The sequence below is a fragment of the Onthophagus taurus genome, chromosome 7, assembly GCF_036711975.1.
Source record: "Onthophagus taurus isolate NC chromosome 7, IU_Otau_3.0, whole genome shotgun sequence".
Taxonomy (NCBI): Eukaryota; Metazoa; Arthropoda; class Insecta; order Coleoptera; family Scarabaeidae; genus Onthophagus; species Onthophagus taurus.
In genome coordinates, this window is record NC_091972.1 from 31357368 (window position 1) to 32499935 (window position 1142568).

At 33.9% G+C, this 1142568-nt stretch overlaps 46 protein-coding genes, 13 long non-coding RNA genes and 1 pseudogene across 86 annotated transcripts; 34 read left to right on the forward strand and 26 right to left on the reverse strand.

Moving 5' to 3' along the window:
• The first annotated feature begins 2626 nt into the window (after positions 1-2626).
• LOC139430475 (uncharacterized) lies at positions 2627-3757 on the forward strand. Its single transcript, XM_071197530.1, has one exon. The coding sequence runs from the start codon at positions 2627-2629 to the stop codon at positions 3755-3757; it is 1131 nt and encodes a 376-aa protein (XP_071053631.1).
• A 458-nt stretch (positions 3758-4215) lies between these two features.
• LOC139430476 (uncharacterized) lies at positions 4216-7940 on the forward strand. The gene is made up of 3 exons (XM_071197531.1): positions 4216-5327; positions 5396-7392; positions 7435-7940. Exons 1-3 carry the CDS (start codon positions 4216-4218, stop codon positions 7938-7940), a joined length of 3615 nt encoding a protein of 1204 aa, XP_071053632.1.
• A 1536-nt stretch (positions 7941-9476) lies between these two features.
• Positions 9477-14347, forward strand: LOC111416231 (acaloleptin A-like). Its single transcript, XM_071197532.1, has 4 exons — positions 9477-9577; positions 9651-10024; positions 10574-10610; positions 13839-14347. Exons 2-4 carry the CDS (start codon positions 9651-9653, stop codon positions 14208-14210), a joined length of 783 nt encoding a protein of 260 aa, XP_071053633.1. The 5' UTR covers positions 9477-9577; the 3' UTR covers positions 14211-14347.
• A 4160-nt stretch (positions 14348-18507) lies between these two features.
• LOC111416230 (rhinocerosin-like) lies at positions 18508-19207 on the reverse strand. The gene is made up of 2 exons (XM_023048197.2): positions 19196-19207; positions 18508-18849 (listed from the first exon to the last, which is right to left on the reverse strand). Exons 1-2 carry the CDS (start codon positions 19205-19207, stop codon positions 18508-18510), a joined length of 354 nt encoding a protein of 117 aa, XP_022903965.2.
• A 1426-nt stretch (positions 19208-20633) lies between these two features.
• On the reverse strand, positions 20634-33381 carry LOC111416225 (uncharacterized). Its single transcript, XM_023048193.2, has 13 exons — positions 33005-33381; positions 32744-32947; positions 32526-32688; positions 27070-27352; positions 26259-27015; positions 26003-26203; positions 22335-22552; positions 22074-22282; positions 21804-22025; positions 21491-21748; positions 21231-21433; positions 20862-21180; positions 20634-20813 (listed from the first exon to the last, which is right to left on the reverse strand). Exons 1-13 carry the CDS (start codon positions 33295-33297, stop codon positions 20655-20657), a joined length of 3489 nt encoding a protein of 1162 aa, XP_022903961.2. The 5' UTR covers positions 33298-33381; the 3' UTR covers positions 20634-20654.
• A 353-nt stretch (positions 33382-33734) lies between these two features.
• Positions 33735-54984, forward strand: LOC111416232 (spindle E). The gene is made up of 14 exons (XM_023048199.2): positions 33735-34100; positions 34157-34723; positions 35238-35399; positions 35455-35639; positions 35697-35863; positions 40756-40922; positions 40982-41152; positions 41206-41709; positions 41798-42024; positions 42079-42234; positions 42308-42455; positions 53112-54355; positions 54412-54633; positions 54684-54984. Exons 1-14 carry the CDS (start codon positions 33903-33905, stop codon positions 54805-54807), a joined length of 4242 nt encoding a protein of 1413 aa, XP_022903967.1. The 5' UTR covers positions 33735-33902; the 3' UTR covers positions 54808-54984.
• Positions 54985-55892: 908 nt separating this feature from the next.
• Positions 55893-57480, forward strand: LOC139430887 (uncharacterized). 2 transcript variants are annotated; one of them, XR_011641252.1, is made up of 6 exons: positions 55893-56227; positions 56278-56421; positions 56551-56647; positions 56702-56940; positions 56992-57185; positions 57263-57480. It is a non-coding gene; the product is annotated as an uncharacterized lncRNA (long non-coding RNA). The 2 variants fall into 2 exon arrangements; XR_011641251.1 differs by having other exon boundaries at positions 56992-57480.
• Positions 57481-61751: 4271 nt separating this feature from the next.
• Positions 61752-63562, forward strand: LOC111416228 (uncharacterized). The gene is made up of 2 exons (XM_023048196.2): positions 61752-62385; positions 62444-63562. The coding sequence occupies exons 1-2, from the start codon at positions 62214-62216 to the stop codon at positions 63067-63069; spliced, it is 798 nt and encodes a 265-aa protein (XP_022903964.2). The 5' UTR covers positions 61752-62213; the 3' UTR covers positions 63070-63562.
• A 19369-nt stretch (positions 63563-82931) lies between these two features.
• Positions 82932-83627, reverse strand: LOC111416227 (uncharacterized). The gene is made up of 2 exons (XR_011640940.1): positions 83501-83627; positions 82932-83413 (listed from the first exon to the last, which is right to left on the reverse strand). It is a non-coding gene; the product is annotated as an uncharacterized lncRNA (long non-coding RNA).
• Positions 83628-97482: 13855 nt separating this feature from the next.
• Positions 97483-110071, reverse strand: LOC111416784 (ribitol 5-phosphate transferase FKRP). Its single transcript, XM_071197587.1, has 2 exons — positions 109303-110071; positions 97483-98635 (listed from the first exon to the last, which is right to left on the reverse strand). The coding sequence occupies exons 1-2, from the start codon at positions 110011-110013 to the stop codon at positions 97859-97861; spliced, it is 1488 nt and encodes a 495-aa protein (XP_071053688.1). The 5' UTR covers positions 110014-110071; the 3' UTR covers positions 97483-97858.
• On the reverse strand, positions 104550-106700 carry LOC139430509 (uncharacterized). The gene is made up of 2 exons (XR_011640929.1): positions 105345-106700; positions 104550-104742 (listed from the first exon to the last, which is right to left on the reverse strand). It is a non-coding gene; the product is annotated as an uncharacterized lncRNA (long non-coding RNA).
• Positions 110072-110371: 300 nt separating the features above from the next.
• Positions 110372-111902, reverse strand: LOC111416782 (Peroxisomal Membrane Protein 34). Of its 3 annotated transcripts, none has more exons than XM_023048884.2 (6): positions 111746-111902; positions 111583-111619; positions 111471-111531; positions 111345-111414; positions 111096-111291; positions 110372-111031 (listed from the first exon to the last, which is right to left on the reverse strand). In XM_023048884.2, exons 1-6 carry the CDS (start codon positions 111754-111756, stop codon positions 110567-110569), a joined length of 840 nt encoding a protein of 279 aa, XP_022904652.2. In that variant the 5' UTR covers positions 111757-111902; the 3' UTR covers positions 110372-110566. The 3 variants fall into 3 exon arrangements, with proteins under 3 accessions (XP_022904652.2, XP_071053741.1, XP_022904651.2); XM_071197640.1 differs by having other exon boundaries at positions 111742-111795; XM_023048883.2 differs by lacking the exon at positions 111746-111902 and having other exon boundaries at positions 111583-111716.
• Positions 111903-127551: 15649 nt separating this feature from the next.
• LOC111416762 (BOS complex subunit NCLN) lies at positions 127552-137726 on the reverse strand. Its single transcript, XM_023048854.2, has 7 exons — positions 137460-137726; positions 137171-137358; positions 136788-137114; positions 136523-136732; positions 128112-128516; positions 127837-128057; positions 127552-127773 (listed from the first exon to the last, which is right to left on the reverse strand). The coding sequence occupies exons 1-7, from the start codon at positions 137623-137625 to the stop codon at positions 127632-127634; spliced, it is 1659 nt and encodes a 552-aa protein (XP_022904622.1). The 5' UTR covers positions 137626-137726; the 3' UTR covers positions 127552-127631.
• Positions 137727-141432: 3706 nt separating this feature from the next.
• On the reverse strand, positions 141433-158961 carry LOC111416759 (uncharacterized). Its single transcript, XM_023048853.2, has 2 exons — positions 157929-158961; positions 141433-142463 (listed from the first exon to the last, which is right to left on the reverse strand). The coding sequence occupies exons 1-2, from the start codon at positions 158137-158139 to the stop codon at positions 141523-141525; spliced, it is 1152 nt and encodes a 383-aa protein (XP_022904621.2). The 5' UTR covers positions 158140-158961; the 3' UTR covers positions 141433-141522.
• Positions 158962-165107: 6146 nt separating this feature from the next.
• Positions 165108-174959, reverse strand: LOC111416747 (integrator complex subunit 14). The gene is made up of 5 exons (XM_023048841.2): positions 174721-174959; positions 166519-166689; positions 166297-166468; positions 166051-166244; positions 165108-165990 (listed from the first exon to the last, which is right to left on the reverse strand). Exons 1-5 carry the CDS (start codon positions 174877-174879, stop codon positions 165199-165201), a joined length of 1488 nt encoding a protein of 495 aa, XP_022904609.2. The 5' UTR covers positions 174880-174959; the 3' UTR covers positions 165108-165198.
• LOC139430803 (dnaJ homolog subfamily C member 2 pseudogene) lies at positions 170283-172183 on the reverse strand (annotated as a pseudogene).
• Positions 172542-174711, reverse strand: LOC111416746 (dnaJ homolog subfamily C member 2). Its single transcript, XM_071198114.1, has one exon. It carries the CDS (start codon positions 174475-174477, stop codon positions 172633-172635), a length of 1845 nt encoding a protein of 614 aa, XP_071054215.1. The 5' UTR covers positions 174478-174711; the 3' UTR covers positions 172542-172632.
• A 12504-nt stretch (positions 174960-187463) lies between the features above and the next one.
• LOC111416763 (semaphorin 1a) lies at positions 187464-699273 on the reverse strand. Of its 3 annotated transcripts, none has more exons than XM_023048857.2 (11): positions 699022-699273; positions 609159-609660; positions 344853-344952; positions 251414-251522; positions 230556-230751; positions 222314-222418; positions 222155-222243; positions 213417-213558; positions 207157-207505; positions 206077-207100; positions 187464-189039 (listed from the first exon to the last, which is right to left on the reverse strand). In XM_023048857.2, exons 2-11 carry the CDS (start codon positions 609262-609264, stop codon positions 189037-189039), a joined length of 2223 nt encoding a protein of 740 aa, XP_022904625.1. In that variant the 5' UTR covers positions 609265-609660; positions 699022-699273; the 3' UTR covers positions 187464-189036. The 3 variants fall into 3 exon arrangements, with proteins under 3 accessions (XP_022904625.1, XP_022904624.1, XP_022904623.1); XM_023048856.2 differs by having other exon boundaries at positions 187464-195934; XM_023048855.2 differs by having other exon boundaries at positions 187464-195948.
• On the forward strand, positions 280490-282632 carry LOC111416764 (regulator of chromosome condensation-like). The gene is made up of 8 exons (XM_023048859.2): positions 280490-280578; positions 280646-280735; positions 280796-280995; positions 281055-281234; positions 281290-281521; positions 281598-281747; positions 281809-282075; positions 282129-282632. The coding sequence occupies exons 2-8, from the start codon at positions 280654-280656 to the stop codon at positions 282314-282316; spliced, it is 1299 nt and encodes a 432-aa protein (XP_022904627.2). The 5' UTR covers positions 280490-280578; positions 280646-280653; the 3' UTR covers positions 282317-282632.
• On the forward strand, positions 300420-302543 carry LOC139430624 (uncharacterized). The gene is made up of 2 exons (XR_011641017.1): positions 300420-301744; positions 302351-302543. It is a non-coding gene; the product is annotated as an uncharacterized lncRNA (long non-coding RNA).
• On the forward strand, positions 625151-625695 carry LOC139430727 (uncharacterized). Its single transcript, XR_011641112.1, has 2 exons — positions 625151-625493; positions 625551-625695. It is a non-coding gene; the product is annotated as an uncharacterized lncRNA (long non-coding RNA).
• Positions 699274-699606: 333 nt separating the features above from the next.
• LOC111416745 (Isoleucyl-tRNA synthetase) lies at positions 699607-715232 on the forward strand. Its single transcript, XM_023048839.2, has 4 exons — positions 699607-699900; positions 699948-700255; positions 700313-701058; positions 712709-715232. The coding sequence occupies exons 1-4, from the start codon at positions 699758-699760 to the stop codon at positions 715133-715135; spliced, it is 3624 nt and encodes a 1207-aa protein (XP_022904607.2). The 5' UTR covers positions 699607-699757; the 3' UTR covers positions 715136-715232.
• A 6759-nt stretch (positions 715233-721991) lies between these two features.
• LOC111416760 (cytochrome c oxidase subunit 6C-1-like) lies at positions 721992-722558 on the forward strand. The gene is made up of 3 exons (XM_071198218.1): positions 721992-722084; positions 722189-722355; positions 722413-722558. The coding sequence occupies exons 2-3, from the start codon at positions 722189-722191 to the stop codon at positions 722486-722488; spliced, it is 243 nt and encodes an 80-aa protein (XP_071054319.1). The 5' UTR covers positions 721992-722084; the 3' UTR covers positions 722489-722558.
• A 417-nt stretch (positions 722559-722975) lies between these two features.
• On the forward strand, positions 722976-749837 carry LOC111416741 (Nuclear receptor coactivator 6). 2 transcript variants are annotated; one of them, XM_023048835.2, is made up of 5 exons: positions 722976-723081; positions 723495-723561; positions 744644-744989; positions 745054-748287; positions 749505-749837. In XM_023048835.2, exons 2-5 carry the CDS (start codon positions 723559-723561, stop codon positions 749543-749545), a joined length of 3624 nt encoding a protein of 1207 aa, XP_022904603.2. In that variant the 5' UTR covers positions 722976-723081; positions 723495-723558; the 3' UTR covers positions 749546-749837. The 2 variants fall into 2 exon arrangements, with proteins under 2 accessions (XP_022904603.2, XP_071054318.1); XM_071198217.1 differs by lacking the exons at positions 722976-723081; positions 723495-723561 and adding an exon at positions 723650-723728.
• Positions 749838-751477: 1640 nt separating this feature from the next.
• On the forward strand, positions 751478-752434 carry LOC139430658 (uncharacterized). Its single transcript, XR_011641048.1, has 3 exons — positions 751478-751566; positions 751630-751939; positions 752060-752434. It is a non-coding gene; the product is annotated as an uncharacterized lncRNA (long non-coding RNA).
• Positions 752435-757934: 5500 nt separating this feature from the next.
• Positions 757935-768848, forward strand: LOC111416772 (glutathione synthetase-like). 3 transcript variants are annotated; one of them, XM_023048866.2, is made up of 9 exons: positions 757935-758070; positions 758217-758601; positions 758804-758908; positions 766977-767107; positions 767486-767528; positions 767642-767880; positions 767928-768239; positions 768302-768529; positions 768586-768848. In XM_023048866.2, the coding sequence occupies exons 2-9, from the start codon at positions 758236-758238 to the stop codon at positions 768710-768712; spliced, it is 1551 nt and encodes a 516-aa protein (XP_022904634.1). In that variant the 5' UTR covers positions 757935-758070; positions 758217-758235; the 3' UTR covers positions 768713-768848. The 3 variants fall into 3 exon arrangements, with proteins under 3 accessions (XP_022904634.1, XP_022904635.1, XP_022904636.1); XM_023048867.2 differs by lacking the exon at positions 766977-767107 and having other exon boundaries at positions 758804-758973; XM_023048868.2 differs by lacking the exon at positions 758804-758908 and having other exon boundaries at positions 757936-758070.
• Positions 768849-771085: 2237 nt separating this feature from the next.
• Positions 771086-779939, reverse strand: LOC111416758 (uncharacterized). The gene is made up of 2 exons (XM_023048852.2): positions 778069-779939; positions 771086-771967 (listed from the first exon to the last, which is right to left on the reverse strand). Exons 1-2 carry the CDS (start codon positions 779630-779632, stop codon positions 771756-771758), a joined length of 1776 nt encoding a protein of 591 aa, XP_022904620.2. The 5' UTR covers positions 779633-779939; the 3' UTR covers positions 771086-771755.
• Positions 779940-784174: 4235 nt separating this feature from the next.
• On the forward strand, positions 784175-786217 carry LOC111416749 (RNA 3'-terminal phosphate cyclase). Its single transcript, XM_071197706.1, has 6 exons — positions 784175-784331; positions 784741-784842; positions 784928-785045; positions 785097-785667; positions 785725-785983; positions 786042-786217. The coding sequence occupies exons 2-6, from the start codon at positions 784798-784800 to the stop codon at positions 786123-786125; spliced, it is 1077 nt and encodes a 358-aa protein (XP_071053807.1). The 5' UTR covers positions 784175-784331; positions 784741-784797; the 3' UTR covers positions 786126-786217.
• Positions 786218-790257: 4040 nt separating this feature from the next.
• LOC111416783 (testis-specific serine/threonine-protein kinase 3-like) lies at positions 790258-791795 on the reverse strand. Of its 5 annotated transcripts, none has more exons than XM_023048886.2 (5): positions 791566-791794; positions 791316-791485; positions 790838-791261; positions 790606-790782; positions 790258-790532 (listed from the first exon to the last, which is right to left on the reverse strand). In XM_023048886.2, exons 1-5 carry the CDS (start codon positions 791713-791715, stop codon positions 790329-790331), a joined length of 1125 nt encoding a protein of 374 aa, XP_022904654.1. In that variant the 5' UTR covers positions 791716-791794; the 3' UTR covers positions 790258-790328. The 5 variants fall into 5 exon arrangements, with proteins under 5 accessions (XP_022904654.1, XP_022904653.1, XP_022904655.1 ...); XM_023048885.2 differs by having other exon boundaries at positions 791316-791512; XM_023048887.2 differs by having other exon boundaries at positions 790305-790543; positions 791316-791512; positions 791566-791795.
• A 5113-nt stretch (positions 791796-796908) lies between these two features.
• Positions 796909-798574, reverse strand: LOC111416789 (uncharacterized). Of its 2 annotated transcripts, none has more exons than XR_002706598.2 (3): positions 797712-798574; positions 797244-797645; positions 796909-797115 (listed from the first exon to the last, which is right to left on the reverse strand). It is a non-coding gene; the product is annotated as an uncharacterized lncRNA (long non-coding RNA). The 2 variants fall into 2 exon arrangements; XR_002706599.2 differs by having other exon boundaries at positions 797508-797645; positions 797712-797914.
• Positions 798575-802419: 3845 nt separating this feature from the next.
• LOC139430737 (uncharacterized) lies at positions 802420-803024 on the reverse strand. Its single transcript, XR_011641118.1, has 3 exons — positions 802904-803024; positions 802703-802831; positions 802420-802482 (listed from the first exon to the last, which is right to left on the reverse strand). It is a non-coding gene; the product is annotated as an uncharacterized lncRNA (long non-coding RNA).
• A 5966-nt stretch (positions 803025-808990) lies between these two features.
• Positions 808991-809856, reverse strand: LOC111416742 (uncharacterized). The gene is made up of 3 exons (XR_002706595.2): positions 809728-809856; positions 809539-809664; positions 808991-809149 (listed from the first exon to the last, which is right to left on the reverse strand). It is a non-coding gene; the product is annotated as an uncharacterized lncRNA (long non-coding RNA).
• Positions 809857-838205: 28349 nt separating this feature from the next.
• Positions 838206-839057, reverse strand: LOC111416773 (uncharacterized). The gene is made up of 3 exons (XM_023048870.2): positions 838727-839057; positions 838524-838655; positions 838206-838375 (listed from the first exon to the last, which is right to left on the reverse strand). The coding sequence occupies exons 1-3, from the start codon at positions 838932-838934 to the stop codon at positions 838359-838361; spliced, it is 357 nt and encodes a 118-aa protein (XP_022904638.2). The 5' UTR covers positions 838935-839057; the 3' UTR covers positions 838206-838358.
• A 261-nt stretch (positions 839058-839318) lies between these two features.
• LOC139430664 (uncharacterized) lies at positions 839319-839868 on the reverse strand. Its single transcript, XR_011641052.1, has 3 exons — positions 839797-839868; positions 839486-839740; positions 839319-839406 (listed from the first exon to the last, which is right to left on the reverse strand). It is a non-coding gene; the product is annotated as an uncharacterized lncRNA (long non-coding RNA).
• A 1320-nt stretch (positions 839869-841188) lies between these two features.
• LOC139430824 (uncharacterized) lies at positions 841189-841594 on the reverse strand. Its single transcript, XR_011641196.1, has 2 exons — positions 841341-841594; positions 841189-841263 (listed from the first exon to the last, which is right to left on the reverse strand). It is a non-coding gene; the product is annotated as an uncharacterized lncRNA (long non-coding RNA).
• Positions 841595-847524: 5930 nt separating this feature from the next.
• Positions 847525-854952, forward strand: LOC111416744 (RAS oncogene family member Rab2). The gene is made up of 4 exons (XM_023048838.2): positions 847525-847695; positions 847900-848215; positions 848269-848449; positions 854373-854952. The coding sequence occupies exons 1-4, from the start codon at positions 847650-847652 to the stop codon at positions 854469-854471; spliced, it is 642 nt and encodes a 213-aa protein (XP_022904606.1). The 5' UTR covers positions 847525-847649; the 3' UTR covers positions 854472-854952.
• A 182-nt stretch (positions 854953-855134) lies between these two features.
• LOC111416743 (RNA polymerase II subunit A C-terminal domain phosphatase Fcp1) lies at positions 855135-867796 on the forward strand. The gene is made up of 5 exons (XM_023048837.2): positions 855135-855493; positions 855695-855848; positions 855912-856282; positions 862531-864116; positions 867263-867796. Exons 1-5 carry the CDS (start codon positions 855276-855278, stop codon positions 867502-867504), a joined length of 2571 nt encoding a protein of 856 aa, XP_022904605.2. The 5' UTR covers positions 855135-855275; the 3' UTR covers positions 867505-867796.
• A 3733-nt stretch (positions 867797-871529) lies between these two features.
• On the forward strand, positions 871530-873862 carry LOC111416769 (XPG-like endonuclease). Its single transcript, XM_023048863.2, has 3 exons — positions 871530-871867; positions 871934-872222; positions 872277-873862. The coding sequence occupies exons 1-3, from the start codon at positions 871710-871712 to the stop codon at positions 873777-873779; spliced, it is 1950 nt and encodes a 649-aa protein (XP_022904631.2). The 5' UTR covers positions 871530-871709; the 3' UTR covers positions 873780-873862.
• Positions 873863-873893: 31 nt separating this feature from the next.
• On the forward strand, positions 873894-874572 carry LOC111416770 (mitochondrial ribosomal protein S17). The gene is made up of 2 exons (XM_023048865.2): positions 873894-874084; positions 874135-874572. Exons 1-2 carry the CDS (start codon positions 873965-873967, stop codon positions 874492-874494), a joined length of 480 nt encoding a protein of 159 aa, XP_022904633.2. The 5' UTR covers positions 873894-873964; the 3' UTR covers positions 874495-874572.
• Positions 874573-890243: 15671 nt separating this feature from the next.
• Positions 890244-899698, forward strand: LOC111416779 (Rabenosyn-5). Its single transcript, XM_023048879.2, has 4 exons — positions 890244-890606; positions 890669-891070; positions 891132-891355; positions 899003-899698. The coding sequence occupies exons 1-4, from the start codon at positions 890462-890464 to the stop codon at positions 899519-899521; spliced, it is 1290 nt and encodes a 429-aa protein (XP_022904647.2). The 5' UTR covers positions 890244-890461; the 3' UTR covers positions 899522-899698.
• Positions 899699-905990: 6292 nt separating this feature from the next.
• Positions 905991-915521, forward strand: LOC111416765 (exocyst 84). The gene is made up of 2 exons (XM_023048860.2): positions 905991-908127; positions 915182-915521. Exons 1-2 carry the CDS (start codon positions 906226-906228, stop codon positions 915377-915379), a joined length of 2100 nt encoding a protein of 699 aa, XP_022904628.1. The 5' UTR covers positions 905991-906225; the 3' UTR covers positions 915380-915521.
• On the forward strand, positions 908134-913153 carry LOC111416766 (uncharacterized). The gene is made up of 2 exons (XR_002706597.2): positions 908134-912645; positions 912695-913153. It is a non-coding gene; the product is annotated as an uncharacterized lncRNA (long non-coding RNA).
• On the reverse strand, positions 915447-916996 carry LOC111416751 (splicing factor YJU2). The gene is made up of 4 exons (XM_023048844.2): positions 916721-916996; positions 916447-916659; positions 916038-916393; positions 915447-915985 (listed from the first exon to the last, which is right to left on the reverse strand). The coding sequence occupies exons 1-4, from the start codon at positions 916742-916744 to the stop codon at positions 915553-915555; spliced, it is 1026 nt and encodes a 341-aa protein (XP_022904612.1). The 5' UTR covers positions 916745-916996; the 3' UTR covers positions 915447-915552.
• A 3962-nt stretch (positions 916997-920958) lies between these two features.
• Positions 920959-921684, forward strand: LOC111416785 (mitochondrial coenzyme A diphosphatase NUDT8-like). Its single transcript, XM_023048890.2, has one exon. It carries the CDS (start codon positions 920959-920961, stop codon positions 921682-921684), a length of 726 nt encoding a protein of 241 aa, XP_022904658.1.
• A 121-nt stretch (positions 921685-921805) lies between these two features.
• Positions 921806-936486, reverse strand: LOC111416775 (CWF19-like protein 1). Its single transcript, XM_071197958.1, has 6 exons — positions 936247-936486; positions 935825-935985; positions 929830-930140; positions 929247-929772; positions 928953-929191; positions 921806-922179 (listed from the first exon to the last, which is right to left on the reverse strand). Exons 1-6 carry the CDS (start codon positions 936264-936266, stop codon positions 921871-921873), a joined length of 1566 nt encoding a protein of 521 aa, XP_071054059.1. The 5' UTR covers positions 936267-936486; the 3' UTR covers positions 921806-921870.
• On the forward strand, positions 936091-1005909 carry LOC111416776 (Farnesyl pyrophosphate synthase). 6 transcript variants are annotated; one of them, XM_071197962.1, is made up of 5 exons: positions 936091-936232; positions 951613-951740; positions 985620-985929; positions 992788-993231; positions 993294-993955. In XM_071197962.1, the coding sequence occupies exons 2-5, from the start codon at positions 951613-951615 to the stop codon at positions 993627-993629; spliced, it is 1218 nt and encodes a 405-aa protein (XP_071054063.1). In that variant the 5' UTR covers positions 936091-936232; the 3' UTR covers positions 993630-993955. The 6 variants fall into 6 exon arrangements, with proteins under 6 accessions (XP_071054063.1, XP_022904645.1, XP_071054061.1 ...); XM_071197960.1 differs by lacking the exon at positions 936091-936232 and adding an exon at positions 951480-951518; XM_023048877.2 differs by lacking the exons at positions 992788-993231; positions 993294-993955 and adding an exon at positions 1004949-1005909.
• Positions 936672-953116, reverse strand: LOC111416774 (no mechanoreceptor potential A). 3 transcript variants are annotated; one of them, XM_023048873.2, is made up of 9 exons: positions 953020-953116; positions 950089-950222; positions 949130-950038; positions 945186-945485; positions 944119-945049; positions 943560-944012; positions 943324-943493; positions 938086-938404; positions 936672-938021 (listed from the first exon to the last, which is right to left on the reverse strand). In XM_023048873.2, exons 2-9 carry the CDS (start codon positions 950162-950164, stop codon positions 936935-936937), a joined length of 4245 nt encoding a protein of 1414 aa, XP_022904641.2. In that variant the 5' UTR covers positions 950165-950222; positions 953020-953116; the 3' UTR covers positions 936672-936934. The 3 variants fall into 3 exon arrangements, with proteins under 3 accessions (XP_022904641.2, XP_022904639.2, XP_022904640.2); XM_023048871.2 differs by having other exon boundaries at positions 944119-945058; XM_023048872.2 differs by lacking the exon at positions 953020-953116 and adding an exon at positions 950329-950604 and having other exon boundaries at positions 944119-945058.
• On the reverse strand, positions 990977-992468 carry LOC111416777 (arrestin 2). Its single transcript, XM_023048878.2, has one exon. The coding sequence runs from the start codon at positions 992396-992398 to the stop codon at positions 991199-991201; it is 1200 nt and encodes a 399-aa protein (XP_022904646.2). The 5' UTR covers positions 992399-992468; the 3' UTR covers positions 990977-991198.
• A 206-nt stretch (positions 1005910-1006115) lies between the features above and the next one.
• On the forward strand, positions 1006116-1006715 carry LOC111416740 (uncharacterized). Its single transcript, XR_002706594.2, has 2 exons — positions 1006116-1006328; positions 1006396-1006715. It is a non-coding gene; the product is annotated as an uncharacterized lncRNA (long non-coding RNA).
• A 3332-nt stretch (positions 1006716-1010047) lies between these two features.
• On the reverse strand, positions 1010048-1011294 carry LOC111416756 (uncharacterized). The gene is made up of 2 exons (XM_071198010.1): positions 1010900-1011294; positions 1010048-1010830 (listed from the first exon to the last, which is right to left on the reverse strand). Exons 1-2 carry the CDS (start codon positions 1011245-1011247, stop codon positions 1010081-1010083), a joined length of 1098 nt encoding a protein of 365 aa, XP_071054111.1. The 5' UTR covers positions 1011248-1011294; the 3' UTR covers positions 1010048-1010080.
• Positions 1011295-1019504: 8210 nt separating this feature from the next.
• On the forward strand, positions 1019505-1020899 carry LOC111416755 (farnesyl pyrophosphate synthase-like). The gene is made up of 3 exons (XM_071197917.1): positions 1019505-1019616; positions 1019679-1019972; positions 1020029-1020899. The coding sequence occupies exons 2-3, from the start codon at positions 1019733-1019735 to the stop codon at positions 1020803-1020805; spliced, it is 1017 nt and encodes a 338-aa protein (XP_071054018.1). The 5' UTR covers positions 1019505-1019616; positions 1019679-1019732; the 3' UTR covers positions 1020806-1020899.
• A 5204-nt stretch (positions 1020900-1026103) lies between these two features.
• LOC111416768 (farnesyl pyrophosphate synthase-like) lies at positions 1026104-1028791 on the forward strand. 2 transcript variants are annotated; one of them, XM_023048862.2, is made up of 6 exons: positions 1026104-1026140; positions 1026203-1026380; positions 1026440-1027180; positions 1027248-1027485; positions 1027548-1027839; positions 1027896-1028791. In XM_023048862.2, exons 4-6 carry the CDS (start codon positions 1027382-1027384, stop codon positions 1028670-1028672), a joined length of 1173 nt encoding a protein of 390 aa, XP_022904630.2. In that variant the 5' UTR covers positions 1026104-1026140; positions 1026203-1026380; positions 1026440-1027180; positions 1027248-1027381; the 3' UTR covers positions 1028673-1028791. The 2 variants fall into 2 exon arrangements, with proteins under 2 accessions (XP_022904630.2, XP_071054248.1); XM_071198147.1 differs by lacking the exons at positions 1026104-1026140; positions 1026203-1026380; positions 1026440-1027180 and having other exon boundaries at positions 1027427-1027489.
• A 76-nt stretch (positions 1028792-1028867) lies between these two features.
• LOC139430819 (uncharacterized) lies at positions 1028868-1036156 on the forward strand. Its single transcript, XM_071198146.1, has 2 exons — positions 1028868-1034245; positions 1034322-1036156. Exons 1-2 carry the CDS (start codon positions 1033081-1033083, stop codon positions 1034408-1034410), a joined length of 1254 nt encoding a protein of 417 aa, XP_071054247.1. The 5' UTR covers positions 1028868-1033080; the 3' UTR covers positions 1034411-1036156.
• On the forward strand, positions 1035941-1039343 carry LOC111416791 (farnesyl pyrophosphate synthase-like). The gene is made up of 3 exons (XM_071198148.1): positions 1035941-1036551; positions 1036608-1037051; positions 1037107-1039343. Exons 1-3 carry the CDS (start codon positions 1036309-1036311, stop codon positions 1037437-1037439), a joined length of 1020 nt encoding a protein of 339 aa, XP_071054249.1. The 5' UTR covers positions 1035941-1036308; the 3' UTR covers positions 1037440-1039343.
• Positions 1039344-1043460: 4117 nt separating this feature from the next.
• LOC111416754 (chondroitin proteoglycan 2-like) lies at positions 1043461-1052226 on the forward strand. Its single transcript, XM_023048848.2, has 3 exons — positions 1043461-1044018; positions 1044077-1045213; positions 1051622-1052226. The coding sequence occupies exons 1-3, from the start codon at positions 1044015-1044017 to the stop codon at positions 1052134-1052136; spliced, it is 1656 nt and encodes a 551-aa protein (XP_022904616.2). The 5' UTR covers positions 1043461-1044014; the 3' UTR covers positions 1052137-1052226.
• Positions 1052227-1073109: 20883 nt separating this feature from the next.
• LOC111416788 (uncharacterized transmembrane protein DDB_G0289901-like) lies at positions 1073110-1077221 on the forward strand. Its single transcript, XM_071198144.1, has 2 exons — positions 1073110-1073252; positions 1073312-1077221. The coding sequence occupies exons 1-2, from the start codon at positions 1073195-1073197 to the stop codon at positions 1077136-1077138; spliced, it is 3885 nt and encodes a 1294-aa protein (XP_071054245.1). The 5' UTR covers positions 1073110-1073194; the 3' UTR covers positions 1077139-1077221.
• A 177-nt stretch (positions 1077222-1077398) lies between these two features.
• LOC111416753 (uncharacterized PE-PGRS family protein PE_PGRS54-like) lies at positions 1077399-1089185 on the forward strand. Its single transcript, XM_071197533.1, has 5 exons — positions 1077399-1077510; positions 1077604-1080487; positions 1085976-1085987; positions 1086062-1086144; positions 1086241-1089185. Exons 1-5 carry the CDS (start codon positions 1077459-1077461, stop codon positions 1088988-1088990), a joined length of 5781 nt encoding a protein of 1926 aa, XP_071053634.1. The 5' UTR covers positions 1077399-1077458; the 3' UTR covers positions 1088991-1089185.
• A 2712-nt stretch (positions 1089186-1091897) lies between these two features.
• On the forward strand, positions 1091898-1093346 carry LOC111419883 (chondroitin proteoglycan-2-like). Its single transcript, XM_023052769.2, has 4 exons — positions 1091898-1091934; positions 1091989-1092042; positions 1092106-1092702; positions 1092771-1093346. Exons 1-4 carry the CDS (start codon positions 1091928-1091930, stop codon positions 1093331-1093333), a joined length of 1221 nt encoding a protein of 406 aa, XP_022908537.2. The 5' UTR covers positions 1091898-1091927; the 3' UTR covers positions 1093334-1093346.
• A 4616-nt stretch (positions 1093347-1097962) lies between these two features.
• Positions 1097963-1099049, forward strand: LOC111416781 (chymotrypsin-2-like). The gene is made up of 3 exons (XM_023048881.2): positions 1097963-1098165; positions 1098226-1098803; positions 1098865-1099049. The coding sequence occupies exons 1-3, from the start codon at positions 1098117-1098119 to the stop codon at positions 1099009-1099011; spliced, it is 774 nt and encodes a 257-aa protein (XP_022904649.2). The 5' UTR covers positions 1097963-1098116; the 3' UTR covers positions 1099012-1099049.
• Positions 1099050-1103320: 4271 nt separating this feature from the next.
• On the reverse strand, positions 1103321-1133224 carry LOC111419884 (F-box/LRR-repeat protein 20). Of its 7 annotated transcripts, XR_011640886.1 has the most exons (9): positions 1133047-1133224; positions 1132051-1132234; positions 1119604-1120263; positions 1119358-1119549; positions 1119203-1119304; positions 1118927-1119139; positions 1117577-1118468; positions 1117469-1117512; positions 1111188-1117404 (listed from the first exon to the last, which is right to left on the reverse strand). XR_011640886.1 is itself a non-coding variant. In XM_023052770.2 (7 exons), the coding sequence occupies exons 2-7, from the start codon at positions 1132084-1132086 to the stop codon at positions 1105341-1105343; spliced, it is 1311 nt and encodes a 436-aa protein (XP_022908538.1). In that variant the 5' UTR covers positions 1132087-1132234; positions 1133047-1133221; the 3' UTR covers positions 1103321-1105340. The 7 variants fall into 7 exon arrangements, 3 of the variants coding, with proteins under 3 accessions (XP_022908538.1, XP_071053442.1, XP_071053444.1); XR_011640885.1 differs by having other exon boundaries at positions 1111188-1117512; XR_011640884.1 differs by having other exon boundaries at positions 1117469-1118468.
• Between the last annotated feature and the right edge of the window lie 9344 nt (positions 1133225-1142568).

A 1142568-nucleotide genomic window follows, 5' to 3' on the forward strand; every position in this document is an offset into this window, starting at 1 on the left:
ATTGATAAGTTATTATTAATAACTGTTTTGAGATGAGATTTATAATGTAGATATTCTCTCATATAACTACTCTCATTTTTTTACAGGTCGAATAACGCGTACTGGTGGAGGTGGAGGTGTTGGTATTTATGTTAGGGATGAATACGATGTTGAGGTAGTGATGGATGAGGTTCTTTCCTTTATTGAACAGTTGTGGATACGGATTCGATGCAAGGATATTGTGATAACAGTAGGGGTGATATACTGACCTGATACTGGTATGCCTAGCTTTTTGGATACCCTTGATGCGACTCTCTCTTCGTTTGTTCCTGTAACAGAACTTGATCTGTTTGGGTGATTTTAATATTGATATTTTGGATCTCTTAGGACCATACATATAGGACATACAGGTAGTTTCAGGAAAATGGGTATTCTAAATACAAGTCAGCGTTCTATTCCTGAAGGTCTTGTTGATGTCGATGCTTTGAATGATTTCTTTTTGTCCTCTCAGAATAACTCGCAGAGTGATATTGAATTAATCACTTTCTTTTCGTCAAATGTGATCCCTACGGTTACTAAAAAGCTGGAATTATCTTTAGCCTCAGAGCAGGAGGTTATGGATATGCTGCTTTCAATTAAAAGTAATGCGATCGGTTTCGATGGTGTCAGTGCAAGAATGCTAGTACTGTGTTGTCTAGTTATCTTGCCTCATATATGTCACATCATCAACTATTGTCTTGAGTTCTCTGTTTTTCCTGACTGCTGAAGGTTGCTTTGGTTGCACCGATACCGAAGACTACTAATCCTTCCAATTATAATGATTTAAGACCGATCTGTATATTATCTGCAATATCTAATATATTAGAACGGATTGTCGCTTGTCGACTAAGAGAACATTTGGAAACCTTTTCCATATTACCTGATACCCAGTCTGGTTTTAGAGCGGGTTACAGTTGCGCTACTCGGTTACTCTTGGAAGTTATTGATACTATTACAGAGGAAGGGTTATTGGCGGAGCCACGGTTCTTGTTCTGCTTGACTTTTCCAAGGCATTCGATACAGTCCATCATAAAACGCTTTAGGCAATTCTTTGGCACGCCGGTCTATCGCGCAATGCCTGTGCTTTTTTGAACATTACTTAATGAATCGTAGACAGAGAGTTTCTTTTGATGGTGACTGGTCCGATGAGGCTGTTGTGTTATTTGGCGTTCTTCAGGGATCTGTCTTAGGTCCAATTCTCTACTTAATTTATACTAGTAATCTTTTTGGTGTGTTGCATCACTGCGATATGCATATGTACGCTAATGATACTCAGCTTCATTTTTCCTTTGATCATACTCAAGTGCATACTGCTCAGAATTATATTAATTGTGATTTAGACAAACTGATTCATCGTGCTTCCAAACTGTGCCTAAATATTAATCCGAATAAGTCATCCGTTATGATTTTTAGGAATCAGAGTGCTGTTGCCCGTGTTCGAGAGTCCCTTGACATCAGACAAAGACATTTGGCGTTACCATCGATTCATCACTTAGATTTCGTGCACATGTATCTAATTTACTTAGGCGAGCTTAAGCTGCGCTACGACTACTATACGGTAATCGCAACTTGTTGAATCAACGTTTAAGAATTCAACTTTGTGATTCAATTATATTGTCTTTATTCAACTACTGCGACGTAATTTATGATTCGTGTCTTGATTTGGCCACTACCCTTCGAATTCAGCGTCTGCAAAACGCTTATTTGAGATTTATATATGGAATAAGAAGAAGAGACAGGATTTCACATACGCATCTTTGGGCTCATGTCATAACGTAGAAAATTACATTCTGCTTGCTTTTTTATTAATTTAGATTAATTTTATCTGGAACCCCTCCTTATTTGACTGCTAAAATTCGTTACCGTTGTAATATGCATAACATTAATGTTAGACATCGTTTTAGGCTTTCCATTCCCAGATACCGTACGCAACTATTTAAAGGTTCGTTTTCTTGTTATTTGTAGTGCTTATAACAGCATCCCATTGAACATTTTGCTGCAAAGTGAGCATGGCTTTAAGACGGCTTTTAATGCCTTTTCATTTTCCTTTATTCTTTATAGTTTAATCTTGTTATTTACCTCTTTGGAATTAAATATTGTTTGGTATTGTTTGAATTCTTATAATTTTTATTACTTAGTTTTAGTTTTCAATTCGAATTTTCCTTTTCGTTCATAATTTCGTTCTATTGTATGTTGTCTTTGTATTCATGTTACGCGTGCGTCTTGTCAAAAACCTGTATATTTGTAAAAATACCTGTATCGTGTCAGTCAGTCGATTAAAAAGTCTTGAAAAGAGCATGAATTTCGTCGTTTTATTGAACACATCAAGTTATAAGTTCTGTGGAGTTTTGAGCTTGAAAAAAAAAGAGGATATTTTCGTTTAATTCGATAAGTATAAAACTTTCAATTTTTGAAGTATTCTAAACATTTGGTCCTTCTAGCCGGATTCTCGAATAAACGCGAAAATAAATTCGTGGAGGTGCGTGCAATTGTACCGGTTCAGTTTCAATAACAATTTCGATTTATTTTAAGAAAAATTTTTTCGGTGCGCAATTTCTTATTCTTTTTCGTTTTTTTTTTTCTTTTTTTTAACAAGACTTTACTTAAAATGGCTGAAACCCAATCAAAAACTGAATTGAATGCGCTTTTCGAGCAACAAAATGACTTTTACGGCTCTATTTCTCGCGTCGTGGAAAATACAAAAAAAATGGGTAAAAATAATTGGACATTAAATAATCTTCAAAGTCGTCTCGATCGACTGGAAGCAACTTGGAATGAATTTTTTAATCTTCATAAACGGTTAATTCAATATAAAGTCGAATATGCTGATACCGTGTATTTTTCGGACGATTTATTTTCGGCTTGTGAAGAGACATATATTGAATCTAGAGCATTTCTTCTTGATTCTATTCGGCCGTTTAAGGGATCTTCTTCAGCGGGATCGGTTCGCAGTGTTAGGTCCGTGCAATCAGCTGCACCACCAATCGTCGATCCCTCAATACAACAACCGGTTCCACTGATTGCTACGGCGACACCGTCGTTTTCGTGTTCAAGACAATTACCACAAATAAAATTGCCTACTTTCGACGGTAACTACAATAACTGGCCCCAATTTTATGACTTATTTTCCTCAATGATTTATTCAAACGCTGGAATTTCTAATGTTGAAAAATTTCATTATTTGAAAATGAGCCTTGTTAACGAACCATCACAATTATTAAAAAATTTGTTGGTAACTAATGACAACTTTCAACGTGCGTGGACATTGCTGATCGAACGATACGAAAATCGTCGAGTTATGGTGGATGCGCAATTGACCTTACTGTTGCCAGCACGTTCGATTAAATCTGAATCAGCTTCCGAATTGAGGAGACTTCTCGGAGAAGTTAAAGAGGCTTTAGGAGCATTAGAATCTTTGGGATGTCCTATAAAATCTTGGGATAATATTTTAGTATATTTGCTTGTACGTAAACTTGACACAGAGACGGCCAAGGATTGGGAAAATCCTTCAACCTTCGACGAATTGGAGGAATTTCTCGTTCACCGCATCTACACTCTTGAAGCTATTGAAAAGTTACCTGGAAATGGTAAAAAATTTTCCCAAACATTCCCTAAAAGTGTTAATTTCAAAGTACACAATGCTTCGGCTACCGGTTCGGGCTGTTCGCTATGCGGTGCTTCTCATTACATTTCGGCTTGTCATATATTATACAACAAGACGATCGAAAATACTCGATAATACGAGACGTATTGCCTGAAACACCACGAGACCGAAGGTCGAGTGGTGTTTTTTAAGGCAATACGTCGAGATTCGTGTATTTTCGATTGTCGTGTTGTATATGGCTAGACTATTTCATGAATAAAAAATTTACATATTTTTAGAATTTTAATATTTTTTTAATAAATTACATTGATTGTTATGGAAACATGCATGGATGTCTCGAAATTAATTAAATGTCAAACAAGCGATAATACAAAGGTTCGTATTACAGCGATAATACAAAGGTTCGTATTATCGTTCTCCATGGTTACGGCCAAATAACCGCTGAAATACTCGCAATTGACGGAAAACCGCGAATTCTTATTGGCTGTTAACGATATGAATGAAATAGTCATGATTATCTCTCGCGGAAACCAACACAACGACTTGACTTCGTAACTTCTAAAGGACTTTGCTTTAATTGTCTTGGACCACACATGTTCAAAAAATGTCGCGTTTCAAAACGATGTCGTTTCTGCAATAAACCTCATCATTCAACTCTTCATGAAGCTCCCCCAGAGACACGTATGCTTCATTCTAAAGATGCTGCGTCAAAATCAAATGTACCAACAAGTCAACCGTCAAGTCATTTCGTTCACTCTCATCATCATCACATTCCAGTGCTTCTCGCAACAGCATTGGTTAGAATCGTATCACCCCGTGGTGATTCGATTATCGTTCGTGCGTTGATCGATCAAGGTTCGGAGGTGTCTTTTATTGGTGAAACTCTAGTGCAACGGCTTCACCTGCAACGGCGTTCCGCGAGTATTCCGATCACCGGGATTGGATCAAAACGTACGTGCGTTTCTAATGGCGTCGTTTCGATGCAACTATTTTCGCGTCTAAATCCATTTATCTCTTTTGAAGAAGAAACATTAATTATACCGAAATTAACGTCTTATGTGCCTCAAAAGTGCACCGATCGGTTGCCGTCCGAGCTAAGCGACCTTCCCTTAGCTGACCCAGAATTTACTTCGGATAGAAAAATTGACTTGATACTCGGAGTGCGTTTTTATTCCAAAATAATACAAAGTGGAGTTAGAAAGAGTACCGATGGTCTTTTGATTGCTCAACAAACAGCTCTGGGCTGGGTACTTTCCGGCGCGTTGTCTAATCAACCTTCTTCTCATGTCGGTGCATACGGTTATCAGTGTTCTATCGATCTTGAGTTCCTTGATATCATGCAACGCTTTTGGAAACAGGAGGATGACACTCTTAATGTTTCGCGTCTTTCATCGGACGAACGCGAATGCGAAGAACATTTTAATCGAACTCATCAACGGGATTCTGACGGTCGATTTGTGGTTCGGTTGCCATTTCGAGAGTCACCAAATAAACTCGGAAACTCCTATTCGGTCGCTGTTGGATCTTTTCAAAGATTAGAATTAAGATTCGCGAGAAACGAACAGCTTCGTATAGAGTATGGCAATTTTATGCGTGAATATCTTTCACTGGGACACATGCGTCAAGTTCCAGTAACTTTAAGCTCTCCAAATTATTATTTGCCTCATAATGGAGTTGTTCGTGAGACAAGCTCCACTACGCGATTGCGGGTGGTTTTTAACGGGTCGCAGCTAACTTCGACGGGAGTCTCGCTTAATGACTGTCTTTATACAGGACCGAAACTACAAAGCGAATTGATAGATGTTTTGACGCGATGGAGACGACACCGAGTGGTTTTGCCTGCGATCTCGAAAAGATGTACCGGCAGATTAAAGTTCATAATGACGATTTACCATTTCAACGCATTGTTTGGCGTGAAGACGCTACTGAAGATCTTCAAAGCTTTGAACTTACCACCGTTTCATACGGGCTTTCTTGCGCGCCTTACTTAGCGATTCGTTGCATTCGTCAAATCGCGGACGAACATTCTTCTAGTCAACCTCTCGGCACAACGGTACTTTTGCGGGATACTTATGTTGACGATATCCTCTCTGGGGCAAATGACATTGATGACGTACAGGAAGTCATATTTCAACTAAATCAAGTATTGAAAGCGGGCGGTTTTAAAGCGCGTAAGTGGACTTCGAATCATTCCGAATCATTAACGAATCTATCTCCTGAACTGATCGCGAAGAGTAACACTCTAGATATTGATAACGATCACTCTCCCTGCGCTCTCGGGCTTCTTTGGGACAACGTCGACGATCAATTTTTGTTTCGTTTGAACGATTTTCGAGAATTTTCGGGTCAGGTTACAAAACGTTCCGTTCTTTCGTTTATTGCCCGACTATTTGATCCTCTAGGCTGGCTATCTCCGCTGATAGTTACAGCAAAAATCTTCATGCAGGATCTATGGATCCGAAAGCTTGATTGGGACGAGTCGTTACCAAATGACTTAGCTCTAAAATGGATTTCTTTTCTAAACGATATTCGCACTATTCCTGCAATTCGAGTACCACGGTGGCTTGGAATAGAACAAAACGTTACGTCCATTGAACTACACGGTTTCGCGGATGCTTCTAATGCTGCTTTTGGGGCGGTCGTTTACCTTCGTGCGTTTGGGGATTCGGATGTTCGAGTTTCGATTATCTCTTCTAAAACGAAAGTGGCACCGTTGAAAACCGTTACCATACCGCGGCTCGAATTGTGCGCGGCTGTGCTTCTTGTGCGGTTGGTGAGACGCGTGATCCGTGCTTTAGACTTACAAAGTGTCCCCGTTCATCTTTGGAGTGACTCCACAGTAGCACTTTCATGGATATGTAGTCATCCCGGCAGGTGGAAGGACTTCGTCCGCAACAGAATAATCGACCTGCCTCAAGCTAAATGGTCTTACGTTCCAAGTCAGGACAACCCTGCCGATCTTGCATCACGAGGAGTCCCCATTCGTCAACTCCAAGGCGAAACACTATGGTGGACAGGGCCTTCTTGGCTGTCTCTACCTTCATCATATTGGCCTTGCATTCGACCAACAATATCATCGGAGGCAGATCGCGAGCGACGACGTTCCATTCCAGTGACTCATACAGCATCTCCTGAGCACGGCTGGAACTTAAAGAATAAATATTCAACGTTGAATAAACTTCTTCGCATCACCGCCTGGTGTTTCAAATATTTTAAAAAATCTAAGTCTTGTTCTGTTGTAGGCATTCTTACTCCCGATGAAATTAACCATGCAATGATGTTTTGGGTCCATGAATGCCAGCAGCTTTATTTTCCTAATGAAATTCGAACTCTTCAGGACGGACAAACAATTCAGAGATCCAGTCCGTTGTACAAGCTTACTCCGTTTCTGGACGGTGAGGGATTCTTGCGGGTTACGGGCCGTCTTCGGTTTGCGTCACTGGACTGGGACGAGAAGCATCCCCTCATTTTGCCCAAGGAATCTAGGATAACTAGCTTGGTAATCGATAGTCATCGTAGAGGGACATTACATGGAGGTACGCAGCTGACTCTGTCTTCATTGAGACGTCGTTTCTGGATAGTCGGTGGCCGTGTTCCTGTTCGATCTTTCATTCAGCGCTGTATAATATGTGCCAGACATAGAGTAGAAGCGAGTCAACAACTTATGGGACAACTGCCTCCTTCAAGAGTCACGCCATCTAGACCGTTCACACATACCGGAGTTGACTACGCAGGGCCATTTCAGCTTCGAACATTTCGGGGTCGGAATGGTAAGATATATCAAGGATATCTGATACTTTTTGTATGTTTAGCAACATCAGCTATTCATCTCGAAATTTCAACGGACTATACAACTTCGGGATTCTTGGCGGCATACAAGCGTTTTTCTGGGCGTCGTGGTCTTTGTAGATGCCTATACAGCGATTGCGGTACCAATCTCATTGGCGCAGACCGAGAGCTGCGATCATTGTTTTCTGCCGCTTCCAAGGAGTGGAGACACATAGCCGGTGTTCTGGGTGATGACGGTACTCAGTGGCGATTCAATCCTCCTGCTGCCCCGCACTTTGGGGGAAAGTGGGAGGCTGGCGTTCGTTCTGTCAAGACGCATCTAAAGAAAATTGTTGGTTCGACGCTGCTCACCTACGAAGAGTTTTCTACCGTCCTCATACAGATCGAGGCAGTTCTGAACTCGAGACCTCTTTGCTCACTATCCGAAGATCCCAACAACTATGAAGCTTTGACTCCTGCTCATTTTCTGGTTGGATCAGCGCTAAATGTTGTTCCAGAGCCATCTCTAGCAGACGAAAATATGTCTTGACTTTCACGTTGGCAACTTCTTCGAAGAATGGTAGAAGATTTCTGGAAGCATTGGCAGAAATTCTATTTGCAGTCTCTTCAAAATTCAACAAAATGGTATGAACAACGAAATATTCCTTCGATTGGTAGCTTGGTGCTTGTCAAAGATGAAAGACTCCCCCCTGCAAAATGGATGATGGCGCGAGTTCAACAGTTGCATTCCGGTAGTGATGGCAATATTCGTGTGGCTACTATAAAAACAGGAACTACCACGCTTACTCGCCCTCTAGTAAAATTGTGTTTGCTTCCTTGTTAATTGTATTAATACGTTATTTTTATGTTAATTCTTTTCTATTTCAATCAGTTTAATTTCATTTTGTTTTTCTTTAGTTGAATTTATATGTTACTGTATTCAACACATTCATATAATTTGTAATTGTAATTCAAGTTTTCTATTTGCAAAATTCACTTATTCTTTTGATTTATTTGTTTCGATCGTTCCGCCTAAAATATTCAATGTTCTGTTGTTCATTATTCAAATTTCTTATTGCCAAAGTGTTTGGCAAGGCGGGCTGTTTGAATTCTTATAATTTTTATTACTTAGTTTTAGTTTTCAATTCGAATTTTCCTTTTCGTTCATAATTTCGTTCTATTGTATGTTGTCTTTGTATTCATGTTACGCGTGCGTCTTGTCAAAAACCTGTATATTTGTAAAAATACCTGTATCGTGTCAGTCAGTCGATTAAAAAGTCTTGAAAAGAGCGTGAATTTCGTCGTTTTATTGAACACATCAAGTTATAAGTTCTGTGGAGTTTTGAGCTTGAAAAAAAAGAGAAAAACGAGGATATTTTCGTTTAATTCGATAAGTATAAAACTTTCAATTTTTGAAGTATTCTAAACAGGTATATATTTTTTTTTTGCTTTGTTTGGATATAAAAATGATTTATAGATTTTGCGACTTTAATATGATTTAATTTTATTAAGTTTTATGTTTGGTATTTACGATGAATACATTCTTATATGTATATTCATTGTCATTAATTTTTGTTATTGTTATTTGTTTTTCTTTTTTTTGATTGTTCGAGGGGTTGATGAAAAACAATACGCCTGTTTGCAGGTACATTGACTCAACCCCTTTTGATGACCTCTATGTGTACTGTGTTTCATTTCATATATATGTATTTCATACTGTATTTCATCAATAAATATTCTTATTATTATTATTCAATTTGATCTATAAATAAGGTTTCAATGTTATATTCGAAAGGTCAAAGAATTATAATTATTATTTTAAGATAACAACGACCGTGAAAACATGAATGACTCTTATGTTTCTTTTTTTTTGATGTGGAAAGAAAGATTGCTTAAACGGAATTCCCCTTACAACAGTTGAAGGAGGAATGTACTTATCAGAAGATAAGTTTGTATGGGTCTGTAGGAGTCCCGATCGTAGATTAATACCCAAAATAAACACGGCGAAATATCAGGACGTAGTGATTCCCCTTTATCTCATATACAACAGATTATGCGCTAGTTTGGAGTATATAAAGCAACTCATTTCTTGTTACAAATCATAAAATCAAATCTCTTTACTCAACAGCTCCATAGAGTTGGTTTCTACGCAGTCAACGTATTCAACAAGAAATAACCTCATAAACAGTAAGTTTGTCTCTCACCTGAATAATACGTCAAATTTCCACTTATTTTTTCGCTTAACTTTTTTTTATTGCAGATGATGATCAAATCCTTCGCTTTATTCGCCTTAGTGGCTATTTCCGCAGCTTTCATTGTTCCTGAGGATCAATACCAGGAGTATATGATTGTAGGACACTACGAACCCGATGAACATGAACTTGTGGATCTCGATCAATATGTCAGACACAGAAGATCTTTTGCTCCAGGCGGTACACAAATCGGCGGCAGCACAGAAAGTCCGTATCCATGGAGTGTAGGAGGTAAAGTTGATAGAGTTGGACAAGATACCGTTGCCAAGATTAATGCTGGTCACAAAACTGATCAAACTCAAATTACTGGAACTTGGAATAAAGTTGTTAGGGGACCACACAAGTCTAAACCCAACTGGAGTGTTGGTGCTCATCACAGATGGTAAAACGTAGCTAATGTAGCTAACGAATTAGTAAAATGTTCATAATTGATTTAATTATTTAATTAAAAAAATAAATAATATAATATTCTATAAATTTGTATTTTTACCTGTTGTGTTAATATAACCGGACTGAAATATAACATCGTATTAGTTTCTGATCGTATGTAAAACAATTATTAACGATGTGTTGAACTCTTAAATTTAAATTTTACTTGAAATGAAACATCATAAGTGAGTTACAACTTCCAAACCACTTGAAATTAATATTTGAACATTTATTCCTTTCGATTTAAAGTGCTAATTCATACAAAAGAAAATAAATTTATTATATTAAGTGAGTATTTTATAAGGATGTGAATATCTCGAATTGGAGTGTTAAGTGTGTTAAATTGGATTTCGCCTAATATTAAAACAAATACCTTTCATTAATTTTTTTCATTTCATTCTAAAATTTATTCAAAAACCATATGTTAGTAATATACCATATGATGTGGGAGTCATAGTAAAGCAAATTCACAGCAAAAAAATTGCGTATTATTATTATTTAGGACATTTAGGAAAAATGAAATGACAGTTAAATTTATGGTACCGTGTACCGAGACTACCACCCTTACTAGGAGCCGCTCGTTTATTGCCGCTTGAGTAAAAGACCAACCGATCAGCTCAGTGGTGTGTATGATTTGTTCTCTTAACCTGGTGCATCGACTTTTATATCGATGACCTGGTGAGGCTTAAGATTAAAAGATGCGTTTGCCGTTTTTACGTAGACGAAATTTTTACCTAATTTGTAGAAAAGCACACCTGATCGGAGAACATTTCAAAGACTCGTGGATGGTCTTAGGAAAATAAAAGAGTGTTTCAAAAAGTGTTGACCTCTATTCATAGATATCCCCATATCATATCGAACTAAACCAAGAGTTACACGATGGTGACTTCTTCCATCGAGAAAATTTCTGGACTTTAGAACAAATGAATATAGGTTAATGAAAACTTCTTTGCGTTGGATTTCTTCGTGTGGGGCACGGCGAAAGAAATTGTTTATCAAACAGTACCAACAAACCGAGAAGATACGCAGCAACGTATCATTGCCGCTTTTGAAGAAATTAATCGATAGCACTTAGGAGATAATGTCCAAAGTTCATTTAGACACCGGTTAGAAATGTATATTAATGAAGAAGGACATCATTTCGAACATGTTATTTCAAATAAAAGAACTTTTTGTCATTAATATTGTTAATCAAAAATAAAACGCTTTGAAATGTTGTACTTCTTAATTAGATGGATACATTTCTTTACTCTACCGGTTTTGGTCCTGGTTAGACCATCTTCAGGAAACTTTCGAATTACGTCAAGATGTTTTTATTTTTAGGAATATACACTATTATTCATATGAAATTTCTATTCTTTAACAATTCGTTTTACTTTCCAGTTGTTTATTTTATTGGAAACTATGAAATATTTCGTATATAGTTAAGAACTCGTTCTATTATGTTATTTGGCTCGATTACATTTATGCTTACATAAATATATACTATATACGAAATATTTCATTCTCAATCAAGATGAGGAAAACAAATTCTATTTCAAGTAACCATCTTTAAGAAGTTTTCTCAGTGACTATTCTTTCAATGCTAGGATATAAACTGTGAAAAGATTTCTTTCCAGGTTGTATCGACTTTATTTAATGAGACATAATCAGCACTTTTAATATTCCTTCTATAATGTATTTTAGATAAGCCCTAAGATAATCCTACAATTCTATAGTGTTGGCAACAATATGATGGAAAACGCAAGCTTCGTGTCCATATAACTTTAACAGATCGTCAACTACATAAATTTGATCAGTATTTGAAAGGAATCGCGTGTCTGAGCCCACAATTCCGCTATGTTAGAAAACTTAATGTCATAACATTCCAACCACTTCTCGACATCAACATTGCCTGAATTTTAAGTTGGAGATTCAATGTTTCGAGCGATATGAATGTAACCTTTAATTATCTTATGGTGATCAATCTATACGTCCTTACAACCAGCTTGCAATATAGAGAAACGCTATACTCCTTGCTTTGTTTTTTCTTGTATTTGCTTCTACATTATTTTCATTAAGCCATCAACGAACCTAACCATTTTGGTATATCCATGTTTCATCCAGAAACACGAACAAACAGTCCATATATAAATTCAAACATTGTAGATATGTTTTAATAAATTTGATCTTTAATGATACCTGACTATTGTCAGATGGTATCTCTTGTAATTCTGTTGTTAGGAAAAACATAATAATTATATGATGATTATAAAATTTAAATACATGAAGATTCCTCTTGATTTTTTATTTATTCTGAGGAATCTTCATGTATTTAAATTTTATAATCATCAAAGAATATAAATCCTTTTTAATCATATAACTAATTCTAATTACATAATAATTATAGTTATTAATGCCACATGTTATTCCAGCTGTTATTCCGCATTTTGCGTCCTCCGTTAATCAATCTGTTAACTTTTTGACTACTGCTATGGAGTCTTCAAAGATAAAACTTGTATCTATATCACCTATGGCTTCCTCAAATGCTTCATCCCGAAGAGGATCTATTGAGAGTAAATTTTTGCACATGGGGTTAAATGACACGATGGGACTGACTTCTTTCATAATGTTTTGTTTATCGTTAAAGCGTATTCTAACCAGTTTTAATGACTATCAGGAGAATCCCCATATTGTACGTCGGTAGAACTTACAATAATTTTGGCAAAAACACATTTTTGAATCATATTCCTAATAAATATATATGGATCAATCGCGTGGTCGTTCAAACCTTCCAACCAAACTCCAATAAATTTCCAGTTGTCTCAATACAGCAGAAAATGTATATTTCACTGTGACAAACCTGCAAAACATTATGAACATTTAAAATCGGCCGCATATCTAGACGCACTATTAGTTATAGTTGCAATTTTAAATGCAAACGCAATCACACCGATCGCATGCATTACCATCGTCCGATTTAAATTCAATAATTCCATTTTCATTATCATTTAATAAACGTCGTCGTCGTCTACTTAATGAACGTAACAATATTTAGTGTTTAATATAACTAATTAAGTTAAATAGTATTATGTTAATATGTAAGTAAATAACAGTAATGTGATTCTAATCTTTACTGGTATCTTTACATAGGTACTTAATTGATATAATGTTTCATTTATAAACAGTGTTGCAAGTTAATCAGTAAAAATATAATAAAAATAAGACTATTAATCAAACAATGATTTATTTATTTACTATTATGCTTATGTTATAAATATCTAGTTTGTCTCTGAATAAAATTAGGCTATATCCCAAAGGTCAAAGAATTATAATTATTTTAAGATAACAGCCGTGATAGCCTTAAAGTTTACAATTAGTTTATCTATTTGGTTGATGACGTAAGTTAGATTGCTTAAACGGAATTCCCGTTACAATAATTAAAAGGGGCAATGTACTAATCAGAAGATTAGTTTGTATGGGTTTGTAGAATTCCCGATCGTAGATTAATCTCCAAAATAAACACGTCGAAATTACGGGACGTAGTGATTCCCCCTTATGTAATATACAACAGATTATGCGCTACTTTAGAGTATATAAACTAACTCATTTATTTGTTACAAATCATAAAATCAATTCTCTTGACTCAGCATCTCGATAGAGTTAGTTTCTACACAGTTAACGTGTGCCACGACATATAAACCTAATAAACAGTAAGTGCTTCTCTCACCGCAATAATACGTCAAGTTTTTACCTTCTTTGAGTTTAACGCTTTTTTTTTGTTACAGATGATGATTAAATGCATTGTTTTATTCGCCTTAGTGGCTATTTCCACAGCTTTCATTATTCCTGAGGATCAATACCAGGAGTATATTATTGTGGGACACTATGAACCCCATGAACTTGTGGATCTTGATCAACAAGCCAGACACAGAAGATCTTTTGCTCCAGGTGGTACACAAATCGGCGGTAGCACAGAAAGTCCGTATCCCTGGAGTGTAGGGGGTAACGTTGATAGAGTTGGACAAGATACCGTTGCCAAGATTAATGCTGGTCACAAAACCGATCAAACTCAAATTACTGGAACTTGGAGTAAAGTTGTTAGGGGCCCACACAAGTCTAAACCCAACTGGAGTATTGGTGCTCAGCACAGGTGGTAAAGCATATCTACATTTCGAAGATAAATGTCTTGATATTTATTATTTAAGAACTAATACACATTATTATATTTATCAATTATTTAAGACCCTAATTAATAAAATGTTCATAGTCGAAAAAATAAATAATTTCAAACTACTATTTTAGTAACTATTTCAATGTGAAAACTCTCTCCCATCATACTATCACCGTCTGCGTTAAAACTATAATTTTTGTTCAGTACGAATCGGCGAATACTTTGAATTTGTTATGTCTTGTATACATAACAGTCCAAGTCAAAATCATTATTTAGTGTTGTTGTTTAATGACGATAATTAAAAATTCCGTACTTAGATTGAAGAATTTCGATTTTCATCAATTGTCTCTAGTGTTGATCCCTTAAAATAATTTCGTATATCAATTCATCAATAACATTAATACACCTCAACTATAATAATATAAAGCACATTTTCTGATATTTGAAGAGATCTGAGAGACACATTTTAAACAAAACATTCAGATAAAATTTTAAGTTTGAGAATTTTCGTAAAGTAATTAACTAGGTAACATATTATTTTTTATCTCCGGCTGTTTTAAGACAACCATTAGAGATGAAGTAGTCTAATATTTCAATTGACAACAAATAAAGAACCCAAAAACATCAGTGAATCTTCCGATCAATTACGTTCCAAATAAACAAAATCCTATTACGGAGTTCATGAACTACATAATCGACGTCATTTTCTGATATCCGAATTTCCTTCAAGAATTGTAAGACAGTTTTTGGACGAAAATATTGAAAATCGTCTTGATTTATGCTTAGCGAATAGTCCGAAATCTACAATTTTTTATTAATTTCATAGATGCTATTTTTACAAAATTCTTCAAAACATATATGCACGATCATAATCATTATTTCAAACTATTTTTCAGAACGTTTCTCATACTCGTCAGTGATGAAACTAAAATACTTTATATTATATCTTGTATGGGTAGGAATAGAAAAAGAAAAAAATAGTATTATCACTCTCCGACTTCATTTTCAAAAATATAGGTAAAATAGCAAAACACCACTTTTTCGTAACGACATAATAGTTTAGGTGTCGAATATATCGCAAATATGATCAACATTTATTCTACATCTGTCTACCAAATGTGGCCCTATACCTGAACACATATCAAACCTTTAAATACTTGCTCTTTAAATATAGGTAAAAGAATAATCTATTATGTAAACCTTTAAAATCATGAAAAACCTTCGTTCATATCGGTCATATGACCAACGCGAGCATGTTGGCAACAAACGATTCTTTGGACCCAATTTTTCACTATTTTTTCACACCTATCGGACCCTGAAAATGACTTTGTATTAAAATTATACTTTACTCTAGCTTAGGGAACATAATAGGAAATTAAAAATAGAACACCAGTAGATTTAATGAATTTTATTTTTGAAAAAATGTGGCTTGTTACATTATTATATTAAAAAAGTTGAAATCCTGTGATTTGTAGAACGTAATATTATAATAACAATCTTTTACAGTATTTTCGAAAAACTTGTATTATAAACAAAAAAATGTATTAACAAAAAATCATTTTACAACTTCCACGTCTTCGATTTCCTCGTTAGTTGCTCTCAGGCAGAGGAAAAATTTATGGTCTACTAGAGGTATGTATCGCAATAGACTTTACATTATTAAAGTTTTTTTTGAAAATTTACTGGCCTCCCTCTCTTTTTAATGATAACTTCATCATAACCTTTAAGCCACTTATAAGAAAATAAAAAAGGACCCAACCGAGAACATAGTAAGGAAAATGAAAGAACTGGTAAAATCCACAGAAATCCCAGCAGATCCACAGAAAAGCTTATTCGTACAGGCTCCAGTACCACCAAGGATGTATGGATTACCCAAAATCTATAAACCAGACGTCCCACTACGCCCTATTGTCAGTGCCATAAATTCTCCTACCTACCAGCTAGCAAAACACCTTTCCAAAATTCTGTCTCCTTTTACAGGTAAAACAGAATCATAAGTCAGAGACTCCACACATTTTGTAGAATCAATTAGGAATATGAAGCTAGATCCTCAGGATAAGTTTCGACGTGGAATCTCTATTCACCAGAGTACCAGTCAAAGATGCCGGGTGTCCTTGGAAACCGAAGCTATGGCTCCCTTACACTTCGATCGACGAAAAGAGCAACTCCAGGAATTTCTAGACCACCTCAATTCACAGCACCCCATGTTAAAATTTACCATGGAAACAGAAACTGCAAAACAGTTGCCATTCCTGGATGTGTTAGTCACTACGAAGACAGATGGGGGCATGGAACTGGGAGTATATCGAAAGAAGACGCATACGAATAGGTACCTGCAGGCTTCATTCCACCACCACCCACAATAGAAGAGGTCCGTGATTCAAGCCTTATTCCAGCGAACAGAGAGGATATGCGATAAAGAGAACCTAAGAAAAGAAGAAAGATTCCTAGAAGATGTGCTGTAGAAGAACGGCTATACGATGAGAGATATTCGACGAGCCACCAAACCACGCAAACAGAAGAAACAGCAGCCGGTTTTATCTGCCTTCCTTATGTTTCAGGTGTGACGGAGCGAATTGCGAGGCCCGAAAGTTTCTAGGTCTAGTATTAGTTCTAGTTTTAGTTTAACTTCATCATAAGTTTCATTAAATGAGTATTTTATAAAGAATGATTTTGGAGCATCTACTTTAAAATGAAAAGAATAGACTCCAGAAAAGTCTAAATTTACACCATAGTCAGTGCGTGCATTTTTTGATACATATGTTAGATAACAAAGGTTCTAGATTCAAACCGGTTTGTTGCATAATTGTAACCACAAATGGATGTTTTTTATTACGTTCTTCTATAACTTTGTACCACGATGTCATATCACAGTTTAAATAGGTTGTCTCAAAATTGTCAATCCTACTGTAATGACTTTTTGTTTTTCGTGTTCACTCAACTGATTCGGTCGATTACTGTGCTTCTCTCTCTTGTCTTTACCTGCAGCTGGAGCTCCCTGATTTTTTTGCTGGCGAGTCTATTGATCCTGCCGTGAGAGGATTGAAAACTATGAACACTCATAAATTCGATTTTGCAAAGCCTTATGTGTTTCCCGCCAACAGTCACGAAATATTTAGCGATAAAGTGTCTGCTAGATTCTTGGTTAGTTTCTTTTTATGATAGGAACGTTTCTTAGGTGATAACTGAATACATCCACAGAGGTAACTGTTCTACAAGTCATAGGATCCTAGATCCCAGAATTCCTTCAACATTTTTTCATGACATCCTTGTAGGAAAGTCCTACATTTCTTTTTGCATGTACAAGGCAATCCCAATTCACGAGCTTTTATACACTTATTGGTCGATTCACTTGTATACTCTTATCTAAAATTACGCCTACTTTTTCTTTTCGTTCTCGTTTACATGTCCGTGTTTCTGTGCCTCCATTTAGATTTTGAAGCTGGTACGGGTGAAACTTCGCGGCTTCTGCGCACGTTGCCTGGATTGTTATTTCCTTCCAATAAACATATAGTAGATTCGTCCTGAAAATGTAATGCAATAACGTGAAAAACCTCTTGAACAGGTTAAAAAAATGCTAAAACATGACATGCCACAAAAAAATATTAAAAAAACACTTACCTATATATATGCTGAATCTGCATCGAGATCAGATGGTTCGTAGTCTTTATCTACTACACTATCATATTCTTCACTAATAGCATCGTTAATTTCACTGTCTTTGTCACCGACTTTGTCACCTGTTGCAAGCGCGCCGTCCATTTTGTTGGCTTGTCAAGTTGTAATCTGCAGAGTTTAACGCTGCAGTGTTAACGTAAGAACGAGATTTTAGGATAAGTGGAGTCGTCTGTACGATTAACTTTGTACAAATTTTTATGCGGTTGCCATACTATTGCATAATGAGAAAATAGCAAAATCTAATTTTTGCAGAAGGTGCAGTTTGTCACGTTCTAGCAATAAGCCCTTCAACTATTTGAACAGTTATTTATTTAATAGCTGTGTGGCATGTGGCACCATCCTATTGAAACTGTATATCACTGATGTCATAAGCAAATTAAGTGCAAATCACTGCAGTTGATTTCATAAGATATTACGTGTTCGGCAATGCAAACACAATTGTAAAACATTAATTTTTGGGTAACCAGGTAGGGAATTAGGTTTAACAGTTTGTTTATATTATTTCAGAATGTTTTTTCTTTATTTAATGTAACGATGATACAATTAAGTCCAAAATTTCTTGCAAACGAAATATCTGATAATTATCTCAGAAAATTTAAAATCTTCTACCATCTGTGTTGCACCTCAATGCTCCAATTGGGTTTAGCCCTATTAGGACCTCTAATAACTTTATTCCATGATCCGGTAATTTGAGTTTGATCGGTTCTGTGACCAGCATTAATTTTGGCAATGGTATCTTGCCCAACTTTATCAACATTACCACGTACACTCCACGGATAAGGATTTTCCGTGGTTTCGCCAATTTGAATACCACCTGGAGCAAACGATCTTCTGTGTCTGACGCGTTGATCAACACCTACAAGTTTATATTCTTCGGGTTCATGTTGCCCTACAACCAAATACTGTTGATATTGATCTTCAGGAATAACGAAAGCAGCAATAAATAACTTTAATTTTAACAGAATTATTTAACAGAAAGAGGTAGTTACTGTTAATAAAATTTATCTATGGAAATGTGATTGAAAATTGTGAGTTTATGATTCGTAACAATAAACGAGTTGAGTTTATATACTCCCAACTAGCCAACTTTGTTCCTTTTTTGGGAATTCATCGCGATGTGGGGTCCCACAGACCCGCACAATCTAATCTGCCGATTTCTTCTGGTGGTTGTAAGGGAATTCCATTTACACAATTTCTCTTTTAATCCCAAAAAATAACAAGAAACTATATAAATTAGATAATAATGTATTAATAAACCGATATTGATATTGTCAATAAACTCATTATAAATACGAAGACGACCATTGTTATTTTAAAATAATAATTATAATTGTTTAACCTTTCAGATATAATGTTGTGAGCTTGTTCAGTAACAAATTTAAAACTCTATTGTTTCTCACTTGGACACTTAATTTGTTTAAAAGCTATTATTATTATTGACGGGGACTGAAAGAGAAGAACAATGCGAGAATGAGATGGTGGTGAAATCAAAGCATAGAATAGAAAGTAAGTAAAATGAAACAAGCTTATCTGAAGTGGATAAACACCAAAGAGAGAGAAACGAAGCAAGGAGACTGGTGATACAACAGAGACATTGACATGTATATAGGAGGTAGAAGATGTACGAAAGCTTAAAAAATTATAGAAGAGATAAGATCTAAGAAAAAACTAATCTCCAACTTATTTCAGCAGACAAATGGGAACAATATTACAGAAAGCTACATACCGAATATCGACTCGCATACACGAATGAAAGCGACAACTAATAAATATAGAAAGAAATTAATAAAGAGATTAAAAAACAGGAAGATAAGTGGACCTGAAAACATTAAAGGTGAATTAGTAAAGCAGGCAATAAATAAAGTAATTACTATGATATGCCAGCTCTTCCTGAGATGCAAAAATGGAAAACCGATCCAAGAAGAGTGGAAAATATAGTTCATATCAATCCATGGATCTCAGAAATGCGAGAATTATCTGATAGAACGAGCATATGAGGAACAATATAGAGCATAGAGAACATATTTGGTTTTATACAGATTATCGCAAAAGGATCGCCATCAATAGAGAAACACATTTACTCTTTATAGACCTCCAGTACGCATATGATAACATTCCCATATCTAAACTATGGAAGGTTCTGGAATAAACACAAATTTATCACACTTTGATAAAAGCTCCCTGAGAACTCTATAGAGACTGCAAAACTCAAGGCTAACACTAGGAAATAGAAGATCTCCAGAATTCTTGGTGTCGAAAGTGATCACACAGGGATGTTGTGTCTCACCCACCCTGTTCAAAATACACACAGAACACGTATTAAACAACTGGAAGAAGAAGTGTAGTATTCACTGTCGAACTTGCAGATTACCAGGTTATCATTGCCCAAGACAAAGATGTTATTGAATACATGACATCAATGAATGTAACAAAAATCCGATATACATTACGCGCGCACTGTAGGAGAAACAATTATAGAAAACATCACGAAAAAGAGCTGATATGGTACGACCATGTACTTACAACGAATGGCAGACAGAAAACTTCCAAAGATGGTGTTAAAATGAGTGTTCAACGAACGAAGGAAGAGAAGACCTAGGAAGACGTATGGAGAAAGAATAATGAAGACCATGAGTGAGAAAACCTCAGAGATACAGATGGTCTAGGTCAATTATCATATTTTTGATGAACCACACAATAAATTTTTATGAATAAATAATTTGAACAGCAATTTATACCAATGTAATTTTATTTATTCTTTTAAACATCTACATCCAATATATTTAAACCATTTTAACGTGCTTTTAAATTCAGGTTCATGTCTCAATGCAATTAAAGATTGATAAAAACCTTTTCGATATAAAAACGGGGTTGTTTCATAATTAACCATATAATACAGCCATTCTAGAACCTAAAATTTAAATTTAATTATAAAAAAAGAAATGAATAAGAATTTTACCTGAGTAATATATTTATTCCATTTTTCCTCCTTTAAAATTACAACAAAGCTTTGTGGGAGTAATTTAATTATAGTTTCCATGTAACTGTTGTTACTGTAATTTTTAAAGTTTTCCAAAAAAATATTTTGATGCGATATAGAAACTAATGTTACAATTAAAACATCACACATAAATGAAATACGTTTTGAAAAGTGATTTGAATCAATCAATTCCAGTTGGGTTTGACCTAATAGTTCTAAAAACCAAGTCGGAAGGGTGTAGTGATCTTTTAAAATGTGTGTTATCTTAGAAATGTTATCTAAGAAATACTCTAAATCGCTAAAATTGGGAGGTATTAAATATGAGTAATAAAATTGTTTTATTCTTACATTTGTTCATCTCCTAATGCATTTATTATTTCGTTATAATAAACCATTGGGCTTTCATTAGATTTCTTGATTAAAGTTTCACAAATATTTAAAGATCTTTTTAAATTTTTTGATGAAAAATCCGCCCATAATTTTGGAGATATAAATGATTTTATTGTTGAGTAAGGAAAAAATGGAAAACATTGAGTTAATTTTTCGAATTCCTTGAGAACAAAAAAAAAACAATAAATTTAAACAAAAATTAAGGTTATTAAACTTACTTTCGATTCAAAATCAATTTCTTCTGATTTACTAATAATAATTTTTATAATTACACTTTTATTTACATCTTGAAAATCATCTTTGTCCATTAATTCAATTATTTTATTGATTATAAACTCAAAAAAATCCCCTTTATCCTTTTCAAAAACACTTAACCCATAATTTAGACTGCTTTCAAAGAATGGTTTTATTATAACAGGTTGAATGCTGTTACAAAAATGTTTAACATTGATTAAAATCGCTCGTAAATCTTCTTCCTATATAATTAAAATGATAAAACAAAATTGATAAGAATAAAAATAAATAATTTACTTTCGGATTTTGGGTGATTGCAACGATGAGATTTTCTAAAAATCTTCGAGCTGTCCCTGATAAAATAACTTGATGGGCCGCTATATTTATGCAAAATCTTCTAAAATTAACGTCATGGACAAATTCTTGTAAAAAACACCAATCTAAAGGAGGTAAAGGTTTCGGATATTCTTGGCTGAGTATTTTAAAACAAGCTAATTCCATTTTTGTTCTAGATGTTAACTAAAAATGGAATTAAAATTAAAATAAAAAAAATTATAAAATAATTACGTTTCGTTTAATATGAGCCATTAATCCACGTAAAATACTCTTCGCTGGTAAATATTCGTAATTATTCGGTTCAGCTTTAGACTCTAAAATGTAATAGATTCCTCTACCATATTCTAGTATTTCCCTTTTAAGGCAATTAGTAAGAAATGTTATAGTTGCTTCTATATCAATGTAACTGTGGTCGTTTAAAATACTCAGAAACCAATAATCTGTAACATTTTTTTATTACAAGGAGGTTATTTGTTTCTAATTTAGTATTACCTTCATTTATAAGTTTACCCTGATAGATTTCTAAAAATTGTTGACTAACAATTTCAAACTGAAAAGTTGCTAAAGCTCCGTAAGCTGCTTCAACGACTTTAACGTCCGTTTGATTTAAAACGTAATCCCATAATTTATTAATTACATCACAAATTATTTTGTCGAATTTTTTTGATTCAATGTAAAGATTTTCTATTTCAGATAATAATTTACAAAAGCTGGAAGTTAATAAAAAAGAATTATACAGAGTGTCCCGCAACGATTGTACAATACTGCATCAGCGTATTCTCTGATCGAAAACAGACAAGAAAAGTCTAATAAACATAGGTCCGAAAATGGACCAATTTCGAGATATTCAAAGTTTTAGTTTCATAACCATTCGTTTAGTTTTGTTAAATTCTCTCTGGCCATTCCTAAGACCGCTTCTTCACTTTTTTAAGATACAACAGAAGTTGAATCATCCGCAAATAATACCAGTAAACTATCAAGTACATCAGGCAAATCATTAATGTACAGAAGAAACAAGAAAGGTTCCAAGACTGACCCCTGAGGTACTCCCTGAAATACTTCTTTCCACTCAGACCTAACTTCTCCTCCCGAATCGCTGTATGACATAACACACTGGCTTCTGCCGTGTAAATAGGATTTTAACCAATCAAGGACAACGCCGCGGAAACCCATTTTTTCCATTTTATTCAGAAGGATTTCATGATTCACACAGTCGAATGCTTTTGTTAGGTCCATAAAAATACAACCAGTGATATCATTTTCATTGATAGCTGATGTAATTTTATCAAGTATCTGAACAATTGCACGTGACGTTGATCGTCCTTTTATATCAACCCATTTTGGGTATCAGTTAGTACTTTGTTTTTAATTACAAAATCCATTATTCTTCTCAATGCAATTTTTTCAAATATTTTTGCAACATTTGATATCAACGTAATAGGACGATAGTTTGAAAAAACCGATCGATCTCCTTTCTTATACAATGGTTTAATTACTGTTTTTTTAAGGCTTGCTGGAAAAACGCCCATAGAAAAGGACAAATTGATAACATTACTCAATGGTTCAGAGAGAGCATCAGAAGCGAACTTCAATAAGGCCACCCGAATCTCATCAAAGCCTACCGCTTTTGTATCATTTAAAGATTGTATTGTTTTTTGAACTTCTATTGCATCACTTAAATAAAATGCGAAAGTTTTAGATATTTGTAAGTTTCTTATTCTTAAGGGAACCGTATTAGAAATTTGTACACTATTTATAAAATATGTATTAGCAGCATTAAGTATATCTATATCATTTTCATACACTGGTCGAAATACGTTTAGATCAAAATAATTATTTGATTTTTTGTATCCCCTGAGTGCATTAATGGTTGTCCACGTAGCTTTAGCTTTATTTGACGCATTTTCAATATAGTTAGTATACGAAGCCTTTTTTGATCTTTCAATTTCTGTCTTTAGGTACTGACAGAAATTTTTATATGCTTCAGGAGTAACAGCCCCATTTAACACTCCTTCATATAACTGCCTTTTAATCGCTGTTTTATTTTTGATTTCTTCTGTTAACCATGTTTTCACTTGTTATTATTAAAACAGATTTCAGCATTTTGCATGTCTTTTGTAAATGACCAATTTGTGGCATTCATATCATGATGTATGTGCGTTAATATGTCTCGATTTAAAAAACGTTTCTTTATTTTTGTTTTAATTTTTTCAATCCCACTATTGATTAAAAAGGATATCTCTTGCGCGAAATGATCTGATAGTGCAGATACTAAAGTTTTACTCTCATATGATTCTAAGTTTGTAAAGATATTGTCAATTATCATATAGATATTATTATTAATAAGATTAATTTAACAAAACAAGTAACAAAGATTGTCGAAGAAAATCGTTCAACCAGCATAAAAACAACGAATATTTAACAAATTGGAAAAGATTCATGTCATAATAAATGTTCAATATGCGCACCATTTACTTCTAAACACAAACGGATACGTTTTCTAAATGAACTTCTAATGCGTTCAAAGATACCAGGAATTTGTTTTACTGTGTCAAATGCGTTACTAATTTTATTCTTCAAATCCTGCACATTTTGAACGTCTTCAGAATAAACAATTTGTTTTAAATGTCCCCAAAACCAAAAATCTAACGGATTTAAATCTGGTGAACGAGGTGGCCACGGGACAGGACCTCCTCGGCCAATCCACTTATTGCCAAATCTGTTATTTAAGTATGCTCGAGTACTAAGTAGTAATAACTGATCACCTATAACTCCAGCCCATACATTAACACTGAATCGCCACTGATGATGAGTTTCTAGTATTGCATGGGGATTTTCATCGCTCCAAACGTGCGCATTATGTATATTAAAAATTCCACTTTGAGTAAATGTTGCTTCATCCGTAAATACAATGTTTATGGGAAAGTCGACGTTTACTACCTCTTCCTGTATGGCCCACCTACAAAAAATCTCTTTTTTTTCGCCATCATTTTCTGTTAGAGCTTGAACGGTGTTGTAATGATAAAGATAAAGCAACTGCTCCCTTAAAATGCGGTGAACGGTTGTTTTGTTAATGTTTTCTTGTGCAGAAATTCTTCTAATGCTGGTTGAGGCATTTTCATCGACTCTTCTCAAAACTGCTTCTTCTAATTCCACCGGCCTTGTGTAATGTCTCTCCGTGGAATGGCTGTGGGTTACGCTTCCCGTTTCTTTTAATCTAAGAAATAGTCCTAAAGGTGTGACTATTAGGCAATCGTCTGTTCGGGAACCTTTGCGCGTAATAACGAGCTGCTAACGACGCATTTCCATCAGCTAGTCCGTAACAATACACCATATCCGCTATCTCTTCCTTGGAGTAATTAATAGGAGCCATACTTAATAGTTTTATTAAATTAAATAGTAAAATAATAATTTCGTGAAGTATTATTTTTTTTTTTTTTGATTAGACAACTTATCGTAATCATAGTAACAACATAGTCCGTAACAATACACCATATCCGCTATCTCTTCCTTGGAGTAATTAATAGGAGCCATACTTAATAGTTTTATTAAATTAAATAGTAAAATAATAATTTCGTGAAGTATTATTTTTTTTTTTTTTGATTAGACAACTTATCGTAATCATAGTAACGACTTAATTATTATAAAAACAAATTTAAATTCATGATGTTAACAATATCAACTTATGAAACTAAATCTTTGAATATCTCGAAAATGGTCCATTTTCGGACCTAATAAAAAAGCCTAATAAACATTATTAGGCTTTTTTTTGTTTATTTTTGATCATAGAATACGCTGATGCAGTTTTGTACAATCGTTGCGGGACACCTGTATATCTTGTTAATATTTTTTGATAACGTATCTTAATGTATTAAAAACAATTTATTAGATTTGATTAAAATGTATTTATATTAAAGACCGCCGCATATTGGTCGATTGATTTACAACTTGAGTTTCTAATCAGGTAAAACTGCAACTCAAATCAGCTGTATATATCTTTAAGATAACTGTTCAGGTGGTTCTCCAGCTTTGATGAAGTGTATAAAAAATAAATAAGCATACACGACCAAACGTGTGTGAACTGATTCCACAATGAGTGAAGTATAAAAACATGCCAAGAGTTATCTCGTTCAATACTAACATAAAAAAAAATTATTTACCTTACAATCACATTGCTACGGGTTTCTAAACGAAAACTAGGTTCCAAAGTATTCCAAGCGGTTGTAATATCAATAATTCCTTTTGTACATAGATGACCTAAACCCTCCAATACAAAAGAAGTCGCAATACCATCATCATTTTTACAAGAATTTAAAATTTTTGATATATAAACAGCCAATTCTGATCCATACAATTCAGCCCTATAAATAAAACATGTTAAATCCTAATTTATCTAGTTATTTGGACTAATAATACTTTAATGTACATAACTCCCTGATAACATGGCCTTTAGTAATTGAAAAATTTCGTTGATCCAATTTATTTTCATCAACCAACATTGATTGTACCAAAAAATAACATTTTAATTCGTTTTTCCATAACTCAAAAAATAATGATAAAACGAACGTTTTCATTTTAGGTGAAGTATTTGATAATGTTTTTAACGTAGCTATTATAACATGAACATTTTCACGAAATTTTCCTAATTGAACCATTGATTTTAAAACGTACAAATGGGTATTAGTATTCTTTGTATTAGCCAATTTATATAATAAAAATGTTAACATATTATTCGATGTGTTTGTATGATTGAAAACGTCTTTTAAAAGTAATGATAACGATTTTCTTGTGATTTCATCGTTATGAATTTTTGTTTCATCAAGAAAAATTGCTTTTATAAAAATTGAGGAGTGCTTTAAAAGAAAGGGAGAAAAATCATTTGATATTTCTAAGAATTTAAGAGTATTTCTAGGGTTTTTGAGATATTTAAAAATATGAAATATTAAATGTAAGTGTTGATTTGTGTTTAAAAATGTGTTTAAATAGGGATTTTGATCTACATTTGAATCGGAATCAATTGCTTCATTAACGTTTTTGAGTTTGTTAAATAATAAATTTAATAACATCTGAGAATTATGTAAAATGTCTGATGAATATAGCAACCAATTCAATAAAGATGCTTTTAAAATATTGATTGTCAAATTGTTTAAGTGATCAGGTAGAATTTTATGACCTAAGACAAAACTTAATTAAAAAAATCTGAAAAATTATAATAATAATAAATTACATAATTTTAGAAGATCTTTTAAATAAAAATGTTGAATCACTTCAATACATTTAGCTAAAAACACCAAAATTAATTCTAAATCTTTGTGATTTTTCAAATCAAATCGATTTAAAGCGAATATAATGTCACAAGGATCCGATTTCGTTGTACAAACTTCCAATAACAAAGACAACAGCCAAAATAAAATAAAATCATTAAATTCTTCATTATTTTTAATCCAATTTGACTCGTAAAGTGTTATTAAAACATTGCTTGAGTATATTTGGTTTTCAATTGATGAAATCTGAAAAATTCATTAATTTAATTCATCTATAATAATAATTCTTTATTGATGATATGTCAGCCGAAGCTATTTCACAAGTCATACATCGGCAGAAAATACAGAATATAAATGTACATTACTTAGACAAACACAATAGTTTCTTGAACGAACAGTGAATAAATATAAATTGGTTCACTGGTTAGAAATTTATCCACACTGTAAAAGGCCTTATCAAGTAAATACCTTTTTAATACTACTTTAAATTTTAGTGCTTCTAAATTTCTCACTCGTTCTGGTAAAGCGTTATATAATTTTAAACCGTAAAAATTTGCGCCATATCTAACCCTTGTCGTTCGAGTAAAATCTGAAACAAGGTCACCTTTATTCCGAGTATTATAAGAATGATAATCCCGATTTTTGCTATAACCATTTAAGTTATTCTTTATAAATAGTAAACAACTGAAAATGTACGCACAAGGAAAAGTCAGAATTCCAAATTCAATAAACTTTGCCCTGCAACACTCCGCGAAACCCATGCCTGCCACAACTCTCACACCTCTTCGCTGAGTACGGAAGACAAGCGAAGCGTGAGCAGAACACAAAATGGCAGCAAGTGCCATCTTCGGCGATACCACTCTCACTAAGCTATGAATCAAATAAATACTGGTATTTAACCTTTTAATGAAATGAACAACATGCTCCTCTCATGTAAGTTTGGTATCAAGGTGAATTCCGAGATATTTAACTGAGCTATTGTCATTTAAAGTTTGCGGCCTCAATGAGAAAATTAGGGACTGTGTTTTGTATTCATTCAAACTAAGACGGTTCTCAGAAAACCAGTTAAAAATATTTTTTTGGGATTCATCAACTAGATGCTCCGGAGAGCCAAGTGTTTCCACTTTGTTCTCCACTTCTGTTTTCTCTTTAGGTATGTTTATTGCCAAATCGGCATTAAAACTAAAACTTAATACAACTAAAGCAAAACTTAAACAAAAATCATAATTCGTTTCTGCTAGATGCACTATTTACTCCAATTAATTCTCTAAATATGCAGACTAATTTTGCTGCTTTATCATTTCCTAATCTATTTCTTAAGGTGGATTGTATTAAGCCATAGTATGAAAAAAGACGCTCACTATTGGCATAGGATGCTACCGCAGTATGTAGCTGTTGAATTAATTTGAATGTAATAGGATCCAAAGAGCTAATACATTTCCACCAGGCTAACGGTTTGACATTATCTATTAATTGTTTTGAAAACATGTACATCTATTTATGATAGTCGGTAACACTTCTGGATAATGCATCTCCACATACTCCATTGCACTATCTAATTATCCCTGATTGAGATTTGCTTCTCTACAACGACGATCTAGTATATTGGCTAAATAATGAACGGGAGTTAACGCCATTTCTAAACGGTCTTGACCTTTCTGTACATCCATTTCGTTAAATTTACCATTAATAAGTTCGTCTTAATGATTTTAATAATTTTACCCAAATTTCAGTATGTTCACTTATAATACATGAACTACTGTGTCAATTTTTTAAGATAATCTTGAACGGTTATCTTTAAATCTGAACCATTTACAAGTTTGATAATATCTTTGTCAATTGCTACTCTGTTTGCCGAACAAATGCTGTATAAAATCGGCCAGTTTTTTAAATAATTTTCCAAGCAGCCCGCCAAAGTATCCCAACGAATATCTTGCGGTAGAATTAAAGAAGATCTAACGGCTTTTTTATATTTGGCGTTTGCGAAATGAAAGTTTCGAAAATATTTGCATACTGTTTTTATGTTACTCTTAACTTCTGGAATTATTAAATTTCCTTGTAAGTCACAGGCTAACAAATTAAATATATGGGTAGAGCAGCCATAAGTTATCATATCTTTTTGGTCTAGTTCCTTAACCATATCATTTCTCATTTTCACCACGTTTGCAGCGTTCTCTGTAACTACACTAACAACGTTGCAGTTATACGCATCCTAACATTTTTTCATAACTTCAGCAAATATTCTGCAGTATGACTGTGTCTATAGAACATATTAAGTGAATTCGTTCATATTCAACGTCTATCACACACACTGCTATAATTGGCTCGTTATGCACATTGATCCAACGGTCCAGTGCTAAACAAATGTTCTTGTTAATCAAATTTTCTTTCACTTTTGCCTGGATGGTACTATAAACGTCATCCATTAATTGGTTAGAGTCATTTGGCGGTGTATAATCGGATCGTAGCATACATCTTAAATTTTGAATTCCTGATGTTCTACTGCTCGAAATGAAGTATTTGTGGCGTAACTTGGCTATTTGAATATCAATTTGAGAAACAATAGTGGTAGATGGGGCTCTATTTACATCTTCTTCCGATTCATCATTGAATCTGGATGTTTCTTCTACATTACACAATCTTTCCGTTTCCACCGAAACACATTTGTGTACATGTTGTTTTAAACATGATACTAGTCCCACCATACTTAATTTACATTTATTACATTTAGCTCTAGTATAAATCGTAAGTACAATAGTAAAAGTAGTAAAAAAAAAACTTGTTTTTGCAACCCTGGCAATATGTGTGGCACACATGTGTGTGGCATGTACCAATTACAATCACGATTTGTCTCAAGTAGTAAAAAAATTTTTACGATACTGTAACAACTTTTTTAAATTGATAATTAAAAAATTACATCAATTATTTTTTGTGTAAAAATAATATTTAATTTAAATTAAATATTTACTATTAAATACATTTATAACGGTAACTAATAAATATTGTAAAAAATACATTAGTTTTTTATTGTGTAATAGTTATTTCTATTACAAGTCGGCTAGAAACATAATTACAGTACGAGTGTGGAGAATTGCACGACGAGGTCGTAGACCGAGTCGTGTAATCACACGAGTAAAAAAAAAATTAGTAAAAGTCTTCAAATTTCAAAGATACAGGCCATCAAAGTTAGGAAATTTTAACACATTTTTCCAAATATCTTAAACGCTATTTACAGTAAAGCGCTGAAATTTGGTACAGTATAAATCAATGTCATGTAAAATCGTTAGGCAATTTATGAGTTGGATCGGTCCGCGGGAACAATGCTATACCGGCTGTTCCTAAAGTTTGTTTGCTCAGAACTTATTTATTCTATCATATCATAACCCTATATTTATTTTTGCAGTTTCTAATAGTAAATTTAGTTTAGAAACTTTTATTACTCTTAGATAACATTGATAAAAATCCACCGTTTTCGTGTTAAATGCAAAAATGTTGGGTTCCGATTTCTATAATAGCACTAAAAAAAAAGAAATCTAAGTTTTTGAACATTTTCTTTAGTATTTTTTATTACTTGTCTTGTTATTTTATGTACTTTTTTTATTATTCCTGTTAGTGTTGTCGTTTTTTTTGTTTATTTTTTGTTGATTTTTAATTTATTGGTTTTGGATTCTTTTATTAAACCAACTAAAACAAATTAAAAATGTGATTTAGCTAAATCTACACTTGGACATGTTACATACATAATAGTAATGACAGCTCAGTTCGATTTTCATTTGTCATTGCCAATTCAGATTATTTATTTATTTTTTTTTTTTTAGTGTTATTGAATTCGGAGCCTAACATTTTTGTATTTAATACGAAAACCTTGGATTTTATCAATATTCTCTAAGAGTGATTAAAGTTTCTAAACTAAATTTACTATTAGAAACTGTAAAAATAAATGTAGGGTTATGATAGAATAAAAAAGTTCTGAGCAAACAAACATTAGGAACAGCCTGTATAGCATTGTTCCCGCGTACTGATCCAACTCAAAAATTGCCTAATGATTTTACGTGATATTAGTTTAGACTGTACCAAATTTCAACGCTTTGCCATAAATAGTGTTTAAGATATTTAGAAAAAGTGTTAAAATTTCCTAACTTTGATGGCCTGTATCTTTGCAATTTCAGGACTTTTACTAATTTTTTTTACATGAATCGTCATCATTTTCACTCTAGTGAACTCTTCTGTGGTTACATTTATTCCCCGAGTCATTGAAACACTCTGTATAATGTTGCGGCCCCGCGTAACTTAAAAACCTTTGGTATGTGGCCCTAAGGAAAAAAAGGTTGAGTATGGCTGGTCTAAGTAATAAAATTTTTTTACTCTATGATTTGTTTGCTAAGGTAACTTGATCCGATTAAGGTATACGAATTTTTAACATTTCCTCCTATAATTCGAGATTGGATGGAGATATCAAGATGCCGTTTTCGCTAATAGTTAGCAAATTTTATGCTGACGAAGGATCTGTCAAGTAAATAGTACCGTTCCATTTCACATTTTTTTAATTCACAAATATAACCAATCGCTGCAGATAATGCACTCTCTAGCTTATTTGTTTTAAACCAAACGGTCTTACTAAAAATATCTTTTAAAAGTACATAAAATGCTCTTTCAAACATGACCAAAAATATTCAAATCGCTTGCAAGGTCCAGAAGATATTAAAATGTAAATATTTACATATTTGAAAACGCATTGGCATCCCCCTACTTTGTTACAACAGCTATGAGAAATGTCGCAAAGCAAAAACGATGGGGTATTATCCAAGCTATCAAATGGTGTTGTTAAAGTTATAGCTCATCACCTCAACTTTCCAAGATAGCGGGAATTTTATATTTGTTTATGGCAGTAGCGCCCTCTAACGGTCGAATTACGAATTTCGAAATAATTTCCAGATATTTCTCTTGCCCATTTTAGTGATCAAGATTTTTCCCCAAACTTCTAGGCCTTTTATCATTATCGGAGGTGGATACATAGTAAAAAAAAATGTTTTAAATAAATAATGTTATAAATAAAATACCGCGACCTGGAATTTCCATTTTGGATCTTATGGAATATTACTTGAACGATGTGTAACTGAAAGTATCTGTATTTTAATGGCGGTTAAGTAATAAAAAAGTGTAAATACTTTGGAAATTTACCCCATCTGTGTCAAAAAACATTTTCTTAATTAGGTACATAAACTTAAGGGAATATAATAAACAGTAATAGGTCCAAATGAGTTAAACCTTATCCTTTTTTATCTAATTAGTCATGTAGGTCACTTTGACAATAAAAAAACTGTACTTCTTTAATTTTAAATATACATGTAAAATATGTAAAGGTACAATTATACCTTCGCCGCCTTTAAATTATTAAAAAAGTTAACTAAATAATTACCTGTAACCATACAATTATATCTTGTATAACCAAAATATTAAATTCATCTTCCATCAAAAATTTTAGAAAATTCATTCGACATAATTCTGTTGTATTTGTGTGTGGATCACATAAAACATATAAATAAACTGGTCTAAATAATTCGTTTAAGCTACTTTTATATCTAAAAAGTAATTTTAAATATTTTTAATCATGTTATAATTATTATTTTTACAAACCTTTCATTTTCAACATCATTAACTTTTTTAATACAACTCAAAACAACGTTCCAAACACTTCCATTATGAACTAAAATGGAAATAATGGGGTGTTGAGGTATCGCTAAATTAAATGGACATTTATAATATCCATTATCTTGCAATTTCTTTTCCATATCCATTATTAATAAATCAAAAAGTACTACTAATAACCCTTTATGGTTCCTAAAAAATACAAAATTACATGTATTAATTAATAAATGTGGTGATTAAAACATTTACTGTGCGAAAGGTATCATCGCAGTTACTTCAGACATCATCTTTGAAACTTCTATTAAATTCCATTTCACCAGTTGAATTACTCCATCTGCCGCCCCACAACTTATCGACGAATCTCCACTTAAACATTTATTTTTTAAATACTTAAATTCAGCAAATTCTACACAATTTTGATTCGAGTTTATATTTTTTTCGTTTAGCTTCGTTTTAATTAAAACTGTTATATCAGAAATGGTTTTAGCTGTTAAAACGGGATTATTTTTGGATAATTTATAATCGTATTCTTCGTATTCCATAGTTTTTAATTTGTCTTCATTAAAAGAAATTCATACGATAAATTTATTTAACTTTTTGAGGTTATGTCAGGTTATGTTGTAATGTTTATTTGAATGAAGTATAGCGCCATCTATCGTTGAAAAAACAAATAAGAATCAATCTTATTAATTTAAATGTTCTTTTATTTCATTTTTAATTTAATTAATATTTAAACTATCTCGATTGCATTCTTTGAAATAGATCACATTTTTTAATTGTTATTTCTTAATTTTTTAATAAATTCGTTGCAAAAAAATGTAGTGTCATCTATTGTTATAAAAAGGAAACACTATTAATTAATTATATTATGAATTTATAATTAATTAACTAAATTTAAATTAATTTAATACAATAACATCTTAAATTAAAAAAAAATTATATACATAACTATTATAGTGTTACGCATGCGTATTAGTGATACCGTCACTTTTCAGTATCAACCATAACCTGCTTATTTAGCAACAAATTTATTACTTCGGTATAAATGCTTTACGAATGTCCTTATTCTTGCTTAAATTTAATGATAATAGTAAATTATCATTATTGAGAAAGAATCAATATCGTTAACACGTATCAAATTGCCGAAATGGATTTGCTAAGAAACTTGTTAGATTCAAAACCTATTGTTGTTCCTATGGGTGTTGTTAATGGTCGGATACAACATTCCATCACTAATGACGATCAATCAAGTGAAGAAGAGCAGCAAGAAGATGAACAAGCTTATATTGAAGAGTACAAAAAACAGGAAGAAGCTTTATACGCTGCGAATCATTTAAATTATGGGGTTATACAAAAATGTTTTTTTTTAGGTAGATGTTTAATCTTTTCTTTATTTTTTAGGGTCTTTCTGATATTGATGATGAACCAGCTGGAGCTTCAGTTAACCAAACTAAATCAGATTTAGTTCATGAAATATTCCAAAAATACCCTTTCATTCCCAAAAATGATTCTTCTCTTCCCATTTCACATTACAAATCCGAGATTATTGATTATTTGAATAACAATGAAATCTTGATTATTCACGGCCCCACAGGTTGTGGGAAAACAACCCAAGTCCCACAATATATTTTAGATCATTGTCAAAGAAAAAATGAGTATTGTAACATTGTGGTAACTCAACCTCGCCGTATAGCAGCAATTAGTGTAGCTAGAAGGGTTTGTGATGAACGTGGTTGGCCACTAGGTGCAATTTGCGGGTACCAAGTTGGTTTGGAAAAACAGCGTGGTGCTGACACAATTCTTTCTTACGTTACAACAGGCGTTTTATTACAAGCTTTAGTTAAAGCAAAAAATCTTCATAACTACACACATATAATAATAGATGAGGTCCATGAAAGAAGTCAAGAAATGGATTTCTTGTTATTACTGATTAGAAAGTATCTTTACACAAATTCATTTAAAGTAAAGGTGAGAAAAACATTAACTTATGTAATAAAATAAATCTTAATGTAACAAAAACATAAAATATGATGTAGGTAAAAGTAAAAACTTTTTGAGAAATACTAAAATGTTTAATTCAATTCAAGCAGACATGTTTCGAAACTAATGGTTCATCTTCAATACTTAGAATACTATACAATATAATGGAAAAATATTTTGTTAGTAGGTGGGGTTTAGGAATGGATCTAAATTTCTTTCAACTTAATTTACAAACAAAAAATTAATTTAACAAAATCAAAAAATTTCAATAATATAGTTAAAATCTTGGAAGATAACATATTGGATATACATATTTCTTGGAAGGTAACATATCCAATATGTTACCTTCCAAGATTTTAACTATATTATTGAAATAAAAATAAAATTGAATAAAAAAAAACATTTTAGTATTTCTCAAAAAGTTTTTACTTTTACCATCATATTTTATTATATTAGAGAAATATGGAGAATTTCATCCCATTTATAACAAAAACATTTTAAGGTGATTTTAATGTCAGCTACTTTCGATACAATAAAATTTCGAGATTATTTTAAACACACTGTTGGAGGTGAAACCACGCAATATCCGATGTTACACATAACGGAAAAAAGTAAATACGACACCCAAATTTATTATGTCGACCAATTTGAGTTACTACATCAGGTTCGAATTAATATTGTTTTGTTATTTTTTATCTAAGTTTTGAAAAATTGATTAGGTGCCATCAATGAATATTGATGATCCAAAGATTCATCCAAATTTATATCAAATGTTAGTTCCTTTAATTCGAATTTTTGATAAATTGGATAGAGATGGTAATATTGGAAGCGTTTTGGTGTTTTTACCAGGAATATTAGAAATTGAGACGGCTTATTCACATTTAACTGATCCTAAATTACAAGTGTAAGTATTAAATTTAATTTGATGTTATGATAATTTGTTTGATTTTATCTTTTTAAGTCATACAATGGCATCAGAAACTCAATGGTATATTTTACCCTTACATTCTTCAATTACAAATGAGGAACAAAGAAAAGTTTTTATTCCAGCTAACCCAGGTTATAGAAAAATTATATTATCTACTAATATTGCTGAAAGTTCTATAACTGTTCCTGATGTAGCTTATGGTAAAAATAATAGCACTGATGTGAAATTGGTCATAGATTGTATCCATATTATTTAAGGTAATCACAAAGAATATTATTTGTGTCTAAACAAAGAAAATGTTTGGTGTAATGCATCCTATTTGAAATTGCATGTTGGTTTTTGCAACAAGCAGTTGTTTTGCAGTTCTTTAATATATTGTTAAATTTGTATAATGCCACTGTTTTAAAAAAACAGTCATAAAAGTTAAAAGGCAATGATAGTAAATACAATGAATTAATTAGTTTCTATATTCACCTTCTTTTAGGTGAATTTGGGTGTCAATTTAAATTTAAAATATTAAATTATAGTAATATTAGACCCATACAGGAGAATAAGACCAAGAATCTTTGAATTAGAAATGAGAGTCAAAACAGATTAGAAGTTATTCATTTCAACAAAGATTGAAAACTAATTAGACTTACTAGTTACATGGGATTGCCATGTCTTAACAACAGACAGTGTGTACATACGTCCAAATGAAGCTATTTAGTCCATACATTTCTTTAGATATAATAAATAAATCCTTCATTGCCTAATTAATTCATACAAAAAATATACTGCTTATCACATTCTATACATCTAATAAGTACAATAATACAATTTAGTACAAGTAGCTTGCAATCGATGTTATGTGTTGTAGGTTATTAATGTTAGTACAACCGCCACAGTGTTAGGATGTTATGAATATCTGGCTAAAAATCTAATTACAACTAAATGAAGTTGAAAATGTTTAATACTATTATAATATCTCCTTAATGGTTAGCTAGGATTTATTTCAGCTATACACACTGCTTCAAACAAAATTTAGGATTTTGAAATGAATATTTGAAAATAAAAGCGAAACAAAGGTTTTGTTGTGGGTTGGGTTGGATGTTTAAGCTAATGTAACTCCGAAAACATGGTACATTTATTTCATGTACCCTAACAATAAGTAATATATACTTATATACTATAATATATACAGGGTGTCTCACGTAACTTTTTCGTTAAAACTTTTTAAGGTTCCACTATTCATAGAGGTTTGAAATTCTGGTAGCATAGGTTGTTCATTCGGAACTTTCGATCTAAAACCTTTTTAAGATGGCTGCCACTTCCGGAAGTAGACCATAGCTTCGGTATTTTCAATAGAATGCTACAGTTTTTATTACACTTTTTAATTGTAAATTAAAAAACAATTTAAGACAATTAACCTATATTGTCTCTATTATTGTGTATTCTTGACATTTTTCTGAAAAAGTTCTCTCTATACCTTCTAAGGTCTTTATTCCGAGTTTCTTGCGCATCTTCTGAAAGCAGGCCAATCTGGATACTTAATGATTTTATTATTAAGTGGCCATGCACAAGAATTTTATGCACTGCCACAGACATATAATACCAATTGATTGTATAATGGAATTGTGTTTGTAAAATTTTAAATACAGCAGTGTTCATTTCTTGATAATAATTTTTGTGAAATAGGCATCTGGTTTGGCATTTTTATCTGAATCGTGACTCTTTTTTAAAGACGCACGGTTAAGCCCGAAAGCTTCTAGTTCTAGATATAATAATAGAGTTAGTACTAATATTAATTCATAAAAAATAATTATTCTGTAAAATAGGTAAACGATTGATAGTTTCAAAACTAACTTTCAGTATTCACTGTCGAATATCCGTAGACACCATGCTGTATATTAGCCATTTTATTGAAAATGCGCAAATATGCGCAATTTATTTTTTTTTGAACGGAAAATATAGGCTTGAAACTACATAAAAACAAATTTCAACCTGAGATCTTGTGGGACTTTTTTTATAGCTTAAATGAAAGTTTAACATTGCAAATTTTAATTTTTAAACAGATTTTGTTTATGAACAGTGTTGAGAAAAAGATAAATAAATCCAGCATTCAAGAAGCTATTACAGTGTTACATAAACAACACATACAGTATAATATTATAGTGAAATTTCATAAGGGTACAACTTTTAATATGTTTACAATCGTTTCTCAATATTAATCAAATGTTTTTGGAAATTGATATGCAAAATAAGTGTTAGGTTTATATGTCATTTTTGTCCAGAGTTGAAGTTAATAAAAAGTGGTTATTGCGAAGTAGCGAGTGTTACGATATATCTTAACCATCCCCATTTGCCAAAATATTAAAAAAGAAAATTAGTAAAATCATGTTATGGCCGGTAATTTCAAACTTGCTAACACTGTGAGCCGGTACGGTATTTGTTGAGCCAAATTTCTCAGAAAACCACTACGTCAAATTCTGGGAATCTAACATTCGGTATCCCAAAAGTCATTAGCGGCGGCATAGCAAGTGGGTTTTTATACTTGCAAAAAGCGTTTGTTTATCGTGAATTGCAATCGATTTACGTAACGTAAGTTGTTTTATGCATTTTCAGTGTAATTTCTTATGAAAAATCAATGGAAGTGAAAAATAAAAGACAGAAACTTAATCTCAGTCGGTATTATATTTAAGGTCTATCATTATTTTAAGACAATTTTTCCAAATGAAAATAAAACAGAGTTAAAAAACCGTGTTTTAAGTGCTACAGGAGCATCTCTGGCAACTATACTCAGCGGCATAAAAAATACATTACCTAAAATGATGACCAGTTTCAAAGTGCAATAACTTTGGAACGTATTGTCCGATTTGAATAAGGTTTTATTTATTTGAAAAGTCTACCCTTTGCCAATATTTCTGTAGGTGCCTTCCCCATTTTGGCACTCTCCAATTTCAGCAATGGCGAATAACGCTAATGCGTGTTTTCTTCCTACATTTTGAAGCTTGCTGTGGGGTGCACCGACAAAAGATATTAATTTTAATCATAAGGAACTTGTAGTCTTGTTTGTTCTTCTGTTTTTTGTTCAAGTTTCTATTGTTGTTAACACCAAAGTTAAAAGCTCTAAAGGATAAAGCAGCTTCTTCGACAACGCCATAAAAAATTAAAGCAAGTCATAGATTTACACACAGGTTGCGATTTACAAGCTTCAAACAATGGTGATGATAATATAACATTCAGTTCTCCTAAAAAACGTAAGAGAATGTGCACGAAAACCAACATACTAGAATGGGAACAAATGGATATTGGAAACATGATTTATAATTTCCATAAAACCGAAGGACGTCGCGTTACTCTTACACAATTACAACAAAAATCAAGTGTGGAATATGACTTTCCGAGAAAACGTACCTACCTCAATGCAGAAAATTATCAAAAACCTTGGATTTAAATGGAGGAAAACTAAGAACAATCGGCGGTTGCTGATAGAGAAGAATGATATTCGTGCTTTAAAGTTTAATTATTTGGATAAAATTATATATTATGGGAGCCAAGGTAGACCTATTGTCTTTTCAGATGAAACTTACATTCACGCAGTTTACTAGTCCCAATAGTTGGACAGACTATACCACTAATGTTTTACTATCACCCATATCGGCAATCGATTAGTTATTGTTCACGCTAGTGGTGAAACGGGTTTCATACCTAACTGTCTCTTGATTTTTAAATCTGGAGTAAACCAAAGGTGGAGACTACCATAGCAGTTGAACTCGCAAAATTATGAGACGTGGCTTACAGAGAAGCTAATTCCAAATCTTATATCATAATGTACAAGTACATAAAGCACCTACTTGCAATTCAAAAAAAGACCACCCCGATTTAAATCCGATTGAAATGATATGGGCTCAAGTTAAAAACAAAGTAGCGAAGAGAAATGTATTATTTAAATTAAACGTTTTAAAAACTCTGACCGAAGAAGAATTTTCGTTGGTTACTATTGAAGACTGGTTGAAGTGTTGTCAAAATGTTGTTAAACTTGAAAATAATTATTTAAAAAACGAGGTTCGAATTGACGAGGCAACAGAAAGATTAATTATTACAGCTTCTGATAGTGAAACTTGCAGTGAGGACGTTTTTTAAAATTTATCAGATTAGGAGCTGTGGGTCGGCTAATTCAATAAAATTTTCTTTGTTTGTTTTCAAAAAAATTTACGTTATATTTTTTATAACTTCATTTTTCACAACAAAAGCTTGCTGGAAATCCGTTAATTAGTTTCGAAGATGTTCACCAAAAGTGCAAAAAAGCCGTGAATAACCGTTGCTTTCAGAGAATAGAATGTTATTGATTTTTTCCTTTCTGGGAATTTTGGCTCGACAAATATCGTACCGACACTAAGTCTTGTAGCGTAAATGCGTTCTTTGCCATTTCCTATGGTCAGGTGTCTGAAGGTGTCAAATTTGGTGACAGTACTGGCCAAGACAAAGGTTTTCTAATTGAACATATACCAAATGTTTCTCCCAGCAATATTGAAACATTAAGGAGAGAGATACATTTAGGCGCGCGAAAATAAGTGTTTTCAAGATTTTTTTTCTTATTTTGTTTATTCATTACTCATGCTTTGTATGTTGTGATTTCTAACTTTTGATGAAACGACCTCAATAACGAGTAGAAGGTATGAAATTCACTTAGACTACATACGGTTTTGTTCCTTGCGCGCTTGGTCTAAGTTCTTGATCGGCTATGATTACAAGCGATGTAATGATTGTGTACCACAACAAATTGTAACTGATGCGAAACACTATTGGCTTTATCTCAAACGTAGACAAGACAACAACGGTAATTTTGAACAAGTTTGAAGCATCGAATAATGATGATATCTATTCATTGTTTACCAATTACTGGAACGTTGTTTAGTTCCAATAAGCAAGCAGTCTATTTGGGTGCATAGAAGCGGCCCATTATTACCCCTATTTAAAATCAGACGCCCGCAATTTAGTTGCCAAGTTATATCTTATGGATACAAATTGTGGCTAAATTCACACCAATATAGTAATGATAAATTATAATAAAAGCAATTTATTATCTTTTTGTAATTTTTAAATTTAGTGATTGATTTTTGTTTAACTAAAACAATGGTGGTTAATCCGATTACAAAATATGAAAGTTTACAATTGCAATGGGCTTCTCATATAAATTGCACTCAAAGAACAGGAAGAGTTGGACGTGTAAATGATGGTAGAGTTTATAGATTCGTTTCTAGAAACTTTTATGACGTAAGAACTTCATTTAATACGAATTTTACGAATTTCAAAATAATTTTTTTTTCTTTTAGACTTATTTATCAAAAGAAATAATACCAGAAATGCTTCGAGCACCACTCGATAGAATTGTTTTAAGTTCAAAACTTCTCGAATTAAATGATCCACCAAAAGCTATTTTAGCTTTGGCAATCGATCCACCGAATTTATCAAATATCCAAACGACAATTTGGTATCTAAAAGAAGTAATACTTAAATAATCAAATCTTTCTTAAGTTAAATTAAAATTATTTTCAAGGTTGGCGCTTTAGCTTTAACATGCAGGGGCGTTTCAACAAATTGCGACGGAGATTTAACATATTTAGGAAACGTTATGGCCAATTTACCTTTATGCGTCAATTTATCAAAATTAATTTTTTTGGGACACATGTTTTCTTGTTTAACAGATTGTATTGTAATGGCTGCCGGTTGTTCATTATCAAACATATTTTCAACGCCGTTCCATGAAAAATTATCAGCGTATCAAAATATTTTACAATGGGCCGATGGATCCAGTAGCGATTTAATCGCTTATTTAAATTTATACAAAGTATGGGATATGAAAAGAAAAAGTAATGCATTTAATCATGCCAATAGCGAAAAATCTTGGGCGAAATCGAATTATATAAATTTAAGATCATTAAGGGAATGGTCTATTTTAGTGGATGAAATCACAAAACGTTGTGCACAAATGGGTATTATGGAACCGATAGGTGAAAGAACAAATGTTATAAGTAGTAGAGAAAATGCTTTGTTTTTAAAGGTTAGCTTATAATTGCAGAATAAGATTAAATATTTTATTTAATTTAAGAAATAAAATAATTTTTCATGCTTGTTTTTTATTTTTTAAGGTATGTATGGCGGGTGCTTTTTATCCAAATTATTTCAAGAAGCCTGCACTGAATGGAAACGAACGTGAAACTCAGGCAGTTCGTTTACTTGGTGGTAAAGATCCATTTAAAACAGTATATTTTACTAATATGGATAAAACTCAACCAGGACCGTTGTACGCAAGGCGTATCAAAGAGCTTTTTAAATTTTGTAAAGGAACGACCGACGTTTCTTTCGATCAGAGCTAGTAATTTAAAATTATTCTTTGCAAAAATTGTTGTTATACTCATTATATTTTTAGTCGCGTTTATGTACAATTTAATTTACCTACAACGAATGAAATGGATTATGGAGGTAAAGATCCTATCGCTTCAATGCCAGGCAAAATTTGCAAGGAGGTTTATTGTGCTGTTAAAAGGCGACAGTTAAGAATGAGCAATGAAATTAGATGTTTGCCGTAAGTTAATTAATTAAGAAAAATAATTTGGGTGAAAATGAGAAATTAAGTTATTTCTGTTTTTTTTTTGTAGTGCTGTTGAGTCTTGGAAACGTGCTAAAGAATTGGGGATTACTGAATCTTCTGGGATATGCTCTTTAGTTAAGAAGGCTTCTACTGGTGAAACGATATCTGTTTTACCATCTTTAGGGATACAGTACATTAAAATTACTATTACTATGGTGAGTAATTTATGATTTTTGTTATTGTTGAGAAATGATATGAAACAGGTAAACTTTTATCACATATTTTCTTACAATTTAATTTTGCAATACATTTATCTCTATTTTGAGTTAAGTTTTAGAATATTTTAGAATATTTAAATATAGTGCTGTGCGAAATAATAGGTACGACGTGAAAATAGTCTTTAAATGTACGAAGGGTTTCACGTCCGGTTTTAATTGAACTAAAACTAATACTAGCACTATCACTACTGGACATAGAACTAGGGTCCGACCAAAACCGATGTTTACTACCGAAATTCGGCTTTTGTCTTAATTACAACCGAAACCATATGAGAAACATTTTTAGAGGTAAATAAATGACAAAATCCAACGATTTTAATAATACTGTATTCATTACAAAGTAAATGACTAATCTTAATGGTTATAATTAAATAGAGGTATATTATAATTTCAAAATAAAAGTTTTTCAATATTTTCCCCTAATAAATTATTGCGGCGATTAGCAAATACTAATTAGCAGCACCAAAGAGTGAAGGGTATGGGCTTGAATTCCATAACTATTGGAAAATACTATCATTTCTTTGCAAGCGTCGGTGTCGTTTATTTATATAACATTTAAGAATTTGATCTAACAGTGATTCTTCGTTATTAGATTGTTCGGGGGAATTATCCAAATCGTGAAAATCCCATAATCCTCTTTTCTCTAGTCAGGGGAACCTTGAGGTGATGAGCTATTTACAGTATTTTTTCTATTTTGGTCTCCATTTAATAAATTTGTTATTTCCTTTGTAGTGTATCTGTTACTGGCAATCTGTATAATCCGGTATTCTATACATTACCTAGGCATTTTATAGAATACCTAAAACGTTTAGGTAATGTATGAAATATTATTAATTTTATACTTGGCCTAGGTATTCTATAAAATACCGAATGCGAAGCAGGCAATGTGTGTAAAAGGCGAAAGCAGGGAAGGGGGAGACATGTGGCCATGTAGTAAACAAACGCGCAGCGACTTGTTTTTGCTTGCATAACCCCGGGATTATTGGTTATTGAAGCATTATGATTTTATAACTGCTGGTCAAAAACATAGGTTAATATTTCCTGTGAATACCCCAAATAACAATATTATATATTACGTTGCTGATAGTGAATTATTCCAAGTACTTCACGAGGCACATCAAAGTATCGGCCATGGCGGTCGAGGCCGTATGCTGAACGAGCTTTCTACACGATATAAGAATATAACTCGCCACGATGTTGAACTATATCTGCAACTTTGCGAACCGTGCCAGCAAAAACAAAAAGGAATAAAAAAAGGGATTGTCGTCAATCCCGTACTTTCATCTGAATTTAATTCTCGACGTCAAGTAGATTTGATTGACTATCAATCTCATCCAGATCGAGAATATAAATTTGTAATGGTCTATCAGGATCATCTCACGAAGTTTGTAATATTAAGAGCACTAAAAACTAAACGCGCAGAGGAAGTAGCTTACAATTTACTGGATATTTTTACATTGATTGGCGCACCAGCGATCCTACAATCAGACAATGGTAGAGAATTCTCAAACTCAAATTGTAAGCAGTCTTAAAACGTACTGGCCAAGTTTAAAAATTGTACATGGTAAGCCTAGACATTCCCAACGTCAGGGGAGTGTCGAACGAGCAAACCAGGACATCGAAAATATACTAACAACTTGGATGCAAGATAGTGACAGTAATCGTTGGAGTGATGGTCTTCGCTTTGTACAACTCATGAAGAATAAAACATTCCATTCAGGCATCAAAAGAACACCGTACGAAGCTCTTTTTGGATCTAAAGTAAAAGTTGGTATATCTTTACCTCTCGATGATACTCACAACCTGGAGAGTGAAGAGGATCTAGAAAATGTGATTAAGTCATCACCAAGTATTCTGATTCTTTCAGAATCTTTAATAGTAGATCGAGCTCGGACACAAAATCAACCTCTAGAGGCTTAACATCAACAAAGCCCCGTCATAGAAAGTTCTGAGATCCGTAATGAAGTTTCGAATGCTTAAAGTGCGTTTGATGAACATAACGATGAACACATGACTATCCAAAGTGCCGAGACTCTTGATGAACCTGTGAATGTTGAAAGTCTTCCTTCTGAGGTACATGGACAACCCTTAGATGTTCTGAATTTTGTATCAGAACGTGAGCAATCATTGGATTTCCTACTCTTGTGCTGTGTTGGTACTGAGGCGACAACGGGTGCTCATTCGTGTAGAACATGCAATAGACCCATTCATGCTATTTGTGCTGCTCCGGAGAAAGATATGGCAGAAGGCTATGGTTCTAAAGTTGTTTGCCCATTATGCTTAAAAAACGCTTTAGCTGTACAGAACCGCATCAGTTCTAAAGATAATTTAACAGAGCAAACTCAGAAAATGCTTCACACTTTTGGAAAAAAATTTCCCCCTGTGCCATTGGGTACCACTGTAAGAATCCCTGTTTCGGAAGTCGACAGAGGTCGTGGTGATGCTCGCAATATAATAATAATAATAATAATAATGTCTTTATTCGTACCAACATCAAATTAACAAATTAAATATTCTATACAAAACAAAAAAAAATGAAATAAAATAAAATACTAAATTCACTAGTAAATTATAATAGTACGAAATGGCGAAGTTCAGTGCCGAGACACTGCTCAACTTAACCTTAAATTCCATTATAATAATATTCAAAAAATTCCAAAACGTTCAGCAACAAGCGAATAAACTAGATATATAAAGAAAATAATTAAAGAAATACCTCTGCCAGTACAGACAGAAACGGGAAAAAAAATGTAAAAAAAAAAGAAAACTAATACTTAATAAATGCCACCTTCGCCTTACATTTAAATAGATAGGATTGCCGTCTGTTGATCAAGTAAGCAACCAAACACTCGCTTTTTAAATGAGGAGACGCTTGCAAGCAGTTTCGTTTCAGTGGGTAAATCATTGTACGTCTTTACAATCTGATAACTGAAGCTCCGTTTAAATAACTCCGTATTGTGGTTAGGAGGTGACAGAGCCCCCCTGAATCTCAAATTCAAGTTATGAATGTCAGTGCGATATTGAATTTTTTGGCATAAATATTGAGGCTTTTCTCTCTGAATTATGTTGTAATAAAACACACAACAATGCAGCTGCCTCCTACGGACCATATTAAGCCATTTTACCTCTGTCAACTTATATGAAATTCTGTCATACTTCCTAATCCCGAAAATAAATCGCAGACAGGCGTTCTGAACCCTCTGTATGCGCTGCTCATCGACCCTAAGTAAAGACGGCCCATACACCACATCTCCAAAATTAAATTTTGATAAAATCAGCGCATTACAAAGTAGAGTCTTAGTGTTGATAGTGAGAAGATGGCGAGAGGGGTACAGAGCTTTTAGTTTACCAAACGCACCCTGAAGCATACTTGACACGTGACTCCGGAATCTCAAATCCGAATCCATCACCAACCCTAAATTACGTGCTTCAGATACAATGGGGAGCGTTGATCCGTTGACCGTTACCCTGACATCTCCACCATAACGCAAAATATCCATTTTTCGGCCAAATATCATAACTTTTGATTTATTCGGATTGATTACTAAACTGTGATGGTTGGCGGCAGACACCAGATCCGACAATTCTATATTCAATAAATTCAGATAATGTTGTTGTTCTTGAGGTTTATATGATATATACACCTGAGTATCGTCTGCGTAAAAATGAACTTTGCAGTACTTAAAAATATTACTTAAAGGTGCTGTGTAAATTGAGAACAGGGTTGGGGAGAGCACAGAACCCTGCGCCACACCCGACCCAAGAAGGCGTACATTAGATTGATGGTTAGACAGCTGCACGTATTGTTGACGACCACTTAAGAAATTCTCAAAGAATGCAACTGCTGAATCTTCCAGCCCATAGTGCTTTAAAATAGTTAGTAAGAGGTTGTGATTTACTGTATCAAATGCCTTCGTGTAATCCAATAGAACAAGTACAGTCATGTACCCTCTATCTGTTGCACCCATTATGTCATCGATTACACACGTTAAAGCAGTCGTACAACTGTGACCATGTCTAAATCCAGACTGAACCGAAGGAAGGATGTTATTAATTTCCAGGTGATGCTGCAGTTGACCATTAATAATTTTTTCCATGATTTTTGACATTGCCGTTAGTATACTTATTGGACGAAGGTCAGAAACGAGGATCGGATTAGCAACTTTTGGAATCGGGCGCACGACTGCTACTTTCCACAAAGAAGGAAATACACTATTTTGAATACAAAAATTAACAAGATGTGTGACATACGGCAGTAGAAATGGCATACAGTATTCTAATGTTTTAACCGATACTCCATCGGTACCAATTGCATTAGATTTAATTGATTTCAAAATCTTCAGAACATCGCTTTCAGATACTGTAGAAAATCTGAGAGGGATTACAACACGTTCATTTAAGTTGGAATACATATTATTATCAACGGTGCTATTAGTGCTGGGAAGCGAATCAATAAAGAAATCGTTAATAATAGAAGCATCTTGAAAGTGGTTAGGAAGCGATCTATGTTTGGACTTAATTAATTTCGTGGATTTCAAAGTATGCCAGGTCTTAGGACCGTTACCCAAATCCAAAAAATTTTGTAAATATTTTTGTTTACAATTGCGATGCATATTTGTAACCAAGTTACGCGCCGTTTTATATAGCTGCCAATGCGCGGGGTCTCGTGAGCGCTTAAAAGATTGAAGCAGTTTATCTCGATTTTGCATTGCTGCTCTTAGTTCAGCAGATATCCAGGGGGCCCCTGGCTTAGTAATTCGAGCTTTCTTTAGCGGCGCGTGCAGATCCAATAGCACTAGTATATTTTCAGTTAGAAATCTAACTTTTTCATCTATAGTCTGTATCTCGTATAGAATTCGCCAGGGCAATGATTGTAAGTGCTCATAAAACATTAACTCGCTAAAACCAACGTAGTTCCGATATGTCTTGAAAAGGGGTACAACCCTCTCCTGTGGTGTATGTAGCTCAACAAAGACCAGAGAATGATCCGACAGATCATTATCCAACACCCCACTATCAGACACTAATTCATCGTTAGAGAACAGAATAACATCAAGCAAAGTGGCAGTTTTCGGGGTGACTCGTGTTGGCTCTTTAATTAGCCGCTGCAGTCCAAACACCTCCAGAGTATTAATCAATTCAGAAACAGCTGCCGTGTCAGATTTGAGCATATCTATGTTAAAGTCCCCAACGCATAAGACATCGTCAGTCAATAAAGTAACTTGTGCCAATACTTCTTCAAAGGAAGCTATAAAGTCTCCAGCAGCTATGTTCGGGGGCTTATAAATAACACCACACGATAACGATAATTTCTTCAGGGAAACTTTTATCCATAATTGTTCCAAGGCACCCTCCACATCCATAACCCTACAAACCACGTTAGACCGTACATACCAGCAAACGCCTCCACCACGTCCATGTCTATCATGTCGATATAGGTTATAACCTTCTATTGCAAGATCATAATCCGGAACACTCGGATCCAACCAAGTTTCCGTAATAGCAAACATATCAAAGTTGTGCTCAATAAGTAGCAAGCTTACTTGATCAATTTTAGGCTGCAGTGAGCGAACGTTAAGGTGAGCTATTTTAAAATTATTCGTAATGTTCATTATACAGAGGTAGGTAAATTAACAAAAACAAAAAGAAAACACAGTAATAACTATAATAAACAAATAGTAGCAATGAAATAGTATGCGAAGCAAACTAAAAAAAAAAAAAAAGAAAACGCAAGATTTGGGCGGCCAACACCCGCTCCGCATCAAATTACAGAAAAAAAAAATAAACAGAGAAATACAGAGAAAAGCCAATTAGCTGCTAATTCAATTGGTAAATTAAAATTATATAGCAGTAAAAAAAAAAAAAAAAATATATAAATAAGTCTATAGATATACTATCCTGACATCTTGTTCAGTTCAGACCATGATGTAATTTTTGTTTTAGTACCGTTCACCACAACGTGAATCACACCGTCCAATGTCCACACCGATTTGTGATCAAATTTCTTTATAGCCTCACGGTACAGATCGTAACGCAACTTAGTTAGGTCCTCAACTATTGTAATTTTTGAACCCTTAAGTTTTCTCTTATTCCGCATTACAAGCTTTCGATCTCTATAACTAACAAATCTAACTATTAAGCTCTGCACGCCGTTATTCGGTCTTCCAATTGGGTGACAACGATCTATCGCATCCTCTCGCATCTTAATGTCCAGCTTTTCACGAAATAAATCCAAGACGCGCTCTTCGACTCGTTCCGGATCGCATTTCTTAAGCCCGATGATACGCACGCTCGTACGCCGCGAATACTGCTCCAGCGCATCGCACTTGTCCGACAATTTGCGGTTCTTCTCTTCGAGGTCGCTTACTCTCTCTTCCAAGGACTGGATTTTTTCCTCAAAAACGCGGTCCACCTCCTTCGCAATGGTTTCTCGCAAAACTTTGATAAATTCGTTGTCTTTTACTATGTCAATGATACAGGATTTCACTAACTCACGGCGCTCAGCAGCAAGACGCGTTTTCTCCGTCATTTTAACAAAGATTTAATAAAATTCGCTGATAGACAACTAAATATATAATCGAAAATACGGAGCAGGGTGTACGCGTGCTTATTCGCTGAACATCTGTTATCAACTCGCATATACTAGCTATATACTAGCTGTAGCCTTACAAAAAACGGATGACGAAGTTTATAAAATAGGAACAAAGCAGGGTGTTGTAAAGAAAAGGTATTCAAGATAGCAGTTTACAGTTTGTCGTCAAGAACTACTTAAAAAAAAAGATGTCCCTAATTAAGAAATGACGGTCCGTACAGTTGCGAATCTGCAATCTACGGGGACAGATCAGGGATTTATTAAATGTAGTTGCAAAAAACACTGTGATACTAAAAAGTGTTCATGTCTTAAAAGTAAGATTTTATGCACTCCAAAGTGTCATAATAGTTCCGCGTGTAAGAATAAATAAATATATTTTTTTACTTACTCAGTTCTACGTTTTGTTTTTACACAATTATTTTGTTTCCTAAGTTTTTAATACTTATTACTTATAAGCAAATAACATTATGTTAGTGATCCCAGAAAAATTTTAAGTTTAATGTCATTTAATTGTGATTTTACTATAGTTACAGAAAGGTACTAGGTGCCTTCTTTGTACAATAACTTATAGATTATAAAAAAGTTTATTATGTGTAAAAATGGATAAATACAGACCAAAATCTATTTATTTTACACATTGCCAGTCGACCAACAGGTACTCTATGTAATCCCTAGGAATTGTATACATTACCTAGGTAAAGTATCTAATGGACAATAATCTTCATAATATTTCATACATTGCCTAGACACCCCAGGTATTTTATAGATTACTTAGGCATTGTATAGAATACCTGAATTATACAGATTGACGGTAACATATCTATTTCATTGGGAGTAAGATATTTTATTTTAAATCAGGGATTGAGCAAAATTTATGTAATAAGTGTAGGATGGCCTTTTACATATGCAAATCGTTTGTTTAAAAACAATGCAATTGCTTCGTCATGTTTTTCACCTCTGCGTAATCATAATAACAAAATCGGGATAATACGCATACTGATTTTGTTATTTGTCAAAAAACAACTCTAATGTCGCTTCATAAAACAACTTTAAAACGTTCGTAATATTTTTTATAAGATCCCAATCACTAGGTGATAAAGTTTATACCAATCGTTGCACCATTTGATACATACTTTGCCACCGTACTTCTATGTCCCGTAGTAAAGAGTGAGTGGGAAGTCTGTATTGATTTTCACAGTCAAATTTGTGGCCGCTTGCTTACTCCTTCGAAAGTGAAGAACTATTTTTCTGCACTTTTTTATCTATTTTTTTATCTATTTAGTGTTTTTGTCGATTATTCTTTTTTACATCGCCCTAGAGGTGCTTAATTGGATTTAAATCCGAGAATTAACATTTTTTTCATAAAACAAGGCCGTAGCTGCCTTGACATATGCTTGGGGTCGTTTCTTGCTGAAACCTCCACCGCAGCGACATATTATATTCAACCTAGGGTAACATGGTGTTTTTCAATACGTTCGTGTATCATCTTAGCTTTAAAAACAAGATTTAAAAACATTCCTAAACAATAATATTTCCTCCACCATGTTTAATTGTTTTCCTGGTATATCTAGAATTGAATTTTTTGTCTGGCAGACGCCTTACGAACCCATTTACCCACATTACATGTTTCACCATTTTTCGACGGTTCTGCTCCATGTTTGCGTGCAAATTGTAGTTGTTGACTTCTAGCAGGTAAATTTGTTTCTTAAAGACGTTTTTTAATCGTCGACGTATCAATGTTGAATTTCAATGCATAGTTGTATGTTGTATCGGCTTCAGTATTTTCTTTTTCCATATATCCTACGTTTCAGTATATTCATGTTTCTGCCGCATATGTTAAAACTGATTTTATTAGTACTTTGTGAGTCCCATCTCTTTCGTACCTTCTTCCATATTTCTGAACACTTCAATCATTTCCTCCCTCGTACGAATCATAATCAGTATATGCAACTGTATAATATGCGATTTGGTTAGTATACTTAGTCCTTTGTCAAAATCACCAATCGTCGAGTGCAGTGCCAAGTTGAATTTTAGTACCGTTGAACAATTTGGAATTATCATGATATATCATTACCTTTGCTGCCAGTACTGGTGAGTTGCACCTAACGGATATTCCCATCAGTTGCAGCTCTCCTTCAAGTTTCTTCCTGTTTGTGCTGTCCTAAAAACCTTCTTAAAATCAATGAATAGGCAGTGTACGTTTATGCTATGCTCAAATCGGTTCTCTAAGGTCTGCCTAACTAGGAAAATTTGGTCTATTGTAGTCCTATTGTCTCTGAAGCCACACTAGTATTCTCTCTGTATTGTCTCCGCGTTCTCCTACATTGAGGAGGGTTATGCCTCTGTAATAATCATATACATATTTGTCTTCTTTCTTATGTAGTAGTACGATTATTCCCATCTACCATTTCTCGGGAATCCTTTCTTCCCCTCAGCAGGTTGTTATTAGTTCATGGAGTCTTCTTTCTGTTACATTTCCACCAATTTTTAGCAGCTCAGCAGTAATGTGATCTTCTCCTGGGGCCTTGTTGTTTTCATCTTTGCTATGGCTTGCTCAACTTCTTCCACCACTGCGTCTTCTATCGTACTCACTCTTTTTACATTTGCTCCCTCTCTTGCTCCTTATTCGGCACGATAAGTAATTCATTAAAATGTTACTTCCATCTCTCCATTGTCTCTTCTCTTTCAGTTAGTACTCCTCCTTCTTTGCTTCTACACACGCTGCTTTTGGGTTGATTTTCATGGTTTTAATTGTCCTGTAGGAGTCCGCCACTTTCCTCTATATATTCTCCACTTTTCTTCTAATATACTCCCTTTTCTTAGATTTGCATATTCTTGTTGCCTTTCCATGACTGAACATTACAGAGAATATTTTCAAGACGGCATTGTGATTCTTCGATTCTTCTGCACAATTTTCGAAGTCGTGGCGGTCAAACAACGAGTTGTTGATAGCTGATGGTGTTGATCTTGACGTTCCGGGCAATGAAAACCAACGAAGTTTTCCCGATGGCGCAGATGCCGACCCAAGCCATCACAGAAGCAAGGAAATGGCTGTGACCGTTAACTTTTGCAGTATCGGCCATCTGCTGACTCTTCTTGAGTAGTTGACGTTATTTCTGATGGTTGCGGGGCAGCTCGATCGTAAAAATCTTCTCATCAGTGAAGAAAATTTTTGATAAATGCACCATTGATCAAGTGAATCATTCGGCGAGAATTTTCCAATCTTTTCATCTTCATTGTATCGTTAAGGAAGTAGAGATGACCGATCTTGTAACTTCAAAACTTTAATTTTCTTCTGACTACCGATAGTGACACCAAACACCATTGCCATTTTCCTGATCGAACGCTTCGGGTTGTGTTGAACCCGACAACAAATCTTCTGCACAATTTTCGAAGTCGTAGCGATGCTTGGGTGACGTCTCCGAGGACGGTCCGTAGTTCCTCTAGTTTCTAATGTCTAAAAAAGGTATGGGAAACTTTTTGAACACCTATAGGTGGTTCAGCAATAATGCTCTGATAGCAAAGATTTTGCCCGATAATTTGATGTTATTTAACATTTACTAAACTAACATCTCACATTTTAAGAATACATAATTTATATTATAATTTTGAAATATTAATCATTTGTTCATTTATGTTTGTATTTATGAATTATGTTTTGTAAATATATAATTCTACGAAATACAGGATGTTTCACTTAAAACTTCCAGGCCAAGTATCTCTGGAATGCGTTGAGAAATTGTAGTTTTGTATTTGTTATTGCTAAAGTTCGTAAATTACTTCACTTGTTAAGTCTTGTTATTTTTCATTGTACAATAGAAACTTTCCTAATCAACATTGATTTGTAAAACTTGATAGTTTCAGCAACTTCTCTTCTTCGTAATTATAACAACAACTCCTTATAAAGCTAAGATATCTCAACCCATTCCAGATATACTTGACCTGAGAGTTTTAAGTGAAACACCTTGTATATATTAATTTTTTTTTCTTCTTCAAATTAGTTTATTGATGCCGGTCATTTTTGGGCTCACAACGTTGACAATCAAACCGCTGCTGAATTACAAAATATTCACAAGTTATTAAATGAAATGGAATTGGAACCGATTACAAATAAATCCCAATTAAATACCACAGATCTTTTTGCTTGTCAATATGACGACGAATGTTTTTATCGTTGTCGAATAACTTCTAATACTTATTACTTAAACGATTCGAATAATAACATCCAAGTTCTATTCGTCGATTACGGCGATATACGTTTAGTTAATTGGAATAAATTACGTTTTCTGCCTTTTGATGCAAAAACACAACCTCCTCAAGCGATGGAATGTATTTTAGCAGGAATCCAGCCATCGATTATTCTGAGTCCACGCGCTGTTTGGTCGACTCGTGCGAATCAAGCTTCTGAAAGATTTTTAAAAGATGTTGAGGTTTATGCAAAGGTTTATTCGGTTGTTAGCGGTATTGTTCACTTGGAGTTGTACAGAAATTTACCGAATGAAGACAACATTGGAAGTTCATTTAACGATTGGTTAATTCGCAATCATTACGCTATGAAGGCTGAAGAAAGTTATTTATCGAAAGAAAATCATGCGAAACGCGAGTTAATGCAAAAAGAAGATAATTGCTATCATTTTGAGGAGCCGATTTACGAAGAAGCTCAAGTTATAGATGTTGAACCACCACCATTGGCTAATTGTACAAGACATTTTCAATTAAGAGGTCCATTTAGTCCTTTAGAATATACAATCTATCCGATGTGTCGAGATAGTAGAGAAAACATAACAATTGAAGGTTCCTCTGTAAATTCTGTAATGTTAGATACAGATCCCCAAGATGTTCACGATAGATTAATCGTTTCTGTTGCTGTTGGTGAAAATACTACATCGACAAATTTAAGTTTACGTCACACCACGATTATGCCAAACATTTTGGGATTTCCTATGTTAATGGCTGTTTTATTCTGCCCAAAAATGGAACCAAAACCATGCAATGATGGTACGCAATTTGGCGCTGTTTTGTGTGGTTTAGGAGCTAACAAGTTGAGTGGTAAAGCCTTATTTCCCGAACACGACATAGAGGTTATTTTAGACGCAGAATTATCTCAAGATTTATTAACTGAGATCAACGAAATGAGATATTGGATGAATATGGCTGTTAAAACTATTGAATCGATTGGTAAAAAAATGCCACCATCTGTTGATATTATTCTTTGCCAACGTAATTTAAAATCTAAATTAGAAAAGTAATTAGTTATTTATTTATTTTAATTGTTTAATTTAATAAATTTTATTTTTAAAGTATTTTGAAACATCCGAAAGAAGCAATTGTTCAAAAACCGATAACTCATTCAAAAGAGTGGGGTAAATTCTCGTATACAGGTGAAATTTTAGAGGTTAGCGCTAAAAATTTGCTTCATAATGATATCTGGCCAATGCACTGGACGATGGAGCTCAAAGATATGGATAAAAAGAATGTGGAAGTTTCGCAAAATATTGAAGATCTTAAAAGTTTTGCTAAAGGGTAACTATACAAATTTTAACTTAATAAAAAAAAAAATAATGTTATTTTAGATATATCACCCCAAAAGAAATCGAATGTCAAGCTTGTGGTGTTATTATGTATAGTAGTCCGGAAGTTGGAATGCATCTCATTTCCGAATCTCACGGAAAAATTATTAAACGATTAGGTTTATAAAATCATTGACGATTCAAAAAATTTTATTTTTATTATTTAGTTTTTTAATTAAGTTTTGTTTTTAATGTAATGAATGTTACTTTAACTCTCTTTTTTAATACCATAAACGTTCTTTGTTTCTTTACATAAAATATTTTTTTGTACTTTTAAATAAAAATAAAGCGTTAGTAATATAAATTTGTCTTTTTGACTTTTCCTAAAATCCCCATCATTTAAATAAATGAAGATATCTAATATAAAATCTATTATTTTATTAAGTAATAATTTTTTGGTATTTACCAAAAAAACTTAAATACTAATCAAACAATAATTGATGAAGCACTTGAAGATATCGTATCAGAATTGAAAGATGTTACAAAACGATTGGGAAAATAATTGAAAACAATGTGTAGGTTTTGGGAAAAATAAACGTTATGACTATGAATTTTTATGATATTAATAAAAAGATTATGGTTTTGGAATATTATTGGAATATATTTGGAATAGTACTTTAGAATTGGATTATTCATCAAATTATTAGTGAGAATATGCAAAATTGAACCATTAAAATATTGTAATATTAAAATACCATTGAAATAAACCATTATGAATTAAAATCAATTTTAAAGACTTTTGTACTTTGTTCTGATCATGGAACAGTTTAAAATTATAATTTCGATTATTCTTCAATATATTTATTAAAATTTGTTTATCAGAAAATTTAATTCCAAAATACATGAAATATACATAAATTAGCACAACACAACCATTTTACTATCGAAATACATCCGCAGATCTTATAACCATATTTATTTATTTCACTATTTGGGATACATACAGATAATCCCCACAACAGTATCCTCTAAAATATAAAAACATAATTAAAAAAAATAAATAAAAAAGAACTCAATTACAATTTAAGCAACTAAAAGATAACAGGAATGATATTTAAAATAAATTACAAAATAAAAAGTATTATTGACACACGTTCAATTTACAAATAGCATTCCGAAAACTACTAAAAGATAAAACAAAAATGTCCACATCAGGACAATAACGATTATACGTATTCCTAATACGAAGTAACGGCGAATTAAAGTACGCATTAGTGCTAGAAGTGGACAATCTAAATAAACACTGATCTCGAGTAAAATAGCTGGGCACAGCGAATGAAACATGATTCATAAGTTCGGGCCAGTTCGGGCGAGTCAAGCAAACCATTGATCAATTTATACAAGAACCAACCGTTCGCAAACCAAAGACGGTGCATCTCTGCTCATAGGAACAGTAAGTTAAATTTGTGAGCCAAATATCGAGCAAATCTTTTCTGCAATCCCTCAAGGCGGTCAATATACACAGCATATACAGGATTCCAGACAACCGATGCATAATTTAGAACACTATTTACATAGGCCATGTATAAGGACCTTATACATTGTAGGTTAGTAAAATGTCTGGAGATTCTAATGGTGTAACCTAAAATCCTATTAGCCTTAGAGAATAATTCTTCCGAATGATTCGTGAAAAGCAATTTAGAATCGAAAACGATACCCAGATCCTTTACACTAGAAGTAATTCTCAAGTACTCCGATCCAAGTCTGTAATCTGCCTACGGTGTATCTTTTTCTGCTGAAGGTAATATGTATGCATTTGTCATAATTTAGATAAAAAAAATTGTTTGTGCAGTAATTTTACGAACGATTAAGATCATCTTGAAGTTTTACACAAACAGAAGTTGATTGAACTTTAGTAACTATTTTGCAGTCATCAGCGTAAAGCAAAAATTCACTGTGATGAAAACATTCGTAAATATCGTTAATGTAGGCTAGGAATAAAACTGGACCCAAGTGACTTCCTTGAGGTACACGAGAAGTAACTAAGGCGAAGTTAGAAGTATAATTATTTATTTTTACAGCTTGACATCTATCGAAAATATAAGAAGCCAACCACGATAGCAGCCAATTTGACAAATTAAACCCTTCTAATTTAGATAGGAGTGTTGCATGATTCAATTTGTCAAACGCTTTACAGAAATCCGTATAAATGGAATCTGTCTGACAGTTTTCGTTCATACATGATTGAATGAAGTTGATGTAAGACACCAGATTAGTATCAACCGAACGGCCACGGAGAAAGGTTGCTGAATCAGAGAAGGTTGTATCGCACGGTATAAATTATCATATATAATTTTTTCGAATACTTTAGATATTATCGATAAAATAGAAATAGGGCGATAGTTCGAAACGATATTTCTATTCTTCTATTCAGAGGGGAAAATTCATTGTGAGAGAGAACGGTAGAAAATAATGAAAAGTGGTTTAGCAAGCTCTGACGCACATGTTTTAATGAAAATACCCGGTAATCCATCGGAACCCGGTCCCAAGTTGCTATCAACGGAAGTAAGACCATCCAAAACATCATCAACTGAGAACCAGTGGCAAAAGTTATTTAATATACTTTGACGTGCTTGTTGCAGATTTTTACTATCAATAAAAACCGAACTAAAATATTTAGAGAATAACTCCACAATCTGGTGACCCTCAGTTGCGGACTCACCATTATATACCATACAAGCCAGTACACCGCCACTGCCACGTTTTCTATTAGCTGCATATGACCAAAGATGAGCCGGATGATTAATTAAGTCAGATTGTACATTAGTTAAATAGATAGACATAGAAATCAAAAATTACCATTATTAATTAGATTTTATAAATAGAAAGATTAGTTACATTTACAACATACTAATAAAGATTAAATATTTTATTGAATTATAACCGTCTTTTAGCACCAATATGGCACTGAAACTGATCATTAACAGGACGTACCATCAATTTTTATAATTCTTATGATAATTTACAATCACAAAGACTTGTCCATTGACTGATCATCAAGAAGCAGTATGAAAAATATTTTTTAAGGGATGAGGACATTAGGACTCAAACAGAAATCAGGAGAGAGAGCTAGAGTGAATGAGGAGAAGTTGGATTGTGTGACAGGGGATATGGGAGAAGGCAAAGTATCGGGATGTGATCAAGGAGTGGTTAATTCAGAGGTGTTTTTCCGTAGGTGTGAAAAATTGTATGAGACCGATGTGATGCCTCGCATCGACTGTGCGCAAGGTGTTGAATAGGGTGCTTGCGTTTAGGGTAATGAGTTTTGTGGAGAGAATGGGTGTGCTTGATGATAAACAATATAAGTTCAGAAAAGGAAGAGACACGATCCAGGCTCTGGATGGGTTAGTGCAGGGTATGTTGAGGTGTAAAGAGAATAAATGGCATGGAGTTAGTATGAATCACAAAACAAAAATCAAAATACGAGGGGCGGCACACGTTCTACAGGTCATCAAAGTTATTATTCAAAAATTCCGCCACGCTATAGAAGGCTTTCTCTGACAAATAATTCCTAATTTTGCGTTTAAACAGATTTGTTTCTAACACAACGACACGATCTGGCAAGACATTATAAAATTTTATGTCCAGGTAATTAACGCCGTCCCTCGTCCTCGCCGTTCGAAAATACTTTAAAGCTAATTTTGGACCCGCCCTTGTACTATAGTTATGGCCAGAACTAACCGTTTTATATTGGGTGATGCTATTTTTAATGTAGAGATGGCAGTGGAAGAAGTAAAGGCATGGAATTGTTAACAGTCCAAATTTAATAAATTTAGTGCTACAGCAATCCTAGAATCTCAAGTTTGCCATCACTCTGACGCATCTTCTCTGGGCTCCAAAAACTCGATCAGTATGGGCAGAATGACCCCAAGCTAATAAGGTGTAGGTGGCATGACTAAAGAAATATCTATAAATGTGAAACATGTGATTCCCATGTAAGGCCCGAGTCAAGGTAGATTCCCAGATATTCAACAGGTGTCGTGCAAGTATCTAGACGTCTAAGGGAAAAATTTAAGGTTTGCGTTTTGGCTTCGTTCATGCGGAGTCCTTTTTTTTAAACCAGTTCGTGATGATCGCGCGTGAATCCATCATACGATGATGCAATGTAACGACATCATTCGCGCAAGCCGTGGCTACTGTATCATCAGTCATCAGCAAAGAGAATTATACTTGAATACCTCGGAATGATTTTGGGCAGGTCATTGACGAAAATTAAAATTAGAAGTAGACCCAGCACTGAGGAGACATATTGAAGTCTATCAGTCAAGTACGACTCTATAAGCTTGACACTATCCGCCTTTATATTAAATGTGCTTAGTTTGTTAATAAGTAAATCATGAGACACGCAGTCAAACGCCTTCGTTAGATCGTAAAATGCTGCTTGTAAATAATTATTGGCTTCAAAACAATCTTAAGTAATCGTTGTTGATTTTTTTCCTTTTGAAGCCAAATTGCCCCGAATTTAAAATTCTGAAGCAACTGCTTATTTTGCAGCATTTCAAAGATTTTTCCAAAAATAGGCAAAATAGATATTGGCCTCTAGTTAAAAGGTTCATTTTGTGGGCCTTTTTGTGTATAGGGACAACTTTAGCTATTTTCAGACAGTCGGGGAATAAGGACGCAGATATGCATTCATTAATTAGTTTACACAAGGGATAAATGATTATATTTAAAATTGTTTTAATTAATCCCTGCACAAAGACTTCTTCAATTTGGAAACCACTTCGTGTAATTCATTAAAAGTTATTGGGTTAAACCCAAAGCTCTCGACATTAGAAGCATCATAGTTACTATTACTAACAGGTGAATTTGGATGAAGATTAGAGGAATTCAGCGATGATATTTTCAGCCACATCGGCAAAATATGTGTTCAATTCTGTGGCAGTCAACATGTTGATGGAGCGGTCATAAATTAAAGGATTGTTGCCTTGAATAATTTCTCACGTTGTTTGTTGCTAGAGTTTTTTATGTGGTTAGCATTTGCGTCTTTCTTCGCTTTAATGATTAGGTTGCGATAGAATCGTCTAAACTATCTTATTTGCACTGTGGATATCAAATCCGGATGCTGTCTATTTATGTCAACCAGCAGAACATCCCTGGCTAGCTTAACATTATTAGTGAAGCAAGAAACTTTTTTCTCATTGCCCACCTTGCAATTGAGAACTCTGATTTTTTCTTTAAAGCAAAAGTGGAGGGCAGAAACAATGTGATTTATAAATAAGGAAAATTTTTCGTTTGCATTGAAATGAGTGTCATCAATAAAGCCAAAGTCAACCAGGTCAAAAGTGTTATAGAGTTGTATAAGAAACTCGGGTTCTACAACGTGGGGTCACGTCCGATAAATTACATTGAAAAGAGACTGAAACCGTAAATAGGTTACTATTCATGTTAGTAAATACATTATCCAAACAAGAACCCTCACGTGTGCACTGATCAACACAACTGCTCAACCTATAAGATTCGTAGAGGCCGCACAATAAGTGTGCCTCCTTACTATCACGCTCGAAACGAACATTAAAATTACCAGTAATTATAACAAATTTGCTGTAGCTTAGATTAGACAGTACATCATTCATTCTGTTTAAAAATATTTGAAAATTACCAAGGGGTGAACGATATACTGTTAGAAATTGTACCGTTTGGTAGTTAATTTCCACTATTTCAAAATCAACCTCACTCAAAAGATCAACTATATCAAACGGTAAGTTTTGTTAAGGTTGGGAGGTATATGGATGAACAGAACGATCTGGTACAGGCAGATGCCAATAATCAGATCGTTTTGGTTTCGGATGTGTCAGTTAAGAAGATCGAGCGAAGGTGGGAGTCGTGCGAGGAGTTTGCTGAAGGTTAGGTACTTCGGGGTAACATATATGAGGGGTAAGGTTGCAAGTATGCTGGGAAGGCTTGCGATAGTTGCGGAAAAGGAGTGGGGTGTGAGGAGAGCGTTAGTAGAAAGAGTAATCGAGGAACCGGGGCGAGTTTCAGTTTGAATTCAACGGACGCGATGCAAATTGTGTCGGAGATTCTGCCTGGATTCGTCTTGGCGAAATATGCCCAAAGAAGGTGGTCGAAGCATGAATGTGGTGAATGAGAAAGGAAATGTATGGAATATAGTAACGAGTGAAATTCTAGGGAGCGTAGGATTTGAGAATGGATAAGAGAAAAAGTGTGGAGGTGAATGAGGTTGTGACAATATTTGAGAGTACAAAGAAAATGAACAGAATAGTGGAATAAGGGTGGAAAGGCAAGGGAAGTAAGGATGAGAAGTGTGAATAAGTTCGTCAGCTCAGTTGTAGTGGAAGATGTTAAGGAGGTTTGGAAGAAGAGATGGATGTAGTCGGTTAAGTAGGGAGGTGTATAGATTTATTAACACGTTAAGGACGACAGCTCTTATGGCTTGAACTTCATTCGAGGCACTGGTGCCTCGCATCGTACTTAACGTGTTAAGGAAGGCTGAATGGGTGAAGACACCATTTAATGCTTATCTTAGGAGGTTTGAACTGGTACAAATAAAAAAGTACGAGTTGTTTGAATATTTTGCCTGTGATTATATCATCTCTAGGAACGTTTTTAGGATTCAAGTTGGTGTGAATTTCCCTTACCAGTTCATGTGGCGTAATAAAGTGCTCTCGTCGTTTAATTTTAATAACTATTTGGCTACCAGAAAAAAAGGTAAAAGATGAGATAAGAAACCCTTCTAAATTCCACCAGACTTCATACTGAGTATGTACACTTCCGAGCGTTGTAAGGATAACATATTAAGAGAAAAGAAAACCAGTCTACATTATTAGGATGAGTTGATAGTCAACTCTATGGATTTATTAATTAGTTTCCATCCACCAAAACAAATTTAATATAGATTGAAAAATGAAAGTTTAGACATAATTTCTTAATTTCCATAAACATAGTTGTTTTTACTATTAAAACCCATTTGATTATTGTAGATTAAAAGTACGAAATTAAAAAAAAATCGTATCTCAACAACGAACTAGGAAATCATCATGAAATAAAAAGCAATTTCAAGTAAGTCACTTCTTCAAATCTACAAATTTCAGATTTATGATTTTTTGAACGCAACCTTGCATAATCTTAAACATAAATGATAGGGCAATTAATCTTTACGTATCTCAAAAACTAAATGAGATCTCGTTATGAAATGAAAAGCAATTTGAAGCAATGTTAATGGAGATTTAATCACACAAATAATTTCTTATTTTCAATAATCATCGTTATTATGATTGTTTAAATCCAACTCTGCATGTTTGATTGTTATAAATATAAAGTATAAAGTTAGAAAAATCGTATCTCAAGAACGAATTGATATATCATCATGAAATGAAGGACATTTTAAAGCAACTTTATTTAAGATTCAACATTTTGAACATCATTTCTTCAAACCTTTAAATATCAGATTTATGAATTTTTAAATCCAACTCTGCAGGTTACTCTATAATACGTTCAGAGACACGATTATCTGAACACACGCCACATTAACTTGAATGAAACGGCGCACAAAATGAATTATTAACGTAGATGATTTCATCATCATCGTTTAAGTTTACAAACAAAGCCCCGATCTTAATCATCATTTTATTATTAATTACAATAAGTTTACTAAGCCTTTATCTTATCTTATTTTTATCTGAAAAATACTTAAACATTAACACGTTAGATTCTCATGAATTAACCTGTTTTTGTAAGCTGAGTAAGTATTAAACTAAAATATTAATTGTAAGACCAACATTTTTTATTTAATTTTTTAGTGCGTAAAGAAATAAATATGTCTTTAAATGAAAATCTTGATTCTGAATCGAAAGTAATTAACAACGAAGTTGAAAAACGACAAACGAAATGGTTTTATGATGGTGACGATGTTACTGATGGTAAAATCAAAGAAAGTCGTGTAAAATCTTCTTCATTTCGTCATATGACACATATAAGTTGGAAAGATGATGGAAGTTTAGAAATTAGCACAAACGATCGAGAAATGGCCGAAGTCTTTCGAAAAATTGGCGACAATTTATGTTTGCAAGGAGACAGAGACGTAAAAGAAGTTATCTTTGATTATGTAGTGAATTCGATGCGTTCTGAAGAAGTTGATGAAAATAATTTAGAAATTGATATAGAAAAAGATCATGAATTATGTAACAAAATTGTAGGAGATAATACGAAAGATGAGGGCGTTTATGAAAATAGTATTGGAAATGAAATGTTCGATGAGAATGAATTGGAAAGAGTTAAAATTGGAAATATTGGAAAACCGTATAATTTTCAACATGTTACACATTGTAGTTTTGATAGAAATAGTGGTTTTAACGTTGTTACGAACGACAGGAAGTTATCTTGGTTTTATAATAGGAAAGAGAAGAAGAAAGAAAGTAAAAAGTGAAGTATTAAGAAGATTAAAGATTTATTTTTGATATTTTATATTGGGATTATTAAGAACTTCTTGGAATTTCATAGAATTTTTTATCGAACTTTAAGGAATTTGGTTATCACTATTTCCTTCAAGCTTATAGTTTAATTTTTCTGTAATATAATACCACAAATTAATCAAAAAGTCAATTTGATTAAAAATTGGGTATTGAAATTTGTGTAAACTAATTTTTTAATATTAATGGACTAGTTTTAAAATATATCTGGTAAAACAATCAATAAATAAATAATGATAATAAATAAGATAAAATGCAAAGTATTTCGAGTGACTCCTCTCAATTCCTGAAAATTCAAATTTAAATATTTTATATGATTCATAATTAATATTTTTGTAAACTGTTTGTGAAAGCAGGATTTCCTGTATAAGATTTGTCTTTCTTTTTGGAGTACCTGCTTTTCAGTGAATTATATGTAACAAAAATTCGAATAAAAGCGTTGTATTAATCTTTAAGCGTTTAATTTCATTCTTTTAATTATAATTGTACAACAGCCATTCTGGGGGGTAGAAAAATTCCAAGTCAGGGTGAAAGTATAGTAAAACCTCCAAAGAGTTTGGCGTTCTCAGCCCAACCTTTTTTTATGACCTTTTATATTTTTTCCTTATCTTGATGTTTGTTTGTTTAGTTTTTCAGTTATAACTCCAGAACCATTGATGATTTCTCATTTCATTCTTCAGCAAAATTGTAGCTAAGGATTAAATAAATAATTTTTATTAATATATCCATGTACAAAATTAAGTTGGACTAATTTGATCGAATGAAATCTTCAAAAAATTGTCAACTTATTTAAAAAAAAACAAATCCTCTTTGAAATATAAACTCGTCTTTGTTCGAGTTCTACGAATTGTAACTATAAAAAAAGTATTGATTTTATGGAAATTATTAACAAAAATTAAGGAAAAACAAAGTTTAAAAAGAAGAAAGTTGCTGGCCCTACTGCACCTTCTGAAAATTCTTCGTTGCCAATTGACTGCTGAAGTGGTCCAGATGATAATGTAAATAATGAATTTTCAAGGACATGTGGACGCCAATTTTCGAGAACGATATTAAAATCCTTGCGACTGAATCATCGTAGTTGCTAGAACGATGCTCCATCAATTTTCCTACATCCGAGCAATTTGCAGAAGTTTTTTCATCAATCACAACGAATAAACTTTGGAGTGTTGCCTGACGACTTCGATAAGCTGTGTATCTTTTGTACCGGGTGCCAAAAGATTGTTTAATTTCAAAAACGAGCCAGCTATTCTGATTTAAGCTGTGTCAGTTCCAACTTGGCAACAATTGAATCAAGCTGATTTTGATTTATTATAATGAGCTGATTGGATACAGATGGTTCGGGATTATATGGAGGATCATCACTTGAATTATATGTTGGTATAAAAATCTTAGCCAGCATAGAAGTTAGAACATCTGAGCTGCAACATTTTAGCATAGGAATATAGCCCTAATGAGGTCTTTGGCCACTTGCAACACCAATGTAATTATACGATTTTCTTACCGTTTTTCTCAATGCGGCTCCTTTATTCATACATGCGTAGCAATTCAATGGATTGTGACCGTCGCCAGGATTAGTCCAAATCATTGGGAACCCGAATAGCATAGATTCACGTCTTCTATTTTTCCATTACACGATTGTAACGCACTATAACATTTTGGTTGAAGTACATCTCATATATTTGAACAAAATCTGCATTGAATATTCCTTTTTTTTCATGTTTTGGTACATATTTACCACAGCAATATATCATATTTTTCTGAATGATGGAATGTCAATGTGGTGTTCAATATATACTTTCTTCTCCTATGATTGAAAACAAATCGTAAGAAGTAAATAGAAGGTTTGTGTTAGTCATGGGATTATTAGGAGTTGCCAGAGAGGGCTTAAATTTATTCTGTGGTCTCATGGATTTATCGCAAGGGTTTAGTTCGACATTATACTGCATTATACTGCTTTAGAAAATATATGCATAGGATCCAAAATATTGAAAACGGCAATTCAACATAGGTCACGTTGAAAAGCGCATGGGCGCACGACTGAGAAACGTGAAAAAACATAAAAAACTTGGTGGAAAGAATAAGTTGACAAATAGATTTACTATGGGTTAGCTATAAGGAGACATCCAAATTCTATTGAAGCTATATATAATGCTGTATAGGTAAGCTACTACCATAATTTATCTTCAAACGTCAAACTTCATACGTACTGCCCAGTCGGACCAGAGAGTTGGTGTAAATGGCGTAAAGTCGGTTCCAAGAGAAAACTGGATGAATTCGACCACGATCCGACACTTTATCCAGATGTTGCAACCACTATAAAGCCAATATATGAAGACTTGTCATCAAAAGAATTGTTAGAAAGCAGTTTGGGTGGTGAAACTCAAAATAATAATGAAAGCTTCAATTTTACTGTTTAGCCCTCAAACATCTACATTGTGGCTTAATAACAGTTGAAATATCCGTTTATATAGCAGCCAGCATTTTTATTGAAGGATGTTTTGCTATTTTAAAAGTTACGAGAACAATCGGAATTGAAATTGGTGAGCAGACTAAAATTTATACCAACTCTCGGGATGAAAAACGTTTGGAGCAATCGGCTCGGCGCAGCCTTCAAGCGACAAAAGAACCTCGTACCCAACAAAGAATGAATTTGCAATTGCTTTTTATATCATGGCAATGTCTCATTTAGTTTTTGAGATACCATTTTTTTAATATCTACCAAGCTGGGGTTAAAAAATGATAACAACGATGTTTCATAAAATTTTTTTTAAAGTCCGAGGCAGATCGTCTAAACTCTAACCTCTTGGCGTGATAACGGCGGTCGGAGAATAAAGGGTTTTGCCAGTGAGCAAGGTGAGAGAGACAATGCTACGAATCTTATGCGCTAGAAGAAGAGGGAAGAAAAAACGTCATCTGGAGTCGGGGGTGGGGAATTTTAAACTTTTACATTAATTGTTGCAAAAATTAAACAATTTTCGAACGTGAAAACGTTACTAATCCGTCTAATTTAATTTAGATTATCGATTTTTTGAAAGACGGTCTTTCTAATCGAGTGACCTTAACGGCAGTATTGTCACTACCCAAGAATGCGATGTTACTGGCAACCAAAATTGAGCGTACCTATAATTTCAAGCTCTATGACACTAAACCGTTATTTTAAATTACGAAACCATTGTCATTTTGTGAATGTCCAAGAAAAACCGGATAACAATGACAGATTATGGAAGATACGGCCATTATACCAGGCAATTAGAAATAGATGCCTTTCCCTACCATTAAAAACCGATCTTTGTATCGATGAATAAATGATTCCCTTCAAAGGGAGCTTTGTGTGGACAAAGTGGAGTATTCTTTGATTTTATAATTTACCAAGGTTCAACGATAGAATTAATTCCTGAGCATACAGAAATTTTTGGTATATCTGGTGCGATATTGGCAAAACGTATTAGGGAAGTCAATATTCGTTTATATTAATTTCAGAAACAACCGTTTTCATTCGATAAGAGTATGAAAAGCAGGGGGCGTGGCTCTTTTGAAGAAATCCCTAGAAAACATGGCATAATGATAACAAGGTATCGTATTAGACTTCGTATTATAGAGGTGTAGGAACCAGATTCATGGAAGTGATGGGATAAATCAGATAAAGAATATAAAGAAGTTGGGATGGTGCATGGGAGGTGTAGATAAATTAGATTTTCTGATCATACTGTATCACACATTTATAAGATCACGAAAATGGACCATGCGTATGCTCACCCATGCCATTGATATTGCCTGTACAAATGCTTGGCTGGAATGCAAAAAGCAAGCCAATGGTTTAGGTCTGCCAACAAACGATGTTCTGGGTCTTCTTGGTTTTAGAGCGTATGTTGCAGAAGGTCTTATAAAAGCCAATAAATTGCGGACGAAGAGAAAGGGACGTCCATCTTCTGCTGCATTCTCAATCTCAGGAGATCGTGCTACACCAAGTCCGTCAATTTCAAGACGATATGCCGAAGTACGACTAATTTTAGAAGTTCGTTTTGACCAACTTGGACATTTTCCAAATGTTGTCCAAAAGAAATTTGCATCTAAATGCAAAAAAAAATCCATGGTGTAAGGGGTAAATCAGAGTGGTGTGTATCAAGTGTAATGTACACTTGTGTTTACATATAGTATGTATGGTCTAGAAGGCCTAGGGGCCCTAGTAAGTACATCCTCCTAAGAGGTCTAAGATGATACGAGCGTATCTAGATTTTGGCTGATCCCGCTTCCTGACCGACCCCCCGACCTCACCGGGCGTGCAGTGCATAGGCCCAGTGCGGGTTCGCCCCTGTCAGGTGCCGCTCAACGATGCCACTCACTCGCTGACCCCCGTGAACCCAGGTGGAGAGCAAACCTGCTGCTCATCAACACTTGGTACGGTACGCTCCCACGAGGTGTAGCTTCAAGAGCGCTAACGCGCTTTCAGCCAAGTGTTCAAACCCCTTACACACATGGGTGATTACGACAACCAGAGATGAACGACTGGTTGCCGGGACCGACGGCTTAACGTCCCCTCCGAAGGACGGGTGGTGGGCGGCTTGGTGATAATATTTAAACCGGGGCTCGAACCCGGAACGTCTGCGTGTCAACTCAAGAGTTTAACCGCTGAGCCATCGCCCACCTGATTGTGTTTACATAAAGAAACAAACTTTAAAAAGTTACCATCAAAAATAAAATAAATTTATTTTAATAATTTAAGTGTTTATTTCAAGTTATTACTTAAAAAAATTTATGTAATGAACTTATTTACCTAATATACTGCTCAGTCATTCTCTATTCAATTGTACCTTACTCATACACCTCTCAGTCACAATGTATTCAAATGAACACATGCTACAACTCAAAAACACCATATTTAAAAAAAAATGTAAATACTACCAAAAATATGTAAAAAAAATCACGCTGCTATAGTGCCAAAAATGAGGCACTTCGGTTACTTCAAGGATACATCACTGTCCACTCCACAAAAAGAATCAATTATACTACTAAAAATGATTGAAAAGACCAAAAAATCATAGCTACCACCGCCAATAATAGTGGACAAAATAACCAAATTTCCTGAACTACACAAACTAGCTGAAAGAAATACTAATAAATTTAAAATAAAGGTACTAAGTGATACCACAGTAAAAAATTAACGTAGAAAACGACAAAGATTTTAGGGAAATTACCAGAAATTTAAGCGACAATAACTACTTGTGGAACACATAATATGAAAACAAGCAAAACCGGCCAATCAGAATTATGGTCAAAAACCTTCATCATACTACCAGCAAGCAAGCCATCATGAAGAACCTCACATACAAAGGCTACAACATATAGGATGTGATTCCCAAATTTAAGTATAAAACTAAACAACCACTGAACATGTTTATGTTAGTATTCAGCAATGAAGAAAATATCAGCAAAATACACGAAATTACTGATATACTTAATTTTAAGGTGGTAACAGCACCACTGAAAAGGACAAAATTGGTACTACAATGTAGAAAATGTCAATTATATGGACATAAGCTACTGTAGTAGAGAACCTAGATGCGTTAACGCAAAACCAAAATGCGTATATTGTGGAGGAGAATATCCGCCAAACTACAGAGGATGCATCCTTACAAAAGAGATACCAAAATTAAAGAATAATAATCAAAATATAACTAATACCAATATGAATCCACCAAAACAACTACAAAGGGAACAGAGAAGAACGGATGAAAAATTAATTTAATCAGAAATACGAAAAAGGACCTATAAGCAGGCACTAACTGGAATAAGTAAAGAAGAACAAAAAGACAATCAAAACGGTACAAATATAGAACAAACTCAACACCACATACTGGAAAAAATAACCAAGCTGGATGAAAGAATAACTAGAATAAAAGATAGCGCCAGGGGAGCTATATCAAAAAGCTTTCCAATGGCGGTAAATAGAGTAAGAATCCTAGAATAGAATGAAAACGGGCTATTGCCCGTTTTATTGTCTTAAAATAAAATCATATATTTTAAAATTTAGTTTCAGTTATCATCAATACTTCTCTTCTGGAAATCAGTAGAAACATCCTCGGTGGTTCAATGAAACAGTCTCCACTTTGATACAGCGTTCTTAGGTCCCAACGCTAAACGTAATGGAAATTATTTTCATTTTTAATTTTATTGAAAATAATATTATCAGCAAACTAATTAGAGACTAAGTAATCACATTTTAGTTTACACTGCACAAACATTGAAATTAAAAGATAACCTCTGCTAATTTAACAGCGCAGCGTTAATCCATTGATTTCTTTTTAACGATTATTTGTGTTTATAATTTCATAATCTAATTAGAAACTAAAAAAAGTAAATCAATTGCAAGGAAGAAATTTTAATCAAAATTGTCTTCAAGCACTTTTTTTTAATTTGAATTAATGTTCCTGAATAATCACTTTCAGAGGTTAATTTTGTTAAAATGTCTTGTAAAGAACCTAAAATATTCAAACCATTTAGTAATTTAAGTACGAAGGCTTTCACGGCCGTATTAAAGGTCTGCACAGCTACACCCTTTGAAGATATCAACATTTTGATAGTGCCATCATTTTGTACAATTTATGTGCTAATTTTGTACGACATTAAAAGTTTTTGGTACTAATCATTTAGTGTTTTTTTAAAACATTTTTTAGTAATTATTTTTTAACAAGACTTTAATCAAAGCTGTGTTTTAATGAGCGGAATAAATTTTGTGCAATTTCACCTTCTAGATAATAGCTAATCAATAAAGGCTAAAGTAAAAAATACGTAACGATTTTATTATACATCTTTTTATGAATAACTCTAAAACGATGCGTCTAATCAAATAGAGAAAATAATTTTAAAATGAAATGGACTTTTAGAATCAGTAAAGGAAATAACCTTTGTGAACATTAAATATAGCATTGATCTCGTGGTTACACATTTTCAAAAGTAATCTTAAACGATTTCTCATGATAACTTTTGTTGGCCAAATTTTATCTTTCTAACACAAACAAAATCGAAAATGTTTAAAAATTTCTTTACTTTGAAGGCCCATATCTTAGCTATTTATGGGTTTAGACCAAAAATTTTTACACAAATCGTCATCATTTTGACTCTAGTATTTGTGATTAAAATTATGCCACAACTTACAGAAACAGCCTGTATATGTATATTTGTGGAACACCCTAATGGAACCTCCTATATATTTTTACATATTTGGATTTGTTTATTTTCAAGGTTTATGAATAACTTTCCTTTTTGCAATTTGGTGCGGCCGTTCTCGAGTTATTCGATTTTTTTTAAACACATCTGCTCTAGCAGACATTTGTTCAAAACATCAGAAACACTCTATGTTTGGGATATTAATTTAGGATTCAGAACATGCTTAAGCAACATGATGGAGTGTGTTTTGGTGCCAAGAACGGCTGTCTAGATCGTTTGGTCACTTTACTATGGCACGTTAACTTTTCGAAATTTGGACTTAACACTTTTTATTAACGTTTTTTTTTTTTGGCAATACAGCAAAATGTGCGGAACAATAAATTTAGATTTAAGAAAATATTGCGGAACTATATGCAATTTTACTTGCAGCATTTTTGCCGCATTTTGCACAAGCAAAATTTTTTTCCTCCCAAATTTTAATACAAATTGTTCCTAAAAATTTTATATTATCGGTGTTAATAGCTAAACTTTGTATTGGAATGTTTTGTGACCAATTGCAGCCCATACGATATCGCTTTTCCATGAGAAACTGATTTCTCTTAAATAAAAGTGGTACAAGTCAACCCACTGAAAATTCACATTTTAAAATAGTTTCCCCTACCACTCTTTGATTTTTTACCGGGATAAAGTCTTTCAACATTTTGTCCTTATAGAGTATGTGTTGGACACAATACCTTAAATATGCGGATATAAATACTTTCATACATAAATTTAAATAAAATACATAAATTTAATAACTATTAAGCTTTAATACATAAATAACTATTTAGTATAGATTGCAGAAAAATTATGTTATTACTACGGTAGTTGAATTGAGTGTACTCATACTAGCCATGTTAGCTCAAGTCACTGAGTTAGTATAGAGACTCTATAGGCTTGTCCCAATATGCGAAAAAAATTCTTCCAGGAACCGAACTACTATTATATTCTATTCTAAAATCGTTTTTGAACGGGGTTCTGGCTTGTTGGGACAAACATTAATTCAAATTTTAAAAAAATGTTTCAAGACAATTTTCAAACATTTTTGATTAAAATTTCTTCTTAGAAATTTATTTACTTTTTTATTTATTTAGTTAGTTCATTTATTTAGTTTCTAATTAGATAATGAAATTATAAACACAAATAATCGTTAAAAAGAAATTAATAGATTAATGCTGCGTTGTTAGCTATTAGCAGAGGTTATCTTTTGACTTCAATGTTGTGCAATGTAAACTAAAATGTTTAGTAATCACATTTCAGACATTTCCGACTATTTCATTCATAACATTAACAGCCAATAAGAATTCGCGGTTTTATGTCAACTAAGAACAATAATACGAACCTTTGTATCATCGCTTGTTTGTCATTGAATTAATTTCAAGACATCCATGAATGTTTTCATAACAATCAATGTAATTTATTAATAAATAAAATAACTAAAAAATATTAAAATTCTAAAAATATGTATATTTTTATTCATGAAATAGTGTAGCCTTAAAAAACACCACGAGACCGAAACCTATATGCGAAGTTAGCCCCAATTTTTCTAGCCCCCAATTAGATAGGATTTTACATGTATAGTATTTTGATTATAACAAGAGAACCAGTCAACCAATTTCGATAAACAATGTCTCATTCGAAAGCTCAATCCTTCGCCAATACGAAAGTGGAAATGCCCAATTCGAAATCTCTTTCGAATTCCGCTAAAACGCCCAAATAATGCGAAGGTACACGAAAATAACAGAAAAATGACCTTTTTTAAGTGGTGATATCTCGTAAACGATGTACCCGATGATCAAGATGTATACGTCATTCGATTCGTCATAGTTTCTTCTATAGAAATCATAAAATGCCCGATTTCAATTTTGTACAGCCCTCGGAATGACACCGTGTTCGGCTTGTTGTTTATGCACGCCCGAAAGTCTAGCAGCCAATATAAAAAAAAAAATTTAAACTAAATCGACTATAATTAGAGAACGGTTACACGGATTTTAATGTTTTATATCTCAATCGATAGCTTTCGCCTGGCTGAATGCGGTTGTCGAATGCCCGATTCGAAGTATTTAAGGATTTTGATTAAAACACAAAAAACGAATTAATCAAACACATCAATTATCTCCTTAACTAATTGACCAATTTTAATCGTCAACATCTCGATCGAAAGTATGATCTACAATGAATGCGAAGGTGGAAATGCCCGATCTCTAAATTTGCTAATTAAGTACGACTCCGGTGACTTTGGAAGTCTACTCCCCACTTACATAAAAAATAATTTTTTGTAAACGGATTACTACTAGAGAACAAATTAATGTGAAAATGTTTGAAATATTCTACTAATCACAATAAAGTATGTAAACAAACGAACAAAGTAATAGACTGATTTAAAATGTATTTGTACTAAAACAGAAAATCTTTTTTTTCATTTTTAGTTTTAGTATTTCTACCTTTAGTATAACTTATTGTTGTTCTTAGCAGTTTTCTACTCTTTTCAAATTTTATATTTTTAGCTGTATATGGTTTCACACAAAAACCGCCCCAACCCATAACTCTGTTGTTTATATTGAAATATAAATAAAGTTTTCAGGGGCAAGGTGCTAATTTACAATTCTTTCAATTTTTAAAATTCTTCCATTATATCCATTTGTTAACTTTTTCTTCAAGTTGTATAATATATTTTTCTCTTCATTACAAAAGTTAAAATGTTTTCCGAATATTCTGTAAAGAATAAAAGCATAAGTGACAATAAAAATAAAAAAAATTTTGATTAATGTGGTAGACAAAATTAGTCCACTCACTGACAATGAGTCGTTTAAACAATCGTACCCATTTAATCAGCAAATTTTGAGATCGGGCATTTACATCATTGCATTCACCGTGAATCATACTTTCGATCGAGATGATGACTAAAATTGGTCGATTAATAAAGGAGATAATTTACTTATTTGATTAATTAATTTTTTGTGTTTTATTCAAAATCCTTAAATATTTCGAATCGGGCATTTCGACATAATTATTCACCAAGACGCATGCTTTCATTTGAGATACAAAACATTAAAATTGGTCAAACCGCACTTTAGTTATAGCGAATTTAATCAAATTAATTTTTTCTTATTGGGGCTAGACTTCCAGTTGGTAGATACGTGGAGTCATTGAAATAACCGTACGTAGGTAATTAGTAAATTTTGAGATCGGACATTTCCGCCTTCGCATTCATTGTGGATCATACTTTCGATCAAGACGTTGATGACTAAAATTGATCAATTAATTAAGGAGATAATTGATGTGTTTGATTAATTCGTTTTAATCAAAATTCTTAAATATTTCGAATCGGGCATTTTGACATAAGCATTCAGCCAGACGCAAGCTTTCATTTGAGATGTAAAACATTAAAATCCGTCAAACCGTTGTTTAGTTATAGCGAATGTAATCAAAATTATTTTTTTCTTATTGGGGGCTAGACTTCTAGTCGTCAGATTCGCGGGGTCATTTTAACATCCGTACGCAGGTAATTAGTAAATTTTGAAATTGGGCATTTCCACCTTCGCATTCATTGTAGATCATACTTTCGATCGAAATGTTGATGATTAAAATTGGTCAATTAGTTAAGGAGATAATTGATGTGTTTGATTAATTCGTTTTTTGTGTTTTAATCAAAATCCTTAAACATTTCGAATCGGGCATTTCGACAACTGCATTCAGCCAGGCAAAAGCTATCGATTGAGATATAAAACATTAAAATCAATCAAACCGTTCTCTAATTATAGTCGATTTAGTTTAAATTAATTTTTCTATATTGGGGGCTAGACTTTTAGGCGTTCATACGTGCATAAACAACGAGCCGAATACGGTGTCATTCCGAGGGCTGTATAAGGTTAACGGGAAAGAATTGAAATCGGGCATTTTATGATTTCGATAGAAGAAACTATGACGAATCGAATGACGTATAGATCTTGATCATCGGGTACATCGTTTAGTAGAGTTACAAAGCCATTTCCAATAATGTTAAAAAACTAGTTTCGTAAGACACGCTTGAAATGCACGAGTTCAAGTTTAAAAGCAAGTGGCGAAGTTAATGAATGAGTGCTTTAAGTCTTATGAAACATGTTTTTTATGCTATTTTTTGTAATTCGCGTTTTTATCCTTTTTTTTTACAAAAATAAAATAAAATTTGACAACGTAGGGAAATAGGTATGCAGCAGTAATACCGTAACACTTGAAAATAGAAATTTGAATTGATAATTAAAAATTGTCAAAACACAAAATGTATTCACCTGAAAAAAATGTTTAATGTACACCTCCCGAAATAAGAGAAATTGCTCAGAGATCTATTAAAACACTATTTCTAGAGAAGTCCCACGAAAGGTACGAACAACAGTACTCTAAATTTAAGGCGTGGTTCAAATTGTCACATTAACAACTAGTAAAATTAATGACCTGATGTCACCAACTTGAACTGGTTCCATAAAATTTTACTAAAATCTTATTACAGCATCGGATGCTGTAAGGAGTCTCATTACAGCACTCGTTTAAGTGCTGTAATAGCTTTCATTACCGTCGCGAATTACAAAAACAATTTTTCAGCTTAAATCCATCATTAAGAAAAACTTAAAGTTCCTATCAAAGTTTAAACAATCGGTTTGGTATTTTCCCTGGAGGTAGCCAACGAACATCCAATATAGTATGAAAAAGAAGTTTACACATTTTGCGAAATATGTGCAATCAAACAATGACCTTTAATGCATTGAACTAAAATTAGAACTAACTCTAGAAGCTTTCGGGTTTTGCTGTGCGTTTAAGAAAAGTTTTAACGATGCGGATGCCATGTTGCAATCTTCTTCAGAAACTGGTTCGAACCAGTTTCTGAATCACACCGATTAAAATTTCTGCCTAGAAATTGATTTACTTTTTCTTAGTTTTTATTTACATTATAAAATCATAAACACAAATAATCTTTAGACCAAAAATTAATAGATTAACAGAGGTTATCTTATGACTTTATTCTATGTGCAGTATAAAAGGAAATATTCTTACTATTTGTCCGCATATTCTATTTAGTTTCCCGATATTAACTCAATAACATTAAAAATAAAATAATAATGGGATTAAAATTATTATTAATACTTTCCATTATGTTTACCGTTGGGATCTCAGACGAGATGTATCATGCTTGTGGAGCAGATTTGACTGAGCTAATGTGGAAAATATGTAAGGACTTTAATCCTCATACCCCGAATAGAAATATTAGAAGTATTGATGATAACAGTAAGTACAATATTATTTTGAGAATATTAACCTACTAGGTCTGACAATGTGTACCATTTCTATTTTAGGATACATAGAAAATATGGAAGAGGTATATCCCTTCGAAAATAATATTATGAGTGACCATTCAGGAAATAAATATAATTCTATGATTCATTACCGTCAACGAAGAGCTGCCGGTATTGTTGACGAATGTTGTGCGAATTATTGCACCAGAGACCAAATTGAGCAGTATTGCAAAACCCCGAACTAATGTAATAATTTCCAAAAGATAACAAAAAAATAGATTTGTATTGACATGTTATTAGGAGCTTAACTTCAACATTTTTTTTTACATTGATTAATAAAAGTGAAGAGCAAATTACATAGCGAATATAATACCAACCTATTTATTACTGTCTCCGTTTCTACTTGAGAAATATATTCCTGTATATAACTCAAAAACCCGATATCTGAGTACACCACTGGATTAAACATCTTTGAAATGGGTATTTACCCAAATTCATCAAAAATAGTGGTATACAAATACGAGAAAAATTAATAATAAGTGTTTTTATCAATTAGCAATTAGAATTGAAATAAAAAGAGATAAAAACGTCTTCTTATTCTCATGTTGTTACGAACAAAAACAGTTGTTAAGCTATTGTTTGCAATTTTATACGTTATATGCCGTGGATTACTAAATCTGACGAAGTAAATTAATAAAAAGCAATTTATTTTTAATTTAGCTGCAATTATTAATATTTTTGTAGAAATTTGGTATATACCCATTTTAATGGGCGCTTAATTCAGTGGTAAACCTGGTTTCCTAAATTTTTTTGCCCTTGGTTTTTGTAATAAAAATGTGACACTTTGTCCTAAAATAGTGTTTTTTTTTTGCTCTACCATTCAAAAAAATGGTCAAAATCGGACAATAAAATAATCTCGGAAAGTTAAATGATGAGTTACAATTTTGACAACATCATTTGATTGCTTGGATAATACCGCATCGATTTTTGCTCTGCGATATTTCTCATATCAGTCATAATGAGGTTGGGGAGACCAGTGCTTTTTCAAATATTTACATTTTAATATCTACTGGACCACTCAACCGTTTTGAATATTTTTGGTCTCCTTTGAAACAGGATTTTATGTTCTTTCAAAAATAATTTTTAGTAATACCGTTTGGTTCAAAACGATTAAACTAGAGTGTGTTATCTGCAGCTATTACATATTTTTGTGATTGTTGAAAAAATTAGATACAGCGGTAGTACTATTTACTCAGCAGACCCTTAGATCCGCAGAAGATTTGCTAAATATTAGTGAAAACTGCATCTCGATATATCCATCCGTTCTCGAATTATAGAAAAAAATATTAAAAACTGCTGAATTGCTAGCCATAGTTTTTGCATGTGTTCGTTTTAACCAATTTTTTTCTAGGTAATTACACCACAATTATTAAAACCGCCATCGACCATTAATTACGATTTTTCAAAAACCACTGCTAAGTGTACCAAAAAGATTACAGAAAATGTTAATGACATTACAAAAATATAACATAAATTTGGAATTTGCATCCGGTGGAGAAAACGTGGTTGCGGACGCGCAATCAAGAGCGCCTATAAACTCTAACTTGGAATTAAATGAAATAACTTCATCTACAGTATACCAAACGTCAGAAATTTTGCAAATATTTGGAATCAGTGAATATTTCAAGTCAGGTAAACGTGTCTAAAGAGAGAATGGAGGACATAAAGAAAGAAACAAAACGGGACTATTGTTTACAGGCTATAAAAAATTATATATCCTGATACGATTCATCAACTACCAGATGAAGTGAAACCTTACCACCCTTACAAGTGCGAATTAACAAATCAGAACGGAATCATTTATAGGAATGACCGAATAGTGATACTATTTACGTTACGGAAGAAAATGTTACAAAAACGTCACAGCTAAAAGGAACATCTTTTGGCCAGGAATGACCTACGACATTAAAAATAAAATTAAAGAATGCACAACCTGCATTAATGTGTTTGCACAACCCACGCAACCTCATGTTATCCCTGAATTCCCATTTCAGTACGTTTCGATGGACATTTTAACAACAGAGTATAAAAAAGAAAAATTTTCTTGTAACTGTTGACCACTATTCAGACTATTTCTAACTTAATATTTTGAAGGACTTATCGTTTAGTAAGCAAAATTTGCGTTGAGACATTCAAGCAAAATTTTAGTAGACTCGGAATTCCTTAAAGAATTTGTACGGATAATAGCACTAATTTTGCCAGTGCAGATTTTCAACAATTTATTAAATAATGAGATATATGTCATGTAACTTCATCGCCACACTATCCACAATTCAACGGTAAGGCAGAGTTAGCTGTTAAAATCGCTATAAAGTTGATAAAGAAGACTGAAAACAATAAAGAAGATTATTCTTATATATTAGTTCAACCATTTGCGAAATAGTAAAAAATGTACATAAAAAGATAGAAACAAATAGACAAAAATCGAAACAATATTATGATATGAACAGTAAACACTTGCCGTAACTGGAGATAGGTCAGCCAGTAGCTGCTCAATTACATCCTGAAAAATCTAAACTATGGACATTAGGAAAGAGAAAGGACCACATCGAAACTTGGCCTCACTTCCAACTTGTTTCTGAAGAATATTGCAACATGGCATCTGAAGCGGCAAACATTTTTTCAAAAGACGAAGCGGTTAACCCGAATGTTTCGATATACATGCGAAAACTGAATGCTGTGAGAGAAAATAAATCACGTACTGTAGATAAATACTAGTGTTTAATAACTCAAAATCAAAATACACCACTTTGCTAAAAGCACATCGCCTGTCCCTCATCGCTAATCTATCATTGCTTGTACTTTCGCTCCATTCTCACATTGCCCTTGGATTTTGAGTAGTATTAATTAACAAAGGCTTGAGTCGGTGATCACCTGCTGCATTAGCCCCGAGAAGACGAGTATTCGGCCTTTCTTTGCCTTAAAGCCGGGTGCATGTTTTTCTTGTTGTAAAATGTAAGCTCTCTTTGATAGTCTTGTCCAGTAGAGACCAGTTTCGTCTACGTTGAAAACTTGTTTAGTAAAATACCTGCCTTGTGTAATAATGTTCTTGAGAACATTTTTAAAATCTTCGGGCGCTACTGCATCTCCACTGGACGCTTCTCCCTTCAATGCTACATTGTACAGTTTAGCTCTTGATTTAAATTTTTGAAACCAACCTCGACTTGCGTGAAAAGTTTCATCTTTATGAACATGTTCGGGTTTTGACTTGAATTCTTCAAATATGGATACAGCTTTTTCTTGTATGTTGGTCCTACTTAGTGGTACTTTACGTTGATTTTGTTCCTCTATCCACGTAAAGAGGAGAGATTCCATTAAGATGATTAAAGAACTTTTGCCTTTTACAATTTGTTGTGCCATAAATGAGTTTGGAATTACATATGGATCTAATGGTAGTGACGGGTATATTAAGAATTCTTGCAATATCTACGGCTTTTTCCCCGGCATCAAACTGACGTAATATTTCTAATTTTTTACCTAGAGATATTGTACTCTTAGTTTTCTTTACGATTTTTCCACTCATTTTGATCTATAAATAAGAAATACGTACACGGGAAACATAATCTTTTTGAACGCAAGATTAGATAATTGTTCAATGTAATTCTGACTTCAATAATATATTAACTTACCTCAATGTGTCTTGGCAATTTGACAGTTTCTGTCCAGTCCTATAGATGTCAATTTCAGTCCTATTTATGACGCAACGCAAATCGAAACAACTCAAATTGAGTCGGCGCAAATCGAGACCCTAGTATATCCTGAAATCTATAGGCATTAAAGTATTCCTAGGTTTTTCTGTCATACCAACTCTCTCAATGTCATAGTTCTTGACAGTTACCAGTTATCTTGTAATTGAATTCCTATGAGTAACAAAATCACCACAGTTGTACTGTTTTGAAGACTTTCTTTTTTTTATTTATTTTTTTATTTTTTCTTTTACAAGTACAAGTACATGTACAAGAAGGGAGCAAAACGGGACATACCCAAAAAATGTTGCTCCACAAAATTAAATACATTAAACAGCAATCAATGTCGAGATATATTTACATATATATAAAGACAGTAAAATAAAACTAAACTAAACATTGAACAATAATAATAAAAAAGAAAAAAACAAAATGAATTCAGAAACTAAAAGTAAATTAGAATAAGCATCATAATTTATCAAATTAATTATCAATTAATCATCAAATTGTTAGACGTCACAATAACGTTACGGGCCAGAGATCTATACCTTAGTCTACTGTACCCGAATAAATCTATGCCGAGGCGGTCCACCATTCTCTCCATTCTAATAATTGGAGAGTTTCTGTATGCGACCGTGCGCGGCGTAGGAGCATAAAAAAGAAAATCATACCGCAGCTGGCGAGGAGGGACATGAAGGTCGACACGTGACAATAGATAAGGAGAATCGCAGAGACCATTTAACAACTTATATAGAAACAGGGCGTCGGTAAGCAATCTTCGCTGACGGAGGGTAAGCAAGCCACACAGTCTACACGCGGAATTGTAATCAGCGTAAATCTGAGAGGATTTATATAGGAGAAATTTCAAAAATTTCTTCTGAATTTTCTCTAGTTTCTCAATATATGAAGAGTATATGGGATTCCAAATACTGCTGCCAAAGTTCAGCAAGCTATTAATAAAAGCATTGTAAATGTTAATGATCGCAAGAGGATCCGTAAAATCGACACAACATCGCATTACAAATCCTAGCATTCTGTACGCTCTATTCACCACTCCGTCAATATGCAAATTAAAAGTCAACTTCTGATCAAGTGTAATACCAAGGTCCCGAACGGACGAGGATCGATGTAGGCCATCATTACCAAACAAATAGTTATGTATAATGTAATTCTGTTTCTTTGTAAAAGTTATTATTGCGCATTTAGAGACGTTAAGTGTAAGGTAATTATCAAAGCAATACCTGTACAAACCATCCAGGTCGCTCTGCAGTTTGGCACAGTCGTTTAGACAACTTATAGACATGAATATTTTAAGATCATCGGCGTACATGAGACAGCGACAATGGGAAAAGGAGGCAAAAATATCATTAATATAAATAAGGAACAAAAGAGGACCAAGGTGACTGCCCTGAGGTACACCAGATGTAATTGAAAATGACCGTGAAAAGAACCTGCCAATCCGAACAACGAAAGTGCGTCCCGAGCCATAGCAAGCAAACCAATCTAAGAGAGAGCCCGCAACGCCAATACGCATTAATTTGTCACGTAACAAATTATGATCAACCCTGTCGAATGCCTTGCTAAAATCCGTATATATTGCATCCACCTGAACATTATTATCCATGGAAGACAAAAGGAGATCCGTATACTCAATCATGTTCGTTTCCACAGACCGACCCTGAAAGAAGCCATGTTGGTTTACATGAAGAATATTTTTTAACTGAAAAAACACTCTAGAGTATATTAGCTTTTCGAATATCTTACCAAACAACGGCAAGATGGAAATTGGGCGGTAATTAGCGGCCAAACTATGATCACCAGATTTGTGAACTGGAACAACGTTGGCGCGCTTCCATGCCATGGGAAACACTCCAGCCTTTATGGTCATGTTAAAAATTATTTGAAGAGGTATGGAAAGAGCAGCAGCACAATTTATAATAAGAACTGATCAGAACCAGGACCCTTGTTGGGCGACACTTGACTAAGTGCAAGTTCAACATCAGCGCTACTAAAAGTTCCGACGACAACAGTGCCAGCTGCAGAGCCAATCACCTCATCTGAGACACGGATATAGGCTGTGGGTTGAGTAAAAACAATTTTTATTGAATTGTCCCCTATTTTTGTTTTGGGTTTTCAAGTTGAAGATTTGTTGTTTCTTTTTGAGCAAGTTGTTTCAAGTTGTTTCCATAGACCAATTTGTCGTTGTTTCCGAACCTGTTAAATTTTTATTTTAATTGCTTTTTCAACCCAACTAATTGATCCAAATAGTTCTCAGGCTATTGCCGTAGTCGCCTCTTCGTAAATTCTATCTTCCGCACCATCCTTTCATAATCTTGCTTATTAACGGGTGTGTTTTCAGCGTCTTCTTCGACATCTTCCATTGGGTCTCCTAATCTTTCATCTTTAATATCTGCTTTCTTTACGCTTTCCATAGATTTTTTATTTTAACTCCGGATGAATTACAATTACTGGGGCTTTCCTCAATACTCAATACTCAAGATTGCAATATTGTTTTGTGGGGAATCTCTGATGCAGATTATTGCGTCCTTCATGATATAGATTCACGGATGTTGGTTGTCAAGGTAAAATAAAAAGGTCAGATGGAGAAACATTAAAGCAAACTATGTTTGGCAGAATCTGCGAAACAATTAACTTATTTTACTCTCTGAAGAATCTATGAATGTTCCATATATGGTTGGTAATGATTACGTTTGGTTTTCATAAAATGCTTTTATTGTAATATCCGCCGTTTTTAGAGTTCTGTGAAAGCCAATATATTTGGTACCAGAAAAAGTTACAAAATTAGTTTTAGCTTGTATTTGTTTTCACAATTTTTTGAGGAAAAGTAGAAGTTCGAGCAACATTTATATGTATATTTATAGCAACATATTATATATATTTTTTTTACTAATTATTTGTAGGGTTGACCAGGATAAGTACGAATCTCGTGTTTGCATTCCATTGTAGTTTGTAAATTAAATAGATACTTAATCCAATAATGTATTTGATAGACAATAAGATTATATCTAAGTAATGTATGAATGAAATAATATACTTGTGGGTATACTTTGTCTAAGGTTATATTTCGTATTTAAGAAAAAATGAACCATTTTTCATATATAGTTTCTCTTAGCCTTATCCATCATTGCTACAATATGTTCTTCAGCTTTCTTCTTCGACGGAGGAATTCAAATTAAGGTTTCCTCAATGTTGTCGTCGTGGTTATGATATGTTATAAGTAGGGTTGGTCACAGACTACTAGTAATGGTTCTTTCTAAACTTAAATAAGGTATATTTTAGTTTGTGTTGAAAAAAATGCGTAAAGGTTTGTTCCTGTTGAGAAGCAGCCACATTTATATTGGGCTATATGTCGCTTTTTGCACAAGACTTTGATCTAGATCACACAAATCGTAAATTAGTTAAATTCAGCTCCTCTTTAGAAAAATTTTATGTCATTTAATTAAATTATTTTTATTTTCATTTTATTAACAAGCACATTATCGATCGAGGACTTTCTTCAGGTTCAGCATAAGTTCCACACCTTTGCGTTCCCCAACATAAATCAGTTCTACAAGGTAGGGAATTAAATTTTAGTGATTCATTTCAGCCTCTTTTTATTGAATATAATGGTAATACAATAATATTTAAGTTATCTTGAACAATAAATAACATGATTTTTAACTACAAAAAGTTGATACCTTCTACCATCTGCGTTGAACCCCAATACTCCAGTTAGGTTTAGACCTATTGGGTCCTCTAATAACTTTACTCCAAGCTCCAGTTATTTTAGTTTGATCAGTTTTGTGACCAGCGTTGATACTGGCAACAGTATCCTTTCCAACTCTATCAACGCCACCTCCTACACTCCACGGATACGGACTTTCTGTACTTCCCCCGATTTGCGTACCACCTGGAGCAAAAGATCTTTTGTTTCTAACGTGGTGATCAACATTTACAAGTTCATATTGTTCAGGTACGTATTGTTCTACAACCAGGTATTGTTGATATTGATCTTCAGGAATAACAAAAGCAGCAGAAAAAGCCACCAACGCAAATAAACCTATGTATTTGATCATCATCTGTAATAAAAAAGAAAACAATATCTTTAATCGTCAAGTTCCATTATAACTTATTATTGATATCAATCTGGTGAGAAAGGCACTTACTGTGTAAAAGATGTATCGGGCGACTGTATAAAAACAATTATGTAGATCTGTTAACTGAAGAAATTTGACTTTGTTTCCTAACTTGAAGTGAGTTGAGTTTATATACTCTAACGCACAATGTATTGCATATTTGATAAAGGGGAATTACTGTGTCCCGCTCTTTCGCCTTGCTTTTTTTAGGGATTAATGAAGTGGAAACCCGGAGACCCATACAATCTTATCGTCTAATTAGTACATTGTGGGCTTTTACAAAGATAATTCTATTTATATCCGTTACTACAAATCGTATTAAAGTTAGAGGAGTTTATTTAACCTTTGCAAGGGGAATTCCATTTCAGCATAATTTCTTTTAATATCAAAAATACTACAAGAAGTTATCTCAACTCATTCAACTATTAATAAACATTAAACGATAAAAACTTATTTAAACTTATCATAAATACGGAGGTTTTTACGCGGTTGTTATTTAAAAATAATAATTGTAATTGTTTGACCTTCCGTATACAATGTTGTGCGACCTTAAATACATAAAGTCTAATTGTAACAGATTTGTCAAGAAAACTGTCAATTTAATTTGTATACAGTAACAAAGTAAGCGAAACGCCATTTTCAATCGAGAGAATATTAATTAAAATAGTTTTTTAATTTCAAAATATTTAGGCATAAAATTGTTTTGCATATTAGTCTTATGCAAATCAGTTGTGATTTAATATAAAATGTCAAAAATATTGGAATAAAAGGTTTGAGTCAAAACGCCCATATTTGTATGATCTCATCTATTCCTCCGCAGAGTAGCGTTTCTGTAATATTAGCAAAAATTAGACTTACAACTGAGTAAGGTACCATAATCTGCTGAATACAGATTGCTGACACCTTGCTAGGTGACTGAAATCTTAATATTGTAAACTCATTGAAATTGAAATTACGATAACTTTTATACATATGGGAACGCAAACGGTTCTATTCAATAGCTCTATAGTTATGTGGGACAAGAAAGGCAAAATAAAAAAAGCAGAAATCAAGTATCCAGCAGTCAATCAGCAGCTAGCATTTGGCAGAGAAGTATCTTTAAATCCTCAAATCAAAGGTTAAACAAACAATCCAGTGTTCAAAAAGAATAACGTCGGTAAACATATAAGTTTAAAGCTACCGAAAAAGAGGCTGCAAAAGCAGTGCAATCGAGCATATAATAAAACCTCCCTCTTCGGATAAGCAGTATGCCCTGTTGCTAAAAGTAAGTTAAAAGAAGAAAGTTAATGTAGAAAGCCATATGAAATAGAGGTAAATCCAAGCGAACAATGTTTTTATGATCTGAAACACGATGATGCAGTAATATTTCAAACCATGTGTCACGTGTATTCCTTGCATCCGTTAAAAAATTGCACCAGGGGCAAGGCATTATCAACTTTAAAAAAAGAGCACCCGTAAATTTTCAACAAACATTCCGCTATCTACTGCAGGACCTGATGAAAACATCCATCAAATGATTGCTATACAAACAACGAGAATTATTATTACGGGTATTCGTTTTATTAGACTCTCTTGTCATTGTCACTACAACTCCTCATAGCCATATTTATGGGCTGCTGGACAACAAATGCAGACAACAATGTCATGAGCAGGCAGATGTTCTTAGCCACCTCATTGTGCAGTTGTATCCTTACGGGCCACGCCTGAGGCGATAAGGACTCCTTTTTTTGGCAGACATTGCTCGGGACGATTTGGTTGGATGTTTTGGGATAGTAAATTCCCGCGTGTAGCTGTATGCCACAACGGTAGTCCCGTTCGGTCTTAGTGGAATCTAATGGAGCCTGTAACAGTTTTTTGTATCGTCAACAGTGTATTTAAGACGCAAGCAACAAGGTAGATCTTTTGGATAGCAGTATTAGTGGCGAGCATTGCCTTATCGACTTCATCGTGGTACGACAAATCTTCCATTCTTCCCTAAAAATATTCTTTCTTCGATATTTAGGCATAATTGTAGAGAAAGCAGACGCTTTTCTCTACATCTTTGCTACTATTTAGTTATTTGGAAGGTTGTCGCTTCATCTTTTCATAGTTCTTTATCCTTATGGTGGTTTATTCCTAGTTATTCTGACAATTTGTTCCTCTGTTATGTAATCGATGTATTCATTTCATTTTTCTTAATTCCCACTCATTGATGTTATCTATTCTGTATCAAAAATGTTAATAATTAGATATTGCAATTAAGGTATCCCCATCACAGATCGACTGCTTAATGTGGTTAGAGATGATATTTTGTTGTGAACCTAGCGGAGCCCATTCTAAGCATACAAACACTGCATAAAACTTACAAATATAATTACATGGCTTTGCCGCTTACACGGAAGATGAGCTTACTTCCCGTGATAATTTTACCTTAGAGGGACATGGTAGTAGCGTTGATGATCATCCGGCGACGTCTAAGCAATCAGTGATTATCGACGAAAGCTGTCACAATGATTTTAATGTTGTTAGTTATTATACCTCAGTTTAGTCTGGCATATACGCTGCCAAGGAGAGTTTAACGATGTTAAATAACAATGGGCTCTAAGCAGTTCAATAAACCTAGTCAGGTAAACTGGTTCGTACCAAATGGGTACGTTGTTGTGAATAGGGTTCTTGTTGTCACAAAGCTGGTAATGCGCGTTCAGCAAATGATCCTCTTATTGTGTAGGATATCACTCCAGTCTATAGACACTCTATACCCCACTCTACAGACTCTTTGTATGAAGCTCCATCTATATCTCCAAAACCTGTAATCATGTAACATTCGAGATATTGTTTCCTCCCTGTTAATCATGTTCAATTAAATTTTGCTCTTCATAGTGCTGATTGGCCATCTGTTAGATTTTATCAGTGTTAATAAACCTCAAACGTTACAACTCCTTTTTGGAAACTATTTATTGCACATTTTACCGCTTTATGCTTATAAATAAATGGTAGTTATAAGTGAACTATAAAATTCACATACAGCCATACCTTTTGACCTACGTAAATAATGTTGTAAGCAATGTTCAGTCAGACTCAAGAAAGATGATACGCATAGAAACGTTTTTTTGTAAATTGCTATTGTGAATTGCTGTACTAATGTACTTGAAATTGTTGATTGTTATTTTGCTAGTGTCTACAGTAACGATGACTTAGCGTTCATTGAACAAAGCTTGATTACATTGAATATGTAACTAGAAAGCAATATCATGGTTGGTACAGATCTATGATTTTAATTTAATAACGATATACTTTATTATTTTCCATTTGTAATTTACCTTTTTCCATTAATGATATATCATAATGTGATCAAGTTGAACATTCTAGATTTTTTAAATAAAAGTTGTAAATAAATTTCATACAAGGGTTTGTTTTTATTGAATGTTATGGCGATACAATTAAATTAACAATTTTTGATAAATAAATAAGGTGATATTTAACTATAAAATGTTGATATTTTCTACCATCTACGTTGAACTCCAATACTCCAATTGGGTTTAGCCCTATTTGGTCCTCTAATAACTTTACTCCACGATCCAGTTATTTGAGTTTGATCAGTTTTGTGACCAGCATTAATACTGGCAACAGTATCCTTTCCAACTCTATCAACGTTACCTCCTACACTCCACGGATAAGGACTTTTAGTGCTGACGCCTATTTGTGCACCACCTGGCGCAAAAGATCTTTTATTTCTAGCGTGGTGATCAACATTTATCAGTTGATATTCTTCCGGTTCGTAATGTCCTACAAGGAAGTATTGTTGATATTGATCTTCAGGAACAACGAAAGCAGCGGAAACAGCCACCATGGCAAGCAAAGCAATGAACTTGATCATTATCTGTTATAAAAAAGTAATATTTTTAATCATACAAATTATAACTTATTAACAAAAAAATGTATGGAAAATTGCTGTATTAATTTGATGAAAAATACACTTACTGTTTATAAGATTTATGTGCGGATTAACTGTGTTGAAACCAATTGTGCAGACGAGATATTTGATTTTATGGTTCGTAACGAGAGCCGCACCGAATATACAGTACTAGCGTAAAGTAACCCCCCCCCTGTTTAACTTCTGAACAGATTGAGATATCAATATGAACAAAAAAACGTCAGTTTCTATATTTTATCAGCACAAATATTTTCTTATGAAAAATTTTGGTATTACTTTTAGTTTTTCCGGAAAATGGAACAGCTTTGTTTTTTTAAATGGAACACCCAGTATATTATGGTATCTTTCGAAAGAATAAAACAATACGAATTCAACGATACCTCACAATCAAATATCGGTTTATTAGTTTTTCGCATAAAAATTAAACAAAATGCGGAATTTCGCCGGAAAAACCAACGTATCTTCGTTGACTACCTGTCGAGATACAATGGGCCAGATAAATGGTGGACGGTCAGTTAAAGGTCGGTCTACGCTCGGGTTAAGCAGGGTTAAATCAGCAATTCTTTTAGAATGTTTTTATGAAACAATCAATACAAGAAAAGGATAAAAAGAAAGTTCTTTTTAAAACATCTAAGAAAAAATTGTCATAACAACAATTTTAAAGTTTGTAGGTACTTTGAAATTTTGTATTTAAGGCAACATGCAAATATTTTCCTTCATTTCTATCTTTGAATTCTACCCGACCAAGTATAACCAAAGAGAGGCGAGATCAAAATGGCTAGAAGGAGTTTAGAGCACAATATCGAAGCAATTTTAATATTCGCTCGTGCTGACAGAGCGACGAGAGAATCTACATGAAACAGAGCGACAATTTAAGGAACGATTTCCTGAACATCCAATTAGTCGAAAATATTTAAGAGAACTTGCGAATAAGTTTTTGGAAACTGGAAGCGTCGAAGACCGCAAAGAACTGGTCGTCAGATATTAACAGAAGTATTTAATGCGCCCATGATGTCGTCTGCTGCTATCGCATCAACGTGTGATGTGTTAAATATTTCCACGTCGTTGTTGGACGACGTGGAAATACTTAAAGAAGAATAAATATCATCCATTTTAAATAAAAATGCTTCATGAATTAACAGAAGATGACCCTGATATAGAAGAACAGAATTTTGTGAGCTAATGACAAATATGGTTGAACGAAATCGATTATACTTGAAACATATTTGTTTCAGTGATGAATGTACTTTCTTTTTGGGAGGAAAATTGCATCGGCGTGATGTTAATCCACATGAATATCGTGAAGTTATCACTCAATTTCATTATAAAGTAAATGTTTTTTTTTTCAAGACTTTTGCAAATTGTACAACAGAATCCTGACGATTTTGAAATGGAACTATAGTGTTTCATCAAGACGGAGCACCTCCACATTATGCGCCAATGGTACGAAATTATCTTGATAAAAATTTTAATGGACAGCAAGATCACCAGATCTGACACCTTTAGATTTCTTTTTATGGGGTTATTTAAAATCCAAGGTATATGAAATTCCGTTGGGTAGTATTGAGGATTTAAAACAAAAAATTATTGACGTCTGCCAAAATATTGATCATCACATGTTACGCCGTGTGAGAGAGGAAACACTACAAAGATGGTACCACTGCCTAGAAGTTCAAGGTAATCATATCGAACAATTTACTTAATAGTTGATTCTTAATAAATAAAAAATTCTTTTATTATTCAATAACAACACTAAGCAAATTTTTCAACCGTTACCTATACTAGCAAAATCTTTAATAAGAAAATTTAATTTCTTATATTGACTTTTTTTCTTTATAAATATTTTTTGATAAAATATGATTAATTCATAAATTTAATATACTTCCACCCAACTTTTATTTCATTTCTAAAAAAAATAAGTAATTGAACTTGCAATTTTAAATCCGTCTTAGCTTGAGCGTATACCGACCGTTAACCTACCGTCCACCATTTACCTGGCCGATTGCATTTCGACAGGTAGTCGACGAAGATACGTTGGTTTTTCCGGCAAAATTCCGCATTTTGTTTAATTTTTATGCGAAAAACTAATAAACCGATATTTGATTGTGAGATACCGTTGGATTCGTATTGTTTTCATCTTTCGGAAGATACCATAATATACTGGGTGTTCCATTTAAAAAAACAAAGTTAATCTATTTGCCGGAAAAACTAAAAGTGATGGCAAAATTCTCCATAAGAAAATATTTGTGCTGATAAAATATAGAAACTGACGTTTTTTTGTTCATATTGATATCTCAATTTGTTCGGAAGTTAAACAGGGGGGGGGTTACTTTACGCTAGCACTGTATACACACCGAACTTGCGCATAAACTGTTGCATATTGGATTAAGGGGAATCACTACATCCCACTGTTTAATTGTCGTTTATTTTTTGGAGATTCATTTACGTGGTGGAGTCCCAGAGACCCGTATAATCTAATCTACTGATTAGTACATTATTGTCCTTTTGATTCTTACAATAGGAATTTTATTTAAGCCATTTTTTTGTTGACAAAGAAACAGCAAAAAATAATCTATAAATGTATTAATTGCAAGTACTAAGATGGTGATGACAATTGTTATCTTTAAATCATTTTTAATGTGTTAACATTATGTCAATTGTAGAAACAATATTTATTATGTTAACGTGTATTTCGAAGAAAAATATTTGTGTAATACATTCTAGCAATTTTTAAAGATAAATACATAGTTATATAAAGTTAAAATAATATATGCAGTACCTACCTAACTTAAAAGAAGTTGATGTTTGATCAACCCAACCCAACCTTCTTATAGAATGGACATTTGCAGAGAGTTTTGCACCAAGCTAGATTATCCTTGTAGACTTGTCACAGTCTTTGTGGACAAAATTGGGCCCCGGTCGTTGTCAACGTCCGGATAAAAACATTATGATCGCTAACGAAGAATCGCTGGAGAGTTGAATTTGATTTACAAGCAGTATAGACGTCAGTTAAGTCCATTTAAACGAAAATTGTTTAAACATCATTGAGATGGGACGCAAAAAATGCTCTTCGGAAGGAGAAAGACGCCTAATATGGAAGATGTTAGAAAAATAGAAAAATATAACTAATTTATCGGGCAAATTAGTTATATTGGGAGTTCGCCGAAAAAAGTTCGAAATGCGCTCAAACATTATCGAAATAATAAAAATTTTTCAAATCAAAAACGATCAAGACGCAGAAAAACCTCAAAACCAGAAAATTTTCTAATTGTCTAACAGGCGCCCAAAGATCTTTTTGCTACTTCTTTACAGATAAGAGCCACAATGCAGCAGGAATATGGTGTCAACATTGCAAGTAGGACTGTCAAATAACTTCTGGAAACCAATCTCCAGGGATGCCAAAGTTTAAAAAACCGACGGTTTCGCTTGGAAACCATAAAAAGCACTTGGAATTCGTAAAAAGCCATATTCAATCTCTTCCCTCTTTCTGAAATTGCGTAATTTGGAGCGACGAATCTAAATTCAATCTATGCGGAACATGTTATATGCGATGTGCTGCAAATAAAGAGTTAGATCCAAAGTACTTCGTCGGCGGAAGTGTAATGGTATGGGGTTGTTTTAGCGAGCGTGGTGTTGAACCTATTGTTCAAATAATAGGAAAGCTAAATGCCATAGCATACCAAAATTGTTGTTGAACCACCACCCATTATCCCATATTTGAAAAATTTGCCGTTGTCAGTTTATTCGAAAATGGTTTTCGCAAAACAATGCCCTGCCAAAGGTCTGAAATAATGATTTCAGAATCAAGCAATACCACTGCCGGTTTGGCCTGTACAGAGCCCAGGTTTAATCCAAATGAGAACTTATGGACAGTTATTCAAAGAAGAGTTATGATGACGCTAAAACCAAAGACGCTACAAGAATTATGGGACGTTATCGAGCAAGAATATCAGAAAATGGTAAAAAGTAATGAGTGTTCAACTTACACTCTATGTATATTCTGAATATTTTCAAGCTTATTAAGTGATGTTTAAGTTTTATTTACAATGAAAACATTTCTGTAAAAAAAATCGTGTATTTCTGTTTTTCTTTTCGTTAGTTTACGTCTCACTACAAAATATGTTTAATAATAATAATTAATAAATAAATACTTTTAAGTTCCTTATAGAAAACTTTCATTCTGCGTCGATTTTATGCGCCTTTAACTAGATTCAGTACGGTGTGCTAATTAGCGTGCCACCCCTGTATGTTTGAGTAGTTCTATACATGAGGATGCACGTGAATCTTCAGTAAAGATCTGCATTGTGTTTAAAATTGCAATAATCGGTTGGTAGTCCATCTTTTACACTACCAGTTTTCTACCTTATGGATAGTAGAAAGATTTGGGTATGTATCATAGAACAAGTTAGCCACTTTACTATAAAATCTTCAGATTTCTTCAAAACATGTAAATCTACCGGCAGTTTTAGTAATAATTGTATTAATCTCAAAATAACTTCATATTTAGTTTGTACTGAGAATATTATTTATTTAAGACGGAATGGAATTCCCCTTGTAAGAATCAAAAGGACAATAAACATTAGATTAGATTGTGCGAGTCTCTGGGACTCCACAACGGAGATAAATCTCCGAAAAAGAAACAACGATTAAGCAGTAGGACGTAGTAATTCCCCGTTATCCAATATGCAACACTTTATGCGCTGGTCCGGTGCGTATATATTCGGCGCACTTCTCGTTTCAAATCATAAAGTTAAATCTCTCGTTTGCACAGCTCGGCAATTTGATTTCAACGCATTCAATCGGAACAAAAATCTCTTAAACAGTAAGTATCTTACTCTTGATAATAAGTTATAATGAAAGTGGACGATTAAATATATTCTTTTCGTTTTATTACAGATGATGATCAAGTGCATTGCTTTGTTCGCCTTGGTAGCATTTTCCGCTGCTTTTGTGATTCCTGAAGATCAATATCAACAATACTTCCTTGTAGGACATTACGAACCGGAAGAATATGAACTGATAGATGTTGATCACCATGCTAGAAATAAAAGATCTTTTGCGCCAGGTGGTACACAAATAGGCGGCAGCACTGAAAGTCCTTATCCGTGGAGTGTCGGAGGTAGCGTTGATAAAGTTGGACAGAATACTGTTACCAGTATTAATGCTGGTCACAAAACTGATCAAACTCATGTAACTGGATCATGGAGTAAAGTTGTTAGAGGACCAAATAGGGCTAAGCCCAACTGGAGTATTGGGGTTCAACATAGATGGTAGAAAATATTAACATTTCATAATTAAATATCACTTTATTTATTTTTCAATAAATTGTAAATTTAATTGTATCACCATAACATTCAATAAAAACATGCTGGATTGATTTAGATTTAATTAAATTCTAAAATTTAATACCCTCAGAATTGTACAAGATTTGGGATACTAAATTCCAGGCGGTCGAAGTGTTACCAGTTTTACAGTCACTTAGAATTTTTTAGTACAATACTCTGCATATTATTTAATCATTGGAATATATATCAGTGAGAATATACAGATTGTTGTGCGGCCTTCATAAAAAGTTAACTAATAGATTTAAAAATTAATAAAGAACAATATGGTTGAAAGTTTCAATGAATACTGATTATATCAAATATTTCAAATGTTAGAGCACCTTGTCTGTAACATCCTTATAGGTTTGAAAAAATTAAGTAAATAAAAATTAACACATTTTATTAGAAGTCCATTGTGATGGACAGAAAAAATAGTACAAACATTCTTTTTCTGCTATTGCAATTTAACTACATATATTCACGTAAATATAGTGTCATCTGGTGTCATCGTGAATTACGGCAGATGCTAATTCTAGACAAGGCCACCGACAGTGTTATTACCGTACTACTGCAAGGTTAGCAAAAATGTTGAATAAAATACATGATATAATATTTGATGAGTATGTAGCTGTTCTAGATTCTTTAAAGGAAGAATATATTGAAAGATTTTCAGACTTTGACGAACACATTTCCATGAAACTAGTATTTGAACCACCTTTAGTGGATATATCCGAGGTTCCTGAGGAACAACAAATGGAGATATTTAAGTTAGGGCAAGATAGTATCCTCAAATCCCTTTTTGACACTAAAAGGGATCCCATAGAAATCTGGTAAAATGTTGTTGAATATCCATGCCTACGAGCATGCAAGTGGTTTATACTATCCTGCTTTGGAAGTACTTATTGCTGCGATGAAGGATCTTTCGTAAAAAATGCGTCCTGATTTCTGAGCTAAAGTAGTAATGATTTTGCCAAAATCAGTGAAAATGAAAAGGTACAATTGAACCACTAAGTCGGTCTGCTCAAACCGATGAAACTCTGGTGTAGTTGCTAAGCCCGTCAATATGTGAAAAATACATTTACATTAGTTAACAATTAATTTCGGCACGTTTTACTCATATTCTCTGTACACAAAAGGAAATTTCAATCTATACTAAACATCGACAAGTAACTGCTTCAAATTGTTTCACAAAAAGACGTTATTATTCTTACTTCTTTATTAACATTAATAATTACAGGAATACAAAAAGAAAAATACAAACGTAGTAATATACAAAAAATAATAGGTAGTAATGATAACAATTGTAAGATATATGAATATATCAAAATGGAAAAATAATATTGTACATATTATGAATGGCAATCAAGGCGAAAAGGTATTTTAGCGATTAATAATTATGAAGTGATCTATGATTTTATTGTTAATGAATGACCAGGTATCGGTAAAAATGTCGCATTCTGCGGAAATCTGGTTATAATAACTACATATCAACGACACTGGGGAGCGTTGAGACAACACTGTTCTGTTGAAGTTGCAATAGAAAACACGCGTCGATTTAACATTAAGTCTTGGTACGTTAAAATTGATCATGTATAAAATCTGTGAACAGTCAATCAAACCGTGCGATTGTTATTCTACGTATTGACAGTGACACTACATCAAATCGGTTCAGTAATATACTGTAATCAATACCTCTAGGGGGATATATTTGGTCAATTCGGTAAGACAAAAACTTTAAGAATAATCTTACAATGTGCTCTAATAAATTAACATGTACAGCATAAAAAGGTTGCCAAATCAAAGATGCGTATTCAAGGCGTCAACGAATCAGAGCATTAAAAATAGTAAGAAGGCTAACGGTTGAAAATTCTTTACAATTGCGATATATAAAACCATAAGTTCGATAACATTTCGCGCACAGATTATTGCATGGTCTATGAATGTTAGTTTTGAATCAAAAGTTACCCCCAAGTCTGTAATATTATTAGTGCACCGCAAGACTTCATTACCAATGCAGTACTCTGTGTGCATCAGCGAACTTCTGGTATAGAAAACAACGCGTACTTCGACACATTTAGAGACAATCGGTTATTCGCGCATCACTCGATAACACTATCCAAACCACTCTGGAGAACAACACTATCCGCTGAAGAGCGAACTGAGGTAAAAATTTTTAGGTCATCAGCAAAAAGTAGTTTACCGCAATCAATGGAGTCCGTGATGTCATTGATGAAGATGAGAAATAGAAGTGGATCCAGGTTTGAACCTTGAGGCACTCCCGATGTTGGCCGAATAGGATACGAACTGTAGTTGAAGTATCTGACGCACTATATCTCAAAGGTAAGACTCCATAAGGGAGATCAAAAGTTTCCTAAATCCAACGGAACTCAACTTGCGCAACAACGCATATAGACCCAACTGATCAAAGGTCTTCTGAAAATCTAGGTAAACAACATCTACTTGGCCTCTATCATCTAACACATCGGACACAAATTGTGTAAAACAAACTAGGTTTGATACAGTTGATCAATTCTTTACAAAATCATGCTGGAAAGGTGTTAATATGTGCGTAGATATATTTGTATAAAATTGACTCAAATACCTTGGAGAAGCCACACAGTAACGAAATAGGTCGATAGTTCTCAATATTGCTAAAGTCGCCCTTCTTGTGGATTGGACAAATAAAAGCTTTCTTCCACTGTGTAGGCATTTCGCACTTTTTGAGAATTAAGTTGAAAAGATACAGTAGGGGAGTATCAAAAATAGTGGCGCAATCTCTTAGCAAGAAGCTGGAAATACCATCAACACCCGCGGAAAGTTTATTTTTGGCATATCGCAACGCCGAATTTATATCCTCGAGAAGGAAACCACTGATTTGAAGGGTTTAGTCCAATGTTAACCCAGAACCGGACAAATTGTGAGGATCCGAATCAATGTAGACCTCACCAAAATATTCAGCGAACCCGTCAACAATCGAGGAACTCGTAGTTATTCATTTTGCCTGTAGTTCATAATACCAGGTATCCGAGAAGAGCCCTTTCTGGATTGTACATAGCCCCAAAAGCCCCTCGGGTCACTACAAATTGCATTCTCAGTATCAGTTATATATTGTTTGTAAGCAGCGTTTATCATAGTCTTGGTGAGCATTCGTTGATGCTTGAATAATTCCAAATAATAAGCGGTTCGATGCTTTTTATATTTATTATGTATGCTTCCTTTAACCAGAAGAGCCTCTCTAATGTCTTTTGTGAACCAGAGCGGGTATTTCTTTTTTCCAAGCTGCAAAAATCCAAATTTTGGCACAGCGATATCACATGCTTTATAAATGAGCTCGTAAAATGTTGCGCAAACAACCTCCGTTTCATTATAAATTATTGACCAATCTGTAGAGCTTAACAAATTGTAGAGCAACGGAATATTCGCTCGTAAAGTTATAAGTAGGCACACTAGATGTAGCTTGGAATTCAGGCGAAGTAGATTCTAAACAAGAAAATATCATTTGAAGTGCGGGATGTTGGCGATTTTCGACCACAATAGGGTCTAAATCTTCGGAGACCACACAAGGGAAGTTACAAAATACCAGGTTCAACAAGCGGCTATTGGTGTTAAGGACATTGTTTGCCTGAGTGAAGTTGTTAAATGATTCATAGTTTAAGAGAGCTGTACCAAGGAACATTAAAGTCACCCAAAACCATAATAGGGTCATTGGCAAGATAGTTCAATGTTTGGAGCCGCTCTAAAAATGTCTCAAAGACTTCAACAGAAGTGGATGAAGGTATATAAGCAACGAAGACAAAACACCAACGGCCATTCAGCCAAAAATCTTTACACCAACAACATCTATTGAAGCTCGCGAAACACCTAATAAATCCAAACGTCGATCACAACGATATTCTTCAGAAGATGTTATTGTATTATTCCTTTTGAAGCATTTTCTTACCGCCAAGGAACCATAACTACGAAGTATTCAACAAAGTTCTGTCTAATTATAAATCTTTTATTTCAGCTGAATTCTCTCTCTGTACTTTGTTTCATCAGAGCAATGTTACAATGTATCGAACATGTTGAACTCATCATAGGAATTTAATTCTGAACTCAATTCTAATAATATACCAGAAGAAATTCGCCATCTTTTCATAGCTAAAGTTGCTACTATCAACTTTACTAAATAGACTGCTCCTAGATTTGATATTATTTTTAGCCGGGCTGAGGGGAGCGGTGCCTCTCGTCACCGTGACCTACAAGATCTATTGTAACTTAAACCCTCCAACAGTTTAGGACAAATGTAGGTCCTTGATGAACCTTAATATTGCTAGAAGGTCTTGTTCCTTTATGTCGATAGATGTCAGGTGTACTTTACCGAAAATTTTATGTCTTAGACGGCCTCTGTTGACGCATTCACACAATATATGTTCAGCAATCTCTAACTCGTCGTTACCAAGTCGACAAGTTTGATCCACAGCGTGTCCAAGGAAGAGGTAGTATTTTAGGGGCGCATGGTCGGTAAGGAAGCCTGACAGCGACCTTAGATCACCTTTGCTGCGGAATAAAACCTCTTTAGTTTTGTGCAGAGTCATCAGTGCAGTCACACGTGTAGCTCTGAATTGCCTTTAGGGCGGCCCGACTCTGCTATTCCGGATCCAACTATTATTGCCTTTATATTATAGATACAAGATGTTTATGATGTCTTCATTTTATTAAAACAGCACAACATACAACGTTTTTCGCGATGAAAAATATCAGTAAACATTACTCTAAAATAAAAATAGAATTCATCATCTGCATAATAATTTTTATTTACAACAATATTAAGTGTACAAGAGAGTACTCTACAACTCAAATATTTTTTGTATATTTTCTTTTCATAATCTAATAACATTTAATAAAGACATATAGATAATAACGTCTATAGTTTTCTTCTCTCTAATAACAAGCGTATTTTTTTAAAAACCTACAATAAAAATGGTTCTCTTCAAATGAGCAAGTAAATAATACTGATCAAATCACAATATATTTGAACGTTTTGGCACAAAAAATGTAACTTATATTATTCATTTTTTATCACAGGAAATAACACATGTTAAGATCGTTATTTTCGAAAGATCGATCTAAAAATCTAAGAGCAAACTATTCTTTATGTAATTTTTTCTTTTACGGAAAATGCATAACATTTAAATCAGGATATTGGGCATTTTCAATTGACCCTCTACCAAACTTTAACTCTAAAAAATCTCTTATATTATTAGGACTCGGTACGTTTCGGCCACAAAAACTAATACTCGACATGGGATGCAAAAAATGATCGGGAAATTCCATTCGTTTACGATTCAAGTTCCAACCGTCTAAAGACATTGTTCCATTTTTAGCATAAAACGGAAATATGTTCACAAAAATTCGATTCTTTTTACTATAATGAACGCGAAAGTAGTTCCCCTCCCCAGCTTTTTCCCAATAAAACCCTTTCAAATCAACCACAGGTTTAAATTTCGCTCTTTCCAACCAAACACATCTAGATAGATCATCCCTATTGACCCCTACATCAACGTCGTAATCCCATGGAAGAATATCACCATGTTTCATAGCCCCCAATAAACTACCACCTTCCAACCAATATCTTATACCACAATCTTCAAGATTCTTAAAAACATGTAAAGCGGTTTTACGTAAATTTGACATACAACATGGAGGAGTTAATTTTTTTTCAATTAAATATGATGGTAATGAAGAAACAACTGGAGGAAAGCAACGGGATGTATTTTTAGTACACCCATACCATTGTTCTGTTTCGTCTTCTTTAACTAATTTTATTTTAAAGGAACGATATAAATTTTTTAATGCTTCTTCTTCAAGTCTTCTCATCCATTGAACATGACGATTCTCTAATGGAGGTTTACCATCTTGAAAAATGACACCTTGTAAAATTTTAACCTATAAAATATTAGATCTTAATGCAAGATTTTTTATATTAGACGAACCGGAAAGTAATGTTTTTCTGCGCATGTCAATATTCGATTGCCATCTATCCGATCATTGTATACCACAAAGTCATGTTAGGCTAGGTACTAGGTATTTTCAGTCAGCCGATAATTTAGTCGATGGACATAAATATACTAAGCTTATGGCTAGGCACACCCATTCGATTTTCAGTCGGCCGATAGATTAGTTTATGGACAGAAATATATTAAGACTAAAAATCGACTGTGTGTGCCTAGCCTAAATATAAAAGTTGAGTTGATATGCAGTTATGTTGTATATGCACCTACACTATAACTGCAGATTTACTGAGTCGGTTTTAAATTGATAATGCATTGCGATTTCAAACCAATCCGACTAAGTTGTTTCGTTGACGAACAATCGACTGTGTAGCCTTAGACATCTTAGGCCCTTCGCACACCAACGCTACACAACTACAACAATACTGTAATAAAATGGCTCTAATACTGTGCAAGGCCTTCAATCAAGTGATGACAATATTATTGCAGCTTATAACTACTATAGAAAAAAGACAGCGTCCAAGCCTTTTCTGCACCCTTTCGAAAATAAATTAAAACATTGTAATTATATAAGCAGGGATATTTATCGATGTGGTCGGCAACCGGTCGCTTGGAGATTCAATATGCTGAGTCATTCATAGGTTAAGTAGCGTTGGTGTGCGAGGGGCCTTAAGACACAAAATAATCAAAAAGGACACTGATGGAAACGACCCATTGATGTAGGAGGTACTGTATTTTTTGACCTCGATTTAAATCCCGCCATCTTGAAAAGCAGACCCAAAGGCACAGAATAACCAGAAAGATCACTAGGAGTATGTTATTGGTGGTTAAACCACATAAACCACTCGTCTGATTTACAGTGGTTTAACCACCAATAACAGCAAGCTAGTCGAAGTCATTAACGTATAAGAATTTATAACATAAACCGATAATTATTAATAATTCACAAGTATCTTTGGTAAATGTAAGCAAAAGAAGATAGAAAAATAACATCCACATTCGCTACATATTTTCTGTAACGTGGATGGCACACATGGCAATAATTCGATCTAATCTAGGCCCTTGTAGTTCAGTGCACTCTCGAAATTTAATTCTCTGTTTTACTTTAGAGTGTAATAAGTAACTTAGAGGAAATCAAGGAACGATTTAATGAACAGATTATTTACAAGAGAAGAATATTATTTCTTTTTATTAAAAGTTAAAAAAAAATAAGGAAGAGTTTTGGTAAATCCCTTGAAGAATATCAGCGGTTAACGAGATATGACATCTTAAAAATTAGAACTGAAGAAATATATATATTACACATTTTTGGAAGAAAATTTTACGAAATCCATATTGGAATTGGCTATGGAGGACGAAATAGAATGATTAAAGAAGTTAAATCAAAATAGAAGAACAGATTACAGTAGAAATTGTTATGATATATTTAAATCTTTGTGAACCCTGTCAAAAAAAGTTGTTAATTGATATGCAGTCACAAGCAGACGACGACTATAAGGTTATAATGGTTTATCAAGCCCATCTGACGAAGTTTATTCAACTCAGAGCTGTTAAAACAAAACAAGCCGAAGAAGTTGCTTATCATCTTCTGAACATATTTACAATTTTCTCAGCTCCTTGCATTTTACAACGCGACAATGGCAAGGAATTTGCAAATAAAGTTATTGAAGAAATGTGTAAAATGTGGGGTGAACTCAAACTCGTTCATGGCAAATCGATACTTAGCCAAATACAAGGTTCGGTTGAGGAAGCCAACCAGGACATAGAAAATATGTTGTCTACTTGGCTTGAAACTAATAATACCATAAAATGGTCTAAAGAAATGAAATGTATCCAATTTATGAAAAAACGGGTTCATCTTTTAGAAGCAAAGTTTGCTTGAAAACACATTTGTCAACAAACACTATTTTCGATATCGTTATAGTGGAAGAACTTGAAGAGGTGTCAAAAGAGCACTGTAATACAGATATTGTACTTGAAAGAATAACTCCAAACGTAGACAAAGACAATGAAGCAGAGAATGAAGGCAATGTGGAAATAGAAATACACAACCCTACTGAAAATGTGCAATTAACAACTGTTGGAACTTCGGCTACAAATTCGCCGGAAATCTGCAAAGTACGCACTAGAAAAGCAAGCTAGCAAAATATTATACTTTTCAAAAGTAAACTATCCAGTAGCTACTGTAGAAGAAAACGTACTTATAAGAATTCCAGATGTAAGAGGTAAAGCAGACAGCCGCAATGTTATAACAGTTATGTCTACTCAAAATGAAAAACTTACTACAATTACTAGTTCTAGTGATAATGTTAGTTCTAGTTTTAGTAGTTATTTGGCGCTAGGTTGTAGTATACTTTTATTGAACTAATACTAGACCTAGACCTAAAAACATTCTGGTTTAACCGTTTTGAGAGGCGCACCGCTAAACTCGAAACTTTCTAGTTCTAGGTAAAGGGTTAGTTCTTATTCAGCATCAGGTTGTTGTAGACATACGGGTTTAGTCTAGTTTTAGTTTTATTCCAATAAAAATACACAATAACATGCTGCTGAATAACAACTAAAACTAGAATTAATATTATCACAGGAACTAACACCAGACCTAGAAATAGAAAGTTTCAGGTTTAGCCATGCTGTGCATCTCCCACGACAACTAAACCCAAATGATTCGAGTTCTAAATCTAGTTTTCGTTGTAATGATAGTGTTCTCTCATTGTGCGTCTCTCAAGACGGCTAAACTCCGCTTCTACTTCTACAGTGAGTACGATATTTATTGAGCCAAAATTCCCAAAAAAGGAAATAATCAATAACGTTCTATTCTCTGAAAGCACCAGTTATTCACGGCTTCTACGTTATTTCTCGAATATTTTTTGCACTTTTGGTGAATATCTCAGAAACTAATTAACGGATTTGCAGCAAGCTTTTGTTGTGAAAAATTAAGTTATAAAAAATATAAATTCAATTTTTTTGAAAAAATAAACCAGGTAATAAAAAACGGAACAAACAAAGAAACTTTTATTGGATTAATCGAGCCACAGCTGCTAATTTGATAAATTTTAAAAGTCGTCCTCACTAGATATTTCACTATCAGAAATTGCAACAATTAAGCTTTCTGTTGCCTCATCAATTCGAACCTCGTTTTTTAAATAATTATTTTCAACTTTAACAACATTTTGACAACACTTCAACAGTTTGTAACAGTAACCGACGAAAATTTTTCTTCTGTCACAGTTTTCACAACGATTAATTTAAATAATACATTTCTCTTCGCTACTTTGTTTTTAACTTGAGTCCATATCATTTCAATCCGATTTAAATCGGGGTGGTAGGATGGGAGCCTTAAATCCACATGTCCGTTTTCTTCTAGCAGACGATCGAATTTGTAAACAATGTGTTGTTTTTTATGATATTTAATAATATCATACAGCTATGGCTTACGCAAATTCGGCGAAAAAGGTATAGTTTTACTTAGCAACCAGTCCATCATATCTGCTTTTTTTGATTTGCAAGTAGGCGCTTTATATAGTACTTGTACATTATGATATAAGATTTAGAATTAGCTTCTCTGTAAGCCACTTCTCATAATTTTGCGAGTTCATGTCGCTATGGTAGTCTCCACCTTTGGTTTACTCCAGATTTAAAAATCAAGAGACATTTAGGTATGAAACCCGTTTCACTACCAGCGTGAACAATAACTAATCGATTGCCGATATAGGTGATAGTAAACCATTAGTGGTATTGTCTGTCCAACTATTCGGACTAGTATGACCTGCGTGAATGTAAGTTTCATCTAAACAGATGATAGGTCTACCTTGGCTCTAATTTTATCCAAATAATTCAACCTTAAAGCGCGAATAGCAACCGCCGATTGTCCTTAGTTTTCCTCCACTTAAATCCAAGGTTTTTAATAATTGTCAGCAGGGAGGTATGTTTTCCCGAAAAGTTATACTCCGTATTTAATTTTTAAAAATCATGAAATTATAAATCCTATTTCTAATATCCATTTGTTGCCATTCCGATATGTTGGTTTTCGTGCACGTTCTCTTACGTTTTTTAGAAGAACTGAATGTTATATTATCATCACCATTGTTTGAAGCTTGTAAATCGCAACCTTCATGTAAGATTCTCTTTATAGTTGTCAGAAACACTCCTGTAGCACTCCTGACACTTGATGGTAACATTATACAATTCTTTCAAACAGTTAAAAACTTGGGGGTGATGATGGATTCTGCATTGTCCTGGCAGTCCCAGATTCAGTCTGCCTGCAGGAAGGTTTATTTCTGTTTCTACTCCCTAAGCAAACTTGGTTGTTTCCGTCCCCCTATTGTTCGTCGCAACCTCTATTACTCTTTAATTCTCCCTCATTTGGACTAAGCCGATGCCGTGCACCCAGACCTCTTGATTAGTCTCCGTAACAAATTAGAGAGATTACAAAATAATTATCTGCGCTTTATTTTCGACCTGAGAAAGTATGACCATGTTACACCATATCGTAATCACTCGAGATGCTCACCGTTGAGAACTACCTTATACAAGATACTTTCCTCTCAATCTCCAATTTACCTGTTCACTGCATTTCAGTTCCTGGCATCTCGGGTTCTTCCTAGTAGAGCACAGTCTGATGTCTCACTCATGTTTCCCGTTCATTGTACTAAAATATATCAGAGATCATTCACTGTACAAGCTCTGTGGAATAATTTACCCACAGAGTTGCGTAATGCTCGTAGCTTTTCCGTATTCAAGGTTTCGCTAAGAAATTAGCTGTTTTCATTTTTGATGTCATCTGCTTCTTCTTATTTGCTCTTTTGCAATCACCTTTCGCTTGATCTGATTTTCTTTCTTTCTTGTTCTCTCCTATTCTTTTTCTGTTATTTAACATGTAGACTTAGGGCCGGTTCTTCAGTTGCTAGATAAACTCCAGTTAAGTAAATCTCGGTATAACTTGAAAAGTCAACTCTCGTCAGTTTAAAGATCGATATATCGAGAACCGTCCTATGAAAAAAATTGCGGTTAGCTTTGTTGTATTCACTGAACATTTCTACGTAACATATGTGAATTTGCAAATCTTCGACTCCGCGATTTTCCTAAAATCACGAGTTAAGAGGCTACTTTACCATACAGCTCAGCAAATTACAAAAAACATACATTATTTATGAAAATATTTGGATGAAATTTTGTACATAGCTTCTTCTAACAATTCTACATAACGCATGGTGAAAATTTTTAAAGTTTTCCAAAAAAAGGGGTTTTTTTCCTCAATATTATAGAATTTGGTCGTTCTTTTTTAGCTTGCATGATAGTATACTTGAAAATAGTAACATTTTTCAAATAAATTTTTTCAAAATTTTTAGTTATAAAGGAATAGTTTGTAATTTGCTAAAATTGCAATAAGGTAGCGTAAAAATGAATATTTTCCGTCAAGATTCCCACGAAGTATTACCACCGCGTTAGTCCCGCCTCCTGCCGACTGAGCGGCGCTGACATCGACTCTCTTCATCGAAGCTCCTTGTTTTATCTATTACTTTTTAATGTGGTAGAGAAAATAATCATTTCCAAAAGTACGTTTTGAACTTTATTTTCCGTGATTTTCTACTAATAATTGTGTAATTTAACAAAATTTTTGAATTTATAGTCAATAGTTGTTATTTTATTGTGTACTATAGTGTTAGTTTAATTTAGTTTGTGTAAAGTTTTTATAAACAATGGGTAAGTATGTTCATCTAAAAAACTACCCCTTAGCATTTGAAGATGTTCTCGAAAAAGGAGTAATAGACGGTAATAATTTACGATATAAATTTTTATAAAATCTAAAATTTCATATTTTATAGTCCGAGATTTAATTGAAAAATGTATTCATTCCGAAAGGTAAGTTAAATTTTATTAATTTTATTGTATAAACTGTGGCACACATAAAAAGGACTTATTTAAAAAGAATAAACCATCACAGTAAAAATTAAAACGATACATTATTTGAAGCGATACCATAAGATAAATAATACAAATGATGCAGAACCAAATACTGATGGTGGAGAATAATCCATTCAACTGCAACAAAACTCACATTAAATTTATTAATGAGTCAAAAGAAGGGCTTAGCAGCTCATTTCTTTTATGTTTTATGTGCGGGATAAAAAAGAAGCTTTACACTGAAGAAAGCAAAGAGTCTATTGAGATAAACTCTGCTGTTGTTTCTGTTATCTGTCGGTACCGGATATACACAGGCTGAAGAATTATTGTTATGTGTGGATATACCATTTATGTTAACAAAACCATTCCAAAAATATCGAGAAACCGTAAGTGACATGGCATAGCAGTCTATGAAGAACGCAGGTAAAGAAGAATTAATTTAGTTACAGCTTCAGAAGAAGTAAATAAAAACTGAATAAAGACTGTAAACGCTAAACGCTCGAACGTCAATTACGATGCATCATCCGGAGTGGTACTGCTATAAAATAATTGTATACATAAAAAAAAATACTCGTGTATACGGGGTAATTCAGGTAGGTAGCGAAAGCCGATCAGGGTAATGATAGCAATTCGGTTATAATTTATGAGTGACATTTCACACGAAGAATATAAAAGAAAGAAGAATTTATTAGAAACTTGCAAGATGGATGCATTAACAGAAATAAAATACAAATTCTTACCAGAAGCTAAAGTACCAATCAGATATGGATCCAAGAAAGGTATCTGTGCCTAACTGCATCGAGATTTGGTGATGTATGTAGGATGAGAAATGACACGTCTTGCTTAAATAAAGTTAAATCAATCTTGTACTCGAAATTTGCTAGAAATAATAGCACTAACATGGCTAAGACTATGAATGGCTTGCATTAAAAAAATTTGAAAGTAAATATAACTTGCCAGCAAACTTTTGAGCTCTATTCATCCGTAGGATGTACGGATTCTTAGTTGCAAGTCCAAATGAAACAATAAAAAACGAAAATGCCATCGTCGAGGTGAAGTGTCCAGCGAATTTCAAGAGCTTACATCTATTCAACGATGGCAAATTAAAATTTCCTAAAGATTTTTCTAGTCAGGGCTGTTTTATTTATTACACTATTAGCCATATTTTGTATACTTGAATCATTATTTAATATTATTATTAATTAGGTATTACATATTATTTCATTTACTTATACAAGGTGATACAGACCATGCAGTCCATTTTTTTAAACAGAAATATTAAAAAAGTTCGAATGAAAAGTAATAATATTCATAAAGGAACCACATTTATTCAGCTATTTTTTCTTTAATTTTTGTAACTACCTGTGTTTTCAAATAAAATTACTTACACGGTTACTCTGAGACACCTGTATATCAAACGAACGCATAATAATACAACAAAGATATAATTTATAAATGTTGTACCGAACTTTTCACATTCCCTGTATTGCAAATATATCTATTTTAATATAAAATGGAGTTATAAATGTTATTTTCGTTTCAAAATGATATAAATGTTTTATGCCTCGCAAAATTATTTATTGCATTTGAAATTGATTTTTGCCTTACATTCAATTGAATTATAAACCCATAATCTTAGATGTTCTCAACTTCTTTCTCTAATTTCTCTATTAAAAAATTAATATTCTATTCATATCGAAAAAAAGCATTAAAAAACTGATATTTGCGTAATGTAAATTGTTGTGAACCAAAATACTTAAAAAAACAAACGTAGTAAAAAGGTGGGCTACGACTACGATTATTAATAAAAAATCAAAATAATAACTAAAATAATAAATAAATTGGAAAGTCAATAAAAAGATTGATTGTAATTCATAATTAAGAAAAATTGTTAATAAACAATAATATTTAGAAGAAGTCGTTTAATTTCTTCATTAACAACATCGACGAGAAAAAGAATCGTAATAAAATAAACACGATGTTTTTTTATCTATAAAGGGTCGGGCCTAGTAGAAAATAAACTCCGCCTCGTTGCTTCCGAACGTCCGTCGTCTGCGCCCCTCAGAAACTGACCGACCTGGTAAAGTGGGCTCTTAAATGAAAAAAGTAGCCTATTTTTGACGGTGCCGGCAACTTTGTCCACTTTGCGATTTTTTTTCTCAAAAACTATCCGACTCAAATTTGAACAGGTGATACCCTGATGTGTTCTTAATGATGTGCATATTTAATTTTTTCGATATTCCATATAGTTTCGCGGAAAATCGCGGTTTAGTAAGATTCGGTATAGTCGAACACGGCTGGTTGGATTTTAACGCGGTTTTAACCAAAATATGGCAAATAATTCTGTTTGTCGAATCCTGTTATTGGGTTTTCAAAGTTTTGTCTCCATAATTTTTTTAAAACAATTTACCCGTGCTATAAATTAAAAAGAAACAGAAATAAGTCATGCGGGGGGAGAGGGGTTCCGTTCAGTTAGAAAAAGTGGTGCTGGTTGTGTTCCAGACTGGCTTCGACGTGGCGTACTGAAGTCTGAAGGGATTCTGGTAGTTCCGTCTCAGAATGTAACAGACTCTCAAAGACGCATTCCGCGCCCTGGAATATTTTTCGTATAATTATTTTGTATCTGTTTGTAATATTTATTTATTTCATTTTACCTTCGCGCGAATTTTTTTCAATATCTTACAATATATTACACGGTATATGCGTGAAAGGTAAAGGTAAAATGAAATAAACAAATACTACAGAAAAATACAAAATAATTATACATATATAATATATAATTATTCTATGACGCGTCTTGAGCGTCTATTACGTTCTGATGCAAGGTCTACCGGAATCCCTCCAGACTAGACTTCAGTACGCCACGTCGAAGCCAGTCTGGAATACACACCAGCATAATCTTTTCCAACTGAACGGAACCCCTCTCTCCCCGCATGGCTTATTTCTGTTTCTTTTTAATTTATAGCTCGCGTATAGTGTTCTAAAAAAATTAATGAGACAAAACTTTGAAAACCCCATAACAGGATTCGACAAACACAATTTTTACATGTTGGTTAAAACCGCGTTAAAATCCAACCAGCCGTTTTCGACTATACTCCAATTTACTAAACCGCGATTTTCCGCGAAACTATATGGAATATCGAAAAAATTAAATATGCACATCATTAAGAACACATCAGGGTACCATCTGTTCAAATTTGAATTATTTTCGTCGGATAGTTTTTGAGAAAAAAAATCGCAAAGTGGACAAAGTTGCCGGCACCGTCAAAAATAGGCTACTTTTTTCATTTAACTCGCGATTTTAGGAAAACCACGGAGTCGAAAATTTTCAATATGCTACGTAGAAATGTTCAGTGAATACAACAAAGCTAACCGCAATTTTTTTCATCGGACGGTTCTCGATATATCGATCTTTAATCTGACGAGAATTGACTTTTCAAGTTATACCGAGATTTATTTAACTGGAGTTTATCTAGCGACTGAAGAACCGGCCCTTAGTTTCTTTTTCTTTTCTCATAGTTGCCATATCAATTATTTATCTTAATTTGATACATACATTGGGTCTTTTTGAAAACATCGCCTCTTGTGTTAACTTGACCTTTTGTCAACCTTATGTTAATTTTACAGAATAAAGTATATTTCTCTGTTATTATTTTAATTCTGGCTGGCAAAAAACTTATTATTATTAGCACTTACAACACGGTTTTATTTTCATTTGGAAAAATTGTCTTAAAATAATGATACACCTTAAATATAACACCCTTCATCTGAGAATTAACTTCCTATCTTTTATTTCTCACTTCCATTGATTTCTTTTCATAAGAACTTACACTGCAAATGGATAAAAGAACTTATGTTACGTAAATCGATTGCAATTCACGATAAACAAACGCCCATTGCAAGTATGAGCAAGTAAAAACACACTTGTTATGCCGCCGCCAATGACTTTCGGGGTATCGGATCTTATAGATTCCAAGAATCTGACGTAGTGGTTTTCTGAGTAATTTGGTTCAACAAATATCGTACCGGCTCGGCTGTAGGTCTAGTGTTAGTTCTGGTGATAGTATTAGTATTAATTCTGCCAGGTTGTATATTTTTATTCAACTAAAACTAGATCGATTTCGTTACTCGAACTTGTTTATGAAGAAGGTTGCAACAAGGCAACCGTGAAGTTTTTCAAAAAACGCATGGCTTAACTCGAAAGTTTCTAGTTCTATGTTTACTGTTGGTTCTAGCAAATGATCTGGCAATGTCATTCGCCTCGCTTCTCTCTGGATAGGCCATAACGTGTTAAAAACTGCCCTATTGATATACAGGGAATGTTTGTAAACAATTTCAGCGTTTTGATTTACTTCTGTTTATAATATTTTTAATTAAAAATGGATTAGAAAGGGTTTGGGCTAAAACTAATTGATAAATATATTTACTGAACATAAAGTTAACATAAACATGCCAGTTTATAAACATTGGATGATCAAGGATGGAGGGGATCAGGGATTACTGTATATGTCTGAGACAAACAAATGTTTATAAAAGCAAGTGGCTGTGCTAGATTGGTGGTTCTAGCTTTAAAACAACATTACTTTCCGGTTACCATAATCTATCTAATTCAAACTAAACGCCATCAAAAAATTTAAAAGAAATCATCAAAAAATAAACCAGTACATTAAATATTAAATTATTCATGCAAAAACTTACACTATAATTTAAATATGATGTTTGTAGATATAAAGATAATGGAAATGGTGCCAAAAGAGCATTTGGCAATTCATTTAAAATTCCACTATTCAAAATAGTGGCATGTTTCCCAGAAACCAGCCCACATTGATACCCTTTGATCATATCAAGTCGAACCATCCACAATTTAGTTTCATGACTAACATTAAAACATTTTAAATCGGTGTAAGTAACAGGAATAGCCAAAATGGCATTGGGCTTATTAGTTTCATGTAAAATGTATTCTAAAATATCCCTATGAGGTAATCGAGTGGAATCAGGTAAAAATAAAACATACTTTGTATCAATCTCAAAAATGGGATACTTATCTTTATATGAAACGCTTAACGACGGTTTTAAACTCAATATTTTAATGTTAGTCATGTTTATGTTATCGTCAATCTCCAAAGGTGGGTACGGTGCCTCATCTGAGATAACGTAGACTTTAACGTTGGGGTAGATTTTCGTAAAAGAGTAAATAGTCGGGATAACATCGTTTCTATCCAGTTGAAAATCTCTTATTATTATTGTTACGAGATCACCCAAGTCTTGCACGTTCGACTTTGAGGTTATGTGAGAATTTTCTTTATCGGGAGTAGAAAATATGATAAAATTTGCGAACAGACGCCAGGTTGAATAAAGTAAAACTATGTTTACTAAAACCACTAGAAATCCAAAAGGTTTTATACGCATACTCGTTCTTTTTGGGGCTTTAGTTAAGTTTGATCACTCATTTTAACTGTCAACTTGACGTTTTAAAATAACTATGGATGATTAAAATGAAGTTAGCCACAAAATTAATTAAAGTTTGGTTTGATTAATATAAAAATATAATTTAAAGTATCTTCATAAAATTGTTTTTAATTGTATTTTAAGGTATATTAATTTAGCGTTAATTGATTTTAATTTAATGTTCTAAAATAAATCGGATTTAACGTGAAGTTAGTTACATAAAAATGGAAATAGAAAATTATAAAAAAAAAACTTTGTTACTTTAAAAATATATTATTAAGACTTAAATTAGTAATTAATTATGAAATAAAAAGGCAAATAAGAGTATTAAAATTTATTTAAAACACATCACACAATCCACATTCACAAAAGAATATCCAGGGGTGGTCACAAAAGATTGATTATAATCTTTGGTTTATTTCCAAACATGTATAACAGAATATTATACATGTTTATACATTATACATAAGCGTATTTAGATTAATAAATAATAAAATAAATACACATGGTTGAACTAAGCAAGTTTCTTTCTATGGTTTCTTAAAAATATAATAAACACAAACCGTACAATCTTTTCGTACATAACAAACATAAGAGCTGCAGTTAGAACAGTTTGATAGAGTTTGGCTTCGAGTCCACTAAACAAAGCAGCTGGCCCCTTTTTCTTGAGCAAAGCGTACAATAATACTAAAGTGTTGATCTTATTTTTTCCATGACGTTGTCTTGCTTGAGCCAATTGAATAGGGTAAGTCAAGACTGTAGCCACAGCTTTAGCAGCAGCACCCATTAAAAAGAAAGCGAGGGTTGATTTCGCTGGAATGTTACGTTTTAACGCTTCATAAACGGTGAATTGAATAGCTGGATTTGAGACTAGAACTAAAGAGGATCCTACTCCAGACCATAATGCTGATAATCCTTCTGTATTCATTATATGAACCATGCCATCTAATAAACCGGTAAAGAATTTTTGCTTTTCAACCTAAAAAATTATAAATTAGAGATAGAGTGAGGTTAGGTTTTTTTAAAATTTTTTTTTTAAGTACTTTTAGACGACTATTTACTACCCATAATGGGCAAGTAACTAAAACGTTGATTATTCCAGCTATTATCCCAAGTTTTAAGTCTCCAAAAGTGGAACTTTTTTGTAGAGCTTTAAGGCCATGGAATGAATAGAAATAAACGAAATTTGAGGCACCTAAACTCACTAAAACTGGAGCTAATCCTCGATAAAGGGCTTCACTATTAACAAAAAAATGTTTTATTATAAATAAGTGGTGAAGCAAAAAACTTACATTCCTTCTGTTTTGAGAATTTGTGTTAAAATTTCAAAAGTACTCAGATTTTTATTGTTGTTATCTTCAACTAAAAGTAATTAATGGATTATTTTAAGTAAAAACCTCAGGAATAATAGAGCTCACCTTGTAATCGAAATCTAATTGTGTCCAATGGGTAGAAAACAGACATTGAAAAAATGCTACCCTAAATATACAAAGATAATTAATATTATCTACATTAAATTGAAATACTTACGGTAGCACCGGCAATAGCATGAACCAACGTTTCATAGCTAAAAAGAATATTTCTTGGCATAATATATTTTTATAAATACAAATTAGAAACAATTAAAATTTGCGATGCGAATCGTTCGACGATCGCTCAAAAACTAAAGTCATCGTTTAATAAACTTACGTACTTTGAGTGCATGGTTATTATATCATCTTTTATAGATAAATTTGATTGAAGCAAAGGTTATATACGGCCGGTTATTTTATTAAGAATTTTTTTATTGGAATGAGAACGTCGTAGGCATCACGCGACGCCGGGCGACGACGTCGGATCGATCAGCCGACGGACCGGAGACGGAAGTCTAACTAAAGTTAAAACCAAAAAGTTACTGTTTCCGTATTTAATTCTGTTAACGTAAAAAGTTAATTGAAATTCCCAATAATAACGGTTTATACAACAGTTTTTAAGAAGTACATTTCACAAAAACTGTAAAAAAGGAAAATGGAATTTTTGTTTTTTTTATAATAGAACTGATAAGAAGTAATGGGTTGTTACTGATTAAAATGTATTGTATTTTAATGAGGATTTGTAATTTGAAAATGTATCTTGTTATAATTTAAAATTTAAATGAAACGTAATAAGGTTAGATTTAAATTTGACTATTTAACAATATAAAATGTTTGTAAAATCGAGTGCGAGAAGTTACCCCCCAAGATTGTTCTAGAGTTGTTCAACATTGTTCAAAAGCGGCAAATAAAAAAAATAAAAACTCGGCAAAAAACGTTATTTATTAAAACCATTATTGGAAAAATCAGATTTTCTTTGTTGTTCTAGTTGTTTTTCTAGAAAATCAAAATTTTGGGATACAGCATTGCAAAGTTATAACTGAAAATAGGTTTGGCTGGTAAAATGTCTAGTTGATTGCTGTGACCATAGTTTTTCTATTTTCAATTCCATATAATAATAATAATAATTAATTTATTGACCTGATAACAAAAACCTGATACAAAAATATAATAACATTAATAACATATCAAAATAAAAATACTATTAATTAAATCAAGTCAACTCGGACGATTGTCAGAGGAGGTTTAGATAAACAATTCTGATTTTCACAATCGTCCGAAAATACTATAAATAAGAAGAAAACAGATAAATCGAGAAAACACGCAAAAACACAAAAGAACAAAAACAAAATTGTTTTTTCAACATTTTTTCAACATCAAAAAACAAATTGTAATTTAAATGCTTTTTTGAAGGCAAGCACTGATTGTTTAGAGCGCAAAGCTTCCGGCAAATAATTCCAAAAATCGGCAATTGTGTAAGAAAAAGACCTTTTAAACAGTTGGGTGCTATGAGGCAGGATAGACAAGCAGTTCTTTCTGCGGATGTTTATAGAGGGTGTTTTTTTAAGCCAGATAGAACTTACGAAAGGGTTAACTGTCAAACGAACTGTGATACTGCGCTCATTTTTTGATATTTATGATCAGTATACTCTGGCAAATCATCATGAACAGATTGACGCTTGAACAACGCTACCATATTATCCAGATTTACTTTGAAAATCCGTCATCAATTTGCATAACTTATAGACGACTTCGTGATTTGTATGGCGCACATAATCGTCCATCTGAGCAAGCCACCCGTCGAACTGTGGAGAGATTTCATACTACATAGTCTCTAAATGATGCAATAAAATCACCACGTCGAAGAAATGTGCGTGCTGAAGAGAATATCAGCGCTGTAAACGAAGATTCAAATTTATAGATTCGTTGTCGGTCGCAGGAATTAGGGCTTTCTCCGTCTACTACGTGGAAAATTTTGCCCAAAGATCTTGGCCTACACCCGTTTAAATTCCAGCTGGTGCAGGAATTAAAACTACGAGACCATCATATGCGTCGTTCTTTCGCCGATTGGACTCTAGAGCAGTTGGAAACTGATCCGATGTTTTTGATTGACATTTTTGCCTTAACGGGCCGCATATGGAGTGAAACCAATCCACAACAGACCCTACAGACTCCATTACATCCAGAAAAATACACCGTTTGGTGTGGTTTGCACGCTGGTGGCATCATTGGACCTTATTTCTTCAAAAATAAAGTCGGAGCTCGCGTTACCGTCAATGGAGATCGTTACCTCACCATGATCAATGATTTATTGTTTGAAAATATGGATGATATTGATCCGGGCGAGATGTGGTTTCAACAGGACGGCGCTACGTGCCATACAGCGACCGCAATCATCGACTTATTCAAATCAAAATTTGGCGATAAGTTGATTTCGAGAAATGAACATGCCAATTGGCCTCCAAGGTGGTGCGATTTGACACCTCTCGATTATTTCCTTGGTTTATGCTGATAAACCAGCAACAATAGACACCTTGGAAACCAACATTGTTCATGTTATTCGTGACATACGGCCAGCAATGCTCGAAAAAGTGGCCCAAAATTGGACTTCCAGAATGCGCTTCGTCAAGAACAGCCGCGGAGCCCATATGCCCAAAATCATTTTTAAATGTTAAACGCTATAGATTGATCTTTCGATCACAAAAATTTTTTTGTTTAAAATTTAATTTTTTGTGTTACTTTTTTCAATTTAAAGTTCTATCGGCCTTAAAAAAACACCCGTTATTATGAACGTCCGTTCTAAATCTGATTTTATTGTGCAGGTAAGCCGGAGTTTTGAACATAATAATTTTGAAAAATAATACTCCCTCATGAAAAATTCTCTTTGCTTTCATACTCAGCCACCGTATCTCGGGCAAAAGATTGTAAAAGATTCTTTGATTTCGACGTATACCAAATATCAAACGGAGATACGCCCCCTGGACTCGTTGGACTCGTGCCGCAGCATCTGCATGCAGATGAGGTCCATAAACAGCGTTGCAGTGATTAAACCGAGAAAGTATCAACGTACCAGTGAGCAAGGCTCTACTTTGCGTGCTTAAAATGTGACGGTTGGCGTATAAAAACTTTAGCGTGGCATACGAACATCTAATTAAGTGATTGATATGTGTATTAAAACGCATATCCGAATCCAGCCATACTCCCAAGAGTTTCACAGTATCAACTACGCACAATTCATCGCCGCCCACACGAATGCTCAATGATGCTCTGGCAGGACCAAGGTCTTTACTTCTACCGAATATAATAGCTGATGATTTCGGAAAAGCTGAAACGGAAAGCTTAAATATAGTTGTGTATCATCCGCATAAGGTTGTAATTTACAGTAACGGACGTATAACGAGAAGGCACTAGTATAGTATAGGATAAATAAGCAACATTTGATGACTGATAGTGTCAAATGCCTTAGAATAGTCAAGCGTCACCAGGGCCGCATCAAGGCCAGAATCAGAGGAGCGCACAATGTCATCTGTAAGGTTTAAAAGAGAAGTAGCGCACGAAAAACCCGGACGAAAACCCGATTGGGAATCAGGCAGAAGATTATATTGAGTTAGGTGTGTTTGCAGCTGACGATCCACAATTTTTTCAACAACCTTGGAAAGGCCGAATAGAAGACAAATGAGCCTTAAATCGCTATAATCGGAAGGATTTGGTTTTTTGGGTATTGCAACAGCAATAGACTGTTTCCAGATGGTAGGGTATACATTTTCTGTTAAACAAAAATTTACGATATGTAAAATGTATCCAGATATAAAAGGAAAACACATCTTAACAAATTTTAGTGCTATGCCTAATCCATACCTAATTAACCTTCTTAATTAACCAGAAAAACCTTTTTTCCCTAGTTTAAACGTAAAACACATCTAGAACAATTTGAATCAGCAAAGTTTGAGTGATTTTAAATTGTTCTATGTATTTTAATTCTTAATATGTAATTTAAAACTACTGACGCACGAATTACTGACTGAAACTTCCTAAAACTTTAATTTTCAAAGAGTAAAGTGTCCTTTATAGAGTTGTTCTAGTGAAAATAATAGCTGTTCCAGATTGCTTTAGGTTTAATAAGTATATATTTGTAACATGGAATTGAAAATAGAAAAACTATGGTCACAGCAATCAACTACACATTTTGGCAGCCAAACCTATTTTTAGTTATAATTTTGTAATGCTGTATCCTATAATTTTGGTTTTCTAGAACAATATTAGAACAACTAGAACAACCCAGAACAACAAAGAAAATCAGATTTTTTCAAAAATGGGTTGCTAGTCAAAAAATCCCTTTTTTCGGTTTTTCTCGCCAAGTTTTTATTTTTTCTATTTACCGCTTTGGAACAATGTAGAACCGTTCTAGAACAACAATGAAAAATTTAAAAACCAAAAATGGGGGGCTGACTTCCCGCACTTTGTAAAATCATAAAATTTGAAGTGCTCTTTCAATCATCTAAAGTGCTTACCTAAATATTGAATTGCATAATAATAAAACCCTTCCAGCTAAACGCTTATGCCTTTATGAGCCTGGTTGAAACCCTTTTTCACGACCTTTTTGTTGAGCCACCTTATGTGTTTGCGAGAATTGAGGAGGAAGACGCGATGAAAATACAAAAAACTTTGAAAATGATAAAGATAAAGTAGCCGAAAATCTTGCTATTGAAGAGAGCAAAAGAAGATCTAACAAGATTAACAGGACATCATTTTATTGGAAAAAAAACAAAAAATGGTCCACGTCGAAATGTAAGAACGTGCGCAAGAACACAATAAGATATTTGGACGACCACCTAATAATAATCACCATTAAGACTTGCATGAATAAATATGTTCAAAAACAATAAGACAACTAAAAAATGTAAACAACGAGAAGAACAAAAAGATTATGAGTATGGGAACATGGAACGTACAAGGGATGAGAACAAAAACAAAAAAAATCGTTGACGCAAGATGACGAAAGAATGTTCAGATAGTCGTGTTAACAGAAACAAAAAGGTATAGGTGTGGAACATCTAGAAGAATGTTCCGAATCAGAATGAATTGAAAGTCTTAGGGGATTTAAATGCATGAAGGGGAAGAAGAACAAATAGCGAAATTGTAGGCAGATTTGGAGAACAGACAACGAATAAACTTAGAATCCAAAATGGTTTCTTTAAACATAGGGAAATATATAAATACACATGGCATCAAGAAACAAGACAACTCAAATCGATTATAGACTACAGTGTCACGAAACTAAATTCTAACTTAAAAATCCAAGATACAAGAGTTTGCAGAAGCCTAGAATGCGTATCTAAACACTAAATTAACAATAACCCGCAAGCTATACAACGCAATATAACACAGATAGCTTATTACACGACAGCATAAAGTACCTATACCATTAGTCAAAAAAATCAAAAAATACAAAGGGGACAAACGCAATGCAAACATACTTAGTGCTTCTTGACGCAACACGAGAAGCAGCTAAGGGAGCCTTAGGTGAATAACAAAGAATGGAACGAAGACCTGCAAAAACAAAAAACATACCAGAAATTGCTGAATCAGGTTACACCAGGGAACAAAGTTGATCATAGAAGGGAACAGTCAAAATATAAAAAACTGATAGACTAATTTAGCCGATACATGGGACGCATACTTAGGAAGATCACGCTTGTAGCCTAATACGACCCTTAAAAAATGATAACAATGAAAAATTAAACGTACCACTCATACCTGCATCAGTTTGGAAAGAACATTATGGAAGCAAATTGATAGAGCAAAGATTTCAGTACATAACACAAACCCCAGAAACACATAGAGTAGATGGTCCTGAGGTAGAAATAAAAGCAGATCAAGTAAAAAAGCACTGAAGGCAATGAAAAACAACAAAGCAAGCGGTCCAGAGGGAATTCAAATTCAACTAATAAAAAGGCGCCGGACTCATTGCTAGAAATATTGGCAGATATCTTGAAGACTTTGCGCATGGCGAAAAAATCCAGAGGCTTGGAAGAAAGAGTGGATAACACCAACCCATAAAAACAACGAAAAGGAGATAGAAAGAACTGTAATAACCACCGATGTCTAATAGTTACAAATTCCTTAAGCAGACAATACGGTCGAATAGTAACAAATTTGATACAAGAAGAATGGGTACCATGTGAAATGGAAAAACAAGCAGGATTCTAAGCGGGTAGAACGTGCATGGATAATATATTTAGTCTAATGAATTCAATAGACGAGAGTGCCACGTTTTTTGTAAGGAAGGATTACTTAGCTCCAAAATCATATTCAACATATTATCATAAGCTGAATAGTAAATTAACTGAATGTGCATTAGTAGTATAGGTACCAGATACTCTGCGTTAATCAGCATTCAGCATGTGAATATATTTCTGGTAAGTAAACACAAATTAAAAATCTTTCGTCAAGGAAGACCCTCTAATATTGTGTTTTATGTAGGTTATTGTCGCATTTCATGTCAGTAGCAATATAAATAAGCACAAATGCTTCATGCGTTGGAATACTGATAATCCCCATGAACTAAGAGAGCATATTTGATCCTCTCCGAAAGTAAACATATGCTGTGGCATTTTTAAGTTTGGAGTACTTACTCCATATTCTTTTAATGATTAGTATACAACGGAAAATTCTTACCTAAATAAACTACAAAATTTTATTATAGACAATCTTCCACTTCTAAATAACTATTAAACTAACTAATAACTATTTGTGGCTTCTTGTTTTCATCTTCAGAAATTTTACCTATGTTGTACATCGTTGTCAAGGCTTGTAAAAAAATTATCAGTTGTCTCATATCTCCCTGTAGCATGCTATATCCACACTCCCTGATCCTTCTAACCCTGTTATCATATCTAAGACAACACGCTGTCCCGGTTGCATTCACGATGGTTTATTAGTTTTTCGATGTATATTTAGCAATTATGAGCATATGAGTTATATTGTCACAGTTTGCCCAAATCTTTATCAAATACTTTCCTGGTTTAGATGGAATATACTGTTTGAAGGGGTACCTTACACGGATTGTGAACAACGTTAGTCGATAAGTATATTTTCATTAAGTATGCATCTTGTAGAGTGGATAGCCATAAGTTAAAGAAAGCTCTAATCAGTGATAATTTGTTTAAATCTTGAAAATGATGAAAACGTAAAGATTAGGAAATGAATCTGATTTTAGCCATAGACTCCTTGAAGATAGAGCGTCTATCTTCTACATTTCCATAAGGCACTATTCTTCATACTAACTTCTGCGTTAGTGCACTGAACGACGTTACCACCGTAGTAAAATATCATCTGTACCTTTATCAGTTAGCTGAACCGATCTTCGTTCGGCCAAAATTTACATTGAATTAGGTAAAGTACCGAGTAGATGGCAAAATAGAAAGGTTTCGAATTTCCAGAAACACTACAAATTCCCACCACAAAGTAAACAAAAAGTTAAATTCGAGTATATTTCTATTCTATATTTTTGTACAGGATGACATGGCACTTATTTCTGTAATCTTACTGCTTATAACAACAGTTTCAAGATTAGTTTTATGCGAACAATCTCTTGAAACGGCACGGCATAACTTAACACGTGCGGCGATACTGGCAATAATCACTCATTGAATTTGGAAATAGGTTTATCAATAAGTTTCACAATTTCACGAATTAAAGTCACATCAATTTAAAATAATGTACAAAATGTTGCAATCCCGCTTCAAAATCGTTCAAATATAGTGCAGCAGAAATCGATTAATGAACAAGTTTTTGACCTACCTTAATAACTGGGAATGTTATGAAACTTATACATCTAACTATCTCAAAGACAATTTCTGTTGATATTTTGCTCTGATAATATCTGGAATATCGCGAAATTTCATTTAATACGTATATTTAATATTTAGAGTCCAAAAATTTTTATCTACATTATTTTTATATTATTTTATCTACTTAAATAATTTGTATTATTGGAAATTTAATACATTTAGTTTATTGTTAAATCTTTTCCTTTTAATTTTGGACTACATTAAAATATTTTCGTAACTTTTAAACCACTTATATATACACAAAAAATAGATAAAGACCAAATAATCGTACGACAAATGTTTAAGATAAAATTATTATTAAAGTGTTCGTCCTTGACTTTTCAAATTTGTAACCAAACTATAAACGAGTAATTTAATTCTGCTTGTTGTGTATACTATATAAAAATTTAACGTCAAGGTTATTGAATTAATTGATGTTGAAAATTTATTGTCATCCTACTAAGAATATTATTTCGTCATACAATTTTTAAAAAACATTTAGTAACAGTATTTATAAAAAAATGTTAACACGATTTAAGGAAGTACGTAAATAAGTTGTTTCGTTCTTTTAATGATTTGATCTCATATCAATATCATCGTTGTTTTTAATCTGTTTCATGACAAAGCAGAAAAGAGAAATGTATATTTAGATTTCAGAGTATAGTTACTAAATTTCGTTTAATGTTTGATATTTCTACAAAACATAATTATCTAGATTTATAAAATAATCTTTTGGAAAAATTAGCTTCGAGTAATTTAATATATTAAAATTTATAATATATTAATATTTAAATTCAACTTCATCTTCTACGGAATATCAGTTACGTAAAGTGTATACAATTGAATCAAAGAAGTTTTAGTCCATTGAAGAGATTGAGAAACTGGTAGGTCTACGATTGAGAGGAATGTGCATGCTAAGTGTCCATCGAGAGAAAGTGTAAATTGGAAGCAAATTCCAATAGATTTAAGATTTCATAACGCTTTTAGGAAACCTTTTGTGATTAGTAATCATTATTAGCTGATTGTTAATTGAAACAATCGTAATGTAACGGAACATGGAACATGACATATACGGAGCACAAAAGACGGTATGGGGAATGATAAGAAGATGGAAATTTGCAGTAATAGACTACACATAAACACAATAAGTCGATGAGTCCTTCTGGAAAACTTACTTCGAGCAATAGTACGCGGACGTCTCCGAAAAGAAGGACAAGGAAGAGAATGAGAAAGAAGATGAAAGTACCGAAGAAATCCCAAAGATACCAGAAATGACGGTGAAATACGCAAGAAAGATTAAAAATACCTGGGCTAAATAACATACCAAATAAGCTTTTGAAATATGGAGGACAACAATTAATGGCAGAACTTACAAAGCTCTTCAATGCAATAGTATTAACCAAAGAAGTCCATAATAAAAGAAAAAAGAGCATAATCATTCCCATATTCTCTGTTACGCTCAACCATGAAACTTTTCACAAAGATTATAGCAGCAATAATGCGCCAGTATGTAAACATATCGAAGGAACAACAAGGATTTAGGAAAAATAGACCAACCGTGGATGCCATCTTCATAATTAGGCAAGCAGTAGAGAAGGGTATAGAATATGGAAACATTTATATTTATTTATTTATTTATGTACATAGGACACAGCACAGGACGAACCTAATAAAAGCTGAAAAGAATAAGAACAAAACAAAATAATAAAGACACAAAATAACATCAGTAGTGAAAAGTAGTAAAAAAATAAAATAAAATAAGATAAGTAAAATAACCGATCAAAAATTCTGATTGAAATTAAGGAAACATTCTATAAACAAGTAAAAAATAACAACAATAAGGAATTGCTGATTGTAATGTTAACAATGATACGGCTTGCTCCCAACAGCAGTTAAGGTCGATTTTTTAAACGAGCTAATGTTGATAAGAATTAGTAAGTGTTGTAGGAGTGAAAAAGAGAAAATCATATCTCAACATTCTGGGCGGAACATGCAAATTCACTAGAGACGTAAGCGAAGTCGAATTATACATATTATGTGTTAATTTATAGAATAGCAATACGAATACATCACTAGCAAAACGTCGCTGAGTCAGTCGCAGAAACCGAAAAGATTGGCACGCCGAGTCGTAGTCAACATAGGTGATATGAGACTTCCGACATAAAAATCGAAGGAATCTCTTTTGGACTAGTTCTAATCTTACACACGTACATGTCATATTTAGGATTCCAGACGACGAACAATAATTTAAAACGCTGAATACATACGCAAAGTAGAGAGTTTTTATGGAACTGATATCAGTGAAATCAGTCGCTGATCTCATGAGAAATCCAAGCATGCGAGAAGCCTTGTTGACCACCGAGTCGACGTGCTCATTAAATAAAAGTTTACTATCAAAGGTCACCCCCAAATCTTTTATAGACGTGACTCTCTGCAACAATTCCCCACCAATAAAGTAATCAAAACGTATGGGATTAGCTTTCTTTGTAAATGTGATGGTAACACATTTACTAAAATTTAGGCTAATAAAATTTATCAGACAATATTGAGCAAGGCCGAGGAGATCGCGCTGAAGAGCAAAACAATCCTTAGGGCCAGATACACGGCAGAAAATTTTTAAATTGTCTGCATACATTAAACAGTTTGAACGTTTAAAACAATGAAAAATATCATTAATGTAAATATGGAAGAGCAAGGGGCCAAGGATGCTTCCCTGAGGGCCACCTGCGAGGAGAAACCTCTAATCCTGACACACTGCGTTCTATCAACCACATAGGAAGCGAGCCACTGTTGTATGTTTGCTGGGCAAACCAACTTGCTCTATTTTATTTAATAATAACAGATGATCAACCTTATCAAATGCTTTGATAAAATCAGTGTATACGGAGTCAACTTGGTAGTTATCGTTAAAAGAATGCAAAATATAATTAGTGTATTCAAGAAGATTAGTCTCTACTGAGCGACCAGCAAAAAAACCATGCTGTCGTTGGTCTAAAACATTCTTAACAGTGTAAAAAATTGGTTTATAAATTAAGCTTAGGCAGTAGAGAAATGAGCCTGTAATTTTTGACGGAACTTCTACTGCCAGATTTGAATATAGGCACAACTGTGTCACGCTTCCATATTTGCGGAAAGACGCATTCTCTTAAAGATCTATTGTACAAAATTGTTAAAGGCTCACTAAGAGATTCACAGCAGTTTTTAATGAGAACAGGAGGTACACTGTCGCCGCCGGGCCCTCCAGTAGAGTTAACCGCTCCCAGAGCTCTCAAGACCTCAGCCTGCTCAAACTGTAGGGACTGGTCGCAAAAGCGCGAATTTACAAGGAGAAAACCATTGTTGCCACACGTAATCCGCGATGAGCGAAATACCGAACCGAAATAATTGGAGAACAGATCGCAGATGTGCGATCTTTTATATGTTTCTTAAACCTCACCAAAGCGTTTGACAGGATAAGATTAAACAACGTATTTGATAACCGAAAAAAGGAAATATGTGCCGCAAACCATAATGGATATCATAAAACAACAAAGCCACAATACTAATTGTATAACCACTCACATACTAGTTGATCAAAGACTGACAGAGGAAATACAAACGCCAACTGGAATCCGACAAGGAGATTCTGTAAGCCCGTAATTATTCAATTTGATAATGGAAGAGATAATAAACCATATCAGAGACATAGAAGGGGTTACTCATTCACAACGAGCAAAATCAAAATTGTCTGCTTTGCGGATGGTGCCGTTATCGTAGCAGCGAAGACGATTATTATTATTATGCATTATTATTATTATTTACAACAGCTCCTACACACATCCAATGTAAAAGCTACAGCCTTCAACCTGCAAGTATCCACTACAAAAACCAAAAGCCTCGTTGTATCTAAAGAGCCAGTCAGATGCAAACTTGATCTAGAAAACAAAGTAATAGAGCAAGTTATGTCAATCACCTCATATCAAAATACAATACAGAAAGCAAACAAAACCAGCCGAATATCTGGGGCAATTAGGTTCGTAATCTGGAACTACACCTATATGAATAAAATGGCAAAAGTAAGAATATACAAAATCTGATAGACACCCATACAACAAAACGAATACTAGCATTACAACTAACAATAACTGCAAACTGGAAACTTTCGGGTTAAGCCGAGTGTTTTGGAAAAAATTTTTGACGTTTCGGATGTTATGTTGCAACCTTCTTCAGAAACAATTGTATATGTCAACGTAAGCGGTAATGAAACTCATGAAGCCATTATTTAATAAAAGTAGTATATAACAATTTAACGTCAAAGTTATTGAATTAATTGATATTGAAAATTTATTGTCATCCTACTAAAAATATTATTTCGTCACACAAATTTTAAAAAACATTTAGTAACAGTATTTATAAAAAAAAGGAAATACGAAAAAATTAAAATGCTTTAAGGAAGTACGTAAATAAGTTGTTTCGTTCTTTTAATGATTTAATCTCATATCAATATCATCGTTGTTTTTAATTTGTGTCATGACAAAGCAGAAAAGAGAAAAGTATTTTTAGATTTCAGAGTATAGTTACTAATTTTCGTTTAATGTTTGATATTTCTACAAAACTTAATTATCTAGATTTATAAAATAATCATCAATTCTTAATGTTCTTTTTTTGTCAATGGAGTAACCTTTGACAATTTTTATTCTTCAATTGATAACAACAGATCTTCTTATCTTACACTCAACAAATACGTATTGAATAATTAAATTGAATACAAGAGGGAATCCCAAAAATCGTATGGTTCCAATGCAGGTAAAATGGGAGGTAAAACTAAAGAAAGTAATGGTTTTGAGATGAAAAGGTTAACAGGACTGATCTTTCTATTTACCATACAGGGTACCAATTCTGTAGAAACTACAAAGAGGTATACCACAATAAAGTAACCCAAAGTTGCGATGAATTATAATTTTACAATGGGAGATGTTTAGTTTTATTTCTAATTTAGAGTTTCTAAATCTCATGAAAAGGTGGATGTGCAATTAAGAGCCTAAACCAATTATGATTAACCGAACGTCATTTTTTGAAACCAATTTTATTTATTTATAAATTATTAACCTATAATAATCTGTATTACTCTAAAATCATGGACTTGCATATTTTATTCCAAATAGACACACTATTTTTGTTCACTTTGCGGTTTAAATAATTCACATTTGCTCTAGTTAACACCGCGTTAGTCTGTATGTCTGTCCAGGCTATTCGGAGCATTCTTCTATGCAACTATATCTCGATTGCTTCCAGGCGATTGATCGATGATTTAGAGTCCATATCTTAGTTCCATTTAACAACACCGACCAGACGTAACCTTTGATCATTCTTTGACGCAATTTTAGGTTTAAGTTGCCGTTACAAAAGAATGATTTCATTCTCAGAAAAGTTGTGCGAGCTGTGTCAATTCTGCACCGTACATATTATTGCAAAAAGTGAAAAGAATACCAATGGAATGCTCTGATATCAAAGATAGTGAATTCTGTGAGTGTATTAGAAGTGAACCAGGGGTAAAAGAAATTGTACTTTATAGTGATAATAGCAATAGTGGCAAAAAAAATGAGTCCTCCGAAAGTGAGCTAGAAAACATTTTGAATGTACGCAATATAAGACGTGATCGGGTGCTTTCAAGTTCTTAAAGTGATAATGTAATGTTGCTACCTATCATATCCTCCATTAAATCAGAAGGCTCTCAAGTTTTGGATAAAAATGTGCCCATACAGGAGCAAAATTGAAATCAGTCCTTGGAATATTTTACATCCGGGGAGCATGTGACGCGAAAAATTTGAAACTTTTATATTTGTGGAATACAAAATGGAGACCAAGCTTCTTTTCCAGCACAATGAGTCAAAATAAGTTTGAAGAAATATTGAAATTTATTCGATTTGACATAAAAGATGATAGAAATCAACGTGTGAAAATGACAAATTTGCAATAAGTTTATTGAAAATATAAACCTGGTGCAAACATTACAATTAATGTGCAACTTTTTCCAATTAATGCCAGATGCGGGTTTACACAATATTTGCCTAATAAACCTGACAAATTCGGCATTAAATTTTGACTGTCTTCTGATGTTCAAACAACGTATGTTGTAAATGGATTTCCTTATTTTGGAAAGAATGAAACGCCAGCAGCATCGTAATATCTGGGTCAATTTGTGGTACTTAAACTTATTGAGGAGTATACTATGTAAGGAACGACCATAATGTTATGACGACTTTTCGAAAAAACACTTTTTTGAAAAACACCCTGTATCTCTGAAACCGTAAGAGATATCAATATGCGGTTTTCGCCATTAAGTTTCTTATAAAAATCGAGACTTAGGCAGTGATATCATTTTTCCTCTATCTCTTATAGAAAGAGGAATTTCTCTTTAAATGTGTCCAATTTGGCCCACCCTGTACATATTCTTTTATTTTTATTGAATTACACTCTATTAGCTTTATAACCTTGTAAAAGAAAAACTTTGAGGACAGGAGAATTTCCAAAAATGGAAACTGCATTCATGATATGTATTTAAAAAGAGATCTCGTCATTGGACTAATTCATGTGACTATTATGTGAACATTATGGAAAAGATGAGTTTTGTGTTAGTAGAGGCTGAATGGCAAAATTTAGAAACAGATAATTCCCCAGAAATTTGATGATTACTGATGAAAAGCTGTCTAACAAGCAATTTCCAAGCAATTACACCGTTTTAAAAAAGTTGGCTCAACACATTAGAAAGGAAAACTAAAGCCCTAATCAAATATACAATACAGACGAGTCTGCTTTATTTCATAAAATCCTTCCAGATAAAACTTTGGTGGGATCTAACGAAAAAATAGTACCAGGGCATAAAACAATTGATCAGAATGCAATCTGCTTAACAATTACAAAACGCCTTAAAAGATAAATTTGTACCATGCCGCATGTCTACCTTCTTCATGTAAAAAATGACATCTTCGTTAATTAAGAAATGTTGGAAAAACTTAAACGGACAGCAAAGAAGAATGGGAAACCGAAGATTTGATGATTGGCCATAGTAAAACAAAACATAATTGCTGCATAATTAAAGTCAACAGCCAAAAACGAAACAAACACAAATTACATATTTTCTGTAAAATGAATATTCATTACTTTGTTTTCTTACTATAAAACAAAAATTTTTAAAATAACATAATTTATACTTTATTTTTTTAATATTTCCGTCAATTTTAATGCATTTTCTTTTATTTCCTGAAATAACAAGAATTCCAGTAATCCGAATTGCCCTTCTTCTAATTTATTCGGATTATTGAGTCATTACTGTACGTATATTTTTAAAACTAGTCATTTTGACGGGTTTTGGTAGAGATAGCTACAACGTCTCAACTGTTGATAGTTCTAGTGTTAATTACTGTGATTTCTTTTAATTGTTTATTTGATAGGTACTTCGAATGTTATTATTAATTCAACAAAAAAAGATTCATTTTTACCATTTAAAATCGCATTAAGTATTATTTAACAATACCAGACTTACCCTTTCACATAATATTTTTTATGTAAATACACTTTTATGACGTATTATAAGAAAAACCGATTATGCACACCGCAAAAATTGTGTAAAATTGCACAAAAAACAATTAATAATGTTTTTGTTCTTATTTTAAAAATAAATTCTATTTTTTAGTACCTACTTACTTTGAATAAAATGTAAAAATAAAAATAATCCATATTCCAAATAAAATTTTCCTAAACTGGATCACATTTCCAAGGTGTGTCTTTTTCCTTCCCATTACCCTTTTTTTCTTTCGCACTTTCCTTTTTCTTAATTTCGACATTAAATAATTAAAAACAAATATATACACAAATCATCACCGCATTTCTTTTAAACCTGTGTAAACTACAAATGAAAGTATATTTCACTTCACTTTGTGAAAAAGAAATTAACTAAAAAATGTTAAATTATCAGTAACAAACCGCTTATCTCAAAACCAGTCCAACTACAATGAAAGTAAGCCTAGAATTTTTATTAAAAAAAAACGTTTACTATAAGGATAATTTCGCAGGGAAATAAAAAATTTCTCATTGATTAATTATGTTTGTGTTGAAACATCATACAATAAATAAATTCTCGTAATTAAGATCATATAAAAACGATTACATTTACTGGTCAACAATATATTTATTTTCTTACAAGACAAAATAAAATAATAATAAAAAAACAATCATAATTACGTCTTTGTAACGGATTAATAATAATTAATTAGATGACGATTATGGAATTAATTTTGATCGCGCATCTTATTTGACGCAGTAATTAAATGAATTTTATGTATGAATGTGAACACAAGGATTTTTAAAACCACCTTAAATTCTATTATTTATTTATATCTTATTTTTTTAATTATTAATTTATCTTCTTCCTTCCTTTGGTCAAATTGCATACAGCTGAGTAAACTGATGGGAACTTTTGTATAAAGGCGTATACACCTAAGAGGTACAAAACTATCACACATGTTAATACTAAATCAAATACAGCTGGTTTTACACTACAAACAAATAGAAAGTGTTAATAATTAATTAGAAATTGTGCGAGAGTAGTATTAATTTACCTGTAAACATTCATAACACTTTTGGTAACATCATAAAACATAAAATCGGGGTCTCTTTTATCGGGTGTGGCGTAACTAATTCTTACATCTCGCAGGTACTTTGAAAATGTATCTTTTAAGAAATTTACTACTGCATTGTCTTTTTGGCACAAAATTTGGGCTGCTCTTGGTTGAGTACTTAAGTAATCCATCCAAGCATCTATTGAAGACATTTCAACTTTCTAGAAATTTCAAGCGTCAAACCAATCTAAACAGTTTTCTAAATATGTTCTTACCAAAGATTTTCCAAAAACTTCCCCTAAAGAAACATTATAAATCTGACTAGCTAAAGCTTCAGCAACTATTTCCGTATTTCTTTTCAAACGATCCAAATCGGTATTTTGTTTAGTATCAAGAATTGTTCCTCTTAAAGGATCCTTATGGCTTTTCAATGACGACAAAGTAAACGCTGGTAATCGTCTTATACTAAACCGCTCGTGCTCCCAAGCCAGCAAATCTTCGGCCAAATTAATTTTTTTATGCACCCCTTCCGTTGTTATTTTCGGGTAACGTTCAGAAACTGATTTCATGTTTTTGTAAAATATGGCTGCTGGCGCTCCTTCTTTTGGCGGTTTCGAAACGTGCATGTACAGAGAATCGCCCGCCGCTAATGTGTCTAAACACATCACATAAGCCGCTTCCTGAATAAATTTATAAGCAATAAAAAATTGGAGATAATGTAAATATATAAACGTTTTACGTTAATGCTTTTCGATTTGTTTGTTTTAAAAATAGTTGGTTAAAATTAATAAGATTTATGTAAGTTATTTACACGCATTTGATTTTGTAATTTATTTTAATAAATAAATCTCACAATTTCAAGACCGTTTCATTACTATTTTAAATCGATAAATTATAAATATCCTTTATAAATATCAATATAAATACTTATAACATTTTAGATAAGAACAATAGACGTGGGAGAAAAGTTCTCCGTAAGTTCCCATAGATATTAAGATAGGTCAAAAATAGTTCTAGGTTTATTAGATTTAAAAATTTCACTCATTTATAAATCGTGGTAACTGGTACGAAGAGCAGATCCACTGATGTAAGTACTATATGGTGTTAGAATGATTATAATGGTAGTGAAGAAGATTGAGAGGAGGACCAAGAGTGTGGATAGTGAGATAACTTGCGACTGCGTTAATTAAAAAGGAATATAATGGGGAATACTGAAAGTAGAAACAATCAGAGGAAAGCGACAAGATTAGCAGGGCGTTATAGAGTGGGAAGAGTGCCATAACTAACGTTGAAGGGAAGTATGGCAGACCACTTGCATACTCAAATGGGGAAGGTAGAGCTAGCGGATGAGGAGAGATAAGTGGGAAGAGGTAAAGGTAATGCAGGAAGATGAGAACGAGTTGAGTTCAGTAAGATTCATGTGATACGATTACAGTGTAGGACAGTATAGAGTTAAGAGAACAGCAGGGTTTAAATAACTAGAAACAGAGAGTTGCACAGAGATCTAAATGGAGAGGAGAAAATGTATAGGAGAGTGGCTGATTTGAGAAGGACCGTAGCAAACAATGGAAGGGAAGAACAAAAAAAGAGATGGAAAGTGGAAACAGAAAGGAAGTGGAAAATAATACATTGGTGGCGAGGGAAGGGGTGGTAGTTAATGAAAAGCAGGAATGGTAAAAGAGAACTGAGAAGAGACGCTGTATGGATGGAATAGGTCAGTGGCTATGTTACTGGTCCCACCCACGCCCAGGTAAAGGAGGAAAGTTCACTTATCAAGTTGAATACTTGACAAGTGACTGTCCTCGGATACAGGACAGTCTTACGTTAGCACACGGCTAGAAAAAGAAAAAAGTGATACTGGAAGAAGAACTTGCTCCGACTTTGATCATGGAATGTTAAATCATAGAATAAGAAGACCAAAACATTATTATGAAAATGAATAGGAATCGAATATAGGTATTGAGCGGAAAACTGAAAAATGCTTAAACGACGTGAACAGGTTGCAGTAAGATTAGAAGCATCCAATGAACATCCATTTCATTTTATTAGTGTATTATTTTATCACCAGTGTATACGCACTGGTCAGCAAACCAAAGAAAGAAAAAAGAATTTTTACAACCAGCTTCAGGATCTCCAAACAACACCAACTCGTGCTGATGGGAGATTTTCAACGTCAGGATCGGAAATGATGTCATCGACAGAATAAACATCGATACAACAAAGAAGTCGTTAACCAAAGCGGAGAGCTGCTGCTAAATGTATGCGTCTTTTAAAATCTATAAATAAATACCTAATTTTCCAACAAGAGTCAACACAAATCCACCTTCTCAAATAGCAGCGGCAAAGCAACCACTATTGACTACCTAATAACAAACGAACATATTCCCCATCGCGAATAGTCGATGTCAAAGTGTTGTCATCAATACACTTAGGAAATTATACTAGAGAAATTGCGAAATGAAACCATACTAGACCCACAGTATAACAATGTACATTAAAATGACATAACGCTTGAGAAAGTGAAGACAAACATAGCTAAATTAAAAAACAGAATGGCCCCAGACCTAGACGAAGTGACAAACGAACTTAAGTACAGAGAGGAACATTACCCATTCCTCTATACTGGCCAATTACCCAAAGAACGAAATACCAGGATGACCATATCACTTTTCAATAAACGATTATAACTAGCGATCTGTACTAATAATTCAAATATCAGAAAAACAATAGGGTTTCAGAAACAACAGATCCACTGAAAATCCAGACATTACTGTTTTTCCATCACAGAAGCACTCGACTACGTGAAATTAAAAGATGTGATTAAAACTCTAAAACAAAAATCAATCGATCCCAACATAATAAGTATAATAACAAAAACAACAGACATGTATAGAAGTGACAAACACCTATAGTATAGAAGTAACAACTATACCAAGATCAAATTGAATGGTGAACTAACGAAAGAAATCCAGATTGCATTGGATGTTCTTTAATGAAATAGCCTAAGCCTTGCTTATTTAATTTCATTATGGGCAAAATTATTGAAAATGTTAAAGAAATAATAGGAAGATATACATTAGGAGTTGAGAAGATAAAGATGCTACGCAGATGACGCAGTACTTATCGTCGGCAGTGAAGATAATCTGCAACGCTTGTTTCACAAATTATACCAGACGGCCAACCACTATAACATGGAATTATCAATACTACATTACATTACACTAAATAGACTACATATCGGGTAGGCGGACCAATCAACCTTGCACCGCGACCCTAAGGATCTATTGTACCCCGATAGATATCGTTATCAAATTTCACCGTGAAGTCAAATGCTTTTAACGAACATTAATACCTTACTCGGTGAAAGGTCATTCAGATCCTTTGAGGAGATAAACTGCGACCCAAAAATCGAGAATCTGGCACGGTTAACAGCAGGGCACTGGCATAAAACATGCTCATCCGTCTCTGCTTCCTCCGCACATAGTCGGCATTCAACATCGTCGGCTAAACCCAACAAGTTTAGGTGTGCTTTTAATCGGCAATGCCCAGTAAAGACACCCATTAGAACTTTTATGCTGCTATGAGCAAATCCTAAAAAGTTCCTGGGTTTGACAGTGGCGATGTTAATTAATTAATACCTTAGCATGTCTCATTCCAGGAGAACTTGTCCACAGTAGGCGAACTCTTTCTTCAGCCCACAATCCAATCCTATATTTGGCCTATATTAACTACTGGTTCCGGTCCCACAAACGCTTTAGCGCTGCCCTCTCGTGCTAGCTCATCTGCCGCTTCATTGCCAGCAACCCCAGAGTGACCCGGGACCCAGATCATAGAATATATATCAATACTAAAAACAACATCAATGTTATTTAACTATCTCGGGCAATAGAAATATCATAAACGAAGTATGATACAATCAAATAAAGCAGCAAGGTCAGCTTACGGGATGTAAGTAATATGGAAAAACAAGCCATAACCATTAGAAGTAAAATACATATTTATAAAACAATAGTACAAAGCAAAGAGCAGACATTTTGAGAATGGCTGAGATGAGAACGTTAAGGTCGATAAGCGTGACCTCCACACTTCACGACAGAAAGTGTGGAAATACGGCTGACAAGTGAGATATAAGATTGGATGTGCGAGAACTGATTAGCAAAAATCGCCAAAATAGTAGTAGGGAAGCCGCATAATATATGACCACTGGGAAGACCTCCCAAAAGGCTGACTCATGGACATCGATATCGCAAGAATGGAACGAACAGAACTAGGACAGGGAAAATGCCTGTTAAGACAAAAAAGAGAAGAAGGAAAATTAAAGTCACTATAAATATAAGAAACTAACTAATTTTAAGAGTTTGAAGCAAATTTTTGGAATATTGTAATACTTGAAGGAGCGAAAGGTTATAAGGTACATATAGGAGAAAAATATTTATCCAATTTATATTGTATCGATAAATCATTCGTTTTTTTATAATTTAATGTATTGTTGATTTCCGATATTTTCATATATTATATTAGAGTTATACCGTTGAACTCAAGTTAGTAATAAATATTAGCAAAATAATTTGCTCAGTTGCCATTTTAGCTAGTAAATGTCCTATGGCCGATCTAGACTTGAATTAATTGTCGTTGTAAGTCTACTGTACTTAGATACTTTTCAGCGTTCTGTCGACCCAGCCAACCTCAGATTAAACTCAACCTAAATGTCTTCTAGTGTACAATAGATCACGAACTCATCGAATTAATGCAGAAATTTTGCATGCTAGAAGAAACAAGACAAACCTTCTTAAGATTATCTTCGAACAATTATTTAAAAACAGGTCTTAAATTCTACAATAAACCTGTCGATGCTATTTTAATGTAGAAGTGGCAGATTGAAATCATTTATCACCAGATCCGCGTTTTCATGATGATTGGCCATTACAATGGATTGTCTTGGAAATCGGTCAGAATACAGCAACTGTGTGCACTATAAGATATTATTTCTAGTGCAAATAACATTGAAGTTCAAGAAATGATCTTTCAGTTACATCGCATTATTACAGCGGACGATCTCACGACTGTCCTGAATAAAAATTTAGTACACTACAAAGCTTTTGTTGGATTCAGAAACGCTTTGTGTTTATGATGAAAACTTTCTTTTTATGACGATTTTCTATACTGTTGAGAAAGTAAATATATCTGTGTTTAAGGCAGTTATAAGTATAAGTGTAAGGTTTTGAACATATTTCATTGGTTGATCAAGTAACAGCAAAAATCTTCATGCAAACGCATTCAGTATATGTTGGATTTCGACTAGGCACTGGTTTATCTCTGAAAAGAAATCTTTCCAAAACCCAGCCAACTTTTTTCTACATCGTCAAAGTTAAAGTATTATTACTTGATTAAACTTTTACATAATGACGTGGTTTAAATTTTTTATATCAGCTCAATCGGACTGTAATTTTCTGGAGGCGAGGTTGTAATAACTTCATTACAAAAACCAATTCAAATCAGCGCTGATTTCGCTATCAAGATCGCTTTGTCCGTTATCTCCTTTAATTAATGGTCAAGATTATCTCTGCGTCTTCGTTTTTCCAAGTTGGATTGGGACGAAAGGCATCATACTTTCAAAAGAATTATTCATCACTTGATGATAAATATCATCAAGCTACCTTACGTGGATGAATTTAATTAACTCTTAGTCTTCTATTTGATGTCATTTCCGGATCATCGACGGTTAAACCATTAACTTCCAAATAGTTTAACCGCCGATTATTCGACTTCTGGATTTCTAGCAGCAAGTGGAATGTTCGAGCAGAAGAGAAATAAGCATAAGAAGTTTTTACAACGATTGCGGTACAACCTTTGTATAAAACATTGGAGTTGACAAAGTGCTGCGTTCTACAGGGTGTTTCATTTAAAATGACATATGCTTATATCTCGAAAACCAAAACTCGAATCGAAAAAGTTTCAAGTAAATTTTTTTTCGTGAAAAGGGGGGCACAGGGTACACATGAGCAGATTTTTTTTTCGGGTTGCCTAAAGGCCCTTCTGACGTCATTTTTTCAAATCGCACATATACTTTTTTCTTTAAACTTCTTGAACAACTTGACAAACTAAGTATTTTTTGCTTAAAAATTTTTTTTCTTAAATTCTGCGTTATGAAGATATCTACAAAAAGAAAAATAAAACAACATTTCTCAAAATGTAATTAAAAAAATTTAATTAATAAAAAAGCGATTTAATTAATTGTAAAATAGCACTAAAATTCTTCTTCATTTTTGAAATCACCTTAGAACATTGATTAAAATTTATAAAGTTACCTTTATACATCGATTAAATGCTTAAAATGATGACCATTCACTTCTAAACATTTCTGAATTCTCATTGAAAACGTTCTCTGCACATTGCCAAGCATTTCTTCAGTTATTGATTCGCAAGCTGTTCTGATACGGTTTTTCATATCGTTTGGTGTTGTTGGAACCTGATTGTAAACTTTCTCTTTGAGGTAACCCCAAAGAAAGAAATCGGGAGAAGTTAAGTCGGGTGATCTAGCTGGCCAATTCACCGCTCCATTACGTCCTATCCATTTTTCAGGAAACATTTCGTCGAAAACTTCTCTTGTGGCTAGAGCATAATTAGATGGACATCCATCATGCTGATACCATAGCGCAAGTCTTCGCTCCTGAGTAAGGTCTTCTAACAAAACCGGTAAATCGTTCAACAAAAAATTCCGATACTTTCTGCCATTCAAATTGCCATCAATAAAAAAAGGTCCAATTATTTTATTGCCAACAATGCCGCACCAGACCAAGGTTTTTGATGATCAACTTGTCTTAGCCAACGAGGATTTTCATGTGACCAGTAGTGCATGTTATGACGATTTATTTGGCCGTGATTGGCGAAAGAGGATTCGTCGAAAAATAGTACATTGAAGAAAAAATTTTCTTTAATCTTAATTTTTCCATAGCCCAAGTACAAAATTGAACACGATTTTCAAAATCATCGCCATGTAATTGTTGGTGTAGAGAGACATGATACGGATGAAACTTATTAAGTTTCAAAATCCGATGTACACTCCTTAACGAAATGCCTGAATCTTTTGACAATTGACGGCAACTTACATGAGGATTAGCTGCTAAAACAACTATTTGATTTTGTTCATTCGTAACCGATCATGCACGTGTTCGTTTTTTTCCTTCACGTTACCACATTCCAGAAATTTTGTAACTATTCGATATAAAGTTTTAGGACAACATAAATGCGATGGGCCTCAGCGAAATTTTCACGACTTTCACCGTAAGCTAACACCATCTGAATTTTCTGTGGAGTAGAGAAGTGCTCCATTTTTGCTTTGATGACAATGATTTTTTCGCTTGAAATTATTATCCTACGTGCAAGTTAGCGCACATCCAAACAAGGTTTAGAACAGTATTTATTCGATTTATAAACATTAAAAGAAAAAAATTTTAATCAATTTTCTAAGACGATTTCAAAAGTTAAGAAGAATTTTAACATTATTTTACGATTAATTAAATCGTTTTTTTTTATTAATTAATTTTTTTAATTACATTTTGAAACATGTTATTTTATTTTTGTTTTTGTTGATATCTTCACAACGGAGAGTTTATGAAAAAAATTTTTTAAGCAAAAAGTAATCAGTTTGTCAAGTTGTTTAAGACTTTGAAAGGTATATCTGCCATTTGAAAAAATAAAAATGACGTCAGAAGGATCTTTAGGCAACCCTGAAAAGAATTCTGTTCATGTGTACAATGTGTCCCCCTTCTCACCAAAAAATTTTTACTTGAAACTTTTTTCGATTCGAGTTTTTGTTTTTGAGATATAAGCATATGTCATTTTAAATGAAACACCCGGTATATTTTCTGCAGCTCAAAATAATAGACAGAAATAGTACACAAATTAAGCGACGTTTTCACTTCCAACATTTTTATACATATAAAGTGGTCAATATCATACTTATTCAAATTGAGGTTGTGTTGAACGCATGTAGGGGTGTTACCCCTCAAGAATAACATTAAAATTTACCAAAAACTTCGACCAAAGTTATTTAACAATTAAAATTTCACTTAAAGAAATTTTTAAATTTTTACTAGTTGAATAATAAATGTTTCTAGCTTTAATTATTTCATGGTATTTCATCAATATCTGAAATATTTGAGTAGGTATCATAATTAGTTTGACATATTTAATTAAACATAAAATAAACAATTCAATAAGCGTAAAGTATGAATTTAGAAATAACTTTCTTTCTACAAGCAATTCAGTCTGGTTGAGGAGATCTGAGAACGAACTTTGGAGCTAAAAAATTTTGGAAAATATCCCAAATTTATTGAAAAAGTTATGAATTTATGATAAAAATTTTTCATTGTTAAATGGTTATTAATTTTTAACAATTTCTAAAATTCTTGTCGTTAAAATACCTATTTTTTTTCAAATCCCCTGTAATTTTACACATTATTGACCATTCTGTATACTGCTTTAATATTGACAATTAAATAACCAAATGAATACTAATTTAAAAATATATCTCTAGTGGCTGTTATTTATTTGATTTAAAAATAGTTGCGTAAGTTTTATGGGATTTATCTAAGCAATTTACACATAATAATTTATCAGTTTAAGTAAATATTACTAACCGTAAAAGATTAAGGATTATATATTGTACCCTATTAATACTTACTTGAATAATTGTACCATCTAAACTATCTAGTTGATCTTCCAACCATTTTTTACTCCCTTGGTAATTTAATTTACCACCTCCAGTTAATAAAAATACAATATTGTACTTCCCTCTTGTTCTTGGATCTGAATACAAAGTGGAAAATAATCGTACAAGTTCTAATAACATTGAAACACCAGATGCATTTGAATCAGCACCAAAAGATAACTCCTAAATAAATAAAAATAAATTTCTTTATAATCTAAAATTAAATCAAAAAGATTACCGGGGCTACTCCAAAACTATCATAATGAGCAACAACAGCTATTGTTGGTGTTTTTCCATCATTACTCTGTCCAACTAAAAAACCTTGAATTGTAGCAATTTTTATGTCAGTTTTTTGATTTGGTGATTTTGGATTTATGATGACTTGATAACCATTAGCAGAAATTGATGTTACCATTGATTCAAAAGCTGACTTAGTTTTATCATCAGTAGCCAAACTCTGAGAGATTTCTTCCACTATTAATGATAAATCTGGTGTTGCAGTTGAAAAATAAACTGGTATTGAAATCTCTTGAGCTAACATTGCATCTTCTAATATCAAAAGATGCTATAACATTTTAATCAACACATTAGGTGATGCACAAATGATTTTTCTAAGCTTACTTCTTTTTCTTCTGGTGTTAACAACAATAAATTATTAGGAATAACAACCAATAAAGCCCCAGCTTTTGTTCGAATATGCCTAAAGTGATCCACAGTTAAATCTTGTAATTTTACAACCACACAATGCCTTGAAGTGGTCCATCCAGTTAAAGATCGTGCTTCTAAACTTACAGCAGCACTTCGGCAACCTAAAACCAACAAGATTTCATTACTAACCTATTTTTAAAAAGCCAAAAAATCACCTTAACTTATTTAAACCAATATTTAATTAAATATTCTTAATACTCACCATGTGATACTCCGTGCAGGTCAAAATGTTGCATTCTATAAACGGGAAATTCATGGGAAGCTATTACCGGGCTTGCTGGGGCCACTAAAATGAAAATCGGTAGGAATACTAAGACGTAATAGGGTAAGTACCCTTTAAAAATTTCTTCCGCCTCCTCCAACCACATTTTAATTCAATTTCGAATGAATTTTCACCGTGAAAAACGTTTGTTAACTTCGTTTTTGACGTATCACCTAATTATGAGCGGCCGCATGGATTTTCGTGAATAGGCAACCTATTATTCAAAATTGTAGCTTGGGTTGTCTATCTTAAATCTTCGTTAATTTTAATATGTAGGTTTGATTAAAAAAGTATTTATTTTAAAAGTATGGAATAAAGTACACGGGATAGTTCCAATCTTTCACAAATGTTTCGCATTTTAAATTCATATGACACATAATCAATACTAAACATTTTCAATCAATATCGATTTTAGCAAATGATCGATTTCCTCTTGAAGTATTATGTCCCAAGTAATCTGTTATTCGTTCTGTACAATTTGCAATGTCTGCAGAATTTGCACCAAGTTCCTCAGACTCTTCTCCATAATGTCTTAAACCTGCTCATTAGTCAAATCACGGTAAGATATTAACGTCTCCTCTGCAAATCAATTCATAGAACGTCTTGCAACATAGAGACGAACGTTATTTGTGGGGAGACTGGGTCTTTCAACTGATGAACAAATAGAAGAAAACGGGGTTCTACCTGCAAACTTTACGCTGCAACATTTCTGACATCTTCGTCTGAACTTTATATTGCCATCATCTTTTCCAATCAGAATCGCGATTCATCACCTTAAACTTTGATGTCAGTGTTGAACGGAAAACCATCGACAGAACAAATTTTAGCATATGCTTGATTTTCTCTTGAAGTGTTATGTCCCAAGCAATCTGATATTCATTCTGCACAACTTGCAATACATGCGGAATTTACACCAAATTTCTTAGACTCTTCCCCATAATGTCTTAAACTTGCTCATTATCCGAATGATCGGGGGATCCGTGTGATCACGGTAAGAGATTGACGTCTCCTCTGCAAATCAATTCATAAAACGTCTTGCAATATTATAGGGACGAACATTATTTGTGGGGAAACTGGGTCTTTCAGCTGATGCATAAATAGAAGATTATGGTGTTCTACCTCCAAACTTTACGCTGCGACATTTCTCACATCTTCGTCTGAACTTCATATTGCCATCATCTTCCCCAATCAGAATCGAGATTCATCACCTTAAATTTTGATGTCAGTGTTGAACGGGAAACCATCTACAAAACAAATTTTAGCATATGCTCGATTTCCTCTTGAAGTATTATGTCCCAAGCAATCTGTTATTCATTCTGCACAACTTGCAATGTATGCGGAATTTACACCAAGTTTCTCAGACTCTTCCCCATAGTGTCTTAATCTTGCTCATTAGCCGAATAATCAGGGGATCGGTGTGATCAAGATAAGAGTTTAACGTATCTTCATCAAATCAGACCATAGAACGACTTGCAATATAGAGACGAACGTTATTTGTGGGGAAACTGAGTCTTCCAACTGATCAATAAATAGAAGAACATGGTGTTCTACCTCCAAGCTTTACGCTGCGACAGTTCTCACAACTTCGTCTGAACTTCCTATTGCCATCATCTTCCCTAATCATAATCAAGATTCATCACTTTAAACGTTGATGTCAGTGTTGAATGGAAAACCATCTACAAAACAAATTTTAGCATATGCTCGATTTCCTCTTGAAGTATTATATCCCAAGCAATCTGCTATTCATTCTGCACAACTTGCAATATATGCGGAATTTACACTAAGTTTCTCAGACTCTTCCTCATAATGTCTTAAACTTGCTCATTATCCGAATGATAGGGGGATTGGTGTGATCACGATAAGAGATTAACGTCTCCTCTGCAAATTAATTCATAGAACGTCTTGCAATATAGGGACGAACGTTATTTGTGGGGAAACTGGGTCTTTCAACTGATGAATAAATAGAAAAATATGGTGTTCTACCTCCAACCTTTACGCTGCGATATTTCTCACATCTTCGTCTAAACTTCATATTGTCATCATCTTCCCCAATCAGAATCGAGATTCATCACGTTAAACTTTGATGTCAGTATTGAACGCAAGACCATCACAAAACCGATTTTATGGTCGATTATCATATTGGATAGTATTTGCCTTACAATACCTTACCTCGGTTCTAGTCGAGATGAGAAAAGTATCAATCGATCTGGACATTGCAAGAATTTCCAGAAGAGAAAAACTCTCGGCTCGGTAAGATTTCTTCGAAGAAGAAGGAGGAATACTCTATGAACCAGGCATAGCAAAATAACAGTAAAGCCGGCTCTACACAATGCTATGAACGCTCGCTCCAACTTTAGACCGAACGTTTGAGACAAATTAAGTCCGACAATTGGTGTGACAAATGTTGTAAACAGTTTGGTACAAACTTTGCTCCAGTTTTAACAATTTTGATTTTTCCTTAATTGTAGCTTTTCGGACGACAAAAAAATGTAATTAAATTTTTAAAGAGCTCCCAACGAAAGCAATAGTAAGTTTTAGACTTATCTTATTATCGCTACATTTAGATTAATATATGTTCCTATGATGTGGTAAATGGCGGAAGTAACAATGATTCCAAAGCCACCTGAGGAAGTGTCGTCGTACAGGCCGATTTCCTTGTTGCCCGTAATTTCAAAATTATTTGATAAGCTATTTCTTAAAAGATTAAAACCGATAATAGAAGAAAAGAACCTAATCCCTTCGCACCCGTTCAGGTTCAGAGAAAGCCACTCTACAATAGATTAGATAAACAGATTACAAATATTATTGAAAAGTCTTTAGAGGGAAAGGAAGTTTGCTCTGCAATATTCCTAGATGTGGCCCAAGCTTTTGATAAAGTCTGACACAAAGGCTTACTTCATAAATTGAATAAAATCTTGCCACAACAACACTCTCAATTGATAAAATCATATCTTAAGCCGGCTCTACACGATGCTATAGGATAATATTTTGAAATAAAGCAGGAGGCCTATTCTAGCTTAAGAAAGATCCAGACTGGAGTGCCACAAGATAGTGTGGTCGGCCAAGTACTCTACTTGTTATAAACTAGTAGTATTCCTGATCTTGAACAGAACACCATTGCAACGTTTGCAGATTACACAGCTATCATGGCAATAGGAAAAAATCATGAAAAGGCTGCTGACACGTTAAAATTATGTTAGTGTTAAAATTCTCACATTTGTAAAAGTTTCTTTCCGAACGAGAACATGGTGCAAAATGGAATTTAAATATCAAGTGATTGCAATTTTAAAACTTTTTTCATATTTATAAAATAATGAACTTAATTGTAGTTCAGACTGTAGTTCTAAATCTAAGATTTAATAATCTATTCGATTGTGTTGTTACAAATAAGAAAAAGCTTGTAACGATGTTCTTTGATTACTTTCTAAAAACAACTTGTAAGGAGTTAAAATAATATAAAAATTCTTAAAAAAGTTCTTGTGACAAATTAAAAGTTAATTATTGTTGATCAGTGTAATAGGTCTATGCATGTACTAACGAGCGTTAAGGTCATCAGATTGTATTTAACCTGCACATCTCTCAAGATCACGGTGAGACCTTTCATTTCGGACGTTTCGGAAGCTTTTGTAGATTAGGCAATTATTTTTTTAGTTAAATTTCCTGAAACATCGATAAATCTTCACTTACAATTAGTCATAGACATAATTTGATGGTGTAAATGAGTCGTAAATAGCTATGAAACTCGGTGTAATTGAGTTTATTTCTGTAGGAGCAACGACTTACAGATTACTCTATGCAATTTAAACAGCTTTTTATCTTGATAAAAGCATTGAAGGCTAATTGTGTGCACTTCAACCCGTACAAGCAAAGTACTGTAAAGAGTGATGGGTGTATTAACCTTTAAAAATAGTAATTTAATTTGCTAATAAAACTTTATTATACATTTTATAAAGCTTATAAAAAATCTTTGGTACATCAAAAGTCTTAAATACAATACTTTTAACTACGTTTGTTCTTCTTTTTTAAAACATACGAAAATCCTTCTTTGAAAAAATTTACTTAAAGTAGGTAAAAACACCATACAAACTAATGTTCTTAAAGGTACAGAACTATAATGAAGCATCGCTAAAAGTATAGCTTCGTATTCGCTGATATAAAAGTTATGTAAAGGGGGAATTTTAAAAGATTCGACGTCATTAATTGTTTTATTTTTAGCTAAAGTATGCATAACGTACGGTACATTTCTTGGTAAAAAAGTTAAGAAACACGTCAACGTTAACATAATACACAAAATAATTAATCGTTGCGTTGACAAAACATTCTTAGCGTTACTTAAAGAACTAGCGGTTTTACTTTTGTATAATTTAAAAATTAACAACAAAAACGACAAAGTTAATAATCCCAAAGGTATAATGACTTTAAAACTTAATAAAAGATGTTGTAAAAGATCACCGTATTGAGTATTAATAACCGTACAAAGAGTAACATTAAAACCATCTAATTTAACTTTTAAAGTCGTCGCTAATGTATATTGAGGTACGCTCAAAGATAAGCAAACAGACCAAATTAACAAACACGGGAATATAATCGAAACGTCGGTTTTCTTTCTTCGGTAATCAATCGTCAAGTTCCTGCTTGTTGTTGGAGTCTCGTTCTTTTTTACTAAACATTCATTCGAGTCATCTCCATTACAAGATGTCAAAGGATTTTTTCCTTGGGAGGCTTCGTGAAAATGAAGATTCCAAATTGAGATCACGTGGAAGTTTAAACAGATTATTAAGTAGATAGAGAGGGAATTTATTAAGATTTCTCCTCCGAGGAAAGGTGGACAAAAATTTGAAGGGAATATCCAGGTTTCTGAATGGAGTAGGAGAATTTCTGGAACGAGAAGAATTATGGTTAAAATATCGACGAAAAGAAGTTGGATAATGATTAGGATTATACCTGAAAAAAAAAAAAATAATAGAAAATTATTAGAAATTTAATTTATTAAAGTAATTATGGTTTATTAATTTTTTGTTTTTTAGTCAAAATATTTTAATTTAATTACTGAAAATTCATAGCGATATGATAATTTTTTCACTTAGTTAATAAGATTAAACTCATTACATTAAATATTACATCTTGCTAACATTAATTTTAAGAATTTAGTTCTAGATACATGAGTCGATTGTCAGATTGAGTTAGAAGATGTGATTAACTAAAAGAGGTGGTTATTCACAAAGCCCTTTATATCTGCTTCGCTCGATGTCGGTGTCGATATTTCGACACCAACATTAGACAAGAGACAACTTAAACCTATTCCTGTTTAACCTGATAATGGACTAAATTATAAATTGTATCTAAACATAGAGCGATAAATGCATTTCAGCAAATTTGGACATACCGAAAAATGTTTGCGCGAAAGTACTACTTTGGACATACCTAGGTACTGTTTTAGTTGAATTTGGGCTATATAATGAGTAAGGACAAAGAACAAAGGTTGAATACAACTATGTGATGATCGAAAATAAAGAATGGATCTAGAATGGGAAGATTAAGATTTTCGAAAATCAGAAGAGAAAAAACAACTAGAAGTAACCAACACACCGAAAGCAAAACAATTACCGACGACTCTGACAATGAGATAGGTCTACGAACAAGAACAAACAAGATATGGGAAGAAAGGGAAGAATGGAAGCTGGGCATAAAAAAGTTGAACTGATAAAGGAGTTTCCACAGAAAAAATTGGATATATTGGTAATAACAGAGACAATAAGGAAAGAGAAAGGGAATACAGAAGTAACTGGAGGACATATTATGATAAATTGTAGGGTGGACGAAAACGAAAAGGCAGTAGAGATCGATTGTCTGAAGGAATTCACACTACGACTATAAAAAATATAGAAGGAAAAGCTCGGACTATGGTGGTAGTATACGCGCCAAATAGAGATAACAGAAAAAAGTGAAGGATAGACTTTAGGATTAACTTAACTTATTAAAAGACCAAAATTTATGTATTTAACTGTATACTTTGGAATTAAACGTCATCAAAGATAATGACAAAACATGATATAATGAACATCATCATATCCTGAAGTTTTCTGCTTGATTTGCAGGAATGTATAACTTATTGAAAACTTTTGAAGTCATAGGTTATCATTTCAAAGTCTGTAAAGTGCCTTTTCTTGGTCGAGAGCCTTTTCTAGGTAATTATAACTAATCTACTAAATCATAATTTGCAATGTGGGATTTTTTTTAGTTTTATGCTCTCTAATGGAATTTGTGCGTAGTCTGTTTGGCGCCGATGGTCTCTAGATAATCTTAGAAAAACGATTAAGACCCTAGATAGAGTACAGACTTGAAGCAGAGAAAACAACAGGCAGAAATAAGGATATATAGCTAATCTTCCTGGATCTAACAGCACCTTTCGAGCAGATGACAACATATATGGAATGTTGCAACAAGAACAGCTAAACTGAATCGAAAGTCATCGGATGACTTAAGATTGGAAAAGGCAATTACAGTCTAGGTCCACTACCGTTCATAAGCCACATGGATACAATAACAAAACAAGTCAAATAAAACCGAAGAGTTTAAGAGAATATAACACAAAGTAAATATCACAAAAAAACTTTCAAATATGGAAAACCTTACATTAAAGAAGAAAAAATACGTGGAGAAAATGTAGTACGGTGATAGTATCTCCCAATTAGAGTCGAAAAATACTGGAATCTGCAAATAGTGGTCCAACCATCTTCAAAGCTGCGCTAATATTACATCATAAAGCCTCGTTATTATTAAAGGCGAAAACGGGGTTGTGAAGCTCAGCAAGGAATAATTTTCATTGGCGAGGTCCAGTTAATGCAATTAAGATCAGATTTTAAATAATAGAGGACGTAATGTTAAGCATAGTCAGGATGGTTAATCTTCCAAGCTTATCAAACATCGAAATCTATATTGTTGTATTTTAATGCATCAAAATCGCCATTTAATATCGTTATTGGTGACTCCGAATGGCTGAAAAAGGAATGTAGAAAAAAAATCTGCTTCCTCTTTAATAGTATAAAGTTCCGTGTGAAAAGATTAAGGGATAAATGATGATATGGTGATTATAGGAGGAAAAGTGAGTTGTAAACGTAGAATGATAAATAGAAACTGAGCATCGTGAATTTTAAGTTCAAAGTTAGCGAACTCAGTGCTTTCAGCAGCACTGTTTTTTAGTAATAAAATATAGCTCGAATGTCAGAGTAACCCGTCGAGTGCCACGTCAAGTACTGCACTACGGATGTGCCACCTGATGGACGTAACTTAATAACCTCAAAAGAGCTAATCAAATCGTTAAGGACCATTAAATACGCTAGACTCTAAACAGCTGGAAAGGAACAGTAATCGACATGCCCTTACTCGCGTGTAAGTCGCACTACATATCAATTGAATACGTCTTTTTATAAAGAAAAAACTTAACCCAGCAAGCTTAACCACTTTACATACAAATAAAACGGAACTAGATGTTTTGGCTTAACTAAACAATGAAACTTAACTAAACTGATATAGAAGCTGAGATAGAATACATTCAAGAGTTCTAGAGGACATTTAAAATTGTATTGAATTTTGAATTTTTTATATAATTTAATTAGGTTGATACATAATGCTAGTGAAGAACAAGTAAATAACATTTACAATTAATAATTTAATAGTTGTGTAAAGATTGAAATATTTTGAAACATTTTCAATATGTAAAGGAACTAGACATTTTTATGTTGTCAAGTTGTTTTTACTTTTTATATTATTTTTTTCTGTTTATGTTGAGGAACAATGTGCCTAATAGTTGACCTGTAGTCAAGCTAGGCATTCGTTTTAAACATGCCAGAAAACTGGGAAGACACAAATTGCACACCATATCTTCTACAATATTCAAACAAAAATTTACAATCGATGGTAAATTTTGTTGAATTCGGCTTAGAATATAAGAAGATATAAATAAGCATTACAGATAGCTATGTAATTCATATAAAAGAACATTTTACAAAAAATTGGTCTTGCCTTTCAACATCTACGGTTGTACTCTGCTACTTTGTTGGGTTTTAAAACACTTTTTTGCTCACTTCGTATCAATCACTGTTGTGGTTGAATGTTTACTACTCATTGTGTATCCATCTTTTTTAACGCAGCAATATAGGTCTATTTTAGATTTTTACCTAACACGTTATAATGACAACAAAAGATACGTCAAGGCACTACTATTTGTTTCTGGAAACTACTCTTTGCTTATTTTCATGTTGTATACCATGTTCATTTGTCTTTCTGACTAGCATTTCAAAAAAGTCGTCAAATAAAATTTGTTTGAAAACATACTACGCACACTAGAACTTGAACCATCACTTGAATAATGAATGGTATGAACACTTTGATGACGGTGTCAATATTATTATTGTTACTAGAATAGTTTATGGTAATGGTAAGTCATTGTCACGTTCATATAATACTACCAAGTTATACCGGATACAGGTTTTTTTTTAATCTTTACTAAACTTAAATATTGTCTAGTGTGACATTACCCGTGAGAAATCCTTGCTAGCAACTACTTGAATACCACTATCCATGTAATTTTGATATGTCGACGCTTTCTTGTTATTGGAAGTGTTGAAAAAGTTGGGCATAAACTACCGAACTATACGAACAAACGAGAATCAATTAGCGAAAGGGAAGCAACTATACAATCTAATTACATACTGCACGGCGATCGCTGAAAACAGCTTTTGGCGAATCAGACTAGACAACTCGTTATTGTATAGCCTGATAGGCTGTCCTAACGAGCTTCCGGTAGAGCTGTTTTCTTCGATTTGATATGAGTAGAATATCAAATCGGTTAACTAACTAAAAGTTCTTGAACAGTCCCGGGTTGTCATCATGTTAATATATTGCTAATCGGCTTCAGCAATAACAGCTCAGTCTTCTTTATTGATTGGTAACTGAGTATTTCGTATAGTTACAGGTCTCATTAAGAGAGACTTATCTTGTAGTGTCAAACATCTTTATACTATGAAGCATGTTGATTTCGCAGACGGCAAAACACATCTTATGTGGTTGTCTATCTTAGACTACAGATGGCATCCGAGACACATCTGTGAAAGATATTCTAATCTTTACAAAATCTCTGTACGTGATGATGGAAAATGCAGTAGTGTTTGGTAATGTATACACTTTTAAATCCTACAGACATACTTATGTAACCGTGATAACCCTCACTAAAACTTCTTTTATATCATGGTCATTGCCAAAAATACTTTTCACAGGGAGAACAACTTTGTAACAATTTTGTACTAAATATTATTCTTACTATTTATGCATTTTTTCAAATTTACAACCCTGTTTCTAAGTGATTTCAAACTTCTATTCGAAATTATATTTGCATATGTCATACTGTAAGCAAATCTATTGAAAGCGTACTCAGCTTTCAATAGTATTATTTCACATGAAAGATATTATAAATTCTGACATTAAATTAAAACTATTTTAGAAATCATAATTTTTTTATTTTAATTCAAATACGAGATCAAATTATAACAACAAAATTATTAGAAAACTGTAAATAAATAACTCTCGATTTCTTTATTATCCTCCTGTTGCTACTGGTTTTGTTAGAAGTTCTATGTTTACCAATTGATGTGGTTCGGGATTCTGCAAACAATGCAATCGAATGACCTCTTGTACTCTTGAAAGTCCACGCGAAATCCTCTTGCAAGTCTTGTCAGTTAGATCGAAAAATCTTGCAAATTTGTTGTTACCTAGTCGTTTCCGCGTTTCATGCATGCCATTCAAAAACTTTTTCTGTGCCTCTTCATAAGATGTCATCACATTTAACAAAAGAGTTAAATCAGCCATTTCAGTGTTGTTCATTTCACAATTAAAAATATTTTGATTGTCAAACAAGCGTTACCATAGATGATTAAAAAAATATATTAAATTAAGTAGAGTTGATTTTTATATTTTTTTGAATTCATAGGTAAACAGATTAAGAAATAGTATTTATGTCTTTTAGCTTCAAAATAACGATAATTTTGCCAATATTCATAACGTTTTATTATTGACGTTTTATGATGATATTTTTAAATCGACTAGAGTTGATCTTTAAAATTCTCCGAATATAAATGAGATTTTCATAATTCAATTTCACCATGATAAAATAGATAATTTCTTTGTATGTCCTTAAAATACAAAACGAATATTCAAAAAAAAATTGAGGTTATTTTCTTGTTTTCAATTCTAAGAAGAAAAAGGTAAGTTTAACAACCTTAGTGTTGGTCACTACCAATAATTTACCTCACTCGAAGTAGATATTATCAAGCTGGTCTTCACGCATACACTTTACATCCTACCGTTATAGTCTCAAGTGAAAAATATAGGAGGAAGAAATATTACGATTCCATAGTAGTTATTCTTATACCAAGGTCGCGAAAATGTACCGTTGACGATGAAGATTGTCACCGAGGTCGTTTATGTACGAGACTCTTCAATCGAAACCGTTACCGATAAATTACAACTGAGTTAAACGCAACTTATTTCCGACAACCGGTTCTGAAATTGGTTGAATAAGGAATTGCTTCATATTTTAGATTTTTTTTCTGACAGCATTACAATTTTCTCTGTATCGCATGTATGAAGTATATAAAGTGTAAGTACATATTTATATAAGTGTAATAAACTGTTAACTAATAGTGGCGAAAAATTTTTGTACAAGTGGCACTTTTTTCAAGAAATTGTGGGCCTCTTAGATCTCACCTTTGTGCTTTCATATATTTGAAATATAAAAGGATCTTTTAGCTATATAAAGAATGCGGCTATATTTCTGACGAAAATACTATATATTAGTGTAAAATACTTTACGGTTAAGTACACTGTGTTAATTAATTATCGTACCCGACATCATCATTACAAGTATGCAACCAATATCACAGTATTGGTATTGCAATACGAAAATCGCGTATTGTACGATTTATACTGTGATATTGGTTGCATACTTGTAATGATGCCGTCGGGTACGTTAATTAATTAACACACTGTATGTTCTGTTGACACATTTATTAAATCTTAGATTAGCACGCCTTAAATATTTTTTTATGAAATGTAATGCATGTAGATAACTTGCATTGAACCATTTTGCACATAGTTACAGCCTTATCATCTTCTTATTGACACGAACTTTCATTTGAGGGAATCTTCTTCTTAAATCAACGCTTTCCTCTATTTCGGAAGAACTGTAGTCAGCATCATTTAGAAGCAACTCTTTTTCAATATATCTTTTAGACTCCGACTGAATTATTGTGAAAAGTGCCTTTCTCTCTCTTTGATATTATATCTTGATAAATATCAGGATAAATAATAACATAATAATAATACCATGATATTGACCTAGGCTGCATAACGCAAAATATATTAGTAGCAAGTACCTATTTTAGTTAGCGCTGTAATAATAGCTAGGGCAAATAATTTTTGCAAATGGCATAAAATATCATTGTTTTTTTGACATTTATATTGTAGACAGAGATAGAATCAGTTAAAGACAAGCAATGAAGTGATACACACCTGAAGAACACGGTATTATTCTTATTGTTTATTTCCGGTCTGTTGTTTTAATGAAATATAAATTACATCGTCGTTTTCCACAGCGTCCTGCACCATGTGTACGAACAATTAAAGATTTGGCTGAGCATCTCAAACTGGATCCACTAGAAATGTCACTAAATGTGTCCGTTCATTAAGCCAAGGACATCCGAGAGAGTCTACGAACATCGATGAGACAACGATGCACATAATTTGCCATCATCAGAGATTCGTTGCTTCGAATTTTGGGAACACCTGAAGATGTTTCTGTACAAAGTCCAAACCGTTGCCAGTTCCTGTTTGCTTGTCGCCACGTGGGATTAATTTACTTCCATGCTCTGTTAAACCCCATGAAAAGAAAGCGATGATCATAAAAAAAATCAATAACTGAGAAAGTCATAATGAGCAACGAAACTCATTTCCACTAAGTGTTCTAAATAAACAAAATTTGCATTTCTGGCATATAGAGAAGCCACGTGAAATATGTAAAGAGCCATTGTAGCCCGTGAAAGTGACCGTTTAGTACATTATTTGTAACTGGTGAGCATTGTTAGTGCCAACAGGACGAAGCAACGGCTCACACAGCTCAACAATTATAGAGATTTTGATATATTAATTTCCAGATGGTGTAATCACAAGTTTTGGCGAATTGAACTGGCTGCTTCATAAAAAAAAAACAATACTTTGTGGCCTATATGTCACCCAATTTATCCTACCAATTAATGTGTCTATAATTTTCCTTATCTTATGAGTTGGAATTACATTTAGTAATGAAAAATTTCTGTCTGTGAAATTCTATACCTCAATTTTTATTTTTTTTTATTTTTCCTTATTAACCCTTTCTGAACTTATTCCATGTACCGCCCATCTCTTGTTAATAAATTGATGAGTTGATGCTCAGTATGGTTGTTTATACATACTTTTCTTTCTTCTCAAATTCCTTGACTCACCTCAATTTGTGCTATTGAAGTATTGGTTTCTCATCTTTTCCTCGTCATCTTCTCGGTCTGTATGATTTTTCCGATATTTTTTTACTTACATATGGGTTTACAAAGTAGTCACATTATGCGAAAGTCATAGCACTTATCATCACATAAACAATTTTTTATGACAAATTATTTAGGTTAACCGTTTTCAAATTAGACAGTGGGAGGTAACTTATGACGCGTACTGTATGTTAATCTATGGTTAAATCTATCACTGATTATCTTGATCATGTATTACTCAATTGTAATTCGATTTTGTTTAATACAGCTACACGGTTTAGAATTATTGCATCAACTCAATAATTTCGAATTTGTAAAATACTATGTCTGTGTTTTTGTTATAGCAATTAGCTAGCATGGTATTAGAAATTATAAAGATCAAAAGAAACCTCTTTAGTATCAATAATGATGTATAAATAATAAATTCATTTTTAATGTCAAATAAATATTTAATAATTTATAAAAATATATCAATTTATTTATGAAATAACTTATTGTCTTCGAATAATTACATCTTAATCTCAAACATTCTGATTAATTCTATGTTTCATGGATCTCAGCTATTATGATGGTCACATATATGACAAAATCGGGAAATCAATTCAGAAATTCGAAACAATCATGAGAAGATGAAAAAGTTGTATGTTTTTTTTTGGTTAGAAGAATCACCTTCGGTAGCTCTTCGATAGACTAGATTCCTTTAACATGCACCATCAAAATACATTTTTGGCATCAGCACAATGGTATTGTTAGGTCACACTATTTCTTCCGAACGCTCTTGGCCTTCCTAAACCAAAATAAAACCTATCTCAGACTTCCTTCGACCTCAATCGTTAAAACAATTACATAGTTTTATAGAGAGGATTAACTTTTATCATAGATTCGTATCATATTTTCACACTTTCAAACAAACTTTACAAATTCAACTAAAACTAATTGATACGAATTGATAATTGAACAATTGACCAAAACAAATATTCTATGGTCAAAGTCTAAAGCAAAAACTGATTTAACTCAATTTCTTTTTCTTGCTCTTCTATCTAAGTTAGAACTTCTGTACGAGACTTCATCTCATATTTGTATAATTTTAATGCCAGAAAATGATTTAAGATTTAATCATTTTTTCGTAAATTTCATCTCTTCATACTTAAAAACAGTCCTTTACAACATATTACACGTCACGAAGAAGATTTAAACAAATTCGGTCAAATTTACGTTTTAAATGTAATTCTACACATCATCAATGTCCTGTTTTGAAATTATTGCTCATGATTAGTTCTTAATTTTACTGTTTATGCGGATAACTTGAAACAACCAGGTCTTCTGCAGTTCTCGAAATCACTTCCAGCATAGGAAACAGAGGAAAGTTTATTTAGTAGCTTTACTTAAATTCGACCATCTGGCATTCAGGCCATCTGTATCCTGATCAGTCCCTTAACTGGTTTGGATAAACAGCTGTCGCCTCTTAAATGATTTAGTAATGAGAAATATTTTATGTCCCCAAAATAATGGGCATTATATTCGGTTGATCCGTGATATATATCATTTTGCCTAATATATGTTCATAGTTACAATAAACTTATCATTTAAAGCACTGTTTCCCAAAGTGTGGCACGCGTACCTCCAACAGCCTGATGAAATAAGCACTTTTGTTATACTTTTACTTTTCCATTACAAACATTGAAAAATAATAAAAGTTCGTTACTTGTTAGTTGTTTCGCCAGTATCATATCATGAGAACTCAAATTGCTCGATTCATCTCCTATTCTGATTCTCAACAAGCAAACATTGAAACTGAGTTGCTTAATTCATGTTTGTTCGTTAGTGTTCAAGTCAAGATAGAATAGAAACAAGGTCTATATAAGAAACAGTATAATAAACGCAAAAGCAGTGGCGTCTTTAGGCACGGGTTCTACGGGTTCGAGCCCGGGGTCTCCAATCCGTTAGCATACAACGAAATGAAACTAGATGTGATATTAAAATACATTAGTTTCATTAAAATTAAAACTCAAGACTGTTTAGTAGTGATACTGAAACTGCATTATCGCTAAATCAAATGTCACTCAAACAAAAAATGGATACTCAGAAATCGGAAATAATATCAAGTGATCAGTTTTTACCGAAGAACTTCGATCGTTTTGTGTTCGAAAAGGTCCACAATTTTCCAGAACAGACAGTGATTTTTCTAAATCTACTACACTGAGGGAAATTATTCTTGACTCCCAAGAAAAATTGATTCTTGAATGTATTTCTTAGAAACAAGTATAAGCTATTCTTAAAACAAAAATATTTTTTTGTTTTAAGAATAGAAATATTATCGAATGAAGTATGTCATATTCTTAGCATCGAAGAATATCAATTTTTTGTATCAAAAAATCCATTCTTGCGTCAATAATTTATAATACTCAAATGAAGAATTATACAAGATTGTTGTTACATGAATAAGTTTTTCTAAAAAGAAAGATACATTATTCTTGACTTAAGAAATCTATTCTCTATACGAAAATGGGGTTGTTGACGTAACACTAAGATACTCTTTTTCAAGATTATTGATTTACTTTTACTAAGAATTCGTTTTCTTGAGAATCAAGAATATTTGTATACTTGCTTTGAGAATATGTGGTTTTTCTTCACTCAACAAAATGATCTTCTTGTGGATATACAGGTGTCTCAGCGAGACCGGTCATTAGACGTTTCTGGGGTTCTGGGGAAAATAAAAATTTGAGAATTCAGACTTAAGTATTATCAATTACGATCTCTTCGTCTAAAATATTTTCAGATTTCTTGCACTTCCGGTTATACCGGAAGTCGCCACCAACTTTATTTTTTTAAATGGAACACCTGTATATTTTTACATATTTGGATTTGTCTATTTTCAAGGTTTATAAATAACTTTACTTTTTGCAATTTGATTCGGCCGTTCTCGAGTTATTCGAATATTTCTAGAAAAATCTGCTCCAGCAGACATTTCTTCAAAAAATCAGAGAACACTCGATTTTTGGGATATCAATTTAGGATTGAGAACATGCTTAAACAACATGATGGAGTATGTTTTGGTGCTCAGAACTGCTGTCTAGAACGTTTGGTCACTTTACTATGGCACGTTAACTTTTCAAAATTTGGAAGTACCATAACTTCATTTTTTTAAATGGCACCAAAATATGGGGGGTATATTTTATTTCTTAGTCGTCTTCGGTGTCTCATTCTACATCTTTTATATCCGATATGTCCCATACCTAATATTAATAGTTTGGGAGATAATTAGGGTTTTTTGAAAAATGCACACATATTACATGGATATTTAGCCTAGTGTGCCATGAAAAACAAGCCTTCTCAATGAGTTCTTGTTAAAGACTCACTTGTTTACGTCACTTGATGCATGTGAACTAATAATTATCTGTTATGTCCCTTAATATTAGTACTGAAACGAGTTAAAATCGATAACAATTACGAAAGTAATAGCGCAACAAAGTTCGTAGTATGATTCCCAGATTTTCTTTGGCAGCTCGAATTGAGGTGTTGGGACTGGGCTCGAAATAAGCCAAGGTATTCACCTCTTCCGTTGCATTATGTACTACATTTTTTGGTCAGTTTAACACGTGATTAATTCGTCCAAAATGCAAAAAATTTGCTTCTATTCTTTTAAATTTACCTTTTGTCATCGGAGATAAATGTGAATAATTTTCATTAAACATTCTGCAAGTTCTACTAAGAACTTTGTCGCACTTTTCGTGCACAAAAAATAAATTATGGATTTCTTCATTTGTATAAACATTATTTACGTTATTAATATCCATTTTAACTGGTTTTAGACTCACAAGCATCAAACAACGTAACTCAAACTTTGACGTTTATCAATAAGTCATTAAACATTTGTTTTCCATGGCACACTAGGTTAATATCGATATGATATGTGAGCATTTTTCAAAAAACCCTAATTATTTCTCAAACTATTAATGTTAGGCATAGGACATATGGAATATAAAAGATGTAAAATGAGACGCCGAAGACGACTAAGTAATAAAATATGGGGGGTGCCATTTAAAAAAATGAAGTTATGGTGCTTCCAAATTTCGAAAAGTTAACGTGTCATAGTAAAGTGACCAAACGATCTAGACAGCCGTTCTCGGCACCAAAACATACTCCATCATGTTGTTTAAGCATGTTCTGAATCCTAAATTTATATCTCAAAAATTGAGTGTTCTATGATTTTTTTAACAAATGTCCGCTGGAGCAGATTTTTCTAGAAAAAATCGAATAACTCGAGAACGGCCGAATCAAATTGCAAAAAGTAAAGTTATTTATAAACCTTCAAAACAGACAAATCCAAATTTGTAAAAATATACAGGGTGTTCCATTTAAAAAAATAAAGTAGGTGGCGACTTCCGGTATAACCGGAAGTGCTAGAAATCTGAAAATTTTAGATGAAGAGAACGTAATTGATAATACTTATGTCTGCATTCTCAAATTTTTTGTTTGGCCAGAACCCCAGAAACGTCTAATGACCGGTCTCGCTGAGACACCCTGTATAAGAATATGATAAGCTTGAACCAAGAGTAATAATCTTCGTTCAAGAATATATTTCTCTCTGTGTAGGCAATATAAAGATTCAAATGGAAAAATTAGGAGAAGGAGTTCATCGCAGTCTGTTTTTATACGTTCTTTGCAGAATAGCGAAACATTAAACAGAACGTGGTTAATATATTCTCAAAAAAATCGTTGTACTGTTTCGTCTGTCCTCTCTTTTTTCTTATGCTATACTTACAAAATTTAGTATATCCGAAGGACACACTGATTGGAAGCACATTCAAGAAAATATTTCCGCTCACGAAAATAGTTCAGATCACAAAAAATGTGCAATAACTTATACTCTAAGAACAGGAATGTTGATACTATTGACACAGTTCTACTTTCACAACACAACACTGAAGTACAGTACTGGAAGGAAGTACTAAAAAGGATTATGGCTATGATAAAGTTTTCAGCTTCCCATGGATTTGTATTTCGCTGCGAAAATCAATGAATACGGTCTAGTTTCAACTTTTTTTCAAAAAAGAAGTCCGCGAGAAACGCAAGCAGTTTTGGATTCATACCTTGATAGAGAATTAAACAAAAAAGACATAGTAAGTACAAATTTAATAAACAAGTTTATACCAAAAATTAAAATAATATAGAGAATATATATTTAATCTTTGTTTGTGATACCATAACAGATCATTAAAGAAAACATACTTTATTATTTTTTATTTACTTATATTTTTTATATTAAGGTAACATTTTTTTGTAGGACAAACTTCATCGTTCTCTTGCCAAGGCCATATATGTGACTGGTTCTCCCTTGTCAATGGTCGTATACCCTTTGTGGAAAGAATTTTTTAAACAACTGCGACCCATCTTTCCATTACCAAACAGAAAGCAAATTTTAACTACTTTTCTGGACAGAAAATACAACGATATGAAGAAGCAGATTAGCGTGCAGTTGGAAGAACCTCATAATTTGCATTTACAGTGTGATGGCTGGAGCAATATGCGCAATGAAGGTGTTATCAATTTCAAAACCGTTATTACAAAACCTGAGCCGTTCTTTGTCGAATTTTTGCTAACCAAAGCAAATAGACATACTTCGCAATAGTCTAGAGACGAAATAGAGAAAATATTAGAAAAATATGGACCAGTCCACATTTTTTTTGTAGTGATTAGTGATAACGCGGCCAATATGACAAAGGCGTTTAGGCTACTTTAAGAAATATATTCTCACTTGGTACCTTTAGGTTGTTTGGCACACATACTGTATCTTTTATGCAATGATGTTTTAAGTTCTCCCTCAATCAAACAATGTATTATCCAAATAACCGATGTTATAAAAGGAGTGAAAATCTTTTCATCAAGTTTTCTCTGCTTTACTATCCGAAATAAATAGCAGCAAGAATTGCAACATAAGCCTTAAATTACCTTGCAAGACTCGTTGGGATAGTTATTTATTCAGCATTGAAAGTCGCCTCGCAAACAAAGTTGGTTTACAGACATTAACTGTATATGAAAAAGCTATCACTCTAACTAAGAAAATAAAATCTCTTGTTGTACGACGATCGTTTTGGCCGCAAATCATAATCTTACGTGACATTTTGAATCTAATGAAGTGACATTTTGAAGTTCTTGGGAGAAATTAGCCTTTAATTAATAAGGTTGATAATGCTCGTAAAGAAATTAAGTCTGATGTCATCAATAAACTTACTGATTTTTTGAGTGATGATGAAGAACTTGATTAAAAATATTATATAATATATAAAGACCTATACACTTGGCTGCTACAATGTTAGATGCAACCTCCAAAGGGTGCAATCTCTGTCACGAAGAGGAAATTGCCGCTATTAAATTTATAAATACTGTAGCCAAGCAAATTAAACTAAACGTTACGGCTGATTTGGTAAAGTATAAGTCTAATGAAGGTTTGTGGAGTAGAGCTTTTGTATGGGAAAATACAAGCCTGGCATCGATGAGCCAATTGTCGTGGTGGAAAGGACTCTGCAGCAGTACTACATTAAGCAAAATTGCTATTCGTATTTTGTTAGCACCAGTCACATCAGCAGCAACTGAAAGATCATTCAGCTGGATACACAGTAAAAGATGCAATCGTCTTGAATGAGCAAGACACATATTGTGTACAATTGGAAATTAAACAACAATATATCAAGTAAAAATGGCAAAGAATCTGATGCAAACACAGAAAATGATAACGTGGAAAAAAGAAAACTTTTGGAAATTTGTGACTGATTCAGAATCTCATTCTGAAGCAGAATCAGAAGATCTGTAGATTTTAAAATAGCTTTTTGTGAATATTAAAATAAAGATCAATACTTCAATAAAGTTATTATCTTTGTTGTTATCTTTACTTACTTAAGCAACAGAAACTCGAAATTAAAAAAGAACTGCGCAAAAGAATTTCCACCTTTAATGCTGTACAGAAATGTTGCAATATAATCACGTTTAAAAGAATATAATTGATAAACATCGATTGCCAAGGTCATTTAATTTGGAGAAGTATCGATTTGAAATGCAAAGGTGCAATAAGTTCGGCTTAATGATTGAACAACAAACGTCTTGTGAAGTTGAAGAAACGTTTTACCAGAAAAACGATTCCAATAAGGTTCACCTTTTCGTTAATGATTAGATCGTCCAACTTAAACCATCAAATTACACTTTTAGTCTAGATTTATTGTCAGTGTTGTAATCTTAACAACAATTACTGAATGGATTAACAGATTCAAGGATTATTTAAATCTGTCAGTGAAGGTGCGAAGAGTGAAATTGTTATCAATTTTGATTAATATAACTAAGTGCAAAGTTTTCTATAAAAAATACTTTCTGTGCTGTTCCGATATCATTCCTCGTAACATGGAGAATATTTTTCTTTTAAGATCATGTATGATCTTTAAACCATGTACATCTATTCTTTGTGCTTAGCCCCTCGATTGTCTCTAATACATTAAATCGACAAATTAAAAGTTATTTTTTCTAAAAGATATAAACTATTGCAGATAAATTTTAATAATGTTTTAATATAACATCACGTACAACATAAGATTTCATGAAGGATGAAAAAAAATCATTAACAATTTTTTTAAATCTCTTCTCTGAGTAAACTCACGAAGATTAAAAACATCAATTTTCATATAATATATGAATTATTTTAAATCATCAAGTTAATTTCATTTCGTTAATTTTTTTTAAATTCCTCTAACATTCAAAAACTAATGTAAATTGAGTAATCTAAAAGTCGAGATAAAAATTTTATGACTACTATAACATCGATAAAAAAAAGTATTAAAATAATTACCTCTTTTTTTAGACCTCAATAATCCAAAGATCAAACATAAATCCAAAAGTCCCCCAAACGCAACGAATCCAAAATAAAAAAATATAACCCAAATGGGTAATTTTTCTTCAAAAACCGTATTATTTCCATCTTCAGATCCGTTAACAGTTAAAATCGGATTAAAATCGACTGCGGTGCCGTTTTGAACGGTATCGTTAAAGGCGTCTTCCATCGCGCCGTACAATAAACCTTTTAAAACTGTTGTCACATTGCAATCAAAATCGATTAACTTTAGAAACAAGCCGAGTTGTTCGGTTGTCCGAAGAGACGACGACGAACGTTCAACTCTTCAGTACGCGTTGAGCATACTAAAAGAGAATCGGAGGAAGGATTCTCGTCGTTGTCGTCGTCGGTGGCGACGTCGATGTTTGATAAGAGCAAAAGGACGGCTCGTATAGCTCAGTGTAGCGCGACCTTTGTTATTCTTAGCTACTGGTTCGGATACATTTTTTTTCTTCATCGCCGCCTGACGAGAGAGCATAAACAAAGGGAAATGAGAGAGAGTGCATACGATATGGATGATGGTAAATTGAAGGCCTTCAAGTAGCCAGATGTAGTATACGTATTTGGAACACTTGTTTCGACTTTTGTGGTGACTTTTTTATTCGTTTCTTTGTACCAGTTCTTTGTACGCAATATGGTGGTTTCGAAATTTTAAATATGCGTGTGCAGACGTCAGTTTCAGTTAAATAAAGAAGTTACTTTGTGTAATTAGATATAACAAAAAATAAATATTAAAAATTTAAACGAATTCCAATTCAGCGAAAGAATTTGAGTCTGAATGAAATATTTCTACAATAAATAGCAGTAAAGACAAGGAGTGTTATTTTTAAGTAGGTCTTATTTTAAATCAGTCTGCGAACCAAAAGGCATTTAAAAAATCCTTTAGATTATTTTTTCCGTTCGTCAACATTTCTTGTCGTTCTTTCTTTTTGTGCTGTTGGGAAAAGTAAATGCAGTGTGTCGTTTATTTAAATAGTGCAGTCGTCTTTTCCAGAAATAAGTTAGGTTTTAAATAGACGAACTTAATGTTGGCTACGTGTTCACTAAGGGGTTAATTAAAGACACAGATTATTTCAATCTTAAAAATGTAGCTTTTCCATAAAAAAGAATTTTCTCAAATTACTTTGACGTTATGATAAGTTTTTAGAGTAACATAGAAAAATAATTCTCAGCATGAATTGTTTAATGAATAAAACAATGCGTTTATGAAACAATCTGGTGATAAGAAATCAGAAAGTTTTTTCTCATAATACAAAAAAGAATTGAATAAAGTTAAAAGAAGCGATAAATAATGCGATTAAACTAATTAGTGCGATAAAAATGGCACTAAATAATATTGACAAATTTTTAATCGAATTTAACTACACGAATTAAATATACAGGTGTTTACGGTCTTGTGATTTTATTTTCAAGAGGTGCTTAAACATCCTAAAAGAAGGTTATTAACGTAAAAATGTTTTAACAAAGGTTGCATAATAAGAGAAATATTACTGTTAAAAGTTTTTTGATTTAATTAATTAATTTGATTCAATAAATATAAAACAATTGCTATCCAGTGCCCATTGCTTAACTAACGAAAGCAAAAACATCTTTTCTGATTGGAGTGAAGTTAGCGAGGACTTTTCAGCGATGGATTTGTCAATTTCACCACGGTCGCAAATCCGTCGCTAAGATTGAAACGCACAGTGAAACGGATTGAACATAGAAAATATGATCATGTTGTGTTAAATGTTACGAAGGTCACTACCTGCTGTTTATCCCAGAATTCCAGAATAAATTTTGAAACTGCTAATAAAATAAGGTAAAAACGTTTCGGCTTTAAAAAGAAATAAAACCATACAGCTTCGACATCCCTAAGTTGATCTTTGTTAAAATTAGAGTGCTTACATGAAGGGGTGTCAACCCCTAATAAAAATAAGTGGAATTCGCTATGTTAGGTAAAAAAAAATCCACCCTTTAGCCGTGAGTTGCTAAGTTGAAATTTGATGTGGATATAGCTTCGACATCCCTAAGTTGATTTTCGTTAAAATCAGAGTGCTACACATAATATTAGTAAATATCAAATTGTAACATTGACAACTAGAAAAATTAAAGACCCAATGTCACCAACTTGAACTGGTTCCATAAAATGTTACTAAAATCTCATTACAGCATCGGATGCTGTAAGGAGTCTCATTACAGCACCCGTTTGAGTACTGTTAGAGCTTTCATTACCGTCGCGAATTACAAAATAGTATATTAAAAAACAAGTTTCGTAAGACACGCTTGAAATGTACGAATTCAAGTTGAAAAACGAGTGGCGAAGCCACGAGTTTTTTAATGAATGAGTGCTTTAAGTCTTATGAAACGTGTTTTTTATGCTATTTTTTGTAATTTGCTCGTTTTTATCCCTTTTTTTTCTCAAAAATAAAATAAATTTTGATAATGTAGGGAAATAGGTATGTAGCAGTTGGTAACAACGTAACACTTGAAAATAGAAATTTGAATGACAAATAGAAACTGTCAAAACATAAAACGTATTCACCTGATAAAAATGTTTCATGTATACCTCCCAAAATAAGAGAAATTGCTCAATGTTCAATGTCCTCATCATTGTGGACCTTGTATTCGATGCTAAGAAAGTGTTTAAACATAAATAGACAAAAATTGTCACATTGACAACTAGAAAAATTAATGACCCAATGTCACCAACTTGAACTGGTTCCATAAAATGTTACTAAAATCTCATTACAGCATCGGATGCTGTAAGGAGTCTCATTACAGCACCCGTTTGAGTACTGTTAGAGCTTTCATTACCGTCGCGAATTACAAAAACAATTTTACAATATTCTGTGGACATGAACGAATATTGTTTTTTTTGTGGGTAAAACAACGAATACAATAGCTCCATCTATTATAGTTGTAATAGAATGTATCACATCAAATGTGCCTACTGCGTCGAAGATTTTTACAAAAGCGACCAAACTTGTTATCTTTGTCTAAAATTTATCAACAAACAAAATTTCTGCATAATCTACCAACTTTTAGGTAAAGGTATAATTTCTTAGTCTTTATTTTTTTTTACCTTTCATATTTCAGTCATAACAACACTAAACTACGAACTGACTTTTTTAATTTATTTTCATATTTGTTTCTTTGTATTATATTAAGTTTTTGACTGTTATCATAGAAACTATTATTATTATTATTACTTTCATTTACAAAAAATTTCATTAATGTGTTTTATATATTATATTTTTTTTCCATATAACATAATGCGAATGTCAACTATTTTTATTAGGGGTTGATGCCCCTTCATGTGTAGTACTCTAATTTTAACGAAAATCAATTTAGGGATGTCGAATTTTTATCCACACCAAATATCGACTCAGCAACTCACGGCTAAGGGGAGGATTTTATTTTTTTTTTCACCTAACATAGCGAATTTCACTTATTTTTAGTAGGGGTTGGCACCCCTTCATATGTGGCACTCTAATTTTAACGAAAATCCACTTAGGGATGTCGAATATTTATCCACACCAAATTTCAACTCAGCAACTCACGGCTAAGGGGTGGATTTTGTTTTTTTTTCCACCTAACATAGCGAAGTTTACCTATTTTTATTAGGGGTTGACACCCCTTCATGTGTAGCACTCTAATTTTAACGAAAATCAACTTAGGGATGTCGAATTTTTATCCACACCAAATTTCAACTCAGCAACTCACGCCTAAGGGGGGGATTTTATTTTCTTTTTCACCTAACATAGCGAATTTCACTTATTTTTATTAGGGGCTGATACCCCTTTATGTGTAGCACTCTAATTTTAACGAAAATCAATTTAGGGATGTCGAAGCTATATCCACACCAAATTTCAACTCAGCAACTCACGGCTAAGGGGAGGGTTTTATTTTTTTTTTCACCTAACATAGCGAATTTCACTTATTTTTATTAGGGGTTGACACCCCTTCACATGTAGCAATCTAATTTTAACGAAAATCCACTTAGGGATGTCGAATTTTTATCCACACCAAATTTCAACATAGCAACTCATGGCTAAGGGGTGGATTTTGTTTTTTTTTTCACCTAACACACAGTGTTAGGAAGTTACGAATATGTGGCCAAAAATATAATTACAACTAAATGAAGTTGAAAATGTTTACTACCTTTATAATATCTCCTTAATGGTTAGCTAGGATTTATTTAATCTATATACAGTGCTTAAAACAAAATTTAGGATGTTGAAACGAATATTTGAAAATAAAAGCGAAACAAAGGTTTTGCTGTGGTTTGGGTTGGATCTTTAAGCTAATATAATTCCGAAAACATGGTACTTTTATTTCCTGTACCCTAACAATAAGTATATATGCTTATATATATATAATATATATACACTGTGTACATAAAGTATGGAATCAATTCGATAAAAATTCGGGGGATATTCTTCCAGAAAAAAGGCTTGGACATCTATGTTATATTTTTTAACGCGCATTTTTCCAGATAAAATTGAAATGTAGAGGTGTCCCAAAATTGAGATACCATGCCTAAGTTGACATTTTAAAATAGGAACCCACATTTTTTTTGTTGCATTTATGGATTATACGTAAATTTTGAGTGTTTTTCATGTAGCTGTCTTCGAAACAGTAGCAGTTAAAAAAATACTCTTACTATTTTATTTGCAATAATAGAGTAAACTACGCTATTCTTTGTTTCTGTGTTAATTTGTGACAAATGTTTAATAATGTAGTGATAACCATAAATTATGTTTTAACCCATAAGCAAATTTAGTGTTTTAACATACTGTTTTAACATTTCTTGTATACCAATATTTATTTTTCTTGTAGAAAAATAAATAGAAGAGATTCTAGAACACAGTGAAGAGGAAGAAAACTAAATATTATTTTTCTTCTTCTTCACTGTGTTCTACAATTTCAATATTAGTTGTAATTGACGATAAAAAATCATTTCTTTCTTCATCATTTTCAAAGCAGAGAAGGCTTATAAGTTCTTGAGGAAAATCTGCATTATTTCTTGATTTTTTGCTATGAAATGATGTTATAATTGGGTCTGTTGATATTAAAAGCCTGTTTAAAATGTCTCTATTATTATGTATTCTGGAAATTTTTCTTGAAAAGTTCTCTCTATACCTTCTAAGGTCTTTATTCCTAGTTTCTTGCGCTTCTTCTGAAAGCAGGCCAATCGGGATACTTAATGATTCTATTATTAACTGGCCATGTACAAGAATTTTATGCACTGCCACAAGCATATAATACCAATTATATAATTGATTATATAATGTAAGTGTGTTGTTTGTAAAATTTTTAAATTTTTTTCATTTAAAAAGTCACTTGGTTTATTTTATTTTAACACTAATTGGCGTTAAAAAGTTCTTATAAAAAATCAAAGTGTTTGTGAATTTCATCCCTTTAGAGGCCGCTAGGTAAGCTTTAGGTATGCTTGAAAATAAGGTGTTAACCAGTAGTAAATACATACAAAATTTCAAATTCTTCGGTTTAATGATAGCCGAAATACAAAATAAAACGTAAATTTTTGGCGCAACTTTAATCGCTCATAGCTCGAAAACAAAACAGTTGCGACCTTATGTTTGTATAAAAAACTTGTGTTATTTTGGCAAGTACTACATCTTAGTAAAGTTTTCCGATTAAAAACTGAACCACCCTGATTTTGAAGTATTATTGTTAACAATAATCAAGAAATGAACTTAAGTTTATTTCTTGATAATAATTTTTGTGAAATAATCATCTGGTTTTGCGTTTTAACGCGTCATTGATTTTCTTTTTTATTACTGTGTGTTGGATAGGTATTTTTTAACTCAAAAAATACTTCGGACTTATTTGGGAAGAAGGTTACAACAACATGATATCCGAATCGTGACTCTTTTTTAAAAACGCACGGTTAAGCCCGAAAGCTTCTAGTTATACATTTAGTACTAATATTGATTCATAAAAATAGTTATTCTGAAAAATTGTAAGCGATTAATAGTTTCTAAACTAACTTTCAGTATTCACTGTCGAATATCCGTAGACACCACCCTGTATATTAGCCATTTTATTGAAAATGCGCAAGTATGCGCAATTTATTTTTTTGGGAACGAAACGTATAGGCTTGAAACTACATAAAAAAACAAATTTCAACCTGGGATCTTGTGGGACTTTTTTTATAGCTCAAATCAAAATTTAACATTGCAAACAAAATTTGTTTATGAACAGTGTTGAGAAAAAGATAAATAAATCCTGTATTCAAGAAGCTATTACAGTGTTACATAAACAACACATACAGTATAAAATTATAGTGAAATTTCATAAGGGTACAACTTTTAATATGTTTACAATCGTTTCTCAAAATTAATCAAATGTTTTTGGAAATTGATATGCAAAATAAGTGTTAACTTTACATGTCATTTTTATCCAGCGTTGAAGTTAATAAAAAGTGGTTATTGCAGAGTAGCGAGTATTATGATATAACCTAACGATCCCCATAAAAACCTTTTAAGATGTAAAGAAAGTTTTAGTAGAAGGGTTAATAAATGTATTGAAGTGAGTGGGGAAATATTTGAACATTTATTATAAATTTTATACTTGTTGTTGATTAATAGTATAGTTTAATCATTTTTTTATAAATAAACAATATTTAAAACTATTTGATTAAAAAAATTATTTAGATTTTGTCGTGACCTGCATACGACCTTGAAAAAAGCTCAAGGTCAAAAAATGTTATCGTCATATGGTTTCCCCCTTCGCACATAACAACTTTCATTTAGTTCATTTTTATGTCATTTTTATTTCGAGATAATCGCTTGTGTCACGTTAAATGAACCATTCTGTATTCATCTACCTTCACTATGAGAAGGGGCAGTCCTTACTACGTACGGAGTATTAAAATTAAAAAGTTTTAGATCAAATTATATCTGCAATCAAAGAAACATAAATGAATTATTAACACAAAAATGTTTTTAAAGGAAAAATTGGTTCGACAATTTATAAGCCGGTAAAGTCGCTTTAACTCAACAGTGCGTTGCAATTTCAAACAACTATCGTGCGCGTTAAAATATAACTTAACTCGTGTTTATTTAAGGTTTATAACTTATTTAAACGACAAATTTAAGTAACTGACTTGGGTTAAAAAACAGAATATACAAATTAGTAGTAAAGAAGATATTTTTATTTCCTTATAATTAATATTATAATTAACAAATTAAATACAAAATATCTTATAAATTCGGAAAATAACTTACGAAGCATTATAATTAGTAGGTAAAGGACAAATAACATGCTTAATATCCCTAGTTTGTGTCTTTCTCAACGCGTCCGCAGCATGAGTCAATTGCAAGGCACAATCAGGATGTGCAGATCCAGGAAGTTGCGTACATTCCTGTTCAAAGATACTAGCCAACCCAGTTAACAACTCAATAAACCCCAATTGAATAGCGGCTTTTCTTAATCTATTCAATTCCTTATAAAATTGTTGTGTTTTCTCAGGTAATTTCCTCGCATGTCGTAAAATTTTTTGTATATCACTTTGTAATCCAGCCTGTCGTATCCAAACGACGCTATTCTGCGAGTAACTCCTTTTCTCAGTTGGTCGCACAGGAAAAGCTGTTACATTATCACTATTCATATTGTCGGCGCAATGTAACATGTTGAGATCGCCCAACCATGGAACGGAATCCGAACCTGGCATTAAAATTGTTAGCATTAAGTTGGATTTTTTCTTTGAATCTGCCCATGAGTAGATAAATCCAAACCAATTTTCTCCTATTGTAACCAAAGCGGCCATATTTTCAACTTTAAGAGCACCGTGGAGTAAGACACAAAAGGATGGGACTTTGCCTTCATCTGATTCATCTTCGGTTAAATCTATTTCTGGTTTTAAAGGTGCGTTATCTTTACTTGCTGGTAATATTAAATGTCTACTAATAGCCATTGGTGAACCTACGTCTGCAATGCTTATAAAACCGCATACTTCTACTGTTTGTGAAAGATTATATGTTTGGTAATCGAAATCAGTTATTTTTGTGTATGGCTAAAATTGAAAATTAAACGTTTATATTTATAAGATTTAAAAACAGAAAGAAAATATTACCACTGGTGCTGGTGATAAAATAACTTTAGATTCTAAATGTCCGCATTTTAAAGTACCTTTAAATGATGTATAACTTTCCTCTGCTAATTTTTGAAACATATTGCAAACTGTAACTTCGGTTAAATTCGTATCCGGGGTACAAATAGAACCATCATAACCACACATATCAATAAGTTCTTGATACATTGGTTTTGCTAGAAATTAATTAAATCTATTTTATTAAAACTAAATCTTTTTTATTTTTACCTTTTAATAGACTAGCATCATTCGGAGCAGCTATACAAACAATATGTAATTTTGCTGGAAATGAAAATGGTAAAGGAAATTGATTGTTAACGGTTCGTTGGTTTATTGTCGATAATGATTCTTTTAAAGAACCTGGACCTAATCCGGTATTTCCATCTGTAATTAGAATTACCTAAAAAAATTTTTTTTAGAATGATAATTTTAATTTCGCATATTAATTACATGGCAAGCTGTATTGTTTCCCCATTCTGTAAGAACTAATTGATTCACACCATGAAAAGCCGTTTCAATACAAGTTTTATCCAAGTCTACTAAATTTAGGAGAGAAGATTTTACTAAGCTATAATCACGTGTAAAAGCACATTGTTCTTCAAAGTATGATGAGAACGTCATCTGAAATAATATTATTTTATTTACACTTAAAATAAAAATTAGATCCAGTTATCAACAAAACATAAAAAGAATTTACAACATAAAATCAAAATTTATCAGTATAATCCGGTCAGTGTTTTTAAAGTATTTATCGTGACAATAAAAAATCGCCAAGAATTTAAATGAAATATGCTAATTAAGAACATCCTCTTTTATAATTCAAGGTTTCAGCCTTAACCTTGCTGTAGAAATTAAAAGTTGCATTGCATATTGACGAAAATCATGATTTTTATCAAAAATAAATAAAACCAGTTTCCTTATATACTAATAATAAAAGAGATTTAGCATTCCTTCTATAATATGCATATTTTCTATGCTTGTCATCAATAGCTATGATGCGGCGCAGACGAAAAACAAGATTCTACAAAATTCACTGATGTGTCGACACATTGTTTTCGATTTTTACACAGTCCGGAATACGAATAGGGATGTGAATATCAATTTGTTCGCCGAAAAGTAGAAAATACCCAACTGCGATTGAATAAAGCGGCATATTTTGTTGTATTTATTGTTTTCTTCGTTTATTGGTGTAGCGTTACCGTCACAGAACCCACTTGATTTTAAATTGAAATATTTGTCAAATCATTATACCATGGCGTGTCATGAAAATTTATTATTGTTTACATTTAGAATAAAACTTCAGTTCATTTTCATCATTTCATAACGAAACACGCATTTTTATTTTTTGTCCTTAAAGGAGGTTATACTGGTGAATATTGTTTAAATTACAACCAGTAAACCTCAGTTGGGTTTACAGGTTAGAATAAAATACTACTACTATTTTTGTATGATTTGTTGTACCCCTGAGGAGTTATAGCCCTTCAAAGTTTGGTCTTAAATTTTTAAAACATTGAATATCTTCGTAATACATTAAGCTAGAAAAACCAAATTTGGTATACGTTATGAGTGTATCGAAAGTGTTAATTGGTATCAAGTTAAGACCAAGTAAGGCATGTATGTATGTATGTATGTAGAGGGGTGCGTAATTTTTACGCGCACTTAGGCCCCAGTGGGCCCCTTGTGCATACTCCCTTGGAGGCTCGAGATGGTAGAGAAGATCTCGTTAGATGATGTAAGGCATCAAGTAAGGCATTTCAAAGGGTTGATTAAGAGTGATGGTCCCCTAAATTTGGACAGATATTTTTAACCTTTTGATGGATTTAATACATTATTACCTCAATTCATGTGGAATTTAATTCTAAAACTTTTTTTATTCTTATTATTTTTTAAAAAACATTGTCGTTTTCATAAAAAACTCAAATATATTTAATACAAATATATTTTGTATTATTTTGTTTGTTTAGTTAACGGGGTAATGGGGGTTCCGTCCAATCAGAACAGATGATGTGTCCTAGACAGTACGTCGCGCCTTTATCTTACCTACATAAAGAAATAAGGCGCGACGTCCTGTCTGGGACGCACCATCTGTTCCGATTGGACGGAACCCCCGTTACAACGCATAGCTTATTTCTGTTTCTCTTTAATTTGTAATTCCATTAAATCGCCCTTAAAAAATTAGGGAGCTCTAATTTTGAAAAACTGATAACGGGATCCGATAACCGGCATTATTTGATATAATTTGGTCAAATCCGCAAAGAAATCCACCCAGCCGTTTTCTACATAACGGCGTCTTACTAAACCACGATTTTCCGCGAAACTGTATGGAATATCGAAAAAATAAAATATGCCACTCATTAAGAACACATCAGACATTTTGAACAGGTGGTAGTTCAAAATTCAATTTTTTTTCGTACGATAGTTATCGAGAAAAAAATCGCAAAGTTGACAATGTTGCCGGTACCGTAAAAAATCGGGTACTTTTTTCATTTAACTCGCGATAAAAAGAAAACCGTGGATCCGAAAATTTTCAAATCAACATATATTACGTAGAAATGTTCAGTGATTAGAACAAACTTTGTCGCATCTCTAAAATGAGAGGCCTTGACTTTTTGCACGGATAGTAGTAAAAGTTTACATTTCGTATTTTTTATACAGGTGTCCCAATTTGTCCGCATAGGCTATCTTCGAAACTAAAAGAGATAGAAAGAAAGTAGCTTACATGTCATCATCTCGTTTTTCGAGAAAATACTAATGCCGAAAACTCCGAACAGCTATCGTCTTTTGTTTTCGCCCTATCGGCAAAAACTGAAAAATTTGCGTGCTTTTAAATACATACATTAGTTTTAGATAGAACAAAATGAATTTTTGTTAATTATTCAATAACTATAAGAAATATACCCCACAAACTATATATATTTGTTATCAGAACAAAATAACAAATTATTTTAGATCATAGTCAACTATGGTTTCCATTTAAAAAAATAAAGTTACGTTTAAAATCTCGAAAATAAAAGATAGGAAGAAAATTCTACCTATGGCACTGAATTCTTCGTAAAAAGTTGCCCATATAATGTTTTATTTATAATACTCCATCTTTGAGATATAAAAAATAATAAGAGTAAGAAAAGTTTTAGAATTAAATTCCACATGAAATGAAGTAGTAATGTATTAAATCCGCCAAAAGGTTAAAGAAATCTGTCAAAATTTAGTGTACCATCACCCTTAATCAACCCTTTGAAATACCACAATTGAGTTCAATTTGTTACCAATTAATACCCTTGGTACACTCCTAATGTATACCAAGTTTGGTGTTACGAAGATATTGAACTTTTTAAAAATTTAAGAGCCAACTTTGAAGGCCTCAGGTGTACAACTTAGTATAGAGGTAAGTTACGTTAAATCATTTTAATTTATGGGCCTCTACATGTCCCTGCTCTGTGTCGGTTCTTATGTGAATCACCCTGTATATTATTCTTACGAAATAATTCTTAATTCCGTTTAGTCTAATTTTTAGATTATTAATGAAATATATATTTAAACATATTCATTTTCAATTTACGGTTTGAATAAGCATAACCATAACCTCACTACAAAAATAAAACGTTTCATAGTCAAGGTCAATTTGCGTTGATTACTTTTTTCATAACTTTAGTTACAGCAGGGTTAACTTACCAAAATCAACATAAACTTATAAACTAAAATAAATCTCTGATGTTTACTTTACATTGGTAATCTTTATTTTCATTTTTTAATACATCTTCCTCAGTTATTACATGGGCAGCACAGAATAACGTATGGATTACGTAATATTCGCAAAGATTTTCTTAAAATTAAACTAAGATTAGAACTAAAACTAGAACTAACACTAGAAACTTTCGGGTTTTGCCGTGCGTCTTTTAAGAAGTGGTTCGAAGTGGTTCACTTCGAACCAGTTTCTGAAGAAGGTTGCAACATGGCATCCGAAACGTCAAACCTTTTATTAAAAGACGCACGGCAAAACCCGAAAGTTTCTAGTGTTAGTTCTAGTTTTAGTTCTAATCTTAGTTTAATTCACACCGGCCGTGAAAGCCTTCGTACTTATATTTTCTTAAAACTTGTACATTCTTATATTACAAAATAAAAAGAATGAAAAGAAAAGAAGAAAAAAATGAAATTCGCCACGAATTAATTTACAATAATTAATAATAGTAAGTAATAAAAAATTTGATAAGAGAGTGAAGAATAAATATCTCGTAAATTAAACTTAATAAATTGGTTTTACAGTTTCAACAATTTGATAAGGACTAAAAATAGCATGCGTTATTTGGTCGCCCCGCCGGCCGTTTGGGCAGCTTTTTTCGCCTTGATGATCTCGACAAGTTCCTTGTATCTTTTCATACAGTCTTTTTTGGTATGTCCAGGTACGCAATCGGCTATTTTATCCCAACGTTCTTGCGTGCTCGCCGGATAAGTTTTTAACGCTTGTTCAAGTAATTGTTGTTCCTGAGTTGTCCAAGGTTTATCAACTTGTTTTAGTTCCCCATTAATCATTCCGCCGTTTACCGCAATTTTCTCATCATCAATTTTTTTTGATTCATCAGCGGTTACAACCACATTTCGTTTTTCTTTTTTCAAATTATCAAACGCTTGTTTATTCGCGGCTTCTTTTAAGTTATTTTTTGAGAAATCCGTACTTTGTAAATCTTTCGCTTTTGCCAATACCATTTTTGAATTAAATTTTCTTGTGTTTTTGGTAAAAGTACCGTGTTGGTTTAAAAAGTTAGCTACAACGTCCCAACGTTGATTAGTTCCCGCGGGAAATAAATTGACGGCTTTTATTAAAAGTTGTAAGTTATCGTTTGTCCATTCTGGATTTGCAATGTTGGTGTTTTGAAGTTGTTCCGTTACTTTTTGCGTGTATGTTTCTAAAACGGATTTTTTCTCTTCTTCGATGCGCGCTTGGGATTCGCTCATTGCTTTTGCGAAGGCTTGCTTTCCGTTGTTTTTTAAATTTTTGTTTAATTCGGCTAATTCAAGGGCGGAGAAGACTTCGCAAATTTGATCAACAGCCATCATATGGTTAATACGTTCTGATTCTTTTTCTGAGAAATAATTGCTACTTTTACAAGTATCCCTAAATATTTTTCTCTCTTTTTTCTTCAGCTTTCTTTTGAGCTTCACGTTCCAGCCTTTTGGCTTCAATTTTAGCTTTTTCTTCAGCTTCAGCTTTTTCTTTTGCTAATTTAGCTTCACGCAATAACTTTTCCTCCTCCTCTTTCTTTTGTTGAGCAGCAGTCTGGCGTGCTTTTTTAGCAGCTAACTTTTTATCTTTATCCTCTTGTTTAAACTTTGCTATTCTTGGATCAGCATTATAAGCTAAATCAACTAAAGATCTTATCCGCGCCATTTCTTCCTTCTTTTTTCTTAAGCGTTCTGCTTTATTTATTTTATCTACATATTTCCTCTCTTCTCTATCTTGACATTTATCTTTATCCTCTTTATCTTCGTAAGAATATTCTCTCCAGGATTTAAAGTCATACCAAAATGAATAAAAATACTCTACTTTTTCCCGTGGCGAATCTAAATCTCCCAATTTAGGAACATGTTTCTTTTCGCACCATCGCGAATTTATATCAAAAGAAAACAATAAAGCAATTTCATAAACCGCTTTTTTGCTCATCAGTTTTGATAGTGTGGGTCAGCTATATAAAAGGGTGGTCGTTCGCTCAAATTGTATAAGTCTCTGTCTATGTACGAATCTAAAGCTGGGGTGTAAAAATGCTTTTCCTTGTCATATAAGTTTATAACATAATTACTTTGAAAGAGTAACCTATTCTCAAACGTACAATCAAATTAACGCTAGTTTTATGGCTGCTCACTCATATAGAGCACAACCTCTTTTCATTATTTGTGGGAACTGCTTAATAGATAATTTTGCGAAAAAAATTCAACGTCAAAGATGTTATATATAAATGTTGAATGTTAGCTAATGTGTTAAAATCGCATCATTTTATATACATTATTCTTACGAAATAATTCTTAATTCCGTTTAGTCTAATTTTTGGATAATTAAAAAAAATATATATTTAAACATATTCATTTCCAATTTACTGTTTGAATAAGCATAACCATAACCCCACTCCAAAAATAAAACGTTTCATGGTCAAGGTCAATTTGCGTTGATTACTTTCATAACTTTAGTTACAGCAGGGTTAACTTACCAAAATCAACATAAACTTATAAACTAAAATAAAGCTCTGATGTTTACTTTACATTGGTAATCTTTATTTTCATTTTTTAATACATCTTCCTCAGTTATTACATGGGCAGCACAGAATAACGTATGGATTACGTAATATTCGCAAAGATTTTCTTAAAACTTGTACATTCTTATATTACAAAATAAAAAGAATGAAAAGAAAAGAAGAAAAAAATGAAATTCGCCACGAATTAATTTACAATAATTAATAATAGTAAGTAATAAAAAATTTTATAAGAGAATGAAGAATAAATATCTCGTAAATTAAACTTAATAAACTGGTTTTACAGTTTCAACAATTTGATAAGGACTAAAAATAGCATGCGTTATTTGGTCGCCCCGCCGGCCGTTTGGGCAGCTTTTTTCGCCTTGATGATCTCAACAAGTTCCTTGTATCTTTTCATACAGTCTTTTTTGGTACGTCCAGGTACGCAATCGGCTATTTTATCCCAACGTTCTTGCGTGCTCGCGGGATAAGTTTTTAACGCTTGTTCAAGTAATTGTTGTTCCTGAGTTGTCCAAGGTTTATCAACTTGTTTTAGTTCCCCATTAGTCATTCCGCCGTTTATCGCAATTTTCTCATCATCAATTTTTTTTGATTCATCAGCTGTTACAACCACATTTCGTTTTTCCTTCTTCAAATTATCAAACGCTTGTTTATTCGCGGCTTCTTTTAAGTTATTTTTTGAGAAATCCGTACTTTGTAAATCTTTTGCTTTTGCCAATACCATTTTTGAATTAAATTTTCTTGTGTTTTCGGTAAAAGTACCGTGTTGGTTTAAAAAGTTAGCTACAACGTCCCAACGTTGATTAGTTCCCGCGGGAAATAAATTGACGGCTTTTATTAAAAGTTGTAAGTTATCGTTTGTCCATTCTGGATTTGCAATGTTGGTGTTTTGAAGTTGTTCCGTTACTTTTTGCGTGTATGTTTCTAAAACGGATTTTTTCTCTTCTTCGATGCGCGCTTGAGATTCACTCATTGCTTTTGCGAAGGCTTGTTTTCCGTTGTTTTTTAAATTTTTGTTTAATTCGGCTAATTCAAGGGCGGAGAAGACTTCGCAAATTTGATCAACAGCCATCATATTGTTAATACGTTCCGATTCTTTTTCTGAGAAATAATTGCTACTTTTACAAGTATCCCTAAATATTTTTCTCTCTTTTTTCAAAGCTTTCTTTTGAGCTTCACGTTCCAGCCTTTTGGCTTCAATTTTAGCTTTTTCTTCAGCTTCAGCTTTTTCTTTTGCTAATTTAGCTTCACGCAATAACTTTTCCTCCTCCTCTTTCTTTTGTTGAGCAGCAGTCTGGCGTGCTTTTTTAGCAGCTAACTTTTTATCTTTATCCTCTTGTTTAAACTTTGCTATTCTTGGATCAGCATTATAAGCTAAATCAACTAAAGATCTTATCCGCGCCATTTCTTCCTTCTTTTTTCTTAAGCGTTCTGCTTTATTTATTTTATCTACATATCTCCTTTCTTCCCTATCTTGACATTTATCTTTATCCTCTTCATCTTCGTAAGAATATTCTCTCCAGGATTTAAAGTCATACCAAAATGAATAAAAATACTCCACTTTTTCTCGTGGCGAATCTAAATCTCCCAATTTAGGAACATGTTTTTTTTCGCACCATCGCGAATTTAGATCAAAATAAAACGATAACGTTTTGAAGAAATCTTGTTTAATATCACTTTGTAAAGGTAAAGAATCGTCAAATTCGGGATCGACAGAATCATAAGATCGCCTCTTAATAGAATTACCCAAAGTTTCATAAGCCATTGTAATACAAGTAAAATAATCATCATCCGTCCTAATCTCTTCACCTTGAGCTTTTCTTTTATCCGGATGATGCTTTAAAACCATTTTTCTATAAGCAGTTTTAATGATCTCATCACTAGCTTTAATACGAGCATTTTCTAAACCCAAAACTTTATAATGATCTTGTTTCTTCCATTCTTTAGGATCCAAACTTCTGAGGTATTTAACGTCGACTTCTTCGATTTCAACTTCTTCCTCTTTTTGTTCTTCTTCTGGCGGAGGTGTTGAGGGAATTTCTAATTTTTTAACGGCGTGAGGAAGATATTCCAACGTGGGATCTCCGTTTTCGTTTCGCTTGAAGACGAAACGATACCGCAACGCGACTGTAGTACATTTTTCCGTTAACCTAACCTCACACATCTTTTACTACATAACACGAATGATCCCGTTGTAAAAATAAATCGTTTGAACACACTTTCACTGAATGTTTACGGAAATTGCGGTTGGGAAATAATGTTTTAATCTCTTTAAATGGTTTTTACATTACCCATGTGCTGCCGAAAGAAACGTCAGAAATTCTTCGAAAGCAACGTAACACGATAAAAATTCCCTAAATATCCCCAAACTTTAAATGGGGTTCAAACGAAAATCGCCTTTACTTACCAGAGATATAAATTCTAATTTCGCATGAATGCTTAAAGTGTCTAGGAACGTCTTGATACCTGCAACTGCGAGTTGTTTTCGTGTTGTTTCTGCATTTTCCGGAAGTTGCACCGGTCTGGACATGGATAATGAAGAATCTAGTAATAATACGGTGGGCATTTTTCCTGAATTTTGAATAAAATAACTTTTAAATTTGTCAAATTTGATTACTTAACCTCACACTTTATCGTTTACTTTTTTTGTTTGGTTTTTTCATTGATGCCAACATAATTTATTTTTATGTAACTCTTAAGTAAAATTATACGAACAAGTTAACTAAGAAATCAATAAAACATTTAAAGTAATTGAAATCTTGTTTCAATTACACTCACATAGGTCTTAAAAACTCTCCTTTATTTTTTATATTTAATAATTTTTAAATACTGCAATTTATTGCGCTTAGGCAACCAATTACGCGGAAGCGTAATGCACGTTGTATCGAATATACAGTGCTTCCCAAAAGTAACGGACAAAATTCCTTAAAACAATTAAAAACAGCTTATGGAAAAATCTCCCTTTTTTATTATTTTTTATTTATTTTTTCCTGAATTGAGTACAGGGTGGTTCAAATTCGATGTCCGAATAGGCTAACTCGGAAACTATAAGAGTTAGACAAAAAGTAGCTTACATGTCATGATCTCGTTTTTCGAGAAACTGCTAATGCCGAAAACCTCATAGCGCTATCGTCTTTTGTTTTTCCCCTAGAGGCCAAAATTGGAAATATCGTAAAACCAGCAAGTGCAATTATCTTCGTTATTATTATAGGTGGAGTATTATAACTAAGACATTATATGGACACTTTTTTATAGAGAATTGGATGACGTAGTCAAAAAAATTTTTTCGGTTTTAGATTTTGAGATATTATCACAATTTTCGTTTTTTTAAATGGAAACAACCACTGATTATTCGCTTATTAAATTCGTTATTTTTTTCTGATTACAAAAATATAGGGTTCGACAGGTCTATTTCTTATTGTTTTAGAATAAAGCCAAAAATAAACATTTTTTATAAAATTTCCATCTAGTATCATCGGCGAAATTAAATTTACAGTTTCCTGTAAATTACGGGGCGGTAGGTAAAATCTAAAAAGTTAACAATTAAATAAGAAGATAACTTCTGGTATTTAAAAACAAATAATTATGTTTATTACACCAACTGTTAATACGGAAATATTTAATGACTTGCATTGCTTCACACTATTTTATTAGCAACTTGATAAATTATTAAGTGGCTGATTTTAGAAATTGTAGGTTTACTACATACCTACATTTCTTAATACTTTATGAATAACTTTTAAAAATTTTCACATCTATAAGATTGACATTATTTAATATATTATTTGTTTTTGTTAGATCAAATAGTATTTATAAATATTTTATTAACGCAAAAAAATAGTAATTTAACAACAAATACTAATAATTTTATTTTCCAAACATTATTAAAACAATGCTACAAAAAATGCTCAAATTGACCTCCTCTTTTTTCGATGCAAATTTCACAACGCTTTCTAACACTGTTTATTGCGTTAAATATACTTATATTTGGAATAGAATTGAGACAATGCTCAAAATGTATCTTTAATTCTCTTATATTTCCATTATCCATTAAATATAACTGGTTTTTGATGTAGCCCCAGAGAAAAAAATCCAGTGGCGTCAAATCCGGTGATCTTGGTGGCCACCGATGGTTTCCGCTGGAACCAATCCAGTTGTCTTCAAAATTAATATTTAAAAAATCAGTTATACGCCTAGCAGTATGCGCAGGAGCGCCATCATGTTGAAAATATAGTTTTTCCGCATCACGTAAAGGTAAACCATCAACATATCTTTCAATGTGGTTTGTTAATATGTTTAAATACCGTTCCGCATTTAAATTTTCTTGGTATATTTGATATGCCAAAACTTCATTATTTAGCAATGCTACCCATACGTTAAAACCAAAGCGACCTTGAGTACGCCTTTCAATGGTATTTTGGGGATTAACGTTCGACCATATATGTTGGTTATTTCTGTTAAATATCCCCGCACTGCTAATGTGTGCTTCATCGGTCCAGATAATTGCTCTACTGAAAACTGGGTTTTCATTAACCTGATCTACGTACCAACGGCAAAATTCAAGCCTTCTTTGGGTATCACCATCTCGTAAATGATGCATGATTCGAGGAACGTATGGCTTATACTTGTGTTTATGTAAAACACGAAGACAGCGATTTCTGGAAATACCAAGATCATTCTCCATTTCGCGGCTTGATATCGACGAATTTGCTGTAACTGCCGCTAAAACATTTATTTCTTCGTCTTCATTTTCTTTATAATACGATTTTGGTCTAGGCTTTTTAAAAGAACCGAATGTTTTTAAATTTTTTGGCATTTAAGCATTTGGCTGCCTTCTTTCCGGGTATCTATTAAAATACAACTCTGCAGCCAATTCACTACTTTTATTTTGTAATAGGTATGTAACATTCTAACATGTCAAACTTTTCAAAGTTTTCGTAATTCATCTTTAAAACAGGATTTTTAAAGTGACACTTTTTGAATACAAACAAATGTTGCTATGTTTATTTGAATTCAATAGAAAAATATATGAGCGCCATCTATCAATAATTTATTAAGTCATTTAATAATAATATTAAATATTAATAAAAAATGTGAAATAATGCAATCTATTCCAACTTTTGTGTAAAACATATATAAATTAAATAGTTCAACAAATTTATTTGTTTCAAACATCAGAAATTTGTTTTTTTAATTTTTAGTTATAGTACCATAATTTACAGGAAACTGTAAATTTAATTTCGTCGATGACACTAGATGGAAATTTAAAAAAAAAGTTTATTTTTGGCTTTATTCTAAAACAATAAGAAATAGACCTGTCGAACCCTATATTTTTGTAATAAGAAAAAAATAACGAATTTAATAAGCGAATAATCAGTGGTTGTTTCCATTTAAAAAAACGAAAATTGTGATGATATCTCAAAATCTAAAACCGAAAAAATTTTTTTGACTACGTCATCCAATTCTCTGTAAAAAAGTGTCCATATAATGTCTTAGTTATAATACTCCACCTATAATAATAACGAAGATAATTGCACTTGCTGGTTTTACGATATTTCCAATTTTGGCCTCTAGCGGAAAAACAAAAGACGATAGCGCTATGAGGTTTTCGGCATTAGCAGTTTCTCGAAAAACGAGATCATGACATGTAAGCTACTTTTTTTCTAACTCTTATAGTTTCCGAGTTAGCCTATTCGGACATCGAATTTGAACCACCCTGTACAGTCGAAACTAATATTAGTTACATTAAAAAAATTACCTTAAAGTTTCATAATTTTCCATTCAATTGATTATTGATAGTATCGAATTATTTTATAAACAATATTTGTTGAAAATTTCATTACAAGCAACTTTTATTAATAACATTTTTTTAAATAATTAATTAATTAATTTCCCTGTGAACAGTACGATACGATGATTGCGCGGAAAATCGGGAATTTCAGAGCAAATTATTGATTTTATCGAAAAATGTTTCGTACAATATTTGTTTAAAATTCAATTTGCAATTGATTAACTTAATACAAGTTTTTAATGTTTCCACTAGGTGGCTTTGTATACTAGTATAAATGTCAATATTTTTGGAATTATTTTTATAATATTTATCGTATTAAATTATTTTATAAACAATATTTGTTTAGCCTATTCTATTAAAATTGTTGAAATTGTTGAAATTGCTACAAATATTGGTGCATGTGTTATATTGGTTCAATTATGGAGTGAGAAGTATATAGCAAATATTGATAGGCAAAATCTGTGGGTACAGGCGAAATGAGCTTGCTGAACACGCTACGATAAAAGTATAGTATCATATAGATAAGTAGGTATCAAAAGAAGGCAGAATCAGGTTACAATATAGCCCAGGTTATTGTAGAAACGATGAAGTTTGCTAAAATATACAGTTATTTCAGTGTATTCACAATAATCCGCACAATAATCTAGTACTTATTGAGTTGTTTTATCGATATTGACAAGTTGATTTTCTTGGAAATCATTATAGAATATGTAGGAAACTTGGCTAATCATCCAAGAACTTTCTAAAAATACCTAAATATCTGAAAAATCCTTGAATACAAATGATAATCTTTACAAATTTCTAGAAAATTCCGGAATTTTTTGATTTTTTTTTTAGAATTTTCTAGGTGATATTTTAGAAATCGTTATAAAAGCTATGGATATAATCCGAAAAAACTACTAAATTTCTATATTTTTAGAAATCTTTGGAAAATAAGTTAGAAAATCCCTTGATAGTCTTAGAAATTGTTTTAAGTTTTTAAATAGTTTTTGATTACTAGAAATATTTCACACATAGTTGAAAATTCGAGAAATCTCTGAATATCCACTATAATCTGGATATCTAGTGTACAGGGTGGGCCAAACTGGGCACTTTTGAAGGGAAACTCCTATTTCTATAAGAGATACAGCAAAAATGATATCAGTGTCTGCGGCTTGATTTTTATAAGAAACTTAATGGCGAAAACCGCATATCGATATCTCTTACGGTTTCAGAGATACAGATTGTTTTTCAAAACAGTATATTTTCGAAAAGTCGTCCTAACGTTTTTCTTATTGATAAATCTTCTTTTCCTGGAACATTCTATATATTTTTGCTAATTCAACGATGGCATACAATTTCCTTTCCAAATATATAGCACACTTGATATTTCGTTCAAATCTTCTTTGAAATATACAACTTTAAAACTTATATATGCAGATTTTGAAAAAGTAGGCTTTGGAAATAAAAGAAAAACGAGATTATATTTATAAGTAGTATCAAGATAGTTGGTTACAATGAATTAAAACATAAACTCATAAACAAAAAGCAGGTTAAATTAATAAAACTTATCTTATTATAAAATAAGAATAAATACAGGGTGTCACACAAAAAACGCCCCAACCTGTAACTCTGTTATTTACATTCCGATTTTCATGACCCAGGTTTCAAATGAAATGGTTTTATAAATACTATGATTCATGCTACAGATAAATTTTTTCCAATGCCATCTTCAATTTCAACCGATTACTAACTTTTATTTTTCAAATTGCTGCATATATTTAATTTTTATTTGCTGAGCAGTTTGATGTCCTGCACTACTATGTAAACATGTGATGCGCACCATTATTATTATTATTATTATTATTGCTGCCGGGCTGAGGAGGGCGGCCCCTCTCGTTACCGCGACCTATAAGATCTATTGTAACTTTAGCCCTCCAAAGGTTTAGGGCAAATGTAGGTCCTTAATGAACCTTAGTATTGTCCTAAGGTCTTGAACCTTTATGTCGGTAGGTAACAGGGGAGTTTTACCGAAGACGTTGTGCCTTAGACGTCCTCTGGCGACGCAATTGCACAGTATATGTTCAGCAGTTTCTGACTCGTCGTTGCATAGTCGACAAGTTTGATCCTCAGCTTGTCCAATGTGGAAGAGGTGGTATTTTAGGGGCACATGGCCGGTTAGGTAGCCTGAGAGCGTTCTTAGATCCCCTTTGCTGAGGCATAAAACCTCTTTGGTTTTGTTTTGCGACGGAGTTATCATACTCTTCGCTTGTCTGTGACCTGGAAGTTCTTTCCAGCGTAAGGCTATCTTTGAAGCCTCCCAGTTGTTGATTATTTGTTTTAGGTGGCTTTTTTGTAGTCCACATCCAGGTTGGGGTCCAATGAAGGGCGTGTTTGCTGTCTCTTTGGCCAGCTTGTCGGCCTTCTCATTGCCCTCAATGTTGCTGTGACCTGGAACCCACCATAGGGTAACATCATTGCCCCTAGCGAGTTCTCTCAGGTTGTTGGTGCACTCTCTGATCAGTGCGGAGCCACACGTGTAGGCTTGAATTGCCTTTAAGGCGGCCCGACTGTCTGTGAAAATGTTTATGGATGCACCTTTTTGTCCCTTCTGTAGGTTCAAAGCGGTGCAGAAGTTTATAGCAAGAACTTCTGCTTGGAAAATTGTTAAGTCCGAGCTGAGGGGCAATTTGATGTGGCTATTTGGTCCACTGATGCCCATGCCTACTCCAGATCTTACTGTCTTTGAAGCATCGATGCGCACCATTACAATCAGCATCGACATGTGCATGGAAAGTTGAAAATTTCTTAGACCAATGTCTACAGGGATTCAGCTTTTTCTTTTGCTAATTTAGCTTCACGCAATAACTTTTCCTCCTCCTCTTTCTTTTGTTGAGCAGCAGTCTGGTGTGCTTTTTTAGCAGCTAACTTTTTATCTTTATCCTCTTGTTTAAACTTTGCTATTCTTGGATCAGCATTATAAGCTAAATCAACTAAAGATCTTATCCGCGCCATTTCTTCCTTCTTTTTTATTAAGCGTTCTGCTTTATTTATTTTATCTACATATCTCCTTTCTTCCCTATCTTGACATTTATCTTTATCAAATGAAATGGTTTTATAAATACTATGATTCATGCTACAGATAAATTTTTTCCAATGCCATCTTCAATTTCAACCGATTACTAACTTTTATTTTTCAAATTGCTGCATATATTTAATTTTTATTTGCTGAGCAGTTTGATGTCCTGCACTACTATGTAAACATGTGATGCGCACCATTACAATCAGCATCGACATGTGCATAGAAAGTTGAAAATTTCTTAGACTAATGTCTACAGGGATTCACTGATTGATGAACCAGACATTGTGCGCATCGAATTGGAAATCACTGACCGGTAACGGACTGAACTGGGTATGTGCGAGTTCTGCAGTCGTGGATGCGGATGGACGACACTAAAAATTAATTTTACCTAAATTAATATTTCCCTACACGGGGTGAGTGAATCCGGGTGAGTTTTCCAGATTTGTGCAAACCACGCATATTGGAAAAATTTAGCAAGCAAAAGGCTATGTTTTATAAAGGCAGCGTTCGGAAGGCATGATTGATAATCATTTGGAAATGTATCAAAACTCAAGAAAGTTAAGGAAATCCTTAGGGATGCTAGAGTAATCATTTGAAATTCCAGATTTACTAGCATTGGTTTGATCATGTAATCTCCTGAAGCATTTGAACACAATAACAGGGTTACTCGATCTATTGAAACTTTGAAACCTGGAGCTCGTTTCTCTTCCTTTGATATTATCGTTCTACTTCGTGAACGCTTCCAGAAAAGGCTCATCTCGTCCGAAAAACTTGTTGTGGCAGATATCCACCTTCTTCGATTATATTGTTAGATTCCATCTATCTTGCTGCAGCTTCATAGTCCGCTGAAGCAGACTCTCGTGATATTTTGATATTATGTAAATACCTCGTTCTAAATCTGTCATACCATCCTTAACTTGTTTTAAATTTACAATCTGTTCCTCCATAAACTTCTCAAAAGCAATTGTACAATTTTCTTGCTTTTGCCATTACAATGCTTGTGTTCACTGAGCTGTGCTTTTAGTTTTGGTCTTCTATCTAAATTACGAGCGCTTTTTCTGTTTCTCCAGATTTAGGTATTCTTAAGAAGAACAATAGATATATCGCTACTATTATAATATTGCAAACTGAACACATATTACTAGATGCACTTGTCCTACACATTAACATGTGATACGCACCATAACAATCAGCATCGACATGTGCATAGAAAGTAGAAAATTTTCTAGACCCGTGTCTACGGGGATTCACCGATTGATGCGCATCGGACTAAATAAATAAATAAAACGAAGTACATTTCTTTTTTTTCAGAAACATTGTTTTTTTTTAAGCGGGTATCCCATCTTTGTGTTTTTCGTTTAATGTGTATTTTAGATTGTTTATGTAACTTTAAACCTCTTTTTCTGAAAACCACATTTTTCTAATCTATGTGCATGGTGAATATTTTTTAATTTTTAGTTTGTATCATCCTACTCCAAGAATGTACAGGGTGGGCAAAGTTGGGTGTTATTATAGGCTATTTCAGAAACTATAAGAGATACGAAAAAATAGGTGCCATGTCCCGGTCTCTTTTTTCGAGATTAATCCAATGCCGCAAACACTAAACCTCTATCTTCTTTTGTTTTTAAGTTATAGCCAAAAAAAATTTTCGTGATTTCAAAAAATATTCATATCTCCTTTATTTTTCCAATTAGAGAAATGAGGTTGATACGTTCTTAAGACACTTTTTTAAGTAGTGTTTTTAGTAGTAAAGGTAGTGTTTTTAAGTAGTTTCATACTGCCGTTGAAAAATTTTAAACATTATTGATGATTTTTGAGATACAACACAAAGTTGTATTTTTTTAAATACAAACTATACTTGATTATGATGTTACTGAAAAGAGCATACTTTTAGCTTTCCAATGATGTATCGCATGTATGGTGTATTTGCAGAAAATAAGCGTTAATTTTCAATTTCAAAATAGTAAGCGCCATGGTTCAAAATTTTGATTATAGTAGGCGGGTCCGAACAATAAATACTACGTAGTGGCTATAATATATGAGTGGTCAGAAGTAAAGTGAACCAAGTCCACTTAAGTTCGTTTCGAGAAAACGGACCGTTTGATTTCGATCCATTTACTAATTTTTTGTAATAGGCAACGAAATTTTTAAAGTTGATATTTTTTATAAATAAGTATCTACACTATTGTTACTTAGGTGTTATTTAAAAGAAACTTCATTATTTTAGCTATACAACCGGTTAAAAGAAAGAAATGTGGACTTTGTTTACTTTTACTCTGATTTTTTTTTACCGCAATTCGATCAAGTCCAACTATTAATACGGTGTGAAAAAGTAATAACAATTTCTTTTATAGAAACATTTTTCTTAAGGAAAATGTAAGAAAAGTAGTACAGTTTATAAGAGTTAACCTCACAAGAGAAATTAAAATACTAGAAAAAACAACAATTTTATTCATAACGTATGTGCTCCTCTGGAATTTCACTCGATCCTAGTATTCGTTTGAACAGGTAATGACTTATAAAAGTTGTGGTAGATTGGAGGTATGAAAGGAAGTAATGAAATCATATCTTTTTTCTTAATATCAGTTATACGGCGCCTAGCGTTGTAGAGCGGTTTTTGATCTATTGATGCCAACGAAGAAAGATTTCTACCATTTTTGTTGTTTCTTTTTATGTTAATTTCTTTGAATGGAAGTAAGTTATCAGCTGTGTCCTTATAAAATATTGAAAATGGGTGTCCTCTTTTGAACTGAAGTCTGAAGATTTACAGGTTCTTTGTTGGTATTTATTTTTCTATTAGTAATGTGCTCTAATAAATCTTTGGTTGATAAAAAATCATTGAATTTAAGCTCAGTGACCTTATTTGGCGTTTTCTTTCTTGAGCTTTTAATTATTTTAATCCAGTCATCTGGGCCATAAAGCATTCATAAAGCGTCATTTGGCAGATAGGAATGCCCAGATATCATGAATATCACATTAATTGTCTTGGCTGCAGTAGACGCTTCATTGCACAGCTTCAGTAATTGCACTGATAAATTAATATTTCGATTTTGCCCTCCGCAAGTGTCGCAGTATAAAGTTATTTCAGTACAATTTTTAGCGTTATTTTTTAAATGCTTGTAAAGCACTGTAGATATTTCTTGCGAACCCCTGCCTCCCTCTGTTTCATTCCATACAAACATTTCAGGTGGTCCGGAATTAATTGGATGAACACCGCAATTATACATGTACAAATTTCGTTTATAATAAGCGACGGACGTGGTTAGTTTTGGAAATGCTAGAGCCTTCTGCAAGTCAAATGTACAAGCATAATAATTTTCTGAAACTTGTGAAGCCTCATTCTTCAACTCATTTCTAATTTTTTCTGCTTGAGACAAATGCATTTTTCTTTCAGTCTCTATTTTTGTTATAATAGATAGATCCTTTTCTGAAGCCAAAGCAATATTCCATTGGTCACATTTCTTGCATGTGTCTTTGTAGGGTATTTTAAAATGCAAATTATACTTTGTAATGAAAACATTATAGTAATATTTTTCCTTACATGGAATTTTTCCTTCTAATTGACATTTTCTTTATTGACAATTCGGAATTTAAATATTTCCTATTAGGATTGTGATGACGTGTGTAGTGGCTGGTAAATGTAGGGAATGACTCAATATGTGATCGGATTTCAGTTTGATCAATTTTGTTACTTGACGGATGCCTCCCACGTGAATCCAATACAGCATGTACCTCATGTTTTGTTAAGCACCTGTACACCCTACCCCAACTGAGGTTTATGGTATTCAAAAAATATTTCTTACAAACTAAAGTGCTTTTATCTTTTAGATCGAGATAATATTCAAAAGTACGTGACTGAAAGCCTCTACTTCCATCCCAAATACGAGATCTTTGTGGTACTATGATCTTTATAGCGCCTCGTAGAAATGTATTTTGCTTTGAATAATCTTTAAGCTTCCAAAATGAAGTGAAAAACATTTCGCGCTGCTCTTCTGTCACTTTATCTTTACATTTCGCTGGACACTTGCAATCATAATTCTGTTTAAATTGTTTTGCCGGTATGGATTTACCTTTACGCGTAGTGTAGGCTTGACCACTATTTCTGAGTAACTTATTAACATTTTATTTCCAAGAATCTTCATCTCTTTCTCGCTTACGACCTATTTGCTTATATCTTTTCTTTCTACTGGTACTAGTGCAAGTAGAAGGTACATCATCAACAGCACTATTACATTCTTCTATATCTAACTGACGAAATAACAGTTGATACTGTTTCTTTATTATTATTACAAAAATCTAAAATAGTATCTATAGTAGTTTTATTATGTTGGAAACGTGTGTATTACACAGTAAAATTTCGTTATAACGCTCCCGTTCATAAGTTTTCACGGTTTTAAACGCTCTTATTCTGTGATCCCGGACCTAAATGATGATTTTCCACACAAAACTAACTCGTTATAACTCATAACGCTCCGAATTCCCGGTTATAATGCTTCGATGGAGATAATTGGAGATATTTGTTACCGTCTCTTTTTGAAAATAAACATATCTGTTGTGGTTTTCGGATTTTACAAAAGTAAACTTTTTGTTTAAACGGATAGAAATTTAAAAGTAAGTTTTAGCATCTTTATGATTTCTCAGTTATAGCGTTTTCCCGGTTATGGCGCTCTTTTTCTTATGTCCTTAGAAGAGTGTTATAACGAATTTTTACTGTTTATGTACATACCATGGTCAGAAAGACTTAAGTCTTCGAATTCTTTATTAGAACTTGTGTTCAAATTCATCACTAAATTAACCACACAAGAAATTCACATGAAGATTGCAATGACAGATTATAAAAAGAGCTGTCAGCGACAGTTGAGAGTTCTGACTTAGCCCACTTTATCACAGAATCTTAAGCTACTTAGACTTGGTTCATTTTTTCAATGAAAAATGGTGCAAATCATTCAGTATTAAAGTGAACTAGCGTACATTATTGGTAACCTGATGAACTAAGTATTGAATAAGTCAGCACATAAAATTATAACTATTCAAACGGACCTAAGTATGCTCTTAACTAAATTTTAGAAAAAAATAGACTTGGTTCACTTTCCTTCTGACCCACTCATATGGTTTTGCACGAATGACAGAATAAAGTTGGTTTTGTACCAACGAATAAAAACTTTGAATAGTTAATTTAAATTTCTCAGCATCTTTTCCCTGACTTTGTTCACCAATAAAAAATGGTTAGCAAGTAAAGTTAGTTTATTAAAAATACAAGAAATATATTAAGTAATGAATAATTAAATATGGACAACTTCAGGAACTGAAAAAGCACAAACTGTCATCTTCTTCTACTAAACTTACTGGTTGTAAGATTAGAACAGTTCGGAATCAATGAATGAAATCTTCGGTAGTATTTTCCCAGTTTTCCCCAAACATAAGATTTAGAAGTTTTTGATATCAGCAATCTTTTTTTTTTGAAATTGGGTGAGATAGAGGAACATTAGGGATCATAAACTTTAAGCGGACTTTCCATTAAAACACCGTTTGAATGGGGATATGAAGACTTATGTATCATCTTCAAAGCGGACTCCAATATATTCTATATTTAATTTTATCGTTTTATTTAAAGATAATGCGGAACTTCTTAAACGGGAGACTTGTTTCGTAAAATTCATGAATGAAATGACAAGTAAACTCACGTTGCTATAGTAACTAAGTAAGTAGCATTTAGCGTTTTCCTCGCCTACTATAATTAAAAATTTTTATTTTAATCTTTAATATTTTCAAATTGAAGAATAACGCTTATTTTCTGCAGATACATCATGCGTGCGATACATCATTGGAAAGCTAAAAATATGCTCTTTTCAATAACATCATAATCAACTATAGTTTGTATTTAAAAAAATACAACTTTATGTTATATCTCAAAAATTATCAGCTATGTTTCACTCAAAAAAGTGCCTGTAGAATGTATTAACCACATTTCTCTAATTTGAAAAATAAACGAAATATGAGCATTTTTTGAAATCGCTAAAATTTGACTTTTCGGCTATAACTTAAAAACAAAAGAAGATAGAGATTTGTTCTTTGCGGAATTGGATTAGTCTCGAAAAAAGAGACCGGGACATGGCACCTACTTTTTTCGTATCTTTTATAGTTTCTGAGATAGCCTATAATAGTAGAGTTTTGTTTAAAAAGTCGTAACAATAACTCGTCATTAAATGGCTTTAAAATATTGGTAATGTCATCAAATATCTCTATGAATAGAAGAAGGTTTAAAATATCTTAGGTATATTATAAAATAATAATAATGTTTGATATAATCCTTTTATTTATTTCTATTCAAAGAATACATTGTGTCGTCTAAATTCAATATCATTAAATGGATATAATACACTTTGCCCAGAATAATTTATAAATGTTAAATATTGTTTGTAATATACAAAAGTGTCGTTTACAAATGGCATAGAAAAGAAAGCGGCCTTAAAGGTATGTAGTATACTTCCCAGAAGTAAATAAATAATTTAAGTTAATCATCTAAAAGTTTACAAATTACGCTGTTATTACAAAAATCAATTAAAAATACAAAGTTATACAAGACAGTTAACCGTCATTTTCTGGACAAACTGCATAATTTTAACGGTATTAAATATAATACATCTGCAAAAGGCTTACTTATCATTAATACAACTGACAATCGCAGCTTTTTTAAGTCTATGTTTAGTTTCTTTAGAATTACAAATCTTCCTTACGATAACTTCTAAAAGTATTGACAAATATATTTATAATTCTTTTTTTTTTCTTTATTCAGACAAACGATTTCTTATTTTTCACTTTTTTACGATACAATAATAAACTTTTTTTATTAAAATGCATTTATGGAATGTTAAAAACCATTTGTCGCGATCGTGTTTTATTTTTTATTTAAAATTTCGAACGAACAATCGGAGTTACGACGTTATATGCACAAAAGGCGTTTTTAGGCGAACATCCAGTTCGGTGAAAAACCGGAATCAAATGTTTTCTTTTATTAAAATGTATTTTATAAATTGTGTATGTTATGTCTCGTGTCGGTACATTTTTTATTTAAATTTTTGCAAATGTCTCTTAAACTTACTTAAAAACTAATAACTATTTCATTTTTTTTTATTAATCTATTCGGTATATAATTATGGTTTCTTTTAAAAAATTGGCAGCAGCCTTACGATATAAATTAAAAACAAAATCCTCGCGTGACTTCACCTTAAACATGTTCAGTCTATCGCGGGGCACCGTCGCATAGGAAGAAGCTTTTATTACTGTTTCATTATAAATCTACTAAATATGACCTTTTAAATATAATCTCTCGTATCATTAGTATTTTTTGGTTTTGTATAAAATTATTATATATATACTTTTCGAGTAAAATACAGCGGATCTATTCGTTCCATTAAAAAGAGATCTATTTAAATTAAAAAATTATTATAAAAAGAAATGAATTATCCGACGAACTACTGGGAACTAAAAACTAATACGTGTGCCAAATATATACGAATTTAAATATTATCATATAACTTGACTAGGTATTATTAAAATTATATCTACAACTTTTTACATGTAGTTTGTCATCATAAATATATTTATGTATATTTTATATGATCTACGTACACAATAGTTTATTGGAATAGTTAAAAGTGTTAATGGGAGGGGAAGTTTAAATTTAAAAGGAAAAGGAAACTTAAAAATAATGTACATTATATAGAGTGGCTTCTTAAAAATTGAAGAATTTGAAGATATCATAACATGTTTATTTTTTATTACTTTTATTTTATTATTAATGGGTTAGGTTGTAGATGATTTGAAGATTTATTTTTCTGCGTATGATTTTAGGCATTCAATTCTTCATTTTACTGAAATATCAAACAAAAAACATTTTAATTCAATCAAATTTTGCTTATTAAGTTTAGATAAGTTTATTGGGTTGGGTTTGAGATAAATTTATATCATTTATTAGGGTTGGAAAAAATTTTGGGCAAAATTTTCTTAACTCCTTTCTTGATGTCCTGATTCTTGATATAAATTATGAAATTTTAAAACTATATTAGGGGTCTCATTCGATTCGTACAAGCATCTAGCAGCTACTATTTAAATGTTTAACATTTATAACTATCTTTCAGCTGATACCAATATCTTTGTATACTGTTGTGTACTGTTGGTGTGGGACTTTTGGCGTATACATGGGAGTTTTGAAGGGGATAGTTTATCTTGTTATCTTACTTCGATCTAAAAGTTTCAGCAAAAATATAAAAAATGTCATGTTTCAGCAAGGATTGAATTTTTAATGTCGGTTGATTATGGTGAATATCTTCTATATATCTCTCTTTAGGTAGAAGAAACTAATGGCAAGTCTCCTCATTTAAGTGCCATTTCTAGTTCTTCAAGATTTAAAATCCCAAAAATGTCTGCATAACATGTTAAGTAAATAATCGAGCTATATAATATCAAATAGTTACAGGTCACTACTTCAAACAATTCTTATTTTGATGTTAATTCAAAAATGTTTATGTAAAATAAAAATTTGCTTAAAACTTTTTGAAGCAATGTTCTGCCAATGTTTGCAAAAATGGAAAATTTAATGTCAAGTCATCTCCAGTTTTCTGTCTTCTTAATTTGGCGAACTGCAGATAAAATTATCAAGGTTGGCAGTTCTTTGAAAGATATAAGAAGTCTTCATTTTCGTAAGTACTTACAAAAAACACATCATGTGTCCACTATATTATTCGCCTAACATTCATCTAACCCCATTTCTATTTTCATTAGGAGTTGTCATATAACTTAAGATTAGATCAACATTTGCTGAGTCATCCCTTAATATCGAAGGTAAAAATTGCACTCGTTGAATCTGGGCAACATCCAAAGCACAATGCATAACTAAAGTATACCGCCACAAATCAACATGTACAACACAAGATTGCTAGAAAGAGGGACTTTTAATAGTTGATTAGAAATATTTATGTTAGAATTGTTGGAATATAGTTAAGTATAAATTGTTGAGTATAGTTGTTGGAGAAGTTCACCAACATGTTTTTTAATCCTCAGATTAGCGTCCAAATAAATATAAAAATTAGTAGATATCAATAATATTAATAGATAGCTTAACTTATGAGTTGACTTAAACGAGGTTATTCATAGAAAACTTAGAAGCAGTAATTGATGACTAATAAAAGAAGTAATATTTCAAGATTGAGATTTAATTTCTATGTGGGTACAACTTAATGATGTAGATTAGGTGTAATATGGAGGTCTCCCATATCTCAGATATAATAAGGTCTTAATGCCATAAAGTATCCTACAATATAATAGACTGTGGTCGACTAAGGCAGATAATTTATCAAAATTTACCGCTATATATGTCAAACCAGTCAACTAAGATAATGATATTGTGGAATTTTTAATAAGTGACGAAAACCATAAAAGAAGACCTTGTTCGGAATGATGTCCAACCAGAACCAAGAACTTCCATGTGCAATTAAGTTTGCGTTGATCAACTGTCAGAAGAATTTTAGTCTTAGTCTTGCATATTATGTATTCATAAAAATTTATAGTTTATTCCCATTACTGCCAATGAAATATCAGTTAAAGACACATGAGAGGTTTTATGTTCATAGTTATTACATTATAGTAATGGCAAATAGTCACAGAAAACTTTATTTTATTGGCGTGTATATCAAGATAATCGGATGATGCGCAAGCGAGCTATTAAGGTATCTTTACAAATTTTATATATTTGGTGGAAAAATCTAAAATGGTAATCTTTGTATCAAACAGCAATGAAAAACTTTGCATGAAAGCTGCAAAGTCGAAAAGTTTACATATGTGAAATCTAAAAATATCTAATAATAATTACAATGGCCTTAACATATATTTTGATTTCTTCTATACACCAGAATACCAATAGTAATTATAATAGTGGCAAAGAAGAAATTGTAATGTATTAGACGTGAATAGTACAGATGAAGAATGCTATGTAGATTTAGATTTAGATTTTGATGGCCAATGTAATGTTTTTAAAAAGTCCATATGGCTCATCTGTTAATTCATATATTGCGTTCCAAGCGTTCAAAGACAATTCAAAAATGAATCTTTTGAACTTTGGTAATAAATTGAGAGTGCAGTTAATAACTGCTGAAATCGTTATAAAGCGAACACTTTAACTAGAAGACCCACTTTCTGATACAGAAGATAATAAGCAAAACTGTTTGCATCACACAAATAAAATACAAAAACTGTTGAAGTTGAATTAAAGTAATGATAGCTATTGTTTAAATTATCAGAAATGTTAATATGTAACTTCTAAATAATCTTTTATAGAGAATTGTAACATTTATTGCGGATAATCTGTGTTAATTTTCATGTGGTTTCAGATCTGTTGAGATTTTGATGAAGAGTCATGGTTAAATTTCCTAGAGATAACTGCTTAAAGAACAACCAATTTTATGTTTACGACGATTCTTACGTCTGATTTGAATTAGCCATATTAAAAAGTGAACAAAGAGCATAGAATAGAAAACATATCTAATATGCTCAAGAATTCTATTGAAATTTTATTATCATCAAAGAAAATTTTGCGAAATTTGTGAATCATATTGATGATTTGGGTACACTACTAATATTACCGATTTGATACCCTCTGCAACTGCTTATTTATAAAGGCTAGGATCCGTAAATCCTAATGAAATTCTTAAGATAACCAGCTAAAATTAAACGATTAGAAATGTTTGAAAATTTAAATCCAACCTCATATTGTTTGAATAAAGACTTTAGTCAAATTCATACATTAGACTAAATAAAAGATTTAATCCACTTTTAATCCGCATCCAAGTATTGTATCTAATAGCAACTGTGAAAACTTTGATACACAAAAATTATTAATTAATGGCATTAGTGGCATTTCAAAATTTGGATGTGTCTCAATCATAAAACTTTTTAAGTAAATGGAACAATTTTGTCTAAATCTCAAGAACGTTAAGAAAATTTGAACCTGCATTAAACTTGCTTCTTTGAAAATTTTTGATTATAACAGTTAGGATGAAATAATTGAAGAAACAAGATATGCTACGCAGACGATGCGTCTTAATCTTTAAAGACGAAGTAAAGATAATTGTTTAAATTCGAGAAAATGGCCGAGAAGTATAATATGAAAATCTCAGTGTAGATAACGCAGTTCCTAACAATAGTCAAAGAACCAAGGAAGTGAAAACTGGCGGTTGCAATCGTAATATAGATCAGGACAATAGGGACCTGAAAAAAGATGGTGAGGATCTATAAGATGTTTGTAAACCGGTTATGACATCCGTCATTGAAACAAGGGCGGATAACACCATAATCAAAAGGCTTCTTCGAACCATAAAGATGAAAATCGCTTGAGCAACTATGGCTATTCTTTGCTGGACTGTATAAGAAGCTGTGGGGTGCAGAGAGGAAATCACATGGGATTAGAGCTGGAGTTCAACGACCCAGTCGAGACAGTCAACTGCTGAAAAAAGATATGGCCGGGCTGTATTACAAAAGAAGAAACAAGAAGAAGCACACATTGCCCATTTTTGTACACTCAAGGTTCAATTATTTCAATGGGGCGATTACATTATTTTAAATTGTGGTCATTTTTTCACTTTATTTGCCAATAAATAGTTGTTCGCCATATTACTTTTTTCTTTTTATTTTGATTCGTGAGACTTAAATTTTTTACGTTAAGATTCTCCAATAGTAAGAGATGAAACTATTAATAATAAGATGTATTTATATGAATGTATGGTTCATATCAGAATCTAGGTCTTCATTAATGCTCGTAATGTTACCTTTCAAATCTTCAATTCATAGTACCTTTAAAAAATAGCAGCATCTTGAAGTATAATTTACATTCCTTTCCATATCTGTCTTTTAAATCCATTTATTTTAAGTTTTTCAACCAAAATTAATGCACAATACCATGATAGGAATTTTAGTGTATGGTATATATTAATTGATTTGGGATCATTTTCAAAAAGTTTACTTTAAGTTGAAAATGAAGAAATGGTCTGCAAGACGCTGACCAACATCGCGAATCATTTTTGGACAAAATGGAAGATTCCTAACCTCTCTGCTGGTATTGATGTACCGAAAATTCAAGCTATTAATTGTGGGATAATCTATTGTAGGTGTCAATTATAGATTTATCGTTGTGGACTTGGGAATATTCAGCAAAGAAAGTGCTGGTGACATATTTTCTAGAATCAATGTGAGAATAGAAAAGGCAGAGAAAATTTCAATTCAGTTTTACCAAAAACTATTATAATTGTGGGTATTTTATCGTACAAATAACGTTTGTTATAAAAATTAATTCAAGTAATTCTTAACTGATCTTCTTCATGGTTAACTTAGCATTCAGTAAGTTTTGTTTTCACGTATTATTGTACATGACTATTGCAATTTTAATCATGGTTAAAATAAGTATTAATTACAGAGATATCAATAAATTTGTCTAGTTATAAAACCCATTTCTAATTGATTCATGCCATATCATACTCGTTTAAATCTTCAAATTTGAAATTAAAAACTAATAAATAAAATAAAAAGTCGTAAACCAAGTTATGACTCTTTTTCCTTCACTATTTTTAGAACCACTCTATAATTAATGATTAAACAAAAAAAAATCTTAAATGTACTATATTTATTTTGGTTGGTTTTATTTTGCGATTTTCGTGATTTTTTCTATTTACACTCGAATGAGATCAACGAAAATCACAATTCTCTTTGGAATAACCAAATTATCATTATCATTAAAAACTATAATTATTACTTAAAACACTTAAAAGATAAATTATAAAAGTAAAAAAAGAGAGCATTCAAAAATCTTAGATAATAATAATAATAATAAAAAATAATTAATTAATTAAAAAAAAAATTAAATTTAAGGAGATGCGCAAGAAACGTCATTTGAAAAAGTGTGGAAAAATCTTATACGTTACAATTTATAATTACTATATCAAAAATTGTCGCGTCCACGGAATAAGAAATTTAAGTCAAAAATTAATTGACGGAATTTGATGAAGCAACAAATTTATTTTCTTTTTTTTCATTTTATCGTCCATTTTTAACCAGAAGTTTTGTACTGTTTCCAAAAACTTACTCAGCACTGAATTTTCATAGTCGTTTTCTTTTTTATTGTTTTCTTTTTTTATTTTCAGTTTATAAAATCCTTTTTAGTTCGCTTTTTTCTTTGTTTTTGGACATTTAAATATTGAATCAGTCTTATATACATTTCTATAACACGGTTCATTCATCATCATAACTTTTTTTTTCATTAATTTAGTTAAAAGCCTAAACATTCAGATTATTAGAAAAGTGTGTGTGTGTGTGTTGTGTTTGTGTGTACAAAATCGAATTTCGTGTCATCATCATTATCATTACAATTTAATTAAACGTCGTCGTCGTAGCGGTATCTTGATACATGTGCACTTAACTTTTAAGACATTTTGAATTTTATTTTATTGCGTTCTTTTTTGATATTTATATATAGATCGTTTTGTTTGCGGGGAGCGAACGAACACGAGGAGGAAAAAGGGCATGTATCAAAATACACCTAGCTTTGGTAATTTTTTTTAGTAGTTTTTCTTCTCAATAAAATATGGAGATATATCATCGATAACAAAGACTCAGTGGAACAATATATCATAACGTTATGGCTAAAGGATATCATATATTTCTAATCACAATGTTTTGCTAACTCATAACAATCTATCGATTTTATTTCTTGATTTTTTTTTTCATTTTTTAATTCTTGTTTACACGGACTTCCTTATCTAACACACCCATAAGAAGCACTTATTATTTGAAATACTTAAAAAATCCTATTTTTAATATGTATATATTTATAATTATGTATATATTTATATTTTTGTTTTATAAAGATATTTTTTTAAAGGAAATTTCTTTTGTGATTAATTATTTTTTCCATTTCAACGATATAACAGATTATTGAATGATATTTACATTTTAGATTAATTATTTTTTTGTTGTATTTTTTCTGGGATAGTTAATTTAACACAAAGTAATTGAAATTTAAAATAAGTTTATTGAAATAGACTAGAAACATCTATTATACAGTTGAATGATACCTATTGGAAATCACAAAATTTAATTTACCCATAAAAAAGTAATCTTTATTTTATTAACGAAGTAACCATCGTTACTTTTTTGGAGTTATTTATAATTTATGTATCCATTTTTTTCCATTCAAGTATGTATTGTATCTAAAAATTCGCCCTACCACTTCTACATTAGCGCACCCTACACTTCTTTTGTTACTCTCCCTATATTTATCTCAAAAGTGATCATCATCAATCCATCAATCAAATTTAAATCATTTCTTAACGCTTCAGTTACAATTGAAAGTCCGTTTTTAAAAGGTAAAACACGTTTTCGTAAATACTCGCATTATTTTTAATAAAGGTAACATCCAAAAATAATAGTTGTGTGGCGGGTGACACTCATCGCAAATAGATGACGAAGACGTCCTGTTGGTTCCGTCGTCCGAACTATGCGCGATAGATGTAAGAGGCGGTTCGTGGCGGTGTGGGCGACGGCGACGAGGAGGGCGGCGATGGCGAGCTCGAGGAACCGCTGCTGGTGGGTAGAGCACTGTGCCCGGACCGCGGGGGTCGCGGCCTGCCGAGGCTGCGGGCGCCGACGACGCCACCCTCCTCACTGTTTTCTCAGAGGTACACCTTCTTCACGCTGCGGGTAGTCGCAAACCCATCTCCTCGCCTGTAATTATCACCCTGAAAATTACGTATCGTGCAGAAAACTTACATTAATTTCTACGACTTTTATTACAAGCAAGCATCTACTACAATTTTTGAGTATTGCTACGTCTAACACTTATTTTAAGCACCAAAAACATTCTGCAATCAAAAAATAATAAAATAATAATGAATGCAAAATAAGCTTGGAGATTGAATAAGTTGTAAAATTACTACAAAAGATAGAAGAAAATAAAAGATAAGTGATAGTGTTTACTGATCCATGGTTTCAGTTTTTTGACCAGAAGTCGCATAACTGCACAATTGAGTAAATATTTTCGAATCCCACATTTTAGTAGCAGACGAAGTATTCTGGTAGTAAAAAAATTCAGGATTCTTATGCTGATAGATAATATTATTATGATTTTATATCATCTGCGGTATTTGTTGTAAAATATTATGAACTTTCTTAACACTGAAACTATACTACTTTTTCTTGAATCCATTACAACCTTACCTTCATAATCACCTTAAATCTAACAACATTTATTTGCTACGTAGAAAGCAAAGAAAATTGTTCAAAACGTCAAAATGTACGAAAAATTGATAAAGGATAGCACCATGTGCGAAAATGGTTCAAAATGAATCCAAATACTTCATCAACGATAACTTAGCTGCAATCGATTCATCAAATTTAAAGGCGAACACAATTAAGATCAATATGTCTAGAAACGACTATGTGCAAGCTGATAGAAGTACCAATAAGAGATAAATTTATAAGGGAGATAGATAACAGACATGCTTAACCAAGCATAGCATAGTTTCAGAAAAAGGTGAATGTATCGTAGAAGAAATAAAAAAACTTGAAAAAAACTGAAAAAATTAAACTTTCGAAAGATAAATAAGAGCCCCAAATGATCGAGTTTTTGAAATAACCAATAGTGTGCCTCAGAGACACATACTGGGATTTATGCTGTGAATGGAATTTAGTATAAGCATGGTAGCCTATGTTGATGATTTTGCATTGATCATAAAGAGTAAAAACATAATATTGTGACAACTAGTGACAATTCAATCGACAACTACCTTTCTTTAATTATAATTCTAGTTTATCACTATCTATTCATAAATGTATGTTTTTCTTTTGTAAAGGTTTTCTGACGATTTTTACTGATAACGGGCAGGGCCCGAAACCTGGTATAGAAAAATAAATTAAACATATACATCATCTCAGTATAATTTTATTCAAAATCTACTGAATAATAATAGAGGTCGAAATGCAGAAAACTGAACTGGCAATGCTTTCAGGTAGGACATAGCTTCCAATGGTGACTGTCAAGATAGATGAACAGGGCATAGAACGTTCACCTATGTTGAAATGTATAGGGTGGTCCATTTAACGTGAGACAAGCGATTATCTCGAAAACGGTTCATTTTGCATAAAAATTTTAATCAATTTCAAAAACATTTTCCTACCCGCTTCGATACATTGTCTTTAGTTCTTAATTCTTAGAATACTATTTAAGAATGCTCAACGAAAAAAAATCCAGAAGAGGTACATCGGGTAACCTGGCTCGTCGGAAATACCTTTGGAAAGAGGTCTAAAAGGTCTCAGTTTGATAATAGGGTAACGCATAAAACACAAGAGTATGTGGAACTGCTTATGTCGGCATTTTCAAAACATCGGTTTCAGAGACTTAATTGGTTGAATTATTTTAAAATATAACAGGTAAAACTGAATTTGCATAAAAACTGCTTGGCAACTAATTCTGAATTCATTCCATCGTTTTACATTAAGGCAAAGTGTTTAAACTAAGTCGTTAAATCATGGATACTCTAAGTGTGGCAGAAAAAGTCGAAATGATTTTTATTTATAGAGCTTTGTATCGAGAACGTTTTCCTGGTCGAAATACGCCTTCGAGAAGTACCTTTTACAGAGTTGTGAATGATTTCACTAACACTGGAAATGTGGAACCAAGAAAAAGAATTCGGCGAGCAACAGTAACAACGGAAGAAAAGGAAATTGCGGTATTAGCTAGCGTTGAGGTAAATTCTCAAGTTAGCACTCGACGACTTGCAATTGACGCCGGAATATCGAAGACCAGTATTTTAAGAATATTAAAGCGCAACAAGTATCACCCATACCACATTGCATTGCATCTACAGGTTTATGGAGGGGATTTTGAAAATCGATTAATATTTTGTCAATGGGCACAAGAACGAATGCGGTTGGACGTCAATTTCTTTGGTAACGTGCTATTCTCGGATGAATCTACTTTTACAAACAAAGGACAAGTCAATAGACATAACATGCACTATTGAAGCGTTGAAAATCCGAGATGGTTGCGTGAAGTAGAACATCAACGACCTTGGTCGGTTAATGTTTGGTGTGGCATAATTGGTGATAAATTGATCGGTCCATACTTTATTGACGGTATGCTGAATGGGGAGAAGTACCGAAATTTTTTAGATGACGTCTTACCAACGTTACTTGTAGATTTGAGCAGGGAAGAAAGACAAAATATGTGGGTGCATAATGAAGGGTATCCAGCACATATTTCACATATTGCACGTGAAGCTTTAGATCGGAATTATGCTAGACGATGGATTGGAAGGGGAGGTCCAATTTCCTGGCTTGCCAGATCACCTGATTTAACATCTCTTGATTTTTTTAGTGGGGCGTCCTTAAGGATAATGTTTATCGCGAAGCACCGACTACGCCAGAAAACATGAAAGAGCGGGTAAGAAATGCATGCAGAAATAGTAGCCAAGAAAACCTTTTAAGATGTAAAGAAAGTTTTAGTAGAAGGGTTAATAAATGTATTGAAGTGGGTGGGGAAATATTTGAACATTTATTATAAATTTTATACTTGTTGATTAATATGTAGTATAGTTTAATCATTTTTTTATAAATAAACAATATTTAAAACTATTTGAATAAAAGAATTATTTAGATTTTGTCTACAAAAGATGTTTCGTACTGGCAACAACGTACACGGTAATTTTTTTTTAAATTATTTTACTTTTATCCATATAGATAAAAGATAGATTCAGATTTTGCAATCAAAAACATAAGGTGCCATTTAAAAAATTGGTCGTGATCTTCATATGACCTTGAAAATAAGGTCAAGGTCAAAAATGTTATCGTTATATGGTTTCCCCCTTATATTGGACCTAATATAGAAGGTCCAATAAAACCTTCTAGCAACAGCTGACATCTACGGCATTAAAACAAATTAAGCGCTGTATTATGAAACTGGCCAGAGAAATGACATCGGCAAATTACACGGTGGCAGCGACGAGGTTTAAATAATATACTTGTCATTGATACATATACTTGCTAATGAAAGTTAAGTTATCCCTGAATGTGGCGCAAATGGTGCAAGTATGAAGGAACCTAATATGTGAGTGATAAGCAAGATGGAGCAGTGTTGTTGAATAGCAATTGGACTTGTTTGAGGACATGATATGAAAAACCAAAGGCAAGATTATAGCGGCAGCTGATTCCAACGCAAAGGCGACCGAATGGAGCCCAAACAGGACGTACTCAAGATGATCAGAAATACATAATCCATAACGGCCTCAAACATAACGATCACCGTTAAAGATACAAATCACAAAAATCATAAACTATTGAAGCGTCATCTTTTCCCTTACATATATTATTAATCTTGTGTAAAGTTTCGTTTTTGTAACCCTTCATTTGACAATGATCTGATTTTTTGTCAGAAGATCATGTAATGTAACATAATATATGTTAGTTCATTTTTGTGTTAACAATTTGTCAATATATTGTTTAAACAATATATTGTTGCTTACATAGAGTATTACCCCTATCTGAGAATACTCCTATGTTTCTCTATGTTACTTTTATGTAAGAGTAAAGTTTTTATATTTTCCAGACATTTTCAAATGATGAGCGTCAAGTATAACATTTAAATATGTCTTGGTAGGATTATTTATATATTTTGATATTATAATGAAACTGCAACATTTTTCTTTAAAGTGGTGTATGAAGCATGTTGGGTAAGATCATGAAAATATTCATATGTAGTATGACGAGTAGTCAATGATAGATTGTGAAGGTAATACTGGCAGGTCTGGCAGCTCTTTATAAAATAAAGAGAAGATAATTTGTTGGATATTTTCTCTGGTTAAATCACTTTCTTAATTGATACATACTCAATCGCGTTCATGTCCCCGAACTGTTACCCCTGCATATTTAATCATGTTCTGGGATAGTGATGTGTTCTCTCAAAATCCTATCCTGAACACAATTCTCTAACATGTTTGTCAATGGCAAGCAATTTAAATGTCAATTGTTACTGTAACAGAACATTTGAAGCAATTATTCAAAACTTTGTCGCTTGGGACTCAACTTCAAACTCGAACAGGAAACCTCAAATTCCCTAATATAGTTAAGTAGTCTCATGTCAACACTGTGAATATTTAGTAAGAATAATTAAAATTTATCTTTCAGTAACAAATATTTGATATAACTTAGAAAGTTACTGGAGAAAAGATGAAAAAATTAAAATTAATTTGGGTGAGGTTGGTAGTGCATAGATACGACGTGGCAACAATTATATAAATAAAAGTAAAATTTGGGTGACATATAAATCTATATAAGAATTAGGAGGATCACATAGGAAGGTTTTGTATCTTATTATTCTGAACAACTTAAAACCTTTATCGTTCCATATTTAGTTTCTTAATAAAAAATGGAGACAGGAGCGAGATTAGTTACACAAATAAGAAATACACGAGTTGATGTAGCCTATCGACACAAGCCGGACCTGCACTAAGTATCAGATAGAAGTAAAAACTCCACAAACATCAAACAAGAACAATTCGGAAGTAAGGTGAAATCTGAAAAAACTAACATTAGATTTGTAACGCCGAATTAAATAAGAAGCATTGTAAAGTTGCATTTACAAAGAGAGTAGAGACCAAAAGTTAGCCCAGATAATGTTTAGAATGATTTATGAATTACTTCCTACGGTAAGTGGACAGATCAGAAATGATAAGTAAACCAAGAAGTCCGAAGAACTATTAGGAATTTGCAAACAAAGAAGAAATATTGGTGATATTAACAAACGATATCATATCAATTCACACCAGTCGGGTCAAATATCAGGATTTAAATGTTTCAGAAAGATTATAATAGATTAAGGTAACAGCTCACAAAATAGAGTTGTCGTGCTTCGAGGAAATCGCATAAACATATTATCACCAACGAGAATCTAAAGGATATGCACAGTATTCATTTGGATAAACGTTAAAAAATGACGTCATATTTTAAAAGAACAATAGTAGTACGGAAAGTTACGCCTAATTTTGGGCATATATTGCGAGGTGTCATTTTATAGGTCAAGTTAGTTCTACAACTAAATGTAATGTTTCACCGATTCTAAGTAAAAGCCTGAGGCGTTGAGTTTCAATCATCCTGGACATATCGAGAAATTTAATGAAATTCCACTACGAAGTTTCGAGTTGAACTTCATTAGAAGTCCTGTTTCTGTGACACTTTTCAAATTAGGATTAAGAGTTATTCAAATTTCTACCATGATGGATTAAAATCATTTATATAATATTTGTTATATTTAATGTTTGAATAAGAGAAATATATGAATGTTACTCAAATTATTTATTCTTGTCTTATTCTAATAAATATTTGATTTAATTTTCATTAAATTGGGTATATCAAGTCGTAGCTAAAAACTTGAAATAACTAGCTAAAGTGAAGGCAAAAACAAATGATGAAAAGAAATAAACGTACAGCTTGACTATAACTTTTAAAGTTACTTTAGTAAAGGTCATGTTAGCCGGTTGTTTAGGAATTCTACTTTAACACTGGTCGAAAAAATTTTAGTTTATTGACTATATATTTTCATCTAGTTATTGATAGCAAACATTATTGCAGAACTCCGTCTGCAGCACCGGAGGGTGGATTGAGTAAGTAGCTTGATGATGCTGTTGCTGGTCCAAAGCCCGGATAAAAGAGAAGTGTCTGTCAGGGATGTTAGTAATCTACCCATACATTGCTTACAAAACTAATGTAATGCCTCGAAATAGGACTGATAATATGGTGACGATACCGGCAGGAGAATTAAACATGGGATAAGAAATATAGAATATAAGAACATTAAATGGTAGAGATCAGGAAATCAAAAAAGAGCTGCAGGATAAAAATATAGAAATATGTGCATTGCAGGAAACGATGCTAAAAGTCAAATGTGGGATGGCGATTAGCTTTTGATATACAGTGGAGTAGAAAGGAATATTACAGCAAAAGAGGGCGTGAGACTAATGTTTCATGGAAGAGCAACTCAAAATATCCAGGGTATATCCAATTGTAAATAAATACGATCTAGAAAATTGCAAACCGGAGGACGTCAGAATAAAATTATGCGAAAAACTACAGGAAATAGTTGATACAGTACCAGGAGACGAAGTGGTTATTACATTTGGCAATTTTAATGCACAAGTAGGGAAAATGGTAATACCTGGAATAAAGCAGAGATTTAACAAACATGTAGCGAACGAGAATAGCGAATCTTTAGTAAATTTCTGCTCACAAAACAAATATTGGATAAATAACACTTTCTTTAAACATAGAGATGAGCACAAATATTAGATTTCAAACTACACGTTCAATTATAGATTACCTCTTGACGAATAGAGATTCACAAATACTAGATATAAGACTTGTCTTGGGGAAAACCAAATAACAACACTATAATGTATGCTATACAGCGTGTCCCGTATCTTCCGCATCAGAGCATTATACGGTTGTAGGATACATTATTCTGAAGCGATCTTTCTAATAAAATTTTTTCGAAATGTTTATAATAACCGCACGGGAACTGTTTAAAGGAACTGTTTTTCGTCCAATCAGCAGATCGCAAATCAGACTCAGGTAATCGGTGCCACCCTCGGCCGGTCCGCTGCGCCGATGATAACTCGTTTCCCACGTGTACTCACCAATAAATTCGTCATGGAAAGAGAAATAAACTTTTTCGATTAATCAAAGTTGTCCGTTATTGGTCGTCGTTAAACAGTTCCCGTGCGGTTATTATAAACATTTCGAAAAAATTTTATTAGAAAGATCGCTTCAGAATAATGTATTCTACAACCGTATAATGCTCTGATGCGGAAGATACGGGACACGCTGTATAATGTATAGAATAGAATAAATGCAAGATGAATGGATAAGGAATTTTTACCAGACAAGAGTGGAGTATAAAATAAACAAAAATTCTGTGGTAGGAAAGGACGACATAGAAAGTAATTGGAGAAAGGCCAAGAACAATATCATAGAGGTAGCAGAGAAAGCAATTGGGGAGTACATAATACAGTCCCTAATCTCAACTCTTGGAAGAACGTTAAATAAGCAGATGGAAGCTGCTTTATACCCTTAGTATCTTCAAGCATGGTATAAGAAGATTTAGAGAGAAGGTATTCAACAAAAGCTTTCCTTTTTCAAAATATATAACAATAAGAAATTTGAAGCAAGTTTAAAAAATTTAAGGTAAAAATTGAACTGACAACCCTAACGTGAAGAAAACCCCGATTAAATCTCCAATACTAATAAAAGAGGATTGTTCCGTTTCTAGAGAAGAGCAAGAAGCACAAGGCAGAAAAGAATCCAAAATTAGAGTTAAACGCATTTAAAAATGTTTATATTCCACTCCTATACAAAAATTAAAACAAAGCATTAACAACCAAAATAAGTATTCGTAGAATGATCTCACAATGATTTTGCCTCTCTAGTACGACGTTTTTTGAAAAACAAGAATCTTCGCCGAAAACGCTTCTTATTTTAGATAACGCGCTTGAGCCAAATGACAATTTGGCTCACAATTTGGCGGATGAAATCTCGGATCGACCACAACAATACATACTTCTCCATCCGTGAAGCACTACGCACCAAATGACAATTTAGCTTCAAGAAACGGGAAACGCTTTTTTTTCTTAAGGGGTTATTTCGGTCTAGAATCTCGATTTTTTAGATATCTTCATTAGTTTTTTATGCAAAACTGTTTAAGGTTATTTATACCAGAGTATGTCCATATTAGTACTAATTATGTACATATTAGTGCACGTATTGACCACCTATATGAAGTGTTTTTAATTCTTTATGTTTCAAAATACATCTTTTACAACACATCATTTTTCACGGTAACCATGATTACGGCCGTTCTGCTCATCCAAAATTTATAATCTAATGACAATGACTAATGACCTTCTTAAAATATACACTTCTAGCTATCGTGTGAAGTAGAATAAACAAAAAATCGCCAAAAGAAACAAAATATCGCCAATTTGAAGATTACATTGCGATTATTTAACTGTTTGTCACATATTAATGGGCTCTAGAATTAATAAAAATGAATATTTTAAGTTGATTCTAATTCAGACGAAAACTATGTATGCGATTTATGTGTGTTTGGCCATGTTTGAACACAATTAAGTCAGTAAATTTTGAAGAATTGTGGTTACCAATTACCAAAATGTTGTTTCGAGAGAACACGATTGAAGTTTTTATAACTTTATGATGTAGAAACTTTGAAATACGCGTATTGACAGTTAATTTGCTGTAACCGTGTAAACTATGGAAGGACCATAGAGGGGTCCTTCTTAGAAGTCATACATATCATGCAAGTTGGCCTTTTCGTGTCTGTGATGCGGAATTTGTGTTTCTTGCGAAAACCTGTAGGTACCTTTTCTAATATCTGTAAATTCACTGGTGGGGTTGATGACGAAAACTGTTAAAGATTATTTTTCCGGATAGTTTTGATATTGTGTCTTCTGATTTATGGAACTTTCATGATAGTACTCTGCCCAAATTCCTTTATTCATATCTTCAGCAGATATCGAATTTCTTCGGATAGCTATGCCATAAATAATAAGCCATAATTGCACACAGTTGCTATGGATCAGAATGTGATCTGAATGATAAACACCTATTACAAAAAGTCCTGGTAAATACAGTTTTGGAAAAAAGATCATATCACTAAACCGTTGAAAGACGAGATTTACCGTGACTGAGGTGTGCAACAATATACCTATGTCAGATCCACAATTAAGAAGCCCAGTTCTTAATTGCGAGGCTAAAATGTTACAATATCGATAAGTAACCTTTACAGGGCACGATATTGAAGAGTGTTTTGAGCATGAACAGAGCAGCGAATCAATCATGACTGAGGATCTTAACGATGGTAATGCAGACATTACCAAGACAATTGATCGCAATATCCAATGGCTCAAACACAATAAACAATCTGCAAATATTCTACTGATACTGACAAAATCAAGAGAAAATCTATTTATCAAAACCTATTATTAAAAAAAGGCCAAAAATTGATAAATTCCTTGTAATAACAAATATGTAAATAATATTATGATTTTTTATCTTGTTTATGTTCTCTTTTATGGTGAACCTTTTTTTCATAATATCCAGTAATTCGGCACCTAATCCGTCAGTGCGAAAAATTTTATGGCCCTGGATTAGCGAGCTTGTACTGTATATCCTAAAATAAAGTTGAAAGGTTCTAGTAGTTTATGACCAGTCTTCTAAATATTTAGAAAAATATGGAAAACTAATTGAAAGAATAAAATTGTTAAGGTAAATTAGGAAAAGTAATTTTCCTTAGTGATCACCCATAAATATGAGTATATAAATAATTGCGTCACCATTTCACACAATATACTAAAGCCCTTTGCTAAAGGTACGGTCTGCCTTACGCGATTATACGATGCGTTTAAACGCTGCGACAAAACGCCCTAGATTAGTCTGCATCTATTTTATGCGATTAATCGCGACGATCAGACGCGTCGTTTAATCGCGCAAGACAGACCGTACCTTAAATGTTCTCTAAAAAGACCATGCATTATCTTGAGATATTGCAAAACTTCCTCACCACCTTTACAATAATATTATTTTATTGCGTTCTACACGTTGCTCAATTATTACTTTAATCCCGATGTATTACAAAATACTTTCATAAAATTCAAACTGGTGTAATTAAACAAATTTTATTACAACTCTATGTTGTATTAAAATTTGTTTAGCGTACATATATTAAAATTAAGCTTACGTTTTTAAACACCGAATACTCTGCATTTGAATTAAAAATGAAGTTATATAAAATAAAATATAATTACCTGATGAGATCTTAGCGTTCCAAAATTATCTCTTCCCCGATAATTATCTCTTCCATTATATCCACCGTCTGTTTGAAATTGGAACAAAGTCTCGGCATTGTTCTGATGCGGCAGTTTCCTTAAAGTATTCTTTGGCGAGTGCAATTTCGGCGGAGGCTGCGGTACCAAGACTGGTTCGGCATAAGTGACCTCTTCCTGCGGAAGCAGTTTTGGTTCCGCCTGAATCCTGTTCATGTTCTGCCTTTGCTCGAAGTACTCGTATTCAGTGTCGGGGTATGGTAAATTATCGTCTTCGTCTTTATGACATTTTCGTCCGCAGAGATACCCGGCTATAAAACCCACTACTAAAGCGGTTACAGAACCTGCCACTACAGCCATTACTAAAGTTTCAACTGAATATTGTGGTGGTAATCCATCTGCGGCAGAAACTGATGGGCCGCTATGATCATATTTCGGTTCTTGGACGATATTAATAACTTGACCGTCTTCCTTCGGTTGATGACCTTCTTCGTTAAATTTCGGTTGGGGGAGGGTAAAACCTCCAACTGGACTTGGATCTTTAATTTTTGGAGGTGGACATGCGGCGTGTTGACCTAATGGTACACTTTGATAGAAATAAGTTTCTTCTCCCCATCGACCGTTTCCTTGTGATCGACATTTTCCTTGAAGTTTATCCCAGGCACAATAGGGATCTTGAAGAGCTACGCATTCACTACAACTTGATATTTTGATGCTATCACAACGGTGTAGTCTTAAAGATTGGACCTCTCCATCTGATACAACAATTAATCGTCCTTCTTGTTTACTATTTTTCACTACTTTTATGCTACGAACAGCGACGTGACCTGGGAAGACTTGGATTTCTTCAACGACTACGGGACGAACTCCATGTCTTGTATCTGCCGATAAACCATTTACCGCTTTAATCACTTTTCCGTTATCAGTTCCAATAAAAAGAACGTCATAAGTTTTTCCGCCAGGAACTTTAACTTGGGGATCTACAGCAATTTGTGTGAACCTATAACTGTTAAAAATTAAATGATTAAGGTATAGTTTTATTGAAATGATAAAGAAACTTACTGAAAACTGGTCCTTATGACGATAGGTTGGCCGAAAAAATTTGGGACGCTCTCATCCATGAGTGAATGAGTTTTGATGAAGTTTAGAGTGAGATCAGGTAACGTTCTGCTGTCGTTATGACATTGTCCCGGCCTTGGATCCGGAACTTTTGAACTGTGTACTGGAAGCCAGTTCGAATTAATCGCTGCCTGCTCTTTGAAGTTCCCCTCAAAGGTATCCGCGATATTCTGCAGGGAAAAAGCGCACACTGCGCTTCCAGATATGCTATTAGGCGGTGTTGTAAACGTTCCATATACTAGCTGTGCTTTTACATCGCCATATGTACCGTCAATCAACTCAGTTGTCGATTCTGAAAAAAGTAATTTGTTGATTAAAAAACCTAATATATATAATCTAATTTTTTAAAATTGAAGGTTAAATTATAACCAGCGTCTTTAGCAATTTCTCTAGAGATTATTCAGAGGTAATTTGTATAAAGGGGTTGAGTGAAGAATGACGTCTTGGGCGGATAACTAAACGACAACGAATTCATTTTATTAAATTCCCCAGGTTTTGCATGGCACCGGCGAGGACCTGTCGGCCGATCCGACATCCGGTGACAAACGACGAACGCTTCCGGGGGTGGCGACAGTCGCAATCGAGCAAATTCGAGGAGGATCCGCGCCGCCGGACCATTTATCTCCGGACGTAGTGACGTCGTAATAAGCGCGAATGGGATTCAATTCTTGCGCGTCCTTTTCGGGTCTCGCCGACAACGAAAGAAATTATTAAAAATGGCATCCTTTTGTGTCTCTTCGCACAAAGGGAGCGATGTCCCGAACAGATGTTCAAAAGACCAAAGGGACAAAGCGCGCTCACCGATTTGAATGTTTTCGTAGTGCGAGAGATGATATTGACAATAAAGGGATGATAATAAGGTACGTTTGATAAAAATATTTTTTGTGGAATGAAAGAATTAGCTTGAATAAAATTGATGTTAAATAGATTTCGGAAGCTTTTATAATAACATTTTTTGTGAAAGAAGAATAGCTAAAAACATGAATAATTTTTATTAATACTGTAAAACCTCGACATAACAGATTAATACGGGGTAGGGAGTGTCTGCAAAAAGTCTGTTAAATATATTAAAAATTTTTAATTTGCACTTTAATCTGTTTGAATGAATAATTTTAATACACACAAATTCGAACACTTCATTAATATTTCTAGTTCTTGGTCTAGTGTTAATTTTACTGAATAACAACTAAAACTAGTACTAACCGATCTGTGGAAGAAGCTCCCTACTCTTTACGCGGAGCCGTCGACCTTCCACAAAACTGAGTATTAAAACGGCAACTACAATTTTTACAGGTAATTAAACTAAATGAGTAAGATGTCGGACATGGAAAAAGTAATGAATATGTTTACGATGATAAAAGAGCAACCGAACGACATAAGAGCAGATCTAGCAGAATCATGTAACATCAACAAAAAATTAGAAGATGTTGCCGTTGAACAAGAAGCAAAAATAGAACGGCTGGAAGCGGAAGTAAAGCGTAAAAATGTAATTGGGATGCAAGTTCGAATCCTTCGAAAAAGCGGTTTTGCTCATGTTACGCGAGATTGGAGTGGAGGATATCACAACCGACCATTTAGATAGTCAGAAAGAATGAAAAAATTTATTTTAAGTAACGCCAAAAAATTAAAGGGTAAAGATATTTGGATCAAGACTACTACCAAAAAGTACAAAAGCAAGGGCGCGAGTTGATACTAAAACTAAAAGAATTGCGTGCAGAATAGCACAAGGCTGTCTTAAGAAATAATAGACTGATTGTTGATGATAAGATATATGAAGGAAATACTACAAACCCAGCGCCAGAGAGCACTCAAAACAAAAGAACTATTTCGCAAAGATCGCCATCTGATGAATTAGAGAAGAACATTTGGAAAGCAGCAAAAAACTCCAAAAAGTAGATACGGATAAAAAAATATGACGAAATAGGCGCTAATGTTGGATATGAGGATGGCAAGATATACAAGAAAATCAAAAAGGAAAACACAATAAAAATGGCGACATGGAACGTAAGAGGCATACATAGTAAATAGAAAGAGTTATTAGAAGAAATCAGACACGCGGAAATCGGTATTGTAGCATTAACTGAAACCAAAAAGAAAGGTAAAGGCCAACTAACACTAGATGATAATTTGCTGATATACAGTGGAGTGGAGGAAAACTATAGAGCGCGTGCAGGAGTCGGGTGATGGAAAAATATTTAAAAACTGTAAAAAGCTGGGAAGCAATAAATGAGAGGCTTTTGAAAGTAGAATTGGAGCTAACAGAAATTGATAAAATCCTGCAGGTAGCTCATGACTCAGTTATTTGTATACCTACATGTCTCAAAACCGTATACCTTTTTGTGTATAATAAGTTATAAGATATATCGAAGACATGTTCTAACAGTTCATTGAGAAACGTCGAAGGATAAACATAGTCATTGTTTTCATCTAGGTAAACAGGTTACATATAAAGATAAATTTTTAATAACTTTCTCAAAATAACATGACCTAAATAAATAAATAAATAAATAAATTTTTAATAATTTCGTCAAAATAACACGACCTTCTCAAGTTTATTGACCTCCTCCTCTCCTCATCGAATCTCCTCCGACCCCTAAAAGAATCGCCGATTCAAGAACCTCCTCTCCTCATCGAACCTCCTCTGATCCCCAAAAAAATTGCCGATTCAAGAACCTCCTCCTAGAACGCAGGTTCGAGGAGGAGGTTCTAGAATCGGCGAATCTATACTACTCTTTTGTAATAGTCTGTTATGGCCCAGATGAGAACGAAAAAGTAGGCGTAAAACGCAAATTTTGGGAGGAACTGCAGGCGTTGGTGGAAAATACTGAAGGAAGATTATTACTGACTGGGGAGACGTAATAGGCCCACATGGTGAGAATAAGCTTAACAATAACGGTAAACGACAGCTAGAATTCTACTTAGACAATCAGCTAGTTATAACAAACACATTCTTCGAACACAAAACTATACATAAGATAACTAGACAATGCAAAACAAGAAATGAATCTTCCATCATAGATTCTGTCGTGGTGCAGAAAACATACAAAAACAGTATTTTAAATACAACAGTAAAACGTGGTTATGAGTTGAATACCGATCATTACCTACTAGAGACTGAATTAAAAATTGCAACCAAAGATGTTAATGTAGTAATAGACAAAGAAAAACCACCTATATATAAAATAAAGCTCCATAAGCTCAGAGAAGAAGGTGTGAAGTTAACATATTCTAACATGGTCGAAGCAGAATTAAACGACTCCTATCACCTTGCCTTTGTAAATATCGATAGAATGTGGCTGGCTACATTTAAAAACTGTTTTGATAGAGGCAGCAAAAAGTAGTTGTGGGGTAACTACAGAGAGACACTTTCTAAAAGAAACCCACTGGTGGAACACCGAAGTTAAATTAGAAATATCTAAGAAGAAAAAGCTGTGGAAAATATATATTAGAACCTCAACAACAAGTAATCTCAATAATTAACAACAATGCAAACAAGCCAAGTCAACAGTGCTGCAAGCAAAGAGAGACGGCCGAAAAACGCTGGAGAAAAACCAAAAAGAAAATCAAAAACTATTTTCTAAAGCAATAAAAGAAATAAAAAACAAAAACAACAAGGAACACTGCTTTATTAACAATAAAAATGGTAGACTATTAACAGATGCTAATGATATTCTAGCAAGGTGGAAGGAATACTACGAGGATCTGCTACAAGCTAAAACTGATTTAAGAAATGAAGACAGAAGCTACAACGTAGAAATGACACCGAGAACTGAGAATCAAATAACAATGCAAGAGTTGGAAAAGGTGATACAAAAAATTAAATTGAGAAAGTCAAAATTTATGAAAAAATACTGGAGGCTAGACTAAGATCCGAAATTGAACACAAACTGCAGAGCGAGTAAAGCGGATTTAAACCTGGACACAGTACGCAAGATCACCTCTTCACTCTGCATCAAATAATTGAAAAAGGGCTATGTAAAAACAAAGTAATATACCTTGCGTTTATTGACACCGAGAAGGCTTTCAGAGAAGCATGAGCTGGTGAGAAGTATAACAAGGATATATATAACAAGGAACCAGAGAACCATATTCCGACAATTTTGTACGAACAAACGCATAGAAAAGTACTGTTAATGCGGCTACGTTGTTAAATTTTTTACATTTTCTGATGATAAAATTCAATGCACCACAGGCTGACTTTACTATAGCGTTAACATGGTCTTTGAATTGCAAGTAGTCATCGAATAAGACACCCAGATCTCGAATAGCGCGTTCTCTGCGTATTGCTTCAACTCCCATACAATAATTAAACGTTATTGGGTTATTAGTTATTACACCTTGTGTAAGATACGACAAAGCATTTTGCTATATTAAGATCAATTCTATTCTGTACAGACCAGGAACTGATAACGTTCAGATTGCGCTGTAAGATAACACAGTCTTCAAGGGATGTTACACGAGCGAATATGTTTAAGTCATCAGCATAAGCAAGCACATTACAATCAAGTCGTCGTAATAGATCATTCAGATAAACATTGAAAAAAGGGGACCCAAGTTGGAACCCTGTGGAACACCAGAGCCAGCAGTGAATGTATCACATTTAACCCTTTCGTTACGAAGAGCGTACGCATACGTTTTTGTATATGTGGGCTTGCTAAATGATCTTGAAAATACTCCGCCACGAAAGGGTTAAAACCGTTGTAGCTCACGTAACAAAGTCTATTGGAGAGGTAAGATGAAATTAAATCCACGAAATCATTGGTAAATCCAAGACTTCAGAGTTTAAAAAGAAGTATAGAACTTGTTACCGTTTATCCATGTGCTTGCTGATGAACTGCGTTACCTCTGCTTAATTAGTCATAGTTGAACGACCAGTCATAAAGCCGTGCTGATGATCAGATATATCTGGGCGAACACAGTAGCTCATTCTGGAGTATAGCAACATCTCGAAGACCTTTCAGCAATTGTTCAAAATGCTAATAGGTCGGTAATTTTCAATAAATCTGTCTCTCTTTTTAAAAACCGACATTATCCGAACTTTTTTCCATACTGCAGGAAAAGTTTTAGTTTTTAAGCATGAATTAAATATAAAGGTTAAAGGTCTGCTGAGGAAGGTGCACAATCTTTAATAATAAAACTTGGGAGAGCGTCGTCGCTAGCAGTAAAGTCATTCTTTAATCGTTTCATACAGATTTCTACCTCCGCGACAGAAAATGGAGTAATACAGTTATTGATAGTTAGCCTGCACTATTCTCAGGGGATCAGAGATCTCATAGCCAGCAAAGGTCAAATCGCCCTGGAATATGCGAATTACCATCTTTCTGATTCACATAACGCCAGGAATTTTTGGGGTCGGTGGATAGACCGTATAGACAACTCGAGACTTAAAAATATTTTGTCCGTTATATCAGAAGTGCGTTTTAACGAAGTCCGTTATATTGAGGTTTTACTATATTAAAAAAATCTGTTTTTAACAAAGTAAATTTGGAGTCGGTGGCAACCAAAGACTTTTACAACGTACTAAAATCTCGAAAACTAAGTACAGTAAGTCGTTTCAGTTTTAGTATGCGCTGATATGAAGTGCCCATAAAGCAGTCTTCCCCTAATAACCATAAACCCGCGTCGCCGTCGCTCAGCTCTCGTCAGTCCGTTCGAAAGTCGCAAGAACAACCTTCAGGAGCCCCGCCAGCTATATCTGGATATTAAGATCGCCGGAACGTTGTTATACACTTCTCCAACCCTCGGAAAACCGGGGCAGCTTCGAAGCCGATAGAGCTATCTTCTCTGGGTCTCTTAAAATTCCCGATGCGAAACCCGATAGATGGTTCGCGCTATCTCGACGCGATCTTCGGCGCCTAACCGAGTTACCGGCTATCTTACGCTCACCCCCATAACTTAATTACAACTAACAGTCCGCAGACTTCCTTAAAACTCGCGGGCGTGATTCTATTCCGAAGTGTATTAGTTCGTCGGATGCGATAAGAAAATTTCCTTCTTCTTTCATCTCTGACGATGCTATCCAGCGATATCGGGTTAATCCCGGAATCCTTTCAACGGAAAGTTAAAAGTTTTTGTTTTAGAAATAACTTGTCGTGTTTTTCAAACAAACCCCAAAGCAATTTTATTTTTTCATTTACTTTTGATCTATATTACATTGTTTTTATGAAACTTAAAAATCTAATTAGCACAAAATAAATACTTACGTATTTCATTAAAGTAGAAGGGAAAGTCTCCTGAGACGGAACAATTTAGTCTGGATTTTAGGAAAGACGTCCATCGGTTTCTAAACCTGTGCGGTCCTCCGCGATCGTTTTTGCACACCCTGGCAACCCTCGAGTAGACGGTCTAGAAAAAGAAATTAGAGTTAATGAAGATAACGGTTGGTTAAAGTAAGAAGGGAGGGTTGTTAATTATAGTGACTAAATTGATTTCCGTTAAATTGTAAAAGGTTTCTGAACGTGAGGGTGCGATAATAATTTTAGGGTGGAAGCTTTGATAAAAAAACGAAGGCTAGTCTAATTGACAATGGCACAATTGGGCGTTAACACTGTTGGTACTAACGAATGCGAGGATATCAGATTACCCTCGCGTTTTATACAACAGTTCGTTATCTTTCTATCGGATAATACGTCATTCGGTTAACTGGAAATTAACATGTCTATGTCTATCTTTATACATTTCAATTTTAGTGTTGCAACTACTATTTCAGTAAATATTTCATTAAATATGATTCGAAATGTCATACATTAGAGGGGTTGCAAATCTCAATGTAATTTATATTACTATTTCAGTGCATATTACTGTTTTTGATATGTTAGCTTTCAAAGAATTTTTTGTCCAAACAAACGTTTGAAATATACTGAAACATCGTACTCATCTTCAAATAAATGAAAGGTACTATAGTACACGTTTCCATGTATTAATAGTGACTGCAAAGTAAAAGCTCAAAGAGTTGAAAATGCTTATTTACCCACAGCATCAAAAAGATTTTGATTGATATAGCTATATGCTATACCTGACGACTTCTCGCATGATTTTTAATTGATTAGTGTTATTTACATGACGAAATAATTTCTTGTTATTTCTAATCTGGAATTTTACAAACAACCTTTATTAATCAGGAGATTTTAGTAAAATTAGATCGATTTTAAATGATTTAACAGCATTTCCCTTACAAGGAATCCACCAACATGAAGTTAATTTCTTTATGATCTAATTTTGAAACTGTTTAGTAAACGAGGTATAATTACTAGAAAGTTTTCAAAGATGCCTTGGGGCTTACACCACAACCAAAAGAAGCGATGAAATTAAGAAATCAATTTAGGTTTGATTATCCTAAAAAATTTTAATTTTATAATTTAAATAAAGTAATCGTTTAAAAAAATGTGTTTCGATGAAATTGTTAGACGAGCTGCTTGTAACGGAATATCGAGTGTGATAAGTAAGTTAGGGATAAGTTTAATGGAGAATTTAACAGTGGATGAAACAGTTCTAGTTAGATTTACATAACGTATACGATGGTGTACTACTGCATTCAAGTTTATTAAATTATTGTCATGAAAAATGTATGTTCCCTTCTTGTTAGACTCTAGTTGCATTAATAATCGCAGACCTATTACGACTTTATCATTTATTTACGTATTACAAGCATTTGACACGGTGAATCACTTACTTGTGGATGTCATACTGAATTATATATGTTTGTCTTTGTGTGCAATTTAATTAATGTTTAACTATGTAATCGTCTGCAGAAGGTTAAATTAAATACTATCTTCTGCATTGTTCAATAATTGTTAGCGAAGCACAATATTTAAAAATTTGTTTACTTAATGCACATTATAACATTTTTATGCATCGATTTTTTCTGTGAAATTCGCTTTTCATTTTTAATATTTTACTTGATAATAAACTTCATAGTGGACTGAGTATGCGCTTCCAAGAACAATAAAAAAAATTTCAGCGTAATCCAACGTACCAATGCGGTTGCTAGCCTAAGTGCGTTGTTATATGAATCCTTTAACAACCGTTAGCAGATTCCAGAGGTTGAAAATAAATCCTCAACTCTTATTAGTTATTCCTCTAATACAGGGTTAGGCAGGGAGATATGGATGGTTTAAACGTGGCGCCACGCAAGGTGTGGAGAACCTTGGTGGATAAAGAGTTTGTTGTATTTAGTTATTAGTAAGAATGGAGACGTGGTCGAGTATCAACCTCAATACTGTATGGTTTCAACAAGATGGGGCGACATGCCATACATCGAGAGCAGCTATGGACTTTTTAAGGCAGGCTCATTTCATTGTGTGGAGATGTGAAGTGGCCTCGTCGATCACCGGACCTGTCACCTTGTGACTTTTTTTTATGGGGCTACCTCAAAGCACGAGTATACATAAACAAAGCACGTACACTTCAAGCCCTAAGTGAAACAATAACACAAGAAATTCTTTAATTTTTGTAATGGCAACATTCAAGTTACACATTGAAGAAATAAAATTTGAGTTTCGTTGTAACTGTTATTTCAAATCATCCATATCTCCCTGCCCAACCCTGTATATGGTAATTGGAGGCAGAAGAAAGGGCATACGATTGGAGGATACCTTAGGGTGGTTATAAACAAAGATGGAGAAGACATTAAAGATGTAATGAGGAATGTTGGCAGAGGAAAAAAAGCAACAAAGACAATGCATTCGATTCTGTGGAATAACAACCTAATGATACAAACAAAGAAAAATATTTTTAGGGCCATTAGAGAACCATTAATACGACGTATGGGTCAGAAGTGTGGATGAGTGGCAAAGACACAACTCGAAAATTGCTACGAGTTGAAAATGAGGAAATAAGAAGAAGAACAAACTGTAGCTCTTCTCCTTGACAGTTCTATTTACGTTAGTCATTATATCCTTGTTGGCAGGTGCGAGATGATCTTTAATGAAATATAGAATCCCAATCGAACCTAGCGAACCAAACCACAAAATAGCTTTGCAGCAACAAAAAGTGTACCTGTATTAACTAGGATTTCATTCTATGGTTTGCCCTACAACTCTAGGTTATTCCTACGGGAGTATTGTTGCAATTATCCAACCTGATGATTATGTAGTATGATCAACAATTTCGCCGTACATCAAGCACATAGATTTCATATCGATTCGCAACTCTGACTATGTTAAAAATAGATTCAAGAATAACTGCAGCAACACTAGGATTAGTGTTGTAATGGAGTAACTAATGAAGTAATATCCAAAAAGAAAATCCAAAACGAGATTTATTGAACGTTGGTTGAATATACATATAATATTGTAATGTGTAATGATCAATGTAATGTTACAGAATCTCGAAAATCTTAAAATGATTAAATAGCAAGAATACAAGAAAACATAAATGAAATAAGCAATGGTGTAAATCTTTCCATTTGTTGGATTAAAATATACATATTTTATACAAAGTTGAGGAGGGAAGGTATTGTGCGTGGGATCGACGTTGTTCCGTTTACGGTGGTCCCAAGAGCATCGTATTCTCACCTAACTAATCTGTGTGAGCCATCGGGAGACACCTTACCGTGTAAATTTTTAATCCCCACGGACGTGGCTGGCATAAAATTTTATTTGCAAGCTTCTGTGCGATTGTTTATATTCGGCACTCGTAAAATTTTAAGGAATCTTAGACTAATTTTGAAAAAAAGCTTATAAAAAAAGGCACTAAAGTGACACACTTCCAAATTGTAGACAATAAGATAAAAATTGAGTTGTGACATGCTAGAAATACCCATAATTGAAGTTGTCGCTTTGTCTTTAACTTAATTTAACATTAACACTTGAAAAAACTTGTATCACGTTATCTGTATTTAAGATAATTCGGATTATTTTGATGAAAAATACTATATTACTTTAATCAAAATTCAAGAAACACTTGGACAACTCATGAACTTGATGCTATTTTGTCCTTGTTTAGTGGACACCCAAAACTGAGTTAACATTAAAAAATTGTCTACTATAAAACATGTAACGTAATAGAGATTTCAGGTGTAGCAATTGTAACAGTTATGACAACATCTTTATACGATATTAACAAAGTAATACTTTTGTTAAAAAACATCAATATGAATTATTTTGTGACATTGCGAATTAGTACAATTTTTTAAAAACGGGGAATGGTCGTTTTGATGAATATAAAGGATTCAAAGATGGGTAATAATACTGTGTTTTTGAAAAGTTTCTTTTATATGTGTGCATTGTCTACGCTTGGCTATTGTACAGAATAGGTTCTGATATTCTAAAAAACTACACGCAAAAATTGCTGGATGGGAATTGCGGCAGGTTTGGATAATTACGACAAAGAAACGAGGAACGAATTGTAGTTCGAGAACAAACGAGAAAGACCAAATTTCACAATCAGGGAACAAAAAAAACTGTGACACATGTAAAGATAATATTTTATATATTTCTTATATTCTTAGGATTTTATTGCATTGTATAACGTTGTAAGTATACTGATAAAAAATTCGAGATGTTTTTCTTGAAATTTTTGGTGAGTAGGAAATCGCTAAATAAACACCGAGTAGCAACGAGTAGTAAGAACATCCTGGTATACACAGGTGATTAAAGAACTGACAAAGGAGAAAAGGAACGCGTATCTGAAGTATAGAAGTTCAAAGACGCAGGAAGAAAGGGAAAGATATGCAAGCGTTCGGTAAGAAAGTGAATGCTAAAAATTAAAAAAAATCAGAAAAGACTCTGGAAAACGAAGAAGTTTAGAAGATGATTTAAAATTATAATTGCCTAGCGTACGTGTGTTTCGTCAACCTAACAAAAGGTTTTGATAGAATCAGATTAAAGGATGTACTTCACATACAAAAGTTCGGAAAACTACCTTATAATAAAATGCGGTTAGTTGTGGAGATAAACAGAGACAAGAAAACAAATTAAAGTACGCAACGATGTCACTGAGGAAATCCCGGTTTCTCAAGGAATCAGATTGGGTGATTCACTGAGCTCATTCCTCTGATTGTAGAAAAGATAATAGAAGAAGTCAAACCTCTGACTATGGCGATACTTAACTCCAGGTTCATTGTGTAAATTAATAGTTAAGAAATGAATAAATCCAATATTTTGTTCCACAATGATATTTATTTTATTTCAATCTGTACAACACGTGTTTCGCTTATCTTATATAAGCGTCATCAGGTACAACTAAGGTAATTAAATTAGGTGTTAAAATTATAGTCATAAGTTTAAAAATTTAATAATTACCGTCAGTTACGTCAGACTTGCAATGTATTAAGAGAAATAAACATGATGAAGGCGTCGAGAGACTTGAATTACAGTTCAAAGAAGAACAAATTGAAAAACTAAAAAACACTTTAAAAAATATTCAAATTTAAACCAATAAAAGTAAATTATTTGCAAGAAACAGGGTGCTGTATAAAATTAATTAATATAATAAAAGGTTAAAAATACCTTAACATATGAAAGCCGTGTGCACGCTATCGTGTTTCGAAACGGTCGGATGTTAACGTGAGGGCGAAAAATAAAATTGAACAGAGAGAGGTGACAAAACCTGCAAGGAGCGGAAAATTTGACTCAAAATATATTTATTAAAGGAATACGGAAAATAATCTATTTTGGAAAAAATCTGTATAAAGGTTAATTAAGAGGTCTGGATTAGATTTGTTGTGTGATCTAATAAAATATTCCTCGTACAGGTCCATCTTTTTGGATTTCTTTATGTCTTTTAGGAGGGAAATATTAGAAAGATTAGATTTTTGTCCCATTGCAGTTAAATGTTTGAAAAAGGCAGAATTATTTTTTGAAATGTGTTCTTTATACCTAGTTTTTATGTTACGCCCCGTTTGACCAATGTAATAACAATCGCAATCTTCGCAATTAAGCTTATAAATGCCACTTTTATGGTTTTGATCGAATTTATGTTTATTGTTGACAAATAATTGACCCAATTTACTGACGTCTAGTACAAAGCGGAATACGATAAGATAAATATAATCTGCTATGCAGACGATGTACTACTTATTGCAGAGAACGAAGGTTATCTCCAAAGGTTCCTCCATAAATTTTGCGAAACATTAAGAAAACACACTATGACGATTACCACAGAAAAACCCAAAACATTAGTGACGTTCAGGGAGTCTCGAAGATGCAAAGTGGAGCTGGATAACAAATAATCATAGAATACGTTGTTTAAGTGTTAACCTACAACAATCTGGGAGTCGAAATTTCAAGTAATCGCAACCTATGCAAGGAGGCGCAAAATCATTAAAGAAAGCATGGTGGCACAGGAAAGCATTTTGGAGAAACAAATACATTTAGTGAGTAAAATCAACAAGGCGATAGTTCGGTCTGTGCTAACCTACAGAACAAAGAACCAGAGCAGAAACACAGAGAACAAAGCACAAACTAAGAATGATTTAACTTCATTTCTACCGTTCCTCCTAATCGATAGGTCGATCCTATTGGATATTCTCTACAAGACCGACAAACAAATAAGGCAATAAGACAGAGAGATGGGGGCATACAGATATTGGCAGGTGGGCCATGGAAATGGAGTCAAATAAACAGTGTAATAATTTGCCTCATAAACCCTTTAAAATGCTTTTAAACCAGAAATAATATCCTAATCATAAAACTAAGATAACTGTTGGAGTATTAATTGAAAGTGTAACATCTCGATTTGGAGTCTCTAATATACATTCAATGGTTTAAGATAATTCTCCATTACGCAGTGTACCAAAAAGAATATGATGGATACGTAAAAATGAGTTATGAGTGCTTTCTTATACGTTTAGCAAATAGAGTGGCAGTAGATTAGCAACTTGAGATGTTGCGTGTTTTTGTGATAATGGATGATCTTGTTTATACAATTTAAAATATGGCAAATGTTAATTTATAATACACCATAACTAGGTATCATTCAAGGACTGCTTAAGAATAAAGTCCAGTAAATTGGCTAAGATGTGAAAATATTTATTGTGATCGCAAACAAGCTGCTTCGATGTATCCTAATTTTTCAAAACAAAACTGACATTATAAATATATTTGTTAATTTGTTTCTTGTTTTCCGATTTTTGCAATGTAAAATGAAAAGAAAGATTTTAAATAAATCGAGAGCAAATCTTACAAAATCATTGACAGTTTCATGAATTGTGAGCATAAATCTATTCAAAATCAACCTTATATCTAGGGCAACTGTAGACCAGTGTAACTGATAACTCCTGAAAATAGTCCAAAATACAGTATTACGTGTGCTTCTTACACCTCTTGATATGAATAAAATGAATTCCCCAGTTGATTAATCGTCTTACAAGAAACTGTGCAAAGGCTTCTTTGCTTGTTGATTTGAATCCGGCATTTCTTGTGTTGCACTCAACTACAATTACAAATGACTCCTATTTGTTTAGAATATGATATACAGTGCTTCCCAAAAGTAATGGATAAATTCGTTAAAACAATTAAAAACGGTTTGTAGAAAAATCGCTGAGAGGGCTCTCAGGATTTAAATTTTTTGCAATTTTTTGGCATAAATTTTAAATTTTTTCCGCCATTTTTAAACTAGTTATGACATCATCGCTATTTTATTCAAATAGCAATCCTCCATTTTTATTACGGAATATGAAAGCGGATATTTTTCAGAATTTGGTAGAGTCAAAATTAATATTAGTTACATAAGAGAATTTTCGAGAAAAATTGCCTTAAAGTTTCATGATTTTCCATTCATTTGAAGTAGAGTAAATAGCAGTACCAAAGCGTAACCATGGCAACCAGTTGTTTTAGATATTTTGTCCACGACTACCTAATAATATATACCTTATGAATGAGTTTTCTAAAACAAAATGGTAGTCATTTTTCACGGAGTGAATAATAGCGGTGAGTAATAATCATTATCCACGGGTAGCCATCTTAATCAGACTAATAATAATTATTTGAAACGTTAAAAGTTCAAAAAACGTCAATTTAATTCAATTTTTTAGGAGTTTCTAAATGTTTGACATTAAAAAACCTAAACAAATTCCTTTTTTCGTATGATTTAAGCATAAATTAATTAATTTTCGTAAAGAAAACGACGTTTTATAAAACTGACATTTAATTTTGACAAATTGTTGTGAAGTTGGTTACAGTTAGTAACATTGAAGTTGGGTCACATTGACGTTTAACCTTTCGTTAATTCAAAAATTTATTTAAAAAATTAATTTATGGAATCAATTTCAATAGTCATGGACAAAGTATAGTATTCTACTCGCATATAATGAGCTATTATTCACTCAGGTTAATTATGCCACTCGTAACGCTCTAAACTTAACGTTCGTGAATAATAGCCCTCATTATATGCTCATATAATAACATACTATTATTAAGACAATGATTGATTTTTGATATCTGAAACAGTTGTTTGCCATGGTTACGCATAGCTACTGCTATTTTTCAATCTCAAATGAATGGAAAATCATGTAACTTTAAGATAACTTTTCTCGAAAATTTTCTTATGTAATCAATGTTAATATTGACTGTACTAGATTCAAAACAAAGTCCTCTTTCATATTCCGTAATAGAAATGGGCCATTGCTATTTGAAAAAAATATCGATGTCGTCATGACTCGTTTAAAAATGGCGGCAAAAATGTTAAATGTATACCAAACAATTGCAAATAATTTAAATCTTTGGACCCTAAACTAAACTGTTCTTAATTGTTTTAACGAATTTATCCATTACTTTTGGGAAACTCTGTATACAGGTGTAATATATACAATGCTCTTGGGAAAATGTTTAGTTTTTTTATGAATAACTTGATAAATTATCAAAGGATAATCATCATCGTATCTTTAAAACCACTGAATTAAATGATTAGAGACAAGGTATTAATTTTGATATACCTTGTATACTAATTTATTAACCTGGCTTGAAGATTTATACATCATAATTAAGATTATTCATCTTACCTTTCCACAATTGATATACTCGACGGCGGTTTCTCTGAAGAAAAAGTAAACGAAATCTCCTTGTGCCATAGAACTGACAAAATCCGGGGCTGAAACAATAATAATAAGACTCGTTTTCTCATCTTTTCTCGTCGAAAGAACAAGAAGGCGATTACTCACCGTTCAGGCTCATGGAATCGTATTGTTCTGTTTGGAGCGCCTCCCTGTAGATAATGGGGTCCATCCCGCTAAAATCGGCCACGGTTCCCGAGTACAGGTCCCCATCTGAAACAATAACGCCTTATTCTATCGAGTTCGATTCTATACGTAGCGTGTTGGAAATGTGGTGGTGGAATCGAAAGATCGAAAGCCACGACGGACAATGAGGAGTAGGAATAGAGAGGAATAATCGATCGGAAACTGATTGGGAATTGTCTTTTGGTCCCCAGATATTGCCATTGAATCCTTTTGTATTTGAGAAAAAGTGGTAATTGGTCGTTGTCTCTTTGAATCCTCCCGACATTCGGTTAATCTAGAAGATCCCTATCTGATGTCTATTTCGTTATTCTATTAAAGTATTTTTTTATATGATAAGAGAAAAGAAATAAATAAGGATCAGAAAATAAAAATTTCTGTACTTTCTAAAACACTTCGTATCGACACGACAACGATATTTTCTATTTATCTCAAAGGGAAACTAACTTCTGGCGACGCTTAGGTGAAAATTTCGCGCTCATAAAAATAAATGAGCTCGCGGCAGTTTCCGGAATGAAACCGTATCTCCTTCTTCCCGGAGGTCGTTTGCAGTTCGGTCGCGACGGACGACTTTATGTTTCTTTGTATCAGCAAATTGGGTAACATTTTTACGATCCAACTTTAACAAGCGCACTTTGTTTTCTCCTCTCCGGTCCCCGCTAGCGTGCTTCTGATATATTTCAAAGGGCGCTGGACTATCAAGGACAAAGGGAAGAAGAAAAGAAAATCCAACTGAAACGCAAAAAGTAGAATACTACGTCAAAAAACATGATACCGTCCGTCGTCGAAGTAAATCGTATATAAACACATAAGTTCGCCCATTGCAACGTAATAAATATTTCATGAAAAGAGGTCGTCGGCATTGTGGCTGCAACGAAATGAAAGAATATACGGACGGCGTCGTGGATTTTGATGGAAAATTGGAAAAGCGTGGTCTGAAAATGGAAAAATAGGGGTTTGGCAAAATAAGGGATTACTTATTTTATGACTGGAATTTGTGTACGGAAAATATTCATACAAAAAAATCTTGTAAAATAACAAATTTATTTTGTCCCGACGAAACGAATAGATTTATTTTTAGTATTTGTAAAAAAAATACCAACAATCTACTCACTAAAAATGAATTTTTTGCGCAAAACTTCTTTAATTTGCGTTTGAATTGTTGATGAACAAACAACATGAAATAATGAAAAGCAATTTTCACGATGGCTAAAATTAGAAGCTCAACTCCGCACACGACATAACAATTAAGGTGACAGATGGAGTACTTTCATAAATAATCCGGTCCCATCCCAACAATCAGCAGAATGACGACGTCCACAGGATTGACCCTTTAATACATCAACCGTAACGAGAGAGAGTTCTATCTGTGTGAAAGTCATTTTGCTTTGGCGACGCAACGATGACAGCGCCGTGTAATAAATATTGATGCAAAAGTTACTAATGGGATGATAAATTTTAAACAACGAAGCGGTAGGTCCACGAATTATCCGAGACGGTGGCGCTAATTGTCGCTTCTGAGGATCTCTGTTTTCCCGGCCGACAACGTCATCTGCAAAGTTTCGTTGGCGCGAAAAGAGAATAGGAAGGAGAACGCGCGTCGCGACTTTATTAAAGTTAATTGGAAAAGTTTGGCATCCATAATTCCAATGATTAATAATGAGGTCTGGACGGTTCAGATTTTCCGGCTTGCCGTTAATGGTAATTAAAGGATAAATAGATGGATGTGGAATGTTATTCTCGGTAATAATAATTGAAGTGACATAGAAAACTTTTATCACTTTTTGTGACTTTATTTATGCCAATTAATTCGTAATTTAAAATGTAACTCCAACGAGGCGTTCTCCGTTGAGATAAACATGGATTTTAGTTACTTCAAAGGCTTTTAGTTTTCGTAACGAGATTCTATAATGAGGTGTTTAGCGTACGAAGTTTCTCCTTTGAATTACAACTTTGTTCTACCAAAAACGCTATGTAAAATCATTATAAACTAAATTTAGGTACAAAATATAGTGTATCCAATCAAATAAAATCACTAGAGTTTAGGAGAGTTTGAACCAATTCTTTAACGATTTTTTCTTACATCATTATGTAGAATTTGAAAAGTATCATTATGGAGAAGATATATTATAAAAAAAGGAAATAAAAGAAATATTATTTACGATTGTTGACGAAGGTAATGGTATTTTTCTGGCATTAAACTACGATAACATCTTCATTAGCTAAATCAGATAGATTTGGACGTCCCACTGTATATATTCTTTTCACTTTTTCTGACATGATTTTTCTATCGTGGAAAAGGCATCATTGCCATACAGAAAATATGAGAAAATAATAGAAACCTGATTTCATCAGCTGAGCAATTAAGCGAACATTTTATTACACGGTCGAAATTTCAATACCATATGCCACTTTGCTTCTTTTCATCATGTTGATCGATTAAGAGTTTACTCCAACAATTCCGAGCGCATAAATAAAGAAGTAAGAAGTTTAGATAAGCATCAGGGGACGAACAGAATGAACTTGGTTTTAGCCTGGATAGTCTTTAGAAATATATGCATTTCAATCATTGAGCCAAAATTAATAATAGACACTCAATGAGATATTCATAATATTTTTGATGACTTGGTTGATTCTTTCATTTACATGCAGTTGTAAATTATTTACGTTGAAGCAATGATGAATTCACTAAAGAGCTACAAATATACAAACGATTAACATATTCGTCCAATTGTAAATTTTCACCACTATGAAACACAAAAGCGAAAATTTTTAAAATCACAAAATTGACGGTATTGGTTATCATTGATTATATCTCCAAAGTTAAAACACTTGTAAGAGAAATGATAGCCGTAAATATGGTTCGTAACAAATCAACAAGATATAATTCAGAACCAGTTCTAACATATATAGCTATGACCATCATGTGCAGAAGAAGCAAAGGTTGCCAAAATCATTTATCACCAATCAAAAATAACCAATTATTTTCTGTATAATAATGAATTATAAAACGATCATCTATAGGTATTAGGTTAAACATAGCTGTCCTCATTATGCAAGTATAAAGTGATCACTAAAATCACATGATTTTAACGCAAAATTCTAAGGACCATAAAATAGTTCATAATATGTTGAAAAAAAATAACTTATAATAAGCTCAAAGCCACCTCATAGCATTATCCAGATAGACATGAGAATTCTATTCAAACTTAACTTTGCCTATAACTTAAATACGTACATAATGTACAAAATCTTAAATTAGTAGATTTTTGTTATCATCATTATCTATTAGTTTTATTCTTTACTTTTATATGATATTTTGATCATAGGATCAAAAATAGAGGTACTTCAGTAACTACATCACTTTCATCAGTTTGAGGAGACTGAATTGGGTGTCCAACTGTATGTTTTATATTGGCTGAATTTAGCAACTTTCAACATAGTTTTATCATACATTCACGGCGCTGCAGTTATGACATATCGAGAATGCCATAAATTAAACTTCTCCTTGCCATAACGAATAATTTATAATTGACGAATTCTTTATTATTTTTGGAGTGGTTTACATACGTTGAATCTAAGCCTACACAAGTTTAACAAGTCAAAACTTCAATTCCACTATTCTTTAGAACATCCACGTGCCATTTTGTAAATAATTTCATCGAGCTTTTAGATAAACCATTAGAATCTAAAATTATCTGTAATAGTCGAATCACAACGTTCTGAAAATTTTTAAATCATGTATAAAACTCATAAAAAAATTCAAATAAATCAAATCACACGATCTAATCATACCCCATTTATATGGCTTTGCTGGCACATACTGACGTAATTGAGATTTCATTTGGTACGAAATAAAGTCCTGCATTTAATCGATTAACATGCATATTAATGGATTATAGCATGAATTATTTTAGGATTGTATTCATTTCTATCACTCAATGTAAAATATTTTCGAATCTCGTAACAATTAAAAAACTATTAATATAATCGTTCAATCATTATTTGTTGTTTTACCTAAAACATTCAAACTTTAAAAGTTACCTTCTACTTTTTATTTCAGTTTATTGTAAAAAATGTTTTCGTTGATCCTTGTAGGTGTGTCTCGCCCTCGTTTAAATCGTTCATTTTAAGGAATGAAATGGCATTCAAAACTAATTTTTATTTTCTACAATCCTAATTTTTCCTCAGAACGTTGACGATATCAACCTTTTCGAAGCTGTTGGTATTTTTGTTTAGTAGAATTTTTTTTGTTTATTTATTTACAATTTATGGGTACAGAGACAGGACAAACCCAAAAGATCTGTAGCACGAAAAAATTTACAATAAAAAGAAAACGTGTAACAAATCAACAATTACCTTAATTTAGAGCAATTAAAAATCAAATTAAACTTAAACTAAAAACAGCGGAATTCAAATATCATTATTTGAATGTATGATATAAATAATACAATAAATCAAAAAAGTAAAATAAACAATGCCAAATAATAATAATAACGGCAAAATTAAACACTATAAAAAGACCGAATGAATGAAAATCCTGAACTACCAAAACGTAGGAGGCAATTCGCTGACACCAATAAAAATAAGCGCCTAAGTGTAAAAAATGAGTGCTGAAACAAATCGATTTCAAGTTTGTCAGTCTGGCGTGCCATTGGCAACATAGGAGAGTTCCGAATAGCATTGGTGCGCGGAATAAACGTACATAACAAAAAATTAATGCGAAGTAGAGGGGGAGGTACATGAATATTAACCGAATTCAAAACAACTGTGGAATCACACATATTGTGTAAAACCTTGTAGAAGAATAATACGTCGTTACACAGACGACGCTGTCGAAGAGGTATTAACCGAAAAGATCGGCAAGACGAATGATCATTAATATGAAGTAAGGAAGATTTAAAGCTTAGATATTTAAAAAATTTAGAATGAATTTTTCTATTCGGTCAATATAAATAAGGTATTGGGGATTCCAAACTACAGTGCAAAAATTAAAAATACTGTAAACATATGCGAAATATAAATTTTTAATCGCGTCAACGCTTACAAAGGAAGAGGTGGATCTCATAATGAAATCGAGGGTACGCCAAGCCTTATTAACAATAGTGTCAATGTGCTGTGCGTAGAGAAGCTTGGAATTGAGAGTCACTCCAAGGTCTCTAATAAAGGAAACGCGTGTTAAGTTTTCGCCAGCGATACTGTAATCGTAATGAACAGTATTCTTCCGTCTCGAAAAAGAAATAACATTACATTTAGACAGATTTAGAGTTAAGTGGTTTTTAGTGCCAGTCAGAAATCCTGAGGTCAGTCTGCAGCTTAGAGCAGTCCATCATCGGAGAGGAGATACGCAGAAAAGCTTGAGATCATCTGCGTACATTAGACATTCACAATACTTCACAACCTTGAATATATCGTTAACATAGAGATTAAATAGCAAGGGTCCGAGGTAGCTACCCTGATGGACGCCCGAGGGAACTGAAACAAGCTCAGAGTAATATCCGTTAACAGACATAATCTCGCAAATATGAATCTAACCAGCGGAACAACCCACCATGAACATCGTAACCATGAAGTTTTGATAAAAGAAGACTGTGATAAACGGTGTAAACAGAATCAACTTGACAATATTGATCAAATGATGTTAAAATATAATTTGTGTATTCAAGCAGGTTGCTCCCCACTGACCGATTCTCAAATAAACCTTGTTGTCTGGAATCGATTTTGGATTTAAGGCTAAAGAAAAGTCTGGTATAAACCAGTTTCTTTAAAACTTTACCAAACACAGACAATATAGATATTGGGCGATAATTAGATATAAGATTATGACTACCGAATTTGAAAATGGGCAAAATATAGGCACGTTTCCAAAAGGCAGGAAATGTACCTTCCTTTAGAGATTTGTTAAATAAGATCGAAAGTGCTACAGAAAGAGATTCAAAACATGATTTTATTAGGATAGGAGGAATACCATCAGTGCCTGGACCCTTATTTATGTTTAAAGCAATAAGTGCTTCCTCAACCTCAAACCGCTCAAAGCGCATCAGACCCAAACATGTAGTATCATTAAGGTCATTAAGGTCACCGTTAGCAGAATTAAGTTTTAAAAGAATTCATGTAGTAGTTGTCAAGGTCTCCTGTAAAGTTATTACTCAAACTTTAAGTAGTTGAATTCTAATTCTGTTCTGCAATACGACATATTCCAGTAGCACATGTTGCGGAGTGCCAATCTGTTCAAATTCGTTCTTGTCAAAATGTGAAGGTACGTTGTCATATCCAATCGTTACATCGGACATTGGATAAAAGGAAGTACTTCTTTCCCTATTCCATATATATATTTAATTCTCTCTATCTCGAAGTCTTTCGGTTAGGTTCCCATTTTTACTTTTGTTACCTTATCATCAACATCTCCTTTGAACCAGTATGTTGCCCCTTTTTTAGTATTTCTAAGATGCATCAAGATAATTGTTGTCATGATTTGTAAAGATTTTTCATCTGATACAATTTGCATCGTGATCAGTGGGATTTTGTGAAGTTTTTGTGCAATTTTTGTCGATCTCAATTAATATGGGCGGTTGTGGCCGACATGCATATGTTTGCTATATTATTCAAGAAGTTGAAACTTTTTTCTAGACATCTGTTAGCATATGAAGACATCTGTTAATCTCATAATGATATTCTGACTTTTTCCTTTATCGGTTCAAATGATATGAAGCGGATTTATAGAATTTTTTATTTTCCTCAATTACAACTTGTTGCTGTATATGGAAGAAAAGTGAGACAAAAAATGGTACAGGCCGATCAAATTTGACTCAAAATGATTATAACAATGATATCGTCGATTTAAAACACAACTAAAAGAATTTTATATTTCTTGTGATGAGATGATTTTTCCGTGTAGAAACTGAAATGTATCTACAAGCGTTCAAGTTCTTTTCAGCTTATTACATAAATTACAAAATACTTTAAAAGCTTTTTTCCTCAATATATCGTTAAAAATGTTAAACGTAAATTTTGCTACTTCGATCTATTTATGTTTTGTCGCAAGTAAAATGACAGGGTCTTGTCCTTTAAACTTTAACGTCAAATTGTACAAGTAAACCGCAAACGTAGACCGCAGTATTCCCGGAAAGCTTTGTGTAGCAAACGCGAAGTTTCCCAGAAACCAATTTATTCCGGTTCTCCGCAAAGCTTCCTGAAGTTGTGCCTTACATAAGTGACTTTTTTATCTTTTTAAAAAGAAATCGTTATCATAACAACATCGACACGCGCTTTCGTTATTAAAATTTCTCAGAATCTACAGCATCGTCACGAAACTGCAACGGATCGCTGGAGAATGTAATTTCGAGTTGCAATTTGTCGTCGATTGTGAGACTCCCAACATCCGGACACCCGTAGTGGAACAGTTGGGAAACTGGATTAAAACCTGTAGCTTCCTTCGAGGGTAAGGCGACGTGACGGTCTGAATATGACCTACGTTATTGATTAATTTCTACGGGATTCATCACTTAAGGGTCGGAGGAATGCGTTGCGATTGCGGCGTGCAAATTGAGAGATATGCCTTCGGTAGATTGCCTCGAGAGAGAGACGGTTTTAATTAGTACGATTCAGAGTTCGGCAACTCGGATTTTCAAAGGAACGAAAAGCGGAATTTCATTTGGGCTTTTGTGGATTTTCCGTGTGGTGTACGAGAAAATTTATGAGATTATTAAAGGGAGTTCTTTTCTAACATTTTTTTTTCGGTGACTATTTAATTGAAATCTCGGGTTAATCGTTTTCAGACAAATGTTTCATTACATCCCTTATATTATAGGAATTGGATTTTTTTTGATAAAACCTTTATAAATGAACTTGTCAAACTTGTTAAAGAAGAATTCAATGGATTAAGCCGTAGGGTAAAAAAAACTCCGTAAAAACTGTGGGGTGGCAATAAAATGAAGCGGACTTAAATTGCCGTCGATTAGTTCTAAATTAATAGGTTTTAATTACCGCCGGCAGTTATTGATGTCCCGGCGTAATTAAATGAAATGTTAAGCCCTTTACGACGCGGCTCGACGGTAACGGGCAGGGATTAATTGGCCCCCGACCAAAAATTTAATAACGCCCCTAAATTCGTCTAAAATCGCGTCAATGCGGACGACGTTTGCTACGCAATTTCATCTCAACTTACCGACGTAAATAGCGGTTGAATTGTGGTGAGGGTCGTAAGGGCAGAGAGCTTGTCCTTGTTTTTCCTTTTCCATCGAATAATTTCCATCTAATACGTTGTACTCTCTACATACTGGTTTAAAGGAATTTGTTCCACAAACCAATAAACGACCTTGTGAAGTTTTTGCCATTATTCGTACGTAATTTTGACAGTTTTCCTGAAACAAAAAATAAATAAGATTAGTAATTAAAAAAAACTGAAACGAGATAGTGAAAATTTTATAAAATCATGTACAACTTATTATTCAGAATGGCAAAACGATTTATGATTAGAAGTATTCCGAAAAAACAATTAGAAGAACTTGATAACATTTAATTTTAATTAGCTGGTGATTTTATGATGCTATTCTCTCTTGTCTTCAGAGAAATTCCATAATTGTTCAATACTTCACAGCATAGTTCTGGTTTAGCAATAATTTCCTTCTTTTTGATAATCGCCTCCCTTCTTCTAAAGTCGCGATGAGGGGAAAGAAACGAATGACTAATATTGAAAAGTAAAATTATGTATTTGATGTGGCATAAGATAAAACCCATCGCACTTATAATGGTCAACAGATGAGAAGAAAGAAAGGTTCTGATGCCCGAATAGATTCATTCAAATATTTTAACACATTCCTAGTTTTAGGTTGCTTTCAAATATCCAATACACACTGTGTACAATCACTGGGAGTAGAAAATTACTTGATTTAAAATTCTAAAGAATCATAACATATTTTGGCTTTAACGTGATTTTGAGTTTCTTATTCGGTTCTGGTAGTTTATTGTAATATGGAATATAAATAAATATACCACGACAGTAGCTATCTTGTGTTTCATAATTTCCTTGCTTTCCATAATTTGATAATATGAATATACTCAACAGGTATGACAAATTTGACAAATCTGATTGTGATCACAATCAGTGATGGGCGCTGGGTAAATACCCGACGAGTAGATATTTCTAAACTGGGTATTTACCCCGGCCCAAACAGTGCGTATAAAAGTGATACCAGTGAAAATATATCAGATTCCAAAAAAAATGAAGAGGAAGATGATGATGATGCTCATTCTTCATTCGACATAATTCGCCCAGTTCCACTTAAGCTTTGCTACAATGTTGACCACATCATTTACGCCAGTTCTTCTTCATAGGTCTTCATTTCGTATGTAGTCCCTCAGAGTTACACCCAGGATCGACCTCTCCATCTATCTTTGCGTTACTTGGACCCTCCTAGCAGTGGCTACCGTTAATGTTAATGTTTTGGAGTAGTATGTCATAACCGGAAACACCTTTTCTCTTGAAGCTGTCTCTAAGTTTAACGTACCAATATGCCCGTACGAGTGTGATTCTCTTTAGTTCGGTTGTTTGATTATCTCTCTATACAAGAACCTCATAGCCATGATATACATAGCTGTCAACCCTCTCAATCTCATTATCCCTAATGTTGATGTTAGAGCTGGGAACAAGATTTGTCATAAATTTTGATTTCTCCTCGTTGATATTTAGCCCGACTCCTGCACACACCTCCTTTAAGTCGTTCAGCATTTGCCATCAATGTTTATTTGGCAATAATTGATTCAATGTTCATCGTGGGTTGTAAGTGACAAATAAAGACTCCTTGGGAACGATAAAAAAAAATATTTTTTATTACAAGATCAGTGCAACATATTTCGAGATTCAAATCTCTTCATCAGGCACGACGTCAATTCTTTACGGAGCATAAAATTGACCATCTGACAAACAAAGAAAAATTAAAGTTTTATTCTTAGGAGTCCATCTGCGACGTGAAGAAACTTGAGGTGGACTATTTATGCCTTTTTGGGTCCAATACAGTTGTTTAAATGCACTCTCCAGAGCAGTGATGAACAATTTGGGTTTAACAGTGTATGGCCTTGTTTTATTCACAATCAGTACATTACTACTTCTACTCTCTTCAATACTTTCATGCAATTTTACCGTCATTGTAGCATTCTTGTAGATGTTATAAATAAGTTTGGTATATCGATAATCGACTCTGCATTCTTGAAGTGCTTGCAAAACTGCCATCAACTCAATTTAAAGTAAATCTTATAAATACCTCTAAATACCCATCTTTGGTACATACCCCGGGGTATATATCCAGGAAATTTACTCTTGAAAATAAATACTCTGCTATTTAACAACATTCACTATGTTAATCCATTTCAAAAATGAACACTATTGTCTTACATCCCCAAACGGCACAAGGAGCGTGATCTCCTCACATCTCCTTAACCTCTTCATCGCAGACATCCCAACAATTAGATCAAGGTAGCTACACATACAGACGACACCGCCATATACGCATTTTTTGTAATTGTTACATAAAATCATCCAAATGGAAAACATCCAGAATATGAACCGGAAAATTAAAAAACTTGAAAGGAGCGTCAAAAATGCTTTCTTAAAAATGCCAGATACTTAAATGTTTAACACACTTAACATTATGGGCTGGAATTCAAATGGATTGCTTAAGCATCAAGAAGAGTTTCCAGCTATCCTCGATATAAATAAGATAGATGTGTGCCTGATATCGGAAATTCATTTTATCAGTATTGCCAGAATCAAAAATAATAGTATAACTGTAGTCAGTCTATATAGTCCTTTCTCCAAAACATAATATCAATTGGGTGCTATTGTAATCACCACGAAAGGTAGAGTATTGCTAAAGGCTGACTGATAAGATCTTAGATAAATCCCTGATAAAAAGCTGATTAAGGAACCTTCAAAATAACGTTAGAAGAAAGAATTGCAAAAGATATTCACCTAAAAAACTACCCTAAAAAAATTCTACAACTGATATCAGAAAAAAAGAAGGACAAGGAAGAAATGGCGGTAGTTCAGAACTCCACAAGACAAAACAAAAGTGAACAATCTTAAAACTCAACTGAGAACTGAAATTAAAAAATTATACCATCAGTGAAGTCCTCCTACATAGATTTACGGTATTGAATATTCATTGTGGAGATTGAGCAAAAATGTAAAAACGTGACCTATAATGCAAACACCTTCGAAAAGAAATGAAGACGGTAGCTGGGCCAGAAATAATGAACAAAAGAAGGTTTGCTCTGCGATATTTCTGAATGTGGCACAAGCCTTCGAGAAAGTATGGCATGAGGGATGAACCTCATGACATCTCCACAACCAATATTTTTTATGCAAAATAATGTGTTTCGGCTCATGATGATATCTCGAACAGTTTTCAACTTAGACAGGGGGAAGGTTTCTTATGACGCGTACTGTATACCGTCAAGAGGTTCAAGATTATTTTTGGATACAACAGTTTCGACATTTTTGATGACCCCAAAAATAATCCAAAGGATTGAGATCGGGGGATCTTAGTGTCAAACCATCTGTTAGGAAATAATAATAATGGCATTATTGAATTAAATAAACTTAATTACAATGTGTAAATAAAATATGTCAGGCGAGGTCCAGATAGCATATCAAAAAATGTGCCTCTGCTCATACCGAACCCACTAATGAAAATTTTGACATGAAAAAAAACTATTGATCTCTTATTAGCAAGTTAAGAAGGGTAGACTTAAAGGCTCTGAGAGATAACCTTTTTAGGTCATCAGGCAAATCGTTGTAAAGTACATAAATCTGGGACGTGAATGCTCTTCTAAATAGTGACAACTTATACTTAGGAGGAGAAATTCTACCCCTGGACCTCGTATTCCGATTGTGTTAGCAATTTACGTCTATTGAACATATTTAACCAACCAATGTCACGAAGTTTATATACGAAATACGAGCATACTTTCTCAAATACAGTACACAAACCTCAAACAAGCATTCTGCACTTTTTGAATGCGTAGAGTCAACAAACTATCAATTGAGGCATGGTGAAACTACTTCATCGATATATTGCCTAACCCGAACTGCACGATGTGGTGGTGCACCATCTTGTATGAGCCAATAATTTTCGTCATGTAATATCGAGTCTTTACCACTGGGAAATGAATTTCCTAAATTTGGGAATAGACGTTATTGTAAGAAATCGGGGACTGTTCAAAGTCTCTTCAAAAAAGTAAGGCCCAATGATTTGATTGTTGATAATCCTGTGGATTATATACAAAAATAATCTTGAATCGCTTAACGACTTAATAAAGAACCATTATTTATTGTTAGGGTCCAGCAAGCATTTATCAATCGTTTGGGATACTGCTAGACACAAGAAGGGTTTCAGTTTCAGCGTTTAATTCATTAGATAATTATTGTTCCTACACACTACAATGTTAAGATAAAACCATGTTATCTTTTACCTGAAATAACATAGTAACAGTATTTTTTTAACAGCCATTTTTTCGCAGACAACTGAATAGGGTGTATAGGGTGTGCTACATAAAAAATACTCAGAATTTTATGTAGAATTCAGAAATGCAACAAAAAATGGGGCTTCCTATTTAAAAATGCCAAGTTAGGGATCGTATCTCAATTTTGGGACATCATTTCAATTTTATCTCAAACAATGCGTGTTAAAAAACAACATAGATGTTCAAACATTTTTTCTGAAACAATATCTCCCGAATTTTTATTGAATTTATGCCTTACTTTATGTACACAGTGTATAATGAACTTAGTTATACAGGGTGTTTCACGTAACTGGTTCGTTAGAACTTTTTTAGGTTCTACTATTTGCAGAGTTTTGAAATTTTGGTGGTAGGGGTTAATCGTCCGAAACCTTCGATCTATTTATATTAGATACTTTCAAGATGGCCGCCACTTTCGGTCTACCGGAAGTAAATCCACCTTCGTTATTTTAAATGTTATGCAAATTTCACCATGCACTGTAAAACTCCATTTTCAGCTAACGTTCATTCAGAATTTTAAAAAGATACAACAAGAATATCAAGAATTGCTTTATTGGATTAATAAAACGTTTAATAAAACAAGATAATATTCATTGTGTAGAATTTATTGCATATTATTTCAAATTTCTATATGTAACAAGATAACCAAATAAAATAATTGAAGATTTAAAGTTTATCTGTAATTAAAATATCAGCGATTTTAAGGAGAATGGAGCTCTGAAAAGCATTAGTAAGAGGAGCAACGATGATGTTGGATATTTTTGAAGCCTCCGGATGTCGTTGCAAAAGAATCCGGATATAGTGCAGGCGCCGCGCTTAGTCCATGCATCAAAAATGCATGAAAGGGGCGAATAAATAAATAAGAGGGAATTGCTGAAACGGAGCTGAAAGCTCGTAGATCTACAACGTCGGGGCGGTGCCGGCAGCGGTGCATTATCGTATCTACGGTTGTTTAAGAGGAAGTTTTATCTAAGGTTATTTTCGTCCGGAAACTAAAGGAATAGTGTATACTCAATTTGAAATTCTAGTTCGTACATATTCGAATACACAATTTACTTGATGTGTTTCGTGTTTTTAGATTGGAAATATTTTTGTGGTAAAATTTATACGTAGTTTTTCTTAACTTACAAAGTACTAACTGGAAAATAAGTTTTTAGTGGAGAAAAGTGAACAAACACTAAATGTAATAATAAACTCTCCACGATCTCGTCGTCGTAATCAAGGTTATACCAAAATTACATTTCCCATATTATCATTAGGGTACCGACAGAAGTAATGAACGCGATTGACGACAAAAGAGGACTCGGAGCGCGTCCATGTCCACCGCTCAGATTAGAAACAAGTAAAACATGACGGCGGCGAGACCCCATACTTCGTTAGACATGCACGGTTCGGAGTCCTGTCAGGGCCGGAAATCCGCCCGTTCCAGTTGGAAACTCTACGTTTTCCAGCTGTTGGACTCAATCAGGAAGGCATTAGCCCGCGGACAATTACGCGTTTGTATTTATTATTCATCTGACGAGGGCCAGACGTTTCTGTTCTGAATGAAACCCAGAACGCTGCCTCCTCATCAACTTGTCTTTCAGTTTCCTCATCTCATCGGTACGAAGACGTCTTCGAAGCCTCGAGGTATTGCTTTGAAGAAGAACCATACAACCGAGGTTTCTGATAACGGAACGGGGGATGTGGGGTTGCTTTCAGCCGAGAGGGAGGCGGGAACCGAACGACGTGACCCCGTTTCGTATCGCGCTCACGTCACGGTCGGGGGCACTCAATTCTTTTCCGGTGCCTTCTTTCCTACGGGAGAAAAAGGGCCAAGAGATAAGGCCCGTCCTCGCGCTAATTGCTTTTTGGTCCCGTAGGAGATAAATAATCAGGTCCGTGTAGCCATTAGTGCGATTCTCTATAAATTAGCGGCAATATCGATCGACAGAACACCATCTCCACGATGTAGGTTTATTACCGCCAGGGCTTCCCGGCTGCGCCGATTGAAACATCGAGGTCGAGCCCCTGACGGAAGGGTACTCTACTATTTGGCCTATTTTAAGCTGGATTACTCCGTGCAACTTGTCTACAAATACGCGTCCCGCATGAAAATAATAAGAAGATTTGGCGCAAGGTCTTTAAGGTCTTTAGTTTGTTTTACCGAAGTACTTCTCCATACAACTTTTAGACTTTACTCAGATTTTCGTGCCAAAACGCTAATTCTGATAAGTATCTGTGTATTCAAAAGTTCTTCTTCTACTCTTAAATTAATTAATCCTTTATTATTATGTATTCAATAATGTTTCTTTCTCTATTTTATTATGTATCTTCTGTTTGTTTTATTAACATTATTAGATATGTTGAAGTGATTTTTGCAAATAATAGACGTTGAAACTATTGCTGCCTTCAAGTAACTTAAACTCTTAAATACTGCCAATTCTCGCCAATTTAAGCTAATATATAAAGCTACATCTATTACAAAACTTTTTATCTAAAAATTGTGTTTCTGTACCAAATGTTTCATTTAACACATGAAAAATTCACGCTGAATGATACACATTGCACAGGAGACGGTGGAATGATAAACTGAACGAAAACTACTATAAACTGTATTTCTAAGCTCTGTAAGAAAAATTACTTCTTTTCGAAGTCACTTCAACAAATTATTGTTTCCGGATACTTACTAAAAACGGTAGAAACATTATTTTGTGGTGAGCCAACCTAACAACATGCTTACAGTTGTTACTTCTCGGTTCTATCAGTGAGTTGCAATGGAAGAGATTTTGGCTAGACAAACAGCATCTTAAAACAAAGCTAACCTCAGAGCTAGTAATGTCACTCTATCTGGGGCAAACACCAGAGAATGAAAGTAAAGTGGCCTTGTAAAATCCTTGGAAGACAGTTCTATAAAATAACTCAGTGCGTCCATCTTTAAGGCTAGTGATTATGATGACGATCTAACAATCATGCAATCTTAGAATCTAGCAATCATCATGATAGCTTTCAAGAAACGTTCAAAAGCCAAGCAGTTCTTTTAATAACCTAAAAATGAAATTTGCTGAAATTTATGTATTATATAGCAAATTTATATTTGCTATTATAATTTTGATTAATGTTGCTATCAATTTCCAAAGCAACTTCCATTGGCTAAACCAGCCTCATAGTTATTTCTGACTTATAAACAGGTGTTATATCCACTCTAGACTGCATATTGTTCTCAGCTGAAATACATTAGCTAGATATTGAGCAAATAATTCAGCTTTTCACCATTTAAACTAATTAGGTTTTCTAGCCATACTCTGAACTTGCCCCAATTAGGATATTTGTTAGTAAAATTTTAGAGACCAAGTCAAAACTTTAGTGGCTTGATGAAGTGTGACGCAAATAATGTTTTAAGTGTCACAATGACACCTTGATCCATTGATTGGATAAATAACGTCGTATTTGGCGGAGGGAAACTTAATTATGCATTTTCGTTGAAGTTACAATGACTAGTTGAATGAGTTTAAGATCAATAAAATCTTAAAACATAACTCTTTTTCGCTACAATAACGTTTCGTTTCAGGGATAGTAGGTGATCTTTTGCTACATTTTTAAGAACTTTCAGATTTTCAGCACTGTTTCAGCAAAGATATTTCAATCTAAGTAATAAATTTTGTATTAAGTCATTCCATCGATATTGCACCTCTACATAAACACAACAATACCATGATTTTGGTTTGAGAATCCTAGCTAATGATGGGTTAACTTTGTTGAATGGATTTATAAGATATTACATATTAGATATTTGTTAGAAGAGGAATCCTATTAAAAAAATAAGAAATATAAAACTTTCATCCCTTTGAGATGTATCTAATGGGGTAATATCAACGACATCTTCTGCAAATTATAACTTCTTGTTATAGTAGATAACGTCATTATATCCAAGAAGGAAGAATTTTTACTGTTTCATCCATTATTAAAATCCAATAATCCTTATTATTAAATTACATCTATTATCATTAACATAACTCTTTGGTAGGCAATAGGAAAACGTTTTTCCAAGTCCAAGCACAACTGAAAGATACAACTGTAGATGTTGTTGATGACATAGATGATTAACATCAAGATGATACAAATACTTCCACCACCGTCAATTGTGAAATGTATAGAAATTATCGCTTCAAAGGACTAATAACCATCACATAGCAATACAAGAGCTATTTCAAAGCAAAGAAATGGCAATTAATCTTAGAATAATGTCATGGAATGATAATGGACTTTTTCAACATTAATAAGACCTGCAAGCAGTTCTAAACATTGATAAGATTGACGTCTGCTTTATGTCAGAAATATCAGAATCTCAATTTACTACTTTACCAATCATATATAAAATTTTAAGGCTATAACGTATATCCTACCATCCATTCTGATAACGCTGCCAAAGGATGATAATATCAAAGAATATTATGGAGCATATAATGCTGTCATCATTAAAGAAAATGTCTTACATCATCAAGAACCAGAACATAAGACTGAAAATGTAGATGTAAAACAATCAATAATACTATAGTTTTATACTCAACCACAGCAAAATATCAGGGTATAATGCTCGATGCAAAGCTCCGCTGGAAAATATACGTTAAATAGAAAAGAATTGAAGCATGTTGAAACATATATTGGCTGATAGTTTATATAAGCAGATAATAAAACCCGAATGGACATCTAGTTATAAGGCTGCACTAGAAAAGGAAACATAGCTATAATTCGAAGATTTCAGAATAAAGAGATAAATGCTAGAAAGATCGTAGTACATTAAGACATACCAAACTATCAGGAAATTTACCAAGTCATGAGGAAACGTTGCATTATCATGTTAACATAGTGAACATCCAGCTGCATGAAACCATTTCAGTTAGTGTACTTAAAAAGCAAAGCTTGTGTGTGTAACAAAGCAAAGCTTTTGAGTGTACGTAATAAGGGTAGTGTACTTCAAAGGACAAAACCTAAGAAAAGCTAATGGATATACCTTTGTTGTTATCACCGTTATTAAATTAAGTTAGATTTAACCTGTTCATTGGGGACTGTAATACGCATCATTAAAAACCTCTGAATATAAGGTAAATTATCAATCTGGCTGAATGGAACGTTAAGTTCAGAGAAAAGCTCTAACAGATAGTCGAACATGATATAACTTTAACAGTAGGTATGTTTACATTCAAATAAGGGGAACTAAAACTACAAACGTTTTTATGCAAATACATTGTCAAAGTTTTAATTAATTAAATGTAAAAGTTTATTTAATTAGGAATAGTTTGATTACTTTTCCAAGCTTTTCTACGATAACGTTTCTACGTTTTTTTTTGCTTTTATACTATCTTTTGTGTTGATATTCAACCGTCAAATTTCGCTTTATACTTATCACATTTTAACACAACATTAAAAATAGTAAAGAAACTACGAAAATAAAAGTTCCAAAGAATTATAAAACTCTGACTTGCATATTAACATTATTATTCATTAAAATTTTACATAGCCAGCCACGTTTCAGTTGGTAGATTATCAGAGGGGTGCTAGAAAAGGTAGCGCAGTAGCACTCGCATAAAAGCCGAGCTAATTAACTTAAATGGAATACACTCCGACGTCGTCGTCGGGGACATCGTGACGCAAACGAAACTTTTATGAAAAATTCACGTCCGCGGATTATTAAAACGGGACGAAGTCACCACGTTTAATAAATCAGTCCGAAGGCACGCGTTTAAATAAATAAGAGTAAGTCTCCTAGTTTAATTGACTCGGAATTCGGTAAAGCGAAGTTTTGAGCTTTAAGTTTACCACCGACCTACCCGCCTTTTGACCCCGTAGCGGACGACACAATAATTAATAACTGCAGGGGTTCATGAAAAGCAGCGAGCGAAATTTACTTCTGACGACTTCTGATAAGTTTTTCGTGCCGTTTTCCAGAAGTTAAAGTGTAAAGGTAAAACTCAGTTCTAATCTTATTAAACTTGTTTTGCCTGAAATTGATTCTAAATTTAGTTACCCATTAGAATATTCTACAATTCAATTACATTAGTTTAAAAATTTTGTGCTTCAAACTTAGGGAAACGCTTTTTATTACGTAAAGTAAAACTTTTTTGATCACCATCTGGTGCTGCTGATCATTTAGGGCCTTCATTACCCACCCTTCTTCGTCTTTAAAGTAAAAGGTTTTATATCCCATAAACCTCTTGATGGAAAATAGTAGCGTAATATCGCGAAACGTCGTCGTAGCTCCTACGTATTTTTTTGGCTTCTCTCGAAAAGGCAACTTAAGAGCCTATCAAAGGAAATTACGCCCCACCGTTGCCGCCACCGCCTTCCCCTAGTAATTTGATTGCAGGTTTACTTAAGCATATAAAAAGACATAAACAGTAATAAGACGACGAGGAGGACGACGATGCTTGGAGTTGGCTTTGTCTTCGGCAGGGAATCGCTAAGTGTCCAATTAGCTCGCAAGTCCCGCGATGATCTTGGATCCACTTTGAACCGTTACGTTTGAGTACCGTTTTGCCGAGTTCTCTTGGAATTCACCCGAGAATAGAGATAGAGAGTATCACATGAGGGTGGTTGGCGTAGAGAAAGCGTGATTTTGGGGATTGTGTTATGATTGCCTGTTAGTATAAGGTCGAGTAGGTGTTAGTAACGACACCAATAACGATAGGTGTCGCCGTATTATGGTATCCGACTACAGATCACGATTGAAAAGAGAGTTGACGACTTCTTTTCAATTCCAAAGATGTGTTTTTCGAGTTTCCAACCGCGATGAGTATCAGAGCTTCTGCAGTCGTTTATTTCTTCGTGAAGAGACGAGGAAGTAGAAGGGTCGGGAGCTTTGATAAAATCCATAAAACGAGGACGGAACCGGCGGCGATGTCGGGGCGGTGCAGAGGCTACATATCATGGACCTTTTATCGATCTTGCGTTCCACTTTGTAGCACTTAGAGTCGCCCGTATATTTTCCATGCAAAAAAAACCGTAACGCGTCTCTGAAATATGGTATAATCGATAGCTGCAAAAAGCGCCGCGAAATACGATCGTTTGTTATGAGAAATCGAAAGATCCAGACAGGGAAAGTTTACGAAAAACCAGAAATGCGATACTTGTATTTATAGAAAGCGATCTTTTTTAGACCTCCCAACGTAGAAGGAATGTACGTACATCCCAGAACGTGGTTGTTATGGTTGCATCCTCAGACATTGTGGCGGCAATTTCGCTTGAATTCACGTTGTTATTGTAGCTACGTCGCGGTTCGAAGGGCGTCGGTATTGTGTCCGAACTGTGCAATCACAACATTAATTTCCGACTTGTCTGCAGTTTCTTCTGCCCGGGAAAGCGTTGCGACGCTCGTTGAAAGGTAATTGTACGTTGTCATGATTGCTGACGGTCGCAGCGAAGATAAATAGCCACGGGCGTAATTAAATTGCTCTGGTTTCGGGGCGGTGTTTTGTCCTACAGGCAGGGAACTTGTTGTTTACGTACGACACCGAAAAAGACCCTTTGAATGATCATACAATAGGAAACGGACTCGGGAAATACAAATAAACAAAATCGGTAAATAGACTGTTAACACACATACCCATTATTTTTTTTTATTTAGTCTGAAATAAATAGATCAGTAAAAAAGGTTTGAACTAAAATGAAATGATAAAGCAACAGATAATTACTAGTAATAGACTGTTTTTAAATGTCCTTTTTTAATCATTTTTTCCAAATAGACATCGTAAAAGGGTTATTGTTAATATCAAAACCAAACGAAAATAAGTAATTAAGAACTCATTTAATCTTATGTAATTATTATACTTTTATAGACCACGAGATATGTATATGTCACAGGTAAAGCGTGCATTTCAGTTAATATACACATTAGTTAATGCATACATTAACGTAACGTTTTAGTGAAAGTATTTATCAATCATACAGTGTATACATTTATTAATGAATGTGTACATAACCTAGGCAGTGTATGCATTTGCTAACAGATGTTAGTGAAAGTTATAACAAAGAAAATTTACGGTATAATTTTTTTAATAGAAGGGATTGCATGTGATGCAAGTAGTAAATAAGTATAGTAGTAATCATTTTTTGGGTTGGGTTGGGTTTCGTTATCTAATATACTAGTAACCGTACTGGGCGTCATTAGTAATTGTAACAAGTAAATGCGACTATTCGGGGTGTACGGTCCAGGTTTTAATTAAAGAAACAACTTTTTTAAAAAGCTTATATTTCGGTTATTTATTGTAACCTTCCTCAGAGCATTTTTTATTGCTACAAGAGATTAACAAAGTTACAGTTATAAATTGTAAATTTGATAAACACTTACTTGTTTTTTGAAACTAACAATTGTAGAACAACCGAAAAACATCATCATAATTAACGGATCATAAAGGATCAAGCGAACTATTAACAGAACTGGATGAAACAACGTGCGTACAAGATGTCTGACAGGTAAAACATCTTTTATATAAAAATAACAAGTGCGACCAAAATTTTTGGCGATCAGGAAGGTAATGCGCAAGCGTCAAAACTTTTGCGGTGAAGCCGCCTAAATTTAAAATTGAAAATATAACATTATCAAAAAATTATAAAATTGAATCAATCAATAAAAAAATTAAGACAAGGACAGACTGACAAACAGTTTAAAATCCTAAATCAGTGGTTAAAACATAAGTGGTCGGGTGACAATAGGATTAAATTTAATTTATTTTTTCTTTTTTACGAACCTTGTCGTTAGCGAACAATAGAGCGTATATATTACTAAGGTTCTGAGTATCAGTTTTAAAGTTAATAGAATCCTCCGTGTAATTAATATGTACTATTTCTAAAAAGAGTCTATTGAAATAGTTAGGTTCAGTATCAAGTATTTTAACATTATCAAAATCAAACCGGTGACCCGTGTCTGTAGCATGTTGGGATAAAGCACAAGTAGACTTTCTAAGATTGCAATCACTTTTATGTTTGGAGAGACCCTACGTTTTAGCCACTGATCCGTTTGACCAACATATTTGCCATTACATGCACCACAAAGAATGCAGTAAATAACACCAGATTTTAATTGGTGTTCTGTCTTGTCCTTAACATTCGTGAAAAACCTTTGTAACTTGTTATCGTATCAGTCAACAATCTGCATATCATCCAGGGAATTTAGTACCCGTTTTATTTTTTCACTTAAATTAGTGACAAAGGTACATGTGCAAATACATGGCGGACTAACTACAATATTAGTAATACTTTTGATTTTGTTAATGACTTTAAAGGTTACAAACTTCCACAGGATCACATTTTCATTTCACTTGATGTCGTGAGCCTTTTTACGGTTATTCCGTTGGATTTGGTCAATAAGATTATCGTGGATAAATGGGAGTTGATTGCGCAACATTGCAGTTGGAATGAGAACATTTTTTTGTCGGGTTTGAAGTTGATTTTTGATACCTCCATTTTCACCTATAATAACATAGTATACCACCAGGTTGAAGGTACCCCGATGGGCTCAAAAATTTCTCCGGTCTTAGCCTTACTTGTTATGGATTTTGTAATTGATGAAGTTTTAAAATTAAACAACACAAACTTTAGAATTGATTTCATTAAGAAATATGTTGACGACTTAATTTTGGGTGTACACAGGGATGATATTGACATAGTTTTAGAATCATTTAACAACTTTCATCCGAGCATTCAATTTACCATAGAGGTTGAGAAAGATAATAGTATTCCTTTTCTTGATACGAGATTAATACGTAATGAAGATAATGTCATTCTATTCAATTGGTATGTCAAACCAACTTATTCGGGAAGGTATTTGCATTTTCAGTCAGATCATAATTTTGGACATAAGGTTTCAACTGTTTTGGCGATGAAGCACAGAGTGACACAGATTTGTGATCCTATATTCCTTAAAGATAATCTAACTTTTTTGAGAGACACTTTTATTAACAATGGTTATCCGTCCAATCTGCTTAACAAACTTCTGTTTTCATCTAATATACATAATCAACTTAACAACAGCAGGATGAATGAACAAAACACCATAGTTAAATATAAAAAAGTTCACTAATTTAAGTGAAAAAATAAAACGGGTACTAAATTCCCTGGATGATATGCAGATTGTTGACTGATACGATAACAAGTTACAAAGGTTTTTCACGAATGTTAAGGACAAGACAGAACACCAATTAAAATCTGGTGTTATTTACTGCATTCCTTGTGGTGCATGTAATGGCAAATATGTTGGTCAAACGGATCAGTGGCTGAAACGTAGGGTCTCCAAACATAAAAGTGATTGCAATCTTAGAAAGTCTACTTGTGCTTTATCACAACATGCTACAGATACGGGTCACCGGTTTGATTTTGATAATGTTAAAATACTTGATACTGAACCTAACTATTTCAATAGACTCTTTTTAGAAATGGTACATATTAATTACACGGAGGATTCTATTAACTTTAAAACTGATACTCAGAACCTTAGTAATATATACGCTCTATTGTTCGCTAACGACAAGGTTCGTAAAAAAGAAAAAATAAATTAAATTTAATCCTATTGTCACCCGACCACTTATGTTTTAACCACTGATTTAGGATTTTAAACTGTTTGTCAGTCTGTCCTTGTCTTAATTTTTTAAATTTTTTATTGATTGATTCAATTTTATAATTTTTTGATAATGTTATATTCTCAATTTTAAATTTAGGCGGCTTCACCGCAAAAGTTTTGACGCTTGCGCATTACCTTCCTGATCGCCAAAAATTTTGGTTGGTATCAATCATATATATACTATCTCCTATATCGCTGACTCCCTATCTAAGCAATGAGTGGCGAGCGTTTCCATCAAAAGCAGACGGAATGATATATGTTTTGTCTTTGTCGTGCCCCCATGTCGCGAAGGTGCTTGCGCGAATCGTAAATTTTAAAGAGTTTGAAGTGCTTCGCGCGTATTTTATGCAGCTTTGAAATGCAATTATTGTAGATAATTGACTTTAATTATAAATTATCATAGATGCATCAAATAAATTAGAATATATGTACTTTTGTGTGAAATTGACGAAATATTCACGAAATATTGCTTTAAATATCAACTTTATGTAGGTTGTTCATTAAACATTATATTCTTTAAAATTAAATTAATACATATATACATATGTAGTAATTATTAAAAATGTGTACCAAAATATAGTTATTAATTTTTAACATAATTTGTGAGTTCACGCTCTTTAATGAAGTTGTTACATTAATTAAAGATATAAAATATGTACTTAGGGTACTTACTATTTAATGTACATAATATTCTATCATAAAATTTTCATCATATCGATGTAATTATTAATTAAATTTTTAAGAAAAATGTTTCAAGAAAAGGAGGGCTTTGAATTCTTTTTTATTACACTGAGATCGTTCCTTCTACCTACTCAACCAATTTTTAGGCTCCAAAAATATCTTTTAACAAATTTTCTTCACTTTCTTAACAAATAATAATTACATTTTAAATTGCTTAGTCCTAAAATATGTTAATAATTATGTTATTATACACATGAAACCTATAATATACATAACTAAATATTTAGATTTTAGGTTATGTTTATGTCAAACATTTATTTGGTGATTTATAAACATCAAGGTCATCAGCTGCTATTAATTTTTAATTCACCGTCCAATAAGATAAAAGCGTACTCACCACGTGTTCACGCATGTCTCTTGAGTAGACGGGGGCACGACAGAGACAGATATATATATATCTGCACTCTAGAGTTTACACTCTTTTGCTGCCTTAGTCAGCGATATAGGAGATAGTATATATATGGTATCAATACTTACAAGAGTTTTTTCTTCAAATCTAAAACGCACTTGTTATTTTTATATAAAAGAGGTTTTACCTGTCAGACATCTTGTACGCACGTTGTTTCATCCAGTTGTGTTAATAGTTCGCTTGATCCTTTATGATCCGTTAATTATGATGATGTTTTTCGGTTGTTCTACAATTGTTAGTTTCAAAAAACAAGTAAGTGTTTATCAAATTTACAATTTATAACTCTAACTTTGTTAATCTCTTGTAGCAATAAAAAATGCCCTGAGGAAGGTTACAATAAATAACCGAAATATAAGCTTTTTAAAAAAGTTGTTTCTTTAATTAAAACCTGGACCGTACACCCCGAATAGTCGCATTTACTTGTTGCTCACTTGTATCGGTCGTAGATACTTCTTTTCTGCATTAGTAATTGTATACATCAACTAGTAAAAGTTTACATTTCGTATTTTATATACACATTAACTAGATAAATTAGTTAATGTATGCATTGACTAGACAATGTGTACATTTACGGAATGAATGCTTTAACTGTAACATATAGATTCATCAGTTCATCGATGCAGTATTTAGCCATTCATACAAGAATAAACCGTAGATTTAAATCTCATCTGATCGGATCACTTTATTTCGCTCTAAACCTGGGGTAGTAAAGCTATACACTAACCGGACAGCCTTGATAACTTATGACGGGTTTATACAGAATTTAGCTTTAAATTTAAAGAGTTAGATTTAAGGATTTTATTTAGCTTTAAGAAAAAAATTGTATAAACCCGGCTTTAGTTTGTAGGTGCTTTCAACATATTGGCATTCGATATGTTGTAGGAGTGAACTGAGTTGATCAGATCCATTCATCGCTGGCTTTGTCTCTCATAATTAGGTAATTATATATGAAGATGAAGTAGTGGATTTCTGCAACATTGTAAAAATATGAGCACAAAAAACGCGGTTTAAGGTTCTGTTTCAAAAGTAAATGTTATCAACCCTATCGTTTCTGGCAAAGTAAACTATGCCTCCTCAATGGACAATATTGTAGTGGAATACTTTTATCGGGAAGATGTAGGATCCATGGTATTGCGAATTAGTTGTCAGGTTATGGACTGTTCAGTAAATTGTAATGAGAATTCTTTCTCAGAATTTCCGGAGGCAATTTTTGGCAGCTGCGAAGAGTTTGCATAAGAACAATAACGCTATATATCCAATTATAAAATACCTTACACTATACAATGTGTTATAGGCTACAAATACATATGGTTATGGGATTATCCACGTTTGTCGCCAAGACAAGTCATGAAAACAAACCATTTATTACCAAAATTTTCACATAAACGGAATCTAGCTATATAATTTTCTGAAGAATCATTAACACATTATCTACCTTATTCAAATTAACTTAAACAACTTCGTCTTTAATGATGAAATCCTATGCATTTTCCCCCATGAAAGATGTTCTAGTGGTTTTGAGAAATCCGGTGTACTTATTGCTACTTTTGCGATGACCAACCCCAAAATATTGAAATTATCTTGGCTCATGTGTGTGGCATGATTCCGGTTAGAGACTTTGATGTTCGAGCGAAGAAAATAATGTATTATAATATGTCCTTCAATTTCTATAAGCGTTCTAGAGGGAGAATGATGAGTTTAGTAAAGAGGAAAATGCATAAAGCAGTTCACTAAAGAGTACAATACCAAATTGCAAGAGAAATATGGACAAAATGCATAGATTATAGCATTATGGAAATTATGCCAACACACTACTTGTGTTGTAATGCAAGAAATGTTTTAATAAATTACAAAAGTTAAAGAACATATAGTATATAATATGAAATGCAATAGTATTAGAAAAATTAAAAATTAATATGCAATTTATACTTTGTAAATAGAAACAAATGCAAAATACAAAGTTTGTAGAAAAGCATCGGGATATAAACAACTTACAGAACCAGAACAACGTTAACAGTGATTATAGTAATATGGAACCATGCCAGAAAGACAGAAAGAAGTAAGGAAGTTTTCAACGCATTATGAAATTCAAAGTGAATATTGAACGAAATAATAAGTTTTGGAAAAACTAAGAATATGTAATGAAATTTGAAAGAAATTAAAAAATTCTGAAGACAGAATATTTATTGGGATAGCATGCTACAAATCGTATAGAAAATATGGTAAGTAGTTACAAAGAGAGAAAAATGCAGTTTGCGCACATATTTGAAAATAAACAAGGAAACATTGGATGTTAATATCATAGTTTAGATACAAAGAAGAGAACATGTTCTAGAAAAAAGAAGAACAAGGTATAATGTATAGTCCACTAAAAAATAACAAGATGCAGAATGTGGAGTCTGTAGAAGAGTAACAAGGGAGGTATGTAGAGTCTGTCGAGAAAATGCATAATATAAAGTCTGATAAAGAGAAGTCAATTTAGAACAGAACTATGGTAGACCTGAGATAACAAAAAATGCACAATACAGTACAGCATGGCTACCCCATAGAAGCTCGATGGCGTGCTTTTAAAGATACGATGTATGTACATTTATTTTTAGATAGATAGATTTCTCTATTGTGTTGCCATCGGCAATGTGTACAAATCATCGAAATTGTTTATCAGATATTCATCAATGTTATAGAAACTTTTAAGTCCAAGGTAGAGCCTTATTTTAGTTTTAAACTACTTAGCATCAAGGGCCCGGACACGGTCGGGCAGCACATTGAACAGCTGTTGACGTAATAGTAGTAATCATCAGATTTGGTGGAATTCCCCGTAGAGCAAACATCAATGACTCAATCTTAGACGCGTTCCCCGCCAGATTATTAGATTCAAAGCAAAATAGGAGGTTCCGGTTACAGCTAGACACAATTTCACAGACCAAGTATAGATCCTTGTGGGATTCCGTAATTTAACTATAATTTTATCAGAAGTCTGGTTGTTGAAAGAAACATACTGAGTACACTTCGAAAGGAAAGACTTAAGTAGTAAAATGTTCACTAAAATTGTGAGCTTTTAATTTTAGCAACGCAGTCGGAAGCCTTGGTCAAATAAAAAAGAGTTTTCTAAGTTAGCAGATGTGTATTCATAAACATTTAGTTGTGCAAAGGTAATACACTAGTAACTAACCATAAAAGTAACATGTATGAATTTTGCATGAAACGGAGAGAAATTAATACATTGCCTGTTATATAATATATCCGATTTGTTTTTTTACCAACTTTTTTAATATAGCATGTGTATATGAAAATTCGTGTTTTTTTGGTGACACTAATTTCGAATTCTATTAAAATTTAAAGTTAAAAAAACCAAATGAAAACGGCAAAAATCCTTTTTTTTTGTGAATATGTAAACGGCATGCGGCAGCTAAACCAATATATATTGATTCTAGTTGAAAAAGTTAAAAAGTATTCGACAATATTCACGGAGTAAAGAATAATAAAAACTTTTTGTTCTTAGAGTTTCAATTTTTACAAAATTTTATCTAGAATATAGATAAATTCACTTTTATTATTATAAACACTTTAATTTTTTCTTTTGCTATTTAGTTTCAAATAAAAAGAATGGTAAATAAAGTTTAAACACTTTCCGGTATTTTTTAGTGCAACTAAAATTCTTGAAGAAGTCGTCGGGATTCTTCGAGATTCTGCAGTTGCAGACTCGGCATAGTTAAAATTCATGAATTCTCAACGAAATCCAGGACGTTTCTCGTTGGAGCAAAACTTCCTTCCGGTTTAATTATCCTGGAGCTTATAATTTCGGCCGCACCTATCCAAATAATTTCCATATGTCCTCGTAGATATGCAAAACCGAGCGCGTTGGCCGAAGTCGTCGTCGTTGCGGCCAAATAACCAACCATTAATTAACATCACCAGACAATTACTGCACCACTTGTTCGTCGATCGTTGGTGGTTGCTGAGCGAGCGTCTGCCCCCGGAATAATGAAAATCCTTTTAATTTTGTGTCAGCGCAGCTTTGGTCCATAGATAATCTTCAATTCTCGCGCGACGGATTAAGAACGGAGTAATTTTCCTGGTCTTGATGTAACGAGTGCGGCTCCAGAGTTTTTGCGCTAATTAGTAATCATTAAGGCGCCGCTCTCGTTACCGTCTTTTGGATTTACTTCGCGAAGCCGCCCCCGCTAACTTATCGCCAAACTTTGCGTGGTCATTACTTTGCTCAACGCGATTATTATACGGTGTTTTATGCGGAGGGTTCTCAGATTTATTTTATTACTTACCTCAGGTGCCGTTTCCTCCCTTTACCAAAACGGTATATTTACTTTTAGGACTCATCCCCAACCCAACTTTTGTGGGGTAGAATTATTAAGGTTTGACAAGGGTCGATTAAGCTCTACTTAAAATACTACTACGCTTCATGAATGTATAAAATGTTACGTAGCCCTCTTTCAATTTCTTATTGAAGTTAACAAGAAGAGTTTATAGAAAAAGAAAGAAAATTTTTCATTTTGAAAGTCTTAGAATTTCGAATAAGAAGAGGATGTTCCGTCCGGAATTCTTCGTAATTGAACTTCTATGTTTCAAATACAACAGCCGCGCGGCATCTATGACCCAGCGAGGTTTTACAGAAACGAGGCACATTTTACGACGCGAACTTTATAGAAAGCGTCTACGAAGTTTGTTTACGTTTGTCGGTAAAATATTACTGCCGCGCTTTGTCCTCGTAAAGTTTCTGAAATGTATTTCAAGAAAAGCTCACCTCGTCCTTCCCCTTCATTACGCACATCTTGATGTCTTGATCGTTTGAGTACCATTGCAGTCTTTGCTGTTCAGCCAAATCGGTTAAGCTTAAATTATACACCAGGTTTCTGTAAGAAAAAAATAACAAGATTAAAGATGTTTCCGGTCAAAGTGTTCGGATATAGAGGTGGTGGAAGGTGATGGCTATAATAAAAGTAAAATCCCCTTAGATAATGGGTTTATCTGAACGTTATAGGTTAATAAAATACATTGCAGGGTAATGTAGCTGTGCTGTTATAATAAATCTAGCAAATTTCCTTGTTTATACGAGCGTTTATCCTGATATGGTTGTTCTAACGGTATCTTCGCATCTCAATCTCATAGTTTATAGGCGAATAAAGATGGTTTATTTCCTGCTAGATATATTTATAACCAAAGTTTTCATAAAATCGTGCACAATGTTGTAAAGCAATAAATCAAGTTTTAAATAAAATTTTCTTTTTACTGATGGTTTATTTACGTTCAAGAAAAATAATTAAAAAAAACACTTCCCGTTCGTGATACCGTTCGAGTACTAAAGACTAACGACCGATAAGTGCATAATCGCGAGATGGCATCTCGTGGCAAAAAGTAGGCATTAACGGTGGCTTTCGTCGCGACGACGACGTCGACATTGGCGTCGCAACGCTCCGGCAGCCGAATATGGATGAGCTTCTTAGCTGACGTCGACGACTGGATTTACAGTTTTTGCGTGCATTGCTGCAGTTTAAACTCGGATCTGCCGAGAAGATCGTTTTTCATAGCATCGCTCCCGAGGGCATAACTCTTCCTATCCCGGCAGAGCATTAATCTAAAGTCGCTCTCCGCGGCGCAGAAAAAAATACCGGGTAATTTAGGGGGAATGTGGCGCACCAACCGAACAAAGGAATAGTGTATGATATGCATCTACGGTGTAAATTTATGTGGACGGTAAATTATTATATATAAAAAATCGCGGGCGGTCGTATGTTAGTAGCGAAAAGGGAAAACAAAGGGGGTTGTTTTACTACTATTACGAAATGTGAGTGTATGTTGAGTATTACGCTGCAGATATCAGTATATCAGCATGTGGTCTTTTAACACAAATAACCATAAAAAAGTGTAGTCATTATAAAAATCTAAAAAAATTGTAAAAACAAGTCCATAAATTTGTTATAATTTAACTAACATTTGTAAAAAAACTTTCGAATTTAAAGAATGTAATGGAAAAAATGGAGGAAAAGAATGTTTTCAAAAATAGATTTGACTAGGATTCTTTGCTAAAAGCAAATCAAAATGATCTTTGCAAATCACGCTAGAATTATTCACATAAGACATTTTTTTTTCAATTAAGGGTAGGAAATAGAATTCTTTACATTCCCAGGCCATGTCTCAAAAAAGCTAAATTCGAAAAAGGAAAAGATCTTTAATACCAGCAGTGAAGAAAGACGCTAGTTACGATTTGGCAACACAATCGAAAAGAATGAAAAAATTAAAGCGTTCTAACACAACAATAATTAAAATCATGCTGTGCAAACATAAAACAAAGCGACAGCCTTAACCCCTTGTTGATTAATCTACTCATGGATAGAATAATACGAGTGGACAAAATATCAAAATTGTGTACTACGCATATGATGTCATTCTACTGAGGATGGCCTGCAATGGTTAAGATAGACATTTACCATTGCAGCTGAAGCAAGCAAGATCAAGACCATGACGATAGCAAGTGAACTATTATTAGTCGCTGGTCAATAGTCGCTGGTGTGCTAAGTCACACAATCTGAAGAAACAACTCTAATAAAATCAAGAATAGAATAAGGTAAAGACCTCTCATGACATGTGGGGGAAACAAGTACCGATATTCGAGATGAGTGTGGTACCATGAATGTAGTGCGAACGAGAAGAAGAGGGTGGAACGAGTTATAGAAAGTCGATCCGTTTGCCTGAATTTATACATAAAGTAGTTAAATGTATACATTTTCTTTAATTTGTATTTTTTTTTATTATGGCAATAAATTTATTATTATTATTATTAAAGTCACTGTGAAGGCTGCCACCAGGACGCCTTAAGTGGTAGCGAGTGTTGGACTTCCGCATCTTAAGATGCAACGAAGAATGAATAACACTTGCCTAAGGTTTCGTCAAGAAAAAGTGTGAAAGTGACTAAACGTAACTATATTTGGTTATTATTGGTTTATTATAAAGAGCAACTATAACAAATAAGTTTACAATATGTAACTACTGGCGAAGAAGATTTAAAGTTCATTAATGTTTTGATAGATTTTGATGAAATGAGGTTTTCTTTTGATTAATACAAAACATAATTCTCCTAAAACTTCGAAACTACGTTATCAAAACATCTATTCATTAAAAGAGTTATCCATGTTGCAAGGTTAATAATCTAATAAAAACCATGTAAAAACTTCTAACTTGCATTTATTTATATAAAGTCGTACTAGTTTCGGGTTACCCCATCATCAGCGACAAAGTCAATGAAGCTATAATAGGTGTAGACTGGAAATCAGAGACTCAGTCTCGCCTCATCTCATCCCACCAACGCATCCTCTTAAAGTTTTTCTAATTTTTAACATTCCACACTTTTTAACGTCGCCATTCCTTTTTCATCTTTTATCTTCATTTTGTTTATCCATCAGATAGCAAAATGCTTTATTCTTATCTGATTTCCAGTCTACACCTATTATAGCTTCATTGACTTTGTCGCTGATGATGGGGTAACCCGAAACTAGTACGACTTTATATAAATAAATGCAAGTTAGAAGTTTTTACATGGTTTTTATTTATTCATTAGTTTGAAATTAATCCATTACTTTCTTAATTTCAATAAACTGCGTTGGCCTTACCAATTAAAAATGTTCTAGTATCGCTGTGATAATGAGAACGTTTAAAGTCGATTTCCAAAATCAATGGGTACGTTCAGCAGATGTCAACAGTTAAATTACATCAGTCAGCTAGATGTATGAGCTTTAATACAGCGGAACGAAATCGGCTGAACAAGCAATTGAGAATTAGCGGTTCTGCATAACCTAAAACTATGGCCAACAATAATATTTTTGAAAATTTTGTGTTATTACAAGAGATAGTGGATGATGCGTTTCTGCATTAACAATATTTATTTTTATACAGTTTTGTCACTTTTCAAAATTAAAGGGGAGAAACAAAAAATGTTAATCCCAACCTAGAATTTCACAACCGCTGACAAACTAAGCGCAGATTACTTGTGCTGAGATGGATATGAGGTTAAATTATTTTCTTTGTACTTTATCGATGTTATTTATTTTTCTACATGTTTCGAGGAATACTCGAACGCTTACTTAGCGTATCGTTCAGCCGCGACTGCTACTCTATGTGCCAGAAAAATCTGACTTATCATTGTAAAAATTGAAACGTCAAGAATATAGATACAGTGATTAACTGTATAGCTTTCTTTTGGTTCGGCAGATTTGTAGTTCCGAACCGTCCTGCGCATGCGTGTTAAAAAAGTGTTTTAAGTCTGTGTTTTAAGTCTGTGTTTTATGATGTTTTAGTTGTGGTAACGACGCTAAACCGTATGCAAATAGAAATGACTTGTGATATTCAAAATAATTCTTTTTATCATCAAAACAAAGGCATTTTTTATATTGCAAAGGTAAGTAGGTATCTATCTCATTCCTGATACATATATTTTTAACTTCTTCTTCTGACGAAGGAATGATTCCAGTAATTTTATCTGAAATTTTACAGCCTCATCCAATAAACGAAAATTATATTGTGGACATTGTTCCTCAATATACAGTCATACGATGTTTGGAGCATATTAGAATTTCAAAAGATTTGAGTACAAAATTATTAACAGATTTTGAAAACAGCGATTATTATTCATAATCTAATACTGGTATAGATACAGATATATTTGATAGAATACCAGCGGAAAAGTGCATTGCAATATTTTGCTGGTACGCTGGTCATGAAGTTGCTATCACCACGTTACACTATTTAATCGAAAAAGTTGTCTATTTTCTTACCAACAAGTCACCAACATCATATTAAAATTGATAGACAGACTGAAGATTCAGATTCCTATTCAAATAGAAAAAAGTTAATATATAAAGTTAATTTCTTGTAGTATAAGATATATTTGTTAGTTGTTAAAGAGTGTGTTTCTAGGCACAAGAACTTACTAAAAGAATTGTTGATGTTCTTATTGGTTATCCAGGATCAGTGCATGACACCAGAGTTTTCGATCATAACCATTATTCATTTATTCCAAGTTTGTTATTAGCACTGAGCAACATTTTTGTATTTATGGCTACTTTACGTACGTTAAAAAGAATGTCGGTAATGTTTATTTTATTAATTCAGAATTTAATGTTAATACGTTACACCCTTACCTTTATCACTTTCGCAACTTATGTTAAATGAGTTATAAATTAATGTTCAAAAATAAAAAGAATTAAACAAACTAAAAATAGCGATATTTAGATTACTACGTCAAATAATGTTGTGTTTCGTTGGCTTTTAGGTTACGAAATGTGTTGCTTTTTTGGTTAGTTCGATATCTGTTCACAACAGTTCACAGCTTTCGGTTTCAATTGTACGATTAGAACTGTTCGGAACTTATTCTGCACAACAAGTTCAAAAACATAGCCGTTGTTTTCAACATTCAACCTACGGATGTTGGTTTTTACGTCTGCTTAAATGCTACCTTAAGGAGATCGATTCTTGCCGACTCGAAGAAAATCCTCGCTTATCAGCTTTTGCGTTTACTGAAATGATTGATAAATTTGAAACTTCAATAAAAACGATTTCGTTTTGTGTAATTGGTATTGTTCCTCTAGATCCTGAAAGAGTTTTCAGAAAAATTCAGAATGAAGGCATTTTAATAAATATAGAAGAAATATATAAAGGTTCACTTCAGAACCAACTACAAAAACTACAAGTGGAAGTCAGAAAGAACGTTGCAGCAAATAACAATGTAGATTCTAGTAATTGTAAATGAGGCAATGGCAAATGCGAAAACCATGCTTCATTACAAAATTTTTCTCTTTCTCGCAACCAACTTATTCCAGCTCCTTCTCGGTCTTCCTCTACTCCCTCGTGTTTCTGTTTAGTATGCCAAACTTTACGTTTTTACCTACCCATATGAAAACAGCACTGGCACTTCATTTAACTTTTATCTGATCTCACCGTTCTTTATTTTATCAATTTTGCTTACTCGCCTGAAGTAGTTAGTCTCTATAGCTTAAATCTTATTTTACCCAACATTGGTTAATGGCCAAGACACACATCCCAAAATCAATACAGGTCAAAATATCATTTTGAAAACTTCCAGTTTTGTTTCGTTAAATACCTTCCTGTTGATAAAGTGCTTCTAAATTTATACCGCGTGAAGTTTCTTCCGTTGTTTTCCAGTCTTGTTTCTAAGTATTTAAAATGATGTACTTGCTTTGTGTTACGTGACTGAAGTAAGAAGTGCTAACTCAAATGACATACATATTTGTTATCAATGGAATATCAATAGGAAATATTTGTTTTTGGTTGAATTGAACATTTGAAACAGCTTACTTGAATTTCTTTGTTTTTGCATTTGTTTACAAATAACATAAATATTATAAATAGGTAGTTTAGTGATTCTTTGCTTTTGTATCTCGTATAATGACCCAATATTTGAATGGTTATAAATGTAATAGTGTAAATAAAGAAAGTATGACGTCAACCGGTAGCACTGCTCCGCCTGAATTTACCTCTGCAGAAGAAGAGAATCTTATCCAATTATCTTGTGATAACAGTTTAATGGTAAAATTTGACGATGTAGAATTAACAGAATTTTGGATTTCAATAAGAGATGAATACCCCATTCTAAGTAATAAGGCTCAGCAGATTTTAATTCCATTTTCGACACCTTATTTGTGCAAAGCTAGGTTTTCGGCGGTTGCTGTATAAAGGGAGCAAATATCGACATATTGCATGTGCATATTTAACATATTTATTTTAATAGTAGTATTCCATATTCAATTTCTTATCCATCCTAATATCGTAATGACATTTGTGTGAGATTCAACGAAACCGTCGAATACTTTGATAAATCAACACATATCCGGGTTATATTATTTACGCTTAGAAGATCCCGGTTTCGTCTCGACACATAATACCTCCCATATATACCCCCTTCTGTATATTCGCACACAGTAATTCGCTTATCTCCCTCGGAGCAGAAGCACGCAATCCCCGACCTCTGCGCGCATCCCGCAAAACGCCAAATCCACTCCGGACGCCGCAGCCGCCGACTAATTTAAATTCGCCGCGACAAAAGGACAAACGAATTTTCTCTGCTAGTGTGAGTGGGTACACACTCGCATGCGATGACGACGAGGATTTTGGAGAGGTTTATACGAAAACGCACCCCGTTTTCGAGTAATCCTTTGTCGGCAGTAAATAAAGTCCTGAAAATGACTGCGGACAAGATTATTTTAAATAGGGAGTTTAATGAAATATTTAACATTTCTGAAGTAAGGATTACACTCTCTGCGATAGATGTTATAGAACGTAATACTGTTAGTCCCTGAAGATTGGTAAATCTCGGCCAATAATTCTCGATCTTATTGAAATTGATGCGGTATAGATATCTCCACGGAACGGTCGCTGGACGATCGGCCATTCCAGTCCGCTACATCCAGTAATCAACATAAACATGTCAATCGAATGCACTCCGACAAATTGTATTGTCCCTGCAATACGTGCCGCATACGAGTTCGCGCCACGATAGCACATGCGCCTCACGTACGGCTCGTGACAATTTGCCCTTTTTCACCAACAGCCCTACCCTCTCTGGAACGACCAGCGATCCCCTACAATACTAATCACTTACGAACGTTCATGCATGAAAGCAAACGAGGTACCTCGATGGACGAGTGTTGCTTACTTATTACGGTAAATATAGCAGCTTCACAACTACTAGCCTATGAGGCAAAAAAACGAAAAAGAGGGGTTTACTAGTTTAGTGAGTGTCCTTTGACACTTTTGCCATTTTTGTTTCTTTAGCTTAGAAAATTTCCTCTTCAAATATTTCATAAAGCATTTTTATAAAATACATTTCCTTGTACTTGTTTATCTCGTTACCATGCATGCACATTTTGCATGTTTCGTTGTTGTGACATGTTTCATAACTCGATACCAATAGCATATTATGGAATTCATCTTTATTTAATAGGAATGTTTTTTAAAGTTATATTTTTCTATTCATCTCATCAATCACACTAAAAATTTAAAAACCTATCTGAATCCGGGTATAATAAACTTTTCCGCAGTGTTCTAATAAGATAAGTAATGATTCTATCTTGTGTTCATGTTCAAGCGATAAGCATAAATTTCTCGTTGCTCGAGAATAATTCTGCAAAATATTCATGTTCGAAAGTTTTGAATACTTTAGCTTTGTAGAAGCAATTATTATTACTCACATTTACTACCACACTGTTTGTTTTACCCTCCCCGTTTCTTTATACTTTACAAGTTTGTTTGTTTGTTTATTCCGTTTGGATCCAGTTGACCTAAAACTAAAATATCAAAAATATAACTTCTTCTGCAGGCATCTAGTGACCACTTGAGTATGATTGCGGAAATTAAATTAAAAAATTAGTCAAAAGATCTACCACAACACTTAATATAGTTCATACTTAATATACCTCAGGTCGCAGGCACCACAATACGATAACTAATTTTAGGTTGATATAATGTTAATCAGAGCCTCTACCACAAGCAACCTCGCCTTGACTACTCAAAATGTCATAACTTCACCTGATAATATAATGGAATATGATGACCAGTTGATATAATATTAATCACTGAGCATTGGTTACAAGCAACCTCACCATATACAAGGTGCTAATGAAAATGATAACTAGCAAAATAACAGACAAAATTGAAATAAGTGAAGAACAGCAATGGTTTTGTAAAAGTCGGCCAACCCTAGATGCCATATACATACTATGACAATTAATTGATAAGTCGATAAAGTACAACAAACCGTTGCTTAGAAGATCTTGAAAAGACATTTTACTGGATGAGACTTTCTGGTGTATTCACAATTCTACAAGAAGATGACTTAGACCTAATTATACACTATCTACCAATAAGTGTTTGAATACCCGTACAAATCTAGCCAACCGATAGACCACACACACCAGGAGGTTCAACAGTCGCCTGAGAGTGTTTCGATGAGTACTATCCGTGTCACATCAGCTTGGTATTAATGCCACTCTAAGCGAGCCACATCGACTGTGGACTGTAGATCAGTGGAAACGGGTTCTCTTCACCCTATACCGTTTGTATAATAGAATCTTGCCCGAATGCATTGTGCCGACAGTATATATCTGTGAAGGTAGGATTATGGTCTGAGGGTGTTTCTCCTAGTTTAGATTAGGACCCTTGATCCCAATTCATAGCCAGCTCAACGCCGATGCCTAACGAACAGTTTTAGATAACAATGTAGTTCCTACGTTGTGGAAATTTTACGGAGTGGATCCACGTTACTTTCAAAACGACAGCACTTGCTGTCATATTATCACATATCTATCTATCAACTGTCACATCGATTGATAGGGTGGCAATGGGGTTACCGAAAAGGACTAGCCTAGCCTACGCAAAGCCCGGACCTGAATCCCATCGAGAACCTCTAGAACAAATAGAACTTATGTATCTTCTCCAAGCAGAGGGAAAGAAAATAGCAGTATATGTGGAGGTATTAAAGTTATAGAAGAACTGAACAAAAACAACACAACACGAGTTAAAACAAATAACAACTCACACGACAACTACCTGTACTGATAGAAATTCGGCAGGGAGACATACTCAATCCACTTCTCTTCAATATTGTAATAGAAAAAATCATATGCAATGTTAAAGAGTTGGAACGAGGTTACAGAATGAGCGATGAAGAAATAAACATACTGTGTTACACTGACGATACCATACTAATAGCAAACAATAAGAACAATCTACAACGATGACTATATAAATTTTAAACTTTAAATTTTAAAGTCTGAAAAATTGAATGTGTTAACATCAGTAAGCAAAACAGAACTAATGGTAATCCCATTAGAGGTAAGTTCAATCACACAAAATGTAAATCAAGAAGAATCAAGAAAATAAAGTTTGAATCTACAAGCCGATTGATAGATCTAACATCTAACATAGCCGAAACTCGGGCAGAGACTTCTAAAAAAATTTACGATTAGAATTAAATTAATGCTCATATGACCAGATTAGGAGTGCTGTAACATGAGAAGAACAGATATACAAGATATTATTAGATTCACAAGATCAAGGCAAAGATGCTGGTGAGACCATGTCGGCAGAATGGAGGATGAGCAGAGTGGGCAACGGACGAGACTTGCTGAACATCCACATCTCAAGATCTTAATAATTTATAAATCGAAACACGTTTTTTTTTATTTCCTGGAAATTCATATTTAGCTGACATGTTTGTTTTTGCTTGCCCGCTTTTCATATACTTTCTACAAGATCTTCCAGAACTTTTCTCGCATTCATATGGACTTCTAAAAAAAATCATCAGGTGGTAATTTATTTTTTGGAGTTTTTGATTTGTTCTAAACTATGAAATAACGGTATCAGAAAACATTAGTAATATATAGACCAGACCTAATTATATCTTTTTGTCACGGAAGATTTTCCTGTAAAATACGAAATATAGTCCTTGTTGCGCCAAGAAGAAAGAAAATCAACAAGTTAAAGGACATGTATAATTGCAGCTGAACCATGCAATAATACCCATACCTCGTGGATGCTAGGAGATATACAACACTAATTATATAACTGAAGTATAATAATATGCTATGAAATCTTTGCATTAAATTTAGCTTCAGATCAGTCATTTCAGATAACAGGTACCTTTAGCTTGAACAACATAATCAACTTTTATGCTATATCTTGCGACAAGCGTGTTTGGAGAATCTCTTCTTTGCGTTAATTAAAACTTTTCGTTAAATTTTTTTATTGTTAGAGCAATATTTATGCGATACCAATAACACTCCAAGAATTTGGTCCATGCATGAAGTGGCGATAAATCATATTTGCCGATTTCAGTTTTACTTAAATAACATACTTGAGAAGAAGTTTGCGTGAGTGCATTTATAATCATCTCGTCTATTATAGTTATAATTAACGTACAGTTTATTTCTAGTACTCATTACCCGAGAAAAGCTTTAAATCATTTTAAATTTTTTACTTCTTCTATTCGTCTTACTTCAATTCTTATGTTTTCGCTGGTCGAAAGTAAAAATTAAATGGGTATGCAAAGAAGAGTAGATGATGTACACGGATTTTGCCACAAAGCTAATTGTTGCGTTTTTTCTTCAAATAATGCTGTAACTCAAAGCGGAATAGAGAGCATGTCTAGATCTACCCCATTTACAAATATACGCCAATCTTAATATTTTTGTGACTATAATGACTATCATTTTCTTTAGGTTAAATAAGAAGGGTAAATATCTGCGCCAACTTTGTTAGATAAAAATCGATAAGTTTGAGCTCCGTCATCGGCATATGATTTATTATTTTTGCATTCAATCATAACAATCATATTCAATTTTACCTTTAGATATAAACAAAGTTTATGGTTTCCTGTCTTTTCGATTATCAAAAGAAAAATTGATATCGTTTCTCTTTTCTTTTTTATATTTAAGTATTCTCGATTAAAGTTTTGAAATCTTTTCGAGAAATCAATGTCTCGAGAGCTTTCAGTAATCCAATCAAGCATTCGAGAAGTTTCCATTACGCTCGAGTTTCGTATATACGTTGACATCGCGACAGAGCAACATTAGACGTCGACAACGAACTAAAAGAGGCTCAATTTTTCAGTCGTTTCGAAGAACCGGGAGAAAGGAAAAGGAGATTCGTTCGGTCCGTTGGCGATTCTATTTAACGGTCTAATTGGCAATAAGTCTGCGGATAGAGGACAACAATCGTTGAAAAATGCCTCCTCCCCCTGTCCTCCAAAACCGGGAGCCAGACTCGTCTGGTGCAATAACGCCAACAATTGCCGCGGATAGATAGATAGATATCGCAATCTCGACGCTACACGGTCCCGGCCTTTCGCTCAATAGTAGAGTTTTCAATAATTCAGAAGGCTTATCTGCGGCTGTTCCCATTGCGATGTCGCTTGAATCCGAACAATACTGTTTGTTATGTCTCGAATTGATCGTATTGCGACCTAGACAATTATGTCGTTATGAGTGGGATGTCGATAAGCTATACAGATTCAAAGGATTATACCTTTATTTATTGTGGACGTAACAAAAGAGTTGTAATTTATAAAGTGATAAAAATAATAAATATCGATCAAAGAGTTTGAATCGGCCCTTCATCAAATAGTATATTGGCAGTCGCATACAGAAGCACCACTCGTATTTTCCCGTCTATATTGAGCCATTCATAACCCTGACAAGCGGCGCTCGACGTTAAAATACAGCGTAGAGTACGCGCTTAATCAATCCGTCACTTTTTGCGTTTAAGATTTTTCGAAAAAGCTTCGAACTCTCGCTGAATCGGTTTTCGCTTGCCACGACCACAATTAATAATCCTATTTGGGAGGTTGCGGTATAAAAAGCAACGACGCGCATCTGGGCGTCGGTTTCAACGTTCGAACCAACCGTTCGTCCCGAAATTGAAGTTTTTAATCCGACCCGAACAATGAATTCGTAACGAAATGCAATCCATCGACCGGAAATTGCAATCTGCCCCGGGCATTATCCTTCCGACCTTCATAACAACCCCCGACCGATTGAAAGCCACCATTGAGAGCAGGTTCTTAGGGTTCAAAGTTCCAAAAATTACGTCCATCCTTTCAATGGCATTTGGTAAGGACGAAAGATTGAGTAAGAAAAGTAAGAAATCGGAAGGGGAAGTAGTGGCAATTGGCCGCGACTGTCGACCTCTGACGGCCGTCGTTGTCTTCGAGTGCCCTTCGAGAGCCGCATGCACTTACTGAACAGGTCGAGGAACGAAACAGGAAAACCCGGGGGGCTATACGAAGTCTAGTCACGCTTTGATTGTAGCTTTCTAAATCTTAACAAACTGTGTATTCTTGCTGAAGGCTGTATTTTGTCGGAATTTTTCCACAGTAAAGCCATCGCAAATGGGTTAAATGCCGTGATTTATCGTATAAGGAAAAAGGGAAAACCCTAAATTTCGTATGACGTGCTCATCGTTTCCTAGAAAATAGTTTCAACTACTCCCTTAAAAGGAATTTGGAAGGTAATAAACTAGATTGCAAATAACGTAGAGATAGTAACGTTGAAAATTTACGACTATGATTTAGAGTTCCCGTCTCCAGATTAAAAGCGGACGCTGCGCTATCGGTTCAATGTGTTCCCGTTACCGTCTGCAAGAAGGCCTTAATTTCATTAAGCCATAAGGGAAATTGCCTGATAAACCGGCAAGAAAATTTCACAAACCATTACGAGCCGCCTCAGCTTATCCCGGCAACGGATATTGCGCCAGAGGAACGCCCAAAGAAGACGGGACGGCGATATCGGCAGACTCCGAATAAAAATGCGCCAAGTTTTCCGTTCAGTCAGCTATATTCAAATCGCGCATTGAAATTGAAATCTGGCGACTGCAAACGGGGGCGTCGGCGTCGCGACGACCGGACATTTCTCTAGCTTCAAAATCTCGGCCGGGAGAGATATACCGAATTTTTATAACTCGGAATATATCCGGGAGTATATGATCTAGCAAAAGTTTCCAGACGGTCGATGAGATTCGCAAAATTACGAGACACACAAGGAACAATGAAGCGATATCAAACTTTTTAGCTTCCTTTATATAAGTCATTCTGATTTTATTCAGTTGTGATAATCCTTATTCTATCTATTCATAGTTTTTATCTTGTGCAATCATGAAGAGATGGAAAAATTAAAAGTAGGTACACTCATTGCCATAAAAAACATATCACCCAACATGATGATCAATTTCAAACTGCAATAACTTTTGAATGTATTGCTCGATTTGAATAAGGTTTCCTTTATTTGATAGGTCTACCCTTTGCCAATATTTCTGAACAGTTTGAAGCTAAACATAAGGAGCTTGTAGTCTCGTTTGTTCTGATCACATCTGTATTTTGTTCAAGTTTCTATTGTTGTTAACACAAAAGTTACAAGCTCTAAAAGATAACGCAGCTTGTCTTCCTAGCATATCCCACATGTATTCTATAGGGTTTAAATCAGAGCTACGTGCAGCCCATTCCATTCTGTTGATATCCAAATCATCCAGGTATTGGGATACTATGTGGGCTGTATGCGAGCGTGCATGAATAAGAAGTTGTCACCAATAAATGGGCCGAAGAGAACTACGTGTTCAGCCAAAATTTCTTCAATATACCGAGCCGCGTTTAGATTGCCGTTGATAAAGCAAAGCTCTGTGCTTCGAAGCATGTTCGTCTCCAAACCATTACAGATCCTTCCTAGTATTACACTCTTTCAGAGGAGTTGCACTGAGCATAACGCTCTCCTGCTCTTCTCCAAACTCTCTCTCTCGACATCTGGAGGGTACAAGTCGAACCTCGACTCGTCTGAGAACAGTACGTTTCGGTACTCTGCATTGGTCCACTGAACATGGTCTTATGTAAATTGTAATCGGGCACCACGATGTTCTCGAAGCAACTGCGGTACAATTGCTGGTCTCTGTGATCTCAACCTCGTTTCTTCATATCTCCAACTTACTGTGCGTTCACTCACGTTCACCCGACGCTCTTGCTCCAGACGATTTCTTATCTCAACTGCTGTGGTATGTCGATTTCATTACAATATATCAATCATCACGGGGTTGTGTGGGGCTTCTTCTTGCTGACCCAGGTCGGCTGTTGCAGATGCCAGTCTGCCGAAATCTTTGATTAGCGTGACAAACCACACTCTGTATCGTGCTAAGAACACGAGCCGCATAACGAGTGCTGCGTCCATCTTCCACCAAAGCCATTGCTGGAGCAACTTATGCAAGACTTAAAGGCATTTGTTTTTGTCTAGCAACAGTCAACGACATTAAACGTAACTGAAATTTTTTCGTCAATTTCCATGACTTGCTTTAATTTTTGATGGTGCTGCTGAAGAAGCTGCGTTATTCTTTAGAGCTTGTAACTTTTATGTTGGGGTCATTCGACTCTTATCACTTTATTATTTAAAACTCAAAGGAAGTGCCTGCGAGTAATGAGTGGCATTGGGTACAGACAATGCTGCAGAAATGAGTTTCTGAATTTCAAAATATTGACATTTCCTTGTCTTTATATTTTGACATGTTTGATGTATGTCAAAAATAATGTTAATAATTACAAAACTAATGGCAACTACCATGTTTATAACACTCGCAGAGCGAATCAATTGATGATTGATTATACTAGGACTGAGAGGGTGAGAATCAACTATTACGGCATACATTTTTATAATTTATTACCCGATCACGTCAAAAGCTAGCGTGTAAACACATTCAAAACGAAGATTAAAAATTATTTATTAAACTATAGTTATTTATATTACAAGTGGGCTAGAAACATAATTACTGTACGAGTGTGGAGAATTGCACGACGAGGTTGTAGACCGAGTCGTGTAATCACACGAGTACTGTATACCACGAGTGATATACAACATTTTATCTACGACTGCTAAAAATTACTTCAAAATCAATTTCTTTAAAAAGGTCTATTTTGACATTTATAAAAATATTTTGAAATGATTGTTGACAATTTTGAATTAATGTCAGTTTTAATAACATGTTTACTCATCTGGAATTAGTGTTTCGATGTGTAAAAACATAACAATTAATGTTTATAATAAATAGTATTGTTTCTCTTTAAATAGGTAGCACTTTTGCTTTTGTATGGTTGCTCGTTTCAATAAATTAAATCTGTTCTAATTGGGCTAAAAATGCGTTACATAATGAAACCAGTGCGGTAATGAACTTCATTACATAACTCAAATCACCTCAAATGAGTGTGGTAATGATGACTTATCCAAGCAGTCGTACATAAAATATTTTGTCCACGACTACCTTATAATATATACTTTATGAATGAGTTTTCGAAAACAAAATGGTAGTCATTTTTCACGGAGTGAATAATAGCGGTGAATAATAATCATTATCCACGGGTAGCCATCTTGACCAGACTAATAATAATTTTTTCGAAAACTGCTATTAAAAGTTGACTTTTGCGTAGTACTTAGCGACAGTCAAAACGATAGTTTTTTGTCAACAGGACGTAAAAGACTTTTACGTCCAGCTACGACAATCAAAGAATTTGATACTATTCATTGTTAATTTATTGTTATGAACAAATTATAAACACAAAATAATCAACATTTAATTGTTTTATCATTCCATTTCACGTTTAAATGCAAATTTATAATAGTACATTTGTTCAATATGTGAGGTTAAATCGATGTGACGTTAAGTTTTTGACATAACATTAAATGAATTCTATGTGTCATTATACAGAATTTGGGCTTTTTATTAATTTATAACTTTAGAATACGCAGTTTTCGAAAAAATGTTGTTTGATACACGTCAGCGAAATTCTATTGCATTCTCGAACGATTTTTTTTGCTCGCTAAAGCTCGCAAAAAAAACTTTCGTTCTCGAATGCAAAAGTGTCACTTTGCTATCTTGTATCAAAAATAACTAATTTGAAACGTTGAAAGTTCAAAAAACGTCAATTTAATTCAATTTTTTAGGAGTTTCTAAATGTTTGACATTAAAAAAACCTAAACAAATTCCTTTTTTCGTATGATTTAAGCATAAATTAATTAATTTTCCTAAAGAAAACGACGTTTTATAAAACTGACATTTAATTTTGACAAATTGTTGTGAAGTTGGTTACAGTTAGTAACACCTTTATTCAAAAATTTATGGAATCAATTTCAATAGTCGTGGACAAAGTATAGTATTCTACTCGCATATAATGAGCTATTATTCACTCAGGTTAATTATGCCACTCGCTATAGCTAATAGCTATAGCCATAGCTATAGCCATAGCTATAGCCATAGCTATAGCTAATAGCCCTCATTATATGCTCATATAATAATATACTATTATCACATAGATGAGTACATGAATAATGATTTTGGGGATCTTGTATAATTTTGTTGCTTTTGTCAGCCATTGCCTGTACCCCTCAGGTCTCTATATGTATATTGATGTTGTGTTTTTACTTTTCTTTTCGCGTTTTAGTGGTCTCGTGTTATGTGAGTCTGTATATTATATCTATATAAGTACTTTATTTATGACTAGTAATATGTATTAGTATATAGCAGTTTGTATTTTGTACTACTGACTTGTGATAATGCATAATAGCATATTTTCATTAATAAAGATTATTATTATCATTATTAAACGTAATTGAAATGTTTTCGTCAATTTCCATAGCTTGCTTTAATTTTTGATGGCGTTGCCGAAGAAGCTGCGTGATCCTTTAGAGCTTGTAACTGTGGTGTTAACAACAATAGAAACTTGAACAAAATACAGATGTGATCAGAACAGATGAGACTACAAGATCCTCATGTTTAAAATTAATTTCTTTTGTCGGTGCACCCCATAGCGAGCTTCAAAGTGTAGGAGGAAAACACGCATTAGTGTTATTCACCATTGCTGAAATTGAATTGAGAGCCAAAATGGGTAAGGCACCTACAGAAATATTGGCAAAAAGACGACCTTTCAAATAAAAAAAACCTTATTCAAATCGCGCAATTTAATGCGTCGTGATACGGAAAGATAAAATATTGTTATAACTTTAAATTCAAAAAAATTAAAATCAGATTGAGTTTAATTTTATCCATTGTCATTATTAATAATTGATGACTCTTAGTAAAATTGTAGCGTGTAAAAAACGGGGGTGGCGATGGATTAAAACTCGGCTTTTAATCACGCGCTTCAACATCAACGAGGAAACGGGGAAAATCGAAAAAAAGGAAAAGCACCAATTATCTGTATAGGGGGTTAGATCGTTAATGGCTGGCGAGGCGCTGGCAAAAACCCACGGACCTAATGGCACGGTAAATCACTCCACCGCCGGCTTTTAACAATGCGAAAATCTCCAATCCGCCCCGCAAGTCAACCGTCCACGCCAGAAAGGATAATTATCGCCTATCCGAAGAAGCGGAGTCACAATAAGAGCGTCCTTTCGTGCGTTTCGCCCCCTTTAGGCGAGAGATTTCGAAGATGAAAAGAAAAAAAACTGAACATATCAACTTGTCCCCTTTTTACGCTTCATCTTGACTTGATCATCACTTCTAATGATGTAATCAAGAGATTCGTCCTTAAGACTATCTCCGATGGTCGAAGATGACTAAGGGTGGGCGTGACGACAACTTTGGTACTCGCGCTAATGTGACATTCCTTACGGGGCAGAATTTTTGAAGAGTACTTATACCAGTCCTGCTGGAATAATGACCACGTGGTTCTTTGGCTTTTTGCGGTTCTTTAGGGAGGTCGCCTTCTTTTGTTCCGTCGAGTATGCTTCTTGTCGGAGCGGAAACAGTTCTTTCAAACATTTTCCAACCGCTCTACTTGAAGTCTGCTGGATCGATTCAAATAAAACCCCCAAGTGGACCAGTTGAATAATAAAAAAGTTTTTAATAAAAAAAAATGTTTGAGTGTTTTTATTCAATTTTTTTATGAATAAAATATTCTCGATAAAATACTTTTAGAATACACATTGTTTTTATTGTTTATTACTGCTTCTACATATTCATGATTCTCGCTTTTTTTTATAAATTTTATTTCATATGATATCAGACTCATCATATCGATTAACGTCCATTTTTCCCATTTCTCCTCCTCATCCCATCATCATCCAACAGCGGATATGAAAAAACTTTTTCAGGAGAGTCAAGGTAATTGAAATCCTCCTGTGCTGCTAGTGACGTGAGCCGGCGTCGAAGAACAGCTTTTGAATTTGGTCGTAATAAAACACATCGTCACCTCGTCGAATATAAAGTTTTGATGGTCGCAAAAATCGATTTGGAAAGCGTGTCGCGTAGTGTGGTGCACACACACACGTGTCCTCTCTACTTCGCCTCTTCACCGGTGGTGGAATATCGGTATTGTCAAAGTTTCGAAACGCGAAGTTGTTTCCGGAACGACCGGCAAGTGGCGCCGCCGCGGCGATTGCGACGCCCCGTTTCGCGGAGTGATATCGATAATTGCAGTGCGCCGGCCCTGATTAACTTTTCGTATTATGTTCCGAAGATTTATGAGAGCTGTATTATGTAGCCGAGAGTTCGGAAACGGTCCGATTACAACTTTCCGTTACAGTTGGTAGTAGTTTGTGTTTCGATGTTCAATCTCGATCGAAACTCAAACCACTTAACGACATCGTTTTATACATTCATCAGTTCAACGAAATTCTGCTTTTTTAATTAAAATAAAAGTTAATGTGATTCATTTTTTGAAAACAAATAAGTATTTGGGGTTGGTAAATTTTCAAATGGAACATCAAATTAATCAAGTCGACCTGAGTCCCCACTCAAATACGGAAAATGTCGCTTGGGGGTTCCCTGGGGCGGCTACAAAGTCATTGGAGCGTCCGCGTTGAAGCCGCTCGTTAAATGTTCACGTTTAACTTCCGACGAATGACGCAGCCGGCCTCATTAGTACTACCGCTAAATGACTTTCAATTAATGCACCCGAGCCCCCTGCGGGATGCCATCGTCAACGGCTGGAAGTTGAATCGGTCATCGTCGTTTGCGTCGCGACGTCCATCCCTCGAGCATTCGCTCGACTCCCGCTGAGATTTAAATAACTTTCGAACGTATAGCGCACAGTTTGGATTATTAATGGGGATTATACGATAAATTCGATTATAAAATGAAGTTGTCGATGTTTTATCCTCACAATAACAGATTCTTTTGTGATATGATACCAATGAAGTCAATAGTGACCTCATATTCTATGTAGGAGACATGATCTAATACTTTGTTTTCGGTTCTAGAAAAATAAGTTCATTTTTGAATAATCTGATACTGCTGCGTCTAAAAGCCATTAAAAACTGGAATCTCTCACATTGATATCAGAACTGTTAAGGAATTAAGGAGAATCAACGCGAATTTATTGAGTATAGGACAAAAACCTTCTCCCACACCTCTTTCGTTTGATACGTTAAAACTCTCAACTGAATTAGACTTTGAAGTTGCTGGTATAAATTATAATGATGTTCAGATATTGTCTGTATACCGTTCCCCAAATGGAAGTTTTGACTCTTTCTTTTACAATCTAGACATTCTGTTAAAATCGTTATCGCCTAGAAAGGGTATTATCTTGTCAGGTGATTTTAATGTACATTTCAACTTAAACACTAAGGACTCAATGTTGCTTTGTAATATCTGCGAGAGTTATGGGTTAATTAAGACAATTATAAACAGTATGCGTAATGAAAATTGTATTGACAATATATTCACTAATTTAAACGAGAGCTTCCATTTTGACCTTGTTATTGATCCGTGCCTTTCCGATCACTTAGATATCTCCTTTAAGTACGAATCGCATTTTAGATCATTTAGAGGGGTCAAAACAAGATTCCGTCCTATCACTGAAACAGGTTTAATACATTTCCATAATGTTGTAGATGACGCAAATTTTGAATTAATATCTGATAGTACAACTGATGTGAACACTGTTGCTGCTTCATTCATGCAAACATTACGTAATGCTTTGATGTTAGTTTTTCAGAAAAAAACGCGCTAACTACTGACAATAGCTCTGAGGTTAAAGTGAAATGATTTAATAATGATATTCATGAAATGCGGAAAACTTTACATTTTCTCTTTGAGTTACATAACTGCAATTGTGAATTGGTTTCGAAACAATTTCTGCAACAGTATAAAAAACAATATAAAGCTTTCATAGTTGAAAATAAACGTAATGCCCACAATAACTATATCCTAAACTCAAAAAATAAGTAGTTGGTAGCATGGAATGTAATAAAAAATAACAATCCTCCTCATATAATCTCGCAATCGGATTCCCTGAGTGCGGATGTTTTCAATAACTTTTTCAGTAGTGTTGCTGAGGACATTATTTCAACGTTACCGATATCCGACGGGAATATAAATAAGTGTCGTCCCGAGTTGATTAGTCAGGTAACTTTTAACTTTAGAGAGGTAACCTAGGAAATCTGAAGAATAATAGTAGTCAAGATTGTTACTCACTTAGTAGCAAATTCATAAAAACAATAAGATATATTATCTTTATACCATTATGTAAACTCATAAACAAATGTATATCCTCTAATATGTTTCCGGATTGCCTAAAAATTTCTAAGATTGTTCCTGTGTGTAAGAGGCAGTAGTAAGTATAACTGAACATAATTCCTATCATAGGCAAAATATTCGAAATAGTATTAAAAAATCTAATAATTGATTTTCTTGAATGTGGAAACCTCATGGACCGAGCGCAATTTAGCTTTAGAAAGAACTGTCTACTACATCTGCGGTAAACTGTCCGGCGGCTTATGTTCAGGATTGTTTTGAGGATAAAGCTTGCTACTGCGAAAGTTACATAACCCTAATTTCGGCACGGAAAGTGTAAACCTAATAAAATCCTGTCTGACAAATCGGCAACAATACGTAAATTATTAAAGAATTTAACGTCTGCTAAACTACCAATAAAGTATGGCGTTCCTCAAGGTTCAGTATTGGGTCCCATACTTTTTCTCATTTTTATAAACGACTTGCCAATTTATGTACCCAATACTAGTAAATTTATTTTATTTGCTGATGATACGTGTACTCTTAGTAGTGCGACATCAGAAGCTGATTTGAAGCAACAAATCGATGAGTCTACTCATAATGTCTTGACATGTTTTTCCCATAATCGTTTAAGTATAAATGAAACAAAAACTCAAATGGTAAATTTCACCTTGAGAAATTTGTCAGCTAAAACGACTTCTGTTAAATATCTTGGCATTATTCTTGATCCGGGCTTGACGTGGAAGGACCATATAAGTAGTCTTAACAAGACTTTAAATTGCAGTATATTTTTGTTGCGTAATTTAGTTGGAATTGTGTTTTATAACTTATTACCCGATCACGTCAAGATTTTGGGTGTAAACACATTCAAAACGAAGATTAAAAGCTATTTATGAAATAAAATATTGTATCACATAGATGAATAATGATTTTGGAGATCTTGAATAATTTTTTTTGCTTTTGTCAGCCGTTGCCTGTACTCCTCAGGTCTCATATGTATACTGATGTTGTGTTTTTGCTTTTCTTTTCGCGTTCTAGTGGTCTCGTGTGATGTAAGTCTGTATATTATATCTATATAAGTAGATTATTTATGATTATACCCTGTTTTTAAACCAGGAGGAGTATTTTAAATTTGTCACCAGATTGACCTTGCACGTGATTGGTTGCATGCGAGGAAGGTTCACACACAGGCAATTTTGAATTTGATTTTACTTATGAAAATTTTGAATATGTTAGAATTTCCAGTTTTATCTAGGCGATATTATCACCATACACGTTTTGACTGACTCTCATGAGGTATGGGATATGCAGTTTATTGAAGGTACAATCATAGCCAATCACTATTTAAAAGTTTTCCAAGAGCATTTGTATTAAAGTACAAGAAAATTTGGCATTGAGAAATCATTTACGTTTCAACAAGATAATGATCTGAAACATACCGAAAATTGTGAAGGAATGGATGCACTACAGAGGAAATTTCAGAAGTAAGCTGCTAAAACATTTTAAACAAAATAAAAGAAAATTAAGAAAATAATTAGTATTAAACCTTATCAAATTTTATTGGACCCAAACCTCTTTTGACAACACAAAAAGGAAACCTTAAAAACAATATAGTAGCAACATTGCTACTCATATCAGATTCTAAGTCACAAAAATGTTTTTTGACGCTGTCATCCGTATTGGTAACAACAACTTCACCACCAATTTCAGTTTCTTCTTCATATCACATCGTAAAATATTTTTGTGCACCTTTATCAGGTTGCCGAACTGATCTTCTTCCCATCGTGATTACGGGAAATGATTACAGGGAAGCACTTCGAAGAAGTAGAGAGATTAGGTATTCGAATTTAAATAAAACTATTTTGGAAAAATACTAATTTATTCAAAATTTTATGTAAAAATTATTTTAAATTACGCTTCGGGTCTCTAGTGATCCCATAGTATTATAAAGGATAATGGGTAACTTTTTGGAACCGTAATTGTAAAAAAGGGTAGTTTTGTAAGAATATAAACTAACCGGAACGAGTTGGAACGGGTCCATTTGTCACAGTGGATTTTTAATTTAACGGCCGGCCGGCCAAAAACCGTCCGTCCGACGGACGCTAAAGTGTCACGTACACGGTTCGAAATAATTACGGGGGGCGACCCGTCAACAAAATAAACACAAAATAAATTAGCCCAATATTTCAGTTTGAATTCTCGGCAGCCTGTCTGTGAGCGCAACGCCACCAAAACTCTCATGACCTCGAGCCTGAAGGAATAAAATAAATTAACTATCATAGCTAGAACGCATTTTTACATTGCGTTACTCCTATAAGCTAAGAATAACCATTTTGTATAATCAAAATTTGTTAATAAAGATTCGTTTATACAAGCGACGAAATTATTCTTTTGTCAATTAAACTTTTCGAATGATCAATTAATTTCAAGGGTTGGGTTGTAACAAAAATCTGCATGAACCTGTTCATAGGGAACTTTCATTCTATTTTCATTCCTCGGATGTGGATTTCTATGTTGCTTTCCCTATGTTCACGATTCCAAAAAATGTTCAGAATCTGTATACTTAATGTTATGTCGCTTTAATACATCCCTTGTGTATACCAAATTTTGATGTTTTGTGCAAGTTGTTGAAGCCATTCTTCTAGAATATCCATTACTACACCTAAATTTGCTCTATAATAATATCCTATATGCTAAACTTTAATCAGCCACATGTAAAAATGTGGCATGTATGTTGCAATGTATGTTGCTCCTTCGTGCAATTGGTATACAGTCGTCTTCGTAATATGTAACATAAAGGCATAAATCTAATCTAAGTAAAATATAAAAATACAAAATATAGAGTCAAAACTTAAAGACTGAGAGAACTGAGAGACTGAGAAAATCTAACTGTCCCCGGCGAATTAACCAAAAGCTCTTCAATATCAAAATAAGCCTTATCAATTACAAACTTTTTTAGGCGCATTAAAAGAAGGTCTGAAGATAGCTCTCTGTCTTGGCTGTGTAAAACATTAAACAGTTAAATACAATAATAGTTTGCACCATTTTTTGATCGATCCATTCGGATCCTATTTTGCAGTATGTGGTCATGTTGCCAGGTTCGATATTTATGTTTTCGTTTGTAAAAAATCCATATTGTTTGTAATATGCATATTTAATGCATTCTAGAATATACCGACATGGAAACGTCATACACCTAAGTTGTCTAAAAGTTTCTCTGCAATTGTCGCGACATCCCAGACCTCCAACTATTCTTATTGCTCTTCTTTGTATCCCGAAGATTCTTACCCATACTAGAGTTGCCCAGGCGTCCATAAGTGATGTGAGATTGTAGCAGTGGAAACTATACTGTTCGCAGCGCATGAGTAGAGACAGTGACAGATAGTTGTCTCAGCAAAAAAGCTTCCCTAAGCCCATGCTCAGCCCATATAACGCCCGAGTCCAGATATAAACCCAGAAATTTGCAATCAGAAACAGGTTCAACCTGGTCATCTGTGCGCAAGGTGAAAACCAGGTTAAGTGTCTTACTTGCATTTATGGTTAGGTTATTGCTATTAAACCAAACCTTACCTAATTCAAATGTATTACTTTGTACCGCTATAACCGCATTCAAACCAGAGCTTCGACTAATAAATGCAGTATCATCAGCATACAACATACAAGCATCTTCACCTAGTACATTAGGTAGGTCATTGATATAAATGAGAAATAAAATAGGGCCCAATAATATGGCACACCGTATTTAATACTACCGTGGTCAGAAAACTATGTGTCAGAAAAGAGTGATGTGAGAAACACAGTCAAAAGCCTTTGTTAAGTCAACAAAAGAGACACTGCAAAATTCCGATTTCTCGAAACAGTCCGCAATATTATCCAATAACTTCAATACTGCACTTGTAGCTGATCTACCGTGTAGAAAACCAAACTAAGTCATGCAAAACAAATGTTTACATTCAAAACACTACCCTAATTGATTTAAGTAAGTGTTCGAAGATTTTTGACAATATGCTTATCGGTCTAAAATTCCCGGCAACGTTACAGTCACCTTTCTTGAAGATAGGTGTGATACGAGCAGTTTTGAAAGCCGCCGGAAAAATAGATTCACGAACACAGTGGTTTAGTAACTTAGTTAGCGGAGCAATTAGCAAATTGCACACATGTCTAATCATTACGGCATTCAGACCAAAACAATCATAGGATTTGCTATTTTTTATTTTATCGATCACATCTCTCATCTCAACCAAGTCAATGGATCAATGTTAGTTTGTATTGAATTAGACAAGATAGCTGGAATTTCCAAAAAGTAATTATTAAATTGGTTAGCAGTTATGTTACTCGAGGTGGCATGTCGCTCGCCTTTTCTATGCTTATTCACGATGTTCCAGATGGCAGACTATGAAATGTTGTGATTTTTCTCTTTGCGTCGATTAGAGATTGTCTGTATTTTTTGCGACAGTCGTCTCTTAACCCTTTCGCGCCTGTTAGTACGTATAGGTCCCATTGAATTTTGAACATTTCTGGAGAGTCGATGGGTATACCGATCTACAATGAATCGACAGTGTTTTTCATTGCCGTATCTGTCCCAGTAGTGCTGAAATGCAAAAATTGTTCTTTATCCTGCAGAATGGCTAAAAAATATCTAACACAGAAAGAGTTAGAAGAAGAAATCGACAATCTTTCCGAAGAAGATGTGGATCCATACCATTGTAGTGATGACTCAGATTCAGATTTTGAGCCTTCTGAAGAAGAAATTTCAGCCAAACGACCAAAAAATAACAACGACGATCAAGGTTCATCAAAAGGTTCAAATTCCTCTCTCGATTCAGGCGAAGGGCCCCAACCAAATAACAAGAATAACAATGATACACTGGTATGATATTGACAAAATCGGAAATTTTCAACCCAGAAGACCTATTCTTCCCATTAGGCATGTAATTGTATTAGCAAAGCTGAATAGGAATTCATCCACACTTGATTGCTTTTGTATTTCCGAAAAGTTTATTCTTGTACATTGCTGAAAATGCAAATAAATGAATCAACATTGAGGATGCGAAAAATTGGAGACAATGTGCTGCAACGGGTGCGTTAGAGCTCATGGTAGTAACATGGTGTATGCTAGTGATGAGCTACAATCACCTACCATCATTTCATGACTATTGGTCTAATAAGAACAGCGTGGGAAATAGATTAAGTGGACACTTAATCCTGTTCGATAGTTCAAACTTAACACGCAATTTACCAATAATAAAGACACAGACGCATTTCAATAAATACATAAAAAACGTTTAATAGAAATTTCAAGATGCTAATTTTCACGAGAGTTTTAAAATAAATTGACGAGGTTCGAAGGTTCCTGAAGATGGTTTTGTAAATAAGCCGAAACCGGTAGAATTTATAATAGTGAATCCATTTATTGGTAATATTCTATTTTATATCTATTGATAATAGTTATTTGTATTATAAGTAAAGAAAGCATACTTTTTTCTTTACGAATCGCGAATTTTCTAATCGAGGCGAAGCCGAGGTTGAAAGAAATAATGTTTACAACAAAAAATAAAAATGCGTGTTTCGTTATGAAATGATGAAAATGAACTGAAGCATGAACTGAAGTTTTAATCTAAATGTAAACAATAATAAATTTTCATGACAACGCCATGGTATAATAATTTAACAAATATTTAATTTAAAATCAGGTGGGTTCTGTGACAGTAACGCTACAGATACTCCCCTGCGCAAAATATTCAACCGGTGGAAAGGAATAAATAAAAATGCAACATGGAATTAATCGAGTATTATTCTGCAAGGAAACTTTTAATGATTTCTTTGATGAAGAATGTTTCGATAATTTATTAATGCTGTTATTTAAAATGAACGCTGGTTTTAAACGATCACTGTTAACAATGTATTCTTGATTGTTTCTAAAAATAACAAAATTATTTGAATATTTTTTAACAACTTTAAAAGGTCGTTCATATCTTGGTGATAATGAAGGTTTTATACTTTATATTTTTTATTTACGCAGTTGTTTATATACAAAAGGTTTTCAGTGGTAATGTAAAGAAGTTGACGTTGCCTTCAAATTGGAAAATGTTTGTTGTAGGCTGATCAGTAAAGGGTTAACATTTCTTGAGTTGTGAGAATTTACGAAAAATTCACGTGGTAAACGTAACGGTTGACCGTAAACCAGTTCTGCTGAAGAACAACCTAAATCTGCTTTCAAGGAAGACCTTAGACCTAACAATATTATAGGAAGATCTTGTTTACACATATTAGTTTTACCATAGCAATAATGGCAGTTTTCAAAGTTCTGTGAAATTTCTCTCAGATGCCATTACTTTGAGGATGGTAACAGGAAGTGTGAATTTGTTTTGAGCCAAACAATCTATTAAATTTTGCAAAAAGTTCTGATTCAAATTGTCTGCCCTGATCGTGCGTAATCGTGTGATATACCAAACCTTGAAAAGTAATGCGTCAATAGAGCAGTTGTAGTAGAACTTGACGTATTTTTGAGAGGATAATCTTCTGGCCACCTTGTAAAACGGTCAATGACTGTAAGAACAAAAGAATAACCAAGCGAAGGCGTAAGGAGGCCTTATCCACTTACGCCTATATCCACAAGGTCAATGTGGATATGTTCAAAACGTCCAGATGGAATATCAAATTTATTGAGTGGAAATTTTGTATGGTTATGAATTTTTGATTGTTGACATTTAATGCAACATTTTGTCCACGTATAAATATCTTTGTTCATTTTTGGCCAATAAAATCGAGAGTTAATTAAATTTTGTGTTGTTTTAATACCGGAATGTGAATAATTATGAAAATTTTCGAAAATTGCAAAACGGTATTCAACAGGTATATAAATACGTGGTGTTGATGAAGAAATTTCACACCATAACGTTTGTTTTGATAGTGATATTTCTTTTTGTTCTAAAATGAACTTTATAGGAGAATGTAGTTGTTTATTTAAAAGAAAAGATAATTGTGAATCTTTTTCTTGCGCAGTTTTAACTATATCTATGCGCGACAAGGTATAACTATATTGGAGTCTCCCTTGATAAATTTGATATCCGAAGAAAATTGAGCGATGAAGTCTAAGTAACGACTTTGACGTGGAGTTTTTTCTGCTTTTGGATATAACGAGGCTATTATTGGTTTGTGGTCTGTGTAGATAATAAATTGATTGCCTTCTAAAAAATGTCTGCAAAATTTAATGGACGAATAAATTGCCAGCAATTCTCGATCAAAAGTCGAGTATTTTGCTTGACAAGGCGATAGTTTTTTTGAAAAATAAGCGATGGGTTGTGAAAAATTATTAATTTTTTGGGATAATACTGCTCCAATCGCCGTATTGGAAGCGTCAGTAGATAAAGATAATTGACCAGTTTTACAAGGATGAGCCAGAATTTTTGAATTTGCTAATTGAGTTTTAGAGAGTTTAAATCTTTGATTACACTCTTATGACCAATTTTCAATAACTTTGCTTTTACATTTATAAAGTAAATTCGAAAGATGATATAAAGGTGCAAGTATATTTGAAAAATTTTTAACGAATCTATGATAAAAGTTTATCATACCCAAAAATCTTTGTAACTGTTTAAGTGTTGTTGGTCTTGGAAATTCTTTAGTAATTTTAATTCTTGAGGAGAAATGTGATGGCTCAAAAAATTTATGGATTGCACACCAAAAATGCATTTAGAAGGTTTAATTGAAATTCCAAAATCATTTAACCTATTAAAAAGTATACCTAAATGAGAGATATGTTCGTCTTCATTTTTACTTGCAATTAGAATATCATCTAAGTAAATAAAGATAAAGTTTAAACCTGAAGTAACTTCGTTGATAAAACGTTGGAATGTTTGAGCAGCATTTCTCAAACCGAAAGGCATTCGAGTAAACTCAAATAAATCAAAAGGGGTGGTTATCGCAGTTTTGTAAACGTCTTCCGCGACAATTGGTATTTGGTGGTACAAGATCTATCATAGAAAAGATAGATAGATGGGATGAGACTACAGTAGGTGTCTTTGCAAAAAAACTCTGCTCTACTCTGACCAGAAGAAATCAACTCAGTTTCTGGGAAAATCAAAAAATGACTTGAAGCTCCTCACCCACTTTCTGACCGGACACTGCAAGTTACGTATGTTCTACATAAAGCTGGCGAAACACCCCTAACGTAATGAAATGGAAGACGAGACGGTAAGTCACATTGTGTGTGGCTATCCCAACCTCGCGTACTTAAGGGAATCAATTTTTGACGAATTCTGGCAAATTTCGGACATAAAGAACATACTCTTCTGTTCTATATTAACGTTCATTAAAAACTTTGGACTGGTTTTCTGACTCCTGAATTAACTGTAAATTGTGGGGATGTACAAAGATGCCACTGGGGCATAAGTGGTGTGAAGGAGTTCACCCCCACATGAAACTAGCTCCGGCATTATTTCATTTCGATGTTACACCCAAAATAATTAAATTAATTGGTAATTATCATATTAATAATGAATTATCACATTTTACACAAGCAATAATTAAAAATATTAATAGAACTTTATAAACAATAAATTAAATGTATTTATTTAAATAAATTAATTTTGTTACATCTCATATAGTTTGTACTCTCTCTACTAGATGTCACTAAATTAAAATTATTAACTTCACCGTAATACAATCACATTTTAAAAAGAAATTTAATTTAATATTAATTAAAAACAATCTAAACAATACTTTTTATATTATAAAAAATATTAAAAACTCTAAATTAGAAATTTACGAACGTTAAAGAATTCTATATTACCAACATTAACGTATATTGACATGCGCGTGACTTTTGAAAAAGTAAGGTTAGAAAACGTTGACAGTAATTCTCCCGCTTAGTTTTGTACATTTGCGTAAGGAATTCTGTATAAACGAGTTTTGACGAGGGTAAGTTTCTGTTTTTATTCACAATATAAAGCCTAATTAAATATTTATATCGTTCTGTTTAATTTAGTAAAAGAAATGCCTAAAGCCACTAATGTTCCTAATAAAAGAAGAGCCAAAGATGATCCCGTTGTTTCACGCAGATTAAAAAAAGGAAAATGTAAATTAAATTCCTGTAATAATTTTAAATTATAATATTTAACTTTTAATTTATTAATAGTTACATTAAATGATGTTCCAATTGTAAAAGAAAATAAAGAAGGTGTTGTTCTTGTTACCGGAGCTGGAGATGTTGGACAATTAGGTTTAGGAAGTGATGTTTTAGAAAAGACAAGGTTTGGTTTAGTTAAAATTGATGATGAAATAATTGATGTTTATGCTGGTGGGATGCATACTGTGTGTTTAACAAAGGATGGAAAAGTAAAACAAAATTAAGATGAAGTAAAAATTTTTATAATCACTTTTCAATATTCTTATAGGTAATTACATTTGGTTGTAATGATGAAGGAGCTTTGGGAAGACCCACAGATAAAGCTGATTCGGAATTTGAACCAGGAGTTGTAGATTTGCCAGGAAAAGTGAAACAAATTACTGCTGGTGATTCACACACAGCAGCATTATTAGAAGATGGAAAAGTTTATGCTTGGGGAACTTTCAGGGTTAATTTTAATAATTTTATTTTATTTTAATATTTCAAAAATGTATTTTGATTAGGACTCTCATGGTAGTATGGGTTTAACGCCGACAGGAAATGAGAAACTGCCATATTTAATAATGTCAGAACATGTAATAATAAAAATTGCTTCGGGTTCTGATCACATAGTATTTTTAACAAACCATGGTGAAGTATTTACTTGTGGTTGTGCTGAACAAGGACAATTAGGTAGATTACCTGAAAGAAGTTCAGGAAGAAATGCTAGAAGTGGCATTGGTAAAGATCAAATAGGTACATGTTGTGTAATGTTTAAAAAAAAAACTAAATTGATTTATATTAAAAGATATTTATAAACCTTTTTTTATAGCGAAACTTCTAGTACCACACATCATAAACCTAAAACCTCATTTAAAATTACATTTTGAAGATATTTGGGCGGGACATTATGCAACTTTTGCAAAAGTTGCGGATAAAAATGACGTATATTCATTTGGATTAAATAATTATCACCAAATAGGTAAATTTAATTCATATTTCTTTATTTATACCGGAATTGATTTATTTATTTTAATTCTTAGGTGCTCAACCAAATGTACAATATAATCCAACAAAATCGGAAGTTTTCTCTAAGTATAAATGGCTATCAATTTGTTGCGGGCAACACCACACTATAGCATTAGACGTTGATGGACAAGTATATACAATTGGAAGGAAAGAATATGGTAGATTAGGTTTAGGTGAAAATTGCGAGGAATCAATAGAATTAGTTAAAATCCCATCTATAAAAGATAAAGTGATTTGTATTGGAACTGGATCAGCAACATCTTTTGCAGTTACAGAAAAAGGTAAATATAATTTCATTGTTTTAATTTTAATTAATATTCTTTTTGAAAAATAGGAGATTTGTATGGTTGGGGAATGGGAAATAATGGACAATTAGGGACTGGTAAAGAGGATGACAGTTTTGCACCAATATTAATAGAGGGCAAACAATTAATTGATAAAAAAGTGTACAGGGTGAATGGTGGAGGACAACATACTGTAATATTAGCATTATCTAATATAAATAATAACAAAACAGAATGACAGAGTATATGTGGTTTTGTTTGTACTTTTTTTTGTTTCTATTTTGTCATTTATATTAAATATATGTCTTTTTTGATTACCCTTAATAGACTGAAATAATTTTATACTTTATTGATATAAATTCTTCTTTGATCATACATTGTGTACTAAAAAAACAGGAAAAAAATTTAAAGTACCATAATTTTAATTTAAGTTTAGATATATCTCGCATTTATTGTTGCAATGTGTTCTCTCCTTTTTTGTAATAATCATAGTGTAGCTAACGTTTTTTATAATATTAATTCATTATTAAATACACGGAAAGGTATAAAAATAATCTGATTTAATTCTTAATATACACCCAATTTTCCCCAAGATGAATTACATCGATCTGGCAATGTGGCTTGCTAAACTTCTCTCCAGATGTGTTATTTTAATCTTTGTTATATTCCAGACATAAACACAGTGGTGTTTATAAACAAGCACTTTCATGAGTTCATACTTTTTTTTTAACAATTTAAACAGCTTTAAAGGGATAATTAGGTTAATGTTATTGTTTATCGAGTCTGATTAATCAATTATGGAGGTTAAGTAACTTTTATAACTCTGTTAATAGCAATAATTAATGCTGTGTATATTAATTGTTGAAATTATATTGTTGTATTTAATTATAATCAATCTTAGGGGGTCATTCAACGGATGAATCTGTATGCACATCAGTATTGATCATAAATTACACAGCCTACAATAAAAAAAAATTTTTTTGTTGCACCCATATCTTTGCAAATTTTTATGTTTTCAAGTGCCCAGATTACGAATATATTCATGAAAGTATTGAAACTGTGCTCTTGTTTTTTATGATTTTTACATATCTTATATTTTGAACAATTATCGGCTTGTTAGTAATAAAATTTATTTTCCCCAGTCATGATTAGGCTTCTGCGCAGATTTTTCGCGCATGCAAACATCACGTGATCCCCACTCTCATAACCCTTGCTCTGCAGAACAGCTAAGATCTCAGTTATTTGACAATATTGAAGTACTTACACGTGAATCTGGATATGTTGTGTGTCCATTCTAATATATTTCTCTTTTAAAACATGAGTTCGTCACGAAGAAAGTGTAAATATAGTAGTGATTTATTTTGTTATATTTGCAGTGGTGATATAACAAAAAAGATATATCACAAACTTTGTCGAGGAGACTTATGTTGAATATATCGGTTTTGAAATGGACAAACTAGATAAATCATGGGTTCCTCATAAAGTTTGTAAGTCCTGTGTGGAGTCTTTACGGTTGTGAAAAAAAGGAGAACGTTCTGGATTAGACTTTGGTATTCCTATGATCTGGATGGAGCCTAAGAATCATTTCGATGATTGTTACTTTTGCGTAGTAGATGCTAAAGGTTTTAATCGAAATCAAACGTGAAGATATCCAAACTTACAGTCTACAAAATATGCTGTTCTACACAGTGAAAATTTCCCTCGGGTTATTTACGTTTCAAAAGTAATTCGCATGCCCTCAGAAACAATGATGTTGCCAAATTCACAGAAATCGGGACAGTCTACCAATGGGAGGATGAAACATCTACGCCGCAGTTATTTTCTCAAAATGAACTGTGATTTAATACGTGATCTCAATTTATCAAAACAAGGACTGTTAGTCTCAAGATTGAAAGAAAAAAATTTATTGGCTCCAACAGTAACAATTACAACATACAGAACGCGAGAAAGTGAGTTATTACAATTCTTTAGGGAAAGTGAAGGACTGGTGTACTGTAATGATATCGCGAAGTTGCTTCTAGACATGGGTTTAATAGAATTCAAACCTATTGAGTGGCGCCTATTTATTGACAGTTGTAAAAGAAGTTTAAAATGCGTCTTACTGCACAACGGAAATAAATTTGCATCAATTCCAATTGCCCATTCACCAAAACTCAAAGAAAATGAGAAAATGTAACAATAGTTTTAGAAATCCGATCTGTCTGGATTTGAAAATGGTTAATTTTTTACTTGGTTAACAAAGTGAATACACTTGCTTTATTTGCAGCGATGGGCGATGGGTAAATACTAGTGATGGGACGGTATTTGACGAACGGTATTTTGGAGCGGTATTTTTGTGTAGCGACCGTTCCAGGAGCGCGACACGGTTATGAGCGGTATTCCCATCACTAGTAAATATCCAACGGGTAGGTAAATAAAATTTTGGTGTATACCTGGTATATACCCATAGGATGTAGGTATAATCTTTAGACAAATTTCGAACATTAGACTGTATTATTTACAAAGTTTGTGAACATATGTCAAATGTTGAAGTAAATTTAAGAGAAAATCTTTCCGGAAGTGACATGAACTTGAATGAAAACGAAGTTGCCAATATTTTGAAATCATTTGAAGAGAGGAAAGAGCGTGCTTTGAAGCCACTCCATTTTGCAGCTGCATTACAAGATTCATTAAATCAAAGTTCAAACCTTACTCAAGAACAACAAATTGACACGATGGAATTCATATATAAAGTAACCGCAGATATGAACGTCGATTTCCTTGAAAATGTTATGACAGATTTAGCAAATTACCGCTCAAAGCACAAATTATGGCCCAAAAGCTTCCTCTGGAGTTGTATCCATTCTATATCTCCAGCTTCTTGGTGGCGAGGACTGTGTGGTACAACGTCGTTATCTAAAGTTGCTATAAGAATTTTAATTGGACCAGTTTCACCGCCGGAAACTGAAAGATTATTTAAAACTTTTTCGTTCACCGAAAGAGCTGGAAAGATTACGTACATAGCTCGCAATTGGAAAATCAAATTCGAATGCAGTAAGTAGGAACAACAACCAAAACCAAGCACCTTCTGCGCAACTTTCTGATGATGAAGATGATAGTGTTGATCTAGAAATTCAGTCAAGTTCGGCTTTTGAATGTGATTCAGATACAGACTCTGAAGACTCACAAAGTGCAAACATCCACATAGACATAAGTTAAGTCGACAAATGAACCTGAATATATAGTTTTTAGTTGTAAACATAGTTTGAGTTAAATAAGAATATTTTGTTTTCTTTACGATAAACTAAATTATTAACGTTTATCATTTCGTTGTTTTTGTTTGGGTTTATTTTTAAACAGTCTAATTTAACAACAATTTGTATCTTAAGTTGATGAAGTAAAAATAGTTAAGTATATGCCGGGTACATGGTATTTACCGAAATTCTAGAGATACCCCGTATTTACCCATTAGGTACGTACCATTTTAATATACCGTGTACTTGCCCATTACTGTTTATTTGTATGTGGGACAGTAGAGCAAAGCAACTTCATTGGGAACAAGATGTTTGGCCTGTAAGAAATTCTTTAACTGTCGGTAAAGCCTCTGTAATACGGGAGCCGTTGGTGAGCAGAGACAAAATCATACTTCCACCATTACATATTAAGTTAGGAATGATAAAGCAATTTGTAAAAGCTTTGGACAAGGAAGGAGATTGTTTTAACTACATTTGTAGAAAATTTCCGAAGCTTAATATGGAAAAGTTGAAAGGTGGAATATTTGATGGTCCTCAAAGCCGGCAATTGATGAAAAACACAGATTTTATTAAAGTTATGACTGTCCCGGAATGTAAAGCTTGGAAAAGTTTAGTATTGGTAGTCGAAAATTTCCTAGGTAACCATAAAGCACCAAATTATGAAGAAATTGTACAAAATATGCTGACAAACTTTCAGACTCTAGGAGCAAATATGAGTATCAAGTTACACTAAATATATCCAAAATCAATCTTATATCTAGAGCAACAAAACTACTGTAGATAAGTACTATCTAACCACATAGAAAGTAGCAACTCTAGTCACAACTCATAATCACGAATCAAATATTTAACAATATCTATTGTGAACTTACGTCGTGCTGTTATAATATTTCGACACTTCCTACAATATAATACCACGCTCATCAACGATAAAACTGAGATCGCTTGCGTCCCAGGCGATATATTTCGAGACCTGTTACGCTCATTACATTAGGAAGTTATTAAGTATTAGTCACTAGATATCACTGATTCACCTTCTGCGCTATTAATAGTATTAAATCACGTACGCTTTATAGCGGAGAGGGTTAAAGATAAACTTCACAATTTTGATTATGCATTATACTAGCCGAGGTTGGTTACATCTGATGTGATATACTTGAAGACATTAAGTGTTACAACTATTTAGCTGCTATATATCACGCTTATCGCACTTGCTTTTAAAGGAAAAATATCCATAAAGTCGCCTGGTTATCACCTGACGGTCAAACATAAAATAAAATAGACAACATAATGATAGATATCAGACAACTGACATTATTAACTGCGGAAGTTATCGGGGCACCAATATACACTCCGACCACTACTTGGTAAATACTTCAATAGTAAGCATGGCACGACGAGGAATGTAAAAAAGCCACCTATATAAAGAATAACGTGCATATTTAGTGATGCAGAATACAAGAACGTACAGTTTAACACAGTCTATCAAAACAAGAGAAGACACAGAATATTTTTCGAAAAAGTAAACATCAACAGGAAGGATGTACTCCAAGAACATTAATGTGTATGGATAAAGAAAGAACATTACTGAGCAATAAGGAAGGTGTACTTAACAGATTGACAGAACATTTTGAGAACCACTTCAACCAATATGTTGTTGAAACTGGCGATTGAGATGAGATCACGTTCAAGAAATAGTAATGACTTAACTAAAACCAAAGTTTTACACTATTTTATTCAAGGTTGATGTAGGTACTGTGGAAGTTTCATTTTTTACGAAAATGTTGCAAATTACTTGAGGACGTTTCTACAGATCCATAAGTAAAAAGGATGCAAAGCGTGATTCTCAACCTATACGCATAAACTTATTTGTAGTAAAAGATTTTCTGTTTCATAGATATCCATGATATTTACATTCAAATCATATTTATGGTGTATGTGATTTCGTCTGTTAGGATTTTGTAAATCTTTCCATTTCTTTTTATCTTCAGCCAGCATTCGTGCCTCATTCTATGATGTTTGCCTATCTGTTAACAATTCCACTATTACTTCATCCCATGTCCGCTTAGGCCTTCCCCTTTTTTTGTCCTTCTCAATTCATGCTTCCCATATTTGTCTGATTTGCCTTCCCTTTGCCATTCATTGCAAATGTCCTCACCATCCAAGTCGCTTTTCTTCCATATATCGCTATATTGATGTAATTTCTAAGTCCCTTCTTATTTTTGTGTTATTGATTTTGTGTAGTCGGTGACACCTCTGTCGTCTCAGGAATTTCATTTCTGCTGCTTATATCTTGAAAGTTACATTTGCAGTTTTAATTTACAAAAGGTACTATCTTCCTCAAAACTCTCTACCTCTGTTGATACTACAAAAGAAATTTGTACGTATACAATGTTGGTATTCCTCGCTTCAATGATTTCATTGGCTACGTGTATTCTTGGAATGAGACAGAAGGAGGCTAAGATTCATATGATCTTACATCTGGTATTTACAAGCATTTAAGGGAAACGCAGGGAATTACAAGTAATGAATGTAGAGTAAAAAAGATTTGAAATTCTTGGTATTTGGACTTTGGCATTATTGAAACGACAAGTAAGAAACAACAATACGTGTACTCGTCAGAATTCCATTTCAATGTAGTTTCAATGATTAGAACTAATCTTCGAAGTACCATACAACCATCGGTTTAACACTCTGTAACTAACATGAAAAAGAATATAGAGGAATAGCATGTTAACTGGCGAACTGAGAAATTTGAATTTGAGTCTCATCAACACTGCGCACTGTAAACAATAACCTAGAACTACCCATCAAAATTGAGTTTCAGTCGAACGAATTAAATCCAATAGTGATGGATTTAAATTAATGGTTGATTATCATAAGTTCAAGTAATGGAATAACAATACATGGTAGTAACAACTATGAGTTTTTAACTTCTACACTAACAAACAGACCACAAGCACAACATCTACCAACTCTTTAAGCTGCACAACAAATAGCAATTCAGCTAAATTCACAAAAGTTTGCAGTAGAAAAAGTTGTCTAAAATGAAACTATTCGTTAAAGAGCAATTCAACATACAAGTTTGATACCCTCGAATTATTGAAAAAACTTATATGAATATAATTCATTCACTGGTATACCATTTTTTTACACATACACCATTGCGTTATCATTGGTTATGATTTTATAACTTTGTCTGCTCTTTTCTATCTTGACCCAGCGTTCGTGCTTTATTCCATGGTTTTCCCTTATTCGCCAATAATCCCTCTATTATTTCTCTTCACGTTTGTTTTGGCCTCCTTCTCTCTTTTATTCATTCACTCCTTTCCATATTTGTCTAGTTTGCATTGTGTTTGCTATTCTCTGTACACATCATATAGACCATCTGATTGAAAGAATTTCATTAAAATAATCAATTAAGTTGTAACCATTAAACGTATAAGAACTTTCAAAGTCTGTTATTGATAAAGATTTCTTTTTGGTTTTTCATCTTATTTAACCTCGCTAATGTTAAATGAACTTTCGCAAAATCTACAAGGTGTTGAGATACTCACTTTTGTAACTCCTTAAAATTAAGTTTGTGTAGGAATGATAAGCCCCTTGCCATTTCCTTTGATGTTGTAATTGTAATTGCTTTGTAATCATCTCGTAGAAAAGCGGCGTTTAGTAAAATCACGGCTCGGTTGATCTCGGCAAGATATTTTTTTTGGTCGCAATCACAAATTGCAGGCTGGCGGCTCGGGGACAGAAATGGGCGTTCATTATCTAAATTGTCCTCGGTATCTTCCTGTGCAGGACGGTGCTCAACGATGGCCTCTGGCTGTAAAAGCGGAACTGCACCGGCGCACCGATAAAAGCAGCATAAATACGGGTCCTGTTCACGCCGCAGGACCGTACCGCGATATTTTCCCGATTTTTTTTACACTTTATTGCCATTTCCATTTTTCGTTGTGCGAAAATATACGTACTCGTGAAATAATTTAAATTGTTTTAACCGTTGCGTTGGTCGACTAGGACAAAATGCGCCCGGCAAACGAGGGAATTCGTCAAACGGGTCCTCGGCTAACTAATGTTTGCAAACTTCTCGTCGAATAAATCTTCGAGGACAAAGTGGAGTGACGTAAAGTGGTGTCTTTGGTCTTGTGCAGTCGTTCCTCTGTAGCGTCGAGGCGGTTAAGACGCCACGACAAACAAGTCGCCGTCCCCCCCGTAATCTAAACAAAGCCCCGAGTTTTATCAAAAGGCACGACGTGACATCAATATTAGGAAGCGGTCTCTTCTTGTAGCGCATTCCCAAAGCTACTACGACCCAACCCCGTCAAGAGGGCAAATTGGATAGTTGCGAGACAAGCATTTTTTATTCCGAAAAACCCGTGACCGGTCAAAAATCTTATTTTAAATCTAAAAAAATAACTAAAACACACGTGTAGGGTATATATAAATTATTATTTATCTTTTTTATTGAGTTTCTAATTAAAATACAGCACAACCCTGTTACAAATACTGATTTATACAAGCCTAGTGACCCAAAACGATACACGTACCCGCGCGTTTCCACGATCCTCATAAAATTTAATGGACGTCCGTTATAATTCCGGGTCGTTTTTCTCCCATTCGATATCATCCGATGTCGGTATTAATATCAATTACTATATATAAAGCGAGTGCATGAGGCTGTATGTTGTTATTAACGTCGGGATATGCCAGATCAAACACGATCAATTGCAGTACTAAATAAACGTTGTATTGATTATGAGTTTGACTCTAAATAGTCTCTAAAAAATTGTATGGACTTTATAAAATATATTTTTTATTGAAAGCTTCAAGGATATCGATACTACGAGTTGTACATAAATTTATCATAAATAAATTTATAGGTTTTATCGGGTTGTCCAATAAACGTTGAATACGCCTCTTAATGTACAAATATTGTTATAGTCATAAATGAAAAAGGTAATTTTAAAACCACATTTCTTTTTCTTAATTTTCGTAAAAGCTTCGTTGTGTAATACAGTGAAGCTCCGACATTCGCGGCTTCAAATTACGCGGATTCGCATATTCGCGTTTTAAATTTTGTTATCTTTTTCAACATTTACGACTCAATTATTCGCGAATACATAGCAAGTAGGGGAAACCATACAATTATTGGACAGCACAGATTTATTTTTAAAAAATAAGAACTTTGCGCAGGTTTATGTATCGTCGATTGTTGGTGGTAAATTGATATCTAAACTATGAGATGGCCGTGGTGTTACCGAAATCTGACGTAAAGTTGATGTATTAAGATAACCTGAACATCGTCGCAAATCGTTTTGTTAAAGATTTTGACAAGTTTGTATTTTTTTTGTGATGTTGATTGTGAAACATTAAGGTAAGTTATGATTATTATCAGAGCCCGGACAGTTTAGGAAAAGTGCGCCCCTCCACACGAAACGAATTTCATGACAACGACGTAAGTACGTTGTTGTCGCTTTTGACACCTTTTGATCACTAAGTTACTCTTCAAAATTGAATTTCGAAGAGCGATGAGCGTACCTTAGCGAAGAACTTGCTGTGCAACATTAATTAATGAATTAATAAAAATAATATAAAAATACGCACTGAATTAATCATTTTCGATTTTATTAAATTTATAATTGCTGTTTACACAAAGTAATACCATCATCTCCAAATGTGTGTCTGTAAAAGATGTTCTTCGAGATGTAAAAATAGTATTAAATATAGAAAACGATCATTCTACATCGCAACTACAGTAGCATAGTTAAAATATGGCAGTAAACATTCATATTTATCTTTAACTTCAGCCTTTATATTTTTATATGATAGTTGCTGAATAATGTTTAAATCTGGATTTTTGTTATACACATCTCGAATTTTATCGTTAAATAAAATTCCGAATTCTCCAGGAATTTGTTTAAATTCCTCCAACAAAGCAAACAAACTATTAACTGACTCTTTAATATGAAGACCTTGTTTTTGAAAGTATTTTATTTTCACGGTTAATTTTGAAAAATTGTAGTTTAAATATTTAAGCTGTTCATGTAAATTTGATATTTGAATAATTTCTTTGCATTGTACAATGCTTGCTGCATCATTCCACAGATGTAATATGCAATTTTTAATGTTATCAAAATTGTTTGCGTAAAATACATACGCTTCAATCCATGTTCCCCATCGCGTGACAATTGGTGAAGGAGGAAGTGGTAAATTTTCACATAGTTCTCTATATATTGACACACGTTGGGGAGCTTTTAAAAATATCTTTTTGCATAAACTAATAAATTTGTCGACATCTGGAAAATGGTCTCTGACAAACTTTTCAAAACAGGATTTTTCAATTTTTCTAAGGGTATGTTTGACGCCAAAAATGCCTCACATAACTCCTCCGCAAACATTGCTTTTAATGGATCGCTATTTTTCGCATGCTTGTTGGTTTTTATGTGTTGAAACACATGATCCTCTTTTGTACATACGATGGAAACGGAACAAATATTACAAAATATTATATTCTCTTCTAAAACAGACAGTCCATCGCAACCGCGTATCCATTCCTCCAATTTTTGGAAACGCGAACACATTGTAAATATTAATATAAAAGTTAAGTGTTCTTATCGCAATAAAACGAAGATAAAGAAATAAAGTGAAACTAAAAATGTCTATGAACGAAACTAAATTCAAATAAAAAAGGAATATCGAATAAAATTAAATACACAAATAGAACGAAGATATAAGCTTAAAGAATAACTCGATATGTACGATGAACAAGCAAGACAGCAAGTGCAACAAGACACAATGTCAAAATTTCGTGGCATAAGGTTCGACATATTCGACACACTTCGATTTACGACGTTAAAAATTGAAAATGGAGTGGGAGGCATTTTAGTATTATTTTCCTAAACTGTCCGGGCTCTGATTATTATCCAACTCCCAAAGTTAGTTTATACTTTATAGAATGGTGTAACGTAGTTAGTTTAGCGTTTCTAATCTAAAAGGGTAAAGTGTTCCAATGTCCAATAACATCATAATCATAATCAGTGTGGATTTTCATCATTTTAGACTGTGTCCAATAGCTATAATTATAAAACTGTAACTCGAAATAGTTATCGGACACATTCGAACACCTACATTTAACATTTCTACTTTTGCTTATGTGCCTTATTATTCCTTAAAGGTTGGTATAAATGCTGTCCAATGATAGTATTTCCCCAAAAAAGGATTCCTGAAAAATTGGTCCAATCAGTGAATAGTAAATGGGGAATAGGTAGGAGTGATAACGGGTGGATGACTGAGGAAACATTTTATGAATACGTTGCGGATCTATTCCACCCATTTCTAGTAGAAAATAACATTCTACTACCTGTTCTTCTTTTTGTGGATGGATATAACTCACACGTTACGTATGACTTATGTCTGTTATGTAACAAACTGCAAATAGAATTTCTAGCTCTGTATCCAAATGCAACTAGAATAATCCAACCAGTAGAGGTAGCAGTATTTAGCCCCTTAAAGTTGCATGGGGGAAAGAAGTTCAAAAGTGGTATGACATGCATCCATTTCAAATAATCACAAACATAAATAAATAGTTTTAAAGCATGCGGATTATATCCCTTTGACTCCAATGCAATGGATTATACAAAATGTTTAGGTACAGAAAGAAATATGAAAAATGATCATACTATTTATTATCGATCGATGGAGTATTTAACATTTGTTTCCCTTTAGGGAGAAGAGAAGAATTTAGTCAAATCAATTAACCGACTCGATGTGGTCAAATTAGGTTTCTTTGGCAATTCTATCTCTCCTTACCAAACGCGCCGAAATGTAAAGCCAAACGAAACACCGAAAGGCTACCATTTGCAATATCTTCGCAAACATTTTAGGAAATGCACGAGAAGAAGAGAGTATTACAGATAGAAACAGAACGACAAAAAGAAGAGAAAAGAAGGAAGCTTTAAGAGAAAAGGAAGATGACAATCACAAAAAAAGATACGAAACTGAAATGTTTTGTTTGTGGAAAAACGTGTCAAAATAAGACCAACTTAAAGTGTGACGAATGCGAAAGAAATGCGTTCCAAAATCTTATCGAATTCATCAATGACGACGATACTTATCTATGCCATAATTGTTAGAGCGAAGAGACGATAAGCTCAGGAAATGAAATTTAGAAGAACTCCCGTGATGAAGACTTATTTAATACAGTCGAGTTTGAATAACATGAAACTCTCCAGGATAAGATCCTTGCGATATCAGTAAGATACGAAACAACAAGAAGGCGACAAAATACAACTTGAAGGATTGGATGAAGAGGAGAAAATAGATACTTTATACGATCAGTTCATACGTGAAATGAAAAAAATATATACTAAATAAGCGCGTTGTGTGTATCAAGTTTATCATATAACATATGTCCAATAACTAACATTAAAGTCCAATGACTATTATAAGTGTCCAATGACTGCACTTTTTTGCAATAAATAATTAAAAATGTAATTGGTGGTTTCAGTATTATCTTCGAAATCAGATAAGTAACTACATTCACGCAAAATATGCGGAAGAATTATGTAAGAAACGCAAATTTACGTTTCCGTTACATCACTATTTTTTAAGAAAGAATCATTTAAGAAAATTTCTTAACTGTCCAATAACTGTATTTTTAGGTTTACCCTACGTCTTTTTTTTTGTTTATTTAAAACGAAGGTTTTACTGTACAATCAACCAGCTTCATATATGCGTTTCTTTGGGAATCCCTCATTTATGATCGATTTCTCCTAATTTTTTTACACCATAATTTCATAATGTCATGATGTCATTGCTTTATGACATCATACCTGATAATCAGTCAGGGTTTAGACCGGGTCATAGTTGCAATACTGTACTAATGGATGTTGTGGACGGTGTGTGGCGGAGTGTCGACAAGGGAAATATGCATGCAATGATATTATTAGATTATTCCAAAGCATTCGATATGATAAATCATCATTTGTTGTTAAGCATTATGCACTACATTGGTCTCGGTCAGACGGCAATTGATTTTTTTAAACATTATCTTCTGAACAGAAGGCAACATACGAAAGTTAAAGGCTCATTATCTAAACCAGAATTTGTCTCTAAAGGAGTTCCTCAGGGCAGTATATGTGGTCCTTTGTTATTCATCGTTTATACTAGTATGTTCTACAGGGGCTTGAAACATTGTGAATATCATGCTTATGCTGATGATACTCAGTTATTAATATCATTTCCATTTTTGATTTTATCCAATTTTAATCATTGTGACTCGGTCTATGGTGCTTGCATAACTGGGGACAATCGAAGGTGGGTGCAGTATGTCCAAAATGGGTGCTTAAGACTAATTTATGGAATTCGAAAGTACTGCAGAATTTCACATAAGTTAAAAGAATGTGGGTGGCTAAATATGTATAACAGAATCATTTTTCACAGGGGAGTAGTTTATTTTAAAATTTTAAATAAAAAAACACCTGTTTATTTGAGCAAGAAGATATCGTATCGTACTGACATCCACAATATCAATATTCGTCGAAAAGATGCACTTACAGTTCCTCGTCACGCGTCGGCGTCATTTCTTCGAATTCTTTCACTTATTGTGTGACAAACTTTTGGAATACCCTTCCTCGTTCATTAAAAATATTGAGCCTGTCGAGTTTTAAATATAAATACAAGCGATATCTCTGTGAGCGGCAGATGGAATCAAGTTAGGTTTTCTAGAGTAAAATTTTAATGTTTATTTGTTATTTGCTTTATTCATGCATTCAATTTTTGTTTTTTGTATTTTTTGTCTTGTGCGCTGTATTCATTTTCACTACTTACTTACTTAGAAGCAATATGTTGTGTTCATGGGGACTGGGGGAAGAGCAGACCTCACTACTTTGTGGTGTTGTCTGACCCAGCCACCTGTTAGCCTTTGCAATTTTGTTGTAATTTTGTTTTTGTAACATTATACTTATTTCTTATTATTATTATGTTTTTGTATTTTGTTTTTTTTTATACTTGTACACTAATTGTAAGGGTTAATAAAGGCATTATTATTATTATTATTATAAGCAATTAATCTTACAACAGTACTCAAAATGGCTACACAAAAAGACCTGCGACGGAAATAAATTTAATTGCCGAATGTGTAAAGTCAGTTATGACTCTAGAAAAAAAGATTCAAGTTCTTGATATGCTCTGGGAAGGGAAAAGTGCTTCCGAAGTAGGTCGGGTCTTTGGTGTCAATGAATCTACGATAAGATCTATAAAGAAACAAGAAGATGTAATCAGAAATGTCGTAAAAAGTGGCATACCTTCATCATTAAAGATAACGTCACAAGTTCGCCATGTAAATATTGAAAGAATGGACAAGTTTCTTTATTTTTGGATTAAACAGCAAGGTCGCAGAAATATACCATTAACTAGGGCTAGATTAATGGATAAATCAAGTAGCTTTATCAACGTTTTTCGGGTGATATGAATTGTGCTGAAGATGACTGTGAATATAAAGCAAGGAGGGGATGGTTCGAAAGATTCAAAACTCGTTTTAATCTCCATAACATTAAGTTGTGTGGAGAATCAGCGTCAGCTCATCATCAGCAAGCTGATTCTGAACAAGTATTTAATGCGGATGAAACCGCGCTTTATTGGAAACAAATGCCAACACGAACATACATCTCAAAAAATGAAAAGACAGCTCCTGCTTTTAAATCAGCTAAGGATAGAGTTACACTTTTATTTTGTGCAAATGCAAGCGGAGATTGCAAGAGGTCGAGCAGCTAATCCACGAGCTTTAAAGAACAACAACAAAGAAGCTCTTTCTGTCTATTGGTTAGCTGATTAAAAAGCTTGGATGACTTCTCAGGTATTTATAGAGTGGTATAAAGAGTGTTTCGTTAAAGAAGTTTCATGTACACCTCTTTAAATAAGAGAAATTGCTTAGAGTTCAATGTCCTCATCATTGTGGACCTTGTATTCGATGCGAAGAATGTATTTAGACATCCATAGACAAAAATTATCACATTGACAACTAGAAAAATGACCCAATGTCACCAACTTGAACTGGTTCCGTAAAATGTTACTAAAATCTCATTACAGCATCGGATGCTATAAGGAGTCTCATTACAGCACCCGTTTGAGTACTGTAATAGCTTTCATTACCGTCGCGAATTACAAAAAAGCTTTTAAAACTCATTATATCCGGCACACGTTCAGTTTTGTACATGAGAAATTACAAAATAACATTTCTCTCTCAATAAAAGATGTGTGGAAGTTATACAATATTGATCATGCGATTACACGTATAACACTTGCTTTAAATGACATTAAAATATCAACCGTGAGTAATGCATGGAAACAGATGTTAAAAAAACACTGTCCAAAGTGTAAGTGAAGTTAATGAGGCAAAAGACAGAGCTGTTCTCTCTGCACGGTTGCTACCGGGAGATGATTTTCAAACCATTGTAGCAGCTGATATCGTATCTCTCGTCAATGACGAACAGGCAGAGTTGTCCAGTGCAGACTTAGAAGCTCTACTAATAGAAAATGAATCAGGAACGGATGAAGAAGATATTAATTCCTCATGTAACAAATTAACGTTGAAAAAACTTAATTTATTTATATAAGAAGCAAATAATCTTGCTGAAAAGATAGTCGAATCTATATTAACAAAACGAAGAATTTTCTTTTTGCTCCTTACAAAGAGCTTCACAAGGATATGCAACATAAAGCGTTGTAACCTACTATCCTTTCATTTTAACCATCATGTTCTAAAGCAGTTATTCTTGATGAGAACAAAAGTTAATTTTTATTTTTTTTTGTTAGTTTATTTTGTTGCTGCTTATTATTGCTATCCAGTTTATTTTTTTTATATTTTAAACAATTATAATTGTTTCAGTATATTAGATCTGAATACAAAAATTATTGCGGAAACTTCGGTCGTTTTATTTTGAAATTTTAAGATGTGTTTTAAATTTTTAATGTTGTTGCTATATTCACATTTTTTAAATAACACAGAAGTACATAGTTTATCCCTCATAACATCCAGTGCTTCAATATTACCCCTATTATGTTAATTATATTACTAATTATATTAACCCTCGCGAAAGTTGTTACCGTACATAATTTTGTAGCAATTTATTTATATTTGCTAAAAGACGTTAATATCGTTTAATATCAAGCTTTATTTCTTTTTTACCAGAAAATGAGGAGTAATTTTTTTAACGGCTGTCGAGTTTTCTCAGGTCCATCTCTATTACCCGAGTAATTACGTAGAAAATAACGTCTGAGGTCGTGAATCATTCGGGCTTAATAAAGAAACCGTAACGTGCGCGGGTTTAAGGGGCATGGAAAAGGGGCAATTAATCCGACCCTTAAGGTCTCCTAGGCAATTGAAAGCATTATCTTCGCGAGGAACGTTCCCATTTTTGTGAGTTATGATGGCCGGGAAAATTTCACTGTAAATGTTTTATAACCTAGAACTGGCGTAGCGTTCGCGATTAAAAAAAATATCGCTCGGAAAACGAAAGCTCGCCCGGTAAATTAATGCGCAAATCTCTATTTAATGAAATTGATTTATGGGTCGTTGTAAATTACGGGGGGTTATCTTTTCGCCATTAATAACCACTGTTAAAATTATGAAATCGATTTGTCATATTCACAAAAATGCACTGCGATTGGAACAGGTATGAAGTTGGTGATTAATGATCGTTGCAAGTTTCTAGGAAGATGTAGTATTACTATTCGATGTGTTCCGGGTAAAATTGGGTCTGTTCAACTCAAACCGCCGAATGACCTAACGTCCAAAACAGTTGCTTGTGATTTTACGAGAGGGTCGGCTTAATTACGACGAGTTATGTGACATTAGAATGTCACATAACTGCCACCCGCATGTATCCCTTAGCTAACTTTACCAATGACATTGTCCACTAAACCCACATTTACCGTCATTTTAGGATAATGAACAATCTACGAACTTGATATAACGATTTAGAAACGTTTTATGATTTATTTCGTATAGTAAAAAGATTGTAATTATTCGGCGTTACGATAATAATTTCTTTCAAACGTTTCCTTATATATATGCAAATTCTTCCGGGCGATTATTTGCATAACGTCCCAGGATTAGCATGGGTATTGCAGGGCGGATCTTGGCCTCTTGTGCAGTTTATGCCTCGGAAGACCGTCCTCGAAGTCGTCATACTAAACGCGAAACTATGCCGCCACTTCACCGGAGTAAAACAGTGCAGAAGACGTCCTCCTCTTCCTACTCCGGTTGCCTTTCAGGAAACGCAAGCAACCGACGAACTATTCCGGACGCTTTACTATGCAAACATACACTTTACGTTTTATCCGTCCAACGGAAGCCGAAGGAATTAGCAGGGGTAATAAAATAAATTGGAGTATTAAAGGGGCGACATCTAACGTGATGTATGCTTTTGGTCGACGCCAAACGGCACCAGTTAGACTCGAATTACCATTTAACTAATATTCTACTAAAATGAAACCTTGTAATAGCCAATTTACCAGAAAATATATTGGTGTTATTCGAACGAATTTTATACTAAATTACATTGTGTCTTTAAAATCAATAAGAATAAATAAATTTGAATAAAAACAAAATACTAAAATAAAAGAAACGATTTTTAGATTAATATTAAATTAATTTTGATGTCGAATCACACAACTTATCCAACGCAATCATCAGAAAACGAGAATTGTTGCTGATATTGTCCGAAACTCAAAAAATAACTTATCGTATTACTCGTAATAATGCGTAAAAGTTACACCAAGTAAAAAGCACAGGAAATAAACAGGAAACCAAAAAGTTCTTCAGGCAAACACTGTAACAACAAAATCCTGGCTCAACCTACACTATTGATGCTTTTACCGGAGTAGAGAACAGAAAAATAATTCAAGCTGGGATCCATAAAGTTGGAAATAGGTTACTGGAGCAGAAAACAAAGCTAGAATGGATTTTATCGGTATAATATTGAGAACAACGTGAAAAAAGCAGTTTGCGATAAAATATAGAATTAAAGTCCACTACTAACACCTAATTCATTGAGGATCTCAATTCGTTACAAGAAAGATATAAATGGAGAAATCCACAAGAAAATCTCAAATTTAAACTCGTTGTAATTCATTTGCGTAATGATTGCAATGTTGCGGCAAATTTAATAATGAAATATTTAATTATAAGTGCAATAATATTATTTCTGTATTTATCACGTTTTAAACTCTCAAAAACTTATTAATGCAATCTTTGGGATACGATGTGACTACGGTTACAACATCTAAGTAAAGCAAAATCTGATTCTTTTTTGAGGAGACATGAGCTTGAAGACATGATTTACGAGAAACTTGTACAATTGATACAATTGACATAATTAAGGAGTTTGAAGAATGATGTTTTAGAGTTTTATATCTAAAGTTACACGATGAACACACGGTTTCTAGAGAAATTCCTGAAAAATGTTATTACCATAAAGACCAGAATATAAAACCCCGTAAATGCACCGAAGTATTAATTGTTTAATCTTGCATTGGAGCAATTCTCGTTGCAGTGTTTAAATAAACCTTTTGTTAATAAAGAAACCTTTGTAAAAACAACATAACCGTTATGGTTGTTGTAATTCTAGTGAAATTTTCTTTACTAATAGCTATTAGTGTGATATGGTTGCATCAGATCAAGATGTTGACACCGAAACGAATCTTTGGTACTTACACTACTGATTCTTTTGGATTTCAACCTAAGTGTATAAAGTAACAGGAGTTGATACCATTATAATTTTATAATAAATAATGATTTTTTTGAAAATATGTATGCAGTATGCAACACACATAACTTTCAGTAGCTTTCCTTCAATCTTTGTTTTCTCCTTAAGATGCAAACGGAGATGGTGATTTTTGTGGAGATCCACAGTGCAGATTTGAACAGTCAAGAGAAAACTATTTGTTGTTTGGATGTTACGGCAATCACAAAAATGAGTCAAAACAGTCGAAGTATTTAGAAACAAACACTCCAAAATTTCTAAAGGTTAATAGTGAATAGTCCAAAAATACTAGAATCATATAGCAAATACACAGGACGAGCTAATAAAGTGAATCTGAACGTTTAAGAGCCCACTTTACCAGGTCGGTCAGTTTCTGAGGGGCGCAGACGACGGACGTTCGGAAGCAACGAGGCGGAGTTTATTTTCTACTAGGCCCGACCCTTTATAGATAAAAAAAACATCGTGTTTATTTTATTACGATTCTTTTTCTCGTCGATGTTGTTAATGAAGAAATTAAACGACTTCTTCTAAATATTATTATTTATTAACACTTTTTCTTAATTACGAATCACAATCAATCTTTTTATTGACTTTCCAATTTATTTATTATTTTAGTTATTTAGCCCACTTTTTTACTACGTTTGTTTTTTTTAAGTATTTTGGTTCACAACAATTTACATTACGCAAATATCAGTTTTTTAATGCTTTTTTTCGATATGAATAGAATATTAATTTTTTAATAGAGAAATTAGAGAAAGAAGTTGAGAACATCTAAGATTATGGGTTTATAATTCAATTGAATGTAAGGCAAAAATCAATTTCAAATGCAATAAATAATTTTGCGACGCATAAAACATTTATATCATTTTGAAACGAAAATAACATTTATAACTTCATTTTATATTAAAATAGATATATTTGCAATACAGGAATGTGAAAAGTTCGGTACAACATTTATAAATTATATCTTTGTTGTATTATTATGCGTTCGTTTGATATACAGGTGTCTCAGAGTAACCGTGTAAGTAATTTTATTTGAAAACAGGTAGTTACAAAAATTAAACAAAAAATAGCTGAATAAATGTGGTTCCTTTATGAATATTATTACTTTTCATTCGAACTTTTTTAATATTTCTGTTTAAAAAAATGGACTGCATGGTCTGCATCACCTTGTATAAGTAAATGAAATAATATGTAATACCTAATTAATAATAATATTAAATAATGATTGAAGTATACAAAATATGGCTAATAGTGTAATAAATAAAACAGCCCTGACTAGAAAAATCTTTAGGAAATTTTAATTTGCCATCGTTGAATAGATGTAAGCTCTTGAAATTCGCTGAACACTTCACCTCGACGATGGCATTTTCGTTTTTTATTGTTTCATTTGGACTTGCAACTAAGAATCCATACATCCTACGGATGAATAGAACTCAAGAGTTTGCTGGCAAGTTATATTTACTTTCAAATTTTTTTAATGCAAGTCATTCATAGTCTTGGCCATGTTTAGTGTTATTATTTCTAGCAAATTTCGAGTACAAGATTGATTTAACTTTATTTAAGCAAGACGTGTCATTTCTCATCCTACATACATCACCAAATCTCGATGCAGTTAGGCACAGATACCTTTCTTGGATCCATATCTGATTGGTACTTTAGCTTCTGGTAAGAATTTGTATTTTATTTCTGTTAATGCATCCATCTTGCAAGTTTCCAATAAATTCTTCTTTCTTTTATATTCTTCGTGTGAAATGTCACTCATAAATTATAACCGAATTGCTATCATTACCCTGATCGGCTTTCGCTACCTACCTGAATTACCCTGTATACACGAGTATTTTATTTTATTGTATACAATTATTTTATAGCAGTACCACTCCGGATGATGCATCGTAATTGATGTTGTTCGAGCGTTTAGCGTTTACAGTCTTTATTCAGTCTTTATTTACTTCTCCTGAAGCTGTAACTAAATTAATTCTTCTTTACCTGCGTTCTTCATAGACTGCTATGCCATGTCACTTACGGGTTCTTGATATTTTTGGAATGTTTTTGTTAACATAAATAGTATATCCACACATAACAATAATTCTTCAGCCTGTGTATATCCGGTACCGACAGATAACAGAAACAACAGCAGAGTTTATCTCAATAGACTTTTTGCTTTCTTCAGTGTAAAGCTTCTTTTTTATCCCGCACATAAAACATAAAAGAAATGAGCTGCTAAGCCCTTCTTTTGACTCATTAATAAATTTAATGCGAGTTTTGTTGCAGTTGAATGGATTATTCTCCACCATCAGTATTTGGTTCTGCATCATTTGTATTATTTAACTTATGGTATCGCTTCAAATAATGTATCGTTTTAATTTTTACTGTGATGGTTTATTCTTTTTAAATAAGTCCTTTTTATGTGTATCACAGTTTATACAATAAAATTAATAAAATTTAACTTACCTTTCGGAATGAATACATTTTTCAATTGAATCTCGGACTATAAAATATGAAATTTTAGATTTTATAAAAATTTATATCGTAAATTATTACCGTCTATTACTCCTTTTTCGAGAACATCTTCAAATGCTAAGGGGTAGTTTTTTAGATGAACATACTTACCCATTGTTTATAAAAACTTTACACAAACTAAATTAAACTAACACTATAGTACACAATAAAATAACAACTATTGACTATAAATTCAAAAATTTTGTTAAATTACATAATCATTAGTAGAAAATCACGGAAAATAAAGTTCAAAACGTACTTTTGGAAATGATTATTTTCTCTACCACATTAAAAAGTAATAGATAAAACAAGGAGCTTCGATGAAGAGAGTCGATGTCAGCGCCGCTCAGTCGGCAGGAGGCGGGACTAACGCGGTGGTAATACTTCGTGGGAATCTTGACGGAAAATATTCATTTTTACGCTACCTTTTTGCAATTTTAGCAAATTACAAACTATTCCTTTATAACTAAAAATTTTGAAAAAATTTATTTGAAAAATATTACTATTTTCAAGTATACTATCATGCAAGCTAAAAAAGAACGACCAAATTGTATAATATTGAGGAAAAAAACCCCTTTTTTTGGAAAACTTTAAAAATTTTCACCATGCGTTATGTAGAATTGTTAGAAGAAGCTATGTACAAAATTTCATCCAAATATTTTCATAAATAATGTATGTTTTTTGTAATTTGCCGAGCTGTATGGTAAAGTAGCCTCTTAATATGCATAAGGAAAAGGAGACTTTACATTTGCTTCCTTTTCAAGCCTTCTCATAATCATCATCTACCACCTTACCTGCGAAAAAGAATCTATAACGTTAGGGTATAGTCCAGTGTTTGATAAAGTTTGGTCTATAAGTGATGTTTAATGTGATGCTATAAAAGTTGAAATTATGTATATTAAGTTAAAAATTCATCCATACCTTTTTAAAACGAAGTATAATTTTTTTAAGGGACCTTCGAGTTAACATCGCAACAGAAAAAGCGATTTTTGGGAATTTATTGCATAAACTATAGCAACATTTTTGTTTTGGACTATAATTTATTTATTTATTTATTTATTGATATCGGGGAGCAACAACAGGACAAACCCAATAAAGTTGCTCCACATAATTATTATATACGAAAACCTTAAAGTAATATTTAATATGATTACAAATATGTTGTTATCTTAAATTAACATTATTAAATATTTAAATTACACATGATGTGCGCAGTCTTCACAGCCTCGCGGACCGCAAACTTAATATTTCGTGGGTTACTTGAAAAAAGATCGCAACTCACCCGATCCGCGGTTCTTTCCATCCTCAGAATAGGCGAGTTACGATATGCGTTTGTTCGTGGAGTGGGCATATAAAAAAGGAAGTCGTACCGTAACTGACGAGGAGGAACATGAAAATCAATTCTCGCCATCAGCGATGGGGAATCAGTATGACCATTGACAAGCTTGTACAAAAATAAAACGTCATTATATGCTCGTCGCTGGGAGAGCGTTAGCAATCCGAACATTTCACAACCAGACGCATAGTTACTGTACACTTGTTGGGTTTTATAACACAAATATTTAATCAGTCGTTTCTGGATTCCTTTTAACCTAGTGATATATACGGAATATTGAGGATTCCAGATTACGCTACCAAAGTTTAAGATGCTGTTGACATATGCATTGTACATACTTATAATTGCGTTGTGGTTTGTGGAATCCTCGGAAGATCGCTTTATAAAGCCCAGCATTCTGTATGATCGAGCAACCACACCATCTACATGAACATCGAAACGTAGTTTTTGATCTAGTGTTACACCAAGATCAACTGTAGATGTAACTCGACGCAACTTATCATAGTTAAGGATGTAATCATATTTTATGTAATTCTTTTTCCTGGTGAAAATATTGATAGATAACTGTTTTCATACCCCGTCTCCAATACAATTTATACATATATTTATTATATTTATTATCATGGTAATCATGAAAAGTTTCATCTTTCCAGCACTACTTTCGTATTTAACTTGGTAATTTTCTTTGTGATCTTCATACTGCTACTCAAAATCAACATCGTCAAGTTCTTTACTTCTTAGTCATCAAACTCTTTAATGATCTACGAACATTTTTTCTTTGATTGCTTCTTTTTCTAGGCCATTAAACGCGGCTTTTATTGCACTATACGTCTTGAGCAATTTATCGCGGTATACTGGAAACGTAGGTCGATCACATTTTACTGATTTTTTATCACGAAATATTGTGGAATACAGTATATAATGTTGCTGTATTTGTGCAAAAACACTAATAACACTAATCATAAATGATAAACCGACGTGTGAAATTTCAAATTCGGTTATGTTCCTTGGGGATTATATTTTTAATAGAATGGAATTTCAAAACTTTCTACGTAGTGTGAGACCTAACACCTGATTGAAGAACATATGCAGCTAGAATGGGTCGATAGAGAATTATTAAGATTCACTCAGCAACATAAACAAAGGGTCAACGCATAATTAGATATGATTCGTAAAAATCAAAACATTTATAAAATAATTATCAATAATTAGCATCAAAAAGCAGAAAATAATAATAGTGTAAGATAATAGAAGACGATAGATTACGAACTAAGATAAAAGGTGTTATAACGATCGTAGGTATGCTACCAAAGTCTACCAAATAACATACATTATTTGTATAAAATAGAAATAAAAATTTTGCTTAAAACATATTGAACATATTATATATAAACTTGCTTTTTAAAAAAGATAAGCGAAAAGACGTATCAGTACAAAAGTAAATTATGATTAAAGTAGTTTATATGAATACAAAATATATATAGATTTTGCCTTTATTTATATGAATACCTTCACCTACGTGTCTTTTGCTCTGCTAGATTAAAATTGAATACTTACAAAACTCTTAATATAATGAGAATGCTGATATTCCTGGTATTGTTGAATATGGGGAAATTTACAACTTCAATAACATCGACGAACACAACGCGTGGTAGGTCAAAGATGACCAAAGAACTTATTATTTTAGATTTATACGCTGCTGCTGTTTAACGTTTATAATTTTGTTGAATTTGCAAAATGGTTAAATAAATATGTTATAGGTTTTTTTATGTTATTTGAGATATATCTCGGTATATGAGGCAATTCTAGGCAGAACTCAACTTCAATCAGTTAACGATTGATATTTAATTTGCTGCAATTGGCAGGTGAGCCAATAACAACGAATGGTTTGATTACAGATGTTGGTAACATAGATATCAACCTGTTATTTATAATTAATTTGGCATGTTTTTGAAGTGCATTTGCAACACGATGGTACCTTGGCAATTCATTATACGAATACTGAAATTTACAAGTTAAATAATTAAAATGCGTTATTGCAAACCATAAAAAATATATGAAGTAGGTAGTGATTATTCTTTATTCTAATTCATCGCTATGCCCGGTTATGCCCACAATAATACAATAGAAATCAATAGAAATGTATCCGCGAGTATATTGTGAATCTTGGGCACTCAAAAACAGTGAAGTAATAAAATACTATTAATCAAAAAAAATAGAACCAAAGAAATATGGTGAGCACTAAAAATGTACAATGGTAAACAACAACTCAATTAATAGATAAATTTATAGGAGGTGAAGATAAACAAGACTGCAAAAAAATCGGAAGCAAGAATAACAAGCAGAAGGAGAAGACATGGGACGATATATCAATTTGGAGAGATGGTGAAAAAGAAGGAAGTGGATGAAGTTTGTGTATCAAGTGGTTCTGACTTAATATTTTTATAAGAAAATGTTATAATTCAGTTAATATGTACAAACAATATCAGATGTAACTTTAAATAACTTAAAATACATGATAGAATACACTAAAAATATAAAATTGAATTTTTATTTATATAAGGAAGCTAGTAACAAGTTTCTTGACAAAGTGTAATAAATATTCTATACATGGTAGTGTATAAAGGTTCAAGGACAAATATGTTCTCGAGTTTGGCCCCGATACACCATACATCTATACTTTTTCCACGTTTTTCATCGATATTTGCCGCGTATCAAACGACTGATATACGGCCCCAGAGGGCGTCGGCGCCAGGAGACATCGCGAGATAGATCCATGTGACGTTGGCGTATATACGGCCACGGGGCTTTATAAAAACTCGCCCTTCATGAAATTTATGCCCTAGCTCATATTCCGGACACATCTTTTTGATCTATTTCCCGGCAGATAAAAAAACTCTGCTTTTTCCCCGCGAAAACGTATCTCATCGGATAAGAAAAAAAAGGAGTCGGTAATGGTTGAAGAAGATTCGTTATTATAACGTCATTGTAACCGAGAGTTTGGACCGGAGGGGTGTTTAAGCGGGTTAATCAAGTTTTATGAAAAAACCCGCCGTAGGCGGTGCTTATTTTTTTGAAAAGTTGTTAGCGACCCGGAAGAAAAAGAGGGCCGAACGCGAACAATAAATCCATCTCCGTGCCGCTTTTAATAACGTCGCGCTGCTGCCGGCGCACATCAAAAGTGAATTTGTGCGCCGAAACGACCCTTTAAAGTTCTAAATACTTCCTCGGGGTTGCTTTTTGCCGGCCGACCGGCGACTTCGCCTACTTTACGGTAGACAGGAACTCTTTGTACGAGGTGGCCTTAACAAAGGCAACCGGGACAATAATAATAATAAAAAAGAAGAAGCGCGTTTCTTTGAGAAGCCGCGGATTTTCCACGGAAATCCCCGCGCTGCGGAACTTAGTTTTCGATTTTTATTTTCCAAGCGGAAAGTATACTTAATTATACCCTCGGTAAGTTAAGTTTTGAACAATTCGCCGGAAATTTTACGGAAGGTAAGTTAAAGACGATTAAGATATGAAAGGCGATTATGAGTAACTAACCAAACAAAACAAGAACATTTCTGTTGTTTTAATGAATGGAGAGAAGTACCAACGCATCAAGGGTTCGTCCCCAAAACTAATCAAATAACAAAATAATTCAAGTTATCTGGAAAACTACCCCAAGTACAATTACAATCAAACGAGACCTCGTTCCTTCAGAACAATGCCAAACCGTTCTTCTGGGTGCTGCAATAACTGATGGATAAAACCAGCTCTAGTGTTATTCGCCGCCATAACAGTTTCATTTACGGTTCGGCACGAGCCCGGAGGGCTCCGGACGGCGACGTTCCAGTTGCAATTATCGCGCTGCATTGTGTTTTCGAGTCGCCAGCCTCTAATTTGAAAGTCTGTAGTTGGAGTCGGTCCACTCCGTCTACTCCTTTTGTTTTTACCCTCCTAGATCCCTAATTGGGTTGTGTCGCCTTGTTTTCTATGGCAATTGCTTATTTGAACCGCTTCCTCGAATTGCTATGCTTCGCTCAATTTATCTAAATCATTATATCAACAGATTTTCACTCACACATAACAATTATGTCAAGATTATATTTGACAACAAAAATATTTGTCAAAATCTAATCACGCATAGTTGAAGGCATAGTCAACATCTTATCTACCCGATTTGTTGTTATCTCGAAAAAAATTTTTCCAAAGACCCTTTTTCATTCAACGGCTTATCTTCACGCTAACTTCTGTAACAAAGAGTTTGGATCACGCACAGACCGTGATCATTTTTTTTTCTGGTCGTCTCGTTTAATTCTGAGGACCCGAAGACGAAAGCGGAACAAAAGAATACCCAGCCAACCAAAAAGGGAGACCCCAGTTGCTGCAAGACAGGCCGCACTTTGTTTCATCTGGGGAGAAACGGATGCGACAGAAATTCTTTGCATCTTCCTTAAGCCGGCCCATTTATTACCGTCCATTGTGAACGCGACCCTGCTGGGATTATCTCGAGGGTTGAACCGAACGCAGAGCGTCGCGAGGCGTCGGTTTCGCCTCGTCCTGATAACGGGCTGAGGGAAAAAAATCGCTGCACCATTCACCCGCGAAACATTTTTCAATATATTCTCTCTACCGCTGGCGATGAATCCATTGTAGGTCGATAGGGACGACCTAGAGCCATTAATTTAGTGTGATGGTGTCAGGTTCGTTGACGTTGGTTAATGGAATTTAAGGTTTTTTTTGTGCCAATATATTACTTTTTTTGTATGTTGAACGCGTCTAAATATTTACAATCTTTGTCACCCTTAGATAGCATAGATAAAAACCTCCCAGAAGCAGTAAACTGCCGCCACCATCACAACCGTTATCTCATTTGTTATTCTAACAAATGACATTTTGAAAAGCGATCTCTGTAGAAGACAGGCCCCTTTGTTTTTCTTCGTTACAACAACGATAAAAGGCGGAGGCGCCGAACAATAAGTAATTTTGGAGTGTAAATCCGAATTTCTTGTCCGCTATTGTGTTACGTTCGTCGTTAGTTTAACCTCCTGGCAAATAAGAGCTGGAATATGAATGTTGGGCGTTGGGAAAGTAGGAGAAGTCCTCTTATACGCGAAATAGCTTTTAGCTGTACAAATGGCTAGATCCCGGACAGAGTATACATGGCTGTTTGTGTTTGGAATGACACTGAATGATACTCAAAATGGAAACGTTGTAACAGTTGAACTAAATGCGACGAGTAAAAATCGTAACTTTAACCGGAGGGAAATAGACCCGTATTGGTGAACAGTAAAAAGTTTCGCGCAATTAGACGAGCGATTAAACTTTATAGGTCGACGGTGGCGCGCGTGCAATTCTCGTTACGCTCCATAATTACCGTATTTGGCGCGGCATAATCTCTTGTCTCCAATAACGGCAATACTACGGGCGGTCCCGGATACAGGCGAATACGTTGTCTCGGCGAACGAACAATTAATGCAGAGCCGGGTTCTGGCCGAGAGAGGGCCATATTGCGACCCCTTTTCACCCCAAAAGATACGGTTCCGCCGCCCGGCACCGTCGTCGTCGTCTCGTGCTGCAACTAAACCTAGCCGCCGGCGGGATATTTTAATTTCTGGAGCAACTCGCTTTTCCCCTCAATATCCCGCACAACCGCAGCCTGAACTCTAACAGCTTACGAGCTGCAATTTCAGATTTTACATTACAATTTTACCCTTAATGCAGAACTACGTATTGTTCTACTTTATGTTTATCCTTTATTAATCCCGAACAAACAATAGTATAAAAAAGGATGATATTTAAATTGGATTATGGAAATGTATACAATTTTCAGGATTAAAAATAAATTAAAAATAAACTTTGGTATTTATTTTAGTTTTAATCACCGTTGCATATCAATAAAGTAACAAAAGTATAATTTTAATAAACTCTTCAAGTAGAGGAATTAAAGGGGTAAAATCTACAAAGTGCTTTTATTATGTGTTACTTTTTTTACGTTCTAGACTTTACTTTAGCAAAAATACCTAAAGAAAGAAAACTTCACAACACCACATTTTAATGAGCTCGTTAAAGCTGTAGTTAACAAGAACTCATTTAATAAGCGTTATGACTGTCGCTAATCTTTTATAATGGAACTATTAATTAATACATTGGTAACTAATTTAAGGCATGGAACCATCAAAAAAATATGTTGCAACGGCAGGACGTGCATAGATAATATATTCAGTCTAAACCAAATCACAGAGAAGAAAGTAGCTACAAGAAGAACAACACATCTCTTATTTGTGGATCTCACCAAGGCATTTCTCAACAAAAATAGTGGCAAGCGGAATAAGTGTCACGTTAATCAAGGCGGTACTAGAATTATACAAAGGGGCAGAAGCAGCAGTAAAGATAAACAAACAAATATCAGAAAGCTTCAACATCACCAAAGGACCCCGACAAGGATGCACACTGTCAGAAGACTGGAGAAAGAAATGTAAAGGGATGGACGTAGAACTGGATGAACAAACAACGTTATACAGCCTACATTTTGCTGACGACTAGGTGGTAGTAGCCCAGGACGAAGAATATATTGCAAGAAAATTAATCGAAGTATACGACCGGTGGAACTTGGTTACGAATGTAGCAAAAACACAGTATCTTTGCGTGGGCTGAGAAACGTTAAATGATAATCACTTACAACAACTATATACCTCTATCTCCATCCCCATGGCGCTGTACGGATACGAAACCTGGCAATTAAATAAACAACTAAAGAACCGGCTGCTGGCAGTTGAAATGGATTTCTGGAGAAGAATAGCTGGCAAGACTATACTAGATCGAGTGCGAAATATCGAGATACAAGAGATGATAGATAAACAACGATAGTCGATGAAATCCAAAGAAGACAGCTCCAATGGTACGGCCACGTTCAAAGAATGGGTTCAGGAAGAATCCCAACAGAAAGAAGAAGTAGGGGATGCACTAGGGCATCAGGGATAAAGAAGGCGACCTACCAGGGATAAAAACTGGTGGGACTGGGAGGACCGTAAAGGCTGGAAGTTTTGCAATTGGAAGGTGAAAAACGCTATAGTATATATAATATTCGAAAATATGTACAATCATAAATTATTATATTAGTATTAATGATGTCCACATACAACAAAATATATTTATGAGAAATAAAGTGGAATTTATCAAAATTTACCCCTGAAAAGACAATTTTTCGAATGGTTACGATAAAAACTAAATGAATGAATGGTTTCAATACTGAAAATAAATGAAACATTTATTATATGAAACATTTCGCCCACATTCGATTAAATTAAATATTTATATTAAAAATAATTTAATTGAGCCCGATTATAAGTTTGATTATAGTGTTTGATTATATGGGACAGTTATTATTTGGCGGTCGGCGATGAAAATGTTTCATATCAAATCCATATTTACAAATAATAGGTTTTGTTTAATAATATTTTATCTTTTACTGTTTTTTCAATTAATATTTTAAAATCGGTCTGTAAGAAGCAACCCAGTAATAATGAGATATAAATTAAGAAACCCAACATTTTTCTTTAAATTTAAAAGTATCACCAGCGTACCGACCGCTTGAGTCTTCACACAAGACTTGATGAATTAATCTTGAGAAGTACTCAATCCATTTGAACCTTAATTTGGAATTTAGATTATACCCGTTACGAATTGAAGTACTCTTTCAAGTAACTTAAAGGTCATGCTTAAGTATTAGACCTCTGCATGAGTACGTAAAAAGTAATCGGAGATATAATCGGTGAGTATTTGAACGATTGTTGAGTACATAATCGACATCGTTTCGACAGTGTATTTCCAATTACATTTACTGCATGATTACGAGTTATATTCGTCAAAACTGCATTACAACATTGTGCACAAAGCGAGAAAGCATTATGAATTATTGTCGGGTTTTCTGGAAATACGTGATTTCGACAAATCAACACAGTAGTTTCACGTAATGTTGCATCGCATTGTTCTAGAAGTAATCGTTTGATCGTTCATCTATATTGGAAATTTGAAATAAGTTTTGTTGAAATTTGGAACTCGTGATATTAAAAACAATTAAACGTGGTGAATATACAACAAAGCGTCCGGTAAAAGTAACGTGTAAAAAAATTGTAAAAGAAAATAACGGTATTGAAAAAGTACAACCAGATTGTAATGTATTCAAAATGTGAGCATATTTTGAAATACAGTAAAGTTTTGAGTCCATGCAACAAGATACACGGAATGTCCAAAAAGCCGAAAAATTCTTCATTTATATCTACAGATGCTTATGTAAACAACCAAAGAAACGGAAGAGAAAAGGTTCGCATCGGTGTGAGTGACGATATAGAAAAGGACATTACAAACCAGTGTCTACAGGTAAAGACGCAGGATCTTTCCTAGTAACTACACAACAATGAATTAGAGCGCGTTGTTTCTGGGTTACAACTACTTCTAGAGAAAGGGAAGTGCATATCCAAAATAATAACACAACATGTAATGAGGTTATATAGGATAGTATAAGGATAGTACAGGTAGTATAGATACTTCGCGTGTTTGAAGAGGAACTGGTTAACTTGCTTTTACGAGATACTGTACTTGAAACATGATTTGAACACATTCCTTCAAGAAAACAGTACTAGAAGAACTATTTTAAACCGGCTACATTATTGTTTGAGGCGGAGCTGAAGCGTACCATTCATTTAGTGCTATCCCGCATGAATATTTTTAAGAAAAGTTGATGCAATTATGTAATGAAGAAAAAATTACCGATATCTAAGCGATTATTCGTTGTTGTTTGGATAATGTTTTTGACGTAAAATTTTCAGCATATCGCATTCATAAATTATTGCATTTTCATTACCCGAATATAAACAACTACGGTTTCTAGAAGACAATACACATGAATAAATGTATACTTTTGTAAAGGATGAGCTAAATTATATTCTCGAAAATCCTGAAAGCTCTTCTGCCACACTTTAAATTTTTCTTATGAATTCCTGCTTCCGCCGCCTGAAGTGAACAAACGGCCAGTTCCGTAAAAACTGTGCTAGAAAATATAAGAAGTAATCTGAAAGAGAGAATAGCAATGCCAGCCATACTGTTCTTATAATCCAGAGGAAAACGTGCAAACCAAAAGTATAATAGAAAAAACAAGTTATTACCACTAAGAAGTATTTCACCTGTTTTCCTATAGGCTTTGTTGTTGTATAGAGTAGACTTCATGCTAGGAATGAAAAATCATGTAGTAACAAGATTACAGGTGGAGACAAATCGAGCCTGTAAAAAGTTTTACTTGGAGTGGAATTAACAAGTCGTGGCGGAGAAGAGGGAGAGATCCAAAGGAGAAGAATGTTAGCTAATAAAGCAGATGTTGCACTTGCAAACGTCTCGACACTAAAATTCCTCCTGTATTTCATTTTCCCATCGTTTCAGGTATCATCAATAAATTTAATTACTGTTTTGTAAACTTGCAGCTTTATTACGGAAAGCTTGATATTGATGCAAAAGAAATGCTAGGATGCAAGAATTGGAATAGAGAAGCTAAAGATAGAAAAGTATGGGGAAAAAATTGAAGGAGACCAGTGTTTGATAGTGGACTGCAGTGCCATAAGAGTACGAGAACAAACTATTTAATAATCATGAATAATATTAAATGAAATTTACTTAATAGCTTAGAGAGTCATGTTTTAACTGATAGATCATATAACCAATATTATATATTGACATAATATACTACGCCAATATGAAGTGTGGATTTTCCTACCCTTACAGTATGCCACGACATGAATATTCTCCAAATTCCTTGCTGCCGTAATATGTAACTAATTGTAAAGAGTATTAAATAAGAGCGCAATATTTCAATTGCATGATATTTTAGAGGTCATTTGATAAGTTAAAAATTGTGACAGATCATAATTAGATAGTAGTTAGGGTGGAGTTGGCAAACATTACGCGCTGCATGATACAAGAATGTCTCCTTATTGCAGTAGAAATGGTGTTTCAAATTTCAAAAATAAGGATTGAACAGTTATACGCAGAAACACAGAACAGAAACATACGCATTTTCATGCTTACAAAGTCCAATTGATCCAACATTTTCTAGCAACAGACCATGCACACCCAAGAGATTTCGCCAATTGTATCATCGATCAACAAGAAGTGAGTACCAGGTTTATGAACAAAAACATCTTCAGCGATAAGGCCTACTTTCATCTCGATGGTTTCGTTTATAGACAGAATTAAATAAATGAATTCAAACCTGGCATTATTTGGGATGTATTGTGGTCTGGAAGAATCATTGGAAATTGTTTTTTGAAAGCAAGGCAAGTAATAGCTAATACTGAAAAGTGGCCATTATATTACTATATTGGACATACTTTTGGAGCAATGGTACGTCACTTGTCATAATTCTCGTGAAGTTTTAATACTTTGGGTGTTACAATGTTGATACATACTTTTGAAACGATATATTAACCACACATATCTGCTGATTTATCATTATATTTTTATCATTATTGTTAGTTCCTGACATCCTAACATTTTTAGTTCTACTTGATTGCAACAAGGCTTTGACTCCATCGATCATGAACTTAATTTCTTAATGCCATCATAATATTTATGATATTCTCTTTATTGATGTTATTACCAAACTAATCTCTGCCAATTATCACTTTTATGTGGACAATCTCCTTATTATATCTACTCAATAATTTATGACTCCTCAAGCAATTAAACCTTTTAATCGTGATTTTGCGAGAGTGCTTGAGAAAACTTCGTGGATTAAACCCAGTTAGTTAATGCACCATTAAATTTTCGGATGTGGTTAAAACTATAGGTGGTATGGATTCAAGAAATTTTATAATTTTATATATCTCGATGTTTCGAGAAAAATCTCAAATTTACTGTGTAAGAATTTAGAATGGTTATTTTTATATGTCGGTTTAAAATGTTCCAGTTTTTAATTTAAAATTCAATAAACGTAAAAACACTTAAGTGTAAGATTGTAAGTAAGCCTCTGGGACGTTCTTTTAACAAATGTAGTGTTCTATTTAGCGGAAAGATTACTTCGATATTCTTGTACAAATTATTACACGAAGTCTGCCACTCCAAGTTCCACTTCGTTCCGACTTGAGGCGATTTGCTCGGTACCGCACAAGATAAGCATCTAATTCCGGCTTGGTAATGAAAAGGAGAAGAGAAGAGTAGGAGAAAAGTAACGACTGCGGCAGTAAAAATAAAGATAAGAAGCGGGAACCGGAAGAACGGTCCGAACTGCGCACACACGACGTTATTAATAATGACCGTTTTTATCTTTACTGTCTCCGCGAGCGGGTACGCTACTTCCGGTTTGTTCGACGCCAGTGTTGCGGCTGGACCTTTTATTGCCGATAAATTTATAGTCAGATGGCGATTTTTAAATCCCCAGATTTTTGCGTGCCGCTCCCCATAATCGTCGGCAACGAATCTAAGTGTTCGGAAATAAAATTTAACGCTGATTAAAAACTATCTATGAATTTTACTCATTTCAACGATTTTTTTCATCAAGATATATCCACAAATCTAAAGTCAGTAATCTAAAGTTTAATCGTTACATGGCGACACTCAGACTTCCGTCTGCGGGACGAAGTTTCCCTATTAGTTCGAATTTGCATGGAGATGGGGATCGGAGGAGACGTTTCTTCGACTGTAACGCTTCCCTCCTAACGAACTGTCAAATTGGAAAGACGAGATTTCTTCGTGCAACTATTTTACCCTTAAAGAAAGCTCCCCAGCGCTATCACACCATTCAACTACGTGTAAACTTACATTAATTAATGCGCTTAGGATCGGTTTTATTCGTAAAATATTGAAACGCGTCCAATTACATCGCGTTCAATCCGAAGCTTAAAGTTTAATTCCGCTTTGATACCGGAGCTACTAATTAAAAGGTTAAAATGCGCACGGTTCGCTTCGACGCGATTGAATAAAATAAAACGAGGACCACTTTCCACAAAAGCTCAACTTTCAATATAACAAAACCGTGATTCTGGTTTACGAAAACTTTTCAACTATATCATAAAAGGAATTAATAAATTAATTAAGGTTCTGAACCCAGATTTTCGTTTCAAAAGTTTTGTTTAATTACATTAATCCTGTTCTAACAAACAACTAATTGTAAGAGAAACTTTAATAAAAAAAAATTTATTTAAAAAAATTTAAATAACATCTACTTGTTATACTTTAGAATAACATTTATTTGTAAAATAGGTAGTTTAAATTCAAATCGTCAACAGCTACCAATGTAACTGAAGTTTGGTCGTTGACGTGAACGAAGTTACGAAGTTAACCCGGCCAACTTATCGGCAAATACAGCATCGATACTCAATCAAATTGCAGTCGGGGTGCGAATTTGAATAGACAAACAGTCCGAGTTTAGGGAAAGATAGACAAGGAAAGGGATCTCGGATCAGGGAGCGTATCCCGAAACTCGGTGAGGAAAACGATGGCCATCCTCTAAAGGCCGTGTTTGTACGTCCAATAAGAAGGGCAGCACAACGTCCGGTCGAGCAGAACCAAAGTTTTGCCCGGTTTCCGTCTTAAGACCGTTCGACCGGAAGGGTAAAAGCGACCGACCGAACTTCCCGAGCCTGATTTAATTAATTTTTTCTTGCTAGAACTAAGTACTTTACGGAAAGAGGAAACATGATGGTCGTTTTATTAAGAAAGAGAAAAAAAGTTGGTGTAGGAGTAGAGATATGGAACGGTAATTCTTGTCCATACATTGTTGACCTACAAAGTCGTTCTTATCGGGGGCCATAAATATCGGCTCGAGGCAGGACGTTATTAAGAATGAAACGCGACTCCGGGTTCCCTTGAAAATGGGTGCACATTGTCGCTGCTATTTATGAAAACTCTTTTCTTCGGTAAATGCGGTTGCTTATCGCGAGTAAGATTCTTGACTTTTCCACAAGCTATAGTGGAAAAAGTATTTTGGAGATAGAGAAATGGGAAGTGAATGCGGTTGCCCCGCTTTTAAAAATTGTATAAATACATATAAGAAAAAGAATCTTAAGAACACTCGGAGAGAAGATACATATAAATAATAAATAAATATAAATTAATACAAATATAAAATGATTAGTGTTAATTACTGAATGTTGTACACGTTCAAAACTTGTACAATTACAATACTTTTTTTGATATATTTCGTACATGCCAGGAAGATATTAAAAAAGTTGACGAGAAAATGACTGATAATAAAAGTATGAGATCGTACAAGAATTGGAAAAATTAGAAGTAGACTGGTAACAGACGAAAGAAACTAAATACTATAGTCTGAAAAGAGAAAAAGTGTCTGGGTATAAAGGAAGAGATCGAAAATGCGAAAAGTGGATTAGACAAAGAAGAGGAAGAGTGGAAAATGGTCTAATAGAAGAAAATGGTTGAATAGATACAAGAAAGTATAGAGGGAGACTAACAACAGAAGTAACAGATTGAACAAAAATTATAACGAAACTGCACGAAACTATAAGTACATAGAAGAAGAGACAAGGGAGGCTAGAAAGAACGTGTAAAGGCATGAAAACGGATAAACATAAAAGAGGACGGCTTGAGTGAGTCTGGAAATAAAGAAAAGAACCTGAACAGAGACTGGACAACTAAGCAGATAATTGAACTTATCAAACATTGGAAATAAAGTGAAGAAAAACAAACTAGATGGAAAGAAAGGAGATTACAAAGAGAGAAAAAAGGCAAGAAAGGAGCTAGATAGCAAAGGGTAAACGCATAATACATGAAAGAGACGGATCAGAAAAAGGAGAAAAAGGAGACTGATAAAATATTGTAAAAACACGAAAGGATTAAATACAAAATAATCATATAAAGCTGATTGGAAAATATTAGTTTTTGCAACGTTTAATCTCTTTTTTTCATTGAAAATGATATTGATTCAGTATGATTGAAATGGACAGAAATATTTAAAAAGTGCAGATGTAAATTGTACGACGTACTTATGACTGGAAAAAAGAAAATCCTAATAGTCTACTTTCAAACATGGTTTGGCGGAAACCACAAACACATTAATCACTGCTATTTTACTTGATCAACAAAATCGGAGGTAGAAAAGTAGTTTCAGATTTACCTTACAACGTGTTTGTGTCATCTGAAGATAAACCTGAACGTCACGAAGATTTTGTTGTTGATATTTCAAAATTTAGTCCAACATCTGATGACTTGTCCGCAATTGAAAAATTCAATCCATCAGAATTGATTGACTTAACCTTGTTTTAGGGCTATTTAAGAAAACAGCTTCCGTATTAACCTTAAGACTATATGAAAAAACCTATTTAATACTTTTTCAACGGTTTAATTTCTCCGAAAATGCTCTAAACAACATCTCAAATTAATTATGTTGCATAATAGCTGCTTACCATAATGATTGTAGAGTTTTATTTAAAATCTCGTGTGAGAATCTTGTTTGTGTGGATTTGATTACATTTTAGTGATATTTTTGATGTTTTCTTTTAATTTTCAACACATTTCTGGTATGACAGTGCACAAACCAAAAAAACCTGACCGAGGAATTAAGGATTTTGACTTGAGAAGCTTATGTCAATATGTGTTGAAATTTGAAAACTTGAAGTTCCTCTTTTTATGGCTATTCGTGATGATAAATTATTAAAAATTATTATTATATCAAAAAAATTGGTATTGAGCATCCACGAAACGGAGATGAAAATGATGTGGCCGGCAGACAATGCTATTATGGCTTCATTTTGCGTCAGAAAAAGTTATTTTGGATCACTTTTTTTGCAATTTAATATCCGTTTGCGTCGTAATTGTATTTCCTGCCATTTATGTGGAATGTAGACAAAACTAGACTTGTGTTGTCAGTAAGACAAATTCGATGCCGGATTTTGTCTCTTCCCTAGGAAAACGATGAACGTCATTCACGTATCGAGCTAATAAAATTCATGTAGCATTTCATCAAGCATAGCTACTTCTCTGAAAGTTCACCAACACCTCTTTTGTTCCATAACCATGTTTCGCATATGTTATTAAAAGCGATTGACATGTTATTGCCAAAGATGTGACGTTACAGTCATTGATTGGAAACAACGTATGAATGTCTAACAACGCCGGCAAAACACATTTCACTGCTTCTTGCAATGGATTGAGATCCATTGGAATTAATGTATACAATCCTATCGTTACCAAAGACTAGCATTTCGTTACTCTTAAAAAAATTCATTTAGTTGTCCACGAAATATCTGTACCTTCAACATTTTGCATGTCTTATTCTGGCAGCTTGATCTTTGAGAGCAGTAATACAACAGAAAAAAATCGAATCATGGTCTGAAGTCAGAGCACACAACGATTTTAATATCAACGAGAAAATTTAATATTTCAACAACATATTATGAACCATGAATATAAAAAACAAAAAGCTCTTAGTGAACGTTTAATACTTGTAGTTAGCGTAGAAAAGAAGCTGGATAAAATCTTGTTTGAAGGTGAATTCTGCAATCAAATATTCGGAATTAGGTACGTTTTTTAAGTGTCGTTGGTGGTGCTCAAAATCTTCCTGTAAAATTATGAAAATGTCCTGTAAATTCTTAATATTTAATGCATTTTAGCTGAGACTTTATGGTTTTTTACTTTTAGGTCGTTTTTCCATTGGCATCATTGGTTTATATCAAAATTATGTTAATTTTATAACGAGATATAAGCAAAATCAATATGGAAGATGACCTGAGAAGAGAGCAAACAAATCTATTTGTTAATTTTTATTATTAAAAACGATACAAAACTCGAATGTTTTATAAGGTCATATCTTTTGTCAGCTTTTGTTTGGGTATAAGCTCGGACTTTGTTAACCCGTAAAATAACTTTATGTTCACATACATTTCAATTAATTTTAGTGCGACATAAACACGCAACCAATAAAAACAAGTAGTAAAAGAAAGGAAAAAAATCGAAACGACTAAACCGTGGACCGTACTAAACCAAATTCAAAGTTTTAGGACGTAAAACACAAACGGTGAGTTATCGATATAAAGCTTTGTTGCCGGTAGGTGTCGGGTTTGTAGCTATAAATCCGACGTGTACGCGACTTATTGCTGACGGAGATCGCTTTATTGTGCGGTGCCCCCCTCGCGGTCGCTATGCCTGGACATATGTTGCTGCGGACCCGCTTCATTTCTGATATTAGTTTGAGCAAGTGCTCCAGTAATTACTGCGAGTGGGCGAGTTTCACCGTCGTGGAGATGGGGAGAAAGGGGTTGGATGCAATTTCATTCCAGTTTGACATATTGCCATTCGAGAACCCGTCATATCTCGCGACTGAAACGACGCGACATACGACGATTTCGAAACTTTGCAGAAAGGTAAATGATCCAAATAAATAGTAATTTTGAAATTGTAATTGCAAGAAAGATCGTCGGCAATTATATTAAGATGCAGAATGCACCGTGGTTGTAGGAAAACGGAAAAGGTATAATTCTTAAGCTAAACGTGAGCTTTTGCACAGACTTTTGCCGACTCGCGCGGATTATTCCGAGGAAAACTGCAATGAATTACGGTCTAGCAAAAAGTGCGCCGTCCCGCGTTTTTCGTTTTATCATCTTGGAGGGGAGGCGAAACGGTGCGGGCTATGTTTCACTTTGCGCGGTTCGACTATCTCCGGAAACGGTCTGAAACGGGCGAAATTTGCATCGTACATCACGCCCTAACGGCGAAAGTATTCAAGAAGTGCCAGACAACAAAGTGCCGCCGCCGTCGCCCGCCTCCACCGTTGGTCGCTTCTCCGACGACCCTCGCCAAGAAAATGCACTCGCCGCGGAGTCGTCGCAGTTTCTACGTCATCGTTGTAAATCTTCCGTTGGATGCCTGTTCCACCCCGTAGCCGCGCGAAGGTACCGGTAATTGATTGTTGGCAACTTCAAATCCATTTGTACGTACGTTACGAGAATGTCTGATCGTTCTCTAAAACTTTAAATTTTACCATTATTTACTAAATGATCTCTACTATACTTTATTTTTTAATTCGGAGGAGTGTTTTCAACATGAAGCGCCAAAAAGAAGGGTTGCTATTGGTCAGTTTTAAGCAAAAATTACACTAGGAAAATTCGAGATGTTGCCGGCAGCCAAGAAACATTCGGGTTTAGCCGCACGTCTCTCAGTATGGCTAGACCCAAATGATTCTAGTTCAATGTCTTGTGTTAGTTCTGGTGATAATGCTAGTGTAAAAGTAGAACTAACACTAGAACTAGAAAGTTTTTGGTTTAGTCGTGCGTTTAAATTTTCTAGTTCTAGGTCTGGTGTTAGTTCTATACCATTTCAAGTTCAAATTGGCACTAATCAAACTCAAAATGGCATTAAACAAAACCAATTTGGCGACTGTTATAATCAAATTGGCATTAATCAAAAGCAAAATGACATTAATTAATTACAAATTGTCACTGTTAACAAACTGTCTAGAAAATGCCTTATATTAAGCAAAAGGAAGCACCAAACGCGAAACGCCGCTATTGCAAAAAGTTCAAATGGGTAAAAAATCATGAAGAAGAAGAAAACCCAAGAGAAGAGACGCGTAAAATAAAAATTACAGATGAACATCACCGTTTTTTTGAACTTAAAGTTAAAGAAAATCCTTAAGCAGTTCCAAGAAACATTACGAAATAGATTAACATTACGATAGTGCTAGTGTAAAACTAGAACTAACACTAGACCGAGAACTAGAAACATTCGGGTTTAGCCTCACGTCTCTCAAGACGGCTAGAAGTAGAAACTTTCGGATTTAACTGTATAAATCTTTAATAAAACTAAATGCTTCTTCTTCTTCTTCTTTGCGAAAGCTAATAAGTTATTGATAAATACATCTTTATCTATGTTACAGTTAGTTTAATACGCCGTAGTATTGTGAAGAAATTATTTAAAAAAGAAAGAAATATTACACAAACTTTTGACAGAACATCTTCTGCAAGAACTTGGCCAATTAAGTCTCTTCAAGATACCCTTCATAGGAGTTTTTTGTATTTTGAAGCAGTATGTGAAATAAATTATTGCTGTACGGAATAAGTTGAGATAAAGAGAGAGGGGGATTGTGAGAATAGATGAAGTATATAAAATGACAAAGAAAAGAAACTCGAAGACAGAAGAGAAGAAAAAAGAACCGAGAGTTAACTTAGCTATCGATTCTGTGTCTGTTGATGCATACAATTTTACAGTGATCTAATGTTCAATAAGAAATCAGTGAGGAACGCGGAAACAGTAATTTTTTACAATGTTGGAAAGGGGGATAAGAGGAAGGTAAACTGTTAAAAACTCAGTACGTATTTTCAGAATCTTAAGAAATGCATAACATTTTTTATTATAACATCGAGTACATACTAGTAGATCTAGTAATGACTTGCTTCTTCTTCTTTGCGAAAGCTAATGGCTTGTTTCACCCATCATACTCCTCCTCTCGTTCTCGTTTCTGCGATATTGAAGTCCAACTATCCTTGGGCGGCCTTCCCGGAAGTCGTTTGGGCGCTGGCTTTCCATTTCTAGCGTTTTCTACCAATCTGTCATTCGCCATCCGTGACACATGTTCATTCCAAAAATTTTCTCCTCGCTCGGATCTATCTTACTACATTTTCCACTTGGTATTCTTCTCTGATCTCATTACTCCTTCTTTGGTCTCTTAATGTCCCGTTGTTATTGCTCTCAACACTCTCATCTCGTTTGTACGTGCCATCTTTTTGATTTCAGCCTTGTCAGCTCTAATTTCTGCCGTGTATGTCATCACATGTCTAAGACATGCCTTATACATACTCACTTTAATGGCAGTTGTCATGCACTTATTTTTCCAAACGATGTTTCTTAGGGCACCCGATATTCTGTCTGCTTTACTCATCTGATGTCTCACACTCTCTTCCAAGTTTCCATATGGTAAAATATGGACGCTAAATAGTTAAGTTCGGATACTTATTCGATTATTCTGTTGTTCAGCTCTAGCTTGCATCATCGTGGTTCGCTAGCAATTATCATGCTTTTTATCTTAGAGGTTGACATTTCCACGTTGAGCTTCTGGACCTCTTTGTTAAATGCCTACAGCAGTCACATCCTCCGCATAGCACAAGACCTTTATGATTTTGTTTCCCATTCTGTATCCATGATTCTTCCGCACACTGTCCACACTGTCCATTATTTTGTCCACGGTGACACGGTGTCTAACGCCCGTGTTGATTTTTATGTCGTCAGTAACAGTTGTTCTGGTCTTGATTATGGTGGTGTTGCCTGTGTTAAGTTTTCTAATCGTTTCTATAATGTTAAAGGCGCAAGAATTTTTCCATAACATCCGTTAGTCGAATGTCTTAGTCAGGTCTATGAAGCACATATACATCCGGTTTATTATATTCAATGGCCTTCTCTATTATCTGCCTAACGACAAAAACCGCGTCGACAATCGAACGATTCTTCCGGATATCTTGTTGTTCTTCACTCAAAGTGGTATGGTGCAAGATGCGCTGGCCCAGTATGCGAGTAAACAGTTTGATAGAGGTGTTCTGTAGGAATATTCTCTCATAATTTGGGGGGCCGGTGTTTTTCCCTTTTTGGAACAGTGGTATTGTGACGCTTTCTTTTCATTCGTCTGGTGGTTCATTTGATAAGCTGTTCTGCTAGTTCCTCTCCTCCGTTTTTCAACAATTCATTGGGGTCTTGTCAGGGCCTGGGGTTTTGCCACTTTTGAGCTGTTCATTTCAGTCTTCACCACTTCTACAGTAATTTGTATGTTTTCGTCAATGTTTATTGTATATTCTCGTCGTAGTGTATGTCGCTTTTCAAGTGGTTGGTCTCTGAATACAAGTCTGAGTACTTTCCATATGTGCTTTTGTGTTTCATATAGGTCACTTTCCGTTCCTCTGCGCTGAAGTTATCTCAATGTTCTCTTTTTATTTCCAGGCGCCTTCTATATAAATCAAGTGCAACTCTACAACCAAGTTTAACATTGAGTCATTAAAAACAGAGAGCATACTTGATTTATATAGAAAACTAAATGCACAGGTATGCATATGAACTGCAAGGTAGTTCTGTATATGTAATGAATAAATGCGGTTTTGTATTCTATACACGTTCGGGTCTAATTTCAGGGCACATTGAGCATTTGGACGTCAAATGTACGGTCAGTTCGAGTTTCGAGGTTATACCAGATGAAATTTGCAGTAATGGGGAAGCGGGTCAAAAATGGCGATTACCGGGCAATATAATATGAAAATTGCCAATAATCGCATTCGACCGCGTACATTAACGTGGCGACCAAATTGGTCCAAATGCATTCCGGACAGATGGAACTGCAAAATACGGGCAAGGGGCCCCGGTTGATTTTCGAACGTGAACCGGCTGAATTATTACCTATAATAATCGAATTCGGTCCGAAACGCAATTTACCGCGGAACGTGGAATCACCACTTTAAATAATTTATGACTTTGTTAGCAAAATGGAGGCGGGTATTATTGAATATTACTTCGCTTTGTTTAAATTAATTAATGCATTTCATTATTTTTTTAACATTTTCCGAAAATCATTTTTTGCAATCAAAGAAAGATTTACGACATCTAATTATAACAAAACGTTCATTTATGCATTGGTTCGGTTTCAATTTACCGATTTCCAAAATTTATTTAATTTCGGACCAATTTAAAAACCGACCCAAACGGCAATCAACATACAATTGCAACCGACCACGCGCTACGGCAATCATCATTAACCAGTAAAAACATATCCAATAACAGCGAGGCGCGCGCAATACGCAAATCTACAAAACACGCGCGTTCCAATCGATCGTACAAATGACGTTAAAATGCAAACTGATAGCGAATCGAGCCCGTATGTGTATCTATCTATGTATGTACGATAGATGTGAATTATTTAGCGAATCGGTTTGAATCGTGCGTGAGCGTCAGACGCAACTATTGTAGAGAATACTCCACAATAAATTATTCACGATAAATAGAAACGAAGCCGCGTTTATTGTTTCGCAGTTGATTAATTTATAATAAATTAAAATTACCAACGCTTCAGTACCGTTGATTGTAATGAAATTAATTGGAAATAATGAATACGTCCTCGTTTTGCGTACACCTAAAATTTTGGGGCTAACATAACTCAAAAAATGCACTACATTAACGAAACCTGATGTACGTGTACAATATATTGAATTGTTGTAATTCGGTCTACTCTAATTGAAGGATGTGGTTTTAATGTTTCCATAAAATTATTGTAATTATTGTAATATTATTATAAATTTATTGAAATGTAATTGAGTAATGTGTACGGAATGTCACGGTTTTGACAATCTATAGTTTTAGTTGGTCGATCAATAAATTGTAATATTTAAGTATGAAAAAGTAAGGTTTTTAATTAATTGGAATCTTGGAGAAACGAATTTTCACATTTTCGAATTTTTCTGGATTTTTATGCAGTTAAGAGCGTTTTATTCAGAATTTTCTTAGAAATATTCAGTTCAACGAAACCATTACAAAGATTCTCCTGTTTTATTCTGGATGTGGCAGACAAAATAAATATTGCCTTATTAAATCTGCTCAGAAATTTTAGTTGAATAAGGAGGCGTAAAGATGTTTGCGATGTTATCATAACATTATATTTTACTTTGAATACTGTAAATTGTGAAGACTAGCTTATTTAAACTGAAAGAGTTATCCATATTGCAAGATTAATAATCAAGTAAAAACCATGTAAAAACTTCTAACTTGCATTTATTTATATAAAGTCGTACTAGTTTCGGGTTACCCCATCATCAGTGACAAAATCAATGAAGGTATAATAGGTGTAATGAGATGAGTCTCGCCTCATCTCATCCCACCAACACATCTTCTTAAAGATTTACTCGTTTTTCTAATTTTTACCATTCCACACGTTTTAACGTCGCCATTCCTATTTCATCTTTTATCTTCATTTTGTTTATCCATCAGATAGCAAAATGCTTTATTTTCATTTGATTTCCAATCTACACCTATTATAGCTTCATTGACTTTGTCGCTGATGATGGGGTAACCCGAAACTAGTACGACTTTATATAAATAAATACAAGTTAGAAGTTTTTACATGGTTTTTGTTTTTTTATTAGCTTATTTAAGTACATATCTTTAACAAATATTTAGCTGATGATTTATATTCATACGATTTACAATTTGAATTGAATATTAGTTCAAATTCTGATTAAAAAATCTATCGGATTTGCAAAGTTTAATTAAAATCTTTAGATCCATTTTAGATTAAGTAGAGATTTTGGAAGATGGCTTGTCAACTGATTTGGACTTTTTACGGTATTATTGCTCTATAATCGAAAAATAAAAATAATAATAAAACTTAAACTAATAAATTTTTTGAATAAAATTTCGCATAAATAGAGTAGGGTTAGATTGGGTTCGAAAGAACAAACAACACTCGCACGACTCTCTATAAATAATGTTATTTGGAGTATTCTGGTCCCGCACTAATTAAGAATGGTAAATTTGTGTAAATAAAATTAATTTTATAAAATAAATTTAATTGAAAATGTAAATAAAATAAATTTATGCGTTTGTGTGTAATAGATAAAACAATTAAGCAGAGGATAAATGGATCACAACATAACACAATTTAAAATGTTTTATTATATAAAAGTGAGAAATCTTAAAACAGAAGTCACTACGCACAAAATATGTCGAAGTCCAAATCTGACTGTATAGAAAAGTTGTTAGAGTATAATTTTACTTCTAAAAGTTGTAACATTAAAAAAACAATAAATAAATAATAGTATCAATCGGTAGCTACGAGATTCATTTCAGGAGTGCCAATTAAAATTTGTTTGAGCTATTATTAACACATTAAATCAGGAAAAGCAATTCCATACACTATTTCTCAATGATTTGAATATACAATTAATCAATTTATTATTTTCGTGTCACAACACAACTGTTTGTGATACAGCCATCAAAGACTTTGTAAAAATAGTTTCAGTGCCAACTCATAAATGAGTCAACATTTTTCTTATTATTTCTAAGATAACAATAACTTATAACAATAATAAGACAGGAGAAGATAGAGGTTGCATGAACAAGTCTTTGGTATCTCATGAAGCATAAATAGACAGAGCAAAGATAGATAATAAACACATATTTGAATCTGCTTAGCGAGCATCATATGGCGTTGAAAACATTATGTGAAGGTTTACATCTTGTCATTGCATGAGACAATGGGAGCGTTTATTGTGACAAGAAAAGCACGTGGACCATCGACTCAGTTAAATGCTTCAAGCGTTTATGTATGCATTATATAAGCGTTATACATATACTTTTTACAGAATATCTTCTGCAAGAACTTGGCCAAATGAATTTCTTCAAGATTGCCTTCATGGTAATCTAACCAATGCGGCTTATATGAGGAGGTGAAGAGAGAGGATTGTGAGAATAGATGAAGTATATAAAATGACAAAGAAAAGAAAATCGAAGAGGGAGAAGAAGAAAAAAGAACCAAGAGCTGCTTAGGTATCGATTCTGTCTCTGTTAATGCATGCAACGTTGCTCTGATCTAATTTTCAGTAAGAAATCAGTGACGAATGCGGATACAGTAATTCTTTACAATGTTGGAAAGGAAGGTAAGTGTTAAAAACTCAGAACGTATTTTCAGAATCTTAAGAAATGCACAAAAATTTTTATTATAAGATCCAGTACATACTACTAGATCTGGTGATGAGGGATACAGTAGGAATATAATAACAGAAGTGTAGTGTAATTTTTTTGGACTTGTATAACTGAAGGTTCCCATAGTATATTCTAGATCTAATATGCTTCTTAGTACTTTCTTAGTACTTTATACTTTATACCTTACATTGAGTTTGGGTGAAAGCATAGCAAAACCTTCTGTGAGATACATGTTAAAAGCTTCAACAAAAGCACTTCTGAAATTTTGGATATGTTGCTACTTTGCTTCTAAAAAATTTAAGACAGTTCTGATAAGATGTGGAAAAACAAAGCAGAAACTTCTAGTTGTTATTATTTTTGATAAGTTACTATCTAGTAACGAGACTAGTTTACGGCAGTTTTGGCTGTATCTTATGTTTTCTAATTACCATCACACTTACTTTTAGTAAGATATAGCAAAAGATGACAGAAGCATCTTATAGAAACATGACAGAAACTTATGTGTGGCATCGTGGAAACTTCTGGTAGAGTGTAGCAAATGCTTTGGCAGATGGTAGAAGCATGGCAGAAGCTTTTGTTAAGAGACAAAAGCATACAATCTTGAATATGCTCTATTTCCTAACATATTAAGATGAGCATAAGTAAAATTAAGTTAAATCGTCATGTTTTCGTGTGTAGTATTTCCAGTTCTGACATTTCCCATTCTTTCTGACGCATGCCATGTACAGGCAGTAGCTGTAGAAAAAAGCAATCAATGAACTTTGACAGAACTGTACCGCTGGAAAGCAAACCAGAGAAAAAAGTTACCGATCAATACAAAGAGTAACATGGAATAAAAAAATTGGATATACGCAAAATTGAAGATAATTAAAATATTTTTTATTGCATGATTTATTTTTCCACAAATGTTATTATCATTTGTGATATTTGATAAGAAATCAACAAAAGTTGATATTTTTGCTGAAATCGTGAAAAGTACACTTCGAAATAAATTAGTAAGAAAGAGAACTTTTCATATTTTAGAGTTGAATTGAAATTTTTATTGAAATAAGAATGACTTTTTACCTCTACAAAAGTTGTCAAACTATTTACTACAATATTATTAACTCATGTCACGTTTCCGAGATTCTATAGTTATGTATATGTTCGAATAGGATCAATATGCCCATAAATCTGGCGAGGAAACTAAATTTAGGATCGGCCGGGCTTGCGGAATGGCAGTGGCCGATAAATCTTGCACGGGCGACTTCCAGATATTGTCCCGAAGTTTGGCACCACGAAAACGAGGGCCTGGAATCTAATAAAACTTTACCCGGCGACCTATCTGCGAGTCCGAGGAATTTTGCGAAATTCGTTTTTAAACAAAACCGATAGCGGTCGTTGTTTTGTGGTGCTCTCAAAATTGGTAAACTGTTCGCCGAATCCCTAAAGAAAAAAGGAAAAGAAACTTACAGAGGTAGACAAAAAAATTGAATGAAACGTGAAGGAATCGGTCGACGTTGAACCTACTACCTAAAGGGTCGCCTTACAACCGACATAAACGTCAACGAAGGGTTGTGAACAGTACTTTATAATTCTCAGAGTTTTTTTTGTTGTTCTCGTACCGGATTCGAGATTGGGTTTTCCTTCGCGTTGTGCCCTTTATGGTTTTCCTAACGATCTTCGACAACCCCGATATTTTATCGTTATATGGATTGAAAACGACGACTTTTGCTGAATGGAGGTTTTATTGGCTACATTTATTTCAAAAACCACTTCGTTTAAGTTCAGCTGTTCGAGACCTGTTTCCAAGTTTTTACTATTACAATTATTTACTTCTGGCGTGTGTACGCAATAACGAAGGGGCAAAGGGACTTCACCTTCGCTTGATACCGTCGAATGAGGTCAAGTTTCACGTGTGGGGAAAGAGGACACGTGATGTTCTCGTGTGCGTAATTCACCCCCTTTTGAAGAGAAATGGGGTCGCCACCAAGAGATATTTGATCTAGGGTCTAACGGGTTTCTACCCTTAATGGGGTGTGGAATGTCAACGCTTTTTTGTATACTTTAAGTATAATCGAATTAAACGAATTTCTATAAAGTATTTTTGAGTAAATGGTTTTTAGAGATCATTTTGTTCGATCAGGGTCAATGTTCTGGACATATTTGGCTAACGCGTTCAAATTTAAATTTTTTTGTCGAATGCTTTTCGAGCAAAAAAATGACAAAATTGATAGACAAGCCAAAAAAATTGGACAGTGGACTTTCATTTAATTTGTGATTCCGCCAAATCATAAAGTGGATAAGTTTTCCTAGAATGGAACATACAATATTAAAATGGATTAAAATGGTTTTGAGTTTAATTTTAAAAAAACGTCTCCCTATGTTTCACTAATGTATCAGTGTTATGTAAAATCACCGTTACAAAAAAAAATTAAATCAGCTCAAAAATTCTAAAAGCTTTTGCAGATTTTTAGATTTAAAAGTGAAAATATTGTTAAACAAAATTTTGTAAAAATAATTTCTATATAATTTATCACTATCAGCTTCAATAACTATTTACTCTGCCATTTTTAATTACACAAAAAGCCGGAATCAGGGCAGACGAGTTGGAAAATAGCAATTTCCACAAATCGCCATTATCCCGAGAACATAAAAACGGTTTTTGCGCACTGACTAATGGTTATTTGTAGTCAATCCCATCAGTCGGTTAAAACAAACAGGGGCGTTGCGTCACTAGGTACGTAAATCGAGCGAGAAACGTATATAGAGGGGTCACCTGTAATTTCCGTAATTAAACGCAAATAAGACATCGTTTGGCTTAAACGCCATGGGGAACGTTGGAATGAGGACGACGACAACATCGTTGCTAAAGGATGTCCATGTATTGCCAGAGGTTAGAAATATGCAAATGAGGTCTAGTAGATAGGAGCGGTAGCAGACCGACCAAGAAGATAGCGTCGTTAAGCGTCCGTGATAACGGCTTCCGCTCAAGACGCCTTCCATCACTAATTGCAGTTCGATAACCCGACGCCCGAGGACGCGACTTCGATGTCCTCCCTAATCTTTATCGAGTTCGCCTCGGTCGATGGTGATGCTTATCCACGAACTTAGACGAACGAGAAAAACGTAATGAAGGTTCAGTAAGGATTCAACTAAGGTTTATTCAGCTTCGATGGAGATAATGAACTTATCATCGCCAATGGCGGTTTCAAGATTGAAGTCGAAGATATCATAATAAGAAAACTGTTTCACATTGATTAATTTACTTTAGAGATTTACTATGTAGCTGCGTTGTAGTTGTTAATTAATGAGGAATGGAGGCAAATTACGTCCGTAGCCCCCGGCTCCTCCACCGCACAGTGGCAATACAACATCGGCTACACAATGGGACGTGAAACTCCGGGTTCCGGAGTCGGACGTGCACCGGACTAAACGAAGATTTAGTTAGACACTTCGTGCGGCCTTCTAAGCTGCCGCCGTAATCCACCTGAGTATTAATATCACGGTCCATACGTGCCCCAAATGCCGGATAGGACGTGCTTACCGGGATACAGAGGATATCGTGGTAGACCGCCATCTACCTGATCCTCGCTTTTGACTTGAAATTACAACATTGTTTTATTACCTCTCTACAAAGGGTAACCTAATAGTCTTTTATAATAAACAACTAATTTTACAACAATTAACAGTGTATTCAATAACTTTCTTTATAGCATTTTGCGCTAATAATACCGTAGTGAGTTGTAATAACTACAAGACTACTATAATAATTGTGAGTTCAGCATACATAAGCTAATCGTTGTTAGTTTCTCAACATATGAAGGAAGTGTGATTGTTACACTTCCTAACAGTTTTTGCTACGTATGTGGTGAAGTAACATTCAAAAGGAAGCAATGAATTTTTACTGAACTGGTAAAGCTGTAATATCGTGATTATTTTGGCTTTTTTTTGGCTCATCGAGGTAAGGACTGGGCATCTAACATGCACGACATGCATAAAGAATCTTACATGTTGAGCAAAAGAAACGCGATATATTATTTTCGGAAACCCATGATTTGGACAAACCTTATAGACCACGTATATAATTGCTGCCTGAGTAATATAAATGGGATAAATATGGTGTCAAAACATGCTGTGAAATATGCAAATGTACGTTCTGCAACACGATCACTCCCCCAAAGTGCTGATTTACCTATATCTGCAGTGCCAAATTAGACAAATGACACTGCAAATGATGCAAATGAATTTCATGATCTATATATGTGATAGTAAGGAACCTCATTTATTAACTCGAGCAGATCGTAACGATCTGGTTTGCGACTTATAATTGTCAAAAAAGCAGTCTGAACTATTAGGATGTAAAGAAAGTATTTAGTATGCTTTGTTAAAATATAGTAAAGACAAGAGTGTGACATATAACAAGATTACAAAAAAGACGAATATAAAAAACACACGTCACGTACGTTTATAATGAAATGTCGTTTCTCTTCTTGATAGAGAAATCCAGAAGAGCTTTTTTAATAAATTGATTACTTTGTAATAATAAAAATTATCTCATTATAAAACGACATCCCTTGAAATATCTTTGAAAAATGGAAAAATTAAAATCTGTGTTTAAAGTAAAAGCAACAATGGATGGAAAGTCAAATTATATTGCCATGACCTCAATCAAAACTCAAGATAACAAAACTTTCTTGGTGCTTAAAGAACTACGAGCAGCAATACTACATAAAGAAATTAATTATACAAAAGTGTTTGCAAATATCAAGAACACATTAAAAAAAAGGCACCAAATCAGAAGTGTTTGAACTGACAGATGAGTTAAAACAGACATACTTTGATGAATCGGAAAATATGGTTTTTGAAAATCAATGTTTAGAAGAAACAAATCAAGAAGAAAAACCTCTTGCTGCAAATATAACTAATTTAGAAGATCCTACTATAAAAATCTTAGAAAAATTAATTGAGCAAAATGAAAAGAGTAATGAAAAACAAAATAAAAAAAAATTGGCTGAAAGATTTGTATTAGAGAAGTATGATGGAAAAAATATAACTCGCTGTGAAAGATTTGATGTAAAACAAGATGAAAAAAGGATTGAAATATTCAAACTATTTCTTGAAAAATCTTGCTTAGATTGGTATAAGTCTATGATGATTAAATTTACTTTGAAAAAAATAAAAAATTTCTCTGAAACATACGCAAGCAAAGGTTGGTCTGCTGGTAGATATGCACTATCATTCAAATACCAAGCAGGTTCCTTGCTGGAATGCCATAAAAAAGGAAACACTTTTACTTGAAGTGAGAAAAACAATGGATTCAGGTACCTTAGTTAATATTATTGCAGCTGGTTTACCAACCTTTATAACTGATAAAATAAATAAGGAAGAAGTACTAGACACAAAGCACCTATTTAATGAGATAGGTGAACTAGAACATTTGGTTAGCAAAAAAGAGTTGATCGAGAAGAAAAATGAAACAAAATTATATATGGTAAGTAAACAAAAATGTGGAATATGTGAAAAACAAAAAAAGGGTATACGTATCATCCAGAATCATCATACTGCATGCTGGTTCAAATCAAAATACGTTGAAAATGAAGAAGGGAATCGAACTAAAAGTATTAATAATTCGTAATTGGAATGTGAACTAAGTAAAGACACTATTTAGTATGCTTTATTAAAATAAATTAAAAACATTCAATGTCGTTTCTCTTATTTATAGAGAAACCCAGAAGTGTTTTTTTAATAAATTGATCACTTTGTAACAATAAAAATTATCTCATTATAGGTTTCGTAGCGTGACGAAAAGCTACAAAACTACTTTTCACAAGAAGAAAATTTAGTTCATTGCGATGATATTACATCGGTCATAAGTTTGATAAATATTAAATTTGAAACATAAGATTGGCGTTTGTTTATAGACTCGTCGAAAACTAGTTTAAACACTGTACTGTTGTATAATCGAAATAGATTTCCCCCTATTCCAGTAGCACATGCTTCCGCTATGAAAGAAACTTACAAAAAGATGAAATTAGTACCAGAAAATCCAGTATAACACTTTGTCATTTCAATTATGTGGTGCTTTGTATCATTGCTGTACTTTTAGGATTGCCGTTGGGTTTTACAAAGTAATGTTGCTTTTTATGTGACTGGAACAGCAGAGATTGAAACAATCACTACCTTTTCTGGACAAAAGTGTTTTACACCACCTTGTAGTAGAGCCTAACTAGATTTGATAAAAATTTTGTGTAAGCCATGGATCACAACGGTTGGATCAACGTATCAAGCATTGAGTATATATATTACTCAAAGTATACTTTCTTCCCTCTCGTTTTCTTTCCCGAGCAACTAGGAATTAGGCGTTAGTGACGAACATTGAGAAATGTTCCATCAGGATATTTCCAGCATGGGAAAACGATACTAGGGCGAATGGAGTCCGCGTATGTTGGCAAATTTTTGTTAGACGCTTGGAAGAGACCAGCCTCAAGTCAAATACTTCAGTAAATATTAACTTTTAGTTATAGAAAACATATTTTTAAGTTTAATTGTAAGTAATGTCTCAGTCAAGTTCCTGCCACAAAAAAAATATGGGTGCCAAACATAGGGCAAAAAAATTCCATAAAAGCGCATGTGACAATTTAAAAGTTCATTTTGTTGATCAGTAAAAAAACAGAAGAAAACCTTTCGTCATATTTAAAATTTTTGATTTTCATTTATTGAGAGCTTCTTGTGCATTACATATAACTTTTAATGTAATTGAAGTTAAAATTTAATTTTCAATGTTTATTCTATAAAATGTTTTTTTTTCTTTTCATTTGTGGTAGAAAAATAGCTCGATCACGTAAAAGCTGTGAGAACCTTTCGTGGAATAAATCTCATTTCGTCCGGGCCCAGAAGGCAGTTTCATTATATTGTTGTTCACGCGCCGTTGTTTTTCCCGGAGTCACTTTCAATTCGTTATTAAATTACTTCCCCGTATAAGGCAATAGAAATTCTAGGTCCCTTTTGAGTGGAAAGCGAAATTGTTTCAGTGAAACTTTTCCATCGCGTTAGGACCATAAAAATTCCTCGCGGGCATCCCGACTGCAAACAGTTCGCGAACGGGATAGAAAAGGAGAAGAGGGCCGGAGACGCCGGGAAACTGATGACATTATGCAAAATTTTCCGGGCGGCTTTCCCTTTCTTCCTCTCACGATCCTCTCTTCTGCTTTTAATTAAACTGGTATTCCCCTATTTTTATCCAACTGCACAATACCCAAGTGCGAATGAATAGAAGGCACCGGAGAGAGTTCAGGAATAATTGAATCAAGAAGAATTCCAGAAAAATATTTACGTAGGTAAAGCTTTCCCTAATAAGTAAAAGGAGCATTTTGTTATATGTAAGTACTTTAATATAACGCAACCGATTCAAGGTGTCGACTTTGAAATTCACACGTCGACGTTATTAGACGGGAATTCCGCGCGTCCCAGAGAGGATTCCGGCGCCCGATATTCAATTAAGCGGCGCCAGAAGACGCGCGCCGTTCACAAAGAGGCGTCGCGACGTCGCCGTAGGCCCCTCACGAACGAATCAACGAAATAGGAAATAGTTGGACGGCTCGGTAATCGAGTTCGTCGGAAGTTCCTGGGTCGCGATTAAGAAACTCCCAGGATAATCCTGGATGCTCCATACGTTCCACCGTAATGAGTTGCGTGATTGGTGCCTTATTTGCTTCGCAAGAAACTTAATATCCCCCCAGTCGTTTGAAGTAAATTCGAATAAAATAAACTTTTTTTTCATTAATTTTGACGTAAAAAAAGAAAGAAGTCCGTGGTTGCGGTTATTTGATATTATAAAATTTAAAACCGAGTGGATTCTTTAAAGAGTCCTTTACAGCGAAATAGCCGGCGGTCAAAGTGAAAAAGGTGGCCCTTTACGGGGGCACTTCCGCTCGAGGGGCGTTAATGAAAAATAAACAAAAGGGAAATTAGCGGTCCATTATTTTATTTAACGGCAACCGATCGGGCGGAAACCCGACGCTCGGGGCGCCTTTTTAAACCAGCCTGGATACCGGAAAACGGGGAGAATGGCCAATTAAATGACCCCGTTGCCAACATTGACACCCCATTGATTATTTTCGCAACTTCCCTACGTATACGGATACATTTTTAAGCTCGTTTATTTCTTTTCATTTCTAAATCAATCTTCTCATATTAATTTATATTCACGTAGTACAAACCATCAAATCATATAAAAATTGTAAGAAAACAAAATTGTATAAAAACTTTAATAAAATTATTTTTTATTTTGATGTTACGTAAAATGCTCGGTTAGAGATTATAAAACCACACAGAGCAAAATAATATGAAATAACAACTTCGAACTAACTTATCTAGATGAGATAAGTTGTCTACTTTATTATCTAATAACTCACCCATTAGTGTAGGTTCTTGTTCCAACGTATTTCAATGAGATAAATCAAAAGCTGATGAAATGTTATTTCATTTGGGAATATTTATAGTCCTATTATGTACTATTAGATAATGAAGTGTTATATTGTTTTATAATAATTATAAATGCAGCCATACTGTAGTAGATTATCCCACGTGGTTATTGTTGTCGTTTATTATAATGCACCAGTATTTATGATTGTCTGTGCTTTTGAAAACTGCCCACCTGTAATCTGGCTCTATTTCTTGCTCTTTGACAATAGATATGATATATCATTGTTAACAGTCATCAAATATTGAAGACTTTATATATCACTGCTAATAGCAGCATAGATACTGCTATAGCAAGATTAGACACAACTTGAGAACAAACTGTTGTTAAGTGACATCCGTTATACATTACAGTAATCATTAAATATTGTTTTCACATTTCACATTGACACGATAATAACAATTCCATTTCATTTTCACTAATTCAAAATCTCTTCTTACATATATTGAATAGGTTGAAATTTTTACCACCTCGTATTGTTACATATTCTAGAGATAGAAAAGGGGGCTGAAAAATTCTCTTCCCGTATCTGACCTAAAAAGGGTGGTGAAATCATTGGTCGATCTGCAGCTAGTCGTGAACATATTGAGAATGAGCTCCGTACTCTAAATGCTTTACAAAGGATTGTTAATTACATATTACTTGAGTAAATAAAAATGAAAGTATTTATTAAATGATGAATGTTCTGTAACAATTATTTCATGGAATAATAGGAATAATAGTTAGGGAAGATATTCTTATCCAAGATATTTCTAGGTTATACATATACTATTAGATTATAAGTAAGCTTATAGGTAAGATTTAACTATTAGGTTTACACTGGCGGCTGAGGCGTGTTGATTTGTAATGGATACAGAATTAAGTGTAGTGTTTCAGCCGTAAGCGACATCAGCAAAGTTAATGACGGAGAATGTCATTATTGAGCCAATGTCTTGTATCTGAGGCGGTGCAAATGGTACTGTGTTTTTTTGCAGAAACTAGCTGTTTTCAAAACTGTAGCATTCATTTTCGAAAACATCTCTTTGAATTCCATGGCAGGTTGCAATAATCCTTTCATGAAGATCTCCTAAATGTTGCGGTTGAAAATGTTGAGAAAATTGTGTAGTGTTTATAGTAAATTGTCTATAGTAATCATTTTAATGGTCTAATTCATCTTATACATTTATTTGCAAATACATTGTCTAATCAATGCCGTGATGACAGAAGATAGAGAGGAGGAAGATAGTGAGAATATTTCCTTCTCTATCCAATTGATTTTCGAGAGTTTCAGTCATAGCAGAATGATAGTGTTTTCTAACATATCCAAATATGTGTCTCTATTTAGATTTTCATTGATAAACAATGAACCAATCATTTTGATCCACAAGAGGCCTACCAGCAGATTAAGTTTTTTAGTATACTGGGTTATCTTCATAGTCAGAGGAGGGTTTTCGTTACTCCAATATCCGCAGTTAAGTAATCGAATACAGTACAAGCTTGTTAATCCGAAATTCAGTAGTCCGACACGTCCAGTAATGCGGGACTATTTTATCACATGGCGAATGCGCAGTAGGTAGTAAGATTGGCCAATAATAGGGGATTTCTACTAATTTCTGTTATTGCGTCGACATATACACTACATTGCATGAGTTTTATAAATCTACATCAAATCGAAATGTAAAAAAACACAACGAAACTCGAAAATTGGACTCTGTTCATAAGGAGGTGGAGTTAGCTTGTGAGTACAACGTTGGTGTTGTGACAATTTACAATACAAAGAAAAATCGAGAAAAAATTAAACTTTGTGATAAACAAAGTCGAGAAGCAAACTTTACAGTTCAAGACTACGATGATTTACGATGAACTAATAAATGAAGCGATCAGTACTGAATCAGAAGATGATAATGTAGAAAAGGCTATCCATAATCTTCGAATAAAATAAATAAAGCTGTAAAATTCGAAAATGCTTTAAAAACAATCAATCTCAATATCGATTGAGCCGATGATAACAAAAAATCTATAGATATTCTACTAAGACTGAGGAAATTGAGAGAAAATATAATTCCAGTAATTCAGCAAGCAAAAATGTTTGGTGCCAGATTATCACTTTCAGTTTAGAGGCTTCATTTAAAACTCTCGGCTGATTATGTTTTACATTTACAACAGATCTATAGTCTGACTAAGTTTGTCAATAAGATTTAAGACATATTTATGAGATATGTTCTTAACTGGATGTCTTTCATTGAATGTTGTGGCAGTTTCTCGAGCACATTGATTTTCGTTTCCATAAATTAATACTATTTCCATCATTTCATTTTATGTTGATAACAGTAAAAAACATAAAAAACAATTTATACTAAAGCAGTAGAGAATATATTTCCAAACGAAGAATATCGAAACAAAACGTGATATAATCCACTTTTTATGCTATTGACCGCTTATACCATTATTTTTTGTTCGTTTACACAAAGTGAATCAAAGAACGTAAAATCGATATAAAAACGTTACTAAAACATGTATTTTTATATAAATAGTTACAACCAGGATACCATATATTCTATATTAACAATAACAGTGAAATAACCATGAGATTATTTATGTTTTTGTTTTTGAATATTTAAATTTTTAATATTGGCGTTTGTTCCGATACTTCTAAAGTAGGGTGACCAGCTGGAGATACAAAAGATTTTCTTCAAAATCGTGAAAACGAAGAAAATGTTGTTTCAAAAGACCTTTAAAATGACCTTTTCCATTTAAGATTTTTAAATTTTTAACTCCTGGGCGGGGTGATTAATGTGGGTAAGCCAATTTTTGTATAAAAAGTTGTCCTCGATAATTCTTCTTACGTGTTTCAGTAATTGTTTTCATTAATTTCGAGAAACGCCGATTTAATATCGATATGTTGAAGGAATAATTGCTAACGTGTCTTTACTTCGAAATATATAAAACGGAGATTGAAAATGATATATTGATGCTAAGAATTGATACTAATGATACTATTTTTATTTCTAAATTTAAAAAATTACATAACGTCCATTACGCATATAAGGTTGAATGTTTTTTTACATAATAAAACAGGGATAACACTTAGATAAGCTTCTATTACAACACCAACCGACCATTATGTTTATTAGAAAAGTTGTACTATATAAGTACTTGACATTTTATACGAAGGGATAATTATGTAAAAATACTCTATAACGTACCAACTCTACTAAATATTGCATATAAAAGAGCATAACGTAATTTATTAAAAAATACTTTTATGAAATGAAATGAAAAAAAAACGAAACACAAAGTTAATGTTGCCACTTATATTTATTATAAAAACTAAAAGAATTAAAAAACTTCTTACTGTTATTCGAATCCATTAATTAAAACTGTGAAGTTTAGACGAAAAAGGAAATTGTAAAACCAAAGGTGTGATAAAAATGAATCAATATTCAATACAATTTTCCAAAAATATTGGGATTTGCAAAGCTGAATAAGATAACAACGTAATTTTTTTGCAAACAATATTAAACAGATGAAACCTGTAGGTATCGATTCATATCATACGACTAGAAAGTATATATCAAACACCTAGAAAACTCGAAGTTGATGAAAACACGATTATTGATTTTATATAGGGTTGTTCAAACGATTGTGATGCTGAAAACTTAAATTTAATAATATTTTTTAGTCTTCGATAAACAATCAACTTTGCAGTTCCATAGAGTACATCTAAATTAAGATCAGACATCCAATTGTTTGTGCTAGTTGCACAGAATGTTCAAGGTAAGTCACGTATTACGAATGAAATACTGCAGCCTGTAATTAAAAAGAAATTTGGAACTATACATCTGTAAAATCCCGCATAATAAACGGGAGCTTAGAACAGTTGCAAAAAAGAGAGAACCATCGGCTTTGATGTTACTACTCAACTAGATCCTGATAATCACCACATCAAACTACTTAACTGATGCTCACATCGTCTGCCTTACGGTACTACCTAACGCAGTAAAGCGGATCCATATCTACAATTACTGCCGGTATGAGGAAGATATTGATTGTCACCAACATAATTAACTGGAGTGTTCTACACTCAATTTTCTCGTAGTCTTATATGACATGGGGATATTTATATAATTTATAATGAGTGTCTGGTTAAAATAGCATATCTGATTAAATAGACAGTTGTGCAAATTTATATCTTAATTAAACCTAAATAGCTCGCGAATTTGAAAGTTTAGGGATCAAAGCGACAAAGTGTACGAAAAAGTGGAATTTCTCAATTTGTAGTCCAAAAAGGATTGAAATTGTCATATCCAAAATCACAGATGTCTCATTAACACCTTGGGAAATGTGCTTAAGGGACTCTTCTGCAATAGATAATTACAACATAAAGACAGAATAAAAAGCTAAATAACGCTTTGGATTTAGTGGATTCAAATATTGTAGTTGGATTCAAGAATCTCTGACGAATAACCTTATGGGTAAAATTAAAGATGCAATTTACGTTGTTGAAATATAAATATTATTTATTAAAATATATATTTGTTATGAAATTAAAAATTCATTACATGTAATTCCACTCCACATTGTTTGTTAATAATTTGGATTACATACTCACGTGATTGATTTTATTTCTTATTTACTCACTAAATTAATATAAAATTTCATGGAATTGTAACACAAGCTCACGTCAATGAATTTAAATTAAAATTGTGCGCAAAATTACATAATTATAAATTATAAATAAAAAAATAAAATTTAAAACAACATAAAATAAAATTTAAATGCTTAAAAATAACAAAACAATAACCAATCATATTTATATGTTTCTCGTGAGCATTATTTGTTGTTTTGCCTTAAGATTTTAACGAAAAAATAATAGTTAAGCTTATTTGTTAATACCCTCTTACTAATAACGTCTACCCTTTGGAGATCTCCTGTATATGTAGAAATGAAACAATAACTTACGAAACAAGTTGCCAAAGATGTTAGGTATAGAGATCTTTGTTTGGTTAAGAGATGAGTTTGTGTATGAACGATGTACATAAATACAACATCAGTTCTAACTTAAGTGGTTCAATCGATTTCTGAATCCGACACATTAGTGCTAGCTAACGTAACTAAATATTGGATTGAAAATTCTTGTAAAAAATTGTGTAATTGAACGTTTTCGTTATTAATTCTTTTATTGATTAGAATACTGCTAATGACTAAAAGTGATTACAATTAAACAAGTTAAAATAGATCTTGAAGTAGAAGAAGAATACGAATAAATATGAAGAGAACAATGAGCGATTGGGTTTTTACCATAAACAAAGTACCGTGTCTTGAACCGTGTATTGGAAAAGATTAAGAGAGGGAGGGCCTATGCAATTTAAAAGTTACGATAAATAATAGACTCAATGAGCTCGGTAAATAAATTGAGGATGGGCTTGAGTCATTAAAAACAATTTTTTGCATTTCTTCGACGATTTATATAAGTCAGGACTTGAAGATTGCCTGTAATAATGAAAATTCGTTGGAATGACTAAAAACAAAGGCAAATTCAATTCCGCCCCTTAATAGATATGTTAGGTTGTGCGTGGTTAAGCAGTCCAAATTCCAACCCCTAGAGTCCAGCTTTAAATTTGATGCAAATAAAATTACTCGAGGGCAAAGAGGGGATTCTTTGTAATCTAGCAGGATAAGTGACACACAATATGATATATTTTTATATTATTTTAGTGGAAGATTCAATCGAAACGGTGATGAACAAGCCGGCGAATGAGATGGACGTTGGTGAGACTCTGGAATGAATAATGGTAATGAATGGTAGTTAGTTCATTTAAGACTCATCTGTAGTAATTGTCGTTGTGGTGGACACATCGCTGACAAAATGCTTAGGGGGTGGTCAAGGAAAAGAGGATATTCCTGGTTTGTATGGCACAATCTGTATAATATCACCATTTATCAATAATATATATCATTACAGCGATCTAAGAACCATAAGTTAATAAATCTCCAGAACCCAGTAACTTAAGCAGTTCTACTTTTAACTTTACTGCATATTGAAGTGATGTCAAGGCTAATAACGCTTCCAGACAGATAATTAGAATCTACTAATGGGATGCAACTCGAATATACATTCCATTGCTAATGGATAGGGGAAACGCAAATGTAAGGGAAGAGTTAAGTCCGTTTTTTAATTTCTAGCAGTAATCTAAATATACTTAATCGAAGTAACGAGTAGTTATTAATATCACACTAACATCCATGTGTGTATCTGAAGCTACCCACAACTGCAATACGAGAATAACGGATTTGGACTGTTTTTCAAGTTCATAGCATTTATAAGGATGTATGGTCTTAAGTTACAATAACTCTTAGGTTACGATTTGGAACATCTTTTGTACGATGGCCTTTATATACGCAGACTAGGTATATTATACGGTCAACCATCTAGTGATGTCCAGAGTTAACCAACCTGAGATACAGGATGAGGTTCACGATAATAACTAAGAAAAAACTTCAGGTTAAAAAATCACTGGAGGAATTCAAGAGAAGACAACGTAGTTATCTTACGCAATTGACTAGGTTTACAATAATCATTGAGAGATAATCATTGATAGAACCAGATGAGATTATATTAGCCTTTTTGCAAACGAGTTGAAGAGAGGTCAAAATGAACCTTGCAATTAGCAAATTAGTTTCAGCAATTTCAACAATTAGTTTCTCTTCTTTTCTACTAAAAGTTGGAGAGATTAGGAGATCGATATACTACAGATAATGTTTATGAAGTTGATCTTACAACAACAGATACTCAGGAACAACCCACCCAAACACATAGAGTAAGTGTACTTGGACGGTTCATCATTTAGTGACTCGCGTTGTAAACCAACGTGTCTTGAGAACGGTTACTAACGATGAGGATGTGTTTGATAAAAACGACTTTCTCTAGAATTAAAAAGATTTTGTTAGAGCGAAAAATTCCATCTGCGTAATACACTTAATGAAAGAATTCGAAGGAGTATTATCTCCATTTCTTTGAAATCTTACCTAGAATACTTTCATAAAACGAACCAAAGGTTGTGCGAATAATCTGATAATCCTTATTAAAGACAAGTAACTTAGCGAACTTATCGACAGTATTCAGGTTGCAATCGACTTAATTGAGAATGGAAAAACAGTCTCTCTGTATATCTTTTCACAATAGTGCAAAAAATATTTCATTTTCGTATATATAACTTGTGCCACCTTCGATCAATACCAGGGAGCCGTTGGAAAGACATTTGGGCAGTTCCCCAAAATAGCTCTTTGGATTTATATGTTTGTTCAACCGATGCTACCGTCACCACCACGGACCAATTATGTGTAGGTGGCCAGTAATTGTTTATGTGATAAAACTATATGTTTTTTTATAGAAAATTAGATAAATAACTGAAGAAAGTTTTTTATCATCTTCTTATCAACGATCGGACAACGTCGCCCGTTTCGTTCCTCTTTGGTTAGGCCATAACATGTTAAAAACTGTCTTATTAATACACGCGAAATGTTTGTAAACAGTTTCTACATTCTGATTTACTTTTGTTTATAATACTTTTAATTAAAAACGGATTAGAAAGGGTAAAATTCTGCTAAAACTAATTAATAAATAGGTTTACCGAATGTAAAGTTATTATTTTGAATTGTGGTTACTTCGTACACGTAAACATAAACACGCCAGAGTTTACAAACCTTGGACAAATGAGGACGGAGGGGGTCGGGGATTACTGTATATGTCTGATGTGAGACAAACAAACGTGTATTAAAGTATAGCGATGGCCCATCCAGAAAGAAGCGAAGCGAGTGACATTGCCAGATCCCACATCCTCAACAACGACGGAAATCGAGCTAAATGCCTACCATTTTTGATTATTAATTGAAATATAGGTCTAAATAATACCCTTATATTTGTTGATAAAAGTAATTATTTATAAGTTAAAAATAACTTCAAATATTTTAATACTTAAAGAGATGTTTCTTCTAATAAGTTGTTTTGAATTAAAATGTATAAAATTAAAGTATTCATATCTTTAGATTTTTTTAAACACAAGGTGTAATTTTGGTACAAAAGGTTTGATAAAAGCGGACAAGGGACTAGATGTACAAACGTATGGTGACCACGTTTGTGTAAACAACGGAAAGCCAATTATACGACACATTGCCTATGGCCATACGTTCACGGGTTCTCGACATTAAAATCGTGTACCGTACCCTATATTCGAAAATAACGACGTTTCTCGTATTTCCGTTTTATATACATACAAGGCCGCGTACAAAATCGCTTCGTTCGTGGAACAACCAATGTTATCACAAGGATTTTCGTAATGAAAATTGAAATAATGCTTATTTTAACTACAACCGTTGGTTTGTTTTCCAAATGAACATTTCCCTTCGTGTGTTTTTATAATTGGCTGGGTTTGTTTGTGACCGTATTTATTAGCATTATTGAAATCCAAACGTTAAATCTCGTTTTAACGAATCTATTAATACCACCACGGAATTTTTAGAATAACGTTTAATAAAATTTTTGTTTAAAAGAAAACCTTTAATACGGGTTTGGTTTGTGGTAAAAGCTGCTGTGACGTAAAGGTTTTTACGATAAATTCCGTCGGCGTGGTCAAAGCCATCACGGTATCACATCAAAGCGGCACGAGAGACTATCACGAAACAATATCCGGGTGAACGATGTCCGGACGCGGCTTACTGTTCGCCTCCGCGATTCCCCTCGCAAAGCTCCGATAGAGATTGTAGTTCCAGGTAACCCAGGGTAAAGGGCGTAAACGGAAAGGGGAGTCCAAAAGCTTTTTGAGATAACTCACCTGCCACCCACTATGAGGGAGTCACCGTCGCGCATCACCAGCCGGAAGTAGTCCGTGTGGCTGTTGTTGCCCACAAACTTGTGCACATCATCTTCAGCTCCTAGAAAATAAAGTGGAAAATATGAAAAATTTCGCTATCAAAAGTTCGATATAAAATATTTACATAAACAAAAAAAATAAGAATGACAATATATTGCTTAACACATCAAAATATAACATGAATTTATAAATTCAAATATCCCATTTCGTACACTTGATTAAATCGGAAAAATTGTCGTTACTACAACCGGGTATTTTAAGTTCCCTAGTTCTTGCCGGATGAAGACTTCACTAAATCCAGTTATCTAGTTGTTCAATTAATATATTGTAAACAACCTGATTGCATGTTTTTGTGTGCAGTCTCAAAGTTGTCAGAAATATGCGTTCTAGAAGCAAAAGAATACTAAAGGCAGCCCTTAAAAACCCTGATGCTCGTTCTGGTAACTAGTTTCTTGTTTTATATTTTTTTCTGAAAATTTAATTAAAATTAAGCTAGTTTTAGCCTTCTACATCGAATATGTGCATTGAAAGTGAATCTGATGCTGAGCCGTTTTCTCTTTCCGAATATTGCCCTTCTTCTGAAAATGATGACACCGATGAAGATGCAAACAATCCTAATAAAACCTCTACAAAATCGCTAGAAACATAAATGCAAAATGTTATAGAATCAGAGCGGTTGGTAGAAAATACCCAAGCTCCTGAAGGGTTCGTACTGGATGGAATGGAAGAGAAACCTGCAAGAACTGACAAGCCGAGAAAAAGACTAAGGCAACATGGTGAAGCGTATATGTCTTTTAGAAACAAATTTGTTCCTGGAGCATGCAAAGAAATGTTTAAAAAAGTTTTCTCATGAAGCGAGGCTTTCCGTTTTTAGAAGGTACTATCAGTAAGAAACTTATGAACGAAAACGAGACTTTATTCATTAGAACACAGACAAAGTTATGAAAAAGTTAGTACTACTGAGGCATCAAGACGAAATTATACTGTTTGTTTTTTTTCTGCCAACAGAAAATCAACAAGTTTGCAAGACCATGTTTCTAAACACACTAGGCATTCGTAATGGTGTTCTTGACATTGCCATGACCAAAAGGATAAAATAAAACAAGCGAATCCGATAAAAGAGGTCGACACATAAAAAAGCAAATAAAACATGAAATCGTTACCAGTGTGAGAAATCACATTGAAAGCTTTTCGGTGGTGGAGTCACATTATAGCCGATTTAACACAAAACGTAAATATCTTGACCTTTCGCTTAAAGTTCATCTAATGTCCGAAATGTACAAACAGTTACGAGGAGAACGTAATTTGGAAGTGACCAAACCCTATGCTGAATACAGTCTTGGATTCCACCGTCCTAAAAAGGATCAAATGCCGTATTTGTATGAAATACAAAACCTCAGGCGCCAACGTTGAAGGATTTGAAGAAACTTGCCAACTACATCTTTTGGCAAAGGATGAAGCTAGGCAAGAGAAGAGCAATGATAGGGAACGGGCACAACAAAATCACAACTATGTAAGTTGAAATTTTGATTCGTAGCAAGTTCTATTGGCACCTCCAGATCCTAGAAATAATGCACTTTTTTACAAATATCGATTTAAGTCAGTTAACTTCACAATATACAATTGTGCTTCACAAGGAGATTGTTTTATTTGGAATGAGACAAATCTAAAAAGGGGCAGTTTGTGAAATAGCAACACGTACAAATATTTTCAGTCGTTTTCTCTACAAATTAGTCCTTCAAAATGTAAATAGATTTGACATTTAAGTACCATAGATTTAAAGTTCTTGGTTGTTGGTCATAGCGAAATGCAATGTGACTCCATGCATTCCGCTACAACCACTGAGCAGCAGAGAGTCGGAAAAGTCAATTGGCCGGCAGACTGGAAAACAATTGCCCGAAGTGCAAGAAGAAAAGGAGACAAACCTTTGAGAATTTCATAGACTGGACATCCTATATCAATAGCAACTTGACTATTCCGAAAGAAGATGTAAATCGTACGGTGTGTCCATTTACTATAAGATTTAAAGAAAATTTTGAAGGAGAGTAGAGTCCTTGACTGTACCAAAAGAGCAAGGAGCAACAGCAGTTTTCGACTGGCTGAAAAAGTGTTTTTATGTGGAATCATTATCAATATCAAACGAAAAGTATTCCGATTTAAACTCTCTTTTACATCTGTCCCTCCAGCAATAAGTTTGGAATACAAACCATTTTATGAGATTATTCCTCACAAAGAAAATACCAAACAGAAAAAATCTACAAATTCACGTGACCAAGAATTGGAAGAATCTGGATCTGAGCGTGACTACTACATTTATTTTTTCAAATTTTGATAACTTTTTATAGACAAGTTTTAAGAGTATGCTTTTTAAATAAGTAAATAACGCATTGACTTTATTAACAACTACGTAACTGGCTAAAATATTAATTAAGCTGTCAATACCACAACTGGAAAATTCATTTTGACTTAAAAATAATAAAAAAACTGGGAAGAAATCCTTATTAATCTAAAAATCACGCGTTATTTAATAAACAAACACAATAAGTACCAATTATTTAAAATCAGACAAATATTAACAATCGTCAAAAACACTGATTTTTTGTCACCAGGATATCCCAGAAAACTGATTTTTCTAGATACCTAGTTGTTGACTGAACCCACGAGGTAATAATGTAATGCAATGGTTAATCATTACGATGATTACGAGGTTTATCTACAACCACGAAAAAGTTTGCTATGACCCAAATTGTGCAACATAATTCACCGTTAAATCACAGTATATGCATTATTAAATAAGCTGTCAAGCCATTGGAATATGAGAAATTCCACATGAATTAATGATATCCTCCCCAATAAACAGGAATCAGAGTGTCAGTTGGAGTAGTGAAATGTTGGAAATGAGACATTGCAAACATGGCGTACTTCAAGGGTTGAAACTCAGCCGGATGCTATTTGTAATCTATATGAACGACCTCTCGTAAAATGTATGATATAAAACGTTATGTGACATATATACGGAAATAACACGTTCTAAGTATACCGCATAATTATATAATAAAATGTTTTCTTTAATTAAATCGGGTATTTACAAAGAAATGTTTTCCTTACAACTTTATTTCAAATATCTCAGAATTTATTTGATTCTTTCTAAAATTTCGTATAAACATTTGCGGAAAAGAGTGTCCCTTGGAGAACAATAAGATTCGTTGGCGTGTAGCTTTATAGCCCCACCGAAGGAATTAAACTTTAAGACCGAAGGGGGGCACGGGGGATGGCCCTATAATATAATCCCGAATCTCGGTAACGAAAGAGCTCGCGTAAATCTCGCAGTAAACAATGTTCCCCCTTCCGTGACATTAATGTTTTATTCATGTCTCGGGGTTGGCGTGAACGCGAACGCGTCGAAGAGAAAAAAAAAGCGCGGCCCATAATTGAGATTGATTCAGTTTTGCGTTGTCTGCGCGTCTATCGTCGAGAAATGTTTGCCGCAATCACGTGACCCAATTATCGTTCGAAAATTGGATGGCCGTAATTGGATCTGTTTTGCCGGTGACATTTGACGCCGACGCCTAATCGCGTTAATCGCAGTCGAAGCCATTGTGCGCTTTTCATCCGGGTTTATTTTAAACCATTAGCGAAATTTTCGGACGTCCAAAATACGATTCACGTTATTGACATATTTTAAATTCGATTTTATAACAACAAATATTATCCGCGATGAACTATTATTTATACCATTTCAATTATTGTTTTCATTTGATGTAATTTATGTCAAACATTTCTCGCAATAAAAAAGAAATAAAACGTAAAAGTAACTTGATGTTAAAGTTTCTCAATAATGTGGACAAAGCAAGTGAATAAAGCAGTCTCTCCCGACATTTACATACATTACATGACGTCGACGACATTGTAGTCGCTTCTAGGTAGTAGAAGTCTCTGTAGGTCCATATTTGATCGTAACTACACCCCCGAACCCTTTCGCCATCATAGTAAGGCGTAGTCGAACGAGGAAAATTGCAATTAAGTAATTTCATTGTCACAGCGACGAAACGCCTGAAGCTTCTTGGAAAAGCACGAGACGGGTCTGTAGTTTCCCTCGTTTCCCCATTTCAAGGGATAGTTGTGTCCTGCAACCAACTCCCCGGCATCGTCAATTCGGCGATGGGCTATTTGTCACATTGATTGAAGGCGCTTCCGTGGATATACATGTCCCGAATGGTATTGGTGCAATTAATCACTCGATAGCAATTTCATTTTCCTCAACAAAACTAGAATCGTTTTTTTTTTTAACTATTCGTTGTTAAATAGCGGAATAAATAACAATATTTAGTGTTGAGTGATATAGATTTTATGTAAGTTCATTTTTTGTTATAATTTTGGTAGTTAAAATGTGAATTTGTAACTAATAGATCAATGATACAAAGTAGAATTGGTTTTCATTAACATCTTTCGGTGGATGGACATTGGCCATTTCCGCGCGTAACTTTGAAAATAAATGTTAGTACAGTCATCTATGTTAATGTAAGGAATTACAACTACTTAATAACTACTATCAAAGAGTATGCCAATATCAACTGAGAATATTGTTTTAGTACACAACTGATCTATGCATAATGGATCGACTATCGCATCGACAAATAACAATTTCTGCCATATGACCCTTAGCTATGGCCACAATTTCTTTTCCTACTTTGGATTTCTTATCGTCCATAATTTTTATGCTCGGGTTCAGATGATAACAATATTATCGAAAAAAAATTATTGGGTACATATGATATGATACTAACGCCTTTAATTGGAAGCCATTTTGTATCAAAACCAAAAAATAAAACCACAAACTAACGAAACTCATCAAAAAATGTTCCGAATGATATGTCTTTTTTGCAGATTCTTAAAAATATTGCAAAAACCTCTGTTTTTTTGCTTAATAGTGTATTACCGGCGTTTTATTCCTCCGAATAGCTTCGAATAAAATCCTTTATGCGTCATATGTACACCGTACATATGGCTTTTCATTCGAAGAATCATCGTGTATAGTTTACCAGCCGTATGATACGATTTATGGAAGAGAATACACTTATCACACCATTTCCTCTCTTCAAAAGTTTTTGAAGAAATGTACTTAAAAAAAAACCTTGGCAGACAGCATGTTAGCTCGAAGAAGAACGATGCACAGTGGATGTGAAAGTTGAAAAATTAATTTAAACATTAAGGTTAGATTTTGGTGACATTTACGTATAATTACATATATAAAAACTTTTAAAAGTTGTTCGCTTAATATTGATTATCTCATACTATTAATAGAAGTCTATATACCACTTGCAGCAAACTGGATGAAAGAAGACTAGATTCCTAATGGAAGATTAGACACTGCTAATAGAACACAAGATGATGTTCGCACATGGCTACATATTATTGGAAGGAGGTAAGGTATTGCTGGTAGAGGACTAGACATTTCTATTGGATTGCTAAATATGGCTAATAACAGACTAGATACTGATTGCAGAAGGCTAGATTGCGCTAGTGGAAGCGTAAATACTACATGCATTACACTAGATTTATTGACAGGTTATTAGATACTGTTTTCAGAAAACTAAATAATGCAGACAGAAGTCTAGATACATAATAGAAGACGAGATACTGTTGGAAGAAGATTATATATTGCTGGTAGATGATTAGAAGTTGTTAATCGAATACTATATATTGCTAATAAAAGAATATATACTAATTGCAGATAATAGATACTGCGGACTAGAAACTATAATTATACCAAATTTTATAAATTTATCTGTGTTCTTTATCTGTTGTTGAAATTTAATATCTATTAATTTTTCATATCTATAAAGATGAAAGAAATTGTATGTTTACATGAAACATTTGGAAATGTGTTTTGGTAAAGTACAAAAGTTGACTTATTAAGTTAAAAACTTGATGCGGATATTCGATTTTGACCAAATACCACATGATACACACATTTTCTGGAAATGATCTATATGAATTCAGAGGAAAATTATAATCTTGGGATCTAATTTTTAAAACTCCTTTTCCAGGAGCATATTCTGCGCAGAAGTTCGCAATTCTTTGGTTTCCATACTTTTTATTTCATGTGGTAGCGCATTATACGGCTATGTAGTGGTAAGTTTTTTGTGATTTTGTGATTGTGTGAAACGGAATTAACAATATCTTTCTTGTAGTGGGTTTTGTGATCGTGATCGTCTGTATTGTTTTGTAGCGAGTCTTTTTTGTTGTGAACATACTCAAGCCAGTTAAGTATAAAACAGCATGGCAAGGTGAGTATTTTTAATTTTTTGAAGTGAGTAGTATACGAATTGCCTTTTTTTGTATTATAAAAATGGCTTTCATTTCTCTTGATGCACCCCACGCAATAATCCCATACGTTGGAAATATGCATAGTATACGCTACGCAGTGTCTCTGGTGGTAGGTTGCAACGTATAGTCTTAACACAATATAAGGCTTTTGGTAGTCGTCCTTTTAAGTCAGATATGTGTTGGATTCATTTAAGCGTTTCGGAGATGGTAACTCCAAGGAACTTAATGGATTTATCCGTTACCTATGTTTGCTTTTTCTTTATTTAGTTTTAATTTGTTTATGGCAAACCAGTGCTCTGCCGTTTCACTGTCTTATTTTGTTTTTTCTTCAAGCTCCTTGATGTCACCACTTCTTGTAACGAATGATGTTTCATCCGCGTAAAGACAAATTAACTCTGTTGGGATACTTTCTGGCAAATCATTAATATATATAAGGAATAGTAACGGTCCCAAGACCTCGCCAAAAAACTTGATTGTTTTCTTCCTTGCAAATATGATGTTAGAAATTTCAATGCATTTTCTCTTATTCCATATGTTTGTAGTTTGCCTAATAATATTGGATGGTTCACTGAATCGAAGGCTTTGGTTAGGTCGCAGAATGCAATTTGGGTGAACTTTTGTTGATCAAAACCGTGGATTATAGCTTCTATTGCTCTGAGTAGGGCAGTTATTGCAGACCTTTTTTTTGGTAACCATGTTGACAGATTGTAAGCAATTTGTTTTCGTTGAGATACTCTACTATTTTTTTATTTACTACAGTTTCGAATATTTTTGATATAGTTGATAAAATAGATATTGGTCTATAGTTATTGCATATAACTTTGTCTCCTTTCTTATATATAGGTGTTATCTTCGCCAGCATGAGCTCTTTCGGAAAGACTCCCTCCTCTAGACATTTGTTTATGACAAAATATAGGTGTTTGCTAATAATTGGTTCAACTTCTTTTATAAGCTTTGTGGACAGTTCGTATAGGTATATCTTTGGTATTTTTTGCTTTTAGACTCAAGAAACAGGAAACATTGTAAAGAAAAAGCCGGCGTGTCCTCGAAGAAGTGCTAGGGGACCAGGAAACATCGACAGAGTGATAAAAGCAATCACTACAAGCCCCAAAAGCACGAAAGTTACAGATAAATCAAGAATCTATTAAAAAAATTTCTGTGTATATGTAAGAGTTGTTTGTAGTAAACCCGAATACAGTACTAATAATGAGCGATAGATTTCGCTATCAAGCCCCTAATAATCCTCGCAATATCCACAACACCTCTCCATACTGAGAGTGTAACAGTTTGGTGTGCAGTTAGCCCTTTCGGTGTAATCGGACCGTATCTCTTCGGGGAGAACGATGTTATGGTAATAGTGAAACATGTTCCTCGAACGCATTATTTTTCGTTTAGTGACATGATCAGCTCAGACTTTTTTTGTGGGTGTATTTAAAAGAAGTTGCACTAAAGTTCCGGGAGGATAGAGACGTAAAGAATTTGCGTTCAATATGAATATCCAAGTACAATAGTAATAACGACTAAGAATTTGTGCCTTCTGTGAGCGACTTGCAGAGACTATGTGCTTAGCCTTAAAAAGTATTCCACTAGTTTTCGTAGTCCCCTTAGTATCCGTTGATTGATGTCAAAACATTTACGACAACCTTATAAAAAAATTTGGAGACGACAGGTTCGCTATGTGCTGCAACATAATTGTAGGTTTCGAAACGTTGGATTTGATGCAAAGCTTTGTAAACACATGGATACAGTAATGTGACTCGTTGGGTGACCCACATTTTGTTCTGCTCTACTTGGTAAATGGAATATATACTTTAAACATTTGTGGAAGAGAAAATGTGGAAGATGATTACTACGTTAACCTATTAATATGATTAATAAAATGCATCGTCAAAGTATCCAACTATAATCAACTTTTAAGCACCAAAGAAAAGTTTAAATTTCTATAGTGAAAGATCACATTTCATCTTGTTCGCAAATATGATACTCGATATCAATCAACTTTATGAAATGTTGTTTTTTTGTAGAACGATATGTAATATCTAAATATTTCATTCGTTTCATCTGTACATGGACTGAACTTTTACTGATTGATTTCACTTTTGAATCTTGTCTGTTTGTTAACTCGGTTACCAATTTTTCAAATCAGCAATCTTCGCTTCTACTCATGTATCTCTTTTCATGTCCAATTTTTCTTGTTTCTCTTTTGATTATAAGCCCATACTTATATATGAGGAGTGACTATACAAAGAAAATGAAGATCACTATCCATTACTTAATTAATATGTAACATTTAAAAAATTACCGTTACATTAAGCAAGTTATGGCATATTAATTATTTTCTTTCAAAGTCAGATTTATTTCTACGCCTGCAAATAATGCTGCACTCATAAATTGTTTGTTACTTATATTTGAAATAGCTGAATCGTTCATAAAAGTCTGATTATAAGGTGAAAACTTTTCATAGAACCGTAGCAATACGGGTAACCGGATTGGAAACTTTGTAGCTGCACAGTCCAAGACCACTTGCTTTTCCTTATCAAACTTATAGTTTCTTTGATATTTGTTGAACTTGCCGTGCAATGAAATTGTTCATAGCTGGAAATAAGTTTTGATTTATCTTCTTTATATCAATTTAAAACATTAGATTCATTCTATATTCAATGTTTGTTAAGGTTGACGTGAATATTAGCAGCGCAAATAGAAAGTTAACTAAATTTGCTTTTCTCGGTAGAATCTTTCAAAGTAACTGTCGATCAATACCAATAACAATAGGGGTACCTAAAAGGCTTTCAGGTCCTAATGCAAACACATCATCGGTCTCGCTCTTGTTTTTGCTCGAACCCTGGGCCACGGTATTTGCTTATGGCGTGTGAGACACGTCTGCCAGCGCATTCTTAGCGAATGATTGATACTGCATAGAACGATATCAATCACGTTTTTGCGTGCGTTTCGATCTACGTGTCGCGAGCTTTACCTTCGCCTCCGCCGAGTTCTTTGTGCTTGCTTACGCTGAGCTTCGAGGGGACAGCAAAAAAAGGAAATATAAGAAGAAAAAATAATTTTCACCGTTTCCCCTTGCGATATTCATTACTTGGTGTGATATTTACCCCGTATATGTGGTTAGATATCGGGTAGGAAATATATACGCGCTGATAAAAGGTAATTTATTCATGTATAAAAAGGGCGACGCCCGATGTACCGATGCCGCGATACCAGTCGGTGATTTACAGGTTATAATATTCCCGTAAATTTATTGATGTATAAATAACAACGCGTTATTTATTAATATTTTGTTGTAGAGAAACGTTATGACCGCTGGTCGAATTTAAATATTGTTTGAAACATGTAAAATATTAAAACACCCCATAAATTCTGGGCAATCGTAATTACTGATTGCGCATTTGCGACCAAAGTAGTGATAAATCACTCTTAAATTATTACCTATTTCCTGTAGAATTTCCCCGTTTAATATTGCTATTTTAAAAATAAATTTTAAATATACATTAACGTTTTTTCAAACAACGATCATTACTCTTTCTATTAATCCAAATGAGAAAACCCTATATATTTTAAGTTACCGTGTTGAAACACCGAAAAGCTAATGGTTCTTCATGGTAAAACGACCATATTGTGCTTTCGGTGTGCGCATTGTGTGCTCAACTAACTGCCTCCGAAGCATCGGGTACCGAACACGAATTCGCACTAAATAATGTCAAATTGATTTATTTGCACTAGTCTCGAATGTACGTATAACGCCGTAATGTACCCCTCCTGGTTTACTTTACATTATCGACCCTGATGAATATTTATTAGGGTGCCGTAATCAAGCGAACGATTAAAACTAAGAATTTTTAAATAGGTCTCAAGGATATCAATATATCGGATATCAAGGATATCAAGCAATGCAATAAATATTACTTAAAAATATCAAATATAAATAGACAAACGTCGTCTCAGCGTCATGTATTTTTCACAGCACCGTTTAAGTATTCACAGGCTTCGTTCGAACGGCGTTAAATTGTGTATCGCGAAAAGAGATGGTGAACCCTTTGCTGTGCGTGACGTGCGCCCGACGTTTGCTGTTCGCGCTCCTATTCCTCCTCTCAAACATTTACAAAGGCCGGCTCAACCGGGCAATAAATCTTTTGTTGTCGGACGCTGGGAAATTGTCAAAGATATCCTCGCGATACTTAACTCGAAGAGCCGTCCGTTGAAATATTGCGCAGGACTTGTGCATTATGCATGCGAACGGACGCGTTTTGCATAAGCGCCGGATATTTCCTCCTTCTATACGGACGTGAAGAATTTTTGAGGTTTTCAAATACGTACCTTTCAACAAGGTAACCAATATATTCGACATAAAATCATCCATATTCAATGGTAACCATTTATTTAGAATTTAATGTGAAAATTATACTACTTTGAACTATTTATGATCCAGATTAAAATCGTTTTAGAGTGATTTGACCAAAATGCGATTCTCAGATGATTCATAAGATCACACACTTCATTTAGATTATACACTCCTTAAAAGCAAGAAATTACATGTGCAAAACATTCAAAATACAACAGCATGTTGTGATTTTAGAATTAGTCAGCGCAGCTTGAAGTTTTTCCTCAAATATTTCCATAGTTCCAATGATCTTATTCTCTTAGGAGTCACGCGCTGTGGAGGCAGCATCTTTGTTGGTCATTCCAGCTGAACTAAGCAGACACCAGCCATAATATTAACGTGCTTGTTCAGACTTCCCGTTGCCAAATAAGGATTATCAAAGTTCATTATAAATTCGAATAATTATAATTATTTATTATTACCGTATTAACACTAAATTGACAACCAAAAGATGTTTTAAGACCCCCCAAAAGATTTCTATCAGATTTCTAACCAGTTTCTTTTTAGCCCACAACCTAGGAGAAATTAGATACATTGTTGCAGATAAGACATAAAACCGCGAAAGTTCTGAAGCAAAAACATCAGGTTAGGAATCTACCATTATACAGCTAGTTGAGAACAAAGTGCTCCTGTTCAAGTAGATAGTTTAGCTAGTTTACCTTTAAAAATTTTTATACATCAATAAGTAAATGTAAATGTATGTCTTAAACTTATGTAATAATTTAATTTATAAATAGGTTTGTTGGAACAATCCTATACATATATTAGACATTACTAAGCATGGACTTATACTTATACTTTGTCATCTCAGTGGATGACACACATGAGGATTGACACACATTTTATTTTTTTAAAGAATATATAACAAATACTTAATTAGAAAAGCAAAATAAAAAAAAATCTTTTTTGGAATTAATAATAATCCAACAAAAGCGAATGAAAAGTTTAAAACTGAAATCATAAAGCTGAAAATATACGGACGCAACAGCGAAAAATACAAATAACAAACGAAAACTGAATTGAAACTGGAAAAATAATAAAGGAATATGCATTGGAGAAGTGGAAGTTCTAACAAAGCGCGTGGAAACAAATGACACAAAAGGGCAAAAACTACTGTTAAAAACAGAATAAATTACAATTTGTTTATTAATTAAATAAATTCGGATTAATATTATTTGCAGTTATACATATAGCATGTTTATAAATACATTTAGATAAAACTATATTAAAGTTTGTATAACATTTTTTTCTAGTCGTCACAAGGAATCATTTTAGGATATATTTAAAGATATACTTAACATCTTTATATTATGTTATCTTTTCCTATTTTGGTCCTGCAATATTTACATCATAATAGCAAGTAGATGAAATACTGAAAATAATACATCCGTATCATACACCAAATGCACATTGATGAAATCTAACAGAATTAACAATAATATTCTGATAATAAAGCTTGGAGATATTGTTCGCCAAATCCAGCAGCTTTTTGAAACCAGATTCGTGATGTGATAATATACAATGATCTGTCTAACAGCTTGAACAGTACTTGTATATTTGTAACGAGATCACAGAGCTTGTATTTAGGTGTTGACCGGATTTATGATAGGGCAGAAGTAATAAAATTGTCTCATAGGAGGCTATAAAATTTATCAGTGAAGAAAAAATTGTATGTATAGAGTACCGGACAAAAGTTTCTTGTTTGCCTCAGAGGCAAGCGACGTCGGCTCAACGTAAAAAAAGACAATGTATGATGTACTTTGATCGGTACAATCTTAACTACCAATGTCAATATTGATTAACCTTTGTATACACACTATTGTGTGTCGATATGATGCCAATTGTAGTAGTGCCTCAGCTTTTATTGTGTCCAAGGTCGCTTGCGGCGGAGGCAATAATTTAATTGATATCATATCGATACAATATTGGAATTGGACAATACATATTACGGCCAAGTTAAACGTTATGCTGGTCGAATCAGAGTTAATCGTAGTGGATCAGAAACCACTACGGAGTGGACCAATCAAAGGCCCAAACATAATCTCATAGGGATTACGTGGGATGAACTCAGCCAACTTACTTGAGAGATGAGCAATAATCGATTTCAGGCTCTACTCTATGGTACCGTAATTTTTTGCTCCTGTAGATACTCATTTTGCAGAAGGGCTTAGAGAGGCAGCTCATCGGCAGTTGCCATTATTGTCAGAGGAAACTTTAAGATAAGTTACTTTGGTGTCTAGTCACATTATACAATAAGAAAGGTGATGGCTATTGGAGGAGGAAATACTCCATAATCCAAGATTATAGAAGTTAAGAGCTCAGGAAGTTAGCTTCCAATGACCACTTTTTCACGTTGTGTGAAATCACAATCGTCCATGGAGTCATTTCAGCGTCAACACAGCGCAATTTATGAAAATTAGTAATAACCCAACATCCTCAGTACTGGAATTAAGGGTAGGCAATTGATTGGATTAATGATAAAGTCAACGTTTATCAAAAGAGTTAAAACTTCTAGATTCTCATTAAAGTCTAGATTCTAGATTCAATAATCTACATACATAATTAGAACAACATAATTAGAAAATCTATTAATGATGTGACAAAAAAAGCAGAAATCATCAAATTCAGCAATGCTACAAAAGGTGGCATTGATACTTGTGACCAGTTGATATATAATAATTACTGAGTGAGTGGAAAAAATAGACGATGCTCTTTGAGGTACTAGTACGTAATACTTGATCAAGCTGGAGTAAATGCCTGGATACTCTACATGTGCTCAAAAAACTTAGAAAAGTTCAATAAACGATAATTTTTATACAGGACAGGGCAGAATAGAAGGGCGTGTTTTCAGCTGTTTTTTAATTGAAATAAAGTTTATTTATGAAATAGTAAACTTTAGATGTTACCATTTAACAATAAAAAAGTGAAATTATGTTTTAAAAATGTCAGTTAGAGGAGGTCCGTTCCGCCAGTTCCTCATCATCTTCTTCAACTCTTGCAGGTTTCTAGGTTTATCGACGTAGACCTTCGCCTTTAGGTGTCCCCATAATAAATAATCAGGAGATGAAAGATTAAGGAAGCAAGATGGTCACCTTACATCACCGAAACGGAAGATTACTTGTCCAGGGAAAAAGCGATGCACAACTTCCATTGAGGTTTTTTCTGTATATGCTGTGGCACCATGTTCAAAAAGTTTTCCAACATGAAAACATATCGCCCGGAGGTTACAATTACAGTTGTCCCTTGTGCATCTTCGAATAAATAAGGTCCAATCAATCCAAGATGGCTTGCAGCACACCAAATGGTGACTTTCTCAGTGTGAAGTCGGCGTTGATGCACTTCACTAGGGTTTGTTGCTGCCCAATATCGGAAGTTCTGTTTGTTAACACAACAGTTCAAATGAAAGTCGGTCATCATTATTACTGGTTCATCAGCACAACTCATTTGTATTCTTTCAGCGAACTACTGGCGTTGTTGTTATAGGGATGAAAGAAAAGACCTTGGTGTAAAATTCTGCGAAGTGTTCGACTATTCATTCGACTTACAATTACTGCTTGTCTCAACCTTATTCTGATGGCCTTCCATTCTGCCCCACCCGGTATAATGGTTTGTAGTTAGCTAAACCATACATAATGACTAGACTTACAAAAAATGTTCGCCACAGTCTAAAACGAAATATTGCCTATATATTAAGCTTGGAGGAAGGAGAAAGTGAAACTCAACAAGAGGATATACCAAAAAAATTTGCAAAACAGGCACGCTACAATATGTGTCCCAAATCTAATGATCGAAAACAAAAACATTTTGTGCTTTGTGTGTCAACCTGACGTGTGTAAAAACTGTTTAATGGTATCTTTTGTTTCAATCAATAAATACACTAGGATTACCAGAAACCTCTTGTATGCTATAACATTGGTTTTATTTATGTATGCATTATAGGGTTAATATTTAATTGTTGTGTACTTAGATTAACAATAACAGATCGCCTTTGACCTGGATATAACTTGTGATTAGTTACAATTGCAGATTATGCCTACTGAAAGCCTCTCTGCCGTTAATTCAATTACAGGAGTATTCAGCTTATAACTTATGTAGATTATTGTACTTATTGTACAGAGGGAAGTGTGTATTCCCTGCTTCGTATTGAATATTACTGTTGTGAATCATGGAAATTTAGAAACTATTGATATCTTTGTGAAAGAAATTTCTAAATGTTCATTTATAAATATTATATAAGAATTTACAGTTGTATTTTAAAATGATTGATTAGAATAATAAACAGCATAAAATTTTGGGTTCTTCAGTGACCCCATGGTATTATAAGGGATTAAAGGGACATTGAAGATCGAATACTAAATAGATTGATGTTTAAAAATTCTTAAATCTTTTAGATCATGGTATTTTCAAAGATTTTGAATCTCCTGGATTAGAGATTATTTGCTGCTCATTAGTCCAACGTTTATATATGTCTCCTTCTTCTTATTGAAGATCTGTCGATCTGTTAATTCTGAGGTCGTTGCCCTCAGGCAAAGTCATTTCTCTCATTTCTTGAAACATTGATTACCAGCTGTCACGTCATTTCTTTGGAGCTCTCCCATGTGGTCTTGAGCTGGGAGGTTATTTCCAAGCACAATTTTCGGATGTCTATCATCACTTATACGCCTTACGTGAGTATGCCATTATCTTTTTCGGTGTCTTCCCCATTTTACTATGTCTAGAACGATGCGTTGACGATCTTAGTGTCTTCATCTCGGTCACTAGTAGCATGCTCTTGGTTTTGTTTATTTCTGCCCTCACTTCTATTGCGTATGTCATTATCGGTCTTATACACGACTTGTATATCCGAATTTTGCAATCTATTCGCATATACAAGTTCGACCAGATGGTGTCTCTTAAGCATCCTGATATTGCGGATGCTTTATTAATTTGATTCCTCAAGTCTTTCTGCATCGTGATCGCTAGATATGTGTACGCCTAAATAGCTAAATTGTATGACTTGTTCTATTGACTTATCATCGATTACGAGTTTACATCTGATCGAATCTTTTGCAGTAGTCATGGACTTGGTTTTATTAACGGAGATAGCCATATTAAGCTTGCGGCTTACTGGAAAGAAGTAGTAGAGTTGTCTACTTCGTAGGTGTTAACTTTTAAGTTATAAGTTGTATCAACTGTTCTTTCCATCTATGGAATTAATACATGATGATTTTAGTTTTGACATGTAATGAATGAAAACAAATTGGTTAAATTAATTCTTTTCTGTGAAATGTAATAGTTGTTATAAATTTAAGAAGATGAATATAGTCGTGGGAAGTATATAAAGGCTTTGGGCGAAATGTATACCCTTCAGAGTGTGGTGTATGTAAAAGCACACGCACGGTTCTGTGTCGTTATACCGACGAATGCACTTTGCGTAATTAAATAGCTCGCGGGTAGTTCCATTGTCGTGGGGAAACAAAGGGGTCAAACGGGTGGGAGTGAGGGAGAGAAAGGACAGCGGCGCCGCGACGTCGCGTTTCCAACCCAACTAAGAGACGTAATCCGTTACGCTCACTGCATTAAACTTACTTCCGGGTGATGAATTGTCGCCTTAATTGATGCAAACAGACGCTAATTGATTGTCTCAATTAACGTGGTATTAACCCGAGATGGAGGGGTTGTTTACATGAAAAAATGGTGCTGGGATGACTAGTAGAGGGCTTTGTCCTCGTTGCTCATTTCTTAAAAGTATAAATAGTGGTAATAGAAAAAAGTGTGGCGGACACGGGTCTTAAGCAATAAGAACGGTGGCCGCGGTAAGATGTAAGATATGAATGCAATTTCCATTAGCAATTTAATTTCCTACTCCCACCGCAATTCGTCGCCGACGGAGAGATGTTGTTTAAAAGATAGTACCGTACTTACTCGCCCTTTTACAAATTGGAAATTGCAAAAAAGAAAAGGAAAATTAAATAATAAAAAAAGTAAAGGTTTACATAAAAAGTATAAAAGAAACAATGATTCTCCGACAGAAGAATAATTGCTAGACCGTGGAAATAGTATTTAGTAGAGCGTCGTCCCCGCCCAGTAAATTACGTTTGTAAATCGACCGCAGGCAGTTTATCTCTGTCAACCTCGGACAACGGTAAATCTTCAATGAATCTTGCGTCCCCTGTAAATCCCAAAAGGCGATTTTAGTTTTCGGTTTTTGCGTACACACAAACCGGACCCGGATCCGGACCGACGAATGAAGGAAGTGCTGTGGCGTCGTGATAAACGACCAACGGTACTATGATGCGACGCCATCCCACCAATAAACCCATCCAGACTTGGTAACAATACATAGCAATAGACAAGAAAAAAAAAGAATTATCGATCGAATTTATTGGTACCGCCTTCTACCCTCCTACCATCCGACGCCGACGGTTTCAGAATAGACGATAATTAATCATTAGACGCCGCAGCGTCGATAGTGTTCCACTATCTAGGAGCTATATCAATCAATCAAGTGGATCCCGTCGAGGGAAATAATAGTTATGAACTATAATCTAGTTTGTGGCGGCCGGCGTCGGTCGCGACGATCTAAAGCACCGGGATAATATCCCAAAGGAATACGGACTTCAGGTCCAATCCTCCCATTAGGCGATTGTTTCTGCTTTAACAAGATTTGAAAAGTCACGTTTGTTCTTTCAAGCACAATTATAATTGTATTGATCAAAAATATTTCGAACTTTCAACACGTTTATCCCCGGTGTAGAAAAAAAGATGACCCCCCGGACCGGGAATAGTTGTTGAGTTAATACAAAAGAAACTATAGCTATCACCCCAAATATATGTATATTTTTTTCTAAACTGCTATCTATTTTCACTACGAATTTTACTCAGAAAGACTCACGGTTGCGTCTCGCTGTCTGTACACAACATTCATTTAGTGTAAAGACAGTGAGGACGCGCATGTAAAATGTGTTCCTACGAGCAAGAATGCAAAAATAGGGAGGAAATAATGTCGGAAGAACATCCGTTTGCAAATAATGATTCGTCAGATAAATACTTGCCGACAGGTGAAGAAATTAGTGATAATGGCTGTATTTACGTTGCATCTAAAAAGAAAATCAAACTACAAGTGAAGAAAAATTCTTCTTTGATAAGTTCATGTGATTTGTCAGAAGAAGATGGTAGTGGTATATAAAAGCGTAGGATTACATATAACTCCGCAAACATTTCTGAGGTTGTACTATTAGAGTATCTTTGTGATTGCCTTTGAATATACATATTTTAGGGATCATTATCTGCAGAAGAAAGCAGCAATATAATTTGTAATGAGGCAAACTATCAAAATATTTTAGATGATAACATTATTCGAATTCAGGTCAGTCACTGTAGCTTTATTTCTATTCTGCCTGTATTTATATAAATACTATTTTAGAGGTAGGAAGCGACAATTGAAGGCGTTATACAACAATTAGAAATAAATTCCGATCTTGATGTTGACTCCGACATGGAAAATCAAAATCCCGATGAAACTGTATGGGAACCAGCTGATAAAGAAAAACTGAACCAGTTTCAATTTATGATAAAATACTCTGGTATAAAAGACGAATATTATTTGTTGTACGATAAGACACCTTACTACTTTTTCAAAGTATTTGTTACGGATAATATTATGAGTATTATTGTTCAGCAGACTAATCTCTATGCAGAGCAACAACTTCAACAAAAAACTGTAAGTTCAAAATCAAGAAGTAAGCCTTGGACTCCTGTTGATAATAATATTGAATTACAAAAAATTTTCGCCATTTTGATATCGATGGACCTTTTGAAAGGACCACAACGAAGAGATTATTGGAGCACATATGATACAAACATACAAATATTATCCATGTGGTATTTCAATGACAACCAAAGGTTATTCCTTGAAGGTCAGCCGATTGATCGCCTTTGTAAACTTAGACCTTTACTGAAAGAACTACAGAAAGAGTTTGTAGAAATATATACCTGGACAACTTTTATGCATTGATGAGAGTATGGTGCCTTTTCGAGGACGTTTGAAATTTCGTTAATATATAATAAATAAAAAACATAAATTCGGGATGAAACTTTACAAGTTATGTTTACAAAATGGATACACATACAGGATACAGGTTTCTTGCGGTCAAGATCATAACTCTACAGGAAGCACATCTTTCAATGTAGTTTTTGTATTATCAGAAAGTTTACTGGAAAGTGGTCGAACTTTTTTCACTGACAATTCCTATACGAGTGTTCATCTTGCCCAAGAATTTATAAAACGAAAAACGCATCTTGTAGGTACTATAAGAAGCAACAGAAAACTGAATTGTACACAAGTTGTAAGACAAATTGAAAAAACATGAAATTATCGATCATCAGAATAAAGGCGGAAAACCGGATATTCGGCATCCCCTTCGGCAGGATATCCGGTTATCCGGCATATCTATCCGGCCATAATGGTTATAATTTCTGGTGCATTTCTGAAATGATACCCTACATTGCGACATTATTGCGATATTTGAATAAAAATAAAATCAATAAGAAACCTGATAAGATATGTAAACTTATTTGGATCCAAGATACAAAATGAATTTGTTTGATGCTGTTTTAAGCAACGAAGCAACTCTAAAAAGAGGATACTTTAATTAATGATTGGCGATATTTCCACAAGCATCCTTCAAGAAATTGATTTTATAGCGAATTTTGAAAATTATCGATGAAAATTGCAACATCGAAAATTTTATCAAAACTTCAAATATTGTTTTCTTAAAAACTAAAAGTTATTATTCAAAACGGCTTTTTGCATTAACAAGAGGATACTTTAATTAATAATTGGTGATATTTCACAAGGATTCTTCAAGAAATTAATTTTATAGCGAATTTTGCAAGTTATCGATGAAAATTGGAACATCGAAAATTTTATCAAAACTTTAAATATTGTTTTCTCAAAAACTAAAACTTATTTTTCAAAACGGGTTGGCTCATTGGAAAGAGGACACTTTTATTAACACTTTGGGAAATTTTTATACTCATATTCCAAGAACTGGATTTTATACGAATTTTTAAAACTTAATCGGCCAAAATTGCAAAATTCCAAAAAATTTTCAATCATTTCAAACATTTATTTCTCAAGAACTGACAGTGATTTTTCAAAACGGCTTTTTGCATTAAAAAGAGGATACTTTAATTAATAATTGGTGATATTTCTACAAGGAGTCTTCAAGAAATTAATTTTATAGCGAATTTTGCAAGTTATCGATGAAAATTGCAACATTGAAAATTTTATCAAAACTTCAAATATTGTTTTCTCAAAAACTAAAAGTTATTTTTCAAAACGGGTTGGTTCATTGCAAAGAGGGCACCTTTATTAATATTTTACGAAATTTTCATACTCATATTCCAAGAACTGGATTTTATACGAATTTTTAAAACTTAATCGGCGAAAATTGCAAAATTCGAAAAAATTTTTGATCATTTCAAAAATTTATTTCTCAAGAACTGAAAGTGATTCATTTCAAAACGGCTTTTTGCATTAAAAAGAGGATACTTTAATTAATAATTGAAAGTGATGGCAGCGACAGTTCTGATAGTAATGAATGTGATGATGAATTACAAGCGAAGAGAAAAAAACTAGACAAAACTGCAACAAGAGATTTTATATATCGTATTGGGATTCTTACAATGAAGTTGCTAATGATAAATAAAGTTGTATTCAATGAAAAAAGGCCTATTGGGGTTGAACTTGATTATTATCTGCAGTGTCAAACACCTAAAAGAGATACTAATTCCTGTGAATGGTAGAGTACTAAGTAATAGGTTTTTAATATCCGGTCAAACCCGAATATTAGGTAACTATTCGGTATCCGGCCGGATTTAAAAAAATGGCTGATAGGCCAGACACCGGATAGTTGCCGGATATCCGTTCCATCACTACGGCATAGTAATGATAAAATGGAAGGACTAAAGAGATGTTCTAATGCCAACTACCAAGCATACTGATGAAACTACAATGAAACAACATCAAAAAGGAACGCTTGCAAAGCCTAATGTGGTATTGGACTACAACGAATGTAAGGCTTTTATTGATCTTTCTGTCTAATTGTAAGACGCGGCACAAAATGGTATAGGAAGTTGGCTATGGAACTTCTCTTTGGATCTGATATGAAAAATGCATGTATATTTATATATATTGTAGTAATTCAGGCTGATACGAGTATCTGATTTCATTATTAATGAAAAAATATGACTATGTTTTTACCTGTCAGTTGAGAATCGATATTGTTAATGAAATTATCGATAAAATTTCTTACAAAGACTTGTTAATGCGATCTTTCACTTAATCAATAATAATCTATGCCGTAATATCTCTGGAAAGTAATAAAATTTCCATATCTATTCCAAAACCTTATTTTCAAAATTCACCGATAATGATAAAGACTTATTTAAAACCATATTGTTCCGGAAATTGAAGAAATTAACCAACAAATCGATAAAATATCATTGATAATCATCATTTTTGGAAAAACGAAAAAGAAAACATATTTAAAATATTTTGATCGACATTGTATGTCGTCCCGAAATCCTACATAAATTATCTTTTGACGTACCTTGTATAACCAAAATTTTAATTATTTTTGAAATAATCCAAGATTGTCACATATGCACATATGCATTTGATAAAAAAATTGAAGAACTGACGCTTAAAAAAATAACAATAACAATCAGAGTTGAATCGTAGAAGAAGACGCATCGTTTTGTTATGAACGCGTTCGGCAATGAAAATATACTAAAAAAAGAACATAACCCCGATCATAGTGAAAAAGAAGAAATAACCTAATGTGAGTTTGAATATAAAAAAAAACTAGAACTTTAAAAAAAAACTAATTTATTCAAGTGTATAAAATTGTTTATTAAAAATTCGTGAACCTTTAAAACATTAACTGAGACAATAATCAGAATACAAAAAGGAAGAATAAATTAAAACAATCGATTTGGATTTGAATATCTAGCGTGAGAGTGTGGAATCATCGAGGATTTAAGTTGAGATAGAGGAGGTGTATATAGAAACCATTGTTTGAAGGAGAAACAAATTACTTGTAATTAAGATAAGTCTTTGATTCATTTTTTGTTGTCGTTCAATTCGAATTTTGAAAATTTTATTTTGATTTAGTATATTCAGTCCGAGTTAACAACATCGCATGATATAAAATTTAAGTCCGTATTAATAATTAAATAATTTATTAAGTTGTTATTTTTTTAATTAAATTGGTCTTTTGATTGAACCCTGAATAAGAACTTTAATTCATCGATATATATATCATCAAAAATCGTTCACCAATACAATATATTGTCATATATTGATATTCTAGCATTACCAAGTTCAAAAAAGATCTGTGTAAACCATTTCGCCGGCGCATCCACCATAATTTTTATAATCTTAATACTTGTATTAAATTTTAATATAAGTGAAAACAACTTGTGTAAACACTATGTATGATAATATTGTTCATGATCAAAGAGTAGGTGTTAAAGTTGACGCAATCCATTTTTATTAAAAAACTTCAATGTCTTCTTGGAAAGTTGTACTCATCAAAATTTAAATTTGGTTAAGCCAAAAGACCGTAGCCGATCTTCGTAGTATCACTGAGCTTGGAAGAGGTGCGGGAGCTTCAACCCGGCAAACGAGGAACCAATAACCGGTGGAAGTCCGCACATAAATTACGAGAGATTTCGCGGAGGCCGGCGCGAACGGTGCCGAATTTATTATTAAAACATGAAGTTCGGAGGCGCACAGGGCAGGACCGCACTTTCGACAAGTTCTTGAATGATTTACGGTCGCGACCAGCACCCGGCAAATCGAATTTTTACCTTCGTTCGGATTAAACCGCCTCGTGTTTTATGTGACGCCGGAACAACGGCGCCACACTCACTCATCTCTCTCTCTCCACCCCCGTCGCCGCCAGCCCCTTTCGTGGTACGTTTATTGTTCGCAGACTTCAGAAAATATGTGTTTACTCCTTGAAACTGTTGACTCGTTCTTATCCGGAAGATTCGGAAAGTTTTATATATCCAAAGGTGGGAATTTGTATAAAAGTTATGTCGAGAAGAAAAATATATTACATTTCAGATTGGGTGAAAGAATTTATTAGATTATAAAAAAACGTCTATCTATTAATAACCTAAAATCTTCTGATTGTGTTTTCATCCGTAACAATTGTTGCAATCCTATATATCTTAAGGCTCCCTTTTCGTTCTGACATGTGTTATGATCGGGACCGACGTCTCCCAGTAATAATCCCAAGACCCCCACGATGTGGGTCAATTGATTTTCCACGACCGGTCCCGGACAATTGTCGCCCAGAAAAGGATTTGTTAGCGTTCGACATCGGAAACTGCCCCGTCCGGACAAATCGAATCCGAGGGCGTCGCGACGCTAGCGGCCTTAAGGTTCGCCCGCCGCCCTTTAAAGTCGGTAGAGGCAACCCTGCCGTTAGAGGGCGTCGCTGCCGACCTGGACAATTGGGTTTGGCTCGGTAATGGAGGATAATGGATGTAATAAGGATCCGATGACGCTCTTCTCTTGCACCGTAGGAGACGACATCTGCCAGGAGGCGTGCGCGCTGTTCTTAGTCAGGTGACGGCATAATTCGATACGAGAAATAGATTATCCTTAATGCGGCGTCGTATTTCCAAGTTAACGTCCTCGAGAGACACTTGTACGACTACCGAGATACATCATTATGGGTGAGTAATTATGCAGCCAACTTCAAACGCGAATTCTGCGGTTGTTACATTAACTAAAACTACGACTAAAACTAGGTCCAACACAGACAGAATTATTAAGGCATAATAAGATAATAAGATTCGACGTTATGATACCTTCGCTTCGCTTACATTCATAAAACAATTCTATATTAATCCTATAAAATTCTCTTTTAAATTCTCAAAGTACAAAATACTTGTTAAAACGTTAATTTAATTCTTCTTAAATTCACTGAACCGTATTGAAATGCATGAAGTCGACCACTCTAAAGAAAGAATCGATGGCGTACCAACGTTATCGAGAATGTAAATATCCCCAGCCAGTGGAAAAAGGGTAGGATTATCATTAACACAGCGCTAAAGTGGGCTAAGTCGTGTAGCAGGGAAACGAGATGAGGTGGAAAGAGGAAAACGAAACGAACAGGGGACAAAAAGGAAATTTTCCAGCTCTTTCCTACCCTGAACTCATTCCCATTTCCTGCGTTTCGTTCCCGCTTGTTATTCAGACGGCGTTACGCAATTCATTTTCAATTTGCGACTGTTGAATCCCAAATTATTTAAGCACTTACCGGTCGCGTGTACGCGAATAGAAGGGAAAAGATCCGAGATGTCGGCGATAAGCCACCGAAAGTTGGTGCTGGAGATGTCAATCGAGCTCGTAATTGGATACAATCAAAACACATTTATACAATTGCCATCGTCTTATAAAGTAAACTTGGTCGTCGTTTTGGAGGAGTCTCCAAACTGAGGGTTAAATTGGCAGAAAGTTTAATTTAAGCTAACGACCCCCAAAACTCCTTCAAAATAAACTCAAGCGCTTAATCTAATTTGGTTAAGGTAATTGTTACGGCTGTGAAACTCATTAACTTCAAAAACGAAATTGCTTGACAATTACCAATCATAAATTTTATTATATAACAAATAAATAAAATGTTCAAATTTAGTTGTGATAATAAGAACATTCGAAATGATTTTTGTAAGCTGAGAACTATAGTGCTGGTAGAAACATAACTCAAAAAGAATAAATGTTATCTATTGTTACACTAAAACTATCTCAACTAATATTTGTTAACAACATAAGTTTAACTGCCCACATTTGGTATAGTTCCTTGCAAGTTGTGCATACGCGATATTCATACGAGACAAGCAAGCATAGAAGGAAGTTATGTCCGAACTACACAAAGGAGCGGAAGAAAAGATATTCGACATTATTTGTACACAAGAGCCCTATACAGTGAAATGTGTATTTTTGGGAGTTCTTAAAATCTCTAATAATATCTGAAGGAAACTATCTGCAACTGTTTAATAATAATCTTTATTATCCCAACGGAAATACATTGTTTCCAAAGTGGGATTTCAAAAGTTGGAGACCAAACATTACAGTAGTATTCCAGTTTGCTTCGTACAAGCGTAACGTAAAGAGTAAGTACTGTTTTGATGTCTGCAAACTCTAAGCTATTTCTAGTAACAAAGCCCAATGTTTTAAGGGCACTAGCCGATACTTTGTCAATATGTTCGGTAACAGTCAAAGATTCATCAAACCATATCCCAAGGTCCTTCACAGTAGAAATGCGCGATAGATGATCCGTCCCAACCCTATAGTCAAAGTACACAACGTTCCTTTTCTGGCTGTATGTCATCACCTGCCACTTGGATGTATTTAGGATCATTCTGTTGTCAGTACACCATGAAGAAAGCCTAATCCAGGTATAACTGAAGCGATAAACAGTCTCGTTCACTACCTATGCTAGTGCACCTGTAGTAAAGCACGTAGGCAAATCGTTCACAAAGATATTAAATAGTAGAGAGTCCAGAACTGTACCCTAGTTACGTTTATATACCTAGATTTAACACCACCCAGTTCAATGCACTGTCTTCGATTAGACACAAAAGACGTAAGAAGATGTATAAGAGAGCAATCGCAACCAAATCTGTCCAGTTCCATTGTCAACAACGAAAGATCCTAACAGTTTAATGCCTTTGAGAAATCAGTGAAAACTACATCAACTTGTCCACGATGGTCCAGTGCGGCAGATACCTATTGAGCAAAACTTAGTAGGTTAGTGGTAGCAGCACTTATCTCTCTTCTTGTAAACCAGGCAAATCCTGCTTAATTTCCATGTCTTTGGAAATTCAGAGTTTTTGATTATTAGGTTGAAAATATGTAAGAGCGGATGTAAAAGTGCAGAAGCGCAGTCCTTGACTAAAAATGCAGGAATCTCATCTGGGCCTGTTGTAGCCTTTGCCTTGAATTTTTTGCAACTGACTTCGGAGATACCAAAGGTGACAGAATTAGTATCATAACCAGCGGGATCGTTACCGGTAGATTCAATTGATCCAGTTCAGTACATATCCTCAAAATGATAGGCAAATAGGTTAACTACTGTTGGCAAATCGGACACACCTTTAAATTTTACTGAGATAAAGATGACAAATCGTCATATAGCCAAAATAAGAAAAGTACTTCTAATTCGTTTAAATGTGCCAGCAAATAAAAAGGCGAATAATTAGAAACGTTTATATAGGAACATCGAGGAAGGTCGAGGAACAACGGAGTTGTCCACTTACGCAGCAAGGAAAAGCAGGTTTTGACCTTGAGCTTTATTGTCTCATTACCTCATATATTCTTAGGTTGATTAGGTGTTATATCAGATAACCTAGCAAAAGGGTGATTGTTTCTGCATAAAACTAAGCCTAATCTCACCGATATTTTATTGTACAATGATAATGTTTATGGAACTGCTCCAGTTGTTATTCGGAGAAAGAATGTAATGACGAAAAAATCGTTAGAATTTACTCGAGTGTCATGAATACAACTAGATCATTTTGTGGATCTGAAAATGTTATAGGAGAAAACCGACGTAGATAAAGATATTTTGGAAAATCTTCCAGATTTTTCTGCCTGTGGGATAATATAAAGTTATATAAACATTGAACCTAGAATAAGATAACATAATATATAGTAAGATAATAATAAGATTTTTAAAGTAAATTTGTCAAACAATATTCAGCCGAGAACACCCTGTTTTTCTTTCATTACATCTTAAGTTTGGCATTATACAATATGTTGGCAAAGAACTGAATACTAAAGGTGGCTCGTATCGCCACATAGTTTCTACTTTCCTTATTTTATTTTTCGAGAAAATCAATTTAGGTGTATTTAACGACAAATACGCTACGAAAGGAGTATGGCATTTTATGGCAAATGTACAAAACTGTCAAGGACTTTGCAACAAATATATGATGGCGAACTACTCGCGGATTAAATGAGTTTGCCCTGAGAGATTACAGATATAGGAGATATTTCGAAAAAGATAAAACGCAGGGTTGTAAGTAATCCAAAGATTGTAGAACAATACGATGTAGAAATTTTAACTAGAAATCTAGAAAGTCAGAAGCAATAAAATAATTTCTCAGGTTTACTTTTCCTAGAAGATTGGAATAGCATTGGAAACATAAATCTGTACGAGATCTAATCTAGGTGATTACTATCTATTATTACTAGAGATAGTAGATGTTATTAAAAAATTATTATATTGGGTTCTGTTCCATTCACTGATGATATTTCCAAATAAATTGAAGGATAAAGTTCATCTACGTGTTATAATGTTCACCAATTTGATGTCAAAATTGTAGTAGGCAGATAATTTTATGTTAGATAAATTCATTGTTTCTCTGAAACTTATCTGACTTTTAAGTTCGAATAATCATGATGGCTCTCTCTCAAAATCAAATTGATTGACCCAGTTATCTGAGCCAATTCGAAATTTAGTATTCAACGGAATTATTCAAAGGAATACTTGCTTCGAGGAATTTCGCGCAAAATTTGCATTCGGTCGCGGCCGACGAATCCAATAAAACATGTTAATTTCAATTAAGATGGAGAAAGGCGTTCGGTCGAACTCAATTAGGGAATGGGGTTGTTCGCGGTCGCGTCGTCCTCTATCTCCGTCCAGAGTTCATCCTTGTGACTCGGGTTCGGTACAAATTCTGGTAATTACTGGTAAATGTCGGAGGGTGCGAGCTCTGATAAACTGTTCATTAGCAAACTGTGCGGACGCGTTTTGTTAATAGTCTGCTGTTGTTTAAGTGTTTTGTTAGGGTTCGCGTACGATGAAACTTCGCCTTCTCAAGATGATACGAAAATGTATTCTCCTTTTTTCTTAGCCTATAATTCATCTTCTACTTACAAATACACCAGAAATTTCCATAAAAATTCCGCCTGTAGTTCTGCGTAAACACAAACGTTGAAGGTTCTATCCAGATATTTCCAATATTGGGAGCGTGCCTAGGTCCGGGCCAAATGGGAATGCTATGAAATGTACATACGCTCCCTGCCAGAGATAAATCCGGCCGCGTGCACACCAGCACCAGCGGTAGTAATGACAAAAGCATGTTTGCCCGGTATAATAGATTCCGTTGTGTACCGGCTGCCCTCAGAGTATGTATTTACATACATACCGTCGATACAAACGCCCTTGCTAGGTATATATTATACAAGGTCCCTAATAAATATTTCCCTTCGTATCAAGTACAAAAGAAGAGAAGAGAGAAAATCGGAATTTATTCTGCATTCTCCCGATATTTTACAATGGTTTTCTGTACGTAACGAGCGCCATAAATCCTCCCATAAATATTGAATAACGCGCGTGTTTCGATCCGTCGAAAGCACCCCCTATAGATGGCGGCGGCGCGTTACAAGAACGCTAACAAGTCGACTTATTTAAATAAAATCGATACTTATATCTTTCATCCGAATATACGAAAAATACGATAAGAAAAAGACACGACAACAGAGATGCTCCATAGAAAGCGGTACCTCGCTCGAAATCTCCCTGTGTGAAGCATCTTATAGTACGTATATAATATGTAGATAAGGATGCAAGTGCCTTGGCCGTAGCTAAACAAACGTCGCGATTCTCGTTTCAAACCGTTCAGCTTTATGTGTCTGCGAAACTGAACTTTTATGACGTGGATTACGTATGTATCAGACGGAATCTTTCCTATTTTTGTTTTCGATGTACATTTACATCCTATAATAAAAGAAAAACATCTCGTCACCAAACCAAGATAAAAAAAGACGTGACAACTTAAAAATAAATTACAAAATTAAAAAAATAAAATTTCTCTGTATATAATTTGGTTCAAAACTTTCCTACGCAAATACTAAATTGTCAAAAGAGATCATAGGGAAGCAGCACGTACCATGTACGCGGGGTAATTTTGGGGTCGTTACCGGTCCTCAGGGGAGAAGATGCTGCGGGATGAAGGGCGGTCGGTAAAAGCGTTTATGAATTACCTCGCGGGCCACACTTTATGATATTTCTAACGGGCCCCCCATTAGAGATGCTCGTCGTCTGTGAAACGAGGACGCATTATCATTACGTGAACGCCGAGACTGATATCGTCAGATAGGACGGAGGTTTCGCAAAAGGGGGTTGCGCGTTCTAAAAGATGCCGCTGGCAACCAAAACTCGTTGTACTTGTTAGTATAAATTTACGTGCGTTTCGTTTATAAATATACAAAAAAAGCTTAGACAGGAATTTCCATTAAAGTAGACCCCCGACTTACGAGAGCTCTCACTTACGAGATATGAAATTAAAACCTAAGTTTGTTTATCACTCTGCCAATCCTAGAGTATTTAAAACAGAAAAAGTCAATAAAGAGAGTTTGGGAGTTTACTGGCAATTCAATAAGAAAGCTTGGGGTATCCGTTACTTTTTCAGTCAATGGACAAGTTGTAAAATCATGGGATAATCTATTCATAAGGGTACTAAAATCGTCATGAAAAAACTTGATGTTTGAAATTATTTATGAAAATAATGCAACGGTAGACGAAGCTGAAGAAATTGTGATGATATAAATGAGTTACTAAAATCCTATGATGATCTTTCTACAGAAGATTTAAAAGCTTTAGAGAAAATGAATGAAACTGTTGACGAATTAAATACGGATGAAGAGGAATCTAATGTAAAATCTGAAGATATTTCTTCTAATACTTCGTTATCAATAATCGAAGATTGAGATTTCCTTAGAGAAGCAGCTGTTAATAATCACCCGGATAAAGAAATGGTGGAAAGAGTTTGTAGCAACTTTCAAAATTCTACTATGAAGCACTTTAGAACACAAAAAAAGAAAAGAAAAATGCAGACAACTTGAGACGCGATTGTTATACGCAAAAAACTAAAATACAAAGTTCTCCTCAACCTTCAAGTTCTATTTTAGACGATACTATGATAAATTTGTAAATACGTTTTCTTATTTTCTTGATAAATATATATATTTTCTTATAATGTTCTCGTAAGTCGGTCTACTGTATATGCGACAATATAAAGTGTTTTATAAATTAAGTAAAGACATTAAGTTTAATAAAGTTAATGATAAACGGCTGATGCGTTTTATTTACAAGACGAGTTTGTTTCCGTGCTCACGAACACATAAACCACCATAATTCTAGGAGGGTGTCGCCCCACTTTGCTTGTCCAGAGAGAGAAGGTTGGTAACGTTAAACGAACGAGCACGCAACGGCGTGGGTAATTATATCCCAGTTAACTGCGCCCCTTTGATGAAAAATAAGGGTCTCCCTAATAGCGAAAACTTAAAGCTTGGAAATGGAGCCGCCTGTCATAAACACGGTCGGTAGGCAGTTTTTCCACAGTAACCCCACGTGGCTGGGTCCGGACCTGTTTCATTTTTCCTTCGGGTAATTACTGTGAGGGCATTTGTCAGTGGCGTCCGCTTACATCTGTGCCCGAAAGGACGATTTATAAACGCGCGTGTTTTTTTTTCCATTTGAAGCTTAATACATAACCAACCGTTTATCAAATAATTGGGGACAGAATCAAACGAACCATGTATTTTAAAAAGCAGTCGGCAACACTGTAAAGCGTTTATTTAAAAAAAAATTGGCTTTAACATATTAAAACATTTTGAATAAAAGTTGGGCGGGTACTATCTGGAAATCGAGTTGAGAATTCCAATAAGCCTCGATTATTCGGCACGCGTGCATATTCAAATGCAAACGCCGGCTCGCGTAATCCCCCTTAAAAAATACAAAACTCCGAACGGTTTCCAATCGCGCTTTGCCCAACAAAATATTTTACATATTCTCTTGCACGCGTATATGCGTTATTGATCCATATAATGTATGCGACTAAAGGGTTTAAAAATGAACAAAAACATTTCAATCAAATTTAAAAGACAGTTGATGGTATTTTAGTCATTTGTAATATCAGTTGATTTCAAAATATCTAACGAGTTTTCCAAAACAGCAGTAGATTAAAAGTGATTTTGTTTGATTTATAACTCGATTTTAAGTAATTAAAGCGGCGGTTTATCTAATCACGAAGGGTCCAGATAAATAGAATTATCTAGCCACTAACGTTCCCATTTAGCTGATATTGGGCTGTTAGGGCAGATTGAGAGTCATATCAGTTCATACAGTGATGTTGGTGGATCTGATAATTGAAATTATTACATTTTTATTTGCGTCTGATATGCAGCTACAACGATATGATTTATACATCACATATCGTCTCAAATCTATTGCAAAATTATGAAAGGAAATGTCCCTATAAGAATCAATCCTGAAGCCTTTTTTCTCTGATTTACGTAAATTATTTGGCAATATGCCTATATTTATAATTGTATGATTTTTCCGCCAGAAAACATCAGTTTCGTTAAATTTCTCGGAGTTAATGCCGATCCCATCTTGACGTAGCAACAATGTATGGTAGTAATTTGTGTTAGATTGAGAAATAATATACAGGGTTAGTACAAAAGAATCATCGTGTTTGACAAGGCCATAATTTGGAAAGTATGGCAGATAGAATAGTAATGACACATATCTATAGACAGCGACAACCTCTAAGTTTGTTATGCGCACGCCAAGCCACTTTCGAAGTTGTCAAAATAGTGACTATACAACAGGAAGCGTTATGTGCATTCCGAAGTGAATACCAAATTGATCTTCCAGGTCATCAGAGCATTCTACCATGGTATCGACAATTTAAGACCACAGGTGTAGTTGAGAAACGTAAAAGCACAGGCAGACCACGAGTACCTGATGTAACAATGGATGTGGTTAGACAATGTTTCGTACGTTTGCTACAAAAGTCCACCAGTAAAGCAGGTCGTGAACTTGGTATTCCGCAAAAAACTGTGTGGAGAATTTTGCGGAAGCAATAGCGATTCAAGCCGTATAGTACACAGATGGTACAAAGTTTACGACAGATTTGTACTAACATGCAGGAAGCAATGGACATTTAATTTAAATGGTAAGGTGAACCATCACAACATTCGGACATGGGGAACGAAAAATCCTCATGACATTATCCAACATGTAAGGGATTCTCAAAAGTTGAATGTTTTCTGTGCCGTATCCAGCACAAAAGTGTATGGACCGTTTCAACCGGTATGTCGTACCTTGATATGTTACAACTGTGATTATTTCCGGAAATAACGGATGATTCCAACAACTTTATACACCAACAAGATGGAGCTCCCCCTCACTGGCATAATGAGGTCCGTGCGTACCTAACCGAGGAACTCCCTCACTGTTGCATAGGCCGTCGTGATAAAAGAGATTTGGAATTGTTTGCGTGGCCTCCCGATTCTCGTGATCTTACACCGTGCGATTTCTAATTATGGAGGTACATTAAAGACAAGATTTTCGTACCACCACTACCTACAATACTGGGTGAACTCAGAAGACGCATTTTTGATGCTGTTAACAGTATGACCCGACACATTGTCGACATTTGTCGTATTACTTGAGGAGCCCACAGAGAATATTTGTAATGTGCTAAAACTTGAGTATTATCTCTATCTATAGATATGTCATTTACTATTCTATCTGTATCTTACTCAATTATATCTTCAGAATACATCTAAATTGATGTTGTATCTTCATCAATTTATTTGCATTATGTTATGAGGTCTGTCCAGGACACTTTTATTATGAAAGTGGTTGTTATTTAAATAATCTTATCCCAAGCTTCTTCTTATCCAGTTAGTTTACGTTTTACAACGAACGATTGTTGTAATCTAATAACCCTCAACTTATAATGCAGCTATAAGAAGCTTTATCGATTATACAGTGATTAGAATACTGATAACATTAATATATGAATATTAGGACATTTTTGCTCAAATAGTTACTTTCTAAGTGAAACAAGATGTGGAGTTGGAAATAGGGATTACAACATGTATGGGATAATAAGCAAAAGTTTGAAACAACGCCTTAAAGATGATAGCTTTTTAATACTTCCTAAGTATCACTCAAATTAATGACTATAATGAAATATGGAATTATAGAATAGAAGTAACTTTACGCAATATGGTTTACTATAATAATACTTTACCCATGGAGCTATTTTAATCAGGCAATAGAAAGCACAGTAATCAAAGTAAGTTTCAATGCCCATCCAACTTTCATTAATAGAAGTTCAAGAAGTTCTGGCAGTCCAAGGAAATAACAATAGTTAAACAACTCAGGTTCTAATGGCGAAATCTAATTAAGTTTTTTCTATGTATTATTATTTTTAATTATTTTTTTATTATTGACGTTGAACTTGATACGGTCGAACATCAACGATTTTCATTGACAAAAGCCATGGGACAATAACTCTATAAGTGGCGATCTGTTCAGTGACACTTTCTAATTACTAAAAGGTCGCTTTATAACTGCAGGCGATTATAATGCAAACAATTTATATCATTTGAGACAAACACGCATTGTCACCAAAGAAAGAAATTTTTTCAAAGCTATCTTGAACAATACACACATATTAAAGAAATCTTATTAATTAAAACAACTTTAACTCGTGCTATCATCAGGTCATACTCCACTTATCATTGAAACTGCTCCTTCTAAAGATACGGAGCTAAGTAACGCACACTCACCCCTACTGGAATGTTAACGAATTGTTTACGTGCACGGTTTATCTTCAAAAAGACGTACACTGTCTTGGTTATTACAACCCTAAGTTGTGCTCCAATAGACCTATTAAACTTGCACATACTATACATATAACAAAGTTGTAGTATTACATAGAGCAAACATTACAGGTGAGCTACTAATGAATTACCTCAACGCGCTTCAGAAGGCAGCAACATAAACATGAAATACTCCAACTAAATAACACTCCAGTAAAAGGATATTAAGGCTATTCAGGTAACAAGTATGCAGACAGAGTGGGAACGAAAACGTAACATTCAAATATTTGAAATATTTGTTGCTAATGTACAACTTCCTGCATTTATTAAAAAAATAGTATGAATGTTTGCAGCATTTTGAATTGACACTTTTAGTTATTTTTTAATTTCATGAGGTTGCAAACTATTTATAACAGCAGGTATTTTAGGATTTATTTACACTTTGACATTTATTAGTTTATTACTTTATTATTTATATCTAGTTACGGATAGGAAAGATTTGTTCTATGTGCAAGTTCTGCTTGGAATGATCAACAGTAAATGAGATACATCTCTCAACAAATCGCTGGATATACAAGGTCATAAATCGACGATTCCTGGTGGTTCCAAGTCTTTAGAGACTTCTGCATAGGCATTGAACAATAGATAATTATGCAAACTAAATTGACTTAACGGGCTGCTAGTAATAGGGCTTATTTTATCAAGTCTTTAATGGTTTCTGCAATAACTTTAAATACAAATTGTATCAAGCAATCCAAAAATTCTTCTAATAAGGTCATTTGTAAAACTGGTGCAGTTTACGATAAGGCTCTTAAATGGTCATTGAGGTGATAACCAGTAAATGAGATTTGTTGTGAAGAACTTCACACTAAAATACGTTAAAACTGAGTTGTCAAGCACGATTCGAATCAGAGACACTTACTAAAATCCCATTCTTTAATACATCCCTAAGTTGTTTACATAGAAATCCTGCACGCATCTTACTGTGTTGTTATTGACTGCATATCACAACCAAAACATTAATTCATGCATGTTTATTTTGATTGATTATGAATCTTTTTCGTACATATCATTTTACACCATTGGATTTAACTGTTGAGTTATTGTGACAGTCATAATATACAATATATATCATTTTAATCCATCGGCTTTAGATTTTAAGTTAAGGTGGATTTTTAATATGAAAAATCCACTTTAATGTTTTACAGGTTTTCACTTTGCTTCTAGAGAATCACCATTCAGTTACATTTGAATTGAATATAAATTAAGTTATTTTGATTCATTATAAATCCTTTTCATACATATTTTTTTATACCATTGACTTTACTTTTGAGTTATTCTAAATTTTTGTAATAAAAACTGTCTATTTTGATATTTTACAGGTTTTCCTTATATTTCTGGAGAATGGCAATACGTAGTTGGTTTGTAACTGCATTGTAACTAGTTGTTTTGGTTTAATAGAAATCTATTTTTTTTCAAGATCATCCACTTGGATGTTTTACAGCTATTTTTATAGTTTTATGGATAAAATATTTTGAGGATTTGATTTTTTAGGCTTTTTATAAGGATTGCTGATGATAAACACAGAGTCCATCTCATCGATCAAGTTGGAATGATAATTCCTTATACAGATGTTCAAAAATTATAGTATTTGACATAATTTTCTAATTCAAGAATCATCAAGAATTAGAAACTTAAGTTTTTCAGTATTTAATCAGTTCATATTTTTTCTAAGTACGCAACAAATTAATTTTCTACATAAAGGAAAGAAGACAATTTTATTTTCTTCCACTCAAGACTGACGAACGACATTTTTTTCCTAAGAACCATACTTTCCCTCGGGGGCAACTCCCTTTGATTAGTGATCTCGTTTAGCTCTGTTGCCCAGAGGTGCAAAAAAATGGGAAACGTTTTGTATCAACCTTGGTCAAAAAGAAAATTTACAATTTTTGGTTTACACATAGGTTTAATCTGATGTCAAACTCAACGTTCATATCAGTTGAGTAAGAAGTTGAAATTGAATTGTAAGCTCTCACTTCTCGCTTCTTTTAGAAGATTATTCTTTTTTGTTCAACCATCATTGAAGTAAATTGTTTTGATGTCAACGAACTTCATTAATTTATTTCATCGTAGAGTAGGATTTAATCTATGTAGATATTAGAAATTCGAGCTTGTAATCAATTTTTTATCAATTCAATTCTATTTGTTCAGTGTAAAAGTCCAAAACCTATTAAACTTAAATTTTTAATGTTACCTAGAAAATATTGGAAGTACGCAAAAGGGGAAAGCTTTACGTTTCCACCTCTAATGCAATTAAGGTTTCTCTAGGGAGTCCAGTCGCAAAGAATTCATAAATGTATTAAACAATTTCGAGAAATTGCGTTTCTTTTAATCTCGCCGCCGACTTTATTATGCAAATTTTAAAGTGAGCCAACGGGCCGGAACGCCGCCTTTCGGGTTCGGTTCTTTTTTTTGCTGTCCGACTACGTTGAAATTCGCGGATTCTTACAGTCCAACGGGGGAGGAAAAAGGAAAGTCGGGAGGTGGTGGAGAAGGCCGCCGACCAGCACCAAGTTTATTATGATTAAAAAGGAGGGAGGCGGTGGCCGGTTCCAAGACGGCTTTAATCCGGTTTAAGTTGCGCTTATTCTTGTCTGCTGGCGTTAGGTTCCAATGGGCGTTCGCTTTTTGAGATAGGTGAAGTAACGAGATCTGATACTTTGGGGAAGTTATAAAGTTTGCCTCGTTTAACTTCTTTAATAATGTTTACCGATGGATTTTTGCTGGTCGTCGTACCGTAATTGAAAACTCTTAAAACGGATTTAATACACTCAACACAAAGTGAAACAGCAGTGTTTTACAATTTATATTTAAGAATAAGCGACGTTGTGGAAATTTAAATAGATATGGAGACTTAAATGAAAATCTTAACTACCAACAAAATAGTTGAGCGACAATTTTATCAGTCCGTTAGTCTGGTGATTGTCTGCGCCAGCTACCGTCGCCCCCTTTAGCTAACAAATGCATCTGACCCGCGTTTTGTTCCGATCTGATAGCGACCAACTTTCCCGGAAGTCTGAATTAATTTCAACTCGAAACGACGTAAAAGTTTCGCGATCCACGACCGATCCGCCGCTATCGCCATCGTTTTCCCGCAGCCCCTTTTCTCACCACGCCGTTTTGCGAATACTAAAAACTTCTTCCTCATTCTCTTTCGGATGTTCAGTCACAACCATTGTTTTAATATGTCGCTGGGCAAGACACTCGTCAAGATGGGAATCTCGGGAACGTCAACTGGGGGATTCCCCTTTGCTTGTCACATCGAGTCGGGAAATTTTCTCGGAAACCAGCCAACTTTTTTCGGGATTTCCTTATCACGCCGTCTTTCTCCTTACCACGTTATTATTCATTCGGAAATTGAACGCTTTTCCGTCACAGAGATTAAGTTAGCGTAAAAAAGTTCAATTCCTCTCAACTAAATTATATTGGTGATGTAATATTAAACATTTGAACTGATACAAAATTAACACTAGCGGCCATATCAAGAGTGTCAATCAACGAGGTGGCCAATATTTGCTAAATTAATTAAAATAGAAATTATGCCGATTAGCAAATACAGCCACCACGTCCAACCTCGTGTTTATCGTTTACTTTTTTCAATTACCGAATTAATTATAGAAGAAAAAATGAGTACTGTTGCATCAGCTGCCGCTTGCCTTTGTTTGTTAACGGACGCACAAAAAATACGTTAATATCGGGGGGTTAGCGCCCCATAAACAGCCGAATTTGCCGTTCTTTTGGGTGCGCGTCGAAATTGGATTTCGGACCGGGCATTTATGACATCCCGTTTCGATAAACATACTTCCCCGGGGTAACCCGTTTTGGGTCGGCCGTTTTCCGCGCGTATTTAGCCCCGAAAATAGATAAAAGCTTCCGGACAACCGTAATGTGCGCCCCGTTGTGCCTGAATAAATAGCAAGGAAGTGCGATAACCACGAAAATACAACAGAATGTTACAAAAAAATACACATTTCTGTTTTTTTTAAGAGGGAATGTTTTAATGTACTTGGAATTCTAAACAAATATGTACACAACTCAGAAAAATGTTCATGGACCAGAGGGAGTGATTCTCAAGACTGAATATAAAGAAAAGTTTCGACCTTAGAAATGCTTCCTAAGGGAAATGAAGTTTTTTAAAGGTGACACGTAACAAATATTTTTTATCAATATTGATAACTTGTAAATTTATATTTCTTTTTCATTTTGATTTTAACATTTCCTTTTTTTTGTCTGTTTATTCAAACAATAATAATAATATATCTCTTTATTACCCAACAAAGTACCAATTACAGGACAATATTACACTATTTGAATATGAAAATAAAACATAATTTATGAACCTTATACTTGTAGAGATTATTTAATTTATATCGGAACCGGTTTCGAAGTTTATAACTTCATCTTCAGCCGAAAATGTCAGAAAGTGAAGCCAACAGGTATAATCATTTGAAATTTGAAATGTTGAAAGTTTTTGAAATGTTGAAAATTTTGTAAATCATCAAATAACAGCCAGAATATAAAATATGCGTCGTTAAATTTTAAAATTCAAAATGGAGGAGACATTAAAAAGCGTGGTGCGTTATAACAAAATTACAATGAAATGAATCGAAAATGATGGTTAAATATAAAATTCCTTGAACAATTACAGCGAATTAGGTATTAAAAATTAGATGTGACCATCTTGGCGGAGCGAGAAGAAGAGACTGGATAAAGACTGGATAAGACTGGATAAGACTGGAGAAATATTACACTATACAGAAATACAAACGTCGCAACACATGAAGCGACATCCTCTATGTGCGATATAAACAATAGTCTGCTATCAAAAGTTACTCTCAGATTTCTGCCAGAAGTCAACTTAAGCAGGGAGATTCCATACAGTAGGATGAAGAGATAGGAGTAGTTCTACATGTAAAAGTGATAGCATTACACTTCTCTACATTAATCCTGAGCTGATTACGATCGCACCATTGCTTCAAGATATCAAGATCCAACTGCATCGAAGCTACGTCATCATCCTAGATCATAGGGCGAAATATCTTAAGATCATTAGCATAGGCCAATACACAAGACTTAAATCTGTTTAATAAGTCGTTAATAATATATTACAAACAGTACAAAACACATAAGCCCAGGGGAAAAGCCAAACATACTGAGCTTCTGGAGGAGAAGATCATGATGGATTGCATTAAACGCCTTAGAAAAGTCAGTGTATTACATCCATTTGGCCACCCCTATCCAGGGATTCACATATTACTTCTGTAATCACCATAAGATACAAACGATTGAACTTGCGGATAAATAGCTCCATAGATGATTTGCTCAAATACTTTAGCGAAGTTAGATATTATGAAGTTGGGACGATAATCAGCAATGCTGTTACGATCACCACGCTTGAAAACGGGATTTATCTGTGATCGTTTCCAGATCTTAGGAAATTCACCTGTCTTTTGACACAAGTTCATGATCACGCAAAGTGGGGAATACATAAGTGCGAATTAACCAACTCGTAGGTAGAGTCACCGCCATATTATAGGGAATATCGTAGATGCACCCGTCCAAAGCCATTTCACTAGGGAGTCGTGTAGTCATAGTTTTATGCCTTATATAATTCCAGAAGTTACGAGAATCAGAGCGCAGTGACTACTTAGCATTACTTGTAATGGCTATATACGAAGGAGACCTCTGTTGCTTAGTCAAGTATCTCAATCTTCCAAACTCCGCATTATAAAAATCACATGTAAAATCATGTAAAATAACCGCACAGCATCATCAACATCTACGCACTGATCAAGAAACGACCAATTTGTCACCATACAAGCCATGAAGTTGACTCTGCGAAAATCATAACGACTTCCACAAGCTGGAAAAATTGATTGTTTGTTACTTGGTGCGAGTTAGTTTATGGTAATATTTAAGGCGGGATGATACAAATCTTCAGATACAAGAGGCAAGTCATCACGAACGAGCTCGAACTGATGCTCAGTGTTAACCGGCCCAGTTGCAAAACTGTCACACTGTGATGCAAAACTGTCACATTTACACGCAGAGCTAATGTGATCGTTTATGCCCCAAAACTGATGGCGCTGTCAGGTCTAGGCATGGCACGATAAGATCTGGCTGAGCTTGATTTTGCACGGCCCGTCATATGTAAGCTTGTACGTGTGGAGACAGTTCATGCCATTCTTCTCAGTTTTAAATTGCGTACTTCGCAAGCGTGTTATTCAAATTTGTTTATGAAATGGCTGTTCGTAAGCAAGAAGACGTTATAGCAAAGTAGTAAATATATCGATAGAAATAAAAAGGATGGTAACCTGCTGGTAACCTTCTACCAGCTGCTAGTGGAAGTTTTTAAGCAAATATCAAATATCAGCCATTCTACAATTTTCAGACTATCGGTTCTCAACTAGGCACTCCATTATCAGCCCGGCAATATTATGCACAATTTTCAAGTGAATAATGTATACTATTATTTTTAAATAAAGAACTGTAAGAAAGCTTTATCTATTTTATTTATTCGTACAGTAGGGTTAAGATACATAAGGACACTATGCATGATAACGAAACAGTGTTATGTAATTGCATTTTCAAAATTAACATGCGCTCATCATCAATAAAGTACCTTACAAAATGTTCTCGGACATTTTTTGCATCCATGCGCAAGTAATTCCTATATTCATCGACTTCTAACCGTAATTCGTAAATTCGCGTGAGAATACTGTTTCCGTTTTTTCAGCCAATTTTTTACCCATTTTGATCTCTTAATTCTTTTCTTCTTCTTCACTGCTATTGCGATAACAGAAGCAATTAAATACAAATCATGTTACCGTATTACATTCATTATAGTTAACAAGTCGCACCTTTCAGTCGCTACTCACTATGAAAGTGATACTAAATCTGACAAGTAAATTTGAACCGTGTGTTGCATAATTTTCGTTTCATATTTGCTCGCATGCAAACATGCTTCAGTTTTGCACCACCGTGTATGGGCACCTTTAGTTAAAACTACATCCAACAATCTCCCGTCGCTGCTTAGCACATGGCTCAGTTGAGAAAATCACCGGTTTAGAAAATCACAGACAATTCGAAACGTGTTCTGCCATCACCGACAATCTCCTATAATAAGTACAGGAAAGTTCAATAGTCTATGTTCCAAAGCATATAATACAAAAGTATGCTTTAGATTTAGTTATATCTAGTCATTTTTCATAAACGAGATTATGTGCCATCCGGATATTACAACAACATAATGGTAACGATTCCAAGTAGAATTTATTTAGTTTGAAACCGCGACGGTGGCAGCATCGCGCCGTTTACAAGAGCGTCGCCAGTATTTACGACAGCCCTAGGGCGAAATTGTATTACACCGAATCCCAGAGCCATTTTACTAGCAATATGCAATATCTCAACAGGCAAGAAGTCTATTCTGGGACGTAAGTTATTGCCGACCGTGGAGGCGCACATCCACCTTCGGCGAAATGCCGTTCGTTCGGCATTTCTTTCCGACGACATACACATACAGAGAGACGTCAATGCATCAGGGCGTCGCAACGAAGCCACCGTCGCCTCCACCATTTCTGCAACCGTCGCGATATCCCATCTGCGCCACCCGTTACTACCAAACTGGTCTGATACGATCCGCAATGCAGTCATCGCGTGGAGACGAGGATCCTTTTTCATTCTCTTTCTCCTTCTCTCTGGGCGCGATATCCCACACTTTTTGTCGATTTTAATATTGTACACACGCAAAATCCGATGGAGGCGAATAAGCCGGTCGTCAGGGAAGTATGTTTATCGGAACTGGAAGTCATAAATGCCCACTGGAAATCCAATTTGAATGCCAACGATAGAGATAGCGGATTGGAGAGATTTCCGGACTTTCCGAAGGGATGGAGTCGATTAAAACGCGTCGAGCTACGAACTTGCTACTGAATAACGGTAACCGATTTTCGTTTTTACTTTGAAACCCGACTGTAACACTATCTACAACTGCATCCAATATCGGTAAAAATCCGTTACACATTTAACGACTCATCATTTTATTTTCTTTTCTTACAGTTTTCTCATTCAAAAATATAAACTTTTTACATTGAATTGAACCCAGCCCTTTCCTCGTAAAATAACCCAAACTCCAACAAACGCCCTTGATAGATTACAAATCCGTGTTTTTTGGCGAAACCTGGCCAAATACAGCTACTCGCCTAGAGCTTTCATCGTGAAAGTCTAGGCTAAAACGAGAACGTCGTCACCTCCAACCCCGAGATCAATTATCCCCATCTAAGCCACTCGAAGTCGCAGCCTTCGGCGGGTCACGCCAACCAACTACGTCGACGATCGGACGGGAGAGTAAAGAAGAAAAAAAGTGGAAAACGTATTATAGCGTGCGCCTTTCTAAAGACAGATTGATTGTCTGTCAAAGAGGCCAAGATTGATGCGAAAGCGCGGAAAGAAGCGAGAAATCGGTAAAGATCCGGCGCGAATCGGGCACTGTATCTTCGGTACCGTTTCGAGTGAAAAATTGAATAGTTTGCCCCGAAGATATTAGAAAATGGCCGGATCTGTCAGAAGAAATAAGCACAACTTTTAATTCGGCGTAAAAATGGGGGCGAAACTGAATTTAATGGAGTAATCGAAATGTCTCTAGCACGGAATGGAGGAAACAAAAGTAGTAGGGGGAATCCTTCGGATTTACACGCGTCTGATGCCGGAACTCCATCAAGTAAATTCGAACTGTGGGGGATTTCTCGGCGGTTTCAAGGGGGTTCGAGTGGCTTCGGCGGGGCCACCGAGTCGTACCGACCGATGCCAACGGCAAACCCGTAACTTCTCGTAGAAACGGCGTTAGCAAAATTGAATTGTGGAAATGCAAAGCGATGCAATCTGAGTTGGCCCCGTTTTCTTGACTTGTCTGTCGACGGTGGAAAAGATCCCGAAAACGCGCGGGAAAGTTGCCGAAGGCGTCCCCTCAGACGTGATGAAATCGACTCTTTATACTCGAACACTCTGATTGGGACAGTTAAATGTTTCGGTGGCGAGATTGCAAAAACTACCGGGTCTCAATGTACACCCAATCTAATTTAACCGTACTACCAATCAATTCCGATTCAATTTAATTGGAATTTAACTAATTTCTCCCGCGCCTCGATACACTACAACTGGTAAGACCGTCCATCGTTCAGAGAGTATTGCTGACAAAGCAATTGAATCCGCTTTACAATACATTAACATTGATCGATACCGGATCCGGCACATTGAACACTAAATGGCTATTGTTTCCGAACGGTTTACTCACTCTCTCTGTTAAATAATAAATCCGTACCGCGATTTCGATCGTTTTATTATAATTCGTTGAATTTATTGGAGACTGAAAGGGCGGGCGCGATTTAAAGGTAAAATTGAGAGAAATCCGCATGGTGGTAAAGGAGGAGAGATAAAATCCGCAATCGAGCCCACTTTGAAAACGCGTTAACCTTTGAACGGACGTCGGAAAAGTCGCCGACGAAGAGAAATGGCGTCGTAAATTTGGAGACCAGACAAAAGCGGGCGGACGTACGTGTCACCCTCTTAAGAGGGGCGGTCGCGAATTGACCGCCACCGTCAATTTTAAAAGTGACATGACAGATTCAAATGCGGGTCGCCTAGATGTACGGACGTGCCCCATTCTATAACGTCACTCTTCATTTAAAAAAATTTGCATCGAATCATCTAAAATAAAACTTTATTGACAATTTTCGAAAAAATAAAAAAAATATAAATTACTTAATGTGATGAATATCACACGTGATCCATAACTCAAAAAGGTAATAAACGTACCAGAAAACGTCCTCGGATAAGGATAAAGAAGAAGGAAAATAAATACAGGAAGATTTTTCCAACCGGCAGAATTCCACGAGAGCGTGCAATCTAACCCGGTCTAATTCATTACCCGTGAGGGGAATGTATCGTCGTGTTCATAGATGATAAAAACAAACATTACGCCAAATTGGTGGAATTTATCAGGCGAAGTTTAGTTGTTACCAGGAACCGACGCTATGCATCACCGCTACGTGTAATAACGTGCCTAATGTAGCCTAAACAATTTTTCTCAACGGGTAAGGCGCACACTCGACTCCTCGTCGCGACGCCCTCTTCCACCAATGCTAATGATAAATATATGTCGGGGCGGTCGTTGCCATAAAAGTCCAACCGTTTTGAATTTATCGTGCTAAAGGTCGTAACCACACACGAAAAGATCTATTAAATTACAGAGCGTTGAAAATTTGATTCTTTTACGTAACCATGTGGGGATGTAACACTATTGGGTGAAACTAACCCCCTTCAAAGTTTATCAATTAATTATACTCTATTTTTGAATTCGGAGGAGTGTTTTCAAATTGAAGCGCCAAAAAAAAGATTTATGTATCCATCCCATTAGTGCCCTTCAATCCAAGTTTTATAGTATTGTTTTATATTTTAACGTGAGTTTTAATGTGTTCATATTTATAATTTTATCTTGTATACCTTTGTGAAGCCGTTTACATGAACAACTAAATGGAAAATAAGTTGCTAAAATCTATATTTCTAATGTCTCTGATGATGTAAGCCGAAACCGGTTAGACAATAAATTAAAAAAGACCAGAAAAAGTATTGCTTTTTATTGAATTTATATTACAGCCAAAAAGTAGGGTTGCTATTGGTCAGTTTTAACTAAAATTACAATAGGACAATTCGAGATGTTACCGGCCGCCTAGAAATATTCGGGTTTAGCCGCACGTCTCTTATATATCTATGGTTAAACCCGATATTTTCTAGTTCTAGGTCTAGTGTTAGTTTTAGTTTTAGTTTTAGTTCAATAAAAATATACAACATAGTAATATCTTATGCTAACTAGCGCTACCTACCACTGCCACTAGAACTAACACTAGACCGAGAACTTTTTTGAAAGCTTTTAGATTAGAAGCAGTCTTCGCTGTACGGTTAGTTTGACGCTCGTTGTTGATGACATGCCATATGGCTTTGATTTTATTATTAGCATTTAAAATATATTCGTTAACGGTTCGTTTCTTATTTTGGATAGTCATTTTCATATATTCTTTTTTATATTTCTTATATAAGTGCAAACCTTCAGCATCTTTAGTTCTTTGAACTATCACAAATAAGGCATCAAGAGTTCCTAATCAAGAGAACTAAAAAGACTTAGTTCTGGAGGTTTGTTGATACTATTTTTATTGAACTAAAACTAGAACTAACACTAGACCTGTTATGTATCCGAAGACGCACGGCTAAACACGATATTTTCTAGTTCTAGGTCTAGTGTTAGTTTTACTTTTACACTAGCATTATCACTAGAACTAACACTAATGCTACTAAGGTGTCTGAAGACGCACGGCTAAACCCGAATGTTTCTATTTCTAGGTCTAGTGTTAGTTCTAGTGCTAGTATTAGTCTAGTTTTATTTGTTATTCAGCGCTAGATTTTTGTAAATTTTTATCGAGCTATAACGGACACTGCCGTCCCTGTATTAATCTGTTATATCGAGGTTTTAGTGTAATGACAAATTATATTTACATGTTGTATTTTATGTGGGACAAAGTAAGTAGGTACGCCCTGGTTTTTATTATGTTTAAACAAATAAGTAATTAAATTCGTAACTACAATTTACTTAAAATCCCCCATTGAAAAATTATACTGTGTAAACGTGACTTTTCATTTAAATTAATTAAAAAATAGAGTATAATAAATAACGGTGTAAAGTCGTGGATGGCCAGTTGACGATCAATAGTCGTTTGGTGTTTTACTGTTGACCTCGTATGCTACCCTGTAGGACGATATATGTATCATAAAATTTAACCTGCCTCTGAAGATGGACCGGAGCCAAGGCCGTAATAACACTATCAGGATTTTCCTGAACGATAAATCTTCAACTCGGGACTGACTATATTTATTCGTATACCTCTATAAAGGCAGCACGGTGTTATGGGATGTATGTTGGCAAAGCGTCAAATGCTAAGTATAAAGAGTAATCCAATTACACCATTAAAAAAAGCATCAAGTGGGTTTACTTAACATCAACATCAAGTGAGCGTACGCTATTATATGTAGTTTACCTACTTACTATCAGATATAGTTTTGATTTATTACCTGACAATAGTTTGCATTTAGATTGCGTTAGTTTATACAGTACGCTGAAATTATGTTTGCACGACGTGCACTGTATGCATATTAATGTTCCACCAAGTTATTAACGAAGAAAAGAGACGACAATAACCTGTACAATAGACAACTCGATTTAAAGCGTTCCTTCAACGTTAATTTAGAGGCGGTTTCTTTCACTTCGATCATTAGCGTTTTTGTCCACGGCACAAAGCCGACTGCTCTGCACCGTGTCGCGCATATTCGTGGCATTGTATTCAGATTACGATCTCGTACGTCGCAGCCGGGGCAATTACTGCACAGTGTGTGTACAATGGCGGCGGTAATTTCATTGTAATGTTACCGCGATGCCGGCGTCGCGACGCGGTCCGAGTTTCCTACACATTTCTAACTAATACCTAACATTACCAACGCGTCAGGCACTTTAATTTCATGAAATGGTGTATTCCTCTTTGATACAACAGTTTCTAATCAATTCGCTATAACTTCGAAATTTTCTTGATTTAAATTTATTCCATGTAGTTACTGAATTTCGTGAAATCGATATACTACTATTATATTATATCACAAAAGCGTGTTATACTGTATTATGTCCTGAATAAAGGATTTTGTTTTATGTCAATCACAATGAGAAAAAATAAAAGTGCTGATGTTATTTTATATCTTAGAAGCCGTGTCGGATTCGTACGTGCGGGCGTGCTAAGAGAAACTTTTAATGAGAATCCGAGAGGCCCCTGTAGAGAATAATTACAGTGGAGAGAGACCAAAGTGCAAAGTAAGCGCTCAACGCCATCCGTTATTTGACGCGACGCGTTGCAAGCAGAGTGTTTGTTGCGTTACCATCCTACCCAGTATTCTGTCCAAAACGAACGGCTTAAACAATTTTCTAGCCAAGTCCTCCGGAACACAGCTCGCACGGTTAGTTAGTGTTTCATTTAGCTCGCATTCAAATTGAAATTATGTGAAGCGTGCGTTATTAGATATTAATGGTTTAACGGGGACGGCGAGTTAGATGGCCATTAAGTTCGACAAGCCTCTCGTATACGCAATAATACGTTTGATGTCATTAGGCGTTGCATGGTAAATTCTACGTATGAACTAAGGGCATCAATTATCTTGAAACTATAAACACTACGATTGATATTATTCCCCCATCACATAATGAATTTAGTACTTAATATATAAATACGTATTATGTAGTGATTGAAAAGAAGTTGGTGAAAGGTGAATTGGTTCATAACAGTTTAGTAAAACTGTAGGTTGTTTAGGAAAGTATAAAAACTGTTTCAACGCGTCGCTGCCAGGGCACTTTTTGCCAGCATAAAAATCAATACGAGCTAGCAGCACAAAAGCGTTATTAAACAACAAAGCCGGCGAGATGACGGCCACCGCTGCCGAAACTTCATTAAACTTTCAATAATGGCGGAGGTGCCGGATCACGGCGTGGTTGATGAATGCGTCAGTTTAACGGTTCATCATTAAAATTGTCCGAAGTTCGCGGACCATCGACGATCGGCCTTGAATCCTAAATAAGTAAAGGAGACGACCGATTTGTTTTATTTTGACTCCGCGCATGTTTATTACTGATTTTTCTCGTTCGCCTGCCGGAACGGTCCCTGAATATTTTACGTGCACGTCGTGAATACGATTCGGGCCCATCCCCCAGACATTTCAAATTACCCATAATGGCGCTCTGCGGGTCTACAGCGAGAAACGCGCGGATCCTCTATTTAAAATTCACGACGAGCTTTGTCTGCCGTCTGCGTTGGTCTGCAGTACCGACTTCCGCATAGCGACTACACTCTGATCGGGACGACAGACGTCCTATCAAATTTATTCCATACATTTCTTTTTCATTACTTTCAAAACTAACACCGTCATATATGTCAAAGGAGTTATACATTATTCTACATAATTATGTAAAATTACAAACAACTTATGTATTATAAGTACGAAGGCTTTCACGGCCGGTGTGAATTAAACTAAAATTAGAACTAAAACTAAAAAAACACTTCGACCAGTTTCTGAAGAAGGTTGCAACATGGCATCCGAAACGTCAAACTTTTTATTAAAAGACGCACGGCAAAACCCGAAAGTTTCTAGTGTTAGTTCTAGTTTTAGTTCTAATTTTAGTTTAACTTATGTATTGTAATAAGAAAAATATGGAAAATCAAAATAATTTAGAGTTAAAAGGTACTATCACTAAAATAACCTATTTCAATTAATAAACTAATCCCCAGTGGATTATAGTCAATTTCAATATTCATAAATATTCAACATTATCACTGATTTCACATCATCGAGACTTTTTTCATGCTAAAATTTCTTTTTTTGATTTTCTCCCTTTAAGGGGGAAATGTAGATGAGCAAAATAATAACACGCAAATACGACATCGAAAATGAAATTAAAATCCGTTACATCTTATCACTTAGAAAGGATATTCATATTTTATTAAAATCATAATTTCTGTCAATTACATGCTGCAATATTTCTTTCAAACTGTTATTATAAGATAATTCGATAAGATTTCCTTCTTCTGCAGAAGTATACATGGTAATTCAAATTCGACCCCCATCATTGGGATCTCAGAAACCATAAGAGATACAGAAATGGTTAAATGGGGGCAAAGTTGCATATCTTAGAACTCATTATTTAAGTATATTTAAGTTTTTGGATCTAGTCGTTTTAGTTTTTAAAATATAGCCGAAAAACAAAAAAATAAAAGTTTGTAAAAGACATCTTAAATCAGTATTAGTCTACTATTTTAATTCTAATGACAAAGAATAATGTCACTTTCGAAATATTCTTCATAAGTATTGTTTGTTGGTTTCTTTGGAAACACTTAGCGCACAAGTTACAGCCTACTAATAAGATATTCGTTTTTTTTTAAATGAAATGCATTGTGTGACATATCATTGAAATCAGAATTAATTATCCTGTTTTTTGGTGTGAAAATCAAATATGGCGTTTATAAGAAAAAATAAAACTAATGATAGTTTCATGAAAACGAAACGTCGGAGAAAATTTCTAGTTGTGTCATGACATTTTTCATAAAAAGTTGCCTTAAAAATGTTTTTTCAGATTCACGAAAAAACGAGAAATAAAGAAATTAAAGGCAAAAACAAAAAAGTCATTTTTTTTGTTTTTTGGTCATATTTTAAAAAGTAAAATGGCTAGATCCAAAAACTTTGTTGAAAAATGATGAGCTCTAAGATACGCAACTTTGCCCCCATTTAACCATTTCTGTATCTCTTATGGTTTCTGAGATCCCAATGGTGGGGGTCGAATTTGAATTACCCTGTATAGAAGCATACTTAACAAAATCAAAATAAATTTTGAACATATTTTTCAAGCCAGATAATTAACTGTGATAAGTGTTCCTCAAATTTTTATATCCTTAGAAAGATCAAAATCATTCGACGTCAAAAATTGCTGTAATATTAAAAAAAAAACAATCTTTGCGTGAATCTTCACTCACTTTTCTTATACATAGCTTGAGTTATTTTATAAAAGCTGATATGTTTCCGTTGACATTAAAAGTTGCATATTTCTCCGCGCAAAGAGAGATTAAGGAAATTCAAATTTAGTATGCCAAATTTATTAAGCATGTAGCATTTCTTAAGTTTCAAAGTATTTTAATGAACCTTGCTTTCAATGAACAAGATTTTATAAAATTTACCACATTAATCACACGTTCTGATTCAGTGCACGACTCAGATTCTTTGACACAAGCTTTTCTATTAATAATGTAGTGAATCCACTGTGCATCTTCAAACAAGTACCTGTAATCCTTTATAACAGACAAATATCCAGCTCCAATAGTACAGACACAAATATATTTAATAATCTCTAACAGCTCTTGAGCTTTCACTCCTGCAGTGATATAAACCTCGAACTGGTCATGGATGACGCGTTAAATTTTAGAGAACACACTAAACAGTTGATTGGTCGTGCTTATGGCTCGTTAAAATTGCTTTACTCCAATCGTTACAGTCTTGACTGGCACACAAAAAAGCTTTTATGCGACTCACTGGTATTGTCACACATTAATTGCTGTGACAGCACATATGGGGCTCTTTTGGATTCCAGGCATCAGGGTAAAATTCAAAAGCTTCAAAACTCGTGCATTCGTTTAATTTTCAGCTTGAGGAAATATGATCATGTGTCTTTTGGTTTTAAGCACTTAAAATGGCTGAACATTCTGAAAATCTCGCAGATACATCCACAAGTCCTGCTTGTATTATAGGGTCATTAGGGAAGGTACCCATGTACTGGTATATAATGTGGTATATTATTTATATATTATATTACTTCACAAGATTGTAATTATAAAATTGCCCGAATAAAGTGATTATTATTATATTTTTATAAAATAGGAGGTTTTCTTTAATATTATTATATGTATAAACCGTATATATCGTATAAAATGAATATCCTTATTACTATCAGTAGTCTCATATAATTGGAATCCAAATTCGACACCTATTTAGAACCACTTTTAAAATTTGCAGAAGCCGATAGAATAAGTTTTCCTGTGCTGCACTGAGGCTTCGTATATTTCTCGATTCTATAACTCACCTTGTAAGATACTACAAAAACGTAGTTTGGTATCGATCCAATTACAATAAAAATAATCACGATGTTTACTAGCCAAGCTGTGGTAATTAGCTTCTACATGTCAATTTACTTGAAAAAATTGACAAAACATTCATACACAATATTTTTGTGTCTCCCCACTCGAGTTATTTGTTGAATGCTACTTTCTTTGTCTGCACTACTACATTAAATACTGTTCAAAAATCGTTACATTTTCAAAGATACAAGAATGAAAACATCACAAAACTACCTGTTTATTAAATTTATGTGACTGTATATTTATATGAAGCTGTGTTTTACTGTATTAGGCGTAAATGATAAACCGACTCACTAAGTCGAGGCTATCTATGTACTTTCCATAAGATCTTAAAGAACATTGTAAAAATTGTCGCGAGTCAAATCGCGATTGAGAATCAACGCTGCTCTTTTAAATAAAAACAAACTATTCAAAACATCTAGATAGAATTAGGTGCTCACTTAATTTTTGTTTAGTTAGAATTACGCTAATATTGTAAAAGAAGAGTTAGACTTGGAATTAAGAAGTTTCTACAATATTCCGCAGTGCCTCTATGAAACAACTGCGCAGCTCTCCAGGGCGCACAGTTTGGAAATCCCTATATAGGCAATTTATTTCTACATTTGGGCACGTCACAAGTAAAGCAGGAAACGTATCATTATAAAAATACTTTTATTGATATCATTTAGGCAATACGTTGCATATTACTTAACAACATATCTAAAGATTATTTATCTAAAGCAACATAAACAATGTTTAAGTTATTGTGCGGCAAAAATAGGAATTCTAAGACCAGAACAAAAAACTATGTTTTTTGAACATAGCGCAATGCTAGAGAAAAGCCCATACAGGAGTTTCAGGAAAATTGTAAAATTTGGACGTACGCCGGATAATGCGATAAAAACGACAACACTCAACGCTAATGTTTAAGAAATTAGAAAATTAGGAATATGAAACCACGGAATACCAGAAAATCGTCTTTGCCAACCAATGCTTGCTGCTTCTTGTCAATTTCCAACGAGTCATCGAATAATGTGCTATTCCAGGACCATACAATAAAGCTGCTGTTTCTTCATAACTTTTCTTTTCGTGCTTTTCAAGTTTCTATGAACAGAGACTCGTTGCGTCCTTTCTAGTAAATATTTAAGCTTTGAAATCTTTTTGGAAGAGAATAAAAATCTTTTTTCTATTGATACCTGATGAGGCGAATTTGAATAATCATTTTGTACTCTAAAATCAAAATAAGTGAAACAATGATGTGGAGTTATAACAAATTGTAAGAAATATCATAACGTCAGTAGAAGATGTCGACTGTGGATGAACAACTGGTGGAAATCAGAAGAATGTGTCCATTTAAGATTTACATGCAAAAGATCGGCCTAGTATGGGTTTAAATCTTAAAATTTTTGATATTATTGAAACGAAAAATAAATACTCCAAGAACTTACGGGTGCATTTCAGTTAATGTGGCTTTTAGTTTATTCCAAAAGCAACTAATGAAGTTGAAGTAATGAAAGGTGGTATTGGAACATCAAACCATAAAAATTTTAGTTAGCGATCCAAAACTTTTTTTGTTTCAGCACATGAATGTTGTGCAACAAATAAAGACAAACAAGAATATCCAACAACAACAACACCCTTTGGCATCATCGTCGAAGCGGTACAATATTTGTTCACACAGTGTTTTGTCATCAAACCATTGGTTTTTTTAGGGATATACGTTATTTATATCATTTATAGGTAATTATAGATCCAGAAATTGAAAATAAATAGATAATACAAAAAAGCAAAACACATTTGATGTGAAAATCATCAAATATTTAATCCATTTTTATTCCATTATTTATTATTGTAGTGGACAAAAATAAATGTAGAGTTCGATTGGGTTGTTTCGGTAGAAAATATACGACGCTCAGCGGACCGACGCTACTCGACATATATCCAAGCTCGATTTTTTGCGCTCTCGCAATAATCAAATCGCAATTAGTTTTTATCGTGAGACCGACATCGAGCCATTACCGGGGTCTCGTCCCGAGAGGGCACTTTTTGTGCCGTCAGAACTGGCCGCTTTTGCACATGTGTTCGTGCTAATTGTCACCGTACGTTGCCATTTACGTCAAAACAATACCGAGAGACGTCTTCTTAAGATTTCTCATTCAATTATAATTAAAGAAAACAGAACGACGGTTTTCGCGGGGAGTTATGACGGAGTAGAAGTCGTTAGTCGGCATCGGCGACAATTTGTCTTCATTCGTCGCTCAAATTGAATCTTAAAACTTTGCATCATCAAGATTTATGCGATCGCATGGCTGTTGTTAAGCGCGGAACGAGAGTCGCCGACGTAGTTGGGGGCGTCTCTTCGTCGTCGTCGTGAGAAATGCCGTCGATATCTCACGCGAGCCCTCCAACGTCGCTGCAGGTTTTGACATCCACGGTCCGGGGGCCCGGACTGATGCTCGGGTCGCCTCTTTCTATTACGCAATACATAAATCTCCGACCCGGTAGAGATCGAACGCGCCATTTGCAGCAAACGAAAAAATATTGATTTTAGAAGGAACTGACTTTGATTTGTGAACATATTATTTTAACTTCAATATTTTGAACAATCATAAAGGATTAAAGTACGGATGCACTAGAAAAAGGGAGGGAAGGCAAAAAAGGCGTTAATTTTTCAACCATTGAAATCCTGTAAACCGGATTAACTGAGCGGTTGCGAATAAAAATTGCAACGTACGAAAGATTAAAGTTTTACCCACCACAGCGAGTTTGCCACGTGTCGACGTTGACTTTAATCTTTAAATAGTTGCGAACAAACTACTCTCGACCAGAGCAGCCCTAGTATCGACTGTTGCGGTAATCTAGATTGGTTTTATGAGTCACCAGTGTCGATACGCGCTACAAGTGCCCCCTTTCGAGGGTCGCCGCGTAACGGGATCACAATTTGACCCTATTTATTCAATAGATTTATTACTTCCCCGCACCCTATACGAAAAAAGCAATATCGAGCATTATTAAGGGTAGGGGAATTACCGTATCGACGACAGCATTAATAAATTTCGAGCCCATTTAAGAGTTCGGGGAAAATTTACAATAACGTTCGAGTATAAAAACCAACGCGCCCTTTCTTAATATTTGTTTTGAGGGAGCAAACGGGATACACGACTGTATCCTCTCATGAATGCAAATCGTTCCGAATCTCATCCTACGGTAATCCTTATATCGATACCAAGACACGTTACATGTAGACTTCGATTTTGTGGGGTTCATTTTTATTACTGTTTATCTACTTTTATTTAACCTAGCGTTACATCGATGGAAAATTTTCTCACTAATACATATGTGAAGTCTGACAATATTTTGAAAAGTGCAATAAAAAAAGAAGTCATCAAAAACCGGTCCATCATGGATCAAATAAACCCTTACGCTTTAAAAAAAGAAGTGTTTTGGCAGCATGTTATATGTATAAATTCTTGCAATGAGTGAGGAACATTTTCTTGTACTTTTGGAATCTTCACAGTTGGATAGACACCAGGCGTTTGTTCCTAAAGTTGACACAAATAAGCGGATCTACACTCCACTTTGGTAATGTATAAAAAAGAAATAGAAACAATTGGCCAACCTTTGAGACAGTTAGGACATGTGGTCTTCTTCTTCTCGTAGTTAGGTGTCAAAGACAATTAAGATTGCGCTCATTTATAGAGAAGAAACGAGGATTTGTTTTGACAAATTTCCTTTTTGGAGAATTTTTGGTACTGAGGAGTTTCTCGTCATCGTTCTATACGGATTTGAATGCCGTTTCTAGAGGATCCTGTAGGGATCAACGGATAATTCCAGATATAAATTTCGTCGAAAAGCCATCTTCTTTATAGTCGTCTTACACCTGCGGTAATAAAGTACGATTCTAATATATCATCGTACCCGATTTATCTATCTAGTTTAAAAATAAATATTTTTTTTTTGTTTAGATAAAAAATGGCAGAGGTACTTCTGGTACCGCAAACGTTGTCAACAAAAACATGACTGAATCAATAAAATATCGTGCTCTAATATGTACATCATGGTTGTTCAATAATATTCTATTTTATACCAAAAAAAATCATAAACATAATCTTAAAATGGCACGGTTTAATACTTATTTATATTACAAGTGGGCTAGAAACATAATTACTGTACGAGTGTGGAGAATTGCACGACGACGTCTTAGACCGAGTCGTGCAATCACACGAGTACTGTAATTATGCTCTAGCCCACGTGTAATATAGAACATTTTATCTACGACTGCTAAAAATTACTTAAAAATCAATTTCTTTAAAAAGGTCTATTTTGACATTTATAAAAATATTTTGAATTGATGACAACCTTGACAATTTTGAATTAATGTCAGTTTCAATAACATGTTTACTCATCTGAAATAAGTGTTTCGAAATGTAAAAACATAACAATTAATGTTTATAATAAATAGTATTGTTTCTCTTTAAATGGGTAACACTTTTCCTTTTGTATTCTTGCTCGTTTCAATAAATTAAGTCTGTTCTGATTGGGCTAAGAATGCGTTACGTAATGAAACCAGTGCGGTAATGAACTTCATTACGTAACTCAAATCACTTCAAATGAGTGCGGTACTGATGACTTATCCAAGCAGTCGTAGATAAAAAAATATCTCATATTGGCAACTTATCGTTGTTTATTTAAATGATAGAAAAGCAAGGCATTCAACGATCTACTTCTGTTTCAAGCGAAGGAACATTTGAGTCATGCAATTATACCTTGTTGTTCTAGAGCTATGTTGAAAAGTGGTATGGCATTGATACCATCCGTAACTGAACGTATTAAGGAACAAATTTAAAGACAAGTACAAGATTATTGAAAGGAAATGAAAAGAAACCACTAAATTTATACACAATAGATATTGAGACTTATCATACATACAATAGGTATAATACTCATTATATTTTGAAGATATTAAGTATTAGATTGGCTACTATATATCATGCTCATCAAATATAAAACTTCATAGTTTCGGTATACATTGATAGCCGAGGATACTTGCGGTGTGAGGTGCTATATTTGAGATATGCTGCACTTATTATATCTTGAAGATATTAAGAATTACATTAATTATTATGTTCATTAAGTATAAAGTTTCATAGATTCGCAATACAAGCGAATGTGATGTTTTTATTGACACCATATTGTTGCTATAATATGGTATTCCAATTAAATTGTACACCTTAATCTAAATTATTTTTATACTACTTTGTTATGTAATCACTTCCCAAAAGGAGTTCTTTAAGAAAGGTACTTATATAACATAGTGTTATAATGTTTACATATGGTTGATGACGCGCTACGAATACGGCATGGCAAATCTGTTTTCCTCAACAGCGGCACGAACATTTTTTTGCGAATGTTGTTTTCCACAAAGAGTTTTAGTAAAAGCTGCTTCTTATGGTTCTCCTTGGCATTACATTATATTCTTTTAAAATGTGGGCATGTCGTTGAGATATAGATCAACCATCTTTGAGCGCACTAACTTTTATATTTTCATGCACCTCAAAAGTGCTATTTTTGTCTAGTAGATAAAATTTCTCACCTCAAAATAAGGAATATCATACCTATGTATATCAATAATTGCTTCTTTAACCATCTTTTTATTTCAAACAAAAATGAAGTCTCCACAAATTAATTCATAGAGTACTTTGAAAATTCATAGTGGTGAAACGAACAATTGAGAATACAAACTAACAAACAGAACTGAAGAGGAGTATTATATAGAGAAGAATGTTTTTTAAGATTAAGGACATGGTCTTTGCCTCTTCATTTTCGGAGAGATTCAAGCTCAGGATCATGTCATGTATTAATACAAGCTGACCTTCACTTCTGTTCGCTGATAAACGAACCTCTACCTAGAATCTTATGGTCACGTGGTTCACCAATTGACAAATACTTCCATAAAATCCAGTTGGCTAAAACCAAAAATCTGGTAACTTTACTCCATCATAATACATTACAGACATCAGCAACATGTTGCTGATGACATTAAATACAAATAAAACGTCTTCGTCTCTCTGGTCTTTATTAACACAAATTGTTTTCAATAAAACGCTTGTTTGTTTTTCTAACCAAGCCTACCGCTGTCAATTTATGGTACTTTAGCATACTTAAGGTTATATTCCGATAAGTAGTATAACTCTAGTTCAATGAGCCTTTCAACAATATTAGTGTTTTAATGACAGTGTCTTGGCCATAGTGGCCTATATTGTTGCTATAATATGGTATTCCAACTCTGACAACGAGTCAGAGTCATTTCATAAATTTTGCAGTCGTTTGCGATGACATTGTTTCTTATTTTTGAGGACAAAATGTAAACAACCTCGACTAGAATAAATTACTTATATTCACATTCTTTAATAAAAAATTATAAATTCACAAATGCTTTTGTGAATCTTTAAAGATAGAAAATTTTGTTGAAAGTCTGCAAAGCTAAATTGAAATATGGTGGAAGGCGGACACGTGCCCATCGGGGAAAAGGGATAATTAAATTTGGGCACATTGCAGTGCCGTCACAGCACAGTGCATTTGAAAAGCTGAGCTGAGAGACGGACGAACCGATTACCGCGTCGGAATCGATTCGGTTTAATTTCCTGTAGGAACGGTTCGAGCTGGAATATAGTCAGAGCCGTTCCTTCACCCAGAAATGCGCACAAGGAAAACCCTCTAATAATAACAATTTATGTGCGCGGGCGCCCGGTATAATTTCCGCGAGATAAGGCGGGGGAAATGCGCGTTCGCGACGCGTCACCGAGAATTCATTTCGACGGGTCCGAATCGCGATGGAAAGTTAATGGAACCCCGTTGTGGGGGAGAGAAACGAAGGAAGAATGCCCGCTAATCTCTGTGAGAGAGAATAAGATAATCGGCCTGACAACGCGAACGATTTATATCCCATTCGTACCGGCATTCAGTTGCATTCCCTGACCGCAACAATCAACCGAACTAAGCGAATATAGCGCGTCGAAGCTAATTTACTGTCCATAATGGTGAAATTGGCAGCGTGGAAGTTTCCACTCGCCAGTCGTTTCTCGAATGAAGAGCAACCGAGATGGACTAGTCAAATGAGTGAGATGCCTGGAGTTTTATTGTTTACATCAGATTGCGGTATAATTTCTTGCTCCGTCACCGGCGGGACGCGCTTCTGCGGTATCAGATGCAGGGTTCCATTGGCAAACCGCACATAGTTGCGAGTTTGTGCGGATCTCCGGAGCAGATTTAATTGCATTTCCATACTTCGCCGCTAACGGACGCTATGCATCAACCAACCCGGCAGTTAGGCTGCCCCCTCTCTCTTTACCTCAACCTGTACACTTTACGAACCGCACAACTATCCCAGTTATTCACAATTAACTTGATATCGGTTCTTAATGAAATGAAATAAGTAAATACAGTCGATTCCGCTTAATTGGGACACATCGGGACCCAGCCATTTTCTCCCAATAAAGCGAAGTATGCATAAATTAAAGTTTCGATTTCGTTCTTTGAAATTTGTCCCAAATAAGCGGCTGCCCGATTAACCGGTGTCCCAATTAAGCCGAATAGACTGTACTTGGTTATTATATCATATCGACTCGGAGTCTGCAATATCTCCTAACTGACATTTTTGTTCAAACTGGCATTTAGGGGGGGTTAAAAGAAACATCGAAGTGCGCATGTATTATCAAATTCTCTTAACCGAAAAAAATGCGAAATCAGTCTAATGCAATACCTCCTAATATATGTCATGGGATGCACCAGCATTCAGAACAAAAGGTAGACACAACAGCTAGATAACCTGTAAAAACTTACATATCCTCAAATGCTCAAAATATGGACAAGTTTTTTGATGATGAACTACCCAAACTACCATCGCACTACGCCATGAAAAGTTCCTCAAAACTGCTTTTGGAATCAACTTTGGTTGAAGTTTAGAAGAGATATAGAACTTATTGTGAAGATTTTGGCTTTGTCTAAAAAATACTGCTACCAACGATTTAAAGACAAAAATTTATCTATATACACTCTCAAAAAAAGATCAGTGCAATAATTGTTGCTCATACAACACTGGATATCTTTCTGAAGCTGAATACATTAACTTGACAAAAACATTGCTATGAAAGGCGAATGTATTCCTTTTTGTGTATATCTGCAGGCTGTAAAATTAGCCCCGTAATTAGAAGCTAGTGCTTTTTATTATAAAACAAAACTATGTACTCACAATTTTACAGTTTATGACCTGAAAACCCATAACGCTACCTGTTATTGATTTTCAGAACATTAAAACAATGAGCTAAAAGCTTCAACTTTTGTTTCGGGTGTACTAGATTATCTGGAGAAAAAATATGTTTCAATGTACCAATTATAATTTACTCGGATGGATGTAGATATCAGAATCGCAACAATGTTATGGCTTTTTAAGCACATCTTAAGCTTTTCACATCTTAAGCAGCACTTCTTAACTGTTCTATGAAGCACCAAGTGACCATTTATCAGAAGTATTTAGAAAGTGGACATACCTTTATGGAGTGCGATTCTGTACATGCGGCTGTGAACGAAAATTTAAAAATCGTGAAATACATTTATAAGAACTTTACTTACAGTAGTCGCTGAGACTACCTTTCTATAACCAGAGAAGCACATCAAACCCCTAAACTTTATTAAGCCGTGGATTTGCCGTATAGTTTCTTCTCCAACTTTTCCTTGACTGAACATTTTAGATACCCATCAATTCGCCCTGGCTGACAAAAAGATGATCCGACGGTTATCGATATAAAAACAATAAAATACGAAAATGCAAATTCAACAATAATTACATTGTGGTATAATACAAATTGAATTCAAACATTAAATTGGAAAAACATGTCAATGGTATACATCGGATTTTCTGTGACAATAGCTTTCAGTCTTCTCCGGAATCTTGGAACTGGCAAGATCCTTGTACCCTCCGAACTGTGTTTATAGATGTTGATACTCTGGTACAGAGCCGTCTTCTGAATCTTAGTAAGGTGCGTTTTTGGTGGCACCAAATAGCAGTTCACCTTCCCGCGTGTGTCTCGAGGATGTGGTATTTCATATTTTTTGAAAAATTCTAAGTAATTCTTCCTAACCAATACGGCACATTCCAGAATATAAATTCCATACAAGGTAGGTATTTTATAGTCTTTAGACTAACTTCTACAGCTATCAGTATTTTTTAGACCAAAGATTGCCCTTACACACCTCTTCTGTGGTATGAAGATTCTATCTATACCAACACCACGGCCTAAAAGACAACTCCATATCTTAGCAAGGAATGAACATATGCATAATAGGCATTTAGTGCTGCCTGAATGCCACCTGATCTGGAAATAATCCGAATGGCATATGAGAAATGAATGATCTTGTCAGCAAGGAAATCAATATGATTGGCCCAAGACACTCCAGGATCCATTTTCTTCGAAGTCTCTTCAACACTGGCTATCTCAGAATCCCAATACGTCGCCTTGATCTGGTCAGAGCATAAGTGATAATTAACAATTTTTGTTTTTTTTTTGTACTTAACTTTATGTTGTGCGCTTCAAACTAATCCGCAAGTTTATTCAGATCCATAGTAAGTGATTTCTGGATTTCATAATCAGTGCTACACCTCGCCATGGTCGTTGTGTCATCCGCAAACATTATCTTAATGTTGTTCATTACACGTGGTAAGTCATTCACATATGGGAGGAACAATAGAGGACCCAATATGGAACCCTGAGGTACTCCCAGCTTGACTTCCCTCCAAGCTAATCTTATTTTTGTTCCCTGTTCATTGTGGGCAACTACACATTGTAACCTCCCTGATACATACGATTTTATCCACGACAAGCAAACACCTCTAAAACCAAGTCTCTCCAACTTGGTCAAAAGGATTGAATGATGTACTCTATCAATGGCTTTTGTAAGATCCATGAACAATGCTGTTGTGGCCTGTTTTCCATTTAATCTCAATTATAGATAGATCTGCCTGTGAGAGCAAAAGAAGTTCCAGTTATAATTGAATATCCTCATTTGCATGCTCAAAATTCCTATGATAAATTCAAAATAAATATAAAAATAAGTGTAACAAACCATTATTAGCTTCTCTTGAAAAGTTGTCTAACAACAGATAGGACATATTGCAGGCTCCGAGTCGATATTCAATTTAATCCAGTATATGTTTATCTAGTTGTATAAGTAAATATAAAAAAAGCTTCGAGAAGTCATTATTCCCTCATAATGATAATCAAATCTCTTTTTCGATTCATTAAATTAACCCGAATGAATCCCCTGGGATTCAATCAATCCTCTCTCCAATTTCATAGATTATTCTTTGTCGATGACGCCCAATCAGGTCATTACCACGAATTTTCAATTCCCAAAAGGCCCACTTCAAAGGGACGCACGATGGGGTGCGTATACGTAGGGATATTGCTGATTCAGGGGTAAGGTACATTTGCGAGCAATTTCCGATAATCCGGACCTGCATACAAAGCAGTTAGATAGGAAGGAAAATGAGGTGGAGTTCATGTGTGAAGATCCAGAGTAGCCATACTATATCGTATTAAATTCGTGGGCATAATTAAAGCCGTTTAAGAACTTCCGCGACGTAACGACGCACGCCTCGTTCGGAAGTAAGTACACATTTGACGATACGGACTCGAACGGTGAGGTCGTTAATTCCGGTTAATTACTGCGTCCGAACTAATGACCGTTCCGTAGATGGGCGTCTAACACGACAGCGCCGTATTTTAATTAAACGATACCAGCGATATGGAAGTGGTGCAATGGGGAAACATACGCGATCGTTGCATGCTATATGGAGAAGTGTTTATTCCTTTTCTGTTCATATATTTGACTCACAAAACGTTGCCGACGTTTAAAAACTCTTATACTGCACGGGTTCATTGTAACTTTCATAATAAATCAAACTTTCTAAAATGTGTCTGGTACACCACCCGCAAAGAAGTTTTTGAGTAGCTTTGAAAGGCTTCGACGTCGCAGCTTTGTTAGCTGTTATGTATTGTATTGGAGACCAGGTCAAGGAAACGTCAAGTGTTGGGGCACGGCACGTGAAGCTTTAAAAGTTTGTTTGATTGAATCAAAAAGATTTATTATTGTTATTTAAGTTTTTTATTGTACATTTACAAAACAAAAAAGTTTAACTAACTCGACTTTATGTAATGATTTTAAATAGCTAGTTCAAGCGTGAAAAGTTGTTATCGCGCTAATTGCGACCTCGGATAACTCTTAAGAAGGTTTATTATTAACCGGAAAATGGCGCGTCCTCGGTGAGGCTACTCGATATCTACGGCTTCTGTTACAAGACATTATTTCCTAGAGAATGCACGCTGAACGACTTAGGGGCGATCAAAGGCAAACGCTTAGCCAGGCGGAATGTCGCAGACTCGGCCCACTTCCTCACCCTCTCTTCAACGGAAGGTGGAGGAGATGTAAGGAGCCGTGGGCTTTTATAGTTTACAAAAGCGTTATATGTACGTGCGCCGTGCGCGTGTGACGCGTTGTAGCGAACTTGTTTCCACACAAAAGCTCGCTTTAAAGGGGTAATAAACACGGAATATAACCTCCCTTATAACTCCATATATACTAAGAATTATGATTATTACCAAGTACTATTTCCGTCATTAACACTTAACTATTACATGTTATAAAGTTATATGTAATATCACAGCAAGACGTTTATAAAATCGATTTGATATTCAAGAAACAAAAATGTGATGCACTTTAAGTCAATTAAAACACGCCTTGCAAAAGCAACTTGCAAAAAACGATTCATTTAAGATCAGTATCAAAACTAGAAATATAATTATGATATTGCGAAATCCAAAAATTGATGTTTTACTGGAACGCAAAATAATACAGCTATTTTTTTTAGTTGGAATCATTTATATTGGATTAATCCTGACATTATGTTGTTTGAATATAGATTTGATGGCATTCATAAACTATCTAAACAAAAATGCTGTTATCATAATGGAAATTATACTTAAATAAAGTTTACTATACAAATTATTTCTATTGGCTGTATAGTGTCTAAGTATCTATAAAAGTCATTGAACAGTTGTTCAGACAGTGACAATTATGTGTGCAACTAAGTTCAGAGTAGAGAGAAAACGACGAGAAGAATGAGATGTAACATGTAACCGATTATCGAGATTGTTATTCAGATATTAATAAAGTGTTAAGTTAAACAATATCTACAGCATTGTTTTTGTAACACTAACAAAACATAATAGGTGCACGCCTACTAATTTCAACACTGGATTCATGTATATACAACACTTTGTGGTAACACTATCATGTATGACAATTCTGTGTTCATCCACAGTGATTATAAACAGCATACCACCTTGTGAAATGATCTGTACCGAAAAAATTGATAATGTGCAAATAAAGAATGTATGCCTTCAACCGGTAGCATGAATAAGAAGAGCACGAAAATATAGCATACCGTAATCATATTAACAGAAATTGGATTATGTCAACAGAAATTGATGGTGAAGAAAGACTACAACATGTATTGTGAGTGGAAGTTTTAGTAACAGAGTGAATTTAAGCGTCATTTATTATTAATCAATGGTAACATGGTTGACAAACCTAGTAAATTTTTGGAAAAAAACAACATACACACATACATTTTTCAAAACTGTATCAATATCAAACAACACTTTGATAGCATCTTACAAAGTGGTTTACAGAATTACGAAATGCAAGAAACCTCATACCATCGCAAAAGAACTTATTTTGTCGACTGCTGTAAGTAAACATCAATGTAGACGATAGTGACTCCGAATATATGTTCTCAGACAGTGATGATTCTGAATGTAATATGTCGACGAGTGGTTCAGAAGAAAACAACAGCGAAATGATGACGATGAGATGGAAGCAGTTCCTGCATCATCGAGATTTCAATTTATTGGAGCTTTTGATTGTACTTTTACGTTAGCAGATGAATTTGACGTACTGCTTCAATCGAAACCTAATAACATTTAGCCCGTGTACGAGAACATAAATATTTGATGAGAGTTTACTGCTATATAAAGGTCGACTTAGACCCATTTTTACCACCTCTTGATAAATTTATCCCATAGATAAATTAAGCTTTTTAACCAATGAGAGCACTTAAAACCGCTGTAACTATGGTAATTATCCCCTAGATAGTTTGTCAGGAGGATGGTAAAAGTGGGTATAAGTTGGCTACGGTATATGCCCTAAAACAATCTAGATTGGGGATAAAATTTGTTATAGGTATATACAGGGACAAACATAACTAGTAACTACAATGATGTACCAATGTCGTAACAGGTAAAGACTCTAATAGAGCCATTGTATGGTGTATTATACCTCAACCTCAATTGATAGACTTACTAGTCTGTGGGGGTTTTCTCACATGAATTTATACATACTAACGTAAATTAACCGATTTCTTGATTTTTTGAAAAAGTAAGTAAAATCAATGTGGCAGGGAATATGTGCAACGCCACATAGTCAAAGAAAAAAACGGGAACGTACATTTGGAATTACCCGAATGAACAAAGAAGAGGTTCCTTTTGGAATTCAAACTAAAAAATTGAAAAAAAAGACGTTATGTTGTTTCAATGAGGAAAAATAATGGTGTTGAAATGGAAAGACAAGAAGAACGTTTGTCTTCTGTCCAGCATGTCTTCTATAGCATTGAAATGAAAAATTCCAGGAAAATAGATAGAGTGGGAAACACCTTTTAGAAATCAAAAGTTGTAATTGACTACAATGATACTATGGGAGGTGTTGATCGGTTAGATCAACACATTCACGATTATTCAAATACTAAAAAAAACATAAAGAACATGCGGCAAAAATTTCATTCTTTGGACTATTCTAAGAATATTTTATCTTTTGATAATTTTTGAAAACCAGGTTTGCTTCGAAGATACAGCATGAACAAAGATTTCAACATCTACAATACCTGTTGAAAATGACCCCTTCAGCTAAGATGCAAGAATTCAATTTTCTCCTCATTGGCTGCGGAACCCTTTCAAAAACACTAGGATCGTTTTTATTGAACTACAGCCAACAGTTATACGATTTCGCAAGTCTTCCACTTTTTCCGAGCTAAACTAATGATTTAAGATGTAAAAATATAGAAATAGAAAAAATCCAGGGGAGTTAAGTCCAGGAATCGGGCAGGCCACAAGTGAGGTCTACCTCTCCAATCCAGCGATATTCATATTTTATTGCCAAAAACTCACGAGCAACCCTACTAAAATGAACCATCAAGTGCATAAACCATATTGAATTGGCAATAAGAAATTGCCAATGGTACATCCTCTAGAAACTGATGTAACGTTTGTTGGTATTGATTCTAGTGATAGTGTAAAACTAGAACTAACATTAGACCGAAAATTAGAAACATTCGGGTTTAGGCGCACGTCTCTCAGTATGGTTAAACCCGAATGATTCTAGTTCTAGGTCTTGTGTTAGTTCTAGTGATACTGTTAGTGTAAAACTAGAACTAATACTAGACTTAAAACTAGAAAGTATCGGGTTTAGCTGTCTTCAGACGCACGGCTAAACCCGAATGTTTGTAGTTCTAGGTCTAGTGTTAGTTCTAGTTTTAGTGCAATAAAAATATGCAACATAGTGATATCTTCTAGCGCTAGCTACCACTGTGACTAGAACTAACATTAGATTTAGAACTAGAAACATTCGGGTTTAGCCGCACGTCTCTTAAGACGGCTTAACCTAGTTCTAGGTCTGGTGTTCTGAAAACGCACGGCTAATCCAACCCGGAATTTACAACCCAACCCCTGTTTAATGCCCAAGCCGACATTTGAGAAATTAGCACTGGTTTAAATGTTAATTAATCGAACTCAAAGTACAATTTCTACACAAAATTCTGAAATAAATCAGTTAATTAGGTGGATCCGAATGTAACGTTTAAAGTGAGGGGTTGGGCATCAGGTATCAAATCAAATCAAATCACCTTTATTCACCCTTTTAGACTACAATCAATAGTGTAAGGTGTCAGTAAAAAAAACAAGTACATAATATAGTAGACAATAAATACATAATAAGCTAAGAAAACAATAAACTAATCGTTATAATATTCAGCTAGAGAATAGTAGCATGCTTCCGTAATCTTTTTTTTTAAGAATAATTTTAAATTTGTTCAAAGGTAAACATTTAACATCATTTGGTAATTTGTTAAATATTTTGGCGCACGAGTAGAGCGGCGAGTTTTCGTACAATGCCGAGTTGTGCAAGTCTAAAGTTAATATGTTGATGTTTCTAGTATTATATGCGTGGTGGGACGGTATGAGTTTAAATTTGTCGCTATTAGATTTCACGTACATGCAACATCATCTCTGTTTTAAGTTAAATATTCACCTTACTACGCGCTTTTGCAAAATGAAAAGCCTCTTCATGGTAGGTGGCCCCAAAGTAATATGCCGTAAAAAATATGGGAACATACGAGGGAGTAGTACTGTTGCAAAAACGCATCTTTAAGTAACTCCAATCTTAAGTTTAATATAGCATAGTAAGACTGAGCATTTTTTTAACATATGTAAAAAATGAGACCATCTATGGTCGATGTGCAGTGTTGCCGCACGCAAGGAAATAAATGTACCAAAATTGTACTGAAAATGTACTGAATTTGAGAGAGAAAATTGAGGAGACTTTTTTTTTAGTAAGAAGGTAAAACAAAACTTACAAGAAGTACTGAAAATTGCTATTGAATAAACGCGGTAAGATCAGAATTGATTTCAGTACAATAGAGCCGTTAAGGTCAATAGATTAGAAAGACCGTCTTTCAAAAAATCGATAATCTAATTTAAATTAGAAGGATTAGTAACGTTTTTACGGTAAAAGTTTAAAATTCCCGACCCCCGACTCCAGATGACGTTTTTTCTTCTGTTTTCTTCTAGCGCATAAGATTCGTAGCATTGTCTCTCTCCAGGAATTTTATTGACTTTTCAACGCTCAAATCTGAGTGACGTACTTTGGAGCTTCAATCGTACGCTCAAATCTGAGTGACGTACTTTGGAGTTCGAGCCCTGTAGTTTCAAACTTTATTATTTTTCTTTGGAAAAACTAAGCCTCAGAATCAAGAATTAAAAAATATAGGGTCAATCAATTTTAAAAAACTTTCGAATAAGCCCATAAAAAAAACTTAACGGCCCTATTGCACCGATTAAAAATTTTGTACTGAATTGCTACTTTCACGTACTTTATCCATGAAATCGTACTGAATTCAGTACAATTGTACTGAAACGGCAACACTGTCGATATGCGGCGACCAGGATAAATCGTTGTCGAAATAGATCCCGACATATCGAACACTGGTACACTAATGTTAGGAGTGTGAGTTGTTCTTTACCAAAGTATAAACATTGGGTTTTTGCTACATTCAGTGTTAGTTTATTTTTGTAGCACCATGTGTCGAATTCTTTTACAATGCTTGATATATAATTTTCCAATGACGTAACATCGGGAGCGTAAATTATGGAGGTATAGAGGATAGATGTATAGATTTTAGAGTAGCCTAAAGAATAACCCCTTGAATTTTTGCCGCATGATAAACAGCTGTGTAATAAGGTTTTTTTTTACATCTTTTGGATATTATAGCTATTAGATTCTCCAGGTTTATCTTTGATGTATAGATAAAGGAATATAGATGTAAAGATGAAACATTTTTTTTTTATTAACTATTCAGGATCTGTGCTACATATGTTTCGACTCACCGCAGCGTCGTCATCAGGCACGACTAAAATAATATATAAAGTAAATAATATAAATAAAAAATATTAAATTAATTACCGTCAAATGGGTTCACAAGTGAAGGTTGTAGAATATTGGCCTCATTACAAATATTAATGTTTAAACAAAGTTTTCTCGTGTACAAACAATACAACCAAATGTTATGGCACTTTAAATCAACGGAAAAATCCTCGAATAATCAGATACAATCACAAGTTAATTTGGTACACATTAAAAATTAAAACGAATACGATATAAAACCGGATTAGGCGAGAGTTATAACCTCAAATGTTAAAGTGTATGGCAGGAATATGGTCACGTGAACGAAATAGAGTGGCAGAATCAAATTAAAAATCACTGCATCGGTTTTAGAAATATTCTTTTGTTATTGATGTCACTTATATCGTTTAATAATAGCTCTGGGAAATTCTTTTTGTTCAGCGTTATATAGTATTCCTCATATAGGTCCAACAATTTTGATTTTTTAAGATTTTTAATAATATTTATATCCATTTTATTAGGTTTATGTTTATATTCTTCAAGGTGTTTATGAAAGGCCGAGGTGTTTCTTGTAATATGCTCTTTGTATCTTGTAGTAATATTTCTTCCTGTTTGTCCTATGTAAAATTTCTCGCAGTCGTTACATTCTAATCTATAAATACCACTCATTTCGTTCTTTTCAAATTTGTGTTTGTTATTTATGAGCCTTTGACTCATGTTATTGTTGTTTGTGAAGGCGACATTAATGTTATGCTTGAATAGGATTTCTTTAAATTTGTATTGTAGACTATAATCTGTTTTTTATTTAAATCAATTGTCATTGCCAAATTTTTATAAAAAAACGGTCTGTACCACCCTAGATACCATGTTCTACGCTTTATAATATTTTCCACTAAATAATAAGTAAGGTTGTGTATATTCTAAACGAAGTTGTCACTGATTGTCACTTTAAAGACGAAGCCACTAATCTCTCGTCACTTGGCTAATATCTACGTTTTGAAATTAAAACTCGTGAGCAATATATTAAGATAACATAATTAAGTGCTAGAATTAAAATTTGAATATTGTTTAAAAATCAGAATTACTGGAAGAATCAGAGTCTTCCGCTAGTTGGATGATGACAGGAGGTAAATTAGTTATCAATGAATTTCCCATTAATGTTGTCCAATCTTTTTTAATTACTTCTTCACAGTGGCGAACACTATTTGCCCATATCTCCGGAGTGTAATGACCAAGAGCTTTTTGCCAAGTCTCCTTGACACGACAGATCTTTTTCTCCGAGCTGGACTGAACATGTTTATTGTAATAAGTTTTTAAGAACGCCCAACATAGTTCAATGGGATTATATTGGCAATTGTATGGAGGAAGGCGAAGAACAGTATGGCCATGGTCTCTTATTAATTTGTCAATTTCAAAGGATTTTTCAATTTGAGGCTTGTAATAACGGATTATTTCCCATAACGATTTTTTATTTAAGGTTGGTTCAAACTGTATATTATGTTCAGTTAACCATTTTTTCATATCATTTTTTTTTGTGCAGAAACTTGGAGCTTTCTCGATTTGTTTTGAGTGATATGGAGCATTATCCATTACTACCGCACACTTCGCACCCACATTATTTAATGCTGGAAGTAATTGATTTTTCACCCATTCCATAAAAATAATTGACGTCATATTTTTATGATAATCTCTGTGCTCCGTGTTGTCACTGAGCAAGAGATCGCAATTTGGCAAAAACCCTGACGAAGTGCCTGCGTGCAAGATTGTAAATCTTTTTCCTTCGCCTTCTGCTCTTTCCGGAATACCGAATCTTTCATTTTCATTTACCCATTGATAAACTTGGGTGCCATTTTCGTAAATCCAAGTTTCGTCAAGAAAAACAAAAGTATACTCTCCAGATTCTAGGTATTGCAAGTATGTCTTTAAAAATGTAATTCTTTTTGAAACTATATGTGGTTGTTCAATTAACACTTTTCTATTGCTAATCTTTTTATATCTATATCCCATAGATTTTATAATTTTATGTAATTTTGATCTACCATTAGTAAAATCACATTCATTTCTTGCAAAATTAAGTAAATCATTAAGATTAAAATACTGTTTCTTTTCATGCAATTTTTGTATTTGTCTTCCTAACTCTTCTTTAATAAAATATAAATTATTATCCGTTTTGTAGTTCATTTTACAACGCCCTTGTGTTTTTGGTTTTTTTACAGTTTGATATTTTTTGTAGGTTTGAATAATTTTAAAAACCGTCGTGCTGTGAACCTAATACAATTATGTTGAATATAAATTTAATTTTAAAACTCAAGTGAAGTGCAATACACGTACATCAAAAATATGTCTCATATGTATCATATTTTGTGTTTATAATTTGTTCATAACAATAAATTAACAATTAATAGTATCAAATTCTTTGATTGTCGTAGCTGGACGTAAAAGTCTTTTGCGTCCTGGACGTAAAAGACTTTTACGTCCTGTTGACAAAAAACTATCGTTTTGACGGTCGCTAAGTACTACGCAAAAGTCAACTTTTAATAGCAGTTTTCGAAAAAGGTAATTTTAAATAAGTTAGTTTTTGTTTACATCTAGGGAAAATTAGGTTGTTTATATTACTTCTATGGAAACTATTGTAGAAAGTCTGAATATCTTTTATATCAAATCCATTTTTAAGTCCAATTTCTGTTATCAGAATCAATTCATTGGTGAAGTCTCTATTGCTAAGTAGAATGTGTGTAGTCTCAAACTGATGCAGAGATTTTTAATTTGATTCTGCCACTCTATTTCGTTAAAAAAAATTTTTCATCTTTACATCTATATTCCTTTATCTTTTGGATATGTTCATTTGCAATATTATACTAGAAACATTTAGGTGAAAAGTTACCTCAAATTTTTGGTCGAAAAAATTTTACAATTCAAAAGGTAGTACGACCTAATTTGTCAGAACCATCTCATCTAACTCAGCGACATTTCCCCGACTACAAAGCACCTACTGAAAAAAAGCAAGTCCATGTAGATATTATGCTATTTGTTGCAACAAACGCGATGAAAAAGAAAAGAATCCAGATATTACAGCAAAGTATGCAGCGTTGGAGTATAATTAAATTTTTTAATATCATAATAAAAATATAACTTAATTTATTCATTAGTTTCAGTAATAGGGACATCTGCTCGCCGAATATAGTCATAAACAATCTAATTAAGCGTTAGTAGTTGGGGTTGGGGGTTGTTGCGATGCCGCGGTTGCTCACGTTATCGCCACGCGACGTCGTCGTGCGATGATCGATGGCGCTGCGATCTGTCATGGGCGACGAGGGCACGATGTGGTCGCATACATCGCTGCGGATCGCGTCAGCCGGACCTGAGAGGCCCCTCTACCGGCCGCGCATTATGGAAACAGGGTGGTGCGGCAGATAATGTATCGCAACGGCAACCCTCGGCCGTCAAATGTTACGGGGACGACGTGTTATCTGTATTATGTATGGTTTGCGTACGAGATAAACAACGAGCGATCGCAAGTATCGCGAATACATTATAAATATTTTCTACATATAAATCAAAAATGTTATATTTTTATGATACTTTTTCAAACTCGCACAATTTTCCTTTACGAAAATGTTTTCCGTAAGAAGAAACACTAAAATAAAACGTAAATGCACCGACGGCGATTCTTCCCACAAAGAAAACAATTTCAACTTCAATTTCATGCAAAGGAGAAGTAGGCGGGCTAATATTTGGCAGACAAACTGCGCCGGCAGCGACCCCTTTTGACCCGTACCAAGGGGGTCTCGAAAGGGTAAACGTGGGAGTGGGTGGCTCGTAAATACACCCGCGACCGAGAGTATTAACAACTTCAAAAGAATCAATCCTTGTCTACGGCAACCGGATAAAATTCTAATATTTCGACGTTATAAGATTTGGGGGTAGACCGGAAACGGGACGACGGGAGGGCAAAAAGGAAATATTGATTTAGGGGGTCGTACTCGCGGAGTTGCGGTCCTCATATGAAGGTAATACAAATATTTAACTGGGAAACGGTGTTCGTTTTTCGTACTTTTTTTCCCGCGGCAATATCGCGTTACCACAAAGAAGTGAAATAACGACTCGCAGTGTTCGATCGAGATGCTTATTTCCCCCAGCTCATAAATCCACTCATGTCGACTGAGTACGGCTCAATTTACGCGGCCGGGGGCCCCTCCAAAGTGCAAAATTAAAATATTCCATATCGTACTACCGCGAAACAATATCCCGCGGCGAATTCACCCCGTCGTTCGCCAGATGCATGTCTAGACACGCAGAATGGGGGCATATTAGGTCTGATCGGACACGTGACTCCATCCGTTTCGCCCTATTCCACAGGGGGCTTTGGGCGGGGATATGAATAGAGAAACTCGCGAACTGCCGCGGGGGCAGTTTATTGTTCCATTAGCGGGATTGTCTGCATTACTATCCTACCGGATTGTGTTCGAGGAGGAGGAAACGTAGTTGCTGCCTGCTGCAACTTTGGATCACTCCTCCGCGACGTGCTAATGCGATAAGTTCAACGGCCCTCCAAAATCTATATTATTATCTTACTTCTCTTTACAGCAACCGCACCCCATACTCTTTTCTTTTAATTTCGCGATAAACCCTTTTTAGTTGGCTCCGAAAGTTACAACGTGGCACAAATTTTCAAGTACCCGGGGGCAATTTCGATGGCAATTAAAAAATAATTTAATGCCCAATTTTGGCGTTCAATACGCGTCGGAGGAAAAAAGATGACCGCCGCGCCGCTCGCCGAAGTTAAACAACGCCGTTAATTAAGGTGCAGCAGCTGGTCAAGCAGCAATTTATCCACCATAATAATAACCCGGTAATTTCCACCCCTTCGTCCCGTAACCCCCACTGTCCAAGGCGTCCTACGACCGCCTGGAATTGCCACTGGCGACACCTGTAAATGATCGATGCCTTCGTGTACACACTCTCTCGATGTTAACACGGATTTGGGGAAACAATGAAATCCATTAAACAAGAAAATCTCTCTATAATCCCAAGTCTAAATATAGAATTAATTCGGAATTACTTTTTCTTAAATTGATAAATTTTTGGATCTATAAATTAATACAGCATGGTTTAAGTCACTGCATGAAGTACATAGAGAGACAATTTGGAAACACAGTGTGTACGCCTAATCTTCCTAATAATTCAAGTCGCCCGGATCGATTTTCAATTAACTCGAAATCCTAACCTCGATGGTAGAGCTTCGATTCCGATTTTATGAATAATTAAAGCCGCCCGGGCCGCAATTAATTTCCCGCGACAACCGTACGCCATGTACGCATTATTTATTACATTTATTTACATTTAATCTAGGCCGTAATTTATACCGCATTGGCTACAGTTCGACCTAACCTATACGGCCTCTGACGGCAATATTGCGTTACCGGTCCAGTAGGCCATGTGAACACAGCCCGAACAGTACAATAGTCAGCAAAATTCGTGCAACTTCCCAAATAATTACTGATCACTACAAATTGGCGTCAATTATTACAAATTTCCCATTAAAAACTGTATCACCTTTACAATCCTATTAATTTCCATATCTGATAGTGTCCTAAACAAAATTCCAACTATCGACTGTATCATATTTGTTAGCCGGTTGTACATCCGGATACCAAACAGCATACATATACATACAGGACAACTCCGCCGGTATAATTTGAGGTTGAACGAGCACAGTTTATCGCGCGTGGAAATTTACAACGTGGAAATTAACGAGTTTTTTTTTGTACATCCGGTGGTGTTTGGCGGAAATTAAACCAAACGAACTGGCGTTGGTCGCCAAACGTCCATCATTCGGCGTAAGGTTAATCGGAACCGCTTGCAATTTATTTCGTATGTATTTTTTGCTATCCCTGCCGCCAACAAACCTAGTATCCGAAACGGTTAATTTTCATGGTATTAGTTGCTTTGTTAAACGCATATTTCATCACGAGGCCAAGTTCAACAAATAAAAACATACAAATAGTATAATTTGATACGAAACAGTTTTCTAAATGATTCTATCATCAAAGGTCAATATTTTAATGGAAATTTTGAAAAAAGAAATAAATCACTATTATTCAGAAAACATATTTATTGGCTAGCTGATTAAAAGAGAAATTTTGAAAAAAAAATATCTTCGAAACAGCAAATAGTACTGCAATTATCTACACGAGGTTATAAAGTAAAACACTCCAAAAAATGTCATTGGGATTAATCTCATTGTTGATGAAATCTTAATGAAATAATATTTGTCTAAGATATATTGTTATAACTTGTTTAACGCATCATTTAAACTAAAATGTGTGTCAAAAATGTGAAAAGTTGCTGAGCACTTTTCTGTGTTTAATGTAGAACTTAAATTGAGAAAGTCTCAATCAATAGGCTAAAACTAAATATTGGACAAAAAAGCTTAATCACAAAGTACCAATTTGGAGTTATAATAATGATGGATGACACCCCTATAACTCAGATATGGCTCTATGACTTAGATGTTGCGTATGACAAAGTCTAATAGGTACACATGTTCATTTACTAGAATGTAAGATATAAATAAAATTATAAAATTATAGCTATATACCGCGGATAAAACGAATAATTAAATATGATCTTTTAATATTTGTTGTGTATAAAAAGTTTATATCCCTTCTCTATAACCAAATTGCTGAACACGTTATATGGTATGCTTTTGGTGAGCCAGTTTGCTTTTAGGTTCTGTAAAGGTACTAAGGACGCAATTATTGTGTTCATGAATGTATTAAGTAGTTCTGATTATGATTCCTCCCCTGTGAATAAATTGGTAACTTCAGCAAATACTATCACTATTTGCTCTTGGCTCATACTTCGGAGACTAGCATATTTGGAATACTTTTCTACTTCAGTCTCGTTCAGTGTACAGCTTGCGTTCAAGGACATTTTATAAAAATGCTCACCTATGATGTGTACAATACAAGATATTACGTAATATTGCTTTCGTCTTATAACAACCATAGACATTTTTGAACACCATCTTCTTTAGAATATTTATATTCTACACACACATAACAAAGTAGTACAATGGTACCTTGGAGCTATTTTTTAAAGTATTCACGTTGTTCTTTAACAAACTGTATTATAAGGTACGTATCAGGAGTGGCCAGACTTTTTGCAATAAGAGAGAGTTGATAGTTGGAAATTGCACATCTTACTTATTTTTTTAAATGTTAGGAATTCAATTGTGAACTGAACTTCGATTTAATTCATTTCATCGCTGAGTAGATTTATTCAACATCCTATCTCGATTCAAAAATTGACAATAACCGATATCCTGCTTTCTAAATTGTTGACTTTCTTGCATTTCGGTTAAATCCAACTCTCCTGAAGCTGTCTCTGGTAGTAAACATTTTAATAATCGAAAACCATTATTATAAATATCAATTTGAATCGGATTTAATAAAAATGCAAGGATGGTTTTAATACAACCAAATCTGCGAATCGGTTATAGAAATCGTTCAACAGATTAAGCGCTAGCTGTTTTTTTAATATTTCTTATTAGTTATGCGGCTCGCGAGCCATAGTGTGGCCATCGTTAGTCTACCTTATAACTTAACCTCATTAAATTCAATCTGATTTTGAATTGAGCTTATACATCACTTTTTTGATATCACTCGGTTTTCATCAGTAAAATTACTACAAAACACGCATCCAAATATTTTTGATCATCAGATCTACTACAGAACTAGTTTAAATCTAGTTTAATAGATGTGTAAAAAGTTACCTTTATATACAGACCATAGTTACCATTTACCTATGGTTGTTGATTATGTATTGAGTGTAATATATTTATTGATTGATGAAGATATATGAGAAGTGACTACACTGAGCCTGCTAAGACCTAATTTCTTTGGGTCGTTATCATCAGTCATGTTACCGTTATACAATAAAAAACATGATTTATAACAAGAGGTAAACAGATTATACACATTTCTATAATATGACTTTTCCATATTTTTTATTGCAACTTAAGATCATGTAATAGAAAATGAAGTTTTTACCAAGCCTTTATATGAAGAAAATAAACTTTAAGGTATACAAGAAACATGTACTGCACTAATATGAAAGATTCGTGTGGAAACAAACGTAGAAGAAAGTGTTTTAAAAAATGTTCGCTTGCAGAATGATTGGAAATGTTCCGAAGACGGTATGTTTATGAGATGAATGATAAGATATACGATACCACCACAACAGAATCAATAAGAAATTTTACAGTAGTTTCGCATTTTCCACTTGCTGAAAAATGAACGAATTCAAGAAGTATGTAAAACCATGTTTGCAAGTATCAACGGAATTTGTTCTAACTAAAATATTGTTATAACAAAGTGAAAAATACTAAATGTGTTTTGTCTAGACTAGTAAAAATTAGCTCAGGAACAAAGAGAAAATATTTGGAAACATCTTTCAATTTTGTAAAAACTAATGTGCACAGAAAATACAAAACTGTGATGTTCACTGAAGAATATAATCTAGGGTTTCATTAAAAGTCGTAATCGTAGGATTGTCAAAGTTACGATTAAAACTTAACGTGGACATAAAGCCACTTTTTGGCAAAGGACAGAATCAGTACTGCAAAAACAAAGGATAAGGGGTAAGCAAAAAAAAAATGGGGCATTTTGATTTGTAATTTTAATCTGCGGCAAGTTGTCTTCCTGATGATATTCGGCATTAACTCAAACCTGGAAGACTGCTTTATGTCAAGTCAAGTAGCAGGAAAATGGAGCAGTTGTAGGATAGTAAAGTGACTTTATCAATAACTTCCTGCAACACGTTTGCTGCGCTAAAGACAGATAGGATGAACAAAATCTAAACAAATTTGTTGTTGTTTTGTGTCGTTGAACAGCAATCAGTTCATCAATTACACAACCTTAAAACCCATAATGTAAAAATTCAAATGGTGAACTCTTCAATGTTCATGAAAGAAGTAAGACATGGTTACCAAAAACGGGGATAAAACTCATTAACTAATAATGAGAGGCACTGAAGCCTTCACACAAATTTCCAATTCCCATTCTAATAGAAAAATACAGTAATTTGAATCCTTTATTTACATTATCCTCTTTGCCACATCAACTAGAATACCGCCTGTTTTATGATAGCATGCAATGTCAGGAGATAAGCAAAAAAAACGCAGGAAGCAGCATGTATTTTCAGAATGCTTCAGAAGTGTTTGACACAGATACTTGTATCACATCATGTAATAAAATGGCTCTTACATGTGAAAAAATATATGAAAAAAGTGTTTTTCCAAGTTACTAGTTAGTACTAAATACTACTTCATGAAGATGATAAAAAATTGTGATAAAATTCATTGTAGTCGATAAAACATGATAAGGTTTCAATATGAAATTTAATGTTCAGAAATCGTGATGTGAAAAAAAAACTACTGTCTAGCCATAGTCTAGGCTAAACATAATCAATCAAACTGTACATGTCATATTTGTTGTACAACGCTGACGTGGCAGAGAGAGATCGCTACTGGTCGCCGTTCGCCAACGGAGACTCAATTAAAAACTTTGACGCCCGATCATTTGTTCAAATTAGCCATGTAAATTGAATTTATTTATTCATGGATGGCGGGGATGAACTCTGTCTGTGAATGATTGAACAGGCGATGTCATCACACCAGCAGATTTTAACCAACACACAATACTGTTTCATCTCTTCACAAAAAAAAAGTACAAATATGTTTCTTTTACACACGTTTTTGTCTTTTTCCTGTGTCCAACCTAGTTGAAAATATATCTTGTATATTTATGATATCAATTCGGTACATTTTTTATAACTGTCAAAGAATCGTTTTTTATTGAACCGAAACCATAACGCGTGGCGAAGCAATCTATGCCGTTGCTATCTCTTGGGGGAAAGGGAAATAAAAATAAGATTTATTTTTATAAACTCCGATTAAGGTCGGACGCGTAAATCTTGCGGAATTGGTCCGGCCGATTGGCGAAGTCTCCCGTTATTTACTGCGCTATAGGTGTCCGGCCCAATTGGCGCTTACCGTATCGATCCCGGAGTGCCGGTCGGCAGATAAAAACCCGTCGCTTCGCATTATATCGCCGCATCGACCATAATAACACCTCTGAGAGGGAAGAATCCACCATCGTGATCTCGGCACAACGAGCACGAAAAATCGAGCTTGAAACCCGCATTGAATAAAAACGATCCAAATACGTGCACTAAAAAGAATCTGTAAGAATCATAATTTACTTCTGGCACCTCCACCATTTTTCCTTTCGACAAAATTTTACTTTTTTTAATAAATCCATTTTGATTTGTTTTTAAATTCTTTATATCGCAGTATAAAAGATAATGGTATCCTTTGACTAATGTGATTTTAGAAAGGAAATGCTGTTAGCGAAAAGACTTGCAGTTCTGGTGGCCGAGCAGTCGTCGAGACCGCGCATAATAATAATAGGTCTCTAAAAAAGGGAAGAATATGAAGAAAGAAAAAAGAGTCACCAGGGAGCGCAATGAGAACTTGCAAGTCGGGACGTGATAAAAATAGGTGGCCCTCCGCGCGCTTTCGTCGTCGTCCAGGCATTCTTTTTCCGAAAACGCGTTTCTACCGTAGTCTTATTGCGACTAGCTATCGCTTCTGTATGCAAAGCGAGGTCTTTGAAATCCCACCTTTGCCTTTCTCCCCCAAGTCCTTTCGTGTCTTACCACCCGGATTCGCTAAATTTCGCCTGTACAAGGCAACGAGTTGGCACGAATTTTATTACGACGCCCTCTATATAACAATATCTTAGGCGGTTCTTTATGCAAATGATATGAAAAACGTTTTTCTTATTGCTATTTACATCAAAAAGAATATTTCTATACAAAATTTGACATTTCTTTAACCGTTATCTAAATAAATAATATTTAGATTTTGGGGGATGTTTCATTTTAAATTTTTAGTATACGAGATAGAATTTCTAATAGGTAAATATACCTATCCGAGTGCTATTTTAGTTATGATATATAGTAATAGGAATCTTGTTACCTGAACGGTGGACACCGGACGCCCTACGGTAATTACTTGTAGTTAAGGTGGTGGTTGGAGCTGATGTTTGTCTGGGGCATGTAGTGCCTTTTTGGGCCCTCAAGTTGGGCCATCGGTGGCGGGGGAATTACCAGAGTTCGTGCTGTTTGACGTTAATTCTAAGATAGGGCGTAGCCGTGCGGGCGCCGTTTTAAAACTTGGCGCCACTTGCACGGGGATCATCTAGATTAATTAAGTAAGTTTCGTCGGCGAGATCCTGGGGTGTTGTTAAAATTTCAATTTTGCAACTTGTAATTTATTAATCCGTGGCTTGTTTAATTCTAATTAGATTATAATACTGTCCGGGTAATCTCCCTCAAGAGGGTTTCTCATAACATTCGACTAACGAAAAAATTAATGAAAATTCTGTTTCACCAAGAAATAAGTGAGGTGATAGCTGTAATTCGGGGTAAGTCAATTACGAAACCAAAGCTAATTCGAGCCCCTTAATTCGAAATTACCCCGCGTAAACGAATAAATTAACGCATTAGTACGATGCGGAACAGCTGCACTACTGCAAGTGCTCTCTTAATTAGAACTTATGTACACCTACTCTCGCAACGTACCGTCGGCTTTTCGCGTACGACAGTTGCAGAAGCCCCACAACAACAGCTACGCTACTCAAACCTGATTCAGATTCCTAAACCTGTCCATACTAACCAAAATCTTGAATTACTATAAAAATTATAATAGGTTTAAGTATTACTATTAAAAGTAATCATAACTTTTGCGTTATTACAATAAAAAACGTAACAAGAATTTCTTTCGCATAATGAAGCAACGTAGACGATACATTCGAAGGAGTCCAAACCCCAGACTTTTGATGTATTCTGTGATAATCTGAAATAAGATGTGCCGCACTAAGCCTTTGTGATAATGTAGAACGAATTATTCAATCACCAGATAGACACTTAATAAATATGGTCTAGAATCACAACAATCTAAATCCTACAACTCAGAAATCTTTTTAGCATATATTTCAACTAATACAACATAAAACCGCTACATATTGTAAAATAAGATGTGTCAACTCAAACCTTTGGAGTCTTGTAAGGTGAACGGAATTAATAACTTTAAATTCCAGAAGTTAATGTTCTAGAATCACATCCATATCATAGACCCTGGCATATCTAAAATAATACGTGTCGATCTAATCTTTTGAGATGATTTAGAACGAACATCTAAACACTAATTCAAGTCAAGAGATCTTCGAAGATAAGATGTGCTAAGCCAAACTGTATTATTGTAGACTCTAAATTCTGACAACATTTCAAGAGTATACTAATACAACTTAAATCGTCAATGTGCACAGTAAGTTATGCTAAAACGAATTCAGCAAAATCTTGGAGGTCTTGTAACACAATGGAGAATGAAAGGTGCCAAAAATAATCTATAAAATTTTAGAGATAATATGCTCTAGATACAACTTAGACCAATGTTTTTAAAACGGTGGGCCGTTAAATAATGTTGCAGAATAATAATGTCCACAATTGTTGTGTCTTCTATCAAAATTTTAGTAAAAGTACATTTTTACGTAAAATACTTCGACAAAGTCAAAAAACAGACGAACTTATAATTAAAAAAAACGGTAGCGCAAATATTACAGAATGATGTTATCATCAATTGTTGTGTGTGTACCAAACATCCTAGAGTCTAAAAATATTTCTTGAAGATATCAAACTTATCTAAACCCAAGAACATGAAATATTCCAACAACAATCTAGTTTCTATATTCTAAAATTAAATACTTTTATAGAGTGGTTTAATTCAATTGAAATCGTAGCAACTATGTATAACAAAGTGTGTGAACCTAAACTTTGGAAATGAAATATTTTAAACATTACACAAATTCTAAAACCTTTCTGGTCTCACTCAAGCCATTTGAATCCACTCTGAGATACTAATGAGACATTTATAGAATCTAGACTTAGAATTTCTTCTTGAGAACATCTTAATATAAACCGTAAAGCTAATGGTATATTAAACTACCATTCACTTTATTTTTTGTTACTTTACTTTGTTAACTATATAAACCATTCAGGTTCTGATCTATTGCTAGATCAAAATTTCTAATTAGATCTAGTACAAATATCCCCCATTAAAAAATTAAAAACTAAAAAGAGACTTTTTATGAATTTCCTATTACATGAAGATAAATATGTAATCAACCTCGCCAAACTTCGTTTCTAAGTGCATTATTATTCAGTTCAAATATAAGTAGTAACTATTACGCAAGTCTGGAATCGGCCAATATCTTGTTAGATAATAAAATCAACATAGCAGGAACATTACGGTGAAACAAAAAGGGAAATCGTGGTACTTCTATTTCCTTCGACAAATGACATATTCTACAAGCAAATGCTTCAGTCTAGAATTGTTTCTAAAATATGTTAACCGTACATGAACTCTTGAGATATCTAAAATTTGAATAATATACAAAACTAACAACAAAATACCGCCTAAAAAACGACCGATATTTGGTATCCGAACATTTTCAAATTTACAAATATTATACTGTACTTAGATGTTTGGTTCCAAGAAGCTGCTTTAACTTGGAATAAATTGCATACTGTTTTGAGAATTAAATCATAAAACATCTTAAATACAGGATCTATTATCAAATTGAAGAATTCCCATTCTATCTCATCTCAACCAATTTTATTAGCACATATTACTATTAGAACACATATTACAATGTTATATTAGAATGTTAACAGATTATGTAGTGATTAAATTAAATATTCGAGAAACATTTCTGGATTAGAAAATTTGAACTATTGAACATTTTATTACTGAAATCCATAATAATTCTAGATTGCAATTATTCAGGTAATTTTCTATTCGAAATCTATATTTATTATATACTATGCCGGCTATCAAGAGCACCACCAAAGAAGTAGGTAATATTTGAATAGATAACAATCTGCGTTTCGTCGACCTTCAAGGATACATTTAGAAAGATTCTTCATATTATCAGAAGTATTTTATTTAATACTCGGTTTATATTGGTCTGTAGATGTCAGAATAAAGACAGCAAGACTGCCGGCATATTAATATGTTGACGTAAAAGTTACTACATGTCAAGTATGTACTACTTAATTTTCTCATTAAATAATTGGGTGTTGATAACCCGTTCCAACGCTTGCAGGGTCTTGTTTCATCGTGCCATGTTAAAGGCGTCTTTGATGCCAAAAATTACGTGACCAAAGAAACGTGACCAGCATTCACGCAAACAGCATCGACGATTGATCGTCCACTATGAACAACCCGTGTTGCCTTCTCACGAGTCTAGCCAAGCTTTTAAGTAACTTTTAAAAATGTTTTCCGCCGTTATCCATTATGCGCAGTAAAGATTGCTATCTTTTTTCTTGTTGATAAATACTAAGTCTAGTTCTAAATAGGCCTTGTATTTGGTTGAATGAAAGCTTAATATCGTTAGAAAGTACTCAATCGGGCCCAGGGGCTCTTCGATTTTAAACAAATTTATAGGGACGAGAAGTTCTGCTTCCTTAAATACATCTATTTATTTCTTCTTTAAAGCCATTCTACCTAGTCCCGGCGCTGCTAATTTTTCCTTTCTGTTATTCCTGTCCTTAACGTGTAAAGGTATCCTTCCTTCTGGTTGTGTTTCATTTATATGTTACATACACGTTTGTATTAATTCCAATTATTATGTTATTAATTCCAATTATTATGTTACTCTACCTAGTCTTTTGGTAACAATTTTATATAATTTTGCTAATTTCGATGAAGGTGAGTGAAGTTTTGTATTTAGCACCATTCCATCGATTGTCAGGTTTCTTGTATGTAGTTAAACATGTCTTGTATTCCGCAATTTGATACCTTATGTACTGGCGGTCGCATCCTGTAAGGTTATCAATAACCTTCCATCATATCAGATTAACCATACTGATCATTTCGTGTTGGTTTTGTTTTAATGTGAATTTAAAATTTCAGTTGGAGCTCGATCTGGAAACGTGATTTTAAGTATTTCTGTTAGATTGCAAATAAAATAAAGTCTCTCTGCTCATCTGCCAGGCCCATACCATATAGCTAATGGGTTTCCGCAAGATTTGGGTATTGACCCATACAATCTTTATTTTTAAATCTGTCTCTGCGAGGTCTCATCTAATGGTCTTTAATTTTATTGCTAAGAGTGAACCTATCAAAGTCTAAAAGATCTAATGCCACCTGGAATTTTAGCTCGGTGTACGTTTTGCTTTCTGTGGATTTCATTAGCAAATCCAGATTTCTGTCTTCCTATTTACCCTTCGGGTAATTGCGTTCTGCCTACATCTGCTCTTCGCCATTACATTATTTTTCTTCGTTGTGCCATTACATTATTTTTCTTCGTTGTGCCATTACAAACCATTTCTACTACGTCTTTTAACCTTCAGCCTTAAATGTATAGCAGCACGAATTATCGAGATATTATTCAGCACATGATGTGTTTTGTATTACCCAATTTGTTTCGTAATCTCTTTGTCGACTTTATTTTAACACATCCTGTATGCTGTGACGACCGCTAGTGTCACATCAAGCTCCAAAATATGTTTTTTATACCCATTAAGTTTTATTTTTAATTTCTGTTTTAGTTTTCTAAGAAAATCCCTTTTCAGCGGCATTTGTGGCAACCCTTCGGCAGCAGTAATAGGTTCATCGATTAATCACGGATCGATTGAAGACTGACTTCGATATTCGTTTCCTTGGCTAAGGATTGATCATTGGCGTCTCCCCTAATTGAAATCCATATATTACACTCATCCATCATCAACATGTTCGCTGGTGTTTTTGCCTATATTCTAGTCTTCTCCTTACATTTTAGCATACTAGGGTTAATTTCATCTTATGTTCAATGGGAAAAATACCTCGACCTCTGTTTAACGGGAAAGGTTTCGAACACCAACAAAGGATTCTGCTTAAAAGTGTACTTCCAAAGCTATACCATTAGATCGTACTCTAAAATCGATATTTGTACCTGAATCGTGGTGTTATATTTGCAAAAATTGCCAAAATTATGTTTCTTCTTAATGTAAAGAGGAACAGAATGCTGTATCTCATTGTGAAAAAATGGTTTTGGATACAGCCTAAATTGACAATAATCTCAAAATTCACATTTTTGAAACAAAAGACCATAAATTACAAACAACTTTTAACAAACAAACAGATGATCCACACTTTTGCTAAGACATTTAAAATTTGAAAATGCTCAAAATTAGTAGATGAAAGCAGGATTAATTTGTCGTAAAAAACCATAACACTTTTTATTTAATTAAAATCAAGTAAAGATGGTGAAATGAGATAGCTTAAAAAAGGTTGATTTTATGCTTATTATATGATGTTTGTGTTCATCCAAACTGTAATGAATTGGTGCTCAAAAAATCCCGTCTAATTAAAACGGTAAAAATCACGGACGAATGTGCTTTGAAGAGCTCAGATTAAGGTCAAATCTCGTGAATTCAAAACTAGTAAAATATAAATACAAAATACAAATCTAAAGGATTACATGATTTATTTATTTAGTAATAAGTTATATAAATTTATATTAATATTTTTTATATAATTTTAGATTAAAATTTTGGTTTTTGAAATTCCAAAGTCCCGGAGTTATAAATTATTGTATAGAGTGCATAATACAATTTTATATAATAACATATTTTAACAATAAGTTATTGTTGTTACACAATTTTGAAGTGATTTGTTCGGATAATATTTGGAATTAATAATTTGAAAATATATGTATCTCGCTAAAACAAACAGAACGAGCAAATTAATGACAGAGTGTCGGTGACAGCTCGTTAGCTGTATATTCTACATGCAAATCCTTTTAAAGTAACCGCTGATTAGCGTGCACAGTTGTGTTAAATATAATACTGCTGTTTACATTTAAATTATTAATTGTTTAAAATAAACCGATATAATATCGTAAAATCAAAAAAAAATGTATATAATAAATATTCAACTTAAAGTTTATATTTTTTCAGTAATCGATTCATCGTGGAGCAGTGCTTTTACTCACACAATAAAGCAATTTATTAAGTAGTCAAAGTCCTGTCGACTGTTAGAATTAAGATTTACCGTTTTCGCTAATACCCAGTAATTTGTGACTTTTATACAGTTTCGCTTGGGACATAAATCGCCCGCTTTACGATTCGCGTGACCTGACTAAACGATAATCTATCCTAATACGGGATATAAATTAATCGGTCTGCTTTTTCGTCGCCCTTCTACTGCGGGTTTCCGTTGCCAAACTTTAAACCCTCCAAAAAAAAAACAATATAAAGAAAATAAAATTAAAGGTTTGATTCTGGGCCAAGACTTCGCCGTAAAGTTCGCGTAATCGCCGTAGGAGAGCGAGGAAGTATAGCTGTAGCGGTGTCAAAACTGCCCGGATTGTGATTGCAAACGTATTTTCCGGGAAACTATTGCCCGTATAGGTAATTCAGTTTCGCGCTCAATTCATTCCGCCGCCAATAATCGTAAATATCCGGCCGAATTGCAAACCGATAACGGCCACTCCTTTCTACCGTGACCCGAACCCGATCCGGAGAGATCTTTTTATCCCGTTTGCTTCCCTGCAGCCGGTTCCGCGAAACCAATATCCCATGCTAATGTATTTAAATCCGGCACGGAAAGGGAAAAGCACACAAAAAAGAAACAATAAAGGGAAAAATCTAACCGGGGTTGTGGTAGTGGCGATATTTTTACTAGCACCTATACCTTTTTACCAACATAGAAGCCCTTCGAGTACGACACAGAAATAAGTACCGCTTAAAATACCGTCCTCTTATCAAACGGAACATCTTATACAAGCGTGACCTCGTTAGCGACGCCCACCAATCTTTCTCTACGTAATAGTCTACATGAAGTAAGCTTATATTTTATGTACGTACACATGAATCTACTTATACACTTATGCACTTTGCTTTTCGTATACAAACAGTGAACGGTCACGCGATCTAATCAATACAATTATTCACGTGTTAATGTTTTTTCGTTATTAAATTCAAGGAAAACTTATCATGGTTTTTTGTCATATCATCATATTTCTTTAATAAAATAAGCAAAACCTCGATATAACGCATCTCGTTTCTGATATCATCTTCTTCTTCTCTTGATCCTTTTGCTTCATAGCGTCGGATAAATCTTTTTCCTATTCCTTCATCCTCTTCCACTCCCTCCGGTTTCTGGCTAATTCCCTTATGTCTGCTAGAGTCTTCCCTGTCTTTTTCCCAACTTATTCTTTCCTCGGTCTTCCTAGGTCTTCCCCTCTTTCTCTTATCCTTATTTGCTTGAAACACCTTTTTTACTATTGTGTTATGCTCAATTCTAATTATGTGAGCGTACCAGTTTAGTTGCTTTCTCTCTATTTTGCTGATTATCTCCTCTTGATCCACTCCCAGTCTTATTTTCAAATTTCTGATTATATCCCGCTTCGCCTTTCTCGCTATTTTCTGTAAAAACTTCATTTCCATTGCCATTATCTTTCATTCCTGTTTATTTTGGAGTGTTCGTGACTCACTGGCATATGTTAATATTGGGATGGCCACTAAGTTGTACACTTTCAGTTTTATCTTTTTATCTATCTCCCTCTTCTTAAAAATCGCTCTGTTTATAGTATGATATACGTTGTTTGTTTCCCATATTCTTACATTTATGTCTAAATCTATCCTTCCATCTTGTGATATTATACTGCCCAAGTACTCATATGATGATATTTCTTCTATGTTTTGTTCCTTAATATATATTTTGTTCGGGTTATTTCTTATTTCCTTTTTATTTACTCTCACGATTTTACATTTATTTACGTTCAATTCTATGCCCATCTTTTCAATTTCTTCTGTTCATATTTCAACCAACTTCCTTGCCTTTTTATGGTTCTTTGCTATCAGCTCTATGTCGTCAGAATATAGTAAATTATCTATTTGTACTGGTTCAAAACTTTTATAACCTATTACTGTGTGATTGTTAATTATTACTATTCTGTCCAGTAGTACTATAAAGGCTTAGGCTATCGACTTGTTTTATTCCCCTGCTTATTTTAAAAGTTTTTGATGTTTCTCCTTTCATGTGTGCCATTTACTTTCTTGTACAGGTTTTCTATCATTTTTGTTAGTTTTTGTGGTACCATTAATTATTTTTCTAGATACTTCCATATAATACTACGATTAAATGTGTCAAAAGCTACTTTTAGGTCCAAGAATATTAGGTATAGTTCATTGTCCGTCTCTATTTTCCTTTCAATGATATTTCGGATTACATGTATGTTCATCATTCGTTTCTTTGCTTGCTCTGTATGCTGCTTGTACGAATATATGTATGTAGCTTCAAGTGGCGGTGAATTCATTCACAGCACTTAGGCCCCAGCGGCCCCTTTGTACATCCCCACATTTTACAGTTCATTCAGGGGTCAAAAAACCAGCCCAAGGTTTTAATATAGAACAGAAAGGTATGTTCTTTATATCCGAAATTTGGAGCCATGGTACGCCAAAAGTTTCCCTTAACCCTACAGAGAATACGTGATTAAAATGTTACAGCAAAACACATAAGTCATAGGCCTGTCAGGCCCAACGTATTCACTGTAGGGTTAAGTACGCGAGGTTGGGACAGTCACAAACAATATGACTTACCGTCTCGTCTTTCATTTCACACCCTCTACAGAGGGATGTATTTGCCAGCTTCATGTAGAACATGTGCTTATGTAACCTGCAATGTCCGGTCAGGAAGCGGGTTGCTGCTTGTTCATCTTCCACTACTCATCTTAGCCTTTCCTTTATTCTAGGACTTCATACTATTAATATTATCTATTTAAAACATCAATATATTTAAATATAAATATTAGGGCTCATAGATAGAATCCAATTCGGGTTATTCCTCAAGTTGCCCTATTCAATGTTCATAGATAAATTCGGGCTATTCCTCGTGTTGTTCATATGACGCATAAATCAAGGATGGAGTTCCAGTTTTAATTGTTATTCAGAGCTAGATTGTTGTATATTTTTATTGAAGAAAAAGTAGAACTAACACTAGACCTAGAACTAGAAACATTCGGGATTAGCCGTTTTAAGAGACGCTCGGCTAAACCCGAACGTTTCTAGTTCTAGGTCTAGTGTTAGTTCTAATGCTAGTGTTAGTTCTATTTTTAGTTGTTATTCAGCATTAGATTGTTCTAAAACTAGAAATAATACTAGACCTTAGTCTGTTATATCGAGGTTTATCTTTATATTTATTGTTTCCCCAGTAATTTTAAAATAAACAAAAAGAATTTAGAACATAATCAAGAAATATCAGAGTATAAAATCGCGAAATGGCTATTATTAACCTCGCATGCAAATAGAATGGCCTAATTGTGGCCGTTAATTAAGGTGATTCCATTAGCACTTTTTTCTGAGGTCGTTTCGCGGAATTATCCGATATCATCGTACGCGAGAAGCCGTTATTTACAGCGTAAAACAGGCACTCGGACCGTTGTTTATCGCGCCCCAGTACAACGGCCTTATTACGACCGGTCCCAGCGTCTAAACGGCTTTAAAAAGTCCTTTGTGGAGCGCATCACGCGACCGTAAGTATCGGTCGCCCGTCCTTTTTACGATCCAGGTACTCTCCGAGGCCGTATAAGGACAATTGTCATTTCGTTCCGGGTTAAACGCGATAAAAAACACCTCCACGCCTGCTTTTGTGGCCTCCACCTACATTTCTCTTTCTACCCCACTTTTACGCGCTATTGCGTTTCTCCTATATCAACAGAACAAAAAAGCCGCTTTAGCGTAGAGAATAGGGAGTTGTGTGCTTTTAAAAAAGGTTTTATGGAAAAAATGGGGATAGTGTACCTTTTTTAATAAGAACTGATAAGAGGTATTCATAAAAGAAGCCTCATCAACTGCTGTATCTTTTTGTTCCATCTAAATTTGACCAATCGATCGTGCTAGAAACTAAAGCTTTATGTAGCAGTGCGGAAACGTTCCGTTCTGGTCATAAACCGGACGTCAATCGAACCAAGGCCGAAGCTGCTGGCCGGATCGGTCCGGATCCAATGGAAATAATTTTACCGGGAGCACAGAATGGCTTTAAAATAACGCCGAGGCAGCGCTTTGAAACCGTTAGAGGTCCAGCCCGAAGGGCCGAAGGCTCAACCCACGGGCCAATCGATTACCCCCGTTGAGATCCAATTGGCCGTGAGGAGAAAATTGTCTCGTTTTGTGCGACGGCAGGCGTCGCGAGGACTGCAAAGTGCCAAATCTTGTTCTGATTCAGAGGTATACGGAAAATCTGTGCTGGATAGACAGGGGGGAAACTTGCAAAAGCTTGTCGTCAAACGGCATAGGGGATCGCTTAAAACTCGGCACTTTTCTCTTAAGGGCCCCTGACGTCTCGGCGATGTCTCAAAAAAAAAGGATGAAATGAAATAAACGGTTTACAAGTGACGCTGAAAACTTTATTTGGATGGTGATTCCTTTTTGTACATCAGAAGTTATTTAAAAAGTTAAAGATGTCTCAAAACCAATCTTTATAAATATTATAATCTTAATTGTATAGGTATCGTATAACCTGATTAATTTTGCACATTTTGTTAATATTGTATATTTTACAAAAATATTTAAAACTATTTAAAAAAATCTACATCTAAGAGGGTGAAGACGTATTTTCAAAGAAACAAAACTTCAGATACATGTTGCTGTCAATAATACAGTATATAAAATTGGTTCTGGTTTTTTTAACAGATGGATGCTTTCAGAGGTTTATAGCACTAGAAAGTACCAGTATAAGAGGGGTATAGTGTTTAATAAATTTAAACCGAATCAGTTTTATGAAAACCATGGGAAAGATCTAAAAAGATACAAATTTTGTCTGAATGATTTTTTCTTGTTCTGGGAAGTGAAATGTATAAGATATACGCTTACTTTTGAATTAGGAAACAAATCTGTATGGATAAATGCGGAGTTATTTCCCACTGTACTCATAGTAAAGCATATTCCCGCTGTTTTGATGACTCTATTTTATTGCTAGTTGACTGTTTTGAGCAATTTGTTGATTTTTGTGTATCTGCTGATTAAATTAATACCATATTAACCCAAAATTTCCAGTTTCCAGGAATTTTAAGAAAAATAGTTAGACAACAAATAGTAACTTAAGTTGACACAATACATTTTAAATAGTTACAAGCAACGTTAGGCATTTATACGCAACCGAAAAAAAATATAAACAAGTATTTAGTAAGTGATGATATAAGGATAGTCTTAGATCAAGTTATAATACTAGTAATAGTTATACACATATTAGTTAGAACAATGACAGAACGTTTGACATACAAAGAACATATTCTGTATTTTTTGTTATGAATGATAGCGAGGATGCCACAAAGATAATGAATTCGGAAAAGAGACTGAAAAGTTGATGGTAATTTAACTGAATCTAACGCGAATGATAATACAAATCCCATGTACCGAGCAAATCTCACCCTCTGACGATGAGTATTCATTCCTCAGCCCACAGAGGTACCATAAGTCAGATATACGACCAAAGTTCTTGGCAACAGATTTCAAACTGTCATTAATTCTGTTATTGATAACGTGACAACTTTAGAACCATTTCACATGTTGATACCAAAAGTTGAGTCTGTTAGTAAAATCGTTACATAAGTTCTTTTTAACATACCAAACGTAAATAAAACAAGAAATTAACACAAATCGGGATATTTATCATAAATAGTATGATACCAACACAAATTATTGTGATTCGTCACACAAATTTTCCTCCTTTGGTTCTTCGTCTTCATCGACACTTTTTGTTCTTTCTTGGGTGTACTTTGCAGGGAAGAAGAAGATCGATGGTTTGTGTTAAAAAAGACTAGACTTTTTTAGCAATGGACGAATACTTTTCAAAAAACGGTAAGCGCTCAAGAATCCTTAAAGAAGCCACTTGTTGCTAGAGATGAATATAAAAAGATCTTACACATTGCTTTCTTCGCAATTTATTTATTTACCTTTTTTCTTGGAATGCAATGTTACCGAATAATTTTCTTTTCTTTTGTAACCCCAGTCTAAAAAATTTATCAATGAACTAAGGTGTGTGTTTCTTCAATTTTTGTATATTGAATAGGGTTTAAATGGGTACATGATATGTACAAATTTTAAAGAAATAGAAGAGTATTGTCATAATGTGCAAAATGAAACAAACTTATGAGCTTGGAGCATTTTCAAGTTACTTAGCGAATTTTCTTCGATATATACAAAAAACATATAAATGAACTACTTAATGGTTATGCTACTTAACGGAATGGGATGTAAGTCTTAAAATTTATTTTCATTTCTGTCAAGAAAAGCTATTATCTTATGCCAAATAGATAGCCAATTTTTTTAATGATTATTATTAGACATTGATACGCCATAAAACATCGATAATAATAACTTTGTAAACTTAAAGTTTACTAATTAAACTACTTTTAATAATGTAAAATCTAAAAGTAGGTAAATTATATTCATTCAACCGTATAAAAGTTAAGATGAATTATCAAGATTTTAAAACTAGAACAAAAGTTCTTTGGTTGAATAATTTTTGGTGGAGGAGCCATAAACTTCGCGAAATGAAAAACATAAAATCGTAAACAGAGAAATAAATTATACCGACTCACGATAGCAAAGCTCGTTTTACAGTAGGTGGCACGGGTTGGCACTGCAATAATATTCAATATAAAATAGGCTAACGCGATACGTGTCGGATACGTGGAGTATTATATTTTGCGCAGTTTCGTTTTACCACCCCCAACACCCGCTCGTAATGACCTTCTTCGTTCAAATATTAATAATTTAATTTTTATAGAGCTTTGTTTAGAAACGTTTCAACCCTTTTAGTTCTGAACGAGAATACGTTGACCCCTTTTGTTTGCGTTCGGGCGGGAGTTGGAGGCAGGGAAAAAGGGGGTAATTCGCGACCAAGCTCGTTCCCTGTTCGTCGCTGGGGGTCGACAGGTGTGCAATTAACACAGCTCCGCTCCGCGGCGGTGAACTGAGCGCAAACATTATTAACATTATTGTTGACTGGGGCGGGATTTGCTTTTTCATTAGCGCCGCGCCGTTTAGAAGTTATTGTCGTTCACCCGCGTGACGCTTCCAGATTACGCCGGGGAATAACGGCGAAAAGTAATAAACTTTAAACCGGCAGCGGTCCTTTCATATCTTTAATATACCCTTTTGCCTTTTAAACATTTTTCCGCGCGACCCTTCCCTTTTAATTCCAAATTGTAATACGGAAGGGCATCCACTGTGAGGACCAAATCGGTTTCCAATAATCGAAAAACAAGTTCGGAATTAAGCCCGTTGGGCAACAATGGGACGGCCCACAAACCCTCTCTGCGTCACCTGAGGGCGAGCAAATTACCAAACTATCAGAAAATCTCGATCTCCAGCCGCGATAAAACTATCCATTATGGAAGTCGTGCCCGTCGGACGCTTTCTCCGGTGGCCCGAGAATGATTAATGCTCGGTTTCGAGTGAAAACCAGTTTCCCGGACACTGCGGGAGATGCAAAAGGAAGATTTTGTGAAAATTACCTCTTAGCTAACGAACGTTCACTTTATTCCAACAGCTTTTAAACGTCAACCGTTTTCAATATTATCCAATTTATATTTATTACCCCCATCTTATAACCTTAAATCAACATATTAGTAACTTAATATTTAATCAAAACATCAAAGTGTTTTTATAATTTCAAATTTCACTCCTATAACAATAAACAATCAATATTTACCCTTCATATCCAATTTTCGTTTATATTAAATTATTTCGTTGCAAAAAAAATCTATTACGCCCCGTGGCCCAATTTGTATTTCGTGAAACGCACGCACAAATGCGACATAACATCCCTTTTTGCCCTGACGGCCTCCGTTTATGTAAAACACGCAATCCGAAGCGGGGGGATGCGCTACCACCCATCCTGTCACCGCGCCCCTTTCCCTCGTGCGCTCCCCATACGGAACCTGTCACTCTAATAATTTATTCGTGCCCCGCGGCACATACGAGACAGCGCAAAAAGGGAAAAAATATAATGTGTATGTGACCGGACTCGGTCGTAGGAATTAGACTGCGTAGTCAATCCACGTAGAGAGTCGCGTATAAATCAAACCCACGACGTGCGTATCTCCTTTCCAACCACCCAGAAGCACCTACCACTATTACTATGTTAAAGTCAAAAATTCCTACGACAGAAAGTTATTCTGATAGACTACTTGAACAAATTCATTATATTCGAATACTTGATTTGAACATTGTAGTGTCTGTTAGTGTTGTCACTGTTACTGTAACTACTGTCAATGTTCCTACTGTGTAATCAATAATAATGATATTGAAAATATTCATGTTGCAAGTTTAATTATAAAATTAAATAAACTTCCCCGCTTTATTTAAGTTCCTCAGGCCCGGTTTCGTCCTTTTAAAATGCCATCATCAGCCAAATGATCATAACAATTAAACAAAATTGGAACTAAAGAGTAAAAAGTTTAAAGTTAATTAAAAATAAGATTATTTGTTATACCACGAACATAACACAAGACAATAAAAGACAGTCCTTCGCTGCCTGGGCGTACCCCAGAACCCAACAGGAGGAACTGATAAATATGCACCCGGCGTCAACGTCCAAGAGATGAGATGGACGGGATCTGGAATACTAGAGGGACGAAATCATACAATACTGTACATCTATATGCCACCTGAACATATACTAGTAGGTACAGTCTTCCTTATAAACACAATAAAAAGTCTCATAAGAAATTTGAAGGCATACAATCCTAGATTATGCACGCTGCGGCTCAAAGGAAGGATATTTCATTATAGTCTCATATGCAGACATACTCCTGCGGCAGAAAAGAAGGATGAAAAGGAAACATTTTATGAAGAACCAGAATCTGCCTATAACTCATACCCGAGAAAACAATATTAAGATCATCCTGGGGGACCTTAACGATAAAATAGGAAAATAGAACGAATACCTAGGCATAATGGGTAAACTCAGCATGCGCAAGGAATTTAATGACAATGGCATTAGAGTCTAGTAACTAGATTAATAAATCTGGCTTCCCATAACATGGTCGTTGTATGTATGTACATGGTTTAAGCGCAAAAACATACACAAGAGAACGTGGGAATCCTCACGATATGTCAACTATCATGTTGACTATCATTTCATTGTTGAAGCAAAATACAAATGCGACATAATAGATGATAAAGGTACATCGACTCTGACCACTACTTGGAAGTGAGTTGAATCAGAGCAGGAAAAAACGACAAAAACGCGAGAAATTCTACTTATATAACCTCAAAGATCACAACAGAAATAAAGTATACAAAAAGAATATAAACCTGAAGCTTGGAAACAGACAAAAGAGTGAAAATGCTAACATTGAATGGAACATATGTAGAAATATTATCTGTGAGGCAGTAGAAAAAGCTTTATGATTTGAAAGAAAACCAATGGACTGATTTGGCGAAGTTGATACATTCTTTTTACGCCTATAGAATACTACACCAGCGTAATACTATGGAAATGGAGAAGGTGTACAGAGCACGAAAGAAGGAAGAAAAGAGAACTCACAGACGGAAAAGGAGAGAGGCCATAAACGATGAACTTAGGGAATACGATAAACTAAGAACACAGTAGGACATGAAGAAATTTTATGAGAATTTAAATACAAATAGGAAAGTGTTTAAACCTAGGACAACAATATACATGGACAAAGAGGGGCGAATTCTGAGGGGCAACATTTGGAAGAGGCTGGAAATATGGAACAGAATAAGAAGAAATAAAGAACAAGAACTGCCGACATAGAGGTAAATGATGACAGCAATGAATAAACTAAAAAGCAATAACACACCAGGAACGAATTATATTGTCACAGAATTAATAAAAGGAGGGATAAGCTAATGCAGATGTTTTATGTACTTGTCAGAAGCGCATGTAAGCGAATACTTGAGGAATGGAATCTTGGCATAATAGTCCCATTACATAAGGAAGCCAATCAACTTCTGTATTTCAACAACAGACTAATCATTTTGTTGAACTCAGCTTACAATATATTATCTATTATTCTATGCAAAAGACTAAAACCCTGTTCTGAAAAAAATCGTAGGTAATACTAGTTCTGTAGTTATAGGTAGACAATCGACTAATTATTCGTATTACGTCAAATTCTCGAAAAGACAAAAAAATTTACATCGAAACCCACCATTTGTTTATAAATTTTGAGAGTAACTACGACAGCAATTCCAGAAAACTTTTGTTAAAAGCCATGCATGAGTTTAATACATATCACACACCTAATTTTGCTAGTAGAACAAACACTGGTGGTGAAAAGTGCAGTAAGAATACAAAAGGAACCAATACCAATAAGAATAAAGAAAGGGTTGATGATCACACTATCTTCAACATGGTAGAAGAAGAAGGTCCTTAGATCCTGAGAGGGTCATAAGGGACGAGGACATCAATTATTAACAAATGCGCGCAAATGCTGGCTTTTGCTGATAATGTTGACATCATTACAAAGTCAACAAAAGATATGATAGAAACCTTCTGCCTATTACAGAAAGCCGCGCACAATAATGGGCTTAAAATAAGCCCAAATCAAAAAAATATATATACATGCAAACTCATCGACAAGATATCTGCAAAACTTATCTGCAAAACAAAGCCATAGGATAGCATAACATCGATACTGTAGAGCTATTTGTATATTTGAGCTCACTGATACGATCACTTCGGATAATAACACCGCAAATAAGATCAGAAGAAGACTTCGTCTAGCAAATAAAACTTACAACGGTCTGATGACCCAATTAAAATCTGTCATTTTGACAAGAAAATCAAAATGTAAAAGAAGATGAAAGATCCTGCAATACATGTAAGGAGGCGTGATAGAACATCTAGACATCGTCAAATTCATAAAAATCGGCTGTTTGCGCTAAATGAGTTATAAGGATAGAATGAGGGAAGAAGAAACCCCCCAGGGAATTATTAAAGAAGCGGCTGTCAAAAAACTCTTAGAAGACTTCATAGATTCCATACATTCCAATCAAATCAGAGTAGTTGTCCTTCTATGAAGGGTTATCGCAAAATTCAAAATACAGAAATCAGGAGAGATATACACCGATATTTCGAATAATCCGGAAATAGAGTAGTACTCGTATAGTTATTTTAGCTAATTAATGCTAATGATTCTGGAATATTATTTCTTTATGTTGATTTATTTAGAATGCTTGTATTACGTTTTAGTTCTGCCATTCACAAAAATCCATTGCACTGTTACAACTGAATCCCATTATATCCCGAATTAATTAACAAATTTATGAAAACTAAGTAAAATAGTCTAACAACTTTTCAACTTTATCGATTCGTTGACACATCATTACATTTTTGTGATAAATCACAAAAGTACATCTTCACAATATCCAAATCTGATGTTACACGTCATCAGATTTGCGATAATAACTTTACAACTTCATTATGCATATAAAAGCAAAAAATCAAACAAACTACACGTCTCGTAACATGTTATTTTTTGCTTCTTTCGTTTTTGCTTGCGGGTAGACACGCGAGAACATAACAGGTATAAACGTAAAACCTTAATGTCGTGAGACGAGGTCGACATCCATTGCTGGGCTCGGGAGGCATTAAAAATGCGGAAAGTGTCAGACGCCTTTTTCTTCTCGCACCTCGGCATTCACTTTTACCGACAACGAGAAGGAAGATGCGGCCTTTCTTATTCCATTTTGCACGGCGAACACGGTGGTTGTTGGAAGGGGGGAAACGACGCCCCTGTGGGTTCGGGCGTGCGTGCACCGGGCGTCTTTGAGCGTCGTTTTCTTGACGTGAGAGAAAGGAAAAGAAAGAAAATCAGTTTCAGATTTACACAGAACGCGTCGTTTGTCTGTCCAAAAAGCGTAAAATGTTTTCGTTACATGTCTTTTTATTTGTTAAGATAATGACAGTATTTTATTTTTACTAAATGTACTTTCGGTTTTTGTTTAATGCCATTCTTTATTAAATAGTTAATTATTCCTGTAATCAGAGAGATTAATCGATGTAATTTTGAGCATCGTTTGGCGAGTATCGGTAATAATCCCTCTCCGCTTGGTAAATCTATAATGTGACGCAGCGTTATTATCTGTCCGGGGTTAGGAGATTTATCGGCCAGTTTTCAGATTGTTACGCGGAGCGCGTCGCGACGCCGACGCGTTAACGAAAACAAATCGCCCTGTCACTCTCGGAATTATTATAATTCGGCATTACTAGCGCGCGCTTTTATTTATGGCCCAGAACTGGGCAATACGCTGCCGTTGATTGCGTGTCAATGCGTTATCGCTTTTAACCGTAATGCATAAAATATAGGTACTTTGATGTCGACCGTACGATACGGCTCTGTGATCTACGGTCCGGGTCAATTAACACACTACACCCAGATAAGTAATACGTGAATATTGGCCATCCATGACATCGTTTGTAACAATATTTTATACGACATGTACTACATTTTGTGTTTACAAATGGGGATAAAAATAAATTTGATTGGATTATTTTTAACATAAGTCTAATCTTAGTTACTTTTTATAAAACTTGTCTTATACTTTACTCACATTCTTTATACTAATGCCCTAATTAATACAAAAAAAAACAGTTTGTGACAGTAATAAGGTATTATGCAGTAGATTAAAATAGTTATAAAAGTGCACGAATTGAAATGTTGATCTAACTTGTCTTTTGTGCCAGAATCATCGAGGAGTGTAGGAGAAGAGTGTCAAATGCAGAATTTGTCAAAATAATGGCCAAATGTAGCCAAAGATGACAAACTAGACGAGGAAATTGGTTCACAACAATTCTAACACAATGTAAGCATTGCTCAATCGATACAATGATACAATGTGTTGTTTTTGTAAAAGAAGTTTGTAAACGGGTTGTTCCAACACACAATTTACTGAACAACAGGAAACGTTACGTTGTAATACAAATATTTATGTCAAATATAGATTTGTCCCCTTTGCAAACTTTTTATATGAATGTGTGTGTTGATGCTTTCTCCACATAACCCAATAAGCATAATGTTTTGAATGAATATATAGAATAAAAATAGCTATGTTAACGTGTCAAATTTGTTATTTGTTTGATATTGATCAGAAGAAAACAGTTACATTAGTTTTGTCAAGGTATCAGGTACAAAGACAACAACATGTGATTATGGTGACCTGAAATAATACAATATTACAACAAAACTAAAGGTGTAAATTAAAATTCATATTAGCCTAAGTACATACATTAAACGCAAAATTCAGTGGTTAAAGGTTAAGTAACATTTATGGGACGCAGATAACGTGACTCATGCTGATAACGTTGTTAGAAGTAAAGCCGGGTTGAAACATTCGATCGAAACATTGGAAGCTTATAACGTAGGGATAAGCAAACGCTGTGGTCTCAATACCACTTAGTAAAATTTGAATAGCAAATTTTCGTGAAGTAAAACACCAAACATTATTAAATGTGTCGAAATCATACTAGCCATAAATCAAAAAGCACAGAAAACAATTCATAGTCAGTCGACCATAAAACCTACCTCGCAACACTGCTGATTTGAATTTTGATGATTTGTGATTGTGATAATTGAGATAATATGTATTGAATTTGCGCCATTTTTAGCCACACAAGTTTTCTGCACCCGTTGTCATAAATAAACCGTGTGCAAGAATTTTGAACAAGCTGCACCTTGCGACCACTTACAATAAACATATAATAAATACAAAGTTATAAAATTCAAATGGGTGAGAATTACTAAATCACAAAGATGTAGCTTCAATTCACAAGAGAAGAGTATGTCAGATGAGAACAATTTTTACCTTACTGGTGAATAAACAGAAGTAGCGTTATAGTAATCCTGATGAAGCTCGAAAAGAATCTAGAAATGACACTGCCTTTTAGCAGGTTCGGTAACGTTGACGTCTTATTGACTACTGAGTCTTACTAAAATATATGGGAACAACGTTTTGAACTGACAACGGCTTAGAACGGAAGGAGGAGATAATGGAATTCGTCCATAAATACCTTATGCATCATCTGAATTGATCATGGTTAAACGATTAGTAATGTATTTAGGTACTATTACCGTAATCTTTATATTGATGAAGACTTAACTGATGTCTGATGTGATACTATAATCTAATAACTGGTACTTATTAAGACTTCAATCTATCACAGCGTAAACATCATTACGTCCACCGCCAAAGTACTAAGTCTCATCACTGTTTACAACATATCAAGGCAATAGGAATCGAACGACGATGTACCCAGGCCAAGTACCTGAAGTGCTAACTTTCCAGTAAGAACTTCAGATTAACCAACCTTGCAGGAACCCACCATCTACCCTGGCCCTGCCAAAGGAACTTAGAAGTTCTCAACAACGTCATGGTGAAGGACGTGACCGTAAGATGAGAATGGATCATATTGCAATAAATACATAATTACACATTTTAATATGGTCTATAAATACACATTTTAATATCTTGGATGCAGGATCTTTATGTTACTTTAAAGTTAAGTACATGTATATGTTTGCGTTCGGTGCTATTAAATGGGGATGGATAATTATGGAGTTACGCATTGAAAGTGTATCTTTGCAAGGATCATTCTGTATAGTGTTGTTTCTATTGCCTATGAAACAATATGCTATTTACTGTACAGGATGGCCAAATAAGAGTGGCAAGTACTCTATATCGGGAACTATTTCTTGTAGAGATTTGCGATAAAAATGTAATTGGTAAAGTGGCCAAGAGAAAATCCTAGAAATTATTTTCAAGTTTCTAAGATTGCCATTAGGGGGCGCAAACGCTATCTTGAATTGAAAAATGTTGTTTTTCGGAATTCTACTGTATTAACATTATAAAAGGGTATATGCCTTTTAAAGTTTTGATAAATTATAGTTTTTTTGCTAAAATACTTTTTGCTCCATCTCTAAAAATAAAGTGGTGGGAAATGTTTGTAGACAAATGCCAATAATTTCAAAATGGCCAAACAGATTTTAATAAAGTTGGCATCGTTGAAAAGAGCTTTTCTTGGACTACAAATCCTACCTTATTTGTACTGATTGTAAGTTAGCACGTCGCCACTGGATCGCATTTTTCGTCATTACAATAGATATTGTGAATTTTCTTACATAAGTTAAATCTATTGGTACTGCGTTCTTTTCATGAAGAAATAGCAAAATGAAGCCCAAACAAGCTAGTGAAAACCTTGATATCTTGTTCCTGATTTAAAATATCGGTGAAAAGAAATTTTATGAGAAAATTCAATGGATTTCGAATCCGATTTTTAATGTGACTTAGTTTAGAAGATACTTCACCTCACTTTTGAGAGCGTTCCTTATTCTATTGTTTTTTTTTTTAGTCCAATTAGAAGCGAAAATTTGGTATTTTCACAAAAATGAACATAATCTTAAAAACATAATAATTGTAAAACTAACTACTACTAATTGCCATAAAGAAATTAGTTCGAGGTTCTAAAAGCTTTTTTAATGTCTCCTTAAATGGTCAAATTGGCGTCCATCACGTCCATGACTTTGAGACTTTCTTGCATGGAAAAAACTGCGCTTTGAATTTCGGCTCTTGGTAGGTTGTGAATGACATTTCGAATCGTATTTTCAATGTCTTCTCTCGTTGTGGGTTGAGTTTGAAACACCATTAACCGCCCCCACAAATAGAAATCCAAACAAGTTAAGTATGGGGATCTTTTATGGATCTTCCGATCGATCGTTTTTGAAACACTGACAATGAGTTTAGATGGTTTCTCACATTTACAACAAAATGTGCTGGACAACAGTCCAGTTGTAAGAACAAAGCGTCTTATAAACAAAAAATAAATAATTTCCAGGATTTTGTATTAGTCACTTTAGCCATTAAATTTTTGACCGCAGGTTTCTATAATGAGTAGTATCCGAGATACTGTACTTTTCACGCTTATTTGGCCACCCTGTACATACTTGTATTTTTAACTATTGTAGTGAAAACAAGACTTTCACTGCTTAATAACCCAAACATACCTATTATGATGGTCAGATAAGTTACAAAATAGGGTAAATAATATTAGGATTTGCCCTATTTTTTTAGTTAGTTGACAAACTGTAGTTGTTGATAGAAATGCAATATCAAGCACCTCCAAAAATTTAATTCAACAAAACCTTCTGGAAGTTACTTTGATTGAAATTACTGTAATTCATTATGGAAATTAATCACTGTTTGTTGTTGAAAAAGAGAAAAATGCTCTTGGAGTAGAATGTATGTAATTCACAAATCACTTTACTAATAATAAGCGGAGGAAATTTAATGAAAGTAAACGGCCCGTTTCTGGTCTAAATGAATTTGGTAAAACATTCTTGCTATATTATCAACAGTTACATATCTTCAATATGATTCTGTCCGATAGATTGCAAAGTGAAACTCTTATTCAAAATTCGACTAAACTCGAATGAATGAATAAATTTATTCTATAACTCTCTTAAAAATCTCGAATGATATCAATTCAAAGAATAAAGAATGCCATAAAACTATTTAAAAGTTTTTTATCTGACCGACAACACTTGGGTGTTCAATCCTAGAGGACAAATTAAACGAATACAGCAGGTAATAAATATTGATTTACTAAGGTGATGGGTTTTTTTTGTGTTAATCGGCCTAGTGGCCGAAATTAATAAAGACACCTGGTCTTCAGAAGACATCTATAACGTACAATTTAGGCTAAATATAAATCATAATTAAAATTTCTTTCAAGTACAAACTTACGTCAAATTTCACAAACAAACTTGTACATGTTAAATTTCTATTTTAAAAAGTTAACTAATTTTTATCAGAACGGACATGATATTGTAATTTAGCGGGAAATAGAGCTCTTAGTGGGGTTAGGTTGTGTTGATCGATAAAATAGAGTTAATGAGAGTGTACAATCTGAGCAAAATGTAAAGGTACATGTAAGTGATATTAAAAATATTAAGTTAAAGTACGTGCACTTAATCTTCTCCATTTTAACTAAAATGGGGCCTCTCCATTTTAACAATGCAGCAGCACTAGTCGCCACCAAACTAGGCTCTCTCGTTTGTTAAAATGTTCTTTATCCTTTATGTGGTGGATATGGATGTTTTAAGCTTAGCCCATCACTTTAGTAAATAAATATTTATTACCAGCTTTATGCGGGAAAGGGTGAAATGAATATTAACTATAAATTAAACGAAGTCTGCTTATACTAAAATTAATTAATCACTTCGTTCGGAGACTGGATGAGGAATTTTGATTTTGGAATTAGATCTAAATATTTACTCATACTGATTTTTTCCTGTAGCGTGAAGAAGCCTATAGTATGAAGAATTCCTTAAATTATATCATAGACTTGTGAAAAAGCACACACTGCCTGGTGTTTCCACTTGGTTTTTTTGTCAATATAATATGTATATAATATAATATAATATGTCATCATTGCAAGTATGCAACCAAATACGCAAATCGCGTATTGGAATACCAATACTGTGATATTGGTTGCATACTTGTAGTTTCGAAAGTACAATAAAATATAAAAAAAGAATAATATATAGAAATTTACACTGGTAACTTTTTAATGGTAGCCCATCAAGTTTTTGTACCAATGTAACTTGATATTCCGAAATATACAAAGATTGATGGGTCGGGTATAACTGAACCAATATGACAGGCTTATTTTTACCAGTTCCCGTATTAAACTTTAAATGGGAAACACGCCTGGTACAGGATGGAGATAAAATCTGCGACACGTCGCTCGACAATACGAACGTCGGCCGTGTTTTTCATGCCGTCGACAGGTGAAAATGATTGATGTAGTCCGCGCGTTCGCTGTCCACGTCTGCCGGCGCCGATCAGAACCGCGCCGCGGGCCGCATTATAAGTTAATGTATTTCGCATGTCGATTGTAATTAGATCGACGGCATAAATCATGTTTACATCCATTAATACACGATGTTACGTCCGGTCGATTATTATTCTAAGCGAATTAATTCGGTCCTAACCGACGTTGACGCCGTTGGGGAATTGCGACGGTCGAACAAACTTTCGTGTCGTAGTTGCGTTTTTGATCTCGTCGATACACACGACCGACCTTCACTTTCGCGGGAAACTGTTTCAATACAACGGCGTTGCCAACTTTTATAGTTTCGCACGCTAAGTTTCTACTTAGGTTCGAGTTATTATCGCACTTCGAGTTTGGTCAACAAGTTTTCAGTGTTGAATGGTATTCACAAGTACCACCTATTATCAACGATCTAATTTGGCTCCTTGTAGTTAGTCAACTAACAACACTTTCGGTACATAAATTTTTCTGACTTGCACAAAATATAACTAACTTACCAAAATTGTGTTAAGATCTCAAGAAGTTCTTACCTAAAACAAATAGAAAAAATTATTAGTTTAATAAAGTGAATCACCAAAGGAGACTTATGCAATTAACATTAATCATAATTCCTAGAATACCTCTTACATAATTGAAGAGGGTGCTATATTTCCATTTCTGTATGTTGGACGCGAGCTTTCTTCCATAACTACCACTTCGGTCCTTTTGTGTTTGTTCCACACACGCTTCTACTACTAGTAGTCGTTTGTCTGCGGCGGTCATTACCTGGTGGAAAGAGGATTCCCCAATAGCCCTCGGGGGTAATTAATGTTTAATTTCGAGCACCGCGCCCGGTTCGCCTCTGTCTTCGTGAACAAAGGATCGCGGCGGCGTTTGTATCCGGAGATTGCGCTCCTGTTATGATTATTGTGAGCAATCTTACTAAGTAAATGTATTGTCGGTCTGGTAACGACCGACCCCGTCCGTAAATTGGCCGAATAAATACGACCCCCGCCTACAGCTGTCTACTCCGAAACCAACCCATTGTAAATTCTAAGATACTTTTCTCTCCTCATTATCTAGACGGGCAAGCAATTGTGTCCGGCCTTTGGACAATAACGAAAAATAAAAAAATTAAAAAGTACCGTTATTATTAGTACCATAAATTCGCAGACCGCCCGTCCTGACGCGCTTTAATTGCGCTGGCATTTAAAGAATTTATGAGACGGCCGGAACGCGAAACACAATTTCATTTAGAATCCGCACCCCATTATTTATGGGGTTAAGGCGGGCACTTCGTTCGAGATTTACTTTTTAAATTATGTTGGCGAAACCGGAATTGCCGAGGCGCACTCGCGACCACCGCGAAATGTAAAATACTAAGAGGCCAGGATATTTATTTCCTGCCGGAGAGACTTTCTTCTACAGTACAGTGGCAGACTCCTTAAGCTCCCCCAACTACTCGTTCGTTTCATTTAAGAATCTCAAATGAAAAAGCTTCGGTACAGTCAACTTATATTTACTAGTAATACTTTTCAATAACGTTGATTACTTTTCAGTTGAAGTCAATATATAATCAAAGAAATGTTACAATGATGCGACACTAATTTAATTTTATTGGTAATATAGCAGAATTTAGTTTTTTTGAAAATATTGGTTTTCAAAGACGATACTCAATCTATAAACTTGATTACTTTACATAGAATTCGAAATTAAAAAGTTAAAAAAAATAAAAATTTTAAATAATCAAATAAGATTTCGCTTCATTGGAACATATAATAATAAAATATAATGATTGTGTTGTTTTGGAAATGAAATACTGTATTATATTGAATGAGTGGAGTAATTTTTAGAACTTTCTGCATGTTGCTGTAATTATTTTTGAAATTCGCGTAAATTCAAATGTTTTTTAGACTGTAACAAAAATTCCTTCATCAACGGGGTATGCGTAAATTATGGAGCAAGGCGGAAATGAAATGAATTATAGGCAGCGTATATTTTATACGGTGCCTACAATTCGTCATTTAAAGCCGATTTTACAGTTTGTTACTCAACTGCAAATTAATTTTTAAATTTAACAGGATAAATTCGTGATTTTTTACAAGATTTTAACGTCACCCGACTCGCTAAAAAACTTTGCTATAAGTTTACATGTGTATGTTACAAATTTGATCGGACCATTAATATGGAAAATAATCAAAAACTTGATAAGATCATTTTTAGGAAAAATGAAAAATGAGAGAAAATGGAGAAAAAAATTAGAAGGAATATCCAAATGACAAACATTTCTTGTATATCTTGAAGATGATACAAGAATCTCATTGAAACCGGTAGAAAGTAATAAAATTATTTTACAGTTAAGTGTTAAAATGTAACTTAACATACAAAATTATCTGATTCGTTGAAGGAGATATTAATGCAATTTCTTTACATATGTTGCATTAGCAAGAACTCTCTTTCAGAAACATATATTTTGCTTGTGGCAAAATCATTTTATTTAAATTATTTTAACAACACATATTATTTTGCAAAAACGGAGGATCAATCAAGAAAATAGACTTGAGGTACGTAGAAGTAGATCTAAATATATTAGATCGACATAAAAGTGAAAAAGAATGTTTTTTAAACCATGTAATGGGAACGAAGATAGTAGATTTAAAATATCAAATATTTTGAGGAATACGATGATCATGATGTAAGACTAAAAAGATCGCATTCAACTGGAGATCTTTGTATTCGAACCCAACTGTATAATAAACCTGAAGATTTGACTCAAAACATTTTAACCTTACGATCCAGGAATTAGACTTTAGACTTACCTTGAAGAGGAATCTTATCAAGGACAAAGATCGGTAAAATATACCACAACCTCTGATTCAATAAGGTAGATCTTTAGGTGTGTGGAATTTGAAACATGATAACATATTAAAACCCGAAGATGAGAATAAACCAAACAACTTTTGTATCATTGAAGGAAGGAATTCGAAGTGCCAAGAAGGAATTCCGATCATCAACCAAGAACCGTAGTCGTATTCACCAACTTAAAAAGCTCATCACTCTTGTATTCGTCATCGAGCATCATTGTATACCATCGAGCACTAAGTAAGTAATAAGTTGTTTGGATGGTTAGAAGGAGAGTGCAATTAAACTCAATATTTTTTGTAAAATTAGGTAATTATTTAGGCGTGAATTGGAAAAGGTCTCTCATAGAAAAAGAGTTTCAGGAGATGGCAAAAAATGTATATTGTGACTCTGATGAAGAAACAGAATTAAATATCCAACCCAAAAGTAATGATCAAGTTGAAAAATGAAATGAAGAAAATTCAGGTTCCTCTGGTTCTTTAAATTTATGATTAAATCCAGGTGAAAATTTTGTCGTAGACGCACTTGTACTCTACCTTCTGATATGCAAGATAATTTGGGACGGTGTTAATTTAAAAAAAAACTATTTCCATCTTATTTACTAGTAGATTTATACTATATTTCTCAATGGATATACATAAAATATGATCGAGGCACACTTCTTTGAAAAAACGAATAAAGGTGAACTACAAGTTGTACCTGGATTCAAAATATGTAGTATCTTAAAAAATTTATTTTGTAACTACTAAAAACCTCCAAAACTTATGATATTGATGACGTAATCCAATGTTTGTTCAACCACTGTAAAACTGAATGAAATTGCTTTTCCCACCGCGATAATTTCTGGCTGTAACATGGCAACGCGCATGACTGGCCCGGCTGAAGAAGTAGTCGAGATCACTATGGATATTATTAAAAATGGAGTTCTGCAATGCCGTGGAAAAGTACACCTCAAATCAACGTATCAGCAGTTTACTGGTGAACAGCCGAGATTGCAGACCTTCGTAAAATATACCTACAAAAAAGAAAGACTCTCACCTGGATTAGGAGGAAAAACCCAGAGAATTCAGTCGAAGGAGCTTAAAAGCGCCAAAAAGCTGCTTAAATCTGCCATCTATAGAAGCAAGGTGAGGAAATGGAACGAAATGAGAGATGTTAACCGTCATCCTTGGGTTTTGAGTTATAAATTCGTCATGAAAAAACCAGGCCAAACATTGAGTCAGCATTGGTTGACGACTTGTTTCCAGGTCGCCATGTGGTAAGTATAACAACCATACTGGACCATGCCAGTGGACGGTGAAAAGTATGAAAAGTAGCTGGTCCATCCCGTGTCTCGGTGGAAGACCTGAAGGTGGCCATAGCTGCGCACGCTAAAACTCTTACTGAACACATTCAACATCTATTTGAGAGGAGCAGTCTTCTGCAAAAGGTGGAATGTCTTATCTTTATACCTAAGATAACATTAAGCATATTATTTAGACCCCTCTTGTTGCTAGTCTCAGCAGCGACGCTCTTTGAAAAGCTTTTGTTCCTCTGGTGTCAACCTATGCCTATGTTATAACAATATGGATTCCGACAAGCCACATCGACTATCGGTGCCATCTTCGAAATTGTGAACATCTTTACTGAGGCTCATATACGCAATACTTTTAACTCTGCGCGTTGGGAAGAAATTCTATAAGCCCTGAAAACTGACTTTCCTACCCCAGAGTACTTCATAAAGACCACGAGAGCCTATTTCACCGAAAAAATGCTCATTTACGACACAACGTCCAGGGGCCGTTCTTGGTCCAGAACATCTTCTATGACAGGGTGCACCATCATCGTCGTGCTAAGAAATGCTTAACAAACGTTTTCTTGGTGGGTTACGCGGACGACCTTGCAAGATAAAATGGCAAGATACAACAGTTCTTATGCTGAGCATTTGCTTCAAAAATGTTCCTTGTCCAGAAATGGTTGCATCATACAGAATAACGAATTACATACAGAAGTGGTTGAAAATATGGGAAATAGATCGTAAATTAAGCAAATGGTGGACAGAAGACAAAGAAATAAATTACGTTCCTGCACTTTCTGATGTCCTTGACGGACAAAATGATAACTGAACAAAGAAAATCGGCAGCTATGCGATGTTTATCAAAGAAAGGAAGACTATCTGAACGATTCGAAAATGTATTTTTATGTCTTCCAGTGATAGATGGATCGACAAGAAAATACATTGAGGACACTTTTCAAAAGTGTGACATTTCTCTAAATGTTTTGTTAGAGTACCTTGTATTACATACAATAAAACTGCTTAACATTTTTCAAAGAAAGTTTTCCTATACGTACTAAAGGTACAAAGTGCCACCCTTCTATTATAAAAGATGGTTTAATTTTGAGTTATACAAACATCATAATATCATCGCGAAAGAATTAGTTCAGCTATCGTTCTTAATTTAAATTACTCCCAATTATGTTTCACATCTGGTCTGCTGCACAAACATTCGTTGCATTACTAGATAAGCAGAGTTATGTCGTATGAAAGAGTTTTTATCCATAATGATTATTGTAATGGTTGTTTAGTAAATGAAAAATAATTATTCCACTCCAAGAATTTTGGCTTTAGTAATTATTTCAATTTTGACATAATTACTCCAAAATTGCATTGAAATAGGTTACAACGTCCTTTTGAGAACCCGCTTTCTTAACATTTTATAATGGTTACTATACCCTGCACTGTTCTTTACCGTTTGAAAGGAGATTTTCAATGGAGACGTATTTTCGTAATCTAAAATTTATAACTTAATTTTTCTTAATAATATATTTATATTACAAGTTCTTACTACTTTTTATGTAAAAAAGCGTTTACAATATTAAATCAAACATTTTTAATAAGTTAGATAAGTTTTTGACGATGAATCCGTTTCAATCAGCGTAAATTCTTTTATCTTCACTAGAAATTAAATAATTACATTTGAACAAAACCTACCTCTTTTTCGCCCTCAAAGTTGAAGTGAAAAATTAATGGTCTTCCTTGTACGGTTAAATTAATCACTAACGTAATTTCCGTTGACTTGATAGTTAAAAGGAGAAAAATTTTTAATTACAATTTTTAAAAAAGTTTTTTGATTCGTTTCACTTCGTTGAAAATAAATTACGTCCGAATTGAGTCGATAAAACCGACCGGTGGTTCTCAGGATCAGCCTTAACCCTAACAAGTTGAACAATTTGAGACGCAAGCCCTCATTGATCCGGGATTGCGATGCATTACCATAATAAATAAAACATGGTTGAAGGGGACGGGTTTTACAATAGGCGCGTATTGGGGGGCACCCGCTTTGCCCTACGTCCAATCGTAATTAATTTAAACTGGGATAAAGGGTGCATGCAGCAGCAGCACGCAAGGATTTTACCAGACGTGAAGGCCCCGTCTATGTGTGAATGAATAATTTGACGTTCATTGGATTTTTATTTGAAAAGGGGGAGATTAAGGAGTAACGATGCGGAATGTTACCGAATAGACGTATCTAAATCGATTATTTAAAGACAACAAGGTTCTTAAAAACCATTTGTTACATCTAATTCGAATGGAGTTTCATTAATCGCCAAGTCGTAGCTGTCTTGGGACTGTTGTCAAAGGCGGTAGCGACATCCGAAAACAATAATTAAACCGCGAAAGGGGTGCGAGAATAGCGAGATCGCGCTCTATTTACTCTTCTACTCCACGCTACAATTACTGCTGAAGCGAGCGACCGAGGTGCCAAAATAAATACTCGATTCCACTCCCTTGGGTTCACAACGTAAATTCATTCTGTACTCTTCATACCCCTTCCGTTCATTCACCCTCTTTCCTCCATTCTCTACCTAAAGACGTGGCATAAAAGGTATCGGGTTAACCGTGGATGAACCTTAGGTACTGTTACCACTGAGGCCATTTAGGGTACCCACCAACCCCCTGTTTCCTTCTAACCCCACACCCAAGCGGTTTCCGCTCTCGCGATACGACGTTTAAAAATTAATTACCATAGCCCATAGTGCTGAAACTAACAATGGCAAATTACCTGTGTCGGTACTAGGAATGTTTCGCTCGGGTTTTGGAACCGGGAAGTGGAGGGAACGCGAGGGAGGACTGGGAAAGATTCAATTATTCGGGCGCCATTGTTCTGTTTGTCGAATTCATCATGGAGCTAGCAGCGGATCCGGTGCCACGCCGTGAAAGCCACGTGATAAATTTACAACATCGAAATTCTGTCGCAAATTAGTGAATTCCATTTCTGGTGAATAAATTAAACCGCCTTTGGCGTTATGCGAATATTTTTCATTGAGATAATGTTGTTGAACTATTGTTGGTGTACATTGTATGTTTGGAATAAAAGGGAAATGTTAATTTAAAATGTTTGAATTTGAAATTGTACGGTTTTATTTTTATTAAAATTTAAAATATTGAGTTACGTGCAAAATTTGTATCTCTGTAAGAAGTTGGGTGTACACATTTTCAAGATTAGGTTTAATTTTTAGTTTAGGTTATGTATTAGTCATTATGTATTAGTCTAACTAGCAAATTATATAGTATAATCCATTTCCCAATATCTTGTTTTGTTCAAGAGATATTATAGTTTATAGCTCGCCCTAAGAAAATTGTTGTTTTAGATCTCGATCGTTTAGTTGTTGCATTTGAAATATGAAGACATAATAGTTAGTGTAAGAATATTTAAAGACTTACAAATCACATCAAGAAGCTTGTTCTTGGAGAATATCCCATGAAGTTGCCCAAGATATACTGATTGATGTTGTCTAGATACCAATACTACCTTCTTAAAATGCTCGTCGAGACTTTAGCAGAAGTTGAATTACATAGTTGTATAACAACATGATGTGTATTCACTATACGAGAAAACTTGTTTATTAACCAAGTTCACACATTTCATAGGGTTAATGACAATAATGGATCTACTTTCATAATATCGCTTGTTTATATTGTCTCACTTGATACTTGACAACTATAAAATAGATTGACATAATTAACGACTATTGTATATAGATCTATAGACCATTGAAAATTAACTGAAAATTAATTAAAGAGTCTTTGAAAGTTTTTGTAACAGAAAAAGTACGGTTGACTAAACAGTAGTAAAGAAATATTTTCTACGATTGAATGAAAAGTATACATCTCACTGATAGAGGAATTTATGACCAATTATTTATTACAACAATCAAGACAAATTTAAAAGTTGAATAAGAGCTGCAATTTAGCCAACTTAAATCCTTTATCCCTTTAGCCGACTCTATCGCATCATCATCATTTAACTAAGCAGTAACTAATCAAACAGTACTAAGTAATTAGATTATTAATAATAATGGCAAACGAACCGTAAAAGCAGCTTAAAATGTACAGCCTTGGCCATAAGTATTGAGCACCCAGGTTAACTTTGGAAATATCAAATTAAAGTAAATTAAAACAACTTGTATACATTTACAATGTTTATTGTAAAAAAAAAATTATTACTTAGTGGACCCACCTTTTGCCTTAATCAGGGCCAAAATTCTTTTTGGTAAAGAGGACACAAGTTTTTTGCAGACTTCGGAACTTATAGCGTTCAATTCTAGGCGCAAGCGATCTTTTAGCGCTTCTTTGAACGAATAGTGTGACGTCTAACTTTACGCTTCAATAAACTCGATAGTATAAACTCCATATAATGCTCTATAGGTTTTAAGTCCGGAGATTGGGAAGGCCAGTCCAGGAGCTCTTGTTGAAACTTAACGCCGTCCAAGCTCAATACTTTTGTCCAAGACTGTATTTATGTGCAAAGTATGTTTGATTTAAAGCAGAAACAGCATGACATTTATTGGAATAATTTCCGGTAAAAAAGGTTCAACCTCACCACCATTTGCTAATATTGTATAAAAGAAATACAAAAGGCAAAGGTAATAAAAGGTTTACAGGCAAACGGAGGCTATTTGCATGATGGTAGGAGGAACAATTCCAAAAGCTTTAGTTCAGGAAAGTTATTGGTATACAAGTGTGGTCGTTATAACACCAAACACAAGGTTACAAGAATTTAAAATCATTAATTGCTTTAATCAACATCATGGTCATCAAGTATCATGTCATATTGTAAGTGTATATCATTTATTATAATAACAGGAAGACAAATAACCATAAATATGGTGAATTTGCACGATCTGTCACTCTTAACTCCCAGACTGCTCATAGTTTTGCGACATTTTTAGTCCACATGCACATAACATTTTTATTCTGCAATATCATCTGTAAATTTTAAGTTCTATCGTTATGTTTACACATATATCTTTCTTTTCGTAGAGGGTTTAGTCTCATCGGGTCCATCAAGGTTCGCGAATGGACGAGGAAGTACATGTTTGGATGGTCTTAAAACTCTTCTGTACAATACGAGATTCTAGCGTAGAATGCGTTCAGATGTGTGGCCTGTTGTGTGTCTGACATGCGAGATATTATTAGAATGGGAATTAAAATATTTCGAGTTAGTCTTACTGCGACGAAGAGATCGAGGACTTAGCACAGGTACCCCATTATCAGATTTGTTTTGTCGTTACAGAATGATCAAAACATATTACCAATTTCTATCTTTTACCATTTTTATTTATACGATGTGTATTTGAAGACTCTCTGTGTTAGCTGGAAGTTTCAAGATTGTTCCCGCAAGTGTTAGTTTGCGGAGATGGATTGGTTGTATAAGATAGAGTACATGTGTTTCCATCTTTAGAGGATGAACGACTTGCTTATGAACCACTTTCACAAAACACTCTGTACATTAAAAAGTAAAGTAATAATGATGATGCTTAGTTCAATCAAGGGCGATGTTGATCCACATTAAAGAAGATGTTGAATGAACCCAGGACAATGTTAAGATATTTCAGTGATGATGTTGATAACTTTGAAACAATATTGGAGACAAACTTGAGAGATATCAAGTGCTATATTGAAAGATAATGGAAAAGATATTGGAATAACACATGACAATATTGAAAGATGCCAGGAACAATATAGAGTGATACAATAAGTGATGTTGAAAAAGACCAGTGACTAGAATTGGTGGCATCAGAAGCCATATACCAGTAATAATGTTGAGAAATAATGAGAGAATTGTAGAATCATCTTTCCGAGCAGATCAAATTGAAACATATAAGGCTTCACAGATTTGATAAGTAAATTTTGTAGGATACAAAAATGGTACTAAAAGGTCTCTACATCGCAGTCATTGACTCGGCGAGTTTTATTTAAGTTTTTTAACGAAGCCCCGTTGCTTATCAAACCATGATATATACGCAGATATTCAAACCTTAGAAAGTTTTAGCAGTTTAATTATTAACATTAGATCTTCCATTTATTGCCGAATTTCTATAATTATTATTCGTTTCTTTTAAACGTTAATAGTCATCTTTAATTATATATTCATGAAATATTAAGATTATTTCATGTCTAGAAAAAACTTCTGTTATTTAGTTATTTACTTTTATCAGTCCATGTTGATGTGGCTGTGAATGACTCCTTCAAATAGAAGCTTTGTACTGAAAATTTTCACAGCTAGTTATAATCTATTTCCGTCTTTGACCATAACGATACTAAAAAACCTCTCGGATGACTCATACTAAGAGAATTGATCCACAGAATCCATAGGTCGTTGTCCAATTCTTTACTTGGTTATTGCAAATAAAATTCCAGTTGTTTGCTCCGAAAATGCTGTAGGCTGTATATTCTGTAGTTTGCTTATTCTTCCGCTTTAATGCCAGCTGCGTTGATAAGGTTTATACAGTCCCTGTTACATCATCAAGTGGCTTTGTAATTAAAATCAACAAGAATTGACACAATCTTTACGGTTTACATTATAGGTTCATAGACATTTAAAATATATAATTGAAATAAAACTATGTGTATTTATAGATGGATGGTTTTATTATTATTATATATCTTAACCTCAAAAATAAACGAAAAGAAACACATGGCGTATAGTGCTGCAGGGAAAGGTTATTGCGTGGATAACAAGGTAACAAAGAAAAGAAGAATTAAGTAATCAAGATCAAGAAGATAACAGCTTAAATAACAAACAAGATATGTTTTTTAAAAATATGTTTAATGACGTTGCTCCTGAAGATGATTGAATGTAACGATCGAAACCGGTTAAAAATTAAAAAACCATCCATCTATAAATACACATAGTTTTATTTCAATTATATTAAAATTGAGATGGAAAGAAATAACCAAATAAATATTAGTTTAAAATATAACCTGGACCATGGATAAACTTGGATCATTCTGTTGTTACATTGCAGCACTGTCATTTTCTTAGGTTATGAATAGTTTCAGTACACCATATTTATCATCGATGGTATAGGCTAATAGAGGTTGAGAGTTGCTCATTAGATTTGCATGAGTCATAAGGATATTTTTGATACAATGATACAAATCTAATACAAAGCACAGAAATTATAATTAAAACAATTATTGCTGTGAAAAAATTCCGATACAAAAAAAAGCAATTTCAGTGTTAGATGTTATAAATATATTAAATTGTTTGTATGTATATGGTAAACTTTTTAGATGTCGGCTTAAATATTCTTGTTCATTTCCGTATGTAAAACTTGGATTGCATTGAATTTGCACAGCCCATAAATATTGCATTAAAGCCCAACCGTCCGCGCTCCGCTTTCTATAAATACCGCATGGAAATTGAAAACGCAAACACGCCATTCACCGGCGCCTTCGCCACTTTTACTTGAACCGGCGGCGGCGGCGGTAACTGCAGTTACTACGCGAAAGTGCAGGGGGTTGGTGGTGTGAGACGTAACGATGCAATCTTCGGAGACCTCTACTGGTGTAAAAATGGCGGCATACCTGCCTTGCTGCCCATAGATACGGATTATTAATGACTTGTTTTCTCCATCGCGCCGCCCTCCAACCACTCTGCAACTGCGGTAATAATAAAATGCACACAACTGCATTATTAAATTGCGGGACGCGTGTGCCGCCCTTCCTACTACCTTACCCCAACTTCACACTACGTTTTTCCTCGCGGGTGCAATTATTTCATGATGAAACGCTCTATTATACGATATTAGAATTTCTAGCCGTTAATGCCGTAATATAATTCCTCCGTAAGGGAAACTGTCGTTTATTTTTCAATTTGTACGTTAGAACCCATTTAAAAACTTATCACGAACGTGCTGCGAGAGAAAACACAGTAGCGGCAACGGTGCCCTCGTTCCGTATTTACCTCGCGGGATCCAATTAAAACTTCCACACGAGGACGCCCAACCCAGTAATTGCAAAACGCGAACCGCCAGGTTAGTCATGTTTCATTAGCACACTATCGCCAGGTAATAACTTGAATAGACGCCGCGTCGCGACACCAGATGAAGCACCAGGTACCATTCCGTTGCAGAGTGACAATTTCTCCTCCGTTATACTAGCATCCGGTGGAGGATGACGAAAGTTGCTGGATTTCGCAACGTCCGAAATAATGGAATCGACAATTACTGTTTGGGCATTAATTCCACATCACGAAATGCATAGGAGAATGCGAACAGTTCGAATATCAACGTCTCAGAACCGAGACGGAAGCTGTATTGGGAACCAAACCCCGTTTGCTGTTTGAATAAGCATTATCCGAATTTGCAAGTGGGAATTATTTGAAAGGGTCCTTCTGAGGGCTTCAATTGAGTAATCTCTAAATACGTTTACGTGCAATTAAACATTAACTATTATTTCTGCGTATTCGTCTTAATAGTGATAAAATTGTAAAATCATCTAATTTTTTTATTTAGGTTAGATCCAATTTGAAAACTTGAAGCTACTAAAGTAATTGAGACGTTGTAAGCTCAAAAAGTGCTTTTCATTTGACACTTAACTCACCCCATGTAATTAGTTCCTTCATGTCCGGTCATCAATCGATCATCGGAAATAGCCAATTTGGACCCTCATTTGGCATATACGTCCGTATCGAAAATAAAATGGACCAACATAGCAAATGCGAGCAACGTCGCTTCTGTCATTTCAGAAATCCATCGGATGCATGCATAGCGTTGTTATTGTAATTGACTGATGGAGCAAATTCCAATTTGCTATTGTACGTGCGTAACATTTAATTACAAACAACCACCTATTCTCGTCACATTTTTCAGTTGAAAATGGGTCGGGTAATTTTTTGCCTTTTTAAAGATTTAACTTAGAGGGGTGTGTTGGCCGTCATGGTAATTAGGGTCAGGGGTGGTAGTGTTAGGGGTGATGGCCCCGCTGTACGTACGTGCTGCTAATAACCAATTGACCTCATTGCAACCGGTCAGCAGTAGCGTGGAAGAAACTATAAACTACCAACGTAATTATAGCAGATTTAACGTTAAACTAAAACAATTTTATGGAAATGCATCCGGAGCGCGCTCGTGTTAAATGTAAAGCTCGGAAATATGAAACACGAAAGTAACGCTTGGTATAGGGGCGTAATCCCGTTGTACGACGGTTTTTATGTTCACCGCACGTTAAACGAGATTAACATGTTTTTACTTAATCTGCTAATACGAATAGAGTATGAAAAAGAAAATAACGTTGATGTTTTATTTGATTGATTAAAAAAATATTAAAATGGATTTGGTATTAGTACAATTAATGACTACGTTTGTATCAATTTGTATTCCCTATCAAAACGAGCTTATTACAATGAAATTGTTTGCGAAATCCCGCGAATTTGTTCAACTTTAGAGACGCGAATGGCAGTTGTGTACAATCGCGTTTAGATCCGATGAAACGCATTAATTAATTTACCAGTCTATACTCTAATTAAAATTAATTAACAATTAGTCTTTTACAACCGTCCGTCATGCATTATTCTGGTACAAATCGCCAGAAATCCAATATAATCGCCACCGCCTGGCGAATTCATTACGCCCAATAATAAATTCCGGACGAGTAAAAGCGGCGTGCTACTAGTGATTTATTTAAGGGTATGCTTTTGGGGGACGAGAGACGAGTAACCCCAACTATTCAAACGTCTCCTCGATTAATTATGAGAGACGAAGGGTAAAACTGGGAAGATTCCTCGGGAAGACGGCGCGACGTCACTTATATTAGAAACTACAAAGATAGAGGAGAAGCAGAAACGTGATTCCCGCGTTATCGCGACAACATAATCGCACTTGATCCCGTTCTGCAAAGAAATGTAGGGGTATTAAGCTGGGTCACGCGATACGGTTCCCATCCGTCAATGGGATTACTGATATCCATCATGGTATAAACATGGATTTTAGAATTATTTACGTATCATCAAAGCTTTTTATTCTTTACAATTTGAGTTATTATTAAGGATCATTTATTACTGGGTTGAATTAAATTTATCGCGCAGAACCATCTATTTAGATATTATTATTTTCTAGCAGTTATTATTGATTTTGTAAATTATGAAAGTTTCAGATAATAAAGAAATATTTTAATTGTTGTGAACACAAAAAATCTACTATTTGTATAACCCATATTCTGGACATCATTTTTATCCAACTAATTTAGCAATACTTCCTCTCCAAGCTAAGTTGCTATAACGACAGAATGCAGAAGTATGTAATATGTTAGGCGAGCTGTAGCAGAAGAAGTATTTTTAGTCTCCTCAAACAATCTATCAAACAGTGAAGTCTCAACAAAAAAACAGTTTTGCTATTTGTCATACACATTCAGTCATACTCTTTTTGTGACTTATGATAGGTACTCTTCTTTTTCTTCTAGCGCTACAGTCTTCTGTCGACTTTGGCTTGCTTCACATTATGCTGCCATTCCGATCTGTCACACGCCGTACGATTCCAGTTTCTTCGTACACCAAATAATATCTTAACGGCGGTTAATATCATCCTTTCATTGTTTCTTTGGACTTCGTGTAGTTCTCTGTCCTTGTGTCCGTTCTATAATTCTCTTTGCTCCTCTGTTAATCAGAGAAGGGCAAAGAGAATTGTAATAATAACAAGAACGGCCTACCAGAAGATTACTACAAAAGTCGAATGAAATTTCTATTATTATTGAAAACCGCAAAGTTTGTTACACTTAGGCCCACTTTTACCACCTCTAGTTAAAGTGGTTGTTAACTTTAACTAATGGTTAGCTCAAAAATCGGCTTTTACCACCATATTTACCTTGTTGATAGCGCTAACTAATAGTTATTTTCGGTCTATCCTTAACTATCGGTTTGGGGGTCCGGTTAAATATTTACCTCATTGATAAACTTGGTTCAAAGTATTTTTAACCAGATGGCGTAACATAAATCTAACCTAAAATCATAATAAACGCTTACATTCGCTCAAAACTCCTTAATAGTGAGTAAAACGGTGTTATTGTCGTATTATAACAGTGTTACACAGCGATAAAATAAAAAATCATGGATTTCGAAAGGTTTGAAATTGATGAGCAAGAAACCTTGGAAATTAATTATCTATTTCCCATTTGGGGTGGACGCATAATAAAAGACAGAATAAACCACGTCCGCCATCAAACTGATGAATTTATTAAAAGATTTCGATTATCAAAGGAATGTGTGTTTTCACCACATTTTAGCACAAATTGATAATGACATCAAACCACGAACGAGGAGGTATTATATATGTATAGTACCTAGTGTTAGTGTTGTAATTATTTTTTTTTAGAAATTCTGCAGTCCCTGTTTCAAATAGATTGTTGCTTACTTTAAGATTTTTTTGCTACAGGCAACATGTTATTGGATGTAGCTGACTTTTGTGGAATCACCGAATCATTAGCTTCAGGTCAACCTTTCCTTTTTGTTTGCAAAACCCTAACGTTATTTTCCACGTACTAACGTGGCTATTTTCATTCTCGAGAACATTTTTATGATGCGCCACCAAGTCAAGTAAAAGTGTTATTTCTTCAGGTTTAAAATTTGCCCCCCGAATACGCTTTTCGGTCTGATTTGCGGTTTTTATTTTTTCGTGATCGTTAATTGCCACTAACAGAACTGACAGGTTTATGAGAATTACCCACGAATTACCGACCATTACCGACGGACAAAGGAGATAGAAACCTGTAATACCTCTTTTACACGTGGTCACCAACAGTCATTATAATATTCCCCTAGATTTTTACGTTAACTACTACATAGCCTATCCATTAGTTAAATCGAAATGGTAAAAGTCGTTTCGCAGTTAACTAATAGATAAACGTTATAGTTATAGTTAGACTAACGACCAATTTAACTAGAGGTGGTAAAAGCGGGCCTTAATACATTACATTAAAATACATTAAAATACATATAAAACAAATAAAATACATATACAATACATTAAATGAAAACGCTTATAAACGACCAGTAAGTATGTATCAATTAAATTACGCAAGCAACAAAAAACTTCAAGCAAAATTTTCTCGATGGCGATTGAATGAAACAAAAACACAAATAAATATTTGTAAGATAGGCGAGTTGGAATTGATAGATCATCTGTTGAGTCTACCATTCCCTCCATGGCATTACACTGTTAATATCAATACCAAGACATCTCACGTTTACAATAGCTATTCAATCCAATCCGGTCCCATTTTAATTTTAAATGACAGAAACGTTAATTGCAAGTGTACAAATAGGTATAAAAATAAAAATTTAAAAAATTTTGTTTAGCGTTGATCTTATCATCTCTTCTGGACTTATCGTCTTTTCAACTAGTCCACATGATCGTTTTTTGAGGTCATTCCCAATCAGAGCTGATATAAAATTGAATTAATTGATGTTAACCCATTTAGTCCCACTGGTGTGAATAAGCACAAGCGTTTTTAAAATTATTTTACAGCCATATAGGTTGTTAGGCTATACATATTAAAATATTTCATAATTCTTGCTATTTAAATCATATTTGCATCAATTCTTTTTTATTGAAAATGTGTTCAAAATATAGAATAGAAATAAAACTATTTTTAGTGCATAAAATTCTTTAAAATTCTTGAAACGCGAAATAAAAATATGAATTCTGAAAATACTTCTTGAAACATGAATGGTGCGAAAACACACTATTGGGATGTATGATGAGATATAAGGATTACATCATCTTTCGTATTATCAGAAACCAGTTTAGACGCATTTATTCGGTGAATTCCCTAGAAATAATCGTTTATGGACATAGTGTGTCAATATATGTGTAGTAAGTTTACATGAACAGTGCTTTGCGAAGTATCACGAACTGTTCATCCCATTGGTGCGTTTTTGCACCAATTTTAGTATAAATATTTTTGATATTAAATTTCATACTGTATTTGTTAGTATTATGTTGTATTACTATTATTTATTTATGAGTAATTTGTTACTTAGTTAATAAATGATAATCAAAATATGTTTGTGTTGTTGTTCGTTTATCTTACCAGTGCGTGGTGAGATAAGTTCAGTTTTATACTTTTCATTTCATCGTATATCATGGAGAATTGTAAAAAAAAAGAGTTTTTTTAATATAAAGCAGCGTGAAACTAAATGGGTTAATGCGAAAAAATCTCGTAAATTGTCATCTTTTAAAAGAAACCCTCCTCTTTCCGGACAGGGAAAATGTGGAATGCTCTTCTTCTTCAATTTCTGCATCGCATCATCGTACAACGAAGACGCGGATGCTAAAAGCGAGCCTTATAAAGAATTTTTTTTAAACTAATAGGATAAATTACTGAAAAGCTTTTTAAAACATGTAAATGCATTTGAAAAGCCAATAATTGCCTTTTAGATGCATTTAGGCCTGCACAATTCTAAAAGCATCCACAGTCTTGTTTACATAATATTGACCCTTCTATGACCCTAACTTTGGACAAATTTCACTTATTGCTTTTTTTATGCTTTCAAGTTTTTAAGGTACTAAAGGGTTGTTTTTAAGCTTATAAGCAATTATAAAATATGCCTTTTAGATGTATTTAATCCTGCACAATTCTAAAAGCATCCACAATCTTGTTTACATCGTATTGACCCTTCTATGACTGTAACTTTGGACAAATTTTACTTCTTGCCTTTTTTATGCTTTTAAGTTTTTAAGGTACTAAAAGGTTGTTTTTAAACTAATAAGCAATTATAAACTATGCCTTTTAGATGTATTTAGGCATGCACAATTCTAAAAGCATCCACAATATTGTTTACATCATATTGACCCTTCTATGACTCTAACATTGAACAAATTTCATTTCTTGCTTTTTTTATGCTTTCAAGATTTTCAGCTACTAAAACGTTGTTTCTAAACTAATAATCAATTATAAACAATGCATTGTAGATGCATTTAGCCCTGCACAATTCTAAAAGCATCCACAATCTTGTTCACATCGTATTGACCCTTCTATGACTCTAACTTTGGACAAATTTTACTTCTTGCCTTTTTTATGCTTTTAAGTTTTTAAGGTACTAAAAGGTTGTTTTTAAACTAATAAGCAATTATAAAATATGCCTTTTAGATGTATTTAGGCCTGCACAATTCTAAAAGCATCTACAATCTTGTTTACATCATATTGACCCATCTATGACTCTAACTTTGGAGAAATTTCACTTGTTGCTTTTTTATGCTTTCAAGACTTTAAACTACTAATACTGTAGGTAACAGCTATTCTACGTAAGTTTGAGGTTGATTTATAATATCTATGTCATAGTAAAGTTTAATTAAAATCTCGTTAAAAATATAACTTAATATTTTAATAAATCTCCTTGTAATTATATTAGTACAGTACTTAATAGAGGTTTAAAATTGTTTTTGATGTTATTGCGTTTGCGTGCTACGAGATGTATACTAGATGTGTGTTTAATTAAAATGGGTCTAATTACGAACGTAATTAATTTATTGACATCGGGATTACGCTCTGTACAGTGTACAGTCGTCGCGACGCTCTACTGCGCTAATGCATCCATAACTTCTGTTCGGTTTTCACGTCAATTAAATAAAACCGGGTTTGTGTTCGCGTTAAATTTAAAACACGCGGCGTATGCTCAATTTTGGCGGATGCGCTTCGAGGTCTGTGACCTCTGCTTTCCAACCGCAATACAGTTCTGGTTTATTTTCGTTTATTTTATAAAATCAATGTGAACGAGAACACGTGATTTTGATAGTATGTATTTTTGTTAATAATTATTATTATATTCGAAATAGGATTAGCATTAATGTTAATTGGTAAGTAATAATAGTAATTAAGTGCGAACGGAATAGTTTTAAAGTATTAAAATTAATCGGTTGTGAAAAGGAGGTATTTTTATATGGAACGTTATTTTTATGTATTTTCAATAAAATAAATGAATTGTTGCACGTGCCTCCATATCCCGCGTGCGCTATTTTATTTATTGTTTATTCGATACTATTTGTACACTGCGCCCGGTTTGCGTCGCTCGGAAAATTTAAATTAAAATAAAATTTTTCACATCGAATCATCCATTAAAAATGCTCACGAGTTTTTCGACGAACACTTTGCGCGGAACAAAGCGCAACTACGTATAAATAATTAATGTTTATTTTTAGGTTAAATTATTCGGAAACAGTACGAGCTTTATACTTTGTGACCAACTGAACTCGTGCGCACGGCTTGTTCTATTCTATTTATATATTTATTTAATAATATCGCTCATGATTTTATTCATAATTTTATATCATGAGATTCCAATCTCATTTCGAAACATATTCTTGCAAGAATTAAAACCATAAATATAAGCAAAAAAATATGTTACTGTAAAAGCCCGAACTATGGTAAATCTTAGGTTTAACTAATAAATCTTAAGATTTACCAACATGAGTTGGTAAATGTGAGGATTCTTTACACAAGAGATAATTTTTCTGGATAGAGTTAGGTACATGCTCAGTTTTACCAATAACAGTTCGTAAATGTTGGTTTTGAGAATAGAACAATATAGTTATTTTTGATACAAGATAGCGAAATGACACTTTTGTATTCTAGAACGAAAGTTTCATTTCACTATGAAGTATAGGCTTGATGACATTTTTCAAAGTCTTCTGTTATTCTTTGACAAAGTTGGCATAGGTTCAAATATGTCATAATAGCCTCAACTGTTACATTTTTATACTTGCGGTTACAGTCCTTAAGCATCCTTGTCCTTCCATCGTGTCCAATAGCAACATGAGATTCATCGAGAATATTGAATAAGCCATAACAAACGTAATGCTTAATTTCTTCATTTCCTTCCTTCATTGGCGCAATTAGCCTATAGTCAAAATATCATAACACTTTAATCGTCTATAACGAACGGCTTCCTTCCTTTGCATATTTGTCCTCGTCGATATAAAAATTATTATCGTTCTTGCTTGCTACAAGCTCGGCCATTACTTCATAAAATTTCTTTTTTACATTCATTTTGATTGATAAGTTACTTTTAGACAACGAGGATACCCACATATATCGAATTAATATCACTTTCGATTCATAAATTACTTTCGAACGTCAAAAACAAACGTGCGCGTTCAAATGTGTGAAATGATCGATACAGACGAGTGGGGATGGTGAAGGGAGGTGATATGTGTAGCACGTCTATATGTGTCTATTTTTCGACATTTACCGTGTCTTTGCAGTAAAACCTAAGATTTACCGAGAATGGTGGTAAAAGTTCGAAATGAAGGATGATCACAGAACATTTCGGACTTTTACCATTCAGAATTGGTGAATGTTAGGTTTCACCGGAAAATCTTAGGATTTACCGTAGTTCGAGCTTTTACAGTAACATATACTATATCAAAATCTTGATTATGGAGAAATGAATCAAAAGAGCATGAATATTTATACGCAAAGGGTGAATTGCACACCCGCGGATTTATTTCCGCAATTCTGGTGTGGGCCGAGCAAATATATTAGGCAGGACTGAGCCCCCGAACACCGGCGGCGTCCAATATGCGTTCGCCGGTTGCGAAATGAATTACAATTAGAGAGGCGCAGACCGATATCCGTATTTATGCGTTGTATAATTAAAATGGCCCTCGCACCGGGCGTCGCGGCGAACGCTCTGTTCCCTAAAGCACTGTTCGACACGACTCGACGTTTCGACCATCGAATTGCGTATATTCAATCGGTTGGCGTGGCGTTCGACGACCGAAATTGAATTTTGAACTTGATTTTAAAGCCTGATTGACGTTTGGACAGATCTAAACGGTTTATAATTCTAACAACCAATGTATCGAGAAAAAGTCCAAACTATCGATAAAGAATTATCCTTGTTTTGTTTGTTGACGTGAAAAAGTTTGTTTGATGATTTATATTGGATTTAGGATCGAGGGTAAAATTTATAGCAAACCAGGCACAATTATTAAAACTTACTTTTGGGACCGCGCTTAGGTCGTTTAAGGCGCTCAAGAAAGAAGGAAAAGGTTTCGGACGAAAATTCGCATTTCCGTCACGGGTTGGTTTTCCTCATTGGAACTTCGCGCCGTGGGAATTTCTCCTTGGCAAGGATTAGTCGTAGAAAAATGGGAATTTATTAGAATCGCTTGGTCCGGAAAGTAGGACGGCGGCTCCACCTCGCGGTAGTTTAATTACTTTCCACCCCCCTTCACTGGGAGCTCTCCTTAATTAACTTATTTTCCACATGCATATTCAACGAGTTTCGGATCGACAGAACCGACGAATCAATTTCTTCTCAGCGGGTAACGAATCGGTCCAATTGGTTAATTCCCTTTTACAAAACTTTAACTTCATTATTCTCTTATCACTTTTACCAACAGTTTTTAATACATTTTACTACAAAAATATTTATGAAAACTTTATAGATTTAAATTGAATAACAATTTTTTTTATTCAGCTTCTAAGAAAATTAGAAATACAACTCAACTCGAGTCTATGGTGTTTATATTAAATTATTTGGCAGGGACATCATGCAGAGATACAGCGAGATTCAAATAGAGGAGAGAAGAAAAAAGACGAGAAACAAAAGCAAGGAAGAGAGAACAAAAAATCACTAAAACAGACTGTTATTACGATTGATTCCACCGATAATGAATTTCGTGCTATTAAAATAAGATAAAAGAAACGTTTGTTTACTTTTGGAAACGGAAGTTGAAAGAAATGGTAGAATCCAGGGATGAAACGAAATTAAGTTTGGAGAAGCTTGAGTGTGAGCAGAGCTTTAAAGGTTTTCAGGAAGAACCTTAGATGAGACCTCTCATGATTTTCTTCTGGGCTTAATTCTTAACTTAGCAAAAGATTTTATAACTTAGAACGAAAATCAACTACAACAAGTAATAATAATGTATTACAGATTGAAGCAAGTCATCACGTCACAAAGAACTTAGAATCTCAAAGTGATTAGTACAACGTGCAAACTATGGCAACAACGTGTAAAATATTGATGTGGACAACATCCTAACAAAGCACTAAATCCATTCAGTATCTTAGATTATGAAATGCAGACCGGCAACAATAAGGAACAGCTCAATTTTTTTGAGTTTATGGACTATTAATTTTTTCACAAATACAATATAGGCTAGCTAATGGGAGTGAATTAATTTCTTATTTTCTAGCTAAATGTTAGGAAACTACGCAAGTACGAGGAAGAGGTTTTGCGTCACTGATTGCGAAACACTTGTCTCGTAAAGAAAGCAGAACAAACCATACAAAATCGCTGAATGAACCATGTCAGAAGATTTATAATCACATAAAGATCCTACCATACAATCTTATTACAGCAGAATCGACAATATAAACCTTATATCATCTACACTCAGACTATAAAGGTAAACGTAAAGTCTTCATTCCTACTAACGTTACTTTTATCCAAACGTTAATGTCAAATTTGGCCATCCAATGTCTGACAAGTACAAGACTTGTGACAAGTTCATTAAAGAACTCGGTTGGCTGGAGCAAAGATAAAGCAAGACTTGAAACATTAAAGCGATAATGAGTGTTTCATGAAATTAAAGTGAAAGGAAAGACAAATATATAATTATGAAGCACCAGATATTCATATATGATACAGAATGGATAAAAATAGATAACGTTATATCTCTATGCCAACAACCAGTGTACAATAATCCACCAACGCTAAAGATTCCAAAATAAGTATGAAAACTAATTATATTTGTACAAGGCATTAAAATTAGATACTCCTTTCGCAACTGAAGACGGCAGTGAAACGACACAGTTGTAAATAACGAAATCGTAAATGTTTAAATGTAGTTGCTTTTTTTTGAAAATAGTATAAGTTTCGTTCTATTGGTTTTTGTTTTATATTACAACGTTCAAAGAAATTTCTATTTGTATCTCTGAACGAGCAGAAGTAAGGAGACTGAGGATCAAACACCAACAAGAATGCCTTGCGACATTGCGATACACGACTGGTTAGTGAGAAACAGCAAAAACGGCTGTTCGATTCGTTACTTCCGAATCAAGATGTTCTAAATAAAACTGATATATACCAGAAGTAGAAAAAGTTTCTACAAGGTGTGAATTCCTCAAACCCATAAGCAAGCTAAAATTGATTATGAAGCTGAGAAAAATGCTTCTTATAGTAGTGGTCGACATCACAATGAATAAATGTTCTTTAAGGTGACAAACGCGTGGTATGTTTAAAGTTGTCTATTTCAAATAGGTTGATTTTGCTGCATGCTGCAATAGTAAAAATGTGATACAAATGGTAACCACTGATTTTGAATCCCACTTTATTGATTGACAGGAATTGTTTCTGAACGCGAATCGCTGAAAACACTGAAAATTATTAAGAACTTGATGGCTCTGTGAACAGACTATGGGCGTGATACAGACGATACACGACAAGATGTGCGATAGTGAGTGAATTAGGAATGACAACTGGTATAAAATAGATTTAGATGGAAAAGTTGAGACCGAAGACAGTGGATAAAAGAAACGTGTAAACATTAAAATGAAATAGTCAAAACACACAGATTGCTCTAAATGCCAGTTTAAGTGATTGGTGAATGTATTGTTAATAATTAAATAAGTAAATCATTAAAGAGAAAATCGAAATTCACTTTGCAAAAACTAGCGGAGTTGTGCTTTTAAGCACAAAAAGGATTTTATCATGAATAATGTGGTGAGTAGCATTTCTGAAAGACGTAGGCAAATGCTTAATAGTAAAAATAAGCCCAGATCTGATTCTATAAAATACCTTTTGCTGTTGAAGCTGCTAGTAATGGAAAAAGAAGTGTTTCTAAGAAAACAGTAGAACATGCTTTCAAAAACAAAGGAGAAGAAAGTATATTTGACAAAAAAGATGAGATGATAAAAGAGGTAAAAATATAGAACGTAATAAAACAAAATCTGAAGATATAGAGAAAATCAAAGCCTACATTAAAAGTTTTCACTTAGTAAAAATATTATTAGTTTCCACTTAGTTAAATAACAAACTAACAATTGCAGAAATGCATTCCTCTTATAAAAAAATCTGCAAGAAATATGCCTGCAAACAAGTATCAGTTATAACATACAGACGAATATTTTGTCAAAGCAATAAGTACTCCTTTTTTAAATCAAAAAAGATCAAAGTCAAATTTGTATGTCTTACAAATCTCATGGATGAGATAAAACGGAACTAAATTCCACGAACGTGTAACTAAACAAGAATACTGCAGTCCCATGTAGTATAGCAAGAAAATTAGCATATACAATCTTACGATATATGAATTAGCTCCACATAACCCTGCTTTCTGCTATGCGCGGATAGAGTTGAATGGTAAAAGAGGCAGCCTGGACATTTAAACTTGCTTATGCTTATGCTTCCTGATATAGTTACAGAGCTGGCTCTATTTTCTAATACTTGCAGTGGTCAACTTATTAGCTTACCAACATTATGAAGATAGCAGGTACAATGTGATAGAAAGAGCCCAAATGTATGTTCCTGTGTATACTATTCAACTGGTTCAATTGGTTGACAATTTTCTGCATGATCAGAACATGGAGGACTAACAAAATCCCATATATGTATATTGATAGAGAACTTACATTTTTCAATGTTCATGATTTAGCTTTCAAAATCACTGTTAAAAAATAGGCTAAACGAATGTTTTAGGTCAAAAAGTAAACTGATTGAATGTAAAACGTTTTAGATATTTAAAACTTAAACCAAGAGTAGTGCAATATAGATTCGAAAAGAGATAGGTCATTTAAAATAGGTGATATCACGATACTGAAAGCATTTACAAAGGTTTGTGCAATAAGTCTTAAAAGGTACCATTCCTGAAGGACCTCAATATTGTTTATGGTTTATTCTAAATCTATTGGTATATGAAAAGAGGCAACAATGGATTCATAATATCCCTGAACCATTAACAAAGAACTGTTATACGACTTTTAGATGAATTATGGACAGTTAATGCTTTGTCGGCTTTCTGGGCAAACTTGTTCTTTCTGGTATTTTATTTCAAAATGTCAGTTAGTGGAGTTAATTCGTGGAAAAAGTTGGCATTTTCTAAGTTAAAGGAGATAGTAATTAACTCTGTATTTTTCCAAAAAATCCCCAAAGACTTACTTAGAATTGAGTTCATATGAATTGCAATTTGCTTTTGAGTTTGGTTCTCGAGTCATATTGTCAAGTCATAATGCCATTATCATATTTTTCAATGACATTTTGTAATGAAGTTGAGTAACTTTCGTTCTAAGGAATAATAAAAACAACGAAAATCTAAGAAATTATCACGTCAGTATTAAAAATAAAATTTTACTACCTTTGCATCAAAATTAACCAAGTTAATCATAAGAAAAGTGCATCTAAAACATCTGCATTTATGGTCACTGTGACTATTAAGTAGTTTGATGAAAATATTAAGAGATAAACTGTTGTGTATGCTTTCGATTTTAACTCGGAAAGGAAAATATTGTCAAAGTAGTGAAAGCATTGATTTTGCTTGACCAATTGTGCAATCCTTGAAGATCTCTAATTTCTTTAATTTCAGCGATTTCTTTGAAACTGCGGTTCCTACCTTTATTCTTTCTGGAGAAACTACCAAGGTAAAGATTCCATGAAAGTGCTATCCTATATCTAATAACTTTATTGACCTTATGGTACTCACACCGAGAGAATTTCTCATTGCAGAACACTAACTATTACTGTTTTGGTAGATCTGGTTTAATAAATGATTATGCACTTTGCTAACTAAAATCAAAATCCTCCATTTGATTTTAGTTAATGAGGGAGAATTAAATGCAATCAATGCCAGAATAATTGTACGAAAAAATAAAAGTACCTATGTATACAGTATGATGTATGAGCGACATATAATAAATATTTTGATAAAATAACTACAACCGAGTACTTTTGGTAATAGTTCTCTATATAACGTATAAATACGATCTGATACGATTTACGCCTGAATGCCATCAAAGCGTACAGTCAATCGCTCGACCGACGACCGCCAATCGTAAATTGGCGACCGTTCGAATTGCTACAATCGGTTTTGTCGAGTCCGTCGATTACGTTCAATCTATTTTCGCGATCGTCGATGACGGCGGTAGGATTTAAACTGAACAGGGTTTTCCCATTTTCCCCTCGTATAACGGGCGCGTTCGTTCCTCTTCTCATCTCACGTTGGACGTCCTATTTATGGACAAGTTAATTATTCTCCGGAAATTAAATACTATAATTTGATATCCTATCGCTTAATCGAAAGCAAAGTGTATTTTTCGTTAACATTCAAAGAGAGTTCTCGCGTTATATATGATGAATTAATTTCAGAACGGTCGTTGAGATCCCGGTACCAAATTGAACCAATAAAAAGGCAACAGAGAGACCACCATCGAACGGAAAGCCGCGATATCTCCAGACAAAATTTATCGACTTTCCGATTTATAGTGATCCGAAACGAACGTCCAATAAAAAAAATCGAACCCTGTCGTTCCACTTTAACGACCTAGAACTGTTTAATTATCGTAATGGTTATTGATTGCTCTTGTCCCCTAGTACAAACCTTTTAGCAGAAATAAATTGGAAACAAAATCCTAAAACAATTTTAACTAATCATCTTACAATTAAAAAACGTTGACTTTACTTCTATTAACATTTCATAATTATTTTCTCCTCTCCTCAATTTGTAACTCAACGATATACTACGACAACTTCATTTTACTGTGTCAGTTACTAATTGGGTTGTTTTAACTAATTGAAAAGATAGTAGAGTGACTAAATCAGTAAGTCTATGGGAGCGAATGGAAGAAGAAGTGCTAGATCTGTTTGGGAATGTATAGAATTAAGTTTACTGAAGCGAAAAGGTCATTTAATTATAGCTGGTCCGAACATCCAGCTCCCAAACCGTTTCCTGCGGTTTCTCCGCCTACCGACATCTGGCGGCGATTGTTTTATATACTCGGTTTGCGGCATAAGTCCCAACCTCCACTTCGAAACGATAACGAATTGAAGCTTTAGAATTTATGTATAGAAAATAGTCTGAGAGGACTAATACTAATAGATAATTTCACCGCATATAGATATATGAGCAAACAAAATAGTGATATCATTTTTTTCTGTTCAATACCAGCCAACTTTAAACAATTTCCTGAATGTAAACATTAAAATACATATCGTATCCAACTTTGTGTGCTTTTGTTCATTTTTAATTGTATGAACATAAAACCTAGTCTAAAAAAATTTGATAACACATTTTTTTTTACATTGGTGTAAAATAAATTGTTGATGTTACAAGAGATATACGTGTTAAGAGTTGATTACAAAATGATTTTTGGTTATGGCCGCTGCCGGTACGTTGAACCTAAACGAGGAGATGCGCAAAGGCAATAAAGCTCCATACGAGGTAGGGATGCTTTCGGCTCCAAGAGCTGAAAGCTCGAGATAAAGAAACTATAAATTTAATGCACGCTCTATATTAGGACGCGTTTTACCCCATAGATCCTAATAACTTCTTCCGTCCAGCCGAGCACATCTTCGGAAATGATCTTTCATGGCGATTTTACAAAACCACCTTAAAAATAGTAAATTAAGTTTTCTTATAACGAACCGTTCAAAATTTTAACAATTCGCTCGCAGCACAAGAATATTTCGTTTCACCACAGTGTTCTTCTTTACTTTTTCATCAAGCAACATCGAATTCTATAATCTGCTTATCTTACTTTACAAAAACTGTCCTCTATTAGCGTAATACATAGATAAGGATTTTAAGAGATTTTAGAGAAATTGTCTTCAAAATTCATATTATTTCCGAATTATTCAATAACTAAGCAACTTGATTCACACCCATATATGTTATTAGAGAGTTAGTTAAAGCTGCTGACATGAACTAATTAATTGCAGTCACATTTCTATTTGAACTTTTTAGTGATTCACCTAATTTTAACCATGAACTTGTTTTTGCCATTTTTTTGGCACCTTTTCCAATAAAATATGACTCTGTTGGTTCTTGTCTTCAGACTAACAATGTTTGTTTTTACCAAAAACTGTTTTTTTTACAAGTCCCATGTTGAGACGATTTACAAGATCGTCAAAATCCATTTCATTTGAGTGCTCCATCGATTCTATTTGTAGATTATTTTGTTCCAAGTCATTGTAACTATCATCAAATGCTAAAAAAGATCATCCGGTTAGCAGAAAAGAAGAGATAATGCTCAGACCAAGATAGCATGAGTTATCTCATGTTCAGAGCATGCAACAGAAACCTGCAAAATGTGAGCAACTCTCCAATCGACATCCGACGCATCTATGATGCAGATAATGCAGAACACGATGAAGACATTAGATCGAATAAATGTAAGACCTGACAAGTTAGAAGTCAGGGATGCTGGTACCATATCCCTAATAAAATAATTATGACCAAAAGAATATACGTTATGCTGACTGGAATGCTAACAGCATTCTAAACAAAAGCTGCAACCTGGAAATTCAACCACTTTAAAGAATGCCATCTACAAATAGAGGAGATCCTTCTCACAGTAATTGGAATAAAGACATCAAACAAAAAGTTAACTGTGGCTACAGTTTACAACCCATCAAGGTATAACATAAAAAAGTAAATACCTAACTCACTTGACACATTTAAGAGAAAGATTTATTACAGGCGGTGACTACAACAAAAAATAGGTAGATTGAGGAAAGCAATCCAAGAGAGAAATGCGTCGAATTACTGGCCTACCGACAAAATGAAGACATGGACTCCGACCACTCAGCCATCATACTAATGAAAGGATAATGAAAATGACAGCGAGAGGACCTCCAGAATAATATCAACCAAACATTCAATCAGCACCGCAGAACAACACTACTATCCGTGCTAAAAGTCAAGGCCCCTCACTTTAGACATACCTCTGCAACTGCTCGATGAATAAATTGTGGTAAAGTTTGTTGTAATTACTGAACATTTCTACGTAACATATGTGAATCAGTGATTACAACAAACTTTACCGCATTTTTTTTATGGAGCGGTTGCGAAGATATTGTAGATCTCTACAGTGATCAGACGGAACCAAAAGTATATATTGTCTACTTGGGATCAAGGGACAATATATGCTTTATGGGATCTTCTATGGAAGATCTTGGGAAGTTGTCAAAGAAAAACGAAGAGGTTAGAAGAAAATTGAAAAATAAATTCAACACAGCATACCGCCATGCTAGAAAGTTTCAGAGATTATCCAAGATTATACAAATAGATTTTACTATTACCAATAGTCTCAAAACTCTTTACAATCAGATAGTTGTGGAACGTATATCCGGCAACTATCCGGCCATGTTTTAAAATCCAGCCTATTACTTAGTACTCCACCATTCACAGGAATTAGTATCTCTTTTAGGTGTTGGACACTGCAGATAATAATCAAGTTCAACCCCAACAGGACATTTTTCATTGAATACAGCTTTATTTATATCACGTTTGTCTTTAGCAACCTCATTGTAACAATTTCAAATAATAAATAATATTCATTACTAACAGAACTGTCGCTTCGATTATTAATTAAAGTATCCTCTTCTTAATACAAAAAGCCGTTTTGAAAAATCACTTTCAGTTCTTGAGAAATAAATTTTTGAAATGATCGACAAATTCGTATAAAATCCAGTTCTTGGAATATGAGTATGAAAATTTTTCAAAGTGTTAATAAAAGTGTCCTCTTTCCAATGAACCAACCCCTTTTGAAAAATAACTTTTAGTCTTTGAGAAAACTATATTTGAAGTTTTGATAAAATTTTCGATGTTGCAATTTTCATCGATAATTTTCAAAATTCGCTATCAAATTAATTTCTTGAAGGATCCTTGTGGAAATATCACCAATTATTAATTAAAGTATCCTCTTTTTAATGCAAAAAGCCGTTTTGAAAAATCACTTTTAGTTCTTGAGAAATAAATTTTTGAAATGATCGACAATTTTTTCGAATTTTGCAATTTTCGCCGATTAAGTTTTAAAAATTCGTATAAAATCCATTTCTTGGAATATGAGTATGAAAATTTCCCAAAGTGTTAATAAAAGTGTCCTCTTTTCAATGAACAAACCCGTTTTGAAAAATAACTTTTAGTTTTTGAGAAGACAATATTTGAAGTTTTGATAAAATTTTCGATGTCGCAATTTTTATTGATAATTTTCAAAAATCGCTATAAAATTAATTTCTTGAAAGATTCTTGTGGAAATATCACCAATAATTAATTAAAGTATCCTCTTTTTAATATAAACAGTCGTTTTGAACTGTATAATATGGCAATGTAGGGTATCACTTCAGAAATGTACCAGAAATTATAACCATAATGGCCGGATAGATATGCCGGATAACTGGATATCCGGCCGAAAGGGATGCCGAATATCCGGTATCCGACTTTTGGCAAAATCAATATCCGTTCCATCACTACAATTAGAACTACTACTCAAAATACTGAGGCTAATTACGTTATCACGTTATTAGTCTGATAAATTATTATTGGTCTGATCCCAGATTATCAATTTGACCATTGAACGGGCCTTGGATGCCGTATAAGTCTTTGATAAAATTTGCCATCCAGGTTTAACACGCAAACTAAACAAAATGCTCCCAAACTAATACGTAGATATATTAGTATCGCACATGTCGAATAAACTCTTCAGAGTTAAACAAGAAGATAAATACATAGACTAAAGATAGATAAAGTGCTTTAAGTATATACTATATATACTAGTGTAGTGACATACCAGAGTGGAAGGGATTACGGTGGCCTTACTAGTGTCCTTTAATTTGCAGTTAAAATACAGAACAAAGAAGAATAGCAAAAAGGCTTGCAAAGGAAATCAAGATAGCTTAAAGATTGGAAGTAGATAGATTCACATAGAGCCATAAACTTTTACCTGGAATTGTTTTATTGTCATGTAATAAAATATTTTAGTACGAAATGAAATTGTGATAGAAATTTAATACAACACCTAATCTTTCTAATTTGAAATTTTGGTAATATAAACAAACTAAGTTTTAGTATTACTAAAAGAAAAGCTGACTAATTCAAAATCAGAAATCGAACCATACGAAATTTAATCGATTCACCCACAGCACAAACATATTTCGGTTCATTTAAAATTGGGCTCGGGGTGCCCCTAGGGACGGGTGCGATATGAAACCCGCTTCGCAAAGTAAACATTTGCAGAACTGGCCAATTGTACGAGAACTATACGGCTCGTACGGATAATTTTTGCGTAATTCCGTTATACCGACCGGGAACTCTGTAAACACTGGCAAGAATTAATTGCGGCGCATAAAAACACGCAAAATTAGTTTTGCATTTAATTAGGCGCCGCGCCGGCCGGCCGGTTCCGCGAGAATTTAATTAAACGCAATAAAATCGAATGGACCCCATCGCCTCGTCGCAATTAATGCCAACTTTTTTACCCACCGTAGGGCGAATAACGTCAAATTTACTTTGCACGTAGCTACATTAGAACTTTCTCACACTTTTTTTATGATATGCTTCAATTTAATCGACCACGCGCACGATCCTGCACTTAAGGCTGTTTTTAAATTATTTTCTTCGCTTTCATGACATTTTTTGAAAAATGCATCAATTTTTCATACTTTATCGGTACCGCCCTCTCATCAATCATCCCTATCAATTTACATATTATTATGCACACTTGTAGCTGCACCCTATACGTGCTCCTACAATACGCGTTCTTCTCGTCTCGACGAACAACGTAGAACGTGGTGGTGTCAATTAACGTGTCAAATGCATCGTTCGGTTCATTTCAGTCGACCCACCTGAAACGAGCATACTCGAGACGTGCAATTAGCATACGTGTAAGTAACAATAAGAAAAGGAATAGCTTATCTAGAAAAAGTTGCGTGACTGTTCTGTATTTAAATGAATGACTGGAAGTGTAATTTGAGAAAAGAAAGAAATAAAATTATGGGAGAGTATAAAGACTATAACGTTTCTGGTAAATCTCAACATTACACCTTTCACACCAACGTAAAATCGATATGATGCTGATGTTTCCAAACGGATTCGAAAGTTTTTAAGAGGGATAAAACACCTTGGCGCGTTTTCCGATGCCACCATCTGTTTGGCGTAAGAGAACTTTCGAGAGCAACCAAAGAAGTTCTTCGCGTTGCTACAGACTTAAATTTATCGAATTGCAAAAGTGGTACTTTTCTTTTTGTGGATAAGTGATGAAATTTTCGATCTGCAAAAATATTATTGTTTGTAACCAACAAAAAATCTCAATCAACTTACAACAAATTTATTTTCCTTTTCTAAAAACATCTTGGCTTATCTTCAATCTCTGCCAAGAGACCCAAAAAAAAGAATAAACTTAGAAACTTCCATCACGACCACGTTAAGATTAGAGGCACACGTAATAACGACCCCATGAATAATTAAGAGGCTCTTTCGTCCGTCCGAGACAATCTCGTCCCATCATCCACCCGCCCCCGTTGCGACCTCGTCTCGTTTCCCCCCTTATTTGTACAACTTCGCGGTGTCCGAAAGTTTTCGAATTACGAATTACATCCGCCCGAACTGTAACGAAACGCGAAACGGCGCTGCGTCTCCGACTGGATGGAGACCACGTTTTCCTTCACGTTAACTTGGCCCTTGTTCTAGCAGGTTTAAACAGGCGGAAGTTGGGCTTATGCAACTGCAACGGAGTTTCGTCGGGTGATGTCGCCAACTCCTGCTCCTTCATAAATTCGTTATGGCATCTAAGTACCGTGTCTTAGGGGGATGACGGGATATGCTAATGTCTAATGAAGGGCGAGACGGTTGAGGTACTATGATGGGCAGTTGTTGAATAATTAACGTGTTGTAGAAGTCTGTTGTAAAGTAACTACGAACAATAACTTGAACATATAACTATTTTTTAATTTATAACGGTGCGTGAACAACAGTGTATATAACACGTCTATTTTACTATTACGGGAATTACCGTGGGTACACGACCTTTCCCGATATATGCCGCCATTTCTCGCGCTCCAACCGTTCATTATTCGAGATTAGAAATCTAGATTTCCGCGAAAGAACGGGACCCCAATGTTTTTCCTTAATTACGTACCAATATTACTTTTGCGAGTTATTCACGACAAGAACTGGCCTAACAGGTCGTTAGACCATTACGGCATACGACCGTCCGAGTAATTGCCATTAAATTTTACGACGAGTCGTATTCTTGATTAGTACATTTCACCGACTGAGATTGCAGCAAACACTACTTTCTATACTTTCATGTATTGCAAATAAATGTGTTTGTTCTATTTTATTAAGCCAAGTAAGCAGATCTAGGGGACATGTATGATATCACATGAAGGAATAGTTACTCTAAGAAGTAGAAAGATTGTTACAATACAATGAGTGGCAAAAAGAGAGAGTAATTGGTCTCACCTTCTTACCAGTTGAAACCATTCCTACATTAATAATATATGGAAAAGAATCTTTGTCGTTACAATATAGTAAATGTGGAAATCCTGGGAATCGACTATACAAGGGAATTAAAACAAAGTTGAACAAAGGTGGAACAAAACAAAGGCCAAGACTTATGATTAAAGAAAAATCAAAATTACATTATCAAAGTTGCAAAACTTAAGCACAAGATAATGTTAAACTACAATTTAAAATTATAAACGTCTAAATTATAAAGTTCGGCACGAGCCACGTTAAAAGTTGAAAAAACCAGATTTACATGTAAGAACCAAAAGGACAAGGAAGGGAAAAAACGATCTTTATTTCAGAAAAATAACAAAAGGTTGTGTCAAAAATATGAAATATTACAATTCCAAAAATTATAATAAAAAAAACAATAAAATGAATTATATCTACAACTGTAAAAATATTAAAAAAGCCAAATAAGTAAAAAGTTAAAAAAAAAACTAAAAAAAACAACAACTAGAGTTATCTCTGGAGTAGTTACTGGAAGACCAATTATTAGTAACTAAGAAGGCATATACAGAACTTAAATTTCAGTATCCGTTCTAAAATTCACCGATCCAACATCCCTATTAATATAAACCATTTCTAGAAAGAGTCTCTTATTGTAATTCAATTCCTTTTCAAGGATAGAGATATTGTCAAAATCAAAGTGATGCCCTTCCTTAACGTGATGCGCAACACGCATCAGAAAGAAAGAGTGCTTTACTCTTTCTTTCTTGGCGTGCTTGACAATCCCTCTTATGCTAGTTGATACGGCTAGATAAGTATTCAGAAGTAGTTCTTATATATGAACCATCGCAATTGCTACATGGGATCTTATAGATGACATTTGACTTGGATAACAACGGTACAGGTTCTTTAGTTCTTGAGAATAGACAGGAAAGAGGTAAAAAATTGGTGTTAGAAAACCTCAGAGTTTCAGAGGATAGTAGAGAATTCAGTTGTTTAGTGAAACCGGGTAGATAACAAATTTTTATATATTTAGTGATCCTAGTTGGGTTAACAGTATGTTGTGGCGCTGTCATGTCAATAATATTAATCTTACTACTGTTGTAGTTAACGATACCATTCAAAAGCCGAGGTGGAAAGCATTATTAATGAAAATGCTAAACAACCTTTTTCTATTACTTTCCCAAAGAAACAAAGTTAATTTAATTCTATCCCACATGGCGACAATAGTATTAATCTTTTGATTGATAGGACGATTGGAATAAAAATTTATGAATCTACCCGAGTATGTGGATTTAGTGTACAAATCCAAGATAATGGTCTGGTCATCATTTCTAACAACCTTCGTGTCCAGAAAAGGTACACATGAGTTAACCTCGGTCTCAACAGTAAACTGTAAATGTGGATCAAAACCATTAAATACGTCAAGAACACTATCAATTTAGTCTGAGGGAACCGCACAGATAATATCATCTACATACTTAAAAATGAAGGAAAAAGTAAAGTTGAGTAAAGGAACGCACTCATCCAAAAGATGATCCATAACCATAGTAGCTAAAATGGGGCTGAGAGGATTTCCCATTAGAGTACCAAATTTCTGGCTGTAATACATTTTATCAAAAATAAAATGAGATGATACAAACAAAAACACTATCAATTCGACGAACAACTCTTTGGCAATAGATGTTTCATTTCCAAAAAGTCCCACTTTGTAGTGAAAATTTTTTTACCAACTGTAAGGGAATGTTAGTGAATAATGAAACTACGTCAAGTGAAATCAATACATAACCTTGTGGTAACTTAAAATCCTTTGTTATCAACGAAAGTAAACGTGACCTTAATGTTATAGGTGGTTCTTTCACTGAAGGCCTGACTCAAAATTCCAGCTAAGAATTTAGACAGTTGATATGTAGGTGAACCAACAAAAGAAATAACAGGGCGCACGGGACAGTCATGTTTGTGAATTTTTGGAAGTCCGTAGTATCTGGGTACTACACCATTATGACAAATCAATCTCATATAAATGTTTTTGTTAATGTACTCCCTTTCTAGCAGTAACTTAGAGAATTTATTATTTCTATTCTGTATGGAGGATTCTTACTTAAAATTATATATGTGGACTGATCGCCAAATAAACTAATAGATTTTTGTATGTACTCTGATTCATTCATACAAACAGTAACTTGACCCTTATCAGCCTTTAGGATGAAGAGAGGGTCATCTCTATCCTTCCTCAGAAATGCTTTAGTTGATAGAAATGCCTTTTTTATTAAAGACTGAGAGCGTGGTAGCTGTAATCTTACTTGTAAAAAATTAGTGATAACATTGCTGCAATGTGCCCTCTTTACATTTTGTTCGCATTTAGGGGCCAGCTTAATAACTGATTCAATTGGAGTGATTTTTAAAATTCTTAATACTTCAGAGACTTAGAAATTTTTTAGTTACACTTACTTATTTCTATACATGATCATAAACTAAAACGTTTTAGCTTTAATTGAAGACATATATCATTCTTCAACTCCCAAAAATAAAGGTTTACTGATTAAATGAAACAGCGTGCTCAAACAAGTTCTTATAGAACAAAATTTTTCTATTATTTTTGGGAGATATTACCTGTTTTAGTAAATTAAACTTTGATTAATGTTTATTGAAGCAGTTGTTTGTATAACAATGCAGCGAAAGTTTATAGTTGATGGTCGAGAGGTAGTAGCCGAGGCAGGAAGGTAATCAACGATAAATTACGGTCCATCTTTTGGGTAATTGAATGTGAAATCGATTGAATAACGAACGACTCTTTATTTTGATTGTAGTCGTAAAAAACAAAATGGACTAGGTTTAACCAGGAATTATATACGTGAACTCATTTTATTAGTTTACATCTCAATCACTTCGAATATAAACAAATAAACAATTCGATCAATATTTTTGGTACCATTATTAGAGCTTTTTGGAGAAGTGGTGCTTTGAAATAATTAAGTTTACATGCGAAAGAGAAAATGTGGCAGATTAATTTATTGAACAATAAATTCACTCTTGTGGTTTATGAAAATGACTAAACACGCATCGACTAGGTGACACTCTCATTGGGATTAAAAATGTAAATTTAACTATTGGGTTTTAAAAAGTTTAACCTGCCCCACTCGATTATCTATTTCGACAAATCCCAGTTGAGGGAATGAATGTATACAAATTGGTTGTATCATTTTCAATTTCACAGCGATTTATAGCTTTGCAAGTTTGCAATGTATTTTCATCATTACTTGGTAACTTCGAACGCACTTCAGCAGATGTGCCTCTTAGTGCTCAATTATGTGTTTTTCATATGTTCTTGTCTTGAACCATAATTTACCAGCTGAATTAGTCATAATACATCCATTTATACCTGAATTGTAATTTATTACTCCTGAATTTATTCATCAATCAAGATCTATTAAATCTAATTTTGATTTATTTTATCTACGACTTCTACAGAGATGTGAATATTAACGTTACTTTAAGTTGTTAGAACTACAATAAGTTGTTAGAAAAACAATATAAGCTGGCAGTAATTGAAGCTTTCCGAAAAAACAGATCGGAAATTTCTGCTAAATCGTGAAGTCATAAATCTCACTAATCTGGTGAGCCCTTAACACGTGGGGCTCACGTTCGTGTTTGACAGCAGCATAACTTTGATGTCTTATAAGCTTAAAACCAAACAAAATAGGTGTTTACAGTATTTCATCACCACACGACAACGAAACCATCAACATCAAAACAAGAAATTTTGGGCTCTTCATTGGTGAATCAAATAAAGTGCCATAAATACATACAGTGAACCAAACAGTGCGAGTATCTACCGAGAATCCATGTCTATCTTGCTGTGCAGTTATAAATCAACGCGTTATTTGTACAAACACCTTTATAAATAAATATTTCGATGAATACTTCAATAAAAACTTGTAACTCTATGTGTATAGTAACAAATATTGTCAAATATTTAAGGTTACATAATTACCGAAAATAGAAATCCCCACGGTGATTTTCATAAAAACTTTTTTGATGTTGTGAGTTTCTTATTGATTATTGTATAGCGTGGAATCAGTTGGAACACCTGCAATATCTTCAAAGAGTTCCTTCTGGCAAAAAGCCTTGAAGGGGCAAACACCATTATTTGTCGTCTTTTCATGTGCTTAAACTTTCTTTCACAATGGCATACGTTTGCACTGGTCAAAGAGGGAACAATTTTTTTAAATGGTTATCCTTATTTTTATTCAGTAATCTAAAGATAATGTTTTGAAAATTGTAGAACAAATTTTATATTAGATTGTATAAACAAAGCTTTCTTAGAAATACGATTATTTGTTGATAAATATTAGAGTTGGAAAAATTACTATGTATTACTGTCTGTCTTTATTTAACGTTAATTAAAAATCAAACTTACTTTAAAAGTACTTAATTCCACAAATAATTTGAAATAAAAACTAGCTCTTTCTGAAAAAGGGAGAAATGAGAAGTAAAACTATGGAAGTCTGCGCGATTTTTAATTCACTAATTCACAGTTTACTTTGACGATCGACCACCAATCTCATTATCTATGAATATAAACGGATATTAGATGATAGCTTTTCCAAGTTTTGATGAAGTTTTTTTAATTAACACTAAATTTTCATAGCAATATTAGAATTTTGATAAAGTTTTGTCGATTATCTTTAGTTTCATTTAAAGTTTCCGTTATATCTGAGTATTTTTTAAAGTTTCTTGTGTTATATTGAAATTTTGGTTAAAAATTTGTGTTAAAGTTTCATGGGTTGGGCTTGTTTTACATTAAAATGCAAAACACATTTCTTGATGCTTATATTTCTTGTTAAACATTTAGGATTTAAGGAAATTTCTAGTTTGAATGAACTATTCCTATTTGATACTAATATTTCGACTATAATTTCAGATTTTTATGAAGCTTTATCAATATGGTTTGATTTAGATGACGCTTTTTAAGTTAATATGAAATAATCATATTAAAATTAAGATTTGAATGAAGGTTAGTTTCATTAAAATTCTTTATTTTGATATTAAAGATTCAGTTATAATTTGAGGTTTTGAAAAAGGTTTCGATGAAGTTTTCTGAATAAACATAAAATTTAAAAAAATTACATGGCTTCCTCTAGTTTAATTGAAGCTTCTTACTTCTATATTAAAGTTTCTGCTAAAATTTGAGTGTTTTAGTATCATTTGGTTGCGTTTCTATGAAGCTTCTTGGGTTCACATTAAGTTTCGTGATCAAAATTAACAGTTTGCTTAAGTTGTGTGGATTGTATTTGAAGTTCGATCGTTTGATTCTTAAAGTTTCGGTTTTGATTTGCGATTTTGATCAAATTTCAGTGATGTTCTTAACTTTTGACACATTTCCATATAGTTCTTTGAAATTAATGGAGTTTCGGATAAAATTTTATGGATTGAATATAACATCCTTGAAGTTCATTTCATTGATACTAAATTCTCTTTCAAATTTTGAAAGAAATTCAATGATTTTTGTTTATTAGTACAAAATTAAGATTTTCATAACGTTTTGTGGAGTGCGTTTAATTTCAATGAAGATCTTTTATTTGATTTTTAATTATAACTTCAGGTTCAAATAATTGTTTAATTCAATATTAAGTTAAACTAACGTTATATTGAAGTTTCTTTAATTTTAATATCAAGTTTTTATTGAATCTTGTTCAAATTATCAGTTAAAAATATTCTCAAGAAGTTTCTTGTATTATATTCGAATTGTCAATTTTATAATTTAGGATTTGCTGTAGTTGCTTTGATCAATCTTAGTTATTGCTGTTAAATAGAGATTTGGCCACATTGTTCTTCTGATATAGTTTCACAGATAGGTTAATTTCGCAAATTTTTCAGTTTTTGCCGGTAGGGCGAAAACAAAAAACGACATTACACATGTAAGTACATGACATGTAACTTACTTTTTGTCTATGTCTTTTAGTTACAGAGATAGCCTATGCGGACAACGAAATTGGGACACCCTGTACACTAACAGACAAACCTCGTCTTGAGATGCTCTTTAGTACACTTTTTTCTTGGAGCAAAGACTCTTCGAGGTGATAGGAATAGTTTCTTGAATAGCTTGGTTAAAGGTTTTCATCAAGTCTTTCAGTGTGGTCTTTAATTGATATAGAGGTTGCACATTGAAGTTAATTCACGGATTATTATCTAGTAATGAGCTGATCATTTGGTAGCTTTTATACATGAAATCTGTTTTACCTTCGTGCTCTTTGACGCTCTTTGACAGTCATAAATCCGGAATTTTTTGTAAACATAGTTTTTGAACTGAAACCAAGCGTGAAGACTTCTGCATTTAGTGAACACTTGTCTTTTTGTACGATATAGCATTACTATGATATTTCACCTGATTACACCAAAGGAGTATGCAAGTGCGAAACTTCACGAACAAGTGTCAAGCTGTTAATCTGAGGTTCAAATGTTTCTCAGAAAAGTTTAAACTCATATTTTCTCGTTCATCGGCGGCTGTACCTTACTTAGACACATTTGATCAACTAGAATTTCTATGCTGAAAGTTGATGTTTTCATGAAGTTGTATGGAATAACTTGATTTTCATTCAAGTTTTTTCTGATTTAGTTCTTTTATTTGATTTTCATGGTTCAGTTACATTAATTGTTAAAGTATTGATATTTTGAAGTCATTCGCCAATTATCTTTGAAACACAAGTGCATAACAAAAATTCATAAAATTAAACGAGAATGAAGAATGAGAACACAGTTATGAGACAGATAGGAAAAGTAATACTTTTTCAGGCAGGCGTAAAATATAAGAAAAAGAATTTCATAAATGGGATGTCAATCATTTCTCGGAACCCCATTAGTCTGGAAACTAAGATATATGAGATAGTTTTATCTTAAATCGGTGATTAGACACTCATTAGTGTTAAGCGTGTTAGGGTTAAAAAATTATATACGTAACGATTTGTTATCTGGGGTCAGTTAGGTGGATAATAATAACTGGTTGTCGACTTTTTGACATCAACGTCGTTGCACGTCGCGACGCTTCGCGATAAAAATGACGTGGGGAGCCGTCACGCGGTTCAAAACCTGCTGCGACGCCTCTCCCCGTGACGTCTGGCTCGGAAATTAAACATTGACATGGCGGAATAATAAAGGGAATTATGCAAAGCGCGTACTTTATGAATACTAATGGGTTGAAAATTGTAATAACAACAATGGCGGTTGCCGTCGCAATTTCGCAGGTGTCTGGAAACGTTTGACAGAACGTCAGATCGAAAGCTCGGATTTGCATTATTAATGCTGCTTTCAACAAAAAATTAACCAACTCTAAAAAAGTTAAAGTAACATAAAACGGTGTGTAATAAGCAATTTTTGAAAAAAATTTTAAGTAAATTTTATGGTCTATGTGTGATCTCTGCTTAAACCAACAACAAGTTGCTATTAATAAGTTGTTCCTCTAGTACAAACTAGAAATAGTTGCTTGAAGGTTCTTGTGGTCCCTGAGGAACAAAGGCCGACACGCAGCCTGCCAGCCGCTAATTAATTTTAATAATTTACGTCAGTTGCAGATGCGCACTGCGACGCCACGAAAGTACGACAGAATATTTGATTAATTATCCATCGAGTGGTAAACAACGACCACCTCCGCCTTTATCCGGCATAGAGCCACCCGCTAGATTGCTATAATTAGGGGAGAAATCGAAATTAATGACTTATTAGAAGGGCAGGGTCGTTTAGTGCCTGGCATTTCACCTGGTCTCTTTTAATAACATTCACGTAGAAGTCTCGAACAATAATTATTTAATACCAAACAAAAGTGTATTGTTAATTGGGTCATTTAAGTGAGCTAAATTTATGCTATGCTAAGCTAAACATTGCGTATGCAAAGTTTATAATCAAAGGTTTTTACTTTGATATTTTCCGAACAAAGTGTATAGAGTGGTTACATGAAAAAGTTCGAGCGTTCTCGTACCACAACGGGCTTTCTCCTTCTAACGAGTCCACATTAATTATTTTATAATTGCTCTCTGCAGTAGTTCGCGTTCGCTCTCCTTAATTCGCAACTCGAGAACTAACGTTAGCTCAGCACAGCTCTAAAGTAATCCTTACCAACATTAATTATTCGTATAATTATTCGTAACATAAACTTACGAATATGCAAACACAACATCCGCAAAGTGCGAAAAATATATTTAAAAAAAAACGTTCAAAATTAGACGCAGAAGGGGCTGTGATCGAGGGGGGTATCACCACGCCACGGGGGATCCAGATCAAATTTCCCCCCGATCTAGATACAGAACCCGGCCGTTCTAAATATAACGGGAGTTATCGCGATGCCCCGTAACGCTAGAGGGGGGAAACTTGCGAGAAATATAGCAAATATCGACCTCCCCTTGTGAAGCGAGCAGTTACACTCTCGTTCATTCTTTCTCGCTCGTTCTCGTTTACCATTTCTCTCTCATCCGCGTGTGCCAAGTAACTTTTCGCGTCACGGAACAATGTCATTACCAACGTCTCTCTACAGTCGTTAATACACTGTCGGTTATCGAATGTACCAGAACAATCTTTTTTTTTTAAAAAGACATATGAAAACTGTTAATATTAACCGGTACAACACTACTACCTGGCACCTTTTAATTTAACTCCACGGGAAAGCCGATATCCGAACACGAAAAACGGCACCGATATGTAAATTACAGTGATCGCCGTAGTTAAGGGGAAAGTTTGATTCTTCCACGGGTAACAAGCGTTTAAAACGCAATGTTTCATGTCGTGGACGTGAAATTGATAGCGCCACGTAATTGCCTTATGCTTAAAAAGTATGTATTATTCTGCAGCACGAAAGAAAACTTCTTTGATGTTTTCGCGGCTAAATTTAATGAAATAAGAAAACAGAACGAGATTTATTACAATCTTAACTACACTACACCAATGTCATTTTCTTTTTAAGATTATATCTTTAGAAATTATACACCAAACCTACGTTTAGTCAACGTAAAAATGTGTCCATTAAAACTCATTCGTGTAGATATCTCTCAAACAATTCTTTTGACTATTCGAAACCACAAACAGTTTCAACAGGAAGTGTATTTATATTACACTAACTTTAATATTTAACCTAAAGTTATCCACTATTCATAAAAAGGAAAGTTTGAAAAAGGATTAATTTGAGAAGACTAACCAGAGAGCTTGATGGAGCTTGAGGATTACAACTCACAATTTCAACCAAATCCTGTTAGCAAAACGCGAAATATTCAGGGGAGCAACAAATAATTAATGGAAATTAGCAAGTTGTAAAAATTTTTGTGAGATAATAAAATATTTCTCAAATAATAATAAACTATTCATAAACTAAGTAAGTGATGATATCTAAAGATGCTTGAAAACGATGATTAAAATTTAGAAAAAGTCCGTTAAAACATTAGAATGTTATGGATAGCAAGTTAAATTAGAATTTGCTCAAAACAACGATAGGGTACAAAATTTTGAAAACATCTAAATCTTAATGTAACTCTCAAGATAAATCCCAATCTCAATCAAATATTATCCCCAGATCTAATTAAATATTGCAAACAGCTTAATTTAGAAATACGACAATTTTTATGGATTAAGTATAGTCCATGAGCTCGATTAATCCAAATTATCCTGAAAACACTGGGAAATATGAAGGCAGCTAATCTTGTAATAAGGATGACACCCCATGTGATGCCAAAACTTAATTTGGTAGATTTGAAATTTTTGTTTTTAATAACATTTTAAGTGTTAAATGATAAAGTCGAATTGTAACTTGAGTTATAACAGTTTGAAATAAGAGTGGAAGATTACTCCTAAGCAAAGGACAAAAACATGCGAGACTTACATTGAGTAGTATACCAACGTTGCCAAAAAGTAACTTTTGATTAAAAAAAAAAAGGTGACAGAGGAATGTTTGGACATCCTTCCCAGTGAATAAAAAAGACACCGATGAACCCAATGAATTGGTATAAAACCAAAAAACTAGTACGCGTATATTCGCAAAGAACACCAAGGGTGGTATAAGTTATTAATCTTATAGTTAATTTCTCGTACTGTAAAGTAAAATTCAGATCAATGTTTTGCCAATAATCAGTATCGTCTGGATGACGAAAAGTCTTCAAAGTTAACACGTTCAAAAGATCTTAAACACTTTATAACCTACCTAAAAAGTCCTAATTAATTAATAATTATGCAGGTGATTGAAACAACATAACTTATAGCAGAATTGAATCGATATGAAGAAAGAATTCAAAAGCGTATTAATTAGGCAAAGTAAAACAGGATAGTTGAACTACCTCCGAAAACGTTTCGGCAACATAACCGAAGGACTACAGCCGCCCCAAGTAATTCCCTAGAATTCCTAAGGAATTCTAGACCCCTTCTCAAGTATACGAGATGAGACAGTATTTCGACCATACGGGATTATTTTGTCATGATCTAGCGTGGATTCAACTCCCAATTGCCGAAATGTTAAACTTTCTCATCGCAATCAAATCGAACTATACGGAGAGTTGATAAGAACCTTAAAATAATCACGACGCGTATTCCCCATCCGTCGGCGAGGTCTGATGAAATGGATGAGCCGAAGTCATTTCTACACATTTCTGCAACATAGCCTCTTTTACCCACAAAGCAGAAAATCGGATAGCTATAAATCAATTCTATGGGTCAGGAGCATCCGGCACATCAATTTCGGATACTAGACTTGCAAAATGCTCGCGCGACACCTCAATGGTATATATGGCAAAGGATAGCTCAGCTTATTGATGAGACGAAACAGATGGTTTATTATATTTTAGTTATTAGAAGAAACGTAAACTTAGCCGCGTAGTTGGATGCCTATCGAGTATGATAGCCAATATGATAGTCTAGATACTCCAAGGATGTACACCTCATGTATAGTCCAAAAACTATAGACTATAGATAGATAAGTATAATTGTCTAATTGTTGTATATAATAAGTTACTTTTTTCAAATTTGTGTACAAAATATCTCGATATCTAAACAATCGATGTTGATACAATGCATTCTATATTTTAACATGATTTCAATGTGAAAAGATGTTTCCAGGATTTAAAGCAGCAAAAGATCGATTAACGCTTATGCTCGGTGGAAACGCTGCTGGCGATAGTAAATTGAAACCATTATTGGTGCATTCATCTGAAAACCCCTATGAATCACAATATGTGATTCATAGAATTCACTTCAATTAATACTCTTGTAGCTATTAGATTGATAAAAGAATTGTGGGACGAAGTTTCCTTAAATACACTGAATGGGGTTTGGAAAAAACTTTGCCCGGGCCTTTTCGCTAACTCACCAGAAACGGCGCAAGAAAACGACATAACCGAAGTAGTACTAAATATTGTTACTTTAGGGAAACAAGTCGATTTGGTAGAAAATATTATTGTGCAAGATCTGATTGAAATGCAACAACAAAATGACGGTGAAGAAAGTGATGTTGAACCAGCACAACCGGAAAATACCCAAACCATCGGAAAATTAACAGAAGGGCTTAATTGCATACAAAATGGTATAAAGGTTTTAGAAAAAACAGAAATAATGAAGAACGCATTATGACATTAAAGAGAAGAATAGAACAATCAATTGTTTGCTATCAAGAAATCCTACGTAAGAAGAAAAAGAATTTATGTCTCCAAACTACCATCACCAGTTTTATAAAAAAATTTTTTCTGGTTTATTTCATACCGTTATTATAATACATAAATAAATTTGATTTAGAATATGGTTCCGATTTACCTTTTGTTGTACATAAATTTTGCTTCAACCTATCCAGATACTCGACTTACATAATTTTCGACTTACGTAATCCTACCCGGTCCCACCTATTACGTAACTTTGGGGTATTACGGTATAATGGAATCTAATCTTTTCCAGCTGTAAGTTTATTGCAGCACCCCCCAAATATGCAATACTTCTTGCTCCATAACAGGTAAGACCCTGAACAAGAAGCGTGATGATTTTAATGATATTCTCCTTGAAAATACATTTGACAAAAGTATTGGTATCTCTAAAGATTTTCCTATTAGATCAAACCAGAAATCCCTACCTATAGGAGACAAACTTGACAGTAAGGGGTATATTTGTTTTTATATCTTTTTTATGGATACTAGGCGATGACATTTATTTTCAAGAGTTACTCCAGATTCGCTTCAACTTTAACTTCTTAGATTCATGAAGTCGCTCAATTCATTCAACAAACAGTAGTAGACTTATTTCTTTTTACTTCATTAACTACCTCCCATTCGCTCTAGCAATAATTTTTTCAACTATCAACAAATTAGGTGTAGCAGTAGATTGAGCTCATTTGTGTGGTGTTTCTGGATAGTTTATTTTTGAAAAAAAGAAAGGACGATCTATATAAGAAACACTGAAACTGGCATATCTGCACTATTTTGGTTTTGCAGTAACGAATCAAGAGAAGACACGGTTGCATGACAAGGACTTCATTGATATTGCGTCGGTCACAAAGCCAATTTGAAGCTACTTGCACTCAGTACACAAGGGGAATATTACAGAAAAAGAAGTAAGAGGCATAGTAATTTCTTCTTTAAAAAGAACGAGGTTTGCAGTTACCATGATGTTTCTATACAACAATAAAAACCTATCTTTACTAATTGATTGGAAGTCTATTCCAATTAAATTATAATCTGCTGTGGACGTGACCAGCTATGTCAAGGCAGTTTGCCATAAGTGGTGTCTCAAAAAGATACAAACTATCCTGAAAATATACTGAAAATCACTATAATATTTATTGTTTTTTAATGTTATACTTGGTTCGGTTCTTTATTTGAAAAAGGAAGTGTCAAAGATACAAAACACTTTTCTTAATCTATGATATCACACTATATCACACGAGTTATACCATAAAGACGTTACGAAAGAAGTTAGCAATTAGTTAAGAAAATGAGATTGGCGTTCTCCTTATAAAGATAATCAGATGCAAATACATGCGACGATCGCTTTTGTCCCGTTTCTTTTTTACTCTCGTCTAACCCACGGGACGTCTCGTCATATCCCCGGTACGTAATTATCGCGGAGCCGCGACTAAATTTCTCCGTCATTACCGCAGCAGCTCCGAGCTCCAAGACACCGACACCGCGCTAAAATAACGACTTTCCCGGATTAATATTCAGCCAGCCGCGCGTCCCGGGGCTCCCGCGACGCCCTCATCCCGCGGGACGACGTCGTCGTTGCCACGACGCCCCACATAGACCGAAGCGCACTTCCTCCTTTATGCACGCCCGCAGAGGCGATAGAGACGCTCATGAATAAAGAAGAAGGCGAACGATGTACGAAGTATGGCGCGGGCCACTCGACGAGATTCTTCGGCTAGATTCCGCGGGACCTACTTTAAAAACGAGAGGCGAGGAACATTGTGTGTATGTGTTTTCGTAGCGCTTATCTTCGTCGACACGCTCTCTCATCTTTAATATTCGAGCCGACGACTGTTATTCTTGAAAGTTAGGGAGACGTTAAATTTAGGATGGAGCAATGTTATTTTTTAGGTTTCAAGATGTTTAGTTCCAAAGCTTTCTACTAAAGAAATAACTTTACTTTTAGTACATTTATAAATCGTTGAAAAACTAATCACTATAAAAACTTACAAATATTTTAAAGTTCATATACCTAAAAGTAACACATAACGAATGGTTATGTTATGAGATAGAAGAATCTTCTCCAAAAAATTTTGATTTAAAATTCTACATTGCAATCCTTAGAGCAATTTCAATAAAAAGCAACGTACGCCATCTATTACGTATTCAACGTGCAGTCCGGAAAGGGGAGCAATCAATCGGCAGCCCCATCGCGTCAATCAGCTGCTCGGGGGCCGTCCGTGCCCCTACAATGGATCCTTTTTGCACTATCGTCTCCCTGGAGACGGACAGCTCCGTATCGGCCTCAGCTACCGATCGGATCTCACTTCGTGCGCCATTCGAGCTACAATGCTCGAAATCAAATTAGAATATTTCCCAGTGAATGGCGGCCCTTTACGACTGGATGCGCACAGCCGAAAAGAAAGACGGCAAGAACGGAAAATCCGTCCCGTAATACTGGCCGGATTATTTTACGAACGCCGGGAAATGTTAAAATAGAAGAAACCGTACCGAGATGGCATCCTCGTTTCTCCTCCGGATTACCTTCCAACTAATTGGAATATCTGTCTGGTTCAACCATAGACTTACACGTCGTGCAGGCTGCCCTTTTTGGGGATTGGCCCTCTAATGATAGATCGCAGTGTCGTCGCATCCGCATGCAAAGCCCGTCGTCGGTTAATTAATAACTAGATAAACCCCGGATAAGCCGCATAACTAATGAATTCTCGATTATCCCGTGCGAGACGCCCGAGAATAAAGGATCTGGACGAGAGAGAAAAAAGCGCGCGGATTCCTCGATTAGCGGATAATGGATGGAGGATGAGGAGCGCCTCGGGCATTCTGCCTCTGACAATGAAATCCGGGGCTGTCACTCAAGGATTAGCGAAGACCCCGACGCTGCCGCTGGCGTGGTGGGAGGCAGAGGGAACATCCCAAAGACCCCGACGGAGACGGCATCGTCTCCATGGAACAATTCAATCATACGCGTCACTTAGGGGGGCTGCATTGTCTGGTGGGGCCTGTGGTATGGCCGCGGGACGTCACTCCTCGAACGTATTATTGATAGAGGTTCGGACGCATTGTTCCGAGACGTAGACGCGTGTCGACGGTCAACGTTCAACGGATAATGGCCGGATACAACATACCTGTCTGAATCATACAATAAGACGATGTCCTGTTCGTAGCTATGTATGCATTTCAATATTTGATTGATGAGTACCACACAATAATCCGTTGATTAAAGTGGTATTAATAAGATCTCGTTCACAAGGTATTACAATTGAATGTGACGATTATACCACATTAAAGTTGATTCATCAGTGATTTAATTTTCTAGTACTCTTCTTATTAGTCGAAGCCAAATCAAAATTACAATAAGAAAATAGAAATATGTCATTATTTGTGGCAATAAATAAATTTTATCTACGACTGTTTAGATAAGTCACCATTACCGCACTCATTTGCTGTGATTTGAGTTACGTAATGAAGTTCATTACCGCACTGGTTTCATTACGTAACGCATTTTTAGCCTAATCAGAACAGACTTAATTTATTGAAACGAGTAACAATACAAAAGAAAAAGTGCTATCTACTTACAGAGAAACTATTTATTATAAACATTAATTGTTATGGTTTTACATTTCAAAACACTTATTCCAGATGAGTAAATATGTTGTTGAAACTGACAATTCAAAATTGTCAACAATCATTTCAAAATATTTTTTCTTCAAACGTCATTAAATGACAACTTTGTTGTCGTGTTTACTCGCGGTAGAAGTAAGTCATTGTTGCATAACGACGGTTGCTAAGATCAACATAGAAAAAAAGTACTTCAGCGTTATGGCGCTAAAGTAAATTTCACTTTAGCGCCATAACGTTGAAGAACATTTCACTTTAGCGCCGTATTATTTGCAACGTTTGAAGAAAAAATACTATGTTTTATTCGGAAGAGAAGCAGATTCGTTTGTGGCTGGTCCGTCATTGCCGGACTCACTTCGTTCGTCCGGCAAACTGTCGGACACGCCACGATTTTAACGGCTCATCTGTCATTAGCGACTCACTGCGTTCGTTGCTAAGCGACAGACCACGCCATAAAAAGCACTGCTTCTCTTCCATATAAAACAATATACTATTTATAAACGTCAAATAGACTTTTTTAAAGAAATTGATTTTTTAGTAATTTTTAGCAGTCGTAGATAAAATGCTGTATATCACACGTGGGCTAGAGCATAATTACAGAACTCATGTGATTACACGTAATCGTCGGTCTACGACCTCGTCGTGCAATTCTCCACACTCGTACTGTAATTATGTTTCTAGCCCACTTGTAATATAAATAACTATTAATTGAAATATACATATATCAAAGATATTGCACATAAAAAATATCTACCATAATTGGTGCATAAAGATGTTAAATAATGTAACAGGTGTGGGATGCATAAATGTTGAATATTCATCAATTTTAGCATGGTGTGCATTGTGATGTTCACTGACAAGTTTATAATCAAAGATAAAAGAAAATGTTATATAAAAGATAGTCAAGAGGCAATCATTTATGCCATCTTGTTATGCAATCTAGAAGAATAATAAATTATTATTTATGTCACCACTTTTTCTCCTTTAATTTTCTTCTGGAGATTTTCTCTAGTTTTTGTTCATTCATTTTATATCTTTGTGTTTCTTTCTCGATTTTAATTTTCATAAAAAAATGTCTCTTCGGATATTTTTAGAAAATCTGATCTTAGCTACTTTTAAACTGTTTGGGAAAATACCTTTTTTTAACCTACTTTCATAAACATCTTATTTATCATTGATAAAACCAGCTACCACGGTCTTATCAATCATTCCAAAAAACACGAATTAACATAGTTGTTATTTATTTTCTTTTAAGTATATCTTGTTTATTAACATACTCTTGTAAAGCAGAGACTGTAGCATGTTCAGTATTTTGCCTAGTTAGAGCTATAATACCAAAAAATCAACACCAAATTTTCTAGTATCCACTTTTTTGCATTGGGTTTTACCTTTAAGCGCAATCACAATTGAATCTATAGAATGTACACTTACACAACCTCACCCCAGTCATCAAAAACCTGCAATTCTATAGTTGACTCCATAAATGTAGGTAAACAATAATTTGAAAATATATTGTCTATTGTCTATATTGACCAGACCTACTTGATATTTTTGACGATGACGAAAATTAATGATTCATTCCAAAGCCGTGGGTTAGTACTAACTTCTCGTTTTTGAGAAACTTTGTCAATAAAATTGATATTGAAATCTTCAAAAATAAAACAATAAATAAGTTGGGAAGCTGTTATTAAAATAAATTATAGTTTCAAGTCAAAAAAGCATGTAATTCAATATTTTAAATCTTAATTTATGGTATTTCTCTGGATTTAATAGTATTGACTATAAGCACAACAACTTCTACATTGTCAACAATGGTATTACAAAGAAAAAAGCCAGGTTTTCGCTCTTCAGTCTATAATTTCTCTGATTTCTTGTCACCTTAATAAATCATAGAAATTATAAATGAGCTTATCCCGTTTCGTATGGCGTTCGTTGTAGCTGAAAGGTTTGAGTAAATCAAAATGATAAACTATGCCAGAGATTAAAGGTTTACACCAATGTCAGAAATAAGTTAATAATAATAATCTTTATTACCCCAACAGACATAAGTCCCATAACAAAGGTAATATTATAATAATTACAACAGTTATTTACTAGTTAGGGCAATCAGGTTTCTGCAAGAGTCCATTAACCTTTGCTCCAGAGGTGAAATATCTTGGTGTTATGTTGGAAAAAGGACTGACTTGGAAATCATACATTAGTTGCAAAACCAAAAAAGCAACGATATTTTTATCAGGGAGGTGGCTGTGATGGCGTTGCTTCGATTGCGGTTAGTGGATAATAAGCAGGTTATAAAAATAGGAAATGTCTTGAGCAAACTCTGGAGTGAGGCTGTTCGTAAACAACTCCTTCTTGAAGGTCGCACACACTACATCACACCTACTTTCTTAAAGAGGCCACACTTTGGCATTGCAACGATACCTCAGAGCAACTTAAGCACGGGCAAAACGCTGACCATCTACAATGATGGATCAAAAAAGCCTGAAGCTCCGGAGAGGGAATTTTCTCGCACGATCTCCAGCATTCATACATACAAGGTAAGGACATTACAATATTAGACGTCTAACATTTTAATGAACACAGAAATCTTTCTGCTTTAAAGCAAGGGTATCCCAAAGAGATGTCATAGGAAATCCAATAAGATGATAGATAAAGTCAAAATAAAATTTGTAAACCAAAGAAAAATGTTGGAGAGTTTGCAAAAAAAGAATTGAATTTATTTGATCTTCTTAATTTACGATTTTTGTAAATGCGTTTCTCACTCTGAATTTTGACTATATTTATCCCTTTTTGACAAGCAAAAACGATAGGGGCCAAGTAGAGAGATGTCAACCAGAAAGAAGCTTATCATATTTTTAAGCAATAAAAAAATGTCGTAAATAAGGCAAATCAAGGAACCAGAAATAAAAGAGAAATAAGCCAACGATAAAATAACAATAAGAAGACAGAAATGAGAGAAAAAGCCTAGAAATGGTTGATCGTCTTTTATCTTCTTCCTGGATTCTCTCTACCTTTCACCTGACATACACCAGAAAAAAATCAATGCATAATCAAAAAGAAACTAATAAAGATTACAAAGAATATAACTGCCTTTGCTATTATTCTATAGTATAACTGAAAATTCACTGTAAAAACCAGCTCGCTTTACTATAATGGATTTAATTAACAATTAATGTTCATTCAACAAGATCCAATGAAAATATACTATAAAGAAATCCTACAAGGACTAGATATACTAGAAACCAGAATACAGGTAAACTGGTGCAAATCATGCTCTAAAGGTTTACAAAGTCCAGCTAACACAACAATTAATGCTGACTATGCCCAACGGTTTACATTCGTTAAATGTTCCAAGAAAATCATTTCGTGTTGCCATGGTAAGAAGCAAAATTGTCGTTTTGGGGCATGGACAGTAGAATCTAACAGGACTGCTACATGCATTGTATTTTTGTAGTCCACTACGGGTTGGTTGCCTGCACTCTACGTCACACTATTTGCCACGCCCTGTTAACTGTCATTCAGTACTATGCGTTTGCTGTGTGTTTTTAGAGATTTAGAGGTTACATGATAGACATTAATACGTCTACAAAAATAAAACTTCAAAAATAATATGAATACGACTACGATATAACCTCTAAAACCACAGCAAACGCATAGAGCTGGGCGTGGCAAATGGTATGACGTAGTTTGCGGGCAGGTTATGCCCGCAATGGATGCAGCAGTCCTGTTAGATTCTACTGTCCTTGGTTTTGGGGGTATGAAAATCCTAGAAAAACTGTAAAACCTGTTGTGGTTGATTAATTCTCTATATAAAACGAAATGATGATTTGTAGACAGATTTTTTTGTTTGTTGCCTTGAAATGGATACTACTTGTTTACACAACTCATCAAACAATCACGTTATTGCTTACAAATTTTACATGATATGTCATTTCTCGATAAACTTTTAGTGATTAGGCTTTGAGATTGCTTCATAGACATCATTCTTTGGTTCTATATAAAGCAGCATAACGACTACTCCTACGGTTTAACCACAATTAAACACCTCGAAAAGAATATGAGAGCAGATATTCATGAACTAAGCCCAAAAATATCGCACAATGTGATGAAAAATATCCTCAAAAAAAAAGATCATTTGCAAAAACAGCAGAACTTCATGTTCCACAATTAATGGTGAGCTTTGAATTAAAAATGTGAAAATAATTTGTTCCTCGTGTTATTTATAATGACGATTCTAAATAAAAAACGTTATACAACAACAAATTATAGATAAATACTAACATAAAATTTAACAGTAATAGTTTTGAATAGTAGTTATTTGTATTAAAGTACACTTTTTATTAATATTCCCAAAATTAGATTATGAATAAATCAATTGAATCTGTAATTTCTTTACTGTCAGAAACAAAATCTTTATTGATTCTGCAAAATTCAAATTCCCTTCGAAACCATAATGTTTAAAAAAATATGATAACATAAAACCAAATGACTTCCAGTCACATTACCCTCAAGTAAAATTGTCATATTTCTAAAGAATAGTGGGGGCGATCTTTTGTATGCACATCGTGAACGCGGTTTCCCGAGCGGATCGTTCGTCGGGAACAAAATTTCTGAGAATTACACGGCTTTATTCAGCGATCACGGCGATAACTTCCAAATATGCGCGAAGATTTCGAACTGAGGCGTGAGCCGCGACGAGAACTTCATATGCAGTAACTCCGGAATAAATTTCTAACACAGAATCGAGATTTTTGCATTTTACCGGTAAGCCATTGACGTGGTTTCGTACAATTCCACCCTCTTTCCACCCCTTCGTTCTGTCTGTAGTCGAGAGTCGCTCGTCTCTCATGAAAATTTATAGATAGATTTTTTTTCTACGGACATTGTCGCCACTACTAATGACCCTCAAGCTCGCGGAGGCGTATTTTTAAAGAGAAATTAATATTCCGGTTTCGTGGAGGGAAGAAAACCCGAGCTGAATTGAATTTCCACCTCACCCTTAGGGGACGTGACAGCTTTCGCCATCTATCCCGGCTCTGCGCCTAATTAATTCGAATTTCAATATTTAATAATGAGAGGCGAAGGCGTGCTTTAACGGCTTGGGCGCGATTTACCTTTGACGGTGCTAAAGATTGGAGACGATGATAACGTTACACTCAAAAAATTCACGGATTTACCGCGGGAATGTTGGAAATCTTTTTTTTGTTGAAACGTTGTGTTGAATGGAATGATAGGCATAGAGATACTCGAAGACAAGTACTTGTTGAATAAAATAAAATTTCTTAGTTAAGAAATTCCAAGTAGATAATTAGTTTCCTTTTAGCACAATTCTAACTCAATTTCCAAACAAGCAACGCAATTCGTTGTTTCCTTAAAGGTGTTTCTTCTTAATTACATACACTTTTCCTCGAATAATTAGTCTTGGCTAGCTAAGATCCCATTTCCGGCCGCCCTTTTCGTGGGCCATCCGGTTAACGATGTTAGGAGGGGAGAGAGTTCTTTTATCTTCTTGATCCTATTTCACGGATTTGGCACGAAAAAGGGATTCCGTTTTCAGGATTTTAAGTTACGCCTTAGATCGTAATAAACTGTGTTTGCAAGCGTTCACCCGTTTTTTACCGACCCCAAAAATAAGGACACAACCGTGCATACAAATGGTGTAATTACGCCTGACACCCTTCCAAAGTCGACGGTGCATGTCATTTATTTTCACAGGGTGGCGTGTTTCGGTCCAGATAGGAAGAAGGGACGTCCTCGGACGGAGAGCTTAGAAGAATTTAAACGACAGGACCATCCTAATTGCTTCAACATTCCGTGAAACTTTGAATATCGGCCCCGGACGGAATGCATACTTTGGTGGCGAGTTGAGGCGAGGCGGCATAATCTCGAGAAGGAAAATAAACCGTGGTCCGCAAGTTTACGGGAAAATAAGAGTGTGGAAATTAAGGGCGTTATCTTAAGTGGGACCCGTAAGTTCGAGCTGCAACTGGAAGCAGTTCGGCGCGGTCGGTTGCCGAAGGCTTTTGGACCCGTGAAGCAGCCGTAAATTAAATTACGCCTTCGCGAGTTACTGCACAACTTGCGCACTTGCTCGAACCGGATCGTACTCAAACTATCGGAGTCGAGTAGCCGACGGCTCAACATCACCGGATAATAGCAGCAATAACCAAAATTGCCTTTATGTCACAAGAAATCCTTAACCTCTTAATTGTTCTACTTGAGTCAAATAGGTCAAGAAATTTTTTGGTGATAAACTCTGTCAAAATATGAAAGAATTATAAAAATAAATTGTCTATAAAATAGTGTTAAATTAAATTGAATCGGTCGTTTCAAAAACAGCAAAAGTCACTAAAACGCAATTTGATAGGAGAGACAAAAAACTAGATAATTAAATAAAATTGATAAATCAAGCACCCAAGCTATTTTAAATTGATGTGACAACATGGTTTTGATAAAAATAGTTCTTTTTGCCAACCCTGTTTTTGAAAAAAAAATTTTGTAATCTTGACTTATGCAGTTTATGCAAAGAATAAAAGTAACCATTCATACTTTCTTAAAAATTAGGTACAACAAACGATGTATTATTATTACAATAATGTTTGTACACTATAGAACGTAATCATATTCATTATCATCTTCTATATCTTCTCCCTCTTCTACAATATCTGTTGTTGGCCATCGCAAAATTTCTTGATAAAATGGCTTATACTCGTCAAGAATGCTAAGCTGAACTTGTCGAATATTTTAATAATCTGTTAATGCCATTAAAAATCTTATGACAGTATGGTTTTTGTTCTGTAAAGGCCAGTTATCGGAGAACAAAAATATTTCCTTTCAAAAAATTGTCGATGTAGTACAGCAACATTGAACAGAATCAATACTTCCCTTGTTCGCTACACCTTCATAAAATACATAACATACAGTCTTATTCGTTATCAAGTTTTTTACACCGAAACTGTTGACCCAAAGTTGCCGCAAATAAAATATTTCTTGGATTGGGATGTGTGATAGCGACAAGTTTTGCATAAAATAAAAATGATGCAACGTCATCTCAAGTTTCACATAATTTTCGTATTTCTTATATCTTGTTGTGGAACTTCTTGGCTCTCCTTTTGTGTACAGTTAACTCGGCTTCAGCGGTCCTTTTAGCTCTTCACATGTACTACAAGTATCAACTTGAGGTTTATCAAATCGTAACGAAAAATTGTCCTTGAAATATTGCGCATAAAATTGATATTTCACCTTTAGGTTGGGATATTTGGACTGAAATAGCAAAAACATTGTTTTTATATCTAATCTTGCATGAAGATATTGAATATTTCGCCCAGAATATACTCGTCGCGTCGTATTTGCCTTTGGATGCTTACCACGCATATCACCTGGTGTAAGAGACTGTGATTGTAAGATACATAGACGTTTCACCTGTCCTTGACTTATACCATAAATGGAAATAAATGCCTTTTTGCATACAACTTTTTTGCTGGGTGTATCGATAAAGTACTTGAATGCGAACTAACGTGGAACTGAGTCTTGCTTTCGAAGCCTATGTTTCTTTACTGGTGCTTTTTCCATCAACTGCTGAAGATAAATGTCTTGCTAGTCTTTTGTACTAAAGTCGTTAATTTTTGTTAAGCAAAAGTTCAAATCTTCTTCTGAAAATCCTGGAAAGCAAAATTTAACAAATAATTTTTTTGAATGACTTACTTGCAATCCGCATCTGTTCTACGTGGTAATATTATGTTGGAATGTTAGTGTCCTTTCACTTTAGCCAATTTTATAACATTTCTTTTATAAGTACCAGAATTTTGTGTCTCGTCTTTCGTGGAACTAGACCTATTAAACTCATATGAAGGGTTCAGGGGAAAAACGTGATAAGTCCAATATTTCATTAATTGATCTAAATGATTGAATCTTGTAGTAAAAATTACGACCTACAAGATGATCAATGAGTTTTAGATGAAAACATGTTTAGTTTTGAGATATTCACAAAATAAGTTTAGATGTACAGGGGAAAAACATGGTAAGTCCATCTAAAACAGTATAAAAAACCGTTAAGTCCAAAAAAAACATAATTCTTTGTGGTTAATAGTAACCCAAGATATGTTAGCAGACTTTTTTTAGTCCATTTAAACGAATAAAAAATATACAATGACAACAATATTTAGGTTGGTATTACTTGTCATTTATGACAGTCGGTAAACGTAATTCAAAACGGTTTAAATACTTTAATAAAATTGTAATAATTGCAGAAAAAATATAATGTGTATCGAGGCATTAAGCCCTAAATAACTATTATTGCTGCACCAAAACGTGTTCTTTTTCGCCTTGACGACGTAATCAACACATTGTTAGTAACAATATAGTAGTTCTGTGGTTTTTGTGTTGTATAATATCTCAAATGTCTGAAAGTCCATCTGTAGGTTTAAGTGAAGATGATAGCGGTGGATGTAAAGAGTTGAAGACAAAGAAAAGAAAAATATTTGGAAGAATTACTGAGGTCGGTAAGAAATTGCGGTTACAAACCCATGATACAGGAAGAGCCTGCACATGCAAGAAAAAATGTTTTGAACAACTATTATCTAAAAAAAGTAAAGAAAAAATTATTAATCATTTCAATAAATTAAAGTCAAATGACGAACAAAATTTGCATTTGGCAGGATTAATATCTATATTGCCAATTCGGCGAAGAAGGAACAGAAAACCGGAAGCAGAAATGTTATTTCGGGAAGCTAGTTACTGTTATAAAGTCCGCGTAGTCATGGATGAAAATGTGGAAGAAAAAGTTGTCTGTAAGGTAGCATTTATGGCTCTGCATGGTATAGGGAGATCAAAAGTCGATTATATACTAGCATCGTTAAAAAATTACAGAACAGCACCAAAGGATAAGAGAGGCAAACACAAAAATCGCCCCAACAAAATTTCTGAAGAGGTCAAGAGTGCTGTTCATTGTCATATTAAATCTCTGAAAGGAAGATCTAGTCACAACAGTTTGCACGATTCCACTAAGACATATCTGCCTGAAGAATTAAACATCAAAAAGTTGTTTTTGATGTTTAAAGAAATTCATGGCGAACTGAAGATTTCTTATGACACATATAGAACAATCTTCAATAATGACTTCAACATAGCGTTTGGTTACCCACGTACCGATACGTGTTTAATAAGAGTTTACTATCACAAATAAGCAATGAAACGGATAGGGAAAAACATTTAACACTTAAAACTGAAGTCGATCGCATAGCAATAGAAAATGAACTTCATCTTTTAAACGCAGATACCTTTTATAGAAAAAAGCGAAATTCTAGGAAGTCGTGTAAAAAATCTGAAACTAGAGAAGCAATCTGCTTAGATTTTGGTAAAAATTTGCCAGTCCCCAATATACCGACCAATGATGTTTATTATAAACGACAACTTTCTGTATTTGCTTTCAATATCCACATATTGTCAACTGGTGAAAGCGTGTTTTACGTCTACCCAGAAACTGTTGGTAAAAAAGGTTGCGATGTTGTTTGCTCCTTACTTCACCACTTTATATATAACATTTTAGACACTAAAGTGAAAGAGCTTGAGATATTTTGTGACTCTTGTGGTGGCCAAAACAAAAATGTGACAATGTTTCGTTTTTTACATCACGTAGTACACGAAGAACGCAAATTGACATAATTGAAAATGACATTTCCCATAAGGGGACACTCATACCTAGAGTGTGATAAGAACATGGCTCTTGTGAATCAAAAGATTAGGGTGGAACATCCCGATGAATGGCTGGAAGTATTTAAAAATGCACGGAGGAAGCCATTTCCCTTTCATGTAATTCCAGTACAGCAAAATTTCTTTCGAAGCTGGACCGTTTACTTGGACACTCTTTATAAAAAAAAATTACCGTTTAAATCAAGACCCGTCAGAATTATAGATATTAACCAGGAAGATTCTGATGTTATACGGTACAAAACTGCCTATAATGGTCCATGGTTCAGTGAATCACTGAAAACTTCTAAAAGGAAACGTTCTAAACCATCTCAACAATTACGTCCAAACGAATTCTCATTACCACAGCATTTATACGATCGTATGTTTAAATTAACTATAACTTAGAAATTTCAATTCTATATTATTAAAAAATATTACTGTTTCTCAGGTCTCCTTCCAATCTCGGCCGAAACAGAATCAATAAAAAATAAATTCGAATATTAATTACCATAGCACTCGTATACAAAAGCGTTTGGAGCAAGAACTACATAAGTCAAAAACTTATGATGTTATTTTTGCAACAAACATAGGATATAACCTTGCGATATTTCTGTTAATTTAAATGGGACTTGTGTCATTTTTATATGGAACGTGCGCCTTCTAATGTAGAGGCGTTTCGTGGTAAAAAGTGATTTTCATAAAAAAGTGATTTATGCCGTTTTTGAAACGAACGATTCAATTACATTATAGATTCCTGGAGATGTAGATTATTCAATAATTCATAGATATCTGTCAAATAGAAAAATAAAGCTAATTTTTTCAAATTTAATCCGGGAAGAGGATGGTGTTATCAAAAGACCTGTAAAGTACTTTTCTGGAAACTAGCATATTTTTAGAAGGTGATTTAACGTCGAAACAAATTTGTTATTTATATGTATATAATTACCTTCTAAAAATATCCTAGTTTCCAGAAATGTACTTTACAGGTCTTTCGATAACACTATCCTCTTGCCGGATGCAGAAATTTTTTTATGTGACGAAGAATTTAACATTATTTTACAGAAATAATTTTTCCATATTTTGACAGACTTTATCACTAGAGAATGTCTTGTAGTATTTGACTCAACTAGAACAATTAAGAGGTTAAGGATTTCTTGTGACATAAAGGCAATTTTGGTTATTGCACAAAAAGTTTATGTTAAAATATGTTTTTTTATTAAATCTTCTAATTCCCCTTCGACCTATGTTCCGTACCATCAACTTTAATTCTCCCCCACTACGTCTTTCTCTGTCCGTCCAACTCATTCATAGTTCATAGTAGTCTAGTGCCTTTTTCGCAACATTGTTGAGTTTTTATCTCTAGTTTCATGTCTTCTTGCTTCGCCTGTAGTAGATCTTCATTTGGTACAATTTCTGACTATTTTATTCGTAAAATCTTTCTAAAACATTTGTTCATGAATAGTTGTATCTTGTTTTCTATATTTTGGATAAATGTCCATATTTCACTTCTGTGCCATAGGATAGATTTTATGTAGGTGTTTAATATGCGAAACTTTGTTTTCTGACATCTCGAACCACTTTTAAATTAGATGGAGGAGAGATTTTATTTGACGCGTACTGTATATCGAGTTATTATTTCCAATATAAAAGATTTTTTTCAATTAATATCTGTTATAATTTAGTAATAGAAATTCTAAATAATGTATTCTAATTTAAATTTGTAGTATGACATCAAATCAAAGACCGACAGTAATATCATAGTGGTATCAAATCAAATGAAAGGCAGCGACAGAATCGTCAAAGAGATTACGTTTAGTGCTAAAACTGAATGTAACACGGATCCGTATTCATGAGCCAACAATTTTGAGCGATGTTACCGTCCGATAGTACTATTAAATTCGCTGGGCGTAATGGCCGGTGAATTCTACGCTCCCGGCAAACAAGTCCACTATCAATTCTGTGCAGCATTGTAACGAATTACATTTCCATAATTTTGATTTCGCGTTTACCAAGATACCATCGTCAAAATTATCGCCGTCGAACCGATGAATATTAACGGGGACTCTCTCCGATGTTTGATGGCGTCGTTTTTGGTGTACGCTACTGTGGAATTTTAATTGCATGTTTATGAGGTTAAAGGACCTCGTAACAAGGGAATACCGGGCAGTTTATTAGTGCCATCATTAAAACTATCAGGACAGTTTTGTAGATGAATAAAAAATTTTTGAAAAATTTTTAAATTATGTATGTGTATGCATAGAAACCGAAGTGTGTGTTTTATTGATATATTGACGCGAGATGGTGCTAAAGTAAAACCTAGGGAATGAAACTTGAGTGCAAAACAATTCGGAAACATTACCGTGGGTAATATTTTCGCGCAGACGAACTAGACGTGTGTCGTTTTGCGACATCACCGTCAAACAACGATCGTATTCTCGCGACAATAACGATGTACGCGCAGAAACCCGTCAAAAGAGTGCAGTGTCATCGTAACGTGTGCAATCCTTCCACCCTCTTCGCCTAAGTGCACAAAACGTGTACTGACAAAGAACTGAAAAGGAGCCGACGCTACAACCCTTGTCCCTTTTTTTTTTAGTATTAATTGATCTTTAATATTCCATTTTATGTCGCACTTTGAATATATAAATAATGTAAACGATATTTTTCTTTTATCAAGTTTTATCATTTGTTATCGCGTGATAACAAAATCGATGTTTTTTGTAAATAGGAAATATGAAATCGATACGGCCATACAGCGTAAACTGACGAAGTTTTATTTCAATTGTTTGTAAATTTATTCCTGAGTATCTAATAATGAGGTAAAAGGTAAAAAAGAAAATAATAAAGAAGTGAAAAACTGCAGTTTACTACCACGGTAAAAACAAATTTAAATGGAGTTGCACTCCACATTTTTCAAACAAAGAACGACGTCGAAAGGAAAACATCGTTGGAAAATACCTGAATTGCAAATTGAATGAATAGACGTTGTTGATGCTCTCACTTGTTGAAAGTTCTGCTTTAATGCTTATTACTCTAAGATGGATAAAATATAATTTTCCAAGAATGAGTTAAGTAAAAAAATTTAATATGTACACTAAAAGGTGTAGAAAAGTTCCACAAATGATAATTTGGGTACAATTTCTGACACATTCCGGAATGTTTACAAATTTTTACAGGATATTGGATTCTCTTTGAGAGCCGTTCCATGATTCATCGCAGTCGATTCAAACAGTTTTGCTCCCAATACCAACTCAATCAAAAATTAATTGTTTTTGTTTTTGTCAAATTTATGTCACAACCACAATAGGTGAAATTGCAACCGCAATATGAAAATTTTGTTTTATTTAAATTGACTTAAACAAAGCTTGCTAATGGATAATTTAATCAATGACAATAGGTGAAAGCCTACATTATAATGTTAGATTGGCTACTATTGTTCTCGAAGGAGTGCTGTAAGAAGCAGTCCTTTGAATAGAAAGATATGACAATGATAAGCGGATAACACTTCGGTCATTTGATAGTGCTTGAGAATTTCTTAAATCATGTTAAAAGGCAATAATAAAATTCAACATGGGCAATAAAAAGGACAATAAAGTTGTCATTCCTCGTAATAAGATCCAACAATGCACAACTCAAACAAGGAGTGTACCGGAAAGAAATGAACGAATAAGTATCTACAAGCTTCATCACATCATCGCCCACAAAATCTCATGTGTCAAATTCACAATGTCTGTGACACGCACGTGGTGATTATAAAGTAGTGATTATACATCGATTGCAATCAAAGAAGTAACAGAAAACAAATATGATAAGTTAACAATATGTTAGTTTCATCTGTCTTCTCTTTGTTTCAAGTTTCGTTTTGTGACATGGAGCATCAACAATCTACGAAACGCATTGCTGCCAAACAATTAGTGTCAAATGTGGATAAAGAAATACAAAGATGATCAAGTAGTCGCAGAGGATTGCCATACGGATATCATAAAATGGAATATTTGCCAAAAACCGTCGCTATTCAGAAGATGACCAAAGAGACTCTAGAAATTTGCTGCCTTAAGAACAATATTAATTGGGAAGAAGAAGAACCATCCAACACTAAACGCAGTAATTAGCGAATACCAATTATTTCATTAGTTGGATATTTATTTATTATTAGATATCTATATATTATTTATGTTGGTATATAAAAGCTTGCATCAAAATGTAACCTCACTTAAAAAAAAATTCTCAATTTTCTTATCACGAAGCTAATGTTATAACATAGATTTTAAGAAGGCAATCTAGGCTTTGATGTAATATAAAATTTATTCCTTCACACCTATAAATAAAGAAGATATGATTTTTTATAGTTACAAGTCTCACCAACTTAACTAAAAAAAAAAAGCTTACTTAAAAAACAATTCGCAACTTTTTGTAACATCAGTTTACACATAGATGGTTTAAAACAACACAGTTTAAGCTTTAGTTAAGTATAATAATCATTTCTTTATTACTACAGATAAGGGAGATATGATTTTTTATAAATTTTAGGTGTGACAAAATTGTTCATCAAATACAGCTTCATTTAAAATAAAATCTCAACATTTGTATTATCAACCTATATAATAATATTGTATGCATTAAAGCACTTGAATTAAACACCTATTAAATATTTTACAAATTAAACCAATTTGTAAAGTAATTAGTAATAATCGATAAAGTAATTACCGAAATACACCTCGTAGTATTTCATAAATATGACGAGAATGTGGAAACTGTAATGATTGTTCCAATATTTGTTACAATAACGTCCTTTTAATATTTGACGCAGTAGTATAAAAACAACAAACAACAATATTTTCATTCACAATGTAATCTATTAAAAATTTATAGATCGTATTAGCTATTTATCACCAAGTGTTATTAAGTCAATCTGAAAAGATTGACATAAAGGTTTTCATTTCATCCCTTATCCCTTTATTCATCTACACAAGCAGAAAAACATGTAAACATTATTCCGAAACTAGTTTTTTTGTTTAAGTTCTTTTTTGTGAATAATAATAATGTTTATTGCCTCAAAAACAAATATTTACATAAATATATACATTCATAACAAATATAGACATTAAGGCAAACAGATCAATTTATCGAAATAAGCGATATCTTCCCAGAGACCCAACTGGTAACAGTGTATATGTAATTTCAAATAAATAATTATGGCTACCAAAAAGGTAATACTAAATGATGTGCTAATAGGACTGAGCGAATGAGCATATTTGAGTTATGAAACAGATCGACAGTCAGTTACTACAAGGAAGGAAATAGACACAAAAAAGTGCAGTAAAAGATTGATGAAAGGCAGACTAGAGAAGAAAACAAACACGTATAGGTCAAGAAGAAGATAGTTGAAGAGATAGCAAATGGCACCTCAAGGCATTTTTAAAACGTATTAAACTAGCTGCATTGCGAACAACGGCAGGCAAATCGTTCTATAACGCAATCGACTGCACTGTAAAATATCTGTGGTAGATTTCAGTACTATGGACTGGAAACATGAGTGTAGAGTCCGACATTGATCGAGTGAGCAAGTCATGTGATGTTAAAATGTGAAAGGCAATTTTGTACAACATAGTAAGCATACGAAATGATCTACGACTCTGGCAAGTCATCATCTGCATGTTGTTACAATATGAAGTAATGTGCTGAAACTTTCCTAAATCAAAAATGTACCGTATACAATTGTTCTGAAGTCTTTCCAATTTACCCCGAAGGGCTGCGGACAGATCGAGATACGCAGCATCGGCATACTCAATGTGTGGGAAAATGAGAGAATAACAAAGATTACGATGTACAACAGGAGGAAGGGAGCACTGAAGTTTTTTCAAAGTATGGAAACAGAAGTAAGCCGAATCCATGATCACATCAAGATTTTTGAGCATATTAGAAAACGGAATAATGGTGTCGCCAAGCCTCAGTTGAAGGGTAGTTAAGGAATTAAATTGCGCCAGCAAGGGGCGAGTGCTTACGTTTTACCTGGATTCTGGTTAAGTCCATGACGTCTAGACCAGTCAAGCACACTAGTGAGATCGTTGTTAAGTTGCAACAACGCATCTGGGAAGTTGTTAACAGTTGACGAAATATAAAGTTGAAGGTCATCTGTATACAAATGATAGTTACATGAGATACCATCACTAACACTATTTATGAAAATTGAGAAGAATAACATAATAGATTTGAATTAATGTAATTATAAGGTTAGTCAAGTCATTTAATCCATACAGAATACTTCGTAACCTTTACCCAGAAACCGCACACAAATAATGATTTTTATATTATCACGATTTTCTGGATCCCTTGGCTACTACACCCCTCTTCCACGTCTACATTCCTATATCGACAAACGTCTCACTTAATAGCACCCGCCATTTCATTATTCAAAAAATAACGTAATATTAACGAATATATCGAAGTAAAATGGCCCGGATGATTAATTTCTTTTTAATGTCATTAAAATCTTGTACTGTTACTTTGCATAAATGACAACGTTGTTAACTATCAATGTTAATGAGAGTTCATAATTTTCATTTAAATATATTATTGCTGGCATGCACAGCAACCAAATATCAATTTGCTTTTGTAAATTCACTCATTAAACCACATATTTCCAAATAATGAACTTTATAAATATAACGCAATTATTAACACCTTGTTGTTTTACAAAAACAAACAATACATTAATACAACCGTGCAGACGTTAATGAGATAATATTTCGTCAGGGAAAGTTCGATTAAGACTTTGTAAAGGTAATTTTTATTAATCGTGCCACTAATTAATGCCCGATTAACATCAAATTGAGCGTTGATTAGTATTAGATTTAGGTTTTATAAAAACAAATTCGATTCAATACGATGAAAATGCTGGAAATAACATCATTATTTGATCAATTGAAATCATCTTTATTATGACTTTAATTTAAAAACGATTATACTACCATCTAGCTTTCGTTTAAAGTTAACGTAGCGCGAATGATGCTTTATAAAACTATTAAGGTAATTAGAATGATTTAATTTTTTTTTTTGTTCAACAACGAATGTCATAAACGATTAAAATAAATTTGTGAAAACCATTATTGATTGGTCAAAAGGCTAAGCCAAAGTTAATACATCATTAACAACAAATTAAGCGTTAATTAGTATTTGAGTTTTGATTTATAAAAACAAATTCGAACCAAAATTACGTAAATGCTGGGAATAACATCGTCGTTTGATCAGTTTGAATCGTTTTTATTAAAAACTCAACAAAGACTATCATCTTGCTTTTGCTTAAAATTAACGAGGCGTTAATCAAGCTTTATAAAGCTGTTAAGATGGGTGGTACTGTTTATCGATAAACATTCGAATAAAGTGCAATTAAACCCATTTATCATGATGCCCACACAGAATTCAAACTCGATTAAGTTAAGGTTAAGCGATGATTAGGACATGATTCCGATTTTTTTTTTAATTTGTTAGATTGCGTACGATGTAAACGCCGAGTTAACTTGACTGTTAAAAAATGAACACCTAACCAGTTGTGATTTAGTAACTAAACGTCGAATAGTATTTAATCATGTCTTGAGTAAATATTTCAACAAAATTAGTGTTCAACAAAGAAGGTCAATAGCGAATCATATAAGTTTATAAAAGTCATCATTGATTTATCATAACGCTAATCCAAAGTTAATGCTCAATTAACAACAAATTTAGTTTATTAGTATTGCATTTAAGTTTTATAACCACTTCGATCTAATGTGACATAAATGCAGAGAATAACATTATTATTTGATCAGTTTAAATCGTCATGAGACTTAAAGTTAACGTAGAGCTAATCAAGCTTTATAAATTGTTAAGGTGATGCTGTGAATATTCAATTAACGTCTGATGAAACCTATTTTCATCTGTGATGACGGTTACACAGTTTTTCGATCGGTTAACTAGAGGTTAAGCGTTCATTAGCATATAATTTAGCTTTTATAAAACGTTTGAAACTTCTTGCATTAACAGTCAATTAATGTTATGCAAGACCTTGAGTATTATACAAGTATATTTTGATAACATTAATTTTTGGCTATACATATGATGTTAATGTTGAGTTAAATCGAATACTTAGAAATTAATTGAAGTATCCTAATAAATAAATGAGGTTCATTCAAATTTCAATATTTTCATAGTAAATATTGTAATAAAATTAGTACTGATGAGTTTTGAGGTTGTTTGTAAAGGATACTCTTCTCGTTCAACAAAGAAGGTCAAGAACCCGTTGATAACAGAAGAGGGGAGCTCTTTATTCTCATTGTTGATTATAACCAGGACGAAGTCCGGTTCAATTCACCCACTAACTTCGCGCCCTCGTAACACTTTCGACCCGCCGGTCGTCGGTAATCTGACATGCTCCGAAATGACGGCTTCCCGGATCCATTGACCGCCGCGCTGAGTTCGGGGAGCCCCCGATGGCTCTCGGAGGGACGCTTCCGCGACCTCCCTATATAAATATCGACACGGGTCTCTTCGATCTCTCTTAGCGAGGGCTTTTGTCGGGTTCTGCTGTTATGCCCCCCATTTTTTACCGTGTAATCCCGAAGGACGCGCAAAGGGACAAGTTATGACGGTGTGGGTCAACCTGCGCTTTAATTGGGGGCCGACCTAACCCCACCGAAACCGACGCCGGCGGGATCATGAATTACGCGCCGTTCTCCCTAATTAAATATTCGTTTACGTTTCGGACGAAAACGGGAAATTTTATTCAACCCCCTTTCCGCCTTTGTTGTTTTACTGGAATTTGTGGAAATCCCTTGCGTTGGATATTAATGATGTCAGTCGTAACTCACCCATCTTTAATTAAGTTGAATGTGATCGCTTACCTAAAACAATAAAAGAAAAGTATATTAGAAATATTATTAATTTTATGTAAATTGAAAATCAACAGGATTCAAGAAAAGAAAACAAGATAGGTCACGTCATTGCTTCGCAATAAAGTTAGATGACGTCGTCACGCGTCGTTTCGTGCACCGACGTCGTTAAAGTAGTGGTAGCAATCGAGGTCGTCGTTGTATCGGTGCTCGTTCGTTCCAACCACAAGGAATCGCAAAATCGACTGTCCAAGAAACTTATTTAAAAATTAACGAAAGAACCCCATTAACATATACATACTCGTGGCAGAAAGCATCGCTCCCCGAACTGCGACGAGTTCATTCAACATTCAAACATAATTAAGCAAACGTCGTGCAATCTGCTGGCCCCAATACCACCAACGACGCAGTGCTGAATATTGCAAGACATGTATTCTAACCTAATTTCAGGCGCCACCGTCTGCTGAAGTCTACCAGGTCTCATGCAATATGTGATGTAAGTGGGGAGAAATGAATTGGTAATAAACAGAAACTTTATAAAAGACTTATTCTTGATTTACTCGAATTACACAAAAATAAAAAACATTTATTTAACCTAATATATAGGTATTACAAGTACGAATTCAATTTTAAAAGGATATTACGAAATACACAATATCAAATGCATAACACCTGTTACTCGTCCCATACACTTTTAGCCATTAGTATAACGAAAAGTGCTCCTTAAGATTTTAGAATTTGCGGCACATTCCATTATGAGGCCCTTAATGGAACGTTCTCGCGTCGGCTTTGTGCACGCGCAACTCGCAAACGAGAACGCCGAGAAAGGGAAATAATTTAAACCTGGTATTGGAAATCCTCCCGTAACGAGAATAAATTTACCCGGCAGGGGTCACACTAGTGTCGTCGCCGCGACGCTTTTAACGGAACGGTTTCGTGATATTGTCGGCGGGCGTGGAACCGAACACGCGTTATTTGAGACTCTATAATGGGATTGCTCTTACGGAGATCTCACCCAAAAGACTTTTTAGTTCTTAACTGAAGATGGTCGACATCATATCACCTAGTATATTTCGTATATGGTCCCGTGGATGTAAATGTAGGTAATAAGCGATTGTTGACGTTGAAAACGTACGTTTTATCACTAATAATCTCATTACATTTAACGAGGACATCAAATTTTAATATCGATCGGAAATAACGCACGTCAAAACTGTTCTGGCATCACTAATAGTCCGACCAGGCGAACTATTGAAGGGGGGCAACAGAAAACGTGTCGTGTAATTGGAACTATTTTGCGCGGAGCCACGAGGCCGCCGAACACAATGGTCGTTTTCAATTGAACGGGGGGACAATGGTGGCAGCTCTAATGACAGAATTCATCGAAACATCACCCCGCTGACTGTTGGAGAAAGAGCGGCATTGTATTCGGAAATCAACGTCCATTTAAAATGGAAGGGGTGTCGGATTTCGGATACTCCAAAGGATTCGTTTCGTCGATTACACTTTTTTTCGTTCCTTTTTGCTCTTTTAATCTGCCTATTAGGATGATTCAGTTTCTCGTAATGCAATGTGGAAACGCAAATGGAATCGTGTGGGATGGTAATGGAATTCTTTCGCCGGTTTCTGTCCTGTAAACAACCGTGTTACCAAATTGAGGATGCCAGATATTACGCCCTTGAATTTAAATTGATGAATATTTAGTTGCACCAACCAACGCTGCTACACACACCCGCATCTAGTCGGCTTGTCGCAGCTCCCGCTGATTGTTATTTATGGCTCGAAAGGGCAGGTTTCGCAGGAAACACATTACCGGATGTCCAATAGACCGCGATATTAAATCGTGTTTTCTTTCGGCGCAAAAACGTTTTGTTTTGACCACTGTCCGGACAAAGGTGATGGTATTGTATTGGGGCGACGAAGTTTGGTATGTATTTTATCGTCACCTGGCATATATTCTGGATGCAAGACAAACAAATCGTCGGAATTTTCAATTAAACGTTCCGCACATTTCAAAACGGCGAACAAAGCGGTACCTACCCAGAGAGAGTCAGCAATTATCAAAACAAATGAAAACCGGGCGAGAGCCATTGTTGGGTTGGGTCGCCAACACAATGTAAGCGCCGTCGAAAATTGTTGTTCAGGAGGTGGAGGAAATAGTCAACATAGTCGACTTATTCAAACAAAAAATACCAACAGTTCTTTATTTTAGGTTTCATAATGCAACGCAAAAATATACAGTAATAACTAGCAGCAAAGTTTGTAGCTTTTTTCTGTTCTATCTTTCTCTGCTTTAGAACAGTGGTTCCCAACTGATGGTTCGCGAGCTGTTTCAAAAGGGTTCGCAATAATAATATTATAACGGCTGAATTTTATAGAAGTAGTGGTAAAGTAAAAATTGACAAAATAATAGAACGACCAGAAAAATTATTAACTATAATACCTTTAATATCAAAGTAATGCATCTCTTGTATTGTGTCTGTAATATTTATTAAACCGTATCTCCGGGTATCGCAGAAGGAAGTTCCCAGAGATAATAAAAGATAGAGATTCATGAATAAAGTTTAATATTTGTAAAGTCCCTAGATTTACAAAGTACCGCGGTTTGTCGCCATTTTGGCTCGAAAATCAAGCGTGAAATTTAAAACTATGCTGTTCTATTGATAACATTACGTCAAAATTCCTTTCTTTTTTTTCGTGGTACTCTGAAGAGTCGAAAGCCCTTCTTATTGCTATTTGTGCAACTCCAAAAGCAACAAGACGGCAACATTTTTGTAAATACGTGGTGAGATGCAGTGACAAGTTGTCAAACCACCATTTTGGCTCGAAAACAGCCGTCATGAACCGCGGTACTTTGTAAATCTAGAGACTTTAACTATTTGTAGATGTGTGCGCCATCTAAAGAGTATATAGGCAATTAACAGCAAAGTTTCAAACCGGGTTCGGCATAATTTACAGTACGAGAACACCCCATGGGGAGTTCCCCCAGTTAATTGAAATGCGACAAAGCTTCGTACAGACATTTTCGGAACAACAAAGGACGATGATACTGAGAACTGTACTGACTTACCATTTCAGCCGACTAAATACAAAGAAAAAATTGATGAAACTAGTGAGAAGAAAAGAAAAAGGCAAAAATATGACAGTGACTATTTACAAATGAGTTTTTACTTTACTGGGGCAGAATCAGAACCTCAGCCGTTTTGTGTAATTTGTAATGAAGTGCTTGCTAACAGCAGCTCAAACCCATCACTTCTTCGTCGACACCTTGAAACCAAACATCCGACATACAAAGATAAACCTGTCGAGTATTTTAGAAGATAATTGGCTGATTATAGAAAGAGTAGTGTATCTCCTTTTTTGTCAGCTCCAAACGAAGATAGTAAAATGGCGCTTGAGGCATCATTTCAAGTAAGCTATAGAATTGCAAAATCTGGACAGGCACATACAATTACAGACAATTTAATTGGACCGTGTGCAAAAGATAGTGCAAAGTGTATGCTTGGAGAAAAGGCATGAAACAAATTTCACTTAGTTTCTTTATCAAATAATACAGTATCGCGTAAAATTTATGATATAACAAGTAATATTGATTATGACAAGTAAAGCTTTCGACGATCGAATGAGTCGAGCGATGTAGCAAACGCTGCAATATTGCGTGTGTATGTTAGATACACTTTAGATAATTCCATTCAGGAAGATGTGCTTTTTTCAAAACCTTTAAAAACTTATACTCATACAACTGGAGAAAACTTCAATAAACTTGTCTTATTGTGTGGGTGTGTGCACAGATGGTGCAAAATCAATGACAGGAAAATTTTCTGGCTTTATTGCACGGATAAAGAAGATCAACGAAACAATTGAATGGACACATTACTGTATGCATTGGCATGTAACCGTATTCTTACTGAACTATCTACTACTTTAAGTCACGCTGTAAAAGTTGTAAACTTTATAAAATCGCGATCTACTAATTCCCGTCTATTTCATGGTTCTTTGTCAAAACTTTGGAAGCCTTCACATTGCTTTATTAGTTCACAGGGAAGTTAGTTTTCCTTCCTATGGCAAAGTTTTGACACGCTTGTTTGAATTAAAATCTGAAGTTCACGCATTTCTTACTGAACATCCATTTCATTTATCTTCTTGTCTATCTTCTATATTCTTTGGCTACAAAAGCTTGCATATTTAGCTGATATATATTATCTTTTTAACTTTTGGATCCAATGTCGGCAGATAAATGAGTACGAATGTTTTAGTTCTCTCAACAGCTTTTTATCCGAAAATTCAGTTAAACTTGATGAAAACATTAAAACAACATTGTGAACATCTTCAATTAATTTTGATTAATACTTCCCTAATAGACGCATCTCTAACAAATAATTGGATTTGTAATCATTTCCAAAAAGATCTAAATTGGAGATCTCTCTAACTTTACTGCAAAAAGAAAAACTTATTGAGTTATCCTGTGATAGCTCCTTAAAAACGACTTTTAAAGACCACTCTTTAATAGACTTTTGGCTCAGTATTGGAAATGAATACGCCATTTTGTCAGAAAAAACTATCAAAGTTTTATTACCATTTTGCAGAACATATCTATGTGAGGAAGGATTTTCCACATATACTTACTTGAAAGATAAATACAGAAACAGATGCAGAACCTGATTTAAGACTGAAACTGTCAGACATTGAGCCTAACTTTGAATTTCAAACAGGCGCAAGTGTCTCATTAAGAGTGTTGATTTTAGATTGATTTTGATTGTTGTGTTTTGATTTTCTTGTGTCTATTATTTTAGTCTTTATTAATGTAAAGTTTGCGTTTAGATTTTTTACGATTATGTTTTTGTTATTCGTTATGAATTAAGAGTGTTGTAACATGGAAAATAAAACGAAATTTTACAACATTTTATTTTTTCTTGGTAATAGAATGAAAAAGGTTGGGAAGAACACAGCTTTAGAAGAAGATATGTAATATGCAACTAAAATTGCACGTCCACAGTAATTGGACTGTGGAATGGAAGAGGGTGCAGGTGGATGACTCGGAAGAGGTTTGGACCGAAAACCACATCTAGTCGTCAGTTAGAAGGTTCTCGAACGAGTTGTGCAGCAATTATTAATAGAAAATTATAATTATTTTGTTTAAATATACAATATATATCTAAATCAACGTTTAGTTTATATATTTAACAGAGCAGCGGTGGGATAAAAGACTTGAAGAGTAAATTGAGAGAGGTGAATAGTAACGAAAAGAAAAGTGGGTTAAAAATAAAAGAAGGCACGTGTTGCAAAGAGTTACGAAAAAAAGATGACAAATCCAGAGAAAAGCGAGTTCGATATGAGAGATGATAATTGTTGGAGTATGTTGAATGAACTGAAAACAATAGACCAAAGTGGTGAGTGTGACAATAATATCATAATTAGAGCTGTAAAAAGTACTAAGGCAGCACCAGTCATTTCAGTATTGAAAGAGATCAGTTCGGTCTTTGGACCTCCACATAGAATTATAAGCGATAAGGGAACTGCGTTTACTTCAAATAATGTCCGAACATTCTGTAATGAACATCAAATAGTTCATATCCAGAATGTTACTGCCACTCCTCGTGCCAAGTCGAGAGGCACAATAGAACAATAATGACAGCCATAAAAACCACGAGTCAGGACGAAGAAGGAAGATTGGGATTGGGATAAAAAACTAAGAGATATACAATTTACATTAAATACGATGGAGAATGCAACTACAAAGAAGTGTGCGCATGAATTACTTTTTGCCTATAAGCCTCGTAATGCCGTACAAAACCATTTGATTTTGGCGTTAATGGATAAGGGAGAAGAAGAACTAGATGTAATGGTAAATCGAAGAGAAGGAATGAAAGAAATGGAAAAACAACAACTCAAACAAAAAGAACGATTCGATAAACAGAGAAAAATGTCATTTCATTCATTCCTCATGTATATGTCGCAGGCAAATGGTTGTTTCAGGTAAATAGCTTTTCCCTAGTCAGATACTATCTGCGTAGCCAAATAGTTTTATTCCATTTATTTCAGTCTAAATTCTACTTTCCTAGGCAAATAGCATATGGCTAAAATATTTTCAGGCAAATAGCTCTTTAAGCATTAATTTGTTGTTTGACAAAACAAGTAAATTTTTGAAAGAGTTATCCATGTTGCAAGAATAATGATCAAATAAAAACCATATAAAAACTTCGAACTTGCGTTTATTTATATAAAGTCGTACTAGTTTCGGGTTACCCCATCATCAGCGACAAAGTCAATGAAGCTATAAAAGGTGCAGACTGGAAATCAAGAGAAAGTAAAGCATTTTGCTATCTGATGGATAAACAAAATGAAGATAAAGTTGAAAATACAAATGGCGACGTTAAAAATGTGGAATGTTAAAAAATTAGAAATTTGAATAAATCTTTAAGATCGCATTAAAGATGTGTTGGTGGGATGAGATGAGGCGAGACTCGTAAATTTTTAAGTAAATTTTTGTATTTAGTATTTAAGTCTTCAAAAAATAACACGTTTATTTGTATTTTTATTAAACTTAATAAAAGTATATGAAACTGCTATGCATTTTTTTTAAAATGATACGCAAATAATTTGACTCGTTTGACACTCATTAGTGACTTGAATATAAGAAAAGTAGGTTGATAATGATAGGTACTACTTTATTTTATTGTGAACAGGTACCTACTCTATATTGCATTGTTGTATCGAAAAAATTGTATTTGCTTAAAACAAGCAATAGCAGCAGGACCGGTTGTACAATATGCCGCTAAATCTACCTGATAACTATCTGGCCGATAAACTTATCTTATGTTTTTGTCGGTAGGATTGCTATCGGCGAAATAAGAGTCGGTTAGTAGTAGTTTTTCCCCATATCTAGTGATTTGTGTCGTAGGTTGGTAACTCTAACATCTTTCTTTGATGTTTTAATTACGATTTTGACAATAACAATTGTTTAAACAAATGTTTCACGACAGGCAACTGACATAACGTGCGTATAGGGTTAACGGTTAATGTTATAGGCTAACCTATGCAGTAACCATACAAAGTTTTTATATAAAAACCTTGGTAACCATAAATATCTGCCGGATAACTGTCTTATCGGCACCGTTGAGTACCCGATAAGTTATCTTGCCGATAATCTCACCGACAAAAATATCCGTACATTGTAATAAAGTATAAACTAACTTATCGACCAGATAACGCTTAGACAGATACTATTTGTCTAGTCCAATAGTATTTGCCTAGAGATTTAATGATAAAATTGTAACGAATTACTGTTTGCCTAGGCAGACAGTATCTGACTAGGAAAAAGGTATCTACCTAAAATAAAATGGTTATGGCCTGCGACATATACAAGGAAGGTGACATGGTACCAGTAAGATGGGAGGCTCCCTCAACAGAAACATCCAGAAAAATGATGTTACCATATAAAGGACCATACGTCATACAGCACGTACTACCGAATGATCGATATGAATTGGTAGATATTCCTGGCGTAACGCGAAACCAGAAACCTTTTAAGTCTATTTTTGCTTCTGATCAAATGAAGCCATGGTGTATCTTGCTTGAATGTGACGATACAGATGAAGACTCAACTGACTCTGAAGAACTCGATGACGACAACAAGATCGAGGACGATCTAGTCGGTAGCGAAGCCGAGGGTGAAGATATGTAATATGCAACGAGAATTATACGTCCACAGTAATTAGACTGTGGACTGCAAGACGTTTGGACCGGAAACCACATCGAGTCGTCAAACGAGTTGTGTAGCAAATGTCAATAGAAAATTATTATTAATTTGTTTAAATATACAATATATATCTAAATCAACGTTTAGTTTATATGTTTAACAAAATATTATTTCTGTGGTGGAGAACTTTTTGTTGAGCTTGATCTTTTAAAAAATTTTTAATATATTTTTTCCACCAACTTAATATTTTTGTAGGGTGTTTTTTTTTTTGGCAAACATTTACTCTCTACAATAACTTTTATTCTGTCTTGATTAAGAAACCGGATTAAGCGTTTCACGTTTGGCGCGGCGATGATAACGTTGCCGCAAAAGGGGAGTAGGAACGCCGCCGTTGGGGTTGGGCGTTTTGAAAGCGAGAGGGGTGGGCCGCTGGCACGTGCGTTATTAACACGGACAGACACGGGCCAAATAGTCGACTACGAGTCGGAATTAGAATTTCAGCGGAGGAAAATAATAAACGGCGACGGTGTGCGCGCACAGACGCCGCCGCCTTTATAAATTGACCGAAACACGACGGAATTTCACAATTTGCGCGAAAAACCGACGACCCGAATGGAAACGTGTCCTGTCCGGTGGTATTAAAAATTTTTAATCAAGCGACCCGACGGTCCGCTCGTCATCGTTTTGGTCGCATTCCAACCAAGTCCCGGACTTTGCTGGTTGCCATTCACGTCCTCGATTCATATAGCATAAATTACAGATACCATCATCAACAATCACTATTATAAGAAATTTCTTAATAACAAAATCATGTAAAATAAAATACACTTAAATTAGTTAATAAAATGGTTTAGAAATAAAAGGAGAGGAAACCAAAAGCAATCTCTCCAACGAGCAAAAGAGGCACCCTTTGGCCAATAAATTACATTCTTCGCTTGCGAAATAAAAGGACCACAAGGGAAGCGACCGGGAAGGGAAGAAAGTGGGTCGGTTCTACTGTTATAGGGAGATCCGCTCCCTCGATTGTCATAAAACGAGAAATTTATAACTGGTCGCCGTCCCCGCATAAAACACGTGATCTATAATATTTCCTGGCAGGACCGGCCGCCCTACACCCTTCAATACCAACAGTCCAGGCGGTAAAGTGTAATTTTTGTTAAATTTTAGATGGACGCCATCCGTGTGGTGTGGTCCACGACACGCATTTTACGACCGTCATCCCACGATATTGCTACAGAAATTTTAATAAAAGGCGAACGTATTTCATTCATTTGTCGATCTCTGGTAACGTCTGTCATTGTCGCCCAGATTGAATATTCTTACACCCGCAATAAAAATAAAATTTATTTTTCGTTGTTCTATCTCTTTCTAGTAAAGGTCAAGTCCCAAAACTTGATCTAACGGAGGTCAACTAACTAACTAATCCGCCGCGGCGCATACCATGACATTGCTAGCCGGCGACTGTCGCAATTAATTTGCCACCGCTGATCAAATTGTAATCTGCATGCAAATAAGCCGGGCAGGTAAATATCGGACCATCCACCAGAGGTTGGCTAACTGAACCCGATATCGGTTCGAGCGTCGCGACACCGCAGGCTCAATGTAATTTTGCCATACCCACTCCAAAGATCGATGACCCCCCGCATTGTTAATGTCAACCCCAAAACCGTTAAGACATTAAAACCCGCATTGTGACCCGTTACGACATTAAATATCCATACAACATCATCTAGAAGAAAATATAAACCAAATTTTTTAAAAATCCACTGTAACAGAGAAAAGCGAGTACAAATAACCGAGAAATACGCGCAGCCTACCTCTCCGATGGGAAATAACTCGATGTCCCTTCGACGCAATGGCCGCCTGAGTAATATCCCTTAGGGTTAGTGCGGACATCTATTATAATTGACAACAGACACGCTAACCAACGATATTATCGTTATGGTAAATTGTCCATCCAGTAGGCCGATGGCTTACACAGCGTCCCCTTTGTTCTATGGCCATAATGGGAATTAAAGGTAATGCGACGTCCCAAAATCCTTTTATATGAACACGCTTAGACCGGCGACCTGCAACACGAACGTATGACGCAATAACAGCTTTTTGCGCCTTCTCAAGTTCTGCTCCGGACGCGTCTCTTTCAGGTTCTTTCGGTTTAATAAAAGGTTCGCAGGCGGAACTTTGTCCGACACGGTCAGGTACCGTCGAACGATAAATATCGAAAGTTTTAAAACTTAAACAAAAGCCCGCACAAAAACCGTCATACCGCGGTGGCAATAATTTTTCGCTGAGACGAAACTCCAGCAAAACTGCATCCGTTCGGTTCCTTCCGGGAATGAAGAATCGTTCCGGAAAAAGTTCCGGAAACTGTGTCTAGCGGTATTGCGGTTGCCCTCCAACCGTTCGATCAGTCGTTATTTATAGGGTTATTGCCGAAGGGTATTATCAAAGTTTCCACGTTTCATAGAATTAATTTCTATATTGCTCAGGGACATAAAATCCAACAAAAGTTTAAAAACAATAAAGAGAATTTGTATCTGTAAAATTCAATTATTCTTTCATATTTTATTTCGGATAATATTATATATTATTTGTTTACTTTATGGAGTACGAAAATATAAGGTTGAACGGTTAGAAGAATATCTACAAGAAAGAATACCTGTATTGAAGAATAATCCCATTTCCTACTCTATTAATCTCTATTATTTTAAAAATTATAGGATAGATAAAATTGAAGTTTTGACTTTTGACTTTCAACAAAATTTACCTTTGCCAACACTACCAAATGGAGATGTGTCTAATAAGAGACAACTGTTAGTTTATAACTGCACTATGTACTGTGCAAACAAAGAAAAATCGTGATGAAACTAAAAATAACCTAATTTATTCTGACAACTGCTGAGTTCAGAACAAAAACAGAATACCCTTGCATTGATTCTAGTTAAGTACAAGTCCTAAAATGGCAAAGATAACCTAATAGCAATGGCTAATACCATTTGAGGCGTAGAACTTAGTTTCAGCGTGAGCATATTTTCATTAGAATCTTTTCCACAAATAAAAATGAGTTTTAGGAAAGTATTTATGCAAAAAGAAATTGAAGAAATTATCGACGATCTTACATATTTCGATGTCGATGAATATTGTCATCAACAGCAACATCGTGGTATTTTTGCCTGCACACGCATAAGTACCTAGAGTGGTAAGTCTAGATAAAAAGTATAAAATCTTTGATATTGAAAAGAAAATGCGAACTGGGAAACGATAATAAAATCTATAGAGACGGAAGACATTGAAGAAGCTTGTAGTTATAGAAGCCAAACAAAGTATGTTACAACAAATATGGTTAAAGTGTAATGTGAGTGATGAAGTCATGGATAATAATGGTGAATAGTGAGCTATCACTTCTTTATTCTTTTCCTAATGCAAATATTCATGTACTGGTATGAAAGTAAAGTAATACTTCTTTGTAGTTTTGGAACAAAGACGTGACAACTCCAAACTGTAATCATTAATACTACACATGCAACACATGATATGTTATACAGGGTTATACATATCTACACATTAAAATGATGATGATCCCCATAAATGGCTTTCATCGTTAAGAAATTTTTAAATTCAAACTTCAAAGAAAGATGTTAGCGTTACCAACCTACGGCACAAATCATTAGATATGGAAAAAAAACTACTACCAATCAACTCTTATTTCGCCGATAGCTATCCTACCGAGAAAAACAGTTTGTACAACAGCGAATATCTTTATACTCCTGATAAGTTTATCGGTCGGATAGTTATCAGGTAGATTTATTCGGTATATTGTACAACCGGCCCTTGGAAAGATAAAATTTGAAATTTGAAAATTTTAATTTTAACAACCTCAATTATGAGATATTTTCATTAATCGTAGGTGCCTATGACAACAAATTGTAACTGGAGCAATAAAGCAACTGTCAAATCATTACCCAACATTTGTCAGTCAATAATAGTTGTTTAAAATGATAAATAATTATAATTTTAGTGAGCAAACTGACATACTTTTAACATTGGGACAGTGTTTAGGCAATGCTAACGTAGTGATGAGATCATATTGCTAATAATTGATGATACTCTGTTGATATCAACAGTTCGGACATTTCGGAATATCCAAAAGTACAACTTGGCGTGTGCCACACGAACAGCAATTGTATCCAGATCACTTGTCTTGTACTTAACAGTACAAGAATTACAAATTGCTGATCATCATTTGCTAGTACATTTTTGCCATACTATGATGGAAAAATGTACTATTGATGCTGCACGTTTAGAAAAAATACTTTTTATTGAAGACCATTAATTTGACATATAGCTTTACTGCTTCACTTACTATTTGTTTTTATGAGAGCCCACGATTAATGACAGTATTTCATGGACGAGCTTGTTTCTTTTTGTAAATAACTCTAAAACGATGTGTAATCAAAAATTTCCAAGAGTGGAAATTATTTTAAAATGGAATAGGCTTTCAGAATCAGTTGGAAATTTTAAGGGTTTACGACATAATAATAAAGTTTTGAGAAAATAACCTTTGTGGACACCTGTATAGCATTGATCCCGTGATTGTATACTTTCAAAAGTAATCTTAAACGATTTCTTATGATAATATTGCAATGTTTGCCAAATTTTATCTTTCTAAAACAAACCATATTGAAAATATTTAAGAAAATGTTTAAATTTTTTTTTAATTTTGAAAGTCTTAAGCATTTATGGGTTTACACGAATCGTCATCATTTTAACTTTAGTATTTGTGATTAAAATTATGCCACGACTTACAGAAACACCCCTGCATAAGCCGGAAAACAAGAATTTTAAAACAGAATTTTTTAAATATTTTACCCAATACTTAACAAGTCAAATAAAAATAGTGAACTTAAAGAAAGAACGATGGAGAAGAATTTTAATCTAAAACAGCATCCAGTTTGCTACCATTAACAATGGATAGATACATGTTTAAATAATTTGACACCCAGAAATCCAACGGATTAAGATTAAGCGATTTTGGTACCTAGAAATTTATAAAATATTCGATTATAACACGATCGTTAAACAATACCATTTAATTAGACGGTAAATGTTTATCGTGCAAAAACTCATGTGTTTAATTCCCAAGTGCTCGTTTTACAATTGTGGGATTGCTTAACCTCTTAACATTTACACAGGTGTAGTTCGCCAGTAACAATTACTGCTTCCCTATGCTTCCCCGTGTTTATTCGAATAGCATCAATATACCAATAGAAACTCTTAAAATTTGATCTGTCACACCTAGGATAGATTTTAGTCGAGGTTGCTTAAGGCGGTTGATATTGACCAAGTTTTAGTAACAACACAATAGTGACCAAATATCTGAAACGATCATATTAAAAATGGTTTAAATCTCCGAAAGTCTATTATTGGTTCTTAGGCCAAATTCATAAATAAAAAATTTTACGAAGTATGGTTTTGAAAATGATGCAAGTACATTTTCGTGATTTTGAAGACCAATTTTGTTTAGTATTGTTTTGCTTAATAGATGAAGTTATTTTCGTGAACGTTATAAAGGAAAATAGCACAGAGAAAGAACATATCTGGAAAGATAAATTTTATTCTAAGCTTATCGTTCGTATAAGCTTTTTAGCACCGTTCTTTCATCTAAAATTTTCTTAACTAAGGACATTTCAACACAAGAATATTTCCATGTAAACGAGTAGATAACTTTGGTTACTATCCCTTATGTATATTAATTTATTTTAAATTGCGTGGTTTGGTCTAGTTTAACTGGTGTTGTTGTACGTAAACCACTCTAATCTATCAAACCCGTTTCAAAGGCATAACTATGTGTAAAGAAGAACAGATGATTTTATTTCAATCATATCTTTCTTGCTAACAATCGTATCTTCAAAAGAAGTTTTGTTGATCAAAAAGAAACTTAACCGTAATTATGTGCTCACTCATCATGCTCTTCTTTAATTTTGGTTAAATAAAGGATTAGTTATATCAATCCTTATCAAAAGATCTCTAATCACAGATACAAGATCATCTTACTGGAATCATTGATCATCCAATGTAGAAGCAAGTAATTCAAAAGCTTCTTTTGAAAGGGGATGGCCACGAAGAAGTTACTACTGTTATTATTTTAATTTCTACCACCTTATAGTTCATGAGAAAGCTCTGGATCGGTAAAAATGTTGTGATTGGTACGATATTGATGTTAACGATCATCGAAAGAGAGATAGCAAGCAGGGACTAGACCGTCACTAGAATTAACATTAGACCTAGAACTAGAAACGTTCAGGTTTAGCCGTGTTTAGAAACACTCGGCAAACCCGAATGTTTCTAGTTCTAGCTCTAGTGTTGGTTCAATAAAAAATACAACAACCTGGCGCTGAATAACGAGTAAAACTAGAACTAACACTAGACCTAAAAACTTTCTGGTTTTAGGTCTAGTGTGAGTTCTAGTTTTATTTCATTAAAAGTATACAATAACCCAACACTATCTATCTAGTGTTACTTATCATATCCTAGCTCTATCAGTAGAACTAACACTAGACCTTGAATTAGAACCATTTGGGTTTAGCCGCCCATCTCTAAAGACGGCTAAGCCCGAAACTTTCTAGTTTTAGGTCTAGTGTGAGTTCTAGTTTTATTTCATTAAAAGTATACAATAACCCAACACTATCTACTGTTGCTTATCACATCCTAGCTCTGTCAGTAGAACTAATACTAGACCTTGAACTAGAAACATTTGGGTTTAGCCGTCCATCATCCGTCCATCATAAAGACGGCTAAGCCCGAATATTTCCTATTCTAGGTTTAATATTAGTTTTAGTTCAATAAAAATATACAATAACCTAACGCTATCTAATGCTACTTACTGCAACCTTGCACAGCCACTGGAACTAATTGTTTCTGGTTCTAGGTTTAGTTTCTAGTTTTAATTCTCCTTCTCCTTTAAAGTTCACTCATAGTTAGAAAAATAAAATAAGTCAAGGAAGAGGGCTGCTTAATATAAAAAACAGTCAGATTTTGAAACCTCTTAGTAAAACTTTTAGTATTTATCATAAAAAGCATTCTTGTAAATCATAGATCTAATCAACAAACGGTAGTTAATGTAACGCCACGACACAGAATAACCAGAAATGACAGTGAGCCCGTCTAGACAAAATCGGGCCTTGTGAATCGCCATTTTATTGGAGTTTATTTTGAGCTAATATCACATCGGTTTATTATTTACTAATAAAAGTTTGACATATTGACTCCAACCTAAAGTCTATTTATGATATACACATAAGTTTATATAAGTACGTGTATCTCAAATAATTAAATAATGTTTCTTATCTTTAACTGTTTGGGTAAATTACTAAGAACGTGTAATTCTGTCCTTAAAATTATCAATAACGATGGATTAAAAAAATTTATATTGCAATTCTACTTTTATATATAAATTGTGTATATATTATATTATTAAATAAAATAATAGTATAAACAAAAAAAAAATGCTGTGTATAAATAATTCTTTTACGATACAAATTTGAGCGTGTAAACCTGTATTATAAACTCCAATAAAATGGCTGAAACAGTGGAGCCATACATGGCGCCAAAGTATCGAGGTCCCAAACTCGCCGATCTAAAACATCAAACGTTCCGACAAAGCTGTCACTTCTGGTTATTCTGTGGCCACGACTTATCTTTTTAATTTCCTCAATCCTAAACTCTTTATCTTCTTTATCGTTGCTGCAGTCGTTTTCGTTCTCTTGTTAAGTATATTAAGCACGCATCCTGGATAAGCCTCTTGTAACTAGTTGACCTCACGACCTTTAAACAAGAAGCTCGAACAGCACTCGGTCTGCACGCCATTAACAAAAATTAAGCGAATAAACGCCTGGACGATGCTGGTACCGCAGTCTCGGTCGTTCTTCTTGTTTACTTTGCCCACCGAGACATCACAGAGCAGCGGCGGCGGATTGACGGTAGATTAGCTCCCCGAGATGCGGGAACGCTGCCAACCGACCATCATCTATTTCAGATGCCGAAAGCAACCATTGCGGCCGACACAGCAAACGATAAATAACTGTTTAGAACGTTTCAGCTTTAACATTGACTATGGGTATTTCAGATTAATGAATCTAATTGTTTCAATATTCCAGGTTAAAACAAGATATATTATTATCTGTGTACAGCTAATTAGTCAAGTATGACGCCAAATGTGCCAAACGATTTTGAAATTAATAAAAAAAAATAACGAAATTTTCAACAAGAACAAAAGAAATGCTTTTTAAAAGAGCATTCTTTGTAATAAAAAAGTTGTTCCAAAAGAAATGCCAAAGGTTGCTCCCCGCAATAAAAACCTGGATATAGAAATTTTTAAAAAATGAAACGTGGAAATATAGGGTGTTTCAGGAGGAGAAGGAAATATTTCGAGGACGTATTCAGAAGGTTAAAATAATTCAAATAAACCCTTATGTTTAAGTCCGATTCTCAACTGTTATAGAAATAATCGGTGTATATAAAAATTAATTTCAAAAATTTTATTTTTAATTTGACGAACAGTTAAGGATTTGTGTTGGACAACGTTAAAACAAAGAGAGAATTTGAGAATATGAGTAGAGATAGAGATATGAATAGAGAATATGCCGATGTGATATTTGTTTATGGCTACTGCAATGGTAGTGCAACTCAGGCAGTCAATGAATATCGTCGTCGCTTTCCAACCAGAAGAATTCCGAATAGGAAAGTTTTCCAGAAAGTATTGGGAAGTGCTGCAGAAACTGGAACATTTCCTAGTGCCAGAATTGTTTCGGAAAGAAGTGAATGTGGTAGAAGAGTGCCCCGATGTAAGCACGAAGCGTATTGCTATCCAATTTCAAATTGCACATACGTCTGCCTGAAGATTGTTGAAAGAAAATGGTTTGCAACCATTTCATGTTCAATCTGTTCAAAATCTACATGTTGGTCATGCATCAAGATTGCAATTTTGTAATTGGTTATTTGAAAATCGGAGACCGCATAAGTACATTTTATTTAGCGATTAGGCGCAGTTTACTCGCGATGGAGTTAACAACTGCCACAATGAACATCGATGGCTAGACGAAAATCCGCATGCCACTTACAAACGAAACTTCCAGAATCGATTATTCGGTCCATTTGTATTGGATCAGCGTCTTACTGGAAAAAGGTATTTAGAGTTTTTGCAAGTTCACTTACCAGAAATTTTGGGTAATATACCTTTGAATGTTAGACAAAGATTGTATTTCCAACATGATGGAGCCCCTCCACATTTTAATCGAATAGTTAGAAACTTCTTAAATACTCACTTTCTAAATCGTTGGATTGGGCGTGGTGAATGAAAAGTTTGGTTTATGCGACAAAAGTGCAAATGAGGGACGCACTGAAAGATCGAATTTTTAATGCTGCAACTACTATTCGAAACAATCGTCATAGCATTCAACATTCTACGTGATCTGTCATTAAGCAAGCCAGACTATGCATCGAAATTGATGGTAGAATTTTTGAAATTAATTGTTAAATTCTTGTTAATAGTTCGTTACTTGAAAAATAAAATGTTTTAAATTAATTTTTATTTACATCAATAATTTCTATAACAGTTGAGAATCGGACTTAAACATAAAGATTTATTTGAATTATTTTAACCTTCTGAATACTCGAAATATTTCCCTTTCCTCCTGAAACACCCTGTATTAGATTTAAGAATTTTTGTTTGTAGGATAGTTTTTCTTATTAAGTAGTTAGATTTTTTTTTGAGTAATAGATTTAGTAGATTGTTAGTTTTAAAAATCGAAAGAAAAATAGGAAAGGATGGAAGAAAATGCCAAAAATATTTAATAAAGACCTTACAAAAACGCTTACCTCTGATGTTCGAGGTTAAACCAGAAGACAGAAGAAAATTTTATAAAATACGTTGCAATCCGGAATCCCCGTACAATTTGGTAAAAGAATAACACTTTTCCAAAATTTTATATCGAGTGATGAATCCCACAAAAATGGATTAGAAAAGTTTTACACCAAAAATGGCGAACCAACCAAAAATTTCTTTATCACTCGAAAACACGTATTACCTCTGGTAATATAATAAGAAAGAGAGCCCGAGTAAAAAACCTGAATGATCTTTTATACCCAAAAATCGAAAATATCGTCTGCACAAAATAACATCTTGAACTTACAACATCTCTCAAAAATAAAAGAAGAATTTGTTAATATAACAGGAGTTAAAAGGGATTAATAAAAAGAATACCCAGAATCTGTTGCTGAAAGATACAATAAATGTTTCCGAATGTATGCAACTCATAACCCATTACACCTAAACAAGTCACCCACACATAACATAAAAATTTCGGAATGTAACACAAGTTATTCATAGAACATTGATTTACAATAATATTTACCATCTAATTAGACATAACTAATTACCTTGCTAATTACGTGATCATATTTACTTTGATAAATAGCGAATAAATCGGTGAAGTATAGAGATAAAAAAATGTATTCAGGTTTTGATGTATACGTATCTACAGTATCGAAATGTTTTTATATCCGTAGCAAGAGTCTCAACTTCATCAGAAATCCTCTTATGAACTGCATTTCGTATGAATACAATTTCGGATTACATTCGGCATCCATTTCTATGACGGTAGAGGAATACGGCTGTCGACTCGCACTCGGGATCCCTATTATTTTAATGCACAAGGTCGGTCCGGCTATCATCCATCTGTCCCGTTCTCTCTACAGGTTACATTTTCGTATGCTAACTAGATACATTATAAGCCGTTTCTTTCCTCTTTATTTGTCCGCCCAGGGAGCATACGGTTCATTACAAATTTAAATGTGCTCTTGTCCGTTTTGAAAATAGATAAATTGCCGAGAAACCCGCGGTGCTTACAGAAATTAATCAGTAACGCTGCCATATTTCGTCTTAGCACGATTCCTATATAGAATTGAGTATTCGATTTGGTGAGAAGTACTCGATTCAAATTAACCTCTCGGAACCGTCGTCCGGCATCCGTTTAATACCGGCTGGAATGTGACTCGAAGGGTCGAATGTCGTAATTCAAAGTCGGTTTCTTCCATTGATTGATAGAGTCGTTGGGAGGCGTCGCGATGCCGAGCGCCGTCACGTTCACGCTGACCAACTCCATTTTATTGGTGGTAAATTCTTTCTCGAAGCCCAATATCGAACAATAAGACATTTTTTACCTATTCATAAATAATTCCATCAATTTCTTTATATATCTCTATTGGATATTGTTGTAGAATAACAAACTAAAAAATAATTAACTTTACAAATTGAATTCGAATCGTTTCAGTGAACATTGAAACATCAAAGGGCAACACAGACGTGTTTCAATAACTCTCTCAGTAGAATATCAAAGAATCGTTTCGCTCATTTTATAGGTTACACACGTCATGGAAGGGTAAATAAAGCCCATTTCAGAATTCCATTACATCGCCATTAGCTGCGAGCCGAAAGCGAATTGATTGGCTGTTTATGTTTCTCGAGTTCGCCAAGTATGTACCTGATGAAAAATCGATGCCCTCCAGCATCGTTGGGAAACTTCCAGAGCTTACCCCGAAAACGCGCTTAATACGAAATTATGCGCGACGTTCATTCGCCGAATAGTGATTTAGACGAACGATCCCTGGACGACGTTAAATCGGTTATATCTCAGCGACATCCAGTTCAGCAAACTCGCTTTCCCCATAGGGGGACCTAATTTTCCATTAAACCGACTAAAAATGAATTTAATGCCGACGCATTCTCGCCGTAAATTTTATTTAAATACCCTCCCAGGAGTGGTCTATTAATTTAAATTTTTTTTTTCCGTTGTAGTAATTTTATTACACAATTTACGAATACATATTTTATAATAATGGGTTGTATCATAACTACAATTTAGACTAAAAAATACTCTTGTATTGGAATACATTGATGAAACTATTTCATAAATTGTTAACATTCCATGAAAATTAAATATTTAATTATTAAAAATGTATAGAATGAAACAAAACTTTGATATGTAATTTCGTTGTAAATTTCTATTAAACCTCACGGCGGAGATTACCTCCATTCGTTTTAATTTAAAAAATCCCGTCGAACAAAGCCGTCCGACATACGTCCGCTAAAGACTGGAAATTAATACCAATTTTAATGAATAACGAAATTAAAACCGTTAGTTGGCCGGGTTCTCATTAATCGGACGCTGTAATCTAGAAGCCGCGTTTCCATGGCGTGCTTTGCTCACAGCCACAGCTAAACTCCGCCAACAATAATAAATTCGGAACAAAAGGCTCGGCGCGATCTCTTCTATTTTTCGCGTACGATGATCCACCCTCGGGTTTTCCTTTTTCCTTCCCCGTTAACCCTCCGACTCGGGGTTGGTTCGGGCGCGGATTATTGTCCTCCAATTTGGCGGCACGTCACTTGAAACAATAGAATTTTGCCCTTCGTTACAAAAGCTCGCATCCAAAAACACGGAAACACTAAAGCTTCGTTCTCGATTTTCGGTATGGGAACAAACACCGAATTAAACGATTAAATAAAAATGATTCGTAGAATTATTTACACAAGTACAGGTAAATAAAAATATGACTGCTGATCTAAGCCGTATTAAACATCATTGTTGGGATTACCTCCTTGAAGTCAATTGATACCTAATAAAAAAGATAACAAAAAAGTTTCAAAGCATCATGCCTAGTTAATATGATAGCTTGATACATATTACGCAGTTGAATATGTTGGAGATGTAGAAGAAAGAGGAAGTTCCAGAACCATTACTGCAGAAGAGAAAAATTTGCTCTTTGAAGACTTCTGTTCAATTAATTGCGAAATTGTCCTCAAAGTACAAGTAGGTTTTTTCCCAAAACCTAAGTTACTGCTGAAAGATATCAACGAATACTTAAAGTAAGATTATGTTCGATTATTATGACTATAATTAAGAAAAATAATCGAATTTCGGAAATGAAAATTCAATAAATGTTTCAAAAAGCAAATCACGCCCAAGTACCTAAAGAAAAGTTTTTGAATCATTTCATTTATGGAATTTTCCAAACGAGTTTACAAAAGCAAGTTTGTGTGCATAGTTACGCAAATATAAAAGATTTTGCGCGAGGATTCGAGAAGATCGTGATATTTCCACGTAATAAACAAAAACCGAGTGTCAAAGAATTGAAAGAAGTAGAAGATAAAGGAAAGTTTCAATTATGAGAAGATAAGTCATCGATTATATGAGTTAGATCCATCTCTTTAGCAGGGATTGCCCAATCAAGGCCATATTTAGCATTCAGATTTGTTATAAAATGAGATTTGTTGAATATTTCAATTGTTGAAGAGCAGTTGGTTAATAACCAAACTGAACTTCGTCCAGAAAATAAGTCTATTTTCTAAGAGTGTATTATTGTTTTCTTTCCTTTTTTTTGCGACTTATTAATAAAGGCATTATTATTATTATTATTTCATATATTATTGACATATTTACCTTGCAAGTATCAGTTTTTGCAAAAACACCAACATTGCATTTAAAGGGGAATATCATGAAAACAAAAGCTTATAGGATGAAAAGTTATTCTTAATATTCGATTTTAAATTTATTTTTCTACCAGAAATTATAAAAGTTGTAAAAAATTATCACAACTAATAAAGAATCGAAGAAAGTAAAGATAACTCACTATTTTATTCGCTTTCTCCAATGATCTTAAGAACGAACGCTAATAGGACGAAAAGCTACTCTTTATTTTCGATTTTAAATTTATTTTTCTACCAGAAAAAGATCATAAAAGGTTTAAAAAAATTATCTCAACGAATAAAGAGACGACCAAATAGAAGTTAATCTCACAAAGCTCACATTTTTATTCGTTTTCTCGAATGGTGCTTTATAACAATCATCTTTAAAGAGAAACGTTTAAGTTGATTGTATAGTAAAATGATTTTTAAATTGAAAAAGGAGAATACACGTTTTTCCTATCAACCTTCGTTCTTGACATATTTTCCTCGAAAGTCTTACTTGTAACAAAAAATGTCAACATTGTTGGATATGAAAAGGAATATCTTAAGAACGAAAGCTAATAGGACGAAAAGCTACTGTTTATTTTCGATTTTAAATTTATTTTTCTACCAGAAAAAGATCATAAAAGGCTTAAAAAAATTATCTCAACGAATAAAGAAACGACGAAATAGAAATTAATCTTACAAAGCTCACATTTTTATTCGTTTTCTCGAATGGTGCTTTATAACAATCATCTTTAAAGAGAAACGTTTAAGTTGAATGTATAGTAAAATGATTTTTAAATTGAAAAAGGAGAATACAAGTTTTTCCTATCAACCTTCGTTCTTGACATATTTTCCTAGAAAGTCTTCGTTGTATCAAAAAATGCCAACATTGTTGGATATGAAAAGGATTATCTTAAGAACTAAAGCTAATAGAACGAAAAGCTACTCTTTATTTTCGATTTTCAATTTATTTTTCTACCTGAAAAAGATCATAAAAGGTTTTAAAAAATTATCTCAACGAATAAAAAAACGACGAAATAGAAATTAATCCTACAAAACTCACATTTTTATTCGTTTTTGCGAATGGTGCTTTATAATAATCATCTTTAAAGAGAAACGTTTATGTTTATAGTATAGTAAACTGATTTTTAAATCGAGAAAGGAGAATACAATTTTTTCCTATCAACCTTCATTCTTGACATATTTGCCTCGAAAGTCTTCATTGTAGCAAAAAATGCCAATATTGTTGGATATGAATGGAAATATCTTAAGAACGAAAGCTAATAGGACAAAAGGTTACTGTTTATGTTCGATTTTAAATTTATTTTTCTACCAGAAAAAGATCCTCAAAACTTATTTCAACAATAAAGAAATGACGAACAACATTGGTTGATTTAAAAAGGAATACCTTGAGAGCGAAAGCTACAATTTCTGTTGTATTTTTAGGATAATCTTTATTAATAATCTTCTTTAGAGAGAAACTTATAAGTTGATCGTGTCGTAAAATGATTTTTAAATGGAAACAGAAGAATTACATAATTTTCATATCAACCTCCGTTCTTAGGGGTCGTGATAAACGAAGAACAACTTATACGTATGGATATATCTTGTAAAAGTTTTAGATGGGTTTTAGTTCCCTCATTCTGTTGATATCCTATAAGTCTTGTGGTAACGCGGTGGCTTCTTTTAAAGTGCTCTTCAATTTCAATATGTTTTACTCGTCTAACAATATTAACTATCTCTTTGTCTTTTAACTAGTCGCAGATATAGTTGCAGTAGCAGACTATATAGTACACATTAGTAGTTTTTGCGATATTTATACAGTGATACCTTTTGGATATATTGAGATATTTGTTTTAATAAAATATATGAAATTTACAAAATATTTAATTTTGGTTTTTTATTTTATATCAGGTAAATAGAATGAAATAATTTGATAATTGATATCTTAAATGCAAACCTAATTAGTAATGTATTTCAACATGATACGTCTTGTTCTAGTGCAACATCACTGTCATAACTTAAAAAGCATAGATACGGTTCCTTTTTATAACCATTGGGACAATCTGGATACTACAATGCATTATATCTTAAGAGAAAGCTGAATTAATATGCAATTCAACGCAATGTGACCCGTTATATTATATAATGACTCAAAACGGGTAAAGTCGGGTATTTAGATACACTTCAATCGGTTAATACTAGGCTCTAAATTTTGTATTTTTTGAATAAATTGATACATTTTGATGTATCACCATAAAAGAAAGCTTAAACAATCAGGATTTAATTATAATAATTGGTTTTAATCCAATATATAAATTGTTAATTATCGAATTAATTGGTAGAGCTTAAATTATTTAACACCAATCCGTTACATATTCGTTACAGCTTAAAAAAAGTATCTTTTGGATAAATTGAGATATTTGCATGTATGATATACTAAAAGAAAGCTTATATAATGAGGATTTAAATGAGAAATAATTTGTTTCAGTATGTGTTACTCCTAGCGTCATCTAATATATAGTACTTAGAGAAAAGTAAGGTATTAGTAAAACGTCATTTACTTTATAGGTTTACAAGTTGCGAAAAATAAACTAATAAATACAGAAGTGGGGTATTTATTAGTTTATTTTTCGCCACTTGTATACCTATAAACTAAATGATATACTTAACTTGTGAGTATGTATGACAAGAGCATGTTGAAGTAATTGTATATTTATTTTACGATTTTATTGCAACATTACTAAATAAAATGTCAAAATATGAGTATTAACAAGAACACAATAGATTATTGCGTATTATGGGCGGAAGTTATTTCTGATTCCGAATGTTTTATCGACTCAAATTCAAAAGATGAAGAAATTTCTCTTCATATTGATGATCATGGGAGATGATATTACACTACAGGTGACGATGACCAAGTGGACATTAGTAATCCACGGTTTATTCTAGCTAAAGATGAAACAAAATGGTTTAAGCCGAAGAAAAACCATCAGAATAAAATCTGACGATATAATCATTTATTCACCAGGAGTAAAAGGTGAGGTAAAAAATAAATAAAAGAAAATCCAAGAAAACTCAATCACAAAAACTCAAATAAAGTAAAATTATACATATTTAGTAAACAAAATAAACGTGGTCGAAATATAGGCAGTTCTTGGTTTGTTGTATTTAGCTGGGTTAGAGAAGATCTACATCTATAGATACACTTGAGAAGTTGATTTTCTCCAATACATTCCAAACAAGACTAGTAAGTACGAATTGACATTCAGGTTAAGCAATAAACCATATATGGTGAAACGTTCAGTAACACTAATATCTAAATCAAGACTTTCTCAATCAGGAAGCGCGAGCTATGATTTTGTTGAATGATTTATTACACACTTATAAGCTGACTTCTATAGGAACGGTTTGATAAAATAAAACTCAAATTCCACGAGACTTTGTAAATGTAAAAAAGAGATGTAGCGATGTTCCTAGACTATCGAAGAATGTTATTTTATCTTCGACTCTACATCATAATTACAGCATACTATAAGAATCAGAACCAAAACACTTACCAGAGATTGTTGTTGAATTTCTACAATTCAACAAAAGAAGATGTAGATTAATTAGACCAGCTTCTAACATTATCTTTTTTGTTTCTAAATTTAATTGGTATAAATGCTCTGGTTATTTATAAAGCTAATACAAACCACCATAATTTCAAACGAGGGCAGTTCCTAAAAGATTTTCGTTTACAACTTATAATTCAAGCTAAGAGTACAAAACAAATAATTGCCACGCGAGCTACGAGGTGATTTTCAAGAAAATATTGGCGAATGTGGTGGTTCTAAGGGATAAAAAACTTCAAAAAAATGTTCTTTATGTCACGAAATAAAGATCGCAAAACATTTCATAAATGTATTGTGCTAATATTGATAGCATGTTATGTTACTGCAATAAAACTTATCTAATTTAATTAATTTAATCTTGTTAAGAGAAATGATGTATAATTTTCTTTGTCCAATCTATGAAATGTTAATTATCTACTTAATTTGTGGAGCTTACATTATTTAACACCAAATCAGAGCTTTTTATTTTATATCATGAAGCTTTTTCCTCTTATTTAAAACTAAGGACCATTTATCGTTGGGTTACTTGATAAAGCTCCATAAGTATATTGGAAACAAAACTAGGGTTTTTATAAAGATGTGATTACGTTTTATCGTTAATGGTCTTAATTGGGAAAGGAAAGAATTTAAATTGTATTAAAAACTTGAGTTAAATTTAATATCTAATTGTTAAGATATAAATTTAATATTGTCTGTCATCGTTTTATACTCTAATAAGAATTTAATGTATTAAAGTATACAGGTTCTGTTAGTAAGGTTCATGATAATTTAAATCCCAAGGGTATCGTCTTTCCTAGAAATGAATTCAACGCCTATTTCCCCACAATGGTCCCTACAAATCCCAGGGGCCACTTGTGCGAAACCATCAAATACAGAACGAGAAGGCACGTGCGGTAATAGCTTCAACTGCCCCCAATTCGTTGGCGGTCCTTTTTATACGATGCAATGGAACGTTGACCGATGCAAAAGGAAGCGCGAAAGGCCTCCGATCGAGTTTTTGCGGATTTCAAATTTAAATTAGTCGATCTACACTAATTGCTTTTAACGATTACGGTCAGACCTCGCGAAGGGTGATACGCGAGGATGCGAATTCAATTCGCATCAAAACGAACAATTTTACGGCAAAACTAATTGGACCGATTTAATCAGAATGATTGAAAATAAATTGGTTCATATTGCAATTTCATTGTGTGCGCGGCTTAGTTTAGTAAAAAAGGATACGTGGGGTAACATTTTGAAATTATCGTCGCTTGTTTTTTATGCACGAATAAAACCGTGATAAGCAAACAAACAAGCCCTTTTCTTTTCACCCTTGCTTCGTCCCCCTCATCATTTTTTTTTGTCTGCTTTTCAAACGACCTACTTTCGAAAATGTCGATGACAACGAGGACGTTCTGAGTCATACTCATTTTCCCAAAACATTGTGAGCTGCGAGAAAAGTAGAAAGAAGACCAAAGGATGTCGCGGGTTCTCGACGACACTTGTCTTTACCCCTTTTTAGAAAATGAGGCCTTCACAACCCTCGGTGCTCTTCAATTACAGCTTTATTAAACACCGAGGCCAGAGGTTACCCCCCGGGTTTTCATGAATATGTTATTTTTATTCGTTGGGACACTTTTCGGCCGGTTTATCTCGATGGCAATACCGACATTTTCCCTTTTACTCTTCTCTCGCAATACGTTTTTCACCGAAATAGGGGTTTCTGCTAAGGTCGCACTTTTCCTTTTCAAGATCCTCTGGGAAACACTGCCTCACGATCAATAGTAAGGGACGCAGAAACGAGAACATAAAAAATTAACGATCTTAAATAAAATAACATTTTACAGGTTAGTAGTGATATTATTTAATACTTAAAGAAAATTTATTTGATATGTCATAAATAAGATTAGTACGTTTTAATTTTACACAATTTGTATCTTTGAAAGAGTTTTATCTTTCAGAACGGGATGCACTTACAAATTACCAAACCGCTAAGAGGGCCATTATTTCAGCGGGTTTCGCTACGAAGTGATGTTGTTTCAGGAAGGTGAGCGTTAAAATTTACGGCAGCGTTCGTTCTCTACCCCCCTACACGAACTTTGTCTAAGTAGCGAGTTGTAAACCAACGGCGTAAAGGACAAAAGCTTTACCGACCGTGCACACCTTCACGCCAAAACGTTTTATGGTTATTCCAGTGCAGGAACAATGGGTAAACGTGTAACATCACTAAACATATTCATACGCATAGTTTTATCGCCTCTTTAGAAAACCGTTTCCTACATTGAGATTCCCACGGATGTCGAAAAGTTTTTCGACGCGAATACTACTTGGGTGTTCAATCGTGCATCACTCGTTTTGATAGAAAATGACCCATGACGGTTAATGTAAGCATCCCAACGACCCGTATGTGCCGATGAAAAATAGATTGTTGGTATTAATGGGATGGAGAAGATCGATTTCGAATGACGTTGTATTTTTGGGTGGATTAATAATGGCGAGTGTATCCTAAATGTTTACCAGTACCCCAGCGAATACACAGCATGGAATGGAATCGATATCTTTCTTGTCTAGTCTATTGTTATGGAAATGAGGCTTGGAATTGTGGAGGGTGATATTGTAGATGTTTCCCTCGAGAACGAACTAATAGAGCCTGAACAAATTTATGTCAGTGCTACATAAAAAGTTTTGACTTTCTATGTTTGTAAATGGTGTTTGCACATTATACAAAACTTTGATTACAAGAGTATTGTTTTTGTATACGCAGGTAATTAAAACCATAATAAATAGTACAATCTCGTTAAAACGTTAAATAAATAAAATAAAATTTTGTAAACAGTCGAATGAGAACCACAAATTTAGGTTACACTAAAGCTTTTATGGTAATTAATATAACCAAAAAGCCCACATACGCATTTAGACGACTTTTACAATTTTTTTTTTGCCGTCCAGGGAAAGCAATTACCATAACGGGAAAACTTTCAAAATAACCTTTTCAGCCAAAGTCATCCCCCCTATTAGGGATGATTGGGGATGTTTTTAATATCGATTAAGCCGCTCGCCAACATCAGCTTTCTAATCGAGTTCAAGTGCGCCGTAAATGGAAACGGCACCTAACGTCGCACCGCGTAATTGCAACACAATCACAAGGCGCGCTTTTTAAATTTAACCAACCACCATCCCAGCAGAAAATTTAACACGGAATTTGCCGCTTTCCGCTTTTAACACGACATCCGCGCCATAGTCGTAATAATAATTCTGACGAGGGCAAATAGTAAAAGGACCATTTCGCGGAATGGTGCATGTAGATAATGAACGTCGGCGACGTGTCGTGATCGTTGTGGCGACGGAAGGAGAATTTTTGCACCGCGAACACTATCGACGCTAGCGCCTCCACCACGATTCTCGTCGGCCGCCGGCGAAAGCTCAACTTTTCAAGCGGATTACTGCAAAAACTTGGAACTTTGCCTAAGTAGTACGGAATGGATATTGCTACCGGAAGAGACTGCCGATCTTCCGCTCTACTTTTGAAAAGTCTCTTCTTTTACTACAGATGAGACGTTACCAAGACTCATCTTCAGTCAATGTTTAACTTCATGTGCTACCATGTTTAAGTTTTCTTACTTTGAAATCTCAAAGAAAAAAACTGTGTCTAGATTCTGTTTATTTGTTCAGTCTATTTACAGTGAATTTCACTTAAGATGCAATATACAAAAATATATTTCCATAGAAACCAGGGCGTACCTACTTACTTTGTCCCACATAAAATACAATATGTCTATATAATTTGATATAACAGTACAACCTCGATATAACGGAACAATACGGGAAACGCAGTGTCCGTTATAGCTTAATAAAAATATACAACAATTTAGCGCTGAATAACCAATAAAAGTAGACTAATACTAACACTAGATCTAGAACTAGAAATATTCCGTTTAGCTGTACCTCTCTTAAGATGGCTGGTAGGTGGTAAGTAACGCTAGTTAGCATAAAATCTCACTATGTTGTATATTTTTATTGAATTAAAACTAGAACTAACACTAAACCTAGAACTAGAAACATTCAGGTATAGCCGTGCGTCTTCGAACATCTTTAGAGTCGTCTACTAATAGTTCTAGTTTTACACTAGCATTGTTACTATGTAGAACTAACACTAAACCTAGAACTAGAATCATTTGGGTTTAGCCGCACGTCTCTAAAGACGGCTAAACCCGAATGACTCTAGTTCTAGGTATAGTATTAGTTCTAGTTTTACACTTGCACTGTCACTAGAACTAACATTAGACCTAGAACTAGAAACATTTGGGTTTAGCCGTACGTCTCTTAAAACGGCTAAACCCGAATGATTCTAGTTCTAGGTATAGTGTTAGTTCTAGTTTTACACTTACGCTGTCACTAGAACTAACATTAGACCTAGAACTAGAATTATTCGGGTTTAGCCGCACGTCTCTAAAGACGAATAAACCCGAAACATTCTACTTCTAGCTATAGTGTTAGTTCTAGTTTTAATTGTTATTCAGCGCCAGATTCTTGTATATTTTTATTAAAGTAGTTGTATGGTTAAATATATGTATTAGAAAAGTACGTATATTAGGTTATACAGGGTGATTTAATAGGTCACCATCAAACTTTGACATATGATAGCTAAACCAATTACCAAAAAAAAAATGATAATGAACGCGTACATTTTGAGTTTCTTCTTGTATGTAATAATTAAACCTCACAGCAAACTGACATACTACAATGACAACTTTGTTTTTGTTTGATTTTACTGACTATTAATAAATTCGATGCAGAAAACTTTAAAATGTTATAATTTCGTAAATAATTGAAATAGAACATATGTTCATTAATGTTTTTTTTTGGTAATTGAATTTGCTATCATATGTCAAAGTTTGATGGTGAGCTAATTAATCAGCCTGTATAGTAGAACTAGAATCATTTGGGTTTAGCCGTCTTAAGAGACGTACGTTTAAATTCGAATGTTTCTAGTTCTATATCTAGTGTTAGTTCTAGTTTTAATTGTTATTCAGCTTTAGACTGTGGTATATTTTTATTGAACAAAAACTAAAACTAACACTACACCTCGGGTTTAGCCGTGCGTCTCTTAAGGCGGAAACTCAGATTTATCATAAGGACGTCACCTTTTCCGAGCAAAGCTTTTCCTTTGCAAAACTACACAATACCTGCACTATTAAGCTATGTTGCATTTTATGTGTGACAATGCAAGTGCATAGTAGTTTCGTAACTATAGTTACAGTATTCATATATTGCGAGTTATATAAAATTCCAGGAATATAATAAAATTAATCTAGAATTTATGACGAAGTTCTCTTTTTTAATAATAATTTGATACTTTCATAAATTCCCTCTATTTTTATTGGATCAAGAAGATGTCAAACACTTTTTTAACTTCAATAAATCTCTTTGTCATTAAATTCTAAGGGATTTACAATAGTTCTTAGAGGTTTGAACGATCTCTCCTTCTTTCGTCTTCTTTACCTTCTTTTCCAGTTAACGATATGGGTCACCGCGCTTCGTTGAAGCCTCTCCAAAGATTCCGACGTCGTCCGCCCGTTGCCGGTGGGCATTGAATTTCGCGCAATTGAGTTATGGGCGAAGTGTAGTGGATCTCGCGGGAGCGACGCCGGGCGTCGTTATTTACGGCGTCGCGGTGTGTCATCTACATTCCTAAGGTGCGATAAATAAAGACGCCTAACATTCCGGGATCAATCGTAAATCAGCTGCGATAATATCCTCATGCAATAAAGGACTCTCAACGTGCACTAAACGACGTCGATGTGTTGTGGAATATATTTATTATATGGTAACTACAAATGTTTAGATTGATTGGAATCATTTTAATTTTTTAAAAAGTTAATACCTAACTGCTTAGGTACACAAAGAAAAATATTGGTAAGAAGCAAGGAAATACGGTTGGTATTTCAGCGGATATTACCATTGATAAATACTTTTCGATAGAGAGACAAATCTGGTCAATATCTTTTCGGTTGGCGGCTTTTGTGGCCGGCTCAGTCGGTAATACGGCCAGAAGTTCTGGTCGTATATCAGCACGGCGGCAGCAGTATTTCTTCTCGTGTGACGTTTCATTAGGATGGTGGCCGGCAGGACCGACGCCCAAGCGTTGCGTCGCCGACGCCAAATTTAATAAACAGTTAGGGAGCAAATAAATAAATCGACACTGACAACGGATATAGTAATTCGATTTTCGATTTCGTCTTCCTACACAACAACCGTTTTTCGGCTCCTTGCGGCTAGAAATAATTCAACGACAAACGGACTCCGTAATAAATTGCACGAAAAGACGTCATGTACCAGTCAATCTAGATTAGCCCCCCAAGTGAAACTCCCTGAGTATTCACTCAATCAATAAACCCACCTGTTTGTTATCTTTACTCTTGATTTAGTTGATGAACCGATTCAATCAATTACTCCACACAAATTAATTAAAAGCTTTTTATATCACCTAATAGAAATACAGTAAAACCTCAATATAACGGTCCCCGTTAGAACTTATAACGGACAAAATATTTTTAACTCATACTATTAATATTATCTATTAAATGTTAGGGCTCATAGATAGAATCCACCTCGGATTATTCCCCAACTTGCTTAATTCATGTTCATAGATAAACTCGATGTATTCCCTGAGTTGTCTATACGATGTATAAATCAAGGACTTTTAGTTTTAATTGTTATTTAGTGATAGATTGTTGTACATTGTGTTAATTAATTATCGTACCCGACGTCATTATTGCAAGTATGCAATCAATATCACAGCATAATATAATATAATACGCGATTTGCGTATTGCAATACCAATACTGTGATATTGGTTGCATAATATAATATAATACGCGATTTGCGTATTGCAATACTAATACTGTGATATTGGTTGCATACTTGCAATGATGACGTGGGGTACGATAATTAATTAAGACACTGTATATTTTTATTGAACTAAAAGTAGAACTAACACTAGACCTAGAACTAGAAACATTCGGGTTTAGCAGTCTTAAGAGAAGCACGACTAAACCCGAGCTACTTGTTCTAGGTCTAGCGACAGTTCTAATGGTAGCGTTAGTTTTAGTTGATATTCAATAGAACGTAACGTTGTGAATAGCTGTTCGAAATTGTGTGCATTGAAATTATTCATTTCAACAGTTAATTAATTAACAATTTTTCATATAACAGATTTTTGACTATAACGGACACTCCCTTCCCCGTATTAATTAGTTATATTGACGTTTTATTGCATAGCGATTTTATAACATTCTGTGCCAGAATAAGTACATAATTTCTATCTATTTACTTTAAATTGAAATAAAGAACGTTCCAAAATTTCAATTTGAAGTAATTATTCCAATGAAATGTTTTTGTTAAAACTCGTTTCCTAAATATGGCACACTGGCGTTCTGGGTCAGTGAGAAAAAAGGACGCATCAAGTCCCTTTTACCTAATTACCCTTGCGTCCGGCGGCACTTCGCAAAAACCGCTAAATCCCTAAATTAATTTCGAGTTACGTTTAAAATTTACAGTCCGCCATGCGTCGAGGAACGCCTATTAATCATAAATATGAACGATGCGGGGCAAAAATCGTTTGAAAAAAGCAGGCAAAAACGTGTAAACGGTCCGATGGTGTTTCTGCTCTCGCAAAATTTTGTTCGGGCATCGCGACGCAGACGTTGTACTCGCATATACATGGACCGTGGAGGCCTACGGTTGATTTATGCCTGTCCAAAACGGTGACGGTGTCCGCGAATCGCCTGCACACGGACGGAAATGCATGTTTTTATAAATGTTTTATCACGCCTTTTTGCGACTCTGGTTCCGTCACCGGGAGAGAGTGGATATTGAAATTTACCAATGGAATTTAGCGCCTGGACAGCGAAAAAACGCTTGATTTATACAGCGGCTATTATCGGCGGCAGAGGGTAGCACATTAATTACGTAAAAGTGTCGTTGTTTAATGCACGCGGCGAGCGATTTTCGGTTGTTTTACGGTGTTGTTGTTTAATTCGTGATTTATTTACGTATTGTAGATAATGGATTCGGTCCTATATAAAAGCGCGCTAAAATTACAGTTAAATTGGCGCAGTTTCGACCCACCGAACATTATTTACAACGTTTCCGTGCTAATTGAGAGGAAATAAAATAAAAAATGGATACGACTCTTTGTTGGTTTTGTAAAATTTACAAACATTACTTTTGACCCATATTGTATCATTTTCCATTATACAGATAGTCCTCGACTTCCACTTACGATAATAACAAAACGAAACGGTAGCATAAGATGAAAGGATGAGTGGTGAAGAGGAAGTAGAAGAGTCAAAAATATTTACTTTGATTGGGTTAACAGAAATATTTTCTAAATTTAACAAAGGCCTCAACGTACTGGAAAGTAAGTTGCTTGTTTCGCTAAACTCAATAAACAAGTTCAAGAAGCAGTAAGATGTTATCAAGAGATATACAAAGACAAAGGAAAGCTACAAAGCAAACAACATTCTCAAACTTTTTAAAAAAATAACTTAACATATATGTAAGAACCCTACAGGTAAATCCTAATATTTTTCATTTTATAACAATTACTGCCGGTGTCAAGGTCGGATAAAGGAGGAGAGTTGCTAGGTGAAGTTCTGTGATCTCACTGAGTTCACAGAACTAAAACTATTGCTTGGGATGCCGGACGGATACACCATATGACGACCATAGCAAGGACAACAAACATGAGAAAACGAAAACACTGCAGAACCAGAATTGGAACATAACATCCTGGAATGGTAAGGAAATCCCGAAATAAAGAAAAACGGACAAGGCACAGAAAATACGAAGAGTATGTTATGATATATAGTGGCAAAGTAAAGAAGAGGGCATACTCTCGAGAGGGCATTCTATTGCATAATAGATACGCACAAAGTTTTGAAAACAGGAATATATTAATGACAGAATTCTAAAAGTCTCCTTAACGATGAACAGCATTATCATCCATCTGGGAAGCACATACGCCCCTACACCCTAGATAAATATCTAAGTCCTTAGAAGAAAAAAAACCTTCAATCAACAATTTCAAGAGACTTTGGACAAAATAAATGATAGTGATAAAATAATACTACTAGGAGATCTTAATGGTAGAATCGGTAATGATGTCATACCAAATATAAAGCACAAACTTTCAACGGTTCAACATTGAATGAAAACGGAGAAATCCTAATAGATTTTTGCGCAAGAAATGAATTAAGTCCACAACACGTATTTCCTACATAAAGAGCGACACAAATATAAATTTCATAATAGTAGAGATCAGTATATTAGAGTATATATAGATTGCATAATTTCGAATCGAGCGATATTAACAACACAAATATGGATGTTAGGGCACTTACTTCGGCAAGTCTCAGAACGGATGATACTCTTGTATTATACAAGATTTTACTTAAACGAGACTTAAATCTCCGAAGTTCATTAAAAAAATTCAACTTAGAAGCATTAGTAACTAAACGCACTTGATATGAAAGTAGACTCGGATCTAAGTTATGTGACATTGAAATAAATTCTGACTCGGAAATAGAAGATGGTTGGTAAGAAATTCAAAAGTGGATTCGTGAAGCAGCAAGTGAAACAATAGGAAGAAGGAAAGTTTACGCAAACACAACACACCGCACCAAATCATGGTTCTGTCATGAAGTGAAAAATCTTGCCGAACTAAAACGGAAAAGTCATTTAAAATACGAGTGGCAGATATGAAGTAAATGTAAGAATACAAGCTATAAAAATGCCGAGAAAATTGAAAAAACAAGTAACCAAGACCGAGCCAATAAAAATTTGGCAACAGTATTTTAAAGAACTCTGTGACTATCTGTGAACGATATAATCGCTACAATCTCTGAAGAAGATGTTGAAGCCAAACTTACAAAATTAAAGTACAGGAAGTCTTGTGGAACTGATGATTTAAAAGTACCAAAGGAAATGTATTATAGTATTACCATTCAAAGATTTAAGAAAGGACAAAAAACGCATAAATTATAGAAGGATCTCATTCTTAAATACTTCCATGAAATCCACGAGCATTCTCAAAGAAAAACTAGAGAACCAAACAAGTAATGATCAGGAACAACAAGGTTTCAGAAAGGGTCGATCTGTAACCGATGCAGTATTTATAATCAAACAGTTAAAAGAAAGGTCCATTGAGTTTGACAAACCTACATTCATCTGCTTTGTAGATCTTGCCAAAGCTTTTGACAAGGACCGTCTGGCGAACATTATAAGAATCTTAAAAGAAAAGAACGTGCTTGCCGACATAATAAAGATAAGACATGAATTGAATACGAATAACACAACTAAAGTCAGAATAGGGAACCTCTTCCAACAGGGAACAACAGATAATATTTCCACCCCAGAAGGAATATCAAAAAAGAAACCATTTGGACCATGTGTCCAAATTACGTTTCGAAATTGATTTTACACTAGGTTGGAGTAGCTCTATGCAGCTAATGACCTCTCCTTAATGTATGCGGATGTGACCACTTTAATTTTGATTATGTATGTTTCATTTATGTCAATGCGACTAAGAATCGAGATTTTGAACATTTTTGCTACTTGTAACGAAATCTACAGATTGTACAATATGAAGAGGATGCGTTTATGATTATATTGAGTAGCAGAGATGATGATTTAAAAATGTAATCAAGAAGAAAACACATTTTTATTTGGAGAGAGGTAAGATCGTCCAGTAAAAGCTCTTTCTGTAAACTGCAACTTCATTGGTTGCAGCCATCTTTACTATTGGTTAAGGGCAAACTCCACTCTTCTAGATTTGATTTTTGGAAGAGTGTGTGGACGTTTCTGCTGCTTGTTATGTTACAATCTGAAGTGAATGCGTTTATGATTATATTGAATAACAAAGTTGATGATTTGAAAATGTATGCAGAGTCTTTTCTTGCAGTTTATTCCAGAAGAGAATAATGAAGAATAATAACTACAAGTAGTGTAGATATCATAGATTTACGACATTTAAAAAGAACTAGTCTCCTCGTATTTCGAGTTTAATTAAAATTGTATGTTACATCCTCAACGATTCAAGAAAATATGTAGGTAATGGTAATTATTACAAATTGGTTGGAAAGATAGGAGATAGGCAAATGGTTCCAGCATCGGTGAGTTGATTTTTATATTAGCACCAAATTAAATTTTGATGTTCTCTAGATAACAACAACTTTGATCTAGAAAGATAGTCTAGATTATAGGTAAAAATACGTATAGTAGATTGCTTATTGATTTGCCTAGGTGACTTTAATTTCAACGTTAATAACGTCTCAATAAGACTCATTATATGTTGGAACTGGGAATTTTCAAAATAAAAATACACTGAATCATGCAGGATACACTTGATGAGGATATAATTGAGTACTTCAAGTCTTCTGCACATTTTTTCTCCCGATGTCCTTTTCTTATATCAGGCAAAGACACTTGTAGCCTGTGAACTTTCGTCACAATCAGTTTTCTTCGCCAGCGGAACTTTCAAAATAAGTAACATTTCTTGCAATATGTAACAGTTCTTGCGATCATGCGTAATGGGATTCCTCCCCAATATTCAACTAAGCCCTTAATTACATTAATATAGACTACGTCAAATTTCGTAGAAACCAAAGCATATAGCAAAAGATTGACTTCAAATTCAATATTATCGATAAAATATTACGACAGTGTGGATCTTAACAATGCAACTAACCCGACCATAAGTAAAAAAGAAATGAAAAGATCCTCTTAGAGAAGTTCTCCCATCACTATATGTATGAATCAACGAACTAAACAATTTTTCACTGGAACTAAAATATTTGGTTTCCAATTAGAGCAGTAGTTTAATTTTCTCTGTTGCTTTATAGTTTGGCAATGGCTTCATATGTTTAAAGTTTAAGTCGGGGGTACATCTATATTAGATGAAATGATACCAGTGGGGCTTAAAACCAGTCCTCATTCTTTTCCACATGACATGATATTAGCATTATCAGGTATAACATATGAAAACTGTCTTATATACTTAGATGTCTCAGCTGTCTTTGTAATAAAGTTATTACAAGAAGAATTTATGGCTGAACAAAATAAAATTATAAAGAGTCGCGAATTCGTAGGTGTTCATGTAACACCTGTTGAAGTTTGTAAATTCGCAAAGGAGTGCTCACGAAAGTAGTGTAATTGAGATTATAGATGATAAGTGCTCATTCGAGAAAGTGCTAACAAGATTCGAGTAAAGTTATAATTTAAAATGCATATTATATGAACGTCATTAAAAAATAGTGTAACATCGTTCCCTTTTTCTTTTTTCGACTAATTATCGGGCTGCGTTGAAGGAAAAAATAAAGTTTCCGTAATCCGAGAGAAAAATCCTGAAAATTCCGTAGATTTTTTAACATATATCTTGTAGAGCCGGTCGGCGAGCACGTCGAGTACATTTTTAATGACCGGTCGTTACTAGCCCACTCTTGCACCAGCCCGTGCCTCCATTTACTTTTTCACGTAACAACCGAACGAGTGTCGACGTCCTTTTTTTATACTTCCGCTATCCGCGCCTAGATTAGTCGTCGACCCGCTTTTACAAACGCGCATCCAAAAAGCACGTCGCGTCACTACAAACCTATCTATACAAGGCGTTCCGCGGAAACGTAATTAGCCCACTCGAAACCGAAAAACAAACAACGTCGAAACGCTTTCAGCGTTAAAATAAACAAGTGTATCGGCCTACTTTGTGAAGAGAAGGGCGAAAACAAAATTTACTCGACGCCTTCTCATTCCATTCAACCCCCGCCACCGAGACCGGTTCAAATTGAACAACCGCGAAACAATGGGAAACTTAATAAATCGCCCACGAACACGATTGCCTATTTTGTTAATGTGTATTTTCCCCGTCAAGTGAGGAAACCGGCGCCTCCCCCGAATAGAGTCGACAGAGTAAAGGTAAACCGAAACGCAAGAGAAGGGAAAGGGAATGGGAAATGGGTTTCGGATCGATAAACCACAGGGGTCGATTGGAAACTTGGTTATGCGATACTTCTAATGCGATTATCCAAATTGCTCTGTGCGCGGCCCGCTAAACGTAACCGAGTGGACGTAACCCGAAACCGTCGACGCAAAATGCTAACGTCACAAAAAGGGACGGTGCCGGCGTCATCCAAACGAAATTAATCGAAAACGTCCCACCCCTCTATCCGATATAGGAGTCCTCTAAGTAGATTGATGACGAGGGCAGCACCTGTTTACAACCTAACAAGTGAACGCGTCCTGTCGGAGGACTCTTGTTGCTAGGATACGGTGAAGGATCGCTCTCGCGTGAATGCATTTCTGGAATTGGATTAGATGGCGTCGGTATTAGTCTTGGAGACTCAGAACCAGTCTTATTTCGAGTCGACATTCAAGAAGCACATCAAACATGTTTTCAAATATAGTATGTTTTGAAATACATCCATTGCTATTCTACTAAGTTATAGCCATTCTGCACTCTGTAGTGCAGATATCGCATTAAATTCAAAGAAATTGGCTTCTTCATCTCAACTAAATAATTTCAATTAATAGTGGTTTAAATCCTTTGGAAGATGGGAAAAGAGACTTTAACTTTAAGATTTTAACTTATCATTTCCGTTTTCAATCTGTGTTCGTTGAGTCGCAATTAATCGTTTGAGTACTACCTTAAGGTTGTACAATCATTCTTGAAGGACTGAAAACGAGATTAGTTAAAACGAGTTTTGTATGTAATCATTCAATGGAAGTTACTAATGGCTTTACGATTCATAAACTGAGTTGGTAATCTTCAGTGCGTTATATGTCAAAAAAACAACAAAGAAAACCCTGTAAATGAATGATTCAACTTTAGTTAGACTCTTAAAATTAATTATCATTGTTGAAAAAACTGGACAACTCATTATTGAACGATCCTTGCAAATCTTTATAAACACATACAAGTGGAGTCTAAATATTACGAATAAAATACCATAGGCCAACTGTATTATTTTAATTCTTAAACATACTGAAGTTAAATGATTATCTCGTATGTGCTTTTTTTTAAATCATATTTCAGTAATAAATAGAAATTAACTACTTAATAGAAAAGTTCAAAGTTTTTTCAACAATATAAATCTTTTAATAAAAAAATAAACAAAGAAAAGAGAAATCACTTGTAGAAGGTAATCATCACATGGTGCTTTAAGAAATTGAATATCAAATTAAATTGTGGTATTAAAACCCATTTATTGTCAATGAGTGTCGTTTGATTATGTCAGCTGAAGAATATTTATTGAAATAACATCTGATTCATCGTTACAAGAAGAATTTAAATTAATGCCGTTACTGGAATTCTTATGCAGTTTAAAAGATGAATGTCCTCAATTGTCACAAAAGGTCCTGTTGGCACTTTTAACCTTTGCAACTATATATATGTGCAAAACCGGGTTCTTTCCAACATAGATGTCGCAAAAAATAAGCACCACAACGTATGTGACATAAGAATTTAACTCATTTAATTATTTTCAATCTCATTTTTCTCTCAGCATTCTTGTAGAAATGTACGTGCACAACATTGTCGAAATATTGTACGCGCTTCATTGACAGCTGCCCGATGATAAGCTACAGCACGAATTTAACACCTCCCCTAATATTCAAAATTAATAAACTTTTATAATTTTACGAACGGAATCCAAAGAAATTCCAGTTACGTCAGTAATCTGACGTAATGAAGTATTAGGACTTATACTGAACTGATCCAACACTTGAGTGGCTTCATTTAAAACTTTCAGTGCTTTTTTTTATATTTGCAACAGATCTAGTTTGAGTCAATAAGATCTGAATTTGTCAATTAAGATGTGTTCTTTCCAGATGTCTTACGTTAAATGTTTTGCAGCAATTCGTCGACCTCATTGAGTTTCAGCTTCACAAATTTATAGAATTTCAACTTTCTTGCAAACTGTTACCCATTATTACTATTTTATTTAAATAAATTTGGGTTGATAACAGTAAATAACAATTTATACTAAAGCAACAGACAATGTATTTCCAAACGAGGAATACGGAAACAAAACCTGATATAATCCACTTTTATGCTATTGCCTGTTTTTTGTGTATATAAAATGAGTCAAAGAACGCAAAATTGGTATAAAAACGTAGGAGTAACTAAAACATGTATTGTTATTTGCTAAATAACTACAAACAGGATACAATATTAAAAATAAACATTACTGAACTGAATAAACAATAAATATAAAATAAGTTATTTTTCTCGTTTTTTGAGATATGTATTAAAGCTTTTAGTAATGGTTTTTGTTCCGATGTTCCCAAACTAAAGTGACCAGTTAGAAATACAAAATAAAAGCATTTCTTAAAAATCCCTGCTCAATTTACAAAAAAAAAAACACTAAAATATAGTGTTGTAAAAGGCCTTTAATACCTCGATACTCCTCCATTGCAGATTTTTAAGGGATAAGCTACCGGGACAAAGGAGCCAAATGCAACGTAGTCCTCCTCTATAATACTTCTGACATGTTCCAGCGATTTTTTCACAAATTTCAAGATTTCCACAAATTGAAGTGTGAAATGGAGAAATATTTGTTTTGACAAGATAGTAGTAATAATTAATCAAAAACATTTTTCTCATTACTGTTAAAGAAAAACTTATTATTATTTTTATGCGTTCATTGCCTTTAGAATATTTTATATACAATATTTTTCATACATATTTATTTATTCCTATTTGTTAGTGTCAGTCTTCTCAACAAACACCGACCAATTATATTGTTACATGGAGTCAGAAATCTTGACTCGATACATATTGGCATGTCACCTCTCTACACGATATCCAGGCATTTCTGCCTGCAAATTCAAAGGTATCAAAAAATACTTGGATAGTTTGCGACACATTTGCGAATTTGTATCAAGTCTGTATCAACATCTTGCAATTTGTAAGATGTATGCGTATTTTGTATCTACTCCCAATTTAGTCCGGTTGTAATATGTAACGATTTCAGGTAAAATTTATCATTTTTTTCAACCTTTACAGATACCAGGCAAAATATGTTTGAAGCTGGGTAGAAGTCCAACGTCCAACATGAAAACCTTCGTTGAAAATCGATTCATATTATCTTTATTCTTTTTCGGATTTTTTGTTAGGAGTTTTATAGCTGAAGATACGCTTGTAAACAAGTTGTCTGTAATTACAGTTTGTTATAACCCGTAAAAGGTTTTAAGAGCTTCATCTTTTCTCAAATATGAATATCAAACGGTTAGATTTAATACCACATTGATACAAAATTGAAAATTATTTTGTTGTGTCCAAATCAAATTTATAATGAAAAATGACAATCGGGTTTCAGAAAACACTATAGCTGTGCTGCTGCGCTGCTGGACCTTACCGATGACGTCTTTAGGGCTCTTAATGAGAGAAGGTCGACAATGTTGATTCTTTTGGACTTCACTAAGGCTTTTGACATTTTAAATCATGATCTATTGCTGTCAATCTTACATTACATTGGAATTAGTGGTGCGGCTGTTGAGTTGTTTCGGAATTATCTTCAGGATAGGCGGCAGTCAGTTAGGGTGAATGGTATAATCTCGTCTTCTATGGCAATTGCGTCTGGTGTGCCACAGGGGTCCATCTTGGGTCCCATACTTTCTGATTTAAGTGCCCTGTCGTATCATTTGTACGCGGATGATGCGCAGCTGTACTGTAGCTTCTTTCCACATGAGTTGCCGGATGTGTGCAGTCGAATAACTGATGAATTGCAGCAACTGTGTGCTCGCATTAAGCAACATTCATTGCTGATTAATTCTAATAAAACGCAAAGTATCTTATTTACTAAAAAGGGTTTAAATCAGCCATTGATATTTAAAACTTCTGTTAAAAGCCTTGGTGTGGTGGTTGATGAGCAGCTGTCTTTTTCTGGTCATGTGGGTATGCTTTGTGGTAGGGCATTTGGATCGTTGAAAGCGCTTATGGTAACAGGAATATTTTTTTTATGAATTGAAGCGACTTTTGTGTGATTCACTAGTTCTTTCCCATTTTACTTATTGTAGTGCTGTGTTTAGTCCTTGTTTATCGTATGACAGTGCTCATAAGATGCAAGTAGTTCAAAACTCTTGTTTACGTTTACTTATGGTATCGGGCGTAGACAACATATTTCGGATAACCCATTGCTCTGTAGGTGGCTAAATATGGGACAGAGATTCACTACTCACTATCTGTATCTGGTCTATTCAGTGTTATTTTATGGGAAGCCCCAAACTTTATCTATGTCGATTTATTTGTATTTAATTTTATTAGCCATCGTACAATTTTCTATTGAATTTAAGCCCAATTGTGACTTATTTGCTGCAACTACTTCATTTTCTGCAACAGCCAAGGTCGCTGTGTCATCTGCGAATGTAGCTAATAAAGTTTCTGGTATATGAGGAAGGTCGAATGTGTAGAGTAAGTACAGTGTTGGGAAAATCACACTTCCTGGAGGACCGCCCGCTTGTATTTCATGTAGTGGTGAATAAGCGTTTTCGTATTTTACTCTAAAATATCAATCAGAAAGATACGATTTTAATAGTTGACTATACGTTGATGGTAGTATTTGGTTTAATTAGGTAGTATTTAGTTTAAAGCTTGTGAAACATCCCAAAATACGGCGGAGCAGACTTTATTATCTTCCATTGCTAATTCGATAGTATTCGTTATTCTATGCACTTGGTCTATTGTTGCATGTTTATTCCGAAACCCAAATTGATATGTTGGCGCCAGCTTTTTCTTCTATGACAGGTTTTAGTCTTTTTAATAGTAATTTTTCAAGTAGTTTTGATAGTAAGGGTAATAACGAGATTGGCCTATATGATGTAACATCTGTGGGGGGTTTACCAGGTTTTGGTATCATTATTTTTTCAGCAACTTTCCATATACTTGGGAAGTATTTCAGTTTAAAAGCAGCATTAATTATGTGTAATAGTTTTGTATTCACCCGTTTTGGTAGATGTTTCAATATTTCTCCATTAATATATTATAGCCTACTGATTTCTTTATATTTAGTTTTTGTATTTCATAATACAGTTCTTTCATTCTTACACATTTTTAACACTATTTAACATAGTTGTTGGACTGTCTGATGTAAAAGTTTCTTTCCGATGTTCAGCAAACAAATTAATTTTTTCTTGATTGCTCTTAGCCCAATTTCCATTATTATTTCGAATTGGAGGTGTATGTGTTTTTGGAACTTTAAGCTTTCTTTTGGCTTCCACAGAGAATAATCGGTACTGGCATCGTCAGTCAGGTCTTTTAAGTAATTTTGAATATTATTTTGTTTGTGGCTCTCTGTTAATGCTCCTAATTCGGCTGTTATTTTATTTAATTTAGTTTTATCACTAGGAATTCTATTGGTTTGCCATTTCTTTCTCGCATTCCATTTTTCTGCAATTTTGTCTCCAATGAATTTAGATTTAGGTTTTGGTGTTAAAATAGGTGTTATAATGTGATAGCCATAATATCTTACTTTTTCCCATTCCATTAAAACAATTTCAATAAGTTTCCTCATCTTCTTAAGAATTTTCCATAACCATCTTTGAGAAATCCCATTAAGAAGTACATAATATAATAATCACGTCTGATCATTATGTTACATACATACACGGAGTTGCAGCAAGATATCGATCGAATATCCTACATTTGCATATCAAAGGCGTTGGTCAGTAGAAACACGTCTTTGTTCACTCCTAAGCCGTCAATGTGTAGGTACGTGCAATTGTGGGAACGTAAATGAATTGAACCAAATAGGTTTGTTAACGACCGGTCAAAACAATGGAAGCAAAACAATGATTCAACACTGTTTGTACTTTACCTAGATATCAAAAGCGATTAACCACAATGTACTCTTTTTACCTATAAATGAACCACAATTTATTAATCAATCATGATTTAAAACAACATGTCTAAAAGCAAATGGAAAAAATTTCTTTTGAAATTTTTCAAGTTTTAATTCGTAAATTACGAACAGAAGACTACGAGGGGAATACGAAGGGACGCTCTCCCCAAATTCCCTTAATAACGGAAGGGATCATCGGCGGGGAAACGAAATTACGCTAAAAGCATTCGCGTCCCTCGTAAAAACTACAGTTTTCATTTGGCGAATGCTCGCCCACCGCCTCGGTCCGTCGGCAAAAACTCACCGCCTGAAGCGCGCGTCCCGGCGGTGGAGGCGCCCGCATTAACTTAGTTCTTTATGTGTTGGTCCGCGAAACTCTCCAAAGAAAATTATTTTATCGCGGCTAATTACTTAGCGAATTAAACGGCACGCGGGCGAACGTTGCCAGTTTTGTTTATTAATACAGGAAACCAGCACGACAGGAAAGACGATTCCTTTAGACTATTCCAAGGTCCACGATATTGCGACGCCTGCTACATTTAAATTAATTTTATCGCAACTGCTACTGCAGATATAAAACGATACCCGTAATTGGGGAGAAATTAACAATTGTGTTTTGAAATGGAAAATATTAAGACTTGGAAAGTATCTATTAATGGGAACTAAAAATTCTTTTAAATTCACATCAATTTTAAATTACGTAAATTAAAAAAAAATGCATACTCAAGTTTTCGAATGTTCATTTCCGCCGACAAAGCGTAATAACACATGTTTTAAATATAAATAAACAAGAATTTCAGACGGCTGTAATTTGTATTTCAAACGGAGCGAAATGGTAAAAACCAATCACATCGCGACTCAGCCCAGTTAGTTTCGTATTCAAACTCATAATCCTAGCTCGCTTTCACCATAAAGTCAGGCAAAGTACAATCCGTACTAACGAGACTGTATCGTTCAGGATTATGTCTACATTAGCTACTTATTCTGTGGTGGTTATTTTGCCTAATACGGCAGATATAAAGCGGCGAGGTAGCGAGCTTTAATTACCACACATTATACCTTGGAATAATCGCACGAAATTCTCAACTAAACAACAATCGATTCCATTGCAGTCTCACTTCGAGGGCACCCCTTTTAGCAAACATAAATTTTTTGTAGCCTAAGAAATCGTGGATAAAACGGACCTCGTTAGAACGAACTAACTAATATAACGGACAAAATATTTACTAGCATTAAATCACTATAAATACCTGTTCATAAATACTACGCTCATATATAGACTCCAATTCGGGTTATTCGACAAGTTGCTCTGTTCCATGTTGATAGATAAACTCGGGGTATTCCCCAAATTCTCTATACGATGTATAAATTAATGACGGTAGTTCTAGTTTTAATTGTTATTCAAGGACAGATTGTTGTATATTTTTCTTGAATGCAAAGTAGAACCAACACTAAACCCAGAACTAGAATCATTCAGGTTTAGACGTACGTCTCATAAGACGGCTAAACCCGAATGTTCCTAGTGCTATGTCAAGTGTTAGTTCTAGACTAGAACTAACACAAAAATTTAAACTAGAACTTCTAGTTTAAATTCAATAAAAATATCCAACATAACGATATCTAATAGTACCTATATAGCGCTATCTAGCACTGCCATTAGAACTAACATTATACCTTTTACAGTATGATTTCACACTTATGAAATATGATTTCGCACTAGCGAAAACAGATTACATGCAAATGAAATTTGATTTCGCACTAGCGAAAACAGATTACATGCAAATGAAATTTGATTTCACACTAACGAAAACAGATTTCATACAAATGAAATTTGATTTCTCACTAACGAAAACAGATTTCATACAAATGAAATATGATTTCACACTAACGAAAACAGAATTCATACAAATGAAATTTTATTTCAAACCAATGAAAACAGATTTCACAGTATTTAAATATTTAATTAGAACATTATTTATAACAAAAAATTATTAAATTAAATTTAACAACCAATCTAGCAACCAATAAATTATTAATTATATTTCTTGAATGTTTTCTTGTTGTAGTGCTGCTGCATAATAACGTTCTACATGATTCGAATATCTTAGTAAGTGTTGTTGTTGAACTTCTTGAATTGCTCTATCTGAAATTTCTTCTAAGATGCGCATTCTATATTCATGAAGTGTTAACCCTTGATTATTAACGCGTCTGTAATTCAATATTTCTTGCATTCTTTCTTGCATTTGCACTTTTACGGAAGATTTGAAACTACTCCATAACAACTCAATCGGATTTAGTAAATAAGAATATGGAGCAAGGCGTACTATTTCTATATCTTCTTCGGGTTCAAGTTCAGATTCAAGATTTGAATGTACAGGAGCATTATCAATAATAAATGTTGGCTTCTCGATGCCATCCGCAGTGCAAGTTGCTATTAAGCGACGCAGCCATTGTTTACAGTCGTGAGCTTTGTAGGATCCTCTTCTATGTTCAAATGAGATAATTCGCATCGCACTCATTGCCCCAATGCAATGTAAATTGCTTCCTTTACAAGCCGGAAGAATTACGTGTGCTTTATGACCTATTTTGGATCTACCTTCTTTTCGCCGACAATATAAATTAAAATTTGTTTCATCGATCCAAATAAGAGTTCTACCATTTGCTCGACTTTGTAATATTTGGTTTACATACTCTTTACGCTTGACTTTGTTTTCCTCATTATTCATATTTACTATTTGTGGTCTTAGTGCCTTAAGTGAAAATAATTGCCCGTCCAACCAGTTTTTCATTGTGTTTTGGCAAACGTTAACTTGAAATTCATTGCTAACATGATCACATAAGCCTTTCAATGTTATTGTATATAGAATCTTCCTCAATCCATCTAACCAATGCATCGGAAATTGCGGCGGTCTTTTTGGAAGAAGCATTACCACCTTTCTTTTTTGGAAGTGATTGATCTTTTTTCAACCATTCATAAGCAGTACGAACGTTCACTCCTAAAGCTGTAGCTGTAGCTCGCCAATCTTTGCCTTCTTCGTGTGCTTTTATAATTCTTTCTCTATCACTAATTGATATTTTATTATATTTAACACGAGACATTGCAAATGTAAAATCAAAACTTATGATATATTTTTATGATTGTCACAAAATGTCAAATAATTTTCATTCAAAATTAAAAATGATATTTGCCAAATATTTATTTAAATATTAATGAAACCAATATCTAATTATTAATTATTAATTGTGAAATCTGTTTTCATTGGTTTGAAATCAAATTTCATTTGTATGAAATCTGTTTTCGCTAGTGTGAAATCAAATTTTATTTGTGTGAATTCTGTTTTCGTTAGTGTGAAATCAAATTTCATTTGTATGAAATCTGTTTTCGCTAGTGTGAAATCAAATTTCATTTGTGTGAATTCTGTTTTCGTTAGTGTGAAATCAAATTTCATTTGTATGAAATCTGTTTTCGCTAGTGTGAAATCATATTTCATAAGTGTGAAATCATACTGTAAAAGGTATAGATCTAGACGTAGAAACATTCGGGTTTAGCCATTCGTCTCCTAAGACGGCTACCATGTGGTTTCAACCTTCTTTAGATAGACCATTGGTTTGAGAGCAAATAATGTTATATATACTACAACTTGTTTAGACCTGTACAAGATTTTTTTAGGTCGTATATCACGTTAGTGAAAAGTACAGTGTGTTAATTAAATATCGTACCCGACGTCATCATTACAAGTATGCAACCAATTTCACAGCATTTTTATTGCAATACACGATTTGCGTACGATGCGTATTGCACTGTGATATTGGTTGCATATGCATATGATAACGTAGGGTACGATAATTAATTAACACACTGTAGCTTATTTGCTGTGAAAATCTTGTATTCTATAACAGTTACATTTGTATTGCAGTTGAAATACATTTGGTAAGTAAATTGTGATTTATATTATTTATGCATAAGGACACGTTGTTTAGAAGATTTTTGGTGACAAAGTTTATGTAACCATTTGGTAACATTGCTTATTTTAGGGTTCATGAATTTGGATCTGTTTTTTTATAAAATGGATAAATATGATACCAACCCATCTAGTTTTGTTTTATGGAAAAAAGAAATATAAACTTTCGCCGCCTTCTCAAATTTCGGATACGTCCGATAGTTCTAATGAGGAAAATAATCTTATCTTAGATAACATTCAAGACAGAGAATTGCACCGATCAAATGTAGTTTTGGGTGAGTAAAGCGCAAATAAACTCGAGGAAATGTTTTAATTTTTTGTTGCAGTTGATCACGGGTTAAATATTGAAAAAAATAACAATGAAGCTGTTGAAGACGACTCTGAGGTAGTACCAAAAAGAAGAAAAAAAAATTTCGATATACGTTTTAACTGGGCAAAGGAAGATATTCCGAAAATTGATAGGGATATACATTTTATTCCACATACAAACTAATCTGTACAGCACTCAAGTGACAAGTAAATTGAAAAGCATTGCTAAAGAAATGACTGATTTTATGTCCATCTTATTATACATGGGTATAATAAACCTACCCTCCTATGAAGATTATTGGGCTTCTGCTACAAGGATAGAACAAATAGCTTCTCTGATGCCTGTAAAAAGGTTCAAACTTCTGAGGCGTTACATACACTTCAATAGATAAATACTACAAAATCCGTACATTTATCGAAAAAGTAAGAAATAACTTTCGAAAAAGTAAGAAATAACTTTCGAAAATTTCACATTGAGAATCAATACTCTGTGGATGAAACAATAGTTGCATACAAGGGCACTCTTGCTGGAAATCTACGCCAGTATATGTATGAAAAATAAACACAAGTGGGGTTATAAATTTTTCGTGCTAACACATTCAAACAACTTCATGGAATTATCAATGCTCTCACGCAAGAAGAAAGTGATATGGGTGTTGGAGCAGGAGTTGTAATAGCTTTGTCGAAATCTTTACATGATCCTGAAAATGCAACGCTATTTTTTGATAACTATTTTGCTGGTCTACCGCTTTTTCTTTATCTCAACGAAAAATGTAATATACATAGTCTTGGAACGTTGCGAAGTAATAGAATTGTCGGTTGTCCCATTGAAACAGATAAAGTTTTAATTACGCAAAGAACAGGTCATTTCGATTACAAAGTTGATAAAGAAAAAGAACTAATAATTGTAAAACGGTTTGACAATAAAGCTGTCCTGTTAGGTAGTACTCTGCATGGAATTGAGCCTTTAAGTGCTGTAAAGAGGTTCCATAAAAACGCTAAAGCGAAGATAGACATAACCTGTCCTGCCATAGTAAAGGAATAGAATAAATACATGGGTGGCGTGGATACAGCCAATGCTTTGATGTGTCTTTATAAAACGCCCCAAAAGGCAAAACGTTGGTATTTTTTCAATATTTGCTTATCTTTTGGATATATGCGTTGTTAAAGCTTGGTTGTTGTATAAAATGGATTATGTTGCACTAAGTCAAAAATATATGCCACTGAAACAGTTTAGATTGGAAATTTCAGCGGCTTTAGCTGATTGTGGAAAGGAGTGCAAAAAAGGGAAACCAAATCCCTGTGCCTGATCCACCTATAATACAGCATCCTGAGGTTGAAAGACCTGATTCCGGTTCTAGATTCAATAGTTATGGTCATTGGCCAGTACATACTACTAGGGGTAGATGCAGGCACTGTGTCAAAAGTACTAGTCGTCTGATGTGTGAGAAGTGTAATTCCACATTATATCTTACCGAATTCAAAAACTGTTTTCAATTATTTCACAACAAATGAACATTACAATGTATTTTTTTTATATTTATAAATAAAATGTGAAGTTGTAAGTAGAGCGTTTTAATAGATTTTGTAATCAAATGGTTACAATCTCAGTTACTAATGTGATTAAAAACTAGACAATAGTGTTAAATAATCAGTAAGTGATTCTAGAGTAGTCACGAGAACGGCAGAAGTTTAGTGCACCCCTTTAAAAAGTTTACCCGTTAAAGGAGTTCAAAAATTATCGTAACCATACGGTCACTGAAACCGATAATGGGTTAAGACGGATAATATAAATAATCTTCGCATGTTTCTAGTTCTAGGTGTAATGTTAGTTCTAATGACAGTGCTATATAGCGCCATTTACCATTAGATATCGTTATGTTGTATATTTTATTGAATTAAAAGTAGAACCGACATTAGACCTAGAACTAGAAAGCTTCGGGTTTAGCAGTGCGTCTTGAGGCGTACTGTAGTGTATTGTAGAACTAGAAACATACTGTTTAGCATCTCTTACGATGGCTGGTAGGAAGCGCTAGTCAGCATAAAATATCACTATCTTGCATATTTTTATTAAACTAAAACTACAACTAACACTAGAATTAACACAAGACCTAGAACTAGAATCATTCGGGATTCGCCGTCTTGAGAGACGTGCCGCTAAATCCGAATATTTCTATCACTAGAACTAACACAAGACCTTCTTGAGAGACGTACGGTTAAATCCGAATGTTTCTAGTTCTAGGTCCAGTGTTAGTTCTAGTTTTGTTGTTATTCAGCGCTTGTTATTCGAGTTGTGCACCTGTTCCTGGGATGTAACAGTCTTCATAACTTCTACCGTTCTTTGTATAAAAATAAAGCCACGTAGACTGAACCAAACGGTGTGAATGTCGGAATTTGTGTGCATTTAAAATTATTCATATAGCAGACTTTTGGCTATAACGGATACTCTCGTGCCCATATTTATCCGAGGTTATATCGAGATTTTACTGTATTCAACACACCAATAAAGATAGTATGTAATGAAGATGTTAATAATCATCTGCGAAAACTTATTAATCAATTATGAAACCTATCTGACCCAAATCACAAACAAAGCCGGAGTCAGTACCCAGTTCGTCGGTCTCCGGGTCAGTCTAACCACAACTCCATCTCTGCGGGCTCCGCTTCCTAACATAATAAACCGACCAATTTGCTTGTCCGTTCCTCCGCCTCCGAGTAGCGAGAGTCTGTGAACTAAGAGGAAACATCGTTTGCGCTCAGCCGTAAGGAATTAAGAGAATAATAACAGAGGGAAACCCGCCGCTCCGCACGCTTTTCGAGGAAGCGCGTTAGCTGGAAGACGAAATGAGAGACGGACGGCGATGGATGCCACGACAAAACAAACATTGTTAAGGCAATTAGGATCGGTAGGGAGCTTGTCGAGTGGAACGGCGAGTTTACCGGAGGTAATTGTACTTTTATGCTCGACGTAGTTAAGAAGGAAGAAGTTGCGAAGAAGTTTCTTCAATGAAAGAATGCATGGGTTAATTATGATTACAAAGGAAGTCAAATGGAATAATTAAATAAAAGATAAATATAATAAATAAGTTTGATTTTAAAACGTTGTGAATAATAAAACCATTTGATCTTGAATCTTATTAAATTTTGTATTAGTTGATAAGGATGGAAGGGAAATTTTATTTAAAACATACCTTAGAGCTTCTAAAGACGTCGACGGGAACCGGAAATTTATCTCAGCCAATCATTCAATACCATTCGCCCGTACCCCGGTGCGCAGTTGATTGATTGATGGCGAAGGCGATTTCTGTAAATGATTTAACGATGTCCGCAGGAAATGCCTCCGTTTCATTTCGAGGCAATTGATCGCGGAGCAGTGCGCGCGGCAAACAGAATCCAGTTCTTCCGTCTTTGCCGCTCCTTCGGTTTCAATTTACTCGCCGCTCCCGCCGGAAAACACGATTTCGAATGATTACTGCCGAGTCATTTGGCCGGTTTAGCGCTTAGAAATGCCTCGAAACTGTTTGCATTTCTCTTTCGCGTATTCCCTCGCTGACACATCGAATGAAATAGTACTACGTCCAATCCTTTTTCCTCTCTTTACATACCGTCGAGTCCCCCTCCATTTTTCGCGCATTTCCCCTTGTCAGGTCGCAATTTATTAACACGATATCGATTCTCGTAAAAGCTTTCAATCGTGTTGGCCTACTGCGCCTCTCGGGGTCTCCTAGAAGAAAAACGAACGGGAAATCGGCTTGGTGTCGGTAGTAAAGAACTTTGAGCGCATTTTTCCAGCTCTGGGGGCAACTCGCATCGTAAATCGCCTGGGCCTGATAGTTATCTTCCGCCGGAAAGTTTTATTGCATCGGCACCTTATTTAGTCGTCGTCGGTACCCGTCGCGACGCTGTTTATCAGCCGAGGCATGCACGCGGGCCTTGGAAGTTCCTCGAGATTCGCCGCAAATTGATGTAACGTTTGTTCGTATGCAGTTTAGATTGGGTAAGTTTAGGGCCCTCCCAAACGGCGAACACCCCCATCTGAAGTTACTCGCGAAAAGTTATTTTCAAAACCGTTTGACCCACCCCAAAATAACTTTCATATTAATTTGCATTTAATTAAACGACAAATCAAAAATTGTTAAACCTTCAAAACGATTGGCTGCTGTGTACACGGTTTAATTAAACGAACTCTTTGATGTCGCAAGTGAAAGCGAAAGGGTTGGGTCATATTAATTGAATCTTATCTTTCCGACGGAGTTTCTTATCTATTGGTTTGTAGTCGCTGTAGTGGTGGTTTGGGGTGAGGGACTCGGCAACGAGGGGGGACGTGATAACCAGATTTCGAGGGAGAAAGCAAAATTAAAGACGGGAGATCGCTAAAGAGATCTTCACTCCCCCATGAGCGAAAATTAAAACGCAGTTAACTTTTGTTTTCGCACCGTCGCGTCAACGCTGAAGATACCCGTAGCTTTGGCATTCAAGATTGAAGGTTTTAATTTGAGCGCTCCGCCAGTATTTAATAGGATGATTCGACAAACTTTCTAATGATGCACTTGGAAGAAACTACGAAGGGCTTTTAAACAGAACCCTTCAGTTTCTTAAATGACTTGCAAATGTCTGAGTACTTTTTTATATAAATTAGGACAAGAGAGTTTTACGACTAGTTTCCTTGCTCTTATTAGAGCAGAAGTCTTTTTATATCCTCTGAGAATCTCTTTGGTATTTCGCCATCATCGATTTTGATATTAGTCACATTTACAGAGAACAATTTTTTGGACGTTCACCTCTCGTCGGTCTTCATCAAAAATATATCAACCTGTAGGTACAGTACATACAACTTAGGATATAACGGACAAAATATTTTTAAGTCATACTACTTATTTAATAGTTTATATTCCATATTCATAGATAAACTCGTGTTATTCTAATTTTAATTGTTATTCAGCGCTAGATTGATGTATATTTTTCATTGAACTAAAACTAGAACTAACACTAGACCTAGAACTAGAAGTATTCAGGTTTAGGCATCTTAAGTGACGTACCGCTAAACTCTACTAATATCTTTATTTTATATTATGAACCATAAATCTCAAACTAACATCATTACGAAACACGAATAGAATAAATCAAACATTTGCTATGTAAGGTATGACTAATTGTATGTAGAAATAAATATTATCATTATTAAGAGAATTGAAAGCAAACAAGAATTAGGTAAAGGACGGCCCAAGAATTTCAATTATTAAGAGATGTAGTGGTAAAAGTTCAAACCGCTAATGGCTTAATATGTGTAGCAACAACATACATACCGCTGAGACATAATCTCAAAAAAGAAGATTATCAGGAAATTCTACTGCATCTTGAAAACAAATTTATACTTGGGGTTCTCGCTTGACAAATACAAAAGGAAGAGAACTGAAACATGCAATAGAGGCCCTAAATTGAGGGGTGCTCTGCATTGGTAAGCCAACTTACTGGCCAACAGATAGAAGTAAAATTCCGGACCTGTTAGATTTTTTTATTACGAAAAATATATCGCTTAACTTTGTGAACATAGAAAAAGAGTTAGGGCTGGACTCAGATCACTCACCGGTAATTGTTACTCTAAATAACAAAGTATGTAACAAAGAACCCTTTTTATCGCTAACTACAATCTATTTCAGCAAACATTAGATAATAAAATTCATCTTAATGCTCTTATGAAAATAAACGAAGACATTGACAAGGAAGTAGAAAAGTTCTTAACACATTCGCGGCCACGCAAATTTTTGGAAAATATTCCAATCTGTAAAATGCTGTAAAATATTTATTTGATCTATAACAATTATATTAAATTAGTTTTTATTTGTATTTCTTATCATATACTTTTTTTATAAAAATTTTTTAATATAAATATTGTGTCGGTCACTGGTGACCGCTGTATTCTTTGTTGGAAACATTTTCCGATTTTGATAAAGCGGTCATGAATTTTCTGGATAAACCAGTTTAAGTAAAACATGTTATCTTCATAAAATTATTTTAGTTATCAAAACACGCGTAAATAGGTGTAAAGTGTGCATGTGTAAATAATTAAATATTTAATTAGTAAATTCAAATAATTACGTTACAACATGAGTAATAATTATAGCGATGAAGGTAAGTAAAATCCTTTGAATAAAATTACTTTTCGGATTCTACGTGTAAATTTTATAGAGAGCACTATAGAATCAACAGATTCGGAAGTTGATTCTATTGCTACATCAGATATAGAAGATCCCACATATACGCCTTCAAGTGATACAGATTCGTCGAATCTACAGCTGGTATCTGAAACTTTAAGTGACGATCCTATGTCAGATAATAATAATGCGGATGTTGAAGAAAATGCAATGGATACCGAAAATCTGTAAGAAACCCATAATCTATGCATAGATAATGTATCAAAGCTTAAAGATTTAGTATATAGCGGAGAAGCTCGGCTTCAACCTGAGTGTGCAGCAGGATTAGTGGATAAAGATCCCGTAGATTATTTTTCATTATTTGTTGATGATGAAATCTTCGAATATGTCATGGTACGTCATGGTGTTTGAAACGAATTTATATGCCACACAAACAACTCGGGAATGTAATATGAAACCTAAGTCAAGACTGCGCAACTGGAGCCCTACTGATAAAATTCAACCTGTGATTAAACTGTTCCTAGAAAAATGTCAAAAAGTTTATGTACCGGGGGAAACGGTCTGTGTAGACGAAACACTTGTTCTATTTCGTGGGCGTTTGATACTAAAACAATACATACCAAATAAAACCCACAAATATGGTATCAAGATGTTTAAACTTTGTTGTGACAATGGATTTACATGGAATCTAAAATTATATTCTGGCCAGAAAAAAAACGTTACTATGTCTGTTCCGACATTCATTGTTATGCATTTATCACAAATGTTACTAAATGTCGGAAGGACAATAGTAACCGACAACTACTACACTAGCACAGAGCTAGCTAATCTATTGCTGAATAAACATACCCATCTATTAGGTACTCTTAGAGCAAACCGCAGAGGTAATCCAAGGACGTAGTCAACAAAAAAATGAAGGTAGGAGAGATAGTAATGAAACAAAATACCAGAGGCATAAGTGTTGGAAAATGGAAAGATAAGAAAGATGTTCTTTTTTTGTCTACAAAGCATGTCAACGAAACAATACAAGTAAAGAGGCGCAATGGTAAAGTTCATAAACCAGCCGCTGTGATGGATTACAATTCTGGAAAGCCATCAATAGATGTATCTGATCAAATGGCCAGTTATAACACGGCACTTCGAAAATCAATAAAATGGTACCGAAAAGTAACGTTGGAAATATTTTTAGGAACAGCCGTAATAAATGCGTTTATATTGTTTAAAAAAGTGAAACAACAAAATATAACTATTACCGAATTTAGGGAGAAAATAATTATTTCTTTATTAGAGACAGAAAACCCAGAAGAAGAAAAACAGCGTTCTACTCTATCCACTTCCAAAAAAAAACGAATTTATAACGCACAGGTTTAAGAAAAAAAGGGACCAACAGCTAAAACAAGAAAATATTGCAGAGGATGTTATCAAAATGAAATGAAGTTTAATTTAAAAACCTGTCAGACATCTTGTACGCACGTTGATTCATCCAGTTGTGTTAATAGTTCGCTTGATCCTTTATGATCCGTTAATTATGATGATGTTTTTCGGTTGTTCTACAATTGTTAGTTTCAAAAAACAACAATAAATAATTTAAAAAAGGTTACGACATATTGTTTTGATTGTGATGACCAACCTCATTATTGCCTGGACTGTTTTAATATTAAACATAATAAATAAAATTTCTACTCAATACATTTGTTTCCCCACAATTTTTGAATCAACCTGTTAAACGAAAAAGTCGTGTATGTATAATGTTCCTATAGTTAAGAAATAAAAGAAAAGAACTTTTTTCTTGCTTTTTTTTATTAAGTCATCCTCAGCCCAATCTACATATAAGTTAAAAAATCCTTTACATAAAAAACTTATTTCTATAATTAACACACAAAAATCAAATTCAAAGAAGAGGGAATCAGAAAATCCAAAAATAGGGTTAGGTTATGTTGTGTGAGAGAATTGAATCTAAAATAAATAAAATAAATGTAAAATATGAAAAAACAGCAAAAAATGACCACTTACGTGATGAAGTTAAGAGATAAAAACATTTTAATAAAGAGATGTTAACAAATTACAATTGAAAACTTAAACAAAACGGACATGATATGTTAATAAAACGATGAGACGATGACATATGAAGTTGATGAAGAAACCTTCCAATATTTTCATTAAAAATTTTTTAAACTTGATTTATTTCATTATGATGATGGGATTCTCAATGTTTCATAATTAGATTTATTTGACCGTAAGTGTGTTAATGATAGAAATAAGTTTTTTATGTAAAGGATTTTTTAACTTATATGTAGATTCGGCTGAGGATGACTGTTTAGTCGAAACCGGTACCGAGGAAATTTAATAAAAAAAAAAGCAAGGAAGAAGTTCTTTTCTTTTATTTCTTAGCAAAATATCTTGGTATGACGCTGGATGCCGAACTCAAATGGAAAGCTCTATATTGGCTTATTGGCAGAAAACCTACATTATCACTAAGAAATAAGTTGCTAATATACAAGCAAGTATTAAAACCAAAATGGACATACGGAAACCAACTGAGGGGTTGTACCTGCAAGACAAATGCAAGTCTGATTCATAGATTCCAAAATAAAGTGCTAACGTACATAGTGAATGCACCTTGGTATATAAGAAACACCAATCTCCATCGCATCTTTTAAATAGAATCGGTGTCATCAGAAATTGCATCATTCACATCTAAACATGAGAAGATAATGCACGATCATCCCAACATCGAGGCCATACAGCTTCTCGACAACCAGGATGTCCTGCGTTGCCTTAAGAGGATGAAGCCGTTCGATTAAGTGACCTATTGCCCTAGTCGATTCAAACGCTAGCAATTTTACAGAATTATAACAAAAACAGTAATAACCGAAATGAGTGTTACGAGTATCGCAGTGCGCGTTTTTTGTGTTACGATCTTAAAACTCTAAAAATATGACAATATTTATCCATATTAAGTGTAAAGCAGATTGGCCCACTGGAAAAAGCTGCAAAACATTATCTTATTTAATTTTGTGTAATGTCAAAAAATAACTAATTAGTATGTATTTACTAGGTGTTATACAATTGTGCTATGCATAACATAAAGAAAATTAAGAGATGTTCAAGTATTGATGATTTGGAGACGAGACCGTTAATTTTGAATGATTTTTATATGGATCAACATGAGGACATGCGCGTGTCGACAGAATGTTAAACAACATAAAGAAATACTATTTTTGGTCAGGATTAACGAAGAATGTTGCATTGTTTGTAAGGAAATGTGAAGATTGCCAAAGGTTTAAGTACTCTAAACCAAACCTACAGCCTTTAGCAAAAACAACGGCTACATGCTCTGCAATGCAAAATTTATTTAGATATAGTCGGACCCTTAGAGGAAGTTTAGCCAAGCAATCGTTATTATCACATTACAATGCGAACTCAGCAGATATGTCGAATATTATCCATAGCCAACAATAAGTGTAGTAGAAAACGTTAATTATTAAAAGTTCTCTTGCGTATAACTTCCTACCAAAACCCAATAATAACATAAGTTATTACAGCTAATTCAAAGTGTAAAATAGTACCCATGTGACGTCACGAACGGGCCTTCGAGCTATTCACCTTCTCCCAGGATGTAGTCCTTTTCGATTCCATCGTCCTTGGTATAAATATAAAGAAACGTAGACTGAACGCAACAGTATGGATAGCTGTTCGAGTTTTTGTGCATTAAAATTATTCACTCACACAGTTTAAAGTGCAAATTAAAAAATTTTCATATAACGGACTTTTGGCTATAACGGTCGCCCCTTTCCCCGTATTAATGCGTTATATCGAGGTTTTACTGTATTTGATTAAAAGCGAAAATGTAAAGTGGAAATTACACACTGAAACGCTTAAAACATTTAAAGCTCCCGAGACAAAAACATAGTATGTAGTTGGGTTTAAGCCTGAAGTATTTTCGCGCATAACTACTGATTAGTTACGGCGCAGGTAATAAATAACCCGCCGTAAAACTAGAACTTTACACATTACAAACTAAGCCACTATCTCATAGTTAACGAGCCTCATAAACTCGGTTATCTTACGTGAACGGTGCGTGGGCGAATCATCCATGTAAAAATAAATCTTATCCAGTAACCCTATTCACATGCTTTATAATTTGTATTTTTTTCTTATTCAAGATACATAAATTGAAAGGTCTTCAACCTCATCAAATTCAACTTATTTTCATTATTTCAAATTTGACCTCAATCAAAACTTTACGGTACAAATAAGAAATATTTGAGCTTCGTTATTAAAAAATTATTCTTTTCACTTATCTATCGTAATATAATGCAGTGGACTACATGTTTGGAGGGTTCATTACGAGACGAGTAACAGCGTCTAACAAGTACTAATTGACGCAATCAACTTTTTACGATGTTGGACGTATTGTCCGTTACAATAACGGCTCTAAACCTTTTATGCAGTGCCGTACCGAGAGAGGTATTATTGTGGTGGCGTATCTCTGTGACGAAGCTAAACAATGGGGACCTTCTCGCGAGCCTTCACAAGCCTTAGCCGCGGTGTGTGGTGAAAAGGTGGAATGCGGCCTTTATTCCTGCTTTTGACGGTTCGCCCCGTGTCTCGGCCAACGGAGCAGGATTATTGTGTGAGCTCTGTATACATTTATAGCCTATGAATATTAAATCAACGCGGTCGCTGTCGAGGCATAAATAGGTGGCGCGGGTTATATTTAGATTTCGTACGTTTAAAAGGCCTTATTTTATGGTTTATGCGGTCGCTTAAAAGGATAATACTGTGGCGTGCGAGGTGATTTATTCTTTACGCGAGATCGCTTTCTTGATGGTATTAACCATAACCCTTATAACAGAAGTGATGGCGTGATATACTTATTCTTTATTGTTCTCACTACGAGTAATTTACATATAAAACGCCTCCGAATTAAAGAGTTGTTTTAATTTATCCCCTAATTACTATTTCGTATACCACGAGAAAGATTGCGTTAAAGGGTATAAATACATCGTTAAAGTATTCATGGCAATTTACCGACTCTAATTGTTCGTACGAGATCATGGGCCCAGATAACAGAAAGGTAACGTTCCCGTTAATTGCGGATTTCAATTAGGTGCTCTGGCACTTTTAGACGTTGGCGGAAAGTAATGCGCGTACGCAGAGCCCTTCCCTCAAAGCAGCAGTTCTCAAACTGCATTCCTGCGGGTAAACTCGAAACGAGCAGCGCGCGTAAAAGATTAACCCTTATTGACACTGCACAAACGGGGCCCTAAAATGTTTATCGTCTTCTTTTAACGATGCTTTTAACCGAACGAATAAATAGATTAGCGTTCTCGTAAAAGAAAAGCAATGAGAGAAACAAAGAAAAGGGAGCGGTCGCAATATATAGGATAGCAAAACTTGCACAGTTGAAAGGACACGAAGTCGACCTAAGAGGAATTAATTAAATTAATAATGCAGCAACCGTTATGAAATTGATACGGAACGCGTCCTATGTCCAGGGCCGACGCCCAAGTGAGAGATGTATTATTAATCTCACCCATTTCCCCTTTTCGGATTCCCTACTCTCCCCATGTATCTGCTTGCAGGTTCGTCAATTAAATTCATCCGAAACCGTGAGTCCATCGTGTTAATTAAATTAGTATTATTATTGCAGTTGCCAGACGATACAGGTCAAGCCGCGCTGTGCGTGGCCCTTTTGTAGTTGGAGACCGGAAATTTACTAAACTCAATTAGTAAATAGATCGCAAAGCCCAACGTTGTCTGATGCTCTCCTCTACTGTTTACCAATGGGCGGCTTCCATCACTTTATACACTGCGTTATTAAATACTCTATTTGACAACAACAAGGTTAATTAAACAGCTATTAACGGTTTAATTATAACTCTTTATAACATTTTCCTTTGATAAAATTCAAATCTAGAAAATAAAACTACGAATTATCTCTCTTAATTAAACTTTCATAAAATATATTGAATAATTTTATAGCTGTTATTCGTAATTTTCCTACGAACTGATTAATAGACTTAATGGAATTTGAAAACACAAAAATATGTTGCATCTATCCGATAAGAAGGAACATATTTGGAGATAAGCATTTTCTTACATCTAACAATGCAAGGAAAGAGGATTGCAAAGTGCTCTGTTATCAAATTATTGACATGTTCTTCAGAGAAGGTTATGCCTATGAAAACTCAGAAACTGGATGTCGTGGCAGAAAACGACCAAACCCAATCAACATAGCAAAATTGTAAATGTCAATTACACCAGTAGGTAGCTAAATAAAAAATAAAGCTTGTAATTTTTTGATGAAGGTTCCTAAAGTAATCTAGGTTTTCTGAACAACTAACTAAGGAAGTTCTTAGAAATACCAAAACCATAAAATTCTAAAGATACCATCGAAAAATTGTTATCCTCATCAGCAAATAATAAACACTTATTTTGGCAAAATATGGAAAAATTATATTTGCAATTACTGAATCACAAATATAGATAACAAATGGTTTGTTAAATTAAATTAACGTTTATAAACAAATTTGTTTCGTTATCAAATTTCATTTACCAACATTTATTTATTTACTACATACTGCCAATACATAGCCAATATAAAAATCGAATAAACTCAAAATATTATAAAAAATTAAACATGATATGCCACTATTACCGCCTTTACTCTAGTTAACTACTTAATGCACCCACCGAGTTAACGCGGGCAGGAGAAAATTATTATTTTCCACGCACCCGAGTTAATTGTTGTGACTCTTAATTTTGTTTGAACTTCCGCTGTTTATTTCCACTTACTTGGCTGCAGATATTTATGTACTCGGTTGAAGTTGTGATGACATCTATTTTATCATTATTATTTAAAGTGATAAAGACTTTTTATTTGACTCTGAAGATAAAGCTTTAGAACAGAGTGGTAGTCATTCAAACGTAGCTCCATCCTATCATTCTCTTTCACAGAAGCTCCAAGTACAAAAACATTGATGTTAGCCTAAATTCTTTGCAAGTTGTTTTTTATTAATAATTAATTTAACGTGTTGTGGGTAAGACTAATAGATATGCAAAAACTCATATACGTGGTAAAAACACGAGTTCTTACTGTACTGGCAAAAAAAGACTTTGGAAAGACATTTTAGACATCTTTCAATGTCTACACAAATAGTGATGAAACCTTTATTGGATAATAACTATTGTAATAATAGATAATTCCTATTATTTTCCTAGATTAACGAATACTTTGGTAAGACTGATGTTTATGGAACAATGTGCGTTTCGTGTGTATGTTATAAAATTGAAAGATAAGTCGAGATAACGGAACGAAAATAAAAAAGCATGTCACAAACACACAATGGGTGGAGTTGATCAACACTTGTTTTGGAATGTAGTGTCCAGAAAAAGAAGAATGTTACAAAAAGATCTTATTGCATCTCTTCAGATTTGGAAATATGGATTGATTTCGTGCTCTAACAAAAATCTGGTGAAACATTAACTATATCATTTTCACATCAAAATATAATTTGTTTCAAGAAGTTACAGCCGTCGTCAAATGTTTCACAAATATTCATCATCATCAGTGGCATGGTAACCCTATTCTCTAATTGCTCTACAGTTTCGATATTATGCTCTCCTATAGGCAAGTTTTGTAATGTTAACCCACTTTTGTGCGCTGCTTCCTCTAGTAGGCAGAAGACTTATATTACGTTTTTTCTTGACCTTGCAATGATGCCAACATCACCCACAAAAGCTGCTACTTGCGAGCTTACATTGATAATTGTGTCTTTCGTGTTGATACAAAAATCCCGTATAATTTTCTCGAATACTATGTTGAATAGTATGAACAGTTCATCACCGTAACGCAACCCTTTATTAATTCTCAATTTTGGTGTTGTTTAATTTTGTATTCTTACTTCACCCACAGTATTTGTTCTACTGGTAGAATTAGACGTGTTAATATATTAAACTCCTGCATGACCTTTAATTTTTTCTTTTCATTCACTCACATTTGTTTGTGGCACCCAGGTAAAACCCTTCATCCACGGAGGAAATTATACATTATGTTATTCTCACATTATTTCGCCTCACGCGATGTATGTCTTAACTAATAGCGTTAGACTATATATTTGTTTTAGTTCCTCTCTGTGCAAGGAATAATTCTAACATTCATACAATATATGGTCCACAGTTTTAATCTCTCCACATCTACATTTATGGTCAGAGGCCAGATTAAATTTTTTCAATGAGCGTGACCTTTATTAAAATTTCCTCCATTATTTCTTGCATCTTCAGGTATTATAGGCACTCTTAAAATCGATAAACAAATGGTGGGTTTCGATGTTCCGCCCAGAGATTATCTGTTCGATATTTTCCAACAGTCGTGTCAGCAACAGCAAAGAAAGAAAATACAACCCGTCAGTGTTGTGACCGTTCCAGATCAATTTCTTTTTAAAAATGACGCAAACATTATTGAAAAAAACTTTTAATATTTTTTGACAAGTCATAATAACAGGTATAATAGTATAATTATTTCAAAATTCTGTAACAATTTTCATTAATACATAATAATAAGTGTTTCGTAGCTCAAGTTGGTTAGGTTCTTTTTAAACACTCCCTTTCGTTTCTTTGACTTTATTAATCGTTAACAAAATAAAGATACACTTCTAAAAACACTGCTCAGCTCTACGCTTATTATATATGTCTGCTATATGAACAACACACACACGGAATGTATCTCATGCACGCGTCGCCCAGCGGCACGGTGGGTTGCCTAAACGCTCGGCGCTTCCTTCTCCCCAACATACTCCCCCGCCTTGGAATGTTCCATTTCAACACTCTGTTTAGGAAGTGGGCAGACATCAGTTGCTGCTCTGACGTAGGTTTTTCCTTGCACCAGAACGGTCACTACTCTTCTTCGCTTGTCGCTGCCGGGATGAAATTTGAGGATTCGTCCCAGTGGCCAATGTTGAGATGGTGAATTTACTTGCCTTAACCAACACGATGTCACCCACAGCCAATTGTGCGGTATCCTTGGCCCATTTCCCTCTTTGTTGCAAAGTGGTGAGATAGTCTCGCTGAAACTGCTTCCAAAACAGTTGCTGAAGACGTTTTAATTTTTCATAACTTCGTAATCGGTTTGGCAGTTCGTCTGATATATCCACCTCAGGAATCGCGTTAATTGGGCGACCGATCAAGAAATGACCGGGAGTTAAAGGTTGGAAATCGTTGGGATCGGTTGAAAGCGGATATAAAGGTCTGGAGTTTAGGATACCTTCTATTTGACACAATAATGTCGTAAATTCTTCGATCGTTAATGTAGCTCCGGATGTTACTCTTTTAAAATGCCGTTTAAATGATTTTACCGCTGCTTCATGCAAGCCACCAAAATGTGGAGCACGTGGAGGCATAAATTTCCAAGTTATAGAATGCATAGTCAAGAAGCCATTTATTAAATCATCCCTAAAGAATGTTGTAACGGCTCTGTAAGCTAATTTCAATTCTTTATCAGCAGCCACAAACGTTCTGGCGTTATCTGAATAAAGCTGCTGTGGGAGACCGCGCCTCGCGACGAATCGTTTTAAGGAATTTAAGAATGTCTTACAGGTCAAATCCGAAAGGAGTTCCAAGTGAATAGCCTTTGTTGAGAAGCAAACGAAAACACAAACATACATTTTCAGCACTCGTCTGCCGCGGTATTTAGTTTCTTTAACCTCAAAAGGACCAGCGAAATCCAGTGAAGTGCATTGAAAAGGTAAGGTTATCGCTGTTCTAGTTTCAGGTAAGTTTGCCATTTTTAATTGAACATGTTTCGGCGAGTATTTATAACATACAATGCAACTTTGTAGGACACGTCTAACGGTATTCCTCCCAGATATTGGCCAAAAGGACTGTCGAATAGCAGCCAAAGTGGTTGACGCTCCTGCATGAAAATGCCTATTGTGCTCTTGCCAGACAATTAATCTCGTTAATGGGCAGTCTTTTGGTAAAAGTATTGGATGCTTAAAATCATACGGTATGTCAGCATTTTTTAATCTACCACCAACGCGTAATATGTTATTGGAATCAAGAAAAGGTGACAATGACCTTAATTTACTCGACGTGGACAATCCATCCTTTGTGTTCAGTTCATTTATATCGGAGCTAAACTCACGCTGTGCCAACAATATAATTTTTATAAATGCTTTATTTATTTCATCAGAATCTAGGGGTCCAAATTTTCTAACATTACATGGCTGTGATGCGTTTTGTTTAAATCTCATTACGTATGCCATCACTCTTTTTAATTTGTTGAGTGATGAAAACTTAGTCAACAAATCATCTGTTCGTTCACAAGTAAGTGTAACTGCTTGCCTCCTTTCTTCTTTAGTTTCGGTTGTATCAACATCATAATCTACCTTCCAGGTTTCAGGAGAATCATACAGGAATTTTGGACCACTCCACCATATAGATTCATTTAATTTGGTTATGTCATTAATGCGTGTTGGAATATCGGCAGGATTTTCTCTTCCTGCGACATGGTACCAATCAGTAATCTTGCTGAGGGCTTGTATCTTGGCCACTCTATTCGCAACAAATACCTTCCACCTTGTCGGATTTCCGTTAAGCCAGTTTAGTACTATTGTCGAATCAGTGAAATAAAATAGTTTGGAAATGTTATAGTCTAGATCATTTTTTATACGGTTTACCAATTTGACTAATAGTAATGCACCGCATAATTCCAAACGTGGGATTGAAATTTTTTTCAATGGTGCTACTCTCGTTTTAGAACAGAGTAGAGAAATCTTTATGCTACCATCATCCGTAACGCATCTCACGTAAACGGCCGCTGCATATGCTTTCTCGCTGCTATCGCAAAATGCACAAAGTTGAACATCCACAGGCTTGTTCACAAGTACTCGTCGAGGAATGGAAATTTCCGAGACGGAAAGCAATTGCCCCTTTAAACGGTTCCAAGCCTCAACAATAAACTGCGGTAAATCGTCATCCCAGTCCAACCTCATTATCCACAGTTGCTGTACAAATACCTTTGTTTGAGTCGTAATAGGTGTTACCAATCCCAAAGGATCAAATATCTTGGAAACACTTGCTAGAATAGTTCTCTTTGTCACTCTTTCAGTTGGTTTGATACTTGCGTTAATAATAAATCGTAGAGTGTCATCTGATGAAGACCAAATAACACCTAAAGTTTTGTTATCTGTCTCGTCTTTAATTAAATGTTTATCATTAGCATTTGTACTTGTACATTTCTTTAAGATCTCCATACAATTGCTTCCCCATTTTCTTAAATTGAACCCTCCACTGGTTAGTATTTTGGATATTTCTTCTTGAAGCTCTAAACCGTCTTCTAATGTGTCACAACCTGTGATAAGATCATCCACGTACATATCCTTTATTATTGCTCTTGCTGCCAAAGAATGCTTATTCAAGTTTGAGTTAGCCAAGTCTGTCAAACACCTAGTAGTTAAGAATGTTGCTGGTGCAGTTCCGTAAGTAACAGTACATAATTTGTATACTCCAATTTTGTCCGTAGGTTCGTTTCTCCAAAGGATGCGCTGAAAATCGCAATGATTCTCACAAATTCGTACCTGGCGAAACATTTTCTCGATGTCAGCAATCAAAGCTATTTTGTGTTTTCTAAATCGTAACAATATCGAAAATAACTCGCTCTGTATTGTGGGTCCTACCAATAACGTTTCGTTTAATGATAATTTACCTGGAGTTTTTGAAGAGGCGTCGAATACAACTCTAAGTTTAGTTGTGGAGCTGGATGTTTTAAAAACCGGGTGATGGGGAATGTAATACGAATTTTCTCCTTTAAGCTCCTCCAAATTGTCACTATTTAAATCAGTAATTCTACTCATATGCCCCAACCTTTCATATTCTCCCATAAACCGTTTGTATTCTTCCTTCAGAATAGCATTGCGACCCAATCTTTTCTCCAAGCCTTGGAATCTATTTAATGTTTCTGCTAGGTTGTTTCCCAACTGTTCCATCTTTTCGTTAAAGGGCAATCGCACCGTATAACGTCCATTTTCATCTCTTGTGGTAGATTCAACAAATTTTTGTTCGCATTGCTCCTCTTCTAAAGACAGCACTCGTTCAGAAGGACATTCATCTAAACTCCAAAATCGTTGCAACTGATTATGCAAGTCTACCGGGTTACTTACACTTAAATGGCAAGTGTTCATTGTTTCGCGGTCTAGGTGTAATCGGCCAGTTATCAACCACCCAAACCTGGTTTCTCTTAATACAGGACTGTTCCTTCCCAGAGTTATCTTCCCATTAAGAAGTAGCTCATAGAAAATCTCAGCACCAATCAGCAAATCGATATCACCTGGTGTATGCCAATTTCGATCAGCTAATTTCACACCCTTAGGAATTTTTAGATCTTGTTCATTTAGCTTTATGGTAGGAATTTTTTCAGTGATACGATTCAATATCAAAAACTGTAGGTTCACTTGATAACTAGTGTATTTTGCTTGTATGGTCAAGTTTGTTTGTTTGGATACCTGAGAGGTAACTCCATTCACACTGGCTATTGTTATTGGGTCTATGGTTGTCTCAGTGACGTTCAGTTTTCTCGTGAATGCCTTCGTAACATAATTGGTATCGCTTCCGTTGTCAATAAGTGCACGTGCTTCAACCAATTCATTTCCGTTTTTTATGTAGACCGTGGCAGTCGATAAAATGACATAAGTTCCTCTGTTAACAGCATGAGAGGTAACGGCTGTCCTTGGGGCTTCACTGTTCTCATTTTCCAAATGGAGTAAGGTGTGATGTCGCTTACTACATTTGAAGCAATTTCGCTTCGATTTGCATTGCTGTACAGTATGATTTAAGTTTAAACAATTTGTACACAGTTTTAAATCCTTTGCTAATCGTATTCTATCAATAATAGCCCTCTTAAGGAAAATTTCGCATTGAAAAATGCTATGGGAGGCCTTGCATTGAACGCAACTAATTTTCGTAGCTGTGACGTTTGTTATCGCACGTTGTTTGTAGGGTTTGGAATAGTCCTTGTCTAAAGTTTTATTCGACTGAGCAATAGTTTCCAAAATTTGGCATCGATTTTTGATAAAATCCGTAAATTCGTTTAAATTGGGAATATCCTGTGATACTGATTGTTCCCATAAACGACGCGTGTTATTATCGAGTTTTTTCGTTAATAAATAGACCATTGGAACATCCCAATGTTCTACCGGTAATTTTAAAGCTTTTAGCGCTCGAAAATGCTTCAAAAAACCGTCTAAGAATTGTCTCAATGACTTCGGTGCATCTTTTATTACGTTTTCCAACTCGAAAATTCCGCGAACGTGGCTGTTAACAATGATTTTCTTGTTTTCGAATCTTTCGTTTAATAACTCTAAAGCGACAGGATAATTTTCACTTGAAACTTCTAATGATTGTACTACTTCTGCTGCGGCATCTTTCAAAGATGATACAAGATAAATAAATTTTTGCACTTCAGAGAGCTTATTGTTCTCGTGAACCAATGCGTTGAAGGAATCTTTAAATTTGTACCAATCTTCATAGTTACCGTTAAATTCAGGTAAATTTATTGTTGGCAAACGTACGTTATTTGTATCTAAATTACTGGCAAAGTTGTTGTTAAATGTTGACGTGCTCGTATTAGCTGATAATTGTACCGTTTTTTGTAATATTTCCTTAGCTTTGCTGACGTTTTTGTAGTACGCATGCTCAAACTCGACCCGCTCGCGTTCGTTATTAGGTTCATCGACCTTTAATTCCTCGATTTGATCTTGTATTATTTCGTATTCGGAAAGTACCTTTAGGTGGTTTTCCAAACGTATTTCTAACTCCGTAGCACGTGTTTCGTCCGTGCTAGCTATGAAGTTAGCAAATCGTGTTAAGGATGCTTTTAACACAGCACGTTTTCTAACTAGTTGATCCGCCATTACAATGATAACAGTAACATTAATCGTCGAATGAAGGTTTTTATTTTTTATTTAGGATTAGGAAAGTTTAGGAAGATCGGTACTTACTGTGCCGCCCCCGTGGTTCTAGACAGTTGTCGCCTTTTGTTGTCTTCTCTCCGTTCTCGAACGCCTCGCGTTCCGTGTCGTTTGCTGAAGGTAATCTTCAACAATCCGGCTCGAAGGACCAATGTTTCGTAGCTCAAGTTGGTTAGGTTCTTTTTAAACACTCCCTTTCGTTTCTTTGACTTTATTAATCGTTAACAAAATAAAGATACACTTCTAAAAACACTGCTCAGCTCTACGCTTATTATATATGTCTGCTATATGAACAACACACACACGGAATGTATCTCATGCACGCGTCGCCCAGCGGCACGGTGGGTTGCCTAAACGCTCGGCGCTTCCTTCTCCCCAACAATAAGTTTCATATTTCTTTTCAAATTTAAAAATAGTCTATACAAATTCGACCCGTTTTCCGTTTGCTTAACTCCATTTTTGCTTAACAATAAATCGTATAGAATCTTAATAAATAAGCAATAACAACAAATGATTCCGATGGACTCACATATAGACTATGTGGGCAGAAATTTACTAACACATTTAAACATATTCACAACAATAATCACAACACAAAAACAAAATGATTTTAAATAAGGAATTCTCTTATCAACGAAGGTAATTTTTTTAATAATAATAAAGTTAATGGAAAAACAATCCTCTCATTACAAATAAGCAATAAGGAATTATAATTACAAAATATACATGGTGCCAGTATAATTAAGGTGAGTTGTAACTTATTATTATTATGACTCGTCGTTGCATAGTCGACAAGTTTGATCCTCAGCTTGTCCAATGTGGAAGAGGTGGTATTTTAGGGGCACATGGCCGGTTAGGTAGCCTGAGAGCGTTCTTAGATCCCCTTTGCTGAGGCATAAAACCTCTTTGGTTTTGTTTTGCGACGGAGTTATCATACTCTTCGCTTGTCTGTGACCTGGAAGTTCTTTCCAACGTAAGGCTATCTTTGAAGCCTCCCAGTTGTTGATTATTTGTTTTAGGTGGCTTTTTTGTAGTCCACATCCAGGTTGGGGTCCAATGAAGGGCGTGTTTGCTGCCTCTTTGGCCAGCTTGTCGGCCTTCTCATTGCCCTCAATGTTGCTGTGACCTGGAACCCACCATAGGGTAACATCATTGCCCCTAGCAAGTTCTCTCAGGTTGTTGGTACACTCTCTGATCAGTGCGGAGCCACACGTGTAGGCCTGAATTGCCTTTAAGGCGGCCCGACTGTCTGTGAAAATGTTTATGGATGCACCTTTTTGTCTCTTCTGTAGGTTCAAAGCGGTGCAGAAGTTTATAGCAAGAACTTCTGCTTGGAAAATTGTTAAGTCCGAGCTGAGGGGCAATTTGATGTGGCTATTTGGTCCACTGATGCCCATGCCTACTTCAGATCTTACTGTCTTTGAAGCATCGGTGTACCAGGCTAGGGCTCCTCTTTTTAGTTGAAGCCCTCCCTTCGCCCAATCATCCCTGCTACTAAATATGACCTTATACGGTTGGTTGAAATTGTATTCCGTCGGTATGAGGTCCGTTTTAATTTCAATCAGGTGATTTAGACATGGGTCCTTGAGGATCTCGAGGTGTCCTCTGAGGTTACCCTGCATCAACTTGAGTGAAGAAACTGTTTTCAGTGATAAGGCACTTAAGGCTGCCTGCCTCCTTTTGTATATATATGTGGAGCGGTGTGAGACCGAGTAGGGCTTCCAAAGCAGCCGTCGGACAAGATCTCATTGCACCCGTTATGTTAAGACATGCTAACCGCTGGATTTGTGCCAGCTGTTGTTGAGCTGTCGTCGAGGTGTCTTGTTTTGTTTTTGGCCACCAAACCAATGAGGCGTAGGCGACCATGGGTCTGATTATTGCTACGTAGGCCCAATGAGCCATTCGTGGTTTGAGACCCCAGTTCCTTCCTAGGAGCCTGCGGCAGATTTGGTTTGCCATGATGGCTTTTTTCCTCGCCTTATGTAAGTGTGAATTCCAGTTTAGTTTACTGTCAAGTATTACCCCTAGGTATTTAGTTTCTGTTTTGAGGTTAATAGTTCTGCTTTCAATGGAGGGTGCTTTTATTTGTAGCTTCCTTCTCCGAGTGAAAGGGACTATTTCGATTTTATTGGGATTGATGCTGAGCCCATTGCTTCTGCACCAAGGAGTTGTAACTTAGTTATTATGGAATATTTCAAATTTATATCAGATATAGTACTAGTTTTTGTAAAAATTTTAAACCTTTTTCATTGAAAACCATGTGTAACTTAAACACCAAGATAACATTTAGTAAATCAAAAATAGAGCTTATTGTGCAATTGAGAAACAGTATCTCACTTTATTTGTAAAAAAATCTTAATCTCAAAACGATTTTAGATGGAAGAAATCATGTAAGAATCAAAAGAATCACGAATGTTGAGAACAGACACATTTCTAACCCAGAAAGTTATCCCCCCCATAGACAAGTGCCATGGCACATTCATCAAAATCCTTGCCCCCTCCTGCTGAATTATGGGCTCTCCATTTTCTCACACAATAGTGAAACAGAATATTAGAAACTGAAGAGTATGACGATTATTTTGTTAATTAAGTTAATGTAATACAGGAAGTGATATTTAAGATATTAATAGCTGATAATGGATTTGTTACAATTAATGAAAGTGATTACGATTCAAAATGTATATTGCTGGTGTAAGCATACCCAGCTTTGTTACTTTTTAAAAGGCTTACTTTACTTCTTAGTTTTCCTGCATCAGTTAGTCTTCTGCAATTCTCAAGATGCAGAAGACAACACTTTTTCATGCACTTCTTTTAATATGTGGTTTAGCAATGTGAAATGCGGAATCCTTTAGATATTTTGTGCACCGTCAAATAATACTGTGGCTAGTACAAAAGATACATATATTTTATAATGATATGCCAAGGTCTGCGCATCAATTAGTTACCAAGGCATAATAATTCCTTATAAGAGGTCCTTCTATCAAAAGTATTGCGAAATTTGCGAATTTTAATTGATCGCATAAATGATATGATTCTGACCCACTGATTTTTTGATTGATATGCATAAGATTTTGGAAATATAAGAAACTTCTTCCACACATTCTGATATAGAAGAATTAAAGTTTTTCCTAAAAATTAAGACTGTGTCAATGCTATTTTCTTGCTGTATAAAATCTTAATTTCTTGTTAATTCTCGTAACAATTCGTCTATAGTATAGAAACTCAATATTTACAAGCAAAATAAAAGGAGATGTTTCGTCGTAACTTTTTAAACAAGATACTACTGCTTCGAAACACGGAAGGGCGTCGGAAACACATAGATAGCAGAGGCAAACACACTCTCCGGAAGATTGATCTGCAAATTCCCGAACATCGGCATTCGGAAGCGGGGAACAATGCGACCCTTACGGTCGCTCGCCTGTAATATTATTCAGCGGACGTCGCAGGTAGAACCCCTGACTGGAATATGAGGCCGAGCCCCTGGCGGCGGCAATAAACATTGGTTTGCATACATCTTCCAAGCTTCTGATTGTAAAGTATGGGCAGATCGTGCCGCGGTCTCTTCTGCAACCGACGTCATGATCCGCACCAATGCTGCTGTTACGAAGACGAGCCGTTTTTATCGTTTTCACGAACGCGTACGTCGATTTAGAGATCCCTGGACTCATTGTCAGCTCGAATGCGATAAGGAAGGAGGGAAATTTTTACAGTACGCGACCAGAATTTAATGCTACATTAAACACTTCTCATCGTTCAACGTTTTATTAACTCTGATTTTGGAGTGAGCCACAGTATAAAAGATACTTTTTGACTTTTGCTACTATTTGTTTCATAAACGGACCGCCAGTACTTTACGAGTCCGATAGAGTAAAGTAAACAACTTCAACATCCGTTGACTACCGCAAAAATAACATCGAATAAAAGACGCCAAACGGAAGGCACAACTCCAAAATAAATAAATCGGATATCGGTCGGAATAGCGCGCCAAACGAAGAGGTTCGTTCGGCGGCCAGATCCTTGTTTATCCTTGGTTAGACGCTTGCTGAGGAAAAACCTCTGTTTTCGATCCCTAATGGAAAAACGTCCCCTTCTTTCGTTTTCTGAGGGGGAAGAATTAGAATTGAAGAGCGTTTTTCGTTTTACCCAAAATTAATCTATAGTCTTTTCTCCCTTCCAATCATAAAACAATTTACAACCTACATCTAATTCATTCTAGAACTTTCTAGAAAATATTTAAATTCCTTTCAAGATTCGTGTAACAGACAACATTTAACCAAGTCTTCGTTATCTCGTATCTCGTTTAAATCTAGAAGAATTACGACACGGTGCGACGCAAGGTGCACCGGCCACGTGACAATCACCGTGAAAGTAATTGGCCTGGATTCTTCTGTCCCCATTAGAGAAGATGTAAGTCGGAGAGTTCCTTTTCGGTGCCATCACGTAACGGAGACAAGACGAGCTGCCACGTCAAATTGAACTCGTATTTCTGCAACTGCACTCCGAGTAACGGAGATACGCCGGGTGGTGAATAAGGACACAAGCACGATGCAGTCGTCCTCTAAAGGTCGCATACCCCAAAACTAGATGAAGTGTTTCCGAGCTTTATACCGGGGAATCTACATAATTTATCCGGATACGTCGTACGAACTACTGAAAACATACGGGGAGCCAAATTATGTTAGCAACACGGAAACTAGAGGAAACGAGGGACCAAACAAGGGAATTCGGGTCGCAATGTGTTGCCATGTTAACCTCTTTACTATTTGAAATTAGCTTCGGAAAGTAATTACAAGGAAATATAAGCTCCCATCCCCTTCAAGGGTTTCATTATCGACACACCAAGTAGTGGAAAGTTCGATTCGAAAAGAACCCACTGGTTGACGAGAACTGGGCGAGGCTTTCCGGGCTACACACACACACCTGGACCGAGTTCGATCAAGTGGGTGAGGTTCAGGTAAAACTCGCTTTTATGAGTCATCGCGCTAACTCGGTTACGATATTAGGCAACTTGAGGGCGCCTTAACCGTACTCGCTCGACTATGATAGAGCCTTTTATGTCTTTGAAGTGATTATTGGGCCACCAAACTTTAGACATACGCTTGAATTACCCAAAAGTTTCTATTACTCCACTCCTCTATTACTATTTCCTACACACCAACCTCGATAAGTCACTGATTGAAATAAAATAAAAATGTATTAAACGTATTTGTAAAAATTCTTTTAAATAAAATCTTGAATGTTTCTAAGTAAAAAAGTCTTTTAAAACGCCAATATTCCTCATTCACCATTCAATTCGTTCGCAATATGCACCTATCGAGTTATATTTTCGTCAGGACGAATACCGGATTCTATTCACTTATTCAACGGGGCAAAACGAAACGTCCGAAACGGAATAGCGCAATAAAATAAAAATTTACGGCAAGTCCTCAATTTTGCAACAACTTAGAAAGTCCCGTTTCAGGGGGGGCGAGCTCGTCATAAAAACATTCCGACGACGCTAAAGCGAGTCTTAAAGAAAACTTGGTCGTGCGCGCGATGCAAAAGGAAAACGTAAAAGAGATGGATTAATTTGTGTAATACAATAGATCGTTTAAAAGAATCAACTCAAAACGTTTTACGATTTCCTTTACGAGCCGCCCCCACCCGGGACAAAAGCAATTTGCGTGAAGCTTCCTTCTGGCCGGATGGATTTTTAATCGACATCCTCGGCCGAGCTTCCGGTCGCTTTCTAATTAAAAGAATGATTAATTTAGGAGATAATATTGATCGGGAATGTCGACTCAAATTAAGTCTTTATTTTTTTTTTTAGTTCAAGCTTATTAATATTAACGTTGAATAACGGTCTTTAACCTTGAATGGAATAAATAAAGAGACATAAATATGCGAATTAGATGTATGAAGAGATGTATAAATGCTCACTAATAAATATTTCATAGTATTGAATTATTACAATTTAAAAATTAGAAAATGTAATGTTTATTCTGGGACAATATCACATCAAATAGAAAAACCAACGATCTTTTTGAAAATGAAAGAAATCAACACCATTCATGATTAATGGTTGTAAATGCTGGCTTTTTAGATACATAATGTACGGTATGTCGCTTTAATGCCTTTAATTATTTCTGCTTTGTCACAATTTAGTTTCGACGTTTTCACATATGTTACTCATTTTTTCCTATTCACATCCTGTACCAATAACAAATAAAAAAATACATACAATACTTATATACCCACTTAGAGATGTATGTATGTATAAACGTTAACTAATAAATAATTCAACCGATTGTGATTCAAAGTTCATTCTAAGATAAATCCAATAGAGAAACTCCACCATCTTTACAATTGTCACTCGGCGGGCATAAGAAGCCATTCAAACCAACGACGGAGCTAGCGAAGGAGAGCACATGGCGTTCGAAAGAATTTTAAACTACCTGACGACAAGATGGGACGGTTTCTTTTGGGATGAGGGCGAGAACAGCCGGCAATATGCCGTCCCCTATCAGAATGCTGATCGCGCCAACAAATATTCAGTTACTCTTGGGGTGTAGTACGTATGGCGCATACGTCCACGTGACGCGACGACTGTCCCGATCACGTGACGACGCGACAACAATAAGGCCCCTCACGTAGCACTTCCTGTGCTTATGAATAATTAATTCGACCGACAGACTTCACCGCGCCACGATGCTCTTCTGTACCGCTTAATGGATATTTAGTGTAATTTGAGAGATAATGAATAGTTTTAATAAATAATCATTCTCAAGATTAGATCTGAAATATTATTATTGATATATATCACATTAATTCCACAATATATGTCATGGTATATACAAATTCAAAATCAATGATTTAGTTGAAAATGTGGCAAATAGAAACATGCGAAACGTCGATTAACGAACGAACGGAATGTTGTCAAGGTTGCGTGAACTTCCCCAAATTAATTTTATGCATTTTGAACACTCCCATTGTTCTGATTTGTTGTATTGAGTATTTTTTATTGTGAGTATTGTGGCATAAATAGTCCTAGCCTGGTACGCCGATGCTTCAACGACAGTTGGAACCGGAGTAGACATGGGCATCCAAATTAGCCATGTGTAACTCAGCAAAATTTGCTGCGCTGATACACTGATACTGGCGCACCTAAGTGAGTTAGCGCAATGTATCAACTCAATTGCGCCATAACGCAGTTGCTGATGCATCATATATATCGGCGATATCATATACACCGGCGCAGCTAGCCTGATATCTCGTTCCAAGTTCTAGCAAATGCAGGTTTTATACGTGACTAAGGGCTAGAATTTTCACCTACATATCTGTAAATTTTTAATAGCTATTTGACAGATCTGCAAGATTTGTAACCCTGTTAAACTCCTCAAAATGAGAATATGTTACGGTGGCGGTGTACAGAACGTGAATATAAAGAGTACATGGCGCGTTTTGTACAATGTCGCCATTATATTTGCTCATTTGAAGGGCTATAATAGGGTGATAAATCTGACAGATCTGTTGCATACCTATTGAGGACTTTATAGATAGTTGAAAATACCAGCCCTAAGTCTTATGCTGCCTGCGCCATAGCGGTTGTGCGTTAAACTTTAGGTCTACCAGTGTGTTGCACCTATCTAGTAAACCACACCAGCGTACGCTACTACGCCAAAGGTGGCAATTGAGTTGACTCATTTTAAAGTTGGGTATCAGCGCACGTAACACACTGTACTGAGTTAACTCAATTGCGCCGCGCAGCGCAGTGTTACACATCTCTAATCCAAATAGCCACATTAAATTGCCCCTCAGCTCGGGCATCACCATTTTTCAAGCAGAAATTCTTGCTATTAACTTCTGCACCACTTTGAACCTACAAAACCTACAGAAAGGTGCATCCATAAACATTTTCACAGGCAATCGAGCCACCCTAAAGGCAATTCAGGCCTACACGTGTGCCTCCGCACTGATCAGAGAGTATACCAGCAACGTCAGAGAACTCGCTAGGGTTAATGATGGTACTCTATGATAGGTTCTAGGTCACAGACACATTGAGAGCAATAAAAAGGCGGTTGCGGACAACACAAAAGCCACCTAAAACAAATAATCAACAGTGGGGAGGCCGCAAAGGTAGCCTTACGCTGGAAAGAACTTCCAGGTCACAGACAAGCGAAGAGTATGATAACTCCGTCGTACGAAACCAAAGAGCAAAACAGAACCAAAGAGGTTTTATGCCTTAGCAACGAGGATCTAAGGACGCTCTCAGGTTTCCTGACCGGCCGTGCGCCCCTAAAATACCATCTCTTCCACATTGGACAAGCTGAGGTGTACAAAATTTTCGGTAAAACTCTTTTGACACCTACCGACATAAAGGAACAAGACCTTGGAGCAATACTAAGGTACATTAAGGACCTACATTTGCCCCAAACTTTTGAAGGGCTAAAGTTGCAATAGATTTTATACATCGCGGTGACGAGAGGGGCCGCTCGCTTCAGCCCGGAAGCAATAATAATAATTGTAGCAAAATAATACTAGTAAAAAATGATACAATAAGGATACTCGATGCGTTAATAGTGAAGATAAGCTCAACTTCAAAAACACCTAACTTTGTTGATATTATCAAATTTGAATTGCGTGTTTTCCTCGTCTGCTATAAGTCATTCAGCATATTTTTTCCCCTTACCTGATAGTGTGAAATATATGCTACGCTTTATGTTTGCGTGTGATATTTATATAATTTCTTCATTTCACCGACAACAACTATGACGTCGAACGAGGAGACTCACGACATGACCATGATCATCATTAACAGCCTGTTGTTACCCCACAGTTGGCTCATAGGTCTCTTCTCTGCCTTTAAAGTTGGCAGCTTACATTACATAACGATAAATGATTCAAACTGCAGCCTTTGCTTATTAAAGTTAGAAAAAGATTTGCTTACAATTAAGAATCATGGTCGTTGACGAAGACACTCTAAAGCTAGATGTCATTTCAAACAATACAATCTTAAGAAAATACCTTACAAAGTAGTCGTTGTAAGCGGTGTATCAGGTTTCAGGTGTGATTTCGATATTATTATAGGAGCTATTGAGTTACAGTATTGCAAAACTAGAAACCAGAATAACAAGTTATTTTGGATAGTAATTTTCTACCAGATAACGTTCTAAAGAAGGAGGGAAAGGATACTATAATTGCAAATGTAGAGGCCATACGCATATTAACCATAGCAACCTATGTCAGAAATCATATACCACGCCTGAGTAGTATAAGCATTTACAAGTCATACATGGGAAGAGTTGATCTTGTTAACTTCATGTCTCATCTCATATGAACGTCATTTCATCACTTCTTCTTTTTTGATATTGTCATTTTCTGAATTCAAACTAGGAATGCCTGAAGTGGTGACAAAATGTAATATCAAAGTAGCGCAGTAAATCAATTCCCAGAAATATTATACCAAAATAGACATCTAATGAACTCCAACGGTGGTGTAAACATATGGAGTATATTGCAAACTTTCATATTCCATTATAATGCCTCTTTCGCCTACGGCCTCGGTAATTATTGCATACTAAGACCATAACGTTTAATCTTTGTTGGCAGAGGCTGTAAATAGCAGAGGTCGCATGGAGCCCTGTCATGTGAGTGTTTTTGTTATTATTCATCGATGTATATTTAAAATTTCTGTGTGTGTACTATATGAAATCGAGCTTTTAAAAATAAATTGTTATTAGAATTATTTAAATATAGGTACAGAAAGTGGAGAAATAATTATTCGAGCGACCGAGAATTGCAAGAAATTATAGATAATTTGTCAGATATAGAAGAAGATATTGTCGACTTTGACGATGAAAATGAAGACGAGAATGAAATTATTCAGGAAGGCGATCACAATAGTGAATCCGAACAATCTACAAATAATGACGACGAGTACATACATGAAATTGTCACATAAACAAGCAGAAGAGTATCAGTTTTACGTGGATAAAGACATACATAGAAACAATTTGGAAAAGTACTTCTGTAGCTGTTTCTAAGAAAACAAAACGTAAAAATATTGTCAAAGTAATGCCTGTGCTGATGCCAAAAATGGTGTAGATACTGTTGACCAAAGAGTTACCAGAAGATGGTAACTCTTTGATTAATTTTTTTTTCGAATCCTAGATATTGCAAGAATAAATTCTGAAATTATATTCAATAATACAAAACCACTAGAGAAACCCGTTAGACGACGAAAATTTTTAAATGAACTAGGGTTGGCTCTTATGGAAGAACATATGAGAGCACGAACCAAAATTCTAACACTTCCGAAAGATTTGGTAGAATTTGTTTCCAAATATCGAGAGATACCAGAGGTACCCTTAACAGTAAACCAGAAACGAAGTAGCAGGTGCCAACTTTGTAATGCCTATAAAAATAATAAAACTACAGTTACTTGTAGTTCATGTCATCAATTTGTTTGCAAAAATCACTCGAGAAAGACTGTCCTTTGCGATACTTGTTGTCAAAGTTGTCAAATGGAAGAAGACTGATTTTCTTGTTTTCACGTTTTTGCAACAATAAATATTTAATGTTTTGTTATTAATAAATGTTTAATGTTTTGTTTTTAATAAAAGTTTAATTTTTCACTTATTTTGCCATTGTTCCTGGCAATAATTATTGTGTCCATTATCAAATGGAAGAAGACAGATTTTTCTATTATTGTATTTTCGTTTTTGTTTTAACACATATTTTTGTTAAAATAAATGATTAGTTGATGTTTTGATATCAAAAAAATTTTATTTTATCACTTAATTTGCCATTTTTCTCTTAGAAAAAAATATATATTTATAAACAACTTTGGACAGTTTTAGACAATTTTAGAAACTATTTTGCCACCTATAAGACATTTTTTTTTTAATTTATTGACAATTTTATGACCATCTTGGTAAATTTAGAAAACGTTAAACAATTTTAGATAATGGTTGTCACACTTTAACACAATCCTTTTTAATAAAGAGCGTTTATTGACAAACACTGATAAGACATATATCACTTTCAAGACATATTGCCATTGTATTTGCTTAACAGTGTCCTTTCTGGTCATATTTTGGGAATAATAATTTGTTTAATTTTTCGTTTACCTGTTCTTGCAAACTTTGTACCATCATTCAAACATTGTACGGTGTTCTGTACCTTCTAAGAAAATATGCAAAATAGCTGCAAAAAGGTCATACGAATTTTTCAGCAATAACGTTTGCCACAAATTTTGAAAAGAATAACGTTACCACAATATCTCGTTGGAAGAAGACAATTAAGAAACAAGTCTATTTGTTAGATAATGTTTTTGTAGTAAATAGCAAAATAAATTGCTACCTACCGGTATAAAAACAAAAAGTTTATGTATTGAAAGGAAAATCACTGTTATCCTCTTTAGAAATAGTAGGGGGTACAGATACGTGCATCAACAGTATGATATTATTTGTTATGACACTATTCAAACATGTTTTGTTCAAACAATATTCTTATCGTTTTTCCGCAAAAATTTAAAAAACCGCAATAATTATGCATCAACCTATAAAAAGGAGTCAATTCATTAGCGAACAATGTCAAATACCTCGTACTACATGAAGAGAGTAATACAGTTATTTCTAATCCACAATACTTATGCGATGCTGTGATACATTTTGACAGAGGCTTAATACTTCATGAAGCAAGCCTAAATAATATCTATGTATTTCACCGATGAAGTAAACTTATATAAACCTATGGATTTGAAAAGCATATGCATATACAGCGAAAAAGAGATGTCTAATATTCACGTTTTAAGAACTTTATTGGTATACTAATTCCCAGGTTGCAGAATCCAATGCACGCGATAAGTTTTAAATTATTTTTTTGTTTGACAAATTTGCATTTATTTGACCAAAACATTGATTGATTTTGCGTTAAACTTTGAAAAATTTGATCAAAACATGGTTGTCAGCTATTAGTATAATAAGCTATTTAGAAGAGCTTGAGTTTGGGACATCAGTTCTTGAATATGCCAACAAATAACAAAACGGCCGGAGTTGAAGCAAGGCGTCATTTCGTGGCTTCCAGCATTGTATTATTTTTAATGCTTACCAGAAGAACCTATTCATACAATAATAATTAGATGAAACATACACATTAAAGCTAACATCCAATATCTACAGAAACCACAAAGGTAGTTCGCCAGACAATCTCATGAACATGAAAGATTTAGTACTTGTAATGATAACTACTGTGTTGTGGAGCGATTTCTAATTTATTTTCTAATAAGGGACAAAGTATATGATGATGATGAAGAAAAATCCATGGGTATAGCTTTATGAGGGGAATATTAAAAAAGCAATAAGTATAGCTTTATCTGCAGGTATCTACAACGTACCGTTAAACGCATTAGAAGAGTTAGATGAGTTAGATAAGGAATAAAGATTAGGTGATAAGGGAGCCATTCTATGTGCAGGAGACGAAGAAGGAATTAAATGCACTTTTAGCTACGATGGCAAAGTTTGGCTCTGGACAAACGGGGTAAAATACTAGATGTATTTAAATGACGTATCTAAAGTCTAGTAAACTTTAGACTACCCCTAACCAATTACAAACCGGTAAAAAATGCAATGAAAAAAAACTTGAGGCTTTTCCGCCTTGATTCATAAAAAAAAGTATTATGTGATAAGAATCTTTAAGAGACAGTTAATAAATAAAAATACAAAAATCCTTGAATATATAAAGCTTCTGAAAACAAATTTATTAACAATGTTATGAGACATCGTTCTTTGAATATCTTAATGAAATAAAAAGTGTTGATTCAAACATGGAATTCGTATGACACATCAGTAATGTGTCTCTCTACGGTCAATATACAATCTCATTTAACAATGGACCGTTGTAAAAACTTGGTGATAGGATTCTTTATATTTTTCTTCTGATAATTTTTTTATCGCCCACGGTGTTTATTCCATACTATCTCGAAACAGTGACGTAATTTTCAAAATAATGATCTGAAGCGTTTACTAGAATATCTAAAACAAGAATATCGTAAGTGATATATACCCACATGTGGATGACACACGAGGGTCAAGCGAATACTTGACATTATGTTAATTATAATACGTGACCCGCCGCAACGTGCAAATGATTTATTGCGCACGTCTTCATTGATAACTAAGTATTATAAATGAACGTTTTACTTATTCAAAGAATTTTCGTTTCGTTGGTAATGTTTATTGATATTCGTAGTTGGAATGTCTTTATAAATTTTAAATTAAAGCTCGATTATAGGCGACGGTTTCAATCGATTGGAATGTCATCGAAACGTTCGACGGCACGTGAAAAGTAAAGGAAACCCCATCTCACAACATCGAAGTTGTTACTCGTTTGGTACACGAACAAAATCAATCGAACCCCGTAAGCCAATATCCGTCGAAGTTTCGTCGTTCGTTTGTTTACCATTCGGCTACAAATTAAAACCGGCGCAATAGTCGGACAAAAGGGAAGAAGAGTCGCCCCAGTGGAAAATGGGAAAAGTGCAACAAAAAGAGAAACGCGGTCATCCGTGCAGACCCCGCGCCGTTTCAGCCGCCGGGCCCGTAAGTGGAGCGCGAAAATAGCTTTTCCTTGTCTATCCCACCGGCACCTAGAGCCGCGATTTATATAAATCATTGACCTGCGGCATTGTCCGTGCGGCGAACTCCGATAAATTTACTTGTCTTGTCTAGCGGGGGCCCTCGAGATGCATCGGCAATTTATACCCGTATCTACCGGGAATTATTAAGACTAATGCTGCGAGGCCGGCGTCCATTGTGCCTCGCGACGCGCTACACGCTAATGGACTTATTATCGTCCTGCGAGCCGCTGCACTACTGTCCGCCTGGTTTATGTTTTATCGTCTTGCATTTTAATGGCTGCTTTGCACTTATATACGACCCGATTGAAATTCGTGCAAACACTTCATGGGAAACACACTTGTTATCTGATTTAACGTAGCACGATAATATTTTAATGTACACACATACAATTTTTTTCAACATTATATTAATATTCCATATCTAACATTTGCCCTATAATTAAGAGTGTTAATTACAATGTGATTACAACTTATTTATGGGGAAAAAACGCTGAGTAAGTAAAACAACATTCTTAATAGCACATTGGATGTACAGTGTGTTAATTAATTATCGTACCCGACGTCATCATTGCAAGTATGCAACTAATATCACAGTATACGCGATTTGCGTATTGCAATACCAATACTGTGATATTGGTTGCATACTTGCAATGATGACGTCGGGTACGATAATTAATTAACACACTGTATTATATCCCAATTAAACACCTCGATAATTATGACAACTACATTCCAAAACTTTAACTCTAATTTTGCCTGCATTGTAACCTAAATGTTTATCAAATATTTTTTAACAAACTGCTGCCAAATAAATTACCGAGTTTTATGGGTACTGCAAGCTAGCAGTTTTCCATTCATTCCTTATCACTGTCAGGATCAGATTGTTTTTGTTCTGAATTGGGATAATAAAGCAAATTATAAAACACTGTGCGTTGTGGATAGACGAATGAGTGGCGGACGCTTCTACAACTTTTAGAGCATTTCGAATATAACGGCCTTTAATATTACCAATTTTTTTTGCCAAATGGTACAACACTATCTAATGTTTTAATTCTTTGTTAAAAAAAAGAAACGAATTTATATGTTGTACAAGAAATTAAAGAATTTATAAGAGAAATAAAAAATTGAAAGACATCTGCTAACAAGAATAACGAAATGTCGCAGTTAGACGGAGATTACGGAAGACCACCCATCACTGTCTAAGATAAAGTTACGGAGAAATCGTTTTGCTTCTTATTCAATTAAATATTTATCAGAAAAGTTTACTTCTTATTCGTTATATTATCAATCGATCAACGAACAATTAATTCTATTCAAGGCACCTAGTTCAGTAAAGCAATATGTATAAACTTTTAAACCAGTAGAAAGCGTAGATTGGAGCAATTAATTTTGTATGTCAATTCTAAATTTACACTGGAAAAATATTCAGTCATCCGTCCATTTACGGAGTTAATTGATTCCTGAAAAACAGCGTAGAAACGTAAACAGAGTAAATGGAACTCCAGCTAAAATAATAAAGATTCAGGTATTTAAAAAATTACTAGAAACTCTTCGATCTGTGTCAACAGAGCTAAAGTGAATTCGTATAAATGAAAGTCGTGTAATTGAGGGGAGCGCTACGAATACTATGATGGTCTCATTAAAAACATTGTTAAGTTGTGTTTCATATCATTTTATATATGAGACTTATAAATATTTAGTGAGTTCTATCAAAGGTTGCGAAAAAGGTGTTGTGGTAACAAATAAGTGCATTTATTGAAGACAATAATTTATTTACACAGCCATAAGCAAAGGTGTAAATGAAGTTTTAGTTATAACACATCACTAATTAATATAATTGATGATAATTTATGCAAGACATATAGGCTCAATTTCACAGAATAATGCTTGCGCAACTCCTTGATAGCGTTTGACACAATTGATCTACGCAACTTCTCGGCGTTATTGAATTACATAGGTCTGCAATTGGAAGCTGTTCACTTGCTGAACAACATCGTTATAGTTATGTAATCCTTACATTCAGTCTAATATTATTACTCATTCTATCCTGTCGATGTGGACGTTACGAGTACCAAGATCACCGAACTCTTAATTCGACATTCACTCTCAACAACGATTTAACGAATCCATTTTTAGCCTCTGATCGAAGATGTCTGTATTTGCTTATGAACAAGATGTAGAAAAGAAACATCTATATGGAATTCTAACGCAAAAATTTTTATGCTATATTCCTCCAAGTAATTTAACCAAAAATCAAAATACCATGAAGTGAAATTTGTTATTATATCAATGCAACAACGTTTCTATTAAACAGGTCGAAAAAAGAACGAATTTAAGAAATAATATCAAGTATAAAAGAAATAAATATTAAAAAGGATTACCATCAGATAGAGGATTTTGATATTGAGAAGAGAGGCTAATTGGATTATAATCTTAATACGCAACTAAGGTTGAATTAAAAACTTATTAAAGTAGCAAAGTGAATCTGCTTTTGTATTGGACTTTAAAACGTTTTAAATTCAACCTCAAGATGTAACATGCAGTTGGCTATATATATGTTACATTATCTTTAAACTCGTTCTTTTTGTAATCGGTAATATCACAACACCATTCCTCGCTAAAGTCAATTATGTTTGTCAAAAGAAGTTAAACATCTGGGTATCATTCTAGACAGCAAATATTGTGGAAAGTGCACCTAGATAATGGAATCAAAAAAGCTAGTCCTGCCTTCGGCCAGTGCTGGAAAGCGATTTGGAAAATATGGGGGTTATCGCCCAAATTAGCTTTCTAAATTTACACGGTTATAACACGACATTAATGTGCTTTCCTAAAACAGGAGTCTTCTCGTATGTTCTGACACACTGAAACCTCACTAACTAGTTGTCCAAAACTCTGCCGCAATAAGGTCGTGTCTACCTAAGCGTACAACTCTCTCGTTTTTTTTCCTTATGTTGAGATCAGCACAAACCTAATACACATAGTTTTTAGAATATTGTGATTAAATTATAGGTTGCCACATAGGTAAGGAACTGTTACGTAATCTCTGTGAAGAGGCGAGGAAAGTATTATGCGAGGTTAGATGAAAACGTCCTACGTGCCGTAACAAGACTTATTTTGTGTTTGTACTTGTTTGCTGTAAGGTAAACAAGTACCCTTGCAAGCTTGCTGATAATCCTCTATGTCGAGCTCGTGAAGAAGACGATGGGAATGTAAAACACATTCTGTGTGATTTTACAAGACCTCACGAAAGTAATCGAAAAAGAATGCCTTTAATAACTCTTTAGGTTAATTGATATAATGGGAATAAATGTTGGGAAGTTGTGCAAAGGACACGTTGGGGCCTATGTTCTGAGTTCATAAAGACAACGATGAACAACAGATTTTAAAATAAAGATTTTCTAGTAGTATAATTGCCTTTAAATTTTTTAGAGATACCATAACCTTAGTAAAACCCAGAAGAAAACTTTCAAATCGATTTATATTCTTTGGTACATTTCGTTTCGCACGTTTGTAATAAATTGGCAGCGTAATTCCTTCCTGAAATTGATTCTTTGATCAAGTTGAAAGTGTTATTTCAATCGAAACTAAATTTCTTACAGCATTTCAACATTTTCTTAATGACTATTAGAATTTTATATTTTTAACAATAATAATTATATTTTAATTTGTTATATTGCTGTATGTTATGATTTTGTTACATTAATAGATAAAATCCTTATTTGACAAAGTTTCAGGAAGTATAAGTTTGATTTTTTTGAGTACGCAGAAAAAAGCTGTTGTTATCAAAAACAAACAGAATATGTTGGTTAACTTTTGCGGAAGTTCATTTAAATATGGAGTATAAATATTGATAAAGAATGGTGTAGCCGTGATAGCCTGGGGCACATTTTTCTGACATGGAATTGGGTCGTTGGTTAGAATTGATGAAAGGATGGATAAGTTTGCATTTTTAAAAACCCCATGGAACCATTCACATTTGACTTCAGGTCCGTTAACTGGGTCTTTATGAAGTACAATGATCCAAAATACATTGTCAAAGTGCATAAGAATTGGTTTTGTAAAGAAAAAATTAACTTTTATTGGTTGTACAAAAACCCGATAAATACTCGAGAAAACTTATGAAATGAAGTCAAAACGTGGTTCTCCATCTTTCAAAGAAGATACCAAAAACGTTGAAGAGATTGCTTCGTATGTGTCAACCTTATTCTATAACCACCAATAAATTAATTTCTAAATTTCTTTAGGACTAGGTAGAAAGCGTAATTCCACATAAATTAAACAAATGTTTGAATCATTTACAAATCATTTAAATTTGTTTTTTTATAAAATCTGATTTATATTATTTTAGTTATGGCAACAATCCGACTTTTATCATTTTGCTCGGTCATGATTAGAGTTCTGGTTTCCTTGGAAACTTTATAGCGCGGGGCCGTAAAGCTTTAGAATGCGCCTGCATTTTAAAGCTTTAAAACCGAAGTTACGAACCCGACAAATTATTGCTAGTTCATGTTTGTTTTATATTTTAATTGTGCTTTATTTTCTCAATTCAGGTTTACATTATTTAATAAATAAAGTTAAATTAGAAATTTAGCTTTCACAAATAATACACATTATTAATGTACTATTATAATTATAAAGTAATCATCAACATAATAGTCTAAATAATGTCCTTAATAAATTTCAGCATACTGTTAAATCTCCAGGATAGTACCACTTCGGGGTAAGCAATTTGGCTTCCACAAAAGGGGCATTACTACACCTAGTTTAGACGTCACCTCCTTGTCTCAGTGATACTAATTCGAAAATACTTTAATTCCTACTCCAGAAACATATCACTTTCCCCTCAGAATGCATCGGCGTTCAAAGTATATGCAATACCGTAATTTGGTTGTGTTCGATAAAATCATTCTTAGAAATTGGGTGTGTCTTCGGTTCGAACACAAAATTGTATATTTAATTACAAAAAGAGATATAACAACTATGTGGAGGTATTCCACACAGTTGGTGAAACCAACCAGAATATTACCAGTAGATCCAGGGCTTATAACAGTCGTTATATAAATAATACCAAATTAATTTTACGAAGTCTACAACTCAACGTAGTAACTATTTCTTCAACAAGTTATAACTACTTTTAGAAATTATACGGGATACGTTACAGAAATAGCATTTCTTAAAAATAACTATTAATGTTAATTTTATTACTTGTTAATTTAAACAAGATTAACTAGATTCAGAAATTATATTACAGTTATAAATATTCGTTTGTTTTCATTGATTTCAGGTGTCCTAACATATCAGTACATCTAGCTTCACTTTCAGCTGACCACTTGTAGTTAAAAGCCACATTTCCCACGAGGGGGGATCATTGCAGCGTAATCGAAATACTCACGGTAATCAACTGACAACGTGAAAAATATGTCTTCATTACAAAATAGCGCTGTTTATTTAACTAAAGTACCATGTTGACTTAGCAAGGAAGTGTCAACAACCTTCTCTATCAACAGTATCCAATAACATCACTCCAAAGCCGGTGTCATCTCCAGTTATTAAATTACAGACATTTCAAAAAGAAATCTTAAAGGATTTTTTACAATTTTTATTTTTTTAATAATGAAAATTCTAATAAGTATCGATGACGACTAAATTTAATCGTAAATTAACAAAGTTATTAACAAAGTCTGTTTTAAATTATGACCGAGAAGGAACGATCTTACGTGGAATAAACGGTGCATTCATTCCCCATAACAACAAACCTGACCTAGGACTCATCGCAATATTGCGTAATTAACATCTAACTGTAAGATTATAATAGAAGTATGGTATCTAATCAGAAACAAACAATTGTTTCTCCTGAAAACATGCTGATATTTTATCGGTTATGTATTCTAGGATAATATTATTATCTTATCTTACTGTAGTATAATTGTTGTAAATATTGTTGGAGAGTAAGTTGAAGGTGAGCCAAAATTGTTACGTACTGCAGAAACTTATATAAAGTAATTTTCCGGAAATTACAGTATTAAACAAACCCAATGTAGCTGCTTGGACCCCAACCACGAAACGTTTAAACTCGTTTTTTTTTTTTAACGGTGACTACGATATCTAGAAATCTATTGAACAAATTCATTTCAAATTTGAAGAACTTATTCAGTGCTCATGCAAGTACTTTGCATACTATTCGTCACGCCATACCTTTTGTCATGGTGAGGAAGTCGTAAAAATCACCAGAATTCAAGAAAAAATGTTCAACACGGTGTTAAAAGTTTACCTTCCAATAATTTTCAACAATTCCAAAACTACTTCGTATTTTATAGATTCCAATGCCAGTCGACTTTTATATTTCTAATAAGTAGAACGCCTGCAAACACGGTCACCGCAAAACACTATTTTTTGAAAATGAGTGGCTAAGTTGCAACACTTATAAAGTGTGCTCACAAATAGGAGATATTAAAAGTAATAAAAATGTTTAAGCAATAAAGTTGTTCCTATTAGCTTAGAAAATTTCAAACAATTAAAGAGCGTGTTAAAAATACATTTACCCCTTTGATTACAGCAGCTTAGTGTGTGCCTATTGGTGGGAATAATAGCTACACAGCTGTCATTAACGGCCGTTTATAAGAGTCTGTGGCAGTGAAAAGATTAACAAAGAAAAAATATTTTCCAAAAATAACTTATTCCTATAAATCCATAATTATTCTTCATATCTTAAGATGTGTTAAGAATGTTAGAAATTGAGTCATAAAATACTATTAATTCATAGTTTTGAAATAAAAAATAATAATAATTTGGAAGAGAGAATAATGAATCAATTGATGTTGACAACAACGATAAAACTTCTGAAATTAATTCAACAATAAAACAGTAAACTCCAGTAACCAATTGAAAGTATTATCTAAAATTCTTTCAAATACAAAGTAGTATAATATTAAATATTGAATAGAATATTGAAGAAGATAGAATAACGTGAAAGAGAAAACGAAAAAAAAAGATAGAAAACGTGTGAAACTAAAAGGCCACTTTATATCACTATTATAAATGAAAAATAAAACTTGGTTTTTCTATATTTGCTATAATATATGGATCATTATTAAAGAGAAGATTGTATGGTGTCATCAAAAGTAACACATAGACTACAGTTATATCATTGCTAGAATTTATCAAGCATTTTGCACTTTCCTGAATTTGGAAAAGGCATTTGATGGCAGCATTTTTGGAAAGTACTTAAAGAATTGAAAGCAGGATACAATTTGTAATAATATTATTCGATCACAATAAAAATTAGATATTGTATATTAGACATCGAAATTAAACACCATATATTAAAAATTTGACCTGCACCGAGCAGCACCATCTGGTGCATCAAATCAACAAGTATTTTCATTCCTTAATCAAATATAATATCGTATCCCTTGTCAAGTTTTCTAAGAAAGAATGTATTCTTCTGTTCACAAAAAGCACTTTAAGCTTTATTTAGCAGCGTAAAACAACCATAAAAAAAATGGCTTGAAAATAATGTTGGCAAGACATTCAACATATACTGTGTTAATGTGCACTGAACAATGGACGATAGACCAAAAAATGCAGAAACACCGTTTTTACATACATCTCAAGATGAAAGTAATCTGTTTAGCTTTCAATTATCCCATACTAACAAGGTTTACAAAAAAAATTTACAGCAGAATAGAGAAAAACAAATTATAAAGAAAAGGAATCTAGTAAAGGAACGTAAGCTATAAAACATAGAAACAAAAGAAGAGTTCTTGCGTCCGATTATACATGACATTGGTGAGGAACAATTAAATGGTAAATAATTTGAAAAAAATCACTTGTTTCTAGTGTTAATGAATAAGAGTTCTATAAATATTTATGTTGGTAAATAATTTCTTTAGATACATTTTGATTTAATACTCTATAATACATATGTATGTTTTTAATATTTCACAAAACGTCAGTGTTTCTAAATACATTAGGAATATTGTTAATCTTTCTATCTATATCAACGAACTTTTAAATCCATAAATGATTATAAATATCTAGGAACTGTATAGAAACTTTAGTTATAGATAAGGGAAATCTACTTAGTAGCTCTTATAGCAATGAGGAGAAGCAATTACAAATGAACAAATTATTAAAAACTTCTATACTTACCAAAAACTAAAATAGAAACAAAGAAAAGAACCAACTTTAAAGTTAATTTTGATATCAAAAGGAGCGGCTTAGACAAAAAACTGATTTTACAAGAGATCAAATAAAAAACATGCAAGATGAAGGAAACGTCGATTAGTCATATTCAACCAGCTAGCCTAACACCGGAAACGTATCTAAAGTATGACCCCTGTATACTCTCTGAATTCTTAGCGAGTCAAGAACAGTGAGGCATATTTAGAAATAATTTTCTAGTTTTTTTTAAGATCTAAGGCAACCTGGAAGACAGTATAATATGCCTAGTATAGACCTCTGGATTCATTTTCAATTCATCAAACAACTTTTTGTAAAGTCTCATAGTGTGGATTTGATGACCCATCATTCAAACCACGCAAACAAGCAAGAAGAATATGTTAAAATATTTTCAATATTTATTGGATTGTTTCGGAAATTTCGGTATTAAAGTTGTTTTTCTTTGTCATTTTAACGGTTAATAATAAAGTTATGAAATAACTGCAAATGTGGACAACTGGAAGATATCAAAGACATTATTACTAATCCCATTCGAGAAAGAAAAATATCAGCGGAAAAAAGACGACTTGCATAAAGACTACATTCAACTAAATCAAGAATAGAATAGAATTGCATTGTGACTAATTGTCAGACGCACAGTGAAAATGAATGTTAATGAAAATTTAATGTGGGTTTCCGTTTACCAAATAGAGACCAACGTGAGTTATGTCTTGAATACAAATTTAAGTCAAGACCTATTGGACAAAAATCATTCTTTTATTATCAACTGAAATGTAACTCAAACAATTCTGATATTATATTTTATTCGAATAGTTGTGCTAATTATTTTTATGTCGCACTCATATTTTGCCCACGGATATACAGGGTGATTTATAACATACGGAGCAGACTAAAAGAGTAGGTACTGGAGGTAAAACTGAAGAGATTTTCTTAATAATGTTTTGTTAAAAACTTAATAGTTACATAGATATCGCATGTTAATTTTTTAAATAATTTAACGTCCATTTTTGAGAACCGCTGATATTCAGTAAAGAATAATTAAAATACTTGTCCGTTGCTAAGTAACCAAATCAACTGGATTGGCAGCAATAAAAACATGGTATCAGCTGTTCTCAATAAACAAACACCACCGTTTGAGCGTTTTAACAAATTTTTAAATAGCCGTAACAGCTATGTTATAAAGATTTTATTATTTTTATTAATTATGCATTGTTTAAGTAACCCCGAAATATTCGCAGTTTGAATTTAAGCGTAGTGTAACACCGTATATGGTAAGAAATGCTCGGCCATTACTTCAACTTTAACGTTCTATATCTTTGTGATTATTAAGTTGTGGTCAAAATTTTATTAGAAATATATCTTCAATTTGGCTCCTAGTACCTACCCTTTTAGTCTGCTCCGTATGTTATAAATCACCCTGTATACTTTATTGACCTAATTTACTTGTGTCATAACCTATAACAGTACTCTGATATGGCTAGCTGCATACTACTTACATATTAGTTTTTATACCATCACCTTAATTATTCTATCTCGATATCATGAGTCTTACACGTGATGTGGGATCTATGGATTGGCAGGAAATGTTATGACAGCTGTTATGAGAGAACTTAATCTAGCCAAGCAATATGAGCTTGTTCAACTATTAAATCACTGTAGCTATTTATGTGTTCTTTTAGAGATTCGGAAAGTATTGCTATCTATTCAATCTAAATGTGCTGGAGACGCTTAAAACGCTTAAGTACGTCGCTCGTGAGTAACTCTTGGAATAACTACCTCATGGATAACTAAAGAAATCAGAACTCACACTGTGATTTTTGATTATATAAAGTTACAGCGTTACTCTGCTTAAGAACATTAATAAGTTACAGAATGCGAAGTATGATTGAAAATTGATCGTTTTTGTACTCCTAGCTTTTTAATAGTTTTCGATGTGGTTGATCATAATCCACTACGAACCTTTTTGTGAGCTCTATGTTCAGGTTCAAACGTACATTTTCCAACAAACATCATTTTTCATCAATTTCAGATAGTTTTGTTAGCTTGAATATTGCATTTTTGAATCTAGGCCTTTCATACTAAACATGGTTAAGTACACTAAGTCAGACAGGCATTTAAGAAAAGAGTCCATGTGGTGTTACAAAAATATGAAAGGAATGTCAGGATTGTTAATAATAACACTTAAAAATGAAAGAACTTGAATTATTTAGTGATGTTGGTAGTGATTTAGATTATTTACTCCAAAACATAAAACATTACTTTTTCAAAGGTCATTTACATATCATGTTTATAAATCGTATGGAAGCTTGCCACATGGACTACGTCAACTGAATTATGACCAATTTCTAATAAAATTGAGGAATATGATTTTTCAGTAGTCAACGGGTCTTGTCTGACGTTTGTTTTTCTTTTTGGTGTCATATACTACTTAGCACAAGTTGGTATAGTTTTTTTTGTTCTTTGTTTATATCATTGTTATTGCTCTTATTCTTATTGATATAAACTCATTGTTACGATGTTAATAGTTACGCCATCACTTATTACACTGAGTTCATTTTTAATTTTCATTATTATTGTTTTCTTTTTCTCTTTCATTTAATCTACGTTTGGGTCTTTTGGGCTCTTCCATTTAATTTAATTATTTACATTTGGATTTGATATAATGTTGGTGATACTGTATTAAAAATTTCAAGATTTTTTTTTCTTTTTTACGATTGGATAAAACAGACTATTCTAAATCCCGCCGTTTGTTCTCCATATATTATGTCATAGTGTAAATTTCATAAATATTTGAAAATATATACTTTGTAGTGGAGACAATAAAGTCATTTATTATTATTTATTCTCTGATTCGTATCATAATGAGTTAGGAAGAGATCGAGAAGGTTGACTAATGTAGGATAGCAAGATGAAGAGTGAAACAAGGTGTTTTCAATCAAGAAAGTAATATCTATGCAGAAAGTGATACAAACAATAATAAGGGTATAATAATAAAAATAAGAGTGCAAAAAACACCAAAAGTTTATCTGCGGTTAAACACATATTTACACATATATTGATTATTTAATCTATTCTTGGTTTCCTTATCATTAAATGTAACATCACTTAATTGAACAAAACTACTTCCTTGAGCACTCGCAATTAAAGATTTTTGCTGAATTTGAGATATAAAAAGATTTTTTCAACTTTTATTCAAACTTATTAGAACTTCTACATTAAATATTCTACGTCGGTTTTAATATAGAAAATGGTTGAAAGTATCGATAGATATCGATTTATAAACGTGTCACAAACTCCCTTTTAACTAACAAACGTAATGGCTGCAAGTTTTACGCGTACCATAAATATTCCCTCGTTTCGAATTGAAGACGAATTACAACACTCGGTTTAAGTTGCAGAAGGGGCAATATTTCCAGCCTTTACGACGCACACAACACAGTTACGTTCAAAGTCGTAAAATCGGACGAAAAGACGATCCACGCTTACCGACTTGTAACGTGAATTACACCCACTTAATTTACTTTGAAAAATCATAAACTTGTTCACTTTGTAAATATTAAACTTAATAAATAGAAAGTAATTACGTAAATCATTTTGTGTTATATTTAGTGGTAAAATAATAAAAAAATTTACCTTGCAGCTTTTAAAATACGTGTATGTGACTACCCCACGCCCTTCTCTCGAATAAACCCCACTGCGTTTCGCCATTTGTTACACACACCGGCTTTCATAGGAACCCCATTAATAGCTAGGGTCAATATCCCTTTGCCCACCGTTTTTTTCTCTCGACAGGGGCACATTGTTTTTGTATGTTTTTAAAGTCCCGGTTTAAAGCCTGTTTTATATCGAATAAGGCTTACCTGATCTCTTGGTTAAGCTCTTTTGTAGATTTTATTTCAAACAAAAAAACTATTTCTGTTTTTGAATTTAAAAATAAACCATTCTTTATTATAAAGGAAATTATAAATCAAAAAATAATTTTTTAGGAGAATTCACAAACTTCGACATTAAACATTCCAAGAACTTGAATGTTTGTGAGTTTAATGTCCTCTTTCTCAAAACAGTGTATGTATTTTAGAACGCAAATGTTCCTAAAATAACCGCAAGAAAATCGTTCTCAGGACATTGCTGTTACATGAACGTTGAAGAGCCGGCATCTGTAACCAGCGTGGTTTATGTTTTGAGGTCACAAAGTTTTTGTTTGTATACTAACAATTTTGAGAATATTTATTTTTATATAAAAGATATAAAGAAGAAAGTGGGAAACGTGAGGTGTGATGGTTTTCTCTAACCACGTATATCTACCTGGCTCCCTCACCCTATTGTATTATTTTAAAGGTACTACGTGAAAAGAATCTTCTATAAAACTGGGATTCGTGGGAAGAAGGAAACTATTAAGTGATCAATTTTAGAAACTTGTTTTTTCAGCCTTAAATTGCCAACGTCATCAATCATTATCTATCTACTATCTTCCAGGAAGTTTATTAACAAAAATCATTTTTAATCCTAAAAAAGGTATTTCTTGTTGTACTAAGATATGGCTCCTGCACGGTCCATTAAAATTAATTACAAGTCTTCCAGTTTAGAACACCATGTGTTTGGAAACAGTACCGTTTTAAGCACATCTGTTCTAGAAATAACTCCACAACTTTAGAAAGATCTTTTATACACTGATATAATAAGGAATGCGAACAATAAAATTGTTTATCTATATGTATATAAATAAAGCTTAATAAAAACGTTTCCATTAATACGAAATGTATCACCATCAAAGTCAAAGAGGTTAATAAGATCAGCTTTCCAAATACAAAGATAAAGATTATCACCAATGAAGGCAGCGTTTAAAGTTTGAGTAACACAAAAAGAGTATCTCAAACAGTATTATCTCATATCAAAAATTCCAATGAAATTATTTCATTTCCGATTGTCCTACTTGAAAACTTATGTGAAACAAATAAGGTAGGGCAGTAATTTTTGAAATTATATAGTATTAAAAATGGAACACTCACCTTCACTGACGTACATCTTGGGTCTAACATTCTCCTGCCAGGCAGCGATGGACAGCTGAAGAACACTCGTGCCGACGACGGCCAGCACCAGCACTATTTCCCTCATATTTTTCCGATTTATCAGAACTTCATGCCACGTTCACGAGGAAATATTCAAACACAAAACTTAAATCAAGAAAAATTATAGCCCAAAACTCAAAACTAATCACAATCAAACACCACGTCTCTCACTGTTATCATTAATCAATTCGATTAATTTAAAAATGATTTAAAAAATCATCGTCTTGTTTCGTTTGTTCATCACGAGTCGAGTCGACCGTTTTTCCTCTGGTTAGCGCTTCCGATTTAGCGAAGAAGAAGATGCCGGAACGTCGAACAACAACGCCGTTTCCCCCTAGGACGCCTGACGTCTACTGAAGAGCGCTCTCCGCCGCGACGCTAGTGCCAGCTGATTCTCCCACCACTGGCGACGGCCGTATATCGAGCGATCGCAGCGCCAAACCTGCAACGGACAAAGAGGGATACAATTAGCGACTGCACAAACACACGCGGAGTAAGCAAGAGGGATAGAAACCGAAAGAGAGGTATCGAGAATGGAAAGAGAGAGGAGACAACGACGACGGGAGAGAGATAGAGAGGACGACGGCGCTCTCTGGCGGCGGACGGGGGCGGTTTTTACTCGTTTTTCGTCGGCCGCATAAGGCGAAAGCAAACTTGAGGAATAGCCGCGGGGGCTCCGCAGTTTTAAGGTCAACAAACTTGTGTAATTGCTGAAATTTGCCCCGTAGTTGTTGTGACGTCTACGATTTTACATGTTAATTAATCATTATGTTTTCACACAAATACATAACCAGAAAATTATAGACCAGACTCGAATGAACACATATATACTATAAATAAGTAGGACCAAGTCACTAAAGTAGAAAGGAACGAGTACAATAACAAAAAAAAATGATTATGCAACCATTACACAATATCAATATGGCTTTACATTTACACTAATAACTTATTAGTACTATAGTAGTGTGCAGTAGTACTTTTGATGTTATCTTGGTTTGTTCATTAAGAAATTTTAATAATGAATAGCTTGACTTATTGCCTTAATGACTCTTATTATCTAAAAGAGGTGACAAAGAAAATATGTTAAATTATTTTTGTGATATTTGTGACACATTTTGCTATATTCCAAAAGGGAACGATAACCCTGTCTTAACGATGACCCTTAATGTCAAGACCTTTATCTTACTTTCATTGCCCCACTTCGATAATTAACTGAACAATTTGTCTACTTATTAATAGCCTACAATAAATATATAAATTATTGATAAATATATCTATTTTTAGTTTCACATAGACATAATAACTATACAAAGAGAAAGTTTTGCAATCATACATAATTACTACTTACTACACTCAGAGAAATGGATTGTACTATGCACTAAAAATATACTATAAGGTATAATACGTTTACTACGAATAGTGACAGCGAGACGAGATTGTATTCAGTACAATAAATATATAGAATATAATACAATAAATTGTTGCATGTATAATATTTTTTCTATAATACGATTCGTACAATCTATTTCTCTCAGTGTACGAAGGTCCGTACAGCTACACCCTCCTTTCAAGATATCAGCATTTAGATACTACTATATTTATGTACTAATTTTGTACTACACTAAAAAATTTTGTACTAATCATTAAGTATTTATTTTATATATGTGGTACATATAGGTGTCTCACGTAACTGGTTCGTTAAAACTTTTTTAGGTTCCATTATTCCTACAGTTTTAAAATTTTGATAGCATGGGTTCTTTATTCGGAACTTTCGATCTAAAATATTTTCAAGATGGCTGTCACTTCCGGTCTACCGGAAGTAGACTTAAACTTCATTAATTTAAATGGAATGCTATAGTTTTTATTACACCTTTTAATTGTACGTAAAAAAATATGTTGACTTTCATAAAAGTTATTGATACCTAGCGTTTTTCGTTTTCGAGTTATTTTGATTTTTAGTCCTTTTTGGCAAATTTCACCATGCTCTTTAAAACCCCATATCTCAGCCAACGTTCATTCAAAAGAGCTCTAAATTGGCACGATTACTCTTCAGATATTGTCAAATAGATTATCATTTCCTTTATCGGAGTATCTTATACAGGCTGGTCAAAAATTGAATTACTGTTTCTCCATATTATAGAAAATAGAAAATTTTAATTTTGATAGTTTTTGGTCCATGTTTGTATTATTTTTTGTCATTAGTTACATTTGACGGCGGGTGTAAGTCATTGAACATCATGGCAAATTATTCCAACGCCGATATTTAAAATTCATTTTGTATTAATGGCTAAAGTAATAAACTTTTGAACAAGACGTGTCAAACACTTAATGACAGATGACTAACAAACCTAACGCCCATCACAAAGAAAAAATTCCAAAAAATTGATAAAGATTTTCTTAATTGTATCGAGACCAAAAGAACCAAAATAAATATAATAAATATTTTATCGTATTTTATTACATATCCAAATTAAATGTAATAAAAAATTTATATTATAAATTCATATTTTTTATCCAAATCTAATTTTGTCATCAGTTTTTTGTTTTCATTCTTTCATTTATTTAATCTTCTGTTTGTAATTTTTGGTATATAAAAGCTAGTAAACTAAGATTATCAATCGTAGTTAATAGTACAAATAGTAATAGAAATAAACTAAACGAAAAACTGTCAAAATGTCATGGCTTTTCCGAATGTTTATAGATAATTTGTAGAGAATTAAATTTTCTTTCGGGTAGAGTAATAAAATATAGTACGTTCCATTTAAAATTTTCGACTTTCTCGCCATTGACCAGATTGACCAGATGACAAATGACAATCTATTTGATAGCATTCGAATCGTGCCAATTTAGAGCTTTTTTGAATGAACGCTGGCTAGGATATGGGGTTTTAAAGAGCATGGTGAAATTTGCAAAAAAAACTTTAAATCAAAATAACTCGAAAACGAAAAACGCTAGGTATCAATAACTTTTATGAAAGTCAACATATTTTTTTATGTACAATTAAAAGATGTAATAAAAACTATAGCATTCCATTTAAAATAACGAATTTTAAGTCTACTTCCGGTAGACCGGAAGTAACAGCCATCTTGAAAATAGTTTAGATAAGAAAGTTCCGAATAAACAACCCATTCTACCAAAATTTTAAAACTGTACGAATAGTGGAACCTAAAAAGTTCTAACGAACCAGTTATGTGAGACACCTGTATGTACTACATATATAAAATAAATACTAAATGATTAGTAACAAACATTTTAATGCAGTACAAAATTAGTACATAAATAGCACAAAATTATGGCACTATCAAAATGCTGATATCTTAAAAGGGGGGTGTAACTGGACGTCCAGCTACGCCCCCCACTTTGATATACATAAAAAATATACTAAATGATTAGTACAAAAATGTTTAATGTCGTACAAAATTAGTACATAAATAGCACTAAATGATGGCACCATCAAAATGTTGATATCTTAAAAGAGGGGTGTAACTGAACGTCCAGCTACACCCCCTCATTAATATATATAAAAAAGTAGTAGATGATTAGCACAAAATTTTTTAATGTAGCAGAAAATTAGCATATAAATAGTACAAAATTATGGCACTATCAAAATGCTGATATCTTGATAGGGGGGTTGTATATGGAGGGGGGTGTAACTGGACGTTCAGCTACACCGCCCACTTTGACATATATAAAAAAATACTAAATGCTTAGTACAAAAATTTTTAATGTAGTACAAAATTAGTACATAATTATAGTAGTATCAAAATGCTGATATCTTGAAAGGGACCTTTACTACGAACAATCCCTAAAAAGAATTTCCATACAGGTTTAAAGTTTTGAGTAAGAGTGATGGCAATTGTGATGCATTATAAAAATGATACAGGCAGCACTCATTCTCTGCCTAGTAGTAACATGTTACTTCCCTGACTTGAAAAAAGGAAGTACATATTGCATTACTACTAACAAGTAACAAGTATTCTATTTCATAACACAATTTATTGGCTTTTCCAATCTCAAAATTCATTAAAAAAATCTAGGGGTGATTCAGTAAACTTGTGCGTTAAATTACAATATTACAAACCAAACCTAATCCACACCATCTGCGGTCGAGATATACTCAACATTCAGGGATACAACACGTGCTATTTGTTGGTAATTATCTTTAATGTGGAGGGGTCTCTAAATTGAACCTACACCGATAGGCACTTAAATTCTAATTTATGACATTAACACTGTTATAATTGGACATCATGGATGTTTTTAATAAATTTTTTTTCTTAAAAACATTCGTGACGTGGATGTTATGTTATTTGAGAGAGATCTCAACACATCGATATCACAACAATACACCGGTTAACCTCAAGCTGGAAACTTTGGATTATGTAACGATTTCAGGTCATCTTTGATACTAATTGACACTGTTAGAAAAGTGTTTATTTTAATATTATAATATATTGATTATAATAGATTGATTATGAACATTCATAAAAATAATTTTTAGATTTTATATCATTAAGATAGAAATGAGGTCAATACAACTATGTATTCCATGATCTTCATTCATCATCCCTAACATGGCTTCTGCAAAAGTTAAAGTTCGTGCGAAATCTTGACGCTGTGATTCTTGAACTAGCCGAACAGTTCTATCGGACATCCCTACAACTTAAAGCATAACGAATAGCTGATTGCTGGGAAGCTAGTTCAAAAGCAACTCGTATAATCTCAATGTTTGCTGATGAGCTTGTTGTCCTGTAGGACGTGTATTGGGAAAGTTATACTCACAAAAGCATAGTGTTCCGAGATGGAATCGAGGAGAAAAATTTAGAACGTAAACAAAATTACGGCTGCGTTCTGGTCACAGAATCGCTATTTCTAAAGTTGGTCCAATGTTCAATTGTAACTAAACTTCTGCATCATCAAAGGAGAATTCAAGTTCAAAATTTTTTAATCATGTTAGTTGTCACCGGATCCTGTATTACACACAAACTTATGGCAGTTAACAACCAACTAAAAAAGGAATTACAGTAGACCCCCGACTTACGAGAACATTTGTTCCGAATTTATTGAAAACGGGAATTGATAAAAAGTAAAGTTAAAAGCATTCCCAGTACGGTGTTATAATAAACTACTAAAATAAGAAAATATATATATATTTATCAAGAAAAAAAGAAAACTTATTTATAAATTTACCATCCTCTAAAATAGAACTTGAAGGTTGAGGAGAACTTTGTATTTTAGGTTTTTTGCGTATAACAAACGCGTCTAAAGTTGACTGTCTTTTTCTTTTCTTTTTTTGTGTTCTAAAGTGCTTCATAATAGAACTTTCAAAGTTGCTACAAACTCTATCCACCATTTCTTTATACGGGTGATTATTAACATCTGCTTCTCTAAGGAAATCACAAGCTTAGATTATTGATAACAAAGTATTAGAAGAAATATCTTCAGATTCTACATTTGATTCCTCTTCATCTGTATTTAATTCGTCAACAGTTTCATTAATTTTCTCTAAAGCTTTTAAATCTTCTGTAGAAAGGTCATCATGAGTTTTAGTAACTGATTTATATCAACTTCTATCTACAATTAAGCCAAGAGATGTACCTATCATCACAATTTCCTTTCTAATTTCTTCAGCTTCATCTACCGCTGCAATATTTTCATAAATAACTTCAGGCGTCAAGTTTTTACATGCCGATCTTAGTACTCTTATGGATAGATCATCCCATGATTTGACAACTAATTTAACGCATTCCAAGATTTTAAATTTTGTTTTCCAAAATACTTTAAGGGTCATAGCATAGCGTTCATCGCATAAGAAAGCTTTGAAAACATATCTTTTGTATACAATTTTGTAAAGTTAGCATTTACTTGTTGATCCGTCGCTTGTAGAATTGAGGTTGTGTTTAGGGGAAGAAATTTTATAGTAATCCAATCAAATTCTTTATCGAGACTAAGCTTTAAGTGGAAGTATATTTTTTATGAGATAATCCTTTACCATAGGACCAAAGGTGTTGTTTGTCCATTGGCTGAAAATGTAACGAGTAACTCAAGCTTTCTTATTAAATTGCCAGTAAACTCCCAAGCTCTCTTTATTGACTTTTTCTGTCTTAAATACTCTAAGGATTAACAGAAACAAATGTAGGTTTTAATTTCATATCTCCAGAAGAATTTGCAAGGAGAAGAAGTGTTACCCTATCTTTCATAGGTTTATGATCTGAAAGGTACGACGTTTCCTGTGTGACATATGTTCTGTTCGGTAACTTTTTCCAGAACAATCCAGTTTCATCGCAATTAAAAATGCTCCTTGTCTAACGATACTGTGTTTACCACACCTTTCTTTAAATCGATCAAACCAACCCTTACTAGCTTTAAAGTCATTGAAACGCATATTTTTGATATCAGTAGTAAATTTTCCATTCCGCAAATCAAATCTCCGCCTTTTACGATAATTACAGAGTTTTCTGCTTTTGTTTTCATAATTATCTGTATATTTTTTATAATATTTGAAATAGTAGACGAAGAATGCCCATATTCATTTAGTCCATATGTTTAACTCCCTCAGAATGTTTTTTAATTATTTCTTGTTTTTCTTTAATAAAAATATAAAAAATATTCGAGTATGTAGAAAAAGTTGTGATTTCTGTGAAATGGGTACAAAACAGCAGCTTCATGGAAGTACCATAAGTGATCGTAAAGACAGTTGAGGAAAACATAACAATCGACCAAAGAAAATCGCTGATGCAGTGTGTCAGAAGATTTATGACCACATAAACTTTTCTCATCATATATCAGTGGGCAACATTTTAAAACAATTTGATTGCTCAACGAAAAACAAACACCCAATAAGCTCAAACATTTTTTTAGTCACTATATCAATAACATAATGATTTCTGAAATAAGAAAAACCATTTTTCTTTTCAGACAACTGTTTGTCCAATATAAAAGTAACGTAATATTGCGTCACTTAGCTTTTTATGGTTGTCCAGAATCTGGATATAGTTTTTATTCGCGATCGCACTTTTGAGATTATTAAAAGAAATAAGAGAAAAAAGACTGAAGATTCTAAAAATATAATTAAATCATGAGTTTGGCAATGTATTGCATAACTATCATTCTATTATTCATTTTTCTATTAAATTACAACATACAAAGCATTTTTTGTCTCTTTCACAAGTCGGTGTAATAACAAACTACCTTCAAAATATAGAGTCTCCTATAACAACAAGTAGGATGATCAGACATGGAAGGGTGTCCTAATGATATAGTTTTATCAAACTATTTATTAGTTTAATTTACATATGAAAAAAATCAACATCATCGTGTTATCATCGAATATTGTCTGTTGTTAACATAGCTCAGCATTAACCTCCTTTAACATCTGTGCCACCGCCTGTTCGCATCGTCCTTGATATCATCACAATATAATTTGTGATATTTTTAGCCTTGTTTATAGCGTTCTGATATCAGAACATAACACACATCATAACATTGTCTTTGATATCTTGTGACATCATCAGTGATAACTTTCAAAATCGTACAGCTTGACAACATATAACCTTTCTAAATCTTTCAAGTGAGATACCTGAAATCGTAAAATCTACGACATGCAAAAATGTAATGCACACATCGTAAGATTACAACTTCTCAGAAATAGACAATAACATAATCTTAAGCCGTTTAAATATTACACATTTTATTATGTTAACTCTTACTATAGACTTAAAACAATAAAATAAACTTCTGCTTGTGTAGATTTGTCCATTTAAATTATGTTTTTGTTATGCTTAAAGGGAATTTTCGTTAAACATAAAAGCAGGTAAAGAAATCTCTTTTCAAGGAACTTTAAGGTTTCACCGTCTAAAAATAAGCAGTTGTTCAACTACACTTAATAAACATTTATTTTCCAGGAATTTTCGCTTAAAAAGATAAAAATTGTTTAAATATGTAATGTTTCACAAAGTGGATATACAGGGTGTCTCAGCGAGACCGGTCATTAGACGTTTCTGGGGTTCTGGTGAAAATAAAAATTTGAGAATTCAGACTTAAGTATTATCTATTACGATCTCTTCGACTAAAATATTTTCAGATTTCTTGCACTTCCGGTTATACCGGAAGTCGCCACCTACTTTATTTTTTTAAATGGAACATCCTGTATATTTTTACATATTTGGATTTGTCTGTTTTCATGGTTTATAAATAAGTTTACTTTTTGTAATTTGATTCGGCCGTTCTCGAGTTATTCGAATTTTTCTAGAAAAATCTGCTCCAGCAGACATTTGTTCAAAAAATCAGAGAACACTCAATTTTTGGGATATCAATTTAGGATTCAGAATATGCTTAAACAACATGATGGAGTATGTTTTGGTGCCGAGAACGACTGTCTAGAACGTTTGGTCACTTTACTATGGCACGTTAACTTTTCAAAATTTGGAAGTACCATAACTTCATTTTTTTAAATGGCACCCCCCATATTTTATAACTTAGTCGTCTTCGGCGTCTCATTCTACATCTTTTATATCCCATATGTCCCATACCTAACATTAATAGTTTGGGAGATAATTAGGGTTTTTTGAAAAATGCACACATATCATATGGATATTTAGCCTAGTGTGCCATGAAAAACAAGCCTTCTCAATGAGTTCTTGTCAAAGACTCAGTTGTTTACCTCACTTGATGCATGTGAGCAAATAATTATCTGTTATGTCCCTTAATATTAGTACTGAAAAGAGTTAAAATCGATAACAATAACGAAAGTACTATTTACACAAATCAAGAAATTCTTAATTTATTTTTTATGCATAAAAAGCGCGACAAAGTTCGTAGTATGATTCCTAGATCTTCTTTGACAGCTCGAATTGAGGTGTTGGGACTGGGCTCGAAATAAGCCAAGGCATTCACCCTCTTCCGTTGCATTATCTACTACATTTTTTGGTCAGTTTAACACGTGATTAATTCGTCCAAAATGCAAAAAATTTGCTTCTATTCTTCTAAATTTATCTTTTGTCATCGGAGGTAAATGCGGATAATTTTCATTAAACATTCTGCAAGTTCTACTAAGAACTTTGTCGCACTTTTCGTGCACAAAAAATAAATTATGGATTTCTTTATTTGTATAAACATTATTTACGTTATTAATATCCATTTTATCTGGTTTCAGACTCACAAGCATCAAACAACGTAAATCAGACTTTGACGTTTGTCAATAACTCATTAAACATTTGTTTTCCATGGCACACTAGGTTAATATCGATATGATATGTGAGCATTTTTCAAAAAACCCTAATTATTTCTCAAACTATTAATGTTATAAAAGATGTAAAATGAGACGCCGAAGACGACTAAGTAATAAAATATGGGGGGTGCCATTTAAAAAAATGAAGTTATGATAGTTCTAAATTTCGAAAAGTTAACGTGCCATAGTAAAGTGACCAAACGATCTAGACAGCCGTTCTTGGCACCAAAACATACTCCATCATGTTGTTTAAGCATGTTCTGAATCCTAAATTGATATCTCAAAAATCGAGTGTTCTATGATTTTTTGAACAAATGTCCGCTGGAGCAGATTTTTCTAGAAAAAATCGAATAACTCGAGAACGGCCGAATCAAATTGCAAAAAGTAAAGTTATTTATAAACCTTCAAAACAGACAAATCCAAATATGTAAAAATATATAGGGTGTTCCATTTAAAAAAATAAAGTAGGTGGCGACTTCCGGTATAACCGGAAGTGCTAGAAATCTGGAAATATTTTAGACGAAGAGAACGTAATTGATAATACTTAAGTCTGAATTCTCAATTTTTTATTTTGGCCAGAACCACAGAAACGTCTAATGACCGGTCTCGCTGAGACACCCTGTATAGTAACTCAATTTACAGCAACAATAATTATAATATTGGATCAAAATAATTAATTATAATGAAAACATCCAATTAGCTTATTTCTTGTTTTATTTTTCATACACATAGATGTATCCGTTTGTTAAACACTGTTTATGACCCTCATGTCATGAAATATAACAAAGGGATGAGCTCTGCAAGTATTTCTCACTGTTTGCCACGGGGCATATGACTTTCACTGCCCAATATAGATTCGCAAAGCTGTACCTAATGTATGAAAATGATTTTTCATCCTCAAAACATCTCTCAAAACTCTCCTAGTCTCTCTTCTCCATCATCTATCAATACCGTCCTTGATACGATCCTATAGAATTCCTAACATAGTCCCTTTTATCTCTCAACGTCGTCATTACCTCCAGCAATATCATCACCATCCATACCAATAGCGTTTTTGATATCTTAAAATATCATCGCCAACAACTCTCAATATCGTTCGTATTACCCCTAATATTATCACTGCCTTCAACATCTCCTTTTTTATAATCTATCAACATCATCCTTGATATCACGAATCAGCGTTCTTGGTATTTCTTAACATTATCCCTGTAATCTTTTAACATCGTCTCTGATATCTTTCAATATCGACGCATAATAACGTAATATGTTATGAGAACATAATCTCTCATCATTGTCAGAGTCTTTCAATGACTTTTGATATTTGACATTGTCTCGGATATATCGTCCCTATTAACATCCATGCCATTGGATGTCTTCATTACTACCTTCCCTATAATCTAATATCTTCCTTGATGTCTCTAAACATTGTCCCTGATATATTTGAATATCGTCTCTGGTGTTTCACAATGTTGTCTACGGTAGTCTTCATTATCATCCTGGACATCATAATCCATCAACACAATTATACTCATTATACTCGCCCTCAATATATTCTCCTTCATCGGTAAATATCGTTCTTCAAATCTCTTATTATCGTTCCCAGCATCCTGCTCTATCAACTTTTAGTATTCTTCTTGATATCTCTAGACATCGTCTTCCAATGTGATCTTTTTCAACATCGTTAAAGAAGTTCTTCAACATCAACTCTGACAGTTCTCAACATAGTAATTTATGGATATTTTGATTGGTTTTAAATCAGGTTTGGAGCTCTGTATTTGAGCAGTAGTGTGATACAATTTGATGACTTAAAGTCGTTTCTTGCTTCTCTCAGCGTAATCGAATATCGTCCTTGGCTTTTCTCATTATGATCTACAGCAACAAATTAATTAATGCAGCATGTCGTATCACCGTCTTAGCACCCTCAACATCTTCTCTAACATCCATCAACATCGTCCTTGACAACTTCCCTAAGATTTCTCAACGTAGTCCCGAATATTTTCTGTATTCTCGTTGACTTTCCTTCTCTTAATTTTTCAACGTTTATGTAAAGTGATTTAGAAAGAATAGGAAAATCTGCCACTACAATATTGTATACAGTAGATCCTTCTAACATTTCTGAAAATTGACTATACCTTCAGTGCCAGTTACAGAAATTGCAAGAAATCGTTTCAGACTATATGTTTCTTATTCAGTAAGTAAAGAATTGCCCCTTGTTTGAGGATATCTGCAATTTATTGAAAAATAAACTTGCAACGAAGGAAAGACATTATAAGAAAGGAATACAGATAAATAAGCGCTTTTTGAGATATATTAGAGTGCCTGTTTGTTTAGTGTTGTTTGTATTGAATACCATGTTAGTCTTGTTTCTCTTACCTAGAATAACATATTACTAATTAATACACTACTTTTTATGTGGCTGAATTTATTTCATTAATTTCAATCTCAGACAAATTGTGTAATAATTTCAAAGAAATATGCGTCAACTCGCTTAAATTTACTCCATTATTACCGCTGGTATAACAATAATAGTAGAAAAGTAGAATGCAAAAGATTGAACGAGAAAAGCTTCAGCAAACAGAATTTAATTGTTCTCGCAAAGTCAGCAGTCTTGTAGTGGGTTGGTCGGACGTTGAAATGATTGATGACACCTGGAATCCAGGCGAGCTAGAAGGGGGTTTTGGGGAGAGGATTCGCGAAACCTTCGGCGAAAAAATCCCAATTAATCTTTCGCAATTATCGCCCTTCGTCTCGCCGCCAGCCAACGATACATTGAAAAATGACAGGTTGTCGAGATCTTCATTTCTAAATCATCTCGGCAATTGTTAACGCGAGTTATCCCAATTATTTCGCGCCACGACTGAAAGATCGATTGTTTCAGTCCGTTTTTGCTTTATTAATTCATATAAAATAGTCGTTAGTTATTATAGTTATTATCTCTTCAAAAACAAATAATATCGATTAAATTACCGTAATGGTTATGACTTTTTTGTGTATACCAGGTGAACACATCGTATGTTAATATTTCAACGCGTTCTATTTTCTCGTAAATACATTTCGCCCAGTTTGGTCCGTATTATGCATTAATCCTAATTGATTATGTCATTTGTGACACATTATTAATGTATACCGCCTTGCGTTGTTGGCAGTCGTCGAACCGTTTGAGTTATGAAATGATCCGTTGATAAACAACTATCCAATATTTTTTTTGTTATTTGTCTACTTTTTGTTGATAATATTACGGGGGAATCAATATTTACGACATTAAACCAAGTGGGTAATTGCGTTTTTGATTGGCGAAAATTTATTCGGTAATTTCAGGACCCAATCTGAAACTCCATCCCGTGTGACCCACTTTGCCTGTGCGCACCAGAACGTGTTAATTGCATAGCGATTACAAATTAATTGCCAGCAAACCGGCGCGTTCTGGTTGTTTTGTGTCCTTACTCAATAATAACCATTATAAGCAATTAACAGATCAAAAACAAAGTTTTATTTGTAAACTTTGGCGCTTGTAACTACTTGGTTAGTAAACGTTTGACAGTTTAAGTTGATGGCGGTTTTTTCTTTATACGAATATGGATTGTAATAGTTGGAATTTAAATCAACGAACAGAAAAGACTATTATCCGATCACGTATGCACACACGGCGACATTTCCCAGGGGATTTATTTAAAACCGTTTTTACATACGCGCCCGGTCCAATCAATATGCTTATACAGGCAACGCGAACCTATCAAGAATTGATGCATAATATATAAGGGGTCGTAATTGTGTTCACGCTGAGCTACATGGTTATACGTTATTCGGCCGAATCATTGATTTTCGAGATATGTAAATATTTAAGTGGTGCACGTTCCGGCAGAAACTCCAGGTAACCATTACTACCCCCAATATCTGGGGACTAACATTGTATAATAAGGACGACAAATCGGTTCAGATCACTCAACGATCCGATATACATATTTAAAGGAGTTATTCCTTTTCTTTATTGCGAGCACTAAAGGATTATTTACCGGATAATGGAGAAACGATAAGTAGCTAATTTTGTACCTGGCGATGGCATTGATGTTGTGGTAATTTAATATCGTTATTGTACAAACATGACAAGCAACTACGTTTGCGAAGTTGGTAACTAGGACATGCGATACATCCGTTCATTGATGTCTAGAACGTAGGCTGTATTTATTAAGGACACAATAGATGGAGTATTGCAATACGCACAGCGTTATAGTCACCAGTATATTACAAATCTGTGATACTAGTTGATATTCTGGAATGAAATCTGTTTGTGCTAGCCAGGTGATGAGTTTGCGTGTGACAATAATTGATTCAATGCCGATTCGTACGGAAATCGACACTTTAACAATCAACCAGACAGGTTATTACGTTCATTAATATTAATGAATTTTGTATTAAATTATTGAATCCAATCATTAATAAAAATTATGTGAACAGAATTGATTTATTGTAACCATAATTTATAAATTAAACTTCATTGTATAGTTAATTAAATTATCCTATGTATATTTTCTTAACAGATAAAATATTAATTATCTATGTTAATTAAACTGGTGTGAAGTTATCCATAAATCCCAGCAATAAACTTAAAACATTAATAATTCCGTAACCAATACGATTTGGGTAACCAAATTTCACACACAGGTCACTCTTACCCTCAAGAACAGCTAACCACCCCCATTTGGTAAAAAAAAAATTTTTCAACCCTCACCCCCGAAAAAGGGATGTTTTCGCCCTGATGGGCACCTTCGAATTAAACGAAATTCTACCACATAATAGAACACACTTCTAAGTATTTTTATCAATTTTCAAAACACCGTAAGCCCTAACGGTTTTCGAGAAAAAAAATCAGTATTATAAACCGCGGATGGGACTTTAGGGGTGAATTTGACCCCATTGGGCACCTTCAAAATTGATGAAATTTTAGGATGATTTAGAGGATGCCTTTAGTAATTGAAATCAACCATCCAAACACCGTAAGGTATAACGGTTTCCGAGAAAAAAAATGTGTTATTAGACACTATAGGTACACAGCGCGGCGCGGACTTTGGGGGTGAATTTGACCCCGTTGGGCACCTCCAAAATTGATGAAATTTTAGGATGATTTAGAGGATGCCTTTAGCGATTGAAATCAACCATCCAAACACCGTAAGGTATTACGGTTTCCGAGAAAAAAAATGTGTTATTAGACACCATAGGTATACAGCGCGGCGCGGACTTTGGGGGTGAATTTGACCCCGTTGGGCACCTCCAAAATTGACGAAATTTTAGGATGATTTAGAGGATGCCTTTAGCGATTGAAATCAACCATCCAAACACCGTAATGTATTACGGTTTCCGAGAAAAAAAAAAGTGTTATTAGACACTATAGGTATACAGCGCGGCGCGGACTTTGGGGGTGAATTTGACCCCGTTGGGCACCTCCAAAATTGACGAAATTTTAGGATGATTTAGAGGATGCCTTTAGCAATTGATATCAACCATCCAAACACCGTAATGTATTACGGTTTCCGAGAAAAAAAAAGTGTTATTAGACACTATAGGTACACAGCGCGGCGCGGACTTTGGGGGTGAATTTGACCCCGTTGGGCACCTCCAAAATTGACGAAATTTTAGGATGGTTTAGAGGATGCCTTTAGCAATTGATATCAACCATCCAAACACCGTAATGTATTACGGTTTCCGAGAAAAAAAATGTGTTATTAGACACTATAGGTATACAGCGCGGCGCGGACTTTGGGGGTGAATTTGACCCCGTTGGGCACTTCCAAAATTGACGAAATTTTAGGATGATTTAGAGGATGCCTTTAGCAATTGATATCAACCATCCAAACACCGTAATGTATTACGGTTTCCGAGAAAAAAAATGTGTTATTAGACACTATAGGTATACAGCGCGGCGCGGACTTTGGGGGTGAATTTGACCCCGTTGGGCACCTCCAAAATTGATGAAATTTTAGGATGATTTAGAGGATGCCTTTAGCAATTTAAATCGACCATCCAAACACCGACCACGGCTTCAGAGAAACAATTTCGTTATTAAATTGTACACGTATGTAGAGCAGATAGTAGGTGCCTTTAGCGATTTTAATAGATTATGAAAACTGCGAAACTCTTAATATTTCATGGAAAAAATAAATTTTGTTAAGAAAGGCATTTTGTAGTTTTATGGGCTTTTAGTCGTTACTGGCAAAGGGTAAGAACTCCGCCACGTGCAGTTACAAAAGGCGCACTTATTAAGGAAAAAATATGTCCATATTTTTTGCATTATAAGTGCATTCCGGGAAAATAGTTGCCGACTTATTCGGTGTTGTTTTAGAGCGTCATACACATTTTTTAGATTTTGCCCGAAAGGTGAGGAGTAAACATATAATATATAAAGATTCCTCAGCTATTGCAGAGATCAGCTGTTCTAGTTATCTCTTGTTAAAACCAGTGACCAGTGAAGATGTCGACGAAATTACTGTTTTTGGGCGATAGTAATTTTTGCTGAATGCTACGTACTAGAACTAACTACAAAGTATTTGTTCTAACAGATGTGAAATTAATTCCTACTAATGGTATATATTTTAGGACGACAACCAAAACAGTCAAGCAACGGAAAATATTTCCTCGACTTAGCAGTAGGCGGTCAAACAATACTAAAACTTTTGCGGCGCGCAAAGTGTATTCCAAAAACATGTTACCCTTCGTTTTGTGGAGATATTGTTGAACGTCATATCGTTATAATGATAAGAACTAAAGATATACTCCATAAAACATCACCATCCCAACTGAAGTCCCAATATTCTCACCTCTTCCGCTTCCTTCTTTCCTTAAATCCTAAAGGAATACAAATTTGCACAATTCCTCCCTGCAAAAACTTCGAGTCTGTGAACGTAAGATATTATAACTTCTCTGTCATGCTATAAATAAATACTCTCCATGCCTTTATAGGAAATCAATCATTACATTCGACTGTTTTGTGCTGAAAAACAAATCAATTGTACCGACATTGAAGCAATTGTTAACAGAACCATGATGGAAGGGTAACAAAACGTAAAAATGTTTCTTTTCTTATGTATTTAATACAAATTTCTACACAGGGATGGCATTTACTTAAATGAACAAGGGTTGGAAACGGTCTGGAACGCGGTAGCAAGTAATTATAATCATATTCTCAATCCATTACACAATTTAATTATAAGTAAAACAGACCATTAATATAATAAATTTCTTTCTCTATCAAAAGTTTTTTTTCTATCAAAAGTCCGCCCTCCAAATCATCCTAAAATTTCATCAATTTTGGAGGTGCCCAACAGGGTCAAATTCACCCCCAAAGTCCGCGCCGCGCTGTGTACCTATAGTGTCTAATAACACATTTTTTTTCTCGGAAACCGTAATACATTACGGTGTTTGGATGGTTGATTTCAATCGCTAAAGGCATCCTCTAAATCATCCTAAAATTTCGTCAATTTTGGAGGTGCCCAACGGGGTCAAATTCACCCCCAAAGTCCGCGCCGCGCTGTATACCTATGGTGTCTAATAACACATTTTTTTTCTCGGAAACCGTAATACCTTACGGTGTTTGGATGGTTGATTTCAATCGCTAAAGGCATCCTCTAAATCATCCTAAAATTTCATCAATTTTGGAGGTGCCCAACGGGGTCAAATTCACCCCCAAAGTCCGCGCCGCGCTGTATACCTATAGTGTCTAATAACACTTTTTTTTTCTCGGAAACCGTAATACATTACGGTGTTTGGATGGTTGATTTCAATCGCTAAAGGCATCCTCTAAATCATCCTAAAATTTCGTCAATTTTGGAGGTGCCCAACGGGGTCAAATTCACCCCCAAAGTCCGCGCCGCGCTGTATACCTATGGTGTCTAATAACACATTTTTTTTCTCGGAAACCGTAATACCTTACGGTGTTTGGATGGTTGATTTCAATCGCTAAAGGCATCCTCTAAATCATCCTAAAATTTCATCAATTTTGGAGGTGCCCAACGGGGTCAAATTCACCCCCAAAGTCCGCGCCGCGCTGTATACCTATAGTGTCTAATAACAGATTTTTTTTCTCGGAAACCGTAATACATTACGGTGTTTGGATGGTTGATATCAATTGCTAAAGGCATCCTCTAAATCATCCTAAAATTTCGTCAATTTTGGAGGTGCCCAACGGGGTCAAATTCACCCCCAAAGTCCGCGCCGCGCTGTATACCTATAGTGTCTAATAACAGATTTTTTTTCTCGGAAACCGTAATACATTACGGTGTTTGGATGGTTGATATCAATTGCTAAAGGCATCCTCTAAATCATCCTAAAATTTCGTCAATTTTGGAGGTGCCCAACGGGGTCAAATTCACCCCCAAAGTCCGCGCCGCGCTGTATACCTATAGTGTCTAATAACAGATTTTTTTTCTCGGAAACCGTAATACATTACGGTGTTTGGATGGTTGATATCAATTGCTAAAGGCATCCTCTAAATCATCCTAAAATTTCGTCAATTTTGGAGGTGCCCAACGGGGTCAAATTCACCCCCAAAGTCCGCGCCGCGCTGTGTACCTATAGTGTCTAATAACACATTTTTTTTCTCGGAAACCGTTATACCTTACGGTGTTTGGATGGTTGATTTCAATTGCTAAAGGCATCCTCTAAATAATCCTAAAATTTCATCAATTTTGAAGGTGCCCAACGGGGTCAAATTCACCCCTAAAGTCCCATCCGCGGTTTATAATACTGATTTTTTTTCTCGAAAACCGTTAGGGCTTACGGTGTTTTGAAAATTGATAAAAATACTTAGAAGTGTGTTCTATTATGTGGTAGAATTTCGTTTAATTCGAAGGTGCCCATCAGGGCGAAAACATCCCTTTTTCGGGGGTGAGGGTTGAAAAATTTTTTTTTTACCAAATGGGGGTGGTTAGCTGTTCTTGAGGGTAAGAGTGACCTGTGTGTGAAATTTGGTTACCCAAATCGTATTGGTTACGGAATTATTAATGTTTTAAGTTTATTGCTGGGATTTATGGATAACTTCACACCAGTGTTAATTAAACCTTGATATTACGGACAAATTTTTTTTGAGCACTTTAAAAGGGTCTTCATACCTAAGTAGGTGACAAGGAAGGTGTTTTGCCTTCTAATTTAAGAAAGACAAAAAAGAAAAAAAATAAATGGGTTTCGTGAAGAATGATGAAACGTAGTGGTCTAAGATTTGTAAAGGTTTCTCGTGAACTAATCAATAAAGAATAAAAGTTAATACTACTACATATATGATTTGATAAAAATTTTACCAGAGAGTCGTAATGGTTAAGCAAGAACTAACTCTGCAGGTGAACAACCTAAATATTCTTTTAAAGAAGATCTGAGAGCAAGTAGAACGATTGGAAGATCGATTTATGTTTTCAACGGTCTGAGCTTATTCTAGCAATAAGTAGGGGTTTCAAAGTACTATAATACAGAAAGTATTAAATGGTCGTGGTCTGTAAATATTTCAAATTCATAACCTTCAAGGAAATGACGAAAATATTTTCATAAATTCCCATTCGATTCAAAATAGAATATCTTGTTTGACCTGGAAAATAAGCAAGAGGTTGAGAAACATTGTTTATAGCCTGTTCTAAAACTGCTCCAATAGAAAAACTACAAGCACCCGAAGTTAACTTTAATAGAGCGTTTATCGAGAGAAGTCTTAGCTTCGGAAAAACTGTTTTCACATTCATTTGACCAAGATATTAGTTCTTTTTGTTTAGAAAGTCGGGTCAAATTTGTTAGGGAATGTAAAGTTTGAAGTAATTTTGAAAAATTGGGAACAAATCTATGATAAAAATTGATCATTCCTAAAAATCATTCTAGTTGTTTTAGAGTTTTAAACCTTAATACGTTCGTTAATAATACCTTTTTCTGCAACCTTATGGCCTAAAAAATCGACAAAATTGACACCAAAAATACATTTTGAAGGTTTTATGTTATACCAAAATCATCAAGTCTTTTAAAAAGCAGTTTTAATTGAGCAATCAAAATATCGTTTAAGTAGGCGGAAATAAAATGTAAGTAACTTGTGACTTCAGTGATAAAACCTAGAAAGGTTTGGGCTGCATTACGTAAACCAAAGAATATTGGTATAAATTCAAAAAGACCGAAAGTTGTATTATCTGCAGTTTTATAAACATCTTCTGGAGCCATAAGAATTTGATGGTACGCTCGTACACGACCAATTTTTGAAAAGACAGTACAATTATGATATCAGGGATTGTAACAGTATTGAGCTGATGGTAATCGCCACAAGAACGCCAGTAGTTTGAATCTTTTTTTGGGATCATATGTGGAGCAACTGAAGATGAGAATAGTCTAGAAATGCTTAAAGCAAGTATTTGATCTAATTCAGATTTTGCTATTTTATATTTTGTTTGATCCAAGCGTCGTGGCCAACAAAAAACAGTGGAGATGACTGTGAGTTATAATTTGATGTTGAATAGAATGTTTGACAGGAAGGGAGAAATTAGGCGTAGAAAATAAGTTTGGAAATTGTTTTCAAAGACGAGTGTATTGGGTTTCAACAAAAAATGTAACGTACGTCACTTAAGATGGCTAAACCCGAATGTTTCTAGTTCTACTTTTAGTTCAATAAAAATATACAACAATCTAGAGAGAAGCATATTTTCTGTAGAAACCCAATACTAGAAACATTCGGGTTTAGCCGTACGTCTCTTAAGATGTCAAATTTTTCTTGTTCTAGGTCAGGTGTAAGTTCTAATGGTAGTATTAGTTCTTGTTTAGTTGTTATTCAGCGCTAGATTGGTATATATTTCTCTTGAACTAAAAGTAGACTTAACACTAGACTTAAAACTAGAACCATTCGAATTTAGCCGTCTTAAGAGACGCGCAGCTAAACCCGAATGTTCTAGTTCTAGGTCTAGTACTAGGTCTAGTGCTAGTGTTAGCTGTTATTCAGCGCTAGAATGTTGTGTACAGTAAAGCCTTATCATTAGCGAGGATTAGGTTCTGAAAATATGCCGCGAATGTTGAATCCGCGAATATTGAAACACTGGATCTTATGAGGGATAAACTACTTCTGTGTTATTTTAAAAATGTGAATATAACAACAACATTAAAAATTTCAATTAGGTATAATTTCAAAAATTAATAAAATTATACTTGTATCAAATAAAACACATCTTAAAATTTCAAAACAATACTCCTGAAGTTTCCGTAATAATTTTTGTATTCAGATCTAATATACTAAAATAATTATAATTGTTCAAATATAAAAAAAGTAAACTGGATAGCAATAATAAACAGCAACAAAATAAACTAACAAAAAAAATAACGATTAACATTTCTTCTCATCAAGAATAACTGCTATAGAACGTGATGGTTTAAAAAATGAAAGGATAGTAGGTTGTAACTCTTTATGTTGCATATCCTTCTAAAGCTCTTTGTAAGGAGCAAGAAGAGAACTGAGGGGCAACGTTAATTTGTTACATGTTTGAATACATCTCCCGGACATCTTCACTTGCACTTTGGGCTGTGTCTTTTTTTAACAGTTTTTTCCATGCATTACTCACGGTTGATACTTTAATGTCATTTAAAGCAAGTTTATACATGTAATCCCATGGTCAATATTGTATAACTTCCACACATCTTTCATTGAGAGAAAAATGCCATTTTGTAATTTCTCAGGTACAAAACTGAACGTGTGCCGGATATAATGATTTTTAGAAGTTTTTATAACACCTTGGTCTAAAGGTTGTAACAAGGATGTTGTGTTGGGGGGGAAGAAATACCACCTCCACACATAGGTGAGCTAATTTGAGAGCATCTACTGGATGAGATGGGGCGTTATCCAATATCAATAAAACGTGAAATGGTAAATTTTTAGATTTTAGATAACGCTCTACTTCGTTAACGAAACACTCTTTATACCACTCTATAAATACCTGAGAAGTTATCCAAGCTTTTGAATTAGCTCGCCAATAAACAGGAAGAGCTTCTTTGTCGTTGTGCTTTAAAGCTCGTGGATTAGCTACTCAATATTATCAACATTGGTTTTGTAATAAAGTCTCCACTTGCATTTGTAACAAAGTAAAAGTGAAACTCTATCCTTGGCTGATTTAAAACCAGGAGCTGTCTTTTCATTTTTTGAAATGTATGTTCGTGCTGGCATTTGTTTCCAATAAAGCCCGGTTTCATCCGCATTAAATACTTGTTCAAGACCACACAACTTAATGTTATGGAGATTAAAACGAGTTTTGAATCTTTCGAACCATCTCCTGCTTGCTTTAAATTTACAGTCATCTTCAGCACAATTCATATTACTCGAAAAATGTTGATAAAGTTCCTTGGCTTTATCCATTAATCTAGCCCTAATTAATGGTTATTTCTGCGACCTTGGCCTTCAATTCAAAGATAAGGAGACTTATCCATTTTTTCAATATTTACATCGCGAACTTGTCACGTTACCTTTAATGATGAAGGTGTGCCACTTTTTACGCCATTTCTGATTACATCTTCTTGTTTCTTTATAGATCTTATCCTAGATTCATTGACACCAAAGACTCGACCTACTTCGGTAGCTCTTTTCTCTACCCGGAACATATCAAGAACTTGAATCTTTTTTCTAGAGTCATAACTGACTTTGCAATGTTTGGTAATTAAATTTATTTCCGTCCCAAGTCTATTTGTAGCCATTTTGAGTACTGTTGTAAGATTAATTGCTTATAAAATTATGGTGTATAAAATCAGGAGAAATACTAACGTGAATGAAATACAGAACACAAAAATAGGCACAAACATTAAAATCGATCATAAATGAGGGATTCCCAGAGAAACGCATGTGTGAAGCTGGTTGCTTGTAAACCCTTCGTTTTAAATAAACAAAAAAAGAACGTACTTGCTATGTATTCGCGAATAATCAAGTCGTGAATGTTGAAATAGGTAACAAAATTTAAACCGCGAATATTTCTCTTTAGACATCTTAAGGGACGCACGGCTAAACCCGATTGATTAAAATTATTTATTCAAACAGTTTAATGTGCAAATTAAAATTTTGTCTTATAACAACTTTTGGCTATAATGGATACTCCCATCCCAGTATTAATTCGTTATATCGAGGTTTTACTGTAATTTAATTACGTTAACAGGTTTACTGCCACAGCTATTTTTATTGCGTTGCCAAAATTGTTTTGTGTGCGGTGTGTGGTACACGTTTCAATTTCTTTTTTGAATGAATACCATTGTAGGTACTCAACCGAAAACACTTCAAATATGTGATAAAAAGTACACATACAATAATTTTTATATGGAGAAATGAATTTTGTAGCCTCACGGATTACATTCTGATGAGTTCAACAACCGGCACAACAAATACTAGAGATTATTAAAAAATAGATTTTTCGCAAAGTGTACAATATAGGAGTAATTATAATAATAGTAATAATATATGTATTATACATATAAAATAGTATCAAAACAATAACAATTTTAATTAAGGCTAGCTTGGTACTTACTGAAAAAACATTCATTGCATATGAATTTTTGGCAGATTGTGCATTTGGTGCAAACTCGAGGTTGAGCTACTTTCTTTTGTATTTGATTGCAATACCTTTATAACATTGAGTACAAACTGCTTGCGGTTTAGTTGCGTTTCCACCTCTTTGAGTGACCGTGGGCCATATGTTATGTCCTTACCATTAGTACATCCATATACGGTCTCTCCACTTTGTTACCATAAATATACAAGACGATTATACAAAATGTATAACAGCAAAGTAAAAGATAATCTCATATTCATTAATAAAAAGCACCTAAGAACAGATTTTTAGCACCATAAAAGCGTTGTATGTAAATATACCTCATGGTCTCAAGGGCAATACTTAAAACAAAACATAGTAGCTTTCATAAACGAGTTTTTAGGTACACATGGCTACAACCTGTTAATACTAAATCAACAAATTTTTTTTCTTCTTAATGGATAAATTATGTCAAAACTTTAGTGTAAACAACGATTTTAAGTAGCTTGGAAACGAGTTGCAACCAATTTTTGCGTGAACAAGTTTACGAACTGGTTCATCGATTAGTCGGTTGCGCAGAAGTAGAACGCGATCCAATTTTCCTCATATTGTTACTGACGTTTCCAATATATTTTCCTGAAAGTTTGATATCCGCCCGAGATAAACAAGATCGGTTTTCCCAACTTTAAAACAAACAGGGCTGGGGGTATAAGGTGCCTATGAATGGGTTAGTCCCGGCGTTTTCCAGATTTACTGAAGTCGATACTATCACGGAAGAAGAGAAAACGAACTAAATCGCTTTTAAAACGTCTATCTCTACAAAGTCATTTCGTCTGTTATCCAGTTTATATCTATTATCGATACTAGAAGAGTACGAAGTGTATATAATATGCATATTATATCTTTATGATAATATCTTCGATGTCACATATCTTATTGGTGAATTGTTTAGAAAGAGGAAAAAAAGCAGATATGATTGATGAACTATCGAATCTCTTCGGACATGCACAGTCCTGGAGTTTCACCCTTCCTCATCTCCCTTCTTTTTTCGTTTCCTAAAGCCCTTACTCGCGATCCTCTGGATTTAGCGCGATCGGAGAGCGTGTCCGTGTCGGGCAGATAACCAGGAGCCGATAACGTCCGCATCAGCATCGAGCGAGGGCAGATTATCCTCCACCGCCACCCCCCCGATTGTCTACATGGGGTCAAATCGGACAACGTCCGATGCATCATCCGTTCTCTGTCTCCACCAGATGTGTTTAAACAAAAATAGTTTTTAATTCTACATCTCATCTTTGATATTGATTTTACACTACCTTTATCAAGACTCACCTAAGACTGTGTTTTTGCGATAATCTTTAACCCAAAATGTTTTTATGTAAAAGATGACTGTGAGAAATAGTTCAGCGACCGCATAAAACTGAACGAGAAGAGACCGGTAGTTCGGAAGAGACTTTTGTGCACGCGGTGGTGGACACGGGGTCGGTGCACTCAGTGATATTACTGAATCGTTCGCATTCGTGTCGACGACAGACAGCGTTCAGACGGTTTTGGGGCCGAATGGCAATGGCGGCTCACCAGAACGGAACTATTACCAACGTTCCGATGCACAGCGGCGAGCAGAGAACGGAACAGAAGCCGTCCGTCGACACGGTAAACGGCCCGCGTGTAGAACTAAAAACAAAGACGATGAGGAACCGAATGACGAGAACGAAAACCCGGTGAGGAAAAGTTGGGCCGTTCCGTAAGCACTTCTTTCGCAGCTTATTGAACTTCGCTTGTTTGGCGAGGCGTGGAAAAAATCGACGGGGAACAATAAAGCGCGTAATGAAAAATGTCGACGAGATGGACGAGGCGCAAAAAAGCCCACCCTGCGACGATGGAAAAGCGAAAAATACGGTCGCGGCGACTTTTAAAACTCGGCCTGGCAACTGTCTGGCGACGCCGCGCCGTGCCGCCCCGCTGGAAAGTTTTAATTCCTAAACTTCGATACGCCTTATTTACTATCCCCGGCCATTAATAACGTGGCAAAGTTTTATTGGTAATTCCTGTTGGCCGGCTAGAGATGTTCACAGACGGCCCACTGAAAAAGAGGCGGTCAACGAAGAGACAAAACAAATTAATAGCTTCTCTTAGCTATCGTGATTTTCTTTAATGAAAAACGTGCAATAAAACTTTTCTTACATCACATAAACGATAAAACTTTTAAAGATTCTTTTATAGAACAAAATTGAGTACTGCAATATTTTCACGCTATATTGAAATATTGTAGCTATCTGACGTTGATAGATTGATAAATTATACAGCTGTGAAATTTTGGCAATTGCACATTATTTTGCACACTAATGGTCACGTCAAATTAGCTAATACGATGAATTTATTGTTTATAAAATATCGCTGCAATATGCATTTAGTTGAAAAAATCGTTAACACCTTTATTTCACGCTCAACACTAAAATGAATAACAAAATTTGTGTCCGATTAAGTTTTTATCAAAAACAAATTTATGCATCAGTTCACGAAGAGAAATGAAAGCAAAAACTCATCTCTCCGTAAAGTTGTAAGTTGAGATAGTTAGGTGTTTTATTTCAAATATTGATCTATAAATTTTCGAAATAAACATTTATACTCGATATTAAACAAAATAGTTCAATGGCCGTGATTCCACAACATTTCGTGTAATATATGCAAATGGAAAACATACACAGCCAAGTGGTAATCCATATTGGTACTATGTTTCCACGAGAGGAGCCGGTACTGATGGTTTTATCAAACATTGCAATGTTGATTTTTTTGAGGGAAAATAATTTATGGTGGAACAGATCAAAATGGGTGAGAAATGATATAAATATTGCATTTTTATCGGTAAAACAACGACGAAGGGAAACAGCGGTGAACTAATTAAGACTATTAAAACACATTTTTAAAATATAAAAGATTGGGAAGATTTCCTGGATGTGTTTAGATTTATGTTCAACGCTAAGATAAGGAATGCTTGGTAATCTAGTTTATAACTTAAAAAACGCAGAAAATGTATTACACAACTCTACAACAAAAAAAATTTTTTTTGTTGCCCTGGATATCTTTGCAAATTTTTATGTTTTCAAGTGCCCAGATTACCAATATATTCATGAAAGTACTGAACGTGCTCTTGTTTTTATGATTTTTACATATCTTATATTTTGAACGATTCGGCTTGTTAGTAATAAAATTTATTTTCCCAGTCATGATTAAGGCTTCTGCGCAAGGCTTCCTGTGTTGAGTCTTTACGGTTGTGGAAAAAAGGAGAACGTTCTGGATTAGACTTTGGTATTCCTATGATCTGGATGGAGCCTAAGAATCATTTCGATGATTATTACTTTTGCGTAGTAGATGCTTAAGGTTTTATTCGAAATGTGTTCTATTTTTCACCTGTTCTACACAGTGAAAAGCTAACTGGGCCTTATACTGGGCCAAACGTATTTACGTTTGAAAAGTAACTCGCATGCCCTCAGAAAAAATTATGTTGCAAATTCACAGAAATCGGGACAGTCTGCCAGTGGAAGTGAATGGAAGGGTGAAACATCTACGCCGAAGTTATTTTCTCAAAATGAACTCAGTGATTTAATACGTGATTTCAATTTATCAAAACAAGGATCAAAACAAAATTCTTTAACTGTCGGTAAAGCCAATGTAATAAGGGTGCCGTTGGTAAGCAAAGACAAAATCATACTTCCACCATTACATATTAAGTTAGGAATGATAAAGCAATTTGTAAAAGCGTTGGACGAGGAAGGAGATTGTTTTAATTACATTTGTAGAAAATATCCGAAGCTTAGTATAGAAAAGTTGAAAGGTGGAATATTTGATGGTCCTTAAGTACGGCAATTGATGAAAGACACAGATTTTATTAAAGTTATGACTGTACCGGAAAGTAAAGCTTGGAAATGTTTTGTGTTGGTAGTCAAAAATTTCCTAGGTAACCATAAAGAAAAAAACAATAAATTTCAGGAGTAGGATCTAGGACAATTAAAACAACTATTTTAACATGCCAATATTTCGATTAAATTTTTAATCTTCCTCAGGGCTTGTTTCTACAACGACAAAATATCAATAGAAAAACAGCATTAAACAAATTTAACCTTTTAAACATACCTAAGTTCTTGAAACTGGCAAATATTAATACAAAAAACGTCGAAAACAATAAATTATTATCAAACTTTCATAACAGAAAAATCTTTTCTCTTGATAACATGGAAACGCACGTGTAAAAGTCAACGCGTACAATGAAAGGTTAAAAAACTTAAAAACTAAAAAACAACTAACGCCCTCCTCCGTGAAGCGGTTGGGAACGAGAATTACAATTAGCAGTACAAAAAACAAATTGAAATTTCATAAAAATAACTAACAATCACTATCAACAACCAACAATTTGAGTGTGTTTTCCCCTCAAAACTTATTATAAATATCGAAAATTAAAGAATAAATATTGCTAAGTGATCCTGTGTCTGTTTTGAAGTTAACAGTATGTTTTTCATTTCTTAAGTGAAACATTTCCAGAAACAAACTGTTATAATAATTATTTTCCTTATCTAAAATTTTTACGTTATCAAAATCAAACAGATGTCCAGTTTCCAAAAAGTGTTGGGAAAGAGCGCAACCATTGTTTTTACAGTTCTTAACTTCATTTCTATGTTGGTTCATACGAACATCAACGGACATCAAGGTAACCATAAAGCACCAAATTATGAAAAAATTGTACAAAATATGCTGACAAATTTTTAGACTCTAGGAGCAAATATGAGTATCAAGTTACACTATCTCCGCAATCATCTGGATAAATTTCCGGATAATTTAGGAAATTATTGTGAGGAACATGGAGAGCGGTTCCACCAGAATCTAAAAGTGATGGAGGAAAGATATCATGGACGATGAGATTGTCGCATGATGGCAGATTACTGCTGGTCTTTAATAAGAGATTGTCCCCTAAAAAATTATAAAAGAAGAGCTCATAAAAGGTGTTTTATAGAATAGTTTTATATATAACATATGTTTTCGACATTTTTCTCTCTATTCACTTCGATGTATCCTAATTTTTCAAAACAAAACTGACATAAATATATCTGTTATTTTGTTTCTTGTTTTTCGATTTTTGTAATGTAAAATAAAAATAAAGATTTAAAAAAAACGAAAGCAAATCTTACAAAATCATGAATTGTGAGCATAAATATATCCAAAATCAATCTTATATCTAGGGCAACAAAACCACTGTAGACCAGTGTTATTATTAATGGAAAAACGAGATGATTACGACGATGAAATCAATCTTATGAAGAAAAAAATAATTCCTAACAGTTTGTAAAATCTTGAAATATTTTATTGATGACGTCAAATTGCTACGAGCCAGTGAAAAGTTAAAAGATTGGTTATTAGCGTTTGAGAATAAACATCACATTATTTTGCTTCGTCCCCGTATTTCAAGACTAATAACGTCATATAAAAGATTTTTATATTTGTGTATGGTTACACAAAAGATTGAGTATCACAATTCGAGAAATATTTAGGAAAATGTAGATTAGACTTCTAATATATAGTAATCCAATCCATTTTGTGTTATTCCACCTCTTATTCTTCGCCTTTTTATTGCCATAGAACTTCATAACATTTTTTAGGCCGAGAAATAATAAAAATGTATTATTCTTTTTGCAGCGTATTGTCTAATTTTGCTTAATCTATTTTTGTAATTTTAGTTTATGGTTTAAGTTTGCATGTCTAACTATGTATAAAAAAAAAAGAAACAACGATAAAACCAATTTCTGGGAAGGGTCATTGGACTAGAGACATAAACTGTCCAAACAGATAACTTTATTCAGTGGCGGGCTCGAAAATTCCATGAGAAACGTGAGATTAATGCAATGATAATACTGTTCTTTTCGGCTTTTCAAGTTGACTATATTGACCAGGACACATTTTTTTTGTTAATTACACTTTCTTGGAAGCGCTTTATACGTTTAACTGTTAAATCCAGGAAACAAAGATTGCGATGGCATCTGTTTGATGTCAGATGACATAATCCTTCTGATGGAATAGTACGACCGGTTGAAACCTCCGGGGTAGGCAAATGAAATCTTGTCTTGAATTCAAAAGCTCGATCTTGTGATTATTAAGCTTTATTAGAGTGCAATTAATACTCATCCAGCACTTTGTGAGTGGAGCAATTAAGTATATCCACTTTTATGTAAACTTTCCCTGGACAGGCTCAGAAAATGCCTAAACCCTGTCGATTTCAAATCCGTTGGCTATGCAAATAACCTGGCAATCCTTCTAAAAAGCAAGAACGTACATATACTCATTAACATGACGCAGGAAGCAGTCGATATAATTAAAAAAAATAATTCTTTCTATTAGCACAAAGGCGAAAATAGATCTTTAGAAATAGGACCTTAATAACAGATAACAAGTTACTATGGCTAATATATGGTTAATATATTTAACCTGGAAGATAGCGCAAATCAGACTTGAGGATCACTCATGTTTGACCTACATGATCGATCGGATACGATTTGTCAGAATCTTAGCTACTAAAACAGTATGATAGTAAAATAAGCGAAAATAACCGCCAACCTATTAACTAGCTACCGATAATCTGTTTATATCAATTTAGAATTAAGCGCAGTACACTTATATCTTAGCATGTAACTGCCATAGAGGCCACGGAATACTATTGCGTCGTAATTTATTAAATTATGGAGCATTTTTATTGTTCGAGTAACAATTAAATTGGACAATGAGCCGCTCATCAAGCCCTCTTTAGTTACCCATATCGAATTGATTAAACAAATTATTGCCAAAAAGTTCCAGCATCCATAAAAATATCTTCCAGCATTATCAGCTTAGTCCTGTATAGGCATTAAAAAATGTACCTTTCGCATTGTTACAAAATATCCTTGTGGGACTCTTCAAAACTTGAGACTCCTTGCAAAACAAGCATTTGCATAGTGAAGCTTTATTCCCCACATTGTTAAGTTGTACCTAATGAGCAAGACGACGAGATAGTAAACTACATCTGGTGTGACTGCCGTTCTGTGATGCTCTCAGATTGAGTTGATGTGATCAAGGTGAGTGTGGGGCGGTTGCACGTAGAGCCCAATACCTAGATGCGCTATGTTGAACAACAGAACATCGGAATCTTACATGAATACATATAAAAGTGTCTGACATGAATAATCAATACGCAATAGATAACAGAATTTTGTTAATGAAATCCTAAGTTTACGTAGAGGACAAGTAATTAGGCGCAATGCCTCACGAACAAAGAAGAAGAACGGCATAAACGAGTTATCAAGAAAATTATATGTATATATGAGAGCCTTACTTCTTCACCAGCTAATTAGACGATCATCAGGTGATCGCTGAGTCTTATTATAAAAATGGTATTAGTAATTTTCGAAACTTGCGATGAAAAAAATCCTCACAACTACGCGTTTTCTGCATACCTTTTCATTAAATGACCTTAACACCTTCGTTATGTCATTTAGGTTTTCAAGAATATCATACTTGGACCTTTTTCAAAATAATTTTTATTAATGTGTCCTACTTGAAGATATTTGGCTTATCAAAAATAAATTAGATTTAGTTTATGACGGTGCTCCAGTTCACCAATTTTATATTGTCACTGACAATATCATCTAGATTGGTTGAAACGGACCGGGGCTATATGGCCACCATGATCTTTCGATGTATCTTTCAACGTTAGATGACGTACAATTTACTGTAAGAATTACTTTCTATTATATTATGTAATGAAATGTTGGTATATATTGCATAGTTGGTATATTAGCTGGTATAGAATGCAGGTAATAAACTAATTTCAAATGTATACTTAACCCAATGCCTTGTAATTCCTGAACACCTTGTTGAAATTTGTTATTAGGTAGTAGTATATTTTATAGAAATGAATATTTTTAAAACACTTTTAGAATCCTCCTTTATATTGAAAACATTATTAGAAGGATGTTATAAGGTTTTCACACCAACAGAACAGGAAGAAATTGCACCCAGGTTTGCAAAAAGAAAAACTAATTGTAAAATGATTACTAATGCCTTGGAAGCTGATGTAAAGGTTAAGGCTGAACCATAAACCAGGAAGCAACATCAGAAAGACTGGAAATTGAATAATACAACTCAAAGACGATAAAAGCACGACAAATGAATTTCACCATGAATTTCAAAACTGCAAAGCATGATGAAGACTCATGAAATGAAGGAGTGTTAAAACAAATCACTAGGTTTTAAGAATCGGAACGAAAATTCACACTTTTTTCCACCATTCATTTCTCTTCCTCCCTCTTGGTTGACGTTCCCATTATTTACTCTGCTCTTCAACTTTGTTCTTCAAGAGTACTAGTGGTAGTAATCATACCTCTTTTATCTGAATCTCAATCCTGAATTTTTTGTAACTGGTTCAGTTAATTATTACCGTTCTTTATAATTATTTCATAACATTTTTTGAGTAATAAATTTAAAAGAGACGATAAATACTCAGTCAAAATATAGTTGTGTGTCATACTTGTTAGGCAGCCCAACAATATGTTTATGGGAATATAACAACGAAGTGACAATTAAAACAATTTTCATAATTCATTTTTTTTTGTTTTTTTTTCCTCTTTTTCTATCTACTATAATATTACCGTTTCGATTTTAATAATGTTTGCTTGTTGGGCATAGAAAATTAAGTCCAAGAATTATTGAGATAAGCAAAAAATCACTAACACACAAAAATCTAAGGTAATTCACCATAACTAAGGTCGATAACTCTACTATTTCTGTTATACATATGTGTTGTATCTGTATTTCAAAAACACAACAAGAACTATGATTAGATTATAATAAATTATTTTGTTACGGAAGTTTTAGATTTATTGTATTATTTAGAGTAGTTATTTTTTAATTGAAATAAAATAAAATTCCAATGCTCTAAATTATTTTGCGAAACTCTTCACGGCTGTTCGTGGAACATAATTTGGAACCACTATCTACAAGAGTTTTTATTTATAAAATCATTATTATCTTTTATTAACAACAGGAAGCGGAACTTGACGACAAGACGATACACCGTCAAGAATTTTTATTAACCTAATTGCATCGAGCAGCAATAAAACGTTTCTTCGCATTTCACTCTATAGACTTACACCCAGCTCTATCTACGCCTATCTATCTCAGCGTGTTTATTTTGCCTCGTCTGTGAGCTTATCCGCATCGATCGGCTGGTGGGTGCAAGCTAATTTCGTCGCTTCCATTTCGGGAGGCAGTCTTCTTCCTACAGGCGTTCGTCGTTCGCCGAAAAGATGGCCCGTCAGCGATAGGGGAATATACGAGCGTCGAGTTGCTATTAAAACGTTATGTATACGCTGCAGAGCGTGGGCTCAACCTTCATACGTAGGATTCAAAGGGAATTGTCTTTAGAATCGGTGCCAGAAACATGTCTTTTTCGATCAGTTAGTATTTTTTCTTTCAATGTCCGGAGAAGCCGTGGCCTCGATTCATAAATTATGCATACTCCGGAAACAGGCAGGAGTTAAGAAAAAACGAGGTAACACGTTCCTTTGTCATACATTGCAATCCCAAAAGTTGGATTTCTTTCAGGAGCGGCCGCGGGCCATTAATCAAAACGTCTCGAGCAACTTTTCGTCCTCGAAATGATAAGTCACATGTCGCCGGCAGTTAGGTACGAAATTACCATAAGTACGTTTTAGCTCTTTTTTATCAACTGCAAAATTTGTTATTTATGTGTTAATTTATTGCTTCATCATAGTGATTATAGCTACAGATACCTTATTAATATCTAAACTACGATGGCGTAGATTTGCAGATCTTAGAGACGATCTCATGAGTAATCTCATCGAGCGTTCGCCGCGGCACATATGCAATTATTTACCATGGGCCATAGATCAAACACACCCATGCATAAACAACAATAATCTTTGCCATTAAATCATCACTAAGAAATACGTACACACATACATATGTACATATCATTGATCGCGACCGGTTAGTACACGTCGAATTCTCAATTAGTCAAATGTATTCGCGGCCGCACAATGGTCACGTACACGCGCGATAGTGCCGGCACCTAAATCTCGCCATACATCATCGGGGAGGCGGCGGCGTTGGTAATGGTGGTGGCGGCGGCGGCTTGTTGTGCGGCCCGCGTTGCATCCGCGAAGTGCAAGAAATTGATATACGAACAAGCGCCATAAATCGTCTCGGGAAAGTCGAAAAACGACTCCGCGACTTTCAACCGCGACCGGTGTAACGACCCTTTTTACAGTTGCCAACGGAGGAACCCCTCATGTTCCCGCGACTCCCCATCCCGAAGGCGTTTAGGTGCCACGACGACCGCGCTCCGAGAAATAATATTCGAGCGGCTTGTCGAGCACGATGTTACCACTATTTATTGTCGTTATTTATGACTTTTCTCTTAGCGACGAGTGGTGTGGCTGTGTCGTGGGCCGGGCAAACTTTTAAAGCTTCAAGAAGGAGGGTGACACTACGACCGCTTAATGGATCTTGTAGTAAACTAAACGCTTGTTAAGATCTTCATACTAATAAATCAAATAAAAAATACACAATGTATTAAAAGAGACATAAAAATTATAAAAGATCGTTTAGCATATAGTTCATAGTAGAATAAATTATGATGTTCCTGATGATGAGGTAATTACCGTGAAACCGGTGGAGTTTATGACATTATATTTTTTTCTATGTTGTTTCTCTCTGTTTAAATAGTATCACATTTTTTTTTAATTTATAACACTAAGGCCCACTTTTACCACCTCTTGATAAATTTATCCGATAGATTAATTGGCGCTAAAACTGGTCATCATTGACCAACCATTAGTTTATCAATATTAAATTGTTAAAAACTGAACACTAAAGTGCTCAACTAACTAATGTTAAATTATACTACCGCACCTTACTCTGCTTTTTCACTATTTACCACTGTTACTCACTAGGCAAGATCAGATGGCTTCGTCTCAATCTTCGTTGGACGTTTTCATTTTCAAAGAGAAGAGACACACTCGGATTAACGTGGTTGTCAACTCTAGATTGATGTTTTTGTGCAAACCGCTTTATTTCGCTATATACATCCACGATATCAAGATCCTTAAGGATATCTCTGTTGCTAACATACCATGGCGCATTAACGATGTTTCTCAAGATTTTATTTTGGAATCTTTGTATGGTTTCAATATGGCATTTTTTGACGCATCCCCATAGTTGTGTCCCATACAGCCATACAGGTTTGAGGATATGCTTGTATATTAGTATTTTATTGTCTATTGATAACTTTGATTGTCTTCCAATAAACCAGCTATATTGCCTGTTTATTATTCGCAGTTTTTCCAGGTTTTTCTTTATATGTACCCCTCAGGTGAGTTTTTTATCTAGGTGTATACCAAGATATTTTGTTGAGTCTGCACATGGAATGATGTTGTTATTAATTGTGATTAACTAATTTTTTGTTTGTAAAATTAATATGAACGGACTTGCCTTCGTTAATTTTAATTTTCCATTTTCTCGTCCATGTGGAAAACATATGGACACCGTTTTACAGTTTGTTTGTGGCCTCTTGAATATTATCACCCACAGCCATCATAGCTGTATCGTCAGCGAATGTTGCTATTGATATACCGTCCTCTGGCAGATCGTTTGTGTATAGCAGGTACAAAATTGGCCCAAGTACACTACAAGCAAATTTTTTTTTCCTTTTTGAGTTCTTTCTATCAGATCAGATATTCTGTGTACGTGATCAATTGTACTATGTTTTTCTCTAAATTCGAATTGATAGTAAGGAATAAGTTGGTTTTGTTCTATTAATAGTTTAAGCCTTTTAAGGAACAGTTTTTCAAACAGTTTTGAGATTACTGGAAGCAACGAGATTTGTCTGTATGAAGCCACGTCATATGGTGATTTTTTGGCTGAGATGTCATAATTACCTCTGCAATTTTCCAGATATTAGGTACGTGTCGTAAGCGAAACGTTGCATTTATTAAATACGTCAGTTTTAAGATTGCTTCTCTAGGGAGGTTTTTAGGATTTCTCCTGTAATCAAAATTTAATGTTTTCTTTGCACTTATATTCTTCCTAATTTCTTTAGCAACATTCTTTCATTTGGCGTTATATGTTTTATACGCTCATTAGTATTAACATATTCTTTGATCTCTTCACAATCAGAGTTTATATTATTTTGCTGGAAAGTTTATTCTAGATAGTTTGCAAATAGTTCTGCTTTTTGTTTATTAGTTCTTGCCCACGTTTCATTATCAGCTTTCTTGTTGCTTTCCATAATGAATAATCACTTTCCTTATCGGCGGGTAACTTAGTAAGGTATTTCTTGACCGATTCTTCCTTTATCTTCTTTATTTCTCGTTTTAATTGTTGTGTCAGATTATTGAATCTACTTTTATCGAATGGATGTCTTGTTTGATGCCATGTTCTTCTAGCTTTTCTTTTTTTCTGCAACTCGTTTTCTAATTTCTGCTAGCAGTTTTACGTTTCAATTCATTTGTGTCATTCCATGCTGCACGCTGAATATCTCGTACAAAATTTTCCACTTCATCTTCCAGTTGTTCTTTAGTGTTCAGTTGAACGCTCAACCGTATTTTTCCTTCAAGTTCCAATCTAAAGCTTTCCCAATCCGTTGTACCATTCGTCAGGGTTGGTTTTCTTTCCTTTTCAATAATCTTTTCACTTAAAGTCAGTACCATTGCTGTATAATCCGAAGCTAGGTCATAGTTATCATGCAGTTCCAGAAAATTGAGTGAAAATTTCTTTGATATAAAGAAGTCCAATAAATCAAATCTCTTATCCGCATCAGTAAGCCATCAGTAGGTTGGGTTTCCTGATGAATGATAATTGGCTCCAATCTCTTGAATGGCTTTCAGTAGTTCTTCCCCTTTTGTAGTTGTGATTTCTGATCTCCATTCTGTGTTTTTTGCTTTAAAATCGCCACTCAAGAGAAATTTGTTTCCAAGATGATGTAAGTAGCTTTTATAATCTTCTTTCTTGTTGTTGTGTCTCGGCGGAAAATATGCTGCTGCAACTGTCAAATTTTGATTATTGATTTTCATATCAACCACACACATCTGTATTTCCTCCTTTTACAGGGGGACTTCTTCGTGGTGTACGATATTTTTTCATATAATTATTGCGCGCTTAATTGCTGGGGTGGTTGAGGTGGTAAGTTTTGTAAAATCTTATATTAATAGTTTGTTGGTTGGTTAGATGTGTTTCTGTAATGAGTAAAATATCAATCTTCTGTAATGATAAGAAAGCTGCAATTGTTTCTTTATTCGTTAGAACACCATTAGCATTCCAGGTGGCTATCCTAACATCTCACAGCATTTATAATTGATTCTGATGTAAATACTTTCTAGTTTTTTAAGTCTTTTTTCAAACTTAAGTAATAAATCTTTAAGTAAACGTACGGTTATCATTTCTGTTATATTAGGAGTATGATGTGCTGTAAGAACATCTCTGTTTAGATCTTGCTTGCCTGATGTAGTTTGGGCATATGATATTTCTTTACTTACAATATTGGAAGTGAAATGTCTATGTTCTTGTGCATTTTGTTTAATAAGAATATTTCTTCTTTTTTACAGTTCTTTAGCAACAACGCATCCTTTATAGCTAGCTGGATGTTCTTCTAAACAGTTACTGCATTTTGGTTTTTCAGTTTTAGGTTTTTTTGCATTCAATAGTAAGATGTTTACCAGCATATCTGACACATCGCGATTCATGTTTACAATATTTTTGTGTATGCTCAAATCGCTGACATCTTTGACATTGTGGAATTAAATTATTGCTTCTCAGCGGTCCTATCTGTACCACAGTATTTAGTATTTTTCTAATAGCAAGTATTTTCTTTATATCTTCTGTATTGTGGAAGCTAATCATAAATAGATTTAATGGCACATTCTTTGTTGGTCCTTGATTATTATCTTTTCTGATTTTATTGACGAAATCGACTACTTTAAATCCTTATGCCAGCAGGTTTTCTTTGATTTCTTCTATTTTAGTGGAATAATGTAAATTTCGCACCATTACTCGGATTGGCCGTGTATGTTTATTTTCATAAGTGTGCCAATTTTATTTACTATAATTAGTGGTGGTTTGAAGGTTTTTACACTTTTGCGTTCATTTGCGATCTCTTGCATATTGTGTACGACGTTAATAGTATTTCTTTTAATTTCGGGGAAAAATTTCAGGTTACGCTTTTTATTTTTCATTACTATCCAGTATCACAATTGAGCAAGTTAATTTAGTTTCAGTGTATTTTCGTGTACGTGCCGAAAGTAAGTAATAAGATGAACACAATGTTTTCCCTCGTTCGACTTGGTCCACTAAACGACCGCCATCATTCGACACTTAAGCAGGAAACGGCGGCAATCCGTCGCGGCTCCGGCGCGCAACAAAGCAAATACTCCGTCAATCTTCATCGAACGCCGCACTGCCTCCCAATTTATAACCACCGCCGACAATGACCAAGAGCTTGCGAAGAAAAATACACCTCGTGAGTGGCCCACTTATTTCCCCCTTCGTCGCTACGTCCGTGTAAATAGAATTTCTTATGTAGTGGACGTTGGTAGTAGCGAAAGAAGGAAGTGACGTGTTTCTGCGGGCGTGGCCGATGGCGAGCTGTTAGATCTATTATTCATTCATAATGCGACGTTGCTCGTAGATGGGACGGGAAACTCGGTGTTTACCCTTTTATCTCTCTCCTTTACCGTCACTGACCTCTTCTCGGTGGAATTGGTAAATTCATTCAATGTCAGATCAGACCCAACAGAGGGGGAACAGGAAAGAAGGAAAAAGTGGTTTAGTGAGCATAAATTGAGATTATAGACCGATTAACTTTGTGTGCGAACCCGGGATTACACGTGCATTAAAATGCCGGGCTTGTTTGCATGGGGCTATTATATCGTTACCGCAATCTTAATGGATCTATGATTAAAAAGACTATTGATTTTCCTGAACGAATTTTATAGATTTAAATATTGCCCTTTAAAAGCATGTTGGTGGTTAACACGAATTGGTGCATTAATTATCATAATAACTATTGTACAAACTTCAAAAGCATGATATATTTTATATGTCACGGTAACCTATCTATTCGTTCGTGCTTAGCTTTGAGCATCAGTTGTCGTCACCAGACGTAAATCCGGTACTCTTTGCGAAAAGGGCGTCACGACACTCACTTCGTGGCCGGGATGAAGCGAACCAGTTCGCGCGTGTTTAAGGACTTATGAATAATAAAAATGCGGCGGACGTTGCCGGATACAGAGTCTACACTATATATATATTTCAGTGGGATGGACGGACTTAAAAATAAATCATGAGGAAGTCGAGGTTTCGCAGGATGTGCACCACATACTACTCGCCGAATCCTCGGTCGAACTGAGAGGAGGATTTACCAGTTACGAGGGTCCTCGTTTGATCCGTTTCCGAAACAAAGGCGTTTTCCGCGTCCTTCTACTTAAACAGCATAAATTTCATAGGCGCCCGACGACGTGGCAACACTGTTATAGCAAGGACGCAAAAACGGTCCTGAAGTGCCGTCCTCCATTCGGTTTCCGCTCGACGAAATTTCACCCTCCTAACTGTTGGTTGAAGGGACGACGACAAGTAGGCGCGCGTGTACCGCCATTAAAGGACTCCCCATTCCATCACCGGGGAGCTTACGTAACTAACTGCTCGCTGCTTAATGGCCAAATCCACAAGATAGGAATCTCCGGATTGCTGTTTGCGGTCGGCCGCGAAGATTTCTTCAGGGACTAATACGCCCTTAGCTAATGCCAATTAAATAGACCGCCACTACGTCGTTTCAAGTAATAGTTACACAATGTGAAAACGTTATTTGCTTTCTCTCCTACAAACGGTTTAAAACTAGAAATATATTCCGTTGATAAAGTGACGATGCAAAAACAATTTTATCGTCATCTCGTTCGCAAATCGAGTTAATAAAAACCAATAATCTCAGCATCCGACGGGGGACGATGGCCACGTGCCCCCCCTAGCAGAGCACCAGTAACTCGCAATTGATCCCGTTCCGACGGAAAACAACGGAGAACGACTCGTCGTCGATAAATTGAAATTTGTGCCTCGGATTATTACGGCGTCCTGTCGCGTTCTTGCATTAGTGCACAGATCCGTTTAATGTAATTGGACGACGTCGCTACTCTCGTTTCCTGAAAAACTACTGTAAACAAATTGGCTACAGCAAGGCTCGATTTGAATAACTTTCCGACACATTCTATCAAACATCTTCTCTTAACAATACTTGTTATTTCATATTTTTTCATATTTCAATATTTTATCTGATTATAGGTCGGCATAAAGCTAATAAAGCCTTTGACATTTATTGAAATATATGTTGAAAGGACTTTTTGTAGTATTAGTGGTATACGTTGTTGTCATCCAAACAACGAAAACAACAAAAGCGCAACGGGAGCGCGTTTCAAAAATTAAAGCGTTATTTAATTTATCTGTATATACATAGATCGACAATCGTAATGTCGTACGTGAGGTATTTTGAAAACACACGGGGCTCTTTTATCTAGATCAAAATCATATTATTATACATCACTCGTTGCGTATAAATGTAGTTTCGTTCATAAAAAAGATCGCAACTTTTTATAGCATCAAATTTCTGATTTAGTTGTTGAAATAAAAATTTTGAACCGTCGATTATTTTGATGACCTCCACCGATACCCGGAATTATTGACTTTCACACACCAATTAGACGTCAAATTGACACTGGCGGCTAATGGAAGTTGGGTGAGATGCGACGCGTCGTCGTCGAAAGCTCACAAAAAAGCGTCATAGCTAACTTTCGCATTAGTGGCGTACAGCTCTGATGGCCTACTGGGATCTCGAAACTTTGTTACGGAAGATTTTCTGGGTTAACACCTTCGCCGCCATCAGCAACATCAGCACGATGCCTTGCACGGCGGTTACCGATTTACTTTTATTGTACCTACTTTAACTTTAGCTGTTTCGCTTTCTTTACTTTCCTCAAAGATTTATAACGGATTAAGATAATTGTTTGCTTTTTTTTTGAATATTAATACAATTTCACTTATGCATTAGCATAATGGAAATTAGGGATACAATTATTTGTGTAAATAGTTAAACATCTGTTACGACCTTGACGATAAATTAATTATATTATCGTTAGCATAATGTTATCTATTACTGATGTGCAAGTATGATTAGTTCCACATTATGGTTAGATAGACATTGTTCCATTATGTAAAATTAAAATTAATTTAAAAAATGAAGGAAGAACAGAATTATGATGTAAAGGATTTTACGAATTGGGATGAAGCCGATTTGTAACCGATACCGGAATCAAGCTTAACGTCGTTAGTTTTGCGGTGGGCTCGGTTATCTGATATCCGGCAATTCACATCCGCCGCTAATGGCATATTAATTACTTTTGAGCAACATATTGATTTAACGGGCTGCGTTCCGCCCGTAGCGGCAAAGGGGTGCGACGCGATCGACCCACCAACCTAACTTTTCATGCTAAATTATTGAGCTGTCGCGCTCTACCCAACTATGAACACAACTCCGATAACGCACACGTATAACGCTACATCGCTATGCTGCAAATATCTATCACTTTCATGTACATATACAGGGTGAATTCTACAGAAGTGCTCGTGAAGTGCTCTGCTAAAATACAACTAGTTTTCATAACGTTTCATAAATATAGCCCTAGTATGGCTCAAACTAAATTTGACACATTTTTTTTAAACGTGCAGAAAAAGTGTTTGGGCAGAGTCATATTGACTGAACTCTGTTCTCTCGTTACTACTTAAGTAATGATTAAATAAAGATTAGTAAGCAACTGTTTTTGAACAAAAAGCGAGATTTATTAATACATGTTGATGTTGCAGATACTGACATTTTTTGGGCGATTTTGGAAGAGCAACTAGGAAAAGGATAATCGTTAGGAAGCGTTTTTGTTTTGACATACAGAAAAAAAATGTCTATACGGATATTGTGGAAGTAATCCATTTTCCACTAACATCAGGAAGTTCCCAATTTATATAACCTTATTGTTTTGTATTACATTTGACTTATAGACCTGACTACCAAAGCCAATGAGCAGTTTTTTGTTATAAGGTAGTTCTTCTTTAACCTTTTTAAAGAAGAGAATCTTCTTTCCGCAGTTGCCATGCTTACTAAGCTAGCACATAAATCAGTTTATGTGCTAGATGAATGAAAGGTTGAGGTACATATCCGGTTCGAAGACTGCCAAAACTTCAATGGCTACGAATGCTTAATATTCCCTAAAATACACATAAAGTCCATTTTTAATGTTTTGTCTGACAATTCATATTAGAAAACATTTGATCAAAGGTATCTACAGCACCTTTTGTTTTGTTATAATTTTGAACAATTGTTAGCATTCACGTTTGATAATTTTGACCCTTCGTGTACTATAGAAAAAACTAAAACTACTTTTTGTTTTTTCGGCATGTAAAATGCAAAGATTTTTTTTGATCAAAACAAAACATAAACGTATTTGGTTGTCTAACCCCTTACATTTAATAATTCGGGGATAACCTCTCTTTCTTTTACGCAACGTTCTTATAATAGTAAAGGGTAAGTTATCCATGATGTTTCATTAGTACCATGCACCGATTTAGTAAGTTCTTTTACATAGTAAGAAGCCCAAATAAGGAGTGGCCTCTATCATATATTTGCTGGATGAATCACATACTATCATAACTTTGATCCCATCTTTCGCTGGTTTAGTGGGTATGTACATTTTAAAAGGGCATTAACCACGATACCCAAAAGTTGCTCGCCGATAGTAACATGATGTTTTGCATATCTCAGTAAAAATATCCATATTGCTCAAATATGCGTAAATGGATCCTGCATCTTTCTACCTTGCCTTGTTTTCCTATCGTCGAATCTCAAACAGTTTAACCAAAATGAAAAACGTTCAGCAATCATGCATCCCTTATAAAATAATCCAGAAATTGTATCGTCAAGCATTTAGCTCATTCTTTGTTATTTAAGATACATTAGCATGACTAGAATATTTCTGAACCTGCCTAGAAATGTCTGCGTTCGTGTGCTGGAGAATAATATCTAATATATTATCCAAAACGAAATGCAACAAGTGTTCGCTTATAGCTGAGGAATTCTTTTCTTTTCCTTTGGGACCCGGTACGAAATGAATAACAGTTCTTCTAGATAGTTGTGTAGATAATACTCCTAATCATTTATGGCCATTTTTTGCCACTACATTATATATTTTGATGATATATTTTTATTCGACAGTAATTCTTTGGCTGACTTCTCAGGTCTTCATTTAAAGAGTTTTCATCATCAGATTCACTCAATTCTGATTCTATGTTATCGGCCTCCCAGTCACTGTCACTGTCTTCAAAAAGTTCGGGATCACTCTCTTCGCCATTCATTATTTGTTGTACTTTTTCATCTATTTCCTTTTGCGTCAATGGTTTTTTGATAGAAGTTACTCTGTAAAATGTCAAGATTTATTTGAAAGAGTTCTTTTACACTGAAAATTTTTATGTTGGTTATGGTCACTACGTCATGGACTAAGTCACTGGACTTTCGTAAAATTTCGCAGTCAAATTTGTAAACGCATCCATCACTAGCTAACCACTGTAGAGAAGGGTATTGAAGCACTCAAAGACTTAAGTAATCTGAAAGTAAACGATATTTTACAAAATAGAACGAGCGTATTTATGAGTGTCCAGTAATCTAGGGTTAAACCAATATTAGCGATTGAAGTTTATTTGCGGTTATGTTGCTTGGATTCCACTGTCTTGCATTTTTTCAAGGAATCAACATTAGAATATTTATTTTTCTATGTAGTTCTTAGTAGTAGTTCTTCTGCTTCGTCATAAATTGCTTTCAAGCAACATTTGGCATTTTTTCTTATACTGTGCAAAATTGACATAATGTTATCATTTGGCTTATTGTATTTGTATCATCAGAACAAACTCAGTAACCACGTAGCGAAATATTTTGTTTTCTCAAAAAGTTACCATGTTAATTATAAGTTTTATTATGTCTCTATTGATAATGTCTAAAATGTTCGGTATTTGTTTTTGGGGTTTCAAATATCTTAATAAAGTTAGTCCCAATACATATGTACAATACAAATACAGGTTAGATATGATAATTAGACAAATTATGTGTTAACAAATCACCGTCTTTCCCTAATAGTTTGAAATATTTTTGAAGAGGGCTGGCGAACAACAATTTATTTAGTGGTGTTAATTTATGAAGACCTCCAAGGTTGCATTAATATTTAACAGCCATGAAATATTTAATATCTTTCTGATTTTTAGAATGAACTGAGTGGGGCAATTTATATCGTACGATAGGTACGAAAACATTTTTTAATATATTGTATTTTATATTAGAATATATGTATGTAAAATAGTATTGACCTGCTGGATTTTCAGATGTTCTCGGTATCGGTTGATTTTGGAGGATTAGCAGCACTAGGATTACCTTGTTCCGACGTACGAGACCCAGATTGCAGTTGATTTGCAACTAACAGACAAATTGATAACTGTGTCACCTCTATTTACCCCCTTCCCATTTTCTACGCCCCTGGCCAAAAGCCTTTGCAATTCATATGGTACTAAACTAGTTTGGGATGATCTAATTGCGAAGTTATAATTCCTGTACTGAACTAGCGAAGGGGTATTTCTTCACGTATATACGTGAATTAACGCGAATGGACAAGGGGTTTTCCGTGCATTCTCAATAATCACTCGTATTTTCACTTTCGGGTTCATCGTCACTGCTTTTTTTCGTAACCAAATGAAAACTTGCTTTACAAGTTTCTAATATCATTCCTCAATTCACAACACTTCCATTTATAACAATTTTTAAACATCACCTGATCAAGCAATTAATTTTAGGTTAGCTTGCTTTTAGGAACTATTTTGAGGATAATTAAAATTTCTAAAAACTCGAAATTTTCACCAAATTAATGCAAAATCTTTAATTAACCTCTCAAAAATTGATTGTTTAAATCATAAAACTTTCTTTCAAAAATAAATTAAAAGTTAACCAAATCAACAAATTTACAATGTTTAGGTTAGTTAGCTTTAGGAAGGTTTTTCAGCAAAACAGAAATATTTAGAAATTTAAAATATTCTCGACTTTAAAGTTAAAGCTTTCCGTTATTATCTCCATCAATTTCATTCCTTAATTCATAGATTTTTACCATAGTCTAAACACATTGACATACGGTTGTTTGTTTTCGCAGCTTTTTCGGTTATAAAATTTTCAGTCTTCTGTTTGTGTAAATCATCGTCCGCTGTAAGGCCTTTCATATCATTCGCTAACTTTTTCTCGGTATCCGCATTTTCAGCAGTAGAGATGTCAGATTGGAAGGAATTGGCCTTGATTATAAATGGATATCCAAAGGAACGGTTGAATTTTGTATTAAAAATCGTTCTACATGACTTATATTTTTTGTACGTTCTTTTACTGTCTTTTGCGCTTTAGTGGCATTTTCTGTCTTTGGAAGATTTGATGTGGTTGAAAATTGTTTCAGAAACATTACGCTGCTTTTTATGACGATGATTATGTCTGACCCCTTTTATCTCTTGGAGCCACTCCGATCAATTTTAGCCCTTTTTGTAAACAAGATATTTTTTTCAGTATACCATGAGTGGATGGCAAATCTTAATCTATAATTATTAATTATACTAAATATAAAATCCTATTGTCTGATAACTGTAGACGAAACATTAAAATACGTAAAACCCAACGTCTAACTTTCTGTCGTGATTCTGATAACTCCAATTCACACTTTTTTTTTTGGCAAAGAAAGTTTTTAATTCAGCCAAATCATTTTTCATTGATTATTTTAGATTATCGTGAATATGGGAAAGTACGTTATAAGGTAAAGTACAAGGTGGTTTCTTTTTATTTTCTTTTTTGCTATATATCGTTCTACTGTTGATTTTGGTTGTATTCCTCGATAAGTGCTACCCAATAAAATGTATTTATATTCGGCCCATTTTGTAATAATTATTCCTTTGTCATGATCTGATTGAGAAACATACGACCCCCAAGCAAGTCTTAATAACTGTTCAACAGCAATAGGTATTCACGTATTCTGTTAGATCTAAATGGACTATTTCGGACACAGTAATTCCTCACACAAATAATTTAAATCCCCATTTGTGTGGTTAATGTTTTATGCACTGTCTAATGCTCTATGCAGAAATGCTTTATTTCGTATATTAACCCTTTCACTGTACCATCACTATAATATAGCAAGAAACGGTGTCTTTCTCAACGGACAATAACAGTGAAACGACAAAATGGTGTGTTTCTGTCATAATATTTGGTTTGGTTTTATATAATCTATCCGTTATGTTTCAACGATCTTACTAGTATGGTTAAATTGAAGATTAAATTTGAGCAATACGGGCGGTATTATTCCATTAATATTATATGATCGGTAAACTGATAACTTCCATTATTAGTGTAATGTACTGTTCCTGGCTAATAAATAATAGTAAACTACTAATGTCTATTCGAGATGAATCGCTTAAAAAATTCAAAAAGTCTAAGCTAACTCAAGACTGGGTTTCATACAAGTTGCAATCTGGTAATATCAACGGTGCGGGCTGAAAAGAAGGCATACCATGATTACGCCTTACGTAGTGAAGATCCAAAAGCTCTTTGGAGAAAGATTAAACTTTTAAATATAAATAAAAAAATCGATAAACAATTTTCTTCCAAACGATTTATATAATTATTTTGTTCACGGTGATTCTTCACTTTATATTCAGACTGATCCCGAATTACCCATATTTTATCAAAATAATGTAAACCCTAGAGTGCAGATAATGCAAGCTTTTATGTCCGTTGATGAACATGAAGTATCTATAATAATTAATAACATTAAAGCTGAAGCGGTGGGTTCTGATGGTATCTTAGTCTGAATGCTTGACTTGTGTACCCCTTTTCTCATTCCTTATATTACTCACGTAATAAACGCTACTATTCATCAATTAGCTTTTCCGGATGCCTGGAAGATGGCTAAAGTAATTGCGTTACCTAAAGTATCTTCCCCTTCTGTCCTAAGGAATTTTAGACCGATCAGTACCGTACCAGTAATGTCAAAAATTTTAGAGAGTCTTGGAAAGGCAACTTAGAGCACACTGCGAAAGTTATAATATACAGCCAGATCAACAATCTCGGTGTCGTCCGGGTTTCAGCTGCGCAATGAGGTATTTGCTACTAGAGAGGCCAGGCAAGAAGCACTTTTGTTATCGCTGGACTTCACCAAAGCATTTGATACAATAAATCATAATATGCTTGCATCTAAACTTCATTATTTTGGTCTTGGAAATCACACTGTAATTTTGATAAAGTCATTTTTGTTGGATAGGTCTCAGGTTGTGAAGATTAATAGTCAGATATCGAGCGCTCTGTCTGTTACTCGTAGAGTTCCTTAGGAGTCCATTTTGGGGCCACTATTGTTCTCTATTTATACATCTGATTGTAACCAAGTTCTTGAGCATTCGCAGATTCACTTGTATGTATGCAGATGATACACAGCTTCTGCTGAATTTTAATCCAAATAATTGGGATGATGCTGCATAAAATTTAGCTCAGATGTCAGATTAAGCTTGTGCTTAATTCATCTAAGTCTTCTGCTCTTCTGTTTTGCGGTAGTGTCACAAGGAGAACAATTAAACCTTTGATATCCGGTCAATTGGTGGTGGATGGCGAACCAGTTACTATTTCTGATGACATAAAAATTTTAGGAGTTACATTGGATCATCAGTTGAGGTTTGAGAAGCATGTGGCCAGGTGCTTGAGGGGTGGGTATGGCGCACTCAGTCTCTTGTATGCCTATAGGGATGTCTTAAATAAAAAATTAAAAATTATGCTGTGTGATAGCTTGGTTCTAAGCAAATTAAATCACTGCGACGTTGTTTATGGTCCAAATTTAACGGGGGCGAGTGGGCGTCGTATCCAGAACCTCCAGAACGGTTGTCTAAGGTTTATTTACGAAATTCGTAAATATGACCATATTAGTCATAAGTTGGCAGAGACTGGGTGGTTGAACATGAAGAACAGATGTAAACTGCATGTAACTTGCGTTTATTATAAAATTATTAAAAGTCAACGGCCTCCTTACTTGCTGCAACGCCTATCTTTCAGAAGCAATGTCCATAACATTAATGTCGCGCCTCGCACCTGTTCTTTTCCTACCAGATAGCCAAAACGTATAATGATTTATCAGTGAACCTTATGGGATTGAGGTGTATTTCGTGCAAAAAGTAAATTAAAATCTCCCTCTTGCTTGAGTCGCCATGATTTTTTTTATATTCTGAGCTACTAATGCATCGCTTTATACTGACATGTCGTCGTATTATGTTATTTTGTTTTTTTTTCATTTTGTTTTATTGGTATTATTAAAAAGATTTTCATTTTTGTTTCATATAATATATATTTTCTATATATTCTGGATAAAGTGGAAGAGCAGTTGGTTAATAACCAAACTGAACTTCGTCCAGAAAATAAGTCTATTTTCTAAGAATGTGTTATTATTTTTTTTCTTTTTTGCGACTTATTAATAAAGGCATTTATTTAATTAATGGCATAGAAATTAGCTAAACAGAACAAAAATATTTCCTAAAGTATCGCAGTGCTAATCTCTGCACTGTGCTCTAAGGTGTTTCATTGAATACGGTCTTTAACCTATTTGAATGTTGTGGAGCTTTATTTTTCGTTTTTCTTAAGATGTAAATTTCATGAACTAGAACAGTCATTCCAATCTACATAATTCGATTCTATTTCAATTCCTGCTAATTATATTGAAAACTGATTTTCTTGTGGTGATTGTTTTAATTTCCGTTTTTTCGGTATTTTCATCATTGGACACACAATTTTCCATATTTTTCTTTTTCTTTTTGTGCCATTAGGCAACATTGATTACATACATTTTATTGATTCCATGCATCTGCGTTGCCACCTACCTACGCGCGAACCCGAATGCAGACACAGATTACGGAGGAATTCCTTTGTGGAATTCCTTTAGGGTTTCGTGATATCCAGGTGGAGAAACACTGCAATATACGAATCCTTTATAATTAGAAAATATCATATTTTCTTATGTAACAAAGAAACATAATACATGTCGAAAAAGGTTGTTCTAGCATTATTATCTTTTAATGAAGTAAAACAAATTGAAATCTTGCAAAACGGACCCCGCATTGCTGTTAATTTTAAAATTCTAATTTTAACTATGTGATACTAAACCACAAATAATATTGTAAAACCGACACACATTGCTTCATCATCTAAGGACATCAAGTCATCATCTTATGCAAAAATAAGTAGCAGAAATCACATCCATACGGAAAATAATGGGTACATCCAACATAAAGATTATTAGGCATATGTAGGTTAAAACAAAAAATCATGACTTTTATCTATTTTCTTGCACAATCGATTTCTGCATACAAGGGAATATTAACTCATACTCCTGTAACTACAGAAGTAACCAGCATGATTATGTACTACATTGCCTAAGCGTCTACACATCTTTCGACACGAGTATATTCAGATAAAAAATAAGTGGAGGCGCCGGAGTGTTCACATTATCATTAAAATAAAACGTAAATAAATAATATGGTAATGAAAAATATGACCATTTAAAATATTTGCAGAAAATCTTTGTTAATCTTAGTAACATTAATAGCGATTAAAACGTGAACAATGTAGAAATGTGGAGTAAAAAATTCCGGTAGTAGAAGCCGTTTACACAAGGCGGAAGTACTTTACTGTTAGCCATAAACGGGCGTCGGAGGTTAGATAAGCTGAGTGTGCAAAAATCGTCCGCCTTCCGTCGCTGGGTCGCTGCTACGTGGCAGCTTCGCAAACTTTGCGACCGGTATCTCTAGCACCAAGTAATTTATGCCCAGAGACGTGTAATTGAATGCTCGACGGTAGCTCTCTTAAAACGAGTGCAGATATCGGTATAGTAGAGGAAAATGTTTACATGACTCGGTCGAAAACCCGAACCTGAAAAACAAACTTAAAAAAATAACTAAAAAATAAAACTAAAAAACGGAATGTGAACGTTTCGAGCTTTGATTTCGAGGATTAGTGGTGGATGTGCAATAACGTTACGCATACGTCATCGATCGGTGTGCATAGAGGCCGGGAGGTCATAGATTTTAATTTGATGCGATTTAATTATCGAAGGCGATTTTCATTCCATCCAATTGGTCAAGCAATTAAAATAGAATTAAAATGCGAGCCGGTACCAGATAGAAGCACAATTGAAACTCGCCATGAATGGAACGTTGTGAAATTAAATTGATAAGCGAGTTTCCGCTATTCTGGACTATTTCAGCAACCTCCCCATTTATTTCAACACGCACTTTTTCCGGACCGTCGCGATTTAGATATATTTAATTCTGCATGAAATCAGTAAAAAAAAATAGTTTCATTGTCCCGGAATGAATTACCATCAATTTCAGGAAGAAAAGTATGTATATCAGCTATTGTTCCCGATGGCGTTTAAATTTCGACTGTATTTTTGGGTGAAACGCGAACTACTACACAATAACCTCATTAGGCGAGTGAAGAAACGTTAAATGTTCGCAGCAGCGTTGAATTCTCTGTCTGACGGAAATATTGTACGTCGACAGCAGAAAATGCATTCCGAGCCAGTGTTTAAACGAATTACGTTGAACTATCCCGACAAAACCGCGTCGGGAACGGGCAGTATGGGGCGTCGTTTCAGGGAGACTGTGGGGCGTTGGAGACAGTAGCGCCATTCGTGGGCAAGCGACCATAATATACATGTAAATTACATCTGCAACATTTTTAGCGCTTCCCTCGTAAAATTGCTATTGTAATACGTCGCATTAAGTATTCATTGTCGTCGTCGTGGGACGGCTGCGGCCCGGAAAATAATAGAAAAAGGCCCGCAAGAGTTCGTATTAACCGCACGTCCACCTCGCTGCCGTCGACGTCGCCGAGGTCGCGAACTAAAACCGAGGTTAAACGGACAAATGGAAATAATTTCGCGAGGCGAAAATGCAAGCTTTTAGTTCGCGAAAGTTTATCTCGCCGTAATTACCTAGTTTCCGCGCACGTATGGCGTCCGTGTGGGTATATTATTTCCCGGTTGTCCAGTTGATCATTGTAAGAGAATTTTTCGTATGGAAATTCATCAACTGTACTTTTTTTTGAACGAATATGCAATATGGAACAGAAAAATAAACGAATATACTTAAAATTTAAATACAGGTGATTCTCAACCTATGCGCATAAACTTGTGGATTTATTCCTCGAGACAAATATTGGGTAATAGATAATATAGGTGATAAAAATTGTAGTAAAAGATTTTTAATTTCATAAATATGCGGTATATGCGGCGACATCTTGATAAGGTGCTTCTCGGAAGATGGACAGGTTGAGGTAGTAAATTGGGCTGGCCATGTCGATCGCCCGACGTCAATCCTCTTGATTTTTATTTTTGGGGTCACTTAAAAAGCAAACAAATCAGATACAAACTGCTGCCGAGACAATCCGCCAACACCCTGGTTTAGGCCGCGCTATCATATCATCTCCAAAGCGGACAGGTCTTTGCTTCCAGAAATCATCTTACACAGCAACATTAAACTATCTCATCTGTTTAGAAATGATACCACCATACTTATTTCATCTTCTGCACAAAAATGTTTATATACATTTGAGTGTATCGTTTGCACACGTCCTTCTGATTGCAAGAGGAAACACAAGTGATACATGGTGAAATTTAGTAACGAGATGAAGAATGACATGTACGGATCACACAACGTTGAGAGCATCAAGAAGAATCAGATAGAACTCCGGCGAAAAAGCGTCAAGCAGCCTTCTTCTGTTTCGTTGATCTAACCCAGTGGTTCTCAACCGCTGTTGCGCGGAACACCGGTGTTCCGCGAAATCATTTATAAAACAATAATAAATAATTATGCACCGATAAGAACGCGCCCCTCTATCGGTCGCTAATTTACCAGGCACGATTGTCGACGGAACCATTTATTTTATTTAGGTATGTACAGTGTATTAATTAATTATCGTACCCGACATCATCATTGCAAGTATGCAACCAATATCACAATATTCGTATTGCAATACGCAAATCGCGTTATTGGTTACGGCAATGATGATGTCGGGTACGATAATTAATTAACACAGTGTATGTTATAACTTGATATGGAAAACTTTTTAAACGAAAATTTGGTGTAAAACTAAGGAAGAATCAACCAACGAATTAACCAAAAAATCGACGACACAATATCTGGATGAATATTTGAATTTTGGATTTACCTGGCCTGGAAGTAAAGACTCCCAGATTCCAAAATGTATTGTATGTGCAGAACATCTTGCAAATAGTGCAATGGTTCCTGCGAAATTAAAACGTCAAATAAAGAACAAGCAAAACATTTTCAGATGACAGTTACAGTTTCCGACAAGGCCCAAATAGCGTCGTATAAATAGCGGAACTAATCGCGCTTAAGCAGAAACCGCATAATTCAGCAGAAACTTTTATTTTACCTGCGTGTTTGTAAATTGTAAAGATTATGTTTGGCCCTGACCTGAGGCACAGAAAGAAATTGTAACACTTCCTCTTTCGGATGATACAGTCAAGAGACGAATTGAATATATGTCACAAGATATTTATATCTATCTATAAAAACAAGTTTCTACCAAATTAGCATCAAGAAGAAGTTTTGGGTTGTACATTGAGCAATCTACTGATATAAGTGGCAAAGCTCAGTTAATAGTTAAACAAATCAGTTTTTATGCTGCAGAGAACTGAGTGAACGCACAACAGGCCAAGATATATATGACAGCATCAATTTTGTGCGGATAGAGTTCCATTTATGATGGGCTCTATCAAAGGATTTTATGGTAATTTCATGGTATCTAGGAAAATAAAAACTTTTGTTACAATTTTTTTCATCTATCACTCATTATTTGTTATGAGGAATAAATCCCCAAGTTTGTGCGTATAGGTTGAGAATCACCCTGTATACATTCTTAACCATTAATTTATTCACTCTACCTTTTCTTCTTAAATTCATTTTTAGCACACATTTCTTACAGAATTTTCTGCAGTATAGATATTTAGTGGACAGAGAATCTATCTCTAAATGGAAGAAAATAGGCAAAGGCTAAGACCATGGATGCGTGATTTTATCCAGTACATAAGTTAGCGGAACTAATATAAGAAATTGATTTAATGATATTAGTCTTATATTATACAACATAAGTTAGCTGAAATTGGGCTTCTGCATTTGTTAATAAACAGAAAATGTTTTTACTCCAAAGGTATCAAGAAACCTTTATTCAATTGAATACGACTCGCCTAAATAGAACATATTATATTTTACGTTTTCGACAACCGGCAAAACGTGTTGCCCAATGGTAGTTTATCCTGATGTGTAGTGTAGTGTGGTGGGTGGATTGAGTAGTTCAGCAGTTATCACTGTCGACCCCAAGCCCCGATAAAGAAGGATGTTAGTGGATAGGACCAACACTGTACCCATCCACTGTAAAATCCAACAGATGCTCAAAGAACTGTTAATCAGGCCTCGGAACACGGACACCTCTTATAGAAAGACGACACGGCAAGAAAAAGAAAGAAACGACATTGGTGATCTGGAACACTACGAATGTTGTAATGGAACTTTATAGACCAACAGAGAGCAGGAAGTTATTATTGAATTAAATAGGCACAAAATTAACATATGCGTATTAACAGAGTTAAAATAAAGCAAGGGAAATATTAGGTGCAAGAATTACAAACTGTTATAGAGCGGAAAAGCAAAAACAAAAGGGCCCGTACTAGTGCTAGAAATACTTCTGCATGAACGATTTGAGCAATTCATAAAGGACCTGGACAACCTTATGCGCACAAAATGAACTATGAATTAATAATATATTCTACAAACATAAATGTCAACTCACACACACATTTCAGAAGACAAGACCCCTTAATTCAGAAAAGGTTTAGTACTAAAAGACGCACTAACAACACTGTTTTAAAAAATTATCTCTCTACAATAAATCTCCGACGAATAGAAGACAAGAGTCTCGACACCAATCTTCAAAGGAAATAAAATTAAAGGAACGAGTGAACAGGACTATAACTCTATTGACTACTACATGCAAGCTATTAACTAAAATTGTAACTAACAAAATATCAGACAAAATTTTAATAAATTAAGAACAGCAAGGGTATAAAAAATCCTAGATGCGATGTACACACTACAACAGTTAATTGCGAAGTCGGTAAAGTACAATATACCTTTGTTTCCTCTTAGTAGATATTAGTATGTATTACTATTATTATCATTATATTAGAGTTATAGAAGAAATAAACAAAAAGAGACAGTCTGAGTTCAACTCTATTTAATATTGTAATGGACAACATCATACATGATTAAAGAGATGGAAGGAGATTACAGAATGTAGGATAAAACAATAAAAATACGTTCAATTTGAAAAATTTAACATGTTAATATCACTAGCAAAACAGCATCCAATGGTAATAACGAAGAATCCCATCAGATGTATTTTTGATGTGTATGATAAACCAATCAAACAAAATATAAATCACACTCATTACCACCACAGAGTGGAAGTATCGAGCACCAGAAGTCTACATCAAGAAGTCCGTATGCAAACAAATAAAGCAGCAAGAATATCACTAGGCTACTTAAGGCCCTTATATGGCGTAATAAATATATGTCAATAGAAGGTAAAGTTCGCATCTACAATTCAATTGCGAGACTGGTTCCAACATAAACAACGAAATCTCGGACAGACTTCTACTAGAATAAAAAGTATGATTACTAGTGGGAAATGAAAGAATTGCGATCGTTTAGAAAAATAATATTACGTAATCAGATTAGATTCAGGATAGGATGTTATTAGATTGGAGAATGAAGAACGATAGACAGCCGAAGTGGACAAGGGAAGAAAAACCCATATCAAAAGAGACTTCCTGGCAGATCACCGAAGAGATGGCATAAAAGCTGGACATCCGCATTTCAAGAGGCTTAATAATTTATAACAGAAAACACAAGACCTTGTCTTAATAAAAGAGGGAAGAAAGAAGGAAAAAAATACCAGAAAAGTAGCAAGTACTGTTGATTCATTTTCTATTGTACGTTCTATGAATACATTGGCAACGTATTTTATCCTCATTTAAAAGAAACTAACATTATGTTACCAAATATTTTATTATAAGATATAATAAAACAATAATGTGTTTTAACTTCAGTTTCTCGCAAGTTCTCTCTTCAGTTTTTTCGAAAAAAAATATTTTATTTATTAATATCCACAAGTCACATAGTATTTGGTGTAGACGCCTTCAAATATAGCTAATTGCATTTTATCCTAATACAACTACGATTTTGCAACTGGCCCACATTTCTGTGTTTACACTATTTAAATCAACTTGGAAAAAATATTGTTCGTTAAATACCAGAAAATGTTAACAAAGTAAATTTTGCAGCTCTCATTAAGACTGATCCACAGGAATAAAAAATTTGATAAACGATTTTAGGACATGTGGATTATGCTCCCAAACTACACGCCACGGTGCCCAGGGGATTTATTGTTTAAATAAGTACTGATTAAACAAATTAATTGCTTCCGGTAATGTTTATTAAATATCGATAGGACTAGTTTCGGATTTAGTCCATTTTCAGCTGTCGTGTAAATAGCTTCTAATATATTCTGATTTATCAGAAATGTAAAAGTATAAAAATGTGATTGTAAAAAACTTACATCAAATTAAACACATAATAAACGTAAAACAAGAAAACGATTAACACTAAATAACTGTGAAAATGCTCGGAGCAAACGTAATAAAATAAAATCGGTATAATATGTAACGAACGAAACGAGTTTTAAAATAGAGGTTGTAAGACAAAGATATATGCGAAAGCAAGTGAATAAAGCTATTGTAAAAATAAAATAATAAAGAATCGAATCATTTATATACAATTATGAGTTTAAAAAAGAATAAAGAGGATTTTCAATATTATTAATTTAAGGAAGAGTCTTTTTAATCAGTCCTTATTTATACACTTTCGAAAACATAGACCTAATCAAACTTATTATTTAAGCCTATACCTTATTTTTAAACTAGGGGGGGTGAATACAAAGGTTAGATTTACATTAGGAAATATCACTAGATATTTTTGGTGGTAAATTTTTAATATTTACCACCATTCCGTTAGATCTAAAAATATAAGTTAAAGTTTAAGTGGCTATTTATTTATTTATTTTAAAATTTAGTTTCACAACAATAGTTTTAAACAACAAATCTCTGTTACTTTCCAATTCTGGGAACTGATTTAAATTTTACATTATGCGACGTGCCCGGTTAGGTAAGATATTCTAGGTGACATTTTCTATTTTTATATTCATTCACATTAATCGTTTCAAATCAGTAATTTGTCGTCTTATATCAAAATATCATCGTCTGAAGTCTTACTGTGCGGTATCGCTATCAACGTTATTACGTATAACGGTTCTATAACTTTATTAATATATTATAATAATAATAATAATGAACTTTATAATACATTCATTTCCGCCTCCTCTTTGATTATATCACCAAAACAATTTTTCCAGTTTCTACCGATAAAATTTTGGATTGCTTCCAATAAAAGTTTTTTAACATCAGCCAATTTATCCTTGTAAATTTTAATCACTTGTTAAAACCGTTCATTTTAAAATCTCTACAAATACAGTAGAGATTATTTAGTTTCATATAACTTTCTTAACGTTTACTATAATTTTATCAACAATATTGTCTATGTGTATTTTCATTGGAGTTTTGTCATTAATGTACTGCTTATAAAAATATGTTAATATTAAAATAGTAATGAAGATAGCCAACCTCTGAAATGGAGATAGTACATGAAGAATAAGGTCACATTTTTTAACTATATCTACAGTGTCTTTTCATTGTGAATTGTGAGTCTTAACAATATTATGATTTCAAATAATTTTTCAAAAAATCCATGATATTCATAACCCTATAAACCATTATTTTTGATGATTTTGAATACGTTACAATTTAATAACGGAGAATGTTATAATCTCTATTTTGGCAATAACTTTCTATTAGAAAATGCGTACTTTTTACTACACCACAGAAAATATTTTTACTCCATGTTGACTTTCTAAAATGTGATTGATACTTCTGTGCTCAATTATCTTATTTTTGGATATTTTCGATTTGACTACTTGTAACTTTTTTATTTTAATTAAAAAACAACTTCTTAAGCTTTAACTAAATTGGTTGATGGAAAAGAAATTTTCTGAAAAGAAATTAGTATGAAACATATCGTGTAAAAATTTCATATAACGTAAAAAATAAAATATTAATTTTATAAAAATTTAATTTTTCAGTTCTATTTTTTAATGAGTAATTAATAAGGATGTAAAAGCAAGTTTCGTTTTAAAAATTCGTCGTTCATCCAAAAATATAGGAACATCATATTAAAAAGAAAGATAAAATAACGTACGATACTAATAATGAGTACTAAAAAGAGGCTTAGTAGCGTGAATTATCCCATCTAATGAATTATTAATACGGCTCCCGTTACTGGAGATTCTCCAGGGCTAAACATCCCCCTTCCCACGTATTATCCGGCATCCACAACGCCCCCCGCATTATAAATATCTACCGGTGGGAGAGCACTCCTTGCGGCGTTTCTTTCTACCCATGAAACCGGGTAAAAATGAAAATTTTAAAAATAAAAATCGCCGCCGTAAATTTCTACCGCCGCTAAACAAGGTTTTCTAGCCACAATAAAAATACAAGAAACGCAAGAAAACAACATCCTCTTACGACCCATTCGCTATATAGGACTCACGCCAGTAAAATATCGGAATCGACGTTGATACGAAAATTGGAGTAAAAATTACTCAATAATTACAACTACATATTTATACATTACATAAATAAGTAGCGACACAGGAATCGTATAACCTTGTGACACGGGGGTGGCTTTAAACCTACCGAATACGAGGACGGCTTCGATTCCAAACTAAACGTATCCATTAAGCGCGCAACAAGACCACGACGAAGCCACTTTACGCTCCCTGGAAGTATCCCAAACTAGACAGGGAACACGCTTTAACGTTTTCCGTAATTTACGCTACACCGTTTTCAATGGACCCACGAATTTCTAACGCCATCAATGCTTTTAAATCAAATTAAATCTATTATTACACTTAAAATAATGATGAACAGATGTATTAATTATTGGGTTGGTGAATATAAGAGGTGGATCAATATTCAGTCTCCAGCCCTGAAAAATGTGTTTTAAAATTAAAAGTATAATAAAAATTAAGAAAATTAAAATCCAAAAAGCAAAGATGTTTCCAGTTAACACCATAAAAAAATTGTATTTCAGGAATTTAGTTTAGTAAATGTAATAAACTCGCTTCTCATCAGGAAAAGCGAGGCACCACTGAAACTAACTCGAAGATAATTGCTTATGTGTTAAAAAACAAACTGTAACTTCACAGAATTTTTTTAGCGTTATGGAAATACAGCTATTATTTCTTTGCCTTTAGTCGTTTTTGTCTTTTTCATTGCATACGGTGATGATTAATTTCCGGTTTTATTATGTCCCTCCAAAATCATTTTCGATATTTGGGAAGAATGTTTGTCAAAGAATGGAGAATATTTCCCGTGTTTTTCTTCTAATATGCCACTTGTCTTTAATTTCTTTGCTGGAAAAACGTACCATTTTTAATAATAATTGCTTTGATAAGATTTAATACCTTGTATTCTTCATAATCATCTTAGTGTACTTTGTATTGTAATGCATTGAACAATCGACTTGCCAGCAGGCATACAATATGTGAGAAAAGACGTCTAGTTGGATATTTTAACTTAATGCAGAAGAATCATCAATCTAATGATAGACATCTGTAAAGTTTTTTGTTAGCATATACCTCTTATCTCATTTTCTTGAGAGACTGCTCCATCTGATTTTGAAAATTATCGTCCTCATATTGTATGTGTGGCCCCATTCATAATAATTTATCATTATGTTTTTAAATAAAATTTCTGTCATTAAACAGTATTCACATTAAATACCGCTGAAAACTCCGAAAACACAAATTTATATCTTTGCTAGAGCAATCACTAAGCCATAAATTTACTTATTATGATAAAAAGCAGCATAAGCTGACGATGGTGATTTTTTATCTAATAGAAGAAAACATTCATCGTAAACAAGTTGTATCTTCGCATAAATAACTTTCTTAAAGGTATCGCGAAAGCATTATTACTTTTTCCAAGTCAACAGAAAAGTGACAACTAGAAGTTAACTTTCTATCAGCTTCTGCGAGTTTCTCATATAATTGACGATTCTGTATCTACTTTTTGTTTTCACAATTTTTGACATCACAAATCGCTTTTGCATTGTTTTATGTGGATATATTTTGATTGATACATTCATCATCCTCATTAATTATACAGCCCTATCCTTTCTCTCCCTGCTTGTGTTGTCCAGTTTTGTATACCCATCTTCTTGGCGTCTTCCGTCAGATCATCTCTCCAAAGTAGTTTAAGTGTTCCTCTACTTCTAGTACATATAGATTATGCTGTAGATATCGTCGTATTTTTTGCTGGGTCATCGTCGCCACTTCTTAGCACATGACCTGTCCATCTAAATCTGTCCACCTTTATAGTTGTAACTATATCCCTGTTTTCAGCTAATCCATCAGCATTATGTAGTTCAAGTTGTACCTACTTCTCCATACTCCCTGTTCACAGACACAGTCATATAGGTATCTACATAGACTGATGTTCGTAGGTACTAAAATTCTGCGTTAGCCTCAAAGTTCTGGTCACCAATTGTGATGTTTTGTCCAGCATCACGTGGTCTTGTATTATCCGTGAGTGCCATAAACTTTGTCTTTGCCTCATTGCCATTATCCCCGCTGCAGCTTACATAGTCGACACCGCTTCTTTAGCGTTCCTTAGTGATCTCAATATAATATCCACGTCGTCGGTATACGCAAGAATCTGAGTGGATTTATTGAGCCTCTAGTTCTAGTTCTGCATCTCTTACGATCTTTTCCAATGCTATATTAAACATGAGGCACGCCAACGCATCACCCTGCCTTCCGCCCAATTTTGTTGCAAATGAGTTAAATATTTCACTTTGTATTTTAGTATAGCATATTACTTTGCCCATAGTCATCTGGGTTAGCGCTATACGTTTTTAAGGTATTCAACATTCTTCATGCCCCACTTTGTATGTAATATATTAAATTATTTTCAATTTTTGTCGGTATGTATCACAAGCCATATTAAAATAAGTTTTACGTTAGGGGAATGCGCTTGTCGATATGTATTTATTGGAACGATTCTACATGCTCTTTGAATTCTGTAAATATGGGTTTTTAGATAAAACATCATGAACAACACGATCATCCGATTTCTTGTAGCATACTTAGGGAAAACGTTTTGCAAACAAACTACTAAAACCAGCAATGTTTAGTAGGTATTAATATCACATAACTCAGGCACTCTATGTTAAATAGCTAATAGCTAGTCTACTGTCATTTCTTTTTCTTCATTTCAGGATTTCAGGATTCATAGACTTCTTGTCGTTCTTCTTTCAATTCATTTCCGAATTCTACCAGTGAAACATAAATTGATGATTAAGTAGCAAATGCTTACGTAAATCTAAGATACAAATGAAAATAGTTGTGACCTGTCAGTTAAACAGTATGAAAACTGATTGACCAATTGCTATGTAGTTTATGTTACTTTCATCTTAAATAATATGCTAAGAGTGTACATCAGGTGTAATGACAATAGTAGAGAGATTTGTGCAATGTATCAAACTATGTAAACAGAAAGCAGACATCGACATCCTCGTAATTGTACAAAGATCGAAAGTAATTTACGAAGGAATAGCTGTTTTAATAATCACGTACGAGCGACAGGAAATGGAGGTGTCGTAAATGATAAAGATATTTTAGTATTAGCGTACACGAAGTTCAATACGTCAAGCAGTGGCACAAAGAATTCACGTTAATTTCAGGAATCTAGATTGCAACGCAGATTTTCTAATAATGTATGGCGTGGTGTATTAGGTGATTTTATAGTAAGCCCATACTTTTTTAAAGATCGTTTAATGCAGAACAATATGCCAATTTTCATCTGACAGAATTCAAAGATTATTTGGATGAAGTACAAATACGACCTCGTAACGGTATGTCCTTTTCCGATGTGTGCTAGTAACCAGTCATAAAGAAGAGATTGACTGGATAAATTTTTTGTTTTCATATTTTGTTCTAACTAATTCCTATGTAATTAAAAATTTCATTACTTTCATTTCTACCTTGTACATGTCATATTTTTTTTCAAATATTATCTATTTAAGCAAAGAGAAGCTCAAATAACGTTGCAGAAGAGAATAACGACAGTGAAGAACATGACATACTTATGAACGTAATATTACGTAGATGAATAGAATATTGTGCCTTTTTTATAATATTTCAATTACTTTTATGAACTCAACTAGTTTTTTACCGTACTAATTTTTTTATAAGTTATTTTTAAATCCATTTGTGTTATTACCTTTTCCCACTGAATTACTTGAACTGGGTCGAAATGCAGTAAAAAATTCAGTGTTAAATCAAACTAAGTCCATATATTTTTTTAACCTACTGTAAAGCTAAAATAGAACAGCTTTTTTAAAATAATAATTTAAAAAATTGGTATATTATATAAGAGGAAATTAATAAACAAATCAAATGTTGCTTTTTCTCGAAACGAATCTAAGCGGATGTGGTTCACATTCCTTCTGTCCCACTCGTATAATCTCGCACATGCTATTTGATGTTGCTTCAGCAACAAATTTCACGGCTATCGGTAAACACAGTAAACATAGTACAGAGTATACTTCAACATCGTCGAAGAAACGTTTAGGAAATAACAATATGGATGTGCCAATATCAACAAGTTTTACAGAAATCCACAAATATGTTAGTATTTGCAACTGCATTTTCATTTATTTCATGATATAAAATGTACTACATGAGATTCCATTTACGTGGGTTGTATACTATATATATTCTAATGCATCAGGAATTTAACGTACACAACAAACTTAGAGAACATTCATATAGCAGCATTTGCGGCTTATAAAACCATATTGTCATGCGCATGTCATGTTCATTGAACATTCATTCTTCGCACTTGAACTAAAATATTTTTGATAACTGTCATAATTATTGAGTTTTAAGGGGATTATCACGTGTGAAGGCTCTTTACAAAAAAATATAAACTTACCAGGTTAATTTGACAATTTATTTTTGGGCTTTAGTATAGTGTGGCCCTCAGGTTTTTTTTAAATTGTTTACATTCGTCTTTTGAATCAGTAGGAATTTTGTCAAATTAACCTGGTAAGTTTAAATTTTTTTGTATCACACATCATTGTATTGTTTGTTAATCCCCTTTCCGTTTTTTTTGTAGTCTTGATAATGAGCTCATAGTAGTTCGAAAGCTCGACAAATTATTTTTAATAAAGACAACTCAAGAAACTAAGTGAGAACGTAGTTTCCCTACATCATTAAAAGGAGTTAATAATCTCCGTGTGCTTCTGCGATGACATCAACGGTTGATGTTATGAATACACCGCATGATCGAAAGGGACGGCGCACAGTGATCCGAGCGGTAAGAAAACCCGATCGAAAATATTATTTTGGTGTTAGCAATTAGCTAGCTTTATAAAACTTGGCATATGATTATAAGACCAAAAGGGTAATGTTGTGTCAAAATTTGAATTAAATTCGTCAACCGGAAGTAGTACTACGCAAGCAGTACTTTATTTAAATTCATACTCATTTTCTTTTCATATAAATTAGGACTTTAAAGAAGAATATTACTATAAAATTTTGTGCAAAACATTAGACGTATATTACTTCACATTTTTTTGTGTAATTACGTGATCGCAAATTCCTATCTAAATTGTTTTATAGAGGACCTATACCGGATGTCTCACGTAACTGGTTCGTTAGAACTTTTTTAGGTACCACTATTCGTAGCGGTTTGAAATTTTGAAAACATGGATTGTTCATTCAGCTTTCGATCTAAAATACTTTCAAGATGGCCGCCACTTCCGGTCTACCGGATGTAGACCACAACTTCGTTATTTTAAATGGAATGCTATAGTTTTTAATGCACCTTTTAATTATATTCGACAAAATAAGTTGACTTTAATAAAAGTTATTGGTACCTATCATTTTTCGTTTTCGAGTTATTTTGTTTTTAAGTTTTTCTTTGACAAATTACTTTATGCTCTTTAAAACATTATATCTCAGCCAACGTTCATTCAAAAAAGCTCTAAAATGGCACGATTACTCTTGAGATGTTGTCAAACAGATTGTCATTTGTTGTATTAAAGTATCTTATACAGGTGGTCAAAAATTGAATTATCGTTTCTCCATATTCAATGATTTTAAAAGATTGAATGGTCAAAAAATATAAGTATTTATTGACGTCAATAGAAATGGTTGTAATATTTTTCAACAAACATCTTTTGAAATTTGGAAAGGCGTAAAATGAAGACCTTTCTGTACTTTATAAGAAACCAACGACACAATATTTTCAAGTAGTGATATACCATCTTTTTTGTTTTCTAAAGTTGTGTCGTTTTCTAAAAAATTTCCTTATACAAAATAAGGTAATTGTAATAGCAATTTATTTCGCGCAGTAGCTATTATAAAACATCAAAGACTTCATAAACTTCACTAAGAGTCTATTAATAGTTAAAATATATGTAACATTTAAAAAAACAACACTATAAAATTTTTTTTTTAATTGATTTTCGATCGGGTTTTGAGTGTTTTCGGACCACTGTGCGGCGTTTATTCATCGATGGTTCAAAATACAGTCTAAAAGTTGTTCTGCTACACATTGAAAATAAAAAAACATCCATTCTACAGTACAAGGAATGCTACGACAAAATGTGTACAATCTTGGCCAAGATGAAATACAATGGCCAACCAGCACCAATGAAAAATTTGTGGCGATCTAAAGGTATGAATGTATATTAATTCTAATTTAAATATGAATTATTTTACATATTTTTCCAACTAAGGTGATTGGACTCTTGATTGGGATGCAATCTGTATTCACTAAATTTTGCTGCCTTTTGTGTCTGTGAGATAGCCGTCTAACTGAACATCATGAGAAAAAATTAGCCAAGTCGAGTTGTGATGAGCCAGGAAAACAAAACGACTCCTCTGTACCTCTTGTAAGTCGCGCGGATTGTAGATTCAGCGCCAATGAAAAAAAGAAAATCTTAGAAATAACATTTGGTTACTCTGGTCCAAAACCGTGTACCTAACATATGTAATTGAAAAAAAAAAATTAAAATTATAATTTGTTTAAACAAGTTCAAATAGAAAATGATATTAGTATTAATATGTATGTGCAAAAAAATCCAGAAAGAGTAGTAGTTGAGAAAATCGCGGTTAAATAATAAAAATTGATTCTTATCAATTTTCAATGACTTATCGTTAGTCTTATTTTCTAGGACCATTCAATAAACCTTGTCTTTCTTCATAAAATAAACTTTGTATCGCTACAACTTCTCCTTCCGTATTTTTAGAACTTCTATCAACAATTTTTTCTTACCAACAATTTAAGGAATTCATTATTTCTAAAATGATACAGTCTCTTTCATTAAACAAACTAATCGAAATATAAACTAAAATAATACAATAACATACTTTTAAGTCGAAATGTAGTTGTGTTGAGGTGAGTCGCCAAACGGTCGAGTTATCTTCAAATCGATCTTCATGTTTCACTAAATAATCCGCTTCCGCTTTTTGCCACTCTTCTAACCAACTCTCCGCTCCAGGAAAAACGGCTATTAAACCGAAAGTATTTCAAGTTTCTCTTTAATATTTAAGCATCACATTCTTAAAGCGTTGAACATTTTTATGAAAAAAATATTCGCCTCATTAAAAATTGTCGTGAGTTGAAACAATTAACTGATGGAGCTTACATTTAATTTGAAATACTATATACAGCTAGAGACACGGTTCTAATCGAATAATTTTTAAATTGGTCAACGATAAAGTTGCTCGTGTACGTAAAGCCTTATTGGGTAGAGAAGCATTTTTCTTTAACTTCATTATTTTTCACGTTTTGAATCTCTACTTATTATGCAATTCAGCGCAAGCTCGAATTAAATTCAAACCTCTTACCATCGCTTATCATTCTTTTGAGTCTCTGTGTACCAGGTGATTTTTATGAAATCGTTTAAAACCCACTTTTATTTGATTAATAGTCCGAACAATTCTAGTTTACGTAACATTACAAAATGTAGACTATCTTTTTTATATTCCGTTTATATTGATTGCTCCATAAATGGAGTTATTATTGCCGCTCCACTTTTGAGTTTTTCTGTTCAATTCATTTTGCTCATTACCTATACATTACGGTGACGCTTTTTGTTTTAGAAATGCCTGAATTCCTGAATTAAATGAGTACTTTAACGATATTGACTGGAAATCAGAACTTGGAGGTCGTGATATCAAGGACACTGTTAAATTTTTTTATAACTGTCAATATTGCTATACGTGAATTTGTCCCTTTAAAACTAGCAACTGTCTTGACTAAGTATCTAATCTATCTTAATAACATGGAGTATGTTAGAAGAGCTGAAAGCAATATCCAATCTGATCCAAAGGTATTTTGGGCTTTTACTCAGTCTAAAAAGCGTGCGCATGTCATTCCTTGTACTATGTCATGGAATGGAACTGTTGTTGGTGACGGTGTTGGAGTATGTTCATTGTTCGCTGATTTCTTTTCTTCGGTGTTGATCCTTCTACAATCTAGCAGAATGTGGATTGTGTGGAAACGGAGGCCCTTCCTTTGAGTCAGATGCAGTTTGGCAGTATTCAGGTTGAAGAGGCCTTGATGAGCATCAGGGTTACTGACAGTATTGGTACTTCCATCAATTTTAATCAAGGAACGTTCACACTCTCTGCCCCTTCCTTTAATTACTTTACTTAACGTTTTATTAGTAATGGGTGTCTTTCCTTCATTGTGGAAGCAGGCTTTTACACCTCTCATTTTTAAATGTGAGTACCGTGGTGTTATATGTGATTACCGTCACATATCTATTTTGCCAGCATTTGGAAAAGTGGTTCAAGCATGTCTATTCTTTGCCCTTAAGTCTGAAATCAATTATAGACAACATAGTTTTTTTGCTGGTCGCTCGTTTGTGAGTAACTTGCTTGAATATACCAAATATATTTTATCTTCTCTGGACGATTCTTGTCAAGTTGATTCAGTTTATACAGATTTTAGTAAAGCTTTCGACCGGGTGGATCTCAACTTACTTCTGTTTAAACTAATGAAGTTTGGTATTCAAGGGATACTTTTGCAATGCTTTGCTTCCTATCTGATGGAAAGATACCAGATTGTTTCGATTAATTCTTTTTTTTTTCTAATCCTGTGTCTACCAGAAGCAGCCCCTTTACTGCTTAATATTTATGTTAATGACATATTTGACGTCGTTAATTATGTTCAATGTTTAATGTATGATGACGATTTAAAACTTTTTCTCCGTATCTCCTTACCTCTTGATTGTTGTAGATTGCAATCTGATTTAAATAATCTTCATGCTTTTTACTTAACAAATGTGATTCTCCAATGCTTGTCGGTTCTATAGATGTTCATGTTCCTCCGAGATTACTTCGCTTTGACTTTCTATTTATAACACCTACTCCTAGAACCAACGCCTGTCAATACTCTCCTTTATTGAGAATGGCAATAGATAGAGCAGCAAATCGTGTGAACATAGATCTGTTTCAGCATTCTCTCTATGCATTTAAAAAATTGCTCTTTGCTGGAGTTGGTGTGTTGCCTCGGGTGTTCATTTGATATATGATATTTATATCACCTAGACTTATTATTAGTATTATTTTTCTCCATTCGATTCAATTTTGTACCTTTATTATTAATTCATTATTATTATTGTGAACTGTAATTTAATTTGTATACAACTGGCTGTTTATGGTACGTGTTATTGGGTTCGACCTGTTTCTGTACCCACTTGAGATAAATAAATAAAAATAAATCTGTTATCAATGTTGTTTTGAACTAATTATATATTTATTTGGGTATATTATAATATATTTCCTAAATATTATTTATCTACTATTCAGAAACACAAACTTGAAGCAAAAACATCGTGGTTGTAAATAAATAAAGATTCAAAAGCAAAGTAAATAGTTAAATACTGATTTAAATCGAGTTTATCCAATAAAAAACCTATTACAGCTTAAATTGATTTTTATCTTATGGAAAAATATCAGGACAATTCTTTCAAAACATACAGCTTTGGTATTTTATTTTTACCGTGCTACCGAATAGTTGGGCAACAAAGGACGCTTTCCAGTCCACTCGGTTATATTGAAAAGGAAGAAGGTGCGCGCAAAGGGGATTTCATCAAGTCTCAAATTTCCGCATGGCCATCCTTCAACACAAATGTTGACTTTTTGCGGCGGCAGGCAGTTCCCTCGTCGTTCATCCCCCGTTGTATTTATGCAGGCAATGTTTGCAATAAGTGCGAGAGGGGATCGTTTATTGGCTCGACGTTTATAACCGATTTGACATCGCGTGTATTCCCGAGAGATTCACGCCGTTTATTTCTAGTTTTAGGTCTAATTTAACAATTTGTTACGTACCTAATAAACTGATCGTTTTAAAAATTTATTCAAAAACAGTTTCAGGTTTATAAAATCATTTTCAAATTACCTGCACAAAAGTCAATAAGGTGAAAACTTTGTAATATACAATACACAGACGTGATTGTAAAAATGCGAAGCAAAAAGTAAAAAAAGTTAGTGTCAAATTAACGAAATTGTAATTTTAGAGACTTTCAAAGCTCATGGATCTGGTCGTTCCTATATCCATACAATGCGTCGTGGAATATGAGATTTTAACTTTCATTCGACGACCGGACGGACGAGGAAAACCGGGGTAGAGCCGAGAACACACAGAGCCCGGGCTTTCCCGAGTCTGGGGAAAACTCGTTACGAAAATAAAGAAGGTTTTTGTTTGACTTTCAGCGGCGCTCCGGCTCCCGTTAATTATACGTGTTTATTTTGTGATGCCGGGTAAAGATTTCGCACGCGAAACTTGTCAAAAACGACCGTCTGACGTCGTTTTATTATCTGTACCTTAATACGAGGAGATCGTTTAACACGAATACGGAAACTTAACCAGGTATACCCCAACCCGTTACGATTTCTGCAAAAAGGTCACCGGGTTCAAGCCGATTAAACGATATAATCTAACGACACACACGTATTGCATTACTATTCTCGCGTTCTAATGGCTTACTACACACTTGGTATTAAGTAAGTTCGTATTTGTGGATGCGGAATTATTAACTTTCCGTTAGACGCTAATAACATACCGTGCGCAATGCCTATTATGTACTCACAGAATTGAATCTTTATTATATCGTGACCGTATTATCGTGTACACGGTTTCTTTAGAAAAATAATACATTAAAACTTAATTCTTTAAAGCAAACGTGACGCAAACACACTACACAAGTTACTAAAACCGTCCAAATTGATATAAATGACCATAAAAATGTCTGGGTGAGAAACAAGAGTATTTGTCTCGTCGACCTTTACAAGGCAGTTACGACGTCAAAGACACGAAGGAACGTTGTCGTATGTCGCCAAATATCCCTGAAGTGCTATATCGTACGATTATGCGGACTTCCCGGTAATTTATCGACGTTTGATATCGGAATTAATACACGCTCCATGTTCGGACTAATAGGCATAGCATTTGGAAATTGTGCCCGAATTCCGATTCCTCCCCCCGTCTGTGACGAAGACGCCCTCTCGCACAGTCGCTGGCACAGTGCCCGAACCAGTCGCGGTAGTCCCCCAACGGCACTAAACTCCCCTTCCATTCAACCAAACCAGTGTATCTCAAAATATTTCCTAACTTTGAAATAATAATGTTATCAAAAAACTTGACTAAACTACTTAAAATTGACCCATTTCATATGAACACATCAAATTCACAAACATTTTTGTTCCAACATTTTGGAATTAATAAAGATAAGTAAGGTTAAATAACCATTATTAAATAATTATTAAACCTTCATAGTGTCAAGATTGCATACATAACGTTGAATCAATATCATAACGTTGAATAGATTATATGGAATATTGGTTGAGAATCGCTGTTCCATAGCGCGACAGAGCTGCCATATCGATCCCAAATATTGCACAGCCATTCATGAAGAACTACGGTCCGTTATACTGCACCGTCTTTTTGCTAACTTCCCGTTGCGGTGAGATAGATATTGGCGAAGAAACGGATGAGGCCATGCGCAAATCTTAAACCCTACAAAGATTTTTTTAGAAATATTGAAGCATCTACTTATTCACACGTATATATTTTATCAAGCAAACCTGATCAGACAAGAAAATTACGTTTTGTAGAAAAATATTATATCTCAAATGACATCGCCACAAGACTAATTGCAATAGGTAACAAAGAAATTGCGTCATTAATAAAATATCCTATGAAAAACGTTATATTCACTCAAGGATGCACGCAATTGTGATGTCATCTAATGATGCAGAAATTGTATCTCAAAAAAAAAACTCATGCATAACGTTACTTGCAAGCTGTAAATTGTAGATAATAAAAGATTCTAAATTGATTAGTTTATAAAAAAACATAATAAGACCAAACTGGTTTAAATAATGTTGCAATAACGTATCGATTGGTTGAGCGTGTGAAGAGAATCGAAACGCGGTCTACCGCAAGTTATTACAATCTATTTGTTATAACAGCAAACACAATTGTTATTTAGACACACAATATCGGTTCATATTCGAATATCGATTAATGCTGGCTGAAATTGCAAACGAAATAACTAACGAAAATAATGCCGAGTAACATGAATGCAACCGTTTTAAAACTAATTTTTTCCGATCAAAAATAACACTTGAATTTATAAAGATTGAAAAGAACTGGAGCGAAAACGCTCTCTTTCTCTCTATCAAATAGTAATCGCAGCGGAAACCGGGAGGCATTTCTTAACGAACCCCGGGCAGACGGCCTAAATTAATTAAGAGATACTTCCCTTAATCAGGCTAAGTCAATTGCCGGCGCGCGTCCAGTTTGCTTTTTTGCATTACTCTAAAAGTTTCGCCCTCGGAATTAGTCGGGGTTTCACGTAAATTTCGCCGAAACACAATCGATGTATCCTCGAAGGGGCCCGTTAGGACATATTTCTTCCCCTACTTCGCGAACCTTGTTCCGGCGTAATTGGACTCGCTGACCGGGACCCAATTAATTATCGTGTAAGACAGTCGAAGTCCAACATTATCGGGCAATTAGGACCGTTATTAATTGGCCCTATTATGCTGAATTATGTAGGTTATTATGCAAGAACCGGACGGCTGTAGAAGAGAAAACGATGATAGACGAATCAGTTTTCCGCATTTCTAAAAGCTGCTTGTTCTTGTTAAAGCGCACGCCCGAATCGAGGGTGGTCGGCTTCGAGGGGAAACTTTCGGGGAAGGCGGGCGTAACGGCGCCCTACCGGGAAAGGTCACGAGCATTAACGAGATCATTAATCAATTAAGTCCGGCGCATTTATCAACGTGCAAGCGCGTCCGGTAATGATAATATTGGCGGGACATGTTTGTCCTGGACACGATACTGACTGGACAAATGGATCGTAAGAGACTGATGTTACCAAAAAGTCATTTTATTTAATTTATAGGGACCAATATTAAAATTTATATTGCACTCTTTCATCTTAAACTATATATACATGTCATGATATTAAAGTCATAGTTAAAACCATCGTTAGCAAAAATGTTAATAAAGTGTAAAAGAGATGATTGACGTATTTGCAGCAATGTTGATTGTAACCACTAGTGGATTGGAATCTCTCCAATCATAACATTAAGTCGTTCCTTAGTTATATTAAAAATGCGCTTTAGCATGATTACAAACTCAAAACATACTGTAGCCCAACATATTCGAATATTAACATTGATTAGGCTTGAAGTATACGATTAAACTTATTGTAGTAGGATACAAATTTAAGGTTTTTGAATAAGTGTAATGTTGATAGAGAATTAACACCAAATGATGATGATAACACAGAACAGGAAGAGAGCTAAAAGAAACAATTTTTAAAGATGCCGAAAAGACTATTAAAAACAGAACAAAAACTTTAACATTGAAAAAATGTTTAGAAACAAAACAAGATGAGCATGTGGGGGCAAAAAGAATGTGACGAAGATTGGATGTAATCAAAAATGTGAAAGTGATGACGAGGACAATTATTGTCTGCAGATTCACCAAATTAAAGTGATCTACTTGATGGTTTGGCATCATTGGGATCATCATTGGCAACACTGTTTAATTAAGGAAGATGAAATGTGAAGTCGTAGGCGATGTTAAGGCTACGTTCGGATGACAAAAGTCTGGCCTGCGTTTACAAGCGGCTATATGAGAGCTTGTTAACGCAATGCTCAGAGAAACTACGTCACGTGTTTATACACAGTTAAGCACGGACTTCTGTCACCATCAAATGTGTTTTCTGTGGGTAGTCTATGCAATAACGTAACATTATTGCATAGAGAGAAGTTAGAAGATGACTTTTGTGAAACACAAAAACAGGTATGGAAAATGATGGGACAACAAAGTAGAGATGTAGGAATGGGAAAGGTATTTAAAAGATCTAGTCAACGAAAAGATTCACCACAGAGATACTGATATACCACAGGTTAGACAAGATATAGAAATAACGTAGGAAGAAGTGGATGGAGCTGCGAAAATGTAAAGAAACAGAAAATCACCAGAATGAAATGGAATAACGAATGAACTAATAAAATATGGCAGTGAGAGATTGATACAAGAATTAATATATCATTAAAAAGATCCTAATACAAAGTAAAATACCTGATGCTGGAACCAAACAACTATCGAGGTATACATTTATTAGGTACATCGGTGCTGTCACTTATAACAACGAAAGTTATAACGAAAAAATTAACACACTCATTTCGCTTGGTGACGAACAACAAGAATTCCAATCTTAAAGATCATGCACTGATACCATATTAATCCTGCGTCAAGTGGTTCACCGTATCACGCTACGATATGTAATGCACCATATGTAAATTGTAACATATAAACAAGAATCAACAGTAAATTAACATCTGCATCTACAATGCCATCTGGTAGGGGAGGATGATTCTTTAAGTCCATAACTGTTTAATATAGTCATGGACGAAATAATAGACTGAGCGATAAAAAAATCCGAATAATATGTTATGCGGACGATGCGGTGCTCTTTGCAGAAAATCAAAATGATCTTGAAAGACTTCCATATATTTTTAACACAATAGAGAGGAAATATAATACAGAAATATGCGAAGAAAAACAAAATGTCTGACCACGTCTAAAGAATCCCTTAGATGCAAAATAGAAATCGATGTTCAAGTAATGAGCAATAAATGAAATTTCAGTATTTGGGTATGAATGTAACAGGTTATGGTGAGATAGAATAAGAACTTCGGCAACAAGTGAGAAAAGCAAATAAAATAGCGGGATACCTTAACCAACTAATTTGGAGAAACAAAGATATATTTATTATAATTTGGAGAATATTAAGAGATTATATTACTTTTCATATTTGCCAATCGCAAATAATGTACATTACTATATACATTGTTGTAGTGGAGTTTCTCTTTTATGTCTAGGCAACAGTTTGAAGAAGGAATCGTAATTTCGATCTTAATTTATCGATCTTCTTAATTGAATATATATATGTTATAACAAGATGTCGACACTCTATAAAAAATTTATGAGATGAAAAGGAATCAGTGTGCTATATTCTGTAGAACTTATTCGAGTAACATAATAAATCTAAATGGTGCAATTGACTATAAAAACGGTATAATACTTAGAATTTTAATAGTTTTTATTTTAAATAGATGCACGAATGTCTTATATACTCAATTTGATTTTAATTTAACATTTTTCTCAAACGGATAATGACCCCAAAGCAGTGAAACCTGAACAAGCTAGACCTAGAATTTAAAAATAATTAAGTTTATTTCAACAAACTACTATTCTAAAGGCAAATCTAAGAGGGAAAGAACGATATAACAATTCCTATTGGCAACTGAAGTAGGACAAATTGTTAGTGACCAACTAATAACGATGAAATACAGAAGCATTCTTGTTAAAGGTTAAGAAACTCAAACCCTAGAAGGTTGACAATAAATTCATTACGGTTTTAGAGAAGAGCTTGGAACAGAATTAGCAATGAAAAACGATGTGGTTGTAGACGACTACAAATAACTTACCTGGTTTTGTAAACGAAATAAAGGAAATATTTAAACACCAATGCTGTAAAGCTAAGATACCACAATACTACGGCCAGCGAAATGATTTCAATTTACCATCGATTTAAATATTTATATGGTGATGGCCGCATACAACTGATATTTTGTTCAGATAGTTAATTAATAATACATAATATAGCTATTGATTAAATGAATAAATGTTTAGGTAAAAGTAATTATAAGTTTTACTTTAGCTGAAATACAATATTTGATGCTGTTCGGAGCGACTTTAACAATATTTTAGACGAAATGAGTCAAGTTGGCAAATAATTTCAAAGATATTGAACAACTAATTAGCGAACTTAGATTCATTGTTTCTCGGTATCAAATATTATGTTACAATCAAACTTTTAGAGATTCTATTCTTCAAAATTTTAAGGACTCAATATAGTCAACAACAAGTTCGTAACGTTTTTGTTTTCTACATATTTTTCATGTTATGTTCACAGAATTACTCCTGCGTCTTTTAAACACTTTGTAGATTTTGTTGCTCAATACTTGATATTATACACCACATCTGTGCCTATCCGCAAAAATACTATATGGTTATTAAAGATGCTCAGCTATAAAATGCAAAAAATTGTGAAAGACTATATTTTGTACACTTATATTTTATAAGATTTACTTAGTATCAATCCGAAATGTCGTGTATCGTTATGATGATCGACAACAAGATAGATACACAATAGAATAATATAATTAATAATAATAAAAGAATTAAAATTCATTAATTGTCTATATTATTATTTCCTCATACGTCACAGTTTAAAAAGTTGAGATGGGAGGTATTATGATTTTGTAGTTTTGAAACAAATATTAACATAAGTAAACTTTTATTAATGCATTATAACTTTATAATGGAAGAACCAGAAAAAGTATCCAGAGTTTATAATATGAAAGAACTCTATACAATAACAAAGAAACTAACGGGGAAAAGGCGTTAAAGAAACATGAAAGTCAAAAGAAATCGTGAAAAAGCTTATACGACTAAGGAAGAAATAAGAAATGAAATAAAACAAACCGAAGAAAAAGAAGGTATTGAACACCCAAGTATTGACTAACAGAATATACTGCATGTTACTAAACAAAGCGCTAAAAAAAACTACAAAGCTGCAGGAAGCGTCAACATTCTCACTGAATTACTCAAAGCAGATATGGAAACCAAGGTAGATGTGTTTTATGCCCTATTGCAAAAAATATGGCACACAGATTCAAAGAAATTACCAAAGAATAGTAGAAAGGGATAATAAAAAAATGCCAAAAAAGGAGATCTATCAAATTGTAACAACTGGAGAACAATCACATTAACCAACGTATAATACTAGATAGATTAAAACCGGAAATAGATAATATCCTGAGAAAAAAAGCAAGCAGGCTTCAAAAGCTTGTCTTCAGGATCATATTTACAAGAGGGCATTCGATTCGGTCAACTACGAGGTGATGTGAGAAGTCCTGCTGTTATATGGTATACCAGGGAAATATATACATATATCATGTTAATTAGCAGTGTATGAGAATTCCAGTAGCAGGACAGTGAAGCCGAACTAATCGGTGAAATAAATATCCAACTTTGAATGAGACTGGGCTGTATCCTATCTACAGCCTATGGAATTTGCAAATGCCGTTTGCGAAATAACACATACAAGAAGCTTGAATTTTCCTAGCTAGCTCAATGCAAGCTAGGAAAATTAAAGGAGACAGCAGATAAGATTGGTCACGATATAAATACACAAAGGACAAAACTACATACCTAATCGGGCATACCCTACGGAAAGCATCAATATAAAAATAATCAAAATAATTCCGTGAATATTCTATAACAGTGAAGAGGAGGATGGGGAAACCAAAGGACACATTAAGACAAAACTTAAATAGAGACCTAACCGCACAGGGTACAACATGGAACCAAGTAAAGATAAAAGCAAACAAGGCAAAGATTACAGAAGGATGGACCTCACCGGAGGACTACTTAACTAAAAAATGTAAACAGAGATATGTAGGGTTAGCTGCCCCACTGCGAAAACAAGCAAGGGAACGCCGATGCTCCTTGTAGGAGCTACGAGATTAAGAAGAAAATAACTTTTATTTAATGTTGTTATAATAAGTACGATAAAACTTTTTATGCAGAAAAATGCGCATTCTGTTCAAAAAAAAAACTTACACGTTACGAATCTTGTATTACCATTTCAATTAAATAATCATGAAGAATCATATGAAGCAGGGACAAATAAGTACGTTTTTCAGACCAGTGCTATTTCTATGTCACAGATTTGTACTTTACAAAGATTTTACCAGATTAGTTTTTGAAAGCTACTCGTATACAATAAGCGCAAGGTAAAATATTTCTCAAAATATGCTTCCACAATTCTCGTACACAGTTGTAAACTTGTGGACATTTTCAAAGTGTCTTCCTTAATATTAAAGCTTTACCCGGTACAGACATTGCATAAAATACTACGATTTCAACCTCCGATAAGTCTCAACAAGTTGACAAACATATATCAGTCATACAGTTAATGCGTTTATAAGCGAGTCTGCATTTATAGTTCGCAACTTTAGTCAACTGTAAATAAACAACAACTACAAAGATCAATTGACCGAAAGACTGAAACTTGTCGACTACCCATATCGAAGAAACTTCCTTGAATTATTTTCAGTGATGAGATTAATTTTCATCTAGGGATAAGAAAATCCACGAGTGATTGTTGATGAAAAACACAGCCTCTCATTGTTTGGTGGGGATTTTGAGCTGGAGATATTCTTTTCTAAAATGAGACTGATTAAGCAATAATAGTTAATGGTGGAAACTATCGCGACTTGATAATCCAATTCTCTTGCCTAAATTGCAAGATATAGATCTGAACGATATATGATTTCAACAGAGGTGATATCGCATGCCATATAGCACAAGAAACAATCCTATTTTGTTGTGATGTTCATATGGGCTGATTCAGCACCGTTGGACTTTGTCGTTGTGGTGTTTGAAGTTCACGTTTATGCCAACAAGTTCAAGACACACATGCCTTGAAGAAAGTAATTGAGCGTTGTAACAACGAAGCTCCACAATATGTATATACATATTGTCGTCCATTTCGTCTTACATAGGAAATAATGTTTGTGGGTTCCTGCAAGATGCTTTTGTATTATAAAAGTGTTATGAAAAAGTTCGACAAAATAGTGGTTATTGGCAGTAAGGCTGTGAATGCCATTTATCTTATATTCTACTCAATATATAATCCTATACCCTATACTTTATGAATCAATAAAACAGACACCTGCAGTTGTGATACCACTCTAACATATACAGATAATTTACAGGTAATTTTGAAATTTGAAATTATTAAGTTAAGTAAAAGGATGGTCATGCGTCACAAAATGACACCGAATGCATTTATTACATTATTATTTATTACACACGGAGACTTATATTGATAACCGTGACTCCATTATCCGTTTATCCATTAACTTTAAAGTCACTAATCTGTACAAAGAACGACATTTGGGCTACTTACTTCTGAAAGTGAAAACAAAACAGTTCTAATTGCATAGGATTATAAAAAAGCATTTGATACTGTTAATCACGAAATCTTACCGGTTATTTTACCATTTTATCTTACCAAGAATCATATATCAAAAATCGATAAGACAATGTGGTGCGATTTTGTTAAATCACGAATAACTGAAAAGGCTAAAAAACTACAGACGGTTCATAACTTGAACCTATTTTATTTTTTATTTATACAGCTAAACTCCGTGAACGTATCACTACTTATATCCTGCAATTTAATTTCCTCTAAGTGCTTAATATTGATTAAAATTTAGTCATTAATTGGCCTACATGATTTTCCAAAAGTCGTGAGCTATTTATTAGTAAATTCAAAAAAAAAATACACTTATAAATAAAGTTGCATTATCGTAGTCGACGATTATTAACAACGGATGAATGATTCGATGTATCCTTTAGATTAGATATAAGAGGAACGGCAAGAACATCGAACGTGTTGCCAAAAGCTAATTTGCTAATTGACTGAATATGATCGGAAAACGTGCACCACAAAGAGTAATTACAGAAATGTCACCATTCCTATGAGAAGATCACCTATAAGACTGATGTGCATAATTTACAACACAAATATCTAACCATTCCTTGACGTCGAATCATAAAAGAAGTGTTTTTCTTATAACTGCAGAAAAATATTAAAAAATATGACATTATATTCATGAGCGATCCATATTTTTCTTGATAATATAAGAATTTATATTTAATGTATCGCTGAGGTTGTGGTGCGCATCAACGTATGACACATCATGTTTCATTGTATTATTTTGCACCCTCGCCATTCATTCGATTATAACGAATATCACGTATTTTATTATGCAGGGCGTCCGGAAATGACGTATACAACGGAAGACCACAAGTACCTTGACCAAAAATATGATGATTTAACTAAACTTATCTCTATAGAAAATTGCTTAGTTTAGTCGCGAAACTTTATGATGAATTAAAGATAAAACGCAAAACTAAAAATGCGAATACTGCTGTCAAGTTTAAGTGAACTGTTTTTGTTTTTAAAATTAATTATACCTAGCCAACTATTAAAAAAACGTTTTTAGTTACCTTGCATCACTCATTCACGCTTGTGGAGATTTACAAAATATTTTTTTGTGCTAAACACAACTGAAATGTTGTAAGAGAGAAAATAGTTTCTAAATTAAAGTAACATTCAGAAAAATAAAATTGTACAGGGGGTTAAAAAGATATGGATGCATAATTTATTGTTACAAAGTTTTTAAACACCCTATAATTTTCGAAATTAGAGTTTATTCCACAAATAGCTGTAGTCTACTGATAGAAATGCATGACCAAAAAATGAATAAAATCTAACTAAGCAATTTTGTATATAGATAAGTTGAGTTAAATCATCATATCTTTGGTCAAGGTACTTGTGGTCTTGCGTTGTACTCGTCATTTCTGGACACCTGTATTTATCTTATTATTTTATTTCCATTTTGCATTGTTGAATTTTGAAATTGTTAACAAGGAATTTCCATTATTTTTAGCAGTTAAAGCTTAAAACTGAAATACGAATTGTATTATAGACATAGATAGTTTTGACTTTAAACCTATGTATTTTTAATAATATTAAAGTGTATTATAAAAGTTATGGACGTTTTCCCAAAACTCCTCTATCGTTGAATATGAAACGATATTATAGTGAAAATTTTACGAACAAATAAGAGATTAGTATAAAATTTACACTATAGATTCAATAAAACAATTCTTGAAACTAGGTCAATTTTAACTCGGATGTAACACAATATTCGCAATATAACTTGTTTAACAACGAATTGAATAGTTTCGCGTTGTTCTAAAGTGCCGTATTTTTCATATAACGACAACAATATGACCAAATAAAAACGAGTTATTTAAGCTAGACTAACATAAAATTAATATTGTTTTTATGTCAACCATATCGGCATCGAATAATGTAAATTGTATAATCAGCAGGTCGGAAAAATGTACGTCGTAATTTCCGCGTAATTACGTTTCAGGGTTTATAATATTGCCCTGTCGTTTGATTATTTTAATTACTCCCAAATTACACTAGACCACAATTCGTTGAATTCCGATATCTGTATAAATGAATTCTGATAATTTCAGACCAAATTTGTTATTTTTCGAATTTTGTTGATCAAACGAGCAGCTTAATTATTGTTTTAATTTCGAAATATAATGCTTGATTATTTATAACCCCCTGACATAACTCCATATTGGTATGCGAGCTCACGTGTTGACGTCAACCAAAGAGCCGGTCGATCTATAATATTAATTCTAAACGGGGGCGGGACGGCATCATCCGACAAAAGAAAAACCATCTGGAAACTCAACGGAAAAACCGCCCCGGATCACAATCGACGTCGTCGTCATCTGTCGCCCCGATTGATTATTTAAACACGAGCATCTGGCGAACGGAAGAGATCACGTGCCGGCGCACGTGCTCGTCACCTATACGCGTACCAACGACGAGTTCCCCATATAGAAAAGGACCTCTACCATCGCCGTGGAAATTGGGGAAATTCTTGATATTGGCGTCGAGACGCGTATAATGCGAATCTGACTCGTGTGTGTCGAGTTTAATATATTTTTCCGCTTTCGCCGTTTCCTGCTTCGTCAAAAAAAGACGATTTTATGGATCATAAATTTTCCCAATATAACCACGTTTCACCTAAAAAATTTTGATTAGTGGTAGCGTGATTTCGTTATATTAAGCTATAGTCATTTTTCACACCTTACACCTTTTTATTTTTAAAAGTAGGTAAGTAATGCCATGGCTTTATTGGTGCCAATTCTATCTATTTCTGGCATTTATATTAATCATTAATTTTATGCTATAATTTTAAAACACTATTTTCTATAAAAAGATTGTGGTAGTTATGACGTATGGAGACCATAACTCTTTAACTCAAGTAATTTCGCAGTAAATATAATCGATTTAATAATCATAAAACAAACTAATTCCTCTATAACAGAGAAATACCATATATAGCATCTTCACGAGACTGTTAACGGTGCTTAGAGGCAATCAGCCACCGTAAGCTATGCACAATTACCGTCGCAATATATTACCGATTACCGTCATTAGAGGGCCCCAGCGGCGGCCGATGACTCACGCTCTGTGAACGGATAGCGCGATTCCTGCGGCCCTTATCGATCCGCGCCCGGTTTGTTTCCCTCTAAAAGTCATCACATGCACCATACACGTCACGTGTACACTCATCCAAACCCATCCTCATCATTACGACTGTGTAAACGCATTGACGTCGGGATGAGTTTTAACAATGAAGACGTCATCAATTCAACTCTCCCTTATACTTTAATTGAGACTTCTTGGAGGTGTTCATTTTCCTTCTGGTCCCCTTCATTTTCTCCGTCCCTATTTTACCACCACCATAGTCATTACGAATTTCAACTCAATAAAAAGTAAAACTAATGAGAACTTCATTCATTGAAAAAAAGTTCTTTGGGATGTTATTTTAATTTTTAAAGAATATTTTAATGAACGCATCTTTAGATAAATTAAACGCTGTTTGATTTATAACATAAATAAACTGTAAATAGGCGTAATGTAAGCATATGGAATAAGATGATAGTAGTGGAACCGGTCCAGAGAACCGCTTCGTACAGCCTTCGTGTGTCTGTTTTGAATATTAAGTATTTATTTTCATATCATTCAGCGACAGGTGCAATGAACCCCGGTTTACATCCCCGTACACCTGCAGTTAAAAGTATAAAAAAAGGTTTATTCGGACGGATTCAATATCAAAACCTCAGCAATGCGCAACCTTTGATTTAGAGGGTTAATATATCGAGAGAAGGAGCAGGTGTACTAAAAGAGAAATGGTTTCCGATTTCTTATAAAGCTACTATGCCATATAATAGGTGTTTAAAAATAACTTTGGATGGTTAGTTTTTTTTTTCGTTATATCACTAGCTTTACAAATCTACTTATTACTTTTACTACATTAAGAAGATGATCGCAACAATTGATGAAAATCAAACTCCTCAAATTCATGATGAAAGTGAGGTGAAGGTAGATTATAGCAAGAAAACAAACAGATTCTTCCACAACCTGATTTATTGCATAAAATAAAATATAAAATCATCCTTATCTAGAAGGGCTTCTTTTCTAAGAAACAACTTTTCAATAACTTTTAAAATCTTTATAGGAAAGCTTGATGCTTTCGTGGTAAAGTAATATTACATTTAAAGAGTAATAAATTACATCGTGGATATACCCAATTTATGGATAATCACTATAATGGGCGGTTTGAATTGAAGGGCACGTACTTTACTAAAATGACAAACTAAAAACTTATTGTACTTATACTCTTTGGAAAGACAGAAAGTTTTTGAAATGAGGTTATAACGCTCAAATTAAAAAAGCAAGTATAAACCGAAATATTTGAATGGATATTTATAATCGGCAAATGGAAAAAGAGACGTGATATCAATGTCGCAGGCAAATGATTGTTTCAGGTAAATAGCGTTTTCCTAGTCAGATACTATCTGCCTAGGTAAATAGTTTTATTCCATTTATTTCAGTTTAAATTCTAATTTCCTAGGCAAATAGCATATGGCTAAAATATTTTCAGGCAAATAGCTCTTTAAGTATTAATAGCTGTTGTCAAAACAAGTAAATTTTTGTAGTTAGTATTTAAGTCTTCAAGAAATAAATCGTTTATTTGTATTTTTATTAAACTTAATAAAAGTATGAAACTGTTATGCATTTTTTAGAAAATGATACGCAAATAATTTGACTCGTTTGATACTCATTAGTGACTTTAATTTAAGAAAAGTAGGTTGATAACAACCTACTTTTCGCTCCTACAAAAAGTAGGAGCTACTTTTTTCTATTGTGAACACCTGCTCTATATTGCATTGTTGTATTGAAAAAATGGTATTTGCCTAATACAAGCTTAGACAGATACTATTTGTCTTGTCCAATAGTATTTGCCTAGACATTTAATGATAAAACTGTAAGGAAGTACTGTTTGCCTGGACAGATAGTATCTGACTAGGAAAAAGCTATCTACCTGAAATAACCATTCGCCTGCGACATCTATATTAACTGAACAGTTTCATAACATTTTTGTGGCAGATATGAAAAGTTAATTAACAATGTACTAGGCTACCTACAAGATTTATAGCACGAAAATAACTAACAAATAATAATTCTATGTACATCCTAGCGGGTAGCGGAAGGACACTTCTTTGTGATCCTGTGAAAGAACAGATTTACTTCAGGGAAGCGATCCTGCCCACGCAAATCTTGGTTCTCTCCCACTTCCCAATACTGGGAAACACCATGTTCCTATCCCTATATCCAACGTAACGAAAAGGCACTCCCGTCCATCCCTAACCACTCGCCAACCCGTTTGGTCAGCATGCCGAGAAACAAAGATTCAAGAAATATGCACCAAATCACCATCTGGAAATACTTTGCATTGTACCACAAGTATCACGACCAATAATAATGAGGAGTGGGTTTTCTAATTAATAAAAACTGGAAAATAATGTATCAGAAATACGTAGCATCTCTCTTACTTTACATTGCAAACAACTTAACAGCTTCAACTGAAGGAGAAGAGATAGAAGAATCAAGCCGTAACATATAAAAGAAAACTCACCACTACTTAATAATTTAGGAGATTTAATCGCAAAAATAGGAAAAAGAGAAGACATCGAGACAACCTGTCGTTTCAACAGACAAGAAATGAAACCAGGTAGAAGACTATGTTTTATAAAAAGCTATTTTGAGAAAAAGGAAAACAGAAAATGAAGTAGTGCTGCAAATGGCAAAAAAACAAAATAGATTTTGTAATATCTACACACAAACAAATAGTAGCGGATGGCTCAGTCATAAACCAATTTCCCACAAGTAGTCATCATAGTATATAGGTAAGTAGAATGGGTAAAATGGTAAGGAACGAACGAATTATAAATACGAATACTACGAAGAATTGTACAAGTCTAAGAAGGAAAAACCAGACACAATGAAAAAGAAACGGATAACAAACGTCGGATCAGAAGAAATACCTGTCATAAAGAAATATGAACACCTCCTCCTCGAAGATCGGATGATACCACAAGGTTGGAACATTGCGATACTGGTTTTACACCAGAAAGGCAACAAATTAGAACTAAAAAAACTATCAACCAATAAGTCTCCCTCCTCAAAGTGCAAGATTAGTAAGCAATCTTATTTGTGTCATGAAGGTAAAACATCACAACTCTACCGCTTCTTGCTTAAACGGTATATTTCTTCAAATCGACCTTATTTTGATCACCTTCGGTGAATGTTATCAGAGCACAAAATATCGCTTTTATACTTCTCATATAACAAGGGCAAGACAACCATCAATATTGATAACGTTATTCAAAACAACTTTATAGATTTGTTCTTGTTATACGTGGCTGTAGAAAATGACTTCTCCCAAAACACTAATTGCAGCTGCTTCCTTCAATGCTATGTAATTATAATGAATTCTTCATCAGTATCAATAATAATGGAAATAGACAACGAATAAAATAAGCTTAGAAAATATGGTGTAGAAGATATGAAGGGTGTAAATAACTTAAACGAGATAATAACTCAAATTCCAGATAGATATTAATTAAAAAAATAAATATGCGCAATATGAGGAGGTCTCTAACAATTTTACAAAATATCGATCATAATTATTAATTACAGAATTTATTACCAACTCTCGCCAGTCTGAGAGTGTTAATTAATTAATTAGCCATCGAACCAGAAACGCGTCAACTATTATCGAGTATGAAAATGACATCATATGACGAAAAAATGACTATAGTCTATGAAATTAGAGACAGTAATTAAACTTATGGTTAATTTTTTTAATGATTTTATATTTAGTTTGTATTTATTAAATATAGTTTACATTTTTCAAGATATTTTTTATTTATTTTTTGTTTACATTAGTAACTGAATAATGTATATAATTTTCACGTTTCATAATTTTGACATTTTATTATCTTCGCAATCGTAGTTCATTAGCCATAATTCTTAATAAAATCAAATTATGCTCCCAAAATCTTAACCTCCCTATAATTTAGTAAGTACACCAAACCAATAGGTAGACGAATACTTCTTCTTCTATTTGTGCCATTTCCGCTATCGAAGGTTAGCGATCACGTCCGCAAATACTAAGATGAATACTTAGTGCTAACAAAGAGTCCACGAAAATATGATTCAAATCCATCATCTCTACATCACATTAACACTTTGTACTCTTAATTACATCTATTTTGCCAAATATGCAGCAAAATAACCACAACCAAACTTGTCTTCCGTCTTGAAAATATTAATTACTGAATGTTCATTGTTACACCAAAGCATGCCAATACTAAATACGAACATGAGGTTCTACATATGCATGTTGAGTGATTCAGTTTTGATACCTTCATTTCCATCATCATGATCCTTTTCCCAAAGCAACCTAACAACACATCATACAAAAGTCTTCACCTTCGAAAGCAATATCACGATGTCAAGCACAACAGAATATTGTTTTATAGTCTTTAATATTTTTTAATACAAATTTAAAAAAAAACTATATCCGCAGTTGTCCACTCATTTGGTAGCATCTGTGAACATGAAGTCCAAAATTCCCAGGATATCCATAAGTAGGAAAAGATATATGTTTTGAAATACTTTTAAAACATCTAAGTTGTTGAGAAAAAAACACGTACAGTTTAGGTAGTAGGCGAGATAAAACACTAAATTGATTTTCTCTCCAGTACCTTGAAGTAACTACGTCCACCGTTAATCTATGAATTCCTTGGTAATAGAAATGTTTTGAAATGTATGCAATTTAACAATGTGTCTAATGCAAAAAATGATCAACGAAACTGCAATGCTTCAACATTTAGGACATCTATAGGTATATATTCTACGGCACCTACGACCATAAGAAGAGTAATCGTCTCCGAAACATTGTGCAGGGTAGAAGCGACAACCAAAAGAGAACGGATGTAGATTCTACAAAACATTTGGCCAATCTTAATGTCTGCTCCTTAACTAATTCTTATAAAAACGCTAAAAATATTTATAAACCCTTCGGATTTACTGTTGATAAGATTGATATCTCTTTAAAACCACCCTCAGGATATCAAAATTCACTTTTACATTTTAAGTCCGAAAAAATGATGCCACAATAATTATTGCAGAAGATCGTCAATTACGATTCTAAAACTAAATCTTTCACTATATCTGACGAACTCTGTGATATACCCACTATTGATGTTGAACCTTTAACAACTGTCGATAGGTATTCATAATACACGGTGATAATTAAATAGACCCAAAAATGTTTGCGAAGTTTTCTTTATCTTATGAATCAACAACAACTATGGTTGATCTCCTGTCTACGAGTATAATCATCTGACACTCACATTTCATCATCTAAAACCCATTATAGTTACAGTGGTAGAAGGATAATGTTATTTACACTGTCATACCCAGAGAAAGTTGATTTGCAACGGTAAAAAGTTCTGTGGAATACATGGAGGAATGAAAGTTAACAGGAATTTCTCTAGTTTGCCGATACATTCTACTTTATCTATATTATAATGTCTAGAAAATCCCTACACCTTCTCTTATCCCACACAACATATTGGTTTATTTGAAAATATCGTTTACTGAAATTAACTTTGAAAACATAGGCAACCTTTGTAGATTGTTTCTACCTTACTTTAGGATACATCAAACTTTCGTAATAATCAGATACTCTGATGTATACCGACCTTCTAAAACTTCCCACTTTACCTTATGAGCTATATTTATTACGTTATCCGATGTGGATAAAACAACGTTGTTTTAAATCCCCTTGCTTTGGTCGATTTCCCAAGAACTTTACAGTTCATATATTGTAAGGACCGTTATTTCTTTCTACATTATACTTTGAGATTTCGAGATATTGAGTTATTTTTGTGAAGAGTCACAAGTGCAAACTGCAAAAAAAAAATACAAACTGCTAAAGTCACAATATTGAGTCCTTGAACGAGTAAAGTGGGACAAAATGAATACATTTTTTTTGTATAATTAGGTGTGAACATGCAAACGTGCTTCACTGACAAAATAATAAAATAAAACTATACCAAAAATTTTATTTCAAATGTCAATCTGTCTGGCATATTCAATTGATTACTTATGTTTTTAACCAAAACGAAATCGATTTAAATACTTATTTTAGTAAAACAGCATAATTTCAAATCGGATAAAGGAGAGTTGCCTTAAAGGAGTATGCTTTATGCCATATTTTAATGCTTTATGTGAAAGAATTTTTAGCCAAGTGAACTTTATAAAAACAAAACCAAGAAATTACTATTAGAAACCACAATTAATGGGAATTTGTTGGTTAAAGAAAGACCAATAAAAAAGTTGAATTCTTGTGCTGAGTTTATATCAAATAAAACTATACCAAATGAAGCGCTTGTTGTTATCGACACAGAAGACGAGTTTCACATTGCCGATTGAGAGTGTAAAAGTTTATTTCGATTTTTTATTGATAATAAATATTTTTCAATTTTTTATTAACATTGTTTTAAACTTTTCTATCCGTTAAAAAAAACATCACCTATTTTCTCTTTACAATACTTTACGATGCTCGTAAAAACACGTCAATTTTGGAGTATTGGCCTTTCTTTCTCCTGGTTGACGTCGCTTGTTCATTATAGGTGAAAGTTGGTATTTGGTGTTATTTATACATTTTTTTAAAGAATTAGTCATAAATATACTTTCATCGAAGGTGAACTGAAACGTTAAACACCTCTTTATACCTCGATGCATCAGATTGATATAAAATATTCTCATTACATTAATAAAATGGGAAGATCTCAAATCCAAAGCAAAGAAAACGTCACAACACAATACCAAGTAGAAACTAAGACATGAGAGCAGAAAAAACAAAATCTACGTTAAAAAGAAAATTGATACTCAACCTATATAGCAGATATACCAACACAAGTCGCAGATATTGTGGCCATATACACATCCCATAGTAAAATAGGTATCTTGTAAGCTTGAGGATGTTTAAAATACAATATTTGAAGACTACCATGAAAAATTGACACAGTAGGTGAAGATAAAGCTAAAACACGCCAGGAAGATTCACAGACCAAAAAAGGACAATGGTGAAGCTGTAGACATTGACTACAATAAGCATTATTTTGCTGATAAAAAAGAATACGTTCAAGAAAACACAGTTTAATTCGTAAATTTCTTGGTGTTGTAATACATTAATGTATTGAAATTTGTATTCTGTTGAAATAGAGAGATAAATGGGAGACGATCGGCGAGTAAACGGATACAAGTTGGAACATGGAACATAAAAACCCTGACTGGGAAGGAATCGGAACTGGTGGATGAGATGGAGAAATACAGGACATAGGAAAACAAGCCAGGTATTAAAACACAAAAATATCCATAAAAAAACATACGAAGAGGAAGACAGAAGAACATAATAGACTATACAGATTACTCTAGATCCATAAGATATGCAGTACAAGATGTGAAGGTAATAAGAGGAGCAGAAACTTGGGAAGAATTTGGAAGCAAGTTAAATGAAAATTATAGGGAAAATCAGAAACAATTCTGGAACGTAGTCAAGAGGTTAAAGGGCGCTAAAGCAAAACTAATGCGGAACATCAAAAAATCAGAAAGAGGCACTACAGACGACCAGTGATAATATTAAAAACATGGAAAGCCCACTGTGAGGAAATATTTAAACAAGAGGATACAGAAGAAGAGAAGGAGAGTGAAGTGAAGGAGGAAGGTATAAAGAAAGAGCAGATAAACGAGGAAGAAGAGCGAATAGCCCTAACCGAAACACGAGACGGGAAAGCGAGGTCCCAAAGTAGTACAGTGGCTGAGGAAAATAGTCCAGCAGACATGGAATACTGAATCAATACCCCAAGAATGGGAAAAAAATATAATCGTGCCAATCTATAAGAAGGGGGAAACAACCAACTGCGATAACTACAGAGCAATCTGCTCAAAAATTCTAGAAAAACGGCTAAGAACCCAGCCAGAAGAAAAGCTCGAAGAGGAACAAACGGCGTTCCGGCCAAACAGACAAACACAGGACTACATATACACCCTCAGGACAATAATTCAAAAAACAACGGACAGGAATAAGGAAATATTTAGCCTTCCTAGACCTAAAAACATATTTCGAGCAGGTACCGACATAACATACAGTGTCCGCCAAAAAGTCAGCAACGCCCGTTTTATTTCTGTTCCATTGCATCTACATTTCTGAAATTTAGTTTATGTGGGAGGTTCACACCGACCTTTTGATCTAAAGTATTTGCAAGATGGTGGCCACTTCTGGCCCCCAGGAAGTAGACCGCAACTACGTTATTTTAAATGGAATGCTATAGTTTTTATTGCACCTTTTAATTTTGTGCGAAAAAATAAGTTGATTTTGATAAAACTTATTGGTACCTAGCGCTTTTCATTTTAAATTTTTCTTGGCAATTTTCACCAAGCCCTTTAAAACTCAAATAAATTGTGCCCTAAATTGGCACGATTACTCTTCAAATGTTGTCAAATAGATTGTCATTTGCTGTATCACAGTATGTTGTACAGGATGGTAAAAAGTGAATTACCTTTTTTCCGCATTCAATGGCAAGAAAGCGAAAATTTGAAATGGTAAGCGTCATATTTTTTAGCCCACCAGAAAGGGAATTTGCCGGGAAATGCCGGAAACCAGTTATATTTTTATTAGGACATGATATTTTGACAATTTTTCGTTTAATTTATTTTTACAATTAACTTTGATAATCTTTTAGTTCACTATCTCTTATTTACCAAAAATAACAAATAGAAGAACAAATAAATGAATCAATGAAAACAGAAATTAGGTTTGAATAAAAAATTTAATTCTCCCTCTGGTAGGTTAAAAAAATATGGGGCGTACCATATAAAATTTTCAGCTTTCTTGTCATTGAATATGGAGAAACGACAATTCAATTTTTGACCAGCATGTATAAGATACCCTGATACAACAAATGACAATCTATTTGATATCATCTGAAGAGTAATTTACCAAACAAAAACTTAAAATGAAAATAACTTGAAAACGAAAAATACCTAGCATTTTTATTTATAAATACCAGTAACATTTATCAACATATTTTCTCGCATACAATTAAAAAGTGTAATAAAAACCATAGCATTCCATTTAAAATAACGAAGTTGAGGTCTACTATAACTTACAAAAAATAAAAAATACCTACTTTAAATCGAGAGATCGGTATGAACCTCCCATATAAGCTAAATGTCAGAAACGTTGATGCAATGGAACAGAAATGAAATGAGTGTTCCCGACTTTTTGGAGGGCACTGTATATGGGAAGCTTTAAGCGAACTGGGGACAAGTCCAAAACTAAAAAGAGCAATTAAATCTATACCATAATATAATAGGAAGGGTTAGACTAAGTAAATGGAAAGACGTCAGAAGAGTCCTGAATGGAAAAGAAACAAGACAAAATAATAAAGCAAGTCAAAAGACAAACAACGCAGACGAAACTGGGGTACCACAACCTAAGCCCGATCTACACTCACGATATTGTACTAGTGTCAGGCAGAGTAGATGTTCTACAAAAAAACATCCAAATATGGAATACCTGCCTAAAAGAAAGAGGAATGGTAATAAACAAGAACAAAAGTAAGTTCCTACACATCACAAAAGAAGAAGAATGGATATTCTTACGTCAATATCTTCCGTTATTGACGTAAAAATAGAGGAGCAACGACTGGAGGTGGTAGAAAAGTACGAATATCTTGGAACTGTAATAAGTAAGGATGGAAAGATAGATCAGGAAATACGCAAAAGACCAGCAAATGCAAGTGCAGTCTACTATTAAATGAACAACACCCTCGTAGGCAAGAAGGAACTGAACACTAAAGCAAAAATAGATTTATATAAAACCATCTATATACCCACACTTAATTATGGATCAGAAACTTGGACTATGTTGGATAAGCATAAATCGAAAATAACAGCAGCAAAGATGAAGTATCACGCAAGATATTGGGGAAAACTAGAAGAGATAGGGTACGGAACAACATCAGGGAAAAACTAAGCTAAACCCCTTGGTACAGGAAATAGAGGAAAAACTAAATTGGTATCTGATTCGAATGAAAGAAGATAGGATACCTAAGAAAATGTTCAACATGAGACCAGAAGGAAAGAGAAAGCGTAGTAGACCAAGAACCCAATGGAAGGGAGAGATTGAGAAGATGATTGAAAGAAGAGATTCGCCGAAGTATGGACTATGGCCAGAGATAAGATGTATAAAAGAGAAAAAAGGAGATGATAGATGGCGCCAGTTAAACTAGACCTGTCAAAATGTGTAAAGTGGGTTGCATTATATTAAATATAAAAGAAAGAAATATATATTGAAAGAAGTTTTTATGAAAAATTAGCACGTTGCGCATTTAAAAAAACCTTTAGATTTGAAATTTCACAAATTTTCTAAATGTTAAAGTTATTTATACATATTTATCGGATATTTAAACAGATTCGCAAGTAATTCTTGGAATTTTTCACCAAAACCGATAACAAAATGTACCTTTCCTGATATTCATACATTAACATGCGATAAAAACGCTGTTTTAACACCTTCTAAAAAACGTTTAAAAAATTACCTGATCCATTACTACTAATAAAAAATTTAAACCAACTGATTGTACATGTTTAGTTAATAAGAGCAAACCCTATATTTAATACATTACCACAATTTCTTTCGCCACATTAATATTAAACAACGTTCATTAAAAATTTAATACCTATTATTCATATAGCTATTTTATTTCTACAATAACTCCACTTTTTTTATAAAAAATCATGTTATTAATAGTTTAAACTATTTATTAAAATTTAAAATGGTATTTTTGAATTTTTTACAAAATAATTTGTTACTTACATAAATCGCGGTGGCCTGGATTGAGGTTAAAACTCCAAGTAACCCTTAAATGAAGGGGTAAGTTTCTGTTTCCGAGGCGAAAAGCACAGTAAAATGGCACAAAACGACGGACGTAACACTGGTCAGTCGTAAAACCGCACCAAAACTCGGTCTTTCATTTTAATTCGAACAAATAAATCGAATGTTTTGGTTATAAATTCAAGTTATAAACATTTACGCACACACACGTACCGAATCGATGTTACATACAGCGCCTGCTCCGATGTCACTTATCCGTCGGGTCGAAGAACGAACTAAATTTTATAGTTTTATAACATTAAATATTAAAAAAAACTTTATAAAACTTCACCAAATCGAATACTTTAAATACGACGTTAAAAAAGTTTAAATTTAACTTAAACTTTTATTTGATTATTTTAATTCAAATGTACATCTAGGATTTTTTTACTTAACCATGTTGGTAACAATAAGTGTCAAATTTTTATTTATTTAAAATAAATATCTTTCTTAAAAATAAATAATATAATTTTTTTTAATAATAAATTAATTCCTTGAATTGTTATTTATAAACAATTTCTCTAACATATTTAGTAAAAATTCGATATTGCAACAGAAAAGTGAGGTTACGTCATTTTGACAGTAGTGTACGTCAGTTAACTATGGCATGTGGCCGTTCTTAAAAGCCGGATCGAAATATTAATTAACACAAATAATTAGACAGCGAAATCGTAACACGATGAATTCTGGGGACTATAAACAACAAATTCCTAGAGTTCCGGAAAGTATTAACTTTTCGGCTGAGGAAGAAAAAATTGTAAGCTTATGGCAAAAATTGGATGTCTTTCAAACGTGTTTGAAACAATCTAAAGGAAAACCAAGGTAAGAAATTGTTATAATATTTTTATATTCTTATAATTTTCGTATAGATTTTCGTTTTATGATGGTCCCCCATTTGCCACCGGTTTACCACATTACGGTCATGTTTTGGCTGGAACAATTAAAGATGTGGTTACTCGTTATGCTCATCAGCAAGGTTATCATGTGGAACGTCGTTTTGGATGGGATACCCATGGTTTGCCTGTTGAGTTTGAAATCGATAACGCTTTTGGTATAAAAGGACCAGATGATGTAATGAAAATGGGAATTGGAAATTATAACAACGAGTGCCGCAAGATTGTTAGTCGTTATGCAAAAGAATGGGAGGTTATAATGACGCGATTAGGAAGGTGGATTGGTAAGAATATTCATCATAAAAACAATCTTGATAAATAACTTTTTTTGTGAAATTTAGATTTTAAAAATGATTATAAAACATTGTACCCTTGGTATATGGAATCAATATGGTGGGTTTTTAAACAGTTATATTTGAAAGGTTTGGTTTATCAAGGTAATAAAGTAATGCCTTATTCGACTGCTTGTAATACACCAATTTCAAATTTTGAATCTGGACAAAATTATAAGGATGTTGTTGATCCAGCTGTAACAGTAACTTTACCACTTTTGGATGATAAAAACACTTCTTTATTAATTTGGACAACCACACCATGGACACTACCAAGTAATTTAGCAGCTTGTGTTCATCCTTCACTAGAATATGCTAAAGTCAAACAAATCAGCACAGGAAAATTCTTTATTTTGATGGAAGCTCGTTTAGAAGCAGTTTTCCAAGCAAATGATTTTGAAATCATCGAAAAATTTCCAGGATCGAAACTTAAAGATCTAAAATACGAACCTATCTTTCCCTACTTTAAAAATCAAGAAGCAAAGGGTGCTTTTAGGGTCTTATGTGATGAATATGTCACCTCAGAATCAGGTACTGGAATTGTTCACCAAGCTGCTTATTTTGGTGAGGATGATTACCGGGTTTGTTTGGCCAATGGAGTTATAACCAGAGATCAAGAACCAATTTGTCCAATTGATCCCAGTGGGAAATTTACTAAGGTTGTTACTGATTTTGCTGGACAATATGTTAAGGATGCCGATAAGAATATTATTGCCATGTTGAAAGTTAATGGAAGATTGTTTCATGCCACACAAGTAAGTAAATTGTTGATGAAATCAATATCTATTTGTTAATGTGGAAAATATCTTTTTATTTAGTTAGATAAGTAGTAGTGTTGTTAATTCTCTGCTCTAAGCCTGTTCCAGATTTGCTCAAGATCTGCTCTAAAATAATTCAGTGCAGATTTTGTGACAAATTTTCATTTACTTTCATAATGTTTATTTATTTAATAATAAGGGCAAAGAATAGGACAAAATCATAAAGATCTGTATCATAGAAAGTAAATGACAAAGAAAAAAAGAAGCTGTCAACAAAAATATTTATAACTAAAAACAATAAATGGTTTATACTTTAAAAAGTAGAACTTAAAGAATAAGCTTAAGCAATAACAATTACAATAGTGATAATAACAAATTATATCAATATCACAAATGAGGTGTAGAATTTTGTTGAGAAACACCACATTGTTCCACACACAATGTAAATAAAGAGACAAGTAGAAAGAATACAGTAAACATGGGCAAATTATAAATTCTTATAGGTGGATCCATAATTGAATCAGTGGATTTATTTTATATGTTTATAAAGCAGCTCCAAAATGAAGAGTGATTATTTATCTTTTAACTGGTAGGCGCTGGTTAACAACAAAATCTTGCTGTTAAGTTTCAATAAACTTTATTATCAAACTTAACTTAATATGTATATAAATTGTGATTAGTTATGGGAGCTGTGCTCCAGGTGTATTGTTTGTTGCTTGTTAAATTGAAGACCAATGTCTATGTGGTTTAGAGCTCCTCACAGGCTCAATACATTTCAGTACTAGACTAAATAAACGAAATAATACAAATAAAATCTAATATAAATGAAATAATATAAATAAAATCTAATATAAATGAAATAATACAATATAAAATCTAACAAAGAGTGACTTTAAGATTTGTGATGCTGACTCTGGTTAATTTTTCAATAGTAATATTGTAATCCTAATATGTAGTATTTTTCCTCCTTGAAAAAGACATAACTATATTTAGAGAGCTTTAGACATTGTTTATGCTGACGACCGTTTTGTCATGATCCCATAAACGTGGGCCATAATGACACGAATGCTCAACGACAAAATCGCGATTAATATCAAAGCGATTTTTCGTTTATCCTTTTGTTGGATTTCTACGGATTATTATTTCAAAAACATATTGGATGTATTCTCATGCTGATCAAGGTCGAGAATTAATAAATGTTCTCCGTGGGTATAGTCACACATATGTAGATCTGATGTATTTAACTGTTCTTGTAGGCCAAAACTATTATTAATCTGTAATAGATTTTAAACATGATTTTGAAATCTATTAATAAAAAGTACAAGGTATTTCGTTGTTTGTAGTAACACTCTAAACTCAATGGAAACTCAAAAAATTATAAATATCTATATAAATATCAACTGCTTTTTCTGGCCCCACAAACGTTTTAACGCTTCTCTCTCGTGCTAGCTCATCTGCCGCTTCATAATACCAATGTTCGTCAAAATAAAAAAAAGACCGTTATTACAAGTGATGAAATGAAAAAATGTATGGGAATTATACTTTCAATGGGCCATACTGTGAAGAATACTTTGAAAGATTACTGGTCAAACGATCCATTGGAAGAAATGCCTATTTTTTCAAAAGTAATGAGTAGAGATCGATTTCTGCAAATCTTATAGTTTTAGCATTTTAATGATAACTCACTTTTAAATGAAAACTCCAACAGACTTTATAAAATAGAACCAACACAAAATTATTTCACAGACAAATTTAAAACCGTTTATAAACCAAATCAACAAATTTCAACATATGAAGGTGTAATCCCATGGAGAGGAAGACTTCGTTTTAGAACTTATAATACTAAACTAATACTAAATACTAATATACAGGGTGATTCTCAACCTATACGCATAAACTTGGGGATTTATTCCTCTAGACAAATAAGGTGAAAAAAATTGTAAGAAAAGATTTTTAGTTTCATAGGTATCCTATATATGCGTCGACATCTTGATAAGGTGCTTCCTGGAAGATGGACAGGTCGAGGTAGTCCATTGGCCTGGCCATCTCGATCGCCCGACGTTAATCCTCTTGATTTTTATTATTGAGGTCACTTAAAAAACATAGTGTACGTCACTGAAGTTAATACCGAGCAAGGGTTGCGAAATCAGATACAATCAGATACTGAGGTTTAGGCGCTATCATATCATCTCCAAAGCGTATAGTCTTTGCATCCAGAAATCATCTTACACAGCAACACCAAACTATCTCATCTGTTTAGAACTGATATCATCATACTTATTTCATCTTCTGCAAAAAACTGTTTACATACATTTGAGTGTGTCGTTTGCTCATGTCTTTCTGACTGGAAGAATTGCCTGCACAAATGATGCATGGCGAAATTTAGTAACGAGATGAAGAATGACATATACGGATCACACAATATTGAGGAAAATATTGAGAGCATCAAAAAGATTCAGATAGAACTCTGGGGAAAAGAACGTCAGGTAGCCTTCCTCTGTTTCATTGATCTAACCAAAATGTTCGACAAAGTAAGGATAAAAGAAGTAGAATAGGGCAAACATTACAAAGTATGTAATCTGAACTATGGTTACACTATGAATGATTACAAAATCAAGATCGAGTGCTATGCAGATGATGTCGTCCTCTTTTCTGATACTGAGGATGGTATACAATGGTTAACGCAGGCATGTAACATTGCAGCTGAGGAAGTTAATAATGAGCAAGGATTGCGAAATCAGATACAAACTGCTGCCGAGACAATCCGCCAACAGTTTAGGCCGCGCTACTGGAACATCATCGATTCAGCGAGTCCAATTGTGTATAGAAAATATTGGAAACTACTTGGAACACTTACTTTGATGTCATTTTAAAATCTTATATGTATTCTAGATTTGAACGTAAATTTCACGTATATCTAGGAAACTAAAAAGCTTTTACTACAATTTTTTTCACCTATTACTCATTATTTGTCATGAGGAATCAATCCCCAAGTTTATGCGTCTAGGTTGAGAATCATCCTGTATAAAACTTGTTAGAATGCTTTGTGAAAGTCAAACTGGTTACATAATTAGCTTTCCAATTTACTCAGCTGAAGGGAATACCCTCGAGAATACCATATTATCTTTATTAGATCCTTGTTTAGATGTTTGGCATCATTTGTACCAAGATAACTTTTATAATAGCGTACATAGAGCAGAACGCTTTCTTACAAAAAAAGTTAGAGTTTGTGGAACTATTCGTCAAAATCGAAGCCTTCCTTTAGAATTGAGATAAATCAAGAAATTTTAAAAAAGGTGAAACTATATACAGGCGAAAAGGAGATATCTTATTACAAATATGGAAAGATAAGAGCGAAGTTCGTATGATATCCTTAATTTATGATGCCAGCAGCATGATAGTGATTGATAAAAAGACTATAGATGGAAGAAATGTTATTAAACCATCTTGAATTAACGACTATAACAAATATACACAAATAGACCTCTCATATTGCGTATTTTTTTTAATTCCTTAATAACTTGTAAGAAATTAAACAAAAATACACGTATAAGTTACAGTACTTTTCTAAAAGAAGTAGCAAGGATCTTAATTGCTTATCAGCAAATAAATGATTCTGATTCCGAGGAAACTGGTACTAATATTCAACCAACAAGAGAACTCCAAGCGTGAATCCAGAAGGCAGATTGTCAGGAAACATGAGGCAAAAACCGTGCAAAGTATGTTTTACAGCATATCACACGCTTAAAAGATACTAAACATTTTAATAAAACTACAACGCTTGAAATCCATACATTCATGTTTATTTAATTCCCCTGAAAAATGCCCGGAAACTAGCAAAGACAGATCAGATTCGACCCGTCTATTAAGTGTTAATAAAACAGAAAAAAGATTCTTCCTATCTTCGTCCTGTTTCGAGATTTCTTTATACGCACAGTTTTCCCTGTCGAGATTAAAGACAGGTGTAGGTAATAACATCTTTATTACTATTTTTTTTCAGAAGTGGGTTTGATATTTTCCTCAGTGTTTGTCTCCTATCAGTTAGAATAACCTATTAATTGCTTCCAAGTTGCAAGATATCTTCAAAAACTTTTGTACAAAATTTTGATTATGTATGTAGTCAAAAATGTTTACTTCGCATTTCTTTGGACAATTGACTGATTGGAAGCAGAGCGATTTTGGTTACAATATGTCCAATTGATACAACTTATCTATATTACTATTTTGTCCATACGATATACATTCAAGGATTACTTCCAACTGATGTATTAATTTATAATCAACATCTGTTATATTTGCCGCTATCTTTAGTTCAGGAGAGAACCTTCGTCTGGTATTCTCTTCATTGGTGTTGCCAAATCTGAGCTTGATAGGTTAATTAATAATCCCCTTTTTAAGTGTTTTTTTCACAGTCTTTTCATTTTGGCATACCAAATGTGCATATTTAGTAAAAAATACTAAGCTGTATTGAGATCGACGGAAAAGATCTGAACATACTATCGCGACTATATTGGGATCAAGCAGCATACATAACCAATGAAGGGGAACAGCCAGATGCCATAAATATCTCGCGAGGAGTAAGGCAAGGATGCGTATATTATCTCCATTATTATTCAACGTCTACTCAGAATATGTATTCAAAAAGGCTCTCGAAGATGACAATGAAGGAATATCTAAATGGAAAAAGACTGAATAATATTCGGTAACCATTGCAGCAACTGATGACTCTAGTGAAAGATGTCAGTGAGAGTTGTGATCTCGATATAAGTGTAAACAAAACAAAATGTTTGGTCATAAGCAAGAGGGAGATTACATATCAACAAATACACAAGATATTCGCTGTAGGATAGAGAAAATAAGAGCCGTATTTGCCAAAATGAACCAACTAATAAAATCAGACTCCTGCGTTGTTATATCTTTTCGGTCTTGCTGTATGGGGAGAATCATGGGCCTTGATCCAAGCTACTAACAAAAAATTGGCAACTATTGAAATTTGGCTGTATCGCAGAATGAAGAAATATGTCCAAGAATGAAGAAAGACCGACTTAACTAGCGAATTAATAATGAGAAACTACTCGCTACAAAATATATTGCAGGGGAAGATTCCTGGGAAACGTAATCAGAACCGACGGAGCAATTTTCAACGTTCTGAACGTATTACATTCAGATTTTCATTTTAGTTAAATATGGTAAATGTAATTCAAACTATTCTGTTGAATATATTAGCTGATAGCTGATATCGATGCAAAAAATCAGATTTGTTATAACCGTGTCAAACATTTTCATTAAAAACTAATTCATCAAGATAAAAATATTATTATGGTAACACATACGAAAATTGTACTTGAATTCCAGTCTTACGTAGCCAAAAAAGAACAATTTAACTATCTCATTATGAGTAGTACTTATTATACTATATTTAATAAATATCACTACAAGGATATTCTTTCCGAAATAGCAGAAAAAATCACAAAACATTAAATAAAATATGAAGAAATGGGGAAAATACAGAGTATGGTTTCCAAAGCTTATTGAAAGTAATCTACACTAAATTCTATAGTTTTTATGGGGCACTGGTACAGTAACAAAAACACCCCATAGACAAAGATTTATTGAATTAAGTGGAGTGGGTATACAAGCAATTTTCTACAATTTTTATAGAGCACTGATAAATCGACAAAACATGCAAAACGGCCACTATTTATTAATGGAAAATTAAATTAAAAAACGATGTAATTTCAAATTACTCCCATAAATAAAATTACGTTTTTATCTATTGCCGATTTATTCGATTTGGGTGAACTTTAATATGTACCAGTTACGCGATTTAAATCAAATTTTCTATTTAAACATTGTTCATGGGTATTAAGGTTTATATTTATAACAGGTTATTCGTATATCTATCTAAACTGGAATTATTATTATATAATGATTAATGATTATAAAGATTGATAAAGATAAATGTGTTCACTTTTTATGACTGCACATTGTAAAAGACACGATATTGTTAAGCTTATTTATATTAACAAGGTATGGTAAAATAAAAAAAGAACTTTTTGAGGTTCTACTCAACATACAGTGTGTCCGTAAAGTAACGGATATAGGCGATAAAATCATTATAAAACGGTTTATTGAAAAATCGCTGAAACGGTTCTAAAGATTTAAATTTTTAAACGAGTATTGGGATCTATTTTTATTACGGAATATGAAAGAGGATCTTTTTCTGAATCTAGTACACTCAATATTAATATTGGTTACATAAGAAAATTTTCGAGAAAAATTACTTTACAGGTTAACTTCTTCAAATTTGCTTTACATGATAAAAATAGCAGTAGCCATGAGTAACTATGGTAACCAATTATTTTAAACAATTTCCTAAGTGTCAAAAACTGATTTTGTAAAGCTTGTTGAAAAGGTGTCTCGCGCCATCTTGTTGGAATAACTGCCATTGGAATTCAGCTGGGACAACGTTATGATATCGTTTTGAAAAAATCTAAAAATCTTCCTCCAGTTAAGGTTTCCTGAAAAAGTAAGAACTCATCAGAGTGTCCCGTACTAATTCGCTCCACCATCGTTTTCGGATATTGGGTGTGCGATTTTCTTGCCCAATGTGGATTTTGGGTAGCCTAATACCGACAATTTTGTCTATTTACTTGTCCACTCCATTTTTGTGAATGTTCCTTCGGAAAAAATATGTTTTTGACAAAGTCTTCATTATCGTAGAAAAATTATTCTTGGAAAAACTACGACTCATTGCTCGTGAATGAGGTTTAGTTTATTGGAATAATATTTTGCGGTTTGTAAAATTTTATGAACCGTTGATTTACTAATGTCCAAATTCGACCCAATACCCCTGGCAGTAACATAAGGGTTTCTTTGCCCAGACAAAACTACCTTTTGTTGAATCTCCCCTGAAACGTTTGGTCGGGCAGACTTTGCGCATGCTTTTTTAATTTAGTCACAGCTAGGCTTACCAACTAATGAGTTAAACAGTTTTTGATCAGGTAACGTTTCATTAAGGAGGTCAACTACTTACTAAATCATTTTTTGACATTTAGAAAATTGTTTAATACAATTGGTTACCATAGTTACTCATGGCTACTGCTATTTTTATCATGTCAACAAATGAGAAGTAGTTAAACTTTAAGGTGATTTTTCTCGACAATTTTCTTATATAACCAATATTAACCCTTCCTCTGTAAACCTAGGTATTTCTTCATTTCATATAAAAAAATATGTATGCAAAAATAAATTTTTCGATAATTTTATGATTGATTTATCAAGTTGAAGGTTTCGAACATTATCATGAATTGTTTATAAATTGACAAATTGACGGTAGGTGCTAAAAAACCGTTTACAGACGAAGGGTTAATATTAAGTTGTAACGTAAGAAAAACTATGTGTTTTTTAAAAGATGGATTTGTTTATTTTTGGCTTAACCGGTTTCAATTGCTAGTTGCAATCATCTTCAGGAGCTAGCCACGTCATTAGATATTATTCTTAAAGACATAATCTATTCTATAGTAATGGTATTATCACTAATTATATTTTGGAAGTAAATGTGGGGAAGACAAGGATGATGAAGTTTTGTAAGGGTGGGAGAAAAAGAACAGAAAACTGGAGATGGGAGGGAAAGGAGATCGAGGAGGTTAGGGAGGATAACAGGGAGGGGTCGCATGTGATAGCTATGGCAAAAAAGGCGAATAAGGTGATGGGACAAGTATGGGGTTGGGGGAAGAGAGTCTTTGGAAGGAATGTGGCAGCGAGGAAGATTATGTTTGAAGGTCTGGTTAGCAGTGTGATGATGTATGGGGCAGAGGTATGGAGATGGAAGGAGCAGGGACCGCTGGAGGACGTGCAGGCTAGATATTGGAGATGGGTGCTTGGGGTGGCGAGAGAAACACCGGGGTATATAGTGAGGGAAGAGGTAAAGATGGATAAGGTCAGGGTGGAGGCGGGCAGGAGGGCAGTGAAATATGAAGAAAGAATAGAAGGGAGGCCAAGCTGCGGGATCCTGGGGGAGTGTTGGAGGGAAATTAGAGAGGGAAAGGTCAGATATGGGAAAGGACACAGAGACAACTATTATAGACGAGCGGGCTACTCGGTACCGGAGATAAATAGTAGACGAAGGGTGGGTAGGGAGATGTGGAGGGAGTTGAGAGACAGGGACCAAGATGTGCAGAGACAGGAAAGAAGGACACAAATAAAAGAGGGAAGGTATAACGAAAGATACAGGGACATAATTACGGAGGGGCTGCCTAGATACTTGTTATTGGAAAGAGATGAGGAAGAGAAAAAGTTGGTGGCTAGGTTCCGTTGTGGAAACGAGGAGAGAGACAAATACTGGATGGCCGATGAGGAGAGGTGGTGTAGGCTGTGCAGGGAGGAATGGGAAACGTTAGAACACATGCTGAATGGGTGCAGTGAGTTGAGGGAGGAGGAGATGGACCGAAGGCAGATCTTAGGAGAGGGGGGAGAGGGGAAACGATGGATGAGAATGGTGATGTGGGTGAGGAGACAAAGGGATGGGTGAGGGGATGATTGGGCCGAGGAGCCGAGGGCGTGGAAATGGAGGAAGAGGGTAGAGAGTGAAAGTAATATTTGAATAATGTAAAGAATTGTAAACAATTCCTGTATACAATAAACTCTTAATAATACTAATTATATTTTGTAACCTCTGGATGTGTTATTTTTGTTGTCACTTTTTAATTGTTTGTTAATTTATTTCGACCGTTATTGTGCAAGCCATTATTGTGAGATTATGTCAGGTTCTGAAAAATATTCTGTTTTAATATTCTGCAATAAAAATGGGAGATTGTCATTTGAAAAAAATATCGATGACGTCATAACTTGTTTAAAAATGGCGTAAAATCTACACCAAAAAATTGGAAAAAATTTAAATCTTTGGACCCGTTTCAGGGATTTTTCCATAAACCGTTTGTAATGATTTTATCGCCTATATCCGCTACTTTACGGACAGACTGTATAGTCCTGAGAAAATTACGAACTTAATAAATGAAGTAGTGAAAACCTTTTATTTACAACCGACGACTACCGTGGACTTTTTCCTCATGGAGTTATGGGTTGGTCTGATTCAGATCCATAAATTATTATGGTTCATTTTTGGGTCATTTTTTGTGAACCAACTTTAAGAGAGGTTCGGAACCAAATTGCTTCTTTGTCAATGAGCACCATTAAGACCAACAAGGTCCTCTTTGGAAACAGTAAGAGGGCGACAAAAAATAAAATTTTTCACGTTTGGTAACGGGACTGCCCAATATTTTTTCCATATATATCGTCACCTTACGTCTACAAAGCAGTAATTTGGATTTAACGTTGGCATATCGTTTTTCTTTCGTGATTGTGACTACAGGCAATGTCGAAATTCTTGTTAAGATTAGTGATATCAAGTCCTCTGTCACGTTTTATCAATTTTAAAGTTTCTATGATTTAGCAACCACAAGGATACGTAATACATCAACCCCTCGCCCGTTTACTTCATCTGAATAATTGCAGATTCGTCAAAAATCTTTAAAATTTCCGATCTAAGATTATCTGGACCAGGGATCCCTCTTCATTTGTTGTATGGCAGATTGTACTTCTTCGTCAGCGATGGCAGGTTCCAAAGAAATTGTATAACTAGAAGCAGCATTGCCTATCCCCGCCCGTATACGAGATTGAAGCCAACGTTCGAGTGTTTGTTTTGGTTTTGGTCCCACTGACGGTGGCGTGTATAGTTTCGGCAAAATCAGACTTACACAGTGGCGTACATGAAGAAATGTATATTATCATTATTTTTTTTTTTATTGAGCGGGTTTTTCAAAATTTGATTTATACGCTATATTGATTGAAATGTTTATTCAGGAATGTAAACTCTTTTGTAATTAATTATTGTAACCGTATAAATTGTGAACGGTTTATTTCTTACAAGTAAATTAAAGATGATATAATTAGAATTTTACAGTACTTTCATGGTAAATAATGCAGTAAAAATATTGTATTTGCAAATAACATTGATATTTTGTTTCAAAATTTTTATTACATAACAAAAAACTTAAAACTTAACTTATAAATATAAATTTTAAAATAACTCTCATTGATTTGAAAATACTATTTGTTTGTTTAACATATATTATGTCAAAGCCTAGATTCTTGATTTATTAACTTGGTTTCATTAAATAACTTTACGTTAATAAATTTTGTTATTATTAACTTTATACATTGTATTTCATGTCCATCAATAACATCATCATACGCATGATCTCCAAAAAAATCATAAATATTTTGAGGTAAACTTAATAAAATGGAATTAGTTAACTTTAAAAATATGATCTTGTTATTGAATAATACATTTTGTCGTTAATAGTCTCTAATAATTTTTTCACTAATTAAGTAAAGTTTGACTACAAACTCAGCTTTAGTCAAAACTCCATATGTCTTTTATACCTATAGCATTGAAATATCACTAGTTCCTTCTACCATATTTAAACAAAATTGGCAAGTAATATCAGTTTTTAGAAAATAGTAGTTAGGTAGTTAAATGCATGTTCTCTAAGTTCGCAACGTCCATAATGTCCAGTGTTTCAATTTCGAAATATACCGTATTTTTCGGACTATAAGACGCACCTCAAATTTAGAGACGATTTATTGAAAAAAATATTTTAATGGTACCTTCGGACCATAAAACGCACCCAAAATTGAGTGCATTTTTCTATGTGAAAAGGTGCGTTTTATAGTCTGAAAAATACGGTACTACTAAAATGTTAACTCCGCCAAAGCCAAAACACAAATACGCACACAAACCTTGTTTACTTAGGAGAGAATTATTCATTTATTAGGGTTCGACAAACATGGATAAACATTAATCAGTTAAATTTATTTTCAAAGAAACCATAAAAAAATTGGCCTGTTCGGAAATACTCGGTGATCGTCGGCCGGACGGTGCGATCTGAGCGCGTTCCGTTCTGGACTGAGTGAAAACGTAAACAAAACACATCGAACGCTGGCTTCAACTCTGGGTGTTTATATGTGCTTCTAGTAATACAATTTCTTTGGCAGGTTCCGATTCATCCATTTCTCGTGACCCATCATATTCCAAGACACACGACCACGTCTTGGAATAATTCAGCGATCTATTTTGTTTGTCTATGATTACTTTTCGGTGATTGTAAACCAACTTACATATTGTTCTGCAGACCGGCTGTTTTAACTTTTTTATAGATATTAAAACAATCATATTTGTTCTGTAAGGCCTCTATTTCTTGATAACCAGCTATTTGGCAAATGTATTACCATTGCTTGTATTTATCATTTATATCAGATATTTCCTAACTTTTTCACATTTTGCCTTTTTTACCTTGTTTAGTAATTAGAATCAGAGGTATTTATAAGACTTTTAAGTAGCCTTTTTTTTTGCCGACGAGTTAGTGATCATATTTTGGTAGCAGGTGATAGATATTGGCGATCTTGTACAAAATGCTTTACTAATTGCAACATCTGTTAGAGATTTAGAGTTAGAGAATTAGAAACGTTAAAGAAATATTGTTAATAGTTACTTATTTTTAAAGAAAACAAGATTAATGTTAATTCTGTAATTAATGATACATGATTTCATCCTATTAATTTATATATGTCTTGTTTTTTACAGCACAAACATAGTTACCCATTCTGTTGGAGATCCGACACCCCATTAATTTATCGCGCCATACCATCTTGGTTTATCCGGGTGGAAGATTTTACAGAAGATCTAGTAAAAGCAACGTCAGAAACATATTGGGTGCCCGATTTTGTAAAAGAAAAGCGTTTCGGAAATTGGTTAAAAGACGCCCGGGATTGGGCGGTAAGTAGAAATCGTTACTGGGGAACACCAATTCCAATTTGGATATCACCAACCGGCGATGAAATAGTCTGCGTCGGAAGCATACCAGAATTAGAGGAATTAACCGGTTCGAAAGTAACCGATCTTCATCGCGAAAGTATCGATCATTTAGAGATTCCATCAAAAATTCCAGGAAATCCACCGTTAAAACGTGTCCCGGAAGTTTTTGATTGTTGGTTTGAATCGGGTTCAATGCCTTACGCTCAACAACATTATCCGTTTGAAAATGTAAAATCATTCGAAGAAGCTTTCCCGGCTGATTTTATCGCCGAAGGAATTGATCAAACAAGAGGTTGGTTTTATACTTTGGTTGTTATTGGAACTTGCTTGTTTGGAAAGGCGCCATTTAAAAACTTGATTGCAAACGGATTAGTATTAGCTAGTGATGGACAAAAGATGTCAAAACGTAAAAAGAATTATCCTGATCCGATGGAAATCGTTTCTAAATATGGCGCTGATGCTTTGAGACTATATTTGATTAATTCACCGGTCGTTCGAGCAGAAAATTTACGTTTTAAAGAGGAAGGAGTTCGAGATATCATAAAAGACGTCTTTCTTCCTTGGTACAACGCTTTTCGATTTTTGATGCAAAACATTGAATGTTACGTCCAAGATAACAAAGAATTCTTTGTTTATGACGAAAATTTCGCAAAAAGCGACAACATTATGGATCGGTGGATACTTTCGTTCACGCAATCTCTTTTAGATTATTTCCGCAAAGAAATGGCTTTGTATCATTTATACACCGTCCTTCCACGTCTTATGAAGTACATAGATTATCTCACCAATTGGTATGTTCGCATGAATAGAAAGCGTCTAAAAGGTGAAGGAGGAAAAGAAGATGCCAAACAATGTTTATCAACATTATTTAACGTTCTATATAATATCATTAAAATGATGTCGCCATTTTCACCGTTTTTATGTGAAACAATGTATCAGTATTTAAAAGAGCTTACAAATGAAAAAAGCGATAGCGTTCATTATTTAATGTTACCACAACCAGATGAGAAACTAATTGATTTAAAGATTGAAAGGGCTGTATCAAGAATGCAAAGTGTTATTGAATTGGGAAGAGTTATTCGTGATCGAAAAACAATCCCCATTAAATATCCGCTCCCGGAAGTTATTGTTGTCCATCAAAACCAAGAATATATCGATGATGTAACTTCTTTACAATCATACGTTTTATCGGAATTAAACGTTCGAAAACTAACAACTACCACTGATAAAAGTAAATATGGAATAAGTCTTCGAGCTGAACCTGACCATAAAACGTTAGGATTACGTTTAAAACAACATTTTAAAAGTGTTACTATTGCACTAAAAGCATTAACTGACGCTGAAATTAACGAAATGATTCAAAAAGGTTATCGAGATATCGACGGTCATCGAGTTGAATTAAACGAAGTTAGATTGATTTTTAAAACAGATTTATCAAGCAGTCAATATGAAGTTCACAGTGACAACGATGTTTTAGTTTTGTTGGATTGTACTCCAGATTCTTCAATGCAAGATGAAGGAACTGCGAGAGAAATAATAAATCGAGTACAGAAGTTAAGGAAGAAAGCTCATTTAGTGCCGACAGATGAAATTTGTGTTTATTACGAAGCTGAAAATGATTTATTAAGAGTTGCGGAATCTTTTAATAGTTTTATTGAAGACACTATTAAAGCTCCAATGAAAAAATTAGCAACAAAAGGAAGTAAAGATGTTGAAATTATCTCTGAAAGTCAATCCATAAAAGATTCTACGTTAAAAATAGTTTTAACAAAATTTTCTGATGTAGAACTTCCTTTAGTTAAATGGGTAAACATTGAAGTGGTTGGAATTCGTACAAGATATTGTAACGGAGCTACAAAAGGAACTATCCTTTTAGAGAATGGTAATGGTATCATTAAAATTGACGAGCTTAAAAAGGCCGTTTTTCGTTTATTTGCCGTGGAGGATTATAAGATTTTTTCGAAAAACGGAAAAGAAATCGATGGAAATTTAGAAAAATATTCTGGAGATGTGATTTATATTTCTAGGGAACCTGTTAAAGTTGAAAATTCAGCAAATGGTATTCCTTATTGTAAGATAAGTAACATTAGAGAAGGGAAATTGAGTGGAACTATTCTTTTGGAAAATCCTAAAGGAGTTCCAACAAATGCTGAAAAGAATTTAAAAGAACTTAAAACTAAATGGCCAGTTAAATAATTATATTAAATTTTTAGAGTGGAGATTAATATTGAGTGTTCCAGTTAGTTTTATGTTGTTTTAATGATTTATCTTGATAATAAAAAATCATTTTAAATTAATTGTTTATTATTTCTATTTTTTTAATCTTATTATTATTAACTTATTATTCAAAAGCTTTTAATATAATTTTAAGGTTTGGTTAAGCAGAAACAAGTTTGTTATGTATTATGCATATTTCTGCATATATTATTAATCCTTGGAAAGGTCCTCTGATTAAGAAACACTCAGAACCAGAAACTTTCTTTCCGCGGAATGCTGTTACAAAAGATTCAAGTTTTAGTAGCTCTTTTCCTGGACTGTTCCCAATATTGGGAAAAGGTTAACATTACGCAAATCAACATTATTTAGAGAGCATTTAACAGTTTATAAACTCAGAAAGAGTACAAGATATATAAAACTCGATTGTATAAATTACCCAATCCGCTTTATAATATAGATGAGACACAACAGAAACGAATAAACTCGACTGAGTAGATGTGATACATCTAATAAGTAATGGAGCTTGTTCTCTGAGTTATTTCTAACAAAAAGTTCATGTGGACATGCGTCCGAATCACTTTATTTATTGAGCTATAAGAAATTGAAAATAAAATAATTGTATTTATTTTTAGACCATAGGTAATAACTAATAACAGTACATTATTAATTTAAAATATTTTCCAAAAATTCCGTTTATGTTTCTAAAGCTTGCCTAAACCTTTATCCAACCCCGCAAATTAAACAGAATTAAACAGATTGAAGTCTGAAGACCTAGCTGGCCAAAAAAGCGATAAGGATAATGCTCATTTAGGTGAGTAGGGACTATTCGGAAAAATGAGGAGGAGCTGAATCGTGATGCAAGTACATCCTTAACCGTCTTGCCAGAGGTATATCTCTTGGAAGTGAAACAGTTTCGTTTCAAAAGTATGAAAACTTATACTAAAAGTTTTCGGCATTAGATTGCGACGATTTGGGAAACCCAGTTGATGCTAAGTGGCACTTCCAATGCACTTACACAAAACAAACACCGTATTGGAGTGTATTGACCCCATATTTTGGTCTCCAAGTGATTGACAATATTTAAACACCTTTTAATATTTAATACACTAATTTATTTTAATTTAATATTGCATTACTATTACGTTCGTTAATACTATTACTATACTACGAATGCACTTCGCCCAGAATTATTGGCTGCGTATGTACTTCATTTACGTCAATAATTCTATTGCTCAGCGTTATTGTTGCCACGTGCCGATTGCCACGGTGCAACTTAACACTTCCGGTGACGAGGTGCATCGAACTTTAGTTACTACTTTTTAAACCGTATTGTATGCACAAAACAGAAAAGTAAAGTTAAGATCACAGCAGTTTATAATCTATTTTGACTTTATTACAACAACCATTAACAAGCAAGTCAAAGTTCTACTTTGTAGAAACAATCGCTAACATATACACTACCTTATATACTTTTCTATCTGTGCATATCTTTTTACTGCATTTTTAAAGCTTCGGAATACAAAACCAATTGAGTGACCATCACGCAATATTGCAATATACATGTTTCGAAAAATCTGTTTCAATAATCATGGGTTTGTTGAGATTATAAAATTTCAAAATTGGGGCTGAAATTAGAAAAAAGTTGTGGTGATGACCAAGGTACATTATTTTTTTGTTAATTTTTTTAGAGCGGTGGTAATTTTAGACATGTTTATGTCTTCGCCATCAAATAATAATCTTAACACATCTGACTAACTGCAAAGATCTGGCATCTGCCATGTTAACTATTGCTGCGACATATTTAGAGTTTAGTTCCATTCCTAGTTTTGAATATATCTGACCCATAAACTCAATATTAGATTTTAACTTAATTTTCAATTTGTTTATTTTTATATGATTTGAAATTTTGCTGTCATACATGTGATATCGAAATTCATATAATATTTCATACAATTTTTTCTGAAAAACTTCCAAGGTTAAAGATTCCAAAAAGTAAGCGACACAATTGATAACAAATGGTGTACAAAAACTACAATTCTGACGAATTCTGTTACTTGATTAAAGAGCAGGAATTACGTCTTTAACCAAACACGATAAACTACTACGAAAACAGTAAACTTTCAAATACACTAGGATATTTAATAACTAAATCATCCACCAATCTAAATTCTATTTCAACAATATCTCATCTCTTTAATTTTGAATCAGTATACACTTGTAAACTAGTGGTGAAACGGATGAAAATGACCGAATATATGATCATTTTTTAAAATCTGGTCGGATACCGGATAGTTACCAAATCTGGTTTTAGCCGGATATTAAAAACCTATTAGTTTAGTACCCCACCATTCCCAAGAATTAGTATTTTGTTTATCAGGATACGAAAGTTGGGTGGACTAATCCGCACAACTATCCAAGATGAAGAAATTCCTTTCTTAAAGAAAGTCAAATATCCAGGAGTAATCCTAGACAAAACCCTCTCATGGAATGGATATTTGCAATGAGTTTTACACAAAGGTAGACTATCCTTCTGGACTTGTCGTAGTCTTTGTGGAAAAAATGTGGTTGTTAGACCTATTTATTTATTTATTTATTACAATTTGGGACGCAAACAGGGAGAACACCCCCAGTGAAGCATCCTCACAAAATATCGAATTAACATTATATTTCATAAAGAGACAATACACTTAGAAACACAAGCAAGAAATTTAAATATAAAGAAAAGTAGTTACAATGTTTTTACAAAGTTAATACAGAATTAAGGGGGGGAAACCACATTAGGAGGCTCATTTTCATTGATTTTTTAGGATTTTTTTTGGGTGGGAAGAATTGATTAGAATTTAATCAAATTTTGACACTATTTTGTTTATATTTCGAACAACTTTTGTGAATTTTTTTGAATAATTTTATAGAAAAATAACAAAGTTATTCACTGATGTCCGCTGGACGTCGTACCTAGAGTTCTCCAATTGCGGGACGTGTAGCCATTTCAATTTTCATCTGATATCGAAAAGCTTTTCATTTTAGGTTAATAACTTATTTTGTAAGAATATGAACCTCATGCAGGTAAATGTAACGAAAATTAAAAATTTTTCCGCGATTCCAGCAACATGCATTAGTCCTTCTTCTTCCTCATAGGCTTCATTTTGCGCCTGCAGCAGTGCTTTTCGAGCTTCCCGACCTTCCTTCGACTTCAATGAACTACGTCGATTCTGTCGATTCACGCGCTGGTTATCTATTTGTTCAGCGTACTGGAAGCTTTGCGTACCTACTACAATTCCTGCTTCGTTCATGATCATCAGAAGGGATGAATTTCCTGCATTGAATAAGCCCGCGGCTAAGTACGATGCCAATTCGATGACTTTTAGTCCGGAGTGCAAATGTTTGGCAACTAGTCGCCAAATTGTGAAATTAAAGCTTTCATTTGCGTTTCGCGTGTGGCCACCTAAACATATTTCCAGTAATTCATCCCTTGATAAATCTTCATATATATGCAGAATTTCCTGCTGTATGTCGGGATGCAATAGAGTAGGATGCGGTGCAAGCTCCATACCAAGAGCTGTTCGTTTCTGCCACACGCACCAGCTGTCTTCTCCCTATGGGCAACACTCGTTCGAGGATTTTCATCGGTGGATATCATATGATAGTATGTCGCCATAATCGCTGTTTTCACATTTTCTACACTATCGATGTATGTCTTCGAATCGCTAGTCCATAGTAAGTGCTGAGCTTTTTCGCTAATGATGTCACAAGTAAATCACGCGTGAGTCATCTGATTCATATGTTCACGTAAGTGGTATGCGTGACCCGCGTGGTATAGATCGTGAGCGGGCGTAAAAAAGCACTAACGCGCACATCTCTAGTATAGGCTACGGCAGACCGCTCGGTTCCATGCTCATAAAATCTAAAGGAATGTGAATTTCGGTTTGTAATTTTGACATCGTATTCTTGGATAGTTAAGCTAACGATTTATGCAATAAAAAAAACGATTTTTTGAACCTTCTAATGTGGTTTCCCCCCTTAAAGTGATTCGCAACTAAAAAATATCGCGCAACACGAAATCTTTAAACGAACGCAATGAGAGCCCATATATAAACATGGTTGAAGATCTGGTTGTAAGTATTAAGAACTCGTATGATTGGCGAATTGGAATAAGTATTCCTATTAGATGTGCGCAAACGGAAAGTGATATTATTCCGGGTGAAGCGCCAGATCAGACAAGAGCCGCCGTTACCTTAGAGGCAATAGGTTAAAAACCGTACAGCGTCTGTCGTAATCGCAGTACGGAAGATAATATTTATACGCCAAGTAAAGAATAAAGCGACGTTGAATGGCTTCGATGCGATCACGATAGACGGCGTACATGGGACTCCACACCACAGAACCATAGCTTAATACACTGTTTACAAATGCCACATAAAGGGACTTTATACACGTAATATTGGTGAAACTTCTGCTTATTCTGATAACGAACCCCAAGTTACGTAATGCTTTTTTACCATAAGGTCGATATGAAGATGGAATCGCAGTTTGGAATCAAGAGTAATACCAAGAGCCTCCACTCTATCAGTAGACGCAACAGCTCTGCCGTTAAAGCTGCAATGAAAGTTAACCGGATATCGTTTCCATGTAAACGTAATTTTTTGACATTTGTCGTAATTAAGATGAAGTTTGTTGACTGAAGCCGTAGACAATCGAGACTTGATGTTATATTTGTAAATATTTTATTATCATCTGCATACAGCAGGAAAGATGATTGTCTTGGGGCACACCGGAACAGATGTACTTATAACCAGATAGAAAGCTACCAACCTTGACTGCCTGACTTCTATCTGATAAATATGAATGCCCAATTATTGGCATTGTTCACTGGATTATGAACAATGCCATTTGGGATGTTAAAGGAAGAGAGTTTTTGAACAAGAATTGTATGGTCAATCTTGTCGAAGGCTTTAGAATAATCTGTGTAAATAGCATCGACTTGAGAGTTTTAATTTAGGGTATTCTATGATCACATACGGAGCGGGAAAATTTTGTGTTTTAGATGGCCACTAGCGACACAATTACACAGTATATGTTCAGCTGTTTCTGACTAGTCGTTGCAAAGTTGACAAGTTTGATCCTCAGCTTGTCCAATGTGGAAAAGGTGGTATTTTAGGGGCGCATGGCCGGTCAGGTAACCTGAGAGCGTCCTTAGATCCCCTTTGTTGAGGCATAAAATCTCTGGTTTTGTTTTGCGACGGAGTTATTATACTCTTCACTTGTCTGTGACCTAGAAGTTCTTTCCAGCGTACGGCTACCTTTGAGGCCTCCCAACTGTTGATTATTTGTTTTAGGTGGGTTTTTTTATAGTCCACAACTGGGTTGGGCTCCAATGAAGGGCGTTTTCGTTACTTCTCTGGCCAGCTTGTCCATCTTCTCATTGCCCTCAATGTTTCTGTGACCTGGAAACCACCATAGAGTAACACCATTGCCCCTAGCGAGTTCTCTGAGGTTACTGGTACACTTTCTGATCAGCGCGGAGTCACACGTGTAGGCCTAAATTGCCTACACGTGAACGTTTTGTAAGTTCAAAGCGGTGCAGACGTTTATAGCAAGAACTTCTGCTTGAAAAATGGTTATGTCCAAGCTGAGGGGCAATTTAATGCTGCTATTTGGACTACTAATTCTCATGCCTACTCCAGATCCAACTGTCGCATCAGTGTACTACTTCTAAATGTGACATAAGGCTGGTCGAAATTGTATTCTGTTGGTATAAGGTCTGTTAAAGTAAGTGTTTTTAATGTGCTTATATTGTTATTATATTTTTATTGACAATTAATAATATTCTTTTGTTTTTTTTTGTACTTGTTTTACATAAACAACTCCTAAAACATAAAAAATTGTTGATTGCTTCATAGATAAATGTAACATTTCAACATAACACAACAACAAAATTTGACCATTAAGTAAATGTGATAACAAATTTTAGAGGCTACCTTGTTGCTTCATAAGTAATTAGAATTACTAACTTATATTGCAACAATTAACAGCTTATTTAGCTTGGTCACAAAAGAATCAAGTGGTAGACTTTCTTTTCATATTATACTATTAAAATTGAATCATAAACATTTTTTTAATGCACATTAAAACATAAAATCTTTTGTTATATTATTTGATTTTTTATTCTCCTCTGCACTAAACGTGAAACGGTTGTATAGTTCCAATCCATCCTCACCTTTACATTTAGAAAGATTACTTTTTTCCTTTCTTTTGGATTATCTAAGAATAAGTACAGTTTTCAACTATATTATCATCATTTAGAAGCGGTTTTAGAGGTCTAAAGAAGTTCTCCATATTACTACTCACAACCTGATACTGTGTATAACATAATTAAACAAAATATTGCGTATAAAATCGCTTTATTTATAACTTTACCATATTTGTACATCATCATTCTGATAGTTTCTAATATTAAGTTATTTTTAGGCAACCCAACTTACACCATACAACTTTTAAAAGCATTTTTAACTGATTAATGAATCCTTCTGTATTATAGTAATTAAATTTTTTAATAACAAAAAAGAAAAGGATTTATTTCCAAGTAATTAAAATAATTTAATAAGAACTTTTTATCTTTATGGCTATACAAAATTTTAGATTAACCTAACCTTGTTTGCATAACCTTTTTCCTGATAAATGATTATATTATAAAATTATCAAAAAGTTATAATTACTCCACTCGGATTCATTCCAAAATTATTAATTTTTACATTATCTTTTTAAATAAACTTTAAAGATATAAAAACAAAAAAAAAATAGATATCTATCTCCCCACCGGAAAAAGCGCCATATTGGATTTTATAAGACTTTAGATTGTGTAATTTTGACAGCCGACCACTTCGATCGTTTTTCGTGAACTGCGTTTTTGTCGCATTATCAGTTAAAGGTAAGAAAGGATTAAAATTACAACGTACGTCGAATAAAGATAAAAATGTTGATAAACACGACGATCGATAATCCTTCTATAAATAATTTGGTATCAATTTTTAGATGTCGGGAGCTGTTAGTAGGGCGGCAAGGCCCGAGATGAGACGTCTCTTGCACAACCAGATTAAAAAGAACTTGATTGTCTCGATTGGATTGTGTGTGGTGGCTGGAGTAGGTCAATATTTCCTTATTAATGCCCCTGCGAAAGAACGATACGTAAAGTTTTTTTCGTAAGATGATTTTTACATGTTAATAAAACAATGATGATATATTTTTATATATTTTAGGACGTATAACATTGAAGCGGAATTTAACCGCATGAAAAACTTGGGTTTATTCGATTCATGTGGCCCTAGCGATTAGGATTATTAAGAAAAGGTGTTTGTAGTGTAAATTGGTTAATATTTCAATAAATTATAAATAGATAATCTTATTTATTGGACTTTTTATTTCATTTGGGAAAGTTTTGTATGGAAATTTTTGTTGTGTAGATTATATAATAGATGTGTAAATATGGAAGAAAACAAAATGACAGTTGACCTAACCTATAAAGATTGCACAATAGGTTAGAAAAACGTCAAAAATAACAAAACGGCTAATTAGTTGTTATTAATTATAAATAAGAATTTTTAATAATTTTGATTAATAAACGCGATTAATTTAACGTAAATGAGGTTTTGTTGAAAAATTGAAAACTTTGAAATAAATTTAAATTGACCGTGATGCATTGCGTGAGTGCGAACTGCGCATGTCCAACGCGCACCTCGAATGGCGTCGAGTTGTTATTGTTGAAAGAGTATAAACTATTTCCAATAAGATTATGTTCGTTTTTAATATATTTTCGACGAAAGTTATATGTAACGCATATCAGGGGACGTAGCGCGTAGGGGTCAGTAGTGATTTAAATGAAAAAAAACTGTGTGCTGTAAAGTTTTAAGTGTGTCACATAGAATGGGGTATGTAGTTTCGTTGCCGTAAGCAAATCAATTCGGTCGGGATCAGTGGTGTTGCAGTGGTCGCGTGGCCAAAAATGAATACCGTGCGGTTGACGGTGCGGTCGCAAAAGTTAAGAGTTTCGACGCAAGGTAGTTCGCCCCACGTAATTTTGACAATGGAACACATGGATTTACACTCCCCCGTCTGATAATACAAAATGGCTGCTACCCAACCATCTTTTCTTGTATCAGATTTTGATTTGTTTCGCGGTTTTCTATCGAGAATGGTGCCCCGCGATTCGAAACTCGACCCGCGACCGCACTAGAATCATCCCCTAACAACAAAACGCGCCACTTCCGCCCCCACACCCGCGAAACTTTAACTTGTTTATAATTGCCACTTCTTTTGCTTCAATTGCAATGTGTTATTTCAGAGTGAAAATAATGTAACAGGACCTCCTGCGATCATGGAGTATCCAACCAAGTACAAATGACCCTATGGTAAGTCTAATTACATTCGATTATTATTAATCATTCAAATATTATATTGTTTATATTGTTAACTTCTAGATACAATCTAAAATCTATGTAGACACAGGTAAAACCCAACAAAAATTTTAATATCTACGAAACTGACTCGATCCGATATAATTTGGGGAGATATACAGGTATCATTTCGACATACAAGACCCATTTTTTATTATTACATTTCATTCTAAGCAAATCAAAAATTATTTGTTTCAAGAAAAAGAGTGGAAATGAACAAATCTTTAATTACAGGAGTAATACAATAAATTTTTAGAAGTATTTTGACAAGTAAACATAACATAACCTTAATTTAAGTTGATGAGTAATTATACTCTATGGGTTTGTTTTTTTTTTTCAGGTTAAGATGTCGCATTTGCCAAATTTATATGAAATTTACTTAAAAATGAAGAAATTTTCCTCTGCCCTTGAAAGAAATAATTTTTGATATCACAATTTTGATTAATATTCATTGAAAAAGTTTTGTTATAAACAATATCATCACAATTTTTAATATTAAATCTTTTTTATGGGTGTATTCAATTTAAGTAGTTGTGGTCAGATTTACTTCTTACTAATTCTTAGTAAATCATAATCTTTTTAGTATAAACATTCTCAGAATATTTTTTAATTGTAGCATTGTGTAATGTTATCAATAATAATCCTATGATTTTATTTGGACTGTTTCTTCAAAAAAGGGTTGATATACATACTTATTTTTCCAATTCTATTCTTCTTTAATGTTAAATATCTTTGAATCTACTAAGTATTGAAATCAAAGTTAATAAGGAAAGTTGCACAGTTTTACATGCTCTATCCTATCACATGCACCTAATAAAAGGTTTGTGGTGAAAGTCGTCTTTATTTTTGTATAATGAATAATTATAATAGTCAAAGAACTGAAGTCATTTACATACTTTAACAACAACTTCTTGCAAAACTAAGATATCTCAACCCATTCCAGAGATACTTGCCCTGGGAGTTTTAAATGAAACACCCTGTATATTTGCAGACAATCCATCACACTGTTCACCTCACATCGTTTGGCAGGTCTAAAACTTTTTCATCAGGTTGTATATACTTAGCTCTAGCCAGGTGATTCTAAAATATTTCACAATTTGGATCAGATGCTCTTTAACTTTAGTTACTTCAAGGTTTTTGCAAAGTACTTTATCTTGCACGCATGCGCAAATGACGGATTCTTTCTAGTATTCTTGCACTTGCAGATGATAGGTTTCAACATGATATATTTGTTGCACTTGCGCTGATAGTATGGTTAGTTTTTTAGTTACTTTTTGTATTGCCAACTGTAACTATAACGACATAACGTGTTTTGTTGGTTTGTTTGTGTACATGTGCCTCAATCTTTCAAAAAATATGTCTTGGCAGTATTGATTACAACTGGAATATTGCAGTTAAAAGTTATCAAATGTAAAGCCAATCGCGCCAGATATTGCCTCAATAACACCTTGCATGCAAGAAAAATTGCTTACTGTAAAGTGGTCTTTACATTACAATTATATTTTGCTTTACAAGATGAAATTATTCCACAAGCGATTTTTGTTAAGTAATCGTTTGCATGAAGGTTATCAGATTATTTCATATAAGAATGCGTTCCCATCTTCAGTAGTTATTATGGCACACAGTATAGGGTCGTTACATAAGTACAGTGATGACGTCGGGTACGATAATTAATTAACACACTGTATATTAAATCAACTGATATGTTTACGTTACATTCAAAAAGATTTCCAAAACACTTTATTTTTTCTTCCTCATAAATTTCTTCTTAAAATCTCGTGGAAATTGAGAAGAGGGTTTGTTTTTTTGCAGGTTATGATGTCGCATTTGCCAAATTTATATGAAAATTATGAAATTTACTTAAAATATGAAGAAATTTTCCTCTGCCCTTGAAAGAAATAATTTTTGATATCACGATTTTTAAAGCGTTTTAATTAATATTGAAAAAGTTTTTTATAAACAATATTATCACAATTTTTAATATTAAATCCTTCTTATGGATGTATTCCGTTTAAGTAGTTGTGGTCAGATTTAAATTAGTAGTACTTCTTACAAATTCTTGGTAAATCATAATCTTTTTAGTATAAACATTCTCAGAATATTTTTTAATTGTAGCATTGTGTAATGTTATCAATAATAATCCTATGATTTTATTTGGACTGTTTCTTCAAAAAAGGGTCGATATACATACTTATTTTTTCAATTCTATTCTTCTTTAATGTTAAATATCTTCGAATCTACTAAGTATTGAAATCAAAGTTAATAAGGAAAGTTGCACAGTTTTACATGCTCTGTCCTATCACATGCTCCTAATAAAAAGTTTGTGATGAAACTCATCTTTATTTTTGTATAATGGATAATTATAATACTCAAAGAACTAAAGTCATTTACGTACTTTAACAACAACTTCTTACAAAACTAAGATATCTCAACCCATTCCAGAGATACTTGGCCTGGGAGTTTTAAATGAAACACCCTGTATATTTGCAGACAATCCATCATACTGTTCCACCTCACATTGCTTGGCAGATCTAAAACTTTTTCATCAGGTTGTATATACTTAGCTCTAGCCAGGTGATTCTAAAATATTTCACAATTTGGATCAGATGATCTTTGACTTTAGTTACTTAAAGGTTTTTGCAAAGTACTTTATCTTGCACGCATGCGCAAATGACGTGTTCTTTCTGGTATTCTTGCAATTGCAGATGATAGGTTTGAACATGATAGATTTCTTGCACTTGCGCTGATAGTATGGTTAGTTTTTAGTTACTTTTTGTATTGCCAACTATAAACTATAACGACATAACGTGTTTTGTTGGTTTGTTTGTGTACATGTGCCTCAATCTTTCAAAAAATATGTCTTGGCAGTATTGATTACAACTGGAATATTGCAGTTAAAAGTTACCAAATGTAAAGCTAATCGCGCTAGATATTGCCGCAATAACACCTTGCATGCAAGAAAAATTGCTTACTGTAAAGTGATCTTTACATTACAATTATATTTTGCTTTACAAGATGAAATTATTCCACAAGAGATTTTTGTTAAGTAATCGTCTATATGGAGGTTATCAGATTATTGCATATAAGAATGCGTTCCCATCTTCAGTAGTTATTATGGCACACAGTATAGGGCCGTTACATATGTAAGTACAGTGATGACGTCGGGTACGATAATTAATTAATACACTGTATATTAGACCAACCATCAACTGATATGTTTACGTTACATTCAAAAAGATTTTCAAAACACTTTATTTTTTATTCCTCATAAATTTCTTCTAAAAATCTCGTGGAAATTGAGAAGAGGGTTTGTTTTTTTGCAGGTTATGATGTCGCATTTGCCAAATTTATATGAAAATTATGAAATTTACTTAAAATATGAAGAAATTTTCCTCTGCCCTTGAAAGAAATAATTTTTGATATCACGATTTTTAAAGCGTTTTAATTAATATTGAAAAAGTTTTTTTTATAAACAATATCATCACGATTTTTAATATTAAATCCTTTTTATGGATGTATTCCGTTTAAGTAGTTGTGGTCAGATTTAAATTGGTACTTCTTAGAATTAGTACTTCTTACAAATTCTTAGTAAATCATAATCTTTTTAGTATAAACATTCTCAGAATGTTTTTTAATTGTTGCATTGTGTAATGTTATCAATAAGAATCCTATGATTTTATTTGGAATGTTTCTTCAAAAAAGGGCCGATATACATTTTTATTTTTTCAATTCTATTCTTCCTTAATGTTAAATATCTTCGAATCTACTAAGTATTGAAATCAAAGTTAATAAGGAAAGTTGCACAGTTTTACATGCTCTGTCCTATCACATGCTCCTAATAAAAAGTTTGTGATGAAACTCATCTTTATTTTTGTATAATGGATAATTATAATACTCAAACAACTGAAGTCATTTACATACTTTAACAACAACTTCTTACAAAACTAACATATCTCAACCCATTCCAGAGATACTTGCCCTGGGAGTTTTAAATGAAACACCCTGTATATTTGCAGACAATCCATCATACTGTTTCACCTCACATTGCTTGGCAGGTCTAAACCTTTTTCATCAGGTTGTATATACTTAGCTCTAGCCAGGTGATTCTAAAATATTTCACAATTTGGATCAGATGCTCTTTGACTTTAGTTATTTCAAGGTTTTTGCAAAGTACTTTATCTTCCACGCATGCGCAAATGACGCGTTCTTTTTGATATTCTTGCACTTGCAGATGATAGGTTTGGACATGATATATTTCTTGCACTTGCGTTGATAGTATGGTTAGTTTTTGTATTACCAACTGTAAAATATAACGTTAAAATATAAAAAGTTGCCAAATATAAAGCCAATTGCGCTAGATATTGCCGCAATAATTTCGTGCAAGATACCTGGCATGCAAGAAAAATTGCTTACTGTAAAGTGGCCTTTACATTACAATTATATTTTGCTTTACAAGATGAAATTATTCCACAAGCAATTTTTGTTAAGTAATCGTTTGTATTTAGGTTATCAGATTATTTCATATAAGAATGCGTTCTCTTCTTTAGTTAGTCTGGCACACAGTATAGGGTCGTTACATAAGTACATTAGACTAACCATCAACTGATATGTTTACGTTACAGCCAGAAAGATTTCCAAAACACTTTATTTTTTCTTCCTCAAAATTTCTTCTAAAAATGTCGTGAAATTTTTTTTTCCTGAATGACGGGTCAAAACCAAAGTTAAAGAATAAAAGGTATATACGGAAACTAAATTGAGAGATATTTAAATAAATGAAAGAGGGTTTGTTTTTTTTGAAGGTTAAGATGTCGCATTTGCCAAATTTATATGAAAATTATGAAATTCACTTAAAATATGAAGAAATTTTCCTCTGCCCTTGAAAGAAATAATTATTGATATCACGATTTTAATTAATATTAATTGAAATTTTTTTTTATAATATCACGTTTTTTTAATATTAACTCTTTTTTATGGATGTATTCCATTGAAGTAGTTGTGGTCAGATTTAAATTGGTAGTACTTCTTACGAGTTCTTAGTAAATCATAATCTCGTTTAGTATAAACATTCTCAGAATATTTTTTAATTGTTGTATTGTGTAATGTTATCAATAACAATCCTATGATTTTATTTGGAATGTTTCTTCAAGAAAGGCTCAATACGCATTTTCATTTTTTCCATACATCAATTTTGTGATTTTCAGTAAAATATTGTAGAGGTTCGAAAAGTTTTCTTATACTGTAATATTTGTTAAATTTTCACAAGTATTAAGCTTTCTTATTATTGACTCAACAGTAAAATTAAATATGATGACTTCTAGAACCAGGGTTCGCCCGATTTAAATCACTTGATTTAAAACACGATTTTAATCAATGATTTAAATCAAGTGATTTTTTTATATTAATCAATATTTATTTGTCTTTCTCTTTCATCGTCAATTTATATTTTGCTTTAGTTATATCTAAAATATATGCAATTAAATGGTAGAGTGTAAGTGCCTGTTTTGTGCATATCTGAGTTTTGTGTGTCTTTAAGACAGTGATAATTCCAATTTTTTCTCAAATGCACTCCTAATTCCTTCTACACTTCTACAGCATTATATAGAATAGGTGCTTTATTTTGCAATTTGGCAAGTCTTCGTGATATTGGCTTTAAGATATTTAAGTAATCTTGTTCAGATCATTTAAGACCAATATTAGATACTTTTTTGGTATATTGTAGGATCCATTTTCTTTTTATTTTCTTCACATATTTTTGATAATTTTTCCCTTTGTTCCACCTCACATTGCTTGGCAGGACTAAAACTTTTTCGTCGGGTTGCATATACTTAACTTTAGCCAGGTGATTCTAAAATATTTCACAATTTGGATCAGATGTTCTTTGACTTTAGTTACTTCAAAGTCTTTGCAAAGCAAATGTAAAAAACGAGCTGGGGAAAGGTATAACAGAACCATTGAAACCTAATTTTTGATCTATGTTTCTTCTCATACATGTCATATTTGCAGCGTTATCTGTTACAAATGACGTCACATTACAATTAGAACACCCCAGTGCAAGGAACAGACAAGTACGCCAAAGTAAAAAGTTGGAAAACAAAGAAAAACTGTTTATTCTTTTTTATTATGATTTTGACGGTTTCTGTGATATCTACATAGTGGATAAGTGTGTAGATGTTAGTTTTAGATACATTTTAATTACTAATTATTTTTTGTTTTTTTCTGCATAAAAAGTTTCTAAATCAGATGTCTAGTTTTTGCACCTGAAATTCGTGTAGCGAATATTTGTTATCAAAACTAAATACCATACCATCTGCCTCTTGATGGTGATTTGTATTAAAAGAAAACCAGTTTTTCAACAAAAAGAGGATGTCTGATTTTTGCACCAAATAATCAGGTATCTCGCTTGTTGGTTAGGATTTTCAAGAATGTAAACTAAAAATATGGGAGAACGGACACTAACGCTCACTTGAATCACCGGAATCTTTTGTTTATCGTATCGAAAGAGGCGATATTTGGAAATTGTGAATTTTTCTCCGTGTGATGTAGTAGTTTTTTAAAACTTATCAATAAAATGACTTTTATAGTCCAGTAACATTTCTTGATGGACAGTAATAGTTTGAAAATTACGCGAGGCCAAGTTAATGATTCTAGCATATTCTTGGGACAAGTAAATTTTCTCATGCTCTTTTCTTTTCTTGCGTTATCCTCCCAAAAGTTCAATCACAGGGGAGAAGAGAACTGTGTCCTGGTTCTGGTAGTCTGTGAATCATTACTTTAAATCGTCCCATTTTTACAAGAGTATACAAAAACTGCACCATAACAGCTGTTTTGTTTTGTGAGCTGCAGTTGCCTGAATAAAATATGCAAGTCTGTGACTTTTGCATCTAGTTTAGTTGCAATAAAATGATTTAGCAAACTAACTACAACACTCTGACCCTTTGAACCAGTCAGCTCGTTATACAAATAATAAATGCTTGTGTTTGAGCTGACAGAGGGCAGCGGAACATTTTGTTGAAAATCCATTAAAATTGTTTCAATGTGACCGTTATCAATAGCAACATTTTATGCCTTTATAAAATGTTCCAGCTTTAAGGAGATGTAGTTTCTTTTCTGCCTCTAACTGTGTTTTTATATCAGCAGTGTTTCCAGCAGGAACTTTTAAGTCATATTCTTCGCAAGTTTGACATGTGTCTGTTTTCGGTTTTCCAAAACGACATGTTTTCCAAAGACACTGACATGTTATGATGATATCCTCTTACAAAATCAAGACAGAAGTCATATCTCAATTTTCCCAAAAGGTAGAGATGTCCGGTTCTTACACTGGGGTGTTCAATTACATTTTGCTTTACAAGATGAAATTATTCCACAAGCAATTTTTGTTAAATAATCGTTTAAGTTTATCAGATGTATCTATTATTTCATATAAGAATTCGTTCCCATCTTCAGTAGTTATGGTGACACACAGTATAATAGGGTCATTACGTAAGTACATTAGATCAACCATCAGCTGATATGTTTACGTTACATCCAAAAAGATTTCCAAAACACTTTATTTTTTCTTCCTCATAAATTTCTTCTAAAAATCTCGTGACATTTTTTTTTCCTGAATGACGGGTTTGTATTTACTTAAACAGATCAAAACCAAAGTTAAAGGATTAAAAGATATGTACGGAAAGTAAATTGAGAGATATTTAAATAAATCAAAGAAATCTTGATTTTTTTAAAATATCAATGATTTTTTATTAAACAAAAAGAAATCATGATTTTTCCACCTAATTTAGAACTAAGTAGGTAATATGAAGGTTACCAGAACATTGAATGTAACTATCGCAAAATATCATTTCTTATGGAAGTGAATTATATTAGCATTTTTTTTGTAACCAATAATTTTATGAACAGCATAGCTTTCTGCAGAGACTGAATCTTACACATTTTGCTTGTCATCATCAGTCTTATTAACGCATAATAAAAAAATCATTTGTCATATGTATGTATTTATTTATATATTACATATTACATTATTTTTGGTTTGGTAATTTAACACATTCCAAAAAAAATTTAATATTAAGGGGGATTCCGGTATACACATTTTTCAACATTTTTTTCATTGTTTTGCAATTATGGTTGTAGAATATGTTTGTGAGAGTATGTTTAAAAATTCGCATTGTTTTGGAAGATTTAGCGTATGAAACATACTCTTCTATATAGTGTAAGTGGAACACTGATGGTGTAAATAAAGGCGATTTTCTTTCTCCCCTTTACTTGAAACTTTAAAAAGCGAGTTTTAGACCATTTTGCTATACTTCATACTATTCATCTTTGTTGTACCATATTGTTGACTTTCATACAAAAGAATTTGCAAGAAAGTGTGATCTAACAAGGTTCGGCTTGGATATTTGAAGACAATCTGAGTCTGTTGAAGATGATGAACAAAGAAATTTGGGCAGAGTGTATAAATACTATCATAAAAGTTTCACAGATCCAAAACCACATCAAAACTATAAACTATCTGGAAGAATGTGACAGTTGGTGTAAATTGCGTAAAGTCGAATCCGCCGGCACATTCAACAGTTTTTGTCATAAAGTCTACCGCTGAATTTATAGGCTTTAAAGAAATTAAAGTCAGCGCACAATCATAAAAAAATAATGAGTCGGTTACCCACAAATTTGGAATTTTACTCGGAAACATTTACATTGTAAAACTTTAACAATTGAAAGTGTTGTTATAATCTTTAATAACCAATTTATTTAAAAATGGCTAACAAGCAGAATTTCTAACACATAGTCGCTATGAGATGCGCATTAACCGAGCAGGAATACGCTCGCCTGATTTCGCAAGAAGTAAACAACGTGAGACGAAAGTGCGAACTTGCATGATATGATGTACGACCTGTAAAAGGGACCCCTTTATGGATCCTGGAATAGCAAATTAACTGTAAATGCTTGTATCACAAAGTTTCCACAATATAATTATGCTCAAACTGTGTATACATATTAATCGTATACATAGTTTTCATCTGAACTAGAATTAAGTTAAAATGTTCATTTTTATTAATTCTAGAGCCCTGTAATGCAATCTTCAAATTGGCACATTTTTGTTTCTTTTGAAGTTGTTTTTTGTTTATTCTAGTATAGCTTAGGATAGCTTGAGATGTATATTTTAAGAATTTTATTAGATTATTAGTTTTAGATAAGCAGAACGGCCGTAAATCATGGTTACCGTGCAAAATGACAAAGTTTTGTATTGCTGTTGTAAAAGACGTATATTGAAACATAATGAAATAAAAATACTTCTTCTAAGTACTCAATATGTGCACTAATATATAGGAGATAAGTTTTGGTATAAATAACCTTAAACAGTTTGCACAAAAAATTAATGAAGATTGCTAAAAAAGTCTGATTCTAGACCGGAATCATCCCCTCTTAAGAAATGGAGTACTTTTCGGAAAGATATGTTTCTTTAAATATACAGGTGTCCCATATCTTCCCCATTAGAGCATTATACGGTTGAAGGATACATTATTCTGAAGCGATATTTCTAATAAATTTTTTTCGAAATGTTATAATAACCCCACCGGAACTGTTTAAAGTCGTCCAATAGGAGATCGTAAATCAGACTCAAGCAATCGGTCCCACCCTTGGCCGGTCCGCCGCGCCGTTCATAACTCGTTTCTCACGTGTACTCATCAATAGATTCGACACGGAAAGAGAAATAAACTTTTTCCGTGAATCGCTATTGGACGACTTTAAACAGTTCCCGTGCGGTTATTATAAACATTTCGAAAAATTTGTATCCTTCAACCGTGTGATGCTCTGATGCAGAAGATACGGGACAACCTGTATAAAATAGCCAAATTAATAAGTTTCATCTTCTGGTCTTTTTTATTTACTGTCTGACCGGTTTCGGCTTACGCCATCATCAGAGACATTAATAATATAATATTGGATTTTAGTAACATGTTAGATTCATTATGTTGCTCATATAGACGGCTTATCACAAATATACACGTTAAAAAATTAAAAATTATGAAAGATAAACATTAAAATGCACGTTAAAAGTTTAAATTTTACAATAAAAATATAAATCAACACTATTATACTCGGATTGTTGTCAATTTTTTTCTTTTGTCGTTTGTATGTCCTCCCCTCCCCTTTGTATGTTACTGTATTCTGCGTGTACAATTTTTTTTGCTGATCTTGTTCCTTGCCAGCAAACTTTACTATGTTATCCTCCATTATTTGCTGTAAGTTACGCATCCTTAATTTCGTTATTAACTATTGAAATTGCTTGATAATTTAATCCATATGGCAAACTATGATGGGCTACATGGTCTATGGCTACATCCTATCTAAGTTCCATGTTTGAAGTGAATGGTATTGATGTCATATCGATCCTCCTTGTTCTATTAAGATTCGAGAGTTTTTCAACCTTCAAAAAAGCTAAAAACAGTTTTCTTCTTTGCGTAATCGATTTCTTTATAATTCGTCCCACATAGACCCAGTGACGATTCGAATGTTGTTTCTTAGTCTCTTAGCCACTCTTAATGGTGGGATACCACGATAAATTTCAGAATTATTTGCGTCTCCTTTTTCCAATACTTAATTAGTGCTTTCTCCTGGTGTACTGGTGGTTTTTCTTTTCGCGATACTCCGTTATATAGGCGCAGAAGTATGTTCCTCTTTGTACTATATGCTGTGCACTTTGGCCTTTATTCTTTTCGACATTGATTTGTCTTATCCGGCCACCTTTCCATTCTTTAATTCTCCAATTGCTGCCTGTAAATACTCTTCGTTTATCTTCTTTTTATTCTCTCTCCTTATCTTCTATCAAGAGTTTTCTCTTTGCTTCTTGTTGACTAATTAGTAATTCTCCATAATACTTCCTCCATCTTTCCATAACTACTATTATTTTCTTCATTCCATTTTGATCTTTTTTTGTTTTTAAAAATTTGAGTATTTGTTAAATAAGTTTTTGGCTAATTGTTCTTGATCTTTTGACTTTTTCTTTCTGCTTGGTAACCTTTACTTACAATATTTCTGTTCATTCTAGCATTTTGTATTCTCCGGGATTTCTTCTTGACGCTTTCTTTAATTAATTTTCCCTCCACATTGGCCTGTTCCTATTTTGACGATATTTCCCAATCCTTCTTGCGTAATCTGTTCATTCCTATTCCTATACTCTGCATTACTTTTCATCAACCCTTTCTTTCGTTTTCTATCCGGTCTCTAATTTCTTTTGTTGTTATACTATAGTATATCGTGTCTTCTCGCGGAAGCAGTTGGCCATTTCAAAAAGGGCCAAGAGTGGGTTAAAGTGAAAGGCAGTAAAATAAGAATAGTGCTTTACCGACCGTAATCTAATTGAAATATATTTATTATATAATAAAAATTATTATATTATATAAAAATATATTTTATTATGGATATGCTTGCCTTGGAAACTACATCCTCGACTCCACATAAAATATCTACTATTAATTATATGTTAAAAGTTTTACAAATATGCTTTGTTTCCATGTATCTGGTTCTTTTACAAATAAAACTGATTCCTAATGTTACGGTGAACATGTCCGTAATGTTGCTAAAAAATATTTGCTCGTAGGTGTTGTTATATCTTGACTTCTGAATCTTATTTCTTTGAGTTTGAATTTCTGTTTTAACACTCCTTTCTGGTAGACCGACCACCATTTCCATTATTTTCCATTTGCTTCTTCTGTTCCTATTTGTTTTAAGTATACTCCCTTTGTCATAAATTACGGTATACATGTCCGTTTTTATTTTTTTCCCAAATTAATTAACAAGAGCTTTTTAGTACATATTATCGATACGCGTAAGCGCGCTTCACAGCGAAATTGTTCGTTCTTCATATGTTGAATTTGGTAACTGTTGCTCCGTCGCAATCAAAAGCTTTATTTAAATTGTATTTTCGACTACCATTTTTTACATTTCATGGCGTTTTCTCCACTTTTATTCTTGCGTTTGGTAGGTTCTTAAATTTTTCCTCTAAAATATTACTTTTGAAGTCATGAACATTACTTACTAAGCTTTTGTTCATCAAGTAGCACATAATGCGATTATTTTATTCTGACACGGAAAATATTTTCTATTCATCTTTATGATATCTTTTATCATATTTGTTCTTCAACCATATGTCAAATGCGGGACAGAAACGTCGAATCTGATTGCAGCTTCGTTAACAGTATCACCGCTTAATTTGTTTCTTCTTTATGTTGCAGTAAAATTCCATTGTGTTGGTCACAAGTGATTCAAAATCATCAATATATATAGTTAAAGTCCAAAATTTGTAGTACTTGTAGAGATCTTAGCCGCTGATTAGGGAAAATTATTGCCCGCTTCAAACTGAAAGAAAAGCTTTTCTGCTTTAGTATACCTAACAATTAAAATGTATAAAACAAAATATGTTGTTCATCAAGGACCTAAGTACGCTTTAGTCAAGGTATCGTTATGTGTTTTTTGAAAGATTGACTATGAATACTTCTCTTAATATTCCAAACTTAAATACATTATAAGTAAAGTTTCAGAGAAATCTAGTACCGCAATCTACAACTATTTTTTTGAGAAACAAAGAGAGTAAATTTGAAATAAGTTCTTTACTTAAAATGGTCAGTCTAATTTGCTCGCATGATATCTTTTTCCATCCTTAACAAAATATTTATTATTATTTTTATTTGTTTATTATTTCATTATTTTACATGATTAATATATTTAGATATAATTTATTTAAAGCAATTAAAAGACTTTTCTCTATCACTTCACTTCATAATCATAAATACTCCGCTATCCCTTTGTTTACTTGATAGGTAAACGCTATTGCTAATTATCAAGATGGTACTCACAATAAACATATAAGAGCTAAGTAGTAATTATAGTGCCGTATCGTATCGTAATTTGTAATGTAAAAAGTTCATCATTTCCTGCTGCGATTTATAGTGATTTCATAACAGATCATAAAACGCAGTTTTCAACTTTAGCGTGTTTTATGTTTCTTGAATTTCTATTTCAAATCTCTCGTCAATAAGTGGTAGCTTATTATTTTGTTAATGGGTTTGGTTTAATAATTTTATATACAACAACCATTCATATTCTAAAAATTAGTATTATGTTAATATTGAATTCAAATACAAATAGAGTTACCAAACTATTTAGAGCCCCCATGGCTGGGTTTATAAAATATTAATCTAAGGCTTCTCTTACATTATAAACATTTTCGGACGCGTTATTTGTGGCCATTGATAGATATTTGTTCAAATGTTATTTAAATAATAGTACAAACACACTGCATCCAGTTTAAGATATCATATCCAGTTTAATTCTTGCAAAGAGCGTTTGTAGGTTTTTAGAATGATTATATGAATAATCTGCAGTACTATATGGTATTTAAATAATTTTTCAAGTTGTTTAAGTATCTGGAGGCTATTAGGTTTACCATCAAAACTGTTGCGTCAACTCTGATGACACCCCAATTAGTTTCTCAAGTTTGCTATATCTTTTTCCTATACAATTGGTAATAGTAAAGCTTATAAATTGAGAATATTAAATTAGTTATGCCACGGATCGTCGTTTGGCCGGATTACCGGAACCGGAATTCCGGCCTTTTGCTAAGCCGGAATTCCGGTTGCCGGATGGTTCGTTACTTTTCGGTAAAAATCGTGCTATCGAGTAATGACTCAAATCTGTTTACGTGCAAGTTTAAACGCGTTCACTATTCAGTGTAATCTGAGATCTATAGTTGTATATATTATATGTGCATCAATAAAAGGCTACAATTAGATATATTTTAAAATGTCAATTAAAAATAGTAAAGTTTGGTTAAACTTTATCATTAATAAAACTGATGAAACAAAAGTTAATTGTAAATTATGCAAACAAATAATATCAAGAGGGAGGAAAGGAAAACAAGCTTCAACTAGTCTCTTAATACTTCATTTGAGAAGATACCATGAAGCTGAATATGAGAAATATCTACACTAGAACTTATAATAATCGATGCCATTTCTTCACAAAGGGCTATATTAGATATGATAGCTTGCGCCAGAAGAACTGTTACACTTTTTAATCACTCTTCTTTAGCATGTGATAAATTAAAAACTATTTCGAATGATTTGAACATGACACCAAAAAAAGTTGTGCAAAATGTACCAACTTGATGAAATCTTCTATATGCTTCAGCGACTGTACCAACACTAAGAAGCAGAATACACTAAGCAGATAAGTTCCACAAATTCCTTAATCTCAGATGTTATTCCTTCATTAACCACATTACAAAAATACTTTTCAATAAACACATTTTTTGATGCTGGGCATTAGTGCAAAACTTTTATTATTTCATGATTAAATGGGAAAGTACCGAAACTCCAACAATTTTAAGTGTTTCTTTAAATTAACAGGAAGAATGAGTATACATACACAAAAAAACATTGTACAAATTGGAAAAAACTGCACGTAAAACATAGTTTTTGTTCAAACGCGCATACATGCATATTATTTTAGTCGTTATTATAGTAATCATATAACACCGCCTTTCACTTTGCCTTTACTCAGTTCATGACGACGACTTCGTAGTGATGTAATTAAGGACTTTAGGTCTGGTCAAAAAAGGCCAACTACCTCGAGAAAAAATGTCTTTAAAGTTGTCATTATCAAACGAAATGCCATAATGACAAGATTTTACATGATAACATTAGACAAGTAAAATTTTTTTTTGTTCTAAAACGATTTTTCTCATTTTTATTGTAAAATTTGATGCCATCGAAACCTGTAACATGCAAGAATCGAAATTAATTAATAATAGACAGTCTACAAATCTTTGCCAAGCTTTTCTTAAATTTTCAGTCAGATTGGACTATTATATTTTACAAATAGAATTCACACAAAAAAAAATTTTTTTTTATTCAAAACAATATAAATATTGAATTCCTCAAGAATGTTTGTGATTCTCTCGGGTTTCTTAAGCTGCACAGGTTTCTTTTTCAGCATATTTTACTAGTTAATAAATACTTCATATCAAATATGATGAAAGAAGTTTTTGTTGCCCATCAAATAGCACCAATTTCAAAGAATATATACCTAGCCGTGAAAGCGTACTTGTAAGGAATGGTTTTTCCGAATATAAACAGATTCTTATTTTTAATTTTTCTGAATTTTTACATGATCACCTTAAAATCATATTATCTAACATCTTTTGATTGGATCAACTTCGATATTGTTTTGAATGTAGTTGGTACGGTCTAGTTATAGCGGTGGTTAACTACGGGTTACATGCGGTTGCGAAGATTAACTTCTCGATGTGTTTTGCGACAGTCACTGCACTTGGTGATGCTATCATTGACTTTATTATTCTTTTTTTTTTTCATATTATTTTTTGATATTTTTGTATATCAATTGCTAAATTAATAGTAATTTTGCTTGAGCAGTTTCTTAGATTAAGATTCTAGCGAGGTATACAGGTGTAGTTGACGGTGGTGTAAAAGAAATCCTGTCCTTGCAGTCTTAGATATCTTAGGTCCATTACGGAAAAGGACCGTAGGCATTTTATCCAAGCGTAAATAATTTATCGGTAGCTGTGAAAGGTCAAAGAACCAGGCATAAAAATGTGTGGTATAATCAATGCGAGCATCGAGCACCAGTTCGTAGTCTGCTTACTATCTATTGATTAAAATTACAGCCACTTCTCTGTTAAATATATCTCGGGACGCCAGATTCAGTATGGTTTCCTTATTGGGTGTCGATCTCATGGATATTCTTATCAGCAAGCAATGTCTAAGGTGTAAGGTATAGCTCGGATGTGTAATTTTGCTCACAGTGAGTCTATGGACTAAGATGGATTTAAATACAGTTTTATAAATCCACCTTGTTCCCTTTCAACCAATCTTCATTCTAATTGCTATTGTATCCTAAATGGGAGTTCTATGTAAAACTTTTGTCTAAGATTAAACTGAGTTTTTCTTCTCAGAGGTTATTACAAAAGGACATAGGTTTTAACTTCCTTAATTCCTTTTGTTGCTTGGTAAATAAAACTAACAGTCTAACAGCGAATCTTCTTCACACCATCGTTTACCATGTTTCCTCTTAATTGGCTAGCTACTTCGTCAGTGTATCCATTTATATAATAATAGTTTTCATTTAACTTACTAATAAGGGTATCGTATAGTTTGATCTAAAGAACAATCTTCTGCAACATCTTGCTGTGCTGTATGGTTTTGTATCCTCATGATTCGGTGAAACCTCTAGAAATGTCAGTGCCAGGTTGCTACTTCTATGATGCTTTTAAACTCTACACAACTGAAATTATGTTACTGTTGATATAGAGAACATTAAGTACACTCCCCCTAATTTCCTTTTTTCTTATTTTTGCTGTAACGCTTTTCCAGTAACATTCCTATTAGGAACGTAATGATAGACGTTAACAGTCCGGATCCTTGTAAAATCCTCAAGCACTATTTAAAAACGTAGGGAAGATGCCATCAAATACCGGTGTTGTGTAAGCTGACTATAGCTCACTTTTAGACTTTCGCTTTATTAAAAGCTTTTCTGTAGACGCTTTTAAATGTAGCGGACTATCATCAAGATCTGAGTATTTCTCTTATTTCTCGACGTTGAATTTCGTAGTGAATCCAGAAATATGCATGGCTGATGACATTTGCATTTGATTCCTATCAACCATCTCCAAAATTATCATCCAACCTCAATGTGGGGATTGATAAGGTAAATTTGTGTTTATTTAGGTAAAAACACTTCCAGGAAAATAAACAAAAAAAAATAGATATCGAAATCTTTGAGTGTTAGTTTCATAAAAACTAAATTCATCAGAAAATAGTGTATACCGTCCTGGCGATATTTGTTTGTTTAGTTGGTTTTCAATTTTGTTACTGTAACAACTAACTTAGTGATTTTGTATTTATATATCTTGGCATTATCATAGATCAAGTGGTTTATTATGTACTAACGTATCAACATAATAAAATTATGTAAAGTAACGTTGTCAATCATTGCGTATTCGAATGAAAAATTGATTTGTGAATTATGTCAGTTTGAATCATTTTTGACAGAGTAACAAGTATGGCTATGGCATCAATTTGTCTATATGTCAGTTTTGTTAGGAAGGCTACTTATGAGAAGCTATTACGTTTATAATAGTAATACTATTTTTGGAATATGTCATTTTCAAACATCCTCCTCCAAAACCAGTTAAACGGTTTGATTTGGTTGTATATTATTGCGAAATTAATATTTAAACATCTCATACATTTATGATAAATGGTTGTAACGATTGAATTAAATTATAATTAACAGATATTAAAATTTAAATGTTTGAAAACACGAAAATGAATACAAATATTTACTTTGCTAATGTTAAATGCTGCCGTGTTTGGCAAACAATGAAATCATCGTCACCTATCATGTAAAGTCTTTTCTAATTAAAATGTTAGTTCTGAAAGTATGTGTAAGAGCTTTTTATTTTTGTCAAACGTTAATTCGCTTTACATTTCTCACACATTATGTATGAAAAACTTTTACATTAGGTATTTCACTCCTTTTCCATTTATCGGGAAATATAGGCCAATCATATTTTTCTCGCTAGTTCCGTAGGAAGTACTATAATGCTGTTTTCCCTCGTTTTATCGGTAATTTCTCCATCCAAGGTATACATAGGTCTTCTTAGTTCTTTACTTAGGAGGTATTTTTTAGTCTGTTTTTCATGCACTTTGTGCTACTTCTACTCAAAAATTTCCTTTGTTTGTTTTTGGATTGAATTCGTCTTTTGTACTTCCCGATTAGATTACGCGTGAGCTCTTCTCAATTCTGGCACTTTCCGAGATATTTAATAAATTATTCTTTTTATCATATTTGTGAATTAAAAAAGAATTCATTTTTATAAAATTGAAATGGAAATGTAGGAAATATATTTTAACAGTTCCAAGCTGGCAATAATTTTACGATTTTAAATCCGAAAAACAAGACATGATATGTTATCTACGCTGCGCTATGTATATTCTTTCTTTGACAATTTGTGTTATGGTTGAGCGCTTTGAAGTTGGTGATATGAGTAAGTTTGATGTGAATAAGTGGCAGGAAATGCCAAGTGAATAAGAAGTACAGAAGAAACGTTTTGTTTTTCCTTGGAGGAAGGAGTTTTTACGTAGAAAATATATTTTGCGAGTTCCAAGCTGGCGATAATTTTACAATAAATGATTATTCCCTTGAAATCCGAAAACAAGACTTTATTGAGCGTTAAACAACTTGTAAAGTTTTTGTAATGGTTGAGCGCTTGGACGAAGTTCTTGATACGATTAAGTTTAACGTGAATAAGTGGCAGGAAATGCTAAATGAATAAGGAGTACAGAAGAAATGCTTTGGTTTTTCTTGCTCATAATAAGCATAGCTCGGCTCTTTTCTCATATAATGATGATCAGTTGCAGTGTTATCCTACAGTCACAAAATGCAGGAAAATCCGTCATGATGATATGTGATGAATAAACACCATTCAGTTGAAATAAATCGTTGATGTTATCACGGAAATTCATGTTTCCTGATTTTTTGAAGAGTATTAGAACCGGCGAAATACAAATTCTTTATTGAACTTACGCTCATAAATTATTTTCAGTTAAATTTGCAAAATTCAGTTCACTAGTACATGAAATTGGGTTGGATACTGATGATGCTTATTCAGTGCTAGTTTTCTTGCATTTAAACCATCGATATAATTTTCAACCTTCCCAATACTTTTAACAATGAAAATTAAAGCGTACTAACTAGTCATCACTTGTACCACTTCTGCAATGTGTTTGATTATTTACTGAACAAAAACCAATACAATATATTCATTAATAGACCACATTTACATTTATAATCCCATATTTACCGAGCTATGTAACGTTATAAGCACGCTACGTTTCGAATACAATTGAAGTGATACGATACGATAGCTACCAATATACGAGAACTCTCAAATTAAGTTAAAATCGTTTTACTATGCTCGGGTTCAAAAGATTGATCGGTTGATCGAGATTTGCAAAGAGAGATGTCATTAAACAGTATTGATGAAATTTGACATTAGAATATCTTAAAATAAGTTTGACGTACCTTTTTCCATTCTCTAGGGATGTGGTATAGTTGCTTGAATTCGAAGAATGACACTGAATGTATCAAAAATGCTACTTAATTTCTTGTGTGGTTACAATACATTTTAAAAAAAGCAAAATTATTTTATAATAATGATTGTCAGATTTTAGATAAGCACTTAGTGCATAGCAATTGATGTCTTTTCGTAGAAAAACATTTAATAATTAACCGACAATTACTGTTGCGCGTGTTGTAGGTATTCTAAGCGGTGGCATAACATTGTATTGTCCAGGTAAAAGTGAATCTTATTGCAATAAAGAACAAAGATTATATATAATACATGCAAAACAGCAGGAATGAAATACAAATGACAATATTAATAACTTATATATCGTAAATATAGAAAATGTTGTAATCCTACGATATTGTGCAATAAAGGATTAATAATGCGTGTTCTCTAACTTTATATAATAAATACTTCAATTGACGTGTGAAATTGTGTATGGTTCACCGAATAATCTATCTAAGAAGCTATAGTTAATTTTAAGTTTGTAATAAAGCGTTCCCATCATGATCTTCTTTCTTTTCTAGATGAAGTCTAGTCTTTTGAGTAGTTTTTTTTTATCTCGACGACGAACGCTCTGATGTTTTGACACGATGTTAATCAATTTTATGGCAAAAATTGTTTAAGCTAATCTTCCATCACAATAATATCATAATTTTGAAAAGCCCCTTGAAACTATTGTTATCAATTATAGCTGCAATGTTAATTCCATCGTCATAGAAAGTTTATACGCCAAAGTTTCAAAGCTAACATGTTTCGTGTTGTGGCTTTTATAAGTGTAAATTCTACGGTATAGGGTGGCCCATATACAATTGCAAATCGCTTTCATGGGATGGTAATTTCTGGGAATTGCCAATTTATAACACATACATAGTTCGTCGAAGAGCTCACCCTTGAGTTTGTCTCTGTCGTTAAAATACTTCATTTCTTTTTTGTAATTACTACGACTGTATGGTTTACTATCTCCTCTTGTAGTTGTGTTCTGGTCCAATCGTGATGGTTTTGAACTGCGTGTTTGGTAACCTTGGTTCTAACAGCGCTCGTTACTGCAGCTTTGATTTTCACAATACCATTGTGCATTTTTTGATATATTTGTTTTGGCATGCATATCACTCCACAAAATGCAGGCTTTTTAAAATTCTATTGCAATAAACTTACGTCAACTTTATGGTCATTATTACTAGCTCTTATTTTCATATTTTAGGAAACCGATTGAGACCAAATTACGATACTCATATACCTTACTTTTTACCTTTATATAGTTTAAACACTTTTTATATCAAAAATTGATTTCGTTCATATACTCACCAAGTTTGTTAACTGACGTACTTGTATGACTTGCAATTATGGAACCTATTCCAACTGTTTAGCTATTGTATGTTAATATGTTCTAGAATTGATTTTGTATCATAAGCAATCATTAAAATGAAATGACTCACTATGGCCACATCTAACCATTTTTTCCGATAAATATTTCGAGTAGATAAAAAGTACCTTTTAAATACTGTAACATCTTGTTGTTGAATCAAAATTTCCTTCTAGGGTTGTGTTTACTAGATGTTGCAACTTGAAATCGTCTGATTATCCCTTTTTCACCTTTTTTTATGATTGTTGGGATTTATACATTTTTATACAACATTTATTCCTACTTTTACCATTCTCCTGATAAACCATCTAGGGGATAGTTATCATGGTTACAGCGGTTTCATGCGCTCTCATTGGCTAAGAGCTGGATTTATCTATCAGGTAAAGTTATCAAGAGGTGGTAAAAGTGGGCGTTAAATCAATAAAAAAAAAGATTTTTTGTTGCAATATGTTAGCTGTTTATAGTTTTGTATAATCTGTTTACCTCTAAGAAAATTATATTAATGATTTTCTGATTTTATTATTTAGATGGAAGCAAACAGCGACGGATGCAGTCTCACAACAGTAGTAACTTGTGAGGGAGACCTATCGGATCCGTGCTTCCAGGGACGGTTCGAGAGCGTACTGGGCACGCTGCAGTGTTTAATCGGGGATCAGTTAAAAGTGCGCAAACTGGAACCGTGGAACTCCGTGCGTGTAACGCTGTCCATCCCTCGAGAGGCAGCGTTGCGCCTGAGGCAACTCGCCAGCGATGGCTCGCAGCAGCTTCGCGCGCTGGGCATCCTCAGCGTCCAGGTGGAAGGTGATCAGGTCATCTCGCTACGGATAGCCGGCCCGTCGGAAACGCAGGAGATCATCTTGCAAACCGTGCAAGGTAAATTTTAGTTTATTTGGTTTTATTTCACAAATAATTCGGTAATTTTATATTTTAATTTTAGATGCGACTCCTGGACCCAGTTCAGTGCCTACGGAAACGGCAAATCTGTCGCAACTCCTGCAGGGAAGTAGCCAGCATCCAGCGGAGCCGGCTCCAGCCCCTAGTGAAAAAGTGCAATTCCCTTCGCCAAACGTGGTGTGTCCGGCGGATTCGATCGTACCAAAAGTTCCACAAACGTCGGTCGCGCCCAGTTTGGCGCCATCGACCAACAAGCCCTATGCGGCCCCTTTCCCTTTCACCACGATGAACCAGGCTATAGGCACAAGTACAAATCAATATCCGCAAAATCCACCGCCTCCTTATCCTGGTAGTAAACATCAATCGGTGAATATGACGAGTCCGTTACTCGTAAATCTTCTTCAAAACGAAGGAGTACAATCGCCCAAACAACCGCCTGCTCCCCCTGATTTGGACGTGAATATGGTTAACGGGTTGGGGGCTGGACCACCTCCTTACGTTCAAAACAAACCGCCTCCACCATTTGTACAGAAGACGATACAACCGCAGCAAAGGATAGTCAAACAACCTCAACTCCAAAAACCCGTGAATACAATTTTTCGGCAAAACTCCACCATGAAACCAATTCTACCATTAGCGTCACCTACCAACACCGCCCTCACCTCTCCTAACATTCATCCTTCGACCTTACCCATAACATTAGGTAACAGTAACATACCTAATTCACCATCAACGCCCAAAACGACGGACACCATTGTTAATTTACAACAACCACAGCAATCAATTGCTGTACCAAAACCCACCGTAACGAATAATAATGCTAATAGAGCCGTGCCTTACCGTTCATATCCACCTTATAACAACTCTTGGGAACAACCAGCGTCGATGCCTCAGGTCCAAGAGCTAACGCCCACCTTGCCTGATCTGAAAACCGAGTTGGATTTAGACAATCTTCTTCCAACGTTGGTGGGGAGCCCGCCAGACATTCCTGAGGAAGTTACCGACGCGCCCTCGAGACCCAAGTACCTTATTAACCCTTTAACGGGGGAATTAGAACCGCAATCGAGTAGCGATAGTGAAGACGATGTCCCGAGCGACGTTTTCACCGATTTACCATCGCCAACGATCATGTCCGATGAAGATACCAATTCAACTCACCGGCCGGACACGACGGATCAGAGCGATAGTGAATCGAGGTCGTGTCACAGCGACGGCGGAAAGTACAAACAGCACAAGAAGGTTCGCGAAAAGGGAAGAGATTCTCCGAGCATCAAACAGGAGAAAATTAAGCTGAGACTGAAACTGGGAAAGTCAGAACCCGTGAGTCCCGCTTATAAGGTAGATGTGAGCTTTATTAACACTCAACAGCCGAAAAAGGCGGTACCGGAGGAACCTAGGGTTCCGCCGTTACATATATCGTTAAGGGGAAGAAACCACGCCGTGATTAACAATCGGAAGCGGGTGAAATTGAATCCCGATGGGACGCCAATGAAACCAAAGGTGAAAAAGGTGCAAAAGGACGAATTGTTGGTGACGGGCGGTAGTGCGGGTGACGTTGACGTGACCGCAATAAACAATGCCGTTGAACAATTGAAAAGTGACATCGGTGAAGTGAAAAAGGCGAAAAAGCCGCGCGACCTCAGTGTGTTCAATTTCAAGGAGAAACTAAAGGAACGAAGAGGCAGTGATTCGGAACTCGCACGAACCGCGAAGAAACATGGCGAAAGTAATGGTGTCTTGATTGACAAGAAACGGAGGCTAAGTCAAACTGAAGAATCTCAAACGTTAGTGCTGGGATCGACCAATACGGGCACAGTGTCCTCTCTTTCCTCTAGCCATAAACCAAGGAAAGATAAAGTGAAGGTTAAAGATGCCTTAAAATTGAAAGATTTGAATAGGTGTAAGATTTACAATAAGAATACAATGGAAAAATTGACAAACCAAGTGCCGTTGCCTACAACTGGCGACATAGACATGGAGGCTAAATTTAAGCAGCGCCTTTTAGAAGAACCGACACGATTGCCCTCTAAACCTGTAACACCCAACAATAATCTGGGAACAAGTGAAAATAACGGTACGATAGAAAGTTTAAATGTGGAAGATCTCATTCACACGTTAACAGATCCTGTTCAAGTTAAAGATAAGCCACCCGAACCCGATAAGTGTAATACGCCAGATAGAAAAGCGGATATTACTGAAAAGCAACCAAGTCGATCGCCGAATTCAGGAGGGCAAGGGGAGGATAGCGGAATAGAAAGTATGGATGCTCTTAGTGAAAAATCACCGAATCAGGCGAGTCAAAGTCCTCACGCCGATATCCAAGATAACCTAAAGCCGAAAACTCAAGTGCCTCACATATTGGATATCGAGGCACAACTTGCAAAAATGGAAGGCTTCACTGGTGACGAACTTCCCGAGACAAATCACAATAATGAAATGAAAGAGCAATGCTGCGGTTTAAACAAGGAACCGGAGGAACCACCTTTGAAGAAGGAACAAAAAAAGGAAGAAGATTTAGACCCTTTACCGGTCAGAGTAACACCTCCGCTTTATACATATTCCAATCCTGACAAAAGTCGGGCAGATAGTCCCACTTCGGACGTAGAAACAAATCATTGTGGAACCGTTAAAAACAAAAGCCTCCTGGAACAGTTACTAATAGATATTCCAGAAAATATTCAACCCAGTTCAACAAGTCCTGCGGCGAGATCCGTACGGACACGAGCATCCTCTAAAATGAACAGTCCCGAACTCAGCTCCCCGGTCCTAACAAACAAGCAAAACACCAGAGCGCCTCCGACAACCAAACGGAAACGACAAGAATCCGACAGTTCTAATAACAGCATCGAGGAATCGCGGACCAAAAAACAACGGAAATGTTCTGAAAACACCAATGAACTTATCAAAGCTTGTATCGGCATCGATCCGCCCACAAAAACCACTGTCAACAACAGTATCTCCAAGAAGAAATCGGAAGAAAGTTCGGACAGCGACGAACCGCTCATAGAATACGCGGGGAAAATGCGGAAAAACCAAGCGAACGTTAGTTCGACTAACACGGCGGGAGGCAATACCGGAAGTGGCGTGCAGAGAAAGATGAAACCGCTAGCGAATAGTGTGGGCGGGGCGGTTGTGGGTAACGCGATACTGAACAATAAAACGGTGCCAGTAAATACTAGACGGTCCATTCGTGCTCAACCGGCGCTTAACACACGCAGCAAAGGTGATAAAAGCCAACCAGACGCGGAGATGTTAAGAAGGAAAACAAGAAGTGCTGGTGAGTAATCAATATTTAATATGGTATACTCTATTTTTTAATTCGGAGAAGTAAAATGAAAACGCTCGATCACGTTTACGCAGTGTAATTTTTCTCTTTTGCGTCTGAAGACGCATTGCTAAACCCGAAACTTTCTGCTTCTAGGTCTAGTGTTAGTTTTAGTTTTACACTATCACTAGAACTAGAATCATTCGGATTTAGCCCTCTTGAGAGACATGCGGATAAATCCGAATGTTTCTAGTTCTCGATTTAGCGTCAGTTCTAGCGGCAGGTAGCGCTAGTTAGCATAAGATATTACTATGTAGTATATTTTTATTGAACTAAAACTAGAACTAACACAAGACCTAGAACTAGAATCATTCGGGTTTAGCCGTCTTGAGAGACGTGCGGCTAAATCCGAATGTTTCTAATTCTAAGTCTCGTGTTAATTCTAGTTTTACACTAGAACTAACACAAGACCTAGAACTAGAATCATTCGAGTTTAGCCGTCTTGAGAGACGTGCGGATAAATCCGAATGTTTCTAGTTCTCGATTTAGTGTCAGTTCTAGCGGCAGGTAGCGCTAGTTAGCATAAGATATTACTATGTAGTATATTTTTATTGAACTAAAACTAGAATTAACACAAGACCTAGAACTAGAATCATTCGGGTTTAGCCGTCGTGAGAGACGCGCGGCTAAACCCGAAACTTTCTAGTTCTAGGTCTAGCGTTAGTTCTAGATTTACACTAACACTGTTACTAAAACTAACACTACACCTAGAACTAGAAACATTCGGATTTAGCCGCCTTGAGAGACGTGCGGCTAAATCCGAATGTTTCTAGTTCTAGGTCTAGTGTTAGTTCTAGTTTCACATTAGCACTATCACTAGAACTACCACAAGACCTACAACTAGAATCATTCGGGTTTAGCCGTCTTGAGAGACGTGCGGCTAAACCCGAATGTTTCTAGTTCTAGGTCTAGTGTTAGTTCTAGTGGCAGGTAGCGCTAGTTAGCATAAGATATTACTCGACAACATATCGAATTTTCCTAGTGTAATTTTGGCTTCAAACTGACCAATAGCAACCCTTCTTTTTGTCGCTTCAATTTGAAAAGACTCCTCCGAATTAAAAAATAGAGTATAAAATGATATATAATTCTTAATATATTATTATTATATTCAATATAATTCGTATTTAATTAGTGATGTGTATAAATGATGTGTAATATATTAATTTCAGTATCAGAAGGTGAAGGTAAACGAAGAAAAGACGTTAAGTGACAGTGCCCAGAGGGCTGCAGCAGTTGTAGTCTATGTCCCGGGGCGGAAGAAACGTCGCCAACGGTGTCAGGGGGCACGACTGATCTGCTGCAGTCCCTATACGTAACGAGTACCGAAGTGCAGCCTTGAATACTCCGGCGGAAAAAACAGTATACAGTAGTACAAAACCTTCCGCTGACATTGTATAGAATGTGATATACCCTGTACATAGTTAGGTAATTGTACATAGTTGTGTTGCGTCCCCAGACGCCGAATGTGAGCGAGAGAAAACGAGAGAAATAAATAAACACAGAAAAAAATAATCTAATAATTAACAAAAAAAATTATGATTACGAATCATATACATACGAGCAGAAAAATTTAAATAAGGAAGACGATTTTTTGTATACAGACGAAGAGGGTATGTGTATGTGTATATATAAATTTAGTGAGCGCGCGCCAACACCGCCCTATACAAAATAAAAAATAAATAAAATGCAAAAATTCTTATACGAAATATGGATCCTTATGTATACACATTGACATAAACATTAAAGAGAAAAAAAAAACGAGGAAAACAAAAATAAAATATACTTTTACTATTTGCATTTTCCGTGGATGAACATTTAATAATTATTTTATTTCTATGTATATTTTTTATAATTATCGTGAAGTTGTTGACATATTGTTTATGTTGTAGCTTAGTTTTCTTTTTTTGTTTTATTTAAAAAAAATGATAAAGCCTTATAGGAATCTTTCTTGTTTCTTTGCGTAAAATGACTTGTAATGTTCTTAATTGTAGAATTGTGGAAAGGTTGATGAAATATAAACTATATATTGTTAAATAGAAATATCTTAATATATTATGGTTTTCTTCTATTACCACGTATTTGATCTTAGTAAATCCTTTATATTTCCTCTTTCTTACCATTATCATTTATCAACCCGCCTTTGAGAAGTGCTAGAAATTTTGAAAAATACCTCAAATTTTAAGACTTATGATAGAATCGTCTTCATTTGTTATAATAAACAAATAATTATTAAAAGAGTGTTGATATCATATAGATTTCTGATTGTTATGAAGAGATCACAAAGAATTGATGCAGTATCAAACTACTATAGCCAAAAATAAGTTGAATGAAATAATTTCGATGCCTTTATAGGAAAAAAATATTAAATACTTTATCATTGATTAAATGCCTAATTAATCATTCATATTTTTCATTCATAATTGATCATATCATTATGAAAATATATTCATATCAATATTTCGTACTATCAGCAACTATTTCATATCATAATCTAGAACAGCAAATAATCTTGCATTATCAATTCGTTAATGAGGATTTTAATTTTATTCTGATACAAATAAAAAGAGACAAATACAGCATCCTTTTATTCCATTTATATATCATAGTTTAGCCTGTTGGTCAATTACAAGTATTAATCACATGCGATATTTACTCCTAACATTTTTAATTTCCCAGTTATAATAATCATTTTGATTTGGATATTTTTTCGTCGCGAGTCCATAATTTAAGTTCATGACAATGCTCGGCCTCATGTTGCGCGACCTGTTAAAAACTATTTGAAAAATAGTGGATGGGAAGAATTTGAAATAATAGAAGTACCCCTTCTGACTATTATTTGTTTCAAAATTGGCTTGATTCATTTCTGGCCTCAAAGTGGTTTTGGGATAGAATCCACAAATTGCCTGAAAGATAGGGAAAAATCGTAGCTTCCGATGGACAATACTTTGAGTAAAATTCTTTGTACCTTTGTCTTAAAATAAACGTTCATTTTTCTACAATAATAATAATAATGAAATTATTAACGATTTTACCTCATTTCTATCAAAAGATAGTGCAACTAAAGATATGAAGAATTTGCATTAAGATGGATTAGCTATTCAATGAGAAAGGTATTTTACACAATGACTACGAATTAATTGAATGCGAATTTGTGATTATGATCTGAACGAATCGATTGTATTTCTTGGGTTAGCTGATCAGGAGATATTAAGGATGGATATAATCACGAAGGTAAAATAAAATTTGTAGTTTTTAATACTTTAGATTCCAGATCTGTTGCATATTATTTTTCAGGGTTCACTTGAAGAAAATAAGCAAGTATCTTGCGAAATAGAACTATAACAGAATAATGTGGCTTATTGACAATATGACATAAATATTATAAACGGTATGTTACTATATAAATTCCGGTTGTTATTTAGCATTTTTAGGTTTACACAAATCTGGGAAGATTATGTTTGTGAATTGACCACCAATCAAAAGTTATTGCGACCAACATTAAAGAACAAAGATAAGATTCGAGGGTTTAAGAAGAATTTTAGAAAAAATGATTTATTAAGTAACATCTTTGATAAATTAATAGGTTTTACCCAGATTTTTAAAGGTAATTGAATTCAATACTATAATAAAAGAATAGTAGTAATAAGAAGAACCCAAACGGTTTTATATTGTTCAATAAAATTCCATTCATCGTTGAAATAAATAATTTTTATATTTCAAATAGGATTTTGCCCATCCGGATGGTTGTTTAATTAAATTGATAAAAAATGAAAGCTTTGAGAAGTTTCTTAGTATTTGACGAAATGGTGCTTAAACAATATTTACAATAATATATCAAAACGGATAATCTGTAAGGAGTTGAGAACATGTGAACCACAAAGGCACACTTGTAAGTTTTTGGACTGGTCTCATACTATCAGAAAATCACAGACAAGTCTCCCGAAAATGTTCTACTTGTCTTTTTTTGGAAAAATTAGAAAAATATTCAGCAGCTTCTTTGTGGACATTTTACCCAATGTTGAAAATTATCTTTGTAATTAAATTTAATGGTTAAGGTAAAGTGTTAAATTTTCCTTCCAATTTTTTTTTTAATATTTAGGTTGCTCTCATCGTATGAATTGCTGCAACGTGTCGACGTCAAGAACTTACAGTTTTAAAACTTAACGATGTTGAAGATTTCAATTCGGCAACTTATTAAATTGAACGAGACTAAAACAGTATCATCAAGAACATTTACAATTATAAACAACGAACTATATTTTCTTAGTTTAATTCAAAAATACGCAGCTTTACGGCCTGCTTGTTTCCGAGAAACAACCACTTTTATAAGGCGGGGTCTGGCTGAAAGTCACATTCTAGGGATCTAGCATATGAACTTGCCATTTTCTGTGCGTTATAGTATTGTACTAGTTTTGTACCTTAATGTACCGGTGAAAAATAGTTTTGTACCCCAACGGTTTCCGAGAAACAACCCCTTTTATAAGGCGGGGGCTGGCTGAAAGTTACATTCTAGCGATTTTAGCATACAAATTTGTCGTTTTCTGTGCATTATAGTATTGTACTAGTTTTATATTTTAACGTACCGGTGAAAAAATGTTTAAATCACCGTGATTTTTTTATAATAAAGAAAGTATACTATACTTTCTTAGTATAATAAGAAAGTTATACATAAGTAATAAAGAAAGACTATTTTGTGAAATACGAATAATCATTTGCAGCTTTCCTGAGGTGTACTTACTATTAGGTATAGGTATATTTTAATAATTTATACGGCATAAAATAACCATTGGCAATTTATAGCTTCCATATCCCTGCACTGGGTGACTTTTGTAGGCAAGTCGTCGTACTTTTGCCAGCCTGTCGGGCGTTTCGAAAAACAAACAAAATGGCCTATGTTTTCAGGAGTTTTGCCGCCATAATACCCAATAGCACCCTGTAATATGTAAGTCTTCTCGTTGCAAGTAACACTTTGTGTCAGGATGGATAAACTTAATTGTATCCCAGTGAATACCTCAAAGAGAATATATTCTTTGTCAATATTATAACTATTGTTATTCCTCATTCCACATGTACATGTCCCAATTTCGTTATCCGCATAGGCTATCTCCGAAACTAAAAGAGATAGAAAAAAAGTAGCTTAAATGTCATGGTCTCGTTTTTCGAGAAAACGCTAATGCCGAAAACTGCGAACAGCTATCGTCTTTTGTTTTCGCCCTATCGGCAAAAATTGGCGAAAACGGCAATCGCAAATATCTGTATATATATGCATGTATTACAATCTGAATTATTTAAGGCCTTATCTATATTATTTAAAATACTTTGTGTTGTAATGTTATCAGTAGCGGACAGAAATAATATAGGATTTTGATACTTTATTAAGGTTTTCAAACATGTACAACTGTAATAAAAGTAACCGCATTTTGGGAAAAATGGCGCAATTTTTATTAATAATTCAGATATACTACATACTACGTCATATACCATAATGCCGTTGCGATATACCGATTTAACACTAAAGAGAATACGTGATTAAAATGTTACAGCAGCAACGTATTCACTGTAAAGTCTTTGTTCTAAGACTATATGCATTTCTCGTAACGCCATTTTTAACAATACCTATAATCAATGAACTAAGTGAAGTATCCGACATGTTTATAATATTTTTAAATGTATCGCTATCAACATAGGAGGTATCAGTTGGGTCAAGCTGTCAAACCTGCAAGTGTTTTCAAATATGGCTTGGTGATTGTTGTGGCAAAGGTACACTTCCGGTTGGCGAATTTCGCTCAAAAGTTGATACAGATCTATTTTTTTGCTCTAATTGACGTATATAAAATTTGTACAACGTAGTTTGTCGTGTTTTCGAGTTATCCTGCTTACAGACAGACATACAGACCGACAGACATAGTTCCAATATTTTCTCTTTGTATAGAGAAAGTAACAAAAATAGCACAATACTATAATGCACAGAAAATGGCAAGTTTGTATGCTATATATTTGTATGCTGCCTTATAAAAGGGATTGTTTCTCGTAAACCGTTGGGGTACAAAACTTTTTTCACCGGTACATTAAGGTACAAAACTAGTACAATATTTTAGTTTACTAAAAGGTTTGTTTTTGTCAAAAAATGTCGGGGGCTGACATGTAGGCAGAACCCCATTACAAAAAACGTTATAGTTTAAAAACCGTAGGGGTACAAAACTTTTCGTTGGTGGTACATTAGGGTACAAAACTAGTACAATACTTTAGCATAAAGTTTTTTTTATTTTTGGGTATGACGGGGGGCTGCCTGCATGGACCTAAAAAACACGTTTGGAGCTTCCAAATGCTGCATCGTATACTAGCCATTGTTACCGTAGGTCCTCCGCAACACTTTTAGCAAATCATGGAAGCAAAATAGAAACCGCTAAGAAAATTATTGGAAATTGTATGAATAAAAATCAGATGACATTAACATCTACAGCACTGCTAGTATCGTCAATAAAGGAAGCCGATCCTTCTTTCGTCGCCAACTTCGTCTTCATATAACAACAAGAAATTGTTACCAGAAATTTGAAACTAGCGAAAATTCATGTTAATAATTGTGACAATGTTGAAGTTAATATTAGTTTTTCATTTAAATAGAATTGTTGAAGAATTTGTGGATTTTATTTTGATATTTTTGTTAAAAAGTTTCTAGCGGGTGGTAATAGTTATTTATGTACCAAATCAGCAAAGTGATGCTTTATCGAACGAGTCTGAGTTTGCTAGTCGAGCGAACGAGGCGAGTACTTTACGTGCCGCTAAATGCAGACTTTACTAGACAGTAGCACAAAGTGTTACTTTACTGCCGCAAATGGATGGCATAAAGTATGGTTTTGCTGCCGGTTGGCGATAAAAACTTTTAGAGGTTTAGAGCTGCAATATATGTACTGAATTAATTCCATTAATAACATTTCTTTCTCATTCTGTTCCAGTTCCATAATAAGATGTAATTTTCTTTGGCATCAAGTTGTTAGGCTTACTCCTGAAATTATGTTTTTCTAAATTTCCTTTCTTAACCTTTATAACACAGTTAAAACCTGATGTATTACATCACATTACATTACATAGAATACATATCGGGTAGGCGGACCAACCAACCTTGCACCGCGACCCTAAGGATCTATTGTACCCCGATAGATATCGTTATCAAATTTCACCGTGCAGTCCAATGCTCTTAACGAACATTAATACCTTGCTCGGCGAAAGGTCATTCAGATCTTTTGAGGAGATAAACTGCGACCCAAAAATCGAGAATCTGATACGGTTAACGGCAGGGCAGTGGCATAAAACATGCTCAACCGTCTCTGCTTCCTCCGCACATAGTCGGCATTCAACATCGTCGGCTAAACCCAACAAGTTGAGGTGTGCTTTTAATCGGCAGTGCCCAGTAAAAACATCCATTAGAACTTTTATGCTACTACGGGCAAGTCCTAAAATATTCCCGGGTTTGACAGTGGTGATGTTAATAAACACCTTAGCATGTCTCATTCCAGGAGAACTGGTCCACAGTAGGCGAAGTCTCTCTTCAGCCCACAGTCCAATCCTATATTTGGCCATCGCAAATGATACACCAACTGCTGGTTCCGGCCCCACAAACGCTTCAGCGCTGCCATTTCGTGCTAGCTTATCTGCCGCTTCATTGCCAGCAAGCCCAGAGTGACCCGGGACCCAGATCAGAGAGACTCTGTTATCACAACTCAGTGTGTTTAATGTTCTCTTGCAATCATTAACTAGAGCCGACACCGTTTTCACGGCTTGCAGCGCCTGGAGAGCGGCTTGACTGTCTGAGAAAATTCGTACTGTCATGTTCTTCACCCCTCTTTCAAGAAGGATTTTAGCACCCATGTCAATAGCAAATACTTCCGCCTGGAATACAGTACAGTACGTACCCAGGCTGTAAGCTTGCTTAATTCGAGGTGTCTGGCAGTATACTCCTGCTCCTACCCCTTCAGGCGTTTTTGATCCATCTGTGTACAAGCAAATGTCTGCCTGAACCAGAGAATTTTCATTTTCGATCCAGGACTGCCGCTCAGGCAGTACAATCTGGTATCGAGCATTAATCACTGATAGTGATACCGCAAAATCTGACGGCATTGATAGCACAGTATCAGTGTTTATAATGTCTTCCGCAGCCCATTGGTAGGACATGTCGGAACAGTTTTGAGCATATTGCTTTAATCTGTAAATGGTTGTTCTAGCCACTTTCTCTATATGCAAATGCAGAGGACATAGGCCAAGCAGAACCTCCATTGCTAGAATTGACGTTGTGCCTATCGCACTAGAGATTACCAATCCAGCTACTCGTTGAATTCGTGAAAGTTTACTGATAACCAGAGCCGCGACGTTGTCGGGCAACTCATTGGTGGCTCGTCGCCTTACTGTAGAGATTCGGGCCAGTGGCGCCGACTTTTTAATATTTAAGGGGGGGCAGAACTTTTTCAAATGGTACACCTTATTACAATACAATTGTATTGTACAATACAATTGTATTGTACAATACAATTGTACACTTTTACAATTTTCCGGGGGGGCTCAAGCCCCGTGCCGCTGACTACGGGGGGGCTGGAGCCCCGCAGCTCTGCTGATAACTGAAGTCTGTCGGAGTTTCCTGGTATAGGCTGCTGCTCCGTATGTGATCATAGGTCTAACCACAGTCACATAGAGCCAGTACAGTCTTTCAGGGGTAAGACCCCAATTTTTTCCACAAAGACTGCGACAAGTCCACAAGGATAGTCTAGCTTTGTGCAAAACTCCCTGCAAATGTCCATTCCATGACAGGGTTTTGTCTAGGATTACTCCTAGAAATTTGACTTCCTTTGAGAAAGGAATTTCTTCACCTTGGATAGTTGGGCGGATTAGTCCATCCAACTTTCGCTTCCTGGTGAAGGGCACAACAATTGTCTTTTGCGGGTTTATTGAGAGGTTCTCTCCCTTACACCAAGCGCAAATGACGCTTGGTGTAACGCTTGGTGTACGCATGAAACCTGATGTATGAAATAAAAGTAAATCTAAGTAAATTATAAAACTCAAGAAAACCTTGCAATTTAGATTAACTCATTAACGTCGTAATAAAGAATAGGGAGAGCTGTTGAGAATTCCAACATTAAATGAAGTTTTTCAATACAAACTATTATCTATACTATCTTCTTTAAAATGTTTACCATTCCTCTGAAAACATCCTGTGTTAGATGGAATATAATGAGTAAATGGGAAAAATTGTCCTAGAAAGAACTGCAAAATTATTTAAAATTCTAAATTAAATCTAAAACCTTGTGCTTTGTAATGATGAATATACAATAATCTATAGAATCAATGTGTTTCTTTTAAAAATATTTTTGGATATCATATATCATACAATATTAATTTCTTTTATATAACAATAACCTTATTACATAAAATTAATGAAAGAAAATTCCAAACAAAATTCTTGTTAATAAATGTTAATTATCCTAATAATTTAAACATTTAATTATTTATAACGAACTAAACTCACATTTAAATCTAAAAGTAGCAAACTCATTGTTACATAATGGTTGCATGATATTTAATATAATTACACAATAATTTAATGTTTAACACAATTAGTGTACCTACTTGTTGTATTGTGTACATCTCAGCACAACCCAAAGTTTATTTTAAAATAAAAAGGAAGCTTTTAAGACAGTGAACCCTTCTTATATTGTATAATAAATTCATCGCTAAATAACAAAGGTAATAATAAAAAAGGTTATTAAATTACACCACTTTTTATAATAAATAATAAACAACTTTTTGAGGTTAGGTAATCATAACCTCAAATTATAAACTTTTGACTGTTTAAATGCCAGTATTAAATTTTTGTATGTTTTAATTTCTAGTTTATTTCAAAATTATAAGATGAGTGTTGAAACGCCTAGATTGGGAAGCATTCTCCCTATGCCTTTGGATGAAAAAGACTTGAAAGAAGTTGTAGAGAAAAGTAGAGATTGGGCAATAATGCATGGAGCTGGAATGAGATCAAAAACTAATTTTTCCAAGGACGCCTTGTATTTTGCTCCCTTTGTTTTAATACCCTCTGTATTTCCAAGACGAGAATTTTACAAAGCGCTTGAATTACAGCTTGTTTTAAATGAAATGGTTCATTGGGTTGCCCACAATCGAATCTTTTTAACCGAAGTACTTAAAGAAACTATACAAGTTGATGAATTTACTGGGAATTTATTTAAAATCTATGAAACCGTTCAAGATGAAGGTATTACACAGGTTAGTGATTACTTAAAAAAAATTCTGTTTATTCGAGCAAAGAATGCTTTTAATTTTTATGATAAACAGAAAGTTTTTAAATAATTTGGACACATTGCACACTTTATTATATTTAAGTTAAATCAAATAAACTTGAAACAAAAACACTTCATTTACATGTACGCACATATTTTATTTTTTTTGTGCCTTGACTAATTTATAGCCTATTTCATTGGGAATATTACGGTCTGACATCATGCTGGAAACGTCGTGTTCAAATCCAGGAAAAAATTGTCTCAGACATCCTCCATACTGCTGTTGGAAACAGGTTGAATTGAACACTATAGCATCTGGTTTTGGTTGGTTGGGCCCCGTATCTGCCATGATACAGAGGTGCAACATCTGTAGATTATTATTATTACTAATATTTATATTAGGAGTATTTCATTTTTGTGTGCTTAACGTATTTTTTCTTGTAGATGCATTACACATATTGGATTGTATAAATATAAGTAACAATCCAATATGTGTAAGTAAATTATTGTTTGTGTCTTAATTTTAATTATATATAGGGTGTTTCCTAAGACTTTTTTGTTATAAATCTGTAATGATGAAAGAATTGTGTAAAACTCCTATTTACATTGGGCATTTATATTAGGAACTTATATAAACCCAGCAAGGTTAATAAACTGACCGGCAAAAAAAAACCGGCCACTATAAATTAGCCAAAACTTCAAAGCTGTCTTTCTCGCGAACCGCGCATTCGATTTTCATGATTTTTTTTGATCGAATGGTTGATTCTTCGGTAATAATCCTGCGATAGAAATTTTCATTTAGATTTTAATTTGAGCATATACGGGCTGCAAGAATGAGAAACACTTTTTTTTCTCGAAATTTGTAATACCCTGTGGGGTGCAACTGCTACAGCAGATGGTGTTAACTGGAATCAAACGGTAGCCCAATCTTTTCTGAACATCTTGTTTTTTTATTCACTCTACTATCTCTATTACTAACGAAGATGCAGTGTTTTAAAGCGAACGCCTGTAAAAACAAGACAAACAAGCATAAAAACATCTAAGGTGGCGCGCTAGGTAGCGTATGTCATTTGTTTCGAATAGTAAATTGACAGTTGTTAAAGATTTTTACAGTCTTTTAACATAATAGCAATCCCGTTGTCAGTAACTGATGTTGCGCGTATTGTTACTTTAATTGAGGATGGCAAAAGTCAGCAATACGTTGCCCATACATTGGGTATACCCCGAATAACAGTTCAGGATGCCTGGAACCAATATGTGGAAACAGGAAATTTCACTAGGCGGCAAGGTTTCGGTAGAAGACGAGTGACAACAGCAGTTGATGATCAATTTATTGTTCTAAACACTGAGGAATCGTAGAACGACAGCTGTACAAACTCGGCATCGTCTTCAAATGGTGCGTGGGGTTGACGTAAGTGAAAGAACTATTCATCAAAGACTTGATAAAAGTGATCTGACTGCAAGAAGACCTGCCAAAAGACCTCGGCTGCTCCAGAGACATCGGCGAACACGTCTTCAATTTGGGCGCGTACATATGAATTAGGGAATGGAACAATGGGGTAGGGTGCTCTTCACTGACATCGTAATGAAAGGTTTGCGACCTGCACAATTTCGGAAAGAGTACCTTTCCATGGAGGTTCTATTCCCATTTTATTGGTGACGGATTCATGCTAATTCATGACAATGCGCGACCGCACGTAGCACATGTGGTTAACGAATATCTTGATGAAGTAGGGTATTGAACGGATAGAGTGGCTAGCGTGCAGTCTGGACCTTAACTCTATCGAATATCTTTGGGACCAACTTGAGAGACGCATTCGTCGTCGTCCTGTCCTACCGGACAACCTTCAAGAGTTACGCATTGCTTTTGAAAAAGAATTTGCCTCAATTCCTCAGGAATCAATTACGAACCTAATCAGTTCGATGCCGCGTCGACTACAAAATTTCTATCGCAGGATTATTACAGAAGAATCAACCTTTCGATCAAAAAAAAGAATCATCAAAATGGAATGAGTGGTTCGCGAGTAAGCCAGCTTTGAAATTGTGGCTACATCTTAGTGGCCGGTTTTTTGCCGGTCAGTGTATAAAAACATATGATCATTTAGAACAGTTATGGATCGCTGTAACTATTAACAAAGTTAAATATATTTTTGGTGTAATGTACAGGCCCCCGACCTGGTACACTTTCATTTGAAAATTGCTAGTACAAACGCTGTTTCTACATTTCGAACCTATAGAGACTTTAAGAGGTTTAATCTCGATCTGTTTAGTAGAGATCTTGAATCATTACCTTTACAATTAATTTTTCAAATTAATGGCATTGATGAAAAAGTGAATTATTTTAATTCTTTAATACTAGATCTAATTGATTTACATGCGCCACTACAAACGAAAAAATTTACAAAAAAAACCTGCTCCGCGTCTTACACCCCAAATCAAGGAAATGATCGCGGTTAGAAATAAAGCTTATGCTTAATATAACCGTACAAAAAATGTATTGGACCTAGAGCAGTATAAAACGTTGAGAAGACACGTAACAAATGCCATAAAAACTGAAAAAAGGGTATACTTTCAGGGGGCAACGAGTCGAACTGGGACATCTGCGTGTGGCGTGTTGTTTGTGATTTCGGAGTAATCAGGAATAGAGTAAACACTTTGCCTATGCATTTAAGAAATGCGAACGACATTAATAACCACTTTCTCCAGACAGGTTGTTCATTCTGAGCATCTTCAAGTGATATTATGCACTTTTATAACAGTAACAAAAAATGTGAATTTCAGAAGTATTTTGATTTCGAAACTGTACATGAAAACGTTGTTGCAAGTTATTTACTTAAAATGAAATCTAATGCTGTCGGAGATGATGGTATTTCGTTATCAATGCTTTTGTACTGCCGTCCTTTTATACCCCCACATTTGACGCGTATAGTTAATTACTGATTGGAGAAATGCGTTTTCCCTTCCTGTTGGATGACCACTCTGGTAACTCCATTACCAAAAATTTCTAATCCCCAAGAGTACAAGGATTTACGACCTATTAGCATTCTCCCGGATCTTGCAAAGGTTGTGGAGAAAGTTATGGACTGGCAGATTAGAACTTTTATTGACAGCTATAATAGCCTACCTCTAAATCAGTCTGGATTTCGTAAACATTACGGTTGTGAAACAGCCATTGATGAAACGATATGACTGCGTTAGTTTTGTTGGATTACTCAAAAGCTTTCAATACTGTAAACCATTCCTTATTAAGTTCTGTCTTAAATTTTGTTGAGTTTAGCGCTAATGCCCAATGAAACCAATGATATAGGTTTCCAATTATTTGTACAATAGATACCAAAAAGTGAAGATAAACAACTCTATATCTGAGCCTCGGAGGGTGTCGGCGGGTGTGCCGCAGGGTTCTATATTGGGGCCACTTTTGTTTTCGTTATATACATCCAACTTTTCAAATAGTGTGAAACACTGTAGCTGTCATTTTTACGCAACTGACATCCAATTATACCTGAGATTTGCTCCCAGTGATGTGTCTCTGGCTGAAACTATTGTAATACGGGAAATTAGGAATTTAGTGGAAGTTTCGTCTGGACATAATTTGAAGGTGAATGGTGCCAAGTCGGCATTATTGTTTTTTGGTAGACGAGGTTTGCGGGAGGAATATTCTCCTCAATTCAGTATAGAAGTTGATGGTCAGCGAATTAATGTAGGATGCTGTTTTCGTAATTTGGGATTGTATGAGAATTCAGATATTAGAACACATATTACACAGAAAACTAATAAATCATATGCAACGTTGAAATTAATTTATGGCATTAGGCACATAGTATTTAAAACTATACTGTTAAAACTGTGTGAACGGTTTAGACGCTCTACAGCCAAAGGGAATTCACTAACGGTTGTACTGGTGTAAATCTGGAGGTCATCTGCATATAAATGATAATTAGAAAAAATTATTTTTGTGACACTATTGATAAAAATAGAGAAAAGCAGCGGAGCCAAAACACTTCCTTGGGGCATCCCACAAAGAAGTTCGTGAGTGGACGAAGGGCCTGTGTCAGTGCGAACACATAAGAGACTCTCCTCGAGATAATTAAAAGCCTTTGGCAGGATTACATTACATTACATTGACTATATATCGGGTAGGCGGACCAACCAACCTTGCACCGCGACCCTAAGGATCTATTGTACCCCGATAGATATCGTTATCAAATTTCACCGTGCAGTCCAATGCTCTTAACGAAGATTAATACCTTGCTCGGCGAAAGGTCACTCAGATCCCTTGAGGAGATAAACTGCGACCCAAAAATCGAGAATCTGATACGGTTAACGGCAGGGCAGTGGTATAAAACATTCTCAACCGTCTCTGCTTCCTCCGCACATAGTCGGCATTCAACATCGTCGACTAAACCCAACAAGTTGAGGTGTGCTTTTAATCGGCAGTGCCCAGTAAAAACACCCATTAGAACTTTTATGCTACTACGGGCAAGTCCTAAAATATTCCCGGGTTTGACAGTGGCGATGTTAATAAACACCTTAGCATGTCTCATTCCAGGAGAACTGGTCCACAGTAGGTGAAGTCTCTCTTCAGCCCACAGTCCAATCCTATATTTGGCCATCGCAAATGATACACCAACTGCTGGTTCCGGCCCCACAAACGCTTCAGCGCTGCCATCTCGTGCTAGCTTATCTGCCGCTTCATTGCCAGCAACCCCAGAGTGACCCGGGACCCAGATCAGAGAGACTCTGTTATCACAACTCAGTGTGTTTAATGTTCTCTTACAATCATTAACCAGAGCCGACACCGTTTTCACAGCTTGCAGCGCCTGGAGAATGGCTTGACTGTCTGAGAAAATTCGTACTGTCATGTTCTTCACCCCTCTTTCAAGAAGGATTTTAGCACCCATGTCAATAGCAAATAGTCACATAGAGCCAGTACAGTCTTTCAGGGGTAAGACCCCAATTTTTTCCAAAAAGACTTCGACAAGTCCACAAGGATAGTCTAGCTTTGTGCAAAACTCCCTGCAAATGTCCATTCCATGACAGGGTTTTGTCTTGGATTACTCCTAGATATTTGATTTCCTTTGAGAAAGGAATTTCTTCACCTTGGATAGTTGGGCGGATTAGTCCATCCAACTTTCGCTTCCTGGTGAAGGGCACAACAATTGTCTTTTGCGGGTTTATTGAGAGGTTCTCTCCCTTACACCAAGCGCAAATGGTATCTAGGGTCACCTGGAGGACTTTAGATATCCTCGGCAAACAGGTTCCTTTGACCATAACTACAATGTCATCAGCATAAGCTTGTATTTCCACACCAACGGCTTCGACTATCGCAATCAGATCGTCAACTAGGAGGGACCAAAGCAGGGGAGATAACACCCCTCCCTGCGGGCAGCCACCTCCCGGCCTGAAGCGTATCGTATCACCGTGGAGTGAAGTAGAAACTATTCTACTATCTAGCATATTGCGGATCCAACCCGCTATAGTTGCTTCAACTCCCCCGTCAAGAGCAGTTCTTTCAAGAGATTGTGGTATTGCGTTGTTGAACGCTCCCTCTATATCCAGAAACGCACAAACCAAGATTTCTTTATCCTGCAGCGTCCTGGATACTCTACCAACTTAGTTGTGTAGAGCCAATTCTGCCGATTTTCCCGCTTGATAAGCATACTGGTGGCGACTCAGTGGACCAGATACCAATGGCACCGTACGGATATACCGTTCCAAAACATTTTCAAGGGTTTTCAGCAGAAATGACGTTAGGCTGATGGCTCGAAAGGCATTAGAAGTAGGGGCCGAACGGCCCGCTTTGGGTATATAAGATACCCTTACCTTAGTCCATTCTGCCAGCACATATTTCCAGGCGACACTCGCTCTGAAAATGTTTACCAAAATTGGCAACAACAAAGACCTCCCTGCTGTAACAAAGCAGGAAAGATATTGTCTTCTCCAGGCGATTTGAATGGCTTAAACGTTTGAATGGCCTAGTCCACGGATGTGTAAGTGACGACTTTTCTAGCCACACTCCAATCCGTATTTAAGGGGCGCTTTGCCTTGCAGGAATAGCCCGCTGTGGCATTATCGGCCCTAATCATCAGGCTTCCTGGGAAGTGAGTCTGCATGAGAAGCTCCAACGAGGCTCTGCTAGAGTCCGTAAAACTACCGTCAGGCCGCCTAAGTGAGCCCAGGGGTAGTGCCGGATCTCTAGCGAGAATCTTGTGAATTCTTGCACTACTGGGTGTGTCTTTCACTCCCTCACAGAACCTCCTCCAAGACTCTCTTTTTGCCTTACGTATGTTTTTGGTGTAATTCGTTAGAGCCTGTTTATATTTCTCCCATTAACCTAATGTCTTGGCCCGGTTAAAAAGCTTCCGCACCTCTTGTCTTTCGGAGCTAAGAGATTCGTTCCACCAGGGTGTGCCCCGATTATTACTTTTCACCTTGAGTGGACTGCTACTTTGATAGGCAGAGCGAATTGTCACAGAGATCTGCTCCGTGGCTATTTCAACCTGATCACAGTTCCTAACGGTTGCGATGACACTAGTTAGGTTATCTGCAAGGCAACTCTTAAACAGATCCCAATTAGTGCTACGGGGATGATTTCATCCCTAGATCAATTTTAAATTGAATATGTCTATGATCTGAACACGACGGTTCAGAGGATACCCTCCAGGAGGTTATCTTAGAGCTTAATATAATTGAGCTGAACGTAATGTCAAGTACTTCTGGTAACAAAGGTTGGTTTGGCGCCTACATTATTAACAGTAAGCCCCTCCCCTAATAATAGTCAAAAAGTAATTCATCTCTTTCATTTGTGTTGGTGCTTGCCCACATCTTTGACAGGATAGAGAGAATTGATATAGGACGAAAGTCACAAGGGGAAACTGGAGTTTTTAACTTAGGAATAGGCACAATATGCGCAAGCTTCCACATGGACGGAAAGGATGATGTTTTAATGGAAAAGTTATAGATATGAGTTAACGGAGACGTAATAATATGAAGAATCGGTAAAATCTGTTTCAAGCTAATACCGTCTGCACCGGCGCTGTTAGAACTAGAATAAGTAACTGCCTTGTACACCTCGTCCCCACCAATCACAGTGAGCGAAAAGCTAGAAGAAATAAGATTAGATGCCTCAATAGTTTGAATTAAGGTGATTTTGGAAGCAGTATTAAGAGTTACTGGTGGTTTAGCGAAATGGCTCGCTAAAGAATTTCCGTCCACAACACCTTGTGTAGGAGCAGAATCAATGACACCAAGTCAATTTCATCAATGACACCAATGTCCCAGTTAATTTCTGGTAAAAATATGCTTTCTTCGCATTTTTACATCTATAATTACAGCGATTACGCAGTACACCATACCTTTCATAGTTAATATTCGATGAATTACGTTTCATAAGCATTTTAGCTGTGTTTCGTTCACGCATAAGGTCTTTAATCTCATCATTTAGCCAGGGGGCACGGAAATGTTTTACTTGTCTCTGCTTAAGCGGGGCATGTTTATTATACAAACATGTAATTTTGTCATTAAAGTAACTAACTTTTGAGTCAATGTCCCGCATACAATAGAATGGTTGCCAATCAATCAGCAACGTATCAGATTTGAGGTGTACATAATCAATGTACCTAAAATCATGGTAAGTGAACATGCGATGAGAAGAGACAGGCTGCCGAACATGAACAGCACAATAAATCAGATCATGACAAGAAAACTGTTCAGCAGGTAATGTGTTAAAATTTTATCTGGACAGGACGTAATGATGAGATCAAGAAGATCATAATTAACCCCATGCCTCTCCAGGAGGTCTTCAAAATGGTCGAAATAATTCACTCCTGGGGGACAGTAGAACACACCCAGTAGTAACCTATCACAACGACACTTAACCTCAATCAATAAGAATTCCATTTCGTTTTGAAATCCATCAGTTGATTCCACCAGTTTAGTTTAAAAATGAATCCTGATAAAAATTTGCTGCATTGCACGAATAAAAAAATGTTGTTTATGTTTCATTCACCCACAATTTGAGTAAGCTTTTCTGAAACGTAAACGCCGGTGTAGTCCTCTTCTAGTACAGTAGCTTCCAATATAACTAAGGAACCAAGGAACACCCTATATAAGTAACAATTTGCGTTTAATGATTCAATTGATCATTTATTTCTAAACTTGATTAGTCATATCATATTCAATTTTCAACTGAATCATTTTACACATTATGTTAGAATTAATATTGCTTGAAAACGTTGCTTGTTACAAAAGCTTACGAAAATATTTAAACGTAAAACATTCATGACTTTTTGGAAATATAATAAAGTGGTGCTAGTCGTCTAGCGGTTTTTTATGCATGGTTTTGAATGTTGTTTTTTCCAGAACTTGTCCCTGGGACTGTTTCGTTCTGATTATATGGTGCACAATTCCAACAGCAAAATAAAACAGGTGGAAATAAACACGATCGCGTCGAGCTTTGGCGGCATTATCACACATCTAACGAAACTCTATAGGTATTTATTTTTTGTAGTCCTCGTTCTCTGTAGTTGTTATTTGGGATGTTTGTCGAAAATATCACTTTTATAGATTTTGTTTTTGTGAATTTTGGTAGTTAGACGGTGGTATTTTACACCTGTTTAATATTTTGCATGCTATTAGTTCCTCTACTTTGCCGATGGTTTCGGAAATGCATGATTTATTTTTTTTTTTTGATATTATTTAATTGCTTTAGTGACTATCACCATTTTCATTCATAATATATGTTACAAGTCATGTATGTGTTACACATTTGGGCTCTTTCTTCTTATTTAGTTTATTTATTTATAAAAACTTATTATTTTTCTTAACAATTTCTTAATTACCTATTTGATCGAAATATATATTTTTTGTAGGTATGTTTTACAAGAACTTGGTCATCATGATTTAGCAGCAAATGTAAGTACTTGTTAGTTTAAAAACAATAAATATTGTCCATCTCCATTTTCCAAGCTTCTTTTTATTAAATTCCCAATCCAATTTAAAAAAAATACAAATATTTTGTTCTATAGTTACCAGAGAACAATGCTCTGGAAGGTCTTTGTTCTGGAATGTTAGAAGCTTGGAAAATGTATGGAGATATAGAAGCAACAATTCTTTTTATAGTAGAAGACGTAACTTATAACATATGTGACCAAAGATTCCACGAATTCGAAATAAAACGTTTAAATCCTTACGTGAAAGTAATTCGAAAAACATTAACAGAAATAGGAAATGAAGCTACATTAGGATCTTCAAATGAACTAATAATGTAAAAAAAACTTCAATTATTTTTACTTTCATAACAATTTTTTTTAGTGATAATCGTCCTGTTGCTGTGGTGTATTTTCGCGCAGGTTACGAACCTAATCACTATCATTCCCAATTAGAATGGGATGCTCGATTAATGATCGAAAGATCACAAGCGATTAAATCCCCATCTATTCATTATCATTTAGCTGGGACCAAAAAGGTTCAACAAGCCTTAGCCAAACCGGGTACTCTCGAAATGTTTTTATCGGATTCTGGAAAAATCGAAGCTGTCAGAGAAATTTTTACCGGATTATACAGCTTAGATTTAGATGAGTTTGGTGATCAAGCGATTCAAATGGCACTTGATCAACCGGAACGGTAACTAAGCAATTTTAATTCCAATAATAATAACAATAACAATTTTCTTCGTTATTTCTCAGTTACGTATTAAAACCACAACGCGAAGGGGGTGGAAATAATATTTATGGCGAAGAAATAAAAGACGCAATATTAAAAATGAAAGATTCGAAGGAACGTTCAGCTTGGATTTTAATGGAACGTATTCATCCCCCGATTTCTTCGGGGTACATTGTTAGACCTGGAGGTCCTGAAGTTCCTGAATTGTTGGATTTAGTTTCGGAATTAGGGATATATGGCGTTATTATTGGGTTTGTAATAAAATTTGATGCTTAGGCAAATATAAATTGTTTCTTTTTTTTTATAGGGATTCATATAAAATTTATTCAAATCGCCAATGTGGTCATATGTTAAGAACCAAAACATCAACAGCTAATGAAGGTGGTGTAGCGGCTGGATTAGGAGCTTTAGACAGCCCATATTTGGTAGATTGATTGAACTGGGGATCAATAAAAGAGATGCATTTATAAAAAAAATAATTTTATACATATAAATTATTGTATTGTTTGTGTATTTTTATAGAGTTTATAACAAAATTTATATGTTAATATATTAAATTTTTTTCTCTTACCAATATTTTCATTTAGACAAAATGTTTTTAAGTCCTAATATTAGAGTTAGAAATATTCGTGTTTAGCCGTCTTAAGAGACGCACGGCTAAACTTGATCAAGATCTTTATTTTATATTATGAACTCTAAGTCTCATACTAACATTTCAAAACACCAATAGAATAAATTAAGCATTTGCTAATTCGAACTGTGAAATAGTAGTTTCCTACCCATTCGCGACGTCACGAACGGGCCTTGGAGTTGTAACAGTCTTCTTAGATTCTACAGTCCTTGGTATAATAAGCAAATAATATGCTTTTTGAAAACCAATTTGGATTTCGACCTGGTCGGAGCACGAAGGATGCAGTTATTAAATTTATGAACACCTGTTATGATGCATATGAAAAACGGAAATTCTGTGCTGCATTGTTTGGATCTGTCACGCGCTTTTGATAGTGCATCCCATAGTATGCTATTGCATAAACTGCGATATTTTTTCCGATTTGATCAGGACAGTGTTGACTTAATCAGATCATATCTGTCGGGCAGATCCCAACAGGTTAAGTGTGGAAATAAAATGTCTGAGCGACTTCGTGTCACGAGAGGCGTCCCTCAGGGATCAATATTGGGACCTCTCTTGTTTATTCTTTTCTTTAACGATTTTCCTAGGTATTTGGTTGATAATGTAAACTGTTTGTTGTATGCGGATGACGCGCCGCTGCTGGTAACGGGTATTGAGTTTGAGGAAGTGATATCCTCCACAGATCGACTGCTGGCCGCGGCAAACGAATGGTGTATTGCCAATGAATTATGTTTAAATAAAGACAAAACGGTCCAATCATTGTTCAGTCTTAGACAAAATTATGTAAATTTAAATGAGCTATCCTCTACTAAATTACTGGGGATAACAGTGAGTCCTCCCGACTTGAATTTTGAGGCTCATACGGTGGTTATTGGTAGGAAAATTGCCCGAAACATATTTCTGCTACGTAGATTGGTGAATTCTGTGTCGGCTGAGGTGGCCAGAACCTCTTATTTCGCGCTCATTCACTCAATATTGAATTATTGTGGCATTGCTTGGGGTGGTAGTCCAGATAGTGGCCATATATTTGGCTTGCAGCGCAAGGCGGTGAGGATCATTGCTAAACTTACCTATACAGATGACTGCCGACACGCTTTCAGACAACTTGATATTTTGACACTACCATCTTTGTTTATATGTACTTGAGTGTCTTCTGTACTGTTACGATAACAAACACAAATACTGCACGCATGCCGACGCGCATCGGTTGTAACGTTCGAAGAAGAATTGCTTCAAACAATCATACCTCAATTATAAAAATATTGAATTTGACGTATGTAATTATCTTGTGGCTTAAAGCGGACTATGGCTCTTTGTCGAAAAAAATCTTCTATTAAACGTATACATGTCTACGTGTAAGTAGAATTGTGATTAATATCTGGAACAATCTCTCTTGAGAATATGGAGGTTTTGAGAATTTTAAAAATTTATGCAATTCTATATCTTCAATATGCTAAAACTTCTTTCAATGAAATATGTTGTTGGCGAAAAAGTTATAAAAGTAATGATTGCTTTAGCTACTGCTGGGAAAATTTATTTTCCTTCAACACATCACGTTGTATTAAACTTAGAACTAGAAACACTTGGGTTTAGTCGTGCATCTCTCAAGATGGCTAAATCTTTAAGTTTCTAGTACTAGGTCTAGTATTAGTTATAGTTTAACAGAAATGTAGTAATTTTCTTATATCTTCATATCTTTTATTAATATAAAACAAGAATTACCGCGTGCACTATGCTATAGCATTAGAACTAACACTAGACCTATGGATGTAGAAGACGAAAATCCTAAAATCATAATAAACTATGCGAATATATCTATGGTGTTTTCGGTTCTGTGAGCGTTTTAACATTTTTACCTTTAGCAGGTTACCGCCCTTGCCCAGGAACCTTCCTTCTTTATCCAGGCTTGGGACTAGCAACACCATTGGAGAATCCACTACTCAAGTGCTGCAGGCGAAGTTTTAAATGCTAATGAAATTATGAATATATAACCCTTTCCAAAATTGTTAGTGTTTTGAATACTGGTCCTGTTGGAATTGAATGTGACAGGCATGATATGTTTTGCATAAGGAAGCATGGTTTCTTGTGAAATATCTTCTTGGTTTAATATTCCATTAATGAATGTTATTGTAAAATATTTCAATACAGAGGTAAAGGTTAGATGAAAAAGCAAATAGAGATTTCGTTAATTTATTGTATAAATTAATACACTTGTTTCTAAATATTATATACAAATGATATAAAATTTTGACTTTTTCGAAGGGGGGATACGTTATACTTGAAGTATGTATTGTGACTTCGCCAAAGCTATTATATTTTATTTATATTATGTATTTATAAAGAAAAACAACAAAGCTTATACAAGAAAAAAACAAATAATATTTTTACGAAAACCGTGGAGGAAAAATGCAAAAAATAAAATAATACTTTTATATTTTTAATAACGTTTCATTTACCGTGTTAGAATGGCGTGCTTATCCAAATTTGTTTTTTAATAATAATACAAAACAAATATGTAAAAAAACAGTTCATAAAAAACCACCTACGAAAGTACAAACCTTTTTATCTTCTCCCTTCACAGAGATACATTATTATACACACTCTAACTACTCCGTTTTTATTCTGTACAAAATCTATTTACACAAACAATTTCACATTCTTTTCACGATATTTGTTAATCTTCAAGATTTCAAGAAAATCCCATTTCTTTGGCGATTTAAATAATTATGTATAATAACCGGACACGTTATGGCACGCGACGTGTGCGAATCGAGCTCTTTATCACATTCCATAAAACTTTAAATTTTTCTTCCTATTTTCTTTCGACTTTAAAAGTCGCCTTTTTCTTACACGTTGTACCTTTGCAAAGCGCCTTTTATATCTTTATCAAGAACTGGAAGCTCTGGACATTGCTGAAGAAGCGTGAATGCTGGAGACGATACTGGAATCGCAATTGTTATACCTGATAAATACGACGCTGGTATTCGTATGTGTGGTGTGTTTTTAAAACCATTTTTTAATTCTCTTCTACTTTGGTAGATGATATGCGCCACTTGACCTAAACAAAAAATTTAAACATTTATATTTGTTCTAAGGTGTACAAAAATTGTTTCAATGTAATATTTTATATTAATAAATAAATTCTAAATAAATAAAATCAAAATAATCTAAAATTAATAAAAACTACTGTTTCTATACAGGTGTTCCATGCAATTAATTCAATAGATCAGAGCCGACGCTGCCGGGGGTGCAAGGAGTGCACTGCACCCGGGCGCCGCCTAAAAGGGAGCGCCTTTTTAATGTTTTCTCCAACAATATCTTATCTTTCTTTTGCAGTATTTATACCTGTCAGCAGTAACTAGTCTTCAGAAAGCAGTATTTAGTCTCCACAAAGCAATTTTAGTCTTTAGAAAGCAGTATTTAGTGTTCCAGACGCTGAATTTAGACCTGTCGGCAGTATCTAGTCTTCAGAAAGCAGTATTTAGTCTTCTAGAAGCAGTATCTAGTCTTCTGCCAAAGTTATATATGTTTTCTCCAAAATATTTTATCTTTCTTTTGCAGTATTTAGACCTGTTAGCAGTAACTAGTCTTCAGAAAGCAGTATTTAGTCTCCACAAAGCAATTTTAGTCTTTAGAAACCAGTATTTAGTGTTCCAGACGCTGTATTTAGACCTGTCGGAAGTATCTAGTCTTCAGAAAGCAGTATTTAGTCTTCTAGAAGCAGTATCTAGTCTTCTGCCAACGTTATGTATGTTTTCTCCAACAATATCTTATCTTTCTTTTGCAGTACTTAGACCTGTCAGCAGTATCTAGTCTTCAGAAAGCAGTATTTAGTCTCCACAAAGCAATTTTAGTCTTTAGAAACCAGTATTTAGTGTTCCAGACGCTGTATTTAGACCTGTCGGCAGTATCTAGTCTTTAGAAAGCAGTATTTAGTTTTTTAGAAGCAGTATCTAGTCTTCTGCCAACGTTATGTATGTTTTGTTCTTGATACTGACAGCTACTTCTTTCTGGGTGTCTATCATCATCTTTTTGGGAGCCTCTTATTATCTATACGGATCTTGTACCACCCGGTACCTCATTTCTGCACCTGTTACTTTGCTTTTGTGCTTATCCTGCATTGGCAAAGTTTCCGTATTGGTGATTTCCTGTCCTGTACAATAACAAGACAAGTCCATTGGTTTCTTGTTCATATTCTTCGCATTCTTTTATTGAACACATAAGTATTGCCATGAAAAATCATGTTTGGCTTATAATCAATTTTTTGTTTTCTCTGAACAGTAATTTTAGACTTCATGTGGACTTTGAACAATGTAATTCCTGTTTTTTGCTGAAGTCTAGTTTATAACTATTGCAATTTCAGACTTCTTCTTGCAAATTAACCTTCTGACCAGAGTATTCCCGACTATTCCCTTAAGTTTGGTTTTTCACCAGTATAATTCTTAAATTTTTGCTAATGTATGGATTATGATTATTCCAGTCTTTTTTAAGTTTATTTATATTTCTTTGATTATATATATTTTTTTAATTAAAATGCATTTTTTTATTTTTTTAAATTAAAATGCATTTTTAATTTTTCCCCTACATTTTGGGCGCCCCCCCGCATTCCGTCCAAAATGCTTGGGGGGCGGGGGGCACTCCGATTCCCGCACCCTGCCGCTTCATTTGCTAGCGCCGGCACTGCAATAGATCATCTTTTAGGTTTTTATTACTAATACGTCTTTGTAATTAAGATTGAAAGATTTGCATGTCGATTTTTTTATCTAAGATAATTTCAAAATGGTCTCCACTAGTGATGGCACGGATCGCCGTTTAGCCGGTTCACCAGACCCGGAATTCCGGCCAATTCGTAAGCCAGATCACTGGAATTCCGGCCGCCGGATCATTCGTTATTTTTCGCTACAAATCGTGCTGTGGCGACTGCTATCTAAAAACTTTATTTGCAAGTTGAAACACGTTCACTCTTTTAGTGTTTAGTTTAATACGACGTGTATTAGACAGGTTTCAGATATTCGATACTTAAAACCCTTAAAACACGTTAGTTAGTTAAAAACTTCCTTGCGAAACTGCCTGACTGACGGCACGTCCGGGTATGCGTAATAAAGTCGGTTGAAATGTTATCGCACAAATATGGCCGGACCGTCAAAACCATATATACAGGTGTCCCGTTAAGGGTACGGAGCGGCTGTATCTCAACAACGGTAAAGCCTAGAGGTTTGGGAAAGAAATCCTTATAGGCAAAGTAACTGCCATTGAGAAACATAAAATTCCCGCTATCTCAGAAACTTAGAAGATGAGCTATAATTTTGACATCATTTAATAGCCTGGATAATACCGCTTCACTTTTTTTTGCGATATTTCTCATATATGTCATAATAAGGGAGGGGAGGCTAATGCGTTTTCATATGTTTAAATTTTAATATCTCCTTAATCTCTTTAAGTTGATTTAACGCAACTTATCTCTATACTAAGTTGTACCCCTGAGGAGTTATAGACCTTCAAAGTTGGGTCTTAAATTTTTAAAACATTCAATATCTTCGTAATACATTAAGCTAGAAAAACCAAATTTGGTATACGTTATGAGTGAATTGGTAGCAAGTTGAGAACAATTGAGGCATTTCAAAGGGTTGATTAAGGGTGATGGTCCCCTAAATTTTGACAGATTTTTTTAACCTCTTGGTGAATTTAATACATTATTACCTCATTTCATGTAGAATTTAATTTTAAAACGTTTTTTACTCTTATTATTTTTTAAAAAACATTGTCGTTTTCATAAAAAACTCAAATAACTAATGACACGTATTTCGTTAATGCTACTTAAATCATCGAAACTTCAGTAGTCGGCTGTGAAATTGTACGTAATTTTAGGAATAAATTGTTTATTATGACCTAAAAAGACATCATCCATAAACAAATTTAGTTTAGGTATAATAATTTTCTAGTGATAAAGTGAAAATCTCCAAAATGTCAAAATGAAGTACTTTTGATTTTAAAATCGATTATAACTCAAGAATGAAAGGTGATGGCGAAAAGTTTTTTAGGAATAAATTGTTTATTATGAACTAAAAAGATATTATTGATAAACAGATTTTGTTTAGATGTAATGATTTTCTAGCGATAAAGAGAAAATCCCCATAATGTCAAAATTGAATACTTTTGTTATCAAAATCGATCATTACTCAAAAATTAATTGTGATGGAGATAAGTTTTTTTGAAATAAATTGTTTATTACGAACTAAAAAGACATCATGCATAAACAGATTTGGTTTAGTTATAATGATTTTCTAGTGATAAAGAAAAAATCACCAAAATATCAAAATTGAGTACTTTTGGTATTGAAATAGATCATAACTCAAAAATTAAAGGTGATGGAGAAAAGTTTATTTGAAATAAATTGTTTATTATGAACTAAAAGGACATTACTCATAAACAGATTTGGTTTAGCTTTAATGATTTTCTAATGATAAAAAGAGAAAATCATCGAAATATCAAAATTGAGTACTTTTGGTATTAAAATTGATCATAACTCAAGGATGAAAGGTGATGGAGAAATGTTTTTTAGGAATAAGTTGTTTATTATCAACTAAGAAGACATCATCCATAAACAAATTTAGTTTAGATATAATGATTTTCTAGTGATAAAGAGAAAATCCCCAAAATGTTAAAACTGTACCTTTGATCTTAAAATCGATCATAGCTTAAAAATGAAAGGTGATGGAGAAAATTTCTTTAGGAATAAATTGTTTATTATGAAGTAAAAAGACATCATCCATAAACAAATTTAGTTTAGGTATAATGATTTTCTAGTGATAAAGAAAAAATCACCAAAACATCAAAATTGAGTACTTTTGTTATTAAAATTGATCATAATTCAAGGATGAAAGGTGATGGAGAAAAGTTTTTTAGGAATAAGTTGTTTATTGTCAACTAAGAAGACATCATCCATAAACAAATTTAGTTTAGATGTAATGATTTTCATGTGATAAAGAGAAAATTCCCAAAATGTCAAAATTGGGTATTTTTGCTGTTAAAATCGATCATAACTCAAGAATGAAAACCTTGTCGTCAAATAACTTTGTAATCTGTTTGTCAAGTTTGACGTACAATTTCATAGCCGACTACTAAATTTTCTCTTATTTTAAGTAACATTACGAAATACGTGTCTTTACTTATTTAAGTTCTTATGAAAACGACAAAATTTTTTAAAAAATAATAGGAGTAAGAAAAGTTTTAGAATTAAATTCCACATGAAATGAAGTAGTAATGTATTAAATCCGCCAATAGGTTAAAAAAATCTGTCAAAATTTAGGGGACCATCACCCTTAATCAACCCTATGAAATGCCTCAATTGAGTTTAATTTGTTAAAAATTAATACCCTTGGTACACTCATAACGTATACCAAATTTGGTTTTTTTAGCTTAATGTATTACGAAGATATTGAACTTTTTAAAAATGGAAGTGCCAACTTTGAAGGCCTATAACTCCTCAGATGTACAACTTAGTATAGAGGTAAGTTACGTTAAATCATCTTAATTTATTGTCCTCTACATGTGCCAGCTCTGTGTCGGTTCTTATGTGAATCACCCTGTATATTGTGAAATGTATTTATATTAAATATTTTTTTTCTCTGACGAATTAAATGTACCAAGTTTTTGTACATTTTATAAATAAAGATTGTTATATTGTTATGTTGTATTACCATTATTAATTAATTATGGCTAATTTATTACTTAAAAATCTTAAGGAAAATTATAAAAAACAGTTTTTTTAAGATAAAACAGCGTGGGATTAAATGGGTTAATAAAATGCGCAACGCCAAGAATACATTGGGAAAATTTTCAATTAAACAGTTTTTAGTTATGAAATTTAGAACTTCAGTTAGATCAGTGATCACCATCTGTTAAAGACAGTTGGAAATCCTAGCATTTTAAATATCTCTTTGCTAATTAGCTAATATTATTAATGTTGGTTATTTGGTAAATTATTATTATCTTCTTTATGATTAGGTAATAAATTATACAAAAAAATTATTACTGTATGAATCTCCTTTTGATTGATAAAAATAATTATTATTATCAATATTAGCTTTAATTTATTAAAGCAATTGTGTATATAATTAAGGAGTAAAGTTACACATTTTATATACAGGATGACTGGTACATAAACGTGAATATTGAAATACGTTGTTCTAGAGATCACTTGTAATTGATTACGCTAAACATGCGTTATAGAAAAGTGAATAATTTAGAAAATATTTCAACTTTTTTTCAAAATAGAGGTGCAGTTTTTGAAGCAGACTTGTAATTGGACCCCCTCTTGTAATAAGGAACCAACTGATAATTTTTACTAATAGGTATGAGTTAAGTATTTATTCAAAATTAAAAAAGGTCGTTTTGCATATTACCAATAAGAAACCAACGGTAAGGTTTTTTCCAGTTGGTTCCTTATTGCAACAGGGGGGGTCCAATTGTGTTTCGCACTGAGTTTTTTTGAGTTAGAAGTTATGTCACATGATCGTGTTAATTTTTTTTTAATGTTAGTTGCTTAATTTTTTATGGTTGTCTGAATTAACGTTATGTTTTAGTTCCAATAAGCAACAATAAATAGTAGGTGTAATCGATTTTGACTTTTATTAACTTTGGGTAGGTTGTCAAAATTGTATTCGCGCCACTTGTTATCTTATTATTGGGTAATTAGAAAGACATTTTGCCATGCTTAATACCTTATTCGAAATGTAAGAAAACAGAGAAGTTTTTACAATAATTGGTACGCTAAATGTATTATCAAAATTTTGAAATAAACGCTCGTAAATCATTATTTAAAAATTAACTTAAAAATCGAATATTTCACACCCTATATTTTTAAAGCATCGAAATATTTAAAATGTTTTTCAATTTAAAATGTGTATTAGAGTGTAATCTATCCAGAGAAGTCAATACATTGCCAAAGAAACTATTACTACTCTCTAAATTTCAAGATTTGTAAGAGTATGTAATGAACTTGCACAAAAAACAAAAAATTGAAATAACTCCTAAACTATTCAGCTTTGCATAAGGCATATTTGGCTTAATCAATTACAAATGAGCTCTAGAACAATGTATTTCAATATTCACGTTTATGTACCTGTATAAAAGTTATCCCAACCCAATATTACTCACCTACAACATTCATACTTCTCCATCTAAAATCGTCGATACTCATCAACTCAGGTAAATCAGTCTGGACATTAAACCTACTAACAACATCTTCCCTTCGAACCAATAAAACCGATTCGGAAACCAAATAAGACCAAACAACATCCTCTTGAACGCATTCAATTGGGTTCGCAAAATGAATCCCTTTAGGACTGACCCCAAAAATCATCTGATGATGCCAAGCATCAGGGATTTCCTGCACTTCCTTCTTTGCTTGTTGTATATTTAACGTTGCAATAGGAATGGCTCCATTTTTTAACCAAAACTTTAACCATCGTCGTAAATTGATAATTCGTTCAGGAAACATATGAAAAAACCTTGCATAGACTTTCCCTTCAGTGACTTTATGGATGCAATCGATGATATCTTCATGGGTGGTACCAGCAGTACTTCTCGATAATAAATAATCAGTTAATGGCGCGGAATTTTTGCGTAAACGGGTGTTAATATTTTGTTGGACTTTTTGTACCGATGTGGAATAATTAAGGGCGTTTAGTACGTTTAAAACGGCTGTAGCCCCACAAGCAGATGGTCCTATTTGCATGACAGTTTTTGTTTTGGCCTCTGAGGGAGTCCAAATCATTAAAGATTCGTCGCTGTTATCAGGAGAGGTAATATCTTCAATCGGACTTGATTTATCGGTATCATTTGGTTTTAATAATTCTCCTATTGCTAAATGATACTTTTTTATTGAATACAAAGTACTTTTTGTACTTGTTCGTTCTTCTAATGGACAACTCCAAGGCATAAACGTACTATCAAGGTTGTTTTTAAAGACTTCGTTAGGTAATTTATTTTCATCGTGTGTTTTCTTTGATTTTTTGTCAACATCAACATTGTTTATTCTAACCTCACTTATTTGAGCACTATTTTCAGGTTGTTTTTTTACAATTTCTTTAATAACTTCCATTTTTGTTAATTCACCATTACAAATGTTATTTACTTTTACTTTTAATTCTTTATTAGTATCATCCACTTCCGTTTTTTGATCTAATAAGGGTTCATAATCACCATCAGCACAAGCTCCTCCAGGTCCTGGATCGAAATCCATCTCTAAATAATCCATTTCTGGGCTATAATTGTGTCCTCGACATACTGACTGTGCGGCAACTTCTTGTGGAATATCTAAACTAAAAAATGACACAGGAAGATCAGCATCTTGATCCCCTTTATATGTATAAATACACCCATCATCAGATATTGATAAATTATCATCGTCACTATCATTGGTCAACCTAAAGTTACGTATATCACATGTCAGATCAATTGTAGGTTCTTGTTGTTCAACACTACCACTACTACCATTAATTTCCAATATAAAACTGCAGTTTTCGGATACATCTTCAATGTTGTTATTGAGTTTTGTCTTTTTGGTTTTCGTTTTAACAGTTTTTACTTTCGGTATAGCACCTCTACTTTCCATGTTATTCCGCATTCCGTTTAATAAATTTGCGTTACTATCGCCGTTGGTTAGACCCCTGCTTGTGCCCGGTTCGTCTTGTAAACGCTTTTCCTCCGTAGATTGCATTGTTTTGAAAACCTAACCCAGTGTGAAAATGGGTGAGAGCCGGATGATTCAAATCACTGTTGAAATCGATTCGAGTGACGAAACTGTTCGTGGAAGTAAAGCGATCGAAAATCGCATCAAAACTCTATCTAACATGTTGAATTACCATCAATTTTTCTGGGTTTTTCGCGATAATTAAAATACGTGAACGCCATGTTTCTTTGATGTTTATACGCAGGTGCGAATTATATAATTTTTAATGATAATTCCAAGCTATTCTTGAAATGGATACGATTAGTGTACTCTTTTGTTGTGTATATTAATAGTGTTATCATTTGTGTATTTTAATCATGTAGTAATAATACGTAGTTTAGATTTGTGTTTGTTATTTGGGTTGCCTATTTAAAAGTTTTTATAAATAAATAATAATAATCTTATTATTAGAAAATTGTTTCATTTGCTTCTTTTATATCAAACTGTTAAGCAAAAGATATTTGCTTATGTTTACAAATTTTATATTAGACAAAAATAAGATATTATTTCAATTTTGGTTTTGTTTAAATTTGTTATTATGATTTACTTCCCCTGTCCGATAATAGTTGTTACATTTCAGTAAAAATTATTGTAAATATGAAATGCACAAGCGATTTATCTAGATACATAAGGTAGACAATGTAACAATCAAAGTGTGCCATGACCAAAACCGACTTAGCTATTGCACTTGTTTTGTGATAATTAGTTTCCTTATGTCAAATTTGATTTTTTGAGCGATTTAACCGCTATACATTACATTCAAAATGGACAAAAATATTTCGGAATACATTTAAACAGGTGGCAAAAAGTGTAGAAAGTTTAACAACGACCAACGTAAGCAAATCTTACATTATTTATTACAAAATGTCAGTCAAGGAAAACTTAAACGAGGCGCGATAAATGCCGCCGCACGCAAGTTGTCTTGCAGTCGTTCAACGATCTCCAAATTGTGGAAACAAGCTAAAGGTTGTCAAAATAACAATTCTGTCATTAATGTTGATTCCCTTGCAAACATTTCTTCTCTTCCTTTGTATAAACGAACTACATTAAAGTCATTAGCTTACGTATAAAAAGTATATTGCATGACAGATTAAAGAAAGGAAAGGAAATAAAAAGAATTACTAGTTTTGTTAAACCATTGTTAGCCGAAGAAAATAAAAAGCGACGAATTGAATTTTGTTTAAAGCTTTTATTACCGTCAGAGTATTTCGAAGATTTGCTGAATTATATACATATTGACGAAAAATGGTTCTATATAACCAAAGCTAAAAGAAGCTTTTATATAACTCCCGAAGAAGAGCAGCCTTATAGACCTTGTAAGAGTAAAAGATTTATTATAAAGGTAATATTTATGGCGGCAGTTGCTCGTCCACGTTGGGATTTTCATAGAAAAGCGTATTTTGATGGAAAGTTAGGAATTTGGCCATTTGCATCTTCTTCTCCAGCTAAGAGAAATAGCAAGAATCGGCCAAAGGGAACTTTCGTAACCAAAGCTGTGGAAGTCGTCAACAAAGAAGAAATAAGGAAAATGATTCTTCATAATTTAATTCCTGCAATACGGGATAAGTGGCCTGTTGGTTTTAAGAAAAACACAATATACATTCAACAAGATAATGTAAAGCCACATTTGTACAGTAACGATTTTTCACTAACTATTAAAACCGCAACCGCCCAACAGTCCCGATTTGAATGTGTTGGATTTAGGTTTTTTCAATTCCATTCAATCAGTTCAGCATCAACTACCACAAAGAAATATCGATGAATTAATTGAAAAAATCCTACTGGAGTATAAGCAGAGAAACTTTAGATAACGTATTTATTTCACTGCAAAAAGCAATGGGGTGTACATTATTACATAAAGGGTACAATACGCTTTACAAACCTTGGTAATGCGTAAGTGTTATTTTTGGATTTGTCCGCTATGGGGGCGCTGGTGGATTTTCTAATAATAATGGATATGATTAAGAGATGGCAGCACTATATACAAGCATTTTATTGTTTTTTAATATTTACAATTTTTCCTTCTACTATATATATATATATACACCTCCAGATCTTCTACCCTCCTCCCCCCTTTCCAACCTTTCGCCTCCTCGCCGTCATCTTTTGCCCTCGGCCCCCTCTCCCAATATCAGCTTCCTGTCCATTGCCTCCTCCCTTAGCTCATTACACCTTCTCAGCATATAACTATTCCCCCTCTCCTCATTGCCACAGCGGTATCTGGCCACCAATCTCTTCCCTTCATCCTCCCCCTCCATCAACAAATATTTTGACAGTTCCTCTGTCACTAGTCACTATATCCCCATACCTTTCATTGTATCTCCCTTCTCGTATCTGTGACCTTCTTTCCTGCCTCTGTACATCCCTGTCCCTATCTCTCAGTGCTCTCCACATTTCACCTCTTTCCGCTCTTCTGTTTTCGATCCCAGATAGTGAGTAGTGAGTATCCCACTCTTCTATAATATTCTTCCCTGTCTCTTTGCCCATAGATCAGCTTCCTCCCCTTAATTTCCCTCCAGCACTCTCCCAGAATCCCGCAATGTGGTCTTGCTTCTATCATTTCCTCATACTTCACTGGTCTTCTCCCCGCCTCCACCCTTACTGCCTCCACCTTAACCTCCTCCCTCAGTACATACCCTGGGGTCTCCCTTGCCAACCCCAGTACCCATCTCCAATATCGTGTTTGTATATCCTCCAGCAAACCTTGTTCTCTCCATCCCCATACTTCTGTGCTGTACATCATTGTGCTCCTTACCAAGCCATCAAATATAACCTTTCTTTTTCCCACGTTCCTCCCAAAAGTTCTTTCTCCCCATCCCCAAACTTCGCCCAACACCCTATTCGCTCTTTTTCAAAATATCATTCTGAGTAAATGTCGAAATTAATAATTTGTCACAGAGGTCATCCAGTTTTTCTTTGCACAATAAAATTTGTTTTGCGGCATCATATAAAGAGTTCTACCTGGTTACACCAAGATAAGTTAGTATGTGACCCAAAATTTTAAGAATTATTTCACATATTTTGGTCTTCTAGCCTTTGTCCACAACTTCGAACATTCATTAAAAACAGAACTGTTTTTGTTTTTTAAATGAGAATTTTGTAGTAGAGAGTAATTCTAGTCTGTTGTAGCAATTAAGTTTAATGTATGTGAGGCTCATCGAAGGTGTTTCGATAAACATATATGATGTTTACTAGTTGTTGGTTCGGAAGATTCTGCAACACTAGAAAATTGTAAATCTGAAACAATTTCAGTTCCTTCGCCTACATTTTATAAATCTGGAATTAGTGCCTCAGTTTCGGTCGTTTCAGACACCTGTTCTGTATTATCTTCTTCAGTTTCTTTATCCGTATAAAATCCAAATTCTTGACAACACTTAACGAAATTCGACCCATTGTCAGTTCTATTATATGAATCTGTTCCTTCAAATTGACAACAAGATAATGTTACAGATTTTCTTTGTAGATTGTCGGTTATCCAATGACAAGTTACTCCAATGAAACTTCTCTTCTATAAGACCATATATCTGCTGTTTTACAGACAAAAGCGCATTTTGACATATCAAGTTTAATGTGTGTGATCATCTGACCCTATGATCTGACCGCAACTATCAAAACTTATTGAAACATCAAAAATACGCATAATTTAAATTTTGATATAGTAAAGAGATGGGATGGGAATTAGGAATGAATCGAACACTATGTAGTGAATGGTTAATGATAAAGTATAAACTATCACTGTTAAGTATATAACTAATATACATATGATGATAAATGTTAAGTATAAGAAAACTTTAAAAAATTGTTATTGTACTTACTATTGAAAGTACTGGAAGTAGATAAACTACTTGGAGTAAACAAACAGTTCTTCAAGTACTTCTTATGTCAATCAAGTGACAAATATCCAGTACATTTTAAGCTAAATACTGAAAGTACAAGTATTAAGTACCTACAATTTGAAAGTACTGGCAGTAAACTACTTAAAGTAAAAAAGTACTGAATACTTTACTTGCAGTACATTTTTACTGCAAGTAGCTCAATTCAGAGTACAAGCATTGGTTGATCCGCGTTCCTATTATGTTTTGAACCTCGAGGTATATGCAGGAAGACAACCAAGTGTGTCTTATAGTATCACTAATTCACCTGCAGATAGTGTTGAGAGGCTCATAGAAGCTATTTCTGGTTCCAATCGGAATGTAACATTTGATAACTGGTACACTAGTTACGAATTGTTGATGAAACTGCTAAAAGACCATAAGTTGACGTCAGTAGGCACGCTTAATAAAACAAGCATTGCATTCCAAAATAATTCGTGTAAAAGCCAAAGACAAGTTTATTTGGTTTTCAAAAAGACATAACACTTTTAAGATTTAATTTTTATTTAAGATTAACACTTATGATTTTCCATCTATGTAATGCCGGGTTAATTTAATAACAAAATCATAATTTCGGTTGAAAATTGTCGAATTGGTTGTCTATATAGAAGGAACTCAAATACTGATTAGTGAGTTTGGCATTCAATTTGACAGTTGCTTAAGGTTAGGCATAGGGATTAGGTTATCTTTAAAAGTTAACCGGTTTTTAACAAAAAAAATGTTAATTCTTGTCAATCAATATATTTAACAGTGATAAATACAATATTTTGTCTTACAGTTATCTATTATTAAGAAGATTGGAGGTAACTAAAAATGTAAGTATGATTGAGATTATAACATATCATAATTCCGTTTAGTGTTATTCTAAATTAGAAACAAACCATTAATATTAATAAATTAATAAATTTCATTGAAACGCTATCACATTTTTTTTAATGATTTAATTTCCTAGATTCAATTTAAGAGATTAGAAATATTACCTATACATATTTATAGCAGTCATATCAAACATAAGTCAGTATCAAACATAGTACACAATTTTTTAAATAATTAATACAATTTATATAAAGAAAAATTGGATTGCAGCTCAAATATATCACATTATGATATTAAATCAAAATAATTACTCGTTAAATGGGATTCAAAATAAATTATAAATGTTAATAAACAAGAATAAAAATATATAATTAAGTAAATTGACAATTTCCAAAATATTTTTGACAGATAACACAAAGACACCTGATAAGTCTTCTTAAAACCTCTTCAAATAATCAGTTAAAAATGTCTAATGAGCTGGTTGAAATAGATGGTTCACAATTAGAAGGTGTAAGTATGGGCAGTAGCTTATAATAAAATACTTTGTTACATTCGTTATTATAATAACATTAAATTAATAAATTGTTATCATCAGGGTGGTCAAATTTTACGAATATCTTTGACAATAAGCGTACTTACAAACACTCCAATTAAAATAATTAACATAAGAGCTGGTCGTTCAAAACCCGGTCTTATGGAACAACATTTAAAAGGTAAAAATTAACATCCTATAAAATTTATATATTTAATTAATTAATGTTTAGGTGTTGAACTTGTTTGTGATATTTGCGATGGTAAAGTCCAGGGTGCGGAAATAGGTTCAACAGAAATAACTTTTCGCCCTGGAAAAGTAAAAAGTGGAAATTATAAAGCTGTTATAAAAACGGCCGGCAGTATAAGCTTACTGCTTCAAGTGGCACTTCCATGCGTTTTATTCGCAGATGACGAATCGACGTTAAACTTACAAGGGGGTACTAATGCGGAAATGGCCCCCCAAATTGATTACACGACGGAGGTTTTCCGCCCATTGTTAGAAAAATTCGGGGCTACGTTCGATTTTTATTTGAAACGGCGGGGTTATTTTCCAAAAGGGGGTGGAGACGTTACCGTTACTGTTAAACCCATACCAAATTTAAGCCCGATTGAAATGCTAGAACAAGGTGATGTAACCGGCATTTATGGCTGGAGCTTTGTTGCCGGTACTTTACCGCTTCATATGACTCATACTATGGCTAATTCAGCTACTAATCGATTAAGAGATTTTTATAAAAACATTAATATCGAACGTTATAAAGAATCTCCAGGTGTGAGTGTTGGAAATTGTTCAGGAATTATGTAAGTTTTAGTTAGCTCAAAAATATTTCTTAAACACTTTTTTTAACAAAAATATAGATTAGTTGCTGAAACTAATAGTGGTTGCGTATTGGGTGGATCTGCTTTGGGAAAAAGAGGTGAAACCTCGGAACAAACGGGTTTGAAAGCGGCCGAGGAGTTAAGAACAGCATTAAAAAACGGAGCTTGTCTTGATATACATAGTCAAGATCAGGTTATTGTTTTTATGGCGCTCGCTGATGGAATTTCTAAAATTAAAGTTGGTACCATCAGCATGCATACAAATACTGCAATTTATGTTATTGAAAAATTAACCAAAGTAAGTTTATTTTACATTGAATTAGATTAGATGTAGCTATTAAACTATTTACTTTTAGGCAAAATTTTGTATTACTCCAAGTGGAGAAGGTTCAATTATTGAATGTGTTGGAATTGGTTACAAATCTTCATATTTCCCTTAAAATCATTAATTTATTGTAATTTCTCGGATTTATTTGAGACGGAAGAAGTTATGTATATAATTAATTTATAATTAATAAAATGTTTATCCCGCCTTTTGGGTTTATTTAATCCTCTTAGCGATTTAATTTTTAGAATTGAAAGAATTCGTTCTGTCTGTCCATTTATTTCTGTAGATCGAAAAAAAGTATTAACTGCATTGTGAAAAAGAAAACACGAACGAACCTAAGAGCATACCAAATAAAAGATATCTTAGAAACAATAAAAAATAAGAATATGAAAATACGAAGATCAAATTTAGCCAAAGGTTTTCCTTTGCAAAGTTAACAATCCTGTTCTGTCAATGTTTTGGGAGATGTGAAAAGTGTTTCCATGCTGGTTGGTTTGCAGAGATGGTGCAAATTGCTCAATTATTGTGGACGATGATCCTTCTCCACCCTTGTCTTCATCCGAGCCTACCGTAACTTAATTTTATCGGGCATTTTCGAGAAAAAACGAGGTCTCGTATTATCCCGTATCGGTGAAGTAATAAGCTGCCCGATAACTGAGAGTAATATTGAAGCTGTCCATCGATTCCCTCATAGAGTTGTTGTGGATAAGAACGTTGTGGTTAAGTTTTTGTCTCGAAGTTTGCGTGATAAATTTCTGTCAGCTGCAAGAAGACCAACAGTATGGATCCGACGGGTATCTGCATCCCGAATCTGACTGACAAATTATTCGTAAACGAGCATCTTACACCTTTCAACGCAGAACTCTTTAGAAATAAGACTTCGAAAATGCGTTATCCATGTTCATAGTGAAGATCTCTGTTACCCCACTGCCAGTGCATGCAATGGGAGCTGAAGAGTTGTGGTTGTCTATGTGGTGTGGTAGTGCGCGGATGATTATGTGCTGTTTATTTGCCGCCAAGTGATCATTTTACGATACTAAATTGGATCCAGGTCGAAATGGTTTGCCTGGTGGGTTTATTGCCAGCTGCGCGGAGGAACTAGCTATACCTTTTAAACCATATTTTCAGTCTAACTGTAAAAGGATCTATCTTCCATATGGAATGTATTTAAATTAATCACTAATTCACTAATTATCATCCAATTTCTGTTCTACATACTGTTTCAAAGGTCTTTGAAAAACTAGTGTGCCATTACATTCACCCACAAATCATCCATCAACAGCATGGTTTCTTACATGGACGGTCGGTAGAAACAAACTTGATCCATGAATGAGGATCTCGCGGTAGATGCTATTTATAAGGACTTTAGTAAGGCCTTCAATAAATTACATCACAAAATTCTTATGGAAAAACTTACTAACATTTAACGTATCGAATAGCTTACTATTATGGGTATCTTCTTTTTTTTTCTTGCAGACGCCATGCAGTGAAGGTTGATGTTTCCCATTTTACGTCTGTTACCCTTAAAATATTAAACATCACCTGGGAACTAATTTTGACTCAAAACTCCTTTTGTGTGACCACATAGACGCGGTGGTATAGAATGCTTCAAAACGGTTAACTTTTATTATTCGTATATCCTGCCTCTTTACGAATGTGCTGAGCATTGTATTCTTGTATGCAGCATATGTCGGTAGTGTTTTGAATTTTGCCTCAGCCGGCACAAATTTAATCTCCCTTATTGTTCATATGCCTGCAGCGCTGCTTGCTTTTTGGGATTACGCCGCTATGTATTTGATATTATGATGTTCCAATACAGATTGGTTTGCGGTTTGCTTGATTCTATGGAGCTCTTGCGAGACCCCACTCTCAGATACCTGTGTCTCCTCAATCTACAAATTTACCAATGTTACGTTTATTGCACTTCTACAATAGTGAATTATTGAACCTGAAAATCGGAAGATAACCAGAGAAAGAATACGAATTGTAAAAGAAATCCAAACCAAACAAGGGAATGTGTTATTTCCATACTAAATTATCCCATATAATGAGAAATCCAAACATTCTATGGAAAGCTATACACTTCTGCATACCAAAACTGAAATCTGTGACTAGAAAGGTTCTAAATGTTGGTTCGGAAGACAGTTGAAGAATAAGAAAGCTTCCAGTGAGAATTCTACAACTTCGGAAGTGTTAAAAATGGTATCCTTGAAGGTAAGTATGACCCACCGACGTCATACTTATGCACAAGAAGATAGTCAACACAAATATTGAAAATTATACACCTATAAGTTTATTATCCCACCTTTACAAATTACTGACTTAAATTATAACGAATCGTCTTACAGTAAAGCTAGATTCATATCAACGAATGGAGCAGGCTGGTTTTCGGAAAGATTTCAGAACTATCGACCACTTCCAAACTATTAACACTAATAAAAAACACAGAATATAATGTGTTTTCAACTATCACGAGCAGAATTTGGAAAAGTCAGTTTTATACTGAAAAATAAGGAAATACCGAGAAACCTAAAACGAAAGGCGTATGATAGCTGTGTGATAGTATACTGTCAGTGATTACATGCGGACTTGAAACCCAACCCAACCCAACTTAGTACAGCCCAAAGAGCGATGGAATGAGTAATGCTGGGACTCTGATAGAGAAGATTCGAAATAGCAACGTTCGCAGAAGAACACAAGTGACAAATGTTATGAGTCGATTGGTGGGGCTTAATTGATAATGGATCAGGCATATGGCACAGAAAAATAAACACAAAAAATAATCATGTGGAGACCACGAGAAACTCGAAGAGGTGCAGGATTCAAATTACTCCAGAAATGCGACAAATGCTGTCCACCAAACATTTCCCGAAAGTTAGATAGAACATAATGGTGTGACTTGCTGGCCAGCGCGTTCACCGGATTTGACACCGTAGGATTTCTTCGTGTGGGCCACGGTGATAGAATCTGTTTACCACACAAAACCACGAGAAGATTTGCAAACACCAACAAAGATATTATAATAAGATATCGAATTCGGAGTTTCTTCTCATGTCTGCTTTTTATTATCATTCTTCCTATTTATTCCACACACTTCCTTATGACACAGTCAATATCACAGTTTTGAAGCATTCCCAGTTATTCTCTATGTTTCCATTTTCTTATTCATTTCTCCTTCGAATTTCTCTAATATTTTTCTATCTCTCAATTTATACGTTTTGATCGTATAATTTACTGTTTTTTGTTTCTGTGCGTGATTTTGTTGTTTGCATTGTTCTCTCTCTTTTCTGGCCTTAGATAATACCACAAAGTGGTTCACTACCAATTCTGGTCCTCTGCTCACTTTTGTAATATTTAGATCCTTATAGAATTAATGTATTTCTTTGTGTGGGAAAAATGTATGTTTTTACCATTAGATAATTCAAATGGCATCTCTACATTATACTATTATACATTCTACATTCTTTGATTTCAGTTTTCTGGTCCTCGTTTGATCTGTACGTAATCATAATTGATCTTATTTCGTTCACCTTTTTGTTCCTCAATGCAACTGTTAGCAGTCATTCAGATCATGCAATTCAGTTCTGTATTTGTTCTTCTATTTTTTGTAACCAAGTATACCACCCCTGCCATTACTCTTGTTTCCTGCCTTAATCCACTGTATACTAATACATTTCTGTTCGGTAGTTTGTAAATTCCATGTTTTTTTTTCTTTGTTTGTTCCCATCAAAATCTCTAACGTTTCATGTAGTCATCTCCAAAATACCGCTGCTCTCGTTACCTAAACTGGTCCTTTACCTATTGTCCTTTGTCTATTGTATCTATGTCGTTAATGTTTCACTTACCTCGTTTTTCTAAATTTTTCCTTGTAATCTTTTAGGTTTCTCTTTGTGATGATCTTTCCATCAACGTTCGCTTTTTGCAAATGCTTCATCTTTTTTGTATTCTTAATTCATTCTCCTGTTAATCATGTTTTGCTGTTCATGTTTCGTTATTCATCATCAGTAACTTGTAGTGTCTTATGTCCTATCTTTCTGGCCTCTTTCAATTTTAAGATCACCAGCCTTCTCTCCCCTCGTATATCTTTAGGGTAATCTTCGTCGATCCACACTTTAGCAATTTTTGTGTTCTTAAAGATTTCTTTCTTGACGCGTTCTTTAATTAATTTCACCAATGTCTTTTTCTATTGGAGTCATATTTTCTGATTATTCTAAACTTAACTATTCATAAAGTATAAGATGTACTTCTTAAAAAATGTGACTTTATTCGAAAAACTTAAAAAAATTACAACTTAAAACACCAAAAATTTTTATTATTATTTCTTTTTGTTTTTGTCCCTAGATTGCTTTTCCTGAACTGAATATTGTTGGTCATCTGTACTATGTCTCTTTTGTTTAAGTTTCTGCACATTTCCCTGCAATTCGATTTGTTGTTCTTTGGTAATAAGCCGAGTTAAGTCTTTTGCGAGTGTTTCATTGTCTTTCATACCACGATTTGCTGAAGTAATCTTTTTGGGGTCCTAACAATATCCTTTTTGCCATTATTACAGTTAGTTACATTATTATATTAGTTTACCCTTAGGGTGGACTTACGGTTGCATGATCTTTACTACTTCCCGCTTTATCACCTACGTAGTTATACCAGGGATCGTTTCGGATACCAGAAACTCTTAAACGAACTTTTAAAGGGGCTAAAATTTTTGATATTAACGTTCTACAAGACGTTGTTACTTTTGGTTCTCTGGGAAAGGTAACTTTATTAGACACTTGCTAAAAATCAAAGGTTGAGTGAATTATTTATTTTATTTAATAATTTTTGTCTTACTTTTAGAAGTAAAGAATAGTTTGTATCATCAAATGGAAGTCTACCAAAAGCCATTGCATAGAGAACTACCCCCATTGACCAAACATCGGAAAATTGTGGATGATATGGAACTCCTTTTAAAATTTCCGGCGAAGCATAAGCATAACTTCCGCAAAAAGTTTCGCTCAATACATTTTGACCACTACTATTTTTTAAATGACCACGTGCGAATCCAAAATCGGATACTTTAATATTAAACCCATCGTCCATAAGTAAATTTTCGCATTTTATGTCTCTATGAACGACACCTCTTTCATGGCAATAATCTATTGCATCAACTAACTGTCGAAACCAATTTCGAGCCCTGGTTTCATCGATATAAGTATCTCTACGAATAATGTCTAGGAGACTTCCATTTGCAGCGTATTCCATACAAATATAAACCCTTAAAAAGATATTTTTTCTTTAAGATTGCTATCTACGAAATTATTCTTTTTACCTGTGTGTTGTCTCAATAGCTTGTAAAAACCGTATCAAATTGGGATGTTTTAATCCTTTCACAACTTCAATTTCCCTCGGCAAAAATTTCTTTAAATAATCCTCAGGGGCCGTGTATTTGCTGACGATTTTAACAGCAACGTCACCACCGTGAATATCACTGTGAGCCAGCTTAAAAGCGATAAAAACGAATTCGAACTTTACTGGGGCTATTAATCGAAATTATCGTTCAGACAAACTGAATGTTTTACCCGAACTGTCGCATAAGAGCCAGCTCCTATCGTCTTTCCTAAATAGTAGCCGTGATTTTCTAAAACGGTTTTCTTTTCCTTGTGTTCGACAGTTTGTCCGGTCGGTGCATTCGATGTGTGCTGGTGCACGCTGCTTTTCGGAGAAGGCATCTCAACCTTCTCTCATTATTTAATAATGTTTTGTAATAGTCACACTTTTTTTACTGTTAATTTTGACATTTTTTTGACACTATACCTTTTGATGATTTCTTTTTTTTTCTAAACGTTTTTGCAAAATTATGTTTCTATACAAATTTATACAAAGTGAATTCATTTAACATTTATTACATTAAGTTGAGTTAATTAATTGACCAAAAATCTTTATATGTATTAAGTACACTTGTACGATGCTTTGATTACTTTTGATACGTAATAAAGTGAGATCTATTTACAAATCATTGCAAAGATCTCTTCTAACAATGATTGGAATTACACTGAATAAGGTCTTCCTATCACATCAACAATGCATGATAGAAATCACGTAGCGGCACAGGCAAAGATTAGGCTAGCTCCACACAATGCGCTGACCGTCACGTCCCTTTAAAGGAAAAGTATCACAACTTCAACGAAAAAGTACCGCATTTCCTTTGAAGTGGCGTACCAGTTCCCGCGTCTTGTGGATCCAGCTTTATATATGTATAAGCATATGTTGTTTTATTAATGTTATGTCATTATTTAAGAAGTGTTGTTAGTCGAAAATATGTTTCAATTAATGGATCCATAAAACTTGTTTTTGTTTTAAAACGGACTCTTATTTTGGGACTTAAATTTATATCAAATCGGACACTTATTATGGCACAGAAGGAGTATGCTAAAAATTCAATAATAATAATAATTTATTTAGTGTAAAATAAAGTTTAAAATACGTCAATGAAGAAACAAAAAAAAATTTTATGCTATGCAACAGGTTTTAAAAAAAATTCATTTATGGTATAAAAGGCATTTTGCGTAAGATGTGTTCTGAGGCATATTTTCATTTTCTTCAGCGGCAACTGTCTATCTATCTGCGGCAGGTGATTGTAAAATTTCGTGCCCCAGTAGTCAGCGTTCTTTTGTGTCTTCGCTAAGCGGTGACGTGGAATACGTAGATCATCTTTTTGTCTGGTTGGATAGTCGTGTTGATGGGAATTTTTTGTTAACTTGGACAGTTTCTTTCTGGTGGCTGTTATACAACTGAAGATACATACAGAGGGTATGGTAAGTATCTTATATTTAGTAAAATATTCTTTGTAACTTTCTATGCTTTTTAGATTAAAAAGTGCTCGCACTGCTCGCTTCTGCAATAGGAAAATTCGTTCTGCAGCCGAATATATTCCCCAGAAAAGCATTGTTCGGCTGTGAAAGCTAGCATAATATGTAAGTTTAGTAGCTTCAAAGGTACTAATAGTTCTGATTCTTCTTATGCAGTAAATTGCCCGTTTAACTTTCTTGCAGTGTTCTCTACGTGAATAGACCACTTGAGTTCCTCATCTATAGATAACCCCAAAAATTTTATTGATTTACATTCTGCCTTCTCATGTCCTCTGTTAAACATGATTTGCGTCTTCTCCTCGTTTAATGTTAGGCCATTGTCTTGCAGCCATTGTTTAGCATTGTGCATCGATTCTCAGATGTTATTTCGAAGATCTTCTGGCGATTCTCCAGTTGATGGTGTCATCCGCATAGAGGCAAAGGTTCCCATGATACAAAGCATACGGCATATCATTTACATAGATGATAAATAATAAAGGCCCAAGTACTGAACCTTGTGGCACCCCTAACTGAATATCGGTCAAATTCAATTTCCTACCATTAATCACTACGATTTGTTTCCTAGCTGCCAAGTAGGAATTTAAAATATGAAAGGCTACGCCCCGTATCCCGTAATAAAACAACTTATCCAAGAGCAATGTGTGATTAACGCTGTCAAATGCCTGCGACAGATCGACTCCTACCAATTCTATAAAATACTTTTCGTCTATCTCTGCTAATATTTTGTTGACAGTCTCTACTGCTGTGTCTACGGATCTTTCCTTACGATATCCGTGTTGATATTCAGTAAAAAAATCTCTTTTCTCAAAAAAACGTTGAGATTCTCGCTATGATACATTCAAAAACCTTCGAAATTGCTGGTAAAATAGAGATTGGTCTGAAGTTTTCCGCCTTATCTGTATCGCCTTTTTTATAAATTGGGATGATTTTAGCCACCTTGCGTTCGCTTGGAAATACTCCTTGTTTGATGCACATATTAATGAGATGGAAAGGCCATCTATGGTTTTCTTTAGAAAAGCCACTGACATTCCATATATGTCCTCCGTGGTCTTTGATTGAAATCCTTTAACTACTTCATTTCGTATTTGCAAGGTGTTCATATAGCTGTTTCCCTTATAGAGATCAACTTTGCTGCAAATATTTTGCAAATAGTCGCTGTATTCCTCGGGTGTTATGGATGAATTGGCTTCCGTTGTTTTGGTGGAATTTGTTTCCCTATTTATTATCTAGCCATACGTTTTTCTGTTTGTTTTCTGCTAGCTGTTTTGCAAATTCATTGTATAGCTGTTTTTTGTGCTTTATTACCTCTTTTAATTCATTTTTGTATTTCGTGTAGATTTCATATGCCTCCTTCGTCTTTGTTTTCTGTGCAATAATCCCCGGGATTTCAACATTGTTCATTTTCTCTTTAGTTTGTCTTGATAGATATTCTGTTTTCTTTTTACGACAGATTGTAGGAATTTCTTTTTCAGTACAGTACTTGTTGAAGATGTTTATGAGATGGGTGTAGTAGGCAGAGAACGTTGCAGCTGGTGTGTTTCCCACATTTTCAGAAAAGAAATACTATGACATATCTGCAGCAAATTTTCGTTTCAGCTTTATTGTTCTTGTTACGCAATTTTAATAATTGGACATAATGATCGAACACGTGAAGATTCAACGTTTCTCTGTCGTATTGTTCTTCGTTCCAATTGGTAATGATGTTGTCTATACATGACTTAGTTGTTGCAGTTTCTCTTGATGTCTCATAAAAGACAATGTAAATTGTGACTTTGTAATAAATCTTAGCCTGTACATTAATATTGAAATCACCTAGAATGAATACATTCTTAATTAGCATTTCTTATTCTACTATATTGCATAGCAAATCCTGAAATCTTTCGAAGAATACTCTAGAATCGCCGCTTGGAGGGCGATATATACCAATAATAATGTTTTTTTTTTGTGATTCAATGGCAGATATCTCAATATGTTTCTCTATTGATAAGACGCTTAGATCTGGCCTCTCACTAAACTTTTTGCCGTCTTTTACCAAAATTAGACATCCTCCCCGGATGACATCTGACCGGCAGAATGCCGACCCAACTCTATAATTGGTGAAATTAACGTGACGTAATTCTTCATCGTTTAACCAATGTTCCGTAATAATAACATATTCTACATCCGTACTATTTAGAATGACTTGAAAAAGATACAACTCTTTACCGTCTAGTCTGAAATGATATTTTTCATAAACGCGAAAAAAAAAAATTGTGCAAAAGCTGTCTACACAACTTTTTAAAGTTTAACAGCCACCTCATCCTCCATAACAAAATTCTCAAAATCTAAATCAAAAATTGATGTATTAATTTCGATAAGTTCAATAAAATCTGAAACATTCATTTTTCCCACCCACGTCAATACATTTATTAACCCTTCTACTAAAACTTTCTTTACATCTTAAAAGGTTTTCTAGGCTACTATTTCTGCATGCATTTCTTATCCGTTCTTTCATGTTTCTGGCCCACAAAAAAAATCAAGTGGTGTTAAATCAGGTGATTTGGCAGGCCAGGAAATTGGACACGAATTGGCACGTCAATCTTAAAAGTATATTCAAAAATAATTAATTGATTAAAGATTATCATAGTTTACATTGTCTACATCTCTACATTGTTTACATGAAAAAGGTTGTGTAAACAATATGTATATTACTTGTAGACAACGGGAATAAAGTAAACTTTATAGTCTACGGCACATCCCTGGTTTAAACACTTTGCCGTAATGTAAAACGATGGTATGAATTCAGAATTTGTTGCCAAGCAGTTTTTATGCAAATTTAGTTTTAGCTGTTACATTTTAAAATAATTCAACCATTAAGTCTCTGAAAGCGATATTCTGAAAATGCCGACATAAGCAGTTCCACGAACTCTTGTTTTTTATGCGTTATTCTATTATCAAATTGACAAAGGCGGAGAAATGTCGGAACCTTTTAGACCTCTTTCCAAAGGTATTTCCGACGAGCCAGTGTACCCGATGTACCTCTTCTGCGGGTAGGAAAATGTTTAAAAATTCATAAATCTTATTTGTTCTTGCTAGATTATAAACGTTAGTTAATTGTTTCTGAAGAAGTTTCAATTTTTTTCAAAAGATGTTTTGCCGTTGTACTGGCGAGTGAATTCATTCTCTTTCGTAACGGAACTGCCACTCAGCTAAGGAATTTGGAAAAGAAGACTGGGAAAGTTCTTATCCTTTTGAGGGTGATGGAGTTTACCAAACATGGTTGGCCAAATTGTCTGCAAGACCCAAATATGAAATCACACTTTAAAAGACGGCATGAATTGAGTATTGAGGATCATGGTTTTACATGGGTGATTGTTCAAACAAAGTTAAGATCACCCGTGTTGGATATTTTACATGATCAGCATCCTGACATAGTGCGTATGAAGATGAGAGCAAGAAACGATATTTGGTGGCCAAGTTTAAATTGTGATATTGAAGACCAAGTAAATGAATGTGAAGCTTGCCAAATATACTCCTTCAAGTCCAAAGAAGTCATATTAACACCATAGAGTAAATCAAATAAAAACTTTAACAGAATTCACATAGATTTTTTACATTGGAACATGTTAATTTTTTATTGATTATAATTATTGATTCAAAACAGTAAATTTTTTTATTAATTTTTTTTGAATTACTTTGGTTTTATCCACAGATTCAGATTTTACAATAAAATATATAGGGTGCCATTTAAAAAATTGGTCGTGACCTTCATATGACCTTGAAAATAAGGTCAAGGTCAAAAAATGTTATCGTCATATGGTTTCCCCCTTAGCACAGAACAACTTTCATTTGGTCGTCGTTTTTGAGATAATCGCTTGTCTCACGTTAAATGGACTTCGATTTGCTAAGTTTGATTCTATTGTGCATGCTCATGTCGCTGGTATCTTTCTTTTTAGAAAAACTTATTCATATAACAATAATCTTGTATAACTCTTCATTTAAGTATTCTAAATTATTGCGGCAAGAATGAATTTTTTGATACAAAAGATCTTTTATTTGGGAAAACCTTCGGTCTAATTGTTAATTATTTAATTCCATTTGTTCCATTCTTTTATTTCCATTATTTATTCCTCGTAGTTTCCTTATTTTTTATTTTCTTTATTTCAACATCAAATTACATATAACATAGATACAATAAAATATATTTAATTTTTCATTAATCTTGATAACGTTTCATGGTACGTTGATGAAAATAGTTACGTTTCTTGGACGATTGTACACCTACAATTAAAATTTTGAAAGTTAAATCTTGAACAAATCGTAAGAAATAAAAGCTTAACGTACACGCTCAAATAACTAGTACATAATTTATTATTATATTATTTATTTAACTAATATAAATAACATACCAAAATGTTCCCAATTATATTTTGATGACAAAATCCAAAATTAGAATAAAAATGTTGAGTAATACTCCTTTTTAAGTATTTTCGACCAAAATAAGGTTTTACAAACTTTTTTGCTGTTTTTTTTTTGTAAAAAGTGTAAATTAATCTTTTATATAATCCGAAAGTTTGTATTGATGTAATTTGTAACATTTTGAATCACAGCTTATTTTCTTTTAAAAAGTTTTATTAAATTAACCTTGGACGTGTAATTAAAACATTTTATACCTGTCTTTGAAATAGGGATTTTGCAACAGAAACACCAGATCGCATCACGTCGTTGGAGAATATCATCTTCACTGCATTCTTCTGCGTCACGGCATCGAACCATGCAGCAGTTATAGGGTCTATTCAAACTTATTTGACCTAATCAAAAACCCAACTTGTTAAAATAACGCGTTCAAAGTTCATTTTGATTAATATGTTTTATACCGTCTTTTTTTGGAATATACTCGTCTAGGCTGCGAGGAAGTTCTTGGTCAGATGTTGATATTGAATAGATCATCATTATAAATAACAAAAATACAACGATACGAAACTTCATTGTAGAGGATATTGATCTAGACTGCAGTACAACTAACGTGGAAATCCCATTTTATAATATGTATATTTGAAGGTCAAAGTAATCATTAAGGAATAGATAAGCACGTATTCTGTTAGAATTTTAATGGATGGTTCGTAATTAAGTGAGCTGGTAGGATAGCACATGCGTAGAAAAAAATAGTAGACGTTGGATCTATGCCAAATGCGCATAAAATTGATGGTAACAATGAACCATCAAATATGCCTAAAATCAAGAAGGAATCACATTAAAGGTAAACATATCACCAGAAGATAAACGTATATCTGGACTAAATAAAAAGGCTTATACACGACTAGCAAGTACGTCTTAATTAAATTCCTCAAAGCGACAAAAACTGCAAGCATAATTTTTAACATTGTTGAGCGTAACAGTAATGCAAGATCAGAACGATACGCGAGGATGCTCAATGTTGTCGAATTACATACAAAATTTCAAGAACATTTCATCGACGCTTTCCTTAAGAGTACGGCGATATCGATAAGCAGCCTTCACTTTCTTCTTAAAAAAGCAAAAATGGATATTTATGAGATAGCTGGTGCATTGAAATTGATGGAACTGCATCGACCATCATCTACTGTCTCTACCACTCTCCCTATGGAACGCGACTGTTCTCTCAAAACCAATACCAAGACACTTCATGTTTTCATGTCAAGAATTTATTTTTTTCCTTCTATTTTATTTTAATTTAGCTTAATTTGTTAATTTTGGCTATTATTAATTGCTTAATAGCCTATTTTTGATTATTGTTTCAATAAATCCATCGTAGCCCCGGATACCGAATCGCGGATGGCGAAGTTAAGGTCTTATGAGAAATGGGGGTTTAGGGACCACGCGGTTTGTTCGTCGATTCTTAACCATACTTTGGATGGAAGTGTTATCAATAAAAATGAATAAAGGATGTGATGTAAAGTCAATTTAAACAAGTAATGCGTACTTAATTATTGTATACGTATATCATAAATTCTAAGTTCTCTTCTACGTATTTATCATTTATCATTAGTAGATGGATCACATTCAGATGCAGAAACTTCAGATGTGTTATATGTTGACTGTTGAGGTTGTTGATGTATTAACGGCTGACTAGAGGAGAAAAAAGAAAACAGAATCGGCTGAATTGCTTTCTTTTTTAATTCCTTTTCAAGATCTTTACATGGCACAAGACAAACTGGTTCAAACCTCGTCGAAGCGACTTAGACAAAGATTACTGCTTAAGTAACATTCTTACTATTATTAGGCTAGCTCCACACAATGCGCTGACTATTACGTCACTAATGTAAAAGAAAAGTGCCACAACTTCAACGAAAAAGTACCGCTTTTTCTTTGTAGTGGCGTACCAGTTCGTGCAACGTGTGGAACCAGCTTTATATACAGAACCAGCTTTGTATAAGCATATGTTGTTTTATTAATGTTATGTCATTATTATGTAAGAAAATAAAATTTTTGAACAGCAGAAGCTATTATATTGTTGAACTAAGGGAAAAATTCTGTTTAAAAATCACAAGTGGGCAGTTTTTGGAGATAAAATATTCTTTACAATTTGTCATGGTAACGTGACAATCTGTACCTTCAACTTGTACCTTACTCTGTATTTTGACGATGCCTGCGAGGACAGGCGAAACATGTAAATAAAGAGACGTATTATATTTAATACAACATTTTTTACTAACCAGTAAAAGTGCAAATTTCACAAAAAACCTTACTTCTGTCTTGCATCCTTAGTTGGTTTACAGAAAGAACCATACTCGCCAAACTTATCAGCCTCTTAAAAGTAGGTAGAGAAGACTGGCGACGATCAAAATACTGTTCTGCAACTTGTATTGCATTTTTATAGCATAAAATGTAACACTCAATAGTATCACGCTTTTCTTGATTAGAAAAATTCATATTGATTATAATTTACAAAACCTTAATCAACGTTAATTAGAAACTAAACGAAACATACGTTTGGCTTAAGCTGTGATAACCAAACGTATCTATCAATTGTTTTCATACCATACTACCTGAACAGATTGTCAATTAACAGAATAAATGGCTATAATTTATTTATTAATAAAAATATCTATGTCAAGTGGTATAGTCTTCCACACGGCGATCGGTTTTTATGACTCTGTCACTTTCCTATTGTAGTTGTAAAATGAACAAAGACGGGGTTGCACCAGGTAGTTTCCCATTGTAGAATGCTGGGATTCCTCACTCAGCTCCGCATTAAAGAACACACTTTACTTGCAAATTGTAAAAAAGTAATAGGGTGATATATAAATACTCATTATTCTCTTATTTGTTGTGTTTCTAATATTAAGTACATATTTTTTCTAAGAAATGTTTTGAGAATGCATGCATTGTCTAATTACAAAAAAGAGCTGAGGATAATTAGATTCTTTAAAATTTTGTTATTCTATTATTTAGACACTCCTAAAATTAATATTTTTTTCTACTAAATACTTTTTTCAACTAAACTTTGGCTTTTTTATTAAATTTTAGTTTAAAAAATTTAAATTCGACCTTGTCTTTGTCTGACTGTTATAAATCTTTTCAAGTACTCAAGCGGGCAAAAATCACCCCGGCTTTTATTTATGACTGTCATAAAAACCGATCTGAATGTGGAAGAGTGTATATCATTAGAATCGTTGAGAAAAGGCCTTTTTTTATAAAGTCATGGCCAAGTATGGTTTCCATTAGAAATATCACAAGATTGTGTTATAACCAGAGCCGCGATGTTTCGGGCTGTTGATATCACCATCTGTATAGAGCAGCGAACGGGTTATAGCGTAGTAGTAACATGCTTCTATCAAGCACATCGATGTGCCGCAACGTAACGATACTGGTTGAATGCTGGCCTATGTAAAATTTGGGGGGGTTCTCTGCGGTGCAGCGTTCAATACGTGTTTGGCCGATTGTCCGACTAAAACTCAACCATTGGCGTGATATACTATATGTGGCGTAATGTGGCCCGAGTCTCTACCGTATGGCGACGAGCCGCCAATGAATTGCCCGACAACGTCGCGGCTCTGGTTATAACTCAAAAATTATTGCTTAAATAAAAAAATCAGTTAGACTGCTTTATTAACAAAAAAACGGTTTTTTCGAGATATTTAGTTAGCCATGCATTTTATCCAAAAAATGAAAAGCTCATTAAATTGAGTTCATGAAACTGCAATTCTTTCCCTATTTAATCGTCTCTCTATCTCCGCTAGTTTTCGAGATTACCATACTAAACATGGAAAAAAACTCATCCTGTATATTGTTTGCTGATACTAAGCAAGAACGTGTCTAGACGGGTTTTGAGGATCGCGTACTTTTCCCTGTGCCAGACCCTAATGTCATATGCATTAATTGCATGGGGGGGTGCTTCAACTTGTGATAGAGTTTTTCGACTGCAAAGGCGTGCAATACGTATAATTGATGATTTCGAATATCGTGAAAATTGTAAAAATTCTTTCGTATCTTTGAAAATCTTTACGTTCTCTTCCTTATACATGTACCAGTGCATGTTATATGTCAAAACCTACTCTCACTTGTTTGTCACTCATGATGATGTGCACCAATACCCCACAAGAAACAGAAATAAAATTTTACAGAGATATTCGAGATTATCTAAAGGTCACCAAAGTATTAATGTAATAGGTGTAAAGTTTTTTAATAAGTTGCCGCCGGCGATTTCCGGATTGCCATTAAACATATTTAAAAGTAAATTGCATACTTTTATGACGCGCAGAGCTTACTACTCGTGCACTCAGTATTTGACCGAATTTCTCACTGAGAAAGATTTTATTTAATAGTAGTGTGTGATTTTGATATTGTTTGTCATGTTCTGTACGAGTGTAATACTATATGTTTATACACAATAAAGATATTATTATTATGGCCAACTATGGTTTCCATTAGAAAAAATACAAGTTTGTGTCATAAATAACTCAAAAATTATTGCTTAAATAAAAAAATCAGTTAAACTGCTTTATTAAACATGTAATACCCTACAAATTTTTCGTTTACACATTTTTCCTAAAATCAAAAAAACTCACCCTGTATATCATCTGATTTCGATGTGCTAAGTTTGACTCTATTGTGCATGCTTCTGTCGCTGGTTTCTTTCTTTTTAGAAAAACTTATTCATGTAATAATAATCTTGTATAATTCTTTATAAATCATTGCGGCAAGAATAAATTTTTTGATACAAAAGATTGTCCAAGAATAATTTTCCTCAATGTATTAATCTTTTATTTGGGAAAACCTTCGGTCCAATTGTTAATTATTTACATCCAACTGTTCCATTATTTTATTTCCATTATTTATTCCATTTGTTAATTTAATTATCAAAAAACAGCTATATAATCTCGTAGATTCCTTGTTATTTTAAATGATTCATAAAATGAAATTACATATAACATAGATACAATAAAATTTATTTCATTTTCCATTAATGTTGATAACGTTTCATGGTACGTTGATGGAAATAGTTACGTTTAAGTCATAAGAAATAAAAACTTAACGTACGCGCTCAAATAATTAGTACATAATTTATTATTACATTATTTATTTAACTAATATAAATAACATACCAGAATATTCCGAATTATTTTTTGATGACAAAATCCAAAATTAGAATAAAAATTTGGAGTGCTGAAGGAGTGCAGAATGCTGCTTTTCAAATATTTTTGACCAAAAGAAGGTTCTGCAAATTTTTTGCTGTTTTTTTTTATAAAAAGTCTATATTAATCTTTTATATGTATAATCCGAAAGATTGTATTGATGAAATTTGTAACATTTTGAATCACAGCTTATTTTCTTTTCAAAAGTTTTATTAAATTAACCTTGGACATGTAATTAAAACATTTTATACCTTTCTTCTTTGGAATACAGATTTTGCAACAGAGACACCAGTTCGCATCACGTCGTTGAATATCATCTTTACTGCATTCTTCTGCGTTACGGCATTGAACTACGTGGCAGATATAGGGTGCATCACAATCTTGAAATAATCAAAAACCTAACTTGTTAAAGTAACGTGTTCAAAGTTTATTTTGATTGATATGTTTTATACCGTCTTTTTTTGGAATAAACACATCTAAGCTATCAGGAAATTCTTGGTCAGATGTTGATATTGAATAGACCATCATTATAAATAACAAAAATACAACGATACGAAACTTCATTGTGGAGGGTTTCGATTTAGACTGCAGTATAACTAACGTGGAAATTTCGTTTTATAATATGTATATTTGAAGGTCAAAGTAATCATTACGGAATAGAAAAGCACGTATTCTGTTAGAATTTTTAATGAATGGTTCCTAATTAAGTGAGCTGGTAGGACAGCACATACGTGGAAAAAATAGAACTTATTATAAGCATTTTATTGTTTTTGATATTTACAATTTTCCCCTTAATACATTCTAATATATCTTATAAATATATTATTTTCACCCTCTACCCTCTTCCTCCATTTCCATACCATCAGCTCCTCGGCCCAATCATCCCTTCATCCATCCCTTTGTCTCCTCACCCCCACAACCATTCTCATCCATCGTTTCCCCTCTCCCCCCTCTCCTAAGATCTGACCTCGGTCCAACTCCTCCTCCCTCAACTCACTGCACCCATTCAACATATGTTCCAATGTTTCCCATTCCTCCCTGCATAGCCTACACCACCTCTTCTCATCGGCCATCCAGTATCTGTTAGCTCTCTCCTCGTTTCCACAACGGAACCTAGCCACCAACTTCTTCCCTTCCTCATCTCCTTCCAATAACAAGTATCTAGGCAGCCCCTCCGTAATTATGTCCCTGTACCTTTCGTTATACCTTCCCTCTTTTATTTGTGTCCTTCTTTCCTGTCTGTGCACATCTCGGTCCCTATCTCTCAACTCCCTCCACATCTCCCTACCCACCCTTCGTCTACTATTTATCTCAGTTACCGAGTAGCCCGCTCGTCTATAATAGTTGTCTCTGTCTCGTTGTGGAAAAAAAAAAAAAAGTAGTGGAAAAAAATAGTAGACGTTGGATCTAGGCCAAATGCGCATACGTTAACTTACATAAGGTAACGTAAAATTGGATCTTTTAGAAGAAATGGAAATTATTAAATTGAAAAATGACGCAAACTATATTACTCTAAATGAAATTACCGACGTCCCTCACACACGAATGTTTCTGAATTTCGTAAAAAGACCAGTTTTTCCATGACTTCATATTCAATACGTACAATTGTTACAGATACCGGTTGTTAGTAACCTTTCATATCGACCCGACCACGTTTCTCTTGTATTGTGTGTAGTGTTTTTTATCGTTATTTGATCTTAATTGTTAACATATACTGGGATAGATATGTGTTTGTATATATACGTATGTATATGTGTGTATAATCTTAAAATAAATGAAGCGTTTTTTAATTCTGTCCATCGTTCGTTTTAGACGGTAAGAATTTTAACTGTTATGTTTCTTGACGTCATATTGTATTTCGATTTTCTGTTTTTAGTTGCGCCTGAAGACGAAAAGTAATATTTTTTGAAACCGGTTGCGCAGATAAGCAAATTAATTAATAAACACTAATTCTTCACACATTTTTTGTGTTTTTCATTAACTAAAATTCCCGAAGAATTATGGAGAAATACATTCCTTTTATACATAAGGTAGTTGAAGTACCCACTAGGTTCTCGGGCACTTCTGTATCACTTCTTGATTTTATCTTTTCAGTTTAACTGTATAGTTGATATGAACTTATAGCTTAAGCATGATACCTACATTAAACAGGGTGATGTACAATAAAGCTACTAAAATCCTTTATTAATATAATGAAATATTAAAGTACAAATGTAGAAATTTAAATTAATATACAGGGTGTCTCACGTAACTGGTTCGTTAGAACTTTTTTAGGTTCCAGTATTCGTACAGTTTTGAAATTTTGGTAGTATAGGTTGTTCAGTCGGAACTTTCGATCTAAAATATTTTCAAGATGGCTGCCACTTCCGGTCTACCGGAAGTAGACCATAACTTCGTTATTTTAAATGGAATGCTATAGTTTTTATTGCACCTTTTAATTGTACGTAAAAAAATATGTTGACTTTCATAAAAGTTATTGGTACCTAGCGTTTTTCGTTTTCGAGTTATTTTGATTTTAAGGTTTTTTTGGTAAATTTCACCAGGCTCTTTAAAACCTTATATCCCAGCCAACGTTCATTCAAAAAAGCTCTAAATTGGCACGATTACTCTTCAGATGCTCTCAAATAGATTGTCATATATTGTATCAGAGTATCTTATACAGGTTGGTCAAAAATTGAATTACCGTTTCTCCATATTCAATGGGGAGAAAGTCGAAAATTTTAAATGGAACGCCCCATATTTTATTAGCCTACACGAAAGGGAATTTAATTCTTTACAATTTATCTATAAACATTCCTATATTTATTTATTGTAGTTTCTCTCATATTCGTAAATTTATCAAAACATGCAGAAAATGCAGAAAACCGTTTGTATTTTTATTGGAAGGCCATGACATTTTGACAGTTTTTTGTTTAATTTATTTCTATTATTATTTGTACTATTAACTACGATTGATAATCTTTTAGTTTACTAGCTTTTACTTACCAAAAATAACAAACAGAAGATCAAATAACTGAAACTATTAGAACAAAAAGTTAATGACAAAAATTAGATTTGAATAAAAACATAAATTTATAATATAAATTTGTTATTAAATTGAATTTGGAAATGCAATAAAATACATAAAATTATTTATTTCGTTGTCTTCATCACTGGTGACCGGAAATATGCGATTTCTTTTAGTCTCAATATATGCGGAACTAATAAATTCTTTATCAATTTTTTGAAATTTTTCCTTGTGATGGGCATTAGGTTTGTTAGGCATCTCTCATTAAGTGATCGACACGTCTTGTGCGAAAGTTTATTACATTCGCCATCAATACAAAATAAATTTCAAATATCGGCGGTGGAATAATTTACCATGATCTTCAATAACTTACACCCGTCGTCGAATGTAACTAATGGCAACAATAATACAAACATGAACCAAAAACTGTCAAAATTCCATAGCTTACTAATAAAAAAACCTGTATTTCGTGTATGTTTTAATAAATTTCGCAATATAAAGCAAACTACAATAAATAGGTATGGGAATGTTTATAGATAATTTGTAGAGAATTAAATTCTCTTTCTGATAGGCTAAAAAAATATGGGGCGTTCCATTTAAAATTTTCGACTTTCTCGCCATTGAATATGGAGAAACAGTAATTCAATTTTTGACCATCCTGTATAAGATACTCCGATACAACAAATGACAATTTGTTTGACAACATCTGAAGAGTAATCGTGCCAAAGTAGATCTTTTTTGAATGAACATTGGCTGAGATATTAAGTTTTAAAGAGCATGTTGAAATTTACCAAAAAAAGTTTAAAACCAAAATAACTCGAAAACGAAAAACGCTAGGTACCAATAACATTTATCAAAGTCAACCTATTTTTTTACGTACAATTAAATTGTGTAATAAAAACTATAACATTCCATTTAAAATAGCGAAGTTATGGTCTACTTCCGGTAGACCGGAAGTGGCGGCCATCTAAAAAAAATTTTAGATCGAAAGTTCCGAATGAACAACCCATGCTACCAAAATTTCAAATCTCTACTAATAGTGGAACCTGAAAAAGTTCTAACGAACCAGTTACGTGAGACACCCTGTATAAGTTATAAGCCGAGAACAAAGGAACTCTAAAATAAATAATCAGCAGATTTTTTTGTAATCGCCGTTATAAAATTATGCGCTCAACTAAAAGATAATTGAGTCTAGTATTGATACTCATTGTATTAGATTCAGTGTCTTTTTGTAATCAGTTCAAATAAATAAGTTTTTAACTTTTTTAAAAATTGTTTTACTATAACGAAAAAGTTAACTTACAGTGAAATTTCCCTAACTCGAATCACTAAGGGAGCGGAAGAAAACTTCCAGTTATGGAAAATTCGAGTTAGAGAAAAATTAGTAGAATTTTAGTTCTATAGAAAAAAATTAGAAATGTACTTTTCTAATACGTATATTTAACACAGAAACCTTAATACTATTGTAACTAGAAAATTAATCAAGTTTTTTAAAGTAATCCGTAATTTTCTTTTGGCTTAAAGTGGACAACCGCTCTTTGTCGAAAAAATCTTCTATTAAATGTAAAGAATTGTGAATATTATCTGGAACATTCTCTCTTGATAATACAAAGGTTTCAAGCTTTCAAGAGAGGAATAAGCTTCATCAAATGTAGGCACAGCGATAAGTATTTCATTTTTAAGATTATCATCACTCTCATTTGATTCTGAAACAATAAGAACATTAGGTTTGTTTTGGTTCAAGAGTCTGTAGTTTCTGAACCAGAGTCTATGTGGTTTGATTCTGTAGTTAAAATTACTTACAGTGCGGATTCGAATACTTTATTCTTTGGTAAATTCGACTTATAGAAGTTAAAGTTGCAGAAATTCCATAGTAGTTCAGTTCGAGTTACAGAGAAATTCGAGTTAGGAAAATTCGACTTCGAGAGATAAAAACACATTTGAAACCTAGTCAAACGCTTCAGCTTACGAAAATTATTCAACTTAGAGAATAATTCGAGATATAGAAGTTCAAGTTAGGGGAATTTTACTGTAGGTATACAGGGTGATTTAAAACATACGGAGTAGATTAAAAGGGTAGGTACTAGGGGCCAAACTGAAGATATTTTCTTAATAATGTTTTGACTACAACGTAATATCACAAAGATATAGAATGTTAAAGTTGAATTAATGGCCGAGCATTTCTTACGATATACGGTATTACACTACGTTGAAATTCAAATTGCGAATATTTCAGGGTTACTTGAACAATAGATAATTAGCACCAATAATAATAAAATCTATGTAATATGGCAGTTACGGTTACCATACCATAATAATAATAACAATAATGATCTTTATTTCGCTAAAATACAAAAAAAATACATAAAATTCTGTATTGCAAAAACGTCCGGAAAAAAAAAATATAATAAGTTTGAGTTTAAAACAGTTTATGTAGGGAGGAAGAAAAAAAGAAAAATAATTGCAGAATCGAAAACCTTAACCTCTCATATAATTTAAAAACTCATTTTCACTGTAGAAAGCGCCTTCAATAAGTACTTTCTTTAAGTCTTTTTTAAAAATAGTTGTAGGCTTTTGTAACCATTGCTTGGGAAGAGCATTTAACAAATTACGGTGACCGTATCTTGTCATAGTTGTTTTCATACGGCAGTACGGTATGGCGACTTGTGTACCATTTCTTAAATTTATCTGAGTAACCTCTTTTCTGCATGTTAATGAAGGTAATTCTATTTTAGCCTTCCAAAGTTGTTGGTAGATGTACACGGATGGAAGTGTGAGTACATTATATTTTTTAAATAGGGGCTTACAGTGAGTTCTTGGATGCGCCTGTTCAATTATTCTTAGCGCCTTTTTCTGCAGTATGAAAACAGGCATTGTATGACCAGACGCTCCCCAAAGGCGTAGTCCGTAGCTCATCTTGCTGTGGAAAAAAGCAAAGTAAGCGGTTCTAGCAGCAGACGCGTTTATTATTTGGCGAATTCTTAAAATAGCGTAAATGGCAGATGACAGTTGTTTCACCAATATGTCGCTATGATCTTTCCAAGTTCACCCTGTATATCATCTAGATTCCGATGTGCTAAGTTTGACTATTGCGCATGCTCCTGGTGTAAGGAAAAGAGATTTCGTAAGTCAAGAATAAGGTATCTTTCTTTTTAGAAAAACTTATTCATGTAACAATAATCTTGTATAATTTTTCATTTAAGTATTAAAAATTATTGCCACAAGAATGAATTTTTTGATACAAAAAAATTGATATTCTTCGATGTTAAGAATATGATATACTTCATTCGATAATACTTCTATTCTTAAAACAAAAAAAATATTTTTGTTTTAAGAGTATCTTATACTTGTTTCTAACAAATACATTTAAGAATAAACTTTTCTTGAAAGTCAATTATAATTTCCCTCGGTGTATAAATCTTTTATTTTTAATTGTTAATTATTTAATTCCGTTTGTTTCATTATTTTATTTCCATTATTTATTCCATTTGTTAATTTAATTATTTAATTATCAAAAAAAAACTATACAACCTTGTAGTTTCCTTATTATTTTTTATTTTCTTTATTGCAAAATGAAATTACACATAACGTAAATACAATAAAATTTATTTAATTTTCCATTAATCTTGATAACGTTTCATGGTACGTTGGTGGAAATAGTTACGTTTCTTGGACGATTGTACCCCTAAAACTAAAATTTTGAGAGTTAAATCTTGAACAAATCATCAGAAATAAAAGCTTTAATCCCTCAACGTACACGCTCAAAAACTAGTACATAATTTATTATCTATTTAACTAATAGAAATAACATACTAGAATATTCCGAATTATTTTTTGATGACAAAATCTAGAATTAGAATAAAAATTTGGAGTAATGCTGTTTTTTAAATATTTTTGACCAAAAGAAGGTTCTACAAAGTTTTTGCTGTGTTTTTTTTGTAAAAAGTGTACATTAATCTTTTATATAATCCGAAAGATTGTATGTATTGATGTAATTTATAACATTTTCAATCACAGCTCATTTTCTTTTCAAAAGTGTTATTAAATTAACTTTGAACGTGTAATTAAAACATTTTATACCTGTCTTTGGAATACACATGTCGCAACAGATACACCTGTCCACATCACGTGGTACGAGAATATCATCTTTACTGCATATTGGTCGACCAGGGCATTTAATTATGAAGCAGAGAGTGGAATTACAATCTTGAAATAATCAAACTTGTTAAAATGACCTGCTCAAAATTCATATTGATTAATGTTTTATACCGTCTTTTTTTGGAATATAGTCGTCTAGGCCGCGAGGAAGTTCTTGATCAGATGTTGATATTGAATAGATCATCATTATAAATACCAAAAATACAACGATACTAAACTTCATTGTGGATGGTTTCGATTTAGACTGGAGTAGAACAAACGTGGAAATCCTATTTTATAATATATTTGAAGGTCAAAGTAATCATTATGGAATAAATAAGCACGTATTCTGTTAGAATTTTTTAGGGATGACTCGAAATGGAAAGAAACAGTACACTGTAAAAAATAACTAACTCTACTTTAAATCTAACATGTTTCCAGGAGGTTCATTCATTAAGCGATTAAGCAGCCCTCATTTTTTTCTTAAAAAAGTAAAAATGGATATTTATGAGATAGCTGGTGAAATGGAATTGATGGAACTGTATCGACCATCATCTACTGTGTCTACCACTCTTCCTATGGAATGCGACTGTTCTCTCAAAACCAATACGAAGACATCTCATGTTTTCATGACAAGAATTTATTTTTTCAATTTTATTTCGGTTCGTTAAATATACCGTGTGTTGGAAGAAAAGTGGCAAGAGTTAAAATTACTTGCCAAGAGTGCTCTACTACAATTTTTTTTAGAAATCGCGTGTCAAACTTAATAGACATAAATTCATTTAACCTTAATTCAAACTAATATCTTTTTTTTGAAAAAGTAAGGACTGTTGTTGTTTGATTTTTAAGTTCTATAGAAGCATGCTTCATAAGGTGTTCGTCCCTTGCCCCAATCTCAGATAATTTTAAATTTAAAAAATTGTAAGAATCGCGCTTGCTCACGGTTACGTCACCCCCGAAACGACCGTGTCCAATTTGGAAATCAAAAATCTCTCTCTTCGACCGGGCGTGAGCAGAAGAAGATCGGTGTTGCGCGTCATTGATGAGACATAATTAAACTAACTAATTTAAATAATGTGAGAACAAGGGGAAGGATTAAAAGTAAGACTAATTTGAAATATCTTTTATTTTATTTCTTTTCTTCTTTTATTAATCCACCAGCACCTTAAAATATTTGTCCCGGCTTCTTGTCGCGCGATCATAAGGAATACATTATTAAAAAGATCACTATTAAATTGCGAACATTTTTTAACGTTTTTTAACATTTACCACTTAACTAATTGTAAGAGACATGGATTTTTTTTCTTATTTTTACCAGAACAGGTATGAGTTAGCCTCTCACCCGGTGTCCGTTTGACGTTGAGTTTCGGGACATTCTGTATATTACAAATTCTAACAGTTCTCTTTTCTACGCATTTATCCGAACTATTGTTCGAACATTTATTAATCTTTGTAGTTTTAATAATTTTGTAACAATTAGTAGATGGATCACATTCAGGTGCAGAAATTTCTGATGTCTCATATGTCGACTGTTGAGGTTCTTGATGTATTAACGATTGACTCCAGGAGAAGAAAGAACACAGAGTCGGCTGAATTGTTTTCTTTTTTAATTCCTTTTGAAGTTCTTTATAATAATGATAAGCTTTATTTCCATCTTTAAAAAAATGTATAGAAAACGTCACATAATATTTAAACAGTAATCTACCGTAATGGCTCTAGAAAAAAGTCATTTATCGAATACAAATTTCTTTATAAAAGATGTTGTTTGAGATAGCTTTTGAATCCTGTGGACGATCTTATTTTCAAACTATTGGGTAGATGGTTGAAGACCTTAACACAAAAATGAAGTAGGTACATTTTTGTATCTTAGTAGACTGCGTTTTTGATGGAAATAAATAGACATCTTCTATTCCACGTGTGTCATAAGTCATAACAGTGTTGTTGTTCATATTTTTTAAAGAAAGTATAGTTATTTTTTATAGATATTGGTGATTCAAGAATCGCTAACGACGGTATTGTCAGAATTTTATAATATTTAAAAATGGGTTTACATGGTTCCCTTATTTCAAGTCCGAAAACTGAAAATTTTTTTCTGCGCTGTGATGATACGACTCACATCAACCGACTGACCCCAGAAAATCACTCCATACGCCCGATTTATCTTATAGCTAAGTAGATAGCTAAGTAGTTAATATCCTGTTTCTATGAAAGATTCACATCAATTTTAACACCCAAGAACATCACCTCTTCTGCAAAGTTGAGTTATTTGCCATTGAATTTCAAATTGATGTCAGAGTTGGTCGCTGCAGCACTCCCAATCATCACAACGTTTGTTTTTTCTATATTAAGTTGAAGGTTGTTGTTAGAAAACCAATTGTGTAGTAAACTGAAGTTATTTTGTATTTGTGCTGTTTTCGCAGTTAGTACTGTAGTGGCGTCATCTGCAAATAATACCAGTAAATCATCAATTACTCCAGGAAGACCATTGATGTATAAAAGAAGTAGGAACGGTAACAATATCGATCCTTGCGTCACTCCTTGTAGAACCCGTACCCATTTTGATGCGAGTTAATTTTCATTTCGTTTATAAGCGATAACACACTGTTCTCTGTCGGAGAGGTAAGATCTGAACCACTCTACCACAAGGCTTCGATATTCCCATAACACTTTTTCACTCGTACGCTGATGACACCCAGATTTATTACTCGTTTCTACCTTCAGATCTTCAACGCGCCATGGGTATTATTAACAACGATATATCAAATATTTTACAATTCTCGAGAGATCACTCCCTACACATCAATAGCGCTAAAACTACAGCTACTGTCTTTGGCACGGATCATGCGCGCTCACTTTTACGCCCAATAACCTTAGTTATAGATGGACAACATATTGAAGTACAAAATACTGTGAAAAGTCTGGGTGTAATAATGGACGGTCAGCTGTCGTTTACAAAGCATATCAATCTCACCATACAGAGGGCCTTCGCGGCACTAAAGGTGATTTTTAATAACAGGTTTTCACTAAATCAAAATACAAAAAAACTACTATGCGACTTACTAGTGCTGTCTAGATTTAACTATTGCGACACTGTTTATGGCGCTTTTTTGTCAGCGGTGGATGTGGGTAGAATACAGAAAATGCAAAAATCGTGTCTGAGATTGATATATGGTATTCGTAGCCGTCAACCTATATCGTACAAATTAAAAGAAGTGAAGTGGTTAAACATGGAGAATCGACGTTTATTGCATTGTTTATGTATGTATCACAAAATTATCACCAATAAGTCACCACCATATCTGTACAAAAAATTAACTTATAGTACAGATGTGCATAATCTCAATCTCAGACATAGAGGCTTGCTTGAAATACCTGCACACCGGATAGAGTTTTTTAAACGATGCTTCTCATATCAGATAGTCTTGAAATACAATTCGCTACCGGATGAGTTTAAAAAATGCGCGTCGAAACAATTTAAAATCAAGTACACACGATACCTCTGTGCTCTCTCTGGCTTTCGTGTCTGACGCCTGTCGCAGTTTCAAGCTCTGTGGCTGTTTCAGTGAATTATTCAATGTAACAGTGAACTGTTGTTTCTCTGTTTTTTCTGCTTCGTTCGATGATGGGTCTGCATTTCATATAATATTAAGTTTTTGTTTTATCTTTTTTTTCTCTTTTTTAAGGTTAGGGAAAATTTAATTTATCGTTGTTCTTTTGTTGTTTGTAGTTTATTTTTTGAGTTCATTTGATCAATTGTGCTTCTTTTTTTTGTGTTTAATGTAATATAAAGGTTATGTTTGAAAAGCGTCTTGTCGCAATTTTGCGTCAGACGAAACATCGCCAATTTTCATTCCTATGTATATCGTTTTGGTTTTTTACTGTTTGTTTGTATATATATATATATATATACTTGTTTTGGAAATGGAAATAAAGTTTATTATTAATATTATTATTATTAACAATATATACGTCGTTTAAGCGTTCGATTTTACGGAATTCCCAAGGAAAAGAATGAGAGCATTGAGGGGAAGGTGATAGAGATTATTAATGAGAAGTTGCAAATTCCGATTACTGCTGATTGTATAGACCGTTGTCACCGAGTGGGTTCCTACGAGGGCAAAGGCAAGAAGCTGCCGATTTCTGTTATTGTTAAATTCGTTAGTTACAAGTCTCGGGCCAAAGTTATGAAGGTAAAATCAAAGTTAAAGGGTTCTCGTATGGCGGTTTGTTAGGATTTAACATCACCCCCATTTACGTTATTGAAAAAGGCTCGCGAGAAATTCGGTTACACGTATGCATGGTACCATGATGGTAAAATATTTGTTAATTGTAATAATTCTACTATTTGTATAAAACCAGCGGCAGATGTCGAACGCTTCTTCAAAATAATGTAAAATGATGTGAAAGTTTCTTTTCTTATTGGCACTCTTTTTCTTTTTGTTTTGTTTTTATTTGTTTCTTTTTCTTCTCTTTTTTTTCCTTTCTCTCTTCTTCTTCCCTTGGCGATTATACTTTGTCGTATTGGCTTCTATAGCGCGATTTCGTTTTGCTTTGGTGTTGTTATTATTACCATTATGTGTACTATTGTTATTATCATTGATACCTTTTTTTTGCTGCCTCTTTGGTTTTGATATTTGTTTTCACAGAGCGATTTGCTCAGTGTAAATCTATATTACTGGTCTGACTGAAACCTGGTTAAACGATTCTCATGACATTAGAATAACCTATTGAAGAAGTACCTATTTAAATATTGATTCATATTCTTTCTTGCGGTAAGATAGATGTAGCCGTGGCGGTGGAGTGGCGATGTATATCGGAAATAACATAAAATATAGTATTATCCCAACTAATAGAACAACTATGGATTCTGATTCGGCTCAATGGAACGGCAATGGCTGTCGGTGTTGTGTACAGACCCCCTAATCTTAATCTTGTTAGTTTTATGGAGGAACTTGAGAATAGTTTGGCCGCAATTGCACCTGAGTGTGATGATTTGGTGTTACTCGGCGATTTTAATGTAAATTTATTGAAGTGTGATAATCAAACTTCAGCTTTGCTCGATTTAACGTCTTCTCTTGGTCTAGTTCAAATTATTGATTCCCCCGTGTGACTGTTTGTCGGTCAGTCTAATTGACTTAATTTTTCTTTTGAATCAGACGTCATTACTTAATCAAAATACCGAACATGTAAACATATCTGATCATGATTTAATTTACTGTGAACTTGGCGTTGCGACTAAAGTATCTCTCCCGTGTTATCGTACTTACCGTAATTTTAATGATTTCAACTATGACAATTTTCTAGCTGATCTCCATAATTTACCGTTAGCTTTTATTTACGATACAGATGATGTGAATTGGATGGCAGAATTCCTAAATAATGTATTAATGTATTTAATGAATTATCATATGCCTCTAGTTACTTCACGCTTTACTAAGCCTCCTGCGCCTTGGTTGCCGAGTACAATCAGACAAATGCAGTGTCTTCGCGACAATGCATATAGGGCATTTAAAAGGAATGGGCTGCATTCCTCTTGGGATTATTATAAATCACTGCGAAATCTTACTAATGAATCGATACGGAGATTAAGGGGAATCGAGCTAGCTCCGAAGCGCTCGTTTTGCGTTGCGGACGATCTTGCTGACCCTGATACCATAAATCGGTTCTTCATAAACTCGTTGCCCAATTTGCCACGCGACAATAAAATGTATAATTTTTATATAACTCATAGGATAATCGTAAATAAATTCTCGTTTAGGCGGGTTGATGAGGACCTGATGATGCGCGTCATACACACTATTAAAAATAACTCGGCGGGTCTCGATGGAACATTAAATTTATTCAACTATGTTCTCATCATATTTTGCTTTTTATTACACATTTGGTAAATGGGTGCTTCTCTGTAGGTCATTTCTCCACTTGTTGGAAAATATCCATGGTTCTGCCTCTACCAAAGAAAGCGAATGTTGATCACCTCAAAGACCTTCGTCCAATTAGTATTTTACCGATATTGGCAAAAATTACAGAAAGAGTAATCGAATCACACTTAAAGGACTATGTTACGGAATACAACCTTTTACCGCCTACACAGTCAGGTTTTAGAAAGCATTATGGCTGTAATACAGCTCTATCGAATATTGTGGACGATGTCGTACGAAGCACAGACCAAGGAAAATTCAAATTCATTTTATTGTGTTTTAAGATATCTTCCTTTACACTCGTCATGGATTACTTAGTATTAACAAATAAATACATATATTATATAATTACAAATTGACAAAAAATTATATAGTTACGAAAACAGTTACAAAATTCAGACACAACATTCTGTGTTTAGGAATTCCTCAACAGAATAGAAAGCGCCGCATAATAAAAATGGTTTTAAACGCCGCTTCAAAGAGTCATTTGAGTTGTTTGGTTTCAAATACCCTTAAGTCCAAATTTTTCGATTTTGAGAAAACGGCAAAAAAGTATTTTGGGATGATTTTGGCGTTAATAATTCAAACATAATTTATTTGTTATTAGAAGACTTATTGAAGTTTCAAAAATTCTATAACCACGTCTTTTGAAATAGATATAAAAATCACAAAGTGGATTTAAAAATGGTGTTTGGTTGCGTTTGCTACCAAACTGTGGATTAAGGCTCATTTGAATCTGAACAAAATGGATTAGGCATGAATTGAAAGTGAATCAAAACTCTTTGTAGCTAATAACAGGAAACTTTATTTTTTGAAAGATATGTTATTTAAAAACTGTACTTAAAAAACTCTTAAACTGTAACATCAGGTATATTTTCGGTTGATTCACATAAACTAGGCTCTTCGTCCCCACTGTCTTCTCGAGAATCGCCAGGAATATTATTGTTCTGAAATTTTCCCAACACATCTCTATAATAAGCCAAATTTTCTACCGCTCTCCATTTCTTTCCATAATGTTTGCTTAACAAATTATTTACATCTCTCATTTTCAGATCTTTTGGTTTCACTCCGGTAGGAATTTCTTTTGGCTGGATATTCATGGCGGTTTGGTTTTTCCTAAAAACTCCTTTGAATGTTCCGGTGTCTGAACGGTAAGATAACTCACCTCGAATGGTGATGGCGTTTTTGTTGCCACGTCGTATAATATATCTCTTACATTGGTTAAATTTAAAATGCCACTGAGATACTGGCTTAAGGATTTTTTGACCAGCACCTTTCCAATCACTATCGGGAACATCTTTTCCAAGTTTAAAAACAGTAGCATGTTCTTGAAAAATATTTATGTACTCTTCTGGCATTACAATTTCTTCTTTCTTTCTTATTTCTTTTTCGATAGTAGCAAAAACCCTGTCAGGTGGAATGTAGGAGTGCCCAACCACTGGGAATACCAGCTCGATTGTTCTAATAGAACTGCTTATACTGCTTAGCCATTTGAACAACATACATATCATAATGGTATTTTTATTTTGGCCGCCGCATCCATCGGCGACCAATCGAAGTGTATCTATTCCCTCTAAGTTACTATTGTTTAAAGTGTAAAAGACGCAGCTTGCGATTTCGTTGGCGCCCTTGGCATGTTCATCTTCAGTCCACGTGAAAATTTTAACATTATCTTTTGTTAACGGAGCATGTGAGTGCCCCACTACAGTAGTGAAGTTGTAAATGTACAGTTGTCTACTATAATAGGTACTTTGATCTGGTATTTTGGGCAAAACCAAGTTTTTCTGACAATCAAAAGAAATTGTCAGAAGGCCGTCCCGTTTCTCTTTTAGCTGTTCAAAAAATGCTTTGGCCCTGAGCTTATGTATTCGGTATTCTGTAGTTAGCACTGTTTTAATAGATGCAACCTTTTCATTTTTAATTTTTTCCCGGAGTTCAAGACACTTAGAGCAAACATCGGTGCTAGGAGATCCAAAGCCGATGTTGAAGGAAGTATTAAAAATAAATCGAAAGTAGCTCTCTTTAATATCTAAAGGCTGTCTATTTGATTTGAATTTTTAAGGGATTCGCGCGTTTTTTAATACAAATCATTGAGTATTTTATAGAAAACAACTTTTTCTAACAGATGGCGTATATATCTCATTTTTGCCCAAAAATGGATTTAGGGGATTGAAACCAGACAACTCATTTGAGAGACTTCTCGCGTCAAGCGGTAAGCGATTAAACAGTATATATCAGGACGTATACAGCGTGTCCCGTATCTTCCGCATCAGAGCATTATACGGTTGTAGGATATATTATTCTGAAGCGATCTTTCTAATAAATTTTTTTCGAAATGTTTATAATAACCGCACGGGAACTGTTTAAAGGAACTGTTTTTCGTCCAATCAGCAGATCGCAAATCAGACTCAGGTAATCGGTGCCACCCTCGGCCGGTCCGCTACGCCGATGATAACTTGTTTCCCACGTGTACTCACCAATAAATTCGTCATGGAAAGAGAAATAAACTTTTTCGATGAATCAAAGTTGTCCGTTATTGGTCGTCGTTAAACAGTTCCCGTGCGGTTATTATAAACATTTCGAAAAAATTTTATTAGAAAGATCGCTTCAGAATAATGTATTCTACAACCGTATAATGCTCTGATGCGGAAGATACGGGACACGCTGTATATCGGGCCCCGTTGAGACTTTTCTAATCTGCAAAAATTAGTCCGAATATCATGCTTGCCTCTCGTGTCATAATGATGAAAATTAGAAGAGATATCATAGGAGTGTTTATTCTTATTGGCATATAAAATTGCTTCCAATATAAATTCTGATGGAATAGTTAAAATGTTTAGCCTCTTGAAGAGAGGCTTGCAGTTCTCCGTAAAACCGACCCCACCAAGCACACGGATAGCTCTACGCTGGAGCTTGAAAATATGACTACTAGCTGAAATATTTCCCCATGCCAATATACAATATGTCAAAAGCGAGTGGACTAAAGCATAGTATGCCATTCTCGCAGTTTCAGGAGGAACCGTAAGAACTACACGTTTCAGTGCGTAAATGTTTCGGCTCACCCTGGCCCCCACAGCTTGAGCATGCTCGTCAAACCTTAATTTTGGAGCTGTTACAATTACGCCTAAAAACTTAGTGCCGTTGGGATTCTGAGGGGGAAGATCTCTAAGGCCAAGTGACATATGTACCGTTTTAGAGTTATTAAGAGAAAGTTCATTTGCCACAGTCCAATCAGCACTCCGCATCACATTATCCGATATACGGAGTAAATCATCAATGCATGGACTACGAATCAACAGGGTAGCATCATCAGCATAAAGAAAGCATTCAACATTGTTCCCAACATAATAGGGTAGGTCATTAATAAATAATAGAAACAGCAGAGGCCCAAGAACCCTGTGGAACCCCTCTACGTACCGGAATGCGATTTGAGACTTTAGAATCACAGTTTACACATTGATTCCTTCCCTCCAGGCCAAAGTTATAAACTGTTTTAAGGTTTTCTAAAAGAATTCTATGCGATACGCAGTCAAACGCTCGCGATACATCAATAAATATAGCAACTCAATATTCACCGTTCCCAAAAGCTTGTAAGCATGAATTCAGGAAGTTCACCACAGCATCGTTAGTACCCAAGCCTTGTCGAAAACCAAACTGGTTTTTAAACAACACATTATTAGTTATTAGTTAAAGACTGCACGTTCAAAAATTTTAGAAAAAGCAGGTAAGATACTAATTGGCCTATAATTGCCAGCATCTTGCACATCGCCTCCCTTAAAAATAGGAATTATAAACGCATTTTTCAATAAATTTGGAAATCTACTGTTTCTGAAGGTTAAGTTGATTAGCTTTGTTAATGGAAAAATCAAAACAGTAATATTTTTCGTTAAACATCGCATTGAAACGCCATAAATATCTTTGGTACTACTATTTTTTGAGGATTGCAACAATTGACGCACCTCAGTTTGAGAAACCTCATCCAGCCCGAAACATTTTCTCGTGAATAGAGGCATATTACACATGTTTAAAGCTGAAGATGATACAGTTGGAAGAGGATCAACTAACTTTTCCGGTAAATCAACCAAGTACCTATTTAATGTATCAGGATCAAAAGTAGATGAAGATTTCTTTCGATAGCCTATATTTCCATTTTTTTCATTCCAGCTAGCCTTCATCCTATTGGTTGATTGTTTTATACACTGTGAAGCTGCCTGTGTTTGTTGAATTGACTTTGATGTGTCTCTTAGAATATTCAAAGGCTTTGATACTATCAATCATGACTTGATGTATGCTATACTTCGCTACATTGGGTTTGATGATTTTGCATCGGGGTTCTTGTACAGTTACTTGTTGGGCAGAATGCAGTGCGTGAAGGTGAATGGTCGCGTTTTATCGTTTCTTTCGACAACGTCCGGTGTTCCTCAGGGTTAAATTTTGGGTCCATTGCTATATTCACTTTACACATCGCATTTTAACAGATACATAAAAAGTTGTAATCATCATTTTTACGCGGATGACAACCAGGTATATATAATCTATATATAATCTTTTCTGCCATCAGATATAGAGGCTTTGGAGCTGGTTTCTAGGCGTCACTGCCTTTCTCTGAATGCTTCTAAAACAGAGCTGATTTTATTCGGGCCAAGAAAGGTGATAACTTATCACTGATAAGTGACAATTGTGTTTGGGATCGGGTCAAGGTAGTTGTCAACAATCAAGTATTGCCGCTGACGGATTGTGTGAGAAACTTGGGAGTCTTATTGGACGAAAATTTAAACTTTAATAAACACATCAATAAGTGCACTGCTTCCGCGTATGCTGCTCTTAAGCTGATTTATGGCGGTCGGTCGTTCCTCAATCGTAGAACAAGGGTGCTTTTGTGCGAGGCCTTGGTATTATCGTCTTTTAATTATTGTGATACATTGTATGATCCGTGTATTTCGTATAGTAATACGAAAAAAATTCAAGAAATTCAAAATTCTTGCTTGCGCTTGATATTTGGGTTATGGGGGCGTCAGCATGTTTCGCACAAATTAAAGGATTTGACATGTTGGCTCAACATGAAAAACGGGCGCATACTTCATTCGGCGGTTTTGTTCTTTAATATAATTTTATTACTTTGAAGAAACCTCCATACTTGTTCAATAGAATAAAATTTCGTACTCTTACCCCGCCGATCCATCATCACCAGCTATTTAAGAAATGCATTTCATACCAAATAACACATATTCTTAATGATTTGCCAGCAAATATAAAATGTAGCACTTCTTTAAGGTTGTTTCGTCACAGAATGAGGGGCCGCTTGTCTCAAATTCAGGATGCATTGTAGGGCGACAGGGATCGGGCAGTTTGCCCTTGGTAATTGATTATGATTTCATGGGTCTTTTCCTGTTTCTTTTCGTTTTTCTTTTCTTTTTCTCTCTTGTATATTTAGAATTAGAATTAGTTTTATTAGGTTTGAGTGGAACAGCAGGTGCTATTACGGCTGCACCTGAACTCCACCTAATTTGTCGTGGCTTAATTTATAATAATTTCATGCATACTAAGTCAATGTACATTAATTGAAAGGGACAAACAAAGTCATATTATTATTATTATTATTATCTTCATTAAAAGAGTGTCGTGATGAACACTGTCAAACGCTTTGGTTAGATCCATCATTATGCAACCGGTAAGTTCGTTATTATTTATTCCAGTTAGAATTCTTTCCAACAACTGAAAAATTGTTCTAGTTGTGAATCTACCTTCAATATAACCATTTTGTGACTCATTCAGTATTTGATTTTTGTAAATGTAACTTTTAAGTCTCTCTGAAATCGGTGGTCTTTACGCATCCTCCTGCACCTTGGTTAACTTGTACCATAAGAATGATGATGGGTTTACGTAATAAAGCTCTCAGGAAATACAGAGCAACTAGATTAAATGCTCATTGGTGCTACTATAGGGACCTGCGCAATTTGACAGCTACTGCTATTAAAAATGAAAAAAGGGCATATCTCGATTATTGTTTGCGTACAAAATCGCCCAAGGAAACGTGGAATACTTTGAGAAATTTGAGAGTTGGTAGAAAGAACATATCAATCAATTTATCTGATCAAACAATTAATGCTGATACTATTAACGATCATTTCATTAATTCGATACACCTCACACCTCCGCCTGATGAAATTTATAACTACTACACTTCAAATTTTGTTTGTGGTATGACCGGCGACTTAGCTATGAATTTTTCTGCAGTTGAGGAGAGTGATGTAATGAAGGCTTTACTGACTATTAAAACTAATTCTGTCGGGTCTGACGGTGTAAGCTTACAAATGATTAAACTATGTCTACCTGTTTTACTGCCCTACATCACACACGTGATTAATTCATGTATAATTGACTCGGTATTTCCAGATAAATGGAAAAGTTCGCTGGTTGTACCACTACCCAAAAAATCTGGTCCTCACACTTTAAATGATATTAGACCCGTATCGGTTCTTCCAGTTCTGTCTAAGGTACTGGAGAAGATACTGGCATCACAATTGACGAGTCACCTAAATCAGTTTAAAATCTTGCCCGATTTGCAGTCAGGTTTTAGATCTGGCTACAGTTGTGCCACTGCGCTGGCAAACGTTATGGATGACATTGTTACGGCTAGGGATGCGGGATTAACTACAGTGCTTGTGCTTTTAGATTTTTCAAAGGCTTTTGATATGATCGATCATAGGTTGCTGTTATGTATGCTTCATTATGTTGGGATGAGCCGGTGTGGTGTTCAGTTGATGGACGATTATTTGCGAGATCGTACACAGAGTGTGTTGTTTGGGGGCAGTCGATCCAACATCTTAAATGTGAAATCGGGCGTGCCCCAAGGCTCAGTGCTTGGTCCACTGCTGTACTCGATATATACACTCAATATTCAAAAGTACATTCGTACCTGTCGCTATCATCTCTATGCGGATGATACACAGATATATTACTCCTTTAAGCCATCGGATGTTGCGTTAGTTTCTAGTCAAATCAATCAGGACTTGAGCGGGATTCTTCGCTTTGCGGATGATCACGGTTTGGTGGTGAATTCGGATAAAACTGTTGGTTTGGTCTTTGCGAATGGAAGAAATAAACTGGCTGCGCAGCGGGATTTAGGATTGCTTATTGGAGGGGCTGAGGTGATGTATCAGGATTCAGTCAGGTATTTGGGAGTCTGGATAGATTCAGAATTGAGATTGAGGAAGTTTGTGTCCTGCCTGGTCGGGAGGGCGTTTGCCAGTTTAAAGCTGTTATATTCACACAAAGCGGTTTTGAATGTCAAACTTAGAAAATTGTTATGTGAGTCATTTGTACTATCACATTTTAATTACTGTGATGTAGTTTATTATTCGTTTATAGATCAAGTTAGTGCTGGTAGAATTCAGAGAGTGCAGAATAGTTGCTTACGATTTATTTACGGTATTAAACGTCGTCAGCATGTTTCTCATGTGTTAGAGGCCGCCAATTGGCTAAATATGTGGAGGAGAAGGTTTTTACATACCGCTTTGTTTTTTCGTGGTGTGGTGACTTGGCGCATGCCTCCTTACCTGTACTGTCGCATAACTTACAGAACTGATATTCACAATCTTGGTACTCGATTCAGGGGTCAGGTCGCAATTCCAAGGCATAGGACTCAACTATTTAAGAAATCATTTTCATACAATATTGCAAAGTACTTCATTGATCTTAATCGTTGCTTTTGCTTTAAGTCGAGATATGAATTTAAAAAGGCCGTCATAAAATATTTGTCTGAGCTGCGGTGAGGGTGGGTTCGTTGGGTGTGGCAATGTTCGATGTGTTTAAACTGGTCAGTTGGTGGTTCTGGTCAAAAGCTGTTTGAGGTATTTAGCTTAATCCATCTATATTGTTATATATCTATAGTTTTTCTTTTTTTTCCGGGCTGCGTGGAGGAGTGGATCGTGACTATGTTACGAGCCAAACGCAGTCCATTTGGTTGCAACCCCGTTCTATTGTAATATATATTGTTTTTGTATTTTTTTTTTGTTTATTTTCTTTCTGATGTTATATATGTAAAGTATGTGGGTTGTGCCAATAAATGTTATTATTATTATTATTATTATTAGTACTATCTTGTCAAAAGCCTTTGCGAAAGTAGGTATCAATAATAAAGATAATAAGCAAGAATAAAGTGATTGGCTTATAACTTGCAAAGTCTGATTTGTCACCTTTTTTGTACAATGGCCTTACTAAGGTTCTTTTCAGGTGGTGCGGATACGTTGCTGAACCAAATGACGGGTTTATAATACTACTTAAAGGTTCAGGAAGATAATCGACGCAAGCTTTTAGAACAGAGACCGTAACCAACTGCAGACGTATTATTTAAAGACATTATGACAGATTTTACTTCACTCGGATCAGTCAGAAAAAACGCAAATGATCTCTTTAAGTCAATATTTGTTTTAATATTGTTGTGAACTTGTAGATTAATCATTTTACCAGCAGCTATATTGGCAAAATAAATATTTATTGTAGTATTGATGGTTACTTTACTTTTAGCTGTTTCTATAAAATTACTAAAAACATTTCTTTTTGATATCACTATTTTGTGTCAAACATGTTCGCAGTAAATATTGTAATATTCCTTATCAACTTTACCCATTAACATTCCGTCATATAGTTGTTTACCCGTGTTTTGTTTTTTAACCATTTATTAATAGCGTATTTAACATTCATGGCGAACGATAATGGGAAAGAAATGTAAAGAAAGAATTTTGAAGGAAGTGAATTACCGTCTGTGAAGGGGAGGGGAGATAGATGGCCGATAGGAGCTTACCAAAAACCTAGAGGAAAGGGAGGGGGTGAAAATGGTTATGATATATAATTTTCAACGCTGCATTTGATTACTATACATATGAAATATAAATTTAAAAAAATAATAATAATAATTATTATTTATTGTGCCAACATATGATACAACAAAACAAAAAAATACAAATCAATAAAATAATTAAATTAATCAATAATAACTCAATTAGATATGTTAGAACAAATGGTGAAAGAACAGATAAAAATCTGGTTTAACTTCCACCGTGAGACAAAAAAAGAACAAGCAAACAAAATAAAAATGCATAATATAAAATAAAAAAAAACTGAGTAATAAAGAAACTTATTTACATAGTACTAAATTTCATAATCAACAAAACAAAACTAACCAAGCACGAAAAACCTATAGTCGACCATACAACCTGTCTCGCAACACTAAAGATCTAAATTTCGCAATAGAGCCAGCACACCTCACGGAATCAGGGATCACGTTCCACACCCTAGCCACTTGATACAAAAACGATTGCCTAAATTTGATCGATTTGTGCCTAGGAATGGTAATACAGGAACGATGCCTGAAATTAAGGTGGTGAACATCAGTCCTGAACTTTATTTTATTAACCAAATAAGGAGGCTTCCCATGAAATAACACTGAATAGACCAGACACAGATAGTGAATAGTGAATCTCTATCCCATATTCAGCCACCTACGGAGCAATAGCTTATCCGAAATATGTGCTCTACGCCCAATACCATAAATAAAACGTAAACAAGAGTTTTGAACTACATACTTGCACCCTACGAGCACTGTCATACCATAAACACAGTACTACAATAATTAAAATGGGAAAAAAATTGTGAATCACACAAAAGTCGCTTCAATTCACAAGAAAGATTATTATTCCTGTTACCATAAAGCGCTCTCAACGATCCCACAGATGCCCTACCACAAAGCATACCCATGTGACCAGAAAAAGACAGCTGCTCATCAATCACCACACCAAGGCTTTGAACAGAAGTAACAGTTCTCAAGAACAAATTGAGATATCATCATGAAATAAAAAGTAATTTCATGCAATTTTCTTAGTATTTAATATTTTAAAAATGATTTTTTCAAATCATCAAATTTCAGGCTGGTGAATTTTTGAATGCAACCTTGTATAACCTTGTATAATACCTTGTATAAATGGTCTTTACTAGTGGTGGAACGCATATCCGGACTATCCGGCCATTTTTCCGGATACCGGATAGGTACCAAATATCCGGCTTTGGCCAGATATTAAAAACCTATTACTTAGGACTCCACCATTCGCAGGAATTAGTATCTCTTTTAGGTTTTGGACATTGTAGATAATAATCAAGTTCAACCCCAATAGGACTTTTTTCATTGAATACAACTTTATTTATATCAGGTTTGTCATTAGCAACCTCATTGTAACAATCTCAATACGATATGAAGATGGCGATCGAGTAGATAACACGCATGTTGTGGCTCTGATCGTTTATTAAATTAAAACAAGTTGTGTCTTATCAAAAGTTCCCACTACACAAGTGATACCGCCTACTATTCTCTGTGTGATAGTGCAGTGCTTCAGATTGGCTCCCTTTCTTTTATTCTCAAATTATTTAATCTTAAATTTATAAATCTACCACATCATGGTTTTATCGCGATCACAAACAACGGAGATAGAAGAAATTATTGTCAAGGCATTTCAAAAGAGGGAAATCTTAGAACAGATTACTCTCGCAATTACGACCATGGTGGAAAAACAATTGCAAATTGTTATCAATAAGTATGAAGAAAAAATTAAGGTTTTAAATGCGGAAGTGGTTGATTTGAGAAAGGAGAATGGTGAGATAAGGATGGAATGTGCCAAAAAAGTTGACGAGTTGGAGCAATACAGTCGCAGGAATAATGTACGTCTCTTCGGAGTCGAGGAGAACGACAAAGAAGATGTTGTCTCTCTTGTGACGGATATTTTCTTTAAACATATGGCTATCAACATAACACCAGCTGATATTGATAGGTGTCATCGAACTGGTAAAAAAACTATTTTGTCAAGCGAGACGGAAAATGATTCCTCTACCAAGAAACAGGGAAGAGCGCGTCCTATTTTAATTAAGTTTTTGGGATACGGAAGTAAGAGGGAGGTGCTACGTGGAAAGAAAGGACTGAAGGGGACGTTGTACAGTGTTACCGAGGACCTTACCCGCGACCGATTAATTCGTATGAAAGCGCTCAAAGATAAGTATGGAAAGTTGAATGTTTGGTCGATCGACGGAACGCTTTTTTATAAGGATAAATGTGGTAAAAGAAATAGGTGCACTATGTAGCAAACTGTAATTATTGTTTGTTATGAATTTATTTAATTTTTAGCCACAAACATGTAACACATGCATTATCTCATTTCTTTTGGATATATATATTTTTTTTCATTACTATTGCTGTTACTCTTTATTTTCTATTTTTTTAAAATTTCTTTTCGTTTACTTATTTGATTGATTTTTGTTTTTTTTTTTTTTGTTTGTTTTGTTTACTTTTTGAATTGTTCATTCATTGGCTTTAACTGTTTTTTCTTATACTCTTTCTCTATACGGTATGGCGTGCAATTTTCTAAAGATTATACATTTAAATATCAGATCATTGCGATCAAAAATTGAAGATTTGAGGACGTTGATTGCTGATACTAATGTGGATGTGTTGGCCTTGTCTGAAACCTGGCTACAGGATAATGACACTTTTCATGTGGATGGATATAATGTGATACGCAGAGATCGGGGGTCGAGAGGTGGCGGAATTTGTTTTGTTTTACGTGATTTTTTGGAGTTCTCCATTATTCCGTCTTCTTTCGAGATTGAGCAGTTGTGGATAAAAGTCCGTTTTGGTTGCGAGTGTCTGTGTGTTGGATGTGTGTATAAGCCTCCCGCTGTTTATTACAGAGGATTTCTGGATGAATTTGAGAATTCGGTTGTAAGTTGTCTGAGCTTTACTGATCGAATTATATGTTGCGGTGATTTTAATGTTAATTTAATCAATATGGATAATTGCGATAGTGAGTATCTGTTGAATTTGCTAAATTCCCTTGGAGGTCAACAATTGATTGATGTACCTACAAGAATTACTTTTGGAACGGCTTCTCTGATAGACTTGTTGATAACGTTCGAAAAGACTCTGGTTCTACGCAGTGGAGTGCTCCCGTGCAATTTGTCTGATCATGATATGGTATTTTGCGATGTTGGTGTGAATGTAGGTAGACAATCTCCAGTGTTTAAGTCTCTACGACTATTAAGGCGTATTGATAGTGTATCTTTTCTGCATGATTTACAATCAGTTCCATTCAATTTTATATTTTATCTAACTGATATTAACGACAAGGTCTCATTCTTTACACAAGCCTTAATTGATTTATTTGATATTCACGCTCCAATAAAGCAATGTCGATTTACCAAGCCTCCCGCACCCTGGATGACTGATAATATTAGATTAATGATTAAGTTGAGAAATGAAGCTAAAACCAAGTTTAGACATACGGGCAGGCCGGCTCATTGGGAATATTATAAGACCCTTCGTAATCTCACTACTGCAGCTATAAGGAATGAAAAGCGAGCTTATTTTGGTTCTATTGCTGCTACGGGCAATACCAAACAGATGTGGAATAACTTGAAAACTTTGAACTTAAAACCAATTAAAAAATCTTGTCTACCTTTAAATTTAAAACATCCTGATCTGATTAATAATTATTTTGTAGGCAGTGTAAATGACATTATTAAAGATTTACAGGCTTCTGACCTTGATCTGTACAGTTCTCCTATTTATGGTAGTCAGTTTTCATTTAAGACTGTGGAGATCTCTCTGGTTTTTGACGTGATTGCATCTATTACATCTTCTGCTATTGGTACTGATGGAATTTCCATTGAGATGATCAAACTGTGTTGCCCCACCATTTTGCCATATTTAACCCACCTACTCAATTGTTGTTTAGTTGACCATGTCTTTCCCTTGGAATGGAAACGCGCAGAGGTTATTCCTCTGCTCAAAAAGGATAACCCACGTGAGTATAGTGACTTGCGACCAATAAGTATTCTCCCTGTTCTTTCTAAAGTTTTAGAAAAGGTTATGAAAGCTCAATTGGTGGAGTATATGGAGACCAATAGTTTGCTCCCTTCAGAACAATCGGGTTTTCGATGTGGGTATAGTTGCACAACATCAATGTTAAATCTAACTGATGATATATTGTCCGCTGTTGACGTGGGAGAGAGTACTGCTGTGGTTTTTTTAGACTATTCAAAAGCATTTGACACTGTTAACCACACCATTTTGAGCAAACTACTTCGTTATCTGGGTTTTGGTGAAGGCGCAGTAACACTATTGAGTAGCTATCTTAGTGATCGCACACAGAGGGTGAAAATTGATGATGCCATCTCTGGTGAACTCGCACTTTGTAATGGTGTTCCCCAAGGATCTGTGCTGGGACCTATTTTATTTTCTATCTATACGTCACAATTTAATAAATTTATTAAATTCTGTAAAATGAGTACATATGCGGATGATACCCAGCTTTACGCTTCATACGCGACAGCGGGCAGTGGTATTGCCGAGGCTGGTATTAGCGGTGACCTTGATACGATTTTTGAATTAGCAACATACCACCAGCTTAAAATAAATCCTGACAAATCTATGTGGATGAGTTTTAATGGGCAACAGCGCAACCCTACTTCGCACTTAGCCATTAAGATGAATAACACCTTAATTAAAAAGGTCTCTGAAGCTAAGTGTCTTGGTATGATTTTAGATACTAGCTTAAGATTTAGAAAACAAATTCAAACATATATTCAGAGATCATATTTTTTTTTGCGTCGGCTGTACCCGCATCGTTCATGTTTACCTTTGAAATTAAAAGTGCTCCTCTGTGATATGTTTGTTCTTTCACAATTTAATTATATGTCTGCTGTATATCATAGGGCTATAGATGCAGTCACGTCACGAACTATACAAAAGGTTCAGAATAGTTGCCTCAGATTCATTTATGGGATTCGCAAATTTGATAGAGTTTCTTATAAACTTAAGGATGCTGGGTGGCTGAACATGAGCTCTCGACGGGAGTTTCATAGTTTGTCTCTCTATCATAGAATCGTTACCTCTGGAGTCCCGGAGTACCTGCATAATAAAATTAAATATAAACCACAGTGCGGGGGAAGTCAGACAAGGTCAGGTATTAGTTTCTATCCTCCAAAACATAGAACATCACTTTTTCAAAGGTCATTTACATATCATGTTTATAAATCGTATGGAAGCTTGCCACATGCACTACGTCAACTGAAATATGACCAATTTCGAATAAAATTGAGGAATATGATTTTTCAGCAGTCAACGGGTCTTGTCTGATGTTTGTTATTCTTTGTTTCTCTGTGATTTTTTTGTGACCTTATTCTTATTGATATAAAATCATAGTTACGATGTTAACAGTTAAGCCATCAGTTATTACACTGAGTCTTTTTTTAATTTTCATTATTATTATTTTTTTTCTTTTTTTGCTCCTCATTTCTTTTTTTTTTCTCTTTCATTTAATTTACGTTTGGGTCTTTTGGGCCCTTTCATTTAATTTAATTATGTTTAAATTTAGATTTGATATGATGCGGGTGATACTGTATTAATGATTTCAAGATTTTGCCTTTGTTTTTTTTTCTTTTTATTTGTTATAATTCATAGAATTTTTTTTTTTTATTTTACGGTTGGATAGAACAGACTATTCTGGATCCCGCCGTTTGATCTCCATACATTATGTATATATTTGTATTGTAGTTTCTTTTTTGTAATGGAGACAATAAAGTCATTTATTATTATTATTATTATTATTATTATTATTATTATTATTATATAAAATCTCTTGTTGCAGTTTCGTGTAGCTTTCTCTCTTCGCTTGTAATTCGTCGTTACATTCATTACTAACAGAACTGACGCTGTTATCACTTTCGATTATTAATTAAAGTATCCTCTTTTTAATGCAAAAAGCAGTTTTGAAAAATCACTTTCAGTTCTTCAGAAATAAATTTTTGAAATGATCGACAATTTTTTCGAATTTTGCAATTTTCGCCGATTAAGTTTTAAAAATTCGTATAAAATCCATTTCTTGGAATATGAGTATGAAAATGTTCCAAAGTGTTAGCAAAGGCGTTGTCTTTCCAATAAATCAACACGTTTTAAAAAATTACTTTTAGTTTTTGAGAAAACAATAATTGAAGTTTTGATAAAATTTTCGATGTTGCAATTTTCATCGATAACATGCAAAATTCGGTATAAAATTAATTTTTTAAAGGATCTTTGTGGAAATATCACCAATTATTAACTAAAGTATCTTCTTGTTAGTGCAACAAGCCGTTTTGAAAAATCGCTTTTAGTTTTTGAGAAATAAATTTTTTAAATGATCGACAATTTGTCGAATTTTGCAATTTTCGCCGATTAAGTTTTAAAAATTCGTATAAAATCCATTTCTTGCAATATGAGTATGAAAATTTCCCAAAATGTTAATAAAAGTGTTCTCTTTCTAATGAACCAACACGCTTTGAAAAATAACTTTTAGTTTTTGAAAAAACTATATTTGAAGTTTTGATAAAATTTTCGATGTTGCACTTTTCATCGATAACATGTAAAATTCGCTAAAAAATTTATTTCTTGAAGGATCCTTGTGGAAATATCGCCAATTATTAATTAAAGAGTTGCTTCGTTAGTTAAGTCAACATCAAAAAAGTTCATTTTGTATCTTGGATCCAAATAAGTTGACATATCTTATTAGCTTTCTTATTAATTTCATTTTTATTCAAATATCGCAATAATGTGGCAATATAGGGTATCACTTCAGAAATGCTCCAGAAATTATAACCATAATAGCCGGATAGATATGCCGGATAACCGGATATCCAGCCGAAGGAAATGCCGAATATCCGGTATCCGGCTTTTCGCAGAATCACTATCCGTTCCATCACTAGTCCTTACTTTCCGTAAATTAATCTTTACTTATTTCAAAAACTAATTGAGATATCACCATGAAATAAAAAGCAGTTTTTAATTATTAAATTAATTATTTATTATTAATTAATCGTTAGTGCAATCTGATTCGTTTTTATTAATGCATCGAACTCTGCTGCAGAAAGTTGGATCGCAATCTAGAAATAATTAAAAGCCTAACTTGTTAAAATGATTTCTTACAAATTCATTAGATTAAAACATTTCATACCTTGTTTTGGAATGCACTTATCGCAGCATATACGTGGTTGGAAAACTTGATCTATAGTACAATTTTCTTTCGATTCTTCGACTTACTTTACAATTGCAACCACTTGATATATCGATAAATACATCAGTTTAATAAATCAAGTGTATATGAGAGAGGAATGGAACAAATGGGTGATGGATGAAACCCAACGTGAATTCACGCCAAAGAGAGTTTTAAAACGACCTAAACAATCAAACAAGTGTGTCAGGGGATAAAACAGTCGTGGTATAGAGTAAGAGAAGAATTTAAATCTTTTAAAAAATTCGGCATAAGTAACACTCTCGATGGCAGTGAAGGCCATCTTATATATGAAGAAGACAACGATGACCACGAAGAGGAAGAAAAAGAAGAAAGTTCAGGTGACGATTTTCAGGAATTTTAAAGATACTTCGGTTTTATAAACAAGAATTTCCTGGTAGTCTGGTATGGGAATCTAATAATGGTAGATGATGGTAAAAACGTTTTTTTTAATAACATATTTAAAAATTAAAGTACGTCTGTAAAATACGGGGAATTATATCTGAACTACACAGCTATTCGCATGATGTCAGCGGCTAAAGAAAGTTAAGACATCGCAAGAGTATTAAAACCGAAAAGCTATTAAAACGAAGAGATACTATAGACAAAAGAATTTCCACTATGTAATGTACATATACGAAGCATTACGCCACCACGCTATACGTCTCCTTGCACTATCTTATCACACTGTCACTACTTCATGCACTTCCACACGCTACTTTTTACTTCTTCTTAACTCCACTGCCGTTGTATTGTCATCGTACACCATATATCAGTCTTCAACTTTCCTTTCGATCCCACCCATTCCACACTTAACCTAACAGTTTGCAACTCTACTTTGTAGTTGTAGCTGTGTGCACTATTTGGATCGCACACTTTCTCACCACACTTCCTCAGGACAACGCCGCCATCGCAGCAAAGATTCCTTTCTTTCCTTTGGACCCACCTGTATACAATGCGTAACATCTTCTCCCTTCAGTCTTTTCACTTTACTACCCACCTCGCTTTCCCATTTTTCTCCCTCAGATTCTATAATCTGTACCTCCGTCGGCACCGTCAGATAGCCCTTAGTTGTTTACAGCGGGAAAGGTCTCTGCTGTCATCAGACTCTCACACATATGACTCTTACCACTACTAGTATCTTCGTTCTCCTACTTACACACTAATCCTTCTTGGTACTACCCCCACTTCTAACACATCCCTTCGATAATTTCGGTTAATTAAAAAAGTATTTATCGCACATATAAGATACTTTGATCACTCCATTTTGACTCTTAATTTCCCTACCAATTCATTCAATATCTGTACTGTACTTCTTCCTCTCCTGCACCTAAACTGGCCTTCACACAGCTAATCCTCTCTTTCCACATATACTAACAACTAACCAGGATAATAGCTATGTAACAAACTGTAATTACCTAAACCTTCCGATAACAATAGGTACCAAGAGTGAACTCCTCACGCCCCGAAAAAATCCGAGACTAGAGACCTCAAACTCCAAGGAGGATCCTCCAAAAATTAGGATGAGCGATACATTGCAGGATGTATCCCTGGATGAGTATCACTGAAAAGCGTCAAACGATAAACATAATCGCTTTCGTCTGGGTAAATAGGCTACATGATACATTTTTAAGAACCTCCTCCGTTAATTAATCTCCTTGATGGTGGGGGGAGGGTGGGACGTCAGAATATGACAATTTTTTTAAGAACCTCCTCTCCTTGAAACCTTTTTTTGATACTCAAGGTCAATGCTATTGTTACTAGGTGGGAATTAAAATTGTTTCAGTAAAATTATTAAAGAATGTTAGGCGTTATCTTATCATAACCGCATGGCAAAGTTATTTGCGTTTTAGTCAAATTATTAAAGAATGTTATGCAGAAACAATTCCAAAATTGCTTACGTTAGTTGGCGTTATCTTAGCATAACCGCATAACTCTCCTCGAACGAATCCCCCAAAAAATTTACCAAAAAACTTGAACCGGCGTTCTAGGAGGAGGTTCTTGAATCGGCAAATACCTGCTACTATCATGTATCATACACATTTTAAGCACTACCATTATCTACCCAATAATGTCTTACGCTATTCAAATCCGCAAAGACACAAACAAAACTAAGAATATGTTAAGAGTAATAGAAATGAAGCCCTGAGGACGATCTTAGGAAAGATCAAATGGGACAGAATCAAGAACTCCGACATCAAAGCTAATACGTTGTTCAAAACATGGGAAATATAGCACAATATATTTTAACACAGAGATGGAGAGACAGTTGGCAGGGGTGGAAAAAGGCCCCCGAGTATTATCTCGGAGAAGAGTATTCTCGTCGGGTCCACTCTTTATAGAAGCCTTGTAACGTGGTTACGTGTTAAAGACAACGATGGAAATGGGTGACGGAATGAAAAATAAAATAAATAAAACTCGTTCATTTAACTTAAATTTATCTATTAAATAAATTGAAAAAAAACAGATTAAAAAAAAAATTAACTAAATCAAAATCTCTATTACAGTAAAACCTCTATATAACGGACTAATACGGAGGAGGGGATGTCCGTTATAGCCGAAAGTCCGTTATATAGAAAAACAGTCCCGAACACGTTTTTTCTGTTATAAGGCAAATATGAAACTTTAATACTTACCACAATTGAGGGTTATTCCAAGACCAAGAAGAGGTATATAATGTTAATTGTTTGCTATTAAATATAAAATGAATGAACATATGTCTTATATATTTTTTTATTTATATTCCTATACATATTAGTAAAACGAAAAACGTTACTTCTGATATGTGTATACTCTGGTTATAAAATGATATTATGTACTAGATGTCGAAGCGCTTGTGGTTGGCAATGCTTTTAAAAAAAACAAACAAGTTTTGTTTGCACTTTTGAAGTTTGTTGTTCTTTTATGATCCACTTCCTAAAATTACGGAAATGTGCATAATATAATTGCATTTCTTTATTTGATGAATCATCTATAAATGTTATTAAATCGTCGAGATGCGATCTGATCGTTGACAATTTTATCTTTGGGAATCTTTCATTTTCCTCACTATCCTCGCTTTCAAGCTCGTTATCCACCATCATCACTTCATCAGCTATTTCATGTTCCGTCATAATATGATAACCAGGATCACCTTCATCAAAATTGATTAGAATTTCAAATTGATGTCAGAGTTGGTCGCTGCAGCACTCCCAGTCATCATAAAGTTCTTTCCAACAACTGAAAAACTGCTCTAGTTGTGAATCTACACTCAATATAACCATTTTCTGACTCATTCAGTATTTGATTTTTGTAAATGTAGCTTTTAAGTCTCATCAGTACTATCTTTTCAAAAACCTTTGCGACAGTAGGTAATAAAGCGATTGGCCTATAATTCGAAAAGTATAGTACACTGGCCTTACTAAGGTTCTTTTCAGGTAGTGTGGATAAGTTGCCGAACCAAATGACAGGTTTATAATATTACTTAAAGGTTCAACAAGATAATCGACGCAAGCTTTTAGAACAGAGACCGAAACTTCGTCGTAACCAACTGCAGACGTATTATTTAAAGATAGTATGACAGATTCACTTCACTCGGATCAGTCAGATAAAACGTAAATGATCTCTTTAAGTCAATATTTGTTTTAATAGTGTTGTGAAGTTGTAGATTAATCATTTTACCAGCAGCTATATTGGCAAAATAAATATTTATTGCATTCAACAGTTCTTCATTGCTTTTGTAGTTGTATTGAAAATCATATAAATCGAGATCTTCAGATCGCTTACTTTGTTTGAGAGTATTGATGGTATTCCATGTAGCCCTTACTTTACTTTTAGCTGTTTCTCTAAAATTAGTAAAAACATTTCTTTTTGATATCGCTATTTCGTTTCGAACATGTTTGCAGTAAATATTGTATTATCAACTTTACCCATTAACATTCCGTCATATAGTTGTTTAGACGTGTTTTGTTTTTTAACCATTTATTAATAGGCGATTTAACATTCATGTTAAAGGATAATGGCCAAGAATAGGAAAGAAAGAATTTTGACGAGAAGATGGAAGAAATGAAGAAGAGGATTGAGAAAAGGATATCAGGAGCGATGAAGATCTGGAAAGAAGTAAGTAGGGGATAAAGAGTATGAACGGTGAAGGGGTGCGGGAAGCAAAGAAGGTCTGGTTGGTAAACTGGTAAGGGACAAGATCGGGGAGCAGGATATAACGATACGAGAACCAGCCATGGTGTGGCGTAAGATACTCTATAATGACTCGGAGAGATGAGCGAGGGGGTGATGTTACAACAGCTTTGAGGTAAAAACATGGAGTATTCAAGACTGGCAGAAGGGAAAGGGGAGTAGTAAATTATGTCATGGAAGTATCAGCGAGAGTGAGGTGGGAGATTACAAAGCTTGGAAGGGTATACATTGGGTTGTCGTTAGTGGTGGAACGGATATTCAGCAACTATCTGGTATCCGACCTATCCGGCCATTCTTTAAAATTCGGCCGGATACCGGATAGTTACCAAATATCCGGCTTTGGCCAGATATTAAAAACCTATTACTTAGTACTCCACCATTCACAGGAATTAGTATCTCTTTTAAGACGCTGCAGATAACAATCAAGTTCAACCGCTACAGGACATTTTTCATTGAATACAACATTATTTATATCAGGTTTGTCACTGGCAACCTCATTGTAACAATCCCAATACGATATATAAAATCTCTTGTTGCAGTTTCGTCTAGTTTTCTTCTCTTCGCTTGTAGTTCATCATCACATTCATTACTAACAGAACTGTCGCTGTTATCACTTTCGATTATTAATTAAAGTGTCCTCTTTTTAATGCAAAAAGCCGTTTTAAAAAATCACTTTTAGTTCTCGAGAAATAAATTTTTGAAATGATCGACAATTTTTTCGAATATTTCAATTTTTGCGCATTAAGTTTTAAAAATTCGTATAAAATCCAGTTCTTGAAATATGAGTATGAAAATTTTCCAAAGTGTTAATAAGAGTGTCCTCTTTCCAATGAACTAACACGTTTTGAAAAATAACTTTTAGTTTTTGAGAAAACAATACTTGAAGTTTTGATAGAATTTTCGATGTTGCAATTTTCATCGATAATTTTCAAAATTCGCTATACAATTAATTTCTTTAAGGATACTTGTGGAAATATCATCAATTATTAATTAAAGTATCCTCTTTTTAATGCAACAAGCCGTTTTGAAACATCACTTTCAGTTCTTGAGAAATAAATTTTTGAAGTGATCGATAATTTTTTCGAATTTTTCAATTTTTGCCGATTAAGCTTAAAAATTCGTATAAAATCCACTTCTTGGAATATGAGTATGAAAATTTCTCAAAGTGTTAATAAGAGTGTCCTCTTTCCAATGAACCAACACGTTTTGAAAAATAACTTTTAGTTTTTGAGAAAACAATATTTGAAGTTTTGATAAAATTTTCGATGTTGACTCATCGATAATTTTCAAAATTCGCTATAAAATTAATTTCTTGAAGGATCCTTGTGGAAATATCACCAATTATTAATTAACGTATCCTCTTTTTAATACAACAAGCCATTTTAAAAAATCACTTTTAGTTCTTGAGAAATAAATTTTTGAAATAATCGACAGTTTTTTCGAATTTTACAATTTTCGCCGATTAAGTTTTTAAAATTCGGATAAAATCCATTTCTTCAAATATGAGTATGAAAATTTCCCAAAGTGTTAATAAAAGTGTCCTCTTTCCAATGAACCAACCCGTTTTATATATAACTTTCAAAATTCGCTATAAAATTCATTTCTTGAAGGATCCTTGTGGAAATATCGCCAATTATTAATTAAATTATCCTCTTTTTAGAGTTGCTTCGTTAGTTAAATCAGTATCAAAAAAGTTCATTTTGTATCTTGGATCCAAATAAGTTGACATATCTTATCAGCTTTCTTATTAATTTCATTTTTATTCAAATATCGCAATAAAGTGACAATGTAGGGTATTACTTCAGAAATGTACCAGAAATTATAACCATAATGGCCGGATAGATATGCCGGATAACCAGATAATCTATCCGTTCCATCACTAGTTGTCGTCATTGAAAATAGACGATTTCATAGACGTGAAGAGGTGCTACAGGTGCCAGGGTTTCGGGCATCTCCAACGTTTCTGTAAGTCCGAAATTGTATGTGGGCACTGCGCAGAAAGGGGCCACAAGTTTAAGAACTGTGGGAATAGGGAAAGAGAGATGAAATAGGGGTGATAGACACGAAACGAGGTATAGAAACTGTGGGGAATACCAGATAGCGGCGGAGTTAGCGAAGAGAAGTATTAATTATGGGCATATGGGGAGAGGGTTTAAAGGAAAGAAGTGAATTACTGTCTGTGAAGGGGAGGGGAGGGAGATGGCCGATAGGAGGTTATCAAAAATATGATATGATAAATATGATAATATTTAATACCGCTACATGTTTGGTTACTATACCTATTTAATAAAAAGTAATTTCAAGCAATTTTCTTAGTATTTAATATTTTTCAAAAAGATTTTTATATAACCGTAACGGTCTTTACTTTCCCTAAATTAATCATTACTCATCTCAAAAATTAATTGAGATATCACCATGAAATAAAAAGCAATTATTAATTATTAAAGCAAATTTATTTAGTATCTAATGTTTTGAAGATTATTTCTTGGAAACTTGAAATTTTTTTTTATTTTCCACGAATCTTGACAACGTTTCATTATAAGCTGATAGAAGTATTATCTTGGATTATTACGTTTCATACCATTTATAAAGCATGAATATCTAAAACATAAATATTAAAAATTTACTCTTGAACAAATCTTAATCTTTCCTATAACATTTATTTAAAATTCATTTTGATTAATAGCTTATTTTCTTTTTAAAAGTTTTACTAAATAAGCCTTGGAAATATAATTAAAACATTTTATACCTTTCTTTGGAACACAGGTGTTACAACAGATACACTTGGTCTCATCACGTGGTTGAAAAACTTCATCGTTAGTGCAATCTGATTCGTTTTTATTAATACATCGAACTCTGCTGCAAAAAGTTGGATCGCAATCTAGAAATAATTAAAAACCTAACTTGTTAAAATGATTTCTTTCAAATTCATTCGATTAAAACATTTCATACCTTGTTTTGGAATGCACTTATCGCAGCATATACACTTGGTCTCATCACGTGGTTGGAAAACTTGATCTATAGTACAATTTTCTTTAGGAGTAGAGATGCATTTTACTGTGTGGCAAAAGTCTTGACGGCAGGGAGGTTCTTTGTGATGTGTTGATATCGAATTGATCATCATTATAAATAACAAGAATACAACAACACCAAACTTCATTGTCGAAGATTTCGATATAAACTGACGTAGAATGAGCGTGGAAATTTTATATTTAAAGGTCAAAGTAGTCTAACCGAATATTAACATAATCACCAAACATGTTATGAACGCCTCAGGTAAATTACCGATTCAATGTGGGTTATCAGAAATATGTTATCTTTAAAGAACGTTTTGAATGTTCGTAGTACATTTTTGACCTAAATAGAGAAAATATGTAAAATTATATAAAAGACAGCACGTACACAATAAATTCTTTGGAAATTTTTTTTATTTTCCTTCAGTTCAAAACATGTTATTCTTTCTCTATTATTCGTCTATCTTACCTACATAGCCTGAGATATCATCAAACAACTAATAATAATAAAAATAAAACACAACTTTATTTAAGTAACAATTTATTTTCCGTTATTACATGTTAATAAACCATTTAATGTCCTACGAATTGTAGCCAATTTTCGATTTTAATTATTATCTGAAACAAATATGAACGTAAACATAAATATTATTAGGATAACCAAGCATTATTAATTTTTCTGTAATAATTTATTAACCTTATTCGGGAATTAAATACACGTATCGCAACAGTAACAAATTCCATCACGTGGTTGCCAAGTTAAATTCAAAGCTGCGCATTGTGCTGGAGTTTTATCTACGCATAAAACTACCCTACAATCAAGAGGTACACAAGCTTGGCATTCCTCAATGACTAAAATTGCGGACACCAAGAGTACAATAAAAATAGCGAACTTCATGTTGGAGACTTGAATTTGAACTGGCATGAAGTGTAAGCAAATCCCCCTTTTATTCTAAACGAAAACGTAATTAATTAGTATAATTATTATGTATAGGTGTACTTTATTACCTAGTAAATAACCAGAAAAGGATCATATTTTCTTATAAAATTACGACCGGTTGTTTTGTTTTAGAAATAATGCTATTTGTAATTCGAGGCGTATTTTGACCTAATCAGAAAAACAAAAACATAAAATTATATGATGAATTTGCTAAGAAAAATAATAATAGCTCTATTCTACAACAAAGAGTAATGAAACAAACCTTAAAAGTAAAAAGTCTGTAATGTACAAAGTATATAACGTTAAATTTATCACATAGAAAAATAAAGCTGTTAAGTAATGAGAGCGCTTTAAAAAGTTATAATCACAACAATCTCCTAAATAGCTTAAAAAGTAAATCTGAAAGAAGACGTCGCACTATAGAAAATTTAGTCCGTTTGCTGATCAAAAATCAATAACTTTCTTGTTTTTAAAGATAAACCTTTCAAACTTGGTACGAATATTCTACATTACAGGAAGTAAGAGTACCAACTTTCTTTTTATTATTTTTCATTATTATTTGTTATTATTTATTATTTCCTCGTATAGACGAACTATATGAAGACAAACTACTGTCCCAAACTACCCTTTCGAGGTTGTGATGTTTATGGTTTTTAAATTAAGACTGTTGATCTACCAACTTTTGGGACAAATCGGTCGACCGGAAATAGCAGTTTACTTTAACAGATTTTGAAACTGTTTCATATAAACTTGCAAATAGAGATTAACAAATAAAATTTTGTAAAAATCTGACTAAGAATGAATAACTGTCAGATACAAAATTTCTACCACCTCACATAACCGGAAGTAGTACTTTACCTGAACCTGTACCCATTTGTTTCATATAAACTGGTATTTACTAAAATAAATTGTTAAAATTTTTTATAAGCCTTTAAATCTTTGAAAAACGTATAGATAAAAAATTTCATTGGAATCATGAAACCGGAAGTAGTATTTTACTTAACAAATCACCGCCACATGCGATTTTGCATAAATTTAACAGTTTTTCTGGATCTACCATAACACCGCCTGAAGAATTATATAAAATCGCTTAATCAATATTTCGTCGACACCGGTCATTTCTGCTGAAGAAGAAGCATTACAAAAGAATCTTCTAGCAGTATTTCAGCAAAGCTGTTGACAAAACAGTTTGTGATGCTTGGGTTAATGATTTTCCAGAAATTCTTAGGGCATAAATAAGTGCCAAAAAGAAATTTTAATGACCGATTTGTTTTTTAAATGTCTCCATAATAAAATCATTTCTTTGAAATACTTTGATTATTATGGCAGCAAATACAGTAAAAAAACTGTATGGGAACACCTCCGTAAGAATTCTAAAGGCAATATTCTATAATTAATGAAATCACCCTAATTATAATTCAAATTAAAACAGGTTAAGCTCTTTCAGTTACAATTTATTTTCTTGTTTTATTTTTACATGTTAATAAACCATTTTAACTCGTGTAGAATCGTAGCCAGTTTTTGATTTTAATTGTCTAAAGAAAATGAATATTAACATAAATACATTATTAAACACATACGCTAATTTATACAATGATTAAAACTGTGTTACCTTATTTCCGAATTAAATACACGTATTGCAACAGTAACAAATTCCGTCACGTGGTTGGTAAGTTAAATTCAATTGTTCGCATTCAAGTTCAGTTTTATTTTGGCATAGAACTACCCTGCAGTCAACAGGTTCACAAGATTGACAAGTGTCAATGATTACCATTGCGGATACCAAAAGTACAATAAAAATAGCAAACTTCATCTTGGCGATTTCGAAATGAACTGATGTAACGCACGAGCAAATCTCCTTTTATTCTAAACGAAAATGTAATAAACGATATTAAAATTAACGACACCCCAATATATTATAATTAAAATACGATTTCTTTATTATAAGGTAAATAAATAGAAAAGAATACATTTTTCTGATAAAATAACGACTGGTTGTTTGGTTTTAGAAACAATGTTATCTGTAATGGTATGCGTATATTTTGACCTACATAGAAAAAACATATACAGGATGAATAAAAAAAAATGGGATATAAACTACGCATATTTTTACCTCTGAAACACATGGTGGAACACCATATGGTGCACGTCATACGATATACTATAAAAAATGATTGAATCCGCTAATTTAGAATTTCACTTCGAATTATTTACATTCTTTCTTGCTGTTATAATCTTTAAAAACGGATTCATGCTAATTTTGAAGATTATGGATGTGATGAGCCTATAAGAATAGGAAAACAAGCAGAAATACAAACGCCCGATTTCGAAAGAAAAATAAACAACGCAACACATAGACGAACTTGCAGGATATGTACGATCTGGAAGAAGGACCCCTTTATAGTCCTGGAATAGCAGATTAACTATAAGTACTTGTATTTATAAATTGCCATAATTTAAAAGTTATGAAAACTTCAATCACGTTTCCGCGAACATTGGGACGGATCATAACCTTGATTCATTGGAAAATATAATCTAGAATCACTGATATCCAAAACATAAAGAATCTACGAAAATTAAATAACATCTACAAGTAACGTGGAAAAAAACCGTAAGTGGAGGTAACCTGGCAGAACATTCAAAAATGTATCCACGGGGCAGCAGAAAAGGTAATCGGTTTCAACAACACTCTATTTTTGCAAAAAGATTAGGAATCTGGCTATGATCAGTACGAAGCTCAATGAAAGGTTTGAAAATGCTTCGAAATGGAAAGAAGCCACTGAACAAATATGCACGGACAAATGTGTTATTAAAACAAGAACTATTATTCTGATAGACGAAGCCAAAGAAAAACTTATCGAGCGAAAAAACAGGAAATCCAGGAACTATCAATATACCTAATGGATTGCTCATATATGAAGAACCAGAACAAACAAAAAAGCTGATCTGGCTATTTAACGGACTGCCGTGTCAGTTAGAAATACCAATGGTTATGGTTAATCTTATCAGTATTACAAACTCTATACTCAAAAAAGACGAAAAAACTAGCCTAGGAAATTACAGACGAATAACTCTAAATACATGTGTAAACAACTTAAAACTAAGCTAAAAATCTTATTACAAATGCCGAAGAGCAACAAGGTGAAGTAGATGTATTGATCAATTTTTTATTAATTCTCTCATAACGGATTATAATACAGAAACAACTCAACCGCATCTATCAGACAATTTGGCCCAAATATTCACCCTGCTGGATGTATCAGAAACTAAGCAAAAACAATATATTACTATAAGAAAAATTAATGCAGCTAATATTTACAAATTCCGACAACTCTTGGAGGGCATACATTAGTGTGAAATGGTATTGCTGCTTCCACACCGGCAATACTCGTTTTTTCATAACCACTTTATGGAATGTTTTATCTCGGCCTTTGCCTAGTTTCTTACGATTATCCCCACAACTTGAAGAAATTAAGAAACGTTTGGATGTGTTATATACTATCAATAGAGTAACGAAGAACGCTCAAGGGAATGATCTTTGCAATGATACTAGAAGAGAATATAGTTCGGCGGTCATGACTGAAAAACAAAAACATGTTGTCGAAGTCATCAATATTGCGACCAATAAACAGAAGGCTATATGGCAATTGATAAACAAAGAGCTAAAAGGAAAGAAAGGAAACAACAGTAATTACTTTTCCAGTTTGGATGCTCAGAATTTCAATAGTTATTTCTCCAGGATTGAAGTAAATACAGTCGAAACTATCCCTGGTCCTAATCTAAATCCCAGTGTACTTGTCTCCAGAATGTTGAACGGAAGTCGATAGTCCTCCTTCTTCTTAAAACCTTCTGCTGAACATGAGGATCTTCAGACGGTCCTTTCCCTATTAAATAAGAAAACCGCTGACATGTATAATGTCTCAACCTACCTTATTAAGAATGTTATTGACGTGTTTTCAAATCGGATAGTCCAGATGAATTATAAAAACTATAGACCTATTTCTATACTTCCTATTTTTTCAAAAATCTTCGAATCTCTATTAAAAAGCAGATTTATTGAGTATATGGAAAATAACAAATTATTTAATGAAGCTCAGCACTGTTACCGGGAACAAAAGTCTTCCACTTCAGCTCTAACTAGCTTGGTTGATGCTGTGGCACGTGCGTTTTACGAGAATGAGGATGTTCAATTATTATGTTGTGACTTGTCAAAGGCTTTTGATTGCGTCCAACATGAAATTCTGTTGAATAAACAGGAGCATTATGGTGTAATAAACCTCTTATACTACCCAAATCAAATGATTCGTAGTTATCTTAACAATAGAATGCAGTGTGTAGAGTGGAAAGGTCGAACTTCGGATGTTACTAATATTATATCTGGTGTCCCACAAGGATCAATTCTGGGCTCATAGCCAATAGGTGGATTAGTAGGTATGAAGAACTCTCCAGGAAGTCTTAGTGGTTGCCCGTAAAGCAGTTCTGCTGAGGAGCAACCTAGATCTTCCTTAAGTGTTTTTTCTTTTTTGGCTAGGATTGATTCTAAGTTCATCGTAAAAAGATAATAAAAATTCTAAAAATGAAACATTTTTATGTTTCTTGGTAAGTTTCACCCCCATTTTTTCTTTTCTTAATTGTTGATTTTCTTTGTTTCTATTCCAGTTTTCGTTCCATGAAGAACATTTTTTATTTTTTACTTTTATTTTAATAATTTTAAGATTTCTTTTCACATTTTCCGGTTTTTTAGTTTTACATAAACCACTTTTGACGATGAACGTAAGTCTCCATCTGTTCTTTTTATTTCTCAAATTTATTCCTCGTTTTATCTTTTTCAGAATTTTTATTTCTGCTGTTTTTTCTTTTTTTGTTTATTATTCTTAGTCGTGCCCGATGAAGACAATGTACTGTCGAAACATGTAGCACCGAAATAATTTAATAAATTTAACAATTTTCATAGTCTTTTGGGAATTTCTATTATGCTTAAGTGATGTTCTTAATCCTAGTAAGATGAGGGGTAGATTGTTGTTCCATCTAGTAGTGTTTCCTTTAGCGATGATAGCCGTCTTCAATGATCGATGAAATCGTTCTAACATTCCATTTGCTTGAGGATGGAAAAATGATGTGTGTATTTGTCGTGTGCCAAGTAATGTGTTAAATTTTGAAAAGAGGTTTGATTCGAATTGCCATCCCTGATCATGTGTTATTGTGGTGGTATACCAAATCGACGAAAATAATGCCGGAAGAGTGTGTTCGCTATAGTAGAAGATGTGATATCTTTCAGCGGAAAAGCTTCTAGCTATCGAGTGAAGTGTTCGATAACTGTAAGTATATAAGTACAACCTAGGGACGGAGTGAGTGGTCCAATCAAGTCGATATGTATATGATCAAATCTAATTTTAGGAACCTTAATGTTGATGATTGGCGATTTTGTATGTTTTTGGATTTTTGCTTGTTGACATTTTAAGCAGGTTTTGGTCCAAACATGAATTTGCTTTGACATGTGTGGCCAATCTTGTTTTGATTGCATGAATGGTGGAACGTATTCCGGGATGAGATAAGCTATGAATTTTACCAAAAATTGCTTGTCTGAACTGTTGCGGAATATAAATTCTTTGAGATGATGAAGTGGTTTCACACCACAGTTTGATGTTATGATTATGATGTTGTTTGATGTACCAAACGATAAGATTTTGAAGGATTGTTGGAAAATTGCTTATTCAGTAAGTTTGACAATTCTGTGTCAGCAAGTTGAGCATTGCTAAGGATTAGAAAGTCTGGATAAGATGAATTTAGAGATCCGATGTTTGTTCTAGATAGAGTATCCGCAACAACATTTGAATTTCCTCTAATGTATTTGATATCTGAGGTAAATTGTGCAATATAATAACTTAGATATCGGGTTTGACAAGGACTTTTGTCTGTGGACGAAAAAATGGATGTGACAATGGGTTTGTGATCTGTATATATCGTAAATTGATTTCCATGTAACGAATGTATGATCGCTAATAGTTCTCTAACAAAAGTTAAATATTTGGTTTGGCATGAAGTAAATTTTTTGGAAAAGAACGCTAATAGTTGAGATTTTCCATTGATGGTTTGTGTTAAAACAGCTCCCATACCTGTGTTAGATGCATCAGTTGACAATGATAGGGTAGCATGTGAAGAGAGATGTCCTAGAAAGATAGATTTTGAAGTTGATGAAATTGTTTTTTGTTTTTGATAGTGAAGTGATTTTGAAAGTGTGTATAAGGGATCAAGAATATTTGAAATGTTAGGTAAGAATCTATGGTAGAAGTTTAACATTTCCCAAAAATCTGTGTAACTCTTTTAGAATCGTTGGCTTTGGAAAATGTGTTATGGCTGTTATTCTTGATTGGGATGGTCGAATGCCATCGGCTGAAACATGATGACTAAGAAAATCCAATGATTTAACACCGAAAATGCATTTTTTGGGTTAGATATTGATATTGTAGGAAGTTAATCATGTCGACATCATATTCTCGTGCTTTATTTAGTATCTGCATAACGGTAAATATTTGGGCAATGGAGGATCTTCCCTTTCTAAATCTTGCTTGGTACTCGCCTATGATGTTTTCGGGAAAAGGTTGCAGTCTTTGGTTCAGGATACATAAGTATCGTACATAGAAGCGCAATGTCCATTTAATGTCCATTTTTAAGCACCACAATTGCGTCTTGAACCTCATCGATGGATATGGGCTCCGTGGTCCACTCCTCTTCTTGGTTTGCTGTACCATTGTTGTACCATTGTTCCACCTCCCTTTGGGATCCCATATTTAGTAGGTTCTGGAAGTAATTTTTCCACGTGTTTTTTTCTCACCCTCATAGCTCACAATCTTCCCTGTTTCGTCTCTGCATAGAGCTGTGTGGGGTTTATATCCTTATCTCAACCGTTTAACAAACTTATACGCACTCCTAGTATTATTGGCTTTAAAGTCACTTTCCATGTTGATTATTCGGTTGTTCTGGTATTCCCGTTTCTTCCATCTTGTTCGCCTCTCTTCTCGCCTTGCTGAATAGCTCTCTTGTTGGTCTAGCTATGAGTATCTTGGTATCTACATTGCGTGGGTACATATTGACTCTTCTCTTTTCGGCAATCCTTAGCATTAGTGTTTGTTTTGGTATTATTATTATTTTATTTGTATAAATTTTATATTGTTTGTAGGATTGTCAATAAAAATTTATTATTATTATTATTAAATAAGACAACCTGGTATACACCAATGTTGGGTGTTATATTATAATATTTATGTCTATTTATACTATATAATATTTATGTCTATCTATTTATGTCTATTTTTCATAAATTAAATTTAATTAAATTGATACGTTCTTGGCAACTAAACATACATTATCTTTATTCTTGAGTAGGCAACACAATGTGCAGTGACTTGTGAATACCATATCTTTTTCATGAAATATTAATATTTTATTGTCCTATGGTAATAGAAAACCTTTTTTTTAATCATAAAACGAATATTTCTACATTATTAATTTTATTCAATAATGATTCATAATCAAAAATAATCTAAAAAAATAAATTCATCATCATACAATATACAGTAAAACCACATGAAATTGATTTCTCTCTGTAATATTTTTCAAAGATGTTTTATATCATAATTTGTTAAATTTTGCTGTTATAACAACTTTGAACAAAGTAATTATTTGCAATAATTTAATGCGTTGAAATTAAAAGAATATGCGCATTTTTTGTCGAAAAATATCATTAATAAAATCTTGTTATTTTAAATGGACTATACATAGCAGGTTGTTTCTGCGCAGTTTTGTTGTGTGACGTTCGACATCTGTCAGTGTCTAGTCGGGTTTATAGATTTGACGACAGCTAAAAAAGAGTGCAAACTACACCTGTTTATTTATAGTAATCAATTAATTGTTAGTGAGGATGTCGTACGCGTACCTCTTCAAATACATCATTATAGGCGATACTGGTAAATTTCCGTAAAAAAACGTTGCTTATAAATTATGCAAACATCTATTTTATCCTCATTTTTCCATTTAATTAGAACCTTTGTTTAACAACGCATAATAGTGTTAACAATGCTTAGCCGTTATCGCCCCCTTTTATTTATTTGATACTTGAACATGTATTCCCTTTTTTATTATACGTTGATATAACTTTTGATTTTGTGTAGGTGTGGGCAAATCATGTCTGTTACTGCAGTTCACAGACAAACGTTTTCAACCTGTTCATGACTTAACTATTGGGGTTGAGTTTGGCGCCCGGATGATTACAATCGATGGAAAACAAATTAAATTGCAAATTTGGGATACTGCTGGACAAGAAGCGTTTAGATCAATCACTCGATCATATTATAGAGGAGCAGCCGGGGCACTTTTGGTCTATGACATTACTCGAAGAGAAACATTTAACCATTTGACCACATGGTTAGATGATGCAAGACAACATTCCAATTCTAATATGGTTATAATGTTGATTGGAAATAAAAGGTTTTATTTATTTGGTTAAATTTTAGTTTGTGTACTGATTTTATTATGTATAGTGATTTGGAGAGCCGAAGAGAAGTGAGGAAAGAAGAAGGTGAAGCTTTTGCCAGAGAACATGGGTTGGTATTTATGGAAACTTCTGCCAAGACAGCTGCTAACGTAGAGGAAGCTTTTATAAATACTGCTAAGGAGATTTATGAGAAAATTCAGGAAGGTGTTTTTGATATAAATAATGAGGTAAGTTGAAACAAATAGCTTTGTCTATTTATCTATTTTTTTAATTTAAAATGTAAGTAATGTGAGTCATTTTGTTGTTTTTGATAAGTAATATTGAGAGAAATTATCATAAAATAACTTTAATGCAATGGGTATGAACTTTTTATAGTTTAAGTTTATACTAATTAATTTTTTTACTTTTAATTTGTTGGCTCAATAACTTTTTAATTTTATTTTTAATGTTTTGAATTGATTTTTAAATGGTTCTATACAGGGTAAGGTATTAGCATCCCAGTGGTTAATAATTACTGAAACTTTTGAGAAAAAAAGAAATGTTAAATCCACCAAATTTGTTTATCCAACCCAATATGTTGCTAACTCACAGGGTCAATAAATCCTATCTCAGGAACTACAGTACCACTCAAATGTGTATCATATTTTTGTTTTATGTATGTAACTTTTTTCCTACTTAACTTTTTGATGTAAAATTTTCATAAAGTATTTCGTAAGATATTTCACATGTTTCAAACATGTTTGGAACATCAAACATACCAGTTATACCACTATACAGGATCGCTAATATGTATGGAAACAGTCGGTTATCTCCTAAAGTAAGATAGCTAGCGAAAAACCTTATGATACAAAAGTTTTAGTGGTTTTTTAAATCCATTACAATAAAGACAAATTAAGTATACAGGTCAGTCAAAAAGTTATGACGAAACCAAGTTGCGTTTTCTTAAATCTATAAATTCTAAACAAAATAATTTTGTATATGGAATAATATACAGGTGTTCCATTAAAAAAAACGTAACAGTAATTTAATACTTAGTGAGATATCCCTTGCTGTTGATGACAGCCTTGCATCTACAGGGCATGGAATTGATCAAATAGTCTATGGTCGAGTCAATCTTCTCCCAATCCGCCGTAACTTTTCACCGGCGGATGTGGCACAAACGCCCTTCAGCTTACGACCCAGGGCGGTTGGATGATATTGAGGTCTGGAGACTGGCTGGGTCAGTCCTTTACAGTCAGTCGACGCTGCGACGTCCCTGGAACGATGTTTCGGGTCGTTGTCTTGTTGGAACACCCAACCCCAACAAATTTTTTCATGCCCAGGGAAGCATGTCATTCTCTAGAATGCCCCTGTACACGTAGCGGTCCATTATTCCCGGAATGCGCACAGGGGAGCTGTTCCGATGGCACTGAAGCACCCCTACACCATGACACTTCCACCTCCGTGTTTCATGGTGGGTAATTGGTACTTGGGATCCAAACATCAAGAACTTGGTCTCGTCGGTCCAGATGACCTGCTGTCTGGTTCAGTTGAGGTGAGACTTCGCCCACTCCACCCTTGCCTACATTCCTATTGTTGGCCAACACGAACGGTTTCTTCACTGGTCAACAAGTCCAGTAGCATTCAGCCTTCTCTTGATGGTCGTCACAGATGGCTGGCACTTCTAATGTCCACTGCGCTGAGTCTACGATTGCTCCTACGAGCTGTACAGCGTTCTTGTCCTCGAGGCGAGCCTCCCTGAGAACTCTAAATACAGCAGACTGGGTGATCGAAACCTACGTCTGTCATCTTCTGACGACGGCCTTTTACGGTTGCCTTGTGCATCTGTACAGATAAATGACGACTTTACTAAATACGGAGAAATAAATTTGAAAATTCAAAAAGTTAAAATTAAAACACGGTCTCATATGTTCGAAAATGGATTTTCGGAAGAAAATCGATTTTACACCGCAAATTTTGTTATTATTGCAACCATAAAGCAGCTTTAAACTGATCTTTGTCGATTTATTTGTATTTAATTTTATTAGCCATCGTTTTGTCCAGTTTTCTATTGAATTTAAGGCCAATTGTAACTTATTTTCTGCACAGCCAAGGTTGCTGTGTAATCTGCGAATGTAGCTATTAAAGTTTCTGGTGTCTGAGAAAGGTGTAATGTGTAGAGTAAGTACAGTGTTGGGCCAAGCATACTTCCTTGAGGAACGCCAGCTTGTATTTCATGTAGTGGTGAATAAGCGTTTTCGTATTTTACTCTAAAATATCAATCAGAAAGATACAATTAATTGTATGTTGACTATACGTTGATGGTAGTATTTGGTCTAGTTTGTAATTTAAACCATCTAACCAGACTTTGTCGAAAGCTTTTGCAACATCCAAAAATACGGCCAAGCAGACTTTATTTTCTTCCATTTCTATTTCGATAGTATTCGTTATTCTATACACTTGGTCTATTGTTGCGTGTTTATTCAGAAATCCAAATTGATGTGTTGGTATTAAGGCTTTTTCTTCTATGACAGGTTTTTTCTGTTTAAAAGTAATTTTTAAAGTAGGTTTGATAGTAAGGGTAATAATAAGATTGGCCTATATGATGTAACACCTGTGGGGGGTTTACCAGGTTTTGGTATCATTATTATTTCAGCAACTTTTCATATGCTTGGGAAGTATTTCTGTTTAAAAGCAGCATTAATTATGTGTAATAGTTTTGTAATCGCCTGTTTTGATAGATGTTTCAATGTTTCTCCATTAATTATGTCATAACCTACTGATTTCTTTACATTTACCCTTTTTATTTCATAATACAGTTCTTTCATTCTTACACATGGTATATTACTCTGCTGATCGCTTTGAATTATGCTAGGAGCACTATTTAACATAGTTGAGTATATTGAGGTCCAGGCTGAGTTTTGAATGACTTTTAAGAACTTTTCTACTTCCTTGTCAATGTCTTCATTAATTTTCATAAGAGCATTAAGATGAATTTTATTATCTAATCGTTGTTGAAACAAATTCCAGTTAGTGAATTTATTAGTTAGTGATATATTCATTATATGATAGAAAGTATCTATCGATCGTATTCCATAATGAGATTCACATAAAAAAATTTACATACTTTCCATCACGCCTAAATACAACACCCTGTATAACAGAAAATAATTTTATGTTATAGAAAGTAGTGAGTCAAACAACTTTTGTATAAAAAAATCATGACTCATAACTTGTATTATGTTTATCATCATTTTTAATCAATAATTGGACTTATTATTTAATCTATTACACAGTCATCTCCTATCAACATTTTTTTAGATTGAATTTAAATTTATTTACTTTTAAATAGCATCCACAAAACTCAACATAATTATTAAACCCATCATTTGTATTATCAACTATATTTGATAGAAACTAATGATTAACATTAAATGTTAATAAAAATGTTTGAATTAGAAAATTAAATGTATTCACATTTAAATAAGTTTGGAACACTAGTGTTATGGGTATTGTTTCCTTAATGTGGACTAAATGTAAACTTGAGCATCATTTTTAATTATTAGAATTCTAGAAATTTCGAAGAACCCGGTTATCTAAGGCGTTCTTCAGTTCATCCCTCCATTGCTTATTTAGAGCTGATCTCTTCCAACTTCACACCCTAACCATGTCTTTGCATTCCTCTCCACAGCGTCCTCCCATCTTTTCCTTGGTCTTCGTTATACATCCTCTTGATGAAGTTTCCCGCCCACCGTAGTCTCTGACTTTACGCCTAGTCGGCACAGAGATTTTTCTTTCAAAAATGTCAAGCCTCTTTTCGTTTCCTTGTGTCAGGGTCTAAAACTCGCGTTTGTACAAAACAATTGGGCAATTGTTGTTTGTTGTAGGCTCTCATTTTGGGTTTTCGATGTATAATTTTGAAAATGTTAGCTTTGAAAGTACGTGTTAGCGAGAAATATGCCCTGTTAGCAGTCATAGTTCCTTTCTATATTTCCCCATCTTCGGATTCATCAGCCGTTAGTTCCACGCCCAAATAGGTAAAATGATCTACGCTAATGTTATTTAGTCGCTATTAGTGAGGTTGCATAATTTGCTCTCTTTAGTATCATCGTTTTTGTTTTATTCACATTGATGTTAAGACCGACATATTTTCGCGTAATTTTTCAGATTGGCATATGTGCCTTCTCCCGCTTGTTTGGTTGGTTCATTATGTTAGTGACATCGACGTACGTTGCCAATTGGACTATTTTGTACGTCAATAAGTTATCTCTTTCCATTGACATTACAGTCTATCTCCTTATTGCAGGCCTTGTATTATTTTAAATCAGTTATTGTTGCTTTTGTTAATCTAACGGGTTTGGCAGGAATCCCCATCTTATACATGATTCTATAATGCAGAGAACAACTTTAGCGTATGTTGTCGTATGCCTGACGAAAAGATGTTGTGTTCCCAAGTTTTCCCTAGCATTGTTTCGCCGAGAAGATCTGGTCGGTGGTTGATCTGCCGTGCCTGAAACCTGCCTGATATTCGCTTATATTGTTGTTGAGGATTCACTTCACCTTGTACCCCGTGCACAGTAGCGATATCCCGTGATAGTTACAGCATCTCAATTTGACTCCCCTTTTATGTATGGGCATACTTTGCCATTTTTCAATTCATCTGGATCTTCTGTCTGGATAGTTGGCGTTCGCCGTATTTAAGAATTTCAGCTGGGATTCCATCAATTAGCCTTATTGTACTCCCTTTCCCATGGGGCTGCCCATATATTCTGCACTTTATCTCAGCTGTTTAATTTTCTTTGCTCATCCTGATGACGTGAATGTGGGTCTTACTTTTACAATAATAAAAAAAAAATGTGAATAATCAAAACTTTTTCATATTTAAAGTGGTTCTTATGACATTTTTAAGGGAAACACCTGGTGTATTATATTTTAAAACAGATTTTATACAAGACAATTTTGAACAAGTTGATTTCAATAGAGCCACTAAAAGACTACAACGCAAAGAGAAAAGTACTGTTAATTCTAAGGAAGTTATTCCCAATGCTAATTTAGTGCTGCTGAAACCAATAAGAGAGACACTAAAACCTATTTCTACTAAAAACTATAATGATTTGCAAAAGTTACTAACATGGGTACCTAAAAGATTTCAAGATTACTTTAAAAATCTTCCACATGGTAACTTTCGCCTGAAAAATTCAATGATTTTTATTTTAATTATTTGTTTGTTACTTGAACTTGACGATTGATAGGTTTCGTTTACAACATTTTGGTGTGATCTCTTATTAAATACTTAATATTTCATATTTTTAGTGTTTTTTTTACCATTTATTAATTAGTTATAAATGATATGAATTAGTTTTTGTTCTACAAAATTGCAATTCTGCAAATTTGCATTGTTCCACCATGGGTTTTTAACAGTAATTAAGTATCAAGTCCCACGTATCTATAAATTAGTAGGGGCTAAACAGTGTTAAGTCACAAAGTAGAGTATTAAGTCACAAGATATTAAGTCAATTGCTAGAACCAAACAGTATTAAGTCCCTCAATTATTTTAAAATTATTTAAAAGAATTAATGTAGGAGGTTTGTTATTATCAGCTTTAGTTATCTTCAAAAATTATAACTGAGAAAACAATAACCCAAGTTCTCCTATTACAAGATTAATCGGTTTGAAAAACATCATTGTTCAAAATCTTTAAATTGCTCTCCTGTAAAATTTTAAAAATGTCACTGAATACTGTTTGGCTCTGAGGTTCAGAATTATTGTTAAAAACCAATTTGTTTAATAAATGAATTTTTTTACTTAATTAACAAATATTATTCTTAACAATTACGTTCAAATTTTGTCTCAAAAATTCTCTGTCTGTATCAAATAAGCTGTATGTCCAAACCGACGTTAAAATTATAATAAACTGCGCCATTTATCATATTTTTTTCAATAATTGTTTTTATCCTTTGCAATTAATCTAAATGAATAACCTTAATCTAATTATAATTCCATTGAAACAATTTCACAATGTCCTTAAACAATGTACTTTGTTCTTAGTGATCTAATCTAAACGTTTCGTGAAAAATGCTAATTATAACTTTGTCTTAATTTTATCTTGTAATTTCTTTACTTAATGTAACTTAATTAGGTATAATAATAATTTTTATTGTTGTTTTATAGGCAAATGGGATCAAAATTGGTCCTCAACATTCGCCCACAAATCCTTCATTGCCTGGTGCCGGAGGACAAGGGGGCTCACAAGGCGGTGGTTGCTGTTAAAAAGCGTAGATCTTAACCAAAAATAACAGAAATCCCCGAAAAAAAAAATTTAACCAGTAAACCAAAATCTTATAAAAAACGATTATTCTCGTATTTACCTGGGAAATTGGCTACATCATATTTATATTTTCACATAAATTAATGGTCTGACTCCATTAATTGGTTGATATCCCCGTGTTAGGTTTTAAGCGAACAAAACAAAAGGAATATGTGTTATTATTGTTTTCTTTTTGATCAGTTTTAAACCAGCAATGTCTTAAATTAAAATGAAAAAAATGAAAGTAAAGTAAAAAATGTTTTTAGCGTCGCCGCCGAGCGTATCATTAATTTATGTGACGCGAATACATACTTATTGTGATTTTTATTTTAAAGTCTTGTATATTTATGTACTATTTAGCTTAAAGAACGGTACAAACTGAAGAGGATTATGGTATATAAGGAGAAAATGGCTGAATAAATCGTGAAAAGTAACGCGTTTTAACCGCTGTTTTTTATTCTCGTATTTCTCTTTCAGTTTCATTCTCTATTTTTAGATAGATTCTCCTTAGATTTTAAATGAAAAACGTGTGTGTTGTCATGTGGTACTGTTACCTGACGTAATTTTTCTTTTTTTGCCTATTCACATTATCAAATTAGTTAATAAATTTGTAAAGTAACAATTAACCTTATTATTAATTAACTAACTAATCCCAAAAAACCTTTCTAATAACAATTTCTTCATTTAAATTTTAAATAAGCCGCGTAATTGTTACTGTTTCGACCGGCTTCTGCATAGATGTCACCACCGCGCGGTATCCGGCAAAGATGGCTGACAAAACAGTGTCGATTTCCCAGCAATTTTCGCGACCGATTAAAGTGTTAAAATGGAAAGTCTCCGAGGGAAATTCATTATCAATCGGTAGAGTGATTCTTCTGTACGATTTTGAGGGGGCGATCAAGTGCGAACAACGTAAATTAAAGTCTACTCAGGCCGGGACAGTTCGACGCTTGGTTGTACAGGAAGGCGCCATTGTTAAGAAAGGGTATGGTAAATTTTTGAATTTGTGCGCGAAAATATCAGTTTTCGGCGGGAACGATTTTTATAGGTTTATTTATTTGGTTTGTTTTACCAACTAAGTTGATCCAATAAAAATTAAAAAATCGTAATGGTATTTATAAATTTTTATATTATTAATATCTTAATTTTTATTATCTCAAAGTAATTTACTTTTATCATCCCCCAGAGAACTACTTGTAGAGTTATCACCATGTATACATCCAACAGTAATGAAGGATATGTGCGGAGAGTGTGGAGCAGATTTAAGAAAAGATGATTCAGCTACTACAGCATCAGTACCAATGGTACATGCAATACCTGAATTAAAAGTTAGTGAAGAGGTAATATATCACAAATTAAAATTTTTCTTTGAACCATTAAAGATTAAATTTTTTATTTTTTAGTTGGCTCAAAAATTAGGTAAAGCGGATGGTGATCGTTTATTAAAAGACAGAAAACTTGTTCTCTTGGTCGATTTAGATCAGACTTTAATTCACACAACTAATGATAACATTCCTCCCAATATCAAAGATGTATATCACTTCCAACTTTATGGGCCTAATTCTCCATGGTATCATACTCGATTAAGACCTGGAACCCATCAATTTTTAGCAAATATTTCTCCAATGTATGAATTACACATTTGTACTTTTGGTGCCAGAAATTATGCCCATACGATCACGACGTTTTTGGATGGTGATCAACGATTTTTTTCAAATAGGATCTTGTCAAGGGATGAATGTTTTGATCCAACTAGTAAAAAAGCTAATTTAAAGTAAGTTTTAGTAGAAAATTTACTTGCCAGTTTTCTAAATAATATATAAGAAATGAAAAAAATTAATCAAAAGGAATTTAAATCTAAAATGTGTGATAGTAAACACTGGTAATAACAGTAACAGAATCAATAAAGAGAACTAACAAATTAAACAAAGTTGAATGAAAGATCTTTTATCAAAAGATTTTAATTAGATTTGATATAGAATTATATCATAGTAAAACCTCGATACTACAGATGTTTTTAGTGATATATAAATAAACATTGTTTGCTTTAATGCACAAATTAGATATAAAGAAAGAAATTATGATGTTTTGGTGTCACTCAGACATTTCCTCAGATGGAGGAAATGTACTGAAACTATAGTTCGTTTTTTATTCTATAAAACTTGTCAAGGTAAATTGTTTAGGGATTCTGTTGATATTACCTACTACCTTTATAAAATTTATGTTGTTTTCCTGATTTTTAGTAACATTTTCAGTAACTAAATAGTTGAGGTTAAAATACTAATACATTTTTAGATAAATATGATTTTAATGAAGTACATATTTATTGTAAAAACGACAGAAAACTTGTTCTCTTGGTCGATTTAGATCAGCCTTTAATTCATACAACCCATGATAACATTCCTCCCAACATCAAAGATGTATATCACTTCCAACTTTATGGGCTATCTCCATGATATACTCGATTAAGACCTGGAACCCATCAATTTTTAGCAAATATTTCTCCAATGTATGAATTACACATTTGTACTTTTGGTGCAAGAAATTATGCTCATACGATTACGACGTTTTTGGATGGTGATTAACGATTTTTTTCAAATAGGATCTTGTCGAGGGATGAATGTTTTGATCCAACTAGTAAAAAAACTAATTTAAAGTAAGTTTTAGTAGAAAATTTACTTGCCAATTTTCTAAATAATATATAAGAAATGAAAAAGTTGAATCAAAATGACGAATTTAAATCTAAAATGTGTGATAGTAAACATTGGTAATAACAGTAACAGAATCAGTAAAGAGAACTAACAAATTAAACAAAGTTGAATGAAAGATCTTTTATCAAAAGATTTTAATTAGGTTTGATATAGAATTATATCATAGTAAAACCTCGATAGTACAGATCTTATTAGTGATATATAAATAAACATTGTTTGTTTACATCACTTCAATGCACAAATTAGTTATAAAGAAAGAGATTATAATGTATAGGTGTCACTCTGACATTTCCTCAGATGAAGGAAACGTACTGAAACTATAGTTCGTTTTTTATTCTATAAAACTTGTCAAGGTAAATTGTTTAGGGATTCTGTTGGTATTACCTACTACCTTTATAAAATTTATGTTGTTTTCCTGATTTTTAGTAACATTTTCAGTAACTAAATAGTTGAGGTTAAAATACTAATACATTTTTAGATAAATACGATTTTAATGAAGTACATATTTATTGTAAAAACGACAGAAAACTTGTTCCCTTGGTCGATTTAGATCAAACTTTAATTCATACAACCAATAATAACATTCCTCCCAACATCAAAGATGTATATCACTTCCAACTTTATGGGCCTAATTCTCCATGGTATCATACTCGATTAAGACCTGGAACCCATCAAGTTTTAGCAAATATTTCTCCAATGTATAAATTACACATTTGTACTTTTGGTGCCAGAAATTATGCCCATACGGTTACGACGTTTTTAGATGGTGATCAATGTTTTTTTTCAAATAGGATCTTGTCGAGGGTTGAATGTTTTGATCCAACTAGTAAAAAAGCTAATTTAAAGTAAGTCTTAGTAGAAAATTTACTTGCCAGTTTTCTAAATAATGTATGAGAAATGAAATAGTTGAATCAAAATGAGGAATTTAAATCTAAAATGTGTGATAGTAAACACTGGTGATAACAGTAACAGAATCAATAAAGAGAACTAACAATTTAAACAAAGTTGATTGAAAGATCTTTTATCAAAAGATTTTAATTAAATTTGATATAGAATTATATCATAGTAAAACCTCGATACTACAGATCTTTTTAGTGATATATAAATAAACATTGTTTGCTTATATCACTTCAATGCACAAGTTAGTTATAAAAAAAGAAATTGTGATGTTTTGGTGTCACTCTGACATTTCCTCAGATGAAGGAAATGTACTGAAACTATAGTTCGTTTTTTGTTCTATAAAACTTGTCAAGGTAAATTGTTTAGGGATTCTGTTGATATTACCTACTACCTTTATAAAATTTATGTTGTTTTCCTGATTTTTAGTAACATTTTCAGTAACTAAATAGTTGAGGTTAAAATACTAATACATTTTTGGATAAATACGATTTTAATGAAGTACATATTTATTGTAAAAACGACAGAAAACTTGTTCTCTTGGTCGATTTAGATCAGACTTTAATTCATACAACCAATGATAACATTCCTCCCAACATCAAAGATGTATATCACTTCCAACTTTATGAGCCTAATTCTCCATGGTATCATACTCGATTAAGACCTGGAACCCATCAATTTTTAGCAAATATTTCTCCAATGTATAAATTACACATTTGTACTTTTGGTGCCAGAAATTATGCCTAGACGATTACGACGTTTTTGGATGGTGATCAACGTTTTTTTTCAAATAGGATCTTGACAAGGGATGAATGTTTTGATCCAACTAGTAAAAAAGCTAATTTAAAGTAAGTTTTAGTAGAAAATTTACGTGCCAAAATGAGGAATTTAAATCTAAAATGTGTGATTAATCAATAAAATAGTGGTAACAAATTAAACAAAGTTGAATGAAAAAACATTTATCAAAAGATTTTAATTAGATTTGGTATAGAATTATATCATAGTAAAACCTTGATACTATAGATCTTTTTAGTGATATATAAATAAATTTGTTTGCTTACATCATTTCAATGAACAAGTTAGTTATAAAGAAAGAAATTATGATATTTATTGATGTTTTGGTGTCACTCTGAAACTTCCTTAGATGGAGGAAATGTACTGAAACTATTAATATTCCATTTGGGAAGTGCTTACTTTTGGTAATCATTTTTGAGATTTGTTTACAAGTACCTAACACTATTTAAAAAAATTATTGCCTGTCACTTGATCATCAAACAAATTCTTCGGTTTTATCGCCTTCTAACATCATTACTTCATGAAAAATGATTTTTGGTTCATAGGCTGAATAATTCTTGTATCGTTTTTGGACAAAAACATAAATAATAAAGTCCTTTGAACATAAAATACTTTCATATGGATGGTATTACAAGCTTCGCCTCCTGAAATTTCTTTACTGCAGGCATAACTTCTTCAACATTATTTTGAGTTTCTATCCATATTAAAGAATGAACTAGCTGGTCAGCACCACCATAATTATTACTACAAGGAATTTAAGATTTTTATCAAACTAACTTTTCGCAAGAAACCAGCGAAATTAAAATTTTAATTGTAATAACAGAAGCACATCATCTTCCTCCTAATCATTATTATTCTGTAACAATTTATTTTTACCAAAGTCGTCTTTTCTGCATTACCTACTATTTCTTCTTTTATGTCAATGTTTGAATGCTTTATTTAAATATTTTATCACATCAATGAATAGAAATTGGTTGATCAAAATAACTCATCACAATTCTTTTTCTGTAATGATGCAGATTTTTATCTTTGAAACGTTTGTTAGCAGTAAATAAATGAAAAAATTCCAAGGATTTTAATAATAGTGTATTTGTATAATAAAATTTATGTAATTATTTATTTATTTATCAAATACTTTAAAAGGTTATTTACAGGTCGCAAGGGATTAACTCTTTGTGTCCCGACGGTACTTTAAAGTACCGGTAGTTTTAAACACTCATTTTAAACTGTAGTTATCTATTCGGCGCATTTAGAGCTGTCGGTACTTTCTACTATACAAGTGTATACAAGAAAGAATCTGTATAAAAAAAAGTCGCAATCCGCACTGTAGGATTTTTAGGTACACTTTAAACTTATTCATCCAGATGTGAGGTTAAAAGTTTAGTGAAAAGTGGTGCTGTTGAATTTTGTTGTTCAAAAAGGTATTTCTTTGATAAATGGTTATTAGGTGTGATTATTACAGATCATTTTAAAAAGAAAACATTGAGCTTAAATTTAAAATAGGTCTCATTCCTTAATTTCAATAAACATGACTTCCCAGAATTTTTAAATTAGCATCTTTTTTGACTCTTTTAAATGTAAGTGTTGTTTTAACATTTTTTTTAAATATTTTTCCAATCCAACCCAACAATTATTATACATCATTTTAAAGAGAAAACTTTGCGCTTTAATTTAAAATAAGTTTCATTCCTTAATTTCAATAAATACGGCTTCCAAGAATTTTTGAATTAGCATCTTTTTTGACACTTTTAGGTTATTCGAAAATGTCAGTTTCGTTTCAACATTTTTTTTCTCTATATTTTTCCAATCCAACCCAACAATTATTATACATCATTTTAAAGAGAAAGCTTTGAGCTTTAATTTAAAATAAATTTTATTCCTTAATTTCAATAAATACGGCTTCCAGGAATTTTTAAATTAGCATCTTTTTTGACACTTTTAGGTTATTCGAAAATGTCAGTTTTGTTTCAACATGTTTTTTGTCAATATTTTTCCAATCCAACCCAACAATTATTATACATCATTTTAAAAAGAAAGCTTTGAGCTTTAATTTAGAATAAGTCTCATTCCTTAATTTCAATAAGTTTAATACGGCTTCCAGGAATTTTTAAATTAGCATCTTTTTTGACACTCTTAGGTTATACGAAAATGTAAGTTTTGTTTCAACATGTTTTTTGTCAATATTTTTCCAATCCAACCCAACAATTATTATACATCATTTTAAAAAGAAAGCGTTGAGCTTTAATTTAAAATAAGTCTCATTCCTTAATTTCAATAAATACGGCTTCCAGGAATTTTTAAATTACCATCTTTTTTGACACTTTTAGGTTATACGAAAATGTTAGTTTTAACTCAATACTCATTCTCATACAACTTTGTGTTGTATCTCAAAAATCATCAAATATTTTTAAAATTTTTCAATGGTATATTTTACTTAAAAAAGTGTCTTAAGAACGTATCAACCTCATTCCTCTAATTTCAAAAATAAACGAAATATGGGCATTTTTTGAAATCACGAAAATTTGACTTTTTGGCTATAACTAAAATACAAAAGAAGATAGAGGTTTGGTGTTTGCGGGATTGGGTTAGTCTCGAAAAAAGAGACCGGGACATCGCATCTACTTTTTTCGTATCTCTTATAGTTTCTGAGATAGCCTATAATAACACCCAAATTTGCTCACCCTGTACATTTGGGATCTAAAATAATATTATTCGTCGACGTTCTTCTGATAAAAATGTTTCAATTGTTTGGCACTTAAATTCCGTGTGATCCCTTACTTTGTAATAATTCAACTTCCACACATTTATTAATGTTGTTTGAGTGATGAGATGGAAGAATTAGCCTTCATCGCTAATACCATCTTATCGCCATCCGCACACAAACCCTTTGATTTTGTTATAATCACAAATAATTTCTGGCTGTGAAAGTAAAATAGCTTCAGTATTAAAGGTGTTAACCGATACTTGTACCTGTTACTTTGGAACAGGAATTTGTATGTTGTTCCTTGGAACAGTTACTAAATTTAAAAAATAACAGGTACAAAATACTAGTTTATACACAATAACATCAACAATGATAATAAAACAAAATAAACCAAAACACTTAGAATTATTTAAATTTCTGGCAAAAATAGCTCACAAATGTTTGAAATGCCTTCCATAAATCTCGATGCATTTATTTAATCTAGTTTCGACGAAAAAAAGAACGCTGTTTAAGTCTCAGCCTTGGACACGTTTCTAATGGCATTTAGTGTTTTGTCATATATTCCCTGGTTATTGCTTTTTCTTGAAAAGTCATGTCGTTTACACTACCCCATAGATAATGTGGGTTTTGCTCGAACCAAGAATGCATATTATGCAAGTTTACACCAGCTTGTTAAAAGATGCTTCATGCATCTATAGCATTTGTGATAAAAGGTTGTAACCACTCTAGTCGTACGAATACATACGACACAACAATGATTTGGTTCTTGAAATACCCCATATACTTTTCTAAACACAAATATAATTTTTCCAGAACGTGTCAAAAAATGATTAAACGAGCACTGTTACAAAATCTTTGTTTGCCTTTATTAAATAATAATTATTTATTTGTGATTTAAAATAAATATTTTTTCAGGGCATTATTTCCATGTGGTGATAATATGGTTTGTATAATAGATGACCGTGAGGATGTTTGGTCACACGCAACGAATCTAATCCACGTAAAACCATATCATTTTTTTCAACACACCGGTGATATAAATGCACCTCCAGGTTTAGACAAACAAGAAAACGACGAAAAAGCAGGTGTCGATTTAACAAAAATTAAAATAACATCGACGTCTAATAAAAAAGTCAATGGAAATTATGTTACACCAACAGAAAACAACGATGTTAGTAAAACAACGTCCAATGGTGACCAAAAAATTGATGAAGAAACTAATAGTACAAAAAATAAAGAAACCGCAACAAATGGAGATTTAAAAAAAGATAGTGAAAAAAATGGTAACGATAAAGAAGAAATTAAGGAAGATATAGAGACAAAATGTGATGTAGTAAACGTAAATAATAAGGAAAATAATGAAGAGCATAAAGAAGAAAGTAATGAAGAAAAGGAAAAAGTAAATAATGATGAAAACGAAAAAGTAAATAATGATGAAAATGAAAAAGTAAATCATGATGAAAATGAAAAAGTAAATAATGAGGAAAATGAAAAAGTAAATAATGATGAAAACGAAAAAATAAATAATGAAGAAACCGAAAAAATAAATAATGAAGAAAACGAAAAAATAAATAATGAAGAAAACGAAAAAGTAAATAATGAAGAAAACAAAAAAGAAAATAAAGATGATAACAAAAAAGAAAATAATAAGCAAAATGAAGATCTAGGAAATGAAAATCAAATTGATAGTGATAAAGAATATAAAGATTTAAAAGAAGAAAATGTTAAGTTTGAAAAGAAAAGTGAAATGGTTGAAGATTTAATAGAAATTGATGACCCTGATGATTACCTCTTATACCTAGAAGATATCCTTAAAAACATTCACCAAACATTTTATGATGAATATGATAAGTTAGAATCAGGGCAGGTCCCTGATTTAAAGCAAGTTATTCCCAGGGTTCGATGCCAAGTTTTAAAAGGTTGCAACTTAGTGTTTAGTGGTTTAGTACCAACACATTTAAAACTGCATGATTCCAAAGCTTACCAAGTAGCAAAAAGTCTTGGGGCGAAAATAACGCAAGATCTTCAAGAAGATACGACACATTTAGTAGCTGTTCGACCCGGTACTGCAAAAGTAAACGCGGGTAGACGAAGAAAAAATATTAAAATTGTAACGTCCGATTGGCTTTGGGCTTGTGCGGAACGTTGGGAACACGTGGAAGAAATTATTTTTCCTTTAAATAGTAAAGGGTCAAAAAACCGACACCCTCCGCCGCATTGCAGCAGTCCAGAACACGTCCCAAATTATCCCGAAGGTAATCAACAACGGAAAAGGACAAGTAGCGGAAGATTTATCGATATGATTCCAACTATGATGTGTTTCTCAAGTGATGATATAGCCGATATGGGAAAAGAAGTTGATGCTTTTATGGATGATGACGATGAAAGCGATAGCGAAAGTGAGGCGGAAAATGTTAAAGATGTACCAAAAATTTGTGTAAAAAAAGATGAGAAAGAATCGAGTAGTTCGGATGAATCTTTAACAGGGGAATATCCAAAAGGTAACTACACTGTGTTAATTAATTGTCGTATCCGACGTCATCATTGCAGGTATGCAACCAATATCACAGTATTGACTAACTAACACTAGATGAACTTCTGTTATAAAACTTCTATTATATGATAACTAACTTCAAGTTTAAAATGTCAACCTCAATTTTGACATATTTGTAATCTTCATTAGAAATCCTTTAAAATGAGTACAAACACGACATATTTATCTTCAATATTGAAGTTATGGTCAACTTCCAGTTAAGAATATCAACGTCAATTTTGAAATATTCGTAATCGTCGTGAAAAATCTTTTAAAATAAGTCCAAACATGATACGTTTAATTCGAATGTTACTTGAGTTATAAGCAACTTCCAATTTCAAATGTCAATGTCAATTTGAAATATTCTTAATTTTTATAAAATGTCTTAATATTTGTCACAAAAACAAAAATATAATAAAAAAAAGCAAAAATTAAGGTTGGTATTAATATTGAAAAATTAAATTGCTATCTTCATTGTTGCTAACTTCGGGTTTAATGTTTTTTATTCTAACTTTTTTGTTTTTTGAAATAAATTCGTCTTGTTTGGATTCATTTTAAAGGTTTTTTTAATAAAGAATACATCATGAAAGAACACCATGAAGTTGTCCATTTGTCTATTATATGATAACTACCTTCAGGTTTAAAATGTCAATCTCAATTTTGACATATTTGTAATCTTCATTACAAATCCTTTAAAATGAGCACAAACACGATATATTTATCTTCAATATTAATGAAGTTATGGTTAACTTCCGGTTAAGAATGTCAACGTCAATGTTGACATATTTGTAATCGTCGTGAAATATCCTTTTAAATATATCCAAACATGATACGTTTATTTCGAATATTTCGAGATATAAGCAACTTCCGATTTGAAATGTCAATGTCACTTTGACATATTCTTAATTTTTATAAAAATGTCTTAATATTTGACAAAAACCAAAAATATAATTAAAAAAATCAAAAATTAAGGTTGGTATTAATATTTAAAAATTAAATTGCTATCTTCATTGTTGTTAATTTCGGGTTTAATGGTTTTTATTCTAACTTTTTTGTTTTTTTAAATAAGTGCGTCATGTTTGGACTCATTTTAAAACTTTTTAATAAAGAATACGTCATGAAAGAATACCATGAAGTTGTCTATTATATGATAACTAACTTCAGGTTTAAAATGTCAACCTCAATTTTGACATATTTGTAATCTGAATTAAAAATCCTTTCAAATAAGTACAAACACGACATATTTATCGTCACTATTAATGAAGTTATGGTCAAGTTCCAGTTAAGAATGTCAACGTCAATTTTGACATATTTGTAATCGTCGTGAAAAATCCTTTAAAATAAGTCCAAACATGATAGGTTTAATTCGAATATTACTCGAGATATAACCAACTTCCGATTTGAAATGTCAATGTCATTTTGACATATTCTTAATTTTTATAAAATGTCTTAATATTTGTCACAAAAATATAATAAAAAGAAAAACAAAAATTAAGGTTGGTATTAATATTTAAAAATTAAATTGCTATCTTAATTGTTGTTAATTTCAGGTTTAATGGTTTTTATTCTAACTTTTTTGTTTTTTTAGATAAGTGCGTCATGTTTGGACTCATTTTAAAGCTTTTTAATAAAGAATACGTCATGAAAGAATACCATGAAGTTGTCCATTTGTCTATTATACGATAACTAACTTCAGGTTTAAAATGTCAACCTCAATTTTGACATATTTGTAATCTTCATTAAAAATCCTTTAAAATGAGTACAAATACGGCATATTTATCTTCAATATTAATAATGTTATGGTCAAGTTTCAGTTAGAAATGTCAACGTCAATTTTGACATATTTCTAATCGTCGTGAAAAATCCTTTAAAATGACCCCAAACATGATAAGTTTAATTCGAACATTACTGGAGATATAAGCAACTTCCGATTTGAAATGTCAATGCCATTTTAACATATTCTTAATTTTTATAAAATGTCTTAATATTTGTCACAAAAACAAAAATTAAGGTTGGTATAAATATTTAAAAATTAAATTGCTATCTTCATTGTTGCTAACTTCGGGTTTAATGTTTTTTATTCTAACTTTTTTGTTTTTTGAGATAAATTCGTCTTGTTTGGACTCATTTTAAAGGTTTTTTAATAAAGAATACATCCTGAAAGAACACCACGAAGTTGTCGATTTGTCTGTTATATGATAACTAACTTTAGGTGTAAAATGTCAACCTCAATTTTGACATATTTGTAATCTGAATTAAAAATCCTTTCAAATAAGTACAAACACGACATATTTATCTTCAATATTAATGAAGTTATGGTCAAGTTCCAGTTAAGAATGTCAACGTCAATTTTGACATATTCTTAATTTTTATAAAATGTCTTAATGAAAAAAAAACAAAAATTAAGGTTGGTATTAATATTTAAAAATTAAATTGCTATTTTCATTGTTGCTAACTTCGGGTTTAATGTTTTTTATTCTAACTTTTTTGTTTTTTGAGATAAGTGCGTCATGTTTGGACTCATTTTAAAGGTTTTTTAATGATGATGTCAAATATGTCAAAATTGACGTTGACGTTTCAAACCGGAAGTGATTGTATCTCTATTAGTATCAAAGTTAAATATGTCAAGTTTGGACTCATGTTAAATGATTTTTATGAAGTTGACAAATATGTCAAAATTAATAGTTGAAAGTTTGAACTTTTTGTTTTTTGAGAGAAATGCGTCATGTTTGGAGTCACTTTAAAGGTTATTTTATGAAGATTACGAATATAATAATAAATTTATAGTTGACATTGACAACTGAAAGTTTTTTTCACAACTAAACCCGAATGTTGTTAGTTCTCGTTCTAGTTTTAGTTCAATAAAAATATACAACCTATTAATATCTTATGCTAACTAGTGCTACCTACCGATGTCGTTTATAAGATGAGAGATGTTAATCTAGTTATAGAGTCTCTGAAAATGGAAAAAGGGTCTTTACCTACTAGACAGCATGAAAATCTCTAAAAACGATAAAATGTCGCTTAGTCAAGTGATTTATAACGCGGTCCAATTAACACACTGTATTTTCAACTTAACAATTTATTACCTATTAAATAATAATTTTTATATAGGTTTTAAAAGATTACGAAGACAAGTGGACGAAGAAGACAAAGATCCAATAGATAACGATAGTTCAATAGATGAATTTCCAAGTACAAGATTTCGTCGTGGAGAGAAATTGGATAACAGCGATTTAGATTTAGAAGATGATACCAACAGTCCTGGAAGTGATGAAGCTCCCGATGAAGTCGACGATGGCGATTGGAACATGATGGGTGCAGCTTTAGAACGTGAATTTCTCTCGAACAATTAAACCAAGAACAAAAAAATAAAAAAAACGTGCGCGTAAGAAAACAAACTGTAAAAAAAGAACTAAAAGTAGGTGAATAGTTCTGACTGTGAAGACTTAATTTAAACAAAGTAATAAATAATTCATTAAAACTGATTAGTTAATTATGTGTAGCTATTGTACAAAGGCGCAATCGGTTTACAGAAGAAAATAAATATATTTTTTAAGTAAAATCAGTATTAACTCGTCCTAAAACTGATTTAATCTGTTTTTTACGTGTTTAAACAGTCGCTGTTTACGCTTTTACACTAATGTTTATATTAATATTAAGTTAAATTTTTTTAAGTAATTGTACGATGTTAATTCGTACTTTTTATACTTGTTTTATTTTGTCAAAATGTATGTTGAATAAAAAGAAAATATGCTATAAAATGCTATTATTAATGATTTATATATTCATAATTATAGCAAAACAATATTTTAAATGTATAATTTGCACACAAATTTTGGAAAATGTTAACTTTAAAAACAATGTACATAAATAAAATTGTAATAATATACTAAACAGTTTAACAACTTTCAGATAATCATGGATAACCTATGGTTGTTCTCGATGCTTTCTCTTATAAAGCATATAAAAAGTACAACTTTAATCAGTCTTATCTCAAACTTAAATCAGAATCGAAATTAAAATGTTGATCATTTATTTGACAAAATGAGGCTGATTATCATCTGAAAATTATACAGGTTACTACAGAAGATTAATTCGTTTTTAAAATGATATATTTTGAAAACTATTACACCTATAAACATGAATGAAACGTCAAAATAACTGGAAAATTTCCAAGTTTTTGTACACACTCACAAATGTTCTATGTAGGAATCCTAGGCTTATTTTGTAGCTTAACCCTGACAATGGTCATCACATTTAGTCAGGTGACCTAAGGAAATGAAGGTAGGTCATTGGCACCAACACCTTTCCAGCGATGCTATCTGCGAACTTGCATACTCAAATGAGAGGGTGCTAAGAAAAACTTGGAAGTTTGTTTTTGTAGATGTAATAGTTTTGAATTTATAGCGTTTTAAAAACGATTCAGTCGTTTTGTGATAATCCTGTATATGGTGGACAAAGTTTATGGAACGTATTTTGTGTTGCAGAGTTTATATAAACTCTAATATTCGTATAATTTGTCTAAAAGATTTGATATATATTTTTAATATTATTACAACACCATTGGTTAAATATTTGCTAGATTTACATGTTCATGTGATATATTTTAAGTGCTGCCATTATATTCCAATAATTGTTTGCTGAGAGTTTGGATGTTAAGAGGGCGATTATGAAGTTTTGGATGATTCTAATAGCTATCTTAGAGTTATTTCCATCAAAAAGTAGATGATTGAATAAAAATACAAAATCATGATATATAAAAAAAAATCTATACTTATTAGGTCTTTAGCACCTATTTTTTCCCCTCTATTCCTTTTCTGTTTTCTTCTCTCATTCTTAACCTGCAAAATATCTAAATCTGGGTTATTGCGGCTGCTTTTTCTTTTTTTTTTTTCCTTCTTTTTCTTCAACTTTTTCAACGGTTCAGGTGTTACTTCGTTTTGTTTACTGGGATCAGTTACTAATTGTAAACTGCCTTTTGAGTGACTTTCCGACTAGTTTCAGTTTTTCTGGAATTTGTTGTATCAATGGTTTTGAGGTAAGAGTAACCTACTGAAAAATTATGAGAGATTTTTCCTTCCAGACACATTGTATTCGCATATATACGTTTTCCACAAGTTTATATCTTCTTCGCGCGCTTCTACTTTTTATGCTGTAATGTATATCCGTCGAGCGGTATCAGCAAACAAGAGTTTTGAGTAGTTGAAGAACATAAAGATAATTCAGAAACGGAGTAAGATGGTGAGGAGTTTGAAGATGAATACTACGAACCTGGTCCAGAAGCCATTTTTTTTGGGAAATTATTAAAAAACCAAGTAAGTCGAAAATCCGTTCCCGAGGATTGTTTGTAGGCGATGTCATAACATCCTGAAGTTGAAGAACATAAAGATAATTCAGAAAGGGAGTAAGATGGTGAGGAGTTTGAAGATGAATACTACGAACCTGATCCAGAAGCCATTTTTTTTGGGAAATTATTAAAAAACCAAGTAAGTCGAAAATCCGTTCCCGAGGATTGTTTGTAGGCGATGTCATAACATCCTGAAGTGATAGGAAGCGCTAAGAATGGTTAAATTGTTGGCATAAGACGACAATCGATAAAACATAAATTTTCTAGTGAAGAAATATAACACCCACATATACATAGCAGGAGCTCTTAGAGAGAACCGTCAAAATTTGGAAAAACTTTCTGGAAAAGAATTGTTGTAATTGTAATTGTGTAATGTTGAAAAATTTTACATCGAATTGAATATCAAACAGTTCAAGACTCTTCAATGCCTTCGTTCTAACAATTTTACTATTAGAGCAGAACGAAAAAGAAAGTAGAAATGTTTTTTTTTCAAATTTTGCAATTTTCGCCGATTGAGTTTTAAAAATTTGTATAAAATCGATTTCTTGGAATAGGAGTATGAAAATTTTTCTAAATGTTAATAAAAGTGTCCTCTTTCGAATGAACCAAGCTATTTTGAAAAATAACTTTTAGTTTTTGAGAAAACAATATTTGAAGTTTTGATAAAATTTTTGATATTGCAATTTTCATCGATAATTTTCAAAATTCGCTATAAAATTAATTTCTTGAAGGATTTTTGTGGAAATATCACCAACTATTAATTAAAGTATCCTCTTTTTAATACAACAAGCCGTTTTGAAAAATCACTTTTAGTTCTTGAGAAATAAATTTTTGACATAATCGACAATTTTTTCGAATTTTGCAATTTTCGCCGATTAAGTTTTAAAAATTCGTATAAAATCGATTTCTTGGAATATGAGTATGAAAATTTCTCAAAATGTTAATAAAAGTGTCCCCTTTCCGATGAACCAACTTGTTTTGAAAAGTAACTTTTAGTTTTGGAGAAAACAATATTTGAAGTTTTGATAAAATGTTCGATGTTGCAGTTTTCATTGATAATTTTCAAAATTCGCTATAAAATTAATTTCTTGAAGGATCCTTGTGGAAATATCACCAATTATTAATTAAAGTATCCTCTTTTAGATGATCCGGTACGCGGCTTTTCACAAAATCACTAATATACTTCATAATTGAATGTTTCTACAACTTGGAATAGTATTTGTTCTGATACTTTCCATAATAGAAAAGATGCATCTGATTGATCATCAGATATTGTTGTTAATTCTGGAAGCACGAACTTCAAATTTTATAAGAAGTAGAAATGCAAAATTCAAGTTTATGTTTGCAGTAATCCAGAAATTGGCTCACATTGCGAAATTGGACTATGAAGTACTTTTAATTACTCTTGTATTATTGAATTGGTTTCACGAATCATTTCTCTGTGACAAAGCGCAAACTGACATTTCCAACATAATGAAATGATATCAAATAAGATTAAAATTACGCACAAGGAAATTCATAATTAAAAATCATTTTATAAGGCCAAACTCTGATGCTAACACTACAATTGATGTATAACAACGGCAGAGTTGTTAAAAAACTTTCGAAGAATGTCTGTTTTAGACAAAATTATGAATGGGGAATTCTAACACGAGATCTGGTATTAATCTTATTATTAGTAGTGTTTAATCATGAAATTGTACAATTTTTCCTTATCAAAACTTTTTTCTATACGATGTCTCAATGAGGGATTCAGACACCATCTAAATGATGTTGCGAACAATGAGATTTCGGCAATAGTTATTTTCCCGAATTCGTTCAACAAAGTTCAATAAAAGCTGTTGAATCTATTAATGAGAAAACTAAAAGTCAAAATGATGCTAAATTGCAAATTCTTTAATAGGAAAGGTTGATGTGGCATTATTGTTACACAGTTTAATTGAGCAAATGTTAACGATTTAAAAGAATTATTTTTATCTATATATCTCTCAAATTCTCTATTAAATTAACTTTCGTTTTAAAAAATGACATTTTAAACGTCAAACTAATTTATTATTTTTTAAATATTTTTAAATTATTCTTTAGTATTTTCTTTTTATTAGCTTGAATTATTTCTTTTTAATTTCTTATTAATAATAAACTCTGAAATAGATTTAAGGAACGTTTATATTTCAATAAAATCAACAAAACTTCAATTTTTAAGGTTATGTCATGGGTATCAAAGATTTATGGAGCATTTTAGGTTCTTTTTGCGAGAGAAAACCACTTTTTGAGCTCCAAGGAAAAACCGTAGCAATAGATTTATCAGGTTGGATATGCGAATCGCAAAATATCTCCGAATATCAAGTTCAACCAAGAATGTATTTGAGGTTAGGTTTCGATTTTTATTTTAAATATTCCAAAAAACGTTAATTTATATTGTTTGGATCTCACAGAAACCTCTATTTTCGAACGTGTTGTCTTTTACTTTTGGGAGTAAACCCCGTTTTTGTATTAGATGGAAAAGCACCTACATTAAAATACAAAACTATAGCTTCGAGAAATGCTTTACAATTCAAAGGGGCAAAACCTAAAAGCGATTCAGATACGAGGAAATGTAAAGATCGTAGTCGATTTAATTACACTTTAAAACAATGTGAGGAGATGCTTCAATTTATGGGTATTGCTTGTGTTAAAGGAAATGGAGAAGCTGAAGCTTTATGTGCACATTTAAATGAGGATGGAGTAAGATTTTTTTTGAAAAAGTTGTAATAAATGAAAAAGTAAATATAATTTTAGTTAGTACATGGATGTATTACCCAAGATTCAGATTGTTTTGCTTACGGTGCTAAAGTTGTGTATAAAAACTTTTCCATATCACAACAAGGGGCTCATGCAGCTTCTGGAGGATCAATTGATGTTTATGATATAGAAAAACTAAAATTAAACAATGGAATTGGTAGAAATAAAATGATAGCTTTAGCTTTACTTTGTGGGTCTGATTATAATGATGGTGTTTATGGAGTGGGTAAAGATTCAGTTTTAAAACTTTTTAATCAAATCAAGGAAGAGGAAATTTTAAACTATTTAAAATCATGGCGAGAAAAAGATGCTTATTATAAAATTTTAGAAGAAAATGTTAATGATAAGACTATTTGTACGAATTGTGGCCATTTGGGAAGGCTACAAAGTCATAATAAAAAGGGTTGTAAAGATTGCGATAAAACTAATGGCTGTGTAGACACTAATTACAAAGAAAAACTGCAAAAATTAAAAAACGAAATCAGCGTTCGTAAAAAATCACTTGAAGATCCCAATTTTCCTAATCAAGATGTTATCGATGAGTTTCAAAAACGAAAAGATAACGTGAATCATTTAAATTTAAGTTGGACAAAACCGAATTTGATTGGATTTGTTGATTTTTGTCGGGATTATTTGCAATGGGAAGAAATTTATGCGTTTGGAAAGTTTTTACCAATTTTAACTAGATGGCAAGTTCTAAATTGCCCCAAAAATGGAAATATGCAAGGACTTTTAAAACCTGATTATATTAAAAAAGCAAGAAATCCAAAAGGAACTCCAAGTTATGAAATAATTTGGTTGGATGAACAAAATTCGTTTAAAAATTTAATTCCAGAGGAACAACTTGTCAACGTCGATCTAACAAAATTATTATCAACAATCGAACCACAAAGTTTAGTCGAAAAAACTTACCCAGAATTAGTACAAACATTTTTAGCCTCTAAAGAAAAACCAAAAAAGGTTTCAAAACGCAAGAAAAAAGAAACCGACAAAGAACAACCTAAAAAATCTCGAAAACAACCACAAAAAACTAAAGAGAGAAATATAGATTCTTATTTTAAAAAGGCTTTAATTAATAATACTTTAGAAAAAGCTAATAAAAAGACTGATTTAGAATGTGATTTAGACTTGTCGAGTTTCGGAGATGAAAACGATTCTGATTTATCGGATATCATTGATGATATAGTAAGCCGAAAACCAGATTACCTCAAACCACATCTAGATTTAATCAAAAAGAAAGAATTAAATGATTCATTCTTCTTTTGTGATGATAACTTTGATAATGATCAAGAAGACATGTTTGAGAAAACTTTTAATGAATTGTGCAGAAAGGACAGTGATGAATCAAAAAGTGATATTGAGGAAGAAAATGATGAAATTAATGTAACAAATAAACCTATACAAGAGGATAAAAGTGATAATGATGAAGATTCTTTTACAATAACTTATATCCCATTAGCTGATAGAATTAAGGCAAAAATGAATAGTGCTAATTTATAAATAATTAATTTTAAAGTAATTTTAATTTAAAACACTAATTAATTCTGATAAAAGTAATTTTTTTAAATAAACATTTAAGTCACCGCCATCTATCGTTTCCCCAAACAACTATTAATCAATACCTAACCTCTTTATAGGTTATAATTTTATAACCTAAATAAATTACTAAACTTAAATTATTTACTATGGCTTTTAAAACAGCTTCAAAAGCTTTAATGGTTTTAGGAGAATGTGTACCATGCGTTAAAGAAAACGCCTCTAAATTTCGGGTGAAACGACTTGAATTAGATCAAAATTTATTAATGGTTTGTTCATTCTTAAAACATAATTATTTTAAATACAAAGTCTTTTTTAGTATTTCCGCAAAGATGAATTCATTTATGCGCACGATCCTCAAAATCAATGCAAAACTGGCGATGTAGTCTTAATAGAAGCTTTACCCGAACGTTTGACAAGATTAGTCACTCATAAAGTGAATAAGATCGTGTATCGGCTTGGAGATGTTACAGATCCTCTAACGAATAAAAAGGTTGTTGCTGGTAAATTTAGGGACGACGTTGAAGCTGTTAATCAAATCTTTGGAAAGAAAAAGACTGCATTTGATTATGAAAAGGCACTGGAACGTGGTTGGCAAGAGGATAAAAAGGATTACAGTCATTTAGAAACTTATATTAAGTATCATGAGTCTGGAAAGAACGATCCTGCTGCTGTTTAAGGTTATATAAGTAATGTAGATAGTATTAATGTAGAAGTTAATAAATTTTTGCTTATTAAAAAATAGGAATTTATTAATTTCCATGTTATTTATTTTGCAAGTGGAAGGGGTTTTGCTGACATATTATAAAGTCATGTCCTTGTTAAAAACAACAAGAGATTATTAGATAAAAATTTGAATTTTTATGCTGTGTTATGGTAATATGATAGACTCACAATCAGAGAGAATGAAAATAGAGATGAATCAAGAAGTTTATTGGAAGCTATAAGATCTCTTATGTGTGCTTCTATGATTATATAGTTGGAGTATATACTTATCCCCTGATTTACAAGGAAGATTGTACATTGAAACCTTGAATTTTGCTAAGTAAAATCATGTAAAACGAAAAAAAAACCCAAAATTTGCATGATTCAATCATTTATTTAAGTACAAGAAAAGTAAGACATCTTAGAAAACACAAAATTGTACTTAGTTCATAAAACAAGAAACATATGAAAGTACATATTTAATTTATTTTGCATTAGGGACAAAAAATTAAAAAACAAAAAGACCTGTAAAAATTAATTATAAGTTTAATCATTTTCATAAATCTTTTCTTTCTAATAGGTACCATCATTACCTCAGCTTTCTTGATGTGATTCTTAATGGTTGACGAATTAGGGAAGATCTCAGGTGGATAAGACTTTGTCATGAAATTCGTAATTAACAATTGCGTGGGTTTTTTGCTAAATATAGACTTCTTCATATTGATTTAAGCATTTACGAAGCTATCCGGCCATCGTAACTTCTTCGTATTGGTTACGGAATTATGAATGATTTAAGTTTATGGCTGGGAGTTATGGATAACTGCACACCAGTCATTTCCATAAATGTAATTATAATATTAATGCCAATAAGTGCGGTGCGGTTAGTTTTAAGGTGTGTCCAGACATTGCGCGGCGTTCGTCGGACACAATTCTGCCGCGCGCCAGTTTGGACGTATTCAAATAACGTGTGCGTGGCATATGCGCGGCACGCCGCGCGCTATTGCCGCGCAATGTCTGGACACACCTTTACACGCAAGCTGTCTCCTCTTCCATCTTCTTATTATATAGAAGGTGTTCTTCTTGAGAAACTATCTACAATCAAGGATCTGGGAGTAACTTTTGACCGCAAATTGTCTTTTGTACCTCACATCGAAAATATTGCGTCTTCTGCAGCGAGGATGCTTGGTTTCGTTTTGCGCACCTCGCGTGCTTTTTCTGATATCGGTGTGTACAAGACCCTATTTTCGACTTTGTATTGTCCAAATTGGAATATGGCTCTGTAATTTGGTCGCCACATTATGTGTGTCATAGACTTATATTGGAGAGAATTCAGAGGAGATTTCTCAAATATACGCATCCCTGCTGCGGCGTCACAACTTTTCTGCACTAGACGTAAGAGGAGATGACCAGTGCATCAAGTTTTTGCAGAAGTTAGTGCAAGGTGAATTGGATTGTGGTTGGTTGTTGTCGCGGATCATTTGCGCGGTGCCTACGCGTACAACACGTAGTACAAATCAGTTTTATTTGAGGAATTGCAGATCCAATGTTTTAGCCAACTCCCCGGTGCAGAGGATGTGTAAACTAACTAACAATCAATAATAGTGTAAGAGTGTTTATGTGAATTATATTTGTTTTATGGCATGTGTTATTTCTTATTTTCTTTTTCTTGTAATATTGTCCTGTAATTGATCTTTGTTGGGCAATAAAGTGAATTATTATTATTATTATTATTATAATAGAAGTGAAACCAGAGATAATTACGGAAATCGTTAAGAAGAAACAGGACTCGGACACTTGAATCGAACACGCGAGGAAGAAATAAATAAACGGCTTAGCCAGAGAATACACAATTAATCTTAGAATAGTTGAGGGTATACTAACATATGGTGATTGAATAGTTGCAGAAAATATACGCGTGTGAAGTTGGCTATAGATTTCAGCCATACATTTTAAACTGAAAAAAATGCGTGATCGGGATATTCAATCGATCTAATTTCAACGGCATCGTATTCATGGTCGCCTCTTGTTTCAGATTCGAAAAGAAAATTTTCCTAACCATTTCTTATATTCCGGGAAAATCGTTTTTCTTCAAACAATCGCAATTTTCGGCCTGTTCGGGGTGTGTAATCGATCTAATTTCAACGGCATCGTATTCTTGGTGTCCTTTTACTTCAGATTCAAAAAGAAAATTTTCCTAACCATTTCTTAAATTCCTGGAAAATCGTTTTTCTTCAAACAATTGGGTTTGAAATGGTTAGCAAAACTTTATTTTCGAATCTGAAGCAAGAGGCGACCAGAAATACGATGCCGTTGAAATGAAATCGATTAGAAACCCCGAACAGGCCGAAATTTGTGAATGTTTAAAGAAAATCGGTTTTTCCGGAAAATAGAAAATGGTTAGGAACATTTTTTTTTGCATCTGAAGCAAAAGGCCATCAGGAATACGATGCCATTGAAATTAGATCGATTAGAAACCCCGAACAGGCCAAAATATGCAATTGTTTGAAGAAAAACGATTTTCCAGGAATATAAGAAATGGTTAGGAAAATTTTCTTTTTGAAGCTGAAGTAAAAGGGCACCAGGAATACGATGTCGTTGAAATTAGATCGATTAGACACCCCGAACAGGCCGAAATTTGCGATTGTTTGAAGAAAAACGATTTTTCCGGAATATAAGAAATGGTTAGGAAAATTTTCTTTTTCATTCTGATGCAAGAAGCGACTAGGAATGTAATGCCGTTGAAATGGGATCGATTAGAAACCCCGAACAGCCCGACATTTGCTTATGTTTGAAGAAAATCAATTTTTCCGGAATATAGGAAATGGTTAGGAATTTCTTGGCCTTTTCTCTTGAAGATGTCTCTAAGTTTCCCGTAGGCTGCCAATACGAATGTGATCTTTCTGTTTAGTTCGCTTGTTTGATTATCTCTCGATACACGAACCTCATAGCCAAGATATACATAGCTGTCAACCTTCTCAATCTCATTATCCCCAATATTGATGTTAGAGTTGGGAACAAGATTTGTCATAAATTTTGATTTCTCCACGTTGATATTTAGCCCGATTCTTGCACACCCCTCCTTTAAGTCGTTCAGCATTAGTTTAATCTCTCCAAGGCTATCCGATATAAGAACTATATCGTAGCGCAAATTACTTAAGCATTTGCAATCAATGTTTATACCTTTTTGGGTGTAAACCAGTTGTTTAAATGCACTCTGAGGACTGTGATGAACAATTTGGGTTTAATAGTGTATCGCCTTGTTTTACTCACAATCAGTACTTTACTACTTCTACTCTCTTCAGTACTTTCATTTTACCGTCATTGTAGCATTCTTGTAGATGTTATAAATAAGTTTGGTATATCGATAATCGACTCTGTATTCTTGAAGTGCTTGCAAAACTGCCATCAACTCGATTTAAATTAAATTTTATAAATACCTGTAAATACCCATCTTGGGTAAATACCCCCGGGTATATATCCAGGAAATTTACCCTTGAAAATAAATACCCGGGTATTTAACAACGCTGCTCAAAACTATTCACGAGAGCAAAAGAGACTATTTGGTGGCCAGGAATAAGACGACAAATAATTGATAAAATACAAACCTGCGAAATTTGTTTAACAAATAAGTTACCTCCAACGGAACCAATGATTCCGAGCAAAGTACCACACAGACCATGGGAAATGTTAGGAATGGATATAGCTACCAAAAATGCAAATTATTTATAATTGTGCAGGATTATTATTCTAATTACCCTGAGATTCAAAAATTGGAGAATATGCGTAGCGAAACTATAATAGAACAGTTAAAGGATATAATACTTCACCATGGAATTCCAAAAGAAATAAGATCAGACAATAGAAAACAATTTATCAGCTATGAATTTAAGCAGTTTGTCAAATATTATGGGTTCAAAAGAGCAACTAGTAGTCCAGAATATCAACAAGTCAACAGACAAGCGGAAAGCGCTGTAAAAATTATGAAAAAGATTTTTCCCAAGAATAAAGATTATTAAAATACGGGTTGTCTCCAGCCCAACTGCTTTTTGGTAGAATATTAAGGGATAAAATTCCAATACTTAAATCAAAGTTGGACCCTAGAACAGCAAACCATAATAGAGTAAGAAAAGAATTTAAATCTGAAAGAGAAAATCAAAAAAAAAACAATATAATCGAAGACATAAAGTGAGAACAAACGAACACTTGGAAATTGGTGAAAGAATATGGATAGTGAACATGCAAAGAGAGAGAATAGTGCAGGAGATGACAACGGAGCCGGGATCATATACAGAGTGTGTCAAATGTCTGGAATATAGCCCAACCCAACCATTCTCATTCCAGGTTATTCGCCATTTGTGATTTTAAAGAAAAATGTTTCAAATAAAAAATTCTTTATTAATCGTGGTGCATTTTTTGGCGATATTTGCTTGTTTACATTGTTTTTTGTTTCGTTGCTCTGGCAACCAACATCGTTATTTTAAATCGGATGCAAATTTTGATAGAGGATATATCTCTCTACGCGATGAACACATCAAATCATATGGTTGTATAAGAAAAAAAATCGAGAAGAACGCGTTTTCTGAAATTACGTGACTTTTGGGCCACCCATCTGTATTAGTTGATAGTTTTAAATGTCAAAAAATTAACAGTTTAAACAAATATGGCACAATTAAGCGAACGACAAAGGATCCAAATATTAATGATGGTGATAGAAAACGCACTCAAAGTGAAGTTTGTATACTGTTCAATAATATTTACCCGCATACACAAATTACACAATCCACAGTATCCAAAATATTAAAAAAATTCTTTAACACCGAAGTGTTAAAAACCTTCCAAAAAATGGACGGCCGAAGACAGCTACCAATGCCGAAACTACATTAAATGTGTATCGCCGTACCCATACATCATTAATTTTTCATATTTATTGAATCTGTCATTTTTTTAACATTTAAGGCTGTTAATTGCAGACTTAATATTTTCAGAAAACACATTTTTTCTTATTTCCTCCATTATTTGATATGTTTATCACATAGAGAGATTTATCCTCTATCAAAGTATGCAAAAAAACAAATGCATCCTATTTAAAATAACAATGTTGGTTGCCATAGCAACGAAACAAAAAACAAAACAAACAAGCAAATATCGCCAAAAAATGCGCCACGCTTAATAGAGAAACTTGTGTTTGAAATATTTCTCTTTAAAACTACAAATGGCGAAGTTAATGGCTATATACCAGATATTTGACACACTCTGTATAGTAGAAGCGAAAAAGGAGGATATTCGTAGGAACAAGAAATATTTACAGCCACTACCAACACAAGACAGGGACAAAGGTCATGTAAGTACAGAAGATACCAATGAAGAACAAAAACACGTGACAAACGAAGATACCGCAATCTCGGAGAAGAACAATGATGAGGAGAACGGACGCAGCGAAGAAGGAGCGAACGTAGAACAAGAGAACCCAGAAGATTAAAAGGCTATAGTAGATTTTAGATTTTGAAATGTACTTAGTAGAAATTATGTCTTCCTCCAAATTCTCCAATCTTGTCAGGTAAAAATTTCTTATAGATTTATCTTGCAGTTTTCTTTTCTTTGTTTCATACACTTTTCGACTACTTATTTCTGTGGTTTTATTGCCATTCTGATCTTCTCCAAAACGAGAGTATGATCAGTTCCCGAGTCTGCAGAGCATAGACATCTTATATAATTTGTGCATAATGTATTTTTCTAGTAGGAGCTCCGCTTGGAGCGCGGTGGGCCAAATTCCCAGCGATTTAGAAATTTTTATTGTTGGTTCGACGGAATAAACCGAAGCACTAGAGCCAGTTTCCCTACGAGATCCGTTCATCCATAATTGGAGGACAGTTTCGTCAGGCCTGGATTGTTCTCCTACCTTTATTTCATACGGTCGTTCGAAGATAAAACGCGTTGGAATCGTATCTAACCTGCCATTCAGGAACGGCTGTTTGTTACATGCCTCATCCCATAGCTGGCTAGTTGATTTTTCACATTTATATAGCCATTTGTCATTGGCCGCTCGCAGCCGGATCATTGTTGTTATCATCATCTCCTCAACGTGATAATTGAGAGGAGGAAGGCGCAGTACATTCTCCATTGCTGCTGTTGGCGTGGTTATCATCGAGCCTGTAACGTAAAGACAAGCCAGACGTTGCATTTTTTGTAGTTGCAAAACAATCGTTTTATTTCTAACTCTTGGCCACCAGTTTACGGCGCCGCGCGCCGTAAGTCATCATTGGACGTATCACTGCAGTGTATATCCACAAGGATATTTTGGGCGTTAAACCCGAGGAGGTCCCAACGGCCCTTCTGCACTGAACAAACGCAATGCGTGCCTTTTTTATCTTACCTTCGATATGCAGTCTCCAAGTCAGCGTTTTATAAAGGGTTAACCCCAGATACTTCACTTCATTGGCAAAGCGCAAGGGAACTTTGCAAAGCCAAGGCGCTCTAAGGGTATCCAGCCTTCTTTTCCTTGTGAAGAGGACCATCTCTGTTTTATTCGGGTTTACCGACAGAGAATTATCTCGACACCAGCGTTCGATTATTCTCAGTCCAGCCTGCATTCGGTCACATAGGACGTTTTCGAACTTCCCATGAACCAGGCTAGATCGTCTGCATAGGCGCAGACATTGAATTTTTCAGATGAAAGTTGTCTTACAAAGCTGTCCAGGGTGAGATTCCACAGCAGGGATGGTAAAACCCCACCCTGCGGACATACTCATTCAACGATCGCTCTTATTTTGTTATCTTTATTATTATTATTATTAGTAGTAGTGTTAATTACACTATGGACGGCCCTTTTTGAGAGCATATTTAGAATCCAGTCCGCTAGTGCAGGCTGGACTCCTTTGTCTCTAAGGGCTTTATTAATTGTATGGAAAGCTGTCCTGTCAAAGGCTTCTTCGATATCTATAAATACTCCGAGAGTGGACTCTTTATAGTCCAAAGATCTGTCGATAACTCAAAACGAGATTATGATCAGTTCCCAAGTCTACGGAGCATAGACATCTTATATCTATAATTTGTGCATAATGTATTTTTTTTATTCAATAAGATGTAATCCCATCGCTTTGCCAAAGATCATTTGATCAACGAGCGTGACGAGGACCAAACGAATAACTACCGCTATCAATTCGCCTTTCGCAACCTTTTCATGTCACTGTGTTTATTCAGCATCGTCCAGAATTACGTTAATGTCAGGACATCCAGACCTTCCTCATATTCCATATATTTCCGGAAATAGCTGTGTTCGGTTAAAAGTTGATAACAAGAAGTGTTACTTCCCAGTGTTTTCGGTCGCACCTGTTATCTTCATCCCATATCTGCTCTTATACTGTATACATGTGTTACTTAAGTCTTAAGTAGGCATTTCTACGAGGCTCAACGTTTCGCTGGTTTCGCCTTGTATTGGCAGGTGATGAGCAAAACCAGTCAAAACAAACTTACACTGTGTTAATTAATTACCGTAACCCACGTGACCTGTGTAATATTGGCTGTATATCTCAATATGTAGTGGTAGCTTGGATAATTTTAAATTAGTAATTGTTGTGATTGTCGTACGATTTGTGAGTTTCCGTATTTTCTTTGTTCTTTAACCGTGTTTTGCTGCCTTTATATTTTTCGAAACAGTTCTTTTTAAAACTATCATTGTTTCTAGCAGTTGCTTTAAGCGGTAAGTCAATAAACAAATCAAAATAACCACTACTTTCACATTAATTTCAATCTATGGGTACACTAAAAATTATTTAAAATAAAAGGGCAGAAAGTTAGATCTTTTTTTATATTTAAAATATTTTTTTAATTATTAAAATATATCTAAATATATTTTAAACGGCTTTTAAAGTTAATGAATTGTCGCCATCGTTTTTAGAAACTTTCGTCGCAGTGTAATACCAATCTGTGATATTGGTTGCATACTTTGTCAGGTATGATAATTAATTAACACACTGTACTTAACGATTTCTGGTTGAATTATATAATTAATTATTTATATTTTTATCATTCCTATTGAAAATAAAACGGTGTAATTTGTTTATATAGCATTAAATACTAAATATTTATGTTCTCAATATGTTGAAATTGTAGGCAACACAAATTACTTATTACTTAAATATTTCAAGAATTTTTTGAGGTATTGACTATAAACATAAAATTTGAAAGTGTCTTAAATGTCTCCGTATGATTTGAAATGTTTGCATATTAAAGTATATAAAGAAAGCATGATTAATTAAAAGAAATATAATGAGATGCAAAAAAGAAATGGTGGAACAAATTATTGGTTATGGTTAACTGCATCACCACCTTCACAATCTTAGAAAATGGATCGAAATATAGTGCTAAAAACCGATCGAACAGTATCAATTCGACGATAACTGTGAGAAGTAATGACTAATTTACATTTGAAGATGTTAAAGATCCAGTTATGACAAATGAGAACGATTCTAACCTAACTTCTACTACGACGGTTTTACCCCCAATTTCTACTAAATTGGATGACGAATGGCTTTATATTGTTGTTCCACTCGTTATAATTTTAATTATTATACTACTGGCCGGATTGGTAAATATAGTTTTTTCATACAACCAAATATTGTTGATTTAAATTGCTTCCGTTGGATTTAGTTTTATTTATTGGCACGAAGAAGACGATTGGAGAGGCTTAGATATAACATTTTAGCTTTGTATGAATTCGACTCAAATGAAGAGGAATGGGAAACTTTGACTAGTTCAGGGAGTTCAGATTATAAGTCCACTACTAATTTGTAACATGTAAATATAAAATATATAGGTAAGTGTGTTTGTGTAAAAGATAATATCTTTATTAAATTAAGAATCTGCTATTTATGACCTGTGATATTGTTGAAGTTATGTAATATAAAAATAGGTTAGTGATTTATAATAATAATATACATAGACAATTTCAATATATTGCTTCATTTACTTCCTTTAATTCACATTTTGATATTGTCCTTGTCACACAAAGTCGTCTTTGTCGTCGTATACTTAGCGGTTTAGGCCTTGTTTGTTGACCTGTATCTATCCTTCAGACCACCTCTTTCTCAGGCGTCCCACTGATCGTCTTCTTCTTGGTTTATACTGCAGTGCTAATTTTGGTATTCTGTCATCCTGCGTTTTCTGCACATGGGTCATCCAATTCTCTTTGTATTCTTTGATTTTATCGTTGTCTGCGAAAATTTCCAGTTCCTCTCTAATATCTTCGTTTCTGATATGATCCTCCGCTCTTAGAAACTTCATTTCCGCGGACTCTATCTTGCTTAGCTCCTTTTTCCTTGATACCCATGCTTTGCTGCCGTACATCAGGGTCGGTATTGCCATTGTCTTATAAAATTTCATTTGAGTATCCTTTCTTCATTTATTACCCAAAGTTCGTCTAATAGTTCCACACATGCTTGTGAAGATTGTCAATTTGTGATGTATGTCCTTATCGTATTCATAGGTAGCGTCGCATCCTAGGTACACAAAATAAGGAATAAATTTTATTAAAATTCAGGGAATATTCTTTTGTAATGCTCGGATATCTATGTTATTTCTTTAATGCGCGTTTTTTAAGAAGAAATTGATGCCTAAATTGAGGTACGACCCCAAAGTTGAAATTATCAAATTAGGAATCCCATTTTTTTGTTGCGTTATGGATTCTCACATTATGGGAGGCTATTAACACCAGAATTCTGTGATGAATTGGAAGTTCCAGTCACGCATATTTTAGTGTATGCACCAACTGAATATTCAGATATAGCAGAGAAGGAAGTTTTCTTTGAGGAGCTACATAAATAAGTGGATATAATAGAAGATTCCGGGATGAGAGTGAATGGGCGATCTGATCGGCGGAGTGGGTAACAACAGTATTAAAAGCGGATGCGTGCTGGGTCAGTATGCAGCAGAAGAAATGCTCAACAATAGTGGCAGCATAATTTTGGACTTTTGTACCACGACCAGATGATTGTGGCTAACATTTTTTACCCACATAAACGCATCCATCAGATCATGATTGAAAGCACTAGGTATGCCAGTATCACTAACTATTTCATAATCCCAAAAGATCTGAAGAATTCTTTTAAAGATATCAAGGTTGTAAGAGAGCAGAGCTTTCTACAGACCATCACGTGCTGGTGATGGTATTGTGGCAGTGCTAAGTACCAGAGAATTAGATGGGAGGGATTAACGAAAGAAGAGATGAAGGTAGTGTATCAAGAAAAACTTAAACATTACGGCTTATCCAAATTGGTTGGAGTTGCAATGAAATGGAGAGACAGTTTACCTAGTCAACAAATATACTACTAAAGAAACTTTTAGCATGGAGACTGATACAATTACTAGTTAATTACTTACAATAGTATGAACCTTGGAAAGATTCAGAGTGTATTTGCTAGGTATTGTATTCGTGATATGTAATAGCCTAAAAATGTAGTCTAACAAGAGAGATCTGAATCCCAGAATAGGAAGATGGTTTTTGAGACTATCTGAATATAATTACACCATCGAATATCACAAAGGAAGTAGCAACGTTGTAGCAGACGTCTTGATTGGAAATCAGATGGAAAAATGTTGTAGGATGGACCACGATGATGTTGCGAGGGTTAGAGAAATGCTGGAGCAAGGAAATAAGGCCACACATGACAAATTTACTTTAAAAAATTGTCGAGTATATCGATACAAAAGAGGAAGAATACGTTGAGCTGGCACATCTAGCCATAATAAATATTGAATTCCATAAACAGGCTATTTGATAATAGTAAGAATGACAACATTTTCAGACCGATGAAATGGTATAGTCGTTGTTCTAAACCTTATTTTATTTACAAGATAAGGAGGTTTCTCTGAGTGAATAATCCTGTAAATTAGACATAAATTTTGCACAAGGAACCTTAGTCTCATACTCAACCAACCTACGCCTAATGCTGTAAACAAGACGTAAGCAAGCAACCCTCTACTTGGATTCAGATAACAAACATAAAGTACTACACTACAATAATTGATATTTGATAAAACAAGACTGTCACATAGTAAACTCCTGAGACCAACGGACAAAACTTTACGGCATGAATACAAACGGTTCAAAGCACCATAAGCACGACCGCACAGAACGCCTACATGATTACCAAAGTATTAGAAAAATGTATTGGCTTATCCATAACAGTAACATTGACTCGAGCACTATCAACAAACCAACCACCCTTCTTTGTAAATAATTAAATACCTTGAATCTTGTCAGGATTCATTTTCAAATCATGTTTAGTAATTTCCGTGCACAAAGCAACCAATTCTTCAGTAATAATATGGCATGCCGAAGGGGGATCATCTGGTTTAAAACTGTGATATAATTATGTATTATACGCATACAGATGATAAGAACAATGCTTTAATTTAGAAAATAAGTTGCAAGTGTAAATAGCAAATAAAACTGGTCCAAAAATAGACCCCTGTGGAACACCTGATGAACAAAATACAGGACTAGATATCACTGAATTCAACTTAACGGACTGAATTCTATTAGAAAGATAGTTATCAAAAAGTTTAACCGCATGTACATTCGTCCCGATAAACTTTAAGATGCTAAGTGGTGATCAGCCATGATCAAGTATATCAAAGGCCTTGGTGAAATCAAGCAATATCAACAAAGTTGACTTGTCCTGATCCAAAGTTCGGAACACATCATCAGTCAAATCCAGAAGCGCAGTACCACAACTAAATTGTTTTCTAAAACCAGACTGTTTAGGTGGTAGTATATAATGTGCCTCTAAATAAGACTGAACCTGTTCAACCATAAGATTCTCCAACAACTTCGACAACACTGGCAGCATTGTTATAGACCTCAGATCCTTATATGTATTAACTGGAACTACTTTGGGAATGGGATTAACATAGCCGCATTTTCAGGAGTCTGGGAAAACTGATTGAGTAAGATAAAAATTGTATAGATGGCCAAGTATATCAAGAATACGGGGACAACAACGTATCATATCTAAGCTGAGCCCATCAGACACAAGACAAATAGATGTCATATTTAATAAAATGCCCTGAATGTAATCGGCTTTATGAAATGTAATTGTCGGTGAGTCAGGACGTATTCTGTTACCATTGTAATACTCCAAAAGATCAACGTCGGGAGAAACCAAGGTATCTTTTATACAGTTACTGAAAAATGTGTTAACACTATCGGAATCTGACAAATGTGGAGGCATGCTATAACTGGAAGATTTCAAAACATTAAAGTTTTTAAAATTTTTGCACATATGTCTCTCGAATTAGCAACAACTAAGTTTTTTTTTCAAAGAAAGGCTTTTTCTCCCGACGAATGGCACCTGTAACGTAATTGCACAGCCGTTTGATCTCCATACATTATGTATATATTTGTATTGTAGTTTCTTTTTTGTAATGGAGACAATAAAGTCATTTATTATTATTATTATTATTATTTGTAATACTGAAAAGTTCCCTGATTTCTGTTTCTCTTATATTTGTTAAAAGCATCATTGTTTAATTTCATCATTTGTTTAATATTCCATGTAATCCAGGGTAAAGCCCTTTTCTTTAGCACGTCCGTCACAATAAGTGCATGAAAGTCAAATAAATTTAGCAATAGATCTACATCAACAGTTGATCTTGTCATTAATATCCTCAAAATCATAAACAGCCATTTATTCATATCGATAGCACGCAAATCACGGAAGCTAATAAGTTTGGCGTCAGGTTGAGCACTTGTAGGAATTAACAATTGACAATAAAAAAATGATCTGAGACCACAATATCCTCAGTATCACAAATAACAAGAGGAAACTCTTTAGATATAATAATAACGTCAATTAGGGTTTCAGAGCAATCAGCAATCCGAGTCGGTTGGTCAACAATTTGCCGTAAACCAAAAGCATGCAAAGTAGAAATCAAGGCATCAGCAGAAGATCCAGTGACCAAAAGGTTACCATCAATATCGCCTAAGATTATAACTCCATCGACAGTAACACAGATTTCTGGAACAGATTCCTCAAAAAGTTTTATTATAAATCTTTTTTAAATATTTGAGCGTATGAAGCAAATGGTATGTTATAAGGATTTAATACAAAAAAGTAAATACCTAATTCGGATAATAAAGTTTTGGTAATTGCAGACTTAGAGATAGTGTCGTTCCTAACACATTTATTCAAATTGACATTTGCTTACAATTTTTAATTTGTTCATTATGTTATTATTAATCTATCATTATGTCTTTTTTTAAAAGCCGTAATAAATCTGAATATTAATAAACCGTTTTGAAAGCAATTCTAGCAATTCTTAAATATCAAGCTGTTTTATTCCCACTTCTATGAATTAATTTGGGTTAACTTCAAACAAGCAATTTTAATAAAATTATAAGCTTTTCAACGAAAAAGATAGTTTTCTAAAATATCTTTTAGTTCTTGAGATATCAACTCTTAAACATCAATCTGTACTATTCTTACTTCTATGGATTAATTTGGGTCAACTTCAAAAAATTGTAATAAATCGGAATATTAACAAATCGTTTTGAAACTATCAGCGTTTATTAATAAGATTATAAGGTTTTCCACTAAAAATACCGTTTATTAAAATATCTTTTAGTTCTTGAGATATCAACTCTTAAACATCAATCTGTATTATTCTCAATTCTATGAATTAATTTGGGTCAACTTAAAAAAATCGTAATAAATCGGAATATTAAGAAATCGTTTTGAAACTATCAACGTTTATTAACAAAATTATAAGCTTTTCAACGAAAAAGACCGTTTATTAAAATATCTTTTAGTTCTTGAGATATCAACTCTTAAATATCAATCTGTTTTATTCTCACTTCTATGAATTAATTTAGGTCAACTTCAAAAAATCGTAATAAATCGGAATATTAAGAAATCGTTTTGAAACTATCAACGTTTATTAACAAAATTATAAGCTTTTCAACGAAAAAGACCGTTTATTAAAATATCTTTTAGTTCTTGAGATATCAACTCTTAAATATCAATCTGTTTTATTCTCACTTCTATGAATTAATTTAGGTCAACTTCAAAAAATCGTAATAAATCGGAATATTAAGAAATCGTTTTGAAACTATCAACGTTTATTAACAAAATTATAAGCTTTTCAACGAAAAAGACCGTTTATTAAAATATCTTTTAGTTCTTGAGATATCAACTCTTAAATATCAATCTGTTTTATTCTCACTTCTATGAATTAATTTAGGTCAACTTCAAAAAATCGTAATAAATCGGAATATTGACAGATCGTTTTGAAACTATCAGCGTTTATTAATAAAATTATAAGATTTTCAATGAAAAAGACCGTTATCTAAACTATCTTGTAGTTCTTGAGATATCAACTCTTAAATACTAATCCGTTTTATTTTCATTTCTATGAATTAACTTGGAATATTTTTAAACAATAGTAATAAATCGGAATGTTAATAATAATCGTTTTGAAACTATCAGTGTTTATTAATACAATTATAAGCTTTTCAACGAAAAGGACCGTTTATTAAAATATCTTTTAGTTGTTGAGATATCAATTCTTAAACATCAATCTGTTTTATTCTTACTTCTATGAATTAATTTGGGTAAACTTCAAAAAATTGTAATAAATCGGAATATTAAGAAATCGTTTTGAAACTATCAGTGTTTATTAATCAAATTATAAGCTTTTCAATGAATAACGCCGTTTTCTAAAATATCTTTTAGTTCTTGAGATATCAACTCTTAAACATCAATCTGTTTTATTCTTACTTCTATGGATTAATTTGGGTCAACTTCAAAAAATTGTAATAAACCGGAATATTAACAAATCGTTTTGAAACTATCAGCGTTTATTAATAAAATTATAAGGTTTTCAACTGAAAATACCGTTTATTAAAATATCTTTTAGTTCTTGAGATATCAACTCTTAAACATCAATCTGTATTATTCTCACTTCTATGAATTAATTTGGGTCAACTTCAAAAAATCGTAATAAATCGGAATATTAAGAAGTCGTTTTGAAACTATCAGCGTTTATTAATCAAATTATAAGCTTTTCAACGAATAACGTCGTTTTCTAAAATATCTTTTAGTTCTTGAGATATCAACTCTCAAACATCAATCTGTATTATTTTCACTTCTATGGATTAATTTGGGTCAATTTCAAAAAATCGTAATAAATCGGAATATTGACAAATCGTTTTGAAACCATCAGCGTTTATTAATAAAATTATAAGCTTTTCAACGAAAAAGACCGTTTTCTAAAATATCTTTTAGTTCTTGAGATATCAACTCTTAAACATCAATCTGTATTATACTCACTTCTATGACTTAATTTGGGTCAACTTTAAAAAATCGTAATAAATCGGAATATTAAGAAATCGTTTTGAAACTATCAGCGTTTATTAACAAAATTATAAGCTTTTCAACGAAAAAGACCGTTTATTAAAATATCTTTTAGTTCTTGAGATATCAACTCTTAAACATCAATCTGTGTTATTCTCACTTCTATGGATTAATTTGGGTAAAAAAATTGTAATAAATTGTTTTGAAACTATCAGAGTTTATTAATCAAATTATAAGCTTTTCAATGAAAAATACCGTTTTCTAAAAAATCTTTTAGTTTTTAAAATTATTTGACATTAATTATTAAATGACTACCATTGATTAATATTTTTAAAAACTGGCAACTTCTTATACACACGAACAAGGTAAGTTGCCTATAAACGCAATATTATTAAGTTGTGAATGTTGTCGTTTCGATTAATTAAAATTAAAATAATCAACAATGATTTAATTAAAAAATAATGTGATAACGCATTTACTCCGCCCCTGGTGGTATTATCCTATACAACTCTATCCAAATATAACTTTAACTTAAAAGAAAACTTAACCACACTTAATAAAAGTATATTTTTCACAAACTGCTTATTAATTATGGCTGAATCAAATGGGGCCCACAAAATAAAAGAGGGCTTTATTTGCCCTACATGCCATAAAACGTGTCAATCGGCAAATCATTTACTTGGACATTTTCAAGAGAAACATTCCGAAGAACAAGACTTACTAAAATCATTAAAAGGTAAGGTTTATGATTATATTTAAATAATGAGTATAATTATTAATGATTAACGTTTATTGTAGATTTAGTTAGTAAAGCCAAAAAGAAAATTTTGAGCTTTGACGAACAAGATATAGAAAAACCACAACAAGAACGTTATTACTTGGAAGAGAGCAAGCCCCAAGAGGTTAGTACAATTACCGATCATACCGATTTTTTTAAAGCAGTCAGAAGAGAACGCCTAGATCATAGAACAACAGAAACAAATAGGTTGATTTTAAGACTAGATAAATTATTAAAAGTACAAGGATCTGATCGCAAACAGCAGGAGCAGCGCTTAGTTGCTTGGTTAGATGGAACCACTGTTTCTAGATGCCCATCCTGTGCTGCTAACTTTAATTTAGCTAAAAGACAACATCATTGTCGACTTTGTGGAAGTATTATGTGCAACAATTGTTCTGAATTTTTAGCATATGACATAGCACGTAAATATTACAAAAAATACATTAAAATATAATCAAATAAACAATAATATAACCGCTTTAGGTACAATAGTTACACCAAAATACACAGAAGAAACCAATATAAGCCTAAAAAGCAGTAAAAATGAATCAGATAGTTTACGAATTTGTGGCCACTGTATGAATATGTTGGAATGTAGGAGATACATTCAAATGCATCAAATGGTCCAACCTAGAATTTGTTTATTATATGAACAATTAAGAAAGGTTAAAGCTGAATTATTAACATCAGTTGACCTTTACGAAAAGGTAAATACCTACATCTAACACAACATTAATTTACTGGTGTGAAGTTATCCATAAATCCCAGCCATAAACTTAAAACATTAATAATTCCGTAACCAATACGATTTGGGTAACCAAATTTCACACAGAGGTCACTCTTACCCTCAAGAACAGCTTACCACCCCCATTTGGTAAAAAAAATTTTTCAACCCCCACTCCCGAAAACGAGATGTTTTCTCCCTGATGGGCACCTTTGAATTGAACCAAATTCTACCACATAATAGAACACACTTCTAAGTATTTTTATCAATTTTCAAAACACCGTAAGCCCTAACGGTTTTCGAGAAAAAAAATCATTATTATAAACCGCGGATGGGAAAAAATTTGTTATTAGATTCTATAGGTATAAGGCGCGGCGCGGACTTTGGGGGTGAATTTGACCTCGTTGGGCACCTCCAAAATTGATGAAACTTTAGGATGATTTAGAGGATGCCTTTAGCGATTTAAATCGACCATGCAAACACCGTAAGGTATAACGGTTTCCGAGAAAAAATATTTGTTATTAGACTCTATAGCAGCGATGCACAGACTTATTAAGACTAGGGGCCACTCGGGCAAATAATGAACTGATGGCGGGCCGCCAGAAGTATAGGTAATTAAAGACAATAAAGAATTGATGAATTTATTAATTTGAAGCGTGGCACTGCATAGTGCTTACAATCTTTTTTATATTTGGCTCAAATTTACTTGTAGTAACACGTAAAACTGCTTCCAAACTATCATTTGCAAGGCGGTTTAGTTTTATGTTTTATTATTTAGTATTGAAAAAGTTTGTTCACATATATAGGTAGAACTAAATAACCTGGCACATTTCAGAGCGTTTATGCGCAACTCTTTGTACATATTTTTATCAATGCAGCGGTAAAAGTTCTGCAAGTCTCCTTCGTTGAATTTGTTGCGTAAATCTTGGTCGTTTTGAATGTCGATAATTTCTAACTGCATTGACTCTGGCGCATTTTTAACTGAAATCGTGAAAGGATTGCTGAATATGTCCAACAGAGGTTTCACTTTTTTAAACTCCGAAAATCTGTCTTGAAAAGATTGAATCAAAATATCTAGCTTTTCTACATAACTGAAATTAATCGCAGTTTTGTTGAATTTTTTAGCCATTTTCTTATAATTCGGAAAATGATTGTAATTTCCTGAATTCAATTGCGATCTGAAAAGTGTCAGCTTGCTTTGAAAGGATGATACATGAGCGTAGAGCTGGGATATCAGTTGATTTTTGCCTTGAAGCCGTGTGTTCAAGACATTCAAATGATTTGTATTGTCAACTAAAAAAGCCAAATCACACAACCAATCAGGATTGTTAAGTTCCGGGACATCCTTTTGCTTTTCCGCCAGAAATATTCCAATTTCTTCTATTAAATTTAGAAATCGTTCCAGTCTCAATCCACGACTTAGCCACCTTACTTCTGTATAATACAGTAAATCTCCATATTCGCTTTCGATGTCATCAAGGAATTGTTTGAATTGCCTGTGATTGAGTCCTCGTGATTTTATGAAATTTACAGTCGAAACTACCACTTTCATGACATTTTGAAATTCAATTTTTTTAGAACAGAGGGCTTCTTGGTGTATAATGCAGTGAAACTGCATGAGATCTTCAGCGTTTATGTTTTTTTCTTGCAGATGCTTTTTCAGCAAAGTAACTAGCCCGGAATTGACACAAATCAGCGAAGGAGCACCGTCAGTCGCAACTCCCGATAATTTTGTTAAGTCCAAATCAGTTTTTGAACACTCATCCAAAAGTACATTGAGTATATCAACTCCTTTGGTTTGACCTTTCAATGAACACATTCCTAATAACTCTTCTAAGACTTCAAAATCTTGAGTAACACCTCGTATGAATATGAGAAGTTGAGCTGTGGAACTAATATCAGTGGATTCGTCGAGTGCTAATGAAAAAAATTCAATGATCTTAGTTTTTTCAGTTAATTGTTCCCCAATATTACCTGACTGGATAGTCATACGATTCAGTTGAATTTTCTCAAACTTTTTTGCTGCTTCTGGACACATTTTCTTAGAGGCAATTTCTATGCATTCTTTTACAAAATCCCCATCATTGAAGGGGCGACTTCGCTTTGCTATCATTCGAGAAATTTCATAACTAACTTCTGTAGCTGTTTCTGAATCTTGAATGGGTTTTATAAACATAGCTTGCTGACCAATAAGCTCCTGTCTCAGTTTTATGGACGTCGCTCACAATATCAAAAGAAACAAAGTACTTTATTATTTTTCGAAAGTACGAGAATATTATTTTTGCTGTCGGCGGGCCACCAGTATTCGACCGGCGGTCCGCGGTCTGTGCATCTCTGCTCTATAGGTATACAGTGCGGCGCGGACTTTGGGGATGAATTTGACCCCGTTGGGCACCTCCAAAATTGACGAAATTTTAGGATGATTTAGAGGATGCCTTTAGCGATTTAAATCGACCATGCAAACACCGTAAGGTATAACGGTTTCCGAGAAAAAAAATTTGTTATTAGACTCTATAGGTATAAGGCGCGGCGCGGATTTTGGGGGTGAGCAGTGGTTCCCAAACTTATTATGGCTACGCACCCCTTCTTGAGCCAAAACGTGATCGTGGACCCCCTAGTCAGTGCCGTGCTACTAAAACTGTTTTTACCGGAATGCAGTAGTCGTAAAAAGTGAGCTGGCTAGAAAATTGATGACCTGTCACTGACTTGTGACGTAAAATAAATACATATAAAAACATTTTGATATTTAAAAAAACATATTCCTGTTTTAAAGATAACATTTTTTAATGTGATGGGTGAGCCTGATGAGTTGTGATCAAATTGTTTATGTTTGGCTCTATATTTGTAAGCAATAACCGCAAGTCACTATGAGCACTAACATCAAGTCGGTTTCTTTTTTTCGTAATCAGGTTCATAACCGCACTAAATCTACGTTCCATTAACTACGAAGACGAAAAAGCTATTAAAAACATTTCCGCAGTGTCCTATACTTCGGGATACAAAGTTGGTATCTGTTTTTGTAACCAACATTTTTCATATCCGTCAACAAACATTGGTTTTAATTCTCCGTTTGTACTTAGCTCGATAAGTTGCTAATGAATAAACACAGAGCTAGTTGATTTGTATGTAAAAGGGTCCAACACCCAATCGGTAATAACCAAATGAAGAATGTCTTCAAATCTTTTTTTGAAATCTAAGTGAAGTGCCCCCAAGTGCTGACAATATACAAGCAAATCAACATCACGATTTTGTAACTAAAAAGGTTTTGGAAATTAAGAGAATTCTCCTCTTCCCAACTTTCTTTATAAAAAAAAGTTTTTTTACGAATACAGATATTACCTACACTTTTTGTTTTTATTTAATTCAACCGATCGCCTTGCAGCTTCAAATTGATTTCGTTAAATTTGGCAAACATATCATTTCTTGAATGAAATAAATTAAGTCGCAGATCATTGTCTTCAGTTTCAAAGAATTCTAAAACGTAATCAAAAAGTGAGTAAAATCTATTCAAACATGCACTTTTAGACAACCAACGTACTTCTGTGTTCAGTAGCAAACGATTGTAACCTTCATCATTCTCCAGGCAAAGTTGAGCAAATAATCTCGCATTCTTTTTGATTTTATTAACTGCTCTAATGATATAATTCAGTGAGCGATGTAAGATTTTTTGGTACTAAATGTTGTCGATGAATGACACAATGTACTGTTAATACATTCGGTACTGCTCGTTTGAAATATGCCAGAAACCCTCGATGGCGTCCTACCATTGCCGGAGGACCATCAGTAGCAACGCAGATGATATTACACAAAGGAATAGCTTTTGCTTCAAAAAAATATTTAATTCCTTAAATATAATTTCATCTTTTGTATCAGTTTCCAAACATTTCACAAATCATAATTCTTGAAATATTTTTTGTCCTTTACAAATCTTACATACGCGATACTATCTTACAAATTTAGTTCTTAATACACTTCACAGACTTACATATACTACAACAACTGACTACTGTTCTTACTTTTTGCGGCCCCCCAACGCTAGCTACGAACCCCCGAATTAATTTTATTTTGCTACGGACCCCCTGAAAACTTACAGGGACCCCAAGGGGTCCGTAGGAACCACTAAATAAATAAATAAATAAAAAAACACGGTAACCCTTAACGGCTTCAAAGAAAAAATTTTGTTATTAAATTGTACACGTATGTTGAGCAGATCGTAGGTGCCTTTAGCGATTTTAATAGATTATGAAAACTGCGAAACTCTTAATATTTCATGGAAAAATAAATTTTGTTAAGAAAGGCATTTTGTAGTTTTATGGGCTTTTAGTCGTTACTGGCAAAGGGTAAGAACTCCGCCACGTGCAGTTACAAAAGGCGCAGGTATTAAGGAAAAATATGGTCATATTTTTTGCATTATAAGTGCATTCCGGGAAAATAGTTGTCGACTTATTCAGTGTTGTTTTAGACCGTCATACACATTTTTTAGATTTTGCCAGAAGGCTGAGGAGTAAACTTATAAATGTGCTTAAACTATTCTATTGGGGACGGAGATCACTAGTTGATATATTTTGCTGTAGTTTGCGCTTTATGGATATTTTATCGTTTCTTTTTAGAATCAATCTGCATCAATATTTTCGTTAATATTTTTGTGTATACAGTTGTCCCCAGATTGTGTCCCCGTAAGGTATAATTGACGATAAATTTTTGAATTCAAATTCCATCTTTTGCAATTAAAGTCTGGATGTCATAAAACGAAATATAACCAAGTTTTACGTCAAATGTCCTCAAAGTACCAAAGTTAACGCAAGAAGTTTGTTAACTGTTGCAGGTAAAGTGGTCTTTCTGAGTAATGTACAACAAAAGTTGATGAAGATAAAATGTTTGTTATATTAAATTATAGCGATATGCCGAATTTTATTAATTTAGGATATAAAAGCAAAATACAGATTTTTAAATTATAAGATTAACAAAACATTTTCGAACTAAACTAAATTAACATAAAAGCTTATTCAATGATACCACCACCAACACTAACATAATTCAGCCCTTTTCCGACATTGTTTATAACTTTTTCTAATATGGTCCAACGGAATTTCTCTAATAACTGTTTTAATTTTTGTTTTAAACGGTCTAAATTGTTATTAAAATTTTCAGTGTACACTTTTTGTTTTACATAACCCCAAAAATAAAAATCCATAATAGATAAATCCGGATTTCTTGGCGGCCATGGTTGCGGACCATATCTAACAATCCATTTTTTCTACCAAATAACGTATTTAAATAATTTCTAATTAAAATGGTGGAATGTGGGCCGCAACCATCTTGTTGGAAATATAATTTATTGCGTTTTTCTAAATCCACGCCGTGAAGATAATTAAATAAACAATTTTCAAGTATTTCCAAATATCACAAAACAGCACACCACACATTCACTTTCTGGGAATACTGGTGTTTACAAGCTATGCGATAATGTGGATTAGTCTTTGACCAGAATCAACAATTTTGTGATGTAACCACTCCATTAGTGGTGAACGATGCTTCGTCCGAAAATATTGTGTTTTTTAAAAAAGTTCTGTCTTTCAAAATTTTGTAACTAAACCACAAACAATAATGTAAACGTTTTGCTTCATGACCTAATTCGATAGTGTGGATAATTTTGGTTTATACGGCAATATTTTATTTTCTCGATAAATTCTTTGTAAATGGGATTTACTTATACCGACTTGAACTGCCCTTTTTCTTAACGACACCTTACCGTAATCCATTCCGTTCGTTACTGCAACAATCGACGCCGCATCATGTTCATCTAAAAGCTTTTTTTCCTTCCTTTTATTTTTCACATTGCCCGTTTCCGAAAATTTTTTAATAACTCTCTTAATTGTTTTTTTATCTACTAAAAATCCAAATTTTTCCTCAAATTGCCTTAAAACTGCATTGTAACTAATGTTCCCTAGTCCATAGCACTGCACTATAAATATTTTATGTTGTAATGCAAACATGATCAATTAATATTTGACAATAGGTTAAAGCTAAGCTATCAAATGATAATTGTTAATTCACTCAGATCTCTCTGTCTTTATTGTAAAACGGAACATTAAAAAAAATTTTCAAGAAAAAACTCATTTTTTCTTTTATATGCTAAATTAATAACATTATCGGCATATCGCTATAATTTAACATAACAAACATTTTATCTTAATCAACTTTTGTTGTACATTGCTCAGAAATACCACTTTACCTGCACCGGTTAACAAACTTCTTGCGTTAACTTTGGTAGTTTGAGGACGTTTGACGTAAAACTTGGTTATATTTCGTTTTATGACATCCAGACTTCAATTGCAAAAGATGGAATTTGAATTCAAAAATTTTTCGTCAATTATACCTTACGGGGACTCAATCCGGGGACACACTGTATATTGTGTATAAGTCCAAATATACAGGTGTATCTGAATGACTGCAACAAACTTCAAGCGGTGATTCTTTAGTGAATTTTAAGGGTACTTTGATATATGAACCATCAGCCTTCGGCTCCCCTAAGGAGCTACACCCCTCAAAAATGGCGAAAATTTTTGGTTTAATTTTTTTTTCTCAAAAACCATAAACGTTAGGAAAATGAAATTTGGGGAATATGTTTAACTCATAATAGGGCACGTTTTGACCCTATTCAATATTCTCAGGAAAAAGCGTCCTTCTTTCTTTAAATCCTAAAGGAATACAAATTTGCACAATTCCTCCCTGCAAAAACTTCGAGTCTGTGAACGTAAGATATTATAATTTCTATGTGATGCTATAAATAAATACTCTCCATGCCTTTATAGGAAATCAATCATTACATTCGACGGTTTTGTGCTGAAACGCAAATCAATTGTGCCGACATTGAAGCAATTGTTAACAGAAACATGATGGAAGGGTAACACAACGTAAAAATGTTTCTTTTCTTATGTATTTAATACAAATTTCTACATAGGATGCCATTCACTGAAATGAACAAGGGTTGGAAGCGGTCTGGAACGCGGTAGCAAGTAATTATAATCATATTCTCAATCCATTACACAATTTAATTATAAGTAAAACAGACCATTAATATAATAAATTTTTTTCTCTATCAAAAATCCAGCCTCCAAATCATCCGGGGTCAAATTCACCCCCAAAGTCCGCGCCGCGCTGTTATACCTTACGGTGTTTGGATGGTCGATTTAAATCGCTAAAGGCATCCTCTAAATCATCCTAAAATTTCATAAATTTCACAAGTGCCCATCGGGGTCAAATTCACCCCTAAAGTCCCATCCGCGGTTTATAATAATGATTTTTTTCTCGAAAACTGTTAGGGCTTACGGCGTTTTGAAAATTGATAAAAATACTTAGAAGTGTGTCCTATTATGTGGTAGAATTTGGTTTAATTTGAAGGTGCCCGTCAGGGCGAAAACATCTCGTTTTCGGGGGTGGGGGTTGAAAATTTTTTTTTTTACCAAATGGGGTGGTAAGCTGTTCTTGAGGGTAAGAGTGACCTGTGTGTGAAATTTGGTTACCCAAATCGTATTGGTTACGGAATTATTAATGTTTTAAGTTTATGGCTGGGATTTATGGATAACTTCACACCAGTAATTAATTTTTGTTACAAAATTTTTTTTAGATGCATTTATCACTATCATCTGGAGATACAACATACCATTTACAAGATGTACAAGCATTAAAAGGTTCAATAGCAAAAGAAATAGAAAGTCTTGACGCAATAAGTCAAGCAATAGCTACACTTCCAGTTGATGATTCGTCAAAGTTACAAATGTTACAATATTCAATTAGAAGATCTATAACGCATTATGTAAAAGATTTCGTCCTAACACTGCCGGCCGTCCCTACGTTGGAAGAATTAGAAAAAGCAAAACAAAACCGATATACTCTATTAGAAGACGCCGAACGACACTCAACTGTTAATATAAGAAAAGTTACAGTAACAACCGGGTGGTCACCTTCTAATGTAAACGAAACTATTCCAGATGAAGAAGAAGATCCGTTGTTACAGCAAATGAATATAGTAAGGAGTTATATTGATCAGGCTAGAAAAGCTAATCGATTCGAGGAGGTAGCTTCATTAGAGGAGAATTTAAAGTTGTTGAAAGAGTCTTATAGGAAGCAGGAAAGGCAAGATTAATGATGTAAAATATAGTTATTTGTCTAAATTTTAGGTTATACATATTTACCTACTTTTTAGTGGAATTGTCAGTGTTTATTATTATAAATATTCGAGTCAACTGCATATATGATGCAGTAAATTTACTTTCAGTTAAGTAAATAAAGTCATTTTCTTAATTAATATAAATTTTATTATTTATATAATTAATTATGTGCAGACTCCTTTAAAGCAAATAGACGTTATTTATTTAGTGTATAACATCTCAGGTCATTTGTAAATACAAATTTATGTATATAAATTATTATTATGGAAAGATTTTGAAGAGACAATAATTTTATTGTGAGTTGGACTTTCTTAACCCTACAGTGAATACGTTGGGCCTGACAGGCCTATGCCTTATGTGTTTTGCTGTAACATTAAAATCACGTATTCTCTGTAGGGTTAATGTTCAAACCACAACCTATAATATACAGGGCTTTGTTCGTTGGGACTGCACTACTTGCACTAAGCAGTTTAGTGCAGATATTGTGTGTTCGTTGGGGATAGTGTAGTTTAGTGCAGTTGCACTCATACTGTTCGTTGGGCCATGCGCAGTGCAATTTCGTGCAGCGGGTGCAAGTCAGTGCAGATTTTGTTGCACCTGCTTTCGATTAAGTTCAATAAGTGCAGTGTAATTCAGTGTAACTAAAATGGCGGAATATTTGAAAGCGTGTTTTGTAATAATTAATATTAATATTAAATATTAAGAAATAAAACCTTACAATAATTAATATTTGTTGTATTAGAGAACACAGTATATTCAATGTCAGTAGAGGCAGTAGAAAAGTACCCCAACTTTTTTGGAATAATTTAAAACCTACCCTGGCGATTTTGGCGGCATTAAATACACTTATAGTACATTTAAATATATTAATTTATGTGTTTTTTCTCATTTAGGGGTGGCTGCGGTTAACTACCCTCACCACCCCAAATTTTTTTTGCAAGTACTGCTTATATTATCGATTTTGGTGCAATTTAGCATGTGATTTCTTTATACGTTAAGTAGTACTTTTGAAAGAACTTATAAGGGTTAGTAGTTTGGTGTAGAAAATATATTTTGCTAAAAAAATGAAAAATAATAATAATAATATAATAATAATTGATGAATCGCTACTAAAAAAACATTCTGCGATGATTTCATTTTCCTCGAGTATTTCGCTGACAATCTCCTGTTCGTCCATTTCAAATACAGTGAGCGCTCACTTAACGTACCCAATGCGTTCCTGAGTTTCCGTACGTATAACGAATGTACGTTAAACAAACACGAAATATCCATAAGAATACGTATATTTATGTTTAATTGGTTCCAAGATGATCTTTGTTCGCACGAACGTACAAACTTGTTCGTACGAACGTACACTTACGGCCGACTCGGGACTTTCCTACTTTGCTCGTTACACTACTGACACTACTCTATTTTACCACATTTTGCATAGGGGATTTACCGAAAGAGACCGGACGAAAAAATATCTTTGTGAATTCAATTGATACACAAACTGAAAATTATTGAAATGGCAGAGAAGGGTGATAAACTAGCGGAAATAGGAAGACGTTTAGGATACAGTAGATCAACAGTTAACACAATAGTAAAATCAAAAGAATGTTTGAAGTGTTATGTTAAAGATGGGGTAAATCTTCAACAAACTTCAGGTACTCGTTCTAATGTGATGGAAGAAATGGAGGGGACTTTGGTTAGACTCTCAATTACACAGAAATATTCCTTTAAGTCTTTCTGCTATCCAACAAAAAGCTAAGGAAATTTATTCAGAATTAAGAAAAAAATGGATGAGAACGCAACTGATACGTTTAATGCAAGTTGGGGATGGTTTAGAAGATTTAAAATCAGGGCCAACTTAATTAAAGTGAAATTGACAGGAGAAGCAGCGAGTGCAGACTCTAACGCTGCTAGTGAATTTATAGCAACACTAAAAGCTATTGTCCATGATACAAAAGACAGATTATGTCGAAACGAATGACGATGGCGCTGTTGAAGACCTGTCCAAAGAAAATGTATTAAACTTAGAAACTTTAAGTGAAATTTTAAATAAAATCTAAAATCTCGCCGATGTCATAGAGAATGTAGACCCAAATATGGAACGAAGTTCTAATGTTATAGGTATGCTTCGTGATGCGTTTACTTGTTACAAAACCATGTACATAGAGAAAAAGAAGACTGGCCTTAGGCAATTAACCTTAAAACAATTTTTAACTAAAAAAACTTAAGAATCGATAAGTTAATAATCGTTTATTTATAACTTTTTTAAATTAGAATAAAATGTAAAAATAAGGTTCTTACTTTTCTAGTTTTATTTGAATTCAATCATTCACTTTCTATAAAAAAAATAATGAAATTGGATCGCCGATGTACGTTAATGCGGATGACAAATGTACGTTGTACGAACGTTAAGCGGGCGTTGACTGTATTATACTTTTTTTTTTATAAAAATCTGTTCGTTGCGACCACGGTTTATACACTTTTCTGACCTGCACTAAGTTGACATAACATTGCACTTACTTACACTTCATTGCACTATGACGTCATACGAGTGCCATGTCGTGCAGAGTAGTGCAGTCCCAACGAACAAAGCTCAGGTGTCTCACCTAAGTTGCCTCGGTCTATAGCCGAATTATGATTGAGTTTTTCAAAAAGTGTTTCAGATAAAAGTTGAATCGAATCATAATATTGTACATATTTTAAAATTAGTTTCAGTAATGGCGTTATTTTAAATAGAACACCCTGTATATTATTGCATTTTTTGATTCTTTGTGAAATTTCAATAGTACTTTGTTAAGGATACCTTAGGTCTAACTGATATCGTTATTGAATTATATGACGATTTTCGAAAAAAATGACATTTACAGCATCTTATAAATTTGGTAATATTGCCGAAACTGTGAAAGCTGGAAAGATTTGGTTTTCTGTTTTGGATTAACAATAAAAGAGCACATGTTTGCTAATAGAAAATTATGCATTTATATTATAGAGTTCTTAAGTAGGGATCTGTAATTTTCGAACTTTTTAATCATGGATAACTTATTTTTTTTAAATGGAACAATATACCAGTTTTTGCATAACTGGATGTAAAATTTAATTTCTTTTCAGTTTTATACAGGTATCATGGTGTCTATTTTCAACGGTTTTGGAGATATTCCCGATTTTTCAGTTTTTTACGATAGATATGTATTGCGAAGTAGGCTTAAGACTGGTAAAATGGAAGGTGGTCGACGCTTTGCAATACTATTAAAAGTTGAAGTAGGCTTGGAAAACAAACTAGATAAACTGTCATTAGTGTTCCACCCATTAGAACTGTCATTAGTGTTCCACGCTTTAGAACTGGTTTTCAAAGTATTATTTGTTAACATAATAATTAAAAATGTCACTTACGCGGAAATAATTAGTGGATATGGTTTTCGTCCTCGGCGAATATAACAAAAACGCTTTGTTAGCGTCAAGAGTTTACGCACAACAATATCCAGATAGGAGGCATTCAAATAGGAGGGCATTTCTGTCCTTACTGGAAAGATTTACAAATACTAGATCCGTAAAACGTACTAAGCGCTACCGTAATAACTCCGTACTTACGGATAAAAACCAGTAGCACGAATTGTTAGCTGTGCAAGAAAATGCAGAATCTAGTGTGCGTGAAATAAGTAGGAGAACAATCATCAGTAAATCTTCGGTACACAGGATTTTAAGAAAACATAATTATCATCCTTATCGAATCCAGTTGCACCAAGAAATTACTGAAGGCGATTTCGAAAGCAGGCTGTTATTCTGTCAGTGGGCAATTGAAAGAACTAATCTTGATGCGAATTTTTTCGAACAAGTGATGTTTTCGAATGAAGCTACCTTTCACAAAAATGAGTTTGTGAATCGTCACAATTGTGATTATTATGATACAACAAACCCCCATCGATTCCTTGCAACGCTTAGCCAGTACAGATGGTCAGTGAACGTGTGGGCAGGTGTCATTGGAACGCATATCATAGGCCCTTTCTTTCATAATCAACGTTTGTCGGGTAGGATTTATTTAGAATTTTTAGAAAATAATTTGGGCGTTCTGTTGGAAAATATTCCACTAGCTATTCGTCAGTGGATGTGGTTCCAACACGATGGTGCTCTACCTCACAATACCGCCCAAGTACGTCGGTATTTGGATGTGTCCTTTCCGGACCGCTGTATAGGACGAAGAGGACCTGTCAGATGGCCTCCGAGATCGCCAGATCTTACCACTTACGACCAACTACTCCTGATGATATACGTCAACGCATTGTAAGAACTTTTCAAGAAATCACACCAGAAATGTTCAAAACTCCTTACAAAAACGATTTCTGTTATGTAGTGAACAAAACCGACTACATTTTGAACATTTGATGCAATAGTGTTTTTTTATTTGTGTTCTGTTTCCAGTGGTCTTGTTGTGTTTTGTTGGCCACTTTTTAAGCATGCCAGGTAATATTTCTGCCAGTCCCAAGCCTGGTAAAATACGAGGGGAAGGTGGCCGGCGCTGCGAAATAAGTATCTATCGTTAAAAACTGAAAAATCGGGAATATCTCCAAAACCGTTGAAGATAGACACCATGATACAATGCAAGTATTTCCCAGTCTTAAAGTTATAAATCATAAATTCTTATTACGGGGTCATACTCATATGGAAGTAGACTGCCAGCACAGCATCATCGAACGTGCAAAGAAGAAAGCAAAACCATTTACAATTTTTACTTGTAACGATTGGCTAAATTTTATTCGCAATTGTAAAAAGCCTCCATTTAATGTGTACTCCATGGCCCTAGAAGATTTTAAAAGTTTTAGTACATTGTACTCCTTATCAACAGCGCCATTTATATCTAGAAAGAAAAGCAATGATGGCCAAGAGTTTAAACTGTCCAACATTGTTTGGCTTCAGCTTCGGCGAGAAGTATTTGGAACTCTTTTTTATAAAACGTCATTTAATGACAATTTTTGTTCCATTAATTTTGTATAGAAATATTCGAAAACCGTCAAATATACCAAAAAGTACGATAATCTTGTAACTCTCCTTAAGTGGGTCCCTGAAGAATATCAGGATTATTTCAGAAACTTCCACCATACTGAAGAAGCATCAGATTTCCCTGATGATGAATGAGTTTATGAGTTAATATATTTTAAAATTTATTTTTTGTTGTAATAAGTTCATACATGTTATTAGCTGTGTTTGGTACACTTGCTATAAATACTCCTAGTGTAGCAAGTGTAGTGCAGTTGACAACTCTCAGTTTTCAACACATTTTCAAAGTGCATAAGTGTAACAATTTTAGGTGTTTGGTAAACCGTATTATTATGACAGTTATAGGTTATGTAATCTTTATTATTTCTGTAGGAAGTTGAATAATTTATTATTGATCAAAGATTCAAGATGAATAAATCAAAAAAGGAAATGTTGCCTGTAGTGACCCTATTAGAGTCTGACACCGAAAGTGAAGACAATGATATGATTTTTGAAGAATTGGACAGCGATGATGAAGAAAATGTATTTTTACTTTTAAGTAAAAAAGATAAAAGAACTTGCATCGATAAATACTTTGAGGATGTAGTTCCCAAATATTCTGATGTACAGTTTAAAAAGCATTTTAGAATATCTTGGGAGTTGTTTGAAAGTTTATCCAGTCGTTTTGAAGTAACAGAATTACAATATTTTATTTTATTTTAAATAAATCTAACTTTGACACTTTCAAAAAACTAAATACGTCTTAAAGGTTATGTCGACTTACACTACACTTCCTACACTTGCCGGCGAGTCGGTGTGAAAAGTGTCTGTACTTTTAAAACTCAATCGCTTACCAAACGCGGCGGCACTATCTACACTTGTTTGCACCAGTCTACCAAACACTATTTTTAAGAAAAAGTGTGCACTGGTGTACGTTAGTGCAATATACCAAACAAAGCTATTATTGTCCCAAATTATTGTTTTGTTGTAAGTCATTCAGAAATAATTTTTTGAAGCCAAAATGTAGTAAGTCCAATAAATTCGTAAAAATAAAAAGTTTTCATAAAATGTTTTGTTAATGAACAAAAACAGATTATTAGTATTAAATAACAATATTTTCGCGATTATGAGGTAAATTGTTTGTGAGCTGAGAATATGAAAATTATATTATTATTTCAAATTAAAAATAGTATATTTTTCGTTATTTCACAATTATGTTATTTTGGACTTAAGTCCCTTTAGCTCTAAGGTACAGACTTATTTATCTAGGGAAGGAAAGAAATTAGTATAGAGTATAGATAGTTGATTTGTGTAAGTTAAACTCTGTTTTTACCATGATTGATTGATGTTAATGTTAATTGTCATTTCAACTTCGAAAGAAAATTGTTACCAACACGATCCGCCAAAATAGCTGACGTTTAGTGATATTTTGTTTCACCAACTCAACGACATCTAGAAGGCATTTAGTTAGTAATAATCGCAAATTAAAACATTTATTCCTTGGTACTTAATATACTACAATAAAAAATCATTAAAGTCACTTCATTTAGCACAAAATACAAACTATACAATCCATAAAGTCCACCGTGTAAACTATGCCTGAACTGTCAAAACAAAGTCAACAAAGTTGTGATTTGTCAAATAAAATTTTGAGGTTAGTTCTTCAATTAAACGTTTTAAATAAGTGAAAAATTCAAATTAGCGTCAAAAAACCATCATGGAAGAACCCTCATTAAATTTGTTATCATCCCCGGATTTTAATCCGGAAAAGTACGTTAGAGAATTATCACAAAATTGTATTGGCGGTCAAGAACTGGCTCGTTTACGGAAAACAATCCAATCACTTTCAGAGGATACAAACGGCAGTTTAAAAAAGAACGTCTATGATAATTACATGCAATTTATCGATACAGCGAAAGAAATATCTCATTTAGAAAGCGAAATGTATCAACTTAACCATTTGTTAACAGAACAAAAGTCTTTATTGGGTGCTTTGTATAATACAGCAATTTTGGGGGATGATGCTTACATTGTTGTTGAAGCAGATCTTAGTAAAGATAATAATGAAGCAAAAAAAGAGGATTTAAGAAAGATTAAAATGATGGCTTTGAGAGAAAAAATAAGAAATTGTCCTGAGATATTAGATGATCCCAAAAAGATTTTATTGTATGAAGGATATTTAACTGAATTAGATTCTTTAGAGAACACCCCAATCCAAAGCGTTTATGGGGTATTATTTACTGATGGTTTATTGATTGCTATTTCAGATTTCTCAAATCGTGAAACTAGCAGTTTTAAATTTGATGTGTTTTATGATTTGGGAACCATTGCCATAGTTAATGTTAAAGATTTGGGGAATGTAAAACAAGCTTTTAAACTCTTAGCTTTCCCAGATACGCGAGTTTTTCAATGCAAATCAAGTATCATTAAAAAAGAATGGTTGGACAAGTTAGATCAAGCAAAAAAAGATAGATTAACACAAGATCAAACTAAAAAAGAACCCATCATTGATAAATCACCATCGAGATCATCCTCCATTGATGTTCCATATACAAATAATCCTTTTGAAGAACATGAAGAAGATATTTTTCATCATCCTGATTGGTTTATTGAGGTTTCTGATGATTTAGATGTTTCAGTTGCTCAAAGACATTTCGAGGAAGCACTTTCTTTACTTGACAAAGCAAAAGAATACATTTCTAAATACACTCCACCAAAAAATCAAGATGACCACATTTTCAATGATATCAGATTGAAAGTTGATCAAAGACAAACTAATTTGATTGATGTTTTGATGAAAGAATTGGAAGTAAATCCAGATAAATCACTTCAAGGTGGATTAAGAGCGGCAAGACGAGCTGTTCGTTTATTAAATCAACTTGATCGTAAAATGCAATCATGCGATTTGTTTCTAAAACTATGCAGTAGCATGTTGAAAATTCAATGTAAACAAGTAAAACGTGAAGGATCTACGTTTGTTTATACAAAAAATTTAACGAGTGTTGTTTTCACAAATTTGTGCCATATGACGGAGGAATTTTTAAGAGCTTTTTCCACTTCGTCGAGTTGTATTTCCGCTTATGTTGTTTGGGCAAGCAATGAAATTGCGCTTTTTACTAGCCATTTTATTAAACAAGCTTTCGTCCCCCAAACATCTTTAACAACTTTAGCTGATTGCATTATTCTTGTTCGTTCGCAATGTGATCGTTTATGTAAATATGGAATCGATTTGTGTTATCAAATCGATGGATCTTTAAGGGACCACTTAAACCAAGCTTTAAAAGATACTAGAAATAAATTAATTGACTTAATTAAAGTACGATGTTCGGAAGATAAGTGGACCCCAATGAATTTAAAGTCCAGAAATCATTTGTCGCGGTATCTTCAGGAATTTAAAGATGTTGGCTTGGAAGTTAATAATTATGTAACTGGGGATTATTGGTTGCAGTTAACGGCGAATACGATGTCTTTTACGAAAGTGTTTTTAACTTTAGTAGAGGATTGTATGAGATTGCAAGCGCCGGATTTGTTGTACAGAATTGAAAGTACTTTGTATTCTGTTTTTGAAGCTCAATTGAAACACATCGAGGTTACTTTAAGGAACGAAAAACGTAATGAGGTAAAAAAATATTATAATTATTTTTGATGACACTCATTTTAACATGAAATACACCACTCATTAACCTTTCGTTACTCACACGCGGACTCATAAAAATAGTTTATTGTATGACAATAAAACCCTTCGGGGTAAACGTTTATAGTTCTATGTACCTGGTACACTATTTAGGACATTTAGCCAATATTTCAGCCGTTTTTGTAATCTTCTTTACTTTGTATTTTAAATTGCGGTGTCCCGCACCAAAATATTTTATGGTATGACAATAAAACCCTTCGGAGTAAACGTTTATAGTTCTATGTACCTGGAGTACACACTATTTAGGAGATTTATCCAATATTTAAGTCGTTTTTATACCCTTCATTACTTTGTATTTTAAACTGCGGAGTCGGTCAGTCCGCTATAAGCGATGGTGCTGTGAAGTTCAAAAGTGTAATAAGCAATGGCTACATACGAAAAAGAACAAGAAGGATTGAGCCGACTTATGGACGTGTGTTTTTGCAAGAGATGGAAGAGGAAGAAGACGATGAAAATTTAGAAGACTGCGAAGAAGATGACGAAGTAGCGGAAAATCTAGCCGACAAAGAGGAGGCGGAAAATTCTTCTAGTGAACAGGACGTATCGGATGCAGAACAAGAACCATAACAGGTCCATATTTACACGTCGAAATGTAAGAACGCGTGCCGAGAATATAATAAAACATTTGCCGGGTCCAAAAGCTTCGCTAAAAGGTACCAAGAATTATTTAGAAATTTGGAAGTATTTTTTCAACATAGACATAATAAACATCATTACGATTTGCACCAACAAATACATTCAAAAACACCAAGAAAACTATAGTAGAGAAATGGATACGAAACTGACTAGTTTGTCGGAAATAAAAGGACTCCTTTATTTGGGTGGAGTGTTGAAATCCAATCGACTACACGCTGCGGATTTATGGAGCACAAACGGAACAGGTATAGAATTACTTCGGTTAGTTATGACGCGAACTAGATTTCAATTTTTGCTACAAAGTTTACGTTTTGACGGTTTGGAGACGCGGAATGAAACAAAATCAATCGACAAATTAGCTCCTGTGAGAGATATATTTGAAATATTTGTTCAAAATTCCAGAAATGCATATACTCCATTTGAGTATGTAACAGTCGACGAAAAAATAGAGGGATTTAGGGGAAGATGTCCCTTTAGACAATACATTTCAAGCAAGCTAAATAAATATGGAATTAAGATATTTGCTTTGGCAGATGCAAAGACATACTTTGCTTGCAACTTAGAAGTGTACGTAGGCGTTCAACCAACAGGGCGATATTCATGTAGTAATTCTTCTCAAGCTGTAGTAGAAAGACTATGCGAACCACTAAAAGGTTCAAATAGAAATGTGACAGCCGTTAATTGATTTACGTCGTTAGTTCTAATCAATACTCTAAGAACTAATTTCAAATTGACCTATTTGGGGACTGTCAGAAAAAACAAACGTGACGACCAATTGGATCCACCATGTACGGTTTTCAGAAAAACATTACCTTAGTTTCATATATTCCTAAAAGAAACAAGAATGTTCTATTGTTATCAAGTTTACATCATGATGACAAAATTGATGAAGAAACTGGAAAACCTGACATGATAATGGATTACAATCGCACAAAAGGTGGAGTAGATACATTGGACAAGTTATGTGCTGCATACAACTGTGCAAGAAATACTCAAAGGTAGCTAAATGCTGTTTCTTTAGGCCTTGCTAAATGTAGCTGGAATGAATGCGCAAGTTATTTACTTATTGAATAACACAGAAATAATACGGTTTCGTTGAAGAGAATTTCTTCAAATTTTATTAGCTGCGTTGGTGGAAGACTCCCTCCGCTAACGTCTGCAACAATGTAATATACCAAGAGCGATCAAATTCAGAATACGATAAATTCTTAAGCTCGATATAAGAACGAAACAACAACCGCAAACATCATCGAATGTAAGAGGATTTTTGCAATCGTGTAAAAAATCGCCCAACAAGATTTTCTTGTAAAAGATGTTTTCGATTCATTTGTGGTGAGCATTCTATTTTAGTATGTTCCGAATGTTTCGAAGAAATATAATCGCATTTTTGTAGTTACATGTAAATAAATTATTGTACAAAGTTATTGATTTTCATTTTAGAATAAAGCATCTAATATGTATATCTATTAGTTATGGAATTTATATACAATCATTCACACTCAAAATTTCTATTCTTTAGATCTGAAATATATAATTTTTGACACATAATTACATTAAAAGACGTTTAGTTGTTTGTAAAGAAGTTTCTGATTCAATAGCATCACTTCAGATCTAATAATTATGGTGCGGACTCATAGTCCGCTGTGAGTAACAGATCACAGGATTCAAAGGTGAGTAACGAAAGGTTAAGAATTAGACTACAACTTTGAAACTTCGGTAAAATAATGTTTTATTATCAACTGAGAAACGATGAAAGTTTAGTTGGAAAAAAACAAAACAAAAATGAACATTTTTCAAGAAAAAGCTATGCAGTGGTCGATGTCCTCCTAGGGTATCTCGTTCCATGCAACCTCTAGATAGTGTCGAAGTTCATCCAGATTCTCAGGAGACCTGGGTACTTGTCTTAGTCGCCGACCCATCATATCCCAGACATGTTCAATCGGCGACAAGTTCGGTGACCTTGCAGGCCAGGGCAAAATCTGCAATCCAACCTGCTCCAGGAACCTTCTTGTAACCACAGCAGTATGGGGTCTTACATTATCCTGTTGGAAAGTGGCATTCTGCAACGTCTGCATGAAAGGTACTAACACCGGTTCCAGAACGTTGTCGATGTAACGACGTACGTTTAATGTGCCTGGAATGAACGTAAGGGGTGACCTTCGTCCAGCACATATCGCCACCCAAACCATAGCCCTAGGTGTTAAGGCTGTGTGTCGTCTTTGAACGAACTTCAAATTCCGTCTTTCTCCTCGATGTCGCCGCTCCCTTCTACGACCATCATTCACTTATAAACAAAACCTTGATTCATCGCTGAAGACGATGTCATTCCATTAAAACCATGCAAGTCTGGCTGCTCTATGGGGAGGTGTTAATGGAAGCCGAAGGTAAGGACGGTATAAATGAAGCCCAAAGGAAGACATTCTTCTGTAAGCAGTTGCCATCGACAAGTGTCGGTTCAAAGCTCTCGTCCAATCCACAGCAATCGACCTTGTTTGAAATCGATCCCTGGTAGCCATCCGCCTAAGGCGTCGGTCTTCACGTATGTTGCTTCTTCGGGCGGGTCTTCCACCAGGACGGTGCCCCTGAATACCTTCTTCGGAACATAAACACCATATCCGAGCACCTGTAGTGTGGTCCAGATTCAGCCTTCTCCCAATCTCTCGGAATGAGAGACCCGCCTCTTTCATACCGATAATTCGGCCCCTATCAAAGTCATTGATATGGGCAAAATTTCGACGACGTCGCATTGGTGGCATTACAAGGCATCTATTTGACAGTTTGGCAATCAAATAAACTGACATTTTGTGGGCAGAAATTCATTAATTGCTAGGAAGAAATTATTGAAAGTTGGAGATAACAATGGTACAGGAAACATAACAGTTGAGTTTTTTCGGCGGAAGTTTTCATCGTTTCTTAGTTGATAATAAAGCATTATTATTTTACCGAAGTTTTAAAATTGCAGTTTACATTTTAGTGGGTGGTGGATTTCATATGAAAGTGAGCATATTTTAGTGTGAATTAATTTGGTTAGTTTATTTTATTTTATCGTTTTAATAACAAAATTGATTAATTTGTGAGTATTGGGTTTATTATCTTTAATATAGTGTTTAATCAGGTTGTGTAATTTTTATTGGTAAATATCAAATCTCATGAGTGTTATGCAACAAAGTTATTATAAAATGTATATAAATTATTAAGTTTAAACGGAATCCACCGAAAAATCGAAGCACCCACCTCTCCATATTTAGAAAACCGTCCATAATTTTATAGCAAAGGTTTCAACTATGCCCTAACCCCCAAGACTATTCCGGTCGAAGAAACCATTGCCAACGTCGACCACAATGGACAAACAAAAAGCCGAAATTCTGAGAATGGACATCTCCAGGATCCTACGTTTAGCCAAACCAACCAAGCCCAACTTGGTTCTAAGTGAACTCCAGGCCCTAAAACGACTTTCAAATATCCGTGATATCTGTGATCCCGACAGACGACAGGTCTACTTCAGGGTTGCACTCATTCACACGCCTTGCTTTATCTCTCAATACCTTACGGGGGAAGCCATTGTCCTATCCCCATTTCCTAACCAAAGAACTAAGAACCTAAGACCATTCATGAGTTTTGATGAGCACGAAGAAAGTAGTCTTGCCAGGCGACCCAACTAGCAATTGGTGCTACTCGGATCCAGGCTACTGGAAGAAATATATGAAAGCCACTGAACATGGGTATCTGGAATTCTCAGGTGCTGATTACTCATCAAATCATCTCCAGAAACGCCGTCAGAATTAGAGTGAATAAAAACTAGCACAGGTAATAAGAGAACATAAAGTCATCAGATCATAGGATAATGCTTATAAAGTTGCAGGCCTATCCGATTAACCTCAATATAATACAAGTTTACTTCCCCACAACTAACGTAAGAGATGAAGATGTGGACGAAGTATATTCCCAAATGGATCAACTACTACATACTTTCTCTAATAAAGACATCACGATGATAATTGCCGATTTCAACGCCAAAATAGGAACTCCAACGCTCAAGGAGCAATTGGCATGTTTGGTTTGGGTGACAGAAACGCTTACTGCAGTTCTGCATAGAAAACGAGTTCTCCATCACAGACACGTTGTTGCTTTCTTCCTTTTCTTTCTTACATCTTTTGACTTACCTACTCTTTCGTCATTACATTTTTGCAATAATAGTGATTCATTTCGATACAACTGTTTGTCTCGATAATCAAGTAACGACTAATGTACCTACTGCACTGTACTACACTTTTCAAAACATATCGGAATATAAAAACCATAAATTAACTTTTAACTTGCATTTATTTATATGTAGTCGTAATAGTTTCGGGTTACCCTATTATCAGCGACAAAGTCAATGAAGCTATAAGAAGTGTAGACTGGAAATCAAGTAAAAGTAAAGTATTTTCTTATCTGATGTATGAACAAAATGAAGATGAAAATTAAAACACAAATGGCGTCGTTAAAAAGTGTGGAATTTTATAAAATTAGAAAAACAATTAAAATCTTTAAGATCGTATTAAAGATGTGTTGGTGGGATGAGATGAGGCGAGACTGAAGAGAACAAGTTAAAATTCCAATATCGGAATACACCATATTGTAAGACTGACAAATCTTAGGTCAAGGAAAGATAGAAAATTGAGTGCGGGCAACTAATCTCAACAAATAATAACAAAGATAACCAACAATAAAGAATATAGCACACAGAAATGGGGATCTCAGTAATGAGAGAGGAAGTAAGTGCTGTACCCAGCAAATCACCAGGAGAAGATAACGTCGTGGCTGAAATGATAACAGCACTAGGAGACTCGGGTATCGATGTTATGCACAGAATATGTCAATTGATTTGGGATCAGGGTGGATGGCACGAGGACTGTACTAAATCGATATCTGTGCCACACCACAAAAAAGGTTCCAGAGAGGTATGTGACAATTTTCGAATAGGTGCCCTCATCTCAGAACACCTAAAGTCCTACATATTCTCATAACTATCTCCAGAGCATGCGGGCTTTGTGCCAAATATTGAGCATAAGGCAAAACATTAGGGAATTTAACACGACTACTTATTTATGCTTTATAAATAACACAAAGCCCTTCGATTGCGTTCAATGACACAATCTGGATGAAATGGGCAATGTGTCTCTATGAGAATAACACAGCATACGTAAGAGTTGAGAACGATCTGATTGATCTATTCCAGGTGGAAAAGGGTGTAAGGCAAAGGGTGCATACTCAGTCCCTTCAACATCTATGGCGAGTGGACCTTGATGTAAACCTTGGAAGACTGCAATGGAGGAATATCAATGAGTGGCGTAAAAATTAATAACCTCTGGTACGTGGATGATACCGCCCTGATTGAGCGACCGTTTCGGGCCAATTGAGCAATGCATGAGTGAAATCGGTTTAACCGTGAACAAAAAGAAAACTAAAATTATGATGATTGACTGAGCAAACAATAACAGACCTGAAATATGGAAGATATGGGTAGTATTGACACAGTCAATACTTTCATCTACCTTGGCTCAGCATAGGTCATCTAGGTTGAGCTAATCTACCTAACATACATATTGAGAAGTCATGCAACCTCTTTAACAACGAATGAGGCTGGTAAGGAGCCTGGTCTTCTCTATCTTTGCGACTAAGAAGATTTTTCAAAAGCATTTCAACGCCTATGTTCATTTCCGTTGTTGGTTTCTTCCTTTTCTTTCTTACATCTTTTTATTTATTCTTTCGTCATTGCATTTTTGTAATATTTTTGCAATAATAGCCATTAATTTCAATACGTTTGGCACGATGATCAAGTAACGACCAATGTACTGCACTGTACTACACTTTTCAAAACATATCCTCGTTACCTGTACCTTCAAACTGGTTATGCTATTTAATTAATTACTCTACTACGTCCCATAGTAACTCATCTTTTTTGAGATAAATTTTATAAAATTGACTTTTATCAAATAAATGATTTACACCACTGTGTGCTGTGAAATTGATTAATTTCATTCGATGCAGAAATGTGTCTTTGAATGTGACAAAACGGTTAATTATTGTTGCATATTTTCTTCTAATTGAAAAACTGTTTTATGGTGGTTTTCAATCAATTATTTTCACAACTTTCAAGTTTGGCATGTATATGTCGAAAATTCTTCTCATTTGTCTTGACAGTTCCACACTTATAACCTTGGCTTGAATAATGAAAAATATCAAAAAAATACACTTAATACTGATCATGAATAATAAAAGTAATAAAACTATTGTTATAAATAATATAATAAACAATATTTTATGTATGAATTAGTTTTAAATGTTTTAATTTTTTTAGCAACGACAATTTATAATAAAAAATGCCAATTTTCTCCTGACGACCGTTTTAAAGTTGGCTCAAGATAAATTCAAAGCGGTTAACAAAATGGAATCGGAGAAATTATCGAAATTAAAGATGGAAAATTCTGCTTTAATTAAAGGAGTTACTCCTACTACTAGAAGTATTCCAAAATACAACAACGAAGAATTTGTTTAAAATATCATAATTTAAAGTAACTATAACAAGGAAAAGACGTTTATAGGAATTCTAAAAAACAATAAAATCTTAATTAAAAATTTATATTTATAAAATTATGTTAATTATTATAATCAATTATAATTAAAATATATTTATATCATTTCAAAAAATTTTTTAACTCAATAACTTAATTAATCACTGTTATCACTATCCGAATAAGCAGCTAACAATAAAAGACTATTTGTTCCATTTTTAGGTACACTCTCTTTTTCAATTTTTAAATTACTTACATCATTAGATTCTTTTAATTCTAATTTTTTTGAATTACTTTTATCATCAACCACTTCATTATTAATTGGTTTAGAAATAGTGGCAACTGGAGCTTTTACATCTTTAGCTTTAGGCTTAACCAATCCACTAATAAACTTTTTTGAACTTAAAATACCTACTTTTCTATCCCAATCATTATTACTTTTTATTTTATCTGATTTTTGTACTAAACTTTTTGATGAAGATGCCGATGAGCTATTTGACGAATTAGTTTGAGTTTGATCAAAAGGAACTTCATCTTCAATGATTTCTTCTTCAACAACAAATTTTCTTTTACTTTGGAAATTAACAGTTCTAAAACAATTTGGTTAATAAACATAATTTAATTAAACTCAATAAAACTAACTTAATGTAATCTTCATCTAATTGTTTTAATTTTTCTTCTCGTTCCCTTTCAGTTAATTTGGAATCATACACAGATAACATCGAGTCATAATCAACAGCTTCTTGTCGTCTGTTTAAGTCTTTTAATTCTTCCAAAGATTCCAAAAGTTCAATTTCATTTTTACTTTGTTTAGTTCTGTTTTCTAATAATTTCATTGGATTATTAGCTTCTTCTTCTTTTAATTCTTCCTCTTCTCTAAGAGCTTGTTCTTCAGCCAATTTCAAAGCCATAAAATTTCTAGTGGCACCTGCTTCAATTTCGTAATCTGTGCTTCGGGGATCAGTTTTAAATGAAATTTCTTGTAAACACCTTGTACACTATAATTAATAATGATTGTTAATTGGAGAATGTAATAATAGGTAAAAATTACCTTTATATAAAACCGATAAATTCTAATACCCAAATAATCCTCATTTTCAACATCTTCTTTTCGTGCATTAAATTTTTTTCCTTTATAAATATACTCACCACAAGTGGCACAACGCATGTTAAATGGAGCCATTAAACGTACTGTATATTGGCGGTTCTTAGGTAATTTCATGCGAGGGATTTTCGAAGGATCGAAATCCGGAGGATAGTATTTCTAAAAAATTATATTTTTTATTATATATTTTTTCTTATTACATAATTTTTTAGATACTTACGTTTAATACTTTACGTTCTGACATTTTTCTTAATTAATATTTGGTTCAGTTATGAAAGAATTAGTAAAAAAGAACGTTGCTTTTCGTTTTTGAGGTTAAATTATTGTTGACAGAACTGACATATTAAATATATTTGCTATGTCATTTGATAGATGGCGCTGAACTGCTTATTATTTTTCTTTTCTTCTTTGCACATCATGAGGAACCTGGAGGAACCGTAAGGATAATAAAATACGAAATCTTCGAATCCCAAAATGGTTTTAAAGTAATTCTTCAACAACAGTATTTGGAACGTAGGACTAGATGTATATAGGCATAGATGCATGATGCACATTTCTAAAATTCTGACAACAATAAGGAAAGGATGTAAGATCATTCCCAAATATGTTGGTAAGATTAACATTAGATTTAATAGACGCGTGTGCTGCTTGTTAGGGTCGAGATAAGCACAACGCCAACTCTGGATATTCTGCTAGACCTCTCTCCTTTGCATTTTCATATAGAGAAAGTGGCTAGAACTACCATTTAGTAAGGTGAACAACTATTTTCTGTTCAAAAAGGGTACACTTTGCAAGTATTTCATAGGTGAAAAAAAAAGAAGAAAAAACGATAAAAACGTTATTTTCTTTTAAAAACATATTTTTCTTTGGAGTGGATTTTCTTTGCTAAATGAGGATGTTGGTCTAATAATGTAGCCACATCCGAACAACTTTCATTTTGCATATTAAATTTGACTGTTAAGACGGCAGATAATGTTTTTACAGAAAGTTATATCGCAAAACGGCCTATGGAATTCGATAGATAATCGTTTATACCCGTTTGTACCACTTTCGATTTCGTTTGTACCTCAACCGGTTCCAAAATACAGTGCTTTTTTGATTTTTCAGTATACCGCTGAAAGTGTGTATCTCCGTTATTAATTTAGATATCGCAAAAGGGTCGATGTGGTTCGAGAGTGAATCATTTTGGTGAAAGTTGTGTTCGGTGAAGAACATGGCAGTACAATTTTTTCACACAATCAAGCCGCTCACCAGACCCTGCAGGCCGTGAAAACGTTGTCGGCTCTGGTTAATGACTGAAAAGAACTTTAAACACACTGAGTTCTAACAACAGAGTTAAAATGTTTGTGGACCAGTTCTCCTGGAACGAGTCACGTTAAGTTGTTTATTAACATCGCCACTGTCAAACCCGGAAATATTTTAGGACTTGCTCGTAGCAACATTAAAGTTCTAATGGGTGTCTTTATTGGGCACTGCCGATTAAAGACACACCTCAACTTGTTGGGCCTAGCCGACGATGTTGAATGCCGACTATTTACGGAGGAAGAGGAGACGGTTGAGCATGTTTTATGCCACTGTAAATCGTATCAGATTTTCGATTTTTGAGCGATTTTTCACCGAGCAAGGTATTAATATTCGTTAATAGCATTGGACTGCACAGTGAAATTTGATAATGTTATCTATTGGTGTTCAATAGATCTTTGAGGTCGCGGTGCAAGGTTGGTTGGTCCGTCTACCCGATATATAATTTATGTAATGTAATGTAGGGTTGAGAAGCTCCAACCCAACCCAACCCATCATACAAAAGCTTAATGTAAAAATTAGAGTAATTTTGAAAATTTCTTTGTAAACAAAGAAATTCTTTTTTCAAATGTATTAAACAAGGTGAATTATAAGTATTATGTTGAATAATTTAAGTGAAATATGAAAATTTGGTACGTTAAGGGATGAACTAATAAAATATGTTTTTATTAGTGGTTAGAGATAAAGGAATAAAAGAAAATTTGTTAAAAACAGAAAACTTGACTATAGAAAATGTATTACCTACAGATTTGCAGGATCAAGAAAATTTCTAAAAAACATAATGAGAAGCGATTATCCAAGTTGGTAAACCTACAACATTTTTTTCATAAGCTTTAAATGACACCCAACAATGATATGGTCAAAATAAAAAGTTGCTAGCTGTAGTGTTTGAATGTGAAAGCTTTAGACAATATGTTCTAGGTGGATATCGCCATTTAGACAGACCAAAAACTCGATTCTACGATTTTTCACAGCGCATGCAATCGAATTGTGTATAAGTTTAAACTAAACGCTTTACTATTGGTGTCTGGTATACAATTTTAGTACTGTTAAGCGGCATATTACTCTATAATTTTTGGACTCTGTGGTATCTGATATCAACTTTTTTTTGTACAAGGTGTCCAAATTTCGATGGGTTTGCAGGATATCTCAGTTATTATGAAAGATAGAAAGTTGCGGCTTTCGCGAACCTGAGCTACTTTTTTGTGAAACTTACAATGGCGCAAACCAAATTTTCATAGCTCTCTTCGTGTTTGATATTCAGGGAGTGTTTCAAAATTTACGATTTTCAGACACCTCCTGTATCTCGGCTATCCGTAAACGTAAGAACGAGTTCTAATAGATTTTTTCACGTAGAATCCAATGGTGTACGTCAAATTTTTCTAGTCATCACGGTTTTTGAGTTATAAAGAGCTGAGTATTTTAGAAGTTGAGTATTCAGTATTTGAGTTGTGTTTATAACTCAAAAACCGTGATGACTAGAAAAATTCTACGTGCACTATTGGATTTTTACTTTCTTACTAAGTTTCCGGATAGCCAAGATACAGGAGGTGTCTGAAAATTGTAAATTTCAAACACTCCCTGTATATCAAAAACGAAGAGGGCTATGAAAATTTGGTCTGCGCCATTGTAACTTTCACAAAAAAGTAGCTCAGGTTCGCGAAAGCCGCAACTTTCTATTTTTCATAATAACTGAGATACCCTGCAAACCCATCGAAATTTGGACACCCTGTACATACATGAAACTATTCTGTATGACATCCTATTCTGGGTGTTATTGTCCCAAAATTCAGATCATTTCTGTGCGTGCCAAATTTTTGTTAGCCAGGTGGTAACTGTTGTTCCTCCCTTCTTGAGCGTTCATTCTGTCTTCCCCCGGTTATTTGCCGTTATTGATTTTTTAGGTACTCTTTTTCTATATTTTCCAGTGTCTGCATAATGTTCTCTCCAGGTATCTAGGACTCCTTGTGTTGTTTCCAAACTTATTCTTTAATTTTTAAAATTTTTGATTTTCTGGGACGGAGTATTTTTGAGTCATTTTACCGTATTCCAGAATTCCTTCAGGTTGCTGTTGTATAATAGTTTTCTTGTGTTTTCTTCCAAATTCCTCACAATACTCTTCCTTTTTGCTTCGTTTCTTCTTTCAATGATGTGTGTTCTGTTTTGTACATATTTTTTCTAGGTTTCTTTCTTTTCTTTCACCTTTCTTTTTACGGCTTTGTTACACCATTTGGTTCATTTCGTATTAGCTTCCTGTCATACTATTTTGATGTCGCATGTTTCCTCCACCACTTCCAAGATTTTAAATCGTTTCTATCTTTCCTCCAAAGACCGTAGATTTTGATCGTATGTTTCCTCATATCCATATTATTTAGAAGTTACGATTTTATCCTCGTGTGGACGCCTATTATCTTTTTTTTGGCGTTTGGATATTTGTGTCAGTTATTAGTAGTGTATGTTTGGTACTAAGTTTGGTTCTGCATATGTCGTTTTGTTTTCTCTCTTCATTGTCGTTCACCTCTCTCTGTATTTCATGTGATTCCAATGTTGCATGTGCCTGTTCTCTGTCCTGTGCTATATGAGCACTCCAGAGTCCTAATATTAATATATGTCTATTTCTATCTTGTAACTTCTCTATTCCTCGTTGTACCTCCTCGTAGAACATATCATTATCTCGCCTGTTTGCATTCTCTGTAGGTGCATATACCTATATTAGTCCTTTCTTTTCCAGTTGTAGTTCTAGTGTTATGATTATTAAGTTTATGAGTTCCCAATCTGTCTCCATTGTTTCTAGTGTAGTTTATGTGTAAATGTTGGTGCATAGACTTGTTAATGAATAATTGTTAAAATTCAATAATTCAGTAATTTTAATCTTCATTTGCAAGATGAATGTATTTAATGTAATATTTATATTTTTTATATTTATCAGAATTATGGGAGACCACGTTTCGTAAATATATAATATTTTTCCGTCCGTTTTCATAACGACAAACATTTTTTGTTATTAATCTAGTGATGTTGACATCTTTCGACTATTAAATTTTTCATAAAAAAAATCTTCATGGACATGTTTAGGTAATATCAACCAGAGTTTTTACATCAAAATTGTGGTCGTGCAGTGAATACAATACCCTTTTTACAAAAATCATCTACAGAATGTCGGTATTAACCAGAAGAATTTGCGAGGCGATTCGAAAAGGGAGCCCTATAAGCAGTCAATATTCATTAGAAAATTTGTTGAACGATGAGAACATTCCGAAAACAATCGCCAGATTACGTGGTTTGAAGCCGGTGAGATTACAAACTCAAGAGCCGGTTAAAAAAGCTGGCATTCTAATTCCCGTTTGCGTAATTGAGGGGAAAGTGTCATTATTATACATAAGACGTCCATGTCGTTTAACGTCGTTCAAAGAAGTAGTAAATTTCCCCGGTACCGCTCAGAAACCCGAACATAGGAATTTACTCGAGGCGACGCTCATAGAAACCCAACGTCTTGTTGGTTTAAAGCCGCCTAATATAACAATCTGGGGTACGGGTAACTTGATCGTCGCCAGACGTGAATTTTCCTATTTACCGATTGTTGGACAAATCGATCAGAATATCGATTTCCGTGCCCTGAAAATCCACGACGACGTTCACGACCTCTTCACGATCCCGGTGGAGGATCTGTGTACTTCGAAGCAAAACGGCTACACTCAATTCAGAGACGGCTTCGCATCGCCGGTGTTCCTGGGAGGTGAAAAGAGAATCTGGGGATTAACAGCACTACTTACCAATATGTTTTTGAAGTCGTTGGTGCACAATCCGGCCTACACCCATAAGATCAAAACTGTACCAGAAGTAAGAAGACTACAGAACAAATACGCTTACGTTGACCGATAAATAATGACGTCAAATTGATGTAAATCTTTTTAATAAAAATCACATTTTTCTCATCCGACAATTATTTTTTATTTACTAAAAAATTTCAAATTTTAAATAAAATCATCAAAAAAAAATTAAATTTGTGTTTAAACATTTATTTACACTTTCAATAATAATCTTATTATAATCTAAAAGAATTAAGTATTAAGAGTCAATGACATCAAAGGGTTCGAATTCTTTACGTAAATTTTTCACCAATAAATCTTCCTCCTCGCGATTTAAAATGCAATCTTTCCATTCGATGCGATTCATTTTGTCTAAAATAGGGCCGGATGCCAAAACTTCGCGACCAAAATTGATTGGGAAATCTTTTGATTTTTGTATTCTCGTGTAAAATTTTCTGCCAGATGGTAATTCTAAAAAGAAATACGGCGAAGAAGATGACACAACTTGATTGAGACGGTTTGAATCGTCCAATTCTTCAAGTTTAAAGCCGTGACCTTCAGCTTCATCCTAAAACAATTAAAAAACTTTAAAAATAAAGAAATAATTAATATAGGAAAGTTTTATAAATTGGAATAACACGAATACAACACGATTTTCTTAAAGAGCAATTGATAGAAATTACTCTGGCAGTGAAAGAAATATACATTAATATGAAAACTGTTACAATATTTTAATACTGATAGAGGCAAGCATTGGATCAATCATTCAATGAAATCGGATTTTATCCCCGCTGTAATACTTTGTATAAGGCAATCACTAGTTATATGATGATTACGGCAGCTTTCACATCAAAGTAGCATGGTACAGAAATTTGTCAGAAATTTCAGATCTTCTACAGGATTCAAAAAGTTTTCCTCAAAAGTTTTGAGTTGATTTAGGGTAGGCACACACGGTCGATTATTCATCGACGAAACAGTTTAGTTGGATTGGTTTGAAATCGCGATGCAGTATCAATTTATAACCGACTAAACTGTTTAGTTGTTCATAAATCGTGTTGTATGCACACACATATCGGTTTCGAAAGAACTTGTATTTATATTGTATTGAATATTGAATAATACCGGGAAATAATTCAAATTTTTAAAATAATGTAATTGTATTACTTTAATATACAGTGTGGTAATTAATTATCGTACCCGACGTCATCATTGCAAGTATGCAACCAATATCACAATATTGGTATTGCAATACACGATTTGCGTATAATGCGTATTGCACTGTGATTTTGGTTGCATACTTGCAATGATGACGTCGGGTACGATAATTAATTAACACACTGTATTTAGGACCACTTTTACCACCTCCTGATAAATTTATCCGATAGATAAATCCAGTTCTTAGCCAATGAGAGCGCTTAAAACCGTGGTAACCATGGCAACTATCCTCTAGATAGTTTATCAAGAGGATGGTAAAAGTGGGCCTATGTGTAGTATATAATTAACTGCGGTAGTAAAACGGAAAATAATTTAACTTAATTTTTGATATAAATTCACTTATCATAAAATAATTGAGAGAAACTAAAGTAGTAATCGATTTATGTTATACTAGAGAAGACACTTCAACTCTCACTAAAGTTGCGCGCGCAACCTAAATTCCTAAAAAGCTCAACTAAACTATCGACTGTGTGCGCTTCAATATGAAGCTGTGACATTATTGCAGTTGTATGATAGTTGCACAACTTTTTAATCATAAGTGCACATCGACTCCTTTTGATTAAAAAATTGAGTTGATCTGCAGTTGTATTGTGTGCGCACCTACATTAAACTTAATACATTTATGTCCATCGACTAAACTACCGGCCGACTAAAAATCGACCGTGTGTGCCTACCCTTAGTGAAACCATCAATTCAGTGATAGGATACAATGAATACGACCTTTATTTACCTGCAACGCATCACGTCTGAAGATTACTGACAGCTTAGTTGTTTGTCATATAGTATATACTAGTGATGGAACGGATAGTGATTTTACGAAAAGCCGGATACCGGATATTCGGTATCCCCTTCGATGGATATCCGAATATCCGGCATATCTATCCGGCCATTATGGTTATAATTTCTGGTGCATTTTTGAAGTGATACCCTATATTGCCACATTATTGCGATATTTGAATAATAATGAAATAAATAAGAAAGCTGCTAACTTATTTGTATCTAAGATACAAAATAAACTTTTTTGATGCTGATTTAACTAACGAAGCAACTCTAAAAAGAGGATACTTTAATTAATAATTGGCAAATTCGAAAAAATTTTCGATCATTTCAAAAATTTATTTCTCAAGAACTAAAAGTGATTTTTCAATACGGCTTTTTCCATTAAAAAGAGGATACTTTAATTAATAATTGGTGATATTTCTACAAGGATCCTTCAAGAAATTAATTTTATAGCGAATTTTGAAAATTATCGATGAAAATTGTAACATCGTAAATTTTATCAAAACTTCAAATATTGTTTTCTCAAAAACTAAAAGTTATTTTTCAAAACGAGTTGGTTCATTGGAAAGAGGACACTTTTATTAACACTTTGGGACATTTTCATACTCATATTCCAAGAACTGGATTTTATACGAATTTTTAAAACTTAAACGGCGAAAATTGCAAAATTCGAAAAATTTTTCGATCTTCTCAAAAATTTATTTCTCAAGAAATGAAAGTGATTTTTCAAAACATCTTTTTGCATTAAAAAGAGAATACTTTAATAAATAATTGGTGATATTTCCACAAGAATCCTTCAAGAAATTAATTTTATAGCGAATTTTGAAAATTATCGATGAAAATTGTAACATCGTAAATTTTATCAAAACTTCAAATATTGTTTTCTCAAAAACTAAAAGTTGTTTCTCTAAACGTGTTGGTTCATTGGAAAGAAGACACTTTTATTAACACTTTGGGAAATTTTCATATTCATATTCCAAGAACTGGATTTTATACGAATTTCTAAAACATAATCGGCGAAAATTGCAAAACTCGAAAAAATTGTCGATCATTTCAAAAATTTATTTCTCAAGAACTAAAAGTGATTTTTCAAAACGGCTTTTTGCATTAAAAAGAGGATACTTTAATTAATAATCGAAAGTGATAACACCGACAGTTCTGTTAGTAATGAATGTGATGATGAATTACAAGCGAAGAGAAGAAAACTAGACGAAACTGCAACAAGAGATTTTATATATCGTATTATGAGATATTATTATTGGGATTGTTACAATGAGGTTGCTAATGACAAACCTGATGTAAATCAAGTTGTATTCAATAAAGAAAGTTCTATTGGAGTTGAACTTGATTATTATCTGCAATCTCCAACATCTAAAAGAGATACTAATTCCGGTGAATGGTGGAGTACTAAGTAATAGGTATATACCTGGTAACTATACACTGAGAGAAATAGATTGTACGAATCGTATTACAGAATAGTATATTATAAAACAAGTTTCGTAAGACACGCTTGAAATGCACGAATTTAAGTTAAAAAACTCGTGGCTTCGCCACTCGTTTTTTAATGACTGAGTGCTTTAAATCTTATGAAACGTGTTTTATATGCTATTTTTTGTAATTCGCGTTTTTATCCTTTTTTTTTAACAAAAATAAAATAAATTTAGACAATGTAGGGAAATAGGTATGCAGCAGTTGGTAACACCGTAACACTTGAAAATAGAAATTTGAATTGACAATTAGAAACTGTCAAAACACAAAATGTATTCACCTGAAAAAAATGTTTCATGTACACCTCCCAAAATAAGAGAAATTGCTCAGTGTTCAATGTCCTCATCATTGTGGACCTTGTATTCGATGCTAAGAACGTGTTTAAACATCCATAGACAAAAATTGTCACATTGACAACTTGAATTGGTTTCATAAAATGTTACTAAAATCTCATTACAGCATCGGATGCTGTAAGGAGTCTCATTACAGCACTCGTATGAGTACTGTTAGAGCTTTCATTACCGTCGCGAATTACAAAAAAAAATATTATACATGCAGCAATTCATTGTATTATATTATATTCATTATATTTATTGTACTGAATACAATCTCATCTCGCTGTCACTATTCGTAGTAAACATATTATACCTTATAGGATATTTTTAGTGTATAGTACAATCCATTTCTCTCAGTGTAATTGGTAACTATCCGGCTGGATTTTCACAAATGGCCGGATACCGGATGGTTGCCGAATATCCGTTCTACCACTAGTATATACTATGTAGTACTATGCCTTCTAGAAGGAAACATATTACACTAACAGTAAAATAAAAATCCGATATATTAGAAAGACTAGTATGTTGAATTTATTTTAAAGATGATTTTGGACATTTACTATGGAACTTCTTTTAGATTTATATCCAAAATGTGATTTCGCTCTTGGCATCAGAAAAATCTTACGAAAAGCCGAATATCCAAAAATGAAAACTTATTTGTATACCTGGTTTGGTTGGTACGCAACGATCAAGACATTCAAATTTCCTACAAAATTTTATGTGCCAAAACAAAACACTTTTATACTGAATCCTATAGAAATGGTAATTTTACCGCTAGCAGAGGCTGGTTTCAAACTTCAGAAAAAGACATGCCTAAAAGTGTGTGGCGAAAAACTATCCAATGATCAAAATGCCTTCGATCCTTTCCTAACTGTATTCGTACAGAAGATAAAAGAATTACTCCTCGGAAAATGCTGTCTGAAAAAACGCTGGTTCAACTTTTCTCCATGATTCTACTTGGATATGGAACGCGACGATTAAGATGTAGATGTAGTAGTTTTTACTTACCAATTGTAGGTTTTAAAGGTTTTACGTATTATTTCCCGTACAAGCTCTTGTTCTGTGTTAAGATTGAGGACAGTTTATTTACATTGTGCATTCTACAAACTTAGTTTAATCGTGCCGTAACATTTGACGTAACTTGCAGCCGTCTCCTATTATTTCCTCTCTGTTAAATACGGCGTTTTCACATGTCAGTGGCAAGGGTAGCTTAATGTCAGCTTGTCGAAAGATATTAATTTACTTGTAAATAACTCTAGTAAATATACACATATATCATGTTGTTTAATGTGCACGCGCCATCATGATCATCACTCAGCGTCTAAAGTCCATGCTGGACGTAGTAGTTTTACATCACCATCTGAATCTTCCTCTTCAACATTCACTGGTTGAGGATTAAGAACACTTTGTAAAATAGCTTCATCCGTTAGTTGTTCCTCTGTTGGTTCGTTCTTATCAATCTCCACCCATTCTACAGACTTTAGATTTAGGTGTACCCTGATTACACCTAACACTTCATTTATTGTATCTATAAGGTTTTTTCTTCACTGATTTAAAGTGTTCCATCAGTTTCGACAAAGGCGTTTGGCCATAACATCCTCCAACAACGTTGTAAAGTGACTTCTTTTACTCGAGACCAAGAGAGTGCGCTGGCATATACAGGCTAAGTTGTAGGATACATTATTCTGAACCGTGCGAGAACTGTTTAAAGTCGTCCAATAGCGATTCACTTTAATAGCGGAAAAAGTCTCTTTCCGTGTCGAATCTATTGGTGAGTACACGTGCGAAACTAGTTTAGAACGGCGCGGTGGACCGGCCGGGGGTGGGACAGATTACCTGAGTGTGATTTACGATCTTTGAAGGCGTTTTACTAAGCTTTTGTTGAATCGCTATTGGATGAATTTAAACAGTTCCCGTGCGGTGATTATAAATATTTCGGAAAAATTTTATTAGAAAGATTGCTTCAGAATAATGTATTCTACAACCGTATAAACCTCTGATGTGGAAGATATGGGACATCCTGTATATCATCCTTGACATTATATTTCTGTTGAAAGTCAACCACGTCACAATCAAACTTTAATAAGTCTTGAAGAAAGAAGCTTCTATAAAAACATTTAAAATTTTGATTAACCCATTGATCCATAGGTTGGATCAATGAGGTAATATTTGGAGGCAAAAATGTTGCCAGAAACTAACTCTGTTACTGGTGGATGAGCTTTGCTGTTTTCTGGTAGTTTAAGTTTTTTAAAGTTATCCTTGACTTGTGTACAAGCCAGTCTTTAAATAATGCGGCAGTTATCCAGGCATTTTGTTGGGCATCGCAATGAACAGGCCAAGTTTTAATATTCTTAAAAGCCCTTGATTTTTTAGATTTTCCAATTACAAAAGGTGTTAGGCGATGGTTTCTAGATGCATTAGCACATAGTAAAACTTGAAGTTGGTAAACAACGGCAATGTAGGGCTATCTCATCGGCATTAAACACTTGATAAGCTGTCAGTTTGGTGTCTGATAATTTTTTCAAATTCTTCTTTATAGTGGTTTGCAAATTCTTCATTGGTCCAGTTACTGGCTTCTGCTCGGAACGATTTGCACGGAACAATTTATACAAGACGCTGTCCAGTTGTTGCAGCTTAGGTTTTCTAACAGTTCGTGTTTTTGTGTTTTAATGTCATAAATAGTTGATGACTCAATATTAAATTCATTCATGAAAACATTTCTATTTTTACCTTTTTTCAAGCTTTTGATGATTTCCAATTTCTGATTATTGGTGAGAGTAACATGTTTTCTGTCCAGAGTTTTTATCACTTGGAATTTTAGAAAACATGATAAACAAAAACTCACAAAACAGTGCAATGTACTTACACGCAACACTAACTTTTCCACTTCAACTTATTCAATACGGCATACAATTAATTAAACAGAACAATGCATACAAAATGGCAAACATTTCGTTACGCTGCAATCAGCTCGAGCAAACACTTACAAACCCGAACAAACCCAAACGACCTTAAAGAAGGTGTCAGATTTTCGGACGTTCCGGACTAATGAATGCCCGATTAACGGTAGTCTACTGTATATGAGATAACAGGCTAATCAGCTTGTAATTCCTAGGTTGGTCCTATTGCCTTTCGTATATACATATAAGAATAATAGTTGCACTGTTCTATTGTGCTGGTGTTGTGCTCCTTGACAAACATTCGTTGAATATCAGCATTTATTAATTCTTTTCCTCCTATTTTCAATTCAGAGAGAACGCACTCATACTGTATCTTGCGTCTCAGATTCGAATGGATATACGGATATATATATGTGTATACAAGGGGAAAAACAAAAATATTAACACATTTTGACTTTCACGTTATTTGCAAGGAAAAACATAAAATAGATGTTACTGTTTGTTCAAGTAATTAATAACTTTTCTTATTGATTAAGATGCATAAATAAAATTTGGAGATTCCAATCAGTAAAATCTGTCAAAACTTCTACAAACTGAACTAATATTAAAATAATCACATTTACCTGAAATATCTCTGATAATTCTTTCTGAGCTTCCTTAGGAATCGGAACGCATTGAACTTGCATATGAGAAGTTTTAAAATTTCGTTCAAAAAATACAGGAACTTGATCATTTCGGCCATAAAACTTCGTTATGGCATCTTTAAAAGCCTCAATTTCATCCAAAGTATCATCGGAAAGATGAATTGCACTTTGATAATGTTGAACCGGGCATATCAAAAGGTGTTCTTCAACAATTCCACCTTAAATAACAACAACAATTGAATAAAAATAAAAATTTTGCGTTAATTTTTATACCTTTAGCTAAAGCCACATAAACATTTGTACCAACGGTAATTATTAAATGCTTCTCGACAGATGGACTTGAAAGACAAAACCAACATTTGCTTTTATCAAAATCAATTTTTTGCTTTTTATTATTTCGTTTTTCTTTTTTCGTTTCACTAGGTGCGTTCATATCATAAAAATATTGTTGGGATTCGTGTTTTCTTTTAACTGTTGGAGGTAAAATTTTATTTTCGATATCGTTTAAATCGTAAGGCGCTTCAGTTTCATCGGTGGTTTTTTGCGAAAATTCCATTTCATTCATTTTGTCAACTGGTTTCAATTGAAGCGCATAAATCCATTTGTGTTTTTGAGGATTCCCCACTCTATCTAAACCAATAAATCTCGTTACCGTGCTAAATAATGACGAATCTTTTGGATTAATTCTATAAGGACTTCTTTCATAATGTATTCCTTCTAACCCGCAGATGTGGTAACGTGGTTTTAATTGCATCGCTAACCAAGAAATAAAGTCGGAACCATTTTGAACGTTAATTTCCTAAAAATAATCGAATTAAAAAGTTTTAATCGAATTTATAGGGAATTAATCAATTACATCTTTAGTTAAATTGTTGACTTTATTTGGCCATTGTGAGGTTAAAAGTATATCGACACCACGATAATCATGATTATCTTTAACGCAGACATCTTTTAAAGCTAAAATCTCCTCCAAAGAAAAATTAAAATCTTTTGTAGTTTTATTTTGTGAGGAAATTCCGCTTAGATAAGCTATTTTAACACCATTTGTGGTTATGTATAAACCTCGTTTTCCTAAATAAGACACATTTTGACAAAGTTCTGTTTCTTCATTGAATAAATCTAATGCCTCTTCTTTATTTGGGCCTAATACGTATGTAGGTACTGAAACTAATTAACAAAAAATAAATAAATAAAAATTAATATTATTATAAACTTAAAGTAAAATTACAATTTGTTGCCAGACAATTTTATTGTACATACAGGCTTTTCCAATTTCAAATTTACATGTTGTACAGATTAAATTAAAATGATATGTAAAAACAATAACTATAACTAATCATTTAGTTTTAAAAAGTTGAAGTTACAACAATATCGCTGCTTATTATTAGCTTATTATTATCATATCAACCCAAGACTGATCAGCAGCATGTAATGCAGCGAAGCCTTAATTATGTAAAATTATATAATATGTATTTCTACTCCTAAAGTTTGCCATGGCGTTGTAACGAAGACTACATCAATTCAAAAATGATTAATTTATAACGTTGCCACAAGCAACAATGGTTTAGGCGCTGCAATTATTGTCATATCAACCAGACATAATTAACACATTATTAAACATTAAGATACCGTTATTCGACGTTACGTAACTCTAAATCTGATATCGTTTTTGAATTCATGAAAATCGAGCCATTGCAATTTTACGTTACAAACACTGATCAGAAGAATACCGTCTTTTTATAGATGTTTCTAAATTGAGTTTTCATACTTGTTGGTTTCTTCATAAAATCAATTGCAAAACCTATAAATGGTACATCAGTGCTGATTTCAAAATAGTTGTAATTCTGCTTGGTCTATAACTTGGATTCATAAAGTTCGTTTCCTTTGTGAATGGAATAGTCGAGCGAGAAATTAAGCAGAATCAGAATACAATATACTCCTACGGAAAAGAACGTACTTCATAATTCGTGAATTAATAAAACACTTTTATCGCCATTAAACTAGGTCTGCTGAAGAATTATGCAAAGAGGGACCAGCCCTTCGATACCTTAGACAAAAATTTCCTAATATAACTAAGGTAAAACTTAAAGGGGAATTTTTATAGGACCCCAGATTAATCTGTTACAACAGGATCGGAGAATTTGACGTACTTTTAAACAATTTAGAATCGACAGCTTTGGAATGCATTTAACAGCACAGTTGGACACAGAATTTTTTGGGAAATACAAAATCTGAAAACTACGAGGAAATTGTTGGTGAACTTCTTCGAACTGAGAACTGTCTTAAATCTGAATCTTAACGATGTTAGTGACGACTATGGAAAATGAGTTCATCAAGAAATAGCGAGATGGTTGCTGACTACTGTTGGACTTTAATTTCGGAATCTTCTTCATCCGAATATAAAAGAAAGACTTTCTGAATAAATCCTACAATAACATATAATCGGTTAGTATTGCATGATCAATATGAATTTCATTTGTTAATAACAGAAATGTGACAGAATGGTGATAGAATAGACTTGCTACTATAGTAATTATTAGAACTATAACACAAATAAATGTGTATATGATCCATAAAGAAAAATTAAAAAAATGGAAAAATTTGTTGCTCTGTGTAGTTTGTCCACTGTCAAAAAAAAAAAAGTTTATACGCTAATACGAGGAGTGCAGTTTTTATTAATAGTAATTGGCACTTATTAATAATATCCGTCCTGTCATTTGGTAAATTTGAATAATAAGTTGTAATAATTAAATTTACCGATAATTATTAATAATTACTTGTATAGCTGGGTACATATGATAAAAACATTTTGTTATAAATTATTTCTTTAGTTTTGGACAAAAAGAAATGCTACAATTTATTTATTTTTACAAGAAGAACTTATATGGCATTTGGAATTACAAATGATTTACCTAAAGTATCGTCCCGTTTCTGCCCTAAGGGATTTTAGACCGATCAGTATCCTGCCAGTAATGTCAAAAATTTTAGAGAGTCTTGGAAAGGCAACTTAAAGCACACTGCGAAAGTAATAATATACTGCCTGATCAACAATCTGGGTTTCGTTCGGGTTTCAGCTGCGCAACAGCTTTATTGAACCTTACAGATGAGGTATTTGCTTCTAGAGAGGCCGGGAAGCCGCACTTTTGTTATCGTTGGACTTCACCAAAGCATTTGATACAATAAATCATAATATACTTGCATCTAAACTTCATTATTTAGGTCTTGGAAATCGGGCTTTAATTTTGAGTCATTTTTGTCGGATAGGTCTCAGGTTGTGAAGATTAATAGTCAGATGTCGAGCGCTCTGTCTGTTACTCGTGGAGTCCCTTCAGGGGACAATATTATGGGGCCACTATTGTTCTCTATTTATACATCTGATTTTAACCAAGTTTTGCAGATTCATTTGTATGCAGATGATACACAGCTTTTGCTGAATTTTAATCCAAATAATTGGGATGATGCCTGCATAAAATTTAACTCAGATGTAGCATTACTTTCTGTTGAGACACAATGAGAGCAATTAAACCTTTGATTTATGGTCAATTGGTGGGGGATGGCGAACTTCTTACTGTTTCTGATGATATCAACATTTTAGGTGTTACATTGGATCATCAGTTGAGTTTGAGGAGCATATGGCCAGGTGCTTGAGGGATGGGTATGGCGCCCTCCGTCTCTTGTATGCCCATCGGGATGTCTTAAATAAGAAATTAAAAAATATGCTGTGTGATAACTTGGTTCTAAGCAAATTAAATCACTGCGACGTTGTTTATGGTTGAAATTTAACGGGGGCGAGTGGGTGTCGTATCCAGAACCTCCAGAACGGTTGCTTAAGGTTTATTTACGGAATTCGTAAATATGACCATATTAGTCATAAGTTGGCAGAGACTGGGTGGTTGATCATGAAGAACAGACGTAAACTGCATTCAACTTGCGTTTATTATAAAATTATTAAAAGTCAACGGCCTCCTTACTAGCTGCAACGACTATCTTTCAGAAGCGATGTCCATAATATTAATGTAAGAAGGAAAGATGTATTGACGGTACCACGTCGCGCCTCGCACCAATCCTTTTCCTACCATATAGCCAAAACGTACAATGATCTACCAGTGCACTTTATGGGATTGGGCTGTATTTCGTTCAAGAGTAAGTTAAAATCCTCCCTCTTGCTCGAGTTATTATGATTTTTTTTAATATTCTGAGCTACTAATGAATCGCTTTATACTGACATGTCGTCGTATTTTGTTATTATGTTTTTTTCCATTTTGTTTTTGTTGGTATTATTATAAAGATTTTCATTTTTGTTTCATATATATATTTTCTATATGTTCTGGATTAAGTGGAAGAGCAGTTGGAGCAACCAAACTGAACTTCGTCCAGAAAATAAGTCTATTTTCTAAGAATGTATTTTTTTTTTTCGTTTTTGCGACTTATTAATAAAGGCATTTATTATTATTGTTTGTGACTTTTTACATTTGCTGCGATTTGAATCACATCCTCCTATACAATTGCAATATTGAAATCCTTGACCACCTAATGTCGAACTCAACCCAGTTTGTAGAGTTTTTCATTGTGAATAGACATTATAATTGCTATAATATTCCGGCTGTGTCCGTTACCTCTATCTACATATAACCTACCGTATTCTTATAAGTATGTTTTCTCTTATAGTAGTTACTGGATACTTCGCTTTTGAAAAGCATATTTTATCAGTTTGCTTTTCTAGTGCGTGACTTGCAGAGTTTCAAGCTTCTTGAATACTTGTAGATCTCTTATTGATTAAGGAGGTGAACCGCCACCACAAATTTTTCCGGTTGTGATTAAATTAATAGCTGAAGTTCCAACAGTTGTTAATTGCACATTTTCAGTAGGATTATGTATTTCCATTTCCACATTGCCTTCATTCCCTGCTTCATCGTCTTTGTCTTCTTCTGGAGTTGCTCTCTCAAGTTCGGTATCATTAATAATACAATGTTATATACAGTGCAAGAAGTTGGAAAGGAAGAATATAAATTGGCTTTAGAATTGGGTGATGTAGACTCTGATGGAAATGCTTTTATAAGCGTGATTGTTGATGATGCCTGGTCTAAAAGATCGTATAAAAGCCGATATGATGCATTATCTGGAGTAGTATTATTCTTTAACAACTCAAATCTCACATCATGGTGTAAAAAAGGTTTAAATTAAGCATCCAATTTTTTGATAATTTTAGGGCTGCATAATTGGAGCAAAAACAAGCAAGATTTTATTCATTGCTTGCAGAAATAAATGTTGTCCCATATGCGCTAGGTGTTCTAATAAAGGTGAAACTCCAAGAGATAATCAATGTGCTGGTATTGTGCTATTAATGTCGTCAGATTTCACTCAGATCGATACTAGATTGTACTGCCTGAACGGCAGTCCTGAATCGAAAACGAAAATTATCTGGTTCAGGTAGATATTTGCAAGTTTACAGATAGATTAAAAAGGCCAGTAGGGGTCGCGGCAGGAGTATACTGCGATACACTTCGGATTAAGCAAGCTTACAGCCTGGGTACGTATTGTACTGTATTCCAGGCGGAAGTATTTGCTATTGACATAAGTATTAAAATCCTTCTTGAGGAAGGGGTGAAGAACTTGACAGTACGATTTTTCTCAGACAGTCAAGCCGCTCTCCAGGCGCTGTAGGCCGTGAAAACTGTGTCGGCTATGGTTAATGATTGTAAAAGAACTTTAAACACACGGAGTTGTGATAACAGAGTTTTTCTGATCTGGGTCCCAGGCCACTCTGTGGTTGCTGACAACGAAGCGACAGACGAGCTAGCATGAAAGGGCAGCGCTAAAACGTTTGTGGGGCCAGAACCAACAGATGATACATCATTTGCGATGGCCAAACATAGGATTGGACTGTGGCTTGAAAAGAAACTTCGCTTGCTATGGACCAGTTCTCCTGGAATGAAACACGCTAAGTTGTTTATTAACATCGTCACTGTCAAACCCGGGAATATTTTAGGACTTGCTCGTAGCAACATTAAAGTTCTAATGGGTGTCTTTACTGGGCACTGCCGATCAAAGACACACCTCAACTTGTGGGACGATGTTGAATGTCGACTATGTGCGGAGGACGAGGAAACCCAACAAGCCCTGCTGTTAATCGTATCAGATTCTTGGTGTTTGGGTCGCAGTTTATCTCCACAAAGGATCTAAACGACTTTTCACCGAACAAAGTATTAATGTTCGTTAAGAGCATTGGACTGCACCGTGAAATTTGATGATATTATCTATCAGTGTAGAATAGATGTTAGTTCTTAGTTGATCCGCCTACCCGATATATAATTTATGTAATGTAATGTAACTTTAGAGGGCTGTATTGGCGGGGAAAGGGGTTTAAACAAAAAATAATATGAAAGCCCTTAATCTTTATTGAAAAATCCACTTTAAAATCTTTCGCAACAAACTTTTAGCTGTTTATCTTTCGTATAAACAGCCTGTATAATTTCTGGCTGTAGATCTATGGAACTAACTGTAAATGTTTATCTACAATTAAGGAACACCTCTATGTCACGAGTGATAATCCGGAAACACCTGTATACCGTATTTTCTCGAATCTTATCCGCACTCGAATCTAATCCGCACCTCGATTTTAAAAATGCAATGATGGTAAAAAAAGTTGGATTTCCAATGTAATCCACATCCGATTGTAATCCGCATTTGATTTTAGAGCATACAAAATTTGTAAAAAGGGTGCGGATTAGATTCGAGAAAATACGGTATTAGATTAATTTTCCCCCAAAAGATTGTTGGTAACTCGTTTAGTGATATTTTTGGTTCATAATTTAAAAACAAAGCATAATTTTAAACATTTTAATTCTCACCTTTTTTAATTCCTTTTTTGTAGTCATCAAACTCTTTATTATTAATTCCGAAAAAATTTCCAACGCACAAGACGAGATCAAACGGGCCGGATTTCTTATTAATGTTTTCGATTTTATTGAAAAAAGTATTAAATTTCCCTTCGACATCCCCACAAAGTATTCTAAAAATAACAAGTTTAGAAATTTTCAAAGTATTTCAAGTATTCAAAGTATCATTCTTTTCATTCAAAACAACTTATTCAAGTCAAGTAATCGTTTTTTATTGAAAAAAACTGTCACGTAGGCGCTGGTTAGCAGTAAACAAATCGCCGTTATAGCTTTGGTTTGAAGCTTCGCTACGTTAACGGTTTTTCGCGTAAAGTTCGCGCAGTTTTTGAGCTTATCAAAACACGGAAAACACAGTCAAAAGTAAGTATACTTACATTTTAATTTTTGATTCCATTTGTAACGTCTTTTTATAGACAGTTCAAATATTTCAAACGTGGTTTCAAATTGGCGATATTTGAATATATTTACTTATTTTACGCTCAAATTCCACTATAAATTATTAATTAACACTTTTTACTCCATTATTAAATAAGTTATCTTGAATATTTTGGTTTAGAAATAGTTAGGTTATAGAGGTTATGTTTGCTCTCATGACATTTATGTTATGTTTTCCCGGTTAATCAATAGATGGCGCAATAATAAAATAATAAAATTTTTTTAAATAAGTTATTAATGGATGTATTTACATAAAATATTATACTATAAATATGAATTATCGCAGTGATTTTTGCAATTTATAATATTAAGCTTATTATTAGTGCCTTGAATTTAAAAATAAGTAAAAATAATAGTTTAGTAATAATGTGCATTCTTTTGATTATTTATTATCTATAAATAAATCACATCGTCTAATTGAACCATAAAAAATAGCAATAAAATCTTTTAAAGGCAGTGAAGGTTGTATAGATCATAAAACATCTTTTATCTTAGGCAGTTTTCTTTGGGTGTGAGTGAAGAGTAAATAAATATCTTACGACCTAAATTTACAATAATTAAAAAAAAATAAAAATAACCGTACGAGTGTCATATAAAATATAATCGAATTGTTATAAAGGTTTTGATCTAATTTGGAATAATTTGCCGTTGTTTCTGTGAGATTGCTATACTCCTCAAACTCCTTGAACGTTCAAACAACGAAGGATCGGTGTAAATTGGTTCGCTGGGATCTTCGAAAGGTCCACCAGGTGCTGGTTCGGGACAATCCAGATCATCTTTGGGATAAATATTTGTCCTGTTAAATCCAACAAAAGATTTTTGAAATCCTGACCCAAATATAGATAAACCTGAAAGTGCACTATTTCTGGTTGTTGGGTAAGAAGCTGATAAATGCGGGGAACTTCTATCCACAGCCATATTTTTCTTCATCACCGTCCAATATCTTCGATAAGCACACCCAACGCATAACGAAACTGTGATTAAAATAATTACAAGAGCAAAAACGGCCGATATTAATCCTTGGTATTCGCTTGGGGTGATACAGACACTTTGAAGGAGTGGTTCGGCTTTCCTCGCTTCCATTTGGAGTTCTTCTCGAGATTCAAAAACTTCAATTAATTCTCGAACATGTTCTGGTGATTCTGTTGATTCAGCTTCTTTGCTTTCTTCTTCGATTGATTTTTCAGTTATTGATATAATGGTGTCGTTAGATATTGTTGTATCATCATCGGTAGTTCCATTCATACTAGCCATGGTTTCATTAATTTCTCTTTTTCTTCGACCAAATGAAGGTTCGGTCCTTCCTGAACTTGATGGGCAATAAGCCGGTTGGCAGCCGTCTTTACAAGTTCTTACGTTTGCCTCAAAAATTAAGTAATTAGACTCGGGAATTTTAAATGCGTTAAAATGAGCTTCTAAAGTATCTCCGTTTCTTCCACGATCTAATTCTGGGAAAACGTAACTATCTACCGGGCACCCGTATTTGTCAATTAATTGGACTGATCTTCCTGTATAAGGATCTCTAGCTACGACGTTAGTCGCGAAAATATCTGTGAGGTAATTGTAACCATCTTGAGCTTCTAATCTAAATGTTAATGGATCTCCGACTGCTATAGTTGTTGTTGGTCTTCCTTGATATAATATTAATAACCTTACTTTTGAACTTAATGTATTTTCAGCTGGAAGGTATTCAATTGGAATTGGACTTCCAGAGCTAGAATTAAAAATTGCGAAAAAATAAATTATATTCAAAGAAAAGGAAAGATTTTTTTATTTACCCCGCTCCAATATAACCAGATGTAACAATAGCCTCTCCAGGTCCTCTGAATAAACAGGTTAAATTAAATCGTTTATCCCGATCGGTTTGGACGTTATCCGTGAATTGAACAACAACTATGTTGGTCATTGTATCTCCAAATCTTTGAGTTCCACATTCCGGGTAACCTTGAGCTCCGGAAATTCGTAGTACATTGATGGTTCCTCCGTTTCCTCTGAAGAAACATTTATCATAAAATCCATATGTGTAGATTCTTCCATAAAAGCCTTCTCGTGTTCTTAATGTAAATTCCATTCCGTCTTCGTTGCAAACTTGACTCACTGCAATTATTTATTTTATAATTAATATAATATGGCTGAGGTTTAAATTAAATTCGTAACAGATAAGAATCATAAAATTATGGTTGATCAAACATATTAAGTATATGTTGTAGTCAACAAAACATTTTTTGGCGTCATTGGACATCTCCAGAGAACTTTCATATCTTCCTATTCCTCCCCATCTTCCATGTCATATTGAATCAAAGTACTGTTTTATAATGTTATAAAAGCTAAATCAAATGTTAATCAACGCTTAACCTGACGTTAATCGAATGTTAATATTTAAGTTTTCATCGTAAATCAAAAAGTCTACGTTAGTATCGTTAATAAGCATTATTTGGGATTATATTTAAGAAAAATATGTTTTATAAAACCATTATCGAGCGTTAATCGTGGTATAGCCTAAGTTAGGTGGACTAACTATGATAGCAAGTTTGGTGGCAAGTTTCTACAAACGTTAACTAAGTAGTGCTCTGTTAACTTTAACCGAACTTTAATAAAGTAAAGTGTTGTTAATTACTTTTTGAACTTATGTTAGAACCATCCTAAATAATAACTTTAAATCGGATTATATTCGTTATATTTAATCAAAATGTAATCGGCGATTAACTTGATTTTAATCAAACGTTAATCGGCAGAAAGCGTTATGTGAAGGAAATTGTGTCATGGTGTATAAGTACTGTAGAAGGTAATGTGATTTGAAAACTTTACCCCTAACCTGTGTTGTAGTATGATAGAAGTTGTGACTCCTATTCACAAAGGTAATTCGTATTTTCTATAGTAGTGTTAGTGTGAGTCATTTCATGATAGAAAATATTTTTTTCTGGTAATTTCTAGTGACAAATATTAAAAGAAAGTAGTCTACCAATAGGAAACTACGACTACGCACTGAAGATGCCAGGTGAGATCTTGACGAAACGTCTGCCCCTTTCCAGGGGGAACCAACAGGAAGACCGGATGAAATCTTGGATCGACCACAACAACAAATATTAATAATAATAATAATATTCCTTTATTACCCAACAGGCATAGCCCAAAAAAGGATAACAATATATATTACATAATGTAATAATACAATAATATGTATCATCCACCTCAACAGTTAATCTAAGTGTGTTTTTGGAGTGATTTTACTGTGTTATAGTCCCTGGGGATTAAGAAATATACTTTTGTGTGTTTGGTAAACAAGACTTTTATTACCCTTATAGCAAGTTTGAGAAAAAGTTCTCCTAAAAGTGAAAATAACTCAAGATAGTATATATGTGTGGCCGAGTCAATACAGTCTAATGGCAAGATTACAAGCACAAAGGGCCAATGGTCTTTGGACCAAGGCACGATGCAACTAATCCAGATTAATTTAATTTTTCTCTTCCAAGACCATATGATTGTAAGTTTGGTTAAGTGAAATTTGATCTTATACATTGGATCTACATCTACATGGACATAGGGGGATTTATGAGTTAAAACTCCCCGACTACTTTTTTATGTATTCATTTGGAGCGAAGAGAAAATTAAATTACAAATCAGGTAATGTCGCTTGCTTGAGAATATTTCGGAGCAAGCGACCAATCCGATGGGTAAACATTTATTTGGCGAATATTCTAACTAAGCCATCAGAGCTATAAAGCTGGAAAACGTGAAAGCAATGAAAAATTGTAGAAAACGATAAAACGACATTGGTACATTCGCTACATGTGCCCTGAAGGAAGTTTGTTGTATAGTAGAAACCACGAGAGCTGGCAGTGACAGATCGCTTAAAAATGGTATGAATCAAGATATGGACGTACGACTTAGATTATTTCACCACATACATTTAAATGTAGGTTATGTTAGTAATGGAGGTTATATGTCAAACATTATCAAAGATATTATTTAATGATTTTCCTTTCAAAGAAAACATTTTCGGCTTGTGAAAACACTGACGGATTCATGGCAACGCTCACAAGACGTTTCGATTTGAGGTTATAACTATAGAGTTACATCCCTTAGAAGAAAAGACGTACTTTTTCGACGTGGCCATTTGAATTGTACAGCAGACATATTAAACTAATGCTATCTCTTTCTAACACACATTACTCTCTAGTGGTTTGTGAACTACGTATGCCATTTGTAAGAGCGGAAAATGATGATTTACTGCCAGCTCTTGTGGCGTCTACTATAGTATACTAACTTCGAGAAAAATCAAATGAAAATGAAAGAGTAGGTCGGCCATATAAAACAAAGTTGTCATGCCTTCAGTATCATGGTTGAAGGAACTGGTTACCAATTGGCTAAGATAAATCGAAGCAATTATTCTCCAAGCTGGAATACGACCTACATAAATAAGTGGTCATGGTTGGTATTACGGATTCGTGCGTCGTCAAATGTACATCGCGAACTTCCAAGCAAATCAGTTTACACTGTGCTAAATTGCAAAGAAAAGCAGTTTTTTTCACAATCTGTATATATAGAATATGGATAAAACTGGTTTTTCAACGGTTCCCTAGTTGATTGGATATGTTCACACAAGAAACTTAAAATTTGGTGTAACCCCTTCAATATCAATATCAAAAAATATAAAAATATAAAATGTGATTCTTGTAGATACTATATACTGCTAATTAAAGGTTAAATATTGCTTTTGGAAATCTGGTATTATTGACAGAGGAGCTACACTAATCGTTTGCAAAAGAATATGTACTGCTAACAGAATTTAAGATGTTGTTAATGAAAGAATAGATACTGCCGGCAGAAGACTTGCTGGTGATGGATAAATACCGCTAATGGGCTAGTACTTCTGAGAAAACATTGATAGTGTTGGCAGAAGACCACATATTGCTAATGGTTAGTTAGATACTGTTTACACACAGCTGGCAAAAGTAGCAAATGGTGCTAATAGAAATCTAAATACTGCTTGCAGTAGAGTAGATACTGCTAACAGAATACGAGATACTGCTGGAAGATGTCTAAATATTTCTCAAAGATTTAAAACAGCCAGCAAGAAATCTAATATACTATTTGCGATGTCATTAAAGACTTACAATCAGACTAAAGAAGCGGAACCACAAATATCAGGCCAGAAGAAAAGAAAAATATAATTTTCTGCAAGTACGGGATGGATGAATGGTTTTCTACAATGACACGCGAGTGACGCGCTACATCATATAAAAATAAAGGCTGAAATTGCATCTGCAGATGATCTGGCAGCTAAAGAATTTCCAGCAAAACCGTCTAAGATAATTGAAAAAGGTGGTTACACTCCAGATCATGTATGGAATGCGAACAAAACAGACCTTTTCTGGAAGCTTATGCCAAATGGAACATACGTAGCTAAATTCCAGAAAACTGCCAGTGGGTTTAAGGCAGCCAAAGACCGCGTAACCTTTTTATTTTGCTTTAATGTGTCTGGGGATCGAATGTTAAAACCATGGTGTAAATTTAGATACCGTACCAGTTTACTATTCAGCTAATAAAAAGGCCTGGGTGACTTAAGAAATTTTTAACGAAAGATTTGTCAAACATTTTATCCCAGAAGTGTGGCGCTATATGAGCGATAAAGTTCTTGAATTTAAGGTTCTTCTGATTATAGATACCGCACCTGGTCATCCACACATGGCGAAATATAGCTGGTCACCAAATACTGCGTCCTTGATACAGCCTTTAGACCAAGGAATTATTACAACTTTTAAGATCTATTACGTAAAGCAAACATTTCGGTACATTTTTTTAGATAAATTAACAAATGATAAAAATTTAACGGTCATTGACGGGTGGAAGAAATGTTCAATATATGACTGCATGAAACATGCTGGATTAGCACTATCCGAATTGAGACCATCAATTTTGAACGCATGTTGGAGATTGCTTTGACCAGAATGTGTAAAAAATAAAGATTATGTGCCTTCTAATATGGATCAATACCTTAACATCACAGCCCTAGCTCATGAAATAGGCGGAGAAGGATTTGATGATATATTGTCTGCAGATATCGATGAATTACTATAGAGGATAAAGCACTTACCCATGATGAAATCATTAGTTTAGCGCTTGAGATTCCCAATGTTAAAGAATGTAGTGAAAATGACGAAGAGGTTCCTTCCCTTACCGCAGATGTCAAATGACTACAACTGGCTGCTCATTTTCAGAAGCATGATTCTATCGAGGAGAGATCTACCAAATTTCAACGAATCCTTTTTTACGTGATTTTCTTTTACGCGAATTTATTGGGAACGTTTTTGTCGCGTAAAAACACAATTCAGTGTATTTGCAAAACATATATTAAAAGATGTGATATATCATAAAAGTCTACTATGCCATGTATATTATATCACATAGCTAATAACGTAAGTGTCAAAAGGGCTATCATTATAGTAAAATATTAAAAGGATTCTCTAATCAACTGAATATCAACCTGAACCAAACCAAGCTTTTTGGTTATCATTGGAATGATTTGATGAAGTCAAAAGAAAAGAATTGCCGCGACCCCAAAGATCCCCAATCAAATGACGTGTCTTCATGGTATGATTGAATTCTAGTATCGAACATTTTTTAAACAAATTTTTTTGCAAATAATGTTTAGATTATTTAATAAAAAACATTACATAACAGGAATAGATGCTAAGATTCTTTCTTTTTTATTAAAGCATCGACAAAATCTTAATTATTTTTTTATGTAAGAAGTTTACTTAAGATAGAAAAATTAAATTCTACGTTCCCTAGAGGCAGAGAAAATTTTGTTTTCAAGATGAGTATGCTTTTTGTAATAATTATTAATGTTATGATTCTATATTTACTACGAATTTAAATTTAATACTATCTTCAGCAACATTTTTAAGTAACCGGTTGTGAAATTGATTTACTTAATTCATCCTAACCAAAGATTCATTTCTCATCTGGTAACGCACAAAATTAATTAAATATTTTTGAAACATAAAAATTACCGTCTAAACAATCTCCATCAACCCCTTGTCTTCCTAAAGATCTTTCATAATAATTAAAATTATTAATCGGCTCGAAATATTGTGGATTGTTAATGTCCAAATCTCTTGAATCTCTATCACTGAGTTCACAATTTTCTACTTCACCATCAGAATACGATGGTGGACCTTCCCTATAAAAAAGATTCAAAAATAACTTTCGGATATTTATAACTTAAAAGGTACAAAATAATGTTTACCTATAATTAAATGATCTGCAAATGAAATCTTGACTTTCAATACACGAAAGCTGGCAATCCCTCAAAGAAGGTGTCGTCAACAATCGAACTATAAATTGTTTTCGTATCCTCTGTCGAATGCCCGTTTGTTTAAACTCTTCGCTGTCGCATCTCGTTCCAAATGGGGTTGTTGATGCGATTCCTTCGAATTGATCGTAAATCGGTCCGTCGGGACCTGGAGATATAGGACGTGATGGTCTGTGGTCAAGCGGGACTGGTCTATGGTCAATCGGCGAAACTGGTCTATGGTTTATATCGTTTGTATGTGGTCTTCGGTCACCTGTTAAAGGTCGACGATCTATGAAAGGAGGTCTTCTATCTCCATTTGAAGTCGGTCTTTCTGGGCGTCTATTTGGATAGAATGGATATTTTGGACCTCCGTATTGTCCGTCGCCGTAGTAACTAAATCTGTATCTGAAATAGAATAAAATTAAGGATTTGGTTAAGATAGGATGAAGGAAGAAATCTGATTTGAATAAGATACATTTATTTATTTGGTATTAGGAACATATTTTTCTACCTATTATAATAATCGTCTTCGTATCTTCCTCCTCCTCCCCCTTCACTTGATGGATATCTATTCACGTTTCCGCCGAATCGATCCCCAGGTCGATATCTTCCATCAAATCTATCATATTTATCATCATATCTTCCACCATATTTACTTGACCCATAATCTTCAAAGTCATAGATACTAAATTTTGTGCCACCAGGTTTATACCCATTAGAATCTGGTGGGAAAGGTTTGTATTTTCCTGGTATAAGCCTATCTCGATCTCGGTTACTGGATGGATATCTGTCTCTTCCTCCACTAGATGGTAACCTATCTCCAGGTATATAGCGATCACTTGGATAATAGCGATCGCCCGGAATATATCTGTCGCTTGAAGGATATCTATCCCCTGGAGTATAACGATCTGTCGACGGATACCGATCTCCTGGGATGTAACGATCTGTTGGAGGATATCGATCTCCTGGTAAATATCGGTCACTAGATGGATAACGATCTCCTGGAATATATCGATCGCGTTCTTCATAGATGTAAATACCACCAGGACGTCTTCTATCAAATTTATCATCATAACCAGGTCTGTACGGTATATCAAATCCTCCAAATCTTTCGCCCAAGGGTCGTCTATCAGGGTAATAAGGAGGAACATTAACTTTTCCTGGAGTCGTTGGGTATGGTACGATATCTGGAATTATGTTGGGTGGATAAAATTCATCTGGACCAGGATAATATCTATCATCATAGCCCCCAGGTCTTGGTCTATGTGGGTAAGGATCTCTATCATATCCGCCACTACTTGGTGGATACGGTCTTCCAGGATAATCACCACCACTAGAACTTGGAGGGTAAGGAGTTTTAGGAGGAAGGGGACGTCCTGGACGACCTGGATACATTCCTGGTGGAATTCCTGGCCTATCATGACTTTCCATATCATCTCCAACTACGGAGTCTGTAATAAACTTGATACAATTCGGACAATTTATAACCAGACTGAATCCTTTTTCTCCCTTATGACGAGCAAAAAAGATCCAGTCTGGTTATAATTACTTAAAATTTCTTAGACAACGAATACTCACGCATTAAGTTTTCATAAAAATCATAATCTGCATTGTAGATAATCCTCATACCATCGTGTCTTTGATTGAATCTGCTTAATCTACAGGATCTAAATCTTTCACTATATGCTGCTGATCTACACTGAAAGCTGGGTTGTCTTAAACATTCATCTAAACATTCGTTTAAGGTTTTATCAGAAAGTTCTGATTGATGTTCAGCACTTAATTGACTGTTTCTAAAACGTTGGAATGCTGTATCGGGGCGTTTTCGATTAAATAGATGAGAGGTTACTCTGTTGTCTTGATATTCAGGTCCTCTTGCTACAAATAATAGATAAATGAGTATTTATATAAATAAGGTAAAGATTAAGGTTAAATTAGGTAAGGAAAGAGTAAAAATTTATTACAATACATGTTGGAAATAAAACGATTTATTGAGAGGAAATCAGGATCTTTGTGGTGTACGAATTCTCTGAGATATGAAAAAAGGTGTGGATTGAGGAAGTTGAAGAAATGAAGTTGACAGAAGTAATAAAAGTAAAGATGAGATTAGAGTCAGTCTATTAGAAAATTAAGGGGAGGGGAAATCGAGTGCAAAAGAATGCTGGAAATGGTTAAGATATGTTTGAAATATTGCAGATGGATGAAGAATGCGATAATGTTAGGAAGATACTACAAAATTGACAGCTTACGTTTGTTTTGTTTAGTGTTGTAATAATAATGGATTCAAGATATTTTAATAAGTTCATGTTTATAATATAGTTCATTATGCCCATATAAATCTTTGGCAACGGCTAACTTTTGTTATGAATACAGCAAGGAAAGAATTAACCAGTTAGCATATGAGATTCAAAAGTTGGTACTTAGTATTTTGCTACTATGGTCCTAGAACATCAACAATGTAGTGCTATCAATGTCCTGAGATTTGATATTATGCTTCAGAAAAATCGACAGCTCTGGTTCGACAGCAAATCGAAAACGTTTCCGGACATCAGAGTAGCCAGAAACCGTTAATAATGTTCCTCTTATATAGAGGTTTGAAGAATAAGTCCATAAAATTAGAAAGCTTTCGCGTCTTGTTGATGCCTGTAAGACAATATAAAATACACTTGATAGTGTCAACAGATTTCCCAAATTTGGGTTCCAACTCATATCGACGTAGCTGGGAAGTAGTGGGTACCAATTGACATGTTATTTGCAACGGTTAAACGAAGAATTGAACAATGAGTGACGAAAAGTATTTACCTGCTATAGAATTAGTTTTCAGACATGAAATGTTTAACGAGGTTCGTTAAATTCCACGGTCACAGCTAAGAATGCATTCATTATAAGTTAAAAATGAGTGAGCTTATTTATGTTATTATCGTTTAAGGACGCATCTTGAGTACGGACTATGCTTCTTCACTGGGTAAAATCCTTTAACTGTACAATGAATTTTAATATGATTCAGGGTGTAAAAGAACTTATTACTGCTTAACTGAGTAAGATTATATGTATATAGATGAGCAAGCTCTTGTCAGATCTTAAGGGATGGAATTTATTTTGAGAAGTAATATAAATCGAAGTGGCTATTTTGGTCAACAGTATGGAAGTACAAAATGGGGTTGCGTGTTAATGCTGTAAAAAGACGAACTTTTTAGTCAGGACAGTCTATGATAAGACATCAATTATATACATGAAGCATACATCAGCCTGCAATTATACAAAATGGATAAATTCACATCCGGTATCAAGAATTCATGACATAATGTATGCCATTGGTGAAACACAGTGGTTACTAACAAAAACATTACTGCCAAGTGGAGATGAGTATAAAAGATACAGAGAAAACGACATTTACTTCATGTATTGAACTTGGGCGGATTAGTCTAGAGTTAAGGTAATATCGACAATCGAGCAAGTCAGTGCCGCGTAAGTACTCACTTATTCAAGATAATGGAGACCGGTTAAGATTAAATTCATTGTTTGCGAAGAAACATGATATCATCTATATATGGAGAGAAGCCACGGCTATTGAAAAGGATCGAAACGTGTTACCACGACCAAATTTACTACACATTACAAAATAATACTTGTGATTACTACCTATCTCAAATCTGCATAGTGCCAAATTAATGTGAACGAGACAGATCGCGATCAAACAACCTTAACCGTCATCATTTCTTTGAACGTATGATGAACAAGTAGCGAGTGGTTTGGGAGATGGAAATTTATTACTGCTAGTAAATTGTACGAATTGATTATTTTATGGCAAAGGTACATTATTAACACGTATAGACTCTGGAACCCCAGATGGAATGAAGAAACCTTAAGGAATGCCCATGATTTCTGCAAACTAGCACTTGAGGCCACTGCTTTATTTAAAATTTAGCCCATGTGTCCAAGCTATGAATGTATGACAAACAAATCCGCCAAGAAGGAATAGAAGCACGGACAACAAAAGTCGTTGAAATCTTTAAGCAACTTTTAAGTTTAGATAAGATAGTTCCTATTTTGAAATAGAAGTAAGCTGGAAGCCATACGTGATACATATACATAGATGGCAGTGGTTATGCTCTTGACGCTACATCAATGGAAAAAAGAAGCACAAAGACTACTGAATAATGCTAAAAACAAGTATGCTATTAATAATGGAGTGAGAAGCAGTTACTGTTATTTGGACATTGAATCGTTTTTGAGGTTAAGTTTTCATCATTTTGGCACATTGATCATTTGAAAATACACACAAAGAATAAAGTACAAACCCAAACTTGGCGTCGATAGATAGCTTCGAACATCGTAGTGCGTTTTATATCGTTACAAGCAGGAGGATGAAAATAAAGATGCAACACTCGTTAGTATGATGTTTGTCAGTAGAATAACCGACTGAAGTAACTGTACAGAAATTCGATGTTATGTTACCACTCATATTAGCAAATGTATAAAGCAGTCAAAGGTTGTGTCAAAAAGGTATAAGGGTCAAAGGTATAAAGCAATTAATCCCACAACATGCTAGTTATCTGCTGGTTTTGACGTATTTATATCTACATGGTAGAATACATTATCTAAATAAGTAGAATAGAAATTACCTACTGTGATAAAATTCTACTTAATATCATATCATGAAGTATAACGTGGCATAATTTGATATGGCGGAAATAAAAGTAGATATTAGATACAATGGCTGGTTATACTGGTGGGAGAAAACGTGACACCTGTATTGAGCACTTATTTGCAATCTGCTAAAGACTGGTAAAGATTCTATGGGATGGACGAAACATCCATGAGCAACAACAAGATCATCAAAAGATATTTATAGTGATGCTCATAAAATAAGACTTCCAGAATTTCAGGTTAGAGGTAAAGTTGATCTAGCATATGCTTAGTAGTGCTGGCAAACAAATATCATTACAAAATCATTAGTTGTACAAGTTTTCTAATTTGCAGCTCAGAGCAGCTAGTACCATTTGCAGGCCTTGAAGCCTTGACATTATATTGTACCAACTCATCTCCAAGTCCCGCCACTTAAAAGTGGTTGATCTAGAAAGATAATTGCTAATTACTCGTTAGGACGTCGTCGGAACTACAAAAAAAGGTTATGGCGATAAAAGTCCTCTGTTCTGGTATTTGGAGAAGGTACAGCTTCGCTATTGAATGATAGTCTAACAACTACATCGAAATAAATAACATACAGAATGTCCAACTAAACAGAATTCATTGTAATAAATTCTTGATAAACGTTTATTAATACAAACGTATTTGAAAACTAGTATTATACTATTGGAATTGGAAGTATAAAAGAAGTACTAAGATTTTGTTTATAGAATAAGAAATGCTGTATCGCCCATGATATCGAGTAGTAATTAGTTATCTCAAAATACTTTAAAGTTGTCTAATCAATGAATTAAAGATTGATGTAAAATAGATACATAATTAATAATATTAAGATAAATTGTAAGTATTAAATAAATTTTAAAATAACTTACGACTGTCTAAACAAGCAAAATCATAAAAATGATGTGTAGGACTCTCACTTGTATCAATATCATTACTTTGCGAAATGGAATCTTCTTCCGACAGTGTACATTGTTGTGTTCTTTCGTCGTATTCAACAGATCGACAAAAATATTTTTCTGCTCTTATACACATCGATTGACACTCTTCTAATGTTATATTACTGAAGTGATCAACTTCAAATGGACCACGAAGTTGTTTCTTTTCTTCTTTAATAAAAACTGCTAATCCTTCACAACGTTTTTCCGCAGTTAAACAAGTGTTTTCTAAATAATCCGAAGTAGGACTATCTTTCAGCTTTTCCGGGTGAGTTCTTCTCGTGAATCTTGTTAAGGAACAAGTTCTTGTTGAGGAATCAAAGGATGCCGATCGACAAACGAAGCTAATCTCACCAAGACATTTATCTTCGCATTCGCTCCGATTAGAAACCATGACGTTTTTGATATCCGATGCGTCTAGCATTAATTTTTTGCGAGGGTGCCGCTCAAAAATGTATTTCCGATTTGGACAATCTACATCGGGTTTTCTCGCGGTGATGCAAATTTCCGAAAAGTGAACTGTGTTGGGTACAAACATTAATATTCCTATTCCTTCGGGAGCTGCCTGTTCGTTAGCTAAATAACAACTTGATTCTTCGTATTCAGGTTCTCCATTATACATAGCTATTCTACTTCCGGGTTGGAAATCGAAAGATTTACAATTTCTTACTATGTTGTTTGAGGCGCGATCTCTTAAACATAATTCTTGACATTTTTCTAAAACCATAAACGGGGGACTTGCATCTTTTATTATATCATTGTCGAATCCTTGAAGTTGAATATTTGGTAGTCTTTCGTACCATATTTTTCCGCTCATTGATCCTGATCCACATGATATTTGAGCTAAAAAAATTTTTTTTGTTATTAAGCGGAGGGTTTTTTAAGATTATTACCTCTGGTCATCATTTTCAAAACTGTTAAAACGGTAATAGCCTGCACCATGCTGGGTACGTATGGGTAATTTTTCATTTTGAAATTAACACTCTTTCCCAATTAAGAAACGCTCGCAATACATAGCACCTAAAACCTAAATATATCTTTTTAATGATTAGAAAAATTTTTTAAATTGAAAGTACACGTGCGTGAAAAAACACGGGTCACGAACAAAGGACAATGAAAAAAAGGGTGATTACGTAATTGATGCGTTTCCCATGAAGAATACAAGATGTTACAATGTCGATTGATTTTTTATGGTTGAATTGGAGCGGTATTTTTTTATTGTTTTGTAACGAAATAGATCGGTGTTGCCGAAATTTCACGTGAGAAGAACGCCGTGTGCGTTTAAAATTATGGCACACGTTAAATGGATATACCGGAAGTGAACATCCTGGTCGTAACAGGCTCAGGGCTTTATCTGGCGATCGGTCACGGTTAAACCATGCAGAACGCCCAATGACACTCCGGACTTTGATCATTTTAATTTCTATATAGTCGTTTAATCATCTGTATAAGATAAATATGTGATACTTTTCCTTGTTGTTATCGATTGTGCAAAGATAAAGGAATTGTTATAAAGTGGGTTCATTTTAAGTGTTAAAACTAAAGTAACATTTGACCTAATTTTTTATTTTTGGTTATCTAAATGGTATTATCTCGTTTCAAACGAGTACACACCATTACATTGCGATTTATGTCAAGAGCGGACCATTTTAGATTATTTTATTAACTTGGGATCAAATCAAATACAATTTTTATGTGGAAACTATTTTTTATTAATGAGGAATAAAGTACCTAATTTGTTTTTATTTGGACAAAAAAAAGTTACAATAATAATGTTTGTATTGTTCACTTATAAAATAAGTATTTATTGATTAAAGTTTGAAATAAAGTTGTTATCTATAGGTGGAAATTTTAATATGTTTAGTTTTAGATATCTATTTACGTCACATTACTAAAAATACTTTAAATGTGATTTAAAGTTAAAAAACAATAATAAATAAAATTGTACTAAAAATTAATAGGTACTTAAAGTTCATTGTTGGTCTGTATTTTTAAAGATTAAAACGAATCAACACCATTGTGAGATGTTGAGAACAATTTTGTTTATTATGAATGCTTTATAACAAGTTGAAGTTAAACACACTCCTCTTATTGTGTTTCTAATTATAGAAATAATCTTCCTCAATACACCACATTGTTCACCTGGTTTATTTTATTTTTTTTCTCATTTTTTGTTGAGATGACTTTAAGATTTTAACAATTTGCATTTGAAAAATGACCCAAAAATAACCTTCTTTCTACTAAGAAAAGATACTTTCTTTCTTTAGTTCGATTTTTAAGTTCGATTTGTAAACTTCAAATGATTTTACTAGGAATTAAGAAGGTAAAAAGGGGCAAATAGAAAACTAGAATTATTAATTATTCTTTAATTTCGACTTAAGTTCTTTAAGATTAATAAAAAAAAATTCTTTTTTCAGATGTCATTATTACGCACAATCGCGGCGCGTGTGTTCAATCGAAGTGCCAAAGTGTTAACGGGAGGTCAAAAATCTCTTTTTCATCATCTCTCCTGGCATCATGAAACCCCCGAAGAAACCGACGAGAGGTACGTAATAATTTAAAAAGATTTTTCAAAGATTTAACTTAATTATCAATTTTCTTTTGTGTGATTTGCGTTAATTTTACGGAACCGTTTGTCACCACGTATTGTTTTGCGTGCCTTGGAAATTGTTGAAGCGTGCATGTAAAATGAGTTTGTTCACTCTAACGTAAACTCAACGTTATATACATAAATATATGTCCTTGTACATTTACTGTTGGAGATAACGTTACCGTTTGGACAAAAGGTGTTGGTCGTGCAATATCGATGTGCTAAAGTCTAAACTTTAACAAAACGAGTATGAACTGTGTGATAAATTTTGATTATTTGAAAAATGATTGAGTGTAAAAGAGATAAAGAGAAATATTCAACCATAAGTTGTGAAATGTATGAAACTTGTTAGTTTGAATATTTAAAAAATGCAATAAATGTTTAATCAATTTATTTAATTCTTGAATCAATACAACATATTTCATCCAATTTATAAATTTACATCAAGTTAACCACATAAATTATACCTTTAAACTTCGCGTTTACTCTCTTAATTAACATTTATTAGCAAACACTTTTTAGAAAACGATTTTCCTATCGATACACGCATCCTTACACGTAATAAGTGACTGTTAGTGACATCGTAGTAACCAAATTGTTTTTTAAACTTTTTAAAACAACTTTAATCATTTATTTAAATATTTTGCCTCCTATTTCCAGGAAACACTTTTTTTGTTAATTTATTTTAATTAGCACAACTAAATTTGGGTTTAATAATTATAATATACTTATAATTGAATAAAGAATACTCATTTCAGATACATAAAGTTTTTTGATCGTTCTGATATCGATGGTTGGGATTTGCGTCAAGGTATGACCGATTTGCTCGGTTACGATAATGTTCCTGATCCAAAGATTATCATTGCAATTATGTACGCTTGTAGACGTGTTAACGACTACGCATTAGCCGTACGTTTTATTGAAGCGGTTAAGAACAAAGCCGGGGGAAGATGTGCCCAAATTTATCCTTACATAATCCAAGAGATTGGTCCTGTTATTTGCGAGCTAGGAATCGATACTCCAGAAGTTCTTGGTTATGATAAACCGGAATTATATTTACAGGATATTTATGATATTCATTAAAATCAAAACGATTCCCGTTAAATAATTATTATATAATTTTGAGTTAAATAAAAGAATTTATATTGTTGAAGTTGAATTTTTGAAACAAATTGTGAATTTGTGCTACATTGGTACATTACAAAGTGCTGATTAAACGTTGATTTAAACTTACAAGTACTTTACAGTGTAACCACAATCACCCACGAACACCTACTGATAGTTGGTCCAACGGGCTGCTGGTACTGGATAGTTTCAATGTTCATATAGCTCCGGATGCGCTTTTGTTCTTATTTCCGGGAAAGCACATCGCGTTCAGGTCATTGGATGGTCATTGCTCAGTCATGCCATCTCACACCTGCCGCATACAAATATCAAATTGGCGTGATATGCCCACCATTTGAAACGATTTATACTGCGAAGGTCATTTTTGCAACCAACATTTTGTACAATTTTATTGTACATCTTTGATAATCATTGGTCTAATGTCGCTTTAAGACAACATCGAATCTTAAGGCTTGAATTTTCTTTTGATTAAAACAACTGTTATTAGAGGCAACTCTTAACAATTTATTTTTAAAATGTCTTAAAGATTACTTTATTTAATTCTTTAAGTTAATATGGAAAAAATTTTGTTGTTTGTTGGTTCTTTACTAATTGTTTCGAAAATGAGTTTTTTTTTTACCATTGTCGGGCAAATGGGTCTAAACTGGATTAATAATAAACCAAAGACAAAAAACATGTTTTATTCAAAATAAAATATATCCATCAAATATTTAATCAGACTGTGAAAAATATTTGGTTGGAATAAATACCATATACAAAAGTTTTTAAAAATCGTTTTTATATCAACCAAGCAAGAAGGTTTACATCAAGAAGGTGTTTTTATTATTTTTTAATTACTCATGTCAGACACTCTAATCTAAGAAAATAAATATACATGCTTTTCACACCTTTTTGTTATTGGTGAAATGGCTCACGTATTGTTTGAATACGTGTGTCACAGATGCGTTTTTCTGGAAAATTTTTAAATACCAAAAAGATGAATTCCGAACAAATTTCATCATATATTATTATCTCTTATTCTATAAAGAAAATTTACTAATAAATACATTAAAAATGCAGATGCATTCACCTGAGTGATGTAGCTCAGATTTATCTAATAATTGGAGATGGTAAGTCTATTAAACTGCTTTTTGGTAAAGTGGCTAAAGTACTATAAAATAATAAGTAAAGGTTTCTTTAGTATTAATGTATTATACAGAAAACCTACAGAAAGTTAGGCTGCCAAGGCAGTGCTTGAAATATTACAAAACAATAAGTAAGGGTTGCTATACATTATAAATGAATTATCAATAGTTGAGCAAACCGAGTTGCCGAAGAGGTAGCTCAAGAATTACAAAGCAATAAGACAAAGTTTTTATAATTTTGGGCTTAAGATACATATTTTTGTTTTTTCTAATTTTTCAACTGTTCTAATGATGTACAACTTAATATGCATGTTTCTATAAAGAAATAATAATTTATCTTTTTTACGTATTGTTAACACTTAAGAAGTCAGATCAATATAATATGTGCGAATGGACAGGAAGATAAAAATTTATAAAACTTACGTAACATACGGAATAGAGACACGAGAATATATGAGTAAAACTAAGTTGCAAACTATCCTGGGTAAGACTGGATAAGAAATATAGGGAACATCAGGGAACCATGTGATATACTAGATATGACAAGATGGGGAAGACAAAAAATCTGCCAGTGCAGATAAAGAAGCTGCTTTAAGATATCCGAAGGAATTAAAAGAAATAGTGTAGTAGAATAAAATGTAATAAATTACAGCAACTCTGTAACCGTTTAATGTTGGGTCGGTAACTTAAATTGTTGATCAGAACATTAGAACGGTTTTCTAACCTTGTTATGTATTTGAAACTCTGGTGGACAATTACTTCTTTCACTGTTGGCATTTGAAGACATTTCTGAATTACATGATTAATTACGTACCATAGCGTCTGACAGATTTGACGAAGTATTTTGGATAGACATCGTTGGAGTTACAAGATATTTATTCCTATCAAGATATTATTGTTTCCTATAGTTGTATACCATATTTCCAGACTGGTCTCAGTATGGTGTTATAGATTCTAAGTTTATTTTCACCACTTGGCAAACTTTTTTGATCATATAACAATATATTTTCCTGTATAGCATTCTCATAGTATAGCAAACTTTTCTGCCATATATGCTTGCTGCAAGTGAGACGACTGTCCGAATATATTCCTCAGTACCTGACATAACTTTCTATCGGTATTGGAATGTTGTTAAGATTTATTGATGGACATTTACCTCTCCTAAGAGTGAATGTAATATGTGTGGATTTGGCACTATTGTTGTATATTGACCGTTGAATTAGTAACAGGAAGAAAGGTCCGAGTTGTATAATAGCTACAGGGTAGGCAAAAGTATATTTCCTTATTCCTAATCTAATTGCAGTACTTATATTGAGTTCTAAAGTTAAACTGGTAATCTGGTATTAACTTCTTTCTGAACTTCTGTAAATAAAATGCGGATTAAACTAATTTCACGTGAAAAAGGTTTCTTTAGTATTAATGTAGGTATTATCAAAATCTAAGGCAGTTTTACTGCCCAGACAGTGATTAATGTATTATAAAACTATAAGTCAGAGTTTTTATGCAATATTAATGGATTATCAAGAGCCGAGACAGCTTAGGAATTACAAAGACGCAAAACAAGTGCCGATGTAGCCGTGCTGCCGAGGTAGTGGCACCAGTATTACAAAGTAATAATGAAACGTTGCTGTTCAGTATTTGTGTATCACTATAAGGCAGTGCTTGAAATATTACAAAACAATAAGTAAGGGTTGCTATACATTATAAATGAATTATCAATAGCTGAGCAAACCGAGTTGCCGAAGAGGTAGCTCAAGAATTACAAAGCAATAAGACAAAGTTTTTATAATTTGGGGCTTAAGGTACATATTTTTGTTTTTTCTAATGGACCGTAGCAGATCATGACTTTGTAAAAAAGATAATTTTTTAACTGTTCTAATGATGTACAACTTAATATGCATGTTTCTATAAAGAAATAATAATTTATTTCTTTGACGTATTGTTCAAGCAAAATACTAACGAAAAATGCACATCTCTTTAACCCTTTCGGGACCAAGCCAGATTTGGTAACTGTACATCAGGAATCGGTATCAACGGCGATGCGTTAAGAACCGTTTGTGCGGTTCTGGACCTGTGGTTCTTACTGAATCCACATATAGTATATGATCAGACAACAACTCTTTTTCTAACAAAATTTATTAAACCATAAATATGTCGCAGTTAAATAATATACCTCCTCAGCATGGTAGTAATGATACATTTACCTCTCAGGAAGGTGTCCTGTAAAGTAAGAAGAGAAGAATATCAAGAATATTTGAAAGCCACGAAGGTCTACGACACGGAGATGGGTTGTCAAGACTGCTTTTTAACATTGTTATGGAAAACGTAATACGAGATGCAGGACTCTGAACGTTGGAACGATGTTCAACAAGTCAACGCAGGTCTACGCATTCGCCGATGACAGATGTTATAGGGAGAATAGAAAACGAGGCGAAGGAGCCCTTTACAATATTGAAAAAGCGGAGAAAATAGGCTTAAAGGTAAAATTTACAAAGACCAAGTATTTTTACAATTTAGGGCTGATAAGAGCATAACCCAAGCCAACAAATATTTCCATGGATTTAAAAACAACTTCACATCTAAGAAAAATCAAATTTGTCCTATACAAGACTTTAATACGACCAGTACTGGCTATGGGTTGGAAATATGGACCTTAGTGCAGAAATACCAAGAGGCATCAAAGCGATTCGAGGAGAAAGTTCTTAAAAGAATATATGGCGCTGTTAATGACAACGGTGTTTGGCGTTGTTAATAGTTTAATTTATTAAAGTGTAAAGGTTGAGATGGATTGGCCATGTAGTTAGAATGAACATAAAAAGTACCACAAGAATCACCTTTGATTGCCGTGGACCTGTGAGAAAAAGATCGGTTGGGAAGTCAAAGAGACGATTTGTGGACGATGTGGAGGACAACCTAAGAAGGCTAAAGGTCAAAGGTTTGTGCAGATTAATAATTGCATGTTTATAAAAATTACAAGGTATTAAAATTAAGGGCTTTTGTCACTCAATTTACCTTCTTTAACTATTATAAAATTCATACAAAAAGGAATATTTTGTAATGGAGGCCCAGGAATTATAAATGCTTTGTTGATATGACGAAGACCTTCGTAGAGTACGCCTAAAAGACATTTTGAGATAACTAATTGAGAAAGAAACGCCAGCCGACATTGTAAAAGTAGTCCAAATCCTAACACAGATAACATGACAAATATATAAACACTAGTCAGAATTTGTCTGTTTAACCTAATAAATGACAAAATTATAAAGTCGTCGTTGAATTTGGGCTGTGGAACCAGGAAGGATAAAGTCAGTATGATCTGCTATGCAGGTGATGTATTCATGGCAAGAACTTGTTGTCTTTCCAGATCATCTTCCATCTGCAATGACAGCTCTTTAAATTCTATCAAGTAAGCCAACTAGTCAACATGAATATATCCATCGATAAAACAAAAATTTTGTGATAAACGCTGAATATCTCCAGCAGTCATGGTCCAGAAAAACACTTAAGAAGTGAGATGAACATATACGAATGGACAGCAAGATAAGAATTTATAAAACTTACGTAACATCGACATACGTAATAGAGACACGAGAATATATGAGTAAAACTAAGTTGCGAACTATCCTGGGTGAGACTGTATAAGAAATATAGGGAACATCAGGGAACCATGTGATATACTAGATATGACAAAACGGGGAAGACAAAAAATCTGCCAGTGAAGATAAAGAAGCTGCTTTAACATATTCGAAGGAATTAAAAGAAATAGTGTAGTAGAATAAAATGTAATAAATCACAGCGTAACCACACGAAGTGGCTCGTCACTTGCATTATTTATTTTATGTGTTGTATTTTCCTATTCTTTTTGACACTAAGATCTTGATGACAAGTCTAACGGGTCTAACCTCTGCAACCATTCTGGTGGGTCGGTAACTTAAATTGTTGATCAGAACATTAGAACGGTTTTCTAACCTTGTTACGTATTTGAAACTCTGGTGGACAATTACTTCTTTCACTGTGGGCATTTGAAGACATTTATGGAATACATGATTAATTACGTACCTTAGTGTCTGACAGATTTGACGAAGTATTTTGGATAGAAATCGTTGCAGTTACAAGATATTTGATTCTCTAGCAGTTCCCTATAGTTGTATACCATATTCCCAGATTGGTCTCAGTGTGGTGTTGAAGATTCTAAGTTTATTTTCACGACTTAGGCAAACTTTTTTGATCATATAACAATATATTTTCTTGTATAGCATTCTCATAGTATAGCAATTTCTGCCATACCTATATGCTTACTGCAAGTGACTTAACTTTCTATCGGTAGCGGAATGTTGTTAAGATTTATTGATGGACCTCTACCTCTCGTAAGAGTGAATGTAATATGCGTGGATTTGGCACTATTGTTGTATAATGACCGTTGAATTAGTAACAGGAAGAAAGGTCCGAGTTGTATAATAGCTACAGGGTAGGCAAAAATATATTTCCTCATTCCTGATCCAATTGCAGTACTTATATTGAGTTCTAAAGCCAAACTGGTAATCTGGTATTAACTTTTTTCTTAACTTCTGTATAGTATCCCGCTGATTACTCTACAAAACCTTTTTCAATACCGTCAAGAGCACCAGTAAATTACTAATGGGCCTATATGACGTTAGTTGGGTCTGTATTCGTTTTCAGGATCGTAATTATTTATGATACCTTCCATTGCAAGGGAAATTATCCTACTATAACCCTAGCACTAAAGATATGAAGAATTATCAGGTAATCGGTGTTCTTCATACTCCTTAAAGACCTTAAAAACATTTACTTTTACCAATTGACTTCTTATCCAAGTCTTTCTTCGTTTTTCTTTATTATAGCCATATTTGTGGATATTTGCTGATTTAATATTGATCTTATATAATACCTCATCCAACTAGCCTTTGTAACATAAACGAAAATGTACAAGTTTGTTTTTTTCCGCCAATTACGACATCGTTGATCTAATTAATGGATTAAGTGTTTGGTTTGATGAAGTTTACTTTGTTTAATCTTAAGTCAATCTTAAGATTAAACAAATTAATCTTAATGATTAAGTTTAACGTTGTGATGTGCACATGTTAATTTTTTGGTTTATTCCTTAATTGATGGTAAATATTAATTAATTTCTTATATAACTTAATTAACATAATTGTCTCTTATAGTCGTGCCTGATGAAGAGCTTATAGCTCGAAATACGTGTAGCACTGATTTTAACATTGTAAGAAATTAATAAATTTCATTCATCGACACCTTTTATTTTTTATTATTGATGAAGTTTGGTTAAACAGTTAAATTCGAGATTGAAGAAGGTGTAGACATTGATATTGCAGTTTTTGGGCAATAGGAAATAAAACAATTATTTTTTTAAACAGATTTTTTCATTTATTTACTAATTGAAGTATTTCTTTGAACCAATTCGTATTTATTGCATATACATACACATTTAATTCCTCGATAAGTCCGGTTTCAAACAGACTTTTTAGTTTATAATTATCTACTTGGAACTTAGAAGCACCGTTAGATATAAAAAATTGTTTGTCTTTAAATTTTGAAGTATCCGTTTAAATTTTTGTTAATATGATTAAGATTAATTTTATAATCACGAAATGATTAACGTTTTAAAAATGTACTGATAAACAAAGTCATCATAAATAAGAATTGTCGATATGTATATATTCATTATCTGGTGCAGTAATTAAAACATTAGATTACAAATCAATAATATTATTTCCTGATGATAAATAATAATCACTGTTTAATAATAAAATGGGAGTTGTAAATAACCAATCTAAATTTACTACAAAACATTATATAATTGTAAATGTTTCACGTCGCAGTAGTTCATATTTGTTAATCTTATATCTCGAACAAATACCTAATATTTACTTTACTCAAAAAGAAATCGTTCGATAACTTCTTATCAATGTATACGAAAATTTGGTGCTTTGTATAAAATCGTATCGATCGTTATTTTTGTTTTATAAAAATACATCTACGCATTATAAAAATTTCGACAAATATTTTGTAACTTTAAAGAAAAAAACATCTCGTTACAATCTGTTCAATAAGTTAATACGTTTCTTATTACATCTACGTGACTAAATCCACGAGTATATAATGGATTAATTCCTATAATATTATTCGCTCCATTTCACTTGCGCAATTCTTGTTATATTTTTACTTTTTATAATTTGTATAGTTCATGAAAAGATATACCATATCTAGAACGTAATGTAAACACTTTTAAAGTTGCGATTATGGAAACTGTATCTAAAATAAGTACTTTATCTTTGAAATTTTTCAACATCGCACACATAATTTGCAAGGACATGTAGTTGCAACGTGATTCATTTTTACGAAATTTCGTGATAAAGAATGTTTTGATTCTGAACTAGGGTTTGTATTCAAAACATTACGATATCTATCAGCTTACAGTAAACGAGTTGTTAATTGTTATTTACTGTTAAATATTTACTTTTACCTATTTATACCTAGTTAACACATTTTTTTCATTTGCCTTTGATTTAATTTTAGAACAGTTTATTAAATTTCTTTGAACTCGACATGTTTATTAAGTTATTAATAGATTTAATGCATTATTTTTCTTTTTTTTGCGTAAAATATTTATTTTATACTAGAAAAAAAATCACGCCAGGTAAAGGACATCACGCCACATTTGAACATGAATAATTTATAAGCGAAAGATGTAGGCTTTATTTTTTGACGGCGTTTTGTCTAATAAAGTTTCTTAAACAGCTATGTGTGTGATTCTGCGAGCCTATTTTAAAAGTTTTTACTTGACCTTCATCCCGAGATCCCATCTCCGATCGACTCTCGAGAGTGAAACCAGCTTGTCAAGTATTCTGCTTAATTATAAGATAGCCTACCTATTCGAGAAACAAACTCTTGGATTCCGTTAAAAAAAAATTAGTGGCGTGATGTGACGTTCTTTGTATATGTTATAAAACTCAAATAGAAATTTTTAAACGAGAAAATAAAATATTTCCAGATCTTTTTGTTTTTGGTTAAAGAGAATTTTATTACTAAGATGTTAATAAATATAGCAAATTTTTAGTTTTACTAGGAATTTTTTATTTGACCATTTTTAAGTACAGCAAAACATCGATATAACGGTCCCGTTAGAACGGACTTCGGATATAACGGACAAAATATTTTTAAGTCATACTATTAATATACAAGTATACCCGTTTTGGACCTGAACAACCAAATGTTATTTCTAAGGTAATTAAGGACGCTGAATCCGAATCTACAATCCGTTTTTTAAGATGTGTTCTAGTTTTTGAGATATTTAATGATTTATTTTTTGAAGATTATAGGCTATTTTATTTATTTAAATCTGATAATAAGTCGTTTATATTTTTTGGGTACATACGAGACAATTTGGGCCAAGTTGATACAAGAAGTACTGAAAAGCCGGAACATCACGATTGAGCGGTGTGAAGAGGTGGCAGGAGTATGACGTGTGGATTTACAAGGGGCAACTTTGCCTTTCCTTTCGATAAGCTTTAATCGCTGAGTTCACTTTGCGTTATTAAATAATTTCCTTCCATGTCGAAATCACTATTATCACTGGTTGACGAAGATGTAGTTAAACTTTACTGGCCATTTTCACCTGAAGCTGGCTTGGGCACTGATTATTATTATTATTATTGCTGCTGGGCTGAGGAGAACGGCCCCTCTCGTTATCGCGACCTATAAGATCTATTGTAACTTTAGCCCTCCAAAGGTTTAGGGCTAAAGTTCTTGAGGTCTAAGAGGTCTTAAACCTTTATGTCGGTAGGTAACAGGGGAGTTTTACCGAAGATGTTGTGTCTTAGACGGCCTCTGGCGACGCAATTGCACAGTATATGTTCAGCAGTTTCTGACTCGTCGTTGCATAGTCGACAAGTTTGATCCTCAGCTTGTCCAATGTAGAAGAGGTGGTATTTTAGGGGCGCATGGCCGGTCAGGTAGCCTGAGAGCGTTCTTAGATCCCCTTTGCTGAGGCATAAAACCTCTTTGGTTTTGTTTTGCGACGGAATTATCATACTCTTCGCTTGTCTGTGACCTGGAAGTTTTTTCCAGCGTAAGGCTATCTTTGAAACCTCCCAGTTGTTGATTATTTGTTTTAGGTGGCTTTTTTGTAGTCCACAACCAGGTTGGGGTCCAATAAAGGGCGTGTTTGCTGCCTCTTTAGCCAGCTTGTCGGCCTTCTCATTGCCCTCAATGTTGCTGTGACCTGGAACCCAGGACATTGGTGATATTTGTATTGTACAAATTTTCTTGCATTAATACCGACGACGTTCATTAAAGTTTAGTATGACGCGACTTGACGAGAGAACAATGGGTGAGCAAGGGATACCCTAAAAGATGGAAGGCTAGGAGCATTGCGAATGACAGCAGGAAGATTGTTCCAGAGTGAAATCACTTGCAATGTAAAAGACTTATGATAAGTATTGGTGTGATGTATTGGGAACATTAGTAACGAATCGGATTGCGATCGTGTGGATCTGTTATGAGCTGAATGATTTGAAATTGTTAAACAAATATCTGGGGGTTTGATTATGAAGAATTTTATACAAATTTAATAATACACGAAAGGATCGTCGGTTCTCATACGTTAACAATTTTAAATTATTACGATAGGGAGAGATGTGACAATAGCGATCCAGATCAAATATGAAACGAACACAATTGTTCTGTAATCTTTGCAACTTTTTACACAGTGTAATCAATAAATCGGTGCAGACTGTATCAGCATAATCTAGATGAGGATAACGTGTAGCACAGATTACGACGAATAAAATTGGGAAGGAAACATCTAAGCCTACGTAGAGAGTGAAAACAAGAATACACTTCTATGCAGATAAGTTGAATTTGGGGGTGCCAGGACAAAATTCTATGACGACGCCATCAAGGATAAGTTGTGAATTAGTAAAAGCGGCTAATCTATTTAAAAGAGAATTTGTACCAAACACAATTGCTTGAGTTTTAGTAGCATTTAGCTTTAACCCAAAAAGCTTAGACCAGTCATGCACTTCTGCAAGGTCATGATTTAGACGCTCCACGGCCAAAGGGAATTCACTAACGGTTCTACTGGTGTAAATCTGGAAGTCATCTGCATATAAATGATAACTAGAAGAAATTACTTTTGTGACACTATTGATAAAAATAGAGAAAAGCAGCGGACCCAAAACACTTCCTTGGGGCACCCCATAAAGAAGTTCGTGTGTCAGTGCGAACACATAAGAGGCGATGGGAAAGGTAGGATCGGAACCATAACAAAGAAGTAAGAGAAAAACCGATAGATGAGAGAGTTGCAACGAGAATATCATGATCGACGGAATCATAGGCTTTACTGAAACCAAGCAGTACTAACAAGGTCAAACGTCGGTTATCATAAGCGTATCTTATGATCAGTAATCTTGATCAGTCAGTTGTAGTACTGTGACTTGGCCGGAAACCAAACTGCATATCATTGATTATACGACACTCCTCAAGATAATTAAATACTTGATTATACACGACACGCTCAAAAGCCTTTGACAGGATAGAGAGAATTGATATAGGACGAAAGTCACAAGGGGAAACTGGAGTTTTTAACTTAGGAGTAGGCACAACATGCGCAAGCTTCCCCATGAACGGAAAGGTGATGTTTCAATGGAAAAGTTATAGATATGAGTTAACGGAGACATAATAATATGAAGAATCGGTAAAATCTGTTTCAAGCTAACAATGTCTGCACCGACGCTATTAGAACTAGAATAAGTAACTGCCTTGTACATCTCGTCTCCATCAATCACAGTGAGCGAAAAGCTACAAGAAATAAGATTAGATGCCTCAATAGCTTGAATTAAGATGATTTTGGGAGCAGTATTAAGAGTTACTAGTGGTTTAGCGAAGTGGCTCGCTGACAATGACACCAAGAGACTTTAAAGTTTTCCAGAACGTCTTATATAGGAGTAGTCCCAGGCGATTATTTTGCCACTTTTATTGAGCATGTACCTTCGGCAAACGTAACAAAATCATTTTAAATCCACTTTGCAAAATTTTGAATCAACACCTATCTCCAATTTCTAAACACAATCACAACGATTTGAATACAATTGAAGTAATATCTAGCTTTAGGTTAAGTTTTGACTGTCAAATGTTATATTATCAATTTCAACTCAACAGCAGTTAACTAAAAGAAAAGAAATTAAGAACGAAAGTTATCAAAAGTATGTGCTAAATATGATGTCTATTGTCGTCTATTCATCATTGACGATAAAGCTGTCAACGAAAGTAACAAAGTAATACGTTATACGGCCGGAATTTTAGTGGAGCTCAAGAAGCAATTGGAAATTTATGAACTCATGAAGTCGAAGAGTGGGAACGTGGTAAAAGCTTCAAGCGGTAAGGACGCGAAGCCGGAAGAAAAGATGAAGTTGGACAAACCGCTACACTGCTTCAACTGCGGCAAAAAGGGACACAAATCGCAGGAGTGCAAGGATAAAGCAAAAGCCATGAAATGTTTTGTATGTAATAACTTCGGTCACATCGCTGCAAAGTGCCCCAAAGGCTCTACAAGTAAAAAAAACATACAAATATCTGACCACAATCGACCTAATAAGATGTTTAAGAAAATTAGCATAGATGCAGCACAGATAGCAAGGTTAATCTTATCAGATATGATGAATATTTTAAAATTAGTGCATCAAAGATCACCATGTAGATGATAAAATTAAAAGGATTAAGCCAAGAAGAAGTGGATACATTAGGTTCATTTGAATCACACATTGAGGTTGATGTTGATTCTTTCAACACAAAAATACACGTGGTAAAAAAGAAGTTACGCTCGTAAGTTTATTGGGAGAAGCCTTATTGAAGCAAGCTAAGCTCACCGTTACCCCAGAGGAACTAAACATTTCAAAGCGGATGGAAGAAGACTTTGTTTTATCGATCCAGATAGACGAAATAGAGGAAAAGTGTGCGATGAATATGGAAAACGTCAAAGATGGTAAAATTAAGGCAGATTATTCAAAAAATGGTCGAAGGCGCATAATGAACGCATAATGAACGATTTGAATTTTTGCATACCCCGTTTGGTTTCTGCAATTTTCCAAAGATTTGTCAATAGCGTTCTTCATAACTAGTACTCATAAACGCGAAGGAATAGTAATAACCTATCTAAACGATTTAGTAATACCTTCTGAAGATGAAGACGATGGAATAAAGAAGCTAAAGCAAGCGTTGACTACGTCTTCAGAATATGGATTGGAAATCAATTGGGAGAAATGCCAGTTCCTGCAAAAGATGATTGAATACCTTGGTCACGAAGTAGAAAATGGAGGGTTGAGGCCTGCACCGCAATTAATTTCCCTGAACCTATCAATGTTATTACAATCATTCTTCGGTTTATCGGGATATCTTAGAAAGTTCGTGAAACACTATTCCATAATAGCAAAGCTGCTGCACAGACTACTTATAAAAGATATACCTTTTGAAGTAGGCGAAGAAGAACGTAAGGCATTTGAAAAGCTAAAATTGTCGTTAACCAATCAACCGGTATTAAAGATTTTTCAACAAGGTGCTGAAACCTAAGTTCACATTGACGAGACGCCAGTAAGTATGGAATTGCTGCCATATTTAGGCAAAGAAGTTCAGTTGATCTAAAATTACATCCTGTATACTACTATAGTCGTAGAACATATGTGGCGGAACAAAACTAGTGTAGCTTTCAAACTAACTATGAGCAAGAAGGAATTGAGTGTAAGAATTGCACAATGGGCGCTGAATCTACAAGACTTTCTATAATACGTTTCTTGTTCTAGGTCTAGTATTAGTTCTAATGCTAGTGTTAGTTTTAGTTGTTAATTAGCGTTAGATATATTTTTAGTAAACTAAAACTAGAGCTAACACCTAGAATTGGACCTAGAATTAGAAAGTTCCGGGTTTAGCCGTACGTCTCTTAAGACGGCTAAACAAGAATATTTCTAGCTCTAGGTCTAGTGTTAGTTCTGACGCTAGTATTAGTTTTAGTTGTTATTCAACATTAGATTGTTGTATATTTTTTATTGAACTAAAAGTAGAACTAACACTAGACTTAAAACTAGAAACATTTGGGTCTTAAGAGACGTACGGCTAAACCCGGAACTTTTTAGTTCTAGGCCCCGTGTTAGTTCTAGTGCTAGTGTTAGCTCTAGTTTTAGTTGTTATTTAGCGTTAAATATATTTTGAGAACTGACACAAAACTTTCAGGTTTAACCGTGCGTCACTTAAGAAGACTAAACCGTTCTAACTTTCTAGTGCTAGTGTTAGCTCTAATTTTAGTTGTTAATTAGCGTTAGATATATTTTTAGATAACTACAACTACAACTAACAATGGACCTAGTCTTAAGACACACGGCTAAACTCAAATGTTTCTATATCTAGGTCTAGTGTTAGTTCTAGTTTTAATTGTTATTCAGTGCTTAATGTATTTGCGATATTTTTATTGAACTAAAAGTAGAATTAACACTAGAACTAGAAATATTCGGGTTTAGTCGTGCGTCTCTTAAGAATTTTTCATATAACGGACACTCCCTTCCCTGTATTAATTTGTAATATCGAGGTTTTACTGTATTGAATGAAAAGTGAAAAGAAAAATCCTTGATTAATGTTAAAGTTCTTTCGAAAAAAGGCCAAAAGTTTTATCTATTTATGCAATCTTTATTCAATTTAAAACAAAAAATGGTATCATCAAGTTCAATGGACATCATTCACCTTCCATTGTGTGATGTTGCTAAAATTAATACCTATCACCAAATTCGTAATTTAAATAAAAGTCGAGTTAATTACACGGTTTATGCTTGACATTGCTTTTGCTTTCAGCCGTTGTTCCTGTTTGTTTTTGTTATTCTAGGAAAATTACCGATTTTCGATTAAACATTTTTTTAAAATTAAAAGAATGGCGATTTGTGTGTTGGGTTAGGTTGAAGTGTCGATAACAAAGCTCTTTACGTATTTCAATTACTAGATATTAATTATATTTATTCAGTACGCGCGCAGTATTTGGTAATTAGAGTTCTCTTTTGTGTATCTTATGCACACACAAATGTAAATGATGGATGACGTGCGCGTGTGTATTATGAGCAAACATTTTAAATATTACGTGGTTGTAAAATAATCTTATGGGATTAAACTTATTCAGCACCATATTGCTCATTGCTCGAAAACGGAAATTACAATCAGAATAAAAAAATTTTACAAAATAGAATGAAATAAAATAATATAAAAACAGTATACCATTACAATTGCAATTACAATCACAGTCATTGTTCCAATTACAAACAGATTTTGTTAATTTATGTAAGATATTGATTCTGGAGTCGCCAACAGGAAAGTTTCAGGCAGTCGATCATAAGCTGCTCAAGGGCAATCTTCTATAATATCTTTCACGGTTTAATTTTCACCGCGTTCGCGGAAGGGCGTCAATGTTTTGCCCCATTTATGCAGAAAGTAGGCGCATCTACCATACTGGGTCCGTATTCTGCTTAGACTCGACCAGGTTTTAGGTTTTGGGTAATACATGGGATCTGATTGTTTTGCTATCCATTCTTGAAGCTAAGCGTTAGTCAGGCTGAATTTATGATCTGTGGCAGTGGCTGCTGTTTTGATAGGTGGCTTTCTGAATCGAAGGCGGTTGAGGTTGGCGTCCTCAATCTCCTCGTGTATTGGTAGGTATTAGTTGCTCAAGATCTTCTTCTACTTTCTCGTGAGAGCATTTATACGGCGCAGGTTTGGGATGATATATGGCTGAGTAATGGGAGCCGTTCCACTGGGGTAGATTTGATAACCCCTGCGATCATTCTCATGGTGTTATTGAGCTGAGCATCGATTCTGTGGACATGAGGACTGTTAAGACACACTGGCGCACAATTCAGCGGCTGCCAGGATCTCTTCTCATTCCTGGAATGATATATCTTATTGTAAGAGCCAAGTCATCGGCATAGACGTCCTTTTTACATCTTGTTTCTGGCATATCTGCGATATATAGGTTACAGAGGAGCGATATGAACACCAATTCTTGTGGACAGGCCGTTCTTGAATTTTCTTGATCACCTCATATCGAACTCCATGAACTCATTCAGCATATTATTTAGGATAACAAGGACGAACTTAGAGATCATGCCTTCAGTATAAGTCGAAAGCCAGAGAACCTGATCAACTCAGCTCCGTTTTGGCCTGAAACCAGTCTGTTCGATCGGTATTACATTAAACACTCACTTACAGATTCTGTTGTAGATGAGCCTTTGAGGAAATTTGTATGTTACTGATATAAAGCGATGGACCTGTAGCTTTTAGGTGAGTTTGCTACTTTCTCTGGATTTAAGATGGCTATTATCTTTGTTTGTTTGAATTCTCTGGGTAGGTTACCAGTCTGGATTATATCAGTGAAGAATCTGGCCAGCCCCAGCTTAGCGTATTTTCCGTTATTTAATAGGATTTCTGGGTTGATACCATCGACTCCTGGTGCGTCAAGCGTGTGGAGAAGCTCAACCGCCACCTCTTGGTCGCTCGCCTGAAGGAAGTTTTGATAAAGATTATCGCTGTTTTCACACCATCCTGGGATATATTCTCTCCGATATCCTCTTAGGATGCACTTCTTGGCGATACTTGTTACCGCTCCAAGGAATCTACCATAGGTTTTGCTGTTTGGTGGACATCAAGTCCCTAGAGAATTTCTCCTACTGAGCCTTTTTAAAATTCCATCTATGGCGAGGGATAGAGATAAGAAGTGGAATTTGGTTACCCATTTCTACAATAACAGGACTGTGTTGGCTGTGGGGGAAGTCGCAAAGAGACTTTTAAGACTTTTCGGGTGGCCGGCAGCGGTCGATTTTTGCCATCAGTTGAGGTTAAACACATGTCGAGGTTATATTCCTTCCTCTACGCTGCGGATTTGAAAGTGCAGCGGTCTTTAGCATCAAAAGTAAGATTAAGATTTTCATCTTTAGCCTATTTCACCAAGGATTCGCTATTAATATCACAGTCTCGATATTTCCACTGCTCATGGTGACTATTAAAGTCATCCAAGTATACTGCAGGATGCGGTTGTATTTCGATCACTGAGGTTGGCCATAAAGTAGTTGGTGGTTTATAAACATGGGATGTCTGAAGAGGTAGAAATGGGGGAAGTATTTTCTATATCATGTCTAATGTAAGCTGCGACACCGTATGCTATGTGGAACCGAATTGCAATGTGCTTCCTTAATTGCAACCCGATCAATATTGGTTTCCTTCAAAAGTTTTGATAAATTCTGGCTCTTGAGTAGTTAATGTTGTCTATATTTATTTGGCAAATACGAACGGAAAGTCCGAAATTTCTTGTCAAGCTCTTGTTTTCTAGCTCATTTGGCGATACTCAGGGTGCACCACGAAGGATCGAACTAGCATTATACCCCATTGAAAAATAAATATGTAATCAAATTATTAATTGAAAAGTAAATAAAATATGCAACTACTCTGAACTAGATGCATATTATAAATAAACAAGAAGAAAATGTATTTTTGTGGTTAACAAGTATAATGATTAAATCAAACAGCGTTAGAATTATTATTAGAATATTTGTGTCTAAAAGTTTACACTAATTTTACTATATTAGTACATCTTACTTGAGTACTTAGTACATCTCGGCACGACACATATCCAGTTAATGGAAAGATAATTGGTTTCTTACGTAAGAAATTACACGTAATAATGACTAAATATAACATGATAATGAATATTTAATTGATATTTTTCTTTTCTACTTATTTTTTATTTAAAACACAACCTTTATCGACGAAGAAGATTTTGCACAACACGCTTAATTAAAAAGGAATAAAGAGTCGATTCGACCTTTCGAGGTCACTTAATATCTTCGTACTATTTTATTATTATCATCATCATAAATACAGTGGTGTATGACGCACGAGATTGATTGGTATATTTCGAAAGACGCGAGCAATGTTAATGAATGCTTTTAAATGTTTACTAATTTAAAGATAACAGTGCTTGATCGGGGATGTTATATTATGTCACTTATCAAGAATGTTATTAATATCTTCACCGACAGAAACTTGATAAGAAACGTCGATAACAGTTTTATTGGAAGAGAAATTTTTTTTGTAATAGTCGTGATAAGTAAAAAAGTCTACAAATAGAATATGTAATATGCTGCTTTATTGATTCATATTTAAATTTCTAAGAAGTATTAAAATGATTTTTACAATTTCAGGATATTTAAGTATTCAATTACTCAGGGTTACTACCTCGTACCCACAATAATTATACATAATATAATGTATAACAGATTTATAGATTTAGACAAGCCACGTTAACAAGATGCGATCCTAGATAGAGTTAGGTTGGAAAATATTTGATTACAAATTTGTTGGCAATATCTTTAAATTTAAGAACTTTAATAAAATTGTTTAAACGGGTAGTCGTAAGTTCTTAAATTCTTTTCAGTTATGCTTAACACATATCACAGCGCCTCGGCTGCAAGATTTAACTAAGAATGAAAAATGAGGTATTTTTACTAATTAAACTGAAGTCGTCTGCGGCCGAGGTTGTACAATTAATATCATCTCACCCCAAACCTGATTACCACATACTCCATTCGTGATCTCAAATCGGCTTAACCCAAAATGTAGAAATAGTATCTTACCTTATTAAGTCGAGGTTGCTTGCAGCCGAGGCCCTACGATTAATATCATACATTAACCTAAAATTGCTCAAGAGATTGCAGCGTCTCGGTTGTAAATGACTTCTGTTATGCTTAGTAAGGGCAGAATCTCATATAGTCTTTGTTGGCAGCTGATTAAAAATGATAACATACTCTGAGATTACTGCCTCTGTGGCAAGTGTCCATATACAAAATTACCTAACCGAAACATTTCTCAACACCAAAGGGCTAAAGCAAGGAGATATAATCTCGCTCTTGAAAATGTAATAAGGAATATGGAAATAAGAAGATCTAAGCTACTGATCAATAAAACTGTTCGATCGGCTGCATATGCAGATGATATCAACATTATGAAGAGAGCAGAAGAAACATGCAAAACAACGAAAAAAGCTGCTAAAGTAGTGCAATTAAGCATTAATAAGGAGAAACAAATCATGCTCCAAAGCAGAACCAAAACCTTGACTAACAAGGTTACTGAGGAGCAAATCAAGCCTGTAAAAGTGTATAATTACTTGGGAGTAGAAGCCTAACAAACCTTCGCGGAGAACAGGGAAAGAATCGAAGGAGAAGTATGTTAGCTAACAATATTCAAGTCAAGAACCATATTACTCAAGTACGAATGCTTTCACAACCAGTGTTAATTAAGCTAAAACTAAAACTAATACTAACACCAGTGTACAGACCCATAATAAACCCAATCATCATTTATGGCTGTGGAATATGGATTTTCACTTAAAAACTAACAAACTATATTGATGTATTTGAAAGAAATGTTTGAATAAAATTTAAAGCTCAATTGAAGAAAAGTGGAGCAGTTTATACAATTATGTATTATACCGCCACCTCAAGGAGCCAGAACTATCTATCCAATTACATCAGAATTCGGAGACTACAATGGGTAGATCCTGTATCGAGGATGAAAGAAGAAAGACTTCTTAGAATGCTAATGAACAAAAAAATGAATCGACTGAGATCGAAAGGGAGGAATAAAAAAGATGGGGAGCGACTTCTGTTGATATGGAAGCAAAAGAAATACATTAGGAATTGGAGGAGAGACAAGTGACTGCAGCTTCATAAGTGACTTTCTCTCTCCTATATATTAACATTTAAGATGTGATTTTAAAATATGATTTCACAACAATACATATAATATTATAATTACTTTGAACAAAATCTCAGGTAGCACGTTTCAAACATTTCAAATGTAGTAAGAATGCTTATAACAGCATTTCGTTATATGATTAACACAATTTTTTCAATATAAAATTTTTGTGAAAATAATCAAGCTCGGCAGTAATCCCATTGCCTCCTTCCTACCTGCTTGGGAGTTATAACCTTTCCGCTATGCTTATGTTGTTTCAACACAGTACACTGCAACCCCCACAAATAAAGTACTGGTATTTACCTTTTGTGGCGATTATTAATTGTTTTCATTCAACTAAATTCTATTGTACGCAAAAAAGTTTACAACACAAAATACACGTGATCAATCCTTCAAATGTTCAAATCTACCTAACCTACAAGTTAGTTTGCTAACTACTTCATGACTCCCCACAATATCGTCTCTTTCGTATAACAAATCCTTGGAAATACATCTTTTAGAAGTTATACTTCTCAATTGAAACACTGTAGATTACATAATTGTTGTGGTGAAAAGTTGTTACAAAAATTTCAAAAAATTGTATAAATTAATTACAGGTCCAAGAGTTATACCTTGCATTGGTATTAGGTGCGGTAATGTTACACATTTTACCAAAAGACAAAAAAATTGCCTGCATAGCACGATCACTTAACTGAAAAGAACTACAACCAGATTGATAATAAAGATTGTAGAAGCTGCGATCATCTAGGGTTTAATTTTTTTTAATATTACGTCAGAAACATAACGCTAACAAAGCTCTTAAATTCCTCACAAGACTTCTGTGCGCAGGACGAAATGATATTATTAGCCAGGTCACCAATAATATGTGCATATGATAGAAGTATAATTTATAGAAATACAAAATATCACACCATCGCAGAAAATAATAAATTAATAAATTCTTTCTAAACCAAAGTTCTGTGGAATTATTATTGAAAGAAAATTTTAGTTCTGGAATTGATGTGGTAGAAAAAAGTACGAACTGAACCGCAAACCACTATAATTTTTGGTCTGACTTAATTGACTACATTAAAGAAGCCTCAAAATTCTAAGAAGACTTCTAGGAAGTGAATATTGACTCATCCTGTATATTATTATACAAATTACATATTTAGAGGGAATTAAGGAAGTCATAAAAATAAAAAATTCCAAGATAATTAAATTCTTTGTTGTTTTAAAAATTAGCAAAATTATTTGCACAAAATTTTAAATATTCACGACTCGACTTTTTAATAGTTTAACACTTGCTAATGACTTTGAATTGTGTCGAATGATAGGCCACTAAGGAATTCGTGTAAACAATTTGGAGAAACTCTAAGAAAATTCGTGGAATTGTATAAAAATAAAAAATATTCTGTAGAATCCTGTTATATAAAATATCGCATTTAAAGTTTCTAGGAAATTTCTTACAATTAGTAAGTTTGTTCAATAAATTTAACAGAAAATAAGTATAGTAGTTAGGAATGCTATTTTAAGTTACATCTGAAAAAGTTATTAAATTGTAATAAAATACCGCGAAACGATTTTGAAAATGATTCTGTATACATATATTAAAAATAAATATAATTGAAATTTAGGGTTTAAATGATTACTTAAGTATTACAGAATTAATAGATACACATATCTATTAAATGCTTTATTCTAAAAAGAAATACAATAGTTTCGTACAAATCTAATACAATGTATAGTCGATTCGATTTCAACACTCTTATTTCCGATACTGTAGTCAACTTCGTATCCATTTCTCAAACTACAGTAGACCGTAGATTTCTTGGTGTTTTTAAGTATATTTTTGATACAATTAATAATTTCTTTTGATTCTTTGTACCTTTTAGCGAAGTTTTTGTTCTTGGTAAATGTTTTAATATATCATTTAATATATTTCAACTTGGAGTGTGCTTTTAGCATTATCTACAATCTTTTCCAATAAAATATGGTTCTATTACACCAGTTTACAAGAAAATGTAGTAGAATGTTGTGCTGATTCTGAAACTGTCTTCAGTTTTTCTCCATCACATCCAGTTTTCGAGATATACCCAAAAATGTGGAAAATCGTAAATTAAAAAACATAATAACGGTTCATGTTCAGTATATTTTTTATTTTGCAAAGTGTGCTTCTGTAGTTATATGGACATGAAAGTAGAGATCCAGACAAACATTTTAAGGTAATGTTGTCATAAACCGAACTCTCCGTTATTTTGCTACAGCCTAAAACAACTCAACAGAATCAAATTTTTTGGCATTTTTCCCATTTTTTATCACTTAATCGCACGGTAACGAAAAAGAATTATATATGAACAAAAAAGTTAGCTACTCTATCCTGTAGAACATTCAATTCTCTAAATTTCGAAGCATTGGACACCATGGTCGAACGTATTTTACCGGAGATATCGTTAATTTACGACAATCATTTTTTTGCCATTTTTTAATAACGAGGTATTTTAACTGTTCCAGGCACTAAGTATAAACATTAAATTCACTGAAATCAATATTATTTTACCTGTTCTACATGTTGAACATCAAGCATATCAAGTAATTAAAATTTATTGGCAGTCGTTGCTAGATGACATTTCACCACTGTCACTTTTACTATTATAACTCTTTTTTGCTCTTTTACTGGATTGTATTAATTGATCAGGAGGATTTGGTTTTGGCAGAGTTTCACTATGCGCACTCGGTTTTTTGGCTGATCTTACAAACGATACCAAACTTTTCTTTGTCTTTTTATTTATATTGTCTAGGTTTATATTACAAATTATATTACAGAACTTTTATGGAATTAAATTTTATGTTTAATATATACTACTTTACTTATTGTTAGTATAGTGGGGGATATGATTACTTTTCGACAATTTTTTGTATGTCTTTGGGTCGATTTCTCTGATAACACTCCATCATCCCTGCGTCCCAGTAACATTGATAACGTCTTTTCAATGTCATTAAGTCTTGATGGAACCGCTCGCCGAAATATTTAAATGCTGGGCCTTCTACATTCAACGTTTTCACAAAGTTTTTCATCAAACCCAGTTTGATGTGTAGTGGAGGCAATATTACAGATGCTGGTCTTACTAGAGGCTTATTTAAAACATTGAAAGCACCAGTATCGTAATGTTCTCTAGAAGGCCAGTCTTTGCGCACATAATGATGCTCTCTCGCTCGGCTATCCCACAAACGAAGAAAACAGCAATATTTTCTAAAACCGCCTTGTAAGCTAGTAACCACAGCAATTACCTGAAAATCATAGAAATGTAAGTCGATACTTAAAAAGTAGAAGTTAGTAAATTTCTTTACTGCGGCAATTACCTTTAAATCTGCGCAAACTTTCCATTCAAATGCGTTATACTGAATTAGAGTTAAAACCTCTGATACGCGCACATATGTTTCTTTAACATTGACGGCATGCGCAAGTGGAATAGTTGGTAGTGTGTTTCTATTATGAAGTAAAGCTGCTTTAATGCTGTTTTTAGAGCTATCGATAAAAAGACGCCATTCACTTGGGTTATGATCTATTATCAATTCATCAAACAGTCTCTGCACGTTATTACAATAACAAATACCTTGATCTTTCGTAAAAAATTGTACAAATGCTCCGCCTCTGTTTCGATAAACAGTTACACGGGTTGTAGGGTGTAAATAATTCCATTGCTGTAAGCGGGATGCCAATACCTCACTATCAATCTTCGACAACTTTCGATCTCTATCTAAGTCACTTAGTTCTTTCTGTGATAGTTTATGGTTTATTTTGGCATCATAGTCGCTGCTAGATGACATATCTTCACTCTCTGCTTTACTCTGATCACTTTCACTGGATTGCATTAATCGATCAGGAGGATTTGTTCTTGGTAAAATTGCACTGTGCGGAAATAATAATAAATTTATAGCGGATAAACCAAACTGTTCTTTGTTTCTTTTTGTTTATGCCGTCTAGGTTTATGTTACAGAAATAGCAATCGGAATGATCTGATATCTGTGACCATAACATTGGAATACCAATCTGTAAATGAGATGTAGATTCATCCGTCATCCATCTATTGAAAGTTATACCGCAATTCGGACATACGAAGCTGGATGTCCAGGGCTTGTCTAAATTCGTCAAAGTAAACCCAAAATAATGAGAATACGCTTGTTTTATAACAGTTGTCCGCAAATAAAGTAGAACAAATCAGGATTGTTCTTGCATTCAAAACTTCTGCTGCTGTTAGCCATTATCAACAAAACTTTTACAACACTTTGCTATTTTCTTAAACGAAAGGTCACTGATCCTTTTATCCCAAAAAATATTTGAAAAAAAGACTGTTTAGCAGAACAAGGTTCTAATATATAAAGAAGTGGAGTTATTAAAAAACACTTTTTCACAGAAAGTGATTGTTTTTTAACAATGAGAATTTCTTTTGCCAAAAAAGGTCTAACAGGTAAATGCGCGAGTTCTTAAAAACTTTTTCCAAGAATGTTATTGTTTGTTGTATTTAAAAAATAATAATATTTATTTCAGTGAATTTAATGTTTATACTTAGTGCCTGGAAGAGTTAAAACGCCTCTTTATTAAAAAAAATTATTTATATTTCGTAATAATGTTTCAATAATACAGTAAAAATGACAAAAAATAAAATTTTGCACGATTGTCGTAAATTAACGATATCTCCGGTAAAATACGTTTGATCATGGTGTCCAATTGTGTTCATATATAATTCTTTTTCGTTACGGTACGATTCAGTGATAAAAAAATGCCAAAAAATTTGATTTTGTTGAGTTGTTTTAGGCTGTAGCAAAATAACGGAGAATCCGATTTATGCCATCAATACTTCAAAATGTTCGTCTGGATCTCTACTTTCATGTCCATATAGCTACAGAAGCTGTGTACAGAAGCACACTATATAAAAAATATACTAAACATGAACCGTTGCTATGTTTTTTAATTTACGATTTTCCACATTTTTGGGTATATCTCAAGAACTGGAAAAAAATATCGCAGTCTTCGAGGAAAAAATTGATTAAAATTTGTAAACTAGTGTTATTAGTTCTTGTTCTATATCCAATATGCCCTGTTCACTAGAAGAATTTTCCCGTTCTTTATAAAATATATTTCCGTGTCTGAATTTTCAGGGACTTCTTCCTCCTTCATTTCCCGTAAACAAACTTCAATAAATTGACTCAATCGTTGTTGTTCATTTTTGTACATGGAGTTCATATGAAAACTTCTCACTTTAATTTTTGAAAATCTGGAAATTTATGAAAATAATTGCTGAAAACAATATTGGTTTACCGTTTATAAAAAAGGGTTGAAATTGTATTAATTTAATCCGACGACGAAAATCCATGCTCAACGACATTTAATGAAAAGTAGCCGGATAAGAACACGTCACATAGATTACTCTTAAATATTATTTCCAAATTTACTCAGACCGGATATGTTGAAAATGTAAAACAAAATCAGTCGAAAGTTTTAAACGAAGCCATTAAAGTGCAAGGATTAATACTTCATTACGTCAAATTTTTGGTGAAACTAGAAATTTCTAAGCTACTGTTTATAAAATTATACCACTTCATAAATTTCATCCTTATAATAATACATCAAGTAATGAAGAGTAAAAGTAACGAAATTCCTCATCTAATTGTCCAGTATCATCAATAAATTAATGTATGTGCAGACATTTAGAGAGACCCAGTAGTTGGTCCAATCATTATCAATGGAAATCTAAATAAGCATATTTGATTTTACATGATGAGGGTTCCTGATTACATTTTTAGAAAGGTGGAACTCCTCCTCACTATGTCTTTTCAGTATGTCTTTTGTCTCTAAATCTCATTGATGGTTTACCTGATGGTCTGGTTCCGGACGGATTATTTGTAAGCACAATCTATTATCTGGCATTTTACGAACGTGGTTGTGCTAAAATCTCTCTTGCACTGTCTTACCCATCTCATAATGTCCTGAACTCCATATTGGTCGATGATGCCGGAGTTTTTGTATCCCATCTAGTCTTTCCTGAGATTGTCCTCAAGGTTTTTATTTTTGCTTCACTTAACATGCTCTTAGCTTTGTTCGTGTCTTCGTGTATTTCAATGCCGTAAGTTGTCACAATCCATTTTCCTGAATTTGTTCGACCAAACAGTATCTTGTAGGCAGCTTGAAATTGCGGACGCTTTCTTGATTTGACTTCTTAGTTCTTTTGCGGGATTGTGAGTGCATGAGATGTTTACACCCGAATAGGAAAATTCTAAGACTTGTTCGATGGACTACCAACTTACATCTTATTGGCTCTCTTGCTAACACCATGCATTTAATTATTAAAGTAGAGGGCTTTGTTCGATTGATAGAGCTTGTGTTGTTGTCTTTGCATGTCTTTGAGTTGACGATTATTACACATTTTCTTTTGGCCCATTTCACATCCTAGGTTTATTACTTCCTCGATTGTTTTGTCCATTCATAAGTTGAACAAAAATGGGCTGAGACTAACGCCTTATTGTATGCCGCGTGGTGTGGGGATGTCTTCGGTTAGTTTCGGCATTTGTAATAAGATTTTCTTTTTTGAATATAGAGATTGTTATTCTGTTATACCATTCAATTGGTATTTCTGAATGGCACAGCACTCTGTTAAATAGCTTTTGGTTCTGTTCCTCCATATTTGAGCAATTCATTGGGTGTGTTGTCGATTCCAGGAGACATCTGTTGTCCAGTTTGCCAACTTTTTCTTTGACTTCTTCTATCCGGATAATAGTTCTTGTGCTTACAGCTTCACTAACGTGTATTGCCTTTTCGGGGGTGTAAAATATTTTTCTCAATCTTTCTGTATCACCACATTTGTCTGTTCATACTCGTTGAGCATTTTCCAATTGAGCTCCATACAGGTCATAGTCCATATCGCTGATGAATTGACTGCAATATTGTCTCCTTATAGCTTATTCTGGGCTTTATTTCGTTTCTTATAAGAGTATATTCAGATAAGTTTTTGGATGTGCTTTTTCAGGATAAGTACCTTTTCCTTTTTAGTTCAGAGGCTAAATTCCAAACTTTTTTGCATAATCAAATTTGGTGTTGTTTAATTTAGTCATCATTTGTAAAGATGCTTCATGCTTGGATATCAGTGAATCTAAGTTATATTTTCATTAGAAAAGTTATCCATTATTTGATAGTTTCTAAGGAAGTGATTATTTCAAGGAGTTAAATAATTCGACCTGTATTTATTAAAGTTTTGCAGTTATGCAATAACCAAGATGCAATAAATGTTTAATTCGTAAACATCTCATCAATTCGAATTCATTCAATAAATTGTGTAGTATTTAAATAAAAATATGTCGTTCTTAATGGATTAATTAATGGAAGAACATATGGTGATTTCTTGATTTCAATTAAAATTTTCAAGATTTGTATGTAGAACTCATAATTTTGCAATACAAATAAAAAACTATGGTTATCACTCGGCCGATGCATGAACGCGCATTTCCTACGTATCTACATACATGAGTCCGCTTCGTTACCCGACAAAAACGTAAACACTGCAATCAGCCGGTGGCCACGTGGTCATGTTTTCTTGGCATCTCTCTCGTCGGGTTTATAAAGTGCGCCGCACGAACCCAACCAGAAACAGTCAAGACTCGTCGCCGGCGGTGAGAAATTCGCCGATCAGCTCAGCTCTTCTATAAACCATATCATAAAAGAGAATATTTTGCCAATCAAGAAAGAAGAAAAAGTATTAGAAGCCATGTTTACAGCTAGTGCATCCAGCCTAAGATCAGGGCTTCGTCGTGAGATTCAAAGGCACATCAGTAAAACATCGAGCGTCCCAAACAGCGACGCTTTCGTTCCCAGAAAATCGTCGAATACACGCAAGGATTCGGACGCAGATAAATGGTCCAGACTGAACAGGCACAATAACAAGAGGTAAGCCGGTCGTTGACACTCTTTCCTCGGTGCCTACGTGACTCGGTTCTCGTTCCCTTTGGAAGCTTGACCCCTTCATCTCTCTTGCTAGTGGGTTTTCAATTCTTTGTGACTGTTTTGTAATCGGTGGATTCTAAACGAATTTCTTTCGAAGAAACTAAGATTGAAATATTAAAAAAGTAGCGTTTTCTGTTTAACAAATACTGTGTGAAAAATGCTGATAATATTTTACAATAGTGCATTCTAACTTTACGTAAAAAAGTGGTTAAGGAATTTAAAAGTTATTTTAGAATTTTTGATAGTAACGTATTTAGTCAAATTCTTTAAAAGTTATTTCAAACTTGCCTCTATAATTCGGTTATAATTTTATTGAATTTTAGAGAACATAAAAAATTTTGGTACTATTGAATAATCAAAGTGTTAAAGTTTTTGACTGGTTGCAAATAAGATGCTATTTACAAGTACCAATACTTTGTGTTACATAATACCATAATTAAATTCCAATTACAAGCTAAAAATAAATGGATATTCCATTAACTACATAGTTATAAATTGACTTGCAAAAAATTCCATTGTTCATTCTTTCCAACATAAAACTAAAATAAGAAAACGAGGTGATAAAATTAATAAACACATTTACTACAAAGACATTGTTAATGCTCAAGCATAACTCAATAAAAATTAAATTTTATTCTACTTTTATGTCAATCACACATTTACAAAATTACCCTCCCTTAAATTTGTATTCAGTATAATATGAGTCATTGTTTTAATTTGTTTTAAAATTCTGGAAATATTTTATTTGTTTAAGTAATTTATCCAATGTTTTAGAGTTAAAAATAGATGCATAACAATATTTTTGTTTTAATTTTTTGCTTTTGTTTCATTGTATGAGGTAGCATACAATGTATAAAGTCATAAAATGATAATGTTTTGTATGTTAATTAATTCTCTTTTCAGCAGTGCAACCGAGTTTAACCAATTTTTATTGTTTCTCTTTTTCTTATTATTCCTTATCGCTAATCTGTCAAAGATGGCATTATTTTTCTGTTAATGTGGTTTCCATTAACAAATCACTCAAATTTGTAAAAAAAAATATTTTTCTTTAATTATGCCGCGTAGTTACTTTTTGTACTAGATTCCAAATAAGATTTCATGTACGTTGATCGAGATGATCCCTATTACTCTAAAAAGTTGTCAGCTGTTTGAAATGATTCACAATTACTCCAAATTGTTTTTAATTAATTGTACTCAATAAGTTTAATTGGTTATCATTCCCACGCGTAGTAATTTATTTATATTAAGGTTCTGAAACCTACTACTTCAGTCTGCTCATATTTGGAAAACATGTTCCTTAATTATTCTTTGCGTATGCTGGGAAGTTGATTTCTAGCGTTCATACCACCGTATAGAAGAATTCTTTATAGGTTTTTTTTTGGAGGCTGTATTTGCTCTTGGGAGTCCATCTTTTATTATCCTTGGTAGTCTTGAGACTTTCATACGTTCAACGTGGTCCTTCCATTTCCATTCCCACAAGTGAATCTTGTTAATAATCTGAGCCACTTCGTCTCCACTGTTTTGAGGATTCTTTTTGAGACAACTCTTATACATACGGATCTTGCTTTCTAGGGACATAGTTAGCTGATAACTTAATATTAAAGCTCCTTTCGTTGTTTGAGCGATAATTAATATCTTTTTGGAGCTGCTAGCTGTGCTATAGGCTTGTTGGATACTGCAAATTTGCATGGCTCTCTTGGTATTCTTAGAGATTTTGTTTTTGACACCAATATGTCTTCCAACTTTTTCGTGTCAGTTATTTTGTCCATAATCAAGTTGAAGACTGCGGGAATGTTCCTCTCTGCACTGAGGTTGAAGAGGGCTGACGGGAGCAGGAGTTTTCTCCTTCATATTTCTTGTATAACAAAATACAGTAAGATTTCAATAGAATAATTCTTTAGAGTTATGTGATAATATTATCAACTTAAATCCTGTTGAACTTCAATGACAGTGAGCATTTGACTATATTGGAAAAGCCCCCAGTTTTAGCCAAAACAACCAAGTGAAGCAATGTTAGCAGCCAAGGAAGCAATACGGTTGTCTAAAAAGATAAATATTTTAAAATTGTATTACTGATATAAAAATAAGCTCATTATTAGTTTATCTTTTCTCGAGCAACCAACGATCTTTGAGGAACTTGTCACAATTCTAGCACATATCACATCTTCTAAGACCAAATTTGATATTAAAGCCAGGTGATATCTTGTATAGTATATCTTAAAATATATTTGATCCAAGTCTCTTGAAATAACGCATTTTTTAGTTGGTTGTTAGCTACCATAAAACAATGATTACATTTTCAAACTTTAAAAAATGTTGCTACCACTTCATTGCTGCCAAATCCTTAAATCACGTGTGAAATGCTTTACAGAAGTCTGGTGGGACTGTTTTATTTGGATATTATATCTCCAGAGGTCACAAGTTTGACTTTGTGAACCTCTTTGTTTTATATTATTCAAATAGACCATTCAAAATGCTTTTGATGAAGATAATTTGTATTGTATGTACATATTTTCTGTGTAAGAGCTAAGTGATATCTATTGTAATCTGATTGAGTTATCCTGAAATAACCAGCTGTTTTAAATGTTATTGATTAGTTCTTAGGAGCAATGAGGTTATTACAATGAACAGTGTCTTGCCCGTTTAGTTCTCCTTTTGAAACCGTGGTACCAACATTTGCATCCATTTGAAGCTTAACCATCCTCCTGTTTTCCCCTTTTTCTATTATATAACAGTTCAAACAAATACAAAAAGTACAAATATACTAGATTAAGTCTTTTTCAGACTTCCCATTAAACTAACATAATTTGCAATATTAGTTAATGATTTGCGTTTGGATCGACTAGAGTTTGTAGCTCAATGAGCGAATTGTTGTATCACACTGACACATCACTTGCACTACAATTTTAACCTTTATAGTCAATTGTTATTGAGAAAATGAATTTTTATGTCTAAAGGCAGAACCTGATGTAAAGATCATAAAAACGGCAATTGCTGCGTAAACAGTATTCAGTGAACCTCCAGAGTGATACACATGTGATAATATTTTTGCCATGATGATAAATCTATCGGACTTTTTTTGTCAGTTGGCTTCTTGGTTCAATCTGTTTGGTAGTGATGATATTAGGACTGAAGGTGACGAAGATACTCCAGTGAAAGTTGAAGATAAAGCAAGTGCAATGAATGATAGCGACGATTTTGGTGTTGAGAAGCAGTGTGGATCGCTCATTTTACTTGTGCTACCTTTTTGTTTCCATGCAAAGTGTATTTCTCGTCGTCTCATCATTTGCACTGCTCATATATCTGACACATTCCGCGCTTTTCTATTTTTCATTGATCCATATGAAAATACAGTCGAATTACTTATTTGCATAGACCAATTTTGTCAACTCCGATTCAATTCTACGATTCGACAATGAAGAGCAAAAAGGAAGTGAACCAAATAAACGTACATAAAGGTTGATGAGCAATTTCGTTTGATTCATGGACGCATATCATTTTGAAGATAGGTTGATTTATTATATTACATTGCTTTTTAATTAGCATTCGACCAATTATTTTGAAAAAAAGAATCAAATTTTATAATAAAGCAACATATATCATACATATTTGATCATATCGCTGTAATAGGAAGAATATAAGTTATCTACTGCACCGTTCTGTATCATGCTCGACATTTCTGCTTACAATGTTTACAAAATTGTGTTCTACAATATTTATCAAATTGAGTGGATTGCAAAAGAAGTTTTCACAGAAGATTATTCTTGACTACGGGAAGCGAATGTGTTTCACTCACAAGTATTACACATTATCGAATAAAAGCAATAATCTTTACAGCGTTCAATATAACTAGTTCATGTGCAACACAATGACGCAATATTTCTTACAATTAGACATCAGAGATCAATTTCACAACATTGACGGTTCATAAAAGAACTCTATATGATATTCATTAATATAAATATAATTTACGCATAGGAATATAATGTAACACTACGTTTAGGACAAGTTCTCTTCGTAAGTGATAAATCTTATGAAGATAATCAAGGCTAGAAAAGCTAGGTCATAAAGTTAATTTATATTAAATTTATCTATTTACATTCTCATTGATTATCATGTTCAGAATATAACTACATGGTATTTCAGAAAATAATAGAAATTTATTGTTCTTACTGATTGTGAGTTATTTCGTGGTTGACAATAAACATCTTTTCGATTAAATATTAAAGTAAAGTTTAATTTAAAAGTATCAAAATGGAATTAGTCCTATATATTATTTGTATCATATGTTTTACACTTTACTTATACGTTAATACGTTTATGATGTAACCGGATATACACGCAGTTGAAGTTTATGTCGTCCAGTTCCATGTTTTTAATCCAATTTTTAGCCATAAAAACAGTGGAAAGGAGAACTTTTCTAAAAAACTAAAACTACTGCAGCAATAATAATCTCATCATTAAAGTGTTCAGCATTCAACATATTAATATTTTTACCGCAAAGTTTTTTGGAAAGTTCCGATTCTATTTTTATGAAACGAACTGTTATTAAGACTTTTTTAATCCTTTTGTTTATTATTATAAATTTATTTTAAAACAATATTATTTTGAAACTGATATTTTTATGATATTTTGGTACACATTCTGTATTTATCATTCCTACAATACAACGCATTTTGGTAACAACAAAAAATACGTCACCACAAAGACATTCGTCATGTGCCTATAAATAAAAATCACTTTTTAATAAAATCCTTATCGTTTAATTCGTCCTGTCGTCTGCCCTTGTATATGGAAATAAAACATGGGTAATCATAATAGACATAAACATCTGGAATGAACATTCATCGTTTGAATAGCTTATGTGAATGAACAGATTGAAAATTACAATTTTTTCTAATTGCCTATCTACGTTTTTAACTTATCTATAACATACTCATTTTTAAATAATCGCGAATTTTGTTTGATAAGAGCTTCGTGTGTATAAGATAATCCAAAAAATAGGCCAACCGTTATCATGATTTATTAGAACCTTAGCGGGGGATCTAAGTATTCTCATAATACTTTCTTAATTATCATCATAAATTAATTTAAGAAGTTTAACGTTTTTATTTCCAAGGTTGAATTGACTGGAAAGATTTTGACAAAAAAAAACTGGTTATTGTGTTCTATTTATGGTATGGCGCTGATTATTTAAATAAACTTATTTAATTAACATGTATGCAAAATAAACGCGTTGTTTTTCCTAGGCGAGTACGCATTTTTTATAGCTATTCGCACGTGTTAGCACTACATAACGAAAGAGAGTTTGTTAGTTAGTACGCACTTAATAATATGAAATTGTTGACGTCCGAGTTTCAATATACATAGTCCTAAATACAATCGTGTCGTATTAACCCTAATTGGTGTACTAAACTGTGCGTGATATGTAAAAGTTCTTCATTGTATTTTATTACAAAAGAAGAAAATTATTTATTACGCATACACACTTTTTCTGTTATTGTTCTGTTTATTATTTCTTTTTTTGTTGAAACATGGGAATTAACTTCACGCCTTTTGGTGTTGATGTTACACTTCCTGTTTTTTATTTTTAAATAACCAATATGAATGTATCCGTAATTTAAAATTTTTTAATGACCAGAAAATTGGCTATTAAATAACTACGAATCATTATACAATTAATATACATTTCAACAATTTCAAGGTAATCAACAAAGTTGATTAAATAAACCTCATAATTCATTTAAATTTATCAAAGAAGTAATTTTTTTCCAAACTTTTTTTGTTTAGAGCCTTATCAACACTTCAAGCCAAAATCGTACCGCAAGCTACAACCGTAAATGTAGGCTCAAAGGAAGAAAGTCGCGAATTTATGGCCGTTTTTCCGGATATTGTCCGTGATCTTACCGACGCCGGAAGACACACGGACATTCCGGAAGTTACCAAATGGTATGCTAAAGTATTACAGCATAACGTACCAAATGGTAAGAAAAATCGTGGATTAGCTGTTGTTGCTGCTTATAAAATGCTCGAAGATGCAGCCAATCTAACTCCTGAGAATGTTCGGTTGGCTAACATTTTAGGATGGTGTGTTGAAATGGTAAGTTTCATTCTTTTTATTTTAAATTTATTTTATAAATAAACCAAGTAGGTTTTGTATGTCTATTTTGTATTGTTGGGTCTAGATTGTACCTTTTTGTTGCTTTATAATGATAAGTTAAAGCTTATAATGAGCTAGATTATTTCCAAAGGGATTAGTATTTTAACTCTGTAAACTCCTTAAACTTACTCAATATAATATTCTTCTGGTTAACATTTTGGGATGATATGTTAATTATATTGTGTACTCGTTCTTTCCCAATTATAGCCTAAAGATTAACATATATTAATTGATTCAAAAGAGAACTCAATTTTAGTTAATTTTAAACGAGAACATTTTTCATTATTATGTGGAAATCACGGAAATGATTAAGGGTTGTTACTAATTATTTATTTTTAACCATACTAAATCAGCTAACCAAATAGTTTTGTTTCAATAACGGGTTTTTAATTGGCAAATTTATTAAGTAATTGCTTCACATTTCAGAAGATTTTAATATCGTGAGTTCCTAACAATTCAAAAACATTTCTTGGAGCAAAGCTAGTAAATGAATAAAAGATTTTAACAATCGCCAAAAACTAACTACTTAATCACCTTTATGTATTATCTACTATTTATCTTTAACTTTTCACTCTTGAAAAGACCTATCTATTTTTTATTATCTACATTTGTTGTTATTATTATTAATTACATCGTTTAAGAAAGTAATATTGTCACGTTCCTCCTCAACCCTCTACAGAATTTGGTTACAAATAGCTTTATGTTTATTTACTCTATTTATATGTGGATCTCATACACCTGCGTTACTCTGGAATTGGGATATTTTCGGATAGACAACAAACAACAGTTTCGGCCCCTTCTAACCTTTATTATATATTTTTTTCTTACAACTGTTTATCGTGTTTATCATAATCCCAACACCCCTGGCTAAACCCTGCTACTTAATTCAAACGCGAAGTAGATCGGAACCACTTCATTGCACCAATTGGAATATGTGTAGCAGAATATTCTTGGACTTATTTATGTGGGCTTTGAGATTAATGGAATTTATTTATACACTTGTACATAAAAAGTGAACAACCAACAAAAATGCTGATGTTGCCTAGGTATACATGTGAGAAGTAACCTTGACGACTTTTATTGTGATACCTGCGAACATTGTAACTATTCTGGAAGAAAATCCAGATCAGTAGAATTGGACACCATGCATATTGTCAAACAAGAAAGGTACTAATAAGATTTTTGTTACCGATCCCTGTGGGTTAATCAATTAAAAGTTGGACCTAGTAGCGCTACTTCGCTGAAGTGCAAGTGGGAAGAACTATCATCTATGCCTCCCACTGGGTTAAAACTAAATCTTTCCCAAATAGCGAGATAGTGTGGGAGTTTTTGACAGAACAAGTGATGTCGTGACACAGCTCGTTCAAAATATTGTTGAATGATTGATGATCTTGGTCATTGAGATCTTAAAAATGTTAGAAACTGCCTTCTTTTTTTCATCAACATATAATCTCTGCACTAACTAAGGAATGGGCAAACAAAACATAATCGAAATGATATATACGCCGACCTTACAAAAAGAATTAAGCTGATACTCAATTTTATCACATTAGGTACTTGTGTAAAATACTATTCATCACGAAACAAGTGAATATACCAAGTGATTTTGAAACGACAATTTTGCTAATAAGACATTTACTAACTAAGCTATTTATTAGATTTAGTTTTTGGTTTTTACTACATCCGTATGTTATTTATGAAAAAGTAGAACTTTAGAGATGATGGACTCATAATATGTGCTTTATTGCTCGTTATACAGGATAATTTATTAGCTCACCATCAAATGTTGACATATGATAGCTAATCCAACTATCAAAAAAAAATGTTAATGAACATATGTCCTATTTCAATTATTTACGAAATTATAACACTTGAAAGTTTTCTGCAGCGAATTTATTAATAGTCAGTAAAATCAAACATTAAAGAAAAACAAAGTTGTCATTGTAATATGTCAGTTTGCTGTAAGGTTTAATTATTACATACAAAAAGAAACTCAAAATGTACGCTTATAGCACTGAAGAGTATGCTGATATAATTTTCGTGTATGGTTTTTGCAATGGAAATGCTCGATAATCAGAAGATATCAAGAAAGATTTCCACAGCGTCATTTGCCATATTATTCAGTTTTTAGCGATTCTTTCAGAAGGCTTCGAGAAACAGGTAATCCTGCTTCAGTAAAAGCTATTCGACCGCACGTAATTAATATAGAGGACGAAGAAGCTGTAATTAATGTTGATAATCCTTCCATCCGCACTCGAAGAATAGCACACAACATACATGTAACTCAAAATTTTGCATGCCGCGCATTGAACCGCGAAGTCCTTCATCCGTATCGTAAACGGAAAGTTCAAGCTTTACAGGCAGGAGATAATCAGCAACGGTTAGCATTTTGTGAATGGTTATTGCAGCAACATGCCCAAAATAATGACTTTATTTCAAATGTTCTCTGGACAGACGAATCATGTTTTACACAAGATGAACAAGAGGCATTACTAAATCCGCATGCGATTAGAACTCTTAATTCGTCGTTGTGAAGCATGTATTCTAACAGAAGGAGACCATTTTGAACAATATTTGTAATATTTATGTGTTTTAAAAAAAATGTTGCAGTTAATTATGATATAAAAATTAAAACTTTAAACTAAACTTAAACATATGTTCATTAACATTTTTTTTGGTAATTGGATTAGCTATCATATGTCAAAGTTTGATGGTGAGCTTATAAATCACCCTGTATATAACATTTTTTGAAGAGGTTCATGTTTTCTTAAATTTTCAAGCCATTTTCAATTGGAAATCGTTTGCAAAGTTTTATCTACTTATTGATTTTATCAACATCAATTTAATAGCTCCTTGACATTAACCCAACATTTACTTTTAAATCTATTTTCTTGATAATGAACAATTTCTTTTATCACATAAGAGACATTATCAGTTCCTTGGACTGCTTTAATTGGTTTGTCAGAAAAAAATTTAACGGACACTCAATATTCAATATTTTTATGGAAATGTTATCTCAAGCTTTTCCAATGATTTCTATGGCATTAAAAACATTGAAGTGTTTTAGTTCATTTTTTTAGGTGTTTTAAATGTTCCTTTACACGTCTCTTCTATGATAAACACGGATACACGGGTTTAGTAATCTTTTTCTATAATTATCTTGAGTATTTATCCGCCACTCCAAACTCTGCTTTATCGAATCATTTTGCTATTAAAATTCAGCATTAGAAGTTAGCATTTTAAAGATATCTGAGTGTTTTCATAATAATCATAATATTCGTCTTCTCATTGCGTTGATACACTTACGTGCCCACTCAATTTGCAAATTTATTTATTTTTATTTCTTAATCTTTTGATCATAAATGTTCTAATTCTCTTCTAAAAAACAGAAAATGAGAATGTCATGTTAGCCTTAAGTTCAAAAAGATCAGAATACACATTTCAAAACTTGGGCAAGATTTAAGGTGGTTTGTCTTTTGAACCATATAGTTAGAAACATTATAATTGGGCTGTAGCAAAAAGAATATGAATAACAGTGTGAAGAAAAAACATAGTAGTATATAGACACATTATAAATAAACTATAAAATTTTAATTTTATTATTGACGATTACGAGCTCGTTTTTATAACAATGGTAAACCAATAGCAATTTGCTGCGAGGCTTCAGCAAAAAATATGAAAATCTCTCATATACATTTCTAGGGTCTTCCAATATAGGTTCTTATCTGACACCAGACACGGCAATATGAATAAAAGTTACTTTTCATTTATCTTCACTTCATTACAATCAAAGGAAAAAGGTTACCATCACTAAACAAAAGATAAACTCTTGTCGAAGAGGCGGTCAGCCCTTCTTTCTTACAGAAGGTGAACATGAAGATAAGACGGCATATTGTTGCAACAAAATGTTTATTTATATTAATTTTGTCTTCGAACCCAGGTTTTCCTTTAACACTGGGGCTAGTATATTCCTTCACAAAGTCTTGAATTATCTCATTGTTTCTGCCACTCATCAACACATTACAATGTAAGACCTGTATCAAATAGTTTTAAGAAATGTGTTTGATAATTCACACAATACATAATGAGACTGATATATGTAATAAACTTTATTCAATTTTATTATATCATAAAATAATGAATGAATAATGATAATAAGCAGAACGAGAATAAACTCGGGTACTCATTCATAAATAATCTCAAAAGTTGCTGGTTTTGTAACAATACTTATAATGTTATACTTAACGAATCCCAATGTCTAGATGTTTTATAATTAAATGAATAAAAATATAAATGTATAAAATAAATATACAGGGTGTCAGATAAAAAACGCCCCAAGCTCTAACTCTGTTATTTATATTTCGATTTTCTTGAACCAGGTACCAAATGAAATAGTACCATAAATACTACATTTTAGGCTACAAATAAAATTTGTTCAGCACCCCCTGTACATAAATATATAAAATCGATAATAAACGAGTAACTACAGCTGCATAAACTTATAGCAGACTACAACAAACGGCTAGACATAATCATTTAAACAAACACAATATCCAAATACGACAGAATATGAATTCATTTACTACGATATTGCTTCGACAGATATGAAAGAGAAGAAACTTGGTCAACTTAATATTGGATTGTTAAAAGTCATTTTTGTGGCTTGTATAGATTTTCTAATGTATTTACATAACATTAGATAGCTTAATTTATCTGTAATTTCTCAAGTGTGACTTTTGCATTATAGAAAATGAATGCAAAATGAACTTTTAGATTAATTACAGTTAATGGGAACCGAAGCTGACCCAAATCGGAACCCAATCCAAAAAAACTATTCGAATTTCCACTACTTAAATAATGTCGTATTTTATTGATTAACCCTCTGAGAATATTTTTAGCCAAAACAAACGTTTGCAATTTGTAAATATTTTATTGTTTACCCAATCTTCAAAGAATATAAATTATTTGGTTATTAATAAGATGCTAATAGTATTGAATGATCGGATTCTTTATTATGGATTAGTACATATCAATAAATAATTCCAGAGTACATATTAGTAATCACAATAAATAAAGAATATAATATTACCATTAATAATAATAATACTTTACAAGAAAATAATCAATACTTGGTTACATTTATTACATATTCTTTTCAAGTTCGCCTCCAAATCGTCATCAAAGATATATAATTTTCATAATTTCATCTTTATTCCGGTTCATTAAGACGTAACCGAGCAAAATCTTCAAAAACAATGTTATCATCGTCATCATTAGTATAGCAATCATTTTCGTATTTAGACCTTTCAATACTCTTCATCTTCTTCAAAGCGTTAGATTTTTCTTTTTCAACGGAACCAGGCATGGGATGAAGTAATTTTAATGGAACATCGGTAACTAACTCTCCACCCAAGCTACCACAGCAAACTTTAACCCTTACGGAATAGGAAACGACTATACCAATAGCGTCAGCATTACATTTTCCTTCAGCTACTAAAGTAGAACTGGCCAAATTGACGTCGTCGTCTTTTAGGTGGCCGTCCAAAGCGATACCACGTCGATCCTTATTACTTGAAGCTAAAGGAACCAAAAACATGGTTTTAGTGAAAGATGCCCCTGGAGTTATGGGGCAACCTTCGCGAGTCTCCAAAGAAGCGACGTATTTAGAGTACTGCGCGTTAATCATGGTGATTTCGCAATGTTGGACGACGTAAAGTTTTAGGTTTTTTACCGCTTTCTTGGAGTTGTTTGTAACAACGACGTTCGCCCCAATTTTTTCACCATGATAATAAATTTCTTTATCCAAGGTGACTTCAAGGTTAATTTTTCCACTTGAAAAAGTGAAGCCTTTCGAAACCAAAGAGCTGGGTAGCCGCTTACCTCGGCTGGTCGGAGCAAATTGTAATTTTTTTATGGCCAAACTTACGGTACTCCTTTTGTGGCCGCGATCTTCTTGGTTATCGCCGACAAATATTTTTACGTGGTATTCGACTCCAAGTGGTTTTCCGTGATCGTCTTCCCCTGTTTGAAGGGTTACTGATGTAGGTGACGTATCGGGGAAAGTAAAGGTGAAAGGGGCAGCATTTGCACCCATTTTTTTCAAAAGTTTTTCTTGAACTGTAGTTACAGCTTTTTTCTCGTTGTTATTTGGGAATATTTGTTCGCAAGCAATCACCATTTCTTTGCTGAATTTGACTCCCATGACTTCATCTTCTTCGCGACCATATCTATATGTTGTAATTACTTGCCCAAAAACTTTTCTTTTCTTTAAATATTCATCTTCAACAACCACAACCCCATCTATTGGATCGGTGTGGGTGGTGTAATCGATAAAATCGCGTTTGCTTAAATAAACGGTTAATTTGCCATTTGGGCTGATTTTTTTGAAGACTTTAACTGTCACAACCATTTTGGAAATATAAAAAGTGCACTTTGTAGTTACTATAAGGAAGTTGTAGCAACTTTGAATTAACCTCGGTGTTGATCTGATTTTTATAGAAAAGAAGCGGAAGCACTTGTAAGGTTTTTGGTTTCTAATTGAATTATGAATGGCGTATGGCATAATCGCCTTATTGACCGGTGCTTATATAAATCTAATGTATTTATTTTTGACGAAAGTGGCGCGAACAGATTGACGTATTGGAAAATTGCCAGATTTTCAAAACACGTTTTGTTTTCAAAACCTAAATAAGAACGATTACGAAATAAAATTTTAAATGATCAAAAAATGATTAAAATAAGAATGAAAAAGAAAGTTCTAAAAGAACCTTTTCAAGTGAAGTTTTTTTTGTTATTTAGTTTCAGTCATTCCTCGTCATAACAGATGATCTAATTGATTCAAACGAAAACCGTCGTGGCGATATTTGTTGGTACCGAAATGAAGATATAGGTTTAAAAGCAACTAATGACAGTTTCCTCATTGAGAACGGAATCTTCGTTTTGCTCAAGAAACATTTCTCTCAATTACCCTGTTACCTTCCGATGTTAGAACTTTTCCACGAAGCAGCTTTAAAATCCGCGATGGGACAAACGTTAGATTTCTTTGCGAAGAGAGGTGGTGTTCCAAATTTGGACGCGTTTACGATGAGTCGTTACGATGCCATCGTCAAGTACAGACATTCGTATCATTCGTTTTATCTTCCCGTGGCATTGGCGATGTTTTTATCGTCACGTTTCGATCCAGAAATGCATAGACAGGCGAGGACCATATTATTGGAAATGGGACATTTCTTCCAAGTTCAGGTTTGTTAAAAAAAAATATTCGAATCAAACGATTTTGAATATTTGTATTTTATTTAATTTAGGAGGACTTTTTGAATTGTTTTGGAGATCCTGTGATGACTGGAAAGAAAGGCACCGATATCAAAGAGGGAAGGTGTACTTGGTTGTCTGTAGTTGCATTACAAAGAGCATCTCCGGTACAAAAACAAGTATTCGAGGCGCATTATGGTCGTCCAGAACCGGAGTCCACATCTATAATTAAGAATTTATATGAAGAATTAAGTCTTCCTATTACTTATTCGATTTACGAAGAGGAAAGTTTTAAATTGATTAAAACTCATATTCATCAGATATCTAAGGGATTACCTCACGAGATATTTTTGGATTTTATGGAGAAATTGTTCAGGAGGGAGTGTTAAATTTTAAGATTTGAGAGAATGTGATTTTATTTTATTAATAAATAATTATACTATTTGAGTGCTGTGGGACTGGATAATTTGTTGAAATTTATCTGGTATTTTTATTACTGATTAATTATAGTTTTTTATATTGCTACTACTGGGTAGTGGGATATAATTGATGATATTTTTGTTTTCCTTTTAGGCTATGATTATATTTAGTTTTTATTAACTTGCATTTAAAACGTCCAAGATAGCCTGTATCATTATCATGTAAGAGTATTACATTTATACGAAATATTATAAAAGTTTTAATAATAAACGATTAACAATAATATTATTACATACTCCTGAGTTTTATTTATTTATCCCATCACGTTCATCCTTTAAGATTAAACGGCTAACAAATAAAACTTCAAAAGAGATTTATTTAAGTACTGTTATGAAATGTACTTTTTGTTTGCACAAATGTAATTGAATTTTTGCTGTAACTTAGTCAAGTATTTGTCTTTAAACTACCATTACTTAGATTTTATAGACTATCCTAAGTAAACGCAATGTAAGTTGTTAAAGGTAAACTAAAATATTATAACATCTTTCAGGATGTCTTTCTAAAATGGTTTTGATCTAATATGATCCCATAGATGTTCAATCTTATTCGAGTGCATATAATTCGGTAGCTTTTATCTTTTATTTGCCGAATAAAGCAGTTCCTCTGACCTGTGAAGTACGTTCTTTGTGGACGAATAGCTGTGAAGCTTGAACTTGTGTATCATGCCAACACGATCCAGTTGGAACTGGATTAAAGGCGTTTAATGTTTCCATTGTGAATTAAAAAAACTGACATAAGTGATAATGAAACTACACATTTTCTGGTAAATACAAAGGAAATATCAGCAATGCACAACTACTTACAATATACAGCCAGAACATACCTGAGCAGTATGGTAACAAAAAACTAAGGATCAGTGGCGGGCGTGGCGCAGAGAATAAACAAAGCCAAACAAATGTTTGGAATGTTATTAGGAATAAATGGTCAGATTTTGTATTTTCTCCTACTATAGGCAATGTAAAAGGAAATGACACTAGAGATAAGGAAACGGAAGTGGAAATGGGTTGCACAAATACTAAAAATCGAACGAAAAAATGTCGCGAAACAGGCACAAAAAGTAGAATCTACATCACAGCCGGCGAAGATGAAGGGCTAGGATAACATGGAGAATGATAATGATGGAGGTGTAAAGAGGAGCTCTTCCCTGGTACACCGATGCTTCAAAGACAGTTGGATCCAGAGTAGCTATGAGCATTAGTAAATCAAATAGTCGCATTAAGTTGCCCCTCAGCTCGAACATAACCACTTTTCAAGCAGAAGTTCTTGCTATAAACTTCTGCACCATTTTGAACCTATAAAAGGGACAAAAAGGTGCATCCATAAACATTCTCACAGACAATCGGGTCGCCCTAAAAGCAATTCAGGCCTACACGTATAACTCCGCACTGATTAGAGAGTGTACCAGCAACCTGAGAGAACTCGCTTGGGGCAGTGAGGGCAATGAAAAGGCGAAGAAGCTTGCCAAAGAGACAGCGGAAACGCCGTTTATTAGTTGTTTTGGAAGAGATGGTATATTAGGGATATACCATCTCTTCTAAATTGGACAATCGGCGGATCAAAACCTAGGCTCCAACGGGCCCTTTGTACATCCTCCTGCACCTTCTCCGGCTACATCAACCAGCCTAAGGAATTTCCGACGGTTAGGGTACAGCTCAGAGGTGTACCTTTCCGAAGTCTCTCATTCTGAGGTCTTGCAGAGTGGAGCATTCACACAAGATGTGTCGAACCGTCTCCTCGCTCTCCTCACAGAGGCGACAGAGAGGACTAACAGCAAGCTTAAGGTTATAAAGATGCTTGTTTACCTTACAGTGACCCGTGACGAGTCCCGTTACAGTTCGTAGAGCGTTTCTACTAAGCCTTACGAAAGACAAGGCTGCCTTTGCTGAGGGATAATGTAATACTTCCTTAGACAGATGGCAGCTCTTAACCCTATCCCACCAGTTCATAAACTTTTTGTGGGTCAAATCTTTAATTATCTCAATCTGAGTTGATAAGGACGAAGCGATTATCGGTTCAGGCGAACATGGCGCTCGCTTGGCAGCCCTTTTGGCAAGTCTATCAGCGTGCTTGTTACCTGAACAAGTCGAGTGTCCTTTTGTCCATTGAAGTATAACACAGTTATGCACTGCGGCCTTCTCCAATGTCAGATGACAACCCATAACAAGTCCTGAGGTAATTGTTATTCTACTCAGGGCTAAAATAGCTTGTCTACTGCCAGTGTAAATTGTAAAAGTCTTACCTACCAAGTTGGATCTCTCAATAACGTCAGCAGCAAGTTGAATGGCGATTAACTCCGCCTGTATGACGGTGGTACTTTTACCGAGAGGTTCAGATACGTGGAGTCGGAGATCGTACGAGAAACTCCAGCTCCTTCCCGTCTCCTTGAACCATCAGTGTTAATTGTAAGGCTGTTTTTTACCTCTACTTCTGTGGAACTTGGGTGGGTGAGATATTTCTTCGTAAAAATGTGTTGTAAGGGTGTGAAGTTCGTTATACATTCCAGAATTGGTGAGTAGTCCACCATTTCATTCCAGAGAATGGCATTTTTACTATATCTCTCACCCATTAGAATTCCTGCTGTTCGCAGTCGAGTCATGGTCACCAGTGCCACCTCTTGGATGAACAAATGAAGTGGCGTTAGGTTAAACATGTTTTCCATGGCTGCAGTGGGGTTAGTCCGCGAAAATAATTTTAAAATGAAATAGGCTTTTGGAATCAGTTGTAAAATTTAAGGGTTTATGACATAATAAAAAAGTTTTAAGGAAATAATCTTTGTGAACAGCCTGTATAGCATTGATCCCGTGGTTACATATTTTAAAAAGCGATCTTAAACGATTTTTCTTGATAAAATAGCACTGTTTGTCAATTTTTATCTTTCTAAGACAAATCATATTGAAAATATTAAAGCTCATATCTTAGCCATTTATGGGTTTAGACCAAAAATTTTTACACGAATCAGCATCATTTTAACTGTAGTATTTGTGATTAAAATTATGCCACGACTTACAGGAACACCTGCATAGAAATTTTTTAAAATTTAAGGAAAACGTTGTTTTCTCCAAAGGATGCAACTTTTTCAAGTTATAAAAGAACGTTTAAGGTTAGGTTTTACCAAATTATAAGATTCCAGGTTGACCTCTCTAATTTATGTAAATTTTTACAAATCATCTACTTAATTTGAAGTTTGATAGTAATGATAAAAGTTGTTTTCTCCAAAATGTTTAGGGGTAATGATGGAACGGATATCCGGTAACAATCTGGTATATGGCAATTTTTTTAAATCTGGCCGGATACCGGATAGTTAACTTTGGCCGGATATTAACCCTTTGCGGTCCGCGCTACATTCGCAGTTTCTACATTCTTCTCTTCATTCCGCGCTGGATTTGCAAGTTCGTATCAGCCGGTCCGCACCGAGTTCCCCAGTCGGTTATCTTTTCTACCACCTGGAACTTTTCGGTTAGAACAAACTGTAAAATCCTTGTGTTTATGCTGGGGATGCAGTGTAATTATATGTAACGTTCCGTCTAGTCGTTGGATGATGGTCGTCCACGTTTTGCTGTTATACGAATGTCCCCCACAAGCTCAAGCAACAGTTTTTATCTGAATTGTTTGTGATAAACGTTTTAATGGTATTAGTAGGAGATGCTTTGTATAAAATATAAGCATTGATGATAGATACTTCCAAACCCCAGAAAAAAAGTTTTCTCTACCATTTTAGGGTTTTACGCAGGAAGTAGTAGAGGTTGCAGTATATTGATCTGCTAAATCGACGCCTCCCATGTTTTTATTATATTGTACTATTCTACTTGGCTTGAAAACTGGTTGCGTTCTATTATCCAAAACTCTTCTATTTCTAACAATTTGGGATCTTGACGTTCTCCACGTTGACAGCATAGATACGACACGTTTATCGCGCCATGAAAGCAAGAATATTTCATGTTTGCGATAAGCAATTGTTTCCCCAATTCTTAATTTCGGTGATTTCATCCAGAAAGGTATTCCTTTTCTATTCGTCATAACCGTTCCCATTAAATGACATTGCAAATTGAGCAATTGTTTGGCAAGTATGATGCTAGTATATCGGAAAAAAATATCCTATTGCTTCGGGTATTAATTGTTGTAGATTATTATATAGATGTAAAACAATCCGGCTTGTGACTGGTAAATCGGGATAAATTACTGCGTTTGTCGTTTGTTGTCCAAAATATGGCAAAAATGTGTATAAATATCCGCATGATGAGTAAGCTAATACGTACAGACAAAGTCCCCATTTGTGAAATTCTTCTTTTGAATTCATCTACATAGGTATTCTGTTCTGGTACAAAATGTTGTTTAAATTTTTTGTCCAAATAGTTAAGAAAATAGACAACTTTATCTAGAGAAATTCTTTCCTTATCGTCCGTTTAAGGCATGGTTTCTAAATGCATTGCCCAAAATATTTGTAGAAATCGTTTACGTTTAAAAATTTTATTATAAAATGGAATGTATACGTGGAATTTTTTACTCCAATAATCTTTGATACTGAGTAGTGATGTAAAGTTTAGTTACTTTTTAGTATTTGTAACTATCCGTTACTTTCAGAAAAAGTATTCGTTACTTTGTACTCGTTACTCGTTACAAGTAATCGTTTGCGCTTGAGGTTCCAGTACTAGTTTGCGCTCGAGGTTCGATTACTCGTTTTAGTTGGACTACATACTTATATGAATTTATTTTATATTACACTTATTTTTGAAAACAAATACTGTACGTATATTATATTGTGTTTGTTACGCTATTATGCACTGTGCACTAATATCAAAAAATAAAGTGTAGGTTATGGGATTTACTTTTTCACTGCATATTATAACGAAGAATTTTTCTTAATTATTATTATTTAATTATTAATAACTTACGGTTCACTTATTATATAACAAAAATATTTGAAAGTAGTAACACATTAACAATGGAAAACAAAACTTCTTCTATAAAACAAGCAATAATAAAATAAAATAAAAATATTAAAACAACAATAATAGTTATTTATATTACAAGTGGGCTAGAAACATAATTACTGTACTAGTGTAGAGAATTGCACGACGAGGTCGTAGACCGAGTCGTGTAATCACACGAGTACTGTAATTATGCTCTAGCCCACGTGTGATATACAGCATTTTATCTACGACTGCTAAAAATTACTAAAAAATCAATTTCTTTAAAAAAGTCTATTTGACATTTATAAAAATATTTTGAAATGATTGTTGACAGTTTTGAAATGTCAGTTTCAACAACATATTTACTCATCTGGAATAAGTGTTTCGAAATGTAAAAACATAACAATTAATGTTTATAATAAATAGTATTGTTTCTCTGTAAGTAGATAGCACTTTTTCTTTTGTATTGTTGCTCGTTTCAATAAATTATGTCTGTTGTGATTAGGCTAAAAATGCGTTACGTAATGAAACCAGTGCGGTAATGAACTTCATTACGTAACTCAAATCACCTCAAATGAGTGCGGTAATGATGACTTATCCAAGCAGTCGTAGATAATAATATATTAAAAAACAAGTTTCGTAAGACACGCTTGAAATGCACGAATTCAAGTTGAAATACGAGTGGCGAAGCCACGAGTTTTTTAATGAATGAGTGCTTTAAGTCTTATGAAACGTGTTTTTTATACTTTTTTTTAACAAAAATAAAGTAAATTTTGGCAATGTAGGGAAATAGGTATGTAGCAGTTGGTAACACCGGAATACTTGGAAATAGAAACTTTGAATTGACAATTAGAAACTGTCAAAACACAAAATATATTCACCTGAAAAAAATGTTTGATGTACACCTCCCAAAATAAGAAAAATTGCTCAGAGTCAATGTCCTCATCATTGTGGACCTTGTATTCGATGCTAAGAACGTGTTTAAACATCCATAGACAAAAATTGTTACATTGACAACTAGAAAAATTAATGACCCAATGTCACCAACTTGAACTGGTTCCATAAAATGTTACTAAAATCTCATTACAGCATCGGATGCTGTAAAGAGTCTCATTACAGCACCCGTTTGAGTACTGTTATAGCTTCCATTACCGTAGCGAATTACAAAAAAGATATTACAGCTTATTATTGCAATGTAAAAATAAATTTTGTTGCGCATTTCGACTTTTAAGTCGATTTCGCCTATCCAACAATACTTGGCCTTTGGAAAAAGTAACTGTTAGATCCAAAGTAACTGGTACCGATGTGATACGGTAACAGTTACTTCGGATCTCGCGGAGTAGCGAGTACTCGTATAACGAATTGTTACTTTTTTACATCACTAATACTGAGGCATCAATCCCATGTTGATAATTATACCAAGGAATACTTTTAATTCAGTAACAGTAATATTATATCAATTATGCCATAATGAGTGTACAGAGACTTCACTGCTGCTAATTATTTTTTGAACTTATAAATTTGTTTCTGTCGCTATTTTACTATACTAAAAACTATAAATTTACAACAATAACACGAACTGTCGAATTATCAATAATCTAACCTTCAAATTCAAAATCAAAATTCAAAATTGCCTGTGTGTGAACCTTCCTCGCATTCAACCAATCACGTGCAAGGTCAATCTGGTGACAAATTTAAAATACTCCTCCTGGTTTAAAAACAGAGTATAACAAGCTCATTCGTAAAAAATAATTAAAAAAGCTGCAGAAGTGTAATGCAATCACTTGGAACTTACAAAGTCCGCACCTTGTCTCCCGTAGAAGATTAGATGGAACTGGAATAGATGTCGTTTTGTGGGTGGCATTCTGCCAATCGCTGTTCTGGTCCATTTCATTATTACTTTCAGATGTATGACTAATTATGTTAATATGTCTGCTTCGTCTGAATGTAACCATGTCCTCTGAATCTTCAACACTTTTTTAGGTGTTGGACACTGCAGATAACAATTAAGGTCAACTCCAATAGATAATCTTTGGACTAGAATTGTTTGGTAATCGTGAAAATTTACTCTTAATATATAATTATAAACTAAGATATTATAACACCAGCTAGCAAGAGTATTCTCAGATAAGTGTCAAATGAAGATGTAATAGTAGGTTTTGTTGGATTTTCTGCATGTTTCAAATATGTTCGTTTTCTGCATGTTCGTACTAGTGGGTTGCTTTTCTATTGCTTTCACGAATTATTATATCACACATTTCTGCTGACATTAAAATTTTTATATCTGTGTGCTGGTCTAGTGTTAGAGCATCTGAGAATATTATGGGATAAAAATCTGCGAAGTTATATTAGTTGGTCTGCCTAAATTGTACCATCTCAAACTGTATAATTATTTACAAAAAATTTTGTTGAATCTACTTCCAATTTTTCATCAGAATCAAGTTCAACAGCACGATCATATTTTGGTAACTGTAATTTATCTGCATCTAAATCATTTGCCAATAAATGTTCTAAAATTTCCTCCATTTTTCGATTTCTCCACTTCAACATTTTTTGTTCTTTCTCCTTTCAATTTGTGACTTAACAAGTTCTATTCCCCAATCTTGTAGAAATATTTTATTTCGATATGTTTTTTCCAAACCCCACTTTTCGTTTTGTTGCATACCAGAATGATATCAGCAATGGCATGTTCGTGAGGAGTAAAGCAAAGCAAAACTTTTTTATTATTTAGAAATAAGATACTAACGTTAAGTGTGTGGTAAGGAGAAAATGAGACGAATATTGTAATTTCTTTCTATTTTTGCGCACTGTTCCGATTGATGTTAATTTTTCTTTTAGAAACTCGTCTGCTAGAATTAATCCAGATAAAAATTATCTGTCGATATTAGGTGACTTATTTCTCATCAATTATTTGTTAAAGTGTTTACTACGCGGGATCCTTGATTTTGTTTAGCTCTTCTTCTTTTTTTCTTGATAAACTTCTTAATTACAGCAGTAAAATGTTTTGCGATGGTTCAGGATTTTTTGATTGAAACATGATGTAAGAATAAATGTTTATTAAAATATGATTACATTAATGTATTGATTGCTACTACTCATCCTTCGCAATCATGACCGCTTTTTAATAACGAAAAGTGATTATGTTACATTATTATGATCGATTACGAAGAATTTGCAATAGCGCACAAAAGAATACTTAACCTACTTAACCATTAAATTAATATATTATTTATAATTAATTACTACACTACACCTCTGGGGGGGAAATAAAAAAAAATTTCTTCTAAAATTTTTTTTTTTTTTTATTCATAATATTGCTTAACTCTATTTTTATGAATTTCGATTATTTTATTGTTTAATTTAATAACTACGTTCGGCGATTTCATCTCTACTATTGTATATGGACCCTTATATAATGATTCTAACTTACTTCCCACTTCATTTTTAACTAAAATCTTATCTCCTACCTTAAAATTAATTTCCTTTAAGTTTTTATTATAAGAATCAGTCCGTTTATTTTTTGAGCTTATTAAATTTGACCTAGCATCCTTACATGCTTTCTGAAGTCGATATTTAAGTTCAATAGCATAGTTGTTAAAATTATATATTGGCTTTACTTCATGCAATAAATTTGATGGTAAACTGGGGTTTTTCCCAAACACAAGTTCATAGGGACTATAATTAGTTGATGAATGAACAGTTGTGTTATATGAAAAACTCCAATAAGGTACCCAAGTGCTCCAACTGTCTGGATACTTATTCGATTGAATTCTTAAATAAGCTCCTAAATGTTTATGTGAATTTTCAATGGCACCTAAAGTTTCGTGATGGTACGCTGTTGAATTTAAACGTTTAATTTTTAATAATTTACATGTTTCCTGAAATGTACTGGCCATAAATTCCGTACCTTGATCAGTTACAATAGTTTTTGGAATACCATATCTTAAAATAAAATTTTGAACATAACATTTTGCGACAGTTTCTGCATCTTTATTGCTGATTGGGTAGCACTCCACAAACTTTGATAAGTCACATTGTATCGTCAATATATATTTATTATCGTCATTGTGGACTCATTGGTTCTTTGTTGTGTTTTGCATGTTTATAACGCTGGCAATCATCACAACGTTTAACAAAATTTTCTATGTCTTTGAAAAGACTGCTCCAAAAATAATATTTTTTGACATTATTAAACATACGTTTTATACCAATGTGTCCTCCGGTAGGTAACATATGAAAATCATTCAAAATAAGTTGACGAATTTCTTTATTATGAACGTGTGACACGCCCTTTACGACAGATATATTTATGTTTACCTTTTTAAACGAATCTTGAAAGTTTATTAATTCTTTAATAAATTGACTAGTCATTTTATTTTTTATAATTACTATATCATTAATATTATTATCAAAACATAAATTAAACAGTTCCTTCAACGACGCAGCTGAGTTTGTCGATGATAAAGAATTCTGTTTTATATAAAGTGTACACATTTTATTATCATATATTAAACATTTACTTTTATAAACAATATATACTTTTTTGTTATTTATTAATTTGTCAAATTCAATTTGATTTATCGGTTGCAACTCGATTGATTGTTTTGGTCTTTTCAATAATTCTACGAAGCCAGGGTGATCAAGCCTATCTTCAGCAGAAATTTCAATTTGATGATCTTCCGGCAAAGATTTTGTCTTAGACCGGGTCATTACTAAAATTGTTTGATTATTTAGTTCTTTTAAGTCATTTATTGTGATTTTTGATAATGCGTCAGCGACCACATTATCTTTTCCTCTGATATAATGAATGTCGAAATCGTATTCTTCCAAAATTAAACGAAATTTTGTAAGACGGCTTGATGGGTTAGCCATTCCAAAAAGATAAATTAACGGTTTGTGGTCTGTATAAATTTTGAATTTCTTGCCAAACAAATAAGGACGAAAATGTTTTACTGCCCATACTATCGCTAAAAGCTCTTTTTCTATGGTACAGTAATTTTTCTCTGATTTGTTTAAACCTCTGCTAGCATATGCTACTACCTTATCATTTGAGTTTGATAAAATTGCACCAATAGCAAAGCCTGAGGCGTCTGTCTTCAACATAAATTCATTTTCGGTTGAAAAATTTGGAAATTGCAATACTGGAGGATTAATTAAGTAGTACTTTAATTTTTCAAACGAATTTTGACATTCAGAACTCCAATTAAACGTTTCGCCTTTTCTCGTCAGTTTATTTAAAGGTAAAACAATAGCAGCAAAATTTTTTATAAAACGCCTATAATAATTAGTAAATGCTACAAATCGCTTTACTTCATCTTGATTCTTTGGTACCGGGTAATTTTCTACAATTTTAATTTTATCAGGATCTGGCAGTACGCCTTCTGCCGTAATTAAATGTCCTAAATAAAGTAAGTCTTTTTTCAAAAATTCACATTTTATCGGGTTTAATTTCAGATTTACCTGTCTCAATCTTTCAAACACTCTTATTAAATTTTTATTGTGAGTTTCCAAATTATTACCAAAAAGTATTAAATCATCTAAATAGACAAAGCAAGATTCTGAACATAACCCCGACATAGCAATTGTCATGATTCGAGAAAACGCACTGGGACTTATTTTTAACCCCATGGGCAATCTTCTCATCTGATATTGTCCTTTATCAGTAGAAAATGCAGTTATTGGTCGACTTTTTGAATCTAATTCTATTTGGTAGTAACCTTGCGCTAAATCTAAATGCGTGAAATAAATCGCACCAGACAGCGAATCTAATATGTCATGAATATTGGGCAAAGGAAATTTGTCGTCTTGAATTTGTTTATTGACTTGTCGATAATCGACAACAACGCCCCTATTATATATATTATTTATAATTAATTACTACACTACAGTTTACGAATTAAATAATGTCCAAATCCAAGGCATTACAGTGTGTGTTGTCCAATATTAGATCAACTGTATGACCACGGCCGTAATCGAACTCGGCTTAATTAAGCAATTTTACTTTCTCTGTACGAATTAAGCTGAGCATTACAGCTATGTGTTGTCAAATATTGTATTGATATGGCAATAGTTGTAATAAAAAGAAATAAATAAAAAAAGGTGCAACATTATCTCTATAATTTTGAATATATACAAGTGCCCAAAAAATAGTACAACATTACAATTAAATTTCTTGAATTAAAACATCTTTATAACTATATATTTGTAGATAACTTACTTATATTAACTTTTTAACAATGAGATATGACGTTAAACTAAAAATTTGTTTAAATCCTCAGTTATTCAATGAATTAATCTTTTTCTCTTTTATTATTTCAGCTTCAAGCACATTTTCTAATTGTGGATGATGTAATGGATGGATCGGAAACAAGACGTGGGATACCGTGTTGGTACAAAAAGGAAGGAGTTGGTTTGAACGCAATAAACGACAGTCTCTTATTAGAGAATGGAATGTACGTTCTTCTAAAGAAACATTTTTCCCACCTGCCAATGTACATACCGGTAATCGAACTGATTCACGAAATCACCATGAAAACCGTAATGGGACAATCCTTGGACTCTATGAGCTTAAAAGATGGACGTCCAAACCTAGAATTATTTACGATGAGCAGATACAATTCAATTGTAAAGTACAAAACTGCGTATTATACTTTTCATCTTCCGATTGCGTTGGGGATGTATCTTGCTAATAAATTTGATCCTGAAATGCATCGCCAGGCAAAAACGATTTTATTAGAATTGGGTGAATTTTTCCAAATTCAAGATGACTTTTTGGATTGTTTTGGGGATTCGAATATTACCGGGAAAGTTGGTAGAGATATTCAAGAAGGAAAATGTACATGGTTGGTTGTCGTAGCTTTACAAAGAGCTACTCCAGCTCAAAAAAAGATCTTGGAAGATCATTATGGAAAAACGGATCCTGAAGATATTAAAATCGTTAAGGGATTATACGAAGAACTTGGGTTGCCAAATACTTACGCTATTTACGAAGAAGAAACGTTTAATTTAATAAAAACTCATATTCAGCAAATATCTAAAGGTCTTCCGCATAATTTGTTCTTTAAGGTTTTGGATAAATTGTATAAGAGGGATAATTGAGGAAGTATTATAATTCAATTTGGACTGATTTGGTTTTGACCAAAAAGTTGTATTTTTTTAATTATTAAGGTGTAATAATAATAATAATCATGTTGTAAGCAATACATTTAAATTTATATATTTTGTACTGTTGCACTTTTTGGATAATGAATATATATTCAAATAAAAATATTAACAATAACATTTTATTGACATATAACACTGTAATTCTTGAAGCCAGGAACTTTGGAACAAATTTTACCTAATTTGGTAATACATTATCTATTACATAAAATAATTAATTAATACTTTTTAAAACTAATTAAAATGTGTAAATGTTTCCAACTCGAATTGAGCTTTCATATTTGTTATTAACAGTTTGGTGCGTTCATTGTTCTACCACGGGTTCAAGGTAGAATAAATATTATAATATTATATAATTTATATAATTATAATGTCAAAATTGACTCAACTTGACGTTTGATTAGATACTTAAAAATCTTGAAAGACCGGCGTGGTCACATAATGGAACGTAAAGAAGTTTCAGATATTGCAGCACAAAGAAAAAGGCCTAATCTAACGCAAGAAATGTACCAAACTGTATACTATTATTTGCTAGAGGTAAGTATAAATGGTGGACTGAAACATGGTTTGATAAAAAATGCGGCTGCTCGATATTCTGTTTCAGAGAAAACTATAAGTCGAATTTGGCATCGAGGACAGCAATCCTTACGTGAATGGTCAGTATGTGCAAATACAAATTCGCGAAACTCTGGAAAAGTTGGCAGGAAACGAAACACCGTAGACAAGGGCGTCGCCAGCTTATGACTAAGGGGGGGCAATATTATGGAGGATAAAAAATATGAACGCCTGGTACAGTCGAAAGCATGAAGCGTTACACTTTGGAAGTCTTTGCCTCGATGACGATTGTATTAAGAACGGTTCTGATATCAATGTATAAAACTGCACATGCCCTCGATAGCACAATAACTAAATCAAACTTTTAAACACAGTAATAATTATTTATTTTAACAAAAATAATATTTAATTAAAACATAACCTGCGGGGAATTTTTTTCAAAACTTTCAACCACTTTATCATTAAAATTATTTAGGTTTTTATTTATTATAGCTCTGTGTACACTCATCATGGCCAGACCATTAAGGCGATCTTCTGCCATGGTGCTTCTTAGCCATGTTTTTAGTCTTCTGAGGCTGCTAAAGGATCGCTCTACTGTACAGGTCGTGCATGGTAAAGCGATCAAAATTTTCAATGCTTTTTCCGTTACGGGAAAGAAGGAATTTGTTTCTTTTAGGACATCAACAACTGTAAGATTTGTTAGATTAAGCCTATCGTGCCACAATTGCTGCCAAAGTTCGATTTCATTCTTTATGTTCGGTAAATCATAAAACTGGACAATACATTCACAAGTTTGTTTCTGATTTTTCAGTTGTCATCTTTTGCATCTGCGCCGGGTGTAACTTAGATAATGCAAATGATGGCGTGTTTTCTTCAGCAAAACGTACTTCAAGGGAGGTGATAATTGAATCCAAGTATGGTATTACTAAAGACCTCTTCCAGTATTTTGAAGAGCTTTCTGCTGGATGATTGCTTCTATGACGTTGTTTCCCCTTAATACGCGGCATTGATGTAATGTCCTCCTCGCAGTAGCTTACTTTATAATTTCGTCTGTCACTTTTTCCGGATTTTCACGGTGGTTTTTAATTAAAAGTAAAATCTTTTTAAGGTGTTCCGAGGCTTTGACCACGTCCAAAGCTACAGATTGGAGTACGTTGACAACGGGTTCCATCAAAGCCAAGTATTTGGCTACCAACATAATCCCGAGAATGAAAGAAATTCTGGAAGGCACTTTTCCAAGTTGCACTATTTCCTTCCTAAGATAATGTTTGTAAGGCTTCCAGAATTACTGGAAGATTTTCTTTAAAAACTCTGATGGTTTTGTGTTTCTCACTCCATCTTGTCTCGCAAAGTCTGGAAATATTAGGATCAACTTCCTCCTCAAAACTGATTCCCGAAAAAAGTTTATAGTATCTTTGGTGGTTCCCATGGCATTTCTAATTTCAGGAAGTGAATTTAGATCATTGATAATTAGATTCAGTTTGTGGAACGAGCAATGAAAGTAGAGGGCTTTGGTGTACTTTTTGCGTAAGATCGCTTGTACCCCTCCGTCTTTTCCCGACATCGTTGAACAACCATCAAAACCAAAACCAACGCATTTATTTATATTCAGATCTTCTTTTGTCAAAAACTCATCTATGCTATGTGCAATCGATTTCGCATCCAAATCTTTTAGCTCAGTGAATCCGACAAACATTTCTTGGACTTGCTGTGTTTCTTCGTCAAAATATCGCATCCCAATCGATAGTTGTTCAGTGCCAGAAATATCAGCTGTTTCATCTGCTAGCACACTATATGCTGCTGCTTCTTTCACTTTTTTCATAATATCAGCCTTAATACCGCTTCCACAAATACCAATAATTTCATTTTGAATATCCACTGAACGGTAGCTTGCATTTTTTTCCCTTGCTCAATGTGTTTCTTTAAAATCGAATCTCCTGCGTCAATTCGCAGCCTGTATAAATCCTCGAGAATACCTTCATCATAATGTATACCTCTTAGTGCTAAGTCGTGTGACCCGCAAAACGTAATGCAGGAAATAATAGATTTTATAATTTTGCGATTTTTTTCAATAATTCCCTAGGAATATTTGTTCAGTTGCAAATCGACAGGCACACCTTCGAGAAAAGATTTAGCAGCTTTCAATGCCTCCTTATGGAAGTGGGTTTCAATGTGCTTTTTGCACTGCTCGTGAATATCTTTGAACTTACAAAAGGGCCTTATAGTAAATGATCCCAATATGCCTCTAAATGAATTTGGATTTGGTGGGAACAACGTACAATATTTACAAAATGCTCGTTTTTGGCGCCTGGAATATACCAACCATATTCCAACCATTTACGTTTTGTCATGCTATGCGGAATTTATTAATAGGTAAGGATTTAAGGAAGTCAATTGCTCGCACTTTGGTCGCTTTGCGGCTAGCTACATTTGATCCTTGGGGGGAGGGGGGGGGCAACTGCCCCCCCCCTGCCGCCCCTTGGCGACGCCCTTGACCGTAGATGTAGAAAAGCATAATTCCCCGAAGAATTAAACCTGCATTGATTAAGCTCCAACCAACGCAGTAAAATCATTCCATACAGATCGCAACAAATTTCAGGGTTTGGATTACTGCTTGGCAATGCGTGATTCTGATTAAAAGAAAACATCGAACAAGTACTACCTTGCATACGATGAGATAGAACCTTATCAAACCTGCAAAAATAAGAGATTCATCACAAAGGTTGTTTTATTGCATGCCTACGGTGGCACAATTGTCGTAATCAGTGCTTTTATGGAAAATTAGGCATTTGGCTATTTATAAAAAAGAACCAGCCAAACGTAGAAGCACAAATCGTCCAGCTGAGACTCTAGGGAAGAAGGTCATTGAATATGTGACCAAGAGTGAATATAGAAATATGATAGTGGATAAACTTCTGCCTGCAATTGAAGCTAAATGGCCTCGGTCTAATAGCCATACAACTATTTTTATTCAACAGGATAACACAAAACCGCACTTTGATAAGAACGATAAGAACTTCAATAAAGCTGTTAACGCGTTAATTTACACAAATACTCCAATAAAAATAGTGCCTCCTAACCGTTCTAACACTAATGCACTAGATCACGGTTTTTTCACTGCTATACAGATACTTCAGTACCAAACTGATGTTTTAATCAACTGAGTAGTGATACACTGAATAACGTCTTCCTATCACTTCAGCATTGCGATAGAAATTACAATTACAAATTGCTCCATTTAGGCAAATTTGTTGTGTGAGTGATTAAACCAACAGGTCGTGTATGAAAAAAAATTGAGAAATATTCTATTGAAGTAATCATCATCGTCCAAAAGATAATCTTTTTTCTAAATAGTTTCTGTAACTTTAAATTATCTTGAGTGTCTAAAATCATGTCTTTTTGAAGCAAGTATCTTCATCATAGTAAGGTGCATGATCACCTTCCACTGTCAGAAGTACGTCTTGCTATAATTGTTATGTTTTGTTTATTTAATAAAATGTCTGTTATATTATAACTGTTTTATTTAACTTGTTATTACCATTACAAACGTTACAAGTTTGGCCAGCAATATCACGATGACACATATCATGACCCTATCATAAATTTTCATATGATATTCAAAATGACACGAGAATTTTTTGAAAGGAAATTAAATTTATTGCTTGCTGAACAAATTTCATTTAGACATTTATCACAAGCTTTGACAGAAATTTAATTTTTCTTAAATTAATATTTTATTGACTACTAAAATCAAACATTAAATCACAACATGTATGTTTGGAAATCAATTCAAAATTATCATTAATAAACATTCGTAATTCTTCATTTTGCTCCTTATAATCATTAAAAATGTTCAAGGTTTCATAAATTTCTTTCACCCTTTTAACAGAATCATCATGTTTTTTACCATAATTTTTCATTAAAATCATTTTTTGGTCAAAATTCGCCTTTTCCAAAGCTTTTACAATCAACCAAGTACATTTACCCTCTTTAATAGCACCGTTCTGATCATTACCATTTTCTCCATAATAATTATTGAAATCGTTCTCGATATAATAACATTCGCCCAATTTAAAAAATATATTATTCAGTTCTTTAAATAAGTCGGGCTCACCTTTATCCGTTAAATAACTCGCCAAGAAAAACGGTAGAATCATCATTGGATACGTCGTTTTGTATTTGGTGATTATTTGATATTTCTTCATGGTAAAATCGGTTAAATTTGATTTACCTACTGTCATCATAGTATATAAAGTTTGTCCGTTTAGAGCTTTGTAAGTGATGTCACGCACTAATTCTATCATTTTCGTGTAGTTTGGTGAATTAGAGAAATGTTGTTTTAATAAATGATAAATTAACGCGTTAATTATCGCAAAATCGGATGTACTTTTATTAACTCCTTTTAGTTTATGCCAACATAGAACATTACTTCGTCTTGTTGAGTTCTCTAGTATATCATTTTCCATAAGAAGCGCGGTATGATTCTGAAATATTATTTTGATTCGTTTTGATATTAAAAATTAAATTAATAACGTTATAAGATAAACACTTACAAATTCTGCACACCATCCAAGATTATAAGCAAGGTTTAAGTTCCTTTGAGTTAGCTTTTCAGAGTCTTCAAGAACTTCGTAATTTCGAATGACCGATAATCCACAAATTTTCTTTCCTAAAAGCAAATTATATTCCATAGCTTCTCTATCCAGTCCATACAATTCATTTTTAAAATGATTACAAATGTTATTAAAAATCATTGGAAGCGATGACATAAAGGTGTCTATGTCGCAAGATTTATTACGAATTGTTGATGATAATGTTAAACATCTTTTGAAGTTATATTTAGTAAAACATTTTTGTAAACTTCGATTTAAATAAATTGATATGTTTAAATTTGTTACCATCTTTCTTCTTTGTAAGTAAGAGAAATCGTGTGTTAATGTTGAAAGTACGTAACTTAATTAATGCAGATATTTGTTAATGTTATTTACCAATTCCTTTAATTTAATTTGCTTGTTCTTTTTTTTAACTTAATTGAACTTAATTCTACGTGTGCACTTAAGTTTTTATTAATACTATTTTTGAATAACCTAAAAAAATCGTTTTTTATTGATCATCATCAAAAAATAGTATCTATACAGTGTCTATGGTATAAACAGAAGACTCAGGAAGCTTATAACAACATGGGAACCAATAAATGAAAGAATCAAATATACCTAGATAATAATACATAGAAGTATATGAGGTAAATGAAGACTACCTAATAGGCAATAATGATTACTTTTTCGAAAGATTAAGTCAAGAGAAGTAATAGTTTTAGGTATCTTTAATGATCGAGTGGGAAAAAAGGGTACAGATAATGCAGTTGGAAATTTTGGAGAGAATGTGTTAAACGATAACGGTAGAGGATTAAGGCAAATATGCGAACAAAATCAGCTAAAAGTTCTAAATGGTGCCTTCCAGCACCGAAAGATTACATGGAGACAAACAGCAACGATCTTTAAAAAAAGTTATTATTGATTACGTATTTGTAAAACAAAAGAGTAAGTAAAAGAGTAAACAAAAGAGCTTTCTAGAACAGTAAAGTACAAGAGAACTGTATAAAAGCAGATTAAACACTTAACTGTAAAGAACATCATGATCAAGAACATCAGCTGGGTTTACAGTCACAAAAAGGTATATGACAAAATGCTGAATATATGATACGCAAACTAATTTAAGATGATTAATTAATGACGAAATTGAATATATACAGGATGGTCCATTTAACGTGAAACAAGCGATTATCTCGCAAACGTGAACAAATGTTCACTTACAAATAAATAATATTTATTACTTACATAGTGTGTTATTACATAAATTTACATTTAAAATATTTTATTCAATTAGCCATATTTCAATTTGATTTAGGAAAAGTATAATTTTTACCAAAATTTTTACATAAAAATGGAAATAATTAGTTAACTTGGGGGGAAGTACCGAAATTTGTTAGATGACGTCTTTCCAACGTTATTTGTAGATTTAAGCAGGGAAAAAAGACAAAATATGTGGCTGCACAATGATGGGTGTCCAGTAGTGATGTAACGGATATCCGCATCCGCATCCGCAAAATTAGAATTAAAAAATGCGGTTCCTCATCCGCTAAACTCACATCCGTAACATCACTACTTAGTGTCCAGCACATTTTTCACATATTGCACGTGAAGCTTTAGATCAGAATTATGCTGGGCGATGGATTGGAAGGAGAGGTCCAATTTCCTGGCCCGCCAGATCACCTGATTTAACACCTCTTGATTTTTTTTTGTGGGGCGTCCTTAAGGATAATGTTTATCGTGAAGTACCGACTACGCTAGAAAACATGAAAGACCGGATAAGAAATGCATGCAGAAATTGTAGCCAAAAAAACCTTTTAAGATGTAAAGAAAGTTTTAGTAGAAGTGTTAATAAATGTATTGAAGTGGGTGGGGAAATATTTGAACATTTGTTATAAATTTTATACTTGTTGTTGATTAATAGTATAGTTTGATCATTTTTTATAAATAAACAATATTTAAAACTATTTGAATAAATAATTACTTAGATTTTATCTACAAAAGATGTTTCGCTGTCGTACTGTCAAAACCACACGATAATTTTTTCTTTAATTGTTTTACTTTTATCCATAGATTCAGATGTTGCAATCAAAAACAAAGGGTGCCATTTAAAAAATTGGTCGTGACCTTCATATGACCTTGAACCTTCAAGAACATCAGCTGAGTTTACAGTCACATAAAAGTATATGACAAAATGCTGAATATATGACTCGCAAACTAATTTAAGAGGATAACCTATTAGCAAAAACAACGAATACCATTTTATTCAGCCATCGTTTAAAATTTTTGTATGTTTGTTACATCAAAATTTCTATTTTTTTATATAGTTTTTAGTGATGCATTTAGTTTTTTCAAAAAATGTCGCGTAACGTTTCTAAAATCACGTTTTAAAAAATTTTTAAAAACGGAATGCATCACGAGGTAGTGGAATGTAAAGTAAATCATATTTAAAGAGTTCAATTTTTTTATTAAATGCAGCAAATTTAAATAAAATGGGTTTAAAACGTGTAGTCCGTTTTGATTGCTTGTGGAGTATAAATACGGCAACATCGCAAATATTGCTCCGTCCCAAACATTGCCCGAGACATAGTGGAGCTCGGTATTCTCAGTAACCGAGACGTCGGCGTAGTGTCTCCCAAGAAAAACAAACCTGAAGCGATTAATATTTTCGGATAGATCAAAAAATTTGTATATCATTAATTTAAACTTAAACATTTAATTTACGTAGAATGCAAAACAATGTCTAAATGTGGCAATACATTTTTAATAATGAGAATATTTGCACAATTATCTGATCATCTACTATTAGATTAATTATTAAAATAAATACAAAATAAAAATATAAGGAAGCACCAAAGGTATATTTTAAAATAAATAATACAATATAAATAATAAAAAAATATATTAACTCATAAAAAACTAAAAATTTTCTTAATAACAATTTTTAAATTTTTTCAAACATTTTCTGATATAAGGGTACTAAAATTTTACATCATCGTAAAGAGAAAAACAATCTCTATCAAATGAGCCTAACGAAAGGGTACATTGCCATTTAAAAAAATTCAAGTGTTATTCATTGCTCATTTGTTTTCTGAAATATAAACAATTGAATGTTGTCTTATTATGGCAAATAAAATATTAAACAACTTTTGTATAAAATGTGTTTTTATAAAGTCAACATTTACCGAGATATATACTATATTCCATAAATAATGGTGTTTATATATGGGTCACAAAATATATGGTGTTTCTGTAAGTGGTGGCATAATTTCAACCACATATACTGCTAGAGCAAAAATTATGACAGCTAGTCTAAACATTTTTAATCTTTAAATACAGGTTGATTTATTAGCTCACCATCAAACTTTGACATATGATAGCTAATCCAATTACAAAAAAAAATGTTAATGAACATATATCCTATTTCAATTATTTACGAAATTATAACACTTTAAAGTTTTCTGCAGCGAATTTATTAATAGTCAGTAAAATCAAACATTCAACAAAAACAAAGTTGTCATTGTAATATATCAGTTTGGTGTAAGGTTTAATTATTACATACAAGAAGAAACTCAAAATGTACGTTTATAGCACTGAAGAGTATTATGCTGATATAATTTTCGTGTATTTTTTTTGCAATTGAAACGGTCGACAATCAGTATCAGAATATCAAGAAAGATTTCCACAGCATCATTTGCCATATTATTCAGTTTTTAGCGATTCTTTCAGAAGACTTTGAGAAACAGGTAATCCTATTCGACCGCATGTAGTTAATGTAGCGGACGAAGAAGCTGTAATTAATGCTGTCATTGATAATCCTTCCATTAGCACTCGAAGAATAGCACACAACATACATGTAAGTCAACATTTTGCATGGCGCGTATTGAATCGACAAGTCCTTCATCCGTATCGTAAACAGAACGTTCAAGCTCTACAGCCAGGAGATAATCAGCATGTTATTGTAGTAACATGCCCAAAATAATGACTTCATTTCAAATGATCGCTGGACAGATGAATCATGTTTTACACGAGATGGTATAAATAATTACCACAATGAACATATCTGGGCATTACAAAATCTCCATGCGATTAGACCAAGGAAATTTCAACAACGTTTCAGCATCAACGTTTGGGGTGGATTATTTAACAACAATTTACTAGGTTTGCATGTACTTGATGGACGTTTGAACGCTGTAAACTACAGATTTTTTTGAACAACACACTTTTTGATTTACTTGAAGATATACCTCTTAATGTATGTAATTCAAAATATGTGGTACCAGCACGATGATGCCCCCCTCATCGCGGAAGAGTAGTTGTCGAGTGGTTAAATAAATATTTTCCAAACAAGTGGATTGGTAATGGTCCATTTGCTTGGCCACCTAGATCCCCCGACCTTAATCCATTGGATTTCTACTTATTGGGTCATATGATACAAATTGTGTATCAAGTGGAAATTAACACACGAAAACAGTCATTAAACAGAATACAAATGGCTGCTACTGGAACAAGAAATCAACCAGACATTTTAATTCGGCTGAAGAACTCTTTAATTCGTCATTGTGAAGCATGTATTCCTTCTTCAGAAGGAGTCTATTTTGAACAATATTTGTAATATTTATGTGTTTTAAAAATAATGTAGCAGTTAATTATGATATAAAAATGAAAACTTTAAAGTGTTATAATTTCGTAATTAATTAAAATAGGACATATGTTCATTAACATTTTTTTTTGTAATTGGATTAGCTATCATATGTCAAAGTTTGATGGTGAGCTGATAAATCACCCTGTATAAATCAATAAATGGCTAAGGTATAGATTATCTGTAATAATTTCAATGATTTGTCATATACAGATAAAATTTGGTATACTGTACAATTTTATAATGAGGAATCTGATAAGATCGGCATCCACCAACATCCCTTTTCGTGAAAATATATAATTTTAACTAACAATTGATAATAATGATAATACTAGCAATAACAGCTATGTTCCAAAAAGCGGCCCGACTCGTATTCAAATGCATTCAACTAAGAATAAAATCAACGTCGCTGATTGTCGGGGAATTACCCGACAATCGGACAGTCCTGGTCGTCATCGGCCTGGCGCGCCAGCCCGATCGAGTACACGTGGAGCGGTGTTGCCGCATTAAGCGTGTTCACGAGGGAATCTCGTTTCGAATTTTTCGCCAGCTAGGTAGGCCTCTTAAGAGGATAAATTAATGAAACTGAATACATATGTATTGGAGAAGAACAATAAGATCTGTCTATCTCGGACAAACAAAACAACATTACAGCTTATACAAATGCCTGGGTGTAAAAATATTGAAGCAGGATATACCTGATGAGGTGATAACCGAAAGACAGCTGCAGGGTAACAACAGAAAACAAATACAGAATACAATTCAATAATTCGAAGTATAACAACGTACAGCTGTGAAGTTTGGCTTAAAAAGGATAAGACAGAAAAAACACTAAAAGCTTTAGAAAGGGAGAAGAGCTACTGGAACATCTAATCTGGAAAGGATTAGAAATGAAGACATAATAAGATGACATAATAATAACTGCCCAACTTGGATGGTACGGGCATATACAAGACTTGGGTCAAGATCGACCACTAAAGAAAGTACTGTACACCACAAAGAAGAAGAAGAAGAGCACGAAGTGAGGCAGATTCGGACAGGGCACCGCCTAAAATAGTTGCAACAGTGTGCACAGTCGGATAAACGTCGTCTCAGTTCTGTTAATGGCTGCTGTGAAAAGGTGCTGCCGGTATTTCAACAAATCTTTCTACAAATTAAAATTATAGTTTTTTGTGCCAAGAGGTAACTATTTTCCCCTTTACTTCTTAAGCTTCTAGATATTTTTTCGCTGATATTTTCTGAAATCTGTTTGATACAACATCAAGCAACTTTCACTACGAATTCATTCTCAATTTCGGCAAACATGGAATGCTAACCTCAAAAATTGTATAGCTTATTGTTTCCACAAACTGCGTACGAGGTACTTTCAGACAATTTAACTGGGGCACATTCGAACTGTTCGAATATACCCCGATTTGATTTATTCTATTATAAGTAGCTTTTAGTACTTATTTTTCTTCTAGAATGGTTCGCATATACATACGAAAAACTGAAAGAGCTAGTATATCAGAAAATGCCATACAAGCGCAATAATTGCTATAGTTGAAATTGGAATGAAACAGTTTTTTGACAATTATAGGAAACTAATGGAGAAATACAACTTCACGCAGACCGGATTCTGAACTGTGACGAAACAGGAATAACAACTGTTCTACAGGCCCCTAAAGTAATTGCACAAAGCCGAAAGAAGCAGGTTGGGCAGGTGGCTTCTGAGGAACCTGGTACATTAACATTCTACGGAATTATAGCGGCTTCTGGAGTTTCCTTGCCTCCTATTTACATCTTTCCCAGGGTAAGAATAAAAGATGAATATCTGTATGGTTCAGCACCAGGCTCCGTGTGTTTTGAATCAATGACTGGGTGGAGGATTGCTGAAATTTTTGTAAAGGTGTTGGAACATATCAAGAAGCATAAGAACTGCAGTGCCGAAAATCCAATATTATTCATAGTTGATAACCACGAGACGCACATTAGCCTTGCTGCTATTTTGTATTGTAGAGCAAACTCACCATCAAAGACTTTTTGAGCTCCAATCCTAGGACAACGATAAAAATAAATCACATTCCTCAACTTTCACGTGAACCATACTTGTTATCATTTATTATTATAAACATCGTGAAAGCGTTTGCTAAAACAGGAATTTGGCCGCTAAATTCTCAAGTTTTCTCTGAAAATGACTACCTTGCAGCAACGGTGACTGACAGGTCTTTCAGCACACCCGTGACAATTCAGGATTTAGATATTTTCGTAGCAAAACAAGATGTAATAAGTGACTTGCCAGGTCCTTCTGGAATCCAAGCTACTACTGACATTATCAAGAGAGAGAAAAGAATTACACGGTTGCTGATATTCGCCCTTTTCCAAGAGTACCCCCACGAAAGATTGTACATAAATCCAGGCAAGGATGCTCCAATATTTACACCGACACGCCGGAAAAGGAACGAATTAGAGACATTGAAAGGGAGAAAATGATTAAACAAGCTAAGAAAAATGCTACAAAACAAGTCTTTCCAACAAAAAGTAAGAAATCAGAAAAAAAGCAGGTGGTGCCAAAATTAAACACTGAAAAGAAAGTAAGTAAAGAAAAGAAATGGCAAAAGAAAATACAAGATGAGACATCTTCATTTGATTCAGATATCGAGGTTCTAAAAACAAAAAAGGCAAATATTCTTCTGATTCATCACATCTAGACAACATGAAGAAATTGATATGCCAGGCTTATCACCTAGAGTTTGAAACAATAATTGAGATCGATAATTACATTTTGGTTAAGTTTCGTACAAAGAAAGCATCAAATGTTACATTGGCAAAGTCCTAGCTGTTGATGATCGATCTGATGAATACAAGGTCAGCTTTTTGAGAAAAAAAGGCTATACAGGTTTTGTTTTCCCGAATATCTTGGACGTGTCAGTGGTCCCTAGGTCTGATGTCATTTTGAAACTGCCACAACTTATCAAGTCAAGCACTTCAAGAGTAAATGCAATAATTAAGTTTCCAATTAACTTAGATATGTATTACGTCATTGAATAAAGAGTTTGAATTAATTTTAGCCCGTTTCTTTTGTTCCTCGTGCACTTTTTTATAAATATTGCTGAGTGGAAAAATATGGTCTATTTTTAAGCTTTCCCCTAGTCTCCCCTAGTTGGAGAGAAGATATTAATAAGGAAAAAAGGAGACGTGGAGAAACATAGATGAATGTGATTATTAACGATTATTATTATTACTTATGATTGTTATTAACGATTAGATTATTAAGACAGATAAGGTGTTCACCTGATTTATTGTATATCTAGCCTTCTTGGGCCTAAAAGCAGTTTTACTGCTAGGCACCGAGAAACACATATGGTTGATATATAGATGAAGTCTGCGAAAAACAAGAGAAGAGCTAAGTTTCAGAGCTCAAGTAGAAAAGATAGAAGAAAAATATAGAAATACTGACATGAAATGGGTTTTTCCAGTTGAAAGAAATAATAGAGGAAGTGGCGTTAAAAAGGCAAAAAAGTGTCGCCGAAGCTTTGTAGTTCATTGCCACTTGGCTAGGTATAGAAATAGTAAGGTAGTTAGTAAGGTAGAGTGGGGGTATGAGAAAGAAGAGTAATATTGTAATTATATGGTTTTGCCAAATGTACGTTTCATTAAATTAATTCATTAAAACCTACAAATATGATACATTTAAATTTGAATGTAAATTATATATTACTGTCCGCCTTGATATACAAATAATTATTTAGTTTTATATAAGAATAAGTTTAAACAAAAAGTACTTACCATTATACACAGTTCTTTTTTCCAGTTTCAGTTTAAAAATAATTTTGAGTAATTGTTTAATTGGAGAGATAAAGGGATTTTTTGATAATACAATCAGCACTAAAATTGTAAATGTTTTTTAACACCTAATCAGAGTTGTTTATATTTAAGTTCGTAAACCCAATGTTATGTATTCCTCAAGTTCTTTTAAGAAACTGTGTAAACCAAAGTTATTCAAAGTTTCTGTAAGTTATATAATTTCTTTAAATTATAGTAAAGCAACATGTGATGAGTAAGTAAAAAAATTAATATAATTTAATTTCTTAAATTAATCAAAGATATTTTTATACATAGTCAACCTTTTATTCCAAATGAAAAAACTTCAAAAAAAAAATAACCGCTAAAGAGATGGACGGTTTTTTAAAAGTGTTTCCATCTATAATCGACGTTTTGGACGATGACATAAAAATGCGAAATATACCAGATTTAGAAATGTCTTTTAAAAATGTTTTAATAAATAATGTTCCTAAAGGAAAGAAAAACAGAGCTCGACCATTCTTACACATTTATAAAAATGTTGAAAATCATGAACATATGAGTCCAAGAAAAACTCGTTTATCTTATATTTTGGGTTGGTGTCTAGAAATAGTAAGTAAAAACTTATTAAATGTAAACACGTTCTTTAAACATATTAGATTTTATAGATTCAAGCTGCCTGTGTCATACTTGACGATATGATGGACGATTCCAAATATAGAAGAGGAATGAAAAGTTGGCATCAACACGAATCTGTCGGTCAACGAGCATTCATAGATGCTCTTCTCTTAGAAAATTTCGTTTTCCTCGTTTTACAAAAACATTTTTCTCAACTCCCAATTTACGTTCCAATCGTACACCTATTTCAAGAAACTATGAGAAAAATGGGGTACGGTGAAATTCTTGATTGGATGGCCTTAAAAAAAAATAACCCCGACTTAAAAAGATTTAATCTAAATTATTATCAATCCATAGTTTACTACAAAACTACGCCATCGATTATTGAACAGCCTTATTATTTAGCAAAGATTTTAAATAATAACTTTCAATCACCAATTTCGGAGGATTTAAATAAAATTTTGATCAAAATCGGGGAGTTTTATCAAGTACAAAACGATTTTTTGGATTGTTATGGTGAGAATGATAATTTTAAAACTAGCAATGATATTCAAGAAGGAAAATGTTCATGGCTAATTGTAACCGCATTGGAAAAAGCAAATTTGCAACAAAAAAAATTGTTAGAAAATCACTACGGAAGAAAGGAACCTAAATCTGTTCAGATTGTTAAGGATTTATATAAAGAAATTAATATACCTAAAGAATACGCTAAAAGAGAATGGGATTTTTTTGAGTTTATTAATAATAATATTGATGTAGTTTCCGCAATTAACGATTATGAATCTACCTTTAAACGTTTAGAGTATGTGTATGACAAATATATTTAACGCTATACATTGATTATATATATTTAAAATAATAGTGAATGCATTGCTTAAGGTGTGTGTTTTCCAGGACGAAATAAATAATATAGAAAACGGATGTCTCAAATTAATTTTTAAATTTAGCTTTTGAATCTTATGGATCAGAAAACAAGATACAGAAAATTCTTCAGAAGTACCTGACAAATAATTGTGAGAACTATAATATAGATGATTTACATCCACGTTAACTGTAGCTGTAATATCTGTGTTAGTAAGTATAGTAAGCCACTTGTAATTGACATTTCCAAGTCGGTATTGGTGATTTCAATGGGAACTGCACTTACAGTATTAAGAATACTAATACTAGTATTATTATTATTATTTGTGCATATGTCTCTCTTTGTAGTTTCGAATTTTAGCTTCAGATTAGAGACAATATAAACTATTATAGCTGCTCTTTTTTTTTAATAATTAATAATGCCTAGACATATGAAATCCCCCATAAGTACTAAAGCTTCTTTTGAATGTCGCTTATGATGTTGGTAGCTGAAGAAAATTTGCAGCTACTTTTGAGAGTTCTGTGTTTTTACAAAAATCGGTCCACTAAGCAGTGGGAAGCAGATCTACAATGAAGTTTCCCACAAAAACTGCTCAGCAAACAAATTTTTTTACATCATCACACTTATGTTTCTGGGATTTTGTTTATATGGAATTTTCATCTTTCGATCTAAAATATTTTCAAGGTAAGGCCATCATTTCAGATCCACCGAAAGTAAATTACAAAATTGGTAGTTTAGTTTATTTTGATACCTAGAGCTTTTCGTTTTTCAATTAATTTAATTTTCTTTTTATTTCTGTTCATTTTTGTCTTGTTGAAAAAATATTTCACGTTTAATGTTTAATGGTATATGCGAAACAAAAGTAGCTCTAAATATTTTCAAAGACATCATAAACTAGAATCTTTAAGGTTCAATTTAACATACATAATTCTTAGAAATACAGTAGTTGCTATGATTATTTAAAAATTTGATTTCTAGATTCAACAATTTCTTCTTCAATAATTTTTTTTTGGAAATTTCAATTATAGTATTTATATAATAGTTTTATTTAACGTACATATTGTATAATCATTGTCAAAAATACAGTGGATACGATTTTTCTTTAAATTCGTGTTATTTTTTGATTTATAAATTCGAGAAATTCTTCATTAATAATTTTTCCTACAAATTTCAGTGATATTACCTTACAATTCTCATATCGTATCATAAACTAGAATTTTTAAGTTACAATTTAACATACATATCATATTATGATATTTAATAATACAGTCAATATGATTTTTTGAAAAATTCGTGTTATTTTTTTATTTATACATAAATTCGACAATTTCTTCTTTAATAATTTTTACTAGAAATTTCAATGACATCATCTCATAATTCTCATATCGTATCATAAACTAGAATCTTTAAGCTACAAATTAACATACATATCATATAATGATATTTAATAGCACAGTCAATATGATTTGTTGAAAAATTCATATTATTTTTTGATTTATAAATTCGACAATTTCTTCTTTAATAATTTTTACTCGAAATTTCAATGACATCATCTCATAATTCTCATATCGTATCATAAATTAGAATCTTTAAGCTACAATTTAACATACATATCATATCATGATATTTAATAATACAGTCAATATGATTTTTTGAAAAAATCGTATTATTTTTTAATTTATAAATTCGACAATTTCTTCTTTAATAATTTTTACTAGAAATTTCAATGACATCATCTCATAATTCTCATATCGTATCATAAACTAGAATCTTTAAGCTACAAATTAACATACATATCATATAATGATATTTAATAGCACAGTCAATATGATTTGTTGAAAAATTCATATTATTTTTTGATTTATAAATTCGACAATTTCTTCTTTAATAATTTTTACTCGAAATTTCAATGACATCATCTCATAATTCTCATATCGTATCATAAATTAGAATCTTTAAGCTACAATTTAACATACATATCATATCATGATATTTAATAATACAGTCAATATGATTTTTTGAAAAAATCGTATTATTTTTTAATTTATAAATTCGACAATTTCTTCTTTAATAATTTTTACTAGAAATTTCAATGACATCATCTCATAATTCTCATATCGTATCATAAACTAGAATCTTTAAGCTACAAATTAACATACATATCATATAATGATATTTAATAGCACAGTCAATATGATTTGTTGAAAAATTCATATTATTTTTTGATTTATAAATTCGACAATTTCTTCTTTAATAATTTTTACTCGAAATTTCAATGACATCATCTCATAATTCTCATATCGTATCATAAATTAGAATCTTTAAGCTACAATTTAACATACATATCATATCATGATATTTAATAATACAGTCAATATGATTTTTTGAAAAAATCGTATTATTTTTTAATTTATAAATTCGACAATTTCTTCTTTAATAATTTTTACTAGAAATTTCAATGACATCATCTCATAATTCTCATATCGTATCATAAACTAGAATCTTTAAGCTACAAATTAACATACATATCATATAATGATATTTAATAGCACAGTCAATATGATTTGTTGAAAAATTCATATTATTTTTTGATTTATAAATTCGACAATTTCTTCTTTAATAATTTTTACTCGAAATTTCAATGACATCATCTCATAATTCTCATATCGTATCATAAATTAGAATCTTTAAGCTACAATTTAACATACATATCATATCATGATATTTAATAATACAGTCAATATGATTTTTTGAAAAAATCGTATTATTTTTTAATTTATAAATTCGACAATTTCTTCTTTAATAATTTTTACTAGAAATTTCAATGACATCATCTCATAATTCTCATATCGTATCATAAACTAGAATCTTTAAGCTACAAATTAACATACATATCATATAATGATATTTAATAGCACAGTCAATATGATTTGTTGAAAAATTCATATTATTTTTTGATTTATAAATTCGACAATTTCTTCTTTAATAATTTTTACTCGAAATTTCAATGACATCATCTCATAATTCTCATATCGTATCATAAATTAGAATCTTTAAGCTACAATTTAACATACATATCATATCATGATATTTAATAATACAGTCAATATGATTTTTTGAAAAAATCGTATTATTTTTTAATTTATAAATTCGACAATTTCTTCTTTAATAATTTTTACTAGAAATTTCAATGACATCATCTCATAATTCTCATATCGTATCATAAACTAAAATCTTTAAGCTACAATTTAACATACATATCATATCATTATATTTAATAATACAGTCAATATGATTTTTTGAAAAAATCGTATTATTTTTTGGTTTATAAATTCGACAATTTTTTCTTTAATAATTTTTACTAGAAATTTCAATGACATCATCTCATAATTCTCATATCGTATCATAAACTAGAATCTTTAAGCTACAAATTAACATACATATCATATCATAATATTTAATAATACAGTCGATATAATTTTTTGAAAAATTCGTATTATTTTTTGATTTATAAATTCGACAATTTCTTCTTTAATAATTTTTACTAGAAATTTCAATGACATCATCTTATAATTCTCATTTCATATCATAAACTAAAATCTTTAAGCTACAATTTAACACACATATCATATCATGATATTTAACAGTACAGTCAATATATATTTTGAAAAATTTGTATTATTTTTTGATTTATAAATTCGACAATTTCTTCTTTAATAGTTTTTACTAGAAATTTCAACGACATTATCTTATAATTCTCATATCGTATCATAAACTAGAATCTTTAAGCTACAATTTAACATACATATCATATCATAATATTTAATAATACAGTCAATATGATTTTTTGAAAAATTCGTAATATTTTTTGATTTATAAATTCGACAATTTCTTCTTTAATAATTTTTCCTACAAATTTCAATGACATTATCTTATAATTCTCATTTCATATCATAAACTTAAATCTTTAAGCTACAATTTAACATACATATCATATCATGATATTTAATAATACAGTCAATATGATTTTTTGAAAAATTCGTATTAGTTTTTGATTTATAAATTCAACAATTTCTTCTTTAATAGTTTTTACTAGAAATTTCAATGACATTATCTTATAATTCTCATATCGTGTCATAAACTAGAATCTTTAAGCTACAATTTAACATACATATTATATCATGATACTTAATAATACAGTCAATATGATTTTTTGAAAAATTCGTATTATTTTTTGATTTATAAATTCGACAATTTCTTCTTTAATAATTTTTCCTACAAATTTCAATGACATTATCTTATAATTCTCATTTCATATCATAAACTAAAATTTTTAAGCTATAATTTAACATACATATCATATCATGATATTTAATAATACAGTCAATATGATTTTTTGAAAAAATCGTATTATTTTTTGATTTATAAATTCGACAATTTTTTCTTTAATAATTTTTACTAGAAATTTCAATGACATCATCTTATAATTCTTATATCGTATCATAAATTAGAATCTTTAAGGTACAATTTAACATACATATCATGTCATGATATTTAATAACACAGTTAATATGATTTTTTGAAAAAATCGTATAATTTTTCAATTTATAAATTCGACAATTTCTTCTTTAATAATTTTTACTAGAAATTTCAATGACATCATCTTATAATTCTCATATCGTATCATAAATTAGAATCTTTAAGCTACAATTTAACATACATATCATATCATGATACTTAATAGCACAGTCAATATGATTTTTTGAAAAATTCGTATTATTTTTTGATTTATAAATTCGACAATTTCTTCTTTAATAGTTTTTACTAGAAACTTCAATGACATCATCTTATAATTCTCATATCGTATCATAAACTAGAATCTTTAAGTTACAATTTAACATACATATCATATCATGATATTTAATAATACAGTCAGTATGATTTTTTGAAAAATTCGTATTATTTTTTGATTTATAAATTCGATAATTTCTTCTTTAATAGTTTTTACTAGAAATTTCAATGACATTATCTTATAATTCTCATATCGTATCATAAATTAGAATGATATTATCTATTTAGCAGACTAAAATTACTTAAAATTGTAATTAAATTACTTAAAATTGTAACAGAAATATACTCTACACCATAATGAGCGACCTATATTGAGACTGGTTAAATTAGTATTCTGGTAAATGCACAATGTTACACAGCACATGGCGAGTGAAAGTAATACCTTTGAAAACCTCGAAACCTGAAGGCTTGACTAAAGATCAACGACAAAACAAAATTCTTTATTTAGAGTAAGAGACGGAGATATCGTGTGTTGACAGAGTTTTAATGAAAGTAAAACTTGACATTGTAGATGACATAATAACTTCCCAACTTGGATGGTGTGGACATGTACAAGAATTGGGTCAAGATCGACCACTAAAGAAAGTACTGCACACCACAAGGAAGAAGAAGAAGAGTAAGAGCACGAAGTAGTTGGAGAGAAGGTATTGATAAGGAAAAAAAGAGATGTGGAGAAACACAGATGAATGGTGATTATTAACAATTATTATTATTATTTATGATTGTTATTAACGATTAGATTATTAAGACAGATAAGGTGCTAACTTGATGGATTATATGTATCTAGCCTTCTTGGACCTAAAAGCAGTTTTACCGCCAGGCACCGAGAAACACATATGGTTGATATATATATCATATGGCCAGAAGAAACAGAGCACGAAACAAGAACGTAAGAGAAGAGCTAAGTTTGAGAGCTCAAATAGAGAAGATACAAGAAAAGCAGCAGACATGAAATGGCTTCTTCCACTGGGAAGAAGTAATAGAGGAAGTGGCGTCGAAAAGACAAGAAAGTGTCGCCGAAGCTTAGTACTCCATTGACACTTGGGTACATATAGAAATACCTAGAGGAGGTGAATCTAACACCCATGGTTAGTAAGGTAGAGTGGGGGCATGAAAAGAAGAATAATATTTTAATAATATGGTTTTGCCAAATGTATGTTTCATTCAACTGATTCATTAAAACCTATAAAGATAATACATTTAGATTACAGATAATTATTTAATGTTGCATAAGAATAAGTTTAAATAAACAAAAAGCGAAATATCGGACTGGTTTAAAGCGGAAGATTTTCGAATAAATAAACGATTATAAATAAGGTCATGCAGTCCGAAATTTCGCACACCAGTTTCTTTTCAACAGCTGTCGATACAAGATAAAAGTTTTAAAAGTTTATTAAGTTGATACAGTTAAGAATGCTTGGAGATTTTCAGATAAGAAATCATTTTAACATCTGAAATTTTTGTCCCACGCGATCGTGCTTAGTTGACGGTAAAAAAGAAAATCTCTAATGTTTGTTAAATTTAGATTGTAAGTTGTTTTACTCATGTTTTTATAGCAACGAACCTGAAGACGGAAATAGTATTTTCCGAAACCGGTAGTTAAGAACAAATAAATTAATTTCTTCGAATTTTTTAGTTCATACTTAAGCATATATAATTTGCACGTAAAGTTTGTGTCTAACCTAGTGTTATGTATTCGTCAAGTTCTTTTAAGAAGCTGTTTAAACCAAAGTTATTCAACATTTCTGTAAGTTATATAATTTCTTTAAAATATAGTAAAGCAACATGTGATGTGTAAGTAAAAAAATTAATATAATTCAATTTCTTAAATTAATCAAAGATATTTTTATACATAGTCAACCTTTTATTCCATATGAAAAAGATTCAAAAAAAATAACCCCCAAAGAGATGGACTATTTTTTAAAAATGTTTCCATCTATAATCGACGTTTTCGACGATGACATAAAAGCGAGAAATATACCAGATATAGAAATGTTGTTTAAAAATGTTTTAATAAAAAATGTTCCGAAAGGAATGAAAAACAGAGCTCGATCATTCCTACACATTTATAAAAATGTTGAAAATCATCAACATATAACTCCAAGAAAAACTCGTTTATCTTATATTTTGGGTTGGTGTCTAGAAATAGTAAGTAAAAACTTATTAATTTTAAACATGTTATTTAAACATATTACATTTTATAGATTCAAGCTACCTGTGTCATAGTTGACGATATGCTAGACGATTCTAAGTATAGAAGAGGAATGAAATGTTGGCATCAACACGAATCTGTCGGTCAACGAGCATTCATAGATGCTCTTCTCTTAGAAAATTTCGTTTTCCTCATTTTACAAAAACATTTTTCTCAACTTCCAATTTACGTTCCAATCGTACACTTGTTTCAGGAAACTATAAGAAAATTGGAGTACGGTGAAATTCTTGATTCGATGGCCTTAAAAAAGAATAACCCCAACTTAAAAAGATTTAATCTAAATTATTATCAATCTATAGTTTACTACAAAACTACGCCATCGATTATTGAACAGCCTTATAATTTAGCAAAGATTTTAAGTAATAACTTTCAAACACCAATTTCGAAGATTATAGAAAAAATTATGAGCAAAATCGGGGAGTTTTATCAAGTACAAAACGATTTTTTGGATTGTTATGGTGAACATGATAATTTTAAAACTAGCAATGATATTCAAGAAGGAAAATGTTCATGGTTAATTGTAACAGCATTGGAAAAAGCGAATTTGCAACAAAAAAAGTTGTTGGAAAATCACTACGGAAGAAAGGAACCTGAATCTGTTCAGATTGTTAAGGATTTATATGAAGAAATTAACATACCTAAAGAATACGCTAAAAGAGAATGGGAATTTTTTGAATTTATTAATAATAATATTGATGTAGTTTCCGCAATTAGCGATTATGAATCTATCTTTAAACGCTTACAGTATTTGTATGAAAAGTATATTTAATACTGAAAATTTATTATAATTAAAGTAATAATGTAAAACTAAAGAGGTGTTTTGGAAATTGCACAGCATTATTTTGGGTGTGTATTCTCTACCACGAAATAAATAATATGGTAAACGTATATCTCAAATTAATTTATTATTTAAATATATATATTAAAAACCGACGACTTCTGATAATATTGATTTTTCCAATACTCGAAATATACAAACTAAAATTCCAAAACTATTTTCTATAATTTTTTTACACAATATAATTTATAATTGTAATTTTTTTGGCAATACTAAGTGCACTCTTAGAAGAAGCTTTACCAAATTATCTTCAACAGGAAATCATGTATCGGCTAGTATACTTCTTTTAAAAGCATTGAACATGGACCACAGCTACATACAAAGCTCTTCCGTTACAATCAACATCAATGTATATGTCGTGGTGTAAATTTGGTTAGCCTTGCGGCCACAATGTGTTACCGAATCAAGAAATTAGGACTATAAGGATGTTCCTCAAATACTACTTGCAAACGCACGATGACAAAAATAATTTAATACGAAATCATATCGACTTAATATTGGTAAAAAATCATCACAATGCAGAGGTAATGTAAATGAAAATGCAACGTTTTGAACCTCTCAAAAAACAAAGCCCACCAAAGAAAATAAACGTAAAATTATTAAACAATCCAGAACTCCGTGCTCAAATAGCAGATAAATTAGACTCTCGATTACAAAGAATGCAATAAATAAACTGGGATTAATTCAAAACAGTACTTGAAGACCTACTTGAAGAAATTCTACAACTTATGAAGGAGAGAAGACTACAGAAAAATAAAGGGGTGTAGTTGTCCGTCTTTTAAAACGGCTAAATCCGAATGTTGTAGATCTAGTGTTAGTTCTAGTTTTAGTTCAATAAAAATATGCGACAATCTAGCGTTGAATAAGAATTAAAACTAACACTAGACCTAGAACTAGTGAACAATGAATAATAATGAATACTGAACACCACGTACAAGATACACGCGAAGGTATTGCTAGCGAGGCTAGAGAAAGAGATAGAGGAGAGGGAGCTCTTGCCAGATGGTCAGGCAGGGTTTAGAAAGGGAAGAGGAGCGATAGACAACGTGAGGAAACACCTGGTAGACAGAGAACTAGATCGAAATGGAGAGAAGCTTTATGCTCTATTTATAAATTTAAAGGCAGCGTTTGATAGAGTAAATAGAGTAAAATTTTGGGATGAGATGGGGAGAAGAGAGATATTGGGAAGAATGGAAAGAATGGGAAGAACGACAGGGTGAGAGGGATATACGCGGAAACGGTAGCTAGAATAAAGGTGTGAGAACAACTAAGCGAAAGGTTTTGGACAACAAGGGGATTGAGGTGACGATGTCCGTTTAGTCCCCGCCCTTTTTGCTTTGTACACTGCTGACAAAGAAGATAGACTGGCTGCGGGACAGAAAGGGGGAAGTGATGATCGGAAGGTGCAAGTACTGGTGTGTGCCAAGAACTTAGTAGCGATCGCGAGGAAAGCGGGTGACATAAGGGCAACGATGCAATATCTGGAAAGGTATTTTATGGGGAAGGATTTGGTGGGGAACGTAGACAAAATGAAGATGATGATGTTTTGTAAAGAGGGTCCAAGGAAGACTTGGGGTACAGATTTAAAGAGAACAATAAGGAAGGCGAGCATTTTAAAATGTTGGCCGCGAAAGCGTATAAGGTTATGGAGCATGTTTGAGGATGGGGTGAGAGTATATTTGGGAAAGACGTGGGAAAAAGGACAATAATGTTTGAGAGCTTGATAAAAAGCGTTATGATGTATAGGGTGGAGATATGAGGATGGAAGGAGCAAGAGTTATCAGAGGATGTGCAGACCAGGTACTGAAGGTGGGTGTGGGTGTAGGTGTTGGCTAGGGAGAGTCCGGGATATATAGTCAGAAAAGAAATTAGGTAGATAAGGTGAGGGTGGAGGCAGGTAAGCGAGCGGTGCGTTTTGAGGAGAAGGTGGAAAGAAGGGTGTATTGTAAAATCTTGGGGGAGTGCAGCAGAGCTGGAAGTGTTTACACCACCTGCTGGTGGAGTGTAATGAGTTGAGGGAGGAAGAGATGGATTGGTGGCAGGTACTGGGTGAGAGGGCGGAGGGAAGATGATGGATGGGGGAGGTGGTGGCGCCGAGGAGACGTAAGGAAACAGGGAAAGGTTGGAGAAAAGGATAGGAATTACATTAGTATTGGTATTGTAGTTTTTAAATTATAACTTTCTGGGAAACAATAAATTATTAACACTAGACCTAGAACTAGAAACATTCGGATTTAACCGTCCCAAGAAACGTACCGCTAAACCTGATTGTTTCTACTTACACTAGACCTAGTATTAGTTTTACTCTTAGATCAATAAAAATATACAACAATCTAACGCTGAATAACAATTAAAACCACAGCTAACGTTAACATTGGTTCTAGGTCTCGTGTTAAATATAGTAAAAATATACTACAAATTTACAACTGTTATACATGAACAATGCCAAAACTCTGAGAGACATCACGTCTTGCTTGGAACCAAATTGTCTATTATACTAGCCAAATAATATAATTTGATCCGCAACCTTATTATAAACTGTAATTTAAAGATCTTCGCTGATAGTTTGGTCGCACCTCACTCGAGTAGCAAAATCAAAAGTCATAATCACCAATTGGATGAATTCTGTTTTTTAGCATCCTACAGACTTCTTTCTGTGCCCTATACAGATCATGGTGCATATCACTTGTGAACTGTCTCCAGTACTCCCTCTTGATGGCCTTGATGCCTGCGTTCGATAAGTTTCTTGTTCGTATACATATATGTATATCATATATTGCTGTTCTGTTGGCGAGCTTTTCCTTTTTATTATCGGTTGTCTTATTTTTCCACAAAACCATAATTTAGTGTTGTTGGTGGCATTTATTTATTAACTTTTCGTTTCTCTATAGGCTCTTTTACAGCTTCTTGTATGCTGCTTTTTATTTGTACTTAATTTGCCAGTCTGTTTTCCTAGTTTTCGTGTACATTCTGCTAATGTACACGAAAATGTACACGCTCTGGTTTTTTTGGTCTTGGTTGGGCGTTCCAACGGTATTTTGCATAAAATCAGGTTGTGGTCAGTACCTAACTTGGCTGATGGTAGGATCCTCACATCGAATAACCGTTCTGTTTGTTATTATGAAGACAATCGTGGACCGATGTCCTCTGATGTTGTAGAAAGTATTCTTGTGCTGTCAGAAGTCCGCCATGGTTGTTAAATGTGCCATTCCACTGTATAGTAAGATGTACTCTCCATATTTTGATGTTCCTTGACCATTTCTTTTAGTATCTGATAACTCACATATATCGAGCTTGTGCTTTTTCATCTCGATTATAATTTCCTGATCCAACACTAGCGTGTTAACCTGATCATCTAACCTCACGCAGGCAGCTAACCTCATCTACAACCCTTCTCCCTTATTCGGGCTTGGGTCCGACAATGCAAGTTGTTGGGCTACTCAACCAACCTCACTTACAATTATCGCATCACATGTTCGTTTACGAGTGATAAACATTCGGAACTGTTCTTACAAGGGAAGTGTCACAACTGTGTCTCACCGATTTCGATGCAATTTGGTACAGTCATAGAATGGGCCAAAATAAGGTTCGTACATTTTTTTATACGTGCGGTAAAAGCCCCTGGGGCGAGTTATAGGGGTTGAAAGTTTGGAGAAAAAGTACGTTTTCACTTATATTTTAAAAATGAAAAGTGCTATCAAAATTTGGTAAATTGTAACTGATATTCATTTTAAAAGAGCTTTCTTTTGATGTATCACACATATACCAGAGGGTTAAGAAGGGCGAACTACCCCTATTTTTTTGGAATTATTTAAAAACCACCCTATCGATTTTGGCGGCATTAAGTATACTTCCAGCACGTTCAAAAATATTAGTTAAGGGTTTTTTCCCATTCGCTCTAGATCATCCCCAGCGAAGTTACGGGGGTTAACATGTAACCACTTTTCGTAAGAATGATGTGATAAAATTGTCAGGTATTTTGAAAATACTTTAACAAAACCGTAAATTAGTCGCACAATAAAATGTTTAATGTAAAATAAGGCATAATACACCATTTAGGGGTGGTTGGGGTTAACCACCCCCTTAAAAATTAATTCTATCCCGGGCATTACTTGTTGATTACGGCGAAATTTGGTACTGTGTTTGTTTTATATAGTTTATTAGTTTATTTTTATTCTACATAATGTTGCCAAAAATACACCTACCAAAAAAATTTTGGCACAATATTTGTTTTTTTAGTGCCGCTTGCTAAAGGTCATTTCTCAAAATAGTTTTTTCTAGTATAAAAGAACGTGTGCCCAGTGGGTAGATTTTAGTTTCAGAGCAACTGACAGAAGCAATGGTTACAATAAACCCAATAAACGTTTTAAATTTGCTAATGACAGTTTTTACTGTTATGAATATTCCCCAGACTCCTGTAAATGAAGCAGAAGTTAGTTTAAAAGAAAATATACAGCGTATTTTAATGGAAAGTATGGAAGACTACAATATGCAAATTGAAGACGAAACTGTATTAATTTTCGATTCATCCAATGGCATCAATGACGGTCAGCAAATTATTGAAGACCAGGATACAACTGACAGGTTTGTAGAAGATACTGATGCTCATTGTCCATTGAAGGATGACATCGACTACGAGTACAAATTAGAGGCGGTAAATTACTGGACAAGTGGGAAGAAAGGTTATTTGAAACTAGAAACCGTAAAAAACAAATACCGAAAAGTAACGTCAAAGACCCAATTGCACAGATGGTCTAAATATATTGAAGAAAGAGGGACATACAAAGAAAAATTAGCAGAAATTACCGAATTTGTAATTAATCAAGCGAGAGCCGCCGTAGATAATAAATTGCCACTACATGATATTGATATACGCAGATGGGCTATACAAGCTAGAAATGAAAAGAATTTATCTCCTCAACTGTTCAAAGCATCTCATAGCTGGGTGCAACGTTTTAAGAAAGCAAATCGGTTAGTAAGCCGAAAAATAACAAAATTTCTATCCCAAAAACAAATTGGAAATGTTGATCGAGTAAAAACTTTAGCAAAAGATTTCGTTAAAGAGGCAAAGCTACAAATCCAAATATATGGACCTGAAAACACCTACAATTCGGATCAGAGCGGTTTTAACTTGGAATTCCATTCGGGAAGAACATTAAGCGATTTAGGAGTTAAAACCGTAGAAAGTGTGGTCCAGTCGGTGTCATCTACAACGCACAGTTACACAATTCAACCCGTAATATCTGCTGATGGGAAACTTCTTTCTCCACTTTTTATTGTTTTAAAAGAACCCTCTGGCAGCTTTGGACCGAGGGTAGCAAATACAATGTTTAAAGCAGACAATATATACGTTTTGGCATCAAAATCTGGAAAGTTAACTTCAGAACACATGAAAAATTGGCTCCAAAATGTATATTTTCCAAATACTGGTTCTAAATCATTATTATTATTAGATTCTTGGAGTGGCCATTGTCCTGAAGTTATTAGTGAAATAACTCCATCAGGTACTAATTTTAAACATTTATCTATACCTGCAGGGACAACAGGTCAAATACAGCCCCTAGATGTATTTGGTTTCAGAATATGGAAAAATTTTATTAGAAGATTCTCTGATCAGATTATTCTTTACCAGTATGATGTCAATTTACATCAGAGGGATAACATATTAAAATTGCAATCGTTGACGCATAACCAGTTGGCTTCCCCTCGGTTTATAAATGTTTTTAAATACGCATGGTTTGCAAGTGGCTATATAGAGGAGAGACCAGACCATTTTGAAAATCCCGTGGAAGTTTGCTTTTCGAGTGAGAAGCCAACGTGTGATATCTGTGGGGATATAGCGGTCATAACATGTGCATGGTGTAAAAAATCCTTATGTTTAAAACATTTTTTCCACGACTTTCATTTTTGCCAACACTACGTAGAATAAAAATAAATTTAATATTGAAAATTAATATAATACATAAAAAACGTCAATTAGTAATGTAGAATAAACTTCTTTGGTATATTGAACTATTTTTTTTGTCAGTTGCTTTTTAACTCATAAATAAATAAAATATCTTATTTATCTAGTAGTTTTATATTTATTATTTAAAGAAAATGAGGGTAGTTTACCTCGTGGAACATCGATAGATAGATTTTTAAAAAACAATACCACAGTTACGATGGCAGTTTTCATCTTCGAGGTATAAACAAAAAACTACCCCTAATTTGTAACCCTTATAACCATTTTCAAAAATTTTTACTTCAAATATAAAACAAACACAGTACCAAATTTCGCCGTAATCGACAAATAACGCCCGGGATAGAATTAATTTTTAAGGGGGTGGATAACCCCAACAACCCCTATATGGTGTATTATGCCTTATTTTACACTAAACATTTTATTGTGCGACTAATTTACGGTTTTGTTTAAAGTATTTTCAAAATACCTGACAATTTTATCACATCATTCTTACGAAAAGTGCTTACATGTTAACCCCCGTAACTTCGCTGGGGTTGATCTAGGGCGAATGGGAAAAAACCCTTAACTAATATTTTTGAACGCACTAGAAGTATACTTAATGCCGCCAAAATCGATAGGGTGGTTTTTAAATAATTCCAAAAAAATAGGGGTAGTTCGCCCTTTTTAACCCTCTGCTATATGTGTGACACATCAAAAGAAAGCTCTTTTAAAATGAATATCAGTTACAATTTACCAAATTTTGATAGCACTTTTCGTTTTCAAAATATAAGTGAAAACGTACTTTTTCTCCAAACTTTCAACCCCTATAACTCGCCCCAGGGGCTTTTACCGCACGTATAAAAAAATGTGCGAACCTTATTTTGGCCCATTCTATGACTGTACCAAATTGCATCGAAATCGGTGAGACACAGTTGTGACACTTCCCTTGTTAGAAGTTTTTAATCACTGTCATTAGCAGTCGTGCGAATTTCTGCATGTGATTTTTATCACACGACAATACTATAATTTATTGTCAACTGTTTCACACATTTTGTTTGTACTAATACATGATTTTGTAGTCGGTTAATATGACACGTTATTATAATAATAAATAAATCTCTAACTCCAGCAGTTGACAACCTTAACCCATTTTGTGAAGTAATTAAACAAAGCAAAACAGATACAAACGGTTAACTATCATTTATGAATATTTTTAGTAAAACTATGATAACTATGATTAATTTTATTACATTTAAAATGTTAGTTTTATTTTTAAAATAATATATTATGTTAGTTATAATGTTTAAATCTGCAAAAACTCGTAATTGTATGACCTACAAAAATAATTAATGGAAAAAATAGTACATAATTTATTCGTTAACATTAATTCACCTACAGTACCTAAATGACTTTGCTACTTAATTCTTCGTTGTATTTTAAGTTGAATTAAATATGTTTAGAGTACACCAATTTTACCGGATTGTTAATTCATCCTCAAAATATTTCTACAAAAATAATCTTTTTAACAGAAATGTTATGAGGTATTTAATTACTCTTATTACACTTTCTTTTTGTTAACTTGGGCACTTTTTAACGAATAATAGTGGAAATGATGAAATTCGAATGAGCCAAGTAAAAGCCGTGTTTGAAAATACGATAATTAAAGATTTAGTAAGCGATCCAGATCTGAGTGATATTCCAGATGTTGTGGCCCTGTATAAGAAAATGTTAGAAGAACTTGTCCCAAATGGACAGAACCTTCGTTTAATGTCATTTTTAAATGTTTATAAACGAATGGAAGACAATAAAAATCTTTCAAGCGAAAGAATTAAATTGGCTTATATTTTGGGGTGGTGTATTGAAATGGTAAATAACTTTTTCTTAGATTTTTTAGTACACCTATTTTTTGATAATTTTTAAAGTTTCATGGCGCAAGTGGTGCTATAGATGATTTATTTGATAAATCTGAATTCAGAAGAGGAAGAAAATGTTGGTATAAACATGAAGGTGTTAACGAAAGTGTTCTTTTGGATCTAATTTTTATCGAAAATTACGTGTATGAAATTATTCAAAAATATTTCTCACATCTCAAAATAGACCGCCCGTTAATAAATCTATTTCAAAAAACGGTTCAATACCTAATATTTGCTCAAAGTTTAGAGAAATCAGTTGATTATTCCAGTCAACATCCTAATTTAAACAAATTCACGAGAAGCTTTTACAAGACCTTAAGTAAATATAAAAATACGACTTTTATTGATTTCCCATATAGATCGGCAAGGTGTTTAGCGAATAAATACCAAACTAAAATTTCAAAAGAAGATTATAATATGTGCCTTATGTTGGCAGAGTTTTCTCAAATACAGGTATGTTTATTCTCAAATTTAAATCTAATTAATATACATTTTTGATTTCTTTAAGAATGATTTTATGGATTGTTACTACAATATAGATAATTTCAAAACTGGAAACGATATCGAAGAAGGAAAATGTAGCTGGCTTATTGTAACTGCTTTAGAAAATGCGACACCAGAGCAAAGGAAATTGATTGAAAATCATTATGGTAGAAAAGATGCGAAATCAGTTAAAATAATTAAAGATTTGTTTCAAGAATTAAAAATTCCTAAGTTGTATAGTTTATGCGAAGAGGAATTTTTTTATTTTATCGATAAAAATGTTGAACAAGTTTCAAACATTGCATACCATAATGTTCTATTCAAACGATTAGATTTCTTGTATAAGGCTTATTTATGAATTCCTTAAAGATGTTCAAAGGATAATGTAGTGAACAGGTGGGCATAGAATGTCTTTTGATTCTTCCTTATATTTTTGTAAAGATACTGTTTTCTTTCTTTAGTCATTCCTAAAAAAAATTAATTAAAATAGTTATGAGGAGAAAATTAGTTTTTGAATACTAATTAATTTAACTTACCTGGAGGTGTTATTTCTTCTGGAAATCCGGTTCTGATGGGAAAATTGTAAAAACAAACTGGTTTCCGTGGATATTAGTTTTGCATAATACTTTTCCTTTGTTGTTTTCATTGAACTCAAAATGGTTGTACTGAGTGATGAGATATATTTTCTTGGACTTAAAATCCTTAAGAAAGTTAAGCCAGTCAAACAACTGGATCTTAACACCGCCCTTTTCATTTCCAACGGACACAGCTGAGTTTACTTTAGAAGTTGAAGTAGACTGAAATGCGCAATCAATTAGTTCTTGGATAGCAGAAATGTATATTGTTCTGAACTTCTTTTTAAAGAGCCCAAATGCCCAATAACAAGAAAATTTAGTGTGCCCTGTTAGGCCATATCGAAACTGTAATGGACACTTGTCTCATGCGGATTATCAAGAGAGTCTATGGTCGTTTTTATTATATTTTTGTAAAATTGTCTTTCATTTTTTACCAATTCTAAGTGCGCCTTCATTTTTTCTACATTGCTTATTTTCTCTTGTTCACTTGCAACCACCATAGCAGCCCCAGAAGTATAATGTTTTTGGCAAAAGGAGCATTGGTCTCATGACGACAATGGTTGAGCATGTCTCTCGCCAAATGTTTGTGAACACTCTCAATGATATAGATTTTTCAACCATCTCCTCTGTGAATGATTGTTTGTAGATATCATAAATTGTTTTCTTGCTATTACCAGAAGGGAACAGTTTTAGATTGGTGTTATATACAGTACTACTTCTGTCTGGAAGATAAATCGCATGTTGCTCAGCATAATTGTTCAAGAACTTCACAACGTACTTTTTGTCAGTAAATGAAGTAGCATTCTTAGCAATTTTGTTGGTGTTATCATGGACCTTTGCAACAAATCCACTGTCATTGTACATTTTCGTTTTAATCCCTTTGTTTTGATTTGGAGATAAAACATGTAAGTGTCCCTACAAACCTGCTGACCTTTGATTAAATAAGTACTTTGTAGTTGTTTTCTAGCAAAATTTTTCTTGTAACTACGTTGGGTTTGATCAGAATCATTTCTCAAAACATCGCAGTTGGCCCAATATTACTTGATCCAATATGTTGATGTTGTCGACTTCAGCAGCTTCAAAGCGCATTTCTAAATAGGTATTTAATGAGAATTTCTCCAAAAAATCTACAATAAGCTGGTGATCATTTTCACTGGAATAGTTGCCTAAATTATCATTGATTTGTTCTAAAAGTACAATTTCGAGACTTTCGCATTTTCATCAACTATTTCTAGGTCATTTTGATTTGCTTCAATTTCTATTACATTTTCATCAACAATAGGAATGTCGTCATTACCGAAATCCGCAGGATCCAACGTTGGTACTTGTTTAAAAAAGAAGTCTGCCAGTAGGCCTTGGCTAACATCCTGTTCAGTCTCTTCATCGTCTTTACTTGATTTGACACTATTTCCCGATCGCACATCAAAATAATCATGATAAGCTTCAACATCTTCCTCATTTACTGGTTTATTTAAGCCTAGATCTTTTAAAAACTTCGACACTTTATCTTCATCCATTGTGAACACAACACATCGGCAACAGAAGACTCCAGCTGTCATTAGCTTATGCTGTCAGTTAACCATAACCAACTACTTTTCAGTAGTACTATTTCAAAGTAGGTTATTCGTTACACGTGATTATTGTAAAGAAACTGTACTTTTGAGAATTACATTAATTTTGTAATTTATTTTGAATATCATTTCTGTTACCTTTTAGTTTCTTAAATTGTAATTGAGTTCTTTTGTATTCTTTTAATTTTATTTTTGTATTTTAGAGGAGGCTGTTGTGGGGATTACCCTGTATGTATCCCAAATAGTGAAATAAATATACAGGATGATTCAAAAAACCGCTGACAGACTTCTAGGTCAAGTAACACATCAAAAATTAAGATTAAAAGTCTCAGCAAATGCCTCCTTAACGAGATATAGCGGGTCAAAGTTTCTTTAAAATTAAACATTATCTGCAATAAAAAGCCCTTTCTTAAAAATATTTTCAACTCCACTGCTAATTTTGTCAAACAGGCAGTATTTTCGTGTAAAGTGATCATTTATCTATCAATTGGTCTCTTACAAAACTTTGATCAAAGCAATAGTTTTTAAGAAAAACACGTTTGTAGAAAATTTGTTAATTCAATTGTTAGATAACACAGGCCGACAAAAATTTAAATGTTTTCTAAACCAACAAGTAGACTATACTATCCCGAAGGTTTTTCACGTTCTAAACCCAAATTTAACCTCAAAAATGCTTCATCACGTAAGGTTTTCAAAATATCTTAGCTAAAATATGTTAAAAATACGGTTTCTGGTCGTATTTGTGGTTATAGTTCACCATGATGGAATTAAAAAAAAAAATTTTTTTTTGAAATTTTGAAATTATTACCCTTTCCCTTTAAAACTCTTTTTCAATTATTTAATTATCTTTTTTCTTCTTCGAGATATCATCTGTTGAAATTAATAAGTACGTCGGTTTGTTCTGTCCTCGATAAACTGATGTTGAGTTACATCAAGTTAGCGATGCTAACGCACAAGTAAAATAAATATGCGAAAATATGGTTAAATATCTAAAAATGAAACTTTAAAGTTGAAATATTTAACCATACATTTGATTTATCTTTTAACCAGGTGGTATTCAATTGAGAAACAGGACATTCAAAATCCAGTTAATTTTTATGAATTTATTTGGTTTGTTAGCAAAGTTATAGTTTTAATGGGAAAACTATAGCAGTATTTACAAAAATAAAACGATTGTTTACGAGATTTATTCATTCTAAAAGAGACAATTTACATATTATTTTTTATTTAAGCTCTATAGCATTTTATAAGATGAAAATCACAACCATATTGGATTTTCTAGATAAAATTTTTGAAACGATGGAATATTGATATAAAAAATATAGTCGGAAGGCTTATTCTTTAGTGACTTTTTTCTTTTTCACCTTGTTACACAAGATTTACAGTTTTTGCGTAAAAAAATAAAATATACCGTATCCAGTTGGCCTGCCACTGCACGACCGACATTTTGCTAAAATTTGTCCTCAAAGTTGGCTTGGTTTTTAAAAAACAATTGATTTTGTTTTAACGCGAACTGTCACTTACGTGGTTAATAGTGCTATTTGCTGCTAATTGCTATTAATTGATTTTGATTGTTGGTTTTGTCTGCAGTTGTTACTTGCTGTTGATTGTTTTTATTTATTGTCAATTGTTGTAAATTGTTGTTAACTGTTTTAATTGTCGAGTGTTGTTAATTTTGTTCCTTGGTGTTTGTTGTTGATTGTTGTTGTTTTTTTATTGTTGATTGGTTGTTGGTTTGTACGTTTGTGTCAATTGGTCTTGATTGTTGGAGCAGTGTTGCTCCATAACGGCCATAAATACGCAGCAATCCCTATTGGTCATTCCACCAGGCGAAAAGAATCATACGAAGACCTTCAATTTGTACTCGAAAAAATCAACTACAACATCCATAACTGGTTTATATGTGGTGACTTTAAAATGATTAATATTTTGGTTGGTTTACAATCAGGAAATACAAAAAATCCTTGCTTTCTCTGTATTTGGGACAGTCGAACCCGAGAACAACATTGGATTAAAAAAAAGTGGCCTGAAAGATTTGATTGGAAAGTTGGTTCCAACAATGTTGTTTACAAGACTCTTGTTGACACAAAGCGTATTTTGTTACCTCCACTCCACATCAAATTAGGCTTGATGAAACAATTCGTAAAAGCCTTAAATACTGATGGAAACTGTTTTAAATATCTTAAGTCTGCATTTCCAAATTTAAGTCATGATAAAGTTAAGGAAGGTATCTTCGTGGGGCCTGATATAAGAAACTTAATGAAAGATGACGATTTTATAAGAACAATGACAAATAACGAAAAAAATGCTTGGTTAAGTTACAAAGAAGTTGTACAAAATTTCTTGGGCAACCATCGGGATCCACAATATAAAAACATTGTATCGACAATGTTATTAATCTTTAAAAAATTAGGCTGTTTAATGAGTTTGAAGCTACATTTCCTATTTTCCCATTTGGATTACTTTCCGGAAAATGTAGGAGCCTTCAGCGAAGAGATGGGTGAACGATTCCATCAGGATTTCAAAGAAAAAGAGCGACACTATCAAGGTAGATGGGATGAAAGAATGATGGCTGACTACTGCTGGTCTTTGAAAAGAAACGATAACGCTGCTCAATATAAGCGTAAGAGTGTTAAACGATCGTTTGAATTGATGCGCGTTCGTTATCATAAGAAATTAAAATAACATCTAAACGGCTATAAATAGGAAAAAAAGTTTTAAAAATACAAAATTAAATACAATAAAAAACAAATTAATTTAAAAATATTCGAGAATAAGTGAAAGTTATGAAGTTTTATTGTTATAAAGTATATCAAACAAAAATATTGTAAATTAATTTTTACTTTCTCGTACTATATACGAAGTATGTATATATATGAGACAAAGTATTGAAATCGTGTAAAAATTCGACCTCGACATTTTGATGGCTATATACGTTTTGAGGTCCCCTGTGTCCATATTGACTATTTCCAGAAAATGTCTGTGCGTATTTATGTACGTACGTATGTATGTGTGTAAACACGATAACTTAAAACCGCAATCAGTTACTGTAATGACATTTGGTATATAGCTATTAAACCAAAATCGAAAGCTCGTAAACACCTTTAAGACCAAATCCACCAACCCGAAATGGCACTTTACCTGAAGACATTTTCAAACATTTCATATAAACTTACATTTTTGATATGTATAGCCTAACATATACTTTCGTATACATCTAATAAATGACAAAAATTACGATATATTGAATTTCAGCGAAATCGCTTGACCGGAAGTGTCACTTTACCTGAACACATACACTTTTGTATATGTCTGTAAAATGAGAAAAAAATACCATATATGGAATTTTATCGAAATCGCATGATCGGATCAGTCATATGTACTTTTTTGTATGTAAGTATTTACAATGTTTTGAATTCACTGCGTTTTAATGCGTTTTTCCAACTACATTAATTGCAGAAACCTTTTTTTAACAATCTCTGTAAACGACATTGATAGGGTAAGGGCAGGCCACTTCAGGTTCTTTATCATTAATTTCGTTTTAAACCATACGTTTGTTGTTATTTGTTATTTATTAATATTTTGTATTGCTTTGAAGTCTTAATAAAACATTTTAAAACTTGTAAATAAAACTGGAAAATAAACAGATGTTATTTCAAATATGATGAATTTCTTAGTTTTAGGAGACAATTTCTCAAAGATCAAGAAAAATATTTAAATGAATAACATAAGATTTTAAGGCGGCAGAGAAATAGTTTTGAATGGCATAATGACTTCTGTAGAAAAAAATTATCTTTTGATGTAAATTCAGCCTTGAATGTGCTGAAAAATCGTGTTTTTCGCATATTTTAGGTAAGATATCTTGAAAATCTTAGGTGATGAAGCAATTCTGACGTCAGATTCGGATTCAGGGTATCGAAAATTATTTGGAAGGTATAGTCTGGTCTCTGGTTTAAAAATTTGTCGGCCTGTGTAATTGATCACTTTACACGCGTAGAGAGCAATGGCGCAGATAATATTTTTAAAAAAGTGCTTTTTATTGCAGATAATGTTTAATTTTAAAGAAACTTTGATCCGCTATATCTCGCCAACGAGGCATTTGCGGCCCTATGTATATTAAGACGATTCATCTTAATTTTTCATGTATTATCTACTCTAGAAGTCTGTCAGCGGTTTTTTGAATCGCCCTGTATAAATAAATATAGTTTTTAACTTTCCTATTACAGATTGTTTCACAGAAAAAAAAACAATATAAAATATAATATATATATAACTTGCAATGTGTATCGATATGATCTTTTTATCACCAATTTTTTATATGCATCCAGTTGTTTTGTAAGATTCCATCTTGGTGACTCATTTTTTTCGAGGTGTTACAATTTTTTTGGCACGTAGTGTTTCAAAATAATTTTTGAAGCAATTAAAGATTTTATTTCGTACCTTGGTTCGAGTGTCATTTTACTTAAACTTTTCTATGTGATTTAATTTAAGGATTACAAAATAAATCGTTGTTATAAATCGCGGACTGATTACATTTTCCACGATTTTCGTTATCAATATATCAATCTTTAGAAAACAGGATATCGTTTAATCACTTACTAATTTATTGCTACTGAACGATTCCAGCGTTTGAATGTCATAAAATAAAAAATTCAATTGTGCGATTATTCGACAATCAGAAAATTTACATAGAAAAAATGATAAGCTGGGATTTATATAAGCAGCAATCTTTAATTTGCAATACAGTATTCGTTATTGTTGCTACTTAAAACAAAACACTTGAAAACATGAGTAAGTAATTTTTATTTTTATCTTCTTAAAGTGATTAAACGCAACGAAACATTTTTAGGTAAACTTCTATTAATTGCTATCATCGGAATCTGCATCCAAGCATGTGTTGGTTTGGATCCGGACTGCTCTGTAAATGATCCTTTAGATTTAACTTTTTATCCCATGCCTCGCTGTAATAAATTTTACCAATGCGTTAATGGTGAACAATTAATTTTTACATGCCCGGAAGATCTTGTATTCAATTTTCAAGCGCAAACTTGTGATTATCAACAAAATGTTGATTGCGAGAATCAAATTGCACCAACTGACGGTCCAATTATTACTGAGGAACCAGTTACGAATCACCCACAATGCGGACCTGAAGTAGATTTAACATTTTTCCCAATGCCGAAATGTAATCAATTCTTCCAATGCGTTGATGGTCAACAACACGTTTTTACTTGCCAACAAGGACTCGTTTTTAACTTCCAAGAACAAGTTTGTGATTATCCCGCAAATGTTGATTGCGATAATCAAGTTTCCCCAACTCAAGGTCCAACGGGTACTGAAGAACCAGTTACGAATCACCCACAATGTGGACCTGAAGTGGATTTAACCTTTTTCCCAATGCCTGAATGTAATAAATTCTTCCAATGTATCGGCGGCCAACAACACGTTTTTACTTGCCAACAAGGACTGGTTTTTAATTTCCAAGAACAAGTTTGTGATTATCCCGCAAATGTTGATTGCGATAATCAAGTTGCCCCAACTCAAGGTCCAACGGGTACTGAAGAACCAGTTACGAATCACCCACAATGTGGACCTGAAGTGGATTTAACCTTTTTCCCAATGCCTGAATGTAATAAATTCTTCCAATGTATCGGCGGCCAACAACACGTTCTTACTTGCCAAGTGGGACTCGTTTTTAATTTCCAAGAACAAGTTTGTGATTACCCAGAAAATGTTGATTGCGACAATCAAGTTGCTCCAACTCAAGGCCCCTCAAGTACTGACAATCCAGTTACGGTCCACCCGCAATGTGGACCTGGTTTTGATTTAAGTTTTTATCCTATGCCTGAATGTAATCAATTCTTCCAATGTATAGGCGGCCTACAACAAATTTTTACTTGCCAAGAAGGACTCGTTTTTAATTTCTACGAACAAGTTTGTGATTACCCAGAAAATGTTGATTGCGATAATCAAGTTGCGCCAAGTTAAACTTAAAATTTAATAAACTCTACGAATGTGTTTATTACCGAAAATAAACAAGAAATTATTTTTAATTATTATATAACTAATAATAAAAGTTGTTAAAAATAACAAAAATTAATTCTTAATTATGATTTAAGTAAATTAATCTTTTTAATGATTCAATAAACTTTATTTATATTCTTATCATCATTGAGGTCTTTTTTGAAATCACACGATGACTTTGTAAATAATCGACATCCTTTTACAACCAATTAATTAATCAAATTTTCGTAGAAAATTCCAAGAATAAAACGTACTCGAGGTCCTTTTAATTAAATGGGTAATGTAATTTATCATTCATTGATATATCTCCCTTGTCTGTACAAAATATCGATCTGTACGAGCTACAAATAATTCGTAATCGTTCCGGAAGCTAGATGATCAATCGGGTGGTTTATAACATTAAATTGTCGTGTATATTTTTTTTGTTAAACTTAATACTGGGTTTTTGTGATAAAATCGCATATTTTTTTTGCGAAAATTACACAATCATAGCATATCTGAATCATCAGATACCAAAAAAGATAACGATGGATAAATTCGGAGAAATATGTTTATACTTTGAAGTAAAAATTATTTGAGGCGACGTAAATAATCGAATGCGACGTTAATCATTAAAATGGTATTGCGTTTAAATTATATTAATGTTTATGTATTTCTTAAACTGATTATTTTTTTATTGACGTATTTTAATATCTACATGTTTAAATCAGTAATCATAAAATTATTATTCGGATTGATGTTGTTATTGGTGTTGATAAACTGTTACAAGACTTTAGTTTTATAATGATTAAAAAAATACTCCATTGTTTCTTAGAAATCCATCAGACTAATTTCAGAGGAAATAAAGATAAACATGATAATTATTGTTTTTTATCGCGGTCAAAAGAATTATTTTTTCGATAAAATTTTCGTTTAATATTTCTTTTTTTGTGAAATATTGCGTTTTATATTTATTGATACATAGATTAGAATAGAGATAAGATATTTATATAATATTCCGACTAATATTCGCCTATAGGAATTAGGGAACGAAGAACAACCTGTTGGACTCTTCGAGCGCAATCACAGATATTCTTTTTCTCTATAATATGTGAGAATTATTAGTAATCGAAATGATCGTATTTCATTTAACTTAATTAATAAAAAGTTGCTTCCGCACTTTCAACGTTAAATCCCAATTCAGATTGATATGACAATAGATGTGACGGAAAGTTTACTGGTATTATCAGATATAATCACTACCTCAAACCAGAAGAAAAGATTTTATAACAAGATTCATTAAAATTACTCGTAATTAATTAGCACTTAATTACTTTTGTATTCAATCAACTCATCACTCACTTTTGAATTAAAAGATTACTACATAGAAATTTTGGTATAAGTATTATAACTAAAACTAGGACTAACACTAGACCTAGAACTAGAAACTTAAGGAATATATGTGTGCAATATATGACACTGTATCCTGCTAGCGTTAGACAGTAGGAGGAACACGATTTTTGCATACAAACATTCATAAAGAGTGATGGAAATCCCTCGAAAATGGCACTATTAACCAGATATTAAGCAGACTAGTAATGGCAAAACTTTGAGATAAAATATCCACCGCAAACAACGTGAGGTTCAGACGAAGAAACAGTTTGAACATTGAGGTTTTAAAAAACGATCATAAGTCGGAACAATATCGGAATCAAATAGAAACTGCACTGATGAAACTGTGGGTAAAATCCAATGAAGTAATAATTACACAAGCAGTAGGGATGTTGGGAATAATCAAGCCAAGCAAAAGAGGCGTGTGGCTTGATGAGAAACGCCAGATAGTAACAAAAAAATGAGGCTTATTTAAAAACAATCCATACCAGGTGCACTAGGGGGACCAAAGAAGAGTACAAGGTTCTCAAGAGGAAAGGATGGAAAACATAGAGGTACTAAACATCCAATATGAAACGAGAAAGTTCTTTAAATAACTCAATGAAACACGGAAAGAATTAAAACCCAGTACTAAAAACTGTAGAGACAAAGAGGGAAATATAATGAGATAAGCACAGAGAAAATAAGCACAATCAAGAGATGGTGGAAGCATCTAACCAGTTCCAACACTGCAACGAATTAGAACAGGACCCCCCTACCCAACAAAAAGTTATTAACACCATTAAAATGCTAAGAAATAATAAATATCTAGGGATTGATGAAATATACAACATAATATATAACAATGGCGGATAAGCTGGTTGAAACGATGTATACAGGGTATCAAATTCGAACCCCACCATTGGGATCTCAGAAACCATAAGAGATACGGAAATGGTTAAATAAGGGCAAAGTTGCGTATCTTAGAGCTCATCATTTTTCAACTAAGTTTTTGAATCTAGCTGTTTTAGTTTTTAAAATATGGCCGTAAAATAAAAAAATTACTTATCGTTTTTTGCCTATAACTTCTGTATGTTTCGTTTTTTCGTGAATCTGAAAAAACATTATTGAGGCAACTTTTTATGAAAAATGTCATGACACAACTAGAAATTTTCTCCGACGTTTATTTTTTGTTATAAACGCCATATTTGATTTTTACACCAAAAAATAGGATAATTAGTTCTGATTTCAATGATATGTCACACAATGTATTTCAATATCTTATTAGGAGGCTGTAACTTGTGCGCTAAGTGTTTCCATAGAAACCAACAAACAATACTTATGAAGAATACTTCGGCTACCTTAAGAATGTTTTTTCAGATTTTTTTAAAAATAAAGAAGTTATAGTATGTTTTCGGCCATATTTTAAAAACTGAAACGGCTAGATCCAAAAACTTATTTGAAAAATGATGAGCTCTAAGATACGCAACTTTACCCCATTTAACCATTTCTGTATCTGTTATGGTTTTTGAGATCTCAATGGTGGGGGTCGAATTTGAATTACCCTGTAGACTGATCAGATTGATAAGGGAGAAGGAATAAATGCAGCAGTATACAAAATACTGGGCAATATACTGTATAGCAGACTTCAGCCTTATGCTCAGGAAGTGCTCGGGCAAGTACCAGTGTGGATTCATCTCTGGAAGGTCGACTATTGACCAAATTCACATTTGTTGAACCCATCGCTTCTTTTACTTAGTCTTCGTTTAGATGGTTTACTAATTCCATTTTTCCGATTAATCAATTTTTACTATTTTTAAACTTCCACCTTTCTTGATTGGAACGGTTGGCAGGATCGCCATGTAATGTCCCTTTTCTTATTATTAAGAGTAATTTTGAAGGAATTAATAAAATCTTTTAATAAAGTCTTTATTATGGCTCAACTGCCGAACACGCTTAACTCACAGTCAGTTCGTTCACTCACTAATTACTTAATTATTAACACCATTATTATTACTACTTATTTCTAATACCATTACAATTGCGACAAATTCTGGAGAAGACTTCTTGAAATTCTTGAACATGGTATCAACACGCACAATCTGTTTGTTGACTTAGAGCGACGTCTAACCCAAATGACAATAACAAACAAAACATCATCTGTTACGACACAAACAGAAGTCTGTAAGAGCTTCCAAATAAAGCAAGGTCTGAAATAAAGAGACTCGCTGTCAATGATTACTAAGAAGGGGCGGCACGATCTTTTATTGATCAAAACATCTGCTAGGATATACGATGTTGATATTGTGGGTCGCAGTAAAAGAGATGTGGAGGAATGCTTCATCGCACCGCAACAAGCTGTAAAGATAGTCGGCCTTACTGTTAACCAGAAGAAAATAAAGTACAAGGTTGCCACTGGAGACCCGTCAAACAACTTTTTGTCAACAATTCAGTTTAGCGAACAAGTACAGATTCGTAGGTCACCAAGAAAGTTACAAGACGTCAACCGAAGGAAAGAAGAAACAGGGGCCGCCCCTGGACACGTTGGATGGATGGTGTCGAGAATGTCCTTAAGACCTCCAGGATGGAGAGACTTTTGGAACGGGTCTTCCTCAACTGTAACTGCAACTACAAGCATGGAAGAAAACGACTACCGTCGATTAAGGGATTGATGTTATCAGTTATTTAGTAGTAATACTCTCCATTATATACAATATTTATTGTGTTGATGGGTAGACAAAATAAGATAAAGATGGGAGTTAAACCAGCGAGATATATCATAAAATGAACGGATCAGTAATGATTTTATACCGATTGGGTTTTTATTGCCTGGTTGTGTGTCCGTGAGGTCAACACAGAATAATTCCATGAATGGGTTATCACCTGGTTGTCTGTGGGTGGTATTTCTTTGAGTAGTTCCTTTTTGATTATACATATTCTTATTCCTAATAGCTTTGTATAATAGCTTAATATTCCTAATAACTTTGTTAAAGAAGAGAATTGATCTCAGAGACATAGGAATAATCTCTAACCTCTATTATAACTTATAATATATTTATAAGCAAAAGGCAGAAATATGTGTAGAAAATTTAATTTCTGATGAAATAGAAATTCAAAGAGGGGTACGACAAGGATGTGTACTTTCACCAATCTTCTTTAACATATACTCAGAGGACATAACAAATAAAGAACTTGATGTAGTAGATATAGGCAGTAATATCAACGGTACGCTAATAAATAATTTGAGATATGCTGACGATACGGTTATATTAGCCAGAACGCACAAAGATGTGCAAAACCTTGTTAATAGAATAGTTACTGTAAGCGAAGAATATGGGTTGGCTCTGAATATAAGAAAAAAAAAGTACATGGTTATTAGAAAAACAAGAAGAAACAATAATAAGATATATGTAAAAGGCCATCCTATTGAAAGAGTAAATAACTCAAATATCTACGCAGAACGATTGATGATAACAAAGACAGCTTCCAAGAGGTGCGCATTAGAATTGAACAGACTAGTAGAAGCACGTTTAATGGAAAGAAGAAGCTTTTTTGTAGATCTGAGTCTGGAGTTGAGAGTGAAAATGATAAATGTGCTATCCGTGCTATTCTACGGAGTGGACGCGTGGACACTTAAGGCGATTGATGTGAAAAGACTGGAGGCATTTGAGACGAATGTTAAAGACTTGATGGGTAGAGAAAGTGAGTCACATGTCACACGAGGAGAAAAATACAAACATTTGCAAATCATAATGCAGGGAAAAATTCTGGGAAAGAGGTCCATAGGAAGAAGACGTAACTCCTGGCTGAAGAACCTTCGGGAGTGGTTTGGCTGCACCAGCAACGAACTATTCAAGGATCCTAAAGAAGAAGATTCCTAATAGCCAATAATTTTCCATTATGGTTTTTTAATCAACACTTATAGTTTTACAGGTGGGATTTACCATGACGTCAGACACAACTCTGATAAAATAGGGTCTTTCCGTTTTAAAATTGTTTACTCACCGATTATCTATTTCTTTATTATAAAATAATTTATACAACTTTTTTTTTGTCAAACATAATTTTCCGTTCAGTTTTATAAAACACTTGATTAAAAGTCAAACGATTTCAGGTGCTAATTATCTTTAAGGGCCAAACATGGTGTATTTCACAAAAAACGTATAATATGATTTGAATTTCATTACTGAATGAAATATTTTTTCCAACAATTGTTATAATCAGTCCACCACAATATCTAATAATTATTTTGTAGATATAGATTATTTTAAGGATTATCTTCCGGCACTAAATTTTGTACTTAAAAGGTTTAAAAGGTTAAAAGGCGTTTTACGAAGTATTGTTTATTAAGTGTTGTTGTAAAACCATACCTCTTAAGATTAAGATAAGACAAGATTAATTAATTCATTAAAAGATTAATTAAAAGATTTAATTAAAATTAAATCTGTTAATCTGAACTTTTTTAGATAACTTTTAATATAAACAAGTTAAAAATGTTTTAATTAAAAGAACAAAATAAAGATTTTCATTTCTGATATTAACAAATTTTACTTTTAATTTCAACGATTATTAATTGTGTTACTCTCCACGAAAGGATAACAAATTTTTATTTTGGGAAACATGTTATTTTTAAAAAAGTTCTTGCTGAATTCATTGAATGACATAAAAAAAATTATTATAATCACCTGATCAACTGATAATCACATAAAAGCAAAAAATTCTATTACTAGATTTAGTGATAGTAACGACTCTCACAATGAATTCAATGACTCGAGTATATCACACCACACATCTATGTTTCAATAGAAAACCTCTTTAAATAATCTATTGAAAAATATTTAAAAAAAGATGCGATAAATTCATACTATTTAAGCAAGAATCTCGAATTGCAATATCAGTTTACGCTATTTATAATAACCTAAACCATAATTTAAGTTAATCCTTACTTTCATTATTCAACGACAATGAGTAAGTTAAAAAAAAAATAAAATAGAACTTTAATAATTTCATTAATTTTTAGCTAAATATTTTTCCGTTGCAATCTTCGCAATTATCCTCCAAGCTTCTCTCGTTTTGGCCTATCCAGATTGTGCCACAAATGATCCAGAAGATTTAACTTTTTACCCAATGCCCGAATGCAATCAGTTTTATCAATGCGTTAACGGAGAACAAGCAGTTTTCACCTGCCAAGAGGGTCTTGTTTTCAACTACGAACAACAATACTGCGATTATCCCGAAAACGTAGATTGTGATAATCAAGTTGATCCACCAACTGAAGAACCTGAAACTACTGATGAACCTGGAAGTACCGATGAACCTGAAAATACCGACGAACCTGAAAATACCGATGAACCAGTTACCAATCATCCAGATTGTGGGTCTGAAGAAGATTTAACTTTCTATCCAATGCCCGAATGTAATCAATTTTATCAATGCGTCGGTGGTCAAAAATACGTCTTTACTTGTCAAGAAGGACTCGTTTTTAACTTCGAAGAACAAGTTTGTGATTATCCCGAAAATGTTGAATGTGAGTAATGTAAGGATCTAAAATGAACAGGATTAGATAGCGATGTAAGATTGAATACAAATATTGTGATTGTTTAATAAATTCTATTTTAATGCAAATTGTTTTTAACTTTTTAAAACTTATTTAACATTTTCAATTAAACTCCATTTCAGAGAAATGATTATGACTAATTAATAAAATAATAAAAATGTGTTTACCCTAGAAACTTAAGAATTAAGTATATCCTAAGTTCAAACATTCTTTACATTACATCAAAAATTTGCCTTTATCAATTACGAACCAATCGGGATAAGAAAGTTTGTATCATTAACGAAACTTTAATGGCTCAAATGGCTGTAATTATAGCAAACTGAACTTCTTAGTTTCTGCACAGTTCCATTTTTTCATTTTCATAAAACATTAAATCGAAATTAGCGATTTATTAAAATTACGACGACGGATAAAAGTTATAAATACATTAAAGATATAACTTGCTTAGAAGAAAGAAAAAGTTTTGTTTTTTTTTTGCTTTTTCTCAAATAGTTAATTATTTAAAATATTTTAAAGTAAATAGGGGCCAGAGGGAGTAGGGAAAAAATTGTTTATCAGAAATTGAATATAATTTTGTTTATAAAATAATTCGTTAGAAATTTTCTTGTCTTTCTTTATAAGTATTTTGGTGTATTATGAACACCGGGAGTTTTTTCAGAGTTGCATATCTAAATATACGATCACTTGTACCGAAGTTGCTTTTGATTAAGTCACTACTAGTGCACAATAACATAGATGTATTAGCTTTGTCTGAGACGTGGTTGGATGAGGATAGATTTGAAATTGTGAACAATTTAGATTTTGATAATGAAAGTTCTATTAAATTTGAACAGCTCTGGTTGAGAGTGTCTACTGGATCGGGTATCATATGCCTGGGTTGTGTGTATAAAGCTCCTTCTGAGCATTATAAAAATTTCTTGGATGAATTGGAAAATTCGTTGTCAGGCATGTTGATGTCGACAGACAGAATATTGTGCTGTGGAGATTTTAATATTGATCTGCTAAATTCTCAGAGTAAAGATACAGATTATATCTTGTCTTTTTATGACTCTTTGGGTGGCTTTCACCTGATTAATGCTCCTACCAGAGTCTCATTGTGACTCTGGATACGTCGACACTTTTAGACCTTATTTGCCTTGTGGTTTTTCTGATCACGATTTAGTGTACTGTGACTGTAAGCTGAGCAACCCAATGACAGAGCCTGCATATAAACTGGTCAGATCACTAAAGTATATTGATCAATTATCGGTCAAATCTGACTTAAGTAATATAGCCTTCAACAAAATATTTTATATGCAGGATAAATGACAAAGTTTGCTTTTTACTCAACAAATAATTAATATTTTTGACGTTCATGCTCCTTTACGTTTATGCAAGTTCACAAAGCCTAGTGCTCCTTGGCTAACGAATAATATTAAGTTTATGATGCGCCTAAGAGACAGAGCAAAGTCAAAATTCAGAAGGACAGGCAGTGCCTCACATTGGAACTATTACAAGGACTTGCTAAACTTTACTACTAATGCTATTAAAAATGAAAAGAGGGCTTATTTCAAATACATTTCGACCAAACGCGATTCTAAGCAAACATGGGGTGGTTTGAAACATTTGCAAAATAATTCTATGACTCATAATAACAGTCAATTACCCACACAGTTGCAGAATCCTGATGGCATAAAAAGTTTTTTTGTTCATAGTGTTCAAGATATCCTTGACGATATTACGTTGGACGAGACTGATGATTGCTATAAAGAGTTTGCAGCTTTCACTTCCAATGTATTTTTATTTCGTACGGTTACCACGTCTATTATTATTTATTATTAATAATAATACCACGTCTGAGGTTATGGAAGTAATTTCAGTCATAAGCTCTTCTTCAATGGGGACTGACTTGGTTGGTATTAGTATGCTTCGGATGTGTTGCCCTGTTATTTTGACGTATTTGACACACATTTTAAATTCTTGTTTAGTTGCAAATATTTTTCCTGATCAATGGAAACGGGCTGTTGTGCTTCTATTATCAAAGAAAAAGAATACAGTTGATTATGGGGACTTCCGTCCGATCAGTATTTTGCCAACTATGTCTAAAATCTTGGAAAAAGTAATGAAAAATCAATTAATCCCTTATATTGAACAGAACAACTTGTTACCAGTTGTGGCGTTGCACATATTCCCTGCCACATTGATTTTACTACCTTTTTAAAAAATCAAGAAATCTGTTTTTACGTTACTATGTATAAGTTCATTTTTTATTATTAATTATATAGACTTAAGCAAAAGAGAAAATCAATTATTTTATTTTTCAAAATACAAAATCTTTTTCAAAAAATACTATTATTCTATTATTTTATAATATGTGAGAAAACTCCCACACCAGTTCAGCAATCTGGTTTTCGTGCTGATCATAGTTGCACTATAGCTATGCTAAGACTCACTGATGATGTTTTGGGTGCAGCTGACAAAGGTATGCTTACAGCGGTGGTACTCCTGGATTTTTCTAAGGTATTTGACACCATTGATCATACATTGCTCTGTCGTATAATGGGGTTGTTGAGACTGGGTCGTGGTGCCGTGGCACCAATACAAAACTACTTAACAGGTAGAACACAAAAGGTAAGAGTTGGTGATCGGGAATCGCAAGAAGTTATTGTTGGTTCAGGTGTTCCGCAGGGTTCCGTCCTGGGACCGCTTCTCTTTGCACTCTATACTTCTAGTTTCGCTACCAACTTGTCCTCTTCTAATATTAATATGTATGCTGATGATATTCAAATATACCAATCATTTCGTCGTGGCGAGAGTCATGATGTGGAGACAAATTTAAATAGAGATTTACAAATTATCCATAAGATTGCTAATTTCCGTCAATTGAAGATTAACCCTGTCAAATCTATGTGGATATGCTTTGGAAGTTCTGTAGAGAGTTAATATTGATCTAAAATTGGAAAATATACCTTTGTAGCGTGTAGATAATGTGAAGTGCTTGGGTCTAACACTTGATAATAGCTTTAGATAATAGTGGGCAGATTAATGATTATATAAAGAAAACTTATTTCTATCTTAGGCAATTTTATCCTCATAGAGCTTATCAAAAAACAATTATGTGATGCTTACCACGCAGTGATCGATATGGATACGGCTTATCGTATTCAGAAAGTACAAAATTGCTGCCTTCGTTACATCTTTGCTATCAGGAAGTATGACCGAGTATCACACAGGCCGAAATATGTGAACTGGTTAAAAATGAGTTCTAGACGTGAACTGCTTACTTTGTTATTATTTCACAAAATAATCATGACACAGATCCCACGATACCTGTATGACAAAATTACATTTAAATCAAATGACGGAAGATATCCAACCAGGTTTTGTCTTACAATCATACCACCTAAATATAGAACATCATTGTTTCAGCGGTCTTTCACAAACCATGTCTATAAATCTTACGGAAGCTTACCTATGTCGGTATTTGAAGGATTGAGAGACATTTGAAAGGTGGTCATTTCTTTACCAGAATTATAATGTTGTGATAGATGAACGTTGTTAGTGATAGAATGAAGATTAAATCTAAATTGTCTAAAACATGAAAACATAATAGAATTGTATAAAACCAGACTAAATACTAAATTGCAAAGAACACTATTCGATAGCATAGAGGACGAGTTTCAGTACTTATATAAAATTATGCATAAAAGCAGCAACGATAGAGGCGTTAGGTAGCCAAGCAAAAAAAGAAAAACGTCAAAAGTCATTGGTGCGATGACGAGATTAAATCTGAAATAGAGAAAAAAACAAAAATTATACAACACTGTGTTAAGCTTCAAAAGGCTAAACGATAAATTTAAGTATAAGCAAGTACAAGCACGTGTATGAAAAATGATTACTACAAACAAAAATGAAAAATGGGAGAAAATATGCTCTAGACTCAAAACCTACCTAAGAGGAAGAATAAACAATATTTCGAAAAAAATGCTACGAGAAAACAGAAAGATGTTAGGAAATATACCTCATGCCATTCATGCCAGAAATGTATAAATGGATTGAATATACCAAAGGAATAGAAGTTGTCATATATATCAGTAATCCACAAGAAAGGGGATAAAAATAAATGCGACAATTATAGAGGAATTATTGGTAACCAATACGAACTACTATCCAATGAGTTGGATATATGGTATTGATGGAGAAATGTGGATGAGAGGACTGAAGGAGGAAACGTAGAGTAACAGAGATGAATGGAGATTAGGAATATATATATGTATAGCAATTTTACGTTTTATCCAATATGATGATCGAATGACTAGAGCTAAGACATTTGAATCTTTTGTGACAAATTCCCGGCAAATCTATAAATACGGGAAGGAAGTAGTTATTATAAGTAACATGATATACGCGAATCGAATCAGTACGACAGTGGTTGTTATATAACAATGAACAATTTTTTAACTAATTGGTACAAGATCATCTCCACCATAAAATGAGTATTTCAAAACAACTCTCAAATACAATCGTAATATTCAGGCTTGTTCCACAATCTGGGAAGAATTTTTATATCCGCTTGTTTTTCCGGAAATATAACAATTACTTCATACTTACATGAATACTTTGAAGATGACAGAATATCTCAGATAATCCTGGATTACAATTCGTCTAAAATGGGGTATAACTAGCCCCAAATGGTAACGGTATATAGTTGTGCACGTGGAAGCAGAAGATAGCTGAAACTTCATTTACTATTAAACTTAAAAATAAGTTTTTTAAAACTAAAAGATAAGATTTTTTGATGTCCATCTAAAATTTGCCAACATACTAGGATTTTATTTGCCTTGGCACCTTTCCCATGTTTGTTGCTACCAGCTGCTAGGTTCTTGGAAAAGAAGTTGAGATGGGAGTTTAGAAAGTATATTTTAAGTGACATTTTTGTTCTTTTGAGAACTTCTATCATTCTTCAGATTTCTGTAACGAACTCAACCTTTCTTCGAATATATTATCTTTGAACAATTCCCTGATCTGAGATATGACAAAAATTCCTTACTTTATTCTTGTATCACTAATTAAGGAAAGTATAAAAAACCTGAACAGTTGCGATCCATGCCTTTGACAACATTTTTTATCAAACTTAGTTCTATATTAAAAAGTGATAATAGTACTTTGGTGGGTTCGACAAGAGGGGTGTATGAATTTCATCTACAATTGCACTACATGAAGGTAAATCGATTACATGATGATTTGCAGCGTCATTTGTCTAATTTGGCATTGCAGGTGTAGGTAAATTATCACTATGAGGGAATGGGTGTTGCAGAACGTACATTTGCATATTTTACAGTATGTTTTAACGTCATATTTACCCTGTTTATATTAGTCAGGCAAAAGTAGCAATCAGGTACGTGATCTACAGGTTATGTCCAAATCATGGGTTTTCCAAAAAGCTTATATCGCGTTCCTTTTGCCCAACCTGTAAGATTCTTTACGCATGTCATACAGCATATGTCAGGTACCCAATCCTTATGATGAGCCACAGGACCAAAAATAAAGCCAAAATAATCACGATAACACTGCTTTACCAGTTCAATGAAATTTCGTCGCTGACTTACGTTGTTACTTAAGTAACAACGATTACCTTTTATATGCTAAACTCACAATTTAACACTGTTTTAAATGAAAACTTGTTGCAGCGTAATAAATTAATAATTATAATCAGTTATTGTACAAAATATGTACAATGAAGAATTTGTTATCGTAAATGTTGCATTGATAATTTAAATAAAAAAAAGAACACTTTAAAACTTACAAAACACTTATTAAAGAACAACCTTTTTCGACCGTAAATCATCATTTTTCAAGTTTTGATACTCCTAATGATAAAGAATATGTGCGTGCATTATGACTAATTATATCGAAACATAATAAACGTGAGTAAATATTCACAAGTCAGCTTTTCTTAAGTGGGATAGACTTTTTTTGCTTTATAATGTCACTTGGGTTACTAACTTTCCAACTTTTTTGTATTGCTCCTCAAAAATCAGTAACTGCCTTTTTAGTCAGAAAGAACGATTCTTTTGTTAGAAGACATAATCGGATAGAATCAAAACATTATATTACCTACAAAAGGATTACAAAACTACACCCTTACAAATTGAAGATATTAACAACTATTGCATTTTAAAACGTACCGATATTCAATTTATGTTGGGTTCATTGTAATGCAATAAAATTAAGGCTACTAAATTAGAAGACGATAAATTCTAGAAGAATTGCTTAAGTAATACTTAATAATAACTGTTGTAATAGTTGTTACAATAAGTTTACATTACATAACATTACATTCCATGTAATTTTATTTATAAATCTAATCTGTATCTAAATTTAATTTATATTAATTAATCTTTTTCGCGATTATCTGCTCTAAAAAGTTACCATACGATCGCTTGATAACTGAATTAACAAGGTTGTTTGTTATATTAATGAACATTTTTACGAACTTTTTTTCATTAAAATAATTAATTGTTTATTACTCTGTTATCAGTTATCAACCAACAAAAAATTGTTTCGCAGGCTTAATAAATTCTTGTACTATATATAATTCTTCAATTCATTGATTTTTTTGTTGTTTTCAATGTATAATGAGATATTTACTGAAAACAGCATAAAATTTGTATTTATTGTCCGATTTTGATATATTTTTTTTTAAATAGAACTTAAAAAACTACTTTAAGACAAAGTGTCACATTTTTATTACAAAAGCCAAGGTCTAAGTGCTCTTTGAAATGGGTATATACCAAATTCTATCAAAAATGATGGCATTAATAGTTGCAGCTAAATAGAAAATACGGTATTAACATTAGTCGTAATTCATTAACAATTTATACCTTTAACGCTACAAAACTTTCAAGTTAACTTTTAAAACCCGACATTTCAACAGATCTGGTGAACGAGGAGCCCATTCAATACTATCTCATCTATCAATCCATTCTCTTCGAAATACTTCATCTAAATAATGCCGAACATTTGCAAAGTGAGCTAGAGCTACGTATTGTTGAAACCATATCTGATTCAAATTGGCTTCAAACAGATTTTTAAGTGCTCCTATCATCTGTTAAATTTCCTTCGATAAAGTATGGCCTAATTAACTGAGTACCCACTATACCCAACATATACAGCGTGTCCCGTATCTTCCGCATCAGAGCATTATACGGTTGTAGGATACATTATTCTGAAGCGATCTTTCTAATAAAATTTTTTCGAAATGTTTATAATAACCGCACGGGAACTGTTTAAAGGAACTGTTTTTCGTCCAATCAGCAGATCGCAAATCAGACTCAGGTAATCGGTGCCACCCTCGGCCGGTTCGCTACGCCGATGATAACTCGTTTCCCACATGTACTCACCAATAGATTCGTCATGGAAAGAGAAATAAACTTTTTCGATGAATCAAAGTCGTCCGTTATTGGTCGTCGTTAAACAGTTCCCGTGCGGTTATTATAAACATTTCGAAAAATTTTTATTAGAAAGATCGCTTCAGAATAATGTATTCTACAACCGTATAATGCTCTGATGCGGAAGATACGGGACACGCTGTATAGGCAATACCACGCGAATGACTCCTCGTTTTCCGTTATTATTTTCCGCATACGGTATAGATATTATGCCCATAAGTTAGCGTGTGTTAGATTAAAGTGGCTTCTCATGAATGCGCTATTTCGTACGTTTTCACGCGGTGAGTCATTCACACTTCTGGTGGTATGGACTATATTTATCATTTGTGCTCTTTGAATACGGTATTTAAATAGAGATAATATAATAATAGAGATTTGTATAATTCCAATACCTTTCATTATGCCTAATTACATTCCTACACAATGAAACCTTTACATTCGTCGGTAAAACATATCTCGATAAGGAAATTCTTACTAAATTCTAATATACAGGGTTAGGCAGGGAGGTATGGATGATTTGCAATAACAGTTACACACTCATTTTTCAACGAAACTTAAATTTTATTTTTTCAATGTGTAGGTAGCTTGAATGTTGCCATTACAAAAATTAAAGAATTTCTTGTGTTATTGTGTCACTTAGGGCTTGAAGTGTACGTGGTTTGCTTATATATACTCCTTCTTTGAGGTAGCCACATAAAAAAAGTCACAAGGTGACAGGTCCGGTGACCGAGGAGGCCACTCCACATCTCCACGTAATGAAATGAGGCGACCAGGAAGGTCTGCCTTAAAAATTCCATAGGTCTCGATGTATGGCATGTCGCCCCATCTTGTTGAAACCATACAGTATTGAGGTTGATACTCCATTCTTACTAAGAACTAAATGGCGGTTCCTGACGAATAGATACCCCCACTCCTTATCCACCAAGGTTCTCCACACCTTGCGTGGCGCCACGTTCAAATCATCCATAACTCCCTGCCTCTATCGAAACCATCTTTAGTTTGTTTTTTCATTATTTGAATTTTTTCGGTTTAAATTTATTCTTATGTAATAGACGCAAAATTTAAGAATGGCTTATATGGTGTACTTGTGCAGTTCTGCGTGAGGATGCATGTGGATCATCAATAAAGGTAAGCATTGCGTTTAATGTTTTGTTAGCACTCATAAAATTACTGTATTAACGTTTTCAGTGTTGATCTTTCACGCTGAAGTGATCATCACTTCCTCAAAATGTTTTACAGTACAATAACACCCTATGTATTGTATATTAAAATGAAAGACTTCGTCTCTCTAATATCTACGATCGTTATAAAGAGTAAAGGCAATTGAATCAAAATCATCATCATTAATTTCTGCTACTACTTCGTCAATCTGGCAACATATCCGTGGGTCTGAGAAGTGGATATTGATTCATCTTATATATTCTAAGTAGCTATAGTTCATTACGAGGAGGTCTTTTGCATTCCAGTTCGTTCTGTTTTGAGCGAAATAGTACACATTTTTCAGCACATGTATAGGAGATGTGCCTCCTTTTACCATTTTCTTTGTTAACCGTCTCTCACCTCTTTATTACCGTTTGAAAACGACCCAGTCACTAAAATGTATGCAACCGTCTATACCGCTGTGATGGGAGTGTAGTACAGCAGCATTACGTTGGTAAAAGTTGGCGGTATTTTGTATCAAAAAATAAGAGTTTGTATTCGAAGCGTAAATATTAAGATTTTGTTTTTTTTTGGCAATGTTTGTAAGTATGTAATACAGTGTGTCACAAAAGTCCGGGAGTTTATTGCGATGTTGTAACTTAGTTTGGTTTTGTAGTATGACTGTGAAATTTTGATCATATGTTCGTCTTATCGTACTAAAGACTCCTTAAAAAATCCAAAGGATTGCTTTGTGCCATTTCAGGTAATGGTGTCCGACGATTTTGAGCCAAAGGTGACTCAGAAGAAGATTGGAAAAATCACCGGAGTTTCTCGTAGAGACGGCTATTAACAATCCGTCGTTATCCGGGAGACCGGTAGCATTGAGGATCGTCCCAAAAGTGGCAAACCAAAGACTGTCGCATGTCGTGACTGTCACCATGGTCAAGCGAGTCTGGGACTTTAAGATCCGCCAGAAATCCAAGGGATGTCTTAGAAAAATTGGAGCTGATATCAGCCGTTTGTGCACATGATCGTCAAACATCGTTTGGGGCTTCGTAACGTCATGATGCAAAAGAATCAATCCACAAATCTCACGAACTTCTGAAACCAGCGGAGTTGAAAGGCATGGTCTCCACTGACAAGAGTTCTCGCGCGAACTATTCAGGAAGTGAATGAGCGTGGTCGCATTGTTTCCCGAAAGGGCCATGATTTCGGCTGGAGTCACTTCGATCAGGAAGACACAGCTGATTTTTGTGAATTCAAAGGTTTAGATCAACTCCCAGAACTACCTTGATGAGATTGTGATGAAGGATGTTCCTCGGAGCTTGTCTCACTTCAACTGACGCCCCTGGGTAATCCAATGGGAGTTATCCAATTTTCCAGCTACGATCACCTCCATTGAGTGCCCCCCCTACTTGCCTGGTTTGAACACCCTCGAATTTTCCGTGTGGTCGGTCCTTGACAGCAAGGCCTGTGCTTCAGAAGGCATGGAACAATCTTGACGTCAAGTACCTCTCCGCCACGGAGGCTGCATTTCCCAAGCGTCTGCGTGCCTGTGTGAAGGCGAAGGGTGGATACTTCGAACTTTGATCGTACATTGTTATCTGTTAACACATTGGCTGCCACGTGATCACGCCATGATGGCATTCATATATGAATGACACTGTGTTAATGCTTGTATGAAATGTATGCCAAATTTCATGTCCCTATGTGCTTCTGTCTGACTGCCACGTGTTCTGTTTTGATCAACAGGAATATCATTCCCCCAGACTTTTGTGACATCCTGTATAGTTTTTCTAAGTTAGTCTTGTAGTGGTTGATTTTTACTTTATCAATTGTCCTTTGTAAAATCTACCAGGTGGGAAAGTATAAGTACCAACTTTAGGAAATTGTAACACTAAAAATTTCCCGACATACTTTTCTGCACTTTTATACAGGTGTGCATAACAGTTCAAAAAGCCCGAATTTTTAATTTTGACTGCTATATGTTGGTAATGGGACAAGATTGTTAATTGTATCTACTTTTAGGACTAACTAGGATTATTTTTGTGCATAATATCTCTTTCCTCGTATTTTAATATCTGACTTCTAACCTTTTTATAGATTCAAAAATATCCAAATTTGATAGGTTATGATCGTTAGGATAAAATCGTTTATTATTTATTTTTTCGGGTTAATTGGAATTACTTTTCAAACATAAAACTTTTTCTCATCTCTTTTAATTCCTAAGATAAAATCTGTTCCCTTTAAAATGTCGGTTTTCCAATATTCTTAATTTTGACTGCCATATGTTGGTAATATTAGTTAATGGGACAAAATTGTTAATTGCATATACTTTTAGGAGTAATTTAGTCCATATTTATACATAATCTCTCTTTCCACCTCTTTTAATTTATGAATTATAAACCTTTTTCGGTTAAGAAATTTCCAAATTTGAATACTTTGAGTCACAATTAAAATAAGTTGGTAAAATTGATCGTTGGGTTTCATCGTATGTTGTATATATCTTTTGGGTTAATTAGGATCATTTTTAGGCATAAAATCTCTTTGCACCACATTCAAATTCACAGTTATAACCTTTTTTTAGGTTCAAAAATATTCAAATTTAAAACTTTTGTTTGAACTAGGTTAAGTTGGTAAAATTAGCCGCTGGTGTAAAAACGTTTATTGTATATGATTTTTTGATTAATTATAATCATTTTTCGTGTATAAGTTAGTCAAAATTTAGTCAAAATCTCGATATTCCAATTTTGTTTAATTTTGACTGCAATGTATTGGTAATATTGGTTAATGGAACAAGGTTGTTAATTGAATCTACTTTTAAGGCTAATTAGGCTTATTTTTGTTCATAATATCTCTTGCCACCTATTTTAATTTGTAACTTATAATCTTTTTTCAGAATCAAAAATGTCCAAACTTGATAATATTTCATTTCAACTAAGTTAAGTTGATAGAATTGATCGATAGTATTAAAACGTTTATTGTATATGTTTTTTTAATTAATTATAATTATTTTTCGTGTATAAATTTTATTCCCATCTCTTTTCATTTTTGAGATAAACCCTCTTTTAGTCGAAATCGCGATTTTTCAATTTTTTGGATTTTGTTTAATTTTGACTGCCATATTTATGTTAATAATATTTGTTAATTGGACAAAGTTGTCGATTGTAAGTCGGTTGGAAGAATTGAACGGTAGTATAAAAACGTTTGTTGTACGTTTGTTGACGAATCAGAAATAGTAGCAGTAAACACTATCAATTTTTACTGTTTTTGAAGTCAAATCAACGAAATTTCGAGTCATTAATGACTACGCTAATTCTGTCGAATATTTGCGACGAGATATCCATTTACTTTAGCCTTTTTTTAAGACTTATATCACAATTTAACAAAACGAATCGATTGGTATTTACGCACAAGTATAGATTTGCGTTTTATATAACAATAAATTTATTTTTGTGGATTCCAAGTAAGATCTCACTAATTTTTTGTACCGCTACAAAACAAGATAACAAAATTTGCACTTTTCTCGAATACATACTCGTCATCTTACCAATTTTATTGCGACATCTCATCCGATTTTACGCTACAAAAAATTGTTTCGAAGGAGATATGGATCGTGTTATCATATTTGTTTCATTTATATTTAACAAAGCCAAATCATGTTTTCTAAGACTTAAATGAAAATTAAAAGTGCCCAAATTGATAACATTTTAATACGTGTTGATTTCCTTTTTAAAGAATGTAACAATAATCCAATGTAAATATACGAGTTTTTAAGATTCTTATCTCAATTGATGAGTGTGATGAAATAAATCCCAGGATATTAGATTCATATAAAAAAATAATACTAAACGCCGCCGTATTGCTCGGAATTTTGACTCATTGTAAAATAAATACAGGTGAACGATAAGATTGTGGGGAATTCGAAAAAAAATGTCCAGTTATTGTATATTTTTTCGATTCCAATTGAATGTAAATTTAAAAATTGCATTCTTATTATGTGGTACAAAACACTTGAAAGTTTTCTTAGAATTTCATAATTCCAATTAATTTGCTAAAATAACAACTTGTGGGTGGAAAAACAAGCTTGAATAGGGTTATTGCCAAATTTTCAATCGAAATGAAATTCTTAATACAATAGAAGAATGAATCATAAATGAAATAATATAAAAATCGTGAAGTTGTGATAAAAAATTGTTAACACTGTTCTGTTGAAAACATCTAATTTGTCGAGAAATAAATATTAAATTAATTGCACAATAAAATTTTCATAACAAAGAAATAAAATTTTAACAAGAGAAAATATTTGATGATCATTTCCGTTAGATGAGTGTCTTTATACGGAGATTATTTGTATCAAGGAAGAACATACTTATTCGAGAAGATCGCAATCTAATCCACGTCAGATTACAATAATTTCCTCTCACGCACTACGTGCTATGATAATTTTATCGTGTCAATTATCTGGAAAATTCTCGAGTACTTTTTATCGAGGTGTTCAGAGAGTCGAGTGGAAAGTCCTTAAGGTCTCTTGGCAAGAAAAACAGTATCACTTTTTTTTCTAATTTTTAATTTGTTTAAGTGATTCTGACGAATATTTGCCATTGTTCTAAACAATGTTAATTACTACACATCGTTTTCACGAATGTATTCCCACCACCTTTCGAGAGAGGCGTATTTTAATACAACCAGTACTTCAATCAAATAAATTATCACTTCATTTAACTTTAATCTGTATTTTTTTCTTGAGCCTTATTCAACATATTATTTTATTGCGTAAATGAAGTGTGAATGCTACAGAAAAAAGAAAGCCACCAGATTTTCTAGGTACTTTCAACGCTTTGTTTCTGTTCTTCTTGTATTAAGTTTTTTAACTCTTAAGTCGCATCGAGATTATTGTCATCTCTTCAGCAATTGTTTCTTTCGGTAATATTTGCTTTGATGGGTTAAGAAAATATACCTGTACAAGTTTCTGCTTTATATTTCTTTATATCTATTTCGTTAATAATGCTTAATAATGAACAGTCGACCAGTATGTTGGTTCGCCAGTAGATATTTGCTGTAGGTTGTTTGTTTTTATTGCTTTGACAAATCTTCAACCTCATATTGGGTGTTTAGCGTGTATTGTGTTGAAGAATACTACATAGTGTTCCTTTTTTTGTTACATTTCGATGGACAAGATTTATGGCTTATAAGTAGCTGTGGTGAATTTTTCCAGTCATGATCCTCCTTCTGCGTTGTTACAAGGATATTTTATATGATATAGTTTATATTTTGGAATTGGTAATTAGCTTCTGTCTGCAAAATGAGTTTCAGCCATCATCATAATTTCAATAGTCTGTTCATTACTGTCACTAAGCTAGTTTATTGGTAACTAGATTTAACATCGTCCTCATTTGCTCCATGAGTTTGGCAAGTATTCCTTCAAGATTAGCCAAGTTCTTAATAGTAGGGTGTTGGCTGATGTCGTATGATTATCGAGTGCTTGTACATACATATGCTAATAAAAATAAAAATATAGTATATAAAAGCAAAATAAGAATAATAATGAATATCAAAAGGAATATCACAGCAAGTTGATTTTATAGGTGCTCCAATAAAAACTTAAATTAAAGGGAAAAAAAGAAATATTTTTAATATAAGATAATACTTAAGGTACAAAAACAAGAAAAAAAAATTTTGAACCAAAAATAATTCAAGAAATAAGAACAAAATTTCAAAAACTTCAACTCAACTCAATTCAATCCTGAAGAATAAAACATGAAAAAAAATGATACGAACAACTACATCGATGCAAAACAAAAAACAAGGATCATCATGAAAAGAAAAATAAAAAACCAAAAGCAAAAGTATACTTTCTATATCTATATTTACGTTGGTGCCGCCACTAGATCCCACACCGATGCAAGATACTTTCTATATTTGTTTTTAAAAGTTTGTAAGCTGCGATCAGTATAACGAATAGGAAGGTTATTCAGAACTGAACCAACCATGTAAGAGAAGCAATGTTTAAAGGCTTGCGTATGATTTAACCAATTATCCATGTTGCAAGTGAAAAATTTAAAAACAGATAAAAACTTCGAGCTACATAGAAGATTCGAAATAATTAAAAACCATATCAATTTCATTAACAGTTGTATTAAAGAAGACATCACACCTAATTTTGCCAAGATTAAATGTAATAAACTTAACAACAATTCAAAATTTAAACTTATTAAGAAGATTTTGCGGGGTGAGGAGAAGAGACATTTTATACAATTAAATGTTACATATGAAAAACTTGCCTTTACACAACTACATCACCAACAAATTGAAGAAATTGTAATGCAAGCCATCGAAGAAGCTAAAGAACATAATCGAGAAGATAGAAGAAGAAAAAGAAACAAAACTTAATAACTTAAAGAAGACTGCAATTAAGAAGAAACCTATAGTTAATAATCATAATGTAAGTGACGGTACAATTGGTCAATTTAAAAACCTTACAAACATTCATTTCAGTCAGACAGAAAAAGAACTGCTACTACTTAACAAAGGAGATAAATTTACCTTCTCTTTAGGGGTGGATTTAATAAATACAGCTATCGATCTAGATATTATTATTAAGAACAATCCTAATCATGATGATATAAAAAACGATTTATTACATTTTTTAAATAACAGAAACAAAATTAAAATCGCTAATACTTTTGTTAAAGAAAATTTCGAAAATTGGAAAATTATTACATCTACAAAACATAAATTAAAAGAGAAAGACACTGTGTTTGCTAAAGCCGACAAAGGAGCGGGCATAGTTATTTTAGATAGAAACATGTATTTATAAAAGACTTATGATTTTTTAAATTCCGATAGTTATAAAAAAATTACATTTAACCCTTTAGACAAAATAATGAGAAAAACTAGAGAGATTATAAATAATTGTAAAGCAACCTTAACGGAGTACACCTCTTTTTTTAAAAATTCTGATAGAAAATTTTAAGCTTTTTATTTTTTAGAGATCAAACCTAATTTACTTACAATTTATTCATTGCCTAAGCTCCATAAAGACGATATGCCCATCAGGCCCATTACTAATTTTGGTAATTCACCTACACGTAAACTTATTAACTTTATGTCCAATATTTTTAAACAAATACATTTCAAACCTACTTTTAAAATAGATAATTCTAATCATTTCATAAATTTAACTAACAGCATCAATATTAATGATTGTATTCTAATCTCTTTCGACGTCACTAATCTTTATCCCAACGTACCTCTAGATTACACACATATTATTGTTTCAAATTTATTTACTTCACATTTCAATAATATAAATGAAGTCCAGGATTTTAATGCGGTTATCAAACATATTGTTTCACAGAACTATTGTTGTTTCAATGATGAATTCTTTGTTCTTTCGAATGGTCTTCCTATGAGGATGCCACTGTCGGGATTACTAGCTGAATTTTTTTTGGATGATATTGAGAATAAACATATTATGAATCCTATCAACCCTTTTTTGGAAAATATTGTAGCTTGATACAGATATGTGGATGATATTTTTTGTATTTGGAGAGGCGATATGAGTGGTTAAAGCACCCCCTCTTAGGGGGTTGCTCGTTCAAGCCTCAAATGACATCAAAAGATGTCCCCCAAACAAAATCATTCAACGGGTTTCGTGAAACTTTTCTAATCACTATGGGATAAGAAATATACGGGGTGGCTCGTCTGAGATGGAACACCCTGTATACTTGAAAAAAGTGACGTGTATTCGGTTGGTTACTATAACTGTAAAAGTAAATATATTGGTCAAACGGGTAGGAAATTGGAAACTAGGATTCGAGAACACAAAACTAAAGCTAACTCTAATATATTTAAACATCACATAGAAACAGGACATCAAATAAATTATAAAGAGGTCGAACTCCTACATTCTTGCAACAAAGGTTCAAAACTTGATTTTTTGGAAATTTTAGAAATAACTAAAATTAAAAATGATAATGAATATACACTTCTTAACGAACAGCTTCAACTTTTTCAAAAACCTTTATTTTCATTTCTAAAAGGCTTTAACCTTAAAATTTAAATTTAAAGTTTAAAGATTTTTCAAGTTTTTTGTTTGTTTTCCGATTTTCTACTACGCGTCCACTTTGCATGTCATCCAACGACAGTTTCTTCTTCTCTCTCCGCCAATATGGTTGTTTCGTAATACCGAACACATTAAATAAATTATAGATGATGCACATCGGTTCTGTACGTGATCCTTTCATAAAGGTAAGGTGGTTTGCAACTACAGACAATAGAAACCATTCCACAAGTAACATGAAGTTTACGACGATCCCCCATGTTCAACCAATTTGCATTAGCCAACTTATAAGACACTCTTTCATTACAACGTATGCCGTAAATAAATCTCAGACAACATTTTTAAACCCTTTCTATCCTCTGGGAATCCCTCATCATTAAACAAAGACCATAAACAAGATCGATAAACAATGATTGAATGATGAGAATCAAGGAATCACATAACATTAACTTCGCATCTTCATTCAACAAATGTCTGTTAGGATAGAGCACTTTTAACCTGCCATACGAATGCTTAATCAATACATTAACGTGATCGGTGAAATATAAATCATTGTCAACCTCTAGACCTAATATCTTAACATTATTAACAAAATTAATATTTGTATTCTTTATTTTAATATTCATATTATTACTAGTATTACATAACTTTCTAACTTTTTTATTGCCAAAAATTATAGCCGATGATTTATTCGGATTCAACCACAACAAATGTGATTCGGATCAAGGTCCTCATTTATAAGCCTAACAGCATTATGGATCTCTTGCAAGGGAAGCGAGTAATAAATGAGAGTATTATCCGCATATAGGTGGTATTTACAAGTTGTTATATGAGTAGGTAAGGCAGAAGTGTATATTAAAAACAAAAGAAATCCAAGAATTGAACCTTGTGGTATACCAGAAGAAACGCATCCCTGCTCCAAAACACATTCGCCAATCCTCACCTTCTGAAATCTGTCATTCCGATAACATTCCAGCAGAATCATTCTTTAGCCCAACATAACGCAGAATAGCAATGAGCATCTAGTGGTTAACAGTATCAAACGCTTTACTGTAATCTAGAGTCACAAATATGGTAAGAAGTCCTAAATCGGACGCTTTATGATTGTCATCAATGACGCCTGTAGTGCTATTTCACAAGAATATCCATTGGGAAATCCTGATTGATATTTAGGCAAAACATCTTGATTATGTATATAATCACATAGAAAATTTTTGACATAATAGGCAATATACTAATAGGGCGAAAATCGTTAAAATTAATAGGCTGTGATGTCTTCGGGGCAGGTGTAACGAGCGATTGCTTCCAGCACTGTGGGACAGTGCAGGAAGTAATGCAAGCATTGATAATGTGGCGGATCTGCTGTACAATATGGGGACAACAGATGCGAATAAATTTTAAGTTAATGCCGTCAGATCTACAACAATTCGTTTTTATTTTTGAAATAGCCGTTTCGATAACACTATCAGATACCTCAGTAAAGGAAAAAGTAGTTCCAATACCACCCCTGAAGTGAGTTTTATAATACTCTAGCAAGGACTCATCTAACTGAAAGTTTTGTTGAGAAGAGGTAATAAAGAATTCATTACAATCCGAGGGATTAATATCAAGCCGTCTGACGTTTTTCGATTTAATAATGTTGTTATTTCTTAGAAACCGCCATTTATCAGCGACAATTTCTGCTTAAAATAAGCTTTCTTTTCTTATCTGTAGTAAGATTACGCAAAGTCCTGTAATATTCACCATGTGCAGGATTTCCGGTGGTTTTGTATTTAATTAAATGCTTTATTCTTCAGTCTAATCATAAGTTTAATATTGTCCGTCACCCAAGGTGTTTTAGGCTTATTATTATATATAATCGAGACAAAGGGAATATGAAGATCTAAAAGTTGCACCAAATTAGCAATAAAAAATTCCAATTTATCATCAACGCCAATGATGTCGTACATGTGAAACCAAGGAACTGACATCAAGTCAGTATAGAAAATATCATAATCAAAATTTTTAAAAGATCTAACACGTCGACTGACCGGCGGTAAAACTGATTCCATCACATTAAAGGTACAGTAGACAACACAATGGTCTGAAATGCCCGAATCCGATACACCAACATCAGTTACTCAAATGTAACTATGTAATCTAAGCAAGTCTGAGAGTTTCCTGCAATTCTTGCCCACAGATTAGTTGCTTTAAGCGGAAACCCACAAACACATCGCACAAACGTTTCCAAGTAGTTGCACCACCACACAATGCATCCACATTAAAATCACCCAAACAAAACATTTCATCCGTGGAGGGACACACAAATGCCAACGAGTCCTCAAATTGGGTCAAAACATATATCACACCTATATATCACATCAACCACAATTTTGGTATGTCGACAACTGATCTCAATTCACAATTGGTCCAATGAGCTGGAAATGCCATGAAACAATCGCTTAGGCCTAAGGGAACTATGAACATATAATCGAACTCCACCACCCAAAGAGCCACGAGGCTGATGATAAAAAATATAATCCTTTATTAGGAGATAATCTAAGTCAATACCAGGTCTCAGTTACAGCTAAAATGTCTATACCTTCCTGCTACTCTCGGTTGTATTTTTCGTGAATGGATGGGTTGGACTTGATGTATATTATCTCTCTTTTCAGGTAGTGCGGACCATAACTGTTATTGCAGAACCTTGCAAACTTCGTCTTCTCTATTATTTGCGGGTAGTTCTTTTCGCAATCAGCACATTTAAGTTGGTATCGCGAGTAAAATTTTTGATTTAAAATTATAATATTTAGGGATTTCTTAGGAAGATTTACTGATATATTTTTGAATATTAATTATGATTTATTGCAAACAGACAAATTTATATGTATGAACAGACGAATTAACGAAAATAATAAATGTTGCATGGGAGCTCTGTCTAAAACGCCTTTAAAATATTTGACTATTGCGTGCTTATGACGAACGGTGTTAAAACTTTGACCTTAACCGCAACATTTTCTAAAACACTTTAAACTGCAGAGAAAAATGGAGAGGTCAATGCTTGGTGTTATTGATGTGATTACCCGAATTGCAAAACGCAAATGGAATTGGGCGGGGTATGTTTCCAGCTTGAAAGATGGAAAATGGAGAAAAGGACTACTCGAGTAGAAACAAAGAATAGATAAGAGAAGTAGACGAAGGCCACTCAAACGTTGGACTGATGATATCTATGATATCTATGTTCAGCAGTGGACGTTAAAGGCTGGAAGATACACATAAGTTCACCTTCAGCTTCATCTTTAGTTGGATTGGGATCTATTCTGATGTTAGGCTTACATGTTTAGGCTTTTTTTGTTTAAGGCATTGTTAGGATTTAATTTGAATACTCCGCAGATAGCTGACATTTGGTCTTTCTGACAGTGCTGAAATAGATCCAAACAAATTAATTTCTACTACAACATGAGAAGAATTACTATGTTCCAAGCGGAGTATGTCCATGCAGCTGCTAAAGCAAATATTTTAAATCCATATTTATTTGGATTTAGAACATCTTTCCCTAGATCTCTCCAATTTCTCGCCCACTGTAACATACTCATCTACAGGTTGGAAACTTAGACACTTTTAAACACAAACAAATCAAAAGCGCAGAGATGAAATATCTGCGAAAAATAGTACTAAAACCAGAAAAAGATTTCATTTTCCTACTAGTCACCATTTTGGCGAAGCTTTTCGCAACACCATGATGCATAGTAAAAGTACCATACAAAAATAAATAATCATTAGAATAAAATTTAATAAATTATATGATGTTTTAGTATGCTAGATTGAAACCTTAAGCACAGTGACCACACTTCATCTTTTAATTATCTCTAAAATACACCTTCAAAACCACGTTCCGTGAAAGAATATTTTAAAAATTGTAATTATGCAATAATGAAAAAAGATTTCATTTACAATAACCTAAAATGATTCTTTATTATTTGGGATTATTTAAAATTTTGCAATTGAACATTAACTTAGTACTGTTGGGGATGATGCTTTGAGATTTTAAATAATTATATTAATCGCAATTTAACAAACTAGTTATCTATAACCATTGAGAAAAAAAAACATTAAATATCTCAGGAACAATAGCGAGGTCTATAAAGTTTTATTTTTATTTTTCGTCGAAAAAATAACATAATACTAACCATATAATATTAATTTTTGCTTCTTTCGAAAAAACCCCTTATCTATGTCGCTATTTGTCCAATTAGGACTTCGGAGATATGCTTAATCCTGTTATTCGAGATAAATTCATTAATACCCTTATAAAAACATGCTGGGGAATATTTCCGCCAAAAGTAAAAATATTTTCAATGTGATTATATTAAGAGGACGTGTAAAATTCTTACAGTTTTAGTGTAGTTTTTTTTTGAAGAGATGATTTATGTCGTTTTAATCACCACAACGTTGGTGATTACACTTTCTTCTTCAACAAGTAAGTACTTAACACAATATATCTAAATAAAAGATATTTACAATTAAAACTTTTTTTAGAACTCGATCAATGTCCTTCAATAGATGAATTCTCTATTCACTTGCCCCACGAAAATGATTGCACGAGATATTATCAATGCAAAATGATTGAATGTCCACCCAATTTACATTTCAACCCTGAATTAGGAGTTTGTGACTGGCCACAAACTGCGGGATGTGAACCTGGAACAGGTACAACAACGCAAAGTACAGGTGATTGTGATGATACGACCACCACATGTGCTGGGGGCACCACAACGGAATCTGGTGTTGGTGTCATATGTCCAGAAAACGGTGTTCATTTACCACACGAATCTGACTGTACAAAATTCTATATATGTGATTGGGGCAAACCGATTCTTCAACAATGTCCCGGTGGACTTCATTTTAATCCATCTCTACAAGTATGTGATTGGCCGGCAAACGCGGGTTGTGAAGCAAACGTTGGCAGTAGTACAACACCGAATGGAAATGGAGAAGAAACTTCAACACCAAATGGAAATATAGAAGAAACCACAACATCATCTGGAAATGGAGAACAAACTACAACACCAGCTGGAAATGGAGGCGAAACCACAACATCAGCTGGAAATGGAGGAGGTGAAAGTTGTAACGGTATTGACTGCACAACGGAATCAGTTACAACACCAATTGGGGGTGGTGGAAGTACCGGAGGATGGGATGGTGTTTGTCCAGAAGAAAATGGAGAGAACGTAGTATTATTACCTCATGAAACAGACTGCAACAAATTTTACAAATGTGATTGGGGTAAACCAATTCTTCAGCAATGTCCAGATGGACTGCATTTTAATCCATCTTTACAAGTATGCGATTGGCCGGAAAATGCGGGTTGTGAAGCAAACGGAGGCGGTAGTACAACACCAAATGGAAATGGAGAAGAAACTTCAACACCAAATGGAAATATAGAAGAAACCACAACATCATCTGGAAATGGAGAACAAACTACAACACCGGCTGGAAATGGAGGCGAAACCACAACATCAGCTGGAAATGGAGGAGGTGAAAGTTGTAACGGTATTGACTGCACAACGGAATCAGTTACAACACCAATTGGGGGTGGTGGAAGTACCGGAGGATGGGATGGTGTTTGTCCAGAAGAAAATGGAGAGAACGTAGTATTATTACCTCATGAAACAGACTGCAACAAATTTTACAAATGTGATTGGGGTAAACCAATTCTTCAGCAATGTCCAGATGGGCTTCATTTTAATCCATCTTTACAAGTATGTGATTGGCCGGCAAATGCGGGTTGTGAAGGAAACGGAGGCGGTAGTACAACACCGAATGGAAATGGAGAAGAAACTTCAACACCAAATGGAAATATAGAAGAAACCACAACATCATCTGGAAATGGAGAACAAACTACAACACCGGCTGGAAATGGAGGCGAAACCACAACATCAGCTGGAAATGGAGGAGGTGAAAGTTGTAACGGTATTGACTGCACAACGGAATCAGTTACAACACCAATTGGGGGTGGTGGAAGTACCGGAGGATGGGATGGTGTTTGTCCAGAAGAAAATGGAGAAAACGTAGTATTATTACCTCATGAAACAGACTGCAACAAATTTTACAAATGTGATTGGGGTAAACCAATTCTTCAGCAATGTCCAGATGGACTTCATTTTAATCCATCTTTACAAGTATGTGATTGGCCGGCAAATGCTGGTTGTGAAATAAACGGTGGCGGTAGTACAACGCCGAATGGAAATGGAGAAGAAACTTCAACACCAAATGGAAATATAGAAGAAACCACAACATCATCTGGAAATGGAGAACAAACTACAACACCGGCTGGAAATGGAGGCGAAACTACAACATCATCTGGAAATGTAGGTGGTGAAAGTTGCAACGGTATTGATTGTACAACGGAATCAGTTACAACACCGATTGGGGGTGGTGGAAGTACCGGAGGATGGAATGGTGTTTGTCCAGAAGGAAATGGGGAGAACGTAGTATTATTACCTCATGAAACAGACTGTAATCAATTTTACAAATGTGATTGGGGTAAACCAATTCTTCAGCAATGTCCAGATGGACTTCATTTTAATCCATCTTTACAAGTATGCGATTGGCCGGCAAATGCGGGTTGTGAAGCAAACGGAGGCGGTAGTACAACACCAAATGGAAATGGAGAAGAAACTTCAACACCAAATGGAAATATAGAAGAAACCACAACATCATCTGGAAATGGAGAACAAACTACAACACCGGCTGGAAATGGAGGCGAAACTACAACATCATCTGGAAATGGAGGTGGTGAAAGTTGCAACGGTATTGATTGCACAACGGAATCAGTTACAACACCGATTGGGGGTGGTGGAAGTACCGGAGGATGGGATGGTGTTTGTCCAGAAGGAAATGGAGAGAACGTAGTATTATTACCTCATGAAACAGACTGCAACAAATTTTACAAATGTGATTGGGGTAAACCAATTCTTCAGCAATGTCCAGATGGACTTCATTTTAATCCATCTTTACAAGTGTGTGATTGGCCATCAGACGCGGGATGTGAAGGAAACGGTGGCGGTATTACAACACCGAATGGAAATGGAGAAGAAACTACTACATCTAATGGAAACGGAGGAGAAAATACAACACCGCCAGGAAATGGAGGCGGTGAAGGTTGCAACAGTGGTGACTGTACAACAGAAAAAAATACAACACCGATTGATGGTGGTGGAAGCACTGGAGGATGGAATGGTGTATGTCCAGAAGAAAACGGTGAAGATCTAGTTCTTCTCCCACACGAAACCGATTGCACCAAATTCTATAAGTGCGATTGGGGAACACCAGTTCTTTATAACTGCACCGATGGTCTCCATTTCAATCCAGTTTTAGGAATTTGTGATAGACCCGAAAATGCTGGCTGTTCAGAAAACAGTGGAGGAGGAACAACACCTGGAGGAAATGGAGGTGGTGAAAATTGTAATGGCACCGATTGTATAACGGAAGGGGTCACATCTCCGGGAGGAAATGGGGGTGGAGAAAACTGCAATGGAATCGATTGCACAACAGAAAAGGTTACGACTCCTGGTAATGGTGGAGGAAGCACCGGCGGATGGAATGGTGTGTGTCCAGAAGAAAATGGTGAAAATCTAGTCCTTCTCCCACATGAAACTGATTGCACAAAATTCTATAAATGCGATTGGGGAACACCAGTTCTTTATAACTGTACCGATGGTCTCCATTTCAACCCAGTTTTAGGAATTTGTGATAGACCCGAAGATGCTGGCTGTTCAAAAAACAGTGGAGGAGGCACAACACCTGGAGGAAATGGAGGTGGAGAGAACTGCAATGGAATCGATTGCACAACAGAAAAGGTTACGACTCCTGGTAATGATGGAGGAAGCACCGGCGGATGGAACGGTGTGTGTCCAGAAGAAAATGGTGAAGATCTAGTCCTTCTCCCACATGAAACTGATTGCACGAAATTCTATAAATGTGACTGGGGACAACCTATCCTCCAAAATTGTAGTGATGGTCTCCACTTTAATCCAATTCTAAAAGTGTGTGATACACCCATAGAGGCAGGCTGTGAAAAAACCGATGGAAATACATCTCCAAGTACTGTAACACCTACAACTCCTAACATCGAGGAAAATATTCCAGAAGGAGGAGGCTATTGTGCAACATTGGGTTGTCCCCCACTTAATGGAAAATATGTGTACTTTTTACCTTATCCAAATGATTGCAGAAGATTTTGTAAATGTGATTGGGGAAAGCCGTACGAATTTATTTGTCCAGCAGATTTACATTTTAATACAGAACTAGATATATGTGACTATCCAGATGATGCTGGTTGCTATACTGAAATTATTCCTTAACATGATTTAACTTTATTATATTTAACCGTTCCACATGTGTACATTTTATATAAAATAAAGATATTTTTATTTTAGTATTGGGATCAACAGCTTATTTATTTCAATTATAGTTGATCTTGCACAATGATATCAATCAAAGGGTTATTAAAATAACAAATAATACCGACCCAAATTTAAAAAATAAAATGCTATCTCAAGTGCGATACGAGTGGACTTCCGATAATCGAATCGCCACTATATAAAGGGAATCCAACACAGTTCCGGACAGAGCGCAATCGGTCTTTGAATTGTTATATTATTGAGTTTTAGAACTTTCTATAATGAATATGCTTTCCGTCAGTATTTTACTGGCGATTAGCTTCGTTACTATAAGTAAGTTTAAATCTTAATAGTTAATAAAAGTATTATTACAATTATTTTCTTACATATAATAACATTAATTAACTTTAATTTGCGTGAACGTAGGTGCCGTGCCAAGTTGTCCTGCCGTAAATGAAGAAATTGCTACATTACTTCCCCATGATTCTGATTGTTCAAAATTTTATAAATGCGAAACTGGAGTAGCAATTGTGTACGACTGTCCAGCAGGACTCTATTTCAATCCAGTCCTTTCAGTATGTGATTATCCCGAAGAAGTAGATTGTAATGGAAGTGGTGGAAATGGCGGAAGTACATCACCAACTCAAGGAACTACCGATGGTGGAAACGGTGGAAGCACTGGTGGTGGAAGCACTGGAGGTGGTAGTACAGGTGGTGGTAGTTCTGGTGGCCCTGAATGCCCAGCAGTAGATGGCGAATTCGTTACCTTGTTCCCACATGAAGATTGTACCAAATTCTGGAAATGCGATAGAGGAGTTGCTGTTGAAAAAGATTGCCCAGCCGATCTGTATTTCAATCCAACTCTCTTAGTATGCGATTATCCCGAAGATGCTGGTTGCGACGGAACTGGAATTGGCGGTGGAACAACTCCAACCCCAACTCAAGGCACTACCGACGGTGGAAATGGAGGAAGCACTGGTGGTGGAAGCACCGGAGGTGGAAGTACTGGTGGTGGAAGCTCTGGTGGCCCTGAATGCCCAGCAGTAGATGGCGAATTCGTTACCTTGTTCCCACATGAAGATTGTACTAAATTCTGGAAATGCGATAGAGGAGTTGCTGTTGAGAAAGATTGCCCAGCCGGTCTGTACTTCAATCCAACTCTCTTTGTATGCGATTATCCCGAAGATGCTGGTTGCGACGGAACTGGAATTGGGGGTGGAACTACTCCAACCCCAACCCAAGGAACTACAGATGGTGGAAATGGCGGAAGCACTGGGGGTGGAAGCACCGGAGGTGGAAGTACTGGTGGTGGAAGTACTGGTGGTGGAAGTTCTGGTGGCCCTGAATGCCCAGCAGTAGATGGCGAATTCGTTACCTTGTTCCCACATGAAGATTGTACTAAATTCTGGAAATGCGATAGAGGAGTTGCTGTTGAGAAAGATTGCCCAGCCGGTCTGTACTTCAATCCAACTCTCTTTGTATGCGATTATCCCGAGGATGCTGGTTGCGACGGAACTGGAATTGGCGGTGGAACTACTCCAACCCCAACTCAAGGAACTACCGATGGTGGAAATGGCGGAAGCACTGGGGGTGGCAGCACCGGAGGTGGAAGTACTGGTGGTGGAAGTTCTGGTGGCCCTGAATGCCCAGCAGTAGATGGCGAATTCGTTACCTTGTTCCCACATGAAGATTGTACTAAATTCTGGAAATGCGATAGAGGAGTTGCTGTTGAGAAAGATTGCCCAGCCGGTCTGTACTTCAATCCAACTCTCTTTGTATGCGATTATCCCGAGGATGCTGGTTGCGACGGAACTGGAATTGGTGGTGGAACTACTCCAACCCCAACTCAAGGAACTACCGATGGTGGAAATGGCGGAAGCACTGGGGGTGGTAGCACCGGAGGTGGAAGTACCGGTGGTGGAAGCTCTGGTGGCCCTGAATGCCCAGCAGTAGATGGGGAATTCGTTACCTTGTTCCCACATGAAGATTGTACCAAATTCTGGAAATGCGATAGAGGAGTTGCTGTTGAGAAAGATTGCCCAGCCGGGCTGTACTTCAATCCAACTCTCTTTGTATGCGATTATCCCGAAGATGCTGGTTGCGACGGAACTGGAATTGGTGGTGGAACTACTCCCTCCCCAACTCAAGGAACTACCGATGGTGGAAATGGCGGAAGCACTGGGGGTGGAAGCACCGGAGGTGGAAGTACCGGTGGTGGAAGTTCTGGTGGCCCTGAATGCCCAGCAGTAGATGGCGAATTCGTTACCTTGTTCCCACATGAAGATTGTACTAAATTCTGGAAATGCGATAGAGGAGTTGCTGTTGAGAAAGATTGCCCAGCCGGTCTGTACTTCAATCCAACTCTCTTTGTATGCGATTATCCCGAGGATGCTGGTTGCGACGGAACTGGAATTGGCGGTGGAACTACTCCAACCCCAACTCAAGGAACTACCGATGGTGGAAATGGCGGAAGCACTGGGGGTGGCAGCACCGGAGGTGGAAGTACTGGTGGTGGAAGTTCTGGTGGCCCTGAATGCCCAGCAGTAGATGGCGAATTCGTTACCTTGTTCCCACATGAAGATTGTACTAAATTCTGGAAATGCGATAGAGGAGTTGCTGTTGAGAAAGATTGCCCAGCCGGTCTGTACTTCAATCCAACTCTCTTTGTATGCGATTATCCCGAGGATGCTGGTTGCGACGGAACTGGAATTGGTGGTGGAACTACTCCAACCCCAACTCAAGGAACTACCGATGGTGGAAATGGCGGAAGCACTGGGGGTGGAAGCACCGGAGGTGGAAGTACCGGTGGTGGAAGTTCTGGTGGCCCTGAATGCCCAGCAGTAGATGGCGAATTCGTTACCTTGTTCCCACATGAAGATTGTACCAAATTCTGGAAATGCGATAGAGGAGTTGCTGTTGAGAAAGATTGCCCAGCCGGTCTGTATTTCAATCCAACTCTCTTTGTATGCGATTATCCCGAAGATGCTGGTTGCGACGGAACTGGAATTGGAGGTGGAACTACCCCAACCCCAACTCAAGGAACTACTGATGGTGGAAGCAGCTCCCAAGGAACAACAGGAGGCACTACTCTAACCACTCCGAATCCAAGTGATGGCTACTGCCAAACTTTAGGCTGTCCAGAATTAAACGGAGAATGGGTATATTTCTTGCCGTACCCAGGTGATTGCAGACGTTTCTGTAAATGTGATTGGGGAAAACCTTATGAATTTACATGTCCAAGTAACCTCTACTTCGACACAATCCTCGACGTTTGTGTTTTCCCAGAAGACACAGATTGTACAAATGCATAGTTTTGATGAATTATTGGTTGTATGACAAACGACATCGATTAGGAAATAAATATCGGCAATGACAATTGCTTGTTGTTTTCTTGGACTCTCATTATAATTTATTGTTAAAACTGAAAAAACAATTTCAAATAAATTCAAATTGAAAAAGAAATTCATCTTACCTTTATTTTTTTATCATATTCATTATAAGATAACATTAAAATAATATTAACAACAAATATAAAGCAATAAGGTTTATGTTATAAGTGGGCTAACACTTCATTATTATCTAGCCTAATTATTTTGTGTAATCGTGGTCCTTTTTTAAGGAAAAAAATGCATTAATCATTGACACAGCATTAGCTGACTATGTGTTGTATGATTTAAGGTCTATTTGCACACATGAGTGACGCGTCAGTTCCGTACCGTATTCGTGCATCAGTATCAGTGGTACATGATATCGTTGCCTTTATTTTATATGAACACGTTTACACACGTGCGACACTGTAACGATTTTTCCCATCAGAATTGTATTAGTATCAGTGCAGTGAAAACAAAAGTAACAGCCTCATCCAAATTAATGGGTTATTTAACTGGACATAACTGGCATACTATTTCTTTTAAATTCTGTCATTTGGCATGGCACCAACCCAGCCTCTGAGTTGAAGAAATCTTTGAAGAGTTCCCTTACCCGGAAAACATCTCTCGTATTTCCACCTTGCATTTTCCGTTTCGGTGGTATTTGTAATGTCGTGTTTGTAGGTGTTGCTTGGGTGTTGGTATCAATTTTTTTAATGAAATTATGTAATATACAGGTTGTAAGTATTATGGAATCAACATTTTCTGCTTTAGCTTAAATTCGAGTGTTATAAATTCTGAATTTTTGTGTCAAAATGCCAATTACGTTTTTAACAATTCTTCTGGCATGACATAAACGATAATTGAACATGCGTTTGGAGCATCTAAATCTTGTCCCCTAAGGCCTCGTCCCTAACAAATAACAAATGAAGGTTCAGTAGCTGTGTTTGGCAAAACAGCATTTTGTGGAACTGATAAACTGTTTTGTTGAAGTGCTTTTCCTAGACTGGAATTTACAAAAATCCCCATCGCCGTTTTTTCCGTATGAACCAGCATTAACGGCCATGAAATTGAGTTTGGATCAACAAGTGCCAACAAGACATCAGAAAACGCCGTCTTATAATTAAAGAATAACGAACCGCTATCTAACACTCCTAAACAGTTAGGACAATTCCAAAGCACATAAAAGTTGTTAGCAATGGATTTCCACATCTGTTCCATAGGATTTGATAGCATTTTAGATATTAGGTTGTCAGTTATGATCCTACATGTATACATGACTGTTTTGTGTACAGGATGTCCCACGACGAACTGCGTCGATCGATATAGGAGAAACTATGAGTAGTATCTTTCTGAAAATTTGTAGGCGCACTTAAGTCGATATGCCCAACTCACCTAAAATATTTTCAAGACTGTCGCACTTCCGGTTATACCGGAAGTAGACAACAACTTCGTTATTTTAAATGGAACCACCTATATATTATTACATATGTAGATTCTACGTCCGATTTTAATTAACTTTTACTTAAACATCTTATATAAAATTCTTACCCGTTTCTGAAATATTTACAAATTTATGTAAAAAAATTACCTATGCAGGCTTGTATGTTATGTGTATTTCTGCTAACACTGTTAAGTATTTGTTATATCTGATGAAAGGAATTTGAAGAAGAGACTATAGCTTAACTTTTGGTAGCTCATATGTTGTCCTACTACATACAGGGTGTTCAAAAAAAGCTGCCAAATATTTCTATAAGAAAAAGCGAAAAACTCAAAAAAATTAAATGGAAACCATATATTTTTTTAATTGTATCTGAATCTACATTAAAAATAAAGGTAACTTTATGTAAGGTTCCCTATATCTAACTATCGCCGTTTCTTTGTAATTTTCGTTTTAAATAGTTTAAGATTATTCAAAACAATTTTGTGTCAAAGACGGCCATGACTACCGAGAAACAAATGAAGGTAACACAAATGTCATTATATCATTTATAAAATTCACTATGCCCGCACGTTTAAATTATACTAATGAAGATTATCTAAATCTATTTATTATCTATGGAGAATGTAACAAAGTTTTAACAAGAACATGCGATACATTTGCTGCTCGATATCCGCAAAAACGGAAACCATCCCCGAATACCTTGAAACAAATAATTTATAACTTCAAGACACATGGTTCCGTAAAAGGAAAAGTTCTCAAAAAGAAGCCTATTGTAGATAATGAAAATGTGGAAATCGCTGTTTTAGGATATTTCAATGCATATCCGACAATATCTCTCAGACAAGTTTCAAAAGAATCTGGACTTTCCAAAAGCTCAATCCACAGAATTTTGAAAAAACATAAGTATCATCCGTATTCAATTTCCATAGTGCAACATTTAAGAGATACTGACTTCGCAAGAAGAGTGAATTTTTGTGAATTTATTTTAACTGAACACTATGGAAATAATCAATTTTTGGACAATATTATTTGGTCTGACGAGGCAAAATTTACCAAAAATGGTTTGTTTAATAGACATAATTCGCATTATTGGAGTGATTCTAATCCTCACAAATTTACGACGAGTAATTTTCAAGGAAGCTGGCAATTCAATGTCTACTGCGCTATAAGAAACGATAGAGTAGTAGCGTTGCATTTTTATGAGGAAAATCTAAATGGTAAATAATTAAGAAATAATTGGTATAACGAATAATTTACAATTAATTTTAATTGCTGCAATTAATTTTTTTCTAGGCGAAAGATATTTAAACATTTTACGAAATTTTGATACTAATTATTTAGAAAATTTACCTCTGGTTGAATTAACACAAATTTTTTACCAACACGATGGAGCGCCTCCGCACAACGGCTCTTTAGTTAGCAATTTCCCCAAAAATCCCCCATCGCCGTTTTATGAACCAGCATTAACGGCCATGAAATTGAGTTTGGATCAACAAGTGCCAACAAGACATCAGAAAACGCCGTCTTATAATTAAAGAATAACGAACCGCTATCTAACACTCCTAAACAGTTAGGACAATTCCAAAGCACATAAAAGTTGTTAGCAATGGATTTCCACATCTGTTCCATAGGATTTGATAGCATTTTAGATATTAGGTTGTCAGTTATGATCCTACAGGTATCCATGACTGTTTTGTGTACAGTAGCATGTCCCAAGCGAATTTGAACTATCATTGAACATAAGCAACAGCAAATATATGCTGATAACAAACACAACTCAAGACAACCGTAGAATATACGAGAATGTAAAGTGAGAAAAGAAAACTGTTATATATGGGTAAAATCATAGGAGGAAAAAATATCTAACACTCCAAGTTATTACACATTGAGAAATCAGAGGAAAGAATGCATAGGCAGAAGACGAAACTCATAGCTGACGTACCATACGAAATGGTTTGGATGCACCAGCAACACACGATTTTAAGCTGAGGCCTCAAAAGTAAAATCGCCTTAATGATTGCCAATTTTCGGAATGGAGACGATTTCTGAAGAATAAGTGATAATACATATATGTGAGTCGACCAAATGATGGAACGAAAAGTTGAATTTGATGCATTCGTGCAAAATTTAACACATTTGACACATATAAATTTTACAAACAAGAAACTACTTAACCCTTCACCTTTGACTATTAACGAAACAATAGTTCCATAAAACCACGACGTATAGGTCTTCGTTTATGTCTGGGCATTTTTGTGTCATGACAATAAGTGGTTTCTTTATTCTTAGGCCTTTCCGAAATCCAAATTGATGTCTGTATCCAATTGTATTCAGGGCATACAACTGCTATGCACTGAATATCACTTCGTCTTTAATTATATGAAGACCAACTCCCCTTCTACATATTCAAAGTTAACTTCTCGTCTCTCATCTTTGAAGTATTAGAATATATTACAATACAGTTTTTCTATATTTTGTGTTATTGTTTTATTTCTGCGGACATTTTCCTATTGTCACTGCACTGCACTTTGAATTGTTTACTTGTGCCTGCGAGTTCTGTGACATTTTTGTGTATGTTGATGTTGTCATGTAACTCCTCAATCTCTTCACATTTTTGTTTGTAATATTCTTCCTTCATTTTCCTGATATTTGTGCGAAATATTTGTTGCGTTATTTTATAGAGCTGATCATTATTTCCTATGAAGTTTCTCTTGTTATCCATGAGAATACAATTTAAGAATTTCGATGTGCATTCAGGCCTAATCATTCTAATCAGTTAATCTAGTAGCTTCTGAATCAAAGTCGGAGACATCATCTTTCGAAAAGATCCTACTGAGGCCACAAAGCAAACTATAAACCAATATTGAACTTGGTATTCATTATAGTGTAGCAGACATTCTGGACAGCAATGCTCATACATTATTGTTTTTCTTTACTAAAAAGTACTCAGAATATTTGGTGATTTAGTTTATGTGCACTAAATGCGTGTTGGAGTGACTTTTCGCTCCCAACCACATTTTGTAGCTGTTCATGTAAGCGTGTCTGCAATCCTTTTATGGCATCTTAGTCAAAAACTGACTTTGTAAACCTACTTTTCCATCCAGAAAATTTTCAGGTCTGCGACCCTTGTTAGAACTGATTGTTTCTCTTTACAAGGCTACCTAGCATTGTTTCTGTTGAATCCGTTTTCACACGAGAATACAAATTGTACTGGCACGATTCAATGTCAAGTTTATTTATATGGTTATCACTTGTCAAAATTGTAAATAAACTTTGAAATACGAAACTCACTAGAAGTAACTTAATAGTTTGCTCTCTCGTGGCTAGATGATCCGCTAAAACTGCTAAATTATTTACTAGGGCTAAAACACACGACAGGAGATTTAGAAAGTTTACTCGAAATCAGCACGGAACGCAAGATTTGTAGGTAAGTCCACTTTCGTGGAATCAGACCATGAGTTGAGCGCGTGTCAATAGAACAAATTGAGGTCTTTATTTCATAAATCTAGGAATTATGATGTAGTGATAAAAATAGAATCTGATAAAATCGATGGCGAAATATGTCCAAGTACTGAAACACCCAAAATCCCTAATATCGAGAAAAGAAATTTCCCAGCAGAAGACCTATTATGAAATGTTGAAAAATATGTATATTATTAAATATATCCTATCATATTTAGATATCCTATATCATATTTTGAGATTTCCTTTTTAATGTACCAGATATATGGGACCTATATCTGGATACTATACAGATAATGTTGATTACTTTACCAAAGCAGCTACACAATACAATTCAATTTTATGGCATTTAACACATCCACATGAGTACTTTTTGAATAAAATAAAGCTATTTTTATTTTAATACTGGGATCTACAGCTAATTCATTTCATTCATTGTTGATCTTACACAATGATAACAATCAATAACCCATTAAAATAGCAAATAATACCAATTCAAATTAAAAAAAAAATGTTATCTCAAGTGCTATATCAATGTACTTCCTCCGATAATCGAATCGCTACTATATAAAGGTAATCCAACACAATCCCAGACATAGCTCAACTGATCATTGAATTATTATATTATTAGACTTTCTACAATGAATACACTTTCCGTCAGTATTTTACTGGCGATTGGCTTTCTAACTACAAGTAAGTTTTAATCTTTATAATTACATTTATATCACAATAATATTTTCACCTTAATTTCTTTAAAATAATATTAATTAATTCCAATTTTGAAAATAGGTGCCATACCAAATTGTCCTGACCGAAATGAAGAATTTGCTACTTTACTTCCCCATGAATCTGATTGTTCAAAATTTTATAAATGCGAAGCTGGCGTAGCAGTTGTATACGATTGTCCAGCAGGACTGTATTTCAATCCAGTCCTATCAGTATGTGATTATCCCGAAGAAGTAGACTGTGGTGGAAGTGGAGGAAGTGCTGGAAGTACTTCTCCAACCGAAGGATCCACTGAGGGTGGAAATGGAGGAAGCCCAGGAGGCGGAAGTACCGTTGGCGGTGGCTCCGATGGCCCTGATTGCCCAGCAGAAGATGGCGAATTCGTTACATTGTTCCCACATACAGATTGCAGTAAATTCTGGAAATGCGATAGAGGAGTAGCTGTAGAACAAAACTGTCCCGCTGGTCTTCTTTTCAATCCAGCTCTCTTAGTATGCGATTATCCAGAAGACGCTGGTTGCGACGGAACTGGAATTGGCGGTGGAACTACTCCCTCCCCAACTCAAGGAACTACCGATGGTGGAAATGGAGGAAGCACGGGAGGCGGAAGTACCGTTGGCGGTGGCTCTGACGGCCCTGAATGCCCAGCAGAAGATGGCGAATTCGTCACAATGTTCCCACATGTAGATTGCAGTAAATTCTGGAAATGCAATAGAGGAGTAGCTGTAGAACAAAACTGCCCCGCTGGACTTCTTTTCAATCCAACACTCTTAGTATGCGATTATCCAGAAGACGCTGGTTGCGATGGAACTGGAATTGGCGGTGGAACTACCCCCTCCCCAACTCAAGGAACTACCGATGGTGGAAATGGAGGAAGCACAGGAGGCGGAAGTACAGTTGGCGGTGGCTCTGACGGCCCTGAATGCCCAGCAGAAGATGGCGAATTCGTTACAATGTTCCCGCATGTAGATTGCAGTAAATTCTGGAAATGCAATAGAGGAGTAGCTGTAGAACAAAACTGCCCCGCTGGACTTCTTTTCAATCCAATACTCTTAGTATGCGATTATCCAGAAGACGCTGGTTGCGATGGAACTGGAATTGGCGGTGGAACTACTCCCTCCCCAACTCAAGGAACTACCGATGGTGGAAATGGAGGAAGCACAGGAGGCGGAAGTACCGTTGGCGGTGGCTCTGGCGGCCCTGAATGCCCAGCAGAAGATGGCGAATTCGTTATAATGTTCCCACATGTAGATTGCAGTAAATTCTGGAAATGTAATAGAGGAGTAGCTGTAGAACAAAACTGCCCCGCTGGTCTTCTTTTCAATCCAACGCTCTTAGTATGCGATTATCCAGAAGACGCTGGTTGCGATGGAACTGGAATTGGCGGTGGAACTACTCCCTCCCCAACTCAAGGAACTACCGATGGTGGAAATGGAGGAAGCACAGGAGGCGGAAGTACTGTTGGTGGTGGCTCCGGCGGCCCTGAATGCCCTGCAGAAGATGGCGAATTCGTTACAATGTTCCCACATGTAGATTGCAGTAAATTCTGGAAATGCAATAGAGGAGTAGCTGTAGAACAAAACTGCCCCGCTGGTCTTCTTTTCAATCCAACGCTCTTAGTATGCGATTATCCAGAAGACGCTGGTTGCGATGGAACTGGAATTGGCGGTGGAACTACTCCCTCCCCAACTCAAGGAACTACCGATGGTGGAAATGGAGGAAGCACAGGAGGCGGAAGTACCGTTGGCGGTGGCTCTGACGGCCCTGAATGCCCAGCAGAAGATGGCGAATTCGTTACAATGTTCCCACATGTAGATTGCAGTAAATTCTGGAAATGCAATAGAGGAGTAGCTGTAGAACAAAACTGCCCCGCTGGTCTTCTTTTCAATCCAACACTCTTAGTATGCGATTATCCAGAAGACGCTGGTTGCGATGGAACTGGAATTGGCGGCGGAACTACTCCCTCCCCAACTCAAGGAACTACCGATGGTGGAAATGGAGGAAGCACAGGAGGCGGAAGTACCGTTGGCGGTGGCTCTGGCGCCCCTGAATGCCCAGCGGAAGATGGCGAATTCGTTACAATGTTCCCACATGTAGATTGCAGTAAATTCTGGAAATGTAATAGAGGAGTAGCTGTAGAACAAAACTGCCCCGCTGGTCTTCTTTTCAATCCAACTCTCTTAGTATGTGATTATCCTGAAGATGCTGGTTGCAACGGAACTGGAGTTGGCGGTGGAACTACTCCCTCACCAACTCAAGGAACTACCGATGGTGGAAATGGAGGAAGCACAGGAGGCGGAAGTACCGTTGGCGGTGGCTCCGATGGCCCTAAATGCCCAGCAGAAGATGGCGAATTCGTTACATTGTTCCCTCATGTTGATTGCAGTAAATTCTGGAAATGCGATAGAGGAGTAGCTGTAGAACAAGACTGCCCTGCTGGTCTTCTTTTCAATCCAACTCTATTAGTATGCGATTATCCTGAAGATGCTGGTTGCAACGGATCTGGAGTTGGCGGTGGAACTACTCCCTCACCAACTCAAGGAACTACCGATGCTGGAAGCAGCTCCCAAGGAACAACAGGAGGCACTACTCAAACCACTTCGAATCCAATTGATGGCTACTGTCAAACTTTAAGCTGTCCTGAAGTGAACGGAGAGTGGGTTTACTTCCTACCATACCCAGGTGATTGCAGACGTTTCTGTAAATGTGATTGGGGAAAACCTTTTGAGTTTACATGTCCAAGTAACCTCTTCTTCGATCATGTTCTTGACGTATGCGATTTCCAAGAAAATGTAGCTTGTATAAATGCGTAGTTTAAACAAATTAGTAATTACATGACTTAAATCATCTATTAGAAAGTAAATATGAACAAGGAATCCGTGTTGATTTCTGCACTCTGATTATAATTTATTCTTAGCTTTACTAAATGAATTACTCATATTATGTAAGCAGTCGTACTCATTGTAAGATAACGTAGATATTCAATAAAAAATATTATAGTAACCTGATATATATGTTTTTCAACTGTTCAAAATCAATAACAATTGTTCTTAATGTGTATGTGGGCATTACTGCTATACATTTTTTATAGTGACCTTTATTAGTTAAAACTACGCATCGTGTCAAAGTAGTTGTTTTAAGTGTGCTATCTATGCTTATTCTATACATATTTATAATTTAATTCGCTATATAAAATATCCTTTATGAAAACTTGTACTTAAAAATTGTTTTATTAGTTTAAAATCGGTCATTATCAATGGTGAATCATCCTGAGTTATTGTGCATTATTTATCATATTCTTGGTGTTTTTTCTGGGTACGAAAATGTATCTGGTGGACTGTCGTTAAAATACACTCCTCTTGAGTTAACGAACTGTTCAAGTAAATTAATAAAATAATGAACTGATGATTTTTCAGTTATTACACATAATTTTGATGATGTGTAGCAACCAGACTCAAGGTTGCTTCTAAATTTACTTCTAATTGTTACTGACTTAAAGCTTGCATTTTAGACCGTTTGGGCAAGATACCTTTCTTTTAGTATAACATGTCTTGTATAATCCGAGCATACTCATTCATTGGTGGATTTATTCCTGTCATAACTTTGATTATATTCGCCACAGAGCAGTTAACGGTAGTGATGGCTTCTTCGCATGTCTCCAGAACGTGTACCAGACTGATTTCTATACTGAATAATAAAGACCACAATCAGAATTTTTACTTGTATACAGAATGAATGGGAAATCCCTGAACTGAAGACATTTCTTCCAACGTGAAAAATTAGATTTAATATTTGTTAGTAATACTCCATATGAGGGACGGGTCAGAGAAATTATCCCATCGCCACTCCCATCTCGGAGTGGAGGAGGTTATCCTTCCCTGTCCAATATCTGAGCTGATTAATGTATCATTCACTGGATCAAATTAGATACTGGAGGGAGATTTTTATCAGTGTCGATGAGTCCTTCGTGATCTTCCAAAAGGTGCTGTTGAAGTTTTCAAACAGCACGGTTAAGTGTCGCCACACCCAAATTTTATTGTATGCAGTAAGAACATTTAGAATGAAGTTCAGACTTCATGCATTTTTTTTGTTTCATCGGGGATTCCCTCTCATTGCCGACAATCAGGTAAACTTTCACTCACCATTGATTCTGGCACTAATGATCCAATTTCCCCTGCCATTGACGGTGCAAAAATCCTTAGTATCATCAGGTAGTGTGCAATTAATTAGGTTAGTTAGTAATTAGCATCGTCGTGATTTCTAACTTTTCTGCGAGAATGTCAGATATCAGCAGCACAGTTCAACTAGCACTAATTTGCTCGTTGTATCATCCGTTCTAGGCTTCCTAAACAAACACTTCTATTCTATATTATTATATTCTATTAGCTACCACGAACAGCGCTACACCGGAAACCATCCAGAAACACATGATGCGATGCATGCTCCTTACAAGACATTTCCTGTTTACGATTTACGCTCATCCCACAATATTGCAAATCTCCAATAATAATTATTGTTTGATTGACATCAATGTTTCAGCAACAATCTCGATATCGATAATCCTTAAAGATTTTTAGTGCAGATGAGGATTCATTTCTTTACTTTGTTAATTTTTATTTGTAATATAAGTAGAGGTCTAGCCAGGACGATGTCAACAACAGAAATGCTGTCGATGAAATTTTTAAAGCTTCGAGCCAAGCTGTTGGGAAAGCTAAATGGGTAGCTGTCAGCTATTTATCTAAACTGGAAAGGAGAGTTTTACGACAAATGTGAGGGATTACTCACCGGTCGACACCAACTACTATATGGAGCTGCTTTATAAACTAATCCTTAGATATCATCGTTTGCCTGCAATACTTACATCGCACGTTCGCTTGCCAATATAATCAAGTTTTCTTACACTCCTCTCACACTTCTATGGTACCAATATACCCAACGGTATCTAATTTTCTGTTGACCTTTTCCAACACCAGATTGATCAGTGTAGCTCACAGTACATTAGGGTGATGTCACTTACCGGTATCAATGTCAAATTTAATGTATTATGGTATTCCTAGAAAAGAGGAGGTCATTTAACATTTCTCGTGTCCCAACGCAATATATAATATATGTAAATCTATGTCGTATTCGTTGGCTTTTTCTGGTATTTGTCATAAGACGAATATTTGATATTTGATTCTCGCCCAGAATTTTCTCATTATACTCGACCAACTTATTAACACATGATAGAATCGTATATATGCTACATTATAGTATATGGTACACTTATTGTATACTTTAATACATAATTAATATAAAATATTCAGATATTTCCATACATTAGAGTTGATCAATTAAGAAGCACTATATAAAAATTAATTACCTATATAACAATATCGAATAGTATTATGACACATTTTTGAAACAAAGGACTCGGTTAGCTTAATCATTTAATAATATTTGATCCAATTTCTTTAAACCGATTCGTAAGTAATTCAGAAAGACATCTCTTATCAACTACAAATTCTACACGAAAATCCAATTTACGCTTTTCAGCTACATTTAATATTGGACATTCGATGCTTGTCGGAAAGGTAGGTATTTCCACCGAAAATTAATCAATTCAATTATAAATTATATTGGAATGTTAACGTAATTGGAATGAATTTCCGCGAATGATAAGCATAGTATAAAAGGAATGATTTAAAAAAATTTGACAAAGTCGCCTTTTAATCTTAGCAAAGTTAATAACGAAAGTTTTTAAAATAAAAATGAAAGGTAATAATTGTTGTTGTTACTTAGTTAATGTTAAAAGTACGTTTATATTCACAGGATTAGTTGTGTATGGATTTATCTTTATTGCAATTCAATACTTTGGATATGTTGGTTAGTAAATACTTAATATATTTTAAAAATTTTTTTTCATTAAATTATTTTTATTAAATGTAGATGGGGACCCTGCAGAAAAATGTCCGAGTACAAACGGGAACGCTCTTCTTCCCGACGACACCGATTGTCACTTCTTCTACCAATGTAGTTGGGGAGTAGCTTATCCCATGGAATGCTCCGGCGATCTCATTTTTGATTACAAACTTCAAGTTTGCAACTACCCTGCACAAGCTGTCTGTTACAGCCATATCAATACACCGGGTGGTAGTCAAAAACCAAGTAGTAGCGAAAGTCCTGCAAGTGGTGGAGAAACGGGTGATTCTGGTGAATCATGGAACGAAGCTTGTACGAGCGATATTGTTCAATACTATTTTCCGGATCCTAAAAATTGCAAAGCTTTCTATATTTGTAACGCGGGAATCTTACATCACATTGTTTGTCCGGATGATAAAGTTTATAATCCCGCGTACAGAATTTGTGACTTTTCAAGAGGTATTACATGTTCTGAAACACCAGGTGCGGTTGATCCTGAACCTGTTGATCCTGGCAGTGGCGGTGAAGATGGAGGTGAAGACGGTGGTGAAGACGGAGGTGAAGATGGAAGTGGAAATGGAGGTGAACACTCTGGGGAATCATGGCAAAGTTCATGTACACTAGGTAAAGAGTCAAAAGATTAAAAATTTAAGTGCCATTTAGATGTCGTTACAAATACATTTTTTTTGCAGGCAGCATTCAAATTTATTACCCAGACCCAGAAGATTGCCAAGGTTTTTACATGTGCGAATTTGGTACATTAAAGCACATGTCATGTCCTGTAGGAACCCTCTATAATGCGGCATTATTAATTTGTGATTATCCTGGAAATGTAAGATGTTCACAAGAGCCTGAAGTTGTTAATCCAGAACCAGTTAACCCCGGAGATGGTGGTAGTGGAGATGGTGGTAGTGGAGATGGTGGTAGTGGAGATGGTGGTAGTGGAGATGGTGGTAGTGGAGATGGTGAAAATACAGAAGAAGATGGTGGAAATTCAGGAGAAGATTGTGGAAATACAGGAGGAAATGGTGTTGGAGAATCATGGTCGGAACCTTGTAGCTTAAATAACAAACAAATGTATTTTCCCGATTCAGAAAACTGTCAAGGATTCTACATTTGTGAATTCGGAACGTTGCAACACATGATGTGTCCACCAGGAACGCTGTATAATGCTCCTATATTAACATGTGATTTTCCAGGAAATGTGAGATGCTCAGAATCCCCCATAGGTATCGATCCGGAACAAGTTAATTGAAAGAAATATAATATAAATAAATTATAAATATAAGCATATATTAAAAACAATATAATAATTAATTATCATTAATTTAAAAGAGGTGTTTAGCACATAAATATCAAAAATGTTATTATTTATTATACTACGAAATTGTTAAAATTAAAAAAAAAATTATTATAAAGTAAAATATCTCGATAAAAAATCAATCTATCAAAGTCACTTAATCCAACATAAAAAAAATTTAGTCATTCGATATCTCCCGGATGTTTACCTACACAATTTTTTATCTTTGTAGTAATTTACAATAATACGTTCAATGCAAAATTAAAATAAAAATGAGAACATTAATTCGAATATAACATTATGATAACAAAGTCCTCATTGATATTTCATTGAGAACTAATCGATTGATTGATCACCTCCGGTATGAAAATATTGTAAGAAATTTCTACCAATCAATCATTGTTAGAAATTTGAACATTTCCGAGGATTATTAGACGAGTATCCATCCGAAATCTGATATTTTAAAAAATTGCATTAAATTTTAGTGCTTGAATTAAAAGCTATATAAATTAATACCAATTGAAATGGTTTAATTGGCTCTATTAGTAACAATTAAAGTTAATAATACTTTTAATGAAATAATAATAATGAAATACAATTCTTAAAGCAAGTTGCTTTCATAACTTTATTAACATTATTCCGTTACAGTCACCATTGAAGTAATTTTCTGCAAGGCTCATGGTAATATCAAAAAAAGTTTTATACAAGAAACAGCTTTTGGAACCATTCACCACACCAGTACACTTTAATTTTTTTACTCTTTATATAAGATATTATACCATCAAAAACTTCATTTGATATTGCTGGATTATTCATTAGATAATTATTCAGCATTTTACGATCTCAAGCATTCTGATCATAAATTATGTTAAAGCTTGTCTTCTTCTTCTTTCTCTTGTCCTCATTCTACCTCCGCGTGTTAGGTCTTGGATCTATCTCTACCTATTCATCGTACTTCGGCGACACTTCCCTCATTTCAACGCTACTTCCTCTGTTACTACTTCCTACTAAATGCTTGATCACGCCTCGTTCTCATTCTTTGTGGTTTCAGCACAAATATACAATATATCTTCCCTCATCCATTCGAACTCCCAAGTTCTTCTCCCCCACTCTTGTTTCGTTGTCTTTCTCTGGTGCTCCTATTTTAGATTTTCGTAAACTTAATTCTTTCTTACCTACTAACTGCTTCTTCTATTCTGTTGCGTCATTCTTGATCTATCTTGCCATCTTTACTAATCATGACCAGACATTCGTATTTTTCTGGTAGCTATTCTTACATCTATGTTCTCTTCTTTGTTCCTTTGTGATGTGTATGATTTTGTTTTCATTCATGATTTTTATCATTTTCTTCTCTTGCAGACAGCTTTTCGATATTTAGATGTTTTTTGTATAACATTTACATAGCCAGACATTAGTACATTATTGTCTGCGAGAACAAGATCTCGGGCGCAGATTATTGTATCCATGTAGGCTACCAACATTAGTGGGCTTAAAATGTTATCCCTTTTAACTCCCTTTTTTATTCTAACTAAATTCAAACTCAATGTTTTTCCATTCAAGCTAACTGTTCCTTCACTTTTCTGTATATACTTTTGATCAGTCTTTGTAGTTTTAAACTTGTCCCGTTCATTTAATGCATTCCATATATTATGTTGTCTTGGTAGCTTATTTCTGTGTATTGTTTTCTCTATAAAGCCGGACCGCTGTGTGCCCTTCTTCAAGTTTATCCTCTCTTTCTGAACTCCTAATCATTTTTGTAAGAATTTGGAGTAAGGTTTAAGCGCCACCGGTACCAAACCGACCACCCTGAAATATTGGTAGCCAGTTGATTCTCCTTTTTTGTGGATTGCCACGATTATGTTCTTCTTTCAATCTTAGAGTATTGTTTTAGATTTCCAATTCTTCCGGAATATTTTTTTCAGCTACCGTTCTACTGACAGTCACCTTCTTTAAGTCTTACTGCGTAGTAGTTCCTCCATGATTCCAGTATGCTTTTGCTGGTCGTCTGTAACTCTCCATTTATTATTTTTGGTTTATATTTCAAATTAGTGTCAGTTATCAACAATGCGTAGTCCGTACTAAGTTCTGCACCTCGTATTACCTTCACGCCTCGGATTGCGTATCTTATGTATCTAGAGTATAGATACTTTTCTGTACTCTTTCGTCTGCTTCGTATGTTAACATATGTTTGAACGACGTGTTTCTTGTTAGTACTTGGTTATTGATGCACAAATCTATCATTCTTTCGCTGTTGTTGATAAGTGTCTCTTGTCCTTCTTGTTCTCTCGTTCATATCACATATGTCTAATACATGTTTACACAATTCTTTGTAGGTAATCATAAAAAAGATCTTAATAAATATATTTGTTTTATATCAACATTTTCTCTAATTTGAGAAAGAATATTAAATTTCTCGAGTTTATGAGCTTGTCTTTCCCGGCCTCGCTTGTTACAAACTCTACTTCCCCCCTTTCGCTTTCTCACGGAGAGGTCTACTCCTTGTATTTCTCCATCTCGTCTTACTTCTCGTACTTCTTTTGCTGTCAAAGTTTTAATGTTCCATTTTCTTATCAGTTGTCACCGGTCATCTTCTGTTCAACAACTCTTCTTCTAGACCGTCGTTGTGGGTGATTGACTCAATGACAGTGGTTGACTGGAGTTGAGCCTTTTCATTGGTTGCAATTTTATGGTATAACGTGACCCAAATAGCTTTTTTCATGCCCCCAATAGAGGTGTAGTGTTTATCAACATGCTTGTTAATTTACCTCTGTTGTCCAAATTTTTAGTCCTCGCTACATTTCGCTGCCAAGTTCCAATTTTTTTCTGAACAGCAACATCTGAAATGTCCTCCAAGTAGTAAATACCAGGCAAAAGTGTTTACCTATGTATTTTAACATCCAAATAAGTTTCTGGTTCGAAAGCACGATATTGTATTGAATAAAATTGTAATAATATGACATATATGATACATCCACGAAAATGTATTTTTGTTTATACAACCGTTTGAAGTATTCATGTTCAAATAAACTATGAGATATTTTAGGTGTAGATGATACATGAATATATTCATTGTTATCAAGAATGACTAGCTTTTCTTTAAGTTTCTCTTGCTGCGACCAAATTACACCATCAAAACTGGTGACCCTGGCGTGGCCCAATAAGTAGACGAGACTGAAGAGAATAAGAGTTAGGAAGAAAAAAACTAGAAATCGTGAAGACATTTTCAACACTCAGTGTCACAATCCAAGTGTATTAATTGAACATAAATTGGCAGTCGCCATAAATGAACTATAATTTGGTAAAGATTTCGCAATTGTGGTATAGAAATTTACTGTTATGAATGCTAAATTTGGGCATTATGATATTATCATCGAAGATGCTGACACAGGCAAACACTCTTTGCTCAAAATTAAAAATTCCTGGACGAGGTTGTTCCAGTATTGTATCTACTTCCTTTACCTACTTGTTTCGAAATTCTATGTTATTCAGGTTACCTTCGTGCAGTTACTCTTGTTTTAGACTACCTTATACTGGTTGATCCACATCATACTGCTCTTCTGATCCTTACAAGCAGAAAACTTGTTCTTTTATCTATTATCAGGTGGACTATTTGGTTATTTGTAGTTCCATCTGGTGATATAGGAATAATGTTAAACTGAGTATCATATTCCAGATTGTAGTCCAACAGTTATTAAGAATTCGTAAGTTAAAATACCTAGTAACGGTTCATGTTCAGTGTATTTTTCATTTTGCGGTGTGTGCTTCTGTAGCTATATAGACATGAAAGTAGAGATCCAGACGAACATTTTGAGGTATTAATGGTATTAATCGGATCCTGCGTTACTTTGATACAGCCTAAAACAACTCAACAAAATCAGATTTTTTTGGCATTTTTCCCATTTTTTACACATAATCGCACCGTGACAAAAAGAGTTATATATGAACAAAAAAGTTAGCTTTGCTATCCTGTAGAACATTTAATTCTCTAAATATCGAAGCATTGGACACCGTGGTCGACCGTATTTTACCGGAAATATCGTTAATTTACGAGAATTGTGCAAAATTTCATTTTTTGCCATTTTCACTGCATTGTTGAAACATTATTACGAACAATTTTTTTTTAATAAAGAGGTGTTTTAACTCTTCCAGGCACTAAGTATAAACATTAAATTAAATTCTACTGTCCTTAGCTATATACACCGTTTCTCCAATTGTTACATTTAAATGAGTCAAAATTTAGTTCCTTCCAAAAGAAAAAAATATTTGTTTTTGTATATGTTGCGAAAGTATGACTACATCAATAGGATTTCCCCTTGCAAGTCGAGCAACGATGGAATGTTGCGGAATATTACAAATCTTTACTACAATAATCATTCTTTTTTACATTTAGCTTCAATTAGTAACCCTCATAGTGAGTCCAATAAAATATTGCGGTCGAATTTTTATACTATTACATTTTCTTTCGGTATGTATTCGAAGGATTTAAAAAACAAAGTAACATTATTGGTATGCGGCTTAACGTCATACAAAAGTTCTCAAACGTTAAAATATTTGTATTTTTAGATTTAGTAGGAATTTCAACGGTTTTTTTTATTGCAAAGTTCGTATAAGGATAAATTCTTAAACTAGTACTAATTAGATGTTGAACTGCTAACAAGTAAAGTACAGTGTATTTCTTTTTCATTTATATAAACAAACTTTTTTACTAAAACGACAGTATAAAATAAAGTGACGCAACATGAACACCAATTATTGTATTTACTTTATACTTTTGTTGTGCTTGTCGGGTATTAACAACATTACTGTACAATAATTCATTACTTATAAAACATAATTTTAATTTTCAGTTCATTCCAAAACCAAAGATAAGTTTTTAGATGCTCAAGAAAAATTTAACAACGATAATTCCTATATTAAACATGATAAACGAATAAGAAACGGACAAAACATCGATATTACTGCTGCAAATTACTATGTTTATGTTATCTGCCATCAATCTCATTGTGGAGGTACTTTAGTGAAACAAAATAAAGTTGTAACTGCAGGTCATTGTGTGGATAGCTGTACATCAAGTCAATTTCAAATCGCCGTTGGTTTAAACGATCTTTCTCAATTAAGCCAAGCGAAAAAATATAGAGCTAATTCCATTCGACTACATCCGAGGTACAACAAACAACATCCATTTCCATATGATGTTGCTGTAATTACACTTTCACAAAATGTTGCATTGAACGATAAAGTTGGAACAATTAATTACGTTAGGGAAATTCCACCTTTACTTCGTACTTTAACCGTAGTCGGCTATGGATTTATTAATACAAAGGGCCAACAACCAAGGAAGTTGCAAAGAGGTCAAGTAAGAATTGTAAAAAAAGATAGGACACAACTTTTCACACAAGCATTAATAGGCTCTAGTGTTCTACCCGTAAGTTGAAAATTTCTGAAACTTTAATTTTATTTTTTAATAAACTGTTTAATTTTTTTAGGGTGATTCAGGTGGTCCAGCGATTTACAACAATCAATTAGCGGGGATTATATCAGGGACACGGTCATTAAATAACATCATTTTTCAGAACCTATTTGTTGCTGTGGGTCACCCAGATATTTATGATTTTATTAGAGACAATATGTAATCCTGAAATAGTTTCACATTAATAAACTTTGAAAAATAAAAAAACTTTACAGATTATTTTTGGTTAAAAGGGAAGATTATATCGAAATATGTTGTATTTCTCTATTTCTAATCCTCTGATAAACATGATTGCCACATGGAAAATGTGTATCTTACAATCATACAGAGAGAAGTGCACGGTCTTGTACATAAAATTAAGTTGTGATCACAGTAATACCATATAGTGTAGTATATAAGTTAGGCAACATAATATACTGACAATACGTTGCTAACTTGAAAGCTCGTGTTTTACTAAGCCGATGCCTACGACATTCCAGGCCGTAATGTGATGGGTTCGAGGTACAGGCTACTGTAACAAAGATAATATAGCAGTATAGATGTTTTAAAAAGACATTCAGTATTAGACGCACCTTACTTATACTTAAGTAAAAAAAGTAGTTTTGATATAATTATTTGCTCATATACTTACCGGTGGTATTAATAAGTACGAACGGAAACGAATAAATATTATCAAGATGAGTCTGTTAATGTAATACATGTTCAATCTACTTCATCTCAAGTGAATAATAACACTGAAATAGAAGTGCTCAGATAATGACAATTCAAAAACTTTTGAATAGCAATAAGAACTACAGTTTACTACAGTGATAAAAATTTATTCTACAACCAAGTAGAATCGCGTTAGTCCAAGACAAAATTAGTTTTCTATATCTATAAGCAAATTATAACTTTGAAAGAAAAATATTATAGTCTTGAGATTTGAAGACTATGTTAGTCTTGTTTTAATACTCCAGTAGCAATCTTAACTCAAGAATAATGCTATTTCGTACATTAAGTATATAGGTTCTTTCACGAATATGTTTATGCTCTTAAAACAAAACTTTTTAACATTTAAATGAAGATATTGTATATTTATTATAACATATTTAATTCTTGTATTAAGTACACATGTAACCGTTAAAGGTAATTTATTCTAAAACTTCTACACCTTTCTGTGACTTAGAGAGTGCATAATTTCGGTTTTAGCTTATGATTGTTACGGATTCTGAAGCTGTGTATATCTCTATAGGCAGTATATTATCTACATTGTTGTGTAAGTACAGCAGACACTCTAATATAAATGACGAGGGAAATATTATTATTTTCTGATCTATAAAGAATTCACGTCACTCGTCTCGATACTTCAGACCACATAATATGACACAATTGGCTCGTCGCTGCAACCGAAAAACCCTAAACCAACCCGAGCAGTTTACCCAGGCCAACAGAGAACATGATAATAGCGATTGACACAGTGCAAAGTAAGGAGTTCTCAAAATGTTGCTGCTCAGCTTTCCGCAAAGTATGTTTACATACTGCTCCTATTTCGATGTGGGGTGCAAGCGAACACCCAAAAAATCTATGAATTGCTCACCCATCAGATCTTGCTGAACGCCTCTTAGTGTAAAAACAGCTTCAGCTGTTTTGTTGGAATTCAGATTTAGACCGTTGCACGCAAACCACTCCTAAGCCTCAGAGCGCGACGCCCGATTTACTGCAACAGCATCAATGAGGATTTTATGTCTGCTCATTAAAGTAGTGTCGTCAGCGTAGAATATGATTGAAGACTTAGATATTGAAGCAGGCAAGTTATTTATGTAAATGAGGAAAATCAGTGGCCCCAACACTGACCCTTGTAGAACTCCAATAGAATTGCACTCTGATGTAGAATAGCTATCATTACAACAGACTATTTGTCTTCTGCCACCAAGGTACGATTGAATCATCTTAATACTACCGTCAACAATCAAAGGCCTTGCTGAGGTCGCAGAACGTAGTTGTCATATACTCACCTCTCTCATAACAGTCAAAGAAATCAACAATTCTATTCTTTATGATTTATTCAAAAATTTTTGAGAATACAGGTGGGAGTGAGATTGGTCGATAATTTTCTATTACAAGAGGATCGTCTTTCTTAAAGACAAGAGTTACCAATGCCAACTTTAACACATTTGGAGAACATTCAGCTTTAATATTACAGTATTTAATCCGTATAAATCCCTAGAGGAAGTATTTTTTAAAGAACAGATTATATCACGAACTTCAATTAAACCGACAGGCTCCAGGCAGAATTTCTCAGGTGGTACAGTGATATTCGATAGCAGCTGATTAAAGTTAGTTGTCAAGTTACCCCGCTGAATTTTATTAACAAAACCTAGGGGAACATTTATAAAGTAATCATTTACTTTATTTGGGTCAACCATTGCTTTAGTATTACTTTTCTTGCTTATTCGATCATTGTTAACTATTTTCCTTGTCTCTTTCCTTCTAGTTGTCTATTTTCCTTCTAGTTTTCTTGTCTCTATAATTTTTTGTTATAAAGTTAAGTTCTCGCTTTAGTTTCTCACAACCTATGGCATTGTGAATATCTCTTAAGAAATGCAGTCGATTCCTTATGCAGTTGAGATCTGCAAAAAAACAGCTTGTGCGTTTCTTATTAATTTGCACAATTATTTTACCCAGAAATGCGTTCATAGATACGTTCACGAAATTTATCAGTTTGATTGATTGGCAGTCAAATCATCATGCGATATGAAATCCCAATTTATATCATATACAGAGTTATAAAACAACATCTTTCCATGACTCGTAATTAGCCTGCATCTGTAGATAGCATCTAAAGTGTTTTTTATCTTTCTTAGGTCATCTGAATTCATTTTAGTGTTGATAGACATATTTTCTTTTTTATTGTTATTTCTCGAAAAACAGACTATTGCGATATTTGAATAAAAATGAAATTAATATGAAAGCTGATAAGATATGTCAACTTATTTGGATCCACGATACAAAATGAACTTTTAAGTTATTAATAATTGGCGATATTTCCACAAGGATCCTTCAAGAAATGAATTTTATAGCGAATTTTGAAAATTACCATTGAAAATTGCAACATCGAAAATTTTATCATAACTTCAAACATTTTTTTCTCCAAAACTAAAAGTTATTTTTCAAAACGGGTTGGTTCATTGGCAAGAGGACACTTCTATTAACACTTTGGGAAATTTTCATACTCATATTCCAGGAACTGCATTTTATACAAATTTTTAAATCTTAATCGGCGAAAATTGAAAAATTCGAAAAAAATGTCGATTATTTCAAACATTTATTTCTCAAGAACTGAAAGTGATTTTTCAAAACGGCTTCTTGCATTAAAAAGAGGATACTTTAATTAATAATTGGTGATATTTCCACAAAGATCCTTCAAGAAATGACTTTTATAGTGAATTTTGAAAATTATCGATGATAATTGCAACATCGAAAATTTTATCAAAAAATCAAATATTGTTTTCTCAAAAACTAAAATTTATTTTTCAAAACGGGTTGGTTCATTGGAAAGAGGACACTTTTATTAACACTTTGGGAAATGTTCATACTCATATTCCAAGAACTGGATTTTATACGAATTTTTAAAACTTAATCGGCGAAAATTGCAACATTCGAAGAAATTGTTGATTATTTCAAAAACTTATTTCTCAAGAACTAAAAGTGATTTTGCAAACCGGCTTTTTGCATTAAAAAGAGGATACTTTAATTAATAATTCGTGATATTTCCACAAGGATCCTTAAGAAATGATTTTTATAGTGAATTTTGAAAGTTATCAATGAAAATTGCAACATCGACAATTTTATCAAAACTTCAAATATTGTTTTCTCAAAAACTAAAAGTTATTTTTCAAAACGTGTTGGTTCATTGGAAAGAGGACACTCTTATTGACACTTTGGGAAATTTTCATTTTCGAATTTTTCAATTTTTCAAAATTGCAAAATTCGAAAAAATTGTCGATCATTTCAAAAATGTATTTCTCAAGAACTGAAAGTGATTTTTCAAAACGGTTTTTTGCATTAAGAGGATGCTTTAATTAATAATCGAATGTGATAACAGCGACTGTTCTGTTAGTAATGAATGTGATGATGAATTACAAGCGACGAGAAGAAAACTAGACGAAACTGCAACAAAAGATTTTATATATCGTATTGGGATTGCTAAAGACAAAGCTGATATAAACAAAGTTGTATTCAATAAAAAAAAGTCCTATTGGAGTTGAATTTGATAATTATTTGCAGTGTCCAACACCTAAAAGAGATACTAATTCCTGTGAATGGTGGAGTACTAAGTAATATGTTTTTAATATCCAGCCAAAGCCGGATATTTCGTAACTATCCGGTATTCGGCCGGATTTTAAAAAGGGCCGAATAATTGCCGGGTATCCGTTCCACCACTAGATAGCACCAACTGTAATATAAAGTAATAGGGCGAAATTGATTAAAAATTTTAATACACAATTGAATTTATTGATATTAAAAATGCACGTACATTAATCATGACAATTGAATTCATCGATTTAAAAATCCTAAAGTCAGCAAAGTGCTCAGTCTTTGAAACAATAAAATTAAAAATAGGTTCTTTTGTGTTCTTCCCAATTTGATAATAACATAAAGAAAAAATGTTTGTAATCATCGTGTGGTCACTACATAATTTGAACGGACTCGTTTACACATAACGTACAAATTTTACCGACGATACAAATATATAACATGTACGTTGTTCATTATAATACAGAAATAGTGTGTATAATTATCCCTCTTTGTGTTTTATTGTATATTTTGTTTTATTATTTTTTTTTGTATCCAACTGTTATTTGTTATTTACTACACCGAACATCGACCATTCAATAGTATAGTTAATTATAAAAATATCTCGAGTCATCTAATCGTTGGAAACGAAAATACACAGACGGATGAGGTCTGGCTTCTATTACCAAATTTATTATATTTTTTTAATTTTTGTTCTAAACGCGTTTTCGTTTCCGTTTTTTTTTTCTTTTGTGAACATGTCTAACCGTGGGAGAAGAAAATGCGCAAAGCTAGCAAACGTATCACGTCTACTCTTCTTTCTTTTTAATTTTTTATTATTTTATTCGCTGCGTTCGGAAATAAACCAAAAATTAAAATGAACAAAAAAAGTATATAGTTTACACGATAATTGTCATTTTTCGAAAATTCAATTTTGTTTAAAAAAAAGATAAATCGATTGCAAGAAATAAATTTGATTCGATCGTAAATCGAATTTATTCCCCTTGAATCGAATCGAACTGAACGAGAAATTCGTCATCATATCACAGACTTTTGAGGCGTCGCAATTAAGCAGGACAACGTAATAATAATCTTTTTTTGTTATTATTATTAATAGTAATTATAGTTATTTTATTAAAAAAAAACAGAGCGACCTCGCAACGACGACGACGCTATATTTTAGTAACCATCAACGACAAAACATCCTACCGAAACTCTCTATTTTTATGAACTCTACTTATCAACTCTCGGGATCGAATTGCTTTGAAAAAGTATTTTGTGGTGCACCTTTAACATTGTTTTTTTTTTAATTTCGGCACTACTCCATTCTTATCCAATAAAAGATTAAAACGTAGATGTTCTATAAAGACTTAATAAAATCATTTCAAACGTAAAAGTTGAGATCAATTAAAAAAGAAAATAAAAATTTTTAGTTTGAAGAAGAAATAAAGTTAAATCCCAAAAGAAAAAGACGATATTGATATGTATATAAAAGACAATTTTGTCTTGATTAAAATTGAAGGAATTAATCATTAATAAAACATCTACGTTTATACAAATACGTACATCAATAAATAATGACCAATAATAATCACCAAAATATACAAAATATTTTTTTTTGCTATACTTCTTAAACAAACATGTTTTTACTCACTAATAGTTCAAAACAATTACTAACTGTAATTAATATATCAACACGATCAACGTTGTTTGACTCAACATGAATTAATAGTTAATAATAATTATTATCTCAATAATAGATAAATAGTTTATGTATACCGAATACATACTTGGTAAACGTAAACGTTTTTATTTTTACTTTTTGACGAAAAATGTACACAAATACAAGAATACAACGGCCCTCCGGCCCCTTTTTTTAATCCACGCCCGACGGCCACCTACGGACACTACCGAAAAACGAAGAAAGATCTAATTACGAAAAAATGTTTTAACGTTTAACGATCACGTTCGATGCGCAAAAAATTCATTCTTCCCATTAAAAATCATAAAATAGTCATTAAAAGGATTATAGTTTAGTAAAAAGATTTTGATGTGGTTTTGCAAAATGTTTGTAAAGGGAAGATGAATTTTTATGTTTATTTTGTAGGTTTTAAATATTTTTTGTGGCGCAAATACGACGTTGACGTGTCACGCAAGCGTGCTGAACACATAGCTTCATGGCGGTGGAGTGTTCTCGGGGACCCGGGGGCCGTCCTCTCACAGGATTGCGCAGCACCGGCAGTAACGATTGCGGCCGCTGTTCGTAACCGGTGGCGGAGTTATTGGGGCAAAATACGCATGCACCTTAATGTTCGGCAAATGTGTCTAAAAGAAATAAACTCAATTTAGCTTAAATAGATTATAAATAAAAAATAATACAAATTATAAAAGAAAAATAATATTATTGAAAAAGTACCTGAAATACCAATTAGACTAGTCTACAAAAAAAATTCATGAAATGTACATTTGACGCCACTGTATTTTTCTTATGCAGTTTGGTCCCCTAAACCCAAAAATCACATTTAAAATTTTTTCTATGGATACGTTTTGGAGCTGATTTTTTTTTGGGTAATTTAACTATTTGCAGCATATCTCGAGTTAGAGATGACCGATCTGGTCGTGGTATTCATCAAATTAAAGAGTATTGTATAGCCAATAAATGGTATTAATACTTATTCTAATCGGTTCGGTAGTTTTAAAACAATGGCCCACAATATGTGAAAACGGGATTTTTTTTAGACAAAATGTGAACCAAAAATTCATTCAATGTCCGTGGAGAGTCGCAGAAATAGTCTTTTTTACGTTTTACGTAAAGTTTGCTCTTTTTAGAAGACAACAAGTTACGCAGGGTGAGAATCGGTGGAGAAATTACCAAAAATTATGATCTATATGTGAGAGCACAGCTTTTTCTTGTACATGAAATTCCGCCCGTTAGAAACTTTTAGATTTCATGTTTCGACGTTTCTGATATTTTACGTGTAAGCAGGGCTGGATTAACCAGTAGGCGCTTGAGGCGCGCGCCTCAGGGCCTTGCACCTACAGGGGCCCGGTTCTGGTTTCATATTGCATAGGCTTTCGTCCGATAAGAAAATCAAGAAAATTAAGTATGTAAAGGTTTTTATCTCTTAAAATTGCTAAAAAAATGTTTCAAGTAACCCCGTTTTATTGTACTTGTTAATTGATTTATTGATTTATGAAGAAACAAATGAAAATAAAATACTATTTCACTGCGAGTTCAAACTCTGACTGGAAAAGTCTTACGAGGACTTCAGGAGTCATGAAGAATCTAAAGTGCATATAAAGTCAATGGTGTCAACATTTGCTCATCGAACAACATTAGATATGAAATTAAAGAATCAAATTCAAAATGAAGAACTCTACTGGCGAAAAGTTTTAGAACGTATACTAGCCACTGTAAAGTTTCTTTCAAGACAACGATTACCATTTAGAGGTTCGGACGAAAATATAGGTAGCCGTGTCAAAGGCAATTATTTGAGTTGCCTAGTTTATCTTGCCAACTTCGACGATTTTTTGGCAGAACATTTACATCGATTTGGAAATCAGGAAAGAGGTTCTGTTAGTTAATTGTCTCATCACATATGTGATGAATTTATTGAAATAATTAGAGATAGAATGTTAAGTACATTCAGTGGTGAAATTAAGGCAGCCAAATACTTTGGCATTATCGTCGATTCAACACCAGACGTAAGTCATTGTGATCAACTTAGTCTAATTTTAAGATACGTACATGAGGGACAAATATCAGAACGATTCGTAGGATTCATTAAACTGGAATATTACACTACGGATTGTTAACAAGAGACAAGCTTTAAGTAAATTAGAACAATTAAGCCTCAGCATTCAAAACTGTCGCGGACAGAGCTATGACAATGCAGCCAACATGTCTGGAAAATACAATGCCTTACAGGCAAAAATAAGAATATTATCTCCTACCGCTATTTATTTATCCTGTACTAACCACTCATTAAATTTAGTGCTCAATTTTGCATGTGAGTCGTCTTTAGAAGTTGCTAATTACTGTAATATAGTGCAAGGTATTTATAATTTTTTTCATCGTCTACACATAGATGGCAAAAATTAGCACAAAAAGTTAACCCAACTCCCAAGCGTTTAACTGATACCCGTTGGTCTGCACGTCATGATTCTGTTTATGCTTTATTTGTAAATTACAAAACTATTAGTAATATACTGCCAACATTTGTACATGACGAATCTGAAAAACCCATAAGTAAGAGTGAAGCTTTAACTTTTCTTAAAAACGGAAAATTTTGAATTTGTCTTCTTAACAAGTATATGGTCGAAAATTCTGGACAGTAATATTAGCCTTTCTTTGGTGCCCAAAAATATACAGCGCCTCGGGCCCACAAAAGGTGTGGTCCGGCTCTGCGTGTAGAAGCTATTCATCCCAATCTTTCGATTTAAAATAATTTCAAGATGACTGCCACATCCAGTGTACCAGAAGTAGCCTACAACTTCGTTATGTATATTGCTGTTTTACATAGTGAATTTTATTATTCTTGGAAAACTATCGGTTTTAGAATAAAGGATCTTCGCATACAGGTTTGCCCCATCTTTTTTTACCTATTTGAACAATATTAAAATAAATACATTTCTCGTGGACAAATGAAAAGGTTTTTTCCCGGAATGTTAAGAAAAAAGTGAGCATCATAAAAACCCACTGCACCGTAAGGGAAGGTTTCGTGGAGAGTAAGATTGCTAAAGTTATTAATTCGAGTTCCATATTCAGCGTTAAACAGTTGTTCACAAATTGTATCGTGTAATATAGTTTAATTGTATACTTGATTATAAAATGTGTGAAAACGACCCCCTTAATTTCTGTTATGTGTGTGGTGAATATGTCGTCAAGAAAAACATGCGTAAATTTACTAATTCAGTACAAGAAAATTATCTGCAATATTTTGGAATAGCAACTGAAAATCTTCAAGAACAATAGACACCAAGTTTTTTATGTCTTAAATGCCATAATACTGCTACTTTTGCCTAAGTAAACAAACCGGAATTGGAAAAAATATGCGATGGGTTTATGCAAATGTACCATCTGTCACGTTTCCAGTTCCGCATTCAGATACACTTCCCATCCCCAACTGCCCTGATTTATCTCAGTCCCAAACTTCCATTATATCTCAATCCTCAAGTACTGATACGTCAGATTTCCAAAGTGATTTAACTGAATGTCAAGGACAGCATGAACACATGAAGAACTGAATGATCCGGTGAGAGACTTGGAGCTTTCAAATGAGAAAGCGGAATTACATGCATCTCGTATGAAGCAATATCATTTTTTGGATACGAGTGTTAAAGTAACATATTACAGAGACCGAGACCATGTCAACTGATAACATATGCTTTTGCAAAGACATTCCGGGTTTGTTCGAGGAGCTTGGCCAGCCTTATAATGCACACGAGTGGCGATTATTTATTGATAGCAGTAAAAGTAGTTTTAAAGCAGTTCTCTTAATAATGGAAATGAGAAACCATTAATTCCGATCGCGCATGCTGTAAATACCAAAGAATCGTACGAAACAATGGTTAAACTATTAAAATCTTTTAATTACGAAGACCACGAATGGAAAGTTTGTGCCGATTTAAAAGTCACAGGCATGTTGTATGGTTTACAAAGTGGCTACACGAAATTTTGTTGTTTCCTTTGTCTTTGGGAGAGTCGCGCAAGGGAACACCATTATAAGAGGAAGCAATGTCCTGAAAGAAAAAGCCACACCCTGGGCGAGGGCAACATTAAATACTTGCCTCTTATTAAAAAAGAAAATATCGTTCTACCACCATTATATATTAAACTTGGACTCTTCAAGAATTTTGTGAAAGCGCTGGATGTAAAAGGCCAAGCGTTTACTTATTTAAGAACCTTATTTGAAAATATTTCATTCGCAAAAATCAAGGAAGGTGTTTTCAACAGTCCACAAATAAAAAAACTTTTAAAAGATGACAAATTTCACACCTATTTATCATCCGTTGAAGCTGCAGCCTGGAATTCGTTTCAGTTAATTGTTTCTGATTTTCTTGGAAACAATAAATCCCGAATTACGAGGCAATTGTTGAAAATTTGCTTCAGAATTATAAAAAAATGGTATGAATCATTATTATTATTATTCCGGGTATCCGTAAAGTACCGACATCCCAGCAGGTTTTGAGTTAAGAGACATTTAATTCAAAATAAAAAAACAATTAAGGTTTTTTATTCTGAATTTAATTTCGATGTACATTTCAAAAGCTATGGGGATACAGGCAGTTTACAAATACACGTTATTACATTATTTACAGTTATACTTACGTTTAATTTTATTTTAATTTTTTCCAACAGGTGTAAATATGTCTCTAAAAATTCATTTTTTACACTCACACTTAAATTTCTTCCCGGGGAATCATGGTGACGTAAGTGACGAACATGGCGAAAGGTTCCACCAGCAAATGAAGAACATTGAGCGACGTTATCAGGAATTTGGGATGAAAGAATGGTGGGAGACTATATCTGGTTCCCCATAAGAGACGGATTCTCAAAGAAACAGAAGGCAAAGCGGGGTGCAAAGTTATTTTCTAAGACTTATGCATTCTATTTTATTAATACCTAAATGTTACAATCAAAATAAACTGAATGAATCACTGTATTTCGTGCTTTTTGAGAAAAATTACAGAAATAGGAAAAGCTGGATGTTGGCACTTTGACTCACAAATGATCATAATTTCGATATTTCTCTATAGGCTTTGGTCGTAAATACTATCTTCCCATTGTAAAAGTACAATCTGTATGTAAAGAATAAGACGGAATTTTTGCGGTTCTCTTTTTGCGAGTGAATTTTGGAATTCAAATATCCAATAAAAATTGTAGCATTCCGTTTAAAATAACAAAGATGTAGGTTACTTCCGGTGCACTGGATGTGGCAGCCATCTTGAAATTATTTTAAATTGAAAGATTGGGATGAATAGCTCCTACATGTAAAATCTCAGAAACGTACGAAACATGAAACCTAAAAATTTCTAACGGTCTAGTTGCGCGGAATTTCATGTACAGAAAAAAGCTGTGCTCTCAAATATATATCATAATTTTTGGTAATTTCTCTATAGATTCTCATTCTGCGTACCGTGTTGTCTTCTTAAAAGAGCAAACTTTACGTAGAAGGTAAAAAAGAATTTTTCTGCGACTCCCCACGAATATTGAATGAATTTTTGGTTCACATTATGTCTAAAAAAATCCCTTTTTTACATATTATGGGCCATTGTTTTAAAACTACCGAAGCGATTGGAATAAATATTAATACCATTCATTGGCTATACAATACTCTTTAATTTGATGAATAGCACGACCAGATCGGTCATCTCTAACTCGAAATATGCTGCAAATAGTTAAATTACCCCTATAAAAAAAAATCATAGCTCCAAAACGTATCCATAGAAAAAATACTATAGATCCATAGAAAACTATATAAGAAAAATACCGTGGCGTCAAATGTACATTTTATGCATTTTTTTTGTAGACTAGTGTTATTAGACTTATTATTTATTTAGTACTTTAAACACCACGTGGGTATTTGATTTTTACAAGTACACTAAATCACAACTGTTTATAAGAATTTCATAAAGATTTTAAATTGCATTCTACATACTCTTTCTTTGTCATTAACTTAATATTTAAAAAAACTCATTTGTTCAATTTTTGCATTACATCCCTTACATTAAAATTGTTGTTACCACCATAATTATTTTGGTAAATATGAAAATAGTGAACCTCGAACATTTGTAATGATGATCCTATTGCTAATCGTGATTATGACCCATACATCGAAAGGTCGTTGCTAGTAACAAGGACAATGTCGCTGATATCCAACAAAATATACCTTTATTCTACATTCATATTGACATCTTAAGAAGACAATAAACAATTGTAAAAACTTATTACATGTGATTTCCTGATCTGCATATCTGAGGATGACCTTAATTATATAGCATATCAAAAACCATGGTTTTCTTACCTTTTATTCAATGTTTTTTAGGCGCCAAATAAAACACCTGTTGACAACTTTTTTCAACTAAAACGTTATTTTATCATTGTAGTACAGGTTAGAAAACGTTTTGAATTTGGTCATTTACTACTGGTCATTTATTTATAATTGTCGCGCTGTGTCATGTCACCCAGACATAAAAATGCAAACCAAATAATATGCAACACATTTTGTACAAGACCTACCAGTATAAATACGTAGACATGAACGTAGAAAAATTTAAAGTAAAGACTAGACAAATATTTAGCGATGGCAAGGACAATCAATATAGATAATAACGACCCTGTTGAAGGAAGGCCGAGCTGGATTAACCAGTAGGCGCTTGAGGCGCGTGCCTCAGGGCTCTGCACCTACAGGGGCCCGGTTCTGGTTTGATATTGCATAGGCATATAATATACATAATACTTAAATGGTAATATTACACTTTTCAAAAATGTACTTACAATTTTGAAACTATAGGCGATAATCAAGGATATTAGGGACAATATTCGAGGATATAAATGACGATGTTGATAAAGATATCAGCGATGATATTGAGCTATATTACAGATAACAGTTAGAGGTATCAAGCATGATAATGACAGATGTTAGGGGAGATATAAAGGGGAGCCAGAACAGAAAAATATCGGAGACAATGTTTAAAGATATTTCGGAAAATGTTGACCGAAAGCAAAGACGACATTTAGATATATCAAATACGATAATGGAAAAGATGCTGAAAGGATAACTAAAGATATTAAGGTTGATGTTAATAAGTAATGAAGAGTAGCCAGATTAGTGTTTAGGGATATTAGAGATTGTATTGGGAGATGTCAGGAACGATGTTGAGGAATATCACAGACAATATTGAGAAATTATAATAAAATTAACATTAAGGAAGACTAAGGACAATATTGTAAAATAACAGGGACAATATTGAGAGATGCCAGGAACGGTAATCAGTGATATTAAGAACAATGTTAATAAGTAAAGGAGAAAATATTGAGGGCACTTAGATTAATGTTGAATGATGTTAGGCATTGTGTTAAGAGATAATAGAGCCAATGTTGAGAAATACTTTACACAATATTGAGGAAGGGTAAAAACGATATTGCAAGATATCAGGGACGATATTGGAATTGAGGTTGAATAATGTCAAGAACGATGTATGTAGAACTTGATGGGAAAGATATAGAAATAGACATTGATACTGGAGAATAATTAGGGCGATATTGAGAGAAGTCGGGGACAAAGAATTTTACTGGTTTAATAGTTCGGATGGATTTAGTCAAAATTCCATCAATAAAACCGTAAAAGTAGGTGTACATCAAGGATGATGTTGATAGATGATAAAAATGATGTTGAAGGAGGTCACGATATTGTTGAGAGAGATTTAGGGAAATTATGGACAATTTTGAAGCTATAGGCGATAAGCAAGGATTACGGACAATTATGGACAATATTCGACGGTTCTAAAATCGATAATAAGCGGATGATATTGTCCGATATCATATAATACAAACATGAATAATATTTAGAGCTATCCGGGATAATACAGATAGATGCTAGAAAAGATACGGAGGGATGTTGATATATGTCAGGAACGATATTGGAAAATATCGGGGATAATGTTAAGAGATAATATGAATCATGTTGATAGATATCAGAAACGATATTTAAATATATCGAGGATTATAGATAATAGGAAGATATAAGGAAGCCAGTGACGTTATCATGGGATAATAGGAAATAAGTTGAACGGTACCAGTGACGATACTTAGAGATATTAAGGACTATGTTAATAAATAATGGAGATTATGTGGATGGAAGCCAGATGAGTGTTGAGAGATATCAGGGATTGTGTTGAGTAACGACAGAGATAATGAGTAAAAGCTTAATTTGTTGTTCTTTATGGGGCAATGGTTAAAGATTCAATACACAATTCAAACAATTTCTTCTGCCTTTGGCTCTACAATCCGATGTGAGTTTTGGCTTCCCTTACCATCTCGCCCCATCTTCCTCTATCAGCAACCTCTCTCCATCGTTCAACACGCATATTCCGTAAATCCGTCTCTGCTGCAATCTTCCTGTGCAGATACCCCAGCCATTGTACACGTTGTGCCATTATAAAACGCACTATATCCTCACCCCTCATAATGCTATATAGCTCATGGTTCAACCTGATTCTCCAGCTACCGTCTTCCTCCAGGGTAGGGCTGAAAATCTTACTGTTTAGTTTACGCTCTCAACGTTTCAGCTGCAAAGGTTATTACAGGTCTTATTACCGTTTTATACAGGGTACTTCTCAACCTATACGCATAAATTTGAGGATTTATTTCTTATGAAAAATAATGACGAATAGATGAAAAATGTTTTTTAGTTTTCTAGATATCCGATATATCGGTGACATCTAAATAATGTTCCTCCTGGAAGATGGATAGGTCGAGGATAGGTCCGACTTCAATCCTCTTATTTTTAAATAAAGTATTTTTAAGAAAGTTAATACTGAGCAAATCGTAGGTGTTGTGTACAGACCCCCTAATTTTAATCTTGTTAGTTTTATGGAGGAACTTGAGAATAGTTTGGCCGCTATTGCACCTGAGTGTGATGATTTGGTGTTACTTGGCGATTTTAATGTAAATTTATTGAGGTGTGATAATCAAACTTCAGCTTTGCTCGACTTGACGTCTTCTTTTGGTCTAGTTCAAATTATGGATTCCCCTACACGTGTGACTGGTTTGTCGGTCAGTCCAATTGATTTAATTTTCCTTTCGAATCAGACTTCATTACTTAATCAAAATACCGAACATGTAAACATATCTGATCATGATTTAATTTATTGTCAACTTAGCGTTGCGACCAAAGTATCTCCCCCGTGTTATCGTACTTACCGTAACCTTAATGATTTCAACTATGACAATTTTCTAGCTGATCTCCGTAATTTACCGTTAGCTAATATTTACGATACAGATGATGTGGATTGGATGGCAGAATTCCTAAATAATGCATTAATGTATTTAATGAATTGTCAAACAAATGCAGTGCCTTCGCGACAAGGCTTATAGGACATTTAAAAAGAATGGGCTGCATTCCTCTTCGGATTATTATAAACCACTACAAAATCTTACTAATAAATCGATGATACCATAAACCACTTCTTCATAAACTCGTTGCCCAATTTGCCACGCGACAATGAAATGTATAATTTTTATATGACTCATAGGATAATCGTAAATAAATTCTCGTTTAGGCGGGTTGATGAGGACCTGGTGATGCGCGCCATACACAGTTTTAAAAATAACTCGGCGGGTCTCGATGGTTTAAACATTAAATTTATTCAGCTATGTTCTCCTCATATTTTGCCTTTTATCACACGTTTGATAAATGGGTGCTTCTCTGTAGGTCATTTCCCTACTTGTTGGAAAATGTCCATAGTTCTGCCTCTACCAAAGAAAGTGAATGTGTTACTAGGAAAAGTTGTTCAAAAGTAAAATGTAGTCTTAATACCAATTTTCGAAATAATTGGTCTACTTTTATTAATTTGTGATCATTAAATTTATTTTAATATCAATTAACTAATTCCAAATTAACAATGCACAAGTTGTAAGTTTATTTACTCAAACATACTACCACCCTGTTGGGCACATGCCTTTAACCGAACAAGTAATTCATCAAAACTTTTTCTAACCTCATGTAAAGATATTGAAGCAACGGTATCTCTAATCGCATCCTTTAATTGATCAGTAACAATTTGTTGTTTCAATCGGACCCATAGGAAAAAATCCATTAATCTAGACTCCTAGGGGGCCACTGAACTGGTCCTTGTCTCGCAATCCAGTGGTCTGGAAGCATCCATCTTGTTGAAAATAAAATAAACGACTGTATTCTAATGGAAGATTGTCTAATTCATCGTCGAGGAAATTTCTTAACATAGCTAAATAACTATTCGCATTACAAGTAGTGTTAAAGAAGTATAGCCCTATTATTCCATAATCAGAAATGGCACACCACACATTTACTTTAACACAGTACTGACGCATGACGCCTCCGTGGTATTCGAAAATGCGGATTAGAGTCACTCCAATATCGTGCATGTTGCGAAGCCACAACACCATTGGTCGAAAAAGTTGATTCATCAGAAAACATTATTTTTTTATGAAATCCTCTTTCCATACTGCCAACCCACAAACAAAAATCCAAACGTTTTGCTTCATTGCCGACTTTCAAAACATGATTAAAATGGCTTGTATGGATGTATCTTGTTGTGTTTTAATATCTTCTGAATTTGCGATTTTTTAACAAATTGGAGATTTTCAGCTCTTCTTCTTAATGATAATTTCGGGTGTTCCTCTACTGAATGTAATACCAACAAAGTGCTTGCATTATTTTCATCGTATCTCTTCTTTTCTCTAGGTATTCAAAACAATGACCCAGTGCTTAAAAACTTCAACATTTTTTACGGCAAGTAGTTTCAGAAACGTACACATTGGGGAATTTTTCGTTAAATTCCTGAATAACTCGACGATGACATTTTTCGCCTTTCCCATAACGTTGCACCAAATACATTTTTTGCTGTAAAGTAAGCATTTTAAGCTGACAATACTACGGCTAATAAAGTATAAAAGCGAAGTGTACTATCAACGTCTACTAGTACAAAAATGATCATAAATAAATAAAAGTAGGCCGATTTTTTCGAAAATTGATATTAGAGACTACCTTTTACTTTTGAACAACTTTTCCTAGTAACTTATTTCTATATCTTCTCAAATAAATGCACTTTTTCTTGTACCATTTAAAGTTTTTTCAATTTTATGAACACCCAGTATAAAACATGTTAAATGATTCTATCCCAATCTTACTCTAAGAACTAGCAAAATTTTGTATCAAGATTAACTTTTTTCGATAAAATTAAAAATAAAAAAGTTTTTCCTATTCAACATCTTTTCCGTGGACATACTGTATATGATATAGAGGCTTTGGAGCTGGTTTCTAAGCGTCACTGCCTTTGTCTGAATGCTGCTAAAATGGAGCTGATTTTAATAAGTGACAATTCTGTTCAGGATCGGCTGAAGATAGTTGTCAACAAACAATTATTGCCGCTGAAGGATTGTGTGAGAAACTTGGGTGTCTTATTGGACGAAAATTTAAACTTTAATAAACTCATCAATAAGTGCATTACTTCCGCGTATGCTGCTCTTAAGCTGATTTATGGCGGTCGATCGTTCCTCAATCGTAGAACAAGGGTGCTTTTGTGGGAGGCCTTGGTGTTGTCGCATTTTAATTATTGTGATACATTGTACGATCTGTGTATTTGGTATAGTAATACGAAAAAAAAAATCTGAAATTTGCTTGATATTTGGATTACAGGGGCGACAGCATGTTTCGCACAAATTAAAGGATTTGAGTTGGCTCAACATGAAAAACAGGCGCATACTTCATTCGGCGGTTTTGTTCTTTAATATAATTAGTTTGAAGAAACCTCCATACTTGTTCAATAGAATAAAATTTCATACCAAACAACACGTATTCTTAATGATTTGCCATCAACTATAAAATGTAGCACTTCTTTAAGGTTGTTTCGTCACAGAATGAGCGGCCGCTTGTCTCAAATTCAGGATGCATTGTCGGGTGACAGGAATCGGGCAGTTTGCGCTTAGTAATTAATTATGATTTCAGTATCGGGTCTTTTTCTTTTCCTATTTCTTTCCTTTTTCTTTCTTGTATATTTAGAATTAATTTTATTAGGTTTGAGTGGAAGAGCAGGTGCTGTTATAGCTGCACCTGAACTCCGCCTAATTTGTCCTGGCTTAATTTATAATAATTTTATGTATACTAACTCAATGTACATCTAATGGGACAAATAAAGTCATATGATTATTATTATTATTAAATATTGCAAAATCGGATACATGCTGGTGCCGAGACAATCCGCCAACACCCTAATTTAGGCCACTCTAGTGGGTGATCATGGATTCGGGGAGCCCAATTGTGTATAAAAAATATGGGATATAACGTCGAACACTTGTTGTTATGTTATTTTAATATGTGTATAAAATAATACTTAATATTGTGTTTTGTGAAACACAAAATCTTTACTATACATTTTTTCGCCTAGTACCTAGTAATCATTCGTTATGAGGAGTAAATCCCCAAGTTTATGCGTACAGGTTGAGAATCACCCTGTATATATTCTACACTTGGTCTTTCTGTCTTCCAAGTAGGCGAACCAGTTCGTCCCCTACAATCTAAAGTAATCGATAAGTATGTAATGCTGCTCGTCATTTAATTCTCATTTATTCTTATCCTCACTTTCATTGTCTGTTAGTTCAATTCTATGAATTCTGAGCTTCGGCCTGAAATCACCAATTGATAATCTTCAAGAATTTCCTCCGCATACACTCATAATCTATTACATACTAAATCTGAGAATCTAGCTTATCGCCTTTTGTATATATTGGTATAATCAGTCCTTTTCGCCACTTATCCTGCATCTCCTGTGAGTTCCAAATCATAAGTACCAACCTATGGAACACTGTGGAACAAATAAATATTGCAAAAAAATATGGAGTCGACATATATCAATACTGCCCTGGCCTCTTTGAATATCTTCCACATAAAAATTAGTAGACTGAAAATATCTATCTCTATTCTCCTCCTATAATATGAAGTATTGTAAAGAAGACATGTAATAAAACCATTGTAATTAAAGCCGACGAAACAGTTAGACTTTAAACAGATAGACTTAATTTAGCCTAAAAAACATAAAATATATCAAAACCAGTTAGTTAAAAGGTGTAGCCTGCCTTTTAGTATGTAAGAAGACCTAAGGAATTGGATTGTAGAAGCTATAGTAATTATTGTAATTATTAATTGGATTGTCCTAATCCTATAAGTACTATTGTAAAAGAAATATTTAGATAAATAATTTCGTGATAAAGAACATATACCTAAAACAACGTTGTATAATTTAGATTTAGTGTTATTTGTACTTTGAACTAAAAACTTACTATAATTTATTTAATATCTTACAGTTTTATTTAAATACAAAAATCATATTGTTCAGGCAATAAGACATTTGTATCAACATTAACAAATTATTGCAATCTGTTAACTTTCTTTGCAATAACGCAAATAAATCCACAAAGAATTACTACTAATGTTATACATCTGTTCTATATAATGTTACTTCATACCCATAAGCAAAGAAAACCGCCTCTTGTTGATTCCCATTATAATAATGAATCTTAGTAAACATTCTCCATCTCATTCCCAACCATGAGAACTTCAACCATTGAAGAAATTGAGAAAACTAATTAGAGAAACATGCGTTTTAAAAACACATAATTTTTACATTGATACCTTAGTTGAGTGTCACCAAAAAACAAGAATGACTCTTCCTGTGTTCTCACAATTCATTTAAAGTATTTTTTTCAATCTGCAGGATCATTTTATGGGCAACTTTCAACACTATTACTTGTACACAAGAAATGTTAAAATACCACACAGCATTTAACACAGTATTCATCAAAGATTTTGAAAAATAAGTTTATTGCCTATAACAATGACCTAGAAAGACACGCAACTATTGATAACTTTATATCAAGTCCAATAGAACCAATAACAACTCGAATTTTAGACTTTTTAATAAATTATTTTCATAGCTTTGTTTTGGGCACTCAAGTAGAGTTATTACATCAGATGGACAAGTGTTTATAGATGACTCTTCGCTACATTAAGAAGGGTTTTTTCAACAGTTATTTTACCTACCCTTAATCTCTTAATACCAACTCTCGTCAAAAGTTGGCAATCATATAATTCCACCCTTTGTAAATTGTGACAGGACGTGAGATATTCGAGAGATGCATCCGTGATTAATGGACAATTGTCGAGTTCCAAGACGGTTAGATTCTCCGCGGCACAAGGTGACAAACATAAATGTCTTATTCCTTCATCTGTGATCAATTCACAATGCGAAAGCGTCTGAAAAAGAATCCGTTTTATATTAATCATTCCAAATGAAGTTGAATTAAATATTTGCTTTACCAAATATTCCAAACGCGGACAGCCCATAGCTAAGTTAGTTAATGTGAGATCTGTTATAAGGGCACATTCGTCCAAATCCATTTTTTCTAAATATTTACAACTCTAAAAAATACAACAAATAGAAAATAATTAAGATTTGATTAAAATTAATTTACTTTAGACAATGCTTGAAACGCGGTGTCCGTAAAATGTCCGCAACCAGCTACCTCCAAAGTGGAAAGATTAGAACATTGTTGAGCCAACGCTATTAATGAAGCGTCTGTTAAATTCGAACACCCCGATAAACAAATATAAAGTAAATTGGTGCATTTGTTCGCCAACGCTATTACAGCTTCATCTCTAATATTCTACAAATAAAAATTATTTCAGTTCTACATCATCATAGTTCTAAATCAACTTACACTACAACCTAATAAATTAACAATTTCCAATTGCGGACAATATCTTGCCAAACATATCACAGCCCTTGGTGTAATTTGTTTACACCCCTTACTAATAAAACATCTAAGTCTTGAACAACCTCTGGCAAGAGCTTCAACTCCATCTTCAGTAATATTACTACACCAACTAACGTTAATATGGGTTAACTGTTGACAACCTTCGCTTAATCCTTTCAATGATACATCGCTAATGTTAGAGCAACTATCCAAATTTAAACGACGCAATTTCGAACAATTATTGGCTAAAGCTAAACATGCTGTATCCGTTAGTTTTTTGCATCCATTCAAATTTAAATCTTCGACGTTTGGACACATCTGAGCCAACGTTCGAATGGAACCGTCAACGACTGATTGACACCCGCGTAGAGATAATTGACGAAGAAATCCGACGCATCTTCTGGAAATGTTTTCGATAATCGGAGCTTCGACGTCTTTTTGAAAATCGAAAAGATCTATTCGTTGCCAATTCGAACCGTCCAAAGCTAAAACGTTCCATTGTCGGGAAACTTGAGCGCAACGACATAAAGAGACCACATCGAGATATGAAAATATTCTTAGGAGGAGTTCTTTCGGTAGTTTTTTGTTGATCATTGCGTCTTCTTCACAAAATGCTCTTGTGAACTAGAAACAAAAAAAAAACAAATTAAGATTGTAAATTAACACAAATTCTTCTCCAAACAGAAATACATCGGCGCGTTCCCATTTCACGGTTTCAGACAACTTTAAACACAATAACAGTTTGTTTAGGTTACGAAAAAGCACACAGAGTTCCATGTGTTTACTCTCTGTATAACGAGGTTTTAGTTGGCAAAAATAGAAAACATTGAGGAAAAAACGCGATTGGAGTCGCGATTAAATTGTATCGAAATACTAATAATAGTCTATTATTAGTCATTGCATTTTAATTGGAAGGGCAACGAGATCATTTTTAGACGCGCGAAATGCCGACTGACGTCAAATAGGAAGTTATTTTCCGCTATTTCTGTATTCAAATTTTTCTAATCATTAAGTCATACGAATAAATTAAGAGCATAAAAATCTGTTATAATTAAATTTTAATTTATTTAAAATTGAAGCGTACTTTGATTTTAAAAATTGTTCTATTTTTATTGATATAAACTCGATTTAAATAGAATTAGAAAACATATGGGATTCATCTGTGTGAGGTATTTTTCGTTTACCGATTCAAAATTTATGGTTGTACTATAAATTTTAAAAGACCAAATAAACTATGTTTCATAATAAACATATAAAAATAAACATTTTATTTATAAATGTTTATTATTATTATTGGTAAACCAAAATAGTATTTCTGCACCTTTTCCAAGAAAAAAAAACCGTTCAAAGTTTTTACATTTTAAAAATGATTTTGCTTTTATTTTATTAAATATCTTAAATTCTTGATGCAGTTAATGAATATATAGTGGGTAAAAAGATATAATTACTTAATCGTGTAGAAACGAGAATGTTGGAAAGGTTGAAGGAGAAATAGGAGGAAATGAATAAACTGTTCGTTCGAGAAGCTAACGATACTTATTATCGAATAAATCAAATAAAAGTGGAGAGGAATTGAAAGCGGTATTATGTGATAAAAATAGGTACAAGGAGGAGATAAAAACTCGATCACAAGAGCTGCTAGAAGGGTATAAAAAGCGGGATTTCAATAATGTACGAGACGTTCGATAATTTCCTTTTATCTGCTTCGATACGTGAGATATTTTTTGTTTCTCGATACGAAGTAAATAAGAAAAAACGTACGAAAATTAAACACAGAGATTTAAATGGATCAATACATAGACATTTGAATATATTTTGAGGGCCGATATATTTTAATTTAAACTTTTAACTAAAAAAATAAGCAAATGTTATATGTATAAACCTTGAAAATCAAGATAAAGGTTTACATATAAAATTTATCCTAACACCTACTAAAATTTCGAGATATTTACAATGAGTGGGTATGAGCGGAACGTCATAGGTACATGTGCCTCAGTAGATGACTCATCTGTGGCGTAAAAGACTTTGAAGATCTGACAGAGTTAACACAACAAATTAACAGCCGATCCGAAATTATTCTGCTACAGGATTTAAACGGACGTACTGGAAGAAAGTTAAAGGATGAAGTGGTGGGACTACATAAAAAGCTCATAGAGGTATGCCAACAACAGCAACTGAAGATGTGGAGGTACAAATTCGCATAGATACAACCAACAGGCGGATTGAAATCGACCACTATCTCCTCAGGTCAAAATTACGACTAAACGTTTTGACTAAATTTCTATATAAAATGAGATTGAGCACAAAAATTAAGTGACATTCCGTACTCAGTCAGGCGACCAATGACAGAAACAACTAGAATAAAAACGATCGCAATGAAGAACTGGTTGCATTACTACTATGCACTGTTGAAGCAAGATAGAGTAGAATTTGCAGAAAGTGATATATGCGAGGAAGAGAAATACAGATTGAATTAAGAAGCCCGTATAATGACAATGAAGAACGGAAAATCACCCAGACCAGGAAATATACCTACTGAATTACTAAAAGAAGCATTTGAAAAACTAGCTGAGTAGCGCACGTATTTAATAACTTCCTAACAGAAGAAAATAATGGACTACTGTATGTTAGTAATATTTATAAGAAAGGAGATAAAAATATGTTCTAACTACCGAGGAATAAGTGTCACTTGCACGATATCTAGAGTGTATGGTAGAATTATTAAACAACGAATTGAAAACGAATACCAAGATGAAGATCAATGTTGCTTTAGAACTGACAGGTCGTGCATCAACAGTATCTTCATACTTAAAGAAACCATCCAAAAAAGAATGGTCAACAATATGGAGATCCACGTTGTGTTTGTAGATCTGACAAAGGCATATAACAGTGTGCCCCTTGGAAAGCTGTGGGTAGCTATGAATAATCAGGGAGTTAGGAAAGTATATCTGAATGCTGTGTAAAATCTCTATAAAAGTATGACGGGCATGGCAAAGATCGGCAATGATCTGTCCGACCCGTTCCCTATTACTAGACTTAAGCAAGGATGCTGTATTGCCCCGATACGGAAAAGAGAGGAAACAATATTTTAATATGAGAGTACCTATAAACAACGTGAAAATTTTTACATTATACTTCGCCGACGACCAGGTGATAATGGCCAAAGATTGTAGTCAAGATTGTGGTAGACGATTTGTCTGTAAAGGCAACACTATTAAAAACATGACATCCTATTGTGAACCTGAGAGTACAAATTATAGATAAGGGTGATAGCAATGAGGAAATAATAATTAGTAGAATGAGTGAAGATAAGGTACTATAAGAAGACTGATTAACATTCTATGGAATAAGATAATATACAAAAGAAATAAAATACGAATGTATAAAACTCTGATCGAAAGTGTTAGAACCTACGGAGCAGAGTTATGGAAACTGGCGAAGGTGCTGCAAAAACACAAAGAGAGATAAAGTGAGGAATGTTGATATCAGATAACCAGTTGAAATTGATGTAAGTACATTAGAGATAATCGAGGTAAAGAGTAATGTCCGACCGAAACCGATGTTTGCCGCCAAAATCGAAATTCGGATTTGTCCATATCTCGGCCGTGCAACTTAACCATTCGCATTGTTCGATAAAGTCCATTACTTTTGCCTTCACTTTGTCATATGTTTCGGGAAGTAATAACATCCGAAAATATTTTCGTCTAAACGTCTCAAAGCAGTAGTTTCCACTATAAGGGGCCCATACACGATCAATAATATTGACAATACCTTAGCATATTGACAATAATATTGACCGTGTAAGGTGAAAAATTTTATTGACGGTAAATATTGATGGAGTATTGATAAAAATCTGGATTTTCTGGCATCAATACTGAAAATTGGAGGGGATATTGACAATACTACTGACCGTGTATTATGCGCCAATATTTCCATCAATACTCAGTGTAATAAACTTAACATTCAAAATTAAATACTTTTATTTTATTGTAACGATAACAAAACATGTCTATCAACACACTGAAAAAACATTTGTTAATTTAACCCAGATGATTTGAAAACAGGTTTCATTCTTATTTTCTACATTACGCTCAGTTTAGTTCAAGGCGCGCGCCCGTGAAGAAGTGGTGAAAATGACCGACCCGTTAACTGACGGGTCGACACTATGGAGATACTGTTGGTTCAGAAAGTTCATTCAGTTGGGTCATGTCTTGTAGGACATATATAAAGGTTTCACAGGTTTCTATTACAGCTTTGGTGATAGTTGCTGGGGACACTATGACAGAAAACTTCAAGTATTCAAAATTTCTTCCTGTGGCCAAGTACCTCAGGGTTAAGGCTAATCTTTCCCTAACACTTGTACTTTCTCTCATATTGCTATCCTGTATTTTCAAAAACATTGCAGAGGCTGATTTCTTTCAACAGTACTATATGAGAACATTCATCTCTCTTCTTCAACCATTCTTTCATCCAGTGTTTGCGTTTCACTCGACGAGTAGTGCCAAGCATCAAAATAATAGCTACACAAGCTTTTGTATGATTATTCATATTTGGAAGGAAAAAACTGGCAAATAACCGAGTAAAACTAAGTAGATTTACCTAGTTCGTGGTAAAAAGGTAACTTATTGAGCAAACTTATTGACAATAATATTGATCGTGTAAGGTAGTGAAGTATTGAGACTGGTTACCACGTGGATTGATGGTTGTATTGTCACTACTGATATTGTCAATACTATTGATCGTGTAAGGGCCGCTATAGAGTATGGCAGCATGTTCATAATGGCCTTATCGATTCTCTGAGCAATTCCCTGATCATCTGTCCATTGCGGTTCCTTTGTCATTCTTTTTGTTATATCTGTCAAGCTACATTATTATTATTAATGTTTGTTACATCTAACTTTTTTAACTTAGCTTCATTTCGTCGTTTCAAAACTTGTTAGATACTCTAAATTGTGAAATTTGGACATAAGTTGCTTTAATCCATGTATAGTTTGTTTTTTTGGTTCGTTACTGCTAAATAATGAAATTTTTTGTAAAGTTTACATATGGTTTTTAACAGGTTAGCAGTGCTTGTGTCGTAGAAACTCATTCTTCGTCTTTCTCTTTTTACAAAACTTTTTGTAGACACGGTAGTTGCACGTACACAAACAACTTGTTTCATCTTGCTTGAAACAAGATGAAACTTCCGTACGCGCAAGCCAAAGGAGGTACGAGAATAGACAAACACCAGCCGTACTCGGTGAACGATGTTTCAGTTGTTGCCGAAGGTTCGATCAATTTTTGGCCGAAATAGAACATTTACCGAAACTTGTATTTTGACCGAAACTGGCCAAAACCGTATCTTCGGTCGGACACTAGTAAAAAGACTTAAATGGTACGGACATGCGAAGAGAATGCCGACAGATAGGTGGCCTAAACGAGTCATAATGGGTGCCACACAACAATGCAACGTTCGGAACGCACAAGTTAACTTGGAGAAGATTTGGGAGAGGCAATGAACTCCAGTGGATTAGCGTAACCAGAAAAGATGGAAGATAGGTTGCGAGAAGCGGTTTTGAACTGTAATTAACCTCGCTCAATAATAATCGATTTGAACTTATTAAACGCATGAGTCGAATCCAAATTTGACGTATCAATCTAGGTAGAATGTAGATAGAATTTTCTTATTTTTACGAAAATCTTATTTTCTTAAAATATCTTTGGAGAATTTAATAAACATTATAAGATGCTCACCATCCGTGTTATTTAAAATAACATTAAAAGTAGAAACTTCCGGGTTATGCTGACCGTCTATTAAAACACTTTTAGTCTGCACCTGTGCACTACTAAAGAGTAGATTTACTTTTTAAAGCTGTAATATAATAGTAGCTATATTAAACTCACCTAATAACATTTAACTCGAGAATTATTATTATCATATTTTAGTAGACGTGGATCGTGCTTATAAATTAATTCAAAATACCTTAAATTACTTCACAAAAATGACAGGTAATAGTAGGTAACAGAGTTCAATGGTGATATAAAGTTAAAAACAACTCTTCAATAAACAGGCTGAATTTATGATTTCCCAAAAATGGACCGTTTATTTACAAATCACCTCATTCCTGCCTGTTTCGCACAAAGGACAAAAACTTTTTGGAATCATGGCGTTTATTTTTCTTAGCGCTAGCGATATAATTGTAATAATTTTGATTAACGAGATATAACCTAACCAATTTGGATACCAAAACGTTAATAAAATTCTTGTGCATGGCCACTTAATAATAAAATCATTAAGTTTCCAGATTGGCCTGCTTTCAGAAAATGTGCAAGAAATTCGGAATAAAGACCTTAGAAGGTATAGAGAGAACTTTTCCAGAAAATGGTATGTGGTATGTGAAAGACCGCTGAAACAATGATGTTCTATATTTAGGTGGTATGATTGTAAGACAAAACCTGGTTGGATATCTTCCGTCATTTGACTTAAATGTAATTTTGTCATAGAGGTATCGTGGGATCCGTGTCGTGATTGTTTTATGAAATAATAACAAAGTCTAGAACTCATTTTTAACCAGTTCACATCCTTCAGCCTTTGCGATACCAATCATACTTCCTGATACCAAAGATGTAACGAAGGCAGCAATTTTGTACTTTCTGAATATGATAAGCCGTATCAATGTCGATCGCTGCGTGGTAAATCGATGCCATATAATTAAATTGTGACAAGACGTAAGCATCACATAATTGTTTTTTGATATTATATGAATATGACAAATAAGCTCTATGAAGTTAGCAATCTTATGGATAATTTGTAAATCTCTATTTAAATTTGTTTCCACATCATGACTCTCGCCACGACGAAATGATTGGTATATTTGAATATCATCAGCATACACATTAATATTAGAAGAGGACAAGTTGGCAGCGAAACTAGAAGTATAGAGTGCAAAGAGAAGCGGCCCCAGGACGGAACCCTGCGGTTCTTACACCGCGTTCTTACCCAAATCTATAAATTTCTGTAATATTCATATGTATGCGGACGATACGCAGTTATACTTAAGTTTTGAACTGGAAGAGTTAGATGATGCTTTGGTTAAGATCAATAATGATCTCGAAAGTTTATTTTGTTATGCTTGAATGCACTCCTTGAAATTGAATCCTGATAAAAGTTTAGTGATACTTTTTGGAAACGACAAAAAAGTCGAATTGGTGAGCGAATCGCTGTATATAACTATTGGTGGATCGCGCATACCGGTTACGTCAGCGAAGAATTTGGGACTTCTTATCGATAACAGTTTTAGGTATCGCACTCATATTTCGAAAAAAATTGGAGCTGCTTTTTGTAATCTGAAGTTGTATTACCCTTATGCCTCTATTTTCAGTGTGAAGCTTAAAACTGTGCAGTGTGAAAGTATGGTGTTGGCTTTGTTCAATTATTGCTCGCCTGTCTATGGTCCTTGTTTGGACATTAGAAATAGAAACTTGATAGCTACTCCAGCCCATAGGACAGCTTTGTTTGAGAGATCTTTTAGCTATAACATTTACTTTAAATATAATAACCTGCCGGTAGAAATTAAAACTAAGGGTGTAGTGGCGTTCAGACGTGCTGTTTTCCTCTTGCTCTTCAATGAGCAATAATTGAGCTACTTTATGGCGTGGACTTCCCTTGCAATGAGTCCTTTTTGAATTGAATTGTTATGATGTTATGCAATTGATTCGGAATTTTTTTCTTTTTCTTGCCGAATTAATTAGGCTTAAGTAGGTTTTTAGTAATAGTTTTAGGCCATTATTTCTACTGTTACTTTTAGTTTCTGTTCACTTTCTTTTTATTTTCTTAATTTTTTTTAAATCTTTTTAATTTGCAAGGTTCAGTGTAAGAACAGGGAGTGGCACTCATCTGAACTGCACTTTGAGGTTCTCCAATAATTAAGTATTTAGTTATTTGATAGGTTGTATTATACTGTTGGAAATAATTCACGAGCACACCCTGTATAATCTGAACGCGCAATAAAATTTGGTATGGAAGTAGTACTAAAGTAGTGTAACTTACTCCCACATAGAGAGCGGCACAACTCTGCTGGGAGGAGAAACATCAATAGCGAGAGTATCCCCCGTGAGCTTCGCATACCATCGCTACACGACATGGCATGGAGTCGATAAGTCGCTGTATTGTAGCGAGAGGGATGGCCAACCATGCCGCCTCTACTCGCCTCCATAGCTTCTCACGTTAGCCGGGGAAGCCGGATAACGTTGAAGTCTCCGACCAGTCATGTTCCAAACATGTTCGATTGGATTCACATCTGGAAAACGGGCTGGTTATGGAAGCATGCATTCGTATACTGTGCTCTTCCACAAAGGTCTGTACAACACGCCCGATGTGCGGTTGGACGTTGTCATGCATTTATAGAAGACCTGGGCGCCGCCGAACGTAGGGAAGCACAACGGACCGTAGCACGTCATCTACGTATCGCTGACCCGTCATGGTCTGTTATACACGCAGCAGACGTGTACGTTCACCATGTGTAATCGCACCCCATACCATAATGCTCGGTTGTCGGTGGATAGGGCGTTCTTGCACGCACTGCTTGAGTAGACGCTCACCAAGGTTTATATATTAAAGGTTGTCTAAGTTCCTATGTTGCAATACTTTGATTTTAGTCTGTGGGCGAGGGGCAAGAGCAGGAGTGTTTCGTGACGTAAGCGATCACGGATTGCGCACGCAACCTCATGGCCATGTGGTGCTCCATGCATTTGTTTAATTCGAATTGCTTGGCGGTATTATTTTCCACATGTGACGTAATGCGCAGTATGGTTGCGTACGAACCTAGACAACCTTTTATATATAAACCTTGGACGCTCACCACGTCTATGACGAACTAAAATTCGCGCATCACCGGTGCTCAATTCGAATCTTGATTCGTCGAAAACAAAATCTCCCTCTACTCGGCAACCCACTAATGCCTAGCGTCGACCCACTCGTGACGTATGCTGCGGTGCTCGGGTGTTACTAGAATCCGCTGTATCGCCCGACGCGCGCGCAGTCCACGTTATTTATACATATGTACGTTATAAACATGAGGTTAAATATGAACATATGAACATTATTGTTAAAAAAACATTATTGTTTATTGTTTTTAGGGATTAGAGAAGCATTTAGTGCACATTCTAATACTATGCTCATTACAGATATTATTTTTACAAGTAATACATATCATTGTGCTTTTACGATCAATACTTGCGGGACATACTGAGCATCTTTTTCTCTTAATTGTTGCACTTGTGTGAGCGGCTGGCGGACCACATATATCAACAAATCTGCTCATACACTCCCGGACAGTACGCCGTAGGTTAGGGTTAGTAGATCTTCTCCGCATATGTGGTATCACTAGTTCCTTCGCTAAATCTTTCAAAAACATTCTGCGTTTGTGAGTCACTCCTATGTTGTAGTTTGGATGTTCCTTCGTAAAGACTATATATGCATTGAGTGCTGCAACATCAATGATGTTGAAGAAAAATGATGTCAACACCGCCCTTTGTTTTATTATAATAAGAGATGATTTCAGGCTTCCTCTTAGCGTCGTCATTGATAGATGCGTCGTGGTGCATGGTGCTTAGTAAAATTACGCATTTGTTCTTTTTACGTGCGTAACTTACCATGGATACGTTATTTTGAAAACAAAACAATGAAGAGTAGACTACACGATCTTTTGAGGCTTTCATTTCTTTCGGAATGTCACGCTTATTCTGACGTAGTGTACCCACGACAGCAATATTTTTATCCAACAGATAAGTTGCTAGCGGAACACTAGTGAAGAAATTGTCTATCGTGAGATTGCGACCAGAATTATGAATGCCACGCGCAAGAGTTTGTACTACTTCAAGCCCCAGTTTTTTATGTGGAGGTTCTCCGGGCTGGCGACCAACATAAACTAAACCATCCAAAGCATAACCAGACGTAGATTCACACATCCAAAATATTTTAAGTCCATATTTTGCCGGCTTACTTAGCATATATTGAACGAATGTGCATCTACCTCTAAACCCAACGAGTTGTTCATCAATAGTTACATTAGTATCAGGTATGACGCAGGTTTTGCATTGCTGAACGAATAAATCCCAAATGTAGGACACCATTGCTAACTTATCGGTTTCCAAACGCGCATTCTGGGTTCTCTTGTCGTCAAATCTGACGAATCTTCGTATTTTTTCAAAGATATATGGACATTGTGGCTCGGTATACAGGATTGGCAAATTCATCACAAAATAATTCTCTCGCAGGAACATTCCAGCTTCTGTCAACTCCCGCATGAATAAGTAAACCACAGAATGCAAGAAATTCATCAACAGTTACATCTTTCCACCGTTTTCCTTTTGCTCCATAAACACGTTTGCCCTCTAAATTAGTACAGTTCACAATTTCTTGTACAATAACTGGAGTTACAAAAAAACGCTTCTTTTGGTGTTGCAGCCATATGTTTCCTTGCTAGTCCTGGCGCACGCCGAATAATGTTGTGTGGTTGAATTTTATTTTTGCTGGAGATTCCAAACTCCATACCAGACTACTTGGAGCAATGTAACCGCTCGTTAAAGACTTACCAATATCATCAACATCATCCTCTGAATTATCGTCATCATGATCAGAACTGGATCCAGAATACTCGTCAGGAACCAATTCGAAATTTCTATCTTCTGTGGCATCATTTTCTGATTCTGACACATCACTTTTTTCAGAAGGCAGATCATCACATTCAGCTGCCCACTGCACCAATATTTCTTCATAACTAGGGTCACCAAATCTCACGCTTTTCACAATCCTTTTTGACGCCATTATCATATGTATCTCACAACTTCACTCAATCCAACTTCTATTCCAACTGAATGAAAAACAGCTGCACCTACTTTTATACATCCAACAATAATGCACGTTTTAATTTGCACTGACACGCACAATTCCGCGCAGCAGTGTTTAACAAATTATAATAATCCTCAACCTGTAATGAACAAGTTGAAACTTGTTCTATAGTAACTAGTAGTACACGGGCTTCGGAGGCCCGGTTTATGCAAATACGGGCTGCTAATGGAAACGATTTTTTTTCGATTGCTAATTACGCTTGAATGTTTTTGAATGAGCATGATGCATCCTAGGGTTAAGTAACGCGATCACCCATCCATTGCGCACAGAGTACGATAACTATGTAGTCTCTCACACCACACTAAGAACGACCGATATTTTCCACCCACTTCGGCCTCCATAGCGACGGAGTGTTCCACTTGGAAAGGCAGCTAAGTCAACAATGCCGCGAGGGAACAACTCGAAACTCGCTGAATAAACTCGTCTACAGTAAACCTTTGTGCTCCGCAAATATTATGGATTTATCTTCACGCGTTCAGATTATATAGGGTGTGCTCGTGAATTATTTCCAACAGTGTATAATAACATATGGATCATATGTATTATTTCATTGCAGAATAAAGACGATGATTATTATATTTGTTGGTATGTTTTGAAATTGGGTAGTCAAAGAATTTATTTGATTTACTAAATTTTTTGTCCTGTTGCTGTTGTTGTTGTGTAATGGTAGTTACAAGTGCTTGACACGTTAACGTTGTTGTTGTTAGTAATTCGTCGTGTGGTGGTGTTGTTGTGGTGCGATGTTTTTGAACATTCGAGAGGTGTGTTGAGGTCGACGTCAAATTCGTTGATTCCCACACCTTGTCGGCAAAGGAAAGAATGTCCATAATGTCCTCTTTGGCAGAAGCGAGGAGTGCAACCGAAACAACACGAGGTATTCTCCTTTGCCACAATTTTAATAATAAATTTGGACTAACCACCTGAGAACCACCAACCGTGGTCAACATCGCTCGATAAAAATTTGACGGTTTTTGATCTCCCATTTGCGAACCTTACAGAACATCGTCCAGACGTTTTTCTTAACTCAATGATAACCTGCCCTAATATAAATCCCTCCACAATATAAAGAAGATAATATATTTTAATAAATTAATATTTTAATAAACAATAAAATGAACCACATTTGAAGGACTGAATTCGTTTCAAAATACTAAATTTTGTTTTAAGCACTGTTTATAGAAGAAATAAATCCTAGCTAAACATTAAGGAGATATTATAATGGTATTAAATCACTATTAAACATTTTCAAGTTCATTTAGTTGTAATTAGATTTTTGGCCAGATATTCATAACTTCCTAACACTGTGGGGTGGTCCGATTTCCTGGCTGTGAATGTTTATCGCAAAGTACCGACTACTAATTAAAATATTTAAATATTCAGAGAAAATGTTTCTGGAGATAGCCATAAAAACAAAAATAATTTAATAAAAGCAATTCCTGAATATGGCTGATTAAGTCGAAACCGGTTGAGCAAAGACAATAAAAAATTAGAACTTAAAATGAATATAAAATATAACTAACCTGTTTACATCCAGTTTTGACACTTTCAGTAGCCATTTTTCTTGTTCTTTATGTTTGAAAAAATTTTTCAATGTTGAAATCCTCCTTCGTAATAGTTGTTATTAACAAAATATCCAAAATCTTTGCACATGTCACGATATCTTCAAATTTTCAATGCCGTTTCGTACAAAAGATTGTAAATAAACTGTAAAAGAAATAATGAACAAAACTAATTTATATCAAATGAAGTGAAATTTTATTAATGATATGAAAGCGGATACTATACATAATGCATTGTTTGATTTGTACAAAGCAGGACAAAATCAATAAATAACAAAAACAATAGTCTCGACTGAGGACGATCGAGATAAAATAAAAAAAGAAATTATCAGTAAGTTAATAATAATAATAATTAATTGTTAATGATAAGAATGAACACTAATTGTGATTGTGATTTCCGTAAATATGGATTTAAATATGTTGAATAACATGATGAAACAAGCGTAAAGAATGTTTTATTTGATTATTTCTAATTAAAAAAAATTTCTTTATCAAGAATTATCGGAATATTCCCTGTTAACGACGTAAAACGGTGAGTCGACGTGCAAAAACGGGAATCGATAAAATATGTACACATAAAGAACAATGAAACATGCGACGTTAACTATTCAAGGAATTATACCGTTTGTCTAGAAATGGAGTTAAATCAACTTCGGTTTTATCTTTTTATGAAGGGTTACACGATAAAATTAAGACGCAAAATAAATGACATAATAAAATCAAATAAGAACTGGACCACGAATACGAATCCGGACAAAGAAAACAGAACGCACAAAGAAAACATTTCCAAAAAAACAAATAAACGATTTAACTAACAAGGGTAGATTCAAAACCAAACAAAAGCGTTTGACGTTTAGATCAGCTGTTTTCTATCAAAACTATACTTTACGTAAATCTGGTACGAGAACAAGCGAAGGTCGTCGTAGACAGGCTTTCGTTTCCGCGTTCATGGCCTACCTCTATCGTGTCCGTCATTCTCCGTCCACGTGCGATGGAAAACTATCCAAAACGAAAACGCGTTGGTAAAATAAAAAAACACAACAGGCCCGACGGCCTCCTCTCTTAATATTATTGTTCCCGTTCGTTTCACGTCGAGTTCGCAAAACGGTCTGTCTGCCTGCGCGACCTTCACGGTTAGAGTTTCGAGGAGCGAATAGCAGGACGGACTTTTGTTTACGATGAACCTTATTGGACAGACGCAGTTCAAAATACTGCGGGAGAGAAAAGATAAAGATAGAAAACAATAAGGTGACAAAGTTAGAGCGAGATGGCAACGTTGAAGGTTCGTCGACAGCGGCGGAGAGTTAATACTAAAAGGTCGACGTACACATAGACGTAGCAACCAGAAAGGTGGAAATTTATCAAATGGTACAAGGTTTTTGCCCATCTCAAAAAAGGATTATGTTGATAAATGGTTTTCTGATAAGCATTTCTTTGGTTAAGATGATTACTGCTTTGGAAGAAAGATGGCCGTCGTTGGATAGTGCATCGATGAATTGATAATTGTATTGATTTCGGTGATTTTATGGTTTTTTATGTCTGCGAGGCGTAAAGTGGAATGACCTTCGAGTTGACGACCCAGACGAGACGGCGCGACTACGAAAAATATAACTAAAATAACTAACTAAAAAAGACTGGAAAGTCTTGGCATTCAATTTAGTTAAAAATTATTATTCTGTTTATTTAAAATTTACTATTAATGACTTCAAGTACGAATATTTTACACACACATTTAATTTTAATTATCAATCATTTCAACACACTTCATTTCCCCTTTTTCTTCATAATCATTAAATATTGCGAATTTTAAAGTTATTCACAATATTACAATATAATAAATATAGCTTCGTTAATAGAGCTTTATTTCATAAGATAAAGTTATCGAGTAATCACAAACAGAAATATGTGCTTAATAAGGAAAGGTCCAGAGAAAACACCGGAGCGCACAAAGCATATTGAAAGAGGAAATAGAAATAAAGATAAAGCGATGATAGAGATCAGACGAGTGATGACCAGTGAAATATTATTAAGACAGCTATGAAAGAGTCAGCAAGGGAGGTATTAGGAATAGTTGAAGAGCCAAAACGGGAGACCAGGTTTGACAAAACTGCGCAGAGAATGTCGCAAGCAGAAATGTAAAACATAAAAAATTAATGGCGAGGAAAACGCAAAAAAAGGAGGAAGCAAGAAGAAAAGCAGAAAAAATATGCAATGCTTAAAAATTTGTGAGATAGTTAAGACAACGGTACAAACCACACAGAGCAATATGCAGAGAAAGGAAATAAATAACATTTGAAAAAAATATTTCCAAAACCAATTAAGCATAGAAACTGATTTGGATAACGCAGAGGACCGCTTGGTATCATCAGCATCTATATCACAGTTTGGTAGTCGTGATAGTCAATGTTGTATAAATCAACTTACACTACATTACATAGACTACATATCGTGTAGGCCACTGTAGGCGGACCAACCATCCTTGCACCGCCACAACATTAATACATTAATTATAATTAACGAACATTAATACCTTGCTCGGTGAAAGGTCATTCAGATCCTTTGAGGAGATAAACTGCGACCCAACCCAACCGTTTCTGCTTCCTCCGCACATAGTCGGCATTCAACATCGTCGGCTAAACCCAACAAGTTTAGGTGTGCTTTTAATCGGCAGTGCCCAGTAAAGACACCCATTAGAACTTTTATGCTGCTACGAGCAAGTCCTAAAATGTTCCCGCCAGCAACCCCAGAATGACCAGGGACCCAGATCAGCGAAACTCTGTTATCACAACTCAGTGTGTTTAATGTTCTCTTACAATCATTAACCAGAGCCGACACCGTTTTCACGGCTTACAGCGCCTGGAAAGCGGCTTGACTGTCTGAGAGAATTCCTACTGTGATGATCTTCACGCCTCTCTCAAGAAGGATTTTAGCACCCATGTCAATAGCAAATACTTCCGCCTGGAATACAGTACAGTACGTACCCAGGCTGTAGGCTTGCTTAATTCGAGGTGTCTGGCAGTATACTCCTGCTCCCCGACCCGTTCCGGCGTTTTTGATCCATCTGTGAACATGCAAATATCTGCTTGAACCAGAGAATTTTCGTTTTCGATCCAGGACTGCCGCTCAGGCAGTACAATTTGGTATCGAGCATTAATCACTGATAGTGATCCCGCCAAATCTGACGGCATTGATAGCACAGTATCAGTGCTTATAATGTCTTCCGCAGCCCATTGGCAGGACATTTCGGAACAGTTTTGAGCATATTGCTTAAATCTGTAAATGGTTGTTCTAGCCACTTTCTCAATATGCAAATGCAGAGGAGATAGGCCAAGCAGAACATCCATTGTAAGAGTTGGCGTTGTGCTTATCGCACCATAGTTGGATTGCAAGAAGAAAAGCGGAAAAAACAATATTTCCAAAACCAATTAAGCATAAAAACTGATTTGGATAACGCAGAGGAGCGCTTGGTATCATCAGCATCTATATCACAGTTTGGTAGTCGTGATAGCCAATGATGTATAAATCAACTTACATTACATTACATAGACTACATATCGTGTAGGCGGACCAACCATCCTTGCACTGCCACAACATTAATACATTAATTATAATTAACGAATATTAATACTTTGCTCGGTGAAAGGTCATTCAGATCCTTTGAGGAGATAAACTGCGACCCAACCCAACCGTCTCTGCTTCCTCCGCACATAGTCGGAATTCAACATCGTCGGCTAAACCCAACAAGTTGAGGGATGCAAATGCAGAGGAGATAGGCCAAGCAGAACCTCCATTGCTAGAGTTGGTGTTGTGCTTATCGCACCAGAGATTGCTAATCCAGCTACCCGTTGAATTCGTGAACGTTTACTGATAACTTAAGTCTGTCGGACTTTCCTATACCAGGCTGCTGCTCCGTATGTGATCATAGGTCTAACCACAGTCACATAGAGCCAGTACGGTCTTTCAGGGGTAAGACCCCAATTTTTTTCCACAAAGACTGCGACAAGTCCACAAGGATAGTCTAGCTTAGTGCAAAATTCCCTGCAAATGTCCATTCCATGACAAGGTTTTGTCTAGGATTACTCCTAGATATTTGACTTCCTTTGAGAAAGGAAATTCTTCACCTTGGATAGTTGGGCGAACTACCGGTGGCGACTCAGTGGACCAGATACGAATGGCGCCGTACGGATATACCATTCCAGAACATTTACAAGGGTTTTCAACAGAAATAACGTTAGGCTGATGGATTGAAAGGCATTAGGAGTAGGGACCGAACGGCCCGCTTTGGGTATATAAAATACCCTTACCTTAGTCCATTCTGCCGGTACATATTTCCAGGCGACATTCGCTCTGAAAATTTTTACCAAAATTGGCAACAACAGTGACCTTCCTTGCTGTAATAAAGCAGGAAAAATGTTGTCTTCTCCAGGTGATTTAAACGGCTTAAACGTTTGAATCGCCTGGTCCACGGATGTGGAAGTGACGACTTTTCTAGCCACACTCCAATCCGTATTTGAGGGGCGCTTTGCCTTGCAGGAATAGCCCGATTATCAGCCCTCATCATCAAGCTTCCTAGGAAGTGAGTCTGCATGAGAAGCTCTAACGAGTATGTGCTATAGTACGTAAAACTACCGTCAGGCCGGTTAAGTGAACCCAGGTAGTGCCGGATCTCTAGCGAGAATCTTGTGAATTCTTGCACTGCTGGGTGTGTCTTTCACTTCCTCACAGAACCTCCTCCAAGACTCTCTTTTTGTCTTTATGTTTTTGGTGTAATTCGTTAGAGCTTGTTTATATTTCTCCCATTCACCTAATGTCTTGGCCCGGTTAAAAAGCCTCCGGACCTCTTGTCTTTCGGAGCTAAGAGAATCATAATCTAAAACAACATACTAGCGTTGGAAAAAATGTAGAACTGAAAAGCCAGAAGTAAACTTGAAGAAATGAATTAGGTTAAAATCCACAAAAATAACCGAAAGCGACGATGAGCAACCTATGTTGTACTTCACATCGCAGCGTGGAGTACTGGTGGTACTTGAATACCGTTGACGAATGCGAATAGCCTAATGTGTTGATGTGGGTATTCGACATTAGACGACACAGAGAATGTCTTTTAACTGCTTAGGTTGAAACTGCTTAGGGATGTGATAGCATTTGGTTGCAGACATTGACCTAATAATACAAGATACAATAATAGCCTAGATAACCAACAGCGAAGAATTTCGATCAAGACGTATACTATGAGTCGTAGTATATGTTGATGTTTATGTCAATGTTTGTAAAATGGGGCCAAGCGAAAGAAAATATTAAAGATCTTTCTAACAGTGAAATATGTCACATCCCCAAAGCCTTTTATTGAAGAGTTAAGACAGTTAAAATAATTGCTCTATCCATGAAAATGAAGTAGGTAAATAATATTTGGAAAAATTATTTAGAAAAACTTTTAAGCATAGAAATTGATTTGGATAACACAGGGGAGGAGCGCTTGGTATCATCGTAACAGTTTGGTAGTCGTGTACAGATTAGCTTCTTAGCCAATCAACTTCAACACATATTCCGAACTGAGAATATCGTAGGCGAATACCAGGCAGATTTTAGAAAAGAAAGATTTGCCATCGACCAATATTTACCGCCAAACATATATTAAATAATGCTTGGAAATATATTAACATATCTATAAGAACTCTACAAGATCCTGTAATACTTTGATATACCAGCAAAACTGATACCCCTTATATAAAGCATCTTAATATGTACTGAAGCATGCGTATATATAAAAGCTAACTAACAGATTTCTCTTTTAGATCTCACAAGGCCTGAAACAGAGGTCTAGTTGGCGGCATTTGCGAGTGATATAAACATAATGAGTCGATACTACACGCGGCAGAGGAGACATGAAAAATTGAAAAGTAATGCTGAGTAGTACAAACAAAATAAAAAAGAAGCATCAAGACTGGGTGCAGAGGAAAGAGAAGTTAGAAGGAGGTCCATTCTGGCCAATAGAGCATATATTGCATTGACCCATATATTTAAATTCAGAAATGTTCACCGAGACACTAAAATACGCTTACACAAAACAATCATTTTATCGAATTAGACCGATTGTAAGTTACGGTATTTAATCACGGACGTTGACTTAGAAGTAGACAGAAATTGTAAATATTTTTCTAAGATATTAAGGAGAATAACAGGGCAAATGCAAGAAAATAATATATGGAGATCAAGATACAACCATGAATTGTATCATGCTGATAAGGACCTGCCATTATCGGAGTTCATCATTCCAGCGTTTAAAATGGATTGGTCATGTGATTAATGTGGAAGAAGAGAAAATGTCTAAACGACTAATCGGTAGAAGGGTGTAAGGAGCGAGACCGAGAAGGCTGCCGAGGATGAGATGAGAGGAGATGTAGTCGGCCGGAACGCTAACAAGATGATCGGGGACAGGGAAAAATTGGAGGCAAAAATTGAGGGAGGCCAAGAGCTTTATTTCGTAAGGTAAAGTTATCGAGTAACTATAAACTTATTTTAGGGTCAAAATACCAAAATCCTATGAAATGTATACTTTTAAGAAAGGTTTAAATTGTCAAATTTTTTTACTGCAATCCAATTTTTAAGTATCAACTAAAATAAGAGTAGTAGCAGTGTTAAGCTCTATCAGTTCAGATCAGTGCATATCTAGTTGAAGATTTGGGGTTACCTAGGGAAACCTTACTCCTAGAGGACGCGTCATCGGGTTTGGGGTATGGCGGACTCTTGGAGACATTGCTATGAATGTTCATAATAAATAGCTGAGATAACGGGGCTGTGTCATTCTGTCCCTCTGATTCAGAGTTTTTACGGCAGCCTTCGAAATGATACAACGAAAAGGCGAGAAAAAGGTGAAGAATTAGAACGTGGAACATTAAGATACCAATTGTAGAAGAGACTTGGTATCAGTGACATCTGGAAAAAAGGGGCTGAGCTATAAAAATCAACCATACAGTTACACTAAGGCACGCAGGAATGCTGAGAGCAAAGGAAAATTAAGTAAACTGGGAACCTATAAATTTATTATTACCATAAGTCTAGAATTGACAAAAAGTAAGACTAATATAGTAACAAATGTTACGAGGATTTGCAAATGGCAATGAAAAATGCAAAACAAAATGAAACATATAATGTTAATAGGAAATTAGAATACTCGAACTTGATGAAATGAAGAGGATGGATATGGAACACTGAGCAAGTTTGATTTCTGTATTGTAAACCTGCTCTTAATACGCAACTTCTTCTACAACCATAAAACAATACACACAAGATAACGTATGAAGTCAAAAGAAGAGCACAAAACTCAATAATAGACTATATAACACACTCAAGATCAGTAAGATATACAGTGCAGGACATTAAAGTCGTTACAAGACATTTTTTACAGAGTAGAGTTAACTACAAATCATAGATTACTAATAACTGGTACAACAATCAGAACACTAAAAATATAAACCTCTATAAAAGACGACTTATGTAGGAAGAGTTAGCGAAGATCGAAAAACAAGAAGTGTGCTGGAGAATTACAAAGGAATAGTCAATATTGGAAGATATACGTAAAATGACAAAAATTGTAAGATCCATACCCAACATAGGCAAGTCCTCACTCCTCCGGATTACCACGCAAGATCGACGTTCTATCAATGGTTTTTACGGGAAGCTGCTGGACGTCCAAACTTCTTAACTAACATTCTGTGCACTGCTGAAGTTTGTTTTACCAGAAATTGAATATTCAATTTGCATAATAATCATGTGTGGTCTGACTTGAATTCTCGAGTCATCATTGAAACCAGACAACAACAGCGTGACTGACACGCTAAACATCTAAACATTTGGTTGGGTATCATAAGGGATAGATTATTACGACGGAATCGTTTACCACAACCATTAAACGGTCATATATACCTTGATTTCCTGAAAACTCACTTGCTGAACTTTGGAAGACTTACTTAAATCAGAGAGTAAATCTTTGATTTACGCAGGATGAAGTTCCGCCACACTTTACGCTTGCTGTTAGATAACATCTAAACCAATCTAAACAACACATTTCCTGGGAAACGGATAAAGCAAGGGGGTCCCATTGCGTGGCCTGCACGATCTCCAAATTTGAATCCCATACATTTTTATTTATGAGATTATTTAAATAGTTTAGTTTACGGGACGCCTATGAATAATCTGGACGATTTTCTCTAACGAATTAAACATGGTTGTCAGATGGTTAATCAAAAATGACGAGTTGTTTGAAACAATGGTTTCAACACAGACTAAAAACTGTGTTGATGCTGCAGAGCGACATTTTGAACTTCTATAATAATTAGAGTACGTTGCAATAAAACCATTATGATAACCAATAAAATAAATTATTAGTGTTTATATTATTTATTATTGTTGTAATGTAAAGGAATTGTTATCTTGATGATGATCTTGATGGTGATTTGGGGACCCATGTTCAATAAGTCTTTTCAACTTGTTTTTAACCGTAGTATACACCCTATGAATATAAACAACGACTGAGTGGACTGCGCATGCTAAGTGTCAATAGAGAGAAGGACAATGAAGTTTTGCAATCTCCTTTGAAAGTTTGCTACTTAATTTTTAGGTTTAGAACAAAATCTGTGGTGAACGTTATTGATCAACGCGTTATTTGTGCTTTTATCGTAATTTATCATAGTAGCTACAAGTTAAAATAGCTGATTTCCAAGATTGAGTCAATCTTACAGAATGTTTAAGTTCGATATTAGACAGTTATTACAACTCAAACTGTAGATATTTAAAAAACGCAACTATTTGCGTTGGTGTTACGTATTATGAATTTAGTACTTCATAATGATTAATACAAATACGTAACTCAATTATTCGTAATTATTAGTCACATTTGAAATACAAAACTATACCTAACACAATAATATTCTCGTTTAAAGATTAATGAATGAAAAACGTTTATGCTTTCAAGTAGAATGGTTTAATTGAAATTTTTTGCTCTTATGGGTACTTTTGACCGTGTCGACATCTACGGAGCTCGACTTAAATCATGGATTACCTTTGCAAATAGTTGACAATATTAAAAAGTCCCAACATCTTAGTTAACATGACCGTGTCGACATCTACGGAGCTCGACTTAAATCATGGATTACCTTTGCAAATAGTTGACAATATTAAAAAGTCCCAACATCTTAGTTAACATCAGGGGAACGTTCAAAGTCTTTTTAAATGGCTTGAAACGAATTGGGACGATTTATTACAAAATCCAAGAGCATGATTCTGGATGTGATCGTTTTTAGCGCCTTAGCATTCAGCTGCTGGAAGAGTAATTCATCGAGCGCAACTTTTGCCACCAATTTAAAATGAAGACAACAAAATAAAAGACGGGAAGTATGCGAATTGAGCTAATTTTCAAATCTTGTTTGTCACCATGGTGACAATAATCGAAAAGCACGTTCAAAAAGTTAAAATTTGACGACGTGGCAATGAGCCAGAATTTGTGATATCATCAGGTCGTGTCGGTCGAAAATCGTGCGGATCTTTTATTCAAATCTATCTACTAAGTACCATTACTTACGATTTATCGTCAGCTATCAGATGAACATTAATATTCACAACTTCTGGTAGCTGCCATGGAGTAATTCAGCGCTAGCTTCCATCATTGTAATAACTAAGATCTCTATATAAAAGGCCTGGAATTGAAATCTGGAATGGGACGATTCTTTATCGAATGATGTGTTGATGCATTGACTTTTTTTCTCAATAGTAGGTATCAAGATGGTTTGGGTTGTGAGACATTCCACGTTCGGTCAAAATCTATGGATTCACATATACATTGGAGAGCGTTTATGATGAGGGACTATTCTCGTACGGATGAAGTGCTGATTCAATTGTTATCGCAAATATAGAAAAGTCATCCACTAAACCCGTTCCGATATTGTGGCTCGAGCTATGTTCTGCAGTTTTACGTATAGTGCATTTTGACAGATTCAAATTATCATCTGGTACTTTTGTGTTATCCGACTGTTGCTCTATTTTGGATATGCAGCCATCCTGTTCGTTGGAAAGTCTATGGTCATACTTACTAGCATTATCTACCAAGTAAAGATAATCCAGATGATCATGTATCAAATGACGTTCTATTGCAGCGACTTCGGCAGGCTGATCTCTACCAATCCGCCCACCGTCCTCTATTCCGAACACTGTCGAACACCGAAATGGATCTGGAATAATCAGCTGTTTCGTTAACTACACTGTAGTCATGTTCATGATTAAAAGGATTCTGAACTTAAACAAAAATATTCGTCCTTAAGTAAGCTTCTTCGTGTAACTTGCTGTACGAGAAGTTTTACAGAAGAATACTTAGTCTGTTTCTGTCGGCGCAAGTGATTAATATACTTTTCATATTTTCTGTTTGCATATACCAGCAGTGACACTTTAATCAAGAGATCCGACTTCTGAAAAGCGGGAAAGCTG

What these genes read in the sequence shown, in the direction of transcription:
- LOC139430819 (XM_071198146.1), top strand. Translation starts at nt 1,033,081, where the DNA reads ATGGTTACAATAAACCCAATAAACGTTTTAAATTTGCTAATGACAGTT. An exon ending in TAGTGAAATAACTCCATCAG is followed by an intron (nt 1,034,246 to 1,034,321) that starts GTACTAATTTTA and finishes ATTTGGTTTCAG; the next exon opens with AATATGGAAAAATTTTATTA.
- LOC111416784 (XM_071197587.1), bottom strand. Translation starts at nt 110,013, where the DNA reads ATGCGTATAAAACCTTTTGGATTTCTAGTGGTTTTAGTAAACATAGTT. An exon ending in CATCATATTTAAATTATAGT is followed by an intron (nt 98,636 to 109,302) that starts GTAAGTTTTTGC and finishes AATATTTTATAG; the next exon opens with GTTAAAATTTTACAAGGTGT.
- LOC111416756 (XM_071198010.1), bottom strand. Translation starts at nt 1,011,247, where the DNA reads ATGGTAACAAATTTAAACATATCAATTTATTTAAATCGAAGTTTACAA. An exon ending in TTGGATGGTGTGCAGAATTT is followed by an intron (nt 1,010,831 to 1,010,899) that starts GTAAGTGTTTAT and finishes ATAATATTTCAG; the next exon opens with AATCATACCGCGCTTCTTAT.
- LOC139430476 (XM_071197531.1), top strand. Translation starts at nt 4,216, where the DNA reads ATGTTCAAAAAATGTCGCGTTTCAAAACGATGTCGTTTCTGCAATAAA. An exon ending in ACAAGCTCCACTACGCGATT is followed by an intron (nt 5,328 to 5,395) that starts GCGGGTGGTTTT and finishes GTCTTTATACAG; the next exon opens with GACCGAAACTACAAAGCGAA. An exon ending in AACATTTCGGGGTCGGAATG is followed by an intron (nt 7,393 to 7,434) that starts GTAAGATATATC and finishes TTGTATGTTTAG; the next exon opens with CAACATCAGCTATTCATCTC.
- LOC111416775 (XM_071197958.1), bottom strand. Translation starts at nt 936,266, where the DNA reads ATGGAATCAAAAATTAAAAT. An exon ending in CAAAAAAGGAATTAAAAAAG is followed by an intron (nt 930,141 to 935,824) that starts GTGAGAATTAAA and finishes TTTGTTAATTAG; the next exon opens with TTTCAGTACCTACATACGTA. An exon ending in TCAACAATTTAACTAAAGAT is followed by an intron (nt 929,773 to 929,829) that starts GTAATTGATTAA and finishes GATTATTTTTAG; the next exon opens with GAAATTAACGTTCAAAATGG.
- LOC139430475 (XM_071197530.1), top strand. Translation starts at nt 2,627, where the DNA reads ATGGCTGAAACCCAATCAAAAACTGAATTGAATGCGCTTTTCGAGCAA.
- LOC111416762 (XM_023048854.2), bottom strand. Translation starts at nt 137,625, where the DNA reads ATGTGGTTGGAGGAGGCGGAAGAAATTTTTAAAGGGTACTTACCCTAT. An exon ending in CCTGCACGGAGTATCACATG is followed by an intron (nt 137,359 to 137,459) that starts GTGAGTATTAAG and finishes TGTTGGTTTTAG; the next exon opens with GTTGCCGAAGTGCTGCTGTA. An exon ending in AAGTTTTTGGAAAATCTTTG is followed by an intron (nt 128,058 to 128,111) that starts GTAAGAACATAT and finishes TGAAATTTCTAG; the next exon opens with AAAGTTGAAATGTCTTCAAT.
- LOC111416741 (XM_023048835.2), top strand. An exon ending in CATCTTGCAAACCGTGCAAG is followed by an intron (nt 744,990 to 745,053) that starts GTAAATTTTAGT and finishes TTTTAATTTTAG; the next exon opens with ATGCGACTCCTGGACCCAGT. An exon ending in AAGGAAAACAAGAAGTGCTG is followed by an intron (nt 748,288 to 749,504) that starts GTGAGTAATCAA and finishes TATTAATTTCAG; the next exon opens with TATCAGAAGGTGAAGGTAAA.
- LOC111416753 (XM_071197533.1), top strand. Translation starts at nt 1,077,459, where the DNA reads ATGAATATGCTTTCCGTCAGTATTTTACTGGCGATTAGCTTCGTTACT. An exon ending in GATTAGCTTCGTTACTATAA is followed by an intron (nt 1,077,511 to 1,077,603) that starts GTAAGTTTAAAT and finishes GCGTGAACGTAG; the next exon opens with GTGCCGTGCCAAGTTGTCCT. An exon ending in GATTGGCTTTCTAACTACAA is followed by an intron (nt 1,086,145 to 1,086,240) that starts GTAAGTTTTAAT and finishes TTTTGAAAATAG; the next exon opens with GTGCCATACCAAATTGTCCT.
- LOC111416777 (XM_023048878.2), bottom strand. Translation starts at nt 992,398, where the DNA reads ATGGTTGTGACAGTTAAAGTCTTCAAAAAAATCAGCCCAAATGGCAAA.
- LOC111416773 (XM_023048870.2), bottom strand. Translation starts at nt 838,934, where the DNA reads ATGAAGTTTGGTGTTGTTGTATTCTTGTTATTTATAATGATGATCAAT. An exon ending in TAAGTGCATTCCAAAACAAG is followed by an intron (nt 838,656 to 838,726) that starts GTATGAAATGTT and finishes AATTATTTCTAG; the next exon opens with ATTGCGATCCAACTTTTTGC.
- LOC111416745 (XM_023048839.2), top strand. Translation starts at nt 699,758, where the DNA reads ATGAATTCTGGGGACTATAAACAACAAATTCCTAGAGTTCCGGAAAGT. An exon ending in CAATCTAAAGGAAAACCAAG is followed by an intron (nt 699,901 to 699,947) that starts GTAAGAAATTGT and finishes ATTTTCGTATAG; the next exon opens with ATTTTCGTTTTATGATGGTC. An exon ending in GCGATTAGGAAGGTGGATTG is followed by an intron (nt 700,256 to 700,312) that starts GTAAGAATATTC and finishes TGTGAAATTTAG; the next exon opens with ATTTTAAAAATGATTATAAA.
- LOC111416772 (XM_023048866.2), top strand. Translation starts at nt 758,236, where the DNA reads ATGAGTGTTGAAACGCCTAGATTGGGAAGCATTCTCCCTATGCCTTTG. An exon ending in TCTTCAAATGAACTAATAAT is followed by an intron (nt 767,881 to 767,927) that starts GTAAAAAAAACT and finishes AATTTTTTTTAG; the next exon opens with TGATAATCGTCCTGTTGCTG. An exon ending in GCACTTGATCAACCGGAACG is followed by an intron (nt 768,240 to 768,301) that starts GTAACTAAGCAA and finishes GTTATTTCTCAG; the next exon opens with TTACGTATTAAAACCACAAC.
- LOC111416764 (XM_023048859.2), top strand. Translation starts at nt 280,654, where the DNA reads ATGCCTAAAGCCACTAATGTTCCTAATAAAAGAAGAGCCAAAGATGAT. An exon ending in GTTTAACAAAGGATGGAAAA is followed by an intron (nt 280,996 to 281,054) that starts GTAAAACAAAAT and finishes ATATTCTTATAG; the next exon opens with GTAATTACATTTGGTTGTAA. An exon ending in ATGCTTGGGGAACTTTCAGG is followed by an intron (nt 281,235 to 281,289) that starts GTTAATTTTAAT and finishes TATTTTGATTAG; the next exon opens with GACTCTCATGGTAGTATGGG.
- LOC111416768 (XM_023048862.2), top strand. Translation starts at nt 1,027,382, where the DNA reads ATGTATTCGTCAAGTTCTTTTAAGAAGCTGTTTAAACCAAAGTTATTC. An exon ending in AGTAAAGCAACATGTGATGT is followed by an intron (nt 1,027,486 to 1,027,547) that starts GTAAGTAAAAAA and finishes TTTTATACATAG; the next exon opens with TCAACCTTTTATTCCATATG. An exon ending in TGGGTTGGTGTCTAGAAATA is followed by an intron (nt 1,027,840 to 1,027,895) that starts GTAAGTAAAAAC and finishes TACATTTTATAG; the next exon opens with ATTCAAGCTACCTGTGTCAT.
- LOC111416747 (XM_023048841.2), bottom strand. Translation starts at nt 174,879, where the DNA reads ATGCCCACCGTATTATTACTAGATTCTTCATTATCCATGTCCAGACCG. An exon ending in AATTAGAATTTATATCTCTG is followed by an intron (nt 166,690 to 174,720) that starts GTAAGTAAAGGC and finishes ATATTATTTCAG; the next exon opens with ATGACGTTCTCATCATACTT. An exon ending in TGATGCTAGTCTATTAAAAG is followed by an intron (nt 166,245 to 166,296) that starts GTAAAAATAAAA and finishes ATTAATTTCTAG; the next exon opens with CAAAACCAATGTATCAAGAA.
- LOC111416758 (XM_023048852.2), bottom strand. Translation starts at nt 779,632, where the DNA reads ATGCAATCTACGGAGGAAAAGCGTTTACAAGACGAACCGGGCACAAGC. An exon ending in GAGAAGTATGAATGTTGTAG is followed by an intron (nt 771,968 to 778,068) that starts GTGAGTAATATT and finishes TTTTTTGTTTAG; the next exon opens with GTCAAGTGGCGCATATCATC.
- LOC111416783 (XM_023048885.2), bottom strand. Translation starts at nt 791,715, where the DNA reads ATGCCTTCTCCGAAAAGCAGCGTGCACCAGCACACATCGAATGCACCG. An exon ending in GCTCTTATGCGACAGTTCGG is followed by an intron (nt 791,513 to 791,565) that starts GTAAAACATTCA and finishes GCCCCAGTAAAG; the next exon opens with TTCGAATTCGTTTTTATCGC. An exon ending in ACTATTCTTTACTTCTAAAA is followed by an intron (nt 790,783 to 790,837) that starts GTAAGACAAAAA and finishes TTTGATTTTTAG; the next exon opens with CAAGTGTCTAATAAAGTTAC.
- LOC111416228 (XM_023048196.2), top strand. Translation starts at nt 62,214, where the DNA reads ATGATTTCATCATCATCGTTTAAGTTTACAAACAAAGCCCCGATCTTA. An exon ending in AACCTGTTTTTGTAAGCTGA is followed by an intron (nt 62,386 to 62,443) that starts GTAAGTATTAAA and finishes TTAATTTTTTAG; the next exon opens with TGCGTAAAGAAATAAATATG.
- LOC111416751 (XM_023048844.2), bottom strand. Translation starts at nt 916,744, where the DNA reads ATGTCAGAACGTAAAGTATTAAAC. An exon ending in CAGAACGTAAAGTATTAAAC is followed by an intron (nt 916,660 to 916,720) that starts GTAAGTATCTAA and finishes ATAATTTTTTAG; the next exon opens with AAATACTATCCTCCGGATTT. An exon ending in TTAGATGAAGATTACATTAA is followed by an intron (nt 915,986 to 916,037) that starts GTTAGTTTTATT and finishes AAATTGTTTTAG; the next exon opens with AACTGTTAATTTCCAAAGTA.
- LOC111416765 (XM_023048860.2), top strand. Translation starts at nt 906,226, where the DNA reads ATGGAAGAACCCTCATTAAATTTGTTATCATCCCCGGATTTTAATCCG. An exon ending in GGAACGAAAAACGTAATGAG is followed by an intron (nt 908,128 to 915,181) that starts GTAAAAAAATAT and finishes TAATTTTTTTAG; the next exon opens with CAACGACAATTTATAATAAA.
- LOC111416785 (XM_023048890.2), top strand. Translation starts at nt 920,959, where the DNA reads ATGTCGGTATTAACCAGAAGAATTTGCGAGGCGATTCGAAAAGGGAGC.
- LOC111416770 (XM_023048865.2), top strand. Translation starts at nt 873,965, where the DNA reads ATGGCTTTTAAAACAGCTTCAAAAGCTTTAATGGTTTTAGGAGAATGT. An exon ending in TAGATCAAAATTTATTAATG is followed by an intron (nt 874,085 to 874,134) that starts GTTTGTTCATTC and finishes AGTCTTTTTTAG; the next exon opens with TATTTCCGCAAAGATGAATT.
- LOC111416759 (XM_023048853.2), bottom strand. Translation starts at nt 158,139, where the DNA reads ATGGAAGACGCCTTTAACGATACCGTTCAAAACGGCACCGCAGTCGAT. An exon ending in ATTGAGGTCTAAAAAAAGAG is followed by an intron (nt 142,464 to 157,928) that starts GTAATTATTTTA and finishes TTTTTTTTTCAG; the next exon opens with GTATAATCCTAATCATTATC.
- LOC111416225 (XM_023048193.2), bottom strand. Translation starts at nt 33,297, where the DNA reads ATGGAATACGAAGAATACGATTATAAATTATCCAAAAATAATCCCGTT. An exon ending in ATATAATTGTATGGTTACAG is followed by an intron (nt 27,353 to 32,525) that starts GTAATTATTTAG and finishes TGAATTTTTCAG; the next exon opens with ATTTCATCAATTGAAAACCA. An exon ending in GGGTAAACTTATAAATGAAG is followed by an intron (nt 22,283 to 22,334) that starts GTAATACTAAAT and finishes AAAATGTTACAG; the next exon opens with ATTATTGGTTTCTGAGTATT.
- LOC111416779 (XM_023048879.2), top strand. Translation starts at nt 890,462, where the DNA reads ATGGCTGAATCAAATGGGGCCCACAAAATAAAAGAGGGCTTTATTTGC. An exon ending in CTTACTAAAATCATTAAAAG is followed by an intron (nt 890,607 to 890,668) that starts GTAAGGTTTATG and finishes CGTTTATTGTAG; the next exon opens with ATTTAGTTAGTAAAGCCAAA. An exon ending in CAGTTGACCTTTACGAAAAG is followed by an intron (nt 891,356 to 899,002) that starts GTAAATACCTAC and finishes AATTTTTTTTAG; the next exon opens with ATGCATTTATCACTATCATC.
- LOC111416774 (XM_023048871.2), bottom strand. Translation starts at nt 950,164, where the DNA reads ATGAAAAATTACCCATACGTACCCAGCATGGTGCAGGCTATTACCGTT. An exon ending in TTTTTATGAAAACTTAATGC is followed by an intron (nt 945,059 to 945,185) that starts GTGAGTATTCGT and finishes AGTTTATTACAG; the next exon opens with ACTCCGTAGTTGGAGATGAT. An exon ending in TGATGGAGATTGTTTAGACG is followed by an intron (nt 938,405 to 943,323) that starts GTAATTTTTATG and finishes AAATAATTGCAG; the next exon opens with TGAGTCAAGTTTGCAACGAA.
- LOC111416763 (XM_023048855.2), bottom strand. Translation starts at nt 609,264, where the DNA reads ATGAGGGAAATAGTGCTGGTGCTGGCCGTCGTCGGCACGAGTGTTCTT. An exon ending in TCCCTCATAGTGGGTGGCAG is followed by an intron (nt 251,523 to 344,852) that starts GTGAGTTATCTC and finishes TTTTTCTTACAG; the next exon opens with AAACCTGGTGTATAATTTAA. An exon ending in AGTATATCAATTGTGGAAAG is followed by an intron (nt 213,559 to 222,154) that starts GTAAGATGAATA and finishes TTCTTTTTCTAG; the next exon opens with ACCGTCTACTCGAGGGTTGC.
- LOC111416791 (XM_071198148.1), top strand. Translation starts at nt 1,036,309, where the DNA reads ATGAGCCAAGTAAAAGCCGTGTTTGAAAATACGATAATTAAAGATTTA. An exon ending in TGGGGTGGTGTATTGAAATG is followed by an intron (nt 1,036,552 to 1,036,607) that starts GTAAATAACTTT and finishes TAATTTTTAAAG; the next exon opens with TTTCATGGCGCAAGTGGTGC. An exon ending in CAGAGTTTTCTCAAATACAG is followed by an intron (nt 1,037,052 to 1,037,106) that starts GTATGTTTATTC and finishes GATTTCTTTAAG; the next exon opens with AATGATTTTATGGATTGTTA.
- LOC111416755 (XM_071197917.1), top strand. Translation starts at nt 1,019,733, where the DNA reads ATGGACGGTTTTTTAAAAGTGTTTCCATCTATAATCGACGTTTTGGAC. An exon ending in TGGGTTGGTGTCTAGAAATA is followed by an intron (nt 1,019,973 to 1,020,028) that starts GTAAGTAAAAAC and finishes TAGATTTTATAG; the next exon opens with ATTCAAGCTGCCTGTGTCAT.
- LOC111416781 (XM_023048881.2), top strand. Translation starts at nt 1,098,117, where the DNA reads ATGAACACCAATTATTGTATTTACTTTATACTTTTGTTGTGCTTGTCG. An exon ending in ACTTTTGTTGTGCTTGTCGG is followed by an intron (nt 1,098,166 to 1,098,225) that starts GTATTAACAACA and finishes TTTAATTTTCAG; the next exon opens with TTCATTCCAAAACCAAAGAT. An exon ending in TAGGCTCTAGTGTTCTACCC is followed by an intron (nt 1,098,804 to 1,098,864) that starts GTAAGTTGAAAA and finishes TAATTTTTTTAG; the next exon opens with GGTGATTCAGGTGGTCCAGC.
- LOC111416749 (XM_071197706.1), top strand. Translation starts at nt 784,798, where the DNA reads ATGTCTAATGAGCTGGTTGAAATAGATGGTTCACAATTAGAAGGT. An exon ending in ATGGTTCACAATTAGAAGGT is followed by an intron (nt 784,843 to 784,927) that starts GTAAGTATGGGC and finishes TGTTATCATCAG; the next exon opens with GGTGGTCAAATTTTACGAAT. An exon ending in GGAAATTGTTCAGGAATTAT is followed by an intron (nt 785,668 to 785,724) that starts GTAAGTTTTAGT and finishes ACAAAAATATAG; the next exon opens with ATTAGTTGCTGAAACTAATA.
- LOC111416782 (XM_023048883.2), bottom strand. Translation starts at nt 111,642, where the DNA reads ATGCCAAGAAATATTCTTTTTAGCTATGAAACGTTGGTTCATGCTATT. An exon ending in ATGCTATTGCCGGTGCTACC is followed by an intron (nt 111,532 to 111,582) that starts GTAAGTATTTCA and finishes TTGTATATTTAG; the next exon opens with GGTAGCATTTTTTCAATGTC. An exon ending in AATTAGATTTCGATTACAAG is followed by an intron (nt 111,415 to 111,470) that starts GTGAGCTCTATT and finishes AATTACTTTTAG; the next exon opens with TTGAAGATAACAACAATAAA.
- LOC111416744 (XM_023048838.2), top strand. Translation starts at nt 847,650, where the DNA reads ATGTCGTACGCGTACCTCTTCAAATACATCATTATAGGCGATACTG. An exon ending in CATCATTATAGGCGATACTG is followed by an intron (nt 847,696 to 847,899) that starts GTAAATTTCCGT and finishes GATTTTGTGTAG; the next exon opens with GTGTGGGCAAATCATGTCTG. An exon ending in TTTTTGATATAAATAATGAG is followed by an intron (nt 848,450 to 854,372) that starts GTAAGTTGAAAC and finishes GTTGTTTTATAG; the next exon opens with GCAAATGGGATCAAAATTGG.
- LOC111416754 (XM_023048848.2), top strand. An exon ending in TAATCAAGTTGCGCCAAGTT is followed by an intron (nt 1,045,214 to 1,051,621) that starts AAACTTAAAATT and finishes ATTAATTTTTAG; the next exon opens with CTAAATATTTTTCCGTTGCA.
- LOC111416231 (XM_071197532.1), top strand. Translation starts at nt 9,651, where the DNA reads ATGATGATCAAATCCTTCGCTTTATTCGCCTTAGTGGCTATTTCCGCA. An exon ending in GTTGGTGCTCATCACAGATG is followed by an intron (nt 10,025 to 10,573) that starts GTAAAACGTAGC and finishes ATTATTATTTAG; the next exon opens with GACATTTAGGAAAAATGAAA. An exon ending in AAATGACAGTTAAATTTATG is followed by an intron (nt 10,611 to 13,838) that starts GTACCGTGTACC and finishes TTTTTGTTACAG; the next exon opens with ATGATGATTAAATGCATTGT.
- LOC111416743 (XM_023048837.2), top strand. Translation starts at nt 855,276, where the DNA reads ATGGCTGACAAAACAGTGTCGATTTCCCAGCAATTTTCGCGACCGATT. An exon ending in GGCGCCATTGTTAAGAAAGG is followed by an intron (nt 855,494 to 855,694) that starts GTATGGTAAATT and finishes ATCATCCCCCAG; the next exon opens with AGAACTACTTGTAGAGTTAT. An exon ending in AACAGGGGAATATCCAAAAG is followed by an intron (nt 864,117 to 867,262) that starts GTAACTACACTG and finishes ATTTTTATATAG; the next exon opens with GTTTTAAAAGATTACGAAGA.
- LOC111416746 (XM_071198114.1), bottom strand. Translation starts at nt 174,477, where the DNA reads ATGTGTGAGGTTAGGTTAACGGAAAAATGTACTACAGTCGCGTTGCGG.
- LOC111416760 (XM_071198218.1), top strand. Translation starts at nt 722,189, where the DNA reads ATGTCGGGAGCTGTTAGTAGGGCGGCAAGGCCCGAGATGAGACGTCTC. An exon ending in CGATACGTAAAGTTTTTTTC is followed by an intron (nt 722,356 to 722,412) that starts GTAAGATGATTT and finishes TATATATTTTAG; the next exon opens with GACGTATAACATTGAAGCGG.
- LOC111419883 (XM_023052769.2), top strand. An exon ending in TCAATACTTTGGATATGTTG is followed by an intron (nt 1,092,043 to 1,092,105) that starts GTTAGTAAATAC and finishes TATTAAATGTAG; the next exon opens with ATGGGGACCCTGCAGAAAAA. An exon ending in GCAAAGTTCATGTACACTAG is followed by an intron (nt 1,092,703 to 1,092,770) that starts GTAAAGAGTCAA and finishes TTTTTTTTGCAG; the next exon opens with GCAGCATTCAAATTTATTAC.
- LOC111416232 (XM_023048199.2), top strand. Translation starts at nt 33,903, where the DNA reads ATGGATTTGCTAAGAAACTTGTTAGATTCAAAACCTATTGTTGTTCCT. An exon ending in TGTTCCTGATGTAGCTTATG is followed by an intron (nt 35,864 to 40,755) that starts GTAAAAATAATA and finishes TTTTAAATTTAG; the next exon opens with TGATTGATTTTTGTTTAACT. An exon ending in TTTCTAGAAACTTTTATGAC is followed by an intron (nt 40,923 to 40,981) that starts GTAAGAACTTCA and finishes TTTTTCTTTTAG; the next exon opens with ACTTATTTATCAAAAGAAAT.
- LOC111419884 (XM_071197341.1), bottom strand. Translation starts at nt 1,132,086, where the DNA reads ATGGCTACTGAAAGTGTCAAAACTGGATGTAAACAG. An exon ending in TTAATTTATTAGGTTGTAGT is followed by an intron (nt 1,119,550 to 1,119,603) that starts GTAAGTTGATTT and finishes TTTTATTTGTAG; the next exon opens with AATATTAGAGATGAAGCTGT. An exon ending in GTCCGCGTTTGGAATATTTG is followed by an intron (nt 1,119,140 to 1,119,202) that starts GTAAAGCAAATA and finishes ATTCTTTTTCAG; the next exon opens with ACGCTTTCGCATTGTGAATT.
- LOC111416776 (XM_023048876.2), top strand. Translation starts at nt 979,594, where the DNA reads ATGTTTACAGCTAGTGCATCCAGCCTAAGATCAGGGCTTCGTCGTGAG. An exon ending in AACAGGCACAATAACAAGAG is followed by an intron (nt 979,773 to 985,619) that starts GTAAGCCGGTCG and finishes TTTTTTGTTTAG; the next exon opens with AGCCTTATCAACACTTCAAG. An exon ending in TAGGATGGTGTGTTGAAATG is followed by an intron (nt 985,930 to 1,004,948) that starts GTAAGTTTCATT and finishes TTATTATTTCAG; the next exon opens with CTTCAAGCACATTTTCTAAT.
- LOC111416769 (XM_023048863.2), top strand. Translation starts at nt 871,710, where the DNA reads ATGGGTATCAAAGATTTATGGAGCATTTTAGGTTCTTTTTGCGAGAGA. An exon ending in CAACCAAGAATGTATTTGAG is followed by an intron (nt 871,868 to 871,933) that starts GTTAGGTTTCGA and finishes TGGATCTCACAG; the next exon opens with AAACCTCTATTTTCGAACGT. An exon ending in CACATTTAAATGAGGATGGA is followed by an intron (nt 872,223 to 872,276) that starts GTAAGATTTTTT and finishes ATATAATTTTAG; the next exon opens with TTAGTACATGGATGTATTAC.
- LOC111416788 (XM_071198144.1), top strand. Translation starts at nt 1,073,195, where the DNA reads ATGATTTATGTCGTTTTAATCACCACAACGTTGGTGATTACACTTTCT. An exon ending in TACACTTTCTTCTTCAACAA is followed by an intron (nt 1,073,253 to 1,073,311) that starts GTAAGTACTTAA and finishes AACTTTTTTTAG; the next exon opens with AACTCGATCAATGTCCTTCA.